The sequence below is a fragment of the Triturus cristatus genome, chromosome 6, assembly GCF_964204655.1.
Source record: "Triturus cristatus chromosome 6, aTriCri1.1, whole genome shotgun sequence".
In the NCBI taxonomy this organism is placed as follows: domain Eukaryota; kingdom Metazoa; phylum Chordata; class Amphibia; order Caudata; family Salamandridae; genus Triturus; species Triturus cristatus.
This window is the reverse complement of record NC_140589.1, coordinates 1735967534-1737120966: the sequence shown is the minus strand read 5'-3', so window position 1 is coordinate 1737120966 and position 1153433 is coordinate 1735967534. Positions and strand designations below refer to the sequence as shown.

At 45.1% G+C, this 1153433-nt stretch overlaps 3 protein-coding genes and 1 pseudogene across 7 annotated transcripts; 1 reads left to right on the top strand and 3 right to left on the bottom strand.

Moving 5' to 3' along the window:
• Nucleotides 1-119633: 119633 nt before the first annotated feature.
• Nucleotides 119634-124317, bottom strand: LOC146821897 (zinc finger MYM-type protein 1-like). Its single transcript, XM_085609931.1, has 2 exons — nucleotides 122164-124317; nucleotides 119634-120040 (listed from the first exon to the last, which is right to left on the bottom strand). The coding sequence occupies exon 1, from the start codon at nucleotides 124315-124317 to the stop codon at nucleotides 122203-122205; it is 2115 nt and encodes a 704-aa protein (XP_085466057.1). The 3' UTR covers nucleotides 119634-120040; nucleotides 122164-122202.
• Nucleotides 124318-264981: 140664 nt separating this feature from the next.
• DISP1 (dispatched RND transporter family member 1) lies at nucleotides 264982-851748 on the bottom strand. 4 transcript variants are annotated; one of them, XM_085612977.1, is made up of 12 exons: nucleotides 851258-851396; nucleotides 819391-819503; nucleotides 717901-717986; nucleotides 617431-617521; nucleotides 529378-529497; nucleotides 383907-384431; nucleotides 305100-305129; nucleotides 299800-299923; nucleotides 293918-294045; nucleotides 288703-288791; nucleotides 286274-286371; nucleotides 264982-268629 (listed from the first exon to the last, which is right to left on the bottom strand). In XM_085612977.1, exons 6-12 carry the CDS (start codon nucleotides 384398-384400, stop codon nucleotides 265003-265005), a joined length of 4590 nt encoding a protein of 1529 aa, XP_085469103.1. In that variant the 5' UTR covers nucleotides 384401-384431; nucleotides 529378-529497; nucleotides 617431-617521; nucleotides 717901-717986; nucleotides 819391-819503; nucleotides 851258-851396; the 3' UTR covers nucleotides 264982-265002. The 4 variants fall into 4 exon arrangements, with proteins under 4 accessions (XP_085469103.1, XP_085469102.1, XP_085469104.1 ...); XM_085612976.1 differs by lacking the exon at nucleotides 717901-717986 and having other exon boundaries at nucleotides 851258-851748; XM_085612978.1 differs by lacking the exons at nucleotides 717901-717986; nucleotides 819391-819503; nucleotides 851258-851396 and adding an exon at nucleotides 674979-675031.
• Nucleotides 773043-773803, top strand: LOC146821896 (proteasome subunit alpha type-1 pseudogene; annotated as a pseudogene).
• A 186752-nt stretch (nucleotides 851749-1038500) lies between the features above and the next one.
• On the bottom strand, nucleotides 1038501-1146561 carry FAM177B (family with sequence similarity 177 member B). 2 transcript variants are annotated; one of them, XM_085612974.1, is made up of 5 exons: nucleotides 1146441-1146561; nucleotides 1114540-1114686; nucleotides 1057034-1057100; nucleotides 1040365-1040462; nucleotides 1038501-1039828 (listed from the first exon to the last, which is right to left on the bottom strand). In XM_085612974.1, the coding sequence occupies exons 1-5, from the start codon at nucleotides 1146465-1146467 to the stop codon at nucleotides 1039613-1039615; spliced, it is 555 nt and encodes a 184-aa protein (XP_085469100.1). In that variant the 5' UTR covers nucleotides 1146468-1146561; the 3' UTR covers nucleotides 1038501-1039612. The 2 variants fall into 2 exon arrangements, with proteins under 2 accessions (XP_085469100.1, XP_085469101.1); XM_085612975.1 differs by having other exon boundaries at nucleotides 1039466-1039828; nucleotides 1114540-1114683; nucleotides 1146441-1146520.
• Between the last annotated feature and the right edge of the window lie 6872 nt (nucleotides 1146562-1153433).

Here is a 1153433-nt window from a genome sequence, read left to right as displayed (position 1 = left end):
CTGAGAACAGGATGCACAAACGGAGGCTGAGGAAAGATATGTGTGAGCAGGAGGCAGAGTGCTTGACAACAGGATGCGCTAAGAGAGGCAGATGAGAGAGGCCTGTGGGGGGGTCAGAGAGCTTGACAACAGTATGCACAAAGGGCGGCAGAGGAGAGATGCGTGTGGGGGCAGAAAGCCTGACGTGCAAAGGGTGGCTGCCGGGGCATAGCTTAGTCTGCAAAGTTGGTGGGGGAGAGTCTGAGATTTCCGAACAAGATACATGGTGCACCCAACTAAAATGGGTTGTGCTTGGGCCCCTGGCTAGGTTAATGGACAGGCCTAGGAGCATTAGTTTAGAGGTATTTAGAAGAGTATGGTTAGTCAGCACAGGACAACAGTGAGATAGTCTAGACATCTTGGTCTGCTCCAGTCCAGTTCCTCTGCAGAGCTATGTAGGAGAAGGGGGCCAAGGAAAGCAGGCCTGGCACCAGCACAAGCCTAACATGAGCAGACTAGGCTTGCAGAGGGTAGCGCCGTGTGGTAGCCCATGAATCCAGTCCTGAAGATCTTCAATTAAGATAAGGACACACACTGGATGCTCACAGTCAAGGTCACCTGCTTAGAACCCATACCCAGATACACATCTTGGGCACCAACAGGTGGGTACACCACAGAATGTTGGACTAATGTTCCTGGGACAGTGGAAGGGCAGGTGCAAGTTTCCCTACCTCGCATGATAGGTACAGCACACCATCAGCGGTGTAAGCGTCCCTCACATAAGAGGTACAACTGGGCATCAACAGGGCAAGTTCCCCTCCCTCACAGAACAAGTACAACACAGCAGCTTGAGCGTAAGCTTCAGTCTCTCGGGTATATCACACTATTCACATGTTTAACCATTCAATACCCACAAAATAGGCATTGCACAGCAGCAATGCCTATTTTGCACCATCATCAGTACAAGCAGCCATCACAGAACAGGGACGACTTGGCATCAGCAGTGAAAGCTTCTCTCTCACAGAATAAGTACAACACAGCAGCTTGAGCGTAAGCTTCAGTCTCTCGGGTATAACACACTATTCACATTTTTAACCATTCAATACCCACAAAATAGGCATTGCACAGCAGCAATGCCTATTTTGCACCATCATCAGTACAAGCAGCCATCACAGAACAGGTACGACTTGGCATCAGCAGTGAAAGCTTCTCTCTCACAGAATAAGTACAACACAGCAGCTTGAGCGTAAGCTTCAGTCTCTCGGGTATAACACACTATTCACATTTTTAACCATTCAATACCCACAAAATAGGCATTGCACAGCAGCAATGCCTATTTTGCACCATCATCAGTACAAGCAGCCATCACAGAACAGGTACGACTTGGCATCAGCAGTGAAAGCTTCTCTCTCACAGAATAAGTACAACACAGCAGCTTGAGCGTAAGCTTCAGTCTCTCGGGTATAACACACTATTCACATTTTTAACCATTCAATACCCACAAAATAGGCATTGCACAGCAGCAATGCCTATTTTGCACCATCATCAGTGCAAGCAGCCATCACAGAACAGGTACGACTTGGCATCAGCAGTGAAAGCTTCTCTCTCACAGAATAAGTACAACACAGCAGCTTGAGCGTAAGCTTCAGTCTCTCGGGTATAACACACTATTCACATGTTTAAGCATTCAATACCCACAAAATAGGCATTGCACAGCAGCAATGCCTATTTTGCACCATCATCAGTACAAGCAGCCATCACAGAACAGGTACGACTTGGCATCAGCAGTGAAAGCTTCTCTCTCACAGAATAAGTACAACACAGCAGCTTGAGCGTAAGCTTCAGTCTCTCGGGTATAACACACTATTCACATGTTTAAGAATTCAATACCCACAAAATAGGCATTGCACAGCAGCAATGCCTATTTTGCACCATCATCAGTGCAAGCAGCCATCACAGAACAGGTGCGACTTGGCATCAGCAGTGAAAGCTTCTCTCTCACATGAACAAGCACAGCATGATAACAGCAGTACAAGCTTTCCTCCCTGACACAGAGGTTTTAGCATTACATCAGCAAAACAAGATTCTTATGTATCACCGATACCAAAGAGTCTGCCTCGACAGTGCGAACACCCTTACCTATTTGATGTGCACGTTGCAGTATTGCTGCGTGGATTGGTAAGTGTACAGATGGCTGAGTGGGTAAACGGTTAAATGTGGGTGGGTAAGTGGGCATGTGAACGGCTGTATTGCTGTATGAGTGGATGGAAGGATGGAGGAGTGAGATGGTAAGGAGATGGGGGAGTCAGAGGTGTGATGTCTCATAAATGTATGTTTGGATGAATGTTGCCTTTCAGTTCATGGATCGATGGATGAGTAGCTGTCTGTAAATGAAGAATGCATGTTAAAAGATGACGTCTGTGGATTTATGGGTATTTGTGTAAAGGTGAACAATGGTCTGTTTGTGCGTCTATGGGTAGATTAACGGTCAATTTGTGTATGAGGTATATGAGTATGTACATTCTGGGTTGTATGATGGAACGCACGGAGATACTCTGCATGCCTTACCGCGCCTTTTTCCCCCTGCATTTGTTTAGATCGCCTATGCATTCACAACGTATGCCTTTACCACGCATTGATTATATATATATTTATATATATAAACAATGTATTTGTGAGGGGAGACTCCCCACACCCTTGAACGTACCTTAAATGTCCCATGACCCGACTAAGGAAATGTTCGGGGGGTGTTCCACCCCATACAGCCCCCTGAAGCTACGCCTCTGGGAGGCTGAAAAGAATTCAGCTTGAGGTGGACATACTCCCTTCAATTACTTTGCTTCCTAACCATGCAGAAATTCTGAAAAAACATAAATACACTGTGTGTAGTTCGATGTACTTTGCCATGAATTAGAAAAACATTAATGTTCATTTTACCATCACTGCTCTAGATTTTACCTTATTTCCTCCCAAAAGGGAACAATAATTCCACACACCAATAAGGAGCCAAGATGGGAGTGGCACTTTCCAGTCTCGTTCATCTTGAGTTTGTTTACTTTGTGTGCTGGTCTGCGCCCAATTCTAAAAATGATCAAGAATAAAATGATGTCCATGGGCACCAGATTCACTTTACATAAGGTATTCCTTCTGCAGAGATGGTTGGCAGAGCACGGCTTCCTTTCAGCGTGTCCTGTGTGTGGTCTCAGCTAAGGAGGCTCATTCATAAATACCCATGCGCCCTCTGCTGCTACAGGGCCTCAACGCGCATGCGCCAAGTTTAATGGCAGTTCTATTCTGATCCAAAAAACGTGTTTATGGAATAGCAATGAATTCTCCTCAGTTGGGAGCCAATGTTACAAATCTTCTTCTATGGCGCATGGCGCGCGTGCGTGTGTGTGTGTTTCTCTCTCTCCCTGGCAGAGCCAGGATGTTTTAACCATAACTTTGCCTCTGTGCCCAGAGATGAAAATCTTTCCAGCAGTGTTTTATTAAGGTGGTTCAGAACTGAAGTATTTTTTTTTTATGTGTATTATGTAATGACATGATTTTAGGCATGAACTTGAAATAAGATTCTCCGTTTTATGATCAAAGAAACGTTAACCCCTTTGTGTTGCTATTTTTTGCTTAAAATCTACATGACGTCCTTGATAGCAGAGGACAGAACTCAAGGTAACATTTTGAAAGAAGAAACCATTATCAAATAATTTGACAATTTGACAATTTTATTAATAAACTGCATGATTACTTAAAATCTTTACAGTATAAGATTAAAAAAAAAAAAAAGATTTATGAACGTCCAGACTCACCCCCTCACAAGTCCCATCCACACATAAAAGTGAAAGTCACTTTGGGTTAAATATTAGCATATTAGTCCTGATTAGCTGTCCAGAGCAGAGTTCTTTTAAAAGGAGTGATGTATAGGTTGTACCAGTATTTCCCAACTGATAAGGGGAGGCACATTATCAAATAGCTAAATATTTGGAGGCCATCCTGCTTTTTGGGAAGTTTAAATAACGTGCATGCTTGGAGCGGAATTAAGTTCCATGGTGTGTACTCCGTAGGCCTCCAAGTGCGCATATACATAACGTAACGTGCATTTGTAAAGCGCACTTTTATCGACTTTAGAAGGATGAAGGCCTGAGTATGGACCTGGTGGGATGTAAACCTGTTACCATGAGGTCAAACAAAGATTCCTGGGGGGGACGCATGAGTCCATTTCCCTGGACACTGGCAGGTAGGGACGCCATGAAGGCTCTACTTATCAGTGACCTTCTGAACACACGCCCACTACCAAAACTGTTGACATATTCAAGCCAAAGTGACATTTAAACTCACAGCAATATAAGGAAGTTATTAACTTCCTGCATTCTCCTCTAGTAAGTATTTTACTTTTCATAGCCTCAAAAACCTCCCAATAGGCTCAGCTTAATTAGTGGCTAGGGGCGTGGCTTGCAAAAAGTAAAATGTTAAAGTAGAAGCCATCTTCTAAAAATCTCAGCAACATTATCAAAGTCACACTTTTTACGTGTAGAACAAATACTTTGAGACTTAAGCTGTTGACACATAGGGGCCAATTACGATGTCGTCAGGAAAGCATTCCACCAAATCGGTTTAGGAATGCTTTCTAATGATTCGTATTTGGGGAGCCCTACCGAACAAATATGACGTGTCCGGATGGTTATGGACTCGGTTCGGTCGGAATCTTATTGACTTCAATGGGAGCCTGTGTTCCAAGCGAGAACACAGGCTCCCATTCAAAAAGGGGACGGTGGGAAAAACCTTGAAAGCTGTGGCGGGCACCCCATGGTACCTGCAACACTGTGCATGGTTGGGAAGGGGGGTCCCATGGGTACCCCAAGGGCCCCATCCGGAAGCCTATCGGTGAAGGGAGGCTTTCTACGGTCCCCTGAAGCCTGATTCTCACAGCTGTTCCTTCTCGGCCAAATCGATTCGGAATGGCTGTCTGAATCGGTCATCGTACTCGCTCGTTCGGAAACCGTCTCTATTGGGCTGTACGATTCAGCTCTGAATGACTCAGGCTGCCTGAATCCCATTCAGAACTGATCCGAGCAGCCCAGAAGGCTTCCTTGCATCGTAATCAGTTGGCCAGAAAGGTGATCGATTCGGTCGGCAACAAAGGTCCCGAATCAGATTTGCAGAATCCTGGAGCCTTTCCTGACAACATCGTAATCGGCCCTATAGTTGTGCTAAGTTTTGTGAACAGTTTTAACTACATGAATTCATCTGCAGTAATGATTTGGAGGTTTTTGTAGCAAAGTAAACAGGAACATATGCATGAAAATAGTTGACAGCACGTAGGTTTATATCTGCGTCATCCACTGTTATCACCAACTGAATCTGTTCACTTGAAATTCCCCTCCCCGTTCCATGCAATGGAACATAGAACTCACTATCACTCACAGTAGGTATCCATGTGAGCCATAGCACATGCCACACATATTCCCTTTATAGAAAACAACGTAAGTAACATACAAAGATAATTGGAATATGCCTTAGCATTAACAAAAATTTGTAAAAATACCTATTGTAAAATAAAATGTAAAACCAATATCTATCCAGACCTTACCTACGAAATTAATACATTTCTACACTGTGTATAAACATAAAAACGAAATTGCATTCTTGCATAATCTTTGAGATAACTAGGAACCCTACAGACTCTTTGGTTTATCATCTCTTGGCAATACTCTGATTCCACCGGTATTACACTCATCTGTTCCTTTGGATGAATTTCCAAACCATACCGTGGGATTCTCACAGTACATAGTTTTTCCATCAGAAAGAGAGCGTTGGGATTTACAATCTTTCAGCGGCACCACTCTACTAAGATTCCATATCCTACCATTGTCCGCTTTGATTGCATTACTGAATATTTTTATCACTCTCCTTGGCTCAGTATATTTTGATCCAGATTGGGCTACCACTGGAACTTCTATCCTCACCCAGTCACCTTCAACAACCTTCATTTCTATCACTACATGGCTTGTATCAAAATCTTAATTCTTTCTTATTTTCTCATTCCTTGATTCTCCATTCATCATTCAATGAAACATTCACCCATTCCTTTTACCAATCCATCCCTCCAGGTACCACATTAGAGTTAGGCGTACTCCCTCGAAACAGTTCAAAAGGAGACTTACCCATTGTCATGTGAGGGGAAAGGTGATATGAAGCTAAGCCATTTTGTAATTCCTTCTTCCGGCCCAAATCCAAGCTCTTTGCCAACTGGTATCCATCCTTCTGTGTTCTGTTAAATCTTCCCACCATTCCATTAGTTTTGGGATGGTAAAAAGCTGATTTGTTTATGCACCACACCCATATGCTTCCACTTCTCTAGAGCACAATTGTACTCCATTATCAGTTGACAAACTGTCAGGAACAGCCTCTCTCTTAAAATAGACATTTGACAGAGAACTGTGGAGGTCAATCCTTATCCTACCTTGCTGCCAAGTCACGGAATGAACTCCACCTTCGCATCTCCCTTCACTGGAGGACTTCAGGAAGAAGCTCAAGACCTGGCTCTTCAACCACCACAGCCACCCGACTGATGCCCGCAGAACCCCAGCGCCTGGAGACCCCCGGGGTGACAAGTCGTGTGTTACAAGACCTTATGATTGATTGATTGATTGAAAGGCAAGTTTGCATGCACAGGTGTCACCTTCCTGCAGCAATTGTGCTGTGCCTGCTGATTTGTCTGTGTAAGAGGTTTGGGTCTTCTGGGGATTGTCAGAGAAGTGATCAGGAACATGAAATGAAAATCAGGAGAACACCCACAAAGTTGTAATTTTGTGTACATTCCAAACATGTGTAATACCTCTCCCACGCCTGCCTACACTTCCAACATTGTCTGCACGTCCAAGCCTATACCTAAAAGAACCCCGTGCAAGTGGTGCAGAAAGTATGGTAAATAACAAAAATGCCATCACTTTTGATATGAATGCTAACAATTAAAATGATGATTCACATGGAAAAGAGTAACTTTACTAATTGTGGGCATAGGTCAACCTTTTCATAACATTCCTTTTTTTAACAAGGTATAAAGAAATTCCAGAGATTATGCATAATTATCTTTTAAAATCGTAAATGCCAAATCCACAGATTCCCTTCTATGCCCTAAGGGCAAACAAACCTTAACTATTTTTCTATTTTGTCAACCTAGAAAGTATTTTTCTATGTTATAACTCCCCTTCTCCTAAAAAACAAAAAACAAACCTAACCTGTACATTTATGGAGGGTGTAACAAAGTGGCCCATTTTCGGGAGGGCACCCAAGTTTTGCACTTTTCTGGGCCTCACCTGCTGGCATTTTTAATCTCTAACTTGGTCATTGCTATCCTGTGACTAGTGTATGTGCTCTGATTCCTAAAACATGATGAAATTGGCTTAAAACCGGATTACCACATTTAATTTTCCTGTAAGGTTATAGGACATGGTGCAGAAATGTACCCCTAGCATGGAAAAATAAATGTTACTTGTGGCCAGCAGCATCTATTATGCCATCCACTCCAGTAGCAGTGACAACATGGCTTCTGGTCTACCCTGTGTGGCCTGACAAGCAGCTAGAAACCTGCCACACAGACCGGTCAAAATCACCCTTTTTGCAGATAGGAAACCCTTATTTTAAATATTAAATGCCACCCGTTAGCACACCTTGTTGCCCACAGGTTAGGGTGCATAACATTTAAGAGTGGAATATGTGTCACATTAGAAAAGGCATGTTCTCCCAGTGACTAGTCCCAAAACAATATTGTCACTAGTCAGGCTGTAGCTGGCACATAGGAAAAGTCAAACAATACATTAAACACTTAATATTTACATTTTGAACTATATCAGCTACAGACTCCACTCAAAGACTTATTTTTATATTTAATAAAATTTCAATCTGAAGATGCTGTCATATTTTTGTGCGGGAAATTTACAGTTACCCTGCCTGAAGCTTCTGGGGGTTAATTTGCATTAGCTCTCCAGTAACTGCCCAGCCTGTGCTTGGCCGGAATTATGTGTGAAAGAGTTGTGAAAACTGCTCCCAAAGCAGATACAATTTCTTGGGAGTGGGGAGGTGTTTTCTTCCCCTGGCAGGAAGACCAGTTAGGGTGGGCCCAGGAATTTAATGAACTTCAATGGGGCATTCTCTGGCTCAAGCAAATATTAGGTGACACTTGGGTTTGATGCCAGCCCTAGTCAGGCTAGCACCAAACCCAGTGGTAGGAAAGCTACCCTCAGAACCTGTTTTGAGTTACCACAGACGAGGGGTCTGCTCATTACTTAGGCCACACCACTGTGTCGGAACACAGACTCTGAACAAGAATAAGGGGAAGAGGGTTCCCCAGCTTGTATTTTGAGAGTGAGGGGCACTGTTGGATTCTTTGCAGTAGGGCAAACAGGAATCCTGAAAAACATGGTTAGGGTTGCCCCCAAGAACTTTAGTCCATTGGTTAGGGAGTGTCCAGAATTCACCCCCACCCAGGAATAAATGTGGCACCCCAAGGCACCTCCACCCACAGAACGCTTTCTAGACCTGGGGAAGATCAGATGAGTACTGGACCTGCTGTCTGCGACCTGAGAGTAGCCCTGAAAGACCGTACCTGCTCCCTCTTGAATACAGGACAAAGAAGTGGACTTCAAGGGTCGGTTGGCTGACCTCCTGTGTGGCTACGGGGACACAATAAGCTGCAAGAAGCCTTTTCCTGAAAGTGCCCAGCTGACCAGTGGCAACTGGATCAGGACTAGAATTTGCTGTGGGCCACTGTCTGACTGATACCCTAAGACTCTCTAAGTACCCTCCCCAGAAATCCTGGGGGCCTTAGAAGTGTACTCCTGCAGGTGTTAGGGCACCAGAAAAAAGGTTTACACACACTGAAAAATGTTTCCTCCAGAGTTCCTACAGGTTCAGCAGGAAAAAGTATCTGACCGGCATTTCTATGGCGTCAACTTGAATTTCAGCTTCTTCCTTGGCAAGGAGCAGAGCAACTCTAAAACAATGACAAAGTCCCATTCTCTGTTGGGACTTGGGGATTTCTTTAGCAAGGAATCTCCAAAGCTCTGTAGCTCCAGCAGGACCAGTATGTTGGAAGGATCTGGCCTTCAAATCTATGGCAGTGGCAACAATTTCAGCAGTGGCCCACTCAAAGAGGATTTTTTTTCTCAAAATGTGACAAAGTTTCTTTCTGTGTTTGGACTTAGAACATTTTTCAAATATTTTAGTCTTCCAGACTTTCACCGGGACCACTGGTTGCATCAGACCAGGGCTCCTCTACAGTCAGCTTCAAAATGTGCCTAAGTCACAGTCTACAGCTTCATTGGGGCTCTGAGCATTTGTGTGCTATATTCACATAAATCTTGAAAACATAATATCTCTGGGTCCCCTTATTGGATTGTTGTAATTTTGGCCTTATGTTTCTCATTACCCCTTTCTCCTAATTTTAAAATTGGTTGTGGGATTGTGTTGCCTTTTGTGTGACTTGTTCTACTGTGTGTGCACTGCTTCAACATTTTACACATTGCATTTGCGTATTTAACAGCTGTTACTATTATCCTAATCTTTTCTAACCTTGGAAGAAAGAAAGACACAGTTGTGCCTTTATGTCAGGTTACCAGGGATAGAGTAAAGATGTATTTTATTTAATTTGTGTGATATCTGGTGGCCTTATCCTTTTAGATGGGCATGTGTCCAATAATCCACTTTCCCAGACAGGCATAATTTGGTTGTATGTATGAATGTATGTATGTATGTAGGTTTGGGTATTTGTAGAGCTCAAACCTAGTTTGAGACTAACAAAGTACTGAACCTGGGGCATGGCCCCTGGAAAGCTACAATTATTGTGTGAATGTCAAGGGAAGACTGTTGGGTCAGGGGTAGTGCTCTTTGAAGAGGTGTGTCTTCATCTTTTTACTCGATTGTAGTTGAGCTGGTGCTGATCTAACGTTGGCAGGGATGCTGTTCCAGATCCTGGAAGCATGAACAGAGAAGGCTTCTGATTGATTCCGTCTTGTAATGTTTTATCTCCATTCTGGGGCATTCCAGGCTCCTGGTCTAGGGTTGTCCCCCAGACATGGCTAGTTTATTTCCCAGATAAGCTAGGATCTTGTTTTCGATGGTTTTATAGATGATGCAGCTGTTCTTAAAGGTTGGTCTGGACTTGAAGGGCGGCAATTGTAGGCCTTTTATTGGGGGTGCTGCAGTTGAATTTCTTTAAGCCCTTGATAAGCCGTGCTACTGCGTGTAGTACACCTTTCAGAGGTGCTTTGGTGGTATCTGGAAAACCGCTGAGGTGAGCCTTACCTCCTCCAGATAGGAGAGGAGTAAGGCTTGTAGGATTGACCAGAAGTTATATTTCAGGAGAAATGGGTTGACTTTCCTTCAGGAAGGAGTGTCGGAATCCATCTTAGGGATTAACGGCGTCACTTGAAGTTGGATGGTAGCAGAAAATCTTTCATTTTCTCAAGAAATTCCTAGCAATGTTGAGATTAGGATCATCCCTACCGCGCTGCCCATGTAGTGTAGAAAATTCTACCAGTACATTCTCCTCCTTCACAGTTGGCTTCAATTGAAAAACCCAATTTAAGAGTAGCCAGGGTCAACCTAACAGCTCTAACTCTTGCAACCATTCCCTACCAACAGATTAGTCCTAACGAAACCTCGCCAGTGCCCAGTTGTATGATGAGATTCACCGCCATTGGACACGGGGGATGCTGAAATGTTGGGACGGTCAGCACTGAGGTGAGCAAACTGCTCAAAACTGATGTCTTGTAGATGTGGAAATGTGGTAACTTTCCTCCATCTTATCCTCTGTATTCTACCCCATGCACCCTAGGCAGATGGGCATGCGTTCCGCGCAGTTTTAGTGACGGGCACGCTTTCTACAGCACAGCAACTGCGCAATGAGCAGTCATTCTAAGTAAGTAAAGGTACACCGAGGTGGCTTCTTAACTCCACCAATCAAATTCAAATTGAATCGATGAGAATCCTATAACTTTTTTAACTTTTCATGTTTACCTTCATGAGGCGCATGACCGAATGAATATATGCTGGACACTGAAGAATGAATACGTGAAATGTATATAATGCGACACTACATCGAACAGGCTTTTGGCACTTAGTCCATATTTGGAGTCAGTGTGAGGGATCATCTTTGAGCCTTCACGGTGAATCAGTCTGTAGTATTAGTTGGGTTCAGTGTGTAGCCACATTAGTCCATAATGTCACAGGGCCTGGCAGTGATCCTACACTGGTGACTGTGCTTAGGTGGGAGTAGACAGGGCGGCTTTCACAAAGCACATATATGGCAATGCATCTGAGCAAATACTTTGAAGCCTGCCTGTTTAAATGAAGGCTTTTATTTATTAAACGTTGTGAGCCCAACAGCACAATATAGTGCTGGAGACACACACACGCCTTTAAAATGGTTAACAAATTAACTCTACCTTTTGCATTTCTGGAGCACCCTGTGCAAAACTGTAGTGAATAAGGTCTAAATATTTCCTTCATTTCACAATAGACAGCCCTGCACTCAGTAACTGATTCATTTTTCTCTACAATGTACAATGTGTGAAACAAACACCCTATTTGTGTATCATGAATACTGCACTATTTATAGAACATGAACATACCTTCTGGACAGTATGTCAACACCACTGGTGATGGAGCAGCCATGTTTACAATATGAATGATTAATACATTCTGATTAGTCCATCAACAGTAGAGAAGACCAGCTTGATCCATTGCCAAGCCTCTGTCTAAGGATTGTCCAACCAGAGGCAAGCATCATCTGTCTCTTTGTTATGGTACATAAACATTAGTGATGAACGAAACTTACGGGACAGAGGTTAAAATAAGGGCAGCTATTTTTACTGCATAATTTGTATTTGTAATATGCACATTTCGCTCATCTACTAAAATATGTCGCTGCTGGTCTCTTCACAAGATCTGGAGCACTTTCTGGATGCCTACCACCACGTAATCACCTTTGCACTGTAGTGTGAGTGTGTGTGAGTATGTGTGAGTGTGTGAGTGTGTGAGGGAGTGAGTGTGTGAGTGAGTGAGTGAGTGAGTGAGTGAGTGAGTGAGTGAGTGAGTGAGTGAGTGAGTGAGTGAGTGAGTGAGTGAGTGAGTGAGTAAGTGAGTGAGTGAGTGAGTGAGTGAGTGAGTGTGGGTGTGAGTTTGTGTGTGTGTGTGTGTGTGTGTGTGTGTGTGTGGTGTGTGCGCGTGTGTGTGTGTGTGTGTGTGTGGGTGTACACGTGTGTGTGTGTGCACGTGTGTATGGTCCAGTATACGTTTTGGAAGGACATCCTTCCTTCTCAACCAAACTTTGCAACTTAGTATGTGTGCCGAACAGTGCAACACACGTGCAAAGTGGGAAAAGTTTGGAGGAAAACAACATTCTGCTACTTTTTGACTGGCTCAAGAAGGCCTATTAGTTTGGCACAATGCCCTGTCTTCAAATGTTTGTAGATAGGGCTTTGCATCTAAAACCATGAGCAGTAGCGTGGGAATGCTCATGTACCACCCATTGGACATCCCGTGGCCACAAAGTAACACACATCACTACTTTGTGTTACTTATAGGTAAGTTTCCAATTCAAATAGACTTAGACTTTTGCGCCAGCTGCATCACTTTTGCGACTTTGCAATTCGAGTGGTAAATAAACCTGGCCCTTACTATTTAAATTGATCGTTACCCATTTTCCTAGGCAAAGTTTTGCAAATCAGCACCGTGGAGTATTTGTTTCATTCATGTATCTATTCATGTGTTGATTCTCTAGTGCTCTAATGCCAAGGCATTATAACAGTAACTTGTTTTTTTATTATATAGAGATCTTCCTACTGCATGTCTAAATGCGGTAATTGACAGCTGTTACTAGTCTCCCAATCTAATGTTTACTATCCTTGAAAGAATGAAAGACGCAACTGGGACTAACCACAGTTTTTGAGTGGAGTACGCCCAGATTTGCACTTGTCATATTTTGCGCCACTGCAGTTTTCTAGGTGATTCGCCCATCCTGACACAGGCCGGCTAAGCTCACAGTGTGCGCTGCATAAAATGTATGATCCATTTCTTGTAATTTTCCTCTTTCTTGCTCCACAGCTCTGTGATATGACAAGTTGGCAAAGATGTGATAACTACATAAATAAATATCAATCTGTAAGGTGCCATCTATTTTTCCACCATGGATTTAAAGTTCCCTCACACAGGGATGGTGTTCTCCCCACCTCCCACCACCACCCCCAGCCTGTTTACAAGTTGTCAGGAAGGTACTGATCTCTTCATCCTGTCCTTTGCCTAGCTATTGTTGGCAGGATTCACAGCAGCTTAGATGTACCACAGGCATCTGTGGTGCTGGCCGACCTTTCGGTCCACACTGACGCCTTTTGTGGACTGCTGCAGGGCAGACTGAAAGAACCGATTCATAGGCCTGCTCTCCAGTGCTGTCAGAGGAGCTTCAGTGGTAGCATCCGCTTTTATTGCCAAAGTCAGCATGGCTAAAGTGTGTCTTCCTAACAGTTCTGTTTAAAAAAACTCAGTTCTACTCTTTTTTGGATGTCGGATTTCCTCATGTTCATGGATATCCCATGGGGAGCTTAATCAATGACATTCCCTTTGCACCTAGGGGTTATTAGCGCCACTTGCCTTTCCTTCATATGACTCGGGGATGGATTGTTTGCCTACCATCCCTCCCAGAGGTGCAACAGTGAGACCCGTGGGTTGTGTCAGGGTCAGTCGAGAGGCTTCAGCCAGGTCATTTGTTGGTGGGACCCACTGATACTGTTGTGCCTCTTGCTGAGCAGAAAGTTACTCCAAGAGGGTATCTAGATTTATCATCCTCCGTACTTTACTACTGCTAAAGGCGCTACCTACATGAACACCAGATCCCTTCTTCTTCATACCTCTTTACATCTACCCAGCAGACTTCATCAGGACCAGGCAGCAAGTACCGCTGCCCAGTTCCAACATGGAAGATCCTGGAGCTGTGGAAACGAGGGTGAATATTCTTTCAGTGAGATCCTAGGACTGTTCTCTCTTCCTTCATCCAAATCAAGCAGCCGGAGGTGGGGCAAAGGTTTGTCAGGAGAAGTCCGGCCCCTTCTCTTGCCATGCAAAAAATAGGGGAAACAGCTTCTAAACATAAGAATATTTGTAACCAAAACGCATCAAAATACCCTGTCCATCTTAAAAAACGTGGGTGGCGAGCGGTGGAAACGTTTGCAGACAGCAGCAGAAATCAATATCACACAATGTACAATTGAGGGCATATCATTATGTGAATAAAATAAAGCCAGATGTATTAGTGAAGGGACAATGTTAAAAAAAATAAAATGAGGAAAAAAATACGGGGCCCACGAAGTTTTGAAGAACTTTAATTGTTCTTCATTGCTATGAATCTGCAACATAAACACTCACCAAGCCCGCGGACTGACTGATTGAGTGCATTTGGGTTGCAATGTAACTAAAATATAAAAGTATAGGGTGGAACAAAACACTGGCGTGTTAAACTAAAAAACAATAAATAAATGTATAAAATATGGTTAAAAACAAAAGTTAAAAACTAAAGATTCCATGTCATCTAAACATTGCAAAGAGCGTCTGTTAAAAAACTACAGACAAAATATGATATTAAAATGCTTCAGTGAAATCCTACACACTGTCTAACATAGATTACAATTGTCCCCTTGTGTTGTGATTATAGAAAGCTAAACAGTATTGTACAGTCTGCGATAAATATTTATCTTTTTCGTGTCAACTAGACCTTAACCAAACTTATTTAAAAGTAAATCATGTACTCTGGAAATATGCCCAGTGTATAACATAGACAACCTCGAAGTTTATTATCATGTAATACATGGGAGCCTATAATTCTTGCATAAAAGCCTGTCTTCAAGTTCTGACTTGTGTCATTTCTAGTCTCATGTAATAACAAGCATTGAAAATGCAATAGGCCTCGCCTTTTATTAAGTTAAAGCCATTTGCTTTGCTATACAATACCATTAGCAAAGCAAATGGCTTTAACTTGACCAAAGGCGAGACCTGTTGCATTTTCAATGCTTGTTTACATTCCTGCTGGCAACCATGCCTAAAGCACGAAGATTATCACTGCTAGTAATCTTGCATATGGTGGCCAGTAATCTTGTCTGTTGTGGTTACTACTACATCTCTAAAAATATAAGTAGCTCAGGAGGATTTTCATTGAACACAAGTTGCTCTCACTACAGAAAAGGTTGGAGGCCCCTGCCCTAGAGCAACGAGTATAATAGGCAGACAAGGTAGGTTCCTCTAATACACAGCAAAATTGTTTCATCCAAAGATGGCCTCCTTTGTTTCAGGGGAGTGTGATACTCAAACAACGGCGAAGGAAGTGGTTTCAAGCACATGAATCTCATTATAAACCTCCAAGACAGTGGTACAGAAGCCACAGAAAAATACTCAATTGTGTCTAATAAGATATTGAGCAAAGTTGTGGCGGCCTCTTATACAGAAATAATAAAATCCACAGATGCAATATTTTGTTTTGTCACTATCTTGCGTCCCAAGCCCACTTCTTGATAAATGCTACCAAAATCAGTTGTGTGATAATATATTTTTGTTTTCCAGATAAAAAAGGGAGCGTAAGGTATGGGTGTGAGATATGTGGAAGGGGGGAGGGTGTGTGTGATAGAGAGAGAGAGAAATAGAGAGAGCTGTGTGTGTGCGATATGTGGAGTGGGGTGTGTGTGTGTGAGAGAGAGAGAGTTGTCTGAGTGAAGTGTGTGGAGTTGTGTGTGAGGAGGTGTGTGGAGTTTGGGTGTGTGAGGAGGTGTGTGTGTGTAAGGAGGTGTAAGGAGGTGTGTGTGTGTGAGGAGGGGTGTGGTTGTGAGGAGGGGGGTGTGTGTAAGGAGGTGTGTCTGTGTAAGGAGGTGTGTGTGTGTGTAAGGAGGTGTGTGTGTGTGTGTGTGTGTAAGGAGGTGTGTGTGTATGTGTTTGTGTCTGTCTACTACTGTCTTACAAAACTGGAGGGTCACAGAGTTCCGGGAGATCCTTTGTTTTTACTTTACAAGTTGCTGTCAGGTGAAACACAGCGTTAGCCATTACTTCCAGCTTTGCTAGCTTAATCTTTTAAGAAGGTTACTTTAAGGCGAAATTCTCGGGTTCTCGGTACACAGGTTCTCTTGATTGTACAACAAAGTGTGTTAGCCATCTGGCCAAATATTTTCCAAAGGAATGAATGGCATCTGCAAAGGGTATCGACAGAATTTGTAATACCAGGTTTATAAAAAATATATGACAACGATCTGTAAATTATCAACAGATGCAAAACAGCTGAACTAGACGATGAATTGTTTTAAGTTGTACTAAAATCCGCCGTGCACCAGCTGTAAAGTTCTAAGCTGAAGCCAGATATGAAGATTGGCCGCTGAACTTTCTGAATTATTCATGTGTTCCTCTACGTAAACTTTTATAACAAGCATGGAGTTGTTATTGAGAGAGGAAGACAGAGACTTGGGAACGCTGAGATTCCGAAGGGGTGGGGGGGCAGGAGACCACGGAAGAGAGAGTCCAAGCGAGAGGGAAAGATGCAACGGCAAACAAGAGTAGAGAAAGGGTGAAGGGAGGAGACCCAGACACAAAAGGGCAGGGAAAGAAGGGAGACATTGACAGCTGTTGAAAGGGAGATTAGATAGGAAGATTGTGAGGCAAAGGATATGAGAAAGAGGCAGATAACGAGAACAGGGAGACAGACGAGAAGGAAGAGACAGGGCGAAGACAAACTTTGAAAATGTTGTTGATTAAGTCAGGTGCTGCTGCTGCCCTGAAGATTGTCATGAGTCTACTAGAGGGCAGCACATCATAAGTTAAGAGTAAATTCTGGGCTGGAATTTAAACAAAATGGAGTCGGCCTGTCCACATCGGCGTGCGCGTGCACATCTCTGTCCATCGGTATGCGTGCATATTCAGCTTTGGCTGAATCGATTACAAAAGGCTCTCGCATGGCGAAAGCAGCAATGCGCGGCTAACGCCAGGCGAGACCTAAAAATGACACGGCTGCTCAACTATAACAGCATTTTACAGTTGAGCTGTGATGTAACTGCTCAAGCCAGCATCCCAGGTGAAAAGGAGACCACAGAGCATTATTACATCTGCAGTTTAAACAATGAAAATGAGAACTGGCTTTTTGTTTTTCTGATATGTTTTTCTAAAATGAACAGTAATCAGCAGGAAGGAGATATTTTTGGCAATGTGTTTGCAAACTACAGATCATTGCAGGACAGGTAGAATCTCTTGGCATGTCTGTACACATTCTCATCTACATTAGTTTTTAAATCTAAACTGAATCGGATATCTTTTTGCAAAAAGTTACAAGCTGCTTTTTGGTGTGTTTGATTTCACATTACAAATTCCAGTTTTATTCTTCATATCTGCAACCATGGATGGGATGTAATACCAATAATGTGTAATTTTCATCATGGATTCTTGCCCAGCCACGCTAATGGAGGAGCTGCAGGTTCTAGGCGTTAATGGGCATTCTTATTCAGCCTCCCAGCTCTTCTGAGCTGGGGACTTGCTGTTGTCAGTACATGACTTCAAAAAGGTATAACTGTCTGAGAGTATTTGTCATCTACTTTGATGACTAACCATTTTTTAAATTTAATAAATGGTCTACTGGCGTATGGTTGGATAGACGGGTGCGAGACCCAATTTTAAACGGCTGCGTAGTGACAGAACTCGCTCTCAGGGAGGCAATACTTGTCTTGAAGCTGTGGAAAGTCTAGTGTCCCCCATATGGTCATACAGATTAGCAATTCTTTTACAATTGGCTGTTTGCCACACATGAAAATCCATTCGCATGTAAGCGGGTGGGAAAGCTGGATTCCCTATAATAGGGGTGAGCGGGGAAATAGGGGAGGACAGTCCTTTTGTCACCATTACCCTATCTTACAACATTATGGTTGCTCTGGAGATAGGAGAAATGTATAACCCCGATCGGAAATGTTTTTGGGGAAGCCAAGGAATATTCCATATATGAATCCCGGCTATAGCTTGATCGATAAAGCACCAATGTGTTTCCGAAACGGACCTGTTCCATTCCACCATGTATCTAAGTTGGGCAGCCAAATAGTAGTGCATAAGCTGTAGAACCCCAATGCCACCGTCTGCAGCGGAGAGGTATGCTTGTTTTCTGGCCATGCAGGGCTTCTCACCGTCCCCAATGTATGATTCTATCATGTGCTGAAGTTTTGTTAGCATATGGGGTGGTGGACCCAAAGGGAGCGTCTGCATTACATACAGAAGTTTGGGCAATAGTGTCATTTTTACTGCAGAGTCTGTCCATCCCAGGACAGCAAACCCATTCTCCAGCTCTGGAAATCTTTGTGGGCTGTGTCTAGGAGTGAGAGATCTCACTTTGAAGCCAGACCTAAGATCTTCCATAAGGGGAGAACGTGAGGTACGGGGTTGAGTCAGTGAGATCATTATGTCATTGGCATGTAGGGCCATTTTATGCTCCTGCTTACCAAAGGGGATACCTTTAATGGGTGTATATGCCCATATCCAGTCTGCAAGTGGTTCCATGTAAAGTGCAAAAAGGATAGGGGACAGAGGGCAGCCCTGCCTTGTTCCCCTGGTGATTGCAAAGGGCCGAGACAAGGTGCCATTGACTCGCACCTCTGCACCTGGGCTGGCGTAGTTACTCCACATCCAAGTCAGGAATCAAACCACTAGATACACTTTTATTATTTTTTATTTTAGTTTATGCCTTGGATTAGTGGCAGTGACAAACCGCTAGAATATAACCAAGAACGACCTATGTGCATAGTATTATGTGCCATTAGGCGAGTGGATATTTAGTTACATCTTATGGTATTTCTTGGTTATATTCTTGTGGTTTTTATTTAGGTTCACTTTTATTAATCTTTATCTTAGCTTACACCTTGTATTAGTGATATTGAGGTATGAGTCCTTATGATATTTGGTAAGATGGGTTAATGGTGACATGAATTTATATTGCACATGGTGATGGAGAGGCAATTTGCATGTTTCACAATGGGGTGAGAATGTATTCCTTGAATATGGATTGTGATTACCGTGATGTGATATACATACATTTTGATATTCATTGAAGGGTTTCCACAATGCATATATTATTATAGTTTTTTTTAATTTGGTTTTTAAACACTCTATTAGATATGTGCTTGTCACAAGGTGTGGGATATTAGTGCCAAACTAACAGTATGGTCGGTTTGTGTAAATAGAGATTTTGTTTTATATCTTTTAGCCCTGAAGAAGTTGTGTGCAATTTAGCTTCGCAACGAAACACGTGTTGGCAGTGCAGTAATGAAGACTTATCAGTGTGACAACTGTAAACTAGACTTTTATTATATTTATAGCTTGACTGTTTTGACATGTGCTGAAAGACTCTCTCAATTTAAAGGTGTTGTAGTGGTGTGGTGCGCTCTGTGTGTGTGGTCAAGCACAATCTCTTTCTCAGCCATCTCCTAATTTACGTGGTGGAATAAGCGAATAATGTAGCTCCCCAGAATCCCCGCGTCGGCTTGCAAGGGGAACCATTTAAGGCGAATATTGGATCGCTGCGATCTGTTCTCAAGATCCTCTACATGAAGTTGCAGGTCCGAATTCTGCTCACACAGTTCCACCAGTTATCGTCTGTGGTTCTCTAGTTCTTCTTCCCAGGCATCTCCACCCCTCTTCAGTGTTGATACTCGTTGACCCAGGTCCGTCACCTATTTCCTGACCTTCTTGATGTCCGCTGCCACATCATCCCGGAGTGCGCTGTGTCCTCATGGAGACTGGCAAAGAGGGCCTCCATAAACGGACTAGTGACTGGAGCTAAGAGATCATCCGTACCGGCACCAGCTCCCTTTGCCACTGAATGGTCCGCAGTGGGCTCCTCAATGCGGGGGGGGGGGGTCATTCTTTTTTGAAGCCACCTTAGAGAGCATGTCCTTCAGCGTGGAGTCCTTCTTTACTCTGTGGGCCACCATATTACTTTGGAGGTGCCCCGTGTTCTAAGGTCGTTCCATGGAGGGGAAGGCCACCCTTGGCCTGGCGTCAAGTGCACTGATTGAAGGCCACTGGCGGGAAACATTCTTTGTAGGCGCTCCCGGTGTTTGGTGCCTTCATAACCATACTCCACACCTATCCTTGTGCTCAAAGATAGCTTTCTCTTTAACATGGGCCCACAAGGAGACCCCAGGGCAGGCGTCAGGCAACATACCCGTGGCAGAGTGAAATGTGGTCTACCCCTAGGAGAGGAAGAATGTAAGTGTAGGAGTCCTCTACCTCTCCCTGAGGACACCCATGGTGCCAGCAACCTGTGGGTCTCCTGGCGGTCCAGGCCGGAGTGCCAGCAGGATCACGTATGCCTCAGTTGGGATTACCCCCCCACACACACACACAGAGTCTCCCTATGGCTCACATTGTCTATTAATAATAATGTATATAATAATGAAATTTGTAAAGCGCATGGTTACATCTGGATGGTGTGTCCCTGTATTGAGGCCCTGACCAATGGAAAAGAGATGAGCGAGAATAAAGAGAGACCAGGGAGTTATCAGGTAGTACGGAACAGCCAGGTTTTCAGTTTGCTTCTGAACGATACCTCTGAGGGTGATGCTCTCAGATCATAAGGAGGGAGTTCCACATTTTAGCAGCCAGAAAGGAGAAAGAGCATGCCCCCAGTCTCATTATCCTAGGTATTCTGGCTATTTTAGCATCGGATGATCTGAGATCGTGGCCAGGGGTGTAAGGCTGTATCATAGAATACAGGTATTTTGGGCATTGCTTGTGAAGGATGTGGCGGCAGAAGCACAGGGCTTTAAACTTAATTCTTAGAGAAACTGGGAGCCAGTGCAGCTGGTTGCGAGCTTCCGACACAGAGGATCTTCTGGCAAGATAGAGCACAAGTCTAGATGATGTATTTTGGACTCTCTGAAGTGAGTCAAGACTCCCCTTAGTAGCTCCGAGATACAGGACATTACCATAGAACAGTTCGGAGGTAATAAAGGGTGCACAATGGTGCCCCCATTCCACAAACTATTCCACTTATCACTAGAGTGGTCCTAATGGCCTGGCGCTCTGCTCTGCGCTATACGAGATGGGACAAGAGGCTTACCCAACATACACCTCTGTGGTACGGCACATGGCTGCGTAAAGCATCTGCCCTTCAGGGTTTTCGGCAATGGAATCGGGTTGGGATTTCACTCCTTGGGGACATTTGGGTGGGAGATCACGTCTGGGCCTTCTCCGATGTGCAGCAGCGCCACTCCCTTCACACCACCCAATTTTACAAGTACCTGCAACTCCATTCACGCCCTCATCATGCATATTTCACCAGGCACCTCACTCCCTGAGTTCAGTCAGGATGGGAAACTTGGATAGAGAGGGGGTGTCGCGGATCTACCGCTCCCTCGTGAACACTGGCCCTACTACCTTAGACTCGCTGCGAACCCGCTGGGAGGGATGGCTGGGTCCCCTAGAGGAAGCAGACTGGCGAGACGCCCTCATGGCTCCCAAAACTCTGACGACCTCCTCTAATTTACGTCTCATCCAACTTTATTACCTTCACACAGCATACCTCACCCTGCGCGCTTACACAGGGTAGGACTACGCCCCTCCCCAGAATGTACACGATGTGGCCACGTCCCGGCCGATTTTTACCACATGGTCTGGCTGTGCCCTCGTCTCACTCCATTCTGGTCGGGTATGGAATCAGAGCTCATGATCCTTTACGCCTTCTCCTGGGAGTATTTGATGGCGTGGACGGCTCTAGAGACGATAAACGCTTCTTGGGCACTGCGGTGGCAAAGCGAGATATCGCAGCGGCTTGGACACAGGCCAAACCCCCTACCATACGTAAGTGGCGGCAGGGAGTGGATTGGTGCGTGGTCCAGGAGGAACCCATCTTCGAGGCACGGGGATGTCCTGAAAATTTTGAAAAGGTTTGGGGCAAGTGGCTCAATCTACTGTTTTGAGTTCTGTGCTTATCTTTCTCCTATATCGTTACATTGTTTTTACATGAGGTGGCTTGTTCGAGGGCCTTACATTTAGGCCGGGTCTCTTGTTGTCTGCCGATGATGGACCTTGATATATTGTGCACTTCCATGCTGTCTTTTTATGTCTTATTTTTTCAAATGCAAATAAATTTGATTATCAAAAAAAAATAAAGGGTGCACACATGTTTTGCAAGACTTGGTTGGAATTAAGTTTAAGATTTTCTGAGGGCTTTGACAGTGCCAAAGCATTTGCCCACGATGTTTGTGATCTGATCTTCGAAGGAGAGATTGGAATCAAACAGCAGGGGGAGCTCCATCATGCTCCAAATCTGCTTGTGTGTCAACCCTTTCCTCAGCTCTGGGTGCTCTCCAATCTGGGTAAGGGTGCCGTTGGCATCGGGTCCCAGGCACCCCCAATGGGCTGCTGCTAAGTGTATGAGGGCGGATGGTGAGGCCCAGATAAGTGGCAGAGCAGCTCTCTAAGCTGGGGTCAGCTCTCTTTATGTCTTCGCCCCTGCTCTGTGCCCAGCAAGTGGGACTGCAGCAGTTAGACCCCCAACAACAGTTTCCCCAGGTCCTAGGGGTGGCCGCTCAGGTGCGGCAGAACGGACAGGGGCCTGGGCGGCAACAAATCAATGGCACACTCACAGGCCTCTGCAGCCCCACGGATCACCTCACTTCGGCCCGGTGATTTTCAAAATGGTGGTGCTGCTTTGTGGATGGTTGATGGCGACCACCTTCTTGCTTCAGGAGGCGATCCGAGAACTCCGAGGTGCGCCCGTGACCTTCAGGGGGGGCCCGCTCCCACTCAGGAGGCCCCAACAGTGTTTCTGCTCCATTAGGCAGGCCGCCCCACCTACCAGTGTCTTCAGACTGGGGAGCCTTGTGGAGGAGCTCCTAGGAGTCCGCCATCTTGGCCAAGCCCCCTATACCAAATTGTTTTAAAGTACATGTTGAGGGGAATTTGGATTCAACCAGATGAGTATTATCTCACCTCTTGCTATTTGGTTATCATTCTACCTTCTAGGAAGTGCTTCTATTGTAAATGCGTGAGTGACTAATTTGCTCCTGAAAAGTACACTTAATCCTCACGGTTTGTCACATTTCCTTATGTATTTCTTACATGCATTCTATACAGAAAACAATCTTTTATCCTGTTTTCTTCCTGTCAGTGGCAAGACCTGTATGACAAGGCCTCCTGTGATAAATAGCATGTGTACATGCATTGCATCTAAACATATTTATCAATGCCTGTGTTTACATGTACTGTAACATTAAATTAAACCTATTAGCTTTGTAAATGATTGTGTTTTGAGGTAATGATACTAGTTATTCTCCAATGATGATTTAATCCATTCATCCATGTAGGAATCATTTTTCGCACTCTTGATGATTCAGCACGAAACCTAACCAAAAAGTATTGAAACACGTATGTTTCATCCTTGAAGGCTTTGCACCGTCTGATTGGCTACACCCCACTGTTTGTGTGGGATCAAGTCACAACATGTGGAAAATTCCCTGGATTTTGGCTTCCAATATCGTTAACCGTGTGACGTTCAATAAACAAAGCCCATATTTATCAAAAAGTAATGCAGCGCTGCGTTGCGACGAACGGGCAGAAATATGCAGAATGCAGCACACATAGAAAGAAGAAGTAACAAGGAGAAATAAAGATATTTCTCCTTGTCACACCTCCCCATGGAAGGTGTAGCATTTTGACGCATTCCCAGGTCTACCAGTAATGGACCATCTGAATGAGTCAAAATCCATGGGTGTCGCATGTGACCTTTACCATGGAACGCCTCCTTGGGGCACAGTGATGCAACGCAGAGCTTTGTGCTGAGTTACTCCAGATTGATCAAGCCACTCAGGGCCACGCTAAGTGACCTTGCGTGGCTTGGTAAATAGCATCTTAGTTGCGTGGAACAAAGCGAAGCAACCCCTTGATAAATATGGCCCTAAATTTGCATCTTTTTGACCACTTGACATACCTGGGGTGGGCATAAAAATGCTACAGTCCTATGGAAATGATTGAAGAGGCCACTACACCATCCAGAATGCAGAGTAAAGGCTGTGCTGAAAACAGTGCTTCTTAGTGAGCGGAAACAGAGTGCCACTGAGTCACTCTCTTAGGAGCCATCCGTAGCGTCCTCTGCAACCCATGTCCTGGCTGAGAATAGGTGTCAATGGATGGGGGACGCGGGGGCTCCAAATAATCCTCAAAGTTCTCCAATTCTGATAAAGGATCACACTCTGGATACTTTAAGGTGACCTGGCAATCATGTATTTGGTTGCATTTAACAGGGATAACTACAATGGGGCATATTTTCAAGAAACGGCGTTAAAATTATCGCCGCTTTAGCGGCAGAGAACTGCCGCTAAAGCGGCGATAAAGGGCTTGATAATATGCCGCAGAGAATTCCAATAGAGGCCCATGTTGACACCAGAACATGGACTTCTATGGGAATTCCAGAGGGCATATTATGAAGCCCATTGTCGCCGCTTTAGCGGCAGTTTTCTGCCGCCAAAGCGGCGATAATTTTAACGCCGTGCTTGATAATATGCCCCAATGTTTGTTGTGCTAGATATGTTTAAAGTTGTCATTTTGATAAAAAATTGTGAGGGCTCAATGATTTTTTTAACACGAGGAGGGTGCTGCATTAACAAGGTTGAAGACCATTTCCCCAGGTGCACTGCTGGCCCTGGGAGCACTTTGAACCGGGAACTTCCCACACTGCATGGCCAAGGACAGTGCCCCGTGTGAAGTGTCTAATGCAAAAAGAACAGTTGATGGACAGAATGCTGAACAATGTCAAACATTCACCCCAGTGCAGAGATCTGGGCCTAAATCCATAGTTTTTTTTGCCCACCACGCCATTCCAGTCCACATCTTGTGTAAAGGTCTGGCCTACATCTGAAGGGGTGTTAAGAAAAGTGTAAGGTTTCTCACAACACAGGATAAGGTGAGTTTGTATAGTATCGTGACATACCTTGACGTGTGCATTGTCAATATATATGTGCAAAGGCATAATTGTTCCTCTTGTTTTGTTAACACATTTTCTGCTGTTTCCCAAATCTGCATTAAAGTTTCCAATACAATTCTACCTCTCATTTCTTCAATCCTTTCAGGCAGATTAGTGGCGCTTGGGGCTGTGAGTCAAGCAAATGTATTGGTGGGTCCCCAAAGCATAATTTCTCCAGTTTCATTCATTCTGCGATTGTGGCCACAATCTACAGAAAAACAACTACTGGACGAAATGAAACAAACCTTGGCAGGCAGGCAGGGTCCTCTTTATGCTTTTCTATATTTGGTGTAAATATATGTTGTGGTTTTTATGCACTTTCAAATTAAAATGTGTATAGATAGCTGGGCAGGAAAATGCCAGTTCTGTGACTTTAGAAAATCAAAAAGAATTCGTAGTCTGGCTGAAGCTGATAATTTGGCACCGTCCTCCATTGTCTAATCTCTGCAGATCTGGAAAGGTTTGCATTTCTTGCTGTAAAAAATAACTTCTGGACCCACTGGCAGGGCAAAGTGGGCACAGCCACCATCACCGAGGCCCCCAAAGCAGAAATAGCTGCCTTGAGCTGCAGGGTCAGCCTACTCTCCACTGAAAGGATTCTTCTATTTTTCTTCTAAAGCAAACTTAGGGCCAGAGGGCATTAATGGAGCTCTACCTTATAATTGTAACCCACACCCTACGCTGGTACCAGTACGTACTGTTTGCGTAGCCTTTGTTTGATCGCAGTACCAGTTGCTGTAGTACATACAGAGGCACATTTACTATTATGTCATGCAATGTGTTACAGCAAGGGAGCGAGCATACTGCTCCATTATTATAAAGATATGGAGCCTTTCGGCTCTCTCCTTGTGCCAGCGCGCTGTGTGATCCTTGCGCCGACGCAGTTGCACCATAGTGAAAGAGGGCCTGTGTTACAGGCAGGATTGTTTTGTGCTGGAAGGGACAACTTTCTACTCAAAACACAATCCTTATAGGCATATTCCACTTTCTATGTTTTCTTCAGAATGCAGCACACTTAGAAAGGGGCAGTAACAAGGAGAAATAAAGATTGTTCTCCTCATTACACCTCTGTTGTCTAGGCGCACCCTTTTGCACAAACCCAGGTTTAACAAGTTTTTCTACATCTAAATTTGCTTTACAGTACATGGGTCAATGCATTGGAATGCCCAGGCTTCACCTATGCAACGCCTATTCCATGCAAAGTAATGCATTACTTTGTATTTACTAAATGACGCAGAGTAGCTTTGTGTGGCTTAGTAAATGCCAAAAACTAATTTTGCATCAGGGCTGCCCCACAAAAGTGATTGCAACCCAGATGCAAAATCATAGTAATCCTGGGCCAAAGCATCTTTCTGCAGCTCTTCAAAAAGCATGTTTTGGGTTTCGACCTGTATGATGTATGTGCACCTGCACTTCCTCCTGGAAAGTTGCAATTATCTTGGCTAAGGGAAAGGGATGTTATAGGGGATCCCAGAGGTTGCATTTTCCTCTGAAATTCTACAACAAACTTCTTCATAAGCAAGAATTCATGAACCACTGCCAACACAGGTCTAGGTAGGTGCAAGACACAGGGTACAAAGGATGGAAAAAAAGCCCTGCTGTGAGCGAGGCAAAAGCACGTCAAGTGGGTAGGTTATGGGAGCAGGGAACTTGGTCCGAAGGCCACACTCTTTGCCCATTGGGCATGGCTTGTGTGCCATAGACCGACTACCCACAGGGTATGCAAAGGAATCACTCACAGAAGTGGGACTGGACTAATTTCATGGCCAAAGGGCAGGCTGTGCCCAGTACCCATTGAAAAGGCCAAATACCAGGTTCATTTGCTACTGAAGGTAAGGCACTAGGCACCGTCTGTGGCCAGACACAAATACTTGCACTCAGTACTCATGCTCAGGGAGTGCTGGAAGTAGAGGACTTTGCATGGTAAAGTACAGCTTGGAAAAACTCATAAAACTTAAACTAAAGGCCTTTGTCGTTAGCTACAAAGCATTACCTCAATATTATAACAAATCATAAAAAATCAGTTAAAAATGATAATGAGGGGGGCGTGGCTTGCGTGCCGCACAAGATGGCGGCGTAGTTGCGGAGCTCCGTCACCGACTCCCGGTTTCGGACTTCTCCGCTCGGCAATACCAGGCGGTTTCAGCCTCAAGGACCTGATTTCGATGCCTCATGATGAGGTGAGCTCCATGGACCACTTTTGGTGCTATTTTTTGCTCTGTTGAGCTTTAAATCCAGCGCGATTCGGCTCGTCATTATACGGCCGCCATTTTGTGTTGTTTTTTCTCAGCGCCTCATACGCAATGCTTCCTCCTGAATTTTATTGGGACTGCTGTTATGCTCACCGAGGGTTCCTCAAATGATTGGCTCCACCCCCATTGTGTGACAAATGTTTACTGCTCGCTTGCATGTCATCTCCACGCAGTTCCTGGTATTCAGCGTTTCTCTGAAGAGCCTCCATTTTCTATTCTCTTCCTTATGAGGTGATTTTTTCAGTATAGCTTTGCTATTGACTTGAGTTCTGTGGCCTGTCATTTTTATCTTCTTCTGAGCTAATTTGCAGCTTTTTCTGGCTTCTACATTTTGATACTCCTGCTCCTCGGTTGTGTTTTTAGAATCTGGCTCCTTTTTACACTATACTATAATATACTCCTATGGGGAAACTGCGCAATCTTAAACTTTCTGCTTCTACTAAGCTCGCTGTTGGTTCCGACTTTGACTCGAATTCCCGTGACATGGAGGACTAACCTTCCCAGAAATCCGACTCTCCTATTGGCGCTACTCCTAAATCACACATCATGAGTAAACTGCCAACAACATCTACCAAACGTCAAAAGAAGGACCCTCCCTCTCCAGTGTCTCCTGCATCTATGGACTTGATCCATGAGGAGATTCGTGCGCTTAAACCCTTCATGGAGGAGACTACTAAGTCCTTACAATGTTTGCATGATAAATGGTCCTCCTTGGACTCTCGGGTACTTATCGTGGAGCAAACAACGGAGTCTCTTCAAGCCTCATGTTCTCTGATTTCTTCTTTGGAGTCGGATATATCACTTCTTAAGCGACAGGCAGAGGATTTGGAAAATCGTAATCGCAGGTATAACCTTAGACTTTATGGACTTCCGGAACACACAGAAGGATCAAATCCCACTGCCTTTTTTCAATCCTTTCTTCCGAAACTTTTGGACTTACCAGCTTCTTCCTCCATCAACATTCAAAGAGCACATAGACTGGGTCCGAAGGTTTCTAACAAACCTCGTGGTGTTATCATGCTGTTTCTTCAATATACCGACCTTCTACAAGTTTTGTCAGCCGCCAAATCTAAAAAACAAATCTTTTGGGAAGGTCACCGCTTATTTCTTTCACAGGACGTGGCTAAAGTCACAGCAGACCGCCGCAAACAGTTTCTTGATCTTCGTCTACAGTTACGTGCTCTAAACGCCAGATTTGGTCTCCTCCATCCTTGCCTCTTCAAGGTTACCTACAAAGACAAAACTACAAAATTTGAAGATCCAGGGGCCCTACAAGAGTTCCTTCGTCACCATGGAGCAGATGTCATGGACATTTCAAGGGTCCCTTAATTTGTTATTATGTCTCTCGTTTTTGTAGTTGTTTCCCCACTATGTTTCATATATATTGATTGTTAACATGTCTACACCTTTGTAATGTTTTGCATACTACGTTTTTATTTATCATATGTCTTTTCCACTTGTTTTTTCCAGATATTCTCTATATTTATATTAATCTTCTTTTCTTTTTCTGCAGGTATTGCATTCTTCCAACCCATACCTTTTTGTCCCTTCTGTCATGTGAAGTTTTGATATAGTTCATCGGATGTTCGGTGATGTCCTTCTTCGCTGCTGTCGTCGTCGTCTTCTGGCGTCGTCACCCTTCGCCTTTTGTTTTGTATTTGTAGGTATGTCTTTCAGTCGTCTGTACTTGACTTGTACTGTCTCTTATGTCCCTATCTCTTTCTTTTTGCTTTTGCTATTTCTCTTTATCTTTTCCTTTTGTCTTTCTTTTCTTTCTCTTCATCGTCTTCTTTATACTGCATCTTTATTTTCTCATTGTTCTTCTCTTTGTCCTTTTACTTCTTTTTTCGCTAGTTTATCCTTTACTCTACCTTTTTCTCTATTTTCTCAACACTATTTTTACTGTTGCTCTAGTAAGCATAATCCTTGTTCACACTCTTTTTCATTTAAATTACATTTCGGGTTACTACCTGGAACGTTAAAGGTTTAAATAATCCAATTAAAAGGCAACGGGTGTTATCTCACCTAGCCAAGTTGAAAACAGATTTCGCCCTACTCCAAGTGTCCCATATTTCTGAGGTTGAAGCTTTAAAGTTGAAGCGATGTTGGGTGGGGCATGTTTTCAATTCTCCTGGAGAATGGAGTTCTGATTTTATGTCATAAAACGTTAAATGTTTCTATTGTTCGTCAAGAATGCGATGTTGGTCGTTTGGTGATTGTTAAATTTCTTATTGATAAGATCCCTATTGTTATTTTTAATGCTTATGCTCCTACCCGAGTTGATAAAAAATTTTGGCCTGCTATATCTGAAAAATTGCTCTCGTTTGATGATGACTACATTATTTTTGGTGGTGACTGTAACCAAATCCTCGATCCTATCTTAGACAGACATTCTAAGGTTAAATTCTCCCCATCTAAAATGCGCTCTCAATTCAGCGCCTCTATACAACACAAAGCCTTAGTCGATATATGGAGATTATGCCACCCTGACCTTAGAGAGTATAGCTTTTACTCTCCTTCCCATCACTCCCAATCTCGTATTGACTATCTTTTTCTCAGTAAATCCTTAGCCCAACATGCCATTCATTCTGAAATTGGTTCTATTTTAATCTCTGATCATGCCCCTGTACTTGTCGATATTGATCTTATTCCCTTCTCTCCTCACCCAGGAAGATGGCGATTTAATAATTCTTTACTTCTTGATCCCATGTTTTGTCAACAATTCAGCACTTTTGCTGCTGAATTTTTTGCAATTAACCATACTCCTGACTCCTCTTTCATTATGGTGTGGGACTCTTTCAAAGCTGCTGCTAGAGGTTTTATTATCAGTTTTATCTCCCAGAGGAAAAAACGCATGGAATCACAATCCTCCCAATTGCTCATTAAAATTAAACAATTCAAATATAAATATTATCATTCTAATACTGAATCCACTCTGAAAGATCTTATTGACGCCAAACTCACTTTTAATAAATTGTCTACTGATGCTGCCACTAATTTTTTATTAAAGAGTAGTTCACGTTATTATGGAGGTCAAAATAAAATGGGGAAATTGTTGGCTAACTATTTGAAAGTGAGGAAAGAGCGAACAAAAATAGAGTCTATTCAAGGTTCTTCCGGCGTTTCTTTATTTAAAGATAAAGATATTTTAAACAAATTTGTTGCTTTCTACAAGCACCTTTACACTCCTGAATTCATTCCCGATTCGGCTGATCTTCTCTCCTATTTTCAATCTATACCCCCTCCTTCATCCAATCACGTCAGTCCTCTGGAATCTGACATCTCACTCGCAGAAATCTCTCATGCTGTTTCAATCCTACGCCGCGGAAAAGCCCCTGGCCCTGGCCCTGATGGTTTCACCATTGAATTTTATAATCATTTTTCATCACTCCTTTTACCAAATCTTTTACTTTTATTTCAATCTTTTCTTGACTCAGGCTCATCACGAGGTACGTTTCAAGAGGCTTTGATTTGTTTAATCCCTAAGGAGGATAAAGACCATTCTCTTTGCAAGAATTATCGACCTATCTCTTTGGTCAATACTGATTATAACATTTTTGCAAAGATCCTGGCTCTTCGATTGGATCCACTTTTACCTAATCTTATTGGCCCGGAACAATCTGGTTTCGTTAAAGGACGGCTTTCCTCTGACAACTCGCGTGTCTTTTTTAACGTTCTGAGTAAAGCCTCTTCATTCGACCATCCTCTAGCTGCAATCTCTTTAGATGCAGAGAAAGCATTTGATAGAATTAGTTGGGATTTTATGTTTTATGCTTTAAAATGGGCCGGTTTCCCTCCCAAATTTCTTGCTTTTATCTCTCTCCTCTATTCGGGCCCTCAGGCGTCTATTTTTGTTAATGGAATGGTCTGGAACCTTTTTTAACTAAAATTCGTCAAGATGACAATATTACTGGTTTTCATTTTGGTTCCCAACAAGTGAAGCTTTCAGTTTATGCTGATGATATTCTTTTATACTGTGCGGATCCCCAATCCTCCCTTCCCTTTTTCCTTCAACAAGTTTCTTCTTTTTCTAAAGTTTCCGGTTATCGTCTCAATGTTGACAAGTGTGAAATTTTACCTTTAAATACACTATGTCAAAAACATCTTTTCGAGCATTCCGGTTTCTCTTGGCAACCTTCTAAGATCAAATACTTAGGAATTTGGTTTGCTCCTCTATTATCTGATACTCTCAAAATAAACTTTGACTATTTAGTTAAAAAATTGAATAGTGCCATTACTCGATGGAATCCTCTCTTTTTATCTTGGTGGGGCCGTTTAGACTTCATAAAAATGATGTTATCACCTCTTATATTATACACTATTTCCATGATTCCTATTCACATTCCTGATTACTATTTTAAAAGAATTGACTCTATTCTTCTTAAATTTCTATGGAAAGGTAAACGCTCTCGTATAGCTCTTTCCTCATTGAAGAAGGACAAACCTAATGGAGGCCTTCGATTCCCTGACTTTAAAACTTATCATCGCGCTTTCTCTATAAAACAAGCGGCCCGTTGGATTTCTGATGATCTTTCTTTTTGTCCTCCTTTATGGTTAAAAATATAATCTGCACTCCTTACTCCCTTTTACTTTCGAGAAATGTTATCCTTTACATCTAATATGGCTTCTCTCCGTTCCCCTATCATTTCCCATTCCCGTAATCTCTTGATCCCTATTTTATCTTCTTCCTATCCCTCTGTCGGCTCCATTCATCAACAGCCTATTTGGCATAATAAACAACTCCGTATCCGTAATCGATCCATCTATTGGAAATCGTGGCATTCTAAAGGTTTGAGATGGATTTCTCAGCTTGTATCTGATACTCAACCGCTTTCTTTTTCTGATCTCCAATCTCAATTTTCTTTACCTTCATCTGCTCATTCACAATATAGTAAACTTCTTCCCACCCTTGTTCAATATCTTCAATCCTTACCCACTAATATTGAGTTACCTGCTCTATCTAAAAATGTGTCTTCTGCATTAGACCATTCTCCTTCTGCTTCTTTTCTATATAAATCCTTTCAATTTTCTTTGGATAGACCCAAAACTAAGGTTGAAGTACAATGGGAGACAGATTTTTCGCAAGTTTGGTCTATTCCTCTTTGGGACAAGATTTGGTCAAAAATTCATAAGACCTCTAGAGCTGCCAATACCACACAAACCCTTTTTTTCATTTATCATCGGACTTTACTTTCTCCGATGACGCTAGCATCTTTTTCACCAGACACACCTTCTACTTGTTGGTCCTGCCCTTGTCCTACTGCTGACTTAAAGCATATGTTATTTGAATGCCCTACCATTCTTCGATTTTGGAGACTTGTTTGGTCCCAAATTCAGACATTTTTTAATATTCAAGTTCCTTTTTCCTTTACTCACATCTTCCTGGGTTCTCTTCCCCCCTTTTGCCACAATCCTCTCAGCGATACAAGCTTCTGGACCTTTTGCTAGCTGTTGCTTTCCACCAAATCACTTCCAATTGGAAACAGGCTGATAATGTCACTTTTCGCTCTTGGTGGAATGCGGTTTGCTTCCATCATCGACTAGACACTAATTATGTTTCCCCCGTTTCCCTCGCCATCAAACGAGACCTTCTTTGGCTTCCCTTGACCACTTACCTATCCTTAGCTGCTTCCTCGAGCTCTACTTCTACAACTAGATCAGACGAGGTACAGAAACCACAGTAACTTCCCCCATTGCCTTTTATTTTTTCCTGTTGATTAACTATTATTTTATGATTGATGAGTTTATAATTTTATGTCTTTAATTGATTATTGTTATGCTTAGAGTGTACATTTCCATTGGTATAAATGCAATTTTCCTTCCCCTTCTATCTTTTTATTGTAAAGATGTATTTTTTATCATTTCACTGTTTTTTCTTTTCCTGCTTTATTCCTTAATAAACTCAAACTTAAAAAAAAAAATGATAATGAGGTATAACATGCAAAAGGACTCGTAACAATGGCGTGACATGCACATCTCAAGAAGTGAGCCACCTCAGAATGAAGTATAACAAATTATAGCACTGGTAAGAAAGGGGATGAAATGCAGATTCTAAGAAGCGAGCCATCTCAGTATGAGGTATAGCATGCAGTGGCAGTGATAACAAAAGGGCTGACATGCATATTCCTAGAAGTGAGCCATCTCAGAAAGAGATATAACACATGGTAGCACTGGAATAAAGTGGTAACATGCATATTCCTAGAAGTGAGCCATCTCAGAATGAGATATAACACATGGTAGCACTGAAATAAAGTGGTAACATGCAGATTCCAAGAAGTGAGCCATCTCAGAATGAGGTATAGCATGCAGTAGCACTGGTAAGAAAGGGGGTGACAGGCACCTTTCAAGAAGTGAGTCAACTCAGAGTGATGTATAACATGTTACAGTACTGGTAACAAAGGGGATGACATGCTCATTCCAAGAAGCGAGCCGTCTCAGTATGAGGCATAACATGTTATAGCATTGGTAACAAAGGGGATGACATGCACATTCCAGGAAGTGACCTGTCTCAGAATGATGTATAACATGTTACAGAACTGGTAATGGAGGGGGTGACACGCAGATTCCAAGAAGTGAGCTATCTCAGAATGAGGTATAGAATGTGGCAGCACTCGTAAGAAAGGGGGTGTCATACACATTCCAAGAAGTGAGCCATCTCAAAATGAGGAGTAACACATTATAGCACTTTTAACAAAGTGGGCAACATGTACATTCCAAGAAGTGAGCCGTCTTGGAAAGAGGCATAACATGTTAAGGCTAGGGTAACAAAGTGAGTGACATGCACAGTCCAAGAAGTTAGCCATCACAGAATGAGGTATAACTGTCAGGCGCTGATCATGGGCGCCTACCGGGACGATAGCAGGACCCGGGACTACAACACCCAAAATACCCGGCTGCGGGAAGGCGTGGCCACTGCCTTTTAATCCCAGGAACGCGAACCAATAGGCGCTCGTTATACTGCATTTTGTAGCTGGAAGCTGCGGAGATCGCTGGCCAACGAAGGACGCTTGACGATCTGGGATTCCTGCGGTTCCCGCGTCGAGGGAGACCGCTGCGGGGCGCTGAAGGAAGCGCCATCACGCCTGCCCCGGATCGCTTCAATGCCGCCTCGAGACTCTGCCGTGAGACGCACGGCTTTCAGAAACCCTTCTTTGATTCCCGTGTTGAGGGAAACCACCGCGGGGCGCTGACATAAGCGCCGCCGCATAGTGTTTCCACGCGGCTCTACGGAACCGAGGAGCTCCCTCTGCCTCGAGGAGTAGGAGGCATTTCCTTGCGGTACTTTACGAGTAGACAGCCCGCACCGTCAGACAGGTACCAAGGAATAGGGGAGGGACTGCCCTGTGCGAGACTTGGATCGCTTTGCCTGACGCAAGGCAGAGTGTCTGGAGACCTTGGGCTATATCTTACGCTTGTAATCTTTCTTTCGTTTCGTGACTCTTGGCTGGTTTTAGTGCTAGCATGATTCAAATGCTAGTGTTGCTATAACTATTGACTGCCTAACAACCTTTTGAATATAGAGCGAGAAACTGCTAGAAAGCGCAGCGGTGGCTGTGTATGTTTTGGGGACAGAAGAGGGAGGTATTGTATGAATGGTTGTAGAATGCCTTTTGGTACAGGAGCTATGGTGTCCTTCATAGAGGAAACGCATCCCTACATGGCTTTAGTGCATGTTCAGTGGAGTGTATGAAGAGACACACTTGTTAGGCAATTATAGTGAGACCTAATGAGAGTAGCTGTGTTGTTTTGCTGTTTGTTCTGTATGTATTCTTGTGTTGCAGGTATCCTACTCCTCGCTGTCCCCGCCCTAATTCCTTTCCCTCGCCTGATTGCCCTAGTACTCTGTGTTGGTTTAGTCCAGAGTCGGGGACATCTGGAGGTGGAACCCTTGTGCATCACCCAAGTCTGAACGAGCCGCAGTGGAACGTGACAATAACATGCGGTAGGACTGGTAACAAGCAGGTGAGATGCACATGCCAAGAAGTGAGCTATTTCAGAATGAGGTATAATATAACATGTTCTAACAATGGTAACAAAGGGGGTGATATGCACATTTCAAGAAGTGATCCATCTTAGAGCGAAGCATAACATGTGGTAGCACAGCTAATAAAACGGTTGGCATGCACATTCAAGGAAGTGAGCCATCTCAGAATGAGGTAAAACATGTTATACAACTGGTAACAAAGGGAGTGACCTGCACATTCCAAGAAGTGAGACATCTTAGAATGAGGTATAACATGCAGTAGCACTGATAACAAGGAGGGTGTCATGTACATTCCAAGAAGGGAGTCATCTCAGAATGAGGTATAACATGAATTAGCAGTGGTAACAGAAGGGTTGACATGCACATTCCAAGAAGTAAGCCATCTCAGAATGAGGGATAACATGCTGTAGCACTGAAATTAAAGGCATAACAGAAAAAACTATAATAACTAATCACCCATATGCTAAGGAACTGTGAGTACCTGTTCATGTTTGCACTACTTTTCTCAGCATAGGGCCTCATAGTGCACAGAACTGAAGACCCAATTTTAACTGCTAGAGCATTGTGCCCCAGTGACCGAGCACCCGAGCACCCGACCCAAGGCATGGCAGGGGCACAAATCTCCTGGCTCTGTGAGTGGATCGGGTCATCATCCCAGGCAGCACACAGAAGTGGAGTGAGTGACAGGAAGGGGCCCTCTGCATCGGTTATGACAGGCATCAGGACCCGACAGGCACTGCCAGACCATGATCCGACTAAGGAAATATTCAGGGGGTGTTCAACCCCTTACCCCATCTCCCCACCCCCAGAAGCTACGTGCCCCTGGGTTGGGCTTCTTTGAGCTCTGCACTGGCTACCTCTTCAGTGGCCGTTTCTTCCTTTCCAGCCCTATGAGAGGACCTTAAGATACTTGTATCAGGTGGAGAGCAGAGGGACACATTTACCTCAATGTGAAGACAGGCAAAGAAATAAACATGGTGCTGCAGCATGTGTTGGGCCTAGGCGAGGGTGTGTGACCGTGTTGCAGCTTCAAAAGAACACCCTCATGCTTTGAGGGCTGTGAGGGCATCTACCTGCGCGGCCACCCCATCTGGTTTGAAGGTGGGCCAAGTTGTCGTGTTCTGGGACAGAGGAAAATCACAGAGCCGAATGAGGATCCCAGGACGGGTAGTGCATGAATCATAGAAAGAAGACTGGTGATGTTGGGACTGGGTTGTTTTCTTCCCATTTAGATGCCTAGTAAGTAGCATACATTATTTCCTATGTACCTGTTACTCCCTGGTATGTCCCACATAGACACTTCTTCCTATTAGGCACCAGGAGTGAATAGCTGGTTTCTATAGCGCTTGATACCTATAATTATTGCAGACGAGTAGCCCATTAGCTATCAAGAGTAATTCTTGCAATGAAGGTCAGAGGCTTTTATACTATAAAGCAGGAGTCATAGGTGAAATTTGATCCTGTTTATTTATTCCTTTTTCTCAATTGTGCCTGTGGAAGCATTGTACGGCAGAGGTGATAGGTGAAGGGACTTCACACCCCGAATTGTATCTGTTACAGAACCTAAGCACTAGCTCCCCATGTCAAAATCAGTCGGCAACTTTTAGTTACAAAAGAAGTAAATGGGGACAATCTCAATGGCGTGCATACGAACTGGGTACAATGGGATACAACACAGCCCTTGAGACGATTTTGAAATTGTTGAATTTAAGGACACCTGTCTCATCGATTGAGAAGGACACCTCAAGGATGACATCTGAAGTCCTCTAGTCATATTTAATTCAAGACTACAGACGATGGAGGACTGCCTTGCAGTAATGGAACTGGAAACAGCGACAACAGCAGACTGGGACAACACTAGTATATCCAGACCAAATTTACTGAGCTGGAAGATAGAAACAGGTGTGAGAATTTACAATTCGCTGGAATCCCGGAAGACTTTGGTAAGGACAATATAATGACTTTCATGCTTTGCTTTATCCGAAGCTTGCAAAACTGAACTTCGCTGGAGTTGCAATAGAAGCATAAGCTTAGGTCGCATGAAAAGAATGGTTGTAATACATAAGGCAAGTGATTATGTGTTTTTTATGACACCAAGCGGGCTTGTGAAACATTTCATGCAGCCGTACAGAAAGGCCCCCTCATTCACAATGAGGACAAAATCCACATCACTCAAGATTTCTCACAGGAAACCATGCAGAAAAGGAAAAGATTCTTGTCACTGTGACCACGATTGAAACAATTGGACATTGGCTATGGCTTGCTTCATTCCTTGAACATTTTGGTCACAGAGAAGGATGTACCAAAAAATTTGAAAATCTAACCCAGCTGGAAAATATTTTGCATAGTTGGGAATCAACAGACCTGGATACATCTTCAAAACTGGCTGATGCACAGCACACTTTTACTGCTCTTAGGGAGCACATGGACAGATCCTCCTCAACCGAAAGAGAAAGGCTGGAAAAGTGAAAAGGGCTTGGGTGTTAGGGCATACACACAAAACAATGAACGCCCACATGTCCATTAGAGATAAATCACGATCACCACTTAAGACCATCTAGAAAGAGATGTACATTATTGAGTGACAGATAAGGCAATGGGTGCATGTTGGTGGAAGTAGGTGTGGGATGGGGAGAACAGCCCAGAAGGGCAGACAGACATTTAATCACAAGACTATAGGTATCTAAGATGCACCACACCTGGTGAATATTTCTGTCCATCAATCAAAGTTAGTCAGCCTACCTTTTGTTCAGTGCCAAACATGATTTGACAGATATTTGACAGAATGGGTACCCATGACACTCGACAATTCGGTTATGTATACCGGTGGTGGAGATTAATACTTCTGACTTCTACGATTCAGTAGACTGCTCCTGGTAGGGTAAGCCATATTCTTCAGCTGCCACTAACTCATCTGATACAGTGGAAGTTTACCAATACCCACGAGAGACGCAATGTGATAGCTCTCACAGCAGCGAAAAGGTCACAAACCTCACTGCCTAGTCCTCTATCCATTAGTGGTTTCACATAAAGAACAGTATCTCTCAGAGGCTTACTATTAATCTGCATGTTCCTACCTCACCTACCTAGATGTATCTTCATAATCCTCTTCAGTAGACAGAGCTTGTACCAGACCGTCTCTATTTACTTGTCGATGTATTACTTGTCGGTGAGGTCGGTGTCTATGGTAAATCTAAGTGGCTTGGCCCTGGGTGAAAGCTGAGGTTTGACTGCATTCACATTCATGTGGGTGAATCGGGATTGAACAATCACATCTATTACATTATAACATCTCCTATTATACCACCATTGATATCATCAATGCCATCACTGAAGCTGCTGTGGAAGCTGGAGTACATGTACTGATTATCTGGTGGTAGAGCCATGGGATGAGTCAACTGGAAACTGAGCGTAGGGGTGCTTAGTGCAGGGACTTTTTGAAAGTCAGGTCTGTCCCTCAGAGGGCCAAAGGCATTGATTAGTGGGTTGTGCCCAAAGCCACTGCCACTTCCGAATGTCTTGCCCAGTGTGCCCAACCAGGAGGGGTGCTGAGGGACAGCCTTGTGAGCAGAGCTTGCAACCTGCTCCCAATTGGAAATGTAAATTGACCTTCCAAGTGGGTTCTTGCAAATGCTGTCTTGGTGAAGAACCTGAATCATGAGTCCACTGGGCCAACTGATGGTATTGTCCAGTGGGCCCTGAAATAACGTGCTGAGGTCCTAAACACCTCACATAGCCAGAGGCGGTAGGGATGTTGAGTGTAGGCCATGTGCTCACAAGCCCTGTGACCGCAGGTCACTAGCCATTTCAAAACTAAGCTGTGGCCCGAGTACCATTTTCTTTTAGAACATGGCCTAACTGCCTACAATCGCTGTTGCCACCTACACCAGGAGACTCAAGCACGGGCATTGTTCTGTGGCCACACTTTGTGGTAAGGATAACTGGATGCTATTTTCAGACCTCTCTTCCACTGTGCACAGCAGGCTCTGGGTGAAGGGCCTGACCTTTTACCAGGCCATGCATTCCACAACCCTATCCCAAGAGCCCACTGGGCAGAGCCTTTGGAAGTATCCTGTACATTTTTGTACAAGCCTGGGGCTCAGTGTCCCTACTCCTTGGGTCCTGTGAACATGACATTGACCTCCATTCAGCTTGCCTGCTCTTAAGATCTACACCCACTGTGCATGTAATCTTACAAATGTCAAATGTGCCTACTCCACAGGTTGTGATGCATAGTTTACACATGTGCCTCATGTTCTTGGTCAGGGATTGGCCTTTGGTCATGCCATTCTCCCAAAACCACACTGGTGAGGATGAAATGGCAGTTGCCAGTGACACATTGTCTTTGTGTCCTAGCAGGGAGAATCAGAGGAAATGCTTGTGGGGCACAGCTGGAAAATGCAACAATGGGGGCGTAACATCAAATAGTAGGTGTGTAGTTGGTTTGTCTGAAATTGACAGAAATCTGTTTTTCACAGAATCTGGAGTTATAGCAGGAGTATGCTGTATCAATCCCCACCTCAATCGTCAACATGATAATATGGGAATCATCCATGTGCCTGTGTAAGGAGCACTTCACTGAGGAGGCTTGGGAAGTGGCTCTTTCCGTTTAGAAATGAGGTATTTTGTCATTTGTTAATCAAGGATTTTCATAAGCTTTGCAAGAAAATTATTAGAAGAGTAGACCAAAGAATGCAAAAATACTTAATTTTAATTTTAACCATTCAAGAAGGCGACAGTAATTAGAGAAAATGAGATGATGGCATGAAAAATAATGCTGTATCCTGTTTTTTTGATAGATGAGAAAAATAATATGTATATTGAACTCACACACTTTACAATACTTGATACTCACTGCCCAAATCTTAGGCACTCGTTTTAAAAAGCACAAGACAATGAAAGTCTAAGTTAGTCCTGCAAAGACATGAAATTTCAGTATCTCATACCTATACTAAAAGGGGAGCTTGGCAGGGACATCTATGGATTGTTTCAGGGGCTGCACCATCGCTGCTGACTCCATCGGAGTACCTAGCAATGGACTGGGATGCTGCACTCTTTTGCTACTGACTGCGGTGTCTCAGGCACTACTAGATATCCTCATGGGGTCAGCAGCAAGGATAAAGTAGCATACGCTGTAGAAAGAGAAGACGGAGGTGGTATAAACCTAATCAGGCAGATGTGAATGAACTGTTGAGACTTGTGGTACCTGGTAAAGTTAAAAAACGGTTCATGGAAAAAGGTGGATGTCAAGGCCATGCTCCAGATGATACCACAGCCGTCACAGCTATAAAGGATGTGTTCTTGAATGCTGTAATGGAGGTATGTCCAGTGAAAACTGATTGGACCAAAAATTTCAAATTATAAGCAAAACAAAGGAGAATCCCCTTCTTACCACTTATACTGACTAAAGGATGTGTTTGGGAGTTACTCTTGCACAAACTACTGAAAATGTGCAAGAGGTTGTAGGTGCTGCTTTTGTTAGGGTGTGCCATCTAATGTCCAGGAGCAACTCCAAAGAAGCATCTGTATTGGACAACAAACTAAGGGATTCGCTGACTTTGTCGCAGATTTACTATGGTTTTGTGCTGGGGTTGTCTCTCTGTGTTGCACAGCCCTGATGCAAAATAATTGTTGGCATTTACTAAGCCACACAAAACCATTTTGTGTAGTTTAGTATATAAAAAGTAACACAATGCAGTGCACAGCGCTGCTTTTTATTACTTTGCATCAGGAAGGTGTTACATGGGTGGAGAGTGTGTGTTCCCATGCACCAACCCATGGATTTTGATGCAACCGCTGTTTTACAAAGACTTGTAAACCTGAGTTTGCACCAAAACGGTACGCCTACCCCACAGAGAAGTATCTTTGTTTCTTCTCATTGGCTCCACTTTCCATATATGCTGCATTCTGCAGCAATATGCCTCTAAGGACTGTTTTTGTACCCGAAGTTATACCTTTCTGCACAAAAACAATCCTGCCACAACACAGGCTCCTTTGCATCTCAGTGTATGGGTGCCTGCATTGGCGATAGTGCAAGGAGAGAGCACTATTGATACATATCTTTGTAAATATGGAGCTTTTCCTCTCTCTCCCTTTCACAAAACGCAGTGCAGCAAGATCCCTTGCCGCGACGCGTTGGGTACATTTATTGTAAATGTGCTCATTGGTGTCTACAGCAAGCCACTGCCTGGTAGTACCCGAAGGAAAAAGATTTGTGCACAGAGTTGTGCCAGATTTTACAGTAATACCCAGTTTTCATGTTGCACTTATCCTTGTAACAACATGATCTTGTATTCCTGCCACTGCTAAATGGTTTACTATTGTAGATTTCTGTTCTGCCTTGTCTCATTCCCTATCTATGAGGACAGTCAATACTTTTTTGCGTTTTCATTTTTGGAGAGCCAATTAACGTGGAGTTGCTTCCACAGGGGTTTGCTGAATCGCCATCAATCTTCTTGTAGGGATTGGAAAAGGATCCGAACTTTTGGCGAACCGAAAGGATCAATATGTAAAGGTTCAATATGTAGATGTTAATTGCTTCTGATTCACTAGACCAATGCGAGGTTGACTCCATATATATATATAGTCTGATATGGGACAGGGATTTTAAGAGAGAAAATACAAAGCTGTCTACTCTGTGTTCGCTCTCTAGATCATAACATCTCCAAAGGGAAGAGGTCCTTATCTGTGGACCCGATCAAAGTCACTCTTTTTTTTTTTTTTTTTTTTTTTTTTTTTTTTTTTAAAAACCTTTATTGATGTTTCAATCATTTACATGTATGGGCCTACAACCCCTCGGGGCCGGCCGCTAAATAATCAGGATAATAACAAGCGAATGTGAACACAGGCGGCACCTCGGAGAGCGAAATCTTAAGTTCAATATAATCCGGCCAATAAGCCGCGCAGGTAGGGCACCAGGAAAGAGAAGGTTTTTCATTTTATGATGAAACAAAAGAGTAGGATCAGGTGCCAGACAATTTACCAACAGTGAGAAGGGCCAGGATAAGAGACAAACAATTAGCAGCAATACAGTTAGGCGATGGTGCAGGCGCGAGAAAGTACGGATGGGGAAAGACATCAAAGAGAGTTGCGCCTACTGGTCCCCGTACCTAAAGCCCAGCGAACCCCCCAGAAACTGTGGCACACATGAAGAGCAAACGATTCACAAGCAGGGTGGTGTATCGCACTGATCCCAGAAAAAAGGGCAAAAAGAGACAGTGGAGAAAAAGGAGGCCATGGAGAAAAAGATAAAGACGAAAGAGTCCCCTCCCCCATCCCCCCACCCTGCACCTCTGCAAATGAGTATGGCCCCACCCCCCAGCAGTGTGCCTGTCGCCCTGGAACTAGACCCGAAATATAGAAGAGACAGGGAAAAAGAGAGTGAGAAAGGGCCCACCCGGACGGGTGGGCGGAGAGAACATAATAAGTTGGAGGAGGGCCATCAAAACATATCCCCGGCTTCTCCCTCCCGCACGGTGAGGTCTCCCCCCAACAAACAAGCAGCGGCACCAAGCCGAGTATATCAACAAAAATAGGGGAGGGGGGGGGGGATGGGAGGCATTACACACCAACTGTTCGAATGACCCCGGGAGCGCACAACCATGAGTCCGCCTATCTATGAAGTGACCCCCCTCGGAGGATCAGCCTCAGCCTTGACCACTTTTTGCGATTCTGCCCATGCCTGCCCCTTGACCCAGCACCATGTCCAATGTCCCAAGGTATAGAAGTGTCCAAAAACAGTTGGGAAACGCCGCACACAGGTGGGGTGGAAGTCTCGTGGCATCCGAACAGACCGCTTCATGGAGGGGCATCTTTTCCAGTGTTGCCCGAGGATCTGCACTGCCCACAAGGACCTGAGAGGCCAGAGCAGCCAAATGAGATACACGGTGCTGAAAGTGTCCCTGGGCCGCCAGAGACCGCGCACGGGACAAGGCCACCATCTTCCGCGCAGGTCCAATACCTCCGGAGCCGATCAAGTTCACCGTTGGCCGATCACACGGTAGCATATGGTCCGAAGTGTCCGGCTGTACACTAAGCGCGGGGGGGGCCACAACATCTTTCTCTTGTGGGCAGTGTGGAAGGCCACTGCGTATCCGTGGACCAGCATGCCGCCACTGTCCCAACGCTGTTACCACACCATCTAGCTTCCCCCCCAGGACCTCGGCGCCATGAGCGAAGGAGTAATGGAGGGCACCCAGGGCCTCCAGGAGGTCGCCATATCCCAGAGCGGCTCCCTCCGATCGCTCCGCCACACTCCCGAAAGTCACACACCCCCAGTCCCGCTGCGTCCCAGCGGACAGGATGGCCGGCTGCATAATGACAAGATGGCCGCTGGGAAGGCCCGACTCATATAGGGGCCAGGACCCAGGGAACAACGCCTCGAGGGCCACGTCGCTGGAGACAGAGATCCCGGGACAGGCACAGATCCAGCCGTTGCGCGGTCACAGGCAACAGTCGCCTCCGCCACGGACCATCTCCCGCAAAAAGCCGGGAGCAGCCCGCGAGGATCAAGGCGGGCCAGGGACGGCGCCCAGGCAGCTCACCAACAAAGGCAGGGGCAAACGCCACAGAATCCGGAAATCGTACACCCGGGCATGTCCTCAGTCCGCAGCGCTCAGTAGAGGGGAGCGGCCACTGCAAAATGCAGGCCGAGGGGGGCTCCACTCCGGTGGACCGGCTCCACCCAGGCACAACAGGCCGCTGTTGTTCAACTGCCACCCGGTCGAGGTGCCCACTCGAGGTCCCGGCTTCGGGACCGCACGGGTCGCAAAGTTCGATCACTGATTTCTCCGGGTGTGTGGCAGTCAGAGACCCCGGAGTCACGCGGTCGGTTGCCACGTTCACTTACGGACACATTCTCGTGGTGCAGAAGAAGGATCTCTTGCAGGATATCCGTGCGGGGTGCGGAGGCTCACGGAGCCGGGAATCTACGCTGCCGTCTCGGTCGCCATCTTGGCTCCTCCAAAGTCACTCTTAAGATGCCTGTTACCATTGGCTATGTATGCACTTTATTGGGAATGGCAGGTATTGTAGGCAGTGGATTATGGGATTTGCTTCTTTGGTTAACCCTCTCTAAATCTACATACAGAAAGACAATCCAGAACCTTTGCAGTGCATTAGCCAATCAGAAAAAGTCTTTATAAATCTGAAGCTAACTTTCTTCTCAGCCCCAACTGTTTTCTGTCTTCTCGAAGCCATTCACCCTGCACTGTCATGGAAAAAATACTAGTATTGGTGCAAGGTCACGTAAACAAGACAAACCCCCCAAACCTATCTTCCACACGTGATCTAGTCACGGGAGACCGTCTGTCCTGATTATGAGCTGTAGTAACCCCTGTTCTTCTAGTAGATGCCTCTGAGAATATTGTCCTCAGTTCTAGCCTTATTGTGACTGCATCTCATGCCGTAGTTGCCCTCCTGCTGGCCAGTAAGACCAAACATTTATTCACAACCAGATTGTCTCAGTATTGAAGGTTTTTGTTGCCTGCCTCTCACATCTGCATAAACTGTTGTCCTGTTTTGAGCCAGGCTTCCCAGTTACTCTGGCCTAAGATGGGGAACCTCCCATGATTGCCAATTAGTTGCTGCCACCTGACTATGCCTTAAATTGAGCCCTTCAATGCAACATTACCCAATAGTGAACTCATATACAATGTTCATGGGTTATGTCTTAGAAATGATGGTAGCACGCTACTGGCGGGTTATATTGTATGTACCAAACACAACAAGATGATGGACGGAGTGCTGAAACTTTCCAACCACTCACTCCCATTTAAAGATCTGAGTTTAATCCACTGTTCTTTTGCTCACTATGCCACCCTAGTTTGGACCCAGCCATATGTAAATCAGTCTTGACCTTGTTCCTCATGGGAACAGTCCAGCCCGAACTGCCAGGGCAGGTCCTCCCTGCTGTATGTACATCAGATGAAGGTGTTGAGAGTCCATGTTCACCTCAGGTGCATTCTGCGCAAGTTGCTGAATTGAGGGATCTTACTTATGCATATTACTTTCAACCCAAATTTATTTAATCATATTTACTGACTCAAAGTATACTTTCATAGCGGCTCATGACTATGGGCTTTCTGGATGCAAAGGGGTTTCCTTACCTCTGCGGGAACTCCCATCAAGCATAAGACATGGGTTAAGGGTTTACTCAACATGCTTATGTTACCTCTCAAATATTCGTAAATGTGCTGCTTATCATTCTTGTCAGGATGAAGGCTCTGATTTACTTACACTTTGCACCAGTTTGTGTCACAAAAGCAACATAAACCAATGCAAGGTGTTGTTTTGGTATTTTCCTTCCAAAGCTAAACTTATATTACACTGGAAAGTAGCCCAAAAGTAACCAAACTAGCACTATGGGCTACTTTTGTGCACCAAGGGGCATCCCATGGGTGGTACTTGGGTGTTCCCATGCAACCAGCCATGGCTTTGACTCAGTGCTGAGAGAGCGAATGTCAAGACCTTTCACATAAAAGCTCATTTATGGAAAATAATTAACCTGTTATGAAAATTAATCATAAAAAACATAGATAATTGTGTTGTCCTTGACCAAATGGCATGACCTCTCACCAGTTTCACCCCTTAAACTGCAAGAGCTTATCATGACTGTTTCAGTGACACTTCTCCCATAACAACTCATTGAATAGTTCCAGAATAAAGACCGCAAGGCACTTAGAAAATGTGTCCCTGGAGGTCAAATCGCTCGGCCTTTGCACCAATTTGAATACAGAAAATCCTAAGTACAATTACTTCTTATGACTACTGCAGTAATACTACATTTATAAAACTGATCTTAGGATAACAACATAAAGACTACGAAACAATGTGAAAAAGTATAAATAAAGGTCAAAGATCTATATATTTCTCTATTTTTTTCAATGAATATATATTTTTCTTTTTTGTTGTATTATTTCCTTTATCAATGTTTGAAATAGTGATTATGGAACTAATTCTTACTTCTTGCCATATGGTGCCTTACCTTCATCTTTTATTTGATTACATATCTTATTTATGAACATAATCTTTTGTACGATTGGGCTGAATTGTTGAAGTTATGTCTATGTACTTCTGAAAAAAATGTAATAAAGAAATGTGATACAAAAAAAAGGAAATGCACATTCTTATCATGACGATTTCAATAATAATAGATTTTATAAGTAACTGAATCCCATATTTACGGAGTAAAAACTTGAACCACATAAAAGTGGCCTATTTAGAGTCAAAGGTCAACTATTATGGTCTTTATCCGACCAGGGGACTTGGAAATACACACTGCGACCTCTTCAGTGACAAATCACTCTAGAAACACAATTTCACAGTTATGAAAATACAGCCATAGCACACTACGAGGTGCTGGCATTGGGGTTCAAAGGTTAAATACCATGACCTCAAAAAGAAAATCCTGAGAAGCAGATATCACGTTTCAAGAACGTGCTTCATTATTGCCCATGAATGTCACGGTGTTTTTAAGACTCAGCATACTTCAATAACAACATTAAGATGTTAAAATAAAAGACAACAACAGACCAAATTACATATCTCAGTTTGAATTTCAGAGTGCTGAAAAAAACCAACATATACTTTTGTGTCAAACCAGCACTGTTTAAGAGATATGTTTTAGTTCGTGAATAAATAGCGCTTGACTGAAAACTTTCTTTCTGTAAAAAACACACGAAAACAAAAAAATAAAAATCTTTCTTTTACCTGAAAAGATAATATTTTAACAAAGAGTTACATTACATTACTTTTAGACAACATTCATGCATAAAATGAATTATATACAGTGACTTCATGGTGCATAACAGCTCTGCATTTTATATATAAATTGATAGACGGAAAAGTACTGAGACCAAATATATATGGTTGCCTTTTATTGTAATCACAATTACATAGAGTACACCCTTTTAAAGAAAAGCACTTCAAAAATTCAGAAAAAGGCTTGACATTGAAGGATTTTCAATGCCCTGTAATAATGAGAATGTTTTTCACTGAGGGATTCTGAGTGACATGAAATAGACAACAGAGCGAGGCCTAGGATATATATGATGTCACTCAGACCTCCAAGGCCAAAACATATTCATTAGCCATAGGTACATATCAACAATGTTATGTTTTATGTAGTTAGCCTTGCCTGTCTACTTCTGTGCTACTATGAGCAGTCTTTTCAAATTCTGCTATTTAAAAACTAGAAATAAAAAGAGTGAATGAGGCAGGTTGTAGTCAAAGAACAGTTTGAGAGTCTTGCAATTGGACCAGTTGGACTGTGTCCTGAGCCCAAGGCTTCTGAAGAGGTGTCCTGGAGGGGGGCTGCCTACAAGAGTAGAGATAAAGCTCCAATGTTGATGTTGTAGGGTGCATTTCTTCGATTAGATGAATGCGTCACTGCTATGCATTGATTGGAATTGACTCTTACAATGCTCTTCTTTCTTTCAGTTAGCTAGAGTGCTGCAAGATTGTCAGGAACCGTTTTAGGAATGTGCTGAGGTGTTTTTTAGACAGCGATTGGTGGGTGACCATTTTAAGATAATGCAGTGCATACATAAGAGCATTTACAAAAGACTGTTGACAATAGTGGATGGTAATGGGACCCGATAATAATATCGAGAATCACAGATGAGTATGAGTAGCAGGCTAGCGGGTGCCTAGGCCCAGCTCCAGATTTACCGGGACTGGTCCGCCAACCAGTCAAGGCTCCTTCGGACCGGGCTACTACGCCTGGGGCTTCCCCGCCTCTCTGCTGCTGCGCTCTCTTCTCCTCTTTCTCCTTTCTCTCTGACCTTTTTTAAATCTCTTTTCTCTCACTCTTATGCCTTCTGTCCTCTGATGTTCATCCTCTTAGTACCACTTTCACTCTTCTCCGTCCCCAATTTTGTGCCTTTTCTCCCCTGTTTTAAGATTCCCTGTGCCTATATTTTCATCCTCTTAGTGCCACTTTCATCCTTCTCTCTAGCACTCTCTGTGTCTCCCACCCCCGTTTTTAGCCTCTTGTGCTACTTTCTTTCTATGCTCTCCCTCCTTCTTTGTGGCTTTGCTGTGCCGTTTATAGCCTCTTTGTGACACTTACTTTCTGCATTCCCTATCACTCTTTGTAGCTTTCTCCTTCGTTCTCAACCTCAATGTGCCACCTTTTGTTCCGTTTTCTCACCCTCTTTTTGCCACTACCATCTGTCATACTCGTTTTCTGCTTGCCGACCTTTTCTCCCCACGTATCTCCCTAGCACTCACTTCTCCTTCCCGCACCATCCCCTGCTTCTTCCCTGCTCTCCATCCCGTGCTTCTAGCCTCACCCATCACCCCCTCCCAGGACCTACTTAAAGGCAGCTGTAATGCGACCAAAGCGTGCAAAAACCAAGGCCGCACCTGGAACACACCCAGTGCCAGGAGCCTTGGGCCAATCAGCCCCTACCACTACACCGTAACGACCCTCCGCTCAATTGACCTGGGCTGTCGCTCCACCCGCTGCTGTCATGTTGCACCTTGAAGACCCTACAGACTCTTGCTCTGCAGCCCTGCTCAAAAGCATGAACAACGTCAGACTCACCTAGTTCGTCACAGACCCTACGCACATCAGAGGATACACCCTTGATCCAATCTTCGCCGCCATCATCAGGATCACTTATAACTCCACATAGCCGCTCACTTAGACCGACCATTCCATCATACACTTCCAAATCACCACATTACAACACACCCACAATCACCAACCTACTCAGTTGGAGCAAAGTAACAGAGACAGACTGGCTCAATGGTCTAAAAATGGAGAAACTCAACGCCACCAACCACCTCGACAAGGAACAGCTTCAATAAATGGATCAAGAACTGCGCAGACACCCTCAAGCCCACCAAAAGCAACAAACAAAAAGAACCAACAAACAAGCCGACTGGTATACAGATGACTTCCAGGAATCTAAACGCTTCTGCAAGAAGAAAATGAGAAGAAAGAAAATGGAGAACAATCCACAATGTCAACCCCGAAATCAACACATCAACTACAAGGCCGCTTTCAGACTACCATCAACTTCTGAGATACTCCAAAATAGGGCACTAACCAAACGCATAGAAGCAAACTCCAACAGCTACAAGGAGATCTTCTCAATCAACAAAGAATTCACCACCCCTGAGGCCGCAGCCAGCACTTCCACCCCGTGCCAGGAGCTCTGCGACAACTTATCAAACTTCTTCCACAGCAAAATAGAAAAGATCTACAGCAACTTCAAAAAAAAATCAGACCCCACCAACTGAGACAGACTTCTGACTGAATGGAAAACTCGCCCGAAGAAGATACTGCAGCAGTCATGAAGACAATACACTCCAGGGCCCTAACGCACCCATACACCCACCACATCTACAACATGGGAGGAAAACCAATCAACAACACCCGCCATATCATCAACACCTCCATCAAATCAGCCACCTTCCCAGAAGACTGGAAACATGCAGCAATCAACACCCTCCTCAAAAAAACATTGGCCGACCCAAGCGAAATGAGCAACTTCCGTCCCATCTCTCTGCTCCCCTAGCAAGCCAAAGTAATAGAGAAGGCCATAAACAGACAACTCATCAGCCACCTCGAACACCACAACCTACTGGACCACACCCAATCAGGATTCCGGAGCAACGACTGCACAGAAACAGCACTCATTGCGGCTACAGATGACATTCACACTTTATTGGATTGTAGAGACACCACAGCCTGCATCCTGCTCGACCTCTCCACAGTCTCCCACCACACCCTAGTCAGAGGAATACACAACATAGGCATCCAGAGACCCACCCTAAAATGGAAAGTCTCCTACTTCACAGGAAGAACACAGTGATTCAAACTACCATTCTACACATCTGAATCCAAGAATCTGATCTGCGGAGTCCCTCAGGGTTCATTCCTCAGCCCAACCCTGTTCAACCTGTACCTGACTGCTATCGCCAACATCATCAGATCCCAAAGCATTACCATCATATCCTATGCCAATGATACCCAACACATCCTTTCTCTGACTGATAAGCCCACCACCACCAGAACCAACTTCTCCAACTGCATGATCAGCGAAGCAGACTGGATGAGATCTAACTGCCTGAAAGTAAACTCCGAACAAGATGGAGGTGCTGATCTTAGGTAAAGAGTACTCTCCATGGGACTCCACCTGGTGGCCATCAAAGCTTGGACACACACCTCCACCGACTGACCACACCAGAAACCTGGGAATCATCCTGGATGATTTATAAGCTCAAGATGACAGTGCAGGTCAAGCGGCCAGCTCCTCCTGCTTCCACACTCTTCTCAGGATATTCAAATGGCTACCCTGAACATTAGACGTTCCATCACGCAAGCCCTCATTACAAGCAGATTAAACTACAGCATTGCACTGTACACTGGGATCTCCAAACAACTCCTATATTGTCTCCAGACCATCCAGAATGCCGCAGCGAGACTCATCCTTGACCTCCCACAGCTCACCCAAATCTCATCACACCTCAGAAAGCTCCACGGGCTCTCCATCCAAAAGCGCAGCCAATTTAAATACCTAACATATGCTTTTCAGGCATGGCACAACATCAAACCAGCATACCTGAACCACTGCCTGCACTTTCACTGACCAACCGGATATCTAGGTTCAGTTGCTCTGTCACTCGCACACACACCCCACATCCATAAAAGCAGAACGGGAGGTCAAACATTCTCCTTCATCACACCCAAAACCTGAAACGACCTCCCCCTAAATATCAGGGCCTCCCCCTCATTTCTTGAATTCTATAAGAAGCTAAAGACCTGGACCTTCGACTAACTCTGAGGGGTCTGACCCCCAAAAACCCACACACCTATGCCTACATGCCATCTCTAGTGCCTGGATACCCTCGCAGGTCATTAGTGCGCCACACAATTCCATATAGCACTACATAACAGTAAGCAATGGGTATAATTAAATAGACGAGAACAAAACCTGAGTCTGTAATGTCACTCAGAATCATGAGATGAAAAACTTCTTTTTATTCACAATTACCCAACTACAATATTACATTACACATGGCCCATCCAAATCACATGCCCTTGCTTTTAACATCTATGCAGAGGTAAGGAGTCGGAGAGCCATAGTCACTTGGCTAAGCCTTCTGCCCTGTTCACATCTGGTGCCTTCCATCTACCTCCAATACTATCTGACCATCACTCTCCCCCCCCCCAATAAAAACAAGCATTTACAATGCAATAGGTCTCGCAATGACATTGTTTTGAGCTACTGGCATTGAAAATGTTATTGTCTTTTTTTTCCCTTCGTGAAGCATTAATCAAGTAATGGCATTGTAAATAACAATGTCTTTTACCCCCTGTTGATCCCCGCAACCAGATAACTTGCCCCATAGGTAGCCCAGGTGCGTTGTTCCTAATGCATTCTGGTACTTGTATTCTTTTTTTTTTCTTAAGAATAGGAACCACAGAACTACAATTGTCAGGCACATAAAGGAATCCGGCCTGTGCGAGCGTCCCACCTGGCATGAGGTTTTAGAGACGCCCTCGTAGATATGCCAAGGCAGCTTTTCTGGAATGCCGATATTGCTGGGGACAGTCAGCCGCACCCCAACTTAAAGCTATGTTTGCTTGTGTGGACAGTGCTTTAAATGGAAATATAGGACTGTAGATACTCAGTATTTAGAGTACCTGTTTCCTACTGAGAAGTGCAGGCACTTTCCTATTAAATGTATTGGAGCAGTGCTGATAAGTGCGGGTAATCTCCCATTAAACATATTACAGCAGTGCTGAGAAGTGCAGGCACTCTCCTATTAAATGTATTGGAGCAGCGCTGAGATGCGGGTACCTTCCCATTACATGTATCGCAGCAGTCCTGAGAAGTGCAGGTACCTTCCCATTACATGTATTGCAGTGCTGAGAAGTGTGGGTACCTTCCCAGTACATGTATTGCAGCAGTGCTGAGAAGTGCAGGCACTCTCCTATTAAATGTATTGGAGCAGTGCTGAGAAGTGCGGGTACCTTCCCATTACATGTATTGCAGCAGTGCTGAGAAGTGCGGGTTCCTTCCCATTACATGTATTGCAGTGCTGAGAAGTGCGGGTACCTTCCAATTACATGTATTACAGCAGTGCTGAGAAGTGCCAGTACTCTCCCATTAAATGTATTGCAGTGCTGAGAAGTGCGGGTACCTTCCCATTACATGAATTGCAGTAGTGCTGAGAAGTGCAAGCACTTTCCTATTAAATGTATTGCAGCAGTGCTGAGAAGTGTGGTTACCCTCCCATTAAATGTATTTCAGCAGTGTTGAGAAGGGTGGGTACCTTCCCATTACATGTATTGCAGCAGTGCTGAAAAGTTTGGGTACCCACCCAATAAATGTATTGCAGCAGTGCTGAGAAGTGCGGGTACCCACCCATTAAATGTATTGCAGCAGTGCTGAGACGGGCGTGTACCTTCCCATTACATGTATTGCAGTAGTGCTGAGAAGTGTGGGTACCTTCCCAGTACATGTATTGCAGCAGTGCTGAGAAGTGCAGGCACTCTCCTAATAAATGTATTGGAGCAGTGCTGAGAAGTGCGGGTACCTTCCCATTACATGTATTGCAGCAGTGCTGAGAAGTGCGGGTTCCTTCCCATTACATGTATTGCAGTGCTGAGAAGTGCGGGTACCTTCCAATTACATGTATTACAGCAGTGCTGAGAAGTGCCAGTACTCTCCCATTAAATGTATTGCAGTGCTGAGAAGTGTGGGTACCTTCCCATTACATGAATTGCAGTAGTGCTGAGAAGTGCAAGCACTTTCCTATTAAATGTATTGCAGCAGTGCTGAGAAGTGTGGTTACCCTCCCATTAAATGTATTTCAGCAGTGTTGAGAAGGGTGGGTACCTTCCCATTACATGTATTGCAGCAGTGCTGAAAAGTTTGGGTACACACCCAATAAATGTATTGCAGCAGTGCTGAGAAGTGCGGGTACCCACCCATTAAATGTATTGCAGCAGTGCTGAGAAGGGCGTGTACCTTCCCATTACATGTATTGCAGTAGTGCTGAGAAGTGTGGGGAATTACCCAATAAATCCACATGCACCCTCCCACACAAAGTGACAGCCAGGCCCTTTCCGAAATGTGTCCGTTCTAATGTGCAGACCTACAGACACTGATGGTCCACCCTTTACAGCATGTACCTTTCCACACATGGTGACCCTGGGGCCTGTCATAGTTTTTGCATTCCTTTCCAATGCGCATTATTCCACTTATGGTGACCCACAGACGCTATGTGACCAGCCCTTTCTATCATGTTCGTTCAGTACCGCACATGGTGACACACAGGCCCAGGAAAGACAGGACATTCCGACATGTACATCAGTGCACTGCATGGCGAGTCCTTTGAAACAGACTACACATGACCAGCCCTTTCTTTCCAACATGCACCAATGAACATGGGGTGACGCACATGCCCCGCAGAGAGGAATCCCCTCCCAACCCTCCCAAAATGCTCGGTGCAACACACGATGAAAAACAGCACCCGCATCGCCAGCCCTCAGCATGCACTAGTCAACACAGGTCACACATGGACAGATCGTTCTAACATGCACCTTACCAGAAATGGCTGTACACAACAACCAGGGCTTAATTTGTGAACAATCTAACACAGGGTCTCAGAGATTCTTTTAGGAACCCACCGCTAGCGCTGGTGAATGCCAGTGTCGCCGAGAGCACGGCTGGTCTACTGGAGGAGATAGAGAGGGGGTCTAATGGCAAACAGCTACTGAGGTGTGGTACAGTGACGTGGCGGGGACGGGAGGGTTGGTGAAGGGGGGGTTTCTGGGTTAGGATATTGACTATAGCCCTCGTATTGACCATGGAACCAGGAGACCCAATTATAAATAATTCTTCCCATCAGGACCGAGCTGTGTGATCCTAAACTAACACTCCACCTTCTTGTCTCTCAGTAACATTTGCAGGCGTCTTGAGTTTCAGCAGTTTCCATTTCCCCCCCCCCAACCCCAAGCAGGTCAGTGTATCCTCCCTTCTCTCCAGTCACCACGTGAGCACTGCTTTTCCTGACCATATTAGTCCAGCTGCTACTCCCCCCTCCCCACCTTTGCTTCCTTTGTTTAAAGATTACACACCATGGCTACAGTGGATATTGTTTGTCCAGCAAGAGGAGGGTGAGGAATGGATGGGGGGCTGACTCAGCCCGTGACACAACCAGGGTCCCGGGAGGTCTTGCTTGAGGAGTGAAATGCAGGTGGGGCCGAGAGACGAAAACGGCGGGGAGGACGACAACAGTGGGAGAGATACGAAAACTGAGAGAAAGAAAGACAGGGGATGCACAGGGAAGAGGAAGAGACAGATTGAGAGAGGAAGCGAAAATAAAGTTCTAAAACACAAAAGGAGGCGAAAGACAACGACCGACTTAAGGAGACAAGCAGGGACATAATCATAATCAGTCGCAACTGAATGGCTCTCACAAATCTGTGCCTGCAGCAGCCCGGGTTAGGATAGCCAGTGTGAGGAGAGGGAGGGGGGGTGGAGAGAGCAGGGCAGGCCGAGCCAATCCAGAGCCAGTGTGAGGAGAGGGAGAGGGGGTGCAGTGAGCAGGGCAGGCCGAGCAACTCCAGAGCCAGTGTGAGGAGAGGGAGGGGGGTGGAGAGAGCAGGGCAGGCTGAGCAACTCCATTGTCTGCCGTGACCCGGGTGTGCTAATTAGAAAGAGATGGCCCCATAAAGATAAGAAATTGCTTCACAACTGCCGTGAAGCAGACGAGCTAGTCCGAATGGGCTGGACGAAAGGGAGAAAGGGCAGTGGCCATAAAGCATCATTTTCAATGGGAAGCCAGCGTTTAGCATAAACGCTGACGTGACCCAATGAAAATTATGGGCGGGGCTTCAAGTCCCCTTCTGAAATCTGCTCTCTCCAAATATCTCTCGCCCAGCGAGCAACGCTTTGCGCTGCAACGCCAGGCGAGACCTAAAAAAATATGTGGTATCCAGCCACCCTCCCAGACCTCATACAACATTATCTTCACATCCCAAGAACATATCTGGTGCCCTGCTCTCACCACTCAATACATTTACTATCCCTCCCAAATCCACATTAAAAAAGAAATTATGTCCTGCCACTCACCCACACCACATTCTCTTCAATTTCTTCCCCACCCCAAATATTAAAAGTACCTGTTCTCCTGACACCTTCTCATATTCTCCTCTGCCACTTTCCTCTCCCTCACAGTCAAAGCTGTGCTCACTGCTTTCCATCACAGCAGAGAGACAGTGGCACGTTCACAGGCTCTCTGAGAGCTCCGTGGGGCGTAGAATTCCATTATGACAGGGGGGGTATTCAAACTGTGGGTTGGGCCCCCTGGAGGGTCAGTGGCTGTATTCCCAGGGGGGGAGCAAATGCTACTAAAGGTACTTGTAAATGAAGACAGCCTGGAAGTGAGACCTTGTTTATTTGGCGCATTTCCAGGCTGTCTTCATTAATTATATGCAGCCATTGAAGAGTATAAAAAAGTGTGCCTTGGGACAGGGTCAGTGAGTGAGGTGGCGGGGTCAAAGATGTGGCTCAGAAGAACAACATATTGTGTTAAGTATTCTGTTGAACTTTCACCTTCAAGCAATTGCATATTACATAACACCTGCACAAGTTAAACTAATGAGTCGGAAATTAACTCTTTTACATTATGAACACTCAATTGTCTAAGAGAGAGGAGAGAAGAGAGGGAGAGAAAGAAGAGAAGAGAGGGAGAGAAAGAAGAGAAGAGAGGGAGAGAAAGAAGAGAAGAGAGGGAGAGAGAGAAGAGAAGAGAGGGAGAGGGAGTGTGTGTGTGTGTGTGTGTGTGTGTGTGTCAGTCACACCAAACAATTGAATCTTAGTTTGTGCAGTGGGGAATAGTGACTTGTGTATTTATAGTACCACGAGATCCCCTCTTGTGACAGAAAGCACTGTGAATATGTATGAATTTTTTTCAAAATGGTATAAACTAAGCTTCTGCAAAAAAAGTAGAGCTTAAGTTACAAAAAATATATATTTTAGTAATAAGTAATCAGACTGTACCTAGTGAAAACATTTTTAAGTGTCCATTAAACGGATGCACTCTTGTACTTGGTGTATAACATTACCTCTTGTTAGAAATGGGGTACTCTAGTTGGCAATGGCTGGCGCCAATGTCCAATTAGGGACCCTTCTTCCTCAGTCAGGGTGAGAGGGCTACCCCCTTTGATAACCCCTGCTAAACCCTGTGGTAATGTAGCACGAGCAGTTAGGCCTATCTCAAAGGCAGTGTTTGGAGCATTTATGACCATGCACAATAAGGCAGTAACAACACCACAAAAGGACACAACTCAAGTAGGTATAGAAAAATAGTATATAACACAAGACTCTCAAAGCGTTTTAACAAGCCACAATGCACGTAAATTAGTATGGACTTAAAAATGCAATAACGTATTCACTAGAGCGTGGCACTGACTTAGTTCAAGGCCTGGGTCTACGCGACCCGTTGCGCACCAGATACCTGCTGGTGGAAGGGGACACAGCACGCAGCTTCTTGAAGAAGCGGAGACGGTGACAGGTGGTCTCCCAGCGACCACAGCTCTTGGCTGCAACAGCGTGCACTCACAATGATTCGGGCACTCGGGTACAGGCGGGCTCTCAGCGGCAGCAGCACACGGGTGCAGCGGCCGAGGCTGGTGGTGGCGATGACTCTCATCGTGCAGCTCCGTGGTGGGCTCACAGCGGCAGCAGCTCTCTCTTAGCTGCGGCGGCCCACGAGACGATAGCGACAATCTTTGACAATGGTGAACAAGATCCGGGCACACAGCAGTGGCAGCTCTCTCTTAGCTGCGGTGGCCCACAGGACAAATCACGATGAAGCAAAGCTGGCAATGGTGCGGGCACACAGCGGCAGCAGCCCTCTCTTAGCTGCAGCGGCCCACAGGACAAATCACGATGATGCAAAGTTGGCAAAGGTGTGGGCACTCAGCGGTAGCAGCTCTCTGTTAGCTGCGGCGGCCCACAGGACAAATCACGATGATGCAAGGTTGGCAAAGGTGTGGGCACTCAGTGGCAGCAGCTCTCCCTTAGCTGCGGCAGCCCACAGGTCAAATCATGATGATGCAAAGTTGGCAACAGTGCGGGCACTCAGCGGCAGCAGCTCTCTCTTGGCTGCGGTGGCCCTCAGGACAAATCACGATGATGCAAAGTTGGCAACAGTACGGGCACTCAGCGGCAGCAGCTCTCTCTTAACTGCGGCGGCCCACAGGACAAATCCCGATGATGCAAAGTTGGCAAAAGTGCGGGCACTCAGCGGCAGCAGCTCTCTCTTAGCTGCAGCGGCCCACAGGACAAAGGATGATCTCGACCAGGCTGGCACAACGGCAGGCACTCAGCGGCTACAGTTCTCTCTTAACTGTGGCAGCCCACACACATTCAGTGAAGGTTCCGAACGTTCAAGTTAAGATGGGCTCTCAGCGGCGGCAGCTCTCTCTTAGCTGCGCCAGCCCACACGGAGTTAACAAGGGTTACCAGCCCGCGTTCCTCACAGTAGAACTAGAGGCTCCGGATTACTCGACGGAGGCCTCACCTGCAAGTAGAATTCCTCGCACAGGAATTCAGATGACTGATGGGGTGAAGTCTAATGTCCCTGAGACTTCAGCAGGAGGCGCTCTCAAGTCAGGCCGTCGGGTAGTTTCTTCAGCAAGCTTGGTGAAAGTTTCAAAGTCCTTTCCTCTGTTCACTCGGACAGAGTTTCCTCTTGAAATCCGGAAGGAACACCCTTAAAAAAGGTTTCAGCGCAGCGTTTTATACCTAAAAAGTCTTTGTTCTCTAAAGTAACAAATCACTGAATCCAGCCAGATCCAGTCGGTGGGGTCGGGGAGCACTTGGTTTACGAGGCGATATCCTGCCCTTTGAGAATGAGGGGGTCTGCTGTCAGACGCCCAGTGGGAGGTGGAGCCATCATTCACCTTGCCAGGCACGGCCCTGCTCAGATCAAAGAGTCACCCCTCCCCATGCTCTGAATGCCAATCTCTCTCTCTCTCTAGCAAGGTCTGACCCAGCTGGCCCTGCTGCTCCAAAACCAGACGGCCAATACACATACTAGCATGCCTACAGGAAAGCTTAGGCAAGACAATACCTCGTTTCTAGAAGAGGCCTTTTCGAACACGGGATATACAAATGATCCTTACTAAAGGATGTATCTCAATGTCCTGAGCTTAAACATATCAAATTTTGAATTTCCTATCAGGTTCCTGGGGTCAGGTAGGATTATGGAATGTAAGACTCAGCCTGCCCATTCTGGCCTACGAGAACGGATAGCCTCACAATAGTAAACAGTGAAATGGAGGGTAACTCGCTATTAGAACATGCTACACAGACCTAGGCATGTTCTTCCTGTCACAGACAACGCACCCTGCCATATGGGTGTCTTACATGGTGCGAAGAGAAGGTGCAGGGACTGGGAAGTGGGTGCACCTCACAGTTACAAAGGCAGTTCTGGACTGCCGGGAGACTCTGCAATGGCAGGTCTGAAACAAACTTTAAAAGCTGCTTCTGTGGGTAGCGCAAATCAGCGCTGCAGGCCCACCAGCAGTATTAGGTCTACCAGCCCTGGGCACAAACAGTGCACTTATACTAGGGACTGACAGGTAAACCAAACCAGCCAATTATGGTTATCCCAATTCATACAGTCATCTTTACACAGGGAGCATTCGCGCTGTGGCATTGATTAGCAGTGGCACAGCGCCCAGAGCATCTAAATCCAGCCAACATAAAAGATAAGAATTATGGGTATCCCAATTCATACAGTCATCTTTACACAAGCAGCATTCACGCTGTGGCACTGATTAGCAGTGGCACAGCGCCCAGAGCATCTAAATCCAGCCAACATAAAAGATAAGAATTATGGTTATCCCAATTCATACAGTCATCTTTACACAAGCAGCATTCACGCTGTGGCACTGATTAGCAGTGGCACAGCGCCCAGAGCATCTAAATTCAGCCAACATAAAAGATAGGAAGCGAAAAGAGGAAGGGAGGCCCACGCCAATGATGCCAGGTCTAACACGCGTCCCCTCCAGCTGAAATGTGGGGAGAACTAACCATCCCCTTGGGAGTTCTCATTAGTAAGGCGGAAAAATCTGGACAGACCGTCAGCATTGGCATGTTCTGTACCAGGGCGGTGTGCCACCGTGAAATCCATACCCTGTAGGGAAATGGACCACCTCAACAACTTGGGATTCTCACCCCTCATCTGCATCAACCATCTAAGGGACCTGTGGTCTGTCTGAACCCGGAAGTGAGTCCCAAAAAGGTATGGTCTCAGCTTCTTCAGCGCCCAGACCTAGGCATCTTTACACAGGGAGCATTCGCGCTGTGGCACTGATTAGCAGTGGCACAGCGCCCAGAGTATCTAAATCCAGCCAACATAAAAGATAGGAAATGAAAAGAGGAAGGGAGGCCCATGCCAATGATGCCAGGTCTAACACCTCACTAAAAGAAGAAACCCAGATTGATTAGCATTTTGTTGCGTGGTTGTATCACTTTTTTAATGCAGTCCTAATGCTAAATATATTTCTAGATTTACGAAGCCACGCAAAGCCCAATTTGCGTGGCTTTTCATGGCATAGTAAAATAAAGTAACGCAGCTCAGTGCTGCCTTGTGTTACTTTACACCGGGGAGGGGTTCCATGGGTGGAGCATGGGCATTCCTATACATCCACCCATGGATTTTGACTCACACTCAGATTTACTAAAGGCTGTATACCTGGGTTTGCCCCAAAATGGTGTTCCTACCAGAGGCTGGCATTACGAAGAGAAATATTTTAATTTCTCCTCGACACTTCCTCTTTCTTTGAGTGATGCATTATGCAGCACGCATAGAAAGAAGTCTATGCATATAAGGATTGGTGTCCCTTCTTACACAAAACAATCCTGCCCATAATGCAGGCACCTTTGCACTATGGTGCCTGAATTGCCTGACGTGCGCCAGCGCTATGAAAGATCAGAAACGCTTCATATCCTTGTAGGTATGGCACATTTCTGCTTCCTTCTTTTCATGCAACGTAGCGCAGCAAGTTACCTTGCTGCGTTGTATTCCATGAAACGTTGGTACATCTGGCCTGAAATCTTTGTCACCATGAAACTCTGAGTGACTTCATTAATTAAAGACTGGTGAAGAGGCTTGTTTCTTCTTTATCTCTCTGTCTCTCCACATCGCTGTCAGGTAGAGGCAGGACAGGATCAACATTAACCATACAAGGACAGCTGTTTCCGTATCTGTAAAAGGTAAGTCCGTGGGGGGCTGGGAGGAGGCAGCAGGGTGGCATTCAGATGCAGAGCTCTGATCCTCTGGACCCCTGGGGTCTCAGAGTGATAACCCAGGAAAAAGAGGGAAGGAGTGAGATCTATGTATGGATAATGTCATAGTGATGGCTCAGATGAAGAGGAGTTATGAGGGGACTCATTCTTTTGTTTACAAATGCATCCTCAGAGACATGCTCCCCGGAAAGGGGGAACATATGGGGGCTTGGTTTGTTTTTCCTCAAAACAGCTTTAGCTACCAATAGTGCATTAGTGGTTCAAGTACTGATGCCAGAGGTGTGAGTGGCCAATGTATAGCAATTACGGGTGTATTATTATGAAAAATCAGATTGGGGGGCATTTTTCTTGCCAGCATTAGAGCCCAGGTCACCCTTACTCAGACCCTCCATGATTCTGTGGCTTTGGGTGGTTAATTTTGCGGCCAAAAAAAAGCAAACTTTGCACCCCAAAACCTTAAAATTAGCAGTATTTTTACGGTGGCCAAAAAATGTGCCAGCCACAAAAATACTGCACGGCCTGTGCTGTCACTGCTGGAGTCGGTGCTGTGTCACAATCTGTAACCTCACAGAGTCTCCAGCAGCGCAGTACCTCGAACTGGAGGGTGTCCGTGATGCCAAAGAGAGGAGAGAGGAGTTGGCCGAACGGCTAGGGCGCTCGAACTCGGACCTGGAGAACTGGGTTCGAGTCTCAGCAATGACGCTGAACTTCCTGTGATTCTGGGCAAATCTCTTAATCTCCCCGTGCCTAACAAAGAATGAATGTGTGTCCTCATGTAACGTAACTGGTGCTATGTAAAGCGCTCTGATACCTGATTGGATTGGCTATATAAAACTCTGCCAAAAACAAACAAACAAGAGAGCAGGGTACAGTGTGAAACCTGCTTCTTTCTGTCATCAGACAACCTGCGATCCTTGCCCTGTGCAGGGCTGCAGGTGGCAGCAGGGGGGAGAGCCTAATACAACCATCTCAACAACCGTGTGAGGTGGGCTGCAGGCTATTACCACAACAGGAGGGGGCTTTGCGCAGTTGAAAGGCAGGCCACAGAGGATGTTAACACCTCTGCTGCCTGCTAGCCTGTGGCTCACACTTCCTTTACTGGTGGAGCGCAGAGCCACATTTTGTGGGCACTTTTGTAAAAATCGCATAAACTTTCCAAAAGTGCCGATTTCGCAATTTCTTTTGCAAATCGCGATATCCTGGTGGGTCTGCTTGTTGTTCTTTATTTTATTTGTATTTTTTTACACAAAGGGGCAGAAAGTCTGCTCTGGGCCTCAGGCGTAGGAGTGATGGCTCAGCAGAGTGGGCAGAGCAGACAGCTGCTTTGCAGGGGTATAAGTATGATTGGTGCTGCTGGGGCAGTGGCACCAAGGCCCAGCGGAATGCATGGCTAACTCGATCCCAAGCATGGCTCGTCTACTGTCCTTCCTTTCTTGCATTACGGCCCAGTGCAGAAGTGCAGTGCCAGCGCGGCTTTGGGCCACACAGCAATGGGCTGAGGGAATTATAGATGTGCAACTGAATAGCAGGGATGTTTTTTCACCAGGCGCTTCTGAGTGACATCAAATAGACAACAAAAGTGAAACTCAAGTTGTCTAATTTGTCACTTATAACCTTAAGCAGAAGAACATTTATTTTATAGACAGTTGTCCATCTTTAATTATATGTTATGTATGGCACCTTCAAGTCCTCTCCCAAATGGTGAGCTGTACATGACGTGGCCTTACCTGTTCCCAGCAATCACCATATTACACCTGGGGGCATATTTACAAGCTCTCATCGCCACAGGAGTGTCACTTTTTTTAACGCTCCGGTGGCAAACCCCATTTTTAATATTTACAAGGTGACGCTAAGCCACCTTGCGTGGATTAACATCACCATTGTAACTATGCCCCTTCCCGCCATCCTCTGCAGCAAAGGGGCGTGCAATGCGTGTTGCTGTGGGCGTTCCACTGCAACACCAATTGCTTTTTGACACTGCCCCAGATATACAGGGCTGTGGAAGCGCCAAAAACAAATGCCATAGAATACCAGGTGTTAGTATGGCGTAACAAGGAGAAATTATTAATTTCACCTCATTCTTTGCTCTTTCCATGTGTGCTGCATTCTGCAGCACACATAGAAGGTGCAATTCACCATTATTCATTGTCTAGGTGTTCCTTCCTGCACATAAACAATCATCCCTGCAGCGCAGGCACCCTTGCCACACGGTGGCAGGGTGCCTGCACTGGCACAAGGCAGGTTTTTTTGTGCCTGTGCTATAGAGAGCACAGAGGTGCACCATATTCTTGTGGATATGGTGGCGCATCCCTGAGTTTTTAAATTATCGGAGCGCAGCACTGCCACATTTGGCACTGCTACGCCCTGACATTTTATTGTAAGAAAGCCACCTGGTCCGGGGCAGCTCTTCTGCAATGGCGGAGGAGTGTCGCCCCACTGGCTCAAAGCCAGCAGGTGAAAAATAAAAAAATGTTCTATCATCGTTTTTTTGCCATTTGCCGCTCTGAGCCAGCATGTGTAGGAGGAGAGGGTTGGGCAATGGGAGGCGAAGTGCTTTGTGCACTTCTAAGTGTGCATCTGTGTTTAGCCGGCCATCTCAGGCCGGCCAAATCCACATATCACTTAGGTTTCTCCAACCCGGCTGTATTAAACAGCCCAGATTTCAGGCACTGAGTGGAGCTTCTTTTCAGCCTGCTCAGGCCAATACCCGTGCTGTTCTCATAGCATGAGAGAAGGGCTGTGATTGCACCAGGAGTCTGTCACGGTGTCTGTTGGGACCATGAAGAACACGGAGACACAACGCGGGAGGTGGCCGGCAGCTTACGGTAAGTTCATTTAAAAAATATATATATTATTGGCTCCTCCATGCTATCCCCTCCGCGCTACCCCTCCCGAGTTCCCTCCACCTGCCCCCCACCCTTTGTTTGTGGTGGCCGCCACTGCCGTCTTGCCACCCAATGCTACCACCCTCCCCTCCACCATCCAATTTAAAAAATGACCAACAGCATTAGCCTCCAGTTCCCTTTCAAAATATTAAAATGCACACACCAGGGCTGAGATTTACTAGCCTTTCATGCAACGCAACAGAGCAAGGAAATTAGCTGTGCTGCGTTGGAAGAAAGGGAGAGAGCACAAATGTGCCCTATTTAATAACATATGGCACACTTTTGCTCTCTCCTTGCCCTGGCATACTTGTTGCAGCCTAGCGCCAGCCCACGCGCCCTTGTGCCATGGTGCTTGGGTACCTGAATTGTGGTCAGGATTGTTTTTGTGCAGGGCGGGTTGAAGCATTATTGTGAAGCGCCCGCTTCATTGACACCGCCCTCTAAAAAAATGCTGAAAACAACATTTTGGGCATATATGCAAAACAGTGTCTCCCACAGTTCAGATATTGGTAGATTGACGTCTCAGTTCCTTTTTTACAAAATCCCTCCCGTCCTTTGAGCAATTTCTTGATGACATCCAACTTCAGTTGGCAAAATCACTGTACATGAAGTTTCCCTATGGTGTCCTGCAAGTCAATTTCAATACAGCAAAATGGGGTCGGAAAAACGGTGATGATAATGACGATCACTGCCTTTTATGTCATCCAATGTACAAGAAAACGATTACCATATACTATTCTTCTGCCGAGCAAATGTCATCCCAAGGCGAAAATGGATTAAACCCATCTGTCGCAACTTGGGAATTAGGTCTTGTTCTGATGTGACAAGAATACTACAAACTGATACTTCACAGAAAATTGGTTTTAGTGTTAGTAGATACCTGTTTGCTGTCAATTTTTTAAGGGAAAAAAGCCATGAAATTTTTAAATCGCAAATTTTTGATATGTGTTGCTTTAAATATTCATATGCACTTTCTTGCACTTGTACTTTATACTTGCCTAGAATTCAAGTAGAAAGCCTCTGATACTTATATGCAGTTTCCTAGTACAAGCTACGTGCTACCTCAAGTACCTATATGCACTACTATAGCACTTGCACTTTATTGCCGACGAGAATCTGTGAAGAAAGCTCCAAAACATTTATATTTCCCTGTATGTTCCCAATGCACTGAACAGTAAGCTTAGCATTTTTATCGTTTTTCATCTGATCGAATGGCTGGTATTTTTATCATTTTATCATAAATGTACATTTTTTATATTTCTGCAATTGTCCAAAGATGTAATCAGGGAATGACTTGTATTCAAATTGTGCTTATTAATATGTATGAACTGTTTTTATTTTGTATCTTTTATGGTTTTTTAAACCGAATAAAGATTATTGAAGCAGATCATTTTGGTGCAAATCCAGGTTCACTGACCTTAATAAATTTGAATTGGCATCAAATACATAGGTGGATGCAACTGAGCGCCCATGCTACACCCATGTAACACCTCCCCAATGCAAGGTAACATAAGGTAACGCAATGAGCTTCCTTGCAAGAGGATTACGGGGGGAAATGTGACTCAAAGCCATGCAAATAAAGATTTACATAGCTTTGTAAAATCCCAACTAATATTTTGCTTTGTGGCAGCTTCAGAAAAGTGGCCCAACCATGACGCAAAATGTTAGTAAATCTGGGCCTCAGTGCCCTGCCCCCACCTACACACCTTCTGCATATAACCTATTCGACCCACCAAAACTAAAAACTGGGGTCCAAATTTACTAATTTATCATTTGACGCAGCAACTAAATTTGATGCAAGAGGAAAAGTACAGCACAGAGCCTTATCTACTATGACTGGCCTGCTGCTGTTGTCATCCCCTGCGATGGTGCTCTCTGGAGGCCCCCTTGTGCGATGCACAGACTCCCACCATGGTGCTGAGGTGACAGTGCGCTGTCTACCATAGGATTTGTAAGCCATGGGAAGCAGCGCAAAATGGTTTTTGTTCCTAGAGAATGAGACCTTTCTAGCGCAAAGTGCCTTTTGTGCTGGATAGTAAATTCCATGCGCCACATCGCGTTGCTTTGCACAGGCCCAAAGCCAATTAAATATGGGCCTGGTGTCATACATCCCCATCACCTTCTTTATTTACCCTTCCCCCTGGCAAAACTGGGGGAAAACATGGTTCCTACCAGCCGCCCACACACAACACCCTCTCTTTACTACAAAGTAGAAATGTGATATTGAAAAAACAAAAACAAATGGCCCTCACATGCTGGTAGCCTTCTCCAAAGCATGTGTGGGGCGTTTCTTTGTTGTCCTGTTCACAACTGCCAGACTTCCCCTCCAGGTCCCGAACAGGGAAAAAGTTCACTGGAATCTTCACCAACAAATGGGAGTACTGTCTGAGCAGTTCCAGATGACCAAATAGGGCAAAGTAGGCGCCGCCCTATGGGCCCCACTCCTTTTAGGGCCCCCGCGACAACGGATCAAAATAATATTGATTTGATCTTGAAAGAAAAATACAACCAAGCTTTCTTAAATATTGTTTCCAAAAGATAGAAAACAATGAATAAACTCAAAGAAACGAAAACTGTACATTAAAGACTCTATAGAGAAAATACTGTATAAATGTAATGAACACATTAACAACTTAAAGTACATAAACCAGAGACGTCAGATTCACATAACAGTTTGTCGCCTAAAAGCCCATTTTATGATAGCTGTCAGTTTGTGCTGCCTGGGGGCCTCCACAGGGCACTGACCATGCCCTGAACTCCTGAACCTACTCGTCGCTGACGTAACTCCGAGCCCTGCATTGAGCGAGAGAGTTTAATGTCGATTGGAGACATAAAACCGATGCAACCCTTAAATCACTACTCTTCGTATGTGTAAACACGCCTCAAAATCGTTTCCTCTAAAAATAATTAATAATTATATTTCATGTCGTGTGTTATATATAAAGATGATGGTTTTGATTAGCACCGTTCTTATTTTATGAGTTAAATAAATACAGCTTTGTCAGACAGAATTATTGGGTTTCCTTCCAGTTTAAACGGCAGTAGACCTGAATGGCACTTTATTACCCCAGCCTCCCCCGCCCCTCAAAGCACTAATGAACCAATATTTCATAGTAATTGGCGTCAAAATAGTTATGCCTCAAACCGTTCAGAGAGCAGGGCGTGCTCAGGGCATAATTCATGTTTAATGCTGCGGGTACATGGATGGGCTGGGGCTGTTTTGTAGTGTGAGTACGCTTCTGTGCTTCCCCAGAGGGCTTCTCCGACGCCCTAATAAATTCAGGAAATTGGGCTTGGCAGAGTTAATGGGGGCTGCTTTAGGCTCGCTTCGAGGAGTCATATATTATTTTTAATAAGCGCTGCACTTTGATAATAGTAATTGGTAATAATGTGCAAGTGCTGCTAATGACAGGGGGCTCGATTCATCAAGTTCAAGCTTCCAAAGCCGTAAATCCCTTCTGTGTCGTAAGTTTATAGGAGTTGCCCAATCAATGAAGCGGAAATTTGCATTTATTCACCTGTATTGTTTATTCCATAGTGCCAATATGTTTCCATATAGAGAAATATTTATGAGGTCTTGCGTCACTTTTACGCCACCGGTGCGTCAATTTTTGTGACGCACCGGTGGCGTAAAAAATGCGCCATGTTGCGTGCTATTTACAAAGTGACACATCTAGGCAGAGGGGACATTTTTTAAACCCCCGCGCCACATTATACTTGCACCAGATATAATGTATGCAGGGTGGGCGTTCCCCCGCAAAAATCCTCGTAGAAGTGGCGCATTGAAATCTATGAGATTTCAGTGCACCACCTCTAGGATGCCATTGCATCAATATCTTATGCTCGCCCCATGTGAGAGGAACATTGCTGGAGTTGCGTCTGTGTGCAGACAGACCCCAGCAATGTGTCACTTTTGCGCCTACAGATACGTCAGAAATACTGACCTTTCTGTAACTCCTTGCGACATGATGCATCATACAGTAAATATGACGCACCCATCATGTTGCAAGGAGGGCGCACTGAGAAGTGGCGCATCGCTGTTTTCACGCAGCAATCCGTCCCTTCTCATAAATAAGGCCCTAGGAGTGCAGAGCGTCTGTTCCCTTCACTTTCCCACCCTGGATGCACTTTCTAATGCTTTTCAGAGGATTCATTTTGTATGCAGGGTAGGAAACTACCCACCAGTTCTTCATGAAGGCTGAAAAAGCAGATGGGTGTTTACCACAGCATTGAGATCCATCGACCACCCCCATCCACCCATCCCACATTCCTGCCAAAGTGCGTGCATGTGCAAAAGCACAAACTCAAACGTTCTGAGAGACTGTCCCAATTCGAAAGAGTACGTTCGGTAAAATTTCATAAGTCGCTATCATGTGAATCAGATTGTAGTCTTTACTCTTTCAAATTGTTTTTTCCGCAGGCAAGTGCTAATTATTTGCGCAAAATCTCCTGATAACCGAAACCAGTTGCTCACATAGAGTCCGCGGTGGCAAATTCACTTGGTCTACTTCAGCACTCGATGAAACTGGATCTGGTACCCCTGGGACCAGAGTTATCCTGTCCAGAGTTTGTGGACGGGATAACTCTGTGACATTGTGGACTGCAGAATTTGCAGACCCAGAACTTCTGAGCCCCGAGACACTGGGCCACTTATAATGGCAAGTGGTAGAATTCCCCTCGGAGTTGACGATCCAGGTAGAATACCCCAACTTGTAATAAGGGTCATGGTCTGTAATCATCGGCTCCTTTATTAAGATAGGGGTCAAAGGTTCTGAAGGACTGAAGCTCTAGAGCTAGAAAGGTGAGCCTTCTCGGGTAAAATCTCACAGGTTCAAGGAAATTTGACTAAGTCCAGGTACAATTTAGATTTAAGCATGTGAGTAATATACAAACATTGTCATAAGGTTATGTATGTAAATTACACATGAAACAAATTTCTCTTGCAACTGTTTGTGATTCTCAAAACTAATATGCATTCAGGCCACAGACACTACTGAAAGTTAGGAGCAGGAAACAAACATTGCGAAGTGTGCAATAACATCACTAAAATGCTTTCTGTACATAAGTGTATTGTATTTTTCTTTTTTTAATTTCAATAGAATTTTTATTATTATTTTGTCACATACAAAGGACTTTTAACATAAAACATAAAACATAGCACCTACATATCACGTAATAACGTGCACTTGCATCGCTTGTTGTTACAGGACAGCCCACGCTGGCTGTGTTAGTTATGGTACAGTTTGCCTATTTTGGCTGCCCCCTACCCACTGTCCTCGTATGGGTCACAGAAAACACAGAGAGGGACAAGGAAAAAGGAACAAGAGCAGAGAGAGAGAGGAGATATCTCATGTAGGGAGAGTTAGGCTGCTAATTCTGTCCAAAGAAGGTTGCTATCCGGGTCGTTATACTTGGCCTTTTCACGGCGGGTCATAGGGGTCTAGGTATTTGTCCAGGGATGCCCACATTTTTCTGCCGGGCTGTCTCCATGGTGAGTTTCGTAGGGTCACTGTGTCTGCTCCTCTGAGGTACGTCACCCAATTGAGCCATCCCTTGAACGTTGCCTTGGAGGTGTCTTTCCATTTATTGAGTACCAATTTTACACCTGCTGTTAGTAGGAGATCGAGTAGGTCTCTGTCCTGTTGTGAGTGTATATCTGTCCTAACAAAGGCAGCTACCAGGGTGGTAACAACCTAACATGTTGTTTAGAAAGGCGGAGATCTTCTCCCAGTATGATTTGACTTTGGGACAGTAATATATGAGATGGGCCAGATCCCCCCTACCCTTATTACAATTCCAGCACTGATCATTGGTGTTCAGTCCCAGGGTCGCCAGGCGCGCTGGTGTCCAGTATATTTTGTGTAGTGTCCAGAACTTTGTCTGAGCTAGTACTGGGGATATCTTACTTTGCGTGGGGGAGGACCATAGTATCTGGGTCTCGTTTTCGCTAAGTGAGTCTCCAAGTTGGGCTTCACAGTATTTGCGTGTCTTTTCATTAAGTTTGGTTGAGCTGGGCCGTAGGATTCTATAGAGGTGTGATACTTGGTGGCCTAATTTATTGAGGTTGGTCATATATTGGATGATTGACTGCTTGGTATCGGAAAGTCTCGCTTTGGTCAGTGCTGTTTTGATTTTTAGGAAATTATATAATTCTATGTCTGGTAATTCATGTTTGATTTTTAGCATACTGAACGTGGTGGGATTCCCACCCCCTACGAGTTGAATAGGGTGGGAAATCCCTGTTCTTCCCCATGAGTGCATAGAGAGCGGTTTTCCCCTGTATTTTATCTTATTGTTTGCCCACAGAGATTCCCATCTCGAGTTTTTTTATGCTGTGTTCCATCTTCTGGTCTCTCTCAAGTTACAGCCAAACAGGTGTATATTCCTGGTCGGGCAGGATCCAATCACTCCCCTGTTTTGCCAAGAAGGCCGTTTGGAAGGTTTTAAAATCCGCCAGGTTTAACCCCCCCATTTCTTTCCCCAATCTTAATTTTTTAAGACTAACCCTTGCTTTCTTGTCTCGCCAGATGAAGTTATTCAGCATCTTATCTAATTTGTGATGGAAGTCGTCAGTGAGTATTAGAGGGAGCATATTTGCCAGGTAGTTGACCATTGGGGTGACCATAATTTTTACTGTCTCAATCCTTCCCCACCAAGTAATGAATTTAGGTGACCAGCCCTCCAACAGCATCTTTATCTTGTCCAGCATTAGTTTTTCATTGTGTTCCAGTGTGTTTTTAAGGTCATTCCCAAAATATATACCCAGGTATTTTACGAAACTAGTTTGCCAGGCAAGGCCTGACTCCCCCAGTATGTCTTTTGTGGTGTGTATGTTGAGTGGTATGCATTCTGACTTGTCTTTGTGGAGTTTATAGCCCAAAAGGGCCGAATACTTATCTATGGATTCCATGAGGGCCGTGATAGAGGATTTAGGGCTTTCTGTGACAACGAGAATGTCATCCGCGTATGCGGCTAGTTTGATTGTGACCTCATTGATGGTGACCCCTTTCATCTCTTCATTTGCCTCGATGTCCTTAATCAGAGGTTCTAGAGCTAATAGAAACAGCGAGGGAGACAGGGGGCAACCCTGCCTTGTCCCTCGCTGCAGGGTGAAGGGCTCTGAGACCGCCCCATTGACTACGATACGGGCCGTGGGCTTTTCATATAGTGCCATTACTTTACGCGTGAAAGAGTTTCCCAGGTTGAAGGTCTGCGTGCACTGTTCTAGGAAATGCCACGATACTCTGTCGAAAGCCTTTTCCGCGTCTAGTGTGACGGTCACCGCTGCTTTGTCAGACTTGGCAGCTCTATCCAGAATATGGCATAGAAGTCTGGTGTTATCATATGACATGCGTGTCTTGAGGAAGCCAACTTGTGTGTTACTTATAAGTCGTGGTAGTACCTTATTAAGCCTTGCTGCCAGAATTTTTTCGTATATCTTGAAATCAACGTTAATCAGCGAGATAGGCCTGTAATTTTGGGGCAACTGGGTGTTTTTACCTTCCTTGGGGATGACTATAATATTAGCTTCGGACATGGAATGTGAGACCATCCCAGCCCCCTCGCAGTGGTTAAAAACTTTTTTCAAAGTGGGTTGTAAGTGAGTTAAGAAAGTCTTATAGAAGGTGGCTGTGTATCAATCTGGCCCTGGTGCCTTGTTAACTTTAAGGGACTTTACTGCCATCTCAATTTCAGCTGAGCTTATCTCCTTTCCTAGGGTGTGAGCTTCTTCTGGTGATATCTTTGAGAGGTTTAGTCTGTTTAGGTACTCGGAGCAACCATTCTCGTCCAGTGTTTGGTCTTTTTTATAGAGTTCTTGATAAAATTCACTAAATGTTCGTAGTATTTCTTTATGTCTTGTGTATGTGATATTTTTTGAGTCCGTGATTGATGAGATGGTATGCTGTCTTTGTTTATGTTTTAGGTAAGAGGCCAGGAGCTTCCTTGCTTTGTTAGCCTCGCATAGGTTTATTGCTTTGAATTTGTTTATCCACATACCCGCTCTTTCGCTCAGAATTCTGTTGAATTCGTATTTCTTCTTTGTGAGTTCTGTAAGTGCACCTGTGTTCTTTGAGTCTGAGATATGGGTTGCCTCTAATCTTTGGATATCCAACTCTAGTTGTCCCAAACGTGCCTTCGCGTTCCTGTTCATCCTGCCTTTAATATCCATAATTGTCCCCCTAATTGTGGCTTTTAATGCGTCCCACATGGTTTTAGGGTCTGTGTCTGCAGTGTCATTAAAGGTAATGTACTCCTTAATGGCCTCCTCTATTTTGATTCTGTTGCTTTGGTCTGACAGGACATCACTGTTGAATCTCCATCTTCGTGGATGATCCTCATTGTGACACCCGCATAGCAGTAGGCTAATGCAGGAGTGGTATGAGACAGTTCTTGTGGCTTTGTCTGTGTGTTCTATTAAGTGGGTGTGTGTTCCTGTGATCAGTATGTAGTCTATTCTGCTGTATGAATTGTGTGGGTTTGAATAAAAAGTGTAATCTCTTGTGTCCGGGTGTTGTAGTCACCGAGTGTCTTTAAGATTAAATCTGGTGCATACATTTTTTAGTACGTTGTGTGCACCCGGGGGTAGTGAGTAGCACTGTGATTGTCTGTCTATGGTGTAATCTAACGCCATATTGAAGTCACCTGCCATCACTGTTAGGTCATTTTGTGGGAGTGCTTCCAGCCTTTTAGAGATGCCCTCCCAGTAACCGGAGTCATCAGCGTTTGGCCCATATATGTTGAGTATATGGATGATTTCATCCCCCCTTTTCAAGTGCGTCAGCAGTGTTCTCCCTTCCTCATTGTTGTGCTGATCTTCTATATTTATTTTGGAATTCTTGTTTATAAGAGTGATCACACCTCGTTTCTTTCCTACTGCCGGAGAGCAGGCCATCTGTCCAACCCATCTCGCCCTAATCCGTTCTGCATCGTCAAGGAATAGTCTGGTCTCTTGTAGGTGGAAGATATCTGCTTTAGTTTTAGCTAGGTAATCAAGTATTTTTTTTCTTTTAACTGGGTGGTTTAGACCTTTAACGTTTAAGGAGACTATCTTTAAATTGGACGTTAGTGTTTTCGTATTATCTGCTGCCATTATGATATGCTAGGTATTGGTTGTTTAACCAAAGCCATTTCCCCTTTCTGTTCAGTATTGCCCCACCCCTCTTTAGATCGGGTGTGTGCCAACTGTGCCGCACCCCAATGGTCCTTCATCTCTGCTCCATCCCAAGACCTGCTGTTGTTCTCTCCCATGGTTGCAAAAGTGTAGATGAAAAGGTTAAAAAAAGATAGGATACAGTGGGTAGAAACAAAACATGGGTGCCTGACAAACATTACTAACATGACGCAAAAAATCCTAAACCCCCCCCAACCCCCACCCCACCCCCGCTTCCTTTACATAGAATTCTGGAAGTGCGACAGCAAAGATCCAGCTCCGCTTTCCCCTGGAACATTCTGGTTCTGTACGCCCGAGCATCTATATAGTTACCCTTTCCAGCCTAAAAGTTTCTGCATATCATGTCTAGCATGCTATGTTCCCCTAATGAACAATACAGGTGTACACTCATGGTTAATACGTTCACACTTATACATTTTCTGTAAAAAAATTCTTAAAAAGGATATTAGTGATTATAGTGTTCTAGTATATATCTTCTTTGTCTCGTCAGCTGTTTTGTTTTGTTAGTGCGCTTTGTTAAATTCGCAAACCCGAAGACTTCAAATGCTACGGATGGGGCGGTTTTAAAGTTCCAAGTTTCAGGTTCCTTTCTTGAGGTAGTTTCGGCCGTTTGGCCATTCGAGGTAGATAATGTGAGGGTAGGGAACTGTCCGAGGTAGATCGTGTGTGTTACAGTAGTCGCAGAGCCAGGCTACAGAGATTGACCGCATAGCCAGTTTTGAGATTTCATACAGACACTCATTCCACTCTTAGATCTGGTGAGGCTCTCCTCTTGCTTGTGCTTGCTTGAGAGAATTCCATTTCTTGCTGTGTGGGACCTTGTAGGTATCTTGTCAGTTCATTTGGGTCTTCGAAAACATGCGTTCTGCCTTTGTCGGTAATTCTGAATTTTGTAGGGCCTATGAATGAGAAGATGATGTTTTCCTTCCTTAAAATGTCTCGCTGTGCCAGAAAACCTTTCCTTATTTCCACTGTGGTTTTGGAGTAGTCTTGAGTAAGGATTATTTTTTGGCCATTCCACTGTAAATTCTGGTTTTTCCTGGCCACTGCGAAGATGGCTTCTGTGTGTTGTAAACGGAGAGGCTTGTAAATAATGGGACGAGGGATCGACTTATTTGAGTTTTTGAAGGCTGGTACTCTGTAGGCTTTGTCTAGCTCGAAAGGAAAGTCAAACTTAATGTTAGTCATTTTAGGGTCATGTCTTGTATAAATGCGATGCATGCCCCGCATTTCTCTTCCTCTCCTTGGCGACCCCTAGTATGCTGATGTTCTCCCTTCTGTTGCAATCATCTAGTTCCACTGTTTGTCTTCGGAGTATTGCAGTGGTTTTGGATAGTTCTAACAGAGTCTTGTTTGCTTTTGTTCATCATCCTCTATATCGCTCACCCTCTGCTCTACTTCCGTTAGTCTGTTGTGCGCCGCATGGATGTCAGCTCTCACTGTGGCTAGCTCCAGCTGTATAGCATCAGTTGTTTGTTTGGTCGATTTTGCTAGGTCGTGGACATCCGCCAGTTTTTTCAGTATCAAGTCTAGCGTGGTGTTGATGTCATTCCCTTGTTTGATAGGGGAGTCAAGAGGGTCGCTCTTGTTCTTTTTTGGCTGCTGCGTAATTCTCCCTTCGGTGCCAGCCATGTCTGATATCCCTCTTCTCTCCTGTTGTAGGCTGAGCCTTCCTCTCACTTTCCGTTCAATGGTTACTATCTTGAGCCCACACCTTGATGGGAAATTTGGCGTCCCTTGTTGGTCTCCTCACTTATTATGGGGTTGTTGTGCTTTTGGCGTTGTGCTGTTGAAGGTTTCTGCCCTTGTAGACTGTGTGTGTCTTCATCAGCCTCAAGACCTCCCTTGTTACTTGATTAGAGCCGCCTGAATAGCATGTATTGGCCGTCTTAGTCGTTGTTCAATTGAACAGTAGTTGGTTATTAATCAACCTTACTCTGTGGTGGGCACAGTGGTGGCCGTTTCCGCTGCCAGCTTGTATCTTATTCGGTTGTTTACTCCCTCGTTATGCACCCCACTGAGTTATGTGCATCCTATCATGTTGTGCTCCATCGTCTCCTTCTGGTTTCTCTTATTTGTTGGACTCTTGGGACCACGTGGCTTAGCCACCCCTGCCTTGTTGGTTGCACTCCTGTCCGATTCTTTTGTTGTAATTTGCGCCTTGTGCCAGGTACGAATGCCACGAGTGGGGTTTTTGGGGTCTGAACTCCCTCTATATTCTGCACAACAAAAATCGGTGTATTACGCTTGTTGTAGCGCTATGCCAGGATCGGCTGTGTCGGCGTTCTCTTTTTTTTCCCCAAGACTCTCCCTCTCTATCACTGAAAAAAGAGAGGGGTACTCGCTTGGCATTGCCTTCTTTTTTTACCGTGTGGGCCTCGAGGTTGGTTCAAATTCACTGTATTCGCCATGTCCAAAACCGCTGTGTTCCTTCCCTAGCTGTAATGGTGGCTCTCACTGAAAGCTTGCTTTCATTTTGCGGTTTGCGATTGCTTTCTGAGCTTTCGTTGCCTATGGGCTATCGTAGGTCTTCCCCGCACTTATGAGAGAGATCACTTTCCAATGCTGAAACAGCACACCCCTTCCGCTGAATCTTCCTCGTGAATTCTTTTGTCCCCACAAGTTAGCTCTTTCTCGACCGAGTTGTTTATCAGGTATTCCGACCTAAAATGGCAGCCCCTTTCTGTGGATTCAGTTTCGTTTTCTGCAAGTGGCCGATTGTTCTTTCGCGACTGAGTTGTTTATCATGTAGTCCAACCTAAGATGGCGGCCCCCTTCTGTGGTTTCAGTTTTGTTCTGCAAATGTGTGGTTGACCTCCCCGCCAGAGTCTGCCGCTATTGCTACCGATGCCATGGTGATCTCCACGGGAGGCCCCCAGCACTGACCTTACGTAAGCTAGCTGCTGGTCCTCCGGTGTATGATTTGGGTACGATCAGCAACAGACCCAGCAGCAGTGGAGGGTCTCACTTGCGGGCACATCTTGGATTCTTCCTCTTCGCTCCGGGCGATCCTCTTCTTCGTATTTTCCTCCCTTTGGCTGTTGGGGTCGGGATCGCGTGTCCAGGCCACTTTCTTCCTTTCTATCTCGGACGACTTTCGGTGTGCTTCCTTCCCTCAATGATCGGCTTTAGCGTGTTCTTTTTGTTGCTCGCGACCAGGTTTGGCGGAGCGTAGGATTCAGGCGTCTAGTCCCATTGGCGTCCAAGCCACGCCCCAAGTGTATTGTATTTTTCAAAATGATGGATTAGTTCCTCTTTTAGAGAAAAAATAATAACATCCACAATAATTTTCTTAGAGCTTCCAGACTAAACTTTCTGATTTATTCCAAATTAAAATAGGTATACCAAACTCTTAATAAAAGAGTTGATGACTCCTTTAACCTGATTTTACATTCTTCCGTTTTGAAACCCTGTGATACTCCCCACGATTAAGCCCACATGTAAGGAATGTAAACCTGAATATGGTACATGAGTACTTCATACTTCAGGCCCCGTCATGCTTCCTGCTCTTGAATAATTGAAAAGGAGTTTTCCTATCATCAAATCGGGTGGCATTCTGTAAAGTGCTAATCTCAGCTGCAATCCCTCTTTCCAACTCATACAAATAGCCTTTGCTAACTGATAACTCTCATTGATAGGTTTATTTAATCTTTCTATTAATCCATTGTTTTCTGGATGATACATTGTGCTGTTTTTGCTTTATATACTGAACCCCAGTGTCGTCTTAAGGATGTTTGGGACATATTTGGGGCCAGTGTTTGTAAATTTACTGCCTGTGTGATGCCAAATAAACTTTTAGAAATCGGGTTCACGCATAAACAGTTAATATATGTCTTTACAGGGCCCCCAAAGTCCTTAAGATGCCACTCGGCAAAGAGAGAGAGACTGAAGGGGGTTCCTTGGAAGCTGTGGGCCATGAGCAATTGCTCTTTTTGCCCACTTTGCCAATGCCATAAAACATCTCCGCTGAACCCCTTCAGAAAGACCTCCATGTCCCTCAAGCACAACTGCACTCCATTATCAGTCCACAATAATCAGATGAAAATGTCCCCTTTGAGCACTCATCTAAAAATGTTATCACTCCTCTCAAAATCATGTCACCTACACAGAAGATATCTTTGGCCATCTTGAGAAAAGATGCAAAGTACAAACAGGTATGGTGTAGCACCTACACAGAAGATATCTTTGGCCATCTTGAGAAAAGATGCAAAGTACAAACAGGTATGGTGTAGCACCTACACAGAAGATATCTTTGGCCATCTTGAGAAAAGATGCAAAGTACAAACAGGTATGGTGTAGCACCTACACAGAAGATATCTTTGGCCATCTTGAGAAAAGATGCAAAGTACAAACAGGTATGGTGTAGCACCTACACAGAAGATATCTTTGGCCATCTTGAGGAAAGATGCAAAGTACAAACAGGTATGGTGTAGCACCTACACAGAAGATATCTTTGGCCATCTTGAGAAAAGATACAAAGTACAAACAGGTATGGTGTAGCATGTTCACCTCTCAATGGCCCCACAGTATCAAGAGCTACTTCCTCCCCTAGGTGAGTTGGGTAATTTACAACACTGCAATGGATTGTTCTAGTTTTTAAATCTGTGCCACTATTGAAACATTCACTTTACTACCCGATGAGTTTGTCAGTTCCAAATCGACTCCTGGTGACCAACAGTTGCAACAAACTCTTTCTTTGGTTTTCACTATCCCTATATGCCCTTCATTGGCTATATGTAGTCCTGCCATGTGCCGCGCGTCACAGGTTAGACCAACGCATTTTAATGCTGATGTCTGCATCACCTACTAAAATGCATTAGTTACGCATCATTACTAGCTCCTCTGTGTGGGACGAGGTGCTGCAGCTCTGTGGGAACACGTAAGCAGCTTTCAGAGCACTTTGCTGTGTACAGTCAGGAGGATATTATGAGCCGGGCACAGGTCGTGGAGGGTTAAGCAGTTGCTATAGATATTGGATGGGGCCTGGCTAAACTCTTTACATTGTGACTAATTGTCTCAGTGAGTCTTACTCCTCCCATCCGGACCTATGAAGTCTAATTGATTGTTCATGCTTCCAGTGTGGGAGACTCACATTGGTGGAGATTGCTGGTGGTTGCCCCTTCACTTACTTGGCTACCAAAATTTGGAATTCACGACCTGTGGAACTTCGACTGGCTCCCTCCGAATTGCTATTCAGGAAAAAAAACTGGAAAAGTGTTTTTTTGGTTCAATTCTTTTCTGTATTCAGCTTCCTAGCGCTGGGACACTTCACGTGAAGTAACCAGGCGCTTTATAAATGGCATTATTATTATTATTGTTCGAGCTGTGACTGTGCACCAGGTCGCCTCGAGCTGTGCGGGTACGTGAAGGTTGTGTGCGGGTGTTCATGGCACAGCACAACTGAGAGCTTCGGATCAGAAGATTAAGGCAGTGAGAGTTTCTCACCGGGCCTGTTGGTGGCTCATAAAGGTGATTGGACCATGGGCTTACCCGATCATTGGCCTCTCTACCGAGCACACAGAATTAAAGTCACACATGCATGTATGCGTGATGAGCTCAGCTTATGTACAGCATCTGAGTCTCATCTAAGGCAGCAGAAGAGACCTGTTCTGGAGGGTCCAGGGGGAGGATGCAGGGAGATGTGGGGCTGGTTGTGGGATTGGGCATGAATATTTACTAGCAGACAACAGACACCATATGAAGCATCGTCTACGTTTGCTAGAGACAGCCAGGAGCGCAGACAGCACCTCTATGTATTATTTCTAGCGCAGTGATGTCTGAACCTTCCGCTCTCTGCGCTATAGTCTGCAGGGATACTGGAGGAGTCGGCCCTAAATCTTCCTCAGTAGATAGCCAAGTGTGTTTATGCACCGTCTGCAGAGGGGTGCATAAACTGATGGCCAAGGGTTGGAATCCCTGCACAATTGTTTGCAGGGATACTGGGGAAGAGAGGAAGAGATCGACTATAACGCTCCTCAGCAGATAGCCCCGTGGGTTTATGCACCTGTTGCATAGGTGTGTAATCTGTTGACCACGGGGTCAAATCCCGGCAGGACTCTGCCAACCATTAATTATCCTTGTATCTACTTACCCATCTAGCTATATATAATACTGTTAATACCCACATATTTAATTTACTTTGGTCTTAGTCTATTTAGGCAATATAAAGGATAATATATGACGTTACATCGCAGTGTTTACACCACAATGCCTTTACAACGCAAGCATTACAACGCATGTCGTTACAACGACTTGCGCTGGAGGGCGCTGGATTTAGGAATAGTATGATTTACTATTCCAACTCCAGTCTACGTACAGTAGGGAAGGTGTTGGAATAGTAAATCATACTATTCCTTAGGTTAGAGCGCCATCCGGCGCAAGTCATTGTAATGACTTGCGTTGTAATACCCGCATTGTAAAGGTATTGCGGTGTAAACACCGCAATGTAAACTATGTTTCCCTATAAAGGAAGACCACCATCCACAGAACTAGTAATGTTAAATTCACAGATTGATATTTACGCAATTGAAATATTTCCAATTCTAATTATTCACAATAAGAAGATGTCAATTACTTAATGATCTGATACTGCTAACAAGCATTGGCAACATCAGTAGAGCTGACTTGTTTTTTTTGTTGTTTCAAACTCAACATCTCATAACATGTTATAATAAAGCCAGCGCCACATTACATGGAGTACAGAACAGATTAAGTATTCACTCTAGCGATTCTGAAGGTCTAACCAAATATTAAAAGAGGGGATGAGGGATCACATATAGGCAGTAATTACTCTGCATAGTGAATACTCCATATCCTGGATCGCGGGTACTGTCCAATCAAAATTAGGGGGCTGGCCCCACAGACTATGTATCTCTCTCAAGTGTGTTCTAGGGGTCGGAGGACTTTGTCCAAGCCCAAGGGCCCATCAAGTGATAAACACGTCCTGTGAGTGGAGCCTCCAAATCCTCTCATCCTCACCTCCAGGTCTGTCATCCAACAGATAATCCAGAAGATATGCCCTTCGGGTTGCTAAATGTCTCTGGGTGTTGAAGAAGAGGGGACTAGTTCTGCCTGTAGTTCTAACTGTTCAGTGCAATAGGCCAAGTCCCCGAGCCATTCCTTACATTTGGTGGCTCTTCCTATACCCCATTTACTGGCCACCATCTCTTAGCCATCAACAGGGACAGGGCTATGAATTTCCAGTGTGAGGTTTCAATTTCTTTCACGCACCCCAAAAGGGCAACCGTAGGATCCAGCAGGCACACGCCCATCACTATAGTTGCTAGCACTGTCTCCACCTCCATCAAAAAGTGTGGTACCCTATTTCAGGTCCTCGCCAAGAGCTGGATTGTTTGGGCATCTGTTCATTGTTGTGTGATATCTATAGATAGTGTAACAGAAAACTCACAGAAAACCAGTTAAATACTGGTCATAGCTTTGATTTTCTCCAAGTGTCACACCGTTGACAACAGAATGTCAATCATATGCTTATTGAAACCATAGAAATGTCACACATAAGCAATCTGAAAACTTAGCAGCTGTGGTTGTGCCCCTTCGACATCCGGATCGGAGAACACGATGGCGGCCGCGAGTTAGAGGAGCTCCATGTCGTCTGCACCCAGGCTACAAAATCTTCTTCAGTCCTCAATCGAGTGCTTGTAGTACTACCCTACACTACACAATTAGCGGCCTGGAGCTGGACGGATCTGCGGTTGCCCATAAGACACACTCGAAGGGTTCTGCCATTCGTACTAAACAGAGAGGCCGATACTGAGAGGAGGCAGCAGGTGAAGCAGGCCACATTTCCTGGGCCAATGATAGGTTGGGACTTCAGTATCGGGAGGGAACCTACCTTGGACTGGCTTGGCAACGCACCACCTCCTGTGCTATCCTAAGCATCAGAGCACACCCCACCTGTTGTGCTTGACCCAAGGGCAGAAAGTGGAGACAGGACGACTGGTGTCTGAGGCCCATGAAGTGGTCGTTCAGGCACTAGCCCTGGGAAAGCCGAGCTGGGGGCGAGGACAGTGAACAGGCTTCAACATGAGTCGAGAGTGACTTGAGAAGGGAGAACACAGCTAGATCCAGCCACTGTGCATTGCGGTCTGCTCCTGGCAAACACATGAGAGGGCCCATGAGCACCTAGCCTGTGGCTGATCCAGGCCTGGCAGGGGCCCCAATATGGTCAAGGATGGGGATTGGGTTAACAGGGCCAAATTGATAAATTCACCAGGTCCTTGCAGGGTAGTTCCCTCAGTGGAACAGTGCCCTCAAGATGATCCTGAAGGTAATCCAGAAAAACCTAAGAATACTACAGGATAAAATAGGGAGAGTCAGTGTGAAGGTCTCCCTTCTGCACCACGATCCTCTAAATCTGCTCAGTCAAACCAAGGAGGCAGAGAATCGAATATCCACAATGGAGTACCACCTTCAAGCCCTCACTGCAGATTTACACAAACTCAAAAACACCACACTGCAACTTGACTGCCGTGTGGAGGATGCAGAGGCCAGGTCCTGATGGAACAACCTCAGGTTGGTGGGGATTCCTGAGGGCCAAGAGGGTCCCCGCCCTATATAATTTCTCTTGGACTGGGTCAAATCATGGGTCCTGGACAAGGACCTGTCCCCTTATTTTACAGCAACACAATAAATCCTTCACAGAAATGAAGCAAAAGCTGCAAGCACTACATCTCAAATATATGTTGCTCTACCCTGAAAAACTAAAGGTGATCCATCAAGTCAGGGGGAGTTACATTTTCTTGAAACCCCTATGGAAGTGCCTGGGAATGGGCAGAAGAAGGGGGTTCCTTGGAAGCTGTGGGCCATGAGCAATTGCTCTTTTTGCCCACTTTGCCAATGCCATAAAACATCTCCGCTGAACCCCTTCAGAAAGACCTCCATGTCCCTCAAGCACAACTGCACTCCATTATCAGTCCACAATAATCAGATGAAAATGTCCCCTTTGAGCACTCATCTAAAAATGTTATCACTCCTCTCAAAATCATGTCACCTACACAGAAGATATCTTTGGCCATCTTGAGAAAAGATGCAAAGTATAAACAGGTATGGTGTAGCACCTACACAGAAGATATCTTTGGCCATCTTGAGAAAAGATGCAAAGTACAAACAGGTATGGTGTAGCACCTACACAGAAGATATCTTTGGCCATCTTGAGAAAAGATGCAAAGTACAAACAGGTATGGTGTAGCACCTACACAGAAGATATCTTTGGCCATCTTGAGAAAAGATGCAAAGTACAAACAGGTATGGTGTAGCACCTACACAGAAGATATCTTTGGCCATCTTGAGGAAAGATGCAAAGTACAAACAGGTATGGTGTAGCACCTACACAGAAGATATCTTTGGCCATCTTGAGAAAAGATACAAAGTACAAACAGGTATGGTGTAGCATGTTCACCTCTCAATGGCCCCACAGTATCAAGAGCTACTTCCTCCCCTAGGTGAGTTGGGTAATTTACAACACTGCAATGGATTGTTCTAGTTTTTAAATCTGTGCCACTATTGAAACATTCACTTTACTACCCGATGAGTTTGTCAGTTCCAAATCGACTCCTGGTGACCAACAGTTGCAACAAACTCTTTCTTTGGTTTTCACTATCCCTATATGCCCTTCATTGGCTATATGTAGTCCTGCCATGTGCCGCGCGTCACAGGTTAGACCAACGCATTTTAATGCTGATGTCTGCATCACCTACTAAAATGCATTAGTTACGCATCATTACTAGCTCCTCTGTGTGGGACGAGGTGCTGCAGCTCTGTGGGAACACGTAAGCAGCTTTCAGAGCACTTTGCTGTGTACAGTCAGGAGGATATTATGAGCCGGGCACAGGTCGTGGAGGGTTAAGCAGTTGCTATAGATATTGGATGGGGCCTGGCTAAACTCTTTACATTGTGACTAATTGTCTCAGTGAGTCTTACTCCTCCCATCCGGACCTATGAAGTCTAATTGATTGTTCATGCTTCCAGTGTGGGAGACTCACATTGGTGGAGATTGCTGGTGGTTGCCCCTTCACTTACTTGGCTACCAAAATTTGGAATTCACGACCTGTGGAACTTCGACTGGCTCCCTCCGAATTGCTATTCAGGAAAAAAAACTGGAAAAGTGTTTTTTTGGTTCAATTCTTTTCTGTATTCAGCTTCCTAGCGCTGGGACACTTCACGAGAAGTAACCAGGCGCTTTATAAATGGCATTATTATTATTATTGTTCGAGCTGTGACTGTGCACCAGGTCGCCTCGAGCTGTGCGGGTACGTGAAGGTTGTGTGCGGGTGTTCATGGCACAGCACAACTGAGAGCTTCGGATCAGAAGATTAAGGCAGTGAGAGTTTCTCACCGGGCCTGTTGGTGGCTCATAAAGGTGATTGGACCATGGGCTTACCCGATCATTGGCCTCTCTACCGAGCACACAGAATTAAAGTCACACATGCATGTATGCGTGATGAGCTCAGCTTATGTACAGCATCTGAGTCTCATCTAAGGCAGCAGAAGAGACCTGTTCTGGAGGGTCCAGGGGGAGGATGCAGGGAGATGTGGGGCTGGTTGTGGGATTGGGCATGAATATTTACTAGCAGACAACAGACACCATATGAAGCATCGTCTACGTTTGCTAGAGACAGCCAGGAGCGCAGACAGCACCTCTATTTATTATTTCTAGCGCAGTGATATCTGAACCTTCCGCTCTCTGCGCTATAGTCTGCAGGGATACTGGAGGAGTCGGCCCTAAATCTTCCTCAGTAGATAGCCAAGTGTGTTTATGCACCGTCTGCAGAGGGGTGCATAAACTGATGGCCAAGGGTTGGAATCCCTGCACAATTGTTTGCAGGGATACTGGGGAAGAGAGGAAGAGATCGACTATAACGCTCCTCAGCAGATAGCCCCGTGGGTTTATGCACCTGTTGCATAGGTGTGTAATCTGTTGACCACGGGGTCAAATCCCGGCAGGACTCTGCCAACCATTAATTATCCTTGTATCTACTTACCCATCTAGCTATATAGAATACTGTTAATACCCACATATTTAATTTACTTTGGTCTTAGTCTATTTAGGCAATATAAAGGATAATATATGACGTTACATCGCAGTGTTTACACCACAATGCCTTTACAACGCAAGCATTACAACGCAAGTCGTTACAACGACTTGCGCTGGAGGGCGCTGGATTTAGGAATAGTATGATTTACTATTCCAACTCCAGTCTACGTACAGTAGGGAAGGTGTTGGAATAGTAAATCATACTATTCCTTAGGTTAGAGCGCCATCCGGCGCAAGTCATTGTAATGACTTGCGTTGTAATACCCGCATTGTAAAGGTATTGCGGTGTAAACACCGCAATGTAAACTATGTTTCCCTATAAAGGAAGACCACCATCCACAGAACTAGTAATGTTAAATTCACAGATTGATATTTACGCAATTGAAATATTTCCAATTCTAATTATTCACAATAAGAAGATGTCAATTACTTAATGATCTGATACTGCTAACAAGCATTGGCAACATCAGTAGAGCTGACTTGTTTTTTTTGTTGTTTCAAACTCAACATCTCATAACATGTTATAATAAAGCCAGCGCCACATTACATGGAGTACAGAACAGATTAAGTATTCACTCTAGCGATTCTGAAGGTCTAACCAAATATTAAAAGAGGGGATGAGGGATCACATATAGGCAGTAATTACTCTGCATAGTGAATACTCCATATCCTGGATCGCGGGTACTGTCCAATCAAAATTAGGGGGCTGGCCCCACAGACTATGTATCTCTCTCAAGTGTGTTCTAGGGGTCGGAGGACTTTGTCCAAGCCCAAGGGCCCATCAAGTGATAAACACGTCCTGTGAGTGGAGCCTCCAAATCCTCTCATCCTCACCTCCAGGTCTGTCATCCAACAGATAATCCAGAAGATATGCCCTTCGGGTTGCTAAATGTCTCTGGGTGTTGAAGAAGAGGGGACTAGTTCTGCCTGTAGTTCTAACTGTTCAGTGCAATAGGCCAAGTCCCCGAGCCATTCCTTACATTTGGTGGCTCTTCCTATACCCCATTTACTGGCCACCATCTCTTAGCCATCAACAGGGACAGGGCTATGAATTTCCAGTGTGAGGTTTCAATTTCTTTCACGCACCCCAAAAGGGCAACCGTAGGATCCAGCAGGCACACGCCCATCACTATAGTTGCTAGCACTGTCTCCACCTCCATCAAAAAGTGTGGTACCCTATTTCAGGTCCTCGCCAAGAGCTGGATTGTTTGGGCATCTGTTCATTGTTGTGTGATATCTATAGATAGTGTAACAGAAAACTCACAGAAAACCAGTTAAATACTGGTCATAGCTTTGATTTTCACCAAGTGTCACACCGTTGACAACAGAATGTCAATCATATGCTTATTGAAACCATAGAAATGTCACACATAAGCAATCTGAAAACTTAGCAGCTGTGGTTGTGCCCCTTCGACATCCGGATCGGAGAACACGATGGCGGCCGCGAGTTAGAGGAGCTCCATGTCGTCTGCACCCAGGCTACAAAATCTTCTTCAGTCCTCAATCGAGTGCTTGTAGTACTACCCTACACTACACAATTAGCGGCCTGGAGCTGGACGGATCTGCGGTTGCCCATAAGACACACTCGAAGGGTTCTGCCATTCGTACTAAACAGAGAGGCCGATACTGAGAGGAGGCAGCAGGTGAAGCAGGCCACATTTCCTGGGCCAATGATAGGTTGGGACTTCAGTATCGGGAGGGAACCTACCTTGGACTGGCTTGGCAACGCACCACCTCCTGTGCTATCCTAAGCATCAGAGCACACCCCACCTGTTGTGCTTGACCCAAGGGCAGAAAGTGGAGACAGGACGACTGGTGTCTGAGGCCCATGAAGTGGTCGTTCAGGCACTAGCCCTGGGAAAGCCGAGCTGGGGGCGAGGACAGTGAACAGGCTTCAACATGAGTCGAGAGTGACTTGAGAAGGGAGAACACAGCTAGATCCAGCCACTGTGCATTGCGGTCTGCTCCTGGCAAACACATGAGAGGGCCCATGAGCACCTAGCCTGTGGCTGATCCAGGCCTGGCAGGGGCCCCAATATGGTCAAGGATGGGGATTGGGTTAACAGGGCCAAATTGATAAATTCACCAGGTCCTTGCAGGGTGGTTCCCTCAGTGGAACAGTGCCCTCAAGATGATCCTGAAGGTAATCCAGAAAAACCTAAGAATACTACAGGATAAAATAGGGAGAGTCAGTGTGAAGGTCTCCCTTCTGCACCACGATCCTCTAAATCTGCTCAGTCAAACCAAGGAGGCAGAGAATCGAATATCCACAATGGAGTACCACCTTCAAGCCCTCACTGCAGATTTACACAAACTCAAAAACACCACACTGCAACTTGACTGCCGTGTGGAGGATGCAGAGGCCAGGTCCTGATGGAACAACCTCAGGTTGGTGGGGATTCCTGAGGGCCAAGAGGGTCCCCGCCCTATATAATTTCTCTTGGACTGGGTCAAATCATGGGTCCTGGACAAGGACCTGTCCCCTTATTTTACAGCAACACAATAAATCCTTCACAGAAATGAAGCAAAAGCTGCAAGCACTACATCTCAAATATATGTTGCTCTACCCTGAAAAACTAAAGGTGATCCATCAAGTCAGGGGGAGTTACATTTTCTTGAAACCCCTATGGAAGTGCCTGGGAATGGGCAGAAGAATGTGTAAACACTTAAAATATCCACAACATGAGTGGAGAGGTTGGGAGAGCTGGTGTGGTGGGGAATACAGAGGACACTAAGCCAAAAAGTCAAAGTCAATGACAATTAGGTTTGAAACATCACAAGTTCAGGTGGAGTGGGGGATTCAACTTACTCTAGTGGGGATGGGGAAGAGGACATGGAGGAGAGGTGGGTCAGTCTCCCTGAAAAGTGCTTAGTGGTAAGGAGAGGAATCTATTCAACTGGTGTTATTGCTAATCATTAAACTCTACTGAGAGATAGGAAGATTTGAACAACTGTGTTCATCAATGTTCTCCGATCCAGATAGAAGTTACCAAGTTAGTATTCGAGAGCCGAGCCAGCGACATTCACACATATGATGTGGGGCCCTCGTCTCCAGTCTTACCTGTTGGGAGTGTTGGAGATGCTTCGGGAAGCCACGGGATCCCAGATTGAGGCAACAATCAAGTGTTGTCTCCTCGAGGTCTTACCAGCCCCTATGTTTGGGACCAAGATACAGCATAAGTTTGCGAGTCTGGGATTGGTGTTGGCTAGGCGCCACATTGCGATACACTGGACCCACCCTGCTCCCCTTCGACTCTCCAAATGGAGGGTCGACGTGCTGGAATGGGGAGTAGCAGAAGAGAGACGCCTACATATGGTTCGCATGGACGAGAATTGGGGGATGCTACTGGATGAAATGTAGGTTATTGCGCAGAAGGAAGAGGATCCGGATGCTCATACACAGACAGGGACCCCTGCTCCCCGGGGTTGGAGGAACTGACGGACACTTTGATCACGCAGACTCCGACAGCTAGCACGATGGGGTAGGATTAGGGAACAGAGATGCCCTACTAACCTCGACAGAGGGACACAGGTTACAGTAAATAATCTGCTCCCCACAATGATACCCTTCCCATCTAGGTCATTCATTGATCACACCCTGCAAGCAGATCTTTACCACACAGCCCCATACACCTGTTACGGTACATTCTGCAGTTCGATCCGGGGGTAGGACAGGGATGGATGTAGTGGTTGAAATATGTCAACTCAAGTAATCAGTGAATATATATAATGTACTGCTCTGTCAATTGCTGCCCAGTTATGCTTGAACTTGTATATTATTGTCACCTGATCAGGGATGTACAGCTTCTATTGTGCTTTCTCTTTTTTGGTAGCTCACTATGGCAGGGGTTTTCTGCCACTCGACTTGATTTGTCATCCGCTATGCACCACTTGTCCCTTCCAGGGATTGTACTAGATGTGCTATGAAACTTACCCTGAAATAAAAACAAGTTAAAAAAAAAAGTTAGCATTCAAGGGCAACAGATGCTTCATGTTAGGTTGGAAGTATGAGGTTGAGGGGGTTTACTTTGTTAGTCTGAAGATGGCTGTACCTGGCTCTTCAGTTAGGTAAGTTAAGTCACTTACACAGAGTTGCTTAAACCATAGAATATGCAAAGGTAGTTTAAAATCATATCATGGAAAGTTAATGACTTGAACAAAAAAATCGAAAGAGGGCCTTTTCTGCATTACCTCAGAAACCACGTCCTAAATCTGATCCCAATTGACAGGAACTACACATTCTATTACGGCGCACATGGGTCACACTCCAGAATAGATTGATTCTTTACTCTTATGGTGGAGATTCTGGGGGTATTGAGCTTCCCCATACTCTCCAGATGACTCTCCGATCACTACCAAGTTGAAATATCAATAAAGTGTCTTCCAAAGTTAGGAGATGGCCACTGACACTTAAGCTCTTTGAGGTTGTTGACGGGCATGTCTTTTAGAAGGTCCAAGAGGGAATTGAAGATTACTTAAATTCAAACCACTCCTATGTCCACTTGGCCACTATTCTATGGAAAGCTTTGAAGGCAACAATAACTGGGAACATAATTTCATAGGGAGTCGTTCAGCGTAAGGTTGCAGAGAGGGTTATTTCAAACCTCAAATGCATGCCCATTACACTAGAGAAACAGTATGTACTTAATGAGCGAGTGGAAACTCTATCACTGCAAGGTGACAACATTGCCTCTAAAAGAAAAACGATTGGAAAAGGCTAAACAGGCAAGGGTGTCATTGTAAGATAGAATGAATGAGATGGGGGACAAAATGGGCAAGTTGATTCATTGGTTGGCCAAACAAGAAATCGAGCTTAGAATAGTTGCTGGCATACGGGACACCTCCGGGGCCCTTCGTTACCACTTTTGAAGGGATCGTAGAGGTGTTTGCAGATTACTATTGAAGGCTTCATCAGAGTTCCAGATACAGAAAAAGATAATCCATTAAGGCAGGACCTCCAGGTGGCCACATTGTAGGGGAAGATAAAGAGGCACTAGATCTACCAGTATCAGCAGAGGAATTATTGAAAGCAATCAAATCTATGCCATCATGGAAAACCCCCGGCCCAAATGTTTCCTTTCAGAATGTTTTTGAAAAATACACCAGTATTCTGGTGAATCCTTTGGAGACTATGTAAAGGAGTCCCTACATACCAGAGAGTTGTCGCACCTTCTCAGGCCATTCCAAAGCTCAATTTCTGGAAGCTACTGAATGTGCCTCCTCCATACCTAGTTCTCTCATCAACACTGCGCCCAAAATAATGGCCACAGTCTTGGCCACCAGACTGTCCAGAACAATATGATCCCTGGTGAGTCTGGACCAGGATGGCTTTATGCCATCTCGGAGAACCAGGCTTTGTCTCTGGTGCCTCCAGATTAATGGTATACATCCTTTTGCTCTATTCCTCTCCTTAAGTGAGAGTCTGTAAAAATGGAGCTTTGTCTAAACACCTTCCCACTAGAGAGGGGAATGAGGCTCCACTTTGCTCTAATCATGGAGCCTATGGTGACATGGGTTGGGAGAGATGGTCAATTATGGTGGTAGTGATTAGGGGCAGAGGTCTCAAAGACTGTATAGCCATATATGCAGATATTGCTCTTTTATACTTAAACGATCCAGATCCTTAACATTTATGGATATGCCTCTGGCCTCAATGTCAATGGACAAAAGTCAATGTTAGTCCCACTGACAAAACCGGAAGAGATCAGGGCATTTACTATCCCAATCCCACATGTCACAAGTGGTCCTTTCAAATAACTGGTTATGTATATTAGACTAAATATTATGTGATTACTGCTTAAACTTAAACACCAAATGACGATGTGGGGCAGACTCCTGATCACAATTATGGGAAGGGCAGCTTTCCATAAAATTATATCACTGCCCCAACTGCTATTAACATTATAGAAATATCCATTTCCTTTACCCCCTTCCTTCTTTAAAGGTGTACAGCCTAATTTGACTTCCTACTACTGGCGTGGTGGCTCCCTACATGTCGCCTTCAATAAATGCATCTAGTCAACATATGATGGGGCTGGGGGTACCAGATATCCAACTTTATTATTGGTCAGCACAGATGATCCTCATTAGTGACTGGTTGTTTGAGGAGAGAGACCACCCAGCAATTTGACTTTAATTGTCATATGTGAAAGAACAGGGAGTGCTGGCACTCCTATAGAGTAAAAAACCCTCAGAGTGTATCCTACTGGTCTTGGACTGCCCCTTTTGTTGGGTTCAAAGTTCTGAAATAGCCTGCATGGATGAAGACGTTAACCAAACTGACACCCTTATGGGTGGATGGGTCGTTGCTCTTACCTTGGGACAGGATTGGTATTACCAAATTGTTTTACATTTTATTCTGGGAGGCATTCAATGGGTGGAACATGGGTGTTCCCATGTATCCACTCATGGATTTCAAGCAATCCGAGATTTACAAACATTTGTAAACCTGGGATTGCATGAAATCGATATGTCCCCCAGAGAGTCTCCTTGTTATTTCCTCGTTTTATGTGTGCTGCAATCTGCCGTACACCTAGAAAGAGGAAAATGCCTTTAGAGATTGTTTTTGTGAAGGAAGGTATCGCTTCCTACACAGAAACAATTCTCCTTGTAACGCAGGCACCCTTGCACCGTGGTGCAAGGGTGCCTGTGTTGGTGCTAGGCTGCCTCAATTGTGCTAGTGCAAGGAAAGGACAGGAATGGACCGTATGATGTTAAATACTGCACATTCCTGCCATTTCCCTTTCACACAGCGCAGAAAGGTGGCTTGCTGAGCTGTGTGAAAGTGTGCTAAATATGCCCCCAAGTGTTGAGTTTGAAATGCATAAATCTCAATGTTTTTGTTTCCTGCAGATACACCATATTCTTGACATCTACAAAAAGACCCTAGGCTGTAGCCCTGAGGTTACTCTGGTAGAACCTAATATTGTCCCAGAGGGTCTTGGAAAAAAGAGGATTTGACAACTCTTTAGAGCATTCTACCTGCCCCAGCCAAAATGCTTGAGATGCACCTGAACCATCATCTGTCGGCATTTTTGGACGCTTCGGGATTCCTTGATCAGACTCAACATGGTTTTAGAAAACTCCACAGTACGGAGTCTGCACTCACTGTTGTGACTAACAACATCAGAATGAATGTAGATAAAGGACAGACCATGATGCTGGTCTTACTGGATTTGACAGCTGCATTCGACACACTTTCTCCCTCAGTCTTAACATCCCGACTGAGGGAGGTGGGGGTGGAGGGGCCCGCCCTTGACCTTCTATCTTCCTTTCTTGAGGCTAGGGAACAAAGGGTCAAAATGGGCAAATACCTCTCCCCTGCAAAGTCTTTGCAATTTGGGGTGCCACAAGGGTCGGCCCTCAGTCCGACCCTATTCAACATTTACGTGGCACCTCTTGCTAGACTAGTAAGATCTCAGGGGATGGAAGTAGTGTCGTACGCAGACGACACTCAGATCATGGTGTCCCTGTCACAGTCTGTCAGCACCACAGCGCTCAGCTTCAGGAATTGCATGCAGTCGGTTGCCGACTGGATGACTCTCAATTCCTTGAAGCTGAATGGCGATAAGACCGAGGTGCTGATCTTTGGAAAGGACAGGGACGCCTGGTCGAGTGAATGGTGGCCGGCATCACTAGGAACATGCCCGACCCCGTCACAATCGGCAAGAAACTTGGGTGTCATCTTTGACGCTGAGCTAGCTATGAATCTACAGATTAATAGAACTGTGGCTACCTGCTGGGGAGTTCTAAAAATCCTTCGTAGAATAGCTCATTACTTATCACCACAGGCGAGAAAGCAAACAGTCGTAGCACTGGTAGGATCTCGCCTAGATTACTGCAATGCGCTATATACGGAGATTAACAAGGGACTGTTACTCCGTCTGCAGGTAACCCAGAATGCAGCAGCAAGATTTGTTTTGGACCTTCCTTTCTCTGCCTCAGCCACATTAGCCAGGAAGACTCTCCATTGGTTGCCCATTGAGCAACGTATCTCCTTTAAAATTATCTGTTTAATTCATAAGGCTCTGACAGCAGAATTGGCCGATGGACTGGGATCTCTGCTGTTTAACTATGCACCCAGCAGATGTCTTAGATCTTCGCAACAAAACCTCCTTGTTATCCCCCGCATCAAGAAGACAAGATGGGGAGGTAGAGCTTTTGCATCAGTGGCTCCTAGATTATGGAATGCTCTTCCCTCTGAGCTTAAAGATATAGCATCTCTGCCCTCGTTTAAGAAAGCCCTTAAGACCTGGCTTTTCGGGAAAGCATACTACTAAACTGCGCATGGTGATTCAATTTATTATGTTAGGCGCCTTGATGCCCTTTGGGCTAAGTCTGCGCGTTATAAATTTATTTTAATTTCATTTCATTAGTGGTTAACACAAACAGAAGGTCTGTTGACCTAGCTATTTTGGAGGATGATGACCGGCTTGAAGCAAGATGGTGGCCAGAATATCCGCAATCTCGGCCAGGCTGGATTTAGTGAAATGTAAATATTTCCATAGGATCTACTATACCCTAGAATGATTATATAGAATGAAGACGTCATCTTGTGCAGTGGTTCCTAACCTTTGACTTATGTGGACTCTCACTTAAGCATTACTGGAATCCAGCGGCGCCCACTGGATCATTAATGAAATCCGGGATCCCCCAATGTGTCATTTGTGAAATCCAGGGACCCAGGCCTAAGAAATTTCGATGATTTGAAACACAAAACAATACATAAAAATACTAAAACATGTTACCATCAAATAAATACACAAATGATTAAATATTTTATTCAATTCATAAATAAATATATATTTTAAAAAATGGAAGGTTGTAGCTTGTCTAAATTCAATTGAAGCTACCCATCGCCCATACCGTAGTTCATTTGATTCGCTTACACTGCTCCCACAAATCAACAGGGGATTCCAAGTTAAATTGTAGTCTCAAATTCCTTCGAATTTACAGAACATTTAACATTTTCAATTTTATATCTTTCTCCTTTATTTATATGCACTTTAATAATCAGATAGTGTTCTTTAATTTTCTAAGCAATCACAAAGCCCCTGAATAGGTGTTGCGGACCCCCAGGGATCCCTGAACCTCAGGTTAAGAAGCACTGATCTGGTGCCATCTGTACAAGATAACAATAACCGGAACATTGTAACACCAGATCTAAGATTGCATGATGGTTCTGGTTTTCCGGTTGCAAGTTTATGCCTTTCTACAAAGAGTAATAGGCATTCTAATAAAACTGGATCCCAATGTAGGAATGATGGAACATGTCGAGCGAAGATAAACTGCTGCTTTAAACCGGCCAGTTAGTGTCTAAAGGAGACATCACTATGCACTGCATTGCACTGCTATGCACTGCTATGCACCGCCTGCCCCTGTGATTGTGGAATGGCTTTGAGACATGGATCACTCTGCCTTAGGAATCCATTTGCAAAAGCCAGGGCTGCCCTGGAAAACATAAGAAAATATAGGGTAAATGGTTGGAACACTTCCATGGTTTTTGGCCTCCACTTTTACGTTTGCTGTAAACTATGATATGATTTATATTGAAACACTGCGGATGCACCTAGAAGTGAGGTTCTGGTATGTTGTAAATACTTTGTGATGTTTTTTTTATACTGAAAACTCTGCGTTTTTGCTTTTTGTTTCACAGAATAATAAAAATAACTTTAAAATTGTGCCCCTGAACAACAATGCATCTGTTTCAACCAGTTAATTTCTTACTGTCCAGATGGTTTAGCTTCACGAACCACATTCCTCTTCTCACCCTATCATTTATTTTATTCAATTGCTTAAAAAATATGTCTTCCTACTACTCCATCTCTAAAATGACTCCTTCAGTAACTAAGCAGATGTTCTCCATTTCACACACTTCCTCATCTTCTATACCTATCCCTTCATCATTACTGAGTTAGGCAGGCAATCATCTTCCTTACTTTGTTCTCCTGGAATGTATTCAACACAAAATGCGTATTCTTGGAAACTTACAAAACCATTTTCTAATTCTAATAGATACTGGATCAAGACCTTTACCCATCTCATGAAAATTACATTAGAGGCTTATGATCAGTTCTGATGTTAGAAACTACTCCCACAAAAAAATTACAAACCATATTGATTGTCCATTTAACACTTAAAGCCTCTTTTCATATTAAGGAATAGTTAATTTTTGCATTTTCTATGTTTTTCAGCCTCCATACATTTATTTAAGAAAAAACCTAACCCCTCTGAACTCACACCAGTAAACTACAATGGCTTTCCTACCAGGTTTAAGTGCTTGTAAGTCTGGGGTAGCCTCCAAATCATTCTTTATTCTCTTAAAGTCTTGCCACAATAAGGAAACTCCATACTCCTCCTTAATAAAGTCATCATGATATTAGTTTTGTCTGCTACTTCCTTAATAAATATGTTGTAGAATTCAATCATACAGAGGAAATGTATTGCCTCATCCTTATTCATCATAGCAGACAAATTCTTAATAGTTTAAATAAGATCTATAGATGCAGACATGTGATGTCTGAGATTACATATTTCATTCTGGCCAGATTTGCATGTATCAGTCCTGAGAGTTGAACTCTACCCCTGAATCATTCCAGAACATTCCTTACTCACTCATTATGCTCACTCGACAACTCACTGTATAGTAGCACACCCTCCTGAAAATATCTCACATCATACAAATCCTCTAGCATAGATTTCACAGCCCTTTGAGACCCCAAACCAATCCGAATCCCACTGATGTTAGGTCTTGTAAATCTTTATTTAAGCAAATTTGGTGATAGGCAGAAGCAAAGCCAGTAACTGTAAATATCTTAGCCTCCGCTAACATTGACGACATTTCACAAATGAAGGGTAGAATGTGTCCACTGCTACATCTTTATTCAGTGCTCTAAGGTCTATGCATAATCTTGTTTCACCACTCAGCTTTCTAGTCATAACTATAAGAGCCAACTATTCTGCTGCCTCCATTGATACCATTAGCCAATTCTTACATAGTCTCTCCAGTTCCTATTTGACTGCTTCAAACATATTCATAATAATTTTCTCATCTTAGACATCACAGGGATAGCATTTTTTTCAATTGAACTCTGATTTCAAACACCCCAGCTCCTCTTTAAAAACGTCTGTAAACGTTTCTCCAAATCCAAGCAACTATCTTTTATTGTGAGAACCTGAACTTGTAGGAGAACATTTGGCTCTAAAGAAACACCTAGTTCTTTCTGATGAGAATAGTTGTCACCTTTTTTAAATGTCTATATTTTCCCTACTGTTAGAATGTTCTTGAATTGCAACAAACCTTCAAAACATCCATTCATCTCAATCCCTTGCCTCTATAACCTCACAATCCTCTATTCCTTTCATTTTCTGCAATAGCATCTGTGCACCAAAAAGATGCTTATATGTGTCATCAGACATTTCCGTGAGGCATAAGCACAAACTGAACATCAGGTCATCTCTCCTTCCGTCCAAATTCATAACTTTGTCGGATAAACCCTATTTTTACTACCTAACTGCAAAATAATCTCATCACACACCTCCCTCATTTTTCAGAGATTTCTATTATTTCCTGCAATGTTTCATGTTACATTTGTTGCATTTTACATTAAATGCTGGACAATTCTTGCTGCTGCCAAAGTAGCCTAATATGCCACATCCGAAACATGGTCCTTCTAATGACAACAACAGCACCCTAAATATTTATTGAACAATCAATTCAATTCAATTCAATAGTCCTTTATTGGGTACTTAAAAAATACCATAAAAGTACATATACAGCTAATATCAGTCAAATACAGTTCATAACACATGGTTGGAGACAATTGGCCAAAAAAATTCATTCAACACCGCCCTCTTGAGTTCCTTAACCTTAAAGCAACCTTAATGAAATTCATAATGCAAAACAGTGTATGAGGATCATTAGCCCTTTGCAAGAATAATAAGGCAAACTTGGCATGTTTAAACTTTGCCTGTTTTAAAATTCCTACTAAAAAGCTACGCCTAGGTAAAACATAAAATGGGCATAATAGTACAAAATGAAGGGTATCCTGTGGAGACCTATTGTCGCTGCCGCAGGAACCCTTCTGCTCAACGGTTGAAGTAAAACCTGGTGGATCAGCCAATAGGTGGTGTAAAATGTTGAGCCTAAAACGAGTGATTAAAAATCTATCCTGGGCGTTATACATAAGAGCGGGATAAGGTTCCATTCCTTCCTCTGTTTTCACCATTCTATGAGCACAGACTGAGGTTTTACTTTCTTCCGCAGCCGCTCTACGTGAGGCTACCAGGTCCAGGTATTTTGTTTTGACTCTCAATGTATCTTGGGGGATAATTTCCGTTGGATTGGTAAAAAGATCCTTACAACCAATTCCCTCAAGTGTGGACTTCACGTATTTTAGCCAGGGAATACTCATTCCTTTGTCCCTTTCTGTACAGTCTCTAATAATTTGTCTGCTCAGGTCTGCCTCGGTATTGGACCAAATCTTTAGCCAGGCCATAAGAGGTCTGACCTTTATCAGGTCCTCAATGTATACCCTTCCTAGTTCTTCATGGATAATGTAGGCAGGAGTATTTTGTGGGGTTTAGAGCACCTTTCTCAAATATTTATTCTCCTCTGTCTGTAACTGCTGAGTGCTAATAAAACCCCAAACTTCAGACCCATATACCACTTTTGAGCAACAGATTGAGCTGTACAAGTTCATAACTTGTTCTGGCGACCACCGGCCCAGCCTGCGTCCATAATTCATGATCGCCCCCGTCGAGGCCACTAATTTGGAACACCGCTCTTCAATTAAAAAATTTTAATTTAAAAGCCCATTGAACAATCATTTGAAATCATTACAATGGTCCTTTGAAATTCGTACCTGTTTCATTCTTATCCTAATTTTTCCTGGTTTTTAATGCATTCAGCAGAGACGTTTTAATGCATGGGCCAAGTGGGCTCTGGCCCCAGGCCCCAGCCTTTCAGGGGGCCCCCTGGCAGTCATCTCCATTCTCCAGACTTTTGCCCTCATGACCTTGCAAATTTCTTAAACAGATTGTTTTAAATACTGTTTTCCTTTACTTTATTTTTTATGTAGCTGGTGTGTGAGAGTCTAGTACAGCCATTTTGCAGAGAAATGTTGTGTTTATGTTTCATGCAATATACATAAAAAAATGTTTCTTTTATATCAAACAAGGCCTAACATATAAGAAATGGGAGGGCATCACAGGGATTATTTGCAGTAATATTGGTGAGCTGCTGATGTGGTACAATATTTAAAACACACATAACTATACCTGAATATTGGCTGTAAACATAATTAGGGCCTTATTTATGAGAAGTGATGTATCGCTGTGTGAAAACAGGGATGTGTCAATTCTTAGTGCGCCCTCCTTGCGACATGATGGATGCATCATAGTTACTGTATGACGCATCATGTCGCAAGGAGTTACAGATACGTCAGTATTTCTGACCTATCTGTAAGCGCAACAGTGATGCATTGCTGGGGTGTGTTTGAAAATAGAAACAAATCCAGCGATGTGTCTTTTCACATGGGACAGCCCCACGTGAAAGAGAATGCATCAGTCTTACACCTGCCGTGAGGCAGGGGTAAGATATTGACGCAATGGGGTCCAAGAAGCGGCGCACTGAGTTCTCATAGATATCAATGCGCCACTTCTGCAAGGCTTCTTGCGGGGTAACACCCACCCTGCATACATTATACCCAGAGACGTTTTAATGCATGGGCCAAGTGGGCTCTGGCCCCAGGCCCCAGCCTTTCAGGGGGCCCCCTGGCAGTCATCTCCATTCTCCAGACTTTTGCCCTCATGACCTTGCAAATTTCTTAAACAGATTGTTTTAAATACTGTTTTCCTTTACTTTATTTTTTATGTAGCTGGTGTGTGAGAGTCTAGTACAGCCATTTTGCAGAGAAATGTTGTGTTTATGTTTCATGCAATATACATAAAAAAATGTTTCTTTTATATCAAACAAGGCCTAACATATAAGAAATGGGAGGGCATCACAGGGATTATTTGCAGTAATATTGGTGAGCTGCTGATGTGGTACAATATTTAAAACACACATAACTATACCTGAATATTGGCTGTAAACATAATTAGGGCCTTATTTATGAGAAGTGATGTATCGCTGTGTGAAAACAGGGATGTGTCAATTCTTAGTGCGCCCTCCTTGCGACATGATGGATGCATCATAGTTACTGTATGACGCATCATGTCGCAAGGAGTTACAGATACGTCAGTATTTCTGACCTATCTGTAAGCGCAACAGTGATGCATTGCTGGGGTGTGTTTGAAAATAGAAACAAATCCAGCGATGTGTCTTTTCACATGGGACAGCCCCACGTGAAAGAGAATGCATCAGTCTTACACCTGCCGTGAGGCAGGGGTAAGATATTGACGCAATGGGGTCCAAGAAGCGGCGCACTGAGTTCTCATAGATATCAATGCGCCACTTCTGCAAGGCTTCTTGCGGGGTAACACCCACCCTGCATACATTATACCTGGCGCAGGTATAATGCGGTGCAGGGGTTTACAAAGTGACGCATCTGCCTAGATGCGTTACTTTGTAAATAGTGTGCAATAAGCACATTTTTTACGCTGCCGGTGCGTCACAAAAATTGACAGTAGGAGGAAAACATTCATGAAAGACCCATCAGTTATTAAAAAGCCAGGTTTTTAAGTTCTTCCTGAAAGAGAGTAGGTCTGTGGTTAGTCTCAGAAACTCAGGGAGTCTTTTCCACAATTTTGCGCCTAGAAAGGCGAGGAATCTGCCTCCAGTGCAGGCATGGCATATTTTAGGCACGATGGCCAGGTTGGCATTGGAAGATCTTAGGGGTCTAGATGTTGTGTAGCGATTAGCGCGCTTATTTAGTTAGCTGGCTCTTAAGCCATGGAAAGCTTTAAAGAAGATGGTCATCGCTATGAAGTCGATCTGTTCTTTATGCGGAGCCAGTGTAGAGACTTAAGAATAGGGGTCATACTAGATCTGGGTTTAGGTCTCAGGATGGCTCTGGCTGCCGCATTTTGTACCACTTGTAGGCGCTGGATTATGGATTTGGGAAGATCGAGGTACAAGCTGATGACATAGTCAAGCTTTGATGTAATCAGAGCCTGCTCCACAATCTTTCTACTCTCAAGCGGTAACAGTGGCAGGAATTTTGTTGACATCCGGAGCATGCCAAAGCAAGCGCAAGTTTTTGACTTTCTCCTTTTCTGCGGGCGGGGGTGGCTGATCTTTTTGTCACCAAGAGCGTTTCTGGATTACCAAAGAAAACAACTTCAGTTTTGTCAGGATTGCACTTCAGCTGATTGATCTTAAGCCAGTTAAAAACCTTTGTGAGGAAAGTCCTAATCATTGCCCGTCAAAGTTGGTTCCTTTTTCACATGTAAAGCTGAGTGTCATCAGCACAGGAAACTATTTTGACGCCCTCTTCCTCTACCAGAAACTCAAGGGGGGATAGATATATATTAAAAAGGGTAGGACTGAGAATGGAGCCCTGAGAGACACCTACATTCATGGCCGGAACTGGGGATAAGAAAGGGGGGAGCCAGATGTCCTGAGATCTATTTGCCAAGAAGGATGACATCCATGTTAAGGCGGTCCCCCCAGGCCGATGCTAGCAAGTCTCTCCAGGAGCCTCTCATGTGGGACTGTATTGAAGGCCGCCGACAGATCGAGCAGTATCAGAACAGCCTTGCCTCCCTGGTCCAGCTTACCCTTGAGAAATTCAGTCACTTCCAGCAAAGCGGACTCCGTACTGTAAATAGCCCTAAAACCGGATTGGGACTCAGGAAGGAGCTTCCCATCTTCAATGTGTTTTTGGAGGGCCTTGTTTACATGCTGCTCTAATACTTTGGAGAGAGCAGGAAGAAGGGAGATTGGCCTGTATTTGTCAGGGTCCGTCAGTTTGGCGTTAGCCTTTTTTATCAGTATAAGAATCTTAGCATTCTTCCATAATTTCAGCATGTTCCCTGAGGAGAGGGAAGCATTAAAGAGCTGGTTTACCATGGGGTTCATGGTGGGAGCTAATAGGTTCAGGATATTCGCTGGACATGGGTCGATAGGAGAGCCAGACTTAATGCTTTGGAGAAGGGTCAGTGATTCTTCAAGCTGAAACTCAGGGAAAGCTAGTAAAGATGGAGGATCCAAGAGGTGAAATTTGTTATTAGAACTAAGGTAGAAGGTCAGTTCTTCCTCTGAGATGTTAGTGAATGCTTGTTTGATCACGAGAGAGCTTTTTGTGGAAGAATTGAGCTATTTGCTTAGACCATTCTTCTGTGCATGGCCCTTCCTTTGTCCCGGCTTTCGGGGCGGTAAAGGATTTAACTATGCTAAAGATTTCCTTACTCTTATTTTGGGCATTTTCTATCTTGGTTTGAAAGAAGTTTTTCTTGGCTGCCTTCACGAGAATGTAATGAGCTTTTAAGGTGTCTTTATACACCTTCCTGTCCTAAGGTGCATAGGATTTACGCCATTTCCATTCAGTTTTTCTACAATTGTTTTTGCTACATCTAAGGGAACCGTAAAACTATGGAGCTGGTGGGGCCCACCTCTTTGAGGAGTGGGAAACCACCGATACCGCTGCACCGATGTTGGTTCGGAGCCATGAATCTATTGAGAGGGCGTCCGAGTCGGGGCAGCCAGACAGCTCCGGTGAGGAATAACTGAGGGCGTCTGCTAACATTGGGATGGATATTTTATGGAATGTCCTGTAATTAGGGACCCTCTGCCCTGCGTTAGCCCGAGGGGCAGTGGCAGAGTTGGGAATGATGAATTTTAATAGGTGGTGGTCAGACCAGGTAATGAGAAGAAGTAAGCTTACTGATCTGTCAAAGTTGTGAAAAATGTGGTCGAGGGTATGGACCTTCTCATGGGTGGCTGAAGAAATACATGGAAACATGTTGCAGGCCTGCAGCGTCTCCAATAAGGGAAATTGTTTGAGGGTCTTTTCTATTATCCATATGTATATTGAGATCTCCCACAACAAGGCAGTTGTTGTATTTTAAGGCCAGGGAGGTGGTGGATGTATTAAGCGTAGTAATAACATTTCCAATTGCACTGGGAGGTCTGTAAATCAGAAAACCAGCTATGCTATGATGGGGGGATAAGGTTGAGCGGAAGCCTAAGGACTCTGCGCCCTCAATGTTTTCCATTGGGATGGGAGAGCAGTCGAGTTTTTTATTGTAAATTATGGGGACACCGCCCCCCTTCCCACTCGGTCGTTCCCTCCTAAGGATTTTATAACCCGTAGGGATGGCGGAGGTGATAGTAGGGTTGGTGGCTTCAGACAGCCAGGTCGCAGTGAGAAATAAGAGATAAGGCTGTTCATCTAAAAGTAGGTCATAAATGTGTGGTTCATGCATTTGCATGGAGCTACAATTTAAAAGTGTGGCCTTTAAGTCCTCTGTTTTCTTATTGTTTTTACACTTATTGTTGCGTGGGAGGATCTTGGGTACACGTTTCCTTGGCTGGAGGAGACCAGTTGCACTTATTGCGTTGAAAGTCTACCTCCAAGCTCGGATCAGCCGCTGTACACTGACATAATGGTAGCCGCCTAAGGCTAAGCGGTTTTTCCCTAATGTAATATAGTGGAAGAAACTCACTGGGGGGGAACTGGGCAGCATGGCTGGTGCCGGACGCCTCCAGGATGCTGACGGGCGTCTGTGTGCATCGGGAAAATTTAGGCTAATGCCTATGATGCAAACTGGATCGCTAATGCAGCTGAGGAAGCGGAAACTGTGACGGCGGAAGTGAGGGTCCCAATAGTAGCCCCAGCCCTCCGCTCAATCGGTGTATCAGCCGCGGCGGACAAGGACTGGAGGAAAAGCGAGATGCGAATCGGAGCAGCTAAGGAGGTGTAGGCAAGCAAAATCAAGTAAAGTGCAAGTGCGCATAGGTAGGAGAAATTGTTAAAAAGCACAGAGTAATTCAGCCACATATATACAAGTTAAAAAGTATTAAAAACCTAGTAGCAGGGCAGGGAACACTAAATCCTACCGCTGTCAGCTGCGCGCATCTGTTTACATCGGGGAAAATATAGCCTAATTCCCATGATGCAAACTAGATCGCTAACGCAGCTGAGGAAGCGGAAACTGCGTGGGAAACAGGGGTTCAATTTGTATCATAAATTCAAAGCTGTTCTGCACAGGGGCCCCCAAAATATGTTTGGCCCAGGGCCCCCAAAATCCTTAAGATGTCTCTGGCATTCAGCTCCATATGTTTTCCTTAATATTTATCCCTATCTAATCCACAAATACCATCACATGTTCAGCTTGTTTTGCTAATAAGAACACCTCACTCAAAGAGAGCTTGTCCTTCATCAACAACCTTTCGTACAATTTGTCAATATTACAAAGTAACACAAACTGGTATCAAATACATTTCTTAGTAAAACTCCAACATTGCAAGCGGTTCACAGTTTACTCAAACGTGTTACTTACTCCTCCACTGTCTCCCTCTCTGCCTGCACTCTTTCCCAAAATGGAATTTCTTTAATATTGTGCTGACTCTTGGTAAGTAGAGCAAATTACATTTTTGTGCTACATAAAACTCATTAAGTCCTCTGGCACAGTGTCTCAAAATACCTGGCCATTAGCTCCCTGGCAACATAGTATAATGCCAATTTACGCTCTGTTGCAAAATTTGACTCACATACTCTTGCATAATTCTGGAATACCTTGTTCCATTTACTCCATCTCAATGGTGGTTCACCTGGATGAGTAAGAAAGATAACGGGGTTACATTTTACACTATTGGTTTCTGAATGAAGACAATGCTAATGCTTTAAAGTGCACAAAATAGGTGGTCCCTTCTGGACTCTTACAGAGTTCTATGGAAAATAAATTCAACGTTTGCACACATATGGCCACCGACTAGTATTGAAATGCTGCTGTTAAAACATTTCAAAGTCAGTATGTACTTTGTGCTACTGCTGTTCATGCATCAGGTGTGCTTACCACTGCATACTGTTTCTGTAAGCACAATGTTCTGCCTTTCCTTCTAGCTGTTCAAATCAGTGTCCCCCGCGGGTCTCTCATTTCCTCAGCATACAAAACCCATACAGTTTTAGTGTCAGACGATTTTTCAGCATCAACTCAAAAGATCACAGATGGTTGCAAGCATTTACCTCAGGTGTGAAACACACTTAGGTTCTTGGTTGCACTTACTCAAAATAATGCCAACAAAACAACAACAAAAAAACAGACATTCACCAGTTATAGTTATCTCAAGTAACTATAACTTGTGAACGAAAGTAACTTTAACTTGCGCCTCCGCCGTGCAGTATTCTCACCAATAATTTAATTGAAATGTTGCAGTGATATTATCAATGATATCATAGGAAATGTCATGAGCGATATAATATGTAGGATAGTAAGCAGTACATGGCGAGGGCGCAAGTTATAGTTACTTTAGCGCACAAATCATGGTTACTTGAGATAACTAAATTCAAATTCTTTATTGGGCAAATACAAATAGACCATAAAAGCACATGATATCTGATACAAATCCATAGTGTAACAATAATATAAATACAAATGTACATTTATTTAATAACAATTAGAAGTGTGATTACATCAGAGTGCTTTAAGTCTCCAAATTCATCATATAACCAGATTAAAAAACACAAACAGTTTTCAATTAAGAAAGGGGAACAAAAATTTCAAGTGGGGTCTGCCATGTGTTCCTAACCGATACTGAAAATAAAGGAAAAGACACCTCAACCTAATGCCGTCTAACAGAGGGAGGTTTGGTGCAAGAAAGTTAGCCATCCATAGTTTTTCTGAACCGAATAGCTGCTTTCAGGAAGGCACACACAAAGTATGAAGCTTCATATGAGCTCAAAAACTGTAAGTGGGACAGAGCTACTCTACACCATCACGCTAACTATAATTGGTGGATTTTTATGTTTTTTTACAATTTAAAACATTATGTTGTTACTGAACATTTCACCTAACTATAATGTTACTTTAACCTTTGCTTTTTTCAGTGAATTTCTAGTTTTGTTTTTAATATAAAGTAATATTTTATTACCATAGGTAAAGCCAAGGTCAGTCCTTGAAGCCAACCTCCCACCCCCACTATCACCCAACCCCACACTGCGCATGGCCGCGTGGCGGGGTTTGGCCAGAGAGCCAACCCCCTTTTCCTCTACACAACCCAACACCCTATATTTATATATAAAACAAATCTATCATCTTTCCCCCAAAATTACCAATAATTTTAATCAAATGTATGTTTCAATATTACACACAATACAATGTACACAGCTTGGCTCTCATTGGGGGCTCCAGGGAGAGGCCTAGGGCTCTTGCAGCCCTGTCGGCTACCCTGCTTGCACCCATAGCGAGTGCAGTGGGAGCCAGCATTACTCCAAACCCGCAGGAGCAGTTTTCTTATGCTCCAGTAAGGTGAAAGCAATTCGAAACATTTTCCTGCCCAAAAGCGTGGGCAGGGAAATGTTTTATTGCCCCACCGGGCAGGAAAAGCTTTATGCTCCCGCCCAGTGGGAGAACAGTAGAGGCAGACATATAGGTTTGCACGCGGGCGGACCTTTGGTGTAACGACAGCAGAGACTACTGCCGTAGTTACACCCATCCAACAGCCCGATGGAGTAAGGGCCGTCGGAGGTTGACCTCTATGTATTCCCACCTAATTTAGATGAGTGGACATGCAGGTCAGCTCTTACTGTTCGTCACCGCCAGGAAAACCTTGGCAGTAAGAGGCAGTGAAAACTGCAAAATGCCCTCCACGCCATGGAAGATAACTCCCATGGCAAGAAAGGATTGCTTTCTTTATTTTCAAAAATCTCACTTTAAGGTTGTGTTTTTAAAAATAAATATAAAAATTCTAACTGTGCCGTACCGCTCCATCATGTTTGACAGAGCTGTACAGCACAGTTACGCTGCTGGAGAGGTGTAGCTATAGCAGAGACAGAGTAGTCTCTACTGTCTTTACACCAAACGTCCGCCTACATTTATATCGGGTGGGCATACCATTATGTTGGCAGAAAGGGTAATTGTTGCGACAAAGTACCTTTTCTGCAAACATGTGAATTAGGCCCTTCAGGGGGCATGGCCAGGCGCCGAAGATGGCGGACGCGTTCTGCTAGTGCTCCGTGCCTAATCCCCAGATTATCCTGAACATCCTGCGTGACGCGGGGCTCCCTCCGGCCCCGGTGCTTGCCTGCTCTACATGTCTGGAGGCGCGCCGCCTGCGGAGGGTTCCCCGAGTCCTGTACTCGCCCCGTGACGATCCTGTGAGCTGCGGCCTGCTGCGCTGCGGAGGTCTGGGCCCGGCCACCCGGCCGCGTGGCTCACCCGCGCGGGCCGTTCCTGCTGCCTCCGTGTGGGGGGTGGCTCCGCGGCACTCCCGTGTCTGCCTGGGGCTACCACGCCCGGCCCTGATGACGCCGCGAGAAGAGAGGGGAACCCGAGTTGGTGATTGCTGCCGGGGACTTGACGGCGAGAAGGCCCCGGACCTGGCGGCCTGTACTGTGGCAACCACTTGCCTGGCGCTGCATACGATCGGCGAGGCCTTCCGGCCCAGTTAGGCCCGCAAGGGGGGTGCAGCGGGGTGCTTACTGGTGGCGGGGGAGCCACGGGGGCCGATCGGGCCTAGGGCCCCCTGCTGGGCTGTGTTGTGGAGGCCGGTTGGACCTGGGGCCCTATGAAGACTGATGCCTAGGAGCGAGCGGCGGGCCTAGTGACCGGCCCCCTGCTAGGCTGAGTTACTGAGGCTGCCCCGTGTGGGGGATGACTACGCGGCGCTGCCGTGCCTCCCTGCGGCTGCTGGGTCCTGCTCTGGTGATGCCGCGGGAGGTGGGGGACGCCCTGTGACTCCCTTGAGTCGATGGTCTCTGCCCGGGAGCTGATTGTAGGTGGAACCCAGATCCGGCGACTCAGGCTGCGGCTGGGGGGACCACTGGCCTCATGCTGAAGCGGACCGTTGAAGCCTTCAGGCCGAGGAGGGCCTGTGAGGAGCGCGGCGGGGTGCTTCCTGGTGGTGGTGGGGGGCCACGGGGGGTCGGTCGGTCGGGCCTAGGGCCCCCTGCTAGGCTGTAACACGGAGACCGGTTAGACCCGAGGCCCTGTGAGGACTGCTGCCTGGGAGCGAGTGGCGGACCCCGCGATTGTCCTTGCTGTGCGGCGCCCACGCAGGTTGGGGGTTCACGGGGGTCGGCCGGACCTAGGGGCCCTCACCTGCACGGGGGCTGAGACTGTAGCACGACGTTCGCTGTGGGCCTGGAGGGGTGGCCACGCTTGTGCCTGCTGCGCCCGGAGCTGTCCTTGCCACCCGACCTTGCCGTCCCTCCTGGAGCGATCGCAACCTGCGGTGCTACCGGCGGAGATCCCTCCCGCGTCCTTGCGGTGTGAGACTACGTGGGCCGGACATACTTCGCGAAGCCTCGGATGGGACGGGGGGAGTGGTGGGCCGCCCCACACTGGTGACCGGGCGGGCGACGCCAAGTCCCGCGCTAGAGTTACACCCGACAACAGTGCGACGGTTCCTGCGGAGCCCGGTTGCAGCGGACGGGGGCTGTCTCGGCGCGCTGTCGCGCCGCCCTGGCTGGTGGGCATCTGCGAATGCCCACAGCGCAGCAACTCGTGATGGGGCGTATGAAAGCCAAGCTGCAACAGCGGCCCTCACGTGGAAACGACCCAGACCCTCCGTCTTTGTGTACTGGTGGCACACCGGAATCTACGCCCACGGCCCTAGCAGCTAAAATGGATTCCGTCCTTGCAGCAATGGAACGGATAGGTGCCGCGGTGGAACACACCAGAACCTCCCTGGAAACCAGAATGGATACGATCGCCTCGGATTTTACCCTCCTACACGCGGACCATCGTAAGCTGGCCGATAAAGTCGCTGTGCAGGGCCAAACAATCAAGGAGCTCCAGCCTATTACCCAAAACCACACTGCAGCGCTACAGGACCTCCTGGATCGGGTTCATGAGCTGGAAGACAAGGCGGACGATGCGGAGGGCCGTTCCCATCGCAGCAACGTCCGCGTGGTGGGCCTGCCGGAAAGTTAAGAAGGTAGTCATCCAGAACAGTTCATGGAACGGTGGCTTCGTGATCTCATACCTCAGGCTCTCCTGTCGCAACAGTTCGTTATTGAAAGAGCCCACCGCATCCCGGCTTGGAGGCCTCAGCCGGGGACCAGACCGCGGCCATTTCTCTTTAAGCTGCTCAATTATAGGGACAGTGACGTGGTTCTCCGTGAAACGCGCAAGATGGATGCTCTCACGGTTAGCGGTAGCCCGGTCATGTTCTTTCCTGACTATACTGCCTGGGTGCAAAAACGTAGGAGCAACTACATTGCAGTGAAACAGCAACTCCGCGCCCTTGCCATACCATATTCACTGTTATTTCCGGCACGCCTGCGCTTTACAGCTAAGGAGAAGACACACTTTTTTGATTCCCCAGAGGAGGCATGGGACTGGCTCGAGGAGTCGGGGCTGTGGTCGGGTGCGAGACCGGCAGCCTCAAACAATGGTGCTGCGGCGGTTGGTGGAGCCCGTCGTCATCGCAGAGCCAGGAGGCCCATCCAGCCTGGGATCATTGCCACAACCCCGGAGACCATGCGCAGGGAGAGATTGGAGGCTCTTGAGGCGGTTACCACCCTCGGCTCCCCACAGGCCCAGGAACGCTTGGAGCCCCGCATACAGACCACGCTGGTGCAAAGCGGCTCATCCTCGCCCTCCACTATCGCTTCAGATGACATTATTCTACCGGCGGTGACTCAGCAAACAGCTGATGATCTTATCTGAATAAACCTTCTGGTGATATCCACCATCGTGGACAGCACACGCAAGTAACCCATTGACAGTCCTTGCTGAACCCTGAATGTGGCTGGGAGCGGGGGTGGCTCTATTGTACTTCCGATGCTGTCCGGCCCTACAGCTGTCGGAGTGGTGGTGACTTGCCTGTTGTTGGCCGGGACACGCGGACCCGCTCAGGGGGCTGGGGGGAAGTGGGGGGTGGACCCGGAAGGTGTTGCACTTCCCTTACCCACCAACCGGACTCGGGTCGGTTGGTCCCGCATGTTGGCGTCAGAGTCTCCACAGTTGACACGCTTACGTAGGAATGAGGGGGAAGGCTACGGCACGTCACTGCTGGCACACGCACCCTCACAGGTACCCTACTGACCTAGTTCACACTATTCCACTGCTATAGTAGTTTGGACGGACATTGTTACGCTGTTCTTGGTTTCTTTGTTATGTTTCTTGTTGCAGCACTCCGACACGCTATTATCGGATCTTGCCCCTTGCCCCACCTGTGCCGCCTTGGCCCCGGCGCCCCTATCATGCTGGCTCACTCGCGATGGCGCGCACTGACATAATTACTTGGAAAATCCGTGGCATGTACACGCCCTCACGTCGGTATTCTATCTTTGCATACCTCCGGAGACACTCAGTAGCCATTGCCCTCCTGCAGGAGACACATATGACCCGGCCGGAGCTGGACAGGTTGCGCAGACGCTGGAGAGGCCAGCTATATGGCACAACCTGTTCAGAACATGCTCGGGGCACACTTATCTGGGTGCAGGCGGGTACCCCCTTTGTATGCGCAGACACGGTAATAGACCCCGCAGGCAGGTACACTCTAGCTCGGGGGACGCTAAACGGCCAGCAAATACTACTAGGCTCCATTTATGCTCCGAACATCGACCCCCCCTCGTTCTTGGCGCAGCTGTCCCACATTGGCCCCTTACGCTGGAATTCCGTGGTTACTGAGCGGGGATTTCAATTTGGTGCTAGATATACACCTGGACAGGTCTTTTCCGCCCCTTCGCACCACACAGGCCTGTTCGAATGCCCGGGCCCTCGCATTGGGCATTGCTAGATGTGTGGCGTTGCCTGCATCCTGACACACGCACATATTCCTTCTACTCTGCGGTGCACAATCTTCACGTGCGATTGGACAGGGTAGTGGGCTCCCAGGCGCTGTACTCGCTGATTGAGGAAGATGAGTATTTGGGGCGAACCCATTCAGACCACAATCCCCTAAAGCTGCGATTGAACTGGGACCCTGGTCGCCCCCCTGTACCCACATGGCGTCTTCAACCCACCGCGCTGGAACATCCGGAATTTCGCACCTCTCTGCACACCTGCTACACCTATTCCGTAGAACGCCAGTCATGAAAGTCATCTCCCGCTTCCTAGACTTGGGATTGGTGGTGGCTAAACGGCTGCTCACCAAACACTGGAAGGCACCGGACCCGCCGCACACACGGGCATAGTGGTTCTCACTCCAGGCATGGGCTAAGGCGGAGGGCATAGCTCTCCGGAGGGAGGAAACACTGGGGCTTCGGAGGACACCTATCACAACACAATGGGACGGTCTCCTACAGGCCTTGGCGCGGATTGAGGGGACTGCGGCGGAGAGTCCCACTGCCCAGGAGGGTGGGGTGTCCCCGGAGATGGATGAGCGAGTGCATGCGGTCAGTTAATTTGCCACTTAGTCAACAGTGCAATGACTGATGCTCAGGGTGGACGGTATCAGGATTCCTATGTGGGACTGCTCGTTTGGGGGGTGCTTGGTGAGGGTGAGGGGGGCTGGGGGACTAATGTGAAATACTGTGAAATATATGTTTGCTGCTGTTCTTGGTTGACGGGGGTTCTGGATGTTCTGCCTCCTGTTTATGTTACATTTTATTATATGTGCCTGCAAGTATCCTGGTGGATTTGTGTAGACTATGTGCATTATACCACTGGACCTATCATATCAAAGTATGACATTGTGTATCATACTGGGGTCCGTATCATTATCACCTGGTCGTTAAAACCATTGACTGTCGAGTGAGAGATCCCCATGCTCCATGGTACGGCTCTTCTGGTTCAGCCTATTGCTGGACCAGGACTCAATGTTAATTGAGTCCTGGTACTTATCTATAAGCTGTAAAACTTGCAAAACAATAAACAGATTTTTCAACAAAAAAAATGAATTAGGCCCTTCATCTGGCCCTGGGCCTCAGATCTCACTGCCCTTGTTTTGTAGATCAGCATATGATGGTGGCTGTTTCTATCCCACTTGCAGGCCTATTACTGGGTATATGAAATTGCCGTGGCAAATAAAAGCTTGCATGCCTTTGCTGCAAACAACTCCTACATCTCAGAGCAGGAGTTAGAGAGGAACCCGCCAACTGTGGTGTGTTCCTTTGGCCTTGCCTTGTGCAATGCAACTACAGCAGTGAGTGGCTTCTCTTCACTGAAAGTGTGCAGATCTAACGTTATATCTATGAATAAATATACTTTGGCAAAAGTGACTAAAGGTCATTTCTTGTTCCTTGATGAATGGGATTTTGTGCTGCTGGACTTGTTAGGTCCGTTGGTGATGACCCATATCCTAGACCATGACACTCTCTTTCATCATCTAAGGAAAGTGGCAAGGAGGATGAAAGAGTCCCTTGTATATTCTAAGTCAATACTTATGGAAAGGAACTTAGAGCAGGTTAGGGAGAAGCCTTTCCAGTCTCTCTGCCCATCATCTGAGGGCCACAGAACCTTTGCATATCCGTATAATTTAATGAATTTCTGTCTCTTCTCTGTGCTGCGCTGAGAGCCTCAGGGGTCGGGTAACCAATTATACATGTGGCTTTCAGCACAAAAGGGATGAAGACATCTTGCAGGTACTACATGGCTGAATTGATACAGAGGTCCCTGTCTGTATTGGCACACTATCAATCAACACAGTGTTTACCGGTGGCCATAATTCATTCATCACCTTCAGTGTGTTTCCGCCACATGGGTGGCACTAAAGGGATGCAGAGCCATAATAGCATGCATCCTTCTTCTTCCCAACGACTAACAAGTGTTCATTTATAGTTCTGACTTGATTAATCATTGGTACATACTGTGAAAGGCATGGCAAACTGAATAAAAAACCTGCGGTCCACTTGTAAACAGAGGAACGGTTACTTCAATGTTTAGCAGACCTGTAAATATCTTTCCATGGTTCGATTTACAAATAGTTTTAAAACATTTACTCAAAGCATTAAAAATAGTTTGCAAAATTGCACAGTTGGCTGTTGACGTTCCACAAACAAAGATGGTATTCTATGCCGGCGTGCAGACATCACCCACTCCAAAGACCACAGATGACGTTTCTAAGGCGATATTTGAGCTGAAGTAAATAAATATGGCACCAGTATGTATCCCCTCCCCACCTCTCTTTCTCAGCTAAATATATAAGGCTGTCATTCATTATTTAGCAGTGAACATCCCCAGGACTGCATTAAACATTCGAGTTAGCCAGAGCTGTTATAATCCGAAGTATTTTATGCACAACAAAACTATGGCTGGTGTACTTTGCCTACAGCCCACATGACTCTTCCATTATTTTGGGTAAAAAACTGGTGAATAAAGATTTTGTCATCAGAACTGTGCAGAGCCACCCAGTGACGTTTAGAAGGGCCCAGCCCAGCCTGAAATATTTCAGTGGCCGTTTGGCCGCTGGGTAATATTCCTGGAAGCTGGACAGGGAGGCTGGAAAGGAACACCATCATACTCGGACCTCAGTTCCAGCTTAACATAAAACGCAGATCACAATCCCCAAATCATGACTATGCTAAACAGCCAATGGACTATTTACATACAATGGGTTGATAGGAGAAATGAGACTGGGCAATAACTATATACAGTGGAATATACATTTTGACAGGAAGTTCACGGGGCTCCATATACGATGCTTCTAGCCGGATCCACAAATCCCAACCTCGGGGGTTCTCAAAGGATCTGCTCTTCCCACTCTGCTCTTCAACATGTTCCCATGTGTCCTGACCACAAGCATCCAACTGTTGGGGTTCCCGTTCTATAAGTAAATCGGTGCAATGCTGGTTGGGCTTAGTCTGTAGATGCGTCCAAACACATGACTTGCACCCTTGCCCCATGGTTCACGCCATGAACCAATGGTTGTGCAGGACTGCTACAAATTTCATCCTTCTAATATTGAGACGTTTGTGTTCACCTCTACCAAGAGAAGAAGACAGTCGGCGTGTACCCTTCTCTTCGGTGTATGTACCACAGGGACTTGGAGGCCTTTCGATTAAGAACTCCCACTGCCAAGTCCTTGCTGCTGCCTGACTATTCTATGCCAGTAACTCATAGCATACATTCCGCTCTCATAGGATAAAGTCCAGAACCCAGCATTTCCTCTCACCTACACCTATGGTCCTCAGACAATGTCACCATGGCCTTAACTCATTACATCAGTTTCTTCTATTCCAACAATCCAAATACAAAATCCTGTGCTAAGTGCAGCTATCCTATCACAGCCATGGTGCATGACGCCTGGTGAAGGAAAGTCAGCATGACAGCTGGACTCCAGCGTACACGCACTTGACACCCACCTGCTTCAGGTACCTCGTGTCTAGAAAGTGCTGATGTGGCCACGCCTCCTCAAATGCATTCAACCTTCTCTGCACCACATTCCACATGTCCTGAGAGTAACTCAATTTCCACTCCATTTCACAAAATCCCTGACAACCAGTCGTTTCCCACAACTCAGACAATAATTGTAGTGCATGCACTGCACTCAACGCCACTTTCCCTCTCTGCTCACAAGAATGCCGGGAGGCCACACCCGTAACCAAAGATACATATAGGTTTAACATAACATAATAAAACATTACAAATGAACCCCCTTCTGACAAGCTGCCTGCTAAGGTGCGCATACCAAAAACACCCAGGGGCATATTTACAAGCCTGTTGTGGCACAATTGCGCCTCCGGAGTGTCATTTTTTGTGACGCTCCAGAAGCACAGGGTGCAGATGCATAGCCACGAGGTCACGCAAGGCCACCCTACGTGGCTTTGCATGGCCTCATAGATATGGAGTAAGGCAAACCAATGCAAGTCACTTCTTTGCCTTACTCTGAGTCAAAAAGACATTCCATGAGTGTTGCGGTGGGTGTTCCCAAGCAACGCCCATGGGTTTTGACACATTCCGAGATTTACAACATGGCATGAATCTGAGAATGCATCAAAACCGTATGCCGGAGCAGGCGTAATGAGGAGAAATATTTTCATTTCTCTACATTTTCCTTTTCTATGTGTGCTGCATCTTGCAGCACATATACAAAGAGGAAAACTCCCCTTAGGATTGTTTTTGTGCAGGAAAGTGCCTCTTCCTGCATAAAAGCAAACTTGCCAACAACACAGATAACCCTTGCACCATGGTGACAGGGCGCCTATGCTGATGCTCTGCTGCAAAATGTGCGCCAGTGCTGGCTGTAAGGACAGGAATGATATCCTGCTCTTATGAACTGGCGTAGGGCTGCCCAGCAAGAAGCCTTGGGGGGCTGCACTATGCTAATTTCTTGTCAATATGACGCACACTTCCTCTATTGGAACTCAAAATGTAGGGCCTGATTTAGATCTTGGCGGTACTACAGCTGTCCCGCCACAGCGGCGGTCCCAAATACTCTGACAGCGGTCTGCTCGCCGTATTGAGATGTTACGGCAATAGACAGGAGACCAACTCTGCAGTCTTCTCAGCTGGCTAACATTACTCCGTTGCCATTATGCTGGTGGGATTGCATCGAGCCGATTTAGATGTTCACATTGAGCTGGCGGCTAAGTCCAGACAGAGTGTGACTATGGCTACGGTGATATGGAGACCAGTGAGTGCTACTTATGTTCATCTCAATGCACATATATGTTATGAATCTGACAAAATGTATATGTAGGTCATGTGTACTGCCCATTTTTTTTTTTTACATATAGCATTGTACACCAACAACATACACATACTATTGAATGTACACCCACTCCCACCACAAAAGCCTACCATAGATTCTGGCAAAAATGGGGTGGCTGATCTTTGTGGTCAAGTAGCAGCAGCACAGGAAGGACCTGGACAAAGGAACTCAAGATGGAATCGGCGTTCTGCCCCCTTCAATGCGCGAGGCCTACCTGGTGTCCGTGCTTAAACCGAATAGGGATCCCGTGAGTCTGGGATCATATCGACCCCTGGCTCTACTTAATGTGGACTATAACATTTTAGCCAAGGTGTTGGCAAAGCGTCTGGCGCCGGTGGTGCCCCTATTGGTACACAGTGACCAGAATGGATTTGTGCCTAAACGGAGTACCTCGCTGAACCTGAGGTGTTTTTTCCGGGTGGCCTCAGATAGTGGGCGGCGGTGGCCTGGGGCGGGTTGTCTCGCACTAGATCTTGAAAAAGCCTTCGATTGCTTGGAGTGGGGCTATCTCGCGACGGTGCTGACGCTATACGAATTGGGCCCGGGGTTTCTCCAGATGGTCGCACTCCTGTACAGGAACCCATCAGTGAGGGTAAAAACGGGGCCCTACATCTCTGCTGCAATACCAATCTGCAGGGGAACCAGACAAGGGTGCCCTCTCTCGCCCCTCCTGTTTGCACTGGCAATGGAGCCCCTAGCCACGACGTTGCGCACGTCACTAGGTGACGGAATGCCTCTAGGAGATGCGACACATCAGGTGTCACTATACGCCGACGACCTTCTGATATTCGTCAGAGATGTCAGTAACATTCCGGTCGCTCTAGAACCCATACTGCTTAACTTCGCCGCTCTCTCGGGGCTTAAGGTGAACGCCACTAAGTCCTGTTTGTATGCGTTTGGAGGGGATACCCTGGACCCAGGCTATATCCTGGATGGCGTGCGTGTGCAGTGGAAGGCGGACACTTTTCGATATCTGGGAGTCCAGATATATCGCCAGCCAGCGGACCTCATCGAAGGCAATTTGGGCAGGGCTGTGTCGGCGATTAGGTCCCAGATGCGTTTTTGGAACACGCTCCCACTCACGGTCACCGGCAGGGTAGCCCTGTCCAAGATGGTGATACTCCCCCGTCTTCTGTATTATTTTGCCAATCTGCCAACATATATCCCAGCGGCCTTCTTTGCCGCGCTTACGAGGTCACTCCGGGATTTTATTTGGGGTAGCTCGCGGCATAGGATGGCTTTGGCCAAGCTCTACCTACCTACCGATCAGGGAGGCCTGGCTGCGCCGTGCATTGAACATTATTACTTGGCAGCGCAGCTTCAGTGGATAGCCCGCTGGTTGGCGGGTAGGGGCCTAGATGACACTGCAACAACAACGCCTCCCCTGTCTCTAGCAGACATTACTAAGCTCTTCCATCCCGCCGCGAAAGCCCCAACGCCGACACCACTCCTTATGGTAGTGGCCTACAAGTGCTACCGCCGCAGCCTATACCTCACTAGAACCCTGGTTCCTTATGCTCCGGCCATTCCACTGGAGGGCTCCCCTTGCGGGCCGGGGGTACTCACCGCCTCTGAGCTGGCGGCGTGGCATACAGCGGACATACAGACCTTGGGTGATCTCTATCGGGACGGTACTCTCATGGACTACGAATCCCTGGTCGATGAGACGGGCCTGCCACCAGGGCAATTCCTCAGACACCGTTCCCTGATCGCGACATTGGCTGCTAGATGGGGGGATATGGCGGTGGAACCGTGCCAACACCTCACCATACAGTATCTACGGGGTAGACACTTGATACGGTGGTTTGCGGCCTCCCTGCGCATGCACGCGGCAATCAGCCTGGAACCACTTCGCCGCAAATGGGAGATAGACCTGGGGAGGCCACTGGACGACAGGGAATGGGGCAAGATACTGCAGAGCCCAATACGCGTACCACGCAACATGCGGTTCCGCCAGATACAGCTGTTTATACTCCACAGGGCGTACCTCACACCCGAAATGATTAATAGATACTTCCACCGCATGGATGCGGCTTGCCCCCGCTGTGCGGAGTTGGGAGCTGGACTGGTGCACGTGCTGTGGAGTTGTCACAAGCTGCGCTCATATTGGGAGTCCGTCCACGAGACGCTGCATATATGCACAGGCCGCACCATACCATTTGAGTGGCCCGTCTACCTGCTACACCTATTCCGTAGAATGCCAGCCATGAAAGTCACCTCCCGCTTCCTTGACTTGGGATTGGTGGTGGCTAAACGGCTGCTCACCAAACACTGGAAGGCACCGGACCCGTCGCACACACGGGCATGGTGGTTCTCACTCCAGGCATGGGCTAAGGCAGAGGGCATAGCTCTCCTGAGGGAGGAAACACTGGGGCTTCGGAGGACACCTATCACAACACAATGGGACGGTCTCCTACAGGCCTTGGCGCGGATTGAGGGGACTGCGGCGGAGAGTCCCACTACCCAGGAGGGTGGGGTGTCCCCGGAGATGGATGAGCGAGTGCATGCGGTCAGTTAATTTGCCACTTAGTCAACAGCGCAATGACTGATGCTCAGGGTGGACGGTATCAGGATTCCTATGTGGTACTGCTCGTTTGGGGGGTGCTTGGGGGAAGTGAGGAGGGCTGGGGGACTAATGTGAAATACTGTGAAATATATGTTTGTAGGTCGGGCTCTGCTGCTGTTCTTGGTTGATGGGGGTTCTGGATGTTCTGCCTCCTGTTTATGTTACATTTTATTATATGTGCCTGCAAGTATCCTGGTGGATTCTGACAAAATCTGAATCTGACAAAATGTATATGTAGGTCATGTGTCCTGCCCATTTTTTTTTTTACATATAGCATTTTACACCAACAACATACACATACTATTGAATGTACACCCACTCCCACCGCAAAAGCCTACCATAGATTCCGGCAAAAATGGGGTGGCTGATCTTTGTGGTCAAGTAGCAGCAGCACAGGAAGGACCTGGACAAAGGCACTCAAGATGGAATCGGTGGTGGGACCCCAATAAAAGGTGAGTTTTCACCTTTTTTTCTTCCATTACGCCAACTCGAGCTTGGAGGTTTCCCCACCACAGTTGCCTCGACAGAAATGCACATCGTAATCTGGATGGTGTGAATCTTGGCGGGACTTCCTTTGACAGTAGCTTTTGCCTCTGACGCCGTCGATGCAAGAGAAAGATTCTGACAGAGGCAGTGGGACTGCTGCGGTCTTCCCTTCAGTGTCAAGCCAACATCTAAATCAAGCCGGTGGACCGCCACGGTGCCAGCAGGAAAGACCGCAGAAAAAGTGACAGCCGGACCAGTTTGCCAAAGATCTAAATCAGGCCTTAGTGTGATGCAGAAGATTGTCTCTGCCGGGGTAAGTGCACTACCACACCCTCCAAGACGACTGGTGATGAGGCAAAGAAGGATATGACTGAAAGCTGGCAAGCCAGGAATGAAAGCAGTAGAAAGGCTGCTGGGAACTGTGGCAGTGAAGAGCTGGCAGGGTTTTGCATGAGTTAGATAGTGCCACAATCAACTGGCTCCTAATGGCAGGGTTACGGAGAAAAAAGTCTGCAGATGAGTGTCACTATGACCAGGAAAATAACTATGTGAGATGGTTGGATCTTCAACTCTGAGGACAGTGCGGAAATTTACTCTGTTAATCTTACTCACACAGCTTGCACCGTCTTCAAAAACTGCCTCCTACTGTAGGTAACTACATATGTCTTTGCTAAGTCAGGGCAGCAAATATGTTTTTCACTGGCATGAGGTAAGAGACAAAATAGCATTTTCTAGGCAAAATGGCAAAGAGACAAATACTTATCAGTCCTTAACATACACTGTGAGAATGCTGCAGGTGAGCTGATCTGTAGATCAGTGGAAATCCAGGGTCTCTCTTACAATCGCTTTCTTACTCTGGTACCGATAGACCCATAGAGCTTGCTTCGAGGGCAGTATCGAACCTGTGATATTGTGATGGAATGCCACTGTGGAAATATAGCAGAGTTAAAAATATTGTGGATACGTATATCATTTTTTTATTTTTGGCCAATAATATTGTTGTTCCAAGTCAACTCTGTATCAGGTGGGGAACTGAGAGGGAGTGGAGGAGGTACCTGGGAAATGTATGGTCTCGGGGAAGGCTTCAGGTACCTGGGAATTGAGGTCACTCCTAATAGAGAAACATTTCAGGGACAAAATCCTGACATGGTCCGGGAGGTGTTCCAATTAGACGTGAGCAGATGTCACACACTACCCATTACGATTATGGGACGGGCCGTGCTTTATAAGATGATTTCCCTGCCCAAGTTCTTGTACATACTACAAGCCTCACACTTTGAGGTGCCAGACGTCTATTTTAGAAAAGTAGATAACATTCTATAGAGGCTGCTTAGGAAAAAGAAGCCTGGGGGATAGCATTGCAAACCTTGTATAGTTCGAGCTGCAACTGAGGCATTGCCCCCCTGCATTGTAGGGCATATTACTGGATCACACAACTTCAGGTCATTAATGAATGGCTGTTCCCTCTGTGCAGCGCACTGGCAACCCGACTAGAAAGAGTCAGGATGGCGCCAGCCACGTACCTACATTATATACTTGAGAGACCAGACAGGAAACACTTGCTTAACCCAACCAAGCTCACACTGAAAGCATGGGTTGAAGCTACCAAGGCCCTTGGATGGCAAAGGGAAGATAACACTGGCAAGTCAGTAAATTATTGGGTTTCACTCAATGGGTCTATGTGGGAATAGAAGTACTGGGAGATGTGTTTGAAGGGGGTGAGATGAAGACATTCAAAGTCTTAAAGAGTTCTAATTAGCATCCACCCAGCGGTATAAGTACATCCAACTGATGTACATCCAACTGACTCATGCACTATGTCTGAAAAGATGAACTGGGCAGGTATCCAGGAATACAGTTCCCAAGAAAAGTTAGCATTGAGAAGCAAGATTACTCAACGGCCGGACTTGCAACTCTACTGTGTCATTATTAATAATATGCCCAATAACCTCCAGCCCTTGCAGGCTAGATGGAACAGGGAGATAGGGACCCTGGAAGATATTGATTGAGAGGCAACTCTGATGCATCAAAGGGAAGTGGCAATTAAAGCACAGCTGAGGTGAATACAACTGAAAATGCACTACCAAGTTAATTTTAATAGAAGCAAACTTTTCAAAATGGGAAGGGCCACCAGCCCCTAACAGCTTACCGTGTATTACTGAGGAAGGGACGTTCCTTCACATACTCTGGGGATGTCCCAAGATTAACATATACTAGGGGGAAGTGATTCCAGGACTGGAGGCACTTTGGGAACTTGACATTCCCAAGGTGGCCAATTTGTGATAATTGGGATCCAAACGATGTTGTTATTCCCAGAGTTATTGATAATCTCAATGGGGTAACCCAGTAATGCGCAGAACCTGGGGATAAGTACAGTATAGGAACAGTGGTTCTGCCACCTAATAACTAACCTAGTTACGCGACCCCCAGCAAATACTAAAGTTTTTTTCAAATTCAAATAGTCATTTATTTTTCAGTGTTGTGCGTTTTAAACATATGTTTAGAGTCCCACCCATAGGGGGACACATAGTTTATTCCCAGGGTAGCATTGGGTTTCTGTATGCTGAGCTCGATCACTGCAAAACGGAATGTGGCACAAATATGGGGCAAACAACAGTCCCCATCAGTAAATAAGCAGAAGGAAGGAATGAACATTTGCATGGAGGCGGAAAGGGTGGTTTACGAAGGCAGAGGCTGGCCTAAGAAATTCAACAACAAGTGAGGGAAGTGGAGAGCACACTATGGCAGGGGCGGTGGGTGAGATTTGAAAGTGGTGGGGCGCAACCGAATTAGCATACAGCACCGTAGCGAGCGAGCACTGCGAGCGAGCCCGAACCCCAAAAGGGGGGTTTGGGGGGGTTACCCCCCCCAAGAAAATTTTGGAAAAAAAGAAGAAAAATCGTGCATTTTCAAGCAAATTTGAGAAAGCAGGAAGGTTAAAGCAGCAATTGTGAAAGTGCAGTTATTACATTAATAGATGGCATAACATAGGTAGCTGCTTATTCAGTATTACCACAGAGCTTCATACTTTCTGTCCTATTTTGCTCAGGTGCTGAATTCAGACTATAAGACTCATGGAAATCTCAGCTCTAAGAGTAGAAGAAGTTGCACAGCAGTGTAATGGTTGCCAGGCTCGTTCCGCAGGAGCGTCAGGAACTTGAAGAAAAGTCCACAGTCTTCCCCTACGGCCTTCCGACTCTATTAGAATAGACTCTAGAGTAACGAATGGCACGCAAGGGGAAAACAGGGAAACAAAACAAGGAAAGGCGGGGGAAGAAAAACAGTCTTACAACATACTGAATATTAGACTCTAGAGTAACGAATGGCAAGCAAGGGGAAAACAGGGAAACAAAACAAGGAAAGGCGGGGGAAGAAAAACAGTCTTACAATATACTGAATATAAAAGAGGCAGCGCAATGCGCTGTTACCGTGATTCTGGTTGAGCTGAACTTTGTACACACACTTCACATAGGTCCACGCAAGTACCCCAAATATAAATGGTATAAAGCAGTGTTTCCCAAACTGTGGTCACATTCCCAGGGGGGTCCTCAGGCAGTAATTTTAAAAGCACAAAAAAGTTCCTTGTAGAATCAGCAGTTTTCCAGCAACAATAAAAGTGTCAAGATTACGTCGGTGATTAATGTACCTGCTGGAGAGAGATGAGAGTTGTGTCAAGTGGCAGCTTTGACTTATCTAATGTAGCACAGAGGGTTAATATGCCTACTGCAAAGAACGTGTACCATGCATTTTGAAAAACATTTTTTATGTGCCTAGGTTAGTGGGTTACTGCTTTAGTCACAGATTCTTTTGTTACTGTGCAGTTCATAAGTGACAATAGTAATCTAGCACAGTGACCTATAAACTGTCATCAAAGAGCTGCTTGCAAGCTGCATGATACAAGTTAGAAACATATGTTTGTTTCAAGTCTTTCATTATCCTAATCCTGCTAAAAAGGTTTATTTGGGTGGAAATACATTTTTATTGTTAAAGTCAATGCTAACCACTGTTATGTTCTGAATCCTGAGTTTGTGCTTCTCCAGACCAAGCACTCTTTAAAAATGCCTACCAGTATGAATAACATGTGAATCCTACACCCTGTAGTCGCATTTGCCTTATGTAACATTTTCTATACACTGATTTACACGTATGAATAATTGTCTCCATGGGGCAGATTTGCAAGAAAATTGACTGTGTGTGTCGCAAGCCATTTGGCTGCGCCGCACTGAGTCACTTTCGAAGCACAGGGATGCGACATATTTACAACAATATGTTGCATCTCTGTGCTTCCCCCTGTGCTGGCGCACAAACTGCTGCCATACGCCTGCACAGGCACATTTGCACCATGGTGCAAGGATGCCTGTGTCGTGGGGAGATTGTTTATGTGCAGGAAGTAACCCTTCCTGCATGTAAACAATCAGAAATGGCGTTTTTCAACTTCTAAGTGTGCTGCATTAGCACACATAGAACTTGCAAAACGTCATTGTTTTACTGATTGTTTATGTGCAGGAAGGGACACCTTCCTGTACATAAACAATCACCAGAGGTAATATCCTGTTTCTATGCGTGCTGCAGAATGCAACATGCATAGAAAGAGGAGAAATTAATACATTTCTCCAAGTTGCCCCTCCCTACGCCTCCCCTGGGGTGGCGTAGCATTCAGACACATTTCCAGATGTACGATTCCTCGTAAATCTGGAAATGTGTCTGGTTCCATGGGTTATGCGTGGGAACACCCACAGCAACACTCATGGAACGTCCCTTTCACGTAAAGTGCTGTGTGCAATTGGGCCATATTTACAAGACCAGTAAAAGTCACGCAGGGTTGCTTTTCCTGCCTTGGAAATATGGGGCACTAAAATGCGTCACTGGTGCATCACTTTTTGTGACGCACCTGTGGCGCAAGGGGCTTGTAAATCAGCCCCTATATGTGTGTGATTTAAGGTGCTCTGACATCCTTCAATGGTATGAGAGATGTTATAAAACAAATTAAATACATGTGACAGAGGGGCTATGGAGAGATGAGAGGCACTGTTGGAGGAGGATAATATGGGAATCATTGAAGAACCCCAACAAAGATTGTCATATCCTGGTGCATAGTAAGGTCATCATTTACTACTCTTTAAAAGCTGATACAATTCAATATATAATGATACATTTGTTGTAGACTGCACCATTGTTTCCTAAATTGTCTTGGGGGGAGAGCCTCCCAAAGCCCCCTTTGTAGTGGTCAGGCGCACTCACTGCACTAGGTGTGCACTGTATGGGGACTGGTCTGAAAACATTTGCCTGGGCTGCTTTGGGTTTCCAGTCTGGCCCTGGCAGGAGTCTCATACTGCGAAATAAAACCAACCATTTAAAAGTTAGTCATGGAGATGCAGCGCTAACCCTCCTGTTTTTTGCAAATTCTTTCAATATAAAATACTAAAATCCTTAGTAATTCGAGTATCCGTTTTGTGTGCACACGTGTGTTTATTGTTTTCGAATTACTGTTTTAATGTTTGAAATTTAAGTCATACAAATTGCTTGGGGTTCCCCGGCTTCCAGTGGTGACTCAATTGGGGTCCTCAGGAGTAAACAGTTTGGGAACCACTGGTATAAAGGTTTTCGCAATTTGCCAAGGGGAAAGGTTTGATAGGCAACACAAGCAACGAATCGTTCACCCTGCGGGAGACAGGTCAGGCCAGTGAACAAAGGTGAGCAAATCTGTGTAGTCTCCAAATAGAACAAACACTACAAAACTTTTAAAAACAGAGATAACAATGCATTTCTTACCTCAATCAGAATTTTTTGTATTCAAACAAGTAGCAGCATTCACTTTTTGTAGATGAAATCCGCACGTCTCTCTTTCAGTGTAGCAAACTTGTCAATTACTTTCATGTTGAAGTCCGGTATCTTTTGGACTAGCTTGCTCTCTACAGATAGCATCGCCAAAGCATTTAGTCTTTCCTCTAGCATGGTGTTCCTGAGGAATGTCTTTATGCGCTTTAAGGCTGAAAAACATCGTTCAGCTTCTACTGTTGTCATTGGAGTCGTAATCACAATTTTTAGTAAAGTCACTGTCTCTGTAAGTGAGTTTTCCATATGCAGTTTATGAATTAAACTCAGCAAAGTCAAGGCGCTTGTGGCCTTCCGGTACACAGGCATTCCGTAGAGTACAGTTAACTCAGTTCTCAGCTGCTCTTTTTTGAGCATAGGATACGCTTCCACAGCCTGATTCAGAGCACGCTCAGGGAAGGATTCATCATATTGTGCAAACTCTTTACCTTGCAATAAAGTCGCACTCACCAAATGTTTTGTGAACGAAAAGCGTTCTTTCGCCTGCACAATTACAATGTCACATATCTCCTTTCCAATTCGAACCAGAGAGGTGATGTTTTGTCTGCGGTTTGCAAAAACAGAATGCTGCGGCAGTTTGCTCTCTAAATCTTCAACCCCATCTCTCACTTTCATAATCTGTTGTACAAATGCAGATGTATTGGCTTTCACAGAGACAGTATCTAGGTCTTTTCTTTGCAACTGATCGTATAACACATCAACAGGAATCATTATGTCATGAAATAAAAACAGTAAGAACTGAAACTCTTTGTCTTGTAGTGTTCTAATAAAGCCATGGGCTTCATTCTGACTTGTGTGATCAAAGTCTGCTCTGGATGCTATGGCGACAAAACATTTCTCAAGGCCCTCCCTCTGTTCAAAGATTAAGTTGACTGTACGAATGTGAAAGTTCCAACGAGTTGAGGATCCCCTTGGTACGCTTTTGTCCACAATCTCATGAAGGGCTTCTGTTCTTTTGGGGGAACGTGTGAAGAATGCTGCTATGCCTCCGATATCCTGAAAGAAGACTCGTGTCTCTCTGATCTTTGATACCGCCTGTTGCATAATAAGATTGAGTTGGTGGGCGTAACAGTGCACAAAATGAGCATTAGGGTACACATCTCGAATTCTCTTCTGAACTCCACTAAGGCTCCCACTCATTACGGATGCACCGTCATAGCTTTGTGCGATAAGCTTTTGTTTTTGAGGCAGGTCCGGGAAAATTAAGTCCAGTTGACACAGTATTGCTTCAGTGATGGTTGCTGCACTAGAGTCACTTAAATGCGTGAAGCCATAAAATCTTTCCACAATGTTTCTGTCACTGTCAAGGTACCGAAACACTAACACGGACTGTGTTTGAGTGGACACATCAGTGGTGTCATCAGCCTGAATAGCCACAAAGTCTGTGTTTCGCAACTCTTGCACAATATGGCTTCTTATAATTTCGAGCATACAGTCAAGGAGTTCATTTTGTATTGTATTAGAGGTGCCCTTAAAGACTGTAGCATGTGCTAAATGTCTTTCCAAATCCTGGTCTATGGTTGACATTAAATCCACTAGGCCTCGGAAGATCCCAGGTTTTGAGGAAGTTTCCGATTCATCATGGCCTCGCAATGCCAGTTCGAAAGCACCACAGAAACGAATGCAATCAATGATCTTGGATAGATTTTGTCTGTTCTTATCCACAGCTTCATTGTGTTTTTGAATGGATTTGCGATACGCATCATTTATCTGCTGCTCAATTGGTGCGTCTTCCCCCAACATTCCCAGTCTTGTCAGGTTTTCCAGATGATTTCTTGTGAGCGCATGCTTCTTTATTTTTTCAGCGATGTGCTTCAGGTCGACCATTCCTTGCCGTGTCCAAGAAAAGTCACCGCCAAACAGCAAGCAGGGGAAGCAGAACAGAGAATTGCGTATAGGGCAGCCTGTAAGCCAATCAGCTTTTGTGTACCAGGCATTTGAGAATGTACGTTTTGACATTTTTCCTCTGTCCTGGGTAGTTTGCTGTAGGTTTATTTCAGGCTGATGAGGTCCCAATTCTTTTAACTTCAGTTTTTGTTCAAGTGGCCGTGACTGGAATGACTTTGTAATCAGCTCTTGTACTGTATTCATGATGGGGTGTCGGGTGTTGCTGGCCTTACCAATATATATATATATATATATATTAAAGAAACCTGTCAATAATCAAAGTACAACGTATAAGGTGCAGTGCAATAATATCAAATTTCAGTATAAATACATTATACATATATATTGTGCATTATCCTAATACATCTCAAATGACTGCTAAAAATAGAGCCGTACTGCCTCCTGCCTCTCTGTGCCATAGTGTTGCTGGAGGCACTGAAAGACACTGCTTGAGGGCCTTGAGAGTGACCACATGACATACATGCTCTAACTACGATGTAAAAAAATATATAGCATCAGTTGCCTTACCTTTAACACTGGTGTTTGCTGGGTTGTAGCCGGGGTCGGGTGAGAGAGCAGCAAAGGAGGTTGGGGTCCTCTTGTTGTTTGCTGGAAAATTGCCCCAAAATGCGGTAATGTTTCAGGTTGTCAGGTGCTGAAAATGAAAAGATAACAATTTATTTTTGAAACAGTAGGGTAATGAAACAAAGACTGTGGGGAAAAAACATAACGCTCCAATAAGCATTAATATTAACAATACCCATTACAATTCACAAAACAATAAAGGCAGGCTCGCAACGCACTGGGAAATTCACAGATTTCATTTGAATCAGATTAAATATTCACCAGTGTACATTCAAAAGTTAAAACTTTTATTTAGCTATCCGCATGTTTTTGGACGTCAGCACACGGTGGTGAATTAATGAGCCTTGACATTTCCCTGCCTACGATCTGCTTGTTTGAAGTTTTGAGAGCGGCTCCTGAATTATTCATGAAAGAGCTGGTAAAAGGCACATTTAATTTATTTGTAAGTCCCTAGTAAAGTGGTACTATCTGTACCCTGGGCCTGTAAATTAAATATTACTGGTGGGCCTGCAGCACTTATTGCACCACCTGCTTTAGTAGCCTTTCAAACATTTCTCAGGCCTGCCATTGATGTCAGTGTGTGCAGTTTAAACTGCCACTTAAACCTGGCAAAATATAACTTTTGCCAGACCTAAGCCTTCCTTTTAAATACATACAAGACACCGCTAGGGTAGGCCTTAAATAGGCCATAGGGCATGGTTGAGTGCATTTAAAAAGTTGGACATGTACTTTTTACTTTTACATGTCCTAATAGTGAAAAAAAGGATGATATTTAATGAGTGTTGACTTTCAATTGGGAGCAGGTGGGAATATCGAGTTTGGTGTCTTAAGAATTATAATTTAAAACCTTCTTTAATGGTGAAGTTACATTTAAATCGCAATTCTGATAATGGCACTTTTAGAAAGGTAGGATTTTCTTGTCCAGACCATTTGGTGTCTGTAGCCTGTATCCTAGGTCACATGACTAGGTATAGCTGGCATTTGGTCTTTGTGTATTGCTCCCAGACAGTACAATAAAAGAGAAATCGGTGTTGGCAGGATGGGACATCTCTGACTTGATTGGGGAGGGATTGGAGCTGCCATCTTCCACACTTTTACATCACAAAGGATCTGCGTAAGCACACTCACAAAGGGTTTTACACTAGTCCTATGTGCCCCCAGTCAAGCTGGGGCCAGGGCAGTGAAGTAGGAACCCAACACCACTGGGGGTGGAAAACTCCAGGACCTTCTCCTACTTCAAAGCTGGCACCAAGTATAAATATTGGACCATCAGACCTAACGTTTCAGTACACCTCTGGATCTGTGGAAGACTGAGAGGGAATGCTGTGCTGCTCTGCTGCAAGAAGGACTGCTACTCTGCTGCCTTGCTACTCTGTTGTCTGAGTGAGATGGATTGGACCTGTATCTTGATCACCAGAGTGACTCCAAGGGCTAGTCGGCTGGCCTTCTGCTCATAGCTTTGTGTATAGAAAAGGCTCCAACCACCTTGAACCCAACAGCTGGACTCTGTCTGCTGAGTCTCCCCCCCCCCCCCCAAGGGTTGCCACCCCACTCCTGGACCCTTGAAAGTGGGCCAGAAGTTGCTTAGCCAGCCCAGCTGTGATCCATGCAGAACTGCTGAAGCGTGCCGCATCACCTCGCAGCCCTGTATCCCCAACGAAGGAACCCACATCTTTTCGGACGCACCGCTGCCTGAAACCTCCTTGATGCAGGACCTTACATCGCAGCCTTGAAACTGCCGCTGTGCATCTTCGATACAAGACCTCATATTTCAGCCCTGCATCACCCCGGAATCACTGCTGCGTGGCACACCCTTGATGCAGGACCTTGCCTCATAGCCCTGCGGAACCACCACTGCATGGCGCATCCTCCATGTGAGATTTTGCAAAGCTTAGCAACCCTGATTTTAGGTACTTTGTTCAGCGGGCCTAACTTAGTCACTGTATCTGGCCTGTGCTTGATCGTGGTCAGCCTAAACTTGTGAGTTTGTCCCGGTCCATCGCAGCTGGTGCTTTGTGCTTTTAAGCACTATTTTCACTTAAATCTCAAGTTCTACTGATTGAATTTTTGTTGTTTTGGTCTTAGATAATTTATTAAATGTTATTCTCTTTTTCTGAATTGGTGTGGTATTTTTCTGGTGCTTTGTTTTCAGTTATAGCTGTTTGAAGTGCTGCATTAATACTTTATTAAGTTAAGCCTGACTGCTTTGTGCCAAGCTAACAGAAGGTTAGGCACAGGTTAATTTGGGGTTGCTTGTGACTTTGCCCTGACAGGAAGGTTGGTTTCTGCCTGAGTTGAGGTTCAAGCCCTTAACCCAGCCAGTAACCCAATTTCATATAGTTATGTTTTGTAAATTTCTCTGAAGTCATCTTTCTTCTTTTGCGAGAACAACCCCATCTCTGACATGATCAATTACAGAGACATACAATCATCCCAATGTATGATCACTTACAATAGTTGCCATGGAGATGAGAATTCACAGCTCTTGGTGATATGTTATTTTGCCCAATACGAGCATCTATCCATCCAACTGTCATTCTCCAATTTGCACTAAATATAAGTAGTTCTTGGTCTTCCCCTTATCAATCAGTTGAGATCTGGATAACTGTACTGCTTTGCATACACGTGCTTGTGCACATCAGAGACTGTGTTCAACTTTTAAAAAATGGCGGGTGTATCTAGGGTGGCACAGTGGGTGAAAAGCGAGGGTCTGTAATGCGGCATCAAGTCCTGGCTAGTGGCTGAGATACATTCAAGCATTTCTTCCATCACCATGTTGTTTTGACATTTAGTTGAAAAATTGAAACGTGGGACAGTAGCAGGTCTGGTATACTGTGTTGATCTGGGGGGCGATGCTATCTTTGAGGCATTTTACAGCACCATTGTTGCCAACACAAATACTTGGTAAACAGAGGTTTTTTTTTGGCAGAGAAAAAAAGAGCAACACATCTTAATGGCATTGACAACAACTGTTAACAAATTAATGTAGCACAGTGTATGCACTGATTTAACAATTGAGGTGTATTCAAAATAGTTACCTGGATTAGAACAATATAATGGGTAGAAGTGCAAAGTTTGGGCTGACTGAGTTGGTATTTTTAGAAAGGCCATGCTGTAAAAATAGGTAAAAGCTATTACTACTTTAAGCCGCAACTAATACATTCTAAAATCCATTTTAAAGGATAAAACACAAGAAGCAAGTGCCTTTCCGGTTGTGTACTGGCTGGATTATGAAGACAAACTGGCATTTTACATTTTATGCTCCTGTGTAAATCTCCTAGGGATGCACCTAGTTAAAGTGGTACACTCAGCCAGAGTTCTTGTTAACCTCTTCCTCTCCTCTGGGAACGTCCCCCGCCCCACGATCTCAGGATATCACACGTCACTTCACATCTTTGAAGAACAAGGCTTTATCCCAGCCGGCCCGGTCCACTCCAGAGTGATCTGCAATTGACCATCTCAAGGCAAAATCTGCATTCACCCGTGACCAGGTACTAGTGAAGCGGCCGCCAAACACAATTACACTGGAGTGCTAATAGAGTGGAAGGGCAAAACTGCCTGACCCCGGCACCAGGGGTCGATTGAAATGTTTGATGTCACAGTCTCATTCAATTAGTATCACAGTGTGAAAGACAAAGCTCGCGCTAATGCAAATGAGCTCCGGACATGCAATGCAATACTGCTGATTGGACTGGCATAATTATGCCAGTCCAATGCTTTCACCCCCCGCCCCCGTTAGGCCTCTCATCCCGGCTTCACCCCCTTGGCAGACCTCAGGCTCTCACCCATGCCACGTGCCACCGTCCCTTCACAGGCCTATAACCAACCTGCCTTCACCGCCTCATACTTCTATCATCCGGTCCGGACAGCACCCCTCACGGCTCATTTTCACTCTCTCCCAGGCCATAAATAAAAATAAGTTGTATCTTACCTGGGGAACTAATGAAGGTCCTGCGCAAGCAGTAGCCACACACACACCGTCCCTCACGACCACGAGGCTGGGCTCAGGCAGCGACGCGCACGAGTCAGTCGAGACAGAGTGAAGAAGTGAACCCGACCGTTACTTACGTCACGCGCTCGGCATCCAATATGGATTGCCCGCCCCTGCGGTGACCGGCCAATCCTGGCGCAGTGGCGCTGCATGCAGCACCAGGATTGGCTTGGAGGGCACAGTGACTCCTCGCCCTGTCGGCCTTTTGCTGCCAGCGCTGCCGCCAGCAGGTCCTGCACCCCCCCCCCCCTACTAGCTAATGGGGCCGGCCTGGGTGCGCATGCTCGGGCAAGTTGCTGCCCGAAGCATGCATGCGGGGATAAACGTTTTTTTAAACACAGACACCAGCCAGCCCGGCCCGCCCCCCCCCCCCCCTGCACACTCCCGATAAAGTCGGGTGCTGCCCGGCGCCGAATAAGTAATTAAATGGTAATTATTTCGCGTTTCTGTTTAACATTTATTTTAATTCTTTAACGCGGGTCCAGGGCTGGTGGGGCTACGCCCCTACGCCCCAATGGACGCACCGCGGCTGCACTATGGACTGGATATGGCACCCTGTGACTCAGTGGGGGTGGAGAGCTCTGAGTAGCACAAGCCTGAGCAGTGGCAAAGAGGGAGACGCTCAGTAGGGAGAGGTATGGCATAGTTCCCGGATTGATGGTGTTATGTTCCCCAACCTAAGCCTAAGTAGTAAAAGGACCTTTCACCTACATTTGTCCCACCTTGCTCTGCATACCAGTTCTAGCACTAACCTTCTAGTTATGTGCTGGATAAATGTCGATTGGTTTCTTTGAAACTAGCCTAATTTATTATGCATTAGAAAAGTCTCCTGCACATGACGTACATAACAGGATTAACATAATCTGTATACAAGTCACGATCATCTTCATCCTAGGGTGACAGAACTACTTTGTATAACTGCAGGTATTGATTTAGGCTCATTTACATAATCGTACTCACAACAAATTGATTGTGGTAGGAACCCCACTGCTATCATTATGGTATAAAATAACCATACCTTCACTAGATAGACAGAGAAGACGCTTCCACGCTGACACAAGACACTGGGGTCCCGGCCTGCTGAAGCTTCAACACGCAGGGGCCTGACATCCCTTGCGGGGTGTCCAACTCGTGACCAAGACTGGGTCCTTCACTCTCTCCCTTCCGGTAATGAGGTTGGCTCTTTCCTAGGGGATTCTTGTTTTACACTCACATACATGCTATGTACACTTAGGTTCACTTAAGTAGGGTCCGCATCGTAGGAGTACTCTTATGTTTATATGCCTGCATATATTCACTGTTTTAGCACCATGGTAGAATTCTACCTTCTATTTACTCTGTTGGTGCTTGTAAACGTTTACATTTGTTTCTGTCTAATGGTTGTCACAGCAAACATGTTTTATACTAAAATTACTCTGGTTCAATAAATGCTTATTGAAAATGTCCCCAACGTTTATTTTGTAAGTTCGTTTTGTGGTTGTTTAAAAAAATGTACGTTTATTTTATTTTGGGGTGTAAATAATAATTTTCTGTGTTGTGTATTACGTTAAGAAATAGGATGGGTGATGTTTCTATTGTAATTAATGTGTTTTTATTGTTATATTGTTTTGGGACTCAATTGATTTTTTCTGGAAAATTATTTATGTTTATTGAAGCTTAATTTGGGGTATCATATATTTGGCTGCATGTGTTCTATGTTTTAAGTGGGTCTTGGGTTTGCTATGGGGATTGGGCGGGTAGGGTTTTTAGTTAATATATATGTTTTATATATATTTTCTGATCTTTTTTAAATAATGAGGTTTGTTATATTTGTAGGTGCTTATGTTTTGGAGTGCATTCTAAGATAAATAATTTTTATGATATTTGGTGTTTCACCAGAATAGGGTGCATAGTGATTACATTTAAAATATTTTCATATTATTTTTATTAAAGTGTAAAAGTGTAATCATTGACTTTTCCGTCTTTGGGGTGTATAAATGTAAGTGTGATTTACCATTTTCAGCGTACATACATTTTTGGGATATTATTATATTTACATTTGTTAGTACTTATTAGGGCTTATTTGGGAGTGGTTTGTTTAAGTTTTGGATGTGAGGCTTAGTACTTCATGCACTCCTGAAATGAGTATTTTGCTTTTTCTACTACATCCGTAATACTGAATGTGAAACACTACCTTTTGCATTTTATTCGATATTTGTTGTTTTTTGGGTGGTAATACTAAAGTGTCACCCCTTCATTTGTGCATGGACACCATTGTTTATCAGCTTGGTGTTAGAAAGTAAATCTCACACCTTGCACACACAATTTATGTACATTCCCTAATATTTGTTAGACTGGAGTTAGAATAGTAAATCTGCCCCCCTCAATTTATTCACTTAAACCAATGTTTGTAGGATTGGAGTTTGACAAATCCCCCTTCCTCTCCTCAGTTTATGCACTTACCACAATGTTTGTTGAACTGGAGATGGAATATTACAATTGCCCCGCTACAATTTATGCATTTACCATGTTGTTTGTTGGAATGGAGTTAAAATAGTAAATCGCAAGCCTTAGTCTGTGCATTTACAATGTATGCACTTACATCACTGTATGTAGACTGGAGTTAGAATAGTAAATATGAATGTCATCCTTATCCCAATGCTTGTATAGTTAGAATAATAATAGCAAATCTGACCCAACCCCACAATTTCTGCATTTTCTGCAATGTTTGTGGGATTAGTCCCAGATTATTGAGTTTAGTTACGCCCAGTATTTGGTGTTTAAATAATGTTTGTGTGTGAGTTTATTTAATGTGTGTCAATTCTGAATGTCAATTTAGCATTTCTTTAAAACATTTTAGCATTTCTTTAAAACATTTAAGTTACCAAAATAGTTATTTGATTTTATTTTTTTAAAGACAGATATAATGTTTTTATTCGTTTTTCCTTTACACATACCATCACCTACAACCTTCCTGCCAGAGACAAGAGTGGGTACTGCAAAAGGCATGAAGCCCTTCAACATTGTAACCACCCAGTTTCCCACTCTGCTTCCCCTCTCCCACCCCAGGGAGGCCATCATAATATAATTTTAACTGACATCATCCACACCATTGTTGCTTAGCTTTGCATAGGATGTTGCCCTAATGGAGTCTTGCTATGTGTCAAAGTGATGTGAGAGGGGTTCTTGGATGAAGCGTAACACTTTAAGATATCTTGGACACATGCGTTCGTTCATTGAATTCTTTAGTGAGAGCTGTCAGTAAAGTCGACCAGTCAACCTCAAAGGACTTAAGTCTGTGCTTAAGCAAGGAAACTATTTTTTCCATGGCCAGCATTTCCCACACTTGGGTCTGCCAATCCCTCATCATTGGTAATGTTTGATTCCCCATCAGTGCTAGCTTAGATTGGGTGGTCACCACTATGGTCAGATACAGCTTTTTACCCGCTTAATTAATTTACAGTCGTTACCCTGGGAATGTCATGTCTAGCAAGACTGTTCCTGGCTCCCTAGGGATCTCTACTTTGAACACTCCTTCCACCTCTCAAAGGACCTGCTACCAGGAACTGTTTAGTTTAGGTCAGCGCCAGGGTAAGTGTGGAAGGATACATGTTGCCCCGCATCCCCTACAGCAGGAGTTCACTGTTGTCTTGTTCCATTTTTTCTGGGGTGTGGTACCAGTGTGCTAACAGTCTGTAGAGTGTTTCCCTTCCTTTAATATTGACTATGGATGTTCACACCTAGTCATACAGCCTTTTCTACTCTTTGTTGTTCAGCTCCCTTACCAGCTAACCCTCCCATTGTCTCATGCCCAGACTCCTACCCGCAACATGCTTGACATGGCATCCTTTCTTTAGCCACTTCAAACTTAGTGAGCGGCTGTGAAGCTCCACTCCTAATTGATGGTTGCAGTACCAAGTGTTGGAAATAATGAAAGCACTCCTTTTCCAGAAGGCCATACTGCCTCTGGTCCTCCTCAAATCACTGAATATGACTATTCTCAAAACACACCTAGACTCCCTCCACCAACATCTACATTTATTTTGTCTAGTGTCAGGGTCAATTCTAGATTGAATTAAAGCATTTGGGCGAAAATGGAGAGTCTAAGAAGGGGAACGTGAGGCGAGCCCCATTATGCAAGTGTTGTTCTAGTAATGGACAAGGGTTATAGCCCCCATCTCCTCTGCATCTCTGAAGTTCAGAAGGGCTAGTCCTTCTTGTGAAGTGAACCAATAGAGGTGTGTTGTAGCCCATTTCAGACTCTTTCACTGCCATGCAAAGTTTCTGATTATCGATTGGAACTGGTTGATCAATGATGGCGGTAGAGATAGGGGGATTACCTCTAACAAGTACAACAGCTTGGGTAAAACCCTCATCTTAATGATAGCCATCTGTCCCAGCAAGGAGAAGAGGTTTACAATCCATTTACAGAGGTCCTATCTCAGTTCTTTCAACAATGGGAAGTATTTTAGCATTACGGTCTGAGATACAGAGGACACCATTCAAATGTCCAAGAAGGTAAGCATCTTAGTGTCCTACTGGATAGGGGTCAGTTTCCATTAGGCTGTCTTCTTTTGTGAGAGCGGATTTAGTAGCAGAGCTTCAGGTTCAGTGAGGTTGATTGTGAACCCCATGAACACTCGATATATGTCCAGAAGTGGGCCATCAAGGTCAGAGGCTCCGTTAAAAACACAATGATGTCATCACCAAACATTATCAGCTTAAAAACGTACCTGCCTATCTGTACCCCCTTGATGCTTTCTCTAGATTTGTCAGTAGTTGCTAGTGGTCCAAGAGTTCCTGGCAAAGAGTGGGGGGGGGGGGGGAGTGAGATGAGACAGTCTTGATGTTTTCTAGGCTTGATGTTAATTTGTGACGAGATATTGACTCTAATGCGGGCTTTTGGGTATTTGTATTTTGCCAGTAGACATTTAGTAGCATGCTCTCCAGAGCCCAGAATGTGTATTGCTTGGATCACCAATGTCTAATTGACTCTGTCAAACACCTTTTTGGTGTCCAACGAGAGCCGCAGGACAACATTTTCTCTGGATGTGCACCAGGACATGGAGTATTTGTTTTTGATCCGGGACCACTATGACTAATAAAAGGGACCCAAACCATGCTGCTAGTATGCTGGTGAAGATCTTGATGTAAATGTTGGGGACTAATATAGGCTTGTATGTGGGTCAGAGAGTTGGATCGGTGAAAGGATAAGGCCTTTGATCTGAAAAACATCTTATAGAAAATGGTAGGGCAACGATATGGGCCCAGGAACTTCCCCCATTTAAGTCTGTTTATAGTGCTCATTAATTTCTTCTGTGTGATGGGGCTATCGAGGGATTCCTCAAGCCTAATTGGGTGCACAGGTGCTCCTCCATGTCATGGGAGGAAACTGGTTCTTCGTTGTAGAGATGCTAGTAGAAGTCCCCAAAGGTACACGTGATTGCCCTTTCATCTGTAGATGTCTTCCCCAAGGCCATCTTTGATTTCTCTCCCCCCGACTCTTGCCTTCTGTTGGGATGCTCAGAGTTTGCCAGCCTTATTGCCAGAGGATTAGTATTTTTGCTCAGTCCTAAGGAGAGTGTACTCTACTTTAAGTCTAGTGCACATACTTAGGAATTTAGCGCCAACACCGCCCGCCAGTGCTCTGGAAGTGATCCGTTTGTGCTCGGCCTCCAGTGTGGCCAGTTGGCGTTCTGTGTTCCACTCTGGCCTTTTTTAGCTGGGTTGCCACTGAGTTATAAATGTCCCAAGGGACTGTTTTGAGTGAGCCTTGTGTGTGACGGTTGAGACTGTCCCTATAATATTGCTAATGTTCAGCTAGATTTCCATTTGTATAGCTGGGTTGCACAGGAGATACGCAATCACAAAAGGACAGATAGCAGATGAAAACACAGGCACATCTACTTAATTAAACAATGAAATCACACAGGGTGCTTGAGTATCAAAGGAACTTGGTGAAATGTTTTTTCTAAGTGGAATAACTCCTAACCAATGGGCTCAAAAGAGATATTTCAGAGGTCGCCTCACCCACAACTTATCATGGCACGCTTCATCTACAGTGGCCCCCTACACCAGAGTAAGATGATATTACTAAAGCGGACTCAACCAAACCTGGGTGTTCTTAGATATTCTTTTTTTTAGGACAGTCACAGGGGGGCCAGATCTAATGTTAAAAATACCTAAGGGTATACCCAAATAATTTATCTTTATTCATAGGTACCCTTGGCATGTATTAAAACAAAAATGCATGGTGGATAATGGTTCACCAAATCACATATGACTGCCATGTATTTCGACTGAATTGTGTGCTCATACCGGTCAACAGTCTTCTCCAGGGTTTAAGAACTCCCTGAATGAATCATGAATCATGAATGAATGAAACTCTGGGATTCTCTTTCACCTCTACACCGACAACAGCCAAATATTCAAAAAAATCTTATCCCAAGAAGACGTTGCCCTCTTCTCAAATACACTCTCAAAGATTCAAAACTGGATATCCTACCAACATTTAAAACTCAACCCAATGAAAACAGAATTTCTTTAGATTACACCTCAGAAATCTAAAACCCCAGTACAAGAATGAATGGCTAACTTTTCCGCTCTGGATGGCTGCCCTGCCACTGCTCAGAGTGCTAGCTTACTTGGCATCACCCTTGATAATCATCTCAACCTTCACAGACACATTGCAGCCATAACCACCAGCGTACAATACCAACTTAGGCAGCTTCGGAGCATCAGACAATTCATTCTGGAACAAGACCTAAAAATAGTAGTGCAGTCTCTTGTTCTCTACAGACTTGACTATGGAATTTCCCTTCTCCCAGGCCTTCCCAAAGTTCACCTAAGCCCACTGAGTGCAACACTACGTGCTACAGCACGCTTCATTTTAGGTCTCAAGAAATTTGACCACATTATCACTGCCCTGCTAACCCTCCAATGGCTTCCCATTGAAGCACGGGCCCAATTCAAAACCGCTTGCATTACCCACAGGGCGCTGCACTCCTCCTCACCCTCTTATCTAAACGAGAAACTGAAAATCTCCGGAGCAAATATGGGTTCCAGGGATGCCCAATCACTGCTCCTGGAACCCCTCACCTTCAATCGAGAACAATACATGAACCAGTCATTCTCAGGTAGTGCCACTAGAATCCGGAACTCTCTGCCTCCCTCCCTCTGCCTAACCACCTGCCTAGTCACCTCCTATTTGACAGACATCTTGGTTAATCAGCCTCGACCAGACATAAGTACTCTATCCACTGTGATCTGAACTGCCTTCGTTATATGACCCCCACCATCTAAACTGACGCCTTAACTGAGTATGTCCTCTGCCCAACTGCTGTAACTGTCTCTTGTGGTAACTCCTGCACACATCTTTTGATGTAAACATCCTAGTTTAATAACTGTAACCAATGTATCCTGCTTATTGTAAAGTGTTCTGATGCCTTTGGGCCATGTCCGCGCTATATAAAATTGCAAACATAAATAAATACGCAAATATCATGCAAATATATGTGGCAATGGCTCTCATACCTGCACTCATACTCAGTAGTGAACCCTGTAGGTAGGAACAAAAATATACAATAACATATATAAAAACCGACCTCACTAGAAACATACATTCCAGGTCATAGTCTGCTATATGTGACGTGTTTCCCGACACACATATGTATCTCTCTCAGCATATTCAACCCACTAGTGGACACAGCAATACTCTAAAAAAAAAAAGGTGCATGTTCTTGTGTGTGAACTTATACTGTAAGATAAAAACAGTGCATTTACATGCAGGTGGAAATATTGCTGTGATACATATACAATGGGGACTTATCCTGTTCTGGGATACATCTGAGCTTCATGGTACAGAGTGGGGGGGGCTACCCTGTAGTCACACACTGGGTGTATGGTAAAGAACTCCTGTAAAAGAATTAAAAAGCCAAACAATATGGTAGCATTACTGTTGAAAACCAGTTGGGAAGGGGCCAGTGATTGAATAAGCCCACGATCACCAGTCGTACAGATATTTGCCGCCACCTAGAATAAACACCAAGGGTAATATACCCCCGAACACACGCATGTCGCGATATCCCTATGCGCAGTGAGACTTGAAAGAGTACTTGTCGCGTTAGTCAAGGTAAAAGTAATAAGCACTCAAAATGTCAAGCATATGTTGACATACACAAATATTTTGGTTCACGTACAAGCGTCACAATGGGCAAAAAAAAAAATCAGGCAAACGGACAGAAGCCACACATATTAGGTGTTTATGAGTATAGTGACCTCTTGTATAAAGGTATGTGATTGGATGTTATCAAGCGGATGAAAAAAAAGAGAAAGTGTGATGTCTGTCAGGATAATCTCCTTATATTTGGCTTCTGTCTCGTTAAAATTTAAAAGCACTTACTTCAAGGGGTAAATGCAGCTTTTTTTGCCTATTCAGTCCTACACTGCTGTAGAGTAGACGCAATGTCCTCGAGGTGCGGGGTATTTCAAAGCGCATCCACGCCACGCTACTCCACTCTACGCTATACTCCTCTATGCCACAAACGTTTAGCCATGCTGCACAGCAGCCACGCCGCTGTGCAACATGAATAAAAGACATTGGCAAAACCAATAGCTCCCACATAAGCAAGGCCTTTTGGCTTTACCAAAGCTTGGTTCTTGTGCTTCGCTGGAAAATGCAGTGAGTCTAACAAAATTGATACTGGGCGCCGACAAAATTAGAGGTGACAGGCCCCCACTGTACCATATTGCTCATACCAAACTTTCACTTGGATTGGCAGAGTTGGAAATCACTCGCAGTAGCCTTTTTGTAGAAACATTTAAAATACATTTATTTCCAGACACAAAAAGTTGCAAACTAAGGGCCTCATTTATGAAAACTGTCGCATCGCTGCTTGAAAATAGCGATGCAACAGTTGTCACTACGCCCTCCTTGCAACACCATGGATGCGCCGTATTTAATGTACAACGCTCTATGTCACAAGGAATGACAGATACGTCAGGATTCTGTCGGCGTAAAACTGACGCATTGCTGGAGTTGTGTCGGAAGCGTGACGCAACTCCAGCAATGCAAGAGGGAGGGCTATGATTATAGCACTGCGTCACTGTTACACCTGCCATGAGGCAGGCATAGGGATTTAATGCAGTGGCGTCCTTGAAGGGGCGCAGTGGAATCTGATAGATTTCACTGCCCACTTTACGAGGCTTTCTTGCGTCAGAATGCCCACCCCACATACATTATACCTGATGCAGGTATAATGGGGCAGATTTACAAGCCCCTTGCGTCACTTTTGCACCGTCGTTGCGTCACTTTTGTGACGCAGCGGCAGCGTAAATGTTGCGGCCAATTTACAACATGAGGCATCTAGGGAGATGCGTCACGTTGTGAAGCCCTGCACCACTTTAAACCTGCGTCAGGTTTAATGTATGCAGCGTGGGCGTTCCGTCGCAGGAAGCCCCGTAAAAGTGACGCAGTGAAATCTATGAGATTTCACTGAGTCACTTTTACGTCCATGCTACATCAAAACCCTGCGCCTGCTTGAAGCAGGCGTAAGGAGTGACGCAGCATGTTAGGCATAGGGCACCCCTGAGCATTGCTGGAGTTGCGTCGTGCTTGCGACACGACTCCAGCAATGCGTGACTTTTCCGTCAACAGGTGTGTCAGAATTTCTGACGCATCTGTCAATCCTTGTGCCATGGTGCGCCGTATTGTAAATACGGCGCATCCATGGTGACGCAAGGGTTTCGCATTTTGGCGCAGGAAAAGTGACGCATCTCTACAGATGATTCACTTTCTTGTAAATCTGTCGCTACGTGGCGCATGGGTTTACAAAGTGACGCATCTACCTAGATGTGTCACTTTGTAAATATGGCGCAACATCGCGCACTCTTTACGCTGCCGCTGAATCACAAAATGTGACGCAGTGGCGATGCAAAACTGTCATAATAAGGCCAGAGTTTCCAAACCTCACAGCACCATTTGTTCTTGTATTGGACATTCAAGTTTATTATAATAAGGAACGAAGTCGCCCAGACAAAGTGCAAGGTACACCCCATGCAGGTGCTTTATTCATTTTTTATAACCGTAAATCGTGGAAACTTACAATCATTCAATAAATAAATACGATTAGACTTACAAAACAGGCCGTTTGCGCACCTAGGACTAAAACAGAATCGCAGATGGCATACCCACCCCCTCGGGAGAGTGCAATCACCGGAGTGATGTTATTTCACTGACTCAGCCGCACAAACTGAATCATCGCCGATTTCTGCAATTTCCTTTTCTTTTTAATTGACGAATTGAAGACTCGGAGACATTCATCGGCGCTGTGCGCGCGCCCAACAATTAGCACTGCAGCCGGCAATTACATAAATACTAATATTGACATGGTGTCAGAAAATAGCTTTTCTGCCAAAATCAAATGTTCTGCCCTAATAAAAGGCAGTTTCTAAAAACCATGTTTTTATGAAGCAAGACCTGTGTAGGAAAATATGAATGTTTTCTAAGCATTTATGGCGAATGTGACGGCATTTCACGCTGCCAAGAAATACATCATTTTAGGAGGTGCTTGAGAACATGCAGCAGCTGTTCCATTAGATGCAATCACCCCCCTCTCATCACTCAGGAATTCTGTAATATGAATGTAACGCCTTGCCCTCCATTTGGAAGTAAGACCTCCACCAGTGTGCCCATTTAGGCACTCTCCAGTTCTTGCGCTGAACCTGACACATTTCAAATTAAACAGTGTCTTTAATTTTTTTCACCCACTTAACCACTGACCACATGAACCTCCAGTGCTTAATTTGTGCTGGTGCTGGGACAGGTATTTATTTCAATTCACTGTCACTTATTTATGACAGTACCTCACATGGTGGCGCTGTCTCCCTTTTTTGAACAGAGATCATTAACAAAGTGTTCAATATACTTTAAAAACACATTATACAACCCGTGGGTTCAGGTTATTTTTACAGATTAAGGTGACCCGGGATACTCCATAGTGCCACACTTGATTTGTGCAATTATATTTGGCAGTGCTGGCGGCACAGTGGGTAGTGTGGACCACGGTGGCCTCCTCAGAAATACCTTGGGCCTTGGCACTTACATTCTTACAAATTAAGGGGCATATCTACAAGGCGGCGATAGAAAATTATCGCCGCTTTTGTGGCCGTTTTCGGACGAAAAGCGGCGGTAATTTTATCGCTATATTAGCAAGGTCACGCCATCGCGTGAAACCTTGCCTTAGCGCCTGAATTCCTAACGCCCATCTTTGCATCTCTAATGAGATGCAAAGTGGGCGTTCCTCCCCAGGATAACGGGAGAAATGTCGCTAAGCGACATTTCTCTTATTATCAAGCCTCACACAAAGCAGCATAGCGACAGGAAAAATAGTGATAACCTCTGTTATCGCTACTTTCCTTATGCCTGCTTTGAAACTGACTTAGCCATGATATCCTATGGAAGGTGGATATCATGGCTATGTATGTGAGGCCCTATCGGCAAGCTATCGCCATACTTTGTGGGATTATCGCTGGGTTTCCAGCGATAATCACACATTTGGCAGTTAGCGCTAGGATTTTTATTGCTTTTGAGATAAGCGTTGCTAATAGCACGCTATCTCAGCGATAAAAATCCATGCTAGCCGGCGATAATTATCCTAGAGCTAAGTGCGCTTAGCGATAATTGTTCCCCGGTTGTTGCTGATATGCCCCTAAGTACTGTTAACTTCAGAGGCTATCTCCCAGACAATCTTAGCTGGGACTTGACAATTACATGTGCCTTTAACCAGTGGTACTGGATCCCACTCCATGTTCTGCAATAAGCTATGGGTTTTGAGGGAGGCTTAGAATGGAGGTTCTGAAATCTTGGACCTTTTTCGATGTTTAGGTCGTAAACCCATTTTTAGTGGGTCAGGACAGTCCAAACAATAAACAAAGATGCCTTTAAAGTCTGCATTTATCTTATCATGTTTGCTGTAGGTTTAACGACAAAGGTCAAATGTCAGGTGACGCCTTCTAAGAAATGGTTGCTAGTTGTTTTAAATGGGGATTGGTTTTCACAAACCTCTCACTTTACAGTCAGAGAAAGTAAAGTAAAGTGAATTATGTGACAATCTTGCTGGGGTAGAGGGAGAATGAGAGAAAAGGCTGTAGGATGACATTTTCTTTGCTAACACACAACAACATGTAAATACCTGTAAATGAATTGTAGGTGTTCAGCAGTTAGGACAGTAAAAAGGAAGCAATTTTTTTGTAATTCTGAAATGAGATGGCAACAAACATTTTAAGAGCATCAAGGCACTTTTCTTGGTGATGCACAAATTATAAATATTCACTGAACCCAAAATTACAGATGCTATTATTTGTGTGCAATATAGTTTGATCAGTAAAACTGTATGTCTGTGTAGATTTGGTGGCCATTTCAATGAAAAATTTGCTGTCTGTAAATGAGAGTGCGCTGCCTCACGATGCTTGAGTTACATTATAAAATCGCCTGCCACACCTCCATTAAACTAGATGCCTCGCGAACGTGTGTTGTTCTAAAAACTGGCTCGTGGTTCTAAAAAGTTTGAGAAGCACTGTTTTAGATAATTAAATGTTCTTCGCACTGCAATTAATTTAGCTATTTAGTGCCGCCACCCTATTGTAGATTTTTCAATTAACTAAACCCATCGCCATTTTTCCAGCTGTGTGTGCAAAAACAGTTGTCTTGTTTACAGATACAGAAGACTTTTCGAGGTAGCGATAGCCAGTACATCCGCTCCAGAGTAGCAACCGGAGTTTCAAATGTACTTGAGTGAAAATGGCAGGCGATAGCAAGAAAGGCATGTCCTGCAGTATATACTGGATTCTCAGCATGGACATTATTTTATACATCGCTGCCTGACCTAATCACAAAAGCAGTAGCTTTTGCCAATGTGCCACATCTTTCTTCAAAGTGTATTGTATTGTAATTGCATTTATTATAGCGCTTACTACCCCTAACGAGGCATCAAAGCGCTTTTCGGCGAGTAGCACACTACTCTGGAACCAGAAAAGAATGCTATTCTGCCTCTTGTAGGTTGTGCTGATATCATTCCTCGGTATCCCTCATGTTATACATCCCCAGGTACCACAAGATGCATCCTGATGTTGGCAATGGGCAATGAAAGTTGGCCCTCAAAATCTAGGATGTGAAGGGCTGCAGGGCTGAATTAGGCCAATGAATGAGGAACCCAGAGTACTCTCCATGTAATATTAAAAGCCTCCAGTACTCTGTTGATGGTGTCCTCCTGGTCCACTAAATGGAGCGGTACATTGAGCGGTACATCATTCATATTGTCAGTGTAACGACCTTCCCGATTTAGTCCTCTAATTCGGACATCCAATCTAAACCAGCACGGTATTGGCCCCTTGTCAGAGCCATAACACGACTTTCAAGCTGCACCACTCTTGCAATGCCCACTTATTGATGGTGCCTGTCGATATATCTTATCACATGATGAAATCCCATTTGTAATTTGGGACCAGGATGTTTAGGTGTCTGCTAGGGAGGTATACAAAGCCTCAGTAAGATAACGTACAGTATTTGCTATCTTAGCAAATCTGGATCCAGCAATCAGAGTGCAGGTGGGTCTGTCCTGTTCTGGGTCACTGACAGTACACTTTATATGTTCTTTAGATCTGGGTAAAGATACATTAGTTTGATGCCTTGCAGAGCTAATAACCAAAGGTTAAAGGGACGTTATAGTTAGGTAGAAATTTCAGTTTAAAATTAACATTTTAAACTAATAAAAACACTGAAATTAACCAGTTGTAGTTATAATTCGTGCTCTCTCCATGCAGAGTGTTGTCATCAATTATGTAATTTCAGATGTCATTTGGGATGTTATCAATGCAGTCACTGAAAATGTCATAAATGATGTAATATGTGAGGTCCGAGCAGTGCATGCTGAGAGCATGAGTTATAGTTACTTGACTTTTAACTGACATTTTCGCCAAACTATAACATCCCTTTACCTTTCTTCTTTTCAGTGAATATACATAATGTATATAATACATATGTATATATATTTGGAGAGAGAGAAATATAGATATATATTATTTAGTGGCAGTTGCCACTAGGTTGTTATAGTTAGGAGCACGTTTCCATAAGAAATCTCATCTACCTCAGTTTCTTCCTGGAAAGTTTGGGGGTGGTCCAGAAAATGGGGACCAAGAAAAAGGGGAGCCCCAAAACTAATTTTCCCCATTCAGTTTTCCACAGGAAAATTGAAGAGGGATACAGAAAAAACAGCTAAAGGGAGTAACACCAAATTTGGCAGAAAGCTAGATCTTTACCCAGAAAGCATGTCTTTTGTAATTTGGTGTAAATCCATTCAGTAGTGTTTGAGAAATGAGGGTTCAAAATATATGTATGTTTGCAGGCTACAGAAGATCCGTTAACCCAACAGATCAAAAGATTAAATATGATTGGCTGTCATCAGCATCAACAAAGATGCTGTGGCAGCAATTTTAAAATTCTGGGACTTTGTCCCTGTGTCCTGAAAAAAATATAAAAAAACTTATAGGGGGTAGGATAATAAACCTTAACCCCCTCCCACCAAGGCCTGGTGGGACCCCGTGGGGCCAAAAATGCATTTTTACGTTTAATGGTGCAGCAGATCCGCTATAGTGTTTAAATGTTTTCATTTTGAAGGCCCTCATGGTGGGCGAGTGCCTGGAGAGTAAGTGTCTTTAAAAAAAAAAAAGGGAAGGGTGCATGTGGCCCCCTACCTGAGCCATTCAATGGCCCGGGGACCCGATCACCTGGAGCCAACATCATCGTTTTTTAAGGAGGGGGTGAGCCCTCCCTTCTAAAGCTAGTTAATGGTCCCGGGGACCCCATCTCCCAGGGCCGCTGTAATTTTATATTTATTTTAAAGCATGTAGCCGAGCAAGTGAATAGCTCTAGGGACCCTATTCCCTGCGACCTGCCACAGATTTATTTGGGGAGGGATAAATGGCGACCCCATCCCCAAACTATCTAAAGGCTTTGGGTCCCACAGCAAGTGTTCTAGGGACCCTGGTCCCCAGGACACTGTTGTTTCTTGCCTTTGGGAGAGGAGGCAGGGAGCACTTCAACTCTGCTGGGTGGGAGCAATCTAGTCAAACTGGCGATGGGTGCTGGCAGGGGAGCGGGCAGTGGGCCTCCCCCAGCAGCCCTCAATGGAAGAAAATGTTGAGGGAGCCCACTGTGGGAGTGGAGCATTCATAAAAAAAAAGGAAGGACAGGTCCCACCACACCTGTAAAGGGTGCTGGCAGCCGGAGCCGGTGGGGCTGCGGGCCATGGGCATCTCCCCATGACTCCCACATCTTAAAAAGTTGTGAATGCTCAGCATCCAATCCCAAAAACATTAAAGGAAAAGTGTGGCCAGCTCCTGTGTTGTGCTATACAATAGGGACTGTGTGCAGGAAGCAGACGGGGCCACAAGGACCCTGGGCTCCTCCCACAGCCCCCAGCAAGGAAGCAGACAGGGCCACACAGCCCCCAGCAAATAAAAACAAGCTGTAGGTGTCCCAGGTAGGACCGGGACACCCACATAACAACATGAAAAACAGAAACACTACCAGAAAGAATAGTAAATAAACGTCTAGAGCTGCTCATTTATTATTCAACTTTCCTGGCAAGGAGCACCCCATAGTGCCCTTCACAGGCGAATAAATATATTGTGGTTATTAGTGGTGCCCCAATCTGGGCAGGGGCACCACCAGCATATATTAGTGGCTTGAAGAGTGTAAAAGAAAGAGTCTAACACATGTTTAATATTAATTAATATTGTTTTGACTCCAAATGGTTTCTAACATGTCAATGTTGTTTTATTAAGGTGGTGATCATTTGATAAAGCGAATAGGCTTATCTATATATATATCGATGTCCTGACTCCTTGATAAAGCCAATAGGCCTGCTTTTATATATTGATGATCTGACTCTGACAATGCCAATCGGCTAGCTTTTATATATTAAGGTGTATATGTTGTATGATTCGTCACTAGCTTCCACGTTGCTCAGGAATAGACGAACACAGACCCAGGTATCAGTGCAAGAATTTTCTATTTATTTATTTTCACCCAGCACTGCCGCCATTACGCGTTTCGGCCTACCAAAGGCCTTGATCACATGACATGTGAGGAAGAGAGTCACATTCTTAAAGTGCCAGTGCATAATCACGTGGTCTATACTTAATGGAGCACCATAGACATAGAAACAATTTCTCAGACCTTTTTAGTTATCGGTATGTCTTTTCTTTGTTTTGTTTGTATTTTTTTTTTTTTTTAAACATTAAATTTCAAACATATCATCATGATTGTATAATCATAATGAACAAAAACATACTTGATTTGTTGTATCCAATTATAGAAAAAGGGCATTGTTACAAGCAAAATTCAGTCATGTTGCTAATGAAGGACAATGTTCAGATTAAAAGAACTAAATATAAATACATACATAAATATAAGTATATAAATAAATGTTCTTATTGATGTCATAAATATGATAAAAGAATAAAACCCCAGTGGGTGTATTCTAAAATTTCGTATCAAAATTATTATTCAATTAAAATAAAAAGAGAATAATAAATAGTTCAACAATAGAAGAATATCCAAACAACCTTCATATAGAGTCATATATAAAGTGCTAGTGCTTTTAACCTAAAGGCCTTAATAACTTATGATTGAGCTGTTTCTACGAGAAAAGGTGCCTGTGCAATTTTAAAGTGCTACCCAGTGTTAAAAAAATATAAAAAAATATAAGATTTTGTAAAAAAAGAGGGAGGTGGCTGTAAATGATACTACTTAATACCGTCTATCATTTTTCTTTTTTTTTAATTTTCCATTCTATCAGTAACAGTTCCCAGTGTTAATTTCATAGACACGTATAAAAATCCTCATTGGCGTTCAAACCATTTGGTGACTTAGTATCTAGTTCAAGAATGTACCGGGTTTCAAGTTTGCGCAACATGGCTTCACGATTGCCACCTCTTCTGAGTGGCAATACACAAACTATCGCAAAATATTTAAGATGTTCAATAGCATTGTCATGGCTTTCTTTGAAATGTCTAGAGACTGGATAAGCAGGGTCGCTGTTAGAAATTGCTCTAATGTGCTGGAGTATCCTCTTGTGGACCTGCAACTTGGTACTACCAACATATTGCAGGTCACAGGGACAGCCCAGCACATAGACAGAGAACTCTGTTTTGCACGTTAGAAATTTAGTTATCCTCCTCTCATCCATATGAAATGGAGTCCTATATGTTGTTGTGCTAACGCCATGTTTGCATGTCTTGCAGTTTGTGCAGCGAATAAAACCCTTCCTGGAGTTCAGCCATGTTTTAGTAAGAATTATCTCTGGGCTGCTTTTAACCAAGTCGCTCGACATGGAACGTGCTTTCCTGAATGTGATATTGGGGACCAATGTGGTTTGCTTTCCGATCACAGGGTCATTACGAATGAGATTCCAATTATGCCTGATAATTTTTCAGATAGTGCGATGTTGTCGATTGTACGTCAGTATCAATCTAGTTGGCTCTATAGATTGATTGACAGTAAGGCTTGGGGCAACCTGACTATTCTCTAGGACATCTGTCCTAGATGTTTGATTAGCTCTTCTAGTTGCCTGATCAACAACTTTTGCTGAATAGCACCTAGCTAGAAATCTTTTCCTGCTTTCATTTTGTGCCAACAGACATTCCTCCTGCTGGCTACAGATCCCTCTGATGCGCAACATTTCTCCATAGGGAATGCTGCGAATCAGATGGCCTGGATGATGGCTAGAAGCATGGAGTATAGAATTCCCAGCAGTGGGTTTTCTGTGGAGCCTCGTTTGTATTTGATCCTCACAAATATATACCTCTACATCTAGAAATGTGATGATTTCCCTACTCATATTGACTGTGAATTCCAAATTAAGGGTATTGGTATATATATATATACATATCTATATATATATACATATCTATATATATATATATATATATATATATATTACCTACTGGCGGTCGCCAGTAGGTAGTTATAGTTAGGACCGAGTTTCCATAGGAAATCTGAAAATTCTATTTTGAATAACTTTGGCGCCGGTTGACGATTCCTCGCGAAATTTTCAAAACAAATGGGGCGCTCCGTCCAGCTCCTACCCTGAAAGTCTCGGGGTGATACGTCAAGCGGGGGCTGAGAAAAAGGGGGGGTCCCAAAACGCATTTTCCCCATGCATTTTTCCATAGGACCTTTAGTCCGAGCTACAGCCCGAACGGCTGAACAGAATTACTTGTAATTTGGCAGAGAGGTAGTCCGTAGGTCAAGGATGTGCCTTTTGTAGGTCTGGTGTAAATCTGTTCAGTAGTTCCTGAGAAAATAGCATTTAAAGCAATATATATATCTGTAAGCGCGCTCCGTGCGCTTACGGTAAGCTTACCGTACGCGTACGATGCCGTGCGCGAGCTCAAATCTGATTGGTTGTCACATGATTGTAAACATTCGAATTGGACGAAATCAGGAAGTGTCGGCCGCCATTTCGTGTGTTTCACACAGAAAAAAAAAGGGAGATAACGTGAAAAGGGGGCAAGGAAGAGAGTTACAGACCCCCTAACATTTGAAAGGGGGTCAAAGAAGGACACAAAAGTACGAAAAATACATTTATTAATTTTAAAAAAAAATCGCGGAGTGCGCGTACGGTAAGCTTACCGTACGCGTACGGCAGAAAAAAAAAATAAAAAAAGAAATAAAATTCAGATTTAAGTGTTTAGATATTAGGGGGCTCTAAAAAGAGCCGTTGTGTTTATGAAGTGATTTTTTAGTGGTACCTACAAGTAAGTACCGATGCAGAGTCTAAGGTTCAAGAGGAAGACTCTGTTCCCTTCATCAGTGAAGTGTACACCATCTCCTCTATAAATGTCTTGCATGTTGTAACGCAAGTTGTTGTGGTAAATGGAACCCATACCATAGTCTCGGAGGACAGCAGAAACAGATTTGTTGACGTGCTTTCTTGCTTTGTCAATCTGTGGACAAAATTGATTGGACCAGTTCCATTTTTGCCTTTGGCATATGTTAGAATACGCAAAGGCAGTTTTAGGGAAAAGTGAAAACAGTTGTGCAAAGGTCTCCTTCATAAGCATTTCCAGACCTACCCCAGTCAAAGTGCCTAGGTCATTGCCACCACAGTGCACTATTATGCGGTCAGGGTGTTGGATTTGCATCAAGGATTTCACCAATGGCATCAATTGGTGCCACTTTAACCCTCTCTGACCAATCCTTTTAATGTCTACATTTGGCAAAGCAAGGTCTCTCACCATACCTGTTTTCTCTGCATACTTTTCACTCCAGAAGACATAGCTGTGCCCTACAATCCACACTGTGAACATCTTCCAAGGAGATCTGGATGCACTCAGGAGGTGTATTTCAGTAGAATGGGAAAAAAAAAATGAAAGACAGTTTGGAAATGGAGGCATACATATTTTTTTAAAATAAAAATAACTCATTGGCTGCTTCACACCATTCTACACTAAAAACTAGGCTGTATGTGTAAATTTATAGAAGCATGTTTTGTATTGGTACAGAAAAATGTGTTACCAAAGAACATTACTATGGATTTGCTGTTAGGTTTGAAAAGTCAAGCACTCTTGCTCTTTAGAAATGAAACATTGTGTGGTGAACTTCTGACCTGACTCCACACAGCAGTGTTCCATGAGCTGTTGCTATGGTACCAGGCAGAAGTCAAGTTGGGGGAAGGGTACTTTTGGAAAAGGGTTGGTTTTCAACCAATAGAAATGTGTGATTTCATTTGAAATAAAGGGGGAAGCACTGAGATTTGTAATTAACATGTATATGTGTGGAAAAAGAGAGGGAAACATTGCCATTATCTGGTTCTGCTGAGAGGAGAGAGGTGTACAGAACAGAGATCCTGGCTCTGATAATCTGCTGTTTGAGTGCTACATTTCTTTCACAACTAACTAATTTTAAAGGTGAGTTAAGAGTTTGAGAGGGGATGTATGTGGTAAATTTAGAAATGAATAATAGAATTGGAATTCCTTTTGTTGAAGTTGTGTTTTTCAATTTGTGTTTTGGGAGAAATTTAAATGTAAGGAACATGTAAAATATTATGGACTATGTTTTCACCATAAATTAAGGTGTACTGGTATGAATGAGGAATACTGTTTTCTGCATAGAATCAGAAGATGACTCTGTGTGCAAAGAGGAATTGTTGACAGAGATTTATTGCGTATTACTCTGGTAATTTTAGATTGGCATTAGTAGGAAAGGGGCAGCTATTTTTCTGCATAAGCAGACTCTTAGCACATACCCAGCTGCTTATCCTGTAGAATCATGCATAGTCTTCACAACCGAGTGGTGTTTGAGGTTGCAGTGAGTAATGCAAATACATTCAACAACACTAAGGCTGGTTGCCTTTGCTGGAGTGTAGTCATTCACCCAGGTTACACATGTTCCTGGTCTCAAAAAGCTGTTTGGACATGTGCTGTTTTCAGATTCTGAAAAGTGGATTGAAAATGTGTCAGACTGTAAAAGTACTTATCACTTGCCAAAAAAAGAGTAGTAAGTGTGCTTTCAAATTGGCAAAGAAATTTCGTTTTCTGCCTAATATCAAACCATGACTCTGTGTGCAAAGAGGAATTATTGACAGAGATTTATTGCGTATTACTCTGGTAATTTTAGATCGGCATTAGTAGGAAAGGGGCAGCTATTTTTCTGCAGAAGCAGACTCTTAGCACACACCCAGCTGCTTATCCTGTAGAATCATGCATAGTATTCACAACCGAGTGGTGTTTGAGGTTGCAGTGAGTAATGCAAATACATTCAACAACACTAAGGCTGGTTGCCTTTGCTGGAGTGTAGTCATTCACCCAGGTTACACATGTTCCTGGTCTCAAAAAGCTGTTTGGACATGTGCTGTTTTCAGATTCTGAAAAGTGGATTGAAAATGTGTCAGACTGTAAAAGTACTTATCACTTGCCAAAAAAAGAGTAGTAAGTGTGCTTTCAAATTGGCAAAGAAATTTCGTTTTCTGCCTAATATCAAACCATGACTCTGTGTGCAAAGAGGAATTGTTTTTAGATATTTAATTTGTGATGGTTTTATTGTGATTTTCTCTTGTAGGAAAGGGGTACATAGTATTTTAAGATTTGAAAAGATCATAAAAAATATAGTAATATATTTAAATAAAATAAAGGAATTTTTTTTTAGTTTCTTTCAGGTATTGCTGAAGAGCAGTGAACAAAATTTAAGATGCCTAAAAAATCCAGACTAAGGAAAAACCAGAAAAAAAATCTATATTTGAAGTCAACTGGAGGACCTAAGTTAGTTGGAGATGCTCATGTTGGGAAAAAGAGAAAGTCTTCTGGTAAGCAGACAAAAGATTTTTTTTTAAATATCTTCAAAAAAAGGAAAAATGTACAAAATGTCTGTACTGGAAATAATGTTTTAAATAGAAAACAACAGGAGAAAATTGAGCATTTAGTTAATGCAAATATACCTTCAGAAACAATAAAGATTAACTTAAAAAGAAAAACAGCGTTTAAAGAGATTCGTAGAAAAATGTTTCAGAGAAGAGTTATGTCCAATTTGATAAAGGATGTGAAGAAATATAAGAAAAAAGCAAAATTTTATAAGAGAAAAAAAGAAATTGAAGCCATTGTAGCAAAGGCTTTAGAATTAAAAAGGAAACTATTCATTTTAATTTTGAACAGGATGCGTACATTAGATAAAATGGTCAATGTACTGAAATCACAAAGCAAAAGGAAAAGACTAGTGAAAAGAACAAACTTTTGTAAAGTGTTTTTAGGAGAATGGATGCATAGTTCAAGTAGTGAACCTTTTTTTAATGAAGAGAGTTATCTTCAAAGTAATAGTTTGCTGCATGCAGTTGACACCAGAGGTCGTGCTTATGAAGTGAAAAATGGTTGTATAATGGAGAAGGAGAAAATGGTTCCAAGAGATGAGGAACAAGTGATGGCGGATGAGGTTATGGGGAGACGTCCTAAAGCCCCAGTGTATACTTGGAATTGTAGTAGTATTTGCACTGTGCGTCAGGAATCTATTGATAAATTTCGTGAGTTTCTAAGAGAATATAGTAAAAAAAGTGTTAAACAGAAGATTAAGGTGCTTCAAAGTCTAGATCCATGCAGAGTGAGAGAGAATACTGGTTTGCAAGGACACTCTCTGGCTTGTCTATCTAGGAAAGTGTGTCAAAGTGCTTTTCACCATTTTAGGATGCTGGCAGTTCATCATACTGAAATGAGAAAGTTTGTGAGACGATTGTATTTTGCTAAAAGTCCAGCAATAAAGTTAGATGAATTGAATAGGGCTCTGTTCCGTGGATCGGTATCAGATGTAGAGAAGGTTACTGATGAAATTCAGTTTAGTTACTTTGGTCCAGAACAAGAGAGTGCAGGTAATGACACAGTTATCGAGGAAGATGTGGAAGAGAATGTAGAACCCTCTGTAAGTAAGAAATTTGATGATCAAATGACAAAATTTGCAATAATCTCTAATGAAAGACCAAATATTACTTGTATTTGTTGCCGCAGAACTCATTATAAAAATCAAACCAGGAATGTTGATCTGTATAAAAAAAGTGAAAATGAAGATAATTATAAGTGGAAGGATTTTGCAACATATATATTTCTGGAAAATTGTTTTGAATTGGGTGAAGATCAGCGTATTTGTAAATACTGTTATAACAAGTTAGAAGAAAATAGAATGCCGACCAGAGCTGTACATAATAATTTAGAATTGGATGCTATTCCTGCCGAACTTTCTGATTTAAATACATATGAGTCTATACTCATTCAATGTGTTCATCCGTTCCAGACCATAGTACGTATGGAGCCCAAAACTGGTAAATTACCTCCTTCTGATTTACTGAGAGGTTTAAAAGGAAGAGTGGTGTATTTGCCCTTGGATTTGAAAAAAAAATATGGAAACTATTGATGCAGATACTTTGGAAACTGAACCATTAGTAATTCTGGTTAATGGTGTACCTACAAAGAATAAGAAGATTTGGCAAGAGCTGGTGGATGTACGAAAAGTACAAAGAGCAAATTTCTATTTGAAAAAAAATAATAAATGGTATGAATCAATTTATATAGAAGAAGAAGAAGAAGAAGAAGATTTACAAGAAGACACAGAAACACCAACTGGTCAAATTGAAAAAGTGGACAAGTCAAAGGAAGAAGAAATTTATGAACATTTTAGCATACATCCTCTTCATTCAAAAGAAGTTATGGGAGACACTATTGATCTGTTTCAGATGAAGAAAGCAAAAGGAACTCCAGTGAGTGTATGGGAGGAGAGCTTGGAAGCTCGATGTTTTCCCCAGCTGTTTCCTACAGGAAAAGGAGGACGATACGATGAACGTCCAGAACAGATTCCAGCTTCTGAGTATCGGACTACAAGACTATATGCAGAAGATCCAAGATTTTGTCAAAGTATTCCTTATTTGTTCCATCTTTTATTTGAAAGCGACTTGTCTGCATTATCTTATGCAGTAAATCACATTTTAAAAAGTGGAGTACATTTACAAAATGTGTCTGCTAAGGATTTTATGGAGAAAGTGCAGCACCGAGATGATAATTTGGAAACACAACTGATCAATCTGATGGCTTGTCAGCGTGGGACAAATGAATATTGGTACCGACGCCATGGTGAATTAAAATGCATGTTACGGAACTTAGGAACTCCAACATGGTTCCTTACCCTAAGCTGTGCTGAGTACACTTGGGATGATTTACTGGATTTTCTACGAGAGGCAAATTCAAACATTAAAAACATCCAATACAAGACAGCAGGAGAACTGTGCTCATTGGATCCGGTTAATGTTTGCAGATATTTCAATCATAGATTTGAGGCTATGATGTGCTTCATCTGCAATAAAAAAAATCCACCTCTTGGAGAAGTTGTGGATTTCTTTTGGAGAAAAGAGTACCAAGCAAGAGGTGCTCCTCATATTCATATGCTGTTGTGGATCAAGGATGCCCCAAAATTTGGAACAGATGCTGATGAAGCAGTGTTATCTTTCATTGAAGAATATGCAACATGTGCTATACCAAAAAGCACAGAAGAGAAAAAGTTAAAGGAGCAAGTTTTACGTTTCCAAAGTCATCGGTGTGGAAAATACTGTCGACGGAAATACAAGAGCAAAGATAAATTCTACACTAAATGTCGATTTGGATTTCCTAGACCTGTTCTTTCAAAAGGAAGAGTAAACAGTTTTATGTCAGCTGTGAGACATACTATTACAAGAAAATCACCTAAGAATACCTACAACCTAAAAAGAAAAGAAGAATCAAAATATATAAATGACTACAACCCAGTCATTTTATCCATGTGGAATGCTAACATGGATATACAGTATGTAGCTGACAATTCCATTGCTGTTGCTCGATATGTAACGTCTTACATTACTAAATCAGAAAAGACTGAATTGAAAGAAATGTGGGAAGAGATTTCTCACAAGAAGACTGTCAGTAAGAAGCTATACAGTTTCAGTTTAAAGATGTTATCGCATCGAGAAATTGGATCCTACGAATGTTCAGCTAGGTTATCTTCTGCAAGTCTCTACTCGAAATCAAGAAGAATAATTTGGGCAAGTTTAGGCCTTGCAGCAATGAGAAATCGGGTACTGAAATCTGTTGGAGAAATTGAATATTTAGCACAGTTCGAACCTGAAAGTACAGACATTTTAAAAACAAACATGTTGGACACATATTACCCAAAAAGAAGTCATCACCTTGAAAACATGTGTCTCTATGAAGTGCTGCAGAACTTCATTTTTAAACGGAATGCCACAGAAGACATCAACAATGGAAAATATAAAGTCAGTGGTGAGGAAGGATGTTTGGTGAAGCAAACAAAAGGAAGTTTGATAAATCACCGGAAGCTGAGTTGCGACACTACTGACAAAAAGGAATTTTACTACTTGGCACTTTTACAGCTGTTCAAACCATGGCGTTCAGAGGATGAACTACTTGGAGAATTCCAGAGCTATGAGGACTCATTTAATGCATGTAAAGATACGATTGAATGCAGTACTTTCACAAATTATGTCCAAATGTTAAATGAAGAAATAGAACAGGAAGCTACAATTGCAGCTGAAGTAGCTAGAGAGAGTTCTCAAGACAGCCAAAGTTCAGGAACGCTCAGTCAAGATCCCCTTGGACAACCAATCGTAGAAAACGAAGCTGCAATAGCCATGACTGAAGTGGAAACGGCTATGAATCAAGCTCAAGAAGAATTAATAGACTTACCAAATTTGGAAGAACAACTGAATGAAGAACAGCAACAAATTTATGAAGAGATCAGAAACAAAATTGATCACGGATTACTACATGAAAAAAAAGAGTGCTCATGCACATCATTTGAACCAATCAGGATGTATGTGAGCGGACAAGCTGGAACTGGAAAAAGCTTCTTAATAAAAGTCATCAGAAGCTACCTACAGCAAAAAACGGATTCAACTTTGTCTTGTGTGGTAACTGCTCCAACTGGGTTAGCAGCATATAACATAAAAGGAATTACCTTACATCGTTTGCTAATGTTACCAGTGGAGCATGAGAACAAAATAGAATACCACAAGCTAACAGGAGAAGCATGCTTTGAAGTGTCAAGAGTGTTGAAGAAGATGCAAGTTCTCATTATTGATGAGGTGAGCATGGTATCAAACTTAATGCTTGCCTTTGTGCATTTAAGAATGCAGCAAATTCTAAGGAGAGACTATGACGTGTTATTTGGTGGAAAACATGTCATAGTTTTTGGGGATCTTCTACAGCTTACTCCAGTTAAAGGACAACCAGTGTTTAATACTGTGACACATGTTTAAGTAGCCCTCCAGGATACTTAAACAGGTCAGACATTAACTCTGTGTACTAAACTACTCTCCCCTGAGGCGGAAAGCCGGGGGCTCTATCTTCTGTTCTTCTGTGGGTGACGAAAGCGGCTTTTTAAAACATTGTAATTATTTTAACAGTTACGTTTTTAATTAAGCACTGTTTCACCGCGCCCTCGTGTGCAAGACTACATTGCACCGAGGCACATTCTCCTCACCTTCTCCTCCCAGCGTGGCCGAATAGGGGCTAACATTGCGGGGAAAGGCGCCATCTTGGAGGGAGGAAGGGTTGGCGGTCCAGTGGCAGGACGCCTCCCACCCTCCTCTACAGAATATAAAATGATGAGGCCATTCCGTCCGCGCAGCGGGCGGGCGCAGCGGGCGCGCCGGCGGCGCGCCGAAGGCGCGCCAAAGGCAAGCCCGTCTGCGCCCGTCCGCGCCGGACACGGGCCTAGGGCCACCCCCCCTGGTCAGACTGCTCTCACATGCCTCACATCATACCCGCGCTCTGTGCTGATTGACCTCTGCCCACAAACAATGGAAAAATGCACAAGGTACAGTCCTGATTTCATACCATCTAAAACGACACTGGACTGTAAACACTGCCAATTGTCCATCCCTCTGTTAGATAAAAGGGTAGGTAGTGACAATTCTAATCAGATAAAGCAAATGTTTACTATAGCCCTCAATAATGTGCGTTCACTAACCAAGCATAGGCAAGAAATAGCCGATGTACTCACAGACAGGAACATAGACATAATGTTCCTGACGGAGACCTGGTTGGATAAAGCTTCCGACCCAGACCTTGTGATAGCTGTTCCTCAAGGATTCAAATGCTATAGACTAGATAGAACTGGTAAAAGAGGCGGTGGGATTGCCATAATTGCCCGAGACTCTTTTAAAATCCGAACTACTGCTATCCCTTCTACGACATGCGAGGCACTTCAATTTGATATCTATCTATCCCCCTCATACAACTTTAAAGGCGTACTATTATATAGAAGACCAGAAGCCCGGTCAGAATTCCTCACAGAAATCCTTACCATTCTAGAAACCTCAGTTACTGATAAATCTGTAACACTGTTAGGTGATTTCAATTTCCATTTGGATTGTAGTGAAGACAAGGACACTATATCTCTGCAATCTGAAATGGAGGTTTTTGGTCTATCGCAGTTGGTGAAAGGACCTACTCATGTTGCAGGCCATACCCTAGATGGTATTTTTTCTAACTTGGAAAATATCTTAGTAACCGATGTCTTGCCAATGACCTGGTCCGACCACCACCTGGTATTGGCTACAATACAAATTAATAAAACATCTACAGCCACAACAATCCTCCCCAAGCGAGAATTGTTCAAGGTCTGGAAAGACATCAATATTCCCTGTTTTAAGGAGGCGTTGCTTAATTCAACACCCATATGGGCTACCGACCCAGAAACTGCTACTGAGCAATATTACACATGGGTGGGCCAGGCTGCTAATAAACTGGTACCAGAAAAAATTATGTCTAAGAACAGAAGCTCCCCTACAGCACCATGGTACACTGAGGAGCTTAAGAAACTGAAACAGCAATGCAGAAATAAAGAGAGAAATTGGAGGAAAAAGTATGATAATGAAAATAGGAAAGTGTATAAGGAATTGCTAACTCAATATAAACTTTTGATCACAGAAACAAAAAAGAAGTACTATACTGAGCAAATTGAAAGCGCTAAAAATTCGAATAAAAAACTTTTCGAAATAACCAAACATCTTGCAGGATGTGTCCCAGACCTTAACCCCCCGTGCTCACAAGATTTCTGTGACTCATTGGCATCCTTTTTCTTCACCAAGGTGAATGACATATTTTCTGCATTCAACCTAGGTGATAATCAAGGCACTGATAAAACAAATATACCATCTTCAAGCAATAATTTTTCTTGCTTTGCAGAGGTCACTGAAGATCACATCCACGATATTATCAAAACTATTAAATCTGGATCTGCTCTGGATCCCTGTCCTCTAACTACCCTCCGCTCATTAATGGACATTGTTATTCCAGTTATTACTCAAATAAGCAATGTCATGTTTCGCACAGGCATCTTCCCTACCCAGTTAAAAAAGACTTTACTCAAACCCCTCCTGAAAAAACCCGGCTTAGATAAAGCAGAACTTAAAAATTACAGGCCCATTGCGAACTTACCTTTTCTTGCTAAGATAGTCGAAAAAGCCATGAACACCCAACTTGCGGAATTCATCGAGCAATATCAGCTGCTCGATGAATCACAATTCGGATTCCGCAAGTTTCATGGAACGGAAACAGCGCTCATTAAAGCGGCGGACGACATCCGATTAATCAGAGACCAAGGTGGCACAGCACTTTTGGTGCTTCTAGATTTGTCGGCTGCTTTCGACACGGTTGACCATAAGATCTTAGTCAACCGTGTCGAAAAGATGGGCGTGCAAGGCCTAGCAAAAGATCTATTGGCTTCTTTTCTGGCAGAGAGATCCCAGGCAGTTATACTGGGCCAGTTCGAATCTACCGAGTTATCACTGCCATGTGGGGTACCACAAGGTTCATCCCTTAGTCCGACACTCTTTAATATATATGTGTCGGACCTCGCAAAAACCATCAAAGCGCATGGGATGAACCTTACCTCATATGCAGATGATACACAGCTGATACTGGCTGTCAAAAATGATGGGGAAACAGTGGCGGAAAATTTCAGAACAGGTATGCTGGCAATAGGCAAATGGATGTTAGCAAACTGTTTGAAATTAAATTCCGACAAAACCGAGGTGGTCACTTTTGGCCATCTCAATCCTAGCTGGTCCCCAACGTGGTGGCCTTCCTCCTTTGGAGCGGTACCCAAACCGGTCACGAAGGTGAGAAATTTGGGAGTCATCTTTGATGACAATCTAAATTTTATGGCTCATGCCAATCAGACGGCCTCTACAGCATTCCACAAGCTGCGTCTGGTCAGGAAGATCCTTCCTTTTCTTCCAAAAAATGTGGGAAAGACATTGGTCAGCGCTCTGGTTTTGTCAGCATTGGATTACTGCAATGGCCTGTTTGGTAATGCGCAAGTCAGGATTATTAAGAAAATGCAGACAATCCAAAATGCAGCAGCCAGACTTCTCCTTAACATCCCTAAATTTAAGCCAATAGCTGAAACTTTAAGGAGTCTCCACTGGCTCCCCGTTAGGAACAGAATTAAATTTAAAACATTATGCATTGTCTACAAGTCACTACACCATCAAGCGCCTCAATTCCTGTGTGACCATCTTGTTCCATACATTCCCACTCGAACGCTCCGATCAGCAAGACTACATGACCTGGTAGTGCCACGGACTAGGCTGGTCAACTGGGGAGACAGACGTTTCCTGGTGGTCGCCCCAAGATTATGGAATACACTCCCGCAAACCATAAGATCCTGCCCAAATCTCATGTCCTTTAGGAAGAAACTGAAGACATGGTTATTTAACCTCTGATAACTCATAAGATTATTCAGGAGAGTAATTAAGTACAGCGCCGAGACGCCTGCGGGCATTTGTTCGCGCTTAATAAATGCTAAAAATAAATAAAATAAATAAATAAGTCATTGGGAAGCATTGGTAATGCAAATATTTGGTCCTTCTTTGAGTACAAGGAACTTACTACTAATATGAGGCAAGCAAACGATGAAGATTATGCAAGTATTCTGAAAGATATCAGAATTGGACTACTCACTGAAGTTGGCAGGAAAGCATTACAGAGTCGGTTGCTACATAATTTATTCCCAAGTGAAGAAATAGTTGCAGAGAAAATATACCAGAACATTGCAGAAAAAAATACTGTAATCTGCTTAATGCCAACACTACGTGAGTGCTCAGTATTCAATGAGGAACTTTTGAAATTGGAAAAGGAAGAGATTAAGAAATTGGAAGCAGTGGACAAAATTCAGCATGAAAGAATTACAATTACATTAACAGGCGAACTGAGAAAAAAATTGGATTCTCTAGAGAAGAAAATTTCGAAAACAGCTGGATTAGAAAAAAATCTATATGTTTGCATGAACTGTAGAGTATTTTTAAGCAGAAATTTGGATGTTGAAAAAGGCTTAGTGAATGGAGCTATGGGTAAAGTTGTGGGTTTTGTGAACTACCAGAAAAAAGATGGAATTGAATTTTTAAAAATAAAGTTTGATCAGATTGAAGAGGTTAAAGACATTTGTCGTTGTTCAGTCCGTTTTTTGCTTGTGAAAGACTTATATGTACGTAGGAAGCAGTTTCCGTTTTCTCTAGCATATGCTGTAACTATTCACAAGTCTCAAGGATTAACTGTAGATTGTGCTTTTGTGAACATTGGTTCAACTGTGTTCAAAGAAGGTATGGCTTATGTTGCTTTGTCACGAGTGAAAACATTATCTGGTTTATTCATGATAGACTTTGATGACTCAAAAGTTAGTGCTGATGCAAATTGTGTAAAGGAGTATAATAGATTAAGAAGAACCTATGCTCCTCATTTAGGTCAGTATCCTGTGTTGGAAACACGTGTTGTTTCTCGGAAAAGGAGAATTGAGAATATCTGTAATGAGGATGTAGAGAAGAGAAAACAAAAGAAGAGTGATGTAATTGCAAGCAAAAAGAAAAAGGACAATGTTGAAGAGGTTGTTGGTTGTCATTTTGAAAATAGCTCTGGTGTCAACTGCTACGCTAATGCAGTGCTGAATGTTGTATTTTATCTTGAAAGTTTGCAAGAGCAGATAATAGTAAATCAGGGAAAAAGATTCTGTTCTGTGCTGATTCTCCTTTTTGAAAAGCTGAGTATTGATAAAACTAAAATAGAAAGTGCTACTGAAATTAGAAAACTTTTAGATGTATGTTCAGGATGTACACAGTTTTCTCAAAATGTACAGCAAGATGCACAGGAATTCTTGATGTATTTTCTTCAGGTACTGGAAGAAGAAGGGGTACAAATAGAAAATATGTTTGGTCTCTCTTATAAATGGGAACATAGTTGTGAAAACTGTTTCAATACATGTGGCTCTAATGTTGATTCTGAAAGGTTTATTTATTTAACATTGCCAGAGAGTAAATCAGTCACTTTTGCTAAATTAGTTAAAGATCCTAATCATAGCATGGAATGCGGTGAGTGTAAATCTGACATGTTTTCAACGTTAATTTTAAAGGAATACGGACAGTATGTAATTTTAATGATGCAACGATGTAGAGCTGATGGTTCAAAATTGGATACTTTAATAAAGAAGTTTACAGGACAGCAATTATCAATTTCAGGAAAAACTTTTGTAACAGTTGCAATAATTTTCCATGATGGACCTACTGTAACTTCTGGTCATTACACAGTTTATCTAAAATGTAAAAAAGGCTGGACAATGTGTAATGATTGTCAATTGGTTTTTAAGCAACGTTTGCCTTTTGATTTAGCAAATTCCTATCTAATCTTCCTGAAACCTAAATTTTAGAGAGAATTGGCAACATCTGTACAAATCAATTTTACCATTTTATTGGATTACCATTGGAATTTTCTAATAAAAAGATTTTTAAAATTACCATTTGGCCTAAAGGAAAGGTAACCAATTGTATTGTGGACTTATTTAATTCCCAATTAATCTTTCGGAAACCAAAATTTTAGAGAGAATTGGTAACATCTGTACAAATCAAATTTTGGAATTTAATTGGATTACCATTGGAAATGTAATCAAAAAAGAATTTAAAAATTACCATTTGGCCTAAAGGAAAGGTAACCAGATGTATTGTGGAGTTATTTGAGATATATTATTGTTGTGATTATGCTTCTGTAACAAAATTGACAGACGGTATTTTTTAGAAATAGTTATTGTTATTAGATGAAATTTTTTTTGAATATTTTGCATTTCTATAATGTTATGTTTAAGTGAGAAGAGATTCTGGGCTTTTTTAAAACAATCTTTGAGATTGTTATTTTTTTTTGCCCGCTGTTAAGTGATGAATGCAATTGCTTTCACGATTTATAGTGAAATGCAATATATTCTGAAAACAGCAAAAAAATGGCAAAAAATTGTTTTTGGAAAATATGTAAATACGTGTACTGTATTATAAAAGGTTTTATTAAATATTAATACTTTTTTCTTTTTTTTCAGATTGAGAAAGAAAATTTTCGAAAAATAAAACCATTTTTCTAGCAATTTAAATAAAATTTAAATTGATATTTAATTTTTTGGGTGGGTCAGGTAAGTCAGAAATTTCATGGTCCCTTTTTTCCACTTCTCCTCAATCAGATTTTCAGTTTTTCGTTATTAATCCCTCAAGGACCTTGTAATGTGGTAATTGTTTTTTAGTGTTTTTTTAAAAATAAAAAAAAATACGCTTACCGTACGCGTACGGTAAAAAAAGCCGTTGTGTTCATACAGGGACAGAGGAAAGAAAGAATGGGAATATTAGCTGGTAGGACAAATGTGCTGGTCTATTCTGTTGTTAATTAGGGGAACACTGGTCTCCCCACGAACAATTAGACCATGACAATTTGAGCACCGCATTGTAACCCTCGCAAATCGATGGTTAGTTTCCAGAGGACCAGAAAAAGGTGATTCTCCCCCCACAGATGAAGGGCTCAGCTGAGCTGCCGAAGATGTACTCGGCTGAGCTGCTGTGGATGTGCTCGGTCGACTTACTGAAGGGTTTGCTCCAGTATGTCGAGCATTTGTCCTAGGGTGTACATCCTCAAGGTGTCTTAACATAGTGTGATTCCCGAAGGAATACTTATTGTTAGGATTACCTCTAGAAAGTACACGCTGGCAAAGCTTGCAAGTCACTAAAGGAGCATTTACCTTTTTCTGGCCATCAGGAAACGTAAAATACTCCCATATAAAAGAGCTCTTTTGTTTCCTCCTTCTCTGCCTGATGGTGGTGCTGCTAGCCTCACTCGAAGAAGAGGACTGCTGGTCTACCATTGTATCCCAAAGACAACTCAGCTCCTTCTCCTAAGGGATCACAAGCAGAAATGAGGGGAATGGGTGTGGTGTAGGAGAGTTCTAGAACTGAAAGTAGTTTAAACCAATCAAAAGTGTTGTTTCTTGATCACATGACCCACCGTGCGCGTACGTTACGCTTACGGAGCGCTTACGGAGCGCTTACCGTAAAAGTACGCATGCGCGTATAAAAGACACGCGCACGCGCGCATGCGCATAACAGGCACGCCCCAACACTTCCGCGTAACGTGCGCGTGTAACGTATGCGCTTACGCGCCGCGTACGCAGTACGCACGTCTATGTAAATTGCATAACCATACGCAAAAAGAGTAGAAATATTACGTACATAAAGCAAAACGTGCGCTTACGGTAAGCTTACCGTACGCGCACGTAAAAAAAAAAAAAGTGGAAAAAAAGAATCACTATGTTATACTAATATATCTTACCTGTTTGGTTAAAAAAAAAAGGTGAAAAAAATATATATTGCACAATTTTTAAAATTTTACCATAGTGTTTAAAGAGAATATAAAGTAAAAATAAAAAGATGTAAAAAACCTTGCAAAAAAAAACACACGTTAAATATAAGAATTAGCATTTAAAAAACCATACAAATTCACTGAAAAAATCATGGGTTTCACACACGTTATAGTTAGGAATTAGCATTTAAAAAACCATACAAATTCACTGAAAAAACCATGGGTTTCACACACGTTATAGTTAGGAATTAGCATTTAAAAAACCTTGCAAATTCAGTGAAAAAACCATAGGTTTCACAGACGTTATAGTTAGGTGGACATTTCACTCGTAAAAAACCAATGAAATTCCCCCGTTATAGTTAGTTAAGCTAACTATAACTCGCGCACCCGCAATCCACTGCTGATGACGTCACATATAACATCACTCATGACATGGTCACTGACATCACTCATGACATCACTGATGACATCTCAAATGACATCACTGATGACATCACTGATGACATCATCCTTGTGAAAAAGTGGCAGACCTCCTCTTACCCTAATATAACCTTTGATACACACATTAAAAAATAGAGACTAAAAAATAAAAAATTAATGGAAATTCCAATACCAGTTTCAACAAACTCTTCTGTAATTCTAAGAACCACATACACATCTACTCATTTACCAACAGTCCTATACAGTCACTCATACATGTACTCACTCATATGTACTCATACACCTGTACATCCTGTTACACAATGCCACTCATCCATAGAGTTACTCACACACATAGTCACTCATGCTAATAAAGAATCAAACATATATTTACCTTCATATACAGTTATACACACACCACCACACTTACTTCTACGGAAACTTACACATACTTGGTCTTTTAAACAATCACTTATAGAAACACATACTTATTGATACAGGAACTCTTCCAATCTCTCACTATCACATATACTCACTTATATACACCAATAGTCACATATACTAGTTTAAAACATATGTAGTTACTCATAAAGACACTATTGAGACAGTCATTCACTCACTAACACACCCATACACACACTCATCCACCCATACAGTCCTGCACACATGCTGTCTTCAACACATACAGTGAGTCACTCATTCATGCACCTATGCACTACGTAATTTCTTCCACCAAACCATGCAGACACTCAGACTGATACTCAAAAAATCAACTAATAACCTATATAGACACCCATGTAGCTACTCACCAACTCATGCAGCCACTTATACACAAAGTGAGAGACTGATACAGATATTTACATATTTAAACATTACTCACTAAGCCATGTATTCACTATGATACACTTAATCAGTCAGTTACAAAATATATTTTTGAAAAAAAATCATCCTTTTAGACACTTATATACCCATTTATTCTTCCATCGACCTTGAGATATACATATATAAAACATATTTAATTTTCAGAAAAACACACATTCACTGGATGATGTCATCAGTGATGTCATCAGTGATGTCATTTGAGATGTCATCAGTGATGTCATGAGTGATGTCAGTGACCATGTCATGAGTGATGTTATATGTGACGTCATCAGCAGTGGATTGCGGGTGCGCGAGTTATAGTTAGCTTAATTAACTATAACGGGGGAATTTCATTGGTTTTTTACGAGTGAAATGTCCACCTAACTATAACGTCTGTGAAACCTATGGTTTTTTCACTGAATTTGCAAGGTTTTTTAAATGCTAATTCCTAACTATAACTTGTGTGAAACCCATGGTTTTTTCAGTGAATATATATATATATATATATATATATATATATATATATATATATATATATATATATTCACTGAAAAAACCATAGGTTTCACACACGTTATAGTTACGAATTAGCATTTAAAAAACCTTGCAAATTCACTTAAAAACCCATAGGTTTCACACATGTTATAGTTAGCTGGACATTTCACTCGTAAAAAAACAATGAAATTCACCCGTTATAGTTAGTGCAGGCAACTATAACTCACGCGACCGCAATCCTCTGCTGATGACGTCAGATATTACATCACTGATGACATATGTGTCTTTATGAAAAATAAATATTTGTAATATATGTATAGCTAAAGATTAATGGAAGAAGACATGGGTAAATAAGTGAATAAATACAGTGATGTAATATCTGACGTCATCAGCAGAGGATTGCGGTCGCGTGAGTTATAGTTGCCTGCACTAACTATAACGGGGGAATTTCATTGTTTTTTTACGAGTGAAATGTCCAGCTAACTATAACATGTGTGAAACCTTTGGTTTTTTAAGTGAATATATATATATATATATAAAACAAATTGACAGTTATAGTCAGGTATTGTAAATAGCAAACCTTAGAAAGTCACTGAAAATACAAAGGCTAAATAGACTGTATAGTTAGGTGAAGATGTAATTTACAACAAAACATTTTAAACTCAAATAAAAACACTGATATTCACCAGTTATAGTTAACTGAAGTAACTATAACTCACACCATGAAGCAGGGTGTGGCTACAGCATGTTGCGAGATGGCTGCCTGCTAAAGGAGCTCCGCAGGTCAAGCTTCATAATACAGCAAATACCATCCTGAATCTCCCTCGAAACTCGCTGAGAACGAGCACACCGCCTGCTGGATGTACCTGGAGCGGACGTCAGCGGTCTTCGATCCCGGAATCTGTGGTAAAGTACCGGAACGAGTGTGGATGGTACGCGGAGAGAGCAGAGAGAAAATGGCAATTGCGACGCATCTGAGTGAGTAGAGGTTATAAGGATGAAAAACGAGGATTTGGACGCGCGCTCAAGACGGAATAACCTTCGAATAATTGGTCTTCCGGAATCGACAGCCAGCTCGAAAATGGAGCCCTTCATAGACAACCTGCTACGTAAACTGTTTGGTCCTGAGCTATCCCCAGTCATGGTTGTTGAGAGGGTGCATCGGACTCTCGGACTCCGACCGGTACCGGGCGCACCGCCGCACTCAATAATAGCGTGCCTCCTCAACTACGTGGACAGGGACGCTATTCTCCGTGAGGCAAGGGTAAAGAGTCCCATCATTCATCAAGGTAACAATCTGTCCTTCTACCTGGACTACACTCAACAGTGCAAGCAGCACGCAGAGAGTCCATGCCGGTAAAAAGGATTCTACAGTCCTCCTCGATCCCCTATGCAATGCTATACCCTGCTAAATTGAAAATCACCCACGATGGTCAAGCTCATTTCTTTACAGATTCCAAGTCGGCTCTGAAATTCACGAAACACATCTGTCCTCGTAAACCGGCTAAGGCCGCTTCAAAGAGCTCACCGACGTCGCCATCTCTCAGTGACGCCGATTAATACTTGACCAAATTGATGCACATTACTGTTGTTTAATCACGAAACTGCAAATATGTACATAACAGCCGGTGGTACTAGGGAAAAGCCTTGGATCCGGCCGCGGCGCTGTGCTGTCGGTGTATTGACACTAGTGTTAATCTCTATTCGTTAAGGATGGTTTTATCCAGCACACTTCCTTTTACAGGGCTTGTAGAGCTGGGAGGTTCCACTGATATTGCAGCCTGGCCACCCTGCCGGTTGGTAGGTGTTTGCTGTCGTTCCTCCCCCCCCCCAGAGGGTGATCCCCTAGATGTTTGTAGTTCTTAAAGAGATTGGGGTAGATATTGGGATGGGGTGGGGTTTGTATTCTCGACCTAATTGGGAGGTTGTAGTGGGAGGGGGGTGGGCAGGGGGGTTTCATGCGTATGACACCAGCCACTGTAAATATACGGGTATGGAGAAGATTGTTTATTGTGATTGTATCGACACCAAGACTGAGAGCTGTGTTTTTGATCCAGTGTATCATGATGGCTACGATAGCCAGTCATTTGATCCGGTTGTGAAATGGCACGCTAGAGGGGCCAATGGGTGAGGATTATATATTACTAACATAGAACATTAGAGGTCTAAACTCTCCTAAGAAAATCAGACATGTATTTGCATTTATTAATCGCCATGGTACCCAGATCGCTTTCTTGCAGGAAACACACCTGACCAAGGTCTCGGAAGCAGAGATTGCGCTTAAATGGGAGGGGTTCAGGTTGGCTTCATCATACTCATCTTATGCCAGGGGGTTATTATTCTGATCAAAAAGGGCATCCCGTTTACGCCACACAAGACACACATTGATGATGAAGGCCGATGCGCAATGGTTCAGGGTAAATTAGGAAATTCATTAATCCCCCTTGTAAACATGTACGGTCCCATAGCATGAGTCAGAAGTGTTTCAACAAATGTATGGCATACTAAGACAGTGGCCTGAGACAGCCATAGTGTGTGGGGGGAACCTTAATACTTATCTGGATCCCGCTCTACATAAATCTAACCCACAAAGCACTCGAACGCCTGGAGTAGCCTGGAGTATCAACCAAGCTAGATTAGAATTTGGACTGATGGATGTCTGGAGATTGCGCAACAACACGGCGAAAGAACACTCACCACACCCACACATAACAGTTGGTCTAGCCTATATTACTGGCTCCTTAGAGAGAGCGCAGCGGAGTGGGTGACAGAGGTCGCCAACTACCCACGTACGCTCTCTGACCACAATCCAGTGAAACTGTTTCTGCATATCCCCACTTCGACACATCGTCCATTCACGTGGCGTTCCCGCTCGGAGGCATTACTGGACCCTCTGTATAACGATACAATCCGCACAGCAATAGAAAATTACTTCCTGGAGAATAAGGGCACTGTGGATAGCGCTGGCACTCTTTGGGAGGCGTTTAATGTGACAATCCAGGGAGTCTTTATAGGCACCACAGCTGGTATACTGAAGGATCTCAGAACGCAACTCACCAAAATAGAGACCACACTAAAAACCCTAGAGAGAGCCTACATAGATAACCCTACCCCAGACACACTATCACATATCCACGCATTGGTTCAGGAATACGACGCGGAATCGGAAATACGCTATATCTCACGCCGTTATGTAGCGAGGAAATACGGAGAGGGTGGCAGACCGAGCTGTAACCTTGCTGAGAAAATCAGGGCACGAGATGACCATCATCATATAGATAAAATAATGGACTCTCAGGGAAGGGAACACTACACTCCACTGGACATAGTGGAGCAGTTCAGAGATTACTATGCCAGTATGTATACTTCTCGAGGGACAGGCCCAGACTCCGCAGTTGAGGAGTACCTGGAGGACATTGCCTGTGCATGGTTGTCGGATGGGCATCGAGAGTACTTGAGTCAACCCATAGACGAAGCAGATATAAAGGCTGCGATTCATGCCTTACCTAACGCAAAAGCGCCGGGACCAGGCAGTCTGACCGAAGAATTTTATAAAGCTTATGCGGATCTCGTAACTCCATTTCTATTAGAGATGTATGCTGAGGCACATGAGGCTGGCGTTCTACCTCTGTCCCTTAGACAAGCACACACTGAAGAAGGACAAGACCCCTGATGCGTGTGAATCCTATCGGCCCTTGTCCCTGATTAATATTGACGCAAAAATACTTGCCAAGATCCTGGCCACAAAACTCCAACCATTGATGTTGTTCTTGGTTCTACTGGACCAATCAGGAGTTATTCCAGAGCGCTCCACCTCTCATAACCTACGGACCATTTTTGCGATGATGCATGTTCTCGACCCCAATCTACACGCTGCAGCAGTTATGCTAGACGCGGCCAAAGCGTTCAACTCTATAGAGTGGAACTACATGTTTCGTATCCTGCAGCGTATGGGATTCCCATTAATTTTCTTGGGGTGGGTAAGGATACTGTATACTGACCCGTCGACAAGGGTCCGAGTGTGCGGACTAACATCCGAGTCCTTTTCTATCAAGCGAGGTACCCGCCAGGGCTGCCCTCTATCGCAGCTGTTATTTTTCCATTGCAATTAAGCCCCTGGCGTGCGTGATATGCCAAAGACACAGAGAGACGGCTTTAAATTTTAATCACCACCCAGTTGGTATTTTGCTCTATGCCGCCGATATGGTGCTCTTTATACGTGAGCCCGCTCGGTATCTGGCACAGGTGCTAAGAGAGTACATTAGATTTGGACTAATTTCAGGCCTTAATATCAATAGGGATAAGTAGATCATCGTTCCCCTGACGGCAATTACCCCCGCACCGCCCCTGGAATATCCGATAGTATGGTCAGTAGACCCGGTCAAATATTTGGGGATCTGGGTTCATCGAGACCTGGATGTGTTTGTACGGGACAACTATGGGCGAGCCTGTGTGGCACTAGATCTCCAAATAGATACATGGATAGCATTACCGCTGTCCCTGGCGGACCGCATTGCTCTTATAAAAATTGTGGTATTGCCACGTTTTCTATACCTCTTCTCGAACATCCCTATAAAGCTGACGCAGGGGTTCTTCGCTACATTGCGAACATCATTGATACAATTGATCTGGGGAGGCAAACAGGCTTGGGTAACATGGGCAGCCATTACTCTGGATTATACCAAGGGGGGATTCAGTGCACCGGACCCATACATATATTACTTGAGTGCCCAGGCACAATATGCATACTATTGGTTTCACAGGCATGACTTCACACCTCACGTGGCGGTTGAGGACGGGGATGCTTTCCCGGTCCCTCTTCGTAGTGTTATCACTCACACGCGAAGGAACACTCCAAAAATAGAAATAAACACAATAGATACTACAATAGCGGCATGGCAAGCAATAGGACAGCTCGCTGACAAATTGCCTATATATGCCCCGGTGATGCCACTGGAACATCACATGGCGCTATCGGTAACATAGGAAACTGCCTCATTGAGTCTGCTTGTGGAGGCGGGACTGAGCACTATGCAGGACCTTTATCCAGGTGGCACATTCCTCACACCTGAGGACTTGCAATATATTGTTAATCCTGCACTGCTCTTCAGATTCGCTATACATAGGCTAAGGCATGCTATCAAATCACATTATCATACATACCCGGCCGAGCCCCCCGATTCTCCAATCTTTACAGTTAATACGACAAATCCCACACCAAGGAAGCTAATTACAAAGCTATACAGGTCAATAAGGTCTGAACAAACTAGCATGCCAGACAAGAGCTTGGATCGCTGGAACGCCGTGTTGACCCCTTCCGTGACATTGGTAGAATGGGAGCATGCGTGCAGTCTAACCAGTAGACTCACTCCTAATGGGAACCTCCGCATAATTCACTTCAAATATTTGCATCAGGCATACCACACCCCCTTCGCCTACACAGATATGGTTTGAGAGACACTAGTAAATGTAAACGATGTGGTCAGATGGAAGCTGATTTCATGCATCTCGCATGGGAATGTGGGAGGGTGGCATTTTATTGGGAACAAGTGGTGCAGAATGTACAGGGAATGTCTGGGTTGGAAATTCAATGTACACCACTGGTTTGTCGTTTATGCTATGTTCCTCATTGCTCTACTCATGGCTAAACGCAGAGTTGCTATAACATGGGAAGCTACACAGGTGCCGAAAACTGCGCAATGGATCAGAGACATGGTATACTGTAAAGAAAACTTGGAGTTATATGCGGAGGAACTGCCGATATCATCCAAACCCAGGGACATATGGGAGCCACTGAGGCAGCTCTCGGCTGACTCGCAGGATTGAGACAGATTGAACACTATGCTGGAAAGCACCTCTGGCATACCCGGAATGCACTGGACTCTACAATTGAATATGCAATGCAATAAGTCTAGTGGTGTTGATGGATCACAGTGTATTAATGGCTGGTTTGACGCATACGCTAGTTTGTATGGTGGTATTGATGATTATTATTTTTGAAATGCAATAAACAGATTTTTTTTTTTAAACTCACACCATGAAGCAGTTAGAACTCCCTACTCGCCATGCACTGCTTATACCCTCACATATTATATTACTCATGACATGTTCGATGACAGCGTTGATAACATCACTCACGACATCTGAAATGATATTATTTATGTCAACATTGTGCATAGCAGGTGTGTGAGGTAGTAACTTCCTGTCTCGAGTTATCATGCATCAGACTATATGGAGGTCCAAAGAGAGCTATTCCAAACAATCCTATGATGCCTATCAACTAACCCCCCCCCCCCCCCCCTCAACCCCCGGATTTTCTCAACCCTCCCCCTTTGTTCTGTGGTCGGTCTTGCCTTGTGTGGGTATGTGCAAGAGTTCCACAATTCCATGCGGAATCTATATGAGCCTGAATGTTGAGTAAGAAAGATTCCAGTGTCGGTGTTTGCTGCCGGTTGGGTTGGTGTTTGCTGCTGGTTAGGTTGGTGTTTGCTGCCGGTTGGGTTGGTGTCTGCTGCTGGTTAGGTTGGTGTTTGCTGCCGGTTAGGTGTTGACTGTAGACATACTTATCATATATGGAATAATGCACCTTGTTATACTAGACGCTCTTGCGCTGTTACCTTTCTTCCTCTTAATGTGTTCGCACTCGAAAGTGGTATGAGAGCTGTAAAAATAATAATGAGTCCCTCCCACTCCTCTTGTCATCGTGATTGTTAACGTAGGTCGTAGACACACACACACTCATCCTCAGCAAACATCCACGCACCACACAGCCGCCTGGTAACCCTTTTATCCCAGGGACATCTTCCCGGAACTAAGGAACAAGCCGGGCCTGTGGGTGAGGCTTGCAGAGAATGACTCAGACACGGCGCAGTGCCTACTTACTCTCAGATTGGTGCCAGGGCCGGAGTGGTAATTCGGCCACTCTGGTAATTCCGAGGTTGGTTGCGGGCTTTGGGGGGTCCTTTCAGACTTCAATGACCCAAGTATACCTCCTTGTCCTATTGTACAGACAGCTCCATTCAGTGTTGGTTAGAATGTTTTTTGCCAGGGCTGAGTTTGGTTTCCAGTCAGTCCGACCCTGATTGCTGCTGCGTCACAAACGAAGCACGTGGCCCCGTAGCTTACCTCCACGCGCGCAGGTGATCAGGGGCCCTCGGTGTTGCCTCGGGGGGCCAGCTCCTGCAACCACCCTGCTGAACTATTTCCCCGGAAAAAGAGACAAAACCAAGGAAGATGTGTCAACCCTGGCGCGGGTGAGTCGAACAGAAATAAACTGTAAATAGCAAATTATCCATCGGTTCCCCAGCCAGCCTGGAGGCTGTGGTGTTTGTTTTTGGTTTGGCTTGGCAGACCTCACAGGCCTCATTTCCTGCCCGGGTCCTCCAATAAAGAGCGCGTCATAGTGCGCTCTTAAAGGGCTCAGCGGGAAAGCCACAAACTGCAAATAAGGGGCAGGGGGGCTTCAAAAGACGCTTTATGGCTTCTTATAAAATGAGATCTGTCCTTGATGGACTTAATGCTTCAACGTCTGCCCCCAGCCCCGAGTCGGACAAACCCATTTCCGCAGAAAAATCGTCTCTAAGAAGTTCTCTTAGGTAGGAATGTCACTTGCTTATCGTCATCCTGTGTTTTTATTCCTGGCCTGTGGAAGCTCTGTATAAGCAAAGACCCCGTGAGCAGGGGCGTGGGAGACACTAAAATTCTGGGGGGGACAGGGACAAACTTGTGGACTTTCCAGTGACCCTGCTCCGGCCCATTTGGGTATCTCGCAATTATCTACTGGAACCCACTCTGGTCAGATGGACCTTTTTACTTGCCCAATAGCGTGGAGGGAAAAACACAATTATCAAAATTACTGTCCGCAATTTGCCATAATCAAGGACTCGAGACTTAATCTCTTGGCTCTCGGGTTTTTATTATCAGCATGAAGATTTGCAGATACAAAGTCCTCAATACGAGGCACAACAAGTACATAGGCACTAACACAAATGCTACTCTACGGAGAATCCGCATACGGCTAAAAATAACTAAGAGTACAATCTCTAAAAGCATGAGGTAGAACACCACCAAGCAAATGTCGATACTAGGGACACTGAACCATACCATCTCTGTCCCTACTCTGCACTAGATGACATCCCTACTTAGCAATCCCTTGAGACCCTCATCGAATAAAAGGTGTCAGAGTGAAACTTCATAAGAAGACTTCACTTAGAGAGCTTGATCTAAGTTGCCCCCTCTATCTCTTCGCCTAGCCTTCCTCTGCTCAGGGCTGCTCTGATCTGCCTTCACCCTCGGGGCGCTGTCCCTAATACAGAACCCCAAATTCCAGAACACGCCCTTTGCGCCTCCTCTTCTCCGGGGTCGTCTTTCAGTAAATTTCCACAGAGCGCTGTCCAGTTCCATCGTCCATCGCTTGGCCTTGAGTCCCAGACGCCATCCGCACTAGGAGTTACGATTGGCACATTCCAACACACTCCCATGTCTGGCTTTTACTACATAAGTCAATTTGTGAACAAAGAGCTTCTCTACTAACGAGCAACTGTCCTTGCACCTGGGGTGAGATCATGCAAAGCAGACATTCTTCACATCTTTTAAGTTGCAATTTACTACAGCCTAAAACCTCTACTGGAATAAATCCTTTTTGGCCTATTGCCCTTGGCTAACATAAGAAAATACCAGGCCTTTCGCCTCAACGATATATGCGAATTCTGGCCACTACTTCGGTTACACAAGCAGGTTTCAATCACAGTATTGACATTTACGTCTTTCTTTCATGTGTGGTCAAGCTAAACAAACTACAGACACGAAGTCTAGGGTGCACATTTCTAACACCACATTACATTTCACATAAACTAAACTCTATACATTTCTCCAAGACGTTTACAATGGGCTTGTACATAGCTAGCACTTCTATTAAAATCGATATAGGTTATACAATTCGTAATACATTGCACACAAGATACCTGAGTACACATTTGATTATATGCGGGTGCCGACTAACAGTGAATATAACGCACCCCTACAATTTTCAAACTTTTAAGCGCTACATCAGTTCCCCCCTTTGATGACATCAGTCATCACACCATTACATTTCTCTTCTTTAGAACTGATTTAGACCGCGCTAGTCATAATTTTGCCATGTCGAACTCCCTCCAGTCTCTTAAGACTCTCATATTGCTGCTCCTGGAGCTTCGCCATCCTTTTCTCGTTTGCCTTAAGAGCCCTTTCAACCTTGCCTCCTTGATACCACTTCCATGCCTTCACGCATCCCCACAAACAAATCACGCAAACCACAGCAATAATAATCGGCTTCAACACTGATCCCAGAAATCCTCTTCCCAAATTCGCAAACCAGGTTCCCACTCTTCCAAAGCCTAATCCAATCTTCTCCCACACATTCTCCTCCGTCAAATCCATAATCTCCTTGTGAATAGTCGTGATGTTATCTATGTACTTCCCTATCTCCTTCGTGTTGTCTGGAATATATGTGCAGCATTCCTGAACCTTCAATAATTTGCAGACTCCGCCCTCTTTGGCTAATAATACGTCTAAAGCAAGGCGATTCTGCATAACCATATTCCGTATCGACAACATCTCTCCAGCCACCAACAACAAAGATCTCGCCGTGTTCATAGACAACTCATCAACCACAGTCGCCAACCTCCTAATCTTCACATCATTCAACACCACACCCATACTAGGTATCATTGCTCCGTATATGTCCCCAATCACTGCACCGGCGTTCGTAGCCCTACGTTTCCTAGACTGTCGCTTCGTCTCTAACAACTCCAAGTCCTCGGTGTGATAGATCTTTGGGAATATGATAGCCAAATAGCATATGCCATACCAATTCGCAGGTAGCCTGACATAAGCATTCTTCCCACATACATAATATACTGTCGGAATTACCTCTACTGGACCTACCATAAAATTCTTAGCAGAAGCTTCCACTGTGAAGGTCTGAGAACAAGTGCTATGTCCTACTGCGACCTTATCCGTATCGGATTGAGGCCGCCCAATACACAAATTCCCTCTCTGTACCTCATCTAACGCTATTGGTCCATAACTTCCCTTGGATCTGTGAGCCCTCTCCTCGTCTGTCCAATCTACTGGGCTATCTCCGGTGTGTCGTGTCTGGGTCAACCGTCTGTATCTGTCCTCTACCTGGTCTATGAATTTCTTCTCTATCTCAGATAACGCACATGTCAGGTTATTCCTGTGAGCATGCGCCGTATCCAACTTCATAGTCGGTCTAAAATACTTCAGGAGTCTGTCCTCTTTCTTATTAGAATCATATTTGTTCAAATGCTTGATTGCTGGAACTTCAGGAAGTACCGTATCAAAATTTGAAAAGAAATACTCGAACTGTCTCCTGTCATAAAATAAACTGAGCAATAAACTACAAGAAATCCCATATGTCAATGGGAGATGATGATACTTGATACCCTCATCCACTGAAGCAGGCAACTGCATACACACATAGCAATCCTTCACATCCATCGCATCAACATACTCATACAGCAACCTTGCATATGCATTAAGCTTAAAGTCACCCTTTGACAAATCCATGTGGAGTCTGCGATCATCCCTCAACTTCGATATTTCCTGCTCCCTGATACTGACACCACTCTGCCCTGGGGTAATAGGTGTAGGTGCTCCCTGAACCTTCCCCTCTTGCCTGTGAGCCACCATGTATGAACTTATCACTACCGCAAATATGGTGACTATCAAAACTCCTACCAACGTGCCTACTATCAATTTAGCCCTACGATGTGGGTTTGCAGGATCTGCCATCTTCGGAATGTACTCAGTGTCCAATACAGTCTCTGAAAGGGTATGTCTCTTTCTCATCAGTGTCTCTTTCATGAACTTTAGGCAAACCTCCCTAACTTTTCTTCGTTCTATAACGGAAAAATCCCTAATTTTGTTCTTCTTCCGCTCGGATCTAGGTTATCTTCTTCTCTGCTTGCAACCTTCTCAAATCAGTCTAACATAAGCGCTGGTCCCAACAGCTCCAAGACTCCCTGCAATATTTCGAGCTTAAGAATGATCAGTTCTTGTGGATCTGGCACAGTCGTGAACGTCGGGAACTCCAAATTGTCCAAGATCATACCTCGAATGACACTTAGGAATGGCGGACTCGGAATATGAATCGTCAAAATTCCTTCGATCTCCAATCCCGGAACCTTCAGCAACACTTCCACCCTCTGGAGCGGGACACTGTTGACCAATGTCATCGACCTCAACCTTCCCGTGCTCGGTAACCCTGGCATCAGTCACTTGATATGCCCACTCGGGTGAAGCGTACTTCCGACTTGGCACTCTTGTTCTCTTTGATCTTCTCACACCTTGAGGATTCTCCTCATCCCCTGATTCTTCTTCTGGTTCTTCCGAAACTGGTGCAAGGTCTGTGTCCGGAGCCAACCTCAGGTTTACCCGGTTCTGTCTTGCGGGCCAAACCCTTTCTGCTTCGGTGGCACCTCCGGTCTTCTCCCCGATACCCTGTGCACTGACTTCCTCTTCTTCGCCCGAACTCGATTCTGTACTACCCACTGCACCTCTTGCTCTTTCGCCGGTCTCTGGGTCAGTACTTCTTTCACGTCCTTCCTCAACTCGATTCAGTGCACCATCAGCCGCTTCAGCAACCCTTACAGCTTGACTGGCCCTCTCAGGAGGCTCTGTCGGCTCACTGGGATCTTTGTTCTCGAGAGGGGCTGTATCTTCCAAGGGTGCTGGAACTCTACGGGTATGAGAAGCATGCACCCAGTTCGGTAAACCTCCACACTTGACAGCGGTGTTCGTGACAAGGATCACTTGGAAAGGGCCGCGCCACCTAGCATCCAAACAACTCTTCCTCACGTGCTTTCGGACTAGGACCCAATCGCCTGGGTCCAAGTCGTGGCACCGGTCACTCGCAGCTGGAACCGTTGCTGTCTGCACCTGCTGAGACACAGAACGGACCACGTCAGCAAGGCCTTTACAATAGTCCAGGATCATATCATCAGTGATATTTATCAGAGCAGTAGCAGGTATTGCAGGCAAACGCATCGCTCTTCCCATGAGGATTTCATGGGGTGACAACCCAGTCCTTCTATCAGGCACACTTCGGAGGCTCATAAGGACCAAAGGTAATGCATCAGGCCATTTCAGAGACGTAGACGAACACACTTTCGCCATCCGAGCCTTCAGAGTCCCATTCACCTGCTCCACTATCCCTGAAGCTTCCGGTCTATAGCTACAGTGTAACTTCTGGTCTATATTCAAAGCAGCACAAAGCAACTTCATAACTTCGCTGTGGAAATGAGTTCCTCTGTCCGATTCAAAGGACGTCGGGAACCCGTACCTTGGAATGAGTTCTCTCAATAATAGTTTCGCTACTGTGAGTGTGTCACATCTGCGTGTAGGGTATGCCTCCACCCACCTGGAAAAGACACATACTATCACTAATATGTACCTCAACCCATTACACTTCGGCATTTCAACAAAATCGAGCTGCATCCTATTGAAAGGTCCCCCTGACCTCCCTATGTGGCTCAACGTCACAGCGGTTCTTTTCCCCACATTCATCTGTTGACAAGTGACACACCTCTGGCACACCGTTTCAGCCACTGCACGAAACTTCGGGTTGTACCAAGTCTGACGAAACACTCTCATCATGGCATCCCTACCCAGATGGACAGCACCATGTATCAGCCTCGCCATGGGATTCAACAAACTTTCCGGCAACACTGCTCGTCCATCATTCGAAACCCATATATCCACATCTCCCTTCTCACATCCAGCTCGTATCCAGCTGTCACGTTCCTGATCCGAGACCCCTTCCTGAAGCTGTTTCAGTTCCTCCCATGAGTCAGCCATTGCTAGCATCTGACCGTACACCACCTCCTCCCCAGTTTCCTCGACGTGGGTCTCAGTGAAGTTGCATCCCTGTTCTGCACAAAATCGGGCTACTTCATCAGCGTAGTTATTTCCCAACGAGACGAAATCATTTCCCTTTGTGTGGGCAGCACATTTAACAACAGCAATTTCATCAGGACCTTGCAATGCCTTTAACAGTTTCCGTACATGTTCACCATTTCTTATAGGAGAACCTGAAGACGTCATAAACCCTCTCTGGGACCATAGCTGTCCGAAGTCATGAACCACACCAAACCCATACTGGCTGTCCGTGTAAATAGTTACACGGATCTTGTCGGCTGCCAAACAGGCACGAGTCAAGGCAATGAGCTCAGCCACCTGCGCGGAGTGTACTCCTTCTAAACAAGCGGCTTCAACCACACCCGTGATGGTGCATACAGCAAACGCTGCTCTCAATCGACCGACACTGTCTCTTAAACATGAACCGTCTACAAAGAAAATCTCATCTGACACTGGGAGCGGTTCATCGACAATGTCAGGTCTCGGTTTGGTGCATAGTTCCGTAACGTCGAGACAATCATGGTCCTCACAATCTTCATTATCATCTATAATTGGAACAGGTAACAATGTAGCAGGATTTAAAACAGCACACCTCTTCAGTGTCACATTATCGGCTGCAAGGATAACTTGCTCATAACGAGTCAGCCTATTATTCGTGAGGTGCTGCGTTTTAGTCCTAGTCATCAACAGTTCAACAGAATGTGGCACATGTACAGTAAGAGGATGACCCATCACAATGCTCTCACATCTCTCGATGCTGACACCTGTTGCCGCAACGGATCTGAGACATCCGGGCAACGCAGAAGCTACTGGATCTAAAGTAGCTGAGAAATAAGCAACTGGTCTACGGACACCTCCATGATTCTGGGTTAACACTGCTAATGCGCAACCTTCTCTTTCGCAGCAGAACAATGCAAATGCCTTGTTGTAATCCGGCATTCCCAACGCAGGAGCGCTACATAAGGCTTCTCTCAGCCTCAGAAATGATTTCAAACAGTCGTCGTCCCATGGTACCGGATCACTTACATCCTTTCGCGTCAGCCGCTGTAAAGGCTTCGCTTCAAAGGAAAAGTTTGGGATCCACTGGCGGCAATAGCCCACCATTCCCAAAAACATTCTAACTTCCCTCTGCGTCGAGGGAACTGGCATTCTCAGAATCGCATCAATGCGATCTGGAGACACCTTCCTTTTACCCTTCTCAATTCTGTGCCCCAAATACTGTACCTCAGGTAAACAGTATTGCAGCTTGTTTGGAGACACCTTGTGACCGTTCTCTCCCAGGAAGTTCAACAACGCAATGGTATCGACCCTGCAAGCGTCTTCTGTCTCTGATGCGACAAGCAGGTCGTCAATGTATTGCACCAAAACAGAGTTTTTCGGCAACACAAGACCTTCAAGATTCTTCTTTAAGAGCTGATTAAAAATTGACGGGCTCTCCGTATACCCCTGTGGGATTCGACACCATGTTAATATCCGATTCTCTAGCCTAAACGCAAAAAGAAATCTACTTTCTTCATGTAGGGGAATCGAAAAGAATGCCTGACACAAGTCAATCACTGTGAACCATCCAGCTTCGCATGGGATCTGGAACAGTATCACAGATGGATTCGGTACCACTGGACAACATGGAACAACTATGTCGTTTATTTTCCGCAGGTCTTGCACTATCCTAAACTTCCCACTTGGTTTCTGCAGTCCCATAATGGGTGAGTTACATGGACTACCCATGATCTCCACCAGTATTCCCTGCCTAATCATAGACTCGATCACAGGTTTGATCCCTGCAACTGTTTCAGGCGACAGTTTATACTGGGGTGTTCTCGGGAATTCCGCGTTCGGCTTAACCTGTATTCTCACTGGTTCCACTCCCCTGACTAAGCCGATCTCCTCTCCGCTTAGATCCCACACATCGGCCGATACAGACTCCCTCAAATCCGGTGGAAGCTCCTCCACTGTCAAAGCCGGGTACATTTCCACGCACACCCGCTGATTTGCAACCTTAAAGGTCGCATCATCATCCCTTGTCTGTACCTCTACTCCTTTCGGGGTACAGTAGATTGTGCAATTGAGCTTACACAACAAATCTCTTCCCAACAGACAAACAGGACTAGAATCGCACACCACGAACTGATGTCGATCCCTAAAGTTTCCTATCCTGACTGGAATCGGTTCCGTTAAGGGGCTCACTAGCCTCTTGTTCGCCACTCCAACCACTTGTATGCATTCCCCCGAAAGGGCTACCCCCGGAACTACTGCTGATCTTATAGTTGACCTGGTAGCCCCCGTATCTACCAAAAAGGTAGTAGGGTGTCCGTCGAGTTCTGCTTCCACAAAGGGTCCTCTCTGATCTACCTCTAGAATGGCCCTAAGTATGCAATCATCATCCCGACCTAAACTCAACTGCGCCAGCAAATCTGCATCCCTCTCCTCTCCTACTTCGAACATGGGCATCTGCAAATAAGTCCGAGCTCCCTGCTGTATGTTCTGCATCCGGGGTGGCTGGGGAACCTGCACCTGCGAGACGCCGGTCCCCCCTTGCATCATTCTCGGTACAGTCACCGTCTGTACCTGTTCCGCCCCAGGGACCTGACCCATTCCTCCCTCCATCTGCGGCTGATTATAGGGGTTCAAGGGACACTCGCGCCTCCAATGTCCCACCTGGTGACACTGGTGACAAGCTGTCGTCTTCTTCAAGATTGCTACATCTATGCCTGTCCTAGGGTCAACGGGCCTCGGCCTTCCCTGACCCTGCGCGTTCTGATTCCCTGTCTGATAGTTTCCCTGTCTCCGCCCCACCGGACCCCCATTCTGCGGTCCCTGAGCAGCTTGCATCTGAATGAGCAATAAGTTATCCTTCATCTTCTTGTGCTTGGACTCAATCTCATCCGTGCAGTACCTAGCATACCGCAAGATCTCGTCTACAGGCTTATTCTGCCAACAGATCAAATGCTGCTGTATCATAAGACTGACCTCGGGCTTCAAACCCAGCACGAACTTAGACACAAACTGTCCCATGTCCTTCGTTTCCAGCTCATCTAAACCACTGTACTGCTTAAAAGCCTTCAAAAGTCTCTCGTAGAATTCATGTACTGTCTCCTTTGGCTCCTGCACCGTCCTGTCTATCTTCACCCAATCGATGTCTTGGGGTGAAACCTTCGATTTCAACCAAGTAATTACTTTATCGTACAGCCTCATCACTACGGGCGACGGACCATTTGTAATCATGTTCCTATCAGGCTCATAGTCTGGCCAATCAACAGCAATTTTACATGCGTTCCACAAATCCCCTGGAACCACAATATCGAACAAGGTGTTCAGGTCTATCCACAACACCTTCGAAATCTTAACAAAACGCTCAACTTGCTTGTACCACTCTGCAGGCTTCTCCCTGAGCCTGGGAAAATCATGGTCTATGAATTTCTTCTCTATCTCAGATAACGCACATGTCAGGTTATTCCTGTGAGCATGCGCCGTATCCAACTTCATAGTCGGTCTAAAATACTTCAGGAGTCTGTCCTCTTTCTTATTAGAATCATATTTGTTCAAATGCTTGATTGCTGGAACTTCAGGAAGTACCGTATCAAAATTTGAAAAGAAATACTCGAACTGTCTCCTGTCATAAAATAAACTGAGCAATAAACTACAAGAAATCCCATATGTCAATGGGAGATGATGATACTTGATACCCTCATCCACTGAAGCAGGCAACTGCATACACACATAGCAATCCTTCACATCCATCGCATCAACATACTCATACAGCAACCTTGCATATGCATTAAGCTTAAAGTCACCCTTTGACAAATCCATGTGGAGTCTGCGATCATCCCTCAACTTCGATATTTCCTGCTCCCTGATACTGACACCACTCTGCCCTGGGGTAATAGGTGTAGGTGCTCCCTGAACCTTCCCCTCTTGCCTGTGAGCCACCATGTATGAACTTATCACTACCGCAAATATGGTGACTATCAAAACTCCTACCAACGTGCCTACTATCAATTTAGCCCTACGATGTGGGTTTGCAGGATCTGCCATCTTCGGAATGTACTCAGTGTCCAATACAGTCTCTGAAAGGGTATGTCTCTTTCTCATCAGTGTCTCTTTCATGAACTTTAGGCAAACCTCCCTAACTTTTCTTCGTTCTATAACGGAAAAATCCCTAATTTTGTTCTTCTTCCGCTCGGATCTAGGTTATCTTCTTCTCTGCTTGCAACCTTCTCAAATCAGTCTAACATAAGCGCTGGTCCCAACAGCTCCAAGACTCCCTGCAATATTTCGAGCTTAAGAATGATCAGTTCTTGTGGATCTGGCACAGTCGTGAACGTCGGGAACTCCAAATTGTCCAAGATCATACCTCGAATGACACTTAGGAATGGCGGACTCGGAATATGAATCGTCAAAATTCCTTCGATCTCCAATCCCGGAACCTTCAGCAACACTTCCACCCTCTGGAGCGGGACACTGTTGACCAATGTCATCGACCTCAACCTTCCCGTGCTCGGTAACCCTGGCATCAGTCACTTGATATGCCCACTCGGGTGAAGCGTACTTCCGACTTGGCACTCTTGTTCTCTTTGATCTTCTCACACCTTGAAGATTCTCCTCATCCCCTGATTCTTCTTCTGGTTCTTCCGAAACTGGTGCAAGGTCTGTGTCCGGAGCCAACCTCAGGTTTACCCGGTTCTGTCTTGCGGGCCAAACCCTTTCTGCTTCGGTGGCACCTCCGGTCTTCTCCCCGATACCCTGTGCACTGACTTCCTCTTCTTCGCCCGAACTCGATTCTGTACTACCCACTGCACCTCTTGCTCTTTCGCCGGTCTCTGGGTCAGTACTTCTTTCACGTCCTTCCTCAACTCGATTCAGTGCACCATCAGCCGCTTCAGCAACCCTTACAGCTTGACTGGCCCTCTCAGGAGGCTCTGTCGGCTCACTGGGATCTTTGTTCTCGAGAGGGGCTGTATCTTCCAAGGGTGCTGGAACTCTACGGGTATGAGAAGCATGCACCCAGTTCGGTAAACCTCCACACTTGACAGCGGTGTTCGTGACAAGGATCACTTGGAAAGGGCCGCGCCACCTAGCATCCAAACAACTCTTCCTCACGTGCTTTCGGACTAGGACCCAATCGCCTGGGTCCAAGTCGTGGCACCGGTCACTCGCAGCTGGAACCGTTGCTGTCTGCACCTGCTGAGACACAGAACGGACCACGTCAGCAAGGCCTTTACAATAGTCCAGGATCATATCATCAGTGATATTTATCAGAGCAGTAGCAGGTATTGCAGGCAAACGCATCGCTCTTCCCATGAGGATTTCATGGGGTGACAACCCAGTCCTTCTATCAGGCACACTTCGGAGGCTCATAAGGACCAAAGGTAATGCATCAGGCCATTTCAGAGACGTAGACGAACACACTTTCGCCATCCGAGCCTTCAGAGTCCCATTCACCTGCTCCACTATCCCTGAAGCTTCCGGTCTATAGCTACAGTGTAACTTCTGGTCTATATTCAAAGCAGCACAAAGCAACTTCATAACTTCGCTGTGGAAATGAGTTCCTCTGTCCGATTCAAAGGACGTCGGGAACCCGTACCTTGGAATGAGTTCTCTCAATAATAGTTTCGCTACTGTGAGTGTGTCACATCTGCGTGTAGGGTATGCCTCCACCCACCTGGAAAAGACACATACTATCACTAATATGTACCTCAACCCATTACACTTCGGCATTTCAACAAAATCGAGCTGCATCCTATTGAAAGGTCCCCCTGACCTCCCTATGTGGCTCAACGTCACAGCGGTTCTTTTCCCCACATTCATCTGTTGACAAGTGACACACCTCTGGCACACCGTTTCAGCCACTGCACGAAGCTTCGGGTTGTACCAAGTCTGACGAAACACTCTCATCATGGCATCCCTACCCAGATGGACAGCACCATGTATCAGCCTCGCCATGGGATTCAACAAACTTTCCGGCAACACTGCTCGTCCATCATTCGAAACCCATATATCCACATCTCCCTTCTCACATCCAGCTCGTATCCAGCTGTCACGTTCCTGATCCGAGACCCCTTCCTGAAGCTGTTTCAGTTCCTCCCATGAGTCAGCCATTGCTAGCATCTGACCGTACACCACCTCCTCCCCAGTTTCCTCGACGTGGGTCTCAGTGAAGTTGCATCCCTGTTCTGCACAAAATCGGGCTACTTCATCAGCGTAGTTATTTCCCAACGAGACGAAATCATTTCCCTTTGTGTGGGCAGCACATTTAACAACAGCAATTTCATCAGGACCTTGCAATGCCTTTAACAGTTTCCGTACATGTTCACCATTTCTTATAGGAGAACCTGAAGACGTCATAAACCCTCTCTGGGACCATAGCTGTCCGAAGTCATGAACCACACCAAACCCATACTGGCTGTCCGTGTAAATAGTTACACGGATCTTGTCGGCTGCCAAACAGGCACGAGTCAAGGCAATGAGCTCAGCCACCTGCGCGGAGTGTACTCCTTCTAAACAAGCGGCTTCAACCACACCCGTGATGGTGCATACAGCAAACGCTGCTCTCAATCGACCGACACTGTCTCTTAAACATGAACCGTCTACAAAGAAAATCTCATCTGACACTGGGAGCGGTTCATCGACAATGTCAGGTCTCGGTTTGGTGCATAGTTCCGTAACGTCGAGACAATCATGGTCCTCACAATCTTCATTATCATCTATAATTGGAACAGGTAACAATGTAGCAGGATTTAAAACAGCACACCTCTTCAGTGTCACATTATCGGCTGCAAGGATAACTTGCTCATAACGAGTCAGCCTATTATTCGTGAGGTGCTGCGTTTTAGTCCTAGTCATCAACAGTTCAACAGAATGTGGCACATGTACAGTAAGAGGATGACCCATCACAATGCTCTCACATCTCTCGATGCTGACACCTGTTGCCGCAACGGATCTGAGACATCCGGGCAACGCAGAAGCTACTGGATCTAAAGTAGCTGAGAAATAAGCAACTGGTCTACGGACACCTCCATGATTCTGGGTTAACACTGCTAATGCGCAACCTTCTCTTTCGCAGCAGAACAATGCAAATGCCTTGTTGTAATCCGGCATTCCCAACGCAGGAGCGCTACATAAGGCTTCTCTCAGCCTCAGAAATGATTTCAAACAGTCGTCGTCCCATGGTACCGGATCACTTACATCCTTTCGCGTCAGCCGCTGTAAAGGCTTCGCTTCAAAGGAAAAGTTTGGGATCCACTGGCGGCAATAGCCCACCATTCCCAAAAACATTCTAACTTCCCTCTGCGTCGAGGGAACTGGCATTCTCAGAATCGCATCAATGCGATCTGGAGACACCTTCCTTTTACCCTTCTCAATTCTGTGCCCCAAATACTGTACCTCAGGTAAACAGTATTGCAGCTTGTTTGGAGACACCTTGTGACCGTTCTCTCCCAGGAAGTTCAACAACGCAATGGTATCGACCCTGCAAGCGTCTTCTGTCTCTGATGCGACAAGCAGGTCGTCAATGTATTGCACCAAAACAGAGTTTTTCGGCAACACAAGACCTTCAAGATTCTTCTTTAAGAGCTGATTAAAAATTGACGGGCTCTCCGTATACCCCTGTGGGATTCGACACCATGTTAATATCCGATTCTCTAGCCTAAACGCAAAAAGAAATCTACTTTCTTCATGTAGGGGAATCGAAAAGAATGCCTGACACAAGTCAATCACTGTGAACCATCCAGCTTCGCATGGGATCTGGAACAGTATCACAGATGGATTCGGTACCACTGGACAACATGGAACAACTATGTCGTTTATTTTCCGCAGGTCTTGCACTATCCTAAACTTCCCACTTGGTTTCTGCAGTCCCATAATGGGTGAGTTACATGGACTACCCATGATCTCCACCAGTATTCCCTGCCTAATCATAGACTCGATCACAGGTTTGATCCCTGCAACTGTTTCAGGCGACAGTTTATACTGGGGTGTTCTCGGGAATTCCGCGTTCGGCTTAACCTGTATTCTCACTGGTTCCACTCCCCTGACTAAGCCGATCTCCTCTCCGCTTAGATCCCACACATCGGCCGATACAGACTCCCTCAAATCCGGTGGAAGCTCCTCCACTGTCAAAGCCGGGTACATTTCCACGCACACCCGCTGATTTGCAACCTTAAAGGTCGCATCATCATCCCTTGTCTGTACCTCTACTCCTTTCGGGGTACAGTAGATTGTGCAATTGAGCTTACACAACAAATCTCTTCCCAACAGACAAACAGGACTAGAATCGCACACCACGAACTGATGTCGATCCCTAAAGTTTCCTATCCTGACTGGAATCGGTTCCGTTAAGGGGCTCACTAGCCTCTTGTTCGCCACTCCAACCACTTGTATGCATTCCCCCGAAAGGGCTACCCCCGGAACTACTGCTGATCTTATAGTTGACCTGGTAGCCCCCGTATCTACCAAAAAGGTAGTAGGGTGTCCGTCGAGTTCTGCTTCCTCAAAGGGTCCTCTCTGATCTACCTCTAGAATGGCCCTAAGTATGCAATCATCATGCCGACCTAAACTCAACTGCGCCAGCAAATCTGCATCCCTCTCCTCTCCTACTTCGAACATGGGCATCTGCAAATAAGTCCGAGCTCCCTGCTGTATGTTCTGCATCCGGGGTGGCTGGGGAACCTGCACCTGCGAGACGCCGGTCCCCCCTTGCATCATTCTCGGTACAGTCACCGTCTGTACCTGTTCCGCCCCAGGGACCTGACCCATTCCTCCCTCCATCTGCGGCTGATTATAGGGGTTCAAGGGACACTCGCGCCTCCAATGTCCCACCTGGTGACACTGGTGACAAGCTGTCGTCTTCTTCAAGATTGCTACATCTATGCCTGTCCTAGGGTCAACGGGCCTCGGCCTTCCCTGACCCTGCGCGTTCTGATTCCCTGTCTGATAGTTTCCCTGTCTCCGCCCCACCGGACCCCCATTCTGCGGTCCCTGAGCAGCTTGCATCTGAATGAGCAATAAGTTATCCTTCATCTTCTTGTGCTTGGACTCAATCTCATCCGTGCAGTACCTAGCATACCGCAAGATCTCGTCTACAGGCTTATTCTGCCAACAGATCAAATGCTGCTGTATCATAAGACTGACCTCGGGCTTCAAACCCAGCACGAACTTAGACACAAACTGTCCCATGTCCTTCGTTTCCAGCTCATCTAAACCACTGTACTGCTTAAAAGCCTTCAAAAGTCTCTCGTAGAATTCATGTACTGTCTCCTTTGGCTCCTGCACCGTCCTGTCTATCTTCACCCAATCGATGTCTTGGGGTGAAACCTTCGATTTCAACCAAGTAATTACTTTATCGTACAGCCTCATCACTACGGGCGACGGACCATTTGTAATCATGTTCCTATCAGGCTCATAGTCTGGCCAATCAACAGCAATTTTACATGCGTTCCACAAATCCCCTGGAACCACAATATCGAACAAGGTGTTCAGGTCTATCCACAACACCTTCGAAATCTTAACAAAACGCTCAACTTGCTTGTACCACTCTGCAGGCTTCTCCCTGAGCCTGGGAAAATCATTCGTAAATGATGCCAAATCCCCCCTGCTCCATGGTACATGCACATATCCTCCATTCGCCACTTCCCTAAGGGGAAAGGTCTTAGCTAATAGCAACCCCTCTGCCGGAGTTCCTCCTTCCGCTCCTCTCGAGGTCTTTTTCTTTGACCATTTCTCTTCCCATTTATCAAGCGTCAACCATGGCCGCATGGCTAGGACCAGTTCTCTAGTATGTGACCTCAGTCCAACAACCCTCTTCTCCTCTAGCTCCCGCTCTGTATAATGCATCCTATGGCTTCCTTGCAAAGCTCTAGTCTTGGACAGATCCACACCATATTCCTTCGCCAATCCCCTCAATTTCTCGTGTGCCATTCGTGCTTTCCGCGTCACATCTTTCGCCACGAAAAACAGGTCATCTGGACTGTAGGATACTATCCTCTCAAGGGGTAAACTTCCATATATAATTTCATCTGCCTCTGCCTTAAGCCTTACTACGTCTATCATCCCCGCCTTCAAGGCTCCTTTCAACACCTGACAACTTGCTCCACGTCCCTCGTCATATTCACATTCTGGCTCCTTCTCCCTCCTCTCTTCTGGTGGTTCTATGGGAGCAGAAGGGCTCTGAAAGGCAACTGGAGTTGTCCCCGCCTTGCCCATGTTCCAGGTCATTTGCTTCTTTGGCGGCACCCATGACCTTAAATCTGATCTCGACTCCATCAGAGTCCTCGGTCTTTCCGATCTCTGGTCTTCCTCGCCCCTAGATGTGTCTGATACTGCTGCTAATGGTGTACTCCATTGTACAGGGCTTGGAGGTCGGGCAATTGCCCCTTCCAACTCACTTTCCCCGCTTTCTCTCCTCGTTCTTTCCGCCACTCGTTCTGACCTCTCTCTTTCCTCTGATTCCGGACTGTATATCGACACGATCGGTCCAATGGTGACCGGTACCCTTAAGGCATCCGGTAACCTCATCTCTCTTTCAATCCTCCCACTAGCCTCAGACGGACCCTGTGAACTCGCGGTTTCAAACGAAACCAACCCTTCCACTCGGGTCTCAGGCTGGATTGTTACCCTCCTAGTTTCTCCCCTCTCACCCCACCTATCATCCGCTTCATCTGGATTATAAGGGGGTGGTCTCTCGTCTAGCAATCTTTGCAATACCCCATCATCGGAATCACTATCTTCCTCCTGTGCCTTCTCCTGTGCTTTCACATGGCGTATCCCTGTCGAATCTATTATCACAGGATACAGTTTCGCTTCCTCAATTGTCTGCACTCTCCATCTTTTCTCCGCTGCGTCCCACTTGGCATCCTGAAATGCCCTAATCGACTTCCTCATTCTCTCCTGACTTCTTCCCTTTTCCTTATCATGCGCTGCTCTAATCCACGCATGTAATGCTTCAAACTGTGCTGGTCTTGGCAAGGGTTTTAAGGACCCCATCCCCGTCTTCAGTTGGTACAGCACCGCTAATCTAAATGAGCCGTACCTCGGGAAAGCTAATTCCCCTTCACCTTGTGTCACCTTGTGCCAATTCTCAATCCAAACTATAGTATGTAACCCCACATTCTGTGCCATGTAATGTGCCGGGGTATCCTCGGGAGGGGCTTCTTCTCCCCCACGAACAACCACATGCTTATCGCCTCTACACAACTCTCGCAAAGCCCTAAGGCACTTCATAATGAGCAAATTCGATCTCGCGCTCTATTTACTTCTTGTTCCCGAATCCTCCAATAACAGCGCGACTCACACCAACCGGCCTATCACAGCGCGACACCCTCTGACGTCACCTTCCTTCGTTCGCAGCAGTTCCCTTCTCCAAACTCGTTTCACGCTTACTCACGTCCCATTCACACACTGAAATAACCAATTAAGTTACTTCTCTGGCTGTCCGTCCACAGCCTCTGACTGTTCGTCCACAGTCTCTCGACTTTGTTGACCTCAATTGGCGCCCGTCTGCCCCCGTCCGGCCAGACAGATCGCCTCTGATAGGTTACTAACACTCCGATCTGCACACCACAACCCACGACCAGCGTTAAGTTGCCATACACACACGCATTCCCTCCCCCTATCTCGGTCCAGGTGATCGATGGTACCTCACGATCTCCTTTGGGTGGTCAACAAAATCTATCTCAGGTGTCTTCTACACCACAATTCCCGGGCTGCGCGCGCTCACAGCCTGATCTCACAATCACACGACATACACAACAACTCCGCAAGACATCACACAACAAATCAACACCGCAATCTACCACATCTCATTATCATACTCACTCCTGGAACTGCTGCTTTCGGCCGTGCTGCTACTCGCCGTCGATGCTCATCTGCTGCCGTCTGCTGCTCGCCATCTGATGATTCAGCATCACTTATCGTCTCTTGGGCCTCAAGGGTCACTTATCCTTATCTAATCTTCCCTCGCTATCAGTAAGAAACCATCCTCTGCTACCAACTGCTCCGGCCCATTTGGGTATCTCGCAATTATCTACTGGAACCCACTCTGGTCAGATGGACCTTTTTACTTGCCCAATAGCGTGGAGGGAAAAACACAATTATCAAAATTACTGTCCGCAATTTGCCATAATCAAGGACTCGAGACTTAATCTCTTGGCTCTCGGGTTTTTATTATCAGCATGAAGATTTGCAGATACAAAGTCCTCAATACGAGGCACAACAAGTACATAGGCACTAACACAAATGCTACTCTACGGAGAATCCGCATACGGCTAAAAATAACTAAGAGTACAATCTCTAAAAGCATGAGGTAGAACACCACCAAGCAAATGTCGATACTAGGGACACTGAACCATACCATCTCTGTCCCTACTCTGCACTAGATGACATCCCTACTTAGCAATCCCTTGAGACCCTCATCGAATAAAAGGTGTCAGAGTGAAACTTCATAAGAAGACTTCACTTAGAGAGCTTGATCTAAGTTGCCCCCTCTATCTCTTCGCCTAGCCTTCCTCTGCTCAGGGCTGCTCTGATCTGCCTTCACCCTCGGGGCGCTGTCCCTAATACAGAACCCCAAATTCCAGAACACGCCCTTTGCGCCTCCTCTTCTCCGGGGTCGTCTTTCAGTAAATTTCCACAGAGCGCTGTCCAGTTCCATCGTCCATCGCTTGGCCTTGAGTCCCAGACGCCATCCGCACTAGGAGTTACGATTGGCACATTCCAATACACTCCCATGTCTGGCTTTTACTACATAAGTCAATTTGTGAACAAAGAGCTTCTCTACTAACGAGCAACTGTCCTTGCACCTGGGGTGAGATCATGCAAAGCAGACATTCTTCACATCTTTTAAGTTGCAATTTACTACAGCCTAAAACCTCTACTGGAATAAATCCTTTTTGGCCTATTGCCCTTGGCTAACATAAGAAAATACCAGGCCTTTCGCCTCAACGATATATGCGAATTCTGGCCACTACTTCGGTTACACAAGCAGGTTTCAATCACAGTATTGACATGTACGTCTTTCTTTCATGTGTGGTCAAGCTAAACAAACTACAGACACGAAGTCTAGGGTGCACATTTCTAACACCACATTACATTTCACATAAACTAAACTCTATACATTTCTCCAAGACGTTTACAATGGGCTTGTACATAGCTAGCACTTCTATTAAAATCGATATAGGTTATACAATTCGTAATACATTGCACACAAGATACCTGAGTACACATTTGATTATATGCGGGTGCCGACTAACAGTGAATATAACGCACCCCTACAATTTTCAAACTTTTAAGCGCTACATCAACCCTATACAAATCACCGCCCGTTAAACAAATACAATCACATACTTTCGAAGTGAAATATTGAGGAAAGCAGGCATGTAGTCACAGTTTGAATGTATGCTTTATTGTTATTTACATTCATATAGTAATGAGACCAAATGTTTAAAAAAAACATATATATGAATCTTGCATCTTCATGCACAAAGCAAACAAAGGCCGCTGACAGGGTGGGGGCGTCGTGTTTGCAAGTGCATTATGGTTTGAAAAGTACCTGCTGCTGCATTCCTGGTCTCCAGCAATTTTCGGGCAACAATAAAAATGTGAAGATAACTTCGGTGATTAATGTTCTTTATTGAGAGAGATCAAAGGTTTGTCTAGTGGAAGTTTTAACTCATGGTAAGGTAGCCACAGTGGGGTAATATGCCTGCTGCAAAGAACGTGTACCACGCAGATCACAAAATGCATATCATGTAAATAGGTCAGTGAGTTACTGCTTTTGTCTGAGATATTCTTTTGGTATTTGCAATTTATAAGTTAAAATCCTAACATTGAACAGTGAGCTATTAACCGTCATCATAGAGCTGCATAAAAACTTCAAGGTATAGATTAGAACGTTATGATTTTTCCCCAGTCTTTCCCTATCCTAATGTTGGAAAATGGGTTCATTAGGTAGAAATCAATTCTGATTATTAAAGAGAACCCACCAACCATGGTGTTATGTTTTAAATTCTGAGTTTGTGTTTCTCTAGTGTTGCAAAACCGCCCTGGGCACTCCCCAACTTTTTGCTGACTGATACTGGTGGTACCTGACTGACAGACCCTGGCCTCTGCCTAAACAGCCAGTGCTATTCTGAAAGAGACAATTAAAAATATAGTGAAAACACCTATATACACTAGGGTGCACTATGGGTTAGAGTACCCCTATGATTGGCATGACCTCTCCTATAAGGCCCTAGTACATAATAGGGCAGGGGGATTAGGACTACCTTTAAGTCCGTAGAATATAATGGGGCATGGCAGTTTAGAGGCCAGCAGCCTTTTCTGCGCTTGCATGTGTGCTCTGCTGAAGCCTGGGGTCAGTTTAAAAGTAGCCCTGTGTTGTAGGACTGCTTTTAAAATGCAAATTGTGCCCAAACTCGACTTTTGGGTTTGGGGAACTTACAAATTGATCAACTACAATGTTGGGGCAAAATTAAGTTAAGTGGAAAAATGTTTTCCACTTAACTATGGCTGTATCATATTTGCCACATAATACATCATCTGCTGCATAATCTAGCGATTTCCCCCAAAACAATTTTGTAGCACAAACGGATCACACATTACTGAAAGAAATGTGACTTATGTTGCTGTGAAGTGTAGGGCCCTTTGCAAAGGTTAGTGAAGAAAACAATTGGTCCCAGACACTCCTAATTACACTCAAATTAATACCTGTAGGAGAGTGTAGTATGCAATCAATTCATACAACCGAAAATGTATAATGTAAAGGCACATTCAACAGGGAAAATCTCATAGATAAGAGGCCAACCAAAGTCAAAGTTGTACCTTCAGAGACACCGACGGATGCGGTACGTCTCCTACTTGTTCTGAATTAAGAAATGAACGTCCCACCGGGACCAATGGCAGCATATGATTAGAACGTCTCACGCCGCTCCATTTCAGCGGTACCTCGCGGTGATTTCTCCCCCACCCTGAAGTCATTTCAGAATATTTTGACAGAGTATAGTCTGGAATTTAATTTCATCACACCACAACCATGTTCGGGTTCCCTTTCCTGTGTCCTGAGGAAGACTCGCAGCAGAGGAGTCTGCTCACCCTTGTGCGTCAGGGTCGAAACGTCGACATTTCCCCAGTGATCCTACACCCAACAGCTACTCCCCTCCTACTCTAACCACAGATGAAGTTTCACTGTGCCTCCAATTGAGAAACATTTACCAAAAATTAATATTGTGATTGAGCTTATGGGTAGGCCCAGAACGGTAGGGGTACCGGCCTTGCCAGGAATTAAAGCCGGATACCTTCTGCTTTAGTGTTTTGAACTGTTCTTTCTAAATGCCTTTTGATGATCTTCATCTTCCTTCTCTACCCCACACATGAGCACCGACTTTCACTTCTTTCTCCTTCCTTGGAAATAACCGCGCTAATATCACATGCTGCATACTATGCCTTTGTGTATGTTTTTCATTTTATTAATATGACTCAGCGGGAAATAAATTGATGTTTGCAATGTAATTGACTTTGGTTGGCCTCTTATTGATGAGATTTTCCCTGTTGAATGTGCCTTTACATTATATATTTTCGGTTGTATGAATTGATTGCATACTACACTCTCCTACAGGTATTAATTTGAGTGTAATTAGGAGTGTCTGGGACCAATTGTTTTCTTTACTGATCGATACCCAGGTCCTTTGACACTATACTGGGTTACCCCATTTATCATAATGGTTACCTTTGTAAAGGTTGACTGGTCACCTTTCCCACTGCTGCATTTGTTTGTTACACAGGTACTAATGAGGCGAAAGCTTTGCAGAGGCTGTTAATATGTATAAATATGTCAAAATAATAACGTATCATAAAATGTACTGCATTACCCTGTAGCCTTTTTATAATTACACTGCAACATAATTTTGGCCTCCATTGCTGCATAACTCCAGTGGCCCAAAAGCAGACTGCACATGTTGAAAGTGTTTGTGCATGAAGCAGAGACCAAGAAGTTTGCAAACGAAGGGGCTGATTACGATGGCAGGCGAACTTCAGTACGTCTGCCATCGAATAGGGGAATGGGACCGCTGGCCCTCAAGGTGGCGGCCCCACAATAGGCATTACAATGCGACTGCCACTACGGTGTTCGCAGTGCCTATCTTTTACATTGCAGCAGGTGCTGCTGGCTGCATCATCTGTCGCAATGTAAAACAAGCATTTACAATGCAATAGGTCTCGCATTTGTGAAAGTTAGAGCTATCGTCGCTGTAAATGACAACGTTTTTTACGTTTTTTTTTGTTACAGTCGAGTTATTATTTAAAGAAAAAAAGAGTACGTCGTCCTGTGGTTTTTATGTAGTGAAATTGTAAATTAAATCTAGAACCACTGGGTTCTAGGTGCAGGTGGAACTCAACGGATCTGGGTGCAACAAGTTTGAAATATTCCACAGAGGTTCCTGAGCTCAGATGAGGACGTCAAACATTGTGAATTAAAGACCTCGAAATTATGACTACTCGTCACACACTTCACTTGTCCAACCACATATACAATGCAGCAGAGCATCTGCAGTTTTGAAAACTATGGGCAAAACTTGACAGGGTTAAAGAAAAAACATGTTTTTTTCGATTCCCTAGGAGTGTGAGAAACTGCTGCATATTTTTCATGAAATTCGAAATACCCTTTTCGAGCGAAGAAATTTGCCAGTGCCTTGCATCATTTTCCACACGAGTGCCCTCTTTGTGCTTAATACAAATAGCATTAACACACTCGTAAAGACCTGAAAGCCCTTCATATCGGCGAGGCAGGAAGACTGAATGACACGAATGCCTATTTATTTAGTGTACTTCAATAACAACTAGGATCATTACTTAACTAGTTATGCTGTAGTTTGGCCTGTGCGGATCTGCAGAAGGCACTTTAACCCACTGAGCTATCTTACTGGAACTAGCATAGCAGAGAGAACAGAAGTCCTGGAGGCTTAGCAGACATTAATAGCGGTAGGGTTTCAGTGTGTGGGTTCCAGCTTTTTCCCATGTAGGGGGTAATTAGTTTGAGATTTCAGTCTAGAGCCAGCGCAATAATAGATGTAAGAGATCTCCGTGTATAGTAAAAAATCCAGCCAATGCATCTGAAGACATGGAGGAGATGGCCAGAGAAAGACAGAACTGAACTGTTAGGCAGTAAGAGGCGTCTTTATACAAAGAAAAAGAAACTAGCCTTGAGACCACATCCTCTTGTGCTGTTACGTATGCGTGTAATTTTCGAGTGAAAATCTACTTATTGGCTGCGAACTTAAACTTAATATTTACCTTTCAATAATATTTGTTCAAGTTCATATTTTGAGCTTAAACAAAAAATGACTTGTCTTATGTCGCGTTTCCTAATGCAAATTTTCTGTTTTGTATCGCTGTAAATAGCACCATTTCCAAAATATTGTTTCTCGACCTCAGAAGGGTGGGCAGTCAGTCGTACCTCAAATGTAGTTCCATCCGTGTACTGAAAATAGATTTTCCCAGCGAATACGTAAGACACAAGCCATCATCACCCCATCCCTTGTTTAACCTGCTGTAACAACGACAATTCCGCACAGTGAATTTTCATGCTGTTGAAGAACAATGCTAGAATGTATAACGTTGCTGTCGATACAGCATTTTGCCTGTTGGAGCACTCCTCACATAAACCGAGAGGGGATGCATACACTCAGAGGGGGTTTATAAACCGAGAGGGGGTGCATACACTCACAGGGGGTGCATTCTTGCGTTCTCTCTTCTGAGGGAGAAGTCCTGGCTCATCACAGCACCGTCTCTCGGATACTGACGGAGGATATATTCTTGCGTCCTCCTAACACTTTGCGAGAGACGTGCCCTGACCCAGCTGAGCCGCGCCCCCATTTAAAAAAATCACTGGCAGACACTTTTCCAAAAGCCGGGCAACTTTTACAGCCTCGTCAACGCATTCCTAAACATTTAAATGCGTACATAGAATAACTTTTCAAGTATATATGTTTACAGATAAAAACTAAAGACGTACCAGATTTGGGAGCCCAGGTCTTGCCAGAGATAACCCGGAGTGGCAGGAGGGATAGTCCCTCGTTTGTTTCTATGACCAGGGCAGGGGTTCTGTGGGGCCAATGCCTAGACCAGCATTGTATTACTTTTAGGGAGTTATCATGGGGTAACGGTGAGGCAGAAGCCTCTCTAGGAAGGAGTGGGATGAGGAGGAAGACGGATGAGGGGGGAGTTGCGTGTTCCATTCTGCTCCCCAGGGACGGGGTTCCCCACTCTGAATGTCTAGGCGCTAGGTGAGAGTGAGCGCACCCGCTCAAGGTTTCCCCTGCGCCCACTGTGACCCCGTGCATGGAAGACTGGACTCTCTCATCTGCCAAGGACCACTGCAGCATCCATACATTCCTGGACCTCATCACCTGGGTCCCCTAGAACCACTCTTGCTCCCAGATCTAAGTTTGGAAGCACAGCTTAGGGGGTGGTGTGAAGACAACCCAAGGTCAAACCAAGGCCAACCCAGGCAGGATGGGCTAGCCTGTCCTGCGGCTGACGCGTTCTGTGTAAGACTGGACACAACAAGCGTCCAAGCTTTATTTTGACAACACACTGCATTGTGGGACTTGTAGTCCGACCGATCTACCATTACGTCATATTGGCACCCATGGAGGGTTCCTCGCCGTACATCTTCCTAAGAGGTCCCTGAGAACGTTTGCCTCTTGCTTTGGGGTTAATTCTACACAATTCCACGTCCCCTCCCCGACCCTACAAACTTCTGGAGGTCAGAGGTGAGCACTGTCTGTGCGCTGTTCTGGTGAGCACAAATATCCTTTTTATTGCACAGTTGAGTTGCTGCTTCGTCTTTTCTTTGAGGTTGTCAGGCAGGCGTTCCTCTACACCCTCCGCACCAGCCCACCTCTCTGCTAGGCCTGGAAGTGGTCGGTGAAAGAGGCCCCCCTCTCCCTCCTCGGCTCGTCTCTCAGCTGTAAATGAATTTGGTTTGGACAGCGAGCGGTTCCGTGTCTTCAACAGAGAAAATTACACATAAGAAAAGAGGACGGATGCTCAACAAAGGTTAAATTACTTTGCTGTAACACTCTGAAAGGGATTCTCCAAAAGAACTGTATACAATTAATTCAATTGTGGTTGCTCTAGCTTTAAACCTTTACCGTTATTTGTAGGTTTCAGGCTCACTGCATCCTTCTTCAGGGCTGAGGGAAATGCTGCAGCCTCCAGGGCTGCGCCCCAAAAAGGGCTCACTTGGACCTAACCCATCGCTCATAAAACAAGCGGCACTGAAAGCGATCAATTCGCGATCGCAATATAAAAAAAAAAACACGCCGGCTAGTGGTGCATGCGCGCGTGCCACAGCGACACACTTGGTTTCAATTATCGCGCCCGTGTCTGGGCACGATAATTGAAAACACATGGGCTTTGGTGCACGTAACAGACACCAATAGGCCAGGGGCGGAGCAATGCGCCTGCCTTTGGCCTATTGTGTGCTCTGTTTAAAAAAAAACACGCACTCAAAACCCAATAACGGAAGCTAAAACTAAAAACACACGCACGAGCGTGTACAATTCCAGGGTCCATTTCGGAACCCCGGACAAAAGGACTCTCGCTGCGCGAGCAGTTCTGCGCACTGCATCGCTAGGCGCGAGACCTAAAAAAGGGACATGTTAAATATATCACTGCACTACGTGGCAGGCACAATGCGGTGCCTGCCACATGGTGCAGTGATATGTAAGGAGGCATCATATATGCCCTCAGGTCCCATGTCTGGGGGCCGGGGGTAAAGGGGCCTGCTACGGGCCCCCAATGTCCCTTCTGACAGCTTTTCCATGGCAGGTGAACCGCCATGGATAGGCTGGCGGGTAAGGGACATCGTAATCCCTACTGCGTGCATGGTAGGCACCACCAGCATTGTAGGAACCACAAGCCCCCCCGCCTCACCGGCGGGCTCAAGGATCCCGTAGGGTGCGTGGTGGTTGGTCTTTCCGACCGCCAGGGAACCACCCGCCATTGTAATATGGCGGGCTGTGATGCAGTCACCAATGGCGGTGGGACCGCCACAGACGGGGCGACGTGGCGGTCCCACCGCCATTATAATCACCCCCTAAGTTTGGTGTGCATGCAAATCCTACATTGCCAACCCCTGGCAAGTTGCACTACTAGTGCTGGAAACAGGCCAATGGAGGTACCAATGGGTGAGGTGAACTGGCCTCAAGGGTCTTGTGACCTCAGTGACAGATTCACTGTCGATCTAGGGTGTGCTTCTTCGCATGCCTGCCCGTAAGACTGGAAGTGAACTGCAGTATGGATTGTAGTGGACTGGCCTTCAAGGTTAAGTCAGACTTGCCACCGTTAGGGTCCACCTGCAGGTGCTAGGACACCTGGGCTTCTAAGGTCTTTCGGGCCTTCTAAGGTGTAGCATCGGAATAAACTCTGTCAGGAGTGTGGTCTGGTGGACTGGTCATGAAGGCTGAACATGGTTCTCCAGTTCCAAATTCAGCAGCTCTGTCCAGAGTGCCACATCTTCCCCCACACTGAACACCATACTGCCCCACTGAGAGAAACTCGTACTGCCTTGAGCTACAAATCAATTGTGCTGCGACTAAATTCAAATTATGCACTAGACAACAGTAAAATGCTGCCTGGAAAAAAAATGAATTAACACCCTGGAAAAAGCAAACACCCATAGGGAATGCAAGAATACGCAAAGCATGTGAACTGTAATCAGTAACAACATGGTTACCTTAACGGTTTTAAACTCATTATTCAGAATACAGTTAGTGATTTTGCCTGAAAAGTTCAGGGCCTGGCTACAGGACCAGGAAGGGACCCGTTTCAATGCCCATTGCTTATATCCTTTCAAAATGTAAGCAGTTAGGTTTAAAAAAGACCACATCCCCGAACACAGAGCCGCATTTTATAAGCTAAAATAATTAAAACAGTTGAAAACGATCATATTAAACGTTTCCACTCTACCCATCAACCAGGTATTGCAGTCCCTTTAGGAATGGTGCACTTACCGACCCTGGGAAAACAATGTTGTTCAAAGAAAGAAGATACAAAGAAAGTAGCGCTCTCACTGGCAAACTCTGTAAAGTGGCGCTAATGTGTGTGGGTGTAAATAACAATCTGGCCTGTCTGCTGACCACTCTCTACTGCTTTATTTAGGTATTTAATTATTTTTTATCTCCGTCCCGAGGTTTTTCTTTTCAATAGAAAACGGTCAGAAAATGATGACATTTACAGCCAAATTGTTCCGCCTTTTTTGGATCCATTTCACAAGGTAACAAATAAAGACAAGCATTTACAATGCAATGGTCTCGGCATTGTTAAAGTTAGAGCTATTGGCATTGCTTATGACATATTTTTTGTTTATGTTTTTGTCTTTAAAACATTTAAAGAAACAGCATTGTTATTTACAATGTCAATAGCTTAATCTCTCTCAAATGCGAGACCAATTGCATTTGCACCCACACAGAGCCACACACACAAAGCCACCCACACAAACAGAGCCACCCACACAGAGCCACCTACACAGAGCTATTCACATAGAGCAACCCACACACAAATAGAGCCACCCACAGAGAGCCACCTACACACACACACACACACACAGTTACCCACACACAGACAGAGCCACCCACGCATAGAGCCACCTACAAATAAGCCACCCAGATAGAGGCACACACACAGAGGCACACACACACACACACATAGAGACCTCTTCAGCAAACACATTAACCCACTGAGCCGGGGTGCATACACTCAGAGGGGGTGCATAAACTGAGAGGAGGTGAATACACTCAGAGTGGGTGCATAAACCGAGAGGGGGTGCATACACTCACAGGGGGTGCATAAACCGAGAGGGGGTGCATACACTCAGAGAGGGTGCATAAACCGAGAGGGGGTGCATACACCCAGAGGGGGTGCATAAACCGAGAGGGGGTGCATAAACCGAGAGGGGGTGCATACACTCTGAGGGGGTTCATAAACCGAGAGGGGGTGCATACACTCACAGGGGGTGCATTCTTGCGTTATCTCTTCTGAGGGAGAAGTCCTGGCTCATCACAGCACCGTCTCTCGGATACTGACGGAGGATATATTCTTGCGTCCTCCAAACACTTTGCGAGAGACGTGCCCTGACCCAGCTGAGCCGCGCCCCCATTAAAAAAAATCACTGGCAGACACTTTTCCAAAAGCCGGGCAACTTTTACAGCCTCGTCAACGCATTCCTAAACATTTAAATGCGTACATAGAATAACTTTTCAAGTATATATGTTTACAGATAAAAACTAAAGACGTACCAGATTTGGGAGCCCAGGTCTTGCCAGAGATAACCCGGAGTGGGAGGAGGGATAGTCCCTCGTTTGTTTCTATGACCAGGGCAGGGGTTCTGTGGAGCCAATGCCTAGACCAGCATTGTATTACTTTTAGGGAGTTATCATGGGGTAACGGTGAGGCAGAAGCCTCTCTAGGAAGGAGTGGGATGAGGAGGAAGACGGATGAGGGCGGAGTTGCGTGTTCCATTCTGCTCCCCAGGGACGGGGTTCCCCACTCTGAATGTCTAGGCGCTAGGTGAGAGTGAGCGCACCCGCTCAAGGTTTCCCCTGCGCCCACTGTGACCCCGTGCATGGAAGACTGGACTCTCTCGTCTGCCAAGGACCACTGCAGCATCCATACATTCCTGGACCTCATGCCTGGGTCCCCTAGAACCACTCTTGCCCCCAGATCTAAGTTTGGAAGCACGGCTTAGGGGGTGGTGTGAAGACAACCCAAGGTCAAACCAAGGCCAACCCAGGCAGGATGGGCTAGCCTGTCCTGCGGCTGACGCGTTCTGTGTAAGACTGGACACAACAAGCGTCCAAGCTTTATTTTGACAACACACTGCATTGTGGGACTTGTAGTCCGACCGATCTACCATTACGTCATATTGGCACCCATGGAGGGTTCCTCGCCGTACATCTTCCTAAGAGGTTCCTGAGAACGTTTGCCTCTTGCTTTGGGGTTAATTCTACACAATTCCACGTCCCCTCCCCGACCCTACAAACTTCTGGAGGTCAGAGGTGAGCACTGTCTGTGCGCTGTTCTGGTGAGCACAAATATCCTTTTTATTGCACAGTTGAGTTGCTGCTTTGTCTTCTCTTTGAGGTTGTCAGGCAGGTGTTCCTCTACACCCTCCGCACCTGCCCACCTCTCTGCCAGGCCTGGAAGTGGTCTGTGAAAGAGGCCCCCCTCTCCCTCCTCGGCTCGTCTCTCAGCTGTAAATGAATTTGGTTTGGACGGCGAGCGGTTCCGTGAAGTGCTCGCCAGGGAGAGATGTGCGTCCGCGGGAGGAGTGATGGAAGAGAGGGGGGCGAGGGCTGGGGGGGCTCTGTCTGCCAGCACTGATTACCGCCGCTCCCGGCCTCGCCTCGGTAAGGTGCAGCTGACTCTATCTCACCGGCTCCGGATTTAAATCACCCGCAGCCGGCACAAACGCGTCGTGAGAGCGCGGCGCTGCCTCGCAGCGCACAATCCCCGTTCTCGGCTCGGTTTCTTTTGTAATCTCCCCCTCGCTTTTGTCAACTCCGTTCCCGGCTTGGAGGGCCTGGTATTTTCCAGAAATAAAAGCCTGTCTTTCTGTGATTCCACTGGAGGGCCTGGTATTTTCCAGAAATAAAAGCCCGTCTTTCTGTGATTCCACTCGAGGCGATGCATTAAAAATTAGCAAACAGAGCGCGGCGCCGCCTCGCAGCGCACAATCCCCGCTCTCGGCTCGGTTTCTAAACAGCATCTCTCACTGAAGACACGAATAGCGGCGTGCTGCTGGCTTCTATCACTTGAAGGCGTGCAGTGACTAGTGCGTCACGAGCAAGGCAGTGAAGGGTCGGTCGACCTTTACGACCCTGTGCCTTGGACCCCCCAGTCGAGGTATGAACAAACAAGCATCTCAGACAGGCCACAGTGTGTCTAAGCCAATTGATCAAGACCAGGATGCAAGAACATCTGAGCACCATAAAGGCGGGAAAACTGACAACCAAATTAGTACAACACTACCATACAGCGAAACACAGCTTTACCTGGGTAGTCCTCGAGAAGGTATTGGGCAACCCACAAAATGTTGAAAAGGTTCTCCTTTCAAAGGAAGCACAATGGATTTATCAAGAAAGAAGTGATCAACAGGGGCTTAACGAAGTTATTGAGTGGAATAGGGTCGGCTGATTTACCATGCATACTACCACCTTCCTGTTTTGAATTCAAAGCCTTTGGTATCAGTGACGGTGCTTCTGCCAGTGTCTCTCTACTCTGTCTTTCAATATGGTTATGTTTTTAGTGGGAATAGACGGAAAATGAACTCCATTGGGGGACCTTATTGATAATGTCTCAATGAAGTTATATAACAAACAGTCATAACGCAATGCTATGGTGCTCCTTATTCAGTTCCTAAAGTTGAGCCCGAGATGTATATATAAAATAATATTTATGCACACATATACATATTTTTTATGCGCATGTATTTATGTTAGAAGCTTCACGAGCATTGTTTGTCAGCCACATCGCTCTGTTTGACTAATAAAGTTGCTTTTATTTGAATTTAAATTCTCATAAGCAACTTTGCTCCTGACTATTTATTCACTGTAACAACTTAATAATTGTAAGCATTCCTGTCTTTAGGTTTGAAGATTGCCCATAGATATGATGCATGCTCTGTAGTTTTTGGTCCCCAACTATCTGAAACAGGACGATAATTGTATACTTTCTGAAAAAATAGGACTTCCCCATTCTAAGATGGCGGCCGCGCACTAAACCCTGGTGACGTCATCACGTGATCGCCTTTCGAAGAGTTTTAAACACTCGTAGAGGTGGCAGAAAGACGTAGGAGGAGACGCTGTCCTCCGTGAGGCCTCAGCCGGTGAGGAGTGGGGTGGCCGGTAATGTTTGAAGAGCTGATCTTCTTAGATGTTGTGGCATTTGTTTGGGATAATGTTTAAAGAGCTACGATCGAACATGGTTGTAGCACAGTTGTGCATAATGCCCCGAGATTGAGAGCCCGGTATTTGCATTCAAAATAGATGTAGAAGGAGTTCATACGAGGGTTTTGCCTTCCTGCTTTTATTTCCTTCTGTTGGGCGTGTGGTGACCGCTGAACGATGCATTCTTCTAGTGGCAATTGGTTGAGTGCTAGTATTCCATGACATTATAATACATTAAGGGATCGCAAGACATTAAGCTTAGACTTATGTTCATAGTTATATAGTTACACAGAGACTGTTGGTGCAACAATATGCAGCATGTGCGAGTTCCAACATGTTTTTTGAAAAACTCTCACTCCCTTTTTTTGGGGTATGGGTTTAGATTGACAAAACGACTGAAGGGTCAATCATAAAGGAGGACTCACATGAGGAGTTCGCTACACTACAAGTTTACCTCGCAAGCTGGTATGAGAGACATAAGCTGTTTGAGGGTAACTATCATGCTTTTAACTTTAGAATATGGATTTTTTAGGGGGCGAATAGTAGTTTTTAACATAGTGGTTTTCTGTACTTTTTCAATTGACAGTCCACAAGAATGGTGTGTCCAACACTGGTGCTGTGACGAAGTGTCTGGCCCTGAAGAATTTGCCAAGATTTCGTGGCAAAGAAACATGTTGGCATTTGGTTTTGGTCTGCAAGTTTAGCAACCAGCCTATTTTTTAATTTGACAGATCACACTCTGTGAATAATAAAGTAATTGTGAAAAAGGTGTGTCTGTCAATTTTAATCACTTTTTGTCACAACGTGGAGTGCGACTATTTATCACTCTACTGCACTAACACGGTTTATTCTTTTGTTTGGACACTTTTTCTTTGGGACAAAAATGACCGCCTATGATGAGAATAGGGGGCCTATTTGGTGAGTACCTACCAGTTACCCCGTTGGTGGTGCGCCAGTGAGGGGTCATTTTGTCCCTCTCACTTTTTTTCACATTATTTCTGGTGTATTGAATGGATTGAGAATTTTGTAAACTAGTTTTCAGTCACCATTCACTTTCTTGGGGAATGTCTGTTGGAAAAAGTTTTTTTTAAAAAATACGGCAATAAGTGTTGCACACTACCATATATGAGGAGTTTTTCGCAGAATACAAAATAGAAACGACATATACACTTCATTTATAAATAATTAACCTTAGAGACCGGGTTTTGTGTGTTTATGCTTATTGAAAGCAGACAACGTGCAGGCGCTGCTGAAAGTGTCCTGGTGTCTGAAAATTACACCGGGACGAGTTCAGCACATTATTCAATGGGGCCCAAATTCTTGGCAGGGTGGACGGAGTTCACCCCATGAAAAAAGTGGGTAGACGATGTCCACCTGCGTGTACCCCTGACTCGTGCCCTGCCTGCACCCTTCAAAGCATAAAACAACCATGCTTTAAGACTCAGCAAACTTACAAGACACAAAAAGCGGACGAAAGAAAGAACGGGTTCATCAAAGGGTACTGCAGTCTGAATCTTTAAACAGTTCTACAATGAGTTATAATTTCAAACAGTGGTGAGAAAGGCTCCAAAACACAACACCACCAAGAACAATGCATATGTAACATTATTATTCAAGGTCGGGCCCTTAGGGGAATGTGTACAATCATTTTTAGGGTCGGAAACGCCCGTTCGCGACCACAAAACTGCTTTTCTAAATTAACAAAAGCACAAATTTAACAGGATGGGGCATTTTCAGGTAATTCCTTCCAAATACAGAATCGCAGTGGTATGTGCGACAGTCCCGGCTGATATTAAACAAGGGTGCCGGGGTTAAACAATAAATAGCACTTACCTTACGAAGCCACAGACTATCCTCCATCATCGTCGTCTGCTGGGTCCGGCCAGAACAGGAAGCACAAACAGGCTCCCCTGAGCCAATGGTCTGAGCGCCGTGGTTCAGCGCTCAGACAATTGGGCCATTTTCAATTGCAAGAATGCTTTTAGATATGTTAAAAGTGAAAACTGCGATTCACTTACACGTTAGCGAATCGCAATTTGTGTTTGTGATTCGGTATTTGGAAGGGGCGTGTTTAGGGCATCCCATCCAAATACCGAATCTGAATGGGATGTATTGAAGTTTTGAGACCGAATTCCGATCCAAAACATTAATACTTTACCAACTCCTTGACGGAAGTGGTCGCCCATTCTCAAATGGGAAAAGGTGTCAATGGGACACCTTTTCCTTTGAGAATGCAAAAAAATATGTTTTAAGAGTAGGCAGTTGTCCCAGGGACCACTGCCTACTCATAAAAGATGACACTTCAAAGTGTCATTTTCTTTTAAGGAAAACAGGCTGCATTAAAAAAAATTAGCTTTATTAACAAGCATTAGCAAAGTCAATAGGTTTTGTCTATGCAAGATCTATTGGCCTTGTCATTTTTTTTAACAAGTTGCACCCAGCAGCATGAGCTGCTGTGCAAAATAGCTGAAAGAAAAAAAAGCACTATGACATGGTCAATGCTTGCCATGTCATAGCGCTTTTTTTCCCTTTAAGATGCCTAAGTGCACAAGAGCACAAAGTACACTTACAGAAGTGCATGAGTTGGAGGGTGGGTAGTAGTCCTGGGGATGCATTTGTGGAGAAGAAACCAATGAGGGCGGGTGGGTGTAAGGGCGAAGATAGGGACAAGGGTGGGTTGTGGAAAGCAAGCAGTGAAGGGAAAAGCAGTGACGGGGTCGTGGAAGATCTGTGGACACGGGCATTTAGGTGATCTGTATAATCCGTAACTAACCCTACCCTTTACATTCATGCTTGTAAAACATGCCTAATAATATAAGCTGTGATTAAAAACAAACAAAAAGCAGCATAACTAAATACGTAATTTTTTTACGTTAACCAGCGACATCTCTGCTAGGCCCAGAAAACTACTGCATGAAAACGCAGCTTGTAATTCATTGGACGCCGGCGCAATGAGAAAGGACGCGATATGAAACAATGCCAAAGCGAAGACATGATGTCATGCTAAGTGGGTTAGGACGTGGAATGGCATACAAAAACAATATTTTCCAATTTGCAAATAAGCACATCACATACTGTGCTTCAATATGGAGACTTTGACAACAATGGGCTTAGATAACGTCCAACCCATAACTAAACAATGGCAATCATCGAATTACTTCCGGCTACTTACACACTTTGAAAGGTGTTGATCTAAAAGTTTTGTGCCGGGCTGCATTTGATCGTAAGAATTACATTGTGGAATAGTGTCAGCATTTCACGTCACCTAAACAAAAAACAAAATGATGTACTTATTAATTATGAGGGAAAAAACGCTTTTGTTGAAGGCAATGCAGAGTAAATAATGGTTTAATGCATGAAGTAAATGTTTTGTTATATATTTAAAATGATGAAAAAGCTGCATTCTTAAAACCACATGAAAAGCTTTTCTGAGAGAAACGCCCTGCAGATGCACTCGTAAGGACTGCTCGTTCAGGAATGCAAAAAAAAGTACCTTTACAGTGAAATAGTCAGTGAAAGGATACTGGCCAGTTGCTAGTGTACAGTGACCAGAAGCTGTACTTGGTTCAAGCTCCACGCCAGGCAAGGAAAACAAAGCAAGAACGGAAGTGAAAGTGGATGATGAGGAGACAACATGTTTGCTAATCAGAAGCATGTAAATTAGAGCGACATTGGAAAACACCAATAGTAAATTCAGGTAAGCATGGGGCGGGTTCTAAGTCCCTTATAAGGTTTTTCTTTTTTTACTTACAAAAGACTTTGCAAGCAATCCATCAATCAATCAAGGAATTGTAAGCACGTTACTCACCCTTGAGGGTCTCAAGGTGCTGAGTGGGCTCCGCAGATCTGTTTAGCCGAAGAGCCAGGTCTTGAGGGTCTTCCTGAAGGTGTTCAGGGAGGGGGCGCGTCTGATGTCTGCCGGTAGCTCATTCCAGGTCTTGGCTGCAATGTAAGAGAAGGATCTTCCGCCTGCTCTGGCTCTGTGGATGCGCAGGGTTTTGGCCAGTGCGAGGTTGGAAGATCGGAGGTTTCTTTTGGGTACGTGGAAGTTGATTCTGTCGTTGAGGTATTTGGGTCTGTTGTTGTGTAGGCATTTGTAGGCGTGAGTGAGGATTTTGAAAGTGACTCTTTTCTCCATGGGGAGCCAGTGGAGAAGTTGTAGGTGTTGGCTGATGTGTTCGTGTCGGGGGATGTGGAAGATGAGTCTGGCAGCGGTGTTCTGTATTGTCTGGAGTAGGGACTTGTTGATGCCGGCATAGAGTGCGTTTCCATAGTCCAGTCTGCTGGTGATGAGTGCGTGGGTGTTTATCTTCCTTGACTCAGGGGGATCCACTTGAAGATCTTGCGGAGGGTGTTGAAGCAGCTGGAGGTGACGGCGTTGACCTGTCGGTTCATGGTAAGTGATGAATTGAGTATGATGCCGAGGTACTTGGCGTGGTCTGAGGGGGTAGGTGGGCTTCCGAGGGTGGTCGGCCACTAGGTGCTGTCCCATGCAGAAGGGGTGGTCACGAGGAAGAGGACTTCTGTCTTCTCTGCATTGAGCTTCAGGCAGCTGTTGGTCATCCAGACTGCGACGTCTTGCATTCCTTTCTGGAAGTTGAGTTTGGCAGTGGTGGGGTCTTCGGTGAGGGAGAGGATGAGCTGGGTGTCGTCGGCATAGGATGTTGAGGCCGTGTTGTCGGACGATGGCTGCGAGAGGGGCCATGTAAATGTTGAAGAGGGTGAGGCTCAGAGATGAACCCTGTGGTACTTCGCAGGTGATTTTTGTGGGGTCGGAGAGGAAGGGTGGGAGTCTGATCCTTTGGCTTCTTCCGGTGAGGAATGATCGGATCCAGTCCAGGGCAGTTCCTTGTATGCCTGCGTCGTGTAGTCTGGCGACTAGTGTGCGGTGGGAGGCGGTGTCGAAAGCCGCTGATAGGTCGAGTAGGATGAGGGCTGTGGAGTGGCCTTGGTCCAGGAGGGTGCGGATGTCGTCGTCTGTGGCAGCGAGTAGGGCGGTCTCTGTGCTGTGGTTGCTTCGGAATCCAGATTGGGACGGGTCGAGGACGGCGTTCTCTTCAATGAATTGTGTCAGTTTCCTGTTGACTGTTTTCTCTGCAATTTTGGCTGAGAAGGGGAGGAGCAAGATGGGCCATTAGTTCTTGAGGTCGGTGGGGTCAGCTGTGGGCTTCTTGAGCAGGGGTCCGACTTTTGCGCGCTTCCAGTCGTCTGGGAAGGTGCCTGTTTTGAAGGTGGTGTTGATGGCGTGTTGTAGTTCAGGTGCGATGGCGGCTCTGTGGTAGATGTGAGGGGGGCAGGGGTCGGTGGGGACCCACTGAGTGGATGCTTTTCATGGTCGAGGCGGTGTCTTCGGCCGTGATCGGTGTCCAGTTGGAGATGGTGGGCTGGCTGGTGTTTCTGGGGTGCGGGGCAGTCTGTGGAATGGTGAATGGTCGATGAAGTTGTCGTAGAAGTTTTTGATCTTGAGGTGGAAATAGGTTCCAAGCTTGTTGCAGAGGTCTTGGGATGGGGTGATGTCTGTGACTTCGCTGCGTGGGTTGGTGAATTCTTGAAGGACATAGAAAAGATCCTTGGAGTTGGCCAGGACTTTGTTGTGGATGAGGTTCCTCTTGGTGGCTCTGATCTGGCTGTGGTAGTCCGTCATGGCGTCCTTGTAGGTGGTGTGGTTTTCGGTTGTCTTGGTGTTTCTCCAGTTCTTCTCCAGGGGTCTGCAGGTGCGTCTGGCTTCTTGGAGAGCGTTGGTGAACCAGGTGGCTTTCCTGGGGCATTGTCTGTCGGGGTTGCGTAGCGGGGCGAGCTCGTCTGTGCAGTTGGAGATCCAGGTATGGAGTTCCCTGGCTGTGTCGTTTGCGTCGGGTGGCCAGGTGTGGTTGTCTCGGGTGAGAGTGGAGTTAGGTTGCTCGTCGGTAACCTTGCTCCAGTTCCTTCGTGGTGGGTGTGGGGCTGGTTTGGGTGCCTTGGGTTTGTTGATGGGAAAGTGTACGCAGTGGTGGTCGGTCCATTGTGGCTGCTTTGTGTGGCTGAATTGGACGCTGTTTCCTGCCGTGAAGATGGGGTCGAAGGTGTGTCCTGCTCTGTGCGTCGGTGTGTTGACGAGTTGTTTAAGTCTGATGCTGGCGAGGTTGTCACGGAGGAAAGTGGAGTTGGGGTCGCTGGGGTTGTCGAGGTGAAAGTTTAGGTCTCCAATGAGTATGTAGTCTGTTGAGGCGATGGAGTGGGGTGCGATGAAGTCGGTGATGGTGGTGGCGAAGGGTGTTCAGGGGCTGGGGGGTCTGTAGACGAAGGTTCCTCGGAGTGTGGCTTTGGGGGTGGTATGGATCTGGAAGTGCTCTGCAGGCAAAACCTAAAAAGCAATCCCAGACATGGCGGTCTGCTGAACCCAGCTGGCCACCATTCTTGTGATGTCTATAATTCCTATTGGGTTGCAAACTGCAATCTACCTCATTAGTATTTATAAGGTACGTGGATTTTCTACCCACTAGGAATCGCTATTTAAAAGGAATCTGGAATTGTGATTTCGTAATTGCGATTCAGAAAGAATCGCAATTAGGAAATCGCATAAGTAATTTTTGATACATGTGGCTCCATAATCTGTTCAGGTCACAGTTGAGGCAGTTGACTCCAGAGAAAAAGCAAATCCCGAAGTGTTTTTGACATTTGAATGCAGAAACAGTGAGGATCCCACTAGTAAATCTGAGAAATACTTGTATGCACAGCAGACCACATGAAGGTTTGGGTGGGGAGATAATTGAGCACACTGTGAAGCTCTGAAGCCTGTGATAAAGGCCAACTTGTTGCATTTCTTTGTAAATTTGAGACTGGCTGTCCCAAGAGCACATTTGCAGTGAGAGGTTTTAGTTTTTTGGATTAACTCATCTGGCACTGCCGGGAAGGTCATAGAACATATTGGTTTTCAAGCCGTTTCTATATTTTGGAAAGTCTTTTTTCAGGCAATGAGGCAGACATTGCCTCTGAGCATGAGTGGACCCACCTTCTTCCAGTGCTCTGTCCTTGCAGGGCAGCTGGAAAGGTTTCCGTGGGGATATGAGCACCAGAGCTGTGTTGATTGACATGGCCATGACAGTTTCATGAGGTCACCCAGGGAGGAACCTTTAATTACTTGGAGCGCAATGCAAATGGATGTGAAGCTGACAGGTGGCACTCAAACACTGATGGACAGTAGGTGTGGTGGACAGTGTTTAATTTGAGCCCGTGGTTTCCGGTGGTCGGCACCAGCACTTAATTGTCAACACCTGCGCTTATGATGGGCAGCCACATGGTGGCACTGTTTATTTAATTTAGAGACGAGCACAGGAACATTTGTTTGTCATTTAATATATCTTCATAATAACTCATTCCTGTCCCAAGCCATTTTTATAACTATGGGTGCTTGAAATACTCTGAACTGTCATACTTGAAGGAGTGGAATAGTTTGTAATTGTGTTGATACTGTCATTGGAAGTGCTGACAGGGGCAATGGGTTGTGCAAGCCGCAGTGGCCTCCTGATAGGGGCCTGGAACTTAATTTTCCAGAAATTAGGTACTAGTAGTGGGAGGGGGAATAAGAGTGGCTTACGGTAGGACCAATTAATATCTGCTAGTCCAGATTTCTTCCTGACTGCGCCTATTGGAAAACTTTTTTAATCGAGACTGCCTGCTAGCACAACCACAAAACCCTTACATTGGTTCCTCTACATCTTTTGACAAAATATAGCAGTGGTAAAAAAAAAATTCAGGTTGAGATCTGCCCAAAAAAGACTGCAAACCCCTATTAAGACCCTGGAGACAGACCGACAGACAGACAGACACACACACACACACACACATATATATATATATATAAAAATATATATATATATATATATATAGAGAGAGAGAGAGAGCGCGAGAGAGAATATACAAAGCTCTAGAACTTCCATTTAATGGGAAAAAAGGCCTTCCGTCATATAGATGGTGTACAACCATCCCTGGCATATGTGGCATCAGTCATGCTTGCTAGTGAACGGCCATTTTAATAGCCATCTCCCATGCTGCACTGATGACATGGCTGCAGGAGTAGCTGAGGGTACACGTGGTCATGCCATGACACCTGCAGTAGCAGTGTGAGAGCTGTTTCCAGAGCTCCTGATAAAGGATCATTGGAATTATTCACCATATCTACATTTATAGGTTATATAGCAGTGCTTAATTTGTAAAAATATAAGATCCAGGGCCCTTGTCAGGAGGACAGTGCAGCCTGCATCATCCTACCAGTGCTGCAAATGACAATACCAACGCATCTACTAACCATCACACTCAGTCAAATGTGACAGTTAAGGCTATTCCAGACCCCTAAGCTATAAGAATGGCTTCAGCGGCAGAGATTAATAAAGAACTGTTGCCCTCATCTGAAAATTAGACAAACAGCGCCACCATGTGGCACCCTGTTATCAGTGCCGCTGTTGACAATTAGGTGCCGGTGCCGAGCACCCAAAATCACCGGCTCAACTTAAACACTGACAATTAGTCTGGTTTAGCAAACACACAGATTGGTATTATATCTTTTAGCGTTGGGTTTGCTGGGGCACCTAATATTAAATCAAGTAATGGATGTCCAGAAGGTCTGAAGAAATTGTGCATATAATTAATTTCAGTGCAATTTATTTGTAAACTTCACAGACGTTCTCCTTTGGTAGACATGTCATAAGTGCTTAGAAAAGGTTGCTCAAGGAATGCCTTGGTGAATTGGGAGAATCCATAAGCAAAACTTCACCGCCAAATGGAAGCCACAAGGGCCTGGGGTATCCATGGGCTCCATACAGAAGCCATGTTGGTGTGTGAAATTCTAAACATTGCCTTAGAGTGCCTGAAACAGCAGCAGCAATCTTTCTGTTCCACGCTCTCCTGTGCTGCCAAGTTTGTGCCCATCACTGATTTGTAAATCCTTGCTCTCAAGCCTGGGAGTGAAACAGAAATGTTTTCAATATCTTGCTCAGCACTGGTAGGTTATATTTCTGTATCAGTTTAAAGGTTGTTTGTGTACTCTCCTATGAGTTCAGATCCTGCTCCCATGTAACGTCTTTGTTTAGGTCTCATCCCATGATCTTCACTGGAGCCCTAAGTAGAAAGACCTCTGGCCTCCTGGTCAGAGACCTACTCTCTCCCCCAGTAACTCTGCAGTTGTGCTGCCTGCCGCTGACCCAGATCTCCCGTGGCTGGTAGGAGTTCGAGGCCCCCCTCCACTAACTGTGCCCTTGCCTGTCTGTGTAACTCAATTATTTTCGTCAATTGCATCCGTGTTCAGCCTCGCTCATCTTCGCTTTTCATATTGTTGCGCCCTGTATTGTGCCCGTTTTTTTCTTTATTTTCTCAAATTGTATCCTTGCCCCTCTTCGCTGTTTCCGTTTTTCCTGTTGTTGTGCCCTGTTTGTGCCCGTTTTAATTAATTCTTTATATCTGTTTTTCTTTATTTATTGTTGTGCCTGTTTTCTTTATTTCCCTAACTGTACCATTGTTCATCTGCGCTTGTTTTTCGTTCCTGTTGCCCATTTCGTGACCTTCTTCGCTCCCTGCCGCTGCTGCCCCCACGGCCCCTCCCCCTTCCGGATCCCGCTCCCGCCTCCCAGCATCGCTTCCCTCCCCCTTCCCTATTTAATGGCGGCCACTGGCCCGCCAAAGGCAAGCCCATCGGTGCCTGTCCGCGACCAGCGTCATGGACCCTGGATCTCCGACCATCAACCGCTACGGCTCAGCTGCCCTCCTCGCACTCAACCTCGGTAAGAACAAGAACTGCCAGCTGTCCATGCCGACCACCACTCATGGACATTTCTCCAGCCGCCACTGTTGCCAGACCTTCACCACTGTCCGCACCCCCACAGCCATTGCCCCCACGCTGAACGCCAACACCTCTGAAGCCCTGAGGTGCATACGCCATAGAGATCTGGAACCTCCTCGACACCCTCTCGCCTGACGTCACCTTCCTTACAGAAACCTGGACCAATTCCTCCTCCGCCCCAACATCACCACCGCCATCCCTGATGGATACAAGATCCAGAGGAAGGACCGTCCCAACTGCCCAGGAGGATGACTCGCCATCACACACAAGAGCACCCTCCGACTCTCCACCTCCACCTTGAGTGACTCCTTCTCCACCACCGAAAATCTTCACTTCCAGGTCCAGACCAGCCCTAGAACCACACTTCGCGGCACCCTCGCCTACAGACCCCCCGGACCTCGTGCTTCATTTGCCACTACCATCACCAACCTCATCGCAACCCACGCCATCGCCTCCATGGATTAAATACTCATCGGAGACCTGAACTTCCACCTCAACAACCCCAGCGACCCCAACTCCACCTCCCTCCTGGACAACCTCACCAACATCAGACTGAAACAGCTTGTCACCACGCCTACCCACAAGGCAGGACACACCCTCGACCCCATCTTCGCAGATGGGAACAACATCCACTTCAGCCACACCAAGCAACCCCCATGGACAGAACACCACTGCGTACACTTCTTCGTCAACAAACCCACGCCGCCCGAACCTGCACCTCGCCCTCCACGAAGAAAGTGGAGCAATGTCACTGAGGAGCAGCTCAACCACGACACCCACACCACCTCGACTGATGCCACCTTTGCAGCCAAAGAACTCCACAGATGGATCTCCAACTGCGCAGACAAGCTCGCACCCCTATGTATCCCCGACAGACAGCGCCCCAGGAAGGCCACCTGGTTCACCGCTGACCTCCAAGAATACAGACGCAGCTGCAGATGTGTCGAGAAAAACTGGAGAAACAGCAAAATGTCAGAAGATTGCACCACCTACAAGAACACCATGACGGAATACCACCAACACATCAGATCCACCAAAAGGACCTTCATCCAAAACAAGATCCTCGCCAACTCCAGCAACTCCAAGGAACTCTTCAGCGTCATCTGGGAATTCACCTAGCCCCCCAGCGAAATCACGGACATCACCCCTTCCCAGGACCTCTGCAACAAGCTCAGATTCTACTTCCATCTGAAAATCAAGGGCCTCTATGAAAACTTCAACAACCAGACACCTGACTCCGAAACCACTTCCCTCTCCAGCAATGCCAGCCAGCCCACCATCTCCTCCTGGACCCCAGTCACCACCGAAGACACCGTTTGACCATGAAAGGCATCCACTGAGGAGCCCCCATGGGCCCCTGCCCGCTGCACATTTTCCACAGAGCCACCATCGCTCCAGAACTACGACGCACCGTCAACGCCACCTTCAAGATCAGCATCTTTCCCGACGACTTGAAACGTGCAGAAGTCAGACCCCTGCTCAAGAAGCCCTCAGCAGATCCCCCGGACCTCAAGAACTACCGACCCATCTCCCTCCTCCCCTTCGTGGCCAAAGTCACAGAGACCGTCAACGCCCAACCAACAAAATTCATCGAAGAAAACTCCATCCTCGACCCCTCCCAATCCGCATTCCACAGCAACCACAGCACCGATACCACTCTACTTGCCACCACAGACAACATCCGCACCCTCCCCGACCACAGACACACCACAGCCCTGAGCCTACTCGACATCTCTGCAACGTTCAACACCGTTTCCCACCGCACACTCGCCACCAGACTCCACAACGCCGTCATACAGGGAACTGCTCTCGACTGGATCCGCTCCTTCCTCACCGGCAGAACCCAAAGAATCAGACTGCGACACTTCATCTCCGAAACCACGGAAATCAACTACGGAGTACCCCAAGGATCATCGCTCAGCCTCACGCTCTTCAACATCTACATGGCCCCCCTCGCCGCCATCGTCAGACAGCGCCGACTCAGCATAGTATCCTACGCCGACGACACCCAGCTCATCCTCTCCCTCACCAAGGACCCCATCACCACCAGACTCAACTTCCAGGAAGGAATGAAGGATGTCTCATCCTGGATGAGCAGAAGCTGCCTGAAGCTCAACTCTGAGAAGACAGAGGTCCTCATCCTCGGACCTTTCCTCCTCTGCATGGGACAACACCTGGTAGCCCACCGCCCTTGGCAGCCCTCCGACCCCCACGGACCACACCCGAAACCTCGGCATCACACTCGACTCCTCCCTCTCCATGACCCGACATGTCAACGCCGTCGCCTCCAGCTGCTTCAACACCCTCCGCATCCTCCGAAAGACCTTCAAATGGATCCCCCCAAATCAAGGAAGACCGTCATCCACGCACTCATAACCAGCAGACAGGACTAAGGAAACGCCATCTATGTCGGGATCAACAGGTCTCTGATCCGCAAACTCCAGACCATACAGAACACTGCAGCCAGACTCATCCTCGGCACCCCTCGACACAAACACATCACCCAACACCTGCGGAACCTCCACTGGCCCCATTGAGAAGAGAGTTACTTTCAAGATACTCACCCACGCCTACAAATGCCTCCACAACACTGGACCCTAATACCTCAAAGAGAGAATCTCCTTCCACGCACCCAAGAGAAACCTCCGATCCATCAACCTCGCCCTCACCGAAACCCCATGCATCCGCAGAGCCAGAACAGGGGGAAGAGCCTTCTCCTAAATCGCGGGCAAGACCTGGAACGAGCTCCTGATCAACATCAGACGCGCCCCCTCCCTGAATATCTTCAGGAAGATACTCACGACCTGGCTCTTCGACTAAACGGAGCTGCTTAACCCATTCCTCCCACCTTCCCCCCCAGTGCCTTGAGACCCTCACGGGTGAGTAGCACACTTACAATCCCCTGATTGATTGAAAGCATATATATGTGTGTCTTGTCCCTGATTGGATTGTTATTATGATCATTGAGCTGCTGGGGTATCCCCTTGTTGCCCGACTCTCCGATTCACAGACTAACTCTTTCTTTTGTTAATAAACACTTGCAGACTTCAAACTGAGGTATGCACAGATGTTGCTTAGCAGCTGCAATGATGCACTGTTTGAGTCCTGCTTGTGGGGGGGTGAAAAAATACAAACTCCACGGTTACAGTCATGATTATTTCACATTTAACATACCTTTACTTTCCCACTGACAACTTAATGGACAACATCTTGTGTAAGACTATCTTTACTTGTAGCAACCAATGGTTTATTAAATTTTTCAGGCTCTTTTCTTCTCTTTTTCTGTTTCAAAAGTATCACCACAATATACAGATTTAGCCATGCCAACATGCCATTGCTGGTTAAAAAAAAAACAGTTCCCTTTCATTAGGTGTGACTTTACAATGGAACTGTCTGCCAGAGTTCTTGCAATCACGAAAGAAAAAGTTAAACATGGAACATAGAGTGAGGGGTGGGGCTCTGCCCAGTTGTTAATCTTCTTTACGCAGTTGTGTTAGTCTGCCTAAGAACCATTGTCATTGCTGTTTTCTGTGTTGGGGAATGGATCCTTTACTGTACTGCAGTGGTTTTCCTTTGTGTTTACTAGTGATCCTTATTCTTGCACGCACGTCGCTGATAGACCTGGGTTCAGTTTTACTATGATTTAGAATCGCGGTTGCTTAACTTTTGTGGCACAAACCTGATGCAAAAATCATTTTTGGTGTATACTAAACCATGCCAAGCCACTTTACGTGTTTTATAAAGAAACGCAAGGCAGCACATAGCACATACATGCATTACCTTGTGTGTGTTGGTAAGGCCCTCCAGGAGTGGAGCATGGGCATTCCCTTGCATCCATCCATGGATTTTGTTGCATTCCCATATTAACAAAGACTTGTAAACCTGGAAATGCATCAAAATGCTAGGCCTTCCCCAGTGAGGTGTAATGAGGAGACATATGTTTATTTTGTCTTGCTATTTCCTCTTCCCACGTGTGCTGCCTTCTGCAGAACACATAGAAAGAAAAAAACACCACCCACTGTCTGTTGGCCCAGACCCCTCACCCTCCTCCCTTATGTTGTTTACTATCCTCCCAACTCCCCGCGCTGTTTTAAAAAAAAAAAATGTTTGCATGGGCTGCTGTGCAAGATGGCTTAAACAGGAAAAGAAAGTGCTATAACATAGTCAATGTTGGTCGCCTCATAGCTTTTTTATTTTTTTACTGAAAGCCATGTTGCACCACAGCTCATGTAGGCAAACAATACAATGAATGGCTGGAGATTTAACACATGAATAATAAAGACTTGGCATCTGTTTTTATCTAGAACTTGTATTTACTTTTTCTCTATTGGTCATATCGTTAAGATAAGAGATTTACTGTTTTCTTTTTCCTATTGTACTGTCTGCTGATACACAAATTTGGTTGATTATACTGCTGCATGTTAGAAGGATGTCATGTGTCCGGTTTTCAAGAGATAGCGTTGTCACCTCGCTACATTGCGTCCGATCACTGTTTTCCCCTTCCCGGGCTTTTCCAATACAAATCATCGTGCTCACTAAACCAAGATTACAACTCCCAGAATGGAGGAGGTTGTTAAGTGAAAGTGTAGGTCTGGGAACCTGGCACTCTTATGATATGGAACAAGATGTCAACCCTTCCAAGGGTGAACATCCCAATGGGTGTATCATAGATGTTCAATTGGAATCCAACAGGCTTTATCTGTGGACCAATACTCTAGAGCCACCCATTTGTGCATCTCACACTTGGTCTTCAGGGCTGCAGACCAGGAAAGGTCTAAAAAGCCCGTCTTCACAGTCTTCTTACTGTCCTAGAGTGTCAACCCTTCCACACTCTCCTCTGTGCTGCTGTTTTTGACTCCTTTGGTATTTTACACAGTCAGTGCCCACGCTTCCCATTGTAAGCGTAGCTGAGTGTCCTCAGATGCTGGCTAGATACACTGTTAGTAGGTACAATGGTTCACTGCCTCCTGGTTTTAGGTTAACACTTTATAAATTAAAACTGCATCACCAATGAATAGCTCCCCTAGGAGAGCTTGAATACCTCTGGGAATGGTGTCTTGGTGGGTGAACGTCGGGTGTAATCTCAGTTCTATCAAGGTGCAAACGTAAGTGGCTGATTCACCATCCTTTTCATGTGCTAAAGTAGGATTAGGCATGCATACCTTACATGTGAATCACAAGAGTATGGATGTATAGGGTACATGCATGAGCTGTACTCCCGCTATAAGTATTCACAAATTACTCACATACATTTAGAGCACAATCCAAAAAGCATACTCAGGGGAGTGTCATGGTAACTCTGTGCTAAAATATCTTCATTACTGCATAAACAGCTGTCACCTGCTATTTGCTCAATTCTCAATCTTTCCTTGAGCAAGGGCCATTTAACACCCCCCCCCCGCCCCCCCGAATGGAAGCCTGCCCAACTAATCCCCCTCCGGAAGAAATCCAACGCCCCACGGGAAGATCTATCTAACTATCGCCCTATCTCTCTGCTACCTGTTTCTGTGTATACTCTTGGAAAAACACATTAATAAACATCTTTCTGAGTACATTGAAGCACGGGACAAGCAGGACTATTGGTTCTGCTGGACTTGTCAGCGGCATTTGACACGATATCCCATTCGATCCTACTTAACAGGCTGAGAGATATCAGAATCCACGGGCTAGCCTTTCAGTGGCTATCATGTTTTGTAACTCACCTTACTCAAACCATCAACCTTGGTGCCTTCTGTTCTCAAACTTCGGAGTTGACCAAAGGAGTACCACAGGGATTCTGTCTCAGCCCCACACTGTTTAATATTTATGTGGCTCCTTTAGCAGATTTACTAAGGAAACGGGGCTTCATTCCAATCTCAAACGCCGGTGACACCCAGCTTTTAATGGCTTTTGATTAAAAAAAATCCCCCAAAACCCAGTTGACCTTCTCCGAAGGCATGACAGCCATAGCTGCTGGATGAGGAACAACTTCCTGCAGCTAAATGCAGGGAAAACGGGGATCATGTTATTAGGAGAGGCTCCTCTGCTCTGGTCCCAGAATGGTGGCCGACTGAACTGGGTGCTGCCCTGGTCCCTAAAGCTGTGGTAAAAATCCTAGGCATACATCTGGATGAATAACTCACGATGAAGGAGCACTTCACCACCACTGTAAGCTCATGCTTCCATACGCTAATCTTTTATGGTGGGTTTTCACTTTTCTCCTTCTGACGACAGTATGTAATTCACTCCTCCAAGCATTAGTAATAAGTTGCCTAGATCATTGCAATGCTCTTTTGATTACAGCTAACGAGTCTTCCCTCGATAGACTGCAGGTGGTTTAAAACACAGCAGCCCGCCTTGTCTCCAACTCTCCTGCCAGGAGCGCCTCTTCTCCACTACTTCAAGGATTACACTGGTTACCAATCAGCAAGCGGATCAGATTTAAGATCTGCTGCATTGTGCACAAGGCACTAAATGGCAATGGCTGTAGCTGCTTCGTAGATAGACTCACCCGTTATCAGCCTTCCAGAACACTCCGTTCAGGCTTTAACTCGCTTCTTCTGGTACCTCGTGTTAAGAAATCCCGCTTAGGTGGGAAAGCCTTCTATTACCTAGCCCCCTCCTATTGGAACCAACTTCCCAGCTACCTTCAGAAATATCCAGATTACCTACTTTTCTGTAAGCTCCTTAAAACTGAGCTTTTTTGAAAATCTTTTTCCTTCCTAACTGTTGCACCTCCATAGTGCGAAGATACCCCTCTGGGGGTGATTTGGGCGCTTTATAAGTCACAAAAATAAACCAAGCAGTATTCTGGTGCACTCACAAACCTTTAGGAACTCTTTCCTTCATATTCCTTCATAGAGTTTTTATATCGCTCCAAGTCAGGACCAAATGGAGGACTCCTTCATTTGTATGCAGTGTATTAGCTCAGCGGATTGAATCGAAGCAAGCAAAAACTACAAGTCCCAGAATGCACTTATTTGTAAGTGAAACGATTGAGTAAATGATGTTCTAACAAAGTTATATAGCAACCCTATCTGTACACTAATTTGAGCTCTTGACACACACTCATGGTCTGTGCAAGAAGTAAAAAGGTGTACTAGTTATTTCTATACTTTATGGCTAAAAAGGCACTGTGATGTCAATGCTGGCTGTGCCATAGCACTTTTGTTCTTTGACTTTAAGCCATGTTGCACAGAAGTTGATGTGCAACATGTGTAAAAAAAAGCATTGAGAAAACCAATAGATATTGCTTAGGCAAACCTATTAGTTTTGCCAATGCTTGTCAAGGTTTGAATAGTAAAATCAACTAAAAATCCTTTATTTTCAAGATGGCAGCTGTTTAGAATGAGGCTTGACCCACGGTGACTTACCTATGTCAATTAAAACAGAAAGAGTTATAACAAACCCAGCACTTGTCATTGCCTCACCATTCTACTGGATTTGGTGTCCAGTGAACTTTTGCCCTGTGGCATGGACCAAAGGTCTCTAGTCTGTCTCACAACAACTGCAATTTTTACTCACAAATCTAGCTGTCGGTTGTGAGGCTTGTCAGTGATTTCCCTTCTGGCTGACCTCTACTCATTGGCAGTGCAAAGACGAAACAAACAAATGGGAAAAATGCCTTTAGTAAGGAGCCAATACGAGATGACCTGTCTGTCTGATGACCTGTGTTCCCTTCCTGCACATAAACAATCAGAAATGGCGATGTACAACTTCTATGTGTGTCGCCTTAGCACACATAGAACTTGAAAAATTTCATTGTTTAAAGTATTGTTTATGTGCAGGAAGGGACACCTTCCTGTACATAAACAATCATTAGAGGTTATTTCCACGTTCTACGTATGCTGCAGAATGCAGCACGCATAGAAAGAGGGAAAAAACGAGGTGAAATTAATACATTTCTCCTTGTTGCGCCTCGCTATGCCTCTGAGGTGTGGCATTCACACACATTTCCAGATTTACGATTTTTTGTAAATGTGGAAATGTGTCAGGTTCCATGGGTGTTGCGTGGGAACACGCAAAGTGCTGCGTGTAAAGGGGCTCTTTTTACAAGGACAGGCAAAGCCGCGCGGGGTGGCTTTTCCTGTCCTTGCAGATATTGGGCAGAAAAATGTGCTGCCACTGAGTCACAAAAAGTGGCGCACTGGCGGCACAAGGGGCTTGTAAAACTGCTCCCGAACACATAGGAAATATGACATACCCAACACTCCAGGCGTGAGCCTCGCACCACCAAAACAGCAGAATGCGTGCATTGTATTCCAAAGTGACAGCAGGCTGCCACGCCTGCATGACATAATCAACTAAGAGAAACACCCGCCAAGTTTGTATAGTAGTGGGCCTAAAACAAAGGTCCCTAGATAAGACAAACACTAACTGGAGCTGAATGGACAAACTGATTACATAATGACATCACAACATTGATAGATAGAAAAATATATTTCTTATTTATTTTCATGGATACAGCATTTTCAAAAGATTTTTTTTTAATTATACACATAAAAACATTAAATAATGAAAAACAACGGATATGCTACATAACAGTTATACACAATGTTTTTCAATGTCCCACACATCACTAAATTCATACACACATACATTCATTCCGTCAGCAATCACGCTAACAAATAACGGTCTAGGTGGAGAAACTTCCAGATGAGATCATCTAGGTGGTTAACTCATATATCATCCAGTTAGGAGATAAAGATATTGTAGAGTGAGAAATGCCGAAAGTTCAAACGCCAACGCGCGTTTCGGTATCAGACCCAAAACTGGGCCCCACCTTCATCGGGGCGAAGACCGATAGGTAGTGGGGGACATGAACAAAACCTAGAATCAATCAAACACACATATATGAACAATAAATAAATATACAAGTACATTGATGCAGTATCATTAGTGTTACAAATCTGTCCAGAAGGATCAGCTCCAGAAGTGAATCAAAAAGGATATCTATAGCATTATTTTCATGAAAGGTCCCATAGGTACCAGAAATGAGCATGTGTAGGAGAAACCTCCAATGTGAAGATAGTCAAGGCAATATATTATACCCAGGTTTAGAATAAATAAAAACAAGAAATCCGTGAGGTTAGGTATATGTAGATAGATAGAAAGACAGCAACCCGCATATATGGCACCCGTGTTCGAAGTCGATAGGCAGGGAAATTATTTATGTATAAACGCAGGCTATGTGGGTCCCATTCATCATACGTACTTTAAAACTAAATCCGCAACAATATGGGTTTATGTGCACATCTTCACTGGATGGATGTATATATATTCAGAGACTCAACTGGCCGCTTGTCCAATCTAGAAAAGATTAATCAAGGGACAATCTGTTCAAATATCTGCACTAGATAATATTCGTCCAGAAAACGAAGGAAGGGATGTCATGTTAATTTACAGAGGGACCTACCCGGGCGACTGGTTATGGCAGGAAGGATTCTATAACGTATTGGTCCCGCGGATCAAGTAGGATTAAATGCATTTAGCGGTGTTTAAAAAGGATAGCTCAGGAAGGTGCAACTAGAGCTGAGGAAATACAAATAGAATAAATTGCAAAAGAAAAAACTGATTAAGAAGGAAAATTTAACTTCACAGGGACAAGATCCCGTATCCGACATATTCATGGAGGAATATATGGGTATTTCAGACATACCTGCGATTTGGGGCAGGGCGGTGATAAATGCAAACTGGTTTCCACACGAATACAGGTGGTTCAAAGATAAGCTGCCCCGCGACGCAAGGGCTTCATCAGGGTCATGGATATCGTGTTTTCAAAGCAACGGATATTTTCTACATCAAAAGGAAAAAATACTTCTGAATAGGAGGAAAAGATTGTCACTATATAACTGCAGAATTCAAATAAATAATAACGACCTCTTATGGGATATAAATGAGGTGCCATACCAGATAAATTAAATCGTAGATGGCCCAAAAATCCTAGGGTCAAGCACAGCAATAGTTATGGGATCAAAGCAACGAAGGTAGTAGGTTAACACTATGGTGTAGTCTCCCAGGGGAAGGGGATAGGGAACCAAGAAGGTCGGGAAAAGAAAGGGTTTGAGAGAAGTCGAACAGAGAACGGAGGGACAAAACACTACAAACCAACAAACAAACACAGACAGGAAAGGAAGAGGGAACAGGTGGGGACGGGAGCACAAATAGAACATATAAAGCCCTCAGCCTAGGGGAAGGATTATAGCACCCAAGGCATATATCTCCCAGTCGCATGGGGCTGGCCGTCGAGCTAAAGGGAATAGATGGCGACACCTCACATGATTAAGATCTTACCTGTCTATATTAGTTCCGCCATATAGCAAAACGCCGATCGCAGGTCAGGCAGCGCGCCGAAATCGTCCTGGATAAATTACCCAGTAGGTCACGCCCTTTTTAACGTGTCACAGATTCCCAGTAATCCAATGGGCGGGCGCGTGACGCGAAGCCTATAGAAATAAAAAACGGACTGGAACTGAACAAAGTGCTAATCTGCATGGTATTATAGCGGCCATGTTGAGACAATGAATATGGCCTTTAGAGACAAAAAGACCAAATGGTGAAAGAGGATATATAGGGAATCGCAAATCGACATGCTCAAATCAATTCTGCACCGAGTTAACAACCAAACGGAGTTAAATAAACATAATCATAAGAGCAGTATCAGCGGAGGCAAAGCGCGTGCGTATGGCCTGAACTCTTACAGTTTACAACTAATCTAGAGGGGCCAATCAACAAATGATAAGGACAAGAGCAGCAAGTTAGTTAATCGCATTTTCCCATGGGATAATCTCATTCAGGCCATGATGAACAGAGTCCAAATAAAAAATCCAAAAGGTCTCTCTCTTTTTCCTAATGCGGCTGGGGTCTCTGCCAGGGAGGGTACAGATCTTTTCTAGAATGGACCACTTCAGGTCCGTTTCATTATGGCCTTTGTCAAGCCAGTGACTGGACCAGTAGAGCAGAGACTTTTTTTATGCGAATGTTGGACTTATGTTCGCCAATTCTGACTCTACATTCCCGTCCTGTCTCTCCAATGTATATGAGGTCACATGGACATGTGATGATATAAATCACATTGGAAGTGCGACAGTTCGTCATCTCATGGAGTGTAATGGACCGGTCATTAAAATTGATGGTTTTACCAACAATCGCATTGGGGCATGCCTGACAAGTACCACAACGATGGTTCCCCTTGATGGGTTCTAGGCTCGAGATGGCAGTTTGAACGGGGGCCTTTTTATCCATGATTTTGCCTCGGACTAGAAAGTTTTTTAGGTTCTTATTTCATCTGAAGGCAAAGAGAGGTTTCGGGATTTTATTTTCATCGTTGCCAATATTTAAGAGATACCATAGTGAGTTGATGGTCTGTCTGACCTTTTAGTTGATGTTGGAATGTTGGGTAACATATACCAACTTGTCCACAGGGTTGATCTCCTTGGTGTCGAACATGGACTCTCTGTTGAAATATCTGGCTCTTTTAAGGGAGTTCTTGATCAACTTATGCGGGTAACCTCGACTAAGTAATTTTTCCTTGAGAATATCAGCCTGAATCAGAAAATCTTTGATATCAGAGCAGTTCCTCCGAATACGGAGAAATTGGCTAAAAGGGATACTGTCCCTTTGGCATCTAGGGTGGTAACTGCCGTATTGTAACAAAGTGTTTCTGGCTGTAGATTTGGTGTACAAGGAAACAAATAGTTTTTTCTGGTGATGTTCAATCCAGACATCCAGAAATTCAATCTTGAGGTTACTAGTGTGGACCGTGAATTTCAAGTTAATGTCATCTGCATTCAGCCAGGCTACGAATTCATCCAGGGTTCTTTGGTCCCCCTTCCAGATGAAGAAGATGTCGTCAATGAATCGAGACCAAGCTCGAACGTTTTCATAGAAGGGCGCCATTTCGTTATATATATTGATCTGTTCAAAGCGTCCCATATAGAGACAGGCTATGCTGGGGGCACAAGAGGCCCCCATGCTGACGCCCTGTATCTGATGGAAATAGTTATTGTTGAATTCAAAATAGTTTTCACTTAGGACAATCTTTAAACATTCGATGATAAATGGGGCGTTGGTCACTTCTGTTTCCAAAGCTAGAATCTCTTGAAGCACCAACAGTGCTCCTTCCTGGGGGATATTCGTATAAAGAGATTCCAGGTCCAACGTGACCAAGAGCTCCTTCTCGAAATCGTAGGGCATATTCTCGATCTTTGAGATGAAGTGGCCTGTGTCTTTCACATAAGATTCAAGTTTGCTCACCAACGGTTTCAGTCAATATATTTGGAGAGAGGTTCGATGGCCGAACCGATGGTGGAAACAATGGGTCTTAGAGGTGGGTTAGAGATATTTTTATGAGTCTTAGGTACCCCGTATATGATGGGCATACGAGTGTAGCTAGGTGTCGAAAATTCAGCTTCCTTGGTGCAGATGAAATCCTCCTCAACCGCAGATTCAACCATGGCTAGAATGCGTTGTTTGAGATTGCGTTCAGGGTTCCTAATGATACGTTTATAGTGTCTGGTAGATGACAAAAGGGTGTTCATTTTCTCAATATATGTAGGGGTGTTGAAAATAACAATACCCCCTCCCTTATCACAAGGCTTGATGGTGAGTTGCTTGTTTACTTTTAAGGATTTCAAAGCACTATGTTCCACAGACGACAAATTACTAGCAGGCTTAGGGACAAATTTGATGGTTCTGGCAATTTTGAGTAGAACCGCTTTCTCGAAAATGCCGACCTCCGATCCAACAAGGTCCAGGCTGGGGGTAAAATCAGAGGGGGGCCTAAGTCCTGAAAGAGTATCCATAGTGTCAGGAGATGGTCTGTTAAGAAAACAATTTCTTAACCTGATTTTCCTAAAAAAGGAATAGAGATCTTTCATGAATTCGAATTTGTTGAAAGAGGTGGTGGGAACAAAAGAAAGGCCCCTAGATAAGAGGGTCGCCATTAGAGACAGATAAATTGAACACAGGTATGTTTATTGTGTTTTCCAGTACTGATTGTGTCTGGTTTGTATATACATTTGTGGTTGACCCTGACCCTGATGGAAGTTCCTCATTCGAGGCGTTCTGGGGCGATAGTTCCCTCTGCGGTTGCCTAAAAAATGATCAGGCATAGCCGGTCTATCAAATGATTCATGTCGGGATTGGTAGTTCGGATTATAATTCGTCTCATAGTCAACAGGACCTTCCGTGGTGTCAGAGAACGTGGTGATCTTTTTATTCCCCCATCTCATAGTGCCATTACTGGGTCCATTAGTATCCGATATGTTATAGAAATTGGACATAAGATACGGATATGTCCGTTCCTGGGAAAATAGCCTGATATCTTTTCTCAGTTTTCCTTTTCAGGAGATAGGCAGAGAAGGAATCTAGTTCTTGGGTGATCACTTCCAGTTTTTTTGTTGCCATTTCAACTGAGTTGTCTTTTTTGTGTTTTTCTTGCAATTCTTCTATTTCTTTATTCATGATGGCTAAGACTTCCCTAGCAGTCCCGATGATTAACATCATCAAATCCCTTGAGCATCTGTTTGATATTAAAGCCCATTTCTCAAGGAATTATCTGATTTCTACAAATAGCCCTGGAATATTGCGGACCCGTAATCCAAACGGGATTGTTCCGGCCTTCAAATACTCGAGCATAAAATTAGCATGGGCTTCAGTGCGTTTGGATTTTTTCCTTAGATTGAGGAGTTTTGTCCATTCACCTTCAGGACCTTTGGATAAAGAAAACTGTTTATCGCTACCTGCCGCTAAACCTATCATTCGTGCAAAGTCCTCATCAGAGAATCCAAAAGTTTTAATGCTCTCCATATTATGAGGAGATGGATGGTACCAAGGAAAAGAGAGGATGTGGAAAACAGGTATCTTTCACACTGGAACAGACAATCAGAGAGTGCCAAAATTAGTTATATCTAGGAAAACAACATGTAGGTTGCATGCATAATAAACAATATATAAAAAAATTAGATTAGAGAAAAGGCTCCCACACCAACAGTTAGATCAACAGGGCTCAGAAAATACAAATACAGATGGAGGTCCTCACATGCGCATGGCCTCAAACGAACACAACCCCCACAGCAACCAGGCTGTGAAGAAAAAAACAATTATGAAAGGGGGACCCCTAGAAGGGATGCAAGGCGGGAGAGGTAGGGGTAAATCAGTCAAAATCAACTAAGAGAAACACCCGCCAAGTTTGTATAGTAGTGGGCCTAAAACAAAGGTCCCTAGATAAGACAAACACTAACTGGAGCTGGCATGCTCAGGTACTAGCTTGGCAGTTCAGATTTTCCAGGGACTTTGGTGATCTCAAAACATGTATTAATATTTGGGATAACAGGTCCGTCTTTGCCGTACTAACCATAGCCGGTGTGTAGGCATTGGACCATATAAACAAGACCAATTAGCTTTGCCAATGTTTTTTTTTAATGCAGCACTCAAACCAGCACCACCAGTCATCATGCAGTCGAGCAGCACATTCATGAATCTGCAGAAAACAAGCCCGAGCCTGCCACCGAAACAGCTCAGAGTAGGCCCAGAATAAGGGCTGCATTTATATATTTTTCATTCCAGGCTGCATCTGCACAAAATTGTGATTTCAGTGCATTTTAGAAAGGTTGCTTTCTTTCCTCTCGCCATACCGCCTGTGGTAACCAGAGTCTGCGCCTTCAAGACCACATAGGGAACACGTAACTCAAGGAAGCCACTGGCCTTCGAAGAGTAATGGTAAACCTATTGAAATAAATATTTCACTATGATGGGCCCCACTTACAAACTGCGCATGTGCAGTACACATTGCGGGCCATCCAGACTTACTGCTGACAACCTAACCTGCTGCAGGGGGTGCTCTCAAACAACGCGCTCACGAGTTTCTGGGCCTTAGAGGATATTATTAGAGTTTGGAAGCAGGAAGGTGAATGCAGCTCGAAACCATTAACATGATGTAGCTTCCTTGATCTGCGGCCTTCCTAAGGTCGGGCTTCTCTCCAAATCCCGGGAAAGCGCCAGTCTGGAGAGGAGCACGCGGGAGAGAGTTCGACACCAGCAGCGACATCTGCCATTCATCAGGGTTCCTTTATTCTGCTGCTGGCCGTGTGAAACCGGAGCCAAGGCGAGGCTTTAGAAATGCACCACAATTTACTGTAGCTGCTGTCCCCATCCGCTGCGCAGGCATTCGAGCTGTACATGCTAAGCGTTTAGCTGAAAAATAATCCTGTCTTAAACCCATGTGGTTACAAAAAAAAGTGTTGCACTTAAATCTCCTTAAGCTCTTTAAAATTCGCTTAAATGTCTAAGTAATTCACCATCCAGTCCTCGAAGCGAGGAATCTCCTGGTAAAATATGCGCTGAAAGTTGGAAATGTAGGCCCAGCTGTAGAAAGATTTTTCATTGGGGTTGCGTCATTTTTTCGATGCAGCCCATTGCAAGATCCTTTCGGGTATTTACAAAGTTACTCACATTTCAATTTGCGTGGCTTTGTAAGCAGTGCTTTAAATGGAAAACATTAAGTGCAGGTACTCTCCAAAATGAGATGTGGACTAGGGGGCGGGGCTTGTGGTGGGGCTAGGGGGCGGAACTATGGGCAGCGCAAAGGGATCCGGTCAGGGGCCCATTAAAGCATAGATGCACGCAGACAGGGCATTCAGTAGATGTATTTTAGAAACGCTTACATTCTCTGCTGCCCACATTAATAAACCTTGATTACCACCTTCTCTGCTAATGCATTACTATCGCCACCTTCCTCCTCTGTCTGGTTGCAAACAAGTGCTGCTGTACTCTGCTGTGCCAGCAGGAAGCCTTCTCTTCGATTTACCGAGAGTAACAAAATATGTCTGTTAGCAGGCCCTGCTCACACACGTACAGTTCTATGCACTCCACAGAGCCTAAGTGGACACTGTGCAGGCGCACAACGCCCATTGAGCTCAAAGGGCTTCAGCCCCCCCCCCCAACCCCCTCGTGTGAGGCAGCCCGGGCTAAGACAGCTTTCCGGGCACACCCTCAGGCAGAATGAATTAAAAACTGTAGATCAGTCATTCACCGGCTAGACAGAGCATGCCATGTATCCCCAGTGCTTAATTTGTGTTGGTGGTTTCCAGTGCTTGGCACCGGCACTTAACTGTCAGCAACAGGACTTATGGGAGTCTGCCACAGGTTGGCACTGTTTTTCTGATTTAGAGATGAGCACAACTACAGTTGTGTTTTCAATTCAAAATACATAGAAAATCACTCTTGCCTGCCACCAAAGCCAATCTTGTAGTTTTCAGGATCTGGAATAATCTGAAATGTCACACTTGTAGGAGTGTGATGGTTAGTTGTGTTGGTGCTGTCCTTGGCAGCACATGCAGGGGCAATGGGTAGGGCATGCTGCAGTAACCTCCTGACCAGGGCCCTGGCACGTATTGCTTTACAAATTAAGCACTGTGTATCAAAGTATGGCGGCTCCTCCTCGTGCACACCCGTCTCGCGCACACCCATCTCTCCCTCTCTCTCCACCTGCTAATCCCTGCCCTCTCCCTCAATCCGCTCACCACTTCCGTCCTCTGCCTGAGGACTGGCTCACTGTGACAGCAGCTCAACGGGTTAAGCTACCGCTGCTCGTGTGTGCACAGTTTTCAGTCCCTGGCGACCTGTCCTGTTTACAGCTCAATGAAACACGTCAGCGGCGGTAGGCGCTAAGGTATTCATTGCGATCCTTCCCCAGGCTTCATCCCTTTACTTCATTCACCAAAGAAAGGCAGACTCAGAAAGTTCCGGTTTTCGAGCCTGGGCTGAGACAGCTCCTGGGCACACACACAGCCGCACCGCACCTGAGTACTTCACAGGTCTTTAGAAGACCATTTGCTTGCTAACAAGGCTTTGTTCTTTTTCACCCCTTCTTATAGCCCCTGCATCTCCACTCTGATTATTGCTGGGAGAATTAGCCGAACCCCCCCCCCCCCCCAGATTTGGCTCTAGTTGCACCTCTGACACAGTGTGAGTCGGCCCCCTCCCAAACTTCCTACCAGCTCTAAAAGAATGCCTTCTGAAGGCTGCGACATTAGCACATTGTAAAGTGAGATTAGCACTCGATAAGAGTGTTTCATGTAAACAGATCCACTCCTTGTCAGCTGTGTTGCACTTCTTTTTGAAATTGCCAATTTCACTGAGCTTGGCTCATATCCCCATGAGTACCGGTACTCTCTTAGGACAAAGAGAAGTTCCGGTACTTACGCGCCGAAAATTTAGAAGTGCCGGTACTCCGTACCGGTGAGTACCGGCCCATTTAAAGCACTGTTTGTAAGAAATCATAACATAACGCATTGCGCTGCCTTGCGTTACTTGGCGCTCGGTAGGCGTTCCATGGGTCGTGCATGGGCGTTCCCGAGCATCGACCCATGGATTTTGACACAAACCCATATTTACAAAGAGCTGTAGAAATGGGGTTTGTCCAAAATCGTGCGCTTGCATGAGGCTGTCATATCGCGGATAAATATCTTTATTTCTCCTCTGTATTTCCTTTTTGCAGGGGCGTAAGACTGAGGGCGGGGGGTGAACTTCAGATTTTTTACTCTGTGATATCATGTTAATCATTATATGAGAAGGAATGTATGGGGGGTGCCTAAGGGCCAATCGAAAAGGAGAGTACAGATTGTGAGCAGTACACAGTATTTTGTAAAATAACCATGTTTTAAGACCTTCAAAAGAGAGTGTGTGTGTTTTTTTGTCTGGGTCATTATTTGAAAATCCCAGGTGAAATCCAACAGACGCCAAAGCATACCCAACTGAAAGCTCCTGTACCCAACTATCTACTAAATAATACATTTTTATTAAGGGAGTGTAAAACCCCAAACACCTCCCCCCTCCACAGCTAGGCCCCTGCATGTGTGCTGCATGCTGCAGCAATCATACAGAGAGGAAATCTGTTCAAAGGATAGTTTTTGTGGAGGAAGGCAGCCACCCTTGCACAGTGCTTGATTTTCAAAAAATGTACTGCCAGGGCCATTCTCAGAAGGCCTTCGCACTCCTATAAGTGTGACAATTCAGACTATTTTAGGCCACACAAAGCTATAATAATAGCACGAGAGACAGGCATTATTCATTTTCAATGTATATTGACTTAATAAACACTGTTGTTGTGCTCATCTCAAAAATAAACAGACAGCACCACCATGTGGTGGACTGTCACTAGAGTCAGTGCTGACAATTAAGTGCAAATGCTGACCACCGGAAACCACCAGTTCAAATTAAGCACTGACTGTGGGCCAATGTCAGCCAGCCTATGGAGAGGGCAGAACTGCACCATTTTAAGATAATGAGCAGTTCTGCTCTCTCCAGGTGATTCAACACGGCAATTTTTGCTTTCTGCACTGCGCCACTTTGTAAATATGCCCCTCATTTTTGAGCAAAGGTGACATTGAAGCAGTGCGGCATCAAAGGTCAACTAAACTAATTACGAAGCTAAACCATACAGCGCCTGTTAACCACAGGGCAGGCATTAACTAATCATCAGTTCTTTATCACTGTCGACTTATAGGGGTTACTTACAGTTATCGTCATGCTATATATTTATTTCGTAGCATATTTAATATTTTTATTATAACATTATTTGCATGGGAGCATGTCTCATGAAAACGAGAGAATGCCATTTGTGCATGCTCTAATTGTGGAAGCACATAAAGGAGAAAAGAAGCCACTGGCAAATACAATGTATGTAGGTCTATCACAGATGGGGGGGGGGCATTTAATTCCCCTACTCTGCCCACCTGTAGAGGCATGGAGAGTTCCAGGAGACCATGCATACCCTCTGCCACGCATTTGCAGCAGAGGCTGCCTCTAAGAATGGGAATATGGAGGACACGCGACACTGGACCACAGCACTGGTACTTCAGAGCCACAAAGAGCATGGCACATTGGCATCATTAAGACCATTAACCTGAAAGCAGGAGACTACACCGATTTTGACAGGAAGTCTTTTTTTATTGCAAATCTAACATGAGCGTACTGGGGTGAAGAAGAGCTGACCATAACACAAACGAGATGAGATAAAACAAGAGGTGTTTTCTTGGCTTTGGTTTAATATTCAGGTTTCAACCAACTTCCTGGTTCTCGTGCTAGTGAGCGACCCAGGACCTGCTCGTGGTCTTTGCACTGTTCTAAAGTAATTTTTTATACAGAACCAGTAAAGTGGCAGGAAAGAGGCCTGGTAGCCTCAGCTAACCTGACTCCAAGCGGAACCTCTCCCTCAGGCTCCCCTGAGCTAGACGTAGGGAGAATGGTGTAGTGGCCGCTCTCTAGTCCACCTGTAAGTAGGTCTACCCTGTTGTAAGAGAGGCACAATGTCATTGGACGAAAATCGCTTAGTTCCTGTCAACACTACGGTCATTTTAAGTGCAATGTGCGCAGCATATTACATTGTCTGTCCCTCCCCACTTTCAAATCAAAGTACTCAAAAAAAAAAAAAGTTATTTTCAACTTTAATTCTATGTCAGCCACCAATTCTACGTCAGCCACCCAATTTCAGCAGTGGAGGAGAAAGATCTGGATAGCTATTGCTTATTACTGGGTACAAGTCAAGAAAAGAGGTGCCAGAGGTCAAGGAACAGAGGACGAGGCCTCCTGTATTTATGTTGTCAAATAAAAGGAGCCCATCTGCGCTGATTGGATTATCTTTCCTCTCTAACATTAGAAAACAAAGGGGCAGATTTACAAAAAAAGTGAAGATCTAGGTGTCTTGTTGAGGAATTTTTTAGAACAACGCCCCCCGGATCAGAGAGGGATCAGCCACAGGGGAAGGGGCAGAGGCAGAGCACGCCACAACAACAACTCACAATGGCAGAATTTCTCACCCAGAATCACACGCAGCAGGGGCAGAACACCCCAATAATCAGAAAGGAGAATGACATTGTGGTCAATCTATCATCCCACGTCTTAACAGCTGATGAGCATAGGGTTCTGAACAAGGGTTTGGGGTACGTCCCGACCCCTAAACATGATAGCTTCAAGCTTCGGGGCGAATTACATGGTCTTATGAGGAAAATCAAACTCAAAACATTTTTTGAAGGGAAGGAAGTTGAGGCTCCATCGGTGTTCTCTACTAACCTGCGGCGACCATCGCAATTCTGCCCTCCCACTCACTCCGTCGGTCCGGAGGTCCTTGTCTTTGAACAGAAAGTGATACAGGACATTACTACTCTGGAAGATCAACAACATAGCCACAGCCGGAGCAACATGACACAGGCTGACTGGCTAGCAGTACAATCCCTCCAGCAGAACAGTAATATTACTTTCAAGCCTGCTGATAAGGGCGGAGCGGTGGTAGTACTTAACACTACAGATTATGAAACCGAGGTGGCTAGGCTACTAGGCGTTCGCCAAAATTATCAACCCTTGATGAGAGACCCCACTAAGAACTTGCAGACGACAATCCACAAAATGGTCGCTGAAGCCAAAGAAAAGAAATGGTTGACGGCAAAGGAAGCTGACTTTTTGATTAATGAGAAGCCCAGGATCCCGGCTTTTTATATTGTCCCTAAGATCCATAAAGCGCAGAGGCCCCCCCCCGGGACGTCATATTGTCTCGGGGATTCAATCGGTTCTGGAACCACTGTCCCAGTATGCTGATTTTTTTCTTAGGGAATGTGTGATCACTCAACCATCATACGTACAGGACACCACCGATGTTTTAAGGATCTTACATGACATTGAGTACGACCCTCAACATCAATTTCTTGTCACGATTGATATAGAATCGTTATACACCAGCATCCCCCAGGAAGCTACGCTGGTGGCAGCAGCACGCGCCCTGGGGGAGCGCAAATGGTTCTACGACGCCCCACAAACCTTGGTGCTCCAATGTGTTGAATTGGCTCTTACAAGGATTTTTTTTGCCTACAAAGATCAGCTATACCTGCAAGTGTCCGGGACTTCTATGGGGGCTACATTTGCCCCCAGTCTGGCTTGTATTTACGTGGGCCAATTTGAGACCGGCCACATCCTGCATCGCAATAATCCCTTCCAGAGGAACATTGCCCTCTGGAGGCGATATATTGACGATGTTTTGTGTATTTGGACGGGATCCAGGACTGACTTGGATGGATTCCTCGTGTGGCTCAATAGCCTGGATGAATGTCTCAAATTCACATGGACTATCAGTAATACGGTAGCCACATACTTGGATTTAGACATTAGGGCGGAAAATCATAAACTTGTCACTAATGTCCATCAAAAACCTACTGATAAGAACTCCCTGCTGCACTACAGGTCTTACCACCCCAGGGCCCTGAGAGATAATCTGCCCGTGGGACAGTTCTTGCGGTATCGCAGGAACTGTTCATCCACAGAGGAATTTGTTACACAAGCTAAAGCCCTATCTTGCAAATTGGAGGAACGATCATACCCCACTAAGATAATCAAACAAGCACGGAAACGAGCCTTGAACCCTCCCAGAGCTGCTCTTTTGGAAAGGACACCTAAAACCCAAGGGGATTGTATTCCGGTGGTCACAACCTTTGGTCCCTTGTCCACCAAAGTTAGACAGGTGATTAGGAAACATTGGCCCCTGTTGAATACTCCGACTATGACGATGCCACAACCACGATTTGCCTTTAAGCGGTCTACCAATCTACGTGACCGCTTAGTGCACTCACGACCACAGTATAAGAACAAGGACACTGGCATCCCGCCCGGACACTACCAATGTGGCGGATGCACAGTGTGCGAACTCACCACCCCCACTAAAAGTGTCACTTTGGTAGGTGGCAAGACCTGGCACTTGAACACATTCAGTAACTGCAACACTAACAATGTCATTTACAGACTGACATGTCCCTGTGGTTTGCAGTACATCGGTCTTACCACCCGCAAAGTAAAGATCAGAGTACAGGAACACCTAAGTACCATCAGGGTGGGCAAACTGACCACGAAGTTGGTCCAGCATTTCCGGGTGGCCGGACATAACCCCAGAGACATACGCTGGGTGGTACTGGAGCGAGTGTTTGGAGATATCCATAACATGGAAGCCAGGTTATCGACTAAGGAGGCTCGTTGGATTTACCAAGAGAAAGCAGACCAACAGGGCCTTAACGATTTCATTGAGTGGGGTAAGGTGGCACAATAAGGCAAGACCCATGACCTCTGTTTGGGAACATTTCCTTCCAGTTCCTTTATTGTAACATGAATGCCGGGGGCCAATATAAGAGCAGATGGGCAGAGATACGTGGCAGAGGACCTTTCTAGTAAATATTCTTGGACCAGCCCACAGTAGATAGCCCCAACTTGTAGACCTACACATGGCTCATGTTTATGCATACATAGAACATCTTTCCAGTTGCAGTACACATGCCAGAGGTTTATACATGAGCAGATGGGTGCATTATATGAGGCTAGTTATTCCTGGGTACTCAACCCTATCCTAGCAGCCCTCACAGTATAGAGACACATGACTGAAGTTTATGCCCATCTTAGCAGCCCTCATTGTATAGACACATATGACTGAAGTCGATGCACATTTAAATTTAATTAATCTTTTCAGTTTATTTTTTCCAAGCGACGCTCCCAGTTTTTGCAATCATCAGTCTGGGTTATCAAGATTAATACTACACCTATCTTAGATATAACCAGGGAGACAACAGGTGTAGTGGAGGAAGTGCGGGCGGTTTACATAATATGGCCGCCATTTCCTTCAGTTAACAACTGCGCATGCGCGTATAATCACGCGCGAGATGCATTTAAGCAGGAAGTAGCCTTCCCGTCCGTGATGGAGGATGAGCTACGTCCGGACTATCAGGCTGACTAGGTAAGAACGCAATGGGTGGTTACATTGATCAGGCATGACTCGGAGACACTACTGAGGGACGTAGTTCCACTCCTGAGCTAGATGGCGGCAATATACAACCGAAGGTCCGTCTGGCAATGGGGTGGTTTCGTCTTTCAAAAAGTCAGGCAGTCGAAGTATTATCAACACACGTAGAGCAGCGCTGTTAGCCGGTATCATACTTAGGGATATGTAATGATACCGATTATGTACTGAAGTGACAATACAAACCGGGGTAACACCGTAACGCTGGCATCACTGGTGTATCCTTGGAGTATTGAAACAAATGGTTTTTTAATAGAGTGGACAATTGATACATGAATAGATGGGACTGTTTAGTCCAAACTGAGATGTTCAACCAATGTATGTTTCTTTGTGCCTTTCTAGAAACATGGTTTTGCAGCCGCTGGGCAAGTAGTCCAGGTTCTCATGATATGACATACATCCACACATACCAAAGGTTCAGGTATGCTGACAGACATCATCTTTGATGGTAAATATGAACGTTAGGTGTGTTGCAGGCACCGTATTGTATGAGCAGTTGCTCTCATGTACTTGTGAAGGACCCCCATTAGTTATATGGGTGTTAAACTGAGTGTGTGTTTTTAATTGTGTTTCCCCAAGGTACTGATAGACAAACCGCTGGTCTGAACTAGCGACGCAGAGAGGTCAGTCGACCCGAGCCCTGAAGAAGTTGCCGCTAAATTTAACTGGGCAACGAAACATGTTGGTTTTAATGAGCAGCTACACAGCATAGAATAAAGTTTTACATAGCCAGTGTAGTATTGCTCGGTTTTAATTGGAGTGACTTGGGTCCTGATCAGACTCAGTCTTCCTGCTGTTGGGTCGACACTCCATTTCTTTTCTACAAATATAGATACACATCACCATAGGTATTACTTTTTAGACACTAGTTATCAGGATTAGCATGAGGTTTCCAGCACTCCTTCTTTTCTGTTTTGGCGGCAGTAGCCTATGATGATAACGTGAGGTAGTAGGCGAGTACCTGTCTACACAACCTCGTTGGGGCTACTTCCGTGTGGCACTGCCGGCCTTTCACATTTTTTCTGTTTTTTTTGCTTCACTATTAGTAGCTCTTCACAGCACACTAGTTAGGGAAACACATTGATACATAGGAGCTTTCATTCACACAGACTGTAATAATAGATGCGGTTTTGTGGATGGTATTAGATTTCCACTTATGTGGCAGAAACACAAGAGGTTTGAGTGAGACAGGGGCATTGATAATTGGGTGCTCACAGTGCAAGTAAATATAATTATACAACATTTTTTTTCCCGGGGTAGGTCTCTTTTTGATATATGGTTACAAAAAATGTGACTCAATGCGTGCCGCAAGCCATTTGGCTGCGCCGCATTGAATCACTTTCAAAGCACAGGGATGCAACATATTTACAACAATAAGTCGCATCTCTGTGCTACCCCCTGCGCTGCCGCACAAACTGCTGCCATGTGCCGGCACAGGCAACCTTGCACCATGGTGCAAGGATGCCTGCATCGTTGGGAGATTGTATATGTGCAGGAAGGGTTCCCTTCCTGCACATAAACAATCACCACAGGCGATTTCCTCATTCTATCTGTGCTGCAAAATGCAGAACGCATAGAAAGAGGAAAAAAAAAAAAAAGGAGAAATCAATACATTTCTCCTCGTTGCGCCTCCCTACACCTCCCCTGGGGAGGCGTAGCATTCAGACGCATTTCCAGATTTACAAATTCTTGTAAATCTAGAAATGTGTCAGGTTCAATGGGTGTTGCGTGGGAACACCCACTGCAACACCCATGGGACGCCCCTTTCACACAAAGTGCTGTGTGCAAAGGGGCCATATTTACAAGAATAGGAAAAATCACACAGGGTGACTTTTCCTGTCCTTGTAAATATGGGGCACTTAAATGTGCCGCCGGTGCGTCACAAAAAGTGACACACCGGTGGCGCAAGGGGCTTATATATCTGCCCCAGAAAGTTTTCTTAAAATAACTCTAACCCACAAAGATTTCCCTTGGTGGCATGCTTCCTCATCGTGCTCTTCCCGTCCCGCTACGGAACTGAGCGTGCAGTGAGCACTTTGTTAGTCAAATACTAAGAAAAGGGAGTAAGTATAAGAGTGGGAGGGTCTTATCTAGAGTTAAAAATACCTGGCTAAATAGGAACAAAAGTCTTATTTTGACCTCTTGCTGGTTTGGTTATAATGAGGGAATATGAGAGGTATACGTTTATGTGTTTGTGTATCAAGGTCTACATGTTTCAAGCCTTTACCACAAGGCTTTTCATCAGGACCACAAAATGATCCCGGTTACCACTCCTTATTCACGAGCGACTCAAAATGTGGTCTCCTTAATAGATATCAAGACAAAATAAATGTATAAAACAATACCCAATCAGTAGTGTTTTTTCTTTTTCGTCAGGAAAGATACGAGAGAAAGGTTATTCTGTCCAGGAACACTGCTAGTAATTTTATAAACAACCCAATAAACACATCACCATTAGTGGAAAAACATGTGATATATTTTTCTCTTACAACAATGGTATTCCCAATTAGCTCTGTCATAGGATGCAAGATGTTTTCCGAACTCATTATTAACCACAGAAAACTCTAAACTGTAAAACGGCACATACCTGCTGCCATATTGATATTGGATGCAACCGAGTGTGTTTTTCATGTTAAGTGTTCTGTATTGTCTTGTCTGTCTTCTTTCAGGGACCTGATTATGGGCATCACAGACACAGTCTCTCTTAATACAACAGAGCTAAATGAGAATCCCAATATTGTAGGAGAAACGTATATCATGCTAACCAATACCAAGCATGATGGGGCCACATTCAATTTCTATAGGACAGAATGTGGATGGCCCTAAGGGAAATCTTCCCCGACTGCCCTGATCTAGGAGGGTTAATGGCGGAGACTATAAAACCTGGTGAAACCATAGCTAATTTTCTGGATAGGGTGAGGGAATGATTGGGTCAAGTGACAGGACAGCCGTGGACTGATACGGGCCCACAAGTCACATTCTTTCATAATATCCTCAAAAAGGGGCTGCACACTGAGATACAAAGTGAACTGGACAGTGTAGCGGGCTAGATACCAAACCCTGGCAGGAGATAAAGGCCCACATATTGCACTATCACAGAAAGAAACAAGCGAACAATAGAGAAAAACAGGAGCAAGTCCAGAGAGACACCGCTAAGCTGGTTCAACACAATTGAAGTATACCGCTCTCAAGGTTCCGCGTTGGCAGCGACCCTTTAATTGGTACCAGTCTTAAAGGGGGCTCCACTGCAAAACCCCAGAGGGTTTCAACATAGCTGTAACGGCTGAGGCCAGGGTGGTTGACAGCAACCAGACCTTAGGGAATGTTACTATTCTCACAGAATTGGCCACATGGCAGACAGGTGCCATCTAAAAGCATACCATGAGCAGAGGTCAATTAGCCAGGGCGAGCCCCCACAAAATCTTCATCCACAAAATCAAGCCCAGGGAAACACAAACGCACCCTACACTCATCCGCAGGAAGGTCAGTCAGCTACTACACCACCACCACAACAGGAATCCAGTAGTTGGACAAACAAGTATGTATGTGAGTTCTTATATAGCGCTCGACTTACCCTTGGGCATCTCGGCGCTTGCATTGGGAACCTGTCCTGGCTTTTTCCCTGTGAGATAACCCGTACTGGGCATCCCCAAGGTGAAAGCCAGGCATCCCGCCGCGGGGGGGGCCGTAGTGGAGATTAAGCAAGCTATTGCCCAGAGTTGCAGAGTGTGAACCCATGATTCGAGTAGGCACCGAAGTGAGAATTATCGAGTCCGTGGACACTTGGGCTCAGACCCTGCCGCGTCGGGAATTGAACCCTGGTCCCGGGTCTGACCTCTGCTTCAGGGTATGCCTCCTCGAACCAGTGAGCCACACTTCTCCCAAGTTCTCAAGTGGCAACAGCAACAACAGACAGTGCCTTCAAAAAGATGCAGAACCCAAATGTGCAGTAAGTTAAGACCCCCAATGCATACCACCCATTTCACCCACACCTCAAAGTTCGCTGTACCAAAAATCAAAAGAAGGAACATAGAGACAATATTAGGAATCAAAGTCTTTACTTGCATTCTGGAATTTAGGGGTACTGTATGTGTTTTGTCAATCAAGTATCCTCACTAGAGTCCACCATTCGGGGCACCTGCAGGAGCCTAGGGCCTACTCCGCTGCTGATCCCCCAGGGCGGGGCTGGCTGGCCATACCTCAAGGGGGGGGCAGTCTGATGAGGTGAATGGCGGCTCCCCGACCAGTGCTTAAAAGCATGTACCCAGGTCCCCGTAGCCTAATCCAATTGGGACAGGTCCCAATCACCAAATCGAAAGGCCCCCATTCTCGGGCATCCAGCTCGAGTCCAAAGTTTCTTCATGACATGTGATACCAACAGAGCCCCCAAAAAACTTAAAGCCTCCAGCCAAATGGAGTAACCCTTTTTAGTTCTAAAACGAGGCGGTCCTCAGATGTCGAGAGCCAGGTTTCCATACGCTGGGATAGTGAAGATCCCACAAACTCTCGAGCACATTCACAAAAGCAATATGCTGCAAGGCATCTGCAATGGCGTCAAGTCAGTAGGGAGGTTCACCAGAGTAGCCAGGTGTCCCAAAGCTGGGCCCACCTTCCAGCACCTCACTAAAATTGCGTGAATTGAGTGTAAGAACACCCGCTAAAGAAGAGCACGGTAACCACGAAGAAAATGATTGACGACAGCACAGGATTAATGCACTGTTTTCTCAACTAACCAATAAACATAGCTCTTATCCAACGGCAATTGAATATCCAAGTGCAACCCTTTTTTCAGCTGCCACATCAGCATCCCGATTTATAGTGAGCGAATTGAGAACTACGAACTACACTGTGAACCTTTTGTCTCAAACTTTTTTAACAAAAGGAACTCTCAATTACCAGACTACAGATATCTCCCCTGGATTCATCCCACAACCTGCAATGTTCAATAAATTATGTATTGTTGCACTTCTATGTACCCTCTATTTACTATAGGTCTTGCCGTTTCCATTTATCACCAAAGACCTGCCTAGTCAAATTTATGGTTTTAATCTTTTATTGACATTTCGAAACACACAGAAAAACACCAACAAAAGAAATTATCAGCACCCTGTGTATTCAAAATGAGTGGCCGGGCCCCTTACCACTATGATTGAAATCAAAGCTGGAATTGCCCACCCCGAAGATATCATAGGAAGTTCCAACAGGGGTGCCGTCAAACAAATTCTAACCCCCTCCCCCCCACCCTTCCCCTAACAAATTTAGTCCACCCAGGAACTATTACAGTACTTAAGTAGGGACCGCTCCCATATCACTTACAATTACACAGAATCCAACACTAGCATCCCACATGCACTACACAGAGCCCTCTTACACAACACATGGTATCAGCACTTGACCTCCATGGCTTCCAAGACATCAGCCAGGTCATGTTCGCTGATACCGCATGCAGTAGGCACGGATAGGCTTTACATGTCCCAAAAGGTAGCCCCCAAAAAAGCATAATGCCTTCTCCACCTATACCCATGTAGAATTAGGGCCAAAATACAACCCAACAGGGAAGAGCCCCACAGAGTAGTAGTGAATCTCACCCGATACAAGACCAATCCAACAACACTGTATCTTTTCACTGAGCATAGTGACATTGAAATTGAGCTAAAAAGGATGCGCAGGAGGGGCACCATAGGGGAGGATGCTGCTTGGCCCCGAGACTTCAGAGAAAACAGATTTTTGGAAGTAGCAAAACCACAGAATCAGTGCTCGAACACGTCCACTCATGCTTCCATTTGTGGTCCCAGGGTGGCCCCTAGCATATCTGGGGCAGTCTACTTTATAACAAATGGACCCCAGACAGGGAGTTTCAGTGTAGGGCCATCCATCTCGATATTACAAAGGGAAAGGAGTCTTTTAGAGCGTAGTGTTGGCTGCAGCCCATGCTACCTGCATCCAACCTCTGCTGGTACCCAATTCCTGCCGCTGCGCAAAAGCCATGCACAAATGGTGGTTGGGCATAGGGTCTGGTGCCCAAACTCCAGCGAGCGCACATGGCTGAATATACGGGGTTTCATTTAAGTAAGGCAGAACTATTGACTTTGTTAATGGGTCAGAACATCAAAATATAAAAAAGGTCCTTTTGGCTTTATGATGGGTTCAGAATATTAACGCATATTAAGCACATGTATTGTCTTCGTTAGAAAATGACATAATTATAATGAAATATATATTTCATTAATTCAGACAGTTCAATGTTTAATAAAAGTGATTGTCATTTTACCAATGTAATAAAGCTTTATTAAAAAAAGAAACCAGCATGTTTTTGAGTCTTTTTATTTAACATTCTTCAAGCTATAAAGTACAGCCATTGAACATACCATAAGGGGTCTGTGCACTCCAGCTGATACGCATAGAGCTCCAGCTAGGAGTGGTTAAAAAATATGATTAGCTCTCCTGGGTTCATGGATTCAATGAGCAAGAAGACTTACTGTCTCCCCCACTACACTACAAAATGTTTGGTGGTACCTCGTCTAGGGGCACCGCAAGCCTGAAAATATATTATAGCAATGCTTTAGGGCATTATGGGGGGATCTTTTGCTAGTTACAGTGAATAATAAATGAGTGACCCCAGCTGCTCATTTATTATAACTATTTTCTTAAAATACTTTTGGGGTGTCCCGGTGCCTACCTAGGACATCTAGATGCTTATTTATTGGTGGGACCCACGCATCAACAATCCTGGGTGACTGCGGGAGCTGACAATTCTTTTTTTAAATTTATTTAAATAATGTTGGGGGGAGGGGCGTGCTGCCCCTCTCCCGTGCCTTTACAATCCCAGGGGCCCCATCTACCGGATGTTAGATTATTATTTATGGGGAAGGGGCATGCGACCCCCACTCCCTGATCCTGTATGGGCCCCAAGAACCCCATACCCTGAGGCATGGGGTTGTAAGGGGAGGGGGGCCTGCATCCCCGCCCTCAGCCTTTACGGATCCCCAGAGAACCCATCCCCTGGGACAGAGCGTAGGAGCAGGCATTGCTCCTGTCTGGCGGGAGCAGGTATTTTCGTATGCTCCGTGCCGGCAGGAGCCCAGGGCAGGAAAAAATATGAGTGCTCCCACCCGGTGAGAGCATTATTGCAACTACCGTCGGGAGGGAGTGAACATTTTCCCTGCCTGCACTCTTGCAGGTAGCGAAAGGAAAAACTGCTCCCACCCAGTATGAGGATTTTTAAAGCTTTGGTCAAGTGAAAGCAGATATATCTTTCCTGCCCACGCTCCTGTAGGCAGGGATGGCATGTTTGCTCTCATCTGGTGGGAGTTTGTGTCCTGGGGGTTGGCTCTCCGGGACACAGTCTGTGAGCCGGCTCCTGGGGCCTTGTAAGGGTAGGGGAGGGAGGTAATGTGCCCCCCTTCCCTACCTTATTCCTAGGTCCCGGAAGTATGGAGTCCCCGAGGCCAGTTCGGGCACTGGGAGGGAGGCCGTGTGACATATCCCCTTCAAATAATGTGTCTGGGCCCAGGAGATGGGGTCCCTCGGGCCCCTTTGGGCTCAGGAGAGTTGGCCCTGGGGCCAGAAACGGGCTCAGTAAGAGGGGCGCCACTCATGACCCCTCCCCATATATATTTTTTTCAGAACTGGCGGCCTGCCACTTTCTTCTTTTTTTTGCCTCATTCCCTTGTAAGTCCCCAGGGAGCGCCGCAAAAACATATTTTTTCTATTTTGGGGCAGACCTGGGGGGCTCCCTCCAGGACCGCTAGACAAGGCCTAGGGGGATGGGTATCTCTACCCTGCCCCTTATATATATTTTTTCAAACATTTTCAAGACAGGGGAACAAGGTCCCAGAGTCCTGTAATGGCTGCCAGCAACATTTTTCTTCATGTTACTGACAGCCAATCAGAGTGCTCACTCCCACTGTAGCATCTAACCCTTGGGAGTGAATTGGCCAAAGGTTAAAAAAGCTCCCTGGACTAATCAGAACTCTATTTTGGAATATTGGGTTCAGGAGACTCTTGCGAGAGACCCTCTAACCCAAGCGTCCAAATATACAAATATTTTTGCACCTTAATTTCTCAAAAACTATTGAAAAGATAACACCAAATCACAAATAAGCACGCTTTCTTTACCAAGATCTAGCTTCCTGCCAAATGTGTTGTTATTCCATTCAGTAGTTTTTGCGGTAGCGCTGCCTAAAAAAGTCTATGAAAAATGAATGGGAAAAAGCTGTCCTCACTATAACTCTGATATATAAATATATATTCATTGAAAAAAACAAAAGGTTAAGGTAATGTTATAGTTAGATGAATACGTCAGTGATAGCATTAATGTTTTAAACACAAAAGAAAGCACAGAAATTCACAGCAGTGCAAGGTCCCTGCCGCGCACAGCTTTTGACTAAGAGTAGGCAGTAAACTCTGATCCTTTAGCGGAGTTTTGCCCACTCCGCGCTCCGCTTGGAGCTCGGAGTTCGGCAACAACTCAGTCCACCACCTCGTAGTGGAGTTTACTGCCTGTGGGCCACCCCTGAGTGAGCATTCATACGCACTGTTTGCTGAACAGTCCTCTTTTTATTACTTGTATAGGTGTGTCTGATCCTGAAACACTGCCTACAAGATTTGACGAATACTATGATATACTCCGCCTCACTTGCGATAATGAGGGAAAGTGTGCTGAGGGAAACAGCAATGAAGAGCGGAGGTCTATACTCCTCAGCGGAGGAGCGGCACGACGATCACAGAGTTCAGTGCACAAAGTCTCCTCAGTGCAGGAGCAGTAAGGAGTGTGGCACTCAAAGATTCCCTGTGCTGGATCGGCAAAGAGGCCAGCATAGTGGGGCAAGATCCTCTCCAATGTGGTAAGTGGAGAACAGCTATATTAATAGTTAAGAAAGAACGCATTGCACAATCACACTTGAAGATCAAGCGTGAAGCATGACATTTGCTCAGTGCCTATGAGAGTTCGAAATGCTGAGAGGAATGGAGAGGTAACTGTTCTCTGTAGAGCACTGAGAACAAGGTGAATAATGGGATGTTTCTTCAGGCAGTAGGTACAGTTTAGTTTTGAGTCTTCTTTAGCACAGAGCTCCGGCACAATGTGAGACCCGCGCTTGACTCCGGTAGCACAGACGCAGGGAAGGCATTAAAGCAGGACTCAGGAGCACTTGTACATTCCTGTACGGGATTCATTAACTCACATATTAAAATGCTGCTGAGACATCAACCTTCTTCTACATGCAGCATTTAGAGTTCAGGAGATTTAATAGTGTTCTGTGAAACTGTTTTAGAAGGGCTAACCAGGAAACCAGCGGCCAGAATACAGGAAGGGACCCAGAAGAAAATGGGCATTGGAACCAACTTTTTGTGCTCCCAAAGTACTTCCACTTTGTGGGATGAACATCACCCGCTTGCTCTGCCCCTTCTGAAATATGTGCAATTTTGTACCGCTCACAATCATGTTGGTGTTCCTGCATTTGAATAGGATCTTTGTTCTATGCAAAAGAGGGGCCATTTTTCTACCTGCACCACCTCTGTGTTGCAGATGGGGACGCAGGGTTAAAAGAGGTTCCAAGGAGGCGCGCTGCCTGTGCAAGACCTCAGAAGTGGTGCAGAGTTAGTGTGGCCCTTTATGGTGCCTTTGGAAGGGGTTAATGGTGTCCCACAGCTGGTATAATGATCGGACTCTGTGCCTGATGCTGTTCATCACTCTCACTCTTCTGCTGACTTTAAAACCTGTGATGTCCATAGTCCGGCACGAGCTTAGACCTGCATGGAGTAATGCAACTTTTTTTTTAGGTGTGGGCGGAACTCAATGGAATCTTGCAGAATTTTTATGTATAATTCAGTGAGGTCCGCCCACCCCTATTTATGACCTCAAATATTATATCACTCATGACATGTTCTATGATATCATTTATGACAGCACGGATGACCACAATGTTGTCACTGACATATTCACCTAACTATAACGTTATTTTAACCTTTGGGTTTTTCAGTGAATAGCTAAGTTTTAAAAAAAAACGAAAACAGATCTTTTATCACACCTAGTTATAACATTACTTTAACCCTGCGCTTTTTCAGTGTATTTCTAGCTGTTTTTTTTTAACATAAATATTTTATTACCATACAAAAAGCCAACAACCTGGCGCGCATGGCTGCCTGCGGACAGATCTTGCAGCAAATTCCCATACACGCAGCCAAACCCATGCTGCGCATGGCCTTCAACCATGCACAGCAGGGCCAGGCCCTGTGGGGAACCTACTCAGAGGTAGCAAACACCCCAGAGGTAGCCACCACCCCACAGGCAGTCAACCCCACACTGTACCTGGCCTTTCAATGTGTGCAGGGTGGGGTTGGCTGCCGGGCCTGGATTGCAGCTAGGCCCTGCGTCCAATTCCCAGTAGGCAGCCACCCGAAGGCAGCCAACACCATGCCATGCATGCCTGTTGGTCATGCATGGCGTGGGGTTACCTGCACGGCTTGGCTTGCAGCCAGGCCCTACATCCAACTCCCTGCAGGCAGCCAACCCCACACTGCGCACTGCCTTTGGCCGTTTACAATGTGGAATTGGCCACAGAGCTTGCCCTGCTGCCAGGTCCTGTGGCCAAACCCCCAGCAGGCTGCCAACCCCACACCACACCACACAGCCTGTGGCATGTGCAGTGTATGGTTGGCCTTTGGACCCTGGGGACCCCATCCCTTTGGTCAAAACATATATATTAAGGGGAGGGGGACGTGCAGTCCTTTTCCCCAACCCTTAATTGGCCCCAGGGGCAACATCCTCCGGGGCCAGTTCCAATATAAAGGAAAGTAGTGGCCAAATGGCACCCCTCTCTAAGCCTTTGAAGGCCCCGGATCCCCCATCCCCTGGGGCCAAATACAATTAAACAGGGGAGGAGGGCTGAGTGGCACCCCTCCACCAAGCCACCTTGGGTTCCAGGGGCCCCATCCCTGGGGCCAATATCTAAAGTGAGGGAAGCGTGTTATGTTAAAAAGGACTTGTAGAGCACGCAGCTACTCAACAGAGTGTCCCGGAGACAAAAGATACGTGGACCAGAAAGGGAAACTCTGGAACCAGGGTGTCGGCCAATTATGCTGCTTGTTGGAACAACCAGGTTTTCGGTTGTTTCCTGAAAGCTAGTATGGGCGGAAGTGGCAGCTTGTTACAAAATCTAGCTACTTGCACTTGAAACGAGCGGCCGCCACGGTGGGCTCTGAGACAGTTAGGTATGACAATTAGATGTTGGTGTGCTGACCTAAGGGATCTGCCTGGAACATAGTGCGAGACTCTCCTGCGGATGTAATGAGCCCCCATGCCATGCAGAGCTTTGAAAGCCAGGACTAATGATTTGAAGAGAATTCTGCATCAGACAGGCAGACAATGCAGATTCTTCAGATGGTGAGAGATCCGGTCTCTAGGTCCGAGTCTCAGGACTGCCCTGTCAGCCGCATTCTGTATGACTTGAAGTCTATTCAGTAAGAACTCTGGTAAGCCCAAATAAAGGCTTAACAGGCATAGTCCAATCTGGAGGTAATAAGGGCCTGAACGACCGTCTTTCTGTGAGAGGTCGGCAGCAGAAAGAGAAACCTGCGGAGAATTTCAGGAGACCAAAACACGTACCTGCTACCGACTGTACTTGAGTTGTCATAGATAAGGCGTTGTCCATTTTCACTCCCAGGTTTTTTACAATCTTAACTGCTGACTGGGGAGGAGACATCAGTTGGCCACCATTGTTTCCAGGCGTCCAGGGGTGGTGTGCCAAAGATAATTTCAGATTTTTCCGGGTTACATTTAAGGTGGTTATGTCTGAACCATGCAAAGACTTCTCTCAGACATTTATTTATCTTCGCCCCGTTAAACTCCTCCCCGCTTCTGCCAGGGTGGCCAGGGGAGCCCTGTACAGATTGAAAAATACTGGGCTCAAAATAGACCCCTGTGACACGCCGATGTTCAAGGGCAGAATACTGGCTGCAAACGGGGGCGACCACACCTTTTGGTTTCTATCCTTCAAAAAGGAGGAAAACCACTTCAATACTGTGCCACCGAGTCCGCACTCCCGTAATCTCTGCAGGAGGTGACCGTGGGGCACGGTGTCGAAAGCCGCAGAGAGGTTTAAGAGGATAAGAACCGCTTTGCCTCCTTTATCAAGGGTCTCTTTGATAGATTCGGAGACCTCAAGCAACGCCGTCTCTGTACTAAGGTTCTGTCTGAAACCAGACTGACTCGGGTGAAGAAGGTTATTAGTTTCAACAAAGTCGCTAATCACCGAGTGAACATATTTCTCTATTGTCTTTGCAAAGAAGGACAGCAAAGAAATGGGTCTGTAATTGGATAATTCCGTGGGGTCAGCCGTAGGTTTTTTTAATAATGGAATTATTTTGGAGCTCTTCCAGCTTACCGGGACCTGACCACTATGAAGAGACACGTTCAAAATACTATTCACAGTGGGATTCAAAATCTCCGCCATTGAGGCCAGAAATTTAGCAGGGCCAGGGTCCGCAGGAGAGCCAGACTTGAGGCCCTTCATTATTGACAAATAAGTTTCTAAAGGCAGGGGAGGAAAAAGATAGAGGGAGGTACTGCCCACCTGACTCTGAGGGGAGATCGATGGGGAGGTCCGCATTTCTTTCCCACACAAAGCATCAAAGGAAGATTGAATTGTTATGATCTTCGTATAGAAGAAATTTGCTAACTTTCCAATCCAATCAGCTGAGGGAGAGTAGTGTGCCTGGACACCCCATATTAAAAGACCTGGAAGGCTGCGGATCCCTAAAGGGCCCCAAAGGAGTGCAACTCACACACCCAGCGTGCTACCATAATAAAACACTGTAGAAGTGCGGTAGACACAACAAACAGCGCACACTCACGTGGCCGAACAGGGGGGGTCCATGTCCTACCCCCAACACTGGTTTTGGAAATCTCCTTCCCTTCCCCTGGTCAAGGTTACAAATGGCCTGGAGGTACAAAAGGCAAGACAGGCTTGGAGTCAGGTTCCTTTGTGTGTGCTGTAGGCAAAGCCCCAAGTATAAGTGGGCTGTGTACAGCTCCTCCCCAGCCACCATGTCAGGGTGGCCTATCATCCCCAGTCCTAAGATCCTTTTGTGTCACTGTCTGGAAGAAATACACAAACCCCAACAGCAGAGCCATTCACAGACATATGACCCAGAAAACTGGCAGAAGAGCACAGTTGGTTAGGACAAGAAAATGCCAACTTTCTAAAAGTCGCATTTACTGAATTGTAACTTAAAATTAAACCGCCATTAAAGTGGATTTTAAATTGCAATTAATTGGAGTGTAAACAGCATAGCTCTACCTGCTCCCAAGCTGGAGTTAGCGCTTATTAAATGTAATTAGGTAACCCAGTGTTGGTCAATAGGAAAGATATGTCTTACAATAGCCAAAGAAGACTTTAGGAGTTTCTCACTGCCAGGGAATGTAAATGTATGTATACATGTCCTACTTTTTAATTACAATGCACCCTGCCATATGAGTCTTTAGGCCTACCTTAAGGGTAACAAAGTATTACAAAGAAAGTTTTACAAAGGTAAGAAAATGTTTATTTTGCCAGGTGGAAATGACTATTTTAGTGGGTGGCACAATTAGTGTACTAGTAGCATTTAATTTACAGGCTTGAGTACACAAAGCACCATATAGTAGGGACTTGCATGTAAATTAAATGTAACAATCCGGTAGATGCCAATTGTACCATGTTTTAGGGAGACACCACAAGCACTTTACCACTGGTTAGCAGGGAAAAAGTGCAGAGTCCTAGTTCCAACAAAAACAGGTTCAGCAAAGAGAAGGCAAACAATCAGAGGGTGACCCTGCAAAAAAAGGTCCAGGTTCAACACTACGTCTGTAGCCTGAGTGTTAGACCTGGCTTTTCCAGCGGGTTTATCCCCAGACTTTTTTCCTTTTGGCCCTCCTGTTTTTGTTGGTTCTAGGACTCTGGGCACTTTACCACTGCTAATCAGTGCTAAAGTGCATATGCTCTTTGTGTAAATTGTTATTATGGATTAGTGTTTCCATGAATGGCATATTTGATTTACTACTAAGTCCCTAGTACAGTGCACTGTGTGTGCCGAGGGCCTGTAAATCAAATGCTGCTAGTGGGCCTGCAGCACTGATTGTGCCACCCACACAAGCAGCCTTGCAAAAGTTTCAGACCTGCCAATGCAGTGTCTGCGTGCAGTCTCTACTGCCATGTCGACCTGGCAAGTGAACCCACATGCCAAGCCCTAACCTTCCCTTTTATTACATGTGAGTCACCCCTAAGGTAGGCCTAAGGTACCCCTGTGGGCAGGGTGCAGCCTACATGAAAGGTAGAACATGTCTTGGTGTATGTGACATGTCCTGATAAAGACCTACATTGTAGACCTACATTGTAATTTGTTTCTCATTATGGAAAGGCTATCTGTCCCATAGGATAGAATAGGAGTTTATAACATCTTAGAAGTAGAACTTCCCATTGGGACAAGAGATGGAAAGATGGAGTTTAGTATGCCTGAACTCAGAATATAAAAATGCACCTTTTAGTAAAGATGATTTTTATATTATGTGTTTGAAAATACCACTTTTAGAAAGAGAGTATTTTCTTGCATTTCCATCCTGTGTGCCTCTGCTGGTTTGTGGATTGACTGGCTTTGGAGTGACAGGGGCTGGGGATGTGCATTCTCTTAGACAGCCACCGGGGTGAGGGTGTTGATGTGTGTCCTGCCTTTCCTGAATGATTCTGGGCTGGGCTGAATAGACCTGGGCTGCATTTAGAGTAGGGGGAGGAGATTTCCTTGCACCTGAATGAGCCAGGTCTGCCTTGCACAATGCGGTCTCCACCTCCTGCCGGGAAGCTGCACCAGAGAGGACAGAACTGGGTTTGGCTGTGCAAAGAACTTCTCTGCCACCAGAGAACAATTGAATTAGTGATATAAAAAGTGGGGCCCAGACCCCTGAACTTTAGATTAATTCTGGGATCCAAGAGGAACCTTTGCCAAGGAGAAGAGCTGGAGAAACTGAAGGAGAATTACTGCCCCTTTGCTGTGTCTTGTCTGGGGTTGGCCTGCAGTGGCCGTTTCTGCAAAGTAAAGGACAAGGACTTTGCTGCGTGCTGTGTCCCCTGCTCGAGGAAGATCTCCTTGGGCTTGAAGTAGGGCTTGCCTCTTGTTCTGAAGTCTCAGGAGCACAAAGACTTCACCCCCAGAACTTCCTTGCTGGGAGTTCTAACCTGCCAAGAGGTGCCTGATACTGTTCTGGGCATCTGGAGTTGTTCCTGCTGTTGGGAGCTGGAAAAGTAACGCAACGACGAGAAGCGCGACGCATCAACACCCGTTTCAGAAGCATCGCCTGAAAAACCAACAAAGCGTCTGCCTGCGGCGGGAGAAATCGCTGCACGCCGCATCGAGTGCACTGATCTATCAAGTCCGAGATCACCACACCGATTCCAACGCAGGCCGTGCTGTGCAGCTGCAAGAACCAACGCATCGAGGGACTGAGGCTGGAGAAACCAACGCAGTGCCGTTGCCGCCGTATCGAGAACCTACGCATCTCCAATCCTCATACATCGCACTGGGACACCAGGTCTACATCACCTCCCCTTCAGTAAGGAACCAATGCATCACCTCCCCTGCGTGGCAGTAAGGAACCAACGCATCACCTCCCCGCACAGTAAGGAACCAACGCATCACCTTCCCTGCGGCTGTTTTTGTTAGGATTCTGATACATCCAAGGTTCTTTGTGTTGAAAGTGTCGCATCTATCGTTTGCTATGGAAAGAACTGTTTCTACTTTTTAAAAGACATTTTTATTACTGTTTTGTGGATTTTTTGTCGTTTTGGTCTTGTTTGGTTTAGATAAAGATTACTTATTTTTCTAAACTGGTGTGGTATCCATTTCTAGTGTTTTCACTGTATTACTGTATGTGTGCACAAATGCTTTACACACTGCCTCTGAGATAAGGCTGCCTGCTCGTGCCAAGCTACCAAGGGGGTGAGCAGAGGTTATTTTAGAAGTGTATCCCCCTTTCCCCGACTAGGAAGAAGGGTCCCTACTTTGACAACGGTGAAAACAATTGCAAACTAGAGACCCCCATTTCTAACACTACGCTTCAAATGCTTTTTTGAAAAACCTCCCACTGTTGCCATATCTGAAATGGGTGTTAGTGCCCTGACTGTTGCACTATTTTGCCATCAGCCCAGTATGACTTAAGCAGAACTTGTTGCAGAAATGAAATGCTGCATTGGCTGACCTTCAATTGGTATCAGGGAGGCACAGGATCTCTCTGTAAATTACACTTGCCGATTGAAGGAGTCGGTCCAGGTGTTCCCGACTGAGTTTTACTACCTAGAGGCATAGCTCCAACGGGAACAAGCTGGTTACAAGGTGGGTATCAGACAAAGACTAGAGGTTTACTTAGGGCTCTGGGAAACACCCGGTCTTGAGAGTGGCCAAATGTTGCTGGAAAAACTTGATGTGGTGTAAGTCCAGAGCTACCCTTGTGGGTCTCTTTCCAGATTCAATGAGATAAAGGTGACTGCAAACTTGAAACACTGGGTCAACACAGCCCTGAACCAAGTGGTAGATTTGTACAGAACTTGACTGCTCTAAAATATGTAGGAATCAGAACTAAATATGTTATATTGGATAGTCAATTTTTAACCCAAACATCACTGAAGAGTAGCCATACTTATATGGCTGTATTAGTAATCTGAACCTGCTATTAATGCAATGTAACAGATGCTGCTTACTTTTGATAGCTCCAGGACACTATTGCCTATATTGTACTAGGCAATCAGGAGAAAAGTAATACAACTTGCCGACCTGAAACGGAAGTGGAAACTTGAATTTGGGTGTCGTCTATTAGATCAGGAATGGGTGCAGAACAGATTTACACTGCTACAGAATTCCTTCCATTTGAGTATGTACAGCCCATATATCTAATACCAAAGCAGTTGCATAACATGCATCCCAGAGTCCAGAATTCCTGTCCTAGATGTAGGGGGGAAGTGGCAATCCTTTTCCATATGGTGTGGCCTTGTCCCACTTTACAAGCATTCTGGAAATCAGGCTTTAACCAAAAGGGCCCTCACTTGTAGCCCCGAGGTGTGCCTCTTCAGACTGATGCTCTTCCTAGAGCTGAGCGGTCTAATAGCAAATTCATGGATTTCGCACTCCTGTTGGCCAAAAGGTCAATAGAAATATCTGTTTATCTATCAACATTATATATATATATTTTTTTTTCACTGAAAAAAACAAATGTTAGAGACATTATAGTTAGGCTTACATTTCACTCGCACAAAACCAGAGAAATTCAGCAGTTATAGTTAGCTGAGCTAACTTTCAGGAAATGGCTAACAACCGGGGACTTAAAGAGAGAAGGCTGATCTGGAAGCCTTAGAAAGGCGGAGATGGCCGAAAGATAACCTTTGATTGTGCCCAGAGCAGAGCCCTGCTGGGCCAAGGATAGTAGGAACAGAAGGACCTCAGAAAGAGGGGCAGAACGGGGATCCACAGACTTTGCTGTGCACCATGCCATAAACTTGTTCCACCGGCAGGCGTATACCGTCTTAGTGGAGGGATGCCTGGCTGCCAGAATGACATCACAGACTTCGGGAGGAAGATCGAAAGCTGTCAACTGTCGCCGCTCAATCTCCATGCATGGAGGTGGGGGCTGGACAGGTTCAGGTGGAGGACCGTCCCCTGCTGCTGCGACAGAAGATCCTCCCGAAGAGGCAGACGGATCGGGGGATCGATTGCCATGCTGAGTAGCTCGGGATACCAGTATCTTCGTGCCCAATCCGGAGCCACAAGGATGACTTGGGCCCGGTCGCGCCGAATCTTCTTCAGCACTGTGGGCAGAAATGGTATATGCGGAAAGGCGTACAACACACCGCACCTCCACTCGCGACAAAAAACGTCGCCGAGCGAGTGCCGCCTTGGAAATTCCAACGCGTGAACTGATGACATTGCGCGTTCCTCTTCGGTGGCAGACAGATCTAACCAAGGCTCTCCCCACTGCAGAAAGATCTTGCGCCACCTCCGAGTTCGTCCGCCCTGGTGTTCAGAGAACCTGCCAGTCGTTGAACCACCAAGGTAATGCCTTGATGTTCCAGCCATGTCCAGAGGCGCAGAGCTAACTAACTAGAGCTGGACTAACAGCACCAGACACACTGAACAGCAGAAGAATACATCTTCTTCCTCCCTATTTCCCTCTCTTCCAGTCCTCGAGAGAGAAATTAGCCAAGCCTGGCAAGATAAGCTCTTCCATGAATGCCGGCCATCCCTGCAAAGTACGGCAAGGTAGGACATGCTCCAACACAGTACCATAACACAATCCGACAACCCACCATTTTTAGAGTATATGCATATTTACATCGTATTAATCCATTACAGATAAAGAAGAGAAGACACCACCACCTAAGTGAGCGTAAGTGACTACAAATTTTCAAGTTTCCACAACACTTAACTCAAGCTGGGTCAACACAGCCCTGAACCAAGTGGTAGATTTGTACAGAACTTGACTGCTCTAAAATATGTAGGAATCAGAACTAAATATGTTATATTGGATAGTCAATTTTTAACCCAAACATCACTGAAGAGTAGCCATACTTATATGGCTGTATTAGTAATCTGAACCTGCTATTAATGCATTGTTACAGATGCTGCTTAATTTTGATAGCTCCAGGACACTATTGCCTATATTGTACTAGGCAATCAGGAGAAAAGTAATACAACTTGCCGACCTGAAACGGAAGTGGAAACTTGAATTTGGGTGTCGTCTATTAGATCAGGAATGGGTGCAGAACAGATTTACACTGCTATAGAATTCCTTCCATTTGAGTATGTACAGCCCATATATCTAATACCAAAGCAGTTGCATAACATGCATCCCAGAGTCCAGAATTCCTGTCCTAGATGTAGGGGGGAAGTGGCAATCCTTTTCCATATGGTGTGGCCTTGTCCCACTTTACAAGCATTCTGGAAATCAGGCTTTAACCAAAAGGGCCCTCACTTGTAGCCCCGAGGTGTGCCTCTTCAGACTGATGCTCTTCCTAGAGCTGAGCGGTCTAATAGCAAATTCATGGATTTCGCACTCCTGTTGGCCAAAAGGTCAATAGAAATATCTGTTTATCTATCAACATTATATATATATATTTTTTTCCACTGAAAAAAACAAATGTTAGAGACATTATAGTTAGGCTTACATTTCACTCGCACAAAACCAGAGAAATTCAGCAGTTATAGTTAGCTGAGCTAACTATAACTCGCGCCCCTGCAATGCACTGCTTATGACTGCCCATATTACATCACTCATGACATGTTCAGTGACATCACTGATGACATCTCAAATGAAATCACTGATGACATCATCCAGTGAATAAGTATTTTTTTTTTTTAAATGTAGAAGTGTTAAATATATACAACAAGGTGTATTGATGAATCAGAGGGTGTATGGGTGCCTGTATGGATGATTCAGTGGGTGCGCGACTGACTGTATAAGTGAGTGATTAGGTGTCTCAGTAAATGTATGGGTGAGTGACTAGGTTGTGAGAATGTCTATCAGTCTGTCAGTTGATGTCGAATTGGCTGTATAGGTTGGTGAGTGGGTACATGAGTGACTGTATGGGTGACTGATTGGTTGTCTGAGTACATGTACGGGTATATGAGTGTCTATGTGGGTGAGAGGGAGTGTGTTTGCCTGCATGGATGAGTCAGTGGCTGTATGGGTTAGTGAATGCATAAGTGAGGGGCTTTATGGATGACTCAGCAGGTGTATGGCTGTGTTGGTGAGTGAGTGGATGTGTCAGTGGTATATGGGTGAGTAACTGCATATGTGAAAGGCCGTATAGGTGAGTGTTGGAGTATATGAGTGAGGGATTGTGGCTGTACGGGTGAGTGTGTGCTTGTGTCAGTGACTGTATAGGTGAGTGAGTATGTGTTAGTAACTGTATGAATAAGTGAGTGGGTGCATGTATAACTATATAGGTAAGTGGCTGTGTGATTGACTATAGGTGAACGAGTAGGTGTGTGAGTAGCTCTATGAGTGACAGTGTATGAGTGGTGGTATTGGTGTATGAGTGGAGATATCAGTGGCTTTATTAGTGAGTGAGTTGGTGTATTAGTGGCTGTATGGGTGGCTGAGTGGATGTGTGTGTAGAACTATGAATCATTGAGTGGGTGTGTAAGTACTGGTATGGGTGCATCGCACAAGTTACTACTTGTGTAACGATATATCTGTAAGAGACATTAGTTAGTGATAGATACCTTACCTTAGAATATCCCCAGGTGTCAGACTGGATCCGGAAAAGTTTTTCGTCAGCAGTCCCCCTGCGTGTCGGTAGGTGGCGTCGTGAGGCTCCGCGTCCGTCGCTGGCTTCGTAAGCACCTAGAGGACGTCACGGAGACTACTTAGGCGCCACCCATGCGTGCTGACGTCCGTTCTGTACTCGACTTTCCGCGCCAGGGAAGCAGAGCCATGCAAGAAACTGACCACTGGTGCCATGAAACTAGGGCCCTGAAAGGGATGACCTTAACCCTAGAATCAGTTTGCAGAACGGGGAGGATGGGTGGGGCGGTAAGGAATCTATTATTAACTAATGTCTCTTACAGATATATAATTACACAATTAGTAACTTGTGCATCTGAAAGAGACACGTTAGTGATAGATTCCTTACCTTACAATAGATACCCCAGCAATACCAACTCCGGTGGTGGGTCTGCGAATAGATTACACCAGAAAGTCACAGAAAACAGAACGGCCAAAGAAGCCATCTCTCTGGACTTAACTGTCAAGGTAGTAATGCTTGGTAAAAGTGTGCAGCGAGGCCCACGTAGCTGCCTGACAAATATCCTGCAAGAGAACGCTGCGTCCCAAAGCAGTAGTGGCTGCTGTTACCCTGGTAGAGTGGGCACACAGCCCCACAGGAGGCTCCTTCTTAGCAAACGAGTAACAAGCTTTGATGCACAGAACGACCCACCGAGAGATGGTTAATTTGTGCACGGATCGACCTTTTTTGGCGCCCACGTAGCCAACAAAGAGCTGGTCATCCACCTGAAATTGCTGAGTGCGCTTCAGATAGAATGAGAGCGCACGTTTTGGGTCCAGACGGTGGAGCCTCTCTTCCTCTTTTGAAGGAGGCAGAAAGAAGGTGGGCAAAGTGATGGTCTGCCCGATGTGAAAGGGCGTGACAACCTTTGGCCCAAAAAAAAAAAACGGGTCCTTAAAACCACCTTGTTCGGATGAACGGAAAGGAGGTTTAGAAGAAAGAGCCTGGAGCTCGCTCACTCACTCTTCTGGCAGAGGCGATAGCTACCAGGAAAGCCATCTTGAGAGTGAGAAGATGTAAAGGACAGGTATGAAGGGGCTCAAAAAGAGCGCACATCAGATAGGTCAAAACAAGATTTAAGTCCCATTGAGGCATTATGAAAGGCACGGGAGGAAACATGTGCATAATGCCTTTCAGGAAATGGCTAACAACCGGGGACTTAAAGAGAGAAGGCTGATCTGGAAGCCTTAGAAAGGCGGAGATGGCCGAAAGATAACCTTTGATTGTGCCCAGAGCAGAGCCCTGCTGGGCCAAGGATAGTAGGAACAGAAGGACCTCAGAAAGAGGGGCAGAACGGGGATCCACAGACTTTGCTGTGCACCATGCCATAAACTTGTTCCACCGGCAGGCGTATACCGTCTTAGTGGAGGGACGCCTGGCTGCCAGAATGACATCACAGACTTCGGGAGGAAGATCGAAAGCTGTCAACTGTCGCCGCTCAATCTCCATGCATGGAGGTGGAGGCTGGACAGGTTCAGGTGGAGGACCGTCCCCTGCTGCTGCGACAGAAGATCCTCCCGAAGAGGCAGACGGATCGGGGGATCGATTGCCATGCTGAGTAGCTCGGGATACCAGTATCTTCGTGCCCAATCCGGAGCCACAAGGATGACTTGGGCCCGGTCGCGCCGAATCTTCTTCAGCACTGTGGGCAGAAATGGTATATGCGGAAAGGCGTACAACACACCGCACCTCCACTCGCGACGAAAAACGTCGCCGAGCGAGTGCCGCCTTGGAAATTCCAACGCGTGAACTGATGACATTGCGCGTTCCTCTTCGGTGGCAGACAGATCTAACCAAGGCTCTCCCCACTGCAGAAAGATCTTGCGCCACCTCCGAGTTCGTCCGCCCTGGTGTTCAGAGAACCTGCCAGGCGTTGAACCACCAAGGAAATGCCTTGATGTTCCAGCCATGTCCAGAGGCGCAGAGCCTCCTGACAGGGTCCACAACCCCACCCCGCCCTGTTTGTTGCAATACCACATGGCGGTGGTGTTGTCCGTGAACACCTGCACTACACTTCCCCGGACAAAGGGAAGGAATGCCTTCAGTGCAAGTCAGATCGCCAGAAGCTCCAAAAGGTTGATATGGAGCCGGAACTCCGCCGGGGACCAAAGTCCTCTGATCTCTACCTCTCTCAAGTGGCCTCCCCATCCCAGGAGGGACTCATCAGTCACCACTGTGTGCTCCGGTTGGGGAAGGGAGAGGGATCTGCCAATGACCCAATCGCGATTCGTGAGCCACCACTGTAATTGTCGTGCAGTGCCCTCCGAGATCTGGACATGATCGGACAGGTTGCCCTGATGCTGCGCCCATTGGAACTTCAGGTCCCACTGCAGAGCCCGCATGTGCCATCTGGCATGTTTCATTAGCAGGATGCAGGAGGCCATCATGCCCAGGAGCCGGAGGGTCTTCCTGACTGAAACCCAGCATAGAGGCTGAAAGATCGGAATCATAGCCTGAATATCCCGGACTCGCTGCTCGGGAGGATAAACCCAAAACCGCGTCAAATCCAGCACTGCTCCGATGAAAGGGGGGCCGCTGAGAGGGACTCAGGTGCGACGTTGATGGAGAACCCAGCAAATGCAGGTCGGCCGGCCGCAGTCTGAAGGTGGGAGACGACTGCCTGGGGCGAGCCCGCCTTCAACAACCAGTCGTCGAGGTAGGGGAAGACTGACACCCCTGACCTGCGCAGATGAGCTGCGACCACCGCCATCACTTTCGTCAACACCCGAGGGGCGCCGGTAAGGCTGAAAGGGCGCACAGCAAACTGAAAAAGCCCCAGGCCTACCATGAACCGCAGGTAACGCCGGTGGGCTGGCAGGACGGGGATGTGAAAATATGCGTCCTGCAAGTCCAACGCTACCATCCAGTCTCCAGGGTCGAGGGCAGCTGAGACCTGAGCCAGTCAGCATTTTGAACTTCTCCTTCCGGAGGAAGCGGTTGACGTTCCGGAGGTCCAAGATGGGACGCAGACCCACTTTGTCCTTTTTGGGGACCTGAGAGTAGTGGGAATAACAACCACTCCCTACTTCCGGCCCAGAAACGCACTCAATGGCCCCCTTGGCCAAGAGGGTCGTAACTTCCTGCTGGAGAGTTGCCAAGTGTTCCCCGACAAGCAGTGGGACTGAGGTGGCATGGCTGGAGGGGTGGACTGAAAGGGGAGTAACCCTTGCGGATGATCTGCAACACCCACTTGTCCGATGTAATAGCGTGCCAGTGGGGGAGGTGATGGCGGACCCTGCCACCCACTGTCATGGGGTGCCCCACAAAGCTTGGATTAGGAAGGTTTGGAGGTAGAAGCGGCAGCGGCGGAGGTGGACTGACCCCCACGCTGATTCCCAGACCCACCCTTGCAGAAACAATGTACGCGGCGAGGCTGGTTCCGCACAGGCTTGGTGAAGGAACGTGCCTGGGCGACCCTGCCGTGGCCACGAATGGAACGTAAACCAGGAGCGGTTGGGCTTTTCGTGGAAAGACCCAAGGACTTGGCCGTAGCCCGTGAGTTCTTAAAACGCTCCAGCGCACTATCAACCTTATCGCCAAATAGGCAGGTGCCATCAAAGGGCATGTCCATGAGTGAGCTTTGTATATCTGGCGAGAACTCGGTAGATTGCAACCAGGCGTGGCGACGAAGCGCCACAGTCGTAGAAATTGCTCTACCTAGTGAGTCCGCGGTGTCCAAACCACACCGAATGGCGAACTTAGCCATGTTTTTACCCTCGGCAACAGCTTGAGACAGCACAGCTTGGGCCTCTTCAGGACAATGAGGCAACACCTGTGCAACAGCATCCCACACTGTGTGGGAATAGCGGCCCAAGAGGCATGCGGTGTTCACCGACCGCAACCCTAAGCTGGCCGAAGAGAACAACCGCTTGCCGAACTGCTCCAGCTTCTTAAGAGTCCTTATCCGGCGCAGCCGTGGGAAAGGCACTCTGGGACGTCGAAGCTTGGATGACCAGGCTCTCGGGCATAGGATGAGTGGTCAGAAAGGCAGGGTCACCCGGCGCCGGGCGATGACGCCTGGTGACATTCTTATCCACAGGGGCCCCTGTGGCTGGCCGCGATCAAGTGCCCAGTAAGACGTCAGTGAGGGCGTCGTTAAACGGCAACAGGGGCTCTGACGAAGTGGACGCCGTCTGGAGCACCTCAGTGAGGAGTTTAGTCTTTAGGGCCACCGTAGGGAGATCAAGGTGGAGAACCTCAGCGGCCCGACGGAGCACCATCGTGTACGAAGCGCCCTCCTCCATGGTAGGCGGAGGAGAGGCAAACACCGGGTCAGAGGAGAGATCAAGGCCGCCGGCCTCCTCTAACTCGTCTGCCCAGTCCTGCTTAGAGTCACACTGACGAGCAATAGTGTACTCGGACCCCTCCTAGTCGTCTTCCACTTCCGCCATATGTGGGACAGACTGTGGCGGCAGGGCAGGGATTGGGGAAGGAACAAACGGGCGTCATGTCACAATGCGGATCCCAGGTAGGGACAAAAGTGTCCAAGAACAGGGGCGGAACAAATGGCACCCACTGCAGCGCCGGAGGCAGAGCCGAGGGCGGCGCAGGGGCCGGAGCCAGCGGTGCGGGAGCCTGTGGCACCGTGGCCGGAACCAGCGGCGCAGGATCCTGCGGCGTCGGAGCTGCCGACGACCCGACATGATCCCGACACGGGCCCAAGGGCGCGCCGGTGGGAGCCCGAGGCCTAAACAGGCAGTCCACGGTAGCAAGAAATTCTTGCACCTGTGAGGGAGCCACCGACTGACCCAGGTAAGGTGGGTAGGCTGCGGGGCTCCAAAGGAGCTGCAGGGGCAGAACCCCTGTCCCCCTCATCCGGGGACCGACAGGTGGACGTCGGAGAGCGACAACGCTTCTTCGACTTCTTTTTGTGTCGTCTCTTACCCGAATCGGAGGGTGAAGACTTGGAGCCCGAAGAGCGATGATGGTGACCCCGCGAGCGTTCCCTGGATTGTGAACAGCGCGGGGACGAGTGCCGGACCTCAAACAGCTTCCGGCGCTGCTCCCTCAAGGCCTTCGGGGCCATGGCCAAAAGTCCATACAGGCCCGGGAGTCGTGGTCGCTCTCCAGGCAGTAGATACAGCTGACGTGGGGGTTCGCCACTGACATATTGCGACGGCAGGCCCCACAAGACTTAAAACCAGGCATCCCTACGTGCACCAGAGGAGACTCAAACTTACAGGAGACAAAAAGTCTCAAACAGATAGTCAAAAAATGACTAAGGTACGTGCTCTAACCGGATCTGTGCTTACTGGTGCGGAAAAAGAAAGAACTGACATCAGCGCGCATGGGTGGTGCCCAAGTAGTCTCCGTGACGTCATCTAGGTGCACAATGCCAGCAACAGATGCGGAGCCGCACAACGCCACCTACTGACGCCTGGGAATATTCTAAGGTAAGGAATCTATCACTAACGTGTCTCTTTCAGATAATGGTTTTGACAATGGTAGTGTGGAATTTAGAGTGGGTGTATTAATGGTTCTATTGGGATATGAGTGGGTGCGTCGGATTCTGTGGATGTCATCAGTGGTCATTTGAAATGTCATGAGTGATGTCACTGACCATGTCATGAGTGATGTAATATGTGAGGTCATAACTATAACTTGCGCCCCCGCAATGTACTGCTTATCTATGCTAACTATAACTGCTGCATGTCACTGGTTTGTACGAGTAAAATGTAAGCCTAACTACAACTTCTCAGTAACCTTTGGTTTTTTCAGTGAATTTCCAAGTTTTTTTTTAAATTCTATTTCCTAACTATAACACCCCTGTAACCTTTGGTTTTTTCAATCAATTTCTAACTTTTTTAAATTCTATTTCATAACTATATCATCCGTGTATTTTTTCTATAATTAGATATTGATTCTATGATTAGATAATTGATTTAACGTTTCCCTTTGTATACATTTATTGAACAAAGTGCATCTGAAATTTATTTTCCTTGCTCGTGGCGACACCGGACGTCGTGATGAAGTCGGTAGTTGAGAATACCACGTTTTTGGCAAAGTGTTAAAAACATGATTAGACATCTTTTATTTAAAGTTTGACTCTAGCTGTTTAGTAAGATATTGATTTAACTTTCCCCTTTGCATACATTTGTCGAAAAAAAGCACATCTAAAATGGATTTTTTCTTCTTCGCTGCGACACCGAAAGTCGTGAGGACATCAGTGGCCGCGATATACCGCACGGGTTTGGTGAAGTGTAAAACACTTATATAGATATATTTACATACGTTTGAGTGTACCTGCTTAGTAACATATTGGTTTAAGTTTATTTTCTCTACGCATTGGTCAAAAAGAGCAGTTCCCAAAAATAACTTTCCGTTTTCCAAACTACGATGGTACTCGCAAATTGCACATGACTACCAAATAAAGAAATTTTATTGGTTTACTCAGTTTCCTTTATGAAGGGAAGTAAACACCAATTTTTCCGTTCTTGAACTTTCCAGGTACTGGTTAGTTTATTATAGGGCTGTCCTAAACTGATATTCTACATTGCACTGTTTTTGGCAATTGTTTTGCAAAAATAAAATGGCATCACAACCACAGGAAGACCTACAACTGGTTGATGTTGTTCAGGAGCAGGAGGTCCCAGCTGCACAAGAAGAGTCTTCAGATGAAGAAACAAAGCATAGCTTGGGATTTTATTCCCTATTCCATCTGGTGAATCGAAGACCACAGCTAAATTGGTGAGGTGCAGCTTGTGTGAGAAGACATTTTCTGGAGGCACAGCTAAAATATTATTCATGTGGTACAACAAGTATGTTGTAGCACTTTAAAACATACCAAAGGAAGAAACTTAAAATTGCAGAGGGGGAAAGAGGAGAGGGATCATCAGCTTCCGGACCTCCAGTCCCTCCTCCCTGGGACAAAGTTGCAGCTGAAGTGGAGAGAAGATGCAGTAAAATGTCACTAGAACTGAAAACGTCTTGCTACCTTCTTCATGGACTGTAACACCATCGTAGCAGCCGGGGAGCAGTCTCTAGATGTAATTTTACCAAATATAAAAAGCAATAATAGCTAAAAAAAAAATTGCTTTTTTATTGCAGGGCTTCAAGCACAATTTTTTAGTTAGTGCTTACAATTATGTTATTTTTGTTGCCATTTTATTTTTGGAAAAAAATATATTGTAAAAAAACAAATAATGAGAGGAAAAAATCTGTTCCGTAAAATAATAAAGGGTCTTTTCAGAACCAGCTTTACAGGTTAAAAAAGATAAGTTGAATGAATAAATGAGTGCATGAGCGATGCATGGATGTTAGAATGAGTACGAGTGATGCACTGAATAATTGAATGAGTGCATAAGTGGTTTGTGGATGTTAGAACGACTGCAAGGGTGGTCCCTGGGTGATTCTATAAGTGCATGGGTAGTGCCTGGGCAGTTGTATGACCGCATGGGTTGCACCTGGATGATTGAATGAGTGCATAGGAACTGACTGCATAATTACAGGAGTGGATAGGTAGTGTCTGGGTGAATGGATGAGTGCCAGGGTGATCGGATGAGTGCCTGGGTGATTGGATGTGTGCATGGTTAATGCCTGGGTAATATTATGACTGCGTGGGTAGTGCCTAGGTAACTGGATGACTGCATGGGTGGTGTTTGGATGAGTGCATGAGTAGTGCCTGGGTGATTGCATGAGTGAATGGGCACTGCCTGGGTGATTGGGTATTGTGAGGATGATTGAACGAGCGACTGAGTAGTACCTGGATTATTAAATGTCTCCTAGATAATGTCTGGATAATTACCTAAGTGCATTAGTAGTGCCTGGGTGATTGTATGAGTGCATCAGTACTGCCTGGGTAACTATATGACTACATGAGTTGTATTTGGGTGCCTAAATCTCTGACTGGGTCTGTGCAAGGGTGCGTGCATGACTGAGTGAGTCTGTAATTGGATGCATGAGTATCTAAGTGGGTCTGTGAGTGGGTGTAAGATTCTCTAAGTGGGTATGAGACTGTGCGCATGAATCTATGAGTGGATCTCCAAGTAGGTGCACGAGTCTTTGAGTAGGTCTGTACATGGGTGTGTCACTCTCCGAGTGAGACTCTAAGTGGGTGCATGAGTACCTGAATGGGTGCATGAGTATCTGAGTGGGTATGTGACCGGATGTACAAGTGTGTGAGTAGGTATTTTAATGGGTTTGTGTCTCAGTGAGTTTGTGAGTGCACACGAGTCTGTGACAGCAACCGGCGAGTATGTACAAATAATTTTTTTATATTTCCACCAATATTTACGATGTCTCCTATATTCGCGACATCCCTGTGACGGTATAAGGGTGCTGCGCTGGCGATCTTGTCTTCGTCCCAAATATCGTGCACAATCAAAACAATCCATTTTCGACACAACTTGTGTCACTAATACCCGCATTTCTCAAACATGGGGTCAGAGAATCTGCACCCTGACCCCTTATCTTAGCTTTCACAGAAATCTTAAGCCCCTGGAACCGTTCCCGATCGATAAAATGATGGCCGCAACTTTCTTTTCAGGTTGTGTCTAGCCTATTACAGCATTCCCGCTGGCTAGCTTTCGCGGTTTACCTCAAACACGTTGCGATTTTACCACGATCACCACAAGACCGCTGTAAAATATCCACGACCATAGATAACACTATATTGTTCAGTTTTCATTTCGCAAAAACTACTGAACGGATTTGCACCAAATAAAGAGCAATCTACGTAACAACATCTACCTTTCTGCCAAATTTAGTGTAAGTTTGTCCAGCGGTTCAGGCTGTAGTTTCGACAAAGCGTTCCTATGGGAATCAACATTACAAACACACCCTTATTTTGAACCCCTATTTCTCAGGCCCCACTGTACGGATCACCCCCAAACTTTCCATAGCACACAGAACCTACGTTTACACTTTTTTAGGAAGATTTCATTAAGATCGATGATAAAGTTATAGGCAAGTCAAAAAAATGCTTTTCCTATTGAAACTAGGTCCTAACTATAACTACCTACTGGCAACCACCAGTAGGTACTGCATACATCAAACTGGTTAAAAACATGTGCCCATCCGCTGCTCCCAACATGATTTTGCACTATTTTTAATTCCTGGTGCTTGCCAGTCTTTGCTTGGTTTATTTAAAAAAAAAAAATGGTTTTTGAAGACTTGCATAATGCAACCTTGCCCTCCGGTATTGTAGCTTTACTTGAGCACCGGTCAAGCGGTCATGCAAGCACTGATTGTGCAATTGAACATTGCACATTTAAAAACAATTTTAACAGTATTGTATGCCGAACACTGGACTGGCAGCTCTTTACATGAGCTCCAGTTACATTGCAGAAGGTCACATTCATGTTTATGTAGGTATGGGCACATGAAGTGATTAGCCCAGAATCACAAGATGTTGAGCCAATGCCGAGACTTGAACCTGGTTCCCCAGGTTCCCAAGTCAGCAGCCCTGGCAAGAATGCCACAGCCTCTCCTAATCTATACATCTGCTATCTCGACGGCTATCCGTGCCCTGAACTTTACGAACGGGCCTTGGGTCATGTGTTCCCAGAAATAAATGAAGATTAGGCAAATAATTTAGCATCTCCTATTCCTCATCTCCTGTTTCCAATGCTCCGAGGAGCAGAGGAGTAAGAGCAGAGGGAGGGGAGGAGACAGCAGCCCACATGCTGCACTGCTCCTAGCCCCACCATTAAAAACAAGCATTGACAAAGCCAATACACCACGCCTACATTAGATCTATTGGCTTTGCAAAACAAAATTCTTTGTGTTGCACAGAGACAGCACTGCTGTGCAACATGGTGAAAAAATATTGACAAAGCCAATAGATCTTGCATAGGCGAGACCTACTGGCTTTTCCAATGTTTGTTTGAGATTTTCTTTCATTGTTTTCTGTTCAGGTTATGAGAGGCAAGAGATGAGTAAAGCATTTTACCTAAAAACATCAGAGTTCACCAGGACAAGTGTCTCCCTTTCCTCTGCAGAACAAGAGGAGTGGGAATTGTAATAAGCTGCATTCATTTCATTGGTATCCTCATTAGATAACTTTCCAGATATTTAAAAAACTGGAGGCAAATTAAGTTTGGTGTCTTCTGTTAACTAAACTATGCAACCCAGCTAAAACCATTGAATCTCTATCACTTTACAAAACAATGAAAGTATTGGGTTCAACCTACTTTTTCGCCACAATTACACAGATGACATCCATCCCAAGACCTTCATCCAGATGCAGAGACCCCACTAACTGCACTAAGGCTCAAGTTAGGGGTTTACAGTGGAAGCCACTTTAGGAAATCTGGCCTAGTCTCAAACTGCCTTTCACAGCCTTCATATAAAAGACTATATTTATACAGCACTTCCACCAAAGTGCTCTACAGGCATATTTCAAAACTGGAATAAACCATGACGAGAACCACTTGAAAAGGAACGGAATAAACAGCTGAATGCTAGGTAAGAAAGACAGTGGCAAAAAGGGAATTAGGACAGTCACTTAAGCCTTTAGCACTTCTATGTCAGTGAATAAATAAATAAGGTCGTAGCTATGAATATAAGTTTGAATATATATTTTATTAACATAAACTTTCCCTGGAAAGCTCTGAATGCGTTAACACAGCAGGCACATTGGCTTCAATGTTTGGCATTTGACAGTCAGCAGAATTGCACTTAACTGTTACACGTCTGTCACAGCATTGTGAACTTTCATGACAAGGCTCAAAACCAGACTTTCTGGCAGTAAAGTTCAGAGTTTGTTTCTGGTCATTTTGGTTTATGTACTTGGCAATCACAAGGGAGTCAGTCTGTGTTGTGCTCTGGTCAGTCATACCCTTCTGCTTGATTTTAGATACACTTGTGTCTATGGAGTCATTCACATTTTCCAGTTTATCACTGAACTCACACTTTGATCCATTTTTGTAAAGTCCCCTTTGGTTTGCCAGCTGCAGAGTGCGCTCTGAACCAATTAGAAAAGAGCAAGGTGTTATGAATGAACCATCGCTTCTGCATATAAAAGGCGAAGAGTGCGTTGCATTTGTTAAAGTTCTAACATTCTCCTCTGCACAGTGAAGGGACTGTCCATCCATCTTGTTTAAACCTTCATTGGTCTGAAGCTGATGCACTGAATGGAGAAAGAAATTTCTGGGAAGAGAATTCGGCATGATGGGCCTTTTGATTATCCCTGCTGGACAGCTACAATGCTGAACTGGGTGCACAAGGAGCTCAGGGAGGTCTTGTAAAACAGGACTCTTAGAATGTTTAATTTGCAGAAGACTTCCAGGTGATGGCACACATTGATAGCAAAAACCATCACCCAACAGCTGACATGAATGGGGGTTCCACTTCATTCGCCTTTCAGCGTATTCTCCTGGGCAACTGCACTCCCTGTTTTGTGGTAAGAGTTGGCACATGGTGTGCTCATCAACGGATGTCTGCAACATAGCCGAACAAGACTCTGCTTTGTGGTCTGAATTTACTTCTACTTTCTTATACTGTGCCTGCACGGGAATGCTCGCATTCTGGGGTCTGCCATTGGGTATCTCTGAACATGGATGTGAATCTTCATATGTGGTCTTCTCCAAAGTACTGCAATTATGAGTTGCCAAAGGCTCCAGCTCATAATGCTCATGGTCACCTTCTGATTTTGGTACTCTTGCATCCAGCTGATATTTGTGCCCAGAATGCAATTTGCTTTGAATCGGTTCTTCAGTGCCCGAAGCCAGAGCCTGGGAAAAGGCTTTAAACTGTAATTTTTTGGGGAGAGGAATTTGCCCGCAGGTTCCCTGGGGCCCCAAGCAACGGCACATGCACTGGAAAAAGAAGGTTGCAAATGCCCAGCTGATGCACATTATTAGCATCATGAAGGTACCTAGCTGGGTGTATGCTAATACTGTGGAGGGCATCATCATAGCTCCAGCAACAAACGTGGTCAATGCAGCCATTGCAATAGCCGATCCCATGCGGCTCAGAGAGAAGACCACTTTTCCCTCTCTGTCCGGGTCAGGAGCTAAGCGATAGGCAACCCCGTAATGGACAGCAAAGTCCACGGATAAGCCAACGGCTACAGAAATGGTCACAGATTCTAACACATTTAGCTCCCAACCGAGCAGTACCAAGGAACCTACTGTAACAAATATGGTTCCAGCGATTGAAATGATTGCATACAAACTTATAATGACATTCCATGTCGTAACTAACATTACGCTGAAAGCAACGGCCACTGATAGCCCCATTGCAATTAAAGTACCATCGGAAAGGCTGTCTTGCAGATCGTAGAATTCTAAGTTGCTCACAAACCAACCATGACTGAGGCCTGCAGGAGCAGTTGCTAGCTCGGTTGAAATCCACAAATCCACTTCTTTGTAAAATCGGTGCATTTTCTCATAGGCCAGTGTGAAAAGGTACGTACTTTGAAACTCCAACACAACAGCTCTGATGGTATCGTTTGTATCAAACCTAGGCCCAGGAGTCTTGCTGTCTAAATGGTATCCGGTACTTCTTTCAATTTCCATTATTGCCCTCTTAATGCAAAGCTCAAACACTTCTTGTTTAAAAGGAAATTTTGGCTGGCTGCAGCAGGGGTAATGAGAAGGCTCATCACAGTCGTTTTCCATCCACTGTTTAAAAGTCTCGATGAAGCAGCTGGTGAAGTCTTGCTCATCTGGTTGGTGAAAAAAGGTTTGGTTCCTCAACTTTTGGCAAAAATTATAAATCCAGACCTGTGATTCTTGGCTTGCTATATTAAAGCTACTGTCCAATTTCAGCTTTCCTTTGCTTTTGGGGTTCAAGGGATCTCCGTTGTCTTCTGGAGACACACCCCAAATTATGGTGATGGGCATATGAAGTTCTTCTCCATGGTGGACACGCTCAAACATGAAAAGTTTTTTGTATTCTGCATCATAACGTTCAAAGGGATGAGATGACCTAAAAACTTGAAACTCTGAAAGCTCTAGTGAAGGCAGCTTCATCTTTGGATTAATACACACAATATATGCACCACCAACAGTTAAGGCAAGAAACCAAAATAACCAGACGTAGCGAAACTTGATAACAATGCATGGTAGAACTTTTTCAAAAAATATCCGAGATGCTTCTGAGACTGCAAAGAGGAGGTCTTGAAACTTTTGGCACAAAAGTGTCCAACAATTTTTGTGGTTGTATACATGCTGCTGAGGTTTTCGAAAGCAGTCAAACACATTGAGAAGATACCGTTCATGGAGCACGACTACTGCAGGTAGCCATGTTACCATTAACACATAATTTACCAATATGGCTGTGCCAGCATAAATACCAAAACACCTAATCGCAGTGATATTGCTCACATAGTTTGCATAAAAGGCAGCTGCGGTTGTAAAACTGGTAACAAACATAGAAAGAGCAGCATGTTGCAGGGTGATGCTAACCGTTTCAGATGTTTCAGCATGTGGTTTGTCAAATTTTGTGTAGTTCCACACATCGCACAGGACAAACGCATCATCTGCTCCTATTCCAACAAGAATAATTAGTGCAGTAAGGTTCATGAAAGGAAAAAACTCAAAGTTAAATACTACACGATACAGAAAGTAAGACACAATTAGAGAGCTAATTATTGCAAACATGGTCATTAGCGTGATAAACATAGACCTAGTATATACACACATGACTATAAGAACAATTGCAATGGCGATAGCAGGATACACAGTATCCATTAAAAGATAATCCTGAAATAAGCTATGTTTGATCCCAAATTCTATTCCTGTGATGGTGGTAATCCCATCCGAACAATTCCAGTTCTCGAAATTGTCCAAGTAAATGTTCATCATGCTCTCCCCCTTTTCCGTTGGCGAGAAAAGCATGCTGTACTTTAAAGCTGGTACGACATAGTCGGCTGTCTTTGGGCTTAGGAAGTCTTTGTCCACCAAATAGTGAAGAACCTGGTAAACAGCGTTGTACTTAGTACATTTACGAGGCACGTTTGTACACTTCAGCTGGTCTTTTCGCTTGGCTGCCATATCCCAGCAGTCTGACCCCAAGGTTCCATTGTAGTAGTATTTGGCACATGTACGAAGTAGCTTCACAGTATGGGAAACATCACGTTCTACAATTTTCTCACAGGATGATCTGTTATTTAGAATGGCAATATAGTTTCCAAGTGTCCAGCTAGGGCAGCATGAATCAGGAGTAGCTCGCTGGCAAAGATCACCAAACTGAGGATGGGATCTTATCTGTGAGAAGAGAAAAATAAATTTGATTTCAGTTAAACGTTCCAAGTACATGTTAATTTACTGAGAAAACTTAGTGACACAAAATTTTAAGTAAAAACCGTACATCATTTAAAAATACTTTTAAAATACAAGCAACTATAAACCAGGACAATATCTGGGGGCGTATTACAGAACGTGCCCCAGGGGCGCAACAGGCATGTGCCCCCGCTTTGTGCGCATACTGGGCACGTTGGTATTACAGTAGAGCCACGGATCCCCTTGCAGGCGGGTGCAGTCCCTCACAGCACCTGCCGGCAAGGGGATGTTAAATCCCTCTTTAAAGTGTAGGTGGGTTGCCACTTGCACAGAGAAACATGGAGCAGCTTTCTAATAGCTGCTCCGTATTTCTCATGAATGCACTGCCCTGGGTGTAGCATGAGTTTGTGGCTGCCCTTAGGGCAGCGCATTGTACATGGTAGGGCGCACTTTTCCTGTTTGCACCCAGCGCACCTGCTTAAAGTTGCGCCATGGCACAAACAGGAAAAGTGAGCTATATCTAATAAGGCCCCTGGTGCGTTTTATTTATGTATTTAGTATCTGTGAAGTGCTGAAAAACACTCGAAGGTGTCCTGGCACTGAGTAGCCCTGAATAGTGAAACATATCCAAAAATAAAATGTACTAAAAACTTCAAAGGACAATGACAGTATGGGAAACTAGAGAGTGCATAAATAAAGGGCCCTCAACCCCTAATCAACCACTTTATAGCAGTGGGTTATTGCAAGACTGAAATTAAAGTATGGTTTATGTGTGCATCTGTTCTGAGTAAGGCTCTCTTTCCCAGTGGGTTCAAAGTTTACAGGAATGAGATAAAACAACAAAATAAACAAAGACAAATTAACTGTCACAAATATACTTAAAACACAATTCTTGAATTCACAGGAAGTCATGACAGAAAAAACATACAGTTAAACCTAGGGAATAGGTTACTATATATTTATTCATGCTGTGCAAATATTAGTTAGAAGACAAGCAGTCACGCCGTTTTTCAGCCGACACGTGTTTTGTCCCATCCTGGGGCTTTTCAAGACTGTGGACAGTAAATCAGATACAAGAACATTGTTGCAGGTACTGTTCATCGCTATTCGTTTACACATCATGCCAAACCATCAGATCTTCAGTCATTTTATAAACCTTTAAAGAAGGGGTTCCTTCCTCAGCTGTAGAGACATCTCATTCCAAAGCTTTGGCTCTGAAATTGAGGATGCTCGACCTCCCAGCGGAGTTTGCTTGAATCTTGTATTGTTAACAGGGCCGGACTGGAAACGCAGAGCAGCCCTGGCAATTTTGACAGACCAGCCCCCCTGCTACTTTTGTTAATGGGGGCCGATATAGCAGCACCGCTGCAAAAACCATCCCCCAGTAACAAAAACACGCCCCCTCCGCTGAAAAATCGCCACCACCGTTTCAGCCTCCCGGGAAAACGCCTGATGCCCGTTTATGGCCAGTACGACCCTGAATGTTAAGCACATATTGATTTTCCGATTTCAGTGCCCAATATTGTTTGCGAAAAACACATATCTACCAGACAAAGGATTGGGCAAAGATCATAAAAGTGATTTATGCATAAGAAATGAAGATTTAAGAAGCATAGGGACCCACCTTAACCTGCATGGATTGTTCGAACTGAAAATTTTGAAGGGCCTAAAATACTGTATTGCAGATACTGAAGGTCACAATGTGCTGTTTTAAAGTCTGGTGATCAACTGTATCAAACACCACAGAGGGTTAAATTAGACTTGCCCTATTAAAGTAGAAATACTATTGGTCTAGATTACCGGCTAGTTGCACTTATGTACTTTGATCTGCGGTATGACAATATCATCGATCTAGCAGAAAAGACAGCAGCCACTAACAATATATTTGGTGAAACATTTCAATGAACTCAACATAATTTCAAGTGTAGCAAGGTTACCTGCGACGAAAGGTGTACACCTAACTTGCTTTATAGCCACATGTGTTACAGCAAACCGGTCCTAGGATGCTTGTTTCCAGTCCAGGGAGGACCTGGCCTAGCAATTCGGGTTGGACTGTTCCCATTGGGCGCAAGGTCAAGACTGATTTCCATATGGCTGGGTCCAAACTGGAATGGCACGGTGAGCAAAAAAACGATGGATTTAGGCCCAGATCTCTGTACTGGGGTGAATGTATGACATTGTTCTGCATTCTGTCCATCAATTCTTGTTTTTGCATTTGTGGCCACATGTAGCATACCGGGTTGAGGCAGCAGTAGCTTATTTGGACTTTGGTATTTATTAGAACCATCACAGAGCTGGTCTCATTTCTATGTTATTTATCTCTCTATTTGTCTGTGTAGTGAATTATTAATAATATATGTCCTCTTATGACAGATTGACTACCAGCAGAGTGGTACATTTCAATGTGTGGTAATTTACCAAATTACCAATCTGTTGTACAAATAAGGAACTTTCCTAGCGTGTGAGAGTGTCAATGTGTGTGTGTGTGAGTGTGTGTGTGTATAAACTCACATTCTGAATACTATAATCTACTTAACACCTTAGTCATGCACAGGAGACCGATCTGGGTCGACAACCAATAGCCCGACAATTTGTCTCGCATTGCATTTGTAATGGGATTGTTTAAGTAGGAAGACTCGTAGGGGTTTTTGAACGTATAAGTCCAAACTGTGATGGTACTGTGGAAAGCATGTAATTTTTTTCCTGAACGTTGACATCAACAAACTGTTGGCTGTGCTAAGATCACCTTTTCTAAGCTCGGAGATAGATACATAAGTAAAATAGAATTTTTTTACACCAATTTTTTGCAACTTTCCAATTGGTAGTTGATCTTTCATATTTTTTTATCATCTCTACCTACATGAAGTTTGTGATAACAGATGTGAAAATCATGGGTGAACAAGAAAATCTATACATTTTTGAAAAGTAGACAACACTTGAAATTCAGCATATGGTCATTTGTGTAGATTGCTATTAGTGTTCCAGAAACTGGGTAATAAAATTTGCTGGGATCTATGCAAGCGACACCACCCTGTATTCCCCAAGGTCTATAAGTTTCATAAATTCCCCAGAGTTGGTAGGATTCCATTGCTGTTGCCCGTACCACAGCTCAAATACTGCAGCCATCTATCATGGAAAGTAAGTGGAAATTGGGATTTCTTTGAGAGTAGTTTTGACATATAGGCTGGTAGAGAGGGGATAAACTGCCCAAAATTATACCCAGATGAATCCTCATTTCCTCTACCTTGCCATGGAATGGCTGCAGTACTTCCACTCTTGGACCTTGGGGTGGAGTGGGAAGGCAGAATATTAAGCCCCAACTTCAGGATGGGTTTCCCGCCACCAATTTCTTTTTTTTTTTTTTTTTTACACAGCTATGCCTGCCATCTATTGGGGCTAAAACTCCCACTCTTACCTCCACCCCCCTTTCCCGAGCTAGAAAGATTGTTGACCCCGTGAGCTCTCCTACACACCGCATGCCCACGAGGGAAAGAGGGGTAGATTGGGACAGTTGTACCCCTGGGTGCAGAAAGACTGTTGCTATTTCAAGGGGTGGATGTATGGTGAACTGCTTTCCCTTTCAGTCTGAGTGACATCAGCACAATGTACCTGCTGATCGTCACATGAGCAGAAAACAAAAACTTAAGCTGTATGTGAAGCTTTTTCCTCACACATCAAGCTTTTTCCCCAAATAGAAAATACTTTTGTGCAAACACCAGAAGCAGTTCTACCCACAGTGGGAGAACAAGACATTAATATACTTCATATTGGTGAGGTAGTGCAGAGGATGTTCATGTCTTCACCACACATAAGGGTTAAAATGTTTCAATACTACAGATTTTTGTAGGATTTCTTAGATTTTTGGCAATTACTGTGGCAAACCTCAAGGGTTTCATGGTTTCATAGATATTACGATTGCTCTAGCAAGAAGGGGGTGATGGGGAAAGAAGAGGAGTCAATACAGTTTTTGTTTTCGCATCAGTACATTTAAAGGTTTAGAAGCAGTTATTTTCTATTAGTAGATGCCACCTAAGATAAAGAGAAACCCAACAGTGATGGTTGTCGAGTACCTTGTATAGTTTTGAAAGACTGAAATGTCATTCATTTCTATAAGGGAAAACGAAGCCAGGCATCATTGCACGGCCAAAGACCTAGAAATAGTAGCAGCTATTAAAGTTTCTTCACCAGTCACCCAGTGCACAAGAAAATGAGCAGTTTTGGGTGAATGTGATATTTAGGATTAAACATTAAAGTAGGAAGGATGAGGAAATGATCCACTTGGACTCAATCCCAATATTAAATGTATTAGGTACCAACAGGCACCAAAGTGAGGGAGAGTCACTTGGTCAACTTTGATTACTAATCAAGCAGGTTATGAGGAGAGTAAAGAATCAAGAATGAATGTACCAGCACAGGTTCAAAATATGGAGGACAAGCAGCCCCTCAATGACGAAGCTACCCTAAAAATGAAGGAAAAACCCTCACATTACGATGGAAGCCGCATCTGATCTGTTCAGGCCTTCTTCTCAAGGACCATCACGCAGTTAATCCTATGTGGGCTCAAGCAGTTATGGAAGATTATCTAAACTCCTCACGTATTTTGTGGCTATGCACATCCCAGTAACTCCAGTTGTCACTGTGCATTTGACTACACACAGACACAAAGCACACTAAAAAGGCAATCAGCATCTAGACATTCGTTACAGTAAAAGATTTGAGAGAGTATTCGTGGAAAGCTGGGAGAGAGAACTTAAGGAAACACAAAGATATCTTATGTTCATGTTAACTGACTATGCAGAACATCAGACCAATTCGCGTAATTATCACTAAAGTTAAAGCAGAAATTAGCAAACTTAAATTGGAGGAAGGAAAAAAGATTACGAGGTACTAGATGGCGTCACGAATACCAAAGTTCAGAAGGGCGGAGAGATTATAAGGTTGCTAATGTTTCCATGTATACAAAAACAAAATCCGAATTCTTATCGAATGTGAGCTCTAACAGAAGCAAGCAATAGTATAACATCAGTTGTCGAGACAGGAATGAAGTATTAACAGTGAACCTGAAGAGGATGTCAATAAAAAACATCCAAGAAGACACTTTTTAGAAGAACTTAAGTGAATGCATTTTAGTGGAATACAAAGTTCTATAAGAGGCAGATCAGTGAAGGATCTAGAATAAAATCCTAAAGAGTGGAAATAAATACTCTATCAGACAAAAGAACTGGGAATGCAGAAGTAAAAACTCCTCACAAGATCGTAAAGAGGGCAAGAAAAACTAAACACGGTTACTAATTCACTGAAAAAACACAGCTAAAAACAGAGTTACTGTTTTGGCTCAAAGTGCAGCACCACAAAAATTCGCCAGTTATAGCCAGCAGCACACGCCAGAAATTACAACTCACACCATATTTTTCTCTAGTCAGTCTTTTGTTCCTGTGCTGTTGTGAAAGTGGTTTATTCAGCATGGCAGGTGGCATGAGTTGTAGCGTGCATTGCTAAATACAACTGGAGAATTTCAGTGTTTCTGCACGCTTGAGTCAGAATCATAACCCAGTTTTCTTTTAAGAAGATTTTTTTAATTGATTTTCTGTTTCAACAAACTTATTGCATTACACTTTAATCGCATGGTACAATTACTGCATTGTCTTTTTTCCCTCTTGCTCTTCTTGACTAGGATATCACTTGGCAAGTATCAAGGCAGATGATGGCTCTTGCTTTTCAAACTTTCATCTCTTCATGCTATTCCCTTACACTCTTGACTCATTACTTGTTAACTGTGATCTTTTTCAATTAATTTCTTTTTTTTTTTTATAATTGACTTTACTGTCAACACAATCTGTGCGGGGGTTGGAAGCGCGGCCCACCCTACAGTCATGTCTTTGGGCAAACAAGGTGCAGACTACCGAACCCCTGCGATTGGTCACAGGGATTGGCCAAAGGCCAGGCCCAGAACTCAAACCAAAATGAAAAGCCAAATCCCGGTGTGCACAGAGTTTGGGAGATCCAATTCATTTTGCACATAAACTTATTATATACAAATCAAAATCAAGAAAAGGATTGGCTTAACAAAAGCATAATAAATGTTAATGCAGGGGACAGTCCACAGTGAAAATGTCCTCTTATAGACCGCCTTGTCCGTGTTGCTGTAGCATATTGTACAAAGAGCTGGATATCCAATCTGATCTCTTTTGTATGGTCTATGTAATCACTGACCGCCCTATGCAGATCAAGCGGATGTAACCTCTACTCTTCTTCGGTGGGATAGGAGAAAGGGAAAACGGGAAGGGAAGAGTTAAGGCCTGCACCATACAGTGTGGTCACCACCTTTGGTGGAAAAGCCGCATTACTGCTCAGAATCGGTTTTCCCTGGCAGAAATGGGTGAAGAGTAGACAAACACACAGCGCTTGCAGACTCGCTGCGCTGAAGTGACTGCCACCAAAATCCAGTTTTGAGGGTCAACAGCCTCAAATGGCAACTGTGTAAGTATTCAAACAGGGCCTCAAGAATGTCGAGACCAAATGTAGGTCCCACTAAGGCATGACCAAAGGTTTTTGGGGGAAACATATATGTAAGTCCCATCAAAAATCTTAAAACAATCTGGGACCTAAACAAGGATGGTTGGTCAGAAAGGCAAAGTAATGCCGAAAGGCCTGAAATATAACTTTTTACTGTGCCCACTGTAGAACCTTGCTGGGTAAAAAAAACACAAAAACGGCAAAACATTTGAGAGGTATGCCTTCAAGGAATCTATGTTCTCGTTTGCACACCAGGCACTAAAGTGGTATCAGCATCCAGGTGTATACCAAATTCGTGGATGGGCAGGAAGTTGACAGGATAACATCATCACAGCAGGTGAAAGAAGCTCAGGTGTAAGTTGGGATGCAGAACCTCCACTGGACTAGGAGAGGTCCGCTCTGAGACGCAGTTCAGGCAGAAGACACAGGTAGGTGTTGCATACCAGCCCTTTACCAGCCAACACCAATAAGAAAGACTTGGGCCTGGTCCTGGAATAATAACCTCATCACCCAAGGAATCAAGGAACTAAAGCAGCTTTACAGGTGGTACGAGGGAGGATTAGGGAAGTTGCTGGGACTGTCTGCCCATTTCTCTGCCCCGGTGATGCAGGAGAAAATGGCTTTGCTGTTAGGTGGACTTGGAGGGCTAGCGTTGGCAAAGGAGGAACCCTTCTGAACAATCCTGAATCATCCAGCACTGTCTGCAGTCTTGGGTGGTTGTGCTACCCACCTTTAACATCTCCAGGGCTGAGTAAGCTTAGGGACCAAACAGGCGAGAAGAAGCAAATGGAATATCCATTAGACTTGTCTGTACGTCTCCAGAATAGCCTGTGGACCTCAGCTATGCATCACACATTGGGGCTACAGATGAGCCCATGGCCCTGGAACAGTCTACTCAGTCCAGCCTGCACTAATAATTTGCCTGGAGGCAACCTGGCTATCGCTTCTACAATGTGCCCCATTTGATGATCTGGTGACTTGGTGCCACCATCTTTGTCAATTCCCACATTGTGTGCGTGTACCTAGATAGCACAAATGTGGCATTCATGAAGGACAGGGGTAAACTTTCCATAGAACACACTTCACCTGCCCCTCCAATTTGTAGGGCCCTCTGTCTGGGGGAGTGGTGAGAAAAGCCGCAGGATTCTGCTAGCTGAAGGAGGAAGCCTGCACTGCCAAGCTTTTTAGGGAGGAAAGTGTCAGCAATAAGGCAGAGTCCCATGGAACCAGTCTGTACCAGCGGACCATTGGTCTGTTCATTACCAGGGCTGAAGTGGGTTTGCCCCAGTGCGCCTTGAGGGATCCAGTAAGGCATATAAAAAGGCAGCAGCGGTTCCCCTGCTACTGAAGCGGGCCGTTGTACCTCTTTTAAAATATAGGGAGCAGACTACCCGAGGAGGAGCTGGCTCTGAGGGACACTCCGTCTCTGTCTCCAGGAAGGTATCAAGACCGCTGACTTACTGTAATTCCAAACAGTCCACTGTATCCTAGGGGGCAGGGGGAAGCTCCCTTACTGCTGTCCATCATCAAGGGCATCTGAATATGGTTTGAATTTGACTCAAAGATATCAAATGTCTGTCAGTAGTTGACGTGATGTTGGTCAACGCCTGGATTTCTCCCCGTATTGGCTCCCCTCAGCCAATCTTTGCGCCACCCTCTCTGATCTCATCGAAACGGCCTGGGTTTTTGGAGCCTGTCCCTAGGGTGGTGGCGGCGACAAAGATGACATCAGTGACTGAAGGACTACAAGGGCCTTGGGGCTGGTGTGGCTTCAGCAGGCATCAGTGGTGTTCCTTGAGGAAGGCCTTTGGGGTCCAATGGTGCAACGGGTGACACTGCCAGCAGTTTTCCAAATTGAGTCCTGGGGCATGCAAATACACTAGAGGGGGCTGCTTAATTCCAGAGAAACATAATGACACGCGGGTACTACGCTGGGTCAGTATCCTGTGCTAGAAGTTCCAGTTAAGCCAGAATAGGCGCCAGAGCTATAACGGCCTCAAGGCTGGCTCCGGCAGAGGAGCCAGGATGGGCAGCGCAGGAATTTCCTGGCGGAGATAGCTAGGGTGGAGGGATATCCATCAGTTCTGGCATGGAAGACAACTCCCCTGGAAGCTCAGAATGTTGAGATGACCAACCTTGTGATAAGTAGAGACTGTAAAAAGGTTTAAAATTGCTCCGAATTTCAAAATGTTATGTATTTTAGTTTTAAAGACCTTGTCTAAACATGAATAAACTCTTCTTGTGATATGTAGAGACTTTGAGGCGAGGCTTCTTCTTGCTCCTCTTCTCTTTAGACTACATTGAGGATGAAAACAGTGTGACTTTGAGCCGGACCTGGACTGTCAAGGGTGTCGGGCCAGACTGCTGTTCAGTACCAGCAAAAAAAGTGTAATAAGGTGGCAGTCGCATCATTTAGAAGGCACACACCCCAAGCACGCATCTACAGAATGAAACAGGAGCCATTCAGTCTTGTATTGACCAATATAAATTTGGGGTGCCACATAAATTGGTCCCAAAAAAATGTAAGTGTGTGAAAGTGCCTCTGTGAAGGACCGGTAGCAATTTGCTGGCTGGTCCTGCAAAAAATATATTTAAAAAACAACAGCAATCGTGTGTAGGGGGGCGAGTGAGATGGGGGAAGCAGTGAGAAGTGGGTGGGGACACAAAGGAGACCGCATCATAGGAGTGTAGGGGGAGACGTACTAAAAGAGGAAAGCAACACAAAGGCAAGGGGAGAAGGAGAGACGAGGTTGAAAAAGAGGGTCCTAAAATAAGAGCCACTCAAATGAGTGGCAAAGCCAGCCAATGGAAGGCCGCGGGCGGGATGTGAGCACCTATAGGTGCTTGGTAAGCCCACAATACATCTTTTGCAACCAGACAGTTTGCAGTGTCTGGTAAACTCGACTCTAAATTGCGTGGTTAAAAGAATATAACACAGAAAAATAAAAACACCCTTGAGTGACTTGTCTAAAAAACAAAAACAGAAAACACACGAACATCTAGCTGCAAGCTAGCCTTTAAACATCCCTTCCCACCAGGGCACCGGCACGAGAAACTAACGAGGGCTCTAATGACGCGGCCATTCAAGCCTCGCCGGAGCCTTGCGCTTCCGCTGTCAACAATTTCTGTTTAAGGGGCCAGGGCGGGCTGGGAGACAGTATGTTAAAAATAAAAGCTCGCATATGGATTCTATCAATTTGGGAAAGTATTTCTAAATAATAATGACCTGGCTGGCCACGGAGCGGGATGATTCACATCTGATTGTTTCCAGAGGAACGCTGCACACATCACCCCGGGCCCAGGGGAGGCCCTGACGCCGGGGCTCGTCCTGCGGCAGGACATCACGGCGACCCCTCCAGGTGCTGGGGGCGGTGATCCTCGGCGCTCAGATGGAAGCAGGGGGCTGCCGATGACAGAGGCGACAAGTGCAGGCGCCCTGCAACCCACTCAACACCAGCACATGAAGGAAGAGGCGACTGCTGTCGGCCGGGAAAAGAACCCTGTCGGCTCGTCGACCCAACTTTCAAAAAAAAAAAAAATCCTTCAGACGCCATGGAAAGGCAGCGGCGTTTGCTGTCTGCGAGTCTGTCAGAGTAGATTTGTACAGTAAACCCATTTGGGACCCTCGAACGCCCATCAGAAAAGGAAACTGCATTAAACAGATGTCTGCCTGGCAGATGGAGGGCTGGTGACATTCTCCAGAAGCATTCCTGGAGCGCTGCTCTGAGCCTCCGCCGCTCAGAGACACCCCAAGCCAGCGTGTCCTAGTCAGCCCAGAGCCACGCTGGGTCTGAATGTGTAACTGACGCCTCCTTCGTAATTTCCGCCTCTTTCTCTGGATTGCGGATCCGTCCTCACTCAACGGAGGCTGCAGAACTGCTCTACGAGCGAAGAAAGGGAGCGGGCCGAGCTCTTCCATAAACGCAGCCTGAGTAAAAAACACATATTGCTTTGTGTACATTAACACTGTCCTGTATCTAGAGGGGTTTTCTGAAAACCCCGCTCCTCACAGCTGGCTGCACCACCCCGGAGCCGAGCATGTGCCCGCAAAGCACGAGGGCTTTAAAAGAGGCGGATCGCTTGGGGAGAGCTTTCTGAGCTGGTACATCTATCTATATATATATATATGAATATTATACTATAAATATTTAATTTTCAATGATAGTCCTTTAAATTCCCAACTCTTTACAAACTTGGGTGCAGGCAGGAATGCGCCTTCACTGCTGGAACAGGCAGGGCAACACGTCTGAACTAAAGCTATAACAGAGTAATAAATGGAATTATGACCCCCCTCCTACCCTCCCCGTTTAAAAAAAAAAAACTTTTTGATGGTTCTCTATCTTTTCTTATATGTTTTTTTGTTACAAAACTCGAAAGAATTAATTTAAACAGAATGCAACAGGACACAAATCAACAGTTTGGGGTGAATTTCCGTGAAGCGGTCATAAACTGGGGGGTACTCCTTTTGGAGCGATTTACCCACTGTACTCAGTCAGCTCATTCAATAATGAATCCTCTCAGGGGACAAAACAGCAAACGTACATGTAAACCTATTTGCCCTAAAACAAAACGTTTTACTGAAATCAGAGGAATCAATGAAGGTGAGACAGGAATCTTCACCCCCCTACAGGATTACTTCCTGTGCTTGGCACACCCCACACTCTGGGTCAACAGCCCCTCCTGGAACAATGCATATTTGTAAAAAGAGCCAGCAGGCGCTGGCTCTCCGAATAACTTCTACATGTGAAGAAAGAACTTGAGAGAAATTAGAGTTGAATAGACACATACCACATTTGATAAACACATACCAGAGTGAGAGAAAGCAAAAACATGCCTTTTACACCACGAAGATGACTTAGCATACGTTTATAACATGTAAAATAGACCAGGCAGCCAAGAAACCCCCAGAGCCAAATACAGCAGCTGTGGACTGGGAAGATTAGCCTTTTCTATCTCTCAATAACGAGGCTGGACGCTGCATTGTCTTTCAGAAGTTTATGTTGCCTAAAATCCACACAATAGAAGCTTCTATTCCTAAGACTGCTCACCACCAATCCAAGGACTGGCAGAACGATTTCTAACTAACTGCACTATTGAGAATGTTACAGAAGGAGACACGCAATGGACGAGCACAGCCCCAAGGCTCATGAATCGTCAAAGAACACACTGATAATGTGGCCCATTCCAGCTTGCATTTACCATCGATTACGAAAGAGCCATGAAAACCGACTTATTCATTACACAACATTCAGATTCTTGTTCCATCTGGTGCCCACAGACAGTCCAGCTACTTTCAAAACCACTGAAAAAAGGAACAATGGCGCCTGCAAGATTGGAAGTGGCTGTAGGAAGCATCGTTAGGATGGGTTGAGCATTTCCTACACAACAGTATTTTGCAAGATTTAACGGGGAGTGCCTCCACCCCATAAGCTAAGAAGCCATGGATTTCCGCAGCTGGAAACCTCTTTGGTTCTACATGTATGTCGATAACGCTGGGATGCGTTTGCAACCTTGAGTACAAGGCACAGGCAGCAGGAACAGGTTCCACAGACCATATGCCATATACAAAACTCCTGCGACAGCAGGAATTTTCTCACAACAAAGGCCCTCATAACCTATTCATATCCTCTAATTCTTGATCAAATTTTTATGATCATTTAGGGATCATCTGATTCTAGGCCAGAGAATCTAGGATAGTTAAATCCATGAGCCACCTTTCTTCAGACGCAGACAAGCTACATTGTCCTCTACATGCATGTCTGCAAAACAGGACTATTTCAATGCATAGTATGAAAATACCATTAATGAAAAATGCTGCATGGGCACATTCAAATCTGCTTTCGTCAGTTTTTATTTCTCAAGTCTGCGCCTTAAGTGAGGGCAGGCAGGAGTGATGACTTCTTACCTGGCATTGCGGGATGCTTGTTTCCGGTCCAGGGAAGACATGGCTTGGCAGTTCGGGCTGGACTGTTCCCATGAGGCACAGGGTCAAGACTGATTTGCATATAGCGGTGTCTGAACTGGGGTGGGGAAGTGAGCTAAAGAATGATGATGGATTCAATCCAGATCTGTGACTGGGGGTGAGTGTCTGAAAAGTTTCAGCGCTCCATCCATCATCTCCTTGTGTTTGCTTTGTTCGCCCTAAGTTGGCAGGGTATGCCCTATCGTGGGTCCCTTGCTCACTTGCCACTGGATTCAAGCTAGCTTGGCTGGTGAGGGCCGTTAGCCCAAAACCAGTCCCATGATGCTGGTTTCTGGTCCAGGGAAGACATGGCTTGGCAGTTCGGTCTGGACTATTCCCATGAGGGACAGGGTCAAGACGGATTTGCATATAGCTGTGTCTGAACTGGGGTGGCGAAGTGAGCTTAAGAATGATGGATTCAACCCAGATCTGTGACTGGGGGTGAGTGTCTGAAAAGTTTCAGTGCTCCGTCCATCATCTCCTTGTGTTTGCATTGTGGTATTTGCACTTACATTTTCTTTAAGATTGTGAAATGAATATAGCAAATCTGTCTGGAAATTAGCTTGCTGTTCCTCTGCAAGGGAACACCCTTCCGTGGTGTGTCCATCAGGCCTCAGGAGACAATCTGCTCCCATTGGAGAAACACAAGCCTCTTCTTTCATGTCTCAAATGTGTGTCAGCACGAAGGCTAAGTAGGTGTGACCTTTTCTAGTAATGTCTTGATGTGCATTTTAGCGAATGTACTTTAACTGTGTCACTTTCCTTCAAGTATATTAGAATAATCTAGCAAATTTATCTGCGCCGATTTGTTTGCAGATCATTCAGTATAAAAGACGCGCTGGTATCTTCAAGAGTGAGAGCAATGCTCGCCTAAAGAGCGGGAAGATGCGACAGACTAAACTCAATGGTGCTGGCATTACCTCAGCCGCAGGTGTCCAAAACACACAAATGCAAGTTTCGATCCTAGTCTACAGCCCGCTACACAAGAATGGGCCGAGATATGCCACTGAATGACGACACTCACCTGAGAGAAGCCTACGAGATCTATATTTAAAAACTGTCATGGCCTTCAGCTTAAGAAACGTATTCTTTGCAGACACTTAAACATGGCTCTTAGAAGAACAGTCATTACAGGTGCTCAACTAAGGTCTTCTCGATATGACCGGTCCCCCTCAAGGCATAGGTAACAAGCACGCCCTACAAATACCCCACAAATAAGTAAAATAAACCGCGAGCTGAGCAGGTCACTGTGAATCTGACAAAGGCTATATAGACTGGAAAAGAACATCAGAAAGGGGAGTAGATGACCGCAGATTGCAAAAATTAACTTACGGCTAACCATACTTTGCGACGGATACGAAACATCATCCACATGCTCCTTCTCTCTGGACACCCAGATAGCCCAATAAAGCATTGCCAAATATTTTACCATTATTTCCATTCAAACTTCATTCATTATTGCTGCTTAGTTTGCACACCACCTAATGGCAAATAGAATGTGCAAGGGAACTAGCATGGCTGGGAGTGGCTATCTTGCCACGAGGTAAAAGTGTGCCCATAAGCCTGCAATAGAAAAGTCCAATGATGTAAGCACAGAATTCTAATTAAGGCCTGGGTTTGCCTTCCCAAGCACCTCAGCTGGGCCTTAGTTCTTGAAACTTCTAAAAAGTCCAGTTTGTTCAGTCGGAGGAGGTCCCAGGTCCAGCTATGTGTTGGAGCTAAAGGGTTGCTACTTGACACAGGTTGTGCAATTTATATGTAATTTCTTCTTTAGGATTTGTGGATAAAGGTATACGGGCATCATAGACCCCATGTCTCACCTTGTTCCAAGTAATCTTTCCTTTCTGCCTTGGATGCTGCTGATTCCAGAGACTATATGGTTGGGCGGGAAGAGGCCATCTTCCCACCCACAAAACCTCCATTACTGTAAACTTACCTCCATTACAGTAAACTAACGTGGGCTTTCCACAGTTAGGACCACATCAACATTACGGCTACTTCACCAGCCCGGAAGTGGCAAATCCAAGTCACCTGGCAACAGCTTCATCAACTAGTTTACTCTGATGAACTGGAACACTCTATGAGGAGGTAACCACCTTAAATACAGATGCAAGCTTAACAGCGTATATTCCAACTCGACATTATCTGAATTAAAAGTCATGCTTCTGGTGGCAGACTTACAATTTTTATGTAAATTGTTGTAATTTATGGACCAGTCACTTTAGCAAGCACAATAGAAGTGAAGAGTTCTGAAACTAGCAAGCACCACCTAAAATTCACAGCTGAAACAGCAGCTGAGCGAGAGAATACACTGCTATTGATGTTGAACAGAAGCCTAGCAAACCATAAAAAAGGCTGTTTTATTTGAAGTGAAAAACGAAGGGTGAAGCACTTTCATGGCAGTGACGTGGGCATTTCACACACCTACATCGATTACAGATTATGAAAGGACTGAAATAAAGAATATGCTTGAAGGGAAACATATGAAATGTAAACAAACATCTCCGGACGTATTCAGAAACTATGCACATGAACGCGCAATGTGATAATGCGCTGATCTATATGGGATCAAGTCCTTACATTTTCCAAAAGTGCGTGTCCGAGTCCACAGATGTCAAATCTCAGAACTCCCTGGCATTTCACAAGAACCGGACTTCCGACTGTTAATGTTTGTAAACCAAATTTAGCGGCCTTTGCACATCTGCAGCTCATTAGCTGGAATCGCAGAATCCACCTTCAAACGCATGGAGCAGAGCAGCTGCGATGCTGGAGCCAGGCTCAAATGTGGACCTGCTGCAGCCCTCGCCGGCGCAGCCTTCTGGGGATTAAGTTCACAAGGCAGGGACTTCTTTTATGTTTGCAGCGGAATGGCTCACGCATGTGGCTTATGATGATCCCTTGCACGTTTGTGGTTTTCAAAGCCAACATGTTTCCACATATTCCTTGTTTCCATGAGGAATTGCCCATTTCCAGTTTGCTCTTGGGTACCATCTCTGTGCTGCGAGAAGCTTCAGCCAACCAGAGGTGCCGGTCTCACTGGTAGGTTTGTTTGGAGAAGGGCGAGCAGAAGAGCTTGAATCCTCTACACAGAGGCAGCTACTTCACTCAATGGCTCTCGAGATAAAGGTTGCATTCGCCGCTGGGGTCTGAGGGGGCATTAACTGTTGCTATTTTGCAAGAGTCTCTATTCCCTCTCATTGCTACGAGCTTGGACATTTCTTAGTAAAATGCAGCCACACACACACGGAATTGTGGGATGAAGGCCGGGCCTTTCCAGTGGGAGGCTTGGGTGTTCTGAGCCTCATTGGTGCTAGGGCCCTGGCACCGTGACAGGACCTTACAGTGCGCCTCACTGGCGAGGCTCAATAAGGCAGAAACGTGTGGGTATGCTGGTGTTTAAATTCGGTCACGACATAGCCCAAGTGTAGGGTGGGCGGTCCCTTTTGTGGCCGCACTGTGATGGCCTTGTTTATGGTGGACTCTGGCTGTATGCAACAAAAGTGTTAAAAACAGATCGATTCAAGCATTTCCAAACATCATTTTTATTTAAACTTCAAGTGATGCATGAAGCCTGCTACACTAGCTGGTAGGAACCCGAATAAAGGAAACTTGCATCATTTCAGGTGCACAGACATGAATTATTTGGCAAGTAAAGAAAAGCCAAGAACAGTGAAACGGTTTCCACGAACTGCAACACATTATTAGGCAGAGGAAGGGTTGGACAGTGCATATATGGGGGGGGGGGGGTTGCTGAGCCGCGCCAGCCGAATGGACTCCAAGAGAGCCTCTAATAATTCATTTCATATAGATGACAGAATAATGCACAACATGTGAATCCAGAAAAGATTTATGCTGCAAAACTAACTCTTTGTAGATTCTTTCTCCATAAGCATGTCTAGATATTCAAGGGCAGTACTTGTTAAATTGGGTCAAATATTTAGCATATTGGTAGAAGCGTAGATTAGCTACATTCCCCATCACCACCATTTTCTTCAACTTTAATTGTACTTACGTTTAGGTTTGATGAAATAAACCAATACACATGCTGCTCTATGGCATTTAGAGACTAGTTGTGAAAATCAAGTAATCACTCTTACCACTAGCAGCGCTTGGCTCCTCTGCACAGGTCTACTGGAGGCCAAGAATGTCATGTAAAGTGATAATGTAAAGAGATCTTGCTATTTTTCTGGGTGGAGTTAAAAAAGGTGACTTTAACCTGGCTGGAGGATTTTAAAATGATGGATCTGCTGACTACATGTAGACCTTGGTAAATTTGGATGCTTATGTTTTACATATTTGGATTGTCATCGAGCTTTGTTTTTAACAAAATGTGTTTGTAATAAGGTTTACTTTAGCTTTATTCTTTAAGCTATTTGGATGAGAAACTGATAGCAAACTAGGTAATTCGAATATATTCATATATTTAAGCCCATAAATAAAGGATAACAATCTGGCCTGAACCTGAAAGACAAAAGATGTACGTGTTATTAGATAAATCGCTTCATTTAGGTCATAAGCAGTAATTACTGCTGGAGAAAAATGTCCGCAAACAACAAACTGCACTGGATAATCGCAGTTTGCCCAAAATAAGGTGACACAGGTCTTCGGCAGTTCCCTCTAACCCTCAGAGCTGAAGGCAGTTTGCAAATCCCGGTGTTCTGTACCCCTTCACATCCTTGCATGTCACCATGGCTAACTTGTATTTGACTCTGAAGATTACAGGAAGTCAATTTATATTTTCATCTTTGAGACCAAGGAGTGAAAATTGAACCTTCCATAATCATTGTCCAATAGATGCAGCCATCAACGCTTCTGTCAGCTTTAGTTTGGGGAAGTGTTCTTGTACAGCCAGATTTTCACTAACAAAAATGGTGTTAGGAAGTGCATGTGGGGGGAGGATTGAGAACAAGACTCTTCAAAAGCTGTTAAACCCATTCCTCATAATTCAGACAAGTTATCTCTGCTCCAGTAGTGCCTTTTAGCTGAAGACACAACGTCCTTTCAGTTCCACAAGACTTTACCTGCCGGACAGCCAGAGCAGAGGTTTAAAAATAAATTTAAATTCAGGATATCCATTTCTTTACACACAACTACTTCAGAAACCACCAGCAAACCTTTCTTTTTAGCGGATGCTTTAATAAGCATACTTACCCTTAAATTATCTATATTGCACATCGATTTGATTGCTTGCAGAGTCCACAAATTCTCCCCATGTGCAGATGTAAACACCACCCGTGAATAGTGGTCACCTAGGGACGGGAGCAAAAGAAATCTATGTTCATAAATCTCACATGATGCAGTGCTTTTTGAGAAACTGACAAATGAACTTCCGCTATTTTTGGCAAAACCCCAATTATTTTAATAAGTAACACATCTCAGCTTTGGAGACTTTCTAAGAGCTACGAGTTAAAGAAATTTCCCGAAACTCTCCATAAATTCCACTAATACAATCAATTAAACTGCACCACATCAAATGAAATCTAGAAGGGTAATGTTGAAACAAGCTGGAACTAGGAACATGTATATTTTTTTCTTGTCTCATTAAAAACGTCACTTTTGCAACGTGGAGTAAAAGTTAAAAAAATAATCTAAGAACAATAGTCTATTTATGTGTTTGTGTTACACATATCATAGCAATACTTGCTTGCTTAAAAGAGTACTAAAAGATATGGTCATTTGAAAAAACCTGGGGAATTAGAGGAAGAATTAAAAGAAAGGTATTAAACTAGTTTGTTTTACAAAAGGTTTAAAATCTGTTTTTTTTATTACTGTGTATGTTAGTACACTTTTGGCAAAGGGTTATTTTAACACACATAAGCAAGAAGCCATTTAAAGCAGTTTATGTAAATTAAGTTAAGAAATAAGTCAATTTAAGTATCCTCAATGCATTTAATGGACAGTGCCCTGGTTTGGACTCTGGGTGTGATTTACGCACACAGGTTTAAAGATGCAAACATACACTCTTGTAGAACTTCCTTCATTTGGCAAACTTTACCAAATTTTACAAAATTCACAAAGAATTCTAAACTGAAAATCTAAAATCGTGTGTCTAAACACCTACAATTGTGTTTGCAAAATCTGCTTTTTTCTCTTCATATAGTGTGCCTTACACCACATGGCGTGTCAGTCCTTCCATTTCCTATCCAGTACTGCTCTTACTCTGGGCATTTCACACAAGTACATTTATGGGAGTTTCTAGAAAGGGAATCCATTGTGAAAAAAATGCTACATCTCCAATGGTGGCTCTCCATGAAATACTCTGAGTCCCCCTCATAGCCATAAGTTTAAAACGATGGAAAATGTGCCTCTCTGATGAATTCTTCTACCATTGTAAGAACACTTTACAATCAGAGTTTCACAAATCATATTTATATTATAATTCGGATTTAATTTACAATTGAAACATGCTTTTTTAAACGTAGACCATTTGTTAATCGGGCCCTTTAAGTATTTGTCCTTAATAAAAGTCGGCTGCACTGAATTTAATGCATTTGTAAAGCACATGCTGAGATGCTATCTAAGCAAAGGGCTTTTGTACTATGATTTCAAAACAAGGATCCAGCTATAAATCTGCAGATGTCAATGTTGTAAAACCAAACTGTCTCTGTAAATCTGAAACTTCTGCAGAAGTAATCTTAGAAACAAACACGACATCAAGTAAGAGAACTGGCTAGCTTGGATTAGCAGAATTCTCCTGTTCCCATTTGAACCGGTTTATTTTCCAAAAGCTCTCCCCTTATTTCAGTTGGCCACATTAATCTCCAAAACATACCCTATCTGACATGTACCAAGGATACTTTTGTAAGACCCTAACAGTCAACCACCCTGCTTCCGGTGGAAGGTTGTGTTAACACAGAACACATCACCAGCATGGCTCCATTTGGGATACTGGGATCAGTTCCACAACATACAAGCAGGAATGCAGGAACTGGAGACTGATTAAAGATCGGCTACTACAATTCTCAATTATGAAAATCACATGCACAATAAGAGAGCCAAAAGAATTGAAATAGGTATGTGGAAGGAGAGATTTGGGATAGGAAAAGATTGAAAATACAAATGAAAAACACTGAAGCATAAGTAGGAAAAATGTTTAGGGAGTGTGTGTTAAAAATACCAATTAGTTGATGCGTGGATCACTTTCCAGGTACAAGTTAGAGAACCAATGACAGTGAAAGATCTACAAAAGGCAGGGGGCATACACAAGGACACTAGCGGGTAAACAATATCAGGGGAATATTTTAGGTGAGCAAATGGAAAGGCAAGATATGTCCCAACAGACTCATTTGCAGTCGTATTATACATTTCTTAAGTTCACTGCTGATGAGCAATAGTTGCAAAAAACTAGATAGCCAATGAAAGAGCTTCTTGCGACACATGTTGCTGCATAGTGTGGTTATAAGGACCAGGGTTGTGAAGTATCACAAGGAAACCACCGAGATGCCAGAAAGCAGACTGGGGGATTCTGGAGAAAGTATAACAAGTACAAGCAGGGAGTCAATGACTGCAATCTCCACTTAGATGGTAATACCGCATAGGCGGAGGATGTGAAACAAACAAGCAGTGTCTGCTAAACTTACTGGGGACATCGCAGAAGAAGCTGTCTTTATGGAAGTTCCAGTCCGCTTGCCTCTTCTCTCGGTCATCTGACCATCTGTCATCCTGGTGACTAAAATTGAAGAATCATTATATAATCATTATATACAGCGATTATGTTAGTGGTGCAATGCTACTGTTAGATTGCTTTTATAAAGATCGCTCAAGTGTCTTGCGTCGGGTTTGTCTTAGAAAATCACTGTGCGGGAGCAAGTACAAACTGAACTCCTATACAATGACCATAAGCCATGAAAAGCACTTGCAAACAGTAAAGAGAAACACAGGTCTAACAATAATATGCAATCTTTTAATAATCACTAATTACTTGAATCTGCAAGTGTACATAACAATAACCCATGTCTTTACTATTGAACTACAAACATACATGCTTAATCACCAACTGATGGATATGAGGCAGTGTCTACTCCGGTAAAGCTACACAGGATTTCACACAGGATTTTATCTGTTTACCTTCTCGTACAACATGGCGTGTGTTTGGGGGACTATTGAGCAAGAAGCGTATCTTCGGTAACGCACTCTCTGGTGGATACTCCAACTGCAGATTATTCATCTTTAGATTATTCTCAGAAGCCAGACTGGATATGTGGAGTTTTTTTTTTTTTTTTTTTTTTTTAATCAGTGCTCCTTAATGTTTGTAGGCAGTGTCGTGTCTCTTCTTGGTGACTCCACACCGCCCTGAAAGTAACGAAGCGGAGCCATGCAAGTGCCACCCCTGCGCGCGGTCAGTTTTTTTCTTTATGTTTCTTTCAACATGGGTTTGGAACTAAGCACCCAACTTTGTTGGTCTTCAGACTGTCTCAAAACTCTCAAAAAGAGTGCTAGAGATATAGAGTCACCACAAAACTGCAAGACGACACTACAGACGCAATGCTAAGAAACATATGTCGATCCAGCCTGGCACCTGGGGAGAGTCTAAATGTGAGTAATCTGCAGTTAGAAGTAGCCACCAGAATGCACTTTTTTGTAGGCTAAATAAATATGCCAATCACATTATGGGCATGCCGGACTACCACGAGGCAATACAAACTACCAATCTCTTCTGCTCGTGGAAATGCTTTGTCTTATCACATGCAACACAGTTTTGAATTCCTGGGCTTGGTTTAGTTAAAACGCTTTCTGCTGCCAACCTCTGCCCTTCGACAAACTCTCAGAATATTCAGGTGAGTGTCAAACAATACCTGTAAAGAAAATATAAAAGTAGGAATTTAAGTTGTTCAGGGTGTGTTTACGTTTAACAACTAGGGGAGAGAATGTAGCTTAGCGGCTAGGGACGTCAACCTCAAATCTGGGGAACTAGGTTCAAGTCTTGGCAACGACGCTCAACAACCTGTGATTCTCAGCAAATCACTTAATCTCCCCGTGCCTAACAAAAATGGATGTGCCCTCATGTAACACAGCTGGTGCTCATGTAAAGTGCTCTGATACCTTCAGGTCAAGTTCGCGCTACATAAAATTACGGGGGGGGGGAAACAAAGAAAGGAATTAATTCTTAGATCAGTGCACCCTGAGGGAGAAGGAAGCAGACTTTGACGGGGCCCCAGTTGGTGCCACTCTGAACACCAAATAAATTCAATGTCTACATTGGAATAGGGTTATCCTTTCTCTGCATACCCGTCCGACATTCCAGACGCAACTGGTCCAGATGATACCCAATACAGGGCAGACCTGCATCTGCTCACTATTTCACAACCATGAGACAAACAGTAGGGCGCTCAGGTGCGGTAAATAGCTGGTTACATGATGCAGCACGTTTAAATACGTAGCTCTGCAGCAAAAGCAACCTGAGCAGAAGGACAGAGATTGAGTTGAAAACTTCTATAGCCTTAGAGCCCGCAGTAGCAGGCTCGAACCGACCATTAAAGGCCTGCTCCAGCTGTTGCTGTGAGCAAACATTGGAATGTTGATGCTCCAGGCTTCTTCCAGCCATTAGAAGCCCAGAGCTCGCCACTGTCTTCAATGGAGCGCTCAACATTCCAATTTTCTAATAGAATTTAAACCTGGCAGTAAAGATTTGCTAACCATGAGAAGCAGATTCCAAACCCAAGAGTGGAATAAAGGAACCTCTGAGAGTGTGAACCTAGGGAGGGATAGGGCCATATATGATGCATGTCTTCATAATAACAATTATGAAAGGCAGGTTCCTATACCGCTACTAGGAGACACAGTAGCGACAAGCTGCAAATCAGGTTCCTATACCGCTACTAGGAGACACAGTAGCGACAAGCTGCAAATCAGGTTCCTATACCGCTACTAGGAGACACAGTAGCGACAAGCTGAAAATCAGAGAGATAGGCAGAAGCCCCTTTAAGTCTCTGGCCTAGACACCTGCACTTAAATGGTATGTGGAGTTGACCTCCAAATCTGCACTATTGGTGCTGGAATACGAGAACTCAGGGAACAGAATTTTAGGTCTCTACTCAGTGATCACAGCTAGAAACTGAAAGAGAGCTGAGAAATAAAGTCTAAACTGAGAAACTCACATCTGACTCTTGTTCTCTAGAACCATGCCTCACATAAGGTCAGTGCTATAATTTAGTAGCAGAAACAGAGGGAGGAGCATTTGAAAAGGTTTGGAGGAGTCCGTGTGCACCAAATAAGGACTTTGTATCACAGCCTCAAACTTAAGCAGAATATAGTGCTACTTAGCTTCTTATTTGCATAGGAATGTCACGCAAGCAATGTAAGTGGACCGCTGTAGACCAGGTGACTATGATCTCCACCTCTCTCAGGTGGCCTCCCCAACCCAGAAGTGATGCATTGGTCGCCCATGTTAACTCTGGGTGGGGTAAGGAGAGAGGTGTCCCGCTGACCACTGCAGGATGCTTGCAGTCTCCTCCAAAATTTGTGCGTGATCAGGGAGATACCCCGATGCTGTACCCACTGGGACTTCGGGTCCCACTGCAGAGCCCGCATAAGCCATTTCAAAGGCCCCTTTCGCCAAAAAGGCCTGCACTTTCTGCTGCAAGAGGGGCAGATGGTCCTCTGTCAACTGCTCTGAGGATGATGGAAGGTGCAATGGTGTTCAAAGAAAGAGAAGGGTGTATGTCTCCTGGACAACTTGCAGAACCCACTTGTCTGAAGTGATGGCTTGGCACCCTGGGAGAAAATGTTGAATCCTGGCTCTAACAGGATAGGTGTGCACATGTAAGGCCACACTAAAGAGATTTTGCGGTGGAGGTGGGTGTTTGGGTACCGTGGCCTCCGCTATGAAAAGGCTGTCTGGTCTGCTGGGCTGATCACACTTAAAGTTTCTACCATAGACACAGAAAAGGCCAAACTGCTGGCAAAGCTGATGTGTTAGAACAGGAAGGGCCAAGGAGCATGCTGTGATATTGCAGTCTTTAAAGAGCTCTTGGCCCGAGTCTGCCTTCTCACCACAGCAACGAGAACCATCGAAGGGCATGTCAATTAAGGAAGATTGGACATCCCAGGAGAATTCTGAAGACTTCATCCACGTCTTTCAAGTATCAAAGTGGTGCCAATTGCCCAACCCAGGTAGGTGTCCAAGCAACAGGAAATCATGAATTTTGCTGCACCATGTCCATTGCAAATTTCTAGTGTAATAGTGGGACGCAAGTCCTCTGGTACAGCAGGCAGTACCTGAGTGACGGAATACGAAAGGGCATGAGACTCGCAGCCCAATAGGCACCTGGGGTTGAAGGACCATAATGCCAGGCTAGTAAAGAACAACATACGTTTGCCAAAGTTTGAAGTGCTTGGACTCTCCTGATCCAGATGGGTGGTTTGGATGTTTTAGGGGTTTACCCTGCTTATGGATGCTTGCACCACCAGGCTTTGTTTTTTTAAATCTTGCGTTAGAAAGGCCAGGTTGCATTAGAAAGGTGAAGTCGCTCGGGGCAAGGCAGTGGCACCTTGTAATTTTCCTATTTACTGCATGGAACATGGCTATGCCCATGTCCCAAAAATCGTGTCAGAGGGCCTCACTGAAAGGCAGAAGGGGCTCAGTAAAAGTTTGCCAAGGTTGGAGAACAGGGTTTTTCATCTCTAAGGTAAGCAACTGGAGGTCAAGAACCTCAGCCGTCCTTCGATTCATCATTGCAAAGGAGGAGCTTTCTTCAGAAGCTGGCTCAGGTGGAAAGACCAGATCAGTGTCCATAAAAGTATTCACATTACTGGCATCTTGTAGCTCCTACCAGTTATCCTCCCTATATGCGTGAGCAAATTTATCCCCTTCATCATAATGGTCATTGTCAGAGTCTGTACCAAAAAGATTGTGGACCCTTACTTGAGGCGCCGGTAAATTATCAGAGTCGGATCAGTTGTCGGAAGGCTGCGGTATAATCAGGGTAAGGCCTCAGTCGAAGAGGAGTCCGCTCTGAATCCGACGGCACTACCAGTCACACTTCAACGCCCGGCGTTGATGCTCCAGGGTCTGGGAAAGGTTGTGGTACCGAAACAGATTTCAGTTCTAAAGCTGGTGCGGTGCCTGCAACGGGTCCAGAGGTTCCAGCTGGCACCAAGTGTGGACCCACAAGCAAAGTTCCAGTTGGAGTTCCTCAGGATTCCTTCGGGCCCGGAGGCGCTCCAGAAGGACCTAGAGGCATGCTAAAAAGCTCATTAATGAAGGGGCAGACAGCAGCAAGAGGACATCCCACTACTGCAAGCATTGCTTGATGCTACAGCTCACAAGATAGAGCTGCCAGAAGGGGCCTCACTATAATGGCTGGCCACTACTGTGCAGACAAACACAAATGGAAAGAACAGCACATAAAACATAACAGGGTAAGTAAGATCAGGTAAGCCTGTATCTGGTCGGAGACAGGAATGTGGGGATTTATGAACAGAAATGGAGAGGAGCCAAGGGTCATAAATGAAAGACAATACTAAGCCCAGACTTTAGAGGAGAATAAATCTAAAACGTACATACTGTAGGTTGAGCAATAGCTCTACCTGTGTTGCCCGGGAGGACTCACCCTCTCGCAGTTACTTCTGTAACAAAACAAGGTGAGCTTTTGTGCAAGAAATATGAGGCATACAACAAATTGATTATGGGATTCAACAAAATGTTACCACCCCAATCATACGGCAAGTGGAAAAGCAGGAGCTAAAATACTAATTAAGGAGAAATGAATTGTCACAATTGATAGGCAAACCTTTGTACAGTACTTAAAAACAACAATTCAAATAAATAACAGGTCAATAGTCAACACTTCCTACCTCTTTGCTTGTTCATCCGCATACTTAAAGGGATAGTTTGCTAATGTTGCCTGGTAGCCAGTGTTTTTCACCATATTGTTCCATGTGACCAATCTCTGGCCTATTGCTGTCCCCCTTGGTTCAAAACCCTACAAAACAAATATAAATAGCAAGTCATTTATTTCAGAGTCAATGGCATTTTAGTCATAGTGAGAAGTATGGAGTGTGGTTCGTATGGTGCGTTTTAATACTCCTGCCATGTTAGAGGTGCAGGGAACCAATAGGGTATTCCAAACATTTGAGCAGCCACTCACAAAAAGCAACTTTGGAACTGTCAGTCCACCAAATGATATTGAAAATGACTATGCAAAAAATAACCTAGCTAGCATTATTATTATTATCACGAAACGACAAGGTAGACACTGGAAAGATTGCGATATTTAGGTTCGGTATTAGGAACAAGACGAAAGGTCTTCTGGCCAAGTTGGGGAATGACTCTCAGGTTGATTGTGCTCGTAAAATGAAGTAATAAGTCTGCCCAGCTGCCATACATATATTACAAAATGAGGGCGTTTGTATATAGTTAATGAGGCTGTTTTGCTCTCCAGTGGAGTGGTCACGAGCACAACAGATTTACATCCCTCTCTGCTTCGAAGCTTGGCGGGATGTCCAAGTTATGGAAAATTCAGGACACAATCCTGAGCGGAAGATAATCACGGCTGGCTTCGTAATGGACAGATGTCCAAAGCGACCATAGACCCTAGGAATACACAGAACCTCAGAGGAGAACTTTGAAGATCCATGCACCCTTTCAATTGTCCAGAAAGTCTCAGTGCCAGGTAAAGATAAGGGAAGAGAATTTGTAGTTGAAATGTAAATCTAGACAACATCCAGATCGACAAATGAAGTACCACTTTTTCTCGGAAGAAAAAAATGGTGTGATTCTGAAACAAAGTGCACGGAGTTCAGTAACTTTCAAAATCCCCGGATCTTACTCAATATACTCAATGTACCATGGTGTCTTCCGTACTGAGGCTGTGGTAGCAGATTCAATATGGAACAGTCTTGCTGGCCTCCACCGTGACCGCTCCAAGAAATGACTCTTATTAGTTAAAACACGGTTCAACGTGAGACTGCACAGGTTCACACGCTGTGCATATTTCTGCCATCTAGTGGTTGGCACATAATAGCAATTAAAATCCTAGTGTGGAGGCAGGCCAGAGAACAAAGCAGTTCTGAGCGCTACTTGTCCACCTGTAAATCTTTTCTTGTATTAACGTCAATACAGTAATGTGTTGTGAAAGTGTGACCAAAGCTCTGAGGTGCAGCTCTGCCGCTTTCGTACAAAGGATTATTTGCCATAAAGGCAACAGCGAACCACTGTCCTCTCACTGGAAGTGTTGGCTGCTTATTTCATAAAGAATAATAAGACTGTATATGTAATATCACCTAGAAATGCCTACATTAGAATTCAGCCTCTACATATTAGAGGATAAGAGATGTACCTAGTCTTTCTAACCTCCCGCTATCTTATTCACGTAGTAAATTATGACACTTCTTTAATGTTTTTTAAGTCTGGCATTAGTAAAGACCTTGATTTCACTTAGAATACTTATTTATAGGGCTTTTCAGCCAGCCCTCTTTATCCATTGGTCTGCTCTACTGTCATTCACATTTGACTTAGGTCCCTGACTGCATAAAGCACAGGGCAGTGCATCAGCCCACTTCAGCCATTGGTTCCTTTCTGTGCGAGTGACCGCATTCTGCTGAAGCACGAAGTCAACACCTACAGAAAGTAGTCCTCTTAAGTGTCAGGACTTGTGGGCGTTACGCGTTTACAAAAATATTATGAAATTTGTTTTATTTTCCCTCTTTCTTTTTTTATTTTAAACTTTGCTGGAAACTCCGAGGCCCTCCCCACCAACTGCAGGGCACTGCATCCCATTCACACACTGCTTGTAGCCCTAATCTTTGTAAGCAGCCTTCCAACCCATTCACAGGTGACCGCCAGTGCGTGTGCATGCACACACTTGTGAACACAAAGTTGGCTATCTGTGAATATTTTTCTAAAACTTGATTTCAAAAACATCCGCCTATGCATGCGCACGCATGGATGGCCATTTCTTTTGTAAGTCAGACGCCGCTATCACAGTCTTGGTGAAGGGCATGAAGCGACCAGGAGTGGCGGATCCTTCAAGAACAAGACCTCCTGCTATGGAGACTCTGCTGCATGCTTCAATGAAATACAGCTCCTTATCTGGGTGCAGAAGACCCAAGTTTCGGTTCACTGAAGGGTCTCCTTCTGGGGGCAATGCTGGCAGCTTGCTACACCGAGGCCATTTCCCACCCTGGGCACTGGTGACTTGAGATGGGGGGAGAAGAGCCCTTCCATTCCGTGGGTGGTCGCTATTGCAGTCCCCATCTAGAATACACTATACTCCTAAATCCTGCTCTGCCCATACAGGTAAGCCTGATTTCTGCTCTAGGATGAACGCTGCTGAGGAGAGGACCAACCAGGGAAAAAAACAGGTAGGCAGGGTCTGGCCTACTGCATCAGATACATTTAAAGAGTTTGTTTCCGGGAACAGGATGCACAAAAGGAAAGGAACACTGGGTAATGCAAGCCTCGCAAGAGCTAGCGACTGGATGTCCCACTCAAATCCTCCTGGGAGGTTACCCAGAAAACCAGGGGCAATGTGGCCACCACCTGTTCTGCTGACCCATTTCCTTGAGCAAGGGAACTTTGCACAGGTTCCTTTGACACATCTCTTAAGAGGCAACTCGGCATTAGCGGTCTGTCTCACTGGGACACATAGCACACCAGTATTCCTTCTCTGTGTTTGTGGACTCCATGGTGCACAATTTTAATTCATTCAATTCATACCAGTAGCAGCTGGAGAAGATGGTGCACACATTGTCACCTGCAGATGCAGCTGCAGGATTTGCCTCCAAGTTGTCCTCCATTCTTTCCTTAGACTCCACCCTGGATGCTCGCAGTGCAGAAGTTGAAAGAAAGAGACTCTACCAGACCCTCTTCTCAAAACCTTGGTGATGCTACTGCGCATTCCATTACAGCTCGTCTTCCCTAATGCCCTCAGTAACTGACTCCCTGATTCAGCTGACTCCATTCCAGGTACATGCCCAATCTTTGGTCCCAGCCGCAACTGCTGGTCCCAACAAGGGTGGACCAGAAGAGGACGGAGAGATGGACAATCACTGAGAAACAGTTACCGGTAACCAAGAGAATCTGCTCCCATAATGGCCAGGGTGTTTAAGACACAGTCCACTGTGATGGGCAACACCACCAGAGAATGAAGGCACTTAAGCTTAGGTGGTTGCAATGGTGTCCCCCAATGCCCCTACGCAAAACTCGACCTAACATTAAAGTATCGAGTAGACATTAGAAAAAGAGAAACAAACCTTACTCTGAGCAGGTGATTTGCAAATCACTGGTCTAGCCTTTGCGTCAGGGAAATACCCAGTACAATCTGTAGTGGTCAGGGCAGATTCCCAGATTGGTAAAGTGTCTAGAGATGTGCAAGAAAATGATCTTCCAAACTGGCTGTCTTTCACAACTGAGGCTCTGTCACTGGGAATTGTGAAGATCAACCTAACTATATGTTCAGTTGAGGATGTCATTGGCAGAAACAGGAGTGGAAACACCTCGCAGCCACAGTGGCCCACCTATATAGGTCAGGGAAATTCTTCTCCAGGGCCATCGAGCCATCAAGAAATGAGTCTAATGCATTCATATCCCTCTGGCATGCCACTCAGACACATCTGGGACCTTAATTTGTCTTACCTAGGTTGGTACATTACACTTTCCAAGTCAAACTCACCCTGCAGACCCAAACTGTTCTGATGGTCTAATACCTTCTTAATGTCCATAACAAAGGCCTGGGGCAAAGGTGTGCTTCAAGCCCTAGCCACCATGCAGTAATCCATAAAACTGCACGGCGGGCTGGGTGGTTTCATCCCCCTCACTCTTGTTTCGCTCTGAATGTTTTATCAGAGTTCTACCTAAATTTAGAACTATTCTGCTAACCTTCTTTTCTGGTTGCTCCCATGTCTCCTTGGCTGAGATCCTTCTTAACTTGGTCATGAAACACACTGTGGACTTTTATTTGCACCAAACAGGACTTCTGATCCTCAGAAAAGCTTATTTTGACCCTTGAGAGCAATGCTGCTGTCCGAACAGCAAAGACCACCACTTCCAAATGGCTAAAGGCATGCCTCACCCACTGCTAAAACCCATAAGGAGTTTAACTCTATGCTGTGCCATGGCACGCTATAGAAGGGGTAAGGTGACGATGGCATATTCCATGGCCATGTGCATGTCAGAGGTGTATGTATAGCTGGCAATGGATGTGGGTGACCTCACTGTCATTTTGCTGTCACTATGCTTTAAAGTCTTCGGCCTGGAGCATTGCAAAATGTGGCCATGAGGTTCTGCTTAAGCCACAGGTTGAGGCAGGAAATGAACCAGGATGTAAGAGCAGAATAAACTTTTCTTTAATCAATTTACCAGTTAAATATATATACATGCACACACTTTGATAGTGCTCCAACACCACCAATGGTATCATGGTAACCATTGCGTTTATGTCTGTAGGCCTTTTCCTATTATCGACACCCTGTGCTGAATCCTCCATCATTAATCAACAAACACACACTAATTAGCTCCTTTTATGAAACAGAAGAGAAGTGGCAAGGGAACATATACATGTAGGGATAAAGGCATTATGTATATGTCATACTGGGATTTAAAGCTCCAAATTTTAAACAGCTATAGAAACTCCTTCAGGTCCTGCCATAAGGTGTCAAGGACAGTGACAAATTGAGAATGAAGAAGAGTCTACAGGCTAAGAGTAACATCATGAAGGCTACATTATCTACCCTGATCACTATTGTTGACCGTGTCATCTTTTCAAGGGCAAGATTTGTTTACAAAGTGATGGCAAGCAATTCTTCTTTGGGTGTCTAAGACCGCTCAGAGAAAAATCTTTAAGTCAGCTGGGAATGAATTTAGACTTCTTTTGCTTGCCTGCAAACCACTTTTTGAGCAGAGGGTGCAATGGCCTTTAAATATGATAATTTCATGATTTTGTGCTCAGAAATCAGTTGCCTCTCCTCTTTGTCAGGAAAAACTGAGGTATGGATGAGGTATGATCCTCTTGACTGCCACTCCTTTTCCAAGAAAAGAACACTCCCCATCTCCTGTTCTGGTGTTTATTACTGCACGAAGGACTGGTTTCGCCTCGATGGTACCCAAGTAGACTTTGGTATCACCTCTGAAATTCAAGTTGAGGAAACAAATGGTTGCCTGAACCGAATTAGTAAACAGTGCTTCAGATTTTCCTCGTCAACCAGTCATCCAAGTATGGGCAAAAAGGATGCTTGCATTTGGAGGTGGTCTAACACACAGATCTTTGGTGAACATGATTGGTGCAGATTTACTAAGTAATGCTCTTGACCAACCATACAACTAAGCCTCTTGTGTGTGTCGCATGTACAAATTTTAGGTATGTTGTTGCCATTGATTTCAATATCATCTAAATGAGTACAAGGATAATAGTGGTCAGCATTACTCATTCACTAAGTTAGATTTATGGTTTTAACAATGTGGCAATGCTACTACAATTTTATTCTCTGGTTCATGATTAGAGTGATGAGGCTAGTTCTATCAAAGGGCAGCCATTTGCGAACTAATGTCATACGAGCCATGAGAAACCAATTTACTGACATTTCTGTTAATAATGCATTCTCTGTGTTCTATCAACATCTTTAACCAATATCTTTAGCCGGAAAGCTATTTTTGTGTTGTCATAAGATTTTACGGATTTGTGCGGCCCAAAGGAGGACATTTTGCAATGCTCTTGAAAGTAACAAGAATGTTAACTCACCAGCAATGGGTCAGAGAAGTCTGGAAGATCTGGCACTAAAATTCCAACCAGTGCACAGATCACTATTAACACAGTGCACATGCCCAAAACTACCACTGGCCAATCCGCTATCAGGGCAGAGTAACTAAAATGAGAAGAAAAGACACTTATCAGAGCCATGTCACAAAAACACCATAATAGGATTCTGAAACACTTCACTTTACAGGTCTAGCATATTTTGTAAGACGCAGTCTGAAATCAAACTCAATCATATAAGAAAGCAAGTAAACTGCAGTTAGCATGACTGATTTACGTCAAATAAAAGTTTATCCCTGCACTCACAAGGTTCACGTTGACAAGTCTGCTATACTGTGAATACTGTCACATTAGGGACGAAATCTACGGCAATGGCCTAATGCATTACAGATTATCATTCTCAGAAGAAACTGTTGATGAATGCACTTACTAAGACATCTTTGGAAAAATATAGCATGGCAAAAGAGAAATACATTACTGCATTGAACTTCCAGGTGGGTGGTTGGTGGTTGATGTTTGGAATTTCCTTCAGCCCAGCTCCATGATAAAGAGCTGATGTGTGGAGTTCAGCAGAGTTTTGGTCTAGTATGCTTGAGGTACTCTTTATGGCCTAAAAATGTCTGTGCTATTTAGTACATACTACTGTTAGGACCGCTCTGGGTTCAGGCTACTTGACACTAACACAGGGTAAAACTGGAAAAAATGGACACTATTGGGTCTTCCCTCTCCATTTTTGGAAACTAAGCTTCCCAAAGTGAACCCAAACTGAGAAGACAATGTGAAAATTAGAGATGCTGTGCAAATACAAAACATAAAATTCAGAAAGTAAAAACTTTCCAGCCACCTCTCTAATCCGTTTTACTTTCTGCTTTTTATATGTAAAACAATATTAATATGGATTGTAGTAGGGAATATCGAAAACCAAGTATGGACAGGAAAGAATATTGCTACCACAATACTGAGGGACAAATATGAAAAGGTAAGTGCACAAATGGAGGTAAGGATTTACAATTCTTAAATCCACATAGAAGTACATTGAAAAAAAGGATATATCATTTGTGGGAAATAGGTTCTTGCTGCAGTACACCCCCCACGTTTTGCCTTTTTTTGATTAAACATTGACTGTAGTGTGCTGTGCCCCGTAGCAGTGTTCTTTCCCCAAAACTGTACCACAATTGGCACAACTTCAGCGACCTCTGTAAGCCCCTAGTAAATGGTACCCCTGGTACCTAGGGCATTGGGACTGAGGAGGGTCCACTAGGGCTGCAGCACCAATTGTGCCACCCTATGGACCCCTCACCAAGACCATTCAAACTGCCATTACAGTCTGTGTGTCTTGGCGCAGAGAAAACTGAAAAGTGGACAAGGCCATGCCCTCATACACTGCTGAGGTATAGGAAAGTCACCCCTACTGCAGGCCTTCTAGCTCTATGGCACGGTGCACTATATCCTATGTGTGGACAAATCTGCATACAGAGCTATGACCCTACAGTATCAAGTCCATTCTTGGATATTGTTAAGTGCACAGGGAAGCCATAGAGAGTGTATGGGTTGGACACTTGTCATTATGAGTTTTCTAGCTTCATGATGGCTTCCCTGTACTCTAAGGTGTTTGGTACCAAACATCTTGTCTAATAAATCCTCACTGAGGCCAGTGTTGGATTTATTAATAAATGCACACAGGAGACCATTTAGAGGGTCCCCTGAAAACCTACCAAGCACTGGTGTGGTATATGCCTTGTTTTAGCCAGCCAGCCACTACCAGACATGCTGGTGACCTCATGGGGTGTGGGCCAGCGCTCACATAGGCTAGGAACAAAGTTTGCTCTGGGCGAAGGTGCTTCACACCTCCTCCAGGACAGGAAACATTCCTGAGCAGGAAGCTTCAAAGGCGATGCCACCTCTGTAATGCGACCCAGGCATCTCCAGATAGTGGGGGATGCCAACCCTCCTTTCCTGCTCCACATCTGGCAGAAGAACAGGCAGGAAAATTAGTTAAATTAGGAGGAGTGTTTACATTCAGCCAGAACCACCCCTAAGGTGGGGGCAGGTGATGTAGACAACTCCACCATTTGGAGATGGCAGGAATTAGCCTATCAGGGCTAGGGTAGTGTCCCTTCCCACAGAAAGTGGTCACTTACAGGGTGTAGACACTAACGGTAGGTAGTCCATCGGCTACTACCAGTCTCCCCCTTTAACACCCCTAAATTGAGTATTTAGGTGCCACCCCTGGACCTTGCAACTCATAGTGGACAGACACAAAAGATACAAACCCAGAAGAGCTGCTGCCCAAAAACTGAAGCCCTGCTGCAGAGAAATTGGCACCAAACCCTGCCTGCTGCCTTAAGGACTCAACAATCGTGGTGTGATGTCTTGTCATGCAACTGTGAGGTCTCCAAGAGCCCCGGAGTTCCTCCAGCCTTTTATAAATTGCCAAAGCACACCCTTGGAATTAAGATAGCACTCCCCTGCAGGCCGCAGGAACTGAATCCGCAAAGTCTGGTTTGTCGACAGGCTGCTCCCCTGCTACTCCGAAGCAGCACCCAAACCAAAAGCGGTCCATCAGCTCCATAAGGTCAGATCTGTCTCCCAACCAAGTTTGGAGACACCAAGGCCTACTGGAGCCGTGTCGTACCCATACCCGGGGTACCGAACCCCCTTCGGACTGTAACTGCCAAGGAAATAAGCATCCATCGAGGGAAGTCGAGCCCACCTGTCCCGGAATCGCCTGTCCAAGTTGCCTACTCCTGATCGAGAGGGCATCCCGATGCACAACACCAGCTGATCCATCTGCTCTGCACCAGGCCCGACCAGCCCTGGTAATGATGATCCAGCTGTGCTCCTGTGGCCCTTGCAACCTGCTGTCCTGAGTGGGACTTCTATGCAGTGTATTTAAAAGTGGCCCCCTTCTTTGTAGCGCATCAGCTACTAACTACCTTAGCACCCTACTCCTGGCCGAATCCGGGAGGCTCTTGAGAATCCACTGGTGAAACATTGGTCCTGGCCTTGCTGTTTACTTAAATTCCTATGGTGAAACTTGAGAGTTAACTGTGTGATTTTCTGTGCATTTTTCTGTTTTCTCCCATTGATTTCAATGGTGCGTTAATTGCGCGCACAAGTAATACATTTTACGAACTTTAAAAATTGCTATCTTTAAAAGTACTTGTTGAAGATTGATGTTCTAAGTCTCAAAATTATATAAAAATCAATGTTATTTTTGCAAATTGGTCTCGTATTTATTCTGAGTGTGTGTCTCATGTAATGCCTCTGTGAGTACAACAAATGCTTAGCACAACCCTCTGATAAGCCTAACTGCTCGCCCACACCACCACAAATAGAGCGTTAGTATTATCTTCTTTTGCCTCTGTATACCAATCTGGGTCTCACTGGACTCCCTACACAGTGAACTTCATTTTAGTGCACTATATAGAGAGCTAGAGTCCTACAATAACCTACTGGCAGTCACCACTGGAAGTTCTAGTTAGGCCTGCTTTTCCTATTGCATTTCTTGGTTTGCTAATAACTTTGGCCCCGTTTGACAAATCTTCACAAAACTTTCCAAACAAAGAAGTTCATCCACCTCAGCTCCTTCCTGGAAAGATTTGGGCTGACCAGTCCAGCGGAGACCGAGAGAAAAGGGGGGTCCCAAAATACACATGAATTTCCCACAGACTTCTTTATACAAGGCGACAGCACAAACTGCTGCACAGAACTACACCAAATATGGCAGGAAGCTGGATCTTGGTCCATGGATTTTATTTTTTGTGATTTGGTGTAAATCAGCTCAGTAGTTTGAGAAATTATGGTTGAAAGTAATTGTATATTTCTACGGTTGGGTCCGCAAGTCTTGCGAGGCAATTTAAAAATAGAGCGTCCTGATAGGCCCAGGGAGCTTTCCCTTTCGCCATCTCGCTCCTGCAGGAGTCAGACTCCTACGAGAGCGAGCACTGTGATTGGTTGTCATCAATAATGTAATTTGAGATCATCAGTGATGTCGTAAATGAGGTCATTTAACATGTCATGAGTGATATCATATGTGAGGTCATAAGCATTGCATGGTGGGGGTGCTTGTTTAGTTCAAAACTTTAATGTGGTTGTTGACAAATTCACTTAACTATGACATTACTTTAACTTTGTTTTTTTGTGAATACATATATAGAGATATATACACACACATCACCCAAGGTATGTAGATGTGGAGTTAGGTATACAAAATGCATTGAAACTTACCTTTAGATATTTTGGCCCTCTATATTGTATTAACAATATTCTGTCCTGTCAATATTTGGGATCTGATATTCCCAGCCTACACCATTATTTTGGCAGTTAAAACCCAAAACAACATTTCTCAAGATGAACAGTTAAAAGGTTGTATCATAAGGACAAAAAAATAGGAAGAGGTAATAAATAGCAAATTGGCCTGCAACGTATACCAATATAGCAAAAAAAGAATGGGGAATAGGTGGGCACGGGTGAGTGCCTCTCCACCCCCCAATTTAGCAAACATTTATTAAAAAATAATCCCACCACAAAAAATATTACTTGTGATGTACAAAAAATGTATGTGTTTATATTCACTAACGTTATGTTGATCTTATAAACTAATTCTGCAACGTATATGATACAAATAATCTAACAGAGTAGCCATTCCGCTATGGAAGCATCAGCTGCATGAAGTATTCACGACTGCAGATACACCGTGTAGTAGCCATTATTATTAATATATATATTTTTTTAAATCAGGCCAACACAGCCAAAATCCTAAAACATAAATAAAACAGCTAGGGGTTAAGACATATGTAATTCTGCTTTGATTTCGCTCACGATGCTCCACAGCTCAATGGCAGCCGCTGCTCCAGATTTCAAGGCGGCAAATTACTATGGTGGCAGCGTGATCTGGAGAGGGTCTTTGAAATGCATCTTTGCAGTTGGTAGCTATTAAGTAAAGGTTACACCAAAACTACTTGGATTTTATATTTTAAACATTTCACGTGGCTTTAAATACTTATGATTGGAATGAGAAGTGCTTTCTTAATCATAAAAATCAAAGTTTTACAAACAACATTCATAATTGTGGAGTAAATTACTCTCACATCAAAATCGTATCTGGAGCCCTGTTTAGACCCTAGTGCTTCGTAGTCTCTTTTAACCATGAAGCTATGTTTTTTTAGATTGCAGTCTTACTGTACTTATCTCAGCCCAAAGTGATATCCCGATGATGGGATTTCAATTTGCTTCCACTTTATGACATTTGTTAAACCCTTTGAGGAGACGGGCACACTTACCTTTTTGGCAGCTTGAATGGTTTTACTGGCCTAAAAAACAAAACAAAAGTCGAAATCAGCTATGGTACAAATACTATAATGAAAGATGCGCATTAGTCTCCGCCACTTGCGTTTTTGCTAATTTAGATCTTTAAACTGCGAGATAACATTCAATGCAGCACATCAGACGCAGCAGTGGTAGTAAAGCAGTTGTACGAGACATTATTGAGATGACCTGGTTTATTACCACTGGTGCTATTGACATTTATGTACCGAATAACAACAAAAAAACACAGAATGCTTCGAATGGGACATAGAAGTAAAGGCTTGCGGTGGCCACATTTCTGGAATAGGTCGATTCTGGTCTTTTTTCCGAAGACCTGCAGAGCGGTGCGCTTCATTATGGAGGGATATCGGGCAAAGACAGATGGGCGCTTCACAAACACAAAAAGGCAGCCAGGCTTTTGTGTTTGCGATTATATTTGGGAGAACGAAACTAGAATTCCTCTTCTCTCGCTCTCTCATTGTGAATGAAAAGATGGGGGCTTCGAACATCCAAGGAACCTCTAGAAATCTTCCCGCCTACCATGGCTTGTGCAAAAAGAACTGTTGATGGACAGAATGCAGACCAATGTCATACATTCACCCCAGTACAGAGATCTGGGCCTAAACCATGGCTTGAACACAGTCTTCTTCAGATACCAGCTAACAATGAAAATATGCTTCGTCAGGTTGAATCCATTGGCACCGGTCTCAATATTTAGCATTAATGAGTTTAACACACAGCTACAATCAACAGGTGGTTCAATCAATTTAACAAAAGTTATAAGACCTAGTCGTGCATCTCAAATAGCCTGAACTGCGGGGGAGGAGGTATCAATTATTATTTATATCGATTTTAACCTTAGTATAGGGCTGTCTAGCCTTCGGACAGCTAGTACAGTAGAGAAAGTGAGGTACAGGGTAACCCTCGGCTTTGTATGTGCAAGTCAAAGCAAATGGATTACTCTGAGTTGATGTTGGGTTATGAGCGCTGCGCTGTAAATGGAGAACCTCTTAAGCGGCAACATTGCAAATTCCGTAGACCATGTAGGCACCTATACTAAACCTACTGGATTCCTACGCCCTAAATAACAGATGTGTCTAACACTGGACCTCAAGGGTGGACCCAGGGTAAAATGACAAAATATCGAAATGATGCAGCTACCAACAATACATCTCAATGGGAGTAATTTGCCCAGTTAAGTCTGTAAATCTGTCCGGGCACAGACCCTTGATCATCACCATGGGACATTCATAGAATAGTTCCCTGTCCTATCAGTCTCCACAACACAAAATAAAATCGGGTGAAGACTGATCAATATTCACACGTGGGGCTGGGGGAAGCAGTACTTTAGACTGATTGTCTCACAGCTACCCACACCTATTTCAGCCTCCTTTGTCTGCTGCAGTCTCCAGTCCTCGTCACAGCCTCTTGTCTCTACTGTTTTGCAAAGTAAGATTTTTTCAGCTATCAAGACAGCATTAAAATACCCTTTCTTGCGTCTCTTGTAGTACACACTGTCCTCTTTTCAATTATTTGTGACCCTGTGAGGAGGCATTTTAGTGCCAGGGACCCCTCATGTCTAAGGAAAGGTTCAGTCACAAAAGCCAGGTACCACGTCACCCTATTTTTGTTTTTATTCTGACCCTGGGGTTTATCTGCTTGAACATCCTTTTGATTAGATGTATTATATCCTTCCCCTGCAATGAGAAAACTTTATTTTTATTTTAATTCTCCATGGAGTACATGGCATTTTTAAGCTCTTTTCCTGTTTACCATGACCTCCCACCCGCCCATTGTTAACCCACCCCACATCATTTATTTTTTCATTATCGTTTTAACAGTGTTTATACCACGGCCCGGCAGCCGTGACAATGCCACCAGGTTGCTCATTTGCCCCGCTCATTCACTGCTCTCTGCTCTCCTCACCACACACTCCTGTTTAATATATGTATGAAAAAATGTTAGACATTTTTGCTAATTAATTTTGCAGGGGTCTGGCAGCTGCACAGTGCTACCATACTTCTTTCAGTTTGTGTGACAATCAATGCAAACTTTATTTTTTAATTAGCAATTCTGAAATGAATGGTGACCGTCTTACAATGGTAAATTAAAGTTAAAAAAAAAAAATCCAAAATGGTAACTAGTGCTTAAATATGCATGCATGAGTGGCCATCTTGGAATGCTTTCAAGTAAAACTTTCCAATATGGGTGCCTAAGAATGTGTACGCATGAACGGGCAGCCATCTTGGAATGTCTTATCATAAGCTAAAAAAAAACAAAAAAAAAACATTCCTAATTGTGTGCATGCTTGCTTACCACTGGCGGCCATGTTGCAAGTTTATTATTCTTTTAAATGTATTTTCTGGGGTGGAAACAAACATTCACAAATTCAACAACTCTATGCCTCATCATAAAAGGCGACATTAGGCTTTGTGGACTCTTGTTCAGAAATGTGGTACAAGGACCCAAACTAACATACCAGTGTAAACCGGGGCCGAACCCCTCACTGGTTATCTTGGGGCCAGTCCTGCACTTGTAGACGTTTGATCTGTTACAAAAGATATATTCGCAATAGAGCTAAAATTCAACTCAGTGCTGTTGTGCTGTCTTTAAGCTCTGGCGACACCAGAAATCACTCAACTTTCCCTGTCACGATCCCTTGACGGCCTAATGGCGCGGTTATTCTCGGCTGTCAATCTATAAAGCTAAACACTGATTGATCCCCGCCGTGGTAAAGGCACCACAATCATAGGTGTGCGCCCCCTGCCCCCACCCGCCCCCGCATAAGCTTCACTCCGCTCCGAGACATAACAGCGAATAATTGTCGTGTTCTGCTTACATATTTGGAGAAGGGCTTTCTGACAATAAGGTTCTCCAGTTGGGAGGGGTGAAAGGTCACACCTGCTATCATTAAATGTTGTGCTTCAAAAAGCATGCACACAAATGCGGGCCTACCAAAAGAATGCCGACGCTGTAACCAACACCGTGCAGCTGTTATAACGAGGCCTTCATTATTCCGCCTAATGGGCAACGCTATCCCCCTGAAAACGGCTTCCAAAAATCCGTTCGTTCTGCCCCTCGTGAAGCGCATCAAAGCCCGCCGGCTCTTCCCAGGCTCCGCGTGAGCCCGGCCCTCGCCTGCCTTTACTGCGCGATTCCGAACTCCAAAACAGTATTTACCTGCTGTGACACTTAACTTTCAAGGAGCGGTTACAAGGAAAATGCTCAGCAATTTCCGCGCTCGCGGGGCTGTAATTTCAGCATTACCCCTCCTCTCGGCTCGAGTGCACATATATTAGTCACACAAGCCCGCTCGACGGTGGGCGCGCAGGGACATTCCGGGTCTGCGGCTGCTAAAACATTCAGCACTTCAAAGCCTAAAGGTGGGGGTGATTTATTGTAGCAGTGATGGTAAAACATTTACCGGCTTACACCCCATGGACAGTAAGATTTATTCTGCTTTAATTATATGGAAAACATTAAAGACCGACGCTCGTGGCGGGTTGTTCTACGGACCACAGCGCCTTGATTTTTTGCCTCTTTAACCCGACGTGAACATGGTCACTGCCCAGCAAAAACACTGCACCGAGAAAGGCGAGCTTCAGTGCCATACACTACTGAGGAAAAGCATGCGCTTCGAAGTCCAAGCTTCCCCAGGACAAAGAACAGGTCCTGCACACATATACATGCGCAATAAATGTCATTCTTACACAGGCAGTGGAACGAAAACCTTCCTTCATAGCACTCTATTCAGTGGTTACAGCAAACGGGCAACTGCAAGCTTCACTTCTCCAATTATATTTTAGAGGTACCAAAGGGGTGGCCTCGAAGAGCGTAAAGGAAATGACAAGCAAGTGAGAGTAATAGGAAAGGTCTGGTGCTGAGGGAGAAAGAACAGAACCAATCAATAAAAGACCGCAAAACAGCATTACAAGAGTGCATATCTCCAGAGAGACCCCATATAGGCTAATACTGGAATACTAGGTCTAAAAGTCGAGGTCTCACTGAAGCAGCATGGATTATATATTATAGACCGCCTCTGGCACGCAGGGCCCTAATCTGAAGGTTACATTAGGATTGTTTACATCAGGAGTATTGTGTCCTGCTCTGAAGGTATCTTCTGGGGTACTGCATCCAACTCCATTACTGCTTCTACTGTTGGAGGCCGCCTCTGGGTCCTAATCTGAAGGTTACATCAGGATTGTTTACATCAGGAGTATTGTGTCCTGCTCTGAAGGTATCTTCTGGGGTACTGCATCCAACTCCATTACTGCTTCTACTGTTGAAGGCCGCCTCTGGCACGCAGGGCCCTAATCTGAAGATTACATCAGGATTGTTTACATCAGGAGTATTGTGTCTAGCTCCGAAGGTATCTTCTGGGGTACTGCATCCAACTCCATTACTGCTCCTACTGTTGGAGGCCGCCTCTGGGTCCTAATCTGAAGGTTACATCAGGATTGTTTACATCAGGAGTATTGTGTCCGGCTCTCTAGGTATCTTCTGGGGTACTGCGTCCAACTCCATTACTGCTCCTACCTTTGGAGGCCGCCTCTGGCACGCCCCGGCCCAAAGTCTAAATCTCCTTTTGTAATATAGCGTCTGATGCCGAAGGTCTCCTCTGGAGTGTGGTGGTTTATTTCGATGTATTTGTGTTAAAGTGCCAATTCCATCACAATGTAAAAGTCTCCCGCGTTTGCTCTTATCCTTCTCTGCCTGTCGAGAGTCCCACTGTAAGCGAGCACACACCCAGTCTCAGTTATTTAATCAGCTTGTAAGGTGTGTGTTTTTACCTCTAGCTAGACCCCCCATTGTTTGGTTGCTTCGAGGGGTAGATTGGTCACCTTTTCAGGTTTTGAACACAGTGGTTTATAATTGTTAAGATGAATAACACAGGTGTAGGGTGCGGGAGCGCAGCTGGGGGAGTGGTCCAGGACTCTTTGAAGCTGACCTCTATGGCCCAAGGGACAGTTGGGGGGTTGGGGATGGGCCAGTGCATTGGGGACTGGACAGGTGCCAGGATCGCCCCCCAGACGAGCGCTTACAGAGACTGCACACTTGAGCACAGGCCCTCTGAACGCAGCCCTGGTCTTCAATATTGTTAAACCCCGCCCAGGGGGGCAGAGGGCAGACGGGACACTGGGCCCAACCGTGCAGGCGGAGGAGGGTTGCCGCTTGTGTCCTGGGGTCAGTTCTACTGTGGCTCTGCAAACTGCGCCAAGTGCATCCCTCTCTGTACTGGAGTGCCACGTTGCAAGGGTGAGCAATGACCGGCTTCTCAGGGAGGTGGCGGCGGGGGAGCACTGAACCCAACAGCCAACCAATAGTCAGACAGCAGAACTACATACCACACAGTTCAATGGAAATGACACACGGGTTGAAACTAGGTTGTGTAAAAGAGCGAGGTGCAGACCCCTCTTCCAGGAATTCCGACCATTATGGCCGAGAGCCTTTAGCTACAGCCCCAACTCACCAAGGGTTCATGCAGCAGCAGATGGCTCAAATATTCTCTGAGGGCAAATGTGCAACTCAGGTCAAGAATTCTTTATCCCTGCGGAATACAGTCTTCGCATGCGTGGCAGACTCGTCTCGTGCAGGATAAGCCCCGTGTTTTACCTGCTGATCATCGTAGAATAAAAGACATTTTGAATTTACTTACTTGTAACTGCTTGTTTCTACACATGTGTATGTACTTAAATGTTTGTTTTATATATATTGCCTCTCATCCTACTAAATTTAGCTTTACTATTTCTGTGATCTACAAGCAGCAGATCACTGGAGGCGGGCAGTATACTATACTTTGGTGACTGTTCTGGTGGTGCAGTCATTTATGTCCCGGCTGCTTTGAATCGTTTCTTTCACTTGATTATCGTAGCAGTTGAGGCCATGCAACGGGTACGTTCTGGGCTCCACCTCTCACGGCAGCGGCTCACCTCCTAAGGAGGCGGCGCAAGCGGGGACGATCGTGGAGGCAGGTCGGTGTAGAAGCTCTCGTCTTTGGTGGCAGCCCTCCAGGCTGGCTGCCGCCAGTGTACCGCTGGGCAGTAAGGACCTCCAAGCAGAACCCCTTGTAGAGGTGCCTTTTTGGCTGTTGCAGACTCTGAGCAGTTCAGGGCTTCCTGTGTTTATGGAGACACGGCTTCCACTACCAGCTTGGGCAGCAATAGATACTTAAGACCAGAACAACCAGTCCAGATAGGATACTTGGTATAGTCTGTTGCAGTGGACATGGAAACTGGGCAAAGCGAAGGGGGGGGGGGTGGAGGTGTTGGAGGGAGGCCTTAGTGACACAGCTTCCCTCTATGGGCAAGACCGCTTTCTCTGAGCTCTACTCTAGCCTGTAAGTTGCTGGGTTTTTCCTCCTGCAGCGTCAGTGAAACTTTCTCCTCCTCCTCTAGCAGTCAGTTAAGAGACTTCTAGGCACTTCAAGCAGACCCCTAGCTTCTCCAGGTCAAAGTACGTATTTCAAGTGATGTCTCCTCACCTCAGACTCTCTGCCAGGCAGACACCAGGCCCAGTGCTGAACAACCCTGTGGAACACTTTGCTCAAAAAGAACCTGGAACTGCAATAAATTGGGATGGTTTGGCTCCCACATTTCTAAACATTTTCCAGAAAAGAGATGTGAACCCACAGTCTAAGCTTTCAGAGCAGGTTTGAGTTGGTTTTCTTTCAAATGTCATTCACACTCGGACTGCTCTCCACACAGCCTTTGTGCATCAAGATGGCGCTCACAGCAGGTAGCGCTGAGACCGACTACAAGCAGGAGTATCTAAAACCGGACAAAATGAAGTGTGAGGTCTCCGCATGGGGCTATCATCAGCTGTCCCGAAGCAGGAATCGGGGACAGACAAAGGAGCCTTCCTGCCGAGAAACTTCCTCAAATCAAACCAACGGCCTCATCCCTACCATCCACCAATAAACAGTGATCAGGAAGAACTAACCAGCAGCCCTTTGCTAACAAGGTCTCCAGCCTCCCTCACTTCAGCGCCTGGGTCTCCACCCACCAGCTACAGGGATACAGGCTGCAGACTGCCACTCTCTGGGGGAAGCTGTCCTCGCACGCCTTCTTGTGCAATGCCAGACCAGGGGTGTATAAAACTCCAACGGCCCCAGTACTCCAACTCATACAATGCAGAGGTCTGCAACCACACGAGCTACACAATCACTGCACATACACGCATTTGGACGCCAATACAAGGTTCCGGGCTCCTCGTATCAGCGATACTTTAAACGCAAGAAGCAGTAGGCTAACCTCTCCTTAACAGAGACAAAGGTCTGGTCACATTTTAGATTAAAAGTACACAATAAACTGCCATCACCGCTATACGTGATGCACCCAGGGCATGGACAGTAATGCAATGGCCTCTCTGCGAACGCACTTTGTGTGCCATTACCAGGGACAGGCCTAGGCCTCTAGGCACAAGCTAGTTTAGGGTGAAGCCAGGGGCAAAATAAAAACCAGAATACTAGTTATACATACATTCAGGCACTCAGGGCAGAGGTAAAGACCCATTGACCATAAAGTTGACAATCCCCTCCCAACAAATATTATCAGGTAGTTTCCTGCTCTGTTTTGGTGAAATGTCAATTTTACCTTTAAATTATGATATTGTGTTTTCAGTACATAATTTAAAATTTTACAAGTACTGCAATATGAAAAAATGTACATCCTTGAGTGTGTGTCATCTGAATATTTTATTTTGGAGGAAGAGAGTGCCAAACGTCTGGTCCATGGACTATGCAAAAAATTAAACGGTTTGCCATTTGGAATGCTTCCGGTTATGAGAGGCAGCACACACCACTTGCCATGTGTCTGCCACGCTTAAGATGAACGTCTTGCTTGGAGAGACCAAAAGGAGCGGTTGTGTCACAGTGAGTGCCACACTCGTGCCCTCTATCTCAAGGCAGGCACTTTCATATTTCCTGGGGTGCTCGGCCTCACATGTATTATCCTTGCATCCCTCTCACCTATGCCGTTTGGGCATGAAATCCCTTCTCGGATTTGCTGGAGCATCCCTTATGCAACTGTTCACACTGATGCCTGAAGAAATAGTGAACACGTCAAAGTAGCAGCACCCATTTGTCTGAACAGCAGCACCTGCACCCCCCTTTCTTCAACAAACGGCCTGGGATAAGGAAGGACACAACAATGGCCACTGAGAGACATCTCACCCAGTGGGTGCCTGCAACGGCAATCAAGAAGTAATTTTATGTCAAGAAAGGTCAAGCAGACATGTAGGCAAATGCAGAAGACCATACCACCTTTGCTGCGCTATGGTAATGAGTATGCAGTGGGCTCCCTAGAGAGTTAGGTTAAGACTGTTGCAAGAGTAACTTGAAGGAGGATCAGAAGAAACCTACATCATACTTTAGGATTACACGCGAGGGCTTTGGTATTCTAAAAAAAACCCCACAGTTTTATTAGGTCATGAAAACTACTGGTATTAACCCCACTCACCTCATTTCTAAGACCACTGCTGCGCTCTTGCTGGACAGACATCAAACTCAATCCAATTAATGTCAGAGTGACCTTTGGTTACATGACAACTATACAATCTGAAAGCTCAAAGCTGCCACCGGATGAGAAGAATTAAAGAAATGATTTGACTAAAGTTTAGCTGACCTTTACAAGTAAGAATCCTGCAGGAAGTGGTGACTTGGGAAACCGAAACTGGCCCAACAAAAAAGAACTGGAAGGGCTCGAAGCAAACCCTTGGAGGCAGACCAGCACTGTGGAGATGGAAGACTAGAGTAAGGAGCAAAGGAGTTGCTTCTGGGGTTGTCGGTACAGGTGGCCTGCCAAAGGAGAGGGACAGTGTGGCCCTATTCCCTTTCGAAGCATCCCGGACACGCACATATGCAGCAGCGAGGGCCCTTCAGGAGGGAAACACCTCTTGCAACATGGCAGTGCTTTCATTTGCATAAAAAAGTAACCATGACATGGATTCACCCAGGGTGCTGCAGAGAGATACGTCAAGAAGCACAGCCATAACACTATCGTTTTCTTGTCTAAAGCACGAAAGAGTATTTCAGCCCCTCTGTTCACAGTAGAAGCCTCAACTACTCCACAAGGTATATAATGCGTTAGTAAGAAAAACAGTGACAAGCAGCGGGGGCTTCTTGTGGATTTGTGTATAGGATTCTACTTATGGAAACATATGCTAGGGTGCCAGGCACTTTTAATACTAAGGAACTAGTTGTTAAGATAGATTGTTCTCACTCAAAGCATCACTTAACATCATTATATAGAATGTGATTGGACAGCTCAGACAGCCAATCAAACGTCTGGAATAACTTCCCAGGCTTATGTTGCCGATGGAATCCATCATCCTGATAAAGGGCCAGGACAGCTGAAATCCTTAAGGTTGGTGCTCTAACCCTCCATTAAAAGGTGTTACACATGTAAACACATAATGGTAACTACTAATAGTAGCTATACTACACGCATTGAGAAACGATAATAAAATGTACCATATGCGTGAAATCCTGAGATTGAACATTAAAAAAGTGTGGCCATCTGTCTTATTTAAATGACGGTAACAATGACTGGTAGATAAGGCACCCTGATGTATCGAGTAGAAAATGCAGAGTTCGGGAGCTGAGAGTTTTAAAATGCGAAGGACCTACATATATATCACTGAAAAAACAGTCAAAAACTGAGTTATGGTTCTGGCTCAAACATGCAATACCAGTCACATTTGAAAATGATGGTTGCAACACAGAAAATGAGACCCGTAACTCACACTACCCACCACGTTTTTCTCTAGATAGTCTTTCTCCCAATGCCATTGGCAAGGCAGAATATTCAGCATGTGAGTGGAATGAGTTTCATTGATTATGTATATTTGAGCTAGAAGCATAATTCATTTTTCTACTTTATTCACTGAATGTTTCGTTTTTCTTTTTTTTTAATAATTCACTTTGCTGTCGACCTCTGAACTGCCAACCCCTTGGGCATGCATTATTTATTGCCAGGCCATGCAACCAACCTGACACAGGCTGCCAAACCTTGCAGCAGGGTTTGGCCTCAGAGTACCAGGTGCCTAACCTGCCGCCAATGGTCAGCCTCTGACCAATCTGGTGCGGGATGCCAACACCAGCGACACACAGCCTTCGGTCAAGTGCAGCAGGGATTGCCGAGGCCGAATCCATGGTCAGTGACAAACCCTACTGCACAGAACTTCAGACATGTACAGTAGCCGCTGGCCCGTAGACCTTGCCTTTATCTAGGCCCAGCGCATTGTCAGTGGCCAAACCCAGCTGCTTACAGCATTCTTACTGCGGGCTGCTAGATCTTGTGTCACACGGTCTACCTTCAGTCGTGCGTTTTTTCGCAGGGACTGGGTAGTCAACCAACCTGACACAGGCTGCCCATGCAGGGAGCCCATCCGGCTACTCATGTGTTTTTTGCTGCATACAGTGAGATTACCCTTTCCCCCTTTTTAAAGGGAACAATATCTTTCCCTACTACTTTTTTTTATTAGTGAAAATTCATAACGGTTGAAAATTTTGATATTGTGAGCACAAGGTTATCTTTTGTGCAGCTCATAAAATGTCAGCTGTGAGATCGCGATTTTCCTTATAATCGCAATTCTATCCCAACAAACAAAAAAAAAATGTTGGCCCGTAATTAAGAACCTCTGGATAGCCCCAAAGCACTACTCTGGTGTCAGGCCCCTATCATGGTGCTCCACAAGGCTGTGTCATTTTTTCCCCACAGTCTGAGTTCCAAATTTGTTTAAAAATTAAGATCCGACAGACAGGATTTGCTAATTTGTGAATTGCGCTTAAATGGCAGAGATATGTGTTCACTCTTTCAACCCCACAGCCAACCTTTCTAAATGCTTACTTCTCTAGAACTACTCAACAGATTTACATCAACCCAATGCACACTATCAGAGTAAAGTTCTACTTTCAAGTCCCTGGTTGCATAAATTCAGTCTCAATTACGGAGACCTATGTGGACGGCCTCCGTTATGTGCTCCACTGTTATCCACAGGGATGCTTCAGCACTCTCGGCGAACATCAGCAAATTCAAATTTCATCTGCTGTCAATGCTTCTCACCTCCAGTGCGGCTCCAAAACTCAACCACCCGAAGAGGGGCCGTTTGAATGGGAAGACCTCCATGCAGCCATATAAGAAACTTACAGTGGGAAGCCTCAGTTACAGACAACATAAGTGCACCTGGCTGGGGGTTACATTGTTAGGCACCTGATGTGCCTGCTACAGTGAGGAGGTAGTGCTTAGATTCAGACTTGACCCAAAGCAGCTCTAGATGGATGCAACTAAGACATTCCATAACCGCAACACTCCAGCGCATTCATACGCCACTAAAATACAGGCCCCAGGTAGCTGCGGTGAAATGACCGACAGCATTGGGAGACCACACAAGGGTAAAGGACCCGAAACAGAAGGAAGGCAATTAACATGGTGAAATGTCCTACTAAAAACAAGAAACCCCATAGAAAACCACCAAACTGGCAACTATGTGAGACCTGCGTGTATCTGAAACCCAGAATACACCCTGCATTGGGGCAATGAAATAAGTCTTCAAGTTCAAAGTAGAATCGCGCCTCACTTTACACCAAAAGATTGGAAGTGAAAATAAATAAGAACACCCAATTGTACAGTTCTTAAAGGAAATGAAAGGGAGGAGGACGTAAATCTAACCAGCAGTGTTCCAACAGTCCATCTGCTGACTCAAGCTGCACAAGTAAACAAACCCCCCCAACCTATAATACAAGCTTCCATGTTATATTCTCAGCAATAAATCGAGGAAATGGAAATATTTCAAATTCAACCAAAAGTACACAGTATCCTTAGAGTCCTGGAGGCTTCGCCAAACCACACAACATTTGTTTTACATGTGGGTTGTTTTAACTTTAAAATAGTTCATGATATGATGGGGAAAGTGTGTTGCAGAACTGGCGCCAGCGGAGGACATACAATGGAACTAAAAACGAAAGGGATAAAAACAAGACTGGATGAGCGCCACTAGGTAAATGATTATACTGCTCGATGTTTTCAAAGTAAAATATGGTACCTTGCCTTTTTAAAAAAAATAGGTTTCTGCTTAATAGTCGTTTTAAATAAGAAACAAATGCCCTTAAATTTACTGTCCTCAAGCACCTAAAGACAACGCTGCTTAAAACCTCTCGTAATCTACCTGAAGTCCTGTGCGCGCGCGCCCACATCCGCTATAGGACGCTGCACTACAAGGATTCACTGCGTCACCACACAACAGCTTCCTTTCATCTGGTGTGCTGAACCGGAAGTGTTCCTCAAACCACAGCTGGCAGGAGGCAAGTAACAGCTAAATACCTGAATCTTAAGTTCATTCACATTTGTGAAAGGGTTTTGAATTAATATCCTGAGATCTCCGTAGCAGCCGCACCAGTACACTCGGGGACACAGACACCAGAGAGCTCTAGGGCATGTACTAAAGGTACTACAGATGTCCAGGAGGAGCGTGAAGCACTTTTCAGTTGCACCACCAGATCATATCACTTCAATTCGACTAGTTCTTGCTTTGCTTGCAGGACACTGGTCATGAGTGGGAGGAAAGCTCCACATTTCGCCTACCAGAATCCTTTTAGCATCAGTAAGCATAAATATGCAGATTCGATTCCAGTACAGGCTGCTGGACACTCGTCCACTTCAAGTGTGTGCAAGTGTCGTTCTCAAAGATGTGCCTCTCACCACACCGGCCACAAGCTTTATTATTAAACAAAAGAGAAACCTTTCTCCTACGTCCATTTGAAAATGAAAAATGCACACTACCTGGCACGGTGAATCTCCAGACTCAAACATGCAGCCAAGAAAATAAACTAGATCAGGTAAAGCAGATGAAAAAATGAAGAGTAATGGGAGGACACCCTATGTATTACCTTATGCAGTAATAAACAAGCATTGAAAATGCAAGAGGTCTCGCCTTTGATTAAGTTAAAGCCTTTTGCTTTGCTAATGGTATTGTATAGCAAAGCAAATGTCTTTAACTTAATGAAAGGCGAGACCTATTGCATTTTTAATGCTTGTTTTCCTTATGATTTTTTTCAATACATGTATATGTTGACTGTTAGACTTTACATGACTCCGCCCCTCTTGACTCCACCCCTTTTCATATGCCACACATTGATCCCCAATGCATGGGTTCCCGGGTATTTTTTGTTGTTGCACTTCAAGCACTGAACCCAGCACAACTTTTCATGCCATCAATAATCAATCAATAAATCGTCGCAACTGGGGTAGGTGATATTAACACCTGTTATTGTAATAATGTGGTGACTAGCTGTGAACCACCATGTCTAAGGCAGCAAGCACTATATAAAACGAAATTTGAGATCTGTGCCCTTACCTGAGAGCAGATTGCCTCAGTGTCCGTCCATGTGGCCGCTTGTAAAGCGCTCCTGAGTGACGCTACAGTCTCTTGATGCTGTGGGGGGTGTAGGTGGCCCCAAGGTGCACAGCATGCACATGTCCACATCTCTCCAAGATGCGAACACTGATTCCAGAGCAGGATGCTCTGTGGAATGAGATGTCCACCTCCAGCATTCCAGCGGTCTGTCCCGTTCACTGCTCGGACCCTGGGACTCCCAAGGATGCGACAAGCACCAACAGATGGGGGGCAAAGAGCAGCGCGCACCACGGGAGCAGGGCTCTGCTACCGGCCGGGGGGCCCTTTGAGGGCTAAGAGTTCTAAGCACAGCACCGGTCATCCCTCAGAACTGGGAGGGCTTTCTAAGGAGGACGGCTTTCAAGAGCACACAGTACATCTGCCATTCTCGTGGAGCCCTGCAGCCCCTCGGACCCAATGCGAGCTCTTCCAGGACGTCCCTCCGAAGTTCAGAAGGACCTGCGCCGCTGCCATCAGCCCTGCACGCCTCCACTGCAAATCCGTTGCCTCCTGTAACAAAACACTCCAGTGACACATACTTCAAGGCCACCCCTTAGAGGCCGCTCCAGACTTACCCACTTGTCCTACTTGAGCTTCCTTGTACATTTGAATATCCATACAGTAGTGTTTTGTGCACTGAAGACCATGTTGCAGCCATGCAAATGTCTTAAAGTGATGTGTTTGCTAGAAAGGTCTTCCTTGCAGAATGTGCCCCTGGAGCCCTTTGTAATGTTTCTCCTGCATTTTTGTGGCACAATTGTATTCTCTGTGCTATCCATCTTGCAATTGTGTACTTGGTCACTGGTCTCCCTTGAAAACTGTTTGCAAATGATACTAAGAGTGTTTTTTTCCTGTACTCCTTTGTTCTGTCAATATAATACATTAATGCCCTTCTGGCATCTAGGGTGTGTTATGTTCTTTCTGACTGCGTCTTTGGTTTCTGGAAGAAACTTGGTATTCGTATGGTTTGAGTTATATGGAACAAAGCGGTCACTTTTGGCATGAACTGTGGATACGTTTTCATGACCATTCTGTCATTATGCATTTGGAAATAAGGTTCCTGTAACATTAGTGCCTGTAACTCACTAACTTTACGTAGTGATGTATCGCTACCAAAAAGGTAGTGTTTAGTGTAAGCCTTTGTAGTCTAGCTTTTTGTAATGGTTCAAATCGTGCCTTCATCAGTTGAGAGAACTTCATTCTGCTGGTTCTGTATTTGCTGATCACCTTGTGAAGTAGTGGTATTGGGACGAAAGCCTTTGCAAATATCGCTGACCAGTTTATCCATAGTGCATTCTCTATGGAGTGTTGGTAGTGTTACCTGTTGGCAAAGAGTTGGCATTTTGCGCTCTGGGGTGTTGCAAAGAGATCGATCTCTGGAGTTCCCCATTTCTGAAAAATCTTTTTGAGTTCAGACTGATTCAGTTCCCATTCGTGAGACCATGAAGCTTGCCCGCTTAGTCTGTCTGCTTCAATATTGTCTTTTCCCGGTAGGTGCATTGCTACTATGTTCATTCTCCTTGGAATTGCCCTATTCCACACTTGCTGAATTAATGTGATGAGTGGTATTGATTGTGTTCCACCTTGTTTATCTTGAACAAGGTGGTTGTGTTACTGTTTTCCCAAAGAGCTCTTTTGGAAAGGCTTTGAAGGCTAGGAACACGATCTTTAATTTCAGGATGTTGATGTGCTGTATTGCATCCTGCTCTTTCCACTCTCCCCTTATTTTGAGGTTGTTCATGTGTGCTCCCCATCCCATCAGGGAGGCATCTGATATGGTTAAAGTTGGAGTTGGTTGTGTAAATTGTCTTCCTTGTGTTATGTTTGCTCTGTTCCACCATCCTAGAGCTTGCTGTATCCTCTGTGTGACAACCACTAGAACTTCCCAACTCCCTGTTACTTGTGACCATTGTACTTTAGCCATTCCTGAAATGCTCTCATGTGTAGTCCTATGTTTGGTATAAAATGGATGCAGAAAGCCATCATTCCTAGCAGCTTCTCCACTGTCCTCACTGTCAGAGCTTGCCCCTTCTGATATAGCTATGCTTCCTTCAGCAGTGCTGCTGTTCTCTTCTCGCTGGGGAAAACGTCAGTTGAATTGAATCTATTTTTGACCCCAAGACCACTTTTCGCTGTTCTAGTTCCAGGGATGACTTCTCCCAGTGAGTAGAGAATCCTAATTGGTATAGTGTCTCTATTATTTGTTGCATACGTTTGCAGGTTTTGTATGAGTTTGCCTTTACTAACCATTCATCTAGGTATAGGTACACATGTATTCCTAGTCTTCTGATGTATGCAGCAACTGTTGCTAGGAACTTTGTGAATGCTCTTGGTGCTGTGTTTATACCAAATGCTAGCACTTTGAAATGTTTATGTGTTTTGTTGACCACAAATCAAGGCTTTTGTGTTTTGCAAATTGGTGTCCTTTAAGTCTATTGTAGCCATGTAGTCCCCTTCTTGTAGTTGTGGTATTACCTCTTGAAGGGTTGTCACTTTGAACCTTTGCGTTTTTATAAATTTGATCAGAGACCTTACATCCAAGATAGGGAGTAGTGTCCTATCTTTGGAATTAGGAAATAGGTTGAGCAATTTCCTTTGTTTATTTCCTTGTTTGTCATTAACCCTATTGCTTTCTTTTCTCAACATTTCTTCTATTTCTTTGATTAGGTGAGTTGCTTCTTCCTTGGAATATACCTTCCTCCTTGGACCTTTGTTTGGAGGTGTTTTGATTAGTTATTTGCAGTATCCTTATTGTATTATGTTTAGAATACATTTGTCTGAGGTGATTTGGTTCCATTTGCGAAGGAAGTGTTTTATTCTGCCTCCTACAGGTGTAGGATATAGGAGTGTTGGTTTAATTCTGAATTTAGTTGGTTTGAACTTCCTTATTGACACGCTCCCTGGTCTTCTTGGGGTGTGTATTGTGCCTGAAGTCAAGTCATTTGGTTGTAGGTGGGAGCTCCCCCACTTTGCAGTTGGTCTCTTCCACGAGTACGTCCTCCAAAGGACTGCCTTCCTTGCTGGTACGGCCAACTTTGTTGCTGTCCCTGCTGTTGTGACTGGTTTCTTCCCTGATAAGTTTGTTGGTAAGTTTGATGTGAGGTTGTGGGGTGTAGATTCCCCTTCACGCCGGTCTACTTGAGTGGGTGGTTCTTCTACACATGCCATCTCTGAACTGTAAAGCCCCATTGATCTTGCTGTCTCGTTGTCCTTTTTTTGAATGGTGCATTCAGAATGTTTTGTACATCTGTCGTGAACCCCAAAAAGCAAAGCCATGCATGCCTTCTCTCAGTTATACCAATCATAATTTGCCTGCTTGATGTCTCGACAGCATCCAGGGCTGATTTAAAGCATTCATTGGCTATTTTTTTCCCCCCTCTCCTACCAGATGTGTTGCTCTTTTTTGGCATTCTTCTGGTAGGTGCTTCATCAAATCCATCTCCTCCCAGTGCTGATTTGCGTGGCAGTTGAACAATGCATTCGAACTGGCGATGCGCCACTGGTTTGCCGCACTTCTCGTGACCTTTCTGCCCATAAGGTCCATTCTTCTGCTTTCTTTATCTGGGGGAGGTCCAGTTGTACTAGGCACACTTGCTCTCTTCCTAGCTGTGGACGTATGATGGAATCTACAGGCACTGAACCCTTAATGTTACCTGGTTCCTTGGAGGAGTGTTAGTATTTCTTTTCCCCTCTAGGTGTAACTGCCTTGCATGTGGCAGGTTCTTTGAAAGCTTCTTTCCCCTGAGCTAGCACATTTTGTAACATAGGGAGCAATTGGTTTCTACATCGTGTAGGTGGTAGAGTCTCCAATAAGAAGCATGATAGAGTTTTTTCCTCAAGTTGGATTCCATATGTTTCTGCAACCTATTTAATGACTTGATTATACATCCCAATATCGTCTGGTGGAGAAGGCCTCGATGGATAAGTGTCGACTGCCTCTTCTGGAGAACCTATGTTGAGGTCTTGCCATTGTCCCACATGAAACTCCGAGCTCTCCGACCCTATGTGTGTTTGTTCTTCCTCTTCTTTGAAAAATAACTCTTCTTCCTGAGGCTCAGAAGTTAAGGGAGGCCCTATGCCTTCGACAATTTTACCAAGTGTCGTTGAGCTTTTAGGTGGTATTTTAAATTGTTTTAGGCTTTCGTCAAATTCCTTCTTTCTTTGTAAAATATGCGAAATTTCGGCCTTGAGCCTCTTCCTTTTCTTTTCAATCTCTAACACGTGTTTCTCGACGTAGAGAGCTTTGGCCTTTCTTTTCGATGTTGAAGGCTCTTTTGCGGATGGTGCCAATGGTGGACCATGTCTTTCTGATTTTGACATCTCCGGTTTCTACGTCAATGCATCTTTTCCTTGATTGTCTTTCGACGTCTTGGGTCTTTCCTGCTACGGAGTCCTTTTCCAAGGATCCAATGGTATGTTTATCTCGGGACAAGGCTGCAGTCGTCGAAGGCTGGTACGCCGAGGCCACCTTTGAGGACTTTAAGTCTGTTTTCCGAGACTCATATAGTTTCTTAGAGAACGACGGCTCTGATCTCTCTAGAAGACTTCTGTCTGACCTCCACCACTTGGACGTCTGTGTCAGTCTCTCTTTTTGGCCCTTCTGCAACATTATCCTCTGAGAGGCCCAGATCCCATAGCAATAGTGCTGCATTTTGGCCCTGCATGTTGTAGCTGGCTCTTCACTGCCTCTCCCTTACCCTAAGAGTCTTTGGGGTGAATGCCGAACACGCGTTGCAATCCTCACTTCGTTGATCTACCAGCAGGCAGAGGTTGCAGACTGGATGTTGGTCTTTCCGGGCGAACTTGTGATGGCAATTTTTGCAAAACTTGAACGGTATTTTTTTTCCCATTGCCACGCACATGGAGCCCCCTGCACACGCATTGTTCTCCGGTCATCGATAATTTAGTTCCTTCCACTTTCGACGCTCTCCGGGACCTCGATCCGATGTCTTGTTGATTTTTCCTTGGTTTTTTCTCTTGTTTTTCACTGATTCTTTCCTCTAAAACTAGGAGCTCCTTACGTATTGATCCAGACCCAATGGTGGAAAAAAAGAATCTGAAGATGGCGACCAAAGGTGGGTGCTTCCAGAAGAAGCACAGTGACGTCACAAGGGAACAACAAATGAAGGTAAGTCGACGCTCACCAATACATTTTCTTTTTAAAGAGTAGAAGGGCAAAGTTAAACAATTCTGATTTCAACCACTGGATTCTTATGATGTGCATTGGCACATCATAAGAATCCAGAAAAGATTCACACTGCAAAACAATGTATACAGAAGACAGCCTTTTGGCAGGAGGTTTTTGCTAAACTCGAGACAAAACATGTGGCACAGTAGATCCTTATACTTAGCTACTGAAGTTATACATTTTCAGTACCATTTAAATACGCCCTTAAAATGAACAAGGAAGAGTCTTCATGTTGTTTTTCTGGTAGACATGAGGCCACATTTCAATTCTGGGACAGATGATAGGATTCTTTTAGTAGACGAATCAAAGTGCAATATAGCCACTTTGGCTCCAGCCGAGTACACTTATCCAGGAGTTTTGAATGAGTTGCTGTCAATAGTTTTTCAGGTTCTTAGGCATGCCTATTTTCTTAAACCCTTGCATTCATCATACCCAAATCAATCAGTATTAATAGTTAGGAGCTTCGACTTTTACTGTGGAGGTTTATTATAATGAAACTGAAGCATTACCCACTAATATTCCAGAGTAATTGAGGTCTTTTAGGATAATTTCAGAGTACAGGAAATGAAATACCTGGATCTACTTTAATGACTCTTTGCTCAATGGAGATTAACTCACTGCCTTCAGCTGAACAAGAAGAGTATACGAAAATGCCCTGTAACCTAAAAACAATTAGTTTATATAATCTGACAACGCTCTTGGTGCATTGCTTGCACACAGAGCACTGGGAAGAGAGGTTGGTGCTTGATCTCATGGGATTCTTTAGCTCGACCGTATCAGGTCAGGTTAGTGTTTCTATACAGCAACACTTTCACCCAGGAAACGCCATCATGATGCTTAAAGAAAACAAGTTCCAATTAGCATTCAGTGATATAAAAAAGTGGCAGCTAAAGGCACAAAGGAAACAGCCATGTTTTCAATAATTTCCTAAAGGTCCTGCATATAGCTTGAGAAGTAACAAGTTGCCTCCCCCCAGACAGCATAATCGACACATCCCCAACAATGGCCAGCCTGAAAAGTTTGCTGAAGAAACAGGGCAAGCGCATTTCAAGGTTACAGGACCTTGAACGAATCAGACGCATCCCTGGCGCAGAGGGCCTCGTTCCCTCACATGAAATCACAGCAAGTCAACCATATCTGAAAGCAGGGCTGGGAAGGCAAGCCCTACAGAACATACTGAGAAACAGGCTCTTAACACTGTCAATATGGGATTACAGGGCCCACTGGAAACAGACTGCCAGGAAACAAGGGATGGCCGGGGCCAATATCACACAATCAGCCGAGCCTATCATCTGCTGTTGCCCAGTTCTTCTGGGACAGAGACGACTACGTCGAAGAACAACACTCCTGCAAAATGGCGTGAGAACATGCAAAGAGGCCCTAAAGCTCATCCACACCATCACGGCACCGATGGCCCTTGCACAAATTGGCAAGTTTTACACGGAAGCAGCAAGGATCCTAATAACAACCCAAGCAACCGTGACAAAAGATCGCAACACACAAACCTCTGCTCGTTAATTACTGCAATAACATCTTTTGGAGGAGCTTCCCACATGAACTGGCTTAAATGATTTCACTCTTGCCCTTGACCTCTAGATCTCCATGGAGCACATTGGCATACATGAAGGATGCACTGCACATGGTTCCGAATGCCCATCTAGCACCCCACCATTTTCTGGCACAATCCCCTGGTGGGGTCCTTTGCTCACCTACGCGCCACATAGGCTCACACTCTTAAATAGCATGCATTATTGGTACTAACATCAGACCACCACTGACCTGGGAGGAGCATCACCTTTAACTCACATCAAATGCTGTATTAATCCTGACATACACCTATGTACGCACGCCTGCATGGCACAACATTGCACGCCCACGTCCCCTCTCGGACTCTGGCACCACCCAGTGTGCCTTATTTTCGACCTGCACTTGCTATATAAACACCTGCCATCTCCATACCTCTGGGCCGTAGCATCTTCCAGGGCTGTCAACCTTGTTTGGCGATTAATGCCTTGACACTTTACACTTTTACATGGCGCCACCTTATGGCATAACTTACATGCTTTTATATATTTTTATACTTTGTGCGTTTTTATGCTATTGCTTTTGAAAATGATTTTAGGTAATCACACTATAAAGAGATTTACTTAAGTTGCACTTCGAAGCAGTAGGACTAGAAAACATTGAGGCCCAGTGTTTAACTAAGATACTAGAGGATACTCAGGAGGATTTATCTTTGGTACAATCCCAGCCGTCTAGTAAGCTCACACACACCAACGGTGGACCTCTGTACTGCACTTAACACTCCGTTCCAGATAGGTGTAATTTGGCGCACTTCAAATCCAATATCAGCCGTTGTAGGATATCACTGCAGAGCAGAGTGAAGTTCCAAACGAAAGTGGAGTGGTGCACCCGCAAAGGCGGGACGCGGACTGAGCGCCACGATGTGGATTCGGGTATCGTATGGAGGATACTAGTACCCCCTTCTCTCCAAATGAAGTTTATCATTGGAACCGGCACAACTTGACAAACAATGAAATGGAAAGCCATATTCGGTCTAATATACAATACCAACTCGAGGAGTAATGAATGATGCACAATAAGATCAACAAAGTCCTGATGAAGTTCAATGTAAACTGAACGAAACGCATTGGCTGTATGTTTTTGGTTGCTGGACCCTATATATTAAAATTGGAATCAAATAAGGAATTATTTTTCTTAACATATTTGAAGATTCAGTGACTCTTTGCGGGTGCACCACTCCACTTTTATTTGGAACTTGAGGCTACTAAGATCCAGTCTTTACCAGTGAAAGTTTGAAGTGTGGGGAGAAGATGGATTTGAATAAAATCTGTTCCCTTATAGATAGCTAATTAAGTGACAAAAGGGCCACGGAGATAAGGTAGTGATGGGTTAGGCTTAGCGCCAACCTTGTTGCATTGTTCTGGATCAATTACAACATCAAAATTTGATAGGATGGAAGATCCAGTTAAACCGTGTTACAGTAATCTAATACAGCAAAGACAACCGCATTATGAATCTGATCTCGGGGGTGGAAAAAATGCAAGATAAAAGGAAATGAAACAGACCGGACTTAACTATTGATGAAATTTGTTTGGCTAAAAAAAAAAAAAAAAAAAAGTTCTACTTTACAAGTTTTTTTACCATTGGCCCAGGAGAAGGCATCGGTCCTAAAGCCTGGGCCAAGTATGAAGATTCCCCAAAAAAGGGTAAGGTTTAAAAGACTGAGAATGTCTGATTTGTCTTCATTAAGTTTTAGGTGGATTAAACTCATCCAGCCTTGCAATCATGCAATTTGTCTGCCACACTACCTTGATCGTCAGTTAGCTTTACAATAATTAGAATGTCATCAGTATAGAGGAATAATTCAAACCCAGATGCGTAATTCAAGTAAGCTACCGGGAACATGTACAAATTGAACAGTATGGGCAAGAGAAACGATGCTTGGACAACACCGTGCTGGCAGTGCCTGACAGAAGTGAAGGGAGGAGAAGAGATCTGAAAGGACTGCTTTGAAAGAAGATTATCTTAACATAAAGCAACTTCCTTTTAGCACCAGGCAGACGATCTAGATCAAGGGCCGCCAACCTTAATTTGTAAAAATAAAGAGCTACTTTTGTCCAATGAAAATCATACTAATACTATTAGTTTGATGGTAGTGATCAATTCAGACAAGATCACATTCGTGACCACACCATGCAAGATTACTAGAATTGATTACCTTAGTGCATCAGGCAAGGTTCACAGCAGTGATGTGGAAATGACTTATCAATTTTGAATGAATCAGGATAATATGACAGCTATAGCTGCAATGCCCCTTGAACCAAGGTAATAATTTTAGTAATGTCTCCCCAAAACCTCATGATTTATCACTCAAATAGCAACTTTAAATATATTTTCGAAAAATCCAGCTATTTCCGAATCTCAGCTACGCGCACCAGTTCTGAGAGAAAACACATTTCTGTGTCAAATACACGCTTTTCAATATCAGAAAACAAATATTAATTTAACCAAGCAAAAGCTTCTTCTTTAGTAGGCTTGGCTGCACGCAAGCGAGCTGCTCAAGGCTGGAGAGCTACCAGTTGCACATAAGCTAATCGTTTGAGAAGCCAAATCTAGAATAAGGAGTCTGATGACAGATGGTCTCAGAAGCCACTGAGAAGTGTAATATAATCAAAGAGACAGAGATGGAAGAATTAGCAAAGTAGTGAAGGCTGTCTAAGGCTGACAAAATGGTCAGTTCAGAACTTCGCCCAATGTGGAAGCCCATAAGGATCCCTGATAATATTGGGTGTTTGGAATCTGAACTAGGTTGTTGCATATTGTTATAAATATGGTGTGTGTGTTTTGAAATACATCCATAAGAGATTTTATCTTAGAAATAAATTACTGTTAAAAATATAGTGACGATTTAGCTTCCTAATTGCTCGTTTGTCTGTGTGGTTGGATTTGTTCCATTACGCTTTCACGATGGGTCTTAGTCTTTTCCCAACGGCATTCTATTGCTCGTAGTGAGTGTTTTAAAGCCATCAGTTCTTTGGACACCAACCACAGGAGGGATAGGCTGTTTTTTGCTAGTTAATAGCTAAAAGATTTACTGACAAGCTCCTTACGTCATAGTATTCTTTCAAAGGAATCGAAGGATCCGTGTTGACATGCTAGTCCAAAGCCAAGGCCTATTCCGCTGGCAACTACCAGAAGCACTGCTCACAAGCCAAGGCACTTCTAGCTTCGAAAAAAATATTCTTAGCTCTTTTCTGGTGGCTCACAGATGTAGCCCCTCATCCAGAGGTGGTGACGACAAGTCATACTTCAAGGCTGATTTAAGCATGAAGTGCTGCGGAGTGTGTGTGAATAGAAGCAGTTTCACAAGCAGATACAAACCATCTTTGGACATACCGAGAACAAGGTAGAACCACCATTTAATTGGATCAGAGGCCAACATACAAATTATATAGGCTCCATTCAGGGGAAGACAGAAAGCTAACCTGGAAGCACAGGAGCAGCAATGAAATGTCATCAGTTTATTCCAAAATAAGGTCCGTGCAATTTTTTGCTTAGTAGGGTTTTTAATTTTTTTAAATTTATTTATTAAGTGCAATAACATTTCAATCAGAAAATGTTCACAGAGGAATGGTGACCGTACACACAGATTGATGAGGGTGAGGCGAGCAACAGCTTAGTTTAAGTAACAGCTGTATGGATTTAGTTGAATTAGTTGGCTTAGACACAGCACTAAAACTGTATTTCTACTAATGGGCTATAAGGGTACGAAGTGAACACATTTACAGCAAAGCATGAGAATACTTATTTTTTATTCACGTTGCAAAATGCATCTATTCAGCACTGTTCTGAACTCTTGCGGAGAGGGAAAGGCATGGATTGACTTAACTGCCTCAAACCTAAGATGGGGTTCTTCAGTCTAACTCCCCGTAGTCGGAGTCTAGATTATTTACCACTTTCACTGAAAGTGTCAACAGATACCCCAGCCATTTTAGGAAATCCAAGTGCTCATTTATTAAATTACCTTGGCTGGGGTCTTGTCATGCATTTTAGACCTGGTGGACCCAGCAGACAAAGTACATAGTAATGAAGAATAATTTCTATATTTTAGGCATAAAATTAGCAAACAGAATAAAAAAGCCACATGATCTTTGAGTTTGCCAGTTTTCATCAGAACATACCAGTTCACCATTTGGAGTCTTAAAACTTGTCAAATCAAACATTATAACACAACATTCTAAATCGTTATTTCACTAACGTATTGTAAAACATGAATGTAGAAATCAAAGTAACCGAGAAATGTTTTTAAAATGTAGTTTATCTGTAGCCAAGGTTACAGAAAGAGCTCAAGAGCTGGCCAAGAAGACTATTGTAAATATTGGCTGGCTAGCTGTGTCAATAAATGTTTTAATTGGTCCTGTAATCTCAGCCCTAAAGTGCTCATGGCTAGCGACTGGTTCTGTATGGGATATGGCAGCTGTATTATTGAAGTGAATTCTTGAAAAGTGTTCATATTATACATATAATATGAAGAGTTGCTATCTGACCACAATTTCACACTTTCAGCAAGCCCCAGAGTCTCGGATACCCACTCTGGAGTAACAATTTAATTTGGATAGGCGATGTTGAAAAATCTCTCTGCCAAGGAAGACTTTTATTTGCATCTTCCCAGTTTACTGGTAATTGTCGGGGATTCTGTTAAAGATTATTAAAACATGAAGAAAATATTGGGGCTGAGGGGCATATAGATCTATTGAGCAGTCCTCCAAGGAGCAGTGGCTGGGATCCTCTCGGAGTGACTGGCTGGCAAACGGCACTGAACCTCTAGATAGCTCTCCTGAATATACTGGCGCGACTTGGATAGTATTGTATTATTACATACGGGCAGGTCTATATTTTATTGCAACTGGTAGTGGCCATCCAGGACGTTTCCCTAAATTGGAGAGTGGAACAGAGAGCAAACCTCACCAGATGGAAGCTGGGCTTTCAGAAGCATCAGAATACAAGGGGAGAACAAATACCTACCAGGATGTCTTTGTTTAGATAATGTACTCACGGTCTGCATATCCTATGGATTACCATTATCTGTCCAATGACTTCTACTGTAAATTGAAAAGCATTGCATAATAGATGTGTGATTGGCATGGAAAGTGCTATTGCTTCGTTATATGCTTTGTCAGCAATAAAATGCCATTACATTGGTGTTTATTTAAAAAAATGGAGATAATATTAAGCCACGAAAATGTATTGAGAGAGAAACAGATTAGTGATAAAGATTAGCCTTCTGGCATGATTTCTCGATGCTTCCTTGCGACCCACAGTCCTTGAAGAGACACTGGCCTGAACTGATCCACATTCTCCTTCATCGAATAATGAAAATAAAAGTGCTTCGGCGTAGCATACAAGCCAATTTAGGGAGGTTCTCCATGTCCTTCCATGACAGAATGATACAAGTTAACCAAAAAAGATTACAATTCCCAGAATGCACCACTTGAATAAAAGTAAACCACTATTGCATGCTGTGAGATTGGGGGGGGCGGGCGAAGTCTTCTATTCCCCTTCTATTGGTAGGGAATGCATTAACAGTGTGTGGAGCCACCTGCAACATATTCAAGGGAAGATATATTGCAAGTGCTGTTAATTTTAGGAAAATAAACTTCTTATTTGTGTGAATAATTATTATGATAGGGTTCAGAAGCACTAAATAAATGCAAAGAAAATTACATTCTTTATTTTAATCACTATTATACATCCTACATTACAGATTTAATACAATAGTTACTGACGTAGACTCCTAAAATAGTACAAAGATAATATTGCATGGTTATGTATGCTCCACTGGAAATAGCCGAGGACTTCTCTCATTTAGCAACGCCTTGTCACAGTATAACCAACGTGTTGCTGGGCTAGAAGTTATTCTCTACCCCAACTCACTTCCTCAGACCTGCAATCTCCTCTTCTTCATCTCTCCTCCGATCCCACTACATTTCTGTTATTCCCCACTCCTGATTTAGTAACTTGAATCACCACAGTTTAACCCTCTCTCCACCCACCCAACTGGGAACACTTCCCTCTGCCGTCATCTTCCCACTGCTATTCATTGTACTGTACTGTAGTTGCATGTATACATAGCTCCATACCCCGGAAGACGATCGAAGAGCATTTGCTTACAGATAGACGCTACTCTGTGGAAATGCTTTTTGTGGAAGAGAATCGTTCTACGTTGTGGCCTCTATGGGTGGTGTTCCAATGTCCTGCATGAGGACCAGCATGGGCTCATTTTAATTGCTGCATGCGCCTTGTCTTCTATCGGAGGTAAAGCAAGACAGAGTACAATTACGCATACTAAAAACACTAGTGTACTAATGGAAGGAGGTTTGTAGGTGTAGTGTGACCTAGGCAGCAAATTGAGACTCTGCTGCACATGTGCAGCACCAAAATATGTTGCAGCAAGCGTGCTGCAGTGGAAATTCCTTGAAATAGAAGAACATTGAGACAATAAATGAGGTCAAGCCTGTTGCTACCTACCATCTTGGAGTGGCCTGCATCATATGGTTCAACCAAACCACACAGTATGGAGCACAGGAAAAGGTCCAAGGGTATATGGTTATAACCTTAGCAGGTGGAAGCTAATCTCCATTACAGAATGAGACCTGTGGCACGCCAGCAGGGTGATCGGTGCAATCTATAGGACTAAGCATTATGTGGGCTGTGGAGGTGGGAGAGTGAAAAGTCTACCGAGCTATTCAGGAATAGGAGTGAGTAACCTAGGGCAAGGAGTGTTCCACAACCAGCCAGTAGATGGTTAGAGGGGATAAGCATGGATCAGGTGAAGCACAGCCGATATACGACAAGTCACAGGAGTATCCAAGAAACCCCACCCAGGAAGGCAGTGATTAGCGCAAAATAGCCCGTGAATGTACACCCCTCTAGTCTAAGTTAAAGGCGTTCACAGCAAGTAACAATAAGTGCGACCCAATCGGAAGGAGAAACTATACCACCAATTATGGTTTCTATTATGAAAAGTACATTCTGTAGCCGTAAGAACAAACCCATTGCAATGAGCATAAGACCGCCAGCCATAGTATGCGGGTCCCCTCGGGACAGCAGAGGAGCATTCAACAGGAGTCAACCCAGAGCAGCAGGAGGAATCAACCCATAAGAAAGGGCTTTGTACAACCAGCATAGGAGGATGGGCACTAGATAACGAGCTAAAGCGTATGATCAGAACAGGACCTAGGAAAAATACAGCACCGGGTAAAGACCATGGCACATGCCTGAAGGGTGGCAGCTGGGCAGCCATCATGAAATATCGTTAGAATACGCCTCAGAATTCCACTACTAGGAGTCACTGGGAGCAAAAGTTCAGCTGGGCATCCTAAAACCAGCAGCAGCTGTGAAACCAATTCAGGACATGGAGTCAATGCATTGGCCTTGACGTGGTAGGCACTCTTTTGGAGTACATCCAAAAACAAGGGAGGAGAACTCCCTGCTGCCCTACAGAATCCACCTGAGCCTACAAGGGGATGCCGCTGGACATCCCTCCCAGCCCGGGGTGGTTGGGTCTGCTCATGGTGGTATCCTCTTAGGTAGAGCCAAGTCTTTACATTATCTACTTATAACCCAGGCTAAATCTCTTGTAACGTGCCCTTGGCCCTCCATGCTTATCATGCTGCCTCATTAGACACCTCACTGTAAACTCCTGTCGCAAACAGCACTTTTGTGTAGCACTTTATACATCCCATTAAGACTTACTGATTATATTTTTGCTAAATATGGTGAGAATGGCGGAATACAGCAGCACTATCTCACGACTTAAGTACAGTAAGTTTCTTTAAGCTGTGACACCAGTATGCACCTTTCCACCCTTTCGCACACAGTATCAAATATACTCAGAATTGAGCTGTTCACTCCCACAAAAACTAATATATATTAACATACATTTTCACGCATGCACAGAATCCCAATTGGCAAATCAGTGTACAACTTTGCAGGCGGAACCCCATCCCTAGCCCCTAAGGTCTCCAATGGAACCATTCCCCGTCCCCTCTGCCTCGTGCAGTCCATTATGCCAGTGCACTTCTTTCCCGCTGACTATCTAGTTACGCTAACATGTTACCGCATCCACAGGATGGTCAGCTGGAAGACCCCTCTCTCAGGGTTAGGACGCATTATGGTCAGCTGGAAGACCCCTCTCAGGGTTAGGACGCATTTACAAAGGATGGTCAGCTGGAAGACCCCGCTCTCAGGGTTAGGACGCATTTACACAGGATGGTCAGCGGGAAGACCCCGCTCAGGGTTAGGACGCATTTACACAGGATGGTCAGCTGGAAGACCCCGCTCTCAGGGTTAGGACGCATTTACACAGGATGGGCAGCTGGAAAACCCCGCTCTCAGGGTTAGGACGCATTTACACAGGATGGTCAGCTGGAAGACCCCGCTCTCAGGGTTAGGACGCATTTACCCAGGATGGTCAGCTGGAAGACCCCTCTCAGGGTTAGGACGCATTTACACAGGATGGTCAGCTGGAAGACCCCTCTCTCAGGGTTAGGACGCATTTACACAGGATGGTCAGCTGGAAGACCCCGCTCTCAGGGTTAGGACGCATTTACCCAGGATGGTCAGCTGGAAGACCCCTCTCAGGGTTAGGACGCATTTACACAGGATGGTCAGCTGGAAGACCCCTCTCAGGGTTAGGAACGCATTTACACAGGATGGTCAGCTGGAAGACCCCTCTCTCAGGGTTAGGACGCATTTACACAGGATGGTCAGCTGGAAGACCCCTCTCAGGGTTAGGACGCATTTACACAGGATGGTCAGCTGGAAGACCCATCTCAGGGTTAGGACGCATTTACCTCGCACACTCCGCTGCCCCCTGCGGAGGCGGCATCTTCTGCTGATAGATGTTGCTTTAAGTGGTGATAAAACGTTGCTTTGTGTCATCGACTGCAATGAAGCATCGCCTGCGCGCATGCAGGACACCACTGGGTGTGCACGGGTCGCAGCTCACAGCAGAGCCTGAAGCCGCAGAGGTGCTAACACCGGGGTGACGCGTTCCGCGGATCTCCCGCGGCTCCTCACTCGAGCACTAAACGCAGGACGAAAACTGAACTGAACATTCAAAACGCTACCACTGCAGCAACACGCCCAGGCCAGCCACTACACCGACGAGCAGGAAGCGCAAAACTAGACTGCTTCCATGAAACATCATTTAAGGGGAACAAAGATTTAAATCTGAAACCCCACCAGTCTGGGTCACAAGGCTGGGAAACTGCTCAGCCGGCTCCTCACTGCACCGTTTTAGGGAAGGGATACAATCTACAGAATCTTTGAGTGGACTATTCCACAAGTGAAAAAACAGCTGCTGAAAAAACTATTGAAAATAGTAATTATGAAGATTCCGGCGTGCAATTTTACGTGTCTGTGCATTTTAGATTGCACTGCATGGACACACAAGAGTAGTGTAGGCGTTGCATGGTACCAAGGACCACACATTTGGTAAACCACCAGGCTGGGCAGATGCAGAATCCCCTTAAGCAAATGCTTCTGGAAGCACGTAGGAGACTGACTGCAAACATCTTTATTCTTCCTTTGTTAGTAAGTATACGTTGCAAGTTTCACTTTCTTCACGCACGTTCAACATATCCACAGTAGATCTCATACACAGCCCCACTCCTGCTATGAGCCGGCATTTACCACAAACCCTGCCCTGTTGAGCAGTCCATTCCCTATGGTTGGTTTCTCCTCCTTCTGCCTGGACAAAGGGAGCTCATCAGCAAACCATGGAGCCCGTCGCTCCTCCGACACTCACATTTCTGGGCCGTATTACACAAGTGCGCACCCACTTTACGCATCCCCGGGGCACTCCGGTGCACATATAGTGCCAGCGCTATCATTACAGGGTGCTCCCTCATTTGCATGGGGTGTGGCCCCATGCAAATGAGGAAATATATTTTTATTAGCGACAGCGTTGTATTACGGACGTGAACACAGGCAAAAATGCCTTTAGGAGGCGCAATGAAAGTGCGCCACAAAAAGGCAATGCACCTTCAGAGCATCTCCTAAACGCAGCCCTCTAATGGGTTGAAAGGGGCCAGACATCCCGTTTTAAGGGGTGAAGTCACTGCACCCGCCTGCAAGGGGATCCCTAATCCGTTTTAAAACTGTAGGCTGGTTGCCACCTGCACAGAGAAACACAGGGCAGTTTTAAAACAGCTGCTCTGTATTGCTTTTGAATGCGCTGCCCTGGGAGCAGCATCAGTTTGTGGCTGCCCTGCGAGCAGCGCATTCTTCCTGATAGGGTGCACTTTCCATGTTTGCACCTTGCGCACCGGTTTTAAGGTGCGACGTGGTGCAAAAATGTAAAGTGCGCCCTATCTGTAATACGGGCTCAGGTGTTGGTTCATACCTCTCCTGACCACCCCTTAAACACATGAGCTCAGGTAAGTTGTTGTCAAGAACACCTCGGGAACAGAGGGCTGTATTTCTTACCAAGTGGCTCTTCCATATTCCCAAGTCCCCACATACAGCTGACATGTAAACATTTATCCAAAAACAAGCACTGACATGGCCACTGGATCTGGCGTTCTTTAATAAGTTGAAGTATACCTGCATGGACTTTCCAGTCTGCGTGGGTGAATGGGAGAATGCATCCGTGGTTGGATGAGTGTGAGCACGAACTGATGCGTGCACAGATAGATGAATGTGTTAGGAACTGCAGAGATGTATGACTGACAAGTTGAGGGCCTTGATTGGTGGTTGCATGAATAGAAACCTAATGTGTATGCTGGAATGCATGACTGAGGGACTGCGAAGATGAATGAGTGCGTGTATGGATAGATGAATGTTTAAATGGTCACAGTCTTTGGGTGTAGTTTGGCATGAAATATATAGGATGCAATGGACTTCTGTTCCGCACTCCCTAAAATATTGTTTCAGTGTCCCATAGACACACACTTCTAGGCATTTAATTGCCAGTGCATGTAAACGGTGCCCACAATATGCTAAGAAATACCTCTATTATTAACCCCTTCAGTGCCCGCCCCTTTCCCCGCCCAGTGCCGGCCGTTGCATTAGCGGGCGGGGTCTATGACGAGCTGGACTCGTCATGGGCACAGCGCCACCGCGGCCCATGACGAGTCCAGCTCGTCATGGGCACTGAAGGGGTTAAACAAAGGCATCATTAGCCAGAAAGAAGCGAGGATCATCATGTTGTAAAAACCTGAACCTTTGCTTGGACCTCTGCAAGCACTTCAGGAAAGAGTGCACTTCAAACAATAAAACAATAGAACAACTCGTCTTACTCATGTAGGGCCACACGCATACCAGGGGCCAACTGACCAAGCCTGGAGCCTTCTCCCAAGTGATAAAATGCCCCGGATCTCCTTTCCTTTAGAAAGGGGTTGAAGACATGGCTTTTCACCCTTTGTTCCCAAGCAACCAGTGCTTAGCGCCAGCACACCCCCGGGTAACCGTGCGCTCTACAAGTGCGATTAACAAACGCAAGCTCTGCTCACACCCTAGATATAGCAGGCGCTGCCTTCAAACACTGCCCTTTCTAACAGCCAACCGCTCTTCTATATACCTTCTCTCTTCACGCGAGTGAACCGCAGAGCGCCATAATGGCTTCACCGATTCAACGTACCAATCAGCAGTACCTTCTCCAGCTGGTATCGTCGTTGTTGCTTTCATAGTAACGGTTTGCTTATCCACCCATATATCCTTTATGCAAGACCTGGCTACTTATTACTACATTAACTAAAGCGAACATTTATAAGGCTCGGAGGAAGGAATCTCTCTAGAACTACGTCAACCGACAAACTGCTATATACGGACGTCACACCAAAACCTCTCACCTTCTACTCATCTACCATGCTTAATGTTCTACACCTACTAGAACTAAACTAAAACTACATAACTGTTACTCAATCTCATTACTAAAAGCTACTCAATTCCTACTAAAGAATACCACTAAAATGTTTATTAATTTGTTCACTAAAATATTTCGAACATGCTTTCAAAAGGTCCTTCGGACCCAAGACTAGCTTGCGATAAGGGCTTCGATCATGCCCACAATGTTCTAACAGAATTTCTGTCCCTCTCTAATGATGAACTCTAAGCTGTATCAACTCAAGTTAGTACCTCGGTTAGAAAGCATTTGTTATAAAGAGCACTGCAATCCGGTGTCTTTGTTAATCAGGCCGTTGTTGAGATCTCACAAGAAACAACAGGCGTTTGACAGGATGCTAGTTTGTAGCTCTACAATGTAGCTATGTGGACAACTTAAGTAGTAACCAAAACCGTGCCGGAAAAGTAGCAGCAGGCCTGCGCGAGAGCAGTTAAGGACTTCAACGCCCGCCATGTTGGCTGCTACCTTAAGAGCACTGGAGAGGACGGCTAGGGCGCTCGACCTCGGACCTGGGGAACTGGGTTCGAGTCTCGGTAATGACGCTGAACATCCTGTGATTCTGGGCAAATCACTTTATCTCCCCGTGCCTAAACAAAAAAAATTAATGTGTGTCCTCGTGTAATGTAACTGGTGCTATATAAAGCGCTCTGATACCTGATTGGATTCGGGTCAAGCTCACGCTATATAAAACTCAACAAGAAAAAAAACTAGCAGTGAAGCATGCTCCAACAAGCTTTGAACACGGTGTGCCTCGTTTCATGACCTTACTTTTGTCAATAGTCTGCCAGGTCCTCAATCCATAAACCCCGGCCTCTGAATATTCTTAACTGGGACGAGAAACCACCACTGGTCAGGCTTCAAGGCATCTTTATAGACACTGGCTGTGCAGATCCATCCACCACTGGGTCCACATTGCTATCCACTAATATTGTTCACCGTTCAGCAGACAACTCTCTCTCCCCAGGGGAGCTGTTAAACCTCGGTCACCTAACTGAACACCGGAAAGAGAAGTATTTTGCTGAGCATCACCTTCATGTATCTAGCGCCTCGAGATTCCAACTACGCACAGTATGGAGCTAGGACTCCATTATCTCTGAACTTTCACAAAGAATTCAGATATATTCCTAGCTAAGCAGTCTTTGCCAAGGTACCCATGGCCCATAATGAATTGTGCCAAAGTCTACATCTTCATCTGGAAGACGCACATTCACAGTTTCTTTTTTCTTACTGGGCAGGGATTGATATATAGGGCAGAGACAATGGCCGTCCAACAGTTAAAAATATGGGTGCTGGACTAGCAAAATAGCCATAAAATGTACACTCAAAACTTCCCCAAGCTGTCAAAAGTAACAGCCTCCCAGAAGGATGATTAACTTTGCATCATTCACACACAGGAGTTCATCAATACTTTAACTGCTCGGATGGGTAGGGTGTGGAAGGGGGGGGCGGGGGGGGGAGGGGGCATGCAAACCTGGTTAGTTCTTTTTCCTCTGTACTGTTGCACCCAGGCATAACCAGGGCCACAGCGATTTTCGCATGATTATACATTTGCTGCATTTGCCACATAATCAATCCATCATCTGCAGATTTTAACAAAACGAATTGTTTCTAGCTCACACGGTTATAAACTGAATAAAAATGCATTGTCGCTCAATTGAAGGACGTTTTAAAAGGTCGACTACTTACATTTTTGTCGCTTATTGCTGTATTTGGGTTTTGAACTGGTACTAATGAGGCGCAACCAATGCCCAGAAAGTGTTAACAAGTTTGAAATGACTTAATAATGAAGTAATACTATCACAAAACGTGTCACATTAAGCCGCATAATCTGCATTTTCTTGCCGCATAATTTACTCGCCCGTGCCACATAATTTGGCTCTCCCCTGCCGCACAATTCTAGTGGCCCTGGCAATAACAAATGTAAATGATGCTGGGATCCACGTCGCGTTGGCAGGAGCGTGCCTCGGCGCCGCAGCTTCTTCTGGTGTCATTGCAATCCACGCTCGGGGCTGGGGCGGACAGATGGCTCCTCGGGGACTCTGGATGTGTCGATATGGATCGCTGCCCGCGGATGCAACACAAGGAAGCAGCCGCAGGGGAGGAAAGAAATGCTTCAAATACCGATCCTTCCCAACACATAAAAATGCAAGACAAAGCCTGGCTGGATAGTTACCAACGGATGTCAAATGTTGATAACCTTTGACCCCGGCGCAGGTATCACTGGGAACGCGAGTGACTGCTGCTCCTGGAGTTAATCCCCCGTCTTTAGAGTCTGCCATTCAGCTACTAGGGCTGTGGGACTTCAAACAGTTCCCACTATAAAGCACAAACATGGTGTGTGTAAATACTGGTGGGCAGAAAAAAAGGAAATTATATTTCTTTGTCATCTACTTGTGCTATCAGATAACAAAGCAGCAGCGCAAATTTAAATCTGCTGCCACTTTTTGGTGCAAAATGTATTGGGAAAAAAATGCCATCTGCAGAGTTTGAATATATTTGTGCCCAAATGAAACCATCTTTGCGTTTTATTCCACCTCCACGTCTGGTGAAAGTTCTTTCTCACCTACAGAGACGTCTTGCGTTTATTTTTCTGGTAGTTTGCGTTTAACAAATAACAAAAGGTAAGTAAACTTCGAGGGAAAATATCTAAAAACAAATATCTAAAAACAAGCACAGGCAAAGCGAACAGGTCTAGCGTTGTCTGTTTTAGCACGGCTTTTGTAAGACTTTTTTTTTAAAGAAATAAAAAGGTAAAAAATATTGCTTAAGGCAAAAATATGCTTTTGTCACAAAAAGTACACAGTGCCATAGTAGCCTCTGGCTGGCATTAAGGGAACTACTTGGTGTGCGAATGTCCTCCTTTTGAAAGAGTAGAAGCCATCCCTCACACTGAAGTTAGCAAAGGCTGAAGGAGCCATATGCTGTAACGGGCAGAGGAAATGGAAAAAGGACAACACCAAACCAATTCATACAGGCAGATGGCGCGCTCGAAGGCTCTATATGCAAGTACCTTCTATATATCACTTTAGTAAAACCAAGAGGTGTTGGCTGACGCCAGACCCGATATGTTGTTCACTGCATCCAACTTCAACTCGCAGAGCATAGTTTTACACCGAGACCCCAAAAAGTCCTAAGAGGCTAAGAATTACAAGAATATACAAGTACTATATAAAACGTGCAATGTAATCATTTTTAAGCATTTGGAAGTGATGTAATATTAGGGCAGGCTATGAGGCAGGATGTAAACGGGCCTCTGTTCAGTCAACATCATAAGTAAACAAAACGACAGCTCAGCCAAAACCAGTTGGGGCCTAAACACGTCACCCCTACTGCACCCTTCCAGCTTCGAATGAATGTTTCCAAGTGTGGGGAGACACAACAGAGACCGGCTCTTTGCGAGGAAGCCAGCCACAGTCAACAATGCCTTTTCAATGCCGTAGGTAGGCCAAAAAGGTAAGGTGCCCGAGGGCATTGGCTTCCCTCGTCGTATCTAGTAATTATCTCTCCCAAAGAGCTCTCTTCGAGGGGTTGGGCCTCTGCTAGTCTGCCACTCATCCCAAGGCGAGGGAGCAGGCCATGGGAAAAGTATTGTCAACCCCACATCTCCTTTGACACTTGTAATGAAAAGGTCAAAAGACCAGGAGCCTCGAGCAGTCTTCCAGGCGCAGCTGCAGACATTTTGGACATCCTTTCAAGAACTGGTCATTTAAAATAATTAAGCTGTGGGGTTAAATGGGATGAAAAGCAGGACAAGAGGGGGCACTGACAACTGACTGTGTACTACAGAGGATACAAACAAAAAGTCACCTTTTAGCCACACACAAAAAACCTCAAGCAAAGCCTCATGCATTGCTTTTTGGAATTGAATAAATGGCATGTAAAAGACAGGCCAGTCGTTTCATACAACTCCTTTTAAACCCTACGTGTTTTGCAAACCCCGGATGACCGCCCATCTGATCTGCACCAGCTCAGCTAAAGGTGTAAATATGGGAGCGGTTACTAGGCAGGGGTTTTAGTTAAGTGGTCATCCCAGTGATCACAGGGAAGCAGAGGACTTGTGGAAATATTGGCTTATGGTATCGGACATACTGCCTGGTAAGAGGAATACATTTTTTTTATGGGGGCGGGGGGGGGGGGGGTATAATGGCTCACCGAGTGGCTCTACTCCCCACAGGGCCAAACTAGATGCATGGTGTTGGAAACTGTGGTCTAAGAAAAGTAACAATTTTACAGGAATATGTGGAATGTAAAAGTAGATCAAAAACCAATAAGTTGTTTCTGGGGTGGGACACAGAGATCCCAGCATACATTCATGTTCATTTGAGTTGGTAACTATTCGGATATATAGATTCTACACATCAAAACACGACCTGTACACAGAGTGGTGAGAAATGAGACAAGTTGACAGGCAGGATATGATACTGCAACATAGCAGACATGGTATGTGCAGCTCATAGGGAGAGGCCAATGAATGTATGGGCTGTGCGAATGTCATTTTATGGCAAGACAGGAAGCTAGCATTATGCATCAACCTTTTAGTCACTCCTGAGCAGCAACCTTAAAAGCAGGATTTGTGAAACCATGGCAACAGTAAAACGGGACTGTATACAAGTACAAAAGTACTGTACAAAGTAGAAGTAAAATGTCTCAATCACACAACTGTATGTACGCAAGTAAAGGTATTTTAAACAGCAGGAATGAGCAAAGGAACATGTAGGGGGGTGAAGTTGAAAGAACGGAAGTCAAGAAACAACATCCAAGTTCACTCCAGGGATTCCCAACCTTTTCTATGCCCGTGCCCTTGGAAATGTTTGACTTATGTTTGCACGCCCTAGAAAAGTCTCACCGGATTCTTATTATGTGTTCAGTACATACTTTACCTCTTTGTCGCACCCCTTGAAATGTCATCCCGCCCCCAAGATTGGGAACCCTAGGTCTACTCCTACCCTAAGGTAGTGTTAAGTTCTGACAAAACACGTGTGGTAGTTATCCCGGCCTTCTGTTTAAGGAGAATAATCCTGGTATGGCCATGATTCTGACCTTGACCTGGGAATATCACAGCTCCTCGGCCTCTACTCACCGAGTCAGCTATCTGAAACATAGGCAGGGCTGACCATCCATCCATCCAGTGGCGCTGGACATCACAGTAGCGAATACACAGCGATCATCAAGGGTGATAAAATAGTGAGGGGATTTTTAGGATCAGCACTAACCTAGTGTCCCAGGTTTCTGAAACCAAGAGGGAGAAGTAGGAATTCGAGTAGTGTCCAAGCACGTGACATTCTTTATTCAATTACCGAGCACAAGACCAACAGCACAACTTCTCACATATTTCTTCTGGGTTCCTATTACGATACAAATACAGGGGTGAAGCCGCCAAAGGTGCTTTGGGAATACAGCCATCACCTGTATGTCACGCATTTAACATAACAGCGCTGGGCTTGTAACTGAGCCGCTTCCTGTGATCTCAGACATACTGTTTGATGCTAGACAAAGCTCATTATACACGCACCTGCGGGCTAAGCACATCTGTTCCGGAGCTGGACCAGTTTCTGATGCGGCCCTTCACTGGCGCAGAATGGAACAATGGGTTTCAAAGAAATAGATTATGTAAAGAGGCATGACACCTGCAGCCCAGCCCTATCGTCCTCGCCAGGTGAGTAACTACAAAGGAGGCTCGCGTGCACGAGGCAGAAAGAAGGTTTTCAGTCGAAAAGTGCGATCCATGTCCATGAACAAGGCACACTACCATTAACACCCAACTGCGAAAGGAAAAGAAAATTAAGGCCAAAAATGCAAAAAAGAGTTTGTCCAACAAAAACCAAAAAAAAAAAAAAAACTTAAAGTCACATCTTTCCACACACCAGAATGAAACCAGAGAAAAATGTTTATCCCTAAATGGAAGACAGTCAGGGCCACTGGGATTATATGGCAGGGGAGTGGCAAATTATGTGGCAGGGGAGTGGGAAATTATGTGGCAGGGGAGTGGCAAATTATGTGGCAGGGGAGTGGCACATTATGTGGCAGGGGAGTGGCACATTATGTGGCAGGGGAGTGGCACATTATGTGGCAGGGGAGTGGCACATTATGTGGCAGGGGAGTGGCACATTATGTGGCAGGGGAGTGGCACATTATGTGGCAGGGGAGTGGCACATTATGTGGCAGGGGAGTGGCACATTATGTGGCAGGGGAGTGGCACATTATGTGGCAGGGGAGTGGCACATTATGTGGCAGAGGAGTGGCACATTTTGTGGCAGGGGAGTGGCACATTTTGTGGCAGGGGAGTGGCAAATTATGTGTCAAAGGCAAATTTTGTGATAGTATTCCTCATAATTTCGTCCTTTTAACATACATTAACACTATCTGGGCAAAGGTTTCAACTCATTAGTACCAGTCCAACATCCAAATACAGCAGTAAGCAACAGATAGTCAAGTTAACCTTTGCGACTCTGCAGCAACACGTATTGTAGCTTTTTTGTAACTTTTGATTCGTTTGACCTAGAAACATGCTCTGCTGGTTAAGCAGTAGATGATGGATTATGTGGAAAATTGATAATTATATAGAAAATTCCAATGCCTCAGAATTGCAGTGGCCGTCCAGCTATTCGACACATTCTCCCCTCTCAAAGTGAAACACATTCTATATAAATTTCTTTAGACTTTGCATCAGAAACTGTAGAACTGTGAACCATTGGTATATGGACTGATTCAGGTTTTTTTAATTGACATTTTGTGTCTGCCTTTTGTATAGCATCATGAAAAATACAGAAAGTAAATATACATATATGTGCATATACATTAACAGTGAATTGAAAGTCTAGAACATCTTAAAGGAAAGAAAGATCATTGGCACACAAAAAAGAATGCAAAGAAACCAAACATAACAGGAGGACAGGAAAAGGTGGAAGAGACGAGACGTATTCAGGTCTGAACTCTGGGCACAAAAGACAACCAGATGGGTCAATCAAAACACAAATCGACATAAGGAGGCAAGACTGAGCACATGGAAATGCAGAGGGAGCATAAATAGGAAATCTTTTATTTTTTTGGATTCTCCGTAAGGAAGGCAGCTGAGTCTACTTTTGAGGAACAGGAAACAATATCTGGGCTGGGACCACAAGTTAAACAATGGCCCAAGGAGATGACTCCCTGGGGACACAATTTGTCAGATGACCGCCACCAAACATCCGCACAACTTTGGGGTTGGATTTGGAAACTTTTTCGAGATTGTGCGAGAGGGAATAGACTGGTGGCTGCATGAATAGATACCTCGTATGTATAAGGGAACGCGTTGAACTTGCTTATACATCTTTGAAGCTTTACAATGCCAGAGTCCCTGTTAAAAAAAACTCCTCCTTTAATTTGTGTAAACCGCTCTCTCAATCTAGACTGCCAACACTGGTCGCGTCACGGCGCTCCTTCTTTCTACAGTGATTTTGTGCATGTTTAAATTAATTTTTATTTATTTATCGCTGCAAGGTAAGTGCCCTCCCCCTTGCAACAGTAGAAGCAAAAAATAATGAAAATGGTGGTCATTTCAATCTGTATAGCTGTACATGCTTGGTGACAATATATATCCAAAAAGAAGGGAGCAACCCAGTAGCCCAGGGATCTGGGCTGGACAGTAATGCAATAATAGAGTGGTTCCTACGGGGGAAGTGTATCCCTTGACTTCCACGGCAATAGCGTTATACAAGGGATAGAAGAAAACCTCTCAAATGCGTACGTTCTAATTATGCATTTAGTGCATTTATTTATACATCTCAGTTAGGAATATATAAATCAATTCAAACAGTATAGCATATACAAGATGCTCCTAACAGGTGCTCCATAGGGAACACTCTATGGCGACAATATATCATCACACTGGGCCACCATACCATACCATCCTAATGCATGCGGGTGTATCAAACGCACAAAGGGTGAAGGGAGGATGCTTGCACTATGTCTAACCACTGACTGTGTAGTATTTCGATCTATCACTATTTTGCCCAGCAAATGTTTATGAGGTCAGGACGCTGGTGGGATTTGGCAGAAAGCCATCAACCTTCATAAGTGAGCATGCCATAACCAGATCAAACCGATTGTTCTAGTCCTGCTTGGGATGTTACGGAGGACGGAGCATACTTCTGCAGTACACTCAGCTGCTGGTCAGGGATTACAAGGTTGGACAGTACCACAGGCCTCCAAACCTTACTCCACAGCAGACCCTCAAGGGACAAAGCGAATTATGCTGCATATTCGTGTCATACATATGTTACTCGGTCCCAAAGTGCTGGTAATTACTTGAACCATCACTAGACTGCCTACACACTAAGAAGGTGTTTGCAAAATGCCTGTTGTAAATTGTAGTGGCTTAGTTTTAGACCTTTTTATGTTTCTTCATTTGAACTGTTTTTTAAAATGTTAGTGTATACTTTTGTCATTTTCTTGAAAAATCGAATAAAGCTTTCTACTACTACTACGACTGAGAAGGTCTGCATTTTAGAGTCTATATGGCTACAGTTTTTAACTTAATGTGGATATTACAAATGGTCGACAACAGTTGTAAGAATCAATCTGAAAGTTGTAGGTTTGAAAAGGGCCACGTCAAAGATTTCACCATTCAAATAATGAGGACATCCCAACTGGCCAACCTGCCAATGTAAAACGCATCTGGGAGAGCACATCGTATGCACACAAATTCCTACCAGCATGGCTGCACACAGAAATGGCATGTTCCACAGAAGTGGCAAAGTGGCACGGTCCACAGGAGTGGCAGAGGTGCACGTTCCACAGAAGTGGCGGGGGGCACGTTCCACAGAAGTGGCACATTTCACAAGAGTGGTGGAAGGGTACGGCCCACAGGAGTGGAACGTTTCACAGGAGTGGTAGAAGGGCACGGCCCACAGGAGTGGTAGAAGGGCACAGCCCACAGGAGTGGCACGGTCCACAGGAGTGGCAGCGGGGCACGTTCCACAGGAGTGGCACGTTCCACAGGAATGGCATGTTCCACAGAAGTGGCAGAGGGGCACGTTCCACAGGAGTGGCACGTTCCACAGGAGAGGCACGTTCCACAGGAGAGGCATGTTCCACAGGAGAGGCAGGGGGGCACGTTCCACAGGAGTGGGACGTTCCACAGGAATGGCATGTTCCACGTAAGTGGCAGAGGGGCACGTTCCACAGGAGTGGCACGTTCCACAGGAGAGGCACGTTCCACAGGAGAGGCACGTTCCACAGAAGTGGCAGGGGGGCACGTTCCACAGGAGTGGGGCACGTTCCACAGGAGAGGCACGTTCCACAGGAGAGGCACGTTCCACAGGAGAGGCAGCGGGGCACTTTCCACAGGAGTGGCACGTTTCACAGGAGTGGCAGAGTGGCACATTCCACAGAAGTGGCAGGGGGGCACGTTCCACAGGAGTGGGACGTTTCACAGGAATGGCATGTTCCACAGGAATGGCATGTTCCACAGGAATGGCAGAGGGGCACTTTCCACAGGAGTGGCACGTTCCACAGGAGTGGCAGAGTGGCACGTTCCACAGAAGTGGCAGGGGGGCACGTTCCACAGGAGAGGCACGTTTCACAGGAGTGGCATGTTCCACAGACCGGCCTGGCAGCTCCAGGGTTTGTTTAGAGGCGGCCGCGGGCCCGCAGCGGGGGCGGCTCGGCTCTGCTCGTGTTATCTTTCCTTCGTCAGATGTGGTGCAGCGCGCCACGAAAGAAACTCTGGAAAGCCTCGGAGTGAACCAGGCGCGCGCTAAACAGAAGGTTTCTGTTCCGAATGAGCTGTCCAAATGGACGGGCCTCGAATACCTGGCAGGACCGAGGCGCTGAAACAGCAGGCGGATTCAAATTAAGGCAGGGTTTGTTCTGTGCGGGCAGGATTCAAATTGGATTTGACACCAGCGTATAATTACTTGCTGCGCTTTCAGTACTGCTTTCTCTGGAGATAATCGGCAGAGATAATAAAAAAAAAAACCTGGCATTTTCACAGCAGTGCAGTAGAACAGTGGTGAACGATAGGCGCCCTCAAAAGCTGGCTATATAGTTATCACAGATTAATGAAAACAACTTCCAAAGGAAAATCTAAGAAACAGGCAGGCTGGTCTGAATGCCTAATGCGTCCACTGTAGGGACCGGTGTTTGACCTCATGGTCACAGGTTCAAATCACGATGGGTCAACTCTGCCTCTTATCCTTCTGAGGTCGATAAAATGAGTACCACTGACTTGGGTAACAATAAGCATCTGTTATTCAGGGCCAAGATACCCTTCTGGGTGAACGTGCGCTTTACAAACACGTGCTATGTTATGTTAGTCTGTGACGAACAGAAAGTGAGGATTGTAAAACATGTTTCCGATAGGCTGCAGCTAGGATTGCGTCAGTCACAGGGGCCTTCGTCTCAGTATAATGGCTGACGAAACCAGCACCTTTGAGGTACCTGTTCTTAAGGCGGATACTGGAGAAGACCAAGAGACAGGAGTCTGGGGCCAAAGTACCCCATACATGGTGAGAAAGGAGAACGCCTGCAGGTGGTAAAGCTCCTTGCCACGATTTCAGTACAGATCCTCCTACTCCAGGGCACCATGATTGACCCACAAAACAGCAGGACTTCAAGAAGGAACACAAATATTTGTATTTCTTTCTCTCAAACTGAACCTGCACTACGTTAGAAACAACCTCATTTGATCATGGAAGAGACTCTTAAAGACCTACAACCGTGACCACCCTCCGTGCAGCAACCTGTGTCCATCCTACTTTACCATTTGGCGCTCCACAGCTACTATATTAGAGCGTGAGGAAGGCGAGTCCTCAAGGTCATCTAAAAGACTTATTTTCAGGCCTGTCTTTTATCAGTCCTATATCAAGTAGCACATCCTTATCTCGATGGTAGTGCTTGGGACCCCTCTCCTCAATAGCAAGCTGGGACCCTCAGAAAAAAATCTGGACTACTGACTTGATGCCATTTTCTGCTCTGAGATGAAACAGACAGGAGCTACCCTGAAGCTGGTCTTCTAGAGTGCTGCACAATCTTCTCTGCTGAAGTCTAACCATCACTTAACACTCACTGGCTCCGTCTGGTCCATCCTCACAATCTGACTTTCACTCGTTCAGGTTCCCACACCAACCACCAACAGCTAACAATTCCATCACTCCACCAACAACCTTCCTGGCAAGTCCCCACGCACAGCACTCCACTCTGGCATCAGAGCCAATGGAAACATTCTCACAGCACACACACACACCACGCAGGCTCATTATCCAGGCTGAACGGTCAGTACTAGGATCATACCCATATGGCACCAGCCTTGTAACAAAGGCGACACTTGGGTCAAAACAACCCTTTCACAAATAACCACCATGCATCCAAACGTTGGGTGGCCGTAGAAACAAGACATGGTGTCATCCAAGCGCACTAGTATAGTTGTTATGGGGGAGGGGGACTACAAGAATATATGCATTCAAGAAGATGTACCTTGCGTGAACAGAGGGAAGGGACTCAGTGGAAGCTCTTCACTGCACATTCCACTTATCATTGCTTGGGAAGGTGTTCACTCCTCCTTAGTAGGGAAGCAGCTGAAACCACCAGTCTGATGAAGAAAGAACAATCACAAGACTTTTTCGTCACATATTGTTCACCTTCATACCGATCCAGGCTGGAGTGGGGCCTCTGAAGAGCATAGCCCAAGGTCAAGGCGAGATCCTGCAGATCTAAACAACTGCTGGACAGGTCTATAAGAAGCCATAAAAGGTCCTGCAACTGACATGGACACGTCTGTATCTGACAACAATTGATGATCCACCATCTCTTCTAGACGGGTGGAGAGCATGGAGGACGGAGGAGAGTAATATCAGCTGGAATTGAATATGTGTAGTTCTACTCACATGTAGGTTGAGCCTTAAGGTTCCACCAGAAACAAAGAAGACCCCTTGTTTAGCCCTGCATTTCCAACCCTTCTACTACAGGGAACCTGACTCCACTACTTAGGAACACTAGCGAGACAAGGCTCCGAGCCCCAGCAGGGACATGCAGGGTAAGAAGTAACATGAGGCAGGGAGTGCAACAAAATGTGTGGCTTGCACTTACACACAAGTAAGTTATCAAAGAAAGGTCAAAGGTTTGTTCAACACTTCTGTAAGATTCTACAATGAGGCAAGTTGTTTGCCTTTTAGAGCCAGTATTGAAGGTGTCTTGGGCTACATTCGACGGGTCACATTAAACAAATATGATGAGATGCTACCATGGAGCCTTATTTCTGGATTTACTATGTCAGGGTGGGGGATTCTGAGCCGACAATCCAATTATTTGCTTGAACTTAAAGCTGCTTTTGATGAGTCACAAATCTTTTAAGAGGACGTGTCACGAGGTAGACTTTTGGCAATAAATTATATTGAAACAATAGTGTCAATGTTTTTTGTTAATGTCTGTATAATTGCACCAAATACGTTTTTAAATACCTCTATGTAATATCCTCCATCTTACAAAAACAGTATGCTCAGGGAAGGGTTGAATGACTTTCGATTGCGGAAAGGACAACAGCATCCTACACATTAGGAGGCACTGTCGCACGTAAATAGGGAGGCTTAACTTTAAAATATTAGCTGCCTTTTACCCTTTTCAACAGTGTGCTTCAGGCATGCACCTCAAATGTCTGTCTCGTATGCAGCTGGGCTATCCTCTTTAAAGCATGTGATAACACAGTTATTTTTGCAATAACATTTTTAATATGTTTATACAACTGAAGATACTTCCCCTTCTCCTCACCCCCAAATACTGATATGTAAAACCTCTCATGCAACTCCTGCTATGTAAGAATGACACACACTCTGCCCACTATTTGCAGAAATCAGGATACACCAATAATTGAGGCAAAGGTTGAGTAATATGTGAATGGACTCACAATTATGAGTTTGGATTTAATTAACAGGTGTTTTTGGCAGAATAGCCTTTTACACAAAAACACCAACATTACATAAAAAAATAAAAAGAGCAAAAAAGAAAAAAAAACAGAAAAGGATTCATTATAACATTCTGCCAATTCCTTTTCCTTTCTGTTTCTCATTATTTCATGTCTGACGCCTATCTTCTAGAGTCTTTACTCTCATGCCACAGTTTGACTAGGTATCACCCCCTAAGTGTCACTGTTGTCTCAGAAATGACACTGAGTAAATAGACTATGGAGGTCTCATCAGTTTATAGCTGTCTTTAGTTAGGATGTGTTCAGTTGTGTTTCCTTTGATTTTGTCGAAATGAGGACCTTTCAGCAAAAAGTGAGGCAGGTCCTCGGTCTGGCCGTCGAAGGCCACTCGATTCCTGGTCTGTCACTGGGTCCTCTGAGGAAGAGCTCTGCTTCTGGTCAGCTCCCATGGTCTCCGCTCCTTTGAAGTTCATTTAATCAGATTAGTGTGACCATGCTGAGAGATATCAAAGAGGGCGGACTGTCCTGCTGGATGAAAAGTGTTCAAGGCTCACTTTTGATTCAAACTGAAGTTTTAGAAAGAATCTTTTTAAGATTGTATAGATTATTTTTTACCTGGTACACGATTTAGACTCCGGTTGCCTTGCTGCTAGGAGGAGACCGAGCCGATAAGCTTCTTTCTCCAAAGACAGGACACACTTTTGATTTGGGATGCAGGGAGATAAGTGCCTTCAATGCACCGTTCACTTCAGCCCGTATTTTAATGGCGACGTTTGACATCTGTTTAGGATGGAGCTGCATCTGATCTCCAATTCCAAGGAGATATTGGGAAAGTCTGCTGATAAAAAAATAGTGTCTTCAAATTTTTTTTTTTTTCTTTGGTAGATGCCCATTTTTTGTTGTGGTATTAACTTGGCACAAAAAGTCTGTTCCGTAAGCAACTTGGCTTCCGACCTTGCCTTGCATCACTTTCTCAACGGGTCGCAAAAATAAATAAATAATTAATTGTTACCGTGTGAGCGGGCACGCCTAAGAATGCTATGTAATGAGGCCTCTGATTTCTCCATTTCCTTTTGTATGTGTGTGGCCCACCTTAGGGTGTTAGTTCTATTCAGTCCCAGGTATGCGGCGGTGTTGACTACCTCAACGTTTCCATCTCCAACTCTGATTCGAACTCCAATTCTTCCTAAAACTTTTTGTAAATTTGTTTTTTAACCAATTTTACCCTTTCCTGGATCGCAAGCTATGCTCTATTCTCAGCAAGCAGGTTTTAGAACTAGTGTCAGCACAGAGATGGTAACCGTCTCAGTGCTGGATGATCTTAGGCAGAAGGTAAATCAGGGCGGGGCTGCATTCCTTGTCCATTCAGATCTGTTTGCCGCATTTGATACCAATAGGGTATGGTCAATAGTACCTTGTCTTGAAGGGTTAGGTACCGACCATCAATCATTACAATGGTTAAATTCATTCTGGACAAACGTGACCAAGTCTGTGACCTTCAGTCTAAGACCAAAACCATCAAATACCATGTCCCCCAGGGCTGCATTGTATCCCCTCCTTTTGTTTAACATGCATGTGGCACCATTAGCAACACTGCTTAAATACAATATAGTCAACTTTAACATGTAGGAGGGTGATACGCGGATCATTCTTGATCTTCATCAGACTTGGGATATAACTCCAAATCAGTCTAATCCGATCCCAGCGTAGACCCTTACTCTCTCTACTATTCAGCAGTGGATGGCAAGAAAGACCTAAAGCTTAATGCCTCTAAGTTGGAATACCTAAACACTCACTGACCACACTACAGCCAACCTTCTTGTCTGGTACATGTCGGCCACCCTCAAAAATCGGATTGCAATTTGAGCATAAAAATTGATGTGGAACTTAAGGTGGACTCTCGAGTGGCAAAGCTAGCTGCCTATTGTTAGACATCTTAAACTGTTAAAGAACTTGTTGAATTTCATTTACAAGATCTTCCATACATCTGTGGTTTAATGCATTCATCCTTTCATGGTTGGACTATGGAAACGCCTGCTATCTGGTTCTTTCAGATGAGCTGTTAAGACATCTTCCAATAGTCCAGAACACGGATGTCCACTTACTTACAGGCATTCCACGTACACATCACATTTCTCTAGCCTTCTGCAACCTGCAATGGCTACCAATTAGGACAGTTTTGTTTAAGTTGTTTATGTTTGCACATAGGATGGCATAATGTACTGCACCAATTATTTTTTAATCAAGTCAGTCCTGTGTATCTTCAAGATCTTTAAGGTCCCAGAGGAAAATGAGCTCCTTGTTCCCAGAACCAAAACAACCCCTTTTGAGGACCGTGTTTCTTGGTGATGGCAGTTGGCGATTGTAGCAACAAACCCAACCCCGTTCGTAGTGTTCCAGATCCATTAAGGTTTCTTAAACTCCTGAAGTCAGACCCGTTTCAAACATAATAATTCTTGCTTTAGTCCGTTTCCTCTTTTTTCTGGTTTTAGCCCCATGAAGCTTACGGCGCATGTGCCATTTATAAATACATTTCAATGCACAATTGTATTTGCCCGCTTATCTTCAGGCCATCTTCCTTGTAATATTTTTTCCACAGCAGTTAGCGGGGCCCCAGTCCTTTTGGGATGCAGACAATAAGGAGGAGCCGTCTGCATAAATTCAAGTTGGTATCTAGAAACTGTCAATGGATGGCAGATCTTGGTAAGCTTTTATAACTTTCAGGTAGATGTTGTTCGTATACAACATAAACAGTAAAGTGTTTGACTCCACCAGCATTAGAGAACTGTCTGCTGAGCAGCGTTTTGGGATTTAGCCTTACCTGATAAATTGTATCAGTGTACAGCATTTTTATGAGTGATTACATGGCTGGACCCAGGCTTCGGCTTGCCAATATGTTCATACTATCTGTGCCTCGGCACAAATGGCTGATGTGAAATCAAGGAAAGTGACAGAGTTTTTTTAGGTCATATCTACCAGGCAGCGCGAGCTGTCTGTTTGCGACAGACATTATGTAGGCTTTCCAAGAACATACAACGACTTCAAACCCGCCCATTGCTTACCAGTGGTTAGCTGCTTTACATTTGGCGGCTTTTTTTGTCAACCTTGCGTTTCTCCTTCCTATGAAGCACGGCCTCTTCAGCCATCTTTTTTTGTTAGCTGGTTTCTGTGCTTCCACTGCTCGCTTTTAGGGAACGTTTTTCTTTTTGGTTAAGTACTTCATGAGAGTACATGCGGTCTTCCCACCGTCTCCCTCGTGTGTGCAATGCTCCTTCCTCTATGTACTTCTCTTCCCCTCGCCCGCAGTCATGCTGCTCGCGCGCCTCTACGCTCCAAGATGCTCTTTCGCCCAGGTTGCCTCCTCCTTGGTGCTTCCCCCCTCACCACCTCACTCATCCGTTATTTTTTAATGCCCCCCCCCCCCTTTAATTTACTGATTCATCTTGGATTTGCTTTTTTTTTTTTAAGTGCCCTTTTGTAGGCGTGCACATACATATTTGATGCATGGGTATACATATAAAATAAAGCTGCGGCCACATCACTTATTTTTTTTATTTTGGCCATGCTGTCCAGCAGCATTACAAAATTTAACAAATACTGAGAAACATTCCTTTGTGATACTTAGAGATATTGTTTCCATAATTTAAAAGGATAAACCAACTCGGTTTCGTAATAAGCATTTACAAGGCAGCAGTAGACAAGATCCTCGCACAATGTGAATTTTTCATAGCTTTTTTTCCCATTCAAAATTGCATGCAACCTTCCGAGAAAGCAGCGGATAATTACCCGCTTCCTGGAAGACGGGGACAGAGCTATTCCAGAACAACGTCTAATTTAGAAGGCTCAGGACTTGGCAACCGAGTTCACATTTCTCTGGCTTTTCTTAAACAAGAGCTTCTTATTTGTAACTGCTTCGGAGACGCCGGCCAAGTGGCTAAGAGTAGACTGTCGAAGAGGATAAAAGGCAGCTAAAGATTTTCCTTTTCAGTTCGCAACGTTTACAGGCTGCGAGTTGCGCGCGCCCGGGTCTCTTTCACGGGGGCCATCTTAGCTTAGAGGTTCGGGGCCTTGGAGCATTTTAGGAGCCCGGGCTGCGTGAATGGGCGGAGCGCGCAGCCAGCACAGAGCACCGTATGTTTTAATCGGGTCCAACAATAAATCAAAGCCTGGGAGCCCGCTCCTAGCCCCGCCAGGGGCCCGGGCCATTTACTTTCAATTGACAAGCGCTGGCGCTCTGCTAAGGACAACGGCCCCCTCCACGGAGGACTTTCCCAGATGTAGGCAGATGGAAAAACCATTAGTAAACAGGTTACACAAACAGGGAATTACTTACTACTCGTTAATAATGAACTGCCAGCCACAGAGCGTCCAAACATGTTCTGCCGGGATTACATGACCACAAACTCATTTTACAATTTTTAACTGAAAAAAAATGGTGTGGAGGGGACTGGCAGGGAACTCCGCATCTTCGGTGATAGGCCCAATATGCTGGGGTCCAAGGACAGAGCACTCCCGCCCTTGGCTAAAAAAAAATACCGATGAATTCAGAGGGCGTCTTTAAAGAGCAGTGAAATGATTTTGGGACCCAAGGCTATGGAGAATTCAGAACGCCCTGACCTTAATGCAAGAGGGGCCACCGCAGCTAAAGCAATGTTAAAACAGAAATTCCCTCATCTATAGTAATGTTAAAACAGACATCCCCTTCCTCCACACTCCTATAACCCTTGCTGCACAACCATGTATGTAGGTCTCAGGGTTCGAAATCCTCTGAAAACGGTAGAAAAGTTACCAGCGGCCATCTTTTTCCCTAGCCAATTCTAGTGATGGAAAGATATTCCGACAGGAGACCAGACTGAGCCCTCAGCACCTGTTGGATCAGTGCAGTTCAACAGCACAGCCTATGTCCACTCCTGTGTGCCTGAGGATGACCTCCCCACTCATTTTAGGAGCGGGTTTCCTCTTCTCAAAGGATCAAGAAATGAATTAAGGTTTCAAACAGCTTGAGGGGACAGGGATGAATACGTCTATTCTGCTTTAACTGAAGTGACAGAGGAAGGGATACGCCTCATAGTGACTGTGGTGTTCCTAGCATGCATGGTCCTTCACACAGTTAACATGGAAGCAGCCATCAAAGTTCGGCACGACCGAAACCAGCTTCATTTAAAAATAAAAACATGTTAATACAGATTCCTTCTATGTTACTCTTGTATAGCCACGACATTTCCCATATACCAACTAAAGTCTATAACTAGTGTGAAAGTTAAGTCGCACGTTTGGAAGAAAAACAAGCATTTACAATGCAATGGTCTCGGCATTGGTAAAGTTAGAGCTATTGGCATTGCTCATGACATTATTTTTGTTTATGTTTTTGTTTTTAAAACATTTAACCTCTTCAGCGCTGCGCGGATTCCCGCGCAGTGCTGAAAGATCTGAGCGCGGGCGGGGCCATGACGGAACGGTTCCGTCATAAGCACAGCCCAACCGGCGTGCATGACGGAACCGTTCCGTCATCGAAGAGGTTAAAGAAACAGCATTGTTATGAGCAATGCCAATAGCTCTAACTTTAACAATGCCGAGACCGTTGTATTGTAAATGCTTGTTTAATGTCCTTGCGAAGCTTGCTCCGTGTCACTTACATTTGCATGCAGGTGAAGTGACTGCAGGCTCGTTCATCTCCGGCCGCACATCGGTACAGTCAGTCTAAGAACACTGACATCACCCTCTGCTAGTGCCCACCCGCTCCACCTGTGCTTCTTGGACAGAGAAAGTTGTGGGTGTAAGTGCTGTGGTGGTCTTACTTTTAACCACGCTTGTGGTGGTGACGTGGGAGGACTTAGGAAATCACAGTACTCCTTCGCTTGCACCTGGTTCCTATGAGGATGATATCAACGGTGACCTCTAGCTCACGAGGTCGAATCTTTTACAGGGCCAATTTATGCGCTTATGCTTCAGAGGTCGGCAAACTGAATAGCTTTAAATCGGATAATAGTATATTGGCCAGCGCACAGCACTTTCAAATGGGTAAATGTGATATTAAGAAGCTACCTAAACTAATTATTGCATACTGTGACCTTTATCAACCTCGGAGGGCGTGTTTATCTAGCGTACCACAGTCAGTCTAAAAACACTGACACCTCCCTCTGCTAGTGCCCACCCGCCTCACCGGTGCTTCTGGGGCACACACAGGGTGTAAGTGCTGTGGTAATAGTACTTTTAAACACACTTGTGGTGTGGACGTGGGAGGATGTAGGTAAAACACATCACGCCGTCATTGCATAGTATGATGACATCAGCGGTGGCCTTCACACTTCTCGGGCTTTACCACTTCTACTTGTGCACACGTTTATTTTTATTCAGTTTTCTATAGCGCGGCCACTATAGCAAGGACAGGTAGTTAAGTGTTTGTCTCTTCTGTTGCACCGGAAGAAACAAAACTGCTCCGCCTCCGGATGAGGTTACCCAGCCTCACATGAGCCACAAACAGGACGGTCCCACGCCCACAACAAGCGCCCCTCTCAGCTCTTTGTTCCTCGGTGTGCTATAAATACTGACGCAGCGATACACCTAGTCGGCAGAATTCAAATGCTTCCATTTGCGGCTATTATTCCCTTAAATCGACCGCTAAATAGGAGGCTACAGACAGACAAGTGTTCATCAAGCCAAGATCACGACGTGACATTTCTGAAAGCGCTCTGCCGAGTTTCCCGGGCCTGGGAGGCTTTGTGATGGAATATGAAGCTATATAACATGTATTGAGCGAGGATGCTTAAACTCACACTGCAGTTTATTTCAATCAATATTGCTGTTTTATGCTGAAGGTCCTCGCGCAGCGCTCCTCTTTAACAGGCTGTAACGTGTGCAGCATTAATAAATGTTGGCATTTGCTCTGATTACTCCTTCAGCGCGAGCGCCGGGCATCGAGAGACTGCCAAGTCCTATCACTCGTCGACTGAGTAACTATCATAATTTAGTAGCAGGCAGCGGAGAATGTCACTCAATTACACTGAAATTACAATAATGTCACACATAAGCAATCTGAAACCTTGGCAGCTATGCTGAAACTTGTAGATTAGGTGTTAAAATTGAATGCCCAACACGCCTCCCATGGCTTTGGTTTAAAAAAAATACCAAAAAAACAGGGCTAGTTGAAATTGTCACAAATGAAGAGTTATGCCATTTAACGGGTATGCATTTAGTCGCTTGTCATCCAACCCCAACTTGACGGCACAAGGGTACTCAGTCCCCACGCACTCATTCTGGTCTCCGCCAAAACGCTCTAAGAAATACAGTGCACTAATACCCTGCTTTAAGTATCCAGAAATATTTTTGCACACCTGGTTCATAAGGTCGGGGTGAGATACGATTCCGCGCAGGTCAATGTAGGCTGGGGTGAGGAGGCCACTCTTAAGCTTGAAGCTCCCAAACTTAACAGCCTCGATCTCAAAGAGTCGCAGAGCCAGCGCCTCCATGTCTGCGAGTCGGGGATGAATAAATACGAAAAGGATGCGAGCGAGACACGCCGCGTTTCAACAAGCCAATCACCAACCATAGCCCAACCTCTACTAATAGGCACAGCGTGATGGCGTCACCCCCGTGGGAGAATTAAGCAGTGACGAGAAATAATAGGAGTGATAAAGGAAATGCGTATATCCTTATCGTGTATATATTCTTGAAATGGCGTGCATACATGGTTAACAGATTTCCTTTGAAACAGCCGATTACGTGTTTGCTTTGATACTGCATGTGAAAACTAAAGGCAGGAAATCAAGAATTATCGAAGCAGCCATGTTAATGCCAGGCAAAGCAATAACAATATAAACCCAAATGGAGATGGAAATGGAGGCTCGGGTGTATACCGTAAAATATGTTGTCTACGCTGCGTGACCTTAAATGACTGTCTCCCAAGACGATACAGGAAAATCCAGTTTTGCACGAAACTCTCGTTTTTTTGCCTTCATTTGTGCAAATGTGGAGGCGCCTTTCTGATTGGTACGACTACGCTTACAGCTAGCTCTCATTGGTTATTGCAGCTCTCTGCAGCTATTGCAGACTCTAGCAAGGGCAGACAACTCCGCTGGCCGAAAGATTGACATCGTAATTTAAACTGGAAAAACAAGGCAGAGCAAAAGGCACACCACCGCCTTTCTCCGAGGCAGAGCAGAAATGCCTCGGAGAAACGCAGCGTCCTTTTCGGATTCGGGGGCGTGTTTTGCTGTTATCTCCTCCTTGAGACTTCTTGCAAAAAACACGCCCCCCGATCCGAAAAGGACGGGGCCTGATCGGAATGACTGACCTCTTCTCCAATGGCTGGCCAGCATTCAAGAGGCCAGCCAATGGAGAAGAGGGGAGAAGAGGGGCGGGTTCAAGCCCCTCTTCTCCAAGTCATTAAATCTCGGAGCTAGACTGCGCAAGCGCAGCCTTCGCAGCCGAGACCTAAAAAGGGGTGGAGAATTGGAGCAGGGTGCTAGTAATGGGAACTAAACATATGATTAAGAGTAGGTAAATCATCAAACAGGTCAATTATCCTGCTTTTCCTTTTCTTTGCTCTGTGCCATCCATGTAGCTGGACAGACTGCCAGGATGCCGTAAGTAAGTCTTACCTCCAGTTCAGGGAACTCTGAAAACCAAACTTTTCAAACAGGGCTTCAATGAAGCCTAGCAGTGCTTTGGGATGGACAGTGGAATGTTCTAAGTTTATCTATCCATAGGTCTGAATTCTAACCTCCATACTAACAGAACTTTGCTTTTCCTTGCTAGTGTCTACATTGTTGGACCGTGACGTGCATGTCTGCAAGTTCTAAATAGATATTCTGGGCGTTAAACATTCTTGCTACTATACAAACTTCCATCAAAGGGGTGGATATGCACGTAGAAGTAATCGAGGTGAGCTTGACAAACCTGCATTAAAACACTCCATCAGCTATAAAGTACCTCTGAATTTGTTGCAGGAAATGGAGCTGAATGCATGGACCACCACATAAAAGTTTAGTGGGGCTCTTCAGGTGTGCCCGAGTGAGGCCTCCCAGAATTTGAGATCTTTTCCTCTTTGAAGAATATTATAGTGAACTTTAGCAGTAAATGCATGGTGTGGAAAGGCCATATATTAGATGCTGAGAGAGGCTGAAGGGCATATATCTTCCTGGCAGAAAGACAAGCCACAAGCATTTTGCTTCCCCATTTGAGAAGGTTCCTCTGAGGTTGGAGGCATTGAAATGCTGTTTTCTATCAATTCATCATCTTGGGGCTACAGGGTAGGGAATTCTAATTTTGGGTAATTTGCTTAGAGTTATAGGTTTCTAGGATGTAATTTTAACACAATTGTCAATTTGCTATGTGCCCCACATTTGTCCTTTTATCGTTTACTTTGTTATAGGGTTTTGGAAATTTAAATAAAGTATTTGAACTAAAAAAATAAAAACTCCTAGGACAACCGGGATTCTACTGCGATGAATCTTCTTTTACTCAGTGTGTAAAGTGTCTTTGTGGCCTAAGAAATATATGCAATTAAGCAACGCTAATAACAGATGTGACACATGTAACAAAGAGGTTCCAAACTAAGATAGAGTCCTGTTTTTTGTTTGAAAAATCTCTATTTAAACATCTATATTTCATAGAGAGTATATCTGAAACCTAATCTGCAAGTTATTTAAAATATGTTTTATATATACACATTGTCCCTTTAACAAGTGATAGCAGGAATATATTAATGTAATTTGTAGAGGATTTATAGAGCAACATGAATACCCAAAAAGCTGGGCTTCTAGGTGCTGAAACCAGACGTAAACCATACAAAAGCAGAGGATCAAACTAACCAAGGAACTGTGAAAAGCAATGTTTTCAATTCTTTGAGGAACTGGTCCAGGTGGGTGTGGTTCTGAACCCGGGTGGGAGCGGATGCCACAGATTGGTGCCTAGAACTGCAAAGGAGGCGCCTCCTGCAGAATTCAGGCGGGATCGGAGAGGGAAGGCGACGAGATCTGGCAGACCGCAGTGTTCTCATAGGAAAGATACATGGAAAGCAGCTACATGCAAGACAATGGGATAGACCTATACCCATGTACCGGCCCCGCCACCCCACCCCGTAGCACTAGGCCAAACTCCACAAACAGATCACGTGGATCACGGCCTGCTCGCCCTGAAACGGTTTTCAATATTCACAAAGGAAAGGGGTCCCTTTTGCAAATGAGTTACCACCCCAACTTAGGGGGTGGGTCCGTAACTTTGATTGTTCGTGCCCAGAATTACCATTGCATATCATTGATATAGGTCATACATTATCACTATTTAGAAAGGAAGCCCACAACACACCTCTTGCAAATGTCGATTTGTTAATAAGCCTCAAAACCATTCTGGGACTAGGTAAAAATGTACTGGCTCCTAAAATGCCTTTAGTATATTGTAAATACCTTTTTTGAAGTGGCAAACAGCGATTCAGGTTTTGAGACTGTAAAAAACGCTTAGTACATCTCCTCCCTAATTCAAAGAGTGCACAGCCAGGATTTTGATGAGCTAACATGGAGTCTTCTGAAGTATTATTGTGAACTTTGAAACATTAGGAGTTGTTTGGTTGCTCAGCAGTTTCCATGTTTTACATTTGTATAATTACACTGGGGCAAGAACAGCATCAAAAACTCAAGGCAGAGATGTGGAAGCAAAGACGGGAGTGTGTACCTCATCGAATGAGGATTTTAGAAAGGTCAGGAGGGAAGCTTTCATCACCAAGACTGTCCCCTCTTTTCACAAACAATTGCCCCAGCTGACAATATGAACATGTTGCAACGTGGAAGAGGTGTGGCGCCGCGGCCAGGGCGACTGACTACGGAATCTGGGTATCGCGGTTCGATCGCCGGCGGCAGATTAGCCCAGCACCATGCGACTCTCGGCAATAGCTTGCTTAATCTTCCCGACGGCCCCCAGCACCTAGAGACCCTTATGGGTGATTGTTCGCGCTTTACACATGTGGATTATTATGTATGCAACTGTATTCTGCAAGTTATTAATTATTTGTCGTACTGGCACACTGCCCAACAAACAGGAAGAGGCGGCTAAATTCCTTCTGTGGACTAATGCAGAGAAGCTCGCAAGATCCGCAGTGCTACAGATCCAGGACAGATGCTGAGCTTCACACCCTGGCTTCACAGTAACCTTAATATTGATGAGTAACTAAAGTCCAAATGCCGAGCAATTCCATAGGTTTGGCTTCAGAGACACCCACTGTGGCATTGCTCCTTTGACAATCTCCATTCATGAAGGTTGCCTTACACCTGGAGCTGGCAAACTATCAAGTTTCCGCAGTATTAGAGAGAGAATGGAGGTGCAGCTGTCCCTGTCTGGAGCCGCTTAAGCTACCTAGCCTGACAAGTCTGGATAGCTGGTCTAAGATGACAAGTCTTCTATTCAATTTTGAGTTTTTGTTTTCCTTTAGATGCATGGATGTAGCAATTCCACTAAGGTGAGTGATGTACATATCCAACTGGAGCTCATATAGGTCCAGTTTAAATGCTGCCAGAGCTTGTAGGCAACTTTCGCAGTCTCTGATGGCCAGTCCATGCATCTATAAGACATAGCTTACAACACGTTTGTAGCAGGACTGGACAGAGCAGTAGGCAAGATCAGATTCCAAATAAGCAAACTGAAATGGGAGAAATGAATGTTCGTAATTTTACGAGAAAACCCTATTTTGCACGCTTTAATATGTCTGAGTTTGACGACGCAGCTGTCTAAAGAAACCTGTTCGCAATATAGATATAGTGGACTTTGGGCTAGCCCCTTTCAACCATTGTGTTTTTGTTGCTAGTCTCTTTTGGCCATTAGCTTGAAACTTTAGCAATCACATCTTGACTCATCCTAGAGGAGTATCACTCTTACCTAATGCTATTGGTTGTTTGGATGTATCATTCTACCTTCAATGGAATGGAACTATTTTACTTCTCCCTGCCTCTGTGGACTTTTTGTTGCAGATGTGCATAAATGCACACTTGAGTATGCCACCCTTAACATGAGCTAGCACATGAAACCCAGACCCTGCTTGCTTTGTCAATGCTTGTTTTTGGTTAGTTACATGTAAGCTGAGCTACATTTATTGCAATCAGAATACCGACAGGTTACCTTTATGTGCCATTGGTAGCCAAATTTACCTGTCAGCCAATAACACTGCTTCAGGTAAGCATTCCTAATACCGCATGTTTGTTTAGTTAATACTGCTGGTAAATTATTTGTTAAATTGTGCTCTTAAAATAATACCAATTTCAGTGCTGTTTAACGCCACTAACACTAAGCTTTCATAAAACAATGTATAAACTGTTTATTGCTAAGATGGACAAGAATGGTGGTCTGGTTCCCACTAATGTGTATGTTCACTCAGCAAGGCAGTTTATATCAGATGGCTAAAAGCAGCCCAAGTGTTACTTCTGGACTCCTACCCTGACTACCTTTCCTACTTGTACACAATTTCGCTTCATAGTGAAATCTAATCTATACACAAACTACACCTTTCTGCCTTTCTTTTCACACTATGATTGGCCGGTAATTGAGTACGGGTGGGAAAATGCACCTTGCCTGATGCAGCTCTTCCACGAGTTAAATACACAAGCAATGACAATGCAATAGGTCTCGCAATTGCGAGATTTTGATCAATTGGCATTGTAAATGGTAATTCCTTTTATAATATTAAAAGGCATTGCCATTTACAATACCAATAGGTCAAACTTCGCCAAAAGCGAGACCTATTGTATTGCAGAGTGCGGTGTCCCTGAAGCGGGCGCCACGCTCACTAGTAAAGTTTTTTAGGTCTCGCCTGGCAAAAGCAGCGCATGCGCTGCCCTCGCCAGGAGGGCTCCTTTTGGAATCAATTCTGCGAGGGCTCTCATGCACGCGTCTGCAATGGACAAAGATGGCTGCTCTCGCCATTTATCCATTGCAAACAGCATGCGCGTGTCAGAAGGGACTGTGGACAGTCCCACGCCATTTTGTTGCTATAACAATGAAAATGCTGTTTCCCTCATAGCTGCAAACCAGCGCGCACCCTGCAGTTCCCCCGGGGCACAAGCAGGCATCCACTTCTGCCTTTTTGCTGACCTGCAGTTCCCCCGGGGCACAAGCAGGCATCCACTTCTGTATCACCAAGGAGACCGTCCTGAGGATCCTTCGTGCTTTTCTGGAAGTATGCAGCGTGCGGGACGACCGGACATTACTAACTGCATGAAGTTCATGAAAGCAAACAGGCTGTTGTCGCCCACCGTGACCTGAAAAAGCCCCCCGCTTCTGCCGCAAAATGAGATTCGGGAAGCGGTGATTAGAAGCTGCAACAACATCCAACTGCTCGGTGAGACATGCAAATGTAGGTATGTCCGCACAATTGCTGTTGGCTGACTTTTGCATTTTTCAAGCAAGCCCATATATGTATCGTATCATATTATTGTCACAGAGCTGGGGTTAGCAACTTTGTAGCTTTACGTTCCTTATTAATGCATGTGGCAGGATAGCTATCTCTTAAGTTCCTCAGCTCTTCGTGAGAACTACAACAGTTTCCCCATGTTACTATGCTCTCAATTACGACAGACGTAGAGAGCAGAGTCATTCTTTTAATTACACTGTTGACTGTAATTCCTGGTGCAGAGCTGTAACTTGGATTACACAGCAGTCTGTTACATCGCTTGAACCATCCCCATGTGTAGTTTGGGTGTTTTTCGCTACAGAGCTTTCGTCAAGGCCTTAGGCAGCGCAACAACGCCTCAGATTAGACATCTCCCAGTAGGGAGATAGGAAGCGCTCCATCGGTCATGTAGATTTCAGCAGCGCCTAAAATAGTATAGCTACATATTGATTTACACAACGTTGGTTAAAAGTTTGACAGCAGAGTAGTATTTCCTCACTTCAGTAACACCTGCAGTAGCATACATTTCCATTCTGTTATTGCGTTCTTAGAAAGACCTTGCACAGAAGAGGTAGTACTTAGGGTACACACTTGTAACCCCAAGCTATCTTTGTATGCACGCTTTAGCATGTATTCCAGCATCTTACAAAGCCCTCAGGTGGGAGGCAGTAGATGTATCTCTTATTCTACAAAGCTGTCCGTAATTCTCTGAGATACAATAACTTTAACCAGGTTGGCGCAGATATTGGTAATGCTTTAAAATCAGTGAACGTAGCTTTTGGCTTACTTTGCAATGTCATCATCTGAAAGATCAATTGGACATTTTTCAAATGCTGCCCAAAGCTAGACCTGTTGACATCATCAGTTCATGTATTGATATATTTCTGCTTTGTTAATGAATTTACCATGGGATTTTATGTTTTTCCACTTAGCCTCGTCGGTTGATATGCCAGGTGAAATGGAGGGCGTGTACTGAGCTCAACATTGGGTTGCATAGATTCTGCAAGAAGGTGTGGCTAGTCTGTGTCCTGTACATCTGAGACTAATGTTGTGTTGCAGGACAGTATTGGACTGCTGGTCAGTGCTGGGGTGCTGCTGTTCAGTGCTGTGCTGCTGCTCATCTGTATCTAGGAGCTGCGCGTCAGTGTTGGTTGAATCAGGAAGCGTTGCACTCTAGGACCACCTCTCATCTGCTCTAATCTCTACTCTCCTTGCCCTGAATACCCAGACAGTGAAGTGAAAATTATGATGCTGGAGATCATCTCCATGGGGGATTCAATGTCACTAAACAGTTAATACCCCGGGCCCTTGAGATTGTGATCTCTGCATTGCTTGATCATAAATGGACCAGTTAATTTCATCCCTGCGGACGCCCTGCAGCCGCAGGAGACTGAACGAGCAGACGGAAAGCTTTATTCTGCTAGGGATGTTTGCTAGTACAGATTGCTGCAGTTTAGGATGGCGGGGCATTGGAAGAGCCGTGTTCAGCCACAGTCCTGGAATTGCATCGGTGGTTGGGGGTTCAGGACTGCAGGGCAGTGACAGAGCTGTGCTGGTGTGAGTATGTAACATTGAGGGTGTCGCAGGACAGGAGTGGAGCAGATTGGAAAACTCTTCAGATCTTAGTTCTGGAGTCGCATAGGCTCAGTGTCCTCATTTAGGTGCAGTGGCAGAACTGGCTTTGGTGTGACAGTACTCAAATAGTGAAGCGTGACTGGGAACTCTGCCTGGGTTTGGACAGCACAGCCGTCAAACCTTTTGATTACAAAATACTTAGACTGAGCTTTGGGTCCACCCCTTTCAACCATCCGCTTTCACTTGACGTTTAATAAAAAATTCTGTTTTGAAAAAGCTCCGCCTACTCCCCATGGACCTGCTGGACGATTCCCAAAGGGCAAGGTGTCAAAAATGGACCATTCTCCCCACTCGAAATCCGTTACCTCCCCACCTTGGGAGTCTGTACCTAAGCAAAGGCTGGCGACCAGATTAACGGTCGCCAACCATTGATGTGTGTGGTACCAAATCACAATGCTGAAGAGATGCCCAAAACACTCTCCTTTTAAATTGTGATTCGATAACGCTTTCTAAACCCATTTTAGGAGTCGGTTACATTTCACTCACTCCTAAAATGGGTTTAGTAACGTGAAAATTAAATCTTTAGACGTTACAAACACTTTGATTAAGTAAAAAGGAGATACTGCAACGCTACAAAATGTGGTACATCTGGCCCAGTAGGCCTTAGCACAAGTCTTGCACGTCCTCATTTCTCTCCCTAGTCCAGAGACGACCTCTGTCGAGTTCTGTGTCATGTAATCTAACCATGAAACTCGCTGACTGGGCTAGTTAAACTTTAAAAAAAGGAAGCAATACTTCCCCTTTTTGGGAAAATCATTTTGCACAGTAGCTGTTATTCTGGGTCTTATTTTTTCCTCACGAGATAGTGTCATAGAGGTGTCTGTAGGGTTTGTTTTTTTAGGCTCCTTAGGTGTCCTGCCATCTCTTAAATTGCATTAATCGTACAATTGAAGGGTTCCTTGCTGGCTAAGCAGACAGAATCGGTTGGTTTTATTTGTGCGGTAAGTCAAGCTTAAGAGGATTTCCTCTGCCCTATCTATCATAATGTGAGTTTTTTTCTGCTTAAACGTTATCAGGTGTGAGTGAAATCCCAGTCTCATTGTCCAGTGTGGATGGCTACGGTGAAGATTGCCTTTTCTTGGATTACAGGGGATTGGAATTGGAGCCCATTCCAGCGTAGGGATTGTGTGGGTTGTAGTCTTTTCCTCCCTTGTCTTGGGGGGGCATGTAACATACGCGTATTGGGCGGCATGGTTTCTTTTGGACATGTTTCATAGCGAGGGTAGAACTGTAGCTCCGATCATACGTGCTGATTTTGCTGGGTTGGTTGTGCGATGGGGTGTGGGGTGGGGGGTGTTCCTTGTTTTTTTGTTTTTTTGTTTAATTGTGTTGTATTTTAAATGCATGTCCCTTCTTTATTCCTCTTTTGTTATTACGTGAGAAAACTGTCAAAGTCAGCATTTTGTTCATTGATGCTACGGAAGCCTCTGGGTTACAGAGCTCCGCTGAATGTGCATTTGACAAATAACATTTGTTTACAAAAAACTAACTAGTGCTCACCTACTTATAACGCACACCGTGTACCAAGCCAAGTAAAAGAGCCAGTCGCCATGAGAGGTTACAAATGAAGACAAGGTGGTACTAAGGAGGGACTAACAAGCCTATTTACGAATCAGAATCCAGCATATACAAAAGGCAATAACACAAGGCAATGAAAAATATGGGCACAGTGGGTGGGGCTTCAAATGCATACTCCAATGCAACATGCCTCGCAGAGCAGCACATGCGCGCTGACTCTAGACTCGACCTAAAAACATAAGCAGGTCTCAAATTTAACACTGTTTGGGTGTCGCAATGTTTCTCTGCTCGCAATGTGCCCACTGTGGGTCAGGCACCTTCATGAGTACTAAAGGTTCTAGTGATGCTACTGCTATTTGTACACCAAGTTTAAAAGCAGGGAACTACTTCTAAAGAGTACAAAAATCTCAGCCAGTCATGTTCCTTGTAAAGAAACTGCAGCTTCTGTCCCCAGAAATGTGCTGCAGTGGTTCTACTCGTTTACTGGTGAAAGTTTTTTGGTCTGGTAGAGCTAAAGTGCTGCCCTTACCTTGGCTATTTTTTTTTTTGACAAACTGAATGTTCACTCACCAGTTCTGGACAACGGAAGCCTGCCATTGTGCAAGAACTGTCTTTCTATCCTCTTGTGATAACTATCATCCCACAACCCACTCCAAGAATGGCTTAGTAAAATACATTCTCTATTCATACCCCAAGGCCTACCATCTATATCACTCTGGGTTCTGACAACCACAATATCTGACCAGATGCCCCGGGCCACTGACCAATGGATGACATGGAGCCACCTCAAACTGAATGACACCAAAATACTCACTTGTGGCAACTGGAAAACCTTTGACCCATTCTACGCCTGGCCTGATGATCTAGGACCACCACCAAACATATCTAAGGAGGTAAGAAATCTTGAGATTACCATGGATGCTAAGATGCCAATGAATGCACAAATTGATACGGTATCCATATCAAGCTTTCTCACTATGAAAACACTGCAATGCATCTGTTTGCTCTTAGGATTCCCTGACAAGGTTCAGGCCATCTCTCTTGTCCTATTAAAACTGGTTTGCGCTAGTTGTCTGCACCACGGCTCACCTTTGTCAACTATGAGAAAATTACAGAGAATTCAGAATGCTGCTGCTAGACAACTTCCACATACAAAGCCACAAGCACACATCTCCCCTGCCTTGACGGCCCTACACTGGTTACCAGATGCCAGAAGATCCACCTTCAAGCTACTTTGTATCATACACAAAGGACCACTCTTCATCAGGAAGAAAAACAAATACAATCAAAGGAAATCATGCTTGAGAATGGCTCCTCGCATAAACATACCTACATAAAAGAAAAAAAAACACGTGTCGAACATCTTTTTCTGTTTAGGCAGCCAAACTATGGAATCTACTACCGACAACATAAGATCTACTGACAACCATCTAAACTTGAGACGATTAGTCAAGAGCTGGCTCTACCCCACTTGACAACTATACTCACCGCACAACAGTGTACCACAGCAGTATTCACGGACATGACAAATTATGCTTCCCGCGGCATAGAGTTGAAGCTGCTGTTATACATGTGTCATTGTACATTGAACTATGCTTTCTGTTATAAGCAGATACATTTACATAAGAGAAAAATGTATATTACACCACAAGATACATGTGTATATAAGACAATGTCTTAACTGCTGCTTCTATGTACATTTAGGTGCATATATAGGAGTTTATGCCGGCTACCAAACTTTAAATAATGCCATGAAAAATGTGCATATTTCAACACAAGATAAATGTGCACATCCGACCATGTAAACATTACCGCTTCTATGCACATATGGGTATTCATAAGTAGATAAGGAGGGTATTTTTTTAAGTCACAAGGGATTTTAACTTAGTGATTCTGCAGGACACTTAGAAAGAGAAAAAAGCCTCCAAGTATTGTTTTTGTGCAGGAAGATGTCCCTTCCAACACAAAAACAATCCTGAATGCAACACTGGTACCCTTGCACCATGGCACAAAGGTGTCTGCCTTGGCACCAGCGAGCAGGAATGCGCCATATTTAGATAGATATGGCACGTTCCTGGCCTCGTCCTGTCACACAACACAGCAAGGTGTGTTGCTGCGTTACGTGACTTTTCAATAAATCTGCCCCTATGGGTTTTATGCCTTATAACTTTAACACTACGTAAACATGTTAGATCTGCTATAATTACTTTTTCCACCCCATATTCTACATTCCTGCCAAAGTTCATCTACATCTGTTCAGCCATTTCCACACTACGTCTGTTTAAACTAGGCTCTACGACACACCATTCCACTCCACTGCACGCCGGTCCACTGTACGAACGTACATGTTTTAAGGAGATTAACTTAGAACAATCTAGGCAAGCTATCCTCTCCTGTAAATCAGGCTCACCTTTCGATCCATGTCCCCCAAAAATCCTACATGGGTTGGTGGACACCATAAATCCCATTATCAACCAGATCATCAATGCCACTTTCAGGCTACCTAAAATCCCTGATATCTGGAAAACCTCTGCCATAAAGCCACTTCAAAAAAATAGAAACATTCGGATCCCACTACCCTTTCCAATCTTAGGCCCGTTTAATTCTTGCCATGATTGAGTAAAATTGCAGAGAAACTTATAAACATTCAACTCAATGATTTCATGCAAGAAGCTAACATCCTACATCCCAAGCAATCTGGTTTCAACAGAATCAGTACTACTCCATACCACTGAGACCTTAAAACTTGCCCTGGATCAGGGAAAGGATGTGGTACTGGTTCTGTTGTACTTGTCAGCGGCGTTTGACGCGGTCTCTCATGATATCCTGAGAGACAGACTCGCACACAGTGGAATCACGAATAATGCATTGGCCTGGATCACATCTTTTTTTTATAAAACAGGCATTAGACTGTAACATTGGGATGTTACAAATCGGGAGAAAAATGGTTTGACATCAGGGGTTCCTCAGGGCTCATCCTTGAGCCCAACACTTTTTAACCTCTATATGGCACCACTGCTCTTTCTGATGGACACTTATGATGTTGAATCCATTGCCTATGCAGAGGACACTCAACTGATCCTCACCCTTGCTAAAAATTCTACAGTGGCGGAAGAAAAATGTCACCACTGTCTAACAGCAGTGATGGATAGGATGAAACTGAATCATCTTAAATGTAACAGCTCTAAAACAGATTATGCTGTTCGGCAAGTCCAACGTTTTCAGACAGAACCAGTGGTGGCCGTTAAATTTGTCTCCACCTCTAAATACAGTAGACACTGTGTGAAATCTGGGAATAAAATTTGATCACACATTATCCTTCCACAGGCAAGCTCTCGCTGTGGCAGGCACTTGTTTTCTAATACAAATTCCCAGAAAATTCTTCGATCTACTCCCGATGCCTGCTAAGAAAACGGTGGTAGCAGCCTTAATTTTATCTCGTCTGGACTACTGCAATAGTCTTTATGCAGGAACCAAAACACACGGTCCTGAGAAGACTACAGGTAGTCCAGAATGCTGCAGCGAGGTTGATACTCAAACTGCCAAGAGACTCCTCCTCAGCAACAGCACTAAAAACCCATTGGCTGCCTGTCCGTAAGAGGATTCTTTTTAAGGTTCTGACCATCATTTATAAAACCACAAAACGGACCAGAATGCCTAAATTCCAGAACTAAGCCATACACCATGAAACGCACTACGGTCATCTTCAGAAAATCTTTTAACAGTCCCCAATTTTAAACCTAAAACTAGAGGTGGAAAGACAATGGCGGTCTTAGGGACCAAAGCTTGGAACTCCCTGCCAACGCAACTTATACACACACAAACAGAACTCATTTTTAGGAAGTCCTTAAAAACCTAGATCTTTGGTATTCCAGATAATACTGTGTGGTCTCTTATCTAAGCTCTGCCATTTTAGTTCATGCTAGTTCTTCTCCTCCTAGGTGTTTTCTCTGCAAAAGCGCCAAGCTACTCCTTGGAGTGAACGTTGTGCTATATAAAATTACATTAATTCATTCATTCATACGACACGCCACTTTATACCAATCCACTCTACGACCTTCCACTCTTGAAGACACTGTACAGCACACCACTCTGACACGCTGCTCCACTCTACGCCACTCCACTGTACCACACGTTATTATACAACACGCCCCTCCACTGTACTCCATGCCACTCCACTCTATGCTCTTCCATTGTACAGCACTCCATCTATGACAAGCTACTTAACTATACACCACTCCAGTCTACGCTCCTCCACGACACGCTAGACTCCAGTCAATGAGAGTATATGGCACTCCAGTCAGTGCCCCAATATGACACTCTACTCCATGACGCACTACTCCACTCTACCCTATGTCACTATGCCACTACATTCTACCACATGGACCAGCATTCAACTCTATGCTACTCCACAACACTCTAATCAACTCTGTGGCACTCCGCTCTGACAGTTTGACACTCCACGACACTCCAGTCCACTCTAACAGTTTACATCCCTCTCCGCCACTCTACTGTACTCCACGCCAGTCTACTCTACGACACGCCTTTTCATGCCACTTCACATCACTGTGCGCTACGCCACTCCACGACACTACACTGTACAACACTCTCCTCCACAGTACGACATTCCATTTAAAGATACTCCACCCAAGACTGGACTCTACGATTTAAAACTTTTTTTTTTTTAAATTGAGATTCAATGAAGAAAAAAAACAAAGGTTTAAATCTCAGTTATAGTTAGGAAAACTTTATTATTTCTATATAAACCACACTTAAACTACACAAAAATTAGAAATTCTAAAGTTATAGTTCTACCTTAAATTTATAACTTGCGCATCACCTTTAAATTATTATAACTTGCTCATCTTGTTACACATTGTAGTGAACTCGGTAGCCAGACTAAATTAACTATAACTTGAACCTTCTCTATACACTGCTTCTACCCTTTTATATTACATGACTTGAACCACCTGAAATCATAGTACTCATACCACTTATAGCATCGTAAATCACATCATTTATGAGAGCACTTCGCATGCTAGAGTGGTGCACAACAGTTAATCTTATGTTCCGGAGTACCGTGCTTCTGACCGCAAAGCACTTCAACACCTAGTCAGGTGTAGTATGCACTACATAATTACCATTTACAATTAAAGCATCACTTGAGTTTGTTTGCATGTAGGAGCATGCCACTACTGGGTTACCTCTCAACAACCAATGTACATTCGACCTACAAATATCGATGACATTATTACTTGAATTCTCCAAACAGTTGCAATGGTGGTTCCTCACCAGGCGTAGAGGTTGGTGGACCATCCACTGCTTTATACCTTCTCATTTCTCAAACACTACTGTAACGAGTTCTCGTGTCACTCATCCACTCGGTGTACAGAGGATCTCCTCAAAGAATAATCTGGCCACGATCCTACGAGTCTTGTAATATTGCTTGCAGTGCGCTATACAATAGCTTGATTCTGATTTTTTCATGCTCCCTCATGTGCCTATTACTTAGCTAATTGAACCAAAATGCACAACCAGCCTTTAGTTTTGAAACAGAAAAAAAGTGAATAGAGCCACAAGTGTACCATCCTCGGCGTAGGAAGGATATTGAAGGAGTAGGTTCTTCCCTGAAAGGCAGAAGCAGGGCTTTGCATAAAAAAAATTATAATAATAATCAGATGCATAAAAAGAGTGTGGTGTGTAAGCCTGGGCGGTGAACTCCGCTGGTGGAGTTTGCAGAGTTTTCCAAAAAACTCCACTCTGTGTAGCTCGCTCTCGTTAGTCAACGTCAAGTTGGCGAGCGCGGAAAATGCACCTCCTGGCGAGATTTTTCCTAGTTCGCGATCATCAATATTAAGTTGACGAGCATGGAAAATAAACCTCCGGGTGAGATTTCTCAACGCAGGGGGGTCAGGGTTCTCATTGCGAGTGGTCGCGTATGCTCGCGACCGCTCGCGTTTAGATACTGCCCGTTTGCGTTGAGAAAGCTGCCGCTCGAGTAAAAATCTACTTGAGCGGCAGAAAGGAAAGCAGCTCCAGCTTGCGCTGTGCATGGTGCCGTTCGCGATGATTGCACAGTGCAGACAAGCATCCGGCACTGAAAATCACCGCGAACTGCATTTTTTTAATCCCACTCCGCCGTTTGCAGAGATCCGCGTAGCGCGGTGGAGTTTTTTTTCCCACTTTGCGGAGTTTCGCGTAGCGCAACTCTGCGAACTCCGCCCAGGGTTAGTGGTGTGCTGCAGTCTAGGGTAGAGCTCTCCTGGTGGGCAGGTGCATCCCCGGTAACAGCCTAGACCTCTCGCACTAAGTGTCCGTCCTCCTTCCACGAGACCTCATGTGCCACAATCTCAGAACTCCAACTACGGGCCCACTGCAGCATCACTCACATAACATTGTAAAATGGACTTCACGCCCGCCTCCAGATTGGTTTTAAGACTGCAAGTATAGGCGCCATCACACAACTACAGCAGCCCACAACGAGATTAGGACCTCATTAACAACACACTGCAAGACTTGTAAAGTCTACTGTGGCATAACCTCCGTAAGGATTTATTGCAGGATTTGTTCATTCTATCACATAACTGTAAAGTGAAAGAGGTCCTCCTGGGAGTGCTATAATGTGACAGGGCAATCAACCTGTCAATCTTGGTTTACAAAGGGTATACACTGCTAGGAAAGCACCATTCTTGTTTAGGACAAGTGGTACATCACAGCTCTGCTGCGATGACAAACACTGAATCAAGCTAATAATGCATGCAAATAAACCCTCATAAAGGAGGGGACCACAGGAGCACAGCGAGGGGCTCCAAGCAGCATACTAACCAGCGCAAAACTGACCCGAGAGAAAAGTTCTCAAGTTGGAGATAAACATCTCAGGCCATATTTATTATTATTATTATAGAGGCTTTTGTAGCGCGCTCTGTTACTAAAAAGTATAGTATCCTGGCGCGAAAGAAAAGGGAGACCGATCATATTACAAGCGGAGTTAGAGAGACATCCATTATGTAGTGATGTTAAAAAGGTGGGTTTTTAGGCCTTTCCTGAACGTCATGATGGATGGGGATGTTCTCAAGTGAAGCGGAAGGGTATTCCAAGCTCTCGCTGCTCTGACAGAGATGGATTGACCGCCGAGCCTGCTATATTTAAACTTTGGCACAGTCATTTGGTGGAGGTTGCTTGATCTAAGAGGGCGATTGGGAACATAAAGGGAAAATCTTTTCCTCAAATATGCTGGACCCGTTTGATGAAGTGCTCGGTATGCTAGCACGAGGATCTTAAATAAGATCCTTTGAGCAACTGGGAGCCAATGAAGATCTCTAAGGGGTTGGCGGACACTAGATCTTCTGGGTATGTTGAACAGCCTAACCGCGGCATTCTGAATGACCTGGAGGCGGTGGATCAAATAGGCTGGGAGTCCGCAGTAGAGGGCATTCGCATAATCCAATCTGGATAGTATAAGAGCGCGAATGACCGTCTCCTTGGCCTCTCTTGGGAGCAGAGGGAGAAATCTGCGCAGGGTTTTGAGGGTGGAAAAGCAGATTCCAGTAAGTTTTTTCAGGTGGTCCTCAAACCTGAGATTGTTATTAAACCAGACTCCTAAATTTTTTGCAGGTCCACCAATAGATTTGGGACATGGGAGATCGGTGGGCCAGAGGGAGTCGCTAAAGTTATCTGGAAAGGAGCCATACAGCAAGATTTCCGATTTACTCTCATTGCATTTAAGCTGGGCACACGCCAGCCAGCGGAAAACCGATGATAAACAGAATTGGACCCTCGACGTGTCCGAGTTGTTTTTGGGCCAGGTAAACAGAAGCTGAGTATCATCGGCATAAGCCATAATTTTGGCTCCTAGCTGTTCCGCAAGATAAATGAGGGGGGTCATATATATATTAAAAAGCAGGGGGCTTAGAGTGGACCCCTGTGGGACACCAGTAGAGAGTTTTTTGGGAGAGGAGGAGAAAGGTGGCATCCATACTTGCTGGGACCTGTTATCCAAGAAAGATGATAACCAGCCAAGAGCAGAGCCAGTTATGCCTATGGCTGCTAGTCTGGTGAGTAAGAGGGAGTGAGGGACCGTATCGAAGGCGGCAGAGAGGTCCAATAAGATCAGAACCGCTCTGCCACCTCCGTCCAGACATTCCCGAATGGCCTCAGAAACCTCGACTAGAGCCGTCTCTGTGCTGAAAGCAGCTCTGAAGCCTGATTGCGCAGGGTGAAGAGCTTGAGAGCTTTCCACAAATTTGTCTAACTGTGTGAATGCAACTTTTTCACATATCTTTGCCAGGGCCGGCAGTAATGATATGGGCCGAAAATTAGCAGGGGCCTTCGGGTCTAGGCCATTTTTTTTAAGAAGTGGAAGCAGTTTGGCCTGCTTCCAGCATGCCGGAACAGTGGCGGTGGAGAGAGAGAGGTTGACAATATGTGTCACCTCTTGGCCAACTGTATTAGCCAGGCCCGCAAGGACTCTGGCCGGGCAGGGGTCAGCGGGGGATCCTGATTGTAAAGTGGCCAGAATTTTAACAACCTCTGTTGTATCCACTGGAGTGAAGAGGGTAAACTGGTCCGTATAGATGGGCATAATGGGGGAAGGAATAGTCATTGAAGCTGGAAAATTGTTACATACAGTAAGCAAGTCATCTTGGATTTTTGTAATTTTGTCCACAAAAAACACAGAGAGTTCTTCACACCATTTTTCCGAAGAGGCTAGGAGAGGTTGAGTGGCGCAAGGGGAAACAAAGCTTTTGACAATAGCAAAGATTTCCCTGCTACTGTTGTTGGCCGTGGTTATGCGTCCGTTGTAGTATAAACTTTTTGCTGATTTAATTGCTGCATAATACCTCTTTTGAGCCGTTCTTAGTTCTTTCTTGGCCTCAGGGAGATAGGCTTGTCTCCAACGTCTTTCAAGTTTTTTACAACCTGATTTAAGATCGCGGAGAGTATTAGAGAACCACGGCTTAGAAGGGGTGGAGCGCACTCTACAGACACGACCTATTTTAGTTGAAGAAGCAACGCCGCCTTCAATCCATGAGTTGAATGAGCTAACGGCTGACTCAATTTCGGAGGGAAGTGTGGGGCGAGAGGAGTCAAGCTGATCACAGAGCATAGCTATGTTAATTTTCTGTGTGTGAGCAGCGGAGTGATTGGACTCAGTGGGGCGGGACAGGGGCCAGGTGAACCTTATCAGCATATGGTCAGACCAATTCACTATCTCAGGGTCAGACATATTTATGTCGAAGTTGGTACATAGTAGGTCGAGAACGTGACCCCCTGAATGGGTGGGAGCTTTAATCCACTGTTTTAGCTGGGCCATCGCCAGAGCATCGTTTAGCCGAACTGTGTCAGGTAGATCTGGCTGATCCACGTGAATATTAAAGTCTCCCAGAAGGAGATATGTGGGGTATTTCAGGGCACGTGGGACTATCATGTCCTCTAGTGCCTCTAGAAATTTTCCTGCGTGGCCAGGTGGCCGGTACACCAGAGATCCACCTAGGGTGAAATGTGCCCCTAGAGTGAGAGAGAAGTGGAGCACCTCTGCATCAACTGAGGGGCCCATAGGATCCAGAGACAGAGTCCATTTATCTCTGAAAATGGCTGCTATACCACCTCCTCTGCCTAAGGGGCGGTCTTGTCTAATGATTTTAAAGCCACGTGGAATAGCCAATTCAATCACTGGATTGCATGACTCATTAAGCCACGTTTCTGTGACAAAAAGGAGATCGAATTTATTGTCACTTAGCAATTCAAATATGTCATTGCAATGTTTGACCAGTGATCTAGCATTGATCAAACCGGCCCGAAGACATGTCGAATCGGTGGGAAGCTGGGTAGGAGCAGTTAGGGTAGGCTGAAAGCGAAATTTGCATGCCTGGCAAATACGCTGAGATAAATCAGCCAGGTCCCAACAATGCAAGCAGGGGCAAGAGTTAGCACTAAATGTTAATAGATACTCACGAGTGTAGGAGACACGCGACCGATCCGTGACTGGAGAAGCAGCAGCAGGGGGGCTGGCGCTGGCCACGTCCGGGACACGGACGGGCGCAGACGGGCTTGCCTTAGGCGCGCCTTCGGCGCGCAAACGGCGCTCCCGCTGCGCTCGTCCGCTGCGCTTGCGTGGGACACACATTTATGGAGAAAGAGGGTGGGCGTGGCCAATCGTGTGGGCGTGGCCTCGCGTTTCCTAGCGATGGCGTCCGTGAGCCGATTCCCTTCCCAACAGCGCTAAAATCCGCTGAAAGTGGATGTCTGCTTGGCAGGGGAAATAGTTGGAGTGGCTGGGGGGAGGTGCGCAAGTTTAAAACATACAAATTAATCACAGTTTTCAATTTAAAAAGCGAGCGTAAGGACACCTCCGGCTTCCGCCTCAGAGGTCAATCAATTCAATGGCCGGCGCTTTTGCTCAGCGCATACATAGAGTGGGCGGTGGGCGTGGCCAATCGTGTGGGCGTGGCCTCGCGTTTCCTAGTGATGGCGTCCGTGAGCCGATTCCCTTCCCAACAGCGCTAAAATCCGCTGAAAGTGGATGTCTGCTTGGCAGGGGAAATAGTTGGAGTGGCTGGGGGGAAGTGCGCAAGTTTAAAACATACAAATTAATCACAGTTTTCAATTTAAAAAGCGAGCGTAAGGACACCTCCGGCTTCCGCCTCAGAGGTCAATCAATTCAATGGCCGGCGCTTTTGCTCAGCGCATACATAGAGTGGGCGGTGGGCGTGGCCAATCGTGTGGGCGTGGCCTCGCGTTTCCTAGCGATGGCGTCCGTGAGCCGATTCCCTTCCCAACAGCGCTAAAATCCGCTGAAAGTGGATGTCTGCTTGGCAGGGGAAATAGTTGGAGTGGCTGGGGGGAAGTGCGCAAGTTTAAAACATACAAATTAATCACAGTTTTCAATTTAAAAAGCGAGCGTAAGGACACCTCCGGCTTCCGCCTCAGAGGTCAATCAATTATGAACCAAAACAAAGAAAGAACTGGAAAGTATTCATGCAAGAAGTAAGAAATTCTTGACATCCTTATTGGTCCCCAAACAGGTTATGCTAGACAGATCAAATCGAGCCGTCCCAATCATCCTAGTGTTCAATCATTTGTGAGCTCTTGGTCCGATTCCTCTCCTGGTTCTCTCTGGATTGAAGAATCAGTAGAGTGAAGGCTCTCCAAATTTGGATTCTTCTGCGCCATATAAACGGAGAAGATAGATCCACTAAGATATAAATCGAAAATAACCATGCCTAGCGGTCACCCTGGCACCTAATAAAGTGATCACTGGACAACTAGCCAACACGTGATCCCCTGGTGCAGACCGCATCTACCACCACCCCAAACAGCCCAAAAAAAGGCACGACAGAGGACAGAAAGAGCCGCTGAAGCGTACATAATCAACCCTGCTATATATAAATAAGATTCCATACTACACCCTTTGAGGCCCAGACAAAACTAGACAATCATGTGAAATTACTTTTGTTGCGAGATGCGAAGATGACCTGACAAATCCACTGCCAACCAGGAGCTCAACCTTACTAAATAAGAAAGCAAAAAGAACAACTAAGCAATTGGAAATTAGCCATTATACTGACAAATACCCCTACCCACCCCCATAGCTCCCAAAGGGCTGGCTGGATGGGAAAAAGCAAGGCAGCTGGTGGCGTCAGTCAAGCAGGGAGGTGCCTGTTGGCTGATGGCAAAAGATCCTGCCTGACCCCTAGCCTCCACCTGACAAAAGGTGGTTGGGCCCATCCCCAACCAACAAGGCCCCAGTCTCCCAAACCTTCCTCCCACAAACCTAAACTTTGGTGGGAAGCTCCCAGAATCAAAGGTGGCTGCTGCAGGTCAGGCTGCCATTTACAGGCGGCCTCCACTCCACGTCCAGGCCTCCTCAAATTCTGCTCCTCCCATTCGTGGTAAGCCTTTCTTAACTTGAACACCTTTCAGGAAAACGATAAACGAGACACCCTATTCTTTTCAGACAAACTTCACACAAAATGCTATGGTGTAGATGTTTTTGTAAGGCCACAGTTAAGGGTTTATAGGAGTGATTGGTTTCGCTTTTCCAACTCAATTATGGCCTCCTCAGTATATATTTTGAAGCAATGTATAAAAAAACACAATGACCAACATAACATAATTAGAGTGAAAGGAGGAAAAAGATTGTAAACCGAAAATAAACAAAGAATTCACACAACTCTTAATCTGGACAAACCGCTAGTGGCCAGAAACATGTGGAATCTTGCCCACCCCAGTGGTGGCGGCCAAAACCCTGGGTGTGATTTTCGATAACACCTTGTCTTTCGAGACCCAGGTCAATAGAACGGTGAAGTTCCTGCTTCTGGATGATTGGGATCTTGAAAACAATATTGTCTTTTCTTCCTCAAGAGCTCAGGGTGTCAGTGGTCATTGCACTGATCACCTCCCGCTTAGACTACTGTAACGCCCGGCATTTAAATGTCAACCAATACCCTTTAAACAAGCTCCAAATCATCCACAATGCTGTTGCCCGTCTGGTCCTGGGAATTTCCAATCTCTCCTGGGTCAGGGAAGAACTGAGATCCCTTTAGAGGGCTGTCAGTAAAGAAGCATGTGTCCTTTAAAGCTCTCTGCTTGACACAAAGCTCTCCACTCTCAGTGGTAGAGCCATCTCATGGAGGCCCGGAATTGGTATGTCCCTAAGAGATCTATGAGATCTGCTGGACAAAATAAGGTGGTGGTTTCTCAGCGCAAGAAAGCTAGGTGGTGGTGGGACGTGCCTTTACTGTGGCAGCTGCCAGGATTTGGAATTTCCTTCCTGAACAGATCATGAGCCTTAGTTCGCACTTGATGTTCCGTAAGCAAGTTAAAACTTGGCTTTTTGCGGATTAGCCCTCCTTTTTTGGGGTGAAGGGGTTTGTGCTGATCCTGCTGATCTGAGCTGTCACCGCCCTCACAGTTCTCTCCCTTGCATAGCGCTTTGATGCCTTTTGCTCTAACGTGCTCTACAAATGCTGTAAATACAAAACTCTGGAAGTCTTCCAAACTGTACGGGGGCAATCCTTTAGAGAAAATGAAACGAGGCTCATGAGCTTTTGATTACTCACAAAAAAATGATGTAAAAGTCTGTCTGGAGAACCTCTGTGGATACTGATGGGCTTTCAGAAGGGAGATGTTCTGTGCTCACTGCCTGTGCTCCTTTGACTTCCATACATGTCTGAGATGATCAAGGTGAAGGCAATACCGAGGCATCCATCTCCTTGTCATTAAAAAAAAAAACATGTTGCAGCTGTAAGGAAAGTGTAGGGAGTGGGTTGAGGGTTGTTTTGAAATAGAGGATGGAGGACAGGTAAAATGAGGGATGTGAACTATTGGGGGAAAACACGGGGAACTGGTTTTAAATGGCTGTGGAGGCAAACTGTGTCGCTCTCATTAAACAGGATATAGTGTATCTTCGGAAAGAACGCGCTTGTGAGGAGGCCTTCATCAGTAGTGTCGTCATGCACGGTTTTATCAAGCGTGAATTGTCAGTATCACACTCGTGGAGTTAAATTTGGTCAGAACCACACAGAACATTTCATGTAGGTCTCTGTTGGAAAAGGAGTATTCATTTCAACAAAAGAAAGGCCTCAACATTGCAATTCAAACAGCTTTCATTTGTGTTACTTCATTTAAATGGGCAGGTAAAAGCTTCCATTAGCTGGTACAACATGTTCTCTGGATACAATTACTGCCTCACAATTTCTGAAGCATAGCTGCTCGGGCACACATGCAGGAACACAGACATCATAGTGACTTTTAAATAAATTATGCAGAATGACATGCAAATAGCCTGAAAACAAGCTTACCCCCAAAAAACGCACTTAAGTGACTCGTGTGACCCTCAATAAAACTGCATATTTCGATTATTTGCTCCTTTTAGCAAAGGACAATGGGTGAGCAAGGGTGACGAACCTCAGTTTGCCCAATTCATTATTTATTATTTTATAACGTTGGAAACTTCTAGAACATTCAAAAGTGTAAAGCAATAATGGGTAAAACTAGCCACAAAAAGTTTGCTTTGGAAGAATAAAAAAATCCACAGTTCCACCTATTAGCAAAAAAAATACTTCTATAGGAAAAATAAAAATTTGGGGGGAGAATTTTCCCACAAAAAAACACGTTTTAGCAGGAAAATTCTCATAAGACTTTTTGCATACAAAATTATACAATGTCCGCAAATGTATCACCATTACGTTGCAAAAGTGTAAACCTTGCACAAATTATTCGGCGGAACTAAAATTCTACAGATCTCTAATGAACATACATCTGAGAAATGGATTCTGCCAAGGAGGAGCGCGCTGGGTGTACGCCTTCTTGGACTGCAATAACGGGATAGAAGATGGACAATGAACGCAACATGTCAGTCATGCGAGGTCCTTCACAATGCACCATCTTCTAAAATACATGTTCAGGCACATTGTAAACATTGTTTACTTCCAAACCCCCGAAAAGTGAAATGTGCCATCAGTGTGGATAAGCGCTTCAGTGCCTCATGGGGTGTAAGCACTACACAAAATTTGCAAGACGCTATCACACATGCAAAGAAGGTTTCTTTCTACAGTTCTACATGCTTAATTTGCATGCTATTTCAAAATACCCAATTTCTAAAGCCCTGCACGAAAAATGATGCTATTCTCTCTTCTACCGAATCACCCTATCTGTACCTTTTATCTTCTGCATGCGCACTCTCCCTGAGCATAACCTACTTTAAATTGCATTACTGTCTGCCTTACTCTCTCTCATTGTATTTCTACAAAATGCCCACCTCACTCCATAGATCACAACTTCTGAGGCCATATCTCTGAAACTCAACAATACTAAATCTCCTCTAACCCATCATTCACCCCACCACCTATCTGCATTACCTCACATGTGCCCCCACTAATGATCACACCTACCTCCCATTCATTGAATTTACCCCCAAAAATCAATAACGCTGGAATAACCATGCTACTTGCCACAAAGTATTTATGGGTATTTCTATAGTGTGAAGGTAGCCAGCGGAGTGTCGTGCATGGGAACAGTCCAGCATAAAGGCAGTGAGTGATAGAATAGGTAGCTGGTTTGTGGTCTGTGCTTCAAGGCCTCCTCAGGCATAGTAAGTGCTTTAAAAATGCAATTACAGAATTCTGGTTCATGCAGTCCAAAGTACCTCTAAAACCACGCATGTGCAGCTCAAGGCAGAAAGAAAGCATGGCCTGGTGTGCTGCGTAAGTGTGCAGGCAGGACGTGGAGCGCAGTTTAGACGTGTTTACATCTGAAAATGGCTCGTTTACTGTACAAGACAAATGATTTTTTGGCAAATACAGCATAATCCCTCAGAATCTGACCTTTAAACAGGACAAATGTTTAAATGTTCTATTCAACTTAGTCCTCCAAAAATGAACCGGCAAGCAGATATTTAACAGATGACTTCATGACACTAAAATAGCAAGCCAGTTGAAAACAATGACAATTGTCAGTCTGACTGACCTTACACGTCTGCGCGCCCAAATTTGAACAGATTAGTTTGAAAAGCAGTACACTGGATGAGCAACAGGACAGTGCCAAGAAAAAAACAGAAGAGACCAGCTAGAATGAATTCACATCCAAAATATTAGATGAACAATCAAGTAATGTAAATCCCAAAAATGTTTGCTGGCAACCCACAAACTGTGGAGCAAGGATGCAGCAGTCTGGAAGCACTGCGGCATAAGGGGTGGGGTCACGAGGAACACCGCCAATGACAGTCGGCCTATGGTCTATCACTTCCTAAGCATTATTTATGCAAACTCTGCTTTGAATGTGTATGTGATAGTAAAACCAGTGCTTATTTTGAGCCAGTGGTTTCCGGTGCTCGGCACCAGGCACTTAACTGTCAACACGGGCAATTACAACAGTCTTCCACATGGCGGTGCTGCTTGTCTAATTTAGAGAGGAGCATAACAGTTGTTTGTTAAAGCAATATACCTTAAAAACGATTAATACACAACCCTCAAGCCATTCTTATAGCTTTGGGGGCCTGGAATAGTTTGAATTGTCACACTTGGAGGATTGTGATGCTTAGCAGTTGTGCTGGTAATGTCATTGGCAGGGCAATGGGTGGTGCAGACCGCAGTAGCCTCTAGCAAGGGCTCCGGCACTTATTTTTCCACAAATGAAGCACTGAGTAAAACTATTGTGGCGTACTGGCAACAGATGGAGCACATTTTACTGTAACATTGGGAAATAAGGCACTTACTGTGGACGCGTTTCTGCATTCATCAACAATCTAATAGTGGCACAAGAGGTGGTTAATGCACTTGCTGCTGAGAGCTAGAATATTTGGTCACACTGTAAAATCTACAGAAGTACTTTACGTGGATGCTGTTCCTGTGGCAGATGAATGCGCTTGATGTGGAGCTCACAGCAAGATAGCTCAGTGGGTTAATGTGTTTGTTGTTGATGGGTAACCTGTAGGTCCCAATTAAAAAGCTCACCAGGATATGCGTTTACAGTAATTCCCCTCCATGGAACTTGCAAGATAGGAACTCGAATTCTTGGAAGGTTTTAACTCAATGTTTTTGACGACTAAAGTTAACAAAGTCAGTATCACAAAGATGGATAACAACCCCTATGGTTCCCCTCCCCAAAAAGAAATTCCACTGCATATTAGAGAAAAGGCCGTCATTAGAGTCAAAACATCTGGAGATCTGGTTATCTACAGAGCATCAGAAAGTAAATTGCTTTCAGATCTGGTTTATCTCTTGGAAGCTCGGGTGACCAGAAGTGGAGGTTTAAGCTGCAAGTACAGAGCTTCAGGAAGTACACTGCAACCTGCTGCTTCTCCCTTCCATCCCCAAGCAGGTGGATGCTTTGGACAGCAAAGCACACAATGAATGTACCCCAGAGGTGGCATGCCACAATGAGGCAGAATGAGTTTCTAGTATACAAATAGCTGCTGGAAACAAGATACTTCCCACTTAATACATATTAGCAAACTCCATACAACACGTGGTTCATGTTCATTAGCTGCAATCCGAATGTAAAACACCCGCGCCTTCAAAAACAGTTCGGGATAAGACACTGGCTATGGCCGGATTAGGGGAGGGGGGGGGGGGGACATTGGGCTATAACTGAATTATGCAATTTAGCTTGAAGATGGAAAAACATAAACAAACAAAGCTCGTCTTCGAATCATGCAAAAATATACAATTACATCAAGCAATGAACGTTGCTCCGCAGTTAAGCAGCTCCTGTCAAGTCAGCAAAACTACTTTTAGTTAAAGTGCAGTCTTCTTGACTTAAAGATAAACAACTCAATACAGAACATGCCTCCCGCAGATTTCTGTGCATTCAGGCCAACAAACCCGCAGTGCGGTCGACTCACCTTATATTGGCACGGTGCTGCTGCACGGGCTGATGCTGAAAATGGTCAGGCCACTGATGATGAAGACAAAATGAGGGGGGATGCTGAAAACAGCAGGCAGTCTGGTACATGGGGGAATGATTCTGGCAAACGGATGCTGCGGTGTACTCGGTGTGGGTCTGTAGGCAACAGGAAGTCATAGGAGAGGGAGCCATGCTGCCAGCCAATGAATGACAATCTTGCGGACTATTATGGCTGCTTAAGGAATGATGGTGAGGACAATGGTGAAAGCACGGGGAGCTCATGGTGGCAGTTCTTTGGTTGTCTAGAGGCAGGGAGGATGGCTTTATTGTGCCATTAAGTTGCAGGCATCCATTTGGACTCACTTGTGCCCTTGGCGCGTCCTTGGCGGTAGGTGGGTGGACTGCTGAGTCGCCGGTGACTGGGAAGGAGAGGCTGGTGCCATTGGATGGGATGTTGCCATTGCCGAGGGCCACACATTCACTTGCGGCCATGCTCCAAGTTGTCAGACTGCCGGGGGTGGTTCTAAGAGAAAGGAACATCAGTTTTCAATCAGGTGGGAACAAAAACGTTAGCAATTGTACGTGTAACATTTATAAACAAAGGCTATGTTAGCAACCCGCCTTGTAAAGCACTACAGGCTGCTGTTGAGAGACACAGCAGCCATCAACTGGTCTTTGCCTTAAGTGTCGGTACACAGCATGAAGGAGGGCATACAGAAGCAGAGAGGACATTTAACAATCAATGAGCCAGAACAGATACATTGGTATTAGAACATGCTATCTATTGACAAGGAACGTTTGTAATTAAGCATGGATAATAAGAAAAAACCTAGAGAATTCAAGCATTTGAATTATAGAACATAATACCTGAACAGTTTTTATTCACCACCTGCCAAACTGTTTTCTTAATAGAGTCAGCAACACACCAATTTGCTAATATTGGTTAGGAGCACTGAAAGTTATGTTAATAAGTGATACAAAATGCAATACAGAATGCCAGTTAACCAACCTGAAGAACTCCGTGCTTGAACATTACACGTTCTCGTCAGCAGTCAACGCGCCACCTCAGTTTCAGATGCAAGCTGCCGAGGAGCACATCAAAGACCCTAAGACTTTTACACTGACTTGCAACTAACCAACAACGGCCGTGGTCAAAAACATGCTACGGTGAAAGTTGCAGCCCCTCTTCCCTAGGAAGAGGGCAGTGATAAAGGCCTCGAACTGTGCTTCCTTCGTAACGAATGACCTTGGAAGGAGTCAGGGGTGTGGAATTTTACAAAACATCTACTTGTCCAAGGGACAGGATGCTTTGTAAGCCTACTTGTCCTGTTAAAAAAAATGAAAGGCTGCCTTTTGGTGCCATGCAGGGAGGTGTTAAGTTATGGTAGTGTTCTCGTTGTTGCAGAGCTCTGACAACAATTTATTCTGATGTGCCAGGACTCATATTATATTAGGGCTTGGATTTTAGCATGTTGCTAAATTTCCTATCTCTTTGAAAACTAATGTAAAGGGTGAGCAGCAGTACACCCAAGTTTGGAATACAATGCGAGTCCCTGCACTCCTACAAACTTGCATGCTAAATATGTATTCAACAAATTCTTTCCAAGCTGATCCCACACTGCAAAAGGTTGGAAATGTACTTGAGACGAGCAGGAGCAAAACGGTTTTTTACAATCACTCGTCAGCTTTTCACATGAGCAAATGTACATGACTATGTCTGTAAACTCGTGAGCTTCCAAAGTCGTAAATCTGCACCTATACAAGAACATATACCTATGGGTGCACTTTTGCCCATAATTTTCTATCACAGTGCCCATAATATTGCTCTGATAGTTTTACACGGATTCTCTATTATTAATGTATTTCACAAACAGCGGTCCGTATAAAACCCATTTTACTTATCTGAGGGCTCCCAGAATGGGGTTTAAAACTTTACAGTAGTAGGGAAGGAAAAGCTATTTTTAAAGGAGCACATCTTGCTTCCAAGCTTCGTGAATTTGCATCTAATCAGGGAGCATTCTGGTAGCATTCGAAGTAGTCTCAAATTGTTAAACATAAGGTGAACTTAGAGAATTTGCTTAAAACAGTCGCCTTAATTGCAAAGGCTTTTGCATTAGTGAATCATATGCACACATGAGCAACTTGTGCATACAGGCAAGTCTTGGCTTAATGGCTGACAAATCTCTTCCACAGGCCCATACTGTGGTGCTGTGCATTGGCAGCCGAAGGGTTTGTTCTGTGGGAGGTTGGGCCTGATTCTAGAGGACAAAATAAACACGACAGACCTGTTGTCCCTGACATCAAAGAAGAGGTCCAGTGCGCTGCATGATGGGAATGCCACATCCCTGGAGGAGACTATCAAAGTTGAAGCGAGACTGGAAGTGCATTTTTCTATGAAAACCTTCATAAAGACTTGGCTATTGGCTAGCACATGATATCACCTAATTTTACTAAATTTGGAAGGCACATAGTAGTTGACTTGAGACAGTGACGTATTCTGTCAACAGAAACTGCATTATATTGAATAAAAAAAGAATAATCAATTAGCTGCCCAGAACAAAATAGCTTTTGCCAACACCTGAGTAACAAGGTGTAAGAAAGAGAAAGTTAATGTGAGCATTACACAACACTGAAATTCAAAGTAAAAGAACACTCTTCGATATATTTAATAACAGCTTCACAATTTGCTGGGTGGGGTAAAGAGGAATCTTCTCCTACCCACCACCTTGCTCCAGGCCAACATAAATAGCCACCGCAAGTGCCTGCTCAAGTCCATAAACTGGCGAATGTTCAGGTTTTGTAACCTTGAAGTCTTGTAGCGTAAGCTTTAGTTGTTTATTAATGGTGGGGTTTGACAGAGCGCTGCGTGTCACCTTTTAGCTCGTCTAATCCTATTAGGGGTACCAGAGTATGAATGTAGGGCAGTTTAAGACCAAGTGCACAATCTAACATTAAACACAGCCCTCTCGAACAGGGGGGTCTTCTGAGAGCAGGTTTCAACTCTCCACATTTCCAATCTCCCTGGGATGCCTGCAGTTGGACTGGGCCTTGTGACTTGAGCCCAGGGTGTTCCAAAATCGAAGGTCTGGACTGCCAGGGTCCCTTGGCGTTTCATCCATTTATATGCTTTTTAGGTACATTAGATGTGCAGCAGCAGAGCTGAGGCGTGTACCGGGGTGTTGTTTTGGTACTAGTTTGGCACTTAGCACCAGTCGGCCTATACAGTGCTTGCTATATTATGAATCCTCCTTCTACTGAGAGCCAGTGCAGAGCTTTCAAGGTACACTTTATTGGGTTTCCTCCCTTCATGTTAAACACGGTCTGGTTCCATGATTTTGGAGCCTTTAAATGCAGACTATAGGTCATTGGAATGGGACAGGGATTGCCTAAAACTCGCCCAGAAGAGTATCCTGGTGCTGAAGCCGGATCTGTAGGAGCTGAGACAGGGTCGGAGCTAGGGAAAGAGCCAGGGCTCCGGTTACTTTCCGAATTCAAATACAAGGGAGGAGGTTCTAGTGTGCAGGGACACGTCATACCAGGCTTTAGGAGCAAGCTAGAAGTCACGACCACCAGATCTGGTTCTGTGTGTGCAAAGGGTGTGTGCAAATCAGAGTATGGGCAGCTTAGTAGGGTAAAGTGGACAACTGAAGGAATGTGCACATTAGAGAGATATAAATCTCTCTAAAGACGAAATAAGCACAGAATGAGCAAGTAGTCTAAGAGGGTGATGCGAGTGTCAGGAAACTAGGCCGGCTCGGGAGTTGGGACACAAGACAGCAGGCAAACAGCATTGGGTTGTTACCTTATGGAACCACCCTTCCTGGACCTCAAGGTCATTAGAATGGAATCTTCCCTTCTTATACAGCTTACTAACACTCCATTGTGGAGACGATTACAACATCCTCACTGTCTAAAATAACAGCGCTCTTTCATGCTACAGCGTCGAGCTAACTCTTAAAGCGTAATTTTAATCATGTTAAATGTTCTACTCAACAGCTCAACATTTAATTAAATTAAAAGAGTCTTCCACCCAACGACTAAGACTCATAACCCCCACAACTAGCTAAATAAGGACAACTGGAGGACCATTCCATAGAACACACAAATGAAAACTAGTAGCATTATAAGGCAATCCCACAGAACACCGGGACCTGCACTGCCAATGATTTACAACTCAGCCATATGGATCCAGTGATGCACATATCATCCATGAACCAGATGCTGATAAGAGTGTGAGCTGTGTCATTAATTGCAAAGGCCACGCCCTCTCTCACTACCACTGCTCACCAGCGCCTGCTGCTGGTGGGTAAAGGCACGGTCATCAGTCTAAACCTCAGGAGTTATTCCTCTAAGATCTGTGCTACAGTTTATTCACGATTCAAATATGTATTGTTGCCACAGAAGTTTATTTCATACCTAAAAAGTGCAGTCAACTTTTGAAGACTTCTAGTTCATCTACTACTTGAGAATTCTGCACACCGAATGCCGCTATGTGTTAGTTTTAACACCGACTGTGTAAACTTCTATCCAGAGGCGGTCACGTGACTTTGGCTAGCACACTGGCAGATCTTCTACCCCGATGCCATCACACAGAGAACACCTCTCCTTCTGATATTCAAGTCATTTTTTTTTTAAAGTAGCAGCTTTCAATTGAAATCTTTTAATAAAAGTCCCTTTATCTAAAATCACCGTACGGGCATGGATAGGATCCCAACCTTTCTTTGTATACATTACAGCGAGCCCATCTAAACTGTTTTTCTTATCAGCACCTGCGGAAGTTCCAGAGGATACGGAACATGGCAACCAAAATGAAGTCCAACCTCAGAAAACTGTGCCATGCACACCCCACCTGCAAGGCTCTTCATTCATTGGACCCTGGTGCATGGAATTTCTAAATTACAACATTTTTATATATTACATTCCTTAGCACTTCACTAACCCCCATGCAAAGGAGTTAAGGTGAAGAAAAGAAGTTAAGATCAAAACAAGCCTCCATGATCCAGTTACAAAGCGAGGGGGGCAGATGAAGATTAAATAGGAAAGGACACGGTGCACTGACCAACCACTCAGAGACCAACTGAGCTACCAGGAATACAGGGAGGAGCTAAACACTTGCAGATGGGAACCTCGTCCTGAACCAGATGATCGCGTTAGTACGGGTGCATACTATCACCGATACACGCCTAACCCTCAGGAAACTATAGACGTACAATGTCTGGGTAAATTTCCTCTCAAACAGGTTCCGTTAGAAATGACGGAAAATGGATATGAACAACAGAAAAAGTACATTTTGCGAGCCCTGAAGAAGTCAGATTGTGGACGAAACGCGTTGGCGGTTGCAAAATAAAGTCTGTATGTGAATAAAAGATGAAATTTCGAACCAACACAACATATCGACTCCTTTTTTAGCAAACAACTGTACTATAGATGTACTTTACTGTGGATTGCTTATATCTAATACTTACAAGTGTGCTGAGCTATCTTCTGTTACTTGCAGATGGGAACACCTCTCATGGTCGGTGTCCCATGGGGCAACAAAAACACTGCCTCCTGGAGGAGCCTATCGAGTGGACCTACTGCCAGACCAATAAAACCAGGCGGACTTCAGCACCAGGTGCTCTGCACAGTGACACCTTTCTGGATATGGATCAAGACAGCAGGTTCTGTCAACACCTCTCTCTGGAACACCATGGACCAGGCTTTATTCTGCAAACACACCTTATTGTTGCTAAAGTATACCTCGAAATGTGTAGGACATGGACACGTTATTCCTGTGTCCGTCCGCCACAAATCACCTAAACGACAGAAAAAACGCTTTAAGAAGCAACAGTCACCATAGCACTGTGGAATATTTGCATTTATGCTGCATTACGTCCTCCTCACATAAGAGGATCTTGGGGAATTGTAAACTTATTCTGCCTACAGACCTGACAGACACTGGATCGCTCTAAAATTATTTATTTACGAGCAGTTTCTGTCTACCACAAAAAAATCTGCCTCGGGCCGTTTGACATTGGCTCCCACAAGAGCCAATATCTCACGAGTCCCCGCCTCTTTCTGTGAACTTCGTGTGAACAAGTCGAAATGTCCTTCAGCAGAGTAAATACATCTGGCAACGTTGAAACCCAAGGGGAGAAAGTGGAGCCCAGCGCGCCAGCTTAGGGCGATTGTTCTCACTTTAAAGCGCTTTATTTTCACTTTTCGAGCTGGGGGACCTGGTAACGGGGCACACTACGCTCGCAAACACAGACGCCAGTTATGGGCGAGAACCTTTTCTCTGGCGGAAACATTTCTCCCTTTGTTAAGCAACATGGGTTAATCTTTTTAGCAAATGTTTCCCACCTCCCGCTCTCTAAGTGCCAGCGTCGGTGTGAATTGGGCCCGAAGTGCGGATTCCATCAGGGCACAGGAAGCCCAGCAGGTTGCATTCTAATGCAAAACCTCTTTAAGTCAACAAGGCGATGAGACACGGGGACAGAAACTGCATCCAACGGGGCTCGGACACTTTGAGCGACTTTCTGCTACAAACCCCCGTCAGCTGAATGAATCCTGGAGGCATGGACATTTGTTCATAGGAAGGAGCCGGGCTGCGACATGGTGCAAAACGTATGCAGGAGCCTAAATGTTAAACAAAAAATAACACAATTTTATGAAAACAGCTTCAAATCTGCTGGAATATTTTTATACGTGAAGTTTCCACCCAGCCCCACGTCACGTGAAGCACCCTAAAAGGACATTCCAGCAAAAAAGGAAGAATCTAGTTGGCGACTCCTGCAACGACATTAACAAGTAAAAAAAACTCTGAAATGCCCACTTGTGTGGTATGCTTGGGTTTGCAGACGGGAAGTTGCAGAGGATTTAAAGCCAAGAGGAGTCTTCGACGTGCTGTCACTTGTGGTTTCGTTTCCGGTTCGAGGGGCGGATTAAGGTGCGCCTGTAGTTAATGATACAGGACCAGGTAGAGGGGGTTCGAGTATGTGAGGGGTGACCCTGGGACTCGAGTAAGAGGGTTCCCTCAGGCTGGGAAATTCCTCTGGTGCACTGTTGTGTGCAAAGTTCTTCTCTCACTAACCGCCTGTAATTCTCGCAGAACTTACATGTAGTTCTGTTTCCTGCACGCGTGTCTTGTTAAAACCAGGCCGTCCGCGCCGCTGGACCGCGCCAAAAAATATCCCCAACATTGATTCAGTCTCAAAGTAGAGGGGAATAGCAGTGTCAAGGTTTTGCGTCAAGCGGCGCCCGCAGGCAACATTCCCAGTGTGTGAGGAAAAACCTATACTAGGACGTAAATGTAGGGAAAGCAGAAAGTGCGTGGGCTGGGCCAGTAATTGACAGTACCCTTCCATGCTAAAATCTTGGCACACCACTAGAGTTCAGTGAACATTAGCGCACCTTCAAGAAAACCTCTCGCGCCGGCTATAATCTGTTGCATTAAATAGCGTGTTCAGGTATTCAGAAATATACTTTTTACAGATTAATAAAAAGGGGAGGGAGTTGTGCCACGACTGACCAAATGTCTGCTTTTCCTGTATTTGCCATTTTGACAATACAAAGCTTTCTTTTTTATGAGGGGAGGAGGCTGGAAAGTCAAGCCAGGAAGGGCCTGGGTTCCATTAATCCTGTACAAACGTACACATTTGAGAAGTATTTTGGGGCTAACAGTGCCAGCCTTCTCCCCAGTATGAAAACTGACAGCTCGAAGGGTACCGTGCCAGCCGGCCCCACGCTGGAGAAGGTATGATTTCATTTCCTGCCCTGGCAGCTGGATCACACAGCGCAATTTGCTGTGACGTCTTGTTTCCAGATGCGAGCGCGCCCGGCGTGTAAACTCAGTCTCACATTGAGTCGTTCTGTCCCTGGCTAGCTTTGACCAGTGTTGATCAGTAGGGTCTGGTCTGGACCAGATGTACCACACGGTACAGTAGCAGGGGGGCAGATACCCAACACACCACTTCTCCATTTTTCAAATCTTTTGATTTTACAAAAATTCTATGTAGAAAAGTGTTACCAATAGGGCCTTCCGGCCAGCCTGCTTCTTCCATTGGTGTGTTGTGTCATTCGAGCTTTTCTCCCTCACACTACCGCAAGCACCATGGGGTAATAGGTCGGCCCAATTCAGGCATCGGCTAACCTCACTGCGGGGGACGGCCTTTTCACAAGGAGTTCATGAAAACGCGAAGTATTCCTCTTCGGAGCCAGGGACTCCCATGACAATGGCTGGTTTTTGAGACTGTAGCAAGGACATCTCCATGATATACGGGAATTACAGAAGCAGCTAACACTAGCGGCATGAACAGTCTCATTACGGGGCATAACTTGTATTGGGCGTATAATGCAGCTCCCGGTGTGTCCAACCATCCGCAGTCCAGCGATCCTGGTCTATTGTAGTTTGATTTGCACACATTCTGCATGTAAGTTGTTGCTCAAGCTGGGGTTGTCTTTTTAGGATAAATATCCAAGTTTTGTATCGATCGATTGAATGAATCATGTCTTCCTATGTATTTTTATGGCCTTGTACTGAAAAAGGAGACATCAGGTGTATTGCAGCTGTAGCAAGGTTCGTAACTAGTGGCCAAGTAACTGTAGTTGGATATCGATACGAGCTGCATATAAGAACCAAGCTGTCCCCTTCTGTGTTTTCCTTGGGTCTATTACATATGGGTTACTTCCGAGGTGACTGCAATGGTAGGGCACAGTGGGAGTTGCATTATGCACAAAATACAAGTGATGTTAGAAGTGAGACGTTCATGCTGCTAGTGTTAGGCGCTCTGGTAAATTCTGTAGATCTTTCATTGAGACATCTTTGCAACAATCATAAGGTGATGACGGCTGCAGTTGCTTTTTGGACATTTGCACGAGGTTTAATGGCAAGTTGTCTTTACACAGTACTGTTATTTATGAGCACTTATCATGGAGATTTTAACATATGGAAATTCTTAATTGCGATTTTAATGAAATTGCTGTAATGAATTGTAGGTCTTTTATGGTTTTTAACCGAATAAAGATCTTTTGGATGAATGCTTTTTGAGACCGGAAAAATATATTATTGCTTTTAGCCAGTGTTTTCCTTTTAGAATGATGGGGCCCATCAGCTTCCCCAACTATGTCTTGCAAAACTCATGACAATATCAAACAAGAATTGTCAGAGTCAAATGGCTGGCAGTGAATACCAGATCTATTAGCCACATGCGCCAGTGTGGGAAATGAGTGCGTGAGCCGTGTAGGACTTCTTGTAGGTACGCGATGGTCCTTACATTTACTGCAGCCGCACCTGTAGTACCCTTCCACGCCACCTATTACGTTCCTTTTGCCCAAGTCCACCACTACTTTCCCCTTCAGTCCCTGGCGTAAATTCCTAAGCATTACCAGCAGTCCGCATCTTTGTCTTTTAATTGGGCCTTTTGTAATTACCAATTTCTGCGCGGGTAAATAACACTTATGTTCTGAAGGGTTCCCCGGTCTGCCCACGCTCATACGTCATAAATACCACCATCAGAAAAAAGAAAAAAAAAAAAGAAAAAAAAAAAACATGGTAACTTTGGCCTCAGGCGGGCACAGTGGTGCAAAAACCAGAACCAGCCTTATTTAATATGCGAGGACGAAGGTATTCTTCCCGCAAAGGCCCGAGCAACATTTAAAGATTAAATGTAAAGAACATGTCCTGCACACTTCAAAGATCAGAAACTAAACACACCCGACTACAGAAATACAAAGTAAAGAGCAAATGGAGCCACCATGGCAACGCCAACAAGCTCTGCTTGGAAACGAACAGCATCCATGGATGCCCGCTCCTTGCCAGGGTTTGACTCCCTTCGGTATCGGGCAGCTCTTCCCCACTCACCCTTCGAGGCAGAATGACGGACTCAAATGATCGCCGCATCCCGAGGGCGTCTCATCAACACCTGCGAGCCCCATCTCATGGCCCCCTACAGAGAGCTCCCTAATCCATGTGTGTGCACGAATTCAAAGCTCTGCCCCGCCGGTCGGGCGTGCACACTAAGCACGTCGAAGCCCCGGAATGGTTAGCGCTCAGCGCCCGTTCGGCCGTGTTTACAGTTTAACGACCAGCCCCCTTGACAGTCTCCGGACCATAATGCCAGTGCCCCAAAAAGGTGCGGAAAAAAGTAAGACTGGTAATTTCACAGGCGGCGGTTGTGTTGTGCGTCCGGAACGGGCGCTATCGACGGTCTGCAGGTAGATGCGGAGGGCCCCGGCCACTCCGGCACTGGGTACCTTCACCGGACCGAAAGGACATACCCCACTGCCACGGCGCCCGTGCAGATGTGCCCCTTGTACGCTTCTTTATACCTGCGGCCACGTCTGGACCTTCCGTGCTTTAAAGATCCGCAGACGGCAGGATAGGGGGCAGCTTCGGAGCAACGTGCAGTACACAGGCACTATTTTTGGACTTCGGAGCGCTGTATGTTCCAAGCCGCTACACAACCAAGTCGAACACATTGAAGAGAATCATTAATGTGCAGGGAGGAACGCCCAAAGACGAAATTGGAGAGGAAAAAGGAATATAAAAGGAAATACTTGGGCTTGAAAAAGAACCTGCGAAACTCAAGCAGCGTCTGTTTTAACGCAGCTTTACACAAGTCTCTGTGTGAACGCAGTTTATGCTGCCGCTAACTATGTCTGGCCCCTGTATGGAGTTTGTTTGTTAGCACATATGTAGCAGCCTCAACATGTCTAGTGTCGGGCACAGTGCCATACTGAGGTTTTTAACCCCTTCAGCAGGGCTCTGGATTCACTTCCAAGTTACACCGCAGCAACAAACAAAAAAATCAAAACCACATAGCGGCCCACGTGCAGCTTTATAAGCCTGTGGCACGTAGAGAAAGTACGTGTGGTGGAAAAAATAACAGCTATTAGATGCTGCCTCGAGTATGTAAACCGACCCTCCCCTCATCCCCCACACAGGAGGCCACCACAAACCAGGGGTGCAAGCAAGGCATCGTGGGCAGACGTCGGGGTTTGTGGTGCACGCGCAATAAGCCTTGCGAGAATACAACCTGACATTAAAACTGCTCGTTTTTTGCACAGGGTAGAATTATAACCCGGGAGGCAGCCTGCCTCAGAAGAAGGCACAGCTGCTACCTCCGGTTTATGCAAACAAACACATGTAACATGACATTCTGAGGCCAGAGACAAACCGCTGCCTGGGAAGTAAGCACATGTACTTAACGAATTCCACCCCGAGTGTGTTTGTTTTCCAACATGCCTGTGAGCTCGCGACACAATGCTGCTGAAACCCGGGCATCCCAACCACTCGGCCAAACTCTCGCACATCTTCATCAGTTTTCCGTCTGCGGAGCCTTTTGGTAACACCAATGCAGAGGGTTTCAAAATGCGCATATGTATCCAAGGGGTGAGAAAACAATCTAGAGTGTGAAAAAATCACACATCACATGAGCTGCAATCATTTAATGCGAGTGACTGGCAGTTCATGTCGGCCATCCATCAGGAGAGTCACACGCAGTCTCCATCACATGCAAACTCATCTTGAAACACAAGCATACCGCTAGACGAAACGTGAACTTTCAGGACAACTTTCACATAGCGCAATCGCAGGTCCAAATAGAGTAGCGTCAAGAGGGCAACGCTGGAAAAAAATCCGATAGTTTCACTGACAATTTGTCGCTGGACTGCAGGCAAAAAGAGTGCAAGATATCGGACACGCAACAGTTGATTCCGCACTGTATGGATCTACGGCATCGAACTCAAAATACAAGAAGGAAAACGCAGCACAAACAACAACGTAGTCCTCAAAACTGAAAATCGATTGTGCCCGATTTAGCCACCGCATGAATATACATCCCACTAATAATCCCATTCTCGTCTCAGGATCCAAGTACAACTGATCCTGTAAAATAAATAGCATAGACCTCAGTCTGCAGTAAAGAATGGCGTTAAATGCACCGCGCTCTGTTGCTTTACAAAAATCAAAACTAAAAGAAGCATCCCCAAAACGTGTCTTCGTATGGATCTGTTAGGCGTGAGCTTTTTCTGCATCAGAACACAATTGTTTACATAAAAAAGAGGGTTGCGTGGTTGAAGCATGCTGTGATAGGCGGAGAAGCAGAAGCCCACCATCGGACAGACACGGGGGCGCCCTACCTTTGCAGCGGATCCCGGCCGTAGCAGTGGACGCGCAGCTGCCCCGGCGCCCTCCTGCCCGGTCTACAGACGCGGCAACAAGTTCTGCCCGGGAGCGGCCGGCAGCGCTGCAGTGGCAGGTCTGGAGTGACAGCGCGCGCCGGGCACCCGGGCTCCAGTGAGAGCGCGCGCCGGGCGGGGCGGAGCCCCGAGGCCCCGCCTCCAACGCGAACCACGGGGGCCGGGCCCTCGGCGGCAACAGCTGGGGCTGAGGTCCTCGGCGCGAGCGCAAGGTCAGGCCGCCAGGATATTAAGGTGACACGTCCCTCCCAGCCCTTTCCTGCTCCCGCAGGAAGCCTGTCAGTGGATGCTGCGTGCACTTATCAGCGGCTTTGATCTCGGGCGAGCACTAAGCCAGCAGGAACATGAAAGGCCGGTCCGAGACCTGCGCGTGGCCTCACTGGTCCGCGCTGCTGTCACGTCAATGAAAACAGCGCTAATGACTTTGATCGTCACATTATGTGCGCTTAATTTGAATCACCCTCCTCCGATTTTGCGAAAGGTAAATCACCACCTCTGCCCTTAAAAAATGTGCTTTTCAAACAGCTTTCTGGTCACGTGCGTTGAATAATTATTGGGGGTGAATATGACTGTTCTAGTATAAGTTCTGTTAAGTATTCCAAAGTGTCCATTGATCCCGACAAACACTCCAACCCCTCCTCCTCCTCCCCCCCCCCCCCCCCCCCCATGGGACAGAGAGCTTGACACAGCTCCTGACACGTTAGTAAAACAGACACGCATCAGTAGGAGCCGTCACGGCCAAACGTACCAATTTCTATAAAATAAACATAATATAACTCCACAATTCTCCGGACCGGGCTATCCACAGCATCTCCGAGATGACGTTTTCCAGCTCGCATAAAGCAGAGCGACCGCGCCAGCACTTGCAGCTCCTCCAAGAAATGATGGGCACCGCTGAGTAGAGAGACGGGGAAAGAGCAAGAGAAATCAGGGGAAATGCAGACAACGTCAGAGTGGCAGGGAGTGAGGTGTAGACTCGGGGCCACTGGAATTATGCGGCAGGAGATGCTAAAATTATGCGGCATGGGAGAGTAAATTATGCGGAACAATGCAGCACATTTTGTGATATTACTGAATGATTTTGACATTTTAATGCTTGTTGACACTGTCTGGGCATTGGTTCCACTTCGTTCGTAATAGTTCAACACCCAAACATAGCAATAAGCAACAGAAAGATTGCCAATGAACCTTTTCAAAGGGCCTTCCACCTTGCAGCAACAATTGCCGTTGTGTGTTTAGTAACTTTTGAACCATTTGAGCTAGAAAACAACTTTGTTTTGGTTACAATCTGAAGATTATGCAGCAGATGATGGATTGTGTGGCAAATCTATAACTAAGCAAAAAACGCAGTGGCAGCACAATTGCGTAATTCCAGCGGCACTGTGTATAGTACACAAGACTTAATGCTGGCATTAAAACATAATAAAATGCCCATACCGATAGCTTACTTGACTTTAAATTTAAGTACAAGTCATATTGAACCAAACAAAATGACCACTCACCTTTTTCATCTCAGTTTTTGAATCTATCAAAATTTATTAAACCACAAAATCATTTAAATGGATATATTCAAAATCATTCCAATAATTTTACATGCAAAATTAATCTCAAACATATTAATATTCACAACAACTCTCTCATACTCACAATCAAGTCTAAAACTGGCTTCCCATCCCAATTTACACGCAATTTACCAACGGGATGGGAAGCCAGTTTAAGACTTGATTGTGAGTATGAGAGAGTTGTTGTGAATATTAATATGTTTGAGATTAATTTTGCATGTAAAATTATTGGAATGATTTTGAATATATCCATTTAAATGATTTTGTGGTTTAATACATTTTGATAGATTCAAAAACTGAGATGAAAAAGGTGAGTGGTCATTTTGTTTGGTTTAATATGACTTGTACTTAAATTTAAAGTCAAGTAAGCTATCGGTATGGGCATTTCGTTGTTTGTGTTATGGGGCTCTGCCTTACCGATTGAGAGCCCAAACCCTGTGTGCTTTACATTGGCATTAAAACATAGCCAGGGTATGGGTTCAGCGGTGGTGAATGAAGCCTATGCAAAGCGGGGAGTGGAAGGACTGGCATCCTCATTTGGTGTAGAAGCTGAAATAGAAATAATTAGGAATAATACAAATAACACAAGTCTCTGTCAGCACAACTGTTAGCAAGATTTATTGGGGAACAACAAATAATGCAAAAGTACGTGCAGCACAGAGGCAGACAATATAGATACTGAATGCGCAAAGATGTGACGTTGTTGACATCTTTTATTGGCCAAAACCACAAAGGATGCGGCATCATCACATACGTAGCACAAATTAAGCCCTATCCATTTGACCAATTAGCTAAGGCCTAGATTGTGCTATACCTTTTAAGGTCCGAAATATACTGTTGCTAACCACGTGTCCCAAGTGGGCAGCTATGTGGACTTTCCACTGTAATGTAATCTATCAACGTTGGTATTTCCCAGTTAATTATTGCAACATAATAGAAAGGACCAGACATATTGCAAAATGTGCTATGCTGAAATGTTTGTGTCTACGTGAGCATCTGCCCTGTCACGTATTATTCTTGATCGAACCTTGTGTTACAAAAGCTGTGTCTCTGAAGCAAATGGAAAAGTACAAGCATTTTGTGCACTGCTTTTCATGTCAACTTAGCAGGGCCTAAAAGCTTACAGCAATTGGTATCATACAAGAAAGATGGCTTCTACATTGCCCCATCTGATACCAAATCACTATCTTCTAACCCCTCAACTCCCTGCCGGCCGTTGATGAACAGTATTTCAATGTCCTTTGCAAATATTATTAGGAGCGCAGTCACTATTATGCCTGGGACTGGCGTCAATATTGCTCCTAACACTGATGGCTATTTTCAGTCCATTCTTCTCGTACTTGGCATTGTTCCTTTCTTTCACTTGTTCAGTTAATGTCTCTGATAAGACCAGATCCTATCTCTTCTATTGCATAAATCACGCAATCCAAAATGTCAAATCGCATGTCTGCGATATCTTGTGCTGTTTTTTGATGTCCAAAAGTGGGGAACAAGATGTCTTGCAAGATCAGGTCTTTTAACCCACTCAATAGCGGAGGATTTGGCACAGTTAGTTCCAGCACACTATTTAATTTTTATTCCAGGACACAATAACCTCATATGAATTAATAGTTGTTTCTCTTCGACCCTCACTTGTATAGATCTAAGCCTTACAGATCTTGTTGCTGGCATTTGCCGTAATTGTGGTCTACTTAGGTTGTTGCATACCCTTAACCAAGAGTTCAATTTAGTTCTTTGATGCTCCAAAGCCTTGTCTTTGATATCTAACTAGCGGGTGATGCACCGCTATGTGCCTTATTGGAGCATCACCAGTAACACTCTAACTAGCGGACTCTGCACCTCCTAGAGGTCTATTGGTGCAGACGCCAGTCAACCATTTAGAAGAAAACGTTGGTGCCTTGATGGTGTACCGTCAGAGGTTACTAGCACATGACAGTTGGCACTCCCTTGGAAGGCAGACAGACGTCTTTGGAGGAGGAGTGATACCTAGAGGCCTGGACTTATCGTGCACAGTAGGTCACTGCCTCTGGTGTCTTCTGTCTTCTGTTGGAGGCCTAGCCTGCCCCGAGCAGGTATCTGCCTCTCATTTCCCATTGGTCTTGTCTTGCGTGGTGGATCAAATGTTGTACCTGAGAGGTGCCTCAGATGTCACTGGTGGTGCTGGTGGAATCGGATTCTCTGCTGTCTGGCCCTTCTGCTTTCTTGGTGTCGGAGCGGTGAATCCAGGATGTCAGCCCTTGGCACTTGACTGCTGTTGCTGTAGTTAGGGTGATCTGGTGTGGTCCCTTCCACCTTGGCTGGAGGCAGTGCCGTCGGGTGTGGGCCTTTACCCAGATCCAATCACCAGCCTGCAGGTCATGTGGCAGTGGAGTTGTTGCTTCTGAAAGAGCCTGCAGAACCTGGTGGTGAAGATAACGTAAGGTCTCTGTTAATTTCTTGAAATAAAATAAAAGCAGGTAGTCTGTTATTGATAGTGGAGCTGTTGGCATATGGCCTGCAATGTTCATGGGGTGGCCAAATACTATTATGTGGGGGCTGAGCTTTGTTACCCTATCTGGTGTTCTTCTCATTGCCAGCAGGGCTAGTGGTAGTGCATCTACCCATGAAAGTTCAGTTTATGCACAAGTTGAAGTTCAGTTGATGCACAAATGTTTCCAATCATATTCTTCAACACCCCATTCTTCATCTCCACCGCACCACCCGCTGCGGGTGGGTGATAGGCGCAATGTAACTTCTGTGTGACCCCAATTCCCTTTCATTGTTCCCCTATCACATGGGAGATGAACGCAGGGTCCTTATCTGAGCTCAGGAGGGAAAGGAATCCCAAATCGCGGAATGAGTTCTTTTAGAAGGCATTTGGCCCCAGTCTTGGCATCACAGTTCTTTGTGGGATACTCTTCTGTCCACTTGCTGAACATGCACACTATTACCAAAACATATTTGTACTTGTGAGTGGGGGGCATGTCTATGAAGTCCATCTGGAGGCTTTAAAATGGTCCGTGGGAAGGAGGGAAATGACCAGGTGCAGTTGGTGTGCCCTTTCCAGTATTGCATTATGCGCAAACAGTGCATTGTCTGCAGTCTTTTTGCTATTTGGCGGAATTTGGAGTTGTACCAACATTGGGAAAACAGTCTGATCATGCCATCTCGGCCAACATGTGAGGGACCGTGAAAAAGGCGTGTGATGGAAGGAAGCATTGCTGAAGGCAGGCACATCTTCCCATTGGGCCCTGTCCATAACCCCTTCTTTGTTTGCACACATCCTCGTCTGACCCATTCCTTTTTTTTCATCCTCCTCTACCTTCCTCTGAATATAAATTGGGTCAGAGTGTAATGAGTCACTTATCTTTAGTGTTTGTCTCGCTGCTTGTTATTTGTGCCATTGCTAACTGGCAGCCTGTCAGTGCTATTCTCTTTTCTTCCCCATCAATAAATGTGTTGCCCTTTGATACATAATCCTTAGATGATGTGTGCGCTGCACATTTTATTATAGCCACTTTGGATGGTCTTAGTAATGCTTGGAGGAGGTCACTGATCAACTGTGCATGTTGTATTTGTTGGCCTGTGGGTGTGAGGAATCCCCTCATGGAGAGAGAGTGAGAGAGACAACATTTTAATAAACACAGAATGTCATTGTTAATGCCAGACCGAATTAGGGGCCCAATTATGAAATAAAGTGCACCCACATCCTTAAATTAAGTGCAGATATACAACTGTTGACAATTCACAAGATTTTACAGAAGTAGGCCAAGAAATAGTACTCCTAGAAAATATTTGTGAACTGTATTTAAGCATGAGCAAATATGCAGGTGTAGATCTGCTCATGACAAAATCTGAGTGTTTGCATTTTCAGGAGTAAATATCCAACCTTTCTCAGCATGAGAACATTTTTAGAGAAGAGCTAGTGAACCCCCCCCCCCCCAAAAATATACAAGTTACTAATTTTGCACATACTCAAAACGGTATTTCAGCCCTGTAACTTTCTTACCATTACCTTCATCCCCTGTATGTAGATCTGCGGAACGTGTCAGCATAAGGTAATAGTTCGTATTCAAACCGTACTATGGAAGGAGCCCTGGCATAATCAGAAATGCTATTTTAGAGATCTTATATAATGATATTGCTGCCATAATTTGTCGCCGCATTGCATGGCACAAAAGGGACAAGTGGTTTTTTGTCACAGGACACCTATTCACAAACACCCTAAAGACTGCACCTGTATATTAAAAGACATATTAAATCTGTACACATTGTATCCTTAAAACATCATAATACGAAGCACAGTTATTCAATGCACACTATCCTTCTGCATTGGCATATACTCATTACTAAAGATCAATAAATAAACATAATATTACTACTCTTTGTCCAATCCTTTGTAGCCCCTGGCGAATGCACTGCTTTAAAAAGCATTTTAGCACATTCTACCTTACAATATAATTTGTTATATTTCCTGCAACTCTGAAGAACCTAGAAATGAAAAACATTAATATACATGCACAATATTTCTTTTAGATGCATACATAAAATAGTACTTCTCCTTGATCCATTCAATTAGGCAAAACCCTTTAAGAGCTCAATATACCTAGTGCGATTCTATATGTGCTTGTGAGGATGGCGATGTTATATGCTAGGCTGCCGTCTGTGGAGTGAGAAATGGGGAAAACAAGTCAGCTACCCAACATGACCTAATTGTGTTATCCTGGGCATTTAATTTTCATCTTAGCAACTTACAACATCAGGAGGGTCCTATGTTCCCCCTGCTTTTTAATTAAGTAGCTTTTGCGCAAGGTAATGGAATCTTTTGTTCTTTAAAATAGCAAATGTCTCCTGTTGTAAATGACTCTGGGAGATGGGGTGGGGGACCTGTGGATGCCATCACTCTGGCCCTCACAATGTTAATTGACAAGACACATACCATGAAGCAAGACACCAAACAGACACATACGACAAACATCTTTTCTCTGACGTTCTTGCATCTGAAAATGTTGTACCAAAACTTATTAAAGTGCATATACACAAAATAACACTTCCCTTCATCAATCTTTAAATGAACTTTAAACAACTATAAATTGTAACAGTTATTCAATCCTATTTGGTAATATACATTTAAGAATTTGCATTCCCTTCCATTCTCCGCTGTGAAGAATACATTTCTTTTTTAACCAGTTCTGTTCATGCCCACAGAAAACTGTTGTAGTGTGTGGTTTAGTCTTGGCGCAATGCCGAGAATCTGTGCCAGCCCACGATCGTTATTTCAAAGCCAGTCCAAAAGAGTTTTCTTTAACCCTTTAATGTATCATATCATCAAAGGCCGTGCTGGCCATTTCTCAGTAACTATTGTTTTTTTTCACTCTTTGTACTCTACAAAATTATCAGGCGTTCCCTTCCACCTATTGGTCTCCCTTCCTGTCTCATTAGTTCTATGTACCCTCTTCTTTGTTCTACACGTAATTTCAGAAAGTCGTTGGTCAAGGACATAAGATCTGCTCTGGACCATGGGACATGTACAAATGCCACTTTATTTTCCTTCTCCACAGGTGGAGGGGGCACATTTCACAGGGGCATTATCAATGTGGTGCGTTGTGGGCACTGGGAAAGAAATCAGGGAACGTTAGTTTGGCTACATCCCAACTATAATATGGAGAGAGGGGGGCTGTTCCCGTATTCCGTGTTTGTCTTAGGGCCATGGCTTGCGGCTCATAAGCACAGTGGGCCTCAGGACCTTAGACCATTAAGACGCGGTATTGTATTTTATTTTTCTGTGCATAATTTTAACAGCTAATTTTTCTTTCTGCAGAACTTGGAAGGCGCATAGGCTGTGTCCTGTCCCATTGTTACAAGAGAAGCAGTATTTGAAACATCCTGTCGAAAGTTCTATTACGTTAACTTCCCCATTTATGAGTTTGTGCACGAGAAATTTGCAAAAGGTCTGCTCATCATGGGACAGCTCGGTGCGTTGTGCCCCTGTGGTAGAGAATACCAGTGCATACATATGTGTTTGGCACGGGCAGATGTATCCTTTCCAAAAACACATTTACTTTGCACTGTAAGGGTAAACACACTTCAGCGCGCCCCCCACTTCCTCACAGAGGAGAAGCGTGCTCACTCATGTACATTAATCTAACTGAAGGGATGTGTCTATTTTAAGATAACGGGGCTGTTGACACTGCCTGGGAGCACAGCAAATGGACGTGTCACCCAGTCTAGCATGAAAACCAGGTGCTAAGCAGCCGTAAATGTCCCAGGCGAACACACAGAAACCATCCCCTGAAACTAATTGTATCAACCCCTTACGGATGATAGTCGGAGTGGGCCTGCCCGAAATTTGTTGTGCAAGCTCAGGGACCAAGAGCTCTGTTGCTAGAGTATTACAAAACAAACTCACAGTTAATCAAAGACAGCATATCAAAAATAAAAGCACTTCAAAGAAATGCATACAATACAATAACAGCACTTCAGATGAATGCATAGAATGCAATACCAACACCCTCCTTGTTGTGAGTAGGTGGACACCTATTCACATCTGGAGACCACCCTTGGTATCCAGCAGGAGGCAGTGCACCAGAGCCAACTGATCTCTGGCCACAACTTCCCAAAAACGAGTCCCATAACGATACTTCCATTCCCTTCCTTCCAGGAGAATAATCACAGTCACAAGAAAGATATTGCAATCTAAACGAAACACAATATTCAGTCCTACGTCATAATTGTATTCCCGGGGAGCGTGGCTAGCAGCCAGGCATGGCGGCTGTCTCAGAGGAACTCCGGAACCGGGCCACCACGATCCTTCTATGCTTGGGCTGAAACGAGCTGGAAAGCCCCCAAAACGCAGGGGAAAGCAGCGGGGGCAGACAGAGAAGACTCAGTGAAGACGGGAGGTCGGAGGGGCACCCGCAATGAAAGTTATGCCCCCGGCGGCCTCATAACGCGGCGGCCTGCTGAATGTACGGGCCCACGGTGGTGCTGGCTGTATGGCTCCGTTGAGACCGCGTAATGGTGTGACCGCGCCCGGGCTGGGGCGGTGCAGCTGCGGCTCTGGGAGTCGGCTGCTTTGCCGCAGTGTGGAGACGCGAAGAGCGGCGGAAACGCCCCCTGCGACAGGTGACGCGGCGGATGAGGTGCGACGGACACGGCAGCTACGCGAGACCGGGGATGCAGTGCCGCCTGCTCCCGGTCGGCGCAAAACGTGGTACAACGGGGGCGTGGCGGGAGGTGCCTCCTCAGTGAAACTGCTATGGGCGGCAAGAGTGCAAATACCTGATTTGGGCCCCTTAAGAAGAGCCCAGTGGGGAGCGTGGGAGCAGGGTGAGCCGGTGTGCAGCTGGGTCCGGATACAAGAGCGTGGAGAGCAAGCTCCCCCGGTGACACTAGTTACAGACGAGTGTGCACATAGATGTTAAGCCCTACTGTGGGATTGATGCTGCAACCGTGAGTCTGGCATGCCACTGAGGCTGGACGACCAGTGAGCGGCCAGAGAGGAACCCCGGTGAGGCCGCTTGATATAACACCCTGCACTATCGCGGCCCTTACACCCCTGATGCCTGCCGAGAAAGTTGCAATCGACGTGCGATGTAGCAGCTTGTAATACTGTGCAACCAACATAACAAACACAGTGACTGCGACGGCGTGGGGCGGTGAAGTTCTGTCACCAGGCATAACACGCAGTGAGTGTTTGTAGATAAGGCAGCAGGGTACAAGACACTGTGTGGCACGAGGCCAGTGGGAGAAGTAATCAGTGACTCAGCTTGGTGAGCATCGGGATCAAGGCGGAGAGGGCGCACTGGTGACCTCAAGGAGTCCCAAGCTGTAACCTGGTGACCGCTGCACTGGTGCTGCCTGCGGCCGGAGTGAAGGGCAAAATGGGATGCAAGGGGGTGAAGCCCCAGGAACAAGGAGAACACAACGCGGTCCCGGAGACGACAGCACCAGCGCATCGCAGCCCTGGTGTCGGTGACACCACAATGTTGGCTGCACCGGCACACGTGGACAAGCTGGATCTCATCCTGCAGGAAGTACGCGAATCTTGGAAGGCGATAGAGCTCCAAATTGGAACCCTCACCACTGGCCTTAACTTACTAAAAGAGTACCACGCAAAACTTGTGGATAAAGTGAAAGATAACGCTGCAACGCTAGAAGAAGTGATTCCTCGACAATCGCAAGCTGGCTCTAAGATTGCACAGTCTGGTGCTGGGGCACAAGGTTACCTTATTTATTCAAAACATGCGTCTCCCACAGAACACAAAAAAAAAGAAATGACAACACAGGGTAAATACACTATCATAACATGGAATATAAGGGGTATGGGTACCGTACAGAAACGGCATAGGATACATGCACAGCTGCAACGTCGTAAGGCACAAATAGTATACTTGCAAGAGTCTCATAGGATCGACAGCGAGGTGGCGAAATTGCGAAAGAGGTGGAGGGGGCAAATCTTCTCCACCTCTTACTCTAGTTATGTAAGGGGAACCACCATCTGGGTAAGACATGGAGTCCCATTTACAGCATTGGAACAGAGGGTGGTTAAACTAGGGAGATACATATTTGTAAGAGGGATGCTAGATGGACAGCCAGTAGTCCTGGGAACGGTGTATGCTCCGAATTTTGAGCAAGATAAATACTGGGATATAGTGAGCGGGTCACTGGTAGGATGGGACTCACAACCGTGGATAATGGGAGGAGATTACAACGCGGTAATGAATGTAGCGCTAGATAGGTCACATCCGCCACTGCATGGAGCAGGTGTTCATAGACAAGCAGAGGCATTGGATAGGTGGGCAAACGGGTGGGACCTATGCGATGTTTGGAGGACGAGACACCCCACGCACAGGGAATACTCCTACTATTCTACAGTACACGACCTACATACACGAATAGACAGAATATACTGCTCCAACAGGATAGCAATGCAAACGCTACAGGCTACATATTTACCAAAAACGTTCTCAGAACATAACCCGATGGAAATGACCTTAACGTGGGGGAGGGTTCCTACACCAGTGCCCACATGGCGGCTATGGCCACAGCTACTGGAGGACTCTGTATTCCGTAGCGACATAGCGGTGACCATCGAGCAGTACTTTGCAGAGAATAGCGACACAGCGACAAGCAGACTCATAGAGTGGGACGCTTTTAAAGCCATGATCCGGGGGAAAGCGATAGGCACAATAGTGGGCGCTAGACAGGAAATTCACAGAGCGCTGATAGAGGTGGAAGGCAGAATGGGGAAATTAGAGCAGGAGGTCATAACAAACGATGACTGCAAGGGCCCGCTGCAAGAAGTGAGAATAAGGCATGCTGAACTCTTAGAGTCTTTGCGGGTCATGGACTATCAAGCATCCACGAAAAGAGCACACGCTGAAGCAGACAGGTCCGGGGCGCTACTTGCCAAGATACTCGTGGTTGCCCCCCCAGCGGTGGTTATAACTGAAATTACATTGCCAGATGGGACGAAAGTCACTACGCAGGCAGATATCAACACAGCCTTTAGGCACTATTACACTACATTATACAGCACAACTGACCAAACCCCTGCACCCAACGCAGAAGCCTTCCTTTCTAACCTAACGTACCCAAGACTCAGAGAGACAGCCCAGAAAGACCTCACAGGACCCATTACCCAATCCGAGATTCGGGTAGCCCTAAAGGGACTTCCGCGTAATAAAACCCCTGGAATAGATGGGCTCCCCGCAGAATTCTATAGCACATATGCAGAATCCCTGGTACCGCAATTGGAAGTGTTATATAAAACAGCATGGGAAAAGGGATCTTTACCAAATACAATGGCGCACGCATTAGTAAAATCCCTTCCGAAACCCGGAAGAGACCACACGAATATGGCCAATTACCGGCCGTTGTCCGTGCTCAACACGGAATATAAAATATTAAGCAAGGTGCTGGCTAATAGGCTGCTGCCCTCGTTGTCCGGACTAATTCACATTGACCAGACAGGGTTCCTTCCGTCATGTAGTACGTCATTAAATATCAGGAAGTTGCACCATTTAATGACAGAAGCCCCGATCCTCTACCCACATGCGGGCTGTCTCTCTTTTGATCTAAGACAAGCCTTTGATTCTATCAGCTGGGAGTAATTGTTCCAGGCCCTGGCGAAGTTTGGAATCCCAGAGGGGTATTTCGCCTGGTTGCGTCTACTCTATAAGGCCCCTACGGCACGAGCACAAACTGGTAATCATATTTCGAAGGAATACTCCATACATAAAGGGACCAGACAGGGCTGTCCTCGATCCCCTCTAATCTTCATACTAGCATTAGAACCATTAGCCATAGCACTGCGAAAAGACTTTACAGACCGGGGCATAGTGTTGGGGAATATGACATCTTTTTTCGGCATATGCAGACGACATCCTATTGTATTTACAGGACCTCACTGTGCCATTGGCCTCAATACACAACATGTTCCGACACTTTGAACTGATATCTGGGCTGGCTATCAATGTTGGGAAATCATATGCTTTCTTCTTTACAGACCATGCAGAAATCGACAGTATGGCCTTTGGAGATGCTTAGTTGGAGGTGGCCCAGACTACTTTTAAGTACCTTGGCATACAAATATACAGGGCACATGAAGATATGTTAGATGGAAACTTGCACAAAACAGTCCGGGCCCTGCGGTCAAGCATAGTGTTCTGGACGACATTGCCACTCTCTGTAGTGGGGAGGGTAGCCATAGCAAAAATGGTGGTACTGCCGAGGCTCTTGTACTACTTTACGAACTTACCGCTAAAAGTGCCGCAGGCCACATTCAAATTACTGAACACGATGCTCGCTGAACTTATTTGGGGGAATGGCCGGCGACGTATAAGTCATGCTCCTGCAACCTAACAATACCTTATCTGCTGTAGCACATCTATTAACCCAAGCCAGGGTCGGATTGGGATCACAATTAGGCCCCAGTACTCCTAAAAAAGTGGCCCACATTCCCGGATCGTGCCTTTTCATTAAACACCAACTGATTAGTCTCATTGGGCACATGTTTATAGAAATGATTGGTAATTTTAACATTTTATAGCTTATAGAGCCAGTAGCGTGGGTAAAAACTAGGAGCACTGAGTTTTGGCCAGGTGGGCAAGGTGAAATATAATGGTCCAAGAGCCACAACACCTGCTCTGATGGGTATTTTAATATTCGGGTCAGTACAAAAATGACAAAAATCACCAGAATCTGGTATTTTTCTCCCTAATCAGTATGTATTTTAAGCAGTAAATGTAAGGCAAATGCACTTTGTTTATTTCTAAAGCTGCCTTAAGGACCTGTGACTGATCGTCAAATTTAACAAAGGCAGAAAAGCCATGTTAAAAAAGAATAAGGTTTTTATTCTATATAAAGATTTGTCTTCAATTATCATGCTCTGGCGTTTGCAGCATTTTAAAACGTGAACAATGGTCAGTCATTTAAAAAAAGGAAAAAAAAAAAGTGATTTGCCCAGAATCACAGGATAATGAGCTAAAACCACGATTCCAACATAGTTCCAGAGTGGACATGTCTGGTCAAGGTACCCTCACAGTTAGGCCTAAAAATCAATCAATCAATCAATCAATCAATCTCACTCACTCTCTCACTCTGGCTGAGATGACAACACCTGGCCCCCAGCAAAGCTCCTGAAATCTATTTCCCTCCCGGTCCACCAAGGCCTGAATGTGCTGTGATGGCCCAGTGGGGGAGGGGCCAGGGGAAAGACAGTGATTTTGGGCTGGGTCGAACCCAAGGGGGTGAAGTGAAAATGACCCTACAGCCAGAGGAACAACTGCCCCCCAGGGAGCCCGCTGGCCACTATCACCGGACACTGAACACCCTGCAAGGCTCCTTTACTTTTCCCACCCCCGCCTCTGTTTAACAGCCCAGAATGGGAGAAGGAACACTGCTTTTGGGTGTGTGTGCAGCCCCCCCAGGGGCTAAGCTGAAGTCTGCAACGGCAGGCCTAGTGTCGCAAGTCCCAGCCCTGATAGTTAGTCTGCCTTACAATAGAGCGGCCTGGCTCGGGGGTTGCCAAAGACTGAAAGACTCTGGTGGCCGGGTGACACAGGGCTCAACAAAAAAACGGCCTGCAGGTGACATTTAGGTGCCAGCCCATCGGCCAAAGCCCGACTGCCCACCTTCCCAATCCGACCTTGAACCCCATCAACGATCTGGATGAGCAATCATGACCCCCCCAGTGATCAAGCCTAATGCCTTTTAATTTAATCTACCACAAAGAAACTGGAGTGAATGCATGGAATGGTTTGCTTGAGCACACAAGACTAATCCTTATAACCAATGACACTGGATTAACCACTAACCTTGGGTTCCAGAGCAGCTTGCTGCCTGGCGGAATGCACTTCAATGCCTCAACAGGGGTAGTGAGCACTATATAAATGCAATTACCTATGCCCATTCTTTTACTCAACTTAGGAGGAGACCATAGTGAATAATGTCAAATGTCGCCGACAATTCGGGGCTGCCCAGTGAAGGGTATCAATGTCTCCAACTGCAAGAGATTCTCTGACACAACTTTGTTTGGGGGGAGAAGAGTGAAGTCCGCTTACCACATGTTTCATTAGTTTCAGAATGACTGGCCTATAAACAGCAAGGACTTTGGGTTCAAGTGATTTTTTTCGGAAATAATTTAAAGTGCTCTTCCCTCAGTTTAGTAAGGAATAAGCCAGACTACAGAGATACACTGGCAATATCTCTTGGAAGAGATGGGCAAACACCCGTAGCATGGCCAAGGGCAGAGGATCAGCAGGAAAGCCTGATTTACATTTAGAAATACATTTCTAAAGCACACGGCTGACTGAAAAGAGGACCAGCCAAAGCCACTGGGAACATCTCCAGAAAGTGATGGGATAAGTAATGAATGTTCAGCTTGTACTTTGGAAACTATCTGATAAACCTCGTCTAGCAAGACTTGTAAGAGTTTATCACATAAAGACTTTGATGATTTAATAATGGGTGATAGAGCACACAATTCGTACGTTCCACCGTTTAAAAAATAATTTTGTTTATTATGTAGAGAGAGAATTCAATCATATAAAAGTTTTTGAACTTTTCTGATGGCCATCTTATCTGCCGGCTGGCCTTTTAATAGACTTTTCATTTCAGGCCTACAATTATGATGCCATTTGTCTTCTGCTGATCTAGTTCTTCTTTTAAGTTCCTGTAACCGAGCGGAAAACCAAAGAGGCTCTTTGGTTAAAATGTAGACTTTGGAGACTTTTAAAGGTGCAATCTGATCTGCTGATTTAATCCAGGGACAAAAAGTATTGTAACTGGTAAGAGGGACAGAAATAGAAAGGGAGATAGCAAGAGCGGCTTCAAGGCAGTCAGAAGTGACTTGATCCATCTGCCTACATTCATACTGATAACCAGAGAATGAGGGGCATGGTGTGTGAGCTTGCCACAGGGAATGGGTCAGGGAGTGATCAGAACATAGGTTCACCCTGAAGGAAAGTACTTTATTATTTAGAGAAGGAACAAGGCCCAGGTTGTGTGCCCTGCTAAATAACCGGGACTGGAGAATGCAGACATTTCAGAAAGAGGGTTATAAAGATACTAACAACCGATTTCAACAGGATCTTCTAAGTAAAATGAAAAGCCCCCACCTCCCAAGAATAATGGGTAGGGTGACCAGATCGTCCGACCTAAAAACCAGGACATTTCGCAAAACCAGAGTAAGGACTATAAGTTTACATCAACACAGTGGCGTAGCAAGGTCAGGTGGTACCCGGTGCGGAAAATGACACAATGGCAAAAATGTGTTTAAAACACATTTTTGCCATATTGTCACCCCCCTCAGTGATGACATCAGTCACCCCCGACTTGACAAAAATATGTGTTTAAAACACATATTTTTGCCATTTTGTCACCTCCCTCAGTGATGACACCCAGGGCGGCCCGCACCCACGCACTCCACTTCCTACGCCACTGAACCAACAAAGTGGCAAAGAATGACAGCACTCATCAACATAGAAACACAGAAGAGGCACTAAGAAAATAAATAAAATGTAATTTTTAAAACCAGCATCCAACTTCCTAATTAAATTGCTTACTCATAACAGCCAACTAGCCCTGCTTTGGAACACCTAAAAAAAGTGCCTCTCATTGTTTTCAGTTTACCCTCTCAAAAAACCGGGACATTAGCCAAATTTACCAATATCTGCCAGGCCAACTGTTGAAAAGCCGGGACTGTCCCGGGATTCCTGGTCACCCTAATAATAGGTAACTTGTCCAAGATAAAAGACGTGGTGAGGCTTTCAAATTGTGTCAGATTAGAAGCAGGCATATATGAGAGCATATAAACCAAGGGAAGCGTCATGATTTTAGTAGCTCATTACAATTGGGGGGAGGGTTATGCAGGGTATATATCTATAACCAACCTCTATTTTTCTTTATTTCTATACTGTTATCTCTCTGTGTGACTATCTATGTGTCTATCTAGCCAGCCTTACACTGGTCTATATATCTGCATTAGCCCAGCTATATCAATCTGTTCTGAACGTGCTAACAGTACAAGTCCTGGAAAGTAAAACCATTCCAGTTACTTGCCATGAAAAGAATATTCAGAGCACTGCACAGGACCAAGAGAAGAGGCAAGTTAAGACTATCTTAAGTACACCAGCTCCCAACAATGACACAGATGGCAGTAGGTTACGTCTAACCAGCCATAACACCACACTACAGACTCCAATCAGATGTTCCAAACCAGAGCAAACCCATCTTATTGCAAGCTAAACTGAGAACGAAGAACATAAATGAAAAAAACTAGAATTCAAGGTTATCACCAACATTTCACAAAATATAAGTTTCAATGGGCCAGACGAAACTCTGGTAATACTGAACACATCTGAATATTTGCACTCAAGTCGCCATCCCACACAAAGCACCCGTTTTGGGGAGCAATCTTGATTAACTGTGCTATAGGTTCTACCTGCCCCCACCCCATCCTCGTCCGACTGCAATAGTCTAATGGTCACAGTCAAAGAGTCTAGTAGTGAGTGCCCTACCCAACCCGTCCCCTAAAAGGACGGTGCAACCCCCACAGCCCACATCTGGGAAAGTAAGTCAGTTAGTAATCTACAAATAACTATAAATTGCAATATTCAAAATCAAAAAGGCATAATAGAGTGCTACTATCGCATCTAACTAGTCCATTCCTTCATAGGACCAAAAGGGGGGATAGAAATTGGAACAGATTATTCTATTCTTAACTAGGCCAATAGGGGGACGTTTAAAGCAACTAGATAACTGGCTGGGCAGAAACCCATTTATTGAGAGCAGCACCCACGTGCTACAATCTCTGGAAGTCAAGAGGAGAGCAGTCAAAATAAATAAACTAGAATCGGACTACACCCCTTTATCTGCCACAAACCACTCTCCTCCCAGGGTGCCACAAAATCATCTAGTCGGTACTGGCTAGTCGCATCAAGACCTGAAAGTAGTGTTCTATGGTTCATTGAGTCTGGAAGTGAAGGCCTCATTAGATATTGACCTGATGAGGCCTCATGCAGAACGGTTGGGTACTGCCAGCCACTGCCCAACTAAACCACTCCCTAGCTGGGGAGAATGCTCATTTTTGGGCCAAAAGCTGGACTGGAGAACCTTCCAAAAGCGAGAACACAGAGTATTCCTTGACCGGTAGATAACACCAGTTAACAAAATTAAAAATCTTGAGGTTTTCCTCAACAGTGAATTATTTAGTCAGCGTGGCAAAACAATATTTTTTCACCTGTCCTCTCAGAAAGGTTATTCAATACATCCATAGTCAATCCCAGTTCGGTCTACTAAGTGCATTTGTAAATGAACCTCTCTATTACGTGGGAGGGGAAGCGTAGGTGGATTTTATAATTTTTTTTAAAAAAGGAAGACTTACCCGAAGCTGCCGGCCGCCTCCCAATGAAGTGTTCATCTTTCTGGTCCCAGCAGAGCATGCTATGAGAGCAGCACGGGGATTGGCCTGAGCGGGCTGGGTTGACGTCCCGCTCAGGCACAGGGAGTCTGTGCTGTTTCTATAACCCGGCTGCTCAATACAAGAAACTGAAGTGCGCATGTGTGTTTGGCCGGCCGGCCGGCCGACCGTCCAAAGACACGTGCACTTAGAAAATCTGCAACCAGTCCTCCTCACCCCTCCCTGCCCCTCCCTACAAACGATGGCTCAGCCAGGAAGTTTAAAATAAAACAATGATAAAATATGGTTTTCTTTTTCAGTTACTGCCTCTGAGCCAGTGGGGCAACGCTCCTCCGCCATTGTGGAGGAGCCATCCCTGGGTGTTACCTCCCTCCTGCAGAAATCCACAGATGTTGGCCCAGAAGGCGAGCTTCAAAGAAGAAGACGCCTTTGAGGGCAAATGGGTAACACATGGAAGAGGGGCTGTTCCATTGTCTAGGTAGACAGGCAGACACTAGGGGCAGGGAAGGGGAAACCAGTTTCCAAATCATTTTCCGAGGGCGTGTAACCCCTTTGGGAGCCACACCTCTGGGTTCGGCTGGAGAGCTCTGGAAGCCTAGAGGGGTCCTGCCATGTTGGGAGTGGGCAGAATGGTGCATCCAGGGATAGCCAGATGCCATACTTTCCAGGAAGTGGTCATCAGGAGGGGAGGGAACCTAGTAGTCCATTAGCTACCAACCGCATCCTACCCAGAGGGCCTTTTCCGAGCATAAATACGGCACTCAGAACTCAGATCTTGACTGGATTGGAAGAGGCACTGAAGGACTGCCCTGCTGCACCAAGCAACTGGCAGAGGGAGGCTGCACCAGCGTGGACTGCGCCTGCTGATTCTGGTGCGTGGCAAAGAAGATGGAGTGTGTTAGCTGTATCCTGCTTGTGGAGAGATCATCAAAAGAGCCTAGTCACAGCAAAGAGACTCCAAGGGCCAGTTGACTGACCTCCTGTTTACCACACCAGGCCATAACAGCTGAGAAGACTGCTGGGCAAGCTGGTAACCCAGAACCCTTGACCTTGCCAGCTGAGACCAGGACCCAACTCTCAAAGCTACACCTGAGTTTGCTGAGCCCAGGAGGGTCGTCGGGAGTACAGCTTGGTCAGCCAGAAGACAAGGTATCACCCAGGAAAGGATTTGGCTGCGACTGGTAGTCCAGTGGTGACTGGACTTCTACCGGGACCAAGAGGACTTCGAGGGACTTTGACCCTGTGACCAGTCCTGTCTCACCCCCTTCGTGGACCGAAGAATAGCTGCAGGAAGACCTCCTTTGAACGCATCGCTTCAATAGCATCCTTGAGAATATTCACAATACTGTAACCCTTTCATCAGGACCACTTCCATAGGAAATCATAGCAAAGGATAAAAGTGACTGGAACTGACTGAAGACTGCTTCACCTGTTGAGGTAACTGTTTCTGAGGGCCTAGCTGGTCTCCCTGACAGGCTTCCCTGTCAGAGTTGGTCACCCAAAGTAACTCTAACTGGTTGCAATACAATTAGCCAAAGTTTTTGCTCAAAAAGTTTTTAAGTGTCAAATTCATTGAGTTTGCCAATGCTTATTCACAGCTTAGTGAAATATTTTGATTTACGATACTTTGAAAATCTGATAACTCCAGAATCCTCCAGTGGACCTTTTTGTTGTGGTGTCTAAGAATACATAAAAATACAGTCTATTTTAATGAAATTTTGTCAGATTTCTTGAATGTCTCGTTGATTTCTTCAGTTGTTTTGGTGCTGTTTAATAGCTTGACACTTGTTCATTTGTGTCTTGCTGCTCAGAGCCACAGCTCTCCAGGTTTGAGATAGAGGGTTTAACAAATGAAACCTGCGGGTCCTAAAGGGGTTGGTGAGTGTATTACAAGGTAAGGCCACACAACCACACCATATAATACACCTATTTCCTCAAACTAATGCTGTGGACCAGACTTTCATAGGAGGGATTAAAGCGCACTTTGTGATTTAACATAATGTTGAACCATGGTGGTTGGGCTTTTTCTCGATTTGATCCTTTAAATGGCAGAGATGTGTCAATCACAAAGTCCGCTGGACTTAGCAGAAGATGAAAGAATGGTGAAGGCACCCCTTTCAGTTCATAATGTTTAGCCACTGATGGAAGAGGGACTTCTATGTTTCACCACTAAAGAAGAAAATCTCAGTCTTTTGTCAAGTTTCAGATCAGAGATAGTACATACATTCAAGTCTGAATAGCGTCCAGGCAGGATGAGTGCGTAAGGCTACTATTGCTCAAAACACTTTGAGATATAACTTGACGTTATCAGCATACTGGTGAAAATCCCCTGTAGGTTGAGTGGTACTTCAAGTGGCTCTACATAAAGGCTGAACATCAAGAATAGATCCTTTTAGATCGCTACAAAAGACATGAACTGGTTGTTACCTAGACGATTACATCTTTACAACTTGTTTTCCACTGGATAGGCGTGAGGTGAAATATATTAAGACAGTGCTGGTAAAGCATTTACTCTGATTGATTGTTTCAGTCATCATAGGCGGTTGACAGTGGTTCACCATTGTAAGTGATAGAGTGAATGTCATCTACTACCTGGATGGGAGTTGCCCTTACTACAACAGGATGAAGAACAGATTGGTAGTGTTGAGGGAGGTTGAGAAGATGTAGGTGCTCTTGAAGCTGGTTATCTAATGTCTTATTGATGACTTTCACTAGAGAAGGGGTGTGAAAGTGTGGTAACTGTGTGGCTCACTGGGTTTGAGAGTGGGTTTTTGCAGAACAGAGGATATGACCAGTCTTCAGGGACGGGTAGGACTATAGCCATAGGAAGGCAAGAGTTGTTAATGTCTTCATGGTGTGTAAGGGCCGCCGGAGGCAGGAATTTAATTCAAGATGATGGAATGAGTTTGTCGTATTCAGAGGGATTTGCCATAAGAGAACGTAGGATGGGAATACAGTATTTTGTCGTCATGTGTTTGGAGGAGTGTTGGGTATGCATGATGGGGCTGGGGTTAATAAGTGAGGTTTTTCAGAACACCAATGACTGCGGTTAGCTGAGCGGAAATAGTTATGTAGGTCTGACAAAAAATAATCACTCAGCCCCCATCCTAAACAAGCCCTATAGGGATGCAAACATCATCAGACCACACAAAGAAGCTGTAACCACTACAACAAACAAAACACACAAATACAATATTACATTTAATGTCACAATAAAAAGCAACAATAATATTGTTTCGGACTCCTCACACACAAATAAAGAACTGTGTGTTTCAGATCACATGTTATTTTATTTTAATAGTTTTATATAGCGCTAGCTTGACCCGTGGGTATCAGAGCGCTTTACATACATACTGTAAAGAAAAACAGACGGAAATTGCATTACATAGTAGGCAGGCAGTAAGCAAGCAAAACCAGGAATAAATAAAATACAGCATGGAAGATAAGGTGGTTAACACAGTCCGGTCACCAACTAGCCTTGAATGTCAAGAGAGAGGAGTAAACTCGGATATTGAAGTCTAGGTTAGTTGACATTGGTCAGAAAAGTATTTGTTAAGGAGATGGATTTTCAGATGTCTTTTGAAACAGGAGAAGGAGGGGTTGCATCTGAGGACTCTAGGGAGAGCGTTCCACATCCTGGGAGCGTTGCCAGAGAACGATGGGTTTTGTGTGGTTTTCTTTTTCAGTTTCGGAGGAATAAGAAGGAGTGAGTTGGAGCTTCTCAGCATTCTGGATTGACCTGCTCTTACCAGTTTGTTGTTCAGGTAGTTAGGGGCCGGAGAGTGAAGGGTTCTGTGTGTGATGCAGGACAGTTTGTAAATACACCTCCCTTCCATGGGAAGCCAGTTGAGGGAGTTGAGAGCTGGAGAGATGTGAATCACTAACATTTTCAACATATCTTTACAAAACCTCACAGATCTGTGCCTAAGGTGAAGATCATACAGCATAAAAATCCGACCAAAAAAGCATCTCTCTCAGGAGGGGTGCAAAGTATAAATCTGTACTTGCCCAAGGGACAAAATGCTAGCCCATTCTGCTTGTATGTAGTAGTAACCTATTTACAAAGCCAGTGGAAGGCCGCACAGTAAGGGATGGGGTAATACCAAGTATCTAGGTTAGGGGAGGGTAGGACGAGGTGAGATGTGGAATGCAAACAGTGGGGTGAGGGCGAGTGAAAAGTGAGGTAACCGGAGGGGTGGCAGGGATTCACAAAGGAGAAGGAGGCCTCCTATGGAATTCCCCCAAACATATTCAGGAGAATGGTGAGCCCTCCCAGTAACACAAAGACAGCAATATCTAAATATAGGTACTCTCGGATCTGAGCCAACTGGAACTGCCCATTTTTTCATCCTGGTCTTTTCTTTCTCCCCCTTAAAAATACATCCTCTTAAGAAAACTCTCTAAGCACTTCTTTAACATTTGGTTAGTCTCTGAAGTGAAAAGTGTTCAAGAATTAGTACTAGAACTGGCATTGGGTTGAGCTTCATGCAGAAATGTTATGGAGAGAGCAGCTGCCTAGTCCCCAACAGAGACATAACCCCACTTGCAAAAGTAAGGCGACAGCTGCTCTTAAAATATGGCCATCCTTGTAAAAACTGATCCCAGAGCAGAAATGCACAGGGAACTTGAACATTTGCTGCCGCTCTTATTGCAGAGGAACTTTACGTCACTCCATGCAGGAGGTCAAATGGATATTAGGTTCTGGTGTGAAACATTATAGGAATTCTGGGAACGGGCATGAGGCCGCCTGTGGAAAGCACAGTGGGAGTCGTAGAACTGTGGGGCCATTATTGGAGTTTGGGAAACAGAATATTACTGGAACACAAACATGCCTCGTAAAAGGAGCCCTATCATTTTGCATTAGCTTCACTGGAGAATGCATAAAGATGTGCATTTTTCCCGTTTTTTTCTGTTTAAACTCGTGGCCTACTAACTCAATGGGAGGGGGCGGGGCTTGGGGGCATGAAATGCTTGACACATACGATTCTCACCAGCAGGCATCTGCAGATTCCTCAAAGCCTGTTTGTTTCGACAACAAAAGTACAAACAGGCCCCCACTCCTGGCAGGGGCCAGGCTTCCCCCATATTTGGTAAGTAGGTCAGGCTTGGTGTACTGATGGGCATCAGTGGCACTTACGTTTTTCCTCCCGAATGGCCTTTTGAGAGCAATACTGTACTGTACCCAGGGCTTTAAGTGGGATAATAAAAAACCTAGGGAATCTCTCAAAGGGGCGTGCCCAATGCAATCAAGGGCGTGGCTTAAAAGCACAAAAGCTGAACATCTATGCTTAGCTTAGTGTGCCAGCCGACTGGTATTTTGCTACTTCTGTCATTACACTGAAATATAAAATACAGCAAGTAATACTACACTTACAACAAGCCTGTGCTATTGGCTTTGTCAATGGTGGTTAGTTGCATAACATAAATAAGCAACAACCATGGCTTCGTAGACTGTGAAAGACCCACGAGTCTCTGACCTTACATCAAAGGCAGTGAAGGGAGATCCTGTTGCAGAGTTGAGATGTATGTTTTTTCATCCTGAACGTGGGGGCCAAAATGGACAGCCCGATAGGGACTCGTCTCAGCACCTACTTTATAGAACTGCTGGTGCTGAGCACCGGCAAGACCCGGCCCACTTAAAGCCCCGACTCTACCCTCTGCGGAGGGGTGAGTCACATCCTTGACTCCAGTGCAATGGCTACTCCATTTGCTTCTGCAACAGCTGACAAACGGAATGAAGTCAGGCACGACCCAATGCCAAGATATTGCCTGGAAGTCCTGCAGCGCCCTGAAACATACGCCTTTTAGAACAGTATAGCGCCGGGTGACCTAGCCGCGGCAGGCACTGCCCTGCTGCCACGCGCCGCCCTACAGAAACACACGCATTCTTAAAGCAGCCAACGGCTGCACGCACCTACGAAGAGACGTCAGCGCAGGACGTGTGAGCGCAAAACTGTCACCGGGAGGCACGCACCTCTAATTGTGAGGGACTCAGGGGAATGACGTTGACACACGGGAAATCATAAAACGGGGGGATCTTTATATTCCCCCTCACCCAGTTCCCGCCGCCCATGGAAGGTGAGGCTTTTCTGTCGCCATTCCAGGGGCGGGATTTGTCGGGCTTGCGGAGCGTAAGGTCGGTGCGGGCGGAGTGTGGAGTCAGTATTTAGAGTGTAAGGTCGGTGCGAGCGGAGTGTGGAGTCAGTATTTAGAGTGTAAGGTCGGTGCGAGCGGAGTGTGGAGTCAGTATTTAGAGTGTAAGGTCGGTGCGGGCGGAGTGTGGAGTCAGTATTTAGAGTGTAAGGTCGGTGCGGGCGGAGTGTGGAGTCAGTATTTAGAGTGTAAGGTCGGTGCGAGCGGAGTGTGGAGTCAGTATGAAGAGTGTAAGGTCGGTGCACGCGGGGTGTGGCCACGGCGGATCCCATAAACCAACTGTTGATTTTTTGGGAGCAGGGGCCGAGACACACACGACCAGAAGCGGCTTCAAAGGCCCCAGGCCGCAGATAGGGCGTCGCGCATTCCAGGTTTTACAAGGCACGGCAGGCAGGCAGGCCCGGCTCGGTGTCACGCCCGCTATGCGCGCAGCCCCGGGGCACAAAGCTCAGTTTCAAGGCAGGAGATGCAGATAGTGGCGGGGGAGCCCCAAACGGACGTGCCGGGGTATTTTTAAACTCGTTCATTGACCCCGAAAAGAGGGGCAAGATATACTAGCTGTGTGTGTGTGTGTGGAGGGGGGGGGGCCTGTACCGCCTATGCAAATTAACCTTATGTAAACTGGGTTTGCTCAACCCTGACCGGATCCAAAGGATAGACGCACCCGTACTACGGCTGCGAGTCAAAACAAAAATCCATGCACTTTGAAATAAACACGCCAGGTCACATCATCATGGGGTGCACTTTCAAAGGTAAACAAACACAATTTGCTGCCTAGAACTAAAATGCGAAAGGACACTTTTATTAATTAGTTGTTTAATAGTGCTCTCTCGACAGCGCTGCAAATCAAAAGTATTCATTTAAAACAATTTAATAGTATTCATTTAAAACAATTTAATGGTACTCAATTTTTACCGAATGACATCACCGATGACATTTACCCAGTGATTGTGTTTTCTGAAAGTTTGTCTGTGCAAACCTTTATACTAAGGTACCACAATAGTTAAATTAGTATACTTTCTGTATTACTGAGTGATTTCTTTTTTAAAATAGTTTGTGTGAGTCGCTGCATGACTTTGTGCATCCGTGTGTGAGTGGATGTCTGAGTGACTGTACAGGTGTGTGAGTGAGTGTATGAGTGGCTGTACAGGTGTATAAGTGGGTGTCTGAGTAGCTGTGTGGGTGACTTAGGGGCTGTATGAGTGGCTGTACTAGTGAGTGAGTGGGTATGTGAGTGGCTGTATGAGTGGGCATGTGAGTGTCTGGATGGGTGTGAGTGGCTGTATGGGTGGGTATGTGAGTGGCTGTATGGGTGGGTATGTGAGTTGCTGTATGGGTGGGTATGAGTGGCTGTATGGGTGGGTATGAGTGGCTGTATGGGTGGGTATGTGAGTGGCTGTAAGGGTGGGTGTGTCAGTTATGGGTGAGTGGATGGATGGATGTCTGGTGGAGTGAGTGACTGGATGTGTATGGGTGAGTGATTGGCTGTTTGGTTAAGTACGTTGGTGTGCGAGTGGCTGTATGGAAGAGTGAGTGTCTGGGATTGGCGCAGCGGGCGCGCCGGCAGCGCGTTGAAGGCGCACCAAAGGCAAGGAACCACAGTTACACCCAGGGTCTGGCCCGGGGAGGGAACTAGAGGCGTTAGGGCACTAGAGAACGGTCAGCCTCCAACCAAAGCTATGAACCACAGAAAGGACCGTCCCTAGTTGTGTCTAAGAGATGCCCAATTTAGTGGGGGCAAATCACAAAAATTTACAGACTGGCATCACACACCACCAGGTGTCATGCTTCATCATCTGCCAGTCCTCGCCCTCTAAAAACCGCGTTTGATAGAGGGCGGGCATACACCTGAAGACAGGGATGCACTTCTAAACTAAGTGGGGGCCCAAACAAAAAAAGGAGTGAGTGAATTTAAAAACCATCATAGTATACCTGAACAATTTTTATTCTATGGGGTGACTATGTGGGATTAAAATATATAAGTGCGGTGAGTGGGGACCTTATCATCCCGTCGCCGCTGTGAATCAGTGATTGTTAATAGGGGGTCAACATGTTTCTGCCTGTATTGTCCACTTGGGTACGTGGCATTCGTCAGGACCTTAAATATTGGGCTCCAATCTTACCACTGGGGGCGTAGGCCTATAACCAGCTGCCACCTGTTTAGAGAAACCTGTAAGAGAGAGGGGGTGAGACAAACATATAATACTCAAAATGGTTGTCATTCGGTAGACCTAGATGTGTCACAGTCACTCTCCATACTTACTGCTCTCTCCTAAAGTGAAAAAGGTGAAAAAATGTTATGAGTGTCAGGCATCTGTGTTCTCTCTGACATTCATGTGAAACAAATATAAAAGTTTTACCCTATTGGAAAAACCTATTTGCCCCATGGGAGGGGTAGGGGGGAAATCCTTGTGGCCACATTCTGGTGGGAGACGATAAAGGATGAAGACAAAAGGGTTAAAAACCAGACTGGTTGGGAAGGTATATCAAAGATACTGAATTAGTTAGCAGAAAAAACCGTCAGGGCGTGCTTGGTCTACTATAGTTTCAACCTGTTGGAAGAAGAAATCAGAACAACGACTTATAGTTCAAGGCGTACTCCCCGCTAGAAAACCTAGTGCTGCATGCGTCCATCCTCCTCCCCGGTGACATTAAGTGTAGTGCGCAGCAAGCTTTTATACTGTTGGGTGGGATCGTGGCATGCGATATGAGTTTCAGGTGAGCGTGGCGCACAGTTATGATGCTGCATTTCCTGTGTCCTGAGCGAAACATGCAGAAAGGACTGCACGTTGCCTGTTTGTTGCCTGACCCTCGTGGGGGTGTGTCAGCACATGGCGCTGCTCTATGACACGCCGCTTCCTGTGTCCCGTCATTACCTCAGATGATTGCCTGGGGTGGGGCGGGACCAGCTGTGGTCCAATGAAAGCGCCTGCCATAGTTTCTGGAGATACAAGGGAGTGATTTAACGTGTGTAGACACGTTATATAGAAATATGGGGAACATGTGCCCTGCTCATGAGTATTATTTCATGACGGGAGCAGTTTCGAGTATTTACACAGAAGAAAGGAAGAGAAAACAAACCCAGATTGTTTACAGTCAGGGTGACGGTGTGGTTAAACCCACAATTAGTGCACAAGTTGATTTTACAGCTACCGCATGATTGCTGATCAAGATGATTCTAGTTTTCGGGAGTAAGGGAAACTACGTATAGCTCTATTCACATGTATTACTGTGTCTATTGTTTGTGTTTTTGTCTTTATAATGGGTACTGTTAAAGTGTATGTTTTAGTGAGCGCTAAGGGAAGTTACTTCATTTGTAGCCATGGGATATCATCGTTCAATCCGTTTTTCCATGTCCCAAGGCGAAACACCCAGTGCTGTTCTCTAACATGTAAGACATGTGAGAGGCAGCCATTGCACTTCTGTACTACTTCCAGTACCGTCCATCTTAGATCTTTATCAGAGTGTTCTTTCTCAAGGAAGTGTTTTGTTAATTTGGTGTTATCTTTCTTCCTTCTGATAGTGCTCCGGTGCTCACTAATTCTGATCTTTACACGCCTAGTAGTTATGCCAACATACATGAGTTTTACAACAAACAAATGATGGACGGAATGCTGACAATGCAGACATTCTCCCCCAGTCAAGAGATCTGGGTTAAATCCATCGTTCTTTTGCCCACTACGCCACCCCAGTTCAGACATGGCCATATGCAAATCAGTCTTGACCCTGTGCCTCATGGGAACAGTCCAGCCCGAACTGCCAAGCCATGTCTTCCCTGGACCGGAATCAAGCATCCTAGGACCGGTTTCTGGCTATCAGCCGTCATCAGCCAGGATAGCTTGACTCCAGTGGCGTAGTGAGCACAGGTCCCACGTCTGGGAATACCCATCCCACTTAGGGCGAAAAGCGTTACAACAAACAAATGATGGACGGAATGCAGCATCATAACTGTGCGCCACGCTCACCTGAAACCCATATCGCATGCCACGATCCCACCCAACAGTATAAAAGCTTGCTGCGCACTACACTTAATGTCACCGGGGAGGAGGATGGACGCATGCAGCACTAGGTTTTCTAGCGGGGAGTACGCCTTGAACTGTAAGTCGTTGTTCTGATTTCTTCTTCCAACAGGTTGAAACTATAGTAGACCAAGCACGCCCTGACGGTTTTTTCTGCTAACTAATTCAGTATCTTTGATATACCTTCCCAACCAGTCTGGTTTTTAACCCTTTTGTCTTCATCCTTTATCGTCTCCCACCAGAATGTGGCCACAAGGATTTCCCCCCTACCCCTCCCATGGGGCAAATAGGTTTTTCCAATAGGGTAAAACTTCTATATTTGTTTCACATGAATGTCAGAGTGAACACAGATGCCTGACACTCATAACATTTTTTCACCTTTTTCACTTTAGGAGAGAGCAGTAAGTATGGAGCGTGATTGTGACACATCTAGGTCTACCGAATGACAACCATTTTGAGTATTATATGTTTGTCTCACCCCCTCTCTCTTACAGGTTTCTCTAAACAGGTGGCAGCTGGCTATAGGCCTACGCCCCCAGTGGTAAGATTGGAGCCCAATATTTAAGGTCCTGACGAATGCCACGTACCCAAGTGGACAATACAGGCAGAAACATGTTGACCCCCTATTAACAATCACTGATTCACAGCGGCGACGGGATGATAAGGTCCCCACTCACCGCACTTATATATTTTAATCCCACATAGTAACCCCATAGAATAAAAATTGTTCAGGTATACTATGATGGTTTTTAAATTCACTCACTCCTTTTTTTGTTTGGGCCCCCACTTAGTTTAGAAGTGCATCCCAGCACCAAAGGCAAGCCCATCTGCGCCCGTCCGCGCCCAGCCAGGACCAGGGGCCAAAATCTATGGCCAATCATCACATACTCTTCTGAAACACTGCGCTCGCTAGCAAGCCGCTGCTCACCCCTTAACCTATCTACTTAAAACCGCCTTAGGGAACACAGCATATACTCTGAACCCTGTCACCATATGATTCTCCTCACCCCATGCCCTCATCACCCTACCACTATCACTCCCAAATCAACAACGAAGCCCGCTCTACGCATCCTCTATCTCAACACCCGCTCGCTGGTCAAACACCAGTTGGACATCTTTCTGTTACTCAGCTTTGAGAAACCAGATATTCTTCTCATCACTGAGACCTGGCTTACCCTGGATTCTGTACCAGACATTCTAGCAGCACTCCCCTCGGAATATTACATATTAGCTGCAAATCGACCTCAGGGCAAAAACGGTGGTGGAGGTGCCGCCATCATCCACAAAGATCATGTCTTCAATGCTCTTACCCCTCTTGTCCTCCCGGAGGTGGAGAACTTAGTTATCAAATTAGATGCCATTACTGGCTCTATCATCTTTGTGTTAATTTATCGACCCCCTCATGCCATGCCCGCATTCCCGTTAGCCCTAAGCGAACAAATGGCAAACTTGGTCACTAATTATGCCAGCATCATGCTCATAGGTGACTTGAACTATTGGTTCAATGACGCCCGGGGTGGGCCACATGCTTCTGAACTATCGGAATTACTCGCCAACCTGAACCTTACTCAACACGTTTCCTCCCCACCCACGCTAAAGGACACATCTTGGACCAAGTATGGTCCTCAAATCTTACCCTATCGGCGCTTACTGTCTCACCCTGCATATGGTCTGACCATTACCTAATCAACTTCACGGTTACCACCAACTCTAAAACTAAGACTTTCTCAATAGGTGGAGGCATGACCAGTCGATAATTTAGGCTTCATTGACACTTTAGCAAGGTCTATACTCACCTTTAACCCAGACGTTAACACCATGAACACCGCGATCTCGGATTGGCTATTGATGGCTTGTGACTCTCACGCCCCACTCACCAAATTCACACGGACTCGACACATAGACGCTCATAAGTGGTTCTCCACAGAGCTAAAAAAACAAAAGCTCGAGCTACGGCAAAAAGAAAGAAAATGGAGACTAAATTATACCATAGAGGACAAACTTCAGTTCTCCTCAGCCTGAAATGATTACAAAAAGGCTATACGTGAAGCCAAAGCGACATATTTCTCAGCCAGAATACTTAATGCTCAAAACAAATCTAAAGAAATTTTCACCATAATCAATGACCTTTGCAATACAGACAGAACCCACCCCGATCAGCCACCTACTCAGGAGTTCTGTAACTTCCTCAATACCTATTTTTTGGATAAAATATCAACTATCAAAGCCAGCATTCCCGCCACTTGCTGCGCGGATAACATAGACTCCGTCACAACAAACCCCTTCACCATGGATCATTTCCCTGCCTTATGCCCCCAGACTCTATTAGATCTGCTGGCTCGAGTCAAATCCGGTTCCCCCAATGACTGCTGTCCCCCACACATTCTAAAGGATGCCCTGTCTAACCTTCCCCACTGTGTTCTCCCCTTCATAAATTAATCTCTCCTCCAAGGTAAGGTTCCCAGTGCCTTCAAGAACGCGATAGTGATCCCGCTACTGAAAAAACCTGGGGCTGACCCACTGAATCCTTTCAACTATCGCCCCATCTCTCTTCTCCCCTTCCTTGCAAAGATTCTCGAAGCCCACGTCGCCAGGTCCCTCTCGAACTTCATCGAACAGCCTGATCATCTAGAACCTAATCAAGCCGGGTTTCGGCCGCCCATTCTACTGAAACGGTCATCCTCGCTGTATTGGACACCTTGCGAGCTAACGCTGACAAAGGCATCCATCAGGCACTCATTCTTCTGGATCGGTCGGCTGCGTTCGACACGGTGGACCACAACATCCTACTGTCCCGAGTCGAACAAGCAGGCATACAAGGCCCTGCATATAATTAGGTCAAGTCATTCCTCGAAGACAGAACACAGGCAGTTTGTCTCGGCACTTTCACAGCCCCCAGGATCGCCACCTCCTGCAGTGTCCCCCAGGGCTCGTCCCTCTCCCCTCACTTACTCAATCTTTATCTCAAACCCCTCATTAACTCCTTAAAATACAGGAAGGTAACCACCTTCAACTACGCAGACGACCTACAACTCATCTTTACACTGGATGGACCGAACTCCGCCCCAGAATTCCAAGCTACTATGCTTCACATCCAGCGTTGGATGAATCTTAACCACCTTAAACTTAACCCCGGCAAGACAGAATTAGTCCTACCGGGAAAAAGTGCGATCATGTGGGGCCCCCATTTCCGGCCTACCGACCTCGGACCACCCCCCACCCCTTCTCCCTCAGTAAAAAGCCTCGGAGTCGCACTAAATTCCGACCTATCGCTCAGAGGACATGAGGGGACAGTAGTCTCCTCATGCGTCTTCCAACTGAGGAAAATAAGAAAAATTGCCCACTTGCTTACCCCCTCGGCCCTCATTCAGGCAGTAATAGCCCTCGTACTGTCACGCCTCGACTTCTCAAACTCCATTTACCTCGGTCTGCCTATGTTCCTGCTCAAACGCCTTCAGATAGTACAGAACCAGGCAGCAAGACTAATATTTCAGCAACCAAAATGGCATTCTGCCAGCCCCCTACTGGCCAAACTACACTGGCTCCCAATCGCACAACGCGCAGCTTTTAAGACCGGATGCTTACTCTTTAAGGCCCTGCACTGTAGGAGTTCCATTTATCAGCGATCTGATTATGAAACATACCCCACGTCGCAATCTATGGTCTGGCCACCTCAGGCTGCTTGCTATTCCTACCATCAAACTCAAGCGCCAGGGGGGGCGCAGGTTTTCTTACCTCGCACCTGGTTTTTGGAACTCTCTGCCTCTGGACATCAGAGTGCAGGAAAACTTGATGGGGTTTAGAAAGGCCCTCAAAATATGGCTGTTTGCGCTAACATACGCTTAGTTCCCCCGCCGCGACATCTTGCAACAATTAACGCCATGAAACCTTCTGGTGACCGTGCGCTCTACAAATTTCTATTAACATAACATAACAAATAAGTAGTGCATTGCGGGGGGTTTAAGCAATAGTTCAGTTAACTATAGATGCTGACTGGTTTTGTACGAGTGAATTCTGAGCCTAACTATAACGTCTTTGTTTTTTTTCCCAGTGAATTTCTAAGTTTTTTAAAATTCTATTTCCTAACTATAACAACCCTGTAACCTTTGTTTTTTTCAATAAATTAGTAAGGTTTTATCAATTTTATTTCCTAACTGTAACCACTAACCTTTGACACCAAGTGTGTGAGTGAGTGAGTGAGTGAGTGCATGAGTGTCTCAGTGCAGTGGGTGTACGAGTGTCTGAGTAGGTCTGCAAGTGGATGTGAGAGACTGAGTGGAGCTGTAAGTGGGTATAGGAGTGTCAAAGTGAGTCTGGGAGTGGGAGTCTCTAATAGGGGTGGGTGGTAAACTGCTCTGCCGGCTGAGTTTGTGGATATTTGCCACCCGGTACTCCACTTGGATCGCAGAGTTCAGCAAAAACTCCGCCAACCGTTGGTGGAGCAGAGTTTACCAGCGCGCTCACCCCTAGACTACACCCCTCAACGAGTAGTGCGCCAGGAGGCACTTTTTAATAGTGGTTGAGAAAGGAGGCAGGGCCTCCGAAGAGGTCCAAGCAATCCCGCTGTGGGGGACTTCTGGCAACAAAAGCCGTTCTTAGCCCCCAACGACGCTCAGCAGCCAAGGGGACTTCATCCCCCATCCAGTAGTGCGCCAGGAGGCCCTTTGCAGAGAGGTTGAGAAAGGGGGCGGCGGGGCCTCCGACGAGAGGGAGCCAAGGGGATTTCATCCCCCATCCAGTAGTGCGCCAGGAGGCCCTTTGCAGAGTGGTTGAGAAAGGGGGAGGCAGGGCCTCCGACGAGAGGGACTTTGTAATTTAGCCCTGGGGAGGTAGTAGTCCCCCGGGCTCAATGGCCGGTGCGCCCCCCTCCTTTAAAAAAAAAAATGCCCCTGGGACCTGCTCCACCCGGCAGCTGTATTCTTAACAAGCGTGGGAGCCTGCGCTTGTTTAAAAACAAATATATTTTCCTGACTCCGTCACATTTTCGTATTTTTTTTAAACGTGCTCTGGGACCTCATGACAAGAGTTAAAGGGTCAGGGTATTCCTCCCCTGCTCCTTTTCTTTTTTTTAAACGTTTTCTGAAGCTGAGTCCCATGATGGCTGCCAACACTTGCTGGTTGAAGTGTTGGCCGCCAATCAGATCTCAGCACAATATCAGGAGGGTTCAGGATGCCTTCGCATCCCTTTATATACAAATTTTGATTTTCATTAATATCTCTAAAATTACTGAACACATTTACACCAATTCACAAAAAGGTCGCATACTGAACCAGAACCTACCTTTCTGCCAAATTTGGTTTAATAATTCCATCCAGTGGTTTGGGCTGTAGTCATGTCTAAAATCCCTATGGAAAATTGCATGGGGAATACGCGTTTTGAGACACCCCCCCCCCCCCTTTTTCTCAGCCCCTACTTGACAAACCACCCTAAAACTTTCAAAACACGAGCTGAGCCGACTGTGATCCTATGGAAACTAGGTCCCAACTATATCTACCTACTGGCACTTGCCAGTAGGATATATGAATATATATATATTCACCAGTTACATTTATCTCAAGTAACTATAAATCGTGCTCCGAGGGAACTATATCTTGCGCCCCAACCATGCAGTTTTCTCATCAATAATTTCACTGCAAATGTTGCGGGGGCCCCTAGTTGCCCACAGGCTCCCTACTCCTGCAGGAGCCGTCATGTTTTTAGGTAAAGTGGCGTGCACACGTGCCCACCCGGGACATTTTTGTTAAGCAACACTCCAAATCGGCTTTCCTTAAATGTCTGCTTAAAACCTTTGCTAGAAAAACAGATATTTGAGGTGAGCAGATTCAGAGTGTCACCGGTGTTGTAGGGTGCTCTATACAGGAGCGGTTTCTACCGAAATTTGGGAACTACCCAGAGTTCTCTGCTTCATTTTTGCATGTATGCAGCACTCTAAGCCTGAAAGGGTATTGTTTTGGGATATATATGGGCACTAATACAGCTAGACTATCCACAGTCAGACCTATAACAAGACAAAACAATAATGTACAAACAAGTATTGCATAGGATAAATATAAAGATGTAGTTAGAGGCCTATGCCAGAAAATGCACACTGACAGAAAGCTGGAGCATTATAACATTGCCTTGTTAAACTGTACTACATTATATTAAACCTGGAGAAAATTAAGATTTGAAGAAACTAGAAAAAAATAAAAAATTAATTGGAATGAACTAGCCAATATTATCCCAAGTAGAATTAGTGGAACCATTATCCAAATCAAGGATCTCCAAGGCAGGATAAAGGTATGATGCTGCATTACCATGATGTCATGAATCTAGGCCACAAGGCATACTCAGGGAAGGTGCTGCGATGGGTAGAGACTCAGCTCTCAGAAACAAAACAAACAACACTTAATAAATCGCTGTCCAATCAGTGCTTTTTGCCATAAAAGGATAAGCACTTTATTGCACATACTACTAAACACAACACACAAAACAGACAGTATTGCACCTAATAGTCGGTGGAACTGCCTTTGATCATGTTATTTACATTATGTACAATACGCAGAAAGTCCAAAACATTGATAGGTACAAGATGTCAATTGGCTAACCTTAACATGCTTCTAATACACAGCCAATCCTATCTTAGTCTGCGTATCCCTGTTAGAGCCTACGGCAAGGTCAATGACTGGCGGCCCCAGATCCTGATCCAGCTAGGTCCCAACCTCCTACCGGCGTGACCTTGCATAGGGGCCCAGCTTACCGGATGGATACCACCCCCGGGCCCCCCCTACGCCCTCAACGTTAAACTCCATAAAGGGGCACTGCAGTTATGCCTTCTTGCACCCTTGAGCGCATGCGGGGATTGGCCAACCAGCCTACTGGAAGCAAGACTTCCCTTCCCCCCCACCCCTCCAGCCTACTGGCGGCGTGCCCGAGCTGTGCCCGCCTTTCAATTTTCACTCGTGCTATGCAGAGACTTCCACTTTTCAGATGCACACTCCAGTAAGCTAAATTTGGGAGGAAGGTAGAGGTATCCACCTGCACACTGTTTTGTTTTTCTTCTTTACAATCAGCACCCAGTGCTCACTCTGGCAAGTTGGAAGATAGACATAAAAAGTTCTTGTGACAAGAAGTGACAACCTGGACTACTGCAGAGACCACACTACATCCTCGGCCACAGCATGTGAGCCTTCCTGTGCTGGTTTCGGACGAGGAGGATATTCGGATTTAAAAAAAGACTAAACGAGGGGATAATACCATACCCAAGTCAAAAACGTGGCAGTGCCTGCTAACCTTGTTTAATTCAGCTACCTAGGAAGTACCCTCAACAAAGACCTGGGCTTCACTTACAGACAGGACCAAGAACTGTAGGTGCACAAGAATAGATGGCGCTCCGGGAAACGTTGAAAATGTAACTCTTTTCAGCTTTAAAAACACATCTGGAGGAAAGCGTGTGTCACTGTTTTGGTTTGGTCTACATGTTGAGTAAGCTGTTGGAAAAAAGGTTTACATCAGCAACGCTGCTGTACATAAACATGCTTTTTAATTAGTGCACATGAATCTCGGAGGGAGTCCCGTGCTCCTTTGTAAAAACACAGCAGCTGGGAAAATAAATAGCTTTCATTAAATTCCAGGCAATTGGTTTTCCTTCATTTGAGGCATTATTCAGTGTATTTTGCCAATGTTGCACCTGCTAAGACATTGAAATACAAATAGAGCCTGCCAGAAGCAGCCCCCCTCCACGCCTGGCACCTGGCTTCGCAGCCATTTTACTGAACTGGCAACACCATATAAGTGAGCCAACCCAAATACGAAGGGTATGCTGTGTCACCACATAATTAAGCCGGAAAAGCAGAAGCACTACGAAACAGGTTCCAGAAATGCAGGCAACTATGAGCTCAAGAGAAAAGGGGTTTCTCAAAGGTGGCAAGTTTTGTTTGGAAACATTACAGATAAAAATGTGATATCTTCTGGTCATATCCTCTGCAAAAGGACGTCCACAAACGGCGGGGGAGGGGGGGGCTAGCTTGAATTTATTTAAACGATGCACCCCCTTGACAAAAATACTGCAGACGCCAATGAGAACCCATATCCAGAAACGTTTAAGAAATTAATGTATCGCAAATCTTCAAATACAAATGAATGAGAAGGTGTGAAGTTTTAGAAAAGCATGAACATAGCTATCAAAATATGAACATGTAATAATGAATTGATAAACAAAACACAAAATCAGACCCAGAAAAAGAGGGATCAATGGAGACAATAAGAGTTTTCATGTTTTGACATCTTTCGTAGCAGCACCCGGGTTTTACTCTAACACCCAGATTGTTGTACTTATTTAAAACAGCGATGCCCTGCATAAAACATGAATTCCCTTAAGTCTACCTATGGAAACAATGTCAAATGGGGGCTGTCCACAAAGCAAACAATAAACAGAAATGTATTGCAAGAGGCTTAGCAGTGAATGTATTGGGAATGCAATTTCCCCTGCATATATTGGCGCATGCACCCCTGCCTAAGTGATCCAGCCACATGCGAAACTGGTATCCTGACATTTTCCAGGCTCACGGTAGTCTAGCGTGTGCGCTCCAGTCTAGGCCTATCCCTGGTAATGCCAAGGTCAGGACCTGGTTCTGTGACTTGGAGGGGCACGTCACAAGTACTCTTTTTTTTATCGACATCGAGCTACTATCCACATCCTGGGTTGTTGACAAAGTGGGGGTGGCAGCATACCGATGTATGTAACTAGTAGTAAACAGACCTTTTTTTAGGTCTCGCCTAGCTATTGCGTTTACGCAATCGCTATGCGAGACTCTAGTAAGAGGGGCATTTCAAAGTGCTCCCAAAACTGGATTGCATGGCAAGCACGCGCACAATCACGTGCATCGTGCCGCCATGCAATCCGTTTGGGGAAGCGCTTCAGCCCACTGGCGCGTGCACGTGTAGCCACAGCCTCGGCATCATACTTCAAAGGGTCTGCTCCCCCGCATGGAATGCGCTCCCCCACCCCCGCCAAGCGCGCGTGCAACGCTCCGCCGCGTCTCGCCGTAATTGTAAACATATGACAAATTTGCTTTCAATTTCGCGCGGAGGGCGCTCGCGTCCGGACCACTTTAGAAGCCGGGCTTGTCTTGTGTCTATGATCGCGATCGGTTTCACTTTCACGGCGGCCGCGCGGCATTACTACCCTGCTTTTTCCCCTGTATGAATCAGGCCAGAAAACACATTCCACCAAAGCCCTAAAAGATACCTTGTCAGGAGCACTATTGTTTCCGCTGTACATTTCAAAAGCTTCCTTATCCAATTTGCTAACACCGCCATCTGCCTTCCTCTTGCCTGCTCTTTGAACGCTCATCCCCCGCCGCGTCTTGCCGTAACTGTAAACATATGACATATTTGCTTTCACTTTCGCGCTGCGGGCACTCGCGCCCTCACCACTTTAGAAACCGGGCTTGTCTTGTGTCTATGATCGCGATAAGTTTAACTTTCACGGGCGGCCGCACAGCTTTCCATCTTTGATGAGAGCCATAATTCCTCAAAGGGGTATTGATGTCCTCTGTGCTCAATGTGAGAGCAATTTTATGTATAACAATGACATGAAAATCTAACCTATATTACAATGTTGTCTACCGTACGCTCGGAACCCTCCTTGCAATAAAAAAAATAGCTCGACGTTATCGAAAGTTATAAAAGTCAGAGTTCGTCACGACGCATACATCCATCCAATCCCTGAAGAGGGAAGCTGCAAACATCTGTGATGCCACTAGTATTCTTCCACCCTTACGCACATTTTCGCTTCACCCACCTACTCACCCAATGATATAGGAAGGCTGAAAGGAGTGACACTTTCATCACTCATCCACCCTTCTGCTTACTGCGTGATACTGATTTGGAGTGGACGCTCACCGTGGACCATTCTTCATGAGACAACCAGGATCATAAATCCTTCCCTCATTTTGCCTGTGCTTTGGCTATAACTTCAGCACAATATCCTTGGTGCAACAACATCAACTGTTGCATGGCTAAACACTTATAAGGTACAAGGTTTCGCCATGCAACAGGTTATGTTGTTGCACCAGGGATATTGTGCTGCAAAACTAAATACTTATAAGGTCCCAAAAGCGAGACCTATTGGCTATGCCAGTGCTTGTTTCCTGTGTCAGAGTGGAGCCTACTGTGCCCATTCGTGTAAATGTTCTGTTTTAATGTGACACCCAGATCATTGCGCTGACATCTATTGTGTGTGTGTGTACATTGTATATGTGTGGCACATACATAAAAGCGAGACTGCTCATGATGCAACTATGTTGCTGGGACCTCTGGACTACAGGTTTCATTTTGAATTGCCCCAGATTTAGATTTGGTGCAAGATGGACAGAGGATACAGCTTCCCCAGGCAGTGGAAATGTATTTTCTGCATTCCTGTGACTGTAGGGTGGTGACCCAGATAATAAAGTGAGGAAAGATGGAAACAAGGCTACCTTAAGAAATTATTTAAGTACATTTCAGCATAGGATTCCTGACTACATTTTTCCGAGGGCTGCCATTTGGTGGATGGTAGGTTTTTCCTGGCGATGGTGGGCACTGAAAAACGGCTATATGTCTGTCCATCTAAATTATCTGGGCATACATAAAATCAACCCTCTGATAGTCCTTACTCTGTCAGAAAAGTTTGACCTCGGTGAAGATGGAGCAGTTAAAGATAAGTTGTTAAATCGGGTGGGTGGACCAATCAAACTCCGGTGCTGAGATCCTACAGCTTTCCCTAACTAGTGGGCTCTAAACTTAATTTTTTATCAGTGATATAATACCTACACTCTTCTCAGGTCAAGGCTTATGTTCTTCGGTTACACAAGAGTGCTGCGGTTTCAGCTCCCCAAATAGAAATTCAACAACAAATTCACAAGACGTATTGTTAACACTTCATGTCCTTTGTGCAATACCAAGTCAGATAACACCATTCCTCTATTGCCCTAAAAAGAGTCCCATCTGATTTGCTGCCTCTAATCTTAATTTACCCAAACAAAACAGTGACTGCAGAAGCACATTATGGTGACTGCTTTCAAAATATAACTTGACCAATACTTATTGTATGGCCTACATCAAGACAATCTCTTTTCCACACCGATTTTTTTAAATTTAAATATCTTTATTTGCATTTTGTCGAACAAACAGATTACAATTGAAGAAGGAAGTGGGGGGGGGGGGTGAAACAGGTAGGGGAAAGAGCTTGGGTAAGATTTGGAACGGATAGCCATTACAAATACAGTAAGGGGTACAGCAGGTATTTTCGGAGCATTCGCAACCTGTGATAAACATCAAGGCTATACAGGTAACTGACCACGGATTGCCTTCTTGTTATGTTACGTATGTATCAGCTGTCAGAAGTACCATCCTTTAAGGTCCAGATAGATTCAAGAAAAGTACTCATCCGTTTACAGCTGTACCCATCAATTACTGCACCTGGTCATCCAGTTCAGTGAGAAATTGAGGCAAAATCAGATACAATTTAAACTAGAACAATCGAACACAGAAACAAACAAAAAAAACTATCGTCAAAACGTCACGCCCCGGTCAGGATATGTCACCATCACAATCGGCCTGTATTTGATGTATCATCCTGTCCCCTTGGTGATTGAACGAATTGGTGGTTATGCCTTCCCTAGCTCGTGTATGCCCCTGGCGTGACCACCCCCCTCTTTCCCACACCTAATATATTTGCCACCACAAAGCCAATTGCTTGTTATTCTTGTGTACGGTCATGGGTAGAATGATTGCTTTATAAGTTAACTACACTCTTCGAGCAGGAGTTAGAATGTCAGTGAGAAAAATGCTAATGGTCAGACATAAAAAGGCATTACAACATGAATAAAGACCACACAAAAGGAACAAGTTACCGACATGGGCACTATGCTACTTTTAGGCCCCGGTTACAAGGGGGCTGGAAAAGGATGTGTAATATATCTTATCCATTAAGTGCTGATACCACAGCCTGCAGAATATACCAAATGTGCTTAATACTTCCTATTACAAGTTTCCCTCTGGAAAATGAGGACATTTTTGCAAAATGGTTGCTTTCCCCACTGAATACGGCTTGTACTGGAGTTAACTGCATGTTTTTCCCCTGATAAATGTAAGTAGGCTTAAGCTGCTGAAGTTCATCCAGTTAAAACTGTGGAGCATGATGTATTTGCTGCATATCTTGCAATACCTTCCCCACCACCCCCCCCCCCCCCTGTCATCAGAGCCTTAGGCTCTAGGTTTTTCCCATTATCAATTAAAGAGTATCCTGAAACCTAGAGGCAAGTCCAGAAATACTTATGTAGTAGAAAAATAGATCTGTGCACAAGTGCAGTCCAAGAATGAGATTAATAAATGCTGAATACATCATGTTTGAGCTTCAATTCCAGTTCCCAGTCTAAAAACAAAGACAGTCGCATTGTATCTTGGCTGCTGACCGAAGGAAATGGCAAAATGTCATTGATAATGGGAAAGAAACTATGCACTAATAGTAACTGCCACCCTAAAGGTAACTTTATCCCAAGTTTACATTCTGGCCCTTTCCTATTTTTAGCTTGTAGGTAGATTCCGCAGAAAAGGAGACTAATGAGTTGGAAGTAGGAGAAAGGCAGCATTATGCTGTTAGTTCTAGACAATCAGGTTGAGAATTTCCTGGCCACAAGCTTTTTTGACAAGACGTCTCAAAAGAGTAGTTAGGTCAGAAATCATGTAGGGTAGGTCACATAATTGTCCAGCACCTCTCCGACATGCATATGCATGGAGAGAGCCGCTGACACCTTTTTAGTCCTGGTGAAGTGTGCCAAAACTATGGACTGATGTTTAAGACTCAATGAAATTTGTAAAAAAATAGACAACTCATGACGTTATCTGATTTGTAATGGCGACAATGGCAGCTATTCAGCCAAATGCTGGTGCTTCCAAAAGTCATAAAAGACTTGCCTGATGAACGCATGGTGCTGGTCCCAGTCAAGAGAGAAACAGAAGGCATACCTAATTTTCAGACTGTGCAATGTTTCCTGAGTCATGCACGGGGAAGTGGAAAGAAGATCGGTAGCATAATGTCTTCACTTGGGAAAGCGGAGTTCTGAGAACCACCCCATTCCTGTGAAAGATTGTATAAATTGTATGTAGAGCACGTATGCCACAGTTGATAATAGTCACCCAGAAGGAAGTCTTCCTCGGAAAAACAAGCTGAATGTCACATCAGCCTGATCAGCTCACATCTTTGTTAAGCAACCTAGCCATCACCATGATGAGGTTCTAGAACGCTGTTGGACTCCTCCCAAGAGCCCAAAAATGCATTAGGACCGTCGGATGTCTTTTGAAAAACTTGATGGGAAAAGAGGAGGACTATCTAGGTCTGTTCATGCATGCCTCAATGGCTACAAGTTAAATCTTGCAGGTGCCCACCTGGCCCTACATCAGCCAGCCTATTTGAAAAACTTCATGACATCAGATGAGCAGCTTCATATATGTCACTAGTGTCTAGTGGCAGAACCTCAAACATAAGCTTTGTACTTAGTTAAGGTGGAAGACATCCTAGCAGCTTACAGAATCCCAAAAATCTCACTCGAGAGGTGTGCAAAGGTTAGCTTTACACAAGCTTTGCACTTAAACAGAGCAATGGTAGTGAATGGCACAGAACTCTCCCTCCCTCCACAGTTGGGGGTATCTTCTCTAGGAAGGTGCGTGTGTTTCATCTAAAGAGATGGAGCAGCTCTGAGGACTAGACTTGACCAAGCCAAGCAAGAGCCATTTAAATGACCAAGCATCCCAGGCCTTCTCTGATCTTCTGTAATACCATCAGATTCGGGATCAGAGGAAAAGTATACAGATACTCCCACACCCGGTCTAGCATGTAACTCTACTATAGTATCCTAGAGCCCTGCCCATACAAGCAGGAATGTTTTGAGTTCTAGAAAGTCTGTGTTCATGGACGGATCTGACTTGTTCCACCACATCCCATTCAAAGGTCAGAAGTATGTGACCAATGTCAGAAAGTTATGACCATGGAAGACCGAACTGGGATTTTCTCTTACTCGTGATCCAGTAGCTCATCTTGAGGAGTCCGGCCGGGGGTAACAACCCTATCAAGAATGGCAGCAGTTCCAATAGCCTCTGGAATCACCCGGCAATCACTGTCTCGTTGGTCTCGTTGCCCTCTCCAGAATTAGGAAAATTAATTTTATTCTTACAAGGTTTGGTTGTTTCCATGTGCCGATGACACTCAACATTCTTGGAATGTGAAGATACCGGGACTGGAGGCACATGATGAGACCGCATGACTAGCTGTGGTTTGTTACTTGACAGCAAATGCTTTTTGAAACTGAATCCTAGCAAGTCTGAGATTTTGCTCACCATCCTTGAGTCTCCATTAAGGAACTCCAGCCCTTGGCTGATTGGCACTGGACTCGGTTTCACATCTCTTACGGCAGCCAGAAATCTCGGGATCACCACAGATGCCAAACTTTGCAAGAGAGCTCAGTTTATCGTCTGGTCACAAGCTCATGCTGAGATGGGCTTTAGAGCCTTTGTGAACATTTTGCCCAATCAATAATTTCCTTAGTAAGGTTCTGCAACTGCAGATTCAACATTTAAAAATGGAAAGAGCTGGTGACAGAATGTTCCTGCAGATATGAGAGAATATCTGTGCAAATGATAATGATGTGGAACCTTTTAGTGGACTAAACCACCTGCATTTTCGAAGGCCCATTAAGGCTTTGCTGTCTGCCTTTGTGCTCCCTATGTACAAACGCTGCACACTGAAGAGAGAAGTTTGAAAGAGGAGGTACTTCATGATTTTAAGGGTGAGTGGTCACCTTTACGAAATAAACTTCTGCCTTTGTACATAGTATTTGTTCCTGGTTGATAAAGAAATCCTTACCTAGGTAGAAGATTAAGCTAGTGATGTCTGTTTCCTTGTAAATCTCCTTCTGGCACTCCCAAAAGCTGGTAAGTACAGTTATGATTAAAGTTTTACATGCTCAGTTAACTGGGGACCTGGCAAACAAACTTGACTGATAGAACAGTTCATACTTCGCAGGGCACTTGCTGCTTAGATCAGGTCTGGGGGGCTGTAGAGGGACAGACAGGGACTGTTAAGAGCGCATAACCCAATGCACTTCGCTGTTTTTGCAAGGGATTTGCTAAAGTACTGTTCAAATCGTTTAGTAATGGCTCATGAAAGCACTTTCCGGTTTTGTCTGGCGCGCACCCCCTCTGCACCCCACAGTTTTCGCTAAGGCTACTTTCTTTGTCTCAAACGCCCTCCGACCATCTTGGGTAAAGGGGCGCTGGTCCAGCGCGCACAGAAGGTTTTATTTGATCCGAGCGGTGCTGAAAGGCCCGATGCAGGCTGGAGGCGGACGAGGAAAGAGACAAGTATTTGGGCACAAATCTAACGTTTCTTCCCTAGACTGCTCTCCTTTGAGGCGCTGCCCGAGCTTCTGCGGCGAGGAGTCACTCCGCTCCCCGCCCCTCGGCAAACAGACGGGGCCTGGGAACCTCTCCGGCCTCCAGATCTGTCAAGGAGCCGGCTTTTCAGCGACAACAGCGCCAACATTGGACGGAGATGTCAAATTTCTCCAGGAACCTCGGATTTTACACTCAATCGATGCTGTGCCCGCGAAGAAAAAACTACTTTTAAGATTATTCATCCGTGGCTCATGGATCCGAATACTGTTCCCACAAACAGCGGCGTAAGTGCGACAAGCGCAAGTGAAGTACATTTTTTTAAACACGTTCCTCGGTGAAGAATGCCAGAGCCGGGAAATAGCATGGTCCAAAAATTCCCAACATTTTCGCCGATTTATTTTGGAACATTATGTTCACTTTTTTCAAAGGTATTTGACAACAACCGCTGTGCACCTACAATCTCTTTCAAATATTGCTCAATCTCTTATTCCATAGAGTTCAAGAGCAGAACAACTGAATTTTACTCATTCATTTTAAGGTATGTTCTGGAACAGTCTCAGAATATCTCGTGTTTTAAATAGCGGTGTTAGAGGAGTTGTAGCATAAATATATATATGTTTTACATCTTACTGTATAGTTTGTGCAAGGTTTTTAGTGGATGGTGGACATCTAGGATTTATTTATCCGAACAGTGATCAGCCAAGGATCTGAAGGTGGAAATACATTTTACGTTTCTTGTGGGTTCAGAATTTACTTGGGGGGGAGAAGCACAGAGGCGCAAGAGAACACCACTGAATGCAGGGGGAAAGATGTGCATAGAGGGAGACAGCTGGAAAAAACATGCACTCCCGTGGAGTGCTTAGCAAAAAAGAGAATAAGCATTGGCATAGCCAATAGGTCTCGCTTTTGGGACCTTATAAGTGTTTAGCCATGCAGCAGTTGCATAACTAAATACTTATAAGGTCCCAAAAGCGAAACCTATTGGCTATGCCAATGCTTGTTTCTGTTTATTACTGCTCTGTAGTAATGGCAGCACCCGTGCTTTAGCTTAAACATCTTAAGCTAAAGTCGGGTGCCGAGATTGCTTCAAAAGTAAAGAATTGTCTATTTCTTTACTTTTGAAGTCATCTCAGCACCCGACTTTAGCCTAAGATGTTTAAGCTAAAGCACGGGTGCCACCATTACTACATAAAAGTAATAGAAAAAAAAACCTGGGTCACGGAGAACATAAAAGCGGCTGCGAAAGTGATCGCGATCAAACATCAAAGCGGCCGTGCAGCCGCGAAAGTGAGGCGCCCACGCACATGCACTGTAGCTCTAGACTGCCCATGGTAGCACTTTTTTGAGCCCTCATAAAAAGTCTCGCCAGACCAGCGAATGCGCTGTTTCAGGCGAGACCTAAAAAAGCAGTGCTTGAAAAGCAAGTAGTGGAAGCTTAGAAGCCAGTCAATCAAAAGCGATGGTAAGAAGCTATGCTCAATGGGAGCGGCAAGCACAGGATTGGTAAGCTTGGACATGGATAAGAAACAGGCCAATGAGAGTGACAGGATAACCAACAAATGGTAAACAATGGACAGGCTCCAAGCCCCCTGCATGTTCTTGTAAGTCCACAATATTGCTCGCTACAGAAAGAGCATATGCTGCCTAGTAGGCAAGACCTAAAACTGGTCTCAAGAGGCCAATGCACCCTGCATAAACATTCTGACCAGATTACTGCATAGGTACCTTTCTTCCGATGCACGGTCTTCTCACAGAATCATCATCTATGAAAAACGACTGAGGAGGACTGGTCTTGGATTCAAGAAGGATGGCCACACCGGCTGCATGTGCAGAATTGTGCTATCAGCATCACTAATAGTGACTTGACACTCCTGTAAAGGTGTAGCTCAATGTCCTAGCCGACACATTTCACCTATATCATTAGGAACACCACAACCCAGAGTCCGTAACAAAAATAGTAAATATATATTCTGCAAGCATGAAAGATGTGCGATGACAAATCTGCAGCATAGTGCGTTGTTTGGTTTATTCTGCGTTCCTTTAGGATGCAACTTATAGAACTTCCATCAAAACTGCATGAATGAGCTTTAAGGAATTTCATAACAACTTCATGTTAAAAAGGATTTACTCATTCTGAACTTGCTCTGGCTAAAGAGAAAAAAATGATTTCCACACAGAGCCTGGCACCGATTAACTGCACTGGCTGGAGTTACTGTGATCAAGAAAATGTATTCAAACACATTTAAAAAAAGAGCACAAATGTAACTGCTAAAAAAAACCAAGGTTGATATACTGAGCAACCTTTTAGGCTTAACTGGGAATTCTATCTGTCAATCATCCTATAAAAAACTGTAATACAAAAGGAAAAGGTAGAGACCTTATTGCCTTTGAAAACAGAAATATATGCTAAAATGTTGGCAGTTCAAACAGTATTACGCAAAACACAAAATCTCATCCCATGTCCAACGCAGACTGCATTCATATACTATATCCTGAAACTAGGAACAGTCTTCAATACATCAGTCACTCCATCTCAGAATCCAAGCATGAAGGATCAGGCTGCAGAAGGTCAAGTAAGGAATTCTCTCGAGAAAGACAGACAATCCCCCCAAAGAGGAAGTTTTAATGGGAGGCAAACTTGGAGATCCAAGCAGTCAACATGCTTGGTCCTCCTTCTTAGCAAATCCAGGATGAAAATCACGGCACTGCAACTTCCTCAAAGAATGAGGGGGATACACAAATGCACAGATATGGGTTAAGGTCTAATTCCTTGGCATCATTTATAGCAATGATACAAGCTGGGAAAATGTTCTTGAGCAGAATACACTAACTCTCGTTTTTTTTTTTAGGTGGAGCCTGGACAGTGCAGGTGCTGCTCTGCGAAACATGCTGTATTCGGGTATGGACTTGAAGCTCCGCCCATCTTTTCAATTGGCTCCTGTTGCTGTCATTCTAAATGGTTGCTTCTGGTTCGTTAATAGGCCTGTTAGTCCCTCCTTAGTAACGCCATGTCTGCATTTGTAACCTCCCATGAGGACTGGACTTTTTACTTGTGTGGTTACACGGTACGTTTATTTAGTGTCCATGAGCACTATTTTCTTTAATTATTTTGTCCTACCGCAGACAACACTTTCCTGCAAGGCTTTTAAGATGTGTGCGAGGCACCTTCAGGTTCGAGAACGGCAGCCATTTAATTCTTTTGTATGCGCAGCTGCCGAAATTAACACAAACTCCCTCACCAGGTTGTGTTGTAAAATCAGCCCCCGCCCCCGCTTCACTGGTTTTCCTCTCAGAGACATTGCACCATGTGAGAGAGAGAGGGGTAGGTTAATGCACCATTTTTGTGCACATACTGCTGCTTACCTGGTCCAATTGTAAACTTGCTCTCTGGTACTTGTATTCCTGTTTTAATGTCAATGCACAACTCTGCATACCAGTGGGGCAGATGCCCCCCCTCTCCCCCCCCCACTGCTTGGTATTTGAAGGCTGCATGCATTGTGAAAGTAATGAGAAAAGAAAACTATAATTATGCACTGCTACAATTAAGACGTTCACTACTGTCCATGGTCATGACAACATCGCAGCCTGCAGGCGCATGGGGCGCAAATAGTTACACCTTGCTTAATAGGTCTCAAATTTGCGAGAGTTTAAGCTATTGGCATTGTAAATAACAATGCCTTTAATTTATCGGTTTAAAAAAAATCAACACAATTGAAAAGCAATGCTGTTTACAAAGCTGATAGCTGAAACCCTTCGCAAATGCGAGACCTATTGCATTGCAAATGCTTGTTCTGCATAGGGAACAAGTCAAAATAGTGGCGACTCACTTGTCAAAGAGGACAAACACCTCTTGCTGAATACTGCATTTGTGATATCTAATGGACTCTGGATCCCTAGAGAGCCATCCCATTACATGTCAGAACATACGTGCTCTGCTGCCCGACACCCTTGCCGCCATGACCATAACCTTCCTTTCTGTCCTTTGCCAAGTATTACTTGAAGCTCCGCAAGGCATTCTCTTGGTAGCAGCGGCATAGGCTGAGACCTTCATAAATACTCTAGCTTCAGTTTGAGTGGGATGAACCCAACTGCAGGACTTTTCTAACTCCACTGGTCTCATGGACACATGGTGCATGCTCTATCCCTCGTCTAAAGACTATATCTTTATCTCATGCACTCACAAATCCTTTTTGAGACTTGACTTTCTCTCCATACCCATAGCCGATACTCACCTTGTCACAACGGTGGACTTTATCCCCTATGGTATAGCCAATCATACATTGACATGAGAGGACCCACTGAGGAACAGGAAACTTGACCACAGCATGATATATACTTTTAATGATGATTGATCAGAATGAACTGAATAAAATCCAGATGAAGGCCCATTTTGGGGACGAAATGCGTTGGCTGAGCTGATGTTGGAGTATTACTGAATGATTCAATAAAAGAAAACTTTGGATGGAAACACAATTTCCTGGCTCCTACTTTACTGGATGTTTGAAGGACTGTATTTTACATGGGATAAGGTTCTCACGAAAATGCTTCAATATCAACTTTTGAAGATTCTACAAAAAAGCTTTTTTGACTACTTGATCACTCCTTTTTTGTACAGGATTTATTATGTATGGTCTTGGAACAGTAAGGACATAGAGAGGTTGAGTGCTGTACTTGTTGACTACATGCAATAACACCTGTGCGGCTGTTCTTCTGCCAAAAATACTCTTTCTGGTGGTTTCTGTAATTCAATCATACTACAATGTTTCTGTGGCCAGGACCGGATTACATAGATTTTGGATTTCAATTTCAAGCCCTCTTGTTTCCTAAACTATTGTACAATATACATTGTGGATTACAGAGAAGTATCCTGAAGTTGTGTGCAATTGAAAAAAACAGTTGAGCCATTTCTTTCACATTTATTATGAACTGTAAAGACAGGGTTATAATTAGCTGCACTCTTAACACTGGCGTTGTCTATTTTGCTAAGAGTTCCTGTGCAGGAACACAAGGGAATCCTCAGAGGACACTGCACAAGTATATATATAAATGATGTTCTATATATATATTCACTTAAAAAACCATAGGTTTCACACATGTTATAGTTAGCTGGACATATCACTCGTAAAAAACCATTGAAATTCCCCCGTTATAGTTAGTTCAGATAACTATAACTCGTGCGACCGCAATCCACTGCTGATGACGTCACATATTACAAACGCGTTTTGGGACCCCCCTTTTTTCTCGGCCCCCGCTTGACGAATCCCCCGGAGACTTTCAGGGTAGGAGCTGAGCGGAGCACCCCATTAGTTTTGAAAATTTCGCGAAGATTCGTCAACCGGCGCCAAAGTTATTTAAAATAGAATTTTGAGATTTCCTATTGAAACACGGTCCTAACTATAACTATCTACTGGCGACCGCCAGTAGAAAATAAATAAATATATATATATATATATATATCTCGCTCCAAGGTTTTTCCTCTCTCCCGTCCGGGAAGAAGATAGCTGCACTCGCGGGTTAGGTTGGTAACCAGTTTTTTATTTAGCGCTTCACAAACGCGTTTCGGGTCTTCCCTTCGTCAGTGTGTTGTATGACAGATACAGCGCGGCGCCATTTTATATACAAAAAATACATCACAATCACCATTACGGTCACTTGAAAGTAAGGAAGGACTTCTGCCACATAGTTTCTATGGGCGCCATCTTTCAATATACATATATCGTATTTACACCTATTTGTCAATAAAGTTTTATACAATATTTACAAAGATGTTTTCAACATAATTCATTCTATGTCAAGTGTAATTCATCATTGGTTAAATCCTAATGAAATTCATATCTCGCCGTGGATCGGCATTGGTGGTTCCATCGAACCACCCTATTCCTCCTCACTTTCTTTCATCTCGCCGTGTATCGGCTAAAACCCTAGAGTGTGTGTATTTTATTAAGAGGTGTATACAGTGTCTATCATTCTCATTTAACACCTAGATCCCCAGGTGCACCGCTAACTCTTCATTGCTATTCAAACCTTTCGGGCTTTTTGTTTGTAGGTCAATTATAAATCTCGACTCTAATCTCCTCAATTTGAGTACCCTGTCCCCTCCTCTGATATGGGGAGGCACATGATCCAGCCCAAAAAATTGAAGTAAGTTTCTGTTACTTTGGTGTTTGATAGCAAAGTGTCTCGCCACTGGATAGCTCATGTCCCTGTTTGTTATGGCACGCATGTGCTCTAAAATCCTGATTTTAACACTGTGTATCGTGCTCCCAATGTATCTTAACTTACAGGGACACATCAGACAATACACTACATGCGTAGTTTGGCATGAGATGAATTTTTTGATGGTTTGTCTTTCTCTCATACCCTTAATTTCATAGTTCAGGGTTCTTTTGCTAAATGCACAGGCTTTGCATTTCCCACAAGGGAAAAATCCCCTTAGTTCACCAAACGCCCCTTGTTTGGCTGTTGGATTTTCCAGATGGCTATGAACCAACTTATCTTTTAATGATCTTGCCTTTCTGAAAGTCATTAGTGGGACAGGTGGAATATCTTTCCCAATGATCTGATCGGTTTTCAAAATATGCCAATTTTTTCTAAAAATGCGTCTTAAGGAGTCCGCATCCTCAGAAAAGGTCGTGATCATACGAAATTTGCCCTCTTCTTTCTTTCCTTCCTTTTTATTAACCTCCAGCAGTTTCTCTCTTGGTATCTTGTTAACCTTTTCTAGGGTGTTTTCTAGCAATTTTAAATCATAGCCTCTGGCAGAAAATCTGTCAATGCTTTCTTTGGCTGCATTTGAGAAATCGCATTCCCTTGAGCAGTTGCGTTTCAAACGCAATAGTTCTCCATATGGGATGCTTCTCTTCAATTTTTCTGGATGGCCGCTAGTTGCGTGTAGTGTGCTATTGCCTGCGGTCGGCTTTCGATAGAGAGCCGTAGTGATCCTGTTTTCTTGAATCCTCACTTCCAGGTCGAGATAGTTCACTGCCACTGAACTAATCTCGCCCGTGAAATGTAGATTAAGATTGTTGTTGTTAAGATGGACTATATAGTCTTTGGCACTATTGACAGACCCTCTCCAGACTATAAAAAGGTCGTCAATGTACCTGTGCCAGGTCACTATATTGGCTGTCCATACGGCATTTATGGGGGATCGGACTACCCGCTCCTCCCACCAGCCCACGAACAAGATAAAAGAAAGTGAGGAGGAATAGGGTGGTTCGATGGAACCACCAATGCCGATCCACGGCGAGATATGAATTTCATTAGGATTTAACCAATGATGAATTACACTTGACATAGAATGAATTATGTTGAAAACATCTTTGTAAATATTGTATAAAACATTATTGACAAATAGGTGTAAATACGATATATGTATATTGAAAGATGGCGCCCATAGAAACTATGTGGCAGAAGTCCTTCCTTACTTTCAAGTGACCATAATGGTGATTGTGATGTATTTTTTGTATATAAAATGGCGCCGCGCTGTATCTGTCATACAACACACTGACGAAGGGAAGACCCGAAACGCGTTTGTGAAGCGCTAAATAAAAAACTGGTTACCAACCTAACCCGCGAGTGCAGCTATCTTCTTCCCGGACGGGAGAGAGGAAAAACCTTGGAGCGAGATATTAAGACACGGGGCACCACCGTGTGAGCAGCACCCGCCAGCGAGTGAATCCGTTTCCAAAGGTGCGTTGGAGCAGTTATATATATATATATATATATATGATGTTGTATACAAGCTATTAGACATATATATATATATATATATATACATATATATATATTGCTAAGAGTAGGGAACCATATGATGTTGATGGTGTTTCTAATTTTTAATTTCTCCAAGTCAATTAGAAACTACTTATCTTCGCTAAAAGAGCATAGAGTAACACAGCTTGAGACAGTTACTCTAACTATAGGGAGAAGTTGAGTATAAACGTATTTTGCAAGATATTTAGTTTTCATTAATACCTAGTTACCTATAGAAGTATCGAGAGTTGGTTAGACAAAGGTATTGCTATGGTACATTGATTCACAATTAGTTACATTTAGTATTATAATTACAAGCTACTTACAACAGTTCTTTATCTTGTGGAGATTCACTAAAATCTGAAGGCCTCCGTGACCCCAGAAATAACAAGGCAGAGTATGGAATCCTAGGTCTCTTTTCCTCTTATCCTAGTCTCCCTTCCCCTTTTACCAATGATCCTCATATTACAGCATATGTGGTCATAGGTGAGGACGGTGAAAAATGTAAAAACATTGCTTCTGTTAAGTCCATCTCACAAGATTAGCGCAATCGGACATATGGTTTACAAATGAAGCCTTTGCTTCCTTTATCCGTGAAGAAACAGAATTCCACTTCCAGGCTAATGTAGGATTGGTACATTTTCAGGTCTTCCTATTGAGTGCATAAAGAGCAAGTTACTTACCTTCGGTAATGATGTATCTGGTAGAGATATATGTTCGTTGTAGATTACTTACCTTAGAATTTCCCCCCAGGCGTCAGTACCCCGTGCCTCGTTAGTTGGCACCGGTCAGCTCTGCATCTGTCATCAGCATTGTGGGAGTCTGGATGACGTCGGAGGACCTACATAGACAACGCCCATGCACGTGGACGTTGGTTCTTAACACGACTTTCCATGCCAGAAGCGCAGAGCCATAAAAGACACTGAGCACTGGTGCGTCAAAACTAGGGCCCTTTAGGGGAGTCCCTATCCCTAGAAATCAGTTGGCATAGCGGGGAGGATGGATGGGGCGGTAAGGAATCTACAACTAACATATGTCGTTATCAGATACATCGTTACCGAATTTAAGTAAATTGCTTATCTGATAGAGACTGTTAGTTGTAGATTCCTTAGCTTAGATACCCCAGCAATACCATCCCAGGAGGAGGGTCTTCGACCCAAGATCATACCGGCCAAGTACCTGTCACTCCTTACTTGTCTGTCCAGGCAGTAGTGTCTGGTAAATGTGTGCAAGGATGCCCACATTGCTGCCTGACAGATGTGAAGGCCTAGGACTTCACATGCTAACGCCGTGGTTGCCGCCGTTGCTCTGGTGGAATGAGCACGCAATCCCACAGGAGGGTCTTTCTTCGCCAAAGCATAGCATATTTTGATGCAAAGGACAACCCATAGGGAGATTGTCCATTTTTGAACAGCCTGACCTTTCTTGGCACCCTACATAGCCAACATAGAGTTAATCATCCATCCAGAAGTCTTTTGTGCAATCAAAATAAAAAGACAATGCACGTTTTGGGACCAGAAGGTGGAGTCTCTCCTCCTTCTTGGAGGGATGCAGGGTTGGGTAAAAGATGGGCAGAGTGATAAATTTCCCGCATGTAAAGGCATGACGACCGTAGGAAGGAATGAATGTTTGGTACAAAGCACCACTTTATTCGGCTAAACAGATAGAAAAGGGGGCTTAGAAGATAAAGCCTGCAGCTCACTCACCTCTGGGTGATGGCAACAAGGAAGGCAGTTTTGAGAGTCAGCAACCTGAGGGGACAGTTAGGAAGAGGCTCAAAGGGAGCAAACATCAGAAAAGTGAGACCCAGATTTAAGTCCTATTGAGTCATTTACGAAAGGACATGGAGAGAACGGATGAGAAAGTCCCTTAAAGAATCTGTTAATGATAGTTTTAATAAAGAAGGCTGATCTGTTAGCCGCAGAAAAGCAGAGATAGCCGCAGGATAGCCTTTAAGAGTGACCAAGGCAGATCCCTGCCGTGCCAAAGAAAACATGTACACACGAACCTCGGAAAGAGAAGCAGAAAAGGGGTCAACAGCCTTTGCTGTGCACCATGCCAGAAATTTGTTCCACCTACAGGCATATACCATTTTAGTGGACGGACGTCTGGCTGCCAAGATAATTTCACAGACTTCAGGTGGAAGGTCGAGAGCTGTCAACTGCTGCCGCTTAATCTCCACACAGGGAGGTGGAGACTGGACAAGTTGGGGTGAAAGACTCTCCCCTGTTGCTGCGACAGAAGATCCTCCCAAAGGGGCAGTCTGATCGGAGGATCGATAGCCATGCCCAGAAGGTCGGGGTACCAAACTCTTCATGTCCAAACCAGAGCTACAAGAATGACTTGAGCCCGGTCGTGCTTGATCTTCTTGAGCACTCTGGGCAGAAGTGGTACAGGCGGAAAGGCGTACAGGAGGCCGAAGCTCCACTTGTGACGTAAAGTGTCACAGAGCGAGCGAGACTTGGAAACTCCAACGCACAATATTGCTGATATTGCGCGTTCTCTTTGGAGGCGAACAGATCTAACCAAGGTTCTCCCTACCGCTGAAAGAGACCAGACGTCACCTCTGGATGGAGACGCCATTCCGTTTTCGACTAGGCACCGACGGCTGCGTTCGTCCCTCAGAGATCTGGACGTAGTGGGAAACATTCCCCTGATGCTGCACCCACTGGAACTTCATGTCTCAGTGCAGAGCCTGCATATGCCATCTGTCATGATCCAACACCAGGATGCAGCAGGCCATGAGACCCAGCAGCCTCAGAGTCAATCTCACCAAAATCTGAGATAGAGGCTTAAACATCGGTATCACAGCCCGATATCCAGGACTCGCTGCTCGGAAGGATAGGCCTGAAACTACACTGTGTCCAGAACTGCCCCGATGAAAGTGAGCATCTGAGAGGGAGTCAGGGGTGACTTCGGCACATTGATAGTGCGGAGGCGTCATCGTCGGGATCGACGTCGGGATAGGCAGAGTGAGAGCGACTGGCGTCAATCCAGACACAGACCTGGATTCACGGGGACCCATGGGCTGGAGCTGGGCTGCCCAAAGAAGAGGTACAGGGCCTCATAACATTTCTGAATTTGGGCAGGAGATGCTCCGGCTCCCTGAAAGGCAGGGAGGTGTGGAGATGTAGCCTTCAAGCGACGACACTCAGTTTCCCTCCTCGCATCGGCCGACCGACGGGAAGAAGTCGAAAAACGCCTTTGCTTCTTCAACGATTTCTTGTATTTTCCTGACTTATCCAAAGAGCTCTCTAACAACTTCGTGTGCGAGGAGTGTGGGCTCCATGACCGTTTGAGACCTTCCCCTCGAACAAGAACGAGAGTGACACGGAGCCAAGCGCCGGGCCTTCAGCAGCTTTCAGGACTGCTCCAGCAAAGCCTTCAGGTTCATGGCCCAGCACTTGGAGAACGACTTCAGGTCGCTGTCGCATTTCAGACACCAAAGGCACACGAAGTGAGGATCCGTCATGGACATCGCAGTATGACAAAAGCCACACGTCTTGAAGCCGGTCTAACATTGGGACATCCTTCGACGCACCAGGAATTCGAGAACTCAATAAAGAAGTTGACAAAAGTCGGAAAAGACTAGCCAAAAAACAGCTAAAGAGTAGTAGCCCTCTCCGGATCTGCGCTTAAACTGGCACGGAAAAATAAAGAACTGACGTCAGCGCGCATGGGCGATGTCAATGTAGGTCCCGCAACGTCATCTCAGCGCCCATGATGCCGACAATGGACACAGAACCGACGGACGCCACCTAAGGGTACTGCTAAAGAAAAATATCTGGATCCAGACTAACGCCTGGGGGAAATTCTAAGCTAAGGAATCTACAACACTCTCTATCAGATACCAGTAGTCAATGGAAAAGCAATGTGTTATAAAAAGAATAAGAAGGAAGATACTGCAGCCTTCAAGATGTGTCTGCTTAAATCAAGTAGGCTCTTTCACTGGCCAGGTCAATGTGAGGGCCCTACCCATCATGTGGGAGAGATTCTCTCCCAAAACAGGGCTCTCCTGTCGGCCTGTATGAGGTAAGCTGAAGAGTCGGTCTCCATTTTTGTATGTTTTGAGTCAGCAAACCATGCATAATCACACTGATCTATAGTATATTCTCAAAGACCTTCCCCTAACCTCCCTGTCCACCACAGAATCTGATTGCATTGATCAGATGATCTCTATTGGGGGTGATTGGTCATGCCATCTTCCAACTTGCATCCACACAAAACCTCTGGACCTAACAATTTGCCCATCAAATTCCTAGCTTCTAAGCTGGTTCAGTTTCTGTGTGATTGGGTGTGGCTGAATACCAGATCTTACCCTTCGATCTGAGGTAGGCAGTCATCCTTAAACAAGGTAAGCCAACAGATAAATGTGCCTCCTATAGGCATAGATCCTTAATTAATTTTGAGGTCAAGATCATCACAAAGCTCCTTCTTTCAGGTGCTCAATCCTCTGTTTAGATTAGAGTGGGTTCATGTTAGGCCTCTTCACTCACTATAACATATGTCTCCAAAATGCACCTGCACCCTCATCTTGTCTGACAGGGTCACTGGTACTTCTACTAATTGATTTTGAGAATGCTTTTGATTGTAAACTGGGAACACATCTTTACAGTGCTCGTAAGGATGGGCTCTGATTCTTGTAATATGTTCGGTCTTCTTTACACATAACCAACTGCTGAGGTACAAATGCACACTACTTTGTCTTCCCATTTTCCCATCAAGAGAAGCACCAGGCACAGTTCTCTGCTCTTCCTGTTATTATTTGCCTTTGCTACTGAGTATCTGGCCTCAGTACTGAGAGGATGAGGAAATCCAGGGTTATCGATGAGATGCAGGGGTCGAGGACTGAGTTGCATTATATGCAGACTAGTTGCTTCTATTCTTGGGTTACCCTTCTGAATCTAGTCCTGGCATGTTCAAATAACTTTAGCTCGATTTAAGGATTACAGGTCAATTAATCCAAAACAATCTTTCTCTGTGTTTGTGGCAACCTATGGATCTTGGTATGGGAGCCTAAACTCAGGGTGAAATCAGAAGATTTTACTTATCCACGCATCAGCATAGCAAGTTTAGCTAATCAGTGTTGGTCGGGGAATATCATCCCTCTGAACAATTAGCTTTGTAAAGTTTTACAGTGCTGGTTCGTACTTCCATTATCTATGGGTGCACTATTATCGCAAAATTGGTTTCCCTAACAAAACTATTATATTATTTTCAGAGCTACCCACACCACCTTCCTCCCACCTTTTTTTTTACCACTCTCTATGGTTTGGTTTGATGCTTTCCATGGAAGAGTGGAGCACCATGATTTTCCAATGCCAAGTGCTGCAAATCTACACATGCTTGGCATGCTGCACATAATCTCTTACTTTCATGCTTATTGCCATCTAGTAATAAACAACTGCCTGTTTAGCGTGCAATCAGATGCAACTTCCCATAACTTATAGTGGCTCATGGTGGACTGTTCACTTCTCATTACTTGTATGGCTGAACACCCAATGGGTCTTGCCTTTGTCACTCAATTGATATCCAACCTATAGAAAGATTCACTGCATTCAATTAGATGGGATGGCAGACTGACAGATTATTCACTTCTATGGATAGGGACAAGATTAACTCATGTAGCCTCCTTTCAAAGTTTCCCTGAATGGAACACTTGGGTATCTTGCAAGAGAAAGACTTTCTATTACATGTGATTCTGTAATCCCTGTATAAATGGCAGACTCTAATTTCTTTATAATCGGCGGCATGTGACGCACCCGTCGATGATTATAAAGAAAATACGTCAGAACTCAACCATTATAAGTTATTACAGTTGAGTTTTGACGTTACAATGCCTGCTGCCACAGCCAGCAGCTGAGGTGAAAGGCAGGACAGGTAACGGAGCATAATTGAAGCAGCGGTTTAGCAACGACAATGGAACATTGCTTTTCTTTCTATTGCTCTATTTTTCTAGTTTACAAATGACAAGCAGAGAGAACATGTTTATTTTTTGCACTCCTTAGATAAAAGAGCAAAGATAGAATTTTTCTGCATGTTTCTACACATTCCGAGCAACTGCAGCTTTAATTTTTAACTGACTTGTACTGAATAGTTTCTAATATCTGATTGCAACAACTATTTGAGAGGACCACATTATAGGGGGGGGGGGGGGGGATCTACTTCAAACCCTCCAAGAAATCTTTGATGACGGGAGTTCTGAAAAAGGAAGTTTGTGAAGGGCATTTCATGTAGGCAGTGTGGGATGCCAAGTGAACCTTAATGGAAGACAATTGAAGGGCAGATTGTTCCCGGGAAGAGGTTGGATCCTTATTCTTCGATTAGCACCATATACAGAATCTCTTCCATTTATGAGCATAAGCAGAACGTGTGGATGGCCGCTTAACTTCCTTAAGAATGTCCATGCAGTTCTGAGGTAAGTTCAAGTGTCCATACTGCACTCTCCCAGGAGCCATGCTGCCAAATTCAAAGAGGAGAGGTTGGGGTCCACCATCTGTCCTCCGAATTTTGTGAGTAGGTCTGATTTGCATGGAAGCTTGAGATGTGGACGGATTGACCGGGGAAGGAGGTCTGTGAACCACCACTGACGTGGCCACTCTGGGGCTACGAGTATCATTTTGGCCTGTGACTGAGAGCTTGATGAGGACTGCCGGGATCGAGGGAACTGGAGGAAAGGTGTAGAGAAATCTGCCTGACCAGTTGATCCATAAGGCATTCCCCAGGGTTCCTGGTTGGTAGAACCTCGACGCAAAGCTTTGGCATTTGCTGTTTTCGGCAGTGAACATATCGACCTCCGGAGTACCCCATTTTCTGAAAATATCTTGGACCACGTTGTCGTTTAAGACCCACATGTGATTTTCATGAAGAAGCCTGCTGAGAGAGTTGGCCTGAGCATTTGGAACACCTGGGAGGTGAGTTGCTGTTATGGTCAGGTTTCTGGCTAGAAGCCACTTCCAGATCGTTTGGGATTCCTGAGATAATGGTCTGGATCTCGACCCTCCCTTCTTGTTGTGGTAGGACACTGTTGTTGTATTCTCTGTCTAGAAAAGCAGGGAGCTGGCATGGAATGATGGCTGAAAAGCTTTCAGATCATATGAACTGCTCCTAGTTCTAGCAGATTGATGTGGTAAGTGTATTCCGTGTGTGACAATTTGCCCTGAATTTGAAGATGATCTGTATGGGCTCCCTATCCCAGGAGAGAGGCATCCGTGACTATGGTTTGAACAGGTATCTCTTTGGGAAAAGGACTCCCTCATAGGAGCTTGGTGGGCAAACACCACCATTTGATGGACCGGAGGGCGTGTGTTGAGACAGTTGAATCCGGTCTTCCCAATCTCCTGTTCGCTGGTCCCATCGGTCTTCCAGACATTCATGCAGGGGTCTCATGTAGAGACCTGCGTTCAGGGTGAGGAATATGCAAGATGTCATCGAGCCCAGAAGAGAGGAGACCCTCCTCACAGTCAGGTGAGGCATTATCATGAGATCCTGAGCCTCCGGAAGGATCGATAATCATCTCTCCTCCGAAGGGCACACGTTTGCCGTGCGAGGATCGATGGATGCTCCCAGATATTGTAGGCACTGTACAGGCGTCGAGATAGACTTCGTTTGGTTGACATGAAGACCCAATCGAAGAAGAAGGTCGGAGGTCCACAGGAAGTGCAGCTGAGGCTCCTGATATGTAGATGCCTTGATTAGCCAATCGTCTAGATAGGGGTAGACGAACACCTTGTGTTTCCTCAGATGGGCAGCTACCACCGCCATGTACTTGGAGAATGGAAGTACACAGTATTGGTAGTGGTTGTTCCCCACTGCAAACCTCAAGAACTTGGATTGCTTCCTTATGATGGGACTGTGGAAGTATGCGTCTTGCAAGTAGATTGCGCATAACCAATACCCTCGATGTAGCTGAGGGTAGATCTGGTGTAATGCTAGCATCCAGAATCTCTATCTCCGAATCCACTTGTAGGCCTTCCTTAGTTAAAGGATGGGTCTGAATTCGTTCTTGTCTTTCTTTTTGACAAGAAAGAATCTTGATTATAGTCCTTTGCCTCATTGTAAAGGAGGAACGGGCTCCACCGCCTGTTTCTGTAAAGGGAATGTTCACTTCCGATTGTAATTGGAACAGTTGGAATCTTGACTGTTTCGGAGGTATTGATGGTGGAGGGCTGATGAATCGTAGAGAATATCCATTGCAAGCAATATTCAGCACCCAATTGTCTTGCATGATTTTTTGCCACTCTGCCAAGTAATGTTGAATGCTTCCCCCTACCGAAGCAGTTAACGGAAGAGAGGGAAGACCGGATTCAGGGCTTGGAACCTGTCAGCATCTTGCCTCCTTGAGAAGGTTGCTGTCCTGACCTTCCTCTTGGTTGTCGTTTTTGATAAGGCTGGTAAGATCGTTGGTACGATTGTTGAGTACTTGACTGTCGGCTCTGATACTACCGAGGGGTTTGAACCCTCTGTGTAGAATATCAGCGAGAGAAAGGGCGGAAAGATTTACGTTGCTCTTTGGGTCTTTCGAGGCCGACAGCCTTTAGTGTTTCCATCTCCACTTTCATTCGGGCCAACTCCTCATCTGCATGAGACCCGAAAAGTGTTGTACTTGAAAACGGGAGATTCAGTATGCGCTGCTGCGCTTCAGGTTTAAGTGAAGTCAAGCGAAGCCATGAATGCCGGCTAAGTGCCACGCCGTGGCAGTATCCATGTGCAGCCAGAAGGAATGTATCTGCAGCTGTGCTGATTACTTGATTAGAGTCCAAGAGACCCTCTGTTAAAACTTCGTTAAAGTCCTCTCTTTTATCCCTAGGGAGGGGATTCGCAAACTGTTGGAGAGACCCACAGTGCCCGGTTATACCTGCCAAGCAGGGTTGTGGCACTAGCAGCTTTCATGGAATGGGCTGCTGTGTTGCTCACCTTCCTTCCCACTGAACCTATCTTACGGCTCTCTTTATCAGGTGGAACTGTAGATGTTGGAGCCATAGTATGTTTTTTCGCTGCCACCACAATGACCGAATCTGGAGCGGGGTCCGTCCGTAGGAATGTTTGGTCCTGCTCTGGAGGACGATACTTCTTTTGTAGCCTGGATGGAGCGTACTTAACTGAAGAAGGGGTTCGAAAGAGGCACGGCACCAGAGGAAGCAAGGGACGAGCTGCTTGTCTCTGTTGAAGAGTTTCAAATATCACAGAAGTTGATGGCGTCGGAGAGAACATTGGTATGTTCAATTTGGAAGCCCCTCGCACCAAAAGTTCCTGAAACGTAGAGATGTCATCAAGTCGTGAAATCTTTGGAGGAGGAGAGTTAGATAACCCAGAAGAATATCTCTCTGTATTCGAAGAGGAAGTGTCCCTTCTGTGTCTGGCACGAGATCTTCCACCGTGATGACGACGATAGGACCGAGTAGAGGAACGTCTATGGCTACGAGAACAATCCCTTGTGTGAGACCTTGGCCATCGTGGTGTGGGTGGTGGAGGAGGCGGAGGAGGCAGAGGAAGCTGAAGCCGAGGAGAAGGAGGAGGAGGAGGCGGTGGGGGGTAGTTTTGGTTGCTCATCTGGTCGATGAGGAGACTGAGTTGGTGATATGATCCTAGATGGAACGTATGGTCGGGAATATTCAGAATCTGAAGAGTAGAATAGTCTTCTCTTTTTTCAAGCCTTCTGGAGTCTTAAGGATGCCGCCATTAATTCTGCAGAAAACACATCTCTCCCCCTCGATGTCGACCTACTCGTCAACGGCGACCTTCAACGTTGTCTAGAAAGAGAACTTCGTCTCGACGTTGATCGCCGAGTTCTTAAAGTCGACCGTGATTGACGGTGATGTGTCAACGTCGAACGACGGTTTTGTCTCGATGTTAATCGACGGTGATGTGTCGACATTGAGTGGTGCGACAAGGTTCACGACGGCAACCTCCGAGGTGGTACAGTCTGTGGTGGGTTTCTCGACGCCGAACGAGGCGTTCTCACCGTTGGTTTAGCCCCAGCCATCGAAGATCTTCTTCTCGACATGGAACGTCAATGTTGTTTCGACCCAGAGCCCTGAGTCGACGGCGAACAGGTCGGCACTGTACTGCCTCTCAATGTCGTAGTCTTTGACGTCGACCGACGCTATTTTTCAGCCCTTCTTCTCCTGGGAAGCCCCCCAGAGGCTGAAGACAGAGCCCTGGTAGAGGATTGACCCTCTCCTCGCCCTGAAGTCCCACCTGATTACTGGGCCTGCTGTTTTATTCGCTCTTCTCCTCCTTGAAGTCGAATCTTCTCCCTGTCACGCAGGGTGCACCTGGAAAAGGTTTTACAGATGGAACAGGAGTCAGGAAGATGAGTAGCAGGCAGGCAAATAATGCACACTCTGAGAGTGTCAGTTTTGGCCTCCTTCCTACCACAGTCTGGACACTTATCAAAAAGAAATGGCATGTTTGAGTGAAAACTGTGAAAATTAATGTAAAAAAAAAAGGAAGAGAAAGACCAAAGACGTCGAGTGAAACACTCAGTAGGTAAATTCTGAAGTGATTTTTGAAGAAAAAAAACAAATTTGGTAGAGCTCAATGCTCCAGAGTATTAATAGCAGGAGCGGGAAAAAAGAAGTGAAGTAACTGCCACTGGCTGTGCATGATGAGATACTGGCGGTCTCTGGATTCTTAAAGGCACAGCTTCTAATTTGTAGACATATAATGGCAGCATATGGGGCATTCTCTCCTCTCCTTTCATCTCTATCATGAAAAGAGCAGTTTTGTGAAGGGTAGTTTTCTGTGGGTCAAACACCACAAATATGGCACAAAATTTAGTATACTGGCTCTTTTTTTTCACTACAAGATGAAGATACGGGCAGTGTAGCCAATTTATTTAGACTGCATTATTGTCTTTTTATCTCTTAAGTGTCTTTGCAGGCCTTCCTGAAGAAATGCAACAAAAAAACCCACTTAAGACGATATATCTAAAGAAGTGCTCCGGGGTCCTAGCACTATTCAAGTGCTTATGACTATACATGGAAATTCCCTACAAGAGAAGTAATGAGTTGCTTCTTTTTCTACTCATTAGATGTCTCCAGTGGTAGATGGGAATTCGATGCAGCACTGGAAGTTTTGCACCCATAGACATCCACAATGAGCATTTTGTAGTCAGTGCACAAGGACAGCGGGTGTTTTTCAAAGGCCTATGTTTGGTTCACAAGGCTCTCCATCAGCAGGGGTCGAACTATTTGAAGAATGCATTTAATTGGTATGTCCCCAGTAGACCTCTGAGATAGGCTGGTCGTAGCAAGGTGACAGTCCCTGGGTGTGGGAAAGTAAGGTGGGAGAAGCGAGTGTTGACAATGGCAGCCGCCAGACTGTGGAACTCCTGGAACATATTAGGAGTTTAAACTCGTACCTGATCTTCCATAGGCAGGTTAAAACTTGGTTATTCTCGAAATAGCCCTCCATCAAATCAGCATGGTTGTTTAGTTTTCTCGTCCCACCCTCCTCTCCCCACAACTCAGTTCTTATCTAGCTTAGCGTTTGATGCCCCTTGGTTTAATGCACTGTACACATTCTTTACAATTACAAGCAGTATGCTCTTAGGACTAAAGGTTGACTCTAAAATTAATATTGAGCGAAAACGGTAAGCAAAGTGCCGGACTTGTGGCTAAATTGCGGAATGTGATTTTGCCGCCAAGCAAGTAATAAACTAAAACAATCATTACAGTGAGGGAAATACAACTTTAAAACATTTGTGTCAAGGACAACATGGAAGCTCATCTCCTCGTTACCCACCTAGAATGCAAGGAAGAAAGGACAATAAATCTCTGGACTGTCCCAATGTGTCCTCACGGTGATTCATAAAACTAACATAATATAAAAATGATGCAGCACACCACAGAAGAGCACATTCTCCCTGATGAATGACAACAGAGTTTGTTGAGTCTGCCTGCCACCAGCGCATGTTCACATCCAGAAGATTGCCAAGGGACATGTGATCCTAATATCTTCTTAGCCAACAAGCAGAGAAGAAGAAATAAGTTTGACGACCATATGGAAGAAGCATAATCAGTACTAGGCAGAGCACATATTGCTCTGGAAGGTTTATATATTCTCTTCTCAGAAGATGCCATGGTTTGACCATTCAACCAAACTCAGAGCAGACCACTATGATGCAGTGTAACCGTTATGAGAATCTCCCTGAAGACCACATCAAAATCATACTGAAAGAAACAATGGATACACAGAATTTATCTCAGGCTTTGTTCTCTTATAAAAACAAATTTTGGCAACCTGGTCATGTAAGGCTTTTAGCCCACTATCAGTCACCTCCACTAACGTGCATTAAAGTTTCATTCTCCAAAGAAACTGTCAACTAAAACATGGATCTGTCACAACCCAATCCTCGCCAACAATCCTTGCAGTTTTGAACTGCTCAGATGAATTTGAAGACCTGCAAATTTCCATGTTAAGGTGCAAGCACTCATCTCAGATATCAAATGTGGTAATGTATCATTCAGGTATTTGAGCTGCACCCTCACGTTACACCCGCCTGTAGCACTCCATGTATCAATCAATCTATCATTGACAACAGAAATTACAACAATGTCACTGCCCCCCTCATAACTTGAATGGCTACAAATTCCAGGCATGCATTTTTAAAAGCCTACTGGATCATTTGCTAGATCCTAATCGCAAAGAAAATAGCACATGTCATCCAACAACCTTAGAATCTAGGGCTATGTGAAATTTATTTAAAAAAAATTAAATAAAAGTGCTCGGCCCAACTTTTTAAATTTGATTTGTGTCAGTTGCAGCAACTGTTGGACGCTTGCTGCTCACTGCTAATGGCGCTAGAACCAATCCCACCTGCAAGCAATGAGGGTTGTAATTTTTTTTTATAAAGAGGAGATGTTAAGTAACTGCAACAAATGAGACACTACAAACAAGTTAAGTGAGAGACAGATTTTTTTGGGGAGTAGGGGGAGCTCCAACTGTATTTATAAAAAAATATATATTAAGAAATCAAAAATGCCTTTCTTGTGGAACCTGTGACGTAACCATAACTATCGCCGCCAGAGTAATGTTAATGTTGCTCACATTGTCTATTTGATGTCACTCAGAACAAACTTGTTGGAATCAAAGATGCAAAACTGAAAGCATTTCCTAAAAAGGAAACTGCAGTAAAGCAACAAAATGAGGGGTAACTTTTTGCCATAGAATGTATGGTTAGTGCTCCAAAAAGCTAAAATTAGGACACATTTTCTTTGATTTCTCAACATTCTGACATGCAGAGTGAAACGTGCGTCTAACACCAGCAGCAGTCTGCCAGTTAACACCCTAGTGAAACTGCAGCTTCACCATAAAGTTCTCATAAACAACTAGAGTGATACCATTTTGTTTTCAAGACAAAAATGAGGCAGTCCTGAACGGCAGTTTTGTTGAAATAGGATTTGTGGAATTTAAAGCATTTCCTGAGGAGCAGGCAGAAATAAATGGAGCAGTGAGGTGTTAATGTAGGTATGAAACCAGCGGATAAAAACATTTGAGGGGAGGTATGGGCTTTTAATAACTTGAGCCATAATGTTTTAGGGGCTAGAAATAGTTAGAGAGAGATGTCTGCATATGTACAGCATCACCTTTCCACATCTGTTTCCTAGCCCTACACATTTTCTCTATCGCTTACCAGGTCCCTAATTTTTAAATAGTAACATTTTGGCCGACAAACTTTGTGTGTAGCAGGGTTTGCTGCCCATGTAGTGTTGGGCACTGGGCCAATCAAAAATTATTATTTTTAAAGCTCAGAAATTCACAAAAGAATAAATGAAGGTATAGTTCTATTTATATTTGGTGCTAAGACTGTAACTTATGTTTAAAAAAAAAACTAGAAATTTACAGAAAAAAACAAAGTTAAAGTGACGTTATAGGTAGGTGTTGAAATTAGGTAAGAACTAAGGTTTAAGGAAAACCCCAAACCACTGAAATATGTCAGTTATAGTTTAGTTAACTAACTATAACTTGCATCCCCACCAAGCACCTCACAAATTACATCACTTGTGAAATGTTGTCAAATTTAAAGTGAAACTTACAAGTTGCCATTCCTAACTCTTCTACGTAGTTCACTGGGTCCTAAAAAGTTTTTAAAATAGTCGGGGGGGAAGGGGGTGGTAGAGAAGCTTGCATTGTAACACAGCTCCTTGGGGGTAAAGCTCAAGTGGAACATAACATGGGAGTACCCCAGTTCCTTAATTCTTTTTATAAAATGTAAAACAAAAAACAAAACAAAAAAGTGGGCTCAACCCCACGCTGCATAAGGCTGGCTCCTGTGTGAAGCGGGGGTCATCAGCCTTAGGGGGATGTTGCAACCCCTGCTGTATACAGCCAAAAGCTGTCCACACCGGAGGGGTGAGTTAAATATGATAAGGAATAAAACAGAACTTCATTGGAAAAATAACAAAGGTTTAAATCGATGTTATAATTAGGTTTGGCAATAAGATCTTAATTTAAGTTAGAAAAAAAAAAACCTTAGAAAATGCACTGAAAAAAGCAACGGTTAAAGTGATGTTATATTTAGGTGATGAAGTAAGATAAAACTACTGTTTACAAAACAAAAAAACACTGAGAATACACTGAGGCTCACCAGGTTATAGTTTACTGAGCCAACTATAACTTGCACCCCTGCCTTGCACTGCTTATGACCTCACATATTTCATTACTCATGACATGTTGTCTAATTTAAAGTGAAACTTACAATTTTCTGTTCCTAACTCCTCTACGTCAGGCAACAATTTCTAGTAGCCAGTGCCTAGAGACAATTCCTATTGTAGTAGTATGTTTCATACATGGCCTATCAATTTTCTTTAAGCTGAATACTCTGGGCGAGAGTACCCCGTTGTTTATTGTCTGGTGTACCGCTGTTGCCTATGGAGAGTGGCATAAAGATTTGTTTATTTGACTGGCGCATGGGGAACTTGATGGGCCAATTGCCAATAATACTTAGTCACACTGGTAGTACACCCTACGTGGTCCAAGATGGCACCGTTTTATCCAAACAGCAATACTGGGTTTTATTATGACGGTTGTAATAATGTTCTTGCCTGCTCTTCATAGGCAGGTGACATGACATGCACATTTCTTCTGTCGTTAATAAATATCCTTTGCAAGCAACTTGCATTAATAGGATTTTACCCATAGTTTTAAATGTTTTGGATGAACTATGCTGGTTACAATATAGTCCAACATTGAGCCCAAACGGGAGATTTGTAAGCTTCTAGCCTAGTCTGTTTTCCATATGACCCAGATGAACCTATGAACCGATGTGGCTTAACAACGATTTAATGCGTACATAGAACATGGGTATATGAGGATGGATAACAGCAGCTGCTTTTTACTCCAAGATCATGCCCATGTGGCTAAACATAGTTATTAAGTGCCTTTAGAAGACCATTATATCAGTATGGCCGTATGACGGCTGCTTTTTACACCAACAGTTTTTTTATTTTCCAGGAACATGCGATACAAGGGCGCTGAATAAGTAAGGCAAGCAGCGGCGGCTATTTTTATAATTGTTGGGTTCCAATCTTTAAGAGCATATGGCGCGATATTGGAACCATCTAAAGTATTCAATGGAATAGACTTGTGGCACCCAAGTTGGGCACCAACCAAATGAGGTAGAATCCTTTAGGTTGCAATCACGGCTAATAATATTTTGAGTGTTAGCTCAGGACCAGACTGGTAAAAATTAGCCATCCATACAGTTGTTCTTTAATGTTTAGGCAAGAAGCTATCACACCTGCCACTCTACAATCAAAGTGGTTATTACACAGACCATCGATGTACCTCTGTTTAGGTAAGATGCCAATAGGCCAAATCCTTGACTATAAGTGTCCCCATTTAACAAGGAGTAGAGACTCATAAAGTGAGGTTTAATTCATTTTCCCTTCTTATGTTTATATTTTCTAAACGTTGGACTCAACAATTTCAACATCCAAGGGGGATTCATTTCTCTTGATCTAGAACCCTACAGGGATATCAGCCCATGGGTATTTGAATTTGTATAAATTAAGGTGAATCACACAAGAGGTAAGAAATGGAGCAATGGTACCGAATTTAACCTAGAAGAGTAGAGGAATGTTGGCAGGTAATGTATTTCGGGCTCTAAATATCTAAATTACGCTCACGGATCCTTGAACCTGACATTCGACACATGAGCGCTGGTGTATCTGGTCAGTATGTGCATACTGCGGAGTTAACCTTGTGGGTAATTAACTTAATTTTTTGCCTCGCAAACGATGTATCTCCTTGACAGTGTTGGGGTCTGGTGGAACTCCTTTTGTACCGAATGTCGAATGTTGGTACAGAAGTCCTGTTTGTGGTTTTTTCGTGCAATGATACCTTGATCTTGTACATGTTTGGGTATCTCTGCATGTTTCCACCTGTACATCCAACAACCTTCTGCACTAGCCAGAGGGTTTTCCTTTAGAGTGTGCTCTGATGCCAAGTGCACCCAAAATGTACCCTTGACTGGGACATGTATCAAGGATGTATATATGCCCCTAAAATCTACATCTGTGTAATGAATGCAACTCATCAGTTAATGCCGATTGTGGAGATTAGGTTATGGGCCCACAGTAAGCTATTCGGTATTCCGCTACCATATACTTGCTTCAATTTGCATCTATGTACCTTCCATGTACTTGGATCTGTGTGTTTGTTACTTTTCTCCTGAAAAAGCATATCCAATGCACAACCCTATTTCTCATCCTGTACCTCTATCAATATCTTTAATCTACATATACTTACTTCCTCTATGCATCTATATACTTTCAATGTACATATGGATCTATATATTTATCACTATCTTATAATTTAGCATTTCCAATGCACTACCCTATTTTTCAGCCTATACTTCTCTAAATATATCTTCTAGCCCAACTTTCTGACTCATCTCAAACTTCTTTCTACTACTCTTTCCAATGCACTACCCTGTTTCTCACACCATACGTATATCAATATATCCTCTATATCCACTCTCATTTATCCCAAACCCCATACAACTACTATGATCCCCAAAATAACCCTTTCTAGACTCTCCCCTACTCTACCCCTCCTTGCATCATCTGACACCTCTTTTACTATACCGATCCCCCAAAAAAACCTTTCTAAACTCTTCTCTCTGACTCTTCCCCTCCAAAATCCCTTTTTGCTCACCGAAAAGAAAATCCTTCACTCTTCTATCCCTTCACTATCCCTTTCAATCAAAATAACAGACTAACATGTTCACTTCTCAAATTCCATATTCCACTGTACTAATTCACCACTAATCCTTTATGGGTTCGAGAGTAGCGTGCTACTCGCCAATAAAGCGTTTCAACGCCCCAACAGGGATACAAGCACTATATAAATACAAACCCTTTTCTACCCCTTCTCAATCCAAATAATTGACTAACATATCCACCACTCAAATTACTTTCATGTTTTAATTCAACACTAATCCTTATGGGTTCCAGAGTAGCGTGTGTGGAAAAGTAGGTCTGTTATCTTGCCATTCACTCCGCCATTTTGTGCTACACCCTTCATGACTGACCTTCTCTCTCTGAAGCTCCACTTTTGACCTCCCACATTCCTGCACGGACGCTCACACCCAGTTCGTGCTTTGACCTGCCACAAACTGACCAGCCCATGCTCAGCCAGTCAGACAGGGAGTTTCCCAGATGTTTATCGTCCTCACCCGGCACACTATGCCCTGCAGGCGTCCAACAGCTACCATCTGCAGGCCTATCAGATTGACCTCTGCTTGCTGTGTAATCATTCCTCTCGCCTGTGCCCTGCAGGGGTCCAACAACTACCATCTGCGGACTTATCCGATCGAACTTTACTTGTCGTATAAACATGCTTTTCACCTACACCGTGCAGGGGCCTCACTGCTACCATCTGTGGACTTATCAGATTAACCTTTGTTTAACATATAATCATGCCTTTTTCGCCTATGCCCTGCAGGGGCCAAACAGCCACCACCTGCTGATTGTATCAGAACTGACCATTGCTTGTCTGTAAATTATTGGTGTTTGTTATTGTTCACCTAGCACGCACAGGGTGGGGATAAAGGGTATACAAGGTGCAGAACCAAAGCACTCAGCAGACTGCCTCCTCAGACGGCTATGGGTGTCTGTTGTTGATGCTTTCTCTCTCATGAGATTGTAATAAATATCCTTTCTCTCCGTGCTCCAGTGTTGGTCTCAGTTTGTATTCCGGACCAGTGGACTATAGGGTGACCCTGCACCTTTGGGTGGTCCCCCAAAAGACCCCCAAATCCACACGTGCTACTCACCCAAAAAAAGCACTTCAAAACCCCATCAGGGGTAGCAAGCGCTATATAAATACAAACCTATTTCCCTCTTCTATCCCGCCCCCTACCCTTCTCTATCCAAATAACTGAATAACATATCCACCACTCAAATTACTTCATATTTCACTATACTAATTTTCAACACCAATACTTTAAGGGTTCCGGAATAGTGTGCTACTCGCCAGACAAGTGCTTAAACACCCATCAGGAGTAACAGGTGCTATATGAATGCACACCTTTCTTCCCCTTCTATCCCTCCGCTATCCTTCTCGCTCCAAATAACTGACTATATCCACCACTCAAATTACTTTAATATTTCACCACACTAATTCACCACTAATCCTTTATGGGTTTCCGGAGTAGCGTGCTACTTGCCAAAAAAATGCCCTTTAAACACCCTATCAGGGGTAACAAGCGCTATAAATAATACAAACTTTTTTTCCTCTTCTATCCTTCCAAATCCAAATAACTGACTAATCTATCCACCACTTAAAATTACTTTCATATTTCACTATACTAATTCAACACTAATCCTCTATGGGTCCTGGAGTAGCGTGCTACTCGCCGAAAAAAAAGCACTTCGACGCCTCGGCAGGGGTAGTAAGCGCTATATAAATAAAATACAATACAATTTATTATCATATTTGTTCAAAATCCTTCTCTCGTTATAGTGGTCCTTAGACTCCTGGCCCTATTCTTGTGCTTCCTGATCTTAAGAATAATTAACCAAAAGTCCTTGCGGGACTCCAGTATTTCCACATGGGTCCCGTTTAGGAATTGGATACCACACCAGTTAGTGAGTGGGATACATTAAAGTTTTGAATGGATATGTTTGGTCTTGGTTATGTCTAAATAAGGATGCCTAGAAGTTAGGTGCCGTGGCTTTTAAAAAACAATGATACTTGTGAATATAGCCAGAAGGTGGGGATGAATGGCTTGAACAGAAAGGTTTCCCAAAATGTGATGGGCATGTAGATGGAGTACCATAAAATCGAATGAGAAAGTAGTATTGATTTTCCACAGTACCACTGTAGTGCTGGATGCGCTGAGATTTGATGAAATGTTTTTGAAACCCTGTTGGGATTATAAATCATTGTAAAAAATGTTATTCTCTATATAGGTTTTTAATGATTTTTATTCTGAATACTTGTGAGAGACAATATTTTATGTTTAGTCCTGAAGATGATGGCAAAAATTCATGCATTCCACCAAAACGCGCCAACGTACTATGTGTAATAAAGCTGTCCAACACTATGATACAATAGATGATTATTATTCCAAAACATCATGTATCTTGCTTAAATGATAAGAGATTAATTTATTTTGAATAGACGCGTTTTTGTATTACTTGTTTTGCTCTACGTATTTCTTGAGTTTTTTTTATCTTTCTATCTTCTTTGTGCTGTATTGTGGGGATAGATGTTTGAGTTTTGAACTGATGCAAAGTTTTTAACCTGTTTACTTCAATAGGATCACTAATTCAATGATGACATTTTATCTGTTAGATCAGCAAATAAGGCACTTTGTTGACGAACAAGTCATTAGAGCTCTGTGCATTTCTGATACTCAAGTAGTACTGGTTTTGACTGTAGGTTAAGTTGAGCTGTAAGTGTGATGGCTGCTTGAGGAATTGGTGGAGTAGTATATGAGTGTGGATAATTGACCTCCCAAGAGGAGATTTTATTTTACTTTTTAAAACTGTGCTCCGTCCCCTTGGTTTATGGTTCTCCTCTCCCTTTGTTTATTGTGCTGTTGTTACCTTCCATATGTCAATGCAGCCCACCACCACCTGCATGGCTTTGGTCTTTTTCAACATCGATAACAAAATTCAATCAACTACCTATGGGCCATGATTTCGTGCAAGAAACATTGCAAATTAACAGATGTGTTTCAAGCTAAAGTTGCTTGCCTGCAGGTGACTGGCTCTGTCAGAGAGCTATAGAAAGTGAAAGTCTGATAGTACAGGAAATGGGTGGTATCAACAGGCATGCGCGTTTCCCAAGTCCAGCACCCACAGAAAGACAAGGAGGGTTCACTTGCTGAGGGACACCCAGGAACAGTCTCCTCAGGAGTGAGGACACACTGACAGGCCTAGTGGAAGCCAGGGCTAGTGCCACGGTTATGAGTGGAGTGACTGCCAAGCCTGATGCACCCCTTGGTCTAGCCTCTAAACGAGGAAAGAGTAAGAGGGATAGACAGATATAGATTTGGAGGATGGGTTGATTGCACACTCAAAGTCATCCTGCTTTGGCCTTCTTGCAATAAGGATGCCTAAGAGAAGGTCTGTAAACATTCAAAACAGAACAGTGAGTAGCGTAGCAAGATTGCTCTGGGCTCCAACGAAATCAAGAGTCAAAACATAACGAGTAGCGCAGCAAGGCTGTTCCGGCTTCTAATGAAATCAAGGTAAATGGGCACTTGACCCCTGCATTTTATAATAAAACAGCATTAACTGGATTGCATCAAGCCTTAGGGGTCCCTCAGCCCCAGTGCCAATGCTCCTCCTGAACTATTGATAGCTACGCCCAAACACCAAGTTATTTTCAAATAGAGCTCAATGGCATACTTCTGTATCTTCCAAGCGTTGGGAGTAATAACATGATGGTACTAGTTTAATCAACCTTAGAAGGCGTCATCGTCCCTGAGGCTTTGGATATGCTGTAAAACATTTCATGAACAAAAAATGAACAGCATAATTATTTGGCAAATTTCAGGACATTGTGGTAACTTTAGGAAGGGTGTGACTCCTGCCTCCCTAGATCATTTTGTAACCGAACCACTGGCAACATAAATGTCAACATCATATGCCTACAGCTCATATTTCTCTAGGCTCTTTCCTCTGAGAATATTTAGACGGATTGTGAGGTGAGGCAAGGCAGAGGGTGATGGAGGTTGGTGGAGTGAGCAAGAGAAGGAGAACGTCAACAGCAGACAGAGAACACTGTAGAACATGCTATGCATCATACGGTCAGACACCCTACAGGGGCTACAGAAATTAGAAGTAGCTCCCCACGGATCTGTGTACCGCAAAACATCCATTTCTGGGACCCAAAAGTGTCTACATGCTTGGGACCTACCAGCATTTCCATTCCATGAAACCCAGCAGCACCTTGTTACATCATGTTGAGGCTCAGTGGAGCCTGCTTCTCGGGGAACGGGTCATCGACACAAGCTGTGAGGGGAAGAACCCCGGAGGATACGAGTCTCGGAGAGCTCATGACACACCCAGGGAGACAACTGCACACACATGTCCTCGGCAGTCCAAAGTGCTTCCACCTTGGACAGTGTTAGGTCCTTAAATGCATTAGCCTGCCTCCCTGCAATAGGCGGTCAGTATGCCTGAAGTCGCGACCACTTGTCACCGCTGCCTGCCATTTTAAAAACAAACATCACAGCGAGGGGAAACATCCTTTAGCACACACACATAAAGATATATATATATATATATATATATATATTCTCAGTGTGTGACCAAATCCAATGGCCACTGTTACGAGGCGCACGCAGACCCAATCTATATTCAAAAAATGTTTATTGAGTCACTCGAAGTCTGGACAGACGCGTTTCGGCTACGCCTTCCTCAATGTCACAGATTATTTGAAAGTGATGTGACTTTATAAACAAACAAATGTAAACAAAATCATAGAACGAGAGAGAGGACTCACAATTCATGTGATGGCAACATAAATGAGGGACACAAACATCAATGTTATTTTGAATCAACTTAGCGGTCATATTGAAAGGTCTTTGACTTGATCATAAAAATTCATTTGAATGATGCAAAAATTGATTATATCATTTCTATACATATCAGTACATATATACATATATCTTAACATTCCTAATTCATTCATAATGTTATTGCCTTATATCAATGGCTCAATCATATTGGACCTATTTGACCGTTCTCTCATGATTATGCCCTAAATGGGCTTTTACTGCCACCTTTTTACCTAGGGATCTATTTTATCTTAATGTTCCATATCTAAAAGTTAATTCCTGTGGTTTTTCTTCAGTGCTTATTCGCTATTCTATATGGATCCAGAGCTCTTCATCATTGTTCAAACCCCGAGGGGCTTTCGTTTGTAGTTCAATGATGTATCGCGATTCGAGTTGGCTCAATGCTCTAACTCTATCGCCTCCTCTTTCTTTCTTGATGACCTGATCTAAGCAGAAAAATTTAAGCGGATTAGCATTTGATTTATGTTGCTCTTCAAAATGTCTTGCAACAGGATATATTGCATCATGATTTTTAATGGCGCGCATGTGCTCCAATATCCTTTTCTTGGTGGGATGGATCGTGCTTCCCACATATCTCTTGTTGCAAGGACATATGAGACAAACTGTATGATCTGAATTACAGTTCATTAGTTTATTAATCTTATGCATTTTCTTCCTTCCTGGTATCGAGAATTCCTTCACCTTGGCGCTATTTCTGCATGCCTTGCAAGACATGCACGGATAGAAGCCAGTAATCATATCTTTTTTTTCTCGCGGTTTTTGAAAAATGACTCCTCACAAGCTGATCTTTTAATGCTGGACCTCACCTATAAGTAATAAGGGGAGATTGTGAGATGAGAGAACCTATTACCTGATCTGATTTTAGAACTTTCCAATTTCGTCTAACTATCCGAAACAACTCAGTAGACCCTGTGGAGTATTCTGTTATCATTCTCACTTGTATATAAACAAAGGTTAAAGTAATGTTATAGTTAGGTGTGATAAAAACATCTGTTTTTGTTTAAAAAATAAAATCCTTGGAAATTCACTCAAGCAGACCTGAATGTGGAAATTAACATTGGGGAGATGTATCCATTATAAAGGAGCTGGAATAGGTGGGAAGCTATATTTCCAGGGTTGGAATGGGCAGTGAGTCTATGTACACCCACAAAGTTACATATGTAAGGGTATTCACCAACTCCAATCCAATTTTGTCCCACACTTGGAAACAGCTGGAAATTTATTTCAGACAAGGGAAGGTGTAAAACGTTTTCCTGAGAGGGTACAATGGGGTTTAGGGAAATAGAATCTGCAGTCACTCAGCAGATCTTTGCATGAGCAATTATACATATGTATATTTGCTCAGGCGTAAATTAAATTCACAAAAGTTTGCTAAGAGTATGGTTTTCAGGCACATGTCTAAACGTTTGTATGGAAAGTCATAAATCTGCACCGCTGCAAAAACAAATACCTATGTGTGCTCTTATGTGTTTGTCTTTAAAAATAGGCCCCCTAGTTTATTTTCACGGTGTCCACAATGCCTGCCAAAATCGTTTTTATACTGATTCTCTATTATTGTTTTTTCAAGTATTGACGCGTTTCAAACACATTTTCTCAGAGAAATAGTATCTAAAACTGCACCATAGTTTAGCAAAACTTTTTTTTCCAAGGTGTAACAGTTTTCTATGTATATTGTATTTTGAATGCAAAAAAACACCAGTCTTCTTGATGCATTTGCACAGAATTAGGAAGCATTCTGGGAGCATTACAAGTAGCCTCAAATTGCTACATTTTGCAACACTGGAGTCACTGGCAGTAAAGTAAGCTGAGCTCACAGCTCCGCCCAACTGTAAAGACATTTGCATTAGTGAATCATACATGCAAGTACAAACAACTTTTGAATAAGGCTACATATTTTGCCTCGGTTATTGACAATCCTCTTTCATAGAGCCGTATGAATTGGTAGTCAAAGGGTAAGTGCTGCATAGGGATGGGCCTGCTGCTCACGAGGACAAAATAAACACGAAAACGTGTTTTTAACCTAAACGATACTTCCAGGGAGCCGTATAATAGGAAACAACTTTTGAATAAGGCTACATATTTTGCCTCGGTTATTGACAATCCTCTTTCATAGAGCCGTATGAATTGGTAGTCAAAGGGTAAGTGCTGCATAGGGATGGGCCTGCTGCTCACGAGGACAAAATAAACACGAAAACGTGTTTTAACCCAAACGATACTTCCAGGGAGCCGTATAATAGGAATTCCATATCCTTGTGTGGGAATCTCTGATAACTTGAAAAGCAATTTAGAATAGTACATTAAATCAGCCACAAGATCTTGTACCACCAAGTGATATACTTGCTTCATCCAGCATGACCAGTGTGGCCAGCTTCAGCAACTTCTCTCCATTGTCCTTGATAAAGGTCTGATTGCAAGACGCGGAGTAGTTTGGCAACATCAAAACAGGTGTTTAATTCAGAAATGAAAACTTTCCCGAGCACCTTCACTCAAAAGTACAAAGTGCAGGAAAAAACTCAACATTTCAAAAGTGGTTCCAAAATCCAGAGGCAGAACTCCTTTGAGACAGGCGTTGAAAGTATTAAGAGACACAGCTCCAGGGCACAAGGCTGCACCTTACAGTTGGGAAAGGGTCATCTGGGGACAGTGGGGGAGATAAGAAAACGGTAGATATGTATCAGAAAGAATAATAAGGATGTTCAAGGGGCTCTCAATTCTGCCATTGGTCAGAAGAGATAACATAAGAATAGCTGGTGTCATGGAGCCAAGACAACACATTGGGATGGGTCTCCTACACTCCATGCCATCCCTTGTAGTAGCCACCTTGGCCCCCCAGAGAATGATTTACGTGGATGCCGGTGCCCTCTTTCTCCCAATGTTACACCCGAACTATTATTTCTCTGCGGCAATGGTTTCATGGTAGTGAACTCTGTAGCCAATTTTTCCTGGTACATGTGTGTATTCGTCTATGCTCCGAAAATCTTGTAAAAGTGTTGGGATTATTTCTGCACTGGATGTGGCAATCTGATTTCCAGGATGCCACCATGGTTAGAAACACAACAGAACGCTGCTTTTTGCATATAATTAAGTGAAATGGTTAAAACCTCAAAACAATAAAATACTATAAAGAATACCCGCAGCAGAATAATTTCTTTCCCGATGGAGTCGTGTTTAAGTTGCTTTTCTGACGTTAAAAATTAAGGCATCAATACCCACCCACCCACCCACATCTCCGCTAGGGAGGGTGCAAAAAATAGCGGACGAAATGAATCACACACAAAAGACGCAAAAGATGTCAAAGAATCAGAAGTCGAGACACAACAGCACACGAAGAAACTAAACATTGTGGCACTTAAGAGCAAAACTGCTAATTTGCCATTGAGCTGAAGAGTGAGATATGTTTTTCGGCTGCTTGAAAGGCAAATCTAACATTATCTACCAGTGCATCAGTGAACATCGACTCCTTTCTTTCCTACACAAAGCCGCACGTCTCTCAGCACGAGATCCCACCAAACTTTCATTTCCTCCGCCTTGTGCTGAGATGTAGGCCTGCTAAATATTGACCTTTGCAGATTACTGACCAGCAAGGCGTTCCCTTTGTAGTGCAGGGGATGGTGCCGGCCCCTGATAGCGTCTGCACATTCTCACGCCGTGGGAGGGAGGGGGGCATGGATCGACTGCTCTGTTGACAGGGTTGTGTGACAAAACTGTTTGTATCTGCTAAACTGAAAGTTCAGGCTCTCAGCACGTTTGTTTTGAGCAGAGCGAGTTACAAGGCAGGACACGCAAATAACAGCGGCCTAGATGCATTCACCGGACCTTTGAAAGCAAAAGCCAGTTTTTTGTTTTTTTTGTGTGCAGTTTTTCTATAGCGCGTACTCGACTTGAAGGTATCAGAGCGCTTTACATGAGCACCAGCTGCATTACAGACGGACACATTCATTTTTCAGGGACGGGAAAATAAAGTGATTTGCCCAGAATCACAGGATGCTTGAGCCGCCCGCCAAGACTCAAACCTGGTTCTCTAGCTTCAAAGTCAGCCGCTCTGACCGTTGGAGTGATGCTTCCCATCGCGACCAGCCATTAAGAGGAAGAAACAGTGCGCAAGGCAAGCCCCAGTTGGTAAGTGTAGTATCCGGCTGGATACATTCGTGTTCCACTGCTGATGTAACCTACACTTGACACCCACCCACCACAGGCGTCACCAGTCAGGTGACCCTGTCAATAAAAGGGTCCGGGCGCACGTGCCCTGGGCCAGTTACTGCACCAGATTACTATGTGTTAGTGTCCCTCATTTATCAGGATGTGGGCCTGAGGCCCCAACCCTATAATGGCGACGAGTGGGTCTTATCCCACGTGTGCGGTGGCGACCGCTCCCCAGGTCCTGGTCAGGGGAAGTGCAGCTTGACCCTGGCGGACCTGCTGCTGCAGCGACCGAAACACCGGTGCTGTGGCTCACCGAGGCATGCGCCCTCCAGTTTGCCTCTGTGTTTGCCTGCAGCTGACGCGGTTGCAGCCCGCCGTACTGACCAGCCCAGCAGTGTGAGGTCAAGGGAAGGTGGCGGAGCTATGTGCCCGCAAAAGGCTCGAGGTGCCCACCTGTGCGGCGATCAGCGCTACCGGAGCTGAATTACCATACCGGCATCGCCCACTCTCTGACTGTCCAAGTGCCCAGGTGAGGGGAATCGAGAGTGACCCTGCCCCGCGTGATTGTTGGTCGCCCCAAGAAGCGGACACGGCACGGCCGCGCAGAGCAAAGGTACCTGCCCTCATACCTGCACAGGCACGAAGGAACTCCCCGCTCGCCGCCAGCCGCTCCAGGAAGGAAGCATCGCCGATAGTGGGAACCTGCCCTCCAATCCCCGCAGAAGTGAAGGTGTCGTGCGGTTCGTGGCGCGAAGGGGAGAGGTGTCCCGAACGCCGGAGGTCCGCGGGAGCCCACCCCGCATCAGCGTCAGAAGACGATCCGGAAAGCGGGAAGACGGAGAGTGGAGTAGCTAACCACTCCCCGGCCCCCACAAAGAAGACAAGCGGTGCCCGTCTCCCACCCTCGCAAGGACGAGTGCGCACGGCCCACAGCCCACAGCCAATCGGAGCAGCCGGCGTGCAACGAGGCCAGCAGTCAGGCGATCCACACCCAGCTCGGGCAATATTAGGCAAAGGCCCCACACAGCACGGGGTGAAGGCGCAAGCTACAGCGAAGGAGTGGAGGCCAGCCGTCCGTAGAACTTTGTCTGGGGGTGATAGTGCCTGGACCTAAGCTAGCGTGTTGAACTCTCTCTCCCTGCATCGAGAGCAGCTGGAGGCGCCAGTGCCCCGTCCGCACACAGAGACCCGGCTGCGCCAGCCTAGGGTTCAACGCAGACAGGCAAAATGACGCTGAACAGTGCTGGTCAGTGAGGACCCTGCGCACCAACCGGCACTCACCTCTACACTCTCCCGTGCGCTGACCACAAGCAACAAGGTGCCGCAGCATGGTGTGACATGGTGTGGCGCTCTGAGGCACGGCCTTCCTGCCGCCACAGATCACCGTCGTGGCAGGCATGAAGCACCTGCAGCGCCACCTGGTGACCATGGGCAGTTGCACGTCTGCTTTAAGAAAGAGTGAAAAGAGCACCTGCACGAGTTGCCATGTTATGAGGGAGAACACTGCCTTGAGCCCTGCCGCATTGAGAGAGGCTCTGCACCTGACTTCCCAGCTGCACCGAAGCCCAGCACCGGCAGCGAAGGTAAAGGCCCACAATTAAGGAAAAGACTGCCAGTGCCTGTGAAAAGCGCTACACTGCCACCTTATGGCCAAATGGAAGTACTGTGCCTGTGTCAAGGCACTGAGTGAGAGCCTATAACAGAGATTGGAGGTGCCAAATGCCGACACCGCACCTGGGAGACCAAAGCGGCAAATACACTCAGGTCTTAGTGGAAGAGCCCAGCGCCCGTAAGCCAGCAGCACCACTGCTCCGATGAGAAGCTCTGCCCGACCACAGAGCTGTACTGAGGCCCAAGAGGCAAATACCAGGAATGAGCAGTGCTCTAGAAAACAAAGGCAACACCCACCACAAGTGACCCACCATTTCCTGGGCCCTGGTGACGCCCACATGGGCAAGACCCTGTTGGCTGCACCACGGCACCTGTCAAGGCTAGTAGAAAGGGGAGGCAACACTGCCATCCAGCGGCCGTTGCACAGCAGTGCACCCACGGAAAGTAAAGGGCTGTCCAGAAGCACATGCCTGCAAACAAAGCGGACTGTCCGTCACCGCCTGTGACCAGTGCCAGTGGTGAGGCACACCCCGTCCCCCCATCAGATGACAAGAAGAGTGCAGCGAGTAAGAAAACAGCAGTGAAGGAGCTCTGAACTTGCTGGAATCACGAAAGCAAGGCAAAGTCCTGTGAGGAAAGGGATGGTAACCCGTTGGCATAACACAACCATACTGCCAGGCCCCACTGAGACTGCGAAAGAAGAAGCCGACTGGCTCAACGGTCGCAAGGGTAAAGACGACCTGCCAGATGGTCGCAAAGAAGAAGCCGACCTGCCAGACAGTCGAGAAGCTAACCCACCAGGAGGTTGCGAAGGAGGCGACCTCTCCGAGGTCAAAGAGGCGAGTGGACAGACCACCAGAAGCAAATACCCAGAAGAGGGCAGAAGAGCGCCACAAACACACCCAGAAGCTTGACTACATGGGCAGGTGCCCAGAAGAGCAAAACCTCCTCGAAGAGAAGGAGACATGCTGAAAGCACCGAGGGGAACCACTGAGATATCCCCGAAGAAAGGATGGCGCCAACGAAACGTCCCATGAAGAAAGTACAAGTCCTACTGACAGGACAGACTTTTAAAAAAAAAAATTACAAAAAAAAAACTTTATTGAAAGATTCAGCATTATCAGCATACAAATTTACATCAAGTCAAAGCATCATGCATCCGCTGTAAAGCACAACAACAGAGGAGGGAGACCGAACAGAGAAAGGCATTATCCAGTACAATACTAAAATCACATCAGTAAGCCAAATAGATCATGGATACTATAATGGTGGCACCTTAGAGTAGAGAGCAGGGCTGACTCCAGAACATTAAGAAAGGAAAAGGGCGAGAGGTAAGCCTGGGAAGTGGATTAAGGTGTGGGGTCCCTGGAACTCCTATCGTGGAGGTATTTGCGCCCCGCCCCAGACGCGAGAGATGGATGCTGCTCTGTCTCCCTAGCCCGCGCATTCCTCTATGCTCCTGCGACATGTGCATTTGGTTTCTTCTGCCTGCCCCCCCTCTTTCTCCCTGGGTTTGTTTACCCCTTCGATACGGGGAGCACATGTTACTACTATTGACCTCCTCTGCCTTGTGTGTGTGATGATTTTCGTTTTCTTTAAAAATATGAAACCTTTCTTTGCTTGTCTATGGACTGCGGCTGCGGCTGGCTGAGTTGATTAGCACTCCAGTAGCTCTCTTATTGCTTCACCGATGTGGCTGTTAAGATGTGTCTATGCTTATAGTGTGCATTAGCGGCCGGCCTGTTGGTTGTAGGCCCATACTTGTATGTCTCTGAAACTGTAATAAAGGTTTTTCAAAAAAAAAAAGAAAGGAAAAGGGGATAGCTACTGGCCAGCACCGGCGGCTGCAGCGGGCAGAGTGCCGGCAGGGAGCGCGGGGGAGGCAGTCTGTCCAGAAGGGGAACGGGTATGAAGGTATGTCACCAGGGGGCCCCATATGTCAGGAGGACGGGATGTGGCTGGCATGAGATCCCAGAATTCCGATAGTAGGGACTGACATCTAGAGATGTCCTCGAGCCACTGGGCAAATTTAGGTGCTGGTCTGCGCCCCCAGCACATAACCACCCTACGCCGCGCTAGAACAAGCAGAATTGCAGTCAGTTGACGAGAGGCGTTGGGCAGAATTTAACGAAGCCCAGCAGGCATAATGGCGAATCAGGCCGAACCAGCGAGGAGGTGATCTCAGTGATAGCTGCGCAAACCTCCCGCCAGAAATCAGACACTCTAGGGCATAGCCAGGCCAAATGGGTGAAATCAGCATTAGGGGCAGAGCAGCGCAGGCATCTATCGTCAGGGATGAGTCCCAGTCTATGTAGCTGAGCGGGAGTGCGATAAACCCTGTGTAAGTATTTGAAGTGTAAAAGACGAAGACAATAATTGGGAGATAGTTTTTTAGTCTGGTTGCAGCAATAAAGCCAGTCAGCTTGGGAAATGTTCTCGCCAAGGTCTTTACCCCACGCCTCACGAGCGCTGTTGGTGGAAATGGAGGCAGTCGACAGGGTGATTGCATAAAGTTTGTTCACCAACTTCCTAGGGGAGGGGGAGGAGTAGATGAAGTTGAGAGTAGGCATCGACGGAGGAGACTGAGGAAACGAGGGATGCAGCTCCTTGCAAATCGCCCGCAATTGATAAAAGAGCAGATTATCCAAAGGGCCAGAGGAGGCAGGAAGAGTATAGAAAGAATTGCTTGGGTATAAATCCACCAGCGTCGCAAGTTCAAGACGGGCGTAGTGTCTGGACATACCAGAAGGTTGGAGAGGAGGGAATGCAGGGTGGCGTACAATCGGCATGGTGTTAGCAGACAACAGAGGGAAATTAGAGAGGCGACGCAGACCCTGCCAAGCCCAGCGGGGTGTCTCAACCATGTCTACCTTAGCACGTGGACGGACAGCCGGGGCGAACAGCGCGGTGTTCAAGGGCCAAGGGGCCGCGAGGTCAGTCTCGACCGTGACATGCGGCTGAAAGGGAGAGGGGTGAGTCCAAAACTGAAAAAAGCTGGTCTGTGCACATAAAGGTTAAAATCGGGGGCACCCTAGCCACCAACTGACATAGGGAGTGTGAGGATGTCATGGGCAATCCTAGGTTGCTTGCTGGCCCAGACAAGAGATATGATCAGCGAGCGGAGTCTACGAAAAAAATGCGAGGTTAAGGGCAGGGGAATATTCAAAAAGAGATCAAGGAACTTTGGGAGGACCACCATCTTGGCAATGGCGATACGACCTGCCAGAGACAGGGGGAGTCGATTTCAGTGAGGTATTTTAGACTCGAGCCAATCCACCGCGCGCCCAAAGTTGGCACGCCATAGTTTATCCAGGTCTCTACTCAGCCAAATACCCAGATAGCGAGTGGGGCCGGCGGCCCACACGAAAGGGAAGTCAGGGGTGAAAGGCTTAGTGGCATCCATCAGCGGGAACAGGACTGACTTGCTCCAGTTTACCTGTATGCCAGACAGACCGCCAAACCGTATTATCTCGCGCACTAAAGGACTGAGGTTGTCTTGGGGGTGGCCGACGTTTAGTGTAATATCATTCGCGTACATAGAAACCAAGAGGGCGCGGGTCGAGAAGCCAATGCCACTCTGGGTGTGGTGTTGCCGGAGCCGGGCGGCGAGTGGCTCCATTGCGATAGCGAAGAGCATGGGGGAGAGAGAGCACCCCTGCCAGATACCACTTTCGACCGAGATGGGGTCAGAAATCTGGCCATTGACACGGAGACGGGCGGAAGGGCTGGCATAGAGGAATGAGATCTTACGAATAAAATTGGCACTGAAGCCGAGACGAGGTAGAGGAGAGAATAAAAAGGGCCACTCAAGGGTGTCGAAAGCCTTAGTGGCATCGAGCAGGGCAGCGACCGCTGGAAGGCTGGGATTAATCTGATGGAGGACAGAGAAAATAGTTCGAAGGTTATGAGAAGTGGCACGGCTTGGGATGAAGCCGGACTGATCCAGAAGAGCGATTGTGGGCATAAGGAGGAGAAGGCGGGAGGACAGTAGCTTCGCAAAGATCTTGTTGTCTATGTTAATCAGGGACAGGGGACAATACGAATCTCGAAGGTCCGACGGCTTGTCCGGCTTAAGTAAAAGAGTTATCATTGCCTCACGAAGCGATAGCAGGAAGAGGCCATTATCAAAGGAGTCATTGTACATAGCGGCCAAATGCGGCTCCAGCAGAGATGCAAAGGTTTTGTAGAATGAGGCTGGGAGACCGTCCAAACCAGGAGCATTATCACTGGGTAAGCTATTTATGGCAGCAAGTATTTCTTCCGTAGAGAAGGCCTCATCCAAGAATTTGCTGTGGTAATCCTCGAGCCAGACCAAAGCGACAGTGTCAAAATATCGATTAAAAACCTCCTGCGAGGAAGTGGAGCCCGCGGTATATAACCACCAGTAATAGTCCGTAAATCTTGTCTGGATTTCCTCCGAGGAGGTGGTTCTGTTGGGGCCGTCCATCGCTGAGGGCCGCAATGTAAGACACGGCATGAGGGGGACGGAGGAGGTTGGCCAAGGTCACCTTCACTGAAACGACGAGCCAGGGCCTCCCTGCCAAGGAACGAGAGTTCCCGTTCGGCCTCCTCAGCAAATTCAGTATGTTTTTCGTGCAGACGAGCGAGATTTTCGGGACTTGGGTGGGTTGCCTGAGCAACGTCCAGGGCCTTAATCTCAGCCTCTAGCCTGCTTAGAGTAGAGCGAATGGAACGGAGGACCCCATATTGTTTGGAGATGCACTTGCCTCTGATCACAGTCTTGAAACCTTCCCACAATGTGGATGCGGAAACTACAGAGCCGACATTCAAGTCGAAATAGTTAGAAATCGTGGTATGGATCTCATCGCAAAAAGCGGAGTCGCGGAAAGCATTAGGAGGGAGCCTCTAGGTGAATGCACGCTGAGGGGAGTTGGGAAGGCAGAGACAAAGTTGGACTAGCGCATGGTCAGAAAGGGTACGAGCCATGTTAGTGGCAGAGGTGAGCCAAGCAAGGACATCGGGAGAGGTGATCCCAAGATCAATACGCGACCAACAACCGCGGGCGCCGGAGACGCAATTGCCCTCCCTAACCTCGGGCCACATGTGACGCCATGCATCAAACAACGAATAATCGGGGAAGATTGACCGAAGGAGAGCGGTGGAGCGGGGGTGGGATAGATGGGGGCCAGAGCGGTCCAAGTCAGCTGAGAGTGTAACATTAAAATCTCCCCCCCCCCCCCAGAGAAGCGCCGCAAGTCCCAGGGACGATATAAGATGCCATACATGAGTGAAGAAGTCTGAGTTTTCCGAATTAGGGCCATACACAGCCGCAATTGTCATGGGTTGGGTCAGCAGGGAGCCATATAGGATGACGTAACGTCCATCAGGGTCAGTGATAACCTGCGTCGTGCTCCATGAGAGCCCCTTCCGAATCAGAATGGACACCCCACAGGAATAAGAGGAATAAAAAGATGAGTGGGATTCCCCCCAGTGGCGTGATTGCAGTCAGAAGGGGGACGATTGTAGCAGGTGGGTTTCCTGTAAAAGGCATATGTCAACTTTGTGTTTGATTAAGTGGGAGTGTATGAGCCTAGCCTTGCGATGGTCATTAAGACCACGGATATTCCAAGTCCAGCATATGGTGTCAGTCATAGAAGGCTAGACCAGGGTTTCAGGGATTGCAGGACAGCAAGTCCAGACCGTGGTCAAAATCTAATGTATAAGACAGGGGCAGGGGTACCTGAATGTGTAACGGACCAAGCAACCCCAGAAAGCTGCAATAAAGCCACACGGTGCCTGCATATGTAGGGAGAAGTACGTTTGAGGAGCTGCATCGAAAAGGGGATATGGATGAAACAGACAAAGTCGATCCAAACGGTGCCAGCCTATAACAGAGTGAGGTGCATTGTACAAACACAGGGCAGTAATCAAGCATAATAGTGGAGCGTTGTGTGCTGAAGAGATACACTGAATTAGAACAGGAAAACTTCAACTACCCACGGAGCCACCATCCCCCCACCCACCAAACAAGATGCAACACAGTAGTCCACAGGTGAAAAAACAGTTCACTAGCGGGCCCCCAGAACCCCCCGCCCCACCCCCACAACTAAGAAGCATTACCAAAAGTCCTTCCACCCCCGCACCCACTCCAACCCCCCAATCAGGCTGAGATACACACCCCCCCCCCTCCCCCCCCGCCCCCCCACCCGGGAACCCGGAACTTGGGAAAGGGGAAACCTTGTTAGATAAGGGAATTATCCTGTGAGGGCATGGCAGGGCTCAACAAACTCCCCCGCAATTAAGCAGGGTGGCCAAGCTTCGGAAGCTTCAGACAATGTTAAGAGGTATTAGAACATTGGAATGTTGGTAGCTCCATTGAAAACAATGGAGTGCTCCGGGCTTATAATGGCTGGTATAAGCCCGGAGCTCCAACATTCCAATGTTTCTTTTTTCACAGCTCTGGCTGTGAACAAAGGCTTCAGGGAGCCCGAGGGGATTTCAATCCCCTCGCGCTCCCTGAAGGCTTTTGTTTTATTTATTAGAACATTCTGCCCTCTAGTGGCAGAATGTTCTAATAGCCTTATAGCCCTTCGTAGCAGGGCTATACCGGCAATTAAAGTCCCGCTGCTTTGTTAAAGTCCCTCGCCTTCGGCTCGGGCCTTTAACGCTACAGCGGGTCTTTAATAGCCAGTATAGCCCGCTAAGGCGGGCTATAAGGCTATATTAAACTGTTAAAGCACAACCAGTTAATCATGGTCACTGAGGTGGTCAGGTACTGCAGTTTGGGAGCTAGAAGGTGAGGTGCGATGGGTTTTGTCGAGTTTCCTGGCATACACAAGAGCATCTCTGGGGTCCGAAAATACATGTGCCTTTGCAACCTGTCGGACCCTCAACTTTGCCGGGTATGCCAAAGAGTATGTGACCTTGTGCTTTTGAAGGATTTTTTTGGCTGCGAGGAATTCACGTCGGGCTGCTTGTACTGCTGTGGTGTAGTCTGGGTAAAAGGATAGCAAATTGCCCTGGTGACATATTTTGCTCCTGTCTCTGGCCACGTGCAGAATGGCGTCGCGGTCTCTGGAATTTAAAATCTTTGCAATGATGGGGCGAGCAGGTAATCTGGGGCCGGGGTGTGGGCCGAGGGAACGATGTGCCCGTTCAACGATGAAGAAGGGGAAAGAATGTCACCAAAGAGTTCCCTTATGAGCTGCTCCACAAAGTCCTCCATACTGGAGATATTGGTGGACTCGGGCACTCCCGTGATGTGGAGGTTGTTCCATCGAGAGCGGGCCTCCAAATCCTCGTTTTTGCTCTGAATAATGTCCAGGATTTTGTACATTTGTAGTAACTTCTGGCGATCCTGTGTTGCGGCGTCCTCAGCGTCAGATACCCGGGACTCAACATGCAGGAGGCGGGAGTCGTGAGAGTCAACCCGGGCCTTGACAGAGTCCAGGCGGGCGGATAGTTGATCCAGTTGAGCCGCAATTCCGGTAACCGTGGATTTGACGTCGTGCATGATCTCTTTTAAGATCATCGTCACGAGCTGGAGGAGCCTCCATGTTGGCCGCGGGATCACCATAATCCGACCCCGCACCGTCTTGGCGCGTAGATCTGCGCTGATCGAAGGTGATTTTAGGCTACTTCGGGTCAGTCCTCCCCATGGCGGGTAGTCGGTAGGGAGTCAAACCTGGGAATAGGAAATAAGAGGGGTGCCAAATGGGGTTGACGGTGTTAGTACAGAATAGGAATGCCTTTGCCCGGCAATCTCAAATGGTGGAGTTGGCAGGGACCCTTTCTCTATAGGGTGGCAGCCGGCAGTCCAGGCGACTCAAGGACGAGGTGTGATGGCAGTAGGGTGCAGTATACTCCCTGGGGGCTATATAGGCAGCCCAACAGGATAACACCAGGAGGGCTGAGTAGGAGTCCAGGGGGCTCACTAACCAGCGATAGGGTATGGCAACTGTCCAGTAGAGGGCCGAGGGAGCGGAGGCAGTGGCAGCAAGTTTGAGTAGTAAGAGAGCTTGGGGATCTACGAAGAGCACAACACAATCCGCGCCACAGCAGCCCAAGGATCGGGGGTTTGGTGTGACCGCAGCTTAAAAAGGACAGCCCCAGAGAGTTGACCCAGCAAACCGAAGGCGCATACAGGCCCCGAAGTTCCAGGGCGGTAGACCCCCTCCCGCGGGGCCGCACACCAGCAGATGCAGAGATTGAAGGTGAGGAGCAGGCTCGAAGCGATGTGCGGCAGTTGTAGGAGCCTGGGACAGCGGGCGGTGCACCAGGCCTCCAGGCAGCAGGCGTGAGAGGAATACGTTGGGGGCCTCTGAAGGAGGCGGAGCAAGGTGCTGCAGGTCCTGACTCAGCCCCTGAGCCCCGCAGCCAATGTCATCACACAGCTCCGAGTCCGGCCCAGACAGCAGCAAGAGGCGATGTGCCAGGTGCGGGGGGAGCCACAGCAGGAAGGCCCCGGGATGGCAGTGATGGCGCTCGGGAGTCGGCGCCCAGGGTGGTGCGGCTATGGCCTAAAGGGCCGCCGAAGGAGGCCGCAGGGGCGGGCGTGCGGCGGAGTTCCACAGCACAGCAGGGATGCCGCCCGGGGTGCGCGCCCGGCAGGGGCAGATGCAGCAGGGAGGCGAAGGGGGCACAGCGCTCGTGTTGCCGGGAAGCCGTAGCTGGTATCGTCGGCGCCCGTTAAGGTGGAGAAGGGCGCTAGAGCGGCACTGGGCCCGGGCTGAGCGGTACAGCGTGTGGGCCCCCTACCCCGCTGCAGGTAGCCCTGGCGACAGCGGCACTGGGAGGCGATCCAGGATCTTCCGGTAAACACCTCCGGCAAGGCGGGTTCCAGGTCACAAAGCAGGCCACAGCTGGAGAAGGGCCGGGCCTCACCGGCCGGGGAGACCCAAGCCCGGCGCCACGAGCAGACGACCGCCCACAGCACCTACAGGACAGGAGCGGCACCGGGCGACACCTCAGACACCAGCGGAGTAGGTGACGCCGGTTGAAGGTAATTTAGAAGCAGTCGTCTTCAGGATTCTAAAGGTTTATTCGCTTGGCCGGCAGAGCCTTCTTAGAGTGCGGCCATCTTGCAGCCGGCCATGCCACCTCCCCCCCCCCAAAGACAGACTTAAGACCGGTCCACAGAAGAGTAGAGACCGTCACCAGAAAGACGCGACCAGGGAGATGTCCATGTGGTGCAAACATGAGACAGGTGGCAGGACACCACATCCAAGTGAAAACCTGGTCAGAGGAAGGAGAAGAGCGTGGAACGACGCCGCTCAGCAAATGAGGAAAGAACAGTGGCATGACGCGACAGGGCAGACAACCACCAAAGGCGTGCAAGATGGAACGGAGAAGAGCGATAGGACCAAGGACTCGCACCAGCACTGAGGAAGGTGTTCATCCACACAAGCCAGCCACCGGGTTGCAGAGATGTCACTGGAGACACCTCCGCGGGAGGACCTACCGTAAGCCGCTAGCAAGCGCGATCTGCGTCCTGGCCCCACGCTTCGCAGTTCGACCGTCCTCTCACCTGTCACCGGCTGCTTGGTATCGATAGCACCACACCTCGCACTGCACCTGCCTGCCTGAAGACAACGGAGCGATGCCATGAAGTCCATCAAGTCCTCCTCACTCCCCAAGGTCACCCTGACAGAAGATCGCCGCCTGTTTGCCCACTGAAGCAAACCAACATTTTGTTATCACCATCCAGGTACATCATCACCAAGTAGCATCGCACCACCCGAGTGAATCCACACACACCCCGAACAACCGGAGTTCAAGGAGGCGAACCACCCAGGAAACTTCTGCGCACCTCTGTTAACCTACAGCCTGCCGAAGTCGAGCACACCCGGCCATTAGAAGATCCGCCCTTGGGGACTACACAAGACTTGGCCGTGGCCATGTTGGGAGTTCTGCAGCGGCCCCTAAGCGTGGCCTACGCAACGGCCCGCACAGCCCACATGGTCACGTGGCAGTCCAGGGGACAAGGGCCTCGACGGAGTTCTCGTGCTAAGGGAGTCCGAGTAGGAGAAATGTGTCAGCTGCAGCTCCACGGCAGGCGCAGGAAACACGCAGGTCACGGCGGAAGACTGGTCACCCACAATATCGCCTGAGGACGGCGCAGAACCCGAGTCCAGACGGCGAGGACGTCCAGACAAGGACAGCACCCTCAGAAACGCTACATGAGTGACTTGGCTGTGAATCCGTTGGCAGTTCCTCAACGACGCATTTGCGCGGCTCACGCGAAGCCCCGCATGGTCCACACAGTCCCATGACAGCCAGCAAGGGAAGCCATCCAAAAGGCTCCAGTGGCAGAGGAGTCCAGGCGAGAGAGGCAAGTCGGACGTCGCTCAGCAGTCAGGAGTAAAGAAGGACATCGAGCACGCCACCTCCAAACGAAGGCCTGACGCACATAGATCGTCTCCAACAGCCGCAGGTTCTGTCATCCACCAAGGCCTGAGTGCCTGAGAGATCCTCCAGAGTGAATTCCACCTCAGCTCCAGATGCACCAGCACTGAACTCTATACAGAAACTTCACCACCGCGAGACCAGGCCGATCTACAGAACATCGCCAAGGCAGAGGAAGGCATCTTGACCATGCGGTCCGAAGCTCCAGCGCTGCCTGGCTGACGGCCTGAATAGACTCATGTAGTGCTATGTGTTAGCTTGTTTTATTTCAGTTTGGACTTCTGTTTGTTTTTTCATTAAAGTTTAGGAGGGATGTAGTATCCGGCTGGATACATTCTAGTGTTCCACTGCTGATGTAACCCACACTAGACACCCACCCACCACAGGCATCACCAGTCCGGTGACCCTGTCAATAAAAGGGGCCGGGCGCACGTGCCCTGGGCCAGTTACTGCACCAGATTACTATGTGTTAGTGTCCCTCATTTATCAGCATGTGGGCCTGAGGCCCCAACCCTACAGTATGTAATGGTCTTTTTTGAAGGTGATGTGACGAGGTCCGGCGGGAGTAAGTTTCAGATTCTTGAAGGCTGGCGGGGAAGGATTGGTTCATGAATCACTAGTGCTTAAAGGTGGTGGTGGCAATTGAGGGTTTCTTGAATCTCTGTCCGAATCTGAGGTTTTTAGTTTCTTTGCGAGGTACGAGGGTAAAGAGAAATGAAGAGCTTTATGAGCGGTGCAGGCTGTTTTACATTCAGCTCTAGCCTCTACGGGAAGCTACTGAAGGAGGCCTAGGATGGGGGAGATGGGATCACATTTCATGTGTCCTGTCACAAAGCAGTCTGCCGCATGTAGGACTGCTCTGAGTGGCCCAAGGTGAACTATGGGAATGCCGAATAGAAGAGCAATTCCATAGTCGAGTCTGAAGAGCAGGAGCACCTGGACAATAGATTTAAAGTCTTGTGCTAGGATGAGGTTCCTGATTCCCCAAAAGTAGTCTTAGCTGAAACTGTGCACTCTTAGCCATGGAGGAGATATGAGTCTGGAGGTTAACATGTCTGTTAAGGGAGAATCCAGGCAATTTGACGTTCTTAATGATGGAGGGGCGGCCGTCAATGTTCCATCCAGCCTTGGATTTAATAGTTCGCTTTCTTTTGAGAGAAAGCTAACTCTTCCATTCTTCTATTTATTATTTATTCACACATTTATATTGTGCACCCTGTCTAGTCGCTAAAAAGGGTGCTTTACATTGCAAAAAGGGTTAACAAATTAAGATTACATCAAGATGAAGAGTGGTTTAAGACAAGTTTGAAACCTCTGGATTTTACAACAAAAAGACAGTCGAGGCACTTAAACAACATGATCATGATGTGCAACAAATAGTTATATTTATAATTAGAAATACACCGCTTAAATTTAAAGTCAGCACACACATAATCAAATAAAGAAACCTAGCACCAGAGCTACATTTCAAGTCGAACCAGTCGCCACCACAGAAGAGCCATTATTTGAAGGGAGAATCAAGACCGATCACTGAGAAGTTTTGTTAACACAAGCATTCTATATCCAATATAGAGAAGCAAGTGTATCGATGCATGCAAGTAAAATGTATATACAACAGCTGGTAGAGTAGTAGCTTGCCATATCATGAAAGAGGATTCCAGCTGCAATTATTTGGTCATTTCGATTCAGGGCGCCAATGTGTTCTCAAGAGCACTGCATACAAAAGGAAACCACATACTATCTTATATCGCCGTATACTGAGATAGAACTCCGAACATATAAGCCCCAAACTGCCTGGATATTCAGTTAACTGGCTATCGGGCACCTAGCGGCACCAGCTATCATTACCATTATAGCCCACTGATAAATTGTCTGGGAAATGAGTAACCATACCAACCGAGGAAGTATGGAAGCAATTTGGATCAGCTCTCTGATCTCGCTCACCAATCCAAAGATCTGCAACTCACCTCCATAAAACCGAATCAGATTTCAGTCTTAGATTAAAACAAGCAGAAAGTCATACTCATGACTACAGAAGGGCAGTAAGATACCATTCTAATGGCAGACTGTGCACCATACTCTTTGAAAGTGTACAGCGCTCCACTGCCTTCTGGCTAGCTTTGCACTTAAAAATACTATATACAAGTGCCACTTAATGATAACAAAAACAATACTTTCCCAAAATAAACTTGACATTGTCCCACTTCCAGCAGAAAGTATCAATCACATTTAGGTTCATCCAACTTTTCTGAACTGGGTTAACATTTATACAATAATGATATTCTCAAAAATATTGCTGCAGTGATCCTTGTATTGTTGGTCTTAAGCCTCACTTCACACATATTTATTGGGCATCCTTAGTTCAACAAATTTTGAGAGCACAAATTAAAAGGCAATGTGGGCTTTCGGATGCTTAAGCACCCCTTCCTTTGACTAGACCAGGTTCCCAAACACAACCACCAATTACCTAAGCGAAATCCCTTTTCCATACATCTACCGTAGATCCCTAATATGGAGCAGGGGTAGCGGAAGTAAGAATGTAAGTACACAAATTCAGCCCCTTTTACTTTCTCGCACCTGAATAAGAAGCTTACCTTACAATTCCATAACCCAATTCTGGATGGTGGTTCAAGATGTTCAAACTAGAATACCCCTAAATTCGGGTCAGAGATGTTATACCATGACTGGGCAAACTAGATTTGGGACAGACTGGAGGGGGTGGTTGTAGGGGGCTATATGTGTGTACAATAATTAGCAGGCCAACAAATACAGCTTTTAAGAGCCATCACAAGTGATAGTATCAAAACACTAGTGATTCAGGTAGAACTTTAGTTTCTTCTCTACAACCAGCCTCTAAAGTTTGTACCACTGTCCAAATATTTACCGAAGTAGCAGAATGGAAAACGTCTGATACGCCGAAAAATCTAAAATTGTGTCCATATGCAACTCAGTGTATGGTGTGTCAGAAAGCAGAATGCTACTTGCTGTTTTCCCTGCTCACAATTCAGCAGTCTTCTACGTCAGCAAGTCAATCGCTAGAAGACAATGGTTCAAAGGACTAATCAGAATCAGGGTATTGTGGCCTAGACTGCCAAGATTTTGTGGCATTAAGCAAACAAAATTTGCACTAAAAAGGAAAAATTGCAGATTTGTTTTTCCACAGGCAGTAAAAGAATGTATGTGCTTTGGCACCAGTAAATAAAGCTGTAATTGATGCTGGCAGCATGAGCAAGGAGACAGTTCTGTGGTACAGACTAGTCTGGCTCTGTGTAGTGAGGACCAGGCATGGTCTCTGAGCTGGTGCCGGGCGGACGGTCCACGGATTGCTTCCAAGCTGGATCTGAGCATTAACCATGCAATGCACCGCACATAAGGCGGAAGCTGCAAAGGGGGATGTCTAGAGTCAGGGAGAATGCAGATTTCAATGTCCTAGCTTTTAAAGCATGGTTTGTTGAGGTGACTTTCAGATTTACTGCAGCCCTCTACTATAGCTCTTAGCAGATGCACGAGGCTCTTTTCAAACAGTGTTGGGCAGGGCAGAGGGGGGGGGCACAGAGGTAGACTTGAAAAGCTGCCAAATGAGGCCTGGCAGTTCACACACCTTCCCAGTCCCTGACAGTCTTTCTCATCTCCTGGCTGTGATGCCGGAGGCAGGCAAACTCAGTCATCGTAGCTGGAGAGTAAGACAGACAGTGACGTTGATGGTCGGAAGTTGAGAAATAAGTAACATACCTTTCCTACAGCACATTTTCTGTCTGCTGCATACCCTCCTTTCATTGGCCCAAAAGCAGTGCAGGACCAATGTGAGAGTCAGCTATAGTTTATTATAAAAAAGTGTGAGGGGATCTATTGTAAAGAAAAATTTACTCACTGTTGGCAACATGCTTACTGCACCTGTTGTAATACTTCTCCTGCACTGGTAGGTTGTGTGAGCTCTGTCTGTGCATTGTTTACCACCTAGACATGACTTCATTGTAGCCATTAAACACCCCCAGTGCCCTTATGTCAATTCCTTGTCAATTTTGTGCGGGCCCTTTGAGGTAGAGTCGAGGCCAGCATTTATTTGAAAGATGATTCGCAGTGCAACAATCTAACTTGGAACTTAATTTTCCAGATGACTGCTACCATTCCTCAAATAGGAAGGTAGGCGGAATCTGCAGGTATCCACCACAAAGATAGTTACTTAAGGTAAGTAACTGATTTTTCCTGATACTTTTACGTGAAAAATTCACACCTTTTGAATAGCTACCACAGCAATACCCCTCCCAGGTGGTGGGTCTAAAAGAAAGGTCACACCAGTAAGCAAAATGGTCATCCCTTCACAGGTCAAGAAATAATGTTTGGCGAATATGTGTAGTGAAGCACATGTTGCCGCACAGCATTTTTCCACACCAGTTCCTATTGCCAAAGAAGATACCTTCGCTGTAGTCATATGATCTCTGGTTCCTTCAGGGGGTTCCTTTTTAGCAAGCGCATAACTGATTTTAATGCAAAGTACAATCAAATGGGACAGGGTCCTCTTTTGGACTGTGTTGGACTGCGTTGCCCTTCTTGTTGCTTACATATCCGACAAAAAGCTGGTAATTGATCAACGCCCTGGGCCTGTTTTCATAATATTTCACCACTCTACAAGGATGCAGCCAATGTAGCCTATCCTTCTCTCTGGCACGAGGCAACGGAGGAGAAAACCTGGGAAGGACAATGGGCTGCCTCATACAGAACGTGCCAACTACTTTTGGAAGGTAAACCCCTTATATTCTCAGGACCAGCTTATCTTGGTAGAAACAAATGAAGTTTTCTGAACTAGGTGCCTGGAGATGCTACATTCATGCCTGGCATGAGATAGTGGGTGGGATGACTCCTGGGCATGCCCTACACAATGACGTAAAACTTCCTGGTGTCAACCCTACCCACTGTGGGCATTTTCTACATGGCGAATGTCTTCGGCCACACTAAACTTGTGCTCTGTCGGCTGGGGGTGTGTGTTTGTGTGTGTGAGTATACTGTAGAAGTCCTAGTGTCATCTAACATCCAATATTAAACTCCAGTTTGAGGCAGCCACTACAGCCACAATAAACCCAGAATCTGAAGTGTGGTGGGACAAAAGCAGGGTTTTTAGCAACCAGACAGTGAATACACTAGAATTGTTTTGTCATCCGGTTTTCTTCCTTTCAAGTGCACCCTTTGTGTTGTAGGTAAACCTAGTGATACCTCTCCAGCACCATTTTACACTCCAGCAGGATTTGACACTGTAATGTGTAAAAGGATTCTCATAACCCCCACCCTTCTGCTGAGTTCAAATAAGTCATCCCCGTCCATTCAGTTCGACCTTTCATTCAGGTCGACCTTTCAATCACATTGACCTATTTTGTAGCTAGTGGGAGGCATTACACACCTTTTTTCCCCACTTATTAAAATGCTAATCCCTGGCAGGGAGAAGTTGGAAGGCAAATGCAAATTGGCCTCCAGCATCTTCAGGCAAGGGAAAAGTAACTTTCTAAAATGTACCATTTCAAAATATTTATTAACAATCTGGCTTCACCATTGAATTGACTTTTTAAAAACAATAAGAAATAAATGTTTAATTATTTGTTTTAGCAAGCCCCACTCCTGAGATACAGTATTAGTATTTTAATCTGTACTCTAGTTTTCGACACAGAATAGCTAGGCCTGCCACAGTGAAAATAGCTTTTGGGTGCTAGTCACTTTAAGGACATGTTAACATTAAATTTGTACATGTCTTACTTTTAAATACAATGCACCCTGCCATGTGGGCTACAAAGCCTATAAAGGGGCAACTTATTAACATTTTAAAGGAAGATTTTTAACCAGTCATACAGGTTTATTTTGCCAGGTCGAATTGCAGTTTTTACACTTCTACGATGGCAAGCCTGACCCCATGTTGGTACTGGCACTGTAGTTAATGGCACAATAGGTGCTACAGTCCACTGGAGGCATTTAACTTTCAGGCCCTGGGTACACTTTGCAACATATACTAGGGACTAATAGGCAAGTTAAATATGCCAATAAGGAGTATACCAATTTCATCATGTTCAAAGGAGGCGCTCTGTCACTTTACCCCTGGTAAACAGGGGTAAAGTACACAGAGTTCTACAGCCGACAAATACAGCTAACGCAAAAATCTTGGGATACACCACGCAAAAAGCTGGCCATTTCCTACAGGTATATTGATGGAACAACCCAGGTCGAACAGCAAAGGTGCTGTGGTCTTCAGGTAGTCAGAGGCCAGATGTGCGAGTCCATCTTAGGCAGCCGATCACCAGGGACACTTTGATCCACAACCTTCGCACATGAGCAGCAACTACGTCATCACCTGGGTAAAGACCTCAGATGCCAATGTCAGTCTGAATGGTAGGACCGCAAAATGTCAGGGAGTGGAACCTACCACGAATAAAAGGCACATCCTGAGCGAATTTACAAACAAATGAGTATCCCTCTGTTTAATGAGGAAAATTGCGGCATTGTGTGTGCACCATGACTAAACCGCACTTGAGTGAGAAGTGGGAAAAAGGAAAAAGAATAATTTTTTATAGAAAACCCTCACCCACTCAAGTTATGGTATGCTTCATAATCTGGTTCGCCCTGACTCTGAAAGGTCAAGTGAGGTCAACAGTGTTCCAGGCAGATCTTTGTATATAAGTAGTCGGTGGGAGCTACACATAAATACAAATTTCTCCTCCACTCCACTGGTTTGTCACATATTACCCAGGGAGAATGTTTCCCCCACATCCCTTAGTGTACAAGAAGATCTCCTTAGCCTTCCGGTTGGAAGGTCTCCTGAACTTCCACATCTTAGTCTAAGGACATCCTGAGAGACTGCGGGATTGGTATGGAAAACATAGATCCTGCAAGTAGAGGGACACCATCCAGTCTTCTGCTTCCAGCACCAAAAGGACCTGAGCCAAGATCGGCATCTTAAACCTTTCCTTGTAAAGGTAACATTTCAAAAGACAAAGGTCTAGGATTGGAAACAGGGCACGGTCATTCTAGGGAACTAGACGTTTTAGGATTAGCACCCCTGCCCAGCTTTCTGCTCTGGTAATAACCCCACTGCTCCTTTAAGCAACAAGGCTGCCACATCCTGCTGCAGAATCTGAAGGTGATGTTTCAACTGATGTAAATGAGGAGGAGGGCTTTGGGGAAGGGAGTGTTGTAAATGTAGGGCATATCCCCTTCTTTTATTTTGTCAGACCCATTGATCCATTGTTATGGCTTTTCAGACCTACAGAAAGGCTGATACTCTCCATCCAACCAGTGTGTTCCCTTAAGAGAAAATTAAAGTGGCTTTCCGGGTGGTGCGGGGTAGTACTAAGAAGAGGAGGAGGGTTGCTGAGTCTACCTGACATTTCCTTTGCCACTGCCCTTGTATGGCTGCAGGCATTGGTTTGGCTGTTTATTGGGCTGGGAGGGTTGACAATGTGAAAAAATAAAACCTTTTAAGAAGCCCCAAAACTTTCTTAACAGCCTGTCGTTCTGAGCTAGAGATGCCAAACCCAAGTACCAGGGTATAGCCCTGCCCGCTGTGAACCTCTCCAAAACTGACTCCGCTTTGACACCAAGTGGACGAGGACCATTAAACGGAATGTTCATTAGGCTCTCCTGCATATCATTGGAAAAGCCAGTAGACTTCCGCCAAATGTGCCTTCTTAGGGCTATGGGCGTGTCCATGGTTCAAGGCAATGCCTCCAGGTCTATCCATGATGATTTTCCTAGAGGCATTCTGGACATCCCTCACCACCTCTGTGAAATGCTCCTTCAGATGATTTGGTAAGCTTTGCTCCACCAAACTTGCCATTCCTCACAACATGTGGGTCTATCTAGCCAGCATAACTTGCAGGTTCATTCTACCTGCAGACAATACCCTTTCCCTCACTGACTCCAACTTCTTAGAATACCAGTCTGGGATAGAAATGAGAAAGGCTCCAGGATTATGCTTGGTGCAGAAGGATTTCTGGCAAGGAATGTGATGAGAGGAAGGCAGGGTCCACTGTAGCCATTTGGACTGGCAGGATATTAACCTGTTCCCGGTTGGGGCAGGAGTTGGGTTATGAATCCAAAGAATGGGTTACTGTTCCTACAAGGACAGGAAAATACATGGTCTGTGGTATACTTTTAGGCTAGATGGCGCCACATAGGAGAGTAGCACATGTATTTGAAAAGAAACCTAATAATCTAAAGTGATGGTGCTGCAAGGTGAGGAGAACCACTGACCTCCCCAAGCTAGTGACCTAAGTCCACTAAATACATAAACATTGAAATCCTCAGCACACGTCTAGAATGTCTCAGATATTTTTCAAATATTCAGTGTAAGCACAAATTAAATACACGTAGGTGACTCCTTTTGTTGTTTCTTTTAATCTCAGGGTCTTCAAACAGCCGACACGTGTTTCGTCACATACATGGGAAATCGTCCCGTGACTTTATCAAGGCTAGGTCTTCTGAGATATTTTCTTTTCTTTATGGTGATAATTCCGACCTATAAGGGTATCCGTATCTTATGACGTCTAAACGCAGCCATGTATATAGCGTGGGGATTCCAATATGTCCCTGAAGTCTCCAGCAGGATTCTATGTACAGAAAGCCTCAATGTCGTTCCTTGATGTACTCAGAGTGCGGGACACATATCCCGCACTCCGAGTACATCGAGGAACGACGTTGAGTCACCTACGTGTATTTAATTTTTATTCCTACGGGAAAAGGAGTAGTGTCCAGAGAAAAGAAAAATGGAGGATAAAAAAGTTTCTAGGTTCTATTATCTCAACACGAGACAATCACAAGTTGCGTCTCTTGTTGCCCTCACACATCCCGGGGAATGTCATGCTTCATCATTGGGCATTGATCCTCATAGGGCCGGCGCTGCAATGTCCTACGGGACCCCCGAAGGGTCTCTTTAGCAGAGATATTTTTATTTTGCAGTATGATGAGCGAGGGTGCGAGTTTTAAGAGGGGTTGTGAAAGGTGAGTGTGTAAATGAGTATTTAGAACTGGCTAAGGGATATCTTAAATATTGTTTAATGTGTTGGTTCCCCTGTCAGAGTAAAAAAAACGTAGGCCGTTGCTACTGATGGGGTAATGATGTACCCTAGTGACTAAAAGGTCGACATGTTTCGCGCCCTGTGGTGGTCAAAATGATCCTTTGCGCTTCATCAGGACCAAAAACAATTATTTATAGTTTCAAAGTAGATAACCCCTGTATACTAAAGTGGTGAGCGGTACCCCATGTGTTTTGTATAGGGTGGCACCAGCTCGTAGTAACCACTGGTATTCCGACCTATTAATATTGTTCAATAGGCTTCATAGGCTATCGCATGGCTGGCCGCACCGTAACAGAGGTTTTGCCGGTTGCACGAGTCTGCTACACCAAGGTGACCTGTAGGGGATTGCAGCACCGGCCCTACGAGAAGCAACGCCCAATGATGAAGCATGACATCCCCCAGGATGTGTGAGGGCAACAAGAGACAACTTGTGATTGTCTCACGTTGAAATAATAGAACCTAGAAACTCTTTTCTCACCCATTTTCCTTTTCTCGGGACACTAGTCGTGTCCCATAGGAACAGTAACCCACTCTTTGAATTCATATGACTACATGGATTTCGGGTACTGGACTTTAACTAGCTCCTACTACCACCCCTCTCCCTTTATTGATAGGAGTTGGTTTATCCCATGCCCCCTTGGTGGGGGTCAAGGAGGGCCTTGGTGAAAGGAAGAAGTGGCTTCAATGCCACTGATGTGAGCTGTAGTACTTCAGTGAGAATGTTGGACTTTGTTTCTATCGCAGGCAGAGGCAGCTCTGGGACGCCTGCAGCCGTTATCAGTACTGCTTGGAAGGGGACTCATTCAGCGGGTTCCATCCCAGAAGAACACTCTATCTCCATTTCCAGGGATGTATTAAGGACACTGGAGTCTTATAGCGCCAAGAAGTCTGCTGTCAAAGGGAGCAGGAGGCAGCCAATTGGCAGCCTCACTGCTGTCATCAATGTTGTGGGATATTAACTCCGGTATCTGGAAATGGTCTGACTCGGACTCAAAGATGTTGTCATAGTTTACATAGTTATAATGGTGCAATGTAGGCCCAGACTAGGATTTTTCCAATCACCTGGCCTCTTACCCAAGTCCTTCCTGTAGATCATCAGAATGGCCCTTTTTACGAGGGCTGTTCTTGGTGGAGTGCACTGCTCTGTTGGTGGTGGCGACAGAAAAGGTCTGGTGGAGCTACCACTAGCAAAGGGCTTGGAATCAGGGTAGCAACCACAGCACCAGTTTAGTGCACTGAATGAGGCCTCTGGGTCGAATGGTACCTGGTACCCAATGAGAGCCCCAAAAGGTCCCATGGGGCCCACAGGCACACCAAAGGAGACGCTCAGTTACTGAAAATTGCGAGTAGGAACTGTGCTGGGTTGGTGCCCTGCGCCAGAAACTCCCGAAAGGCAAGAATACACGAGGTGACTGGGAATAGCACAAGGGCCAGTGATGGGAGATACATTGGCTCAGGGGTTGGCGAAGGAGTTGGGGCACACAATGGAGCAGGCCCTAGGTGAGGCAGCGGCGCTGCCAATGGAGGCTCCTCAAGTGAAATGCAGTCCTCTAACTGTGGCTCCGAAGAGGACTCTGCTTGAGGTGGAGATCAACAAGGTTATCTATCTATGAGCGTAACATCCAGGTGCAGAATCAAACCTTCTCTTTTTTTTGTACTTCTTTCTCCACTATGTTGATAACTTGGAAGATAGAGAAGAGCATGTATATGATCCCAACCATGACCAGCGTCAAGCTAGACACTCGTCTGGTGTGCAAAACAAAACAAAAAAAAGTCTAAATCCTTCACTCTTCTATCACTCCACTATCCTTTTCAATCAAAATAACAGACTAACATGTCCACTTTTCAAATTTCATATTTCACTTTACTAATTCACCACTAATCCTTTATGGGTTCCAGAGTAGCACACTACTCGACGAAAAAGCACTTCGACACCTCATCAGGGGTAGAAAGCACTATATAAATGCAAACCTTTTTCCCTCTTGTATCCCTCCTCTACCCTTCTCAATCCAAATAACTGACTAACATATCCACCACTCAAATTACGTTCATATTTCACTATACTAATTCAACACTATCCTTTATGGGTTACGGAGTAGCGAAGCGCTTCAACGCCTCATCAGGGGTAGTAAGCGGTATATAAATGCAATTACAATACAATATGCGCCACAAAGAGTTTCCCTCCTACTCCTTGATAAACTTGGTGTGCATACTTGGTGTGCATAAGGTGCATTCTTGCCCAACTTCACGTCGTGCTTTAGCTACGAGCACCATGGGCAGAGGTCAGGAGAAGCTCAGACATCAACACCAGACTATTACAGTAGCAGGAAGACCTGATTTCTTCAGGTGAGACAACCGTAAAGCACTGCTCAGCTGAAGAATTTTGAAGACAAAAATCGAGCTAAAAACTGAAAAATCATGGTTAGCAGCGACAGAACCACATTGAAGCATGAGGAAACAAGTATTGGCATAGCCAATAGGTCTCGCCTTTGGGATCTTACTAGAGAGCAATCGCACTTGACGTGAGTATTGAGTGAGACAACCTGTGGATTTTGGGTGAGTCAAACCTTGCTCATACTAATTCACGCCGTTCACACTGACAAGCCCTTAAGCTGGCCAAACACACTCCTTACAGCTTAAAGTCTTGAGGGGACATACCCTTTCCAGATACTTTTAAGAACAGCAACAGATTTTACTGAGGACATTAGCAGGAGCATCCTCTGCGTGAGATTCTTACATAGAAAAGTGGGGTGTGATACCTGGCAGAAGCAGGGTTACAGAAACCAGTCTATGACGGGAATAAACATATAAATGTGTTAACCTCTCTAATGCACTCCCAGCATACATGCAAGCGGTGAAAGTATGCACCTGTGCCAAGGACAGCTCATTACTTGTGTAACTGTGAACATTGTCCTGTCTGTGCCAGGCACACTGTGTTAAGGGGGTGCATAGAGGTAGAAATCAAGACAATGGCCCCAATGTTTAATTCGGGCCCAGGAATGCAGATTCCACAGGTAACGATTTAGACATAAGACCACATCCTTGAAAGGTGGGTGCTCGACATTTGAACCATACTTGCCAATCAAGCTGGCTACCCCTTTGTCGGCAGACCTACTGGCTGGCTACCGATTTAGCCCTGAGTTCCTGTGGCGTTTGAAGGCTGGGATGGTTGCAGTAAATAGCTACCCAAGTGGAGTACAGTGGCATAAAATGAAAGCAATTTCTTTGTACATTGAAAGAGGCTGCCTGGAACTGAAAGCAGCCCTTACAGCAAACCCGTGGTTGCTACAATATGTGACCAATGAGTCTGTGACTGGGGAGACGTCTAGTGCTGTCTGACCAGTGAGATCTGTGTGACTGACTGGCACCAGGCTGAAGAATCAGTCCGATGCACTTGTGCTGTGTAGTGAGCCCCGGGGCATCCTGCAGCAGACAGGAAAACCTTTACTGTGACAGAAAGCGGGCACTGTCCTCTGCAGAACAGCTGAGGAGACGAGATGTCCTGTTTCCACCTGGAAGACAGCTTGAAAACCATGCAAACCCCATAAATATTGCCTCCAATCACACGGTTCAAATTCCTAAAGGCATGGCATGTTTTAGATTTTCTATATCACTGTGTTTCTCCCACGTGGCCATCACTGAGCAATTTTGCAACATTGCACGGACAAAGGGGTGTTTTCAGTGCAAGAGAGAACGAGGCTGCGAACGCCCTCTGCTGCTGCACTCTTCCCGCTCCTTCACCTACATCGAAGTAAGACACTGGCGACATTCAAGTTGACCTCGGAAAGGTTTTTAGGCCTGCTAAACAATTTATAAAATAATGTTTCTCGAATTGGTTTACCACTATACCTGAACACTCTTCTCCGCCCCCCTCCCCTCTCCATTACAGGAAGAATGTGCGAGGAAGGTTTTACAGTTTCTATAAGTATCCGTTTACTCAAAGACCAAGGTGCATTTAATCAAGTATTTTGCCTATCGCTTTATAAACTTTGCAGCAGCGGATTTTTGGGGTTTATTTTAGAATGTGATATTTTGGGGCATATTTTATTCGAATGATACCAGTAATGCTGCAGCTTGGAACAGTACACACTTTATCACAACCACCTACATTTTAAATTCGAACCACCCAAGAATCCTTCTGCGCGCCCACAGCTCTGATAGTCAGGGGGCACTCTTCCACCGGTCTGGATCAAGACACGATCTGATGTGCCTCAAGGTACCGGATGTCAATTCCTGTAACGTTGCTAACGGGTAAAAAGGTTGAATGATTTCACCTCCTGTAACGGCATCAATTTGCAAATTCATATTTTTCAGATCTGAAAAACCCTACCCGTTTTTGGCCACCGAATATCGGCAAGTACGCTGAACTCAAAATGAGAAAAAATATTTATTTATATTATATTTAATTACAGTGAACAATGCCTCGCATTTGTTAGTGGCAAAGGTTAGCCCGAGAGTTCATTTTGTTGTCTTAAATATCACTTTCCGAAAATGAAAAGGGGATTGTGAATAACGCGAGGTAAAACGAGCACGTGTCAGGATATTCCTGGAGTACGGGAGAGAGTATAGTATTTACCCCGATCTAGCGTATAGCGAGGGAGAAAACAAATGTAAATTTAATACTTGTATAGCGCACTACTCACCCGCAAGGGTCTCAAGGCGCTTGTACGAATACCGCTGTGGAACCCATCCTGGCTTTCCCTGTGAGGCGTCCACTCCTGGGCACCCCCAAGGTGGAGGCCAGGCATCCTTAGCGTTGTGGGGGCCGTTGTGGAGATTAAGCAAGCTATTGCCCAGAGTTGCAGAGTGGGACTCCATGATTGGAATAGGCACCGAGGCGAGAATTATCATGTCCGTGGAATTTTGAGCCCAAGACCCGCCGAGGCAGGGAATTGAACCCTGGCCCCGGGCTAGACCTCTGCATCAGGGTCTGCCGCTCTAATCATTGAGCCACACTTCTCCACTGAGGTGCTCGGTAAAAAGAGGATCGGTTGGAATAATAACAAGCGCAGACGCGAAAGTGAAAGCGACCGCGCTGTGTTAATTAGTAACATGATCCACAACAACAAGGGAGGAATGCAGCTGCGACCCTGTGCGCCGCCGCTTGCTCCCGAGACCAAAATTCCATGGGAGTGAACATTTAGAGAAAAGGCAGGACATGCACCTGTCTTTAGCCAATTGCGTGCTTTCATTATTGAAAGCCACACGCAAAGGCCAATGGAATGTGTGGGAGTTGCCAGACCGACACAGAGAAGTCTCTGGGAAGTTTGGAGTGCTCACAAGAAGCCTACCATAGAGCAGCGCATGCGCGCTGTGCTAGGCTCGACCTAAAAAGGAAACTTAAGTCAGGGCGCCAAGGTGGCACTATATGGGTTCAGTGCTATTATGTTACACCAGTGTCTCATCCAGTGCTGCGATGGAGCCACTGCCACCTGCTGGCATGGAAAAGCTAAACGTTTTCTGATCCAGCCTGCCACCTGGGGATATTCGAAACGAAAGGAATCTGAAGGCAGTCTTCAATGTGCTTATTTTGCATATAGCACCATATTTTCACTTCGGGATTGATTAGTTCTAGGTGCTGCTGTCCCCAAATTCTTCAGACCTTATGAATTGCTTTTACGCCTCCCACCACCGATTTCCAGACCCTCTGTGACTGACTTCAGGAGATCACTAGTGGTGGTTTTCAGTTTTTCCCAATATTTTTGCTGCTGCTTAACCACTTTCTCATCTTAGCAGAATAAAGTGTGCTGTAGCAGTAATATTTTTTGCTTGCCAATGACTTAAAGGTCTGAGGTGCCCGCTGTACTCAAGCCTGGGGTTCCACTGATGATTTGAGACATTTCCACCAGGTTCCTCAACACAAAGAAATCATTGAGGCTCTGCCCCTAGTTTTGCCAAAGGTACCCCTATAGGACCTCACTCATGACCTAGCCTGAGGGCCTTTCAGGCAAGGTATAGTAAAGAGAATTTGTATGCTGTGCCATTTAGAGCAGGAAACTCAGCAGAGATGCCTATTTGAGTCTTCCTCCAGACCTTGTAGCTTGATCTTAAAACATGCATTTCACCTCAGGTGTTTCGGCACCTGATACAAAGTTCCTGTCCATGTTAGGATTTTCATCTGGGTCAGTCAGAAGGGCCTTTTTGAACATTTGACCTGAGGAGCCGACTTGGTGGCTTTACACTCTGGCACAAGTCCTTGAAGTGAAAGGCATAAAATACTGAATACAATGGTTTTACTAATAACACAAATGTAAATGCTAATGCTTTTTAGCTTGCAGCCAATCACCATCTGAAACATGGTTGAATTACATGTATGTAGCACTATGCTTCACTCCAATTTCGATTCAGCTATCTCCTAACACAATGAATAATTTCTACTTTTGTGAAAATTAAAAAAAAATTGAAAATCTGTACTTTACAATTATACAGTGTGCCATTAAATGACAGATTGGGGACAAGAGTTCATTAAAAAAAAGCCAAGTACACAGTAGTTTTCGGTGTTCATAAAGGTGGCCTTGAACTTAAATGGTTTTAACATATTTCAGTAAACAGATCTTTAGAAAATGTATTGTCAAGGTAAATAAACTTGTATTGCTCTTAATTAAATACTGACAGGCCCAGTTAATTAGACACATCCGTCACTGCTACACTGTTGATTTTTTGTCTAGTAAATTATTTACCCGACCTACACAGTGTAAATTCAAGGAATAGATTGCTAATGCATCCTCTGTGGTTGAATGGCATAACCACGCCACCCCCCTTTGTGATGCAATAAGTTGACCTTTACCAGTGTATTACATTACATTGTGGATCTGTACCACGCATTTATGTGATATTTTATAGGGGGGTTACCACTCACCCTCCCACTTTTGTTTTTACTTCTAACCTTCCTTTACATCTTCCCTTGGGTGAACCCTTAGAATCCCTACTACCATTTGCCTCTACCCAATCCTTATCCCTAAAAATGCTCACACCTTCCTTTACCTCTACCCACCCCTAAACCCTAAAATTACCTTACCTCCAATTATCTCTACCCAGCCCAAAACCCTAAAATCACCCTTTATGTCTAGCCACCCCTAAATCCTAAAGTCATCCTTACCACCACCATAACCCTTCAATTGTTTTTATATACAAAACGATGCTTATATACACATAGGTCGCCGCATTGTGCACCTTTTTTTTCTTTGCACGTCTGTATGATGTTTGGCGACTTGCAATAAATCATCCACTTATTTTGCACCTTGAATGCCGACCCCCCAAGGCTCCATTGAGGGGACCCATAGGGACCACCCCAAAGGGGCCAGAAGAAGGGGAAATAATACTGCGAAAAATGGCAAGATCCCGCAAGACTCTTGCGGGATAAAAGAAAAATAAATGGCGACGGGCCACATTTATTTACTATAAGCCCCGGGGAGCCCTCCCCCAGGGCTATACTTATATAGGGGAGGGTCTTTGCGTGGCCACTCACCCCGAGCCTCAAGAGGTTTCGGGGAGCCCACCTCTGGGGCAAACATATTATGTATGGGGAGGGCGGATGTGCAAACCTCCTTCAGAGATTCAAGAGGCCCCGGGGAGCCCACACCCAGGGCCTACATTTTGTTAAATGAGGAAGGGGGCTGCCTGGCCCCCCTTCCCATGTCTCTAAATGCCCCAGGGTGCCCAGCCCTGAGCCATTAACTATTAACTGATCTTCGGGGTCGGCTCAGATGCTATGTACAGGGAGGCTTCCCCTGAGACATTGCGGTTTCCCTGCCTATAGTGGCCCGGGCAGGGAAACATGTGTATGCTCACAATTGGTGGGAGCATTTTGAAGACTCCTGCCAAGCGGGAGCAAACGCCAAGTCCACTCCCAGTGGGCGGAGCTTAAAAAATGCCCCCATCTGCTGGGAACAGACTTTTAATCTGTTTCCCAGCCAGCAGTGATTTGAGCGGGCAAACAGGTCAAAATATTGCTCTTGCCCACATGGAGCCGCTACTAATGCTGTACGCAGGGAGCTGGCTGGTGCCGAGGTGTCTTTGGGGCTCCCTATGCGGCCCCCGACAAGACTATGATGAGTGCCCTGCATGGGCACCAGGGAACCCACATTTTATTGTGCAAAGCCCTAGGGGATTGGGTTTCCAGGGTTGAAATAAGTTCCACACACGTTTTTTGGTTCTGCAGAAAAAGATTCCAACAGGAGAAAGATGCTATGTAGACAATACTAACTTTGTAAGCAGCCTTTACTTCCTAGAGAGAATTGCGTCTGCATGAAAATTTCTACTTAACATAGAAGACTGTGTGCACCAGGTACTAATCTAAGTACATGTGCTTGTCTTGCTTCGGAAGGTGGGCTACCTATATCAGAACTTACCTATTTTTAGCAAATAATGTTTTTTTTTACAACTGCTGCATAGAATGTACACTGTTCTTTTTAGATTCCTTCTAATACCCAGCGGTGTATTTCCTATGAGAGTTTCAATGTTTGCAAACTGTGTGGTATAGAATGAACTCTCTCCATAGAGTAAACACTGTTTACAGTACCCAGTTCTCTATTGATATAACCTTCATTTCTCAATGTAGGTTTGGTGAGTGTCAGGGGTTTGATACACATAAAAGCTGTCTGTAGAAGGCCATTTATTTGGAACCAACATTCACTATATTTAGGAACGTGGCTTTCTCTGAACAGTTGTATACAGACTGAACACCATAATCAATTAAGGTTTCCCATATATTTGTGGTTGAGTGTTAATGTGAACTATGCTACCTGTAGAGTGTATGGTATAGGGTCAATAGGGTCAATGTTGCACATAATGCTTGTTTTCTACACCTAAGGGAGTTATATCTGTGATGGCAATTGTGATGCCTGATATTCTCCAGAGCTATTTTGTATTCACTGTCAGGCCTTTAATGCCATAGTAATTTACAGAGCAATATACCGGAAAACATAACTTAGATAATGTCATGAGTAATGTCATCAGTGATGTCGTCAGTGCCCCAAGAGAACGCCCACCAAATCAGCATGAGTGCTTCCTGGAGAATGAACACCTTCACGAGCTAGAACGGCTATGTAGACCTTCACAAAATAAAAAGGCCACCAGGTTGTTAAATAGGTTTGTGACTGTCCCAGCCCTCGCCTAGGTATGAAAAAGAGATATATTGCATCTATCACGAAGCAAACCCATACATGTTATATACAGTACTGACTCATACGGGGGAGGGGGCGTGGGAACATTTTCTTATTTTGACTTGGTCTTGAGACTGCACTATTGCAATGTTTAGCTTTGTACATGTGAAGATCAAACATCTGTTGCGCTGGCCTGAGCGGAATAATGACAATGACATAATGTAGATTGGACAAAACCAATAAAACCTGTTTACAAAAAAAAAGAATCTGCAATATTATCAGTGATGTCATCAACTATATCATTTGAGAGGTCATCGGTGATGTTATGAATGATGTCTTAGAACATGTAATCAGTGATGTCATATCAGAGTTCATAAGAAGTTAATGGTTATGTTTGGGAGGTTTTTTTGATAGTGCACGTGTACCCGAAGGTGTCTTGGCGCTGCAAGGGAAGATCAGGAAGGCGGGCTAGGTACAGTTGTGGTCCCTTGAAGTTAGAAGAGCCATGTTTTCTGTGCTTTACTGAAGTGTAAAATTGAAGTAGAAAGCTTCTCCAGTATTGAATCTTTCATAGATTCACTTGCTTGTATCTTCCCCGTCGTCATGGTGGGAGTCTCACGGTAACAGAATGACCATAGCAGTACTAGAAAACTGCATAGAAAAATCCCATAGGGAATCACATTATTTGGTAAGCAAACCTCATCATTATTTGGTCCAAAACTCAGCCAATCAGCTGCTAGCCCTGACATCACACTCCCCAGTAGAGCCATCATACCTCAGATTTCCAACCGCTTTCGTGTGAGAAGGAGTCTCCCAAAGCCTTGCTCAGTTTTGTTCCTGAGTGAACTTTTGACCTTTCCAACAGAAAGTTCTTTCTTCTGGATTTAAGGTACTGTTTTAGATCTTATACCTATTATGGCTGAAAGCTCTAAAAAGAGGCTCTTCAGGCCCTGTGGGAAACCTAGACTGTATTCTGAACATCCCCACAAGGACTGCTTATATTGTCTTCATCCTAAACATGTGACAAAAGACTGCAAACACTGCAGAACCTTTTCAGCAAAAACTTTAAGAGACAAGGAGGCACGTTTACTGTTGTGGCTTCAAAAGAAGAAGGTCACTTCAGATTCTGACTCTGAAGAGGAGGTTAATATTCAGTCTTCCAAGAAGAGGAAGACTTCTGCTCCTGAGGAAAATGTGGAACCAAAAAAGCAGAAAACCGAAGACAAAGAGGCTTGTCTTTTCTTCCTCACACTCCTCTGAAGAAGTCCTCAGAGTCAAGGGAGGTGTCTTCAGCTCCGTCTACGAAGGTTGGGGCGTCGCCCGGCACTGATTTCTGTGAAAACGTCGACAGCTCCGTCGACGACGACTTCGTCGACGACTACAATCTCGACGACGATAGCTGCGTTGACGTCGACAACTTGAACAACGTTGTCGAAGAAAGGTTCGTCGACGACCCCGTCGACGGGAAGAGCGGCGACGACCTCGTCGACGACTCAGTCAACGACGACCTCGGCGACGACTTCATCGACGATAATACTTATTTCTTCGTCCACGAGAACTCCGTTGACGGGAGCTCCGTCGACGACGTCTTTTAAGTCCCCAAAGGCAAAATCATCGATTTCCTTGAAGTCCCTTCCACCGTCGACAGGCTCGTCGACGGTGAAGAAATCTACAGATTTCACAGGCTGGACAAAAATTTCTGCGCTTCCTCCATCAAATCTGCTAGAATTGCAGTCAGAGGATGAAGAGTCGTCGGGAGTGGCTTATAGCCCTTCCCAGCTTCAAATAAAGAGTCAGGACACGGATGATGAAGAATATCAGGAGGTTCAAGAGGTGTTCTCATTCCAAGATCGTCCAGTGCACGAATCGAAAAGGTATGAGTCTTTTCAACAATCATGATTATGAGGACGAGGAAGAAGCACAGCCTGATGTGAGAGAAGAGTCTGTCTCAATACCAATTTCTCTGGAGACTGACTTACGTCTCATGATCAACGACTAGTACCTTCGTTTTCCTGAAGCTAACGCCCCAGCCTCGATGTCTTCAGCCGGTCCTAACTCAAGTTCAAGTAACTCAACCTCCACCTCCAATTTCAGTGCAAAAGGTTAAATCTCCTCCAATTATTACAATCAGGGATGATTTAGCGGAGAGTGATGCAGAGCAACCAGAAGAAGGAGAACTTCTCCAGCAAAATCCAGTTGGGATAGAATGGGATCAATATATTCTACCTACTACGCCGTCTCCATCGCCAGCAAACTCTCCTCCACAGGATATTGGAGGATTCCATGATATTATGGAAAAAGCTTCAAAGAGATTTGAACTCCCACTTCCAGTACAGGAAACTTAGTGTTTTCTCTACGATTTTAAAGAGGAATTAAGAAAATCCATCAGAGCGATTCCTATTATCACATTTGGGATGAGGGATTGAAAATAATGAAGAATCCGGCCTCGGTCACAGCCTCGGTGCCCAGGATAGAGAAAAAATATCGGTGCCTAGGATAGAGAAAAAATATCGGGCCCCAGAATCTTCTCCAGCATGCTTAATTGGACATCCGCGGCCAGAGTCTGTGGTGATGCAAGCCGTCCAAAAAATCCAGTTTCAACTTCTGCATCTCCTCCTGATAAGGAAGGAAGATGAATGGATGGTGCGGGGAAGCGCTTTGCTGTAATGGCAGCAGCTTCCATTAGAGCTGCAAATGCTTTAGCTCTCATCAGTAGGTATATTAGGCAGATGTGGTCAGATATAGCACCGTTGTTGGCCCATCTGCCTGAGGATAAAAAGGAAGAAGCTGCCGCCATATTACAAGATGGGGCTAGGGCGGCATCTGAATCCATAGATATTGCAATGGATAGGTCTTCTGTAGCATTCAGGCAAATGGCGGGTGCAGTGGCTCTCCGAAGGCAAGAATGGCTTAAAGCCACTTCTTTTAGACCGGAAGTCCAAGCGAAGATAATTGACATGCCGTTCGATGGAGAAAATCTCTTCAGAAAACATATTGATGATGCTCTCCAAAGTATCAAAGCTGACACAGACACTGCGCGAGCGTTGGGCTCTCTGCAGCAGGGCAGATTCCAGTCCTTTCGGAAGAGAGGAACTAGAGGACAATACAATCAAAGATCCTCGTATCAGTCCAGCAGATACCAGCCATACAGTCAGCAGGGGTATCGTCAGTTTTCAAGCAACCAACAATTTCGATCCTCCAACATCCCGTATCATCAACAGTCCAAAGGGAAGTCTACTGCGAGAGGTAAATCGCAACAATCTAATAGAAGACAGTGACTCTGTCAAAGCGCCCGCCACATGCTCAGACCTCAAGGATCATTACCTTTCTCTCTTTTATCAGGAATGGCTGTCGATAACAACAGACAGATGGGTACTGGACGTGATACATCAAGGCCATACCCTGGAATTTACATAAACCTCCGAATCATCCTCCTGTGCACAGGAAGCAAGAACACCTGTTAGCCCTCAAGGTGGAAATTGTATCCCTTTTACAAAAAGAGGCAATAGAAGAGGTTCCGCGTCTTCAACGAGGAAAAGGCTTTTATTCGCATTTCTTTCTAATAAAGAAAAAACACACATCGAAATGGAGACAGGTAATGGACCTGAGAAGTTTGAACAAATTCATCAAAAAGATATCTTTTCGTATGCTATCCCTGCAAGAAATACTCCTACTTCTCTGCAAAGGAGATTACATGGCATCCCTGGACCTCTTAGATGCTTATTTTCATATCCCGATTCATATAAATCACAGAAGGTTTCTACGTTTCATGGTGGCGGGGCGCCACTACCAGTTCAAAGTCTTGCCATTCGGCCTGAAGTCGGCGCCAAGGGTTTTTCCGAAATGTATGGCGCCAGTAGCAGCACACCTGAGACTTTAAGGTCACCACATTTTCCCATATCTGGACGACTGGCTCATAAAAGGTACTTTGTTACAGGAAACCCAGTGCTCACTGCAATGTTGCATGGATCTCTTCAGTCGTCTGGGTCTAAGGATCAATCTAGAAAAGTCGTCCCTCATGACATCTCAGTCCCTTCAATTTCTGGGAGTCATGCTTCGCACAAAGGAAGCAAAAGCTTATCCTTCAGAAGAGTGTACTCAGAAAATCATAAGCCTAGCGTCGCATCTACAAACAAAAAAGTGCATTTCTGTGAGAATCTTCAAATCCTTATTGGGGATGATGTCTTCTTGTATCCCCTTACTTGCCAATTGCAGACTGCACATGAGGCCTCTTCAAGAGCTTCTAGACAAACAATGGATTCAATCTCAAGGGTCCTTCGAAGATCGGTTCTTTATCACTTCTCAGATCCAAAAGGCCCTGTCATGGTGGAAAATACAATCCATATGAAATGGACTGTGGACCTTTTGGAGAACTTAGGTTTCATCATCAATATAGAGAAATCTGTCATGACTCCTCACAGAATCTGGAGTTTGGGGGATTTCAAGTAAACACATCCTCAGCTCTCTTACAGCTTCCTTTAAAGAAATTATCAAAAATAAAGAAGGAAGTATCCTATGTTCTATCAAAAGACTTAGTGAGTTTAAGAGAGTTAGCCAGAGTAATAGGTCTTCTTTCCTCATCCATTCAAGCGATCACTCCAGGACCGCTTCACTACAGAGCCCTTCAGAGGTTGAAATCTTCGGCTCTCAAGAATGGTCTTTGGTACTCAGACCATATTCCCTTATCCACGGAGGCCAGAACCGACCTCCTTTGGTGGAGGAACAACCTAGAGAGTTGGAACGGGAAAGCTATTTTTGGAAATTCGCCGGATCACATTTTAGAATCCGACGCGAGCAATTCAGGTTGGGGTGCCAGGTTAGGAACTCTAGAAACAGGTGGGAAATGGTCCCTAGAAGAGATCAACTTACATATAAATTGTTTGGAGATGATGGCCAGTTTGAATGCCCTTATGAGTTTCAAATCAATTCTAAAAAACAGTGTAGTCTTGATAAAAATAGACAATTTTACAGCAGTTTCTTACATCAATCGTTTGGGGGGAGCAAGATCTATGACCTTGGCAGATCTAGCCCAGAAAATTTGGTACTTCTGCTGGAGTCAAAAAATAATTCTAAGAGCAGAATTCATTCCGGGTCATCTGAATACAAGGGCAGATTGGAATTCAAGATTCCTGAGGGACTCAAGCGATTGGAAACTGAATCCTTTAATCTTCCAGAGAATTCAAAACTTATGGGGCCCCTTCGATATAGACCTTTTCGCCAGCAGACTGACGTCCCAGATAGACCAATTTTTCAGCTGGAGACCAGACCCTCTTGCTCTAGCGGTAGACGCACTTCTCCAACCTTGGAACAATCTCAATTGTTATGCCTTTCCCCCTTTTGCTCTAATCCAGAGAATTCTTCTGAAGGTTCGTTCAGATCATTGCCGAATTGTTCTAATCACTCCTTTTTGGAATACACAAATTTGGTTCCCAGGTGTGATGGAATTGGCCATGGAAGTTCCTCGTCTTATCCTAGGGAGTTCCTTCAGGGTCTGGAAGGAGAATTACACCCTCTTCTTTTAGAAGGAAACATGAACCTTCTTGCCTGGAAGATTTCAGGGAACCTTCTTGCCTGGAAGATTTCAGGGAATCTTCAAGATACTCAGGTCTTTCAGTAGAAGCTAAAAGCCTTTTGGATGAATCTTGGGCCCCTGGAACTAGAAAAAGACACACCAGTGCTTGGAAAAGATGGTGTAGTTGGTGCATGGAACGGAATATGGATCCCGTGGAAGCACCTGTAGTTGAAGTAGCGAATTTTTTAGCAGATCTCTTTAATTCAGGACTATGCTATAGAATGAATATGCTACTTACCAGTATGCATCTGTTCTTGGCATGTAGGGCTGCTGACATTCACATCTGTGCATAGATCGCCGCCTAGTGTTGGGTCCGGATGTTTGCACGTTGTTGTCCTGGAAGAGTCTGTGAAGTATCCTGGGATAGGTGACTCCTCCCCTGGACTACAGTGCGCATGGGCATCCTCTCCATCCTCAGATTGTTTTTCGCCATTGTGGCAGTGATGGAGTAGATATAGAAAGTGATGACCATGCTTACAGTAATTCTGAGAGCTGCAGCTGCTACAGGCGCCGGGGAGGAGGGAGGGCGATATGAATGTCAGCAGCCCTACATGCCAAGAACAGATGCATACTGGTAAGTAGCATATTCAGTTCGAGGCATGTGGGCTGCTGAATTCATATCTGTGCATAGAATATATAGCAGTACCCTCTATTAGCGGCGGCTACCAGTGCCAGCTGCAGCGGTCTGAAAAAGAGTTTTGAGAACAGCCTGTCCTACAGCTGCCTGCTGTTTTGATTGCACATCTACACAATAGTGTTTGGTAAATGTGTGTGTAGTGGACCAGGTGGCTGCTCTACATATATCATGCAAAGGAATGTTTCCAAGGAAAGCCATGGAGGCCCCTAACTTACGTGTTGAGTGGGCTCGTGGGGGAATCGTTAATGTGCGTTTAGCCTTGTGATAGCAAATTTGAATACACTTAACGATCCATCTGGCTATACCTGCTTTGGAGATGGCGTTACCTTTGTGGTGTGGGGCAAAGGCAACGAAAAGTTGTTTTGTTTTTCTAAAGACTTTAGTCCTGTCGATGTAGTACATGAGGGCTCTCTTTACATCCAGTGTATGGAGTGCTCTTTCTGCGACAGTTTGTGGGTTTTGAAAGAAAACAGGCAGTTCAATAGTTTGATTCATGTGGAACTGCGATATTACTTTGGGCATGAATTTGGGGTTGGTACGTAGTACGACCCTGTTGGCGTGAACCTGTATGAATGGCTCTTGAATGGTTAGTGCCTGGAGTTCACTAACTCTTCTTAACGAAGTGATGGCCACTAGGAAAGCTACTTTCCAGGTGAGGAATTGAATCTCACATGAGTGGAGAGGTTCGAAGGGTGGACCCATCAGTCGGGTGAGGACCAGGTTGAGGTTCCACACCGGTGCTGGTGGGTGTCTTGGGGGAATTACTCGTTTAAGTCCCTCCAAGAAGGCTTTGATGGCAGGCACTTTGAATAAAGAGAGGTGCTGCCTGTTTTGAAGATAGGCTGATATTGCGGTCAAATGGACACGTATTGAGGTGTATGCCAGATTGCATCGGTACAGGTGTAGGAGGTAACAAATTATGTTTTGGATGGATGCGTCTAGCGGGTAAATGTCATTATTATTGCAATAAATGACGAACCTTTTCCATTTGGCTGCATAGCAAGCCCTGGTAGTGGGTCTCCTGGCCTCCTTAATGATGTCCATACAGTCAGGTGGCAGGTTTAGGTAGCCAAACTCTAGGACTTCAGGAGCCAGATTGCCAGGTTCAGCTGTTGCGGATCTGGGTGCTGAATCTCTCCATGGTTCTGCGTTAAATGCGCGGGTTTGATCCGCAGTCTTTGATGGGGCACCACGGAAAGTTCGAGAAAGGTGGTGTACCATGGCTGGCGTGCCCACGTTGGAGCAACCAGGACGAGTGTGAGTGAGTGTTGTCTGAGTTTGCGAGCCACCAGCGGTATCAATGGTGCTGGGGGAAAAGCGTACGCAAATCTGCCGGACCAGTTCATCCATATCGCATTGCCCTGCGACTGCGGATGTGGGAACCTGGCGGCAAAGCTTTGGCATTTTGCGTTTTCGCTTGTGGCGAATAGGTCTATGTCTGGGTGACTCCACTGCTGGAAGTACGGTTGGAGTACTGATGGGTGTAACTCCCACTCGTGCATCTGGTGACTGTGTCTGCTGAGCAGATCCGCCATCTGGTTGTCTTTGCCGGGGAGATGTTCCGCCATGAGGAACATGTTCCTCTGAATGGCCCACTTCCACATGCTCTGAGCCAGATGAGACAACTGTGGAGAGTGTGTTCCTCCCTGCTTCTGTATGTAGTACATGGCAGTCATGTTGTCCGTCCGGATCAACACGACTTTGTTGCACAAGTGTACTTTGAATGCCTTCATGGCTAGGAAGATTGCCATCAGTTCTAGAAGGTTGATGTGCATCTTCTTTTGTTGTGTTGTCCATAGTCCCTGCACTGTGTAATTGAGTACATGAGCTCCCCATCCCTGGAGATTCGCGTCCGCTGTCAGTATTATTTGTGGAACAGGCTCTTGGAACGGTCGGCCCTTGCAAAGGTTTTGTGGAGTCCACCAATGCAGAGAGTTGTATGCCCGACCGCTCACCAACACTAGGTCTTTTAGTTGCCCGTGAGCCTGAGTCCATCGACGTGCTAAGCACTCCTGAAGCGGGCGCATATGTAGTCTCGCGTGTGGGACTATGAAAATGCAGGAGGCCATCATGCCTATCAACTGCATGAACACTCGCGCGGGAAGGGAGTGTTGGGGTTTGAACTTGGAAATCAGCAATTGCATGCTGTTGATCATCACTAAATTTGGCTGAGCTGTGGCTGCCAGAGTGTCTATGGTCGCACCCAGGTACTGTTGTACGTGTGCGGGTTGGAGATGTGATTTTGGGTAATTTAGTGAGAACCCCAGGCTGTGAAGGAGGTGAATGGTGCGGGACATGTGGCTGGCGCATTGCTGGGCTGACTTTGCCTGAACAAGCCAGTCGTCCAGGTAAGGGTAGACATGAATGTGTTGCCTCCGTAAATGTGCAGCCACTGTAGCTAGGCACTTTGTGAAGACCCTGGGCGCTGTTGTCACGCCGAAGGGAAGAACTTTGAATTGGTAGTGCTGCCCCTGAATGGTGAACCTGAGATATTTTCTGTGTGATGGGTGAATGGGTATGTGGAAATACGCATCTTTGAGGTCCAGTGTGGCTAGGAAGTCTCCCTGTTTGAGCAGTGGGAGGACTTGTTGGAGGGTGAGCATGTGGAAATGCTCTGAGAGAATGTAGCGGTTGAGGGGTCTCAGGTCTAGTATGGGTCTGAGTGACCCGTCCTTCTTTGGTATTAAAAAGTACAGGGAGTACACCCCCGTACCGTGCTCGTGGACGGGTACGGCCTCTATTGCGCCTTTTTTGCAGCATGCTTAGCACCTCCTGCTGTAATAGCGTTAAGTGCTCCGAGGACATAGGACGGTGTCTTGGTGGTATTGTGGGTGGAGTTGAGGTTAATTCTAGGCAGTAACCGTGTTTGATAATATCTTTGACCCACCTGTCCGTGGTGATGGAGTTCCACGTGGACAGGAACCTTTGTAGCCTTCCCCCGACACGTGTTATGTGGTCGGGAGGAAGGGAGAGGGTGTCACTGTTTGTTCTTGGGGGAGGACCTGGTATTGCCGTATCCGCGTCCTCTGCACTTTGTGCTTGAACCACGATATCCACCCCTGGTGTTTTTATCGTAGGTACTTTGGGTGTTGCCCTTGTTGTAGGTTTGCTGTGACACCTGTCCTCTACCTGCTCCTTTATTTCCGGGGCAACGAAAGGAGCCACTCCGAAAGGTCTGCGTTTGGAGAGCCCCCATGGACTTTGCAGTGTCTGTGTCCTTTTTTATTTTTTCTAGGGTGGTGTCAACCTCTGGTCCGAATAAGTAGTCGGGGTTGACCGGCTGATTGAGGATGTTATTTTGAACCTCCGGTTTGAATCCGGAGATTCGTAACCGGGCGTGTCGTCGTAACAAGACGCTAGTGTTTATTGCTCTGGCAGCTGTGTCTGCGGCATCCAGTGCACACTTAATGGATGCGTTAGTGAGGAGTTGTCCCTCCCTGATGAGGATCTCTGCTCCCTCTTTGTATTGGTCAGGGAGATGTTGGAGTAATGTTTCTAATGTGTCATAGTGTGCGCGATCGTAGCGAGCTAGGAGCGCCTGAGTATTGGCAATACGCCATATGTTAGCTGCCTGGGCTGCAACCCGCTTGCCGGAGGTCTCTAGCACCTTGGACTCTTTGTCCGGGAGAGGAGCATCCCCAGTTGTCTGTGAGTGCGCCCGTTTGCGAGCATTGGCGACTACGATGGAATCCAGAGGCAACTGGCCTCTAATGTAGGTAGGGTCCCCAGGCGCCGACCTATATTTCTTGTCGATCCTGGGGTTTATTACTCGTGCCCTGGTGGGTTCTTTGAAAATGTCCTTTGCTGGTTTGAGGACACCTTTCAACATGGGTAGAGTTTTGATATTCCGTTCGGAGGATGCGAAAGTATCCATTAGAAAATCGTCCTCGATTGTGTCGGAGTGGAGTTGCACACCATGATTGGCCGCAGCACGTTCAATAAGGGTGTTGAATGCGGCAGTGTCCTCTGTGGGAGACGTTTTCGTACTATATAGCTGCGTGTCCTGTGTATCCATGTGTGCACCTGGGTCTGCAGGGTCATCCCAAGCCTGATCAGGGTCCTGTTGGCCGTCAGGGTCCATGTCTCCGGGGTAGGGGACGTGGTCACCCATGTAGTCCTCCAAAACGTCGGTTTCGGAGTGTGTCGGAGAGAAGGACTGTGGATCCTGGTAAGAGGTATGGATAGGTTCGTAAAGAACTGGTTCCGAATCCACTGGCAGCTTTTTCTTTAGAGGGATCCGGTAGGAGTCCAAAGCTGGCTCGGAAGTTATCCTCCGCTTGTGGAGCATCATTCTGCCGGTGTCGGCATCGATGATGTGGGATGGTGACGTCTCCGTAGGAGAGCATTCGGCAGGCGTGATCCTAGTGTGGGTGACACGTGTTCTGATTTCGAACAGTTTGGGTGCCGTGGATGGCGGCAGGCCAAAGGTGATGTTGGCCGGTGCCGGAGAAGCTTTTTGAGCTTTTTTCGGCTCGGAGCCTGAAGGGTCCCGGAGGGCTGCCTTTTCTTTGATGCGTTACAAGGACGCTGCAACTTGCCGCACCTGGAACGCCGACGGTTCTTTGGCGCCGACCGGTTCTGTGGAGGCAGGCGTGGACTTTTTCGGCGCCACGGGGTCATCGAGTCGAGGAGAGGTAGTAGTCGTGGACGGCGTCGATGATTGTGCCTTTGGTGCTGCTTTCGAAGTAGTGTGAGACGCAGCAGCTATTTTGACCACTGTGGCTGGAGCCGATTGTTTCGGTGCCGGGAGCCGAGGCGGTTTGGCGGCACCGATGGCCTTTTTCCGTGTGTCGGCACCGACGTCGGCTGCTGCGAGCTCGGCACCGAAGTCCCGTTTGGTGCGGTCGGTGCCGATAGGTTTGGCTGGCGTCGAAGGTGTGGTGGGCCTCGATCCGACCAGTGTTACTTTCAGTTTCGGTTTCTGTGGAACCGATACGGCTTTTGGTTTCGGTTTCGATGAAGGGAAACCAGTCGTTTTGGGTAGTAATGGCTGCCGCTGAATGTCCGAGGCCGGGCCAGAGGGCGGGGCCGAAGAACTGCGGGATAGGTCTTGGGTAAGGCCCGAAGGCGATCCCTCGACCGGAGCCATAGACTGACGCACGGGGATATCCTCCGTCTGTACGGGTAGGCCTTGCTCGTCACCGGAGCTACTCTCTTCGGCCCCTAAGGCCTCATTGTAGTCTCCTACCTCGGTGTCGGCTTCGTCTCTGTGAAAGAGTCGTTCTTCGATGTCTTCCGATCCGGAGTTGTGTTCGGAAGCGGGGCTGGAGGTTAGGTTCTCCACGTCTTCCACATCTTCATCCTCGGCGCTGAAGATGTTGGCCGGGGCCGGTGCCGCTTGCTGCGCTTCAAGTCTCGCTGCTCGTCGATTCCGGAGAGTCTTTTTGGATCGGAATCGGGCACAGGCCATACATGTGGACTCGTCGTGATTCGGTGAAAGGCATTTGTTGCACACCGGGTGGACGTCGACATGGGGATATTTCGCATTGCATACAGGACACCGCTTGAATGGTGTCCTCGATTCCATCGTCGAAGTCGGGTCGATGGTCGGATATGATGCGAAAAGAGTTGGTTTTGAAGTTAGTAAACTAACAGAATAACTATCGATACCGATCGGGAACAGTACCGACGCGAACTAAAGGCCTTTTGGCCTGAAAAAAGTTTTTCCTAACTTGAGTCAAGATAAGCACATCCGAACCCAATGGCGGAAAAAAACAATCTGAGGATGGAGAGGATGCCCATGCGCACTGTAGTCCAGGGGAGGAGTCACCTATCCCAGGATACTTCGAAGACTCTTCCAGGACAACAACGTGCAAACATCCGGACCAAACACTAGGCGGCGATCTATGCACAGATATGAATTCAGCAGCCCACATGCCTTGAACCTGTTAATTGCTATAGATCTGCTATTTCAGCAGGACACTCCTTGTTAAACGATTTCTCTATTGGTTCCGATCCTTTGATCCGCAGAGTAATGAAAGGTATTAAAATCAAACGTCCTCCCAAACCCAAATATGATTCATTATGGAACGTTAACCTGGTTTTTGATCTTTTTTCATCTTGGCCAGACAACTCTTTTCTTACAAGGAAACAAATATCTACTAAGCTAGCTACTTTACTTTGTCTTATATCTTTTAGAAGAGTATCCGATGTAAAAGCCCTAGAAATATGTAATCGATTTTACTCCCCTGATGGAGTAGTTTTTGAAATATGTAAAAGGACCAAAACCATGTCTGAGAGCATCTTCTACCCCCTTTTTCCAAACTCTCCAAAACTATGTGTTGTCAGTTGCATGAAGGTTTATGAACAAATGATGAGTGCCTTTAGACCTCGCAATGAAATGCAGTTACTAATTTCCTATGTAAAACCCTTCAATGCCGTTTCTTCTGCAACTATTGCTAGATGTGTAAGATCAGTCATGTTTGAAGCAGGAATAGATTTGTCTAAATTCGGCGCACACTCCTCACGTGCCGCTATGGCAAGTAAGGTATTTTGGGGTGGAGGATCACTTTCCGATATTCTTAAAGCAGCTGATTGGTCTAACGCTTCAACTTTTGTAAAATTTTACCTTAAACCTGTTGAACATGTAAGCAATGTTGTACTGAGGAGCTATGAACTTGCATAATGTAGCCTCCGGTCTTGTAATGAAGGGGCACCTGAACCTTTTGCGCCAAGAAGGCTGCTCAATCTGCTTGTGCCGCTCGGGACACCTTGATCTTTTGTAGCACAAGGGCTACCAATAATTATTATGTGATCGCTTGAAACGCGAACTTTCTCTTGATTTTCTAGGTGTTTTGTCTTTTTTAAGACCTTACCGTCCTTTTTAGGAGGGGGATCCTCATCACTTGAAGAAAGGGTATCATCCTCAGGGGCATTCCTCTTTCTTTTAATCAGTGCCGCTTCAACTGCCTCCTTTAAGGAAGATTTAAATTGTTTTTGGAAGAGACTCATTAAGGAGCTCTCAGAAAGGCTTTGTATATTGCTAGACATATCAATGTCATTAGAGTCATTAGTCTCTGTCATTCTCCCCTTAATTATTGGTTAGTATAAGCTTTTTTATGAAAATATAAGCTTCTTTTAAATAAATAAACAAGTAAGTCAAAGTATAGTCGAGCTACACTTTCCCCATAGGACTTATCTGAATAAAACTCCAAATTTCGGTTGTTTATATTAGTAAAATTTTTGTCGAGAGAGGAAGGCTCTTGTCGTTAGCTTCGCGCTGTGCGTTGTTATAGAAACCCACAGCGCGAGCACAAAGGAGCCTCTCTTCCTTCGTTCAAAATTTATGCCTTGTGGGTCATCCACGATACGCGTGAGGGATGTGACCGCTCATTTAGGCGAGCAGGTCACAATCTCGCACGCGGAAGTAGATTGCGCAAAGAGTGGTTCATTGCGTGCTACAGAAAGGAACGTTGGCATTACGAGGAGTTTGATTAAAAGTAAATAACTCCTACACTACATTATTTCTTTTGATGGGGGAGAGCGTATAATAATCGATGCGGTGTCAATCCGCTTCAGTCACGATCCGGTTCAGTTGTTAAATTTTATTAATTCGAAGCGGTGTCAGTCCGTTTCAATTGCTTATGAAACGAAGGGGTTTAAAACATCCCAAGCCTTGACTCAGTGTTTTAAGAAGCGTTTGAGCTAGGCACTTAATCCAAATATAATATATAGGCATAAAAACTTTGAGAGAGAAAAAAAAAAAAAAACAAGGAAAAAGCCCCAACAATAAATTGGAAGGGTTTGGAAAGGGAGTAAAAACTTACCCGATAGGGTAAAGAAAGTATAAACCTTATGGGTAGAAATAAGGTTACTTACCTTGAACTAAAGTAAGAATTAAATTAATAATATATGAATAAACAGTGGTATTGAAACCATAAAATGGGAGAGTAAAAAAGATATACTTAACTGTCCTGAGCAGCGAATAAAAGAGGAAGTCTATCGGTTACCATGGGACTCTGTTGTCTTGTTTGGAATGTTCTTATTATGATGTATTTGTAACACTTTAAAGGGCTGCATCTTGAGCGGCGCAATAAAAGTTATTGCAGAATGAAGCCTCCGGTCTTGTAATGAAATCAGAAAACATTTGACAGAAGGTCTGCTCTTCGAACCTCAACATAACAGCTATGTTATGATGACAGATGCATCGCTACAAGGTTGGGGGGCACATCTCCAAGACCTCGAAATACAGGGTCATTGGTCAGACCGCGAAGATCAACTTCACAGCAACCTGCTAGAGCTAAAGGCAGTTTTCTTGGGATTACAAGCATTTCTCCGCAGAATTCGCGATTCAACAGTACTAGGCAAAACAGACAGTACAAAATCGATGTTTTACCTATTAAAACAAGGGGGTACAAAGTCAAAACTCCTGTCGAAACCAGCGCAAGAGATTTGGAGGTGGTTACTGCTTCACAACATCTCACTTCAAGTCCAGCATGTTCCAGGTGTGAACAACACAAGAGCAGATATCCTGAGCAGATCATCCAGTGTTTCACACGAGTGGGAATTAGCTCAAAGTCAACTTCTCAGAGTGTTTCGTCTATGGGGCACCCCATCGTTGGATCTGTTCTTGAACCACCACAACTCGAAATGCAAACACTTTGCAAGCAGGTTTCCTCAAAAGGCATCGTGGGGCAATGCACTACAGATGCGCTGGACAGGGATGTTCGCGTACGCATTCCCTCCATTTCCTCTGATATCGAGTGTGTTACGGAAGATGAAATCGGAACCGTGCCACTTAATTCTCATAGCCCCGGCATGGCAGAGACAAGCTTGGTTCTCAGAAGTTCTCAAGTTATCAGTGGCACCCAGAATACAGTTCCCATTATTGCAGGACCTGATCACTATGAACGAAGGTCAAATTCTCCATCCAAATTTGAAATCGCGGAACTTGTCAGCATGGAACCTCACAAACATGAATTCCAATCTTTGAATATTTCTCAGGAATGCCGAAATATTCTCTCACGATCTCGGGCAATCTCTACGAATAAGACATATACGGCAAAATGGAAGAGATTTTGTCAATGGTGCGCATCTCAAAATCTGCATCCCTTTAACGCCTCTTCAGAGCAAATTCTTCTGTATCTTTTGCATTTGGCTAAAACAGGTCTTTAACATACGTCTATAAAAGTGCATTTGGCTGCTATCTCAAGATATAGGAGGGTTCCTAACCATCTATCTCTTTGGTCACAAAGAGTGATAAAAGAATTTCTCAAAGGGCTCTTCAGAGTGTTTCCCCCGGTGCAACGCCCAATAGTATCTTGGCAGCTTAATACGGTTCTTACGCAGCTCATGAAACCGCCGTTTGAACCAGTACATAAAGCGGATTTACAGTTTATTTCATGGAAGACAGCCTTGTTGTTAGCTCTCACGTCAGCAAGAAGGGTCAGTGAAATTCAAGCCTTCTCAATTGCAGAACCTTTTCTCCAATTTCGACCGGATAGAGTTATCCTTAGAACAAATCCAAAGTTCATTCCTAAGGTTCCTTCCATTTTTCATCTCAATGAGCCTGTAGTGTTACCTACATTCTTTAGAGATCCTTCTTTGTCTGCGGAAAGAACCCTACACTCTCTAGACATTAAGCGATGTTTAAAATTCTACATTGACAAAACGAAATCTTTCAGGAAAACGAAACAACTTTTTGTAGCTTTTTCTGGTCCCAGAAAAGGTTTGGCGCTGTCCAGATCTAGCATTTCGAGATGGATAACTTCGGCCATTTCCTTGTGTCATGACAAAGCTGGAAAACCTCTACAATCCAGGGTGCACGTGCATTCTACGAGAAAGATGGCAACTTCTACGGCTCTGTTTGCAGGAGTGTCTCTGCCAGACATTTACAGGGCAGCGACGTGGAAAAATGCGCACCCCTTCACTAGACACTATTGTCTAGACACAGCATGGAAAAAGGATGCAGCAGTGGGACAAGCAGTTCTACGCCATTTATTTCAATAAGGTATTTATCAAGAGATATATATAGATATATATATATATATATATATTTGTTCTTGTATACATATTTGCAAATATATCTATGTCTTATTTAACCATTTATTTTCTTGCAATATTTGAATACTGTCTTTGCATAAGCATACTTTATTACAAATCTCTTCAGATAGATTACTTCTAAGATTGTTAATATTCTGGAAATAGGAGCAGAGCCCGCAGAGAATGTGGGGTTCTATCCTGGAAACGCAATTTGGTACAAGTAGTGCTCGCTATTCTGATACAAGAATGTGAATCTATGAAAGATTCAATACTGGAAAAAAAACTAGTTACTTACCTGTACATTATGGTTCTCCAGTATCATCTTTCATAGATTCACATGTGGCCCGCCCACCTCCCAGTTTCTCAGGTAGACCTTTTTATCTCTAGATATATCCTTGTCTCTCACTGGGGGCTGGAAATCTGAGATATGATGGCTCTGCTGGGGAGTCTGATGTCAGGGCTAGCAGCTGATTGGCTGAGTTTTGGAACAAATAATGATGAGGTTTGGTTACCAAATAATGTGATTCCCTATGGGATTTTTCTATGCAGTTTTCTAGTACTGCTATGGTCATTCTGTTACCGTGAGACTCCCACCATGACGACGGGGAAGATACAAGCATGTGAATCTATGAAAGATAATATTGGAGAACCATAGTGTAAGGTAAGTAACTAGTTTTTTCTGTTTGGTTGAATTATTATACATATAACAAAATAAAATTATACAACACTAATAATATTAGTAGCTCTCAATGAGTTTCATTGAACATAAGTAGCGCTCAGTACAGGAAAGGTTGGAGACCCATGGAGTCGTACAGGTCGGAAAACCTTTGCCACCCCATCGAGCAAGTTTGAACTTGGGCACTTCGACATTCATTGCTCCAAAGAAGAGCGTAATGGTCTAGAAGGTAACAGGGGAAATACTATCTAAGAGCCATTGGTATAGTATTGTGAAGTGCCTTAAAGGCAGTGCATAAGGCCTTGAAAATAATCCTTTTTTCATAGGCAGCCAGTGTAAGTTTTTCTGTGCTACGGAGGCCAATTGAAATTTGGGGAGACTGACGATATCCTTTTGTACCTAGCCTCCCCGCGCAAATCACTGATTGTCCTGGTCGATGTCCTGCGCTCCTTTGGCCGTAACTCAGGCCTTGTCATCAACTGGGCTAAATCATGTGTCTATGTGCTTTCCGGGGAGGCTCCCGTCCTCCCCCGGGGATGTCCGATCCAGATTGCCTCGCAGGGGTTTCGGTACCTGGGTGTTTATATCACGCTGGACCCGGAGGCCCGCTACGAGCGAAACTTGCTTCCCCCCCTCCAGCGCTTGAAGGAGGACGTCGCGCGCTGGCGGCGCCTGCCGCTTTCGCCGCTCGGCCGGGCGGCATTGTTTAAGATGATGTCGTTGCCGCGCTTCCTGTACGCTCTCCAGAACACTATGGACCTAGTCCCGGCGCGCTACTTCCGTGAGGTGGAGAGTCTACAGCGCCGCCTGTTCTGGGACGGGAGGCCGCGTATAGCCCTGGCGAAGTTGACGCTCCCGTGGTATGACGGGGGGATTGCCCTCCCGGACATTAAGCGGTATTACTGGGCCTCCCAGCTAGCTGCAATTAATCACTGCCTCTATGGGCCCGCCTTGAACCCGGCATTTGAAATGGACAAGATGCTCCTGCCCGGTGGCGACTACAATCGAGCACTCTACTCTGGCGCGCCGGATCCCCGCTTGACGGGGCCCACGCGTGTCATTGTGCGGGTGTGGCACGCGGCCAATGCAGCTATGGGGTGGAAGGACCGTTTGACCCGGGCGTCGCCGTTGTATGCGCCTCAGCGGTTGGGCTCCCTGTGGACCTCGAAGGGCTTCGAGAAGTGGGACACGATTGGCATCAGTAAAGTGGGGGACCTCTGGACGAGAGGGGGATTTAAAACATTCGAGACGCTGCAGACGGAGTTTCAGCTGCAGGGCAGTGAATACTTTCGGTACTTGCAGGTCCGTCATGCGCTGGGCTCCGTCTTCCCAGACGTCGCCTCCATCCCGGAGTCTTCCCCCCTGGAGGATAGAGTGCTGGATGGCCACGTTCCGGATGGCACGATCTCCCTCATTTACAAAAATTGATTAATGACCGCTCGGGCCTGCTGACCGGCCTCCGTGAGGCTTGGGTTGCCGACGGGCTGGAGTTGGACGACGAAGATTGGATTTCCGCGGTGGCCTCTCCGAAGGAGGTGGCCATACCGGCTCGCCTTCGCTTCGTCCAGCTTAAGATACTCCACCGGGTTTATATGACGGGCCAAGGCTTCTGCGTCTGGGTTATGCTGAGGATGGGTTGTGTAGGCGTGGGTGTGGTGCTTTGGCGACTTTTTTGCATATTTTGTGGGAATGCCCGAAGGTGGAGCGATTCTGGCGTGGTGTGCATGAGGTCCTGCGTCTGGTTACGCATGTCGCGCTGTTGCCTGAAGCGAGGAGATGCCTGCTGAATGTGTGGGAACCAACTGATTATTCGGTTCCGCAGACGCGATGGGTGACTCTGGGATATATGATAGCTAAGCGTGACATCGCTCAACTGTGGGGATCCCAGCGGCCCCCGGCGGTGTCGGCCTGGAAAGAACATATGGATTGGTGTATGTTCCGAGAAAAGGTGGTGTATGTGGCGAGGGGCAAGCCTGGGGCGTGGGTGAAAATATGGGGCCCCTGGAACGCCTACCGCGGGGGTATCTGCGAGCCACCACTGCTGCCGGCTGCCTCACCAGCTCCGTCCCCCTAGTTGACCCCCTCCCCCCAGCCCCGGGCACAGAGTTCCCCCAGTCCTGGACTTGTTTCCCTTCCCCCTCTTTAGATTCCTGTGGATGGTCGGGGTCCCTCATTTGAGGAGCACGTGTGGTTACCTTTGATTGCGGGTTGCCTTGCGGGTGTGGTTTTTCTATGTTGTTGTGTTTGTATAAAATGAAACCGTACTGTGGGCTTAGAGTCATGTGGCCCACGTCGTTGATGCCTCCTGATTTACTTCTCTGCAACGCCAAGTGCCCTTTTGTAAGTTTGTCAGGTGCTCCTGTCACTCTAGCGGCCGGCCGGAAGGTTGTAGGCCCATACTTGTATATACCTGAGATTGCAATAAACGGTTTAAAAAAAAAATAAAAAAAAAAAATTTGGGGAGACTGAAAAAGAGGTGGGCTGCGGCATTTTGAAGGGTCTGGAGGTTGAATAGCATTTTGTGTTGTAGGCCAATATATAGACCATTATAATAGTCTAGTTTGGTCAGATTTAAAACAGACATGACAGATTATGTAGACTAGGAGGAATATAAGGTAGGATTTTTGTCAGAGTTTTTAAAAGAAAGAAAACCGAAGACGCAGTTTGGTTGATCTGGTTCTCAAAAGTACGTTTTTTGTCAAAAAGGCCACCCATATTCTTAACCTTTTCCACGGAGAATGGAATAGGGCCCATATCTGGTGGCCACCATGCCGGGGACCAGAAATTTGTATTTCTTCCAAAGAGTAATATCTCGGTCTTGGCAGAGTTTAATTTCAGGCAGTTTTCTGCCATCCAGATTCCAATCTTTTCCATACAGAGGCGGAATTGTGCAGATGTGTGTGCAGGATTTCCTATGACTGACACAATTTGCGTGCCATCTGCTTAGGAGACAATGGAGAAATTAAAGATCTTGATGAGTTTTACCAAAGGGGCAATATGAAGATTAAATAAAGTAGGGCTCAGTGATGCTCCTTCGGGAACTTCGCAGGAAAAATTCCAAAATGGTGGATGAGAAATTTTTGAGGGTGAAGTATTGTTCTCTATCCGCTAAGAATGATGTTAATAGGAAGAGGTCTTTATCCTTAATAGCAATCTCAAAAAGGCGCTTTAGCAGAATGTCATGATTGACGGTGTCAAACGCCGCCGAGAGATCCAACTGTATCCATGCCGCGTTTTCTCCTGTGTCTACTATAGATCTGATGCTTTCTGCAGCAATTTTAAGAACAGATTCGGTGCTGTGTTGGCTACGGAATCTAAATTGCGAGTCATCTAATAGGTTGTTGTCCTTTATGAAGGCGAATAATTACCGATTAAGAGGTTTGTGTAATATTTTGGCTGGCAAAAATAGTCGTGCTTTGGGACAGTAGTTTTTGAAATCTGTTGCTGGGAGATTTTCCTTCTTTATGAGGGGGAGTACAGCTGCTTTCTTCCAAAGTTTGGGAAAAGTACCCGTGTGTATGATTTCATTAAAAAAAAAAGTGTGCGATGTCTAGAGATTATGTATGTAGCAAGCTGTAGCCCTTTAGGTGGGCGTAGGTCTTCCAGAGAACCTGATTTTGTGTTAGCAAGGAGGGTCCTAACTTGTTCTTGGGTTATAGGTAAGAAGTTAGGAAAACAAAATTCAGTGATGGTTTCTGGGTGGAGCTTTTGTCAGTTAGTGGCAGAGGTGGAAAAAACATTGAGTACTTTCGATTGAAAAGTCTTTGCCAGCTCATTACACAAGAGTTGACTAGCATTGGTCAGCTTGTTTTGAGATTATTTAAAAAGGCTTTAACTGTTCTAAACAGTTCCTTGGTTGAGTCTTTAGCTAATTCAATTTTCTCTGAGAAATAGACAGATTTGCTTGCAAAAATCATTGAATGATACATTTTGAGTGCTTGCTTATATTTTAATTTATCCTTACCACTTTATAGTGGGAGTTTAAGTTATAGTTAAGGTACCATTAGTGCTGCTAACTGGTGATTTTTTTTTTGTTTGTTTAAAACATTAATGTTATCACTGACAAAGTCACCAAACTATAACATTACTTTAACCTTTGTTTTTCAGTGAATTTATTATATATATTATCTTTTAATGGTAAAGGATGTGTGGTAAAGATTAAAACCTATCCTATGTATTTACCTGCGTGGTAGAGGCTATTTCTCTTCCTTTATCCTTAGGGAGGACAGATCTCTTTATAACTAGAAATAGGAGAATGTGTTCCATCCCAAATACATTTGAGCTACCAGACAGCGCAGCAAGTTTAAAAGATGAGCCTCAGAATGAAGTAGCTCAGCAGAGAGACGATTGTGCACAGCAGTGCATCCAGCACAGCTTAAAATATAACCTCAGAGACGCAGCTAGTCATACGGGACACGTGAAGTAAAAGATATCCATGTGCAGGTTTGCATTGTTCTTCGCAGTCAGCCGGCCAGCTGTTTACTTCTTATGACGCGAATCCTGGGATCCAGTTAGCAGACGGGTTAATCAGCAGCCAGTCCCCATTGCTCAAAATAGAGCAATGCAAACATCCTGGGCATCTATTTTGAGAGGGAGTCTATAAATGGAGACGATGGAAAATTGTAAACGTTGGAAAAACAATCAAAAAATATTAAATCTGCAGTTAGAGTATTCACCAAAAAGAGTGTAACTTGCTTTTCTGATGGATACTTCTAACCGCAGATTTCTCACCTTTACAACAAATATCAAAGTAGTACCTCCCCATGTGGTGGGTCTGTGGTATGGCTCATACCAGTGCTTAATTTGTAATAGATAATGAGCCGGTGTCCAAATCTCTGCTCAGAAGCCTGTGGCCCGCGCCATTAAATGTCAGTGTGATCAAGAATGTGCAGCCTTGGATGCACCTCAAACTTCTTTAATCCCTGCAAGACACTCCATGTCCCTTCATCACACTCATGCAGGCTCCTGCTGTCTTCCCCTCTGTGACGGTTTTACAGTCTTTCCCTTTTGTGTGTTTTTTCCCTCCGTTGCTTTCGGTAAATGTCTGATGATTAAAAATAAGTGACAGTCCCCAAAATGAGTGACACTGTCCCCCGCACCGGTAACCACCAGCACAAATTAAGCACTGGCTCAGACCAAAAAGTGCTACGGAATCGAACAGCAAAAATACCCTTCCAATTCGAATTGGCTGTCAAGGATGTAGTGCTTCATTTTCGTGTGCACTGAAACTCACAGTGCGGCCTGACAAATATCCAGGACAGGCACTCTGCATGCCAATGCAGTGGTAGCAGCATTGGTGGGTGAAATGGGCTCTCAGTTCAGCTGGAGTCTGCTTCTTGGCCAGTGAATAGCAAATCGTTATGCAGAGGACTATACACTTGAAGAAAGTCCTCTTCTGCACTGCCTGCCTTTCTTCATCCCAGAGAACCTCACAACGAGCTGATAGTCTACCTGGCCTCTTTGGTGTGAGCGATGTAAAAACTCAGCACACTTATGGATCCAAGCAATGGCAGTCTCTCCTTCGAGGGGTGAGGAATAAATAGATGCGATTGTGTCCATCAGAAAGGATAAGCAACGTTTCTCATGGTTGCCTAGTCACACTGTCTGTAAATTAACTCTAATCCAAGCATCACTGAAGGAGTTGTGCTGAGGATTTGAATTTCAAAATCGTACAGGAGAAGTGAATAGAGTACTGCACTGCCAAATTGTGACCTGTATTGATCCTCTGAGACAGTGCAGTAATCTTTGCCAAAGAATAAATCAAAGGATGGGGTGGCTGAATTGCAAATAGTCTGAATCAGCACTTTTTTACGACAGCCTAAGTAGCAACCATTCCTCTAGTGGGCTAGAAATCCTACCACTATGGCCTTTTCCAACAGCTCTTAACAACTGTTGGCAGTAAGGGACCAACACCTTAAAATATTATGCAGTTTGGTTACATTAACAGAATAGGACTCCTCAAATCTCACAAAAAGGTCATCACCCTCCCTCAAGGTTTGCATCCTGTGCGTCTAATGACTAAGCCTCCACTTAAGGGCTAGCCTGAGAAGTCTTTCCATCCATTTTGAAAGATAAATAGGTGGAAAAAAAGGCATGGGAATAATCTTTGAAAATATGAAATTCTGTCAACACCTTTAAAGACAACTATGAAGTCACCTTGAGAACTACCTTGTACTTGGATAACATGGTAAAGTGGTAAAGGATGAAAGAGCTTGACTGTCACTCAAAAGTATGGCAAGAAGAAAGGCATTTCAAGGGACAAGATTGCAGAGATCTGAAGGGCTGCTCCATCAAAGACAGGACAAGATTGAATCCCTCTAAGAAACATAGAAAGAAATTGGTGGGTACCTTTCTTTCAACCCTCTCAAAATTCTGGCAACAATCTGCACATTGAAAAAAGAGCATTAGTCCAGAGAGAACAAGAATGCTATCAGAGAAGGAAATGTCTATTTTACTGTACCAACGCTGAGGCCTTTTACAGTTCAATGAGAAGATAATAAGGAATCTGCACCATTGCCACAGAAGGCCACCTAGCAGATAAAAGATCAGACACCTCTGCTGGTAAATCATTGGTGGCAAGATATAATTGTTCAAACTTTATGTAGTTCATGTGACAGTGCAAGCTCACATTATTAGCTATACTGTAGAAATCAATGTTAACATGGCATAACAAACAAGTTCCTTCGAAGATACAAAAGAACTGAACATAATGTCTCCTACATGAGCACAGCAAACTCGCAGAGATCCATAATCATTGTTAAGTAAGTTCTAAGAGGCCTTACTCCTTCGACAGATTATTCACAAGATCGGAGGTAAAAATCCTAAAAAGTAGAGATCTTACAAAGAAAGGCATGAGGTAGATATAATCCTCAAACTGCTCATAATTTAGGTTCCACTGACTCTAAAGTAACCACTGGAGTGCTTTTATTTTAAGACCAGCCTGAGGGATCAAAAAATGCTGTCATGGCACAGAAACCCCCCAAATCGCATTGCTGACTGAGATGGCTTCACTTAAAACCTTTCAATCAATCAATCATAGCATTTATATATCGCACTACATACCCGTGAGGGTCTCAAGGCGCGGGGGGGGGGGGACGGGGGGACGCTGCTACTGTTCGAAGAGCCAGGTCTTGAGGAGTCTCCTGAAGGTTAGGAGGTCTTCGGTCTGCCGCAGGTGGATGGGGAGGGTGTTCCATGTCTTGGTGGCGAGGTGGGAGAATGATCTGCCGCTGGCGGTCACTTTTTGGATGCGGGGGACGGTGGCGAGGGCGCGGTCTGAGGATCGGAGCTGCCGGGTGGGGGTGTTGAGGCTGAGTCGGCTGTTGAGATACGCTGGTCCGGTGTTGTGGAGTGCCTTGTGTGCGTGGGTGAGGAGCTTGAAGGTTATCCTCTTGTTGATGGGGAGCCAGTGCAGGTCTCTCAGGTGGGGTGTGATGTGGCTGCGGCGAGGGATGTCGAGGATTTTGCTGACCTCTCGCTCACTCTCGCCCCTGACGTCTCCATGTCATCTCACATTAATTTTGAAAACGTATGACCCAGGGCCTTCGTCGGGTGGCCACTGCAGCTTGCAGTACCCATTGGTCATGCCAGCGCTGCAATGACAGTACCTGCACAACTTCGAACCAACACACTGCTACAAGTGTGACAATTCATACTATTTGAAGCCCCCAAAGCAATAAGAATGGCTTGGGCGGCATGAGTTAGTTGGATTTAATGTACATTGAATTAATAAACAACTGTTGTTCTGCTAATCTCAAAATTTTACAAACAGCACCACTATGTGGCAGCTCTTATAAGTGTCGATGTTGACAAACAAGTGCTGGTGCAGAGCACCCGATACCACAGGCTCAAATTAAGCACTGCTTGCTCCAACCTCAAGACGTTCAATTAGTCTTCAAAAGTCAAGAAAATCAGCCACATCATGCCTATTTATTGTGATTTACATTGGCTTGCAGTCAAAGCCAGAATTAAATTTAAAACTTATCTGTATGACGTTCAAATCTATTCACGTGCAAAAACCAGCCTGCTTAACAGCTGCTGTAAAAATTTAAAGGGGGGGATGTGTGGGCGGCAGAAGACCTAAAATCCTCAGGAGAAAGGAGATCATCAGACTTGAAACTAAGCAGTTCAAATTCCACTCAGATGCCACCCAGGCCTTCTTTAGTGCAGCTCCTTCTTTCTGGAACTCCCTATCCGAAAACTACTGTCATCTTGAAGAACACCTTCAATTTCACAATAAACTAAAAACCTACATGTTTGAACTTTATCTTGACATATAATCCTCTTTGCCTAACTACATTTCCTCATGTTCCCCACTATTGACCTACTCTATTTTACCTGGGCCCAAACACTGGCTCTTTACACCATACCTGCACCACACTGGTTTCTTTCCTAGTTCTTCTCTCCAAAGTAACATCTACGCTTACCCTCAATGTTGAGTATAATGGAAGTTATAATGTAATGTACTGTTCCTTGTTTCAAATTTTATTGTAATGTGATTTTGGTCACTGTAACACTGGAGAACCAAATCTCTACCTATTGTTGCTTATGTAAAGCATACTGGAGCCTATCTTACGTAGTGTTGCACTTTATAAAAAAAAGTTAAATGAATAAATAAGGCACACTTTCGGAGAGGGGGGAGGGCGTATTGACAGATGCTGCAAAGTCCAAAGTACATAGCTGCAACGTGACTATGTCATGACTTCTGAGAAGCATCATTTTGCATTGCGGGGACTTCACATTTATTCCTATGCTATCCAATCCCTCAACATTTTATATATGCCTCTTCAAATACTAAGATGCCAAAAGTTGCTGATTGCTTGAATGGGGACATGTGACTTGTGGAACTGAGTAGTTTCGGACTAACAAATCACAGCTCCGACAATTAAAGGGTCTACACTCGGCCTTGCCTATTTACCATATCAATGTTCTAAGGCATGCATTCATTTTTCTGGGGAAAGAGTCTCAGATGCTTAATGCATAGCCACACAAAAATAATTCCTGATACCTTTCTACCAGTCTCCACATCTAACAACAAACACAAATTAGTGGTGAAACCCAAACTTGGAAGAGTAGTATAAATAAAGCATGTTCACTGGAGACCAGATTGCTCCATTCTCCTTGACAATATACAGGGTCCTATCCTCAGGTAAAGGTTTGGGAGAATGGCTACAAGGATATATCAAGATATCCATTTACTCAGTACAGAACTGATTCGAACAGTATCTGGTTATGAAGCAATGAACATTCTGGGGTAGAAGGTGAAGAGGTACTTACGACCAGCATAAAAAAACCTACCATGTATACAAAGGGTCTCGGAAGGCACGGATGGGGCTGAGAGAATGTCGTAGAAGCGGCATTTGAAGTTCAGAAAATTTGAAATAGTCTTCTCTATCGGACAACGTATTGGACAAAGCCCTGCAAAGGAAACAACATTGACATTGTTTAGAAGGGATTACTGCATCCCAAACACTTACAATTAAGCAGACAATGTACAAAACAAGGGAGTAGATGTAATCGTAACAATTGCACATTTGCAAGCCTTTCCTCATCCATGGCTTTGAGGTCAATGGATCTCTTTTTATGTCAGTTTACTCTTTATCTTTGTTTCCATCTATCAGAGTTGAAGTGTTAACAATTTGGCAGCATCGACAAAGGGACTTTGTCTGCAGATGCAGCAGGATATATTAGGAAGAGTGGCTTTGGTCGTTTGCCAAGAAGACATAAAAGTAGATGGCAATAGCTACAGATGTTCAGAAAATGATGGGGAGTTCTTGCTTCACAGAGTGGTATGTATTTAAATTAACAATTCATCGACTACTGTATGCCTCTCATAGTGACTGACTTTTGTGCACCTACTGACGAAGTGACTATACCTTGTTATGTAATGCTTAAAACCACAAATAAAGTTTAAAAAAAAAAAAAAAAAAATTCATCGACTGATTATAATTTATCAGGGTTACAGTGTTTGTAGCTGCCTGTTTAGTTATTAAAACTGGTTTGCACAAAGTTCCATGACACACAAAGTACACTGTAATACAGCAATGTAGCCAATTCAAAGGATGGCACTGCCACCTTGACTGAGTCGGCAATTTTCAATAATGTCCTAGTTACAGTCACTTTTGTAGAGAAATGTGGCTTCAAAGTACTGCTAACTTGCACTCGCAGTATGCACGGGCATCCATTTATGGCTATTAAGAAATCTGTATTGTATTGTAATTGCATTTGTATAGCGCTTACTACCCCTGACGAGGCGTCCAAGTGCTTTTTTCAGCGAGTAGCACGCTACTCCGGGACCCATAGAGGAATAGTGTTGAATTAGTATAGTGAAACATGCAAGTAAATTTTAAGAGGTGGATAGGTTAGTCAGGTATTTGGATTCGGAAGGATAGAAGACGAAAAAAGGTTTCTATTTATATAGTGCTTGTTACCCCTGATGGGGTGTTCAAGCACGCTACTCCGGAAACCCATAAAGGATTAGTGGTGAATTAGCATGGTGAAATATGAAAGTAATTTGAGTGGTGGATATTCGTCAGTTATTTGGAGTGAGAAGGACAGCGGAGGGATAGAAGGAGAAGAAAGGTTTGCATTTATATAGAACCTGTTACCCCTGATGGGTGTTGAAGCGCTTTTCTGGTGAGTAGCACGCTACTCCGAAATCCATAACGTACAAGTGTTGAAAATTAGTATAGTGAAATATGAAGTCATTTGAGTGGTGGATATGTTATTCAATTATTTGGATAGAGAAGGGTAGGAGCGGGATAGAAGAGGGAAAGAGGTTTGTATTTATATAGCGCTTGCTACCCCGATGGGGTTCTGAAGCGCTTTTTTGGCGAGTAGCACACTACTCTGGAACCCATAAGAATTAGTGTTGAATTAGTATGGTGAAACATGAAATTAATTTGAGTGGTGGATATGTTAGTCAGTTATTTGGATTGAGAAGGGAGGGGTAGAAAAGGGGGGAGAGGGAATTGCATTTATTGGTAAGTGCAATACACATAGTAAGTGTCAGGTGATGTGTGAGGACGAGAGATGTGCTCCAGGAAATTTCAACTTGAAAGGAAAGAACAAAGAAAGAGACAAAGAAGGGAAGACAACGCAAAATCGAGGTCTGCAGAGCGTGGAGATGGGACATATGTGCATGTGTTGTACGTATGGACGAGAGCTGTGCTGCGTTCACGGCACAGCTAAGATGTTATTTGCAAGATGGAATGGACATGAATTCACCAAAATGCAAGGGGTACCTAAGTGACACACACCCTTTGACCTCAATGACATCACAAGAAGTGACGTATAATTATTTGACACTGAATCATCACGGAAAATTATGTCAAATGACCCGATATCACAATGACTGGCATTGCTGAAGTTCCATAAAAACTGCATGATTAATATAAAAACAGACAAATGTCCATTTTAGAGTGTGTATATATATTAGAATGCTGACATGGTCTTTGACATTGTTGGGAGTGTAATAACGCACCCCGAATTGAAGTGCAAGTGAACCACACCTTTATGAGGTGGATTAATGGAGTGGGAGTTCTCCCCGGAGTAAATTTGGTCAAATGGCACATTTTAAAGCACAATTTTTACTTACATGTGACCAAAAGACATAGGATCTGAAAGAGCACTCATTAAATATTCAAGTCCTTTCACAGTTTGCCAAATTAAAGAAACTCCCAGGAACAGACCCCATTTTTTCCAAAATGTACTAAGGGTACCCCATATGACAAAAATTACCTACAGGGTGTCAGGGACAGGATTTTGTCATCAGTGCCCCATTTAACAACGATGTCCTAATTTTACCCCGAAATGTATACAATATGTTAGCACAGAAATGTTGTCATTAATGAAATCTATATACCAGTAGTGACGCCCATGTTAAAAATGACCACAGTAGACCGAGGTAACCGGCCTACCCATACAACTCAATGCACAATGGCACCTGTTGGGAGTCTCGGGAGACAATAGATGGCCCACACACACTAAAGTCTGGCTCCTGTTGGCCGCAGTGGTAGCGAAAAGCAATATAGCAAGATTATGGGGGGCGCCAACCATATCCAAACTTACTAATTGGAAACAGGATCTAGATTGGTGCCATCAAGCAGAGAGAATTGTGTATAAAAGTAGGGGCTGCCCCCAAAAAATTAGAAAAAAATTGGGAATCTGTGGGAAAGTACAGGACAAGACGGAGCGGGTATGGAGGAGTGGGACTCCGGGAGGGGAGGAGGGGGGGGTATCTATGGGTGTATGGGGTGCCGCATCCACAGCATTAACAAACGTATGAAAATTGTACACCGTGCGCCTATAATTGTCAAAACAGGTTTTGATTGTTACCTATTGTCTGTTATTGGTAGATTGAGCATATATTTCTTTTTTTTAATTAAAAAATTACCACAGTACATCAAGGTAAGGATTTTGTCATAGGGGCTTGTCATGACAATAATTACCTTCAGTATGCCAGGGCTCACTTACATTCACTCACACTAATCCATTCGTTTTAATTCCCTTGCACCTAATCTTACTCTCACTCCATCATTCTCACTCACTTTTTCTCATTCACTCAGCCATCATTCACACTTGCTCATACTTGTTCACACTTATTTACACTCAGTTTACTCATTCCTATTTAATCTCAAACACTAACTCATTTCATAGTCACTCACTGTCACTCCCTACTTACACCCACTAACATTCCCTCACACTCATTCTTACACATTCATACTCATTTGCAGTCACTCTTTCTCACTCGATCTGACTCATTACCAATCTTACCCATTAGCTGTTCCTGACACATACACTTTTGCTCACCCACATATGCTTACACAAACTCTCACATATACACAGGCTCTTTTACATAAACACCTTCTCACCTGCAAGCACTCAGACAACATATATTTAAAAGCATGTTTTAATTAACTCGGCTGCCAGTTAAAGCCAAGTCCCAGCTAACTATTCTCAATTTTTCACTATACCAACAGTGATAATAGAGTAATATTCACTATAAGTGCAATAAAATAATGATCAGAAAGGAGGGGAGAGCCCCAATGACCATTCTGGCAAGCCACCCATGTTCTTGGCACTGAATTTGCCACCTCGGAGGACAGGGGGTAGCAAAGGCTGTGCCAAGGGTTTTCAGCTGCGACCCTTAAAATACACCCGTGTAAGATTGCGTCACAGACTGGGTGCAGTCAGCAATTTCCAAAGTTAGAATGAATCATAGTAATGATAAAAGTTATCTGATTAGAATAAAAAAATGCCTTTATAGCTCCCGCAGAAGGGAAGGTAGACCTTATAAGTCCCAAGTGTAGGCTGTTATAGAGCTATACATTTTTGCCGTTTGGACAGCAAACCTGTTTATGGTTTGATATGTCCTCAGAATTATTTTGGTTATATTTTGTTACCCTGTAGACACAGCTGCCAAGAGAGCTTGGCATCTGTGACAGAAGCAGTTACGCTTCAGTTAAAGATTTGTTTTCCCTACTGTTTCTACACTGTGGTTCAGCACATTCTCAGGCCATGCCCCCATCTCCATTCAAGTGGCCTTCTTAAATATCTTGGGTGTGTTTGCGCAGCTGACATGTTGAAAGGCAAACCTGTCTGTGCCGTACATGCTGCTCAGCAGGACCTCCATGATGAGCACATTTCCTACTCAAGGGCGGAACTGCTTCAGTTCTGGCCAGGAGGTAAGTTGTGTCCCATCACTTTGGTATCTAATAACCTATTTGGTATATATTACCTTTTCTTGCATCTCTTACTACTGCATGGCTTAGGAGAAAATCAGGAAACTCTTGATCGCAGGATCAACTGGCCAAAGGCAGATGCTCCTCCTCAACTGCCCGTTCCTTTCCCAAACACCACATAGTAGATGCTTTGTTTCTTCCCACCAGGGCACCTTGTTCCTTACCGAAACGTGCTTTCATGATGCTTCTGCCTTTGATTTTATGTCTGCCATTCCAGTAGGCTAGTTATAGGACAGATTTGTGAAAGTAAGCGAAGCAGAGGCCTCGCTATTAGTTTGCAATTCCATTGCATGTACGACTCATTCTAGCCCGAGGCTTGCATCATGCGAGACACTGCCGTTTTCACATAGTTTCGTTCCCACTCACTCTCTCTGGAGCTGTAGTGTACCACCCCCATGGAACCAAGGGTACCTTTGCACAGGGGCTATTGATCTTGCTGCTTCCCTTGATCTTTAAATCTGCTTCCTTCATTTTGTTAGACCTGACTCTTCACCTGAACTCCACCAAAGACATGGAGATGAGCTCCTTCTGTGATTCTGCCGAGGCCTTTGACCTACATTTCCTTTCTGAGGCCCTTATTCATATGGAAGGCCATTTTCTTGATTCGATTTTCCCTAATACTCACTACATCAGAATTGATATTCCTCCCTCCCTCTTCTATGCGCATCATTCTGCTGTTCCTTTCTTACTATTGAGACCCCTCGTATCTAAGGAAAAGTCTGAGCCCAAGACACCTTTATCCATCAGGCCATTGGAAGAGATCCACTTCAGCAATGTCTCTCCTCACCCTAATCACCTAAGTTATACTGGCCGATGCTCCTTCAATCAGTGGCCTAACACCACTCTCACTCTCTCACTAAGCTTGCCTCGCCTTAAATGATCGTTAGAATCCGTCCTTCAGGCCCCCAGTACTCCAAAGAGATGCGTGATAAAAAAAAAAAAAAGAAAAAGAGTACAAAACCTCAAATATGCTTGTTGGGTTGCTTATCACCTCAAAGTCAAATCCACCTACAAAGCAGCCATCAAAAAAGTATGCTAATATTTAAGCCGCTCGGTGTGCGTTGTCTGACATCTTTAAGATGCTAGGGAGCTAATTCATCCTTCTTTCTCTGACAATAAAATCAAGGCCTCCCGAGAGCTCTGTATGGAACTTTGAAACTTCTTCCATCAAAAATTGCCTCCACCCACTTCAAATTTCTTCCCCAACCCCCCATACAAGACAAACCAGCCAAGATCTTGCACTCTCAGTCCACTAAAAGCATTGATCTCACCAACTTTCATACTCTCACTCAGGAGGAGGTTATTCAAGCTCTTTGGGCCACTAAATAAGGCTCACTCTCCGATGCTTGCCCATCACGTTTTGAGCTCCTAATTTCAACAAGCACTGGCAAAGGCAATACTTTTTCCACTGGCTTCAATTTTTTTTTAACCTTTTGTAAAGCAGCACAAGCTGTTGTGCAATATGGCTTAAAGTTAAAAAAAGGTACCATGACGCAGCCAGCATTGAACGCATCAATATTGTTTTATTTCCTTTAAGTCATGCTGCGCAGCAGCCTATACTGTTATGAAATATGTATAAAAACAGCGCATGGGGCTTGGGGGGAGGGGAGGTCAAGCAACTTGAGGGAGGAGGGTGGGAAACATAAGGGAGTGTGGGAGGAGGTCAGCGAGGGGTGGTGGTTGAAACAAGGGAGAGCGAGGGAGGGGGTAGTGGTTGAAACAAGGGAGATTTAAAAGCAACAGAGGGTGGGAGGTCTGTTAAAAACAGAGGAGCACATAAAAAAACATGCAGTAGCAAAAAGACATTGTTAATAAAGAAAAAAGTAACTCCAGCCACAAACCACATCAATGAAGACGGTATAAGAAAGAGGTACTTGGTCCATGCTCCACAGAAATACAAACGCACAAGGGGAGACCTGAAACCTACTGGAAATTGCCGACAGTAACCATTAAAAGCACAGAAATGAGATTGACAAATAAGCCAACAAATGCTAAGTAATAAACAGCGTGTAAGCCCATTTTAAGATATTTTATGTTATTCACATGATATTTCATAAGCACAGTGCCAGTGCAGGCGAAACATAAAAATCACCAGCCTCCCCTCTCACTATTCTTTGTACACTCTCCACCAGCTCTGCTATGCTCCCAGACACCTGGAAATATACTTACATCATACATATAAAACAACTGAATACTGACCCATATGTTCGGTCTCTTGTCTCATTTCATTACTCCTCTTCTCAACAAAAAATTAAGAAATGTATTAATTATCAACCTTTCTTGAAACAAATAATCATTTTGACCAATTCCAGTTGGGCTTTTGTCCCATCCATAGTACACAACCTACCCTAGTATAGTTGGTGGACGATCTAAGAAAGCTCTCGACAAGGGACACTCAGCTGCCCTCACCCGCCTGGGCTTGTCAGCAGTATTCAATACTGTCTCACCCCATTCTGGTTAAAAGGCTCCATCAGGCTGGCATCTGCAATGACACCCTCAGAGGGCTAGGGGATTTCCTGAGCAACACAACTCAATCTATAATTTGCTTCCATATAAATTTCCTTCCTGCTCCCATATTTGTGGGGTGCACCAGGGCTCATCTTTGAGCCCTAACTTAATATCTACATCACCCCCCTTGCCTCACTAGTTCATTCTTTTGGGTTTCAGTTAATTTCATATGTTGATAATATGCAGATGATTGTGTCCATCCCTGGTGCCCCAACTCACCACTTGTGCTAAGCTCCAAGGTTGACTGAGTACTGTCGCTCACTGGATGAGTTAACAAGTGTCTCATATTAAACAGCTCTAAGTTGGAGATGCTTCTTTTCGGCAAACAGACCCACACCTGGTTTTCTGCTTGGTGCCCGGTCAATCTGTGTGCTCCAAACAGCCCCACCTCTCAGGCAGATAATATGGGATATATCTTTGACAGGACTGTCTTTTGTAAAACAAATCTCGTGAGTAGTAGACTACTGCTTTAATTTGCTGCATAAAATAAGGAAAATATTTCCTCTTACAATTCACATGTGCAAAACCATCATTCATAAATTGGTCACATCTCACCTGGACATCGGCAATGCAATCTCTTTATGCATTCCAGATTTTCTTCTGCATTGTTTGCTGGGACTTCAGCACTTTGCTGCCAGGCAGGTTCTTTATCTCCCTCCATGCACATTCATCTCACTTCACCCGAGAGCCCTGCATTGGTTCCCTGTAGCCAAACAATGGCAGCTCAAAGCCCTATGCTTTTTACATTGTGCTAATAATGACTGGGCCCATCTACCTTAAGACTAAATTCACAAAGTATGCACCAGTCTGCTCTCTCAGATAATCTTCAGCCTGGCTAGTCACAATAGCTCTAATTTAAACAAGCATTGGCATAGCCAATAGGTCTCGCTTTTGGGACCGTATAAGTATTTAGATATGCAGCACAATATCCTCAATGCAACAACAACTGGGCAGCAAAAGCTCTAGCTACACCACTGGTTCCCTCTGCTGTCGGTATGATTTGTTAATGATCATGACTGTCTTCCTTTTGTTGAATTGCCAATAAAGAAAAATATATTTTTAAAAAACAAAACTTGAATGCACACAACCCGTAAGCACCGCTGAAGATTGGTGCCTTGGGCCTGGGCCCAGCTCGCACATGCCAAAGACAAGCCCTGCATGTTGCCCTCATTCTCCTGCACGTATGTACCCTGCCCCGTTATCAAGCAGCATGATTTCTGTGCACCCGTGCGTCCTTGTGCTCTGATTTTTCATCTTTAACATTACGAATGCGGTTACCAGCAGAAGCAATGGGAAGAATGCTCGCAGAATCCGGCGCTGGCACAGGCTGCAAGCAGTCTTTGTGTTCATGCAAAGTCAGCCAGGCACACTTGGAGCTCATGGTGAATTGCTCCTAGGCTTAGCCCCTCATATTCAGCAGAGACGTAAGTGAGAAAAGACAGGATTCGTTTATGTACATTTTATTTCGTTCTGCCCGAAGTGGGAGTTGGAAACATTATGGCAACTTTTTAGCTTTTTCTATATCCGTGCGTTCGTATGAGCCTACGCTATAAACACAAGTTTTGTTTTTATTAAATTTTTACAAATTTATTATAATTGAGATGCATAAAAAAAGAACCAGTTTTAGAGAGGCACAATACGGGCCCCAGCTAACAGACCTAACAATCTCTCGGCATGCGGGGGCGGGGGAGCGCATTCCAGGCGGGGGAGCGAACCCTTTGAAGTATGATGCCGAGGCTGTATAGCTACACGTGCACGCGCCAGTGGGCTGAAGCGCTTCCCCAAACGGATTGCATGGCGGCACGATGCACGTGATTGTGCGCGTGCTCGCCATGCAATCCACTTTTGGGAGCACTTTGAAATGCCCCTCTTACTAGAGTCTCGCATAGCGATTGCGGAAACGCAATAGCTAGGCGAGACCTAAAAAACGTATGCTAGGAGGCCAAGTTTTTCCTTAAAGTCGGCCAAACTTTGTAACAGTACGAGAACCGCACTCAAGAATACTTCTGAGCTCCCTATCTTCAGGAAGAGACTCGCAACCTGACTTTTCTCCAGACCCAGGGTTTAGTATTCCTCAGTTATCTTGTTCTCCTTCTTACTGGGTATTAGCATGCTTTACCAATACTAAAAAAATAAACCTTAAGCCTCAGAGGAGGGATTTGCTGGTGTATGAGATTTCATTCTGGATCTTAAAGCAACGGCTATGTACGCAATTGTATAAAAGAAGGCTACTTTGGAAAAAGCTCACTCCAAAGTCATGTAGGGCTTGGTGGGCAAAGTAGAAAGACTTGAAGGAGTCATTTCTGGCTACACTAACAGTGCAGAGCGTACAGCACTGGGGTGATATAGTCACAAGGCTCAAAATGGACAGGTATACTAGCAGGTAAATTATGATCGACTAAAATCTGGACAGGAATTATTCTTGTTGTCCCAAGGTAAAGGCAATCAGCATAACCCAGACGTGAGAGCACCAAAGCAATAAAGGCTTGAGAGCAATGAGGAAATACAAGAAAATGAAAGATTCGCCGTATCAGTTTTTTATAATGGAAGAAACATTATAAAAATTAGCTAACTTGGAGCCTGTATGGCACAACAATTCCCTCTACTGCCAATGAATGGCATGTGACAGACACTAAGTGTTTTACTTCAGAGAGGCTGCATTCTTGGGAGTGGGGCATCAATCTGTAAGTCAATAAATAAGTAGAACTAAAGTTAAGAATTTTAAACAGGATAATTACACCCATCGCTGCATATAAACATCTTCATACTACTAAACCAGTAAGCATCTTATAGTAGCACGTAGTGCTGTAGATTCACATGCTGTGCATACTATTGTCATCTAGTGTAGGACACAAATGTGTGCAAGTTGTTTTTGTTTGAAGAATTTCTGTCGAGTGACGAGGTACTGTGACTCCACCTCTTTCTTGCAATGAGCAATTTAGATGACTATGCAAGAGAAATAAGAAGGAATGATAACTGCAACAGCCAGAGGCATCCGGGGAGGAGGGTAGGCACATGTGAATCTGCAAAATTACATGTCAAGAACAGATGCCTACAAGGTAACATTTTCTGCTCAAAGTATGTGTGTCTGTAGATCCACATGTTGTGCATAGGCTGTGAAGCAGTCCTCTCCTACGTTGTAGCTAGCCTGTGGATGTTACAGAGAACTGTAAACGAGTATGCAGTACAGCCTGACCAACATTGGCTTGTTGAGGGGCTAATAAGTCTACACAGTAGTGCTTAGTAAAAGTATGCGGTGTAGACCAAGTTGTTGCTTTGGGGATATTCCAGAAGAAGGCCACAGAAGCCCCTTTCTTTCTAGTGGAGTGGGCCCTAGTAGGAGCAGGTCTTCCCCTTATGCAGTTCAGAAAAAGCAACAAACAGTTGTTGAGTTTTCCCAAAGGGATTTGTTCAGTTCACATAGTAGATTAAGGCTCATTTGACATCTAATGTATGAAGAGCCCTTTCTGCAACTTAGTCAGGTTGAGTAAAGAATACTGGGAGTTCTATATACTGGTTAATGTGGAAAGGAGAGACCACCTTAGGAAGAAATGTAGGATTGGAGCGAAGGACAACCCTAGCTCTATAAACCTGAAGAAAGGCTCTTGAGCTCACTGACACGCATTAATTAACCAGGAAAGCTAGCTTTCAAGTGAGAAATTGTAAGAGATATGACTAAAAGGTTTCAAACAGGGGACCCATAAGTACTGTGTGGACAATGTTGATATTTCAAGCCAGGGCCGGGTGCACCCAGGGAGGAATGACTCTTGAGTTCCTCCATAAAAGCTTTAATGACTGGAATCTTCAAGAGATAAGCATGTTGCCTATTTTGGACTTAAGCAGCAACAGTAGGCAAGTGTAGCTGAATGGAGATGAAGGCTAGACCACATGATTGAAGCTGTACTAAATAACAGACAATGTTATGAATTCCGGCTGCTAATGGGTCAATCTGGTTTGAAAGGCAGTAACAGGCAAACCTTTTCCATTTGTCAGCATAGCAGGCACCAAGGGTGGGCCTACATGCCTCTTTAGGAATATTCATGTATTCAGGAGGCAAATTGAGGCCCCCAAACTGTAAGAACTCAGGAGCCAGATAGCAAGTTTGAGACTACCGGGGTCAGGGTGCCTGATTTCTCCATAGTTCTGTGTAAGAAGGTCCGCCTGTTGGGGAGCTTCTCGTGCAGAACCTCCAAAAGCTCGATGGGAGTGGTGGGCCAGGGTTGTCTGGCCAAGTGGGATTCACCTGGATGAGTGTGAGGGAGGTCTGTCGCAGCCTTCGAACCACGAACGGAAGGAGGGGGGAGAGGTGGAAAAGCATAGGCAAATATCCCTGACCAGTTCATCCACAGGACATTGCCCACGGTCTCTGGGTGTGGGAATCTAGAGGAAAAGTTTGGGCATTTTGCATTTTTTGGTGTGTCAAAGAGGTCCACGTCCAGAGACCCCCAACATTGAAAGTAACCGGAGGAGGAATCCTGTGTCGAGTTTCCAGTCGTGGACTTGTTGCCGCATCCTGATGTAGAGGTCAGGAAAGTTGTTGTCCACTTCCGGGAGGTACTCCAGTAGCAGGTGGATCCTGTAGTGGACAGCCCAGCACCAGATGGACTGAGCTCGGCGAGAAAGGTAGGGGGAAAAAAGAGTACCTACCTGCTTCTGTATGTAGTACATGGCTGTCAAATTGTCTGTCTGTACAAGGACGATAGACAGCTCGCAGCTCCAGATAGTTGATGAGGAGGACTCTATGAAGAGAATCCCACTGATCTTGGACAGTCAGGTTTTGTAGATGCGCCCCTCCCCACCCTCAAACCCTGTTGTAATGGTAACCTGTGGAATTGGGTAGAGAAAAGACCGCCACTGCAAAAAACTGTTGGTGTTCCACTACCTCAGAGAGCGATGAATGCGGTGGCTGATCAAGAATAGATCTACCTAATGACCCTCCACCTGAGACCATCGATGCAACAAGCATTCTTGCAGTGGGCACATGTGCAATCTTGCGTGAGGTACTATGGCAATGCAGGAGACCATCATGCCTAGGAGGAACATGACTGTCCGAACTGTGACCTGTTGATTTGGCTGAAAAAAAGGCAGCAATGCATGGAAGGACTGGACTCATGCCAGACTGGGATAGGCTTTGCTGACCTCTGCATTGAGGACGGTTCCCAGATAGGGGAATTTGAAGGGTTTTGAAATGGGACTTTACAACGTTGATGGTATAGCCCAGTTTGGGAAGACGGTCTATAGTGGCTTGGGTGTGCACATGTGTTGAATGCTGTCTAATACCCACTGGACTAAGGTGACATGCTACGTGGTGGAAGGTTGGGGGGCGTGAGGTGAGTGGCAAGTTATTGCTTGGCTGAGGCAGCTCCTTTAGGGGAGCTATCCTTAATCCTTGGCCCAGAAGCCTCTGGATTCAGAGCAGCTAAACACACCTTGTGGGGTGGAAGCTTGGATCAGTGTCGAGGGGGAGCGGGAGCTGTACTCACAACCTGTTGAGCTGGTGGGAGGTTTTCAATCTCAAGCTCGTAGCTGGAACTTTCTTTTGGGGAGAAAGCCTCCTCGTCAACTGCCGAGGTCTGGGGTGTTCAAAATATCTGGGGTATCTTCTCTGCTCCTGTACGACATCTGGAGCTGAGAGGCCCAGTGGCCTCGAAGAGTCGTTTTTGACCGGAAGGAACAGCACGCGTCGCAAGAGGCCTGGACATCATCGGGCGAGAGGCAAAGATAGCAGACTTGTTGGACGTCGGCCCAAGGGTATTTCACACGACACCGATGGTAATATTGAAAAGGCATCTATTCCATCACAGGAGAGGCATGCCAGAACGTACCAATTGGAAGGGAAAGAGGCCCTGACAGACAAGGCCCCACTGAGTTCAATACCGACTCAGTGAGAGAATCCGTGAAGACCGAAAAGAACACTGCGGCGGAGTCCATTCAGAGCACTGGAGCACAAGTCCAAACCTGAAGGTGGAAAGAAAACAATCTAACATTGTAGCCGATTACCATACACATTGCAAGCAAGAGGTGGACTCACAGTACCTCGTGACTTAATAAGAGTTCTTTGAACAAAAACAAATTGCACACATCCGGGCCCAACACTAGATGTAAGGAGTGTGCAGAGAATGTGTATCTACAGCCACACGTTTCGAACATTTATTTACTTAACAGGCCCCCTTTACCTGCTCACACAGGATCTACAACATTTTATGGAAGGGCTGACACACCTCTTTAAATGACAATGCATCGGGATACAATAAACCACTACACTCTTGCCTAAATTCACTGTCTGATTGTATCTCTGCCTTTGATGCTGCAATACCTTCTGCTGACTTTCGAGTGAGTTTGCTCTGTACAAATACCAAGTAAATATATACTAATGAGATGAATCAGACTAAGAGTATTGCCACAGCGCTAGAAGAGTAGATACTGGTTCAACTGTTGATTCTGCAAGACCGAATGGTAGTCCTACTACAGGCCCTCAAATGTTTGCATGAAAGTCAGTCGTAGGTCGAAAGCAAAAGCCTCAATTTGCATTAGGGATCAGTTTAGTTCAAGAACGAAGTGGGTAGTCCCACAAGAGTCTAATCATGAGCTAAAAGTTGCTTGAAGAGATCAATGTTCACTGCTTTTTTGCAAGATGCTACTGTAGACATATATCTGAAATAAGGATTCAGCAAGTCCTATAGGTGAGCCCTCTAAGCATTTATTTTTCCCGTCATTTTTATTTTGCTTGTATTTTGGAACCCACTACTGGTAAAGTAGTGAGGGCTAGATTATGACCTGGGACCTTCTCCATGATACAATTTGAAAATAGTCAAAATAATTATGGATGATATCTTTTGTCCATCAGGAGACAATTAAGGTAAGGGGTGGCATCATTTGTTTTTTTTTTACTTTACCTCTTATTAGTTTTTCAGTTGTTTATATCTTTTCAAACAAAAACAGTGTTAAAAATCTGTCAGAGCAAGTAAGCAGTACAGGAATTAGAAGTGTAGAGACCACCAAGTGCCAGGAATATAAGAAGTGGGAGTCAGGAATTTTGGAGATATCGAGACCCTCCAACTGAATATGCTTTAAAAAACATTAAACTTCAGGTGCATGTCCTTGACATTTTCCCATCTACTCAACGTGGACTAGTTCAACATACCATTATATGGTAATGTTTGCTCAGATCAATACAACCTTTCCACTTGGTTTTGTATCCTTTTGAGGTTTATGTTGTGCCCTTTTGGGTCACCAACGTAGACAGACTATGTAGCAATAATCCTATAATCCAACAGAACTGCTCATGCATAAAAGGTTTTCCATCACCCAAATGAAAAGTTACTTTCCTTCGGTAACAATCTATCTGGTGGCTACTGCTTATAGATTCTGTACCTCTTGAATATTCCAGGTGCCAAAATGAATCTGGAAACTTTCAAAAGCTTGTGGACATTGGCACTGGGAACCGATTCCATGCTGGTGCCAGATACAATGTCATGGCTGCCATAAGTTCCCCAAAGCACCTTGATGTCAGTTCCCCGTCCATTTGTGCCCTTCAACGCAACTATCAAAAGGAGAACATCAAAAATTTGAGACAGTAGGCGGGAATGGGCACAGCAGATATCCTTATACACTTAATACATACTCTTATACGCCACCTAGCCAGTACTGGCCGTAGACACAATACTGCAGATTTTCCGAATCTTTGGGGACCATTCTGTATAACCTATCAACTGGGACAAATCTATTTTTGTTTATTTTTCAAAAACCTTTATTGAAAGTTATGCAAAGTGAGTTACAAGTAATGCAAGCATTACTTCAACAAATAACAGGAAAAAGCTGACAGGCCACATCAGTTGTCAATCACAGAAAAATTGTCATACCATTAATCATAAATAGGAGTGACAGGAAACGGAGCTTGGGGGGAGTAGAGAGGGGCATCGGATGGGGCGGTGCACCAGCGGAGAGGTCGCGGGGGAGCGGCAGGGAGAGGAGGCTGGGGTCCTACGAACCAGCACCGGCGCCTACCTCTAGCGGGGAGTCAGCAGGGAGCGTGGGAGAGGTCGCAGAGGGAGAAGCATGCCAAGAAAGGAGATACGAGACAAAAGGGCCCCCGATATCGCACGGGTGGCCCGTATTGGCGTTAGTTCCCAAAATTCTGCCAGGAGCGTCTGGCAACGTGAAGCATCCTCGAGCCAGGCACCAACCTTGGGTGCAGGCCTCCGACCCCAATGTATTGCAACTCTGCGACGCGTGAGAACAAGCAACATAGTCGTAAGCTGACGAGAGGCATCAAGGCAGTGTTTAACCAAACCAAGTAGACATGTCAATGGGTCCGGCGAGACAAGCGAGGAGTTAACCTCAGTGATGACGGCGCACACGTCGTGCCAGTATGCCGAAATCGGGGGACACAGCCAGGCGAGATGAGAGAAGCCCGCTGCAGGGGACGAACACCAGAGACAATAGTCACTGGGGGCCAGGCCCATTCTATATAGCTGGGCAGGGGAGGGTACAGCCTGTGCAAGTATTTAAAATGTATAAGGCGTAGACGATAATTTGGAGACAGACGTTTTGTCTGCTTGCAGCAGTATGACCAGTCCTCCTGAGAGAGATCGACACCGAGATCTTCGCTCCAGGCAATACGGGCACGGTCAGTGGAGAGCGAGGACGCCGCAAGCGTGGTGGCCAGTTTGCGAGGGGAAGTGGACGTGTATGCCAAGTCGAGGGCGGTCAGTAACGGGGGAGGCGTGTCCATGGGGCCAGACCCATCTGGAAGCGAAAAGAAATCGCCGTTGGGGTAGAGATCCGATAAGGTGGCCAGACCCAAGCCGGCCACGCGTTTGGCCATCCCGGCCGTGTGCAGGTAGGGAAAAGCCAGATAGTATGCTACAGGCATGGTACCGGCGGAGAGCAGGCCGGAACCCGAATACTTTTTAAGACCGTCTCGGGCCCAGCACAGGGTCTCCACCGTGTCAATCTCCCTGCGCGGTGGTTTTGTGGGAGCAAAGATAGCGGTCTGCAGGGGTAAGGGCGTAGCAAGGTCAGCATCCACCGCAACATGGGGCTGGAACGGCGTCGGGTGCAGCCAGAAATGGAGGAAGTTGGCTTGGGCACTTAGTGCATATATTTTTGAAGTCCGGGGCACCCATCCTGCCGCACGAGATAGGAAGCGTGAGGATATCATATGCCACCCTGGGTTGACGACCGGCCCAGACGAGGGGGATGATGAGGGAGCGAAGTGTGCGAAAAAAATGGGCCGTAAGAGGAACAGGGACGTTCAGGAACAAAAATAAAAGTTCCGGGAGCACTACCATCTTAGCGATGGCAATACGCCCCGCAAGGATTAGGGGTAAGCGCTGCCAGAGGGGTATCTTGGTCTCTAGCCAGTCAACCGCCCGGCCAAAATTAACCTTCCAGAGTTCATCAACACTCCTGCTGAGCCAAATGCCCAAATACCTGGTGGGCCCCGATGCCCACACATAAGGGTAGTCCGGGGTGAAGGGGACAGTGGCGTCCGTCGGAGGAAAAAGAACAGACTTACTCCAATTAACCTGGATGCCGGGCAGCCCCCCGAATTGGACGATCTCGTGGGCCTTGGGTCCGAGGTTCTCATGAGGGTGGTGGACATAGAGTGTGACATCGTCCGCGTACATGGAGATAACCAGGGCTCGGGCCCCGAAACCCAACCCTCTCAGAGAGTGGTGTTGCCGGAGTCTGGCAGCGAGGGGCTCCATAGCCACAGCGAAAAGCATGGGTGAAAGTGGGTACCCCTGCCTAGTGCCCAAGGAGACAGAGATGGGCCCTGAAATCTGACCATTGACATGGAGACGGGCAACAGGAAGGGTGTAAAGGAGGAGGACTTTGCGCAGAAAAAGAGGCTAATGCCAAGGCAGGGAAGGAGATAAAATAGGAAGGGCCACTCGAGAGTGTCAAAAGCCTTGGTGGCGTCTAAGAGAACCGCCACAGCCGGGAGAGCCAGGTTGATCTGGTGAAGTACCGCAAATATAGTGCGAAGGTTATGTGACATTGCGCACCCTGGAATGAAACCGGACTGGTCCGGGCGAGCGATCAGGGGCATGAGAGGTAACAGGCGGGAGGCAAGAAGCTTATAGCAAAGATCTTGTTATCAGTATTAATGAGGGACAAGGGGCAATAGGAGTCCAGTAGTTCAGGGGACTTGTCCGGCTTTAGAAGCAGAGTCAGGAGGGCCTCGCGAAGTGATGGAGGAAAATGGCCCACCTCGAAGGAGTCATTAAACATGGCGGCGAGGAGTGGGACAAGAATGGGCGCAAAAGTTTTATAAAAGGACGCAGGCAGGCCGTCGGAGCTGTGCGCCTTTTCTCCGGGCAGGCTGTTGATGGCCGCTAAAATCTCCTCCTTGGAGAAAGGTTCTTTGAGGTATTCCCGATGACAGTTACTGAGCCAGAGGAGCTCCAGGGTGTCAAAGTACTGGTCCAAGATGTCGCGCGAGAGGGTGATCCCGGCGGTGTAGAGTCGTGTATAGAAAGTAGTGAGTCGCGAGATCACTTCAGTAGGAGAGGTGGTATGTTCTGGACCCCCATCCTGTAGAGCTGTGATATATGAAGCGGCGTGAGGCCGTCGCAAAAGATTGACCAGAGTTTTACCTGGGCGGTCACCTTCGCCATAACGGCGAGCCCTGGCCTCCCTACCCAAAAAGGAGAGCTCCCTGTCCGCCTCCTGTTCAAGAGTTTGCCTCAGATCTACGCAAGGGTGTCGGGGTGGGGTCAAGAGATTGCAGGGAGTCTAGAGCCTTAATTTCTCCTTCCAGACGCTCCAGAGCTCCTCGAATAGAGCGAAGGACGCCAGATTGTTTGGAGATGCATTCGCCCCGGACCACCACCTTAAAGCCCTCCCATAGAGTGGAAGGGGAGTCCACGGAACCAGCGTTAAGTTCAAAATAGTTTTCTATTGCAGTCTGAAGCTCAACACAGAATCGCAGAGCGCGAAGGGAGGCAGGCGCCAGGCAAACATATGCTTAGGGGCATGCGGGGGGAAGCAGATGGAGGCTGACTGAGGCATGATCAGAAAGAGTGCACGTCATGTGTTCAACTGAGGTTACCCATGCGAAAGCGTCATAAGTGGTGAGCCAATGATCCAAGCGGGACCAGCAGCCAGAGGAGCCTGTAACGCAGGTGCCCTCGCGCGCGTCCTGGTGAGTGTGGCGCCATTCATCCAACAGGGAATTGTCATCTAGAAGAGAACGCAGGAGGGAAGTGGAGCCCGGGTGCAGGGCGCGGGGCCCAGAGCGGCCGAAGGTGTGATGTTAAAATCGACCCCTCACAGCAAAGCGGCATGACCCAGGGAAGATATGTCGCCATACCTGTGCGAAGAAGTCAGGGTCATCAATGTTTGTGTCGTAAATGGCAGTGAGAATGATAGGCTGGGTCAAGAGGGTGCCAAGCAGTACGACTAAGCGCCCATCGGGATCGACAATGGCTTTAGTGGTGCGCCAGGGAAGCCCTTTGCGTATAAGGATAGACACCCCGCGGGAGTAGGAAGAATAGAAGGAGGAATGCATTTCAGCTCAGTCGCGAGAGTGTAGCATAGAGGCAGTAGCAGGAGGGTTTCCTGAAGGAAGCAGATGTCAACCTTGTGACGAATGAGGTGTGCGTGTACCAGGCGGGCCTTCCGGTGGTCGTTGAGGCCGCGAACATTCCATGTCCAGAGTGTAGTGGTTGTCATAGGATTTGGTCAGGGGGATAAATGCTGGATGAAGATGGATGTGGAGTGGAAGTAGGAAGTGAGTGGAGTAGGAAGTGCAGCGCTAAGAGCGGTGTTGCGAACAACGGGGTACATAGAAGGTCCAAGAACAAAAAGTAACAACAGGCCTCGGAGGAGAGGCAATATAACCTAAACCCCCCCCCCCACCACTCACACCAAACCCTCAATCATGTTGTGAATCCAGCCCCACCCGCCAAGGGAAACCCCAACTGGGAAGGGAAAAACCAAAATGGAGGGAGAGGGAGTCATCCCGTAGGGACGTGGCTCAGATCAGCGTACACCCCTGCCACAGGGACAGGGTGGCCAAGCCATGGGTGAATGCAGCCTATGAATGAAGGAAAGGGAGACCCAAGAGGCGTCCAGTATCTTGGGGTCAACGGGCACTCGCGATGCGGGTACATGGCAGAATAATGACGTTGCTGTACAGGCGAGGAAGGGGGAAGGGGTGGGTGGCTGCAAGGTTGAGCGTAGGAATACCACAGCGTCAGAAAAGTTCCGCAGAGCCCATGCATGGAGGGGGTTAAAAATCCAGCCTGTACATGCCATCGCAAGAACCATGAATCAAACAATAGAAATTAGGACCAGAAGGGGCAAAGACATGTCATGCTAAGCATGACACCGGAGCATGTGAGAGAAAGTTGCCATCAGTCATTGTCGCTGAGATTGCCAGCCGCAGCAGTCTGGGAGCTAGAAGGGGTGGAGCACTGGGTTTTGTCCAGTTTTTGGCATAGGCCAGCACAGACTTCGGTTCCAGAAAGGTGTGGATCTGCGAGCCGTCCCTGACACGCAGCTTAGCCGGATACGCCAGAGAGTAGAAAATGTTGTGTTTTTGCAGCACACGTTTGGCCGGGAGAAATTCACGACGGGCAGCCTGCACCGCCATGGTATAATCAGGATAGAAGGATATCAAATTCCCTTGATGACGGATTTCCCCCTTTTCCCTGGCAGCTCGGAGGACCGCGTCGCGATCTCTTAAGTTCAAGAGTTTGGCAACGATGGGCCGAGCAGGGAGGCCAGATGCAGGGCGAGGGCCCAGGGAGCGGTGAGCCTGCTCGACGATAAACACAGGTAAGAGGAGCCCCCCCAAGTAAGTCGCAGAGCAGCTGCTCGACAAAGTCTTCCATTTTATTTATGTTGGAGGATTCGGGCACACCCGTGATGCGGAGATTGCTTCTGCGGGAGCGCGCCTCCAACTCCTCATTTTTGTTTTTTATGATTTCCAGTACTTTGTCCATTCGCAGGAGTGCTTGATGATACCGGGTTGCGGCGTCCTCTGCATCGAATATCCTCTTCTCGACCTGGGTTAACCTCGCATCGTGGGAGTCCACCCGAGCCTTGACCGTATCCAGCCGAGCGGAAAGCTGATCAAGTTGGATCGCGATGCCAGTCACCGTGGATTTCACATCTAGCATGATGGACTTGAGGTCATCCTTGCGGGTCTGGCTAGATTCAGACTGAATGGCGGACTCTGCAGCGTCCATGACCGCTCCCTCCTGTCGTGATGACTTGCGCTGGTCAAACGCTAGCTTGGGTTACTTGGGGTCAGTCCGCCCCATCTTTGAGTCACTGAGCGGCTCTCGGATTGCCACCACGGAGGGTAGGAAGGCAGATGGATGGTGTGCAAACAGGCGAGGGCCGGTGAGAGTGGCCGCGGCAGAGGATGGGCGCCTGGAGAGGTGGCGGTCGTCAGGCGCAAAGGGTAGGCCAGTGCAGGCGGGATGCTCCACGGCCCGCCGTGCCCACCAGGGAGGGCGGCGCCGGGACACCGCACAGAATGAGCAGGAGGGCCCGGTAAGGAAGGAGCGAGCAGACCGGGTTTAAGAGGAGGACTGAAGCTAGTGCAAATGTGGCTGGCAGCAGGACTTCTCGGCAGAAAGGCCGGTAGGATAGAAGGTGGAGGGCCCTTGGGTTGGCAAGACAGCTCCAATGCAGCGGAGGGCAGGTCCCAGACCCAGGAAGGCTGGCCCGTTCCAAGTGCCAGCGATGAGTACAGGCTCCCAGGGGGGAGAGGGCAGCAGCCAGGCAGCAGGAGGAGACTCCAGTCAGGGCCGGGCAGCAGCGGCCGCTCAGCCCGGGCGGTAGCTGTACAGGCCAAAGCTTGTGAGGATTTGCGGAGGACACAGTCAAAACCCCCGACCGGCACGGCCCGCCGAGGAGCCAAGCCCGGCGGAAGACCGCCCAGCAGGGTAAAGGCCGGCAGCTGGTAACGTCTGTGCGATAACAGGGATGAGGATCTCAGGCCATGCTGGGCCGTGCAGGCGGCAGTGGGAGCCCCCGGGATGCTGTGAGGTGGCAGCACTCCAGCAAGCGGCAGCGATGAAGGCCCAGTTCCGGTGATTAGCAGTGAGGAGGAGCAGCCGGGAGTCCGCGGGGACTCAGAGCGGTGGAGGAGACGTGGGAGGCGTGCCGCCCACCTCGCAGGGCCCGGGGTAGAACGGCCGGGACAGCAGGTGCCCGAATTGGGAGGAGGTGCCCGCGTGGTGCGAAGGCCCAGGCCCAGCGGTACGACCCGGGCGCCCCAACCCCTGCCACAAGGCACCCACACGGGAAAAGACTCACCGGAGCGAAGGCGGTAGACTGGCAGCACAGGTCCGGAAAGCCGATTTGAGTCATCGGAGCCCCTCAAGCAAGGCGGGGTGTCGGTGGTGCCGTCACAGCCCAGGCCAAGCGCCAGCAAGAAGGCCCAAGCGCAGCGCCAGGCCCAGCGGTGGATCACATAGTTACCCGCACCAATGGGGACCAGGAAGACAGCAGGTGATTCTTCAGTGCCAGGTGGGTCTTTAGGGCACGGTGCTGGAAGTCAGCACCGAGAATTTCGGCAGGATTTTTGGCTTGGCCGGCAGAGCCCACTTAGAGTGCGGCCATCTTGTAGCCGGCTAAGCCACGCCCCCTGGAACAAATCCTTGATTCACCCCCTGTGATGTCCAGTGACTTCCCCCACACTGTATGATGCTGCTGGCGCTGGAGGGCTTCAATACCTCAGTAATTATATTGCCCGGGATCTTGGGGAATTCCTTCGCAGGAACCTGTCTTCGCAAGATGTTGGGCGCTGTAAAACTTTCCTGATTTCTTTGATGAGCAGAGCTGCCTCTTACAAAATGATGACCCCGCCTCTTATACGTTCTTTAAAATACACCGTACAGAGTCCCTCTGGATTGTTTTTAAAACATTGATCATGAGGTACGACTGCTTCTTTGAGATGGGGTAGATCCTGGATCTCTCTTCACAAACTGCAGTCAATTGTCTTCTACGGAGGGCTGGCAGTCATCTACATATTTAAATACTATTGGGCCACGCAACTAGTTGTGGTGAACAGCTGGGTTTATCCAGACCAAAGCAAACCAGCACACCAGGTTAACAGAGAGGCAATGGGGCCCAGGGGCCATCCAGCAACTCTCTACAGACAAAGGCTGGAGATTGACATGCCGACCCATACCCAGTCAGTGGTGAGGGTGTGGCGAGAGGCCTCGAGGTATCTCGGTTGGGCCGACAAACTGACAGACCAGACCTCTCTTTGAGATAGTACCCTACTGAAAGAGGTGGCAAGCCTGGGAGGTTTTTCACAATGAGCCCTGATCGTCATAAAACACCTGGGCGACCTATGGCGAGGACACGCGCTGGGGACATTTGATGCCCTTCAACAGGAATAGAAGATGGCGGTGACTGAGCAATTTAGATACATACAGATCAGGCACACCCTTAGGTGTCACATAGTGGACGGAGAGCAATTACTCAAGACGGTGCCGTTGGAGGACCGTCTCCTCCTGAACCCAATGACAGACAAGGCCATTTCCCTGATATACAAAAAGATAATGAATAACTCCCCAGACTCCATGAAATCTTTATGAGAAGCCTGGGAAAGGGACGCCGGGACACAGAAGCTGATAATTCTGAGGAGGCGTTGCAGAGCCCAAGGGAGGTGCTGATACAGGCCCACTTTAGATTGGTACAATTGCAGATCTTACATAGATCATACTATTTTAAAGTGCATTTACACAGGGTGGGAAGGGGTGATTCTATGCTTTGAGGGGCTACAGGCAGTTAGACACCTTTTTACACATACTCTGGGACTGCCCGATCATCCAACACTACTGGGCAGGAGAGGTGTACATACATTATGGCCGGGGTAGACGCTTTGGAGGTTCCCCAAGATACGAAATAGCTACTATTAAACATTGAAGGCAAAATTATGCTGCCTGGATATCAGCAACTCTGGATGGTGGTGAGTGCAGGGGTGGCTAAACATTACATCGGGCACACATGAGAGCAGCGACAACCCCCAACATTACAGATTGGAAAGCTAACATGGATTGAGGTCAACAGGCAGAAAAGGTGGTCTACCAGAGCAGGAGTTGCTTGCAGAAATGGGAGAAAATATGGGACAATTGGCATACCTATTGAGGTTACTGAGACTGCCTGGGGTGGAAGCAGGAGGGGTGGTGGGGGAAATCAGGCACTACTAGGCTCCACGCACTGGGGGTTGAGCTCTCTTACGCATGATGTCTCCACACGAAATGACTGACATTCTTGAGATCATGCTGTTATGTACTCTGCTTGATGTGTACACTGTACAAACTATTCAAATGAAAGCAAAATGTATTAAATTTTTTTTAAAAAATGGTACAGTGCAACAACCTAAATAGGGACTTTTGTTAACAAATTCTGTCTATAACCAACCTTCAGAACGGGGAGGTGGGTGAAGGTAGAGTATCCACCTCTAAGATCGTTACTGAAGGTAAGTAACTCTTTTTGATAGCTATTTCTACTTGCAGATTCCTCACAAAGCAGTACCTCTGCTGCGTTCAGACCCGCCAGTTTGAAGGAATGATTATATGAAAAATTCCTGCAGTAGTAAGCATGCAAAATGACTGTCCTTTCTCATTTCTGAATCCAAACAATAATATTTGTTGAAAATGAAAAGTGATGCCCAAATGTCCACTATAGGGACACCCCTGCCCAAGACTGACACAGAAGTTCTTGCCCTGGTGCAATGGGCATGAATTGCTCAGGAGGATCTTTATTTTTAGCAAAGGCATCTTGATGAATAAAAGAATCCAGGTTTATAATGTCTTCCACTGGATCGCCTTACCATTTCTGCTGCCATCAGAATTGATCTTAGAGCAGTCGTTCTAATAGCTAACTGCCATCCTAGGTCCAGCCTGAGTAACCTCTCCTTTTTTTCTTGGTAGGATGTGGCAGGGAGAAAAAGGACAGGACAGAAATAGATTGTCCCAGATGGGCCACCACTCTATGGAAAAAGCAGATCAGGTTCAAAGCAACAGCTTGTATGGGAAAAGAACTTGTGAACGAGGGATGGTTCCATGCAACTCATTGACATGTCTTGCTGACGCATTTGCTACATGAATGTCAAAAGCATTGACTGCCAACTATGAATGGATTCAAAGGGGGAATGTTAACACTGAGTTCAGATTCCACTACAACATAGTCAACATGGAAGGAGGGAACATGTTAGTTAGGCCTTTCAAACATCTTGTTACAACAGGAGATTGAACAAGCATTAAACATGCAATAGGTCTCGCATTTACAAGAGTTTGAGCTATTAAGATTGCAAATGGCAATGCCTTTTATGTTTGTTTTTAAAAGATAAATAAAAGGCATTGTCATTTACAATGCCAATAGTTTAAACTTGCGTAAATGCGAGGCCTATTGCATTGCAAATGCTTGTCTCGTGCTGGAACCGTAATCCTGCCTTCCTGTCCCTGCCTAGAGGGCAACTAAGGAATGAGCTTCCCGGAGATAAGACCCGATTTATTATGAGGTCTGTGAGCTCGACATGAAGGCCCCTTGATGTTTACGATTCCCGGGGGTGGGGGTGGGGTGGGGGTGGGGTGGGGTGGGGTGTTATGGCCTTCACAGACGCATGCCAGAAGCTTTTTAAATGTTAGCTGTATCTGGGTCTGTGTTGTAATTGTGTGTGCTGCGTGCAAAAAATGGGTGGCAGCTGCTAGCTGCAGCCATTCAAAGCGTGGCTGTAAACTAAAAGAAAATAAGAAAAAACAAGAGAGCGAAGGGGGTGGGGGAAGCCCCCCGCAGCCCCCAGCTGCAGTGCTTAAAGGAGACACCACGAATGGGGGGTGATGTCCCCTCCACTGCCTGAGACACCACCCGGGCCTGCGAATGATGGAGGTGATGGTGACCACAGGACGGGGCTGATGGGAGCGTTGTGGCACCGTCCCTGTGACCGGCATCCGAGGCGCAGGAGGGTTTCCGCTGCAAGGATGGCTCTCCTCCAGTTAACCACCAGCAGGCAGGCTCTGGGGTGGGTGGGTGTGAGGGGGGTGCTGCTGGCGGCTGCTCTCGGAGGTGAGAAGTTAGCAGGCACGTTTCCTGTGAGACACACAACACAGTCTCTTCCTTTGCAGAGGTCCTAACATTAGTATGAATACTGAAGTGTCTAAACATGGATAAAGCTGTCCCTATGTACATACAAGAAGGCTAACAAATGTGTGATGACTCTTAAACATTAAGGTGCAAAACAGTACACGTGTAACTAAGGTGGAAAAGCTTACAGGAATATCTGCTAAAGTGCTTCATTCATGCTAAACGTTGCATGGACAAGCGTAATTTATTTAAAAAGAATTGCGATTAGAGTCCGTAAATAAAAGAAAAATAGTAACTAAATAAAGGTACTATGGTACCATGTAAAGTGATTGAACAGCGCTTTTTGCTTGCTTGAGTGAGGAAGAGAAGTAAGAGGGGAACTTAGCATCTCATTAAACTCTTCTGCGCAGTAAGGGAGGGGGAGCAGCGGGTGAGAGAGGGGGGTGGAAAGCCAGCCATGCGAGGAAAGGAATGCTAGAAACCAGGATAGCAGCTGTACGCGTGCACGACATCGCGAACACAAGCTGGAGGCCTGAAAAAAGCCACTAGGTTAGCACTTCCAAAACCCGCTTACTTAAACTCTCGCCAGAGCAGCGCTATAAGCGCTGGCTCAGGCGAGACCTAAAAAGGGAAGGTTCATCTGGAAGGCAGAGAGACGCCGACAATTTATCTTGTGACTGTGCCCACCTGCTGAGCCAGCAAGAGTGCAAATCCGAGAACCACTGAAAAGCAAGCCTTCAAGGGATTTGTGTTGTTTTCAGCACACCAAGCAACAAATCTATACCGCCCTCAAGAGTAGACTCACTTAATCAAAGGGCGATGCACAGACAAAATGACCTCTGGTGGCAGCTGAAACGATATTAGATATCCCTAATCAATGTCCAGGCATGAAGGTGGAGGCTCTGGCAGTTGGGGTGTAGAACCTGCCTCTCTGACTGTGAGAGGAGGTCCACTCTGAGAGGCAGCTGACGAGGGACACAGGGAGAGGTACATAAAGTTTGCATACTACACATTTCTTGGCCAATCCGGGGCAATGAGAATGGCTTGGGCCCGGTTCTAATGAATCTTCCTCAACATCAGAGGAAATAAGGGTATGAAGGAAATGTGCAATGACGTAGAAAGTTCCACATAAAATAAAATATGAAAAGCAATGCTCCCTGCAGCAGATACTGGAGGATGCAGAAGTGGTGTCAATTGGCATTGGTACGTGTGGTAAAGAGATCCCCCTGAGGGGTGGCCCACAGGGCAAACATTTCTTAAGCCTCCTATGGATAGGGACGCCACTCATGGTGGGCAAAAGGGCACTGATTCAGGCGGTCAGGCATGAAGTTCACAGAGCCAGCCAGGTGATTGGAAGCTAGCTAAATCCCTTGCTCCTGTGCCCAAACCAGATCCTCTACATAACCTGACAAAGAAGGAGAGGCCCTACTTCTCCTTGTTTGCTGACATACCACGTTGCGATCGTATAGTCCGTTAAGATCTGGACAGACTGACAATAAAGTGAAGGGAGGGAGGAGTTGAGCAGCTGGCCAATTTTCTTCAGCTTGTGCAGGTTGCTGTGGAATAACTGCTCCTTCTCTGATCTCTAGCTCTTCTACATATTTGTTGCTCCACCATTAGGCACTGGGATTCCCATTTGGAACTATATACAGGGTCCCAATGGGTCTCGTGTGACCCTAAGTTGATCCAGAGGGGACTGTCTAAACATGTCAAACATTGATGAGAGAAAAAAGGAAAGATCTGCCAAGGAATTCTGGTTAGGCCTGGCGGGCAAGACAAACAGGGTGGCACAAGCTCTGATGGTGCCACTTGGGGCCAATTGCACTGTCTGCGCCATGTCCTCTAGAGGTTGCATGATCACCAGCTCCAGGTCCGACTAGGAATCCGTGGGAGAGGAGAGTGTCTCAGGGACTTAACCTCGAAAGAAGAATGATTTTCTTTCTTCTTCATACACTTGTGGCGCTACTCACTGGATGACCTTAAAGAAGGAAAATTAAACCTTGGCCAGGACGGCTCTTCCTAGGTCTAGCCATAAAAAGATTGGCCGCACTCTCCCAGAGTGCCTTTAGATGCATACTGAGACAGGAGTCACACTGCCTCGAGTCATGCTGTGACCCTAGGCACCACAAACAAATGTCATAGGGCTACATAATTGACATATGGGCATCACAATCTCTTAAGGGTTTAAACATGAAACACTTGGAATGAACTAAACAATTTTGAGAAGAAAACTATCTCAAACTAGAGAGCGAGTTCTGGATGCATGTCAAACAGTGCAGTCAAAAATGGACTAACATCAGGGAGCCATGGACTGTGAGGGGTAGCTTTTTGGCTACAGTGATGTCACTAGGGTGTCATTTCCAATGTTGGCATGGAGATAGCACCCACATCCAGAGTGGAAGAGCTATTTAAAGTTTCCTAATCCAGTCTGGCACCTGGGATAGAGAAGACATGTGAAATCTTCACATAGAAGTATCCAACAGATGTATACATCCCTAAGACCAAGTCAGATCATCATAATTGACCTTGGTTGCTTGAGTCAAATGTGAGGCTGCATCAGCATTGTGAACAGTAGCAGTAAAACAACAGTACCCTGAGGCTCTCCACATGAAATAGATTTGGTTCAGGGAGTGGCTTTGTTGATTCAGACTTGGTGGTTTCTAAGTTATGAATGCCAGATGACTTCGGTCCCTCTCTGATGTCAGGGGCTAAGGTGTTTATCCAGTTGATTTCCTTAGCGGCTCCGAGGATATGTGATAGGTTCAGGTCAGTAAAAAGAATACAATGAAGCTAGGTGTTTAGTGGGTTGATGAAGTTGATGGGGTTGAACAGGGGATTTTACTTGCAGGAGCAGATGGATTGGATCGTTTTAATCTTGGTCACCAAAAAAATGAGATCTTAATGAAGCATAGACTTAACCACAAGGATATTTTTGGTGGAATATGGTCAGTGATTTAGCTTATATTTTTGAGGAGATCATTTTGAGATGTGTATACAGTATTAAGATTTTTAGGTTTAATCATTTTTATTGACAAAATGCCACTATAGCAATTAGCTAACAAAACAACAAAAAACACTTGCAGTTCCAGTGTAAGGTAATGCATTTGGGAATACACAGCAAACTGAATAGTCCAAAAATCAGCACCCCACACTTTGAAACTCAACAGCATATTATACTGTTACTCCCTAAGGAGCCTCAAAATTAAAAAGAAAAAGTGGGGAGAACCCTAAAAGAGAAAGAAAAAAGAAAGGACTACCCAGAAACCAAACCACTAGCTCCCCGACCCAACTCTTCCCAAGGGTACCCTTCCTCCACAACTTCAATCCCAGATTGAATCCCACCTGAACACCAGGCTAGCCCACACAAAGCACATCTGAGCACAGTACAATCATCCCACCTCTAGATGCAATTTTTTTTTAGGAAAGCCCTGGCCAACTCATCCTGTGAGAATATTTATGTCTTTCCCAGGCATTCAACTCTTAAACTAGCAGAGAAATCCACTGAACCCACGAGTTTGTGTACATTCATGGCACTTTTGACGTCAAGCAGTCCTCTTTCGGGCACTCAAGTCAGGAAATAAAAGCCTGGATTTGCCCACGAGCACCACCTTTTTCTATACTGCCGCATGGAGGTTCTGGTTCCATTAGTCCTGAGACAGCATCACAGTAATCACAGTCCCTCCAGATGGGGCATTGCTCTGTCAGACTTTTAAAGGCAATCTGTATACTTTCTTGATTATTGAAGAAACACCCTTGCGCTACATCAGACAACCCAACAAGTACTCTTAGGTGTGTGCTTCTTTTCGCAATCGGCAACACTTCTATTTTGGTATCCAGCTTCAGCGGCAACTCCATGGCACTCTTTCTAAAAGAGTTCAGATCATGTATCTCAATTATTGTAGCCGCTGTAAGGGTCCACAGGGCTCAAATTTATTGTCAACGTCCCCGACCTTTGTTCAGCCCCCAGCACCTGGCTGTTGAGACCCTCCATTGATTTGTCCATTTTGTGCCCTGCAGCCTCTAAACTATATATTTTTCCAGCCAGCTAAGACCCAAGTGCTGTGATGTAGAGCAGCAGAATCATCACCCCCCTCCTTCTGCAGACTCTGGTATTAATGAGCTCTCTGAATGTTATACTACACTGGATAAAGAAGTTTCCCTTCGCTTTCTTTTTCACTACCATCCTCTCAACAAAAGGGGTTTCAAATGGCAGCTTGTCTACCCAACATGGCCTCAGCTTCATCAAGCGTTTTCAGGTAGCTATACAATCTAGTGTGGAGATCTCAAGTGGCTGCCCACAGAGCGTAGGCCCAAAGGTGCAGCTGAATGCAATCTTCCCAGCTACCGTGTCGTTGGGAGCCCTTGTTGCAATTCAGAGGGAGTACCGTCTCCTCCTCAGACGCCTCTCCACAGAAACTGGTTATACTCCAGCGGTCAGGCTACTCATGGCTGGAACAAGCTGCTATTCGTGTTGTGGTAAAATCATGCATCAGCCTTCCATGATGTAGTCACGATTTACTGGTAGGTGCAGCAGCACTGTTTCAAGGATCTGTTGGGTCAGCTCAGCCATACCCAACTCATGCAGCTAACTTTGCAAGATAGGGGGGGCGTGGCCTGCTGAGCTGCAAAATGGCCGCTTCTTGAGCGAGCTTCGCCGGCCGGAAAAATATCCTCGTCTAATCCTGCACTTTTGGATCGGCTGAAACCCGCCCGGACCCGCTGCGGAGCTGGCGCAGGCTGTGTGGCACTGGCAGGCAAAAGTTGAAAACGCAGCGGCGACAGACGACTGCAATATCGCCTGCCGAAATCGCTGCCGCGAGAAGACCGGACGCCTCCCTGGTGCGTGGGCGGGGCTGTCAAAATCGAGCCCGTGGCTCCCGCGACACCTAAGGCCTTGGGGCCGGCGGAGTGAGCCTACGCCTGCGGCAAGGGGAGGGCCTCATTGAGAGGTCTTGTGGACATTAACTCCGGCATGGATGCTGCGGCCCCGCTCGCCTGTTTGGGGACCTGGCGGAGACACTTGGGCGGCTGCTCGGGCCCCGGTGCGGCTGGGGAGCGAGCGACGACCTGCCGCATCGCCTGCGGGATCTCCTGGTGCAGAGCGGTGGGACGGCGAGCGCCGACCTGGAGGCGCGAGCGCTGCTGCGCCGGTGGGTGCTGATGCTTTGGTGCCCCTGCCGCGACTGCCACTATACGTTACCTATGAAGGGGCTGTTGATGACCGCCATTTTCTCTGGCGAAGCAGATGATGGCCGCGGGCGTATCCCGCGTGGAGGGGCAAGGCGGTGAGATGACATACAATGATGCTGTGCCTGCTGTGAGATTCGATGGTGCTTGATGTGGAGCGTAGGCCCCCCCCTATGAGGTGTGGAGGTGCTTCGCTGTGTCGCTGTACTGTCTGTCCCCCCCTGGGTGTCGTATGCGCGTATTGCGCTAACTTGGGAGTATTGGAAAACACGATTGAACCTGCCCGCTGAGCGGCCTGTACTCGAGGCATCTGTGGACACTTGGCGCGGCGACACTGGTAGTGCTATCACTGGACAGGGAAGGAGACCAGTTTGGATTCTACTTATTGTGGACAAGCCCTGGATGTAATCTCTTGAGCGCACACTGCTGTGTTGCTGCAGAGCTGTGATCGCCTGCTTTGCAGGTTGCACCCCGGCGTCCCGTACTAGGGAGCTGGAAAGGCGGATGTGAAGCCTGGTCCGCCCGTGGCGCGGTGGACGACACACTCTTGAGTGCGGAGGGGAGACTGTGGCCTGGTCCCATTGTGCTGCTTGGAGGACGTCTTAACTGTCCCGTGCACCTGCCCACACCCGACGGCCTGTTGTGGATGATTGGCAAAGTCTAGGAAGGTGAGGTCTACTTGTGAAGCGGCTGGGTATCTCTATCCTTCAACTCATAGGGGGTGTATGGTACCTGCCGAAATGGGGAAGCACGACGTGAAGCAGACAAAACTTACCTTCGACCATAAGCGAGCGACGAGGCATGCAGACTCCGAAGCTGAGACGCAGACAGAAGGTCGGGGCGAACCCGTCGCAGAAGATCAAGGGGAGGATTTGAGGACTCTCATGCTGGAGATGAGGTCCAGTCTCCGCAACATTGATACTAAACTGGACACCCTCCCATCGCAATTGGACTCTGTCAAATCGCAGGTTGCCACGCACGAGTCGCGCCTAGACACGCTTGACAATCGTACCACTGACTTCCACGAGTTCCAGGTTGAAACTAAGGAGCAACTATTGCATATGGATAAACTACTGGGAGTCATTAGAGCGAAGAACGATGACTTGGAAGTCAGGTCGCGATGCAACAACCTCCGCGTCACGGGTATTCCAGAGACAACTGCCATATCCAAAATGGAGACCTACATTGCGGACTTACTTCATGAACTATTTGACCCGCACCTCTCTGCAGTTTTTGTGGTGGAAAGGGCGCATAGATCGCTAGGTCAGAGGCCACCTGTTGGAGCGCCACCTAGGCCTATCATTGCCAAGCTTCTGAACTACCAAGATAGAGATCTTATCCTGAGGCTCGCTAGAGAGAAGGGCAAGATTACGCACCAGGGAAACACCATTTTGTTCTTTCCGGATTTTACTCCAGCTGTGCAGGCGGCGAGGAGGGAGTTCCTCCCGGCCAAGAGACTTCTCCTTCAAGCGCAGGTCCCCTACTCTTTGCTATACCCGGCGAAACTTAAGGTGTCATTTGAGGGCACCACACATTTTTTCACGGATGCCAAGTCGGCGTTAAAATTCGCTAAACACGCAGGTGGCAAGAGGCCCAAGAAGCAAACAGAGTGCCGAGGCAACCGAAGGCCACCTGAGTGACAATGACTAACAAGGGTATCGTATTGCTGTATATTGACTCAGTGGTTGTGCTACTTGGGGAACCTGTGCCTTGTTGTTGTGAATATCTGCTCCTCCTTTAAGAGACCTGGCCATGCTGCAGTGTGCTGTCTTCGTTGGTGTGGTCTTGGGCGGGCCGTTGTTGTATGCTTTCTATTTTGGGATGGGTAATCTACAACCTGATTGGGGGGTTGGAGGGTAGTTGGGGTTTTGTTTTGTTCCTTATTGCCAGTATCAATGCTGTCCGATCTGTGGTTGATGTCATATTTGGAGGATGTGGGTGCTGTTAGGTTTATCGATTCGTTGACGGCGACACACACAAGTCCACTAATGTTCTAAATTGCTTAACGTGGAATGTTCGGGGATTGAATGATTGCAGGAAGGCTAGATTGGTACATGCCTACTTAGCTCGCCACAACATTGATATATGCCTCCTTCAAGAAACGCATTTGAATGTCTCCCCGTCTCCCTGACTTCGTCATGCTAGATGGGGTCACGTATACTCGGCCACATATTCCAATTGTGCTCGGGGGTGGCTGTTTTGATTAAGCGAGGGTTGGACTGGAAGGAAGGGATGGCACAAGAGGACCCGGTGGGGAGGTATGTATTGGTTCGGGGGCTCTTATGTGGAGTGTCAGTGACCATCGTGGCTGTATACGGCCCGAATGTGGACTCTCCTGAGTTCTTTCACAAGATCTGGGCGATGGTAAGGGCAACCGGGTGTAATACCATTCTCTGGGGCGGCGACTTCAATGCTGTCCTGGATGATGCACTTGACAGACAGGGCGCTGCCCGTAGCCTGCACCCGATGGCTAGCGCCGCTCTGGGGGCAATTGTGGCGGATGAGGGACTGGTTGATGTGTGGCGGGACAGACATGGCGGGCTAAGGGAGGGCACCTGTATCTCGGATCACCGCTATGCATGGTCCCGCTTGGACTATTGGTTACTATCCCGGGATGTGGCTCTGTGGACAACGGAAGTCGTCCATATGCCCCGTTCTCTGTCTGACCATGCACCTTGCCTGTTGAGGCTGTCGATGCCTGGCCTGCCCCATCGTAGCTTTTCGTGGCGCCTCCCACTGCATGCCTTGCTCGACGAGGCCTTCAAAGAAGAGATTAGGGGGGGATATTACCGAGTATTTTGCGCTGAACACAGGATCGGTAGATACCGAATCCTCCCTTTGGGAAGCATTTAAAGTTGTTATTAGGGGCCAATGCATAGCCCGCCAGGCGGGGGTGCTGAGGGCAATATGAGGCACGCTTGCATCCCTGGAAGCTGGCATAAAAGACCTTGAAAAACACTTCTATGAGACGGGCACCTCCGACACCATAGGTCTACTGAAGGCTAAGTTACTAGATTACGCTGAGGAGGCACAACGCGAGGTGAAATTTTTGGGAAAATATGCTGAGGCCAGGAGGTATGGGGAGGGGGATAGACTGGGCCGCACACTGGCAAATATGATACGATCTCCCAGATCCGCGGCATACATTCACGAGTTGCACATGAAGTCGGGCGCCACGATTAGGGGACAAGGTGACATCCTGAATGCCTTCTCGGGATTTTATTCTGGCCTGTATACTGCCACTCAGGGAGCATGTCCGGAAGGGATGGAATCTTTTTTGGAGTGCATAGCGCTGGTCTGGTTTAATAACACCCATAGGGAATATATGGACCTCCTGATCAATGCGGAGGATGTGGCCCAAGTAATCAAAAACCTACCTCTGTATAAAGCTCCTGGCCCGGATGGCCTGACTACTGCTTTTTATAAGGCATACGCTGAGGAACTGGCTCCCAGACTGCTGGCAGTCTACGAGGAGGCTTTGGAGGTGGGGATATTGCCTGTAACAATGCGCGAAGCATTGATAATCACACTGCTAAAGCCCGACAAACCGGAGGAGGAGATGGACTCATACAGACCTCTCTCTCTAATAAATGTGGATGTGAAAATTCTTGCCAAATTGATTTCCAACAGAGTGCAACCTATGCTACCTCTGATAGCTCTTCCAGACCAGTCGGGGTTTATTCCGGGGCGTTCTACATCCCATAACATACGTACAATTTTTTCTACCCTACACTATCTGCACCCGGAAGTACATGCCGCGGTGGTATTTTTAGATGCCACCAAAGCCTTCGACACTCTTGAATGGCCATATTTATTTACAATACTGAGTCGAATAGGTTTAAGCTTGTTACTAATTAAAAAGATTTGCTTGTTATATTCTATGCCAAGTGCCAGGGTCAGGGTAAACGGAATGGTTTCTGACCCGTTCCCCATTTCGCGCGGCACGCGACAGGGGTGCTCACTGTCCCCGCTGCTGTAAGCAATAGCGATGGAGCCTCTAGCAGCTCGCATCAGACAACACCATACGGCGCGGGGCATAGGGTTCAGCTCCAGGTGTTTGTTGATATCGCTTTATGCGGATGATGTGACACTTTATCTCATAAACCCGGAGGACAACCTGGACCCAGTACTGCGTGAATTTATCCGGTTTGAAGGTTTGGCTGGGATCTCGGTGAACTGGTCCAAATCGGTGTTTTTCCCGCTGACAGACGGCACCCTGAGGGTCACTTCAGAATACCCCTAAGGTGGGAAGCGGAGGCTGTTAAATATCTAGGAATTTGGTTGAGCCATGAACCTCAGGAGATTTGGAATTTGAACTACGGCAGAGCTGTTGCGTGGCTAGAGGAGAAGGTGAAGACATGGGTGAGACTGCCTTTGTCACTTACAGGCAGGATCGCCTTGGTTAAAATGGTTATATTGCCTAAATGTTTATATTTATTTGCGAATATCCCAGTTCCTTTGACATCACAATTTTTTGCGACTCTGCGTTCACACTTGCTTACGCTGGTGTGGGCTGGCGGCCAGGCACGGGCATCTTGGGACATGCTGACCTTGCCTTTAAAACAGGGAGGGCTGGGGGCGCCAGACATGCGCCTATACGCCCTTTGCGCACAAGCCCAATTTTTGCACTTCTGGGTGAACCCGACTCCCTTCCAGCCTCACGTAGCTGTCGAACAAGACATTGTGGCGTCAGTCCCGCTAAAAGTGACCATTTGTGTGAAGGCACGCCGCCCTCGGGGAGATGTAGACTCTGCTGAGATGTTGCGCTGGGTCTGGGAGGAACTGCGACGGAGGGCGGGTGTGCCGCTTTTGTATGCCCCATCTCTGTCTTTGGCACGGAACCCGCTGTTCTAATGTATTGTAGGCGGAATTAGTTATGTTATGTTATGTTACAGTGCATTTTCATAGCGCTCGGCTACTCTAAAAGAGTGTCCCGGCGCTTTCCACAGGCAGCTACAGAGTATAACAACATAGCAAGAAGAACAGAACCCAAAAGAGAAAGAAAGAAGCCCACCTAAACAGAATGATTAAAAAGCCAAGTCTTCAAATTCTTCCTGAATTGAAGCAAGTTGCCTCTGATGCAGAAGATGCACCTTCATACGTTTGCGGATTTATTCCCAGATAATAAATTTGTGCAGCCCCCGGTGGCAGCGGAGGGGCGGACGGTACACTTCTCCGAACTATTTTTGTATCACAGACTGTGGGCGGCATGCCGCGAGCTAAGTGAGAGTTTTCCGTCGGCCTCCCCGGTCTTCCTGGCACTGGAGGGCCTGGTGAGTTCCCAGTCTCCTAGGAGGTTGGTCACTAGGCTGTACAGACAGATGCAGAACACGGTGCCAGTGGTCCGACCACAATCCCTTCAACATTGGAATGAGGAGCTCCACCCTCCGCTATCAGAGGAACAGTGGTCCTTTTGTTGTGGGCAGTTAGTGGAGCTCTCTCCAAATTATAGACTACGGCTAATACATTTTAAATATCTGCATAGACTGTATAGGACGCCGATTAATCTACATAGGATGGGGCTCAGGGAGGATGCTGGATGTTGGAGATGCGGAGGAGCGCCTGCCTCTTTCTTACATATGGCGTGGTCCTGCCCCAACCTTGAAGGATTTTGGTCTCAGGTTTTTACGTTGGTTAATCAGATTGTTGGGCGCTCTGATGCCCCATCCCCTGAGCTGGGGATACTGGGCTACGTAAAGAACACTCCACCTAAATCACGCAAATTGCATGCTTTGCTTCTTCTCTTCGCTAAAAGGCAGGTGGCGCTTTATTGGGGTAGAAGCCGGGTGCCCTCGGTGAAGTGATGGTTGGCGGATGTGGCCTATGGGCATTCGCAACTGAACACATTTTGGGAATTGATGCCGCCGACATCCCGCCTGCGGGACATTTGGGAACCATTTGTGCAGTGGGCTCAAGCGCGGAGGGGAGTAGATGAGGAGGGGAATGTTTCAGACGTGTGAGACCAAAGATGAGGGGCTCCGTTATGGGTCGGGATGTGGGAGGGGCTGGTAATTGTGTCCGATTCCTGGCACGGAGGAGAGGGGCATGTGTAGACACTTTTGATACCATCACTCCCTGTTGCAACTAAAGGAACCTGCTATACATCAACATGCCAATGTGTAGACATGCTAGTCAAAGATGGCCCCGAGCATTAAGTGGATGATGTAATGTGTGTATATATCTAGGTGTACCAGAGGGTCCCACTGCTAATGATGTATGTATACGAAAGACATTTCAAGCACCGCAACTGTCGATTGGCTGTAACATTAACTGGCCTGTTTTGTTGGTTATGTTATGTAACTTTATGAGAACTTAAATAAATTTAAAAAAAATAAAAACTTTGCAAGATAGGGCCGCCTTTCCCCCAAGCTGAAGAGACCGAGACAACTTGAGAGATTCTGGTACCCACAGCTATGAACATGGACTCAGAATCCAAGTAAGTCAAACTCAATGAATGGCTGGGGCAGAATAATTCTGGGAGTTGGTATGCCTAGAGATGCAGCACATCAACTCTACACAAGCCTACCTAAAGAAGTGAAACTGCTTCAGTAACAGGAGTTACTTAGATAAATGTACTGTAATTGCATTTATATAGCGCTTACTATCCCTGACGAGGCGTCAAATCGCTTTTTCGGCGAGTAGCACGCTACTTCGGAACCCATAAAGGCTTAGTGTTGTATTAGTATAGTGAAATATGAAAGTAATTTGAGTGATGGATAGGTTAGTCAGTTATTTGGATTCAGAAGGATAGCGGAGGGATAGAAGAGGAAAAAAGGTTTGCATTTATATAGCACTTGTTACCCCTGATGGGGTGTTAAAGCGCTTTTTAGGCGAGGTGCACGCTATTCCAGAACCCATAAAGGATTAGTGTTGAATTAGTATAGTGAAATATGAAAGTAATTTGAGTGGTGGATATGTTAGTAAGTTATTTAGATTGAGAAGAGTAGTGGAGGGATAGGAGAGGGAAAAAGGTTTGCATTTATATAGCGCTTGTTACCCCATATGAGGTGTTGAATTGCTTGTTTGGCGAGTAGCACGCTACTCTGGAACCCATAAAGGATTAGTGGTGAATTAGTATAGTGGAATATGAAATTTGAGAAGTGGACATGCTAGTCTGTTATTTTGATTTAAAAGGATAGTGGAGGGATAGAAGACAGAAGGATTTAGACTTTTTTTGTTTTTGTTTTGGAGGTCATAGCAGTAGGAGGAGGCTTGGGTAGAGTAAAAAGGGATGTGGAGGGGAAGAGTCAAAGGGAAGAGTTTAGAAAGGCTTGTAATGTGCACACTCAACAGCTAGAAACCAACCGCAAAATGGCGTATTCTCTTTTTTTCCCCACTCATCCCTCACATTATCTAGCATACTTCAGAAAGCTTCCCCATAAATAAAGGTACTAACACGACCAATATTTATACTGAAGCCCTACTCCATGTCAGTGTTGCTCAGCACGTTTTAACGTGGAGGGGCTTTTTTTTTTATCAACTTTACTCAATTTGCACTGTTGGACGGCAGATAAAAGGACTCGTTTTATTATCATAAAACCAGATTTATTCTAGCTGAAGTTGGTGGATTAAAAGGTAAAAGTGAGGCTCAGTGTATGATGTGTGGTCTGCCAAGAAGACATCCTACTAGTCTGTTTAGCAGCAATGATGAATCACTTAGAACTTGCGCAGAATGTGCTTGCTTTGCAGTCATCATTCAAGCAGGAGTCATTATCTAATGAACGTGTGCTCAGAAAATGAGGGTCTTCAGCTATTTTAGTTTTTTTTTAATTATACTTTTGAATTAAAGAGTGGACAAATATCTCAAATTTCATTCTCAACAAAATAACAGCTCAAATTTGTTTTTGATTTCCACGTCTACCAAAACATATTGCCTTAAATAGAGATATATGTAGATTCTAGTCATATACCCATCAAGCTTAAAATGGCAGCTAGTTCACTGGATCCCAACTTTCAAGTACCATTATGTTAGAGCCATAACGATGAATCCACCTTTTTCACTAGGCCAATGGCATTTGATGTTTTAGGTTAATGTAGTGCAATAAAACTATCCCCACCTTAGCTGATCTATAAAACGATCCCTCGTCCCTGAAGGGAAATCCAATAAACAGAGCACATGTACTGAAATATTTTACATATTTAAACTTAACTGTAGAGTTCATTCTCATTTTTGCTTAAGTATGTTTTTTCGCCATATTTGGATACAAGTTCCGCCAATTGGCAGAGCTGAGCGGGGGTACAGTTGCTACAGTCAGCATTTTGGGTACCGGCGATCTACCTCAGGACCTGAAAGGATTCATTTCCTGTTAATCTATTTCTTCAGTATGTGGGCCTATAGGGCCCTAAGAAATCTGAATTACAGTGGTGCGCCCAAATATTGGGTGCATAGGGACGGTGCCAACCTCAAAGTCCATGAGGCAATGTGTCCCCAGCAGCAGTCAAAGTGTACAGAGAAAAGTATGGAAACTGTCACCCTGAGCACAATGAGGGCTGAGGGCGGGGTCAGTGACATGGCTAAAAAGCAGAAAATATTCTTTAACTATTTAATTGCCCTTTTTCCTACAGGTAATTCATATATAATATAATGCACACGCTTTAAATAAAAAATAAATGCAACTTACATTTATTTTTGGGAAATGAATTTTGCTGGCAGGAAAGCTCAGTTGGTTAATATGGTCACTTCAGATGTCTGTGGGTGTAATTAGTTGGAATCATGGTTGGTGTGCCGGGGAAATAGTGACGTCTATTTAGAGTGCTACTAGGCAAAAGCCTATGACAGAAAGCACTGTGAATATGCAAGTCATTAATTTAAAAATGTTTTACACAAAGTTTAACAAAGATTGTGCACAGTATAAATGGGCTGTTGCAAAAAGATTGTTTAAATGTTTACAGTGCTTTCACAAGTTATGTTTTTAGTAATACACTGAACCTAGTGCAAATTTTTTATAGCTTTCCAATGAAAGGACAAAGTCCAGATTCGATCACTTAAAGCATAAACTGGCTGCCAAGTAGCCTTTAGATTTTCTGATTTATCTTTGCGCACATCTACATTTTTTTCATGAGCACTGTCCCCAGAGAGAAGGCTTGCTTCTTCCTTAGCCGGGTCTCCCGTCTCTCACTTCCCTGTAGAGGACACCCTCCTTATCCTCTTACAACCTCCATCAACTTAACCGTTCAGGGACAGTTGATTTATTTAAAAAAAAAACAACAAAAAAACTTTAAAAAGGCATTTAAAGTACAGCCAATAAGAAAGGGACAGCTCAAAAAGGGAGTTTGCGAATGGAAATTAGAAAACCATAAAGGTTTATTACAAAAATGTAAAGGTACAATACAGAAAAAAGTAGATCGCAGATGCAGCAGTAAAGTCATTGAATTACATGACAGTCATGGGCCATGTAGGCCATCAGATGCAAAATAATATAATAATGGGCAAAAATGGGAAGTCTTAAATGTGCAGCAAAATCAGTAAGAAATCAGACAGCGTTTCTAAGAGCTCAGAAAAGGTCTCCGGCTCCTTCCAAAATTCAAGGGTTTAAAATACAGTTTTCTGCATAGAAATTACACAAACTGCAAAGTCAGCATGGTATAATCGTTTCTGCAACAGATTACATTTCCACATTTTAAAGTGTCACCATAATATATTAGCAGTAAGCCACTACGTGAGTACTGATTGGCCCAGTCTGACCTAATATCGTCTGGTAGTGTTAGAACGAACTAGTTACATAAACAACAGTGAACCAATGTAAATGAATGCAATACAGTCTGCAGGCAGGAAAGTCTTGGATATTGCGCAGCGAGTGTTTCCACAACTTGCTGCACATAGTGTCAGGCAAGAAAATCACAGTGAGTCCCTTGCTCACTTTGCCACTGGATTTAAGCAAGCCTGGCTGAAGACGGCTGAAATGCCAGAAACCGGTCCTAGGAAGCTTGTTTCCGGTCCAAAGAAGACATGGCTTGGCAGTTGGGCTGGACTGTTCCCATGAGGCACAGGGTCAGACTGATTTGCATATGGCCATGTCTGAACTGGGGTGGCAGAGTGGGCTAAAGAACGGTGATGGGTTAAACCCATATCAGTTGACTGGGGGTGAGTGCTTGCAATGTTCAACACTCCGTCCATCATTTCCTTTGGTTTTTGCTTTGTTCGCCATAAGTTGGCAGGGTATGCTCAGACGTGAGTCCCTTGCTCACTTTGCCGCTGGATTCAAGCAAGCCTGGCTGAAAACGGCTGAAATGCCAGAATCCGGTCCTAGGAAGGTTGTTTCCGGTCCAGGGAAGACATGGCTTGGCAGTTCGGGCTGGACTGTTCCCATGAGGCATAGGGTCAGACTGATTTGCATATGGCCATGTCTGAACTGGGGTGGCAGAGTGGGCTAAAGAACGGTGATGGATTAAACCCAGATCAGTTGACTGGGGGTGAGTGCTTGCAATGTTCAACACTCTGTCCATCATTTCCTTTGGTTTTTGCTTTGTTCACCATAAGTTGGCAGGGTATGCTCAGACGTGAGTCCCTTGCTCACTGCTATTATTAAATTGAAAGGGACTCGTTTGATCGACTCGGAAGGCTGTACTACCATCCCGCAGCAGTTGGAGCCCTGGTTACAGGTCAGACCTAATGCAAGGTTCCTCATGACAAAGAACAGGCACAAGACGGGTCAATGCAGCAGTCCCCTAACAGAGAATATGGAAAAGGCAGGTGCCAACAGCATACCTGCACAGCACACACAAAGCAGATATAAAACAGATGGCATTTGTGCAAAGCACACAGAAAGTAGGTGCAATACAGATAGCACCGGTGCGCAGCACACAGAAAGCAGGTATAATACAGACCGCATCGGCACACAGCAGAAAGCAGGTAAAATACAGATAGCACCAGCGCACAGCACACAGAAAGCAGGTATAATACAGATGGCATTGGCGCACAGAAAGCAGGCGTAACACAGATAGCACTGGCGCGCAGCACACAGAAAGCAGGTGTAATACAGATGGCATTGGCGCACAGAAAGCAGGCGTAACACAGATAGCACTGGCGCGCAGCACACAGAAAGCAGGTGTAATACAGATGGCATTGGCGCACAGAAAGCAGGCGTAACACAGATAGCACTGGCGCGCAGCACACAGAAAGCAGGTATAATGCAGATGGCATCGGTGCACAGCACACAGAAAGCAGGTATAATACTGATAGCACCAGCGCGCAGTACACAAAAAAACTGTTATAATACAGACGGCATCGGTGCAAAGCATACAGAAAGCAGGCATAATACAGATGGCACCAGCGCGCAGCACACAGAAAGCAGGTATAATACAGACGGCATCAGTGAAGGCATACAGAAAGCAGGCATAATGCAGATAGCACCAGCGCGCAGCACACAGAAAGCAGGTATAATACAGACGGCATCAGTGAAGGCATACTGAAAGCAGGTACACTACAAATAGCACCGGCATGCAGCACACAGAAAGCAGGTATAAAACAGATAGCATCGGCATGTGGGAACACAAAGCAGGTGTAATGCAGATAGCACCAGCACGCAGCACAGAGAAAGCAGGTGTAATACAGCACCAGCGCGCAACACACAAAAAACAGGTATTATGCAGGCTCTATCGGTGCAAAGCATACGGCAAGCAACCATATTACAGATAGCATCAATGCACATCACACAGAAAGCAGGTATAATACAGATAGCACCGGCGCGCAATACACAGAAATAATACAGACTCACTGCTTTAAATGGGCCGATACTGAGTACCGGCACTTCTGATTTTTTTTTCCCGTCAGTACCGGCACTTCTTTGTAGCCAGGGAGAGTAGAAACCCTGATCCACAGGACGGCAGGTGCAGGTTAGGTTTCTCCTCCAGTGCAAGGCAGATTCCGCTCTGCTTCAGAGGCGCATGTAATTAACAGAGCTGTGAAGTAGCCTTTTGCAGAGTTGCTGGTGAAGTTTCCAGCAGCGCCCATTTGAATGTCCCCAAACTGCAGGAGTTTGAGAGGGCTTGTGTCACACTGTGATTAACAGGACAGGGTCTCTAGACAAACCCTGCACTGTCAATCAGGTGTGCAACAACCATTCGGGTGAAAGGGCCATCATGGCTTTCAATATGTGCAATGAGTTCATCTGTTTTATTGACAAACGCATTTCTCGTGTGTTTTGATATGTTCTGCAACTGGTACAGAAGTAATTATGTATGATATTTTCTTGCCCTTGGCCCCGCCCACTTGCCACAACTCTATTTTAATGAGTACCTGCACTTATTTTTTCCCATTTAAAGCACTGTACAGACTGGATCAGTGCGCAGCACACACAAAGCAGGTATAAACAAGCATTGGCATAGCCAATAGGTCTCGCTTTTGGGACCTTATAAGTATTTAGTTATGCAGCACAATATCCTTGGTGCAAAAACATCAACTGTTGCATGGCTAAACACTTATATGGTCCCAAAGGCGAGACCTATTGGCTACGCCAATGCTTGTTGTAATATGTATAAGTACACCCCAGAAACGCTTGTAACTTCCGATTCAAGTGCAGCAGCCCACTGCATAAGAGCACGCGCCGTCAGTGTCCCAATAACCCTGAATTTGACATCCTGCAATATTGTCTGTATGTACAAATTATGTGCTTTTGCTCAGAATTCTGTGCCGCCTTTTGTAACTGTAAGCGGAGCTGTTTAAAAAAAAACAGGAAGAGACCTACAGAAAAAATCACCATAGCTGAAAAGATGAAAATGTATTTCAAAAGCCGGCAGAGTTATTTTCTTTTTTTAAAACGATGGCGTATTGTTTAACACCCGCGTGGGATAGATTAAAAGGCTATGGGATTGTGAACATCGCCAGAAATGTTGCGACTAAGTGCGCCTCTTTGTTTAAAAAGTATCTAGAATTCCAGGATTATTTAAAAAATGTCGTCGAGGCGCTTCCCTTCTCTCTTGCCATTTGAGCAGGTGTAGCCTCGGTGCAAACAGCATAGCTGGTTAGAGAGGTCGGCGGGTTAATGCACCTGTTTGTAGAGATCTGTGTGTAACCTGTAGGTCACAGGTTATAATCCCAATAAAATAGGTCATGTGTTAAAGCCACACCTGTAGAGCTCTGAGTACAACAATGCGGATCACATGTTCTTACTCCTGTTAAGACAGTGTAGCAAATGAATGCACCTTCTATCGAGATAAGATTACCCAGCAGGCCACGCGTTCTCATCACAGTACAATAGCTCAGAAGATAGATGCATTTCCTGCACATGGAGGATGCATGGCTGTGAGCTCGAGTTTTGCCCTCAGGTTTCAGTCGCAGGAAGATATCACAGCAGTTTTATGCACTTTATCAAAATAGGGCGTGTGTGACCCTGCGAGTGACTGGATCCAATGCCAGTAAGAAAGCTCAGTGGGTTAAAGCACACGTTGTGTAGATCTTTATGCTATTTGCGGGTTGCCTGAAAGCCTGGAACAGTTTACCTCTCGAGGTTCGTGCCGAACCCAATCTTATAAGATTAAGAGAGTTTTTAAAAACTCTTTGATTTACACAATCCCCACGGTTCTTACTGGGTGTAGTAATAATGATTTGACCCTCCGAGAGAGTTCAAATCAATATCACATTTATAATGAGTCGCTTATGTCAAGTAGCAGCTAAGAAGCTCCGTAAAGCCTTTCGTGGAAAATGGAGCTACATGTGTCAGGGGCAACTCAGCATGTTGCACTTTCACGACCGAGAAAATGAGCACAATTATGCACTTTGAGAATAATTTAAGTTCGTAATGCATATGAAACAGCCTTAAGTGCGATAGTATAAAGGTCTTCTTAAAAATGGCGGCTGAAGTCTGCCGCCATACATACCTAGTGACATTGATGCTTATATGAAGGTATGTGCACAGAATATTATCCAGTGTACCAAGCACTTACCAACCGGGCTCTCCCTCGAGTACACAGGACTGGAAATGTGTTTTTCAGTGCTGGAGTGTAAACATTAGCTTCTTGCCGAATAGAGAGGGGTCTACTTCCTTCTTTAACCGGAAACCCATATTAGAATAGCCTAATACTAGCCTGATAATCTATTTCTAAATGTGCAAAAATGCTAATTGTGCTCAACGGTTGCGGCCCAGTAAGGTTTGCACTGTAAATCTACGTATACAAGTGCATTTGTAACTATAAAACAAGCATTGGCCGCGCGCAAAAGTGAAAGCAGCGTGACGTGGCAGGGGAGGGGCAGAGGAGCGTGAAAGCAATCAAGTGAGAGGAAAGACAGATGGCGCCTGCTCGGGCGCTGAAAGCTGGCAGTTACGCGCATGCACGCGCATGTGAACGCAAGCGCTAGGCCAGCCAAAGCAGCTTGTGGTAGCACTTTTTGAAGCCCCTACTAAATGTCTCGCAGAGCAGTGCATGCGCTGGCTCTAGCGAGACATAAAAATGGCTAACCCTGATGTCAATGTCTCATGTCCACTCAGGGTCGGCTTTAGGGCAGGGCAACTGGTGCAGCCGCACTGGACGCTGACCTGTGTAGCGGGGCGCTGACCTCAGGAGCACTGTGTTTAGCAACATCTTATAATTAGAGAGAAGAGAGGCACTTTTGCCCGGTGGTAGTTGGAGAAACCAAGGAGGTGATCATATGGTGCGGGGGCGCCAAAAATGATTGACGCACCAGGCGCCAATAGCGCTAAAGCCGGCCTTGTGTCCAATGTGGATAGCTCCTGTGCTGAAAACATTCCAGGAGCACAATCTGCTTTCTTTGGAATTGAGAATCAGGAAGGCAACTGCTGTTAGCTGGTAATATCTTCAAATAAGAAATGCTCCATTTTGTTTCTTTCTGCTTTGGAAAATTTTAGCATGTAAAAAATGAATCCCTACAATTTTAATAATCTATATTTGCATATCTAGATTTTTATTAAATCATCGTATGAATTGGTTTCAAGTTATTGTCAGCCAAGGTTTGTATATGGCAGCGTTCCCAGCATGCTCTTGGACGAGATGTATTTTTAAAACACAAAACTTTTGTAAGACATAATAACTGTTTTAGAAACCACAAGCATGGGTTTCTAAATGTTCAGCTTGCATATATGGGAAAAATAGAGCAAAACAGTTTATAATTGTTATCGTGACAATAAGTATACTATATGAAGTTTAACCAACTGCAAAAATAAAAAGACCTGTGTAGGGGGGCGCTGACCTCAGGGGCACTGTGTTTAGCAACAACTTATAATTAGAGAGAAGAGAGGCATTTTTGCCCGGTGGTAGTTGGAGAAACCGAGGAGGTGATCATATGGTGCGGGGCGCCAAAAATGATTGACGCACCAGGTGCCAATAGCGCTAAATGTGGATAGCTCCTGTGGTGTAAACATTCCAGGAGCACAATCTGCTTTCTTTGGAATTGAGAATCAGGAAGGCAACTGCTGTTAGCTGGTAAGATCTTCAAATAAGAAATGCTCCATTTTGTTTCTTTCTCCCTTGGAAAATTTTAGCATGTAAAAAATGAATTCCTACAATTTTAATAATTTATATTTGCATATCTAGATTTTTGTTAAATCATCGTATGAATTAGATTCAAGTTATTGTCAGCCAAGGTTTGTATATGGCAGCGTTCCCTGCATGCTCTTGGACGAGCTGCATTTTTAAAACACAAAACTTTTGTAAGACATAATAACTGTTTTAGAAACCACAAGCATGGGTTTCTAAATGTTCAGCTTGCAAATATGGGATAAATAGAGCAAAACAGTTGATAATTGTTCTCGTGATAATAAGTATACTATATGAAGTTTAACCAACTGCAAAAATAAAAAAATCTGAATAAATTAAGATCAATAGAACATATCATCGAATAGAGATGCCTGATGAATTACATTTTGGGGTATAAATGATATAATATTCACAATACGAGAAAGCTATCGAGAATTGTTTCGGCAGAAATGTGAATCATCCATTACGTTTTTGGTTAAAAAAAAAATTGTGGAGTTTTATATAGCGCGAACTAGACCCGGAGGTATACGAGCGCTTTACACGAGCACCAGTTGCTTCTCTCGCTATTCATTATTATTATAATATTCAAAATACGAGAAGGCAATCTGGAATTTTTGCTACAGAAAAGTGAACACTGGATTTTACAGATTGAGAGCATTACCCATAGGGAGATAAATCTTCAAATTTAATTAGCGAATTTTTTGGGAAAATGCTTAGCACCATCTGCACATACAGTAAGAAGAAGGTTCGTTTCAATGGCAGGCTTTGTACTGAAGTATGCAATGTGTGTTTACTAGAAAGTGCCACAAGAGGGCGCACAAGGTAAAATTTGTACCCAAAACGACTAATTTGGTTGAAAGACATATGTGTAAATGCCAATTAAAAGTTTGGAGTAAATTATTGTGAAGAAATTATCCAGTTGATTTGTTCATGGCTGTCAGTTTATTTTATTTTCCATTTGTGCTTTCGGGGGTTAAATAGACTTAACTGCATTTGTAACTATAAAGCAAGCATTGGCCAAGCGAAAGTGAAAGCAGCGCGAGGCGGCGGGTGAGGGGCGGAGGAACGTGAAAGCCCATCGAGTGAGAGGAAAGGCAGATGGCGCCTCAGGCGCTGCAAGCTGGTGGCTGCACGCGTGCACGCTCGCGTGAACGCAAGCGCTAGGCCAGCCAAAGCAGCTCGTGGTAGCACTTTTTGAAGCCCCTACTAAATGTCTCGCAGAGCAGCGCATGCGCTCGCTCTAGCGAGACCTAAAAAAGATAGCATTGGCATGTGAGAACACAGAAAGCAGATATAATACAGACTGCATCGGTGCTAGGCATACAGAAAGCAGGTATACTACAAATAGCACTGGCGTGCAGCACACAGAAAGCAGGTATAAAACAGATAGCATCGGCATGTGAGAACACAGAAAGCAGGTGTAATACAGATAGCACCAGCATGCAGAACACACAAAGCAGGTATAATACAGATAGCATCAGTGCATAGCACACAGAGAGATGGTATAATACAGATGGCATTGGTGCACAGTACAGAGAAAGCAGGTGTAATACAGACAGCATCAGTCCAAAGCACACAGAAAGCAGGTGTAATACAGATAGCACCAGCATGCAGCACACACAAAGCAGGTATAATACAAATAGCATCAGTGCATAGCACACAGAAAGCTGGTATAATACAGATGGCAGCGGTGCACAGCACACAGAAAGTAGGTGTAATACAGATAGCATCGGTGCATAGCACACAGAAAGCAGGCATAATACAGATGGCATCGGTGCACAGCACAGAGAAAGCAGATGTAATACAGACAGCATCAGTGCAAAGCACACAGAAAGCAGGTATAATACAGATAGCACCGGCGCGCAGCACACAGAAAGCAGGTGTAATACAGATAGCACCGGCGCGCAGCACACAGAAAGCAGGTATAATGCAGATGGCATCGGTGCACAGCACATAGAAAGCAGGTATCATACAGTTATCATCAGTGCATAGCCCACAGAAAGCAGGTATAATACAGATGGCATCGGAGCACAGCACAGGGACAGCAGGTACAATACAGGAAACATCAGTGCTCGTTTTCAAAAGCACTCAAGTGACACACGTGTTGTGGCAACGAGAAATCTATTTCAGACCAGCCACTTTCCTATGCCCTGGAAAGGTGGGGGTGACTGCAACACACCAGTCAGCTCAGAAACAGGTAACCAGTGTCATGATGAACGACCACTCCTCAGCAAGTACTGCTCGCCAACAAACAGTGCGGTCTCACTTTACAAGGAAAACACTATACAATGATGAAAATTCACATACTGCACACAGACCATACCCTGAACTGGCGGGAGGTCAGTGCTTAATTTGAGCCAGTGCTTTCCGGTGCTCAGCACCGGCACTTAATTGGTTTCCGGTGCTCTGCACTGGCACTTAATTGTCAACACCATACTTGGAACAGTCCACCACATGGTTGCGCTGCTCATCTAATGTAGAGAAGAGCAGAATAACGAATAGTTTCTTACCTGTCGGTGTAGTTTTGCAGCTTGAAGATCTTTCTGGATTCACTATGCTGTGCATTATTCCGCGATCTTGTGGTTGGGTCCGGATTCGTAGTTTTTTCTTTGCGCCATCTTCGGGTTCTTTTTTCCTTTCTTTTTTTTTTTTTAACCCTAGGCGATTGATTAATACTTCATGTCCATTTTTCTGTACGTTTTCATTCCTTCTGATCTTTTCCATTTTACCCCCTCTTCCTCCAGCCTCATCTTCCTGGCGGAGGTGGGTGGGTTCGCTAGTGAATCCAGAAAGATCTTCAAGCTACAAAACTACACCGACAGATAAGAAACTATTCGTTTTGCAGCGTGAATCTTTCTGGATTCACTATGCTGTGCATAGACTTTGTAGCGGTTTTCCTAAATTTGTGGCGGCTGGGTGGTAGATGAGCATTGGTCGTTGAAAATGTGTTGAAGCACCTTCTGTCCAACCTGTGCTTCCTTGTTCATCTGAATGTCCACGCAGTAGTGTTTCGTGAACGTGTGCACAGATGCCCAAGTTGCCGCCAGACATATGTCCTGGATGGGCGTGTTCGCCAGGAAGGCAACGGTGGCCCCCTTCTTCCTTGTGGAGTGAGCCTGAGGCCCTCCGCTAGCTCCTGTCCAGCCTGTTTGTGGCAGAATTGAATAGTGAGGGCAATCCATCTAGCGATGGTGCCCTTAGTCACTGGTCTACCCATGAAGCTAGTAGCAAAGGACACAATCAGCTGCTTTGATTTCCTGAGTTTCTTGGTTCTCTCAATGTAGTGCATCACCGCTCTTCTAGCGTCGAGGGTGTGCAGAGCCTTTTCTGCGTTTGAAGTCGGGTTTTGGAAGAAACTTGGTATCTGGATACTCTGATTCATGTGGAACGCCGACACCACCTTGGGCATGAAGTGTGGGTCTGTCCTCAGGACTACCCTGTCCTTGTGAATCTGAGTGTAGGGTTCCTGTAGTGTTAGTGCTTGAAGCTCGCTCACCCTGCGTAGTGAGGTTATGGCCACTAGAAAGGCCATTTTCATCGTCAACATTTGCAGTGTGGCCTTGTGAATGGGTTCAAGCGGTGCCTTCATGAGCTCCGTCAGAACCACGTTCAGATTCCATGCCGGCGGCGGCAACCTTTTCGGAGGGGCCATTCTTTTGGCTCCTTCCATGAATCTCTTCACCACCTGCGAAGTGAAGAAACTTCCACCTTTCTCACCTCTGGTGTAGGCAACGATCGCCGCTAGGTGTACCCTTAGGGAGCTCGAGCAGAGGTTACTCTTTAGAAGGTGTGTGAGGTACCTCAGTACTGTTGAGTCTCTTGTCATTCAGTTTTGCAGGCCCTTCTTCCTGCACCACACAGTAAATCTCTGCCATTTTGCGCTGTAGCATTTTCGTGTAGTTGGTTTCCTTGCCTCCTGTAGCACCCGCATAGTGCTAGGAGGCAATCTAAGGTGCGCAAACTCTAGGTCTTCAGGAGCCATGCCGCCAGGTTGAGGGTCTCTGGCTCTGGATGCAGGACCTCTCCGTTTTGCATGGAGAGCAGGTCCCTTCTCCTCTCGAACCTGTATGGATTGCCTTGTGCCATTTCTTGAATTTGTGAGAACCATGTCTGCCTTGCCCACTGCGGAGCCACTAGGATCAGAGTCATGTTGCTGGTTCTGCACTTGTCGAGCACTCTGTGCAACAGGGGTATCGGTGGAAAGGCGTAGGCAAATGTCCTCGACCAGCTTATCCATAGGGCATTTCCCTGGGATTGCTGATCTGGTTGCCTGGACGCGAAGCTTTGGCATTTTGCATTTTGGCGTGTTGCAAATAGGTCTATTGTGGGAGTTCCCCCATCTCCGGAAAAGCTTCTCCGTTTCCTGGCCATTGAGCTCCCACTCGTGCGATGCCGAGGTCTGCCTGCTTAGCCAGTCTGCCTCCACATTGTCCTTCCCCGGTAGGTGAATTGCCAGTAGATCTATCCTGAGAGGTATGGCCCATCTCCAAATCTCCTGTGCCAGAGAGGAGAGAGGGAACGACTGTGTCCCCCCCTGCTTGTTGATGTAGAACATTGCCGTGGTGTTGTCTGTTTGAACCAACACCCTCTGGTTGTACAGGTGCCTCTGGAATGCCTTCAGGGCTAGCAGGATAGTTTTCAACTCGAGGTAATTGATATGGCGAACCGCATCTGCTGGAGCCCACAGACCCCTCACTCTGAGGTTGTCCATGTGCGCTCCCCATCCCTTTTGCGATGCATCCGTGGTAATGGTCATTGTTGGGTTTGGTGGTGTCAGGCTTCTCCCTGCTGTCATGTTGTCTCTGTTCCACCAAGTCATCTCCTCCTGCACTGCGTGCGTAACAACCACTTGATCCTCCCAACTTCCGTTTGCTTGTGACCATTGCTGTTGTAGCCATTCTTGGAATGGTCTCTGTGGAGGCGTACATTCGGCACCAGCTGGATACACGACGCCATCATCCCCATCATCTTGCTCACTGACCTCACTGTCAGAGCTCGCCCCTTCAGGTAGAGCCGCGTCTCCTTCAGTAGGGCATCTGTCCTCCTGTCGCTGGGCACCACTATGCTGTTCAGGGAGTTGATTTTTGCTCCCAGGAAAATCTTCACCTGCTCCGGTTCCAGCGATGACTTCCCCCAGTGAATCGAGAACCCCAGGTTCGTCAGAGTGTCTGTTACGCGTTTTGCGTGCCTCTCGCACTTCTCGCGTGAGTCTGCCTTGATCAGCCAGTCGTCTAAGTAGGGGTAGACATGGATCCCCTGCCTTCGTAGGTGGGCCGCGACCGCCGACAGGCATTTTGTAAAAACCCTTGGCGCCGATTTTAATCCGAAGGCCAGGGTTGTGAACTGGTAGTGTTCCTGGTCGATGTTGAACCTTAGAAGGCCCTTGTGTCTTCTGTTTATTGGGATGTGCAGGTAGGCATCCTTGAGGTCCACGGTGACCATGAAGTCCCCGTCTCTTATTTGGGGCAGTACCTCCTGCAGCGAAGTCATTTTGAACTTCTGCGTTCTGATGAACTTGTTTAGGTAACGCAGGTCCAGGATGGGTCTGAGGTTTCCGTCTACTTTCGGGACCACGAAGTAGTTTGAGTAGACCCCTTTGTTGCGTTCTCTGAACGGCACTGCCTCTATGGCTCTTTTTTCTAGAAGTTTCCGTGTTTCCTCTCTGAGTAGGGCCAGTTCTTGATCCGATCTCTGCCTTCCCCTTGGTCTTCTGTTTGGAGGTCTTTTCTCCAAATCTACGCAGTATCCGTACTGCATGACGTTCAGTATCCACTTGTCTGTGGTTATACGCCGCCACTCCTGAAGGTAGAACCTCAGTCTTCCGCCTACTGGTGTTGTATGCTCGTAGGCCTTTGATTCTTCTCTCCCCCCTGATGTTACTGTACTGCGCCTCACCCTTGGGGGCATGTCGAGGGTAGGCGTCCTCTTGCGTGCTGAGTCACTTTGATGAGGGCTGGTCACCCCCTCTCCTCCTCTGGCCACGTCCGTTCCCTCTCCCGCGAAAGGACTGGCCCCGAGGTTGGTACTGCCAGTTTTGCTTCTGTTGGCCTTGTTGTCCGTGACTATCACCCTGCTGGAACGTCTGGTGCGACGCCCCCTGCTGGCTTCCTCCCCGACCGTAGGGTCTCCTCGAGGGATTGCCTCGCCTCATTCCCCTCAGCTGTAGGGCCCCCATGGACCTCGCCGTTTCGTTTTCTATTTTCAGCTGGGTGAGTTTCTCGTCTACTGTTGCTCCGAACAGTGTCTCTCCGTTGAAGGGGGTGCTAAGGATGTTGTTCTGCACCTCCGGTTTGAATCCCAAGATTCTTAGCCATGCATGTCTTCTCTCGGTGACCCCTATGGCCATTAGTCTTGCCGAAGTCTCTGTCCCGTCCAACGCCGTCTTTATACAAGAGTTGGCGATGTTTTTACCTTCGTCCACCAGGTGCGAGGCTCTCTGGCGGTACTCTTCGGGGAGGTGCTTTACTAGCTCCCCCATCTCGTCCCAGTGCTGGTACTGGTGCCTATTGAGAAGTGCATTTGAATTCGCCATGCGCCAGTGCATTGCGGCGTTCCTCTCGACCTTTCTTCCTGTGAGGTCTATCCTCCTGCTTTCTTTATCAGGTGGTGGGCCCGAAGTTGCTGGTACGTTGGCCCTTCTCCTGGCCGTGGAAGCTATGATGGAGTCGGCGGTGACGCTACCCTTGATGTAAGGGGGGTCCAGGGAAGAGTGCTTATACTTCTTCTCAGTCCTGGGCGTGATCGAACAGCAGGTCGCTGGTTCCTTGAAGGCTTCTCTCCCCTGATTCATCACACTTTGTAGCATGGGGAGGAATTGGCTCCTCGTCTGGATGGGGAGCAGGGTCTCGAAGAGGAAATCGGCTTTCAGCCTCTCTTCGTCGAGTTTGACGCCGAAGGCTGTCGCTGCGCTCCTGACCACCATATTGTACACCCTGATGTCGTCGGGTGGCGAAGGCCTCGAAGGGTACGTGTCCACGGGCTCCTCCGGGTTTTCGGTGTCGAGATCCTGCCATTCGATGTCGTGGCTGGTAGATGGCGCCGAGCTGTAGAACGACTGCTGGTCTTCTTCCTCGGCTTCGCCTTCATAATAGGTCTCGTCTTCCTCTTCGAGATCTCTCGTCAGCCCCTCGGTGACGAATTCGTCCTCGACTTCGACGACGTCCGTCAGTGGAGCCGTTGGAATCATGAATTCCTTCATCTTGGCGTCGAACTCCTTCTTCCTTTGAAGGATGTTCTCCATTTCGGCCTCGAGCCGCCTCTTCTTTTTCTCCATCTCGGAGATGCTTTCGGCGTCGACTGCGGGTCTTTTCGACGGAACTTGCGTCGACGTCGACCGTTCTTTCTGCGTCGAGCGTCCCGTTTCATGGGTTGTCTTCGACGATCCTTGCCTTTCGGCGTCATTCGGCACCAGGGAGTCCTTTTCGAAAGATCCGCTCGGCCTCTTGTCCATGGTTCCCCCCTTGGTCGTCGAAGTTTTCGGCGCCGGGGATCCTTTCGTGGACTTTGACTCTGATTTTCTCGAGTCACCCTCGGGTTTTCGAGGTATTTTCTGTTTTGAGCTCGACGATTCTCTTACCTCGTCTTCATTTTTCTTGTCGGTCTCTACGACCGTGAAGTTTTCGGGTCCCTCGGCGACGTTGTCCTCATCGTCCGTGGAGAGGCCCAGATCGTAGAGTGACGGGGCCTTACCCTTGCCATCCATGCTGGCGTTGGCTCTTCTCTGCCGATCTCTCACCCGGAGCGTCTTCGGCGCGAAGGCTGAGCAGGCGTTGCAGTCCTTACTCTGGTGTTCGACCGGTAGGCAGAGGTTGCAGACCGGATGCTGGTCCTTCTGCGCGAACTTGTGGTGGCAGTTAGGGCAGAACTTGAATGGCGTCTTGTCCATTGCGCTCAGGGCCTCTGAGTGCGCATTCTCCAAGGGCGTCGAAGAAAAAGGCGCAAAACTTCCTTTCTTCGCGCTCCTGATGTAATCTCTTCCTTTCCTGTGATATCCTCGTAGTAGTTATCGACGAAACTCGCTTTTCTTTCTTCTTCTTTCGATTGTAATTCTGGAGCTTCCCGATGACGATACAGACCCAACGGCGGAAAAAAGAATCTGAAGATGGCGCCCCAAAGGTGGGACTTCCGCAGGAAGCACGACGACGTCACGGGAGGTGCACCAAATGGTGGGTCGTCGCCGCCCACCTGGGCTACAAAAAAAAAAAAAACAAAGAAAATACTACGAATCCGGACCCAAGCACAAGATCGCGGAATAATGCACAGCATAGTGAATCCAGAAAGATTCACGCTGCAAAACGGTAGTTTAGGACTACAATATACATTCAAATTGTTAATACATTGCTTCCCAGCCACTCCTTTAGCTGTGGGGACCTGGAATAATCTGAACTGTCGCATATACATGCGAGAGAGAGGGTTAGTAGTTGTTTTGGCAGCGATGACAAGGGCGATGGTTGTTGCAACCTGCAGTGGCCTCCTGGTCAGAGCCCTGGCACTTAATATTTTACAAAATAAGCACTGCGGGAGGTCTTTTCAATAATAGGTGTGCTTAATGTTTGCTTCACTGCATTAACCACAGAAAGGCAACCATGCCGGACCCAAACCATTCATCTACATGGTATAAACGCAGGCCTCTCCAGCTGGCATTCAAGCCACTGCCCCAGTTACTGCAACATGTCATCAATAATAGGGTTCGGAGCAATGGCAGCCTTCCCATGCCAAAGCGGGGATGCAAAAAATCTATCTACTCCAGCTAAGCACTCCACTGTCAGAAATCCAGTAATTTAGCCAAGCGGTCATAAAACTTCTCTACACCAAAATCACAAAAAAAGTGTAACTGAAGTACTCAAATTGGGGGGCGCTAGACTGCGCCTGGCAAGATGGCCACACTTTTGTGCAGCTCTACCCGGCTGATCTACTATTCGCCTAAAATCTGCTACATATTGGGGCATCCACATTCCCGAGCTGCTGTCCCGCATAGAGTGACACCCTTGCTGTGCTTCAGGGCCATTGGAACGGCCGGAGAAGCTTTGCATAGGGGAAAATCAGACGGAGGCTGTCTGATCGCCTTGAGGCCAAGATGGCAGCCAAAGATGCGGCGAGTGGGGACTGAGCTCCGGCCGGGGCTCTGAGGCGACGAGTGTGCGCAGTACTACATCCTTTCACCCCGCCGCTGTGCTATCGGCGGCTACTGGCACCTACCACTCCAGCGAGCTGCCTGAGGTGTACCGGCTTGGTCTGCTGCTCCGGAGGGCCTCCTTGACTTGCTCCTGCTGATCGCCGGTGGAGTTTCTATGCCTCGTGCAGACTTGGGGGCCCACTGGTGGTCGTCATCTGCGGCGGTGGTGCCTCGTCAACTCCCGCCGTGGGCTCCGGTAGGTGGGGGGTGGTCCAGGCCTCGGCCCGCGACTGCGGAGGTGGGAGTGGGCCTGGGCTGTGGCCTGCGAGTGTGTGGTGCAAGGGCCTGACTGTATCGGCCTCTTCGCTGGCACAGGCCTAGTGGGGGGAAGGATACCTCCCGCTCGGGGACTCCAGTGTGCCACTCTATCCTGTAGGCCCTTGCCTTGTGGCCTGGCCTCTCCGCTTCTCGGGGCGCTCCCCTGGCCTATGATATGACAAAGGGCCCGCACGAGACTCACAGTTTGGTGACTGGTGGTGCGGTGCTCCCCCCCACCCTTGCTGGTATCGGAGCTTCTCAGCTGGGGCCCTGCCTCCTACCTTCTTTTATGCTGTATGTACCTGTGTGGCCTGCAGGGAGGAAGCTGACTGCTCAATCATGAACTGCCCCTGGAGTGGGATACCTGTGGTTGTTTCCTGGCAGGAGCACCTCTGGAACAGTCGCTGTTAATCAGTCATTTTCATGTCTCTGGGCAGTGGGGGTGTGTCTGCTCTACGAATACTAGTGTCGGCTGAGCGCCTCGTCATTAATGGTTTTCAGCGCTGGTTTGGTCCACATGTCCCCTGTCTGGTAAGGAAAGCCTGCTGTACTGTTTCAACTGCGCATTGCGCTTCTTGCTGGGTACTGTGTCTGGTTGGGGCTGCCATACTGCTGGGGTGGTTGTTCAGCACCCGCAACCAACGTTGCTAATCATGGGGAAGCTGGATAAGTCACAGCCCCGCCTCACCTTCGAGGTGCGAAAATCAGGCGTGGTTCCTTAAAAAGCGGCTTCTGACTCTGAGGCTGATGGACAGGGAGAGAGCCCGCCTAATCTGGAGTCTACACTGATGGCGACGCAAAAGAGTCTCCAGGCTATTGAGGGTAGCATGGCTACTATAAATCATAGGCTGGACCATATATCCTCGCAATTAGAAAAGCAGAATGCGAGAATGGGGAAAGTAGAGCAGAGGGTCTCCAACACAGAAGATGTCACTAGCAAAACCCTCAACATGGAAAAGGTCTTAGCCCTCATACAGGCCAAGAACGAAGACTTGGAGGCCAGGTCTAGAAGGAATAACATCTGCATTACGGGACTGCCCAAATCAACGAATACTGGCAAAATGGAGCACTTCATTGAGTCTCTCATTAAGGAAATATTCGGCCCGAGCACCAGTCCTCTATGTTCGTAGTAGAGCGGGCCCATTGCTCCTTGGCGGCGCGACCGGTCCCTGGGGCTCCGCCTCGTCCAATTATAGCTCGGCTATTTAACTACCGGGACCGGGATGTCATCTTGCGGCTGGTCAGGGAGAAGGGCAACATCTGTCATCAGGGGAACACATTATCCTTGTTTTCCTGATTTTACTGTCGCAGTTCAAACTGCGCGGCGTGAGTTTGGGGAAGTAAAAAAGTTCCTCTAGACTGAAAACGTTCCCTACGCCATGTTATATCCCGCGCGTCTCCGTGTGGGGGTGGAGGGGAATTCCAAAATGTTCTCGACCCCTAAGGCGGCGATGGAGCATGCGAAGAGACTGAAGAGACAGGCGTGAGGCCGAGACTGCCCAGGGAGAGGAGGACTGATGCTGTTGCGGGAGTTGAGTTTGCTGAGTGTGACCTCATGTTGATGTGCTTTATAGTTTATAACAAGCCTCTCTGTTCCCTGCCTCTTATTTACATGCCTGGGACGACTGTTTCTATGTTCTATGCATATTAGAATGGATGCCTTAAGTTCCGCATTTGCTGTTGGATTGTAACACAGGTAATAGACCTGATCAGCCACCCCCCACGCAGTGGGAGGACAGTAGCATTCTGACGCCCCCTGTATGGGAGTTCCCCCGCACATCAGGGGTAGCAACCGCTATATAAATACAAACCTCTTTCCCTCTTCTATCCCGCCACCTACCGTTCTCTACCCAAGTAACTGAATAACATATCTACTACACAAATTACTTCATATTTCACAATACTAATTTTCAACACTAATCCCTTATGTATTCCGGAGTAGCATGCTACTCGCGAGAAAAGCGCTTCAACACCCATCAGGGGTAACAAGTGCTATATGAATGCAAACCTTTCTTCCCCTTTTATCCCTCCGCTATCCTTCTCACTCCAAATAACTGACTAATATCCACCACTGAAATTACTTACATATTTCACTATACTAATTCACCACTAATCCTTAATGGGCTTCCGGAGTAGCGTGCTTCAACACCCCATCAGGGGTAACAAGCGCTATATATAAATACAAACCTTTTTTCCTCCTCTATCCTTCTGCTATCATTCCAAATCCAAATAACTGACTAACCTATCCACCACTTAAAATGTACTTGCATGTTTCACTATACTAATTCAACACTAATCCTCTATGGGTCCCGGAGTTGGGTGCTACTCGCCGAAAAAGCGCTTCGACACCTCGTCAGGGGTAGTAAGCGCTATAAAAATGCTATTACAATACAAAATGTTTGTTGTGTTTTCTGGGGTCGGATTGGCTTTCACAGAATAGTGACCCGCATATTTTGTTCCCCACGTTGGGCATTGCTCTTTTCGGGATGGGATGGCTTTGGCAAGTTTGGGTCGATGAAGTGGGGGGGTGAGTTTGGTGGGTCACTGGGCATTTTTTTTTATTGTAAACATATTGCACCCCTTCGGTCTCATCTCTGGTCTATCTCTCACACTACTCAGTACATCAGATTGTAACAGTCCATGGGCAGTAACGTAAAATTCCTCACTTGAAATGTGCGCGGCTTAAATAGTCCCAAGAAAATACAGTCCGTGCTAGCACAACTAGACAAGCTGAATGCCCAGGTGGTATTCCTGCAGGAGACGCATCTTACTCAGCAATCCGACAAAAATGTAGGCACCCAATGAGCTGGGCTGAGAGTTGCCTCCTCTTACTCCTCTTACGCTCGGGGGTGATGATATTGGTGAAGAAAGGTGTCCTTTTCACCGTGCTGCACACGGAAACTGATACGCAGGGCAGGGTAGCGGTTGTCCGCGGTCATCTTGGGGGTATGGAGGTCCTTTTAGTAAATGTCTACGGCCCAAATGTTGACGACCCTTCCTTTTTTTGGAGATGTTTGGCGCCGCATCTCTAAATTCTCTTCAGCAGCAGTCCCAACCCTTCTGAAACCTCTGAGGCATCCCTCCAGAGACGCTGCAGAAGGTAAGCGTTATGTTTTTATTTAACATTTGGTGTGTGCGTGTGTATGTATGAATGTGTGTGTGTTGTGTATATGTGTGTTGTGAATGGGTGAGTGTAAGAATGCATGGGTGTGCATGTGTGGCCCATCCCCCTATGCTCTAATTACCACACCCAATGCTGAAGATATTGTTCCTTTCAGCCCTCACAGGCTCAGCCGCTCCAAAGACTACCTACCTGATAATAAGGGCTGGCCCACGTGACGGAAGCATCTTCACATGCCATCCCTGTGCCCACGCTTTCCCCCACAAAACTCCTTAAATTAAGCCAACAGAGGCATTGTCACCCTTGGGAAGGTTTATCAATCTGGCCACAAGAAAATAGTTTACTCAAGTATTGATGTACAAGGACGGCTTTCACCGACTCTGCAAATAACCTTTTTGGGATACAGCGGAGCTGTCCACGTCTCGTGCCTCTGGCCTGCACTGTGCATGCAAGCAGCCCTCTGGGCCACACAGCTCAGTAATCATAGGCCTGTGCTGCTGATATACAATGCACATGCAGAAGTCTTCTGGGAATAGCTCTGCTGTCCAAGGTCTCAAATGTCAGCGTGAACTGAGCGTGTCAGTTGCTCTATTGGAATAGGGCTCTCTTGTCCCAGGCCAATGATTTAGTGTACATTGTGTGATGAATAGTTCTCTTGGGATATAACACTGGTGTGCAATCTATATAATACACCAGTGCCGTAGCTATGCAGGCATTTCTGTAAAGAACATTTAAAAAATATCCTTGCTGCCTATCTCCAAGTCAGTCGTGTATAAGACTTCCAACCCCTTGTGTGTCATACCTGTGATGAGAGGTCGCTTTAGGACTGCACTCAAGGCTCCAATGGGATGAAAAGGGGGGGGGGGGAGTTCTCTAAAAGGGGCGTGGCTTAAGCACATAAACTACATTACCTTAACTTACATAGTGTGCCAACCGACCAGTATTTTGTTTCTTCTCAGCTTTCTGTTATTGCATTCAGATTTGTAACACAACAACTGACATCACACCTAAAACCAGCCAGGACTATTGGCTTTGTCAATGGTTGTTAGCCGTTTAAGATTAATGAGCAAAAACAATGATTTTGTTGCAAATAATCGATATTCCAGTTTGCAAAAGAAGCCTTTCAATGGGGAGATCGGAACCATAGAAATCATATAATTAATAATGGGTGTAATCATCATGTTTAGTTTTTCAATTCTCCCCCACAAAGTCAGACATTTTGGGGAGCAATATTTTAGCTATCTTCTGTAATGAAATCGATTCATAATGTTTCAAGGATTCATTCAGATAATCATTAATACTGAAGTGCTTTATAAATGTGTTTTGCCAATACAGGCCAGAAGTGCCGAGGACTACGTTGCCTCCCCCCAACTTATTCACGGCCATGACTTCATATTTAATGTATATACTGATAGCTGTGAATAAGTTACAATAGTTTTTGTCAAGGCCAGAATAGAGGATTCAGCGTATTGTCGTCCGTGTATGTTCACTCTATTTTAAGACATGCGTGCCCTTTTTCTATCCAAACCTCAATCTGTGCATCTTACACCTCATTTCTTTATTCTTCAGTACCCTCTATTCATTGTCTCTTGAATGCACTTCCTCACATCTCCTCCACTTTACCAGTCCCAACACCCAATGCAGCCTGTAAGCTCTGCATTTTCAAACAATCACAATTGCAGCTGGAATACGTGGCCATTGCTCTGCTAACTATGGAGAGAGACAACAGATTGGATGACCATGTATTCTGAACACCTTTCTTACCTGACCCACTGTCAGTCACTGTGAGAAACTCACACTGCCTTCAGCCTCAACCCCAGAGCTCTCGATCGTGGTCCGTTTTATACACCCGGAGGCAGGTCAGTTCAAAATATGCACAATACAAGAGTAATAGGCTACACACAAAGAAATACAAAAACATGACATCCTGGAAATAGCTAACACTTTTAGAGAATGCAAGATTCAGTAAAATATGTGAACTATAAGTAGGAACTAAATCGCTGACGGATGACCTCAAGTTTTACATTCATTGTAAGAAATTGGATAGATTTTTTGTCAGTATAGTTAAGGAGATTAATATAGGACTCGTTAAGATCCCTTTGCAATGTCCATTTTGAATTACTACCAGGTCTGAGACCGAGAGAAACCCAGCCCACCTAAAGCCCTGCCTGCACTGTTGAGAGAGAGTCAGGAAAAAATGTTTGTGCAAAACGGCACACAGACGGAGGAGCAGGGGTCCTTCTGGGACTATGAACAGGACTTGGGCAGGAGGAGGTCAGGTACAGTAGGGAGGCTGGGGAGTATGTATTCCCACACGCACAAGAGTACTGCGCCATTTGCATTTTGTATATAATGTCATACTGATAATTGTAGAGAATGACGATTCTCCAATTTTTATGCAGAGAGAATCTTGATTTCATTAAAGACATACGGAGGCTAGCATTATGCAAATACTTTTATTTGCTGCCCAAACATGCAGCCCTTTAAAGAATGTTATTACATCATAAAAGAAAGAACATTAGCAACATGACAACTAGGTAGTCCTGGTTACAATCATCCTCTTGGGCTGCGATGACACAGCAAAACGAACTTGAGACTCCAATAAATCCAGTTAGTCTTTAAGATTGGTATCTAAGAGGAAGCAAAGAAATTGAGTAGTAGAAGGAATAAATACCCAGATAAATCTTGTACAAAAACGTAATATTCTTTACATTAAATGTATAAATATTAATCAACCCAAACCTCTCTGGGAGAGGAGGGTGGGATAATGCTAGCCTCCGTATGTCTTTAGTGAAATCAAGATTCTCTCTGCATAAAAATTGGAGAATCGTCATTTCATTACAAGACCGGAGGCTATCATTATGCATGTTTAAAGCCATGTAGAGCTACACTGCTAACATGCTCTATTGGTCTCAAGTTAAACTTAGAGAAAGTACTTGCGTTAGACCAATCTGCTGCTTTAAGTATTTCGGGCAGGGAACCTCCTCCCCAAAACACCTTGCTAGCCATAGCGCCTCTGGAAGAGTGAGCTCCGAATCTAGACATATCTACTCCAGCTTCCTGCATGATAGAGCGGATCCATCTTGATAGGGTAGCTGACGAGACAGGTTTAAATAGTTTGACATATGATAAAAGAAGTTGCTCCGAACCAGCAGGTCTGAAAGTAGAAATTTTATTTTCATAACATTTCATACAATTAACAACACATAGTTTTTCGCATTCCTGAAAGGTAGGATAGAAGATGGATTCAGACATAGTTTTCGTTCTTTTCCAAATATCGAAATGGACGCCTTCACAGGAGTAAAATATGTTAGAAACTTCTAGTGCTCTAATATCAGATACCCTTCTAAAGGAAATCAGACATAAGAGAGTAGCTAGTTTCATAGATAATTTCTTAAGGGATAGAGAACTATTGATAGGCCATGAGATGAATAGATTAAAAATAAGGTTAACATCCCAAAGGGATTGATAACGGGCCTTGGGAGGTCTCCTTAGACGGATGCCCTTCATAACTCTTTTGATAAGAGAGTTGCTACCAATTGCAAGATTGTTAATAAGAGAATGACCAGATGAAATTGCTGATCTATAACAATTGATGGTTCTAAAGGAGAGACCTAGGTCGAAAAGATAAGCAAGATAATTAGCTACGTGTTGAAGAGGGCACTTAACGGGATCCAGATCCCTTTCCAGGCACCAACTAGACCATTTTCTCCAAATGCCTTTGTATCTTTTCCTGGTTCCTGGTGCCCATGAGTCTTCCAGTAAGCTTTTAGCTTCTCCCGAAAGGTCAGGATATCTTCCTGAATTCCTGATATCCTCCAAACAAGAAGGCTCATCTTCCCTTCTAGAACTAAAGGATGTTCTTCTCCGTCTGGGCCCAAGAGTAGGTTCAAGGATGAAGGAATTAGCCGAGGAAAGTCCACCGCCAATTCCATTACTCCGGGAAACCAAACCTGGGATTTCCAAAAAGGAGTTATCAAAATGACACCCCCGGAAACCAAACCTGGGATTTCCAGAAGGGAGTTATTAGAATGATTGAACAAGACTCTGTTTTGACCTTCCATAATAGTCTCTGGATCATTGAGAAGGGGGGAAAGGCGTAGGCTTTGAACCCTGCCCAAGATTGGAGAAATGCATCCACTCCTGATGCGTATGGGTCCGGTCTCCAACTGAAGTATCTCGTTACTTGATGGGTCAACCTGCTGGCAAAGAGGTCTAATTCTATCGGGGCCCAAATCTCTTGAATCTGTGAGAAGATCTCCTTCTTCAATTTCCAATCGCTTGCATCGTGGAGGAAACGTGAATTCCAGTCTGATCTCACATTCTGAGACCCGGGGATGAATTCTGCTCTTATGGTAATCTTGTGTTCCCAGCAAAAATACCATATTCTTTTGGCAAGGTCTGATAGAATTTTTGATTTGGCGCCCCCAAGCCGATTTATATAAGAGACAGCTGAGAAGTTGTCTATGTGTATTAGTATGTTTGAGTTTTTTAAAATTTCCTTGAAACTAGGGTATTTGAGTTTCTTAGATGTTCTTTGAAGCTCATAAGAGCATTCAGAGCTGCTAACATTTCTAGAGAATTTATGTGGAGAGATTGTTCTTCTATGGCCCATCTCCCTCCAGTCTCTAGATTGTTTAGGCGAGCACCCCAACCGGGGTTGCTCGCATCTGATTCTAGAGTAAAATCTGGAACATTCCCGAAAATAGCTTTTCCGTTCCAGGACTGGAGATTTTTCAACCACCAGTGAAGATCCTCTTTCGCGTCTTCCGAAAGAGGTAGGGAGTCCTCGTACCAAAGGCCTTTTTCTCAGGCCCAGTGTTTTTAGTCTTTGTAGACCCCTGTAGTGAAGAGGACCCGGAGAGATAGCTTGAATGGAGGATGAGAGGAGTCCTAAAACTCTGGCTAGATCTTTTAAGCGGATATGATCTTTGGAAAGGGTAAGGGAAACCTGTTTTTTTATTTTGGTAACCTTCTTGTGAGGAAGGATTAGGTTTGATTTGATAGTATTCACATTGAAACCGAGGAATTCTAATTCCTGTGATGGGGTCAGAATAGATTTCTCCAAATTTATAATGAATCCCAGATCTCGAAGGAGATCCATGGTCATTTTTAAATGTTTCAAGATTTCTAACTTGTCTTGGGACATGATGAGGATATCGTCTAGATAGATTATTAAACGGATTCCTCTCTCTCTGAGGTGGCTGATTACAGGGCGAAGCACCTTGGTGAAACACCATGGGGCTGAAGAAAGTCCGAAGGGAAGACATTGGAATTCGAAGAGAGTTCCTTTCCAAGTAAATCGGAGATATTTGCGAAAATCCTCGTGCATAGGGATGGTAAAATAAGCATCCTTCAGATCCAACTTTACCAGTCAATCCCTTGTTTGTAAGATATCCCTCAGAAGGTGGATACCTTCCATTTTGAAATGTCTGTAAGTTAGAAATTGGTTTAAGTATTTTAGGTTTATGACAGGACGCCAGCCCTTTCCTTCTTTTTTACAAGGAAAATAGTACTTAGAAAACTCTTTGATATCTCTGAAAGAGGAATCTTTATAATTGCTCCTTTCTCTTACATTTGGCGAATTTCTGATTCTATTAAATTTGAATTCTCTTTGTCTAGAGTAATCTCTTTGGGAAACATTTTTTGGAATGGTTCTAGAAAAAGGTCTATTTTGAATCCGGTCACAGTTTGTAGAACCCATGGGTCTTTGGTGATTTGATACCAATTTTGTACAAAATATTTCAGTCTTCCTGCTACTTTGGAAGGGAAAGGGGGATTTAGACTTACCTTGGAAAGATTGGTTTGAGAAATTTGATCTTCCACCACGGCCTCTTGAACCCCTTCCTCTTTGGGGGTAGAAGTTAGATCGCGAGCCTCTGTAGGGGCGAATCTCTCTTGATTCATGAGGATAAAATTGGGACCTGTAGTAGCCACGGCTGGCAGGTTGTCCCCTTCTGCCAGCCCTTCCAAAAAGTGGTCGTCCGCTAAAGACTCTACGAATATTAGATTGCGCTTTGCTAAAGGCATTAAAAGTGGCTACGTATTTTCCTAAGGATTTTACAAAATTGTCTCCGAATAGTAAGCCTTTTGCGTCACACATATCTTCTTTATATGAGAGGTCAGTAAGTTTAGGATTCATTCTGAGAAGAACTGCTTTCCTACGTTCGGTAATCATGTTGGCGTTGCCAATAAGACTTATTGCGCGTTGCGCCCAGCCTCGTAATAGATCAGAATTTATGGAGGTGTTGTTAGATCTTGCCTGTTCAGTCATATCCAGAATTTGGGATATTGGTCCCATAACGTCAAGAAGCTTGTCTGGAGCTTGTTTCAAGCATTTTTCAATTCCCTTCCTAGGGTCTCTTCCTGATTTAAAAAGGAAGGTGATCAATTCCGGGTCAAGATTAGGTGTGCTACAGATCTTATCCTCCGTGGAGGGTCTGGGGCATTCGTTTCGCAGTAAATTGCGTGTATTTGTAGCAAGAGGTGTTCTGACCCATTTTGATAGGTATTTTCCTACGTGGTCCATAGGCCACCATTCAGTGCTTCGAGGGTGACAAATGGTAGTAGGATTGAACATCTCTTCCCCGCGGGGGTCTTTAACATTGAGGGAAGATGTTGAGGCTTGATCTAAGTCCTCATCAAGTTTTTCAAATGTATCCTTAGGGTCAAAAACGAATTCATCCAAGTCTTCGTAGTCTGTTTGATTATAATAATCATTGTAATAATCATTTGTCCCGTAAAGGGTACCGCTTTCTATAATGCCGCTATGGGCACCCATTCTCTCTGCCCCAAGGAATTGGGGTCTCTCTATTGTTTCGCTATGGGCACCATAATCTTTTGTAGCGCGTGAGCTACCAGATCTTATTGCATTGTTAGATGCTTCTGAAATATGTTTCCTTTTTTGGGAAACCTTGCCCTTCTTTTGAGCACCAGAGGTGGAGGGGGAGTCTCCATCTGAGAGAGAAAAGTAGGTCTCCTCCCGAGGGGGGGACCTTTTCCTTTTAAGAAAAGCAGCATCTACTGCTTGTCTTATTGAAGATTTTAACTCTTCATCAATTAGCCTCTTAAGGTTGTCATCTAAAGTTTCCTTAAGGGAAGTTTGGGGGGCGTTTCCATCAGAATCCATGTAAAATTAATGAATAAATAATTAATTAAAGGAAATCCCCTTAAAATTTAATACCAAAAGGTATATATAATAATAATAATAAGTAGATTAATTAAAATCAGTCAAATTTAGGGTGGCTTTTAGGGTGACTATTCTTGGTATTAGCTTCTTGTGCGAAGGAAGCGGTAAAATGTGCGCTTCAACAATTCAATAAATTGTTTGATTTAAGCTATTTTAGCTAAATTTCACTAGGCCACTAGATGGCAGTATAATTCGAGGATCCTTGTCTTCAAGATCTCGATTGCCGGTACACAAAAAGGCTTCCGTTACACTCTACGATGTTAGTGTAACTATGGAAACCCGTCTTGAGCGGAAGCGGGTAGTTTCAGAAATAGTAGCGCGAGGGAGACGCGCTGAACGGAAGACGCGGTCCCGTGTTTCAGCGCGAGGGAGACGCGCTGAGAGGGAGACGCGATGTGTGTTTCAGCACGAGGGAGACACGCTGTAGAAGGAAGTGATCCGTGTCTCGCGTTTGTGTTACGAGACACGGGGAAAGCGCATTATTTGGAAGGCGCATTATTTGAAATCATAAGAGTCCCCCATTTTTAAACGGTGAGAATTTGGATAAAGAATATGTTTTATAAAAAGTATAACGCCTATCATACTTTCATATCGGCTTAATGCTTTCAAGTAAACAGACGAAGTAGTCTCACGCTGTGTATAACATTGCGTAATCGGTCAAAGCAAACTATTAAAATGGAAATAACAATATATATATAAATATAATAAGGGAGGTAATGAACCACCATAAATTGGCAGGTAGTGTTAATCAAAAACCTTATTTAAGTAAATCTATATCGATACATAAAGCAAGCTGTATATATATAGGCATATGAAATCAATAAAACAATGTATATATGGTAAAATATTGTCAAGGGATAGACAAATTTCAATCAGAAAGGATAAGGAAGAAAGATTGGTACTTAGCTGTGTCAGGGCAGCGAACAAAAGAGGATGATTGGAACCAGGACTACCTTGTTGTCATGTTGCTAATGTTCTTTCTTTTATGATGTAATAACATTCTTTAAAGGGCTGCATGTTTGGGCAGCAAATAAAAGTATTTGCATAATGATAGCCTCCGGTCTTGTAATGTAATTTGGATAAAACACATCATCAACAAAACCCATGTCAGACTTGTTGTTTGTGTGTCTTGAAATGAGACTAATCTCTATGTTGGAGGAACCACACTGATTGCGGGATTCACTAATTTATAATATGATCCCCCCCACTGAATGACGCCCATGGCACTTTGAATGTAAGTTATATGGCGACAAATCAGTGGCATGAGGTTTCTGACGTTTTTCTTCCATTTGCCTTGCTGTCTTCGAGTGGAGCATTTGTTATCAGAGAGGTTTTTGGAGAACCAGAACACTCAAGGATTCGAGTTTTAGCTGGTGCGTAAATATCCCATCATTTTCCAGAAATGTACCAGAGCCGGATAGAAGGGTGTTAACGTCAAATACAGAGGTGGCGGGGCGAGAGAGGAGTTCAAACTTTAGGTTGTCAATGGAGAAGTCTTTCAAGGATCTGAAAGATTGTAGTTTTCTTTTGAGTTGACTTTCCTGTTTTGGTTGCACCTTAAGCAGGATGATAAGGATGGTGAAGTTGCCGATCAAGTCTAGTGGTATGAGTGGTTTTCACTAGATGGTTGTCAATGTCGACAAAAAGAGGTTGAGTGGGTGACAAGCTGCACTGCGCTGAATGTGCTGAGTGGGGTGAACAGTTTTTTGTGTGCTTGAGTTGTCTATGAGGCTGAAGTCGCTGAGGGCGGTTTGAGAGTGTCAGATGGAGAACTGAGAATTCATCTTTGAAGTCCTTATTCTGTCCAGGAGGAATGTTAATGATGTGGTTTGTGGAAAACAGTGTTGCAGAGAGTGGTAAGTGGCACGTAAGGGGCTTCATGGAATTAAATGTAGCTTGCAGTCGCGGCCGGCATAACTCGGAAGGGGGGGGAGGAGAATATAACTAACAAAAACAGAAAAAACTTGCATTACCGGGTCCCGCGCTACCTCCGCTCCTGGAACAGGAAGCAGGCAGCCTCCCTCTCCTAAGCCAATCACAACGCCGCAATGGCAACATTGTGATAGGTGGGGACAGCGCCCAGCTGGGTGCCTATACGGAGGCCATTTTCTCTATTTAGGCTAAATGCAGAGTGCGTATGACTGGTTTGGTCAGCCCCAGAGGGCCGATCAAACAGTCAGGGCCCACAGCATTGGGCAAGCCACTTCTCCCCGACCCTGCCCACCACCATCAACCGGCATACCCTTCTGCTTTCTCGCAGCGCGAGAAGCAGAAACATAAAATGGTTTTTAAAATACTATTTTATGTTTCTGCTTCTCGCGCTGCAAGAAAGCAGAGGGGCGACACTCCTCTGTTCTAATGTAGGAGCCGGCCCTGGTAGCTTGATTGTCTGTGGTTCAGGGCCAGGAGGACTTATGGATGACGGCAAGGCCAGTTTAGTCTCTTAAGTGTGGTCTTCAAGCTGTGCTGTGGAAACAGGTAATCCAACGTGTGATGTGGAAGAGTGTTAAGGTTGTGATGTGATGAGGGCTGCAATGTCTAGATCTACAGTGTACTGCAGAGCATTTATTGATGGGCATAAGATCGAGTGTGTGTTTTATAGTGTGTGAGCGTAATGGTTAATCGGATGTCTATGTTCTGTGAGGATGGCATGAGTATTTGTTTGGTAGATGTGTGTGAATCTACCACACTACATGCTGCAAACTGCTTGGTACAGATAAGTAACATGGGCTGTGGAACCCATGCTGTGCATAGAGTGAAAAGCAGGACCCTGACCTCAAAAATGGTGGCTTGCATGAAGGGACAGAACATACCAGGAAAAAAGTTTTTTTAAAGTACTGTTTGTCCAGTAAGTGCTTCCTGGCAAGTTCGAATAGCCACAGTAATGTTGGTAAAGCTGTGAATGGAAAAACAAGTAGCAGCTTTACATATGTCTGCTAATGGTATACAGCCTAGGAAAGCCATTGTGGCTTTTTGTGTGTTTAGAATGTGCTCAAGGAGTACCGTGGAATATATATATTGGTTTTGGCATAACATAAATAAATGCACCAGACAATCCATCTAACTACGGTAGCTTTGTAGATGGGGTTGCCAAGGCGTGGCTGAGGAAAGGCAACAAAGAGCTGGCTTGGTTTACCTGCTGTTACGAGACAATCTACTCAGTACATAACAGCCTATCTAACGTGGGCAAAGTCCGTTTAACGGCAGACTGTGGTTTTGGGGGGAACAGACAGTAAATCAATAGTGATCGGCATGGAAAGGCGCGACAATTCGGAGTGAGGGTGAGCGCCTAGCACTACTTTTCCTTTTTGGATTAACCATAGGTACTTTTATTTAAAGGGGTTGTGGGGTATGTATATGTAAGTGTTTCAGGCCTCTTCAGCACTTGTAGTGTGTACGCTGCTGAATACAAAGCTTCAAGAAAAGCCAGTCCGTAGTGCAGAATTTACTTCTCTAATGAAAACGGAGAAGATGAAAGGATCTTCTTGAGTGGAAGGCACAGAGATTTTATACATCTGACAAATCCAGAGGAAAAGAACTAACAGCAACAGGAAAGTGTCATCCCAGGCAAGAAAGGCTTTGGAACAGAGGCCCACAGGTCCTGCAAGGAGACCCCCTGAAGCAGAGGCCCACAGGTCCTGCAATGAAACCCCAGAGGCCCACAGGTCCTACAAGAAGACCCCCTGAAGCAGAAGCCCACCGGTCCTGCATTGAGACACCATGAAGCAGAGGCCCACAGGTCCTGCAAGGAGACCCCAGAGGCCCACATGTCCTGCAAGGGAACCCCCTGAAGCAAAGGCCCATAGCTCCTGCAAGGAGACCCCCTGAAGCAGAGGCCCACAGGTCCTGCAACGGGAGCCCCTGAAGCAGAGGCCCACAGGTTCTGCAACGAGATCCCCCTAAAGAAGAGGCCCACAGGTCCTGCAATGAGACCCCAGAGGCCCACAGGTCCTGCAAGGAGAGGTCCTGCAAGGAGACCCCCCTGAAAGAGAGGCCCACAGGTCCTGCAATGAGACCCCAGAGGCCCACAGGTCCTGCAATGAGACCCCAGAAACCCACAGGTCCTGCAAGGAGAGGTCCTGCAAGGAGACCCCCCTGAAGGAGAGGCCCACAGGTCCTGCAATGAGACTCCAGAGGCCCACAGGTCCTGCAAGGAGACCCCCCTGAAGAAGAGGCCCACAGGTCCTGCAATGAGACCCCAGAGGCCCACAGGTCCTGCAAGGAAAGGTCCTGCATGGAGACCCCCCTGAAGGAGAGGCCCACAGGTCCTGCAATGAGACCCCAGAGGCCCACAGGTCCTGCAATGAGACCCCAGAAACCCACAGGTCCTGCAAGGACACCCCCTGAAGCAGAGGCCCACAGGTCCTGCAATGAGACCCCCTGAAGCAGAGGCCCACAGGTCCTGCAAGGTGACCCTTGAAGCAGAGGCCCACAGGTCCTGCAAGGAGACCCCCCTGAAGCAGAGGCCCACAGGTCCTGCAATGAGACCACCTGAAGCAGAGGCCCACAGGTCCTGCAACGAGACCCCTGAAGCAGAGGCCCACAGGTCCTGCAACGAGACCCCTGAGAGGCCCACAGGTCCTGCAATGAGACCCCCTGAAGCAAAGACCCACAGGTCCTGCAAGGAGACCCTTGAAGCAGAGGCCCACAGGTCCTACAATGAGACCCCCTGAAGCAGAGCCCCAGGGGTCCTACAATGAGACCTTGAAGCAGAGGCCCACAGGTCCTACAATGAGACCTTGAAGCAGAGGCCCACAGGTTCTGCAAAGAGACCCCCTGAAGCAGAGGCCCACAGGTCATGCAATGAGACCCCCTGAAGCAGAGACCCACAGGTCCTGCAAGGAGACCCTTGAAGCAGAGGCCCACAGGTCCTGCAAGGAGACCCTTGAAGCAGAGGCCCTAGAGAGCCTGAGAAGTTTCAAGTCCAGTGTGCACGGAGGGACCAAGGTGGCACTGCTGGGAACTAGGAGGTAAATAAGAGTTGTTCATGTTCCAGGGCAGCTGTTCCCAACGGCGCCAGAGGAAGAAACTGGAGAGCTCTCACCACAAGATCTCAATTAAGGTGATTTATTGCAGTAAAAGGAACAGTGCACAGCAGTACTGTACCCCCACGGCGCGGCTGTCTCAGGGTGGACTCCATACACAAGACAAACTAAAACATCCCAGTGCAATGCAGGAGATTCCATTACTTAAAGAAACACTGGGGTGTATCAGAGCCAGCCAGGATCCTCGAGCCGTCGCTTCTTTCCATCTTCCCCAAATGATGTGTGTGACAAATATTACTGGGGGGGAGCCTGTGTGCGGAGGAATCCACCAGGGTAAGCTGAGCACGAGGCATTAAGTATGCACTGCAGATGCACACCAGTTCCGAGGGCGAGACAAACGTTTTCAAGGTGTTCTCTGGCTCTTCAAACATGTTTTGACAAGCGGAGGTAGAACAAACATCTCTGCCTCTTTCCTTCTGAAAAGGTCTTGGCATGCACTCGGCTGACAAAGCGCTGAGGGCAAAGTCTGTAAATACTTAAGCATGACTGCTTTCATAACGTCCCAAAATTACGTGCTGCCCCAGGTGCTGAATTCATTTTACAATAGTAGCTGATCAAAGGGCGCTCCTTTTCGAAAACCCCATCTCACCACAAGGTTATTTCCGGCTCTCCGATCCCTGTTGTTTTCATGGCGCAGGACCACAGAAAAAACGATTTAAAGGAATGTATGAGGCTGAGGGCTTTTACTAACATTTACTTATATGGTGTGAAGCATGTGTCCATCATCCATGTACAATTTAAAACAGACCCCTTAAGCTTCACGTCTCCAAAACCTGCTAAACAACGCCAGCTTTATTGTGGGAGCGCGGCCAGGAGCAGTTTGAAAGATGGAACTGCAAGCAACCAGCATACCCAATGTTGAGACCTTCAACGACCAACACATCCTACAGGCCCAATCACACACTGGACATAATATTCGCCTCCACGGGGCATGCCTTGGCGAGCGACAGCTTCACAGACATCTAGAGGGACCGAAACATCATTAACTTCAAGATCAACATACTAACATAACACCTCTAAGGCAGCAACTACCATAAACAACAGATCCGCATACAGAAACTTGAAAAAAAACGGCACCTCCAACACAGACATCCCACAGCAAACAAAATACTAATCAATATATGACCTCAGCACATACCCTCTAAAATTGGATCTAGCCATGCAGATATCAATTGAGATCACTACAAGAGTTAACCCCAAGACGAAGAGCACAAGGATTAAAGATAATATCAGAACAAATAAAATGCAACTTAACATCCTGTAACACAAGAGGAAGAAAGCAAGGGATGAAAGTGATACTCTCACTGCAGTACTATAAGAGCATACACAGCAACCATTAGAACCAGAAAAATAAAACACTTTCCCACATGCATAACTGAAGCGGTCTGCCCGCCAAGGGAACTCCACAAGCAGAATTCAGCAAGCCGGAGTGCCAAATGCAGAAAGACAAGCCTTCTGTGACAAAATCTCCATGGAAATGATCTCAAAAGTTGAAAATAGACAACTACTGTGAGAAAAAAAAGCTAACATTCCTCTAAGCATGACAGTACCACTGTAATGAGGGACAACACCAATTTGTATGATATTATCAAAGCAAGCAGTCTATCGGGATCACCTTCACACCCAGGCCCCCCAAAAACATTTTAAGAGCTATCCTTCATGCAACCGGTACGAAGGAAGTAGTTCGAAACTTACTTAACAAGTTCTTGGACCGAGGATCTTTTCTAAACAAGATAAAATCCCTTTTACAATAAAATACTCTTTAAAGAAGATGAATGTAGTCCCATCCAATTCAGCAAACTACAGACCATCCTCATTCCTAGGTAAACTATTAAATAGAGCAGTTTTGTATCTCAACTTGCCAGTTTTTACTAAGGATAATAACTTTGAGCAACTATCTGGATTGAGACAAGGCAGAGGCAAACTCAGCTTTCATATCTACATAGGATGACCTAAAACCCATAGTACCTTACTGCTTCAGGAATTCTCTGAGGTGTTTGACATTGTTCATCACCAAATGGTGTTGCACAGACCCAGTCATCACAGCATATGCGAAAATACCCTGATATGAATTGACAGTATCAAAGTCAGACAAAATGTGGTTTACATGCCCCCTTTCAAAAGTGCCCTCGTGCCAAACATTGTGGCATCCGCCCCCAAGGGTCAGTTATCTCTCCTCTCCTGCAAAACATCTGTCTAACTCTTCCCAGGCTCGATCATATTATTTAGCCGTACATTTTCCAACTATGCAGATGATACGCAAAACATTCGAAGAATAGATGGCCCGGAAGACCTCTGCAAGTCAAGATTGATGACTGTCTCAATGCCTTAGATGCTCTGATGCCGACTAACCACCGAAGGTTCTACACTTCAAATACAGAGATCATGACCCGCAGACAATGGTACAAACAACAGCTTACATATAGCCCAAGGACCTTTATGCCTTACAGGCTATTTCAAGGGAGGTTAGAAATCTAGTAGGAAACATGGTCTCAGATTTGACCCTGGTGCCACATTTCAATGAGATCGCAAGAAGCACCTTCCACACAATTAACACATTATGACACATCTTCAATTACTTCGGATACCCAAAACTATTGCTATTTTCACTATTGTGAACTCCAAGTTTAACTGTGGCAGTACCTTTTACCTTGGCACCCACGCTGCCCTTCACAATCTGCAAAATTCAAGTAATCCAAAACGTTGCAACAAGACTCCTCCTCCACTTTCACTTCAGAGAACACAACACAATTCCTGCAAACACTTCACTGGCTACCTGCAGCTAGACGTCCAATGGTCAAAGCACTCTGCACTGTCCACAGAGCCTCCCAAGTAAAAGGACCACTATACCTACAAATTAAATTTAAACAATACAAACAAAGCCAGACACTGCAATCTTGGCTAACACTACAGATCCTCATACCATTTTAAAAATCAATTTGAAGGATATGATTTTCCTGTACAAGCCAGCAAGAATTGGAGCATACAGGAGCAACGAACAAGCAGAAGAGAGGTGAAAACATTGCTGTTCCCTAGATTATTACTTTAACCGCTGACCCTGGGATAGAATACCCAATTATGATTTTTTTACCAACTTTAGCAAGCTCAAAAGCTATGGACAAGCAGCGACCAGCACAACCTATCAAGAGAATAAGCAGAGGCATTCAACCTAAACTGGAGAGCTCCACCCAACACAACTTCAAAATGACCTCAAAATCTGAATGCAATATAATAACTAGGCCTCCAAATCAACACGAGAAGGCGCAGCAGCACCTGAAGACCAGCAACCAGACTAATGACATGGGACCCTAATCAACACCCAGACTTCAAAGACGTAGTAAACTATGTTTACCCTACTTTCTACTTCTTCCCACAAGATAGTGGATGGTTAATCTAGTCTTTTTGACAGTCCTTCCAGTATCAACCTGATATAATCCAAGTCACCATATCATATGATATCATCCAAGTCACCATATCATATGGCAATTTAGTTTTTTTGTATTTTTTTTCATAGGGCAAGCATGGCCCTAGGGCATTAGCGTGCCTTAGAACAGAACTAGACTACATTTCACAGTTTTTCCCTTTTTTTCAGGCACAGAAAGATTAAGTGATATGCCCAGAGTCACAGGATGTTAAGCCAAGGCCAGGGTTCAAACCTGCATCCCCACATTCCAAGGCTGGCAGCTCTAGCTGCTAGGCAATACTCAACAGAACAGGAAGATAATGTATGAAAGGACCTTGCTGGCAAAAGATGGCAAAGATACAGGATATACCCGCACACATAAATAGGCACTCAATACGAGCCATTAAGGCCTGCAAAAGGGTTCTGCCAGTAATTGCTGGTCACAAAATAACTTCTAACATAGTCCACCCTGCAGAGCCCACATAGTCACATACTCCGAGGCCTAACATCATATAGAGGCAAAACAAATTGCAATAACATAGTCCATGTTACAAATTTCTGCAAATAACGTTCCATAATGGCATACATATAAAAGAGGATTGTAACTGTCTATCCAGGCAGATCACATTTTATAGGTGCCCCTTACCTCTTCTGGATCCATAGAATCACAAGAGGATTACCTCCTGTCAAAGCCAGGATATGAATTCAGATCAAGAACATAAACAATCTACCAACACAATAAAGGTCACTGGAGAGCTAATTAGAGTTGCCAGCATAACACACACATTAAAAATTTGCCTCTATCCCTCACTCCGCCTCATCCAACGCACTGAGTCCCTTAACATGATTACGGTGCCTCGGTGGTCATCACTCACTACATGCAAGCACTTCCTGCACACACACAAAGCAAAAACACTCTGCTATACAAGTGGACAACAAGTTCAGAGTCCATAATGTGGTAGCAGGAACTGTGCAAATACTATAATACAATGCATCAAAGATAGGTGTGCCTTTCAGTGCCAGCAGGTTTTGGTATGAGCTACTTTAGCCACAAGAAGGTAAGCATCTAAATTAAGTGGGTGCATTAATTAAAAAGCAAGTAAACAGTAACATCAGCTCCATGAATTGTAACAAGGCAGAGTCTTCTCTGCATGAAAGAGGTCTAAATCTTTAACATGACAAAGAAAAGAGAGTCACCAGTAACCAATTTGATGGCTTAGATATCTTTTCCCAGACATAGCCGTCAACAGGTCCAGAGCACTGAGATTCATTTCAGCCCGTCCTGATTTTTCAGCCACATCGCTAACCATAAGTATGGATTAAAAGTCTCAGAATGTTTTGTGTTACTGCCTTAAAACCCTGCTGTGACCGCCATGAAACTCCGTCGCTGTTCATCGCGGTCACAGCAGGTACCCGGCAGGGCCCTAGATCTTGACGAAAGTGTGACTACAGGTCGGGCCCCCACATGGAACTCATGGGGCATTTCTCTATAAAGTTCTGAGAAAGTGCTGTTAGAGGAAAATCTCCTCTCCCACATAGCACACCTTAGCGCGTGTGTCACAAACCTGGTCTTTCATAAACATTTTTTAGACCACTCACCTTGCACTCCACATAGGTCCCGAAGAAAGCCATATCATGGAAGGGAGCATGGTTGAAACATGTTGACCGACTAGGATATTGGAGTTAAATTAGGTCTCCAAAATATCCGCCTCTCGTTATTATTTCCTACCAAGGGCCCACACATTAAAATAGTCATTTTTAGGTCGAGCCTGTAGCAGCGCGCAAGCGCTGCTCTGGTGAGACTTTTTGTAAGGGGCTTTAAAAAGCTCACCACACGCACGTCCCAGGCTATTGGCTTTTGCGTGCGTCTTTCTAAGAAAGATAGCACGCAATTGGGCAAATGCGGGCGCATGACCCGCCTTTGCTCCACCCACGGCCTATTGCTTGCGGTTACCCACATGGGCCACATCTGTTTTCAATTATCGTGCAGAGATGCGTGCGCGATAATGCAAAACAGATGTCTCGCTGTGGCTCGCGTGCTTGTTAAAGCATGATACGTTTGACACTTTGACTTTCCAACTGATTTACACTGACTAACTTTTTATTTTTTACTGTTTTCGGAAAGCACTAAAAACAACTCCTGACACGTTTCTACGTGGTCGTTAAAAGTATAAAGAGAATTGCCATTAGGAAAGCAGAAACAAAATAAGGATATTTGTTCTGCAAAAAAATTGCAAAAGGTGCGTCCTTTGAAACAAAACACCACGTAAGGGTGATAAAATCTCATGACATATTGAGTACTCCCCTATTGCAGTACGCCGTGCATATTTACAAAGGAAACTCCATTTTACAAGGTCTCCCTTGTTATAAATCTATTTAGACGGGTTGGCACCAGATCGAGCAAGAGTGCAAGTTTGAAAGTACCCCTCAAAACCTGTTGCCCCCTTTCGTGATTATTTTCAATTGGCACCGGCGCGTGCCGCACGCAGGCAGCAATGCGGCTGACCATGGCGATAGTTATCAACTTTAAACAATCTCTTTCTTCAGCTCAAACCTCTCCGTGGCGGTTTTTATTTTTGCCCGATTGCGACAATACAGCGCTTCGAACGGGGCCTGTGGTCACGGAGACCAGTGAGCGCCTGGGACAAAAGCCAGAGTAAACACTCACACCCTGAGATGAATTAATGCTGAGCATTCCTCTACTCAAATCATTTAATGAGTAACAAGGGGCGGGGACGGCCGCGCTGAATTCTGCTGATTGCCCTGTTAGAGTTATGGGAGTGAAAGCCCGGGCCCCCTGACGTACTGCCTATTAACACTGAGCTTTGAAAGAGAAGCGCACCCTACAAAAGCCGTCATTCCTGATTGCCATTAAAGCCTGGGTTCACATGGATTCGAGTGACAGCCCGCCTCCCCCTGTGCACAATACATCAATCTGTCTCCCCCACAAGCACCCACGGCCTATTGTACGAGCTGCAGGTGGCTGTTATGGCACCCATGGCTGCCTCCCACTGCTCCGCCCATGAGAAACAGGAACTGCAGACAATAGGGCACTGTGGGAAGATGACGGTAGGTGTTTTGAGGGCCAGGGGCCAGATGGTAAAGGGTGGTGCGCGAAGGTAGTTTCGTGCCAAATCGGTCAGATTTTGAGCTACTGCGCTTTCATTCCTTTCACTTTCTAAGACTACGTTAATGGGAGAAAATGGCAGAGAAAATGAACTTTCTTCTTGTCTTACTGTTAGCTTGAACGTCAGTTTTTCTGCGTTTACACTACTAGCAAAACCGTATTCAAAGTTTCAGGAAAGCGAATGTTACTAATTTACTTTGTAATTCAAGCTATTCTTCATGGTCATAGAACAATATTAAACTTTATTAATACTTTTTTCGCTCTTGGGAAAAGGGGAAGAAGATAATGCAACTAAGCACTATGCATCACTTCCCTTTGATAGCTAACGACTCTGGTTCAAAAGGTTGTCAAAGTTAGTCATACAACTCTGATATGCTCCTTGTTTTTTCGTTTTCTTATTTTTGGGTGCAGAGAAAATATGAACATTTCGAGATGCAAATATAAAAATGCCCGACATATATGGGTCAACTGAAAACAATAACAGAGTAAAATATGTTAAAAGCTGTCTAAAGTTAGTGATTCCCTCAAACTTTAGAATAGGTGGCAAGACCAAATTATAATGTCCTATAATTATAATATAATTACCAGACAGAAAGAGTTAATATTTTGAGAGATACCCAAGTACACGGTTCTGTTTCTGTTTTCTGGAGTGACCTACTCGGTGAATGGACATCCTCCAGAGTTAGACTTTATTTAGCAAGATACTCTGTAAAGAAAAGAAAATAGGTGCTATCTCAACCTGTAATGTGAAAGTACCTAACCCGCAAGCTATAGTTTTGGATGACTGGGAGTAAAATAAAAACAAGCATTGGCATAGCCAATAGGTCTCGCCTTTGGGACCTTATAAGTGTTTAGCCACGCAACGCTTGATGTTGATATTGTGCTGGATAACTAAACACTTATAAGGTCCCAAAGGCGAGACCTATTGGCTATGCCATTGCTTGTTTCCTTTGGGACCCTTAGGATAGTCTATTTTAACATCCACACACTCGCAATCACTGCACTCTCACGTTACAAATACCTGCTCCGCTGTATCCAGGCGTCGCAGCACACCCGATGTGCACTCGGCACCTTGGGTAGGGCCCAATGATGAAGCATGTCACCAACTAGATTGGTGAGTGAGGGCTTTTTTCAAAACACAATGTGTTTTCATTCCAAGACATACAAACACCAGCAGCACCCACTCCAGAGCTAGTTCCTATTGATTATATAAACATATACCTGGGGAAGTGAACTGGCTCCAGCACCTTTCCTCCCTCTCCCTTTGATACTTATCATTCAGTCCTTCACTGTTACTTTTAGTCCTGAACACCCATCTCTGTTGCCTCTTTAGGAGTTCCATTTTTACATCTGTGCCCACTCTAGTCAGAATGGGTTTGTCAATAACTACCCACCTCAGATCCTCCAATTTGCATTGTTTTTCTAAATAATGTGCCGTGAGTTTTGTCATTGTACTCCTACATCTGATGTTACTCATGTGTTCAATGATTCAGACTTTCACTTTTCTTGTAGTCATTTCTATGTATAATAGGTTGCATGTACATCTAATTGCGTAGATGATATTTTCTGAGTTGCATGTGGTGTGATTCTTGAGGACCCAAGGGGTTGTGAGTCTCAAATCCACTGTTTTAGTGTTCTTGGTGAGTGGGCATGCTTTACATCCCCCACATGTATAGTGGCCCATCACCACTGGAAGATGCCAAAGTCTTTGTCTCTTTCTTGATTATCTGGTTGTGGTCGAGTATGCACTGCTTTGTTTTTGATGTTACACTTTTTCTGAAGGAGAACACTGGCCGAGCCACAGCCAATCCACATGAATTTAGTACTTTCTAATTCCTTTTGATCACTTTCTTAACTGCATTCGAGGCTGTACTGAAAGTGGTTGCACCTATTATATTGTCAACTTTTGGTTTTTCATATGTGTCCAATAGTGCCTCCCTATCGTTATTCCCAGCTCTTTTCCATGCTTTATTGATGACCCTCCTTGGGTAGTCCCGTTCTTGGAGGCAGTGGTTCAACTTTTCTGCTTCCCATTTGAATGCACTCACCTCCGTGCAATTCCTGCGCAGTCTCATAAATTGTCCCACAGGTAAATATTCCCTATGGGTCCTCGGGTGGAAGCTTTCAAATGACAGTAGAATATTCCTGTCTGCTGATTTATGATGTACTGTTGTATCCAGCCTGCCATCTTTTGGTCTTATGTCTAGATCCAGGAATGGGAGTATTTCCTTGGTGATCGTAGAGGTGAAGTGTAGGAAGCGGTTTTTATTTTTATCCACATCAGAAAGTTGTCTACTGATGTCGTATTTCCCTCCCAAATGATTAAGACATCATTCATGTAATGATGCCACAGTTTCAAATTTGTAGCGAAAGGGTTACCTGTTGAGTAGATGTGTTCTTTCTCAAAATTAGAGAAATACAAACAGGCCAGACTTGGGGTTAATGTACTCCCCATTGAGGTTCCATGCGTCTGGAGGTAGATCTTGTTATTGAACTGGAAGAAATTCTTGGGCTAGATTCATGATAAAGGGTATCATGTCTGAAACTCCCAATTTTCTTGATGTAGGATGTTCTCAGTAACCCTCAGTGTTTACCTCCTGGGGGATATTCGCGTACAATGATTCTATATCCAATCCCACCAGGAATTGTTTTGTGGGGTCGAACTCGACCTCCTTAAGTAGATTAAGGACATCGCTGGTGTATTTTAGGTAGGACGGCATTTTTTCCACCAGTGGCCTAAGGAAGAAGTCACAAAATCTGGACAGTGGTTCCACTGCCGAACCTATTCCTAAGAGAATAGGTCATTCCGGAACAGGCGTTTTGTTTTTGTGTATTTTCGGAAATGTATAAAAGTATAGCATTATTGGTTTTGTGCTCACCAAAAACGAGGATTTGGACTGTGAGATCTAGTTATTCTCTATGGCTTCTTTAACCATCACCGTTATTTCTTGTTGTATCTCTGTGGTGGAGTCGTTTTTAATATCTTGTAATTCCTTTAATCTCCCAATAGGCGCAGGCTTTCGATGTCCTAAGCTGTCTTTGTTTGTATGACAATAGCACCCCCCTTATCTGCGGGTTTTATCACTATACTGGAGTTCTTATTTAGTTCCAGGATTTCTTCCCTTTCAGCTTGTTCAAATTAATGAATGGTCTTCTTATTCTTTGTGTTTCCTGTTCTACTTGATGGATTACTGCTTTCTCAAATGCCCCCACTTCTGGGGGCAGCTGCATCAAGGCTGGGGTAGAGGTGAATTTAGAACGCACGTTGGTGTCCCCTCCTGTTTCTGAGTCCCGTTGTCTGCCATCGAAGAAAACCCCCAGGCAGACTTTTCTAAAGGACTCATGCAATTCACATCTAAGTTTGAATTCATCAACTTGATTTGTAGGGATAAATCCTAGTCCTCTGTTAAGGACACTTTCCTGGGCTACTGTTCCATGTTTGTTAGATTGAAGACTAGACTCCCTCTCTGCTCGTCCCAGGGTAGACTTCTCGTGACATGCTCCAGGTGATCCGTTGGTTCAGATCTTCCCATTTTATTTGTTGATCTCTTTGCTTCGGTCTTCCTCTTCCCCTTCCTCGACCCCTACCTAAAAAGGCATCTGGGTAGGGGGGTTACTATGGGAGTTGCATCCGATGGTACATTGGAGGCCAACCATATCCTTGTCCATGGGGGGGCTGGTGGTACTGGGGTAACTATGTTTGATAAAACTCCCTATTCCTTCCCAGTCCTCTTGGTTTAAATTGGAAGTCACTTCCCTCACTTCCTGTGCTCGAGGTGTCCGTATTCCTTCTCCCTCCTTGGTTTTGTGACTTTTGGACTGTTTTCTGTTGGATATATTAGTCACGGATATACATATAGACTTTCTCTCAAGATAATTTTTTTAGATCCTTCTGTAACTTGTTGGTTTTTGACTGAGCTAGATAATCTTTGTATTCTCCTATCACCCTATTCATTTCCTCTAGTTTCTTTTTGAATGCCACTATTTGGATCTGAGCTTTGAGATTATTTTCAGAGGTTTGCATCTCAATTAAGAGTGCGTCTGATATTCTCTTGGCCGTTTTAATCTTTAAAATAAGCCACTCTTGTGTGCACTTCCAAGCTATTAGTGACCACTCCTTTCTAAAGGAAGCATCTTCTAAGAAGATTAGTGGTTAATTTCTGACTAATCTCCTGGGGGCCGCGTTTCCTCTTCGATATTCCGTTAGAATGGCCCCATGTAGAATCGTTTTAATTTGATTCTGTTTGAGTTTCAGAAGTGTTTCCCACCCTTCTACGTGGGACAGTGTTTGTGAGAGTGCTGCTGCCCACAACAGGGAAGGTCCTGTTAAAACTGATGAAACGGCACATATAGTCAGGACAGACGCATCCTTCCCTGGATCCAATGTTTTCCGATGTTTGATGCCTTGAGAATTTGTTATAGTATCTGCTATGGGGCTGCACATGAGGACCCCTCTGGTACTGCAGTGAGGTACATCCAGGTTGGGCCCACACTAATTGTCCGGAGTACGAACTCTAGAGGTGAAAGGGTTGGCATGTAAAGGATGGGGATTAATGCTTACTGAGCTACAAAGCAGACACTCAAACAGTCTGCCCCTGCATTCGGTTTCTATCTAGTGACGAGTTGGCTGTTGAAGTTCATTGTCAGCTTTACCTTTGCCCTAGATGATATATTCGTATCGAGGAGGTGTCTGTAATCATGAGTACACCAGTTTTGCTGGCGCACAGTGTGTGTCATTTCCACATGAGATAAGGCTGAGTATATGAAAGATTTAGTTGACTGATGGATTTCTAGGAGGCCCCAGTCCAAAAATGGATCATATGTCACTAAGCACCAGCAGTAAACAGGCGGCATCCCCAGTTGCTCCAATATGTTCAATATCATAAGGCCGGTCTTGTCACCTTGCTTGGAAGGCGCTTGGATCCTCAGTGAGCCCAGTGGAATAGGTCTTTTTGCATCCACATTACTGGGTATCAAGGATGATAAGTGCATAAGAGGTCTCCTGCTACACTGGTGCAGGACACAACACATAACTGAAGTCTTGGCTCAGGGCACTGACATGGGCACTTTCAGCCTCAGAAGAAAGTGAATTGTGAGGGGAACGAGTTTCATTCCAAGCATCAGCACTTGGTGAATCAATGGATACATTTGTGAGTTATGTAAGCTCGTGTCTACGACTGAATTAGACACAACGTGAAGGAAGCGCTGAAAACACAGGCAGGCAGTCAGCCAGCAATTATCTATAACAAACTGTTGCAGGAACTACTGAACTGCTGGATAACCTTGTCATGGCATGTGCAATGAACTCAGCGGACACTCCAGCAAAAACCGTGAGACATTGCAAATACTATGATTGGGAACATCTCAAAATAAGTGGCACACTGTTTGTTTCAAACGATCAGAGGGGAATAAGTGCAACCACCATGGATTCTGCCTCTTGCTTGGTGATGACAGTCCTTAACAGACAAGTGACTGCAATGCATACGATAAGAAGGATAATTTCAGAAAAGTGTGCAAACTCAGAACTACAATGAACACTCATTCTTCTCATGTAACCTTCAGAGACGGTGCCTGCAGGTCACAGCTTTGGCCCAAGAGAAGGCCAAAAAAAGAAAACCGGAGAGTGATTCTTCAAGGTCGATCACTCGCACAACCCTCAAAGAAAGTTCAAGAAATCACAGAACTACATAAGATTAACCTCAATGGCACTAGGATCCCATTCGTAGTACAATTCAAGTCATGACAGATGCAAATGTTGCCAAGCTGATTTTGATTTTGTTCAAACCAGCTGACGTCAAGATTAATGTCCTACCCTGCAGAAGATGCCTAAGTGTGACTCTTTCTCAGAAACTATGATGAGGTGACTGGCGTGTATATGGCGGAAGCTTTTGCAGGCATTAGATATCTGTTGAGTTGGAGTTGCTCCAAAAGAGAATCAAGACATTGGAAAGCACAGACTTAGATAATGTGTGTCCAAAGCTATTCTAGGGCCAGGGAAAGTCAACAAGCATTTAACATGTGTTCATATTGATGAAAAAATAAAGTTTATGGCATCGCACTTCAGAGGAGCTCTACTATACCAAAGTGAGCAGAGGCTGAGTGAATAAGTCATCCAACAAAATATATTCAGGCTGTTGCGGGGCCATCACATTGGATCTCCCAGATTGCCCCGGTTCCGAAAAGCCAGTTGAGTGCCTGATTCACACCTGCATGGGCATGAAAAGAACCCAATCAAGCCATTCAAAGGATAAGACATTTGGTGACGAGAATCATGAACATGATTCTGAAGGTAAATTGCACTAAAATATTTTCAAACCAAGATGTGAATAAAGGTTAAGATCAGTTAGTGATGGGAAGGTCGTCAAAATACATTATCACATTTGCAGCATTTGGCATAATGTCTGCATTCGAAGGTTTGCATGAAATAAGTAAGGTTATCCAGGGTTTTCTCAATGTATAAATTAAAGCACCAAGATTTAGGTCACTGGGAAATTGGGAACATGACAAAGCACTTGTGAACGTCTGTCAGGCCTTGGGACACCAACTGGACATTCAAGAATGACAAGAGAGTGTTTTGGCGGATAGGCTCCGAAGCTTTACGGACATATTGTTTATTTGGAGAGCAGGAAGCCTAAGCATGATAATTTGGATGCCACCACAACAGCACCAGCTCAAACAAACATGTCAGCAAATACCTCATTCCTTGAGATGGCCACATATTGTGCAAGGTATTTCCAGGACTTTGCATCTGCCAGTACGTCAGTTACAAAGAAAGGGAAAGAGTTCAAATAGCCATGCCAGTGTTGTAGTTATTCTAGCCAAAGTTTTAAATGACAGCAACATGGCTTACTTTTACCCACCTCTACTCAACACACAGAACCTGCAATGGAGGCCAGCCCAGTAGAGCTTGGTGCCATCCTCACCCAAATAGATCACAAACTTGAAGCTCCAGCCAAAATCACAGCATACTGCAGCCTGGCCAAACCTGAGTTTGCTTACCTGAAAGCAGAAAAGAAGTGGCTAGCAGTTGTGTGAGTAAATATTTCTACTTCTGCATGTATGGAAAGTCATTTACTCTAGCCAGTAACCACCAGGCCCACATCTCCATATTATGAAAACTCAAGGCAAGGATGTTGTCCAGAATTGAGAGGTAGAGTTTTTTGGCTACTAACCTATTGCTTCAGAATAATTCACAACCCCAGCAAAGAACCCAAACCGGCTCACTACTTCTCACATTTTCTGCTAAAAAATTTGTCATTCAAAAAACATGTGTGCAGAAAAAACATGAGATAGACTGCCCAGCATACAAGACCTGATACCATGAGCGACATTGCCAACAGAACTGTGCCTACTTTCATCACATTCATCAATGAACTCTACAAGAACCTGCAACAGGGATACCCGAGACACATTAAGAAACTCAACATCACTGTAACCTCAAGGAACTCAAATTGTTTCTTAATGTTCTTGGTGAACTGGTTCAGTATTGGAAGGCACACGTTTGACATCTCTATTATGTTTCACAAACGGGCTATTGAGATGACACGTATTGGGACATTGTGGCCCCCAAGAGGGTGCTGCATGAAAACGTATGGTGAAGAAAATGTTTGCGGACAGACATGTACAGCAAAGCTTTGGAAAGGAAAGTCCTCTTGAGCCTCTTCAGAAGATGTTACTACTGAAGGAAAAGAAGGACTATGTTGCATCAAATTTTATGGACCCACTGCTTCAGGCCAGGATCATCTTGTAGTAACAGACAAATGTCCTAGATTTCCTGAAGTTTACCCTATATCCAGCATGGGTGGTGATGTTTTAAATCTTACCCCAGACAGATTGGCAAGACTTAAATAAACTCCTGGTTCTGAAGCACTCTGTCAGACAGTGAAAACTTACTGGGCTACACCTCACGGCACCTCAGCTAATTTGCCATTCTGATGTACAGTATGCATTCACATTCCACAACCTCATCTTGGTCAGGGGAAAATATTGGGTATTGATGAGACTAAAAACATTTGTATGAGGGTATATGCAGATCGAGGTAGGAGAGTGAAGCTATCTCTCTATGTCTAGGGGACTTGCTGCTAACCAATTCCATTGGCTCACACAAGAATATCCCTTCATTTGATCCTTACATTATACTTTATGTGAAGGGGTTGAAGTGTACAGTGTGGAGAAATGGTAAAACCATGACACTGAACAGGTTGTACTTCTGAGCTCTCAACTGTGAAATGTGTGCTCCATCATCACAAAAGGAAGAATGAGGCACTGATAAGAATGATCTGCCTGAAGAAAAGCTGGCTGAAGAAATATTTTCCACAGACAATTCTGATCATGATGCTTCCTTGTCAGGAACTGACATCTTGGATCCCATGTCTACCTGGGATCCAGAGCCCTCACACGGTGTATCGCTGCATTCTAAAATGTCTTGTGCATGTGGTTCTGTATCTGAGGCACAACCAATTTGTTCCGGTTGTCAGAGGCAATCCCCTCAGAGATTAATTACTGTCACAGAATAGCTAAAGGGAATTAGCAGATTAGATAGGGGAGCATGAACTGTGATGCTGAGAGATGTGCAAGTAGTGCATCATGCACTCATCCATGTCCACTGCATGTGATATAGAGCAACAAGGGTCTGAAGATAAAAACCAGGGTGGGAGGATTAATACGGACTGAGTCACAAGACACACTTGAGCAGCATGTTCGCGTCTGGAAATATAAGATCATCCAACTTCAGCTCGACGCTTTCCAAAATATAGTTACAATAAAGTGATAAAATGCATGTTGGAGTCCAGCATCATTGTGGCCATTGTTGTGGACAACAAACCCACTTACACCGATCCAAGCACTGCCTGACTCCAGAGCAGAGATGGGGAGGTGAGACCAACAAGACTGAACATGAAGATGGAAACTTATCACTTTGTGACACACATAAGAATAAGACCAACCCTACAGAACAATCTGTTTTGCCTGCTAGTGGACTTCACATGCTCACCGTGCATGTTGCTATCTCTGATCATGTGCGTGATTAACAAGAGAACTTGCAGCACAAGCATTGTGTATGCTGCTCCATATGAGACATACTATCCTCCTAATCTGTTAATATCCTAACCTCCCTTACAAGCAGAGAAAAAAAATCTAAAGTGGCAGCGGCCCCTTCTAGCAGGTTACTTTCAGGCTTGCTAATAGCCAATCCTCACAAAGCTGAACCAAGGGGATAGGCCTCAATCAAACAAAAAGTTAACATCACTGAGAAACAGCAGCATAATACTGTAGTAAAGGCAAAACGGGCTTCGAAGTTCCAGGGCTCCTGCACCCTTCTTCAGGGTATTTTGAAACAGCGGCACTGGCCCCTTGAGATAAATCAATGTGAAGTGATTGTTGAAAAGACTGGAGAGCCACAGTAGGAATATCTAAATTTTCAAGAGCAACAGAACTGAAAACCAACTATCTGGAAAACCTTTCTTCAAATTGATGGAAAACAAGGACGACCATGGAAGTGACTTCTTGGATTCTGGCCACAGGCAGCTGAGAATAAGAGCAACCAGACTACCAAAAAATGCACTGGTACAGAAGGTATCATTAGCCCCTCTGTGGTCTCACTTAATACAAGGCTGTAGTGGTAGTCCATTCAACTGGTTTGGCTCTTAATATACTTTTATTTGCTTTCAAAAAAAACTTTACTTAACTATGGATTATTTAGAGATCCTTCATTATCTGATACTTTAAACCAGTGGCATTTATATTTTGCTGTGACTGCTCTTCCCAGCAAAAAGTGTGGACATTGACATGCACTGGAATTTACTGTGGATATAACTACACTTTAACGGGATTGGAGGACCATGTCGACAACGAGTACTGGATTTTCATGCAAATACTTGCCCAGAGCTCCTGAAGAATTAGTTAATTTTATGGGCATACAATCAAGCATCTACACACAGCTCCTGTCAACTAGCCAAGCCTATCCTTAAACATTTAGACACTAAAATAAAGGACTTCAATGTGATTGAGTTACATCTTGTTTGGTTGCTTCCATGCGGCAAACGCAATACAAGAACAAAGAAAAAGTTAATGTGGGTCAAACGTGTTGGCAGTCATATTTGTAGATCATAAGAAATATCATAACTATTTCTGGATGGACATACAACTCAAAGCATACTCCCATCACAAAGTATCTCTCAGTACATTGCTCCACAACATGTTCCCCATAACTTATTTGAGCTTTAGCAAATAAACACAACACCACCACCACCACCACCTCAAACTATCATTCAAATCTCACCAAAAAATGGGCATAGCTCAGACAGAACCTTCTTATCGCTATGCCTGAATACAACAACATGAATGGTACTGTAAAGAAAATACCAGTATGTACTCCGGAAACGTGCAGTTAAAAGTTGCATCCTATCATCATATGAACAACATTGACTCTGAAGACGTGGATTGTGATGCATGTATATAATACACCAGGCTCATGCCTAGAAATGGTCAATCAATGCCAAATCAAGAGAAAAACCCACAAACGTCCTTCAGCACACCCCACCAACGCCCATAAAACTTCACAAAGATCTTTACTTTCATACTTGCTCCCACAAACCATTTCAGAACTTAAAAGAACAAACTCTTTGCTAAATACACTCAACCACAAAATATATGCTATCAAACTACGGTTCCCCGACATCATTGGATAGCCTCTCAAAAAACTGCGAGAAAGGGCACCCATGCAGAGAATGTGTTTGCATGCAATATAACAATGGCACGAGGGGCTCTACAAATGCATGATAATACATCAGCGCCATAGATGCTTTCTTCCAACTTCCAGCTGTCCTGTATGTTCTTCCCAACTTGATGTTTACCGTGTTTGTTACTTCACAGGCCTTCACGGATGCACGTCTCAGACCACAGAATCAATACGGATTCTTTTTGAAGAGTAATTTTTTGTTAGCAGCAGCATGCAATATGGAGAATATTGTATCTGCATTATCCAGATAACGATGTGAGAATAAATATTCAAAAGGGGACACAATGAGTAAGTAAGGTCATCTAGTTTCAAATTTCAATCGGATTGTGTACATAAAAAAAATAAAAAGACAGACCACTTACCTCCAAATTATTTTCTTGCAATACCAAATTAGAGCTCCGTTTGCCAGATGAACACTGCGAGGGAATTCCACATTATTCGGGGAATGGAAATCTGTTGGAGTAAGAAACAAACAAGAATAAAAATGTAACATCTCTTAACTCTGTTCACTTTACTTCAGCAAAGCATACATATTTTAATGTTTTGGATTGTGTACGAAATGTAAGTACTCTTCTGTGCTCTGACATGAAATGGTAAATTTATTTACTACTTTTAACTTAGGAGTTTTATAAAGCGCTTGCATGCCACCTAATGGCCACTTCAAAGCACTATGGAAGGAGGCTCTCTAGGGACAGAAAAAAATACAAAACACAATATGACTACATGATCATTAAAGATGATGAAGTGAATGGCAGAAGTAAAGAACTAGGAGGATCTCAGTTCAGTCTTTAACTAGGCTATGTCTGGGAGCCAGGTGGCAAGTTTAAGGCATTTCTGTAAATTAGAGTTTAAGGCTTCTCTGTAAATTAGAGTTTAAGGCATCTCTGTAAATTAGAGTTTAAAGCATCTCTGTAAATTAGAGTTTAAAGCATATCTGTGAATTAGATTTTAAGGCATCTCTGTAAATTAGAGTTTAAAGCATCTCTGTAAATTAGAGTTTAAAGCATATCTGTGAATTAGATTTTAAGGCATCTCTGTAAATGAGAGTTTAAAGCATCTATGTGAATTAGAGTTCTAAGAGCTGTATTTATTGACGACTAAAAGACATTTAATTTGTCAAAGATCATGCAAAAAAAAATTCATTTTGTTGTTAGGAATGGTGATTGGCCATATACCACAGGTTACCGGAAAGGCAGATTTAGATTTTTTGCTGTGCCGGAATTTGAATTTGATGACAGCCCCATACCCCCCCCCACCACGTACTCCTTGGTGGTCACACAAGACTATGCATACATGGCTTCCTTTAATCAACTGCTATAATACAGTCGGCCATCAAATACTTCCACATATTTCTCTGAGGCATGGGTCCTCGCAAACATTTTACCAGGGGCCGCAAAGTACTGCCTGTGGCATGCCCGAGGGCCACACCGATGCCACCACTGCAAAGGTCTGGTGATGTAAGGTGGGAGTAAAGGGACACAAAGCAGTGCATGGTGTAGACAACAAACAAAGCCTTCACTTAACTTCTGTTTGCCACCAACGCTCAATTCTCATGCACCAAGAATTAACGTCAAATCATTAACTTCTATTGTAAAACACAAGAGGGAAAGAGATACTCATCTGGTGGCTGAACTGCAAAAAGTGAAACTAGAAAACATGGTATCAGTCCTGTCGTCACCACTTGACAAAACTGTGTAATCCTAGGCAATTGGTTAATTTCACTTTGCCTCCTATTTCTTCATTACCATGAGAGCCCCTTACAGTGTATACGAGTTCAGGATGCATGCTGTACAAAACCTTCCCTTGTGTTTTATTTAATAAACTACAATGTTGTTCCAATTATATATCAAGCAGGGCCTACACAAGGTGCACCTGACGAATGACTTTCCTCTTGGTTCACTAATGACATGGTTTTCAGAATGGGGCGGATGGAATGATTCCAAGATCATGTTTGAAAGCTATCCCTGCTAATTAAGGCCTCTCAATGCAGTGATATAACCTGATCTACTAAGGTAAAACGTAAATGAATGTTTTAATAACATTCACGTTTTTGAAGTTTGCAAATAGTTTATCATGTTTTTGCATGTTTAGTGCAAGATTTTTCTAAAACTAAAGGTGTTCCTAAAGATAAGTTGTCTAAGACACCTTCTTTTCTTCTTTACCGTTACTTTGGTTAACATGTAAATAAAGAATGCCTGTTTGCTTCACAGCTTATTTAATGTCCCACCTCTGTCAAGTGGACAGCAACCCAGTAGCCCATAAGGAACAGGGTCAAGACTGATTTGCATATGGTTGGGTCTGAACTGGGGTGGCAAAGTGAGCTAAAGAACGATGATGGATTCAACCCAGATCTGTGACTTGGGGTGAGTGTCTGAAAAGTTTCAGAGCTCCGTCCATCATCTCCTTATGTTTGCTTTGTTCGCCCTCAGTTAGCAGGGTAGGCCCAGACCTAAGTCCCTTGCTCACGTTGCCACTGGATTCAAGCTAGCCTGGCTGATGGAAGGGGGGAGGGGGGTTGGGGGAGGGGTGTTACCCAGAAACCGGTCCCAGGATGCTTGTTTGCGGTCCAGGGAAGACCTGGCTTAGCAGTTTGGGCTGGACTGTTTCCATGAGGCACAGGGTCAAGACTAATTTGCATATGGCTGGATATGAACTGGGGTGGCGAAGTGAACTAAAGAACGATGATGGATTTAACCCAGATCTGTGACTGGGGGTGAGTGCCTGAAAAGTTTCAGCGCTCCGTCCATCATCTCCTTCTGTTTGCGCTGTTCACCGGGGGAGTTCAATTAAAGGTCAGGAGGGCCGTACTTGGAATATCCCTGCTCTAAGTAAAGGTTGGCTTGCAATACCAAAGGCAGTCTAGCTTTTTAAAGGATTCCTTAGAGGAAATGCCTAGTAAATAAAAAACATTCGACCTAACAAAGTTTTTAGGGGCCTGTTGGACTCCTTGGTCTTATGTGTCAAACGTTGGGAGGGAGCTCCTTTATTGAGGCCAGCATCCCAGATTACCTAAAAAATCTTGGATTGTGTCATTGCTCAAAGAGTGCTCTTGCCCTCTTACCCAGCTTGTTAACTATAAATCAATAAGCAACATTCCTTTCAAGCAAAGAATTATTGAAAGAGAAGCAACCAAGCAATTCCGAATGTACTTTGAACAAAGGGGACTTTTTGGGGACTATCAGTGCATCTTTCAGCTACAGAGGCAGAGCCACAGCATTACTGGCTGTGCAAGACGGGCTGCTACGGGCACTGACCAGCAAGAGATATGCTTTCTCTGCTAGAGCTTTGTCGTCTCCCACACCTTCCACCACAAGAGTCTCTTGTATCGGCTGTTTGAGATCTGAGAGTTGTCAGAGATGGTTTGAGATTAGTCTCTACTCACATGCTGCGTAACCCTGAAGGTATAGTCTCGGTCAAGCATGGTTTAACATCTACTTGCACTCCTTGCACGATTTACATTTGTTTGACTTTAGGTTTCACGCTTATTCTAATGAGCCTATTCTTAAAGTGGCACATATAACTTGCTTCCGAATCTTCCCATTTTCATCTAAACCAGTCTTTGCTTGACTGACGGTAAGAATTAGTTATTGCTATGTGCCACCCTTCTGATACGGTCTACCCATTAGAACTGCAATTTATCCATGTATATTTACAATAATGTAACCTTAGAGTTTCAAAAGTAAAAATAAAATGGCTTAATGGACTCCAGTAGATCTCTGCTAGCTTTAGTTAAAAACGTGGTTGGTTCCACCACCTCCATCGTAAGCCTTTAGGGCAGAAAAAGCCTTTTCAGGCAGAAACAAATCAGTGATATTAGTTTGGTCATTACAGTGCCTAAGCTTGACTATATTAACTCTTTTATTGGATTGTTACAAAGTCTGGTACACTGGATTCAGTTTATTGTGAATACAGGAAACAACAAATGATGCTAATATAAAAAACAATACATTTATTTATAAGAATGAAATTGCGGCTTTATTAACGAATTTGCCCATTGTGAACTAAACATCAACCCCAACCTGCAAATACGTAGACAGTCAAGCTCTGAGATCTATGCCCGAGGTCGCTGATTGATAGGTCACAGTTGGGGCTGCACACAGCCGGCAGACAAACGCACAAACAGAAAACCTTACATCAATCCCACCAGTATGCAAAGCAACACTACAATGGTCAAGGGAGATTGCCACCAATAAAGCACACATGGCCAGAGGGGGTATGCGCGCTCTTAAAACACCATAAAGTCAAATGCCAGAAACGTTAGGAAAATACAGCTGATCAAGACACAGCACAAGCAGTGATCATATGCTGCCCATGCCGGACAGCTGGACACGTTAACCATTGGCACATTGCGTTCACGCAAGGTCGAGGCCCACCAGTATTTTCAATTAGACAATTATAACACGATTCCAAAGGCAGCAACTTACATTCCTCACCATACATGGATCACCGGAAACCTTTTATTACAGACGATGAATTATATAATAGGAGACCACAGACCGATTGCAAATTAAGACAGTCCTCAGACCCTGTGCCTGTAACTGTTCTCCCGGCCGATATGTTTAATTAAACAAACTGTTCCTGTTTTGCCAAACGCCTCGTCTCTTGTTTTTTCCAAGGTATTTCATGTTCAAGTAACACAAGCATCATGTATAGCTGGGAAAATGTCAATAAGGATAGATGTAAGCCCGCTGCTGTGGCTCCTTCACTGAGTTCCTGTAAAGGCATGCATGACATTCAAAATACTATCAATATTAAGTTGAGATCTTTATTGAGAAGCACTGCCTGACCTAAACAAGCTCTGGCAATGTCAATAGGTCTGGCTTTAAAGGAATACTGTATGGAAATGTAAAGTATTACCAGTACATAATGTGGGAACATATGAATTTGTGTAGAAGCAAAGAACTGTAGAATAATATTGGTGCAGGTTAAAAGGTCAGGTGATTGTTGAACTGTCAAGAAAGACCTAAACATCCCTGTAGATCAAAGACTGCCTCCTCTCATCTGAGCTGTTGCCAGTGAAAAACCACATAAATCATCTAGTTATCTAAGATACTTTAATAGCAGTGCAATGTTATATGTGAACCTCTGAAAATTCAAGCTCAGGCAGCTGGATAAATAAATAAATAAACAAAATGGTCAGAGCTGTGTGGAGGGCAAACGCTTTTTTATGGCATCACACAACTTCTGCTCAATCAATACATGCACTCCTGGTTCCCAACATGTAGGCAAAGCCAAAGCCCCTATCCTGATGATTCTCACACAATTGTCTGGCAACAACTATGCTGTCAAGTCAGACCATGAAAACATTGTCCCTTACAACATGACCGAGAGACAAAAGGGCAAAGATAGACAGAAGATGCTTCCACATGCCATGCATGTGTACCCTGGAATAACCTCCCAGCAGACTTACAAAGAATTCAACATCACATTATTTCCCCACTGCTGCTAACACTCTTCTTTGTGATTAGCTGATTAATCAAGTTGCTCTTATTCTTTGGTGAGGACAGTCAGGGCACATAATGGACTGCAAAGGGATTATTTCTAACCGGTATCAGTGTCATTTTGTGACTGACTGCGCTTAGCAAAACAAGCAGGGAGGCATATGAACAAGCACCTTGCATGTATAATGCATTCAATAAGCTGTAAATAACCCCTATGAAGCTACCTATTAAGAGTTTATCCAAAAAAACGGATAAAAAGAAAGCAAATACACGCTGATTAACAATCACCATTTAGTCTCATTTGAAGTAAAAGATCAGATCAAGTAGTGAAACATCAAGTACCACTATATGTGAAAGCGCGTGGGTGTGAGGAATGGTGTACATGTGTGCTAAGATAGATAAACTTTCTACCTAAATCACCTTTACAAGAAGTGTTTGCTTAGCTACAAAAGCCTTGTGACAGAGACAATACCTCAAATGCTGTCCAATTCAAAATGCCCTTCGCTGCTAAAATGGTCACCTTACTCAGCTTTAGAACTTTTATTGGCAAGACCGCATTGTCGTAAATGGATTCTACTAAAAGCCCAGCCATCACATTCAAGCTCATAAAAATGAGCAACCTGCCCACCATAGATGATCAAGCAGGGCTACATATTTCTGCTTCAATAAACAGGCACTCATCTACGGTCTCAGTCTTAAAGCTTTTTAACCTCATTGGTCTTATCACAAAAACCTGGTTCTCAGACAGCCTTGAAATCCTGGTGACCTGGTATCCATAAACTTTTGAATCAAGAACGGAGCTAGGGAAACCAAAAATAGCATTGGATTCATCCTACGGGAAAATATCAAGCGGACTACCATTTCAATTAAATCATCACAATTAAATTCCACATGGAGGCTCATTCCATTTTACTGATTATTACATTATTCAACATTACAGGACGCAACCAGGACTACACCTGTGGTTCACAGTCTTCAATAAGATTACTTCTAAGAGTCATCTGCGGCGTCCCTCAGGGATCCTCACTGAGCCCGACTCTCTTCAACGTCTACATGAGCCCTCTCGCGGCCATCGCACGCCAACACAACCTCAACATAATCTCCTACGCCGACGACACCCAGCTGATCCTCTCCCTGACCAACGACGACCCCGCCGCCGCCAGAGCCAACCTGCACAAAGGGATGAGAGAGGTAGCCGAGTGGATGTCGACGAGCCGCCTGAAGCTGAACTCAGATAAGACGGAGGTCCTCATCCTGGGCTCCACGCCCTCCGCCTGGGACGACTCCTGGTGGCCCCCCGCCCTGGGCACCGCACCCAAACCGACAGACCACGCACGCAACCTGGGTTTCATCCTGGACTCCTCCCTCTCCATGACCAGGCAAGTCAACGCCGTCTCCTCATCGTGCTTCAACATCCTGCGCATGCTTCGGAAGATCTTCTGGTGGATCCCCACGGAGACCAGGAAGACCGTCACCCAGGCCCTCGTCACCAGCCGACTGGACTACGGCAACGCACTCTACGCCGGAACCACCGCCAAGATCCAGAAGAGACTCCAGCGCATCCAGAACGCCTCAGCCAGACTCATCCTCGACATCCCACGTCACAGCCACATCTCCGGACACCTTAGAGACCTGCACTGGCTCCCGATCAACAAGAGAATCACCTTCCGCCTCCTTACCCACGCACACAAAGCTCTCCACGACCAAGGCCCGAGCTACCTCAACAACCGAATCAACTTCTACGCTCCCAGACGCCACCTCCGATCCGCCAGCCACGCCCTCGCCACCGTCCCACGCATCCGCAGAACCACTGCTGGAGGAAGGTCCTTCTCCTACCTGGCCGCCAAGACCTGGAACTCCCTCCCGGCCGACCTGCGCCTGACCCAAGACCACCTCTCCTTCAGGAAGAAGCTCAAGACCTGGCTGTTCGAGCAGTAGCGGCACCCCCCCCCCCCCCCAAGCGCCTCGAGACCCTACGGGTAGGTAGTGCGCTCTATAAATTTCCTTGATTGATTGATTGATTGACTTCCATATCTACTATACTTTTATTCCAAGAACCTTCTTAGTCCTCTATTTTTTCATCCCAGAAGACTTAAGGGAACTATGGCATGAAGCACCATGAAGACCTAAGAGAACAAGCATTGGCATAGCCAATAGGTCTCGCCTTTGGGACCTTAGAAGTGTTTAGCCATGCAACAGTTGCATAACTAAATACTTAAAAGGTCCCAAAAGCGAGACCTATTGGCTATGCAAAAGTGAAAGTGATCGCGATCACGGTCAAACATCAAAGCGGCCGCGGTAAAGCGCGGCGCGCGTGCCCGCGCACATGTACTGTAGCGCCAAGCTGGCCTGGTAGCACTTTTTGGAGCCCTCTCAATAAGTCTCGCCAGACCAACGCATGCGCTGGGTCAGGCGAGACCTAAAAATGGACACAGTTCCAAAAGTTGTATCATGTCAATATTCTACCTCGACAATGTTTACTTCTTAATTAACGATGTTTTTCACTAGACTTTGTAATTCTGACATTACAGTCCTGAATAGCTCATCCATGCAATTTTATCTATTTACATTCTGGCATAAGTAGTCCTTGTGTTGCAATAAGACAAACAAGACCACAAGAATGCTAAGTTGGACTGAATGAAGTACTTATGCCTGAATCTAGAGACTTGATAACTCGGACAGTACTCGTGAGAGGAAAAAACACTGGCAAAGCCAATAGGTCCTGCCTTTATGACCTACTGGCTTTAACAATGCCTTTTGGCGATGCAGTGCAGCTACTGCCCCCAAACTAAGGAGGATAACATGACGCTCGCATGAGTACATATGACTTATGACACTGCTGGTGGTCCACATCATTCAGTAGGAGTGCATGCGGTACAAATGTATGCATCCTATTTGTTTTCCATAGATTCAAAATGCCAGATGACAGTACAATAAATTTAAACAAGCATTTGCAATTCATTAGGTCTCGCATTTGCGAGAGTCTAAGCTATTGGCATTGTAAATGACAATGCCTTTTATATATTGGTTTTGATAATTAACACATAAATAAAAGGCATTGTCGTTTACAATGCCACTAGCTCCAACTCTTGGAAGTGCGAGACTTCGACCGCCACGGGCTGCTTGGAACGGGAGGGGCTGCTTGGAAAGTGAACGCAATCACATCTTTGTTGGGAAACACAGTCAATTTCAGAGTACAGCTCCTAGCTACACAGACTGAGGGAACGTTTTGGAAGTGAAAAAGATTTCAGTCACTTTTGAATGAAAGGAGTTCCAATTTGAGAAAACATGGAGTCCATGTATTAACTTCTTAGCACAAGCATTTTGAGAGCTTACCTGCCCCAAATACCTGCGGGTGTTACGCCTTACGCAACGCATCCCCTTAGATGGAGGAGTCCTGAACCATTTTCCGTACACCTACCTGTATCGCAGCTTTACTTCAATAGAGATTTACTGAACTAAATCACAATAAAGAACGTTTGAAAGTGTAATCTACTTTGAGGGAGAAGAGGAAGTTTTCTTTAAGTTGTTATTTAAGTTACGATGCAACCTTTATTTTCTGCTCCCGATTATCATTTCCCAAGAAAGCGTATTGTAATATGAAAGCATCCCACATGCCACTGTAGCGCTTGGGAGCTCTGTAACATGCGCTCAGTGTATTCTCTTAAATGGTATTCCACGATCGAGGCTGGAATGATGGTTGCGAAGACTTGCTGTGTGTAGGCGATTGACATGTTAAGGAGTTACATCGGAGGGTCAAGAGTTTGAAATGTTTACCGACCACAGACCTCTTATGCACATACTGAGTGGAACTGGTTTGGTAAGGCGTCAGCTAGGCTTGTGAGGTTGTTGTCAAAACTGCAAGAATTTTACTTTTCCATTAAGCATATACCTGGAGGGAAAAATTTCAGGGCGGACTGCTTATCACGTATGGCCTTATCCGACGAGTGTGATACCGTTGGTTGATTTTGAGGACACAAATGCGTTATGGCAGCCGTGGATGCAGTCAAGGAGTGTGCTGCTGTAACGGAACAATCATGGTTGGCAGTTTATGACAAGGACACCAAGCTCAAGCAGGTCAAAGAGTTCATTGTAAAGGGATGACCGGAGAGTAAAAAGTTGACTGGTGAAATAAGGGTTTTTTCGATGGTGGCTTCTGAATGGTCTCTTGTCAATGACATGGTGATGCGTCACGACTTGTTCATCCCTCCAGAGAGTCTCAGAGGAGACATTATCAAGTCTGCAGAACAAGTTACTTACCTTCGGTAACGATGTATCTGTAAGAAACATTAGTTAGTTAGATTCCTCACCTTAGAATATCCCCAGGCGTCAGACTGGATCCGGAAGATTTTTCGTCAGCAATACCCCTTGCGCGTCGCTAGGCGTCGTCTGCGGCTCCGCGTCCGTCGTCGGCGTCGTTTGCCGGAATGACGTCGTCGGAGTACTTAGACGCCGCCCTCGCGCGCTGACGTCGGTTCTTGTACATAGCTTTCCGCGCCAGGAACGCAGAGCCATGCAAAGACAGACCCTGGTGCCAAAAATAAAATCTAGGGGCCTGAAAAGGATAACCTTAACCCTAGATGTCAGTTCGCAGAACGGGGAGGATGGGTGGGTCGGTGAGGAATCTAACTAATGTTTCTTACAGATACATCGTTACCGAAGGTAAGTAACTTGTTCATCTGAAAGAAACACGTTAGTTAGATTCCTCACCTTAGAATAGATACCCAAGCAATACCATCCCCGGTGGTGGGTCTGCGAACCAAGATCACACCAGAAAGTCCTGGAGGACAGAACGGCCAAAGAAGCCATCCCTCCGGACTTGGCTGTCAAGGCAATAATGCCTGGCAAACGTGTGTAGCGAAGCCCACGTTGCTGCCTGACAGATGTCCTGCAAAGGGACACCCCGTCCCAAAGCAGTGGTAGCCGCCGTGGCCCGAGTAGAATGGGCGCGCAGCCCAACAGGAGGGTCCTTTTTTGCCAAGGAGTAACACATTTTGATGCACAAAACGACCCACCGAGAGATGGTCCGTTTGTGCACAGCTTTCCCCTTCTTAGCACCCACTTATCCAACGAAAAGTTGGTCGTCCACCCAGAACTGCTTTGTGCGGTCCAGATAAAAGGAGAGCGCACGTTTTGGGTCCAGACGGTGGAGCCTCTCTTCCTCTTTGGAAGGATGCGGAGGCGGAAAGAAGGTGGGCAAGGTGACAGACTGCCCAAGATGAAATGGAGTCACCACTTTCGGAAGAAAGGAGGGACGAGGCCGAAGGACAACCTTGTCCGGATGAACAGAGAGAAAAAGAGGCTTTGAAGATAAAGCCTGGAGCTCACTCACCCGTCTAGCCGAGGTGATGGCTACCAGAAAAGCAGTCTTAAGCGTCAGCAGACGAAGAGGACAATTATGAAGAGGCTCAAAGGGAGCGCACATTAGAAATGTGAGGACAAGATTCAAGTCCCACTGAGGCATTACAAAAGGGACAGGAGGGAACGTGTGAGTAATGCCTTTTAGAAAGCGTGTAACTACAGGGGACTTGAAAAGAGAAGGCTGATCAGGAAGCCGCAAGAAGGCAGAGATGGCAGCAAGATAACCTTTCAGGGTGCCCAGGGCAGAGCCCTGCCGGGCCAAAGAAAGAAGAAACAGTAGAACCTCAGAAAGAGGGGCAGAAAGGGGATCCACAGCCTTTGCTGTGCACCATGCCACAAATTTGTTCCACCGACAGGCGTATACCGTCTTTGTGGAGTGACGCCTGGCTGCCAGAATGATATCACAGACTTCAGGAGGCAAGTCAAATGGCATCAACTGCCGCCGCTCAATCTCCACGCATGGAGGTGGAGGCTGGACAGGTTCGGGTGGAGGACCGTCCCCTGCTGCTGCGACAGAAGATCCTCCCGAAGGGGCAGACGTATCGGAGGATCGGTCAACATACTGAGTAGCTCGGGATACCAGTACCTTCGTGCCCAATCCGGAGCCACCAAGATGACTTGGGCCCGGTCGTGCCTGATCTTCTTCAGCACTCTGGGCAGAAGTGGTATAGGCGGAAAGGCGTACAACAGACCGCAACTCCACTTGTGACGAAAAGCGTCGCCGAGCGAGTGCCGCCTTGGAAATTCCAATGCGCAGAACTGCTGACATTGCGCGTTCTCTTCGGTGGCGAATAGATCTAACCAAGGCTCTCCCCACTGCTGAAAGAGACCTTGCGCCACTTCGGAGTTCAGATGCCATTCGTGATCCATCATGCACCGGCGGCTGAGTTCGTCTGCTCTGGCGTTCAGAGAGCCCGCCAGATGTTGAACCACTAGGGTGACGCCCTGGTGTTCCAGCCACGTCCAGAGGCGCAGAGCCTCCTGACAAAGGGTCCACGACCCCACCCCGCCCTGTTTGTTGCAATACCACATGGCAGTGGTGTTGTCCGTGAACACCTGCACGACACTTTCCCTGACAGAGGGAAGGAAGGCTTTCAGTGCAAGTCGGATCGCTCTCAACTCCAACAGGTTGATGTGGAGGCGAGACTCCGCCGGAGACCAGAGGCCTCTGATCTCCGCCTCTCCCATATGGCCACCCCATCCCAGGAGGGACGCATCCGTCACTACGACATGCTCCGGTTGGGGAAGGGAGAAGCTCTTGCCCTTGACCCAATCGCGGTCCGTGAGCCACCACTGCAACTACTGTGCAGTGCCCTCCGAGATCAAGACATGGTCGGACAGGTTGCCGTGATGCTGGGCCCACTGAAACTTCAGGTCCCACTGAAGAGCCCGCATGCTCCGCCTGGCGTGATGCACTAGTAGGATGCAGGAGGCCATCAGCCCCAGAAGCCGCAACACTAGCCTGACCGAAACCCAGGATAGAGGCCGAAAGATGGCAATCAGGGCCTGAATATCCCGGACCCGCTGTTCCGGCGGATAGACCCGGAACTGCGCCGAATCGAGAACCGCTCCGATGAAGAGGAGCTTCTGAGAGGGACTCAGGTGTGCCTTCGGCACGTTGATGGAAAATCCCAGCAAATGCAGGAGATCCGCCGTAGTCTGGAGGTAGGAGACGACTGCCTGGGGCGAGCCCGCCTTCAACAACCAGTCGTCGAGATAGGGGAAGACTGGAACCCCTGATCTGCGCAGATGAGCTGCGACCACGGCCATCACTTTCGTGAACACCCGAGGGGCACTGGTGAGGCCAAAGGGGAGCACGGTAAACTGAAAGTGCTCTTGACCCACCGTGAACCGCAGGTAACGCCGGTGGGCCGGCAGGACGGGGATGTGGAAATATGCGTCCTGCAAGTCCAACGCTACCATCCAGTCTCCAGGGTCTAGGGCAGCTAGAACCTGAGCCAAAGTTAACATCTTGAACCTTTCCTTCCGGAGGAAGGCATTGACGTTCCGGAGGTCCAAGATAGGGCGTAGGCCCCCTTTGCCCTTCTTGGGAACCAGAAAGTAGTGGGAATAACAACCACGACCTACTTCTGGGCTCGGAACGCGCTCGACGGCCCCCTTGGCCAAGAGGGCCGAAACTTCCTCGTGGAGAAGATTCAAATGATCCCCCGAGATACGGTGGTGCTGCGGTGGCATGGCTGGAGGGGTCGTCTCGAAGGGGAGGGAGTAGCCCCTTCGGACGATTTGCAGCACCCACCTGTCCGATGTGATGGACCGCCAGTGGAGCAGGTGATGGCGAACTCTGCCGCCCACTGGCGTGGAATGGGCCTGAAAGCTCGGACTAGGAAGGCTTTGAGGCGGATGCTGCCGGGGTGAATGTGGGCTGACCGCGTCGTCCTCCAGAACCGCCTCGACGGAAACCACGTCCGCGACCGCGCGCAGGTTGGTTCTGCGGCTGGTGGCTAGGCGTACGTGAGGAGGCACCCCTTCCTTGGCCACGAAAGGGGCGAAAGGCGGAAGTTTGCGACCGCGGGGCCGAGAGGACTTGCGCGGCACATGCGGCTCCGCTGGAGCCGCGGGGGTGGAACCACCCTGACCCTCGGCCGAGTCGCGCGACCGGCGAGGGGAGTCCGAAGAGCGGTGTTGCCTCTTGGACTTCTTGGAGTGCTTCGACTTACCCGAAGACTTGGAGCCAGACGATCGATGATGACGTCGGCTGCGGCTCCGCGACCGATCCTTGGACCTCCTCCTGGACCGGGATCGAGAGGGGCGCGGAGCCGAGTGGCGAAGCTCGAGAAGCTTACGGGACCGCTCCCGTCTAGCCTTCGAGGTCAGGGCCTTGCAGTCCGAACACGACTCCGCGTCGTGTTCGAGGCCCAAGCAGTAAAGGCACCGGCGGTGATGGTCCGTAACCGACATCAAGCGGTTGCAGTCAGCAGAGGCTTTAAAACCAGGCATCCTACCGGCACCGGAGTCGAGACAAGATCAAAAAGGATCGAAAAAAGTTAGTCAAAAAGTGACTAAAGGGGTAGCTCTCCCGGATCTGCGCTTACTGGCGCGGAAAAAAGAAGAACTGACGTCAGCGCGCGAGGGCGGCGTCTAAGTACTCCGACGACGTCATTCCGGCGCACGACGCCGACGACGGACGCGGAGCCGCAGACGACGCCTAGCGACGCGCAAGGGGTATTGCTGACGAAAAATCTTCCGGATCCAGTCTGACGCCTGGGGATATTCTAAGGTGAGGAATCTAACTAACGTGTTTCTTTCAGATCAGAGGAGACATTATCAAGTCTGCACATCGTGGCCACTTGGGTATTTCTAAGACATCTCAACCTATTAAGTTCTAATATTGGTGACCTTCTTTAGAAACTCAGGTCAAGTTTTGGGTAGACTCATGTGCTGAATGTCTTGTGTCTGACAAAAGATGAAGGTTAATGTATACCCCCCTTCACACTGTTCCTTTTCCAGACAAACCTTGGAGCAAGGTTTAGTTGGATTTTTCAGGTCCTTATGATATTTTGCATGGTAACATCAGACTTCTCATTTTGATTGATTTATCATCATTCCAAATGGTTATACCATATGTTTTGTGATGCACCTAGCACTGCCAATGTGATCGAGTTTTTGAAGAGGGTATTTGCAACTGAAGGGTCACCCTCCATGATTGTGACATACAACGGCACACACTTTGTGTCTCACAAAATGAGCACATTCTTGGCAGCCAACGATGTAAAACATTTCAAAGTTGCCTTGTATTCTCAGTCTTCCAACATTAGTGAAGGAAGGGAAACAGGCAGCTCTGTCGTCATGTCAGGATGTGCAGGAATTTGTTGATGCTAAAGTGTCTTTGTATAACATTTCACCTCATTGCACAACTGGGGTGCCACCTTTTACCCTCTTAAGAGGAAGAAAAGTACACACAGACCTATGTCCTGAATGTTTGCAGAACAAACATCGTGTTGAGAGTGCAAGTAGTGAGAGTAAATGCAGCATGCCATGAAGTTGAGGATGGCAAAAGTTTTTAAAATATGGATCTGGAAATAAATGATTGCGTTGTTATCAAAAATACAAAAAGTCTCTAAAGGTTTGTTGAAGTTTTACTCTCCAGTTCAAGTGACAAATGTGAGCAAAGACTCAGCACTCCTCAGGAATAAGGGCTGGTGGAACAAGAGGTCGCGTGTGCGTCTCTCTTGACCTCAGGCGAGCCACTTGAAGAAATTGACAAAACTGGAGGTCGAACAGTGTGATTGGTCCAGCTGGTTGCAGGATACAGCTTCAGGTGTTTCAGTGTTTGCAAACGAGGGCAGCTCTGGGGACATCACTTGTTCACAGTGCGTCTCTCCACCAATTTGTGCTGACACTCTTTCTGCCACGAAGGAATGTGTTCAAAGGGTCATTGGTTCTCAGTAAAATTGGTGCAAGTAGTCGCATAAGGAAATTGTCTTTCAAGTTTGATGACTATGTTTTTAGTTAGATCGCTAATTTTCAGTTGTATTTTAAGTTGTGCTGTAGCTTTACAACTTATACCATTTTTTGTTGTTACGAGTGTGGTTGTTGTCTCCGAAAGGTGGGTGAAGTTGTAATATGAAAGCACCCTGTGTGCCACTGTAGCGCGTGGATGCTCTGTACCATGCACACATTGTATTCCCTTAAATGGTGTTCCACGATCGAGGATCGTACTATGGGTGCGAAGACTCTGCGAACGTTGATTCTTTTGACAGAGTCCTTCGCATACAACGGGAGCTCTCGGTTGCGAGTCTCGTTATTTCAATAATGTTACATTCAAAAGCTCCTACCTTGCTGCAGACACCTTTCTTCCTTCACACGTATCTCACCAGCCGGTTGTACGTGGGAGTTTATGTATAAACCAAAACACCAAAAATAGGATTTAAACTTAAAACCACTGAAAAGTGTGTATCGTGAGAGCAGCGAATTTCTCAAAAGGAGCTAAACACAAATATCTGAAGAACAGATAACACATAAATGGAAGTCGGAGCACTTCAGCCCAGGATCAGCTACTGTCATCATAAAAGAAGCCAAGCGCTTTTACAGTTGACTGCGCGTTGGTTGTCAAAGCCCACAGTACTCGAGACAGTTTCACTGAAAACATGGAAAGCAAGTTGGATGAGCGCCCCCCGTAGCCGAAAAGCTTGCAACTGACTCAATGTACTGATGTGAGTAGGCAAGAATTGATGGTTGTATATGAAGCCGAGGAACTGATTCAGCTGCAAAGGTTTTTAGTAAATTTAAAAAGTAGGTCATGGACAGACTTGATCCGCTGAATATACTTGTATTGTATGCTGTCACTTAACCTAAGCAGATGTAGAACTGTAAAAGCGTTTAATTGTAGTACACGTTTGCCTCTGTCCACCTAAAAAATCGAAAAATGATTACTTGTTGTGTTTGCGTGTATTGCACAGTAACTGAAAATGCAATAAAGATGTTAATTTTGTTTTTTCTTTTCATAGGAAGTCTAGTGGTGTTGGGACCAGAGAAATAGAAGGTCCAAAACACAAAAATGATGGGCACGGGAGGTCACGACCGTAATCAAAGAAGTTGCGTCTGAAGTGGAAATACAGACTGCGGAAATGGAAAAGGTAAAATGTGAATTCAACAGATTCATATTTTATCAGGCACCAAATGGAGCAGAGGCGGCAAGCCAAAGAAACAAAATGGAACTCTGTTGGTTTTAGGCAAGCCTGGGACATGAAGGGAGACAAGGGTAAATACATTTGGAACAATCTGCAGCAGAAAAACCATTGCACTTGTGGAAGAAGAAGAGACCATCACTAGTGGAGAGATAGAAGACAGCAGAGGTGGAACAAGAAGAAACCTACACTGTGATATGAATAAGAAACTGTATACAGAGGTAAAATTACATTTTGGAATTGTGTTGAACATGGTCGTGGAAGGCAGAACACAGTTTGCAAAGCATTTTCTCAGACGGTAACCCCCAAGCATAAGCAGAGCAGAGCTTACATTACGGGTGTGCTGTTTTCCAAGGAAGCATAGCACACTTATGGGATATGGGGCTGTGAAAAATGGGCACCATTGTGTATTGTATGGGCGCGTGTTGTTAAAGTAAAAGCGGGCGCGGTGCTGAAACATTAAGCGCAGCGCCCAGGGGCAGGATGGGGATGAAGGCTGAAAAACACAGACGCCAATGTTGATTGTGTTCACCCGTGTTAAAGTAAAGCGGGCGCCGTATTAAACATCAAACGCAGTGTGTTTTCTGAAAAATATTGCTTAACCACACGATGGCCCATCGCAAAAAATGCAGTGTGCGTTCTGGAACGAAAAAAAATGCTTTATCTACACGATGACCTTTTGCATCACATGCTGCTTCTTCCGAGCTTTGGAAGCAGTGAAACAAAGCATTCCGCTGGTAAAAAAAAAAAAAAGTTATTTAAGGAAATGGTGCTCGGAGGCTGTAATTAAAGCCTATCGAGTAACAACACACGTAACGAGGGTGTCGCCTATGAAGGTTACAAAATAAGACAAGGCAGGACTAAGGAGGGACTACTAAGCCTTATGACTAATCAACAGCCACAGTTTACAGTGGACAATGACACAAGCCAATGGAAAATATGGGCGGAGAGTGGGCGGAGCTACAAGTCCCTACCTCAATAAACCATGCTTTGCAGAGCAGCGCATGCGCGGCCCAAGCTCGACCTAAAAATATGTATGCAGGGGGTGAGCAACACAAGAGACAATGAGCAAGAAAACACACACCTTCTCATCCAGTGCTCCTCAAGTGCCTTAAGAAAAAGAAAAAAGTGTTTCCCTTAATAAGAGAAATGGAAGGACTAATCAGCAGTCTTTGGCTCAGCAAAAAGCCTAATTACATTTGTAAAGAAACATTGTCTCCTCCTCCAGCTTCAGGAATGTCAGTTATACACTTTCATTGCCTGGAAAACAAACTCATCTCCATCTTGTGTAAAAGGCCAGGCCAGGGGTATCCAAAATGGATCCCAATAGCTTTACTCTGGTTCTCTCACATATACCATGCATGTACCAGGCAGGCTATACAAAACAACATGCACATAATTGAATTTGTATTTTAGCACTACGAGTCAGGTAAGTGCACAGAAGCTGTACTTCACATAAGTAGACCTCCACTCCAGTAACAGACAAAAAGGTAAGGCCACAAGTTTGGATTCACAAAACATGGCATGCTGACACCACTGCTCTATGTGCTAAACCTATGACAGGAACAGTAGACCACTGTCTGTCAATGTCTGCTGTTTGTTCAATGTCTGCTCCAGGATCAAATCATGTTCACACCGACTCGCTCCCCACTCTGTCACTAATGCATCATATTTTTATTTAATTGATCTAGCAAATGCATACCATCAGATCAGGTTACATCCAACATCGAGGCACCTTACTTCGTTCATCACACTGGAGGGGGCTTTTCGATTCATTCGAATGCCTTTTGGATTAGCGTCTGCTTCTGCTGTCTTCCAAAGAGTAATGTGCAAAATTTTAGGTGGGATGTCCAAGGTGCTGGTCTTCCAAGATGACATGCTAGTGTGGGGAGCGAGTAGGTGTGAGCATGATTTGATCCTCGAGCAGACAAACAAATTACAAGATGCAGGTTTGTCTGTGGGGGTAAACAAGTGCATATTTGGTGTGGAGCAAATTGATTACCTTGGACAAACATTGTCAAGGAAGGGAGTGAAACCTAAAAAGAAATTGTTGGATGCTATAGCGGATGCACCATCACCATGTGACAAGGATCAATTTAGTTCATTCCTTGGTCTAGAGGAATTTTATTCCAAGTTTGTCCAACATTTCGTTGACAAGGTGCATGTTCTAAGGGTGCTGATGAGAAAAGGCAACAAGTTTGAATGGTCAGATGAATGTCAGGATGCGTTTCAAACTATAAAAAAACAAATAGTGAAGGCAGTAGCGTTAAATCCGTTTAATATGTCAGATCATAGCATGATTGTAGTGGATGCAAGCGCATACAGCTTGGGAGCTGTGCTTATGCAAAAACATCTTGGGCAAGAACGGGTAGTGGCCTTCGCATCCCGCACCCTTGAGGGGCGGAGGCTACTTATTCAATCATAGAGAAAGAACGCAGGAGCAGTTACTAGGACACAACAGATAATGCACCCTTCAAGGTCACAAGGCAAGTCCAGTACCTCACTCCTATCACGAGACAAGCCTTGGCCACTGTGCACATGCTAGATTACTGCGACATCAAGGCTGAAATAAAAAAATAAAAAAAGACAGTATATGGACACATGCAGTCGGGCACTCAGAGCAGACAAACATGTTTATATAAACTTGGACCCTCCTGAGGCTCAGCCGGGAGTAGGATAATTGTCTCTTTGCTCTGATTTTAACCTGTTGTGTATTACTTTTTAAAAAGCACCTACCCTGCTCTCTGACGCTGTTCATCGCATGCAGGCATCCCCTCTCAGCGGAGTGCAGCGCTGGAGAGGGTGAACCCTTGGAGTCTCGTCGGCCGCCATTCCCCGCGACGAGCAGAGGGACACGCCCCCTTTTAGGCCACGCCCCCTTGCCCTTTAAACATGTGTATGTGCCGGAAGCGCAGCGGACGAGCGCAGCGGGCGCGCCGATTGCGCGCCGAAGGCGCGCTTAAGGCAAGCTCGTCTGCGCTCGTCCGCGATCACGACGCGGCCGGGGCCGGTCCCCCTGCCCGATCCACCAGTGATATCACCATAACATACACTCGGACTGAGTTGATGTCCCTGAGACCTCCCCCTTGTCTGACCTGCCGCTGGTCCATCCCGGACGCTCGGAGCCCTGCCTTTGTTTGTAAAGTCTGCCACTTCTCCCTTCCTCCCCTCGATGAGACATACAGTACAGCTCGCGCTCTGATTTCCACCCCTACTCGTGGAGCCTGCCCTTCTTTCACTCTCAGAGCTGCGCTGATTAACTGCAGATCATTGAGTAAACATGCCATCGACATCTGGCAGTCCCTTCGAGACAACAATTGGGATCTGCTTTTTTTAACAGAAACTTGGCTGAATGACACTACGAATCCCACCATCACCCTCGCCCTTCCGGAGGGTTACTGCATTGTCTGTGCCAATAGACCTAATGGTAAACAGGGAGGTGGCGTCGCATTAATCCATAAATCCAAATGGACGGCTACCTTCCCCCTATATGACCCTCTCGATTGTATAGAAGGCCTTCCTTTCAGTGTCCAAATCTCTCCGTCCACTTCCAGCTCGGGAATACTTGTCTACCGCCCTCCCCATTCTAATACCTCCCATCTGCCGGCCTTGGCAGACTATATCATCCAGCTTAGCACTCGCTATGCCAATTTCACTGCTCTAGGGGACTTCAATCTCCACGCAAATGAGGTTTCCTGCTTGCACAGCCAAAATTTTATCTCTACGCTGGCGGCCTGTAATCTAGTGCAAATAATAGCCTTACCCACGCACAAAGCGGGACATACACTAGACATGATCTGTTCCAACCTTCCAAGTATTCGGGCAGCCTCCCCAATCCCGGTCGTTTGGTCGGATCATTTCCTCATCCCTTTTGAGATAGATATTTTTTGTTCCACTAGACCCTCTATCCCCCCTAAAGCATCAGGTAGAAACTGGAGTCGTATCACCTCTGAAACGCTCCAGGAATACTTAAAAAATTCCCAACCTATCCCGTCGTCTGATCCAGACTCTGGTATTGACCATCTAGATGCCTGGATTAGTCAAGCCCTAGAGGCTCTGGCTCCACTTAAATCTATTAAAACCTACAGGGCTACACCTTCTGCACCATGGTACTCCAACGAGCTTCGTCAGAAAAAGGCCGCGTGCAAATCTTTCGAACGCTTATGGAGGCAGAACTATTCCCTGGATAGTAAAACCATCTATAAGACAGCCCTCAAAGAATACCGCAGAATGATCGTGGAGCACAAAAGGGACTACCTGGCTTCCAGAATTAAACACGCTAATAACGGTGCCAGGGAGATCTTCAGCATAGTTAGGTCCTTTACGGACCCCAACGCGCTGACTCGGATTCAGCCTGCCTCCCAGTCTTTGTGCGATAAACTTTCACAATTCTTTGAGGAAAAAATAGAGACCATCTATTCCACTTTCCCAATTTCCACCAGTGAAGACCCGAAAGAGGAATCCACTTCTCACATGCCCCAGTCCCCCTCGCTGATTGACTTTTCAGTCATCTCCGAAGCCGACTCTATGGCAGAACTACTCAAATGTAAGTCTGGCTCGCCCAATGACCCTTGGCCAGCCAAACAATACAAGAAATTGGCCCCCCTGCTCAATCCCTACTTGAACCATATCTGGAACGAATCCCTAAGAATGGGCTGCTTTCCCGCCAAATGGAAACATGCCTCCCTGATTCCCATTTTGAAAAAAACAAATTTGGACCCTGACAACCCCAGTAACTACAGGCCGATCTCTCTTCTGCCTGCCCCAGCTAAGATCCTAGAAAAACTGGTACATTCCCAGCTGGCGAATTACATCGAAACCAATGGGCTCCTACATGACTCTCAGCACGGCTTTCGGTCGGGCCACAGCACGGAGTCAGCCCTTGTTGAAATGGCTGACTCGGTGAGATGGTCGCTGGACCGGGGGTCGAGGGCGGTGTTAGTGCTGCTAGATCTTTCAGCGGCATTTGACACCGTCTCTCATAAGATCCTGCTGAGAAGACTGGGAGACCTAGGCATTGGCGGAACGGTTCTTAAGTGGCTCGCTTCTTACCTATGTGACCGCACACAGCAGGTATATACCTCTCCTTACACCTCCTCAGCTAGACCACTCAAATGGGGAGTCCCCCAGGGCTCATCCCTGAGCCCGCTTTTGTTTAATGTCTATTTTACCCCCCTAGCTAAATTGATTGCGCGAACTGGGATTAAATCCACCTCCTATGCTGATGATATTCAGTTACTCTTTACCTTTGAGACTCCCTCCGCTTTTGCCTTTGATCCGCTGAAATCCTGTCTCAGAGACATCTCTAGTTGGATGGACTCTAATTCCCTCCGACTCAATGCTGGAAAGACAGAGATCCTGTTTTTTAACTCACCATCCCCTTTGGATTCCAATCTGTGGTGGCCAGCTGACCTGAGCCAAGCCCCCACGCCCAAAGACTCGGTGAGAAACTTGGGAGTGCGCTGGGACAATCAGCTTAGTTTTAACGCTCAGGTCCAAACAGTAGCAGCATCCTGTTTCGCAAAGATCAAGACGATTTACCGGCTTATCAACTATCTGCCGGCAGGCTGCCGTAAGACTGTGGTACATGCACTTATAACATCTCACCTTGATTACGCCAACGCACTATATCTTGGTATCACAGCAGGCCTTTGCCACAAATTACAGACTGTCCAAAATGCTGCCGCCCGGCTGGTCGAGAGAATCCCAGCCAGACAACACATCTCTCCCCTCCTCCGAAAACTTCATTGGCTACCGATAGCCAAGAGATGTGTATTCAAGGCCATGACGCTGGCCTTTCGTGCTTCCAAGGGTAATGGCTCAGCCCACTTGAAAAGCACTCTGAAGCCGTACGTCAAGGCCAGGACATTACGTTCTAACTCCCTTCTTCTCCTGGAAACCCCAAGATTCAAACGTTCTCGTACTGGAGGGAAAACCTTCGAGGTCTGTGCCACTCAGTGCTGGAACAAGCTTCCGATTACTCTACGCGCATGTCAAACTGAAGTGGCATTCCGAAGGTCACTAAAGACCCACCTTTTTTCCTCATAAGGTTATCCTCTTTTTCCTACCCTCACTGTCTCCAAGTTTTACCAGCGCCGGGACGCCCCGTTGGGGCAGCTGTGCGCTTTACAAAACACACAAATAAATAACATGCAGTAGACATTCCTATCCGAACGCTGAGCACAACTCCAACTTCCAAGGTTCCAGCATACACACAGTATTAAAGCACTCATACAATCTCAGAATATCAATCACCTCACACAGGTAGTGCCGGAAAATCAGGCCTATTATTTATCTATTGGCATGGGATCTACATCTGGTCCAAAAAGTTTCTTCCTTAAAACTTTATGGCAGTATATGCCATAACCGAACAACTAAGGAGTAAACTTATGCGTTACGACCAGAAAACTGCAGCCTGGTTTGTTTTCAAGGGAGGGGCAATACTTGGATCAAACAAGCAAGTCTACATTAGAAAGGACAGGTGGGTGCTGCCCTAGGGTATGCAGTGCTCAGCAATAATTCTTAAAATCAGCTGTTAGTATGCAAGTCATCTGGGAACCATATGTTGTGCACAGCTCATAAGCGAACTTTTGTGAAGGATTGCTCATACATGTGTTGAAGAAAGCAGGTCAAACTAAGCATGATAAGGCGACGTTCTATCGTTTTAAACCTGAAACACACTATACACTGAACTCTTAAAGCAGAGCCACACGAATGGTTCCCGGGTCCCGGTGACTATACTATGAAACAAAATAGTTCCCTACATAATGCAGCGTTCGGAACAGGGTTATAAAAGTCACTGAAGTCATATAGAAATTGAAGTTAGAAAAAGTCTTGTTCAGAAGTTCGGCAGAGTATGAAGACATGCCACTGTAACTGGGCATTCAATCGACAAATAAGTCAACTGAGCAGTGTACTAGCATGCTCACCTCAGCCCTCCTTTCCAAACTGGCCAAGGAAGCACTCATAGTATGCAAAGACAGATTTTGATTGCAGTATTTTAAATGCTAAACGATCAGTAAATGCTAAAATATCGTTAAAGGCCCAAAAGAGGTTTCGACTCTAGTCACCAATGAGATTTTATTTTTTCTTTCCTACAGCAAGTTCAGCGATGATGAACACGATGCAAAGCAGGTGTCGGAAAAGTCTGACTTGCTCTCATTTAAATGTAATTATGAAAATGACTACATGATGGTGAGGCGCTACCAATGCGGAGTAATTTGCAGAAACCCACCAGCCAACAGAAACAAGAGCATATTACAAGGAAGGTGCCAGTCACTGGAACGTAATAGGCATCAATAAATCAGTTCCCCCGTCCCGGGAACCCCGCCAATCCGTGCAGCGTCTTACACAGAAAGGGGGGGCAGGGGTACCAATTAAGGCTGAAGAAAGTTGTTTAAGGAAAAACAGACCCATTTCCTGTTTTTACAAAACGGTTAAGGAATCTTTGTTTAATGGCTTCTGTGGATTTCACACGTTTAACCTTTGGGGTTAAAGGTCTTAATTGCCCCCATGACCAATACGGTCAATAAAATCATCCCTCAAAGGCACAGGCTTTCCAGCACGTCGACGCACATTAACGTAACGATCCGTAATAGTTACGCAGGGACACGTATCCTGGCCGTCAGGTGGCGCGAGGGGATGGGAGGGGCGGAGGCCGAATGGGACACAGAAAAATCCCTTTACTAAAATGTAGCTAATCGTATATGCAGTCAGTTTTACATTCATCCTCGCTGCTGGGTCACACTTATTTCACAGATAAGACTTCCATGAGTAATGTAGACTCCCGCAGGCTCAACTCCTTCCTTATAAAATATCGGACCTGTAAAGTCACTAAAGCCATACCACACCATTCGTGGGGGGTGATCTGGACGCCCGGTCGTTATTAAACGTATCGCAAAAACAACAGTTGATGGACAGAATGCAGAACAATGTCATACATTCACCCCAGTACAGAGATCTGGGCCTAAATCCATCGTTTTTTTGCTCACCATGCCATTCCAGTTTGAACCCAGCCATATGCAAATCAGTCTTGACCCTGTGCCTCATGGGAACAGTCCAGACCGAACTGCCAAGCCAGGCTCTCCCTGGACTGGAACCAAGCATCCTAGGACCGGTTTCGGGGTCTCACCCCTCTTCAGCCAGGATAGCTTGATTCCAGTGGCACAGTGAGCCCAGGACTGATTGAAACCAGGGCGGGTAAGTTGTATTAGGTAGTGATGGAAGTTGGGAGGATATACTATTGCTAGTCGGTACCTTATTCGTCCTCCCCTTTTTTTTCCCATTCCCACCCTTACTGGATTGCCTTTTTTTCTTCTGATTTTTAGTGATGGGTACGGGGTCTATACCCACGCTAGTATCTAAAACTGAGATAATTGGATCTTGTGTAGCAGAGGTTGTTAATGGGCTGTTCAAGCTTTTCCATGCCTCATTTTGGTTCTCAGCACCAGACAGGTCAGAGAAGCCCAAATTTGATACATCTGGTGTTAATGAAAGGCGACGTTCAGTATTTTCGATTTCAGTGGTGACTACACCTACGGCTTTCTGAAGCATCAGGTCTATGGCTGTAGGAAGTTTTACTTCCTGGGGTTTAGATTTAGCTTGTTGATGTTTGGCTGCGCAAGCTCGGGTCATCTGGGTACGTTTGGGTGGATTAATCGTCGTCATGGCTTTATGGGGTTAGTGCAACAGACAGATTGTACATAAGTTGTGGAACTAACAGCATTAATAAGCGCCCATAGTACGTTACTCTATATGAGAGTTCTAAACAGTACCTCAGAGGTCAAGTTCCTTCGTGCCGATGTTAGGGAAGTGGCCCAGCCCAGCCTCTGCCTGCCCCTGACGGCCACAGACGGCCCGCCCTTCGCCCGGGCTTAGCCCCGCGCCGCCCACGCGCGGTCCCGTGACACGGAGGATGTCACCGCTTTTGTGCGCCTCCGGGCGCGTGATTGTTGTCAGCTGGTGCAGAGGCTGACGGTAGTTGTGGTCTCCCCCTCCTCACAGCGGCCGCAGGGTGTTCTACTGCAGCGGCGGGAGGGAGAGCAGGACAGCTGTGGAGGGTCGAGGGAAACAGAAGGGCAGGTGAGGGTCCTCCAATGTGTGGTAAATATTTCATTACCGGTACTATTTTTTATGCGGTAAAGTCTAGTAAGAATAACTCAGTAAATATAAGAGGCAGAATCCGTGGTATTAGAGGTTCTAAAAGGCTTTATTCCTCTATAAAGGAATTACAGTTCGAACTGTAGGCTTCAAATTCCATCACCACGAAGGTTCAGGAAGGGAAGGCAATACATTATTGACAAGTAATGATATTTATATGAAAAGTATTACATTAAGACAGATGCAAGAGGCGTAACAACTGATAATACAGATATGATACACATACGTAATGAAAAAAGGCGTAAACATAGGCGTAACTAAATACGTCATTAAACATGATGTCACAAGTGGGTGGATCCATAAGAGAATCCTGCAATGTCAGCAGAAATATTTGGCAGAGATGCGCGCGCAGCCGCATGACGTGTGATTGACGTGCAACTAGAGGGTGAAGGGGACTTGACATTTAGCTCTACATGTGGAGACAGAAGTCTGGGGGGTCATGTCAACCTAATCCCAAATCATATCTAATATCTTATGTTTAAAGAACTGTATTATCCAAAAGGAAAGGTCTCTCGGACGGAATCTATTCTATACTGACTGTTAGTGTGTGTACAAGCGTCTAAGTGTCTACATGAGATGCGAGGGGGCAGGAATCTTCCATGGTAACAGGGGCTATGAATTACTTGCATGAGGACAGTGAGGCCTGGCCCTTTGCACTGTAGCTGGAAGAATGTTTACCTAAACTACTAGACAGGAATGCATCGGATGAGGAGCGGAGCAGATAATCTTGAAGGTGAAATACAGTTTTTGGCAGGCAACAGGCTGGATCAGGCACCGTTAGCCGCGCAGGGAGTAGGACAAAGTTCATGGATACAGATGCAGGCTCGGACTGGAGCTTTCAGAGGCAGAAGGCAGGAAAAGGCTTGATGGCAGAATTCAGGGCCTACTCGCCTGAATCTGTAAAATGTGGAAAGTGAACCACATAAAGTCGGTGGCCTTTCATACTTAGGAATGGAATATCTGACCCATTCATAGCGGATCTGAAAGAGGACATGTTGACGGTGGACGCACATGTATTTGCGTCTTCATAACTGAAACTGGAGGGAACATACATGTACTTATAGCATGCACATGGAGCCGTTGGGGTCTACGATAGGGGACATAACTGATCACAAAATTCATATTTCCTCATTCCCTCCTTGTCCCCTACGGACCCTCAGGAGATATCGATCTTCATCAATCCATCGATCTGTTCATATAGCATCATTTGTTCTTCTTTCTTCTTCCGGGATCTTGAACGAAGACTTGGATGCGGGATACACGATGTGGCACACAGGCCACAAATCGCTGGCCCACATTGTAGACATAAGCAGCAACTGAATAGTATGAGAAAGCCAATACCTAGGAAGGATAGGATCCTCCATCCCCAGGCTGACAACACGCTCCAGAACCAACCGGACCAAGTTCAGGTGCCTGGACTCTGGTGTATCTGGCTTATAATCTTATGAAGGCGAGTTATGGCTTTATATACTGACGGCGAGTTTTCTGGTATGAAAACACAGCAACTTGATCCGATGACCCTACAAGCTCCGCCCCTATCGGCCAGGATGACGTCAAGGACAAGACGATTTTGAAGCACAACAATCCGCATAGCAGACTGCTCTTCTGTTAAATTGCCTAAGGCGGAAGTAGTCTCGTTCACTACTGCTTCAAGGGTTCTAGTTAATCTACGTATCAGCTTACTATTAGTGACTGTACCTATATAGGGAAAGAAACCTTTATTGAAATCTGTGTATTGCTCCCATGCCGTTTCAGTGTAATCGACAATCGGGAGATCTCTCTGCTGTCTATTGTGCACTAAATGGGTATTTCTGTGATAATCAGGAGGGGCTAGGAAGACAGGTGGCAGAAGGAATGCTATGTAACAGGTACCATCCCAATCTAGAGGTAGACGTATATATGCAGCCTGGCCACATATGAAGTAGGAATGACGGGAAGCTCTAAATGTAGACTTGCCTTGATCACTGAATTTTATTACAGTGGTGCATTTACTATGGCCCATGTGTATGGAACCATTCTTTCTTACACATAATTCCCCTTTAACTGGGAATACTGACATAGCGGGCAAGATTGGCGTAGCTTCGGATTCAACATTCAGAATCAGGAGGTTAAGTGTAAAATTACCTAATCCATATACTTCATTTTCTAGGTCAGTTCCTGTTCTTTTGGGAAGTCCCTCCTTGTTAGGGTAGCAGACTTTAAGCAAAACTAGGTTCAGGTTTCCCCATACCCAGTTGTCTTGATAAACTACTGGATTTGAATCTAGGGAATTGATCAAACTAAACCATGCTCCACAGGAGCCATTATGAGTGAATGGGTACGGAAAGAGGGGCAAAGCTCCCTTATAGTTCTGATAGGGAGGGAGTCGGCCACATATCCAACAATTTGTAGCATTGCTGGTCTGATGGGAATGATGTAACATACTAATAAAAGTGTTGTTGCGCAGCGCAAATCTATAGGACAACTCATGCGGAGGTAATTCGCTAAAAGAATGTTCAGCAGTAACATTGTAAGCACGTTTAGAAATAGGGTAATGCATATGAAGCAATACACTAATTATGATGATCAGAAGACTTAGAAAAAACAAAATTAATAATGTTGCTGTGCAATGACTACGAAGTGATTTACAATACGCATGCTTTTTAAGCTGCATCTGTCGATTTCTTTCTCTATTCCGGTCTAGAGGATTCATGTCAGAGACAAATTCAACCGATTCACCTTGGAGAGGACTTAAACAATCAAATTGTCTGACTTGCTAGACCTTAGCTTCAGTTTATAAAGTTCGTTTTTTGTTTGTTCAACCAAGGGAAGCTTTGAGTCTGTCTGTGAGGGAATGCAGGGCTGAGTGTTCACATCGGACGGTAGTCCATAAAATTTCTTGATATGACTCGAGTGCAACCATCCTTTACGTCCCTCAATCTTCACGGCTGTCCTTGTTGTTAGCAGAACGAGTTTAGGCGATTTCCACCTAGGCTCCAGTTGGGTCTTCCGGTCGAAATTCCGCACCAGAACCAGATCACCTGGAACCACGTCATGGGGCTTCACCTCAGTGTTATCGGGAAAAGCTGCAGCTACCTGTGAACGACAAGATTGTAGTGCAGACATCAAGGAAGCCAGGTAATCTGTCAGCATATTACAGTCAACATCAGTGATTTTGCGAGGTATAGGCGTCCCCCACATATTTGGTGGTCTACCGAAGATCACCTCGTACGGGGATAGCCCTGTTCGAGAATGTGCTACCATTCTCATGTAAAAGAGCGCAACTGGTAAGGCTACTATCCAATCGACACCTTTTTCTCTACATATTTTGGACAATCTAATTTTCAGAGTTTGATTATGGCGTTCCACGAGACCTGCTGCCTCGGGATGTCGAACACAGTGGAATTTCCATTGGTAACCTAACAGAAGTGAAACGTGTTTCATCAGTTCGGATGAGAACGGCTGGCCGTTATCGGAGTAGACAACACGTGGCAAACCGAATCGTGGGAAGAATTCTCGAACTAGCTGTTTGGCAGTAGTCGGGGCAGTGTAATCTGAAACCGGGTAGGCTTCTGTCCAACGGGAAAGAGCACAGACAACTACGAGAACATATTTGAATCCTCGACATCGTTCCATCTGGATATAATCCATCTGGAGGACTTCAAAAGCATGATCGGGAGGTTGAAATCCACCCTGCTCTACGGGGATGCTTTTACCTGGATTAAACTGACAACATATCATACAGGTACGTACTTTCTGTTTGGCTGCTGCTCGCAGATGTTTGTTGAACCAAATGTGTTGAATGCTGTCTAGCATAGCTTTTTCTCCTAGGTGCGCTGGACTATGTATTGTGTTAATGATGACTTGAACCATGGAGTCGGGAAGAAACCATATAGATTTTTCCTTCGTCATCCATCCTTGATCCGTTTGGATCCCTCCTAATTCAGTCCATTTCTTTATTTCTTCTGGTGTAGCATGTGTCTGTATGTCAATTACATCAAGGGCGGGATCCTTAACTGTCATGCAATGTGTTGGTGTCGGAACTATTGTCTTTGTCGCGTCAGTTGTATGAGTCTGGTTCTGAGCAGTCTGTTTAGCTGTTCTGTCAGCTAGGTCATTACCCTGAGAAATGATATCGGTAACTTTTGTATGGGCTTTGCATTTCATAATCGATATTGCAGTAGGTAGATGAATCGCGTCTAATAGGGCTTGAATGAGGGGTCCGTGTTGGATGTGGGCACCGTGAGAAGTTAAATAACCTCTCTCTCGCCACAGTACGCCGAAGTCATGGACGACTCCGAATGCATAACGTGAATCTGTGTATATGTTGACTTTCTTATTTTTGGCTTGAATACAGGCTTGTGTCAGAGCGATGAGCTCTGCTGCTTGAGCCGACAAAGTGTTAATACAATTTGTTTCAATGACTTCAGTGTCTGTTGTGACTGCGTAAGCGGCCACTAACTCTCCTGTACTTGTTCTCATACATGAACCATCTACATACAATGTCAGGTCCGAATCTGATAAAGGGATATCTGTCAAGTCTTGTCTGGGTTTCGTTGTGATGGTGATGACTTCAATACAATCATGTGCTAATGGATCTGTTCCATTTACTGGCAAAAGTGTGGCAGGGTTTAACGTATTACAACGTCTGATTTCTATGTGTGGCTGAAACAAAGTTAATTCATAACCGGTGAGTCTCGCTATAGTCAAGTGTTGTGTTTGTGTGCGGTTCAAGAGAACCTCTACTGCGTGTGGTACTTGTACTGTCAATTGATGTCCTAATACTATGGCATCGCTTTGTCTGATTGCTAAAGCTGTTGCTGCCACCGATTTCAGGCACGCAGGAAGAGCCTGAGCTACTGGATCGAATGTACTAGAGAAATAAGCACATGGTTTGTGTGATCCTGCTTGTTCCTGAGTGAGTACTGACAAGGCAGTACCTTCACGTTCTGTAACAAAGAGTGTAAACTGTTTACTGTAACATGGTGTTGCTAAAACAGGTGCTTGACATAAAGCTTTCTTTAAGCTTTCAAAGGCATGTGTATGTTCTTGAGTCCAAGGGAGGACAGTCGATGTGGCTGCCTCCTGTGTTGTCAACTGGATGAGTGGTTTTGCTAGAAATGCATATTGAGGGATCCACTGCCTACAGTATGAAGTGAGACCTATAAAAGCCCGCACCTCCTTTTGTGTCTTGGGTGGTGGCATGTTAGCGATTAACTGGATGCGATCAGGTGTAAGCTGTCTTCCCTCCTTGGACAGCGAGTGCCCAAGGTAAACAACTCGCTGGACACAGAATTGCAGCTTAGAAGGGGACACCTTGTGCCCCTTGTCGGCCAGAAATTTTAAAACCGTCAGTGACGCTGTTTCACATTCAGGTTCGCTTCGGGCGGTGATCAGCAGATCATCGACATATTGAAGCAAGGCAGTGTTAATTGGCATGTGGATACTGTCAAGTTCTCGTTTCAGTGCTTGGCTATAGATGCTGGGGCTTTCTGTAAATCCTTGAGGTGCGCGTGTGAATTTAAAACTTCGTCCATTTAAACTGAATCCGAACAAATATTGACTTTCCGGATCTATTGGGACGCTAAAGAAAGCATTCTTGAGATCAATTACAGTGAAGAAGGTTGCTTCTGAGTCAATAGCCGTTAGTAAAGAAGAGATATCTGGGACCACAGGGTATTGTGGTACAATACATTTATTTAATTCGCGCAGATCAATAACCAATCGATATACTGGTGATGCTTTCGGATCCGTTCTCTTAAGAATCGGAATTATCGGGGAATTACATACATTGGAGTCGGTTTCTACAACCACTCCTTGTGCAATGAGCTCGTCAATGATTTGCAGCAAAGCCACAACAGCATCTGGTGGTAACTTGTATTGTCGCATTCGTGGTAGTACTACTCCTGTTTTTAGTGTGACTCGATATGGTGTAATGTTCATGCAACCAACATCAGTTGGGCCTTGTGCCCATAGATGTGTAGGTAAATTCTGCAGCCGGTGATCCATGTCTCTGGACACGTAGTGACCTTTGAAGTCACGTAAAAATAATCGTACTCCTTCCGGAGAACAACATATTATAGCTCCTAGAGCTTTCAATGTTTTTATACCCAACAAGTTTTCTGGACATGATTTAGTAAGCAATAAATCTGTAGTACGTGTCAATGGACCAACCGTAAGTGGAAGGGGTTGCGTTACTTCATTAATGATAGGCTTTCCTGAGAATCCAAGGGAAATATTCTGTGAGCCTGAGAGGGGTGCCCCTGGAACTTCACTGCGTCGTATAGTTGTTCTGCTTGCCCCTGTATCAAGTAAAAACTTTCTGTCTTCCCCTAATAGTTCACTATGTACATAAGGTCCCTCTTGATCTACAGGAACCTCGATAAGGGGTAAGCCAACTTCCCTCTCTAGGCTATTTCATGTGTATCGCTGATAATCGGTATAATCAGTTTGTGCATACTGGTACATCTGTTGTGTCGTTGCTTGTGTTGCAGCAATATCTGGCAAACAACAGGGTTATACCCAATTGACCCTTTTAATACCTGGGTAAGGAACAATAAAGAGCAAACAACAAATGGTACAAAAGGAAGAAATAAGGAAATAACTTTGGTCAAGAGCACGCTAATTAACTCTATATCTAGTTTATTAATCTAGACAGATTTTATCAAAATATTTGGACTTTCCTGCATCAAAAAATGACAACGGACCTTGATGAAAGCAACAAAGCAAGAAATACAACATTACAAATATACATCAATTGAACATGTGCAGAACGTCACAAACATAGAAAGACTTAAACACACAAAAAAGTTAACCCCTAAACAAACATATAATTTTCTGTTAGTGTCCTCCTATTAATTTCAGGACGAACCACTGGAAGGTAGTCCACAGAGCGCGCTGCGACTCAACAAATTATTGTCGGACTTTCTCAGCACACTCAACAGTGAATAACCACACTGTGCTTATTTTCAAGGACTCCTCCTTCAAAACCGGGTCTACGCAACTGCGTTTCGGCCATACAAACTCCTCGGCCTCCTCAGGACAGGGTTAATACAAAGAATGTACACACAAGGGGTAAGGTGGCCCAATGGACGCTCCAACATGCGGGTCATCCGGGTCCCCAGGTACCCAGAAGGGTGCCAAACCTTCCTGGCACAGGCAGTCCTCCCTGATCACGCTGGACGACTTGTTTAAATTATTCCAATACGCTCGCTACTTCGACAGATATCCGACTAAGAAGTCCGGAACACACAGCCACTCCACTCGACAATCCCTAAGGCGCCGGTCTGCGAGGGTACCTGGGGACCCGGATGACCCGCATGTTGGAGCGTCCATTGGGCCACCTTACCCCTTGTGTGTACATTCTTTGTATTAACCCTGTCCTGAGGAGGCCGAGGAGTTTGTATGGCCGAAACGCAGTTGCGTAGACCCGGTTTTGAAGGAGGAGTCCTTGAAAATAAGCACAGTGTGGTTATTCACTGTTGAGTGTGCTGAGAAAGTCCGACAATAATTTGTTGAGTCGCAGCGCGCTCTGTGGACTACCTTCCAGTGGTTCGTCCTGAAATTAATAGGAGGACACTAACAGAAAATTATATGTTTGTTTAGGGGTTAACTTTTTTGTGTGTTTAAGTCTTTCTATGTTTGTGACGTTCTGCACATGTTCAATTGATGTATATTTGTAATGTTGTATTTCTTGCTTTGTTGCTTTCATCAAGGTCCGTTGTCATTTTTTGATGCAGGAAAGTCCAAATATTTTGATAAAATCTGTCTAGATTAATAAACTAGATATAGAGTTAATTAGCGTGCTCTTGACCAAAGTTATTTCCTTATTTCTTCCTCTGTGTTGCAGCAATAGGCTGCGCTTGTGGTGGTGCTACGGTCTGTTGTGGAGCTGGCTGTTGCGGAGCTGGCCTATGTTGTGCATGCTGAGGGATTTGTTGTGGATTCTGATCCTGTCTGGGTGGACGTGGTCTTTCCTGTGTTCTACCTGTGGCAATATTATGTTTCAGGACTGGACAATCGTGTATATAATGACCTTGTTGTTTACAATAGTTGCATGTCCCTTTCGCCGGACCTGCGGAATCACCCTTTTTATGACCATCAGCTGGAACTGACTGAGCAACAAGCATTTTCATTTTCGTATCTTTCATACGTCTTTGTTCATGTTCTTGTTCTTCTCTAATTCTATTGTGGTGATATTGTAACATCTGTAACATCTGTGACGGGGTGTTACCTTGCCAGGTACTCTCAAATTTCAATACTCTATTCTTAACTTGCGGCAAGGAATTTTCAACTAATTTTGTCACAAACAGATGTGGATATGACTCGCTACTTGCTTTTATGCCACTATTAATACCAAAACATTTTTCAAATCTGGAATAGAAATCACTAGTGTCTTCATCTTGCTTTTGTTTACAGGCTGAGATTGCACCCCAGTCCTCCTTTTTCGTAGTTAATAAACGTGGCAGTACCTGTACTAGTAATCCTGGTAGTGCTGTAGTCTTTTCCCCAAGCCCTGATCCTGCAGCTCGGGCCTTTTCTTCGTTTTCTAATGCTGTCCAATCTATCTTTTGGTCTCCCACCTCCCATTCCTTTTCTTTGAGTTTCTCGTAAACACCGGCAGGCATCAACACTTTCAATATTTTCATAATGTCGGGGTAGGTATACTCTCCCATGAGCAACATGTCTTTTATCTCACGGTGGAAACCTGCTGGATCCTTATCATGGCTGGGTACTACTTTCTTCATTTCTAATAATTCAATTTTAGTTATAGGCGTGTACACAAACACGCGTGTAAAGTTATTATCTTCACCTCTTATTGGGTGTACTTCGCGTAAGGGATTCTGTCTATCTATGTGATACATTTTTCTTCCCATAGTGGGAACTGGAACGTGTTCTGGGTATGCGGAAACTATATACTGGTTTCGAAATTCTAGAATTTCTTTAATTAAATCAGTACCGGACCCTCTCCATTTATTCGTGAGTAATTCGGTCAATATGTCAGGTAAAGGTCCAGGATCGGAGTGTTGGCTTTTATATAATATAAGGAGGTGTTGAATCATGTATATACTAGCTAAACGCTGTTCGTCTGGGGCAAGATTCAGAAACGTGTGTGCTAGTGCATCATCACTGTATTTGCTGGGACTGTCAGCCCATTGTACTGCTGACCTAGCTAATTCTTGTTCGTCCATGGAATCGAGCATATGGTACCCCCTTCGATCTCGGAGTAATTTATCAGCGGCTTGGAATAGGTGTTCAGGGGACCTTGTATTTAACATAGGGGTTTGAAAATGTCTGTTAAATTCTGGACGTATCGGACGTATCGGATCATTAAAGCCTCTAGTATTATTATGGGGTCTTCCTCTACCTACGTAAGCTATCGTTTCTAATTGTTCTGATTCTTGCTCCTCCTCTCCCTCTGATTCAATTCTGTCTGCTTCTCGTCTTTCTTTATGTATTCGTTCTACTTCCTTGCGGATCTTTCGATACATGGCGGTTATACACGCCTGTCTATCATGTTTCTCGTCTGATATGTTCTGGCCCCATTTGGCAAGTTTTTGCATGGTATCATGATCTGCCTCAGGCCTGTCTTGGTTCCTGATCACGCAGTTTATGAAAAAACGTAGTAGTTGTCTTTGTACATCCACTTTCTGGTATTCCATAGCTTCGTTAATACTTTCTGGGCCTCGCCCTGTTTGGACAAAGTGATATATATTGTCTAGGTGTTCAACCATTCCTGGTATCGTCATTAAATACAATGTAGCTCGTCGTATACGTAGTGATGATAGTAGCAATCTATCCTGTTTACCTGGCACTGGATCGTATCTACAATCCACAAGATGTTCTTTAAACATGTCGGATGTCGCTAGTTGGGGTGTACGTTGGAGTGCTAAATCTCTAAGGGTCTGTTTATTTCGCGGCGGTGTGGCAAACATGTCTGTCGTACCTCCTGTAGCACCGTCTGAGGTGCTAGGCAAGAAAGGATTCGTTGGACGTAAGATAGAAATTGTAGATGCGGGAAAAACAGTAGAAACGGTCGGACCTGTTGGAACTTGTGCAGGAGTTTGTTGCTGCGGAGATACAGACGGATGCTCTTGGTGTTGAACACCATCGGCAAGCGGTGTGTGTGGTATGGTATTAGCATACTCGGGAGCTACGTCATCTAAATAGGAGGAAAGGAAAACATCTTTTGCTGTTTTGGGATGTGCTTTTATCGGGAGTAATGGGGGTGTCAAGTTTTTCGGTATTTCCGGGGTGGCCTGAGGTAACCCTTCGGCCAGAAGAGGATACATACCATTCATAAGAGTATTTCTTTGTCTATCTACTTGTTCTGATTTTACTCGGGTACCTTCCTCAATTAATAGATTTTCTCGGGCTTTATTTGAATTCTCCCTACCTTTCTCTTCCTGTCTGAGCGCTTTTTCTGTACGTCTATATGATTCTTTACGCCATAATTCAATGGCATCTTTTTGTGACTGTCTGGCTTTCTTTTTCCATAATTCTTCTTCTACTCTCATGATGCAATCTGCATCCCAGGTCCCCGCTGCGGGCCATCTCTGACTCTCTGGTAAATCCTTGGTGTAGTCCACCCATAAATCAAGAAATAACACGGCATCTAGGCCATGCTTATGATACATAAAGTATCCTGGGGTGTCCCTAGGTGGAATGGGAACAGCTTCTTCGAGTACCCCTTTTCTGGTTTTGATCTGTCTTAGTTTTGAAAAGAGCGGCATTTTTAGACCTTATTACTTGAACACACTGAATACAATAAACACAATAATGAACAATCATTCACACCACAATATGTAGAACGTATTAAACATTTAACATTTAACAGTTTAACAAACTATGATAACTAATAGAAAACTAGTTACTGACATAATACTAACACTAGATAATACTTAATTATATGCAAGACATACTAGATATACTGCTAAACAGTACAGATACACTGCTGAAACAGTGCAGACCGGATTTGTGTACCCAAACCCGTCTTGACCGGCACAGACTATGCGCACGTTTAAATGCCTCCCCAGCAATGGTACTCACCGGGTAGCGCGGAACGGAAGGCCTCGGAACTGAACTGAAACTGGACCGGACTGGACTCGACTCGACTGGACTCGGAACTTCGGAACCTGGTGGGCCTCTGTATACCTCGGATCTTGCTCTCTCAGCTAGGCTCTGGTCGGGATACTTCGCACTTCTCACCGCCTCGTCTGGGTGTTGATCGCAGCCTCAGTCACCCCCGCTTGGCCGGAGGGAGATACAGGAAATCCTGCAGGTACGCGTTTTTGTCCGTTCAGCTGTGGCAGGAGACCGGGCCTGCAACGCACCTCCGGCGCGTGAGATGAGAAAGTGTCCCTGTTCGGGCGCCAATTTATGTGGTAAATATTTCATTACCGGTACTATTTTTTATGCGGTAAAGTCTAGTAAGAATAACTCAGTAAATATAAGAGGCAGAATCCGTGGTATTAGAGGTTCTAAAAGGCTTTATTCCTCTATAAAGGAATTACAGTTCGAACTGTAGGCTTCAAATTCCATCACCACGAAGGTTCAGGAAGGGAAGGCAATACATTATTGACAAGTAATGATATTTATATGAAAAGTATTACATTAAGACAGATGCAAGAGGCGTAACAACTGATAATACAGATATGATACACATACGTAATGAAAAAAGGCGTAAACATAGGCGTAACTAAATACGTCATTAAACATGATGTCACAAGTGGGTGGATCCATAAGAGAATCCTGCAATGTCAGCAGAAATATTTGGCAGAGATGCGCGCGCAGCCGCATGACGTGTGATTGACGTGCAACTAGAGGGTGAAGGGGACTTGACATTTAGCTCTACATGTGGAGACAGAAGTCTGGGGGGTCATGTCAACCTAATCCCAAATCATATCTAATATCTTATGTTTAAAGAACTGTATTATCCAAAAGGAAAGGTCTCTCGGACGGAATCTATTCTATACTGACTGTTAGTGTGTGTACAAGCGTCTAAGTGTCTACATGAGATGCGAGGGGGCAGGAATCTTCCATGGTAACAGGGGCTATGAATTACTTGCATGAGGACAGTGAGGCCTGGCCCTTTGCACTGTAGCTGGAAGAATGTTTACCTAAACTACTAGACAGGAATGCATCGGATGAGGAGCGGAGCAGATAATCTTGAAGGTGAAATACAGTTTTTGGCAGGCAACAGGCTGGATCAGGCACCGTTAGCCGCGCAGGGAGTAGGACAAAGTTCATGGATACAGATGCAGGCTCGGACTGGAGCTTTCAGAGGCAGAAGGCAGGAAAAGGCTTGATGGCAGAATTCAGGGCCTACTCGCCTGAATCTGTAAAATGTGGAAAGTGAACCACATAAAGTCGGTGGCCTTTCATACTTAGGAATGGAATATCTGACCCATTCATAGCGGATCTGAAAGAGGACATGTTGACGGTGGACGCACATGTATTTGCGTCTTCATAACTGAAACTGGAGGGAACATACATGTACTTATAGCATGCACATGGAGCCGTTGGGGTCTACGATAGGGGACATAACTGATCACAAAATTCATATTTCCTCAAATGCCCCCAGCAGCAGCAAGCGTCCAGGAAAGCCCCGCTCCACCGAGGATGTCACCGCTTTTGTGCGCCTCCGGGTGCGTGATTGTTGTCAGCTGGTGCAGAGGCTGGCGGTAGTTGTGGTCTCCCCCTCCTCACAGCGGCCGCAGGGTGTTCTACTGCAGCGGCGGGAGGGAGAGCAGGACAGCTGTGGAGCGTCGAGGGAAACAGAAGGGCAGGTGAGGGTCCTCCAATGCCCCCAGCAGCAGCAAGCGTCCAGGAAAGCCCCGCTCCACTGAGGATGTCACTGCTTTTGTGCGCCTCCGGGCGCGTGATTGTTGTCAGCTGGTGCCGAGGCTGACGGGTAGTTGTGGTCTCCCCCTCCTCACAGCGGCCGCAGGGTGTTCTACTGCAGCGGCGGGAGGGAGAGCAGGACAGCTGTGGAGGGTCGAGGGAAACAGAAGGGCAGGTGAGGGTCCTCCAATGCCCCCAGCAGCAGCAAGTAATTTTATAGCGGTCAAGACACATAGGTGACAGAGTGGATTACAGAGGAACAGTTTCATAGTAAATACAATTTGACGGGGAGGGAGGGCATCAAAAGGTTCTGCGAAAATGCCCCCAGGCCCATTTTGAGGTAAACCAATACAAAACAAGCATTGGCATAGCCAATAGGTCTCGCCTTTGGGACCTTATAAGTATTTACTTATGAAGCACAATATCCTTGGTGCACCAACATTAACTGTTGCATGGCTAAACACTTATACGGTCCCAAAGGCGAGACCTATTGGCTATGCCAATGCTTGTTATGATGTGTCCTCAGGTGCTTTCCTAGACTGAGACGTGCAGACTGGCTTCATGCATTGGAGATGAGCGCATCACCTACAGATGTCTGCCACGTGCCAGCAGAGACTGCGCGTGGGGTGCAGAGCGACACCCTGTCTATGGGGTGCTGCCTCGCATTCTGATAGAGCTCCAAGGGGGCTCAGAATGATATTATCTTCATAAGGATTTAATTTGATAAACGAGGGGAAAACATGCTTGCCGTGCATAATGCGAATTAATGATCGCGAGCATGCCTGGCCCCCACATTTTGCAGAGCTTGGACTTCGAACAGGATTCATTTCAATCTGGGTTCGGGAGGGGCCGATTGGCCATGTCCATTATTCAACAATTCATTGACACCAATACTTCCGCGATGCCCCTCTCCCAAACATAAATGGAAGTGTGTATCTGGAATTCTGAACTCGGCACAATGACTATGAAAGATGACAAACTTGAAACAAAAATACTGAAATTAAGGCCTAGACTGAAAATTAATTCTATTGAATCGGAGGTTCCCAAATCTTGTGATTTTCACTGCAACTGTAAAAGCCAAATTTCCTTTCCAAACTTACCACTGGCTCTGCTCAAGCATCCATCAATTTGATTCCCGATTGATGCATGACGTCTACATATGCAGCTTCTTGCCAAGTGCAGTGCCAGACAAAACCAATCGAATGCAAAACAAGCATTGAAAGCGTGCGTCATCGCGGTCGCGATCGCTCTGAAAGCAAAAGTGATCGCGATGACGCACAAGTTTAAAAGTGCTGCTGAAGGCTAGAGGTTCGGGCGTGCACGGTTGCGTGAACGCAAGCGCTAGGCCAGCCAGCAGCACTTTAAAAACTCACACACAAAATGTCTCTCCGAGCCAGCGCATGCGCTGGGCTCAGCGAGACCTAAAAAGACTATCATTGGAAGGGCATAAAAGGACAAATATCCAACCATGAGATACACTACATTCATAGGTGCAAGAGGAGCTTGAATGACGTGTTTTCAATTTAAAGTAGAGACACAACATGTGCTGGATTGGAGTTCCACGGAGTGCACTTCCTGAGGAGGACAGTTTCAGCATTTCATTCTTCTTCAAAGCTGTAGTTTCATGAAGTTCTGCTCCAGCCCGCTACACACCACTCCAACCTACCCTGCTCTACTCCAATCTACCACAGTCCACTCCAATCTATAATACTCTACCCTAATCCACACCACACAGCTCCCACACTCCACCCCACTCCAATCTACCCCACGCCAGTCTATCCCAAGTCACTCCACTAGTCTAACCCACTCCGCTCTACCCCAATCAACCCCACTCCATTCCAATCTACCCTACTCTAATCCACCCAATTTACCAGACTCCATTCTACCCCACTCCACCCCAATCTACCCCACTGAACCACAATCCACCCCACTCCAATCTACCTTACCCCACTTCAACTTACCCCAATCTATCCCTCTTCCTTCTACTCCACTCCACCCCAATGTACACCAAGTCAATCTACCCCACTCCAGTCTACCCATTCCACTCTACCCCACCACACTCAACTCCAATCTACCCCATTCTACTCAACTCCAATCTACCCCATTCTACTCAACTCCAATCTACCCCATTCTACTCAACTCCAATCTACCCCATTCTACTCCACTCCAATCTACCCCACATCGTGCTGGATTGGAGTTCACTAAGTGCATTTCCCGAGAAGCGCAGTTCCAGTATTTTATTCTTCTTCAAAGCACTCTAGCCACTCCACTCTACTCCAATCTACCCTACTCCAATCTACCCCAATACACACCACTACCCCACTCCAGTCTACCCCACCCCATTCCAATCTACCCCACCCACTCTACCCTACTCCATTGTACTCCACTCTACACGACTCAATTCTACCCCACTCAAATCTACCCCACACCAGTCATCTTCCCCACTCCACTCTAACCCAATCTATTTTGGGGCAGGCTTAGCAGAGCAGCAAGATGGCCGCTCTCTAAGCGTGCTCTGCTGGCAGAGCTATACATCCAGCATTTATCCCAGAAATATGGAGTGCACCCTCCTTGTAGAGCACAGATTCCAGTTGGAGTCGGACTAGCAATTATTTCTATGCAGGTTGGGAAGCTGCAGACGCAGTGTGAGCCCTGATATCGCATCGGAACCGAAGACGCCATTGATCAGATCGGTGACGCAGCCCCTACATTGGCGCAACTTTGAGCGGCGAAGAAGATCGCAGATTTTCGAACTACGTTGCCTTCCTCTATCTGAGCCGGACTCACCGCGCTCTCCCCTGGTTTAACGAGTGGCAGAGGTGAGATGATCCACCGCTGAGGGGCCCCAACGGCTAAATATCGTAGGCGAGAAGCGGCGCTCAACACTCGGCAATCTACCAGGCGTCCTGCGGAGCCCAGTGCAACGGCCTGATGCCACAAGCACAACGATTCCGGCTGTATCTGGGTCACTGAGTCCACTTGCACATTGTTATGTAGTCGCGAGGCCTTGGGCCCCCACACTTTTGTTGCAGGCCCCGTAAAAAATTCAGACACACTGCTGGAACTACGGCAGCGGATCTCGAGGAATCCAGACGTGCGCTGCCCACGCGACTTAGGTTGGTGCCACATATTTAATTTACCAAGCCTCATATTTCCTTCATAAGCCGGCCTCTAGCAATAGAAACTGCTCCTGGCTGCCATAACATAAAGCAATCCGCCTTAACTTGATCACCTGCTGTCTTCTGGGTGCAGGCCACGAGCCATCATACAGCACTGCATATCTGTTTAGCCGCCTGCATCTATTACAGACTCTGCAAGCCACATTTCGAACCCCCTAAACAGCGGCAACACGTTTAATTACCTGAATGCTGCCTACCAGTGTATGAAGCGCACCACTTCACCTAAAGATACCAGAATATTCAAATCCTGCTACGACCGTCGAAACACAGATCCTTAGCGGTGGGTGGCATTGTCAGCACCGCTTCTAACAGCTCTTCCCATATTGTCTGTTCCTAAACATTTAGTTGCTCATAAGTGTGACCGGGCCGTTCAAACTCTGTACTGCTGCTCATCCATAGCCCGCAGTCACACACAAACTGCGCCACTTACATCTGAATTCTCCCCTCTAAGCCTTGCTGCTTGCGACGATGGGGAAGGCTGACGCTAAACAAACGAAAATTTAGTTTGACGGCAGGCGGAGCACCCGCACAAATGACACTGAACCTAATTAAGACACCGAATCAGTGACAGGCAATTTCTCAGATCCACCTGAAGACAATATATGCAGCATTCTACTATGCGTCAAATCCAGCCTCAAGGCCATTGATACTAAACTTGATAAACTCTCTTCCCAGCTAGATCAAGTCCGGTATTGGGTGGATACCCATGAGGTCCGTTTGGACCAGCTGGAAAACAGGGCGTCAGACGCACACGATTTTCAGGTAGAGTCAAAAGAGCACCTACTACATATGGAGAAAGTCTTAGAGGTCATTAAATCAAAGAACGAAGATCTCGAAGCTCAGTCTCTTGGTATTACCGAGACTACCACCATTACAAAAATGGTGACGTTCGTTGAAGATCTGCTGCAAAATGTATTTGGCCCAGACCTATCCCCTATGTTTATTGTAGAAAGGGCGCACCGTACTTTGGCCCCCAGACCTGCGGTCGGAGCAACCCCCAAACTCATCATAGCTCATCTATTAAACTACAGGGACAGAGATGTGATTCTACGAAAGTCTAGGGAAAGAGGGACAATCACTCAAAGGATATCACTTATCATTCTTCCCTGACTTTACGCCCACCGTTCAAGCTGCTAGACGAGAGTTTGGGCCTGCCAAACGCCTTCTCCAGAAATCTGGCGTGACATATGTTCTCTTCTACCCAGCCAAATTGAAAGTCACGCACAAGGGAATGCCATATTTTACTGATGCGAAATCCGCGTTGAAATTCGCAAAGCATATTTGCCAAATACAGCACAAGACTCCAGCCGCTACGAACTGCACTGACCCTAACGCTACTCTTAGTGACAATGATTAATAACTATACTTTGATATCCTGCACATGTTGTCTGTCGGCCCTGCATATACGATCTTTAGCAGGACGCCACGCTGGTCGTAAGTGCTTACAAGCCCGGCTTTGCTGGAATCCAGAGTATACTTGAAATCATAGGGTTGCTTGCTCCATATAGATACTACCAACTGCTCAGCCACCCTTCCATCTGGTTGGGATGTATGCCGGCGAATCCACGACTCCCCGGAGATCTCCCCGAGTTTTCTAGTAATGTTTCTTGCATTTTGGGGTGGGGAGGGGTGGGATGGGTAGAGGGTGGGGAAATGTACTCAACCTATTTGGGGGGGGGTTGGAGTGGGTGGGGGTAGTAGGGATGTTAAAATGTTTTTCTTGGTTCCTGCAGTGGCACACAAACAGAGACTCCTGACACAAGCAAGAGATTCACACTAGAATACAATTTCCAAGCATACATTTCGACGATTGGGACACACCCTTCATGGCCTTTTCACCTCGGACACTCTTAAAGCTTAAACGTGGACGTCTAGAGCCATGTATAGTCTTATCTTCAGTTATAGTTAATTCACTAGATGTTGCATTATAACTTCCTAACCTGGAACGTTTGAGGTCTTATCAATTACAGAAAGGCTCGACTTGAACACCCATTTCTAGTCAGGCACCAGATAGACATCTGTTTCCTACAGGAGACCCATTTACAAGCAGCCGACTCGAACAAGCTGAAACATAAGCGCTGGGGAAAATATCACTCGTCTACCTACTCTAACTATGCGAGAGGAGTGGCCATTTTGATACGCAGGGGAATTGATTGGACACTGACACAATCACATATTGACACAGAAGGGAGATTTATTATATTGAAAGGCTCTTTGGGTGGCACACACGTAGTCTTAGTCGCAGTGTACGGACCGAATGAAGACAATCCTGCTTTCTTTTATGATGTTTGGGCAAGATTTGTAACTATGGGATGTGATACTGTTATTTGAAGTGGGGGGTGGGGGGGGTGGGGGCTTTCAGCACTATTTTATGTGACGAACTTGACAAACTGGGCTCAACACGAGTTTTACATCCCCGTTCTAGTCACGCGCTAAACTCGATTATCTCTCACTGTCAGATAGTTGACATCTGGAGGCATTTGAACCCACACAAGCGGGAGGGTACATACGTCTCAACAAAACACAATCCTGGTCTAGGCTAGACCGTTGGTTAGTTTCAGGTGGCAATGCGACGTGGCTAGTGGATGCACAGCACTTACCTCGTACTTTGTCAGATCATTTACCCTGCACCTTTAGGGTGGTCTTCCCCACCTCCATCAAGCGCGAGTTCACATGGAGGCTTCTCCCTCACACTCCGCTTGATCCGGTGTTTCAAGCAGAAATTAAAACCGATATCATTGAATACTTCTCTTTTAACCTGGGTTCTGAGGACTTGCCGTCCGTGATTTGGGAAGCCTTTTAAGTCATCATAAGGGGGAAGTGCATTGCACGCCAAGCAGGAGTACTAAAAGCCATTCAAGGCACACTACAGAAGTTAGAAACTGAACTCAGGACCCTCAAGCTTCAATACTTTGATACTCATGACGCTTCACTCCTTGCACCCATTCGCGAGAAAATTACTGAGTTTAATGAGGAAGCCACTAGAGAGTTAAAATTCCTGGGGAAACATGCCACTGCTAGACGATATGGTGAGGGAGACCGGCCTGGTAAACCACTTGCAAATCTACTCAAACCCTCTCGCTGTTCCCCCTACATTACAGAACTTTTAGATGACGAGTACACACACATTAGAGGACCCAGAGAACTTCACGACCACCTCACCAAATTTTACTTTTCCCTATACACTTCCACAACGCCGCAAATAGATTCTGATCTCACCAAATATTTAGACTCCTCTCATTAGAGTTATTTTGGCTTGGCAGAGCCCACAGAGAATATTTAGATGAACCCTTTACTATAGATCACATAGTACAGGTGATTAACAGACTCCCCACAGACAAAGCACCTGACCTTAACGGACTAACAACCGCCTTCTACAAGACCTACGGTTCATTACTAGCACACCATCTCATGGAAATGTATTCAGAATCCCTGCAAAACGGCACGCTCCCCTCAACAACTAGGGAAGCAGTCATTTCCATGCTACTCAAACCAGGCAAACCCCCCAAAAGTAGCGATTCCTTCAGACCTCTCTCACTCAAATATTGCTAACAAAATCTACGTGAAACTCCTTGCTAACAGGCTCCAACCCCTGCTACCAATGATCGCTAGACCTGATCAATCTGGGTACATACCTGGACGCTCAACCTCCCATAATTTAAGAACTTCCTTCTCCATTTAACATCAAATAGTCCCGCAGACACCTCCCCTTGCGGCCTTTCTTGAAGCCACTAAGGCCTTCTACTCGCTTGAGTGGCCATACCTTTTCACTGTTCTCACCGGACTAGGCCTCAGTCCTTTGTTCATAAGTCAGATCAAGCTATTATATTCTAAACCAATTGCTAGACTCAGCGCAAATGGCCTAACCTCAGCCCCATTCAACCTTACGCGCGGTACAAGAAAAGGCTGCCCTTTGTCTCCCCTCCTGTTTGCCATTGCCATGGAGCCCCTTGCACCAAGGATCAGCCAACACCATAAAACACGCGGGCTTGATTTTCCCACAAGAGATGTCATTATATCGGTATACGCTGACGATATTACACTATATCTTGGAGACACACTCGAAAATTTGAATCCAGCCCTTCGTGAACTTACTAAATTTGGCAGCCTCTCTGGAGTTCACATTAACCGGGCCAAATCAACTTTGCTCCCACTCACCGCTGATCTAGCCACTTTTGAGCCAGATTATCCCATCCAATGGGCGGCTGGTCCAGTTCGCTACCTGGGGATATGGTTGAGTACTGACATCCAGCAGCTTCGGGATACGAACTTCGGTCGTACAATTGCATGGTTGGAGGAGAAGCTGGCTATATGGTCGAAACTTCCCATTTCATTAGCTGGGCGTCTTGCTATCGCTAGAATGATAGTTCTGCCCAAATTTCTCCATCTATTTACCAATCTCCCATTACAGCTCACCCAGTCCTTGTTAAAAACTCTCAGATCTTTGACGATATCACTCGTGTGGGCCGGGAAACAACCTCGTATTGAACGGAAGTGCTCACGCTCCCACTGGCTCATGGTGGTTTAGGCGCACCGGACCTGGCACTATATGTCTATTGAGCTCAGGCACAGTTTCTGCACTATTGGATATTCCCTACCCCCTTTCAACCTCACATCGCGGTTGAGGCGTATGGTGTAGCTCCACTACCCCTAACAACGGCTCTATATCAAACCTACAGACGACAGCACACCACCCTAAATACATCAGATACGCTACGGTGGGCTTGGGATAAACTCCGCATTCGAGCAGGACACTCAGTGTTATATGCGCCTTCAATTACACTCGCACACGACCCACAATTGCCCATATTGACAGATAAAGGCAGTTCTGCTCGCGCGCACAATATAGGATGGGATATATTTGCCGATCTATACCCCAATGACAACTTTATACCCACCCCCCGAATCTCCACCAGGCGATATTTCAAAATTCTCTAATCTATTACTATCTTATTCCATCAGAGGAACATTGCGCAAACTATATACTACGTTCCCTGCTCCTCCGCCTACCCTTTCGGCCATAGACTCCCTACTCACAAAATCATCCCCTAATAAACTCATCACACAGATGTACAGTGGCATGCAACGCTCCTCCCCGGTCACTCATTCAAAAGCTTTCGCGAACTGGAATGACCATCAAGATGATCCTTTGTCAGAGGATCAGTGGAAAGTTTGCTGCGGGCAATTTGAGATGTTATCCCCCCAACTATAAACTACGCATTATACACTTCAAGTATTTGGACCGCATTTACAGAACTCCCCTACAGCTCAAACGTATGGGCATTCAATCCGAAGCAAACTACTGGAGATGCAATTCTCCAGATGCTTCCTTTATACACATGGCCTGGAGCTGCCCTGGCATAGAACGATTCTGGAAAGAGGTTCTAGATTCGGTCAATGAGATCCTTGCGATTCACCTACCTCCATCTCCTAAAATGTGTCTCCCGGGGTACGTTAAAGAGGTTCCACCGGGACACCGTAGACTACTTGCTATGTTTTTATTACCAGCGAAGTGCCGAACTGCGAAGCATTGGGGCAAGCGCAAACCTCCCGATACAAAAGCCTGGGTTCTGGACACCACATTCTGTCAAGAGCAGTTGAATATATATTGGGAATTACTGCATTACTGCCACAGGCATCTAGACCAAAAGACATCTGTAGTCTGTTTCTGGCCTGGTTGACAGCCAGGAATGTAGACGCTACCCAAGATCCTGAGCCTACCCTTGAATCCCACCCTATGACAACTACTGACTTCATTACGACTCCTTGATTTACCTTTTTGTTTTACAGTGTAATATTTTCATAATGCCCTCCCCCTCTGACTATTGTCATGTAGCCGTTTTCGGTTACCTCATGTCCTGATCGATATCATGCCACATTGAATCTCACTTACTGATATGGTCTAATGTGCTACCTCTGCTTTGGTTGTGTTTCTTAATGTTTACGTTATAAATGTAATTTTCATTTTTGTAATATATGGCAATTCATACTTGATTACTGAATACCTGTACTTTACCAAATGCCAACAAATAAATAATGAAGAAACACTCAAAACCAATTATCCTAATATAATGCAGTCAATCTACCCCACTCCACCTTAACCTACCCCGCTCCAACCTAATCTACCCCGCTCCAACCTAATCTACCCCGCTCCAACCTAATCTACCCCGCTCCAACCTAATCTACCCCGCTCCAACCTAATCTACCCCGCTCCATGCCAATCAACCCCACTTCACCCTACCCCAATCAACCCCACTTAAAATTACCTCATCCCACTCCAATCCACCCCACCAACCTACCCCACTCGAATTTACCACACTCCAGTCTACATCACTCAACCTCAATCTACCTCATTACAATCTAGCCCATTCTACCCCACTGCACACCAATGTACCCCACTATTTTCTACGCCAATCAACCCCACAACATTCTAATCCAATCTACCCCATTCCACTCTACCACAATCTACCCTACACCACTCCACATCACTAACTTTTAGTCATGCTGAACAGCAGTCACACTGGTGTGCAACATGGCTAAAACACATTACCAAAGTCAACAGCGCTCGCATAGGCAACACCTATAGGCTTTGCGAATGCTTGTTTTTTGTGAGCAACTGATACACTTTGACAAGTCAAGAATTATTCTTGTTTGCATTTTATAGAGTCTTTGTGTAGGACTACTACTCTATTGCCAGTTTTGTCAGTTCTATCTAGGAGAATACTAAAATACCACTGTGGTTAGCAACACTAAATACCTTAGGCTCTAGCTGACTGATACTGGTCAGAGGTGATACACAATATTTTGATACTAGCTGCTCTGCAACAGCCTGGGATGATGCATTCAACTCTGAATGGGACAGTGTTCACATTTGAAAGGTAGCTCATCTTGATTGGTCATGCATTGTCACAAGTGCTTACAAAGGAGGACAAAAAATGCCATTTCTAGTAAGTACATTGGGCTGGAACAGAGTCTACTCCTCCAAGTCGTTAGAGTCATCTACCTGGAAGGAGACTCACCACCAAGATCGCGACCATCACTTTTGAAGCTGAGAGCAATGGTTGGATCAGCAAAAAGGAAGCTGAATTCCTTAATACCAAGGAACCTAAGACCCCATACTTTTACACTCTACCCAAAATACATAAGGGCACCACACCAGTCCCGGGGCGTCCCATCGTATCGGGTATAGGTTCACTCCTGGAACCCCTTTCGAGGTTTGTTGATCATTTTTTGCAACCTTTGGTCAAAAAAACTCCCTCCTACATCCGTGATACTACGGATATCTTGCAAATCATAGAGGAGGCACATGACACAAGCAATATCGACCTTCTGGTCACGTTGGATGTGGAGGCATTAAATACAAATATCCCCCAACGTGCCACCTTGGTGGCAATCGAGAATGCCCTCATGAAAGAGGAATGGACATCACTTACTCCCATTTCCTTTGTGATGGAGTGCGCCACAGTGGCGTTAACTGAAAACTACTTTGAGTATAATAAACAGTTATTCCACCAATCACAGGGGACATCTATGGGTAGTACCTTCGCCCCTAGTGTGGCCTGTATCTACATGGCCACCTTCGAGGAGGCAGTCATTAGGCACCCCAGTAATCCTTACATCAACAATCTAACCTTGTGGAGGCGCTTCATTGACGACATTTTAATCTTCTGGAAAGGAGACCAACAGACATGCCTAGCATTCTGCGAGTGGATTAATGCCCAGAATCCATTCCTGAAATTTACGCACACTATCTCTGACTCTAAATTACCTTTCTTGGACCTTACGGTCATACTAGGGGACACAGGCCTGAGTACCACACTTTACAAAAAGACAACTGACAGGAATAGTTTACTCTTATACAGTAGCCATCACCCAAAGGCCCTTAAGGACAATTTACCCTTTGGGCAATTCCTCCGCCTCAGGAGGAACTGCTCTACCACCAATGATTACCTAATTGAAGCTGACCAGTTGAGCTCTAACCTAAGACAAAGAGGCTACCCTGAGCGCCAGGTAAAAAACTCACTGAAGAGGGCTCGTAATAACCCACGAGAAATCTTACTCCAACCTACTAACAAGGAAAGGCCAGAGACTTTGACCTGTGTCACATCCTTTACTCCTAATTCTACTGCCATCAAGGGTATAATTAAGAAGCATTGGGGTATTCTTACTGCGGGTGACCTCACTATCCCGCCCCCTCGCTTTGCCTTCAAACGTACCCAAAATCTGAAGGACATCCTTATTAATACGAGACCTAGACATACCAACCACCATGATCAAAGCACTCTCTGGGGTCTCCCCCCTGTGAGAGGACACTATCCTTGTTGTTCCTGTGCTGTGTGCCATCAAACCGCGGTGATCAAAGAGGTGGTTTTTTCAGACTCATTCACATGGAGGTTACAGCGTCATACCAATTGTAACACCACACAGTGTATTTACTTAATTATCTGCCCCTGTGAACAGAGATATGTAGGCATGACTATGCGACCAGTAAAGACACGCATAACAGAGCACAAAAGTAATGTGAGATGTCAGAGAATTACTACGAAACTATACACCCACTGTAAAGAGAAAAATCACACACCAGACTCCCTTAGATGGTTCATCCTCGAGGCACACCCTAGGATTACACAAAGAGCACTATTTAAGATTGAACAGCGATGGGTGCACCGCCTCAGGACAGACCTAGAAGGCTTGAATGATCAGATCCCGTGGGCAGCACTCATGGACAGATAATGTAGACTCCCATGTTATCAGCGTGTCCACTAAGGAGTAGATGGACCACAGACTTGCTACACTGGGCCGCACTTCTAGTATGGTTATAATCATTCTTTCCGATACACAGTTGGAAATTTGTGTTGGTCGCCTACTCCAAGATGGCTACCACCGATTCCATCAATTCCCTAGATGGGGCCACCCCCTTGGTTAGCTGACCCACTACAAGGCCACATTATTATCTCTCACCCTCCATTGCGGTATAACACTGTCCGCGTTGTTACCATGCAATTAGTACACCCTTATTCATAGGGATACTATGATTCCAGTAAGCACAGATACCTTTCTAAGATGGCCGCTGTTTTTGACATCCCAATCCAAGGATCTTGCCACACACTCTCATGAGACACACTTCCGGGTATTCGGCCCGCCCCCTGCAGAACATTCCTTCCGGTATATCTGTTATGGCAACATGCCGGCCATGAGTATTCCCGGGTCGAGTGGCGCGAGGGTAGGTTGACAGCCCATTCTGGCAACAACCTCCAAGTAAGTGTATCAGCGATACGACTACGCGCCCTGATGTGAGTGAAGGGTCAGGTGAGTGGTCGGTGTGCGCTCTCCGCAACTGATGGGATGCTTATTGGTGTGCATACTCCCGCCGCCGAACTGACAAAATACGACTAAGACGCGGTATTGTCAGTGCTGGCTTTATTTTAGGTGCTATTACCACATGTTGTCAGTACGCAATATGAGATGCACATCTATCGGCCCACCGGCGCATCTCGCTCGGTACTCGGGGGGAGCTGGTGGCTTCCCTTGGTGTTTGCCGATCACCTTTCACGGCAAATCCGGGCTTGCCCTAGACTCAATACGTGGAGCGAGTGAGTATGAGCTGGTGCCTTTAGTTGATGGTCACACAGTTCTAACTGGCTGATACCTTGAACGGCTTGGCATTTACAATTTCTGTGACTTTCTCTTTCTTTTTAAGTTCGTTCCGTGGTGCTATTTTATCATCAGATTGCTTCCTGTGGTTTAAGACTCGCATCACAGCAGCTCATGTGACAGGATCACACAGGGGTAATACAGTTTATACGTGCTGACGATACTTGCCGGGCTTGTTGTTGTCATTTTCATGTATTACTTTATTTCTCACTAGGACACCAGAATCTTGGTGTCCAGGTGGCGCCACGGCCACGGATAGGAGCAGGGTACTACACCAGAATTGGTGAGTGTCACATGACTTCACTTTTAGAATACTTGTAGTCACCTCATTTGAGTGCCACTTAGGATAATAGGACACTTCCAGTCTTCTGTTTTTAATTGTTTTTACACTGGTTTTAATTTCACTAGTTGTAGGAGAATTCCTAATCACTGTATAGGGGTTGTTGACACTTGGTGACAAAGGACGTCAATTTGGACCATCTAGTCAAAGGGGGTTATCACCACTATGTGATACAGTCCTACACAGTACTTACTTTAAATATTGCCTTTGCTTGGGATGCCCTACTCAAAAATCTCCTTTCTTTTTAGGTTCCCCTAGGCATATGGCGAGATCGTTCCCATATAACAGGTGGTAGGTAACAGTTGTGCTTACCGCATTGTGTAGATTATTGACAGCTCAAATAGGTCCTGAGGAATTGCCACGGATCACTAGGACCACCGGGCAAGAAACATGTCGACCAGTACAGATGAGCTTAGCCAAGCTGAATCATAACATCAGCTAGCTGCCACTCTGTTTTCTTTTTATTCAGGTGGAGAGCCACCCTTAATAAAACTAGATTTTTGGACTCTCCAACTTGTTTTAACTCACTTACCTGCACTCACGTCTACACCACTAGGTCCCTCTCACACACACTGCATCATACGGCCAGGAACTAAAGATCTCCGCCAAAGAGCCCCTTTTAGGGTGCCCGTCGGGCATTGCAGCGCCGGCCCGACGAGGAGCAGGTCCATATGATGAAGCATGACACCTAGCTTGCTGGGTGTGTGAGGACCCTAGTTCCGAATAGAGGTATTCCTCCTTCTTACGGTCTCTTCTTTGCATCCACAAAACCCCCCCCATCTTACTGAGGAACTGCATACTCTTTCTTTTTCAATCTGATCGATATCATGCCACATTGAATCTCACTTACTGATATGGTCTAATGTGCTACCTCTGCTTTGGTTGTGTTTCTTAATGTTTACGTTATAAATGTAATTTTCATTTTTGTAATATATGGCAATTCATACTTGATTACTGAATACCTGTACTTTACCAAATGCCAACAAATAAATAATGAAGAAACACTCAAAACCAATTATCCTAATATAATGCAGTCAATCTACCCCACTCCACCTTAACCTACCCCGCTCCAACCTAATCTACCCCGCTCCAACCTAATCTACCCCGCTCCAACCTAATCTACCCCGCTCCAACCTAATCTACCCCGCTCCAACCTAATCTACCCCGCTCCATGCCAATCAACCCCACTTCACCCTACCCCAATCAACCCCACTTAAAATTACCTCATCCCACTCCAATCCACCCCACCAACCTACCCCACTCGAATTTACCACACTCCAGTCTACATCACTCAACCTCAATCTACCTCATTACAATCTAGCCCATTCTACCCCACTGCACACCAATGTACCCCACTATTTTCTACGCCAATCAACCCCACAACATTCTAATCCAATCTACCCCATTCCACTCTACCACAATCTACCCTACACCACTCCACATCACTAACTTTTAGTCATGCTGAACAGCAGTCACACTGGTGTGCAACATGGCTAAAACACATTACCAAAGTCAACAGCGCTCGCATAGGCAACACCTATAGGCTTTGCGAATGCTTGTTTTTTGTGAGCAACTGATACACTTTGACAAGTCAAGAATTATTCTTGTTTGCATTTTATAGAGTCTTTGTGTAGGACTACTACTCTATTGCCAGTTTTGTCAGTTCTATCTAGGAGAATACTAAAATACCACTGTGGTTAGCAACACTAAATACCTTAGGCTCTAGCTGACTGATACTGGTCAGAGGTGATACACAATATTTTGATACTAGCTGCTCTGCAACAGCCTGGGATGATGCATTCAACTCTGAATGGGACAGTGTTCACATTTGAAAGGTAGCTCATCTTGATTGGTCATGCATTGTCACAAGTGCTTACAAAGGAGGACAAAAAATGCCATTTCTAGTAAGTACATTGGGCTGGAACAGAGTCTACTCCTCCAAGTCGTTAGAGTCATCTACCTGGAAGAAGACCCATCTGGTTGCAGAACTTCTACAAGCCAGTACTAGGCCTATGCTCTGGTGGAGTGCTGCTGCTGCACCCTGCTTAGAAAAGTAGCAGCTCTGCCCAGAGTGAGGAAATGTACAAGGCTCCTAATGAAAAGAACAAATGGTACAATCCATCTCACTGAAGCCTTCGTGGAAGTCGTCCAAAAAGGGGTGAAACACCTAGGGGATTGGAGCCTGACTGGCTAGAATCGACCCAGGAAGCATTGGTTCGACTAATGGTGATGAACCTGTACAGGAGCATTATAGGACCGAGGGTGGCAAAGCCTGCATTATCTCTAACCAGCCTCGCACTATTCCTGACAACGGAGTAATCTATACCTCCCCACTATGTGCAGTGGGGTCATGCTGCTGTGAACAAGGAATAAGGGTGATGAAGTCTATCCGCTTTTTCACCTGATAGAAGAACAGACTTCTTGGCAATGGTCCTTCGTATATGTAGAGAAGCCAAACAAACATTGGTTGCACAGCACATTTCCTCTAGAACTGCACTACAAATAAGTCATCTGTGGCTGATTCAGCTCCAGTAGAGTGAGTTGGCTAGTGACCTGTTTGCCAGTGTGCAGTAGCATTTGACACAGTCTGCCGTTTATCTAGCAATGCCTTGCGTCATAACTAACTGGCCCTTCTTATATCTCCAAAAGACCAGAAACCCTTAGGAAGGTGCACATTCTTTGTTCTGCGCGTATAGGATATTAGCACTACATTGCCCGTCACTGTACCTATGAAGAGTCTTGTCAAACGATTGCAGGGTCACAAAAAAAAACATGTATTGTTAACGTCAAACTCTAATTAAAGTTAATGGATTCATTTTCCTTAACCTGGATGGCATAATCACTACCAGGAGTGCTGCTTACCATGACTGGAACTCTAGGTGAAAATAATACAACACCTCATGGTGTAAGCAATAAAGCTTTTTACTCAAAGTTCTGGGCAGGCTGGACCACAGATTGAAAGGTTTGCAAGAACACCTTTTCTGAGTGGTTTCATAATTGGCAATGAACTATAAATTCGCTCAGCTTTTTCTTGGTGGTAGGAAATTAGGATGTCACTTTACTGGGACAGAGACAGAGGAGCGCTCCTGCCGCAGTATCTTCAACCGCTTGTTAAAGTTCTTATCTTACCCATCCGCCTTTCCCTCAAGATCTCTGATGCCCCTTCAATTCCATCTTCAATCACCAAGCCAAAAGGACCTCCGTGTATGAATACCTAACCTCAAAGTTTAAAATTAATCAGATAACTTACCTGCCAAACAAACATTGAGCTGCTCATCTTTGCATCCTTCCTGCTAAGAATAACTCTATAAACAAGCATTTGCAATGCAATAGGTCTCGCATTTACGAGAGTTTAAGCTACTGGCATTGTAAATGACCATGCCTTTTATTTATATGTTTTGATAATGAACACATAAATAAAAGGCATTGTCATATATAATGCCAATAGCTCAAACTCTTGTAAATGCAAGATCTTTTTTTAAAAAAAGCGGACGCCATTGTCCCGGGCGGCTTAGAAAGTGAAAGCGCGCATGGCGAGCTGAATGTTGCAGGAAAGCAAGTTGCGCCTGCAGTAGGAGAAACTATTTAGAGAAAATAGTGCGTACCCACTAAAAAACGACTCACCGTGTAACACCCAAGTAAAAGGGCCAGTCTTCTTGGGAGGTTACGAATGAAGACAAGGCGTTACTAAGGAGGGACTAACAAGCCTATTAAGGAATCTGAAGCCAGCATTTACAAAGGACAGTGACACAAGCCAATGACAAATCTAGGCGCACAGTGGTTGGGGCTTCTATTCTAAACTCCAATACAGCATGGCTCGCAGAGCATGCACTGCCCAGGTTCAACCTAAAAGGCAGTATGACAAACCTCCTCCACAAGCCACACTATGGACTCCATGCTGCGTTATCTTAAGGTATTAAAACAATAAGGCCACTCCCACACGCAATCTATCCCAAACCCTTGTGTATTTATTACATGATTTCGAACAGCGTTAGCAGCTTCATCTTGTTGTTTTGCCAAAATACTGAAACTCCAGTCAAGATAGGAATTTAGGATAGTGACTAACTCGGTAATCGGTAATCTTAAACTGCTATCATCTGTTTGCTAAGTATTAGTTGCATGGCAGCTAGAATAAATTAGTTTTCAGGAGTTTCCTTAATCACAGATCTAAAGTTCAATCCTCAAATTAAGATTCAGGGCATTCCAGAGTCTGGGTCGCTTACTGCCTAGCGACCAACCACTATGTTTAGCTTTTTCAAACCCACTTTACTACAGTGATTGAGATAAGATGTGGCGTGTTGGGGAGAAAGTCTAAAGCATGGATTTGGAAAGCTGTGCTGCCTTGCACTTGTTCAATCTTTTCTGGGCAGACATGGGATTTTCTTCCAGTGATGTGGACAATCCTACATGTCCACTGTAGGTTTTAATTTCTTCAAAATGAGAGGAGTGTTCTGAAGTCAGAGGTACACCTAAAGTAGCTACTCCTCTCTCAAATGAGGCCATGCGGTTTCTGTGTGTGGTGGGGGCTGCACTGCCATCTGTAGGGAATTGTGTGCTGCACAAAAAGGTTTTCCCCTTTGTGTTAAATTGGTGATGCCTTTCATAGACATCCCTGCCTGCATGCACACCCCTTCTGTCTCGCCCCTTCCCCTTAAGAAACAAGTGGACCAGGTCAGCAGGGGATGCATTCAACCCATTCCCTTTGTCCAGTATAAGTTTCTCCTGGCCCGGGTGAAAGCGACCCAAGCCTGAGGTCAACACACCATATTGACTAGCCACAACTGGCTTGACTGTAGAATCTGGGACCAGAGGGTAGCAAAATCTGGTAAGCAACAGGCATGCAATAGTAACTAGATGCTCCTCCAAGTTTGAAACTTCCAAACACTGCAAACCTACTGGTTGATGAGGATATTTTGCATAGGTGTATACGTAACTGAACCCCTGAGCTGCTGGTTCATCTTTGCCAACTTGGCAACAAGAAAGCATGCACAGCAGTGAAGGACCATGTGTAGACCCTCTTCTAGACTGCTACCCTTCCTCCCAACTAAACCTAACCCCAAGAAGTCTGAGGGGTTGCCATACTGCTAGGATTAGGGGATAGTAGGAAGAATTTCTTATCTGCCAAGAAGCAGAATTCAATCTGGTAGGGATAGTGATTAGGTCCAGCACAAGGTCCAACTAGCTGGACTTGTGTGGGGACAGATAAGCTATGTAAGCCCGCCTGCTTGCCAAGCAGGGCCATTACCCAGCTTCCAAGTCAAAAGTAAGAACATCGGGTCGTAGAGCAGCTGCATTTTCTGTAGTCGAAACAAGGATGAGTCTGCACCATCTTCAGCCTTTCCCATTCCTAGGTGACACCTGTATCCCTCTTCCTTCAGTGGAGTCAAGTTCTCCTAGTAGGAGTACATCCTAATTCCCAAACTGTTTGGGCCATCTATATCCTCGAAGATTGTAAATCTCTTACCAGCAGCAGTTACAATGTAAAATTAAAGCACCTGTTCCAAATTAAGACTGCTGTAACCACTAACTGTAGTGATGACGTCAGGGTTGATGGCGCCCCAGAAACTGGGACATTGTGCGATAAAGGAACTTAAAGAAAAAACTGTACCCCAGCGAGTCAACAGTGGGAGTTAGTCCACCATTTTCATCAGCTCCCCTAACTGGCATTGGTCCTAATGGATTACCGGATAATGTAGGGTCATTGAGACACCACCTCCAAAAGAACATTAGACTTTCCAGGATAGGGTCCTTGTTACTTGGGTCGATGGAAATCATTTACCAAAAAGCCAGGAGTTGGCAGAAGTGACATTTCCTTTAATAATCCCCATCACAAACTCATAGGAACTCTGACGAAATACTCACATTACCTTTAACACGAATTACATAGCAGAAAGTGACCTATACTAACAATTCCATTAAAAACATAATGTCATGACATCTCTGAAGTAAAGTATAAGATAAATCAAATCATGAAAGAATCCAAACCAGAATACTCGTTTAGTTTCAAATGATACATTAACTAGTATGTTAACTAACGCATTACCAAAATATCCTACAAGTTCAGCAATCATCATAGACGGGGTAAATTCTTCATATACCTAGTTAGAGCCATCACAGGTAACCCCAAGTGCCTAATCGGCAATCTCATAAAATAAGGCACAGCGTATTCACTACAGTCTATATGCACAAATAGAGTCATGAAGATCCTTAAGGCAAATAAAAACAAACTAATTTGTTACCCCAGTTTTGGCATTTTTCAAAGAGCTAGCCCATTTTTCTTATTTTCTTTGCTCTCAACCTACTTACAGTTTGTGGTAGAACCCAGTGTGAAATCCACTGCAGATCCAGAACAGCTATACATTTCTGAAAAGTATACATTTCTGGAAAGTACCCCCAATCTGCCCCCGTGGGGCAGTGGGGAGAACTCCACTAGGCACCAGGGACCTATAAAAATAAAAGATGGAGAAGTGAGGGCAGCCCCTCATGAGCATGTCCATGCCCCCACCCCACCAGTAATACTATACTGTCAGTCTTTCTGCCCCGAGTGGCAAAAGGGGGTGATTATCCCCAATCTACCCCATCCCCCCACCACCAGGGAATTATAACAAGCATTTGCAATGCAATAGGTCTCGCATTTGTTGCAGTTGGAGCTACTGGCATTGTAAATGGCAGTGATTTTTATCAATGTTTTTGTTTGCAGTGGAGTGATTATTTAAAAAATTACACACTATACCATATTATAAGCTATTCTAGCAACTGTACAGTAAAGCTATGGCTATTTTAACGTAAAGGAGTGTGAATGGATGAATAAAAATACAAAAAACAGGATCTAAAAATTTACGATGGCATGTATAGCAGGGGACAGGGACTACCGATCACAACAAATGTACTTGAAGTGACTGGGGCATCATATGCAATAAAAAAATAAAAAAATCGGTAGTACGGGGTGTCAGCGACGCTTGTGCAAATGTTGTTCAGCTGGTGAAGTGGTCAGCTCTGTTTGCAGATGTAAAGTGGTGAAAGGTGAAGTATTCAGCTCTGTTTGCAGGCACAAAGGGATGAATGGTGAAGTGGTCACTCTCTTCAGCGGTGAACATGCTCTTTACTGTTGCTCATGGGCATCAAGAGACTCTGCCAGGTCTAAGGCATTCCAGAGACCTTATATGACGGCTGGGGTTTGTAAATGAACCTACATTAAACACCACTAAGAGATGAAGCGATTTCTGCAACATCACATGATTTTTCTCCAAAATGTGTTTTTTCAGTTTTACTTTTTGGATTCCTGGGATGCTCTGGCATAAGATTCCCGGTTCCACCATGATTCATTTGGTACAGTAAATAAACACAATAACCAAAAATACTCTCAAACTGCAGTTTAACGGAAACGTGGTTTTCTGTGTAACAGACAAACGCCTGACCATGGTCCCAGCAGGGGCACGTGCCACCTAATCTAGAGACACTTCTCTCACAGGAGTTGTGCCAACTCACCTGCAGCCAAAGCTATGGGTCACGGGAAAATGGGATGGAGAGTAAGGGGGGTACAGGGAGAGAGAGAAAGGGGACACAGGGAGAGAGAAAGGGGACACAGGGAGAGAGAAAGGGGACACAGGGAGAGAGAAATGGGGGCATGGAGAGAAATGGCGGACTGAGAGAGAACGGGGGAAGAGAGGCTGGAAGGGTGAAAACGAAAGGGAGAGAGGGCACTAGTGAGGGGGGTACCGGAAGGGGAAGGAGGTGGACAGGTGATATACATTTTAAAAAGCAGATCTTTGGCAGTAGGTGATGACTGCTGGCAAGGACCAACACCCGGAAAGGAGGTTTGACATCCGAGCCCCCACTATTATAATGTGAAACTATCATGCAACTACAATATCACAAAAAGGTGCTAGTTTTCCAAAGACACATGACCCGCCTGATGTACACACTACAAGATTCTTAGAAGTCTCAATAACATAAAGACAAATTCATCTGGCACATTGGAAAAAAATTATACTTTTCAAATAGCCCTCCGTATTAAATTTGCTCCATTTCTACGCTCAGTTAACAGATATAACTACAACCCAATTAATGGTATTCCATTGATCCACCTCGGAAGAATGAAGGCTGAGGCAGACTTGCCGGGAGTGTAACCTCTGCCCCTTACAAGTGTACGTCTCACTGAGCCCTTCTGCCGGTATTGTGTTGGACAGCTGGTTACAATTCGATCAGTTGAGCCCCTTATGTGTAGCCTTTAAACAGAAACACAGCAAAGCCCGCTTTTGTATTCGCCAGATAACTAGGAAAACCAGCTATACACCAGCCTTGGCTCCGCCGGTTATGAATAACTTAATATCCACGTACCTACCAAACATGAATGTGTCCTTCTATAATGGATGTGGTATACATGTAAAGTGCTCCAATACCTACGGATTGAGTTTGCGCTAAATAAAAAAAACTAAAAAATAAATACAAACACCTAACAGATCTGTTCCAGGTCAGGCAGCGGAGTCATAGTTCGCCCGACCCTTGTGAAGACAGAGCAGCCGTCCCTGAAAATCAGCAGGGCAAGGGCGAGGATGTGGTCCGTCGGCTAAAATGCCGACTTTGGTGCTGGAAACCAGAGTTGGAGCCCCGAGGTCGCATCAACATCTTGTGATTCTGGGCAAATCACTTAATCTCCCCGTGCCTGAATGTGTAATGAAAATACGGTGCTCGTGTAAAGCGCTCCAATAAACTTCGGGTCGAGTTCGTGCTATATATATATATGCAAAAAAAAACAAAGTGCAAAGGCAAGTAACAGTACAAGGACATGTCGCCAGCTAGTCACATGCACTCATAACCACACCTACAGGCGACGCAACAGCACAGTGAACCCATCCTCCCAACACCGGACATTTTGCAACTTGCTTTTATATGGTATACGCATAATTATACATTTGCCACACTTGCCTCATACCATCATCTCCTGCATATTTTTCCTTTTCTCGCATAATTTAGCCAACCCTGCCAGTTATACTATAATAAAGTAAACAAACTAAACAGTTCACAGAACTTACCCCAGTAAAACAAGCGTCTTCAAATAGGTCGTGTCTCCAATGAATGTCGCTGATTCGCCTTCTTTGAAAATGTTCAGTGCTGCACGTTTAAATAGAGCATTGGATGCACGAAAGATATCACTAATAGCACTAAGTAAACAAAGTAATTGCTAAAAATGTCCTAAAACATGCCGCCCTAATTATCGCTTGCCATGCAGCTTTTATGACTAATGAAGGCGTGGCGGTGGTGCCAGTAATACGCCTGCTCCCGATCACAACACAGAAAGTGAGAATTATCACAGCATGATACCCCACAGTAATCATTAGCACAGCATGTCGACAGGCGCCCCAAGCTGCTGGAGCACTCAACTATAATTAATGCGCAGCACGTCTTCCGGAGACGAGCACTCAAATGGAATTAACGCGCACAAGCTGTTCCACTGTGAAGCGCGTTCACAGACCAGAATCAGCTCGTGCCCAGACCAGAATCCGCGCAGCACGTCTTCCGGAGACGAGCACTCTGGAATTAACGCGCACAAGCTGTTCCACTGTGAAGCGCGTTCACAGACCAGAATCGGCTCGTGCCCAGACCAGAATCGGCTCGTGCCCAGGTCTGTCTCCCTTGGGAGTAAACACGGCAACAATAGTCTCGTTGGCGGCAGCGCTTCGCGTTGCAACGCCAGCGAGACCTAAAAATAAATTATGAGGGTGGGACCTGCCCATCATGAGTATGGCCATTCCGCCACCCCAAAAAACAAATGAACTGACAGTCTTTCTTTTCCCCCCACCCCCGACACCCCAGGCAGGTGGATGGGGAGGATTATCCCCAATCTGCCCGGATTGGAGGAGGTTGGGGGTGGGGGGGAGATAGGCATATTCACCTCCATCTGCCCCCCGGGCGGGCAGAAAGCTCACTTTACATCACGATTTCAAAACAGCACCGAAAAAAAAGTACCTCTGCTCCGGTGGACCGGCTTAGGGATCACCACAGGAGAGCAATCCCCAAAAAGGGATCCACCCTCCAGACACCAAGGGCTTGTGCTCCCATACAAACATAAGTATTCTTGTATGCTAGCACATACGTTCCTCATATATATTACCTACAACCAATTCATGGATCTGCTCTCATCTGCACTGACAAGTCCGTAGTAAGAGATGTATATTTAATAAGAATATATCTCTTTACAACACATGCTTTAGATCGCATGCCATTACAATGCGGTTGTTACAACGACCGCGGTATAACAATGCGAACCATTACATCGCTAGTTGTTACAATGACTTGCTGTAGGGGGCGCGCTGGACTTAGGAATAGTATAATTTACTTTTCCTACTCCAGTTTATGCAACAGCAGGAAAGGTGTTGGATTGTAAAACAATGACTTGCAGTAGGGGGCAGAAGGTGTTTGAAACGACTTGCGATGTAATGGTTTGCGTTGTAACAACACGGTCGTTGTAACGACTACGTTGTAATGGCATGCGATCTAAACCATGAGTTGTAAACGCTGTTTCCCATGTAATAACTAACACACAACATTGAGTTTGAGAGATTCTTGGCTTAAAACACACTTGTCCCTCTCAGTAAGTGACAATATAATTCCATTTATCAGTTTAGTTTTTAGTGACATCCGTTGGCAACCTTACCAGGAAATCGTTAAAGAACAGGAATCAGAGGAAATTACAGTAATATCCTTATATTGCAGAGACATGGGCCCCTGCTCTCCCCCACACCCCCCCCTTTAGATTTATCTGTTTAGTTTTTAGTGATATTCGTTGGCAACCTTACCATTTCAATAATAACCTTATATGGCAGAGCCATATGAGTACTAATAAAGTCCCTTTTCCGGGAGTCAAACAGTTACTCGTAGAGGTCTCCTCATTTTCCGCACCAGGAATTTATTGCTTAGAAAGCCCTAGCGCATACCTTGGATCAAATGAACTCTAGCATAAGTTGGACCAAACGATCTCCCTTACCCGTTGATATTTTAAAGCATGGAAGCTTAAAACAAGCCCCCTTAAACATGGTGTTAATCTGGAGGACTATCGGGCGGGGCAAATGAGGAAGGGTGATGTCAATTCTGCACTGAAGAGAACGTCCAGGGTCTTCAGCTTAGAAAGGGAGCACTCAACCGACTGGTTGAGCTCGCAAGGCTCTGAAAGAATTCAAGCTTTCCAAAAAGTCATTTAATTCCAGCACCAGTATCTTTCCCCGCCCAGTACAGTCACTCTCTCTTCTAGCATGGCATTAGTTAACTGAAGATAGTTAGGTTACGCAGACCATTTAAGGTTTGCATCTAGAGTTCTACAAGTTACCCTATAAACGTTTGCCGCTTCTGGTCTTTGCGCAGGAGAGAAGCACTCTAGTAGATGAAGAGGTAACAGACCTCAAGCGGGGCTATCATTTGGTTCCACTTGCACCCTAGGGTTTTTTAAACAATGACTTCCTGGTGGGGAAAAAATGAAAAGGGTTCGTTCTCATAAGATTTTTACCCCAGAAGGGTACTGCTGATCACTGCAAGACAAATTACTCGTGGCGGATGTCTTTTCCAAAGTTTTTTGAAGGAATACAAATCCATTACAGTAGAACTCTACCTGCCAGGGAGGCATTGCTCCTGAACTTGATCAAAAAGCTCTTCAGGGCATTGTCCTCTCCAAACATAGCCAGGTAGATTCAATAAGTCATGGCAAATGTTTGGATTGATAACTCTCATTTTGGAGCCCAAGCTGCATGAAGTATGGCCTCCAAGATCTATTTCTTGGGCAGTATAAAGGAGGTCCTTATAGAAGCAGGAGATTGGTTCACAGATAATACCTTTATGAAGTTTTATGTTAAGCTGGTGATTGGCATGGGTTCTCAGAGTGCGAGTAAGCTTCAAGCATGCATAATCCTTGCTTCTGCCCCTGACAGATTGAAAAATCTCTTAGATAATGATAGAGCAGAGGTATTCCTCTCACTAATTTATGACAATTTACAAAGAAAAACGAGTTGAGACACAGATCATATGAAAATTACAAAATGTGTGTTAAGCTCCACGTTTCTAGAAATGACAAAACACAGTTTTGATTTAGATACTGCATCGTAAATGCATGCAGAATGTTAGAATGAGTTTATGTTCTATTTTATAATTATTGAATAGATGTGAATTTTAATACTTTAATGACATGCGATCTTGTGTATAGATAAGGTGATAACGGGAACTAAGAAATTCATATGTAAGAATTTAATGTTTCACATGTTAGAGATAAATAGTATAATACATTTTGTAATGTGTGGACTAAAAATTACCAAAGAAAAGTAAACACTACATGAGTTTAGTTAAAAATGCATTACGTGAATATTTCTTTGATGTGCCATTAAACATGTGTGCTTTAATAACATATGATGTGTAAAAGAAAACGTATATATAATCTAAAGGAAGCGATGGTTAAAAACTGTTATGAGTAGCCTATACTTACATGAATTAATTATGTGATTGAAATGATATTAATACTTTTATTTGAAAGATTAAGATTTCATGCTATGAAATGCGAGATTTATATTTTAGCATAATTTCATAGTGCACAAGCTGTGTTTCATGAAGGCCTCAAATCTTGCTTCTGTTTCTAATATGAACTTATGAACTGAGCAGTCTGGAGCCTATGGGAACTTTTCGTAAAGTTGCCACTAGTGTTTTAACTATCAATTATTCCTTTGACATATGTAGCACAGTTTACCTGAACTGGAAACAAAACAGATACATGCTAGAACAGAGGCTTGAGAACTAGCAGACAAAAGTTGAGAGCATAAATTCGCCTATTGACATTGTTCAAATAATTAAACTTGTAATAGTTTAAGGAAACTACGTGACCTGATTTCATTTAATTCTTCCTAGTGGTTTACTTTTTACCTTCTACACCATCTCATCCTATCTAAGATGACCAATGGGACAGAGTGGTCTGACAAATTCAATGATGTCAAGGGGTGTCACCCCGGAACTAATGAAGAATGATTGCTCAAGAATTTTGAAACTGGAGAGAGTCTCTTCCGCATGTTTGGTTGCTTGCTCACCCATTTCCAGTATTGAGACTGACGGCTTGGACATTTAAAGACAACGAGAACCGCGACGAACAACTACGATATGGTGCTGGCTGTTATGCTGGCGTAGTGGAACCTATTCGGCTGACAGCTTGGTGTCTCACAGTTGCGACTCTAATGTTACAGCAACGGACTGAGATAGATCTTCTGTCTTTCATGAACTTGATCTTGTCATTTGGAACTTACTGAACTATCCTAAGGGTTTGTATGAGGCACAACTGATTTCCTATTGATGTAATTTTGCTTAAATAATCAATCTGCCTTAACTGTGGAAGGTCAATCCCTACATTCTTGGATCTTGCAGAGTTTGTTAATGCGTTATTAACTCAAATTAGCTTAATTTAGGATTGCATGCCATTTATTTAAGTTTCTTATGAAATACTAAAACTTTGGGATTTAAGAGAAACTCTGCTGATTCCGACTCATTTACTCGTGGCCAATTTCATTTGACTAGTGTTCATTTCTTGTTTATAAATGTGGGTTTCCTGAGTGATAGGAATATAGAATTATACGTAACAATTATCTTATTCCTGGTCCTCATTCTATAAGTGTTCATCATCCGTGTATTCCAGTCCCTTTTAGCACAGAACAAGATCCATCAGAGGACCAAGGTGGTTTGACAGGTAGCACAGGGTAAAATTAGATAAGAATAAAATAGTCAAATTAGAGACACAAAGAAAGGCTCAGCATGCCAATGCTACAGCAATATCGAAATGGGAAGCTTCAGTTCTACTAGGACATTAGGAGGATTAGATCTCCCTGCTACTAGCCACGTAGTGGTATTCTTGCCTCTAGGACAGGAGCTTAAAAGTCACCCCCGCTGTGTGGAGGGCCCTGTCTTCAGTACATGAAGGGGCCCCCCCTCAGCTCATCTGTGCAGAGCTATGCATGTTTTGCTTTAAAGCAGCTGCAGTGTGTAGCCTGCTCTGAGCTCCTAGCGCTGACCCAGGACTGAAGAGAAACAAAATCAGGGGCAGAGCAGTGGCACCGGGGTTCATGAGCGATGTGACCCACCTTGCCTGTGTAGACGGCATTTATTGTACTGGCTGGTTGCTCGGATCAGCATTTTTCCTCCTATCTGCTCTGTGCCAACCTCTCAGTTTCTACTCACTGAAGAGAAACTGGAAGGGAGAGGTAAGGGCAGTTAAAAAAGCAACACATTGACCGCAGATAGGCATCTGACATGCGCAGTGGCTTCATTTGTAGATTATTTCTGAGAGTGCGGCTGTATTTCGATGGTGGTCTGGCTGCTTGTCAGGAGTTGTGATGCTTTCTTTATTAGTGAGTGGTGCAGCATCAGCCATCCAATGACAGAGCTTGTTCATAATCAAGACACTTTAGAGGAGTTGCTGAGAAACAGGGTAAGCACTTTTGGCACATGCAATGCTTGCTGCTCACCACTGACTACTCTCAAGCTCAATTGCTAGATACATATTTTCCTTTAAAAGCTAGAAGAACAAAGAATGGGAAGGAATGTATTATAGAGCCAGACACACAGCCAGTAACACAGCTCTGACAGAAACACTAACAAAGGTAGCCGCTCGAATACAGAAGGTCAACCCCACACAAAACGCGGATTGTTGGCAGGGCTGCGGGGGTCGGGGAACACTGGTGCATGTTTTATGGTACTGGACGAAATTGACACACATTTAGATACCCAACTACCACGATTCCCTGCAATTTACTCCTAGGGGTCCCAAACCCACTCTCATACCCCTTGGAATCTAGAGGAGGGCATGTGATCGGTCTGGCCCTGGGGGCAGCCATGCAGAACATACTCACCCACTGGGGGACACCACAGACTCCCACACACACGGGCTGGCTCCAACGGTTATGGCACATTATGGAATGGAAAAGTTAACACTAACGATGTCCGGGCAAGGCTCGGCCTTCAGGGAGATGTGGCAGCCCTTTTTGCCTCTGCTCTCACAAGAATTCAGAGAACTTACCAACCCCAAATACCTACGCTTGCTACGCCTACCCGAAGCTGTCGCATCCCCAATTCCGAAGCAGAATGCAGTACCACTAACATTGAATCCCAAACGATAATACATAGGTGAATGGAGGGAGGGAGGTGAGAGGGTAGGATTGGGGGTCGGTTTGCCTAGTCGTCTCCTGCTTGTATGTTACAGTATGTAGGGCTTTGCACAGCCCAAGAAAATGCAAAGTCCACAACTGGCACTGTTTACTTGATTCTATAAAATCCAATAAAAGATTTGAACTATAAAAGCTTGAAGAACTTCTAAAAATGAACCAGTAGTGGAAATTTGGAACGAAAGCATCTAAGGTATACAAAGTGATTTGCCAGGATGAACGAAGGTGAGTGCTTCAGTTCTTGTTCTAGAAAGGTGGACACTTACTTGGCATTAAATTAACGTTTGTTGTCTGTACATACAGGCCCTCCTCGGGTGCAAAGTCTTTTCCATTGGTTGAGGGGATGGCAGGGCTCATTAACACAATGTTATAAATGTGCTTAGATTCACAGCAGTCCATTTGGGTGCAGCACCTCTGCTGGAGAAAGGTGGCTTGACCTGAGCTCCATGGTAAACACTGCATAGACCCAGTGCATATTTGAACGTGGGGGCAAAAATGCTGCAATTTGGATTTTTCAGATGACTTTATGTTGTTAAAACCTATATGCAGTGTTATATTAGAATGCTGCCTATCCACGAGACGACAACTGCAAATCCAGTAGGCTCTTCACCCATGGACCAGGTCTGTGCAGGATTGATGGAGAGCATAGTGATAGATGAGGAAGCACAATAAGCGCTAATCGAGGGACACAGCGAGAAAGTATGTAGGAAGAAAGTCACAAGGCGCTATAAGGACTGTTGAGGAACATAGGGTGGGGTATAAAAGAGAAAGAGAGAAATCAGACGTAGGGAATGGAAAGGGAGAGAAAATAGATGAAGGAAATACAAAGGAGATAGTATAAAAGAAGAGCAGAGAAAGGGAGGGAGGGTGGGAGGGAGGGAAATATTGCACAGGAGATAGGAAAAGCATAATGGAAATATATTGATGGGATTGGAGAGAAAAGGTACGAGCCCAGTACTCCCACAAGGGAAGAGGAGGCTGCGACTCCTTCTCAAGGCCCTGGAGGGTCGTGGGTCCAGGCAAGTGCACAGCACAGCCTTATTTTCTTTAAAGGGCTGGTGTGCGGGTTTAAGGGCCGCACCTTCTTAAAAACACCGATTTATTGCCTCACTAAGGCACAACACCGAAAAGGGCACTGGTGAAAGGTACGCACAACCTTCCCCTTTTTGTCGGTTTAATCAGGACCGTATCTTGAACCGGTCTTGTTTTCTTTGCTGGTTCCACTTCCCCCTTTTTGTGGAAGACTACCCCAACGCCACATCAACAGAAGCAAGGGACGACAGTGACATTTACTTTATCTGCCTTTTGCCCATTGAAGACCAGGGGCGACAACAGCAGTCTTTTCTTGGACTTTACCCTCCGTTTCTACTTATGGCGATAACCTATGGTAGAGACTACAAATAATTCAGAGACAGTCCACCTCTTTTGTTTATTTCTTCTCGTGATACACACAACCTCTCTTTTATTTCCCCCCTCCCAAGAAGTATTAGGACCAATTAGCAATACATAGCCCTGTTCGTGATCCCAGCGTCTTCTGTTATCTGAGGAAGAAAGGGGGTCTAAGGATGCCCAGCTTGGCCACGCCATTACATGCCCCCTCAAGTTTTGTTATGCCATTACTCTAGGAAGAATGTTGATTCATGGGGAGTAAGTACTTCTTTCGAATTCTCTATTGCATTGTTTGAAATCACTTTGCTAATCTCTCGTTTTCTTTGATATTCAGTATGGTTGTGGGCAGTTTTGAGACCGCTCTCTCTCCTTGTTGCGACAGGTGCAGACAAAAAACAAGTATGCTGAAATAAGGACAATCACAGGTTCAATGCCTAGTCACACGAAGAAAAAAGCAAGTGGCAAGAAAAGACGGGCATTTTATGTTGGACTGGGCCTTGTGATTGGTGGTTAATGTAGCTGACCTATTTCCAGGATTCCGGAAAGGGAAGTTCCGTTTGTATACCTGACAATTTCAAGCTGCACTGTTAAGGCTGCTGGGTTAAGGAACAAAGGAGTGTCGGTGCATAATCCTCACCTTCAAGTGTCCTTAACAGAACTGAAACTTGTTGTTCCAAATATTTCTGAAGTTGCACCGAAATCACACTTTTTGACGTTGCTGAGATTTAGCATGTTGCAGATGGTACAGTAACCTGCCAAGTTTCCTGGGTCCACTCAGATGTCCAGGAGGGATGTTCAACAGCTGGAGTCCACTTTTTAGAAATCCCAGGCAGAATGACAATGCTCACTGAGAACCACAGAGGAGCACTACCAACATCATGTACCCCAAGCAGGCCAGACTGGTGTAGAGTAAGAGGGAACTGATGACTGTTGAGCCAGAGCAGATTAGATGACCAGACACATAACAACTGGTTAAAGGCTCCGACACGTCACTGAGGGGGTGTCTAAGGACAGATACAGAATTTTGGTACTATCCGCAAACTATTTAACCATCTAGGTTCCGCGTTTCGTTTCTGTTTTGTTAATTCGTGAGGGTGTCCGACATCAAACAACTTCTGCATTCAGTACAGCATGCACAAGAATGCCCGCACTGGGCGCTGCATTGTAACTGGACCTGCAGTCATCCAAGTATAATAAAACAGGCTTTTTGATCTGCATAAATTCTAAAAGGGAACCAAATAATGTTTGTTTCAATTCACGGGATTTCTAGCGTTCAATTAACTCGCACCCACTTGATTTTATCTGCTTCTTTCATGCCGCTTTAATGCGTCTGCAAGAGGAAGTGGTCGGTTTGAAGTTGAATCTGGGATTGAGGTAAAAATAGCGATCCGATGTTTGTTTATTCTGTTTATCTTCAAAAGGCGCATTCAGAAGCGGTCTTCCTCTCTGCTCGGAAAGCTCAATGCAGCCCTCAATGGGAGGACAGGTGGGGCATGGCAAATATGAGGAGAGCAGTGGGTGCTGCTTGTTTAAGATGCTAGTCACTGTTTGCAAAGAGATTTGTACTTAGTTTTCTCAACCACATTTTCTTCTGTTCTGCAGCAAGAAGGTGGGGAACAAAGCTTCCACACCGCTTGTTTACTCCACCAAACAAGTTCCCTTTTAATGCGACTTACTAAGAGCTTTTGAAGCTTTCCAACAAACAGTATTTGCTTCATCAGACAACCTCTATTCAGAACAGCACATCAAAGCCTCTTGGTTTGGCCATTAAGTCTTTCTAAAACACTTTTATAGGAGGTAGGTATAAAATAAGCATTTAGCGCTGACGACACCCCTAACTAGCACAACACATGCAGGCTTCTTAGTTAGGTCTGGTGTGTCCATCATGGCTGATGCAATGTGGTGAAATCGGTTAACAAGCAAGGTAAATGCAAAATAAAAACTTGTGGCTAATATCTACAGTCAGGTTCCAGTCAGTCCTTCCTGGAAATATGGTGAGCAGGCCAACATGGTGGTAGCGGCGAGCTCAGACTTTAACAATCATCTCTTGTTCACTTCAAAGGCGAGCCTACGGGGCGTTTTATGGTAATATGCTATGGCGGTACCACATGTAAGCTGCCGCTAAGGTGTACGTGTATCTAACTCTTCAGAATAGGACCATGAAAGGAGCTTCTACGGTACAGTTACAATCGAGTAAAAGCTCATTGACCATTATCTCACAGTTGAAAAGAGCTGAGACAGTGACCATGTCCTGCATCCAAAGACTAGTCAAGGGGACACTGCAGAACCTCAAAGGCTTTGTGAAAGTGTATGCTCCACTCATACTGCAGTGACTATGAAGACTGCAATGACTTTTCAAAATGTCTTTCGGAGCGACAACAAAGACAGGAAAACAAAGTGGAATGGGAACACACGGAGAACGAAGAACTTTCTCCACTGTCAAAGCTCTCCCATGAGGAAAGGGAGAGAGTCCTGACAGGCTATCTGAACGTTTCTACAAATAGTTCTAGGATGCTCTACTTCCTGGAAAGAACCCCGTCTTCTCTTGTATCTCTCCAAAGCGGGAAGGGCTGGGTTACTTACTGGTACTCTCTCTAACAGATGAAGCAATAACGAACTGCCAAAGGGGAAAAAAACAGCATGCCGATTCCGTCATGCTAAAAGCCTATATTGGTTTTTAATTTCAAGTGAAAAGCATGGATAGAGGCTTCAATGACCAGGCTGGCATGGTTTATTCAATGCTCTATTGATCCAACTCTAGCAAGGTTTCAGAAAGGAAGGCTAACTTGATAATATGCACCTCTCCTTCACATCACTGTTAGCAAATTTACGACACAATTGGAGATGGATTCTTGAACACACAAAAGGCCTTAAATATAGCTTAACCATTAATAAGCGGTTGTGTTGCAGTCCAAGTACAATATTTATTATCGTGATCATGGAGACAGTGGGTAATGGTCAATGTGTGGATTTCCTGATAGAAGTGTTTGAGCTACACCACATGCCAACAATGTAGGTGCATAGATTACTTTTTATGCTAATGCTACTGGCACATGCCATGCACAATTTAATTCACATTGTCTTTGGAGAATTCTCTTTCCGTCACTATGCTATCATCTTTTTATTTTTATTTTATAGCAAATCAAGATATTTTGATTCTAGCATTACCAGGACTTATAAAGGAATATTCAACACTGACTAAAAAGTCATGGCATGTCCGTCGGGTCTTACACCAAGGTAGAAAATTTAGAGGGAAATGTTTATAAAGATTCAGGACTTAACTACAGAACAGTCAGAAAAAAATATAGCTATGGGGAGGATGGAAGAAGGAGAAATTAAAATGATGTAGAGTCATCTGCTGTTAAATTCATATCGCTGCTTCCCTTTTTCTAGCAAGGTCGGTGAATATTTTCTTTAGAGTAACAAGAGTCGAATAATAAAAGGCTTGGAGAAGATGAAAAGGAGGTACAAACGTTTCCAAATTTAGGGAACATCAGAATGTCTTCTTAGCAATCCAAAACTTTCGGATTTTTTGTCAGCTGCCACAGCCATGTTCCATCATGGTTTGATTTGCCATGTAAAGTTAGGTTTACATTACTAATCTAGAGGCACATTTGGCAAAACGAACACTGCCAGGATCCTGATATACGTTGAGGTAATCTTACATGTAAGAAAAAAAGGAACTGTTGCTAACATGGCACTTAAAGGCAGTCTGGCTTAGAAGTATTGAGCAGAGGAACACATTAAATGGCATTTATGATACAGCAAATAAAGTCCACTTCTGAAAGACTTCCTGAGATATTTTTATTTTTTAAATGAATTTTCTCAGTTCTTAAATGAACAAACATAAATCCTGGAACGCTAACCAAGAAAATGTTGCCATGAATGCCTGGAGTCTGGCAATACCAAAAATGTGTGAGTTTGCTATGGAATGCAATCAGCACAATGAGTTATAAAATATTAGCCCAGAACACAAAACGGGGGCAGAATCACTGTATATGGCGTACTGTCCATTTGATGACAGATATCAAACTGAGGACAATAGTATTAAACTATGCACTTTCTATTCCTGAATTAAGTAAGGAATCTATTGGTGCAAGCTACATCTCCCTTGCCCTTACTGGCTTGCCATTAGAACACTCTGTACATATTTGTCATATTTTTGACTAAGCATGGCAATAACCTTCAGTTTCCCTCATGCAGGAGAATACGACAGTCATGACTTGACCCCCGACCATCTTTCTCGGGTTCCACTGAGCGTGAGGGTACCAGCCATGTAAGGGTTTTTAATGGATTAAGACTAGAAATCAAATGAGCAAAAGCACGAAGAACAGAAGCGAGCAGTCAAGTATCACTTTGCAACTGCCGCGCCCTTAAAAAACAAACCAAAAAAAAAATTCAAATGAGGAGTATGGCAGGAAGGGGCGGAAGCAACAAATAAGTGGGTGGGGTGAGGAGATAGAAAGCACAATGGGCCCTTAGGTAAAAAAAAACACCATTGATGGAAGTGTGCGTGTCTGGAACTACTTTCCATGATGTTTTTATGCTCGAAGTGTCATGGGCTGATACCATTCTGATAAAGAACCCTGTTGGGCTGTATGTAAATCCAGCCGGACCACAGCCGCAGATGGTTCAAATGGGCTATCCTAAGCCCCTTTCTGTAGAAGTATCCGTACTGTTTGTGCGATTACAGGAGCATCGCCCGACAGTTGAATCATATCCTGTGCCTTTACTGACGTATCACTTGAATATTTGTATTTAATTATTGTTACCTGTACTGGGCTGTTATATGTTAGGCCTATCAATATCAGACTGCCCTTGTGCCAACATATGCATAGAATTTTGGAAATAAATGTTATCGCTCGACTAGCCTTCGCTCTCCCTTTCCTTCTCTTCTCTTTCTTTCCCTTTACCTTCCTTTCTGCCTGTCTTTTCTTCTTCTATTATTGATCACTGGGATTAGTCTCTTGATACCCATATAGGTGTAATAACCTGACTTTATGATTGTATATGTGATAATGTTGCCTTAGATTTCTTATTTTAACCCTGTTACAGTTTTTTCTGTCTTTCTGTCCTCTTAAAAATCAATAAAGTATTTTGAAATTCCAATAAAATAAAAAAAGTGGTAGTCATGCTAGTCAATGCAAAATGATATGTTTACTGAAGACTCGGAACCTTGGTTTAACGCACACGGTCTCCCTATGGCGTGCAAGCCAGGTGCACACAGGTTAGCTGCGAGAGGGAGTGTATATATATGTGCAAACTTTTCTCTCCACCACAGTCCACTGAACACAAACCTGCGCCAGAGACCTCTTACTGGACAGAGTTCATTATTTAACGAAACAGACCCTTTCTTCCAAGTAGAGGAAATTATAAACCAATCTTAAGAGAGCATTTCCGTCTTCCTAAAGGGCTTAAGAACCAACGTCCTAGATTACGACAGAATGGCTCTTGGAATTTAGGGCACTGAGGCACTAGATGAAAGCAAGCCCAGTAGCTGCACAGCTCATTAAAATGTCAGACATTACAGTACAACAGGAAGCCTGCAATAACGATCAGACAGGCGCAGGGCGGCCGCAGAGACTTGTTGATTGTTGGGATCTACACGCTAAATAAACTACAGGCATCTTAATACAGGAAACACTCAGCTGCTACCGGCGCGGGCTTGGCAGGCAGCCACGGCGGAGTTGGGTTTCCGCCGCCTTGGAATGTATTGTGCCTGCAGACCTCTCCATCCGCAATGGTCTTCGGCTGCAGACTAAAATAAACCATTGCTCTATGAGCTGAGCTGAATATGCAGCACATATTAGCACAATGAGAGATGCATCTGTGGAAAATACCAAAGTTGCTGGTACCTTGGGGACTGGAGGAGAGGGAGCACATGAAATAAATAAACAAGTAAAAGTAAAGTTGGCCAGCAGGACGTACAGACAAACAAAGGGCGACGGCTTCCATCTGTGAGCCCAATGCTAAAAATATACATACATGTGTGATTGTCATTTAAGCAGCATCAGTATTAGATATTTGGAAATACATGGCATAACGAAACAGCACAATAGGACCACCGCATTCACTATAATCATCCCTGAACTTTTTTAGCGCTTTAAATCGCAGGTGGTTCTCATTCTTTGCACAACCTTACCATGAAGAATGAAAACTCACACTCATGGTGCATCAACGTTACATCAGTGCTTTGTCACTTGTCACACGGCCAACTCAGACTTACTTGTGCTTACCACCCCCTCCTGGGGTATACTCACGCTGAAGTAAATAGTTATTTTTTCATTTGTATTTAATACATTTCCAAACAATTTAACACAAAAGCTGTGCATGTGTTACTAATTTAGTGAATATAAAATTATACTAATGTTAATGCATTAGTCGTGATGTTGGGGCATGTGGGCCACTGAGAGGCTAGCAAAATGATAAACAATATTACACAACAGCTGATGTTCATGCTGACAGCACTGGTGTCCTTAAGCATGCCATACTGTAGAGCTGGTGAGGCATCTTCCAGTAGGAGGCGGTGGTTCTTGAGGGTTATTATGAAGGTTTTCAGGGAACGAGTCATCCAATGGACCACAATCCTAAACTGACATAATACAAACAGGAAGAAATAAGGAACTGTTCAATGTACGAGTGAAATGTTTGACCAAGAGTATAGTGGTATCGAGTTTGCTTATGGCAACGCACCAATTCACATATCAGCATGAGAAATACATGAAGGGCCTTGTTGCGTTCTACTTCTTAACGGAGCTGTCAAAATCAAGTACTTCTCCAGGGAAATATAGCGGTGGAGGGACCACTGAGAATGCTGTTGCAGTCATTCAGTCTGAACGAGAGTAGCATCCCATGGACAGACCGTACAATTTCCCACCCTTGGTATAACTGCACACAGCTTAAAGCAAAAACAATGCACCTACCTAAAGTAGCCTATATAAACTACATAAGTGGTTTCATTTTGTTTATGCAAGGCTACTCTAATTATTTTAAGATCAATAAGCAAGTAGCCTCCAAACTTGAATGTCCCTGTTACTTCTGGTCACACACCATATTTAGGTCCTGCCTAAAACAGCAGATGCGAAGTCGGTTATAAGACATATTGTTAGCTAACAACATGCTTAAACCTAACCAGTGTCTGGCTTCACTGTCCAGGGGTGTGGAATTTACAAAGATATCTATTTGTCCATAGGACAGGAGGCATCATTAATCTAAATGCCCTGTAAAAAAAAAATCCACAGGCAAGTGCAGTGGCAAATGATGGCCACAATCTCATTATTTAAGATCTCTAATAAAAACCTCTGTAATTATGCCAGGACTCATGTTGTACCAGGGTTTAAATACTAGCAATTCTCTTATTTTGCCACCTTTACGCAGATCTACACACTGGAGCTGGAGGTAGTGGGAAGCATTAGTTCCAGAGAAGGAATGTGCTTTTGAGTCTATGCAAACCTACACACGTGCATGCTTTAGGGGTTTTCATCAACTCTTGTTTAATATTTTCCATACTAAGAAAGATTGGAAATTTACTCCTGACAAGGGCATCAGTAAAAGTTTTCAAAGGCTGAGGAAAAAAGGAGTTGGAGGGAAAGTGAACTTATAAACGCTCACCAGATTTTCATATGAGAAAATATGCACAGGCATATTTGCTAGTGCTAAAATGTAGTTCCCAAATATTTTTTAGGCGTACGATTCCTGGCCTACTTCTGTAAATTCTTGTGAATTCATTTAAGCCGTAAATCTGCATTAATGCAAAGATATATACCACAAGGGCACCTTTGTAAGTTTCTTTAAGAACTGAAATCCTAGGGCCAGATGTATCAAAGGGTTTTACCCATTCTGTGTCTATGGGAAAATATGTCCGTACATATGGCCCCTAATTAATTATGGCGCTAATCAAGTCCTTTTATTTTTATTAAGATTATCTCTTTATCAGTTCCACTATGAGCCACAACATATTGCTCTTTCAGGAGCATATTGTCACAGAAAGTAGTTTCGCTCAGTGCCATCTACTACTGTGGCAATGTATGCTTTTTGAAACCAAGAAATGTTTTTGCATTTTACCAATGTTTTTGTTATAGTTGCAAGGGCCCGGCATATTTCACAACAAAGTTTTGCATAAGACATGCATTGACAAAACCAAATGACTGACCGCCAACGTCAGACCTATTGGCCTTGCCAAAGCTTGTTTATTTTGATTTTCCCCATAATCTTGTTGACGCTGATTTTCCATTATGAATATTTTTGGGAAATGCTAGAATGTATCAAGCACATTTTACTAAATAATGCTTCAAAGAAATGGTACGTAAAATGTTACAGTAGTTTAGCAAAACTGTTTTTTTCTAGGTGCATATTTTTTGGTGACTATTTTATTTTGATAGCAAAGAATCATCTCTATTGCTGTCAAGCTTCTTCAGGCACTTGCATTTAATTAGAGAGCATTCTGGTTCTTGAAATATTAGGTGTAGCCTTATATTGCTAAACTTTGCCAACGTGTATATACATTGGAACCACTGTCGGTAGTAGAATGATAGCTTACAGTAGCCTCCTTGGAATGCTCACCCTAATTATCAAGGCTTTGAATTAATAAACCATAAATACAAGTTCAAACAACAATATTACAATTATACCTAAATATTACCTTAATTGCAGACACGCATTTCACAGATCCATAATGTGGCACTATAAACTGGCAGTCAAAGGGTTTGTGCTGCAGGGAGTTCGACCTACTTGTCCAAAAGACAAAATAAACATGACTACTTGTTGTCCTTGACCCCAAACAATAGGTCTTGGGCGTCGGGCTATTGGAATTCCAAACCAGATTGTCTCTCTGATTTGCTTGCCTCCTATTTGTTAACATGTGAGGGATTTCAATGCTTAAACCCACTGGCAAGCCCAATAGATCCCAAAGGCAAGATCAAATGGCTTTGCCAATGCTTGTAGTGGTCCCCATCGGTCTTAATATACAAGCTTATCTACGAATCTAAAAGTATTCTGCACTAACCCAACACTCCCAAGACGGAAGCCACAACCATATTAGACCTAGGACCCCTCCAAAGTACAGACGCCTGTCTGTCCTTCCATCGATCCATCCATCATATTTGGGTTTGCCTATAACTTTGTTGCCGTTAAACAAATCTTCATGAAGCTTTCCCAAAAAGTCTCATCCTCCGCAGTTTTTTCCTGGAAAGTTTTAGGATGATCAATCAAGTGGCGGCTGAGAAAGAAAGGGAGGGGGTACCAAAACTAATTTTCCCCATGCAATTTTCCATAGCCAAAACGGCTTAACGGAATCACACCAAATTTGGCAGAAATCCATATAGTAGTTTTAAAGAAATTAAGGTTAAAAATGTATGCATATTTCACACCGCAGAGGATTTGCGGTGCCAACAGATCTCAAGGGATGATCTGATTGGATGCCACCACATCTACAAATATGTGAAGGTATGCATTTTAGGACTCTGGGACTCTGTCCCCTGTACGGTTAAAAAAAACACACAAAAAACTTTGAAAAACTAATACCCTGCCACCCCCCAGCTTGGTTGGGGGGTGGGGGGGGACACCACTCATATTATTCACTGCTCCGTCCAAGAGGTGCCCCATAAGGCCCTTCTGGAGCTTTTTAATAAAATATTTGGATCTGATGGTGACCCTAAGAGGGGCAGAGGCACCACAAAGCATTTTTTTTGTTCTGGAGGTTTGATGGAAGTACAGCAGCCCCCAAACTTAAAAAAAAGAACATCTCCTGGGTCATTGAATCCATGTCCCAAGAAAAGCTTACCATATTCAGGACAAATTGAAACACTATTAAAAATTATTTTGCTGGAATAGTTGCTGTTGAGTTGAAAGCTTTTCTTGAGGAGCAGGCTGGAGTAATTAAGTATTGAGCTGTTTACGCAGGTATGAAACCAGCGAGTTCAAAATATAAGGGGGGTAATTTAAGGCCTTATATACTTTTAAAGGGTCTATGAGAGCTAAAAAGGAAGACATCTCCATAAGGACAGCATTCCCTTTCCATTGCTGGATACTCATCCTACCCATCTTCGTATTCACTTTACAGCTCACTAATTTTGAAACAGTAAACATTTTGGTAGACAAACTTTGTGCGCAGACTGCGCAGGATTGACCATAAAGCCTGGCTGCAATGCCAAGCCCTTGGAGCAACCCTCGCTATACACACTGTGCACAGTGGTAGTTGGATACCCGTAGAGGGACACCAGTGGAGGACTAGACGCAGGCCCAGTGGCCAACTCCCGCTGCACATGGCCAAAGACAAAAAGTAGTGCAACTTATAGTTAATTGACTAAACTATAGCTGGTGTAATTCAATGGTTTGGGGTTTAACAGTAGTATTTGTCTTATTTCAACACCAAACTATAACATTACTCTAACCTTTGGTTTCTTCAGTGAATATATTATATATGCAGAAGCAGAGTGTACTATGCTATTTATTATCATTGTTGAGTATGGGGAGGAGCCATGACTCACGAGAAGCATTTCGTTTAGTGTATTTATTGTTTGAACCAAAATAGTACAAAACCATTACAAATTCATTCACACTACAAAACAAAAAAGAAACACCAACCTTCCTTACTCAGCAGTTACTTAGCATCTACTTTCACATCACTCTACTCCAAGTTCCCATTACTTATTCTTATCTTAATCGATCTTTCAGCTTTAAAGAACTCATCAGTATACAATATATCATATCAAACAGAGGCCTATCATAATACCAAAAAACTGTAAAATACAGAGGCAATTCTATAAATAAGCATATTCTTTCACACTGAACGTTCTGCTTTCATCTTTAACGATGGCCTTCAAGATGATACCCAATTTGGCTTCAGAAGCCAACATGCCATCGAATCTGGCCATTATCACTGCCTCTGAAGAAATAAGGCAAACCCTAGATGAAGGTGGGGACGCTACCCTGATTTTGTTGGATCTCTCGGCAGCATTTGAGAGAGTTAATCATGGTCTGCTTATGGACCATCTTTGCTCACTAGGTATCTGGGTAGGGCACTTCAGCTTCGGAAATGCTTCCTCTCAAACCGATTGCAGTTCGTCACCCTGGATGAGCTTAACTCTTCCTCTTTTTCTCCACCATGGAGGGTCCCGCAGAGCTCTTCATTGAGCTATACCCTCGTCAATCTTTATGTGCTACCCCTGGCTGATTTGATTAAATCTTTTGGCTTTGCAGTGGTGTCCTACGCAAATGTTTTTTGCTTTTATATCTTTTCGGTAGTGCTGTAACGTTCCATTATAATCTGCATCTAGTAAATGGGCCATCTGTGGTCTCTTCCTGCAATCATTAATGTCAGATTGCAGAGCGTGATTTTTACTAGCTCGCAGTTGGAGTACATTAGGAGTAATAGCAGAGGACAAATTCATATCTTGCTAGACATCACCTACGTTCTTAAACCCTCAGTTGTAACGGACATTTGAGTAAATACCTAAATGTGCCCTTAGGTGCGGACTATAATTTTACTTCATAATTTAAAATTCTCTGCCAATATATTTGCCTAATATTCATAAGGCCCAATTCCAGTCTAATTGCACTGTTGATTGAGCTTTTTGGAAGATTCAGACAGTTTTTCCAAATAGCCCGTCCTACTGATTGCAGGTGTAATATATCGGATTCCACCATGATTTCAGAGCCGTAGAGTAGTAGATTTACTATTTTTAGAGTACACGTTTCTCTTTAAACTTCAACAGATCTATGTGATTCAAGAGAACCCATCTCTTTTAAGGACCAATTAACGGCCTTGGCCCACTTCTCCTGGCTGGGCACATGAGCCTTAAAATTAAGATTATCTTTAAAAAGCATACCTAGATATTTATATTCAAATACAACCTCTAATTTCTTAGATCTATTCCACCATTTTAACTGGTTTCTCTTTCTTCTTACTTTTGAGAATATCATTACTTTAGCTTTTGAAATAATATTCTAGTCATTAGCGAGACAATAAGTAGTGAAAGTGTCCTATTGCTTTTGAAGGCCTAACGGTGTACGATCCAGTAAAATAGGGTCATCAGCATACAATATAGCTGGGATTAACTCCCCTCCTAATTTAGATGATAAAGTACATCCAGGGATTAAATGCATCACAATATCTGCTATATATATATATATATATATTGAGAAGAGCAACGGTGTCAATATACAGCCGTGACACAGGCCATTAGGAGTATGGATTTTCCTTGTTAGGGCTCCATTGCGCCCCAATTCCACTTGAGCCTAAGCACCACCATTTAGGTCGACAATCAGCTTCAATAGTCCAGGGGGTATATTCCAATTCACAAGCTTTTACATAGTTCTACTCTATTGATTGTATCTAAAGCAGTAGATATGTCGATATACTCTACATACATGAATTTATTTATTTTTAGGACATAGTCTTTCACTATCAATTTTAATACAAAGAACCCCTTAACAGTTCAATGGTGCCTTCTGAAATCCAACAGAACATTTCGAAGGATCTCTTCTTTTGCAACCCATGCTGCTAGGGCCTGTAGCAGATGTTTCGCATAGATTTTACTTGGTAAATCGAGCAGCATCATCATATCAGTAATTATTAGGCATTGCTCATGATCCTTTTTAAAAGATTGTGGGGGGTAGAATTCTGAATTCCTGGTAGGGAAGTATTTGTGTCCCAAACTACATTAGTGATCAGAAGGGTTAGAACTCGTGCCTAAAGATCAGGTTCCAACTTTAATATATCTGCGGACAGCACATCTGGGCCTTGGGCACTAGAGCTCTTTGAGTTCTCTATCATAGTTTGCACCTCCATTATTGAGGGTATTAGATTATTCTCGTCCCTACTAGGATTTATATTCCCCTGACAGTTAGCCAGGTATTCCTGCAGTTCACTTTCGTTTTTACTTTTAATTTGATTTTCCTCAACACAATAAAAGTCCGAAATATACCTAACCCACTGTTCTTCCATCTAATAGACAGCCTCTAGTTTCTTTATCAACCCTTGTGTTTTACCCAATACTTTTGGAAAGATTTTCACTCTTCCACTACAGAAGGCTGCCATAACTTCCATATATATACTATCCTTCTCTTTCCTGTCAACCTTTCTTATTTTCCTTCTGAAGTCTCTCATATGCGCCTTATTCAGCCTATTTCTGGCCTCAGGGTCAGATTTATACGCCTCCCTTATTTTCTTATTCAAACTATCTTAGCTTTTAACTTTTCTCCCTCAAACTATGATTTAGCCTTTGTCTTTTTGTTAATATTCCTTGACTTAAATCACAGTTGTCATATCATTTATCAATTCTTCATATTCCCTCATTATTTTTTTTAACTGGGCTTCTGCAGTATAGGCTCAGAAGATTCTGAACCATTTGTTATACTTAATTTTAAAATTTTAGTGACCGTATTATTCTTTGGTTAGCCTCACACCGATTATGAGCAGAATCCCGCCAGATATCTCGTTCTTTAGTCGCCCAGTCAAGTGTTAATAGAAGAGGTCTATGGTCACTTCCAGATGATTCCTCTATGACCAACAACTAAACAGAACTTCTCCATAGGTATTATTGCATAATCCATCAAGGAGGGCATTTTGCCACTGTCAAACGTAGGCTTACTCAGTTGATCCCCTATACATCTTCCATTAATAACTATCAAACTAAATTCATTTAGGATATTAGCTATTTTTCTCCTTTTGGAATCGCTAGTTTTATTTAATAGTAGTTGATTTAGGATATTTAAACTCGCTTCCTTTTCTACTTGAAATTCATCCCGCAAACCTGGATTAGAGATTTTTGCATTAAAGTCACCAAGTAACAGGACTATTCACTGTGGATATATTATATTTATCTTATCTAAAAGGAGCATCATTAAAGGAGCATCATTTTTTGAGCTTGCTTATCCTAAGGCTTGTTCGGCGGAAAGTATGCATTTATAATGATAAAATCATTAGCTCCACTGGACTTATAAGGGGTCTACTGATAAACAATGGTGTTGGACCTGTCAGCCCTAGGGTGGTCTCCCCTTCTATTTTTGTATCGTGCCTCATTTTTTCCACCCTCATTTTTATGTTGGACTAGGTCTCCGGGCGCCTTTTCATTGCCAATCAGTGTTAAGGTGCAGGTGCTCCGTTCTCCCAAGATGGCTGCCACAGGCCCCTGCTACTGCAGAGTGGTCTTTCATAGTAGCACCCTAGCTGCCAGGAGCTGGCTGGAACCCCACAACAATGTTGCGACTCCAGCCCGCCTTTTTGTCCCATAGATAGAGTGGGGAAGCTCCTGGAATGTGCTGGAACCTTCTAGAAGGGAGGTGTGGTTTTTCTTTTGGCGCCTTGGCTAGAGGTCACCTGACCTAGGGCTACTTAAGAGAGGGAGGGAAACTTTTGTGGTGAGTTGGCCATTGGGGTGAGGCAGAGCTGGAAGAATCCACCAGGAGTGTAGGCGGTAGGGCCTAGCCAGGGACTTATGCCTCTGAGAGTGACAGGATTTAGGTGCTGCCTCTTAAGTGAGTGAGGGACCCTGTGAAACCCACTGATCTTGTCCAGCAGTAGGAGGACCCAGAGACTCTCTGCCCAGCCTGACTCGGAAGGATCTAGTCGCCCTCTCCATTCCTAACCCCCTGTAACAGAACCCCTTAAGGGCGCCAGATACATCTGCGCCAACAAGACCTTATCTGACATCTAAGAACAGAAACTTACAAGCCAAGCACTGAGACTGCGTGTCCAGACTGAACTCTAAAACCTATTCACCAAGCACTGAGACTGCGTGTCCAGACTGAACTCTAAAACCTATTCACCAAGCACTGAGACTGCGTGTCCAGACTGACCCCTGAACCCTGATGCAAAGCTGACTGGAGAACCACCGGGGATCGACCAGGTATTAGCGCTGTGACCCCTGCGCTTCCTGCCTTGGTCTGGGACCCCCGGCAGCGTGCTCCGCTGAGCACAGAACCCCATCCTTAATTTGAGCCCCCCCCCGTGACGACGAAGCCAGCGCGCTCACCGCCGTGGCCTGGAGGCCTGGAGAAGTGCCCTGCCGTGTCACGAGGCCCGCGGAGAAGCCCGGGGCCCCGTCGCTGCCGTCGCAGCTGCGTGAGGAGGTGTGCGAGGCCGGGGCCGAGTTCCACCATCATCGTGGGAGCGGACGCCGAGACCGAGGTAAGCCCGGAGGCTGTGATCGCCCCCGGTGCGCCCCCTGCGGGTTGGGAGCCACACCGCACCCTTAGCCGGGATTCCTCTCCGTGGGATTCCCCCCCCCTGTCTTCGCGACGGAAGAGACCCCACCGAGGGATCCTCTCCGTGTGTCCCCTCGAGCGGTACTGAAGCGCGGTGCCCGACGAACTGCACCGGAGCCCAGAGACTTGCTCCTCAGGTCCCGTGGCGCTCCCCGCTGGAAGCTCCGCTCCAAAGTACTGAGAGTCATTGATTACGAGTGGCGCTTTATGTTCTATGCTCCGCTCCAAAGTACTGAGAGTCATTGATTACGAGTGGCGCTTTATGTTATATGCTCCGCTCCAAAGTACTGAGAGTCATTGATTATGAGTGGCGCTTTATGTTATATGCTCCGCTCCAAAGTACTGAGAGTCATTGATTACGAGTGGCGCTTTATGTCATACGCTCCGCTCCAAAGCACTGAGAGTCATTGAGTACGAGTGGCGCCTTATGTTATACGCTCCGCTCCAAAGTACTGAGAGTCATTGATTATGAGTGGCGCTTTGTTTTTACATGCCCTGCTTTAAAGTGTTACGTGCTATTAATTCCGAGTAGCGCGCTGTTAATCATATGCCAGGTTGAAATGTCACGTGCTATTGATTCCGAGTAGTGCGCTATTATCCATGTGCCATATTGAAGTGTTAAACGCTATTGATTACGAGTAGCGCTCTGTTATTTATATTCCCTATTACAGTGCTATGTGCCAGAGATCACGAGTAGCTCTCCATGCTAGGTGCCCCGTTCTGAGGTCGTCACCGGTTAGCGCGCCCAACGCGCGGGTGCAGCTACGTGAGTGGTAGTTGTGCCCCAGGCAGTACTGTTATTTCATGAATTGCATATGTGGTAGAAACAGCCTTTATAGCTCCTGACTGATATGTACATCGCTAGCTATTGTATTATCAGCATATGAAATGTACTGCTCCCTCATGAACTGCATTTAACGTGATCTACTTGGATAAACTTGAGTATTTACATAACTCCTACAGTGTGGCGTCACATATTGTGTGTGTTCCTCGTCGCATGTGAGGTGCGTGTTGTATGGTTGCTTTACACACAGACCTTCGGTTGCCCGACCGCTCGTGTCACGTTACCGCCCCATAGGGCCTGGAGACCCCAGGTCCTACAAATGGTTATTAAAAAAATCTTCAAATGCATTAAAAATCCTCCTAGTCCTTATGTCCAACCTTAGTAGATATTTATGTTAGGAGACCACTAGATGTCCTACCATATTGCCCTTTCACAGCATTAATATCATAAGTAGTAAAATAATAATCATAACATCGTTGACTTTCAAGTTTCCTTTCACGTAACAGTGATGTCCGTATCTTTCAACTTCTTAACAAACGACTGCCAGTTCTTTCTTAAACCAGCAATATTCCAGGGCACACAACATGTCAATTCATCATTGCTTTTTCCAGGGTAATGATTAGGAATTCCGCTTTCTGAATTTAAAGCGGTTGCTATCGAATTCCAATCATCTATTTCGGCAAGGTACTGTCAGTGGTTTCCTATAAATTAGTCTTCCTTGATCGATTTTTGTTATCGCTATTTGGTCATTTTCCACAGAATCATGTTTCTCTCCAGCCTGGTCGCCGTCCACAGTCAATACATTGCCAAGCTGGTTAATTCAACCTAAATCTTCCCTATACCTCGGATTTCCTTTTAAATCAAGATCAATATTTTCATTGTTTTCATGAACTTCATAGCCAGAACTTCTTAAATCATCCATGCAACTTAGGACCATATCTGCAACTATTCTCGAAAGAAAGAGTAACAATGCAGTTTTAACTTTATACCTTTGATTATTTTGTTTGAGCAATGTGATCAAGGTTATATCTTAGGATGCAATTTTTGATAGCTTTGGAAGAGAGTTACAAATTGTAAAAATTCTTGATTGATTTAAGGAAGATTCATGGCCCCAATCCGAAAATATATCCACCAACAACATTATTCTGTCAGCTATATTATATCGATCATGATTCCAAATTTGTTCTAAGTATCGTAACACACCATTGTCTTGGTATCTAGGTTTCTCTCCTACGGATTCATCCTCCTAGATTTTCGGAGTTACAGGCTTTAGTGGAGATTTATTGAGGGCCCAAGAACTAGGAGTTTTTTTCAGGAATATGGCTAGATCTTCCAATGGTCTATCATCAGGCTTTTCCTCAAATGCTGCTATATTTACCCACCGTTTTGTATTCGAGTATTAGATTTTCTTTTCTTCATGTCTTTCTATTAACATAGTTTTTTTAATACTCCCTTCATCAATGTTTGGTCTTACTTTCTTTAACTTTGCCTTTTCCAGGGGGCCTTTATCCTCTTTTTCCAGAGGTGTGATCTTAAGGTTTCTCATACCATTTTTCGTTATTCTTCGATTTTTCCATTTCTTAGACATATTTAGGCAATGCTTTTTTGGCATCTCTTTCGGCCGCTATTCTTTTGAAAGATTGAGAAAACATTTTCTGCAGCTTAAGTTCCTGTCCCTCCTCTTTCTCAGATTTAAGGGAATCTAAAGCTCCCTCAATGTCCTTATACACAATGTCCTTTTTAGTTGATTCTACTAGGGTTTCATGTTTGGGCTTGGCTTTATCCTCTGCTTGGGCATACTCCAGGGGGTGGCATCTATCTGACCCTTACCCTAACCCTCCAGCTTGTTCACAGAGTTTCTCTGGGTTTTGAAAGTGCTTAGGAGAACATACTTCTTCCAATCCAATGGTTTGTGCATTTGTCTTACAGGGTATGTAACCTTCACCCTCTTGTTGCTGTACATGAATATAAGACTCATTATTATTCAGCAGCTGATGCAAAGCCTTTAATTTCACGAGATGTTGGAATAGCAGCATATTTGTATTTCAACTATGGTCAATCATTAACAAGTCTCGCCAGCAATAAGGCTATAGATTCCAGAGTATTATTTATTGAAGGCAGCCAATTAGTGTTTATTAACACTTCACCACTTTGCAGTTCTTTTTCATGTGACAAGAAGATTTCTCCCTCTTGAGTTTTGACATTTCTCTCCTGTCCTGTTTTCATTTCCAACCCAAAATCCGCTCCCTCTTGTGCAGAGGACAAGTTGATCAGAAAAGGAAAAGAGAATCTTGTCTGACTCCCTTGCCTATCTGTTTTTCTCAAAATAGGGTTTCCCTCCTTCTCTTTTATAGGGTAAGAGGATCTCCCCCACTGCTGGATATTCTATGATAGCAAATAACACAATGGCATCTTATACTGGCCAATTATTTCCTCATTCATGCCCGCGAGCATTGACTTATCATTCACCACATTATACTTGTTGTGGTCGTCCTTGGCATCTGTAGCAAACCCTTCTCCAGCTTCCTGAGACTTTATTCAAATCACTGCTTCTATGTTCCTAGCCAAATAAACAGGCAAGTTACTTATACTAAATGACCAACACTATTCCTGATACAATGTAGGACTTACGCATGCACGTCAATCCTAGGTGCCTTTTGATTTAAACTTTCACACTGGCACAGGTTACACTCTTTATTCAGAACACTCTAGTCTTCCAAACCAGGTGTGATTTTCTTATTTACAAGCTTTCTTGGAGTCCGATAGTCCTGATCATATTCCAATCTAATTGTATCCAAATATTTTCTCACCTTTATAATAACTTCTATAGCTTCCCGAAAATCTATTTTACCTTTCTGTACTTCTCGTGGGTAACGATACTATACTGTCTTGAAACCATGGGGAAACCTTTTTATTCTCAGCATCACCACTTTTCATAATAGTTGTTATATATTTCCTAATTGAGTTCTTCTTCACTCTTATGGAGACATATTTATTTCCCCAGGTCTCTTTTTTTTTTTTTTACTACTCTCGAGTGGAGTGTTCCTAGCGGACTCTGAGATTTTCCAGCTTCTTCTATGTTGTCCTTCAATGAGCCCATTTTTCAAGAGACAACCATTTCAATTCCTTGTCAGTATCCAATCAAATCTATAACTAATCAAATATTACGTTCTCCAGTGATATGAATAGTGCACACTATTGAGGCTGAAAATTCTGTCGTACACAAATTAATCAGCAGTGCTCCTTAAAGGTCTCCACGAGTCCCAGGGGTCATAAAGGGCAAGCTTCTCTACTACCACTCTGCTACTCTACCACAAAACAGTTGACAAAAGGACCAAAGGGAGGGGGGCCCAAAGAGGACCGTGCTCAAGCCCTAAACTATCCGTCGTGATACCCAGCTGCACCGTTCAAACGTTACCAGCGCAGTGGGCTTAGCACCAGGAGCTCGGCCCGTCCTCACAGGCAATACTAGCCTCCCCTTTCAGGCTCTGTCTTCAGTCTCCGCCTCTACTGCAGAAAACAACAGATGAGCAACAGCCAGATACAAAAGATAGCGGGTGTCCAGACAATAAGTGAGTGGATAAACAAACAATAATACACAGATGGTGTATTGGCAGCTTAAGACTGTAGGCTTGTAAGTTTATAAGCAGAGGTATAGAAGGTAATACTACAACAACAACAAAAGGTAAACGTATGATATTGATGGCGACTTTTTCATGCAAAGTGGCTGGTAGAATAAGCGTACCGATCCTCCTATGATTCTCCAATGTTTTCCTCCAACACAGGTGGGAATTCTGCTGCAGCCTGCTGAACACAAAAGTAGTCAAAGACAGACACAGGCAAGCCGGTAGGTCTACTACACAGCAGGAGGGTGGGGGAAGCAGGACCACGCTATACCCGGGCCTCTCCTTCCCTCCTAGCCGCACAGCTCTTCAGCAGGATATGAGCCAATATCCAAGTGTCCTTCTCCTGTTCGCAGCTTCTCCCCTAGCTCCTTAGTGCTTGCCCTAAGCGTTAATCACTGTAGTCACTCCCACTGAGGCCAGGAGGTAACGAGGGGCAAATGAGGCAAAATGGGGCCTTAGGGAAGGGGGGAGAATGGTAACAGAAAGCAGCACAGCCGGGTAGGAGAGCCAACAGCTGCAAGTCGCACCAGGACTTGGCCCAGCCACTTCCGTAAACTAATGGCAGGCCCTGCAGCCTCCACCAGCGGCTCTCCTGCAGGAAAGACCTTGCTCACTTTTCACTTTTGACCAGCCAGTCCCTTCAACATCATACTAGCCGTCCAAACGTGGCAGGTTATCCTGTGTATGCTCCTGCGATCATGATCTCCATAGTAAGGCTGCGGGAAGCAAACCGGCGTGACACATGAGAGGCGCAGAGTCATGATTCCTCTTCCCTCAATTCCCATTGTCAATAAATAGTATATTATACGCTGCACATAGCGTATTACTCTTTGTGCATATTGTTTATTTCATGCTGTGATTCATGATCATTAGTCATAAAAGCTGGTATTTAAGCAAACCCACAGTACAGTTCTAATTCAAAGACAGACTGTGTGAAGTGTTGAAGATCAAAGGTACCAGGGTCCAGAAGAAACTCCTCAGAAACTCCTCAGCTATGGGACTAGGAGAGTCGATCTTTGCACTGGAGTAATACAAGTCTGAATCTGGGTTGATCACTACACTTGCATCAAATAACGCATTAGTAGGCCACATTTGTTGTCAGCGCCATGCCATGAAATATATTTGTGGTTGGAAATGTTTGATGTGAATTTGAGAAGGACAACAAAAGTATGATCTGAAATTGCATAAAAGGTAACAGAGAATTGTAACAATTGTTTATACCAGTGCTTCCCAAACTTTTTGGAACCAAGAGTAATTAAACTTTTTTGTGACCCATCCAGCTTTAATGGACATGAGACAGGTGAATTTTTTATAATAAAGCATTGTGTGGTAGCGCAGTGTCATTTACAGACAGCACATTTTCAACTGAAATTGCCACTAAAATTTGCACAGACTCAGTTTTAATGATGGAACTATACGGTACACAAATGATAACGTGTGGAAACCATGCTTCAGAGAATATTTAGCATTTGTGCATCACCAAGTAAAGTGTCTTGATTTGTTTTGATACTATTAAAATATTCATTTTTGCTTTCCTAAATGCTGAAACTGTACAGTTCATTTACAGGTATTTACATTTTTTTTGTGTTACAAAATAATTACATTCTACAGCCTTTCCTTTCACACTCCCTGTACCCTAACTAAATTGTCACATAGTTCACATGACTTTTCTTTCTCTGACTGCAAATTAAGAGAGGTAAGTAAACACCAATCCCTATATAAAACAAGCATTTGCAATGCAATAGGTCTCGCATTTACGAGAGTTTAAGCTATTGGCACTGTAAATGACAATGCCTTTTATTTAGGTTTTAAAAACCAAAACATCAATAAAAGGCATTGTCACTTACAATGCAAATAGCTCAAACTCGCGTAAATGCCAGACCTATTGCATTGCAAATGATTGTTCTTAAATCATAGAGCTTGGAAAGAACAATTTGGAAGCCATATGGGGCTTCAGCCTCGCAAATTAAATGCACTGAAGTACATGTTTCAGAGAGACAGATAGCATCTACTGTGAAATGTAATTACCCTGTACAGGACTCTGCAGCTCGTTAGCTTGGTTTGAGCTATGCAGAAGGAGGTGGGCGGAAGTGAGCCCAGGAGAACTGGGGGTGGGGAGGGGGACGGGGAAGTGGCTGTCCTGTTAGCTCTGTGCACAGGAACACGATTCTGGGATTGGCTACGCTGCAGAGGGCTTCTCTCCCCAACCTGGATACTCCTCATGAGACTCCACCCACCAACTGTAGGGGTCTCCAGTCATCCCAATAGTTACGATTCCGGTTACAGTATAGCTTAAAACCAACCGAGACTGTGAAAATGTAAGTGGACTGCGAATGTGTTGTGATTCAGAGAATACTGTACCATAAAGCATAAAGACGTATTAGAACCGTCCCAAGTGTAGTTCCCCCCACATTACACCAGACTGAAAGGTTGTGCATTGCAAGAAAAGACCATTATAAAGGACAATAAAAACATGTCGCACCTGAGGAAGTCTGGTAGACACCAGCCCCCTGTGGCTTGAACATGTTGCTGAGAAAGTTCTGGGGGCAGGTCCGGACTCCAGGCGTCAACCAGTTGTACAAAGGAGCTGTTTACATTCCAAGGCAGGACAATACCGCGGACAGAGGAAGGCAATATGGGCTCTAAAGGGACACGGGTGCACGCAGGAAACGTCCACTGCAAGCATTAGCCCGAGACGCGCCTCTATCATGAGGAAGCATGGACGTTCCCAAGAACATGTGGAGCACAGTTAGGGAAAGCGGCGGCATTAGGTGAAGACTGCTCGTTGAGGCGTCAGACTTCACTCCAATAAGATATATGCTAGTTTGGGCTGAAAACCTGGCACACGTTATGGAACTGTCTATCCTGTGTAATAAAATGGTACTTTCCACATAACAAGCATTTTTCCACTGTGGGGAACCCACGGCTCTTGCAACACGTTCACTACTGAAACGGCTATTTAGGAATGATCACTTTAAAAGTGTAACTCGGATGGGATCAACAACAGCGAAAAGGCACCAGCCCAAGGCATTCCTGCAGAAAGAAGGACTTTAAGACGCCCCTAAGTTGGTGCATCAATGCACGCTTCGGATAAAGGGGCAGGGGCAAGCACTCTTAAAGAGCCCACGGAAACGTGCCAAAGCATCAACCTGCAAATTCCAGTAGACATTAACAGTAGCAGACAGCCAACAAATGTTTACAAAGCTTTTAAAATACCGTGAGACTTGTGTGTTTGCAGTTAGGCAGCCTCAGACTGACTTCGACATCCGTGAGCCCAAAACGTCTAAAGCAGGAGTATTTCAAAAGCACAACGTTTTGTGATTGGCCTTCGGTCAAGCTCTGCAATGGAAATAATAAGCGGGGCCGCGAAAGTGGCTCGCGCGGCAGAATAATTAAATAAACGGCAAGAACTGGCGCAGGCCCGCACGGCAAAATAATTAAATAAACAAGCGCAGTCCCTATAGTAAAAGAGGACCGCGCTGCAAATGAAAAATTTACAAAAAAGAGTGCTTACTGACTTATGGAGACCGTGGGTGTAAGGCCGCAAGTAAACGATCCAGTAAGGGTGGGCGGGGCCAAAAGGAGACAGGGAGGTAACAAGGAGGGACTAAAAAGCCTCATTTACAATAAAAAAGCCAGTATTTACCATAGACTATGACGCCAGCCAATCAAAAAGATGGGCGGGGCTTAAACTCCACTTCTGAAATATCCCGATTATAAGAAGCCTTGCAGAGCGAGCAGTGCATGCGTGCTGCAACGCAGGTCTGCGAGACCTAAAAAGCACCAATTTGTCAGAAGACATAGCCTGACATTTGACCTCTGTGTTTGGAGTGATGCAAATTTTACAACTTAAATGCTGAATTTAAAGAAATATTTATTTATTGTTTGGACTTTCACGACCCACCAAAAATTGGCATGCGAACCACAGTTTGGGAAACACTGGTCTATAAGATTGTTATGATGACTTTTCTGGCCCTGTAAGAAACACTTTTGCTTCTATGGCTCCTGGTTCTACTTTTTTTCTTAACTATAAGCTTGACCAAACCGGAGATTTCATCAGGCATGTTACCCCCCTCTAAGGGCTACATATGCTATGACATAAAAAAAATGACCACGTTAATAGGTGACCGAAAGGATTAAATATCTATTTATTCCAATATAAAATATCTCAGTTTGTAAATATGATGCACTGTGTGACTAACAATGTACAAGGGGTGTCAGGGTCCCAGAACCCAAGAGGGCTGGATCCCAATAGTGTGACCTATACTATGCATTATGTCCCTCGATATCCTACTGCAAGTTGCATTTAATGGTGAAAGCTGATGCATAGTGAGTCCTCTAATCTTAAAAATCTTCCGATTTTTTTTCCAGTGCAAATTGTAGCACCAATTCTTTTGCAGATCTTAATTTCACTTGAAAAGAGCCATGGCTGTTCTTCGAGAAAGAAGGCAATATTTCTAATGAAGGCAATACACATGTGGCATTTTCTCTGGGTATTCGTGGCACCAGAACTCCTTTTCTTTCCTCTGACCAGTACGAACTCCAGTTACAATTATGCCCTGCCACCTATTACTTAAGACAATTTCTAATTCGGGTGACCATTAGAAAAGTTCCACTGTGGGGCTGTAACTATGGCTCATGTATATTGCACCATTCTATCTTTTAAAAGAATACCTATTTTTTAATCTTGGAGGTCAGGCCTGGGGTTGGCAAACTTGTAAATATGTCCAAGTGTCTGAAATAAAATAAAAGGTAGTCAGAGGAGCTAGCTAATGCCCCTCACTTTTAAGTGCCCTACGATGTATTCAATTTGGTACCGCGGCCATAGGCATACTAATTTTGCTTGCTCTAGCACACCTACATATGGCCCTACATTACCCCTCTTCCTTTCCTATTACTGTCATACAGGAATGGCTTTCATTGTGGAAAAATCTCAAGTGTTCATCACCAAAGTGAACATATCCCTTCTCTCTTACAATTCAATTCGACTTCTCTTCCACTCGTTATTGTACCTACAAATATTGTGGGATCTTGTCTAATACTTTTGGCTTCTATTAATGCCTTTTTTATCTGGACATTAGGTCTACCAACTCTAATTACTTTATCATCATATCTTGTGTTTACTTCAACCACACCATTTTAGTACCTTTGTGGAATTATAACCACTGTTATTTCCTAGCATTAAGCTCTGATGCACTTTCAAAGCCTGTGCTTTTTATTACACCTGGTAACATTCCACCAGCTGTGCCCCCTCTCATGTATATACTATTTGGCAGATGGCTGTTCATAAGGGCAGAGCACTTGCCACTGCATCGGCAGTAATCCTGGAATTATATCACACCTCACAGGGATCTCATGAAGCCATGTGTTAACAGGGATCATTACCATGTTTCCCTGGTACACACATGGTGTCTCTATTGCTAGCTTCTATGACGGATGTACTATTGGGGAAACCCAGCTTGCCATGGATTTTGTTTCCATCACTGAAATACTCCAGCTAAATGAGACAAAATAAAGTCTCTCAAAGCCTAATTTACAGGTTAATATAACTTTTACGAAAGCTCTTCAGAAGGAAAATCAGGTTAAAATGCTTCGGAGTCAGGCAATTCAAGAAAGCTTTTTACATAAATACTTCAAGGGGCTGAAAAATCACTCCTTCAAATTAACAGAGGAAAAATGTCAAAGCTAGTCCTTTCTAAATAAAGAATTGAAGAGCAGAATGAAAAAGACCCTCTCTGAAAGAGAGCTACTGAGCCCTGCTGCATAGTTACAATTCTTGCTGCTCATAGAAAGAAGACAAGCACTTATTCGAGTTGGCTTTCAGGACGGCTGCTTAGGCCTCCAAGGAAACGCATAACAGCAACACTGTCCATGGGGTGGGCTTGTGGCCAGCAGTCATCTTTCTAGGAAGTTGCTGAGCCAAGACAATCACTGAAACAAAATGTACATTCAGCAGCATCCAAAAGGTTTAGGAAAGTGCAGCTGAAAAGCAAGGAAATACGGTCACTAGGTCACGGGACACTAGACAAGGCTTTGACAGAAGTAGGTACCTTTGTAAGCCCATTTTAAATGTCCAAAGCGTGCATCTTTCTAGGCTCCTATGAGACGAACCTGTGTTGGACCCGGAGACCTGTAGAACGGTTTAGCAGAGTCAATGAGACTTGTTAGCAAAAACAGCTGCAGCTTGGCATCAGCAAACTAAGGCATGTATTTCGAGGGCTTCACACAGTGAAACGTAACCTGGGCAAGAGAACGTTAACCAAAACTAGAACCAACTTAGTGAAATTGCTGTTTAAAAACCTACAGGGTTTAGCAAAAGTAAGTTAGCATCGTCCTCTCTTCCTTCAGGTGCAAGGGAAATAGTAATTTACTGGTTTTCTTTTCATTGCTAATGTTTTTTGTCCCATTTGATTCGGATCGGTCTTGGTTTAAAGCTTACCAGCTCTTTTTTTGGCTGATTTGCAATTGCTTTGTAACGCTTTGTTGTTATATGTGAACATGGCATCGGGCCTGTTGAGGAAAACCATAAAAAGATTCTCTTTAAAAAAAAAAAAAAGCTTTCCAGTAAACAAGCTCTCGCTCGTTTACATATGAGTAGGCCCAGTTTGGCTGAGCGTTGGGGACCAGCCAAAATCGAAAGCTGGTTTTGTTCCGTTATTCATTGAACACTTACCCAGTAAACATGTCAGTTATGAAACTATCTGCTGGGGTGTAGGTCCACCTCATCTCCAGACCCACACAATGTTTTGTTCTAGTGGCGACCATTATTTTGAAGCAACTACCTTTTTATTCACTACAAATCAAAGTACTTCAGTGATCATTTCCAGATTCACATATAGAACCCCAAAAGTACGTCCTAGATGCTAGAGCTGGACATATTCACAAGAGCACTCGGTGAATTCAGATGTTCCAAGTGTACTTTCAGATCCAATAGTTACATCAAAAAATACATCGAGAGCACAAAGCAAGCCGCTAACACAATGGATCGGTTTGTCAGAAAACAATCACCTCGCAGATCCAAACCTCCCTTTAAACTGAGGCATCAGCTTTTACTCTGTCCAAAAAACACACAGCTGATGCACAAGATTTAATCCAAATCACAACCCTGGATGAAACACTGGATCCGTTCTACCTGCAGACATTCACATGAACAATGTGGCTACTTATCAATTTTAGCTCGAAGTAGAAAGACCTAACAACATGCTTGAACACAGCAGGAGACTTTACTGAATATTCACACATTGAACTGCACGCCAGGTGCAGCGACGGATCAGGTGAGGTCATTCCTTTATCTACTCTCCTCCACATGAACAAGCTATATTGCCTATGCCAGACTTCTCCAACGAGCAGCTCATGAGCCACTGGTAGCTCTCCAGCTACCTAGACGCATCTCTCCCGTGTGCATCCCAACATACTAAACTAGTTTTCCTCAATTAAACTGCTATATGGATACCAAAACTGAAAACATGTATTTGAGACGGAAATATATGCATGTTCAGATCTCATTAGCTGATGTTTGGAGAAAAACTGTTGAATTTCAAAATTATATATTGAACTGCTTTTTGACAGATCAATCATGCAGCGATGGGAATACTTATTACTAATATTAGTAGCTTGGTACCAAGGGCGCTGCCGCTATATAGGTATGTATTACCCGTGTAGAGGCATTCCATACTCACAAAGTATTTGTTTACATGACTGTTGGTAACCCTGTCTAATGATCGGCGGTGATCGCTGATCGTAATCTTGCATATATGGTGGCAACGAATATAACCGTGCCCTGATGCCATCACTAGTACTACACTAATAATATTAGGAGCTTGTATGATTTTCTTTGAACATAAATAGGTCTCATAACAGAAGAGATTGGCAACCCCTGGCCAACAGCAACGCAAGAGTTGAGCAAAAACCTTGACAGCTTAAAGACCGCAGCGAGGCAGAATTCAACAAACCAGGCATTCCCCAAAGGTTCAACTGTCTCTTTACCACTGCAATTAGGAGAAATGGCACAACAGTAGAAACTGGACTCAAGGAGCCAATGGCAAAATGCCTTGGGTCTGGAATTCTGCATTCTCGTTAATATGTTCCAGCATGAAATAAAAGCAAAAAACGAGTGAAGGGAATACTTGTATCAAACTGCTCCACTTACTCTGGATAGCGCTCCATACCACTATTTTGATGCTTTCTCTGGCATTACAGGAGGCCAAATCAAACTTCAGTCTTGGCTTCGAAGTAAGTGACAGTGCAGCCCAAACTGCCAGGCTTAGTGGAGGCCAAGGAGAGCACAAGGGACCCCTGCAGGATTACAGCTTTACTGCCTCATTTATGCAGTTTAAGTTCTTGCATGCACGGTGACAGACAATCAAGGATCTGCCTTTTCAGTTGCAATGCACCCAAACTGGAAGTTGAGCTACCAAAATTTCAACCGAGAATGATCAAAAGTGTCAACAAATTCCAGTAGAACACTTGGCACCATAAATGTGTTATATCTGCTCTAGTGAAGTGAACTACCTGTATTGCATATTTGCTACTCTTGAAGTTTCCCTGAAACGCCTCGCTTCAGCAGCCATGATCCTGATATATACACTCCAAATACCCCAGTGTTTATTTCACAGTACTCTGTAGCACTCGGTAAGTAACAAAAGGAGGAGTGAAAAGTCAGGCTCTGCCTTTTTAGACACCTACAGTCACAGTTAAAGTATATTAGGGCAGCGGGGTCCTTCGTGGTGCCCTTAATGGTGGTAGAACCTCTTTGTGGGACAAACCAACTCTCTGCATTAGCACTGCTGCCTTCCCTACAGAAGGAGGCAGTTTACAGAATTCTTTGCAGAGAAGTACATAAATTACTACAAAAACAACTTATCTTCAAGGCAAGTAAACCAATCCCCTCTATCAGTTCTATTTTCCTAAAGAGCTCGTTTCCTTAATGGAGAAGAACAGTAAGTGGGCAGGTATTACAACACTAATACAGGAGCCATCAGATACAAAGGAGGGACAAAGTTCAAAGCTCAGAGCTACATGAGGCAATATTCCTCAATGTGGGTTGAAGTGGGAAGGACTAGAAGGTTAATCTCTTACATTTTAAGGCTAAATTTAGTAATGTATGGCAACAGGACAAATGACCACTCAGCTATAAAAGCAAGATACTAGTCTGAGCTGCAGCAGTAGGCTTCGCCGGATAATTCTCAAGCGAGGAGTACATGCTTTTACGGCGAGGTGGAGGAGTTGGGTAGCTTGGGCATGCATTAAGAAACAGTAGAACTCAGGAGATACAATCCAAACTATGTTCACTTAGAATTTGCAGATATGTCCCAAAAACTAAAATTAATCCCTGCTAAAGAGAATATTTTTGCTTGTATATTCCCATCCCAAAGTCCTCAAATTCCGCTCAAGAGCTAAGTAAGATGAATACATGCCCGATTCCATACAGCTGATATAATACATACTTCACATGAAGCATTATCCCAGCTTGTAGTGTTGAGCAACAGTAAATATTTGGCCAATACTTTCCCCATATATCTTACAAACGATAGCGGCTGTCACTGCTTGCGTTACTGAAAAAATGTGAATGCTTGCAGGACGCAGGTGTTCTAGATTAGTTCTACTGCTAAAATATGGCTAGTAAGGCAATATAGTTGTCACAGCATGCCATGAAAAATGTGACAGCAGCACAAAGCATCAATCTTTGCCTCTCTTCCACTGGACAACCGAGTGTAACACATATGTTGCACAGTTTGTTATAACACTAATATCCACGGGGCTCCTTTCCAAAGTTCACATGGCAAAGAATTTGTCCAACATCATAATTTAGAATTGGGTGAACGCTTGGAGGAAATCATAGTGTCATTATCAATCATAAAGTATCTATATATTTTTTTGGAAAGATATTGCGGTTTAGCAAAGAAAATTCCAAACCGTGTAAAGCATAACTGTACAGTGCTTTTTTAATAAGTCGTGTCGTCATGCTCCTTACTTACTGCTACAACTCATTATTGCAACCGATTTCTTTTTGAAGAGTTAGGAAACTGTTTTTTTATGTAATCTTTTAGCACAAACCATAAGCATATCTGTCGACATTGAGGCCCGAGGCCATTTTAATGCACCTCAATTGGTTAAAGGCACAAACAGTGTATTATGAATGTATAAAGTAAATATTCATAAAACATCAACATAAATTGGTGCAAAGAAAATACTCTCAATACAATGCCTGCTTAGACCCTCAACAACCTACAACTGTAAAAATGTTTTAAAAACATTCCAGGTGAGAAGGTGATCTCTAGTTAGCATATTCAATAATTTCAAAGACAATGTCGCTTTAAAAGGAGTCAAACAGACTCCTAGAAAAAGAGAAGTATCCACCCAGAAAGACAGATTGAGCGCTCCTACTTATTTAGTCTTTGCATTTTGGAACCCTCTTCTGCAATTAAATTCCTATTTCAAGTACAAAGAAAAGATGGCTGTCTTAGCTGCAATGACATCTAACATATTTTGCAACTTGCTGGAACCAGTGCAGGGCGGAGATGTCTGGGGTTGGCGACTTTAGTCGAGCTTCAAAGATTAAAACTAATACCGTTTTAAGTGCATTTTGAAAAAGAAAAACTTTTCCAAGCAGAGTTTGAAGACAGTCAACCTTATAAGCATCCATGTAACGCCCTTACTACGGCGTGAGTGTTACCAGTAACCTTGATAATGGTTTGATCAGTATTGCCCATTCTTAGGACACACTATCCTCAATCATGGATTACATCAACTTTTAATCATTAGATTGTTTTTTTCATGGCGATCAAAACAGAGGTTTTCCCCTTGCATGTTCTCTCCTCTTAAAGCATTTGAGCATTTTTTTCCCCAGACCCCTCAGTCTTTTGGTTAGCTCTTTGCCATCATTATCCCACTGAACGTGGATTTTTAATTCTAGAGCATTTTTTGATTAAACTGTAGGTGCTGGCCATTAGATGGGGCATTCACTGCCCGACCCTTCCAGCCCTGCTCGGGGCACTTCATTATTTGTACACCTAAGGCTGTCATTTTCCAAACATTCTGACCTAATAAAATGTATTTGCCTCTTTTCAGTGTTCCGACTTCCAAATTTGAACACTGAAAACTGGGTTAAAAAATCCAGACTTTTTTTAAAAATTGTATAAATCGTAATAGCCAGCAAGCATGATACAGGCCTCTTTGGTTTTCTCCATTGAATTAATAAATGTTTCACAATTTATTTGAGAAACCTCCGTACACAGCAACTGTTTCTGTATGAACACCTCAAACCACTTTAAAACTTCATCTTACTCCCGTTAGCTGTTTTTTTAGAGCACACTGAATGTTTTGCTATTTTTCTAAGGCCAGACATTACACCTGTAATGCAAGTATAGGCGAGTCAATAAGATTATATTTGACGTTGCCTGTCAATTTTGCCTTTGTATTAATCAACTGGCTAACATTAGTTCAGCCTCATTTTACATTGATACATTTAATAACGGGTACCCACTTGGCCATAAAGTGACATTTGGCAGTCTACTGTGTATCCAGATTTAATGATTGGTATTAAGCTCTGATGATGACCCCCTAAAAAGCATTTGTACCCCTCATGACTATCTGAGGTCGAAACGTGTAGGCAGCAGCTGGAGGAATGATGGGGAGCCTATTCCGCATATAGAGTCAAAAGATGGCCATTTAATTTGGAAATCCTCAAATGAACTATATTATGGTTTTCTAATCTGATAAACCGAAATAGCCATGTATAATTGTTTGCACATCCTCATGTTATAATTGGGGAAACACATTGAAGTTCAGAGCAATAATTTGGACTTGTTGTATCTAGCTTGTATATTTAAAAAATATATTCTGGATCGTTGATGTTGCTTTTGATGTCTATGTTGAATTAATGTTGAAATATTTTCGTACATTATTGTGTCCAATTGTGTCTTTGGAAATATGAGGTTTCTTTTCCAGAAATCAGGTAACATGTTTGTAATTACCTTTTTAAAAAAATAATAATTTGATAAGTTCGAAAAACACATTTGATTGACGTGCATGTTGTATTGTTTGAAATAAACATTGATTTATGGCCAAGACGGGTCCCGTTATTAAATGTATACTGTATTGATCCCGCCCCATGTTGAGGGCCTGACTGGATCACACCCCATTGTTTTTTTTCATTTTACATTGAAGCACGCCCTCCTTGAATACAAATCATATACATGATGAATTTGTTCACTACTTCTGAAGAAGACCACGATCATTTTATGTAGGGGGAGGGTGAAAAAAATGTAAGCTATACAAACTGTATCAAATGTTTATTTTAGCAAATTTCGGCATCTTAGATCTGTTTTAGAAGATACATTTCTTCTGAACTTTAACAATCCTTTAGATTTTGCACTTGCTCAATATAGAGGTGTTTTTAACTCTAGTATGTGGCCACTACTCTTGCACCCTTACTCAGTGCATGTGTTGGTGAGGGGACCATGAAAACCTTTTGAAATATTATCCCAACATAAACCTTGTTTGAACCAAGAGGAGCGATAGTTTGGTAGCCATTTTCATGTTTCCACATACTTTGCATGATGACATTTCGTCTGCCAAGGATCCGACTGTACCGACAATATTGACCTCTTATAACTTGGTCGAAGTTACTTCCCCTTTAAAGACACCTTTTCTATACTGCCAAATGAAGAGTCGAATCTACGCCAGCATTTGTAGTGCATTCAAAAATAAAAGGCCGCAGCTGACAGTGACATTCCCAACGGAGTAAAATTATGTAAATTAGCTCAGGTGTACGTCCAACATTTTCTTCTCTGATCTCCAAGGCATATTTTGGCGTATTTTAGAAATGTTTCAGAGACTGTAAAGGTTATGAGCTGTACTCATGAATAAATACCAATGCCATGAAGCCTGACTATTCAAAAGGCGCACTAGATAAGTGCATCAGAAGGTCAACACCAGAGGATGAATACAGTCATGTTCTTGGGATCCAGACCGTACATTAAAAAGCGTATTAGCGACCACTCCCAAACTCACTAGTCAAAGAAGGCTGTGCTACTTACGTAACAATGGAGATGTGATCACAGAGGGTGGTCAGAAGGATCATCAAGAGAATTTGTGAAGGTGCAGGATGGCAGGAAGAGGCTCCCTATTGGGAAAACAGTGGATCTATTATCAGAGCAGGTTCTCACGGAGAGGACAACTACTCTAGGTTACATGTATCTATCAGATGGGTGCCTGTTGCTCTTCTCAGTGCATTTGAATACCAAACTGACCAGCAACAAAACTACAGCGTCTGTGCAAAGAGTCTAAAATAACAAGGTGGGTGAGGACATTCTCGACCATCCTTCCTATGTACATTTAAACATTTAAAACATCACATTGGACAGAAAGAGCACATTTATAAGAAAACAGATCAACCTGTCAAATGCAGAGATTAAGATAGGTACATCAGGCTACAGAGATGAGGCAGCAAAGTATGGCACAGGCTCGTAAATTGTATTTTGCTTCAGTCACCTATAGAGCACTCTCCACTAACCAATTTTTCTCTTGCCCTGTAAAGAAGATGCACAAAAATATTTTAAAACGTGAAATTATTCCAACACATCTCACTTAAAGTAGAACGTTTTCAACAGAGCACGACATTTCACCAGAGATGTAATGTAGTGTCTCCTATTTCTAGGGAAATGCAGTTCCACACTCTCAGAGCCATTACAAACACATCTGTTTCCTCTTCCTACAAATCTAGATCAAGACACCCTCAACAAATTGTCATCTGTCTAATTAAGATTGGGCCGGTTGGCTATTGTACACATAAGGAGGAGCAGTCCTATTCAAACACTTGCAAACTACAAAGAATTGAAATTGCAAGGCAAGCATTAAAGAGGACAGTAAATGAAGAGCAACAGATAAAATGGCAAAAATCACATTTTATAGGAAATAAGCTAGGACACCAGCTGTGTTGCAATGGATTCATACTTGCTGTTCTGGCATCCTAGCTCCCACCAAGCCACCCACCTAAACACCAGTAACTTCCATGAACCAAAAATACCAGAACTTCAACTACCATTACAGAATTCTCAAAAGGGGTGAATGGTAGGTTAATAATATACGGTGAACAAGGAGTTCACCCCAGAGAATTTGGTTAAAGAGCCACATCCCATAGAACGTCCAGAAAGCTTTAACTTCTTGATCGATACCACTTCTTCATAATAAGCTAGAGTCCGGATGGGGAAGGGGGGGGGGGGGGGGGGGGGGTGAGGGGCAATTTAATTCGAACAAAGTTTAGGACCCGAAATTAGGGCCTCTATGTTGCTACCATTAACTTTAGAAGGGAACTTCAAGAGCCACTGTGTCATTTGACACAGTACACAACTGCCCCTTCTTACCACAGACACACAGTTAAGCTGGAAGTCATTTATATTAAAGATAAGGCGTTCAGTTGCATTCTAAGGCCAGATCCATCATAGGACCTACATATTTATGAAAAACACAGCAAATAATATAAATAATGGGTAAAGTTTGCTCTTTCCAGTTTTAAGAATGGGAACATCCTCCTATGACATCTTGCAAAAGATTCACAACATTCACTGCAGGGAACCCTGTGCACAGTAGTCAGAAATTGCCTACGCCAACTACAGAAACGTTCATATGCTGATTAACGTTGTTTGTAACAGTGTGTTGAGGATAACTGCTGTTAACCCAAACTCTCCTTCGGATAGCTCCCTGTGCCAAGTACACAAGCACAGGGGTGAAAGGTGACACATTGGCACACCAGAAAGACCACAGCACTGACGCCAAATCATGATACATATGCCCTTCATGGAAGCGGATGATACAAAGGGCAGTTGTATTTTTTTCATGTAACTTTTTTTTTGTTTGCTGTACTTAAAAAAATGTTTTAAAACTCGCTCGAAATTTAGGTTCATGGTTCACTACTTTTTAAACGTGAACACACAAAGGTATGTATTTTTAAAACAAACTTGAAAAACAAGCTAAACATAATAAATCGAATTGATTTCATGTAATTAATTGTCCCTTAACAAATTGAAGGACCAAGAGCCCTTTCCTTGGCATTAACAAGGCTTTCCTACTCGAAAGTCGGTTTGATGACGACACGCATCTGCGCCAGGCAGTCCTTTCCAAATTGCAATGGCGCCTAGCACTAGAAAGTACGTCAAACTCTCCTCAGATCACGTGAAGGCAATTTTATCAAACTCTATGTGGGTGGCAGAGGCATTATTTCTGTCTTTCTTGTCTGTGCAGCTTATTGGTGAAATACCTCCTAATACTGTTGCTTTGTTGTAAAACAAAGCTAAGAAGAAAAAGATGAGTTTTTCATCCTAACTGATAACAGGAACGACCGCCCTTTGAAGCTCACAACTGAAGAAAACAGAAGTTTTTGATTTCATTTTCACAGATGAAATATCCAAACATGTTATTGATTCGGACGAGATGTACTTTGTAACAGATGCTCTACTGGACAAGAACAAAAACACATCACGTTTATGAAGGGTTTGTTGAGACAGTGTTTTAGAAATAGACAAATCTGACCTTTTTGGACATTTGGTCCAAGGAACATTGACTAGAGGCTAAACTAGCCACTGTTCTGTTGAAGGCAGGGTAAATAAAGCATTAAAGAAAACCAAAGCAAAGCAGGGTGCAACATATGAAGTTCATCATTCAATCAGCAACGCGTTTGAGCTCCAGGACTCAAGTAAGAGCCGCGTGGAGGCGAGAGCAAGCCCATTAGTGGCGCCGGTGTGGTGCAATGTCAACAGTGGATCCATAGCGGTGGATGCAGGTTAGTGGATCCATAGCGGTGAATCCCTGGTCATCAAGGGACCCAAGGAATTGACCTTTACAGTTTAGGAGGAGCCGAATACTGACCTCCGAGACCAGTCTTTAACTGATCCAGCAAAAGGATGGGGGCCAGGAACAAATGGGGGGATCACATAAATATGAGAGGACTCAAACTCCCATTGCTTCCTGCTGTCATGGCACCCCTGTTACTAAAACGACAGCACCCTGAAGCAACCGCAAGGAGAAGCATAGTGCTTTATAAAACCACTGCATCCGGAGGCTGTGGTCACACCGTGGATGCTGATATCAGTCTCTGGACCCGTAGATCCTTCTCCAGCGCCAACTAGTAAAACAAAGAGTGAACTTACCAAGATGTGGGAGAGAGGGTTGGGAGGACAAACAAAACAAGTCCAGCGAACAGGTACTTCAGCTCTTTAGCATTTGTGAGGAAATACCAAATGCACATAGGGAAACTATCATTGATGCCACAGAATAGGGACTTTACTTATAGACTGAATGGAAATGTCTTTTGTCTTGGAGACTGTTCAGCTTTTCATGTTTATATTTTGCAGATTAGGGTTAGAAGAGCGCAACCTATATTACTGTGACAGAGCGAGCCTTGTTTTTGTGCCTGCAGGTTAAAAAAAAAGTTCTTGTACAGAATGTTACTTATTTTGCCTAGGTTTATCGTTCCTTGTTTTTAGGTAAATCTTCGAAATCTACCTCTATACGGAGTCACTGACCAGCTGATTCGTTTCTCATGACTTGCTTTAAAATGTTCCCTTTCATTTTGTTTGACGAACAGTGCTCTCACTTTGTTCTTCCATTAAAAAGGTGCAGCATAGCATTTAAGATGGAAACAGGAGGAGACGGGATGCTGGAAGCTTCTGAGCAGCTCTCTGGAATGCTGACCTATGCAGAGGACTTCTCGCCATTGCTGGTAGAACTCACAGGTCCGTTGCATATGTGGGGAGAAGATGTTTCTTTATGCTGGAAATCTGCTGTTGCAGAGATCTTAGTCATGATGCAACAGGTTTTAGAACATAGGATACAAAACAGTACCGCAAAAATGTTGCAGGATTTGGGGTGGGTTGAGGTTTGTGTTGCCATGCAACCTGAAAATGGATTCTAGGTTCCAAATGCACTGCTCGGCCTCTCATACATCAGCCATTCCTGCCATCAAGCCAGGAAAAATGGACACAACTCTGCAAGCAAAGGATGGTCTCCGGAGATGCAGACTCTGTTCATCTTGTGGTCCAAAGCCAGATTGCCTTTGGGGTACTCACTGCAATGTCTGGAGGTCCTTATGGCTAACTATACTAGCCACATAAAAGGCGGCAGCCCTCCTTTCGATCCTGGTCACCTCGTAAAATGGAGAAAAGTTGCACGCACCAAGTATACAAATACAACCTAATTAGTCTTTCGGCCCAAAATAAAGGTAACTGGCTTCCTGGTCGGTGCAAACTTATACAGACTGTCAACATTTAAATCTCTATCGCCTTTACCCGAATGTTCACAAAATATCATTACTCTTTCGGAAGCACATAAATTACGAGGACGCAAATCTTAAAATCTAAACGAAGTGAGTGTCCTGTAGTCCAAGAAGGCCAGATCAACTCGAGATATTCAGGATTTTCACATAAGGCAAACTTTACAAGCAATGAATAGGACTGTCACTCATTTACAAAGCCAATGATTACCCTGAAAATCTAACACGAATCCTCCTCCCCTCGTGGACCTATGCTGGACAACCACAAAGCGGAACATAGTAGTTAATCATACGATTCATTACGACTACAAGCGTGGCAGCGTCTGTGGGATGCTACTCAAATGAGCACAGTAAGATGGACACGCAATGTAAACACACAGGACTACTACATGCTACTGTCTCAGTGCAATGATGTAAGTGGAAAATTAGTAGTGACGCGCGTCAATGGGGCGTGCGCCCTCAACACTAAGCGGCGGTGTCGGATTCCGAGGGGCCCGGGAGCTGCCATCTTGAATATGCTGCCATTTGCCACGCTGAGCGCGTGTGCGTAAACTGAAGCCAGGCCCGCGCGCGCCGATGCCAGCACGGGGCACGGTCAGTTCACAGCCTGCCAGGAACCATCAGATTGCGCTTCTGGTGACGACATGTGTTTTTCCTGGCACAATACTTGGTATTTGCAATCTCCTGGCTGGAGACGCAACCGTCCACAAAGGGCTTTGGAGTTGGCGCCCTGCGTTTTTTTCATTCTGTAAAACTGCATCATTACAAACACTCAGTTTTGAAACCAGACGTTTGCTTTCAAGCTACATCTCTGCAGCATTAGGCCCGCTTCAGCGCACTCGGACATATGGTTTTTGTTAGTCGTGCAACCGAAACGAAAACATTTTAATGGTTGATCTCCGAGTATTTTTAAGTTAATGTGCAACTTTGCTGGGAAGCTATTTAAGTGGCGGTATCAGTTGCTTTTCGGCGCGCTGCCAGCTCCGAGGGCCGTTTCTGAGGAGACCTGGTGGATTTCAGAAATGTGGAAGCCGACCCGGCATATAACGTGGTGTCCGCGGAGACAAAAATGACAACAGCGGAAAGCGATTAGACTCGTACTTGCATACGTCACACGTAAAATATTAAACATTTCGCGCACAGCTGGGCAGAAAGGCCCCAAGGACAACAGTAAGTAATTCATCAAATTCGTTCTTTCAGTTGCCCAAAACTCGACATGGTTATCAAGCACAACATTTCAACTGATGAGGCGTAACAGAGTTCTCGCGCACCCTAACCCCATCTTCGGGCGGAAGTCCTCGGAGTTCTGCTGCTGGCCGGACGAGACTGGTACATCAGAGTCGACTTGGGGACCCCGAAATCTGGAAACAGCAGAGGCGCTAACATCAGACCCCAGCCTCTGCCTGGGCCTGACGGGATCGGACCGTCCACGTGCCTCCAGGTCAGAGATCACTGCACCGGGTCACGAGGGGGATGCAATTCAAGACTGAATGCACAAAGCCTCTGGGGGACCATACAGGTAGTACCAAAAGAAACTCACCACATTACACCTATCCCCACCTACCTGGCAACCATGACCCAGCTGCTGTAGGCTGAGTAACAGACTATTATCCTAGAGGAACAGTGACCCAGACCATGGTCGGATTGGTAACGCAGGCAATGGCCGAATGGACTCCCATCAGGGTTTGAGTTTTGGCGACGATGCAGTAATGGATATTTTAGACAGGACGCCTTCTTTACTAGGGGCTGATGGCAATGCGGCAACGGGTTCACAGTCTGATGACTGGACGGCTTTAACACACTTGAAGAGGGAATGGCTCAAGATAACTTTACATGGGGCACTCATGACAGAATACCTGCGGGCTAACATCGCACCCGCAGGTCTAATTGTCAACAACTTTCCTAGATTATTTCTAGAGGATGCCACCTTTAAGAAGGAATGGTCCCTAGTTGCGTGGAAATGCACTAGGGACTGGCTAGTCTTGATTATCAACACCGCGAGAAGATTGGCTGATGCCATCCTCGTGAGAATTCAAATTTCTGAAGGGGCACTCAAAACAGCCATACAGATCACGGCGTACAAAACCAAACTGGCCGAGATCAATGCCGAAATTGCCGATAACAAAGACTATTTAATGAAACAAAAAATAACTAAATTGCAGAAAGACATACAGAAATTCGAGAAGGAAAGGGTTTACCCATACCTGAAAGCCGACTACACCTCCGACAAAATGAGCTACTCCTCTGATGACACCTCAGATAGGAGAGACTCTAGAGATAGTAATTCCAGCGCTAACAGTTGGGGGAGCAACAACTCTAGGAAGAATCAACGGAATAACAGGTTCTACAATGGTCCCCCCTTCCATGGCCCCCCCATGTTCCAAGGTCCACCACCACCACTACCATTCTGGCAATTTCCCCAATATCAACATTGCCCCCCTCAGTTCTTTAATGGTAATAACCAACCTTTTTTAGGCAGAGGCTGGGGCAGAGGAAGAGGGCGCAACAGAAGAGGCACACAAAAACAGGTCCATTGGCAAGAACCACCGACCAGCGGCATGGACACCAGGAGCAGAACGAAGGACAAGAGGAACTAGTAGTGAATCTCTCACACAGGATCCTCACAGCCCCTGAAAAATCACTGCTACAAAAAGGACTAGGCTTTGTCCCCACTCCGAGGGTTGACAGGTTCAGGGATCATTGTGAAATTCACAACCTGTTTCGCAAGGTACGTCTTAAATTCTTTTTCCAGGACCAACCTCATAATGAGGAAAGCGACTCAGGATTGAGAAACCCCTCCACATTCACTCCACAGAATAACATGGTTCCTGTGGAGGTCCTCACTTTTGAAAAAGCGGTCATGAAAGAACTGAACTTACCTCACAGGGAGGCACCTTTCCACAACTTGACAAGACATGAAACCCTGCTTTTGAAGAACCTCTCTGAGGACACTTCTATTACTATCAAACAGGCAGACAAAGGTGGGGCTATTGTGATCCAGTCCACCACTGATTATGAGACTGAATGCAGACGCCAACTCACCAATGAGAGATATTACACTCCCATAGCGTCTGATCCGACCCCTCGCCTCAAGACTACCATTTCCACCTTGGTTCATGAAGCTGAATCCAATGGTTGGATTACCCATAAAGAGGCAGAGTTTCTTGTGACTCGTGAACCCAGGGTCCCATTCTTCTACACCCTTCCTAAGATCCACAAGGGGACGACCCCGGTCCCAGGACGACCGATCGTGTCTGGCATTGGCTCGCTTCTCGAACCGTTGTCTAAGTTCTGCGATCACTTTTTACAACCTTTGGTACGAGACACACCTTCATTTATCAAAGACACCACTAACGTCCTCAAAATCATTGATGACTTCCCAGACACTGATGTTATTGACTATCTTGTTACCTTGGACGTAGAGGCCCTCTATACGAACATTCCCCAGAGGGCGACTTTGGCAGTTATTGAGTCAACACTACGGGCACTCGATTGGTCATCACCCACACCAGTCACATTCATTGTTGATTGTGCTACCTTGGCTTTAACTGAATTTTTTTTTTAATTCAACAGACAACTGTACCATCAAAGCCAAGGCACATCTATGGGTAGTACCTTTGCTCCCAGTGTAGCGTGTTTATATATGGCAGATTTTGAAAAAAATGTGATCTTGAATACTTCAAATCCATTCCATGACAACATCACCCTTTGGAAATGATTTATTGACAATATACTCGTCTTTTGGCACGGTACACACACTGATTGTGTGAGTTTTATACAATGGATTAATGAGCAAAATGAGTTCCTCAGATTCTCTCACACAATATCAGAGCACTCAATACCGTTTTTGGACTTGAACATCACACTACTCGATGGCACCCTCACCACCACACTGTACAAAAAACCCACTGACCGCAATAGTCTACTGCGTTATGACAGCCACCATCCCAAAACACTGAGGGATAATTTGCCCTTTGGGCAATTCTTACGCATTAGACGTAATTGCACTAGGGTATCTGACTACAACACAGAGGCTAGGGTACTATCAACTAACCTGATGGCCAGGGGCTATCCCACTAGATGTGTCCACAACTCTATGAAAAGGGCTAAGAATAACCCACGTGAGGCACTCCTAGAAACACACACCAAACCTGAAACTGACATCTTGACCTGTGTCACTTCCTTTACATCTGATTACACTAGGATTAGAAAGATCATCTTGAGGAACTGGAGTATTCTAGACACGGGTAATCTCAACATACCCAAACCTAGATTTGCCTACAAACGTACACAGAATATCAAGGACCTACTGGTTCACACTAGACCTAGATTGAATACAATTGGTTCACAAAGGACAATGTGGGAGTTACCCCCAGTCAGAGGCCACTTCCCTTGTGGCTCCTGTGTAGTGTGCAAATTGACTATCACCTGTAAGGACATCACTTTCAAGAATGACTTCCATTGGACACTGACCAGACATACTAATTGCAACACTAAAAACTGCATCTATATGATCAAATGTCCCTGCGATTTGGTTTACATAGGCATGACTACCCGCATGGTTAAGACTAGGATAACGGAACACAAGAGCAGCATACGTTGTCAGAGAGTTACAACTAAACTCTACACTCACTTCAAAGAAATGCAACATCATACCGATGCTATCAGCTGGGTGGTTTTAGAAGCGCACCCCCAGATCTCTCAGAATGCATTGTTCAAACTAGAACAAAGATGGGTCCTCAGATTATCTTCACATTTGACTGGCTTGAATGATGATATCCCATGGTCTGCACTCATTGGATGAGATCCTCCCGGATACTGCTTGAGGCTTCTCTATAACTGTATGTGATTGACATCTCACACAATCGTCCAGCTAGGTCATGTGACCTTTGCCCCTTACCACTCCCGCTTGCACGTTCTCGTGACATTGCTGCACCTCTTAGAAGTAGACCAGATCCTATATAGATTCGTCTGGTGCTTCTATCCGCCTGTACTGCACAGGTATGTTCACTTGCACCCCCTGCTTTAAAACTTAAATTTTATTTATTTTTAATTTGTTCTTTTTATTCTTCATTTTTCATTGTTTCCCCAAGCGGATTATTACCGTTTTGGTTTCTTACTTATATTCACGGGTGACATCCCCCAAGATTACATTCTACCTTCCCGTTGCATCATGGCCCCCGTGACTGCTCCTTCTACCCCAGTCTCCACCTCGATCCCACCCGGGTTGATGGTTGTCTTTCACCACTTCCCGGATACCGCTTACTTCTTTTTCACTTTATTTCCCTGTTCTATCATGGCCACCCGTTCCGAAAACCCTCCACCTATGGGGAACTGTTCCCGCGGTCACGGGTTGGGCCCGGATACTGGTAGTTGGATTCCCTGCCTGCTCCAAAATGGCCACACGGAGAACAACTCCTCAGCCAATGGGGATGGGCTCCCGTGGTCACGTGACGCTACTCACGGCTTCCGGGTTCCTTATCTGGCCCGCACTCGTTTACTCCTTTGCCCATCCCAGGTCCGGCGGCAGGGGTAGGTCTTTGAGCACACGCGTCAACCGACGCAGGTGAGTGGAGCACGTTCTTTACCTTCCTAACATCCGGATACCTTCCGAGGTGAGTCTCCTTCTACAGAGGGGTCTTTTGGCGCCATTCCAGCTTCCATGACACCATGGGCGCCACCGTCCTTGTACTGACCCATCCGCTGCCAGGGGTTACGGCGGTCCCCGCTATGTCTATGAGGATTCCATTATGTTATGGAAATTTTGCCCTCTAATCATTTGGGCGGTGACACGCCTGAGCCCCTGGGCATGAGGGCCACCATGGCTACACACCACACCGCCCATGGGAGTGCATTACGAGGTATTAGGCTGCCTTTACCTTCCTGAACTATACTCACCCCCTTGGGGTCATGGGATGACTTCGTCACGCACGGGTTTTGAGTTTCATGTCTTTTAATATCTCCCCCCTCCCCGGTTTTTACCTCAGGACCCACGTTGGAGTCCTTTTACCCGCCGGTCACTGCTGCAAGATTGCCTTGTCAGTACCATAGGTGAGTTCTTCACCTTTTTCCCCCTGTCTCTACCCACAGTCCTGTCTCTGGTTCCGCCTCCTCACAAGTGACTATTCACTACCCATTTGGGAGTATGTTCCCACCAGTCTCTTGATGATTTTAGCTTACTTTGTCTTGTGTGTACAATTTATTATGTGCCATATTGTCATGTGCTCTTTCTTCTTTTTTTCATCCTTTTTTTCTTAGGTTACTTCTGAGCACCTATTAGGTATGTAGAATCCACACACCTTTGCTGTAGATAGTTCATATTTTTGATCCTGATGAATTGCCGTGACCATTTATTGGCTATTTAGGCATGAAACATGTTGATCTTCTTGAGCGTAGGGCATACATAACTAGCAACATAACCACTAGTGGCTATACCCACCTCAATTTTCATTTATTTTAATTAGGCTGTTTACCACTCTAATAAATATTCTTCCGTGGACAAACAGTACCTATTTTAATTCTTCCACCACATCTACACACTCTAGGGCCCCTTACCCCCACAGCACCCTTCGGCAGGAACTAAAGATCCCCGCTAAAGAGCCCCATTACTGGGAGCCCGTCAGGAATTGCAGCGCCGACCTGACGAGGGGCAGGCTCAAATGATGAAGCATGACACCTAGCTTGCTGGGTGTGTGAGAGCCCTAGTTCCAACAAGGGTTTACCCCCCCCTCCGTGACACATGACAGTCCTACTGACAACATAACCCTCCCCCCTTATGTTTTTCTTCGGCCAGAGGAACTTTGTACTCTTTTTGTATTACCGAATGGCCGGCATCCCAGTTCCAGCTGTGGGCTGCTTTTTTGGGCAGCCTGGGGGTGATTTGGGCGGTGTCTGTGTTGCTCGGATGCATGCCGGCGGCCCAGTGGGTGCCCAAGTGGCCTTTCTGGAGGTAGATGGGCGTCCATTACCTCCCTTTTATCAACGGGCAGTAGGTGTCGCTCCCTTTCTCTCGCTGAGCCGGCCCATTAATGTATGCATATTGAACGGGGGCAGGGGCCTGAGCAGAAGTGGCCTCACTTGTTTTCAGGTGTGTTTTACCAGTGTAAGGTAATCAGTGTATTTTTTTTACCTCCCCCCTCCCAATCCAACCCGGACTTGAGGAGTAGGCTGAAAGCGCAGCAAAGTAGCATCATAGCCAATGCATCGTTAGTCCTCGGTTTGTGGCAATATTTACTTGCCATGCAGACACAAGTCACTGCTCTATTTACATTGTATGATGGCTGCTCAAAACAAAGTTAACCATGGATATTTGCTTTTAAAATTGTAATTTACATTATTTTATTTGCAAACTTTAATTAGCCCATAACTCAAATTAACTTCTGCAAAGTTGACAAAGTCAAAACTCTAGATACAAGCAGAAAGCATATGTTTAATAAAAATTAAAGTGAAGAACACCAACAAATAAGAGTACATTGCTACCCTACCAGCTGAAAGGCTCTTTGCGGCGACTGCGATGGCAAAGGCCCGCCCCCCATTCTTCTTAAGGACAAGATCTAATATCTTCTGTGGAATCGGCGCACCCAACCACTACATCCAATATCTAGGAAGCCTTCGCCAACCTGGGCGTAGCTAATGTAGAGGAAAAAAGTAACATTTTATGCAGATGGATTGAATGACCATGAGGGCTGAGCTAACTTCCACCTACACCCGAGTTATGATTATTAGCAATAGTAAATTCAGACTCATGACTAGAAGACTTCTGATTTGTAGCACCCTGTAAGACTAGAATTCACTTTTCAGTAACATGTTAATATACTGCAAGGAGCAGGGCAGCTACAGAACACGCACAAGTAAGGGCGTTTTCTAAACTCTCTGTGATGTCAATGAAAAACAAAGGGTTCCCGACAGTGAAGCTGGGAAAAATGACCACATATTTAGAAATCAACATATTTTATTATGTCAGAATTGCATTTTAGAACACGTTTAAACGCTATTGAAATGCTCACTTTAGAATGGACACACAAAAAATGTGTGAATGCACCTTTGTAGAATAAATAAATACACCAAAAATGTATCGCATTATAACTAGGGCTCCCGGTTTTATGGCATTTATTTTTTTGCCATTTCCGTCTGTATTTATCCATATTTATTTTTTAGGCTTTTTTTCTGTATTTATCCATATTTATTTTTGCTACAAACAAAAGGCGACGCTACAGCTAGTATTTTTCCACATTTAGTTACATTGACAAGGCACATCTGCACACGGTTGTTATTGGGCAACACAATACATTCAGCTGAAAACTTTGCCATTGTAGTACAAGCACATGTGCATTTCAAGAGACTTTGAGGGCATTGAGGCTCTTTCTGGTTTGTTAATGAAGTGAAGACCACTGAAAACCCGTTCAATATTTGCTGATGATACCTGGTGACTTTGGAGCGGAGGAACTGGGTTCGAGCCTGGGCGTCGGCTCAGCATCCTGTGATTCTGGCCAAATCACTTAATCTCCCTGTGCCTACCAAAAATAAATGTGTCCCTCTGTAACGAAACTGGTGCTCATGTAGCGTGTAATGTTACTGGCCATGTTGGGAACTAGTCTTTCCATATTAGTCCAACGCAAGTTACAAGACGATTAAAGCTTGGTATAATATTTAAAACATAATATATAAAAAAGACCACAGTATTTTCGGTTTCAGTAGAAGCATATTTTTCAAATAAGTATTTTTTTACACCCATTGAAGTTACTTGATCCATTTTCATATCGTCTAATACAACCAGCATAAAACAAAGGAAATACTTTCTCTACATAGCTGCAAGAGGGAGGGGAAAAATATGTTCTAAAACAGGCAAAGCAACCCTATCATTATGGGGTTTGAAGTTCCAGGTACTGCTTGGAAGATGAGAGATACAAGAAACGCAGGGTTTCAGATTCAAATGCTAAAATGTAAGGTGGATATAAAGCTTATATCTTTCATATATGGTGAAGTAAACAAATCAACAAGGTGAGGCTTACAGATGTTGGCAAAGTCCTGCAAAAAGATTATGCAAATGTCTTGATTTTGTGAGCGACTCGTGTTTGGTGCGCGGAAGCTCTCCCAGTTTGGCCGCCAGCAGGCGGACAGACACCTGCAGATGTCTGCAAGGTATGGTGGAAGCTACAGGAGAATACCAGTGGGGTGGGGAGGGGTGAAGCGCGCATGAATAGAACATGGCGCCCTAGAAGGCTGCTGGAGGAGGGAGAGGTCTGCAGTATTTGACCTCACAAGAGAGGCGAGCTGTGGCATAAAAAGCGACCAATAAGCCACAGATACTTCAGAGGGCATCAGAAAAGGGAGCCGCCGGTATCTAGACTGAGTGAGGCTTACCTTTCCACAACACAACATTTATTTATCCCACAGCACAGGATCCAACTATCCTGCAGGTCAGAGAATTCAATCACTGCCATATACGTACACTAACAGCCTGTGTACTCCCTCGAAGCCTGCCGACCTATTGCGACTCTCCATTTTTACGGAGCGTGGGCGCCTATACCGGGTCAGTTTGCGCGATATAAATATGCCCCCCCCCCCCCCCAAAACGATATTTCTCCGTAGAAGGGAGATACTGAGAACGTACTCTGCGAGCAGCCTGCGGAGGAGAGGAAGCGGCTCAGCAGCGGGATCTGCAGACTTTGGCACTAGGGAACCACGCCCACACAGTGATGCTCACATCAGACCAGGATTGGCTAAAGAGGCCGGTCGTCACTGCAAGATCCTGAGCCCATAGGCCCACACGAGGGCACCAAACAGACCCTTATTGGAAGATCGGAAGGGACTGGAAGGCATTTCCTGGAAGCAGGGGGCGTGGCAAAGAAACTGCACGGCAGCGCGGCAACATTTACTCGTATTTTACCGTTTATAAATATAAATACAGACAAAGGAAATATCGATTTCCGTCTGTATTTATATGTATAAATCCGTAAATACGGAAAACCGGGAGCCCTAATTATAACTAATCTAGAAGTGAAAGATATTATTAGAAATGCTTCATTTATAATTGCATGTTTTTCAAAATTTTGCACAAAGCAACTATACTTTAGCCTGTGCAGTGACTAGGCCCAAAGCTTTCCTTTTCAACCTTTGCTCATAGTAAAGTATTCTGTGCAACTGCCTAGCATTGATGTCATCCTAGAAATGTTAGATCATTCCACTAGAAAAATAGACTTATTGAAACTGTAAAAAACAAATGGTTACATAGACTTAGAAATGTTGCTTCGATTAGCTTGATATACGTCTTCATATTTGCTGACTAGTCTTTGTCTCTGCGTTGAAACTTATAGTGAGTCTTTTAGCTTAGGTAAGAGGGTTCTCATGAGAACCTTTCCTCATGTAACAATCATGCTAGAAAGCTGTATCAATGTGGATGACAAGGGTGCAGACTGTGGGAATTGGAAGAAGATGCATGGTATGACTGACAATACCACCTTACGAACTGTTGTAATTGGACATCAAGCGAAGACGTCTTTGGAAAATCGATACTTGTATGTGAAAACTATAATAATGAGTGTTCCTAGCTAGTTAGACACACCTATATATTCCCTTGTACGTGTCCGGTGGTCCAGCTGCTGGACTTTTCCTCTGCACCAGACTCTTCTTTAGGGAGAGTTGCTTCCTTTTAAATATTCATGAGGTGATTTGCCTTTACTAATTTGTGATCGATGCTACTGCAGAGATCGCTATTCTAATCACAGTTTGTATTGCAATTGCAGGAAACCCAGCTGAGTTTTCCAGAACTACTCTTCATGAGAATTTAATTCTTCTATTTTTGCTCTTTTCAATGGAACTCTTCATGGGTTCTTATTCTTGTTCTTATCCTGCTCTGTCCACACTCTCCTTACTTTGAAGTTGTTCATGTGAGCTCCCCACCCCATCTGAGAGGTATCTGTAGTTATGGTCACTGTTGGAGTTCGTTGTGTAAAAGGTCTCCCTTGTGATATGTTTGTCTTGATCCACCATGCTACCTCCTCCTGTATACGTTGAGTGACAACCAATACATCTTCCCAACTCCCTGTTGCTTATGACCATTGTGTTTGAAGCCATTCTTGGAATGGTCTCATGTGTAGCCGAATGTTGGGGATTAAGTGAATGCTCAAAGCCATCATCCCCAGTAGTTTCCCCACTGTCCGAGCTTGCCCCTTCCGTAGGGCTGTTTTTCGTTTGGGAACACCATCCCCAAGACTGCACTTATTTTCACCTGCAAGAACAACTTCTCCTGTTCTGGCTCTGGGGAAGATTTCTTCCAGTGTATGGAGAAACTGGGCTGGTATAGTGTCTCTATTACTTAATGCATATGTTGTTTGCAGCCTCTGTACCAGTTTGCCCTTACTAGCCAGTCGTCTAAGTACGGGTATACATGGATTCCCTGCCTTCTTAGGTAAGCGGCCGCTGCCGACAGGCACTTTGTGAATGCCCTTGGTGCTGACTTTAAGCCGAATGCTATCACTTTGAATTGGTAGTGTGTCTTGTTGATCACAAATCTTAAGAGTTTTTTGTGCTTGTTGTTCATGGGGATGTGCAAATAAGCGTCCTTCAAATCTATTGCAGCCATGTAGTCCCCTTTTTAGGTCTCGCCTACGCAGCGCACATGCGCTGCATAGGCAAAAAGACCTTTTGGAATGGCTTCAGCTTTTCAGCCAAAAACGTGCACGCGTTCCATTGCCTTCAATGGCAACGCGTGCACGTGTGGCGATTGCCTTGAGGGAGCGAGCTTGACACCATATGTTTGTAATTAACTTACAAACACATGGTGCCCGTGGCTCGCTCCCGCAAGGGAAACGCTTTGTGTGCTCTCGCACTCCCCCCACCCCTCCCACTTTCAGCACGAGGCGCGCACTGGTTTAAACGTAGCTTGAGGCTAGCTGTCTCAGTTGCTTTATCTTTCCAGCCATTTTACTGTAAGATTAGATCTGCTAGGGAGCGGCTGGGGAAAGAGATAAAGGATTATTTTTCTTCCGTATCTGAGTAAAATGCAGGTTATATGCAGGGCCGTCCAAAGAGCACTAAAGGCTCCTGGGCAAAGCAGTGCACTGGACCCTGCCTACAAAACCAGTCACAGGAATAACAAGCATTTACAATGCAATGGTCTCGGCATTGTTAAAGTTAGAGCTATTGGCATTGCTCATGACATTATTTTTGTTTATGTTTTTAAAACATTTAAAGAAACAGCATTGTTATTTACAATGTCAATAGCTTAATGTCTCTCAAATGCTAGACCTATTGCATTTGCACCCACACACAGAGCCACACACACTAATACTACTAAATAATAGATGACTGCTGTTCATCAGATCCTACAACAAACACACAGCCTCCGCAGTAAACAGAACTGGTACATAGACAACCTAAAAGGCCCAGCAAACGGTTCAACTGCACATGCCCGGTAAACGAGTTAACTAACCACGAAACGCTCCTTCCGCAAGAGCAGAGAAGCAGAGACATGACAAAACAGGCTTTGCCAACACTATTTATTATTTTAATTGTGGGCTTTGCATGTTAGATGACAACCTGTGTGGGATCTGGTGGGTCACATTTCTTGAAATGTATATTTTCTTGTTTTTCTCAGAGCGCCTGAAGCTTTCCTTAGGAACCACGTGGCGCTTCTACCGGCAGAGTAAAAGCCAATGTGCACAAAATATGGACTGCATATGTTTAATGTAAAAGTGAGAGTGGAATAAGAGGGCATAAGTGTTTAGAAGCGTACAAATATAACAGCTTCGCTGAGCAGAATGAATGTGTACATACACAAACACGCTGGCATTTGGACCACAGGGAACTGGGTCTTTATTGTTAGAGTAAAAATGAACAAGTAAACATATTTGAAAGTTTGCTGTTTATTCAGCCTCACAGCATGCCTCTAAGAACACGGTGTGAGTTGTTCGCGGAAATAACAACGGGGGAACGTGTAAAAGAACGAGGCAGTTCAAGGGCAGGATTGTTTATCGTATCCGACAAGTTATCGATTGCAATGTCTGAACGCGAGATAATCTTCCAGACATGAAGGAGGGGAATGCCTGAATTCGATGCTCCGGTCTTTTTGTGTATTTGTGTACTTCACTTAGAAATAAAATAAATGCGAAACGATTCTTCACGAATTGGCAACAAGCCGCCGACAACAGTGGTGCATACTATTGCCGAGAAAGACATGAGCCTAGAGCGCACCCCTCACAAAGAAACGTCAAAACTTGCCAAAAAAGCTGCACAGAAGTAATTTAGGCTGAAATTTAATAACACGAGATCCCGGTCATCAATCTCCGTTTCTGTGAAAAAGCGTGAGACTGAAACATGTTCAACAAAAACACACACACATTTAAATCTACTCCACCCACCCCTCTTTATCCACCTCCCGTTTCCATTTTGGAACATCGTCAGCGCAGCAGCTTCGGTGAGCCACACAGAATGGTGATAAGGGAAGGAAAGACTTGTACAAAGGAGTACGCTGAAGAAAATACAAATAGGTTTGTACATCTTAATATGCAAATAGCATCTCAGGTGTTCGAGTACTTGCAGCGAAAAACATAAACCCATTAGACACAAAAGGTGTGGGTGCATGCACCCTTTTTCCAAGAGAAAGGTGATAAATACAGATTAAGGGTGGAAAGATTTCAAAACGTGTGGATGCTGTTGGATATATTTACCGGGCGAGGGAGAATATCTGGATAATGTGGAATGCAGTACCCGGTCGCGCATACTGATGAGTGACAGAGTGAACTACTGGCCAGCTTTTAGTCCAGAGAGGCGGGCGCTTCCTGTTAATTGCTCCCAGTTCAAACCCTGGGGCCGAGGCCTCGCAGTTCATATCTGTCTAAAGAGACGCGGTCGGTGGGGGCGGGTAAATTAAAATCTATATGCAGGCACATAGCAAAGGAAGACTGCTTTACAACAGCAATTCCGTCGCGAGCATTTAACAATGAAAAGCAAAGTCACGGCTACAAACAAACTGCCGGGAATCGCCCTGAACACCACCGCCTTTCTCCGAGGCGAAGCAGAAATGCCTCGGAGAAAGGCAGCGGCGCTTTCGGATTCGGGGGCGTGTTCTCCTCTTGCCATTGGCTGGAGGAGATAATCAGAAAAGTTACAAAAAACACGCCCCGAATCCGAAAAGGACGGGGCCTGTTCGGAGTGACGAAGCTCTTTTCCAATGGCTGGCCAGCATTCAAGAGGCCAGCCAATGGAGAAGAGGGGAGAAGAGGGGCGGATGCAAGCCCCTCGTCTCCAAAACATTAAATCTCCGACTTCCGGTTCTGCCTTCGGCAGACCGGACGGTCCTCGACCTAAAAACGCTAAATGGAAAATGTGTGTTAAATTCTGGTCTACATGGGGCCCCCTATGCTCGTGGGGCCCCCAGGCAACTGCCCTGCGACCTCATGCGTTCAGAGGGCACTAGATATATGGGTCTACGTTAGTTATCTTTGATGTACGTTTTTTCGTGACGTCATGCCCCGTGTTCCAGTATGATGCTACAGGGCTTCCCAGCTGGGGAACGAAGGCGTCTTACCTGTCCATTCTCTGAGGCTAGCATGTCGTTCTGCTAATCAATCACATTATAAATTGATCAGGGCTGTTTGCAAGGCTGCGCTAGTGCTTCAACACTAGCTCCATATAGTTATTTTCACAGTCATATTATTGTGTGCTCAGCAGGCGTTACAATGGTGGCTTCACGATAGTGGCTAATACTTACATTACCACATTTAGCGGTAGTGCAAAAAAGTGATTGATGTGTATGGTGGAGCCATCGCTTGCTGCCACCAGGAATGCCTCTGGGTAACATTCCATTCCATGTTTTTGCTCGTCTTTTCAGCACAGCAGGGGGCATACCATATGCAAACTCGTCCTAACCCAGGACAAAGACTAATTTCTGTTAGAGCATATACAAGCTAAAAAACAATGCAATGCAATGTCACCCAAGAGGGGCCCAGTGGTTAAGTAAGGTTTGCTCAAGCATTGAACATCCATCAATTGTTGCCCTCCACCCTTGACAATTCTGGACCCTCGGGCATGTCATTTACAGGGAACTCTTGCGTGCTGAGGAAATGTGAGAAGAACCAATATGAGTTCATATACTGTGGCGGTGCTGGTCACAAGCAGCACTGGAAGAAGGAAGGCTGGCCTCCTTTTAAAGGCAAACGTTTCCGATTGGATCCTACCAGGCCTGCCCGACAAACATCAAAATTGCAAAACAGTTGAGAACCAAGACAGCTGCGGATCCATTAAAGACCCGCAAACTTCTTGTCTGTGTAGCCACTGATAGAATCGGTGGCCAACTACACACCTGAAACAAGCATTGGCATAGCCAATAGGTCTCGCCTTTGGGACCTTATAAGTGTTTAGTTATCCAGCACAATATCCTTGGTGCAACAACATCAAGTGTTGCATGGCTAAACACTTATAAGGTCCCAAAGGCGAGACCTATTCGCTATGCCAATGCTTGTTGTAGCTGTGGTATCACCTCCGGCAGGATTGTCATCTTGAACCTTTGAATTTTTATAAATTAGTTGAGGAACCTCAGATCTAAGATAGGACGCATTCTGTCTATCTTTGGAATTAGGAAGCATGTAGAGTAATTACCCATGTTTATTTCTCTGTGTGGCACTAGCTCTATAGCTTCCCTCACCCGAAGTTCATGTACTTCTTAGAGTAGTTGAGTGGTTTCCCCTTTGGAATGAACTTTCCTCCTTGGCCTCTGTTTGGAATTGATTTGATTAGTTCTATGCAGTAACCGTACCCTATTATGCTAAGGGTCCACTTGACTGAAGTGATCTGTCTCCCTTTGTGGAGGTTATTTTTTTGCCTGCCTCCTATCGGTGTAGAATGTTGAAGGAACGGGTTGATTGGGTTTGTGTTTTGCCCCCCTTGCAGGCACACTCCCTGATCTTTTTGGGGTATGTATTGTGTTCGGAGTGCAGTCATCTGGATGTTGCGTCCCCACTCCCCCTCTTTGTGGTAGGCCTCTTCCACGGGGGCGTCCTTGAAAGGACCGTCTTCCTTGCTGTTATTGCCAACCTTGTTGCTGTCCCTGTTGTGTTTGGTTCCCCCTTTTTAAGTCTGTTGATATGTTTGAAGCAAGGTTGTGGGGTGATGGTTCCCCCTACCCACTGCCCTTCTTGAGGAGGTGGTTCGTCTACGCATGCCACCTCTGAATTGTAGAGCCCCCATAGATCTTGCTGTCTTGTTGTCCTTTTTTAACTGGTTTAGTGTCGTCCACCACGCTTCCAAAGAGCTGTCCCCCATTGAAAGGTGCATTCAGTATGTTCTGCACCTCTGGCTTGAATCCTGACATTCGTAGCCTTGCATGTCTTCTTTCTGTGATACCAATCATCATTTGCCTGCTTAATGTTTCTCCTGCATCTAGAGCTGATTTTAAACAGGTATTAGCTATATTTCCCCCCTCCTCTACTAAGTGGCTAGCTCGCTTCTGGTATTGTTCAAGTAGGTTCTTAAGTAGGTCACCTATCTCCTCCCAGTGCTGGAATGCGTGTTGATTAAGCAAAGCATTAAAACTGGCGATGCGCCATTGGTTCACCGCACTTCTCTCGACCTTCCTGCCCATGAGGTCCATTCTCTTTATTTCCTTATGTGGTGGTGGCCCAGTAGTACTTGGTACATTAGTCCTCTTCCTAGCCGTGGCTGTTATGATGGAGTCAGCAGTCACCGACCCCTAGATGTATTTGGATCCTTGGAGGAGTGTTTGTATTTTTTCTCCCCACTAGTCGTGACAGTCTTACATGTGGCAAGCTCCTTAAATGCCTCCTTTCCCTGGTCTAGCACATTTGGCAGCATAGGAAGGAATTGGTTCCTTGATTGTGCAGGCATTAGAGTTTCCAGCGAAAAACATGACTGAGGTTTTTCTTACTCGAGTTGTACTCCATATGTATCTGCTGCTTTTTTAATGACTTGGTTGTACATACCAATATTGGCTGGTGGAGAAGGCCTCGAAGGATAGATGTCGACAGCCTCTTCTGGGGAATCTGTGTCGAGGTCTTGCCATTGCAGCTCTTCGACCTCGGAGGTTTCTGATCCTATGTAAGTCTGTTCTTCTTCGAAAAAGAACTCTTCTTACTGTTCCTCTTGAGGTTCGTGGGTCAAGGGAGGCTCTAATCGCTTTTCTTGATTTCCGTCGAGGTTCTTGGCAGTATCTTGAATTGTTTCAAGCTTTCGTTGAAATCCTACTTTTGCTGTAAAATACTCGCCATTTTAACTTCGAGCCTTCTCCTCTTCTTCGCGATCTCCGACGCATGTGTTTTGGCGTCAAGACTTTTAGCCTTTCTTTTCGCGGTAGAAGGCGCCTTGATGGCTGACGCCATTGAAGGCCCATGCTTTTCAGAGTTCGACCTCTCTTGTTTCGACATTGATGCGTCCTTTCCTTGACCGTCTCTCGACGTCTTGGATCTTTCAAGGGTCTTTGCCGTTATGGAGTCCTTGTCTAAGGACCCTACGGTATGTTTTTCTCGGGACGCAGCTGCGGACGTCAAGTGCTTTGAAGCCGAGGCTCCCTTCGAGGACCTTGAGTCTGTATTTTGAGACTCATCTAGTTTCTTCGAGGACGATGGTTCTTTTACCTCTCTCGAAGCTTTCTTTTCGACCTTGATGACTTGGACGTCCATTTCCATGTCGCTTTCTGCGACATTGTCCTCCTCCCCACTGGAGAGGCCCAGATGCCCAGATGCCTCTCTCTGCCCCTGCATGTTATAGTTGGCTCTTCTCTGCCTCTCCCTTGCTCTATGAGTTTTCGGGGTGAATTCCGAACACGCGTTGCAATCTTCACTTCGGTGAATTGAATTGAAAACTTATATAGCGCGAACTGTCACCCTACGGGTATCCTGGCGCTTAGGCTTGAAGACAGCCACCACAGCAACAGAACAGATTATTAATGGTAAGGCCTAGTGTTCACCCCTTGGGAAAAAACAGGTTTTCAGACTCTTCCTAAAACAGGTCAGAGAACTGGCCTGTCTGAAGTTCTGAGGCAGCTCATTCCATAGGCGCGCGGCAGCCACACCAAAAGCTCTGCGCCCCATCCTGGATCTCTTAAATCTGGTGGTCGTTATCAGATTTGCACTCGAGGAGCGAAGCTGCCTCTTGAGGTTATACCAGGTAAACCTCTCCTGCAGAGGAACTGGACCCAGGTCATGTACTGCTCTGTACACAATACAGAGAGATTTAAAGCAGACTCTCTCCGTAATAGGCAGCCAGTGGAGATCTCTCAAGGCCAGTGTCGTAGAAGACCTGCGCTGTCTGTTTAACACCATCTTTGCTGCCATGTACTGGACTCACTGCAACCCCTGCAGGATATATTGCGGTGCTCCCAGATACAGGGAGTTGCAGTAGTCCAGTCTGCTCAAAATTATACTCCTCGCTACAAGGGATCGAGTATCCTTTGGCAGTAACAGAAGAATCTTCCGTAACACGTGTAGCAGGGAGAGACAGACACTAGCAGTTTTATTGGCCTGTGATTCCATTTGGAGATTATCGTCCACCAGGACCCCCAAATTACGCACCATTTTAACTGGAGCCAGGGGTTCATATTCGGGGGTAAGCTTGAACTCCACCGATAGATGTCGAGACATTCTAGTAGCAGAGCAGTACACCATCTCTGTTTCCCCCCCTCCCCCCCCCCCATTAAATTGCAAGGAATTTTTCCTGAGCCAGCCAGCAGTCTGGCGCATACACTCCTGGAACGTATCCATAGACACCGCTTGTTTCCCTTCCAGGGAAAACACCAGTTGGGTGTCATCAGCATAGTTGACCAGGTCAATTCCATGGGATTTAATAATGGGGAACAGAGGGCGCAAATAGATATTGAAAAGAATAGGGCTGATCGCAGAGCCCTGCGGAACCCCGTGGTGTACTAGAGACCTACTAGAAGTGAACGGCATCATGGACACAGCCTGTTGTCTTCCTGACCGATAAGATTGTAGCCACTGCAAGGCCCGTCCTTTGACCCCTATATTTTTCAATCTTTCCACTAGTACTGTATCGAATGCGGCTGACATGTCCAATAACACTAGGATGGAGGAATTCCCATTGTCAGCACGCATTGGTAGATTATACATTACGGTTGCCAAGGCAGTCTCAGTACCGTGGCCTGGACGGAAACCAAATTGGTCCCTATCCAGCAAAAGATTATTCTCAAGATAGCATGACAAGGTTTTGCTAACTGCCTTTTCTAAGATTTTGATCGGATATGGCAGGAGGGAAATTGGTCTAAAGTTTGCTGGAATTGTAGGGTCCAAAGATGGTTTCTTGAGCAGGGGGGTCACCACTGCCTGCTTCCATACCTCTGGTACCTCTCCTTCTTCCAGGGACTGGCAGCAAATCTGCTGCAGCCAAGGGAGGGTTTCTTGCTAAATATTTTCCAGATTCTATGTGGAAGAGGGTCTAGAGGGGATCCCGAGGAGATACTTTGGGCAAGATAGTTAAAGGAGTCCTCCGTAGGAACTTGAAAGTATTCCAGGGAGGTATATACCTGGGATTCTTCACCTAACTTCCAGGATAAATCATCCTGGCCACTGGTGTCATTAGGATGAAGATCTCCAACGATTTTAATAATGTTTTCTTCAAAATAAAAAGCAATCTCATCGCAGAAATTCTGCGATGCGACCACCTATTGCTCGTGCAGGCTGGGCTGGAGAGATCCCTAAAGATATTAAAAAGTGCTTTTGTGCTATTTGGTGCTTGCAGAATAGATTTGGCATTTTCTCTCAGCCTTTTTACATGCTACTCGTAGTAATTTCAGCTCATTATACCAGGAGGCTGAGGCTTTATTCCTGTTTTTGAGTCTTTTTACTGGGGCTAATAAGTCCAGGGTTCCAGCTATGTAATTACAGTAAGTTTGATCATTTTCGAGGAGGAGCCTAGCGCGCATCCAAGATGGTCGCGTGAGCACAGGGCTCCCCGGACCCTCGCTGCTCCTCGGAATTTATCCTGAATTTATCCTGACTTGGCTGATGGAATCTGGAAGGCGAATCCTGGCTGAACATTGACCTTCTTTCAGAAATCGAATCGGACCTGGGAATCCTGATCTAAGGTGGTTTGAAGTTTTGAGGCCCAATCGATGGCGGTGCCCGGCGCGAGGGTGAACTGTGGAGCCGGGGCGTAATTGAACAACAGCGGCAGCGGATCTGTGCCAGTGGCCGCTCCATTACTTTCGGTTTCACTTTTGGATCTCTGAGGGGCTGGAAATTGTAACCGCTTGGTGCGGCTGGGTGTTTACCTCTGCTGGATGCCTCTGTCTCCGCCTGCCACCAGTGTGCTCATTGACTTTGGTCCCCTCGCCCGGCCACATCACGGTCTCTGGTGCGGCTCCTGACTGAGTTGCCGGTGCCCCCTTGACGCTTGGCCGGTGGTCCCCTTTGGTGAGCGTGGTTCTCATGGGTGGCAGGGGGGGCCCCGAGGGGCGTAAGACTAAGACATCCCTCCGCGGGGGACCGGTCCAGACGACCAACATGGACCGCTATACTCAAGGAAGAGGGTCCCCTGGAGCGGCCGGTGCCCCCCCGGACGACGCTGGTGGTGGCCCGTCCGTTTCTTCGGATCTGTCCCTGCAGGACATTATGGGCGCCATTAACGGCATCAAGGAGACCATCGCTACGCAGTACGAGGCCTTGGCCCGTAAAATCGACACGGTGGCCATTGATGTCGCACTGATTCGGGCGGATCTCTCTAAGACCAACGAGAGGGTTCAATCGCTTGATGTGCGGACGTCCACCCTGGTTGCGGATGTGTTGGACCAGCGGGCCACTCTCGGCGACCTCAAGTCGGCCAACGATCAGATGGCCCGGCGGCTGGAGGACTTTGAGGGACGGGCCCGCCGCAATAACATCCGCGTCATAGGCGTCCCGGAGACCTCCGACAACCACCCGGTTGATCTCATGGTGGAGGAGCTCATCCTCAAGCAGCTTGCCCCCGCTGGCCTGAGTAAGTTCTTTGCCGTGGAGCGGGCCCATCGAGTTCCGGGCGGTCGGCCGCGGCCGGGGGCCCCCCGAGGCCTATTGTTGCCAAACTTTTCTACTACAGAGACCGAGATGTGATTTTGCAGGCCTCGCGGGCCCATGGCCCGGTCCGCCATGAGAATGCGTCTATTAACTTTTTCCCGGACTTTACCCAACTTGTCCAGAAACAGAGGATGGGTTTCCAAGGGGTAAAGCGTCGCCTCCGAGACCTGGGTCTCAAGTACTCCATGCTTTGTCCTGCTAGGCTCCGAGTGGAACACGAAGATCGGACTACCTTTTTTGACTCTCCCGCGACTGTGAGTGACTGGCTTGACTCGCTGCCGGGCCGGGGGGACCGGCCTGGGCCCTTTGCTGGTACCGAGGGTGGCGGGTCTCCCTCGGAGTGACCTTGGTCCTTGACTTTGCCATTTTGTACTGTTCGGCTGGGTTCAACTTCTTTTGTGTATTTTGTTTCATTATGATCTATGTGGGGGGCGGTCGGGGACGGGTCCCTCTCCTCCTCCGGGGTCTTTCCGTAGAATGGGGTTTGTGGGGCGACAGGCACACTGCAAGTTGGGGTGGTTTTTTGGGTCGCAGGGGTGCAGGGTGGGGGGAGTTGGAATTGGGGGGGGGGGTCGGGGGGGGGTTTTGATTTGTGTGTTTTGTTTTTAATGCGAGGTCTTTGTTCTGTTCCAGTTCTGGGCGTTGCGCTATCTGCTGGGGGACCCTTGATCTATTGGAGGGGATGGGGGGGGACGGGTTGAGGTTGATGTCATGGAACGTCAATGGATTGGGGGACCGTATCAAACGGGGTGTTGTGCTGCAGTATTTGCGTCGTATGTCTCCTGATGTGGTGTTTTTACAGGAGACGCATCTGGTGGGTAACGTTTGTCATGCCATGAACAGGGGGGGTTACCGACTCGTGGCCCATTCTGGTTTCACCACTGGCTCTAGAAGGGTAGGCATTCTCCTGCGTTCTTCACTTCCGTTAGAGATCACCAGGGTAGTCCCGGACGATAGAGGGCGCTATGTGGCTTTGACTGGGCGGTGGGAGGGGCAGTCCCTTTCCTTGGTCTCTGTCTATGTTCCCCCGGGCCTCCAGTACTCCACCTTTTCAGACTTGGGTCGTATGCTGCTTGAGCTTCCCGATAGTCTTCTGCTTATGGGTGGGGACTTCAATTCGGTAGTCTCGGGCGACCGGGATCGCCACCCGCCCAGGGCCCTCCCTGCTGCCCAGGCGTGGCTTGGCGGATTCTTGGAGACCTTCGGTCTGGTGGATTGCTGGAGGTTAATGCATCCTACACAGTGTCAGTACACCTTTCACTCTGGGGCACATGGGAGTCTCTCCAGATTGGATTACTTTCTTATGCCCGCGGCCCAGACTGCCCGGATTCGAGAGGTTAAGCACCTGGCCCGGGGTATTTCTGATCATTCCCCACTGTGGCTGCTTTTTGACACTGGGACGCGGTCTGCTGGGCGGATCGCTCCTATTAACCCTTGGTACCTGCGGAACCCCACGATCCGTGATAGCCTGGTCAAGTCGATTGACCAATACTTCCTTGAGAATGAAGGGTCGGTGTTGTCCGCAGTGTCCCTGTGGGAAGCTTTTAAGGCGGTACTCCGCGGGCAGGCCCTATCCCAGATAGTGGTGGCAAAGAAGGTTAAGATGGAGGCGGTGGTGAAGCTGGAGACTGACATATTGGGGTTGGAGGCGGCCTTGGAGACGGGTGTCACTCCTGATGGGCTCCATGCCCTCAGCCTGAAGCAGTTCTAGTACAAGTCCGTTGTCACTGACGCTGCCAAGACCATGTATAGGGAGCAGCAGGGTAGGCTGTATGATGCCGGGGACAAGGCTGGTAAATTGATTGCTTGGCTGGATAGGAAGGAGAGAGTGAATCGTGTGGTCCCAGAGCTCCGGGTGGCGGATGGAGTGTGTGTGACTGAGCCTGGCGAGATTGTGGAGTGCTTTGCTGATCACCTCCGGGCGGTGTATTCCCCGGTGTCTGATAGAGATGAAGACGACTCTCGTCTTCTACTACGGGATATTGCCCTGCCCGGCTTATCCGTTGAGGACCGTGAGCAGCTGGATGCCCCCTTGTCTGTCGATGAGATTGCTACTGCGATCTGTTCCCTTCGCTCGGGCAAGGCCATGGGCCCCAATGGCCTGCCGATCGAACTATATAAACTACGCCCGGATAAAATCGCGCCCTTCCTTCGTCGTATGTTTCAGGAGTCGATCGAGAGGGGTTCCCTTCCCGCCGACCAGCGTCTGGCGACTATAGTCGTGATTCCCAAGGATGGTAAACCACGAGACCGCTGTGCTTCATATAGGCCTATTTCCCTCTTAAACGCAGAACCCAAAATCCTTTTTTTTTTTTTTTATTCTTTTTTATTATTCATGACAGTTCATTTAAATTCATACATCACATAAATATTTTGGCAGTGAAAAAGTAGCATTAATTGAAAGGATACAAAACATTTTTAATTCCTAAATAAATCCCGTATCTCCGACTTCAACCATTCTCTAAAAAATTTGTTAACGCTCCCCAAATTAATAAACCGATGCGTTTTTTCCTAGCTCCCCTCAATGCATATAAATTCCACTCAATTTCATAAATACGATACAGCTTTGATCTCCAAATTTCAAAAGTAGGAGCGTCTGGTGATAACCATTCTGAAGCAATACATAAACGTGCCACAGTCATTGCAAGAAATAAGAAATACTTATGATCTAGTAAATGACTATCCGTTTTATGACCAATTCCCAGTAACATAAGTGTAGGCGAAATTTTAAAAGGAGATGCTAGTAGCAACGATACAAATGATTCAATTCTCTTAAAAAAATCAGAGAGTTTTATACAGTAAAAAAAAATATGCGCCATATCAGCGTCCGGATCCCCACAACGAAAACATTTTCCATCATATTTGTTTCCCCAACTTGCCATACGTTTAGGAGTATAATATAACCTAAAAAGCGTCTTATAGACTTGAGCTTTTAGATTAGCGGCAAGACAAATTTCTTTTGACAATTTTAAAGATTCAGATATATCAATTTGAGGGTCTCACAAATGTTCTATCCAATACAAGTTATATTTATGTAAATCATCATGTCTATGTTCCATCAAAGCCTGATAAAGTGAAGCAATCCTTTTTTGAAGGCGAATCCCTTCTAATATATTATTAGAAGATGCCGCTATCTGATTTTTAAAACAAAAGTCTCGAAGTTGGAGATATTTAAAAAATGAGGATTGAGAAAGCTGATATTTCTCTATCAGCTTAGAATATGTTAAAAATATTGCTTTATTGTCATATAAGTCACCAATTTTGGAGATCCCCTTTTTGACCCAAATTTTCGCATTATTGTCCCAAAAAACTGAGGGGAGTATTTTATCCGCATCGAAAGGTGTGTAATATGAGATTCTACCAAAATTAATCAATTTCTTAATGTTTCTCCACACTCTAAACGCTGAGGCCAATACCTTAAAGCGAGTATGCTTATAGTAGTGACCTTCCAGTTCCTTTAATAAGCACCCTTTAGCTTGCTCTCCCAGCATTAAAAAAAAAATAGAAGGAGCTTCCGCATCATTTTTCGGAGGGTCACCAGTCAAAATATAACTCATTTTCTGCAAAAAGCAGACATAATAGTAACTTAAAAAATCAGGCAGGTTTCGTCCACCTCTTTCTTCTGGAAGTGTTAGCCATTTCATACCTCTTCGAACCTTACCAGGAGCCCAGAAGAATTTTCCACAAATAGTTTGTAATTGCTGTATCTGTTTGTGAGAAAATTCAAGTGGAATACTACGAAATAGATATAATATCTTGGCAAGAACACTCATCTTGATGATATTTCCTCTACCAATTATTGATAGTTGAAGTCGGCTCCATCTATCTAACGATTGTCTGATTTGAAGTATAATTGCTTTCCAATTACTGTCAGTTATCTCTAACATTTGAGTTCTGATCTTAATGCCTAAATAAGTAACCTCTTCTGTTACACGCGATTCGTTAAACTGTATGCTTTTTGTACATAGTATTTGGGTTTTAGCAGAGTTTAGTTTATACCCTGATATAGCTCCAAAAGTTCTAGCTAAAAGTTCGATCTCCACTATTGCTTCCCTGGGATCAGTTGTCGTTATTGCAATGTCGTCTGCATATGCAAATACAGAATGAGGAATACCTGAAGCTACAAACGGTTTAATATGAAGCGAATTTTGTAAACTAATAATAAAAGGATGGATATACAGTGCAAAAAGTAAAGGTGAACAAGGGCACCCTTGTCGTGTCCCTCTGGTGATATTAATCTTATCGGATTTAAGACCCATAGCAGTAATTCTCGCATTAGGAGTTTTATATAGAACTTGAATTGCAGTTAAAATAGCTTTCCCAAATCCCATTCTTCCCATCACTTCCCATAAGTAATCCCACTCTACCCGGTCAAAAGCTTTTTCCGCGTCGAGCAGTATCAATGCCAAATCTCTCTTTTCAACTTCTGCAATATCAAATAAGGTTATAACCTTATTAATATGAGAAACCGTTCCTCTTTTAGGAATAAAACCGTGTTGGGTAGTTGTAACTAATGACGAGATAACTTTGGATAAACGGTTCGAAATCATCTTTGAGTAAAGCTTACTGTCGCAATTAAGTAGGGATATTGGTCGATACGAGCCAGGTAGCTCTGGTGGTTTCCCCTTTTTACTAAACACTACTATTGATGCTTCATTCCATGTATTTGGGGCAGTTCCATTTTGTGCCATCCTAAATGTTTCTAACATCACAGGCTTCATTGACTCAAAAAAGCATTTATAAACTTCCCCCGGGATGCAATCTGGACCGGCAGCTTTGCCATTCGGAATGTTCTTAACTGCAATCTCTAGTTCTGCCATAGTAAAAGGGCTATCCAGGGCTTCTGCCTCTATTTCGGTTAATTGATTTATTATACAAACATCCGGAATTTGAACTACATTAGACTTTGATTGCTGAGTATAAAGGTCAAAGTAGAATTGATGAAAAATATCTATTATAGCCGTTGGTGATTCTTGTACTATCCCGAATTGATCTTGTAGTTTGGGGATCAATCGAGAAGTTGTTTTCATTTTTAATCTTAACGCTAATGAGCGACCTATAGATTCACCATATTCATGAATATGTCTTTTATTTATTAAGTATTTCCGAGCAATCTCTTCCGCCCAAACCCCAGTTATCATCGCCTTACATTGTGCAATTTTTGCTTCGGCTATAGTGATCTGTGATGCGTTGTCCGGTATTTTTATTGCTTTAGCAAGCTCTACTTCTGCAGTCTTTAATGATTCATAAAGCTCTCCCATTTGAGACCGTAATTTATTTTGGTTATATAGACCAAAACTTATAGCTTCTCCTCTAAAACAAGCCTTGAAAGTGTCCCAAAGTATTGAAATGTGAGCGGTACCTAAATTAATTTTAAAAAATTCTGTCATCCATCCCATCATATGAATTCTATATTGTTCGTCTAAGCACAGCTTCCTATCAAATGAAAAACTCCTTGTATCTCTATAGTCCCCAAAAATAGAGCATTCAAGTAATATGGGGGAGTGACCCGAGGTAACTCTGGGGAAGGTTTGTATCTTAGTTTGATGTTGTATAGTTAGAACGTAAAAAAGTAATCTAACCGAACAAATTTCTTATGAGGTGCAGAGTAGAAAGTATATCCCGGGAGGGTAGAGTGCCATTTACTCCATATATCAATCAACCCATGATCAATTACTAAATCATATAGGGCCTTAAATACTCGTGGTTTACGTCCATTATAATGTTCTAGACCAGCCATTAGCTCGCAAGTGTTCAGATTAATATTGAGATCTCCACATAAAATTAACGGAGTTTTCCAATCGGCAAGTTCAATATTTAATTGTTGCAAAACTTCAGCCTCATCTAAATTGGAGCCGTAAATTGTACAAATGGTAAAAGCCATTCCAGATACTATAATTTCTGATAAAGCCCACCTACCCCAAAATCCTTGCTAAAGTCCTCGCCAATCGCTTGCTGAGCGTTATCTGTGATCTGATTCACCCGGACCAATGCGGCTTCATCCCCCACCGTAATACCGCTCTTAACCTGCGGCGTCTGCACGGCGTCCTAGCTAGGGCGGAGTACTTCTCTGAACCAGCCGTATTGGTTTCCTTAGACGCCACGATGGCCTTTGATACCATCGAGTGGCCATTCCTCTGAGCTGTCTTGGAGAAGTTTGGCTTTGGGGAGGGATTTCTTAGCTGGGTGAAGCTTCTTTATGCCGGACCAATGGCTCAGGTGGTTGTCAATGGGCGGGCTTCTCAGCCTTTTGCTCTCGGGAGGGGCACTAGGCAGGGGTGCCCGTTGTCCCCTCTGCTCTTTGCTCTTGCCTTGGAACCGCTCGCCGCCTGGCTCCGCTGGGAGCCCTCGATCAGAGGGATCCGGTGGGCCCCGGGCTTCGAGGATCGGGTCTCGTTGTACGCGGATGATATTCTTTTGTACCTCACCTCGCCGCGACAGTCGCTTAATGTTCTCTTTGATGTCCTTACTTCCTTTGGGAGAAACTCGGGTCTGATAATTAACTGGTCCAAATCTTGCGTATACCCTATCTCTGGTGGCCCTCCCCTTTTGCCGCCTCTACTTCCTATCCAAACGTCTTCATCCGGCTTTAAGTATCTGGGGGTATATGTTTCGCTGGACCCGGCGGTCCGCTATGAGCAGAACCTCCTGTCTCCACTCCGACGTTTGAGGGTGGATACGGCTCGGTGGTGTAAGCTGCCCCTGTCTCCGCTTGGTCGCGCGGCCCTGTTTAAAATGATGTCCCTTCCCAGATTTCTTTACGCACTTCAGAACTCCTTTGATGTCATCCCGGTGGCCTACTTTCGGGAGGTGGAGAGTCTGCAGAGGAGACTGGTTTGGGACGGGCGGGCGCGTATCGCTCTGGCAAAGCTTACTCTCCCCTGGTATGACGGGGGCATCGCGCTTCCTGACATTAGACGGTACTATTGGGCCTCCCAACTGTCGGCTATTAACCATGCCACGTATGCTCCTGGTTTGAACCCGGCGTATGAGATGGATAAATTCCTGCTTCCCGGCGGTAATTATAACAGAGCGCTTTACTCCCGATCGGCTGGTAGGACCCTCACGGGCCCTACTAGGATTGCGGTACGGGTGTGGAAGGCGGCGAATGTAGCGATGGGCTGGAGTGAGCATTTAACGTGTGCTACTCCATTGTTCGCCTCAGACCGCCTGGGGAGCCTCTGGACGACGAAAGGCTTTGAGCACTGGGACACGATCGGCATTAGCAGAGTGGGGGATCTGTGGGTTAAAGGCGCGGTCAAGACCTTCGCGGCGCTCCGGGGCGAGTATGAGCTTAGTGAGAGGGAGTTTTTCCGTTACGCCCAGGTTCGGCATGCCCTGCTCTCGGTCTTTGGGGAAGGGACCAAGGTCCCTGTTTCTTCACCCCTCGAGGACCGCATACTCGACGGTCACGTTCCCGATAGTACTATCTCTCTGATCTATAAAAAGCTGATAAATAATCGGGCTGACCTCTTGGTGCGTCTACGGGAGGCGTGGGCGGGGGATGGGGTTGAGTTGGACGACGAGGACTGGCAGTCCGCGCTGTCATCTCCTAAGGAGGTTGCCATCCCGGCACGTCTCCGTTTGGTCCAGCTTAAGATTCTCCATCGCGTTTACGTGACGGGTCCCCGATTGGTCTCTATGGGGTTTTCTGATGACGGGCTCTGTAAGCGTGGCTGTGGGCTCAGTGCCACCTTTCTCCACATCCTGTGGGAGTGCGCAGAGGTGGTGGAATACTGGCGTCAGGTGCATGAGGTTATGAGGCGAGTCACCGGGGTCACGCTGTTGCCGGAGGTGCGTCGCTGTGTTCTGAATGTGTGGGAGCCCAATGACTATAACGCGGCCCAGACTCGGTGGGCGGCCCTGGGGAACATGATAGCAAAGAGGGACATAGCGCAGCTCTGGGGTTCACAGCGGCCCCCCACCGTGTCTGTCTGGAAGGAGAACATGGACTGGTGCATGTTCAGGGAAAAGACTGTGTATGTGGCTCGTGGTAAACCCGGAGCTTGGAGTAGAATTTGGGGGCAGTGGAATGTGTATCGTGGAAATATTTGTGCTCCCCCCCTGGTGGATACGTCTGAGGTAGCCTTGTCCCCCTGATCCTTGATGGTTCCTTACTTATCTGGCACATCTGAGTATAGCTTTGGTAATCCCGTTTCCCCCCCCCTACCCCTTAGTTCTCCTTCTTCTTGACTGCCATCGGGTGGTCGGGTATGGAAGAGCCCCTGCTGTGGTCCGACGTCCACCTCGTGTCTTCTTGCCTCGCTTTTTGTTTTTAGTTGTTATTTATGTTAAAAGGGTGTATCCTGATTTTCCTTTATGTGCAGTCTGATCTTCTGTAGAGTGCGGAGGCCCGGTGGGCCAGTCATTGTGTTTGCACTGTTTGAGCTCTTTAATTACTAGCGGCCGGCCCAGGCGGTTGTAGGCCCGTGCTTGTACCCTTCTTTCTGCACAATAAAATTTAAAAAAAAAAAAAAAAGTTTGATCATTTTCACCTACAGAGACAGAAGGGGCAAAAAGATTCTGTTTCGGGAATGTCAGGTATGTCCTGTTTTTTTACTAACTTAGCCCACTCTCTTCCCTTTCGATAAGTCACAGACCGGTTATTATTATCCTCTGATCTAGGTGTCATAATACAAAAGTGAATTAGAGAGTGGTCAGTCCAGCTTTGAGGCAGCATATCAACCACCTCAGTCTCGGTCTGATTCGCGAACAGAAGATCTAAGACATGCCCTCCTTGATGGGTCGGTTGTTGTACCAATTGATGTAAGTTAAGATTCTCACATGTTTGCCTTAAGTCTCTCAGGTGATTATCTAGATTACCATTATCCCATAAACTGAAATCCCCTATTAGAATCGTTCTAGAATGGGTTAAGTTCAAGGCAGTAATGATATCAAATAGGGCTTGATATTGGGTGTCTAGTCCTGGGGGTCTATAACAGACCATTCCTGTAAGTAGCCTACCTTTGGCCTCTTGCAGTGAGAAACCCAACAGTTCGATCCCTGTAACATCATCTACCTGTAGAGGTGCAAAGTTCCACTTTTCCTTAAAAATCACCCCAACCCCCCCTCCTCTTCCAACAGCCCTCGGTTTATGGAATATTTTATAATCTACCGGTAAGCAGAGGTTGCAGACTGGGTACTTCTGGGCGAACTTGTGATGGCAATTCTGGCAAAACTTGAACTGTGTTTTGTCCATCACCACTCACAGGGAGCCCCCTGCATGCGCATTGTTCTCTGGTCATCAATGAAGTTGTTCTTTCCCCTCTCAGCACCTCGATTCGAAGACCAGTACCTTGAACCCCAGTACTGTAGATTTTCGTAGATTTTTTCCTGATTTTTGTAGATTCTCCTCTCCAAAATTTAGAGCTCTTTCCGTATCGATCCAGACCCAACGACGGAAAAAGAGAATCTGAAGATGGCGACCAAAGGTGGGAGCTTCCAGGGAAAGCACGATGACTTCACAAGGGAACACCAAATGGTAGTTCGTCGACACCCACCAACAGAAAAAAAAAAGAAACAAAATTCAACACTTCCAGACCCAACCACTAAATAGCGGAATAACGCACAGCATGTGAATCAAGAAAAGATTCACGCTGCAAAACTCGAATTCTCCATATGGTGGAAAAGGTCCATTGACCTTCAAGAGCTTTTAGGATTCTCCATGGAGACATTTGTAAGTGGGTGCTTGTAAAGGTCTGAACCATCGTGGAAAGTCCCCTTTGGGCTCCAACAGAGCGGAAGAGAATGACTCGGTATGATGAAGATTAAAGGCAAGTAATCAGAGCATTATCACTTTGTCCCTGTTCCTGATGTTCGTCCATATCTTTGAGTGTCAAGTAGTGAGGAGAGCATGGAAACAATCCAGAGAGAGATGAAAATGATGCTAAGCACATCAAACATTTAGTCTAAAACCAAGAAACACAGAAAAGCTACAACAAAATCTAGAGAGTGGTGCTTAGCATTCTCTGCAAAGATGGAAGGAATGTACAGGAATGAAAAAACAAAGTCCTAATGAAAACAGGCAGACTCTTAAGTCGAAAGCAGGGGATTAGGAGACAACCAGACCTGCTAGGGTTCTAATGAAGCTATAATTATGTGGTCCTCTTCCCAGAGGACCAACAGTAAGAGCACAGGGACCATGAGAATAATTAGTAGGAAGATGAAGAGGAGAAACAGGAGGAGGACAAGGGAAAAAGGGAGGGCAAGGACCAGGAAGGCCAAAAGGACCAGAAGTAGGAGGAAATAGAAGGAGTAGGAGGAAATAGAAGCAGCAGCATGGGAATTAGAGGGGGGCCACTGAGAGCACAGTGAGGGTAAAAGTCAAGACCAGGAGATCAAAGAGGATGAGGAAGGTCATCTGAAGCGGTAGAGCCAGGAAAACTGGCGGGCCAAGACTACCAGGAGACCAGGACCACTATGAGTATCAAGAGTAGATGGACCAGGAACAGTAAGCCCAAGGCGAGCCTGAGAACCATGTGGAGAACAATTATAACTGGGAGGATATTGATGAGTGCCTCCAAGATGACCAGGAGGAAGACCAAACTGATTAAGGATTAAGAGGAGGAGGAGGACCCGACAGAGAAGCACAAGGAGAAGTAACAGGATAAAAAAACCTGAAGGAGGATGAGGAGGCTTTAGACAAGCAGGATGGTCAGGACCCCCAGAAGGACCATGAACACCAGAAACAGGACCACAAGGAGGGCAAAAACCACACGGACCAAAACAAGGGCATATAATAGGAAGAAATGTCAATACATTAAGACCTGGTCTTCAAGGCACCTCTCTTGAGGCTAAACATATAAGCGGAGGTAGGGATTCACAAAACATTATTTCCCATATACGCCTCTCCTTTATTTTACGAGGTAGTAACCTCCCGCTTTATTGCCTTAAACTTTTAAATTAGTCTCGTTTTTACAGATGACAGTCACCACACTATATTACCCCTGACTAACGTGCAGGAGTATCACTGTGACTAGTGTATACAAATTAAACATCACAATCAAAAAATAGTGAAAGGAAAAGATGACACCTCACGTGTGCACCACCAATATGGCTCGCTGGTTGGTACTCACCAGCTTTGCCCACTTTTTTCATCATTGGTAGCCATCTTGCCTTAAAAAATAATGACTGTAGTGTCCAAAAAAACAAACAAAAATTGGTGCTCAAAAATAAGTGAACTGAATAAATCACATCCCACAAATGCGACCCTGTGAAACTAAAATTAGAATAAGTTGCACTTCGATTGATAGCAACTTTATTATTCACTGTGCACTTGTTCAAATTAAAATTGGTTGCCAATCATGCATACCGCTTCCTACTGAGCCGACATGTTTCATTGCCACCACAATTTCAAGGCAATTTCATCAGGGCAGTGAGGTCGCCTAGCACCAGTACTGGACACTGACATTTTCTTTTTCATTTACAGAGACATAAATGAGAAACGGTCCTTCATACCAGCTCTTTTCTTATGTCACGCATGAGACAAAACTCCAACTATGAGTCCTCTCAGTGGTCTTACACTCTGCCGTAGTGTCAATCGCCCAAATCTTCTGGGAACGTGTTGTCTCATATAATTGGAAGACCAAGATTAAGACCAGATATACGAGAACAAGAATCCCAATGGACCAGATAAACCAACAAAACTAGGATAAGTAGAAGGATGACCAGTAAGAGGACCAGGAAGACAACAAGAAGGACTAGGGCCACTAGGACTGGGAAACCACAAAGGAGACTAGGAGGACCTGAAGATGACCACAAAGAAGATTAGTAGAAGACCAAAAGGATTAAGGAACTGTTGATCAAGACCAAGGAGGATAAGACAAGGACTAGGATCAGGAGAACCAGGATCACAAGAAACAGGACTCCAAGGAAAACTGAAATCAGAAAACCAGGAGGAACAGGAAATCCAAGACCAAAGAGGCCAAGACCAGAAGGACAAGTAGCTCCACCACATGATGGACATACTATGGCCACCAGGGCTTAGGGAAGGAAAGTGGAGGACCAGAAGAACAACAGCCACCAGAGAGGCCATGAGGAAATGACTGCCCCACAGGACGTTCACCAGAAATAAGTACAAGCTGTAGAATTGTGTTTTTCGATCATACATGGAATCCATCTTGTTTAACTCTATGTTCTAGAATACCCAGTGAAAGTGAGGCCTAAAAAATGAAATATATGACATTTTGTGAACTATTCTTTTTACAGTCAACAAGCTTGAAATGCAGTATGATGCAAGCCGTACTCAATAGACCGCACTCATGATTTTCCATAGCATTCTAACTCATCAAAATGATGCTATTTCATTCAATCAATCAGTACTTCTAGAGTGCTTCCAATCACCCCTGGGTGTGTCCAGCTGCGTCAGCCGAAGAGCAAATTCTGGAGCTCCTTCCTGAAGGTGATCAGCAATGTGGCAGGTTGGAGGTGGAGAGGTAGGGAGTTCTAGGATCTGGCGGCAAGATAGGAGAATAAGAATTCTTTGGTTCGGGTGTGGCGGATACGAAGTGTGCTTGTAAGGGCCAGGTGTGCAGAGCAAAGGTTTATTGTGGGTTGGTGGAAGGTCAGACAGCGGTTTAAGTAGTGAAGTCCGATGTTGTGGAGTGGCTTACAAGCGTGGGTGAGGAGTTTGAACTGGCATCTCTTCTGTATGGGGAGCCAGTACAGGTCCTTTAGATGGGTGGAAATGTGTGACTCTTTGGGAAGGCCAAGTATGAGTCTGGCTGTTGTGTTCTGGATGGTTTGGCGTCTTTGTAGGAGTTCAATCGAGGTGCCTGTATAGAGTGTGTTGCTGTAGTTGAGTTGGCTGGTGATGAGGGCTTGTGTGGCTCTTTTCGTTGTGTTAGTGGGGAGCCATCTGAAAATCTTACGGAGTAGGCAGGACGTGTGGAAGCAGGCTGAGGCGACTGTGCTTTGCTTGTATGGTGTTTCATTATGAGTTTGTTGTCCAGTATGATGCCTAGATTGCATGCATGGTTTTTGGGTAGGGGAGTGGGTCTAAGCTTCGAGGGCCACTAGGAGTCGTTCCAGAGGGTGTTGTCTCTGACCAAGACCAGAACTTCAGTCTTGTCAGCGTTTAATTTAAAGGACACGTGCTCTCCATGCCACTGGAGTCAAACTATCCTAGCTGAAGAGGGGTGAAACCCCGAAACCGGTCCTATGATGCTTGTTTCCAGTCCAGGGAGGACCTGGGCTGGCAGTGCAGGCTGGACTGTTCCCATTGGGCACAGGGTCAAGACTGATTTGCATATGGCTGGGTTCAAACTGGAATGTCATGGTGAGCAAAAAAACGATGGATTTAAGCCCAGATCTTTGTACTGGGGTGAATGTATGACATTGTTCTGCATTTTGTCCATCAATTGTTGTTTTTACAAGTGTTTAATTTGAGGCAGCTGTCTTTCATCCATGTTGCGACAATTCGCATGCATTTGTGTAAGTTGCCTTTTGTCTGAGTGGGATTCGCTGAAAGTGAGAGGGTGTCATCGACGTAGGAGATGATGTTGATGTGGCGTGTTCTGAAGATGTCTGCAAGTGGAGTCATGTAGCTGTTGAAGAGGGTGGGGCTCAAGGAAGAGCTTTGTGGTACTCCGCAGATTTTGTGTTTGGGGGGCAAGGTGAATGGGGGAGGCAAACTTTCTGGGTACGTCCTGTGAGGAATGACTATCCACTTGAGTGCGTTGCCGTGATTCCGATCTCTCGGAGTATTTGGATGAGGATGTGGTGGAAGACGGTGTCGAAGGCTGCGGAGAGGTCTTGTAGGATGAGGGCAGTCGTCTTGCCTCTGTCGAGTAGGGCTCTTATGTCATCTGTGGCTATGATCAAGGCTGTTTCAATGCTGTGATTGGCTTAGAAGCCCAACTGAGATGCGTCGAGTAGGTTGTGTTTTTCCAGGTGCCTGGTCAGTTGAGTGTGGATGGCTTTCTCCAGGACTTTGGCTGGGAAGGGTAGGGGGGAGATGGGACAGTAGTTCTGGAGGTCAGTGGGTCTGCTGAATATTTCTTGAGAAGGGGCCTCAAATCTGCGTGCTCCCATGCTTCTAGGAAGGTGCTGATCACAGGATTCAGTATGGTGGTGAGCTGGGGACTGATTTTGCTGTTTCCAACGTTGAAGAATCGGTGTGGGCAGGGGTCGTCGGGTGATCCGGAGTTGATGTATTTCATCAGGTCGGGGTGGAGGGCATGGCGAGTTGGTCCTATATTTCATTTATGGATGACATAATGCGGATTAGTTCTGTATTTCACAATTTTGGAAAATACCCAAGTGCCTCAGTTAAGGAACGTGGGTCACCATTATGTATTTGCTTATCATACACTATTAATCTCTTCTGATTGTGTGTGTGTGTGTATATATTAAAGTAAATAAAAAGAGATGGCCCAACTAGTTCCAGGGAACACGGCTCTTAAGACCATTAAGCAAAGGAAAAGATCCCTGGAGGTGAATCACATACACTTTCACTCTAGACACATTAACTCTATGGGCTCTATAGTACCCTCCTTAGCTAAAAAACTGTCCAGCACTATTTATCGTTGGCATACGAATTGAACCCCACACTGAGATGTAATGCTTACACAATTTTATTTAAAAGGTATTTTCTTCCATTATGGATCTGTTAAAAATCTCGAAAACAATCCGTAGATGTACACAAAAGCAATAACAATAAATTAAAAATCACAGTTCATGCAATACAATGTCTTAAGTCAGCATACTGAAACACACAAAAACAGAGACCCAGAAAAGAGTACTTCTATTGGAAATCCATCTGATCCAAATAGAATATATGGTATATAGGGGAGAAAATTTCTTTCTTATCTAAAAGTCCTTTGTTTTTTGGATTCCTAGTTAGCAAGAGCGTCGACACGTTTCGGTGGTATATCGTCTTTGTAAACACAAAACCACCTTCTTCAGGACAGGAAATGATAAAGGGTCGCTTTTCTCCACATTATAGAGATTATATCATCAATAATGTAGGGTCGTACTATTTGATAGGGTTTCTTGTTATCCTATCATGGAAACTTATCACTGGATCTCGGGATTTATTATTCGAGTCTCCAGTCCTTTCCATTTTACGTTCTTAGCCATATACTTTCCTTTTTTTTCCTTTTTTTTTTTTATAACTCTTTTTATTAACAAACATCGGCAAAACATACATTACAGAGGATCAGGCGAGTAGGTTATCACATGACACGTTGATAGAAGGATATACATATATTGTAGTAGCTGGGAACGTTATGGGGAGATGGGGTCGTCGTGATCATTGTTAGAAGGTGGTGCACAAATTTCCCCTCTGTAGCTATTCCACGGACCCCAGATTCCTGACCATTTCTTAGGGCATCCCCTCGCCAGAAATACGTTTTTTTCTCTAAACATGCACCAGTCCAGGTGTCCCTCCCAATCCTCTAGGGTGGGCGGACGTGTCACTCCCCATAGCTGAGCAATATTGCGTTTGGCCACCATGAATCCCAAGGAGGCCCACTGAGTCTGCACTGTATTTAAATCTGTGGGCTCCCATATGTTTAGCAGGCATCTCCGCGCCTCCGGTCGGAGAGTGGTTCATAATACCTTGCTGATGGTGTCGTGTATTTGGCGCCAATACAAACTTGTGTGTACACTCCCAGATAATGTGTATATAGGTGCCAACCTGTCCGCATTGTCTCCTACATTCCCCGTGTCAGTCCACCCCATGTGCACCAGTCTGGGCCCCATTAAGTATGTTCTGTGAAGGATTTTTAATTAAACCAGCCGTAGACGTGCTGGAATAGCCACCACTCTGGGAGAGGATACCGCCAACTGCCAGTCCTCATCATCCATCTCTATCCCGTCTTGCACCCATTTGTCCCTTAGTGACTGGAGAGGATCTGCCATATGGTTAATCAGCTTTTTATATATTATAGAGATCGTTTTCTCGGGGAGGTGACCATCGAGGACCCTGTCTTCCAGCAGAGAAGCCTCTGGGGGGGGGGGGGTGTCTCCTTGGGTAGCGTGGACTGGAGCGAGTGACAAACCTGTATATAACAGAAATATTTCGCGTCTGCTAGCTCGTATTCCGTTTGAAGTTCTTTGAATAACTTAATCTTACCCTTCCCCCACATATCTTTAATAGCTGAAATTCCGACAAGGTCCCACCAGTCGAAGCCCTTCGTTTTTTCCGGAGATCACCCAGTTTCTCTGAGTCCCACAAAGGGGTGGCTAAGGTCAACTTGTTACTCCAGCCCAGAGAGCCTGTGACGTTGTGCCAAATTTGGACTGAGTGTTTCGTAGGGCCCGTTAATCGAAATCTCTGGGGTCGGGAATAAAGAGCTCTGTTGTAGTTCCCGCCTGGTAGGATCCACTTGTCCATGGTATAGCCCGGATCATCGACGCGACCGAAGGTACCATGGTTTATGGCCGCTAACTGGGAGGCCCAATAATACTTCCTAATATCCGGGAAACTGATGCCTCCATCGTACCAGTGTAATGTTAGTTTGTTTAGTGCAATTCGAGGTTTCCCCGTCCCACAATAGGTCTCTTTGCAAGCCCTCAATGTCCCTGAAGTATTCCTGGCTGGAATGACATCTAATGTGCTTTGCATAACATATATGAATCGTGGCAGGGCCGTCATTTTAAAAAGGGCGGCACTGCCCAGGAGTAAAATGGGAAGTTTCTTCCAATTCGCGATGTCACTTTTGAGCCTCTGAAGGGGGGGGGGGGAGAAAGTTACGAGCATACCGAACTGAGGGATCGAGGGAAATAAAGATCCCCAGGTATTTGAACCCAACACTATTAATTTGAATCTTGCAATCTCGGGGAGGAACAGGAGGGTGCCCACTCAAAGTAAAAAGCAGGGATTTCCCCCAATTAATGGAGAGTCCCGAGTACCTCCCAAAGACTGCCAGAATGTCCAGCACTACAATCAAGGATTTCTGGGGGGAGGCTAAATAAAGTAAGATATCGTCGGCGTATAGAGATATACGATCCTCCCACCCGGGCGACCACTTCAGCCCACGTATCATCGGGTCCCCTCGAATCCATGCAGCAAGGGGCTCCAAGGCCAGGGAAAAGAGAAGGGGGGATAGTGGGCAGCCCTGACGCGTTCCACGACTAAGCGGGAATGAGGCTGACACCCTCCTGTTCACTACTACCTGCGCTAGTGGTGCGGAGTACAGCAGGCGCACCCACTGGATAAACGCAGTCCCGAACCCAAACTTAGCCAGAACTGCCCACAGATAAGGCCACTCCACCGTATCAAAGACCATTGTAGCATCCAATGATACAATCACCGCTGGCTCCTGGAGAATGGGGGCTCTATCTATTACCCTGTGGAGTCTGCAAAGGTTAAGGGCGGTGTTTCTATGGGGCATAAAGCCCGATTGATCGGGGTGTATTAGGGTGGTGGTCACTTTTATCAATCGATTAGCTAAAAGCTTGGCCAGAATTTTGGGCTCTGCGTTTAAAAGCGAAATAGGCCTGTAGTAGGCACAATCCGCTGCGACATTTCCCTCTTCATGGATGGTGACGATGGTGGCCAGCCTCTGTTCCCGGGGTAGCATCCCTGTCTCTCTAGATTCCTCAAACTTTGATTTTAAGTAGGGGGCCAGCTTATCCGGCCTGAGTTTATAAAGCTCAATGGGGAGCCCGTTTGGGCCTAGCGCTTTTCCGGGGTTTAGGGAGCGAATCGCCTGGGCGATCTCATCCGTTGTAAGGGGACTATCCATAAATTTTCGGTTGTCAGGGGAGAGGCAAGGAAGGTGAATGTCACGAAGCAGTTCCTGCGAATCTGCCTCTGAGTGAAGGGATGTTTAAGTATATACTGCTTGGAAGTGCTCGGCAAATCTGTCCACTATCTCCTGCGGCTCTGTAATTAGGACGACCCCCTCTACACTAAGTTCTGGGACAAGGCGACTCGCCCACTCCTTTTTGTCCAGCCAGGCGATCAGTTATCCGGCTTTATCTCCCAGATCATAAAGCCTGCCCTGTTGCTCCCTTCTAAGGGCCTTGGCCCTGTCTGTGACCACTGCTTTGTAGTCGTGTTGCTTTAGGCTTAATAGATGCAGCTTATCCGGTGTCACCCCCGCCTCCAGTTCGCCCTCGAGACTATTAATTTCTGCCTCAAGTTCAAGAACTGATTTCTGCTTGTCCTTCTTGGAGCAAGATATAAGAGATAACGCTTGCCCAAGGATAACTGTCTTAAAGATTGGGCAGAGGTCACTGAACCCACGTTATTGGTGATGTATTCGTCTATAGTCTTAAGGAGGTCTTTACGGATCTTAGGATTCTGCAGGTGGGCTAATCGGGGCCAGTCTCCCTGACGATCCTGGGCACAGGAGAATTTGGATCCAAAGCGGGGAATGATCAGAGATGCCTCTAGCTAAATGACTAATGGCATGTATGTAGGTGGCCTGTACGGCTGGCATAAGGCAGTAGTCCAGCCTAGAGAGGCTGTTGTGAGCTCCAGATTGAAAGGTGTATTGCATCTGATCTGGATGATGAAGCCTCCAGCCATCAACCAGGCCCATGGCTTCCAGGAAGTCCGATAACCAGCAGGCCGCCCGCCCCAATTCCCGGGGAGGAAATCTATCCAACTCACTGGAGACAACTGCGTTAAAATCACCTCCGAGCATCAGAAGCCCCTCAGGCACCGTGAGCAGGAACGCGCCCAAGTCAGCAAACGTGGTGCACTGAAGGGAACATAGATGGACATAAGAGTGAGTACTCGTCCCTCCCCCAGCCCAGTGACACCGACATACCTCCCCCGATCGTCTAACCATGTGGAACGCACTGCTAGCGGGAATGTGGATTTTCTCATTATGCCCACCCCCTTGGACCCTGATGTGAATCCTGCATGCGCAAGCATTCTATAGCCCCGCCCCTGTGCATTACTTTGCAAATGTTGCCAACTAAGTGCGTTTCCTGCAATAGGACAACGTCCAGGGAATGCCTCTTTATATATTGGGTAACTATACTTCGCTTAATTCTGTCCCCTTATCCGTTCACATTCCAACTTAAAACTTTAACATCCTTATCACCCATAATCGTTGATGTAGAGATATTCACGTCGACAATTCTCTGACTTTACATGTATATATTGGAGCGTGACACTTTGTTTGGTTGCATCACCCCAACCCCTAACGTTCCTCGTCAGAACCCCTACCTTTCTATCCCTATCCTCATTTGCGTGCCTATGGGCCTGTCTGCAGCTATCCGCAATTACTGATGCAATAACTCTGTCGCTCTTACGATCGTGTACTTGTAACAGATCTCTTCCTAAATTGACATTTTTCACGCTTAACAGTCAGCCCATAATCTTCCAAACGCATCATCACCTTGTCTAACAACTCATCATGCTGCATCTCATTCTTTCCTGCTATCATAATATCATCTTGAAAGTACCAGACATTTTCTAGACCTACAAATACCTTCTTCATTACCCTCTGAAACACTGCAGCTGCAGATGCTAGCCCGAAAGGCATTCTTAAATAACGAAACGCCCCCAAGGGGGTGACGAAGGAAGTCAAATGCCTAGAGTCTTTGTGAAGATTGATTTTATGATATGCTGATGAAAAAACCTTTCCTCCTGAGATAGCCGACAACATTTCTGAAATATTGGGGAGTGGTTGCCTGTCAACCCAAATGTTCTGATTTAAATCTCTCAAGTCAATGCATAGCCTAATTTTTCCACCTTCCTTAGGAGCTACAACGATTGGAGCCAACCATTCGGATGATTCCATCGGCTCAATTATACCTTGACTCAACAGCTTGTCCAATTCCTTCTGCAAGGATTCTCTCATCATAAGGGCCACATTGCGCACCTTCTGTACAACCGGGACAGCACTTTTTTAGAATAATTTTGTGGCAAAATCCTTTTAACAAACCTAATCCATCATTAAGGACTCGTGGAAATCTTTTTGCAATACATTCTTCGAATGTATCCACAAAATTCACATTATGAGTTTCAGGTAACGAGACAATAATAGGATTTTTTGCATTTGGATCCAATTTCATACCCAACAACAATGCCTAACAATAATGAGTCATACATAGAACTCTATGAATAAAGAATCTAAATCCTGTCTGGACATTCCAGCTCACATGCTAGCTAATATGAAAGGCCCTATTTAACTTCACTTAACTCTACAGTACTGTGCCGATTATACACAAAAAATAAAAAACAAACCAACTCAATACCCCATCCCAACAACACCCCTCCCTGCTGCCCTGCATTTTGGGCTTAAAACTGTCCATCAAAAGAAAAATTGCAGAGTGTCTATCGCCCTAACAAAGTTCAAAGGTAGAAAAAAATAGGTGGAAAAGCAGCGGGCCCTCACCCGGGCCCCAACCTGTTATTACGTTACACCATCCATTGCCATCATAAATGAAAAAGCATGTGAAAGTTACCAGTCCCCTAAATGCGAAGCCCAGGTGCCCTTCCCTCCTCCCCCGCCGCCCCACTGTACTCAATGAAAAGTTGCCTGCATGGAGATTCCATCAGCAGCATTTCTTAAATGGGCCACCAGTGAGGGCGCGTTACGGTATCAATGGGCGCGCAGACGCAACAACGATAAGGCGCTAGAAGCGGCAGCTGCATGGGAAGCGTTAGTACAGGCACTACGAGATTATGACCCGTATGCTGATGGCGGAGACCGAGTCGGGGATGAGGGGATAGCCCCGGAACAAGCTGGGTACATCATATAACTCAACACATAGATATTCCTCGGACTGTAGGCTACCAGAGGACAGAGGCGGCCACATGAGTTGTTGGTGAGGACTGAGGGAGGGGGAGGGAATTTATAATTTTCATAGTGTTTAGGGGTAGGGTGTTTGGTATGGAGGGGTTTTTTGTTTGTTTGACGCATAAGATCTGGAGAGATTTACATAGCCTTGTATTATGCATTGTATGACTGCCGGGGGTTTGTGATTAATCCTCGGGGAGCATGTGGAAAACAAGGCAAAAACAGTTTGTATGGATCTATATGTGGTTGTACAAAAAACCAATAAACTAGGTTTTTAAAAAAAATGGAGATTCCATCAGCAGTGTGGCCGAGTGTCTGCCGTGTCCCCTGTTTCACCATCTGCTGGGCTCTTTGTACCCCTATCTTCAATCCACTCCGCCACTGCCTCCGGCTGGTCGAAGAACCACGCCTTTCCATCCGCCTTAACCCGGAGGAGCGCCGGGAAAAGCATGGAATATTTTAGACCTTTAGCTCTCAGTTCGTGCTTCACTGATAGGAATGACCTCCTTTGCCTCTGCACTCTGAGTAAAGTCCGGGAAGAAAGAAATGTCCGCATTTTCATATCGGAGGGGGGCACCAGCCCTGGAGTTTTGTAGAATAACGTCCCTGTCTCGGAAGTTTAAGACCCGAGCCAACATGGGCCACGGGGGAGCGCCCGGTCTGGGACGGCCGCCCGGGACCCTGTGAGCCTGCTCAATCACAAAAAATTTACTGAGGCCTTTGGGTTTCAAGTGGTTGAGAATAAGGTCCTCCACAAACAGGTCCGGTGTTTGCCCCTCCGATTTCTCCGGAACGCCTAGGATGCGGAGGTCATTTCGGCGCAGCCTGCCTTCATAATCGTCCAGCTTAAGGTCTGTAGTGTGACGAGAGTCTTGGAGTTCACGGACCTCCCTTTAGAGCTGCGTGACGTCCCCCACCAGGCTGGCAGCTGTAATTTCCACTTGCCTGACTTTTTCATGTAGTTTCCCCATATGTGCCCTGATGAGGTTAATGTCAATGGCCATGGTGTCCATTTTGTGTTCCAGAGAGGTCTTAACACCGGTGATTGCCTCCATGATGTCTTTGAGGGAAGGTTCCTGTTCCTCTTCCACCGGGCCCCCCTGAGCAGCTTCGTCCGACAAGCGGCTCCGTTGTACCTCCTTGGAGACCGTGTAGCGGTCTAACTTATTGGTCTGGGTCGTTTTGGGTCCCCGAGGCCCAGGTCCCTTAGTATGCTCCATTGCGACAGTCCAGGCAAGCGTCAGGGGGGGCACCACAGCACAACACCGCTTCCCGCCCCAGCACAACCCCCGGCGTGCAATTCAATCGACTGTCCTGAGTTCAGAGCTCCGGTCTAGTCCCCCTCAGCGCCAGGGACATCACAGCCGCCTCCGATATTACCTCACCCGAGGACCGCGGCAGAGAGGACAAGCCAGCGAGCTACTCCTACGGGGCAGATGCAGACCTCAAGAGGCGAGATGTGTCAATGCGCCAGAGTTACAGACAACAGCACTCCCGGGCCCCAGGTCTTCCAACTTGCGACACTTCATGGGGGGCACCAAGCGCCCGTGGGTAAGGGACATCTCAGAGCCCCAGAGACTCTGCATTTCTCAGTTTTTATTGCCTCCCGCCGTTGGCAGGAGCGCAAACCAGTATGGGGCACTACAGGATGTAGGGAGCCAGTGCCGTGCAGCAAATCGGGCCTCTCCCTGCTGGCGAGCAATGGCAGGAGCCAAGCAGGGGGGGGAGGGGGGGGGGACACTTCACCCTCCAGGGACGCGCCGCTGCCCGTGTCCTCTCCGCGGCTGGCGCGCTTACCGTGAATCAGTGTGCAAAGATGTGCCCCCGGCTCCGGTACACCGCTATGGAATGTAAATGAGGTAGCTGCCGGAGCGACAAGGGGCGAGGGCCATCAGTGGGACAGAGCACCGCAGTGGAGATGAGCCGCCGCCATTGTGGTACGGCGCGGCCAGCGCAGCCAGCTGTTTCCGATTCAGGGCACAGAGAGGGTGGGGGCATTCAGGGATGTCCGCAGGTTAGCCAGGTAGCCGCCTCCTCCTGAACAAAGATGCCTCACGGGGCACTTCAGCGGCAAGGCGCAGCGATATCCCGGTCCGCGACGTCACCGCTGAGCCACTCCCTCGCACTCTCCGGGCAGGCCCACGGACTGTGGGTCCCGGCTCCAGGCGTCAACGAAGGCCGCAACCTTCGGAGGGCAGGATCCCAGGCAGCCGGTACACCCCCGGCACCGGAGCGGGCGGATTCAGTTCCACTGGAGTTCCGATGGAGGGAACTGGCGATTGGTGTGACGGATGGTCACTGCATGATAGACAGGGGCAATTAAGGGTGGCGGAGCGTGCTCACTACGTGGCCATCTTCTTCCCGTACTTGGCCACGCCCCCCTTTTTTTTCTTTTTAGACGACTCCCAGGAAGAGTAGCACAATTAAAAACCTTGAAAATAAAAGTTTTTTTTACTTGTATAAAAGGTTCGCAGTGATATGGGAGTTTTATTCTGCCCGCATCATATTCGCCATCCCGTAGACTTCTGATGTGTCTATCCGGGTATTTCACGGTTCCCGCAATCTCAGCGTTGCGGCGTCTTATCTTCTTGCGTTGAGATTGTCAACATATCACTGCGAACCTTTTATACAAGTAAAAAAAACTTTTATTTTCAAGGTTTTTAATTGTGCTACTCATCCTGGGAGCCATCATATACCATGTATTGTAATTGGATCAGATGAATTTCCAATAAAAGATTATGGCTGTACTCTTTCCTGGGTCTCTGTTTTTGTGTGTTTTAATATGCTGACTAAAGACATTGTATTGTATGAACTGTGATTTTTAATTTATTGCTATTGCTTTTGTGTACATCTACGGATTGTTTTGAGATTTTTAACGGATACATAATAGAAGAAAATACTTTTTAAAATAAAATTGTGTAAGCATTACATCTCAGTGTGGGGTTCAATTTGTATGCCAACGATAAATAGCGCTGGACAGTTTTTTGGCTAAGAAGGGTACTATAGAGCCCATAGAGCCTTTGTGGTTTAGGCTAATAAAGTATTTCGAGAAACTTCTGTTTTTGGACATTTGGTTGATAGCCAGATTGCTTCCGTGTCACGTTAAATAAATCTCTATTTCTTTGCATGATCAGATTGCTTTTGTCCTTGATTATATTTAGGCTTCCACAAAGCCACACTATAAGGACATGCTTTTAGCTAGAGACACCACTTCTCTTCTAACATGTCTTAGCTATGCTTCTTCGTCCATGCCTCCTTTTGATATACTTCACATTTTTCAGAACAGCTAAAACACTCACACTTGTAGTTTAATGGGGGAGATATCTGCATCTTAGGGGTTAAGTCCAGCACAACCATCTTCTCAACTTCTTATTTATTGCATCTCATTACCATGACTGCACGCCAGGTTTTCTAAATCCAACCTCCAAAAATAAAAAGGCTTTTCAACAAAGGTCAATACACACCCAGCCCTCCAAGAGGCATGTCCCTCAGTGGTCCATGCAGTGAGCATAAAGATAATATAGACTGTGTCATGAAGAAGGCAAAAAGTAGCTTTGTGGAACCATTCCGAGATAATGAAACTGTTGGTGTGTTATACTGAACATACATACCTCACACAGTTACCAGATTTTTAAACGAAAATGTGTCCAGCAATAATAGAGAAACTTTCCTCACTCCTTCAAATAAAAGCAAAGGTCCCTCAGTTCATAAGCCATGATCCATTCGGCTAAACTTACCAGGGCACTCAAGATCTAGAAAACAGCAGGAAGCCAGGCTTTATTCATATGTGCTAACAAAAAAAAAAATCAGCTGTACTATGTCAGCCACATTATCAATGATCTTGGCCTTTCCCTGAAAACTTGGTGAGTCCTGCCAGAACCAGGGTGGAGAACATTTTTCATGTGAGAAGGGGTCGAAACTAAATCCTGCCCGTCCACCACTTCTATCTTTCAACAGAAAGAAGAGGGTGGGAATCCTTCATGCATCCCTCCATCCACTGACCTTTTGCCCTGAATATCTTAAACTACTAGGAAAAATGTAACCTTTTGAGACAGGAATGTATTTCCCAATCGTACAAAGGCTATCCAGAACGGAAGTAAGGTTTTTCAAATTTTCTTCGAAGTCCAAATCAAAAAAGTGAAAGCTCGACAAGTGTTGCACAACAGACGTCAAACACGCTGTAAGTCCTTCTGCCCAGCAGCCAGGAACGTCTTGATCCTTCTCACAGGAATGTGCCTCATCCATAACTGAAAACAAATGTCTCCCCGCATTGCCCCTTGGATGCAGGACAAACTGAGCGTGGGATACAGCGATGCATAACTCAACACTTCCTCGTCACGTCTGAATGGATCTGAACCACAACAACTGTACACACAATAATTAGTAGGGCGTCTAAATTAGGGAAAATCCCATTTGTAAATAGTTGGTATACATGCTACTGCATTCCAGAACCTCGCCTCTTTTTGTCTTCATTCTCAATCAAACCGCCGCATGCATCGCTGAAGCTCGAGATACAGTGCTTAATTTGTACACAAAAAAAGTGGCAGGGCTCTCCTCAGGAGGCCACTCCAGCTTGCACCACACCTAGCTATGCTGCCATGATAGTAACAACACAACTACTAGCCATCACACAGCTCCAAGTGTGACAATTCGGACTGTTTCAGGCCTTCAAAGCTATAAGAATGGCTTGGACGGCAGGTAATAGTATTTTTGAATGTATATTGAATTAATAATTAGCTGTTGTTGTTATCTCTAAATGAGTCAAGTCAGACAGCGCCACCCTGTGACAGATTGTCAAAAGGGCTGGTGTTGACAATTAAGTACCAGGTCCGAGCACTGGAAACCATGGGCTAAAATTAAGCACTGTCGAGAGCAGGGCTTTAAGTGGGCCGGGTCTCACCAGGTCTGAGCACCAGCAGTTTTTTAAAGGGGGCCTCGAAACGGGTCTCTATCGGGCTCTGTTTTGTGCCCTGGCACAGGCAGTCTGTTTTTTCCCGGGCTGCATAGACAGCAGGCGCATCATGTGGGCGTGCTCACACTGTTCACTTCTCACTAGTAGAGAAGTTACAGCATGACATCATGCCAGGTGAGCTTTATATGGGAAGGGAAATCATTTTAAAGAGAGTCATTTTCTCTCCGGATTTCCCTTCTCTTTTTGAAACTCAGGAGCAGCAACATTGTCGTGGTGTCACCAGGGCTTTAAGTGGAAGCTTTTTCAATATTATATACAAGACTTGTAGGTATGTTACTTTTGTATTATATATCTGGATGTAATGACAAACAGTAAAATACCAGTCGGGCGTAGGGTGACCAACCGTCCGTAAATTTCACGGACAGTCCGCAATTTCAGCCGTCTGTCCGTTGTCCGTGAAGGATTCTTTAACGGACGCCATTTGTCCGTAATTTTAACTGGGCACCGGTCGCACCACCCTAAAGCCGGCACAGCTTCCACCCACCTCCCTTCTTGACTCCGATGCTGTTGATTGAGGTTGGGTGTAACAGACTCCGAGGCTTTACCAAAGCTCAGATACCCAGCAGCATTGCACAGCTGGATGGCAACCCTCACACCTTCCGCCCTTGATGAGCTGTTAAGAGGTGCTTGAAGGTGACTGATAGGGAGGGGCTGCAGCTTCAGGAGCAGGGGCATCTATTCAGATGCAAAAAGCCCTGAATGCGCCATGTGTCTGCAATTTAGAGGGGCCTCACACATTCCCTTTCTGCCCAGGGCCCCAAACGTCCTAGAACCGGGCCCTGATTACACCAAGGCAGCAGGTGGTTCTCTTCACAGAGCTTAATTACTGTCACTAAATTGTAAGCAAACCTCAGTTCTTCAAACATGCAGTCTATAATTTGTAATATAATAAAAAAAAGAAATGGCACAATCGCACCCACACTGATTAACAAAGTATGGAGGACAATCAGTTAAATCGGTTCTCTTGGAGTATCTCCTTTAAGTACTGTACATCACAGTGGGGGGTGGCAAAACTAACATTTTGGAAAGAGAGCCTGTCTTCTCGATGTCCTGTCCAGGAGGGGGTGACGAGCCCTACCCCACCCTGGAAGAGACCAAGATGATACTAGAATACTGCATGCCCACCCCTGTGCCCACCCTGGTGGATCCTGTTCACCCACCTGTGATTGCTCCTGTCCCCCCTAGTGATGGCTCCAGTCCCCCATGTGGTGCCCCCCCCCCGCCTGTGATGGCTCCTGTACCCCCCCCCCCCTGTGGTGGATCCCGTCTCTGCCCTGGGTGGCTTCTGTCCCAGTCCTGGAATGGCTCCTGCGGCGAGGGTGAAGTTCTTGATGGGCCTCTTCTCAAAAAGGCTCAGCTCAAAATTAATATGAAAAATTGGGCGAGTGATTAGTGAAGGGATGGCTGGATGAATGGATGAATGAAAGATTGAATAGATGGATATGAGAGAGGATGGATGGATTGATGAGTGAGTGGAGGGATGGATGAGAGAAAAGGTAAATAGCTGAATGTATGGGTGGAAGGGTAGCTGGATGGGTAAAAGGGTGGATGGGTAAACGGGTGGATGGATGAGTGAAAGGATGGATGAGTGAAAGGATGGGTGAGTGAAAAGGTGGATGATGAGTGAGTGGGTGGATGGATGAGTGAAATGATGGATGGATTGATGAATTGATAAGTGCAAGGGTGAATGAATGGACGGGTGAGTGAAATGATGGATGTAAGGATGGATGAGTGAGTGAAAGGGAGGGTAGATGGACAAAAGAATGAATAGATGAGTGAAGGAGTGAAAGGATAGATGGATGAGAGAAAGGATGGATGCGTGATAGGGTCAATGGGTGGATTCATGAGTGGATGAGTAGATGGATGGGTGGGTGGATGAATGGAAGGAAGGATGGCTAAGTGAAAGGGTCGATGGATGGATGACTGAAAGGGTGGATGGGTGGAAGGATGAGTGACTGGGTGGATGGATGAGTAAGTAAGTGAAAGGATGGCTGGATGGGTGAAAGGGTAAATGGCTTGAAGGATGAGTTAATGGATGGATGGGTAGAAAAGTGGATGGATGAGTGTACAGATGGATAGGGTGAAAGGATGGATGATGGATTGATGAGTGAAAGAATGGATGAAGGGATGGATGAGTGAAATGATAGATGGAAGGATACATGATGGATAGGTTTGCAAATGGTTGAATATATTTGGATATGGCTGGGCTTACTTGTATACTATTGCGCGACCTCCTCTGATGTGTCTGTAAAACGTACCTATTGTCCTGAATTTTGACCTCCTGTCCTGAATGTGTCCTGAATTTTGACCCTTTGTCCTGAATTTCTACACTCACCGTCCTGAATTTGCACCAATGCCAGTTGGTCATTCTAGTTGGGTGACACACAATGCTAAGCACAGATTTTTAGCTTATGTGTTTTTAAGCCATGCCCTTAATTACATTGGCCTCACCCCTTACAGAGACCCCCAGTTTTTTCATCCCACTTAAAGCCCTGGTAGAGAGGTTTTCATACCCGAAAACCTATTGTGTTAAGAACTTACCTCCACCTCATAACCGTCAACACGCTTGCATCTTTGCTCTAAGTTAGCAGGATAGCTCAGAGGGCTAAAACCTGAGGTCAAACTAAGTACTATCGACTTGGACTTTGTTGTTAAATTAGTTTCTTGAACACATCAACAGCAGCATTACAATGCCTTAGAAAAAACAATGCTGGCAATAAATAATCATTCGCGCTCTTTCTCTTCACATGAAAGGCGGCAAAAAAAAAAAATCACAAAGCTGAACATGGCCACAGTCTTTTCGAACAATTATTTACAATGCTTGATCGCACGTTAACACCGTGGGCGACCAGGGCAGGTCGCCTGTCAATCAAGAGAAGAGAAGAGAAAAACGATTTGGAATCTTTGATTGAGATTATGTTGTAGTAACACGTGCGTCAAGAACGTCACTTACGGTGCCATTGGGTCAGAATACTTAAGGCGTTTGAAAAACTGCACACATTCATTGGGTCAAGCAAACAAGCCACGTTTTTGAGAACCACGTGTTTGCAGCACCCCAGCACCGCACAATTCGATAAGTATTTGTGGTCGCGTTTAGAGATGAAAAATTCAAGATATCCTGCATTCACAATACAAGAAATGGAAACAAGTAGAAAGTGTTGTCTTATCATCCTTTGTGTTGCATCCGTTCGCTTCGTTTACACAGAATGGTGGACCTTGTAACTGCTGCACGACAATCAATGGATCAATAATGGACCAATACCCCTACTGCTTACAGGTACTAACAATATTCCTTCAGTATTCCCGTTGCTCTTTTTAGCGAAAAATAACAGAATCAAGCATCACATTAAATACAAGATTTGAAGCTGCCACGTGCATCATTATAATGATATTAACATACATGGAAAGAGCTACACTGAACAACATTTTGTGAACCACACAGGAAATGGTCAATCTTTGCTTCACTGAGAAATGTACAGTAAGAAGGAAAGCTGTGGTTATGCGCCTCATCTGCGACTAATCTGATGATTTTTTTCTGTGTGATTCAAAAGGACACCCTCCCTAATAAAACTGAAAACACGCCTGGAATCGCTGCACGATTAAACATAATGAATAAAAAAATATTTAAGAATTTGGTGTGAAGATCACATACATGTGCTCTACATGGTTTGATATTCTGTTGTGGTTTGCAGGACTCGCACAACAAACCAGGAGAGGCCTCTGGCGCTCGAACTACACATTTTGTGAAGTCCGTTCACACAACCACATACACCCACACAGGGACGACAGCCCCCATGCTGTCCTAGCATGCGATTCCAAACGCCGGCAAACAAACACACCAGTGCCATAAGCAGCAGTTGAGACAAGGGCAGGAGCGGCTGCTCCTGGCAAGCAACAGTGGGGCAGGGGGATGAAGGAGAGGGATTTTAAATTAAAAAAAAAACACTTACCTGCCGGCCAGCCTCCTGGCCGGCCGCCGTCTGTCTTCCGTCCTCTTCCTGGTGTCTTCTCTGCAAAGGAAGAAGGAAGCACCAAGCACCCAGGCTCCCCTGACCAATCACAACGCTGCAATGCATGGTGCTCAGCCAGGGAATGGGAGGTTGGGCATGTTCTCCATGTAGGCTGCAATGCAGCCAGCATGGAGAACATGCAAAGTACGCATGAATGTTTGGCCGGTCTCAGAGGACAGGTCTCTACAGGTGTGATTGGCAGCATGTTTCACAACCAGTATGACAACAATGTGACTGGAGCCCTCAGGGCCGAATTCATCAAATCGAATATGCCATGGAAGCAGTGAAGCAAGGCTCTGCGACTGTAGGGCTGAAATCTAAAACCCACGCTGTTCTGGTAACCCTAGAGCTACCTGAACTTGCCGCTCATCAGAAGAAAATTCTCAATGTAGGCCACCACACTGGCATCTCAATTGCTGGTCTGACTGCAGACGCCAGGCTCTTATGCAACTTCATGCGTCAAGAGTGTCTGGATTCACACAGTTTATTTTTGACCGGCCTCTCCCAGTGTCTCATCTAGTGGCCCTCACTGGAAGCAAAACACAGTGTTATGGAAGAAGACCATATGGTGTGGGATAATTGATAGCTGGTTTTGACGATATGGGGCCTCATTATCCAAACATGCCCCTCTGCTAACTATTTTGACTGCAAAGCCATGTCTTTATGAGCTCGTTCACAGTCCGCTCTCACTTATTTGGAAAGACACATGACGGAATTAGCTGAATGTAATCTGAATGAATTGGTGAAGCATGGTTTGCGTGCTTTAAGAGAAACCCTCCCAGCAGAACAAGACCTGGCCACAAACAATGTTTCCGTTGACATCGTTGGTAAAGACATGGAATTTACAATCTATGATGATGATGTAGCCACATTCCTGGAAGGCCTTGAAGAAAGGCCACAAAGAAAGGTTACGCAACCTGCTGAAGAAGTCGTAGAGAAGGCAGATGAACCAATGGAACACTAATCTTCAGCCTGCAGGCGTGGTATCAGAAGAAAGTATCCTAGTGCCGACTCCTACAATTTAATGATATCACAACATTTATTTTTGAAGGGCATTTCTCAATTTAAAAAAAAATGCAGCATTTAGTCACGTTCTCTTTGATCTGCATATTACTTTTTTGTAATGAAAACCGTGGAATAAATGTTAGCTGTTTCGAGACGTGGGTCCCTTGCTCACTTTGCCACTGGATTCAAGCTAGCCTGGCTGATGAGTGCTGTTAGCCCGAAACTGGTCCCAGGATGCTTGTTTCCGGTCCAGGGAAGACATGGCTTGGCAGTTCGGGCTGGACTGTTCCCATGAGGCACAGGGTCAAGACTGATTTGCATATAGCTGTGTCTGAACTGGGGAGGCAAAGTGAGCTAAAGAATGATGATGGACTCAACCCAGATTTGTGACTGGAAGTGAGTGTTTGAAAAGTTTCAGCACTCTGTCCATCATCACCTCGTTGTTTGCTGTATCCGTAACGTGGCAGTTTAGTTGGTTGGGACTTAAACAACTCCACCTCCTGAAGAAGACAAGGCTTCTCTGTGGACACAGCTGTGGAACAGACTGTGTTCCACAGCTGTGTCAGTTGTGTCTCGAGGGCGAAAATGTCAGCATCCGTCTTTCTTCTCTTTCCTTTAACATAGGCCTTGGCCCTCCCCCTCACCACAGCTTTAAATGCCTCCCATAAGGTAAATGCCGATTGCACCAAGTGAGTGTTTGGGACAAAATATTCCGGTGCATCCTATCTCAGTGCTGCCATTAAGTTGTTAGTTACAAGCCACCAAGCACCTACCCGCCACATGCCGTACGGTGGGTCAGATAGACAGTAGAAGCTGAGCAAAACTGGAGAGCGATCAGAGATCGCTCTGGGTAATATAGCCACTCATGCTACATCTCGTACGTTTGCTGTGCAGAGGATATCATTATCAATGCGTGGGAACGAGCTGTGTGCTCTGGAGAAGTAAGCGAAGGACCTGCCCCCGTGTTAGATGCGCCAGGCATCTTCCAAACCTAGGGAGGCAACCCACTGAGACAGCTTGTGGGCCCTCAGTGTAGGTGCTCTGCGTGGGTATTGGGCATCCATGATTGCATTGAAGTTCCTTCCTACCATGAGCTTGCCTGAAACAGTATGCGACAAGAGGGAGGTATGTTGCCTGAGGGTGTTGTCAAGAAGTACCGGGGAGGACATACACCGAGAAGATAGACCACTTCTGCCTCTGCACTGAATCTGATATCAGGACATATCTACCGAAATTTCATGATTCACCCCTTTCAACTACCATGGGGAAGGATCTCTCAAGGAGGATGGCCGCCCCTCTGGAACAAGAGGTGAAACCGGCTTGATACATCCTGTGACAACCGTGTCTACTTAGGAAAGCACAATTGGCACCCATAAGGTATGCCTTCTGACAAATTGTATGATTGCCGCCCTTTTAATGCGGTTAGTCCGGCAGCTGACACTCCAGGATAAGACCTTATATCCCCCACAGTCTACCCTATTCATGGGACCCGCCATGTGATTTGTGTCCTATGCAATTGTGTCCTGTGGATTGTCTGTGGTCCCTCAACTTACAACAAACTCCCAAACATAAGTCTACAGCCACCAGATCCCCCACCATACGCTTCTCCCCAGTCGCATTTGTCTCCCACTGCGAAGTCCCAAAGGTAAAGGAACACAATTGAAACCAGAAATAAGGTAAAAGGTAACCAGTGTAGATCAAACTTGTGTCCAAGGAAGAGCCTTTGGTTGGCACCCCAATCGTTTTCAGTTTGTATTCGGGCACAGATGCAGTGTGACACCGGAAGGACAATCACGTGTGCCACCGGGCCAGTTTAGAATCTTCAGCTGCGGGGCGTGGCCAAGATGGCGGGGTAGGAGGATGCGGCCTCAGCGAGCTCCCCCGACCCAGGCCCCGGAACACACTTGCCGCTACTGGTCTCCCCCCGTCGTTGATGGCCGGCGACGGAGGGGGTGGTGAAGAGCCTGCGGACCCTGCCGGGGGGAAAATCGGCGCATCAGCAGGCATTGCCGGTGGCCGGGGACGCTGAGTCGCGACCTTCGGAGGACGCGACCCGACCGGAAGTGCAGTTGGGTCCGCCTGGAGCACCTACTCGAGTCCGCGGCGTGGAGCGGAGGCCGTCGGCGCGGCCGGAAGAGGAGCTGCGGGCTGTGGCGCAGAGCGCGAGGGACGGAGGTGGAGAGACGCTGGAGCCCTGTTGCGGCGGACGGCCGTTTACCGGCCGGGTGCGGGATCGGAGCGGCTTCACGGACTTTGAGGGCCCTGCCTGGACCGGCCAGAAGCACGAGGCCGACCCGCCGGAGCAGCCAAGTTGGAGGTGAGGAGTGCCTGGCGGTGCCTCTCAGGCCCAGTGGGGCCCCGGATGCCAGCGGCGGACCGTGGAGGCTGCGGGGAACTGTTTGCCCCCATGTGAGGACAGGACCTGGGCCCGCCCGGGAAGTTACTGGTGTGGCAGTGCCCGGAGGACTGAGGCTGCGATCGGGCACTTGGTGGTACGTTCAGCTGGCCTCGCGCGGCAGTAGAGTTGGAGGGCGCTGCCGCCCGAAGAACGCGAAGAGGTGGTGAGCGGGGGCGGCCTCTGCCACAGGAGCAAGCGGCTTGCCTGGCCAGCTAGGGCGGTCTCGGGCCGGGTGGCTCGGCGGTGCGGTGGGCTCTGCTGCCGCTGGTGTGGATTGTGCGCCTCCCCTCGGCGCCCAGGATGGCCGGCAGCAAGGGGAACAGAAAGGGGGACCGCACCCTACCGGAACTGTTGAGCAGGAGCACTGCACGGCCGGATCGTGGACAGCTCTCCCCGGGTGCGGCTGGCAGCTCGCAGGGGACGAGCGGAGGGGAGCCGCCAGTTACCAGGTCATTCCTGGAGTCGCTTTTCAGCACCTTGCGGGAGGACTTCCAGACCCTCAAGCAGGAAGTGGCGGGAGAGGTGCGAGAGGTCCGGAGAGAGGTTGATGGCCTGGGTGAGAGGGTCTCGTCGGTGGAGGAAGCGGGCCATGCCCGGGATGGGGAACTCACACAGCTCCAGCAGGAAGTGATCAGGCTCCGGGACCAGCAGATTGACCTGCAGGCGCATGTGGAGGACCTCGAGAACCGTTCCCGGAGGAACAACGTCAGGGTCCGGGGCGTGCCGCTCGGAGACGAGGGAGAGGACGTGGCCGCCTACTTGCAGGACTTGTTCCGGGAGGTCCTGGGAGAGCCGACAGACTTTTCCATCAGGATCGATAGGGCTCATAGAGTGGGCCCGCGGCGCGGGGCATCGGCGCCCCCCCCGACCTTCTGGCCTACCTACCCGACTACCCCCTGAAGGAGAGGATCCTGCGGGTGGCTCGCACTAGGCCCTCTCTGGAGTTCAGAGGCCACAGGGTGGCCCTCTTCCAGGATCTTTCTGTGGTCACCCTGCAGAAGCGCAAGTCCTTTAAAATTGTGACTGACTTCCTGAGGGAACATGGTGTTCAATACTCGTGGGGCCACCCTTTTCGCATTATCTTCCGCTGGAACGGAATACTGCATCAGCTGCGCTCCCTTCAGGAAACCTGCACCGTCCTGGGCATCACGGCAACTGATGACTATGCCCCCACTCCGCGTCGACGCCGGATTACCCGGGATGGCTGGCGGTCGGTCCCCGGTCGCAGATCTTCGTCCACTTCGGTGAGACCGGACTCGCCCACTATCCGGGCTGAAATGGACAATGCGGTGCGTGAGGTCGCTAGAGAAACGACGGCGGAAGAGGTCGCTCTGACTGCCTAGGACTTCTCCGGGGGGAGACCGACATTGCTTCTTTCGCAGGTTTGGGGGCCTGGGGGGGTGAGCGGGGGTGGCGTTGTGGCTGGACGTCCACTTTCGAGACTTTTCCATAGACTTGCCGTTGGGCTGGCCTTGGACAATGGTTTCCCTGCCTTCCTTCTCGGGGGGACGGGGACGGGGTTTTGGGTTTGACAGGGGAGGGTTAGGGGTGTTGGGGTACTGGGGGGGGGGTCGTGGGAGTTGGGTGTGGGGGTAGGGGTTGTCCAATGCGTGGTGCAGGGATTTGCTGCTTTGCTTGCGCTTCCCCACATTGTTTTGTTTTGTGCTTCAGGGGTGATGTACGGGGAGGCGGAAGGTCGGGGCGACGGGAGGGTGGGGAGAGACCTGGTTGTATTGGGGTTGGCGATTGGTACTAGGATGCGCGCCGCGGAGGGGAGAGGCGCTGCCTCCTGCTTTTGGGAGCCTAGCTTGCGATTTGAGTGGGGGGGGGGCTCGGCCCTTCCACTGTAGTCACCATGCAGGACACATGCGCCTTCCTACGTAGTTCTTACTATGTCTCCACATACTTTTAAGATTGTGACTTTGAATGTTAGGGGACTGAACAACCCAGTTAAGCGGCAAGCGGTGCTTTCCTTGTTAGAAAACACCCGGGCGGACATCTGCCTTCTACAGGAAACCCATCTCTTGCCACAGGATACCCATAGGCTGCGCTCCTGTAAATTTCCGACGCAGTTCTTTTCTTCCGGTAATGCGAAGACGGCCGGGGTAGCGATATTAGTGGCTCGACACTTCGGAGGGGAACACATCCACAAATTTGCAGAAATAAAAGGGAGGATGCTGGCGCACAGGTTTCGGGTGGGGGGCATCACATTCACAATAGGTTCCCTTTATAGCCCCAATGATAAACAGGAGCGGTTCTTGCAGTCCGCGGTGGAGGAGATTTCGGCCTCGCCGGATAGGCATGTTATCCTCGGGGGAGATCTTAATATGGTCTTTGACTCGGTGATCGACAGATCGGTGCAGCGCTCCCCGCAAGTCGGGGAATTCTCCGCGGGTTGTAAGGCTCGGCTTGCGGAGGTGGACCTTCGGGACCTCTGGCACCAGAAACACCCCGTCGCCAGGGATTACTCCTACTATTCCCACGCGCACAAGACCTATGCGCGGCTTGATCATTTACTGGTCACCTCACCGACGCAGGCCCTGGTGTCCACGGTGGACATGGGAGTTATCTCCTTGTCGGATCATGCCCCTGTTGAGGCCTCCTTTTGCTTGCCGTCGTCTGCCGCCCCGGCGAGGGTCTGGCGCCTCCGGGATACCCTACTGCATAGGAAAACGGTGACGGATCGTATTGAGCGGGTGCTTAGGGAATATTTGGCACATAATGATAACACGGACACCACTAGAGCCACCCAATGGGCGGCGCTGAAAGCGGTACTCCGGGGGGAGTTCCTCTCCATCTCCGCGGCCGAAAATAGGGAGCGCACGATCAAGAGGGATGAGCTTACCGATGGAGTCCGGGAGCTGGAGTTGATTCACCGTAGAACTGGGGCTCCGAGGATTTGGCGGCAGCTTAAGGAAGCGAGGAAACTTCTTGCCGCCCTGGATGTAGACCGAGCGGAGTATGCGGCCCTCCGATTGCGCCATGCTTTCTATACTGGGGGGGGGACCGTTGTGGCAAGCTTCTGGCCAACAGACTCCGGGCCACCCGGCAGAGCCAGTTGGTGAGGGAACTCTCTGATCCCGCGGGCGGGGTGGTTACGGATGATGCCTGCATCTCGGCCGCGTTCCGAGGGTTCTATGGAACCCTTTACGCGGGGGATCCGCCGGATGTTCCGGCTATGACCTCCTATCTGGACTCAGTCACTCTGCCCTCTCTAGACCCGGGGCAGGCTGACCACCTGAACAGGGCCATTAGCATAGAGGAAGTAGTGACAGCCATTGCCAGACTTAAGCACGGCAAAGCGCCAGGTCCGGATGGTTACTCCGCCCTCTTCTATAAGACATTCTGCGGGTCGTTAGCGCCCATCCTCGCCCGCCTCTTCAACTCTTTTGCGGAACCTGGAGCCATCTCGCCTGACCTCCTGAGGGCATCCGTCACGGTTATCCCCAAACCGGGGAAAGATCCGACACGCTGTGGCTCATATCGGCCGATATCTCTCCTGAATGTCGACCTGAAACTCTATACTTGAATTCTGGCACGCCGCCTGGCGTTGCATCTGCCCGACCTGGTCGACCCGGATCAGGCGGGGTTCGTTCCGGGGCGGCAGACGGTGGATAATACGAAACGAGTGGTCCACCTCCTGGAAAAGGCTTCCCGGGTTCCGGGTGAGAGGATGATGCTCGCGGTTGACGCAGAAAAGGCGTTTGATCGGGTGCACTGGCCCTTTCTGGAACAAGTGCTGGTGAAGGCGGGCATCGGGGAACGGTTCCGTACTATGATTCTTAATTGCTATAGAGGGCCTTCGGCAGTGGTCAGGGTTAACGGACACACTTCGGCAGCTTTTCCCATCGAGAGAGGCACTAGGCAGGGCTGCCCGCTCTCGCCCTTGCTGTTTGCCCTCTACATGGAGCCGTTCGCTCAGCGGGTGCGGACGAGGCTGGCGGTGGTGGGGATACGGATGGGAGGCTTTACCCATGCGGTTAGCCTCTATGCGGATGACGTCATCTTTACGCTGGATACTCCCCGGACATCGCTGCCAGCCTGTATGGAAGAACTGGCAGCGTTCGGCGCGGTTTCGGGCTTCAAAGTAAATATGGAGAAGTCGGTGGCTTTAGACATTTCCCTGGCACCTGATACTAAGGCATATTTGCAGAACAGGTTCCTGTTACTTTGGTCCTCGGAGGCAATACCGTATTTAGGGATTCTGATTGCTCCAACGTTGTCAGCTATGGTTTCGGCCAACTATCGGGCCCTGGGTGCCAAGATCAAAAGTGAGCTCAGCCGCTGGAATCGCGGGGTTCTAGCCTGGTTGGGCAGGATAGCTGCCGTCAAGATGACGATCTTGCCGCAAGTACTCTACTTGTTCAGGGCTCTGCCGCTGCTGCCGCCTAAAGGGTGGATACAGCAATTGCAGTCGGACGTGGCCCGGTTCGTCTGGCGGGGGAAAAAGCCTCGGTTACGTAGGTCCCTCTCCCTTTTGTCTACCGACGCTGGAGGCCTAGGAATTCCTGACTTTCGTAAATACTTCCAGGCGACGCAATTGCGGTACCTGGTCGAATGGTGTAAGTGGGAGTCGGATAAGCATTGGCTCTTTCAGGACCAGGCGGTGGCGGGTCGGCCCCTGCAGGAGATACCGTTTCTGCACCGGTCCCACCGACCTAGGAACCTCTACGCCTCTTTCATTACTAGAGGGCCACTGCGGGTCTGGGATGCGACCTACCTTAGATATGGCCTCACCACATTTCCCTCGCCACTCTCGCCGATAGTGGATAATCCGGCCTTTGCTCCTGGGATGGAGAAGGGAGCCTTCACGCATTGGCGGCAGGCGGGATGTAGAGCATTATGTCACCTGTATGGCCCCGAGGGTGTTATCCCGTTCACACAATTTCGGCTGGACTTCTCGCTCCCCGAGACGGAGAGGTACCGCTATGTGCAGGTTCGGCATTGGGCCCTTCAGCCACAGGTGAGGGAGGTGGCGGATAGGAGGCTCTTACCGTGTGAGAGATGGCTGCTGTCCCGTACATCGGACTCGAAACTAATCTCGGATCTGTACAAGTTTTTGCAAATGCCTCCTACACATTTCTATAATCCGGGGAGGGTGAGATGGGAACGGGAGCTTGGGAGGACACTGAGCCCCAAGGACTGGGAACACATTTCTTTTAGGGCGCGTCACTCAGCTTATCACATGGGACTCACTGATACTTTTACTAAAGTGTCCACTTACTGGTATTATACGCCTGAGCGGATCCACGAGTTTGACCATAGCAAGACAGACGCATGCTGGTGAGGGTGCGGACTCCGGGGTACACTCACGCACATTCTCTGGGACTGTCCCCTGCTACTGGGCTACTGGAAAGAAGTGCTGGACGAAATTGATTCTCACTTCGGCCTAGAGCTCCCGCGCTTCCCAGCCTACACTTTGCTAGGACTCCCAAACGACCTAATGTATCCCCTCAAGTCCAGAAGGGGCAGGCAGATCGCCATTGCACTTGGATCTGCAGTGCAGAATATCTTGATATACTGGCGTACAGACACGGTACCCACGATAACAGGGTGGCTCCACCGGCTGTGGCATGTGCTGGGGATGGAGAAACTGTCTTTGGTGGTGGCTGGAGATGTAACGCAATTTAATGAACTATGGCAACCATTCCACTCGTTGCTGGTCACAGAGTTTAGGGAGCTCACTTGTCCGAGGTACCTTCGCCTCCTGAGGCTTACGAGCCCGCTAGCGTCGGCTCCGTGAGGGGGACGGATCCTTCTTTCCCCGTTTCCAAACAGCTTGGGGAGAGGGACGGTCTGTTAGTAGCGCACTGGACGAGGGGTGGGGTGGGTAGGGGGGGGGGGGGGGGAGTTGGGGGACGTTGGGGCATTTGAGGGGTGGGGGTTGTTTGTATTGATATATTGTGTCATGCCAGACTCTTGCCTCCTTTCAATGGCTGATCTCATGTTGCTGTATAGGAGTTTGGATGTGACGTGCTTAAATGAATAAAATACTTTAAACATAGAATCTTCAGCTGCGTCATCTTCCACTGAGAGTGAGCAATATAACTTATGAAACGTTGGATTCCTAGCTTTCGGGTCTTCTGATCAATGTCCTCTCCTGTGTCTCTGACAACTCCGTTCATGCGGCTCCCATTCTATTGACTCTGTGTTCTTCTATGAGCCCGCGGCTGGGAGCTGGTTCTGTTTCTGGGCTCGCCTTTCTTTCACCCAAACCCAAGCTTTGTCGGACCTGTCCAAAAAGTAGGTCTTATCTTTATATATGGCCTTTAATTTTGCCAGGCAAAGAAGCAAGTACTCCAATTGAATCATTTTCAGTTTCTGTTTCTCCTCTGTGAATGTTCAGCATTGCTGTTGAACTTAAAGTGTGCATTGTGGGAAGAACAGGTCTTTCACAGAGCCACATTTAATATGTTCTGCTCTCTGGGCCGTCCGCAGGAGTGCATCTCTAGCTGCAAGGTTAAAGACATGAGCAATAAAGGCTCTCATTTGTGGCTTTTGCTGTCAAAATGGCAAAATCCTTTGTCACTTTCTAGCTCAGAGTGGATGGCACTGTGCTAAACCTATGCTTAAAAACGATGCTAGAAAAACAGGCATTTGAGGTGAGCAGAGTGTCAGTGGTGTTCTAGGGTGCGCCATATTGGAGGTAGTCTTCACTAAAACTTGGGAACTACCCAGAGTTCCCTGCTTCCTTTATTGCATAATTTATGTGGCACTCTAAGCCTGAAAGGGAATGGTCTTGACTTATATTGGGTGCTTCCTTTTGGCTGGACAAAACTATATCTCTCTGAAGAGCCCTAATACGAGCAAAACACGTCAGTGGTTGCGTTTATTCATTCCAGGTTGGCTTGGATGGTATTTTACTTATTCAAAGCTGTATTACTGTGCCTGGAGTGGTAAAAGGCATCTGTAAATTTTGAGCTGGGCCTGGATGGCAAAAGGCCATGTTGTAGGATGCTTCATATTGGAGTTGCTCAACACTTAAACTTTGGATATGGATATGGATATATATATATATATATATATATATATATATATAACCTACTGGCGGTCGCCAGTAGGTAGTTATAGTTAGGACCACGTTTCCATAGGAAATCCGCAACATTCTATTTTGAATAACTTTTGCGCCGGTCGACGAATCCTTGCGAATCTTTCAAAATAGGTGGGGCGCTACGCTCCGCTCCTACCCTGAAAGTCTCGGGGGGATTCGTCAAGCGGGGGCTGAGATAAAAGGGGGGTCCCAAAACGCGTTTTTCCCATGCATTTTTCCATAGGACCTTTAGACACAGCTACAGCCCGAACGGCTGAACAGAATTACTTGAAATTTGGCAGAGAGGTAGTCCTCAGGTCAAGGAAGTGCCTTTTGTAGGTTTGGTGTAAATCTGTTCAGTAGATTCTGAGAAAATAGCCTTTAAATCAATATATATATCTGAGCCAGCTTACGGTGCGCTTACGGTGCGCTTACCGTACGCGTACGGTGGCGTGCGCGAGCGTGATTCTGATTGGCCCTTAGATCTTAGTAAACATTCGAATCGGTCGAAACCAGGAAGCGGCGGCCGCCATTTTCTCTCTCGCACTCTGAGGGGGGAGCTGATAAACAAATGCCAAAAACATATAAAGGGGCTGTTTAGACAGCGCCCATGCACATAACCATGTTAGTTGAGTTTTCAAAGATCCCCCAAGGCAAAAAACGGTAATTTTTTATTTTTCGAAAATTTCGCTGATTACGCTTACCGTACGCTTACCGTACGCGTACGGTAAATAATTATTAAAAAAAAAAAAAACCCCACTCTCTCCACCCCGTGTGCAAATGGTGGCCGAAGGCCACCATTTGTGCATGGCATATAGGAGCACAGCATTTCCCCAAAAAATTTCAACAGATTACCTATCACAAGGAAGCGCATAATATGTCCTCCATGTGCGCACGGTGCGCGAAGCCCATCGTGCGTACATGGCCCATCTAGCGTAATGTGGGCACGCGGTGCGCGTAGCGCACCTCGTGCCCACCGTGCGTGCACGGCACTAACTGCGTAAAGTGGGCGCGCGGTGCGCGAAGCGCACCGCGTGCTCACTGTGCGCGCACGGTGCGCGAAGCGCACCGTGCGCGCACGGAACGAACTGCGTTAAGTGGGCGCGCACGCCACGAATGGCGTAAAGTAACTTAGCATTTAAAAAACCGTACAAATTCACTGAAAAAACCATAGGTTTCACACACGTTATAGTTAGGAATTAGCATTTAAAAAACCTTGCAAATTCACTGAAAAAACCATAGGTTTCACACATGTTATAGTTAGCGGAAATTTTACTGATAAAAAAACCAATGAAATTCCCCCGTTATAGTTAGTGCAGGAAACTATAACTCACGCGACCGCAATCTTCTGCTGATGACATATGTGTCTTTATGAAAAAAAAATATTTGTAATATATGTATAGCTAAAAATTTATGGAAGAAGACATGGGCAAATAAGTGTCTAAATACAGTATTAGCATCAGCAGAGGATTGCGGTCGCGTGAGTTATAGTTTCCTGCACTAACTATAACGGGGGAATTTCATTGGTTTTTTATCAGTAAAATTTCCGCTAACTATAACATGTGTGTTTAAACCTATGGTTTTTTCAGTGAATATATATATATATATATATATATATATATATATATATGATCAAGGCCGACGTTCCAGCCGAAACGAGTCATGACAGGCAGTTGAGAGATTAATAAATTCAACTTCTTTTGCCACTAAGAGGAGTTCGCTTCATTCCTTTTCGCCATACCAGGAGGTTCAGGAATGATTGTTTGCAGCATATATTAGTTATCAAAAACCATCACTGAGATATACACACATAAGACATCAATAAAAATCAAATCTTCTGAGTTCATTTATTTTTGTTGTTATTTCTTTTTCTTAAGCAGTCAAAACATAGCCGCAGTCTGTACAAAGCCAACACGTGTTTCGCGCTCCACTGCACTTCTTCAGGGCTCCATTCAGGCTGGAAGCCTTCCTGTCCATCTCCTTCTGAATCCTAGTCTTATGTGTGTATATCTCAGTGATGGTTTTTGATAACTAATATAAACAAGCATTGGCATACCCAATAGGTCTCGCTTTTGGGACCTTATAAGTATTTAACTATGCAGCCCAATATCCGTGGTGCAACAACATCAACTGTTGCATGGCTAAACACTTATAAGGTCCCAAAGGGGAGACCTATTGGCTATGCCAATGCTTGTTGCTGTTGTTGCCGTGAACTTTCTGAAAAAAATGTGGAGGAGGTTGCAAAATGTATTTGCTTTTGGACTGGCAGATGCAGTAAATTGTGTCAGGTGAACCTTTGTGCCACGATTACAATAGTAAACCTAAAAAGAAACTCGAGTTACCCGACAGTAAAACTCTGGTGACCCCTGCCAGACTTCCCGTCATCCAGTCTCGATTCTCACACTCTACTCGAGAATTGCAGCAGTGTTGTATTTATTTATTGCTTGGAAATCAGACTTTCGTATTGTGTTTCCCTCAGTAAAATTGTGTTTTTTTTTTTTTAAACAAGCTAACTCGAACGCATCCTCGGGCAGTTAGGGGTTAAGGCGTTAAGCCCTTGCTTCCATAGAAGTTAATTGTTTAATGCAAAATGAAGAGCGTATTCGCGTGTGCAATTTAATTTGAAAACCCACATGTAAAAAAAGATAGGATCTAAGGGCAGAGCGCCTCGCGTTCAAAGTTAAAAAAAAAAACAAGCTGCGAGACACGCTCTGTGGTGGGGAGGGGGCGGGGCATTGAAGTGAGGCGCGCGCAGCAGCATGAAAAAGTTGAAGTGATCGGGCGGCTGCGCACGTGCACGCTCACGGGAACGCAAGCGCTAGGCCACCAGGCAGCACTTTCAAAACCCGCTTACTAAAGGTCTCGCCTGAGCTAACGCATGCGCTAGCGCTCAGGCGAGACCTAAAAATACTGGTGGGGACCAGTATCTGAGATACGTGAAGTGCCGGGCAATTTTCCTGTTACCCACAGTGCAATTTATATACATATTATATTCTTTATCAAACGAGTGAGCAATGACCGGAGAAAGTCCATCAACAGCTCACTGAGACTGGTAGCTGGCGGCAGTTCCTTTCCTTTTCCACTGGCCACATTGAGGCCTTCGGAGAGTAACTGTCTAACGGAGAGGTAAACGACAGACATCACACAGCAGATGATACCTCTGCATACCTTGTGGTCTTATTAGTAAGGACACTAACTCATCAAGGGAGGACGGGGGGAGGTGAGGCATCTGAGGATAGAGACAGCATCCACCAGAAATACTCTTACCGAGGAGAAGCAACTTTTCTTCTGAATGAAACCGATTTCTACTGATTCCTCGCCTTATCAAACAGGCCTAAAGCAATAACCACTGGGAAGTGATCTAACTACCCTGGCAAAGTGGACAGGCTGCAAGGTCCGAGCAGCTTTGAAGATCAGACCTGTAATCGGATTGCCTTTGTTTCTGAAGACCACATGAATGTGTTCAGTATGTTTATGTGTGTACTGACATTGAGCGGGTAGTACTGATGTAGGAGGACCTGCTAGGGCAGGGAGAAGATGGGGCAGTATGAGTTGAAGTGGCAGGAAAAGAGGCAGCTTGAGCGAAAGGGGCAGGCAGCACACGGGGCAGAGTATGAGCAAAGTGGGTTGACTGCGAGCGGAATGAACAGAGACGGGGGGTGTGCAAGCAGAGCGGAGGTGAAGAGGAGGGACAGTATATAAGCAGAGGGACAGTATATAAGCAGAGGGACAGTATGTAAGCAGAAGGGGCAGTATGTAAGCAGAAGGGGCAGTATGTAAGCAGAAGGGGCAGTATGTAAGCAGAAGGGGCAGGGAGCAGAAGGGCAGTGTGTGATCAAAGTGCGAGCAAGTGCACCAGGGAACAGAAGTGGAGGTGTGTAGGCAAAAGGGGTAGAGACAGCTGTTCCAGTGTGAGAGCAAAGGGGCAGTGTGTGACCAGAAGAAGCCGAGGGTACTGCATAAGTAGTAGGGACAGGGAGCAAAAGTAACTCTTTGTGAGCAGAAAGGGTTTGGGGCAAAGGGGTCAGGGAGTGGGCAAAGGGGAAAGTGCATGAGCAGAAGGGACAGAGAGGGAGGAATATAAGATCAGAATGGACGTGTGAGCAAAGGGGGGGTAGTGTGTGAGTACAAGGGTCAAGGAGCAGAGGGAGAAGTGTCTGGACAGAATGTGCGGGGGTGAGCGAAAAGGCCAGGGAGAGGGAGAGAGGGAGAGAGAGGGAGAGGGAGAGGGAGAGGGAGGGAGAGAGAGAGAGAGAGAGATAGATATATATATATATATATGTATATATGCGCCAATCTCACTGCGTCCTACCTGCAGTTCTTTCCCACATTTAAGAACGGGATCACCTGTCCAGAGTCCCGCCAATTATCCTGTGAGTCTGGTCCCGTGTGTTCAATGTCTGTGCTGCCTTAAAGTGCTCGGAAGTGGTTAAAGTCAGTGAAACCTAACGGAGATCAATAGTGTGTTGAAAATCAATCTGTTGTGCTTAAATCCACAAAGGCATCGATATACACCGGAGATTAAATGTGCACTCACATGTGGGTAAACTTCTGACCTGCCGCTCTGCTAAACTCAAGCACAGCCCCTTCAGCTCCGCCCAGGAGGAGCCCACAAACCCTCAAGCAGGCGGGGAGCCAGATTTGAACCTCAGTGGATCCTTTTCTGCCGCCCTCAGCTCCCAGGCAGACCTGGACAGCTTCACAGAAGGCAGATGGAGACAAATGAACGGCCGCCCTGCGCCAGACGTGGGCAGTGCCCAGGCTCGCGCTGGAATGCAGCAAATGCCACAGGGGGATGTTACTTCACAGTATCCAAAGCAGACAGCCGCCAAGTGCCCGTTGCCTCTTCCCTGGGGGCCGACAGGGGTTTGGAGAGGGGCTTCAGTCTGCTAAGCCCTGGCATTTTCATTTCACGTTTGATCACAGAGAATGAAGAATGTGACAGACTCGAGTTAATAAACAGTCGCAGGATCGATATTTTTGAAATGAAAGAAGGGCAGCTCAATCCCTCATCTGAGTGTGAGCACACTCGTACCACACCCTCGAGGCAAGGAATTCACGTCCATCATCCCACCTGAGAAACTCAAGCAGCGAGAAGGTCTGTAGCAATACCTTCCCTGACTTCCTCATGCATGAACAATCACTTGTGTTTGGTCGATTAAAAATTCCAAACTTTGGCAAAACGAAAAGGTCTGGGTTAAATGTGCTAAAGCAGAAGAGCACAGGCATTCACACATGCGGTTGACACACACAGCACATAAAGTTCTATTTATCACATGAAAGCCACCCGGGTGGGGGGGGGGGGGGGGGGGGGAGAGAGAGGGAATATGCAGGGAGCGCTTCAAAAGCAAAATGCTATTTTCCCCGTAGTGCTTAAAATCCTTGCACAAGTTCTGAGCACATGCCACACGTCAATACACTTCTTCGAGAGTTTGTCTTAATCAACGTAGTGTTTAGAACAGGCTACTCCTCTCCCCTTAAGGAACATACGTTTAACATCAAGCTTTGTTTAATACAATTCCCAGTGATCTCGGCAAGGGGCTGCTAGGGCCTGGTGGGGCGGGGGCACCATAAGAGTGTTTGTTGGTAGTGCAGGAGTGCCGCGGCTATCCCTGTGGTACTCCCATGGATGGACTAGTCCAAATGTATGAACAGGAAGACTCCAATGCTGTGTGCTGCCAATTCACAGGAGTGTTGACAGGGGGATTCAAGGCTGGGCTAAGGGTAACTAAGTGCTATCCTTACTTGAGGCCAATGACTCCAGGATTACCAGCAGTCCCCCGTGACCCAACATCCGGCTCTGCCTGCCTCTTCAGAAGTATTGTACTGTATTTGCATTTATATAGCGCTTACTACCCCTGATGAGGCATCGAAGCGCTTCTGGGCGAGTATCACGCTACTCCGGAACCCATAAAGGATTAGTGTTGAATTAGTATAGTGAAATATGAAAATGATTTTGAGTGGTGGATAGGTTAGTCAGTTATTTGGATTCAGAAGGATAGTGGAGGGGTAGAAGACGGAAAAAGGTTTGCATTTATATAGCGCTTGATACCCCTGATGGGATGTGGAGGCACTTTTCTGGCGAGTAGCACGCTACTCCGGAACCCATAAAGGATTAGTGGTGAATTAGTATAGTGAAATATGAAAGTAATTTGAGTGGTGGATATTAGTCATCTATTTGGATTGAGAAGGATATCGGATGGATAAAAGAGGGAAATATAAATTTTTTAAGTTGAATAATTTTTTATCTTTCCTGGTTTGAAACAAAGAACAGTATGTTAACAGATTCTGCGCACTGGCCCAATAAAGAAAGACTAAATAAGGAAAAAACTGGGCAGGTCTCCCATTTGGTTCTTGTTGGATAGCAGCAGACCGACACCAAAATGGCTGGAGCTTGTCAAAAATGGCTGCTATTGCCAGTGATGTCACTTCCATAAAGCAAATTACAGCACAAGGCCCGAAAAATGATCATTTTCGCTTTAGCAGGCGCAATTTTAGTATGGATGTTATTATAAACCGCACTGTCCCTGGACACTGGTATAAATGCAACCCATTAGGGAACACACTGCCTTAGTTTCCGAATATATGGTTATTCGGAGCTTGTTTGGAAACTTCAATAAAACAGTTGCCTAGCATATAATATCTGTAATCCTTTTCTAGGGTTGCTACGTGTATATTGTCTGTGGTGTTGATATAAGAGACTCTGCTAGACTTCCAGGTATGTTTCCAGTATATACATCAATGACCAGAAAGGTGGATGCACCATTTAAGATGTCAATGTTGGGAGCTGGTCCTGTGTCTGCTGGTTTGCTAATCAGCTATACAAATAATAGCGGCGGCCATTTTCTTTTATGACGTTATACGAGCAAAGTCGCCATATAATTTTTGGGGTCTATATCATCACTCATTTTTTACCTTATTATTAAACCCTGTGCAAAGTTTCATGTTGGTATCACATTTTGCACAATTCTAACACCAAGCTACCTCATTATGGAGCGTCAGTGTCCTTGGGAAGAGTTTGTCTGGCTGTTACAATGATAGATATTGGAAAGTTGCTGAGGCAATGTCGAAGAGCAGAGAAGAGGTGCTTATAAATTGTGACTATGCTCTATAAGGAAGTACAGAGGAAAGAGAACGCAGGAAAGCCAGCTTACTTTTGAAAAGAGCCCTCATCGTTTTAGGGAGCCTCGGAAAAATTGGTCAGTGAGAAAGTATTTCTTACATCCTTGCTTTTGAGAGAGCCATCACAGGTGGGGAGACTTTTGTAGCACTGGAAGGGTGCTGTAAATATGGAGAATCACAATTATTTTGTTCCAGTCTAAACTAAAGTTACGGAGCTGCAAATTAACACAATCAACTGTAAGGCACTCCACATTTTAACAGCCTTGTTGTGCATTTTATCCGAGCAGACAGGCGGCACCAAACCTGATGGTGACGTAGCATCCACATTATTCTTACCCCATTTGCTTCTTCCTCATCTTTATCCTAAAGCTTTTTTCCTCTTTGAACTGAATCCCAATTTTATCCAGATAAAATAAGTAATTACGAAGAACTCCCTCAGGGCAGCCCCACCCTGAGGTTGAGTCCGCCCTGGTTGTACCAACTTACCAGGTGGGATGAGGTGGCAAATGATAAAGTATGTCAAATTACGTGAGCGAGCCTAACTCGTCCAATTCTTGGAATTGCCCTGTTTTACCTGGAGGGAGTGTAGCAGTAGGTGGTAATTTTGATAACTACAGTTATACCAGGAAAATGATTCCATACATCAGATAAGGGTATCCCGTCAATTCTTGTGTTTGACTGCTTCTTCCTCAAGACCATTGGCCTGCTGCTTGCTTATGGCTTCTGTCAGAAATGGGGGTCTCTAGTTGGCAGAGGTAGGTACCTTTGTCCAAATAGGAGCCCTTGCTTCTAGTCAGGGTAAGGGGGATACACTTCTAAAATAACCCCTGCTCACCCCCTTTGTAGCTTGGCACGAGCAGACAGGCTTATCTCAAAGGCAGTGTGTAAAGCATTTGTGAACACACACAGTAATACAGTGAAAACACTACAAATGGACACCACACCAGTTTAGAAAAATAAGTAATCTTTATCTAAACCAAAACAAGACCAAACAACAAAGATCCACAATACAGTTATCAAAATATCCACAAAAATAGGTTATTCTGTTATTCTAAGTCTCTAGCAACCAATAACTCCACCTGGAGTTATCACGACGTCGTAACAGATAGAAATCCTAAAGTACGGCACCGTCAGCGAGGCGCGGAGCCAAGCAGACCCACAAAGAACAGTACCTTGGAAATGATGAAAATAAAGACGTTGCATGGCGTCGGGCAGTGGATGCTTCGTCGACATTGAGCAGCGTTTGTTCCTTACGACCCCAGGGGAGGTGAAGCCTCTGTTCCTTACTGCAGAGCAGGGGAGGTGAGACGTCTGTTCCTTACTGTGTCGGGGAGGTGACATCACCGCGGCAGCGAGGCGTCTGGTCCTTACGACGGTGCAGTGTTGATAGATTCAGGAGTCATCCACAGCGAGTATCGGCTCCACGTTTGTGAATCACCGAGGTCGGAGTCGATGTGGGGCGGCGTCGGCCCTTCCAAGTAAGTCAGGGCGGTGCGTCGTGCTCTTCACGAGCGGTGCCCATGGCTTCGATACATGCTACGGCGTCGCTCGCCGGCGTCTGTGTTGCAATTTCCTTCTGTGGCAGCTGAAACAGCCGTTCCAGATGCAGAGAGACAGAAGAAATGAAGTCTTTGTGTCCCTGAGACTTCAGGACAGGAGGCAAGCTCAGTTTCAAGCCCTTGGTGGGCTTCTTCCTCATGTAGATGACAAAGCAAATGGCAAAGTCATTTTTCTCCTTTTCCTTGGAAGCAAGTAGCCACTACAGGCCAACCCCAGACAGCAAACAGTCCAGGGGCAGTTTTCTTCTTCAGCTTCTCCGGCTCTTCTCCTTGGCACAAGGTTTCGCTTGATTCCCAGAAGTGATCTACAAGTCTGGGCCCCACTTTTTATACACACAAATCCTTTGTTCTCTAAAGGCAGAGAGTGTCTGTACCTGGCCAAAACCAGTTCTGTCCTCACTGGTGCAGCATCCTGGCAGGAGGTGGAGACAGCATTGTTGAAGGCAGACCAGACCCATTCAGGTGAAAAGGAAATCTCCTCCCCTATTCTAAATGCAGCCCAGGTCTATTCAGCCCAGCCCGGACTCAGACTTCTGGAGCCGCAGCCCCTCTCCAGCACATGTCATCCAAAAGCCAGACATGTGATACACAAACCTAGCAGAGGCACACTGGATGGTTAGGCAAGAAAATATCTATTTTCTAAAAGTGGTATTTTCAAACACAGAATGTAAAAATCACCCTCACTAAAAGATGCATTTTAACATTCTGAGTTCAGGCATACTAAACTTTATTTTTCTACCTTGTTCCCAGGGCCAGTTATGTTTATAAGATGGTATAAACAAACTCCCCATTCTCTCCTAAGGAGACAGGTAGCCTTACAATAGTGAAAAACGAAATTGGCAGTAATTCACTATCAGGACATGCCACACACATCAGGGCATGTCCTACCTTTAACATACATTGCACCCTTCCCACAGTGGTACCTTGGGCCTACCTCAGGGGTGACTAACATGCAGAAAAGGGAAGGTTTAGGGACTGGCAAGTGCGTGCACTTGCCAAGTCGACATGGCAGTCCCAGACTTCACACAGGCTCTGCAATGGCAGGCCAGGGTTACAGTTTACAGGCTGCTTCTGTGGGTGGCACAATCAGTGCTGCAGCCCACTAGCAGCAATTGATTTACAGGCCCTGGGTGCACACAATGCACTATACTAGGGTCTGAAAATAGATCAAATATGCCACTCATGGAATTACTAATCCATAACAACAATTTACAAAGGGAGCACTTGCACTTTGGCACTGAACAGCAGTGGCAAAGTGCCCAAAGCTTTTAGACCAGCAAACGAAGTCCAACACACAGCAAAAACACAGGAGCCAGGGCAAAAAGTGGAAGGGAGACCCACGCCAATGGTGTCAGGTCTAACAGCCTCGATCATGGTGGACACTGTGCTGCTGGAGGTGGGAGGCAATGGTGAAGAACCTTGTCCTACAAACTGCTTTTGAACTAGGACAGGAGAAGATAGCCCGGTTGGGAGGTAGTGCGTGAGCTCAGATGTGGGCGCTATGGAGTGGCCATAGCAGCTGGTCACAGAGAGATGTGGATGGTTTAGGATCATGGTGTTACTTCTTCTTGTTGCCTCATTCACTATCTCCTTTAAAATGGCCATCTCCAGAAGAAAGTAGGTAGAGGCTTTCACCAGCAGCTGATTATAAAGAGTGGGCTGCTTGTAAACCCCTGTACATGGTTTCTTAAGTGCTGTGTAGCCGAGCTTAGCTGAGCCTGTATTGTAATCTCCACCATGTTTGCGTTCATAGTCAAAGTGGGTTGTATTTATACAAGACCTCTCAAAATAATGAAGCTGATTCGACACAACCTTTTTAATCAGGAATAAAATTAGATCATTGACTGCCAAAACAGAATTAGCCAGAAACCAACAGACAAGCAACAACATAGTTGCGCTTACCATAGTAACACCTACCAATTACCTGGATGCACCTCACCTACTCCGCCCCGCTAACTTGATGCCATTAGCGAACCAAGAGACACGCCAGTTGTCATGTACACCATATATGTAGGCACATGTGTAATATAGGTGTAACAATTCTAGTCAAGGGAGTTTTTTGTACAGGGCACATCCTGCACCGATGTATTTCAAGGTGCTCTCCATTGTGATGGTAAAGGAAAAGGAGGCACAGTGGAATACACCAACTGCTTTGGATCACATACTAAGGAAGCCAGGAAACATCCCAGGTTTCCTGGTTCCACAGTTTAGCCACTAGGTGGGTATCTCTTTATCCTATTTGACATCAAAGGTTAATGCTTTTTTTAAATTCTCTGAGGAGCTACATAGGTACACCGCATTTTATTTTAATTGCATTTTTATAACACTCACTAGTGCTTGAGTTCTCTGCTTCCTGCACTAGAGAGGCCAGCCCCAATTAGCTTGCCATCTCCGGAAGAGGCTTCCATATCAAAGGTCTACACTACAGGCGACCTCAAGCCAACGTAACACTCCCAAGCCTCGTTGTGAAACATCAGTGTCTGCTGTGTGACCCTCCTTTATCTGTTCAAACAGCACAAGATGTAGAGAGTCCTTCCTTCACAGCCCATGTCGGCTTTGATAAATACTGTTAAATACAGATTAGCATCGGAGTGTGCACCTTGCGCTCTTGGTCACACAAACTTCCACGAAGGAAAGTGTTTCAAATGGGCCTCTTAAGTGTTAGAATCCATCCAAGGCCCTTTTCCATTCAAGAGGATATCACTCTTGCTGTAACAAAAGTGCACATCTGGTGTTGGAACAGGGTTGTTTCTCAGCTCTAGAGGGCAGACCACTTTTAAAGACTGGCTGAAATGTAAATGAAGCAAAAAGGACTTTGTGTTTGCAGATTTCTGTTTCACGCAGATTCTTATAAATAAATAATGTATTTTAGTCTAGCTGTTAACGTGCTTTATCTAGAAACTTAACAGCTTTTAAAGACATACATCGATTTTGTCCTACCTGTTGAGCATCATTTTTGACTTCGATATGGCTCACTAGTTCCTAGGCTAATGTATCTCTATTTTACGTGAAACTCTCTGAAACCCTATGTTATATCCTGACTTTAATGTATTCATGCAATCTCTTGCTCTGCCAGTGGAATGTTCATTAGATAATGTGCTACAGAATGTTGGGAGCCAGAGATGTCAGTTGAGAAGGGCTGAGCAGCATGCTGGCTGCTCCTGGTGGGGTCTTGTATTGGATTTAACTGGATGACTTGTAACTACCTACAAATAAACATCTAAAGATCCTCTACACGTCTGGACTAGGTTACTACAATTTTTGGCGACAATCTTCTAAAGAACCTGCTACTTCCACCTCTTCAAACTTCAATCAACTACTACCACAGACTTAACAGTAACTCAAGCTGGCACCTATCTCAACTGACATCCTTGACCCCACCAGTGACCTCCCATCGGTCGCCCTCAACGCAAAGTGCCAGTTCCACTCTACGCAGCACAGTCTGTTCAACTTAAAGAACTGTTCATCTCCTAAGGCGGTCTACTCTCCTGAGTGCATCTCTAAGTTTCAGACAAAGCCTACTTCTAATGGTGCTGAGCCTTCTATGAGGGTAAGCCTATGTCTGCACACTGTCTGGTGAAGAAGTGTGTGTGCTCAGGTATGTGCCAGTGACTGCTGCTTCTGCTGTGAGAGTCGAGAAGATGTGTACCATTGTACCTGTGCACCAGTCATTGATCTAAATGAATGTTTCACTGCGCCCTCATTTGGATGCCTGAACACCGCGCTGTGTTTCCGCCAAACTTCACCTGGAGAGTTCTGCCACTAAATTGATACTGCCAAAGACTTTACTGCTGCCTATCTACTACTTGCCAGTTCCTGCCTGCCTCAGCTGCTGTTGATGATACACAAGCTTATAGGTACACGGTTTTGCTTTTGAGGCACGGGACGTGTCTACACTGTGAGTAACCAGTGCTTCAGTTTCTCATCAATCCTGCTGTGATCTGCATTGGCATCACTTCGCTGATTGCGTGATCAGGATGGTCAGTCTATAACGTGTGTGAAGAGCCTCCAACGTCTTGGAAAGTGACTTTTTTTTCTCCCAGTTTCCCTTTAAATTTATGTACGTCTTTGTAATCGGGAGGACATGAGGACGGCCGTATTTGGGGTCATAAACTGTGAGTACTTGTACATTTTGTTTGCTTTCACTCGTCTGCCTCTCCCCTGCAGCAGTTCAACCGCCACTAACTTTAAATCTGACATGCCTCTTTCAAACCTGACACGAGCTGCCTACAACACGCTTACACACGGCGCGTGCCACTCACCTGACTACACTGGTTTCCCGGTCCCTCAGTGTTCTAGCCATGATGTCTTTGCTTTTTCATCCTGGCTGCTGCTCACAGACACTCTGCTGTACAGACGTGCCCAGAGCCACCCGGCTCGCCGTGAGTTTGCGTGCCGCCATTTAGTATTTAGCATTTGTGTTTGCCTGCCAGCCACAACTTTCTACAAGGGATTTTCAACTTTGTTTCTACATGGCCGCATGGAGTTCACATGTTTTGCCAACCAATTATTTATAGCGTGCTTGAGGTGAACATTCTTGAAACTGACTGAACACCATTGTGAGGTTTGTCAGAGCGACGATGCTTTAACGCCATGTACTGTCCTTATCAACTCTGTTTCAGTGCGTTTTTTACCTGCATTTCTTTTGTATCTTGGTTGGTTTACCTAAAGTGTTGATAGATTCACAGCTACAAGACCGGTTAGGTTATTTTATGTTAATTTGTGCAGTGTCTTTGGGTATAATTAACCTCAACAACACATTTTATTATGTTGCCACAGATTATATTTTACGCACTGTGTATTACTTGACTTTTGGTGTGTCTGTCCCAGGGGCATGTTTTTACCCTATATAGGGTGTCTATGGGGTGTTCTCCCATTTTGTGCTCAACTCCAGTCTGTTTTCCTTCGGGGAACTATGCAAGGGTGTCAGTCCCTTATGCATTTATATGTGGGTTTTAGGGTTACAGTCCCACTTCTATGATGCACTATATTTTGCCTCTATACAAAATGTGTGTTTTGGGTTACAGTCCCATCTTCTACAGTGTACAACAATTTTTTTTTCTCACATGGGTAACCGTCCCATCTCTACGGTGTATAACTTGTTTGCCTCAACAAAAAGAATCACAGAACCTCCCCCAAATATTTTTAGTCGGTAATAACTCCCACAAATAATTGGTTAGTGCCTCATTCAATCACAGGGACATAGAGAAATACATTTTTAAACAATTTTATTTTTATATAAGCAAAAATATAAAAATGGAGTTAGTGCAATAAACATAATTTCTAATTTTTGTTGCACTAACAAAAAGCCAAGTAATGCCCACAAAGAACAATGTTTTAACCAAAATGCATTGGGCGCATAAATAGATAAATGGAACAGAGGTCAATTTGCTCATCAATGGGGTCTTTTTAGTGCATTAAGACTCCGTGGAGAAAAGGGCTTAAAAACGGGGCTTCTTGGCAACCCAGAGCGTGCTCAAAACGAACTCTGTGAAAGAAATGAATGAGGCAAACAATAAGTCGATGTATAACAATTAAAAACACAGTAATCTATTTCTATGGGAGCAAAACCATCACCAAGTAGAGAGCCAGGGTTGACAAATAGAAAATACACACCGAAAATCTGTGAAGAAAAAGTATTTGCAACATGAGGATTACTGCCAGACCAAGAGATATACCCAAGAAAAAATAAAGACAAAATACAAAGGGTGTACAGTGACTTAAATAAAAACCCTGAAGATAAAAAAGTAGAATGATAACAGGATCAGCACATAATTACCTACTGAGTGAGGGAGTAGCTATCAGAATTCCAATGGACCAATAAGCAAAACCAAAAAGTAATGAAGCCAATACGAGCGATACTCCTGGGGGACAGCTTCGCTACAAGAATAAGTAAACCAATTAAAATGAATTAGTTATAAGTAACTGGATAGCGTAGGTACTGAAAGAGAACCTACAATTTACACAGGTAGTGAAGTTTTAACAAGGTATGGTATAGGACAATGGCAGACCCTAGATAAGATAAAGGGAAGCCTATTCAAAGCGGAACAGGCGACGTAAATATTATCTAGACAAATAACTATGTGGGCAGATGTAGGAACCGGGCCATGCAAAGAATCAGAAAAATATGAATAGCTTACTCAAAGATAGTGTGGAATGAAGTGGAATATGCGCGAAGGTCGTCACTTGGGCAAGATTAGAAGAATCCAAAATTGAGCAGTTGCCCCCCAAACTGATAAGTTACGGGCATGAGACTCCTGCGGGAATAATTAGGAAACTGAATAGAGATCTTAAAATGTGTGAGAAAATGAAACCGATCCCGGATAAAAATAAAGCTTACTTGTAGTTGGATATAGAATAGGCTTAGTAGCAAGGTAAACGCTAAATCGTCATCGCCTCAGAAATGAGGTCAGTAGCGTACAGGTGCCCACCAATCTAAAGAAAAAATATAAAAAATAGATAAATGAAGTGAAACCTGAAACCCGGACTGCCCCAGATAAGGAAATCGCGCTCGTAAACTTACTGGTGGGAGGTACGCGGTGTGGAACCTGAACGGAATAACGGCCTGATCCCCGATCCTAGGGAGGTAAACGTTGTAGCAGGATTTAAATCCCAGATTCAATAGCCTACACCTGAAGACCCACGTGGGGGACATGAGCGATCCAACATCTAGAGATTAGGAGATAGGCCGCCATCTTAGGAGTATGCGAGAACGGCGACCCGATCTATCGTATCTCCGAAGTGGGGACTAACGATTAAAGTAATCCAACTACAAGTAAGCTTTATTTTTATCCGGGATCGGTTTCATTTTCTCACACATTTTAAGATCTCTATTCAGTTTCCTAATTATTCCCGCAGGAGTCTCATGCCCGTAACTTATCAGTTTGGGGGGCAACTGCTCAATTTTGGATTCTTCTAATCTTGCCCAAGTGACGACCTTCGCGCATATTCCACTTCATTCCACACTATCTTTGAGTAAGCTATTCATATTTTTCTGATTCTTTGCATGGCCCGGTTCCTACATCTGCCCACATAGTTATTTGTCTAGATAATATTTACGTCGCCTGTTCCGCTTTGAATAGGCTTCCCTTTATCTTATCTAGGGTCTGCCATTGTCCTATACCATACCTTGTTAAAACTTCACTACCTGTGTAAATTGTAGGTTCTCTTTCAGTACCTACGCTATCCAGTTACTTATAACTAATTCATTTTAATTGGTTTACTTATTCTTGTAGCGAAGCTGTCCCCCAGGAGTATCGCTCGTATAGGCTTCATTACTTTTTGGTTTTGCTTATTGGTCCATTGGAATTCTGATAGCTACTCCCTCACTCAGTAGGTAATTATGTGCTGATCCTGTTATCATTCTACTTTTTTATCTTCAGGGTTTTTATTTAAGTCACTGTACACCCTTTGTATTTTGTCTTTATTTTTTCTTGGGTATATCTCTTGGTCTGGCAGTAATCCTCATGTTGCAAATACTTTTTCTTCACAGATTTTCGGTGTGTATTTTCTATTTGTCAACCCTGGCTCTCTACTTGGTGATGGTTTTGCTCCCATAGAAATAGATTACTGTGTTTTTAATTGTTATACATCGACTTATTGTTTGCCTCATTCATTTCTTTCACAGAGTTCGTTTTGAGCACGCTCTGGGTTGCCAAGAAGCCCCGTTTTTAAGCCCTTTTCTCCACGGAGTCTTAATGCACTAAAAAGACCCCATTGATGAGCAAATTGACCTCTGTTCCATTTATCTATTTATGCGCCCAATGCATTTTGGTTAAAACATTGTTCTTTGTGGGCATTACTTGGCTTTTTGTTAGTGCAACAAAAATTAGAAATTATGTTTATTGCACTAACTCCATTTTTATATTTTTGCTTATATAAAAATAAAATTGTTTAAAAATGTATTTCTCTATGTCCCTGTGATTGAATGAGGCACTAACCAATTATTTGTGGGAGTTATTACCGACTAAAAATATTTGGGGGAGGTTCTGTGATTCTTTTTGTTGATTTTTTCCCCTGCTTTCCTCCCCTATTATTTAGTTTTTCAGGGGCCCTCTTTAGTTTATTTCTAACTTGTTTGCCTCTCCATGAGGTGTCTCACATGGGTAACCGTCCCATCTTCTACTAGTGCACAACACTGACCTCTATATGAGGTGTCTCACATGGGTTACATTCCCATCCTCTACGGTGCACAACAATTCTTTTGGTCTCTCAGGAGATGTCTCACAAGGGTATCCCCATTCTCTACGGTGCACAATATGGGTTACAGTCCCATCTGTTCAGTGCACAGGAAATTACCTCCAGGGTATTTCTATCTCAACAGTGCACACCAATTTTATGTTTTTACCCTACCTAGGGTGTATCGTATGGGTTTTGCCCCTTTCACAACAGTGCACAATATTCTTTTACGTGGTGTGTTTGGGTTTGGTCTCATCTATTCAGTGCACAGTGTGCACCCGTTCACCACATGTTTATTACAATATTACCTTCACACAAGGTATTTGTTTTGAATACCAATTGGTGTTTTTCTCAAGTTTAATGTGTTTTGTTTACAGCTTTCAATTGATATTCAACGTCATCATTTATTATATTCAGATTTTAAGTTAATGGGAAGTATGAGTGATTTATTTTAATTGTCTATTTCCAGTTACAGCCCAGTTTTCCTTGTGATATCCCTTGTTGGTGTCATCTGTGGATTCTGGTTTCTTTTCTTCTATGTTCTTCTCTGTTTTTCTCTTACTGTTGTTCTTTGGAGGTTTTCATCTTCTTTTTGTCAGCGTCTGGTATGACTTGTCTCTTTTTATACATGCCTGGCCAGCAAGTATATGTTGAGGTAGTCGTTGGTGTTTTCTCTTTTCGTTTCTGGTGTTGTGGTAGAAGGGAGGATGGCATTCTCACCTTTTGTCTTTCTTCTCTGTTTTCTTCACTTGTATTTTCGCATCTTCTTTTGGTTGTTCTTTTCTCTCATTGGTTTGCGATCTTTCTCATTTACCCTTTGTCTTTCTTTCCTCTGACTTGGTTCTCTTTCTCTTTTCATTTATTATTGTTTTTATAAGGAAGGAAACGGGATATGTTATATCCTGACTTTTATGTATTCATGCAATCTCTTGCTCTGCCAGTGGAATGTTTATTAGATGATGTGCTACAGAATGTTGGGAGCCAGAGATGTCAGTTGAGAAGGGCTGAGCAGCATGCTGGCTGCTCCTGGTGGGGTCTTGTATTGGATTTAACTGGATGACTTGTAACTATCTAAAAAAAACATCTAAAGATCCTCTACACGTCTGGACTAAGTCTAGACCCTAGTATGAGTTGAGGTTTGCTGTCCAAAAACTAAACAAATCAGTCAAAAGGTTGCTGAATGGAGTGCGTGTGTAACAGAGTGGGACATCTTGTACTTGGGCTCTCAGAAGTCATCCAAGCCCTCCTCACCCCTGTCGGCCTTGAATGGGACGCAACAGGTTAGACAATACATTTAAAGTAAAACTTAGTTGTAGGTTGATGTCAAACAATGCCCATCAGCGCTGCTACTACAGTGCTTAGACGCACGCATACCCACACCTTTGATAATGTATCTCACTCTTATTGCAGAACAAAGAACCCACCGGTGGAACTCAAATGATGTCCCTCAAGTCTGCAGCAACAGCCGATTTCACAGAGATTAATCCTATTAATTAATCCTATTCGTGGATCTGGTGGGCCTCCTGAGTCCTGTGTTAGGGCACGTACACAGTGTGCCCAATGTATCTCTATCCTGCAACTGTGCCAGCTATCACAATGCTTAGACTCGTTCATAACTCGGACTCTGTTCCTCAATCCTGCAGCAGCATCTGCTATTTCAGTGCTAACGCCCACACACTGCAACCAGCCCGGTGTCCCTAACATACAGGGGATTAAATAGCATCCTCTTTTACACGGCTGCAGTGCTTCATTTGTAAAATAATAAGTGCCAGGGCCCTCTCAGGAGATCACTGCTGCTTGCACCACCCACTGCTCCTACCAGCGCTGCCAATAACAGTACCAACACACCTACTAACCACCACACACCTAGCAGTGTGACAATTCAGACTATTCGAAGCCCCCATAGCTCTAACAATGGCTTGTGCCACATGTTTTAGACATTTTTTACGTATATTGAATCAATAAACAAATGTTGGTGTGCTAATCTCTAAATTAGGGCAGTCTGCCACATGGTGGCGGGGTTTGATCTAAGTGCGGTGTTGACAATTAACCATCAGAAACCACCAACTTAAAAATAAACACTGCACAGCTGCCTGACAAATAACATCTTCACGCCTATCCAGCACCATCACACTCCAAATAGTATCTGTTTTCTGCTACTGGTCATGCTCTCAACAGTAAACAAAAATGCATCTGTATCCTACTGCCTTACTAAGAGTATTTTTTTTTATTCTATCTATCTGGCATCCGGAAAGAGAGAATGAAACATATTCTGCAGTTTACCCATCTGCTAGTTCCATTGGAGAGGTTTAGGATGGTACTGAACTATGCTTTGTAGACAATCCCTATGCAATTGCTTGCAAGGCCCGTCCTTAAAAAACACACTAAAACTGTTTGCATGTAACGGAAACGCCAAGAACATACTCTGGGCAGTAATGTGCACCTTTGAAAAAGTGCTGTCAGGGAGAACATTTTCACAAGGTTTAACATCAAATTCAGCTATTATGTAAATAACAGAAATCTATTTAGCTATCCAGAGTTCTGTAGATAGTTTCAAAGGGATTGTGGTTCTTAAGCACACATTTCATAAACATTAGTACATCTAACACCATATGCATTTCTCAACACTGCAGCGACAGAAATTGCTCTGCATTCTAGCCTACCAAATCAAATAAAGGCATTGCAGGAATTAAAAAGAAAACACCCCACTCTTTAAAGTGTCATGTTAAAGTATTTTTAAAAAGCTTGTAGCCCTGAGCATCACATACAACTCTCAAACACACACAACTTCACTTTGAAATCAGAAATGAATGATGGAAAGAGAAGGGGAGAGTGCTGGGACTGCAAAATAGCAATAGAGTCCACATGACTGCCCTCCTCCCATCTGTGCTGCTGGCAGAGAAAAACAAACACCGTAAGTTATCTTCTTATCCTAGATACTTTAACAGTATTACACAGCCGCGTGTGTGCCAATCACCCTACCCATCCCCTGGGCAAGCTCTATCCCATTATAAGCCTGACACTTTATGCAGGTTAGTGATGCTTCTCTAGGCAGACATACTGCTCCTGGCTCAGGCAGCTGGATGGACAAACAAAATAACCAAAGCTGCATGGAGAGGAAGCACTTTTTTCTGAGCACGCATACAACCTTTACCCTATCAAAGCATGTGCAACTGTCCACCAACCTGTGGGCGGGACCACAGCTCCTCTCTGGAGTACCAATGAAAGTACTTTTTATCACGTAAGGTGAGAGAGAGCTGTGCTGTGAAAACAAACCTAAAAAGACGAAGTGCAGAACGCACACCGATAGTACATAAAAAAATAGTACAAGTTGCTACAAAAACATCACACAGCGTGATGCACAATCCCATTTAAAAAAAGTCTGAAATACTGGGAAGGGTGTGTTGGAAAAAACAAACAACTAAATTAAACAAGCTACAAATGATAAAAGGCTAGCAAATAACGCAATGCAATTTAAACTTAAAACAAACAGCATTTTTCAACAATAAAATATGTTGGCAGTGGCCAAGGAGAGAAGGTTGGCTGAATCGCTCCTCCAATAAATTATTATTGAATCTCAAGCAAATGTAAAACAGACTGTTCTTTGATCTGAATAGTTTCCATGCACATCCAAAGTTATTCAATAACAGAGCCGCTTGGAATCCATCAGATCACTACCTTGGCAGCAGGGACTTTTTATTGTGAAGAGCATTGACGAACGCTGTGCTGTGGAATTGTGAAATTCAGTAAACTGGTCAATGAGGTGTTTTTACTCCGAACAAGTGTTGGCTGCCTGTGACCTCCTGTGCATGCGTAACCCTTTCTTAAATAAGCATTGGCAAATCCAATAGGTCTGGCCTTGGCAAGCTGGTGCTGTCGTTATTTTTCTTTTATTTTTAATTGCAAGAATATACCACAAAAATAAAACGACCAAAGTAAAAACTCACCATTGCCCATAAATTGGGGCTTTGTGCTTGCAATACAAATATGTCATTGAAGACAAATTAACCATTGCACATCATTTTAATAGATTAGCACAGGAGCTTTATAGAAGAGTGGTGTACACAGAACAGGAAAAGAAACAAATTTTAGATTTAATACACAACACAGGAAAATGTAGTTGGTAATGGCACGACGAAAAGCTACTATGTGCTTTGAATTACCGTAACCTGAAAATACAGTTTAAAAACAGAAATATGACTACAAATTGAAAAAGGATAAAGAATAGAAAAAAACACACTGGCAAATTAAAGTATTTAGTAAGGAAGTTCACTTCCATGTCAGCGGATGTGCACAGTGATGAAGTAAAGTGGCATCGCTGACAGGGCTGGCCTAGAGAGAGCTGTCCCTTGCACTACCAAGACGTGGCGTAACAGAAGATTACTTATTACAAACTGCAAACAGACTGCTGGGCGGATGTGTGCCCACCGGGCATGGGAAGATTGTGAGCTTTAACAAGACTGCAGAAATAGAAATGCCACTATAAGTGAGTCAGCTTCTTTCATTATGCTGAGACTTTTTTTAAAAGACATGGCAGCCTTTCAAAGTATTTACTATGAATATACAAATCTGCAACTCGTGTCCTTATGTAGACGTCTCTCACATTGTGTATGCATATTTCAGTGACTGTATAAAAAAAACGTTAGGCACTACTTTTTAAATAAAGTAATTATCTAAATCGTTAACATGTTCACAGAATGTATCCCAGTGACATAAACACACTTTATTTCAATGCGTGCACAAAACATAGGATCAATGTAGATCTCATAGCACAGCTGACGCGGTTCCTTTCCTGGACTTTGTGTAACGCGCCGAGCAGCATTTGTCCACAACCTTAAGATGAGCAGCTGTGTCCATGCTAAGCCTCAGGGTTCACCTTTTTGAAACTGCACAATGTTTTCAATGTGTACACATTTTAAAGTCAAAGAGCAGTGCAACAGCAGCAATTAACCCGACATTCACACAGGGTTGAGGGTGTGAGATCTTAAAAAGGCCAATCATATTTTTATAGTGACAAAAAAAATATTCACAAAGAGGCAGTAGTCACAAATTTCACAGAAACTGTTAATACGAGGTAGGCCCAGTGGGAAGTCAGATTCCCCCAGTGGTGGGTGTCGCGTTTACAGAGTCTGACTGATGGCTGGGCAGCCTTGAGGAAGCTGCAAGTGCCCTGGTGCCCTCCTAGAGGAGGTTCATAGGCCTTACTGAGGGTGCCTACTCTGCAGTAACCCTTTTTAGGTCTCGCCTGACCCAGCGCATGCGCTGGTCTGGCGAGACTTATTGAGAGGGCTCCAAAGAGTGCTACCAGGCCAGCCTAGAGCTACAGTGCATGTGCGCGGGCGCGCGCGCTGCGTTTTACCACGATTACTTTCACTTTAGCGGCCGCTTGGCATAGCCAATAGGTCTCGCTTTTGGGACCTTATAAGTATTTAGTTATGCACTTATAAGGTCCCAAAGGCGAGACCTATTGGCTATGCCAATGCTTGTTACAGGTCTGGCCCCAGTCAGATCTAACACCACCACTGCTGAAGAGCTGGGCCCTTGCCAGGGAGTTGTGTTATCAGGAGCAAAGAATGATATAGGTCTGGCCTGGCCATAGGGGAACTATGCATCCAACATAGGACAAGTGTTGGTCTTACTGGAGGCTCGGTCCTGATGCTCAGGCCTATCAGATGCTCCACGATGTAGGGATCCAATGAAGGGTTCCTGGAGGTGCCATCCACTTACAGAAGTTTTGTGTCAAAATAACTCAAATCCTACGTGTGATCATTTGAAAGGGGAGAGCACCCAGTTTGTAGGTTAATTTTGATCCCTTTCCGAGCTGGGATAGCTTGTGAGAATAAGCATTGGCAAAGGCATTAGGTCTTTGCCAGTGTATTTTAGCCATGTTGTACACCAGCGTGGCTGCTGTTCAGCATGACAAAAAGTTATTGGCTTAAAGGAAAGTGGTGTAGAGTGCTGTGTAGTGGAATGGCGAAGAGTGGAGTGGCAGAGAGTGTTGTGTATTGGAGTGGTGTACCGTGGAGTAGAGCATAGTGGACTGTTGTAGAATGCATTGGCAAAGATTGCTACAGAGTATAGTGGCATAGAGTGCAGTGTAGTAGAATGTAGTTGCGTAGATTGTTACAGAGTATAGTGGCATAGTGCAGCATTGTAGATTACAGTGGCGTAGATTAGAGTGTTGCATAGTAGAGTGCAGGGGTGCAGAGTGGACTGGTGAAGCGTAGAGTGCAGTGGCATATACCGGTGCATAGTAGAGCGGTGTGCAGTGGTGCAGAGTAGAGTACAGTGCCATATAGTGCAGTGGCGTAGAGTGCAGTCGCGTGGAGTACTGCAGAGTGCAGTGGCGTAGAGTGGAGTGATGCATTGTAGAATGCATTGGCATAGAATGCACTCTATGCCACTTTACAATACTGCAGTGTTGCAACGTAGAGTGCCATAGAGCGGCGGGGTGTAGCGTAGCGCAGAGTTTAGTGGCATAGAGTAAACTGGCGTCTTAACAGCATTATTGCTATCCACATGCAAAGGAGCTTGGAGATATGCTGTGGATGAATATACTTTCGAAAACACCTTGATGCCCCTCACCAATGCAAGTTTTTGTTGATCCTAGGAACTGGAAATCTATCGCAAAATGCTATTATTAGTGTCTATAAAGTCTAAACAGTGCCCGATTTTTCCTTCAACCCAGGTGTGATCACATTAAAAGGATGCTATGGGCTCAATAATTTCAACCTCTACTAATTTCTTTAGATACCTCCTCCCTACTGTATACGAGTACATTTTGGCTTTATGTAGAATTGGTACAGCACCTTATCGGAGAACTTTCTTGTGCTGAAACCCATGCAGTTTGCCTGTTTTCTGATTAATTACTACAGGATACTTGTATAACATGATTTTCCAGGTTGCTTCCCCTTTATCCACTATTGAAGCAAGCTCCTTGCTGTTAGGAACCCACACAATGTGCAAGTTTTTTTGGTCTAGCCAACCAAGTACAGAGGGACCCTTCTTGGCTGTCTAGAGTTTCCCTGTAGTTATCCTATTCTTGAACATAACAATTAAGCTTCTGAATCACAACATCTCTATATACTCTTGACAAGATACCCTTCAGCGCTTATGTCAAATTCCTTTATACTTGATGCATGCTTTTTGCACATAGTCTTCCAAACACTCTGGTTCACTAAGGTATATGGTGAACAGGAGTCTGCAATTACTTGTATGTGTTTTCTTTCCATCATTATAAAGCATGTGGGATTGTTTTTTTAAAGTTGTTATTCAAAATACTCAAGATAACCCTTGCTTTCATGTCCAAGACCTCACCATTGTTCATATCATCGGTAAACAATCCATCATCCAAAGTAGATGCGCATCCTATTCTTGCTCTACACTGCTTTCATCTGCAGACACAAGCAAAATGCTCCATCTTACCACACACACTGCATTTCTGCTTAAGTGCAGGACAGCTTTTGCTATAGACTTAATGACTGAAATGGTTGCACCAGTAACAATGAACACCATCCTCGCCTGTAACTATTTTGTTTTTGATCTCTTTTCCCTTTCTGCTGTTTAACCCACATTTTTGTAACTTATTGCTTAACTTAGCAATTACACCACCAGCTACTTCAATTTTTATGGCTTTAGTGCATCGCTCCGATAACTCCTTCCTGTCAATTGCAACATCTTAATTGTGAGTGAGTTTATTTAACCACAACCTGTCTTGTATAACAGGGGTGAATGTTGTGTGCAACACTCCAAATTTGCTCTACTCCACTGCTATTTTTTTCAAAGCTGTAACATAAAATGAGACGGTCTCATTCTTCTGTTGATTTCTATGGCAAAATGCATATACCTCGTTACACCTATACACACTATGCAAGTAAAATAAGCATCTAAATCAGACAATGAACCATTATCTACATTCCGGTCTCCAAACCCCCTCCTTATCTAAGTTCCTACACACACTGGCCTCAAAGATTAAACAGTATACTTTTACTTTAGGGTGTTAAATTGTTGGTTTCATCAATGGAAGTTATGTAGTTAAGGAAGTATTCTATCCACTCTCACCACTGTAAATGTCGTTCTCGTGCTGTGACAAGAAATTCCCTGGGAGGATTTATTGTGATGAGTGTAGGAAGGTGGATATCTGACTATGGTTACCCCCAACTTTTTGCCTAGTGTCTAGCTGGTTTTTCGACTTAGTTGGCCTGAGATCCTGCCATTCAGGGTCTCAGGCTGTCTGTTCTCTCTTTAAAATGGACTCCATGTACCCTAGGTACATACACAATTGGTAAGGATCACCTTATTGGACCCTGTACAGTGTACCCTAGGTACCCAGGGCATAGGTGTACCTTAGGACTCCCAGGGGCTGCAGCATGTATTATGCCACCCCTGGTCTGGCCTTCCAATCAGACAACTGGCTGATCACTCAGCTGGGGCAAGGTCGTGTAATCACCCCTTGCTTAGATATAGTATACCTATATCTACCTTATATATAGACACATGTGTACCTATCAGCCACTCCTATGGCAGGCCTTAACAATCCTGGAGGCAGAGTGCTTGGTAACATGTGAGATGGTGCTCTAGCATGAGCTGAGCCCGTCTGCAGCTTTTGGAACCATGTCCTTATAGCTGTTCTATGATATAGCCTACCATATACTCTTAAAGTGCCTTATAATCTTAAACGGTTATGGTAACTATGGTTTGGCTTTATCAAAACATGTCGTGTAAGGTGTCTAACACTTTGGAATAATACCCCCATACCATTTCTGGTGATGAGGATATTATTCCTCCCTTCTAGAGGGAGAGACATGTTAAAATCTTACTTTGCTGTTTAACTCTAACCAAAGCCTCAGCATCACAAAATGGATGCTGCTGCCACAGACACGAGTCTGACCTCCTGCTGCTGGGAGTGATCCCGGCAAGGGAGGCTTGGACAATAGGTTTCCTGCTTGGGGAGGTGCTAGCACCTCCCCAGACAGACTTTAGTGTATTGGGGCAGGGAGGGCTGAAAGGAATGAGACATACCTGGGGCACACAAGGTGTCCCATGCATAGTCCAGTTCAAACCGGTGCTGGGGCACTCCAGCCCCAGTCCTGGCGCGAAACTGGACAAAGGGAAGGGGGTGTAACCACACCCCTCCCAGATCCCACCCATAAGGCGTGACCTAGCAGGTAACCCAGCCCCCCAGATTAGTATAAGAGTGGTAGCTGGGCCCCAGGAGATTAGATTATCCTGAACCTGCAACTTGAACAGAAACTCTGGACCTTCGATATTCGACGAAAGAAGAAGACTGAAGAATCTCCCTTGTGGCCAAGGAGTGGCTACCCTGTGCAAACAGGCACCATCAAGAGCCTTGACTTCCAGACTTCTCCGACCCTGATCCACATCCACAGCCGAGCTGAGATCCATGGAGGCGACGAGAGACGTGGGACCGGCTACCTGGGAAAAGTGGTGAGTATCTTCCAGCGCAGCTTCTGAGGCACCCTCGAAGTTGTGCACCGGGGATTGAGAAGCCCCAACCCCAAGCACCATCTGCACCGAAGATCAGCCCCCCACACTCCACGAGTCCTGCGTGGGGCCCTTCTGCATTTTCCTGCTTGCCGCGTCTGTCCGGTTGCTTGCCCGTTGGCTAGAGGCCTTTGTGACGACACACCTTGAAATCTTCACTGCTGGTTTGGCTCCTCCAGACTGGCTCCCGCTTCTTTGCAAAAGAGAAGCACCCCAGACCTTCCTGGTCTGCACCAGAAGCAAGTCCTCCGTTTTTCGTGGGTTCAGCTTGCCAAGGCTTGGTGAGTCCTAGTTCGACTTCGACGCCGCCGACAGCAAGAGCCTTCGTGGGACAGCTCGCCTCCTGGTCCTGGTCGTCCTCGACGTCTCCTGGTATCCGTGGCTGCAGCGACAAGCTTCACCTTTCACCTGCAATCTTCACGACATCGCCTGGTTCCTTCCTGGTTCCACGTGGTCACTGGCTAGTGACCTTGACTCTGTCCCTTCTGCTTGCAGGTATCCTCTCTTCTTGATCCCAGCCTTGGGATCCACCGGACACTCTTCACTGACTGCCTGTCAGCAACTTTCCTTGAGGCATCCATAGAAGTCCACGACGAAACCCGACGCAAGTTCACACCTATGCACCCGCAGCCCCTGGGCTAGGTAACTTGGGTACTTCGGTGCACACAAGGGTAGTGACTATCCTAGGGTCTAGTTTCCGAGTCTCGACTCTCTAGCTGCTTCAGAAGTGTCCTTAAACTGTTAATTTCTAACTGCTAGTAATTCTATCGACTTTTACGCATTACGCGTGAGTGTTTCCACTCTGCACCTGAATCCCGTGGGCCTCCCACTTCCTACCGGTTGCTAGTGTAGTGTAGCCCCAGCGATTCCCTAGGCCTAGGCCTATCCTACTTCCGTGACAGTGGTCCTTATACCACTTCTTTAGTATATGGTTTGCGTGGCCCCTAGGGCCTAACTGTATTACTTACCTGTGTGACTTAATGTATGCTTCAATAAGACTGTGTTGTACTTACCTCTAATCTCATAAAGAGTGCTGAGGGTTTGACTAGAATAAATACACTTTATTTTATATATATATCTGTTGTGATGTCCTTTCATTTGGTATTCAAGGGATTATATATGGTATCACAGCTGGCTTCACATGCCATTCAGAGTTTAGCCTAAGACTGCTCTTGTCCATGCTACCACTAGGATAGTTGGTCTATAAGGTTGACTTTACAACCAATCACCATAAGGGTTGTTTGGACTGATACAAGGTGTACACTAGAACTAGTGACATCATACATCAAGCCAACTTCTCACAATGAGTCTCTGAATGGGCTAGTTTTATGTACTCACTTCTCCTAATAAAAATTTAGGACGAGACCTTAGGCCAATCTTCTACACAGATCCCAGAAATTAATATAAACTTAACAAAATGTACTTTGGAAACATAACTGTTTACTTGGAAACAAAAACTTTGCCCATTCAATGAAGTACAAATCAGCCAAATGTCCTCTAAAGTTAATAAATAATTTGAGGAGCATATGGTAAAGTTCTTCCCAGTGAAATGAATATCTAGATACAATACTGGCCTTAATCTAGATAAGCCGCTTTCCCACTCACTATATAATGCGATTTCCACATCCAAGCATGCATCATCATTATATTCCATGAATTGCCATACTAATAAATTAAATATGACATAGTAAGTGCCCAACAAGCTGATTCAATTTTCAGACATGCAGCTACCACAAAACTGGCTGCTGCCTAGGGTTACGTCTTGATTCTGTGTGCAATCCTGGCTTGCTCTGCGCTCACTTGCCGCAGAGAGAAGTGTCACATTCCACTGATGCATCTAAGGGCGGAGTGCGCCGGCTGCACTGAAGGTATTTGCGCTCATCTGTTGCACGGTTGGGTGAGTGCTAATGGGCATATTCAATCGTCAAAGGAGGATAAATCATAATGCTTACTCAGTCCACGCAATTGCTTTTTAGGTCTCGCATGAACCAGCGTATGCGCGGTCTCAGGCGAGACATTTAGTAAGCAGCTTTTGAAAGTGCCACCACAGGCTTTTGGTGGCCTCAAGCTTGAGTGCACGAGAGCGTGCACGCGCGCAGCCTCCATCTGTCTTTCCTCGTCGCACAACTCCCGCGTCTCCCCCTCCCCCACCACAGATCGCTTCCTCACGGCCGTTCGCGACGGTAGTTTTCCACATCTTGTTTGAATTGATGTTTATTTTTTTCGCAAGGGACGGCAGCGTTAAAGCAACTTTATAGAAAATGTAAAAATATTGAGCCACTAGAGGGCACCACAACTGGACTTAAGATACTGCTGAAAGGGTGCATTCACTGGGGTATATTTGTTTCACATTATATCTGAACGCAGGTGCACTAGGATCCCAGTCCCCATAACGCCCGAATGGCTAGGAATCAACACCTCCCATCCTTCTGAGGTCAGTAAACCAAGGACTATAACTGAACAGTTTAAATTAACGCCAGGTAATAATAGTGCTTAGAAACGTAGAAATGTGGTGTGACGAGCTATATAAAATTGCACCATTATTATTTGTAGTCTTTTATAAACAATCTCCTTCCCACATTCAAGAGTATACAGATTTCCTTTTTCGCCTCTCTTTATATGATTTCTGACACTGAGCCGTTCGTAGTCATGTTAGGAAGTGTGAAAGTTATTTTTCTGCTTTTTGCTGTAGGAAAATAGTGGTGTGTTACACATAATATGGTACTTAACAGCATTTAGGTGCTCTCTAGCAGCAACAGTTCAGTTTTTGTAATGCAACACCTCAGGTAAACTGTGCGGGTTCAGGCCAATTCGGAATAGGTGCGCTAAAAAGTTGAGTATTTATGTTACATGTTTTTTTTTTTTTTTAATAGCCCCCAATCGCCAATTACATGTCCTGTAAGTCCTTTGGTGCAGAGCTTGTCCGTGGTTGTGGCATTTGCTCCATAAAGCTCAACGAGTAGGTGTGGTGTACAGTGATTGTAGGATTTTCCCCACTGATGGGATCCTTGGGGAGGAAGAGTGCTTGCGATCAGCAATCCAAATCTGTGTGGAGTTGATATAAACTTGGATTGTCTCTACAGGGTGTTTTGTAGTGGAGTTGCGGCTCTTCTAACCCTCCTCTTAACCAGAGCAAGCTGTGAAGTGTCTCTGACCCTCAACAAACTGGACAGACTACTTACTGCCTTGGTTATTGGCTTTACTTCTGCTCTTAAGGGGAGCGGTGTATGCTGCTACTGGCTCTTTTGTAGTGGTTCTTCTGCTGAGCCTTGTGCTGACACATTAGTGCAGTTGACTGGCGTATTCTTCAGAGACGGCATTAGCTCTAGCTCGGTTACAGTACTCAGATCTTTCTTGGTGTTCTAAATCAATCAATCAAGTGACTTGTTTCGCACAACTACTCACCCGTAAGGATCTCAAGGCTAAGCAACATTCTACGTGTCTGTGTCCCCATGTCTCCTCATCCTCTGTACCTTTGTTTCTGAAACGCCGCTGGTCACTCTGCAATTTCTGCTGCAGTGCATTTGGTGTGATTTTTTTTATTTTATTTGTTTGAGACGTCTTTCTCTTGCTTCAAACATCCTTCATCTAGGTAGTACTGCACTCACTTCCTGTTCCTATGATTTTCTGGCCATTTATTTATATGGTTTGTACAGCGACACCTGCTGTGCCGTGGGCTATGTTCAGTGGTTTAGTGGATTGTTCTGTGGATTCATAAAATGTAGGTGATGAGTCATGTAGTTCTGGTTGGGGTCATTTTAAAGCACTCCGTTCAAAGCACATTGTGTGTTCACTTACTGAATTATGCTTCAAATTGAGTGGAAGTGTGCTTGATCCTAGATGGCAAGACAGATCCTAGAGAGATGTTGAGTGTTACATTTGTGTTAGGTTCATTGGAGTGGCTCTAGGGTATATATTGATGTGGCAGTGCTCTTAGCTTCATACCGACTTTCCAACTGTATGGCTTTGGTGATGTGTTGTGTACATATGCTACAGCCTGATACCTATTCAATTCTTTAAGATTAACATTTGGAGGAAAATGTCTGTCAAACCTTTATTTTGGCTAGATTCCTGCTCTCTGACTTCCTAATTGATGTGTAGTCCTGGGAGGACGTACTTCCTGTGACAGATGTTCTGAATTCCAAACTAGGTACCACCATCACAATAATCGGGAGGAGTTTCCGGACCACAGTCACTGTTGGTCTTGGTACATAGGGTGCGTCTGGGCACTGAATCGGTCTGAAATGTAGTGGAGGGCTTAGCGATATGTTTTGAACTATTTTTCGTACCCAGAGAGAACAAGCATTGGCATAGCCAATAGGTCTCGCCTTTGGGACCTTGTAAGTATTTAGTTATGCAGCACAATATCCTTGGTGCAACAACATCAACTGTTGTATGGATAAATACTCATAAGATCCCAAAGGCGAGACCTATTGGCTATGCCAATGCTTGTTCAAAGATAGTTATTGGAATACTTACTTCATGGTCGCTCTGCTGTGCCTGTAGTAAGAGCTACATTTTCAAGTCTGAAAAAGTAGCATGAGGGTGCTTGTTACTCATGACGTAGAATGTCAAGAAGCATGTCTGAGGTGACCAACTCCATCTTTATTACAGTCTTCATTTTCCTTATCCAGTTGCTGCCTAGATCACCACCAAAATTGAATTCACATACATAATCTAAGGCTTAAGACTTTATTAGAGACTGCAGATCTTCAATACCTCCTTCACACTGAGCTACATTCTGAAACTCCACGAACACAGTCAAGAATGAGAGTGGTCTTCTGGAAAATACAGAATCAAAGTGACAGTAATTAGGTAAGCATGTAGGCGCACGCCACACTTGCTACTCTGTAAGACATAAAGCTCCCCAAACTTCCAATCAAACATAAATGATGAGGCAACAAATGACAGTGACCAAGCTACAAGCAGGGTGAGAAGAACTGGAAATCCACTTATTAACCTCAGTCATCACAATGATGTCATGGAATTCTAGAAGACAACTGACGGTAAGAGACAACAGCAGGAATAAGACAGCACACAATGAAAATGAGGCGACTAACCCTGTGCAACGATTCAAAGGCCACAAGCCTTGCAACCTCCTAGGACATGAGGCCATTGCACCACATATCTACACAATCATAATTATGCCAAACAACCTTTTTACATGCTAAACAAACCCATGCACCAAACCTATCACCACTACAGCAACACACATATAAACCACCACCTAGAATCCACATCCATTCACAACTAAATTATACAGGTAAAACAAACAAGCACTCATATGGAATCTCCTTACACACAAGACAACACAAATCACCTCCTGTACACAAACCCATACATACAGAACAAATCTGAACTTTTATGCAATTTTCATAAGCACAAAGGTAAGATATATTGTATGCGATCTCCATAAATACATCACATGTAACATAATGAACTCATAAAAATCCTGCCAGATCAGCAGTTAAGCCTCAATCACACTAGTGAGGACTCGTGCATAACCTCCTTAGGTACACCCATCCTGCAGGAAGTACCAGACTTACTTCCCAAACTGCCACACAGATCCGAAACATGTACGAATCACAAGCATGATCTCAGAAAATGAACACATACAACAGAACCTGCAACACAGCATGCAGCAGGCATGTTCAATTACCCTACAGGTGCCACACCATCCAGGCGATCCTGCACGTCCTAACAATCTACCACGTCATGTAGGAGTAACTCTATTGGTCTTCTCAAGTAGCCTCACATATCAGAAACATGCTGAATCACATGCATGAACTAGGAACCTTTACACTAAAACTCTGTATCCTAACCAAATCCATGCATGTAACTACAAAATACATGAATTAACTTCAAAATCCAAAGCAAAATATACACTTTACACCTAAAGTTACGCACTCTTCGTTCGCTTATAAACTGAACAACAAGAATATAAAGCACCCCAGAACAGGTATGTCCCAAACTGATAAATAACATCCTTTCGAATGTTTTCTTCAAACAGCATCATGGTCTCTAGGACAGCTCCTCTCTAAATTGCTGGAACAGTTCTACACTTCCACTATTGGGCACACAAGCCAGCATCCAGTCTTAGGAATATTGAGAGTCCTGTTGTCTCAGTAACTTGAAATCACATGGACTCGCTTAAGGCAGTGCTTTTTTACTTAGGTGAACCTGCCCCTGCTCGTTCTCCCTCACAGTAGCCATATTTGCCCTCTTGCAGGCACTGAAAAGATCCAGGGCGAGGAATTTATCGGGTGCTGCAAATGATGCAATGGTCTGACATGCTTCCTGGTCATCACTGCCAAGTAACAGTGAACAAACAAACTCGCACAGACCGATGGGTGATGACACATCACAGACCTCAACAGTGACTGCCCTGTCGTTGTGTACATGACCAGGAGCTCTAAGCATCTATCGACAATGCGGATGCTTCACTCTCATTAAAGCGCAGAAAAATGTCTGCTGTTTACGTTCATACTCTGACTTCTCGAGAAGGTAAAGCTGTGTTCTAAACTGGAAGATATTTAAAGAAATTCACATTCACCACTGTTGAGAACTGGCAGACATCTAAGGAGCCCACAAAATGGTCTATTTTCCTCAACAGACAGCAGTACCTTTAACTCCAGTTGGCCAGTCACCATGGGTATGGGCTCTGAAATGCACTAAAAATCTTCTTGCACCTCCAGGATCATCATATCCGGAGTTCTTCTTCTCCTTCAGGACCTACACCGCATGTACTGCTCAACGTTTTTCCAGCTACTTTTACTCAGTCTCTACTATTCTCATTATCAAGCTCTGACACAATAACTGCCTCCACTGTTCTTTAAAATGTTCAGTGAATACATGTCCTTTGCCCACTGTCACTTCTCCTTGCAGCAGCTCGTGACGCATCCTCCACAAACTCCAATAAGTCACCGCAAGCCTTTCAATCCTCCACCTGACCTCCTCATTAGCCTTGTCCTGTCCAGCAGCGCATGCCGAGGCCATTCGAAGGATTTGAAAATAGGTGGACCCAAACTACATTTTCCTGGCCTGGTGGCCTTCCTCAAGCTTGAAGCGTCTCTTTTTCTCCCAGGAATGGCTTCATCCTTCCTCCGGAGCCTTTCAGCATCCCCATGTCGGTCCTTTCAAACTCCTGTCATCAATTTTGTTAAGTCTTGAGGAAGTTTCAAAAAGGAGGAGTCAATCAGGGAGAACACTGGTGCCTGGAATGCAGAGCCAGAGCCTGGGATGCAGAGCCGGAGCCTGGGATGCAGAGCCGGAGCCTGGGATGCAGAGCCGAAGCCTGGGATGCAGAGCCGAAGCCTGGGATGCAGAGCCGAAGCCTGGGATGCAGAGCCGAAGCCTGGGATGCAGAGCCGAAGCCTGGGATGCAGAGCCGAAGCCTGGGATGCAGAGCCGAAGCCTGGGATGCAGAGCCGAAGCCTGGGATGCAGAGCCGAAGCCTGGGATGCAGAGCCGAAGCCTGGGATGCAGTGCCGGTGTACAGAATGCAGAGCTGGTGTCTGGAATGCTCAACAGTGAAGGGTGATATGAGAGAGTCAGAGAAGGAGAAAGAGTAAACAGAGACAGTAGGGAGAGAGTAGAAAGAGGTGTGCATGTCTGCGTCTGTGCCTTTAGTTTTAGTACGTGGGAAGAGAAAGTCTTTCCCAAACATATATATGCCCACACATATATACTTAGGGCCTAAGATGTATATAAAGAATATGCCCTTCTCTGCTAGACTGGCTACTGAATTATATTTGAAAAACCTTTCTCAAGACTTAAAAGAGCCCAACTCTCAGATTCCATACTGCTGTAGCTGATGGTCCTTTTGGCAACACAAACACTATGTACCACTTCATTAAGGATTTTCTTTTTAAGAACACATCTGGGAGGAAAAACACGCAGTCAATCAACTGCTGACAACACATCTCCAAATAAAAAGCCATACTTTGCCAATGCTTGTTTAAAATGTATTAATCAGGGAAAGGAGAGGGTTCTTTAGCACCTGCTTTCACTTTAATTGGAACATGGAGTGCCCCTGTGCACCTGCTTTGCTCACCTTCCATCTGCTCCCACATTCCTTGAATCACAAGTGCCTCGCCGGGAAAGCGTGCCCCACAAATACCAGAAATTGCCTAGAGGAGGAAGGCACCCCCCCAGCTATCAATTTAGGGGAAAAGTTGCGACCATTCACGCACTATTCTAAAAAAAATCTTCATATCACTCGTTATCCCAGTCTTGACATTTCATATCGCTGTAAAGACCAGCTAATACTATTACCCAGCTTGGGTGTATATCACCCTCTGAAGGATGAAGGGCTAAATTGACCATGTCCAGATTCAAACTAGTGACGTACATGTTGCATACTGATCTCAGCAGCCAGGACTTGACTCCGTAAGCTCCCTCTGACTGCTGCTCTTTACATAATACATGAAGTGGTACGATGGTCCACCAGAGTAGTTTTTAGATCTATAAGGTGGTCTACAAATTGCTCTGCCAGCTGGGAGCCTGTTTGGAGACCCAAGTGATCCCACAGACCTTGTGCCCTCCATCTGTGAGATCGTGCTATTAACAGAAACCAAGGGAATTGGTCAAAGTATCACGACGACTGTTAAACAGAGAACAGCTTGTAACACAGGCCAAGGTGTAATCATACCTCAGTCTCAATCAGGTCATTTCTTCAAGCAAAGGTCACACTCCCTTGAAGAAACCATAGCAGAACCCCTGTGGACATCATACATCAGGAGACTTATACATATGGCTATGCAAGACTGGAGAGTGGAAATATATTACTGGTCGAAATAGCAATACGGGAAAAGTTAATATGACTAGCAAGGTTAGCCCTCATGTATGGCCATAACTCTCAAAGGGCCCGATTACAAGTCTGGTGGTCTACCACACCACCAAACCCACGTGAGGACCGGCTATCCCATAATGGCTTTTTAGTCATTGGCGGGCATTTTCTTTGCCATTACCACGGCAGTGCCTATAAAATAGGCCCCGCATTGGGAATGTCAAAGGAACTTGAAATTCCATGCCATGCTGCAACATCGGAGCATGCACACAGGGGGGCACATGTGCTGCCCTGTGAACATCCACAAGGCTTGAGGCACCATGGGGACCTGCAGGGCCCCCTTTCTTTCCTCACCGCCACTGTTTTCATGGAGGAAAGACCTCCATGAAATCAGTGGAGGTGATGAAAGTTGTTATACGCTTGGCAGGACAGCGGCGGTCCGGCCAAGCATACAGATACCTCAGGACCACCGCGCCTGGAAATGGAGGTTTCCCTGGTGGAGTCAGCAGTGCCAGGGTGTCACAAGACCGCCACCGCCAGGCCACCACGAGTCTGGCGGTCTTTGGGCCGCCAGACTCTTAATCGGGCCCTAAGTGTGCTAAAGAAGTTAATAGTGGCACGAAGGACCGCTGATCACGGGTGCCATATCAGAAGCAAAAACTGCAAACAAAAACAAATAGGTAAGCGAACATAGACTTCACACTTAAAAGTATACAAAGTACAACAATGTAAACTAAAACAAGAGTTTAAAGCATGCGAAACTATGATCTTACATCATCGCAACACTTAGTATACCCTGGAGGGCAGGACGGAAGCATGTACTCATACGAGATGTGTTAAACTAATAAGTGTTCTAATGATACTTCTTTGTGTCAGTTACTCGAACTACCTCATCAAATACCAACAACAAAAGAACTACCCTGGTCGTGTTTTTGGGAAATCATTTTAGCTCAAACAAATGATTTACCTTGTGATGAAAATATCCAGCGTACACGAAATATAACACACAGCACCCCAGCCCTCGGTGGATGCACCAGCAGTCATTGGAAAATCAGGAGTCAACACCACCTCTCCACGGAGCTTCAGAAGAGAGAGTATAAAAAAAAATAATAATAATTAATGCATAAAAAGTATATGCTATTGTCAGTCCTAGTGCCAAAAGAGAGAACATGGCGCAAGGTATAGTTTGAAATTTGTAGTTAAATAATCAGACAGTATGATCCTTATTGGCAGCTTTTCAACTTTAGCATTTCTAACAAAAAACGATCTACATAAAATGACAGCACTAAGTATCTGACATAGAAGTCTTCACCAAAATGTGCCATATTTAAATGATTGAAAGAAATAGTAAATTCATGCGGCTGCAGGACCATAATAATAAAGGAAATATGAATTACCCTAAAACCTCGATACACGCCTTTGGCAGAATGGATCAGAGGAGATGCACAGATGTACAGTTTTTAATTGAGCCAATGGCCAGTAGGACAGACTGGCCCTGTCTGCTGGCGATATGCTTTTATACCTTCCGCGGCCACAGGATTCCTTACTCGTCTTGATGCCGTTGTAGCAAATATACAGCCAAGCATCCTGAGTGACAGGAAAACACCATTTGTACAACTGACAAACACGCCACCCTGCTCTCCCCAAGTGCTCAGTTTTAAGTGGCAGACGATCCCTTCTTCTATATCTGGGCATGCGCATCATGCGGGACCGAAAATTAGCCAGAGATGAGAACATTGCTTCAATTTAAAAACGCACCCCTACTGGTTTCAAGTTATGAGCCCCATTACCATTAAATTTTATGGGACGGGTAGTGCTCTACAAGAAGATAATCCTATTTATTTATTTACTTACTGTATTTATATAGCACAAAAAATCATCCCTTAAGGGACATCACGATGCTGGAAAGCTGTCTATAGTTACAACTGTGAGAAATGTAAATGAGAATTAGAATCAGCTGCCAAGAATTAATTAACCTTTAAAAAACAAGTTTTTAGGGGTTTTTCCTAAAACACAAAGGGTTATTAGCTAGGCAAAGGTATAATGGTAGAGTGTTCCAGTGGGCCGCTGCCAGGTATGAGAAAGAGTTGCCACCGGTTCTCACTTTTTTTTATCCGTTTGACCTTCGCGAGCACCAGGTTTCGGGACCTCAAATCGTTTGCTGGTTTGTAAAATTCCACTTTAGCTTGAAGGATTTCAGGCCCAGTATTATATAAGAGACCTGTCTGTATGGCAAAAATGCTCCAAGCTGGCTCTTTTCCTTACTGGCTGCCAATGTAACATTGCCAGGCAAGCTGATGCCGAACTTTATCTGTCCATATTGCAGATCAACTTGGCAGCAGCGTTTTGCGTTACTTGGAGTCTGGTGAAACGATAATCCGTCATACCCACATACAGGTCATTGCCATAGTCCAATCTGTTGGTTATCACGGCCTGGACTATCATTTTATGCCAGTTGACCGGTATCCACAGGCACAACTGTCTCAGTGCTCAGAATACTGAAGCATATGCCACAAGTGGCAAAGACTTGCTCCTGCATTGAAAGCATGTCATCAATGATGATTCCAAGGTTTTTTGCTGATTTCTTGGGGAACGGTGCATCTCCTAGTGATCAAGGGCACCAGGGTAAATCCCATATTTGGTGAGCCCCACCGAATAATAGGATCTCAGATTTCTCAGCATTGAGTTTCAAACAATGTTCAGTCATCCAATCTGCTAATACTAAGAGACAACTGGCCAATTTGTCTTGAGTTTACTCATGTTTTCCCCCCCATTAAGATGGCCAGCAGAGTGGCATCCACGTACAAGCAAATCTTGAAGCGCCATTTCCTTACGATCTTTGCTAGGAAGGAAACAAATGTTAAAAAGAGTCGGACTCAAAGAAGAGCCTTGAGGGACTCCACATTTGGATAGATGAGATCGGGATCTAAAAGTGCTCAGCTGGACTGTTTGGATTCTGTTCTTTAGGAACGATCCAAACCACTGTAAAGATTTTGTGAAGCTTTCTAATCAGCCGACTGTGGGAGATGGTGTCAAAAGCTGCAGACGGGTCAAGTAGGATTAGGCCAATGGCCTAGTCCTGATAATCTACTGACCTGATATTGTCCAGTATGGCCAAAATGTTAGACTCAGTACTATTTTCGGCTCAAAGCCCCATTTGTGAAGGGTATAGCAGAATGTTATTTTCTAAAAAGTTAGTTAACTGTCCATTCACTATTTTTTTCAGTATCTTGGACATGAATGGAAGCAGAGATATAGGCCAGTAGTTGGCAAGCAAGAAGCATATCTATTCCTGGCTTCTTGGCTAGGGATAATATTAAAGCATGGTTCAAAGTATCTGGGTATGGTGCCTCTGCCAATGATTGGATAAAAATCTGCTATTCTCTTCTATTCTCCGAATAAAAGTAATCCTTCTTGGCTCTCCTTAATGTTTTGTGACATTTTTTCAATTCCTCTTTATAGATTAGGCGGTCTATTGCGTTTTTTGGAGCGCCTCCAGACATGTTCAAGAGTTTTACATTTCGTTTTTGCCAGTCTAAGATCATTAGAATACAATTTTTCTGAGAGCGAGCCTCTAGCTAGTTTACGAACTATCGGAAGGGGCGCAGCTATCTAAAGAATCTAAGATTGCTGTATTAAGGTTTTCAACATAATCATCAAGAGATTTTACTGGGTCGTTGGGTGGTGGAGTAAAAGGTTTGGAGAAAGTTTCAGCATTAATATGACTCCAGTTTTTTTTAGTGCTACGGACTAATCTGGAGGTGTTTTTTGATCTACTAGTAGATTGAGGGTGAAAGTGACTATGGAATGGTCGGTCCAAGTTAATGGGGCAATGTCCAGAATGTTTGTGGCATCAATATTTGAAAAGAGGCAGTGAAAAGTATGGCCAGATCTATGAGTGGGACCAGTGATCTACTGTTTGAGTTGGAGCATTTTCATGTCTTTCTCAAATTGTCTGCAAAGGGGTCTTCAGGGTTCTCAAAGTGTAAATAAAATCCCCAATGACTAGGTATTAATCATGCTTACTACCTAGAGGGGCTAGCAGTACAAGGAGGTTGATGTTCATTTAGGGTTGATAGCCTGTTGGTCTGTAAAGGAGCGCACCTCCAAGGAGGTTTCTTTCTTTATGGAATAGCTGGAAAGCTAAGATGTCACACTTTCGGGGAGAGCCAGGATACGTGGAGCAACTAAAAGTATCTTTATAAAAAATAATGGTTATGCCTCCTCTAGTACAGCCAAATTTATAACACTTTAAAATCTTACAGACTAATGGTATGGCCAGCGATATTTCAGGTATAGTTGGATCCTTAAGCCAGGTTTTGTAATAATCACTAGGTCCGGCTAAGCCTCTGAAATAATGTCTCAAATCTCTTAACCGCGTTTAGATAGGCACCTTGCATTAAAACACATGCATTGCAGAGTTAAATCAGTATTATTGATTGATAGGTAAGCTGGTGGCTCAGTCACTAGCCAGGCCACCCATTTGCAGTTTAAACAAGAAACCAAGCCTTTTACGTGGCCAGGGAAGCCTTCCAGCAAGAGGTTTCATTACAGTTGGAAGAATTTCCTAGTGCTATAAGTGTATCACAAAAGTAACTAATCATACACTGCTTCCTCTATATTTTACAGAACTAGCTTTATGTCCTCCCACATGTCTTCTTTCAAGATATCTAGGCATTGGTCTCAAGATTTCTCTGGGAAGGCAAACTCCCTAAGGTATCTCACATTAAATGCCCCCTCCGAATGTACTAAGGTGGCCTTTGTGCCCCAGGCCTTCATCTTTACTATTGGGCAGCACATATGGTTCCAATTGGAGATTGACTTTTCGGTAACCAACATGACTATGATGAGAGTTGATCACCCGTGAAAAAGTAGGCGCGACACCCTCTTTCACTTCCACAGGTCACAAAGATACCGCTTCTATGCTGGCGACCAGGCCGGTCCTACATTAAATGGTTTGATAGACTCGATGTGCAGATGCCTCTCTGGGCTGGCACCAGGCTGAATGAAACTGTTTGTCAGAGCTAGAGGGTTTCCATGGGTGGAACTCGATTGAGATCTCCAGATTGGGAAATATTTGGGATTATGATCACATGCTGTCCTTTGAACACTTCCCTTCAGTTACAAAAGTCACATTTTGTTTTAGATATTTTCAGCTTCGTCTCACACTACATACAAAAGGTGACCTAGAGGAGGTGCCTAACTAGAACTCGCTGGAGGCGGAACTGGTACTTTTGGCTCACTGGGCAGTAAAAGAATATCGAGACTTTACAGGGCTCTCCTAATTAATATCCCGGACCCGCTCCAAGGTGTGGGGACAGCTTGGGAAAGCGATGCGGGGGGATTGGAAGATGACAAGTGGCGGAAGGGCAAGATTGTGGCTCTGTCACTCACTATCCCCTCCAACCTATGGGTGATACTGTTCAATTATTTCCACCAGACATACTATAGTCCTGATAGGCTATGAGGAAAAGGGAAACCCTAGCTCGAAATATACATGCTGCAGTGATTCCAAAGGAGCATTCTACCATTTGATCGGAACATGTCCTGACACTATCTTTTCTGGAGGAGAGTACATGATGTCCTAGCCAATTTAATAAACTTACCCAATTTCATGGGCCCTAAGGTGGTACGTTTGGGGATTATGGAGGGCTGGGCGGACTCACCCAGTGAAAGAACATTGGTGGACATCGGCTTTCTTGTGGCCAAACGAGACATTACCAGATATTGGAGACCCACTGAGCCGCCATCCTTGACAACTGGGTCCCAAGGCATGATTTATTGCAGTAATGCACAGATAGGATTTGTAAGTGGAGAGTGTGCACGAACAAACATCAGAGGATATGGGGCACTTGGATTTCGAGAGATATAGACACCTGAAATGCTTATCCAATATGATATATTTTTGGTCATCATGTTGGTTATGTGGTTGCAACACTATGCTTTCATGAGATAACGCCAAACTGCTGAATTTGGGTGCCACAGTTGATCACTGCAATTGTCAAAAAACTCATTGGTAACCAGGTATCGAAATAAAGAGACGGGCGCTAAACAGACGTATCAGGCTGTAGTAATATAGACGTACAATCTATATTGGTGCTACAAAGGGGGAATGAGGTCGGTAACCACTTCCACCTCATATATCCTCATTCATAGAGGAAAGAACCAAATTAGATATTCTCCCTGAGCACACTAAAGTAGTTCAATCAAAACCGTACTAGTTCAATTTAGAGTCTTCACACGTTATTTTGGCGAGTCCATGTGTTTTATTTCAAGTTTTTCAGGTGGCGTCTCCACATCAAATCGATGTACAATTACTCTCAAAATAAGCCTTGTAGTACAATTCTTTGCGCAAAAACAGCCAACACGTGTTTCGTCGTGTGCAAATACGCACTATTGACTTCTTCAGGGCTGCAAACCCAAAAGAGAGTAACAACATAAATAAATGAAATTATTAATGACTTTACAAACAGAGTAAAGCCACCACCGGTAATCAGAACTCACAAATTCAATTACCACGTGAAGAAATAGAATTAATAGATGAAAAAGATACCGTAATACCCAAAATTTAATAAGAATTTGTCAACTAAGTGACCTGGAACCCAAAGCTGAAGTAAAAGCAAGGAAAACACCTAGAGGTTATCTAGAGTTATTCTAATTCACTTCACCTTAGGGGTAATATAAGAACTCCACACAGGCGATTCTCCATACAAGTTACTGGTTCATCAGTACCTAAAGGCATAAGTATAATTATAGCTCATATTAACCAAAAGTATATAGGAAAACCGTACTAGATAAATAAAAGGTTGTAAGGTTAAAAAGAAAATATATATTTTATACCTTCACACTTGCTATGTAAATCTTTGCAATTGAATATATGATGATTATATATGGCTAAGTAACCCTAGTTCCACGCGTTACTGGACTGAAATAAAAAAACAGATAAAAGAAATAAGATGCCTATTCTTGCTACAAACTAAAAATACATTTCTGAAAGAACTCGAGAAATTCAACTGTAACATAAGGGACCATCTTATGGTCGGTCAACCACAATTGCTTGTATATGATGAGATATATTTTATTTTTACATAGTCACCAAGTCACGCGTTCATGACCTAAAGTACATAAAAGAGGGTCTAAGCGTAAGGGGTAGTCTAATAAGAGTAATTCAAAACTTAACATGCAGTTTGTAAATAACCACAGGTCCATCTCATATTGTAGTCAGGCGACTGCCTGTACAGTTATATCCTAACTACAATCGGTAAATTGACTCAGAGTATATAAACACTGATTGCCCAGTATCGTGTAGCTCCTTGGTCCAACCCCTCTTAATATACATAACACGGTCGGTAAAGCAAAAGCGGGTTACCCAGTATCGAGTTATTCCTTCATAACTCATACAAAATGAATTTACAAAACTCCTAACGCACAGCCCTCCTCTCCAAATAGCTCCTTACCACAATCAACGGGGTACCCAGTACGAGACTCCGAAATGTTGGCGTACACCGTCAGCGCCATTTTGAAAGCGAGATAAATTCTATTAGCCCGTGTCACATTACACAAGGGTCCCGGTCACCTGACGGATACCAAAACTAACTCTGCCATCTTAAAAGAGTAAAGTATTACATGTATCTAAATAGAAAGGCTATTAATAACCATCAATAATATTATATTTTACTGGCATTCAGGAGCAAGACTTACAATATATTGTACAAGTTAAAGCTATTTGCTTATATGAAGTTCTAATACGCTAAAATTATACATTTTTATCTTCAATGAGCGGGGTACGCACTAGGTACAAACGGGATATCAACATAAATATCCCCCATATAAGGGGTAAAACTCTGTCATCTTGAGGATTGATGAAACGGAAAATAAATCAAAGTATCTCAATGCTATTCGATCTGTATCTTGTAACTGGCCACAAATAACATACTAGTATGCGGCAAACGTGTCAGGTGCAAGAGCTGACAGCCATTGCCATTATATCAACGCTAAAGTATAATATATTCATATGTAAATTCCGTCTAAGTATCTCTACGCTAGTCAACTGACTTTGCGATGATGTACAAAACTCAAATCAGCCATCATAAGGAGTACCTGAATAGTCAAATATATCAGAACGATAGGAATAGATGTGTGCATACGAGAAAAATGGTGAATCTAGAGTGATTAGAGAGATATAGAGTATAGTTGTTACTCATTATCTAACACACAGAAGGGTACATAGAGAAAAGATGGTATACAAACAACAATATGTAACAGTCAGTACATCTATATATCTCGTTAGTAGTGCTCGTATAATTTTCATGACACACACACGCACACACACTTTACCCCTGTATCCACAATGGTAATGACCTTCTTCATTCTTTAGATATATATCTACACAAAAACAGCCTAATTCTACATCGGTAACATACATTATCCAAATATACTAAATGTAATTTCTAACTCTTGATAGTCATGCTGAATAGTTACAATTAATCATATGTATTTACATGAGCCATAATGTATGCACAATTAATCCTATGTAGTTACATAAACCATATTATATACAGTGCTCATGTTGATATATTGCTATCTCATGGAATATTATATGAATGGTTCATCTGCCCAAGAAATATAGCAGTTCACTATCAACATTCAAACCAAGTTCGACAGCCTTCAATTTCATAATCCAAAGGGCTTCCCTGCGTCTCAGAAGTAATTCCCTGTTACCACCACGTGGGTCAATTTTGACATGGTCAATTCCATGAAACTGGAGTCTGTGTTCATGTCGCTGAATCTCATTTGAATTGTATGCGATACAATTGGATATCTAGCATCACCATTCTTCAGCGTCCTAAAATGCTCAGTCATTCTTTCTCGTAACCGTCTAAATGTGCTACCAATATACATTTTCTTACAAGTACATCTGATGACAAACAACAAACCTGGTCTCACAATTAATGAACATTCTTATTGTATGGTCACCAGTATCATTATAATTAAACTTAGTAATCTTAACCATAGCCCATCTACATGTGCTACATCGTCCACATTTATGAAAGCCCTTTAAATGCTCACTCAACCATGTACTTTTCGTATCTGGTCTAGGATAGCTGGGGCTAATAAGTGTCAAGCCCTTTCTAAAGGTCAAGCTTGGCTTGTCTGTGATGTATGGTTGAAGGGTTTTATCTGCTCTTAATATATACCAGTGTCTATTTAGTGCCTTGTATAATTTATTACTCTCTGTACTGTAATTAGTAACCAATCTGATTTTAGTCTTTTCAAGAGAAGTATTAATTTTAGGTCTTGAATGCAATGTTTTCGTTCTCTTTAGTTTTTGCACCTTACTTACAGCTTTGTCTACTATATCATGATTGTAGCCTCTAGCTATAAATATTTTCTTCAGATCTGTAACTGTATCTACAAATTCATTTTGTTCCGAACAGTTTCTACCAGCTCGAACCATCTCCCCGTACGGGATGGAATTGATTTGACATTTCGGGTGGCACCTATCAGCATGTAGTAGTGCATTGCAACTAGTTGTTTTCCAATCAATCTTGCTGCAGATCTTGTCCCCATTAATATAAAATTCAACATCAAGAAAACCAATATGTTGTAAATCATAGTGGGTGGTAAACTTTAAATTATAATCATTATTGTTCAGGTACATGAAAAAAATCTTCCAATTCTGCTACTGTACCAGTCCATAACATTAAGCAGTCATCAATGAACCTGCCCCAATAATAAATGTTGTTGATCCAGTGTTTGCCCATAGGGCCCCAGATCTGCTCTGCCTCAAACTAACCCATAAAGAGATTGACAAACGACAGAGCGAATCTGGAACCCGTAACTGTCTATACCACTTGTTGTGAAAGAGAAAAACATTGTTCTCTAAGACAAGTCTTGTCATAGCCAACAGCATTTCAGTATGCTCAAAATATTCGACTGGTCTTTTATTAAGAAATGTCTCTTAAGCCTACATTCCTAAATCATGATTAATATTAGTATATAAAGATACGACATCAAGTGTAACCATAATCATCCCTGGTTCCCATGTAACGTCATTCATCATGTTTAAAACGTGATTTGTGTCTTGTATGTGTGACAGCAAATTGACAACATACGGTCTGAGAAATGTATTGATAAACTGCGATAGTTTCACCGTCGGGACCCCAATGCCTGAGATTATCGGTCTCACTGGTGGTCTAATAGGGTTCTTATGAATCTTGGGTAGGGCATACATACATGGGTACCTAGGGTGGTCCACTAATAAGAAGAGATATTCGTCATGGCTGATTAAACCCCTATCATACCATATTTTAAGATCCCTGCTAATCTTTATCATCAGTCCTTGAATAGGATTATAATCTAGTTTCTCATAGTATAGTGCATCATTTAATTGAGAAAACATCTCATCATTGTAATCATTTCTATTCATTAAGACAATGTTTCCGCCTTTGTCAGCCATGCGTATGATTAAATCTTTATTATCTTTAAGTTCATTAAGAGCCTTTCGTTGTCCTCTTGTTAAGTTATCGAGTCCTCGATAAATCCCCTTGGCTTTATTTTTAGTATCAATTTTGTCTATTTCATAATTCATAGCTTTATAAAAAAAAAACATCAATACTATTGCCAGGTGTTAATTGAGGTGTCCATTTTGACTTCAATTTTAAACCACTCTCAGCACTTAGGTCAGTATTTAATTCCAAACCCGTACATAATCTAGTCATCGTCACAGGATCATCCTCATTTTCTGTCAGTGATAACAGAGTTTGTGTATCATAAACATCCTGTATCGTTATATTACTTAGTTCTGGCATATTTTCACGATAACTAGTTGATATAGGATTGGTTGCAAACATTTTTTTTTTATTTGAGCTGTCTTACAAATTTAAACAAATTAATCTGTGTTGAACACCAATCAGTAGATGTCACTGGACAAAATCCTAGTACTCTTTTCTGAACTATAATCATATCTTCAGTTGGTCTAACATTTGACAAATTAATAACATTGATTTCACTAGATTCACTGGGACTGCTTAGGTCTATTGATTTTTCCAAGAGTGGGTCCTTATTCCCCGTTTTTCGTTTGTTTATTGCTTTTCCCCTTGCTCCTCTCCTTGTCTTTGTATTACTACATCCCGACATCTTGCGCCCGTTTCCTTGTTTCCTATTCTTATCCGACGAACTTCTTGTAAAAAAACTATTTTCTTTTGAGGGATTAGATGGACCTTCACCTGGGTCCTCACTCTCACTACTTGAGATATTATTCGATGAGGTGCTCACTTCACTCACTGAAGTGGACCCCACTTTGCTCCTGGATAACATCTTGTTTTACCAAATAATCAAAACGTTTGGAAAATGTAAAGATACGACCATTTTTGTAATCAATCTCGTCGCGTTTCAATTTTCTAGCCTTCCTGCGTTTGATCTCGTCCTGTAATTTTATCAAAACCTCCTCAAGGATGGCATAATTCTTTTCAGTCAGTTCTGGAAAAGTTAATAACTTAATCTCATCTTCCAGAATCTGGATATCGTGCAGCAATTTCTTAATCTTACGTTCTGCATTTTCGATCAGAATATTCATAAGGCTCCTAGAACTGTTAGCAAGTTCCTGTTCCCATTGTAACAGTAAATCAGGCTCAAGATCGTCATAGGTTGGTATTATTTGCAATCTTAAGCCACGAGGAATTCTAATTAAGGTAAGGTATTGTTTCAGAGTAGCTGCATCTCACCACTTTAATAACACTGCTCTCTTCACGTTCTCCAATCGAATAAATTTTATCTTTAACGCCTTCCTTTTTATTACTTTTATTAGTACCTGCAGCTTTGCCTACTGAGCTACCAGCACTCAAATTCTTGAAAAGATCTGCTGCCTTCTTGTCACGATTCATGTTTAAATTACAAAAGTTATCTGTCTATCCCCTGTGGCTGCCCAAACCTGCTAAATAGTTAAAAAAAAAAAAAAAAAAAAAAAAACTCATTGGTAACCAGGTATCGAAATAAAGAGACGGGCGCTCAACAGACTCATCAGGCTGTAGTAATATAGACGTATAATCTATATTGGTGCTACAAAGAGAGGATGAGGTCGGTTACGACTTCCACCTCATATATCCTCATTCATAGAGGAAAGAACAAAATTAGATATTCTCCTTGAGCACACTAAAGTAGTTCAAACAAAATAATAATAATAACGTGTGAAAACTCCAAATTGAACTAGTACGGTTTTGTTTGAACTACTTTAGTGTGCTCAGGGAGAATATTTAATTTTGATTACTGCACTTGCCTATTTGTAAATTAACATTAAAACAATAACCAGATGTGTTAAAAAACGATTGAGAGGCTCACATAGAATACATGAGGTGAATGTGATTGACTGATAATGACCACAGGCTGGCTATGTCCCCTAGCCTATGCAAGGCCCTGGAGGCTTTGTGTTGAAAGGGGCAGCACAGTTGGGGATGAAACCCTCCTGTAAATTATGAATTAATCTAACCAACTTAAAGTTTAATTTGAGTAATATCTTGCACCGCGGTGTATGTGACCTTCGTGGTTAAGGTTTAATAGGGTGAGGGAAACAAAGGAGATCACAGGCATACCCTGCCTAATGGTTAGGCGATCACATATTGTACATGGGAAGACACCTATATGTTAGTTTTAGAGCGTTTACCCAATCTAGTGAATGAGGCATTGGGGGGGGGGGGGGGGGGCCGGGGGGGGAAGGGGGGGCAGGGTATTATACTGTGTGTTTACTTTCAGGAAGTCACAGAAAAGAAAGGTTAGGAGAAATATATAGGGATTGCAAAATAATGAGGCGGGAAATCACGGAAGGTGACCGCTTCCTATTAGTGTAAGAAAAAATGGATCCAGAGTACGCATATCACACAGCTCAGTGGTACATAAACAAGCAATGGCAAAGCCAACAGGTTCCCCCATTTAGCAGGCAAACGCCGACCTAATGGCTTTGTGAATTCTTCTTTGCATTGACGTTTTTTAGGTCTCGCCTAAGCAGCGCACATGCGGTGCGCTGCGAGACTTTTTGTAAGGGGGCTTCAAAATCTGACAACACGCTTGTGCGTGTGGTTTGTTTTTGGTCAGTCTATTCGCCTTTGCTTGCGTCTTTCTAAGAAAGACATCACGCAATTGGGCAAAGGCGGGTGCATGTCCCGCCTTTGCTCCGCCCACGGCCTATTGCTTGCCGTTACCCGCACAGGCACCATCTATTTTGAATTATCGTGCCCAGACGCGTGCGCGATAATTCAAAACAGATATTTTGCTGTGGTTCGTGCGCGCGGGCACACCACTCGTGTTTTTTTTAAGTTTCTTCTCTCATTTCCGAGATTTTCCCATCCTCATTCCCGTCGCTTTCTTTCTCTATTCCCAGGTTTTTTTCCTATAGTTGTCCACCCCATACCCATTTAACAATCCCTGCTTCATTCCTCAATCTGTCACTTCCTCACTCCGCTTCTTTTCCTACCTCATTTTCCGTCCTTTCTTTTTTTCGCACGGATTTCAAACCCACAAACCTGGCCACCTTTTTATCTCTGTAGCAGGTGCTGAACCCACTCAGGGTCAAGTGTCACGCGTTTTGCTTGCAGTCGCCTTGAATACTTCATCGCCCCTACTGTCCGCAGATTTCATGCCCACTTGCTACACACACACGGCACCGGCTCCTGTTTGCTCCCACCAGCTCCATTTTAGCCCGGAGCATTTGAATGACAGTTTTCAATAAAGGTTTATGCGGCGCCGTAAAGATTACGACTCGCGTGCAGCAGGGAAATTACACGGCGATGGAAGGTCCAGTAAAAGCCGGCAGGGTGGATGCTGTTAACAGGAACCAGTAAAACCTAACCGTAGCCTTCAAAGGCCTCGCTGGTACATAACTCCGCCTCCCGGGTTATTAAAACCGCACAGGACTTGGGAGGGCAACAGAGAAATGTGGGGTGATGTAACGCAATGTTGGCTATTACACATTCTTGAGTCTGGTTAACCCCCTCTGCAGTGGGGGCTCCGCATTCCTCCAATCCCCTGACTTCGAGTGCCTGCTCTCTCTCATATTGGAGTTTTGAGAGGTATTTATATATAACTATACACGCTACAACAATACAGTGGAAAGGTTACTTGCACCACGTGATCTTGGACAATTTTAAGCTCAAGCTGATGGTCCACCCAGGGCTGCTTTAGCGCTGCCTAACAGTATGAGCAAAGGGAGAGGAAACAATCGAATTTACAAGGTAAAAGTGCCGTTTCACTAAATGAAGCCATTGAATGTCCACTTTCACGTACCTCAGAAGAAGCGGCAGATTTAAGGCACAAGCCCTGGAGTGACCTGGGGCGGAGTAGGTGGGGCGCAATGCACAAGAATGTCTACAAGGGGGCGGGTATCTTTATCATGGAACCTTTGACTTCCCCGGAAGTGTTGACTTACACACACCGTCCTGTTCCATGACCTTGGTGTATTTATATGATCTGGGCTGTATCATCAAATGGATTCGCTTCACTTTATCAAAATACATAAACAAAAACATGAATAGAAGCTCTGACTGACATACGACAAGGCAACTGTAATGGGAACAAGCATTGGCATAGCCAATAGGTCTCGCCTTTGGGACCTTATAAGTGTTTAGTTATCCAGCACAATATCCTTGGTGCAACAACATCAAACTGTTGCATGGCTAAACACTTATAAGGTCCCAAAGGCGAGACCTATTGGCTATGCCAATGCTTGTTTTCTTTAACATTAACATTGTGAAATGCTGCGCATGCCAGAGCAGACCAAAGAATCCCAGAGGCAACCCGACCACCTCCAATCTTCGTTGTGTGCATGTAATAGGGGCATGTTTTCACATCTTGGCACGGTGGGCTGTTTGAACTGAACTTTTCTGCACCGATCAAGGGGCCATTCAGCCAGGGGCCTGTTAGAAAAACCCCACTCCCACACCGGAAAGGGTGGTGGTAACGGCGTCTTTCCAGGCAGACACAGTAGTAGCTTGGCTCGAGTGGTCAGGGGTCAGGCACCGTGTTAAGCATACGCAATACCCATACAATAACCATGCGTGCATCCGTTCCAAAAACGACACTACACCTTAAAAATTATGAAAATCTCTCTGTGTTTATCTTCTTTTCTCTTAGTTGCTGATTAAATAAATAATAATACAATCACAGAACACAAGGCTTCTCCTTAAAAAGTGCAGGTCAAATAAATAGTAACACTTTACAGGTGCAATAAATAGGTTCAGGTCAAATAAATAGGTTCAGGTCAAATAAATACTGTGAGGGAATAAATACTGTACAGGAATAAGTTAGCTCAGGACAATAAATACATTACAGGAATAATTTAGATAAATACAATAAATACAGTACCCTCAATAAATAATATCAGCCAACAATGACATTTGTAAAATCAGATCACATTTTAAATACTATGGGCTGATTTGGCCCAGTCACAGCTTGTGGTTAGGTGGATGGCCTGAGGGTGTCTCACCTAGCTTGGGTAAGGCTGAGGCTAAAACTGAGGTAGATCAAGGGTAATCTAGGAATCTGCTCTCCCAACCTACACAACCCCTCACACAGGTCACTGTATCAGTCTCAGTCCACCCCTGGCACTTCCAGGCTGGTTCTAACACCTCTTTATCCCTTAGGATGGTCTCTTAGAGCTCCACAGGGCCTTAGGCGCCCTCTATTCCACTTACTGACCTTTTTATGAAGCTCCGACGCCGCTGGAGTCGTGTCGACGCCGTGAGGCGGTTCCGGTTCGATGTCGGCGGCCTCGGCACAATGTCAGTTCTTGACGACGCCGGTAGGCGGTTCCGGTTCGATGTCGGCGGCCTCGGCTCGATGTCGACCTCCGGTTCGATGACGTCGGGCTGTCTTGGCTCGATGTCGACTTCGGGCAGCTCCGGTTCGATGTCGGCGGCCTCGGCTCGATGTCGACCTCCGGTTCGATGACGTCGGGCTGTCTTGGCTCGATGTCGACTTCCGCCGGCTCCGGAGTGCGACCTCCACTCTCGACCTCCGGCACGATCCTCTTCAGGTTCCGGCGACTCCGGAGTGCGATCTCCACTCCCGACCTCCGGCACGCTTCACCTCGGTCTCCGGCGACTCCGGAGGGCGGACTTCACTCCCCCGTCGACGCCGCTCACTTGACCTCAGGTGTCTTCCTCCTCGACCTCTGGTACTCCACACGACCTCCGTCGGCGCCCTCTCTCGACCTCTGGCGGCTCCGGGTACGACGTCTGCTTTCCAGTCAGCGCCGCTTCTCCACCTCGGGCTCCAGGTCTCAGGCTTCTCGACGTCGGACTCCAGGGAAACCAATAAACAGGTCAGATTCTTGCTTTTCTTTACTTCTAAGGCCTGTTCCTGCTGTCCAGGTCCTTAAGATGGTTTTTCTTGCTTTTTCCCCACACAGGGCTCCAGGCTGGGCTCAGTCAGTAGGGACTAGTATCAAGGGTGGGTTTATGGACCCCACTCCAGGCACAAGTTTCCACCCCTGCTGCCTCACTCCTTCCTCCTTCAGGTTTCTGCTGCTCTCCCTTCACCAGTCAGGTGCCAACTGCCAGCTCCAACTGTCAACTCTGGCTTAGCTTCCCAACATTCCAAACCGCCTCCAACTGTCACAAGGTTCTGGAATGTTCTGGAAGGTGCTGGTAGGTTCCAGTGGGTTCTGATGATGTCACAGGTGGCCACCATTTTGTGCTCCAGGCCCTCAGACAGAAGTTCCAGGGGTAGATAAAATGGCTCCCTGAATCTGCATCAATACTAAAAAGTCTGGTGGTTCCCAAAAAGGAAAAATACTAACAGGGTTTGAGGCAAAAGTGGGACAAAATAAATAATGATGAGGAGGGACCACCCAAAGGGCTGACAGGTCTAACAGGGCCTATGAATATTTGCCTGTGCATCTCTGAGGACTGTGATTGCTGTGCATGCTTGTGGGCTCCACTATAATGGCTGTGAGTACGTGAATGTATGTGTGTGTGTCTCTGTCAGGTAATGCTTAATGCTTATTTGCATAGACGAGGACTGTGTTTGTAACACGCGTCCCCCCCAGCTGAAAGTGGGGAGAGCTACCCAACCCCTTGGGAGTTCTCATCACTAAGGCGGAAATACCTTGAGAGACCGTCTGCATTGGCGTGGTCCACTCCAGGCCGATGTTCCACCTGAAAGTCCATTCCCTGTAGGGAAATAGACCACCTCAACAACTTGGGATTCTCCCCCTTCATCTGCATCAGCCAACGAAGGGGTCTGTGGTCGGTCTGAACCAGGAAGTGCGAGCCAAACAGGTATGGCCGCAACTTCTTCAGAGCCCATACCACTGCAAAGGCTTCACGCTCTATTGCACTCCACTTCTGTTCCCTGGGAAGTAGTCTCCGGGATAGGAAGACCACGGGTTGATCCAGACCCTCTTCATTGAGTTGCGATAACACTGCCCCAATGCCATGTTCTGATGCATCTGTCTGGACAATGAACTCCTTGGAAAAGTCTGGGGCCCTTAAGACCGGGGCCTCGCACATGGCTTGCTTCAGCTTCACAAAGGCCTGCTGACAAGCCTCCGTCCAGACTACCCGTCGAGGTTGTTTCTTGGACGTGAGCTCCGTGAGGGGGGCTACGATGGTTCCGTACCCCTTCACGAAGCGGCGGTAGTATCCCGTGAGGCCCAGAAAAGCTCGGACCTCAGTCTGTGTCTTGGGGGGTTCCCAGGCCATGATGGCCTCGATCTTCGCCTGGAGGGGTTGCACCGCTCCCCTACCCACCAAGTGTCCAAGGTACACTACCGACCCCTGCCCGATCTGGCATTTGCTGGCCTTGATCGTCAATCCAGCTTGTCTCAGGGCCTGGAGAACAGCTTGCAGGTGACGCAAGTGATCCTCCCAGCTGTTACTGAAGACGGCTATGTCATCCAGATAAGCAGCAGAGAAACTCTCCATTCCAGTGAGGATCTGGTTCACCAGACGCTGAAACGTGGCAGGTGCGTTCTTGAGCCCAAAGGGCATCACACAGAACTGGTAGTGGCCATTGGGCGTGGAGAAGGCTGACCTTTCCCTAGCTCCATCAGTCAAAGAGATCTGCCAGTACCCAGAAGTAAGGTCAAAGGTACTTAGATATTGGGCAGCTCCCAGCCGGTCAATCAATTCATCCGCCCTAGGGATCGGATGAGCATCAGTTTTGGTTACTGAATTCAGTCCCCGGTAGTCCACACAGAACCTCAGTTCCGGTTGGGCACCCGGTGGTGCAGCTTTTGGTACTAACACCACCGGACTGGACCAGGGGCTGCTAGAAGGTTCGATCACTCCTAGCTCCAGCATCTTAGTGACTTCACTGTTAATGCTGGCCTTCACCTTGTCTGACATCCGGTAGATCTTGGACTTCACAGGTGGGCTGTCTCCTGTGTTCACGTCATGGACGCACAGGTGAGTCCTACCCGGGACAAGGGAGAACAACGAAGAGTACTGCCCCAGGACCTGGCGGCAGTCCTCCTGCTGTTCAGGAGTTAGAGATGGGGAGAGAATCACTCCCTCCACCGACCCATCCTTCTCTTGAGACGCAAACAAATCTGGGAGAGGCTCGCTTTCCGCGTCCTCTGCTCCGTCAGTCACCATCATCAAGATGACTTCGGGCCTCTCGTGGTGGGGTTTGAGGCGGTTGGCGTGCAGCACCCGTAGGGGCTGACGAGGGGTTTTAAGATCCACCAAGTAGGTAGCCTTACCCTTCTTCTCCAATACCTCAAAGGGTCCTGACCAGCGATCCTGGAGGGCGCTAAGCTCTCCTGGTTCGATCACCCACACCTTCTGGCCAGGCTCCAACTCCACCGGGTGAGCGTTGTGGTCATACCACGCCTTCATTACTGCTTGGCTGGCTTCCAAGTTGTCAGAAGCTTGCTTCCACAACTTAGCCATTTGGCTCCGGAAGGCCAGCATGTAGCTCACCACATCCTGGGGAAGCTTTCTGGGAGTTCTTTCCCATCCGTCTCTCACCAGGTTGAGAGGTCCACGCACAGGGTGCCCATACAAAAGCTCGAAGGGGCTGAAGCCCACTCCCTTCTGTGGCACTTCCCTGTAAGAAAAGAGTAGACAGGGTAGGAGGACGTCCCATTTCCTCCGCAGGCTTTCAGGCAGACTTCTGATCATGCCTTTCAAGGTTTTGTTGAACCTCTCCACCAGACCATTGGTCTGGGGGTGGTAAGGAGTGGTGAACCGGTAGGTCACTCCACACTCCTTCCACATGGCCCGCATGTACGCTGACATGAAGTTGGTCCCCCTGTCGGACACAACTTCCTTGGGAAAACCCACTCGGGTAAAGATTCCCATCAGGGCCCTAGCCACAACAGGTGCTGTTATGGTCCTCAGAGGTATTGCCTCTGGGTACCGTGTGGCATGATCCACCAAAACCAGGATAAACCTGTGACCAGCGGACGTTGGCGGATCTAACGGACCCACAATGTCGATGCCCACCCTTTCAAAGGGGGTGCTAACGACAGGAAGTGGTTCCAGGGGAGCTTTTAGCTTCACCCCTGTTTTCCCACTGGCTTGGCAAGACACACATGTCCGGCAGTAGGTATCGGACGACACTTTCATTTGAGGCCAATAAAAGTGTGGGACAAGACGGGCGAAGGTCTTGTCTTGCCCCAAGTGTCCTGCCAAGGGGATCTCGTGAGCCAACTCCAGAAGGAAGGCTCGATAACGTTGAGGGACTACCAAGGCTCGTGACGTTCCATGTGGGGGTGCCTTGGGTTCACTGTAGAGGAGGCCATCCTCCCAGTAAACACTGTAGTTCCCTTCAACGTTCCCTGCTGCCTGGGCTGCGGCCTGACGCCTCAGCCCCTCAAGGGTAGGGCACTCCCTCTGGCCCTGGCAGAATTCCTCCCTGGACGGGCCTCCCTCCACGTGCCACTCGGCCGGGATGGGTAGGTCCTCCAGTTCGGTGACATCCCCCACCGCAGACTCCTGGTCCACCACCTCCGGTGGCCTATCCGTCCTACGGGGTGTGGACGCCGAGGCAGGCTCCTCCTGTCCTCGGTTCTTCCCTTGACTGGCAGCTGGCTGGGCCTTTGTTCCAGGCTCCAGCCGAAACGAACTCCCTCTCCGGGTAGTCGCGGTCCTTGTGCTCACCAGGCCCAGTCAGGTGTACCCAGCATCTCAGTATGAGTCCGGTATTCCACCTCCTTCCAAGCATTGTGCTCCATGTCATTCCCCAGCAGACAATCAACTGGCACGGCAGGGCTTACGGCAACTCGAAGTGAACCTGCAACCCCCTCCCATTCAAAGGGAACCTCGGCCACCGGATAGTGGCCTGTTCTGCCGTCAGCCATCGCGGCTGGGTGGAGTACATCGGGAATTACCTGCTCTGGAGACACCAGTTGGCTACGTACCATAGTCATACTGGCTCCTGTGTCTCTCAGAGCCTCCCCTCTTTGGCCGTTGATGGTGACCCACTGCCCATACTTTACGGTATTTGCGGGCACCTGGATCTTAGGAACCATCTCCCGTTCTCCCAGGGACACTAAAGTGACACCCGCCCACTCCCTTCCCTTAATTAAAGGCATCTCCTCCCCGAGCACTACACTAGCTACTCCGGGGGTCTTTCCTCCAATGGGAGGGGGTGGTCGTTTTGGGCACTTCGCATCTCCCTTGTAGTGTCCAACGCCACCGCACTCGTAGCAATGGACAACCCTTGGCTGCTGACTCTGGCCAGGATTAGGGTTTCGGGGTGGGTTAGCCCTAGGGGTGAATCCTGTTCCCTTCCCTTGGAAGTTATTTTGGGGGCCTTTGGAGAACTCCTTTTTCTTTTCCCCTCCCTCTTTCTTCTGGGGGGCGCCCTGTCCGGCCTTTTGAGTATCCCCTCCAGTCCCCTTTGTGGACACCCGGGTACTAGCCCAAATGTCCGCCTCCTCAGCAAGCTTCCGGGGATTGGTCAGCTTGCTATCCACCAGGTGTTGACGCAGGTCAGGGAAACATTTTTCGAGCAGGTGTTCCTTCAGTACTAAATCAAACAACCCCTCGTAGTTCCTCACTTCACTGCCCTGAATCCAACCCTCTAGTGCCTTCTTTGCATAGTCCAGGAAGTCCACCCAATTCTGTGTGCCCAGTTTGTGACTACCCCGGAACTTCTGTCTGTACTTTTCGGGTGTTAGTCCAAACTTTCTTATGAGCGCCACCTTCATGGTGGGGTAGTGGGTCTGCTCATCCTCCTCTAGGGCCAATAAAGCATCCCTACCAGCTGGAGGCATGTACTTGTACAATCCCGCTCCCCAGTACTTCTCTGGAACCCCATGGGCCCTTAACGAGACCTCATAGGCCGCTAGCCACTTGGCAATATCGTCGCCCACTCCATAGCTAGCTACTATGTCCTTTGGCAGGTAGGGTTTGGGTTCCCTAGTGAACTCTCTTTCTTGGTCTTTGCTGCCACCATTAGGAACAGTGTGTGCCCCGACTCTTAGGATCTGAAGATCTATCTCTTTCAGCCTTAGCTCATGAGCCATCCTCTGTTCCTCCTTCTCTTTCTCTAGCCTTGCTAAGTCCCATGTGAGCTGTCTTTTCTCCCTCCGGTCTGTTAACTCCACTTCAGACAAGCCACCGCTAGAGGCACTGCTGCCCTTCCTGGAAATGGTTCTGGGCCCCGCTAACAGGTTCCCCACCTCAGGTTGGTACAAACCAGCTCCCTCACTGTCGGGCTCTCTATCCCTGTCCTCCTCCTCAGCCTTGCTTTCTCGTCGTGCTTCCCCCCAAGCCCTTAAGCTGGTTTGGAGTGCACCCTTCTTTGCTCCTGGGGGACAATACACCCCCTCCCGCTGACAAAACTCCCTGAGTTGGGCCACAGTATAGGTTTCCAGGTCTTCTAGCACAAACTCCATTTTGCCCACTCAGAACAGAAGACAGGTTTTTACAGAAGCTATGCAGGGGGGTACCTTTAATAATACCTCCTCCCACCACCAGAGTAGATTTGGAAAAAACAAAAACTCACAATTAGGAAGGCCGCTTTGAGAAAACTCCAGGTGTAGGCCTATGGACTACCCACAGTTATTGTCGAGTATGCGTAGGCACAGCTCAATCCCGCCGCTGAACACCAATTATGTTAGAAAAACCCCACTCCCACACCGGAAAGGGTGGTGGTAACGGGGTCTTTCCAGACATACACAGTGGTAGCTTGGCTCGAGTGGTCAGGGGTCAGGCACCGTGTTAAGCATACGCAATACCCATACAATAACCATGCGTGCATCCGTTCCAAAAACGACACTACACCTTAAAAATTATGAAAATCTCTCTGTGTTTATCTTCTTTTCTCTTAGTTGCTGATTAAATAAATAATAATACAATCACAGAACACAAGGCTTCTCCTTAAAAAGTGCAGGTCAAATAAATAGTAACACTTTACAGGTGCAATAAATAGGTTCAGGTCAAATAAATAGGTTCAGGTCAAATAAATACTGTGAGGGAATAAATACTGTACAGGAATAAGTTAGCTCAGGACAATAAATACATTACAGGAATAATTTAGATAAATACAATAAATACAGTACCCTCAATAAATAATATCAGCCAACAATGACATTTGTAAAATCAGATCACATTTTAAATACTATGGGCTGATTTGGCCCAGTCACAGCTTGTGGTTAGGTGGATGGCCTGAGGGTGTCTCACCTAGCTTGGGTAAGGCTGAGGCTAAAACTGAGGTAGATCAAGGGTAATCTAGGAATCTGCTCTCCCAACCTACACAACCCCTCACACAGGTCACTGTATCAGTCTCAGTCCACCCCTGGCACTTCCAGGCTGGTTCTAACACCTCTTTATCCCTTAGGATGGTCTCTTAGAGCTCCACAGGGCCTTAGGCGCCCTCTATTCCACTTACTGACCTTTTTATGAAGCTCCGACGCCGCTGGAGTCGTGTCGACGCCGGTAGGCGGTTCCGGTTCGATGTCGGCGGCCTCGGCTCGATGTCGACCTCCGGTTCGATGACGTCGGGCTGTCTTGGCTCGATGTCGACTTCGGGCAGCTCCGGTTCGATGTCGGCGGCCTCGGCTCGATGTCGACCTCCGGTTCGATGACGTCGGGCTGTCTTGGCTCGATGTCGACTTCCGCCGGCTCCGGAGTGCGACCTCCACTCCCGACCTCCGGCACGATCCTCTTCAGGTTCCGGCGACTCCGGAGTGCGATCTCCACTCTCGACCTCCGGCACGCTTCACCTCGGTCTCCGGCGACTCCGGAGGGTGGACTTCACTCCCCCGTCGACGCCGCTCACTTGACCTCAGGTGTCTTCCTCCTCGACCTCTGGTACTCCACACGACCTCCGTCGGCGCCCTCTCTCGACCTCTGGCGGCTCCGGGTACGACGTCTGCTTTCCAGTCAGCGCCGCTTCTCCACCTCGGGCTCCAGGTCTCAGGCTTCTCGACGTCGGACTCCAGGGAAACCAATAAACAGGTCAGATTCTTGCTTTTCTTTACTTCTAAGGCCTGTTCCTGCTGTCCAGGTCCTTAAGATGGTTTTTCTTGCTTTTTCCCGCACAGGGCTCCAGGCTGGGCTCAGTCAGTAGGGACTAGTATCAAGGGTGGGTTTATGGACCCCACTCCAGGCACAAGTTTCCACCCCTGCTGCCTCACTCCTTCCTCCTTCAGGTTTCTGTTGCTCTCCCTTCACCAGTCAGGTGCCAACTGCCAGCTCCAACTGTCAACTCTGGCTTAGCTTCCCATCATTCCAAACCGCCTCCAACTGTCACAGGGTTCTGGAATGTTCTGGAAGGTGCTGGTAGGTTCCAGTGGGTTCTGATGATGTCACAGGTGGCCACCATTTTGTGCTCCAGGCCCTCAGACAGAAGTTCCAGGGGTAGATAAAATGGCTCCCTGAATCTGCATCAATACTAAAAAGTCTGGTGGTTCCCAAAAAGGAATTCTAACAGGGTTTGAGGCAAAAGTGGGACAAAATAAATAATGATGAGGAGGGACCACCCAAAGGGCTGACAGGTCTAACAGGGCCTATGAATATTTGCCTGTGCATCTCTGAGGGCTGTGATTGCTGTGCATGCTTGTGGGCTCCACTATAATGGCTGTGAGTACGTGAATGTATGTGTGTGTGTCTCTGTCAGGTAACGCTTAATGCTTATTTGCATAGACGAGGACTGTGTTTGTATGCTTTGTGTATCAGGCTGCGGATCTCGCTCTGCTTGTGAGTGGTGTATTCTTATGTGTGTGCATTTGAGTGTTGCTATCTTTGGTGCTTCCCCTACAGTGAAGTGTTTGTGCCTTCAGATCTCTCTCCATCTACCTATGGCTGGTGCATACCTTCCTATTTGGGGCTTCCTTGGTGTGTGTTTGCTACAGTCAGCGCGTTCCAGTCATGCAGGCCTGCAGGAAGAAAGGCAGTGAGTCCAATGCACGCATGTGGCCATTAAGTCCAGCGTACATATACATCTACTAAGGACAGTCCATGTATGCAGTGATCACAGTGAGAATAGGCACAGGTGTGCCTAGTCTGTACATCTAGGCAGAGTACATGCGAACACAGACACAGACTACATACAGTGCATACACCAATGCAGGGGGTGTGCACCCTCTCAATAGCTCATGGAGTTGCCAGCTTGCATTTAGGTATTTGCGCAGTACATGCGTGCAAGCGTATATAATGCGAATACATAGCCTATGTCTGCATTCAGCACACAAACAAGCAGCCAGTTTATACCACAGACACGTGCATCGAGTATAACACACACACTCTGAGGTAGTACACATGGTAAAGACAAATGGTAGGGAGCTGGCCCTCTGCACTGCGTAGTAGAAGCACTGCACGGAGTTGCTCTTTGTACAGTGCCCATACACATCCGATAAGTGCGGACAGTACACTGCACTACACTGGCTTCCCTCTTTGGCAGTGCACATGCATATCGAGTGAGTGCATGCAGTGAGCACACAGAGAGTGGATGTTTGGCATAAACTGCATGAGTTGCTGTTTGTTCGGTGATCCTCACTAAATAAGTGGATGAAGAGCGCCTCTACTGAGGCAGTGCTCGAATTGTGCCTTTCACTTTCTCCAGTGTAAGCGGGGTATCCAATTCTCTACACTGTTTGGGTGGGGAAGGTGAGACCATCAAGAAAGGTGTGTATGTCTGTCTCAGGTAGGTGCAAGGCAGATCTGTATAGCTGAGTGAAGTGTGTGGTCAATTCTCTGTGAATTTCATGCTGTGTATACTTGAGTCTGCCTTCCGGAGACCGGAGTGCAGCGATGGGTCGTATGGCTTGATCTTGTTTGATAAACCAGGCCAAAAAGGGCCCTGATCGATCAGCCTTAGCGTGTGCTGACGCTAAATGTGCCATGAAGTTCAAACAACTCTGGCTTCCTAGGAGTTCTGTGTGTTTTTTACGCACCTCTAATAGCGGGGTGGAGTCTGGAATGTCCTCTATCGCACGCGATTCTAATGTCAATAGGTCCTTTTCCACTATGTGTAGTTCCGATTCTATTTGTCTCCTCAAGCCACGGCCCAACACCAGATACTCCCTACGTAGTGTAACTTTCATGGCAGCCCACTCCACCATAGTGGACGAAGCAGTCCCAGTATTATGTGTGAAGTACTCACTGATGGCGTCCCCTATTGAGTCACGAAAGAATGGGTCCTCCAGCATCGCCGGCTGTAACTGCCACGTAGGGATGTCAGGAGTCCCGCATTCTCATGCCAATGTAACGTAATGTGGGTTATGGTCGGAATGCATTCGACCCCGGTAATCCGAGCCCATTATGTAGAGAAGTAAAGAGGGTGATCTTAGAAACCTATGCAATCGTACATGTAAATCGTGCGGCACGGAGTAAAATGAATACATCCTCTCTCCGGGGTTACGATGCCTCCAATTGCCAACCAGGTCCCACCCATGCACCAATTCACGCAGCACCATGGAATGGGCTGTAACAGTCGTGCATCTTAGGGGAGGAAAGGATCAATATAAACCAGAGTCCATGTCACTAGTGAAATCCCGTCTAATCAGCCACTGTATGTCACACCATTTTGTTAATATTTGAGGGCGCGATCTAAGGAATTGACCTTGGTCTGAATAAGGGGCATACACATTGCCTAGCAAAATATAGCGCCCATCCAACCTGCCTTTTAAAAACACGTATCTGCAGTCTTTAATGGCAAGGACCTCCTCCTCCGCGAATGGTGTGCCCGGGAGGACCCAAATTAATGCCCCAGGTGCAAACAATGAGTAATCAGTGGCATACACCTTACCTCTCCATTTTCTTTGCAGCCTGACCGTTTCGACTTTATTTAAGTGCGTCTCTTGTAAGAGGGCCATGCGCACATTGTGTCACTTAAGGTAAAAATAGACCGCATACCTGCAGGATGGTGTGCGGGGACCCCGCACATTTCAGGTGAGTATCGTATGGTCTTTCACAACACTACATTATGTAAAAGTGGAATGCAACCCGACCTGTGCATGCAGCCATGTGTGCGAGTCGGCAGAGTGCTATATCGTCGCCCATTCCCCCCCAGGAAAGCCACTACAACTAAAGGGAGAGTGGATGAGCCAACATGGCAATAGGGAAACATTACTAGAGCGGCCCCCATAAACAAGGGGTAATACCCAAACCCTGACGCAAAGGAAACTGTCCGTGTAACTAACTGGTTCCCTTTATGTGAGGGGACGGAAGGCCGTGCGGGGCATGCCACTATGAAATCCCCAGGTTTCTCAGATCTCCGCGCGTAGTATAATGTGTACAGGTGAAATAACCCTCAAGCTCCATGTCTAAGCCTAGGTACAGTACCGACTGTGCAAACTCCCTAGTAAAATAAGCAAGGCTAGAGAATAAATACCAAATGTCATTGGGGTACAGTCCTTTAGATAGTTTGTGGTGGCAGCACCGTGACCCCAGCATTTATATGATACCACCAGAAGTCTGCGGCGTGACATCAGGCATTTGCAGTGATATAACGTCCGATAGTCCAGCTGTCGACGAGCCCTCATCCTCCGAGGTGTGAATCAGGGTTTCCTCCTTGCTGATCCCCTCTACAACTTCAGCCATCCTGTCCGCAACTCGAACCGCCGCCTGTCGCTCCTATCTAATTTGATCCGTGCCAGGTGCCGCTAATAGACCGGGGTTCTGTTTCTTGAGCCGTCGACGATGATTCCTCGTTCCTCTTGCCTCGCCATTCCAGGTGCATGGTATTCCCGTTGGTCGAGGACCAGAGAACTGGCCGGTGGTTTCCAACTAGTCCCAGGTGTCTTAAGGTGTATCAAAGAATCTCATTTTCCCACCAGAGACCACGTGGAGTCTTGTTGGATAAAGCAATGAATATGCAATATCTAGTTGTCTAAGCTTCTGTTTAACTTGCAGAAAAGATCCCAGTTGACGCTGGACCTTAATTGTGTAGTCCGGGAAGAAGAAGACCCTAACATTGTCAAATTTGACCTCGGACAGCTTCCTGGTTTCCCGCAAGATCATATATCAGTCCCTGAAGAGTAGTAGTTTAAATATAAGTCGATACGCCCCCATGTGCCTGGAGCCGGTCTCCTACATGGGATGCGGTGTGCTCGTCCTATGATGAGAAAAGGAGGAGGAAGGTAGAATATCCTTAAGCCATTGTTCCGGAAAGGCTACTGCGTCCTGACCTTCCGCTCCCTCCAGCAGACCAATCAGGCGGACATTGTTCCTCCTCGAGTGACCCTCTTAATCTTCCACTCAATCTTCAAGATATCGTATTCCTACCTCCTGCACGTTTTGCTGCTTCTCCAGGAAGTCAGTGGCAGGTTTCAGTTCTATAACATCTTGTTCCACAGCCGCAACCCAATCTCTCAGTTTCGAGTGATCCTCATGCAGCAGTGTAAGATCGAGCGCAACTTTATCTATTTTGGATTCCATCGACTCTCTAGCTCGCTCTATGGCATTCAAGATGGCGTCTAATCGATCATTCGGGGGGTCCTGAGGTGCTAGTGGTTGTATTTGATCCATGTCTACTGGTCCTGCAAACTGCGTGGAGGATCTCCACCCAGCACCTTAGTGCGGCCAATCTGTCCAGCTAGGCACTCCAGTTCCCACCAGTTGTCCTGGTGGTTCCGGCAGGGCAGAACGGTGTAGTATGGAAAGGCTTCACAATTCGCTGCGCTGTGCCTTCAGGTGGGAGTACAGTCAGAGACCGCTCTATTTGCAGGTCAAGCACTTCTCTACGTGATGTATATGTGATGGGGGTAACTTATCGTGGTCGGGGCCCGTCAATGTTTCAGTCTCCAGGGCTCAGAGCCAAGGACAGTCGGGCGACTCCAACAAGGAGCCTTTTTAAGTTCGTCGATCTTCATAATAAAGCCAACAGTGTGGGCAGCACGGCTGTCCGCAACCGGCAAGATGGACCCCCCCTAGGTCCCCCCGCGAGGGTGACCAGCTACAATTATCAATGATGTAATAGGGTTTTTTATTTTCCTACTATCTCAGGGTGCAGACTTTGTGGAGGTTTTGCATGCACGAAAAGGTGACCACTCATCAAATGTTTAGGAGTTGCCTAATTATTTATAAACAGACAGTAACGGTACAGAGTTCATAGACCGACACAATCAGGTAAGAAATGCTCTGAACATCTCCTACAATGCCTAGCTTGGGTGGTTTGCTTGATCATTGAAGCCAACGTGGTAATTCATTCATTCTACCCATAACAACGAGTGAAGAAGATACTCTTCCATTGTCTGTGAATCGCTAAAGCCTTCATACTACTTGTAGGTTTCTTTGCTATACCTAGGTGATCATTAAGATTAAATATTTTATTGTTGATTTATACAAATATGACAAGATATCAATCCCATAAAAAATTAGAAATCGAATATGAAAACATAGATGCAGAAAAGCCTTAATTTTAAAAGCCTAATGCTCTGTTGCCATCAGCCCTGAAACCAGAAACTTAAAAATACAATCACGACAGGCAGGGTAGGCTAGGTTTTGTCTCAATTAATACAGCCCCACATATATACTCAACAAAAAAACATAAAATACAAGGAAAACTGCTTAAATTATAAAAAATAGAGCATCTAATGCTTCAGCAATCGGCAACAGACTAAAGATAACTCCACAAAATTAAACTAGATATTCAAAAATGTCCTATTTGCACTGGCTTTAGAGTCCTGGCAAGCAGTCACTACACGTCATATTACACTAAGTGCCCAGTGGAGAGGAGGGTGCAACATGCATTTGCACCCACTTTCTGCATTACCAGACCACTTTGCGATTGCAGAATGGGCCACAGATGCTTGTGTGGCCCCTTCTGTGATGCAGATCATGTTAGCTGCATGTGTGCCAGAACTATCTGAAGGAGGCTTTCCTCATCTGATAGCCCCATGCAAATGAAGAAACACTTTGCCTTTACACCAGCACCATATTTCAGACAGGTGCAGAGGAGAAGTTAGGGGGTGCAACAACTATTCACCAAATTGCAGAAGTGCCCAATAATGTGCACCCCGAAGTGCACCCTTTGAAAGGGTAGATGGGGAAGAGATTCAAACAGAACTCCCAGACAATCCCCTGCAAGCAGATGAAGTCACACAAAGCAACTGCTTGGAGGGGATCTCTGCCTCCCGCCCCTTATGAAATGCAGGCAGGTTATTGCCGTCACAGTGACAGGCAGACTGGATGCTTTACCAGGCAGCACAGATTTCAGTAATGTGCTGATGCATGCGTTCATGCCTGCAGTGGGAACACTGCATTTGTTGTTTTACACAGCATTGTTCCAGTGTGCACCACAATGCACAGTAGGAGCATGCACTTGATACGAGGTAGATAAGCTGTATAGATTCAACCCTAAGGAAAAATACAACCGCTTGCTGGGGCAGCTGTGCGCCTAATAAAAGTGAATAACATAACATAACAGATGCGTCTACTGTGCCGACATCAGTTGTAAAATATTACCTCCATTCTCTGCTAAATGATTTGTAAATACACAAAAAGTGAAAGCATTGTCACTTAGACTATGTGATTTTATAACCTCAATTTCCAATCCCAGGAGCTTCTAAGATCAGCTACAGGAAGCTGCAAAATCCAGAACCTAATAGTTTATGTAAGTATGTATATATATGATATTTCTATAGCTCAAACCTTGCCAAAATGCAGCAGAGCACTTATTTCACAAGGTGTACATCTATAAAAGCACCCCCCTCGAACCCCACCCTAGTGCTGAGCCCTTTTTTGGCTATTTGGAGTAGTGTGCGCTTAGGGCACAAGGGAGTAGCTTTCTGCTCTGTCATTAAAAAATATATAGGAATATCTCCTATTAAATTCCAGGGAGGGAATCTCATTTTGCCCTGAAGAAAGCCTGGGACCTAACAGGCCATTAACTAATGGCTGAAACATGTTGGCACATCTTTAGGGTCATAGGACCATTACCCCCAAACGACCACTCGTAAATATTTATTTTAATATCCACTACATCCCCGCAAATAAAGGGATACCTGGGGAACGCAGTAGGATTTTTATCCCTAGACCCCCTGGCCTACATCTTCTAAGTGCTCTCTGAAATACGGTTGAGCCCACCCTAACCTTTAGGAGTCAGGGTGAACCCTACGATGAAGCATGACACCAATAGGGTGTGTGAGGGTTAACTAACAAAAAAGAGTTGCCTCCATTCCCACGTCCGAGCGGGGTACGCCACGCATGTCTAAATTGGAGCCCAATGGTTTTGGATACTTTAAGTTTGCTATGCTAAAGAGGGTGGGGGCATTGCCAGGCCCCTACCCCTGTATCTATATTTATAATTAGACACTGGTGTCTAGTGGTCTTACTGCATCCCCCGATGGGGCAGATAGGGAATATTTACCCCCATCATCCCCGCTGGAGGAGCAGAAAGACTGCCTGGCTTCTTGTTGGGATGGGGATATGGGCAGCCTCAACGGCTATATATATATATATATATATATATATATATATATATATATATATATATATTGTTTTAATTCCCTGGTGTCTAGTATGCTTTCTGCCCCCCCCCCCTCCTTCCCCAGTAATGCAGATAGGCAGTAATCACACCCATCAGCCCTCCTGGAAGGGTAAAAAGACAGTCACCAGATTTTTGGGTGGTTGAGGTCATTGCTGAAGATAATTACACCAAATCACAAAACCCATGCGTTCCGAGTAAAGTTTCAATGTTTTGCCAAATTTAATATTATTCCATCTTCTCTATATATTGAAGAGCAAAGCTTCCTTTGGGAATTAACAAGGGTAATCAACATTTTAGGTCCCTCCTTTCTTTTTTCTTGACCATTGCTTGATGGTTCGGCGCCAAACTTTCCATGAAGGAGCAATGGTTTATGAACTTTTATGTCTGGAAAGTTTTGTGCAGATTCGTCAAATGGCACCAAAGTTATTAGTTAAACAAAAAATGCTCTTCCTATGGAAACTTTGCCATAACTATAACTACACAGTAACAACAGCCAATATGTAATAAACTAAAAATGAAGCTGGGTACTCTGGGCAGTTCCCAAGTTTAGGTGGAGATATATGGAGCACCCTACAATATCCCCCACAGCCTGAATCTGCTCACCTCATATGTCTGTTTTTCTAGCAGAGCTTTTCAGCATAGGATTAGCACAGTGCGGTCCACTTCAACCTATAAAGTGACAAAGCCTTTTGCCAATTTTACAGCAAAGTCTTTAAGGATTGGATTAGAACAGTGTCATAGAGCTGAAAAATGACAAAAACTTGTAACCACTCCAGGCACAGTATTACAGCGTTGGATTATAATGTAAAAAAAAAAAAAGAAAAGCATACAGGCCAATTTGGCATGAATAAAAGCAGTCCCTGACATGTGTACCACTCTAATTAGAGCTCATCAGAAAGCCATAACATTATCCAGATGCAAAGAACCACCTAGTATAAGTCAAGACAATATCCTTTCAGGCTTAGTGTGTGGCTTAAATTATCCAAAAAATGAAGCGGAGAAGCCTGGGCAGTTTCGAAGTATATCTGTCATGCAGCTTCTTTATATGGAGCACCCTAGAACACCAGACACTTTGAATCTTCTAACCTCAAATGTCTGTTTTGCTAGCAGTTTTTAAGCATAGGATTAGTACAGCTAATCCTATGCTTAAACACGTTGCTGTAATAATTCTGGAAACATAACAACAGACAGACATCCCAATTTGATTTTATGACTTCACAATACGACTTTGATATCACTACTATCAAAAACAATTCACTGCCTAAAAGGGGGATTTTTTTGGGGGGTGGGGGGTCAAAATTGGGCTTTCTGCCAGCACAAAAACGTCTCCCAATATGACCAACTATCACGCAGGGTGCTCATAGCATCAACACAAAAATTCCTAACTTCCATATGGGGATGGTGACAACTGAGTAGGTCTGTGTTGCATTCCATTTGAAGAAGACTCCAGAGGCTCATGGATTATGGTAAGTGGTTTAATAAATCACAGAGATCCCTGCCAGCCACAGCAAAACCAACTGTTAACTGAACTGTAATTCCAAACCTTCTAAATCACAACCTAGCTACACATTACATTCTTACATATGATGTCACAGCAAGCCAAGCATTAAAGTTCCAGGAAGTACAGAATGCCACAGTCTGCCACTACAACAGGGCTTCAAAGCAACAAAGCGGTATCTGTTGGCCCGACATGACGCAAGTATAACTATCAGGACCGGGGCACTTCTACCCTCGTTCACACATTTAGGGGAGAGGTGCACCTTATTTAAGCTAACTAAACCAGTGGCTTCAGAAAGTTTCCAAAGGGTGATAAAGGGCCCAATCATAACAGGCTGTTTTCTGACTCCAGTCTGCTCTTCAAACTCGTGTTATTAAGTGGCTCGTGAAAGCTCGAGATGAGGCCCAGACAAAACTAGGGACGAAAAACAACGAATAAGACGTCAGTGAAAGCTGCTTACCACAATAAAGCAGCTGTGAAGCGCTGCCTGGTCATCGGGTCTGTTTTCGCTGCAGCCCGTATCACAGGGGAGAGGAGGGATGATGCTCACTGCCTCCTGAGCGCGATGCTTCAGTAACCGGCTGGGCTCGGATGCTGCAAGTACTACAGAGAGAGCACTGGGCCAAGATCTCCCAGACTTAACAGCATCGGCCCAATGCAGCCAAACTCCAGACTGTTCAACAAAACTCCACTTTCTGGGTTCCCACTGGCTCCAGGAGGCGGACTCCAACGCCGGACTCTTTCACATAAATCACCAAATACAGCCCAAGCGGCTCACTCTTGTTAAACAAGGACTGCCTTGCTGCAGGCACCAAGGATGTGGAGAGCGTTGGGAAGTCACACTCTCCTTTCCCCCAAAAAATTACGGTGGGGCCAGCACTTCTTACTCCCACGTCTGCAGCATACCTCCCGGTGCAGCTACTCTTCTCCCTCCCTCCCAGAGCTCGCTGCAAGCCTCCCGGGCCGTGGCAGGCACACAGGGAGACGGCTGAGGCAGGCAGCGACATAGAAATGGGACTAAGAGCAACACTGCTGTGATTTTTTATTTAGATTTATTTATTTAGTGCATTTTTATAAAGCGCGGACATTGCCTAAAGGTGTCAGAGCGCTGTACAATAGAGCTAGTTACGTTACAAGAGAAAAGTGGTACAGAATATAACATTACACAGACTAAAAAAGAAGGGTACACAAACACAAAGTCCAACACAGCACACAGGGGTGCGGAATGTACAGGAAAAAAATACAAATTTACAACGAAGAGCGAACTTCCAAGAGGGGCCTGAGAATAAAGGGTGCACAAACACAAAATCCAACACATGCTGATGCTGCGCAGTGGCGGCCATCTTAGCCGGGTTAACACCCCAAGAGGTGTACTGAAAAGTTATGGGTCCTCCGTGGTTTTCACAGTTTGCCAGCTGTGGCTGTGGTGCTGCCGGACAGACCATGTTATTGATTCTTTCATCTTGCATGAGTTACCTGTGCACAAATAGGGAAGGCTCTTAAAATATGTTGTAAAGTTTTCAAAGAAGCACTGAAAGGCTTTTTGTTTAGGTCAATTGTTAATTTTTGAGTTTATGAGGATTATGGTCTTAGAAACACGTTATTATCTTTTTTATTAAACGCTTTTTCGTCTACTCTGAGCATTTTACACAAATTGTTAAAGTTGTAATAAACAGAAATTTGAGTTGGAGGGGCAGTAGAACTCACTTTTTCGAAATTCTTATGAGTGAATACCAGTTAGCATAATTGATGACATCACATGGCTCCAAGTAACAACATGCGACATCTGACTCAATGACTTCACAGGAAGGGACCTCAAATGAAATAATCTTTCAAATATTGCATTCAACTTTCATAATTTTTTATCCCATTGCAGATTATTCTCAAAGGCGGTCAAGGAGATATTCATACAATGCCTGAATAGCACAATATGTATCCTGAAAAAAAGATTTAAACATAGCTTCCCCATTTGACTGAATTGTGTGCTGCTATGCAATTATAAAACAGTAACGTCAGCTACAGTTTTACCCAGGTCTGCCACTGGACTCCCATCCCCTCTTACCCCTCATCCCTCCCATCCCCTCTTACAGTTTTACCCAGGCAGACCTGGATAAAACTGTAGCTGAAGTTACGGTTTTATCATTGTTGATGCAGTTCTTTCTATTCTAATTGCAGTACCCGTGAAGAAGAACAAATGTTCGAAATGTATTGGGTTAATTTACTGTACCGTCTAAGGAAGGTTGAAAGCATGTGTCAATGTTTAAGCTTTCGGCAGCATTTGGCATTTGAAAATGCGGAATAAAACATTCCATCTCAACCTGGGTGTCTCTTAAGTGATTTAAAAAGAATGGAGTACATGGATTATCAGTTTCGCAAACGTCAATTGGATTACTTTGGTTTACTTGGTGAAATATGGTTCATTGTAAGAGGAGGGTTTCCTCATCTTCGCAGTGCCGCAGTAAGGGGTACAAGTATTGCACCCTTGTTCCAATTTTGATGATAATGCTGCGGTGGGGCGACCACAGCGCTGTTATGCACGCACATTTGGTAGTCAAAGCAAACACAGATTTATCCACGAAGGGAAGGAGTGCACTCGACATCTTCACAAGCACCCCAGGAGTGATCAAATACTGAATCAAGCGAGTTACAATACATACATCACTTTGGAGACAGGATAACATCTAGGACCCTAAGATCATCGTTTAAAAAAAACTTCAAGTTTGAACTGCATTTGTTTCATTCTAAAGGAAGTTGACTCGACACTTAAAAGGCTGCTAATTACACCATGGACTTTTTTTTGTTGAAAGTCATTGATTCTAGATATCACTCTTTAATGTTTATTTCATTTTTCTTTGTTAGGATATCATAGTAAGAGGTTTTGTATTATTAATTATGTTCGTAAATCATTCATGGTTTAGGAGGATTAGTTCTGATTTGTGTTAATCTTTGGTTTGCTGTTTGACTCCTGGGTTAGTGCATTATGGGATTGGTAGTTTTTAGTTTCGCTCACGAGCACCAAAGGATCCAGCAGGGAACGGGACTTGGTCAGATTAGGTCTAATGGGGAAAACGTGTGCAAACAGGATTTAAGAAAGGATTGTGGAAGGAGGGAAGTTGATGATTTTTTTGCAAACAAGGGAAGTCACGCAGATTTTGAGTTGCCGGTTTCACGAGGTAAATGTACACTGTTTCTTGATGGTTTTATTTCATAACAAGGGAGTTTGGGCAAGGAAATCTTTGATATTTTTTCTGTATTATATTTTTGTTTGCACGGGTTTCAAGAGGGGATGGGAGTCTAGTGGCAGACCTGGGTAAAACTGTAGCTGACGTTACTGTTTCTCAGAAATCAAATGTCTTGTGCTTTTGTATCAGTGTTGATGCAGTTCTTTTTAATCTATTTGCAGTACCCCTGAAGAAGAACAAATGTTCGAAATGCATTGGGTTTATTTACTGTACCGGTTTAAGGAAGGTTGAAAGCACGTGTCCAATGTTTAAGCTTTTGGCAGCATTTCCATTTGAAAATGCGGAATAAAACATTCCATCTCAACCTGGCTGTCTCTGAAGTGATTTAAAAAGAATGGAGTACATGGATTATCAGTTTCGTAAACGCCAATTGGATTACTTTGGTTTACTTGGTGAAATATGGTTCATTGTAAGAGGAGGGTTTCCTCATCTTTGCAGTGCCGCAGTAAGGGGCACAAGTGTTTCCCCCTTGTTCCAATTTTGCAAAATGGCACAAGCATTTTTTGTTAGTAAAGAAAAAAGTAAAGCGAGCGGGTGGGGTATCACACCCAGGTGGGGGAGCAGCAAGAGGGCAGGCGAAAGCATCACAGAAGGTGGGCAGAAGCAACACAGGGGCGCGTGGGGGACAGTGGCGGCTCCTCCGCTGAAGCAGAGTAGCGTTGCCCCACTACTTTTAGCAGTGGAAATGAAGGAAAAATAAAATGATAATAACTGAATGTTATTATCATTTTATTTGTTCCTGCGTTTTTGCTGGTTGGGGCTGCTCTGCTCTCAAAGCTGTGGAAAAGTGAAGGCAATCTGTTACATGCGTATGAATGTTTGACCGGCTCTCTCGGGCCGGCCACACAGTTATGCGCACTTTGCATGTTCTCCATGCAGGTTACATTATAACCTGCATGGAGAACATGCCCAGTCCCCCATTCACAATCTGAGCGCCGAACCATGCAGCTCAGACCAATCACAACACTGCACTGCAGCATTGTGATAGGTCAGGGGAGTCTGGGTGCTTCCTCTTCCCGCTGGAGTGGAGGGACGAGGACGACGAGGGAAGACGTGGAGAACGCCAGGAGGTAAGTTTTCTTTCTTTTATCTTTACTCCCATCCACCCCGCCCCCCCATCCGTGGCAGCCGCTACTAGTGGGGGAAGCAACACAAAGTGCATGGTAGCGGGAAGCAACACGCAGAGCACATAGAGGGAAGCAAAAGGAGACAGAGCAAAGCGGAAGGGAGACGGGAGCAAATTAACAAGATGGAGCAAATGTTAGAATGTCTCGAAAGGCAAAGCTGTATAACAACGAAAGCATGAAAAAACACAGAGAATGGGACAAATGCATGCCCAATCATTTAGGGTTTAAAGAAAATAAAAGTTCTAGAAAAGCATACACTTGTGCAAGCATAACAAGAACCAGTCAAAGAGTTGGTAAACACTCTATGCACCACTTAAGGGACAATGTCTAAATGGACAGGCTAAAACAAACAAAACCATAGAATAGAAAGCAAGAGAATAAGAGTGACAGAACAAAAAGCCAATGGGAAGCAATGCACGTGAGCTAGCGACATATCCCCAATATGTCTTTCACAACTAGACAGCTGTGCTTTCTGGCGGGCTTTGCCTTAAAAAGGTGTGGCAGCAGTTATTTGGCAAAAATGCATGTGTTGATTTATTAACAAATGGGATGTGTCCTTTGTACCTGACTATGTTGAAGACACCAAACCACACAAAACTTTCTATGCAAAGCTCAATAGGAGATGTTATGTGGTGAGCCGGCCTGTGCCACTGAATAAAATGTGGACACACCTAGAGTGCTTGAACTATATCGTAAATGTCATATCAGTGGTGTCTCTGTGTGTGTCAGATCAGCGGAAAATGCCATTAGCCACTACTATATGGCACCTATGTTGAAGCTGCTTTGTACACTAACAGGAGGTCCTCACGCTCTTGAGTCCAGCATTGGAGGGGGGCCACCTGAGACAAGGAAAACACTGTAGGACGAAATGCGACCTGAGTTCCCATGGTGTAAAGAGCACATTGATAAAGCAGAGTTAATGTTGTCTGCAACCCTACCTGAGCCCTAATATTAATGCCAGGATGTTCAATGGTTCATACAGAGCATAGTAGTATAGTGCAAAGACACAGCAACACACAAGACTCAGTGCTTGTGATTTGTAGGCACAATACAGGCACCCTTTGCTTTAACTGGAAGAATTAAAGGTGGACTTATCCAATTGTGATATGCATGCAATTTTTTCTATTTTCAAGTTTGGAAATTGTGTTAATTTTATTGTCACATCCAGGGCCTGGTTTGGCACAGGTGGTGCCCAGTGTGACAGTCGTTGTTTGTGACCCCTCCCCCAAAAACCTCCTTCTCCATGAATTGCCTCATTACCACCCTCCACCAGTGACCCTAATCTCGCCATAGCCCTTATCTCACATGCATCTCATTTGTTTTATAGCACTACACATGCCAGTGTTTTCCGTCAGAGCACTTTACATCACACACACATTATGCAAAGCCAACAAGCATGCGTACATCAGTCTAAAGGAAAGACACTGATGATTACAAGGTGTGGGAGTCACGTCACCAATACTAGTAGGCAGTATATTTTAAGAGTGATTGGTCTGGAGAAGCACAAACTCAGGATTTAAAATGTACCACAGAAGTTGGGTTTACTAATATGAATGTATTTCCACCCAATTGAACCCTTTTTAGGAACACTAGAATAATGGAAGACTTGAGGGGGGGTGGGGGGGAGTATAACATTGTTACCTATACCATGTAGTTTGCATGCAGATCTTTGCTGAAGGGGGGACCCAGGCGGTGCTGAGCGCGAGCCAGTCTCCCCCTGGGTGGTTTCGCACAATGGAGCGGCCACCCAGGTGCGGGGTAGGGGTAATTAGGGAGGTGGGAGGCGGGAGGCGGGAGGCGCGAGGCACAAGAGGCGAGGTTATAATTAGAGGTGCTGTGGGGCGGGAAAATCATTATGATCCAGGGAGTGGGGAGGAAGGGTTTTGAATTTGCCCCACCCACCCTTCCCCTTTTTTCTTTTTGTGTTTTTTCCCTTTACCTCTCTGGGTTTCTTCTATTAGGTTTGGATACTGCCAGGCCTGGGTTTTTTCTTTTTGCCACGATAAGACAGGTTTTTCGGTTAGCTAGTTTTTCTGGTAGGTGGGTTTTTGCTGGGGGGGTGGGCAGACTGGAGCGGGATTGCCCATCCTCCAACGGCGGAGGTGGGGGACGCAGTCACGGGGACGGGAAATGAGAATGAGGGGGATCTATCAACAGGAGTCATTGAGTTGTTTTTGCTTGGGGTCTACCTTAGGGGTTAGGATTTTATAGATGTCCCCTGTTCCCTGTTCCCTGTTCTGTCTCCACTCACCTGGCAAGCCGGAATCTGGCCCTGAAGTTAAATCGCGGTTCCCGCTGTCCGCCACTGCTCTCCTGCTGCCTGTTGCCGTTCCGGTCTCCCGCCGCCGCACTTCCATCTTGCGCGGCTGCAGTGGGGAGACCGGACATCAAGACTACAAGACCCAGGTGCCCTAGCGGTCGGTCACGAACCACGTGACCGTGCGTTGCGCGCCAGGAGGCGCTTAAAATCACGGTGCTGCTCCCGCGTCGCGGGACCACGCGCGGGTAGCGCCGGGAGAAGCACGGGACAAGGGCGGGACCGTCTGTGGCCGTCCGGGGCCGACGGAGGCCGGGCTGGGCCACCCCCTTTGGTCCTCCAATTACATGGACTGCTGTGTAGGTAAGATTGGGTGGAAAACATCTACTCGCGTTTGCGCTTGTGAGTTCTGGTTTGCTTATGAGGATGGGGAAAACGGTGCCCACTAGTGTACCCATCCGGCCTAATACCAGACAGAATACATCTATTAATACCCCTCTCCCAAGTCTAACAGCTATAGACCGCATGTTACAGAAAACCCTCGGGGTTGTTGTATCAGCAATAGAGACCACTGAAAGACGCCTCTCACTCCCTATTGGATGTGCCCCTCCTGTATTGCCGGTTGATTCATCTACTACCGTGGCTAACTCCTGCGATTCTATGTTGTTGACCTCCTATATTGGATTACCAGGCCCTCGCAAAAGTACTGAATCTTCTACAGTGACTCATATTGTACAACCTGATTTGTCACCCAGGGTAAGCAGACTTTCGACTACCCCGGATCTTCAGGGACAGGACTTAAGTACAGATTTTCAACCACCTAATGACATTATTGATCTAGATGGTAGTATTACCCATTTGTCACCTAATGTCTCAGACTCAGCAACAACTAATGTTGCTACTTCACCGATTAGAACTAGAGGGCAAAAGGCCAAAAGCAAGTTAAAGCACATAGAGAAAATTCAGCCCGCATATAAACAAAGGGGTAAAACCTGCAGGAATTATTCTAAAAAGGCAGGTAACCTATTTGGCCGTAAGGGGGCATTACCAGTAACTCAACCAAATGCTCCTGCTGTCCAGTGTGATGATTTTGTACATATGGCTGGCAAGGAGGGTTTTTGGGAGAAGATGGAATCTTTATTTTCGACATGCATAGGGCCCATTTTAGACAAAATATGTGATTTAGAAGTACGGATGGACTCCATCAAACAACATTTAACACAAATCCCCCACTTATTTAAGTCTACACAATCGTTACTGGTTACCCCGCAAATGGAACCTACTATAAATAAACCTGCATCTGAAGCTGTTCCACGTATGACTGTGGGTGTTAAGGACAAACCAAGAGGCCCAGTTATCCATCATTCAGCCCCTAGTACTTTACCCCATAGCACTAACAACAACAGTTGTAATTTGACTGCTCAGGGGAATTATGAAGAGAATGGTATAGCTCCGCAGGAAAAAGCTGTCACCTTTATGGAAGGCACCGAGAAACATGGAGGCTTAGTAACAGATCAGTTAAGGGGCACTCGTCAATTTGATGATTTTAAAAGTAATAATGTCCCTTCTGTTATGAACCTGCCACCCGAGTGCGGAGCATATGTCGCAGTTTTATGTAACATCCCCAGATTACGGAAAGGGCAATTGGAAACAAATGCTTCTCTTAAAAACAAAACCCTTTATTGGTTAAGTAAAAATTGTGGGTTTTCAATCCTAGATGCTGATCAGATCTTGCTTACTCAAAGAGTGGGTTGGATAGGCCCTACATATAAAGGTTTTGAAGGGGACTGTGTTATTATTAATTTTGGATCACCTTTTTGGGTCCATAAAGTTTTATCTAGAGCCCCTCCGCCTTCTAGTTGGGAATATAATACTACCCTCTTGCCACTTGCCTATTTTTATAAACCCCCTGTTTTAAACAATTCAGTTTTTGGCCATAGGGCATCTCACGTTAGGAACAAGTGGCCGCCTATGGGACCCGTGGGTAGTTCTGTGTTTTCCCCTTTACCACTCTATAATAGGTTTCAATGTCTGTCACAATTGGAGGATAACGATTGACACGGAACTTCACCAGATAATATAGTGGGAAATCCAGATAAGGGGACTATGGCGAACCCAAACATACTTATGAGGCAAAGTGAAGTTATTATCAATTGTCAGGAACCTATTATAACGAATGGGTCACTGGTTATAAATGACCCTAGTGTGCCTGATATTTTAACAGCTAGCATACTCAGTGAGCCCATCGTGAATTTAGAAGTATCAACAAACAGGTATAATGATAAGATCGCCAAGATCCCAGAAGGGTTTTCATTATCAACCTGGAACATCGCAGGCCTTGGAAGCAAATTAGGTACTCCCTTTTGGCTGGATTTCATTAACCGTGAAAGTGACATAATTTGTTTCCAAGAAACATGGTGTACAGATTGTGTCACTGTGGAAGGTTACACCTCATATTGTGTTGATGCGATACCTTCTCCAATGGGAAGAGCTAAGGGTGGACTACTGTTGCTTATCTCAACTAAACTGATTGGATGTAAAGTTATTTCTTACTCTATAGTTGACAGTTTTAGTCAAGTTTTGCGCCTAACATTCCCTGTTGGAAAGGATTTAGTTCTAATTAATTTTTATAATAATAACTTTCGCAGGGATAGGGGAGCTTGCTTAGTCTCACTAGAAAAAGAATTGGATAATGTATTAAATATCTCACCTAAGTTGACTGTTGTTGTGTGGGTGGGTGATTTTAATATCCAAGCTTGTCCCACCACATTTATTAACTCATGTGGTTATATGAACTCTTATTCAACCACTGTAGAGACTAAGGATGATATGATACATTTCCCTCATTGTGACTATGGCATGACCCTTAATGCTCTAATGGCCAAACTTGACCTTGAGCTACTGGATTGCACCGAGAGAAAGGGCCATATTAAATGTCCATCATTCACTGGCCGAGATGCAAACAGTAATATTGATCACATCTTATTAACTAGGAATAGTCCCTACGTGGACCTTTGGATAACTGAACAGGTGGTTAGTGACCACAATAGTATTTCCATAGTCCTGTTGGCATGGGGTAACAAATTGACTAATACTGATTCCACAATTACTGATATTCTACCCATCAGACCGAATGGAATGAGAATCAAATGGGACGGTGTGGACCCCCATAAGATCCAATCGGTTGTGGTAAATAGCTGTAGGGACAGCATTAATTACTGTCTAAGGGATGAGGTTACCTCTGGTAAACTTTGTATGGAATTCACTAATATTAATAAGGTGATAAGCAATGTTTTAACCCGGAAACCCAAAGGCCCAAAACATGTTGGTAAGAAGTGGTTCAATTCTGAATGCACGGAGATATTAACTAACTTAAAGTTAGCTTTAAAGTCTAAACCCCGTGATAAAACTTTAGTCCGTAAATTACGTTATGCTTATAAACAAGCTGTCCTTGCCCACAAAAAGGCGATGAGATCAGATGCCTGGGATAAGCTAGGCTTCGCAAGCGAAACTGGGAATATAAAATTATTCTGGGAAATCATAAATAGTCCCTTTTTAAAGGATGATCAAATCCCTGAGCTGACGTCCCATGTTAATTGCACAGAATGGATAGAACATTTTTCTAATATTTTTAATCCATATAAGGTTTTTTTAGATCAGTTTTTATTAAATAATTCTATTTGGCCATTTGCGCCACTGATGATTGGAGTCGATGAGGTGCGGGAAGGGATGGCAAATAGTAAAGGGGGCAAGGCACCAGGCCCGGACGGTGTCCCGATCGACTTATATAAAGCCGAAATAGATCTATGGGCACCAATCCTGACAAGAATTTTTAACGCTGCATCTGAGGGGGATTTTCCAAAATCTTGGGCAGAATCACTGATTGTCCCTCTATACAAGAAGGGTTCTCGATCCGAAGCATGTAATTACCGCCCTATTTCATTGTTAGATTCTTCAATTAAAGTACTAAGTAGGGTACTGTTAAAAAGATTGGAAGACTGGGCTGCAGATTCAGACATTCTAACCCCAGTACAATATGGGTTTAGGAAAGGCATTGGGACTATCGAGCAATGTCTTAATCTGGATTTGCTTATTAACAAATATACCACAGTGAAAGGAGGTAACTTGTTTTTGTGTTTCGCTGATTTGAGCAGTGCCTTTGATTTGGTGGACCACTCGCTCCTTTGGCCAGTATTGCTTGACCTTGGTGCACCGGAGGAGATAGTATTCTTTTTAGCAAGACTTTATGAAAAACTCTCTTGCAGTGTACGCTATGGGCCCACTGGCGAGCGAACTCCCTTCTTTACCGTGCGTAGAGGTATAAGGCAAGGATGTGTTATGGCACCTTTTTTATTCTCTCTCTTTATTAATCAAATTGCATCAACTTTAAACAATATTTCAGCTGATGCTCCCAAAATTGATAACATGGTCGTCTCAGTATTGTTATACGCGGACGACGCGGTCCTAATTTCCCGCACCCCTTTGGGCCTACAACGTCTTATTGACGCTTTTACTCATTTTATAAATGGCAGGAAATTGTTGATTAATAAATCCAAGACTTTTACAATGACTTGTGGTAAAAAATCAAAGTCATCATGCTCCTTTTTCCTAGAAGGCTCAAAGATCCAAGCTGTTAAAACATTCTGTTATTTAGGTATTAATTTGGTGGCAACGGTAAATGGACTAATGAGCAAGTAAATATTGGACATAAAGTAAATAGGAATTCTAATGGTATTTTTCGTTTTGCAACGAAAATAGGGGACTATAGAATAAAGGACATGGTCACCATATATAATGCGAGATGCGTTTCTTCAGCTCTATATGGAGCTGGATTATGGGGTTACTCCTCCACTGCCCAACTCCAGATAAATGAAAACAGCTTCCTCAAACGCCTGTTATGTGTCCCGGCTGCAGCTTCCACAGACTTGATTCACCAGGAAACTGGCCTCAATTATATTTCTGACCTGGCTGCAGTACGCCCTCTATTATTATGGCGTGCAATATGGCACAAGAAGGAAACTGCATTCACACAGTCTGTAATTAAAGACTGCCTTAAGCTAGATTTATGTCACCGTATTCCGTGGCTAAATTACATTACTTCTTGGTTTAATACTCTGTTCGGAATTAACATTCATTCAGAGTATATAATACCCCTTTCGAAGAAGGAAATTAAAGACACGTTCATACTGTATAAGACGGAAGAAAGAAGTCAGCTATTTCGGTCTCAAAAAACCTCTGTCTTTTATAGGCAGCTTAGCCTTAAGAGTGGGCTACAGTCGTATTTGGTGGATGTGACTATTAAATCGCACCGGTTTGTTTTAGTACGTTTGAGACTAAGCATTGTACACCATCTTGTATCCTTCCCTGTTATAGGGGCAGGTTCTAATTCAAACTGCCCATGTGACAACGTTTCTAAACAAAGTTGCTGCCATTTCCTGCTATTTTGTAAATTTTATGTCTTTTTAAGGAAGTTTTATTTGAAACCTATCTTTTTAAAATACAATATTCGTTCTACAGCTGACGCAATGAACTTGTTATGTTCCCTCCAAAGCCCTGACGTCTGCTTCTATGTTGCATCTTTTATTCTGAAGTGTAGAGCTGCCAGGAAATCCATAATTTTATGAATTGTGCAACGGGTTCTTCAATGGCTATCATGTATACGTGTATAAGTTATTATTATGACTATTTTGTGGTGCCATAGATAGATTCATGTCCACCCATGCTAATTTACACATATTTGTAATAAACTAGTGCAAGGTTATTCTGATACACTTGAACTTGTGCATTAGTTTTATTATTATGGCATGGGGTGCCTTTAATTATGTCATGGATTTCACACCTAGGCACATGTCACTTTATTCTTGGTATCGAATGTTTCTTAGATTAGTGAATTTTTGTTTCTTGAATAACAATTTGCTATACCTAAATTTTGTACTATGCACATATCACTTTATTTGTAAGTGGAGTTCATAATTTGTTCGATTCCTAGTCCACTGTGCAACATGTAACAATTTTTAAAATGACATTTGTCGGATTTTTATCGATGTGTATTTATGTATGGTTCTTTTTCAGTCCGTGCAAGATACTGGTCCCGGCTCAGTGATTTATCATTAGTTGTAATTAAGTCAAATATATGTCATAAATTTTTAATATGTATCATTATGTGTGTTCAGCTTATGTGGTTGTATTTATACTAACCGAATAAAAGCTTTTTGACTTGACTTGACTATAGATGTCAAAGAAAATTTGGGGATTTGATTATCAGATAATGGAAAAATGATGTTCAGAGAAAATTATAATTTGGCACCTGTCTTAATAAAGTGGCCTTTTTTGCTAATAAAGAAGTGGTGGATCGTGAGTTATTGTGCGAATTTTATAGCTCACTGTGCAATATTAGGGTTGTAACTTATAAACCAAAAGTAGCAAAAGGATCTCTGTGACAAAAGCAGTGACCTACTGAGGGATACACATAAAATACAATTCAGTGATCCGCATGATACACATTCTTTGCAGCAGGTATATTAATCTTCTGGGCTACTTTAGCATGAGAGGAAACTGCCACTAGACAGAACTCAGATCTCTCTACAGCAGGAACATTAATCACAAGAGTTTTCTTGACATTTTTATTCTTGCCTGTAAACTGCTAGACACACAAGGAAATCTGCATCATGTGCTTTTTAAACCAATGTTATTTCTATACACGAGGACCCCGAGGTCAGCGTCAGGTGCAGCTGCACCGGTCGCACCGCCCTAGAGCCAGGAGCACATCTCTGCTCTTGCTCCCTCTGAGCACACACTGCCCTGTTTGCTCCCTTCGCCATCAAACACTCACCGTCTTCTCTCTGCTGGTGTGGCACAAAGTTTGCACTTGTTCAACCCCTCTTCAATGAGAATGGCAGTTGCACACGAGTTGAGCATTCAGTAATCCAAATTCAGTTGCACCTGAGTTGAGTATTTAGTAATCCAAATTAAATCACAAAAATAAGCTATTAATGCACAGACAGAATAACTATATTACATTTGACACATTCAAAGTGCTTGAGCCTGTTCAGTTATTTTGTCTAGCAGCCAGTGCTTGATGGATAAACAGATGCGCCAATAACCTACCCCAGAATAGCTGTTTGCTCCAACTAAAATGATTGCAGCTCTGCTGAGAATTTCTGGTACTCTCCCACTTAAATTTCTTTTTTTTTTTTTTTTTTTTTTTTGTTGAAAAACCTTTATTGACATTTCAATCAATGACAAGTATGGGCCTACAACCCCCCGGGGCCGGCCGCTAGACAATCAGAGCAATAAAAATCAAATGTGAACACAGGCGGCACCTCGGAGAGCAGAGTCTTCATGCTAGTATAGTCCAGCCAGTGAGCAGCCCAGGTAGGACACCAGGAGAAAAAGGGTTTTTCATTTTATAATGGAACGAAACAGTAGGATCAGGTGCCAAACAATTTCCCAACAGCGATAAGAGGCATGCAGAATAATAGACGTAAGCAATAAACAGCAATCTATTGGATCAATGGCGCAGACACAGGAAATTCAGGATGGAGAAGAATATCATAAACAGTTGCGCCTGCAAGCCCCCGCCCTAACGCCCAGAGAACACCCCGGAAACTGTGGCACACATAAGAAGGCAACGATTCACAACCAAGGAGGTGTACCACGCTGATCCCAGAAAAGAAAAAAACCAAGAAGAAGCGGAGAAGAAAAAGGAGGCCATGGAAAAAGAGATGAAAGACTAAAGAATCCCCTCCCCCAACCCCCCACCCTGCACCTCTGCAAATGAGTACGGCCCCCCCCCCCAGCAGTGTGCCTGTCGCCCTGGAACTAGACCCGAAATATAGAAGAAACAGGGAAAAAGGAGTAAGAAAAGAACCCCACCAGACGGGGGGGTAGAGAAAGTATAATAAACTGGAGGAGGGCCTTCAAAACATACCCCCGGCTTCTCCCTCCCGCACGGTGAGGTCTCCCCACAGCAAACAATAAGCAGCACCAAAGCGACCATATCAAAGAGAGATGGGGAGCATATATGCACCTAATATGCTAACAGCTATGCCATGAGAGTACGCAACCCCGGAGTCCGCCCGTCTACTAGATGACCACCCCCGAAGGATCAGTCTTATCCTTGACCTCTCTTTGCAATTCTGCCCATGCCTACCCCTCGACCCAGCGCCATGTCCGATGCTCCCAGGTATAGAAGTGTCCAAAAACGACCGGGAAGCGACACACACAGATGGGGTGGAAGTCTCTGAGTTCCAACACAGTCCGCATCATGGAGGGACGTCTTTCCCAGTGCTGCCCCAGGATCTGCACTGCACACAAGGTCCAGGAAGGCGGAATCAGTCAAAGCAGACAACTGTTGCTGGAATTGTCCCTGGGTCGCCGGAGGCCGTGCACGGGACGAGGCCACCACCTCCCACTCAGGTCCAATACCTCCGGAACAGATCAAACCCTCAGCCAGCCGATCACACGGCAGCATACTGTCCGGAGTGTCCCGCTGTGCACTAATCGCAGGGGTGGCCGCGACATTGTCCTCCTGTGTGCAGTGTGGGAAGTCCCTGTGTACCTGAGGACAAGCAGGCCGCCACTGTCCCAACACTGATGCCACACCATCGAGCTTACTCCCCAAGACCCCGACGCCACGAACCAAGGAGAAATGAAGGGCACCAAGGGCCTCTAGGAGGTCGCCGTACCCCAGCACAGCTCTCCGCGAGCGCTCCGCCACACTCCCAAAAGTCCCACACTCCCAATCCCGCTGCGACCCAGTGGACAGGATGGTAGGCTGCATCGCAACAAGATGGCCGCCGGGGAGGCCCGACCCGTATTGGGGCCGGGACCCAGGGACAAGCGCCTCGAGGTCCACCTCGCTGGAGACAGGGTTCCGGGGGCAGGCAAAAATTATCCGTTGCGTGGTCACGGGCAACAGTCGTCCCCACCACGGACCAGCTCCCGCGAAAATCCGGGAGCAGCCCGCAAGGATCAGGGCGAGCTACGGGTGGCGTCCGGGCAGCTCACCGTCAAAGGCAGGGGCAATCACCGGAGAATCTGAGAATTGCACCCCCGGGCATGCCCTCGGTCCGCTACGCTTAGCAGTGGGAGCGACCACGGCGAAATGCAGGCCGAGGATAGCACCGCTCCGGTGGACCGACTCCACCCAGTCGCCGCAGGCCGCTGTTGTTGAACTGCCACCCGGCCAAGGCGTCCACTCGAGGTCCAGGCTCCAGGGCTGCACGGGCCGCAAAGTTCAAATGCACATTTCTCCGGCGGTACCGCAGCCAGAAACCTCGGAGTCACACGGTCGGGTGCCACTCTTGTTCACAAACACGATCGCATAGCGCAGACTGAGGATCTCTTGCAGGATATCCGTGCGGGATGCGGAGGTTCACGGAGCCGGGAGTCTACGCTGTCGTCCCGGTCGCCATCTTGGCTCCTCCTCCTCCTCTCCCACTTAAATAAGGAAGTGCGGGTACTCGGTACCTGACAGCACCGCTTATCTAATGCACTGCTAGCAGCCTTAATGATATTTTTAAATACATATCAAGACCCAGTTACCACTGATTGCACATTAAAAATTATATGTTGCAATAATTTCACCATTTAGCTGCACATTGTTAGCGCAGTGATTTATCAAAGGGAAAGACAGATTCACTCTGCAGAACGGGGAGTTGCCTCAGGGTGAATCGCTGACATCCACTCTATAAAGGAGCGTTGGCTGCTAAAAACCACACTTCCTATGACTGAGAGATTCTCACTGGGTGTGCGTCACGTGACAAGTTACCCACCCCTTCTGTGGTGACGGCGGTATAAAAGCATTAGCTGAAATCAAGGCAACAAGGCGCCTGAGCGCTTTTAAGTGGTCCACGCGCAGCTCTTGTTTGACATAACGAGGCACGCGCTGCTTGTGAGATTTGCTAGAGCTGACACTACAGATAAATTGAATATTGCTGGGACCCGAGCCCCAGTGCCTCATAGAAGTTGGCGCCCTTGCACGCGGGAATATCCCTTTTCTCTGCAGATGCACACGTGGCACATATGAGTGAGTACACACATTCGGGGATGCACACCCACACGTGATTTTGGAAAGTTTGTAAACAATCACTTTTGTAGTTTTTTTGTGCACGTGGAAGAGAAAATACATTTTTTGGAACTCTCACCCATAGTGGGATGGGCATTCTACTAATGCCTATACATATATAGGATGCTCGATTTTACAGAACTAATTAATTCAGGCAAATTAATTTTCAGGTCTCACTGTGCACCTGTAGTGGTAATGTTTTGATTGTAATGATAGCAAATGTTGGTGTTGCTGAATGGTGTTTAGACAAAATATCATTCTAAAAATATCAGGAGACAGAAAAATTGGAAAACAAATTCAGTGACACATAAATATCGCGATGCACAAATATCGTTGGTAAGAATATAGTTTTTTGAGGTAAGTAATGTAAATAATATTGATGTTTTTAATATCGTTTTCACTACTATAGTGGTTAAAATATTGTTTTTTAAACTTTTTATGTGTTTTAGTTGCTAAATTAATTTTGTGTTACTATTGCTTATATAAATGTTATTCTGAATTATTTTCGATATATGTTATTTGTAGACTGTGAGGTTTGTAGGGTTATAGGGTGGGAAGAATATTAAGTAATAATGAGCAATTAAATATTAATTGTTAAATAATCATTTAATTGATTTTTAATGATGACATTTATGGAATATTTATTTACTTTACTTATATTTTAGTTGTGGGCTGCTAGGTTTGTAGGGTGGTGTTATAATCTCCTATTTTCTCTTTTCTTTGTTGGTAAGTTCCTTACACCCCTCCTTTCCCTCTTCCCTTGGTATCTTCCCCTGGGGAGCTGATCTTAGAATGTTGGGATGGTTTGAAGACTGTGAGGAGAGTCTATGGCCAATAAAGGAGTGCTTGGACCTTACCCTGTTTCCTGGTGTTTTAATTTCTAACAGTTGCAGCGAGTTACTGTGAAGGGGGCAGTATTGGCCATTTCCCCTCTGTGTGCTCTCTCCAGATGCTACTATTAACAGAGGAAGAAGAATAACTGCGAGAAAAAAAAGGAAAAGCAAGGACCAGAGTGATCAAGGCAGGACTGAAATTACATTGGACAGTCTTCAAAGTTGACAGTTGTGGCTGGCGGATTATACCAGATGGAAGTGAAGATCTACTAAGGTATCCTACTGTTTTGTTCACTGCATCCTTCATTAAATACAACTGTAGAAGTACCTGTGTACGGCGTCAGGATGTGCAGACAGCATTCCCTCTGAGCTACATCATCAAAAACAGGGTAACCAGTTGTGTGTGGTAAGGTCTGGAAAAGTCAGACCTGCAGAGGTTGAGGAGTAAACGCATCACACAGTGGTTGGAGCCCGGAGAAGGACAAGGTTTATGTCGCCGTAACGTCAAGCCAGTCGGCGAACTTCTTGTCAATTTCTGTCTCAAGATGTGGTGGTTAGCGGTCAGCTGAGTAGACTGCGGATGCCACTAAGCCCACACGGAGGTGAGGAGATCGCCGAACTTGTGAGGACTGTGCGTAATGTGCCATTATCGTGGGAGTCTGATGACATGAAGAGGATAAGGTATCCTTTCAACGTGACGCATGAGTAAATTCATGCGCTGCCCGTCATCGAGCGTTATAAGAGGAATAGTTGAGGAGACCGCTGAGAGTCAAATAGTCCTTCTCTGACTCTCACACAGCGTTTCTTGTCACAGTTTGCTTTTCTTCCGCATCCTCCCTTCTCGCCAGTGTGACGGGCAGGCATTGTGAAGAGACACTGTTCACTGTACTTCCGCGCCGTTTGCTGTCAGCGCGTCTAAGCAGTGCACTTTCTTTGCTTCCGCCCATGTCAGGCATGTTGGGGCACTAATTACAAGGGGAGACTCGTTGTCCTGGCGGGATCCGCAAAGCTATCCTGGTTCCAAGTCCTGTAAGTACTTCCCGCATTTCCTCCTGTGTGCACCAGTGCAGTGAAGTTCTTATATCTGGTGAGTCTTAGCAGATCCTTGGCAACTTTTTGTGACATCTAGGGAATCTGCTGACTATTAAGTACTCTGTGAGCATTCCTTTTCTAGCCTTCAGTTTTGCAGTGTTGCCATAGCGTAGGAACAGTTTTGCCATGAATTAGTACTTTTCATTCTTCCATCTTACACTAGGCTCACCTCTGAGCCTTGCAGCACAAGTTTAGCCACATTTTCCAATTACGCTGTTGGTCACTGAAGAACTAACTATACCAGTTGCACTTCTCCTGGACTCCTCTAGCATTTCTAATACAACACCATGATGGCTGTGGCAAGCTTGAGCCACCCCCATCCTTTCTAAATGAGATTGGAGAGCCAGAAATCTGCTGGAAGGAGTCGGTCAAATTGTTTGAGTCGTACCTTATTGCAATTGGTGGTGAACGTTTTAGTTCTATGCGCAAACAACACATCCTTTTCACAATTTGGGAGTGTATGGGTGCAAAATTTACGAGACATTACCTGAACCTGAAAATGAGGTAGGAGAAGCAGTTGAGGGTATGGACATTTTTGCAAGTACAATGGTCAAATTGGAGACACATTTTGGGGACAAAATAAACGTAGTGTTAGAACGACACAAATTTTTCAGCAGGTCTCTAGGAAAACAAGAGTCAGCGACCAATTATATTGCAGCGTTGAGGGGTCCCACCCAATTGTGCGAATTTGGCTACCTAACAGATTCTCTGATAAGAGACCAACTGGTGCGGTGCACTAACAACTTACGTATTCAAGAGAAACTGTTAGCCAAGAACGCTAGCCTTAGAGAAGCGGTTGCCATTGCACAATCGGTGGAACACACAGCTAAGTGCATTAAAGAAATGAAGACCACAACTGAGGTGGTAGCTAATATTCAGGAGGAAGAGGATAAAAGCGAGGTTTACAAAGTAAAAAGTAGAGAAAACATGTAGAACAACACTCCTAATAGTGAAAGAAATCTCAGATGCTTCAGGTGTGGTAGCAGTAATCACCTAGCAAATAACCTTCATTGGCCAGCCAAAAATGTAACTTGCAAAAAGTGCTATAGAAGGGGACATTTTGCTAGGGTGTGCAGAGAAGGTGACCCCCACAACAGAGAGGGAGGGGGTATAGAAGGAACCTTGAGTAAAGAAGAAAAATGTGTTATGCCCAGTGAGAAGAAGTACGTTTTGCAGCTTAAGGATAGCACAGGAAGTGTTAATGTAATTTATCCTAAATGTGATGTATTGTTAAATAAGAAATCTGTTACCATGTTCGCTGACTCATGTTCCCCATTTACACTATTGAACAGAAGCGATTTCGAGTGTTTAGACAATCAGGAAAGGAACACTCTGCAGAAACCAGACATATCACCAACAGGTTACAACAAAGAACCCATACCCCTTCTAGGAATGAAAGAAATGCAGATTGAGTTCAAAGAGAGGAATAATATAGGCAAAGTTTACATTGTGGAATCAGGATCTAATCTGTTAGGGTGGCAGCACCAAAAAGAGCTTGGCATCATATTGGATCCTAACAACAAAGAACAAGTACTACTGACTGATGAGAGTCTACCAATTACCAACATTTGTGAAGATTACCCTAAACTGTTTGAAGAAAGGTTGGGCCTTCTACATGACTTCCAACACAAAATCAAACTCAAGGCCAATGCCAAACCCACTGTACATAAGTTGTGCCCAGTACCACATCAAATGAGAGAGCCCTTAGAGAAAGAATTGAGCAAGTTGTGCAGTATGGGAATCATTCAACCCGTTGACATGTCTGAATGGTTGGCACCCATCGTGATCACAGCCAAGGCCAATGGAGAAGGTATCCGTTTGTGTGTGGGCTTACGGAGCCACAATGAGAACATTTGGGTAGAGAGGTACCCATTTCGTAACATAAATGAGATGCTCAGCACCATGGGCCAGGAAAGATACTTTAGTGTTTGTTAGAAGGCAGTTCTGACCCTTTGAGCCGCCCGGATTTTTCGCTTTTTGAACACCTAATTGTTAAGCTTTTACTGTGGGAGACCCTCATAAGTTGGGACTCACCCACAGTGAACTCATGATGAAAGAGACTGCATGTGCATTTTACCGGTGTCCCCCTGGTGAGGGTAGGCCGCTGCGCTGCAGTCGAAGTAAGGGGCACCGGGCTGGTTACATGTAGATATGTGTGTAAATGCGTGTGCACACGTGTAGGAGCTGCGCAGGGGAGATTCCTGGCAGGCGCAGCCTAGGAGCAGCTACAAATTGAATGATGTGGCAGGAATTATGCGAGCTTGGTGGTGGCTTGGAATAGGCTTTATACAATGGGAAGAAACATGTAAGGGAAAGTCAGTATGCTTTACTGTTTTCACTGAAGGACCACTTCATTATTCTCCTATGAGGCTGGGGATCACATGGGATAGTTTCACTTCCCGAGGGCCTACAAATTCCAGACACGCACTAAAGTCCACTGTAACTTAGGTGAGAAGTACTATTCTGCAGAGTCCAAAGTCATATCTGTACTGCTTTTGGGTCATCCAGAAATGTCTTATTCCTCAGAGTCAGCTCATAACCAGAGGCTGGCTGGGTATGACCCTGCCAGGCTGGATTAATGACCTTCCTCCCCAAATTGAGGCATCAGAGGCCAAGCCCCTCACGGCAAGCGTTCCAAGGGTGAAGGTCTCCTCTCCAAGAAGAGAAGCTGGATGGAGCTAACCCAGTTATCCATCAGCAGCTGTCACCTGGTGCCAGGCACCAAGCTGCTCTGGAAAGAAGGCAGCCAGATGGGAAGGGGTTTTTTAGAGACCATGTGGCATGAGACCCCTGGACTACGCCATTTTGTACTATCCCAGAGGCCTGGGCAGGAAGGAGGGAGCAGGGGCAGAGAGGTGGGGTGTTGCTGCCTGATAGGGCAAGAAGAGCCTTCCTGCCAGCCCCCTCAAAATTCTTTAAGAAGAGCTTGCACAGGAAGAGGCTCTCCCTCTGGGGTGTAGTCTGCTGAGGACGACTGGTGCTGGAGCCTGGCACCCTGGGCAGTTGGAAGGATAAAACACCCTGACTGTCCCAGGACCCAGAATTGCGCCAGACGGGAAGTCCAGGACCAGTGAGCAGAAGCCTGGGCCTCTGCGCAGGGAGAAGAGAGGCTCAGGGGGAGAGCCAGGTGAAAGTCTGGTGCAGGGAGTCAGTGAAGACCGTGCCCTGATAAATTCACCCTCCCTGAGAACAGGAGGGCAAAAGAAAGTGCTCCCAGTGGCTGGAGAGCGCCACCAGGAGCAAGAAGAGGCCAAAATGGAGCAGATCGGCCACCTGGGGGCCAAGATACGCCCCCAGATGGTAGGCGACCTTTGACCTCTGTAAGGACTGATGACGAAGTGCGTGGGGCTCTGCCGCCGGTCCAAGATGTGCCCCCGGGGTGGGTCAGGTTCTGGGGACTGCCCCAGAAGAAGTAAAGTCGGGGAGCACCGTTGCGCTTCCCGTGAAAATGCCATGAGGGGTGCCAGGAGCCCACCCTGGCCCCCGAAGACCGTCGGGCCCCCCCTCGAAAAAAGCTTGGGGGCCCGGGACCCCCAACTCTGGGCCGTGGTGATGTGCACTCCCCCGAGGACCTGCCGAAGAAGAGGCCGCCTCAGTTTCTGCTCGCCGGAGCGGGCAGACCTAAACAGACACTCCGGCGGCCGCACACGAGGGTGCGGGCCGGCCGGGGAGCCACCGGGGGTGGGCTCCCCAGGTGGCTCACCAAAACTTGGACAAGATGTGATGCAAGGGGCCCGGGTGGGACCGGGCCCCCGAAGGGCTGCAGGAGCCGCCTGGGGTGGGCGCCCCAAGCTGCAAATCACTCACCTGGCGTAAGGGGTCAGGGTGGGACTGGGCCCCCACCGGCCTGAAGATGCAGCGCAGAGCCGCCATCATGGCCAGCGCAGCTCTCTCCGAAGCAGCGGGAGAGCCGCTTATAACAAACGCACGCGATGGGGGAAGAGCGCCCCATAATGTCTTGCAGGCCCGGCCCAGCCTGCAAGAGAAAGTAGCGTTTTCTCGGCTTCTAGTGGCACTAGGAGGACAGGGTCACTGAGAATTGTGTGCAAAGGTGCCGGGGGAGCTGCAGGAGCAACGCAGGCTCCCCCAGCATGAAGATGAAAAGTCGCCCCCTAAGTCTCTGGGGACTCAGTGGAAATAACCCCTCAAGGGCTAAGCCAGCAGTTAACAGCATCCTGGGGTTGGAACTTTTGTTTTACAGCTGGGGGTGGTTTGGGACTGCACCAAGGTATTGAGGGCTGTGCTGGGGATGTCTGGAGAAGGGCATCCCCTGGAGAGGCAGAGGTGCCATTGCATGAGAAGTGCATTTGCCAATGTTATTGCTACTGAGGGACTGAAAGTCACATGTGTAATGAGAAGGACATGTGAAATGTGAAGTAGATGTGTAATGTGAATTCATAAGGAAAGTGGGGTTATGTTGCTGGACATTTCTGCTAGGGTGTCTGGCTGTGTATGCTTAATCCTGTGATTTTAACTGTGATGCCTTTTAGGGGCTTTAATTGCAATGCATTTTAACTGTTATTAACTATGATGAGTACTGTCATTCTAAGTGATGCCCAAACATGTATTTATGCTACTGCGTTAGGCGAAGAACAACCCAGACTGTTAGCCACTAAGATGTAGAGGTGTGTGCTGCATGGTCAGTATGAGATGCTCAGTCATGGGTAATGTGTCACCAGGGCAGGTGTACATAGTTTAAAAGCTTGTTGAGATAATGGGGTGGGTCGTCACTGGGATGGTACCAGTGGGCAAGGCCCTCGCTCCAGGGTATGTTCAACCCACTGCATTAGGGGGCAAGATGATGTGCATACATGGGAGTGGTGGTACTAGACCCCACCCCCCCTGCGGGAGGGGTGGAAATGTTATGCAATGTCACAAAGTAATTCCAACAGCTTATGTATAATTGTAAATTGGTGCATAGTATTGAGTAGTGTGTGTTTTTAATACTTGTACTCTTCCTTTTATAAAGCAAAGTACAGACTGGACAATCAATTATTGAGTGATATTTCTGCGTACTGGTAAATGGCGATTACTAGCCTACACCACCTCCCTTAAGTAAGCCTTATGTTATGTTATGTTATGTTACGACTATTTATTGTGCGCACAGATACTCCAGCCAAGGAGCGTCCTGGCGCAGAGACAAGGTAGCACGTAACACAACCACAGGCTAAAAACAGAAACTAAGAAACAGCTAAAACAAGAAAGTTTTTATAGCCCTCCGAAAGGTCAGAAGGTCCTCCAGCAAGCGGATTTCAACAGGCAAGGAGTTCCATGCTGACGCAGCCATTACCCTAAACGAGCGGCCTCCCATGCGGCTAAGCCTGAATCTGGGAACCACCGCAAGGGCCAGACCCTGAGAGCGAAGGCTACGGGCAGGGACATACAAAGACAGACAACTCGACAGGATTTCCGGGCCTGTACCTCTCAAGATTTTAAAAGCAAGGCACAAAACCTTGAAGAGGATGCGCTTCCTGACCGGAAGCCAGTGTAGGGAGCGAAGGACACCTGTCACCGAGCAGAATCTGGGCAAGCCAACAATCGCCCTCGCCGCATCATTCTGAACCCGTTGTAAGCGGGTTAGTTCAGCCTGGTTAGCCCCAGCCAGGAGAGAGCTGGTGTAATCCAGGCGGGAGATGATAGTAGCCTGGATCACCAGCTGCCTGGTCGGGGCGTCAAAGAACTTGAGAACAGGTCTCAAGCCCCTCAGGAGACCGAAACAACAGGCCGCGGTTCTTTTAGTATGGCCTACAAAGGAGAGGCCCGCATCCAGCCATACCCCCAGATTTTTCACTTCCGATACCGGGATTGGAGTAGGTCCCAACTCTGAGGGCCACCAGTGGTCACCCCACAGCTCCACTCCCTTCCCGACGACCATCACCTCTGTTTTAGTGGCGTTTAGCTGAAGGCAATTGCCTGCCTTAGACTGCTCTGCAACGCTACCCTCTGAGAGTCAAGCTCTACAATGGGGTGTTTGGTTCCCAGTGAAGGACAAATGTAGTCGTGTTATTTGTGCGGACCTCACAGATACTGCCTCGTTTTCCAACAGTGTTATTGACCTGTCCATGGCCTATCACCAAGTAGATCTGCACCTAGACTCTAGGCCCCTCACTGCTTTCATAATCCCTCAAGGTGCGTACATGTTCAAAAGGATGCCTTTTGGGTTGGCGTCCGCAGCGTCGGTTTTCCAGAAAATCATGCACCAAATCCTGAAGGATGTGGACCAATCTATGTGCTTCCAGGATGATATCCTGGTGTATGGACGTACAGTCGAAGACCACGACTACACCTTCAAGCTCGTATTCAAACAATTGATGGATGTGGGTTTGACTGTACAGAAATCCCAATATCAAATATGGGTGACTTCAGTCGATTACCTTGGGCATTCCATTTCTGAGCAGGGGTTTCGACCAAAAAACAACCTGCTAAGTGCTGAGAGGGATGCTCCTTATCCTAAGAATAAGGATGGACTTAAATCCTTCCTCAGCTTAATGGAATACATGGCAAGTAAATTAAGAACTTTGCTTCAAAGTGTGAACCTTAACTGTTAAAAAAAAACAAGGAGTTTGAATGGCATGATCAGCATAAGTGCGTAGTGGATTCACTAAAGGAGGAGATCATAAATTCACCAGCGCTAGGTACTTTTGATCCCAAGAAAAAGACGATCCTTACCACAGATGCGTCCATCAAAGGACTGGGAGCCACCATTTCACAAAGAGATGGTAAGGAAGAAAAGATAATTGCTTTTGCATGCCGGTGCCTTTCTAAGGCTGAGAACGATTACTCAGTAATTGAAAAGGAGGCCCTGGCGTGATTCTGGGTGGTAAAGCATTTTAAGTTTTTCCTGTGGAGGTTGAATTTCACCATTCACACAGACCACAAGCCCCTCACTTTCATCTTAACTGTTAAAGGGATGGAAAACTGTATTTCCCGCATAGGTAATTGGATTCTGGGGCTAGAGAATTTCAACTTCAAAGTGGAATACGTCCCTGGTGAGGACAACAAAATTGCTGATTCCTTGTCAAGAACACCTTTACAAACAGAACAACCCGAAGAAACGCTAGACAGTAGACATCATGGTGGTGGATGACCCTGCCCTAACGGAAGAAGAAAGGAAAAAGGGCATGGAAGAAGATAAAGGCTTAAGCAGGCTTAAAGAAATAATGAGAGAAGGGTGGCCTAACAGGCGCAGTGATCTAGAAGAGGAGCTCAAAGACTTCTGGGAGATCAGATATTAATTGAGTATCATAGGAGACAGAATATACCGTCAAAATAGAATCGTACTGCCTGAAAGTCTCAGGAAAAGAATATTGGAATTGGCACATGAGGGACATTTGGGACGCAGCTTTACAAAAAATAGAGTGAGAGAGAACTTCTGGTTCCCAAGGATGGATGCAATAGCAGAACAACTGGCGAAGGACGGTCTTAGCTGTGCCAGAAGCGGCAAATCTAAGTCCACACGCAAAGCCCCATTGTCTTCTGTCAAGGTACCCCTTAAACCATGGAGCAAGCAAGCCATGGACATAATCGGACCCATGGGCAACCTAGGTATCCAGACGAAGTTCATGCTAGTTTTAGTTGACTACATTTCCCATTGGATCACACAGAAATGTGTGTATCGTGTCAACTCTAGTGCCGTTCTGGATTTCCTCAAGGACGTATTCACCAAGGAGGGTATACCATCCACTCTGGTCACCGGCAATGGGGTACAGTTTACATCGCAGCCTATGAAGGAATTTTTAAGCAACCTGAACATTAAGCATGAGAAGGCTGCTTTATATTGCCCCAAGGCAAACAGACTAATCAAGGAACACATATAACTAGCCATTACAAATGGTCGCTGTTATATTCTTCCTTTTAATTACCATGTAATGCTTGTATTTCATATGATGCTTTGGAATGCTTGCTACTCCCTAGCAACCTGCTTTCTCTGTTGATGCTCTGGAATGTAGAGAGCAGATGATGAGCAGTTGCAGTGGAGAGTGGCTGGTGCTCCAGGGGTTCCTTCCTTTCATTTGAATAAATCAACTTAAATACATTTCATGTGTCCTGCCTCTTCAAAAGTCACGACATGAAATCATCCCTACGTGACTGTTTGTGGGCATATCACACCTTGCCCAATCTTGTAACAGGGATTTCCCCTTTTGTTTCCCTCAGGAGGATAGAACCCTGTACAAAGCTTAACCCAAGTTGGATGGGTGGGGGTAAAGTGGTAAATCCTAACCCTGAAGAAGCTGGTAGAAAGGTCAAACTGCACCAAGCCAAGTATAAAGAGTGGTATGACAAAAGGAATGGAGTTAAAGCTCCAAAGTGGAGAGTAGGTGATGTGGCGCAGAGGAGCGTGAAGGATTTACACAGCCAAAGTAAATTCTACCCTCCTTGTCGAGTAGCTAAAACATTCAACAATGTAGTTCTTCTCGATAATGGACAATGGAGGAGTTGTGACAAAGTTGTCAAATCTAAAATGTTTTCAGTAGATGAATAAGGGAGGTGTGTTATAATCTCCTATTTTCTCTGTTGGTACGTTCCTTACACCCCTCCTTTCCCTTGGTATCTTCCCCTGGGGAGCTGATCTTAGAATGTTGGGACGGTTTGAAGACTGTGAGGAGAGTGGATGGCCAATAAAGGAGTGCTTGGAACTTACCCTGTTTCCTGGTGTTTTCATTTCTAACAGGTGGGAAGTTGAGTAATAATTAACTAACAATTTATTATTTATTATTAATTAATTTAAATATTTTTTATTTATGTAAAATGCAATGTATTTTACTTATATTTTGGTTATGGGATGCTAGGTCTGTAGGGAAATTGGGTGGGAAGTTACTTAAGTTGTTGATTCATTATTTAATATATTTTAAATATGTCTGTGATGGAATAGTTATTCTTAGAGTTATATTTTAGATGCAGGCTGTTAGGTTTGTAAGTGTACAGGATGGGAAGTTAATTAATGAATAATTGAATAAAAAATATTTATTAATTGATATTTAATTTTGTTATTGAATAGTAATGCTGTAAATTGATTAATTGTTTTGGTTTTTTAAATCCACATATATATTTTATGTAGCTTTTTATTTTTATTAAGAGTGAAATATTTTACCTACATTCATGGAGGTACTCATATATGAATGTGTTTGAAGTGAAGTATTTCCCTACTCTTGCTTAGACTGCAGTAGGAATAGGAAAATTAACCTCTGCAGCTCAATACTTTCCATATTGATGCGCTGTTTTGAGTAGGAATAGTAAATTTCACCCCTCCGAAATCCAACGCTTTCCCTACTGTAGCACGGACTGGAGTGGGAATAGTAAATTTTACCCTTCCAAAGTCCAACACTTTCCCTATTTTCGCACTGTTTGGAATAAGAATAATCAATTGTACCCAACAAAAATCCAATGTTTTCCCTACTGTTGCCCTATTTGGAGTGAGAATAGTCAATTTCACTCCTCTGAAGTCCAATGATTTCCCTACTGTAGCACATACTGGTGTGGGAATAGTACATTTTACCCCTCCAAAGTCCAACACTTTCCCTACTGTTGCGTTGACTTGGGTGGGAATAGTACATTTTACCCCTCCAAAATCCAACATTTTCCCTACCGTTGCGGTGACTGGAGTGAGAATAGTAAATTTCACCCCTCCAAAATCAAACACTTTCCCTACTGTTGCATTGTTTGGAGTGGGAATAGAAAAGGTAACTCCTCCATAGTCCAAACATTCCCTGCTGTTGTGTACACTGGAGTGGAACAGTAAATTTCACCCCACTGAAGCCCATTGCTTTCCCTACCGTTGCTAGGACTGGAGTAGAAATAGTAAATCTAACTCCTCCAAAGTCGAACACATTCCCTGTTATTGTGGTAATTGGAGTAGGAATAGTAAATGTAACCACTACGAAGTCCAACACTTTCTCTACCGTTACATAAACTAGAGTGGGAATGGTATATTTCCTAATCTTAGACTACAATCTAACCCATCTTAATGGTCCTTTCTCTTGCATCATGTGGAAAGGCATGTTTAATTTGTCAGTCGAGCCGCCCCCTGTCACCAGAAATGCCCACAGCCATAACACCAAGTTGATGTCAGGTGGGCTGATTAAAATGCTCGTTCTTTGAGCAAACATTCTCAGAAGGTACACAACCTGATCGCAGACCTCCATTTAGACTTTCTTTCCATTCTTGAAACATGGTTCAAAGAATGGTGCAGCCCGGACATTGCTCAATCTCTCCCCCGGGATACACTATCCTCAGGCGGGACAAGAAAGGAGCATAGTCGGGATAGCCTTGCCATCCTCTTCTGACACTTTCTCCAATGCTGCACCTTTGGGATAAACTCCTTGAAAGGAGCAGAAAGCCTAGGCTTTTGTTTTAAGATTAACCCACCAAATCGTTTGCAGGAGCCCTAATTTACTGGCCACCTGCCACAGGAGCCAGTTTCTTGGCCTCCTTGGGAAAAGCGCTGGCACCTTTTCTAATCCAATATGCCAGCTTCACCATCCTGGGAGACTTTAATTTGCATTTGGAGATCAGCAAAAACTCTGATGTATCCAATCTCCTTGATACCCTAAGTATCATTGGCCCTAATCAGCGTATAGCCTTCCCTACGCACATCACAGGTCACACCCTGGGTGGGGTCTGTTCCAATAACCCCAATTTGGTAACAGAAGCTCATATCCAGCAGACCTGGTCAGACCATATGTTTATTCCCTTCAGAATCCTTAACTCATATGGCACTCCCCAGTCAACCACAATTAAGGACCCCCAGAAATTACTTAAATGGGTAAACTGATGACTGACTCAAACCTAACCCCCTATCTACCTTCCTCCACTTCAACCTTCATGGGAATTTTAGCAGAATACCTCAGTTTATTTAATAACTGGATCACAGACACAGTTAATGAGCTTGCCCCTACAACATTTTCCAATAATCACAGATCCCATCCTTCAGCTCCGCTGTTCTCGTCAACCATAGCAGAGCATCAGCTGCGCTGCAAACAACTGGAATGAAAGTGCGACAGGCATACAATTCTGAGGATTTGCAGCACTTTAAAAAGACACTGAAAGTTTATCAGGCTCTGCCCAAAACAGCAAAAAGAGCTTACTTTACTGCTCAGACCAAAGAGGCCCAGTATGATCCAAAAGCTATTTTTAACATCTCCAAAGCCTTCCTTCAACCTAGGGCACTAGTTAGGGATATCGCCCCCTCAAACCCTCTGTGATCATATTGGCTCTTTCTTTGAAGTTAAATTACTGGCCATTGAACAAGGCTTTCTTTCTTAAGACCACTCCTCCCATCAATGATGATCCACTAGATATCACCTCAAAAGAAGGGGCCGCAAACCTGACAGCTTTTCAAGAAATGTCACTTTCACAATCACGGCAGGCCATTCTCTCTTGTTAATTGGGCTCCCCCAATGGCCCTTACCCCCTGCCATTCTCCATGAGGCCGTTGCTACAGTAAACCCATTTATCAATAAAATCCTCAATTCCTCATCATCCACCGCTGAAGTTCCCTCTGACTGGAAACTATCAGTGGTAAGACCCCTGCAAAAAAAATCCCTTGGAGATCCAGCCACTTTGTCCAATCCGCGCATGATCTCTCTGCTTCTAACACTCATCAAGATACTTGAAAAATTGGTCAACGGCCAATTAACATCCCTCCTCGAAATTTTTATTTGCTTCATCCTCAGCATTCGAGTTTTCGCTCCAACCATTCTACAGAATCGATATTGTTGGAAGTCTCTGATACCATAAAACTCACCTTAGACACGAGAAACATTGCAGTGTTGAGCCCTACTTGATCTCCCTGCCGTGTTTGATACCATCTCACACCACGTACTCCTCCAACGACTCAAGGATGGTGGCATCTCCCACAAAGCCCTGGCATGGATCAAATCCTATATAACAGGTAGGAGACAAGTAGTCTCTCTAGGACCATTCTCATCTACAGAAAGACCAGTAAACATAAGGAGTTACGCAGGGCTCATCACTGAACTCTGCGTTATTAAACTTATATATGGCCCCTCTTATTTCGCTGATAGCGTCCTTTGGAATTGCTACAACATCATTGGCTGATGATACCCAGCTGATTCTTTCATTGGACAAAGGGTCTTTTGAATCAGTACTAAACTTTCAAAATTGTTTGACCGAAGTTGTATTGTGGATGCAACGGCACCATCTAAAATGCAACACAGACAAAACAGAGACCCTGCTATTTGGCAAATTCAACTGCTTTTCACCATTGCAATTGTGGCCAAACTCGCCCCCCCCCCCCCCCACCAAAGTAGAAGTAACAAGAAATCTTGGATTCAATTTTGACACCTCACTCTCCTTCCGCCCGCAAACTCTTGCTGTGACCGGGACTGTCTCAATTTAATCAAACCTTTAAGGACGTTTTTGACTTCCTCCCATTAGTGCCAGGAAAACAGTTAACTTTGCCCTCATTACCTCCAGATTGGATTACTGCAATAGTCTTTTTGCAGGCTCCTCAGAATACATACTTCACAAACTTCAGATGGTGCAACACGCAGCGGCCAGACTCGTGCTGTAACTTCCCAGATGTAGTTCGTCTTCCACAGGTCTGAAAACTCTCCACTGGCTTCCAGTACACAAAAGAATCCCCTTTAAGATCATCGTACTGATCTTCAGAGCATTCAAAGCCACTGGTCCCAAATACTTGACAGCCAGATTCTTGCATCACATAACCCTAAGAACCCTCAGATCCTCACATATGAACCTTCTCAAGCCCCCCATCATTCAGACTTAAAACCTGAGGTGGCAAATCCTTTCCAGTGCTGGGGTCCAATGCATGGAATCAGCTACCCAGTCCTCTTCGGTTTATAGAATCCGAAAAGCTTCTTTAAGATGCAGTTAAAGACCTGGCTTTTTCTGGCCCCAGTTGCACTCTACCACTCTCTCATCTAGTCAGCGCTTCTAGTTTATCAGCTCTAACCTTATAGCGCCAGGATGCTCCTCATGAGTGGCAGTGCGCTATACAAGTGTACAGTTCATTCATTCAATAGTTTTCATAATATTGGTTGAGTAGATTTTAAATAGATTTTATAGCATTGTTTTTTTTACTTTGTTATTTTTTTATTTATTTTAAGGTATATTATATTTTGTAAATGTGTTTTTTGGATTTAAATTTGGAATCGTTTATATATATGTAGTGTAACATAATTAATAAAATACTTATTTCACATTAAATTCATTGTATTAGTATTTTAAACCTATTACTAGGAATATATATACACATATTTTCATATTACTACAGTTAAAATATAAACATGTGCCCCCCTGTGTACATGCACATAAATGCCTTCATGGCATGGACTTTCGAGTCCATGCCGTGCAGGAACCTTGTAGTGCGGTCCCATTGCGGTGCCTTTTTAGGTCGAGCCTATCGTTGCCGCGCATGCGTTACTCGCTTTGCGAGGCATGCAGTATTCAGTATAGCGTGGAAGCTCCGCCCATCTTCTTCATTGGCTTAAGTCCTAAATGCTGCCTTCCGATTGGTTTTAGGCTTGTTAGTCCCTCCTCAAGACAGCCATGTCGTCATTTGTATACTTCCATGATTACTGGCCCTTTTACACCAAACACTATTTTCTTCCCTGTCTCCCCCGCCCCCTCCGGCAGGCCGTGACTTCTCCCCCCAACTCCCGTTCGTGCCTCCCTGTCCGCCTGCACTCCCGTTTCCAATGCAATAGGTCTCGCGTAAATGCTAGTCCTATTGCATTGCAAATGCTTGTTTAATGGCACCACCACCTTTAAAAGAGGCACTGCCATGGGACCGCCATGTCACCTGCCTGCTGGATGCCCCTTAAACACCTTAATTAAAGCATTCTCAGGGATGGTGTACTATAAGCAAGACATCAACTGTGATGAATGTCAGCCATTCTCAAGTCCATTAACACATTCAGGTAAGGCAGATGCCAAGAGTCAAGATGTACTATATCTACAGGTCAAGTATGCCACGTATATGATAGCATCATCTCGCCCATCCATCTGTCCATGACTTGTCACATCTTCCAGTTCCAGCATACATGGTATTACCAGGACTACCGTCTAAACAGGAAAAAGTGAGTCACATTAGTAATTTGCATACGCTGTAATATGTGAGGCCGTTCTTAGTGTTGTTTGGATTTGGGCCCAATCGTGATGATGACGCCATGTACAATATAAATAGTGACCAGAATGTCACTGGCAGTGGTTTTAATTATGTACCTAAAATGGGAGTGTTGTTATTGCTGAAATTCCCACTCTCCTCTTTGCATTTTTTCTCTTGCTTCCCTAAATCGCTGTGATCTCTATTCATCTCTCCTTTCTTTCTCGATCCCACCTCGCCACCTCTCTGACTTTCTTCCAAACCCATCCCCATTTATGATTGTCCATTCTTTCATTGCCACATGGCCATTCATTCTTTCTCTCTGACTCTCTGGCAATGCATCTTGTGGTGGGACCACCATAGGATCTCATGCCTACCAGTGTGGAGTGGCAGGCACCTCCACATAAGTCATCAGATTCTTGGTCACATGGTCGTAACTGAGCCAGTGCTCTCAAGTTCCCTTTTATTTACCCTGGCATTCGGGATGACTGGCTTGTGTGTGGTGTGAGTGCGGGGCCATACTTTCAGGCTTTTACCTAGGTTTCCGCAGGAACGATATGCAAGACGAGAAGTCCAGACTTCCCCTAACCACTCACCGTACCCAACAAAGTCAAAGCAACAATGGAGAATCAGGGGAAGAGGGGAAAACAAAGATGAAAGAAAAAGTGTCCCACAACGTCTCCCACTCAAAGGTAAGGCCAGGAAGTCAGGAGTGTTTCCTACGTGTAATAAGATAAACCAGGATGTATAAATATGTGAAATGGAGGCGCAATAACATACCATAGTTATTGATAGTAGAGAGTATCACACAAAACTACCTGAACAATTCCCCTCTTCCACTATGAAGCAATTAACTGTTTGAGTGGGATCTGCGGTTCTCATCTATAGAAAATAAAAAACAGCAAACATAAATGACACTGAAGTAATAGAAAATGTAGTTCAAAAACATAATGAAAGAACATAGAACAGCGCCCACCTATATCATGATAGGAATGGCCCACAGTAACCTGAAGAACTAAAGTAGGAAAAGAAAAGAGACAAGGATCGAGCTAGTAAAATACTGTAGCAGTAATTACTGTGTTTGGGCTATGCTTAATGCTTCCTTATATTCAGGTAGAATTACTAATGTGTTCCTTGTATTTTGAAGGAAACTGACAAGCTTTGGCTACAACGAAAAGGAGATCTCCAAAGAAACAAGCTTATTTATTGTTATATATTATTGTTTTATTACTATGCAATGGTTTACAACCATGATTTTACTTCCACATCTTAATAATCATATACGAGTAGTCACACTCTTTAGAATTCAGGTGCAGCCCTATCCCTGTAAGCCCCGGACGGCTATCGGAGCGAGATTCGGCTTACTTGCTGTTGTGGAAGTCTCCTGAAATTCTTGGGACCTTTAGAAGAGAAGTTGTGACTTGTCATGAGAAGGAAGGATGTTCTACAACACGCTGATACCAAGATTAGGTTAGCCGGCCTACCAAGACAGTTGGTTGCCTGGATCCGAGTGGTCGTGCTGGTCGCACTTGTAGCAGGGAACACAAGGAGTACGGCCCTGTGTGTGACAGTCCAAAGTGTGAAGATCAGACTGGAGCTGCTTCCCATTCTCCTGCCACTGAGGCCTGTGGCACAGGAGAAACACCCGCAGTCTGACAGCCTGGATCTGTGCCCCGGGTCAGCTTGGTGGCCCAGGGTGTTAATGAACAGAGAACTGGGTGTGCAGTCCATTTTGTGATGTCCCCCAAAGAGGACACAAAAATAAATAAAAAGGAGAGGGGTGAAAAGAAGGATTTCCTTCCCCCAAAATGATACTTCCTAACAGGATAGATGCAGATCTGGATTGCTCAGGGATCCATCGCCTTTCAAAAAAGCGATTATGGTGAATCAGTAGGATAGTTCTTATCATATTGGGAACTGACACATGACGTTAGACTAACTTGGAAAACAGGTGAACTTGAACCAGTAATCAATGGTGTCTTACAGGTGATTTTGACATAAACACCTGAAAGAAGACAGTTTCTCTCCTTCACAGTTTACTGTTGAAGTCCACATGTGGGGCACTCATAGATGGTAGAGACATTACATCGCAAGTCGTTTCAACGACTTGCTGTAGGGGGGGCGCTGTACTTAGGAATAGTATTAATTACTATTCCTACTCCAGTTTGCGCAACAGCAGGGAAGGTGTTGGATTTAAAATCCAACACATTACCTGTTGTTGCACGCCCCCTACAGCAAGTCGTTGATACGACTTGCGATGTAATGGCACGCGTGGTAACAACGCGGTCATTCTAACGACTGCGTTGTAAAGTTACCGCGTTGTGTTTACAGCATTGTAAACGCTGTTTCCCGTTTGGTACCAGCTTGAGAAATTGTTCTACGTGTAGCTTGGTGGAGACAGATTTTCTACATATGGCATGGAAATGCTGTGAGTGGAATAAAAACAGGCTAGCCCAAATAATGCACTCACTCATTCATGAAGACCAATCTGGGGATGTTGAGCGAAGACACCCTTTGACAGCCTCCTGAGTCCTCGTCACCTTTTGGAAAATCAAAAAGACACTAGAAGCAGTAATGTGATGCAGACAAACCTTCAACAGGGAGAGCTGGCCCTGTCTAAGGAAGGTAATTTCGAGGTTTGGTATAGGAGGGACATTCCAAACTATTATATTGGTCAGAAATAGGGCTACCCAGGTGCGAGTAGCTGTGAATGAGTTCTCCTCAGTATCGTTTACGTCAGGCAGAGAAACCAGACAGAGCAGTCCCATGTAACCACTATTCAACTTAACCATTGAACCCCTTGTGATATAGCTATGGTCATACTCGGAGGTGTTGGGAATAGAATTTGTTGAAGTGCAGCACACCAACAGAGTCACTAACGGCCCTAATGAAAGTGTAAATGACTTTGGAAGGGAATTGGCTAAAAATGTATATTGGCATATTAACAGATAAATCAATCAAATAGTATTTGTATAGTGTGGCTTATCGCCCTAGGGAGGTATCCAGGCGCTGTGCTGCAGGTCAGTTGAAGAGCCAGGTCTTTAGTCCCTTCCTGAAGTGTGTTAGCGAGGGTGCAGTGCAGAGGGAGGGTGTTCCAGGCTGTGATGGCAAGGTGGGAGGAGCGTTCTCCAGAGCGGCTGTGGCAAATACGTGAGGTCTGAGTGGGGGCGAGGTGTGCAGAGCAGAGGTTTCTGATGTGCTGGTGGAAGATCAGGCGGTGGTTCACGTAGGCAGGTCTCTGGTTGTGGAGGGCCTTGTACGCATGGGTCAGGAGCTAGAAATGGCATCTCTTCTGGACCAAGGAGCTGGGTGATGTGTGGCCTCTTGGGCAGGTTGAGGATCAGTCTGGGTGCTGCGTTCTGGATTGTCTGAAGTCTTTGCAGGAGTTTGGTGGGGGTGCTGGCATAGAGTGCGTTGCCGTTGTCAAGCCGACTGGCGATGAAGGCCTGCGTCACAATTTTCCTTGTGCTGATGGGGTGTCATCCGAAGATTTTTCAGAGCACGCGGATTGTGTGGAAGCAGGCTGAGGAGACATTGTTGACCTGACGTTTCATGGAGAGTTCCCTGCCCAGGATGATGCTGAGGTTGCTGGTGTGGTCTTTTGGCATGGGGTTAGGTCTGAGCTCTGCTGGCCACCAGGAGTCGTTCCAAAGGGCGGTGTGTCTGCCAAAGATGCAAACGTCCATTTTGTCCATCTTGAGTTTCAGGCAAATGCCTGGTAAATTACAGGTAAATGCCTGAGGTGTGACTTTACACCCACAGGTCTGCTGCATATGATGCGGGACTGCCCAATTCTGAAATTATATTGGGACGGTGTGTTAGGTGAGATTAAGGAATCAACCAGCAGGCAAATCCCTAAAAGTCCTGCAACCTGTATGCTGAGCCTGCAAACCAGACCAAAAAATGAGATGTTGGCTTGAAAAATTAACAATTCGGCACTTATGCTTGCCAAAAAACATAGCTAAGGAATGAAAATCCACTAACCTGCATAACATTAAATATTGGAGATCAGAATCGTTCAACTGGGCTATAGCAGACACTGAGAAGGCATCTAGTCAACAATGATATAACACCTCTTTGAAAGCATTTCTGAGAGGTTCTGATCAAGAATTTATAAGGATTTAATGTGATACGAGGTGAACAGCACTAAAGAGGTCATTTAGAGTTGGGGAGATGTTCTCTGTTCCACCACGGCGATGGAGGGAGGCATGTATTCCACTGCCCTGGCAGACTACAGCCCATCATATTTAGAAATCTCTGCCTACCTGGCAGAGATAGCTGTGCCTTCAGATGAGCTGCTGCCATGGTGGCACTGTAAGTTTGTTGAGTGGCCGCCATATTTTACGTGGTCGCTCCACATTTTTTATTGTTTTTCACAAACTCCTAAAGGCCGTGACACCATGAGAGTTTTCTCCCGGATTGTGGGAGTAAGATTATTTTTTCTCTGTTCAGGACCACTGGGCCTTTCCTGGCAGTCCTGAACAGGAAAAAAAGAATGTTTAAGCGTCTACCCTAAGTAGTGTGGATGGTGTCAGGTACTTAGACTGACGGCCCAATGTCTGTGGGGCTATTGGTCTAAGGTTTCTACCAGCGGGGACTCTGCTGCAGGAAACATGATGGTTGTCGGACTCGAAATTGAGTGTGGGGATTGTCAATTTGGCAAACTTGGTTCTCCACCACAATTGTGGCAGAAAACCTTGTCAGCCAAGTGCAAAATAGCCCCCTACATCACAAAGTACCAAATGAAACAAGATGAATGTGCAAAGATGAACCAATGTCAGCATGGATAACACTGTTCTGAACTCTTTGTTTATGTATGATGGCCCCTGCAAATATGTCCTGAATGAGCAATCACTGATGAATACAAAATTGTGCCGGTAAGGGTACTCCGATGGTCAGATGGCAACAGACCATAGTATCAACTTACCTCTCAGTTGTCCCAACAGAGAACTTATGTTACTTAAATGAGAAACTAAATGGATTCTCAGTTTGAAATGTGTGTGCTTGCGCTGCGTTACATTTCAAGCTGGGAGGCGTTCCTTGGATGGAGCATGGGCTTTCCCCATGCATCCACCCATGGATTTTAGCGCATTCCCAGATTTGTTACAGCTAGTAAACCTGGGAATGCATCAAAATTCGACGCCTTCCCGAGTGAGGTGTAATGAGGATAAATGTCTTTATTTCTCCTTGTTACTTTCTCTTTCTAAGTGTGAAGCACAGATGGAAAGAGGAATATGCCTCTAAGGATTATTCGTGTGCAGGAAGGTATCTTTTTCTGCACTTAAACAATCCTGCCCATAATGCAGGCGCCCTTGCAGCATGGGTGCCTTTGTTGGCACAAGGCAGGACATTGTGAGCTAGCGATGGGAGAGAGCAGCCATGTGCCATATCTAAGTAGATGTGGTGCATTTCTGCCCTCCCTTTCACACAATGCAATGCAGCAAGGTGCCTTGCTGCATTGTGTGAAATATTAGTAAATCTGCCCCTCGGTCACATTCTTTGTCAGGCTGAGCTGCTGTTGCTTTGAACAATGCTTCCTGTAGTGGACTGAGCAGCTGGACTCAGATTCTGGGCTTAAGTAATAAAGATAGATTCTTAACACACATCTGGAAGTCTATCTCCTTTTCTTTTTAGGTCTCGCCTTGCTATCGCGTAAGCGATCGCACAGCGAGACTATTGTAAAAGGGCTTTTCAAAGTGCTCCCAAAAAACGGATTGCATTGCTAGCACGCGCACAATCACGTGCATGGTGCCGACATGCACTCCGCTTTTTGGGAGCACTTCAAAGGGTCCGCTCCCCTGCCTGGAATGCGTTCCCCCGCCCCCAAGCGCGCGCGCGCCACGCTCCGCCGGGCTTGTTTTGTTTCACTTCTTTTTTTTTTCAATAGCAATCACTTTCAGTCCCGCTCGTCGTCACCGTGTAGGGCATGGCTGGTTATCAGCAGCTCTGGTGCATCTTCAGGTACACGACATTGAAATGCATAATCCTATTAATGGTAGACTCTGTACTAGAATCAGCTGCTTAACCCGTGATGTGATTTCATGTCTTCTAACGTTGTGACGTATGCGCCTCATTTCCCACGTTCATTGTTTTTTTTCAATAGAAATCACTTTCAGTCCCGCTCGTCGTCACCGTGTAGGGCATGGCTGGTTATCAGCAGCTCTGAGGCCACTGAGGACATCAAAGCGGCTGCGAATGTGCACACTATTTGCCACCCCCTTCCTGCTTGTTACTTCACTGCTGCTTTGAATAGATGCATCATGGAGGGATGTCATCATTCGGGCTCCAAATAACGGCCTGTTCCCAGGCAGATCCTCCGTGCTGCGCCGTGCTCACAGTAGGAAAGTCGAGATCTGTCGTCGCCTAAAAGCCGTGTAAATGGCCGACGTGCTATATGTAAACTGTGTAACATAAAACCCATACATTGAGAGTAATCTTTCATTACTTAATGCCTTTTAGCGTGTCATGCCTTTGAGCGAGCGCATGTCCGTTTTCTAGTACTTTGTGTTTCACTATTCACATCCGGTAATGGCTTAAATATGTGCGCATGCAAAGTCTTGTTGGTTGAATAGCCTTGACAGCACGAAAGTGTGACTTGACGTGAAACCACTTGGACTATATATTTTTATGAGGCATCTTATGTCTGCTTTTAACCACATATTAAGGGTGCCCTAATGGGAATTTGTGCCTGGGACACCTCATGCTAGTTATCGCTGCTCTTCTCCTTGCTCCTCCACCCCTCCCCCTCCCACACCCACCCCTAGGCTGCACGACACATTGCGCTCGTTATCACAGCTCCTCTCTTTGCTCCTCCAACACCCCCCGCAATCCCCAAGCTGCACGACACCTCTTGCTTATTCTCGCTCCTCTCCTTGCTCCTCCCCCCCGCCCCCCTTCCCCTGAGACTGCCACGGAGCGTGCATTTAGGACAGTCACACTGTGAAACGACCATATGGCCCACGGCCTCCCAGTGCCCTGCTGTGTTTTTATGGCGGCAGCGCACATCGCCGAAAATAAGTTTACAACGCTCCTCTTCTTGCATTTCAAATGCTTGTTTTTTAAGTGGTGCAGCAAACCGCATGCTAAATGCGTCCGCCCTGCCATTTCTTTTCTATTTCTTTACTTTAGTTACAATCTCGGCACCCACGCGGGTGCCATGATTTCATCAAAAGTAAAGAAATAGAACAAGCATTTGCAATGCAATAGGTCTCGCAGTTAAACGAGTATAAGCTATTGGCATTGTAAATGACAATGCCTTTTATTTATGTTTTTAAAAAGAAAAATTAAAGGCATAGTTATTTGCAATGTCAATAGCTCAAACTCACGTAAATGCGAGACCTATTGCATTGCAAATGCTTGTTTAGTTTGCAGCAGTTGCAAAGTCTTTTCCTTAGTCTGGGAGTGTACTGCTTACTACTTCAAGGAAGACAACTATGTTATCTTACCCGTTATCTCAGTCTTTGCATAGGTATAAATACTTCTTCCAAATAAAAAGTTAAACTCCAAATAAACCAAAGGGATCAGCCAATATCCAGAAACAGTGGCAATTAGCATTTGGCCAATCGAATGCTCAAATGAGAAGCGTTCCCCAAGATTTTAGAGTCAATCAAAAATTGAAAAAGTCAATTTTCGTGTAGGCACTGCAGTTCCATGGCAACTAATTTTCAAGGCAGTTCTGACACTGGTTTCCTTGGCCATAGCAGGAATTCCATATGGCCCACTGTAATTTGTATATTGGAACCAGGTAATCCTCTGGCCAGTCAGGAGCTGCCAGAAGATTTCCTGTGGGGTGTGCCAGATGGTCAGGCAATCCATCACTTTTGTGTTGGTGTTTGGATTTGGCCATACGTCTGGCCACAGTTCTCTGTTCTGTTATTGAACCTCTCAGTTCACATGCTGTTCTCCTGGAACTGGTTTGATTCCGGGAGGATGCACACCGAGTCCTCCCTTCTGCATTTAAGTTTATGTGATTTCACGGCAGACACTTACACTTAGCTTTGCAAGGGTTTCTGCAGGAGGAGGGAGGGAGAGCAATACATTGGGGCATGGGAGAAAAGGAAGAAATAGCTCTTACTGCCATTAAACAATATGATCAACCTGAAATCCTAAGGGCTACATTCTTAATGGGGGACCCCAACATAGTGTACCCCGCCTTTCACGTACCCACGCACCTCTTGAAACTCAGGAAATGAGGGGACCCATTCATTATAGACTGCATGGATTTACACAAGGAGATTCAGTAGCTTTCAAGTTACTTGGGGGCCACATAGTAAAACAGCCGTGTAATTTCTTGAAACCTCTGGTATGCTAGAGCCTCCGCGGACAGGTTTCCTCCCCCAGGCACCAGCACTGAGTTGGTCTCCTAGCGGTCTTGGACATTTTAAGATAGATAATGATGCCGATGGTGTCGATGCACTGACTTATCCCCATCTATTAGTCACATTGATGTTGCCATCCTATTGGAGCCGATAGGAACCACTGAGAGTACTGACAGAGTGCACTCCTGGTTCAAATCCCTTCGCTCCCTCTACTTTCAGTCAGTCATTCTGCCTCTATTTGTGGCATCCCAGTCTTCTTGGACTGTGGGGTCCAGCAGGGAATCCGCCTTTTCATCTCAGGTCTTCAGCATCTACATTGGGCATCTGGTGAGATGCATCCAATCAGAAGGTTTTGGTTTTTTGATGTATGCTCATGGCAACCAGCTTGTTATTAATTGGGGAGAGACCGGTCATCATCAACACGGTTCCAATTAGGTATTAAACACACCTGTGATTGGATGGACAGCCCCTGGTACAAGCTAAACTCAAACAGAGCCCAGGTGTTGGTGGTTGGTGGCTGGGCTGATGTCTGACTGGACTTCTACTGCTGTTGGCCAGCTCCAGTGAAAACCTTGCCTAACCTGGAGTACAATTTGGCTCTCATCTATCCACAGTTGCTTAAGTTACTACAGTTGTCCGTAGTTGTCCCTGCAAAGGTTGAGGAAGATCCTCCCTCTTAGACACAGACTGTGGTAAACTCTGCGTTCTTGGCTTTCAGGTTGAATAGGCAATTCCATTGTATCTCAGCCAAACACCTGTCTCCTTCAAATCCAAGAAGTGCTACAGAAACAAACAGCGGTAGAACCCTCCTATGAGCGCGATGACTGTTTAGCCGGCTTACAAGGGACAGAAAAAAGCCCAAAACTGTGACTGTGTGAAGCTAAAATGGTTTCGATTTGCAGACGTCAGCCATAGAAGATCTCCTATCAAACCATTTCCTGTTATCTAGTGTAGATCCTTACTCAAAATCTTTGAAAATGAAAACATGTCTGATACCCTCAAATGCAGAGGATCCAGGAGAATACAGATTCAGGGGAATTTCAGGGGTTTACTGACTGAAAGCAACTGAAAAAACTAAAAAAAATTGGTGGAAAAATTGCTGGAAATCTTACAAATATCATGTAAAAAGGTTTTCGGACCTAAGAAATTAGGGCGAGGGATGTCTCCCACCCAGCAGCATAAACTTTAGGATGTGTAGATGTTGAAACTCTATTGTTGTTATAACTTTCTACACTGCCCAAGGATGATACCTGTGAAAAAAAGACCTTAAATCAGCATTTCACTCACTCATTTGCTTTCTAAATGTTCCAAAGGCACTGGACCCAGTTTAACGCATTTGTGGACACCCTAAAACAATAGAAAACTCATTCATGTCTGGCACTCCAATCTTCAGAAGACCCCCCCTCCAGAGCATACTCATATGGGTCACACCTTGTGAAGGATGTGTTTTTGTATGAGAGAGACTGGAGGGAATCAGCATGTTTGGTCAGAGCGTGCAAAATATCTGACACGTGTCATGTTCCGTGCATTGTCCTGTCCAGCCAATCAGTGTGAGATAAATCTAGCATGAAGCAACAGAAACATTATAATGAGTAGATCTTCAAAATATATGGTTGTGGCAGGTCTCCTTATAGCCCCGGGGTGATATCTGTGACCAAAAGAGAGCTACCATTAACTGGCATTTCACTATCACTTTAAAAATTTCCCAAATACACTGCTCCCAGTTTATCGTCTATGGGCATCCAAGACCAACAGAAATCTCATACACGTCTGGTAGCCTCATCTTTAAGAGACTCAAGGGAAACAGATGTTTGTCTAGCTTTGGTACTGATGTGTTGCTGCATGAGGATGTTTGGAAGGAATTATCTTGCTTTGGAACCAATTGCTAAACATTTGACAAATGCCACATTCAACTCATTCTTCTGGCCAGCCAATCAGGGCAAAGGATAGTTTTCACGAGATAGATAGGTTTGTGCCCATAGTGGTTATATATATTTGCAGGGTAATGAAATCCCAAAATCTGGATTTGGCGTGGTGGAAACAGGAAGTAGAATATAATCTTATCCTTCTTTATTAGAGTGCAAGTAGAAGCAAAACAGCCGACACGTGTTTCGCCCAAAAGCCAGCAGGCCAGGGCGTCTTCAAGGCAAGTTGTAGCAGCTTCTGAATGTCAAGTCTCAGGTCGTAGCAAAAGTAATCCGGTTATAGAGGCATCCCTGAGCGGGATGCGTAGAATATTCAATGCGGTCTGATTAAGCGGCAAAGCGGCAAAGGAAGTCTGCTCCCAGCAAGAGAAATCTGAGGTTGAGTAGATGTTTAAAATTTATGTGTCCATATGGCCCATGGGTGATGCCTGAAACCACATAAACTTGAAGGGATGATTTAGATTTGCTTTTGGTGAATGTACTTTCCTCCAGACTCCATTTCCTCTCCAGTTTACGACAGAGTTGTTTTTGAGCTTTAAGAATATCATTGAACCAGGGTTCTGATGGTATGCGCCTGAGGCACCGGATATTTTACAAAGAGTAGTAGTTTGCTACAGCAGATTCCACGTCAGTGGACATTTTAGGAGGAGTTTCTGAGAGCCGAGAATTTAGCTGGTTTGCCTCTATTATATTCCAGGGTTGACTGATGAAGAGTTCCCCAGAATATTTAGAGCATGGCCTTTGAGGCAGTGAGTTTCAAAGAGGACAGCTTTGTGGTCAGACCAGGTTAAAGAAAGAGAACTAGTCCAACAAAGATAAGGATTATCAGAAAAATCCAATCTAGGCAATGACGAGCCTCGTGCGTTGGGCCTTATTTCCCAAGTACACTGCACCCAGTTTATCACCTGTGGGTACCCCAAACCCATAATAAAATTATATATGTCTGGTACTCCCACTCTCAGGTGAATCAGAGTAAAACATATGATGGTGAATCCTTGGCTACGTTCCTGTGAGAGGGATGCTGTAGGAACTAATATATTATGGAAATAAATTGCTGAAGATCTGACAGATTACAAGTTGAGTTAATTCTACAGACCAGCCAGTTAGGGCAAGCGAGGTCTGGCGTGTATCACCTAATTCCTCAGGTAATACAGAATAAAAAAATAACGTTTTTATACTTCCCATATAGTCCTGAGTTTGGTATCTGTAATCAAATGATTAGTGTCCGATAAATACAAATTCTGCTACAATTTAGTACCTGAACAGATATTTCATAATTGGTAAAGACTACATTCCCATGGAAAACCCACTCAAATATGTTATTGCTGGACTCTGGGCACTCAGGGCAACATTTCCTTGGTATTCGTTCCACAATTTAAGTTTGTCCAAATAAGAAATTGACCTAATATTAAGCAGGTTTGTTAAAGAAAATGACAATATTATCATTATATCTTCAGGCTTCAATTAAACATGGATGCAGAGTTTACATCACTACATAGCCCTGAATTGGCTGAAAAAAATTATCCAGTAAGAGCAGGCAGCAGCTTGCTTGGGATTCTGTACCAAAGACATCATCTCATCAAGCGAGGCTCATCCCTTCAGCAAGCAGTGAAAACACATCAGCTTCTGACTGTCAACCGCTTGGGGAACTTGAACTCCTCTGTATCTAATTCTTGAGATGTAGAAAGTAATAAAATCAGATTAATTCAACTTCCTTTATCAGATGTTCAGGCCACATCAGATTTTAAATTGAATGTGTGTTTTAGCAACCTCTATGGCAGGACATACCTCCTAATATATAATATGCAATATGTTATTAATTGTGTAAACTTTCATTGGAAAGCACTATCAAAGCCAAATTTACAGTGCCTGTCTAACCTGAGGCCAACCTCATGGAGTGCAGTCAAATTTCTGGTCTCATAACTGTTATGGTGGTTATAAGATCTGAAATATTTTCTGCCCAAGCACAGCTGAAGTGCATTTCAAAAGCATCAACAATTCTACCTGAAATTGCATTCTATCTGAAATTAGGAGGGCCAGCGTCGGAGTCGGCAGACTCAGGAGAGCCCTGTACAAGGAAAGAGTTACAAGTGCAAAAGAAAACATTTTCAGGCCAGCCACCACCTTAAATATAACAATGTTGATTCTAGGCTGGCCACAGAGGATACCTTCATTCCCAGTCAGCCACATGGAGGGCATTTCGTCATTTCACATTTATTTTGCATTCCCTATAGGATAATATACTTATGGGCTTATTTACAAGCTCCTTGTGACACTTTTGTGCCACCGTTGCGTCACTTTTGCGTAGGCTTCTTTTAAATAAACCCTAAATGCCTTTTTCCAGCACTTTTCTCCAGGGTGCGTTTTATTTTCTTCTTACCATTTGCTTCTTGTTTTCTTCACTTTTGTGACTATTTTCTTATTGCAGCCTGGGTTAGACATATAAAGTTAATTTCCTGCATGGGCCATCCAGTGTTCTTTCATGTTTTTCTGTACGAGTTAGGAAGGGCTTAGCTAAGTTAAAGCAAAATCTGTCATTTCCATTCATCCACAATAGGGCAGTTAGAGTGAAGGCTGCCATTTAAGCCCAATGCTGCTGGAACAATTTTCAGAGTGGGTTCATCACTGAAGTCATAGGGATTGTGAAAAATCGAGTTTCAGCGAATATTTATCATTTTTGTATCATAAAGTAGGTAGGTAAGTAAATCTTTATGGCATAATTTGTAGTAGTAAAAATCTGTTGTATGTGGTATTTTAATAAGTAAAACGATATCTATTTTAATGGAATTTACTAACTGTGATTTTATCTATGTAGATTTTGTGTAAATATCGAATGTACTAGGTGATTGAGGGTGGTTTATATAATTTGCAGTAATGATTAACTGCAAAAGATAGAACTACTGTGTCCACAATGCAACGAGAGGAAGAGGTATCACAGTAAAGAAATACACCTGGAAATCACTAAGGCTGCTTGGATGGCTAGCTGCATTGTTATAGTTTGGGATTTTACAATACCATGGTTTCATGCCTCACGTCCTCTTCATACTCTGTTTTTTTTATGTAATTTTGAGCAAAACCAATGCATACAAAACTTTTCTATATATAGTAGGTTATGGTGATCTTGCTGACATAACAGTGTTCTCTCTAAATTGTTTTGCAGTTCTTGCCGTGAAAAGTAAGTTCTATAAAATGCAAATAACCTTGAAGCAGCAAGTGCATTAATCCATCAAGCCATGTTACTGGCATTGGAACCTTTGACCTACAGAGAGTACAAAGCTGTCCATGTACATGTCCACGTACTGCTGCAGACACTCAACCTACTCAGCTAACTCAGCGGGATTTGAGCCTTTTCTATAGTTCCCGTGACTCACGAATACAAGGACACACAGAACCCCCGCGGCTGGATAGATTTCAAGGTCTAAAAAATATTTACTTTTTAGAATATCGTCTGTATTCCCAATACCCCTCTAAGAACCTCTCCTCCCTCTACTCTCCAGATACCTCTGTGCTCCTCCCCCCTTGCACTCTCTTCTTGGTTGAGTTCACTATAGTAGTACTGTACTCGTGAAGTGGGGAAATCTCAAACTCAGCGGTGTCAGACCAGGAAGGCACCACACCCTGTGGGTTTTCAGACCCTCTTCACTTGTGCTGTAAAATGTATAGTTCTGAAGCAATCCTACTTTGTTCATTAATGATGATGCGCCTAACACAAATCTACCACTAGATGGCACCAGACACTGGAGCTGCTGTGGTTCATTTCTGAAGAATGTATTTGTATTTTGAAACGTAGAAACCCGCTTTTTAACATGCCTGCTCAGACTTCCACTTTGTGCCATCTCTAATCTCACGGACCCCCATGTATGAAGTGATTCTGGACAAGTCACTTAAGGGCATATCAGCAAACAGGCGATAAAAAATTATCGCAGTTTTTGCGTCCGTTTTCGGACGAAAAGCGGCAATAATTTTATCGCCTTATCAGCAAGGTCACGCTATCGCGTGAAACCTTGCCTTATCGCCATTTCCTTTAACGCCCATCTTTGCATCTCTAATGAGATGCAAAGTGGCTGTTCCTCCCCAGGATAACGGGAGAAATGTCGCTAAGCGACATTTCTCCTATTATCAAGCCTCACGCAAAGCAGCATAGCGACAAGAAAAGTAGCGATAACCTCTGTAATCGCTACTTTTCTTACGCCTGCTTGAGATTGACTTAGCCATGCTATCCTATGGAAGGTGGATATCATGGCTAAGTATGTCTAGCCCTATCATCAAGCTAACGCCAAACTAAGTGAGATTATCGCTGGGTTTCCAGCGATAATCTCACGTTTGGCAGCTTACGCTCTGAATTTTATCGCTTTGGAGATAAGCGTTGCTAATAGCACGCTATCTCCGCGATAAAATTCAGAGTTGGCCGGCGATAATTATCCTCATGCTAAGAGCGCTGAGCGATAATTATCGCCGGCCCTTGCTGATATGCCCCCTCATCTCCCCGTGTCCCCAAAAAATAAAAAATATCTATCTATCGATATATATATATATATATATATATATATATATACATATTATCTACTGGCGGTCGCCAGTAGATAGTTATAGTTAGGACCGTGTTTCCATAGGAAATCTGAAAATTCTATTTTGAATAACTTTGGCGCCGGTTGACGAATCTTCGCGAAATTTTCAAACCTAATGGGGCGCTCCATTCAGCTCCTACCCGAAAGTCGTCAAGCGGGGGCCGAGAAAAAAGGGGGGTCCCAAAACACGTTTTCCCCATGCATTTTCCCATAGGACCTTTAGTCGAAGGTACAGCCCGAACGGCTGAACAGAATTACTTGAAATTTGGCAGAGAGGTAGTCCTCAGGTCAGGGAAGTGCCTTTTGCATATATGGTGTCAATCTGTTCAGTAGTTCCTGAGAAAATTGCAGTTAAAAGCACATAAATATCTATAGCCGCGCGGTGCGCGCACCCTAACGTGCGCGAGCGTAATTCTGATTGGTGGTTACATGTCAGTCAACGTTCGAATCGGTCGAAATTCCGGAAGTGTCGGCCGCCATTTTGTTTGTTTTGGGTGCGAGAGTGAAAAAGAGAGGTGGCGAACGTGAAAAGGGGGCAGGGTAGAGAGCTTCTGACCCCCTAGCCTTTGTCAGGGGGTCCCTAAAGGACCCCGAAGGGTGAAAAAACATTTTATTTTTTTTGCAAAAAATCGCGGGGTGCGCGCACGTTGCGCGCACGGTGAAAAACATAAAAATAAATAAATAAATAATGCAAACATAACTTAGCATTTAAAAAAACGTACAAATTCACATAAAAAACATAGATTTCACACACGTTATAGTTAGGAATTAGCATTTAAAAAACCTTGCAAATTCACTTAAAAAACCATAGGTTTCACACATGTTATAGTTAGGTGGACATTTCACTCGTAAAAAACCAATGAAATTCCACCGTTATAGTTAGTTCAGATAACTATAACTTGCGCGACCGCCACTCTATCACAAGGATGATGTCATCAGTGATGTCATGTGTGATGCCACTGATAATGTCATGAGTGATGTAATATGTGACGTCATGAGCAGTGGATTGCGGGCGCGCGAGTTATAGTTATCTGAACTAACTATAACGGTGGAATTTCATTGTTTTTTTACGAGTGAAATGTCCACCTAACTATAACATGTGTGAAACCTATGGTTTTTTAAGTGAATATATATATATATGTACACATATATATATATTTTTATATATCTTTTTACAATGTCGTAGTAAAACCATACAATTTCATCTGTAGCAAATACTTGGTTCACAAGGAATTCATGTCAAGAAATTCATCCAAAGAAAAACAAAAGGAAAGAGAAAAGGGAAAGGAAAAAAAAAACACCTTGTTCTCTCGACTTACTACCTACCTACCCATCAAGTATAAAAAAAAAATGATTCTGAAACCTCTGTCCCTAGAGCACACTCCCAAATCCGAACAGCTCAGTCAAGGTTTTTTTCTAATTATACCAGCTTTTTCCATATTCTTGAACAGGGCCGGCTTTAGGGCAGTGGGACTGGTGCGGCCGCACTGGGCGCTGACCTGTGGAGGGGGCGCTGACCTCAGGGAGGGCGCTGTGTTTAGCAATAACTTATGATTGGTGAAATGAGGGGCACTTTTGTCCGGTGGCACAGTGAGAATCCGAGGAGGCAGTCATGGGTGTGGCGGCGCCACAAATGATTGTCGCACAGGGCATCATCATCAGCGCTAAAGCCGGCCCTGGTCTGGAACATCTTCTGATTGGCCCAGCTCTTTGTGCATAGAGATTCTCACGTGATCTAACTCTGCATTTTTGCCGCCCACTGTTCCAGAGAGGGGAAATTATTATATTTCCAAATCGCCAATATAAGTGATTTGGCCACAAGAGAGGAGCGAAAAAAAAGAACTGACGCTGGCCTATCGGCATGAGACACGATGCGAGTACCCAGTGGCGTAACGAAACTTGAGGGGGCCCCCCTGCAAAGCACATGGAGGGGGCCCCCCTCCCCCGGCGGCATGGCCCACCATCTACCACTTTGCCCTACCACCCAGAAATCTAGCATATTTTGATTTGAAACCTCCAACATTTAAATGAAATGCCTCTATATTGTCTTTCTCTAAGTTCCAATGAGAAAGTGGGAAACACTCTTAACATACAAGCTATGGCATTTGTATCAATACTGTCAAAAGCAGATTATTTAACTGAGGCAGCAATCAGAACAATGCCAAGGAGTGATCCCATTGTCTCAGGAACTGCCTTTGGCTGAAGAACAAAGAACAACTATGAAGGGTCTGAAATAGAATTGACAATACCTTGAAACTTTGAAAGACCAACCCAAACCTGCAATTCCATAAAAACTCGACTGACAATATACATGAGAAGTACACAAGCTATAACTCAGTATCCTGCGAAAGTCAAGAGAAATAAACTGGTGAATTATCTGCATGCCACACATTAGCGACTGTCAAGGACTGTGCATGATAATAACGTGAACTGAGGAAGCAATCATAATGTCTTTATTAGTAAGCACTGCAAAACAGGCAGGTAAACAAGGCTGAGGAAGAAAACTGTTTGGATGCTTCAGAACATTGATGCAGATGTTTGTCTGTTTTAATTTATCATTTCTGTAGTGTAAACAATGTTAAATACAAGATTTAAGGTACACGTATTACAGACAAGTGCAAGCAACACCATAAATAACACTGCATGTAGAATAAAAACAAACCATATCAGCAAGTACCTAATGGCAATCTATACAAACTGTAGTTGGTAAAGCAAAAGCATAAGTGCAAATACTTTCAAAGTGCAAAATAAAGCAATCACCAGTCCAGCAATATACAAAAATCAAGCATGTTTTGTAAAACAATCCAACTTTCTTCTTGCATCAAGGTGAAAATACTTTCAAAGTGCATGGTAAAAACATGTCCAGCAGCTTCCCTCACAACGACTGACCTGAACCACCAGACTGGGCCTTACTTCATAACAAACAGAGGCCTCAGACCTCAGTGTGTCAACAGTGGCGGTATTTACAATCTACTAAGAGTATAGACACGTCTGCTAAATTACAGATTCACCATTGCCTCCAAATGGCTCTATCGTCATGTGTGACACCGCCAGCCAGGCCTGGATTTTAAGCCAACAGCGCCTTGCATTATGGGAGTTGTGCTGTGACCATCTAAGTAAGGGGTTAAACATTCCAGCATGCAAAGTGTTGTTGGATAAAAGCTATGAATGGACACAACATGGTGCCAATGCCATTAGGCAGCTATGTTTTATACAAGCACAAGGGGATGTTTAATTTCCTCAACACAAGCTGCAGAAGTCTGGCGTCAAATAGAAAACACGTTGTGCGGAGAACCCAGAAACGTGCTGTGTGTAGCCCCCGTGTATGGACCTGAGGTGTCATTCTCTAAGAGACCCAGTGGTAAAAGCCCACAGTTGTCTCTAATGCATGTTAGTGCCAGGCAGTGGTCGAAATGGGGGGAAAAAAGTAGGGAAACTGTGGGAGGAGAATCAGAGGGCGGGAATAACCAATGGATTGGGTCAGTGGGCAGAGTGAGAGGTGTGGCAGAAAGAGCAAAATACCCCAATTTTTAGTATTCGTTTCCCATTTCACTAACCGGTTACAGCTTATTACATTATTTAATTTAACCAATAGATACACATGTTTATTTAAGGTTAAATATGTGTTATTGACATTAAAATACATTCACAAAGTGGGATTCGTTTCCAATCACAGAATGTCCCAAGCCATTTGTCTCCCAGCCATGGAGTTTCTGTCATCAGCACTTCTCCCTTTTTCCACAAGAGCAGTTCAAACATGAATGGCAAAATATCCTAGTTTGCAAATGTTTTCCACATAACTATGGCTTTGCCATATTTGCTACATAATACATCATCTGCTGCATAATCTGACGATTTTAACTAATAAATTGTTTATAGCTCAAACACATCAAAAGTTACTGAAAAATTTGACTTGTGCTGCTGTGAGGTGGAGGGCCCTTTGCAAAGGTTGACTGGTCACCTTTCACATTGCTGCAGTTGTATGTTCCACTAGTACTAATAAGGAAAAATCTTTGTAGAGACTGTTAGCATGTGTACAAATTTCAAAATAATAAAGTATACAGAAAATGTACAGCACCACTAATACCAGTGTAGGGTGTCAGAGCACTTTACATTACACATATTACACAGAGACAAACATTCATATGTGTGTATATCACTGTGTAGGAAATGTTACATAAGACAAAGGACTACAAAATGTAGGAGTCACATGATAACCATACTAGTAGGCAGCATAGTTTAATAGTGAATGGTCTGCAGAAACACAAACTCAGAATTAAAGACATAATACCATGGTTGGGGGTTCTCCTTAATAATCAGAATTGATTTATACCCAAACGAACCCTTTTTTGCAACATTAGGATAATCGAAGACTGGGGGGAAAAACATAACGCTCTAATTTATACCCTGGAGTTTGCATGCAGCTCTTAAATGACAGTTAATAGCTCACTGTTCTATGTTAGGATTTTAACTTATTAACTGCAAGTAACAAAAGGGTCTCTCTGACAAAAGCAGTGACCCACGGACCTATTCACATTATTTGCACTTTGTGATCTGCATGGCACATGTTCTTAGCAGCATGCACATTACACCTCTGCCATTCCTTTTCATGAGTCAAACCTTCCACTAGAAAAAACACCATCTCTCTCTACTAAGAACATTAATCACTGGAATTATCAATACATTTTTATTGTTGCACAAAAATGTTGGAGGCCAGGAAGGAGGCAGCAAGTGCTTTTAAAACCATATTATACTTACAAACATGACACCCCCACCTGAAGTTAGTGCCTGGTGCGGTCGCACTGCCCTAGAGCCACCCTGCTCAAGGGTCCTGTGACCTCAGTGACAGAGTCACCGCCACTCTATGGTGTGCTGCTTCATAGGTCTGTCCCCAAGACTTGAGGTGAACTTCATGGATAGTGGTGGACAGGCCCTCAAGGTTAATCCACACTTGCCAACGCTAGGGTCCACCTGCTGGTGGTAAGACACCAGGGCTTTTAAGATCTTGCGGCGCCTTCTAAGGTGTTAGACAGGAATGTGCTCCCTCAGGAGAGTGGTCTGGGAGCCTGGTCATTAAGGCTAAACCTGGTTCACCAGTTCCACTTCAGCAGCTCTGACCATAGCGCCACATCCTCTCCCCCACTGAACACCATACTGCCCCACTTAGAGAAACTTGCAATGCACTGACCCGCTATAAACACCTGGATGTGACTCAATTCTAATTACGCACTAGACAAGAGCAATATGCGGCCTAAAAAAAATAAACATCCTAGAAAAAGGAAACACTCATAGGGAATGCAAGATTAAGTAAAGCATGTCAAATGTAAGCAGGAACAACATGGTTACCTTTTTCCTTTTACACTCATTATTCTGGAATTAGTGAGTGCTTTTGCGTGAAAAGGTAAGGCCATGACTACAGGGCCCGGAAGGGACCTGTTTCAGTGCCCATTTCTTATATCTTTTCAAAACATAAGCCGTATGGTTTAAAAAGACCACATTCGGTAACACACAGTCGCTGTACACATTTTTGGGCATATTATCAAGAGCAATATCGCCACTTTAGCGGCACCTTTTGCCGCTAAAGTGGCAATATTTTTATCGCCCTATTAGCAAGCTGTCGCTAACAGCTGTTAGCGACAGTTTACTGGCAATAGCGTCCGTTTTTTTTGCCACTTTGCATGTCAGCGATATTTATCGCTAATGACATGCAAAGTAGGCATTCCTCACTAAAACTAAATGAAAACAGTCGTAATCACAACTTCCCCCTATTATCAATGCCCGCGTTGCGATAAAAAAAGTTGTGCTAACTGCGATTATCGCTGGTTCCTAATGCCTGATTGAAATCTGACTTAGACATATTTTCAATGGGAGGTGGATTGTCAGGCAGAGACCACCTTAGTTTATTACCAAGGATTTCACTATCGCAGGAATTTCATCACTGGATGTCCAGCGATGATCAGTCATTTCGCCGCTATCGCTGTTTTTTTTTATCACCTTGGAGATACGTGTTGCTAATAACGCGCTATCTCCGCGATAAAAACCAGCGATAGCCAGCGGTAAACAAATTGACGCTAAGCGCGCTTTGCGATATTTATCGCAAAGCGTTGCTAATATGCCCCTTTGTTTTCCAATTCACCCATCAAGCAGGTATTTCAGTACCTCCAGGCAAGGTGCACTTTCTCACACAGGGAAAACAATGTTGTTCAAAGAGAGAGGAGAAAACAAAATTATCACTTCACTGGCAAACACTGTAAAGTGGCACAAATGTGTTTAGGTGTAAATAAATCAATCTGGCCACCTTGCAACCACTCTGTCTTGCTTTAATTAGTTATATATTTTTCACAATTGGAATGTTTTATTTCTCTCCACCCTGAGGCTGCACTTTCCAGCAAAAATGTTTTTCTTTTTTGGATCCATTTCACAGGGGAGCAAATAAATGAAAGGAGGAAAGAGAGGGTAATACCCTTTCTTGAAGTCACTGTGGCGTGTGAGCACAGTTTGATTTATTGGGACTTGGGGAGGCCGTGCGCGCAGGAGCACTATTTAATTTGCAAAGACTGAAGAGGCTTGCTTGCAGGCGTCTCCCTCGCTGAGAGTGAGGGGGCCCCTGGAGTTTGGGGGCCCCCCGCACCGCGTGGGCTGCGGGGGCCTGTGTTACGCCCCTGCGAGTACCGCTGGCAACTGGCATCCGGGATCAATTCTACCTTTAATTTCGTGCTCACTTCTAAGAAAATGTCTTCCCAAATTTTAGCCAGACAGGGGCAAGTGAGTATCATATGAAGCCTGGTCACATCCTCGTTTCTGCACCTGAAACAAGCTGATGGCGCTGACGGAGGCATCTCATGAGTTAATGAAAAAAAAAGCTTTTTTGCATATAACTCAACGCAACTGGTGCTCATGTAAAGCGCCCCAATCAATACCTTCGGTTCAAATTCGCGCTATATATAAAAAAACTAACAAAAAAACAACTATGTAGGGGTCTCACGAAACACTGTCGCCCTAGGCTTTGGCCAGATTTAGCCATGCCTCAATCGTTGATATGTCTAACACCTGCTCTGACGCCGTTTCACTGGTTCCCGCGCAATATCGCAGGGGGCTCCTCGTTCGACACGAAAACCTCCTTGATTTCAGACCCAAAGGGGCTATGCAAGTTTGCACGAGACATGTCGTACCTAGGACACTCCTGGTAGAACATTTTATGGAGAGTGTCAACATTAACTGGCCTACCTTGAGTTTATTCTCCTATACACTTGGCTCATGCTGCCATCTAGTGTCAGCATTGTTCAAATGTTTATTTTCAGCAAAATACGCTTCATCGTTGGACTGCGAAAAAATCGTTTTTAAACCCAAAGTGATGCGGAAGGGGAATTTCTGTGTTTCTGCAATAAAAAAACCCTTTATCAGTTAAATGTTATGTACAAGTATTCTTTTTTGTCAGTATTGCTCACTTATGGCACGAGTAAATTCAGCATCCCTTCTTTATTCATAGAAAAAGAGTTAGGGCCCTTCTCAGAAAGCCAGTGCGGTTTGCACCAACCATCGTCCTGGCAGAGATGCCAATGCTAGTACCAACTTAACTACTACACGTGTAACAATTTGGATTATTCTAGGCCCCGGAAGCTATAAAAAAGACCTGGACGGCTAGTATCAATTTTAATGTATGATGAATTATTAAACACTGTTCATGTTAATGTGCTCACCTCAAAAATAGATTATCAGTGCCACCATATGGTGAACTGTCATAAGTGTCAGTGCCAAGCACTGGCAAACACCAGCTCAAATTAAGCATGGTCTCTATCACTTCTCAGCACTGCTAAAGGGGCGACTGCTGCTGCTCCTCTGCTGCACCCCTTCCCAAAATTGACACAGCATCTGGCATTAGCTTAAATATGAAAAAGTTCTTTCTGAAGCACTTGTACACTGCTCGCAGCTTCTTCATCAGGGTAAGAAAGCGCTATAAAAATGTTACACTACAATGCAAACTACATCAGTTAAAAGACACCGAAGAGTGTCACATAAGCAGCTGTGTTTGTGGCATTTTAACTTTGTCAGAGGTGTTGTACTTATCTCATGAATTTTTTTTGTTGGTGGTATTTTAATTTGTTGGTGGTGATAGGTGTAGTAGTAATTTAATTAAACAGCAGCAAATTTCAGTCTTCTACGTTAGCACCATAATGCTACCTACTATTGGTTTCTCCACGTTAGCAGTGGTATTTAAATAAACAACATAAAATACTTCAGAAGCAAAATCTTTTTAGATCTGCTGGCCAATATATCAGATATACACTTCCAACAACATGGCACTAAGATAGAACAATACTTCCTTAAAGGTTGGCTTTCTAGGCCTTCCCATAACATGACATCAGAGAGGGTCCTATGACTTATTTACCCCAGTATAAATAGTCCAGTATAAATGAACTGTCCCCCTAAGTCCAACAAAAATCCTTGACGAAACACAAGCACTCCCAGGATGTACACACCAGAATCCTAGTGCCAGAGCTCTCGTCAGGAGGCCACTGCACCTTGTACCACACATTGCCTCTGCCATGTTGCCAAAGATAGTAACAACACAAGTACTAACATTCACACTCCTACAAGTGTGTCAGTTTGGACTATTTCAGGACCCCAAAGCTATTAGAATGGCTTGGGTGGCAGGTAATATTACATTTTCGTGTATGTTGAGTTAATAATTAAGTGGCCTTGTGGTCATCTCTAAATTAGCCAGACAGCTCCACCTTGTGGCAGACTGTCACAGAACCCAGCGCTGAAAATTAAGTGCAGGTGCCGTACACCGGAAACCACCTGCTCAAATAAAGCACTGCCTATTGCACTGCAGATGAAACACAAAGAATGAATTTGGGCAGTGGCAATCTTCTACTCTGTTTCTTAAATAGAATCAAAACCTCCTGTCACATTAGTTGGGGAGATATAACATTCCCTAACAAGATCTGGAACTCGGGTATGACATGTGCAAAGCTCATTCACCATGCAGCGAGAAACATGAGCAATTGATTAAAAATAATACAAAAGGTAGATTCCAGAGAATTCTATATAATACTTTCATAATCACAATCTGAAAAAGCAGGAAAGACCACCATTTAAAAAAAATAATCTTTTTATTGATAACAGTAGTGCAGCATTTACATCACAACAATCAAGGTGAGGTACTTTCTTTCTGTTGCATATATGTACATTGATAATTGATTACATGCAACAATAATTAACATTTCAGTACTGCATTGTTTATATCGTAGGTGAGACAGGAGGGGAGGGGCTAGAGGGCGAGACACAGACATTACCTCGATACTCGTTCCATTTGCCCCATATTTGTGACATTTTTTCGGGCATATATACAGTCTTCTCCCTCATCATGCACCAATCCATGTTTGTTTTCTAGGCTTCTACTAAATGCGCCACACTTGCGCCCCACATTCTGGCCACATTCCGTTTGGCGACCATCAGGCCCAACGTCACCCATGTTTTTTCTTTACTGTTCAGGTCTGTGGGTTCCCAGATATTCAACAAGCATCTTTTGACATCAAAATCAATTCATGCCCCAAGGACTTCCTTCAAACTAAGGTGTATTCCTATCCAGTATTTCGCAATATATGTGCACTCCCACAGTATATGTATAAATGTACCCTCTTGGCCACATTGCTGCCTGCACGCCGGATCTTCTCTAGTACCCATCTTAGCCAGTGTTCATCCCGTAACATATATCCCGTAGAGAATCTTTATTTGGACCAGTCTAAGTCTAGCTGAGATCGCAACCTCTCTGGGAGAAGCCATCACTTCCTGCCATTCGTCTTCATCCATAAACCACCATTTTTGATAATGTTTCCGTCTTTCTGGTGATATAGAAGACCATGCCCTGTGAGGGGAATGATTTATTATGCGCATCAATAGATTTGATATCAGACACTGTCCTGAAACAAATAAAGCATGACATCAATGTAAGTTTGACAGATAATTTCTTCAAAGATAGATTTTCACTATCAGGCCTCTGTAAAAGAAAATCCGCCTGCAACATGACAATTCTGTCTAGATAGTAAAGCCAAAACTTCTTGGTCAGTGTTAGGGTTCCCTGTTAGCGCCCCCTGAAGTCACGAGGAATCACAACATTAAACATGTACCACTCTCTCATTGGTTTGGTAGACTAGAGTATGGCCTTTTGATAGAATCCCTAAATCTGAAGGTACATACTTTAGAGACGCTCCCTAACTCCTTTAAACCGAAGGAGTTTCCACTAATCAGTGCTTGGCTTACTGATCCATCGTGTGAATGGTGACCACGCCCCCAACTTTCCAGCTCCTCGCTGTGTATCGCTTCGCTGTCTGGATTCCCTGTACCTTCACTGTTCCTGTGTTGCCTTTGGACTAGCTGAGTTCCCCGTTACGAGATTTCAGAGATAGAAATCCCCCCTCGCTCTTTCTCCCGAGTTGGTCACGCTACTCCAACTCGCTGTGGCCAAACACTCAGCGTCATACCCCATTGGAAGCGTCCGCCCTTGCGTCCGATTAGTCCCGGCCGGAGCCGGCTAGAGAGGTGCACCAGCTTCCCAGGTAAGAGCGAATGCCGGCTGCTCCGCTCGTAGTTTTAGTTTTGAGCCGGTCAGCGCAGCGCGGCTACTGGGAAGCGAGGGAACCTCGGCTGCTCCGCTCCCGCTCAGACAGTTGTGAGCAGGGTTTATGTTCGTGGTTGCTCCGCTCCTGTAGACTCTGGACAGGAGCCGGGCAACACGGCATTTCATCAGACAGATCTCGGCTGCTCCGCTCTTCGGCTGACGTTATAGAGCCGGTCAGCAGGATTGTCTGTGCCTGTAGAAAAGGGTAGTTGTTAGAGAGAACCCTGAATTCCTCCCTGCCAGGAGTCTCATTCTACTCCCTTCCCTTCACCTATCCCAGACATTATAGAAACTGTTCTTGAACTTACCATCCCTATTTCTACCGTTACCCCTGTGTGTGTGTGAATGTGTATTAACCCCTTCTAATACCTACGCCATCCTAGAGAGAGATACTCAGTCTTACCTCAGCTCTCAGTGGATTCAAGTGACACTCCTGTTTTGGGGTATACTAAGGACTCACCAGGAGTAAGTGGGCCATATGAGAAAAGTGGACTTGTATTAATGAGATAATGTGCATAGTATCTAAATTCTCCTTGTCTTCCTTTCCAGGTCTTCCCTGATCAACTTCCCTCAATACCTGGCACGCACACCCAAAACTCAGGGGAAGAGTGGTGGTCACTCATTGGTTATTCCCCTCACTTTTGGCTAACAAGATCTCATGAGAGAGTGTTTTCTGTCTCCCTCTGAGGATTGTCTTCTGAAAGTGGGGAGAGCAGCATCTTCGCTCCTGTGGAATCGGAAAAGAAGGTTCTCCCTTCTTGGGTCGAGCGCAACAGAAAGCCAAGCCCACGACTTCCTTCTACCCGAGCGAAGATGGATCTTGAAGGGGCCCCCTCAACTTCTCCTCTAGGCCAGATCATGCAGACCCCCTCTATAGACGATCTAGCTGTGGCGTTGGTAGATCTACAGTCCGAGGTGGGACGGTTAAGGACTGAGAACCAAAGGTTACAAGCTGAAGTAATGGAACTAAGGACACCGAGTCCCACAGAAAGTAGGGACCCTGGCACCTTGCTCAAAAGTGGAAGGAATTGTATTCAACCGGCCCATTTCACTATTCCCTCCTCTAGTGTGAGTACCCATGGCAGAAGTGAGAGTACCGTACCTCCAGTCCATGTGACAGTGCATACACCTAATCCCGTACGTTTAGCAATGCCTGAGAGGTTTAATGGACACAGCGCCAAAATAGCATTTTTATGAATCAATGCCAATTGCAGTTTCTTTGTAAGGCCTCAGCATTTCCGGATGATGCAGCTAAGGTAGCATTTGTCATCTCCTATTTAGCGGGTAATGCCACAGATTGGGCAGTTCCTTTAGTAGAAAACAACGATCCCTTATTATATGATTTTTCCCTGTTTCAAGCCAAGATGAAAAGCCTTTTTTCGAAGCATACGTTTATGCAAGCTAGTAATAATGCACTCCTTAACCATAAGCAAGGAAATAAAGACCTCCTAACATACATCACCAACTTCAATAGATTAATTGCTGAAATTCACTGGCCCGAGGGAAAAAGAACGTCACTTTTCTATAGAGGGTTCGGGGATGAACTGAAGGACCTGCTCTCACAAATAGTCAATCCCCCAGAAGAGTGCGCAGACTTTATAGATTTAGCCGTGAAGTTGGATCATTGTCTTCATGAAAGAAGGGGCGAAAAGACTCGTCTCAATCCGCCACGATATATTGTAGGAAAGACAGAAAAGAAAGACATACCCGAACCCATGCAAATTGGTGAAGTGAGAGGGCCGCTCTCTATGGAAGAAAAAGATAAAAGAAGAAGAAACAACCTCTGTCTCTATTGTGGAAAAGGAGGACATTTTGCTAAAGAGTGCCCAGTGCGACCTCGTCCCCTTACCAAATCTCTTGCCAGTCGTCACTCCATTCCTACGGAAGCGGGAAACTAGAGAGCTTGGAAAAAGTAGAGACCGATTTTCCAAGTATGGCGTCCTTTGAGGTCTCCTCCACCGAAAAGAATCCACCTTTCGTCCCTAAGCATTTTACATTGCATGTCACGCTGGTCCTATCACCACACTGTCGCAAACATTTGTCTATTTTACTTGACTCGGGAGCCACTGGCAATTTCATGGATATTCAGATAGCTCGAAATGCGGGTATTCCTTTTGTGCGCAAACCTCTACCTGAACCCGTAAGGGCAGTGGATGGGTCCGAATTATCCTCTGGGCTCATCACCTATCAAACACCCCAAATAGACATGATTTGCAGTAATGGTCATTCTGAGTCTATTGTTTTTGATCTCATTGATGCCCCGATCTTTGGAGCCATTTTAGGGGTTGCATGGTTGCTGAAACACAATCCGTGTATAGACTGGTACTCGCGAACAGTAACACTTAATTCTCAGTTTTGCGTTCTGAATTGCTAGCAAGAAGCTAACGACGGGACGGCCTTGGTGTGCTGTGCCTCAAAGATCTCCTCCCTAGTCCCAAACCTTCCTGCTATGTATGAGGAGTACAGTTCAGTGTTTGATGAGGCACAAGCCACTGTTTTACCTCCTCACAGGTCCTACGACTGCCGTATTGATTTGATTCCCAGAGCCCCTTTGCCAGTTAGTCGTATTTATGCGTTGACAGCACCTGAAACAGAGTACTTGAAGGAGTATATCCATGACATGTTGAAAAAGGGGTTCATTAGACACTCTACATCTCCCGCTTCTTCTCCTCTTTTTTTTATCCCTAAGCGCGAAGGGGGTTTACGGGCTTGCTTGGATTACCGCACTCTCAATAAGGCGACCATAAAAAACAAGTACCCTCTTCCCCTCATACCTGCTCTTTTAGACCAGATCAGAGGAGCCAAGGTGTTCACAAAAATAGATTTGAGAGGGGCTTACCACCTCATTCGAATCAAACCAGGAGACGAATGGAAGACAGCCTTCCGTACCAAATTTGGGCTATTTGAGTATTGTGTAATGCCGTTTGGGCTTTGCAGTGCTCCTGCGGCATTTCAGTATTTTGTCAACGATATCCTGCGAGAGTACCTAGATATTTTTGTAATTGTATATATCGATGACATTTTGATATACTCGCAAAATGAGCAGGAACATGTGGTTCATGTGCAGAAGATCCTTAAAAAACTGAAGGAACATCAGCTGTTTGCCAAACTCGATAAAAGTATGTTCCATACCTCACGTGTGGAATTTTTGGGATTTGTGATCTCGCCGGAAGGGGTGCACATGGATCCCAAGAAGATAGAGGCAATAGGCAAATGGCCGCAACCTAGTTCCGTTAAAGAAGTACAGTCATTTATTGGTTTTGCCAATTTCTACCGTCGCTTCATACATCATTTTTCCGACGTGGTAAAACCCATTACAAAACTTGTAAGGAAAGGAACACCCTTCCGTTGGACGAAAAAAGCGGAGCTCGCTTTCTGTTTATTAAAGGAAAGATTCACCAAGGTGCCCATTATTAAACATGCCGACAACACGCAGCCATATTACGTAGATGCGGATGCGTCCCAAGTGGCGGTAGGGGGTGTCCTCTCTCAGCGTGATAAAACGTCAGGGTGTTTACATCCCGTTGCTTACTTCTCCAAAACTCTCTTGCCTGCAGAGCAAAATTACACCATAGGGGAAAGAGAATTGTTGGCTATTAAATTATAATTTCAAGAATGGAGACACTATTTGTTAGGTTCTCCCCATGTAATCACCATCTACTCTGATCATAAGAATCTTCAGTTCTTTAGAACAACCAGAGCCCTTACTCCTAGACAAATGCGCTGGGTAGCATTTTTTAGTGAATACGATTTTGTGATCACGTATCGTCCTGGCACTCAGCAGGGTAAAGCGGATGCTCTTTCTAGACTGGGTCAGGAGAAGAATATAATACAGATCGAAAGCACCCCCCTCATTTCACAAGATTATAGGGGTAGGAGATCACAAGGGCAACAAATCCAACGATTTCCTAGAGACCCTAAAAGACATGTATCAAAAGATCCCACAAGACGATTGGAACAAAGATCCTCGCAATCACATCCACGAAGGCCTGTATTATCACGATAATAAACTGTTCTTACCAACCCCGAAAGTACAACAACAACTAATGCAATGGTGTCACAACAGCGCCTTGGCAGGTCATCCTGGTAGTGTTAAAACGCTCCATGCATGTCAGAGATGGTTTTGGTGGCCAGAAATGTCCAAAGATGTTGGCACTTTTGTAAATTCCTGTCCTACCTGTGCTAGACAAAAGGCTTCCCATTGTGCCCCCACAGGCCTCTTGAAACCTATGTCGGTTCCCCCTGCACCTTGGCATTCCATATGCATGGATTTTATCACCGATTTACCTCCGAGTCAAGGACATACAACTATCTTAGTGGTAGTAGACATGTTAACCAAGATAGCTCATTTCGTTCCCTTAAAGAAATTGCCCTCTTCCAAAGAGCGAGTGCAAGTGTTTACCGCCAATGTCCTTAGGTTACATGGATTGCCATCTGTGATAATTTCAGACAGAGGGGCTTAGTTCGTTTCAAAATTCTGGCAAGGCATGTGTACAGCTCCGGGCATTGAACATCGGTTATCCACTGCTTACCATCCCCAAACCGATGGACAAACAGAGCGTACCAATCGAACTCTAGAGCAATATTTAAGATGTCTTCTGTCCACCATCACAAGTAGTTGGGTAGAGGCACTTCCTTTAGCAGAATTCGCCTATAACAACGCCATGCATGCCTCCACAGGGGTTACCCCATTCTTTTTTACATCAGCCCATCACCCCAAGTTCTTACCCGTGCCTTTCCCCAAAGAATTAGACAGTATTCCTGCACTTGCGGAACACCATAAACATTTGTCGTCTGTGTGGGAAAAAGCCATAACGGAGCTACAGAAAACCAAAGAGAGCATGAAAAAACAGGCTGATAAACACCGTCGTCTAGAACCTGCCTATCAAAAGGGAGACAAGGTCTGGTTATCCACAAGAAATCTCAGACTAGCGGGGCCCAAAAAACGACAACCCCGATATATAGGCCCCTATGTCATTACTAAAATTATCAATCCAGTCACATTGAAACTACAGTTACCGGATGACCTACAGATCCATCCTGTTTTCCACAGTTCTTTGTTAAAGAAATATCTCCCTCCGCTGAACCCTGAAAAACCCCCACCCCCCATAACAGTACACGGGGAAGACAAATTTGAAGTGCACAAGATTGTAGATTCTCGTAGACTCAAGGGCAAACTTCAGTATCTTGTGGACTGGGTTGGGTATCCGCCAGAGGATAGGTCTTGGGAACTAGTGGAAAACATACATGCCCCTGTTCTGATCCGTAGATTTCATGCTCTACATCCTGCTAAACCACGCCCCGGGAGAGCATCTTTGGGTGGGAGAACTGTTAGGGTTCCCTGTTAGCGCCCCCTGAAGTCACGAGGAATCACAACATTAAACATGTACCACTCTCTCATTGGTTCGGTAGACTAGAGTATGTCCTTTTGATAGAATCCCTAGATCTGAAGGTACATACTTTAGAGACGCTCCCTAACTCCTTTAAACCGAAGGAGTTTCCACAAATCAGTGCTTGGCTTACTGATCCATCGTGTGAATGGTGACCACGCCCCCAACTTTCCAGCTCCTCACTATGTATCGCTTCGCTGTCTGGATTCCCTCTACCTTCACTGTTCCTGTGTTGCCTTTGGACTAGCTGAGTTCCCCGTTACGAGATTTCAGAGAGAGAAATCCCCCCTCGCTCTTTCTCCCGAGTTGGTCACGCTACTCCAACTCGCTGTGGCCAAACACTCAGCGTCATACCCCATTGGAAGCGTCCTCCCTTGCGTCCGATTAGTCCCGGCTGGAGCCGGCCAGAGAGGTGCACCAGCTTCCCAGGTAAGAGCATATGTCGGCTGCTCCGCTCGCAGTTTTAGTTTTGAGCCGGTCAGCGCAGCGCGGCTACTGGGAAGCGAGGGAACCTCGGCTGCTCCGCTCCTGCCCGGACAGTTGTGAGCAGGGTTTATGCTCGTGGTTTCTCCGCTCCTGTAGACTCTGGACAGGAGCCGGGCAACACGGCATTTCATCAGACAGATCTCGGCTGCTCCGCTCTTCGGCTGACGTTATAGAGCCGGTCAGCAGGATTGTCTGTGCCTGTAGAAAAGGGTAGTTGTAAGAGAGAACCCTGAATTCCTCCCTGCCAGGAGTCTCATTCTACTCCCTTCCCTTCACCTATCCCAGACATTATAGCAACTGTTCTTGAACTTACCATCCCTATTTCTACCGTTACCCCTGTGTGTGTGTGAATGTGTCAGTGTCCTCTTGAGGATTAACCCCTTCTAAGACCTACGCCATCCTAGAGAGAGATACTCAGTCTTACCTCAGCTCTCAGTGGATTCAAGTGACACTGCTGTTTTGGGGTATACTAAGGTCTCACCAGGAGTAAGTGGGCCATATGAGAAAAGTGGACTTGTATTAATGAGATAATGTGTATAGTATCTAAATTCTCCTTGTCTTCCTTTCCAGGTCTTCCCTGATCAACTTCCCTCAATACCTGGCACGCACACCCAAAACTCAGGGGAAGAGTGGTGGTCACTCATTGGTTATTCCCCTCACTTTTGGCTAACAAGATCTCATGAGAGAGTGTTTTCTGTCTCCCTCTGAGGATTGTCTTTTGAAAGTGGGGAGAGCAGCATCTTCGCTCCTGTGGAATCGGAAAAGAATGTTCTCCCTTCTTGGGTCGAGCGCAACAGTCAGATTTGCTAAACCTATAAACTTCAAAATCACAACGGTGGACTGTAAGTACTGCACCTCACTCCTTGTTTCACCAAATCACAGTCCCATGCACTGCAATTCCTGTACCCGCTGTTGTTTGGTACTACTGCCCAGCAGAAAGATAATAATCAAAATAGAATGGTGCACTGGGAAAATGTTCTCCTTCAAATAATCATTAAGACAGTCTTTATAAATATTCTCTTTTTATTTCTTTATCCTTCTTCTTTCCATTTTAGGTCGAGCCTAGCGCAGCGCGCATGCTCTGCATTATGGGAGGCTTCTTGTAAGCACTCCAAACTTCCCCAAAAGTTCTTTGTGTGGGTCTGGTAACTCCCACACATTCTATTGGCCTTTGCGTGTGGCTTTCAATAACGAAAGCATGCAAATGGCCAAAGGCGGGTGCATGTACCACCTCTTTGTGTAAAGGGCGTTTTGGTGTCGAGAGCGAGTAGCGGCGCACTTTGTGGCAGCTGCATTCCTTCCTTCTTGTTGTGGATCATGTTACTAATGAAACAAAGCGCGGTCGCTTTCACTTTGCGGCAGTGCTTGTTTTCTGTTCCCATGATTTTTGGCCTTGTGCATATATTGCAAACGCACGCGTTATTTTAACCCCTTATTATTTTTTTGCAATGGTTTATATGCATTTGAGGCGCCCTTTTGTCTTCTTTTTTATTCATAAGTATGATAATACTATTAATTATTATTATTCCTAGCAACTTTGCCATTGACATTATTGCCCTTCATTACACTATTTATTAGTCTTTAAATCATCAGCAGGAAAAGTAATATTAATACTAGTTCTACTAGAACTAATAATAATGACCACCTTAATAATTATTGTAGTAATAATAACAACCTTCCTTTAGTTGTCCCTCAGTGCCAAAATTGGTTTTAAGCCTAGCTGTCACAGCTTCAGAATTACCTATCGGGGCCCTCATTTTAATAACCTGAAATGTGAACTGAAAACAAGGCGGAATGTGACCGCATCAAGCTGCCAAGGATCACTCAGCTTGTTAGCTGCTTCCTAACCTTGGGCTGAGATTGAAACAGTATACATTTACAAGAGCACTGAGCCACTGCGCCCTCGTGCTTGCCTCAGTCTTTTCACGAACCAAAATGTGTAGACAATGTAAAGGATACATTTACTCATCAACCTGATAAGGCGAAAGTACAGACAGCACAATGGGGATTGTAAACAGCATGAAACCTTTTCGAACTTTTAATGATGAATTCCAATGTTTATAGTTTTTGACATGCACTTGTGCGAGACTATAAGACTATAGACTATAAGAGGCTATATATAAGCTAGTATGTTCCCCTTATATGGCGCATTTCTACTGTGTTTTGTTAATTAAATCTATTTACAAACCTTCTTGCATAAATGACTCCGAGGACACAGCCACTTCACTTTCCAAACAACATTGCTTCATTTGCAGGCGCAACCATCAATAAGATACAAATACATTTTTAAATGGCATTATTAAAAAAAAAAAGCTCGATATTCGCAGAGGCGTCTCGGTATTGTTAAAGATCATATTAGAAGGGCCAAGATGTTTGTGCAGTACTCCAGGCTCTTGGGACTCGCTCGACCCAGGGGTATAACGCAGGCCCCTGCTGGGGGCTTAATTTGAGCCGGGGTCTACTGCTGCGCACATTGACACTTAATCATTAGCACTTGCTCTTTGGGCGTGTTGTGATACATATTCATCAGGGAATATGCTGTTTCTCGTTTTTTAACACAGAAAAGTGCAAGTTATCTGTGTTATACTTAGTTTTTATTTTACGTGTTTTACCCAGGATGTTGGGGCCATGGCAACATTTGTGCCGCTGTGCTGCCCATACAGAATGCACACTAGCACCGCCACTGTGACAGGAGGCTGACCCAGCAACCCTCTCACACTCCCAACAGATGGCTCTACAGTAAATCGCTGCAATTTATCTCCCTTCACTGGCTCCTCACCCACCCCCTTCACTCTTCCCCTCTCTCCCTCCCACTGTCTCCTCCCCGAGATATGTGGTGCAAGAGATGTAAGTGTTTTGGCTGTGTTAATCTGCAGGAACGTTGATACCCTTAACAGGCCCACGCTGCCACCGCTATTTTATCTTTCAGCTACACTGAATATATTGATATGCCAATAACATCCAACAAGGTGCCTACTATAGAAATAAAGGACACGGAGCATTAAAAGATGCTTTGTTTTTGTGACGGATTACCAAATGCTCTTTCCATCCGCACTGACTGACTCTCTCACTCTGTCTCACTGACTGACTAACTGACAAAATGACTGACTCTCTCACTAACTGACTGACTGACTCTCTCTCTCTCACTGACTGACCGACTGACTCTCTCAATCTCTCTCTCACTGACTGTCTGACTGACTCTCACTCTCTCTCTGACTGCCTGACTGGCTCTCTCACTGACTGACTGACTGACTCTCTCACTGACTGACTTTACTACTCTCCCTCTCACTGACTGACTCACTGACTAACTCTCACTCTCTCTCTCTCTCACTGACTGACTGACTCTTTGACTCTCTCTCTCTCACTGACTGACTAACTGACTGATGGACTCTCACTCTCTCTCTCACTGACTGACTGACTCTCTCACTGACTGACTCAGTAACTGACCAACTGACTCTCTCATTGACTGACTGACTCTCTCACACTCTCTCTCACTGACTGACTCTCTCACTGACTGACTGACTCTCTCTCTCTCACTGACTGACTCTCCCAATGACTCACTCTCACACTGACTGACTGACTCTCCCTGACTCTCTGACTGACTGACTGACTCTCTCACTCTCTCTCTCACTGACTGACTGACTGACTCTCTCACTGACTGACTGACTCTGTCACTGACTGACTGACTGTCTAACTCTCTCTCTCTCACTGACTGACTCTCTGACTCTCTCTCACTGACTGATTCTCTGACACTCTCTCTCTCTCACTGACTGACTCTCTCACTGACTGACTCTCTCTCTCTTACTGACTGACTGACTCTCTCACTGACTGACTGACTGACTGACTCTCACTCTCCCTCTCACTGACTGACTAAATCTCTCAATCTCTCTCTTACTGACTGACTGACTCACTCTCTTTCTGACTGACTCACTCTCGCTGACTCTCTGACTGACTGACTCGCACTCACTCTCTCTCTCTCTCTCACTGGCTGACTGACTCTCTCACTGACTGACTCACTAACTGACCAACTGACTCTCTCACTCACTGACTGACTCTCTTACTCTCTCTTTCTCACTGATGGACTCTCTTACTGACTGACTCTCTCACTCTCTCACTGACTGACTCTCTCTCTCTCTCACTGACTGACTGACTGACTGACTCTCTCAATCTCTCTCTCACTGACTGATTAACTCTCTCACTCTCTCAGTGACTGACTGACTCTCACTGACTCTCTGACTCTCTCAATGACTGACTCTCTTACTCTCTCACTGACTCTCTCACTCTCTCTCTCACTGACTGACTGACTCTCTCTGAGAGACCATGAAAACCACGCCTGGCGTCAATCCCCATCTATAAGCCCCATACAAATGCTATTTATCTCCAGTCTTCTCATTGCCCTTCTAGGGTTTTCGACCACAAAAGCGAGTAGGATTTGGCACCTTGTAATATACCCACAAGCCATTCATCAATTAGATGCAGCCTTGCCCAGTAGGCTGCTGGAACGTCATCCCTTGTCACCCCCATATTGTGTCCTCATTGACAGCCTTCTTGGAATGACAAAAACAATCCAGAGTGGGTGATAATTGTATTCATTACCTCAAGAAACTGAAAAAGTTCCAATAAACGGTCCAACGTTGTGAGGGCCTTGTTAAAATTAATAGACAGCCAAATCCACCATCAATTCCCTGTACCCTCCACATGCGTTAAAAGTAACACGGTCAATTCCAAATAACCAGAAGCAAGGATTATTCACATGTGCCACTCTATAATGATTTGTCATAGGGTATCTAGAATCCATATTAATCAATGCCCTGCGGTGTTCCCGAATCTGTGTCTTATGGCTGCACGATGTGCTACCCACATAAACCATCTTGCACCTGCATCCTATTATGTATACCACAAAACGTGCGTTGCAGTTGATAAAATGTCTTATTGTATGGATCTGTGAAGTGTTAAACCTGAAATCTTTCTTCTTATTTAAGCCAAACTGGCAAACATTACAACTGTTGCAATTATAAAATCCAGACGGTTTTGATTGTAACCATGTCCTATTTGGTACTGTGGATGCAATGTAACTAGGACACAATGATTCCCTGAGTGTGCGTCCTCTTTTATACACTACTGTGGGATGTTAATGGATTGATGGACATAATCCCGGAATATCCGAAGTAAATGCCAATGCTTTCTAACATTTTTAAAAATCTTCTCACTATGAAATGTGTATTTGGTAATAAAGTCCAAATCTCTATTTGTAAACTTCAGGCAACCCTTTTTTTGTCGTTGCAAGAATTAGTCTGTAGTGTATTTTCCCTGGAAATGCGACACACCTTCCCTTCAGCTTCTGTCAGTGTCATACGATCATAGCCACGGCAGGGGAAGCATTTCTTGATACCTAATATGTTATCCTTAAAGTGTGTGTCCTTACTAAGGTTGCGCCTTGTGCGAAGTATTTTGACATTAGGAATATTCCTAATGACCGATTTTGCATGTGCACTAGATGCATGTAGTAAACTGTTACATGCCCTTTCTTTACAAAACATGGTACTTTGAATCATACCATCCTTAGTGTAGAAGTGGAGGTCCAGGAAATCAATCTTGTCCCTGTGATGATGCATCGTGAGTCTTAAATTGTAGGGATTATCATTAAGGTATGTCAAATAATCCAGTAATGGCTCATTTGGAACTGCCCAAAGGCAGATAATATCATTGATGTACCTCCCCCAGAATATTATGTATTTATTCCTGGGGGAAGCACCCTTGCCCCAGGCATGCTCCCCCTCATACCAGCCAATAAAAAGGCCGGCATAAGAGGGTGCAAACCGGGATCCCATCGCAGTTCCCTGTAGTTGATGGTACCACTTGCAAAAAGTAATATTTAGAAAGGATCAGATCTATCATCTCCAATATCATTGGACTGTATGCATGAGTCAGCTCCATTTCTATCCAGATAGTGCCCTATTCCGATCTCGTTCAGAAAGCATACCGACCAAATCGGTTTCCGTATGACTCGGATCGGGGGAGTCCGACCGACCGAGTACGATGCATACATATGCATCCGGATACGATTCAGTCGGACTCCCATTGACTTAAACGGGAGCCTGTGTTCCGAATGTGAACACAGGCTACCATTCAAGAAAGGGGTGGCAGGGAGGAGCCTAGCGCGCATCCAAGATGGTCGCGTGAGCACAGGGCTCCCCGGACCCTCTCTGCTCCTCGGAATTTATCCTGAGAATATCCTGACGTGGCTTATGGAATCTGGGAGATAAAGACCAGCTGAGCGTATATCTCTTTTCAAAACTCAAATCGGACCTGGGAATCCTGAGTTGTCGTCGTCGGAACTTTTGGGACCCACCCGACGGAGGTGACCGGGGTGAAGGTGACCCGAGGGACCGGGCTGCAATTGAACAACAGCGGCTTCAGCGCGGTGCCAGCTGCCGATCCACCACTTTCGGTTTCGGTTTTGCACTTCAGGAGACCGGCAGGGAGGTGCGCTCGGGGTGGAGAGGTGCTTCCTGGGCCTCTGCATGAGGTTTTCTTTCATCTGCCACTAGAGCGCCTATCGCCTCGGACCCCCTATACCGACATTTTGTGGTCTTCTTGCTGGTGCCTTACACCTCTTGATTGGAGGTCCCCTCGGGTGACCGTGTTCACATGGGGGGCAAAGGGGGTCCCGAGGGCCGCAAGACCAAGGCTTCCCTCCGCGGGGGGGCAGTCCAGAGCAATAACATGGACCGCTACACCCAGGGCAGGGGGCCCTCTGGCGCTGCTGGCCTCCCCTCGGATACTGCGGAAGGAGGCGCGACCGCCACTACGGAACTATCCTTGCAGGACATTATGGGCGCCATTGATGGCATCAGGGAAACCATCGCGACGCAATATGAGGCCCTGGCCCGTAAGATTGACACTGTCGCGATCGATGTCACCCTGATCCGGGCCGACCTCTCCAAAACTAACGAGAAGGTCCAGGCTCTCGACGCACGGACCTCCACCCTCGGTGCGGAGGTGTCGGATCTGCGGGCCGCGCTTGGAGACATCGGGGTGGTTAACGACCATATGGCCCGGCGGCTTGAGGACTTCGAGGGACGGGCCCGACGCAACAACATCCGCGTCATAGGTGTACCGGAGTCCTCTGACGGCCGCCCGGTTGACCTCGTGGTCGAGGAACTTATCCTGAAACAGTTGTCCTCGGCTGGCCTAAGTAAGTTCTTTGCCGTGGAGCGGGCCCATCGAGTTCCGGGCGGTCGGCCACGGCCGGGGGCCCCCCCGAGGCCTATCGTGGCCAAACTGTTCTACTACAGGGACCGCGACGCTATTCTGCAGGCCTCACGGACCCACGGCCCGGTTCGTCATGAGAACTCGACCATCAATTTTTACCCGGACTTCACGCAACTGGTCCAGAAACAACGGATGGGATTCCAAGGGGTGAAGCGTCGTCTCCGTGAGCTGGGCCTAAAGTATTCGATGCTCTACCCTGCAAAACTCCGAGTGGAACATGGGGATCGGACAGCCTTTTTTGACTCTCCTGTGGCTGCAAGTGACTGGCTGGACTCTCTGCCGGACGGAGGTGGCCGTCCCGGACCCTCTGCGGGCACCGCAGGTGATGGGTCCCCTTTAGAATGACTTTTGGTCCTTGATTTTGCCTTTTTGCACTGTACAGTCGGGTCTTATTTCATTTGCATATTGTGTTTTACCAGGACCAGTGAGGGGGGCGGGCGGGGACGGGTCCCTTACCTCCTCGGGGTTCTTTTCGTAGAATGGGGTTAGTGGGGCGACAGGCACACTGCAAGTTGGGGGGGTCTTTTGGCCCGCAGGGGTGCAGGGTGGGGGGAGTTGGTCCTGGGGTGGGGTTGGGGGGGAGGGGGGTTTGTTTTGCTGTGTGTTTTTTGTTTACAGGGCGAGGCACTGATTTTTGTCCACATTTGGGAACTGTGCTGCAGGCTGGGGGACCCTTGATCTATTGGGGGGGATGGGGGGGGACGGGTTGAGGCTTATGTCATGGAACGTTAATGGGTTGGGGGACCGTATCAAGCGGGGTGTAGTACTGCAATATTTGCGTCGTTTGACTCCTGATGTGGTGTTTCTCCAGGAGACGCATCTGGTTGGCAATGTTTGTCATGCAATGAACAGGGGGGGATACCGCCTCGTGGCCCATTCTGGTTTCACAACTGGTTCCAGGGGGGTGGGCATTCTGCTGCGAACCTCACTTCCGGTGGAGATCACTAAGATAGTCTCGGATGACAGAGGGCGCTATGTGTGTTTGATTGGGAGGTGGGAGGGGCAGCCCCTTGCCCTGGTTTCAGTTTACGTCCCCCCGGGCCTCCAGAACTCCACCTTCACTGACTTGGGTCGAATGCTGCTTGACCTTCCGGACAGCCTCCTGCTCATGGGCGGGGACTTTAATTCTGTGGTTTCGGGTGAACTGGATCGTCACCCACCAAGGACCCTCCCCGCTGCCCAGGCATGGCTGGGTGGGATGCTGGAGACCTTCGGCCTGGTGGATAGTTGGAGATTAATGCATCCGACCCAATGCCAATTCACCTTTCACTCGGGGGCGCATGGGAGTCTCTCTAGGTTAGACTACTTCCTTATGCCCGCGGCGCAGACTGTTCGGATTCGAGAGGTCAGGCACCTGGCGCGGGGTATCTCCGACCATTCTCCGCTGTGGCTTGTTTTTGACACCGGGCCGCGGTCTGCAGGGCGGATCGCTCCCATTAACCCATGGTACCTGCGAGACCCTACGACTCGTGACAGCCTGGTTAAGGCTATGGACCAATACTTCCTGGATAACGAGGGGTCGGTGTCTTCTGCAATGTCCCTGTGGGAAGCCTTTAAAACCGTGATCCGCGGACACGCCCTTTCCCAGATAGTGGTGGCTAAGAGGGTCAAGAGTGAGGCAGTGGTGAGGCTGGAGACTGACATCTTGGGGCTGGAGTCGGCCTTGGAGGCGAATGTTACTCCGGACGGGCTCCATGCCCTCAGCCTGAAACAGTTTGAATATAGGTCCCTGGTCACTGACGCGGCCAAAACTATGTATAGGGAGCAGCAGGGTCGACTGTACGATGCCGGGGACAAGGCGGGAAAGTTGATCGCGTGGCTGGACAGGAAGGAGAGAGTGAATCGTGTGGTCCCGGAGTTGCGTGCTGCGGATGGTGTGTGTGTGACGGAGCCTGACGAGATTGTGGAATGTTTTGCCGACCACCTCCGGGCTGTGTACTCCCCAGTGACTGACAGGGATGAGGACGACTCTCGCCTTCTACTGAGGGATATCGCCTTGCCCTGCCTGTCCGTTGAGGACCGTGAGCGGCTGGACGCCCCCTTGTCGGTGGATGAAATAGCGACCGCGATCCGCTCCCTTCGCTCGGGCAAGGCTATGGGTCCCAACGGTCTGCCCATTGAGCTATATAAATTGCGCCCTGACAAGCTTGCGCCCTTCCTCAGTCGCATGTTCCGTGAGTCTCTGGCGGCGGGTTCCCTCCCGGCCGATCAGCGTTTGGCCACGATAGTCGTTATCCCCAAGGAGGACAAGCCGCGAGATCGCTGTACTTCTTACCGGCCTATTTCACTGCTAAATGCGGAGCCTAAGATCCTGGCGAAAGTCCTTGCCAATCGTCTGTTGAGCGTCGTGTGCGATCTGATTCATCCGGATCAATGCGGATTCATCCCGCATCGTAACACCGCTCTTAACTTGCGGCGTCTTCATGGCGCCCTTGCCAGGGCGGAGCTCCTCTCCGAACCGGCCGTGCTGGTTTCTTTGGATGCCACGATGGCATTTGACACCATCGAGTGGCCATTCCTCTGGGCTGTCTTGGCTAAATTTGGCTTTGGGGAAGGATTTATTGGCTGGGTGAAGCTTCTGTACACGGGACCCATGGCTCAGGTGGTGGTGAACGGGCGGGTCTCTCGGCCCTTTGCCCTCGGCAGGGGCACGAGGCAGGGATGCCCGTTGTCCCCTTTGCTCTTCGCTCTCGCCCTGGAGCCACTCGCGGCTTGGCTCCGCTGGGAGCCCTCGCTTCGAGGGATCCGGTGGGCCCCGGGCTTTGAAGATCGGGTTTCGCTGTATGCGGACGATATTCTCCTATATCTCACCTCACCGCGGCAGTCGCTCAACGTCCTCTTTGACGTTCTGACTTCCTTTGGGAATAATTCGGGTCTCACGATCAATTGGTCTAAATCCTGCGTCTATCCGATCTCCGGTGGTCCTCCACTCCTACCGCCTCGGCTTCCGATCCAGGTATCACTGAGCGGCTTTAAGTACCTGGGGATATACGTTTCGCTGGACCCGGTGGCTCGCTATGAGCTGAATCTCCTGCGTCCGCTTCGGCGATTGCGAGAGGATACGGCCCGGTGGTGCAGGCTGCCCCTGTCCCCGCTGGGTCGGGCCGCGCTGTTCAAAATGATGTCCCTTCCCAGGTTCCTCTATGCACTCCAGAATTCCTTCGACGTCATCCCAGTGGCCTACTTTCGGGAGGTAGAGAGCCTGCAGAGGAGACTGGTGTGGGACGGGCGGGCGCGTATTGCTCTTGCTAAGCTTACTCTCCCCTGGTATGACGGGGGCATCGCGCTTCCCGACATTCGCAGGTATTATTGGGCCGCGCAGCTTTCGGCCATCAACCATGCCACGTATGCGCCTGGCCTGAACCCGGCGTATGAGATGGACAAGTTCCTGCTTCCCGGCGGGGACTATAACAGGGCGCTGTACTCCCGCTCGGCTGGCCGGACCCTTACGGGTCCTACTAAGATTGCTGTGCGGACCTGGAGGGCCGTCACTGCGGCCACGGGCTGGGGTGAGCGACTGACATGTGCTACTCCTTTGTTTGCCTCCGATCGCCTGGGGAGCCTCTGGACTACGAAGGGGTTTGACCAGTGGGACACGATTGGTATCAGCAAAGTGGGAGACCTGTGGCATAAGGGCGCGGTTAAGACTTTCGCGGCTCTTCAGGCCGAATATGAGCTTACGGACAGGGAGTTCTTCCGCTATGCCCAGGTTCGACACGCCCTGCTCTCGGTCTTTGGAGAGGGGACCACGATCCCGGTTTCCTCGCCCCTCGAGGACCGCATACTTGACGGACATGTCCCGGACAGCACTATTTCTTTAATTTATAAGAAACTGATTAATCATCGGGCTGACCTCTTGGTGCGCCTTCGGGAGGCTTGGACGGGGGATGGGGTGGAATTGGACGACGAGGACTGGCAGTCTGCACTGTCGTCCCCCAAAGAGGTCGCCATTCCAGCCCGTCTCCGGTTGGTACAGCTTAAGATTCTTCACCGGGTGTATGTGACAGGTCCTCGCTTGGTCTCGATGGGATATTCCGACGATGGGCTCTGTAAGCGGGGTTGTGGGCTCAGTGCCACCTTTCTCCATATCCTGTGGGAGTGCCGCGAGGTGGCGGACTACTGGCGCCGGGTACATACGGTTATGGGACAGGTCACTGGGGTTGTGCTGCTGCCGGAGGTGCGTCGCTGTGTCCTGAATGTGTGGGAGCCCAATGATTATAGCGCGGCTCAGACTCGGTGGGCGGCCCTGGGGAACATGATTGCCAAGAGAGATATAGCGCAGCTTTGGGGTGCCCAGCGGCCGCCCACCGTGTCAGTATGGAAGGAGAATATGGACTGGTGTATGTTCAGGGAGAAGACTGTGTATGTTGCCCGTGGTAAGCCGGGGACATGGGGCAGAATCTGGGGGCAATGGAATGTATATCGCGGGGGTATCTGTACGCCCCCCCTGGTGGACACCGATATCGCCATGTCCCCCTGACCCTTGACGGTTCCTGGCACCTTTTGGAATGACTACATATGGACGTTCAGTTCCCTTGGCCCCCCCCCCCGTCCCCAGCCTCCCGGTACTCCTTCCTTTCGTGTGCTGCTTAATGGTCTGACCTGGAGTTCCCCCGGAGGAAGCCTGACCTGCGCCGTTTGTCTTTATGCCTCGCCTTTTGTTTTTCTTTTAGTTTTCTGTGTTTTTTGGATCTAAGTCTCCTGTGCCTCTAGAACTATCCGGACTCACTACGGGGCCGACCCCCGGGAACCGACTGCAGCTTTGATAAATGTATATTTCATTCTGTACTTAGCGGCCGGCCCTGGTGGTTGTAGGCCCGTGCTTGTAATCGAATTATTGTTCAATAAAAACTTTTAAAAACAAAAAAAAAAAAAAAAAAAGAAAGGGGTGGCAGGGAAAAATTGCGCACCCTAGGGCGACACCCCATGGTGCCTGCCACACTGTGCATGGTTGGGATGAGGGGACACATGGGTACCCCGATGGGCCAGATTCAGAGGGCCCCGGTTGAAGGGGGGCTTGCTATGGGCCTCCAAAGACGGATTCCGGCCGCCTTTTCATTCCAGGCAAACCGAATCAGAAAGGCTGTCCAAATCGGTCATTGTACTCTCTTGTTCGGAAGCAGAGTCCATAGAGCTGTACAAATTGGCTCCGAAAAGGCTTGACCTTTCCGAATGCCTTACGCAACTGATTCGGTCAGCCCTAACGCTTTCCAGGCATTGTACTGGGTCGTTCCGAATTGGGAACGAGTCGGTCAGAAACAAGGGCTCGGATTGGATTCGGCAAAACCAAATCCAGTTCAGAGCCCTTCCGACCGACATCGACCCCATAGTGTTGGACTGCCATGAGTCCAAATTTTTACTGTATACAGGTATACAAACTGATCGCGTCAAAAGTGACAAATTGCAGGTCATCAAACGAGGGGAAATTGTTGAAATTTACAAGGATATTTTTACTATTCCTTATATATGAGGGCAACTTAATGACATGTTTTTGTAAAGTAATATCAACAAATTCAGATATCCTCTCTGTGGGGGACCCCACCCCTGAAACAATAGGTCTTCCAGGTGGGAAGTCACCCACTTTATGCACTTTAGGTAGAATATAGATGCAGGGAAATCTTGCATTGTCAACATGTAAGTAGCGATACTCATCGTCCGATAGTAAGCATTCATCCTTCACTCACACAATCTAAAATTGATGAAGGTGGCTAGTTCGGAATAGGGTTGGTCTTAATAAGTTCATAGCATTGTTGGTCATTGAGCTGGCGAGTAATTTCATTCATATAGTCGACCCTATCCATGATGACTACATTCCCAACCTTGTCCGCCTCCCTGATTACAATGTTTTTGTCCTTCTACAGCCTCAAGAGCGCCACTCTTACTCCATGTGCCATGATAAATTTGGGTTGGGAGCCAAATCTCTTTGGGACATTAACTGGCTGTAATTCCTGTGTTACTATCTCACCAAACTCATCAATATTAGAATGATACCCAGTAGTAGTAATTTAGGTCTCAATCCACTGTTGACATCCAGACTCTCTTTTACATTCAGATCACTGAGCAGTGTCTGCATACCAATGCTATCATCATTTTTAATCGATAACAAACACTGTAAATCACGTCGAAAAATATCAACTAAAGGTCTATTTACTTGCTGTGAAAAATATTCCTTTAATTTCAAGGACCTCAGAAATGTGTACAGATCTATATGTACATCCACCACGTCACCCCATTGTGTAGGACAAAAACCTAGACCTTTGCGTGATACCTTGATTTCATTTTCATCAAGAGATCTACTAGATAAATTAATAATCTGAAGGTCCATGTGTTTGTCAGTCTCATGTTGGTTATGCAAAGTTACATCATTACTATTGATGGTGCTATCAGTTAGACTCAAAGGAGTTGAGTCCCCTAGTGCCTCTTTCAGCGAGTTTGCATGCCTTGACTTTCCTGATTTCCCTTTGCTTCTTCTGCCACCTCTTCTGATCTTTTTGTCCCTTTTTTGCGCTGGCTGTCACTTATGTGTAGTCTCTCCAATTCCTTCCGAAAATTGGAGACCCCTTCCCCTAAAGAGTTTTCAGATTGTATTATACTCGAGGTTGTGCTTTCAACTGAAGCTATGGATCTACTACTTGCTGACTAAGTATCATGACCCTCCTCTCTACCCCTTTTTCTATCCTCCAATGTGTGTACATTATCATATTGTTTTTGCAAAGGTGTAAATGCGACCATCTCCGTAGTACCGATCATCATGCTTGATTTTTCGCATCTCCTTATTTTTTAAAATTGCTGGTGATTTTCTATCACCTTATTTAGGATGTTGTAATTCTTTTGAATTTGCTCTTTGCAATCCATTGCCTCTATTTCTTTTTCTAGGTTTTCAATATCAACCTGTAATTTCGCCCCCTTCTCACTAGCATGCTTTATCAGGATTCTTATCATGGTATAAGATGCTCCCTCCAAATTACTTTCCCATTCAGTTAATAATTCCACACTAAGGTCTTCAAAAGTAGGGAATATAAGAATGTGCAGACCTCTAGGGATTTTTTTGTTTTCAATATACTGCTGTAAAGTCACCCCATCCCACCACCGTGCCAGTTCTTGTTTTTTTACACATTCCGATATTAAAAAACACAATCGTAGTCCCGAGTTCTGTTGGTCCCTTGTTTGCGATGGTGATGTAGTAAACCCTTTGCCAAATAGTTCCTGTGCCAGTTCTTCCCTTCTGTCAACAAGTTTATGTATTGTATTAATTAAGTGAGACAGTGAGTGCACGTAAGTCCAAGAACTGTTCACAAGTAATAAACTTCAAAATTACAATGGCGGACTGTAAGTACTGCAACTAACTCCTTGTTCCACCAAATCAAGGTCCCGTGCACTGCAATTCCTGTACCCGCCGTTGTTTGGTACTGCGCCCCAGCAGAAAGATAATAATATTAAAAATGAGATGGTGCACTGGGAAAATGTTCTCCTTCAAATAATCATTCAGAAAGTCTTTATAAATATTCCTTTGTATTTATTTTTTCATCTTTCCTTTTTATATATACATAAGTCTTCACAGAAAATCCACAAGTATTCATAAACCATCCAGCCAACGTGTTTCGTCCAAAATATCAGTTTTGAACTGCATCAGGGCTGAAATCAACATGACAAATATATATAAGAAAAAAAAAACAAGACAGTTCTTAACAAACACCATAGTACAAATATATAACTGACACATAGAGACTAACTGGCATATACAGAATATCAATAATGTCACAATAAACAAAACTGTAAAAAAGGATAGATTACATACAACCACACCCAGCAGTACAATACTAACACCATCATCAAAGGAAAACCCTACATATCCTATAAATATAAAGCATTTGGCTTTTATACCAGACCAATAAAACTGTGTCAAAATGTAAACCTAAGATCCCAAACCCAACTTTAAGTCCCTGATAAGATCAATTTATAAAATTAATTGTTACACCTGTTAGTGGTTTTAATAGAAACATAATTTTGGGATAGGCAGAACGTATATATCATGAACATCATTTGCACATCCACTATATGGAAGGGTAGCAGAAGTACAGAAACGCTTTTTTTAAAAAAAACAATGGAGAATCCAAACATACTTCATATATATCGTATTTAAAGAATCTTCGTTTTCCTCATCAGAAGTAGATCTGCTAAACCTGTGGAGGAAATGTTGTCTTTCCTCAAAACTATGCAACAACGTAAACTTTTTTGTTCACAACTCTAGATGGCAATAGAACCGTTGTGCAGCTCTAACAAGTTTATATGACATGAATTTTCTTTGTGTCACCACGTTCTTCCTTGATGACCTGCCCGCATCATGTTCCACTCATCGCATCTTACTGGCATCTGATTCTGACATGCTATCGGGAACTGGGCCAAATATAGATCATCCGTTCCATGCCTCCATCTCTGAGAGACACCTACCCAACTGCTCCCTTGTGTCTTCTGATAAGGAAATCAACATTGAATATTGGAGACCCTTTCTCAAATGCAGTACTTTCATACACTGAAGAGCAGCACTTTCATACACTGAAGAGCAGCACTTTCATACACTGAAGAACAGCACTTTCATACACTGAAGAGCTCTGTAATGTAGTGAGGCTGGAAAGATGGCACGAGTGGATGCGGGAAAGTAAACCAACAATCTGAATCATCTGCATGGAACCCCCCCCCCCCAAAAAAAAACCTTTGTAACATGAATGGTATCTCTTTATCTGAAACTGAAGTCTTCTCTTGTCCTGCGACAACACCAGCATGTTGTCTAGATATAGAATGATAGAGCGCTTTCCTTTGTTCTAATTCTGGGGCAGATTTTTGTGCATGAATTGCTCTCGATGAATCTTTAATTCTGACTGAGGCTAACATCGAATTTCAATACATTTCAATTATGAGAATCACATTAGACTTTACAAGGATGCCAGAGAGGGCTTAAGTTTCAAACGTAAAGGTTTATTAAAGGATTAGCAAAGTTACAAATTCAAATCATGAAATTAGTCATCAATCAATACTCAATACACGAATGGAGTAGTCAATGTATAAATTGTTGCAGTTCAAAATCATTAAAGCAACGACAAACTATTATAAAGTTGTCTCAAAACAATAGTTGAGGAAAGTAAATTCTTCCACAAGGGAGTTCCCTACTCTGCTAAGTCAAGAAAGGTTCAGCTGATAGTCAGGAAAGAAGGATTCTGTGCTAAAGGCATCTGAAAGCATCTGCTTTGAAAGCAAGTGAAGGGGAATCTGCTCTAAAGGCATCTGAACCTCAGTCTACACTGCATTAGCTTACATTTTTGATGCATCTACGTGACGCCCACATAACAGACCGGTCGAAGGTACCGCACGTACGCAGATAATGCAGTTCATTACTTTCTCAAGCTATTGTGCAATGAATTTAGTATAAATGTCCTTCAAATCTAAAAAGAACCTTTATTGTTTTTGAAAAAAGTTTTTTAGTTTTATTGTGAAAAACAAAACAAAAATGCAACTTGAACAATGGGAAAAGAACTGGGTTAAATATAAATGTATATATTTTTTGCATGTTCTCTGTTGAAAAACATCTCCACGGGAGATCACCTTGCGGCACAGCGCGCAATGCAAGTCTACAATGGCAAAGCCAGGATAATTCTGTTTGTGCTGTTTCTGTAGGATATCGCTCAGCAACATCTCTCTATAGGCGCTGGTGTGTTGCACTGCTGCAGATGTGGTTGACTCTGCAGGGCCCTGTCTCTTTTGTTCAGCATCGGACTCTGGTTCATGCCAGGCATTAAGGTGCTTCTCCATAGAGATTGTTCTGCAGCTGCATTTTCATTGGCTCCCTCTGCTGCACAAAACACAGGCCAAGTGTTTAACATTTTTCCACCAAGTGGAGTGATGAAAAATCTCCAGACACTGGATTCTGGTGGCGACTTTGAAACCTCCATCTGAACATCTTCCGGTTCTACATTTGTTTCCCTTGAATTTGCCTTCTTTTGTCCATCCTGTCGAAAAGCCGCTGCAAAGGAGCAAATTGTATTGGATCCCAAAAACAGAAATGCACAGTAAAACAACTAAAGAGTCTCCTTTGCGGCAGAGCTCTCGTATGGCAAGAACTGTAATGATCTGTGCACGAAAGTCAATATATTTCAAGCGAAAATACATTCTCAGGAACAAATCAAAGATCTTCAATGGTTTGTAAAGAACCACCGGGAATATTATCAAGAAACGGAGTTAAAATTATCGCAGCATTGGCAGCGGAAAACTGTCGCTAAAGCTGCGATAATGGGCTTAATAATGTGCCGCAGAGAATTCCAATAGGAGCCCGTGTTCTGGTGTGAACCTGGGCTTCTATTGGAATTCTCTGCGGCATATTATCAAGCCCATTATCGTCAGTTTAGCGGCAGTTTTCTGCCGCTAAAGCGGCGATAATTTTAACTCCGTTTCTTGATAATATGCCCCCACAGTTCCAGAAAAATAGGTATGGATGGATGCAGCATTCCTACGGAACTGTGTGGAAGGTGCGGTTTGGAGTGTCCGCCGTTGCTTTTGGTCTTTCTCCACTCAAATCATATGGTAGAGTAAGACCAAATTATCTGGCAGGATTTACATAATTATGTGGTAAGGAAAGAAAGGGCAAATTATGTAGCACAATGCAGCACATTTTGCGATAGTCTTACCTCACTATTTTGTCATTTTACACATGTTAAAACTACCTGGGAAAAGATTTCAGCTCATTAGTGCCAGTCTTAAACCCAAATACAGCTACAAGCAGCAGAAAAACAAGCATTTACAATGCAATGGTGTCGGCATTGTTAAAGTTAGAGCTATTGGCATTGCTCATGACATTATTTTTGTTTATGTTTTTGTTTTTTACAATGTCAATAGCTTAATCTCTCTCACATACAAGACCTATTGCATTTGCACCCACACACAGAGCCTCACACACAAAGCCACCCACACACACAGAGCCACCCACACATAGCCACCTACACAGAGCTATGCACATAGATCAACCCACACACAAATATAGCCACCTACACACACAGAGTTACCCACACACAGACAGAGCCACCCACGCATAGAGCCACCTACAAAAAAAGCCACCCACACAGAGCCACACACATAGAGGCACACTCATACACACACACATAGAGCCTCCCACACACACACAGAGCCACCCACACACACACAGAGCCACACACACAAAACCACACACACAGAGCCACACATACATACACAGAGCCACATACACACACAGCCACACACACATACAGAACCAGACTTTAATGAAAAGATCCAGGCTATACCTTAAAAAGAAGTACCTGCCTGGGAGGGAAGCTGGAGAATTTGCATGAGGAGCTCTGCACCTGATGTGTGTGGGGTGGGACACCCTGCAGTTGCCGCTCTGTCTGGAGGAGATGAAGGACTGGGGACTGAGTTCAGTCCGAGGCGCTGGTGTGTAAAAACGGTGGTACATGCACGTGTTCAAAAGCAATTCATTATACTTGCCTGGGGATATTGAAAACAAAATGTGCATACCGTACTGCTCACTCTTTCTGACGCGTGTGAATCACGTGCTTTTTATTTTTAAATATTGCAAAAAATACAAATGGGTTTTATGCATGTCTGTTAGTGAAACCGTTAGATTGTACATTCTTTAACACTGGTCGACGGTGGCAAAAGCAGTAACGGGCTAGGTAGGGGTGACTCCTAACTCTGGTAGCCCAGGGCGGCGCATTCGCCCCTCAGGGTGGAAGCAGGAGAGGGGCAATAGAACATCAGCATCTCTCAAATCCTGGGGACCACTTAAGACAGGAACACTAGACACACCCTTCAGGCGCACACTGTGGCAGCCCCGGTGTGGGACCGTGCTGAAGCCTCACCTTCTGAGAGTCCATGGCGACGGACACCGTGCTCCGCAGGATCCTCCAGTGACTTGGGTAAGTGACTTCAGCTGGGTGAGGACTGAGGAGCGGCGGCCGAGGGCCTGTCACCGCGCCCGCCCTCTGCTGCTCTGCTGCTGTCACCCGTCCCTCCGCCCTCAGGGCCGGGAGCCAGAAACAGGAAAGAAGGACTACAGAGGCAGGCAGGCTGAGCGGGGGGGGGGGGGGGGGGCTCGATTCAGTGAAAGAAGGCGGCTATTGCGCAAATGTTTTTTCTCAGTATGATCTGCCAACTCGAGGCAGCAAATCGGTAAAATATTGAGTTTGTCCCACGTAACTACTATTACCGTTTCAGTTGCTAACTACTAATAAATATAGGTGGTCATCACATTGATATGTATTGATATCATAAAAACAGAGTTATACTCACACTTGTTCAACTATGCAAACAAAGCTTTATTTACCAGTTCTTACTTAAACCTAACGATCGTCCCTGTTTACAGATCCAAAAGGAACGCGTGTATGTATATAGAAACAGAAACTAAGCTCAAAGGGCGGTCCAAGAACTGAAATGACCAGAGTATTCCATAGTGTTCATGTCTTCAGCATGCCTTCACCAGGGTCCACACTCAGTGGGAGTCAAGTTCAGAGATGAAGTGATTTCCAGCTCATCGGTGTTACAGAATTCACGGTGCCTGAGAGGGAGGGCCAGCCACCATGCGGCTGGTAGAGCACAGTCCGCGTAGCTGCCGCCTCTGGTACAGGAAACCACGGTTCGAGCCTCTAGGTCGCGTCCACATCCTGTGATTCTGGACGAATCACTTAATCTCCCCGTGCCTTAATGTGTAATGTAAATACTGTGCTCGTGTAAAGCGCTCCAATACCTTCGGGTCGAGTTCGCGCTATATAAATATGCAACCAAAAAAAAGTCTCGCGCCGTTAGTGCCGCGATACAACCCGCCCCCTCCTTGCCAACGGATGAGCAGCACCAATAAGCAGGCGAGATGGCGCGCCTGGTCGCAGTCTGCAGGGACAGCGAGGAGAAGTTCCCGCTGTTCATCGAGGACACCCTGACGGTGAGTGAGGGCGAGGGCAAGAGTGGGTGACCCGTGGTGCAAAGGTAGCTCGCCGACTTTGTAACCATGTTTCTCCGAGGTCAAGCAGAAATGCCTTGGAGAAACAGCGCGTCATTTTCGGATTGGGGGGCGTGTTTTTCTTTCTCTCCTCTTGCCATTGGCTGGAATGTTTACATTCCAGAGGAGAGAAAGAAAGTAAAAAACACGCCCCCGAATCCGAAAAAGACGGGGCTTGTTTGGAGAGACATAGCTCTTCTCCAATGGCTGACCAGCATTTAAGAGGCCAGCCAATGGAGAAGAGGGAAGAAGAGGGGCGGTTCAAGCCCCACTTCTGAAATCATTAAATCTTCGCTAGCCGAGACCTAATGACCAGTTAACCTTTGCGAAGTGCCTTCCACTGCCCAGCAACACGTGTTGCAGGGTTTTAGTAACTTTTGATTCAATCGTGCCAGAAAATGTTTTTGTTAAAATCTACAGATAATGGATTATGTGGCAGCAGTGGAAAGGCAATAATTATGCAGACATCTCCACGACCCCAAAATCGCATAATTCCAGTAGCCCTGACAAAGACTAGGGGAAAGGCAAGTTTCTGCTCTAGTAAAAACATCTGCATAACAATTTGTGCCCAGCTAGCAAACAGAAGGATTAAGGGCTGTCACAGACTGTGGTACAGCAAGAAGATTATGTCTTTTAAGAGGGAGCAACTTTACTGGGTGCAAGACCAGATCATTCTAGACAAGAACTCTGACGGCCTCATCTGCAAAACTCTAGGGCACTTTTGCGCAGCCGGAGCGTCACTTTTTTGACGCTCCAGTGGCGCAATATACTGCAGCAAATTTATAAGGCCACACAAAGCAACTTGGCGCAGGGGAGGACAGGAATACGCCATTTCTTGTAGATATGGTGCATTCCTTCCCTTTTCTTTTGACACATGGCAGTGCCGCAGGAAGGCCTACTGCACTGCTGTGCGTCAAAAGTTTGTAAATGAGGCCCTTAGTGTGGACATTTTTCACACATCCCAAAGGAGAGAAGAAAGTAAAAGATAACTTATAATTTGTGCAACAGCTTCTATTTCATGACCATCCCAAAATGCAGTCATTCGGCACATGTGGAATGATCAAGCCCCTACAAGCCCAGCACCCAAAAGGATACTCCCAAGCAGACATGGAAAAGAAGCGAAGGGATGAAGGGGAGGAGGAAATAGCACCACCAGAAGTACTTCAAGCAGCAGAGGAGGAAGAAGACCCGAAGTTGTAGATGTTCTCAACATGCTTGTAGGAACCTGGCTTTTAATGTAGTGTTGCCAATGTAAGGGCAAACCATGCAAAAAGTCTAGAGGATTCTCATGTAGTGTACAGGGCTTACTTTAATTATACCAAGTGCTTTAGAGAGGAGCGTTAAGGGTTTGTTGTACACACACAGTCAATAAATGGTTCATGCACTCAATAAGAAATCCTAGACCATTTTATAAAAATGAAGTCGATTTTTATATGAATTTAGACACCAAGGGAGCATATTTGCAACAGGCAGCGATAACAATCGCTGACCTTGTATACCGCATTTTTTTCTATCGCTGGAATATTTCGCCAGCCTAGCATTGTATTAACAACACTTAGCGCCATGGTGATTTATATTCCAGCGATAGCGCCCTTTTCCATGGAACATCGCTGGTTTTCCAGCGATGTTCCATGTAAACGGCGATATGCTTGATGATACGACCCTGTGGTCATATCACATGAATCCACCTCGCATGTTAGATATGCCTTAGTCAATCATTCAATCAATCAAAGCATTTATATAGCGCACTACTCACCCAGAGGGTCTCAAGGCGCTGGGGGAGGGGGGTCCGCTACTGCTTGAACAGCCAGGTCTTGAGTTGCTTCCTGAAGGCGAGGTGGTCCTGGGTCAGGCGGAGGTGGGTCGGGAGGGAGTTCCATGTCTTGGCAGCGAGGTAGGAGAAGGACCGTCCCCCTGTGGTGGCTCTTCGGATGTGGGGGACGGCGGCGAGGGCGTGGCCGGTCGATCGAAGCTGGCGTTTGGGAGTGTAGAAGTTGAGGCGGCTGTTGAGGTATCCTGGGCCTTGGTTGTGTAGGGCTTTGTGTGCGTGGGTGAGGAGTCGGAAGGTGATTCTCTTGTTGACCGGGAGCCAGTGCAGGTCTCTCAGGTGTCCGGAGATGTGGCTGCGACAGGGGATGTCCAGGATGAGTCGTGCTGAGGCGTTCTGGATTCGCTGGAGTCTCTTCTGGAGTTTGGCGGTGGTTCTGGCGTAGAGGGAGTTGCCGTAGTCCAGACGGCTGGTGACGAGGGCCTGGGTGACCGTCTTCCTGGTCTCGGTGGGGATCCACCGGAAGATCTTACGTAGCATGCGCAGGATGTTGAAGCACGACGAGGAGACGGCGTTGACTTGTCTGGTCATGGAGAGGGAGGAGTCCAGGATGAAGCCCAGGTTGCGTGCGTGGTTTGTTGGTTTGGGTGCGCTGCCTAGGGCGGGGGGCCACCAGGAGTCGTCCCAGGCGGAGGGTGAGGATCCCAGGATGAGGACTTCCGTCTTGTCCGAGTTCAGTTTCAGGCGGCTGTTCTTCATCCATTCGGCTACTTCTTTCATCTCTTCGTGAAGGTTGGCTCTGGCGGAGGCGGGGTCGTTGGTGATGGAGAGAATCAGCTGGGTGTCGTCGGCGTAGGAGATGATGTTGAGGTTGTGCTGGCGTGCGATGTCTGCGAGGGGGCTCATGTAGACGTTGAAGAGGGTTGGACTGAGCGAGGAGCCTTGAGGAACACCGCAGATGACTTCGGTGGCTTCAGATCTGAACAGGGGGAGGCGGACTCTCTGTGTCCTTCCGGTGAGGAAGGAGATGATCCACTCCAGTGCCTTCTCCTGGATTCCGACGTTGCTGAGTCGCTGCACTAGTGTACGGTGGCAGACAGTGTCGAAGGCCGCGGAGAGGTCTAGGAGGATGAGGGCTGCTGTTTCTCCGTTGTCAAGCAGTGCTTGGATGTCATCGGTGGCTGCGATCAGGGCGGTCTCGGTGCTGTGGTTGGCCCGGAAGCCAGACTGCGAGAGGTCGAGGGAACCGTTCGTCTCAAGGAAGGCGGCCAGCTGCTTGTTGACGGTCTTCTCGATGACTTTTGCAGGAAACGGGAGCAGCGAGATAGGGCGGTAGTTCTTGAGGTCGGTGGGGTCGGCTGATGGCTTCTTTAGTAGAGCGCTGAGTTCGGCGTGCTTCCAGCTCTCCGGGAAGGTAGCGGTGTCGAAGGAGGTGTTGATGATGTCCCGCAGGTGGGGTGCGATGACAGCGTCGGCCTTGTTGAAGACGTGGTGAGGGCAGGGGTCGGTAGGAGATCCGGAGTGGATGGAGTTCATCGTGCGGACGGTGTCTTCGGTGCTGATCGGGGTCCAGGCGCGGAGGGTGGTGGTGGGGGGCGGTGGTTCGGTCGTGGCGTGCGTCGGTGGAGTGCTGAAGCTGTTGTGTATGTCCGCGATCTTGTTGTGGAAGTAGGAGGCGAGGGAGTTGCAGAGGTCTTGCGAAGGGGTGATGTCGTTGTTTCCGGCGTTGGGGTTGGAGAGCTCTTTAACGATGTTGAAGAGTTCCTTGCTGTTGTGTGCGTTGTTGTCCAGTCGTTCCTTGAATGCGGTTTTCTTGGTGGCATGGATGAGTTGGTGGTGCTTTCGGGTGGCGAGCTTGAGGGCAGTCATGTTGTCCGGTGTTGGGTCTCTGCGCCAAGTTCTCTTGAGGGCTCAGCAGTTCTTCTTGGAGCTCTTAAGTTAGTCGGTGAACCATGGGGCTTTCTTGCTGCCGGGTCTGCTAGGCGGGGTCTTCAGAGGGGCGAGGTCGTCTGCGCAGTTGCTGATCCACTTCGCGAGGTTGGTGGCCGCCTGGCTTGGGTTTGTTGCGCTGGTGGGAGGGTTCATGCTCAGGGAGGTCGCGAGCTGGTCGGCTGTGATCTTGTTCCAGCTTCTGCGTGCAACCTGTTGCTGGTGGTGGTGGATCGTGGTCCTTCTGAAGCTGAAGTGGACGCAGCTGTGGTCTGTCCAGTGGAGTCCGGTGGCGTGGCTGAAGGCGATGTCCTTGCTGGATGAGAAGACGGGGTCGAGTGTGTGTCCGGCGTAGTGGGTGGGGGTGGTGACCAGCTGCTTGAGTCCCAGGTTTGCGAGGTTGTCCAGCAGGGTGATGGTGTTGCGGTCGTTGTTGTTCTCCAGGTGGAAGTTGAGGTCCCCGAGGAGGATTTAGTCAGCGGAGGGGAGGGCGTGCGGGCTGATGAAGTCGGCGATGTCTTCGCTGAATTGTGTGCGTGGTCCCGGGGGTCTGTAGATGAGGGTGCCTCTGAGGGTGGTCTTGGGGTTGATGTGGGCCTGGAAGTGCAGGTGCTCGGCGGGTGCGAGGGTGTCGTTGGTGTTGGTCGTGATGCAGATGGTGTTCCTGTGGATGATGGCGATGCCTCCTCTGGTCTGGTTGATGCGGTCCCTTCGGATGATCTTGTAGCCGTCTGGGATGGCGATGGCGATGTCGGGCGCTGAAGAGGCGTTCAACCAGGTTTCCGTGAGGAAGGCGACGTCTGGTGAGGTTGTGTCGAGCAGGTTCCAGAGTTCGATGGCGTGTCTGTGGACGGAGCGGGTGTTGAGCAGGATGCATTTCAGGAATTTAACAGACGTTAAATTCCTGCGTTAAGGCATACTTAGCGCGATTAAAATAATCGCTTCCCCGCATTGTAAATATTGCGAAGCTGCCTTCGCGATATTTACCCATGTTGTTTCCACAGACACGCCTACTTTGCATCTCATTAGAGATGCGAAGTTAGGCGTGCTGGAAACGGGAGCAAAATCAGCAAAACACGCGAAAGGCGATAAAATTATCGCCGCTTTTCAGCCGAAAACGGCCGCAAAAGCGGCGATAATGTTTTATCGCCGCATTGTTAATATGCCCCAAAGATCTTTAGAATAATTTAAGTACTTTTGGGGTTATCTATTTTCAAAAAAAGCAGCAAAATGCTAAAATAAATGTTTTGGAGGTATGAGCCTGATCCAGCGGGTTACCAACCTCAGGTACTCAAACACCAAATACTCACCTGGGCCCATAAACACACATTCACATACAGGCACATGCATCAAAAATATGCAGGAAAAACTGGTCGCAAATGGGCAGATTCTCAGAATCTGCCCCTTTGCGACCGGTATTTTTGCATTTGGGATGCATCATCCCAAATGCAAAAATCGCAATTTAAGGAATCTCTAAATTGCAATTACTTAAATTGCGATTGCATTTAAGGAATCCCAAATTGAGATTCCTTAAATGCAATGCATTAAAGTAAAAAAATTAGCAATTTCGCTAATAGGGGGAGCAAATTACCATGAAGTTGAACTTCAAGGTAATTTGCAAAAACTTTGAAAAATGCACTTTTGTGCATTTTTCAAAGTTTCATGTTGCGCACACACATGCCCTTAGAGCATGTGTGTGTGCAACATATGTGCACAGATCAATTTCAGGGGTGCAATAGGGTGTCATTTTGACACTCTTGCACCCTTGAAATTGCATGAGCAATTTGCGAGTACCAACTGAATGAATGGGACGGCATTCCTTAATTGTGTAGGAATCGCTATTTTTATAGCGATTCCTACATGCATAGGCTTTTGCAATTCCTTAATTGCGATTCCTTAATAATCGCAATTAAGGAATCGCAAACGTCTACGTTGATGCATGTGCCTGATAGACTAGTAAATACTGCTGGGGTCAATTTTTATGAATGCCTTTTTATGAGATTAGTTACCTGGCAAATGTTAACTAATCTTTCACTGATCAAAAAGTTATTTTCACTGGTCAATGGACCTATTAGTTGGAACTAGTTGATGGTGAAATGACATTGAATTATATTTTTTATTATTTTGAAATAACCACAGACTCGGGGAAAATATTTAAATGTTTTATCTAGTTAAATTCATGTGAGCCAAACCAAAAATTACAGTACGAACTCCGTTTCACCAAGGAGGAAAAGTCCATTATTTCAATAATCAGTCACCTATATTAGAATGAAGTTTAACAATGACAGTACTCAGAAAAGAGAGGATAGAGAGAGCAGTACAATGACATACTACGCAGAAGTATATTTACCTAGAATGGTGTGGAAACCAACCCTTGGCCAAGGAGCTGGAAGGGTCCCCTGGAAAAGAACAGGCAACAAAGACTTCAGGACAGGTTTCAGGGCAGGATTCAGGACAGGATAGATGACCTCTTCTAGATTCGACGCCTGCGTCGCACCCCTCTCTGACCCTATCTTCCTCCTCAATTCTTCCGCAATCTTCTTCTAAGTATTTGCCTTATTTCCCTCCTCGATTCTTCCGCGATGTTCTTCTGATTTATTGGCTTAAATTCTAAGTCTGCAAACCGATTCTTCTTCAGCATTCATTCAGCTCTCGGACAGCATTCCGGTCTCTCAGCATTCTGGTCTTGGTGCGATTATCTGTTCTAACTAAACTACCTCTATTATACCTTTCTAATGATATGTACCACCCATTAATGTTTCAACTTCATGAAACTCCTAATTCTGATTGGACAGGCAAGGGGGAATGATCATCATACCATGCTAAGTTTTAATAATTTTCTTTGGTTCTTTGTTTAATATTCCCGCCCCTTAATTCTTATTCCCAAGCTTTATTTCCCACCCGTATTCACATCTTTATCAGACAAAAGTATAGATATGGTATTCATTTCTATTCAACATTCAGGATGTCCATCAGGTTCCCAGGACATGTAACAATGATGGCATTGGACGGATTTAAAAAAAACGACATCATGGCTTCCTGGCTTGTTATTACTGCACCTGTGTGAAAGTCACGTGTAGTACAGGCTTCAGTCTCTCTTGGAGGCCCAAATACGAACTAGTAGAGAGGTCAAAAAGAAACATACTAATTTCAAAATAAAATGATTTTACTGCATACCACCTATCTTTACTCTAATCCCATTTACTTATAAAAGCTCTCCGCGCATTAGCACTTAGTAAATAGCTTGCTTTAGGTTCAGCGAAGCAGATGCTTAGCATGTGAGCTTTCAAGCGGACATTTTGGATGCATTTGTGCAGGTGCAGAAATTTCCCTCCAAGCGAAAGAACGTCATTCTGCGTAGATGCAGTTGACGCATGCGCAGTACAGTTTCCCGCGTTAGCAGCCATTTTAAGTTTCACTCGGGTTACTTGTTAGTAAAACACGTAAGCAAGCTTCATTGTGCTAAAATATGCCATGTGGTGCATATTAATTTACACAATACTCTATTAATACAGTGTTACGAGTTATATGAGAGGATTGCATCCGAGCAAGTCTCTTATATACGAGCCCTAGCTCCATCAATCCCCTCTCTGATGGCATTTGTGCCATCACAAAATTACTCATTACCAAACCAGATGCCAACGTTAGCACAGCTCAATTCCCTTTCCAGTCTTTTCATTTCCTTCTTCATTTTTATCTTTTAAATTTGTCATCTTTTTATATAGTTCTCCTTTAATTTCTTCTAACTGGATTTCTTCATGCTTTCTTTTCTTTCCCTTTTCATTTACTTCATATCTCTTTCTCTTTCTACAACATTTGCACCATGTCATTATTGCTAAGGCTAATATTATTATTCCAAGTATAGGTAGTAATATTCGGCCTATAAGACCTTTGCCTATATTAGCAAACCAAGTCCCTATTGAGGTAAAACTATTTGTTAATTTCTTCCATACACTATCAACTTCCAGTGGTTTCAAATCTAATTGCAGTTTCAAAATATTTTTAATGTCTCCTCCAATTTCTACACTTTTATCTAGAATATAAGTGCAACAATGTTGCGCTTTCAGCATTTTACAGACTCCGCCCTCTTTTACCAATGATATATCAAGAGCAAGTCGATTTTGTAAAACCATTGATCTAATTGCAACCATTTCAGTATTGATCAGTAAGAACCTTCCAGCAGTATCAGTCGATAGACGATCGATTACTGTGGATAACTGACAAATGTTTTGTGAATTCAGAATGACTCCCACTGAAGGTATCAATGCACTAAATATATCACCTACTATTTCTGAAAAACTACCTCTTTTCCTACGGGTTTGTTTGTTTGTGTTTTCATTTCTTCCAGTGATTCTTTTCACATGTTAGACTTTAGGGAATACTATTCCAAAATAGCAACTCCGGTACCAACGTGCAGGCAGCCTAAAATAAGCTTTATTCCCACACACATAATAAACTCCAGGAAATACTGGATTGGTCCCCCCTTAATCCCCATCCTCCAATAACCAAAAAGTTATGTTCACATTCACTGGAACCAATAAATACATTGTTATAGTCAGTCTTTAATCTATGGAGGCAGATCTTCCCTTTCTTTTCAAAATCTAGGGACATCGCAGCAGGAGTCTTGCCAGCTGTATATATGTCTTCTGTAGTGGAGATGGGGTTCTATGTGCACACATTGCTATGTTAGCATAAGCACTTTAGATGTAAAACACCATCTTGCCACTTTGCTGCTTTTGCACACGACACTGCAGGTAGCTGTTATTACAAGAAAAACTGCTTGCTTGCTTTTTCTTCACATGAGAGCGGTCTGTTGTTCATATCCCTAGATGTGCACCGTGACCTTAGTCTGAACACTGTGTGCAGAAGCCGTCAAGGTCAAATAATGTATGCTTTTGATTTCAGGTTTATCGGCCCACGCTCTAGCCATAACACGCACACAGCTGCAAATATCTGAAACTCGGGTGCCTTTAATATTGCATTTGCATGCATGATACAGACACTTGGAGAAAACCTTTCCAGACACAGAGAGCAGAGCTGATCCTGTGATGTGATTCACCTAAGCTGATATTTACGGTATGGGGTTCCCCATCCAAGGCTAGAGACCTTCTATTAGTTTCATAAAACTAGTTTACTAATGAAGGGAGGGTGGTTGTTTTCCACTATCATTTGTAATGTGATTTCTCCCTTCATTTTCTATGGTATTGTAACAATGCTGATGGTTTTATTTTTAATCATTTGTCTGCTTATGTTAGCTAAAGTACTGCACCTTAGAGCACGTAGTTAAAAATAAACATTTTAAACTTTACGTGTCTCTGATTACTCTTGTTGTGGACTGATATGAGAATAATAACGAAAAGGTGTTTCTGATTCCCACCATTCCTGAGAGTACTCTAAGTCGCTTGTTCTGGGTTGTCTAATCATTGGTAGCTTTGAGATTATATGGAGAACGAATGAGACACTGATGCTAGTCGGATAGGGGTTCTGGGTACTGAGGTGAGTGTTTGGTACACCGCAATTCACTGAGGTCCTGGATTCCTGCGCATAGTTCTGTGCATGAGCAGAATCCCTGCAACACTTCTTTCTCAGCCCACTGAGGAATCTGAGGTTTCTTTTCAGAAGCCTTTCTTTGGAAGTCCTCTCTTCTTTCCTCCACTAAATTCAAAAATATATTTTCTTCTTCGTGTAATGAACATGTTAGATTTTTTTTGTGTGCTTCTGCTATATCTATTGTTTTCATAGATAAGAAATATTCACCCATAAATGTGAATCTTTAGTGCTAAGAACTGGATTCATACTCTTGCGAATTGGAACCTCTGCAAACATCACATCTACATTTGAATAATAATACTGTGATTTTCCTGTTCTATAATATAAACTAGTTAATATACTACATGAAATGCCATATGTTAATGGTAAATGGTGATATGTGACACGTTCTGCTACTGATGCTAGTAATTTCATACATACATAACATTCACTAATCTCCATGGTGTCTACGTACTGAACTAATGACTTTGTGAATACATTTAAAGCAGTGTCATTATTTGTCACATTGTGATGTAAGTCTACCTCATCTGGTGCTTCTGATTCTATTCTATTTCCCTTTATGTTAGCCACCCTTTCATTAGTATCTGTGTTATTTTTCTTTTCTGTCACCATCAAATAAGGGATCACTATAGTTAATACTAACCAGAATATGAGTACTAAAAATATGCTACATATACATATTCTACAACACTTCTTTATACAATTTTGCTTTGGTCTTCCAGCAACCCTATCATCAGGCATTTTAATTTAAGAAGATTCCTCTGAATTTTTATTTATTTGTTCTTCAAGGGGGTCTCACTTCGTAAATCTGTTCAACAATTATTTATTCATCACTTTCTTCATTCAAATCTAGATTCTCAAATTCTTCAAGAATCACATAGGTCCATTCAGGACCTTTGCACTTATTGTTCAAAATTCGCAGTCTTTGGCTCCTTCGCCTGCTTTTTCCAGTCAATTCCCCAGACTGACTAGAGACTTCATTTACTTCACTTATGGTTTTTAAGTGATTCTTTAATCTTTTAACACCACCTGGCCAATTATCACCTTTCTGACCTTTTTGGCTTGTACTGCACTTTCACTTTCCTCGTCTCTTTCAAGTATTCTTTTATTTTCGTTATGTTGTGGTACAATTTGATTATCTTCGTCTTCAGAGTCTCTCTCTATCTGTCCTTGTTCAGGGCTTATTGTTGTGATTTCATCTGCCTGAACGTGTTCTTCTTCCTCTATCTGGTCCTGTTCAGGTCTTATTTCAACTTCTTCTTCTTCTTCCTGGACTTGTTCTTCTTTACCTAACTTGTCCTGCTCAGGTCTTATTGCACTTTGCTTTTCAGCAGCCTAAACGTGTTCTTCTAGTCCTATCTTCCCTCCTCAGATCGGTAAATATGTTGCTTCACCTCTGTCTGAGTATATTTTTCCCTCCTTGTCTGATCCTGCTCAGGGTCTCCAACAGTTTTATTCACCCTTTCCTGAGCTTGTTCTTCTACACCTGTCTGATCCTCTCTAGTTTCTTGCCTTTCTAATTTGGTTTTGCCTCTCATTTTAATTATCACCTCAGGTATGTCAACCACTGGTATCCAGTCTTCCTGACTTGTGCTCGGTTGTTTTTGATCAGCTACTTCAGAATCTGTTATTCTAGATTCTTCAGCTGTACAACCTTCAGCGCCCCCAGCTGCTTGTGTCAGTTGTGGTTTCCTTTCCTCAGGAGCTGGTACTCTTTTGGTATGACTGGCATGGATCCAGTTAGGCAAATCTGCACATTTCACTGCTGTTGTTGTAACCAGTAAGACCTGTCACGGCTCATCCCACCTGGGTGCTAGGCGCGACTCTCGGGTGTGATTCTTCACTACCACCCAGTCTCCGGGATTTAGATCATGAGCTTGATCCGGCTTCCTGGCAAACTGCGTCTTCTCAAACCTGTTGAGAGACAGAACACACTAGGTCAGCCAATCCTTTACAGTAATCTAGTACAGGATCATCAGTTATACTCAACAGTTTGTGTCATGGTATAAATGCTAGTCTCATTGCACTTCTCATGAGAATTTCATGGGGACTCAATCCTGTGTTTCTATCAGGAATGTTTCTGAGTCCGATCATAACAAGAGGTAATGCATCTGGCCAACAAAGTGATGTGGATGCACACACCTTTGCCAGTCTTTTTTTTTTTTTTTTGAGTGGTGACAGAAAACCTTCTGGTTCAAATTTTTTTTTTTTTTTTTTTTTTTTTTTTAAACCGTTTATTGCAATCTCAAATATATACAGGTATGGGCCTACAACCTTCCGGCCGGCCGCTAAAGTGACGATTACAAATGACATACATACAATAAGGCACTTAGATTTACATAGATACTAAGGCAGGAGGTACCCACAACGCGGGCCATACGGCTCTGAGCCCACAATACGGTTTCATTTTATACAACATAACAACAAAAATAGACACACACCCGCAAGGCAACCCACGATCGAAAGTGGCAGCACGTGCTCCTCAAATGGGGGACCCCAAACCATCCACTGAAAACCCCCGAGAGGGGAAGGGAAACAGGTCCGGGACTGGGAGAACACTGTGCTCGGAACTGAGGGAGGGAGTAAACTAGGGGGATGGAGCTGGTGAAGCGGGAGGCAACAACGGCGGCTCGCAGATATCCCCGCGGTAGGCGTTCCAGGGGCCCCATATCTTCACCCATGCCCCAGGCTTACCCCGCGCCACATACACTACCTTTTCTCGGAACATGCACCAATCCATGTGTTCTTTCCAGGCCGACACCGCCGGGGACCTCTGGGATCCCCACAGCTGTGCAACGTCCCGTTTAGCCACCATATAGCCCAGAGTCACCCATCGCGTCTGCGGAACCGAGTAATCGGTCGGTTCCCACACATTCAGCAAACATCTCCTCGCTTCAGGCAACAGCGCGACATGCGTTACCGCTCGCAGGACCTCATGCACACCACGCCAGAATCGCTCCACCCTCGGGCATTCCCACAAAATGTGCAAAAAGGTCGCTGAAGCACCACACCCACGCCTACACAATCCGTCCTCGGCATAGCCCATACGCAGAAGCCTTGGCCCCGTCATGTACACCCGGTGGAGTATCTTAAGCTGGACGAAACGAAGGCGAGCCGGGAAGGCCACCTCCTTCGGAGAGGCCACCGCGGAAATCCAGTCCTCGTCGTCCAACTCCAGCCCATCGGCAACCCAGGCCTCGCGGAGGCCAGTCAGTAAGCCCGAGCGATCATTTATCAATTTCTTGTAAATGAGGGAGATCGTGCTGTCCGGAACATGGCCATCTAGCACTCGATCCTCCAGGGGGGAGGACTCCGGGATGGAGGCCACGTCTGGGAAGACGGAGCCCAGCGCGTGACGGACCTGCAGGTACCGAAAGTATTCACTGCCCCGCAGCTGAAACTCCGCCTGCAACGTCTCGAATGTTTTAAATCCTCCCCTCGTCCAGAGATCCCCCACTGTACTGATGCCTATAGTGTCCCACTGCTCAAAGCCCTTCGAGGTCCACAGAGAGCCCAACCTCTCAGACGCATACAGCGGTGACGCCCGGGTCAAACGGTCCTTCCAGCCCATAGCTGCATTAGCCGCGTGCCATACTCGCACCATGACACGCGTGGGTCCCGTCAAGCGGGAATCGGGCACGCTAGCGTAGAGCGCTCGATTGTAGTCGCCACCGGGCAGGAGCATCTTGTCCATTTCAAATGCCGGGTTTAGGGCGGGCCCATAGAGGCCCTGATTAATTGCAGCTAACTGGGAGGCCCAGTAATACCGTTTGATATCCGGGAGGGCAATTCCTCCATCGTACCACGGGAGCGTCAACTTTGCCAAGGCTATACGCGGCCTCCCATCCCAGAACAGGCGGCGCTGTAGACCTTCCACTTCACGGAAGTAGCGCGCTGGGACCAAGTCCATAGTGTTCTGGAGAGCGTACAGGAAGCGCGGCAGTGACATCATCTTGAACAACGCCGCCCGGCCGAGCGGCGAAAGTGGCAAGCGCCGCCAGCGCGCGACGTCCTCCTTCAAGCGCTGGAGGGGGGGAAGCAAATTTCGCTCGTAGCGGGCCACCGGGTCCAGCGTAATGTAGACACCCAAGTATCGAAATCCCTCCGAGGCAATCTGGATCGGACAGCCCCGCGGGAGGACAGGAGCCTCCCCGGAAAGCACATAGATACAGGATTTGGCCCAGTTGATGACAAGGCCTGAATTGCGGCCAAAAGAGTGCAGAACATCGACCAGGACAATCAGTGATTTGCGCGGGGAGGCTAAGTACAAAAGGATGTCGTCTGCATAGAGAGACACGCGGTCCTCATACTCAGGGGTCCAACGGAGACCTCGGATAGAAGGGTGCCACCGCAGCCACTCCGCCAGGGGTTCCAAAGCCAGTGCGAACAGGAGCGGCGACAGGGGGCAACCCTGTCGCGTGCCCCGTCCCAGCACGAATGGGGCCGAGACTCGACCATTCACCACCACCTGCGCAAGTGGGTCCGAGTACAACAATTTGACCCAGCTGATGAAACCCGTCCCAAAGCCAAATTTCGCCAGCATCGCCCAGATGTACGGCCACTCGAGTGTGTCGAACGCCATAGTGGCGTCCAACGACGCCAAGATGGCCGGCTCCCGCACGAACGGAACACGCACTAGCACGCCGTGCAGGCGTCGCAGATTAAGAGCCGTATTGCGATGGGGGATAAAGCCGGACTGGTCTTGGTGGACCAGGTCGCCCACCACGCCGACCAGCCGGTTGGCGAGCACCTTGGCGAGGATTTTAGGTTCCGCATTCAAGAGCGAGATAGGCCGATAGGACGTGACCCGATCTCGAGGTCTCCCCTCCTTGTGGATGACCACGATGGTAGCCAGACGCTGGTCCGGCGGGAGGGAGCCCCGCGAGTGGGCCGCAAGGAACATTGCGCGGAGGTGGGGTGCCAGTACATCCGGTCGCAGCTTGTATAACTCGATAGGAATGCCGTTCGGGCCCATGGCCTTGCCAGAAGCGACCGAGCGGATGGCGAGGGCGATTTCGTCCGAGGTGGGGGCGGCATCCAGCAACTCCCTGTCCTCCACAGAAAGGGACGGGAGCGCGATGTCACGCAGCAGGGCATGGGAATCCTCCTCCGAGCGGGGAGAAACCGGGGAATATACCTCGCGGAAATAATCCGCGAAGCAAGAAACAATGCCTTCCGGCTCAATGACACGCACGCCATCCATCCTCTCAATCAGCGGGACCACACGACTCGCTCTCTCCTTCTTATCCAACCACGCAATCAACTTGCCCGCCTTATCACCCACATCATACAATCGCCCCTGTTGCTCTCTGCTGAGGCCCCTGGCCGCCTCCGTGACGAGGGCCCTATAGGCCGCCTGCTTAAGGTGCAGAACATGGAGCGCAGCGTCAGTCACCCCACTCCCCAAATCACCCTCCAATTCAGTAATTTCGGCCTCCACCCGGGTCACCTCCTCCTGTGCGCGCCTCCGGGCATGGGAAATAAAGGAGAGGGCCTCCCCTCTCAGCACTGTCTTGAAAGCCTCCCACAGGGAGATAGCCGACAGGACTGACCCCACATTCTCCTCGAAATACCGTTGCAAGGATTTAATCAAGTCAGCGCGAATAGTGGGGTCGCGCAGGTACCAAGCGTTGATTGGAGCTACCCTGCCCTCCCCCCTCGGGAAGACACCAAAGTGCAACAGGAGCGGGGAGTGATCTGAAATGCCCCTAGCCAAATGGCGCACCTCCCCCACCCTCCCGGCACAGGCCGCAGGGACAAGGATATGATCAAGCCGCGAAAGGCTACCATGGGCACCCGAATGGAAGGTGTACTGCAGCTGAGTGGGATGCTTTAAACGCCAGCAGTCTACCAATCCCAGTGTGTCCAAAAGGCCCGACAGCCACGCCTGTGCCCGGGGGAGGTCCCTAGGGGGATAACGATCCATAGTCCCAGAAACCACCGCGTTGAAGTCCCCCCCAACCACCAGAAGCCCCCCCGGAAGGTCAAGAAGGAGGCGTCCCAGGTCCGCAAAGGTGGTGGACTGTAACCCCGGTGGGACGTACACTGAGACAAAGACGACTACTTTGCCCTCCATTCTCCCCACCAAAACAGTGTAGCGTCCCCTCTCATCGTGGCGCACCTCGTCTATTTCTAGCGGGAGCGAGGTCTTGACCATAATGCCCACCCCTCGTGAGCCTGATGTAAAGCCCGAGTGGGCCACCAAACGATAACCACGTCGATTCATGGCACAAAAGGAGTTACCAATAAGGTGTGTCTCCTGCAGAAAGACCACATCAGGCGAAATCCGTTTCAGATACTGCAGGACCACACCCCGCTTAATCCTATCCCCCAGCCCGTTAACGTTCCAGGACAACAAAGTCAGGTCCCCACCCCCCATCACACACAAAAGCCATCATTTGTCCCCCCGAGAGCAACTCAAAAACACCAGTACAATAAAGGGTTTGCCTTGCGGTAGAAACGAACCACACCCCACCCCAACCCACCCATCCCAACAGAACTCCCCCCACCCTGCACCCCTGCATGAGCCCAAACAGCCCCCCCAAAGTGCAGTGTGCCTGTCGCCCCATAGAAGAAAACTAACTAGTCCCCCAGAGGAGGAGGGAGATCCCCCAAGAGACCCCGCACGACCTCCACAGGAGGGGAACTTACCCTAACAGTCAATGGTGACAACAACACAGCCCGGAGCAAGGCCTACCATTAGTCCCTTAGTCCTGATCCGGCGGGCCCTCCCCACCAACCGCTCCCCCCCCGCCCCCCCGGCCCCGATCTCCGGGCAAAGTGTCCAGCCAGTCCCCGGCCGCCTCGGGACGATCAAATAAATGCGTGCGGCCATCTACCTCCACCCTCAGCTTAGCTGGAAAAAGCATCGAATATTTGAGATTCAGGTCTCGCAGGCGACGTTTGACACCCAGAAAGCTTAGTCTCTGCTTTTGGACCGCCGGGGTAAAGTCAGGATAGAAATTAACATCCATGTTATCAAGTCTGACTGGCCCTTGGAGCCTAGAAGTCTGCAGGATAGCGTCTCGGTCCCTAAAATTGAAGATCCGGGCGATGAGAGGCCTCGGAGGGGCGCCGATCTTAGGCCTACCCCCGGGGACCCTATGGGCCCGTTCCACTGCAAAGAATTTGCTCAGCCCCCGAGGTTGTAGGTGGGTGAGGACCAGGTCCTCCACGAACAGATCCGCTGCCTCCGCCTCACGTCCCTCCGGCACCCCGATAATGCGGACGTTGTTTCTCCGGGCCCGACCCTCGGAATCCTCCAGTCGACGATTCATCAGGGCGTTCGCCTGGCCAAGCCTGCGCACCTCCTGTTGGAGGGCCGCCACGTCAGTTGTGAGGCCCGAAGTAGAGTGGGCCAAAGAATCGACCCGGTCATTTGTTTTAGACAGATCGGCTCTCACGAGGCCCACGTCCACGAGGGCCGAGTCGATCTTCTGCGCCAGAGTGTCAAAGCGCTGGTCCACCGAGGCCTTCATCTCGGCGATGGCGCCCATGACGTCCCGGAGGGTCAGGTCCGTGGGCGGAACAGGAGCATCAGTCGGGCCCGTGGGGGACCTACGCAGCACCTCTGGAGATCCCTTCTGGAGGGTGTAGCGGTCCATGTTATTGGATTGTTGGGCCGTGCCACGACGGGTCGACTTCACCTTGGCCCGGTCGCCATCTTGTTTTGTGGCCATGGTCGCAATCCCCAAATCGAGCCAATCTCCTCAGAAAGGGGGCAGACAATCCCGTTCAAGGGCTCCGGGGGGGGGCGACCACCGCTCCTCAGGACGGATCGCAGCCGGCGGGCCGGCGGGCAGCCCAACGAGGCCACAGCACCGCACACGGCCCCGCAACCCAACCTCGCCTGGCAGCAAGGAGGGCGCAAAAGCGAAAGCGAAAGCGCGGGGTACGCGAGCCACCCAGCCTTGCCCGCCGCTGTTGTTCACTTTGTGTCCGGATCGCCCCACAACTCCAGTACGGGGGACCGGCGTGGAGAAGGCCGCAAACCTCAATCGGTGCTCCTGCCGGTGTCCGAGATCCGATTTAAAAACGGAAAACGGGCGTCACCTCTGCACGGGCTCACAAATACAGTCCCCTCATCTGGGACAGGATTCTGTCAGGATTTATACAGGAGGTCGCGGAGGTCCTCGGGAGCCTCGCACCTACGCGGCCATCTTGGTTGCGCGCTAGGCTCCTCCCCCACCTTTGCCAGTCTTGATTTGATTGTGCCATTCATTTGTTCTACCTACCCAGAAGCCTCTGGGTGATATGCACAGTGCAGTTTTTGTTACATTTTAAATGCTTCACAGATTAATCGAATTATTTCATTATTAAAGTGAGATCCTCTATCTGATTCTACAGTCACTATAAAACCAAACCGTGGAATTAGCTCCCTCAACAGCAGTCTAGCAACTGTTATGCTGTCATTTCTAGTAGTAGGGTATGCCTCCACCCACCGTGAGAACAAACAAACTATGACAAGGACGTAATTCAATCCCCTGCATGGTGGTAATTGGATAAAATCTATTTGCAACCTCATAAATGGTCCTTCTGCCTTCCCAATCCTTCCCCTACTGACCATTGTTTTCCTGCCTGGGTTTATTTGTTGACAAGTTAAGCACCTCTGGCAAAGACTCTCTGTGACAGACCTAAATCTCGGATTATACCAATCCTGTCTAAAAAGCCTGATCATGGCGTCCCTGCCTACATGAGTGTCTCCATGATACATTTGGGCCATTTGGGAGAGTAAACAATTTGGCATTACTGGTCTGCCATCTTGGTAAATCCACACGTCATCCTCTGTTCTCCTTTGACACCCTGTTTTTATCCACTCTTCCTTTTCACTCACTTCCACCTCATCCTGTAATTGCCTCACTTCATCCCATGTTTCTAGCGCTGAGAGTAGCATAAGTTGGCATTTGATTCCACTTGTTTACATTTTCCTGTTTAGTACCATTTTATTTCTGGCACAGTACTGGGCAACCTGGTCAGAGTATCGATTACCAGCTACCACATAGTCATTTCCTGACTGATGTGCAGCACACTTGACCACTGCCACTTTTTTTGGCAATTGTATTGCTTCCAACAGTTCTTTCACAAATTTTCCATTTTTAATAGGGGATCCTGAAGAAGCCATTAAATCCCTCTGCATCCAGAGCTGGCCAAAGTCATGCACAACCCCGTAACCATACTGGCTATCAGCGTAAATGGTTACTTTCCAATTCTTCCCAATTTTACATGCTTTAATTAAAGCTATTAATTCGGCTACTTGTGCAGACTTGACTCCTGGTAAGTAGGATGCTTAGACTATTCCAGCCAATGTGCATACAGCATAAGCGGCACTTAATCCTCCTTCCTCATGTCGCACACACGAGCCATCTACAAATAGCTCATGTTCAGTTTCTTTCAGGGGCTCTTTCTGTATGTCTGGATGGGGCTTGGTACATAAGTCAATGACATCCAGACAGTCATGCTCAACTTCATCTCTTACTTCTTCCCCACGTACATCTGGTAATAAAGTAGCAGGGTTTAGGATAGTACACCTGACCACCGTCACGTTTTCTGCTCCTAAAATGATTCTTTCGTACTCAGTCATCCGACTAGGGGTAAGATACTGTGTTTATGTTCTAGTCAAAAGAATTTCCACTGAATGTGGAACGAATACTTTCACAGGATGTCCCATCACAATGGACTCATTTTGTTCAAGACTCATACAAGTAGCAGCTACTGCTTTTAAACAGCCAGGTAATGCTGACGCTACAGGGTCCAAGGTAGCAGAAAAGGATGTATGACGTTACAACGCACACTTTTACAACGCATGCACTAACAACGCATTTTTTACAACGCATAATCCATTACAACGCACTACACTTACAACGCATGACACTACAACGCATTTTAAAAAACTACCATTACATGCATACCATTACAACGCATAATATTTAATTGCATTTAAGGTAAGTATTAGATAGTATAGGGGTAAAAATTACTTTTCTAACTCCAGGGGGTGCAACAGTAGGGTAAGTGTTGGATAGTATAGGGGTAAAAATTACTATTCTAACTCCAGGGGGTGCAACAGTAGGGTAAGTGTTGGATAGTATAGGGGTAAAAATTACTATTCTAACTCCAGGGGGTGCAATAGTAGGGTAAGTGTTGGATAGTATAGGGGTAAAAATTACTATTCTAACTCCAGGGGGTGCAACAGTAGGGTAAGTGTTGGATAGTATAGGGGTAAAAATTGCTATTCTAACTCCAGGGGGTGCAACAGTAGGGTAAGTGTTGGATAGTATAGGGGTAAAAATTACTATTCTAACTCCAGGGGGTGCAACAGTAGGGTAAGTGTTGGATAGTGTAGTGTAATATTATGCGTTGTAATGGTAGGCGTTGTAATGGTATGCGTTGTAAAGGTATTTTTTAAAAATGCGTTGTAGTGTCATGCGTTGTAAGTGTAGTGCGTTGTAATGGATTATGCGTTGTAAAAAATGCGTTGTAAGTGTAGTGCGTTGTAACAGTTGCGTTGTAAAGGTTGTTCCCCAGCAGAAAAGTACGCTGCTGGACGTCTCATCAAACCATGTCGTTGGGTTAACACTGAAAGGGCACAATTTTCTCTTTCACAACAGAATATTGCAAATTCTTTTGTATGGTCTGGCATACCTAGAGCTGGAGCTTCACACAAACAATTTCGTAATTTCACAAAAGCTTCCATTTAAAAAATAAATAAAAATTATTACAGTTTTATATAGCACGAGTTGACCTGAATCGGGTATCAGAGCGCTTTATATAGCGCCAGTTGCATTACATGCTTTCATCATCCCAAACTACTGGGCCCTTTGCCCGTTTCCGTGTCATCTGTATTAGTGGTTTACTAACAAAGAAAAACCTACAATATACTGCCTACAATACCCCACTACACCAAGAAACATTCTGATTTCTCTCTTGATTTATGGTAACTGCATTTGTTTTATTATCTCTATTCTTTCAGGGGTCCCTTTTCTCACCCCTCTTTCTATTTGGTGTCCCAAATATTTGACTCCAGTTTGATAAAATTGTACTTTCTCTGGAGACACTTTGTGTCCTCCATCAGCCAAATGATTTAACAAGGCAATTGATTCAGTAACACAATCATCTCGCGACTTTGATGCAATTAGCAAGTCGTCGATATATTGGACCAGAACTGAATTTCTGGGCATCACTAGTGTCTCTAGACACTTTTTCTAAATTTGATTGAAAATTGAAGGACTTTATGTATACCCTTGAGGAAATCAATTCCATACTAAAATACGGTCCTCAAACTTAAATGAAAAGAGATACTGGCTGTCTGGGTGTAAAAGAATAGAGTAAAATGCAAGGCATAAATCAATTACAGTAAACTATCCTGCATTCCTTGGTATTTGATACAGAATCACTGCTGGATTTGGCACTATTAGGCAACAAGGCACAACAATCTTATTAATCTTTCTTAAATCTTGCACTATCCAATACTCTCTGCTAGGCTTTTTTAGTGCCAATTATAGGTGAATTACAAGGACTGCTCATTATTTCCTTTAAAATGCCTTGTTTAATCATTCGATCAATTTCTGACGCAACACCTGCTTTAACTTCAGGGCTCATTTTGTATTGCCTAGTATTTGGGTAGACTGCACCTTCCTTTACAGTCACTTTTACTGGGTCTACATTTGTCATTAACCCTACTTCTTTTCCAGTGAAATCCCACACCTCTGGATTCACAGTCATTTTTAATTAATCTGGTAATTCATCTTTTGTCATCATTGAATACATCTTGTCAACTTCTGTGCCTTGTTTTGCCAGCATTATTTTATAGACACCGTCTTCATCAGGGGTCTGAATCGCAACACCATCCGGTGTGCAATAAATTGTGCAGTTCATTTTGCACAACAAGACTCTTCCTAGCAAGTTTACTGGACTAGAGTCGCACACCACAAATTTGTGCATTTCTCTGAAATTGCCAATGCGCACCTGCATGGGTTCAGTTATTGGTGTTCTAATCTGTTTGTTTGAAACGCCTACTACTGTGATGGCTTCTCCCGAGACGAGTAGGTTTGGGATGTCTCTTGTTCTCACAGTAGAACAGGTAGCACCAGTATCCAACAAAAAGGTAATATCTTTTCCTTCTACCTTCCCATCAATATATGGACCTGACTGTTCTACCAGTAAGGATGTGCCAAGTATGCACTCCTCTTCCTCCCCCCTCAGACACCGTCATTGATCATCCCCATGAAGGTGACTATTCTGCAAAAGAAACTGTGAAGTTACAGAATTTTTCTTACCACTTTCTCCTGGAAATCCCGTGTCCGCACTGTACTTTGCTCTGTTCACAACATTTGGCATAGGGGCAGGTGGCAACTGACTCTGTTGATTAACAACCTGCTGCGGTTGACTCATTATCACCTAATTCTGCGTCTGTGGATTTAAATTTTTATTTGGGCCATTATTATTCTGAATATTTTTACACTCGTTTTTCCAATGTCCCAACTTTTCGCACCCATGACAAGGAAATTTCTTCTCTGCTTCCTCTCTACTCATTCGTCCGCTTGGTTTTCCTCCATTACTATCATTCTGACCCTGTCCTTTCATTTGATCTTCATTCTGACTATTTAATTTAAGCTCTTGATGTTCTGCCAATTTCACTTGTGCCCACATTACTTTTTCTTCCAACTTTTTAAGTCTATTCTCAATATCGTCTCCGCGATACTTGGCATATTTTAGAATCTCATCGATAGGTTTTCCCTGCCAGCACAACATGTGTTGTTGAATCATTTTTCTGGTCTTAAACCAGACACAAACCGATATACAAAATGACCCATATTTTTATCTCCAATGTTCTCAAATCCGCTATACTGCTTGAATACCTGTAATAGGCATTCATAATAAGCATATACAGACTCATTTATGTCTTGGGTTGTTCTATCTATCTTTACCCAATCTGTTTCTTTTGGTGGAATTTTCCCTTTCAAGATAGTGATCACCTGGTGATATTTCTTCATTACCTCTTCTGAAGGGGCTCCTGTTTTTTCATCTCTTTGGTACTCAACGCTAGGCCAATCAACTGGTATTTTACATTCTGTTCATAAATCTGCAGGCACCACTATATCAAATAAACCATCCAAATCTTCCAACAAAACCTTAGAAACCTTCACAACCTTTCAACCTGCCTGTACTATTCAACTGGTTTTTCTCTTAACTTTGGAAAATCATTAGTAAATGACAAAATATCTTGTCGAGTCTATGGAACATGTACATATCCCCCTCCTGGAACTTCTCTCATTGGGCACAATCTCTCTGCTTTTCCCGATTCTTTCAACAAGAATTCAGATGTTGTTCGACTTGCCTTTGCTTCCTCCTTCTTCCTCATCCACCTAGCTTTCCATTTGTCTAAGTCTCCCCACTTTTGTAAGATGGACATTAACTCCTTATTCTGCAATTTTCTTCCAGACACATTTATATTTTCCAAATCCTTATCAGTAAATTCTGCTCTGTATGGTTTATGTAATACTTTATATCTCCCTATTTCAATTCCCATTTCAGAGGCAAGATCTGTCAATTTTTCATGAAATATCTTCGTATTTCTAGTGATGCTTCTACAAATGAACAGTAACTCTTCTTCACTGTAAGTGTTTAGCCTATCTAGTCCTACGTTTCCAGCTATCATTTCTTCCAATTCCACTTTCAATTTGTAAATATCTAAGATCTTTGGTGGTTGGTTCAGTTTGTCTATTCCCTGGGCCCATCTCTCTAATTCTTCCGGGTATACTATTGTGGCACTTTTGGTTCCTGTAGATGTTTCTAATCGTATTTCTTTTGAACAGATTGGTGTAACTCTTCTCGGGGTTTCATTTATCTGTCCTCTTATCGGTAAATCCATTAATGAAATTACCGAATGGCATTCACTGACTTGATCATCAATTATTATATTTTCTTTTCTAGGTTTGATTATGAGAGTTGTCATAACTGGTGGTTTGGGACAATTTGCTTTGTCCCCGTACAGTGGAACTACAGGACCTGGTACAGTCAATGCTTCAGGGTGTATATTCAATTGGGTTATTTTCTGTATCAATTCTTCTCTATTTTTATTTATTGCTTCTCTTTCCTTTTCCTGGAGTACTCTTTCATTCATTGAATCATGTATAACCTGTGGAACCAAAGGTATTCCCAAAGCGGGGGCACTTAAAGTAGTTCTACTAGGACCTTCCTGATATGGTGGAGGATTTTTCGTTAGGATGTCCTCCATAAACTCATCTTCTGACTCCCCACAACCTGTCATTGTTAAATGCTTAGGGGCATATTAGCAAGGGCCATATCGCCGCTTTAGCAGCACTTTTTGCGGCTAAAGCGGCAATATTTCTATCAAGCTGTTGCTAACAGCAGTTAGCGACAGCTTTTAGGCGATAGCGACCGGTTTTGGGCCCGCTTTGCATGTCAGCGATATTTATCGCTAATGACATGCAAAGTGGGCGTACCCAGACTGTTAGCGACTGAAAGCAGTCGCTAACACAGCTATCGCCTATTAGCAAGGCAGGCGAAGCGATGAAAAATATCGCGCAAAGCGCGATTATCGCTATAACCTAACGCCTGCTAAAAACAAGACTTACCTGTTTATCCAATGGGAGGTGGATCTTCAGGTTAAGTCCCCATTGGCGTTAATGCATGAATATCGCTGGATTTCCAGCGATATTCACGCATTTCGCCGCTATCGCTGGATATTTTAGCACAATGGAGAAAAACGTTGCTGATAGCATGTTTTCCCCACTCAAATATCCAGCGATAGGCAGCGATAAAACTGAACGCACTAAGCGTGTTTTGCGATAAATATCGCAACTTCTTGCTAATAGGCCCCTTAGTTTTCCTGTACACTTGCCCCCCGAATTAATACATGATACAGTCCTTCCGTAATCATTGCTTGTCTCCATTGTTTCATCTAATTTTCACGTGATTCACGCATCTGTTTTGGAAAAAATCATCTATAACTTCTACTACTTCTGGATCTGTCGCGCTCAAATGACTCAGTTTCCCATTCTTCTAATGCCTCATACTGTGTTAATCTAGGTCTTGGCTCTAATTCATTCATCCGCAATTTCAAATTATGAAGAATTCTCCCATTGAACGTACCATTTTCTGGGAAAGCTAACATTCCATCACTTTTAGTGCATTTTATCCAATTTTCCTAACCACAAACAGGTATGGTAGCGCCTCTCCATCATCATAAATGAGGCAGGTGTCTTCAGTGGGGGGATAAGAATTCCCTCTCTAGTCCTAATGGGTTTATCTTTCTTGAAGTAATTTTTAATTTTCTGCATAAACTACATTTTTCTCTTTTCTCCGTACATTTTAGGTGATGATCTTTTTATATATCCGTCTCTTGCAAATCCCAAATACCTTCTGTCTGGGCGATTCCCTATTAATGTCGGATCGTATTTCCACATACAAACTCCACTGTTCAATACTATTACGTCTTCTATTTTGACAACCAATTAGATTCTTGCTCACACTCTGGGTTTCACCAATCCTAGTGCGGCTTCTATTCTCTCATCCAATCAAGCTCGGGCTTACGCAATTCATTTAGCCAATGCCAGTGCGGCCTTTTTGTGATGTCAGTATCACTCCTCACTACTGACCCCTCCTTTACATATTCACATTAGTCACACAACTGCTGTTTCAACAAATCAGCGCGGCCCTCTGTGACGTCAGTGCAACTCCGGCAACTGACCCTCCCTTCACAAGGTAACACAAAAAACTTCTTTCTTACAACTTTGCATCAAATTTTCATTAATAATGACATAAAAACATTTGCTACTCTGTCTGTTCCATTAAACCAAAGAATAGTTTATTTCTGTTGCTGCAAGTAAGACCTTTCGCTTACTTTTCATATACTGCGAGTAAACCTTCTGCTTACCCTTCACTGAAGCTCAGATGAACCTGTTACTCCTTCGGTGTTTTTCTTTCTAGGTGATATAAGACCAAAGTTTCACCAGCGAACTCTCTCGCTATCAATCAGTCTCACTTTTATACGAAAATGGTCCCTAATTTAACACTGCCAGCCCGCATAGCTTCTCAGTGCTATTCCAACAGACGAGTAACCTCACTGCAGTGTGGCTTCCACCTACCACCCGCTATTCACTTCCTGGGAATTTCCAGACAACATGAAACAAAATACAAACGGGTTTGTTAAAACATAAAATCAATAATCACCAAACTAGTCAATAATAACCATAGCTCTGCTACCAGAAAACTGATCCAGCTGTTTACCAACCTCTGGTACTCAAACACCATATACTTACCAGGGCCCATAAACACACATTCACATAGGCTAGTAAATACCGCTGGGTCAATTTTTATGAATGCCTTTTTATGAGATTAGTTACCTGTCAAATGTTACCTAATCTTTCACTGATCACACAGTTCTTTCCACTGGTCAATCGACCTATTAGTTGGAACTAGTTGATGGTGAAATGACATTGAATTATATGTCTTATTATTTTGAAATAACCACAGACTCGGGGAAAATATTTAAATGTTTTATCTAGTTAAATTCATGTGAGCCAAACTAAAAATTACAGTACGAACTCCGTTTCACCAAGGAGGAAAAGTCAATTATTTCAATAATCAGTCACCTATATTAGAATGAAGTTTCACAATGACAGAACTCAGGAAAGAGAGGATAGAGAGAGCAGTACAATGACATACTACACAGAAGTATATTTACCTAGAATGATGTGGAAACCAACCCCTTGGCCAAGGAGCTGGAAGGGTCCCCTGTGAAAGAACAAGTGACAAAGACTTCAGGACAGGTTTCAGGGCAGGATTCAGGATAGGATAGATGACCTCTACTAGATTTGACGCCTGCGTCGCACCCCTCTCTGACACTATCTTCCTCCTCGATTCTCCCGCGATCTTCTAATTTATTGGCTTAAATTCCAAGTCTGCAAACCGATTCTTCTTCAGCATTCTTTCAGCTCTCGGACAGCATCCCGGTCTCTCAGCATTCTGGTCTTGCTGCGATTATCTGTTCTTACTAACTACCTCTATTATACCTTTCTAATGATATGTACCACCCATTAATGTTTCAACTTCATGAAACTCCTAATTCTGATTGGACAGGCAAGGGGGGATGATCATCACACCATGCTAAGTTTTAATAATTTTCTTTGGTTCGTTGTTTAATGTTCCCGCCCCTTAATTCTTATTCCCAAGCTTTATTTCCCACCCGTATTCACATCCTTATCTGACAAAAGTATACATATGGTATTCATTTCTATTCAACATTCAGGATGTCCATCAGGTTCCTAGGACATGTAACAATGATGGCCTTGGACGGGTTTCAAAAAACGACATCTTGGCTTCCTGGCTTGTTATTACTGTGACTGTGTGAAATTCACGTGTAGTACAGGCTTCAGTCTCTCTCGGAGGCCCAAATACAAACTAGTAGAGAGGTCAAAAAGAAACATATTAATTTCAAAATAAAATGATTTCACTCGAAATATTTGCACTTATTTACTTACCTCCACCTATCTTTACTCTAATCCCATTTACTTATAAAAGCTCTCCTCGCATTAGCACTAAGTAAATAGCTTGTTTTAGTTTCAGCGAAGCAGATGCTTAGCATGTGAGCTTTCAAGCAGCCATTTTGGATGCATTTGTGCAGGTGCAGAAATTTCCCTTCAAGTGAAAGAACATCATTCTACGTAGATGCAGTTGAGGCATGTGCAGTACAGTTTCCCGCGTTATCAGCAATTTTAAGTTTCACTCGGGTTACTTGTTAGTAAAACACGTAAGCAAGCTTCATCTTGCTAAAATATGTAATGTGGTGCATATTAATTTACACAAACTCTATTAATACAGTGTTACGAGTAATATGAGAGGATTGCATCCGAGCAAGTCTCTTTTATACGAGTCTTTGCTCAATCAGCCTCGAACGCGGTAATGTTATCTAAAGGGAGGAAAAACATACACAGCAAACAGATACTTGCAGTCTGAGTTCAGGGGTGCCCTTTTTGACTTAAGGTGCTAGGACACCAAGGTCCAAAGAACCACTAGCAGTTTTAGCTTACCTGCCCTGGGGTGTCCAGGTGCAGAGGTGCTGGTCAGGATGGTAGCTTGACGTGATCGGGGGAACATGGCGGCCGGGTAAACGCCGGTCGGGAGGATCGCTGTGGAGAGACTGAGTCATGTGGAGGTTTGGTGCCATAGCGCAATGAAATAATGTAAGGTGGTGAGAGCGGGGACTATTTTGCGTTAATTGAGCTTTGTGAGATTTCCGAAAATTGGGCGCCTGAGCCTGTTTCGGGTTTTTGGATGGGACGCGACTCCGCCCCCTCCTTCTCCTAAGGGAGCTGGTGCTGGTGTTGGGAGGCACCGCCAGGTACTATGTGCGCAAGGATTCCCGGGCTCCAACTTGAAGTAAGCGTCGTATTGAGTATTTTCTGAGCGGGTGGTGAGACATTTATCTATATCTTGCCTGTTTGCCGGTTTGTTCCCTCTTCCGGCATATGGGTTACGGAGTATTTTCGGAATCTGTAGCGACTCGAGACTCTGTCTCCACCTTACAGGGAAGTTGGAGCCGGGCTGCGGCTTCTTTAAAGCACGCTCGGTTGAGCGTGGTTAAGTTATATGGCTCATGGAGAGGCACAGTGAGGGAGGCGGGGGAGTCTGCTAAGACGCTCTCACAACAAATCAAAGCCGGTAAAGAGGAAGCAAATGCCTCGATAAGAGGGGGCACCGGGGATGGCTGTGGATCGTTTCCTTGCATAACATCTACCCCGGTGCTGCGGGAGCAGTCCGTTGACTTCAACCTTTTCCCGGGGTGGATGGAGCAAGATCGGATGCCGTGTGTTACACCTTTACTGGGTAAAGTGGGATCGGACAATACAAAGCCTTTAAGAGGTACGGGGCCCTGCGTATTGAGTCAAAACCAGGAGCAGGCGCAGGATCAAAATATAGTGAAGGTCTTAAATGCTGTGGGAGACCCCGGGGCTGTGGGGGGGTCTAAGGATTCACGAAAGGGTTTACAGCCTGAGTTGGCTACAAGAAGCAGATATCTTTAGGTCCTATTTTAAAATGGAGCAGGTGGCAGGCTCAGTAGGGTTGGAGAAGGTCCCGGAGGAAGTGGAGTGCAATGATCATAGTGAACGACTGAGGTTGGATAATCAGTTTGCCCCTCTTATAGATAATGGGGCAGAGAGACTGGAAGAACATGTTATCAGCCCTACAAGAGTTTTGACTCCCCCCCCCCCCTGCAAAGTCCATCTATGCCGATGGTACAACTTACTCAGAGGGGGTGTGCGGATAGTGAAGATGGGGCGAGGAGCTGCGACAGCCCCCTGGAGTAGGTTCCCTTAGCGACTCAAGTGACGGATCTATTACTTGGCATGAGACAGGATATTTTGCTTAGGTTTGAGACCTCTGAACAGAATCAGAAAGAGATTCAAGTGAAATGTGCGATTCTGGAACAAAAGATTGATGGAATAGCTCAGCGCATGGTAGGAGGAGGAGGTGAAGGTGCGGGGGGAGGTCACTGGTGTAAATGCTAAGGAAATAGCCGGCCTCAGAGAGGAGAATAAGTCCTTACAAGACGATCTGGAAAGGCTTGAGATACATGCTAGGCGCAATAATGTTTGTATTTTAGGGTTCTCCGAGAACGCAGATGGGTTAGACATTAAAGGCAACATATGTAAGCTATTGGGAGAATTGTTACCGGACAGATTGGATATAGACTGGGAAAAAGAACTTCAAAGAGTCCACAGAGACCCCTACAGGCTCCATCCAGGGAGAAAGGCTCCCAGAAGAATTTTGGTGAACTTTCTAACTTTTTCAGTGAAGGAGTTGGTGTTGGGGCGCGCGTTGAAAGAACGGCAGTTAAAATTTGGAGATGTAACGTATCAGATTCGTTCTGATCTGGGGAAAAGGACTGCTCAGAGGCAGTGGGATCTTGGTTCTAAAATGAAGGAATTACGCTCCAGGGGGGCCCAAGTACAAATGAAATTTCCTGCTATGCTTAAGATCATGTGGCAAAACAAAATGCATACTATTAGAGACCCCATGGAGGTTGATTGCCTGTAAAATTGATGGGAAGCCCAGAGTAGGGATTAGATGTACAGAGTACTATATATATAAATAGTTCAAGAAGTAACATGGGTAGTCACTATCCTATCTAGAGGTACAACATAATTGGTGAGTGCACCTTTGTTTAGTCTTCTTTTTTGTTGTTTTGACTCTTACTTTCACACGGCGAGACCTCATAGGGTCCGCCGGTAGGATAGGATGGGGGTTCCCCGGGGGGGTGGTGGGAGGAGTACAGGTGGTTGGAAGCATGTGGGAAAAAAAATAAAAATATTGTCCTCATTCTGTTATATAGTTGGCGGTCCTTTTTTCAGGGAGTACCTATTTGTGGAGTCTGATAAATGTATAGTGGTAGCATATCAGATGAAGGATGTGGAAGAAATTGGTAGCAATTTGGTTCTAATGATGGACAATTGAAAAAGAATTTAGTGCACTTTATGTCCTGGAACGTGAATGGTCTGAGGTCTGAGAGAAAGGTAGCCCGTGTAATGGAATTTTTTAAGAGAAACGAGGCCAGTGTTATACTGTTGCAAGAGACTCATTTGTTGAGGCATGAATGTGTTGATGCCCTCAAGAAATGGGCCTGGGTTCAGGATATTTTTTGTTCAGATCAGAATTGTAGTACGAAGGGGGTAGCTAGTCTTATTAGATGCAACAAGGGTATTATATTGGAAAGCCATCAGACGGGCTCTTCTGGGAAATGGGTGGTGATTAAAATTAGGATACAAGGAACACCAGTAGTTGTGGCTAGCTATTATGGGCCCAACGAGGATAACACTGACGCTTTGATTAAACTGGAATCATGCTTATTGTCCTCTAGCGCATCTGTGATACTCGGATGGGATTTTAACTTAGTTCTGGATAAAAGTCTAGACAGAACCTCCAAGGCTAAATATGTTACCCCTGGTAAAACCATGGCAGTTCTTAAAACTATGATTCGGGAGGTAAATCGAATCGATATTTGGAGATTTAAGATGGGGAATAAGAGAGGATTTACTTTTTTTAGTAAAAAATACGGGCACCATTCACGGATTGATTATTTTTATTAGACCGCGAGTTGGTGTCAGGGGTTGAAACGGTTAACCATGTACCCGCCATAATATCGGATCATTCTGCCGTTCTCCTATCGTTGAATATCCCATATAAGAGGGGAGAAATCAGGTGGACGCTGGACAGGACGATTTTATTAGATGAGGGGGTTGTTGTTAAATTGAAAGAAGAGGCAGTTGTTTTCTTTGAGGCTAATAGAGGGTCGGCAAAATCGCAAATTGTGTGGGATGCCTTCAAGGCCTTTTTAAGATCCAATGGTACGGGTATTATGGCGGGTAAAAAACGTAGTTTGAGGCAACAAGAAGAACATTTTCTGGAAACTATTAAGAATAAAGAACAAGAGGTACAAAAAGCCTCACTTGAGTGCCCCAGTGTGGTGATCCCCCTTACAAAGCAATTAGAATAACTGCAAGCGGAATATCATGGAACCCTCGATAAAATATTATTGGATAGATGGAGGGCTAGTAAATTACAGCATTTTGCATACGGGAAGAAGAGTGGTACATTACTGGCTTGGAAAGTAAAGACAGATAGAGCTCGAAATTTAATTAAAAGTCTTAGAGAGGAGGTGATGGGAGACATAGTCGACACCAATGCCAGTATAGGGCGGAAAATTTCTAGACATATGAGCCATCTCTATACTGAAGATATTTTTCCTGGGACGGTAAGTATTGAAGGTTTTTTAAAGGATATTGAAGTTTCAAATCTAAGTGAAGATCAGAAGAGGGTATTATCGGCTGAGATAACAGAAGAAGAGATTAGACAGCAGCTCAGGAAAATGGCGAGAGGCAAGGCCGCAGGGCCTGACGGCCTTCCAACTGAGATTTATCATTGCCTCTCGGATGAAGTAATACCTGTACTAAAGGAGTTGTTCAATCTAATTCTAAAAGATGGAGAAGACCCACCATTAACTTGGGCAGAGGCAACAGTAATATTAATTTTGAAACCGAATAAGGACCCTATGCTGGCTGACTCATATAGTCCCATATCTTTATGGAATACGGATTACAAAGTTTTTGCTGGGGTATTAGCTACTAGGATCGCCAAGGTTATTAAGTATATCATACGCAATGACCAGAAAGGCTTTATTCCAGGGAGGCAGCTTAACGAACTAACCATTTTAATACTTGGAGTAGTTGATCTGGCGGAGACATATAAATTACCAGTGACGGTTGTGGCAGTAGATGCTGCCAAGGCCTTCGACCAGGTACATTGGCCATACCTCTGGGAGGTCTTAAGGAGATTTGGATTTCCAAGTAATTTAATTAAAGCTGTCCAACTCCTGTATCGCTTACCTAGAGCAAGGGTGCTTGTAAATGGTGAATTGACCGATTGGTTCAGCATTTCCCGTGGAACCAGACAGGGATGTCCTTTATCTCCCCTTTTGTTTGATATGTATATTGAACCATTAGCCATATGGATTAGAAAGGATACTGCTATTGTTTAGATATAGAAATTTTGAAATTAAGTTAGCCCTTTATGCGGATGATCTTTTACTTTATACCCAGAACCCACAGGTGTCTATTCCCCTATTAATGACCAAAGCCGAATTATTTGGAAAATTTCAGGATATAAGGTAAACATAAATAAAACTATAATTATGGAATGGAACCAACCTAAGCAACAGCCGTTGGCAAAATTGAGCATGCGCTTTCTTGGCATTATTGTAACTCAGAAATTGACAGATGTTACCACGGTGAATTGGAAAAGGATCAGTCAGGAAGTAGGGAGACTGTTGGTGAGATGGGCAAATTTACCTTTGAATTTATATGGAAGGGTGAATCTTATTAAGATGGTGATCTTGCCCAAAATTACTTTTTTGTTTAATTCTATTCCTTTATTATTTGACAAAAGAGAGATAGCTAAGCTTCAGGGAAGGCTAGGCAGTTTTATTTGGGCCTCTAAGGGTGCCCGCATATCATGGAAGAAATTAAGGAGGAGGTTGGAGAAGGGCGGGCTGGCTCATGTAGATTTGTTGATATATGGGTATGCTTTTTTCTTCAAGAATTGTCGGATGCTTTTAAGTAAAGTAGATAGTTCTGCGGTAGGAACTCTTTTTGGAGTAATGCTTGGTGAACTGAGGGAGGGCCAGGATCAATTTTTGTTTAAGTTTGGGGACCCTAAGTTTTTCAAAAAAGTAAGGTTGAAGAATTTATTGGGAACTTTGAAATTATGGGTCCTAATCCGAAAGAAATTGGGAATCTCTTATTATTCATCTAGGGCCCCGATTTGGGAATCCCCCGGGACCCCTGAGTGTCTGGATGATTCCCTTAGGCTCCCCTTAAGGAACGCGGGTATTTCTTGTTGGGGTGATCTGAAGGTGGGAATTGAGCTGGTTGATTGGGGAACTTTGAATCCAATTACAGGAGGTCAACTTACCAGGTTCAAATATTATCAGCTTTCCGCATGGTGGGGGCGCCAAGAATGGAATGAAGAAGAGGATGATTCCTGGTTAGACCAAGCATTAAAAACTGGTTCAGTCAAGAAGGAGGTAGCCTTGTGGTATAGTATTTTGATCAAGGCTGAAGATGATTTAGATAGTGATCTACAGAAACTATGGGGAGGGGTTATGTCAAGTATTAATTTGAGGGAAACCTGGAAAGTTTCTTTTACCCTACTCAGGGAAACCGTCAAACCTGCATATCTGAAACGTAACCATCTTTTTACTGCGTATAGGGTATATTGGTCTCCAGTAAAATTAGGGAAATTTTCTGGGACACACTATGTATGCTCAAAATGTAGAAACACTGCTGCTGACGATTTTCATATGTTTTTGACATGCCCTTATATTGTGAATTTTTGGTCTGAGGTGTGCAAATTTATTACTGAAGTTATAGGTACTGTAGTGAGGGTAAGTCCTGTCCTGGTGTTTTTTGGAGTTTGGCAAAACAATGATATTGCGATTAGCAGGTTGGATGCAAGATTTATTTTCTATGTAATTCTTTTAGGGAGGCGGGAGATTTGTAAATTGTGGAAGTCGGATGCTCCACCTCTTTCGCTGGAATGTAAAAAAAGCGTTATATATATAAGTAAACAGGACTTGCTATGTGATGTTAGCAGCCGAGAGAAAGTATGGGTTAAGTTGGTGGACTGGTCGCAAAAACTTGAGGTCCTATGATTAAGCCAATGTTTAGCCGTCGGTCCTGTTTCCTTCCGGGCTACGGGCACTCCAGGGAAGGATGGAAGTGGAAACGGCCTCCCTCTTGTGTGGAACGACTCTAACCTGGCCTGGATCACCAGAGAAGGATAAGAGTATTGCAAACAAGTGAACTGGCAGAATGAGGACTAAAAAAAAAAAAAAAGGATGGTAGCTTTGAGCGTTACACCGTAGAAGTCAATCAGGACATGAAACAAATGCTGCAACCCAAAGCGTGACTCAGGTCATTAGGACCCTTAGGCTAAGAGGACGCAGTCAGGAGTCATGGCCCGGGGTGTGGAGATCGTGTGCAGAGGGTCTTGACTGGCTGGCCACTAGAGTTCGAGGCTCTCACGTGTTGTCGGTCGGTTTTGCAGAGGGAAAGAAAACAAAACAGCAGGGCCACCTTGGTCATGGATCTGGTCTGTCCTGAAGTCCCTCAGCATGCAGGTAGGCCTCCAAGGCAGTTGTGTTCCGGCTGGACATCAAAGAAAGCCGTGGCTGGTGGAAGTGCCCCAGTACCCAGGGTATTGGTGCAAGGGGCGCCTGGAGGGTCTAGCATCACAAAACGTGGCAGAGAGACAGGCTGACCTCCTAGAGCCACCAAAACCTTTTCCTGAAGTGTTGCTCCCTCAGCTGGTCCAATGGCCAACAACATGTTGTACCAGACAGATGCTGTTGGTGCCTGCAGATGCAGGGGGCTGACTCCTCCACCCCAAGGGAGATGCTAGCTGGTTTTCAAAGGGCTGGGAAGTCCTCCAAGTGTTGGGGAGGATGCACAGGTGCAGGACAAGTCAGGTCTTTGCAATTGTCAAGGAGCAAGCAGCCAGGCAGGGTGTGGAGCAATTTCAGTGGCTCATTATGATGGCGGACGGACATCAGTCCGCCCGCCATCATAACAGTGATGGGACCGACCGCCAGATAGGCGGTGGTCCCACTGGCCCAATTAGGATACGCCCGCCATACTGGTGGGCGCATCCTGGCCTTTTATCATTGTGGACGGTGCTGCTGGCAGCAGCACCGTCCGCAATGGTAAAAGGGCATGCACAGCATTTCCCTGCACCACGTGGCAGGCACACTTGGTGCAGGGAACCCCCCCCAGGATGCCGCAGCAGGCCCCCAAAGCCAATCCCCGCCAGCCTTTCCATGGCGGCATCTCTGCCATGGAAAGGCCTTTAACCACCCACATCCTAATATGACTGGCGATGCCTGCTAGGCACCGCCACCATATTACTGGCCCAGCTCCGTCCGACCGGCAATCGTAACGATTGCCGACCGGTAGAAAAGCAGCGGACGGACTTTGCATCCGCCGCGATACCCACCGCCCTCATAATATGGTGGAGGCATTTCGCAATAGGATGGCATAACGATCGCCACCGCCAGCCCGGCGGTGGTGATCATTACGCCATCCTTATGAGCCCCTTAGTTCTCATGGTGTCTCTTCTTTTCTCCTCTTCATTTCCAAGAAGGTTGAATCTGTCATTCTGGTGTTGGGGACCCCTAATACTCAATTGAGGGGCGTTTAGGGGAGTATATGATAGTAGCCAATGGGCTACCTACCACTGGGTTGATTACACCCCTATATGACTACTTCCAGTGGGGAGTGGGCATAACACTGACCGAGAAGTCTCTATGTCACCAAAAACCAAAATGGTGAAACCCTTCTTTGGCTGTACACTTCAGGTAGCCCACCTTAGGGGTGTGACTAGCCTATGAGTGAAAAATGCCTCCTGAATATTTAATTTCCCACTTGTTCTGGTGCCAAATGGGCCCTAGGGCAGGGGGTGACATTGCCCACATATGGGGGGAGCCGAGGTCTCATATTAAAGGCAGCAGGGGCTTTGAAGCCTCTGGCCCCGATATGCTAAATCACTAGCCATCCTGCTGGAAGAGGTGAGAACACCTTACGCCGACCTGACCTCTGGGAGCGCGGGCTTTCCCTTGCAGTGGATCAGAAACTCATCTGTGGTAGCAGGCTGGAAGATACCAGTCAGCCAACACACTAGGAGACTAGTAGGGCTACAGGGTACATCTCTAAGTTTCCATCTTGGTTCAGGTCTTCTTAAATCCAATACTGGCATCAGTACGTCTTTATTAAGATGAGGTGTTTGATACCAAAATCCACCATTATCAGTGAAGCCATTATGTAGCTGGGTAACTCGTAATGACCAGTGCACAGTACATACCTTCAAAATGGCTTCTTGATCACTTCAATGCCTAGCAATGGAACTAAAAGACACACAATTGATGGACCGAATGCAGAACAAATCAAAACATTCACCCCCAGTCAAGAGATCTGGGTTAAATCCATTATTCTTTTGCTCACCATGCCACCCCAGTTTAGACCTGGCCATTTGCAAATCAGTCTTGACCCTGTGCCTTATGGAAACAGTCCAGCCCAAACTGCCAAGCCAGGTCCTCCCTGGACCTGAAACAAGCATCCTAGGACCGGTTTCGGGGTTTACCCCTCTTCAGCCAGGATAGCTTGATTCAAGTGGCACAGTGAGCCTGGAACCCATGTCTGGGCATACCCGGCGCACTTAGGGCGAGGAAGCAAAAGACACACAATTGATAGATGAAACGCTTGTTTCCGGTCCAGGGAAGAGCTGGCTGGGCAGTTCGGGCTAGACTGTTCCCATGAGACACAGGGTCACGGCTGATTTGCATATGGCCAGGTCTAAACTGGGGTGGCATGGTGAGCAAAAAAATTATGGATTTAAGCCAGAACTCTTGACTGGGGGTGAATGTTTTGATTTGTTCTGTCTTCCGTCCATCAATTGTGTGTCTTTTGCTTCCTTGCCCTAAGTGCGCCGGGTTTGCCCAGGCGTAGAGAATTACCCTTTACGAGAGGTGCAAAATGGAGGATATGAGCATGTGCCTTGGAGTAGGGGTGATTTGGCTGCATTTATGTATGATTTTCCTCGGTTGAGGGAAAAGCCTGCAGAATGGTACAAGCAGGTTGACCGCTTTTTTAAAATCTCGAAAGTGTTGTGGATTGATTTGAACACACTATTTGACATCGTAGTTCCAGGAGATTTGTGGTCCGCATGTAAAGTTGCTGTTGAGTGGCCGACTTCTGAGCCAGAAAGGGATCTGGTCACGAGCGGTCCGTCACCCATAGTTATGAAAAAGTTTGAACAAGTGATTACATGGTTAAAGTTGAAGATCTCACCTCAGGATATTGACTGGGTTAAGATAGACCGAACTGTTCAAGAACCAAAAGAGACGGTGCATGAGTATTACGAACGTCTTTTGCAAGCCTTCAAACAGTACAGTGGGTTAGACACCTTAGATTCTAAGGATACGGGACAGTTTGTTTCAAAGTTTGTTTTGGGGTTGAGGCCAGAGGTTAGTCTTATGACACAGCAACCTTTGATTTGTTGGCAGAACAAGCCGGTGGATGAAATCTTGTGGTGTGCCAGATACTGCAGTGATGAGATAGATCCGAAACACAGGAAGTTGAAAGACAAACTGATGCTTGTCCAAATGCAAACGGCTCAAGTTCAGCCTAGTGGAGGGACCTGAGGAAGGAGACAGGGAAATAACCAAGGAGGAAATCAGAACGTGCAGGGTCAAGGAAGGGTGAAATCTGTTGATACCAAGACAGGAATGGACATGGCAACATTGAAGAAGACCACTGCGTGTCATCTTTGTCACCAGATTGGACACTGGAAATGCGAGTGTCTCTTGAACCCAGCAAATCAGGTGCAACTGTCAAGACTTTGGCAAGGACTTCACACATAGTGAGATATAGCGTAAAAACCTACAAACCTTCGTTAAAACAAACTAGGTATCCGCGTTGGAGAAGAAGATGTTTGGCATCGAAACTCCTGTTGAGGCAATACGTGCAAATAATAAAAAAAACTCTGGTGAGGAAAATGGTTGCGCAGGTGAGGACAGATCGAAGGCAGGTTGGCGGTCTAGTGTTTCCCCTCACGCGACTGTTAGGGAGCTCAAGGTGCGCGTTCCAAGAAGGAACTGCGCACTTCAACTGTAGCCCTCCATGAGAGTGTAGCGTCTCCTCATAGCGCAGAGTTAGTTTTCTTCTATGTTCACGAAAACAAACTATTTTTACTATTTTGGTCAGTACACGCATGCGCAACGTGGGAGTCAAGTATCCTGACGAGGAAAATCAGAGTTTTGACAGCGCGAATGAGGAGAACATTCGTGTAGCACAATCGTTGTCTTTATGCCTTCGTGTGCCAGATAGCGGTATTTCTGTTTCACCTTCCTAGAGTAACTGAGGTATTGTGACTGAATTCTTGTATATAAAACACGGAGCTTGGATCATACATTTGACTCAGTCACTTGACAACCAATGAATTCAAACCTATTACATATTTATTATTTTTATTTTTTTGGAGAATCTTAGGAGGGTTTCATAACTCTTCCCCAAGACAATAAGAAAACTACAGTTGGAGCTATACGCTATTATTTGTTGAAAAAGATAACAAGCATTTGCAATGCAATAGGTCTTGCATTAACGCGAGTTTGAGCTATTGACATTGCAAATAACAATGCCTTTTATTTTTGTTTTCTTTTTAAAAACATAAATAAAAGGCATTGTTATTTACAATGTCAATAGCTCAAACTCGCGTAACTGCTAGACCTATTGCATTGCAAATGCTTGTTATATAGCGCAATCTTTACCCAGAGGTGTCAGAGCGCTTTACAGTAGAGCTATTACATAAGGAATGAGAGAAGCATGAAAATAGGTCAAACTACTTATAGGTTCTCGCGGTGACAGTTAGATATTAACAAATTACTGGTGAATTCAAGATTATAAAATATGAAAAGGAGGTGCGATTCAGGTAATACGAGTACAGAATGGGTGCTGGTTTATCTTATGTAGACATAGGAAGTGCAAATGTGTCATGGAGCAGACAGAGTTTCTCTCATTCCAGCAGAAAAGGTGCAGCACAGCACTAACAACACGCATAACAGTAACTCCTCTGCATCCTATAGTCTGGACTACCTCATGCGATAACATAACCGTTTGCACATAAAATAGGCACACATGAAACTGTCCGGATATGATATATACACCGTACTTCAGATAATCCCCGGAAGCGGAAGTTCTGCTGCCTTTAAATGCTGAAGAATGCTAAAACCATGCACCAATCTGGAAGTCATCATGCGCAGATTCAAGTGTTTTGGGGGAATGTGTCAGGCACTGCGTGCTGCTAAAGAGTTTCTGGTTGAGAGGTGCCAATTAGCCGTGACTACGGCATGGGGTCATCAAAGAGCCTTTGGCAACACCACGCCCCCTTCTGGAGTTTATCTTTCTCCTGGCAAGATGGATCACCCCGGTCTCAGCTTTGACGACGATATGGTAGCAGAGATCTTGAGGGCACCCGCCCTATTAGCAGAAGATGGCAATGTACCATCCGGTAGCGGGAACGACGATTGGAGATCATTGCAGACACTCAGAAAGTTACAGATCAAGACTGCCTTACATGGAACCATCATGACTGAGTACCTAAGAGCTAATATCGCTCCCAACGGATTATTGATCACTTTAGCACCGAGGATTTTCTTAGAAGACCTGACTTTCCGTCGGGAATGGTCAAGGATTTCGTGGAAATGTACGCGAGATTGGTTGGTACTCATCATTAACACGGCTAAACGGTTGTCAGATGATCTCTTGATACAGATCACACTCTCGGAGAATAGACTCAAAACTGGCATTTCTGTGACAGCATTTAAGTCAAGATTGACAGAAATTAATCAAGAAATGCAAGATCATAAAGAGTATCTAACTAAACAAAAGATCAATCAACTTCAAAAAGATGTAAGAAGGTTTGACAAAGAAAAAGTCTACCCGTACACCAAAGACGATTATGTATTCCCCAACCATGACACCACATCAGAGGATACCAGCAGTAACAACTCGGGTAGATCGGACTCCACTGGCAGCGAATCCAACTATGGTAATAGACAGCAGAGATCCAGAGGAGGATACCGATACCAACCGATGCCACCACCCTTGTTCCAAGGCTTCCCTCCACATCCTTTTCACACACCAGTCTATCAGGGACCGTGGATGGGCCCTCAACCAATGTGGAACGGACCACCAGCACAGAATCCCCTGCCTAATTATCAATCATTCCCGAACCCCCCTTTTCTCAACAGAGGGAGGGGCAGAGGAAGAGGCAAAAGAAGAGGAGGGATCAAGAACGTTCACTGGCAGGAACCGGAACAGATGGTCCTGCGGAGCAAGACCACAAGACCCTAGTGGTCAACTTGTCATCAAGACCTCTGACCACAGGAGAGAATAAACTTCTAGAGAGAGGCCTGGGATTTGTCCCGACACCGAAGGTTGATGACTTCAAACTACACCAAGAATTGCATCAGTTCTTCCGGAAGGTACGACTAAGAGCTTTTTTCCATGACAGACCTCCCAATCCACCGGAAGGTAGTGGACTGAAGAACAGATCCCGATTCACTCCAACTGCAGCAATGACTCCTAACGAGATTCTGACGTTCGGGCAGGCAATCCTCAAAGATGTTGATAATATCACAACCAACCGCCCCTTTAACAATCTCTCTAAGGAGGAAAGATCCATGCTCAAGGATCTGGCGGAAGACGACTCCATCATTATCAAACCGGCCGATAAAGGCGGAGCAATTGTCATACAAGACAGAGATGCATATGATGAAGAATGTCTACGACAACTATCCAATGTAAGATACTATGAACCTACCGGAGAAGACCCTACCTCACGACTTGCTGCAGCCATACGCTGTCTAACGTATGAAGCTGAAACAGAAGGTTGGATAACGAAGGACGAAGCTATGTTCCTCAGAAATGATGACCCGCGGATGCCATATTTTTATTGCCTACCCAAAATTCATAAGGGCATTAACCCTCCACCTGGACGCCCTATAGTGTCAGGCATCAACTCACTACTCGAACCGCTGAGCAAATTTTGTGATGTTTTCTTACGGCCTTTGGTCACGAAGACTCCAACGTATCTAAGGGATACTACAGAAGTACTCAATTTAATAGAACAATTTGAGGAACCAGAATCGATCACACTGCTTGTCACCCTAGATGTAGAGGCACTTTATACCAATATTCCGCAAGATGCTACCTTGACGGTTTTGGAAAGTGCCCTACGCCATCTCAACCCCTGGCCATCCTCCACACCAATCAGTTTCATCTGTGATTGTGCCTCACTTGCATTGAAAGAAAATTTCTTTGCATTTCAAAACAAGATCTATCACCAAGTGCAAGGCACTTGTATGGGCAGCACATTTGCGCCAAGCCTGGCATGTCTTTACATGGCCAGGTTCGAAGAAGAACATATCCTCACAGACACCAATCCGTTTACCGGCAACATCCTTTTATGGCGCCGGTATATAGATGATATCATCATCTTTTGGAAAGGGGATGAGGATGCCTGTCGCTCTTTCTTCACATGGATCAACACGATCAACCCCTTCCTGAAATTTGTTGGATCACTGTCATCGGATTCCATCCCTTTCCTGGATCTTCTGATATCACTGGAAGAGGGCACTCTTAAAACTACCAATTACAAGAAACCTACAGATAGGAACAGCTTGCTTCTATTTTCAAGTCACCATCCAAAAGCACTCAGGGAGAACCTACCTGTAGGCCAGTTCCTCCGTCTACGGAGAAATTGCAACACCAGAATAGAATTTGAAAAAGAAGCCAAAACTCTATCTACCAACCTGATCAGAAGAAATTACCCATCCAACATCATAAGACAGGCTCGTAAGAGAGCAAGAAACAACCACAGAGGATCCCTACTTGAAGTAAAAGAGAAGAAGGAAACTGACAAACTAACCTGTGTGACATCATTCACCTCCTACTCCAATAAAATTCAAAAAATTGTCAAAAAACACTGGAAGATATTAGAAACAGGCAATGTATCACCAGGACCAATACCACTGTTCGCATTCAAAAGGACTGAAAATCTGAGGGACATTTTGGTACACACACGTCCAAAAAACAAAAAAACCAATCCGCAACCAACCCTCTGGACACTGCCTCCCGTGTTGGGCCACTACCCATGCGGCACATGTACAGTCTGTCCTCAGACGACGGCAACCAAAGAACTGGAACTTGGACTTTCGAGACCATGGCGTCAAAATCGCCACACTAATTGCAATACCAAGAACTGCGTATACTTGATCACGTGTCCCTGTGGTTCATATTACATAGGTATGACAGCGCGACCAATAAAGACACGCATAGGAGAACATAAAAGTACGATCCGTTGCAAACGGTCAGCAACAAGACTACAGGCTCACTTTCTGGAGAAAAATCATCCCCCAGACAGCCTAAAGTGGACCATTATAGAATCCAACCCTCAATGGTCCATAACTACTTTGTTTGAACGTGAACAACGATGGGTCTTCAGACTTAAAAGTGACAGTGGTGGTCTCAACGATAACATACCCTGGGTCGATCTCACTAGATGAACCACTAAGTGGGAGCATCACACATCATCTGTCTTAGTCACTACATACATGACAGAATATGTTCCCTGAGACTACTACTACTATAACCATACAATATATACAACAGAATATGTCACCTCCTCACATAACGATTCCACTCCGCCATCTCCTTCTGTGTACTACTCCACTATTAAGACTAGATTTTGACCCACGTATCTCCAGTTTTTATTACAGTCAATAGATCTCTGTGTCTCCTACATATATATATATATATATATATATATATGAGAGATATCTTTACCACTCTATGGTCAGTTTATACTGTCCCACCTCCTTCCTAGTGTCTGGCTCTAATACAGGCTATTAAACAGGACTTTGATACATCTTGTTGCCCCGATATTGCCATCTCCGTGACATTGGGTATCTCACTACCCGATTCCGTTCCATTATGGCTGCCCCTAAAGAACGCCAGATACCAGTATCGCCACTTCGTTCCAACACTTGTCATGTGCACTCCCCTGCTCCAATCCCGTAGGGCGTTTATATTTTGATACTGCTGCCCCGAGTTGCCACCGGAATCTCACTATCTGATCCCGTTCCAATATGGCCGCCCTAATAGAACGCCAGACGACTACTTCGTCACTACGTTCCTACACATGTCACGTGCACTCCCCTGCTCCAATCCCGTAGGACGTGTATATTTTGGAAACCGTTGCCCCGAGTTGCCGTCCAGCAGCCGAAGCTACCGGGTAGGTGTTCCGGAGCACAGATGAAGAGCACACAGTGAGTACCTTCTCTAAATTAGAATGACAATTTCTGTCATATTGCACAAAGACCGGCACCGGCCCTCTTTTTCTAACCGCCTCGATCTCGAGCGGCTTAAGCACCGTTATTGTTTCTTGACATTTGTTCTGGGTAGTTTGAGTAATTATCGGTCCTGTTAACTAGCCGTCTCTACATCGAGCGGCCTAAAGATCATAGCCACTAACCATATCCTGAGCGGCCTATATATCAGAGCCATACCGCTTGTATTTCTTTCTGGCATACTGTACTTTTAACGACACCGGTCCCGTTTTGCGGGCCGCCCCCATCCCGAGCAACCGAATCGTCACAGCCTTGCCGTTTTTTCACAGCTGCCTTCACTGATATTTGGCGAAGCTGACGAGGCCTGACCTGGAACTAGGGAGGGTAGGCACAGCGTTGTTGTGTTTTACGGCATACTCACCCTGATAGTACATGTGGCTTAAAGAGCACAGCAGATCACCTTTGGTCACACTCATGAGTCATGATTAATGATATTTGGACACCACTCCCGTATGCACACTAGTTACACCATAGACCCGCGGTGTCACTTTTTAGTGAGCATTCCCACCACCTAGTCTAGCCCTACACGTGGACCACTTACTTATTCGAGTCTATAGCATTCCAGGGACATTCTTGCCCCTCTCCATCCACATGCATGCTTGTGTCTAGTTAGGTTCCCCACCGAGGCACTTTCCGACACACCAGCATGCAGAGATTTATTATCCACATGACTTGAGACTGTTATTAACGGCCTTGGACTGTGTTCTCTTTTCCCTCTCTCCCCCCATGTGTGTTTTTTGTCTCCTCTATAGGCCGTAACAAGGGACACGCTAAGACGACGTGTCTCTTAACTATCTTTGCAACTACTTTTCCTATAATTAGGACTCATGGGTTTATAGGGTGTCTCTTTCCCGACTCCCATTTGACATACTTTACTCTTTTGGTCCTGATGAAGCGCCCCCAGATCCACTAGGGACTATCTATGGCGCGAAACATGTCGACCCCTTGACACACTCACTTTATCCACTACACGGGTGAGAGAAGAGGGATTGTATTTTTTCATTTTCCCCTCTCACACAGGCAACTGAGATTGCTTCTCCATCCCCGTGATATATTTTATCCGGACCCCTAGGACACCCTTAATAAATTGCAAGTGTCCTTGGGCTCTTTTTAGAACTCACTCACCACACCACTTCCACTTAGCCCCACACACCCCCATGCACAAATGCGGCAAACTCCTTGAAGATCTCCGACAAAGAGCCCCGTCAAACGGGCCCGTGAGGGACTGCAGCGCCACCCCCACGAGGAGCACCAGCCCGATGATGATGCTATACACCTGTTTGGGTGTGTGAGGGCACTTACAGATCCACATAGGAGTACCTTCACTCTTTCTCGGCACACTCTAACCATCTTGGAGACACTGCACATTCTTCTAAGGCCTAACTGGCTGTCTGAATCTCTCTTACTTTATTCTTTAGGAACTGTTACCATCATACTGCTATTGTTTATCTTTCAGGAACACCGACATCAAACGCCTGAAATGAGCTCTCCCTATCCCAAATGTCAGCTTGCCGAGGTAGCATGCTGACCCTGGTATGCTGTTTGTAAGTCATCTGCATGTCAATCGAGGGCGGTTGAAGGCAGACAACTGACCTGAAAACTGATAACAACCCACATAGGCAGATAACTGACATACAAGCAGATAACTTGATGAAAGGTCACATAAACAAGGCTGCTTCCGACAGAAAAAAACAAGCAGGAAGGGGGTGGCAAATGGTGTGCGCGTCCGCTTTGATGTCCTCAGTGGGCGCGCGGCTCACTGAGGACATCAAAGCGGCCGCGAACGTGATCAGGCAGTGCTTTTCAGGCTGCCAAATGGTGCGCGCGCCCGGCACACATGCACTGTATTTGGAGGCCTGAAAAGCACTAGTTTGCACTTCCAGATCCCCCATTTACAAAAGCTCTCGCGAGAGCAGCGCTAAAGCGCTGTCTCAGGCGAGACGTAAAAAGGGTAGTTCACTAGGTATATAGAAAATCATTGTTTACTAGTAGAAATGTTTATCTAAATGCTGTTGTTCCCCTAAATACAGATGCTGTAAAACAAATCACCAGAAACAACAAAAAGGGAGAAGCAATAGCCTGAGGTCTACTGGGTAAAACAAGCATTGTGTTATAATAACGAGCATAGAACAGTGTAGGTTGTATTTACATTTGTGTCTCTCATCCAGGTGCAGTTAAGAAGATGCCACATAGACCATGGTGTGAAGAACCATCTATTTCCGAGGCTGTCGCTCTTGTTTCTCTTCCACTTCCCCTTTCCCCCCGCTTTAGTGGTTACCTTGAGTAACTTTCGGGTGGCGACTGAGGTGGCGGGCGTTGGGACCATCATTGGCTCCTGTGGATTTCTTGGTACCTTGACAGCAGCAGGAGGTCGAGATGGTTCAATATGGTGACAAGGCCAAGATCGATGAAAGGGGGGACATTCAGTCCGCAGGTACAAGTTCCCCAGCCACCGAGGGTTACACAGGGAACTCGTACTTACCAACAGATGCCTCTTTTTGAAGGGTATGATGAGTACAGCCCAGACCCGTTAGCATGACGGTGCCTGAGGGGGGAGGAAGACTGCACACTTGGAGCAGTCTTGGAGGTAGACCAGAGGGGACCGTTTGTGGAAGTAGATGTTGACGGTCACCCCACCACCTTTTTGGTTGACACTGGTGCTACCCGTCCTACTGTAAGATCAGCAGTAGTTACTAACCTACCCCTCTCGTGACAATCGATCCAAGTTGTTAAGAGTAGCAAACAAGAAAATTACAAATCCTTTGATAGAGCCGATTCCTGTGAGAATAGGAACTTTCCATGACCGACACCAGTTTGTGGTGTGTGACTCGAGTACAGTTTGCCTGTTAGGAAGAGATCTACTGTGCAAGTTAAATTGTACCATCTATTGCACATCTAAGGGAGTTGAAGTACAGACAAAGGATATCGATGCAACCTTTAAGGTTGGCAATCAGCATTTGTGTATAGAAATGTACCCAGCGCTGACAGTGGAAGAGCTTCCACTTGATCTGAGAGATTCTGTGTCACACGAAGTGTGGGACTTTACCGGAGAAGAGATTGGGCTGATTAAAGGTGCAGAACCAGTGAAGATCCAAGTCAAACAAAATGTAGAGTTCCATAGGACACCCCAGTACAATTTGTCACCCGAAACTATTGCAGGGATCAAACCTGTGATCGAGTTTATGATCAAGCAGGGAATTCTGAAGGAGATCATGGGTTGTCCATGTAATTCACCTACCATGGGACTACAGAAACCGAGTGGGAAATTCAGGATTGTGCAGGACCTGCGAAAGGTTAACACGATAGTTGTTCCATGTTGTCCAGTGGTACCGAATCCATCTGTGATACTGTTTCAGATTCCATGTGAAGCCGAGTGGTTTACAGTGATTGATCTGTGTCAAGCATTCTTCTCGATACCACTCCATGAGGAAAGCCAATTTCTTTTTGCTTTCCGGCTGGAAGATCGTGTGTTAACATGGTGTCGTATCCCTCAGGGGTATACTGAGAGTCCATCGATCTTTAATCAGATCTTGAGAGTCTCGTGTTGCCGCAGAACTCAGCTCTCGTGCAATACATCGATGATTTGCTCATTGCCTCAGAAACCGAAGATACTTGCAGGATTGATACTATTGCTCTACTGAATCATTTGGCAGAGAACGGACACAAGGTGTCTCTGAATAAATTCCAGTACTGTTTGAGTGAAGTACAGTATTTGGGTCACAGAATTGAGAAGGGCAATAGAAAGGTGTCACCAGGTCGCATTGAGGCAATAATGAACATGCCTGTGCCTACCACTCAGCGGGAGGTCAGAATATTCTTGGGGATGGTTGGCTACTGTCGTCAATGGATTCCCAACTTCTCTTTTGAGGCGAAGCCCTTACAGAGGCTGACGCATAAGGATGTGAGTGATCCGGTACCATGGGACAACGACTTTTTGATGTCGTTCTTAAAGCTGAGAGAGGCCATGTGTGGCGCTCTGACTTTGGGAATGCCTGATTACAATAAGGCTTTCTCGTTGCTCTGTTGTGAGAGAGAAGGTTGCGCATTGTCAGTCTTGACTCAGAGTCATGGAGGTGTCCGTAGACCAGTTGCCTACTTCTCAGCTACTTTAGATCCAGTAGCTTCTGCGTTGCCCGGATGTCTCAAATCTGTTTCTGCAACAGGTGTCAGCATTGAAAGGTGTGAGAGTATTGTGATGGGGCACCCTTTGACGGTCTATGTACCACATTCTGTTGAATTGTTAATGACAAGGACCAAAACACAACACCTGACGAACAACAGATTAACACTGTAACGTCCTGGCTTTCTCGGGGTTGGGACAAACAGACGACGGACCAGAGAAATGGAGGTTTAACCCCTTCGGTGCTCATGACGGAACGGTTCCGTCATGAGCCACGGTTGAGCTGTGCTCATGACGGAACCGTTCCGTCATGACCACGCCCGCGCAAGAAACCGTCAGCACAGCGGCGGAATTTGCGCAGCATGGAAGGGGTTAAGGATAATTTAATAAACAGATAAACAACTACAGACAACAAAGAATACCGGTACTGGAATCACCAGTTAAAGTACGATACCCATTCACAGCTCGTCTAACCGTCCTCCGCATGCACACCGGACCCGGTATGCTCCAACGGAGGGCACAGTGCTAAGCTGTGGCCGACAATGCCACTCGACCGCTGTGAAGGGTAGTTCCAAGGTTGTGGAATCTACGGGGGGGCACGTGGGAGTCACCCGGCCGGGCTCTCTACCACCTGGGAACAGCCGCTCTACCAGTATCCCCCAGAGTACTGCTACAACACAAAGACGCTGGGAAAACCTCCTAGTGTGCGTCTCTTGTATCCGGGTTTAAGTGATGATACCCAAGGTGGCGCAGAGAATGGATGGGAGCAGCCGCTCTACCTATCCCAGTTCTCCTACGAGTGTTATGTTATGTTAGTGCTATTTGTAAGCTAAGATGGCTAAGACGCGGAAACACCTCCTGGATAGCGTCTTAGCTATAAGCATGTGTTTACCCAAGGAACGAGGGTTGGGAGCTTCGGCTCGCACCAACCTCGTTTTCTCCAAATTGTCAGGCCGTTGGGAGCTTCGGCTCTACCAACAGGACTTGTGCCCAATGACGTTGAATACGGCTCTCAGAACGGGACGGGACGGGACCAGGTTCACGGAAGTGGCATCGTGGGAGGGAATCCATGTGCGGGAGGGGATTCCTGACAAACACGCTATAAGCAAGTTATACTTGCCGCAGAGAATGTGACTTTGAAGAGGTGTTCTGTTTTGAATTCTGCTACATTGATGCCTATTCCAAATGCAGATGATGAAGACTGTGAGGACCATGATTGTCTCGATGTGACTGAACTATGCACCAATCCGAGACCTGACATTGTCGATGAACCACTTCCTGACCCAGACGAAATTTTCTTTGTGGATGGTTCATGCTTAAGAGACAGTGTTGGTCGGTTGAGAGCAGTGTTTGCTGTATGTACCATCACAGGAGTTGTTGAAGCTGCTTGTCTAGAGGGAGTACACTCCGCACAGGTAGCTGAAATCATTGCCTTAACCCGTGCCTGTTTGGCTGCTGATCAGATTCGGATAATGATCTACACTGATAGTCAGTATGGGTTTGGTGTGGTTCATGACTTCGGACAGTTAAGGTCACAGAGGGGATTGATGACAGCTGTTGGATGCATTACAATGTCCCAAGGAAATTGCTGTTGTCAAGTGTGCAGCTCATGGGAGGGGGACTGACTTTGTTTCTTTGGGCAATAACTATGCGGATGAAGTTGCCCGCTTCTGTGCAGAACAAGGATGTATGTTTACAGGAAATTACACAGGGGAGAGCCAAGAAAGAACCAAGCTCAGCATGATGTTAGCCATGGCAGACACTTGGGAGGAACTAAAACGATTGCAGGATGAGGTTACGGAGCAGGAACGTGATGGCTGGATACGGTCAGGATGTGAGAAAGGAGATGTGGATGTGTGGGTCTCAAGTGATGGTTGAGCTGTGTTACCAGAAAACTTGTTGAACCCAATGGCAAGGCTGATACATGGTGCGGTACATCTTGGCAGAGATGCAATGGTGCGAGTGTTTAGACAGACATGGTACAATCCGAAGTTTCGTGCGGTTGCTGAAGCAGTGTGTCAGAGATGTGTTACTTGTCAACAGATGAATGCAGGAAAGAAGACTGTGGATGCTATGAGTCACATTGGGAGGTCAGGAGGACCTTTCAATAGGATGCAGTTGGATTTCATTGAGATGCCAAAATGTAATGGGTTGAGGTACATTCTAGTTGTGGTGTGTGTTTTCTCACAATGGGAGGAGGCTTACCCAACACGTAGGTGTGACACTCTCACTGTAGCTAAACTGTTGTTGAGGGAGCTCATCCCGAGGTTCGGTTTTCCAACCTCTTTGGAATCAGATAGGGGAACGCATTTTCACAGCGAAATCATGAAGTTGCTTTGTGCTGCATTGAATGTGGACCAGAGGTTACATTGCAGCTGTCGATCAGAGGCTTCTGGGATTGTGGAGCAGGTTAATGGAACTTTGAAAGCACGGATGGCAAATGTGGGCACGTCGACGTCCCTGAAGTGGCCTGATGCATTGCCTCTAGTTCTCATGAGTATTCACATTGTTTCAGACAGGAGAACTGGGTTGTCCCCGCATGAGATCCTGATGGGGAGGGTGATGCGATTGCCAGCAGTACCAGCTACCGCTTTAACTAACATCACTGATGACTCGATTCTCGATTACTGCAAAGGACTAGCTGATGTGGTCCGTTCTGTGTCTCAGCAGGTGCAAGCAGCAACTGTTACAGCCTCAAGTGACCTATGCCACCACCTGTGTCCAGGAGATTGGGTGCTTGTTCGTAAGCACGTGAGGAAGAGTTGTTTGGATGTTCGGTGGCGAGGCCCGTACCAGGTGATACTGGTCAAGGATACAGCAGTGAAGTGTGGAGGGTTGCCAAACTGTGTGCATGCCTCCCATACCCGCAGAGTTGCAGCACCCTTGGAAGAAACAGCCCCTCTCGTGAATGAAAATCCAGCTGATGTGGCAGGGCCACCTGAGAAGTCAAGTCAAGCTGTGAGGGTTGCTGACACAGCTGGTTGTGCACTAGGGAAGGCTGAAGGGGGTTGTGTCAATCAGAACCCCGACTTTGACTCAGATGGAGAAGGTGTTGCTGTGGGTGGAGTAGAGTCAAATTCAGCCGAAGAAGGAAGTAGTGCACAGGGTATCCAGGGAGAGAGCAGAAGTGCGACCAGAGTAGAAGAGGTTTGGCCCGCGAGTCAGAGGCGTCTGAAGCTGAGGTTGGCACCTGAAAGAGACCTTGCCCCAGTTTCTGAAATGTCTGAATCAGAACTGAGCGATGGAGAACAAGCTCAAGAAAGCCTGAGAAGGTCCAGGAGAGTAAGAGTGCCGTGTCAGAGATATGCCACACTGGAGTGGACGTACGTTGTGACTGATGCCAGGAGTGGTGAGTTCGGGGAGGCTGAGGTTCGTTACTGTGGTCAGCAAGATCCCTAACGTAAAAATCGACTTGGGATTGGTGGTCCTAGGACTTGAAATCAAAGGATTGCTGACTCTAACGGTTCAGAATCCCCCACTTCTGAGTAAAGTCCGTGAACTGATATTACAAAGATTGACCTTTCCAACGTTTGGGTTTGAAGCACAGACTCATGAAATGATAATTCTTCGTCTTGAACTTTTGCAACATGTTTTAGAGATTCTTGGAGCTGGTCTTATTTTGGACTGAAAGTGAACTTGTTGTTAATAAAAGTCTAGAAAGAAGATAACCTAGACCCGAGTGGAAGAAGAATACATTTAGGGACTTTCCGTAGAGAAGACGAAAAAGGGCTAGGGAAGTCTTTTTGTGGACTGTGTAAATAAGGAACTGAAATTGAAAAGGGGACTCTCGGAGTATTGTTTGAACTGGTAAGCAAGCGACGTGTGGAAGAGAAAAGAGACTCTTAAGGGATTGCTGTTGAAACCAAGAACTTTTGAGAACATTACGAGATCATGGATGCTGGAGATACCCATCGTAGATCCAAATTAGTAATACGTACACTTGTAGGTGGAGTGATAGTTTCTATAATCATTGTAGTTGTGATTTCGTATATTGTTCCACATGAGCAGGCAGCGGAGGTACAGGGAACACCTACACCTACCACTCCTAGACGAAAGGAGGTCACCATAGGAGCTGAAAGAGCTTTACTAATCAAAGAGAGTCGTAGATTTCACATAGATTTGTCTAAGGGTGATTTTAAGCTTAACCCCTTCCATGCTGCGCAAATTCCGCCGCTGTGCTGACGGTTTCTTGCGCGGGCGTGGTCATGACGGAACGGTTCCGTCATGAGCACAGCTCAACCGTGGCTCATGACGGAACCGTTCCGTCATGAGCACCGAAGGGGTTAATGCATATGCCAGGCTGCTATACGAGTATGTGGATGCGATGGATGCGAAAGACTGCTACGTGTGTATGCAGTTACCAGCTTCAGTGGATGAGGGTGTTAGATATCAGCATCTTCCACTGACATATTGGATTTCATGTAGTCTGTTGCTTAGCATATTTTATAAAAGAGGTCAGTTTGAGTATTTCTTTTCCAATTACGATGCAGTGCTTCCTGAAGTTCCAGCTTACAAGCATCTGAACTAGTACGACTAATACAAGTCAGAAGACAGGCTTAGGAATAGAAGATAGATATAGAAAACTAACACAGACACAAGACACAGGAGAAAGTCCAGTAGATTGGATGGAAAAGGAAAGATCGCACAGAGATAAAAGGAGTTATGGTCCTATAGCATTGGACAAGGAGCAGAAAGGAAAGTTGTGTGTGAGACATTATCAGACTTACTATGAAAAGGTCCCAGTGGGACAGAGTACGTGTGATCATGTTTTCACTATGAAAGATTCTGCTAAGAACTTTCTGCAAGGCTCTGTACAACTGATTCCAACTGTTTATTATGTGTGTGGAAAGAATGCGTGTGTCAGGTTGCCTGCAAATTGGTATGGTACGTGTTATTTGGGGATTATTTTTCTAATGAAATATCATGCAGAGGATTTGGAGCTTTTAGAAGGTGCATTCGAGAGTCAAGAGAGCTGAGAGTGCAGGAGCAGTGATTGGAGATGTTTTCGGAGTGATAATACCAAGTTTGGGAGTAATTCTGAATGATGTGAAGATCAGACGATTGGCTACTGTGGTTGATGAGTTGTCAATGAACACAGCAAAGCCATTGTTACTGGTGGATGGAGAGATGTTGTCGATAAGGACAATGGTTTTGCAGAACCACCTTGCTTTAGATGTTTTATTGGCAAAAGAGGGCGGAGTCTGTAAATTATTGAAAGTCCAGGAATGCTGTACGTGTATTCCAGATAACAGCAAGGATCTGGAGAACTATATAAGTAACATTACTACAAGCCATCATGAGATAGAGGATTTGACTGAAGGGGGTGTTTGGGAAAAGGTTGGTAAAGGATTTAGTCACATGGGCAGTTGGTTTGCCAATCTGGGGAAAGGGTTCGCTTGCTTTGTGTTGAGACCGCTCATCATTGTTGTGGTTTGTGTGGTTTGCTTGTGGGGATTTATCAGAGTCTATAAGTGGTATAAAGGAAACAGAGGTGAGAGAGCTCTTAGAGCGAGTGAGATGAGAATGGCCAGACTGCAGGACAGTCAATATCAGAATCTTAAGAATATGGAGAGGCTCCGGCGGGGGAGAATGGCAACAAGTACTGTTTAGGTCGGTTCTTTCTCCAAGGGAATTGTGAAATGGTGTGATGACACTAGTCATCAAAGAGGGAACTGATAGAGCGCCATGTTATTCTGAAATTTGTAGGGGTGCATCACAATCATTGGTAGTCCGCACCCATATATTTAGTGGGATCTTATTAACGTGTGGCCTAGAAATGTAGTACTAAAATCAGCATATACTGGTGTGACTAGGAATGAAATCAAGTCATTTATGAAGTCAAATGTAATGTTTAGTTGAAAATGTATGTTAGACAATGCATAACTAATTAATTCCAGTTTAATGTGATGCATTAGGTTTAAACGTGCATCATATTAAAGTCTGCACGTGTAGTTTTGCTTATTCATGTATAAAGTGCAACGAAATCTATGCTGATAATGTGGATTAGAAATGTGTGTTTAAAATGTGTAAAGGCCTGATCGCATATTCGTTTAAGAGAAAGGCCTATTCGTTCTCATGTTAGCTGAATATTGGAGGCCGCAAATTGTTTCCCTTAGAAAGGCTCTGGGTTTCAGAGATGTTAGAAAATCTCAGTGAAATGGAAAGTTTCTCGTTCTCATGTTACTGTTGCAGGTGCAAGGAAACCTATCTTGTTAAGAAGACTAGCACTTTGTTTTAGGAGTTAGGATGGTATGAGAAGCCAACATGGGAGTATACTGGAATGCAGGGATGATACTTTCAGCGGAGAAGGTGCCTGGGACCCAAGGTCAAGTTAACCGTCTTTGATGAAGTGCAAGTTTCAGTGGAAAAGTATCGGAGGAAGACCTGGTTGAAGAGGTGAACAGTGCCCCATGGGTTGAGCAGTTGAAGATGAAATGAGAAGGTAGAAGGAGCATCTTAGAATGAGCTCTGTACTGAGCAAAGTGAGTGTACTTCTAAGGAAGGCTTCACTTCTGACACCTTTTTACTCTCTTGCCTGGGAAAAATGCTGAGCAGGGATGTCATCCTAGAGATAGAGTAGGGATAGACTAACTGATTTTTCTTTGTAGGTTGATGACTTCTAATATAGAGATTGGAGCAGTTATTGGTTGCCTAATGCTTCTGGAGCTAACTATTCTTCTTATTCTCGGATGAGACTCCTGCGTAGGATCTTTTTTATATTAGTGCCCATTTATTTCCTAAACCTCATGATGAGGTGCTTGTATGTGCAATTATTTTTGGCTTTGTAATAAACCCCTAAAGTTGAAATTCGGAGTCAATGATCCTTCAGAGTTCAAAATTTGATTTGATTATGTGTTAAAATTGGATTTTCTCCCCTTTACACTATTTAGCAGATAGAAAGATCCTGGCGACCCAAGAGGATTCTTGATAATGGTAAGATAAATAAGAATCCGGCTCCTAAATAAATACCACAAAGCCTTCTTCACAAGTTTGAAGAAGTGAAGAGCACAAAAAAGATTAAACATTATTTAATTTTTTTTTACAAATATATAGAGTAAAAAAGTATAACATGTTTAAAAAAACCAAAAAAAGTGTTTCTCTAAAGGAACCTTATTTTAAAAAAAAGTACACATGAAAACAAAAAACGCACTAAAAATGCAGGAGGGTGGTCCACCTATTGTTGGTTGGGTGCAGGGTCTGACCTCCCGATGAGCAAAGCCAAACACCTCTCTTATGACATCACCGCTCTCAGTGGTCATGTCATTAGTGTCACCTTTACTGTCACGAATGATGTTATGTGTGATGTCATAAGCAGTGAGAAGGGCGATGCTGAGTTGACATAGCATACCTTGATGGATTACATAACTATGTGGGAAGTATCAGGAGATTTCCTAACAAGTCAGTGCCTCTGAAAGGCCACTTGCTTGGGGGAGATGTCAGAAAATTTCTAGACAGGCTGGTGGTTCTGAAGGACGGTAGAGCTGGGGAAGAGTCGTTGTCACAGTCTGGTGAGTCAGAAAGTGGGCTGGCCAGTGTATTTGAAAGGCTGACAGACTTATATTGGAATAAAGCATGTGATGGAAAATAAGACTTTCAGATATGCTGGTGGGACTGAAAAGTTGGTAGGGCTGAGGCAGAGTCAAGCACATGTCAGGTGAAGCCATCTGACGTGTAAAACTTGGTGAAAATTGGGAGGGAAAGTAGCACTCTAGTTCTGCTTTGTGCACCTAATACCAGCTAAAAAGAAAGTACATTTTGTGGAAGAAATCCTTTCTTGCACTAACTGTAACATTTCTAAAAAAAATAGGGTTAACAGCTCCCTTTTTAATTGAATTTTCTATATTTATCCTTCTACTTTACACAATTCCTCATGAAATACGTTTTTAGATTTCAGAAGCAAGTGTCATGTGTTGTCAACTACTGGTAACTTGCTGTTGACCATAATGATCAAGTTTGATTATTAGGTTAATTTTATATCTCTGACTGGATACATATTGACTTTTATGTGCACAAGCACATTGCCCACAATGCCTTAACATTATTTTAGTAAGAAATCACCCTATACTATTATCAGTACCACCACCTCATAGGCAATAAGCACGACTTATCTCATGTTAAATTTCCCATTGGGTTGAACGTATCGGCCTACAGAGAATTGGGCTACTATGTTCACATACTTCAGTGAATTGCAGCAGACCATCTACTGGACCAATCCATGACCCCATGACCCCATGACCCCAAGCAATGCATGTAAAGATCCCAGACAATGTATTGCTGAACCTGTTTTCTTCTCAAAGTTACATACTTTTGACTCAGTTTGCAAGATGCTAACAGGAGACATCCTTAAGTGATATAAAGCACATTGACACATATGTGCCTGTCAGAAGGCACACTGGACTTAACCAACTTTCCACAGGAGCAGATGCCTGATTCCAACTAACCTCAGTGGCTGAGTGCTCAGACTGTATCTAAAATCTGAACAACGCTTCCACTGGGGGGAAAGAGGAAGTGGAAGAAAAGAGAGACCGCCTCCAGATCCAGTGTTCGTCTGCTACTTCTCAGTCTTTTCGAGTTTTGGCTCTACGCTCAATTGTGTTGAGGAATAACAGGACCCAGTGACACATTAACCCCTTCCATGCTGCATACGGCCCCGGCCGTCCGACGTCACGGTGGCCGTGTGCGGAGGACAGCCGGGGGCTGTCCAAACCCTGCCCACTCTTTATTTCGCCCGCACAGCAGGAAAATCTGCGCAGCGCGCAAGGGGTTAAAAACCAACATTAGAATTTTACATTTCATCACATAGGAATTAACTAATAAGTATAATCTCTCTTGGACCTTCAACCACACACCTGGATCTCTAGATAGGCTAGCATCTCTCTGAGGAATTTAAGAGTTGTCTTAATAATTATTCTTTAGCTTATGTCGAGTGACTTCTTGTGAGGGAAGCTGTTTTCAGAACCAAGAGACACGGAGAGTGAGAATGTCTTCTTCTAGGATTATAGAAGCAATACTGTGCCAAAGAGTCTTTAGAGGTTCTAGTGATTTTTATATCCAAAAGGAGAACGAGAAAGGAACACTCTTACTGTCCAAATAGATGCCTTCACAACAGGAACTCTTCTCTTCAAGACGCCGGACTACAAAAAACACGAGAGGAACGCTAATCTCCAAAAGGAGGTGGTTCAGAGTGTGCACACTACTCCCTAAGAGGCGGAGTTGAAAAGAAGGCAGGGCTGACAAAAATTCTCCTTAGACCGAGTACTACACAAAGACACTTCTCACACGCTGAGGAATTCAGTTGAAGTGCGCGGCTCCTAGAGCGTGCGCGCTGGATGGTACACTTCGGTTTGAGGGCAAGACAAAAGAACGCTGAAGGCGATTCCGATGGCGGCCGCCATCTTGGAGTTTTGAAATCTTCGAGTAGATCGTTTTACACATTAACCTCTGTAGTAACAGCTTAGAATGAAGACGCCGCAAATACCAGCGGGGATATCGGGCAAAATGGATTTTCTTCTTTCTAGAAGAGCTCTTCAGGAAGCATGAGATGGAGTTCCTGACAGTGCCTTCCTCTCATATTGGGGAAAACTCCAGTCATGGGTGTTTGAAAACTTCTCCTGCCCCAAAACACGAATGACCTTCTCTACTTACTCAAATGTGCTAATCATCTTCTCTTTTCCACTTCTTGAAAACTGCTGTCCAGGCTGTAGACATATCAAGACCTCTGCAGCTTGCCAGAGGTCTGAGTGGACAAAGAGGCCAACTATTCCAGGGCGCAGCCTTAAATAACTCTCCCTGTGCGCCCTGGTGACGTCACGTCCCTCCTCACAATACACCCATTTCTACCCAACCCGTACGGGGCTCAGTCACATGGCGCAACGAAGGGCGCCCCTCCCCAAGGCGCGGGGGACTCCTGTTCATTCCAGCTAGAATTGAGTTATGATGATTCATCTGTAAACGTTTACACCTAAAGAAACCCACATATTCCACCATGCTCCTCGCCATCTTATTTTGCTAACAGATCTAAGAAACCAAAACTTTCTACGGTTGGGCATTCCTTGCTTCAAGCCATCCTATGCCTAGAAACACTGCTTCCCTGGCACAGCAACGTCTGCATGGGGCCCCCTACCCCTTGAGATCAGCATTAAATCCACTCTATACATGCTGGAAATAATTGGCTCACCTTTACCATCGGCGCCTGAAATAAGGGCAAACTCTTCTCTCCCCTTTTCTCTATATTCTCCCATCATGGTCTTTCTATTTACTATATTTGGTCACTTCCACTCAAACATCAAAAATTACAGGCCAGTGTCAAAATCTTCATTTAGTCTAACTCCACATTTCATGCAGAGAAATTTAAAATGCACGTCACATTGCATTCTTATAATGTGCTTGGCTATGTCAGTGTCTTAATGGCAGCCCCATGTAGTTGCTCACATAATTTTTGCAGGTTCGTCCGGTTTTGCAAAACCCGAGTAATATGTCTGAGGAAAATCTGCTTACGGTTGTCTGGAAATTTCTCAAGTCTCAACCCAAAAGAGGCAGAGGGCCTGATTTAGAATTTGGCAGATGGCCATTTACTGCGTCAGTAAAGTACTCTGTCAACTTGAGAGAGTATCCGCCTGCCAAATTCTGAGATGTCCACTGGCCCAGCAGACATCTCTTGCATTTACAGGAACTGCTGTCATTGAAAGTTTGAAATTGGAGGGATTCACGAGAGTGGAGCCACAGGCGTGTGCTCGGACAGCATAATGACCAATAGTCAATGAATGCGCCGTGCTGCTCAGGGGGTCAGCATCCGGATGAATCCCTCCAATTTCTTTACTTGAGGTCATCGCGCTGCCATCGCGAAGTCGTATTACACGCAGCCCCTCCTGAAGTGTTCCCTGAAGTGCCCCTTGATCCTCGACCTGCCAGTACTGCATATCTGCGACGGCCTGAGCCCCTACCGAACCCGGACTTTCCCGCATCCGGTGTTGTCACACCCACAGTCTCGTGGCAGGCCCTTCGGACTTCCCCAATTATTTTAGGCACTTATATGCAGGCATGCTAATATAATGTCCTGAAGATGATCCACGCATTGCTCACTTGGTTCGAAACGCCGTCCACACCTTAAAACGCCTCATGCACTAAATGTGATGTCATTATTAACTGTGTAGAGATGTTACTTGTGATTTTTTTCATAAAATTCATACTACTTGTCAAAACAAACCGTAAGCGTTGCCTGAGCCTCGCTTAAATGTTCTCCCTATTTTATGTTTGAATGTTTGTGTAGTAGGATGTAGACTTTTCAGTATTTGTGTTTGTTTATATCCAAAAAACTTGCTGATAAATTCAATATTGAACCTCTGTCCGGCTGGATAAGTTAACCAATAAAGCATTGATTGGGTCTGTATTCATTTGTTACTTCCTATCCCTAACTCCCTAGGGACCATTGTAGCACAAAATAATTGATTCCAGAGGTCCCTGGCTGACTTTACTTGGGTCCCCTTGTTGTTTGAAAAGGTCTTAATTTATTGGGGCATCGTAGGTGTTCTGACTATCACTCTCGCCTTAGTAAAATCTCTAACCTTTTCCCAACATCCAAGCTGCCAAGTCTAAAATCTGACTTCTTCGCTCACTCAAAATATTAAGCATCTGATCCCTCAAAACGGTCTGAAAACTGTTGCTCCAGCTTTAGTCATCTCAAGATAATATATCAAAAATCTGATTATAGCAGGCACCCTATAAGTTTCACTTTCCCCACTAAGTAGTGGCTGGTGTCAGAGAAGAGGGGAGGGGTATAAGAGGGGGAGAGACAACAAAAAAAGGATAAAAAAAATAAAGAACTTACCTGCCGCCTGCAGCCTGCCCATCTCCGTCTTCTGCTACTCTCTGGCTCCACTGCAGGCAGAGGCTCTGAGCCTCCCCTGCGGCCAATCCTGAAGCTGCTCTCATGCATGAAAGCAGCTTCAGGATTGGCCTGAGCACCGAATATGCGCTCCCAGGCAGCCTGTGCTTTGCTGACTCCAACCCAGCAATGCAGCTGGGTTGGAGAGAGCATTAATGTGCATGACTCTTTGGCCAGTCTGAGAAAATGTAAATGTATGTGTCTTGTAAAGCGCACTGCTGCCCTGAGGCGTCCTGGCGCTGTAGACCGCTGGGGAACCCGTCCTGGCTATCCCTGTGAGATGGTCCCTCCAGGGTATCTCCAAGGTGAAACCAGGCATCCCCGGCGAATGTGGGGGGCCGTTGTGGAGATGAGGCAAGCTAATGCCCAGAGTTGCCGAGTGTGTTCCTGGTTAGAGTAGGTACCGAGGCGAGAATTATCGAGCCCGTTTTGACCCTGGTCCACGACCCTGCCGCGTCGGGAATTGAACCCTGGTCCCTGGCCGATTCTCTGCTTACGGATCTGCCGCCTCTAACCAGTGAGCCACACCTCTCCACTCTAACCAGTGAGCCACACCTCTCCACAGACGGCCAAACCATCATGCACATTGATAACACATCCCTGTGGGTGCCTGTTATCTCCCTGGCCCGCCCCAAGACTGCTGTAAACAAAATAAAACAATACCAAATGTTAGGTTATTATTGTTTTTTTTTTCCTGTTGCTGGCAGCGGGGGAACACTCCTCCGCCATAGCGGAGGAGCCACCCCTGTACCTACTTATAGTAATACACACTTTACAACTAGATTCATCGCAACAACAAAAAATCAACCACAGCAATATTATTAAATGTATACTGACTCCCTATTGAAGCAGTAATTAAATTAAAATCATGCTCACTTGGACTTGACACTGGAAACAAAACACAATTATATGACCAAGCAGCTCACCATCTACTGTAAACTAAGAGATCTAAGATGCCAAAGCTCCCTAGAGGTGGCCAATCATTGCTGCAGAACCTCTAGAAACACTGCGACTCTGGTGTAGTGACTTCTGAGTGGAACTCTTTGCACCTTGAGATCAGGGCTAAGACCACTCTTCTCACATTCGGGAAACATCTAAAAACGTTCTTCTCTTCCCTCACCTGTTGATGTAGGACCGACTTGTTCGCTCCCATTTTATCTATCTATTTTATCATTTATCATTTACAATAATAGTTTGATGCTATTTCAGTTTGCTGTAATGTAGTTGTATGTTCTTTGTAAAGCACTCTCATAGCTCCTGCAGGCACGCTATGTACATTTGTTAAATAAATAAAATATCTTATAGGAATGGTGGGAGTGCCACTGAAGACCATGGAGTGGCAGAGGGCCAATAATGGCTGGTGCAACATGCCAAGGTTTGACATTCTGTTTCTCCTTTCATTTAAATCTTTCAGTAGTCAATGGGTGGGTGAAGTATTTTAATGGGATAATAAACCTTTCGTTTTAGGCACTACTGTTGTTTAAGATCCTTTCTCTTCTAATAGGCCTTAGTCTATAACTCAGGCAGAGAACCTTAATGCATGGTGTGGTCCTTGCATGTTGTATGTCATATTATTGCGAGAAATATCATCTGATGTAAACAGTATGTTCTAAATATCGTTTAGAAATATGTCCTCCCATTGGGTGTAGGGTTTCTATTATTACCTCCAATGAGACAATATTTTTGTAAACAATATTTAAGACAAGGTATTTATGTCATATTATATCTTCACAACGTTCTTCAGGTACCACCTCCCATTGGCAGTGGGCTGCAATGCTCCATTGGAGTGACGCATTATGGGAAACGGCAGCTGCCTAAAACTGCTACCTGGTAGGTGCTATGGTACAGACAGTTCATAGGAAGGCAACCCCCCCCCCCCCATTCTTCTGGAATTAGTAAACTGTGTACTATCACATTGTGTAGAAGTAACACCTGGTCTAAACACCTGATTGCAAACAGACAGACACGCGGTCATCTTCAACAGATGCAAATAATGCAGGAAATGTGCAAAGCTTGTAGCGAGACAGAAAGTATCAAGAAGGCAGAAGGGCCTTTGCAACACCAGTCATAAATAAATGACAAGGTTGCAGAGGCAGGCGTCGCATTGTAAAAGCCTCATTATATCATTTGTTGTCATAGGGCGTCTTAACAAAAGCACTATTAACACAATTAATGTTTATTTTGTAATTATTCGTTTGAACTCGCTTTTTACTACATTCGGTCAATTATAAACCCTGGCCATGCAGTCAGTACCAGCACAAGCCGGATACGACTTTCTGTAACTCCCAGGACTCTGTCTTGACTCGCTGCCAAGGTACACACTGATAGTTCAGTCCTTTGCCAAGCGATTATCTCATCGACCCAAAGCAAGGCACTATGAACATATGTGACTGCTGAGGTGTAGCTGGTGAAAGGCAAGTGGAGGAGCCTTAGAAGCGGAATTATGAGGATTTAAATCCATTTCTCACATGTATTCAGAGTTCATAAGATCCCATCTGCAGATGAAGCAAAAGGCAGGAATGTAAGGAAGGTCCCATGGTCCAGAAGGGTGGGGTGGATCAGATGCAAATGTCTGCTGCTCAAGAACTGTGATTCACAATTCCCTTGTAACATATGAATGTCTTTGGCAGGTTGCTGTTTTTTAGGAAGATGCAACATTTATCTACCCCTCCCCTTGTATAAAGAGTATGCTCCATTGTACCCCAATTTTGTAACCCCCATAACCTCGAATTTACCTCAACCTATTTGTGGATGTGAAGTCACCAAAACCCCAGGGTAGCGAAAGGGAATTCACACAGTCTTTGACCCACAGCCATTGACATCAGAGGGTTCAATCGTTGATTCACACCTATCTGCCTAAAAATCTCTTATTTAGTGAGATGGACAGGGGAAGTGCCAGGAGTGGAAACTAGAAAGTATACAGGAATCTAAGAGCTATGTACTTTGTATTTCTGCCACTGTATTTGTGAAACGTGAGCTGTAGTTGCAAGGGCAGTGCCAGTCGTCCTAAGGAGCAAAAACTAGTGACCGTTAATTTATTTTTTTAAATTCTTTTTATTAAACATGTAAACGAGTCGACATTACAGTATTCAGAGAGAAAATATGCCATCAGTATCAAATTTTACACACACAAGCTATATAGATTGTACTTAGTTGGTTACAATGGTTACGGCGTGGGCGGGTCATCGAGCACAGGATCAACAGGAGGGATACAGATATTGCCTCGATAGGCGTTCCATTTGCTCCATACGGAGGACCACTTACGGGGGCATCCCCTCGAGACATAAACAAACTTCTCCCTGGACATGCACCAGTCCATGTCTGTCTTCCAGGACTCCACTCTGGGTGGGTCTTCCGCTCCCCGTACTTGAGCAATGTTTCTTTTTGCCACTATCAGCCACAGTGTGGCCCAGATCTTATCCTTACTGGAGAGGTCAGTGGTATCCCAGATATTTAATAGGCACCTCCTAGCTTCTGGCTGTATTGTGACCCCCAGTACCTCACTCATGCATTTGCGTATCTTTAACCAGTAGGCCTGTATGAGCGCACATTCCCATATTATGTGCATAAAGGATCCCAACAAGCCACATTTCCGCCTGCAGCTGCCCTCCCCTATTTTTCCCATTTTGACCAGAGTGGGACCCGAGACATAGACTCTGTGTAAAACCTTCAACTGGACTAGGCGAAGCCTAGAAGAGATCGCCACCTCACGCGGGGACGCAATTGCCTCTTGCCAGTCCTCCCGGAGCTGAATACAAAAAACAAAATGATAATAATTAATGTTAGTATCATTTTATTTTTTTGTATTCAGCTTGCAGAAGAAGCAGTGGGGCAATGCTCCTCTGCCTTAGTGAAGGAGCCGCCACTAAATTGTGCCCATAGGAACGTTAAAATAGGCCATTGCAGAGGTGCACCCTACATCTTCAGCATTCATGGCTAGTCAATCATTAAAAACTTTTGGAAGAGTAAGGGCCTAATTAAGAGTACCGCGGTCCACAGGACCACCACTACCACTGCGGGCCCACCCGCAGTATTCTGAGTGTGATGGTCAGAATGCCACAGGACCGTTGCGTCCGCCAGGATCCTGCGGCCATCGCACAGCAGTCAGGAGCAGTAACATGCTGGTGGTGCCGCAGCAGCCCCACCGAGCATAGTACGAGTTGACTCATGGAGATTGCATAATCTTATGGGTAGTGATTTCACATTTTTCTCCTCTCCACATTCTAGCTTCTCTTGTATCAATTATCCTTTAGTCAATGCTGCTCTTTTAAAGCATACTATAATTGTTATGATCCATCCAATAGTTATGTCTGATCATGCAGCTGTTTCCTGGACTATCCTTAATCTTACAGATACGAGAGGCCCTCGTAATTGGTGTCTTAATAAAGAAATGCTGGATAATAAAGATGAAGTTAAAGAGCTTAATGAGGAGATTGATAATTATTTCAAAGATAATGAGTCTTCAGTTAATTCCCCAATAGTTCTATGGGATGCATTTAAATGTACTATTCGGGGTCATATTATCAAAAATAATTTAAAAATAAATAGTGACATCAGAAAGTCGCTGCAGTCTTTGGGAGACAAGATCAAACGTAAAGAGGTGCTATATAGACACTCTAATTATAAGTCTCTCCTACAGGATATCAAGTATTTAAAATACTCTTTCAACTCTATAGTTACTAAAAGAGCTTATATTGGTGTACACGCCCATTTGTTATTACAAAATAGAGCTGGTAAGTTATTAGCTGCCACCTTCAAAACACGAATATTAAAGCTGCCCAGATTTCTTATATTAATGATAAAAATGGTTCAAAGAAATACCATACTCAAGAAATTCTTGAAGTCTTCCGTGATTTTTATAAAAAGTTATACACTCCTAAATCAATGCAACATATCTGCTTGTCAGCAGTTTCTGAATTCGATTCCTACTAATACTATTTCGCATTCCGATATGACTGAATTGGGGAAACCGATTGAATCTGACGATATAATTCAGGCTATTAAGGCCACTCGGTCGAGGCAGGCTCCGGCGCCTGATGGGTTCCCTATTGCCTCTTATAAAACATTTTCTTCCTCAATAATCAAATATCTTAAGGGAGTTTTGATAATTTTGTCCTCTCTGGCAAGGTCTCGGGTTCAGCTGCTGAGGCTACTATTGTCTTGATTCCAAAAGATGGCAAAGACCATTCTGATCCTAAAAATGTCCTTCCAATTTCATTATTAAATATGGAAGCTAAAATATTTGCAACGATCTTGGCTAAGCGTTTAGAGAGTCATATTCCTAGTCTTATCCATGATTCCCAAACTTGTTTCTTTAAAGGGAGACTCACTAGGGACAATATCCGAACCTTCTGTCATATTTTGGAAAAAGCAAAACTGTCCACTTTGCCATCGGCGGCGATCGCCCTTGACGCCGAAAAGGCTTTCTACAAAGTCTCTTGGCCTTTTTTACAAGCAGTATTAGAAACCCATAATCGGGGTGACTCCTTTAATAATATGGTAATGTCTCTCAATGTGCAGCGAAAGGCTAACATCAGAGTTAATGGGGCTATGTCTTCCTTTTTAGGTCTCGGCTGGCGTTGGACCGCGCATGGGTTCCTCGCCTCGAGACTTATAGTAATCAGCTTAGTTTGGGAGAAGGGGACAGGAGGCGCGCCCCTCATTTTCATTGGGTATCGTCAGCGTTTATGTTAAACTCTGGCTTCCCATTGAAAAGGAGGGTTTTAAGTTGCCTCCCTTTGGCTTTTTTGGACGGCCCATTTGGACGGGCTCTCCTGCTTCCTTCTGGCGTAAAAGGTTTCTTATCTTTATGGGGCCATGTGTTTCAAACACATGGCCCCATAAAGACAAGAGATCCTCTTTCGCTTTCGGGACCGCGCCACACTTCTTTTTTTCACTGCTACACTGCATCTCCCCCACCGCACCCTATGACAGACCTCCCAGACTGTGCCATGCTAGGCCTAAATTATCCAGGTGACTTTGTATTCGGATACTCGTAACTTACATCTGGAATAATATGGAACATGTAAGCCCTGGTTTGATTACACTTTTGCTGAAGGAGGAGGTAGTCTTTACTTTTATACAGTTCATTGAATAGGATTTGGCATTTGCTTTGGTCAGAATAAAATTTGTGGTGCTGTAGTTTCAGTGACGCACTGAAGGGTTTCCTGTAAAGATGCCTGCTGGAGTTCTGTGGGCAAAGCACTGATTACCGATGGATGTTCTGAGTGAGGGAGATGTTGGAGCGTTCTAGTCCTGGAGATGCGGTGAGAGCTCTGGCAGAGTGCTGAAAGATGTGATGTGGAGAGGAGAGGTCACGTCTGGAGCCCAGGCTGCAGTAGCCAATGAAAAGAAATTTTGTGTAAGAATCTTTAACTGTCCTCTGAACAGATGACAGTCCGTATTTCAGGGGGCGACCATGGCTTTTGCTTTACCTATGCCGGACTGTTGCAGTGGGGGTGGGTGGTGTTGGGTATGGATAAGGAGTGTCATTCCAGCACAGCTACCTGCTTGCCCTTGCTGAGTCCAGCCTCAAATCTTTGCTCCTCTGTGTGGTGCCATACTTGCTGTGCCTGCCGCCTCCTCCCTCCCGCCGCCGCGTTAGTAATCTTGTGGCCGCAGTGTGGAGGGAGGAAGAGACTACATTACCCAGGCTCCCTGCTCGTCACCACCCCGGAAGCACCGCGATTCCATCTCCCGCGCCCGGAGGCGTTTAAATAACAGACACTCTCCCGGTGGAGCGGGTGTCATTCCAGCACAGCTACCTGCTTGCCCTTGCTGAGTCCAGCCTCAAATCTTTGCTCCTCTGTGTGGTGCCATACTTGCTGTGCCTGCCGCCTCCTCCCTCCCGCCGCCGCGTTAGTAATCTTGTGGCCGCAGTGTGGAGGGAGGAAGAGACTACATTACCCAGGCTCCCTGCTCGTCACCACCCCGGAAGCACCGCGATTCCATCTGCCGCGCCCGGAGGCGTTTAAATAACGGACACTCTCCCGGTGGAGGGGGTGTCATTCCAGCACAGCTACCTGCTTGCCCTTGCTGAGTCCAGCCTCAAATCTTTGCTCCTCTGTGTGGTGCCATACTTGCTGTGCCTGCCGCCTCCTCCCTCCCGCCGCCGCGTTAGTAATCTTGTGGCCGCAGTGTGGAGGGAGGAAGAGACTACATTACCCAGGCTCCCTGCTCGTCACCACCCCGGAAGCACCGCGATTCCATCTCCCGCGCCCGGAGGCGTTTAAATAACGGACACTCTCCCCGCGTCACGGGATCGCGCGCGGGCGGCGCCGGGCTGAGCCCGGGCAGAGGGCGGGCCGTCTGTGGCCGTCCGGGGCCGAGGGAGGCCGGGCCGGGCCACCCCTCGTGGTTCACGAAAGCAAGACTGAATACAAGACTAAGTGTAAGACATTTAACTTCCTGCATCATCAATAATATTTAATAGTGGTATTACCTTGCATATAGATTGTGTATAATATTGCCCCCCAGCTAATCGTGTGACAATAATGTCTGTTACGTCGCCCGTAAAACCAATTAAAGGCAAGAATACATCAATGGGAGGCCCACACAAAGGGACATTAGATCACTTCCTGGCTAAAGCCGTTTCGAAGTTAGATCATCAAATAGCGGACACTGAACGCCGCCTGTCTTCTGGCCTATTTCCCAACAAACGCTCATCTTTGGGCCTTATTCAAACGATCCCCTCCCCTACACCACAACTTATGGCTAACATGTCTATTCAAATTAGTGACCCGGGCATCCCTCTACTTCTACAAGATCAGTCGTTGATAATGGATACCCCAAGGGAACTTGTGACTAGTAACACTAACGCGGACCCTTCCTTACATTCCATCTTGGAAGAGGTTCCACCAAATATCTCACCTAAAGTAAAATCAAAGTTTAAGAAAAATAGTAAACCCCACAAAAATCCAAGACCTGGGGCCATAGTAAAGAGAAAACGGGGGGGTGAGGGCATGAAAGGCAGCCGCCCAAAAACACCAAGATTACATTCCAGCCCCATACAAGATAAAAATGCCCAATCATCTACTGTGCCTGATCCAACTGACGGTTTAACTCAGAGAATTGAACATCTTGTTAAAACCCTATTATTGCCGTTATCTGAGAGAATTAAAAGGCTAAGCGAACAATTAGATACTCTAGCAGCAGTATCTTCTTCGAACACCACACTACTGAAAGATTTGGTCATTCTTCAAACTACTGAAAGTCAGAAATCTTCTGGCACCAGCTCTCTAGGTGATCCTTTATTACCATCTAAAGCCAATACACAGCTTCCGCTTAAACCTGTAAGCGCGCTAACTCCCACAGGAGAGGGGAAAAGTTAGCCCCACCTAACATCTTAGGATGCAAAACCACTAATAACATCAGGGCACTCTCCCTGAATAAACCCTTGAAAGGAATGGTCGAGCACATTGATCTACCACCTGAGGCGGCACCCTATGTTGTCATACTCACAGGAGTACCAGAATTGACATCAGGAAAGAAGGAGGGGTTTACAGAACTTAAAAACAAAGTAATCTATTGGTTAAGTAAGAATAGACCTTTGCCCGCTAATATTAACGGTGAGATTCTATTCGTGAGAAGGCTGTCCTGGCTAGGGTGTAGGCCTAAGGATATAGAGGGTGATATTGTAACTATTAATTTCAAAGACCGGAGAGTAGTTACTCATATAGCGGATTGGTTTCTTGAGAGAGGGGGGGAAGGAATGTCTACTCGTCTCCTGAGTTATTTCTACCCCAATCTCTCCTTATCCCTTGTAACAATAGACCCACTCGTAAAACATCTAGAAATGTCAGACATCTTCCATTGCCTCAACACCCTAGTACATTCAGTCGCCGGATGGACTTCCTCCCTCCTCCATCCCTCCTAGACAGGCCTCACTTCTACCAACAGAAACACACATATAACATACCTCAGTACTCACCATGGTCTGTCCCTGTTACAAATCGCTTCGAGGTATTGACAGACCTAGATGATCTGGATTGACAGATGGAAATTAACCCGGAAGTTTATCCTCATGAACCCCCTATTGTGGCATCTAATTCTCATCTTAAAATTGTAACTCCTGGTATGGACGCTCTTAACCATTGTGATCAGGGAATCCCAATCAATGAGGTAACCAATGACCAGGTTTATATTAATCTTGATAAATCCTATATTGGACTCCTCCCCCAATCTGATTCCCTTATTGATCTTAGTCCCCTTCCTACCTTAAACTCCATACGCAGAGATAAAATTACCGATGATCTCCCAATAAGGAAGACATTGGTTGCCCAAAATATTATCTCATGGAATGTTGCAGGCCTTCTTAATAAAATATCGCATCAACCCTGGTTAGACATAGTGACTAATTATAGTATCATCTGCCTTCAAGAAACGTGGGCTGTAGATGAACTACATATACCAGGTTATCAGACTTTTCATGCACCTGCACAAATAAGCCCACAGGGGAGAAACAAAGGAGGCTTGACCATATATGTCTCTATAACACAGGGCATAAAAGTTATAAGACATCTATTTACTGAGTATTACCAGATTTTAGCAATTAGCTGGGGTCACGTAAAATTTCGGACCCTCATTAATTTTTATAATAATATTCCAAGCAACAGCCTAGAAAGCCAGATCGATAAACTTATGCAGAGTGCTGACACTTTTAAGACCCAGAAAGAAGATGGGCTGGTTCTGATCTGGTTGGGTGATTTTAACTGTACAATTTGCCCACATGGCTCCAAAGGCATTTGCGGCCTTGGTGAACATAAAGATGATAACCCAACCCACTTCGTCCACTCTAATCTGGGAAATTCTTTTAATAATATGCTCTTTCATTTTAACTTGTCTTACATTAATGAATTATGCACCCCAATTATCCCCTTCCAGCCAACTTTTCATGGGCGGGGTTGCAGCTCAATCATAGATTTCACCCTTATATCCTCATCCAGTGCAGGGTTAGTTTCTAATTGGGAAACGCATGATGTTTTCTTCTTCAGCGATCACTACCCAATTTCTTTCAATCTGAAAATTAAAAACATCCATCAGACTTCTATAGATAAGTTTAACTATCACCCTAACATTAATTTAGCCACGAAAAATGGCTACTCTATAAAATGGGACCGGGTAAATCCCGCAGATTTCATATACAACTTAATGGAAATCTCCCAACCTGATATACTTGTCTGTCTAACAGAAACTGAGGAGTCATCAGAAATCATGACTTCCTTTTTAAAAATTCAACGTGACCTTAAAAAACTGTTAACTAGAGAGCATCGATCTAACTCGAAAAACAGCTCCGGTTGGTTCGATAAAAGCTGCACTAAAGCACTTCAAGCTCTCAAAAGGGCATTGCACGAAACTATAAAATCCCCAACTGAGATTCGCAAAACCAGAAAATCTTACAATTTGGCTGTAAAAATGAGGAAACAAACATTAAGGAAAGAGGCCTGGCTGGCCCTAATTGAAGCCTCTAAATCTAAGAACAATACAGCCTTCTGGAAAGCGGTTAATGCCCCTTATTTACAGAATAATCAAACAGACATTATAGACACAGCCATAAATGGGGAAACCTGGGTGAAGCATTTTAGACATCTATATGATAAAGCCGAAAATTCCAATTATGGTAACCCTTTGCTGGATGGGGTATTTATTCAGCAACCTACAATCTTATTGAATTCATTCCCGTTAGGCATAACTTTCTCCTGCCTGGAGATCACAAAGGCAATCAAAGACAGCCCCTCAGGCAAAGCACCTGGACCGGATGGTGTCCTGACAGATGTATATAAAGCTGAGATCGATCTCTGGGCTCCTTTGCTAACTAATGTCTTAAATCATTCTAACCGACATGGATTTCTACCGTCCTGGTCTGAAGCCATAGTCGTTCCAATTTTTAAAAAAGGAGACAGAAACGACCCCACCTGCTACCGGCCAATATCACTTCTAGATGCACTAATGAAGGTAGCAGCCCGGGCAATTTTAAATAGAATACAACTTTGGGCAGAAGAAAATAAGGTAGTATCACATTTACAATATGGATTTAGCCCTGGTAAAGGCACCACAGAACAGAGCCTAAACTTGGCCTTAGTCCTATCAAAATACACCCAGGCAAAAAAGGGAAAACTTTTCGTTACTTTTGTGGACCTGAGTTCCGCTTTTGACTGCGTGAACCATGAGACATTATGGTCTATTTTGTGTGAGATGGGCATAGATTTTAATATTCTTCAATTTATAAAAGCATTGTATAGGGACGTAGGAGCCAGGGTACGCTTTGGAAATAAAGGGGAGTGCTCCGATAAATTTTCCATTAAGAGAGGGGTGCGGCAGGGGTGCATTTTAGCGCCCCTGCTTTTCACCCTATATATAAACTCTATTGGTAAACACCTAACGGAATCACAGTATGATTATCCGATGATTCGGGAAACTCCGGCCCCATTACTCCTCTATGCTGACGATGCGGCCATCATGTCTCCAACTAAGATTGGCCTTCAGAGGGCTGTCCTGAAATTTGCAAATTATATGAAAGAACGAGGGCTAAAAATTTACATCTTAAAAACATATACGATGGCCTGTGGTCCTGGAACAAAGAAAGCCCCTTGCTCAATCTTCTTAGACAACAAGAGGATCGAGACCACAGATCAATTTTCCTATCTTGGAATAAACTTTGATAGGAAGGGAAACTGGCATGTAGCTATTAATGCCAGAAATTTAGCCTTCATTCGAGAAATAGGCACCCTGAAAAAGTTCTCAGCTAAACTAGGTGGCAGACCAGTGAAAGAGCTGATTGAAATTTATAAAGCTAAATGCATCTCTACCGCCATTTATGGAGCTGGTCTTTGGGGCATTGAAAACTCATATTTGATACAAAAAACAGAAAATCAGTTCTTACGCTATTTATTAGGCGTATCCAAAACAACAGCAACATATTTTATACATATTGAAATGGGCATGCCGTATATCTCAGATGTTATCAAAATTGCGCCTATACTACTGTGGCATAAAATCTGGGTCACGCCCGAGACTTCACTAAACAGAGACTTAATCATAGATTGTCTTAGTCTCGATGGATTAACCAACATTAAATGGCTCACCTATGTAAAAAATATGCTGACTGATCTTGGTCACTCTGAGTTTTTTGCGAGGCCATCAAGTTTGGAAATGGTGCCCAGAAAAACGTTAAGAGAGATGGCTCTCAACCATCTAACAATTAAAAGATGGAATCTGGAAAAAACTAAAACAACAGTAACCGATTTCCAAAAAATAACCACGCATGAAGGCCTTCAAAGGTACCTCTTAATCCAGCCAAATTGCTATGCACGAATGCTATTGACCCGTCTCAGATTTGGTAACTTTTTTCGTATGATTACTTTTCCTGCCTGTAATATTTGGTCTAATGAAATTTTACTATGTCCCTGTGATGACACTTCTGCTCAATCAAATATTCATTGTATTTTATTTTGCAAATTTTACCAGTTGCCCAGGAGAGCTTTTTTGAAACCAATCTTAAAGGCTTGGGGAATCCGCACTTGCAGACCAGCCATGACTAGGCTATTACAACTAGAAAATGAACATATTATCTCTGCAGTAACCAGCTTTCTAAAATTGGCCATCAAGTTTCGGAACTCAATGCAACCATCATAAAATGCACTATGTCTTTGATCATTTTAATGTTTTTATCTGTTTTTACCTGTATTAAATATGTACTGTATTTTCTTAAATGTATACTTTTATGATTTTACTCTGACAATCGAATAAAGCTTTCTTGACTGACTGATATGGAGCACTATATCATTAAACAAATGTGTGCTTTTCAGAAATGGAGAGATTGTGTACCGAGAAGTTTACGGGTTCAAGTCTCTGTACTTGCGGGTTGTCCTTTGGGTGTGATGGGGACCTCGCTGCTTACAAGAGGTCTGTCCCCCACTGTAGGATCTTTTCATCCGACGCTTGCAGATCTTCATGAAGTTTCTAATTTCTCACTTCCTGCCAACAGGTGTATAAAACCGAGAAGTCTGCTAATGTATCTGGTTCTTGACAAACTGGTTGTGCGCCTGGGCAGCCACAGGGCTTGTTTTCAGGAAATGTAGGAGGGCAAGCTTTGCTTGTTTCTTGCAGTCATGGGTGGAAGCGCTGTACCGGCCAGTCTGTGCAGGGTTAACGAGGTTGGGGGTGACTACAATGTGCTTCCCTGCTCTCCTCAGAACCCATCCATTGGTCTCTCTGCTGCACTACATGGCCTCTCTGTCAATGTGCTTCTCTGTTCTCCTCAGACCTTATCACTTGGCCTCTCTGCTTCTTTACATGGCCTCTCTAACAATCTACTTCTCTGCTCTCCTCCGACCCTCTCACCGGGCCTCTCTACTCTTTCACTGACCCTCTCTCTGTCACTTAGCCTCGGCGCTCTCTCAATTAGTATCTCCACTCTCTAGAACCATCCAGCGTAGCAATGGGTCTCTCTTCCCTCAAAAGGCTCTGTTTACTCCCACTAGCCCTCTCTTCCCTATCACTGACCCTCTATTCTTTATCACTGGCCTCTGCTCTCTGTTTTCACCCTCTTTGCTCTGTCACCGGGCCTCTTTTCTCTATCATTTGACCTCGCTGCTCTTTTTCCAAGTCCTCCCTGACTCCATGAATGTCCCTCTCTCTCTGGTCTGTCCCTGGCCATGTGCCTTCCAAAGTCTCTCAGGCCATCGCATGTCTCTCTAAGTCCCCCAGACTGTCTCTTCTTTGCTACTGAACCCTCTGCCCTCTCTCCATGGACCTCTTGGTTGCCTCTGAATTCACATCCTCTGTCCCTCTCATGTCTGCCTGAGTCTCAGGCACTCTTTTCCTTTCTCTTTCTCCCTCTTTTCTCACTCTTTCAAGCTCCTCATACCTTTTCTATTCTGCTTTTTCCCTCCATGTGATCCACTCCTTTCTCTCTTTCTACTTCTATTCCTTCTACCCTACACCCCTCTTCACCACTTCTTCTTTACCTCTTTTCTTCCCCTGTCTTTTTCCCCTCTTCTCCTGTCCATCCCTTCCTCTCTACTCACATATGTTTGTTAGCCTCCCTCCCGTTTACCAATCTCTTGCTTTCTCAATCTCTCTTCTGCTCTCCCTCTTCTTCTGTATCCATCTCTACTCACTCTCTACTACTCACTCTCTACTACTCACTACTACTCTCTCTCTCTCTCTACTACTCACTCTCTACTACTCACTCTCTACTACTCTCTACTACTCACTCTCTACTACTCACTCTCTTCTACTCTCTCTACTACTCACTCTCTACTACTCTCTCTCCACTACTCACTCTCCACTACTCTCTACTACCCACTCTCTACTACTCTTTCCACAACTCACTCTACTACTCACTCTCTACTACTCACTCTCTACTACTCACTATCTACTACTCACTCTACTACTCTCTACTACTCACTCTCTACTACTCTCTCTACTACTCACTCTCTACTACTCTCTACTACTCACTACTACTCACTCTCTACTACTCACTCCCTACTACTCTCTACTACTCACTCTCTACTACTCACTTCTACTCTCTACTCTCTCTACCTCTCTCTACCTCTCTCTGCCTCTCTCTCTACTACTCTCTAACTCTCTACCACTCTCTACCTCTACCTCTCTCTATGTGCACACATATGTATATACATATGTATATATATATATATATATATATATGTATAATATATATGCATTAATATATATGTATGTGTATGTATTTACATACATACATAAACATATATATACATCTGCATATCTATATAAATATAAATGCATGCATACATATACACATCTGCATGTTATGTACATGAAAGTTTGAAAAACACTAATAAAAGCATAGCTAATAAACCACCTAATTACAAACAGAATTGTTTTAACTTAAACGAGGCCGAGACCTATTGCATTTTCAATGCTTGTTTAATCTTTGTCAGGGCACTAAACAAGGGTGCCCTTTATGACCCCTTCTGGGAGATGCGTCACGTTGTAAAGCCCTGCGCCACATGTAGGCGTTACGGCGCGGGGGGGGGGGCCTTCCGGCACAGGAACACCTCCTAAAAGTGGCTGAGTGAAATCTACAAGATTTCACTCAGCCACTTTTAGGGTCATGCTGCGTCAAAACCCTGCACCTACTTGAAGCAGGCGTAAGGATTGAACGCAGCATTTTAAAGGTAGGGCACCCCTGAGCCTTGCTGGAGCTCCGTCGCGCTTGCGACGCAACTCCAGCAATGCGCCGCCTTGACGGCAGCAGATGCGTCACGCATCTTTCCATTTTTGCCCCATGGTGCTCCGCATTGTAAATGCGGCGCATCCATGGTGGTGGAGCCGTGACGCACAATAACTGGCGCATCCCTGCTGATATGCAGGGATGCGCCAGTTATTGTAAATCTGCCCCGATATTTTTAAGAATATTTCACAAGAGACCTGGCAATTGATTGGGAAGTTATCCCTACGCAAAAAGATTGCTCCTTCTCTTATTCAATCTAAATTCATTACATTAAATCTCCTTCATTGGACCCCTGCTCACTTACACAGATTGAAACTACTGGATAGTGATCTTTGTTGGAATTGTAATTTAGAACCAGGTCCTCATCAACATATGTTTTTTGATTGTACTTTATTGCGATCCTTTTGGGGTTTGATAAGGAAACACTTATCAGTAATCTTTAATATATCGTTAGAGCTTTCTTAACCTATGATTCTATTGGGCCCATGGACTACAGCTATTCCTTTACACCTTGACAATACGGATATGGAGTTATTGGATTTACTTATATCCATTGCTGTTAAAGTTATACTAACAGAATGGAAATCTTTTCATCTTCTGTCTTATCATACCTGGTGGGCATGGGTATCATACCTCCGTGGAGCTCATACTTTTGTTGAGGAGAAGCATTACTCGCCTTCCATTTCTAGCAACGTTTGGCAGTCACTGGAAAATTATATGAAACTGTCCTCTCAGGGGTTGGTAGCTCAGTATCCTTTTGACTCTACTTTTTAAGTTATCTCCTTCATTGAAGCAGATGTCCCCAACTCTTTCTTCTTTTTTCTTTTCTTTACTTTTTTCTGTCTTTTCTTCTTCTTCTTTGCTTTCTTCTGTTATGCAATCCTATTTATTAAGCAATACGACTGGTTTATGACCTCAGTATGATATATAAGCAGTGGATCTTGTTTAAACCATCTATCTGGGTTTTCTAATATTATTTGCTATGATTTATGCCATAAAATATGTGTCATTTATATACATTGTTCTTCTTGCCTGAATAATGATATGTTCATACTTTTTTTTATCCCAGCTCATTCATTAACTCTTGACATGAAATTATTTTTTGATTTTGTAATTCTTCGGTTTTAACATAATATATATTACATAATGCTATGTTGTATTGCAATATATTATAAATGTATTTTCTCTTTTAAACAATATAGATATTTGAACAAAAAAAAAATAGTATTGTGCCTCACCCTAGTGCAGTAACATAACATGTCGTAATAGATCTATTTGAAGAGCACATGAACACCGCTAAGGGTGTCTTTCGGCGGCTATAGAGAGATAATAGATGTTTATTGGTACCCAATACAATGGCACTGCATGAAAAGTAAACGTGGAGAAAGAGAAAGCTGAACTAGAAATTATGTGGCACATAAGTTTCCCTGCTGCTCCTATTTTGTTCACTTTAACTTGTAATGTAGTAATTGTAGTTCTATAGTCACTGCTCTCACTGCATCCCAAACAGGATTCTTCATGAACTAAACTGGCTCATTGTTGTAGGTGGCACGTTAAGCCAGTTTAGGCTTACTAGCCAACATTATACATATGGGAATACAGCTACCAGCGTGCTATGTGCTGTTCTGGAAAATGTTAGGAATATGTTATTTCTATTTTCTGAAACTCCTAGTCTTCTGGTAGAGCTGGTGCAAACGTGCAACTCTGTTGACATCTTGTACAGGGGTAGGCTACTTTGTAAAGTTATTATTGAAAGCACCAACATTTTCTGAGCTATAAATTTGCAATTGATAATTTTGTTTCATGTTCCAGTCCCCAAAGGATATGGGTCTCAGAATCCCACCCCATAGGTAACCACACTGAACGACATTTTCGAGAAGAAAGTGTCCTGAATTGTAGAGTATCCTGAAAGGGAAAAATGCACACTTGCCTTTTAAATGGTCTCTATTTTATTTTAAGGCTATTTATACAGCTACCATATGCATGTAGTAAGGAATAAGGCGAAGCAGAAAAATGGAATCCCTGCATCAATTCATACATGTCAGGCATCATGATTTTGGACATCACCTCCTGGGCCCAGGCCTTATGTAAGTGATGTGCATGCCTCTTCTAGAAAGGCACTACGTTGTCCACCTAAAAGCTTTTAATGGTTCTCACCGTAGGGGGTCTCCATGCTTATAACCTTGAATGCCACTAACCTCAACTCCTGAGTAGGCTACCCTATTTCAAAACAGTGATGCCATAAGTGAAACCATCTGTAAAGACAGGAAGATTATGCCTGCACTGAGATCAGATTAGTGAAAGGTGGACCGGCTGCTTCAAGCCAGTAGTCCCCTTTTTAAGGGGAGGGCAGGATACCCCTGCAGGCAGGTGCCGTATGTGATAGTTCACTCTTGCGGGGCAATGCCTGGAGGGTTCCTGCACCCCTCCTACAGGGCACACTCAGAGGAGTGCACTGGCTGTGCACCACCTTGTATGTGGCTCACAGTCAATGTGGCACAGGAACAAAGGCACAGCATTACCTCACCCGCATGAGAATGAGGAAATGCCCCCTTGTTACCAAGCCAGCATGATCCATATTACAGAAAGGGGTCACAAATGCATCTGCCGCCCTTTCTGCAATACCAAAGTGTACCAGGGGCAAAAAAGACGAGCACAGATATCCACTGCGCCACCAGGGCACACTGTACTATGTGTCCCAATGTAGCAAAAGCACAGATATTTTGCAGGGAAGCCCCCACCACCTCAGCCAAGGAAGGAGCCATTCCCAAGGTGGAACGGCCCATCATCCTTATTGGACAAGAAAGACTAGAAAAATCATAGGCCATGAAAATAAATGATTAAAGCCATCGACTGAGAGTGGACACAGAAGGTTTGAGGGCATTCCCGGCATGACTATTGTCGTGTAGTTCCTATAAAACTTACACAGGATCTGCGCGTTTAGACAACATACACTGCGGGCTTGGTGTCCAGACTGATTCCAGACACCCCCACCTGGTATGTTGGCCTGTGTACCTGCTAGCTCACAGTGCCGCTAGAAACTCCTCTTACCAAGGAGAGAATAGTACTTGGCAACTATCGAACATGACAACCCTGATCCCCCAGGACTGTGGAAACAGTGCAATACTTTTCGCTCAGTCATTCGTGCTCAATTCGTCTCAGAGGGATACACAGAATAAACTATATGGATGTTTTTCAATAAGCATTTATTTAACACTCGTCATTCTAGTGTAAAATAGGTGTGCTTAAACACCCACTAGACAAAAACAGATATAAATAATTAAAAGCACTAAGAAGGTAAAAGGATGGTAGATTTCTATCATCTTGTTATAACCATGAATACAGGCACGTATATAGAATACATGATAATAAAATGCATACTCCTATGATGCAACCCTAACTAGATGTACCTAAGTGTACCTAGCATGTGTGTAGGTGTTAAGCCAAGATTTCCTCTGGGATAAAGTCAGCCCCATTACCTGAAGTGAGAGACTGTGGAACCCAGTCTTGGTCTCGAGCTGGACACCTCGCAAGGGATGTTAGACCACTGCGAGCTGGAGTTTCTGCATGCAGGAACCATAGCGTTTTGCGTCGGTGTGTCAGCATGAATGTCGATGATCTCCTCTGACTATCGCAGCAAGATGTGATGTTTATATACCCAAAGGTATCCACAGGGGTTCTACCTTGCTGTGCCATTGTCTGGAATGAACCTTGTACATAGTTATTATGCAGGCGATGGTAGTCCTGCTGAGTTTCTAAGAATCCAAGAATCCTCATGCATAATGTATGAGGCTATTGTTCAGGGGAAACCCCATGTTCTGTAAGCAGTACCGTAACTAGGTAAAGGGTCAGTCCTAGCAGCCTGTTATCCATTTAATGTAGGGACGAATATAGGTGAGAGGTTGGGATATCACCCGGGCCTATATTGGGGTACATATATGGAATATAACACTATAAATAACAAAGAGCCTCACACTGACAGAAGGAAGATATGCACTCTAACAAGTGACTAGGTCAAACACCCAAATTATGCAGTTGAATAGCAACAGTGGCAAAAAAACACAAGCAAAACAGTCTCTTGAAAACAATGGAAATCAGATCTTACTTTGGAGAAACATGGGACCTAACATATCAAGAGGGGTTGTGAACCAAGTGCCACACATTAATTGCCCTAGAGCATGCGTCTCCAACCTTTTCAATCCAGAGCTACTGCTTAATCAATGGATTAAAGAGAGGTATATAAAGGGAGGGAGGAAGAGGAAGGCTTGTGCGAGCGTGGAAATCGCACAAAAATGCTATAAACAGCTCCACATTGAAACTTACCAAGAGAACCTTCTATTTCCACAACAATTTCTTCTTCAATTCTATGAATCTTTGCGACCGTGTTGGAATGGAGCACAGCCAAAATACATTCCTAAATTAATCATCAACTTATAGTATTTAATGTGCAGCCAATGATGAGAGGTTTACTGAAGTTTTATTTTCTCATTAAGACATTAGTCTGTATTTTTATCTTTTTATTCAGGTTAGTCAAATATGTCTGTTTACAGAAATATTAGTTAGAATTAGCATACAAAATAACAGCGTGTTCCATAAAGTAATTAATTCTTCTCTTAATCTAAAAGGTCATAACTTATCCTAGCCAGAAACCATAAAGAGTTCCACTGGAAATGAGCAAGAGAAAATTTGGAGCAAACAGGCTAATAGCTATAAAAGGTCGAACTCCCCATAAAGAGTAGTTCCGGAAACTCAGCTGAGTACCCTAACAACTGCAGTAGCAACCATTAACACAAGAGGAAGGAAGTAATCACAGAAGTAGCTATGATCAGCATGGACAAAAGTCTCCAAAAAGACATCAGAATAACAGAAAATCACTGTTAGCAGTAGCTCACAGCAACTTCAGGCAAGAGTAGCACAGTCAAGTGCCAAAGGGCATGACGGGGGAAGATGTGCATAGAATGCTTTGCCTCTAACTAGGAAAGCAGAAAACATGTTGCAAACTCTGAATGTTGGATCATCTCTAGCCAATAAGAAAGGATCTTCCAATAGTCCGTCGTCTTCTCTCTTGATTCCTACTGTAAACATCCATGTCGACATGATGTTATTTGAATGCGGCTACAGCGTATTACAAAAGATACATCTAGGAAGGTTCTCACAAGAACCTTTGCAAGCCGACTCTGTTTGCTGTTCAATGTCCCATTGTGTAACAATGAGCTGCTCAAAGAAATGACATATTAATATCTAGCATGTCCTGATTAGATCATGAGACTCGGATCTATAGCAATATACTTGTTTATTATAAGCATGTGACAGAGGTAACTATCTAAAATACGATGAAGCATTATGGTGTGAGGAAAAAAAGAAATACATTTTAGAACAATCAGCATTTTTCATGAAGATGTTAGGTTCTACAGTTCTAGTATAACGTTAAATTAGCATTTACAAAATGGCATGTCTTTTTATTAAAGGGAAAGGTAGAAAATATTAAGGCCTAGCCTAGAATAACAGAAAATGGGAGCTTTATGCAGGGTGAGCTTAGTCTCACAGCAAGTGACACTGTAAACAAAGGAAATCTCACAAACATATTCAAGGAGCGAAAAGTAGAAATTACAACAAGCCCACAAGTAACACCCTCAGCTTTGATAGAGACACGGTGCAGACAATAAGGGAAACTGATCTCATGTGAGGTTAACCGTGAAGCATTCAAACATGGAACCTACACTAGAACACGGATAAAAAACAATCGAACTCTCATGTCACACAGAATACCAAGGCATGATCATGCCTTTGTCTAACTATTTATTAGAGAAGTTGCAATACTAATGAGTCCTTCATTGCTTGCCGTAGAGCATCATCAGGGCTGACATCACTTGTAGCTGGCCCTTGAACCAGAAAGTATTGTGGTCGCCATTTTGGATTTGTATCTCACCTTAAAGACACATTGGTGCCACATACACACAGACCAGCCATGCCTTTCATTGGATGAACATTGTCTATGGTGGAAAATGTTCTCTATCAGTGTCTTGGGGGAAGAGTTCATAAGCGCTAGTAACTAAACGCCGCGCGTTCCAATTCTTGCCAGACCTGACCTGCTGTCTAACTTGTCTCCCTGTTTGTTACTTTGCTAATACTGGGGAGCTCTTCTGGACACGTTTAGTTTTTTGATTGATAGGATGATTTTGTCAGCAGCAACTTGTTTGTGACTAACAGTAGCACATATTAGCTAGTGCTAGGTGGACTGCAATGGCTCTCCAAACATTGGCGATGGATGTAACCACAACTTTTGCATGATCACTTTCCATATAGTCCACTTGAACACTGCTCATGCTGCACTGTACTTCTGCTGCAGCTCTATCCAATGAGAGCACAGTTCATCCACTCCTTTCTCCCCCACAAAAACTATAGAGTCCCAGTTTATACTATGCTATGCTAATGTTGCATACTGCACACTGTATAGGATTTGTGTGCTGGATACCTTATGTCAGGCCATATTTGGGCTCTACACAATAGGACCTCATCACAGCAGCTAGTTATTTACACTACATACAGTAACTGTTGTTGTGATGTCATCATGTAAAGCCTGTTAATATTTATCGTGGGGGGGAATGCCTGGTAATTGCTGGAACATGCAAAGTTTGATACAATAGGCACCATAACTCACATTTATTCAGCAAAACTGGCAATTGGGTGGTAGCACCTATTAACTTCCTAGTCAGCAGAGTCAAATTTGATCAGGTGAGATAAATACCACACCAACTACGGGGCCACTCCTTATGAAGACCTCGGTAGTGTATGCAAACCCCAAATTTTCCATCCATGGGAATCTGCAAAATCCACATGAGCATGTTTGTTTGCAAAATGTCTGACCACAACCACTGACAGCTTGTTGCAACTCATCATAGAAATTCCTACCAATCCCTCCCAGGTACCACAATGTATCCCAGAGATGGATGTACAATGTATGTAATACACAACATCTCCATATAGAGTCACCCAGGGAGTCTCTCTCAACAATTTTGTTTGGCAGAACCTCAAACCACTGCTATTCACAATTTGTGGAAGCTTACTTCAGAGATTACCACAATTCAGTCTTCCACTACCACCAATGTACCCTCATGTGTGGTATGCCAATGTATTATGCCACACACTAGTGTGCTTTTCTTTTTCGCACTGTGTATGACATGCTGCAATGGATGTCAATATCAGTGATAGGCAAATACATTAACTGGGATAACCCCGTACCTGTAAAGTTCAACAATATTAGAGGGCGTTTTCTTTTGGACAACTTGAAAATGACCCCAAAAGACTATGAAACCGTAGATAAATGGCTTCCCTCATTCACGCCAAGCAATAGTAACTACCTAATTGATGGTTTTATTGCAAGCATGTGGTAGCAAATGAGGAATCTTCTGCAGAACCGCGAGGAATCTGTCAGAACTAAAACATGTCCAGATGTAAGCTAAGCTGCCTCACTCTGCTGGTCAAACAGGATCCCAAGAATGCATCCCTCAGTGACCAGAATAGGGTGTGTGCCCATGATGGGTGAGGTGCAAAATATTGTTCTTGTCATCCGTATAAGAGAGGACTTGAAAGCCAAATGACTTGATTTGACTTACCAATGAAGATATACAGTAAAAGGCTGGATTCAGAGCAGAGCAAGGGGGCACTAAATAGGACTACCTGAAAGAAAGCATAATGCGGAGCTATGGAAATTGTGCTGCCTACAATCAGTCAAAAAAGGAGCCATGACAGTCCAAAGCGTCAACCACCCTAATCTCTGATAGTTTTGAAAAGTGAATGGGGTGAGAAACCATGTCAAAAACACCATTGACATTAAGGGCCTGAACACGACTAGCCTGCAATAACTGGATGCTAATGGTACCATGGTGATTGGTGAATGCGTGGGGTTTGCAAATTATTGTGTACACAACAGGCAACAAATTATGAGGACTCTGAGGAATAACTTGCAACTAGTCCACGTTAATACCCATTCCTGCATACACAAACAAAAGTTTTGCACTATTTTCTCCCATGATTTGAACAAGATTTCTCCAGATGCAAATTTCAGGAGCAAGTTGAAGATCAGCAAGAGCAGCAGTCAGAACAGGCATGGGCTTGAGACAATTTCGGACAATACCCAAGGAAATCCTAAGGTGCCACAATCAAACTGCCTGCACACGTCTGCATTCTGCTTACTCCAATCAAAAGACATATGCTACCAGCATGGAGAGTAACCCAACTGCACCAGAAGGACTTCTTTGGTACAAAACCATAGCTGGCCACTGACTAGAGCTCTCTTTTCCACCTTTCTTCCAAGTGCCCATCTGCACTGCGCAGAACTGGAATATTTGGTCATCACTGCTTCCTATTACCTGAACTGACATTCTGATTGGACTAGTAGTATCACCCATAACCAAACATCTTTCATGCTGGAGATAACCCAACTTTATGTTTGAATTACAACTTCTCTGTCATTTCAAGATAGCTGGCATCTGGATGGTGGTCATGGCCTACTTCATAGCTTCACAGATGCTATACAGGCGCCCCTCAGGGGTATCCTACACCATGCAGAACATCTCAACCAGGGCCTGAAAAAATATGATCACATCACCCCATCCCCATCTTAATGGAACTCCATTTGCTCTCCTTGCCGGCCCGCACCATCTTCTAAAGCAGCTGCATCATTGACAAAGCTATCACGACCAACATCCCTCTAATCTTGCAGACAAGCTCACCATTTCTGGTGCCCTCAGCCAGGACATAAACAGAATGCAAACTAAGAACTGTACAAAAGAAAAAACAAGACAATAGGCCTTTTCCATCTATGCACCCAGCATCAGGAACAACATCCCCGTAGTCATCAGGACTGCCCCAACACTGCTCTTATTTAGGAAAGAGTTGAAGACTCACCTCTCTAAAGACCAATACATCACAATACATTAATCATCCACAACCCAGCGTCCTTTCCTATTATGCATTGACTTTATGCTCGTCTGTGACCATTAACAGAGCTACGCTGCCTTTTGGCTAGGTTTGAGCCATAGAACTAACTACCACATACGTGGCTGGTGAACAGGGAACAGCTCTCAGACCTCTCCTTATCGGCACATTCTACTTTTAACAACTTAAAAATGGGTGCTCCCCTAAAAGCAAGAAGAGTTTTTCCATGGACTCAGGCCAGAACTAAACTCAAGTGTGAACACTACTGTGTGGTATGATTGGTTTAGATTATTCCTTGCAATTGTACCCTTATTGCACGTGCTCATAACCCAATCATCACCGCTCCTTTAAATCTGTCACTGTTTCCAGGGTCCAAGCACATATAGGACCCTTCCTCTTTATCTTAGTGATAAATCATATATTTCTGTACTGTAATTGAGTATTATGTGGAAATTTGCAAAAGAAGCAATTCATATGTTGTACACATCTTTCTGATACATTATCAAAAAAAATATTTATATGTTGTACATATCTTTCCGATAGATTAAAAAGAGACCCAAACCATGATTCCCCATATTCAGGTTTCCATGCTCCAGATTCACTTCACCATGACCACACTCCTCACTTCAGGGGCTCTTGTGTGTCGATTTAGATACCGTATATAGGTTTCCAGATTTAGGTCCTTATATAGGCACAATTCGCATTGCCCATATTTAGGCATAGAAGTCCTACCCTTATTTAGGCATTATCCATGCTAACCAAATACAGGCATGGCCACCTACATCCGTTCATCTACGTCACGAGTTCTTGGAAAACCAGACTCTTAAGCCTTTAGGACTTCCCCTTGCTTGGATATTGATTTCTCCAAGAACTCATTTATTATGCATGAACATCTATTCCTTAGGGGTTCATTCATGACGTTCTTCTGCCCGACTTTTACGTCAATACTGGCATTCCTAAACATCTTCAAGGTATAAATATACCTTCACTTACCATGGCAAACCACAGTTCAGCTGCCTACTTGCACGACGCGGCTCGCCACGGCAAGTTCGGAAGGAAGTCTGACGCACTGACCAGACGCTGTCATCCTCCTCACAGAGAATCCAGCTCCAGTGTTTGTGACTCCCCTTGCGGGGTGTTAGAGATCGAGACTCGGAAAGAGATTCCAACCTCACTCATTCTAAGGTATGGAGCGGACTAGAACCTAGAGGGACTTTTGGCAAATCTTGGCAACAATAGCTAAACTAGACTATAGACAATCAGCACCTACTTCTCACCTCGTACTACACTTAGGTTAGGTACACTGGGGTAGAACTAGCTAGAAGCATCAGATGAGTATTAACATTTTAGCCTGTATGTATTTTTATGAATATCTGTCATAGCTATAAACCATGCTATTGCAGTATTATTTTATCTTACTGCTAACGCTGTACATATTATACTTCACATTCTGTCTTACGATTGTAGAAGTTCATATCTCTTGCACAAGAAATAAGACTGTTCAATAAATCCCTTTTATTGAAACGCCCGTCTATCTATTTCTGTGTAACTCTGTAGAAACGAAGCATGCATGATTGACTGAGTGAAACTGTTATCTATTGTTTCCATGATTCTGAGATTGTTCCGATTCCAAGGGAAACAAAGTTGTCATGTTTATGCTGTTGTCAGAAACTAATCCCTTCTTGTTTATTTGAGAAGTTTCTAGTGACCTCTGAGCTAGCTGGCACACACAAGTAATTAAGTTTAATGTACTCGATAGAGACATACTGACCTCAGTCCAATGTCAAAACTATAGTGTATATTATTCCAATGCGCAGAGCCTATCAGGGATATAGGAACTACACTACATGGCGCCCAAAGGTTTGGTAAGGCACTAATTTAACGCTAGATACTGAAGTAACTCAGTCGTGCTTTTCTCAGAGACCCCTACTCATAATACTCCATAAGACGTCTGGAGTGGGTAGGGATAATATCCGCCATAGCTGAGTAGAACAAAAATCCTATGTATTAGCTGTTTGGTTTATTCAACGTTGAGGGATACAGTGTTCCAAAATATTGTACACCTTATCTTTGTTCCCTTGAAACTTGCTGTGCAATTTTCATTAAAATAAATGTCCCTAAACGAGGATAACAACACCGGAACCAGTGGAGCTGTACCCGACGATATCGCAGCAGCTTTTGATTATACAGGTTTTAATGAAAACGATGAAAATGCAAAAATCATCGCTCCAAATTTAAGGAGAACCATCACTCTAAAACATGGCCTAACAGCAAGAGGTGGTAGGGCAGTTTTTGTGATAGAGGCACATGAATCTCACCAGAGGTATTCTATTCATGGATAGTATTCCCAGAATCAAATCCAGTAACTAAAATGTTTCACTTCTACATAGAAGATGAACCACCTGAGGAATATATTCCTTTCGAGGATATTGAAATTCCACTCACATACCAGGAGCATGATCTCTGGTTTAAAGGCACCCTAAAACATTACAAACACATTACCAGGCTCGGTTCACTAGGTAGACCAGGAGCAACATGGCCAATTTTAGCCGGCTACACACCTCATCCGGACATTGAAGTAATGTCAGACGTAGAATTACTTAATCAGATACAAAATTTAATAGAATTACACAGATAAACCACAACTGTCCGAAAGTCCTGAAAAGGTCTTTACTAAAAACAATCCTGCCTCTTCTAAAAAGAAGTGGGAAAATAACAAACAACATTCAAAAGAGAAAGATTCTCAAACCCGAGGTAGGTCTCCTCAAAAGGAGCCCTCTGAAAGAAGGTATAACCTCAGGAATAGGGATCATTTGAGAAAACCTGACAGGTATCAAGATACTGATACACGTTCCTCCTGTACCTTTCAGATATCGTCACAGACATCCGAAAGAAGAGGACGGTCAGATCAAAAAGAAGAAAGCGTGAAGTCCAAAGACGATCAACACGTTCAGAAAAACAAACCAAAACCTCAATTCTCCAAGAAGAAAGTAGCAGGTCTGAAGATCAGACATGCCGAGGATTCTGAGAACACAACTCAAGAACGGAGAATGGGCTCAGACAATGTTGGACAGTGCAGCAGAAGTACCAATAGCTCGCCAGAACCTGAAGGGACTGCTGGAGACAGTGGACTTGAATGAGGACATTCAGGTTGAAACTGTAGATACCAGGGTTAGTTCTCCACACAGGTTATATGAAATAACACTCCGGATGGAGGGAGACATACCAAGAAAAGTGAAAGCACTCTTTTGGGAGCGACTTTCAAAGGGTCATGATGTACTTCTAGCAGAACGGGACTGGCCTCCAGAATTTGTCAGAGAGTGCCCACATGGCGAAGACATCATTATGCCAGCCTTCTCTAACCATGTTCCAGTACATTTAAAATATACTTTTGCCAGGAAATGGGCAGTGGCCCAAGCCCCAGCATTATACAAAATTCATGTAGGATGGATGAAGACTCACCTCACCATAAGATCCAGTTAAAAAAATCAACCAACTGCACAAAGGCAGTATCCAAATAAGCAAGAAGCTAAAAAACAGGTCAGGTAGATCTTAGATCAACTTGAATACCAAGGGGTGATTGAAACATGCACCTCATCAATGAACAATCCTTTGTTTCCTGTTTCCAAACTAGACAATACATATCGTCTTGTTTTGGATTACAGACACCTAAACTCTTGTTGTAAAACATTTGCAGTGCAAAATGCACATAGTACAGCATTAATGAATAACATTGTGCGTATAAAAATATAAAGCCACATTAGATATTTCTAACGGTTTCTTTTGTGAAAAACATAGCACCTGAAAGTAGGTATTTGATAGCTTTTTCAATAATGGGGACCCAGCGTCAATTCTGTCGTCTCCCTCAGGGATTAAAAAATAGTCCAGGGTTATTCTCAGCAAGTGTAACAGAGTTACTACAAATTTATGATGACAAGGCATTGTCACATGTCGATGATATCTATCTGACAGACGATGACCTGAACAGGCACTTGAACAGGATGAATACCATTATACTGGGCTTCACCTCTGAAGGTTATAAATTCAATTTAAAAAATTGAGAATTGCCCATCTCAACGCCCTTTTTCTAGGATATGAACTATCAAGTGAAGGCAAAAGCCTGGCAGCAACTTTTTAGAAAAGTGTGCGCTGCTCCAACCTCCAAAAACAATGAAAATCTTACAGTTGATTCTAGGTTTTTGGAAGAACATACATTCTAAACTACGCAGAAAGAGTTAAACCTCTCTACGAATTAATCAAACCTGATTTTAAAGTCACACATTGGACACAGGAACACACAGATATCCTGCGTTCACTTCAATCTGACATGTTAGCAACAAAATACTTTCAAACATGCGTAAACGTACACAACTTAGTGATCCGAATCATTCCGGGTCAATGTGGATTCACCTACTTAAATTTTAACGTAGGTGAAAAAGTACCAATTTCATACAAAGCACATTTGTATACGCAAGCATAAATTAAGTTTACATCGACAGAAAAAATTCTGAATGCAGTTCAAACCGCTGTAGCAAAAGAAAGAGCCCTAGCACAGGGGAAACGCATTATGGTTGTAACCCCTGTACCAGCCTTAGAGGCAGTTACAAAAGCGAGTATTTCAAATGCAAAAGCTTTACATCCAAGATGGATACAGTGGGTTAATTCTCTTGCTGCAACTGATGTTGAATATGTTTTTGATCCTTATTTAAAAACACAAGCATTCCTGCAATACGAACACGAGTTTCCTCTGCCTACTGAAATTCTCCGTCTTGACCAGTACGAATTTATAATTTATCTTGACGGATCTGCATAACCAGCTACGGGGGTAAGCAAGCTTATAGTGCAGCATACGCGATCGTTAAAGGTCGTATGCTTGATGGCAAATTTAGACCAATGGTCACAAAAACGCAATCTCTAGGAGATTGTACAGCTCAGCGAGCTGAACTACAAGCATTTAAAATGGCACTTGAAAATACGGATCGCGAATTCCCCACACTCAGTGTGCGATTCTTTTTATTGTGTTCAATCATACAATGAATATTTACAGAATTGGTTTCAAAATGGTTTCAAAGATGCAAAAGGTGGCACAATCAAGCATAAAAGGCTTTGGGAACAAGTAGTTCAGTTGCGAAAAGGACTGCAAAACACTCACGTGATACACATGCTGAGTCATCAACGTGATGGCGTTCACGTTGAAGGGAATTCATTGGCTAATGAAGCCGCGAAAGGGGTTGTGCAAACGGCTTCCGTAGCTGCAATCATTCGTTCAAAAACAAAAATAGATAGTGAAATACTGGCTGTCAATGCTTCAAGCAAAGGCAGCGGTGCAGCGTTACCCAAAAGGTTTCCACTCAAATACTCATATATAATTGATGCGAACAATGTTCCGTTTGCTCGAATCCCTAGAGTGGGGGATAGGGTAATACCAAACATGGAACGAAGAGCAGCTTTGATTTACGAAGCACATCTGGGAGAGGGTCTGACACATCAGGGGATCTCTGAAACAATTTTAAAACTAAAAGAGATGTACTGGTGGCCAGGAATGAATACACTGATTCATATCGTCATAAATAACTGCATAGACTGCAATAGAGATCGCAGTACAGAACGCCACCAGACACCTGACTACAACATAACCAGCCCAGTTCAGACACCATTATTAGACAGCATTAGACTATCTACGTACAGGCGTCCTCTTGGACAACTGCAATCCCACAAACACAAAATCAAGGTTCCTATGGATGTGGCCTCAGCGTTCGGCTGACGCTCGAACTGTTATAAAAGATTTGCAAGTCTTTATCGGCACATACACAATTGGCACACCACATTCTGACCAGGGTCCAGCGTTTAGCTCTCGAGCTTACAAAGAAGCCATGGCCAGTTTGGGCGTAGCATTGCGGTATTGTTCTCCATTCCATCCTGAGGGAAATTCTGTTGTGGAAAGAAAAAGCCGGGACATAAAGCAGTCTATAACAGCTAGGGTTCAAGGAGAGAACAGGTAGTAGTGTCCCCTAGAAGAAAAAAACCGCACATCGAAAACTAGAAAACTGTTTCAAGGTGTCAATAATAGGCGTGATAAGTATAATGTTGCTATACTGGCAACTGGGTGCTATGTCAGCCTCAGACACCTACTACCCAGAGGTGTCGCATGCACATCAAACCAGTAGTATGCATATAACAGAAAATGAAAAAATGAAGCTATTGCAGCACAACCATAGAATCAAATCAAGTAAACCAAAACAGTATTGGTCATGGGTCAGTGTACTCCCATAAAAAGAATCTTTTGACAAGATGAGGACAATAGAGAAACATCAAATGAGTACGATTAATCACATCTGATCATCCAATGAAGTTTTCTTAAATGCTTTATTGTAGTCCAAAAAGTTTTAAAAATTCCCAGCACACGATTAGCCGACACGTGGTTCGTCTGATACACAGACTTTTTCAAGGCAGATAATGCAAATATTGATGACTATTAGTGGACTATAATCAATGAACAGTCCGTCACAGCAGCTCGTCCGTGTAAGAGTAGAATTGGAGTCCAAAATTCAAAAGTTGCAAAGGGAATGATCCAGAACAAAGTAAAAGCACCACTGACCGCGCTGACCTTATGCCACTAGGAGCAGTCTCACCAAGTTACCGTTTGAGTAGACCCCCAATGTGGGCTAATATTAAAGTTCCATTTTATATGTAAAGATACCAATAGAGTCGTGAGTAGTCCCCGTAGCCTTAATACGCTCAGGGGAGCCAAAGTTACAAAGATCCCGATTCAAAGAATGATGCCCGGACCATAGCGTAGTGCAACTGTGATAGGTTGACTCCTACAATAGTCGTCGGCTTGTCCGTAAGCACAGTCGTGTAGACAGTGGTGAAAGCTGTGTAAGGGGTCCAACGCTCATTAAACAATTTGCCAAGAAGTTCTCTAGGGGGTGTCACTCCATATGAAGTCCTATTTGGAACTAGAATGTTGATTCCGGACCTTGACATGAAAGGCACAGTGGTGTAAAATAAAAAGTTTGAGATCAAAGATCGTTTGGCTGTTTTACAGGACTTAAATTAACTAAGATTGAAACAAAGCAACGTGTTCCTGAAGCCAACCACCACTGGGGAAAAACCAACCGTCCCAGCAAGGCCTGTCTGGATCCCAAAGCTTGGTGATCTAGTCAGAGAAAAGATCGCGGACAAGAAGGAATTTGAGCCTTCTTACAGACAACCAGTACCTGTCCTAGCAATCCACGGATCGAGAACAGGACTACTGCCTCCCCTTGCTGGTAAAAATGAGAAAAGGTTTGTGTCCATCGACCTGCTCAAACCACACTATGTGGTCGATAGTAAGCAGCAGGCGTGGCCCGTGGAGGGAGTTCCGTGGGGCGGAAAGGCGGGGTGGGGGAGGGGCAGGGTGGGGGGTACTAAAAACCAGAATATGTATAGTTGGAGGTAAGTAAACAATTAAATAAATAAAACGAATTTCGTTACGCGACCTGCATCGCAAAATGCGATGCAGCGCGCGCTACGAAATTCCTTTTATTTATTTAATTGTTTACTTGCCTCCAATTATCCATATTCCGGTTTTTAGTACCCCCCACCCTGCCCCTCCCCCGCCCCGCCTTTCCACCCCACGGAACTCCCTCCACGGGCCGCGGCTGGTAAGCAGTAGGCCAAGTGGACTCCGACAATGTAGTAGGCGCACTCCGCTAGCTACAATCCAAGAGGTTCAAACTGAGAGACTCATCACCTTTGAAGATTCTACAGTGAGAAATAAAGGCCTAAGCAACAAAGCTATGGAGCTCGTCCCTCTTGAGACCCAAATAACAGTTCGTCCTGATACACCGGTCAACAACGAAGTAACAAGTGATCAACTGGTTCCAGCGAATTCAACGAATCCTGATGCAATTCCAACCATTGACAGAACTGCCTCTGGCTATTTCATTAACTTTGATACGTTTTCTGAGGATCCCAGCGAACCTGAAACGACGCCAGCACAAAGAACTTTCAAAGAACAAGCAACAGACTTTTTTCATCTCCTGAAAAAGACTTATCTGGTTTCACCATGAATTGAAGTATGGATTGTTTTGGGAATATTCTTCTTTTGACTTTGGTTAGCTCTAGTAATAACTCTGGGTATGCTGATAAATGGAAGATCTATTCAAATGGACACAGCAAGTAAAAGAGTGAACTTAATTCTCCAGTCACACAAATCACCTCATCGAGAAGCAAGAGACTTGTCAGCAGTGAACATCACAGCTGTTCCTATACCAGATGGTATAGTTTGGGACAGAACTGAATGTAAAATTTTTGGCCAGTCGGAACATTTGAAGATTCCACACTAGAAATGTCTGCAGTATTCACAAATCATGAATATTTAGAGGGTTCATCAGACTATGAACAAATGTATTGTTATAACCACTATGGTCATCATTTCTTGCATAAAACTGCATCATCTAGAAATGTATTTAGGTATAACCAATGGGAACATTGTCCTACACCTTCAAGGGTAGCTCAAAAACTTTTGCAATGAAATTTCCATATTTTCGGGGTTCAACTTATCAAATCCAGAATCATTTTATTTAAAAAATATGAAGACAGGAACAAAAAAAATATGTTAACCAATACGAAACAGATTTATTCTGCAGCCTTTATTGCCCAACTGTCTAGACAGGGTTTCGACTTTTGGAAAGACAACATTGAGACAAAATCGGTCTGGGGTACAAAAGATTGGCAAGTGCAGGGGGTAGAAGCTTTGTTTAGAGCCTGTATTTTCCCTGAGCAAATTATGTTTTTGAATGACACTGTCCAACAAACGTCTTGCCTTGGATTAGCCAAGATCAATGACATGAACACACCGACCATACCTATACCTGCAAGTAATAGCAATCACGGGGGGAGGTCGACATACATAATATTACTCATTACAACAGATCAGATCCAGAATGAAAAAAATGGTTGCTCTGGCCCACAGACACAAACAACTGTCAAGATCGATTCCTGAACAAAACACAGGGTTTCACTACCAATAGACCAGGCTATGTTCAAAGACAGCATCCAGGGGTAGTAACAACATACAGTGTAGGGAAACTCTGCCTTGATTGGCTACAGAAAGCTACACTGCAGGATGTAAAACAACACTTGTCTTTACTTAAAGAAGGCGCCGACCACAGGGAATTCTTGCTAGGACCAAGAAAACCGTGTCAAAAACGTTTCATATATGCCAGTATCTACGCTGCTTATAATGAAATATGGAAGATTATCCAAGCAGAGACTGCAGAACGAATACGAGAAATTGATCGCATTCATTTATAGAAATCTCTCTCTGTAGTAGACAATGGGTTAACGACTGTCATCCAGGATATATTCATTGGACAGCACTGTGTCTTCTGCCATAGCCATCATGGAACAAGACTTGGTCATGCTGCAACATGGTCAGTCTCAATTACGTTCTATAATGCTATTAGGCTGGACGTTCCAAAACTTGCGTTCAGGGTATGTGCCTTGGCGTTTAATCAACTCTACGTCACTGTTTTCAGAATTCAATCTCACTGATAAACAGATCAGACTGGCACAAAGGGGAGCAGACTATACGGTGCTGAGCATTGAAAAACTGGAAAAATTACCATTCACAGTGGCAGAAAAACCAGCTACTGAGTGTATCATACATGGTAATATTACTCTGTCTGTTACAACTTTCCATTTTCAATATTGCCTAAAACATATACCAGCAGGCAAATATGAACGGTTGGGTAAAGAATACATCAAGACATCTTGGGATTTACCTTACACACATAGATGTTGGAGTGGGGGGCGTGAAGTGTTCCTTAGCGGTACAAACTGAAAACGCACTAAGCGGATCTCTCCTTTGTCAGGGTATTAATTTACACAGGGCCTGCGATGGTTCCACTACAAACTTATCCTGTTACCTGCAAGGCTCACCAGCTGCAGTGATTAATCCAATTTTTTGACTGCTTTCAAATGGAAGTTACCTCATGTTGAATGATCACAGCTGCTGTGGCATGTTGCCAGGTATCCCATATCTAGTAACGGTTACATCCAGGGTCACTTGCTGTATGCAAGTCTTGTTTCCACAAATTCAGACAGTCAGGGAGTCGCCTCTATGGCCTTCATTGAACAGCTCTTCTATACGAATTGATACTCTAAGCAGAATGAAAGCCATTCTTTTACAAAAAACTGTGGCACTGACCTTGGCAAAAGAAATCTATGATCTACAAGTCGCAAGGACTTCTGCCGAGATACAAGCCCTCTTGAATACAAACTGCCCTATACATTTCTCAGAAATGTTGGAACGTATCTTAAACATGTCTGATACGAGCGGTATTGTACATGTATTTAAGACCGTGTGTTCAGGACTGTTAGCACCTTTTCAAGCAGTACTCGGAATAGTTCCCAACTTTGTGCACTCTGTGTTTGGTGGACTGCCACTACATTTTGGACTCGTTGCAGGGATCCTATTTTTGCTCCTACTGCTCTGAAATGGCAAGCCAAATCACCAGCGTCACTCCAAGCACCATTGAGAGGTCTAAAGGAGATGACGTGTCGTGAGCACATCATCCAAATTTTAGGTTTACCTCGTCTACGAGAATTAAATACTACATGGTTTCTGTCATTCAGACCAATCTGGCAAGATTGCATCTTACCTGTTCTACGCTGCCTGCTTTGCGGTGAAGAATGCGTGCTAGACATCTGTCTAACACTCCCATCAGTCAAGCCTACGGATATCAATACTCTGCTGGACCCGGTAATGGCCCATGCTGTGTGTTGTCCCCATGGGCTACCAAACCTGATGACGGCATTCATTGAGATCTCACAGACGCAAATCGCTACTGCTGAGGTACGAGAGGAAACAACAGGCACGCAGGTAACATCCGATACAGACATTGCTGATGCGACAAATGCTGATGGCGATGCTTCTCATCTATGTGCGGTTAATCTTCTAAACGAGGTAATCCAACTTTCACCTACAACGGTAGACTACTTTTTGTCTACAGGGTTAGACGATTTCATGTTTTCTCCATTCCCTTACACTGCCAGTGTACCGGGAAGACTCTGAATTTGGCCTTCATTTTTCAAAACAAAGACTAAACTTGGAACTTTTTTCTCTGATAAATTTGTTTTTTCTCTCTCCCAAATTTGAGTTTTTCTTTTTATGGCGCAGTAATCTGCTTAAGGTAGAACTATTCATAGAGAACAGATTTCTTTGATACACTTTCAGAGACAATATGTCAGCTTGTCCATACCAATTGATTTATGTAACTTGACATGAAATGGTTTCGGCCTTTTTTCTTTGTATTTACGAGCCATTTCATAATGTGTATATATATATATATATATATATACATACACATACATGTTCATTCATTTAGCATTCAGTGTAAATATATGCTTGGAATGAAACATTGCTTTAATGTGTACAGCACCACTGCATTTTTATGCATGGCGACAGTTTTTATGCATTTTTACAATGTATTTTTAGACATGTTCTTAAGCCGTCCATATGTAGCTATTTTTTAGATATGTTTAGCATTTTTAGAATTTAGTAATGTCGTTCATGCGAAAGTGGAGTGGGTGTTGTGTGTTGATTTAGATACCGTATATTAGGTTTCCCGATTTAGGTCCTTATATAGGTACAATTCGCATTGCCCATATTTAGGCATAGACGTCCTACCCTTATTTAGGCATTATCCATGCTAACCAAATACAGGCATGGCCACCTACATCTGTTCATCTACGTCACAACGAGTTCTTGGAAAACCAGACTCTTAAGCCTTTAGGGCTTCCCATTGCTTGGATATTGATTTCTCCAAGAACTCATTTATTATGCATGAACATCTATTCCTTAGGAGTTCATTCATGACGTTCTTCTGCCCGACTTTTACGTCAATACTGGCATTCCTAAACACCTTCAAGGTATAAATATACCTTCACTTACCATGGCAAACCATGGTTCGGCTGCCTACTTGCACGACCCGGCTCGCCACGGCAAGTTCGGAAGTAAGTCAAGTCCCCGCCTGACGCACTGACCAGACGCTGTCATCCTCCTCGCAGAGAATCCAGCTCCAGTGTTTCTGACTCCCCTTGCGGGGTGTTAGAGATCGAGACTCGGAAAGAGATTCCAACCTCACTCATTCTAAGGTATGGAGCGGACAAGAACCTAGAGGGACTTTAGGCAAATCTTGGCAACTATAGCTAAACTAGACTATAGGCAAACAGCACCTACTTCTCACCTCATACTACACTTAGGTTAGGTACACTGGGGTAGAACTACCAAGAAGCATCAGATGAGTATTTTAGCCTGTGTTATTTATGTATGCATTTTTATGAATATCTGTCATAGCTATAAACCATGCTATTGCAGTATTATTTTATCTTACTGCTAACGCTGTACATATTATACTTCACATTCTGTCTTACGATTGTAGAAGTTCATATCTCTTGCACAAGAAATAAGACTGTTCAATAAACCCCTTTTATTGAAACGCCCGTCTATCTATTTCTGTGTAACTCTGTAGAAACGAAGCATGCACGATTGACTGAGTGAAACTGTTATCTATTGTTTCCAAGATTTTGATATTGTTCCGATTCTAAGGGAAACAAAGTTGTTATCTGTATGCGGTTGTCAGAAACTAATCCCTTCTTGTTTATTCGAGAAGTTTCTAGCGACCTCTGAGTTAGCTGGCGCTCACAAGTAATTAAGTTTAATGTACTCGATAGAGACATACTGACCTCAGTCCTATGTCAAAACTATAGTGTATATTATTCCAATGCGCAGAGCCTATCAGGGATATAGGAACTACACTACAGGGCCCTCGCAACCATCCAGACTAACCCCCGCCCCCTTGTAGGCAATGGCTTCGATCTGACCTTGTGCTTTATCCAAAAAAGGAACTTCTTTAGGATATCCTTGGATAGCAATTTGCTTGTGCCGCCAACAGAAATGGCATGGAATGCCATGTTAGTTGCAGAGTGTTAAAAGAGCAAGGGCAAAAATAGAAACACACTACATTTAAATATGAATATTTTAATAAGCAAGTCAAAATAAACTGTACAATTATGAAATGTTTATCATAGATTAACACCAGGAAAAGTAAGTACCCAATGCTAACTCCAGGATTTCCTTATATCAGTGCATGGTAGGAGTTAGGATTCAAAAAGTGGCCTAAACCAGTGGTTCTTAACTTTTTCGAATCACACCCGACCCACACACATCTCCCATATCAATTCTGAAATTTGGGGACCACAGCCTAAGCAAGTGCTACAGTTTAAATTCAAAATAAGTATACATCAAATAAATATACAAATTATGATTTATTTAATTCACAAAAAACTATGAAATTCAAAATTTTAATGGGATGGCTGGAGCTTTTCAAAATTTGGTTTTATTCCTCAAACATGAAAAACGCTAAATTCAGCATATTACTTTTTTTTCTTGCTTCTAATGCATGCTCCCTTTTTTGTTGGCACAAACTAGTGCTTCAACTGAAGCCACCAATCGACCATACAACTGTTTGCTCTACTTGGGCTACTCTCACACATTAAGCTAAGGATTCCAAGTTACTTTTTAGCCAACAAATTTAAATGTCTTTCCATTTACGAAACATTTTAATTGTTTTGTATATACTTTATTAATCTGCAATTTTTCCATTTTCTTAACAGGCACCTGAGTAGGCTTCCTGGACCCCCAGGGATTCGCATACTACAGGTCAAGAACCATTTGCCTAAACTGTCCCAATTTTTGGCCTTTTAATTGGAGCAACAACTCTCAGAACGTGAATGCAGAATTGACTATTCTATATCAAAATACGTCTGTGCTCACCGTCTATCCTGATACTCAAATGTACATTGGTACCACAGATAAATATGAACAGAACAAAAACATAAAGGGCATAATTCACAAAGATAAACATACACTTTTGTGTAAGTTTATGATTGTTTGCTATTCACTAAGGGATTTACTAGTAGTATCTTTACGTGCGGCCGTCTCCGTACATAAAAATACCTTTCTTTTTGTGTGCAAAGTCTCCGCACTAGTAACAATTTTACTCGTAAGTACCGTTATGAAAAGCAAACAACCGTAAACTTACACAAAAGTATAAGTTTACCTTTGTGAATCAGGCTCAGAATACGTAAATACAACTCATACAAATAACACAAATTACTGTGGAAAAAAGTACACAGAATACTGTATTAGCTAAGTAAAAAGAACAGTTTTAAAAACTTTGAAGCTAAAACATCTTTCAGGGCTCATAACATTATCAGATAACTACATAATTGTTGGCTGCTACTTTTCACAGCGACAAAGGTATATTTCTGAGGCATTTATGAGCACTGGTCAAGGATCAAGAAGAGAGGCGACTGAGAAAGTGACAAATCAACACATTATTCTGCTTAAATTCACCTAACACCAACTCCATATGCTATTAAAAGTCTTAAGACGTGCTTCAATGATAATCCAAACATTCATGTGATGCTTACCTCAGGACTAACAGTATTTTGAAACTTCCTACTGTACATATCTCTAGCTCTAATTTTTGTATGCCTTGTATTTGCATACCTTTCTTTAGTAACAAGAGCACCCAAAGAGAGTCAACTAGGGACCCTGGGAATTAAGTAATTGAAAGCAACAAATGTCCCTAGACATAGGAAGAGTAAAGTTAGTGATAAATAAGGACCCAATCAGTACTTATAATTTGAGAGACTTGTCCAGCCGGACAGAGGTCATGAGTTTTACTAATATAGAAAAATGACCAAACAATTAGAAGATTCATAAAGTGGGACACAAGCCTGCGTCCAGTACATACATTAGGTCAAAGAGACAAGAAGGTTCAGGCATAAAACATAGTTTGTTATAGATATCATAGATAATTGAGAAACAAACATTTCAAACAACACCCTTATGTGTCAAAATCATGGTTTTTACAACATATCGGGTATTTGTGAGTGTCGACGGCGTTTCGATCCTACTAAGTAAATGCAAGGATCATCATCAGGACAAGGGACAATAATGCCTGTAAGGTACAACCTGAATAACCTTGAAGAGAAGGGGAAGGAAGAAGGAGAAGGTATTATGAACATTATGGACTCAGAGGAGCCATGACTTAAAATGGTGACAACAAAGACCTACACATTACAATTTGTACCATGTGCTAGTAGGGATACTAAGGCGGAAGGACGAGCAATACCGTGGGTATAAAGGTAACACATTATTACTTCAAGTGGATGGTGAAACAATAAGGAGTGAAATTGAAACTCAGATTATTGTAGAGATTATACACGTTACTAATGCCAATTAATATTTAAGAGTCAAACAGCATAATAAAGTGGAGACAGTTGCCAGGCAGGCGTGAAATCACTGATCAGCCGAGGCGTGTGCATTCGAGTACATGCTATATTTGTTGCGGTAACGGGTGACAAATGCCTAAAGCTGTGCTCGTGAAGGCCTTAGAGCGGAAACGCTACGGTGAAAACGGAGTAAAAAGTGAAAGTCGATGGCTTACCGCGGCCGCGGTTATATCAGATACGAATTCTGGAGTAAAAGAAGGGACGAATTAGTTGAGTGAATCAAGGTGGTTGGCGCATAAGCGCTAAGCGCGAGGGGATATTGAAACTTACTTTAAGTATAAAAGGAAAGTCGTGGCCGGTGGGCTAGGATATTGTAATATATTCCTCGTCTTGGCTCGAAGGTCAAGGGTCAACGGACCTTGGAAGAGGTTACTACGGAGTTAGACGAAGGAGGACAAGGTTAGGGAATAGTTGCGGGTAGTGAGGAGGGTTGACACGCATGTGTGAGCAGGCACGGGGCACTTACCGGAGTTAGTACGATAGTGAGACAAGCAGACGATGCAGGAGCAGGATTCCGACAATGCGGCTGCTAACAGGAACCGGGGAGCATGCGTGTATTAAAAGCGTGATGGTGGGCCGGGCTACGGCTGATTCAGGGAAAGAGTGAAAGGACTCTGACAGATTAGTAAACTGGCGGCCTTCTTGAGATGGTGAGTAAGGAATTAAGGAAGGTTACCCATCGTACAATGAAAGCCATATATTGGACTGGAAGAATTGTATGACAAAGTTATAAGTCCAAAAATATGGTGAGCATGTAGTACAGAACCCAAGGGGACAGTTAACTGTTAACTGTTAATGGGCAGAGAGAGAGATTAAAGGATAACATTATAGAAGAATTACATAGTGAAAGAAGAAAGTACATGAGCACATAATCGGTACATAATGGTGGGTGGATGGAATAATACACAATTCCGGGATTTCAAGGAAGAAAGTACTTTGGAATCAGATAATAGTAGTCCAATCCTCAAGTCGATTCAGCCCCGTATTCAGGCTATCAGTCTTAAGGATCCATTTGAGCTCTTCTTTGTTTAGAATTTTAGTAATGTCGCCTCCCCTCGGTGGTAGTTTTACGACAGAAATCACAGTCCAGCGCAGTTGGTCCTCAGAGTGGTTCTTTTCAAGAAAATGTTCCACCAAGGGGGCAGTGAGAATTTTGCAGTGAATTCTGCTCCTATGTTGAGAGATTCGCAAACGGATCTTTTGCGTAGTTTGACCGACATAAATTTTCTCGCACGGACAAAAAATAGCATAAATTACATTGGTAGAGTTACAGTTGGTAAACAGTTTTAATTAGTTTCTGATGTCACCAAAAACAAACACTTTACATTCAATAGTCAATGAGCATACAACACAGTTCCCACATTTAGCGTGACCTGTTAGTGGTGGAAGTGACCAAAGTTCATTGAAAGTGTTCATAGTACCCTTATTAGCAGTTATAGGAAGAGCTGCACGGACCAAGTGGTCTTTAATGTTTTTGTTCTTCTTGAATGCAAACAACGGTCGATCAAGACCGAGATTACCTGCATTCAAGATTGGCCAATTGTGTAGAATAGTTTTACGTATTTATCACGGACTTTACTCTTCCTATTGTATTTGCATACAGTTGACGGAATGTGACAAGCTGCAATAAAAAAAGTAACTTTATCCCGTTTCCCTCTTCAGTTGTACGCTATAGCTTACAGCTATACAAAATTACTTTTGTAAATTAATTCACTCTGAATCAATACATGCTAGACATGGTGTCAAAATATATTTGCAGTAGTGCAGCTGATACCACATTAGCAGTTATGTTAGCTAATATTTATAAAGCGCACGGCTACTCCCAGGAGCGTCCCGGCGCTGAGAAAACAGAGACCACAACAGCAAAACAAATCCATAGCGCTGCTACATAGCTCACAACTGAAAGAGCCATGTTTTCAGACTCTTCCTAAAAGTAAGGAGTTACGAGATCTGTCTGAGAGAGAAGGATAGGCTATTCCACAGCTGGGAGGCCACTGTCTGGAAAGATCTACCCCCAACCCGGGAGAGCTGGATCTTTGGAGCTGAGATCAACAGCTGGGAAGAAGATCTCAAAGTACGCTGTGGAATAGGAGGTTGAAATCTTTACCTAAGGTAGGGGTCTCCAATGTTATGGAATGCTTTAAAGACCAAGACCAAGGCTTTAAAATGTATTCTTTTTCACACCAGGAGCCAGTGTAGCGAGGAAAGAAGCTGAGTTGTGTGAGTCCTGGGCCCTGTCATTCTGAATCACCTGTAGTCGGCCCAGGAGGTATTCTGGGAGGCCGAGATACAGGGAATTAACATAGTCCAGTCTGGACACCACCAGAGCCTGGACCACTATTTTTCTATAGGGGACTGAGAGCAGGGGGAGAAAATTCCTCTGCATTCTTAACACCCCGAAACAGACCCCGGCTACCGTTTGGACTTGGCCCTACATAGAGAGGGCCGCATCCAATTTGACCCATGGATTTTTTTATGGTGGTAACAGAGGACGAAGGGGGGGGCCATGTCCTGCGGCCACCAGGTATGCCAAGCTCCGTACGGAAGTGGACCGAAGAAAATAATCTGACTTCTCAGAGTTACACTTTAATTGATTATGTCTAAGCCAGGAGAAGACTTCAGAGAGACAGGTGTTGGTTAAGTTGCCATTGAATTCGACACCCTTCTCGCACGTAAACAGCAGCTGGATGTCATCAGCATATGACACTATTTTGGCCCCAAATTTCTTGCCGGGAAGGGCAAGAGGGGCCATATGCAAATTAAACAATGTTGGGCTCAATATAGAGCCCTGAGGGACCCCAATATTCATAGGTGGAATTGCAGCGGCAAAAGGAGGAGACCAGATAGTTTGGGAGCGGTTACCAAGGAAAGACGCGAACCAACTCAATACCGTGCCACCAATACCGCTCTCCATGAGTCTTTGTAGTAATCTATTATGGGGCACGGTATCGAAGGCTGCCGAAATATCCAGTAATACCAGGACCGCATTACCTCCTCAATCCAGCGTAGCTTTAATTGTCTCCGCAACTTCAAGCAGGGCTGTTTCAGTGCTGAAGTTGGCTCTGAAACCCGACTGGCTAGAATGCAACAAGTGATTTGTCTCCACATAATTCGTTGTGACTTCATTAACATAACAGTGCATCTGTTTTATCATGCGGAGTGTGAGTTAAATATCCCTAGAATGACTTCTTTTTACTATATTATAGTCTGTACTAATTAAACTTCAAATTTGTATTGGTAGTGCTGAAATATGAACTTCAAAAAGTACTCTGTTAAACTACAAATAACGATAGTAAAGTTAGGAAATAGTGTGAAATGTTCAGAAATATGTAATTTAAATGAAACATTCTACAAACCAGAAACTGCCCTCAAGCTACGTTAAGAGCACATTTGCATGATAAGGATTTAGCTTGGACACAGCCTGGACACAAAGTACACTACAGTCTGCACTTATAGGCTTGTATGCCTCCTGTGGTGGGTGTGTCATCGGTTGGTTGAGCTTTTTTAGAGATATTGAGCTTTTGGAAGCCAGTGCGTGATATTTGATGGTGATGCCCTAGACTATTCAGCTACAGCAAGTTATCCACTTTATAATCTACAATTTATATTACATAAATAGTGTTGGTTTACATTACTAGGACAACCTGTATTCCTCTCTGGATCTGTACGTTAGGATTCTCTTCTTTGGATGCAATAGTTTAGGTGGTAACCTGGCTGATTTGGCGGGGGAGCCAAATATCGCCATCTTTTTGTCAGGTAACCGTCTAGATTAGATTTTGGTCTTTGTTCTCTATGCAGTGATATTCTGATCCAGTGGTACCAGAGGTTTGCCATGCCTATATGTTTTAAACCTAGCGCCTATGGAGTCTGGCTTTTGGGTTATGGACTGCCTTATGTGTACATGTATGTTGTTTATTTGTGCCACAAAGTGTATCTGAACATAGAACTGTTTTTCTCAGAATGCCCTGTCCTGGAAACTGACTTTCCCCCCCTGAAACTGAATAGAATCTGGCATTGAATTGTATGCTGTAGCTTAATATCTTCTCAGTTTCAATCATTTTTATATTATGCAATGAACAGTTAAGGGTTTAAACAGACCACAAAAAAAGATGAAAATATTTGCACAAGTGTGTAAGAGCCCATATTATTTTCATCCTAAAATGCATCATTATAATGCAAATGATTTTAAAATGCAACTTTTTGATCTACAGCAGCAGGTCTGCCGTACGTCAGAGGCTTCTGTAGTACATGGGCATACAGCATACTCTGAAACGTGGGGCTGGACAGATTGTCGACTGAACTACTGACTTTCTGACAAATTCTGCAATACAGGTTATTAAAATACAAAGGAGTCAAGCTTATAACCACATATTTTGTAGTTGAGGTTGTTCGTTCCAAAAGTTTCTTTTGAGTTCTTACACATTGAAGCAAGCCATAGGTCACCCGGAGAATTCACAGACAGGGAACTGTACTGGAGCGCGTCTAGCTCTCCTTGACACGGTATTTTAAAATCTAATTTGACTTGATTATTTTAAAATCCAATTGAGGTCTTATGAGCCCTGCTATTTAATATTAAACCGTGTTGGAGAAAGGTAACGAAAGATTTAAGAGATGGAGATGGTGCCATTAAAGTTAAATGTAAATGTATGTGTCTTGTAAAGCGCACTGCTGCCCTGAGGCGTCGTGGCGCTGTAGACCGCTGGGGAACCCGTCCTGGCTATCCCTGTGAGATGGTCCCTCCTGGGTATCTCCAAGGTGAAACCAGGCATCCCCGGCGAATGTGGGGGGCCGTTGTGGAGATGAGGCAAGCTAATGCCCAGAGTTGCCGAGTGTGTTCCTGGTTAGAGTAGGTACCGAGGCGAGAATTATCAAGTCCGTTTTGACCCTGGTCCACGACCCTGCCGCGTCGGGAATTGAACCCTGGTCCCTGGCCGATTCTCTGCTTGCGGATCTGCCGCCTCTAACCAGTGAGCCACACCTCTCCACAGTTGCAGTCTTTGGTAAGTATTAACATAGTGGGGCTATCCAAGTAGCTTTCCATTTTCAAAATATTGACAATCCGATATGCTGCTAATGACTGCAATATGATTTATGAAACATTGGGACACTTTCTGTGGAGGGGCAGAATGAAAGAGCTGTGTATAGCTGGATCCTTATTTCTAAGGATATGAATAAAAAGATTTGGTTTGCTTAATGGTAAGATCTATGATAAGGCCTTTTTAGGTGTGCTATCAAGTATTGGTTAATCTAAAGACATGATAGTGACTCTGACAGGTCACAAATGAAGAGGAATGCACTCAGAATGTCTTTTTTTTACCAATACTTCTCTTTATATATAGGATATTGGCAGGAGAACAGAATCCACCAAATGTTGAATGTAGAGTAAAAATACTATGAGGAGGCTCCATCAGGAATCCTCACTTTGGGGAGATACATCAAGTCAATTTAATGGCACTCAATTTAGCAACCTTGGAAGAATGGGCGGTTGAGTTTACATTGGCCGCCCTTCAAACTTGCAAATGACCACTGTAAGAAAGGCATGGAGAGGTCTCAAGCAAGCAGACATTTACTGAGCACATTTTACATTCCCATTCAGAGCTTTGCCGTAAAGCTATGCCAACAATGCAACAGAAATGTGAATTCATAGATCACTTTCTGACAAGAACCTTGTAGTACACTAAGTAACTGTTGCTCCTATTAGCAAAATCAATAGTGCTAATTTTTTCAAATTCAGACGAATGGAAGGCTGAGTTTAGCAGCTTGGATTCAACACTAAAACCTTCAGGATAAACAACTGTGTCTCCAGTGAATACAGATATCCACTTACTTATTTTGTTAGCTGACTAAACTTTCCAATTCACTCCTAAAAATTTCCAAAGAACATTCCCTTATAAAAGGTGGTAGAGTCTATGACCTGCACATGTACTTCAGCTGTTTAGACACTGAGAAAATGTTCCCACGATCTCACAATGGCAACACTTTAATGGAAGAGGATGGACCTGTGGAGTTTGCCCAGATGAGAATTCAAAGCACAATCAATTCAAAGCTTCAAGGCTGTGCTTTCAATGATTATCCGACTAGACCACAGACCTCAATGTTCATTGCAAAGATATTAGGATTTTTAAGTCTAGGCATAGAATGTGTAAACTCCAGTTTTCATTGTCCAGGCTTTTTCCAAAGTTGAATCACGAACAAACCGAAATAAATGTTTTCATTTTGCATCAGTGTCTGAGATGTTTTGATATCCGAATCCTTCTCCCTTGGTTTCATCGATGTTCGACATATTGCTCGCGAGGGGCAGCACTGCTCTGTCTGTCAGAGGAATCGACCCATACTCCACTCCATGTGTCTCCAAGCGCTGTTGCTCTACTAGACTTTGTGACAGTTGAGACTGTGCAATGACTTGTCCATCTTCATCGTCGCTCCCCTGGATGTAAATTGTGCAAAAGAAAACAATTGAAAAAACACAGACATTTCCTTCAATCATCTTTTTTTGTTTTGGCCTCCTCTGTTAGGTGTGAAAACACCACAAACAGCATTTACCAACAGCAGATTTATACCCATTTACTGGTCAAACATTCTTTGTGTACAGAACAGTGACATTAATAGGGGTAAAAGGGGGTTTCATCAAAATCTTTTGAAATATGCAGTTTTAAAAACACTACAGTTTCTAATCTCATGTTTTTTAAAGTGCTTAGGGAATTCAAGCCTCTTGCAGCACTCTGTTACACTTAGAAGCCTCAAGAACCTTTCGGCAAATGGCAGAGTAGAGAGGGCGAGGAGGCGTGGTCAGGGAGAAAAACAGGCTGACGTGACCACAGCTAATAAAGTGGTGAAAGTTTTACAGTATGGCAAAGTAATGGGTCCACCACTTGAGCGGTGTCACAGTTACATCAGTGAGTGGATAGCTTTTAATATTAGAGAGATAAGTTCCATTTAGAAAGTCTTTAAACCTCCTCATACCTCAGCTTGTCTCCTACTGTGTTCATCTACTGCGTACTGATACTTTGGCACATTCAGTCCGAAGAGCGTTGCTAGCTTTCCCCCAAGGAATTCACAGGCTAAGTTCACAATAATGGAAACAAAAGAACATGCAATGAATACAGAATATGGCTTGACTACCATGATTTCTATCGCAAGTTATTTATTTACAGCTAATTTGTATTTCAATTATTAACAGAGAAAGACGAACGGCTATATATTAGATTTTTGCAAAGCACCGCCCCCATTCGTCAACCATTATGATGTTCACACAACAAAATCTCTGTAAGTAAGAAAGCATATTATGTGTTTGCAAACCACTTGCAGGTCAAGTGACCCTATCTTGGCACTGAATGGGGTCACTAAGTTTCCATTCCTGTATTATGTAAAATAAGCTGGAAGAGCGGGGTCTCTCAGCCCAATATATGTTGAGCGGGTGTTCACTTACTGAAGCAATATTGGCACAATGTCCCCCACAGGTTCTCACATGACAGTTTTGCATTTTCCAATCTAAACAGAAACAACTAATGAAATGTATTTACTGAATATTTATATATTTAAAAAAGTATATATATTTTGTTTTGCATTGGTAAGTCCCAAAGGGTGGCAAAACACTTTGCCATTGAACGGTTTCATACAATCCAATGTCACAAGTATAATTAAACATCTAGTATACAGAATAGTAATATAATACAACTGAATATAACAAACTTAATTATAGGAACAGTTGTAAAAATTGAAGAAAATATCTTTGTTGGATATCATGAAAAAGAAAAAAAATAATGACAAAAATACAGTAACTGTTCTGAGAAAATTCTTTCAGAGAGAATTGGCTTGCACAGCTGAACTCTTTCTGAAAAAGCAGAATGTTTATCTCTCCTTTACTGATAGGAAATGAAGGACTTGTTCTGATGTCAGATGGGATGAAGTTACACACCCTGCTGCACATCCCAAGAAGATCTGGCGCAGAATGTTTGTCTTCTTAAATCCTGGGGTCTCAAGGAGGAGTATTAACCTGCTCTGATGGATTTGTTCAGTTTCTGGGCAAGAAAATTGGATCCTTCTAAAAATGTGGCTTTAAGTGTGATGCTTTTCACTCTTATGGGGTTCCAGTTCAGACAGATATGTTTTGGTGAGTTTATTGAGCCTGAGGCCAGCCTAGTCACTGCATCAAGGCCTGCCCTACGATGGATCAGAAGCAATTTGGAAATTAGTTAAAAAAAAAGATTTAATCTGAACCAGTCTGGGCATTACAAGAGACTTTATAGCCAGCTTAATATCTGGATTTAAAAAAAGAGGGGTTCATTCCACAGAGGGATCAGAGTTCCAGTTGTGCCCTTTCTCATTGTATGGATGTTTGCTTCAATATTAAAGTCTTTGTAAAAGTGAAAACGAATGGATTTGGTAGGTTTCATGATTGAGGTTTACAGTTTAATACCACAAGTGATTAAAGCCATGTCTCTATTTTCAGACAGCATTGCAGCACAGGTAACGGGAAAACCTCTTTTATGTGGGTTAGGCTTTAGGTGGATTATGCTACCCAGTTAGCAGACCATCAAGACTTTGGCCAGGAATGCAACATTTGTAGGAGAGGAGACTTTTTGGCAGAGCTGGCTGGGTTATTATCTGCATGAAGGTGGAATGAGATGTGACAGCAGCTGAGTATGGGGGTAGATGTTCTATGTAAAAAGGCTAAAATGGGCAGGTTGGGGAATAGAACTGTGTAAGGCCCCTTTCTGGATTGTTTAGTGATAAGAAAGAAAGCGGCCCAGGTTTATATACTGATTCTGGTTTTCCAAGTATGATGGGAACCAGCTGAGGACTCTCTCATTAAGTATTTTCAGGAAAGTGTCATTGTTCAGGTATCAACAATTGCTAATAGGTGAACTAGGACAATTAGCTTGGAGTCACTTTTACCATGGATGCAGAGGGTGTTGTGAACTATTTTCAGAACTACAGTCTTCATGCTGCATCCTGACATGAAACCTAACTAAGGATTATTGAGTAGGTTGTTTTTCTCAATTAAATCTTTGAGCTAGTCCTTCACTGAACTTTCTAGGACGTTGGGTAGGAATGGAAGATTAGAGACCCCACAGAGATGACTTGATCTGCATCTTGAATGGTTCCTTCTGATGAAGAGTTGCTCGTGTTGATCAACCAGGGAGTCAAAAAAAGTTTATTTTCTTTAAAGGTGCAGTGAGACAGATTTAGTGGAGTGGGAAGAGTGTTTAGTTTCCCCACTATCTTCAGCAGGGCGGTCAGGTTTACCTGTCTGAAGGAGGATGAAATGGCTTTGACATTTTACGGGATGCCATTGTTGGCTTCAGTTTTCATAGTCTGAGTGAGGGAGACTTCTATTTCTTCACTATCTCTAAGAGGAATGTTGAGAACTCCTCAACACTCAAACCAGGGGTTACCAATGACCTATCCATCCTTGGATAGGTCATTGGTAACCCCTGGTTTGAGGACAGTGAATTCCTTCACATCTTGAAGAGCTTTTTAGGGCATTTTTGGCTTGGTTTATCTCTATCCTTATGATGGCAGATTTAACTTTGAAGACAAGATTTTATATGCATTCCATTCAAAGTTGTGCCAGATTCTCCACAAGGATTTTTGACACCATGTTTTGACGTTCTGGGAGTTTTCCTATTATAACTCAGCACTTTGTTCTAATCTCTTTTTGCCTCGTAAGTATGTTGGGGCAAACATACCCCAAATCCCTATCATGTTTTCAATAATTGCACGTTTTCCCAGAAGCACAATAGCACCCCAAACACAAAAGAGCACACAGATCATAGAACAGTCGTATCCGTACTGATCTGCAACCATTTGTTAAGTGTAAAGTAGTGATCAGTCTCATTGGGAATCTTGCCGGGCACTTCATGAGTTATAAACTACTTTATTATTACTTTTATCTCATCAATGTAAACCCACTCATTTCTACATATATGTTCTACAGCATTGCTTTGTGCGCATCAACATTCTTCCAATAGTCTTTACTGTCTCTACAAATATTCCCAAATGTGGCTCTGTGATCAGAACACAAACATGTGCCCGCTCCATGCTCATTCACGTATGATTTCAGCTTTCAGAACAAGTAGTGTTTCTATTCCTCATCTTAAAACACCGACTGAAGTTGGTATCCTTTGCCAATCTTCGGTTCCCAACACTTTCTCAATGGCTATCTTTGTGAGGGAGCAGTGAAGTCTGCTATTCCATGCTTGACCTGTGAGCCACGTTTGTGAAGGTCTTTAAGCATTTGCACACATTACGCTCACGAGCAGAGTTTTGTGACTGAAATCAAAAAAATAATGTGCACTAATGGCATGGATATCTACTGCTGCAGAGAGGATAATGAGAGAATGTGTACGCAAGGTGAACATTCCTTGCAAGTAGGACCTACAACGAAGGTTTAACATATTGCCAGAGGAACTTGCAGTGTTGCTTCTCATGTTCTACCAGATCCATCGATAGGGAATATTACTCTCAAACAATAATAATTTAAGTTGCCAACCCACCAGTTTCTGTATGTGAAGAAGGCTTTTCCTCAAATCAGCATCATTTTTGGCACGGCATCATTGTGGAAGTCAGTCTTTGGGGCGAATAGAGCCCTCGCATTGGATGGACTATCATTTGGATAGAATGAAGAATTCAGGAGCTACGCAATAGAGGCGGCGGAGTCTTTTTTGATCAAATATGTTATTGTCTTTTATTTAAGGTATCATCAACTTGGATCAGATGAATAGCAACAGTTACATTTCTAGTCAAGGCATAGCTGGAATTATTAAACAGTTCCTACAAGTAGTTAGGCAGTGATGTTATGGTAGCAATAAGTATAACCTATTCTTATCAAGTCACACATCAATCTGGAAGCAGTACAACCAATTGAACCAAGATCTTTTTTCTGGAGCAATCCCTAGCTCTATATGTGGCTTCTTCAATGAAGGATTCCTCATTGCAACATCAGTGTGGGTGGGGGTATGGATGAAAGCCAAAATATACCTATGTCACACTTAGCAAGTAGGAAACCCAAGCCAACAAGGGAATGTGCCCTATGCACCGTTATCATTCATAAAGCCAAGAAGTATTAGTATGAGAGAGAGGAAAGTTGGGGAGAATCCAACCGTCACCCAACTAGGCTGACAATTTGTGGGTTAAATCGTCAGTACCCTGTTAGGACAGACATCGCCATCCCACACATAAGAAAACCCCATTTTATGACTAGCACCTCACACACTATGTGGATGTGAACCTGCCAATCCTCCAAAGACACACTGGAGAATAGTATACCCTATTCTGGTATTTGACCAGGATCAAATGTAGCATTATTCAAATAGCCAGCTCCAAATGAGCCTTTTTCGCTTCACACCAACTCATCATGCAGTACATATACATCATTTTCTAAGCTATATTTAGGGTTGGTACACCTATCTGGGCTGTGTTTGACTAAGTACGGTAAACCTGTGCGATTCCGGTATTTTTAAGCCAATCAATAACCAGCTTGGCTCAAAGGGGATTCAATTCCAGAAACAGTGTCAGCTCTGATTTGTAGGCCTCTTTAACATGCCACATTTGGAGATATTTATAAAATCGCAAATTATGTATCTGCAATTCTTCACTATGAACAGTAAAGGATTTGGTATGGTCATGGGACCAAATGTCCCCGAGTTTATAAATGAAAAGTAGATTCCAACGATCAAAGCCTTCAGGGTTCAGTATCTGCTTGAGCCGTGTCCACCATTAGAGAATTTTCCTGAGTTAATTTGAGGGGCAAAGAATGTGGTCATCAGTGCCCATGCAACTGTATTAACAATCCCACTTTAGTAAATAATTGAATTCCATCCTAATCGTTGGTTCATCCCGTGTTCTAAGGTCTAGTCATTAATTACTCAGTGCTTGGACACCCAATATCACAGCTTGAAGTGTGCCATAGAGAGCCCGCTCTCATATACAGAATGGGTACATTTCCAAAAAGATACCCTAAGCATCACAATTAGAGGTTAGATTCATCTGACATCCCTGATCCTTCATTGTCACTGGTGTACAAGTTGACAAATGTATTTAGTTATGCTATCACAACAACACGATTGTCTATGACATTAGACAATTCAGTCTGGGGCTTGGCACACAATTTAACAAACTCTCCAGCTAGTTGTGTTGAGGTTCCACAGACGGTGGTGGATGTTGAGGAAATGGCCACCTAACATAGTACCACTCTTGAGGGACTGCAGCAACATCTAGTAGTGTGCCAAGCACCTAGCCAGTAACATTTCCACCTCTTCAGGATTGTGACGTAATCTTTGAAGTTCAATATTGGCATAAAACACCATTTAGCATAAAACCTAATTCACAGGTGTCGGAGCTGCACCTATGTAGTGTAACAAATTTCTTGTGAAGGAACATTTGTTACAGTTGCCCCCAACCAAGTTAACCATACCAAGGATATGAACAATACTGAGCCCATTCAAATTTTTTCTACGGGCAATGTTGATTTTTAATTGTTCAAATTATGCTCTTCAAGAGGGAAGATTAAAGGGATAACCCAATGTGCATTCTCCAAAATGTGGATGAGATTAAGTGAAAGGTTATCAAGCAGAATTTATGTTGCAATTAATTGTGATGTGTCAGGTAACTCCTGTTCATGCACACACCACTATTCCAATTTGTCTGATAAGCACTACACCCTCATGGAAAACCTAATAAAATTTACTGGAGGGCTTCAGGGGCATTTTAGGCCCACTTTTTCGGGCAATAATCTTAATTGGGTAAGAGTCAAATTGGGAACAACACGCAGAAGCACAGCTGGAATAATGGCAATACTTAAACTAGACAAACCACTAGAATTGTGCTCACCACACTGCCCAATTTAACCTGCCACTGAACCACACCGGTTTGGTTGTCGCAAAAAGAGACAGCACAAAACTGACAAATCACAAAAACACGAGTGCTTGAGGGACACAGGGTATGGACTACTGCATGACATTAAAGTGCCAAAATCTGGAGAAACTGGACGGAGTATAATTTAATCATTGTTGAAACGGGGCTTGGTAAAGATAACCCATGTGATAAAAAAACTGATGACTGACGTGACAGATGTGGAAAACTAATCTGCTGGATAGTTATAACTATTAAGCATAGTGTGTGATGTTGACGCACAATCAAATAACGCCTGGCGGTTGATTATATAATATGCAAATAAAAAAGAACCTTTATTAAAAAAATAAAAAAGATGAGAAAAGTCATCATTTATTTCAGGAATTAAAAACTATGGAAACTATAAGAAGCCATGATTCATCATTTTATGTTTTGATGACTGAATATAGCTCCTAAAACCCTTTCTGTACTAAGAGCTACTTATGATCAAAGAACATTTTACCGAGCTACTAATATTATTATTGTGACCACAGTGACCACATCAGACAAGATTACATTAGTCAATCAATCAAACAGCATTTGTAAAGTGCAACACTGTCACTCCTAGGGGTGTCTGGGAGCTCTGTCTCTGTAGAAGAATCTTTCTGAAGTCTGCCAGTGAGGGGGCTGTACGGAGCTGGGAGGGGGGGGGGGTCGTTCCAATTCTTGGCAGCGATGTAGGAGGAGCAGCCGATGCTGCAGCTTCAAAGGAGGCTGGGGGTGTGTGTGTGAGAACGCAGGTGTCTAGCGGATAGTGGAAGTTCAATCTATGGTTGCGGTAGGAAGGTCCTAGGTCAAGGTGGGCTCTGTAGTTGTGCGTGAGGATCTTGAACTGGCATCCTTTCTGGATGTGGAGCCAGTGGAGGGCTCTCAAGTGGGCGGTGATGCAAAATCGTTTGGGGAGGTCCAGGATAAGTCTGGCTGCAGCATTCTGTATGGTCTTGAGTCTTGTGAGGAGTTAACTGGAGATGTCGGCATAGAGGGCGTTGCAGTAGTCAAGGCGGCTGGTGACGAGGGCCTGAGTGACAGTCTCTCTGCTGTTGGTTGGGATCCATCTGAAGAGTCTGCGGAGCATGCGAAGTGTGAGGAAGCAAGAGGAGGGGACTGTATAAACTTGTCGTTTCATGGTCATTTGGCTGTTGAGGATGATGCAGAGGTTGCCTGCAGGTTCGTTCGGTGTGAGCGTGGGTCTGAGTTCTGCTGGCCACCAGCTGTGGTCCCATGAGGAGGTGTTCTTCCCGAAGATCAGTACCTCAGTTTTGTCGGAGTTGAGTTGGAGTCAGTCAGTTGTCTCTCATCCATTTTGCAAAGTTGGTCATGGCGTTGCAGAAGTTGGTTTTGACGGAGGTGAGCGAGAGGATCAGTTGAGTGTCGTCTGCGTAGGAGATTATGTTGTGTCCATGGGATACGACGACATCTGCGAGGGGGGTTCAAGTAGATGTGGAACATGGTGGGGATGAGGGATTATCCTTGTGGCATGAAGCATATGAAGTCTTTGGGTACGGAGATGAATGGAGGCAGTTGAAGGCTCTGTGTGTGTCCTGTAAGGAAGGAGGCAATCCACTTGAGGGAGTCTTCCTGTATGCCTATATTGTAGAGTCTGTTGATGAGGGTGTTGTGGGGGACTGTCAAACGCTGCAGAGAGGATGAGGATGATCAGGGCCATAGTTTCTCCACAGTTGAGTGTTCTGACGTCATCCGTGGTGGCAATCAGAGAGATCTCAGTGCTGTGGTTGGCACCAAATCCTAATTGAGAGGTAAGCAGTTACTGGTTTTGTTGCAGCAATTTGGTGAGTTGATGGCTTTCTCAAGAACTTTGGCCAGGTAGGGGGAAGCAGGGAGATCGAACGATTATGTTTGAGCTCGTTAAGGTCAGCTGAGGCTTTCTTTAGGATGGGTCTGATGTTTGTGTGTTTCCATCTGTCCAGGAAGGTTGTTGTGGAGATGGAGGTGTTGAGGATTAGTGGCCAACTTTTGCCCAGGTTACTAGCATTGATCACCTCAGATCACCATGTGCAGCTGCAAGCAGTAATATGAAAAGGCTTTGCGAATGTGGACTGTCTTTGTGCATAATACATGACAGCCATAATTGCAAAGCCCTCGGCACAATGATGACAATATCTCTCCAATGCCCTATCATTTATCATGGAAAAATCGGTTTTAAATATAGTTTTAAAAATCTGTCATTTTTCTACAAACAAAAGATGAGTTCCAAAAATAGACACATTTGATCTTGAACTCTGGTGTACATACATTAATTCAACCATGCCAAAGCTTCTAATTTAGTAGACTGGGCTGCACACAGGAAAGCTACTTACAGATAGCTGCAGAGCTACCAGTAGCTCACACACTACTTTATGGGGAAGCCTGTCCAAAAAATATAACAGACAAATCAAATCTGCGAGAAAGGAGCAGGAGTGCCACTGGGCGTGTGGATTGCCACTAGAGGGCAGGACTCACAGATGGCAGAGTCCAGGAGCTGTTGCAGGGTGGGAAAGAAGTCTGACGGCCCTGAGACTTTAGAACAGGGGGTAAGAAAGCAAGCGTCACTTTGGTTTCAAGTGAGGTGGGTCCCGTCCTTGTCCTCAGTAGAGCAGAGATCAACAAGCAGCCGAGCAAAGCAGAGAGGCAGTTCTTCCAGAGCAGCAGTTAAGCAGGGTGGAAATCCCTTGCGGCACAGCAGTCTTTTCTCCTTCACATGTCCAGTAGCGTACTGTCATGGTAGTGTCAGAGCTGCGGTATTGATGCCCATTTGTGCCTTCGAAGTGGGGTTGACTTCAAAGAAGGGTCTTTGAAGTGCATACAGGCCCTTTTTCCCCGGCCCTGGCTCCACACTATCAGTAGGAGGTAATCAGCCCTTTGTGTGGGAAACAGGACACTGCCTATTCAGGTGTGACATGCTGCAGGCACTCAGAGCAGAAAGGGCATAGAAATGTCCACTTTCTAAAAGTGGCATTTCTAAAATAGCACTGTAAAATCCAACTTTACCATTAAAGAGGATTTATTATTATCATTCCAAAGATATAAAACATGGGGCAGCCACTTCTTTCCAATTCAGAATAAGATTAAAAGTGTATTAAGGAATTCCTAATGCCAACTCAAAAGAGGAGTAGGGCTCACAGTAGTGAAAAACAAATGTGGTTGTTTGTCACCATAGGACATGCAAAACTTACCAATACATGTCCTACCTTTTACCTACACAGCATCCTGCCTCATGGGCTTTCAAGGGACTACCTTATGGGGGACGTATATGTAATAAAAGTGAAGTTGAAGTCTTGGAAAGTAGTTTTAAATGCCAGGTGGAAGTGGCAGTAAATTGCAAACACAGGCCATGCAAGAGCAGGCCTGAGACAGGTTTGAAAGGGTATTTGAGTGAGTGGCACAATAAGTGCTGCAGTCCCACTAGTAGCATTTAATTTACAGGCCCTGGGTATACAGTATGCCACTTTACAAGTGACGTCTAAGTAAATTAAATATGCCAAACAGGCGTAAACCAATCGACCATGTTTAGAGGAGAAAGCACATACACGTTTGAACTGGTTAGCAGTGGTGAAATGCTCAAAATCCTAAAGCCAATGAGGGGAGAAGGCAAGAAATGTGGGGTGACCCTTCATAGAAGGCCATTTTCTAACAGGCCAGATGGCAGTTCATGGCATAGTAATCTCAATTGTTTGACCTATTTTTTAAAATATTACAGTGGCTTCTTGAACTTTTGGATTCGGAGCCCAATCATGAGTGAAATGGTAATTCCATTCCAGCCCGAATCTTTCTGGCCCAAACAAAATTACAAGTTTCTAGGATTTACTGCACTCAACATTATCGGATGTGGTAAAACTAGGTACAGTTCCGGTACAGGTGAATAGCTAAATGGCCCGGTAATAAGGAAATTCATGGAGACGCATGTAGCAATTTCACCTCCACTACGTTCTACCCCATTACCAGATACGTATCTCACAACTGAGGGGGGATGCATGCACATGCATAGTTACCACTCCACCATGTGCAACGAGTAATTATCTCCTTAGTAGGCTTTGCAGCAAGAAAAAATTAGGTATCAGCTAAATAACTGCGGTTGGAAAAAAAAATCGACCTTTGGTCTGGATTAGACATATATTGAAATCGAAGTCTGATGGCTGGTAATGGGAACTGTACTTCAGAAAATGTGCTAAATAAATACAGAATATTAGTGAGTGCAGATATACCTTGTATTTTTTTTCTTATATAAAGGAGTTGCACAGTTTTGGTGAGGCATTTGCCAAAGTCCAAAGGTTCCAGAATGAGCCTGATTTTGGCTTGTACCACTATTTCCATCTTCATACATATGCTGAAGTGGCACTCAAGTACCCATCCAATCTCCACAAACTATCAGTTAAATCCTGGTCAGGTATAAACAGATTTTTTCTTCTTCTTGCAATCCTTTTGTTAGAAAACCTAAAGTCCGCAAGCCAGAATTGTTTTGGTTGAAATATTTTTTCACCGTTTGTACTTTAGTTAATACAAACATAATAAATTGAATGCAGGAACAATTCGACATAGACCAGTTTCTAATTAGACTAACATTAAGTACGCTAGTAATAGGGCTATCTTCTGTCTCAGCTTTCAATTTACAAGCCAAAAGTATTCTGACATGGTCTGAATGCTTAATTATGACAAATGTGGGAAAATTGTGAACACGTATAATTTTAGCTTTATTAGCCTGCAATTGTCTTTAAAGATCTATATGTCGAGTAGGATCAGTAGTAGAACTCATCTGATTCTGAAGATGTGTTAGTGTGACAGTTTTGTGAGTAGCTCTTAATAGTTTCCAATGATTAGGACAAGCTACAGAGACCCACCCTTAGTATGACATACATAATGCTTCTCATTCCAATATTTTCCTTTCCTAGTTACTTGGTATCCATTGTAAAATTACCGGTATTTCCCTGTAACATGACTATGTTTATCATCACCTATGCTATTATGGTTGAATTTGGCTCGGATTTCAATTTTCTTTCCATTCAGCATCTATATTCTTTTATGCTCAGAAACATTCTCCCTGGTCCTGATAATATTCCACTCATTTGCATAAGAGTCAAAACGTTGTGGACAGCCATCTGGCACCAAAGGGCATTAACGATTCATACTTGAAAGAGGACTATGGGCTAGATGTACGAAACATTTTTGTGTTCGCAAACGGCCCAATTCACACTGATGTACAAAGCTCAGATTGTGATTTGGTAACTTGTTATCGAACGGCAATTATGATTCTCGATTCGTAATTTGGAAGGGGCATGTTGAGGGCGTCCCTAACTAATTCCAACCCGCAGTGTTAAGTACAAATGTTTCGCAACCAAAATAATGTCGCAAACATTCACATTTTACTGCCAACTCCTCCCCTTTTAGAATGGTTGAATACATATTGTTAATAGCAGACAGTTGTCCCACTGACCACTGCTTACTCTTAAAAAGCGTAACTTAAACGTTCACTGAAAAACAGGGTGCATTTAAAAAAGATTGCATTATTTGAAAGGAATCACAGACATGGGGGTCTGCTGGCCCCAGCAGATGGCAGCGAATCCTAGTGGGTCACAAATTGCAACCTACCTCATTAATATGCATGAGGTAGGTCTATTTGTGAGCCACTAGGAATTGCCAATGAAACTCAAAAGAGTTTCATACATTAGGAATGGCGATTTTCTAATTGCGATTTGCAGGAAATCGCAATTAGGATATTGCTATTCTTATCTTCGTACATCTGTCCCTATATTCTTTCAGAAGTTCAATCAATCAATCATAGCATTTGTAAAGCGTGCTACATACCTGTGAGGGTCTCAAGGCGCTGGGGGGGTGGGGGGGGGGGGGGGGAGGGGAGCTTCAACTGTTTGAAGAGCCAGGTTTTGAGGAGTCTTCCGAAGGTCAGAAGGTCTTCGGTCTGCCGTAGGTGGATGGGGAGTGTGTTCCATGTCTTGGCGGCGAGGTGAGAATGATCTGCCGCCGGTGGTCACGCTTCGGATGCGAGGGACGGCGGCAAGGGCACGGTCTGCGGACCGGAGCTGGCGGGTGGGGGTGTAGAGGCTGAGGCGGCTGTTGAGGTACGCTGGTCCGGTGTTGTGGAGTGCCTTGTGTGCGTGGGTGAGGAGTTTGAAGGTTATCCTCTTGTTGACAGGGAGCCAGTGCAGGTCTCTCAGGTGGGGTGTGATGTGGCTGCGGCACGGGATGTCGGGGATCAGGCGTGCGGAGGCGTTCTGGATGCGTTGGAGCCGTGTCAGGAGTTTATCCGGGGCTCCTGCATAGAGTGTATTTCCATAGTCCAGTCTGCTGCTGACGAGGGCCTGGGTGACCGTTCTTCTCGTTTTGGTGGGGATCCACTTGAAGATCCTGCGAAGCATGCAGAGGGTGTTGAAGCAGGAGGAGGAGACAGCGTTGACCTGCTTCGTCATGGAGAGGGTCGAGTCGAGGATGACCCTAGGTTGTGTGCGTGGTCGGTGGGTGTTGGGGGTGTTCCTAGTGCAGTTGGCCACCAGGAGTCGTCCCAGGCCGAAGGGGTGGATCCGAGGATGAGGACCTCCATCTTGTCCGAGTTCAGCTTCAGTTGGCTGTTCCTCATCCAGTCCATGACGGCCTTCATACCTTCGTGGAGGTTGGTTTTGGTGGTGTGGGGGTCCTTGGTGAGGGAGAGGATCAGCTGGGTGTCGTCGGCGTAGGAGATATTGAGGTTGTGCTGTCGTGCGCGAGCGGTGCCATGTAGACGTTGAACAACGTTGGGCTGAGGGATGAGCCTTGGGGTATGCCGCAGATGGTCCGGGTGACTTTGGAGCGGAAGGGGGGGGGTGGGGGGGAGGCGGACACTGTGTTCTGCCGGAGAGGAAGGAGGAGGTCCAGTCCAGGGCCTTCTCTTGGATTCCGGCGTCGAAGAGGCGTGTTCGTAGTGTGCGGTGTCAGACTGTGTCGAAGGTGGCTGACAGGTCCAGCAGGGTCCTGATGTCATCAGTGGCGACGATGAGGGCAGTTTCGGTGCTGTGGTTGTTGCAGTACCCAGACTGGGACGGGTCCAGGATGCTGTTCTCCGAGGAAACTGGTCAGTTGTTTGTTGACGGCCTTTTCGATGACCTTCGCCGGGAAAGGGAGCAGGGAGATGGGTCGGAAGTTCTTGAGATCCTTGGGGTCCGCCTTGGGTTTCTTGAGTAAGGCGTTGATCTCTGCATGCTTCCAACTCTCCGGGAAGGTCGCTGTCTCGAAGGAGATGTTGATGGTTTTCCGGAGATGGGGTGCGATGGTGCTGCTGGCTTTGTTGAAGATGTGGTGTGGGCAGGGGTCTTCCGGGGATCTGGAGTGGACGGTGTTCATGATCTTGATGGCGTCGTCGTCGTTGATGTTGGTCCAGGCAAGCAGGCGGTTGGTGGTCATGGGAGCGGGGGTCTCCGAGGTTGCCGGGGTGGCGTTGAAGCTGTCATGGATGTCTGCGATCTTGCGATGGAAGAAGGTGGCCAGCGACTCGCACTGGTCTTGTGAGGGTGGGATGTCGGTGTTGGAGTTGGGGGTGGAGAGTTCCTTCACAATGTTGAAGAGCTCTTTGCTGTTGTGTGCGTTGTTGTCTAGGCGGTCTTTGAAGGAGGTCCTCTTGGCGGATCTGATGAGGTGGTGGTGTTTGCGGGTGCCGTTCTTGTGAGCGGTGTAGCTTTCTGGAGTTCGTTCACGGATCCAGTTTTTTTTTTAGTTTTCGGCAGGTTTGCTTAGACGTCTGGAGGTCTTCGGTGAACCAGCTGGCTTTCTTGCTAGTGTGGGTGTTGGAGGGCTTCTTGAGCGGGCGAGGGTGTTGGCACAGTCCTTGATCCACTGTCTGAGGTTGCGAGCGGCGGTGTCGGGGGTCGGTCGAGTCTACGGGCGGGCTGCAGGCACGGGTGGTGGAAAGCTGGTCTTCAGTGACTTTGCTTCAGCAGCGGCGCAGCATCTGTTGGGTGCAGTGGTGCATGGTGGGTTTCCGGAAGGTGAAGTGGATGCAGCGGTGATCGGTCCAGTGGAGCTCGGTGGTGTGGTTGAAGGAGACGTGGGAGCTTGTGGAGAAGATGGGGTCAAGCATGTGGCCGGCGGAGTGGGTGGGTGTGCTGACGAGTTGTCTGAGTCCGAGGTTGTCGATCAGGGTGGTGGAGTTGGTGTCGTTTTCAAGGTGGAAGTTCAGGTCCCCGAGGAGGATGTAGAGCAGTGGGAAAAAGGCAGGTGAGGGCGGCGGGGGAAGCAGGGCACGGCAAAAACAGGAAAGCAACAAGGGGGAAGCAAGCACCAAAGAAGATAACAATCAGGGAGGAAGCAAGTCAGAAGAGAAAAAACACAGTGGACAGGCACAGTTCAGTACACGCAGGTAAATGACACAACAAGAGGGAAGAAGCGACCAATGGAAGATAAGAGGGGAAGAAGCAAGTTAGTGGAGAAACACAGCGGACAAGCACAATTGCCTACAACAAAATGCAGCAGAAGAGCAGATGGGCAATACCGGCAGGGGCTGCGTAGCAGCGTGTGGAGCGACCTGCTTGGGAGCAGGGTCAGAGGTCGCTCCCCATGAAGTTGATTCATTTTTAAGCGTCTCTTGCTTAGGAATTTACCAACAGTCTGTTTCACCGTTGTTTGAATATATTGTATGTGATCACGTTTTTAGCCCCCACTTATTTTTAGCACCATGTGTTCACCATCTACAATGAGCACATGCCTAAAGGTCGAGATTAATCTGTTTAATCGACCTCACAACTACTTATATTTACTTTAAGTTTCATGCAATTATTAACCTTATACATTTCTTAGTATATTCTGAATGGTTCATGTCTCTTATTTCTTTTGTTCCACGCATCTGTTGTACCTGCAATACATTTTAATATTGACAAAGTAACATTTTTTCTAATTGATATTTACTTGGACACTGTTACCCATTTCTACTATTACCCTTTTCCATTTGGGTCTACAGGTTGCTCCTGTAGCATATACACATCTGAGAACTATGTCACAACTGTAAACTGTATGCAAGGGTTTCTTCAGCCTTACGAGTTTGTGAATTTTCAATAGTATGTCAATTTGTGAGCATTTATAAACTTGTCTCTGACCCTTTCCCACTATGGAAATGGTCAGAGATTTACTTTAGTAAGGGGCTCATTCCTAATTCAGTATGCAGACGATATGGTGCTAATGGACCACACTAATACGGGTATGCAAAGAGCATTGGATGCACTAAGCATATATAACAACGAAAATGATCTAACAGCAAACGCAAGTAAAACAAAGGTAGTAATCTTTGGAAAGCACGCCAACAAACTCAAACATCAATGGAGACTGGGCAATTTGAAAATAGCAACAACAACCAAATATAATTATCTGGGGGTTTGGATCATGAGCAACGGCAAGCCCACAGCACATATCTCAACTATAGAATCAAAAGTTAAGGCGGTGACGTATACCCTTTGCAAACTCGATTCCAAACTGCGTAGCCAGACAACTGAACCTATCCAAAAGGTTATAAGAGCCAAGTTACTTCCGTCAATCACATACGGCCAAATAGTATTACCTGGGGCATCAATTAACACCATGGAGTTTGCCAACTGCTGAGCATTTAAACAGATTTATCAGATACCCGCCCATGCCTGGAATGCCTTGGTGCGGCTGGAATTCGGGTTAAACAAATAATCTTACGAACATTGGGCATCTAGTGTTCTATACTATTGAGGGGCCTGCGCAGCACTGCCAAATACAATGAAAGCAATTTTAAAGGAAATCTTCATGAATGGTAAAAATTCCTGGGCCGACGGCCTTCTTACTGCCTGCACCGAATTGTACCTTGACCTGTCCAACTGGCAGGATTTTCTCCACCTACCTGGAATTTTAAAATCTATCTTAAAGAAACAAGTTAGACTATTATCTAAGCAAGATGACATGAGGCTAATAGAACCCTCCCGCAGCAATATTGGGCTCTTAGCTAGTTCCTACAAGGATAAACTGAGACAGCCATATCTTGACTCAGCCTTGAGTAAAACAATTTTAAAGCAAATTCGGTTAGTCAGACTCGTGGTACTGCCAATAAAAGATATAAATATTCGCTGGAAAACACTACAGGTGCTCACCACCTGCAGACTGTCATCAGCACGAGGAATCTATGGCTCACCTGGTTTGCATCTGCCACCAATTGAATCACGCACGTCGCACTTTATTGAAACCTGTTTTTAAAATATGGTACTCGTACCTGCTCAGATGCAATGAAACTTTTTTAATTTGGAGATTCCAATGAAATTGGCCAGACTAGCGAAATTTGCATACCAGCTTAAAGAACTTATAAGTAAAGATCCAGCCAACGACTACAGGCTGAACACAGCTTCAAACTAGCGAATATATATTTAATTTTTCTGTCTCTTCATGTCATGTTTCGTGATTGCTTGACTTGTTAAATGAAATGATATAATTATGTTTTATTAACAATTGAAAATGGTGCGCGGATAGAGACACCACGCCCAGTCCTTTGTAACAATTTTAATTAATTGAAACAATAAAAATTCATTCATTCATAATATGACGAGGGAAAACAAACACCCCCTAACCTTTGTAGGGTATTGGACACAATTTCCAGAAACTTCCAGAAAGCATAACATTTTAAACAAAAGACCAGAACTGAAATGTGTGGTTCCCGGTGACATGGAGCAAGTGGAAAGATTATCGCCAGTACGGTGGCGCGGGTGGTGCATTGGCAAGCGCCTTGTAACACAAACCTCATTTTTGTACTTACTGAAAAAGGAGGCGGTTGCAATCCTCACAGCCCAGAATTGAAGATACGGTCCCCAGGGCATTTTTGACTGTCAAATGAGAAGAGAAAGTGATGGTAAAATGTAATTCTGGCAAAATAATGTAATACTTTAAAATGACAGAAGTACGTTCACACCTTTAAAGAATATACGCAGAAATTAAAAAACCCTCAGTTAAAAAAGTCTTCATTGGAACCAAAGTTATCACTGGGCCCATGTTATGATGTGACGTTAAGCTAGTCCTGTGGGAATTGTAGGCCCATATTTATAATGGGAAAAGAGAAATCACAAGCCACAGCATGGTTGGTGCTACTGGAAGAAACACCAGAACTAGCTGTAAATCGCTCATTTGACTTGGGTCCAGTAAGCAGCCAAGGAATTCTCCCTTGCATAAAACCACTTATACAAAATATGGCATATAAATGTGGGTCTTTACTCATCCTGTATAAACTAGAGCAGGGGTCTCCAACATTTTCTGTAATAAGACCTACTATGTCCAATGGAACTTCTTGCGGGCTACTTTTATTATTAGTGTTGTAAAAGGGACCACATAAGACAAGATTACTGGTCACCATATGCAAGATTACCAGCAGAGATCACCTCAGTGCATCAGGAATGGTTGCCAGCGGAAATGTAAAAAAGGCTTTGTCAATATGGGATGCCTCTACATGATTAATAAATAACAGCCATAGCTACAATGACTCTGGCACTAAGATAATAACATTTGTAAAACATCCCTCCAATGCCACATGAGTTATCACTCAAATATCATCTTTAAATATATTTTGGAAATTCATCTATTATTCTACAAATATCAGCTTAGGAGTTCTGAAAACAAACATATTTTGTGTAGTATTCAACCAAGCAAACGTTTCTAATTTAGTAGGCTGGGCTGCACACAGGAGAGCTACGTACAGGTAGCGGGAGAGCTACCAGTAGCTCACAAGCTACTCATTTGAGAAGCCTGCGAGGCGACAGTGCTAGCTCTGTAATCATGGTTAACTCATGCTTTAATTAATAACTTTGGCCACGTTTGACGAATCTGCATGACACTGGTCAACCAAGTAAGCCACTTTTGTTCAAATCCTGTAAAGTTGTTTGCAGATTGTTCCAAGGGAGGTTTGGCTTTGGGGGGGCGGGGGGGGGGGGTGGGGTTGGACATATAATGGTCGTTTTTCAAAACACGTGACTTTTTCATTTTAATTTCCACAGAGAAAAATATTTGACACAGCTAAAGGGAAATAGCCACTGGGGTGAAGAAAAGGGATAGCAGCTTTTCTCAGGCTATAACGCCCCGGTCTCAGATGAAGAATTCGGTGGTCTCAACACCTACAGAATCCAGACACTTTCTTACTCAGATACCTATACATGGTTTCACCATCCTTTGTTACCACCTGCTTCGGTAACCACTAAACTTATCTACACCAGTTTGTGTTCTAAAATGTGCTTTTCTAGTGCAATACGTTGACACAATAAAGTAAGTGTGAGACGACATATATAAAGAAAAAAAATAAAGTGGCATCTGGTACAGTGTAAATTTTGCAAACAGCGTTCGGCGTTTATAATGATTATTATCTTACAATAGGGAGGGTTCATGTGTCCAGCAAGGGTGAGCTGGTCAGGTGCGATGATTAATTCCCTAAGAGCTGCATTGCCACTGTGAAATTGTTTTTTTCACAAGCACTGAAAGATGAGATGCTGTGTTAATAATCCATTCAAGTTTTTTTTTATTATTGCGGAAGCTTAATATCCTGCAAATGAATTCAGCAATGTGAATTTTTGTAAAATAATTCACAGTTAAGGCTCTTTTTTGTGACGTAGGGGCTTTGAAACCACCAGCAAACATTCGATACAAAGGCTTACAGATGTTATATGTACAAATATAGCCATACATATACATCCAAAGATGTCAACCCAGTATTTCACCTTTTTATACAAATCTTCTGATTTCTTAGAACATTTCCTAACAAAACTTGAAGTCACTTCAATGATGAGTCATGACATCCATGCCTACGTGTCTATGAGCGCTAGGCACTTCTAAGGTGTGTTAGGATCAAGGTAATATTTTCAAGGGACACTTTCTGTACTTTAATTTATCAGAGAAAACTGCAAAATGGGAAGACGCTATTGTGTCTGGGAATAAAAGTTTTATGCAAAAGATTGATCGTTGTGGAAGTTGCAAAGCATGGAGTGGGAACCCAGGCTGTATACACACCTGCTGATATTAGTCACCATATTTGTGAAGGGTTGTGCTGTTCTTCTGCTCTGTGTGCGGTACACTTGTTAGATTCATTTGAGTCAGCAATCCGAGATACATTTTGATAATTTTTAGTTACATATCAGTGGTACTTTTATTATCTAAACCCGTCAGATAAAGAGAACAACTTCCTGCCAAAAAATCAGGTGTGTAGAAGACAGGATGCCAAGAACACAGAGCAGGTGAACAGCATGCAGTGACTTGTGGGTCTGTATACCTCACTCTACAAAAAAACAACATAGGGGGCAAATGACATGTCCAACTTCCTATAATAAAAGTGCATAAAGAGTAAAGCCCTTTCTATTTGTACAAACTGTATATGAATGTTCCCTGAATATTCCTATTTTAGATGTATTGGGGCCAATTCACGAAAGCATTTATGAGTATGTGCAGTAGCATTACAAGGGTACTCACACATGTCTCTGAATTGACCTCTTAATCACTATCAAAAGTGTTGGAAATAATATATTTCCACTCTAGTATGATTAATTTCTTTTTCATAATTGGTGTTTGATTTGTTGTTGGACTGTAATCAAATTTCTTTAATAAGTCATTATTTATCTGGGCCATATGCCTTTTATTCCTGATGCCTCTTCCACCACTGCATGCACGAAAGGATGCCCATTAACATTCTCACATTAACCCTAATAAAAGTGAACTGGTGCTCAAACCAAGCAAAAAAATATAGGAGTGATATTTCCTTCTGTACTCCAGTAAAATCCCTTGGAGTACATCTGGATGAAAACCTCTCCTTCAAGGCATAGATCAACTGTCTCCTCCTGTTTCTTGGCTCTGAAAACCCTGGGGAGCAGTGCATCCCATTCCTGCCTTGTGGACTTACACCACCAGTTGGTCTCTGCAAGTGTGCTCCAGCCACGGTCGGTAGTAGGAGTAACTGCAGGGCGGTGACGTGGGGAGGGGGAGGGGCAGGGTGGGGGGTAGTAAACTATGGATTACGGAGGTTTACAGGTAAATTAACAAATAAATTAATAAAACGAATTTCGTTGCGTGCACTGCATCGCATTTGGGGATGCAGTGCAAGCAACGAAATTCGTTTTATTAATTTATATGTTAACTTACCTGTAAACCACCGTAATCCATAGTTTACTACCCCCCACCCTGCCCCTACCCCTCCCCACGTCACCGCCCTGCAGTTACTCCTACTACCGACCGCGGCTGGTGTGCTCTCACAAATGGATCCATGCAACATCTTGTATTTTGTGCTGTATCTTGGGCCGCTGGATTAGACTCTAAAGAAATCCTAATAAATTGTGGAGTATAAAGTACCGCGCTGTATGAAGTGTGGCTTGTGCTCAGACCCACATTTCCAATGTTAAACGATTGTCGCCAAGGAGCGAGACTCTGATTATTAATACCCAAGGTCTGGAAGGATCTATCCCTATCCTTGAGGTCCATCAAGAAATATTTGCCTTTCAGTAAAGCATTAAAAACGTCCTTTTCAGCTGAGTTTCCTACAGTTGCCCCACTTTTGTAATTTTCCAAGGCCAGGGCCAGACTGGCCGTAGCGGGCACCGGGCATTTTCCTGGTGGACTGGAAGGGTGGGGGCGGTTTTGGAGCGGTGGTGGTCATTTTTGTTACTGGAGGCCTGTTTTTGAGAAGTGCTGCAAAATCGGCCCCCAGTAACAAAAGTAGCAGCAGTGTTTCCACCCAGCACCCCTGCCCCCATCCCTTCCCCCACCCGTACGACTTAATTGCCAGGGTTGGTTTTGCGTTCTCAGCCCGGCGCTGGCCAAGGCACCCTTTTATGTGGACGTTTGCGCTTTTACAAATATTAAATAAATGATAATCTGGTTGGGAAGTGCATATATAATTTTGTGATTCGTTGCACGGGACCTCTGCAAAATTCTCTTTTTGTGAAATGCACTGGGCATGGTGTGATGTTGTTCACAGCCTAAGACTGAGGTTTGCCAGGATACTTCTAGAATATGCATCTCATTTACCAACTGGTAGGTGCACACTTTCCCCTTTAGTGGAATTTATGAGTAAATTAGTCATACACTGGATTGGTATGAATTATGATTTTTCAAGGGGGCAGACATTTTCATTGGCTGTGACTTCCTGTCAGTGCCCCCTAGACTAATAGCAAATGGCTCTCCAGAGTCAGTTCCTGGCATTCGCTTTAGACTTGGAAGACACTATGTAGGCCAATTCATTGAAGGTGTCAGACGACAACCTGCATTACTGTATCCTCCTTTCAAGATGGAAACTAAACCCAGCTTCTTGATTGTCTCTCAAGGACAGGAGTAAATCTGAGCAAGACAGTAAACAACAAGACTCAACTGACTGAAGATCTTCTAGAAGGACTACTCAAGGAATCAAAAATGTAAGAAACCTGCAGACTTTGCAGTCCAGTTAGCAAAGACATAATGAAAAGACATTTGAACAGCCACAGGGCCCAGAAAGACATTTAAGGACTGTGCCTGCACTGCCCTCTGCCGTCCAACACTTTTTGGAAACCTGGATCACCCCATTCCCAGGTTAAGAGATGTACAGAAACCACAACCTTAAAACTCTAGGCCTTCAGATAATGCCTTTTAAGCGGAGGCTGGTCGTCTGAATTGCAAGGCCATTCAATATGCCTGCCCAATCCACCAACCATCTCAGATGGACTATGTGGCTTCAAACGCAAGAACTCTCTCAAACTGGAAAGAATTGCATTCAAAACCTCACACACAAGTATCCAGAACACATTCCTCACTTGAGTGTTTAGCTCTCCAGTCTCCAGCTTCAGGAATGTCAGCAATACATTTCCACTTTCTGTGAAAACAACCTCACATCCATCATGTGCAAAAGGCAAGGTTGGAGAATCCAAGATGATCCCACGGGCCTCCAATACTCGAGCACACTCACACATTATGCATGTACCATGTAGGATAAACACACACAAACATGCACATCATACACATCGGATGCAAGCGCACGGAGTCAGGTAAGCACATAGAAGCTGAATTTACATGAGTGGGCCAGTAGACCTCCACTCTAGGGATACAGATAACAGGGTCTAGTCACAACTATGGATTCACAAAACATTGTACACCGCCACCTCCGTTCTAAGTGCCAAGCCTATGACAAGGACAGTTGTCTATTGGCTGTCACAGACGGCAAGCTTGGTGCACCCCTCCAGGTCATAGGTCAGGTCCAGTACCTTGCTCATGACAAGGGAGAGTCCCATGCTAAAGTGTACACAGTAGGTTAGCATAATGACAGGGCCAAAATCAAATATCAGGATACCGGGTGCCTACAGTTGGGCCCTCAGGGAAAGGAAACACGACTGGGCACCACGCAGAGGGCATTCTTGTTTCAACAGTTGCTGGGTCTTAATCTAGATTTAGGTATGACTGACTTGATTTGTTTCACCCTTATGAAAGCATGTGACTAGGTAAATACCAACTCAATGTCTTTCATTATACAATTTCAAAGATCATGACAGATCTCCTTGAAGATAATTTTCTCCACATTCACTGTGCAATTATCCTAATTCTCCTAGATTGAGCTAAATTGACCGTATTAGTGAACAAGAGTTTGATTTATTGAGGTTTTGGTCACTCATGACAGCACTGCCCCAAGATCTATTCCATTTAATCATTTCTTGAATATAGTTTGTATGAAAATGCATTTTTGTTGTGGTCCCCCCATTTGTTCTGTCCGATTTTGCTGGAGGGAGGAGCTTGTGAGCTAAACTACTGCCATAAAGTGGTATAACAGTGGTATAGGTCTGCCCGCCCAATCACAATATTCACTGGATTGCTATATTGTGCTTATCAAAGTTCCCTGCAAGGCCGCAGTAAATGGTGCACAAAACAAGGAATGGGGGTTAGATGTGTATGAGCTACAGGACGTATTTATGCCACCCAAATATATGACAAAAATATATGGTTGCCTAGAGCATCAATGTGCTCTGGCTGTAGTTTAAAACCACTACAGTGACATCTAGAAAATAAAAAGTGTATTTGCCATGCAAGAAACCTTTTTTATATATTAATCATCCTAAATAATGCCTTGATAGCCTACTGGACATGATATCAAATATATTTTAAAAAGTGGCACACTATAAATAGGTATGAAATATCTGTATCACAGAGATTGAAGGCGCAAATGCAATTTGCACTGCGTAGGTTTAAGTTGCATTCTCCAGGAACAGACTTGGATATAATTAAAATTATTATTTTGTATATCGCTTGGGAAAATCCTATCAAAATGCATGAAAGTAATTTTCCCCTCAATTTTCAAAATCTGATTTCATTGTTAAAACAGATTTTTGATATCTTTAGTAGAAAAGTGACTTTGTGCTGTATGAGTGAATGGATGACATTACAATGCATGCATTGCAATGCATGACTTTTCCATGCAGCCTTTCCATGCAGATGCCATGCCTTTACTATGCATGGTGAGTATAAGTAGGGTAAGTAAAATCTCCACACAAATAAACACACACTCAATCAATCAGGTGTTTGTTAAGCGCGATTACTCACCCTTAAGGATCTCAAGGCGTTAGGGGGTGGGGGTTGGGGATCGCAGATTCCAGTCCATCAAGGAGGGGGTCTGTCGAAGAGCCAGGTTTTGAGGTTTCTTGTGAAGATGGAGAGCGATGTTGTCTGTCTCAGGTGGATCGGAAGGTCGTTCCAGGCTCTACCCGCGCAGAAGGAGAAGGAGCGGCCTCCCGATCTGGTCTTTCTGGTGCGGGGGACCACGGCGTAGGAGAGCTGGGCTGATCGTAGGGTCCTTTGGGGTGCGTGGAATTTGAGTCGGCTGTTCAGGTATGCTGGTCCAGTGTCGTGGAGGGCCTTGGGAGCGTGGGTTAGCATCTTGAAGGTGACTAGCTTCGATGAGGAGCCAGTGGAGTGTGCGCAGGTGCTGGGAGATGTGGCAGTGTCTTGGAAGGTTGAGAACCAGTCTTGCGGCAACATTTTGGATGTTCTGTAGCTTGCGGGTGAGGTTTTGGTTTATTCCGGCATAGAGTGCGTTGCAGTAGTCGAGCCTGCTGGTGACCAGGGCATAAGTGATGGTCTTTCTATGTTCGAGGGAGATCCATTTGAAGGTCTTACGTAGGAGGCGGAGGCTGTGGAAGCAGGAGGACGAGACGGAGTTGATCTGGCAGTCCATTTCGAGCTCTGAGTCCAGGATGATTCCCAGGTTGCATGCGTGTTCAGTGGGGGTGGGCGGGCTTCCGAGGGCGGGGAGCCACCAGGTGTCGTTCAAGGCATCGGGGTTTGGGCCCACACTCACAGAGAGAGATATATATATATATATATATATATACACATATATACATACATACACACACATACACACGCTGCTTTTACCCTTCAATAAACAGTTCGTATGCAAAGCAGACACGGACCCAAATTGATGTGCTTTAAAGTTGTATTTCAGTGTCGGCCATTACGCGTTTCAGTCCGTGACGGACCTTGATCACATGACAGTGCTGATAGTGCTAACAGACCATTTATCGTGCTACAGGTTATCACGTGATGGGAAAATGGCTATGGAACTAGAAAACATACTATTCCACTCCTCGAGGAAATACTTTCACAGTCCCTTTAAAATAAATGTTATAACAGTAGATTAGCAGCATATGTTATCAACTCACTTTGTTCAACATCACATCATGAAAAATCCCCATTTAGATAATAAAAAAATGGATGGTTTTGATTAAAATCAACATATAAAAGAGTGTTGGTTGATAAATCTATCATAAATACATAAATATATAATTATAATACCACAAACAACTGATATAAAATACTCTTCACGAAACGTGAGTTGTTGAGAGAAGTAGACTGACTGATTTAACATGTAGACAATATGGAGTTCAATCCCCTATTATCTCCTATTTAAAGTAATGAACAGATTCACCTAGAGTGGTTAAACCTAGTATAAACATGTGTTCCATACATAAAGTGCCAAGTGCTACCTAAAAAGTGATAGAATCATCCCATCTTCTTAATCATATAAAATGAATAATAAACTAGTGTAAAATACTAAAGTGCATGTAGTGAACCTAAAAAAAACGGAATGTTCACCGGTTGAAGTGAAGTGGCAGCATCTATGTAGTTTGCATTGCTTCTTCCCATATATTACTTTTACAGTTGTTAAATTTAGTTCATTTTGTAAAAAGAGAAAAAGGAGAGGTCAAAATAACTATGAGGACCTAATCTCATCTGTCATATAAATATGTTTCAAAAAATTGTAAAAACAGGTTTATATCATATGAAATTGTAGCACGGGAGCACAAGTGGGTCAGGACATTATTATAAGCAAGTATAAAGATCTTCCGTGTTATTTAATCCTCCTGGTGATTTACTATTCAAGTTAAGGGTGTAGCGGGTTTCCAGTTTTCTAAGTTGATATTCCCTGTTGCCCCTGCTTTTAGTTTTGGGTATGGCATCTATAACAAAATATGACAAATCCTTTAAGTTGTTATTGTGAATTTCTCGAAAGTGCCTAGCAACAGGGTAAGTGGGATCACCCATTGTTTATAGCTCGGATATGTTGCAGAATTATTTTATTGACAGGCAATTTAGTGCTGCCTACATATCTGAGTTGACATGTACATTCTAATATGTAAATGGCAAATTCAGTTTTGCAATGGAGGGGTTTATTGATTTTAATCTTTTTTGCAAAATGCAGTTTGGTAGCTGCTTTTGTTTTTGCCATATTGACATGCTTTGCAGGTCTTACATTTGGTGAAACCATTTGGAAAGGTTAGCCAATTACTAGTTTTAGAAGACTCAGGTCTGCTGGAAACTAAGCAATAAAACATAGAAGGTGCTCTTTTGTATGTGATACTTGGTTTAATGGGGAGCTTGTCCCCAATTATGGGTCGTTTTTAACCGAAACCCAGTTTCTATGTATAATCTTTTTTATTGCTTTTTCTTGAGCATTGTACGTAATGATAAGTCTCAACTCGTCAGAGTTTTTGTCAGAGATCTGGGACATATTTTTGGTTTCGTTAGGAATCTTAGGGGCACATGCATCAACAATGCCATTTGATATTCCTTATTTGCGAAAAATAAGGAATCGCTAATAAGGAATAGCAAAAGGCTATGCATGTAGGAATCGCTATTCAAATAGCGATTCCTTAACTTTCCTTAATTGCTACTAGCAAATTGCGAGTAGCAATTAAGGAATGCCATCCCAATCATTCCTATGGGCCTCCAGGCCCATAGGAATGAATTGGAGATTGCATGAGCAAATAGTGAGTACCAGTAGGTTCTCGCAAATTGCTCATGCAATTTCAAGGGTGCAAGGGTGTCAAAATGACACCCTATTGCACCCCTGAAATTGATATGTGCACATATGTTGTACACACACATGCTCTAAGGGCATGTGTTTGCGCAACATGAAACTTTGAAAAATGCACAAAAGTGCATTTTTCAAACTTTTAGCAAATTACCATGCAGTTCATCTTCATGGTAATTTGCTCCCCCTATTAGCGAATTCGCTAATTTTTTTACTTTCATGCATTGCATTTAAGGAATCCCAAATTGAGATTCCTTAAATTAAGGAATCTCAATTTGGGATTCCTTAAATGCTATCGCTATTTAAGGAATCGCTATTTAAGGATTCCTTAAATAGCGATTTTTGCTTTTGGGTTGATGCATTGGGATTGGGTATTTTTAACTCAATACCGGGAGCTATTAGCGAATCGGTATTTTACCGACTGGATTTTGGCTTGATGCATGAGGCTGAATAAGTCATTTCTTTCCAATTTTTTAGTTTTGTTAATAGCCCCCTGTATGATATTCATTGGGTATCCTCTTGATAATAGTCTTATCTTGCTCTTATCTTGAGCTAAGACTAAATCCTCTGGGTTGCTGCAAATCCTTTTAAGTCGCAGCATTTCCCCGTATGGGATGCTGCGTACTAAGTGACAGGGTTGAAAACTGGAAAAGTGCAAAACTGCATTTCCTGCTGTTTCCTTTCTGTACAATTTGGTTTGAAGTGCATTATCTTTAGCATAAATCTCTACATCTAGGAAATTCATACTATTTTTGGTAAAAGTAAAAGTCAGATTGATGTCATTTTTGTTGATTTCTGAAACAAAATTCAAACAAAAATTCAAGGCCTGTTCTTCGGTTCCTCCCCATACAATAAACAGATCAATGTATCGATAATATAGTTTGACATGATCATCAATATGTTCCTTGTGTTTGCACATGAGAACCAGCTCCTCCTACCAGCACATAAATAAACAGGCGTAACTGGGGGAGAAGCTGGCTCCCATGGCAACGCCTCGCATTTGTTGATAAAAACGAGTTGTCAAATAGGAAAATGTTGTTATTTAATCAAAAATGTATCATGCCTAATAACATAGTATTGTGTTGGGGCAAGGTAGCTTTGTTTTTGTTTAGATAAATTTCCGTTGCACGTAGACCATCCTTGTGATTAATGCAAGTATATAAGGAAGACACATCCAAAGTTAGAAGATAAAATTTGTTATCCCATTCAAAGTCTCTTAATTTGGAGATGAAGTCGCCTGTGTCTCTTATATAGGAGGGAAGTTTTGGTACGTAATCTTGGAGAAAATAGTCTATGTATTTGGAGGCATTTTCAAGTAAACTACCTCTAGCCGATATAATGGGCCTACCCGGAGGTTTGGTAGCATCTTTGTGAATTTTTGGAATAAAATAGATATTGGGGACAGTATACATGTACAGACGTTATGGTTATAACCATAAAATTAGCACTCTGGAAACAATATTTAGTCAGATGTTTACTTCATTAATGGAAACAACAATGGCTGCCGCTGGTGATGCGTTTGTCTTCACGACTTTTGTCCTATTAAATATCGCTTCCTGATTTCGGATTTATAAATTACCTTTCAACCCCAGAGGATTGTATCTTGGCTTGCTAATAACTTTTCTACTGAAAAATCTTCACAAAACTTTCCCCAAAAAGTCTCATCCATATCACCTTCTTCCTGGAAAGTTTATGGGGGACCTGTGAAAAGGTCAACACTTGTTTTCCCCATGCCATTTTCCATAGGGGATACAAGACACAGCTATTGACAAAACAGCTCAACGGAATTACACCAAATTAGGCAGAAAGCTAGATCTTGATTCAGAAAGCGTGCTTTTTGTGATTCTGTGAAAATCTATTACGTAGTTTTGAAGAGATTAAGTTTCTAAAATAATTGCATATTTCATGCTGCAGTTTACCAAGATAGTTCTAGAATATGCATCCCAGTTACCAGCTGGTAGGTGCACACTTTCCCCTTTTGTGGAATTTATGACTAAATAGGTCATACACTGGATTGGAATGAATGACGATTTTTCAAATAGGCAGACATTTTCATTGGCTGTGACTTCCTGTCAGTGCCCTCTAGACTAATAACAAATGGCTCTCCAGAGTCAGTTTCTGGCATTTGCTTTAAACTTGGAAAGACACTATGCAAACCAATTCATTGAAGGTGTTAGACGACAACCTGCATTACTGTATCCTCCTTTCAAGATGGAAACTAAACCAAGCTTCTTGATTTTCTCTCAAGGACAGGAGTAAATCTGAGCAAGACAGTAAACAGCAAGACTCAATTGACTGAAGATCTTCTAGAAGGACTCCTCAAGGAAACAAAAATGTGAGAAACCATAAGAGTCGGAAGAGGAAAGGTCGCGGTCCAGCTCCAGGGGGGGCCTCAGGGCCGGCACACGGTGCGCCCGCTCCACTACGAAGTGCGGCGACAGCGCCCCAGCAGGTAAGATATCACGGAGCCAGTGTTTCACATATGTTTCTGAGGTCCGTCCTTCCTCTCCCTCTGGGACACCCACTATGTGAATGTTGTTGCGGCGTGAGCGCCCTTTTGTATGTTCGACTCTGTCCTTAAGTGCATGTATCCGGTCTAGGACATCTTACAGGGCCGCTGCACGACTAGTAGTAACCAGCTTCAATTCCGATAGTGCCTGAGCATGTGATTGGACTTTCTCCGCCAGAATGCCGTGGTCAGGTCGCAATAAAGTGAAATTGGACGCTACTTTGTCGATTTGAGCTTCAAGAGATGAGTGGGTCTGATCCAATACAGTTCTGATTTTTTGGACCGCTGCCAGTACCGAATCCAGTTTTGCGGTTATCCCTGCATTCTGCTGCGCATTGGTACTGAGGCGGCCCATTGCCAATTTTTGCACAGAGAGCATGGACGTTCGATGTTAGCCAGCAAGGGAGTGTGTATGGAGACGGGCCATAAACGCGCAGTCATTCTCGCTGATTGTCTGTGCACCAGTGAGGTTGGCACTGGCTGCCTCCACACCGTGGTAGGTGTTTCAAGCTCATCATGTTTGGCAGTAACTGTCCCTCTGTAACGCAGCGCCTGCAGGCGTGGACGTAAATCTGGTTACCAGGTTCTGGCACAGGCAGGCGTATAAGGGAGCGCGGAGTGCAGGGCAAATCGTGTATATCCCACCCGCAGCAGGTGCAGGGCTCATCCCCACACGTCACCACAGCAATACATGGAGCAGCACAATTAGTTGCAGGCACAACAGCGGGGTCCACCCGCAAGAAGATACAGGCCACAACGCGCCCCCGGTCGGTCCCCCTGGCATAACAATGTCAGTCCTCTGAAAAGGTGTCTGGACACGCACAGGCTTGATGTCACTGTCGGCATCCAGGCATTTGAAGCTGCGCAACGTCTGCAGGTGTGAGCGCAATTCGAGTCACCAGGCTCCGGCACGGGCAGGCGCAAGCTGGACGCAGGGTAGATCATGTATGCCCCACCCGTCGTAGTCGTAAAATTAATCTCTACACGCCTCTGCAGTGTCGTGTGTAGCCGCACATACGCCGCGTACTCAGTCATTTTTCCTGGGTAGATCAATGTCAGTTTACGTGAGAGTGCCTCGCCCCATACAGACTGAATGATGTCTTCAGCTTCAAGGCCTCTCCAATACCCCCAGGGCAGCGATACTGCAGCAAGAATATTCAGAAGCCCTCTCGACAGCAATCACACAGGTAGGGCACGACTCGCTTGATTTCTCAAGGGGGGGGGGCAATGCGCGGTAAGGTGCAGGCTATTTCACCCTGTGCAGGCTGTGTCAATGTCTGCGAGAGTGCAGGGCACAGGACGTAGGACACGGTGCGCGCCACTAACTGGGTGCAAGGTTGAGGTAGCGGCACTTCCCGCTGCAACAGCTGGAGCCCAGAACGTCTGCCCCACCGCGGCACTATTGAGTTATTGAAAAAGAAAATAAAACACAAATAAATTAGCTTAAAGTACAGCAACACTTGAAAGTATGAGTTTATTTATTACTTTACTCCTGGTGTTAAAAAACAAAAAACGTCTCTCCAATGTACTACCGTATGTTTCACCCAATACCTCTCTCAGTATATCCTCTACCTCTACTCTGACTCATCCCAACTCGTTCTACTACTAGGATCTCCAAAATATCCGATTCTACTACTATGATCTCCAAAATATCTCTTTCTAGACTCCTCCCTCCTCTATCCCTCCTTGTAGTACCACAAAACGTATTTTACTACTAAGATCTCCCAAACAATCCCATCTAAATTATTCCCTCATGTATGCCTCCTTAGACTCATCGGAGACCTCATTTTTCATCTAGGAGTTCCCTACTACTATGATTATCCAATAAACACTTTATGACTTTTCCTCTTCTATCCCTCTATTATCCTTTTCAACCCAACTAACAGACTCACATGTCCACCACTCAAATGAAATAATATTTACCTATAATAATTCACCACTACCCCTTTTTTGGTTCGAAAGTAGCGTACTACCCATCAAAAAGCGCTTAGACGCCTCATCAGGGGTAGTAAGCGCTTTATAAATACAATTTGAGGATTGGATGTAGCCTTACGGCTAGAGCGGTCGACCTCGGATCTGGGGAACCGGGTTCGAGTCACGGCAATGACGCTCAACATCCTGTGATTCTGGGCAAATCACGTAATCTCCCGTGCCTAACAAAAATGAACGTGTTCTTCTGTAACGAAACTGGTGCTCATGTAAAGCACTCGGATACCCAATGTCTCGGGTCTAGTTCACGCTATATAAATCTCCAACAAAAAAGAAAAAATGACAAAGCTGGTCCTTCAACCTTAACCCCTCTTTTTACTCATCCAGAAGTCACACATACCACACGCGACAAAATCATGCGGCGCACAAGATCATGCCCAAAAGTGAGCCTGACCCAAAGGGCATAGTAGAGTACCGAACCCTTGATGGGTGGACATCAGCATGATGCAGGGGGAGCATTATGACCATCATATAAACGCATAACAAAGAGGGCATTCCTAAGCCAAAAAGCATAAAGTGGCACAAATCTATTTTGACCCATTTGAGCAGTCAAGTTTCACGGAAAGGGGCTGTGAAAAAACTGGTACAGGGGGACTCAACACCCCCACATAGTGCTGTAACACCACAATCTACCAGCATTTGAGCTAGTAACACCATTAGTGGAACCCCCAGACGCTAAGTCCAGAAGCTCTTGAAAAGCTCATAGAAGAGCCATTTGAGATGGCTCTGTTTGAGAGAGACTTTGAAACAGCAAGGGAAGAAAGTGTGTTTGAACCTCTTGGAGCTATGAAGCGGGCAAATATCATCAAGCATTCTGCAATTGGTACAGAGGAAAATGCTCAATGTGGACCATCCAGCTCCAGAGACTCAATTCTCACAACCCTAAACTCAACTCTTCTGGCTACAGTCAAAGCCTTGACTTGGCAGTCACATAAACTGGAGGTGCGGGTAGACATTATACAAACTTTAGCTCAAACAATGATCACACTAGATTTAAAAAACGGATAGCCTGGACCGCAAGTTGAATACGTGTGGATATGGACATACAGTGACAGACACCGCCGATCACATGGAGGGAGTGATCTTACCGTAGAAACAACAGAGGTAATGGGAAAGAAGGCTTCATGTACTTGCAAAGCAATTGTGAACAAACTCAGTACCGTCACTGACCTCCTCTCCCCACTACCACACAAGTGAATCACTTGAAACATCTAGGGCCACCCGAAGCACCAGAATAGAATGGAACATGACTCCCTGGACACAGATAACAACCCTACAGGGGGCGCCACCTTAATTATGCTAATCCCTCCTTACACAAGGAAGACACAGCAACATAGTAGAGACAACAGTGTGCAATCACCCAGCAAGGACAACAAGATCATAGGAACGGATGCGATAAGGGTCCCAACTACGCAAAGTGGGTCCTTTGACTCCACCGTATCAGCCGAACAGGAAGTGGTTTCCACGAACGGGTTCTCCGCAGATACATTTTACACAGTGGCCACAACTGGAACCTCTAACAGTCAAAGACCTCCAACTCAAAGGAAAAACAAAAGGCTCAGAAAACCACAAATCAAACACTAGGAACCTGACAGGTAAAAAGACATACATCAAGAAAGTAAACCACTTCTTTAACGCCCTTCAGGATAGCGCACCCTTAGGGGAGGACTTACAAGACAGGGCCATGACAAAAAAGATATTTACCCAATTTGTCATGTAAAGGGGTCCTCAGAAGAAAGTAACATATTGGGAGACCAGAGAACGCCAGAAGCACCCCTCCCACCAGTGGAGTCTGGGGATGACATCAATCATGGGGCTGGCCTTACAATCGACAAAGGACCAAGGGCCACAAAGACCAATGCTGTGGGCACAGGGCAGATGAAAGTAGAAGAAAACCAAGTTTGTTGATTTGTACATCTCTGTTTAGTTCAAGAGGAGTCTGTGATTTCTTGAATAGATCAAACATTCTAAAACTATCCCATCACTGGCGTACCTTTCCTCCGATCACCTTGTGGCCCTTCGCTTCAAGACACTATCCAATATCACCAAAAATAACCATGTGCTGAGACATCAAGGATATGAATAACATATTATAGGAGCGCAAGTCATTTGAAGATTAGGGAATCCTCATTAGTCAACCCATGCCTGAAACATATCCAAATGTATTAACCCACAACCAAAGGGTTAGAACATTGGAATCCAATGAACTATGGAGCATATTACATGGCAAAACACAATCAGCCCCAACCTAAATGAGAGGATTATATAAAAGTGCATCTATTAAACATGAAAAATGGTACTACACATAGGATATCCAGGATGACTGATTCAGCATGGGACAATAGTGATAGATGAAGCTGGTTATCGCCGCTTTGAATCCAGCACCTAAGGTACATGGGAAACCTAAGACGAGGCAATAGGATACATCTAAGCCTAAACAACTCATCAAACTGACAAGTTGGAATGTGGCTGGGCTGGCCTCTGTCCTACAAAACAAAGAAGCCCACAAGTTCTTAACCAGCGGTGATCTCATCTGCTTACAGGAGACTTGGGAAACGAGGCCATCTACAATTCCTGGGTATTACACAGTCCATGATGCAGCACATAAAAAAAACATCTTTGGAAGAGCATCCGTCAGCCTCTCGATCTTTGTAAAGCTGAATGTACAACTCAGAATAAAGGAGATTAAAACTGGGTGTTACGACATGCAGCCAATTGAACTCTTTAGCCTCACCCTATGTAATTCAGGCAGGAAGGAGGCCCTTGATGATTTCTGCGAGCAGTTCAAACACCCCTCTACCAGTACCCTAATCACATTGTGGCAGGGGACCTTAATACAAGACACTTGGACCAGTCCAATGGGCCCCAAAAAGATGCCCATCAGATGACCTTAGAAGCCTGCTTTAATGAATTCAATCTCCACACATACGACCAACAGAGTGAACCAGATGGGGGAAGTGGGAAGAACAGTGTTTGGGATTACCCTGGGACTACAATCTTGGTGAACAGACTAAAAATACTCGATTTGTCGTATTGTGCAGCATTTCTGAAAAATGAAACGTGAAGCTAGTATGTTGTGCCGCAACCTTGAATAATAAGCCTTGAAAAAGCCCTGGCCCGACTCACGAAACACGTGTCGGCTGTTCACTTCGCTCTAAATATGGCTGTTCACTTCGCTCTAAATGTGAAGAAAGAAACAACAAAATAATAAAATAACACAGGATATAATTTGAACGTTTGGAACACTTGAAACAGAATTCTTTATGTCTGAACAAATAAAATAATAACCTGTACTTCTCAAAGTACTCTGACTATCCTAAACTAATCAAGGAGGAGTTTTTGACTCATAACTTTACGCATGTACTTTTCCTGAGACCATAGAGGTCCAGTGTCTCAAGTCAATCTCCGTAAGAAACAAGCTACATATAAACTGGGCAATTCCCTCTGGAACTGGGATCCCTGGACCTTAGCACCCCTACAACAGAGTGAACCAGATGGGGGAAGGTTGCCCACGTTTGGAAATATTTCCACCTTGGACTACCTCTTTATAAGCACACACTTGCATGGAAGATCAACTATTTTTCAAGCTCAAAGTATTCAGAAAGCGACCATCACCCTTTGACCCTCGTAATTAATTTAAATTGTACTACACATCTCATTAGTGAAAAGGATGAAATGGGGTTTAAAAAGCAAATTACAATACAAGAAATGGAAGGAACAACAAATCTTAGAGTCGCTTGAACAGCAACCCACAGGAGTAAAAGCATGGGGCACTACAATGGGCTACTTATACTTGGCTTTAACTAACTATAAATCCACAACTACCATAAATCATCCACATAAAGTCCATAACCTCTGAACTGCCATGAGGCATCAACACAAAGTCCTTATAGACGATAGAGTGCTTCTCCAAAGTAAAAAGGTGTGTCTGAAGGCAGAATTTAGATACAGGAGGCACAAGGGAGCTCTCCATTAAAAAAATAAAAATACAATAATAGAGTTAAATGAGGCAAGGATAAAACACAAAAAATTACTTTGGGCACTCAAACAAAAACGTGTAGAGAAGGAATGGAAGCTGACTTTCACTGGAATTCTGGAAATACGTCAACCACCTTAGCAATAAAACATTCACCAAAGCAAACTTCGTCTCAGCGGAACAATGGTCAAATCATTTTAAATCATTGTACACAGGTTCTGAACCATTCCCCTTCCCCTGGGATGTGCAAGCAGGACATGAGTTGGTCGTTCAAGTCAAGGAACTTATCCATCTAACTGTGAAGGGACCAAAGACCATACTTCAATCAATACGCAAAGACAGCATCCCTGGACATAATGGCCTACCAGAGATCTTCTTCAGGGATGATGCAGACTATTGGGAGCCACAAATGCATGACCTATTTCAAGCCTGTATCTTGTCCTCTAACATAACAGCATCATAAAGGGGCTCACTAAATCTTCCAGTCATACAATATGCAGACAACCTTGTCATTCTGGATCACACCCACATAGGGATGCAGAGGGCCTTAATTATACCCTCCACATATAACATCAAGAACTGCCTAACAACTAACACCGCAAAAACCAAGGTTCTCTTCTTTGGACAGCTCAAAAAAAATATCAACCTTGGACCACTTAATATAACAACAAGAAGCAAATACAGTTCCCTGGGCGTTCGGCAGCCAAAACAACATTTGCATTGGCAAAGCTCCATCTAAACCTACACAGTACTACCACAGAAGGAATGTGCATAGCCTGTAATGCCAAACTGCTGCCAGCCATAAATTATGGGCATCTTGCCTTTCCTGGAGTGCTATTGTCTGTTCGACTGCCAATCTGCAGTTGCGGAAACATTTTTGGACTAAAGCACATACGACGCACCTTGCTGTGATTGGAATTTGCCCTTGTACGCCAAGAAACAGAGTGTAAAATGTTCATGGTAAAAAATTACCACCTGATTGCCTCAGCCCTAAAAGGCTCAATGAAAAGCATTCTACAGGCCATTTCAAACTAGAGTCAAGTCCCTGCTTAAGTTACCTGGAGAAGGCTTTTAGGTCGCTGAACCTGAACTTTGGTCTCTCCATTCACATCGTGGTAACTTACCAAAAGTTGAAGTGCATCTTATACACTCATGGAAGGCAACTGTCCAAAGTGCTTGACCTAGAGGAAGCTTTACACATTTTAGGCCCTCCAGGGTTGCTTCAATCACATGTCAGCATCACTTCAGCCTCATCTAAAAGCTGCCTGTCAGGGACTGCCCGGGACTATGTGGGGAACACAGTCAGGGACTTGGGCAAGGACTGGGAACTGGGTAGAAAACGGACACAGAAAGAGGAGTACAGCGCTGCCCAGGATCATACAGGGAGTTAGAAGAGAAAAAGGGATCCAAAGGGGAAGCCTGTACAAGTGAACAAGATGGGAAGATTCCGAAAAGAAGGGCACTCACGAGGCAATTTAGCATTCAGAATAACTACACCCAGGAGGAATGTGCAAGACATATATATGAAACAACATTAACAATAAAGGGAATGTGGGGTAAAGTACTAGGGAGCTCCACACGGTAAGACTGAAGCTCAGTAAGTTTCTCACAATTGCTGATACAGAAACTGACTGCAAATACCCACATGTAGGATATGCATGCAAAGGCAGGGTCTGTGGTGCTTATACCTATGGTGATGTTATAAATGTAACTCAAAGATAATACTCACAGTGAACAAGAAACACCACCTAGCTAGTCAGCTGTGCCCACGGAGCCTGGCGATCAAACAGGAACATGCAAGGCAGTAACAGCAAGGGGGTAGAACTAAACACAAGCACAAATAGACAAGGAGCTAGCAAGGAGGAGTGCTTAACAGCATAGGAAGGAAATCACAGGGCACACTTGGCAGAAAGCAGGTAACAAACATACAGGGCAACAGAAGCAAGACAGCCGAATAGAAAGACAGAAAACTAGAACTGGAACCAAGGAAATGGGAAGAAAGGCAGGGACTGAAAAGGGATAAACAGAAGGGGAGGCTACCAGGGTATACTAGAATAGTGTAGGTTAAGGGATCAAGAAAACAAAGTAGCATAAAAGGCAGTGCTGGGGCATGAAGAAGAATTGAGCTAAGGCTCAGGAGTCAAGGTAGGACTGCAGGCAGTGCTGGTTCAGGAACAGGGAATTACTAAAGCTTCAGGAGTCAAGGTAGCACTGCAGGCAGTGCTGGTTCAAGGAAACAGGAAATAGCTACAGCTCAGGAAACAAGGAGTCAAGAGAGCACTGCAAGCATTGCAAATCAGGAACAAGAAATAGCTGAAGCCCGGGAAGAGGAACAAAGAATAACTCTAGCTCAGGAACTCAGGAAACAAGGTAGCACTGCAGGCAGTGCTAATTCAGGTACAAGGAATAGCTATAGCTCAGGAATCAAGGAACAAGGATTAACTATAGCTCAGGAATCAAGGAATATCAAAAGCTCAGGGAGCAAGGATTGGTCTCACCAGAACACAGCTACAATGACCACCCCGGGCTGAAGGGAGCTGGGGCTTAAAAGAGCTCACGGTATTCATGCACATCAGGTGTGAGCAGGCTAGCAGCAGCCAGCCACAGGTGAGCTGAATTCCTCCACCCATCCTTGGCCTGCAGGGGTGGAGACAAAGCAGTGAGCAGGGGATTATAGGTAATGGAGTTTCCAGCATGAGCAGACTGGCTTCCAAAAAAACCGGCATGGATTGGCAACGGATGTCAATTCCTAAATGATGTCCAAATGCATGGAAGTCAGGATATGCATACAGGGGAGTATCTGGAAGCACATTAGAACACTGGAAAGCCCCAAAATTCGGCCCCCTGGTGGTGTGCACGAGAGCACAGGGAGTGAATCGTGACAGTGCTCTAGGCAGTCCAGCTTTAAAAAATAAATTGTATATTGTAATGTCTTTTTTATTATTGTGAAGATTATAATTAATCATACAATAAAGTATTTACTTACCTCTCCCAGCTAAGGATGTGTATTTCAGCTCTGGGGGAATGACCCAGATGTGCAGCTAACGTGGTGCATGGTATACAGCAGCTGGCATATGGTAATGTGTGCATTGCAACCTGGGACAAAGCCACATTGATATGGATCTACCAATGTGGGCAGAAAAGGTAGCTGGCGATTGGCAAAGACCTTTCCCGATATGTTACATTCCATGGCAAGGAGTGATAGCGGCCTGTAGGACCAGGCATGCAATGAGTCTCTGCATACAACAGTTCTGGGTCTTGTTTAGGCAAAACCAATATGGTCTCCCCAGGGGAGTATGGGAGCACCCCTACACGTCAAGCCTCAGTATATATTTTATATCATGTGGAGGCCAGTAGCTAAGCCCGTTTTGTAGGTTGTGTAAAACTGAGTGTGTAACCTGTCTACTCATGGTGTGTTCCTGGTCATTTCATCAATGTCAGACTTGATTTCCTGAACATTCAACTCCGCATTGAGAGATGCCGTTTGAGCAGGTGTAAGGCCTGGGGTATGTATAGAGGACAAAAACTGGGTTGCCATAGACACACTCAAGACACCATTTACAAGGGACTTATAGGGAAGTTAAAAAGGCCAAATAGGAAGTTCCAGTGTACAGCACACACTTTGGAGGGGAAGCACATGCACTTTATCACTGTTGGGCAATTCTAATGCCTGCAAATCCCAACATTCAAAAATTGGGGGGACCATGGCAAAAATGAGATCATTTCCCACACTTGCCTCAAAGGCTGACTGCAGTGGCATAGCCTAAGCATGAGTATTATCAAGCCAACTACTGCAGCATGAGACTCGGATATAACAACAGACACCATCTTTATCAGAGCCTGCCAGAACTGAAAACAAGAAAACTGAAGCTTGAAAATTTAGAAGTCAAAAGAAAGGCCCTTGTCGAACCAGACTCCCAAGTTTTGTACCCTTCTGGCTAGCATGGGTATACCACCCGTGGATATGGGCCACTGATTTTTCAACCAAAATGAGGGATTGTTTCTGATGACAAGAATTTGATTCTTACTCCAGTTAAGCTTTGACCAGTTGGAAGCTATCCAGCCTTGAAGCACAATATGGCAATCCTTAAGACAAGGGATCTCAATGCCTGGTAGGCACTCAAGCTTCAGGAGCAGCTGGGTTATCATCAGCATGGGAGAGCGAACCTTAAACCAGAGCCTACTGATCTGCTCAACTAAAGCGTGAACGTAAATAATGAAGAAGAAGGGGAGAAGGCAAGGCCCCCCAGGGCCCGACATCCTACTGACATCTCTTTAGAAATGAAGAGGGTAGGGAAAGCAGTTAAAAGCAGCCTGTGAGAAAAGATCAAAACCACATTCGTATCTGGCTGGTCAGGCCAAGGTTTATTAAATGGCGCAGGAGAATGTTATGGTCTATGGTATTGCATCCTGCGGACAAGCACAGGAGCAGAAGGCCAGCAGTCCCGCTTTGGTCTCTTGTGACCCAGAGGTAATCTCAGGCAGCAACTAGTACTGCCTCAGTACTGTACCCTGCCCAGAAGCCAGGCTGGGCCCAATCAAGTGACTGCTTGGTTTCAAGTGTGGCAGCTCATCACTTTGGTAGATGTCACTCCATAATTATGAACTTAATTTCAAAAGAACCTAGAGAGAAACAGTAATTATCACAGTTCATTATTTATTCATTTTTATGCATTCTTTTTTTAAATTTCAATGTAACCGATAGTTTATATATACAGAAAGGAAAAGATAAATTTTCATTTATACACTGGCAACATAAGACTACTGTCAATTTGATACACATAGAAAACAGTAGTTATTGACACTTTTTACAATGATGAACCATCCACAGTTTGGTCATGTATCAAGAAAATTCTTGTTTCAACGTTTGTGGTATCAAAACACATCAGATGAACACTTGTTTACACCAAAGAAGTGTCACGGCGTCGACGTTTCGGTCTCCTATCAGATAATATTAATCAATGAGACCATCTTCAGGACCAAAGTTGCGCCATGTATCTATTATAAACAAATGCATTACATTACTTAACACACTATTACAAATATCTACATCTAAGTTCTACAAATTGGTATTGCCTATACAATGAAGGAAAACAGGTGTATCCAAGGGTAAACACCCGATCTAGTGAAAAAGGTCCCAAAAACCATAAAGTATATGACATTCATTAAAATCTCCAAGAACAACTCCATTTGTAAAGTCAGTACGTGGAATACAAACACTACTTAATATCTCTCCTGCAGCGTGACCATCACCACTTTGTGAACCTATTTGTCATGCCAGTGTGGTGGAAACGAGCCACTTACTATATAGAGACCATAAGTAATTCAAGGTCTATTGAATCAATTCTTCCGCGGTCTTCTAATGAAGAGCTTGGTTCTAAAAGTATATACAAAACGCCGCAAATCAAAAAACTATCATAAACATTTTAAAATCTTTCCATAAGTACACTTTAAACAAACGAAATATGACAAGAAAACCTCCCCGCCACTACTTACAGGAAACGCCAGCTATCGTCGGCGGTGCATGAGTCCTTATTCTGTAAACAAACAGACACTCGCCTAATCAGTAAACGACTATGCCATGTCGCTAGTGTCTTTATAAATCCAAACAGCAATCCATCAAACTTTCCATGACTTACCATTTAGCAGAAATCTCCAGCTACTCTCCTTCCATTGCGCGTCTCGCCAATTAGTCCGAGCATGAATTCTGGGGCAACGCGAGCCTTAATAATGGCGTGGTCTAAAACGTCATATGTAAGCGGTAAACAAGTCGGCCATCTTTTAGTGTAGTTCAAACAACGGACTCACCTAATGCCCTGCTGACTTCTAGATACGCCCAAACTGGTGAAAACCAAATCATAACACAATATACCGCCTAGTTACGGGCGTACATGTATCTTAAGAAAATTTATTAAACTTATGCCGAGTGACACGACACCTATTATGAGTTAGCTATGCGAAAGAGGAACCACGTCCAAATCGTCTTATTCAAGATGAAAAACTGTCGGCCATTATAAGGTGGATATATTTGAACTACAAATAAGCATAAAATGCTCAGACCCACTACTACCCTACTTGTTTCTCCATGGAGCCAGAATAGTTGGAGAACAAATCAAAAAGCTACAAGCCAATCAATAGAACCTAGCCAATAATATCCATCTAAGCTAGGAAACCACTCAAACCCATGGGTGTAGATGACTATGTCAACAGTATAAATCCAATGCTCTCATATAGAACTCATTGGTAGAACAAAGTCCTACACCATCCAAACAGTGGTCATATAGTTTACAGTGTCGCCAAAGTTTGCCATTCGATAAAGGAATTTAATCCCCTCTCCACCGTTTTAACTAGCCAAATCCACCTGTTTTCCTTCAGAGTCAGTAGGCGTTCAACATTCTGTCGCCTTTTTGTGTTTTTGACAGTCTCTAGTACAAACCATTTCATTTCAGTGGGGTTATGTTCTTTTTCAACGTAATGCTCTACCATAGGTGCAGTAATGATTCCACATCTAATACGCGATTGGTGTTGTATTATACGCTTCTTGACTTCTTGTGTTGTTTTGCCTATATAGTATAGGCCACAAGGGCATTCTATACAGTAGATGACATTTCTTGTCAGACAGTTTGTGTGTTGGCGTATTGTCCACTTAATTCCATTCAGAACACAGGATTTAACCACTGATGTCGTTGGGCAGGCTATGCAATGCCCACATGGGTAGTGACCGGTTATGGGTGCTAGCCCCCACAGGTTTGTTAGTGAAGTCGGGACTGGTTCTTTATACGCTTTTACGAGTGAGTCCCTTAGATTCTTTGCTCTTTTGAAAGCAAAACGCGGTCTGGAAAACTGTGGTTCGACTTTCTGTATCAGATGCCAATTTTTTGACACAATCTTTTTGATGGAATTAGACTCAGTGCCAAATGTCATGACACAGGTAATAGTTTCAGATGTGGGAGCACGTTGTTCCTTACTCTGTAGGAGTGCCTCCCGATCATAATACCAAGCCCTTTTGAGTGAGCGTTTCACAAGCCTGTATGGGTAGCCTCTCATCCCCAATTTTATCTTTATCTTTTCCTTTCTGTATATATAAACTATCGGTTACATTGAAATTTAAAAAAAGAATGCATAAAAATGAATAAATAATGAACTGTGATAATTACTGTTTCTCTCTAGGTTCTTTTGAAATTAAGTTCACTAAGGTGACTGTTTGACTAAGAAATATTAATGAAGTAAATCCTCAAGGTTTATATTTTTTGTGGAATTACATTATACCCAAATGCTTGGGGTTTATTGGGTTGCCCTATTGTTTTGTATAACTCCATAATTATGGTCAGTCCTCGGAGAGGAGTTATAGAAAGGCAAGTCACTTGGGTCCAAATCCACATTTTTGAAAAGGGGGTGATAACTCTCTTATTAATAAAAGACAGTTAACAAACCTACTTGAAAGGATACAATGATGGCATCCGCCACAAGGTGCTAAAATTCGGGTGCAAGAAATCTGAAGATGGTCACCAGCCATGGATCCAGTGGGCGGCATTATTAGCGGCAGCAAGAGGATCAGTTGCCTCATAGTTACCTCTTCGGGTGGGGGGGGCTGCTGCTAAACTGAAAATTTACCCCTGTCGCAATTTGTAAATTATGTCCAAATGTCATGGCTCCCACGTTCAAGTAAGCTGAGCAGAAAAGCACATTTTGAGAGTAGTGCCTCGATCTAAATGAGACAGGACCACAAATCAAAGTAGTCAGAAAAAAGGCTGAAAGCATCTCACTGTGACCAGGCTGAACAATCAGGCAGTATTATCAAACATGTGCCAGAGTCATGTTGGTCTCTTCTACATCTCCCTTTGCTGTCTGGAATTCACTTGTTTATTTAGGGATGGTTTACCTAGATCAGTGCAGAACGTACACCTAACCACTCTTCATTCTGACTTTTTAAGGGTTAACAGGTATTAGGCATGGGCACTTCTGCAATGGGAACCCGTGGTCTCCAGCCGACATGCTTCAAGCTGAGGAACATTTTTGCTCAACGCTGATGGACCACATCAAAGGACAAGCAAAGATACAAGGTGGAACACTTGATGGTTTTCTCACACAAAACACTGGAAAATAATGTTATACACTTTTGTATTATACCAATAACAGATCGAAATTAAATAAATGAAACTCCAAAGACATTACGAAAGAGGCAAAAAGGGAAGTAATATTCTGAGTCCAAGGGAAAAAGACCCATTTAAATCACTTGAAAACGGATTTTGAATATAGTAAGAGATAATCTGTCTTGGCTGAACTTAACATAAAAATGTTGTGCCAGGCAAAGCTTGGCAACTAAGGGGACAATTTACATCTGCAGATTTACTCATCTGTAAGTTACACTTACATCTCAGAGTAGCTTTAAAACTTCTGCTATTGACCATTTCTGAGTGCAAAGTTACTCCTAGCAATAGACTTTTGTGTCTCTGGCTCTTCAGTTTAGTGGGTGGAGTCTACATAAACGTAATTTAACAGTATAGTGACTACTAGTAATTTTATGGCCGTCTTTTACGAACAGCCTACTTGGCAGAGACCTCAACACAGAAAACAAGCATTTGCAATGCAATCGGTCTCGCCTTTGGGACCTTATATGTATTTAGCTATGCAGCACATTAGCCTGGGTGCTGAAACATCTACTGTTCTTTAACATGGAGGGAAAGTAAGCACCAAACTGCCAGACGTGGGAACACATGGAGAGAAATACTGCCTTTCAGCAGGAAAAGCTCTGTTCTTAATATAAAATCAGGGCCTTTGGTGGTCATATCACTGAAAATACAAGATTTAAAAAAAATATTATGGTCTACGGGTGCTCGTGGAAGACAATTTCTATGGACTGGAATCCAGAGAATGCTAAAGTGATTCTGGTATTTTACTGACCTTTGCTGGTCGTTTTCTATCAAGAAAGTTAAATAGAGGCAGCTAAACAACAACAAAAAGTCCCTAAGCGGAGGCGGATAAGTCCTAGGGCTGGTTTCCAGAGCCCACAAATTACATACACATATAAGTATATACTAAAGTATATACAAGAGATCTCGAATGCTCGACCTAAAAAACAGGAGCAGCAGAGACCTCTGCTCGCAGGTTTGTGAAAAGCATTTTGCAGTACATGAGAAGCACCATTAAATGTACTACAAAGAGCAGCTTGTGAACAGGCCCCTGAAGGGCAATCTTTTTGGTGGTGGGATGCAGCCTTAGATAACAATCGCATTGTAAAGGCATTCAAAGGGATGGGGATGCCTATAACCTCACTGGATCACTCCGCGCTTCCAAAGAATGGTTAACAACACATGTGGTAAACTGGATCCCTGTTGCGTTCCAACTTATGAATGTATGGAATTCAGACTCCACAGTTCAAGGTAATTTCTTGGGAAAAGGAGATATAGGAATACAGGGCAACTAGATGCAGCAGGTTGTCAATGGCTACAGATCTTTTTTAAATTGTGTATACATTTTGGTGTATTCATCACTATATTTAATAGGCAACAACTATCTGGGTTACAATAGTTGACTCATTACTTAAATGAGGTAAGAAACACATACATGAATAAGGATCATACAAACGTAGAGGTGTTTTGCCTTGGCACTCTAAAGTTGAGGTACTTGTGCTGCAAAATGTAAATATGGCTAAGGCAGGACCTGACTTTCTACAAACTGCAGGGCACTTGTGCATATATTGATAAAAGGTTCCTCTGCTTCGCTCTTCTGCCTTGTTTCTTCTGCTCTCTCCTCCTCTCTCACCCCTCTCCTAGCTCATTTTGTCTCCCTCCTTATGCGCACATCCTTTCCTTTGGTTGGCCCTTTCCTCACTATACCATTGCTTCTCTCCTTACCTCCCTTCTGCATATTTTGTCTTTTGTATTGTATTGTATGCCAAATTTATAAAGCGCAATTTTCACCCAGCAGATATCTTGGCGCTGTAGCACGTGACATCAACACCCACAGATGGAAAGAGGGAGCTTTTGACCTGTCCTTCCTGCCTTTGTCAAGCTCCACTTATCACTGCCCCCTATACTTTTTTTTTCTAAAACTTTATTTTCCTCTCCTGCACCTTGGGCCCACCACTTCCCCTTCCACCTCTTTCTCTCTGCTCTCCCTCGGATGGTTTAACATTGAAATGCAGGCGAATAAACGTGTTTAGGGCTGAAACATGTCAGCTTCCATTGTGCCATTCCTCATGGAACCCCCCCACTTTTACAAGAGTTGCGGAACAGCCCTGCGTTTTACGTGCTCTGGGCACCATGAGATTGTGGCATGCGGGTTTTATGTACTGGCACTGATCTACCCTTGGTGGCGGGGCAGGGAGATTAGCCCAGGTCCCACAACACCCGTTTCTTCAGCCAGAACTCCATTTGGAGAGCTACTGCATGGCATCAACTCTGGCTGGCATAACAGGGGGTGGCAGGAAGGCAAAAGGCACACAAACTGGCGCAGTTAGGCAAGCAGATATCTGGACATGTTGACCAAGAGCTGCTGTCAGTGGGCACTTACAGGAATGTTGGACAGCTCCTGGGCTGCGCCTGCGCACTGACAGTGGCATTGCTCGTCAGTAACAAAGCGCAGCTGCAGCACAGACTCTTCAGCACTAGCTGTAGTTGTGTCGCAGATCAGTGGCCCAGGACACATACCCCCCACCCCCCACCTTAACTCAACACACTTGCTGGAGCCAGGGCTCCACCGACACAGTTACAGGGTTAGTTTTATTGCCTCCAAGTTTTCAGATTGCTTATGTGTGACATTTTCATGGTTTCGGCGCATTTGTGAGTGACATTCAACTACAAATGTGTGACACTTTGAGTGACACCTTCTCTCAAGTAAAACCAAGGAATTAAGTGCAAGTAAAGAACCCAAGTGTTGCACGTTTATGAACATCCAGAGCCTTCACATACTTTTCTACCTTGGGAACACTCATACAAGACTAAGGATACATGTGCAAGCATGCTGAATTAATGAAGCTGGAAGTGACATCTAGGGAACGTAAACATTCTGCTCTTGCCAACCAGGGTTGGCATTTGTGTGTTCGGTGTCCAATTTCTCACATGTGCGAAAGTTTTTTTAAAAACTTATTGCAACCGGACATCCTTTGTTTCTGTTTAATTTGCCCCACAGATGCGTGTCTTCGGAGATCAGTGTAAACAGATACACTTTGAGTTGCAGCGCACACTATGCCCACCACACGCAGGACCAACAACTTAATTCTAAAACTCGTAATAAATATAGTCCGGATTATGAATGAAGCGGCACGGGCCGGATGCATATCTAATGCCGCACATGCTGTAGTCCTCAGGAATTACCTTACACCATCCCCCGGACTCACGATTGACCAGGTTCTATAGGTAAATTAGCGAGAAGGTATGGGGCTCCTTGGAGCTGAAGATGGGCTCTGGTGCAGATGTACCCACTTCATGTAATGCAGACTTATGCTGCTCAATTTATAATATTTGTTGTGGATGCGGGAAGATGAAATTTGGAGAGTACCTATTGAGTAAAAAGTAAATTTCGAGTGTCATCTAGTAGCAAAATGTGCTCCTCAAAAAACAAGTAGAGGGACACTCATTTAAATATAAAAATAAATTCCCTAAAAAGGTCAGCGAGGCAGTGACTGTCTGCCTTGTGCTTGTTATAAACCGAGGAAGAGAAAGGACACTGTGGCTAGGCACTACAGGACACAGTTCAACGCACAGCATAATCTGATCAGCTGTGCAATCGCTGCCGAGTGTAACACTTTTGCGTGACAATCTCAGGCAGTAATGCGGGGACATTGCCGAAAATACATTATTCTTATACGAGATGCGTGATACTTGGCAGGGTTGTAGTTTGAGAAGTCCATCAGTACATTCTTTTAAAACAGCACGCAAAAAAAAAGGAGAGGGCACGGTGGCTGTAGAATTAGGGTGGCCAGGCAAAAATATAGGGCGGCTGGGCCCCAGCAGGGTCCCTTGTGCCTAAGGCCCGGGGAATATGCATGTACAGTGCACCCCTACACCTACACTAATTCCTACACGTATACTAAGCCAGTGAGCTTGAGCGGAAGGAATTCAGCTACCTCAAAGATTCAATTGATTGTTCAACTCATGGTCTGGGACTGGATTTGTGCCCTATTTCAGGACTAAGCAGCCTAAATAAATCCCTGCCCTTGGCCCTCCAATTCTGGGAATGTAATCGTCATATTGGCTATAGTCGCGAGGTCTGTTTGTAGTCTATGCCTTTGTTTCTGCTTGCAGTACTAACTATGAAATTTCCATAACAATCAGTTGTATGTGTTTTTCTAGAGAGCTAAAAACTTTAATAACCCACCAAATATGTTACAAAAATATGAACAAAACTACAAGTGGAATTTTTTTTTTTTATTTTTTTTTTTTAATTCACCTCTGGTACTTCTGTTGTTGGTACAAATGTCATAGTTTGACAGAATAATGCACATTTCTGACTCGGTTAGTAGAATAGGGCAGGGTAGAAGTGGATAACGGAGAGTAATACTACAAACAAGCATTTGCAATGCAATAGGTCTCGCATTTGCGAGAGTTTAAGCTATTGGCATTGTAAATGACAATGCCTTTTATTTATGTGTTTTGCTAATTAACACATAAATAAAAGGCATTGTCATTTACAATGCCAATAGCTCAAACTCTTGTAAATTGCAAGACCTATTCAAAGAAGCGGCCACCATTGTCCCGGACTGCTCCGAAAATGAAAGCGCGTAAGGCGTGCTGAATGTTGCAGGAAAGCATGTCGTGCCTGCAGTAGGAGAACGTAAAAAGGCCAGTCCTCATGGGAGGTTACAAATGAAGACAAGGCGGTACTAAGGAGGCACTAACAAGTCTATTAACGAATCAAAAGCCAGCATTTATGAAGGGCAATGACACAAGCCAATGACAAATAAGGGCGGAGAGGGGGCACGGCTTCTATTCCATACTCCAATACAGCATGCCGCAGAGCACCGCATGCGTTGCTCAGGTTCGACCTAAAAAGTACTAAGGTTTAAAAAGGAATGATGTCTGGAATATAGCAGACTACTATACAAATTAAGCAGCGTAAAAAGGGAAAACGAAATCAACTGATAGATCGGTTTCCAGGAACCTTGCAACTGGAAAATAAGAGAAGGAAGAACTAATACCCTTTCCCCTTTATCACCCAAAAATAGTTGAAACATTTTTAATTCTAACTGAAAAAACAAGTGTTTTGTTATCACTTAGTACAGTAATCTTTACACTAAGCCACACTACGTTGTTCTAATTTTTGCCTGCCATTATTTATTAAAAGTGGATTTATGTTTTGTCTTTGGGCTGAGTTGTAGCACCTTTGGTGGGTCCTTGAACTCTGGGAATGGAAGGTTCATGTTGGTTGAAGACTTTAGGTCTTTTGTGGGTTGTTTCTGTTTTTTTAGATAAAGTATTACGTTTCTCTCAAATAATTTCTGCACTGTTGACAATAGTCCTAATGCCATCCTGGTTGTGACGGAAGCGAGTGGAACTACTTCACGGGTGGTGGTGTGATGGTTTCTCCACTTGCTTTCAGTCTTAATCGTCTATAATGTTCAGGATCTCTGTAAGAGGCTCTGCTCCTTCAGGCTGGTCTGTAGGCTTCAAGTAGCTGCTATTTGCTTTATAATTCTGTAGTATTTGTCCAGCTTACAGGCCTGCTGAGAGCAGCTGATTGACAATAAAAACTGCATGGAATAAGCAATCACAGACAGGGTTTTTCTTTAAACAGTCCCTCTTCTGAAGGAGCGCCCTTTCTTCTTCAGGCTGCCCATCAGCTTCTTGGGAATGGTTGTGCTCTGTCTCGCCGCCTGTATTATCTTCTTCGGTTTAATGGAATGCAGCAGCTGAAACAACATATGTATGATAGGTTTAGGCTGACATGCATTGCTCTCTACACAGACTTCACAAAATATACATATTAATGTATATTATCTGAGTACCTAATCATGATGCCCCTCCCACACTGATTCACTATGTCCAGGCTGAATAGCTCCTGTAGGAAGTAGCTCTTCTGCTCCGAGTGAGACGTTCATTTTAGGTATCCTGTAGAGATGACTATTTCATGCCTTTACTGATTTTGTGGACCAGCCCAGAGGACTGTTTCTACTTCATCAGCCTCCAGCCCCTTTCATTAGTGCATTAGGTGTATGAGTCTGCTTATGGAGACCTTCCAAAGGAAAGCTTTGACTGTAAAGAGTTGTTACACTGAAAGCATGTTCTTATGATTTATGCTCCTGCAGAGCACGTGAGCACAGCTGTGGCCAGCCCACACTCTTCTCAGTGGCCTGATCTCCTTGAGACGAACGTTTGTCACTGTGTGGCGATCACGAGCAGCTTAGACCTGCTTTGTTTCCTTTTCCAACCCGCTTCTTTAGGGTGGAGCCAACTCAGGCTGTGCCCTAAGGGGCTGCCATGTGAGAGTCAGACACTCATGACTGTTCTGTTACTTAGGATTGTTAACCGATCACTGGCAGTAAAAGATTAATTTTACTTCCGCATAGCCACACTATTAATGTCTTGGGACCCTAGCATTACCCTATTACCATTAGGCCTAAGCATTATAATTAACAGAGTTCACCCTTAAGGTGTACTACAACTCCATTTTCTTTTTTTTTTTTTTTGAAACCGTTTATTACAAATCTCAAGAATATACAGGTATGGGCCTACAACCTTCCGGCCGGCCGCTAGGATGACAGGAGCATATGACATACGTTCATAAAACACTTGGTGTTGCAGAGGAGCATAGTCAGGAGGTATCAATGCCATGGGCCATATCAGTCAGACCCCACAATACGGTTTCATTTTATACAAACAACAAGAAAAAACCACACCCACAAGGCAACCCACAATCGACAGTAGCAGCACGTGCTCCCCGAATGGGGGACCCCAAGTCGCCACAGGAGTCTAAAGAGGGGAAGGGGAACAGAGCAAGGACTGGGGGAACCCTGTGCCCGGGGCTGGGGGAAGGAGTCAGCTAAGGGGACGGGGCTGGTGAGGCAGCAGGCAGCAGTGGTGGCGCGCAGATACCCCCACGATAGGCGTTCCAGGGGCCCCATACTTTCACCCATGTCCCAGGCTTACCCCTCGCCACATACACCACCTTTTCTCGAAACATGCACCAGTCCATGTGTTCTTTCCAGGCCGACACCGCCGGGGGCTTCTGGGATCCCCACAGTTGAGCAATATCACGCTTAGCTACCATGTATCCCAGAGTCACCCACCACCTCTGCGGAGCCGAGTAGTCAGTTGGTTCCCACACATTCAACAGACACCTCCTCGCTTCAGGCAGCAGCGCGACACGCGTAACCACTCGCAGGACCTCGTGCACACCACGCCAAAATCGCTCCACCTTCGGACATTCCCACAAAATATGCAGAAAGGTCGCCAAAGCACCACACCCACGCTTACACAGCCCATCCTCAGCATAGCCCATACGCAGAAGCCTTGGCCCCGTCATGTAGACCCGGTGGAGTATCTTAAGCTGGACGAAGCGAAGGCGAGCCGGTATGGCCACCTCCTTCGGAGAGGCCACCGCGGAGGTCCAGTCCTCGTCGTCCAACTCCAGCCCATCGGCAACCCAAGCCTCTCGGAGGCCGGTTAGCAAGCCCGAGCGGTCATTGATCAGCTTTTTGTAAATAAGGGAGATCGTGCTGTCAGGGACATGGCCATCTAGCACTCTGTCCTCCAGGGGGGAAGACTCCGGGATGGAGGCAACGTCTGGGAAGACGGAGCCCAGTGCATGACGGACCTGCAGGTACCGAAAGTATTCACTGTCCTGCAGCTGAAACTCCGTCTGCAGCATCTCGAATGTTTTAAATCCCCCCCTCGTCCAGAGATCCCCGACTTTACTAATGCCTATCATGTCCCACTTCTCAAAGCCCTTCGAGGTCCACAGGGAGCCCAACCTCTCAGATGCATACAGCAGTGACGCCCGGGTCAAACGGTCCTTCCACCCCATAGCTGCATTAGCCGCGTGCCATACTCGCACCATGACACGCGTAGGTCCCGTCAGGCGAGCGTCGGGCGCGCCAGAGTAGAGCGCTCGACTGTAATCGCCACCGAGCAGTAGCATCTTGTCCATTTCAAATGCCGGGTTCAAGGCGGGCCCATAGAGGCCATGGTTGATTGCAGCTAACTGGGAGGCCCAGTAATACCGTTTAATATCCGGGAGGGCAATCCCCCCGTCGTACCATGGGAGCGTCAACTTCGCAAGGGCAATACGCGGCCTCCCGTCCCAGAACAGGCGGCGCTGTAGACTCTCCACCTCACGGAAGTAGCGCGCCGGGACTAAGTCCATAGTGTTCTGGAGAGCGTACAGGAAGCGTGGCAACGACATCATTTTAAACAGCGCCGCCCGGCCGAGCGGCGAAAGCGGCAGGCGCCGCCAGCGCGCGACGTCCTCCTTCAAGCGCTGGAGGGGGGGAAGCAAGTTCCGCTCGTAGCGGGCCTCCGGGTCCAGAGTAATGTAGACACCCAGGTACCTAAACCCCTGAGCGGCAATCTGGATCGGACAGCCCCGCGGGAGGACGGGAGCCTCCCCGGAGAGCACATACACACATGATTTAGCCCAGTTGATGACAAGGCCTGAGTTGCGGCCAAATGAACGTAAAACATCAACCAGGACTATTAGTGATTTACGTGGGGAGGCTAGGTACAAAAGGATGTCGTCGGCGTATAGGGACACGCGGTCCTCGTACTCGGGGGTCCAACGGAGACCACGGATGGAAGGCTCCCACCGCAGCCACTCCGCCAGGGGCTCCAAGGCCAGCGCAAACAGGAGCGGCGACAAGGGGCAGCCCTGCCGCCTGCCCCGGCCCAGCTCGAATGGGGCCGATACTCTTCCGTTTACCACCACCTGCGCCAATGGGCCCGAATACAACAATTTGACCCAACTGATGAAACCCGGGCCAAATCCAAACTTCGCCAGCATCGCCCAAATGTATGGCCACTCAAGCGTGTCAAACGCCATGGTGGCGTCTAGGGACGCCAGTATTGCCGGCTCCCGCACGAATGGAACACGTGCGAGCACCCTGTGCAAGCGCCGCAGATTAAGGGCCGTGTTGCGATGGGGAATAAAGCCGGACTGGTCTTGATGGACCAGATCGCCCACCACGCCGACCAGCCGATTGGCCAGCACCTTGGCAAGAATTTTGGGCTCCGCATTTAAGAGCGAGATAGGCCGATAGGATGTAACCCGGTCCCGAGGTCTCCCTTCCTTGTGGATCACCACGATCGTAGCCAGACGCTGGTCCAGCGGGAGGGAGCCCAGCGAGTGGGCCGCCAGGAACATCGCGCGAAGGTGGGGTGCCAATGCATCCGGTCGCAACTTATACAACTCGATAGGGATGCCATTCGGGCCCATGGCCTTGCCAGAGGCGACCGAGCGTATGGCGAGGGCAATTTCGTCGGAGGTGGGAGCGGCATCCAACGACACCCCGTCCTCCTCCGAAAGGGAAGGGAGCGCGATATCCCTAAGCAGGGCATGCGAATCCTCCTCCGAGCAGGGAGAAATCGGGGAATACACTTCACGGAAATAATCCGCGAAACAGGAGACAATTTCTTCTGGTTCGGTTACACTCACACCATCCATCCTCTCAATCAGCGGGACCACACGATTCGCTCTCTCCTTTTTATCCAACCACGCGAGCAGTTTACCAGCCTTATCACCCACATCATACAGTCGCCCCTGTTGCTCCCTACTGAGGCCCCTGGCCGCCTCCGTGACGAGGGCCCTGTAGGCCGCCTGCTTAAGCTGTAGGACATGTAGCGCAGCATCTGTCACCCCACCCTCTAGATCACCTTCCAATTCGACAATTTCGGCCTCCACCCGGGTCACCTCCTCCCGCTCGCGCCTGCGGGCATGGGAAATAAGGGATAGGGCCTCCCCTCTGAGAACTGTCTTGAAGGCTTCCCACAGGGAGATAGCTGAAGGGACGGACCCCACATTCTCATCAAAGTATCGCTGTAAGGATTTAATCAAGTCAGCGCGAATGATGGGGTCGCGCAGGTACCAAGCATTGATTGGAACTACCCTGCCCTCACCCCTCGGGCAGACATCAATGCGTAACAGGAGCGGGGAGTGATCTGAAATACCCCGCGCCAAATGGCGCACCTCTCCTACCCTCCCAACATAGGCCGCCGGGACAAGGACATAATCAAGCCGTGAGAGGCTACCATGGGCCCCCGAGTGGAAAGTGTATTGCAGCTGCGTGGGATGTTTTAAGCGCCAGCAGTCCACCAATCCCAGCGTATCCAAGAGGCCGGACAGCCACGCCTGTGCCCGGGGGAGGTCCCTAGGGGGGTGACGATCCACAGTCCCAGAAACCACCGCATTGAAGTCCCCCCCAACCACCAGAAGCCCCCCCGGAAGGCCAAGGAGGAGGCGCCCCAGGTCTGCAAAAGTGGTCGACTGTAGCCCCGGTGGGACGTATACTGATACAAAGACAACTACTTTGCCCTCCATTCTCCCCACCAAGACAGTGTAGCGTCCCCTATCATCATGGAGCACCTCATCAATTTCCAACGGGAGCGAGTTCTTCACCATGATGCCCACACCCCGGGAGCCCGACGTGAAGCCCGAGTGGGCCACTAAACGGTAGCCACGCCGATTCATGGCACAAAAAGAATTACCAATAAGGTGTGTCTCCTGCAGAAAGACTACATCGGGCGAGATTCGTTTCAAATACTGCAGGACCACCCCTCGTTTGATCCTATCCCCCAGTCCATTAACGTTCCAAGACAACAAAGTCAAGTCCCTACCCCCCATCACACACAAGAGCCATCATTCGTCCCCCGGAGAGCACCTTAAGACCAATACAAAAAAGGGTTTGCCTTGTGGTAAAAACGTACAACACCCCACCCCAACCCACCCACCCCAACAAAACTCCCCCCTCCCTGCACCCCTGCATGAGCCCAAACAGCCCCCCCAAAGTGCAGTGTGCCTGTCGCCCCATAAATGGTTAAACTAACTAAACCCCCAGAGGAGGAGGGAGAACCCCCAAGAGACCCCACACGACCTCCACAGGAGGGGAACTTACTCGAACAGACGAAAAGTCCAAAGTGACATCAATTTTGTCCAGAGCGAGGCCTAATATTAGTCCCTCAGTCCTGATCCGGCGAGCCCTCTCCCCCAACCGCTCCCCCCCCACCCCCCCCGAGCCCGATCCCCAGACAAAGTATCCAGCCAGTCCCCAGCCGCTTCGGGACGATCAAAAAAGTGCGTGCGGCCATCCACCTCCACCCGCAACTTAGCTGGGAAAAGCATCGCATACTTGAGGTTAAGGTCCCGTAGACGACGTTTTACTCCGAGAAAGCTCAGTCTCTGCTTTTGGACCGCTGGAGTGAAATCAGGATAAAAATTGATGTCCATGTTGTCGAGTCTGACCGGTCCCTGTAGTCTGGAGGATTGCAGAATAGCATCTCTGTCCCGAAAGTTGAAAATCCGGGCAATGAGAGGCCTCGGAGGGGCTCCGGTCTTAGGCCTTCCCCCGGGAACCCTGTGGGCCCGTTCCACCGCGAAGAATTTACTCAGCCCCCGGGGCTGGAGATGAGTGAGAATCAAGTCCTCCACGAATAGGTCCGCCGCCGCCTCCTCACGTCCCTCAGGCACCCCGATAATGCGAACATTGTTCCTCCGGGCCCGACCCTCGGAATCTTCCAAGCGGCGGTCCATCAGCGCACTCGCCTGGCCAAGCCGGCGCACCTCCTGTTGGAGGGTCGCCACATCTGTCGTGAGGCCCGATGTGGTGTGGGCCAAAGAATCGACCCGATCATTGGTCTTGGATAGATCGGCCCTCACCAGGCCAACATCCACGAGGACCGAGTCTATCTTCTGGGCCAGTGTATCAAAACGCTGGCTCACCGAGGCCTTCATCTCGGCGATAGCACCCATGACATCCCGCAGGGTCAGATCCGCGGGCAGAGATGGAGCATCAGTCGGGCCCTCAGGGGACCTACGCGGCACCTCAGGAGATCCCTTCTGGAGGGTGTAGCGGTCCATGCTGTTAGACTGCTGGGCTGCGCCACGTCGGGTCGATTTCACCTTTGCCCGGTCACCATCTTGCTTTGTGGACATGGTTCCAGTCCCCCGATCGTGCCAATCACGTCGTAAAGGGCAGGCAAACCGGGTCACGGGCTCCGGGGGGGGGGCCACCACAGACCCGCGGGGTGGATCACAGCCGGCGGGCCGGCAGGGCACCCCAACGAGGCCACACCACCCCACCGCGCCCCGCGACCCAACCTCGCCAAGACAGCAAGGAGGGTGCAAAAGCGAAAGTGAAAGTGCGGGGTACACGAGTCGCCGAGCCCTGCCCGCCGCTGTTGTTCACTTTGTCTCCGGATGGCCCCACAGATCCAATCCGGGGCTCGGCGTGGAGAAGGCCGCAAACCTCGATCGATGTTTCCGCCGGTGTCCGAGGTCCAATTTGGAAACGGAAAACGGGTGCCACCTCAGCTCGGGCTCACCAAAACAGTCCCCTCATCTAGGACAGGATATTTTCAGGATATGTGTAGGAGGTCACGGAGGTCCTCGGGAGCCTCGCACCTACGCGGCCATCTTGGTTGCGCGCTAGGCTCCTCCGTCTACAACTCCATTTTCAAATGTGACTGCCAGTTATGCATAAGGACAACGTGCAAGCTGGTGTCCTCATCCTTATAACTGGTTTAATATAACGATGGGGCATCAGCAAAGATCCCACGGACCGAGCCACCTTCAAAGCAGCCCTCAACAAATACCATAGACTCCTGAAAGACACAAAGAAACGGGCCTGGCAGACCGAATCGAGGCCAGCTCCAACAAGGAACTCCACAACATCACCAGAGAGTTCTGTTGCCTATCAGCCAACCGAAAACGCAACCCCCCCCCGACCCAGGAATTCTTCAACATTCTGTTAGACTACTTCCACAACAAGATAACCACTATCTACAGCAACTTCGAACCCCGAACCAAGACCGCCACAGCCTCCTCGCTACAACAGACATCACTGACAATCCCCAGCTTACCACTTGGAAACAGCTCACCACACAGCACACCACGGTCATCATGAACTCCATCCACTCAGGAGCACCCACAGACCCATGTCCCCACCGCTTTTTCAACCTCAAGACCAAGGAAATCAGCATTGTACTCATCCCCATCCTCAAGGCATCCATTTTCACAACCGCTTTCCCCAAGCAATGGAAACATGCTGCAGTCAGATCTCTCCTGAAGAAACCGTCCACTGACCACAGTAAACTCATCTCTCTGCTCCCTTACCCCACCAAAGTCCTTGAGAAGGTCATCAACAAACAACTCACCGAACACCAAGAAAACAACAACCTGCTGGACACAGCCCAGATCGGCGTCCGCACCAACCACAGCACCGAGACCGCCCTGAATGATGCCACCGACAACATCAGAACCCTCCTCGACCGGGGTGACACAGCAGCTCTGTTCCTCCTCGATCTCTCAGCAGCTTTCGAAACAGTATCCCACCAAATCCTTCCTCATAGGACGACCCCAGAGAATCTGCCTACCTCCCTTCACGTCAGAACCCAAGAGCATTGTCTGTGGCGTCCTGCATGGATCATCCCGCTGCCCCACCATGGTCACCACCTATATGATGCCCCTGGCCAACCTCATCAGAACCATGGCATCAACGTAATCTCCTATGTGGAAGACACCTAGCTCATCCTCTCACTCCCAGAAAATCCCTACACCACCAAAGCCAACTTCCACAACTGCATGAAGAGTGTTGCCGACTGGATGAAGACCAACTGCCTCAAGCTGAACATGGACAAGACTGAAGTACTGATATCCGGAAACAACACCTCCTAGTGGAACAACACCTGGTGGGCCCCCGTACTTAGACCCTCACCCTCACCGACAGATCATGCCTGCAACCTCTGTATCACCTAGACGGAAAACTCACAATGAAACACCAGATCAAAACAATCACCTCCACCTCCTTTTCCACCAGAGGTCTTCAATTTGTGGAGCGTGACCCCCCAGGGGGACCCAGGAGTCCTGAGAAGGGGGTTGCGCATTCCCCAGCTTCACTTGTGACTGCAATAAAAAAACATAGCTTTCATTTTGGAAAAAGACAGCTGTCCTGGGATGGCTAATTTAGGTCATTATCAGCTGAAGTTATAACAACTGAGTCTCTAGTACTGGAAAAGCCTGCATGCCAGAGTACCTGCTTGCCTGAATGAAATGCAAATGTGCCTATCAGTTAATCTGCAAGTGTAAAGGGTGCTTGGGAGCCTGTTCTGGCTTTCATTGTTCAAATCACTCCAAGCTTTGTGATGACAGACATTTTTTGTTGTGGTAGTGCAAAGAGTTAACAACTGGGCTGTGAAATGCTTAATTTTAATTTTAACTGTATTTTCACAGCCCTTAGTGCTCCTAAAGAGGTGTTGAAGGGACAGTTATGTAAAAAAAATGGTATTACTTATGCTCTGGTATAACTAAAATCTACATTTTGGAAGCACTTTTTTATTGTACAACTATTTGGACGTTTTGCAGCACTCTGTCTTACACTGCGTGTTTAATGCAAGTATAAAATAATGACTTACATATTCACAGTGCTTTCTGTCATAGGTTGTGACCTCATAGCAGTAAAAATACACGTCACTATTCTCCAATGCACCAATGATGTGGCTCTCTGGTTACACATAGACCTCTGCAGCGCATTAACTAATAGAGGTTTCATAATGTCCTACAGTGCATTTCCGACTAAGTACCAACTTTAAACATTTATGTTTCATTAGGCTGCCCATTATTAACGGTGAAAGACCAAAAAAAATACCGAATGTTTTGGGCTTATTTATGAGAGGCTTGGATCGCCAAAGGAAGCATCTCGGCCATACCTAGGAGACGGTGCAATGTCACCCTACATGGCTTTGCATAGCCTCATAGTTATGGAGTAAGACAACAACACAAGTCATTGCGTTGCCTTACTCAGCGTCAAGGAGGTGTTCCATGGGCTTTGCCTGGGGTTTCCACACAACACCTATGGATTTTGATGCTGCCCTATATTTACAAAATCAAGTAAACCTGTGTCAGCTCCAAAAACAGACGCCTCCCCAGCGGAGGCGTAACGGGGAGAAATTCTTTCATTTCTCCTAATTCTTTCTTCTTTCCATGTGTTCGGCAGCTCAAATAGAAAGAGGAAAACATCTCTTGAGATTGTTTTTGAGAAGGAAGGTGACCCTTCCTGTACAAAAACAATCCTGCCCATGTTGGTGCTATGAAGCAATTTGTGAGCCAACAAAAGGGAAAAGGACAGGAATGCGCCCGTATTTCCTAAATACAGTGCATTCAAGCCCTTTCACATTGGCATAGGGTACCACAGCAAGAAGACTTACAGCGCTGCCCTACGCCAATTCCTCATAAATGTACTTAGCTACACCCCCACGCTCATTGACCTTTGATTTTCTAAACACTCTATAATCTTATTCTGCCACCATAAACGTTATTTGCTATGGGAATTTGGGGTGTTTATGATTGTTAATAGTTGTCGGTGATGAGGAGTACCAGGTTCTAGAAAGTTTTATCAGAAGGAAGTCCTTACACCAAAAACAAATTTGACAAGGGTGTCTCGGTATCAAATAGTTTGAAGACCTCTGTTCTACACTCTCCACATGATCCGAAAGATCTTCAGATGGCTCCCAACTGACACCAGAAAAGCTGTGTCACTCAGGGCCCTAGTCACCAGCCGACTCAACTACGGCAATGCACTCTATGCAGGAATCTCCGCCCAACTCCTGAAGAGACTCCAGATCATTCAGAACTCAGCTGCAAGACTCATCCTGAACCTCCCTAAAAGGACCCACATCAGCCCCCACCACAAAAGATGCCAGTTCAAGATGCTGACACATGCCTACAAAGCCCTTCACATTCAAGGCCCTCCATACATCAACCTCCTCTTGAACTTTCGCCAACCCTCCAAACACCTGCGCTCCACCACCCTCACACACACTCCTCACATCTGTTGAAGCGACTGCGGAGTTTGCTCCTTCTCCTACCTCGCCATCAAGTCGTGGGACAACCTCCACCTCCAAACAGCACCCTCACTCATTGAATTCAGAAAGGGACTTAAGACATGGCTCTTCGACTGACAGCAGCAGGATCCCAGGGCCTGGATATCCTCACGGGTGATTAGCCGCGCTCGACAAATCCTAAACAAATGATTGATTCCATGGACTATTTAGGCAGATACAATGTATATAGTTCAAACAATGGGACCACACACTGAGTAAAATTGTGAGTAAGGTGGGGAACCAAATGTGAAGCTGGAAACACTCAAATTGCCACATGATGGGAGAAAGCCTGGCACTCCAGAATCTTGAAAACTATTATATCACAGCCCATCTACAACATTTGGGCCACTGGTGGGCTCTGCCTCCAAGTAGAAAAACCAAATTATTGGCAGAATATCATGGATGTAAAGAATTGACTTATCCATGTTAAAGCCAAATTCACACACGGAGCCAACAAACCTAGCCAGGCACATGCACGACATACAGAAACAGACAGTGAAGAAGGTGCTTAGATTAACTCTCTTCCACAGTGCCATAACCATATGGTCTTACCCAGAACTAGAAACCTTAGAGAAAAAACAGCTTGTGCAGCTAACCATGGCACGGTGCACTATTTGGATGACCTATATGCAGATAAGCGAATAAAAATAATTGACGAAATAAGGGAACTATCAGAACTGGGGTTTCTGGTTGGCAGAGGTATACACCCTGTCCAAGCAGGAACCACCACTCTAGTCAGGATAGGCTAGATACACACTAAAAGATAACATGTGCTCACCCTCTGGTAGCTTGGCACAGATCAGTAAAGATTATCTAAAGAGGCAATGTGTAAAGTATTTGTGCAATACACACACAGTAACACAATGAAAACACCCCAAAAATACTCCATACAAGTTTAGAAAAATAGAGAATACTTTTATAAGAAAATCAAGACAAAATGACAAAAATCCAATAAGTAGAACCGAATTTTTAAAGAATAAACCAAAAATAGTGCTTAGAAGTCAACAGCGCAAAAAGGTTATTAGAGGTCACGCTAGACTGTGGCAAATCCAAAGTTCAGGCCAACCACGATGGAGGGCAGGCCGGCTACAAGATTCAGGCCGGCTACAAGATTCAGACAGGCCCCACTGACAAAGTACCCTGGATGGAGAAAAGAGTCGACGTCAAGGCGAGGAGTCGAGGAGGTGCTGCGTTGTCGTCGTTCCCATGGACGGAGGTGAGTGTTGGCGCCAATACATGCCGATGATGGAAGCTTCGTTGACAAACCCCTGCATGATGCAGGCACTGCACCATAGTCGAGCTGCGCTGTCCGTCATTCTCGAGCCGAGCCAGCTGTAGAATCACTGTCATCGGGCAGCCACTGCGTCGAAGGGTGATGCACTGGTTTCAATTGGTGCAAAGTCGCTGCTGTATCAACGTGGAGGGTTAAAAACAGTTGCAGAACCTACTTCTGAGGCCCAGGACTGGAGGGGGGCACTCCAGGCAAGGGTAGGACTCACAGATGGCAGAGTCCATCCGCACCAGCAGGCAGGGCCGGACTGGGAACAGAAACCGGCCCTGGCAAACTGCTCAGCCAGCACCCCCTGGGGTGAGGGGGAGTGCAGCCGAGCAGTTTGCGAGGGCCAGTTTCGGACGATTTTGTTACAGGGGGCCGATATTGCCAACCCACGGTAACAAAAATGGCCCCCCAGGGGCCCAAAACCGGATCCCACCCTAGCAGCCTACCGGGGAAACGCTCAGTGCCCACTATGGCCAGTCTGGCCCTGCTAGCAGGGTTGTAGGAAGTCTTTGATGGCCCTGAGAGTTCAGAATAGGGGGCAAGCCAGCAATCTCTTGGAGTCAGCAAAGCAGTGAAGCAGGTCCTTGAGAACAGTCAGTCAAGCAGAGTGGCAATCCTTGTAGCACGGCAGTCCTTACTCCTGGGAGTGTTCTTCTCAGGTCAAGTAGTGTACTGTCATGGTAGGGTCAGAGCTGCAGTACTTATACACAAATGTACCTTTGAAGTGGGGGTGACTTAAAAGCAGCTCCTTGAAGTGTACAGGTCCCCTTTCATCCCAGCCTGTCTTCCAGGCTATCAGTGGGGGGTAATCAACCCTCTGCGTGGGACACAAGACACTGCCTATTCAGATGTAAGTGTACACTCCCTCTCCCCCTTTCTGCCCAGAAAGGATATCAGAATTCAGATAAATGAAGATGAATCCTCTGAATCACCCACCCTTCAGGTGTTTTGGGCTGTCTAGAGGACATGTACAAAGTGTAGTTGTCACTCAGCCAAGACATGTATTGGAGAAAGGGTGCAAAACACACAGAGCAGTAAGAGCAGAGAAATATCCACTTTCTAAAAGTGACATTTCGACAAAAGTAGTGGCAAATCCAACTTTACCAATAAAGAGGATTTATCACCACCATTCCAAAGATATGAAACATGATGCAGCTACTTGTAATTTATTAAGTATAAATCTGTATGTCACGTATATATCTATAATAGGACAGCAATGTATGCATTTATAACATTAGTATGTGCCTTCACCCCTTCCTCTTGATTACATGTTGAACGCTCTAAAGACACCTGCCTTAGAATGTTCTGGCATATGACAGTTACGTCAGTTAAGGAGAGTGGATGACTGAATAAAGAAGACTCTTCACTTACCTCTCAACGCGTCTTCTCTTCTATTACGATTTACAATACTACTCCTTTCTAATCAAAAATTTCGGCTTAAAGTGTTTTAAGGAATTCCCAAGACTAGCCTATGAGAGTAGTAGGCCTCACAGTAGTGAAAAACGAATTTGGTTGTTTGTCGCTGCCAGGACTTGTAAAACTTAAAGGTATATGTCCTACCTTTTACTTACAAGGCACCCGCCCTTAGGGCTACCTAGGGCCTACCGTAGGGGTGACATGTGTAATAAAAGGGGAGTTTAAGGCTTGGCAAGAGGTTCTGAATGCCAAGTCGACGTGGCAGTGTAAGCTGCACACGCAGGCCCTGCAATGGCAGGCCTGACACAGGTTTGAAAGGCTACTTGTGTGGGTGGCACAATCAGTGCAGCAGGCCCACTAGTGGCATTTAGATTAGAGGCTCTGGGTATATGGTATACCACTTTACAGGGGACTTATAAGTAAACTAAATATGCTAAGCAGGTATATACCATGTCACCACGTTTAGGGGAGAAGCACATGCACTTTAGCATTGGTCAGCAGAGTGAAAGTGCTCAGAGTCTTAAGGCCAGCAAAAAGATACAGCAAAAAGTGGAGGTAAGCAGGCTAAAAGTTGGGAGAAGACCACCCTAAGGATGACAGGTCTAACAGGAACAATACCAAACATAGACTGGGCCTTTCCTACTTTACAAATTGCACATCTTGCATATAAGGTGATAATACTGTGACCTCAATACCCAGACAGGCCCACAGAATCACAAATAATGACAGAACTTCTATAGCTAACAAAAGGTGGCAAACCTGTGTCCACCTAGCTAGAGACATGGAATAACTTCAAAGTCCAATAACAGACAATGGAAGCGTGCATTAAAATACTATAAAGCAAGTAGTTAAAGATTTCAGTAACTTCAATGGAAATATTTACACAGTAAATATTACAGACCTAAAATCCTTCATAAAATATGCCCAGCTAAGCCAGACACATTTTCTAAATGAAGTACCTTCATGGCAGACCTAATGCACAGGGCAAAGAAATGCCACAAAATAGACATAATATGCGGTGCAATAGTTAGAAACGGTATGAACCATAATACAACAAAACGCAGAGCCTTGCCTTCTGGGACTCAATGCAAGTTCTCATAAGATAAAAATACAATATATACTTGAGTCCCTTGAACTAGTTTCAATGAAAAGGATGACAGCAATATGTTGGACACAAAAAGAAAACACAGCAATAAATAGGTGGGAAAACTGAAATAAACGAATGTGCGCTAGCAGAAGAGAAAAGAATGACCCTGGTTTAACCAGACCATAAACTTACAGAAGATTTTGTCAGATACTCACAACTGTTGGAGACGGTCTTGGAAAGAATTAAAGACAGATACTCACAAATACGTGTAGAAATACTTTCAAGGAAAACTAAGAAAAGCTGGTAAAGAGATAAGAATGCAAGGACTCTTGTTTGTTAAAATATCAAATAACCAAACGTGTTAACAGGATTATGTTTAATTGGGCCACTGCGAGGACCGCACAAAACAATATAAAATAATAAAATGCAATGTAATGATAAAAGGACTCAACCATACGCTCATTCTCAAGAGTTGTCCTCGGACTCTGTACTCTGTGACTTGGACAAATTCCACCAACATCTACAAGCAATGCATTGCAGCCTTTTCCGCCAGCAGAGCCACCACAAAATACTGCTAGACTCATCTGAAAATTCCTTCTGTAATCACCAACCAAAAAATGTTCAGCCTTTATCATCAGTGTGTTACCAGATCTGATATCTGATTTTTCTCCCTGAAGAAAGGAGTTACTTTTTCCTAAAAAAACTCTGCAAGGCAAATGATATCAAGGGCAGGCTCACGTCCTTTTGAAAATCAAGGTTTTTCATGTAAACAAAAAACTATTTTTCCACAGAGCTTTAAAGCACTGCCTTTGAAATGTCATCTTCGATTGTACCTGGATCCAAATCAAACTAACCCTTTGATGTGAGGATGTCATTAAAGTATTAGGACCTATCCAGCACAGGTAACTTATATTGATGTAGCATGCCAACTCTCTTTTCATAGCTTGCAGGGGACAATGGAGGGGGGGGGGGGGGGGGGGGGGGTGCCGAAGATGTGGGCATTGGACAGCACGGTGGGCAGAAACTCCGGTCTAAGGCATTGAGGGCATTGAGGGGGATGTTGGGGCACTGGTCTGTTATATACCTGTCAACTAGCAAAACAAGCATTGGCATATAGCCAATAGGTCTCGCCTTTGGGCCCTTATAAGTGTTTAACTATGCAACAGTTAATGTTGTTGCACCAAGGATATTATGCTGCATAACTAAATACTTATAAGGTCCCAAAAGTGAGACCTATTGGCTATGCCAATGCTTGTTTAATTAAGCAGTATTGCACAATAACGATAGCAATTGCGTAAAAAGCGCAGATTACATCTATAGGCAATTTAAGTTGTTACTTTTATTTATTCTTAACAACTTTCGTCTTCTACATAATTTTTGTAGGTATTCCATTTATAAATGTGATTTCATGAAGTTTTGTCATCATAGTTTTAATTATAGCACCGCACTACTGTGTTCTAACTGATGTAAGTTACATGACACCGTAGCCACTGACACAGAATAAACATATCTCCTCACAAAACGTGTCATTTTCAGACTGTCATCACCTTTACTACTTCAAAAATATGCCTTTGTTGTTAAAATAACTGTGTTAATCAATGAAATATGTAGGGTTACTGGAGATCCAGATTGCCCTGTACAGTTCTGATTTTTTTTAATGAAACTGGCGTTTTTGTATATGAACATGATGTTACTAAAAAAAAACCCACATAAAAACATGAAACAGATAGCTTTATTTCATTTGAAGAGTGAAACTGCATGTTTGTAAGCTAGAAAACGACATGGTGCTTCCTTGCAGTGCTGCTGGTCAATGATTGCACAATGTAGGCTTACAAGAATAAAATAAGAACAATGTGCTAATAAATTAAAAAGCGTGGGAAATCCTCATGCAACCCCTAACCCGAGTATTTTTTTTTAGCTGTGGCCGGCAAGAGCTCTTCGCAGGAAAGCTGCCGCCACTGTCCTCCGAATTTACATTAAACATAACGTGTCATGATATGGTTCGCATGTTTAACATAAAGACGGCGCAGCCAGGCTGCCTCAAACACGGGCACCTACGTGCCCTCTGTGTCAGTCCTATTCCTGGGTGCCCCGGCCCTTGTTAATGAAATCTGGAAGTGAGACTGCAAATGAACTCGGTGAATGGTAGATGTCAGGCACTGCGTGATGGGCCATCATCAATCAACCATTGTCAGTAATTTCTGTCTCAGTGAGTAAGCCTTTATTTAAAGCAAGCAGCAAGAATGCTGCCAGACCACAGGAACAAGTCCTGAGCTGTTTGCAGGTGCTGCTATTCACAGCTGTCAATTAAACCCCTGACATTTCCATAATGGCCGAGAGGCAAAGCATATGCAACTGACAAATATTATTTTAACAGAAAAATAAAAACAATCCGAACAAGTCAATTCATAATTCTCTCTGAGAGGTGCCGCGTTCCTGCTTGGTGGAATGTGGAGCTATCTGAGATGCAGCACGAGGCATGAGAAGAAAATGCAACAAGCATTGGCCGCACGACGCGGGAATCTTGTAATAAGAGAACCGGCGTCAGATTCAGAAACATGCTAGTGATACGCGCGCGGGAGCAGGAAAAAGTGATCGCGCTTGAAGGGTGCAGCTAGCAATGTAAAAAAAAAAATCACGCTAGTGATGCGCACGTGCGCGCGCAGCAGCATGAAAAGTGAAAGTGATCGCGACGGAAGGGAGGCAGATGGCTGCTGAGCGCGTGCACGCTCGAGTGAACGCAAGCTTGAGGCCAGCAAAAGCCTCTGGTAGCACTTTGAAAACCCCAATACTAAATGTCTCGCAGAGCAGCGCATGCGCTGGCTCAGGCGAGACCTAAAAAATCTCAGTGTAAGGAGGGGGCAGGGCCTATGAGGGGGAGGGGTCTCGTGCGAAGAAGTACCTACGAGGCACTTTTGCCCCCACCCTGCCCCAAGCCCCATGCACCGCCTCCAAAAACCAAACAGTTTGCTGAGGCTGGTGCCGATGTCCTGGAGTGTTTTCACACCCCTTAATGGACGTCGGCAGTTCAAAGCCTCGGAAAACGAGCTGGAAAGCCACTATTTACAGTGTTTTCTACTTGCATTGCCTGCTACCATGTGATATCGGCTCCTCACTGGGTGACTGTGTGATATGAGCCGATATCGTGTGTAACACGGTGGCACTGCATGAGTTGGCAGGTCTGCTGTTAGCCTAACTAAGGACGGGGTAAGGGGGCGCACAGTGATATTTCTATGTGTCTATTTGAATTTTGAAGTTACTGTATACCACAAATGCCTTAATAAAAAAGAGTTTGAAAAAACAACTCTATTTCCATACACAAGTCATCAAAACTGTAGTCCAGAAGGCAGGAGAAAGACGAGCAGAGGGTCCTAAAAACACAACTGCTGAACAAAGTCACAGTGCACAGGAACAGAGTGCTAAATGTTTTGGGAACCACTTCTGACAACTCACTTGTATGCACCGCCAGGTTTACAAAGGTCAAACGATAGGTGGCACTAATGCCGATCATTAATACATCTCATTATGCAAACACACCAAAACAACAACCACACAACATGGTACCCACCACATTAAAACGAGTGACGGTGAGCCAACACTGAGCTCAGATATACAGAGTATGTGCAGCTCAACCTTAATGGAACATGCACATCTAATACCAAGAAGTAAAATGTCTGAGCACAGAAAAATCTACTGTACATTAGGAAAAGACTGCAATCAGAGAAGCATTTCTGAGCACAGCAGGCACAAGAAAACACAAAGCATTAACTGAGGTATGGGCTGTATGTAATTATTTTATTTTTTTACGGAGTTTTATATAACGCAAACTTGACCCGAATCTGGTATCACAGCGCTTTACATTGAACCTGTTGCATTTCATGAGGACACATTCATTTTTGTTGGGCATGGGGAGATTAAGTGATTTGCCCAGAATCACAGGATGTTCAGTGTCATTGCCGAGACTCGACCCCAGTTCCCCAGATTCGATGTCGACTGCACTAGCCGTTAGGCCAACTCCTGGCCAAGACAATTCAGAAGGAATGTCACACAAGCAAACAACGTAAAACAACAAAAATGGCTGCATGGCATGCAATTAAGACTGTGATCACATTTTACAGAGTTGGGCTGTCCCACAAGGCAATTGGCAGAACCAGAAAGGCTGGTCTGACAGGTCAGTGTGTGAGACTTTTTTTGCTGTTTGTGGACCTGTTTTATGGTTTGGTGGGCCATTGTTTACTGTTGATTTTCATAGAAACACAAAAATTTCCTGCAGTAAACACAAATTCATTTTGTCGCCCATACCATGCAAAAAAACTATACCAGTGTCTGCACAAGTTCAAAACTGCACCAATTTGCAAGTGGGGGCCACTTGGTTTTCTTTTGTATTCGGTCATGGAGCCACTTTTATTTTGGTGGACAGCCTATTTTCTGTCCCAGCCCGACCCTGGACCACAATGGCGCCTACAAGTACAACAAGACACGCTGTTGTCCAAAGTCCCTTTGTGGGACGTCTGAGACAAGACTGGTAAAGAGCCATTACAGTCAATGTTGCAACCACATGTGGTAACAACATGAAATTCAAGACCAAGCATTTGGTAATCAACACAATGTTTACCAACAAAAAGATGTGATGTTATCAACACATAACAACACAAGGGATCTTTGTCTTTCTAATGAACACAAGGCCTGGGTGGAAGTGCAAAGTATTTTTCAAACATGTGTTGTACGCATGATATTGCAGATATTTAAAAGACATTTAATATAGGTTTTGAGCATTTGTTTACAGTGTTTGGTGGGATGCCTAGAGAATGTAAACAATTTAGATTAACTCATCTAATCAATCTAGCCATTTCAAATCTGCTTCTGGAAAGGCAATCCTCAATCATTAGAAGTAGATTCCGCTGTTTATTTGTATGTGAATGACACAAAGATGTCTCTTACATGAGAAAGGATGCTTTAAGACTTACTAACTTGTCCTTGGAAAGGTGCGTCTCATAAAGAGAAACGGCGGCTTAGGTTAGGCCCATCAAATAAACGTGGCTAAAGTCAGAATCAGCAAGCAAAATAGTTGTAGTAAAAGAGGTATTGCATTGACGATAGCTGAACTAGTCCTGTTCACCGTGAGTTTATAAACTGGAGAAATAGAAACTTCTTAAAATTAGCAAATTGCTACTTTTCTGGGTAGCTCGTCCGAGCACAATGCCTCACTTTACAAGAGTGGAGATCAAGCGGTAACATAGTACCAAAAAATCAAATAAAAAATGGAACGTTCATAAAATACATAAAAAAATAGAATTAACTTCTTTTACATAATAGAAGGGTATGCGTTTGCTCAGTAAATAGGGGCGATTGATAGAAAGAGATGAAAACTACGGAATATATAATAAGGAATGCATCCTTTAAAAACAAGTTGAAGTGCTTACAGACACGTGGTCTAGCGCCTTTGATGGCGTTTGTGTGTCTTTATTAAGGTTCCCCTCAAGCTGAGCAAGAGTCAAGAATCGTAATCGGAAATATCCAGATATAATGAAAATTCCTCACCGCAAGGTCTGCTCTAAGCTGGCGTAAGCCACAACGATGGAACGTTAAGTTAAAGGTTTCTTTTTGGATGCTTGAGGCAGTTTCAAATCTGTCATCTTCACACAACATCTACTCTTGTAACCTAAGGGACCTAGTCATATTAAAACTGTGTCAGTCTAGCACAAAGGTGAAGGGATATAATGCAGGTCTACAAGGAAGAGAATATCTGTGACTCACATAGCTCCGGGCCATGCATTGAAAAACACAGGATTTCAACATTTTTAACACAGGCTCAGTATCTGGTTCTCACTGGAGTGGCTGCCAGAGGAGGGCAACTGTCACCAAGTCTGTTCATAAAAATCACCTTGGGGTGATCAGTGGAATGGTGGATTTTCACTCCCACATCTCCCACGGTGATATGCCATCTTGTAAGGCCGTGATGCTCATCATAGCATTAAACCTAAAAACAATAGGTATTTCATCGAAGAGAGCTACTGGCGTGTGCTCTCATGGCAATGTATAGTAACAAAGAAAAAACTAAGCATTTAGTTATATTCATACAAATGTATTCCTACTGTTTTGAAATAACACTGGTAAGATAATAACAACGAATGTAGGTGGTCCAAAATATTGCACAATGCACGTGGATGGTGAAAAAAAAGTGATAATTGGTGCACTTTTGTTTTTTTTTGCAGAGTTTCATATAGCGCGAACTTGACCCGAATCCAATCAGGTATCAGAGCGCTTTACATAGCACCAGTTATGTTACATTAGGACACACATTAATTTTTGCTAGGCACGGGGAGATTAAGTGATATGCCCAGAATCACAGGATGTTCAGCATCATTACTGGGACTTGAACCCAGTTCTCCAGGTCCGAGGTCGACCGCCCTAGCCATTAGGCCAACTCCTCTCCCCGATAGGGGATAACAATAGCGGCAGCAACTCAAAACATCTTAACACACTGGGGGACACAGACACGACCGACAAACACGGGGTGGTTGCATAGATTGTGGTACATTTTGTGGTTGGAGCGGATTCAAGCTTCCCTCACTAACTTTGCGGGGGGGGATTCAGAGAAACTTGGCAACCGCTACTGTCCTTATTGGCTACCGAAATGAACAAAATTACCTGCCCAAGGTATCTTTGGCTTCTGAGACTCACAGACACAGACAAGCCACACAGGGAACCCTGAATGGAACTCAGGACAACGACCTCCTTGCTGGCCAAAACTGAGAAAGGTCCTAAGCACACCAGTACAACACTTGTGATGTAAAACCAACAACGAATATAAATACACTGTTGAATGTTTGTCGAAGTCATTTAAGTACAACAAAACCCTATCAATGAAAGTTCTGTTTGTTCACTCCATATTAATTCCAGTCAACAGGATAGATCGTCAACGTTTTGACTCCATAAGACAACTTCAACAGGGTCTTCATCAGGACTAGTGAATGGTAGCAACCCCTCTAGCTATCCATGACGTATGGAAAAATGATTTATCTATATTAGTGGATCATCAAAAGGGGAGTCTGAGAGAAGAATTGTTTCCCAAATGGGGTCTGTGTTGCAGAATGGAAGCGCAAAGTGGTGAAAGGAAGCCACTCCATATCACCTTCAATTAATTTGGTGATCAAATAGCATTGGGACCCGCCTTTTGGTGGGTGAAACCCAACTGCTAGAGAGCCGTGACAACTATGACAGCTGTTTAGCTACCAGCTTTTCAAATAGCTTTTCCAGAGAATTAAGCAGTTTGATAGGGCAATACGTTGTGTGTGGAAAGCGTCTAAATATTTTTTTTGTTTTTTTAACAGTAGCAAGATTATCTCTGTTTACCACTTATCAGTTATCCTTTTCGAAAGGGCCACTGTTAGGGATCTGAGGATCATGACTGGAGAGGGACCATATGGGAAACCAGATTCCAAACACATTAACAATCATTCTCCTCTTCTTTGGTCAGTTTAAAATAAGGCCAAAAGTTCTCACCCCAGGTGGTACGACTAATACAGAAGCACTGTAAGAGGATTATAATGCTTCTTTAACAAAGTGCAGATCTTTTTGGGGAAAAGTAGAAATCTTTTGGTAAAAGAAGGCCATCAGTGCAAAAGGCATTGGTGGAGGCTATTTAGTTAGTCAGAAATATTGAGTTGAGAAAGGAGTTAAAAACTGCAAAGATTTGACAAGTTTTCAGCCAAATAAAAAAGAATTGATATATGTTCCGCTTCAGCTGCATATAGGATTCCGTTAAATTTTTTGTTGGTTCTTGTAGATCCTAAATGTTCCCTCTGAAGTTGGATAAATAAATGTTTCATATTCACATACATTTAAGATGTACAGCTATTTTTCCTAACCCCATCTATGAAGAATCTATGCAATGCAGAAAAACCACATGCAAAGGGTTAGGAAAAATAGAAAAAAAAAAGTATTTTTATTTTTTATTCCATGAATGTCTTTCCTCCCTGTACACTTCCTGAGATAATAGGTAATGTTGGTTTCTGTTTCCAGACTTACTGCAATCATTTAGGTATATGTTTGGAAGGGCAGATAATTATGGCAAAGGCATTCCAAAGCTCTGTGAATACCCACAAAGAATTGGCTTTCTGGGTGTTTATCTTATTTGCACTGCATTTCCCTAGCCACCTGTTACTTCACTGGAACCCTACATCTGTTTTTAGTTGGCACTCTTGGATTCAAGAAATCTTCAGTCATGCCAAATTGTCCACATACTTAAGCAAAATCCCTAGCTGGCTCTGTGAACCTTGAGTCAGCTTTGATTGAAGAATGTAATTCTCAATACTTAAATCTGACAAAGACAGAAAAAATGCTGTGAATCAGGTCCTAGGTATCTTACAAAATGAAATTGTCTCAATATGCTTTTCACTAAGTGATTAGGCAGTATTATTTTGAAGGCTTCCGGCAGCCCAATCCAACATTGGTCTCACTTTCCAGGGGTTTGCAACCAACCAATTCACAAAGGTTTTAGAGATTTTTAAGATTAAGATTCCATTTTCCCATAACCGAACATCCTTACAAAGTTTTCAGTTTCTTCGTCTAGCCCATCCTCAAAACACAACTTTCTTATTTTAGAATAACTAGGGAGCTTTTTCCTGTAAATCAGCATAGTTCCCAGTTACTGATGAACAGTGGCCAATATGTGCCAAAGGGCTAAACCAACAGTTCTTTAAGGAGATCAAGACTCTGAGTTTCTCCCACAGGTGTTTGGTTTTAGAGGGCCCGTTGAAAAATTGACTGAGCCCCAACACTGGGTTCAGCTTGTCCTCGCCTTTCCTTCTTCGTGAAGAAGCCCAGGCATTTATTATTACAACCGCCAAGGTTGAGGTTATGTGCAGTATCGCTGTGATATCCCTGTCTGGATGAATGTCTGCGCTCTATAAAAACCTTTAAGTAAAATAAAATAAAATAAAGTATGCTCCAGTGCTTCATGCCATAGTGGAGGCTGGGACCCATTCAAGGTGAGCTAGCCTGTATGTATTCGGATGCTTGTCAAAAGCTGCCCTCATTGCAGATTGCAGACCCTGGATTTTTCAAAATAAAATACGAGTGAACGAATTGTAATTATTCAAGGTATTTTTAAATCAGCTAAAATACTTTTAGTCAAATTCCTGGTGAACGCTCTGTTTTAACAGATTGTTTCCACAGAAAACAGTGTCCCTTCTCACTTTTGGGTGCTATCTTGAAGTTACACACCTTGTGTGTCACTCGATTTTGATAATTTACGCTGCATTGTGACGCCGCTGGGCCCTTGATGGCCTCTGAAGCAGGAATGGCGACAAACTGCAGGTGGAAGGCATGGGAGACTCAGGGAGAAAGAATCTGAAAACCTATTACTACTAAAGCAAATGGAAAAATTATTAAATACTATTATCAGTCAGCTCTGGCTGCAAATAGCATGTAATGTTGGTGTTGTGGTGGAGGAGGGGCCATGACTTATTTTGAGGAATTGATGAGACCACACAACCCTACTGCATGCTACACTTAAGTGAATAACACAGCTACACAAATTAAGCTGCATCGAGGCTCTTATTTTCTGGCTTCGTTAGCGTGTTACCCTGTTATAAGGCAAGCATTTGGACAATTTGTTTTTGATTTTTATTTGTGGCTGGGTGGATATCTGCCAGGCATAATAAAACAATGCAATTCAAATGCACACAAGGCCACCGTTTTTGCAGTTCATATCTACTGCATACAACAGGTGTAACTGTATTAACTTACTTTAAAATTAGAACTCTGTTCTAATATGGTGAGAGGCAGGACTCCTGCTTTCTGCTAGTGTGAGGGTGTTCTTATATTGCACGCGCTAAGGTCTGTATCTCTGGGCAATTGCATGCAGAAGAAAGGTGAAAGGAAGAGAGCCTTGGGTTAAATTCCTGCTCAGCAGTGCCTGCTTTCTGCTCTCAGAGACTGGAGGTCTAACTTAATGTCCATCCTCCAGTCCTTGCCTTCTTGCTGAGATTACCCATGGAGGTTCAAATTTTGGTGGCCCCTTTGAGCCAGAAACCTACAGCGCCTTCCTTCATAGGTCCCTGCTAGATGCCAATACAAATCTATAGGTAATTAATTGCCACGGATTTCATATCTCAATTTAATCATTGACATCAAGAAACTATCCTCTGGCGTGGGTTTAGGGTAGTGCTACCTGCTCCCTTAAAGGAATGTTCTCAAGGTATTCTCTCCACGCAATTCACGAGTACTTCCCATGGGCCACTGGTGCTTCCCTTTATCTCTGGGAAAGTGATTCACCGAGTCCCTTGGTTCTAGCTCAGTGACTGCAGCCAGCTGTAGAAGATCTGCAGTCTTGCCAGCCGGGTCTGGTGGCTGAGTGGACTAATGCATCCACTGTGGGGCCTGTGTTCGACCTCATGGTCACAGGTTCAAATACCGGCGGCTCCACTCAGCCTTTCAACCTTCTGAGGTCGATAAAATGAGTACCATTGGGTTGGATAACAATAAACATCTGTTATTCAGGGCCAAGTTGCCCTTCTGGGTAAACATGCGCTTTACAAATGCACATGTTATGCTATATCTTAATTTAATCATTGACAGCAAGACACTACCCTGCGGTGTGGGTATAGTGTAGTGCTGTCTGCTCCTTTAGAGGAATGTCTACAAGGTATACTTTCCACGCAGTTCCAAAGGTACTTCACAGGTCCACTGGTTCTTCCCTTAATCTCTGGGAAAATGAATCACCGAGTCCATTGGTTCTAGCTCAGTGACTGCAGCTGTAGAAGGTCTGCGGGATTGACATCAACATAATGGTCATTTTAGAGTTGTTGCGTCATTATTTATGAATGGCCGAGCAGTCTCAGGCCACTCTTTCAGTATTTGTTCATTCAGCCGGGGCTCGCTATAGGGGTGTTCTTGTCTCTGAATGCATGCAGACTGCAGGATTTGAACAGAGGCCTTGACCACAGAAGTAAGGCGCTGCCTGGCTGAAACCTAAGGTCATCTGTACATTATAGCAGTTCTAGAGAACTGGTCACCGGTGTGGATGCCAGATTCCAATGGCAATTGTTTGTTAAATGGAAAAAGCAGGAAAGACCGGGTCTTAAGCTGGAGAGGGTCAGTGCCAAGTGAGCTAGTTCAGTATGTGGTGTTGCCGTACCCTCTCTGCAAACCAGACCAAGAGGGTGCTGGAGTACCAAATGAGTGCCCTTTCAGAGTCTGTATCTTTCAGCCATTTTAAATGAAAATTGTGCTGTGAAACCCACTATTAAATCCCATTTAAAAAAAGTCTTCTCAGGGAGGAACCCCTTGACACCACATTGAGGAATGCAGGTTCCCTCACATTGATGCTCGCTGTACTCCAGTCTTGGGTGGTGCCCATGCCAGCAGGGGTGGAAGGAGACAGCGCCACTGGAGGAAGTGGCTGATGACGGTGGTGGAATTATGCGGTGAAAATGGAGGAATTGAGTGGAGACAGCGGGGAAAGTGAACAGTATCCTGAAAAGCAAATGTTTTGGCACCTGTGCTTTATCTATTTATTTACCAATTAAGTGCAGGTGATGAAGATTCAAAAGGGTTGAGAACTTCCAGAAACAGATAAACCAAGTAGCAGTGGATTTAGGCTTGAGGCTGCTGCTTGTAAAGTCATGATAGCTGATTTTGACACAACACTCCATAAACAAGAATACAGTAACAATCCCTACTGTGTCAACTTTGTGGAACTCCACTGCAGCTGCATCCTCTTCCTCCTCCTCTGTGCTGTACTCCTCCATGGTTTCTCCACTCGAAAAGTGAATTATCCTCCGCGGGGACTTGGGCAGTTCCGGGTCTTCATTCTCCAGCTTTTCCTGCTGAGGAATGGATGCCAACAGCTCTATTAAAAAAGAACTTTCCAAATTCAAGGTTCAATTAAATGTATTTTCAAACTAAAATGAACTTTAAAACGATGAGCCCTTCAACAGTTGAGACGTGCTAAGAGTTTTGTTTTGCTTTTCTTGATTTCAAAAGGCGACCATGGAATTTTCAGCGGTTTGGTCCGTAATATTGCCAAATATCAGTGTCAGAATTCATATTACAAAATATATGTTTCTCATATTTCCTGGAGGGAACAAGAAGACAAGGAGTAATTGTATTAGTGAATGTATGCACCCGGTGTCACTAAATATTTAGCTTTACGACGATGAACACATCTTTGCGGTTTGTGTAACATGTATGTCCAATTGACTGCATAACAGTTCATGTTAAAGGACTTGTTTTATGACTGTGTTGTGTATGATCCCATATAAATTGTAAAGCTTTAATGGATAACAAATTCAAATACATTATTGTGCAATTGAATTACATAGTTACAACATATTTGTGAAAAGGTTATATGTAGCATGTCTACCAAATTCACCTCTTATCAGGTGCTAGCACCCGGGCATTTCAGAAGCGGTGATCAATACAGTTGTCTTCTTGAGTTTTTCCTTCCCTTGGAGCATAGTTTTTTTTTAACACCCTTTTTGACTGACTGACTTGTGTCCTTCCACTGCTCACTTTTAGGGAACTACTTTTTTTTCTTTTTAGTTAAGCACTCCATATGAGTGCATGTGTTTTCCAGCTCTCTCCCTCTTGTGCTACTCCTGTCCCCTACTGTATTGCGCTCTCCCACTCGCTCTAGATTTCCCATGTGCTTCTTCCTTAACCATCCCACACTCCATGTTGTTCATTCGGCTCGTGTGCTTCTATCCGGCAACAGTGGCAGTGATGCTCCAAAGAATTGCACATTACATTCAAAGAATGAAAAGAGCCATTTGCATATCAACTAGTCAGCTCACCATTCTGAACAACACTGCACTTCCGGCATTTGTTCCACCCAATAGATAGAAGACACCTTCAAGGGACTTACAAAAATGCCAGATGTTGCTCCCAAAAACAGGCGCGTCCACTACAACTAGGTACACAAGTGACGTGAACCTGATTCAAAAAGGAAATGCCTGAAAGTCTCGAGCTGCACCTACTCTTACATTTAAACAAAGCGGGTGTATCCAGTTGAGTACCTGAAGGCCGGCTACGCAAATCACTCTAGGAGCAAACAATTTGCTCCTGGTGTTCCCCATAATAAAGTGCATCTAGTTTATCTGTTCATAGCAATTTTATCTATACAAGTCTGTGTGAGAATAGAGCAGTGTATTTGTGGCTAAAAGAAAAAAAAAACTTTTCCTTGCCTTAAAAATGTACTTTAGTAACTGGACGGAAACAGAGTTTCAAATTTCACCCTGAAAAGTCAAAATTTCACATTTGTTTTCTACAAAAACAAAAGTTGAGCCTTTATATTCGGGAATAGTTCCACTTTTAAACAAAACGAATAACAATCAATATTTAGTGTCTCTAACAAGTTTCTCACCCAGAATTCCCAGGAGTGTCAGTGACCAAAATATTTTTTTGTGAATCGCATCCTTTGGAACGAGGACTACATTGAAGGTGCATTTTACACACGATTGGGTGTATGTGAAATTGTAAAAGTGAGTACCTTACACAGAGTATCAGTGAGGTACTGAAATGTCCCAGGAATTTTTGACCCACCACTAAATATCCAGACACTGAAAATATTTTTGTGGCACAACAAACATCCAAGCAGGCCTCAGATAAGCAGAACACCTACAAACCAGAACACACATAGGGCAAGAAGTTTCTTCTCTGACATGCTGTAGTAGATGATAGGTAGTATGTTTTTTTTAAGTACGTCTTGTTTACACACCTGTACTATTAGGGCAAGATTTACATGGAACAACATATTAGGCTTGGACTGGGAGCCTGAATAAAAGATGCCAATGGCCACACCTAGAAGGTCAGAGTATGACACCGTTTCTCACAAATCATACTAGCAAATGAGTACAAATTAATCCTGATGTTCAAAGACCTGAGATGAACGTTTGGTTGCCTCCCTAGCATTGATGTCCGTTCAGCTCTCAAAGCGCTAGCATTCATTGATTTACTAGGTGCCATACTGCCTCTAAAGGTTTGTCTGGCTTGCAAATAAATATATTGGAAAAGGCACTAAAATTGGGTTGGTGTTATATATTCTCATACACGTTAATGCGATGTGCCAGATTCACATTTTTTGTAACCAACAACTGGATTGTGACGCTTTGAACATAACTAGTGAATGTATTGGATCTTTGTTTAAATTGGATTGAATGGAGATACTTTGATGCCAACTGAACGTAATCGGTTAGTGTTACAAGTTCTTTGCCCAAAGAAGGTCGAACACTTATAGATGGTCACATGCAACTTCAAATCCAGGTTATATCTGCACAGTCTCACTTTAAGGGAATATCATCATTCCCCATTAGGCAGGCATTGGATTAGGCAAGGTAGCATGGTCCATTAGTTACATTTATTTTAGTATCTCCCTTTTTAGGTCTCGCCTGCGTGGGCTGCGCACATGCGCAGTCTCGCTGGCGAGATTTAATGATTTGGAGGGAATTCTGTAAAGGGCTTCAAGCCCCGCCCCTCTTTCCCATTGGCCAGCGTTGCCGTTTATGCTAAACCGTGGCCAGCCATTGGGAAAGAGCACTGCGTGACGTCGACTTTTCCACTTTTCTGCCGTCCCACTTGGACGGCCTCGCCTGCTTTCCTTCTGAAGTAAAAGGTTTCTTATCTTTATGGGGCCAAACACATGGCCCCATAAAAATAACCTTTTACTTCAGAAGGAAAGCAGGTGAGGCCATCCAAGTGGGATGGCAGAACAAAGAGAAAAGTATACGTCATGGCGAGCATTTTTAAAAAACGGTTCCACTTTCGTTTTTCATTCAAACTTTTTGTGCTGCATTGTGTTAAGATTAGTGTTATACCATTCTCTAGAATGGCCGCTCCGATAACACTAATCTTAACACAATGCAGCACAAAAAGTTCTGAATGAAAAACTAAAGTGGAACCGTTTTTAAAAAATGCTCGCCATGACGTATACTTTTCTCTTTTAGTGTAGGGTTTACATCCTCGGCGGTAAAAGCAGAAGGAATGTCAACATCATGCAGCACGTACGGAAATGCCAACCTCTGGCATGTTACAAGCATCTTGACGTGTAAAGAAATTTTTGACAAGTTATGAAATAAGCTGACTGGAGATAAAAATGAAAACCACGCATTTGTCGGGCAAGGAGTCGGACGCGGCTTTTGTTCTTGGCCTTATATTTGAAAGACGTGATAGGAGAAGGCAGCAGATGCCAGCTTCTAAATGTCAGACATTTTAAACCTGGGGTGCTGGAAGGGGAAAGCAGCACACAGTCCTCGTGCGGAATAGGAGCTCCCAGCTCCCACATTTGCCCTACCTCAAAATTCTGGCAATTGGCAGCCCTTTTGTTTATATCCATGTGTCCCACGGGCTGATGTAATCAGTGCAGCGCGGTGCCTCTGATATTTATATTTCGGGGGGCGCGCGCTCCGAGTTCAGACAGTTAGGAGTGCGAGAAACCAGGACTGTGCCACACACTTAGTTGTATCGCGACTGGTGTGTGAATTTGAGGATTCTAAGCACCATATAAGTCGATCGTGTGTTATTTATTGTTCGCTATTTAACGAAGAAATAGTTTTTTAATCTCTTCTATTATTGTTTTTGTTTGCAGTTTAATTTCGTTATCTCTTTTCCAATAATATGTCCATATTTGTTAATTTGCCGTTGGGAAGCAGCGCCCGCAGGCTACGTGGAGGGGCCTGCTCCGAATTTAATCAGGAGGTCTCAGGCCAAAGTACTATCCTAGGGGGGGGGGGGGGGGGCTGCAGCTGGGGTCCCCTAGCTCTGAGGGGGCTGCAGGGGGCTGTGTTGGGCCGCTTTTCTGTGTGTTCTTCGGTCGTTTTTCACTCTTGTGAGGTCAGAGGGAAGGGGGCTTTGTTTGTAAAACCTGTTGTCGAGAATGGCTTTGGCCAGAACTCAAACATAACATGAACTGTGGGGTTTGGGAACCTTCCCAAACGTGTCGAGGTATCAAGGCTGCTTCGACAGAGAAAGTCGTCCTGTGCCAACATGAACACCTGCCCAGACAGGGAATTAACTCTGCATTCATTTCTTGTGCCTGCGTATAATGAACCTACGGCAGAAGCGAGGATTAATGGCACTGATGCGCCCCGCACGAGGCGGGCACAGGCACAACACTGGCCACGTGACGAACGGACTGTTCCAGACTTAACATATCAAATGTCCGTGCGCGGTTTGAGGTGTTTCAGGTGCACCTGCCGGCCTTGGGTTGCAGGAACCCACTGGGAATGACACCCCTCTTTCCAGATCCCTGCACTCCAGACACGAACGTTAACGGTCTCCCTCCGGTTGTCATGCCAATGAAAAGAGACGGATAAACATTATCGAACTCTGGCTGCAGTGTCTGCCATGGATTAGCAATATACATATCCGATGCTGCTAATATCTTATTTACTGGTACTACATTTACTTCCCCCAGAAGGAAGAAAGGCTGAGCCAGCTTTGCTGGGGTTCGACCTCAACATCTGGTGTGAGAGGACCACGCATGTTAGCACCGGGTGTTTAACTCAATCAAAGTAACGCAAAATGTCCCTTGACTTGACGCATGTAGGGAAAGAGTTAACTTTTATTTGCACTGTTAAACACCGTTAGCACAAAGTGTGATGAAAAGCGAAGTTACAAGACACTAGAGAGTTGAATCACAAAACGTTGTGGCGGTAACAAACAAAACAGTGTGGCCCTAAACACCTTTCACCCCTGTACCATGACATGTGGGGTTACTGGGCTCGGATTGTGGGGTAAGCGAGTCCTTAAGTACACAATGATACAGTGCCAGACGTGCTTGCAGTGACACTGTTGTACACGTGGTGTGTGCTTCATTTTACACGTGTGTGCGCTGCGTGATTGTGCTCCATGCGTGAGCTGTGCGTGTGATCTCTGTCACTAGGGATTAAGAAGCTCTCCACCCGCCACGGGTGAGATGCCTTAGAGACCACTGTTAAAGGATTCACACACTGCCTGCTTCAGGGCGGTGCGACTGGTGTCACTGCACCGGGCGCCAAGCCCACGGGGGTTCCCTGTGCATGACATGTTGAGGCCAGATAAGAGCAGCCTATAGAGGTCTATGTCCCGCTGCATTTTTCATGGAATACTAACAACAGCATGATAATTCTGGTGGCTAATGCACTTGATGGAGAGTCTGTGATTTGTCTACTCACAGTTTTGTCTCATGATAAAGTAGTAGAGAGGGTCAAAGTTCCCACTGCAAAGCACAACTCGTAACATGCAGAGCTCAGATTTGTATTCTGTGGTGTCACTGCTTTTGACACACAGATCTTTTTGTTACTCGGAGTTCATAATTTATAATTTATTTATTTATTTAGAAAGTTTTATAGAGCTCGAACAAGATCCTAAACGGATATCAGAGCGCTATACAGTCAATAAAGTTACTATACAACAAATAGATGTCAAACATAGCACATAAAAAAAGCATCTTGTATAAGCAAAGCAATAGTCAACAGGAAGAAAAAGAAAATGTCTAGTTGCTTAGATGGTCCATTATCACAATATAGATAGGGGCACGGATGTGATTGGACTCCAGATGTCTATAGTCCATAGTTAAGTGAATTTGGCCATGAGGATCGATTTTACCTCCTTTTTGAAAGAAGCAGTGGAGGGATTAAGTCTGGTTTCAGGAGGTAAGGCATTCCAGATTCTGGGAGCCATCCCGGAGAAGGATCTGTTATATGTTTTCTTCTTATGGAACCTTTGTGGTTTTAGTAGTAGGTTATCCGCACTTCTTGAAGATCTGATCCCGCCAGAGATCGTCAGTTTCTGTGCCAAATAGGTGGGTGCATTGTGATGCAAGGCTTTGTGCGTCATACACGCTATTTTCAGATGAATTCTGGCTTCCAGAGGTAGCCAGTTCAAGGATTGTAGATCTGGGGAGATGTGGGAATTTCTTTTAGAACCTTTGTATGTAGCGCACTGAGCAATGATATGGCATCAAAGCACTACATACAAATTCCAAGCAGAGGTTTAGAATCCTATTGTTTCTTCCTCAATCTGTAAATATTCTAACATTGCTAAAAAGGGGTCCTTTGGTTAGTACTACAATTATATAAGTATGACACCCCTAATCAGTTATATAATTTTCAAATCCTGACTGTATGGGGCAGACGGTTGCACTTGGTTTGCATCATAAAAGTGACATAAATCTGCTGCAGTTAACAGGTAAATAAACTTTATTGCTTGATTAATAAAAACTCTTGCTATGTGTTACAGAAAACAAAATATTTATATATATATCCAAAGTTACAAATTTAAAAGGGTAAAACATTGTAAAATACATGCAGAAAGCAGACAATTACCACCTCAGCGAGCGAGCAGGCCAAATCTTTCATAAAGTGCAGTTACGATGTCTGCACCTATAGCACCAAGACACCCTCGGGCATGAGTTTGCACTTTTTAAATTACTTTCAAATTCAAATGTGTAATGCTTAAAAATAGCTTTGGAGAGTGGGTATGTGCTGGGACCGGGGTTGGAATTATTGGGCTCATGCTCATTACGGATGTTGCTGGTTAGCTTTGGTACGGTGCGGTCGGGGTGGGGATCCGGGATGTGGGGGGGGAGTGTTGGGGGGGGTTTGTTTTTCAACTGAAATGCATTTTCAAATCTCCTCCATTGGTAAAATGTCAACGTCATCATGGGGGCAATGCTTTGGGCCGGAACTCCTGGATTTGCAGGGTCCGGTAATTTATGTGTTTGTTGACGAATAAAAACAATTTTTAAAATAAAAAATAAAATAGCCTTATGCTGTAAGTATTAAAAGCAGGTATGCTGCGACTAAGATCATTTAAAAGTGTTCCCCTTTTCACTGCAGCAGGGTTTGTGCTCTTTTGTACACTTCTAAGAACCCTGGCCAGATGGTGTTAGCCTGCACCTATTAACAAGCATTTTCAATGCAATAGGTCTCGCAATTGCGAGATTTTGAGCTATTGGCATTGTAAATGACAATGCCTTTTATTTATGTGTAAACTTGCAATAATAAAAGGCATTGCCATTTACAATACCAATAGGTCAAAGTTTCTAAAATGCGAGACCTATTGCATTGCAAATGCTTGTTATCCATGTATTACAAGCAGACGTAAAACATTTAACTGATTCAATACACTTTCAAAGGTTGTTCATTGAATGTGCTGCTATATGTAGTTTATATACTACTATTAATGGCGGATGTCTTCGATAATTCAGAGTGCTTTTAAAGTGCTGTATTACACCTGCTCCATAAAGAGAGTGTCAGATCGATGCTTGTAAATTGTGATTGAAGGATCTAAAGTCAGGAGCAGCCACCGAGTATGGTGAAGGGGGTGAAACTGTTACACCTCAGTAATTATGTGGTGAATTAACCAAACAGTACCCAAACTAACATAGACTTTGCAACAGACAACAAACATACAGGCACACCTTAGTTCCACTTAACGAAGATATTATCCTTTAGCAAACAAGCATGCACACAGAGGAACTGAGTGATGTACAGATAGGAAAGAGGGAAGACCGATGTATCGATGCAGGTTTCATGGCCACCTAACCTTTAGATCATTTTCAGACAAAAACATTTTTTAAGGAGGAAAAATTACTTCTACTGGGTGATGGATTACCACATTCCCCATGCACTATCAGTGCCCTGTTGGGAATGATTAATGGCAGATAACAGCGCAGTGCTAGAAGCATGTTCTCTCCATCTTTGGCCGCTTTGCTTATTCATTCATACGTACATCCGCAATTAAGTACCTTCATATTTTTATTACCAATGTGTCACGTGCATAGGTTTTTTCCAGATTTCTCTCTTTTCCAGAAAATACTACAGGCCCGATTCTCAAATCTATGTACGTGTCAATTTCGCCTACACACGCAAATAGGCTGTTTTCACAAGTGGCACTACTTTTTCTCAGCCATCTCTCTGACATCTTCCCACCAAAGAAAATTTTGAAGACAACTCATGATAAAGTCAGAAGCAAACCCCTTGCCCAGGTTGGAAGAGAACACCACCAAAATTGGAGGGAGTATATAGAAAAGTGCCTTCATGGGGAACATTATTCTGCCAATATAAGGTTTTTAAAACATGTGACATTGCTCAAGGTGACAGCATTTTACCATGCATAATGGCAACACCTAAACAATTGCAGGTGGAAATGCTCCTTCAATGTAGGAAATAAATCATAAATGTTTTTGAGAAGCCCTCCTGGGAACCTGCGACTTCAAGAGCGGAGAGAAATCCCCTTGCAGACGGGTGCAGTGAGTGGGTGCACCCACCTGCAGGAGGATGTCTGGGGGGTCCACGGAACCCACGTAATCCCCCCGCCCAGAGGGCTACCTTTAGGAGGCACACTGAAAGGCATGTTTGGCACTGAGCCCGTATCCGTAAAACAGCGCGGACGTAGAAGCAAAGTGATTCCTTCATTTGCATGGGGTCACGCTCCTATGCAAACGTGGGAACACCATCTCATGACAACACAAGCACTACATATGCGCCAGCGCTATCTGTATTGCAGAAGGGAACGCACAAGCATCTGCAGCCCCTTCTGTAATACCATGTTGTCCCGAGGGCACACAAAGTGGGCGCACGCGGTATTTGCTCCCCCAGAGCACAATGTATAAAACGGCCCAAGGTGGTGTTTCTTGTCACAAGATTCTGATTCAGAACTTCAAGTGAAGATCACCCTATATCCACTCAGAACAGACCTAAAAGGAACAGGACAAGTGTTAGACAGAGGTACTGGGCCACAGGTGTATACAACAGAATAATATGATACTGCCTGTTTGGCAGTTTACATGACATTGGGCAATCATAGACTTTGCAGTGGCGGCTCCTCCGCTATGGCGAAGGAGTGTCGCCCCACTGCTTTTAAGCAGTGTCAAGTAGAAAAGTACAATGATAATAACTTAGAGTTATTATCATTTTATGCTTCATGTCCTTCAGCTAGCGGGCAGGTGGGAGGGGCTGCTCTGCTCTCGGAGCAGGGGAGGAGTGGTTTGCCCACTCCTAAGTGCGCAATAACTGTTTGGTCGCCCCTCTCTGGCCGCCCAAACCAGTCATGCGCACTTATCCCGTTCTCCATGCAGGCTGCATTACAGCCTGCATGGAGAACATGCCCACCCCTCCAGCCCCTGGCTGAGCGCCGTATGACGGTGCTCAGAGCAATCACAATGCTGCATTGCAGCGTTGTGATTGGCTTAGCCAATCAATCAATCAATTAATCAAGACATTTGTAAAGCGCGCTACTCACTCGTGAGGGTCTCAAGGCACTGGGGCGGGGGGTGCTGCTGCTACTGCTCGAACATCCAGGTCTTGAGCAGCCTCCTGAAGGTAAGTAGGTCTTCGGACTGCCGTAGGAGGATGGGGAGGGTGTTCCAGGACTTGGCAGCGAGGTAGGAAAATGATCTGCCGCCGGTGGGTCGCTCTCTGGATGCGGGGGACGGTGGCGAAGGCAAGGTCGGCGGAGCGTAGCTGGCGGTTCGGGGTATAGAATGTGAGTCGTTTGTTGAGGTATGCTGGTCTGGTGTTGTGGAGTGCTTTGTGCGCGTGGAGGAGGAGCTTGAAGGTGATCCTCTTGTTGACGGGAAGCCAGTTCAGGTCTCTCAGGTGGGGTGTGATGTGGCTGTGGCGAGGGATGTCGAGGATCAGCCGTGCAGAGGCATTCTGTATGCGTTGCAGTCGTTTGAGCAGTTTGGCCGGGGCTCCCGCGTAGAGGGCGTTTCGGTAGTCCAGTCTGCTGCTGACGAGGGCCTGGGTGACCGTTCTTCTAGTGTCGGTGGGGATCCACCTGTAGATCTTTCGGAGCATGCGGAGGGTGTTGAAACAGGAGGATGAGATGGCGTTGACATGCTTGGTCATGGAAAGCGTTGAATCGAGGATGAATCCCAGGTTGCGTGCGTGGTCGGTGGGTGTTGGTGCTGCTCCCAGGGCGGTCGGCCACCAGGAATTGTCCCAGGCAGAGGAGGTGGAGCCAAGGATGAGGACCTCCGGCTTGTCCGAGTTCAGCTTTAGGTGGCTGTTCTTCATCCATTCGACGACGGCTTTCATTCCTTCGTGGAGGTTATTTTTGGCGGTGAAGGCTCCTTGGTGAGCGAGAGGATCAGTTGTGTGTCGTCGGCGTAAGAGATGATGTTGAGATTGTGCAGTCTGGCGACGTGGGCGAGCGGGGCCATGTAAATGTTGAACAACGTCTGGCTGAGGGAGGATCCATGGGGTACACCGCAGATGATCTTGGTGGCTTCGGATCAGAATGGGGGAGGCGGACGCACTGCGTTCTGCCGGAGAGGAAGGAGGTGGTCCAGTCCAGTGCTTTGCCTCGGATTCCTGCGTCGTGGAGGCGGGTGCATAGGGTGCGGTGGTAGACTGTGTCAAAAGCGTCTGATAGGTCCAGGAGGATGAGGGCTGCGGTCTCGCCGTTATCCAGCAGGGCCCTGATGTCATCGGTGGCGGCGATGAGGGCAGTTTTGGTGCTGTCGTTGCTGCGGAACCCGGACTGGGACGGGTCCAGGATGTTGTTCTCCTCGAGGTAGCGGGTCAGCTGTTTGTTGACAGTTTTCTCGATGACCTTCGCCGGGAACGGGAGCAGGGCAATGGGCCGGAAGTTCTTGAGGTCCTTGGGGTCTGCTTTGGGTTTATTGAGCAGGGCGTTGATCTCGGCGTGCTTCCAGCTCTCCGGGAAGGTCGCGGTCTCAAAGGAGATGTTGATGGCTTTGCGGAGGTGTGGTGCGATGGTGGCGCTGGCTTTGTTAAAGATGTGGTGAGGGCACGGGTCTGATGGGGAGCCGGAGTGGATGGTGCTCATGATTTTGATGGTGTCGTCGTAGTTGAAGTTGGTCCAGGTGAGTAGGGGGTCGCCGTGGGTGGTGGCCGTGGGGTCTGAGGTGTCGTTGGCTGCCATGGTAGACTGGTTGTTGAAGCTGTCGTGGATGTCTGCGATCTTGCGGTGGAAGAAGGAGGCCAGGAAGTTGCACCGGTCTTGCGAAGGTGGGATGTCATTGGTGCTGGAGTTGGAGAGTTCCTTCACAATGTTGAAGAGCTCTTTGATGTTGTCTGCGTTGTTGTCGAGGCGGTCCTTGAAGGAGGTCTTTTTGGCAGATCTGATGAGGTGGTGATGTTGGCGCATGGCGTTCTTGAGGGCTGCTTGGTTTTCTGGTGTCTGTTCGAGGCGCCATTTCTTCTCCAGCTTTCGGCAGTTTTGCTTGGAGATCTGGAGGTCCGCGGTGAACCAGCTGGCAGTCTTGTTGGTGCGACTGTTGGAGGGGTTCTTGATCGGAGCAAGGGTGTTGGCTCAGTCGTTGATTCAGCGTCTGAGGTTGCTGGTGGCGGCGTCGGTGGGGTCTGTGGGTGGGCTTCGAGCGAGGGTGGTGTGTAGCTGGTCTTCAGTGATTTTGCTCCAGCAGCAGCGGGGGGGTCTGTTGGGTGCAGTGGTGTGTGGTAGGCTTCGCGAAGGTGAAGTGGACGCAGCGATGATCAGTCCAGTGGAGTTCGGTGGTGTGGCTGAAGGAGACGTGGAGCTTCCGGAGAAGATCGGATCAAGCGCGTGTCCGACGAAGTGGGTGGGAGTCGTGACGAGTTGTTTGAGTCCGCGATTGGCAAGGTTGTGGAGCAGGGTGGTGGAGTTGGTGTTGTTGTTGTTGTGAGGGTGTTGTCGGAGTTGGTTGAGACCTTGAGGGTGGATTTGTGGATGATGGCGATTCCACCTCCTACACCGTTGGTGCGGTCTCTGCGGGTGATCTTGTAGCCGTCCGGGACGGCTATGGTGATGTCAGGTGCAGAGGAGTCGTTCATCCAGGTCTCTGTCAGGAAGGCGACGTCCGGGGAGGACGTGTCGAGCAGGTCCCAGAGTTCGACAGCGTGTTTGCGTGGGGAGCGGGTGTTCAGGAGTATGCATCTGAGGTGGTTGCGTGCTGTCCTGGTTGGTGGATTTGCGGGTCTGCTGCTGGTGAAGCTGCAGTTCCGGCAGGAGAAGGGTCCTTGGTTGCGTTTCGGGGCGGCCTGGAAGCAGGAGTGTGCTCGTCCAGTGGTGAGTGCGTGGAGGATGCTGGCATCGTAGCAGAGACGGGCGCCGTGGCGTTCGTGGGGGCAGAAGTTCTAGCGCTGGGCGCGGTCCAGGCGCGGACGGGCGCAAACGGGCGCGCTGTCGGTGCGCCAGTGGCGCGCCCGCCGTGCGGCCGCACAGCGGCTGCCATAAGAAGGGGAGGTGGGAGGGAGGAGGCAGCAGGGAGGGGGGCGGACGAATGGGAGCAGGGGTCGGGGCCGCAGGGGACGCAGCGGCGGGAAAGCGGGACCGGCGAAGGACACAGAAGGCAAAAACAGTCACAACTAAGCAGGGGGAATGAAAGGGCGAGAAAAAAGACGAGCACAAATAAACAATTACAAAACAGGCAACAGCAGCAAAAGAAAGAAAGAAAACCTAGGGCCTACCACTGGCCACCAGGGAAGAGGCGCAGGTGGTAGCCTGCGGGTGGAGGCGGGCCTCGAACTCCCAGCAGCAGCTGGGCTCAGGACGCGGGCACAGACTGGTGGAGCTGCGTGGCATGGGGAGCGACCTGCCTGGATCAGGGTCAAGGGTGGAGGGAGCCTGGCTGCCTGCTCTGTTCCTGGAGTCGGCGGCAGAAGAGCAGGAGCAAAGAGGCGGGACCCGGTGGCAAGGTAAGTTTATTTTTATTTTTTTTATTCCCTCTCCCTGCGTGAATTCCCCTGCGGCCCCCACCCCCACGCTTGCCCCGCCACCCACGAGCCATGCCGGTCGCCACTGAGACTATGACCAGACCACTCTACTACCGGAAGGTCAAAGATATGCTGTTCAGGTGAACATCAATCAGCATTAAGAGGAACCTGCATACTAGGGTGAGAACAAGTGAACAAAACAAAAAGACCAAAACAGAAGCCAAAAGGAGTAATCTTAACTATTCCACCCAGGAACTGAAGAGGTACCAAATAACTATGGTGCAAGGTTGCGAATGACAGCGTGGACCTGTTCATGGTGGAACACAAAGTCTAATGGCTAAAAAAGATCCCAGTGGTGGGCATCTGTGTTTTCCAATACCCACTACCCGCAACTAAAGCACTAATTAAGCACTGACTGTGCCTACTGAAAAAGCCCACCCTTTGTTCAACCTCAGTGTTCATCCTCAACCTCAAATTTTAGGCATTCCCACCATATGCCCAAATCAAGCACAAAATGATCTTCATAGTTACACACACTTAATCACCTTGGATTTTACACATTTCACTACAACAGGGAAGTTCACTGGAACACCATAGTATGTTCAAGCTTTGATCTTGGACCAGTGGTGGAAGGTCTCCCAGTGCTTTCTTATACTCTGACATTTTCTCATAGCAGCACCCACCACAGTACACTTCCTAGCAATCTCCTGCCAAATCGCCAGGAGCTTCTTGTTGTTACGCTGAATCTCAGGTCCCTCACAGGGCTGCGACATCTTCTCGTAGACACCTTGCAATATAATATTGACTTATCTTGTTACCCATTTAACAAAAGCTCTAAGGGCTCTTCAGTTGCAGAATGGAGGCATATGCCGTTCTTGTGGTTTACATTGTTCAGAAAAGGCCAATTTGCTATTTGTATGCTATTCTCAACAGTGTACATATGGTGATGTAATATTAAGCATCATGAAGCATATATATATATATATACTGTATAGGATCTGAATGCAGAAAAAAACATGCAACAAAAATGTTTGAGGTGCACAACATTCCTATAGGCATTGACAAAGCACTATCTAAGGTCCAGAGATAAACATAGTTCATAATTACACATAGTGTGTACGTGCAGTGTAACATTCCACCAAGCTCAAATGGGAACAAGTATTGGTAATGCATTGGTTTCGCCTATGTACTGAATAAAGAGCTGTTTTCATCAGTCATCGTCCGGGAGAAGGAAAGAGCTCCCTGACAGATAACACGGAAGTGGAGAGGAAGTGGCGCAGCAGACTCCACTGTTTACTTGGTGATTCCTGGGATTGTCGCTGTTTCCGCTCCTGCTCCCTGACGCCGGACACCCCCTGTCACCGAAGCTCCGTCCCCCGCCGCCGCTTCCACCATCTGCGGCCGCGGAGTGGGGACGGGACTACATCCCCCAGAACCCGTAGCGGCAGGGGAGCCGCCCACGCAGTTTTCGCGCCAGGAGGCGCATATAACATCACCGCGACCCCGGCAGAGCGGGCTCCACTGTTTACTTGGTGATTCCTGGGATTGTCGCTGTTTCCGCTCCTGCTCCCTGACGCCGGACACCCCCTGTCACCGAAGCTCCGTCCCCCGCCGCCGCTTCCACCATCTGCGGCCGCGGAGTGGGGACGGGACTACATCCCCCAGAACCCGTAGCGGCAGGGGAGCCGCCCACGCAGTTTTCGCGCCAGGAGGCGCATATAACATCACCGCGACCCCGGCAGAGCGGACTCCACTGTTTACTTGGTGATTCCTGGGATTGTCGCTGTTTCCGCTCCTGCTCCCTGACGCCGGACACCCCCTGTCACCGAAGCTCCGTCCCCCGCCGCCGCTTCCACCATCTGCGGCCGCGGAGTGGGGACGGGACTACATCCCCCAGAACCCGTAGCGGCAGGGGAGCCGCCCACGCAGTTTTTGCGCCAGGAGGCGCATATAACATCACCGCGACCCCCGCGACGCGGGACCGCGCGCGGGCGACGCCGGGCTAAGCCCGGGCAAAGGGCGGGCCGTTGTGAGGCCGTTAGGAGGTCGTAGGCGGTCGGGTCGGGTCGGGTCGGGCCACCCCCCTTGATTGCGTAGTGGACACGCTCTGCAAATATTCCCCTTTGAAGGGACTCACTCAGTCAGTCATGAGCTTCTATTGATTGTGTTGGAATCGTGTGTTGACAGACCATACTGTCAAGTGTATTATTTATTGGTTACTGCTTTTTCTTCAAAAATTCCTAACTTGTTGGTGTATAATTTTTTTAATTTACTGCAATAGTGTACTAGTATCAATCCTGTCTCCTTGGGATTACTTGTGATATCAACTATATTGTAATTATCTATGACCTAAACAGTGTTTATGATGGCAAAGGCTAAAGTAACGATGGACAATTATTTGGTCAAAAGGGTCAGCATGATAAATAACGAAAGACGGAAGTCCCTTGGGAAGGTGACTCCGGAAGATAATCCAGAGTTATGCATAGATGATGGTGCCCACGGGTTAGCTATAGGGAACTTTGTAACCGAAGCCACCTTAGTGGGGAACTCATCTGATTGCATTGTGGACAATGAGGTCAATATTGTAAGCCAAGATATATTGGAGTCCCAGAGTGAGCTTGAAGTTCCTCCTTCTCCTCCGAAAAGAGCAGTTAGAAAATGTAGAAAGTCTCAATTTAAGAAGGGTAGTACACACCATAAATCACTGCCAGATCAACCTCGGAGGCCCCTTGTGGTTCATGCTAAAACACAGACCCGTAATGAAGCTGAGAGTTCTACTCTCGCTGAGGCTATAGCCAAAATTTTGGAGGAAAAATTGGTGCTTATGATCAAGCCTTTTGTAGATAAAATTGAAACCCTGTCATTAGAGGTATCAAGGCTAGGTGGTCTTCTGGACGGATTGAAACAGCATATTATACCGCCTATTATACCGCCTAAGGTACCATTGAAACCTGTTCATACTGCCCCGGATCCCCCTCTAGAGGGGGGAACTTTAACTTTAACTGGCTGCATGACAACATTACAACCAGCTGGTGGTGGTATTCGAACCACCATAGATCCATCTAGTAACAAGGGTCCTATATCTATAGCACAAAAACCAATTTGTGTCAATCTTCCACCAGCTTGTGAACCATATGTGGTTATTTTGTCTAATGTCCCTCCACTTGTCCCTGGTACCCCTAAATCCTCGGATGAATCACATGATTCACTTAAGAGGAAATCAGTTGCTTGGCTAAATAAAAACTGTGGTTTTCCCACGAACTTCTCAAACCAAATATTGTCCACTAGACGAGTTGCCTGGTTAGGTAATACAAGGAAAACATGTAAGGGGGATTGTGTTATAATAAACTTCAGACATCCCCAGCATGTGGCAACTACACTCCTAAGGGCAGCTTCTCTTGCATCAGGAGGAAATGCTGTACGTGTACACCCTTTGGTTTTTTTTTACAGACACCCAGATAGATCATTTCAAAAAACAATCGAGGGCAGTCCTATTCGTATTGATAACAATTCATTACAATTTGAAATCCCTATGGCAAATAGATATGCAGCGTTGAGGGACCTAGATGAAAATGATTGACTCCCAGAGGCTGATAAAAATAAGAGCTTAGTCTCATTGCTGGTTATTCACCCTTTAGAGACTTTTAGCGGTTGTGGAATATCTGGTTTTGGAAACGCGATGGCACTGGGGTTTCCTTCTAGCCTACTGGATGGGCAGTCACAGACAGATGGGTCCTTTGGAAGTAAGCGGGGAGTGCAAGTAGAAGCCGGGCTTGATATTGTTCCAAAGTTAATTACAGCACAGGCAAAGACATTAGGCAATAAAATTGTCATTGATAAATACACAATGGTACTAGATAACTTGCCAGTGTCTAATAATACTAGTGACGACATTGGATTAAGGGAAATTTCTCCAAAGATAACTGAGGATTTTAATGTCAGCCTATTGTCTTGGAACATTGCTGGCCTCTCTAGGAACCTGATGGATGTGGCAGTTTGCTCTTTTTTTGAAAAACATGATATAATTGCCCTTCAGGAAACCTGGATGGTAGAACCCCCTCATAGAGTAGGATATAAAACCTTTGGCTCTAAAGCGATGCCATCCAATAGGGGAAGGGCATCAGGGGGGCTGGTTATCTGGGTTAAAGTTTCCCTAGAAATTGAGGTTAGTCAGCTGTCTACTCCTTACCCGGACCTGTTAGGACTAAAAATTGTGACCAGTAACAAAAGTGTTATTTACTTATTTAACATATACAATAGACCATATCCATCAAATAGAGAATCCAAGGTGATAGAAACCCTGGACTCCACCCTAGATGGATTGGGAGTTAATGCTCGTTTTTTAATCTGTGGAGATTTTAACTGTAAATACGAACCTATCCAGGTTCTTGATAGTCTGTTTGACGAACAAGATACTGCTAGTGGTATCATGCCCCTGGAGGCCACAAGTTATGCTAAAAGTACAACAGCCGCCACACAGATTCTACAGATGACTGTATCACACGATCTAAGATCATGTAATGGTCGCTTCCCTTCAGATACTCCGTCAGCTCCCACTTATTTCAAGGGAAGTATCAGGTCACATATTGACTTCGTAATGGCCTCTCGAAATTTATGGAGATCATTAATTGATTTTAAGGTTGACTCCAGAATGGAGAGTGATCACTTCCCCCTCCAATTATGGATAGACCCTGCTCTTTTCCTTCTAAGTTTACCTGCAGAAGGCCCATTGAATCCCCAAATTGGAGATATACAGATTTCTAATAATAGACGTGCCATAAAATGGTCTTACATTGCGGGTAAAAAAGAAGCACTGGCCAACATTTATAATAAATTCAGTGAAATCATAGGGTCTCCCCAAATACCATCTTTAGGCACCCGGGGAGTTCTTGATTTACATTTGAAGTTGGTCGATGCATTATCTCTCCTTCTGAGTAAGGTTTATAAAAAAGAAGGGAATAAAACTATGGATCAGGTCGAACCAGGAAACCAAAGGTACAATCAAGATTGTAGGGTTGCTAAATCACAATTGATTCATGTAGTAAAAAATGGGAGCCAATGTGACATAAAAAATGCAAGACTGATTTACAAAAACACCCTGAATCAAGCCAAAAAAGTATGGGATGCTAATCTTTGGGATGATTTATTGAGTGCAGCTAAATTACATGACCAAAGTACGTTCTGGAATCTAATTGCTAAGGGAAATAAAAAGGGTAGATCACCCAAGGATATTTTTCTGGATGAACTGACCTGGTGTGATCACTTTTCTAAACTTTACACGATTAGTAAGGATGATTTGTCCCTAGTTAATGTAGATGTTAATCCAGTTAGTAGTACTGTACCATTACATTTTACCTTAGAAGAAACAGTCCAGGCATTATTAGCTGTAAAAATAGGTAAGGCCCCTGGCCCTGACAAAATTCCTGGTGACTTGTTGAAACACGATGTCAATGTGTGGGGGCCGTACATTAACTTTTTAAGTAACTCAATTGTGGCCGGTACACCTATTCCAGAATCATGGAAAGGGGCAGAAATTATAACAATTTTTAAAAAAGGTGATCGCCATGATCCTAGCAACTACCGCCCCATTAGTTTAATCGATGTTTTACAAAAAAATTTCGCCAGACATATTTTAAATAGGATTTTAATTTGGATTGAGGAGACAAAACTACTGTCCAAATACCAAGCTGGCTTTAGATCCAAAGTAAGTACAGTCAATCAGGTGTTTAGATTTATGTGTATTTGTTGGAAATACATAAAGATCAGACAGGGTAGTCTTTATGTTGCATTTATAGATTTAAGGGCTGCTTTTGACCTCGTTCCCCGGAAGTTGCTGTGGTCTACACTAAAGAAGCTAGACATCCCTGGTGAGCTACTTAATGAACTCATCAAACTCCATACAGGGAAATATGCAAAAATCAGATGGGGGAAAGCAGGAGAACTATCTAAAGCGATTCCTGTAGATAGAGGGGTGCGTCAAGGATGCGTATTAGCACCCACATTGTTCTCACTGTACGTTAATGATATTCCAACATACCTCAGGAACTGTGCTCACGACTCCCCAAAATTAGTTGGTGAATTAATTACCTCCTTACTTTTTGCCGACGATACTATCCTTATCTCTCAGACCCCGAGAGGTTTGCAAAATTTGGTTAATACTTTCCATAATTATTGCGTGGAAAAGGGGCTAGAAATTAACCCAATGAAAACAAAATACATGGCCATAAACCCAACGAAAACGTTTAGGAAAAACTTGCTCTTAGAGAACCGCACACTGGAAATGGTAGAAAGCTTTAACTACTTGGGTTTGATATTAGATAACAAGCTGTCCTGGCAAGGCCAGCAAAATAAAAGCTTACTGACCCTCAAACAGAACTCTTTCCCTATCCTAAAGGTGCACGGAGCAAGTAGCTCCAAAGCCATTACACCAGCATTAGAGGTCTTTAAAGCCAAGGCACAATCAGCAGCCCTTTATGGTGCCGAGATATGGGGATACAGTAATTCTACCAAATTTGGGATGATAGAAAATACATTTGTGCGTAGTCTACTTAAAATACCGACTCGTACTCCAGCTGTCCCCTTGTTTTTAGACATCAATCTCAAAAGAACAGAGCACTTGGCTTCATTAAGACCATTACTGTACTGGATTAGGATATGGTCAACCCCCGAGCTGATAGACTACAAGGATGGGTTGATCGAATTAATTAAATTGGACGTGTACTTGAAAACCCCATGGCTGAAATATATTTGTACATCGTTTAAGAGATTAGGGCTTCTTAATTTTTGAGAGGAGCCCCATAATTTGACTCAGTTTTCCAAAAAACTCCTCAAGGAAACCTTCTGGTCCCATGTTAATGGTGAACTAACCCTGAGTTCTCGTATTGGTACTTTGACCCAGAATTTTTTAAACGCAAAAGATTCACCTAATTTTGAGGAATTTATGGATGAGATTGCTCCTCCCTTAGCAAAATCTCTCTATCTACAATTCAGGTATGGGGTTCTATTGTTAAATTCCTACACATGCAGGTGGGCTGGGGAAAACGGATTGGATTTGTGTACTATGTGTCCCCTTGGGGCTAGGGAAGATATTCCCCACATTCTTTTTTTCTGTCCGGCTTACAAGAAACCAAGGACCTCTTGGATTAAACCCCTCTGTAGGAATATGGGGGTTGAGTCATACAAAGTAGCTGAGCGCATATTAAAATGTAACTCCTCCCAAGTAATGGTATATGGTATAAGTAGATATTTATTCAATGTATACCTTATTAGGAAACATTGTGGTCATAAATTGTAATCATAGAAAGAGGAACCATGGACTACTTTAGTTACCAGATTATCCTCAAGTCTACCTCACTTTTAATATTACTTATTATAAGAACTCTGGCTTTTAGCTAATTTAATGTGCTATTTATATTTTATTTGGTATTGCTTAATCATGGATAAATATTCACCTTCATAAATTGTATGTAATTTGTTTATCATGGACTTATGTATTGTGTATTTGTATCATGGATTTATGTATTGTGTTTTATGTGTTGACTTTTATGGCTATTGCTAGCCGAAATAAAGTATTGACTGACTGACTGACTGACTGACTGAATAAAGAGCTGTTTTCATCAGTCATCGTCCGGGAGAAGGAAAGAGCTCCCTGACAGATAACACGGAAGTGGAGAGGAAGTGGCGCAGCAGCCAGAGCTGCTGACTCAAAAGCTGGGGATCCTGGTTCGAGTCTCTGCAGCACCGGGCAACATCCTGTGATTCTATGCAAATCACTTAATCTCTCCGGGTGATAAATTGTTATGGAAATATGCTGCAAGTGTAAAAGGCAAACCTTAATGAAAATATAGTTCCAACAAAGCGGATGTTAACAGTATTTCAGCAGCAGGAAACCAATAAGAGAAGCAGACAAGGAACAAGCATTGGTAAATGCAGGAAAATATGCTACAGCCAATAGAAATGGAGGGAAGGTAAGTAGCACGCACAGGAACCAATGAGAAGCCCGGAAAGAGAGGAGGCGAGATGTAAGTCCCTTTGATGTTTATATTAAAAACAATAGATTTCTCAAGCACTCGCAAGCGCTGTGCAGGGGAAACCTAAAACAAGCATTTACAATGCAATGGTCTCGGCATTGTTAAAGTTAGAGCTATTGGCATTGCTCATGACATTATTTTTGTTTTTGTTTTTAAAACATTTAAAGAAACAGCATTGTTATTTACAATGTCAATAGCTTAATCACTCTCAAATGCGAGACATATTGCATTTGCACCCACACACAGAGCCACACACACAAAGCCACCCACACACACAGAGCCACTCACATAGCCACCTACACACACACACACACAGAGTTACCCACACAGAGAAAGCCACCACGCATAGAGCCACCTACAAAAAAAAGCCACCAACACAGAGCCTCCCACACGCACACGGAGCCACCCACACACACACACAGCCACCCACACACACACACAGCCATCTGCGCTCCCTCAGCCGGCTTGTGAGTGTAATGTCCCATGTGCTTGTGCTGGCGTCACTAGGATAAGCTAGTCCCCATTGTTTGGTTTGCTGCGCGCGTTAATGACAGCTTTGCGGTAATTGTTCATTATATGTAAGACATCAGGCCAATCTGAGCTGTTAGCCGAGACCTAAAAAACAGCTAAACGTAATATATCACTTGTAAGGCATCTCCGGACAGATTTTACACCTTCTGATGGAGTAGGGATGGAGTAGGGATCATTCTAAGATGTCTTACCTCCACACAAAGAGCACCTGTCAAGTTGCTGAAAGAGAAAAATCAGGAGGAAAAGGCACTTCCTGCAAAATAATGCAAGAATGTGTAGGACTTGGAATAAAGCCAAAAAGCCCCCCCAAAAAGCAGGTTTTAGCAAAAAAAAAACTAGAAGGCAGCACTTTGTGGATCCTCCTGACAGAAACAAAATGCCTCACTGACCCTTCCCTGCATGGTGGATAGTCTGGTTGACTCTGGAGTTCCTTAAAGGGGCAGTGTAGTAAATTGTGTGGATTTACAAAAGGAGGTCGTTCAGTGATGTTTTCAAACAAATGTATGTTGTTTTATTTATTTTTTCCCTGTTAAATGCTTTACAAAAACTCAATAAACAGATTATATTAAAAAAGATAACCTAGTTATTATACAAGAAGAAAAGGACATATATAGACATACACACCCATGTATCCATTAATGAGAAGAAAGAAGCAACAAAGCTCCTCGAAATGGTCTGGAAAACTACAATTTGTAGAAGTATTAAAAAGATCACTGAGTGTCTAAAACTATTTTTGTTCAGGATAGATTTAGCAAATGCGCCGTCTACCCGCTTGTTTAATCACACTGATATCTAGCCCATGTCGCCGTCCAAACAGCTTCCTCAAACATTGGGGAGTGGTGGGGGAAGGGGTCGGCATTTGGAAGAAGACAGTGTACTATTCACGTAGTCCCTGGCCAGCTCTACTCCTCCATCATCGGTCAATGCTCCAGAGGCAACATTCGGGTTAGCAGATAGGCGTCGGAGTAACTAATACTTTAAGACTGCCCACACGTGACTTGAGTATACTCTCGGAATAGTGGATAGCTATGAAAACGGAGCAGGTGTTGCTCGTTTTCATTATTTCCTGTCTGTGTCGCAGCGTGTAAACAAACAAAACAAGCATTTACAATGCAATGGTCCTGACAGAAACAAAATGCCTCACTGACCCTTCCCTGCATGGTGGATAGTCTGAATGACTCTGGAGTTCCTTAAAGGGGCAGTGTAGTAAATTGTGGGGATTTACAAAAGGAGGTCGTTCAGTGATGTTTTCAAACAAATGTATTTACGTTAATTTTGCAAACTGGATTTACTTTTCAACCCTCTGCCCCTGGCAAAAATTGAATAAGTAGAAAATGGTGCTTCTTATAGGCAGGTTTTGACTAAAGAAATGGAGTCCTAGGGCATCCCACATGTGTGCGGACATTCTGATGATTACGGATATCCGAGAGAATCTCATGGCAGAGAACTGGCCTTCATCTCGCCATGGATGGAGTGCAGAAGGCCCCTCGCTCCATCAGGCTGCTGCTCCTGCTGTGCTCATGAGAATGCCCCCGCTACAGTCAATGGCACAGTGGCAGAGGTAAATGCGTCTTAGGATGGTTGGGCTTCGAGTGCATGGAGGCACAGAAGCCTCATCTGGCTACCACTAACTGGGTGGAGGAAAGGAGACTACATTTGAAAGGATCTCCGAGAGTCATTCCATCTGGCATTGCTTGGTCAGTTTTGGCGACGACCCAGGTCTGCATCACGACCCAGACATCAGGTTGGGTGACGGGATGCTAAACGATTTCCAGAGTTTTAATGTCTATGAGGGAAAAGTTTGAATTCAGTAAACCCTCAAAATCTTTGCTCATGGTTCAGGGGGAAAGTCATTTTCCTTCTTAAGAACCCAATACTGCAGAAGGCTGGAGAGCCCATATTCTACTGTTGGCGAGTGCAGCGACGGAACAAACAGCATGTTAAATTGCCCCCCCACCACCCCCTCCCCTAAGTTCTACGTCCTACCTTCTAATCTGACAAATAACTTATCGTCATATTTACCATACTAGTCTTGCCTCGAAACCTGCAAACCTGGACCCGAATTCTGGCAGTGGAATCGGACCAGAAACTGTGCGATGGTGGCAAACCCCTGTACCTCCGTTTGTAAACAAGAGTTACGTAAAATAAGTATGTAATATAAAGACTAGCAGTGTACTGTAAAGTACAATTCCAAACATGCTGTCATGAGAGGAGCACCGAGGGAGCCGAGAGCAGGGGGAGTGGTGGACGGGGATGACGCACCACCGCCTTTCTCCGAGGTCAAGCAGAAATGCCTCCGAGAAACGCAGTGGCGTTTTCGGATTCGGGGGTGTGTTTTTCTTTCTCTCCTCTTGCCATTGGCTGGAATGTTTACATTCCAAAGGAGAGAAAGAATCGAAAAAACACGCCCCCGAATCCGAAAAAGACGGGGCTTGTTTGGAGAGACAATGCTCTTCTCCAATGGCTGACCAGTATTTCAGAGACCAGCCAATGGAGAAGAGGTAAAAAAAAAAAGGGGCGGGTTAAAGCCCCACTCCTAACATTAAATCTCGGAGCGAGACTGCGCAAGCGCAGCCTTCGAGCCGAGACCTAAAAAGGATATATCACACACAAATCACAATGTGCATAAGCAGAGCTTATTCTTGAAATATTGTGGGGATCACTTGCAAAAGATCATAATACATGAAAATGCAAGGCAGAAGAACCTGTACTTGTGAAGCAATAATGGAAAATGATACTTGGGCACCCAACATGTATTTATAAAAATTGCAAACTTTGATAGGAAATGTGTGTTTTTCACGAACTTACTAGCTGATGTTTATGGACAAAATGGCTGTATTTAGATGCGCATTTCAAGTTAATATTTGAGGGGTAATCATTGATATTAGGTGTTTTAGTCTGTTTAGGCCAATGGAAGCACATGATCACCACAACACCCAGAATGCATTACATTGGTCAAAATTGACAATCATTTTTTGATCCCTCCCTCATGCTGTGTGTGGACACTCGGGCCCAATCCTAGTCCCCATTCTCTTCAAGATATCTGATGAAGCCCTTGGTAAACTCTTTAAAGGTCTTGGGATCGTGCTCCACCAATAAGCACATGACACCCAAGTTTATATTAAAATGGACTCACAGGATTCCATCTCCAAAATAAAATCTTCACTTCAGAGCATCTGTAAATGGATGAAGCAGAAACACCCCTAATCCAATAAGCTGAAGACTGCGTTTTTTCTACACACATCCAATCCAATAGGAGAGAGGACGTGGCCTAACGGCTAGGGCAGTTGACCTCAAATCTGGGGAATCGGGTTCGAGTCTCAGCAAGGATGCACAACATCCTGTGATTCTGGGCAAATCACTTAATCTCCCCATGCCTAACAAAAATGAACGTGTCCTCATGTAACCAAACTGGTCCTTGTGTAAAGAGCTCTGATACCTTCGGGTCAAGTTTGCACTATATAAAACTCTGGAGAGAAAAAATCCCTGAATCGATGCATTTGCGAGATATCGCCTCTAAATTGGCCACTTCCTACACACCCTTCAGTTTCCTGTTTGGCTCTAACTGTAAAGGTTACATCCAGCTGTGGCAATTCCAACCACCTCCATGAAGTCAAGAAACTGAGACATATTCACTTACTTGAAATGTCTCCCAATCAAGGCGTTATGAGAAAGAACTGCCTGCTTCACTCTTACCCTTACCTCTCGCAGGATTTTGGAGTCTTAAGCTCCACAACAGCATTTTGAGAAAATTGGCCATTTCCCAAAACAATTTTTCCAAATAATGTCTCAAAAGCCATAGGAAAATGAAGTTTATAAAATGGAATTTCAACATAGCTATCTATTCTCACTGCCTCTTTCTATCTTTATAAAATGTACTTTCTGTATTCTAACCAGCCTCAGAAAATCTCCTAGGAAGGCATGTGATGGAAAAGCAGATGTCATTACATCTGACATTTTAATGTCATACAGAGCAAAGCTCATATAGCGGGGCGATTGCTCAGACAGCTTAACGCAGCCTTGTAGGCTAGGGTCTCAGACCTAGCCATTCAGGTTGAGACTCAGGACTCAATCAATCAATCAATTAATTCTTTATTTCGATGGTTAAAAATCATCATAAAAAGTACATATTTTAAAACACAGAAACATACATGATTTTTTATCACATCAATATCAAAATTAACCATCTATCACCCTGTTAAAATACAAAAAAAAAATCAATATATTATTCATGATAGGTTAGTCTCTGGTATTTCTTAGTCTTACTGCCGCTTTTAGAAAACCTATTACTGAACATAAGGTATGCATATCATTTGCTCTCTGTAAAAACAGGAGGGCTATTTTAGCATGCCGAAATTTTCCATTTTTTAAGATTTCAACCAGAAACATACGCCTTGGGTAACGATAAAATGGACATAATAATACAAAATGAAGGGTGTCCTGCGGAGACATGTTGTCGCAGCCGCAGGCACCCTTCTGCTCAATAGTTGCAGTAAAACCAGACGGATAAGCTAAAATATTTTGCAACAAATTGAGCCTAAAACGGCACATTAAAAACCTATCCTGGTGATTATACATCAGAAATAGGTACGGTTCCATACCCGGTGCCTCTTTAACTAAGGAGTGTGCTACCACTGACCGTTTTAGTGCAAAAGCTTTAGTTTCCCTAAGCCTCTCCAAATTGTCAAGCAACAGTCTTTTGATTTGTAATTTATTGTTCCTTGTGATTAATGCAGGGGTGCTAAAAAGGGTGTGCTGACCTACGGACTCTAAAGTTAGTTTAACATAATTCAGCCAAGGGATTGACATCCCTTTGTCCATTTGTATACAGTCAGAGAGGATTTCTTGGCTTAATACAGCCTCCGGATTAGCCCAAATACTAAGCCAAGCCAAGACCGGTCTAATCTTGACCTGATCTACAATATACGGAATTCCGAGTTCGGAATGTGCAATTTCAGCTGGTATTGAGTGTGGGATCTTGAGGATTCTACGGATGAATTTGTCTTCCTCTAGTTGTAACTGTTTGGCATCCCTAAAGCCCCAAACCTCGGCTCCATATACTGCTTTGGCTGTGCTTATTGAGCGATACAAGCTCATTATTTGCTCTGGGGACCAACGTCCCAGTCTCTGCGCAAAGTTCATAATTGCACCACATGAGGAAGCCAATTTAGTACAGTGTTCCTCTAGTAATTTGTCAAATTGCATCTTGCCATCAAGTAATAGACCTAAATATGGGAAGGTGGTTACAATGCCCATGGTATGAGTCCCGATTTTAAACACCGGTTTTTTGATGGGTTTTTTGCCTGCAATCAGTGCAAAGGACTTGGTCAAATTCACGGACAGATCTAATTTTTCCATGAAGACCACAAATCCATTGATCAGAGATTGGAGACTTCTCGGTGTCCGGGCGAGCAGGACCGCGTCATCTGCGTACAATAGTACCGGTATTTGACGCTTCCGTACCTTGGGGCAGTCCACCGCCCGGGCTATGAGGCATGACTCCAGGTCATTAATGTATAATGAGAAAAGGAAGGGGGCAAGAATGCATCCCTGCCTTACTCCGCTAGAGCATGGGAAGGAGTCAGTTTGCCCTCCCTCCATACTAAAGCGAACCCTGGCTGTGGTGTTCCAGTGTAATTCTCTTAGGATACTTATAAGTCCCTGGTCAATCCCCAAAGTGCTCATCCTTTCCCAAAGTTTACTTCTATTTACATTGTCAAAGGCCGCCGCCAGATCCATAAAACCCATATACATAGTACCATTGCTCGCTCTGGTGTATTTAGCGACCAAAAGGTATACATTTAAACATTGGTCACTGGTCGACTTTCCTGCTCTAAAACCATACTGGGTATCCACTATTGTATGGTGCTCTTCTGTCCAGATCATTAAGCGGTTTAGGATCACCCGCCCCAGTATTTTGGCAGAAACGTCGATCAGTGATATGGGTCTGTAACACTGAGGATTGTCCCTATTTCCCTTCCTGAAAATAGGTACAATTAAGGCGGTGGACCACGACCTAGGGAGTCCTGTCTTGATAGCTGCATTTAACACCCTCGTTAAAATTGGGGCCCACAAGTCAATATTACTTCTATACAAATCTGGGGGGGTGCCATCAGGCCCGGGGGCTTTATTTGGAGTCAACCCTTTAATTGCCTGGATAATCTCGGAGAGTGTAAAATCCTGCACCCAGCTCCTATTACCATCCCATTCCCCTTTATGTTTAGGATCTTTAGACTGGTTATAAAGGCTCTCGAAGTGGGTCATCCATTGCTGCGGGAGGATATTTGTGCTAATAACTGGGGCATTTTGGTCGTGAAAACAGGGCCTATTTATGATTTTCCAGAATTCAATAAAATCCCTGTTTTCACCGGCCTCTCTTAAGTCAGCCCATAGTTCTGCTTTTAGGGAAGCCTTCCTTTCTTTGATCTTAATGTTATAAATTTTCCTACACTTTACCACTTCCACTGTGTCCCTTGGAATTACTTTAAGGCTTAATTTTAGATTTCTTAACGCTCGTGCACAACTTGCGTCAAACCATCTTGGGTGGGTCCCAGATTTTCTAGGACCTTTCGCCTCCAATAATTTTTCGGCCAATTTAGTTAGTTCGCTGAAGGCAGCTACTAAATCAGCTCCTTCTATTTTAAAATCTAGACACTCTTCAACCCACTTTTTCCCCTTTACTATCAGTGCAGTATAAAATTCTGAGGCATTGATTTTTGCCCATTTTAAGCGCCTTCCTTGATCTGAAGGCTGTAAGATAATATCTAGCTGTTTATTCATTTCAACATAACCCCTGCAGAGTATTTCTATAAATAAGGGATTGTGATCACTAAAGGGACTCCATTTAGTGCATACCATCCCCACCCATTGTTTGGCAAAGGCAGTTATCAGGATGTAGTCTATAATAGACGAACATCCCCTGCCTTTAAAAGTTGGTACCAAGGTAGCCTTTGGCCCTGGGATTACTAGATCCATGGTATGTACTAATGAGTGACTACCTATTAATTTTGTAAGTGATGTACCCTCCGAGCTGTGCTCGAAGTGTGGCCCTTTACTAACTGGACAAAGATCCCAGTCCGTGGTTACTGAAGTTAAATATGGGCATAAATGACAATTTAAATCTCCCATTAAGAGGACAAATGGATCTACACCGCCTTTCCTTGAATCGGCTTCCTGTTGTAATCTAGTGTCTAGTTCCTCTAGCACGGTTTTAGTGCCGCTTCCTGAGCCTGAGTTATAAATGTTAAATAGTTGTACCTTCATCCCATAGCCATGAAATATTATTGCTTGCAAATTTTTTGAGGTCCAGGATGGCACTATCCATCTCCCCTTTAAATTAATATCAGCATAAATTATTAGGCCTCCTTTAGCTCTGCCTGCCCTACTCTCTTGTGCAGGGACAAAAAATAGCTTGTAACCCTCCAAATGATAGAGGTCGGGCTCAACCGCCCAAGTCTCCTGTAGAGCTACTATATGGGATTCCCTTAATTGATTTCTAAAATCTGCATTAGCTATTTTTCCTGTCAAACCTGCTATATTCCAGGATGTGATTTTCACCTTTCCCCCCTGTTTCCCTATCAAATTTGAATCACAAATATGGAGAGCATCTGCCTCTCTCTCTTCAGGCCAGGTGTCTTGTATCTCCCCATTCTGATTTTGCTGGGAGCCTTCCTGGGGGTTCGGTGTATATCTTCCTGTAGGAGTTAAGTCAATGTTATCCCTGGTCATTCTAGTTTCTTTCCCCACAGGTTGTATATCTGGGTTGGTTAGTCAGTCGTTTTCGTCCAGGTATTGAAGGGGACTGAATCTATTTTTCCACTGCTGGCCATCCAGATCCAGTGATGAGAAGTGACTATATTCAGGCTTTCTTTTCCTATAATCGTCTATTCCTCCTTCCCTCCTTCCCTGATTTTGGGCCAAGGGATATGTGTTTCTACTTCTCAGATAGAAATAACCTAATGGCATAGCCTGTACAGTACTAGTTACATTTTTATTAAAGTTACCCAATATATATTCCACTAGACCCGGATTCCTAAAATTTACAATGACACAGTCCCCCTCAATATCCTTCTCTCTGGTCCCCAGCCATGATACTCTCCTCACGTGAATAATTTCTCCCCTTTCCTGCCCCCGGAGCGGTCTGTGTATATTAAGCCAATTAATAATCTTGTTTTTTAAATCTAAGTATGGCTCTTTTTGACCCATCCTCAGTTCAGGCACCCCAGCAAGTACCACAACATAGGGGCTTGTTTGGGGGGGTAAATTTACACGAGGGGGGGGGAGAGTTTCTCCTTTGCTCTCATAGTCTTTTTGTTGTTTATTTACCTGGCTGTGAGAAACGACCTGCCCTAACAACGTCTGCGCCCGACTTTGCGGAACCTGGGGTCTAGCGCTAGGTTCTTTCACATTTTCAATAAAGCCTCTGTTCTGCGAGTGGGCTATAGTTTTAGGCGGCACATGAACCTGGGCAATAGTACATGGCTCATTGCTTGTGCAGTTATTATTCATGGGTAATATCCTTGAGGAGGGGGTTTCAATTGAAGTTGGGTTTCCAATAGAGATGGGATTTACATTTTCCTTCAGTCTCCCTAACTTTTGCAATTCATTAGTGATTTTATCAATTTTGCTAATTAAAGGTTTTATTTGTGAGATAATGAAGGTTTCTAAATGTTTTTGAAGGTCACTTATTACCGGTTGGAGCCATCCTGGCGGGATTAGTGGACCTTGCACATCTACTTCTATAATCTCATCTTCTAGTGTCTTCCCACCCATGTTAATTGATTTTAATTTCCTTGCATGCATATTCTTTGTGCGCCTTTTAGGTGGTCTATGTTTTGGTACAAATAGTCTTTTTGCTGACCTAGCAAGGGGAGGGTCAATCTCTGATACCAGTTGGCCGCATGGCACATTTTCAGATGAAATATCATTGGTATTGTCCTGTGAGCTGTCACAAAGATTTATATCTAACACCTGCGAGAGTGTACTCTGTATTTGTGAGTGGGGGTTGTTTGTAGGGGTCATCGAGAGGCGTCTCTCAGGACTCAGGACTAAATAGAGTTTGTGATGACTCAGGGTGGAGTACCTGCCCTAGGCGCGGTCCATGCTTGCTGGATACACCGTGAAAGTATTGGAATACTCCATGAATGTTCCTTCTGAATGCATGACTTTTAATAAACGTATGTGAAAAATACACTGCAGCACATTTTACAAAATCGCCCTGGCCCCTTGGGTGCGATGAACAGCCACGACTCATAACACCGGTAATCAAAAAACACCATAATGCAGTGCATGCTTTACAACCTATTGTGAGGTATTCCTTTAGAATTTCTAGGAGGGACCCGACCTCTCCAGTGTCACTCGGTCATCAAGGCCTGGCCTCCTGGAATGTTCACTCCTGAGTTTGGGCCAGCGTGGGGCAGGGCCTGGGTCCGAAAGGAGTCGCTTTTAGTAAGATAGTAGGTACACATGTAGGTGCAGTGCTAGGATGTTGGAAGATTCTGTAAAAAAAAATACAGATAATGCTTGGACGGGATTAAATAAATGCACTGCTGCGGACACCATTTGCACTAACATTTGCTTTCCCCGATCAGTGCAAAAACCACAGCTTTACTGAGTGTGATGGGTTGAGTCAAATGTCTGCAAAACTGCGCCCATTCCACGGAAACAATAGTGAACGCTAAAGACCATATAATACAATCCGATGCAATCTGGAGATCTCCGAGGAATCCCTGCCCTGTAACCAGGCACCGGTAAGTGCACCTCACAGCTCGGAATCGGATATACTGAACAGCTCGCGCCGTCTCCCCTTCCCTTCCCTCCCAGGTGGACATTCCAGTTCACCATTCATCCAGTGGAACCAGTTGTGGCACTCTCATTCCTGAACACCTGCTAGCAAACTAGGTTAAATGCAAGCAAAACAAAGTCCGTCCTGCTAATACAACTTAAAAGTAGATTCCGGTACTAGTTCTGCCATTTCGCGGCGTTTCTGAAAACTTACCAAGTCAGTGTCGCATTTTTCTGTAACGTACAAGGTTGAAAAGTTGAGCCACCCTTGGTGGCTTTTATTTGTAAATTGTATAAAATGTTGCATGCTTTTATTCAATTAATGTCTTGACGTCTTTAAAGGGAAAAGACGCGAGGCGAGCCTGCGACCGCTCATTACACAAAGCGTTCAGCGTCGCAGTAAATTCTTAACTCGCTAAGCCACAGCGCAACTCAGACAGCCACGGAGACCACAGTTTGTTCCCTCAGAACAGTTTCAAAAGGCACGTCTAACTGAAATACCCACAAGGACCCCTCCCCAAAATAAATCAAAGCGCAGGAGACTGAAGAGTGCACTTTTCGTCACGTGGTGCTGCTGCGTATCTATTCGGGTCTCACCTGCACGATTCGCTCGGTGTCCCCCATGGCCCGGCAGCGAGGCTCGCGAGCAGGTCACTGCGAGGCGCTGCACGCGCACTCTGCTCTGTAAGTGCAGCGCCAGAGGGACGCGCGCCAGTCAGGTGCCGCCGCCGGGTCGTGGGCGGGGCGCACACACCCTGCATCTTTGGTTTCTTCCCAGCGGTGTTGTGGTATGCTTTGTTGGCCAGTGGTGGCTGCATATTGTTTGAGTTCAGGGCAGAGCCTTGTTAACACGAGCCTGCGCTGATAGGAAGCAGGCGAAAAGGCAGCCTGCAGACTCCCACTGGCATCCGAACAAAGATGCTCGTTTGCCACGTCATATGTTTGACAGCATCTGCTGTGTTCGAGTATTGACGTCACGGGCACGGACGGTGGCGTCACGGTCAATGCGTCAAGGAGGTGGGCGGGCTCAAAATGTAGTCGGCCCTGCTTAGGAAGCTTTTTGGGCTATTGGAACTTTTGAAAATATGCAATTATTTGAGGTTGTTGGATCGGCAATCCAGCTAATAAAAATACTGGCTATGCGATGAAAAAGTAACAGCAACATTGATTTGAAACACCAAGAAAACGACTAATAACGTAATACTGGGCGTGATTCAGCCGCGGTGCGTCCATTGGGGCGTAGGGGCGTAGCCCCACCAGCCCTGCTTGCCCCACTACACACGCGGTGCGTGCTGCTGTGTGCAATGAATTTGAATTGGTAGCTTCAAATGAAATCAATACCGGCCGGGAGTCGGGACATGAAGGGGGTGGGGCCGGGGGGCGAGCACTAAGGTTGAGTGACAGTTTCACCTCACCCACTGACTGACAGCGGCTCGCAATTTGCGCATGCTTGAGTTTGTTTCATGACCAGCACGAGCATGCGCATTCGCCGCACTCTCTGTCAGCCAGCCAGCCACTAGTTGTACTGAGAGGGAGGGGACCCGAGAGGTCGAGGGTTGCCTCATGCAGCAGCCCCCGTCTCTCGGTATGGGCGAGCCCTATCTGTGCTCTTTAGCCAATCCAGGGCAGGCGCTGCTAATGCAGCGTCTCTGGATTGGCTGAGACAGTCTCAGACACCGAGCGGCACTGTTGAAGGCGCCAACGGACCCGAGGTGGCGCGGACCAGGTAAGATTATTTTATTTACCCCCCTCCCCCGCGAACCCCCTCCCTCGCAACCCCCCCCAACCTCCACCCCCAAGATGTAGACTCTCCGCCATTTGAGTTTGTGGGCCGCTTAATTTCATACTCCAACCGTCCCAGGCGGCGGCTCCTCCGGCTTCCTGGAGGTGCCGGGCCAGAAGGACAGCGCACCGGGCCTCAAGCATGTCGCCTCCGAGGGAGAGATGGACTGGCAGGCAGCGAAAGCCTTCTACGAGAGCATGGGCACCAAGAAAAAGCCCCGGCCCGTGAGTGCGGGGAAGAAAAAATGCATAAATAAGAGCGGTATTATGTGGTAGAGAGAGGAGGTGGGGTGGCATGAAGGGGGTAGTGAGGGCGGAGGGATGCGGAAACGGGTGTTGGCAGAGAGTGAACTTAAAGTCTTTTGTGTCGTAGATAGATAAGAGTGGTGGGGAGATGTCATACGGTGAGAGACTGAGTAGTGGAGAAGGGGCGGGGGCTTTGGGGAGGGGGCAACACCAAAGCTTGCGTGGCTTCGAATGTTTGAGTTTGAGCACATTGAAGACTCTGCTTCCAAGGTTTCAGTTGGCCTACATTTCCATGCTTTCAGTGTGCGTGAGCTCCGAAGACAGCTGCCACAGTTTCACTCTTCTTATTAATGTTTTCAGTGTACCTTATTTTTGTGATTCACGTAGTGCCTTTGAGTGATACCTCATCGCGAATTGAATTTATCGAATTATAGATGGGTAGCAGTTTGCACTCAGAGCCCGGAGGTGAAAAACGTCCCTTGAATTTACTGTTATCTATCTGCTGTAATTATATGTTATGTATGGCCCACAAAATCATCTGCCTTTGCTTGCTACATGCAGGCAGAGGAGGGATGGGGGAGCTATACATCAGTCATGGCTGCTGCCAAAGCAGTGGTGGGTCAGCGGCAGGGGTGACAGGGAAGCAGCAGCGGCAGCTGGGGTGATCCTACCTGTTATTGTTGGACGGGTTGGTCCAACCCGTCCAACAATAACAGGTAGGAAAGCACCGCTCTTCCCTTCTTTCATTAACAGAGGCCTTTCGGAAATGGCTGGTGCGGGCCCTTGTCGCGGGGGCGCAAAATCACGGCACAAATGCCAGGGACCACTGGTCCCTCGCCAGCACTAACTTTCAATTTCCGTCAAACCTTTCCACCCTGAGATCTGACGGCGGACGACAGATAGGTTACCACAGAAACAAGACAGGCCTACTCGGAGCCGGAAAATCCAGCATGTTGCCCCATTGCACTCAACTGGTTTAGAGGCCGAGTTTTTTTAAACGGTGCCCTGCGAGGCCCATTCGCTAATTAATCGTTCCTAATCTCGAGAATGCCTTTTGCTTTGTTTGTGGTAACTGCCAGCGACAATTCACAGGAAATGGAAATATAGTATTATCTCGTTTTTTCTATGCATCGCGTTATTGTTTTTTCCCCCACTGTGTGCCCATGGTAGATGGCTCTTGATGAGTAACTTTGCTCCTTTCTTTTTAGAGCAACATTAAAAACTTTTTTTAAGGAAACAGTTTAATAGGATGTTTATGCGCTATTTATGAACTGGGATGCATTACGGTATTTAAACCACAAACGAAACTTGACGTATTTGTGTCAGAAGTAATGCTAAACAGCTTATGAAGGGGTCTCCTATACATTTAAATGGATTCTCCCAACCATAGGGTGACTAGAGGTTGAAAATCAAAAACCGGGACATTCTACTAATATAGAAGTAGGACTGCACTTTGCATAGACAGAGGGGCACAGAATGATTCAATTCACAGCGCTCTCCAATATAACACACAGTAGAACAAACAGAGAATGAGGCACTGAGTCCAATGTTGAAGATACTTTTAATTTGTTTGCATAAGGAATATTCTGTAGCCTGCTCACTTTTTCACATGACATTTTATACAGTCCCTCTTGCACGTTGCATTATGGGTTTCTAAGGCCATGTTTATAAAGCTCACATTAACCTCATCTCAGAATGCGAAATGTCCGTGGCTAAAATGCCGACATTGCTTTAGTGTGTCACAAGTGACGAGAACCCACTTGACGGCGATGTCTCGTGCCATTTTTTCGAGGCTAGATAGCCTTGCGAACCCGAGGGCAGTTTGGAGATGCTGTAATGATATTGGTTGAAAGTAAAAGTGCTTCCTGCTGTGGCTACAAAAGATTTGAGAGTTGATAAATCGAAGGCGTGGAAAACATCACTCCAGTCCCATGCAGCACACAGTCAATGGTTTAATCACCTTTTTTGTTGATTCAAATGCACACCTTGGGAAACACTTAAATAAAATGGCGGTCTTTCTGGGTAGATAATTACTTGCCCTCCTTCGTTTATTTGCAGTTGAATGTGGCTCAGGGGGAACTGCATCGCCCCAAGGTTTGAGTGCAACCTGAGGCATGAATGAATAACAATATCACGTCATTGAATGATTGGCAGTAGTATACGCCACATGCCATTATGGGCCAAAACTTTGGTGTTTGACTTTGTTCACCTGGGAGCTACTCAGAGGTCGGAGATAGGATTTTGGGAGCAATCTCCTAATAAAAGGTAAAATGTGAAATTGGCACACTCTACGTCTGATGCTTTGGGTCAATAATTGAATGTTGATTTCTTTTTTAATGCATGTTGTACTTGTACTACTAGAGCCAGGTGTGGCAGTGATTTCACACAGCAGCTCTTGTTTCCAGATGGTTTGACACAAGCCAAATGTAGCTTCTGTGTTGCTTTGTAACTGGTGATAGCAGTGGTGTGTTGCCGTGAGCATATTGGATATAATGATTGCTCTTCTATGGGTGTTCAAATATTAGTTTCCCTGGTATATACTTGCAAGTAAATCCTTTGACTTCATATGATGAGAATATTGTCCTATAGGCATCTTTTCTTGTTTGATGTACAATGCAGCAATGTACATAGCATCTCTTGATTAACCGAAGTGTATGTTTAGTGATGCCAATTAAGCATTATTGTGTTGTAGTTTATTTGGCACTGCCCAGTTCTTTTCTGTCCCGATCCTCATCCATGTTCACTTTCACATGTATTTGGTTTTCTCTTTCGATATTGTTTGCATAGCAACTTTCAGTTCAGCTCAACCAGAATCACGGTAACAGCGCATTGCGCTGCCTCTTTTATATTCAGTATATTGTAAGGCTGTTTTTCTTCCCCCGCCTTTCCTTGTTTTGTTCCCAGTTTTCCCCTTGCGTGCCATTCGTTACTCTAGAGTCTAATAGAGTCGGAAGGCCGTAGGGGAAGACTGTGGACTTTTCTTCAAGTTCCTGACGCTCCTGCGGAACGAACCTGGCAACCATTACACTGCTGTGCAACTTCTTCTACTCTTAGAGCTGAGATTTCCATGAGTCTTATAGTCTGAATTCAGCACCTGAGCATAATAGGACAGAATGTATGAAGCTCTGTGGTAATACTGAATAAGCAGCTACCTATGTTATGCCATCTATTAATGTAATAACTGCACTTTCACAATTGCTTTATTAACCTTCCGGCTTTCTCAAATTTGCTTGAAAATGCACGATTTTTCTTCTTTTTTTCAAAATTTTCTTGTGGGGGGTAACCCCCCCAAACCCCCCTTTTGGGGTTCGGGCTCGCTCGCTGCGCTCGCTCGCTACGGTGCTGTATGCTCATTCGTTTGCGCCCCACCACTTTCAAATCTCACCCACCGCCCCTGGCGTGATTATCTGAAATATAGCGCAACATAAGAGGTGTTAACAAACGTTCCATAAAAAAAGGCAAAGCCAATAGGTCTGTCGCTGGCCGCCAGCCTTCTGGCAATTATTGTTTTGATTTGTCATAGTTTTTGCTACATTGCTAGTTCCTGAAAAAACACATACCATAGTAATCTCTGGCACTGAAGGGAACTACTGTGTTCCTTGTGAAAAAGAAGCATAATGTTACTTGTAGTGGAATTAGCCAATGTCTGAGGGAGGCGGATACATTTCCCCTTAAGGCATGCAGAAGTGGGTGGAAGAAAAAATGGGAATGACGGCAAACACAGACTAATGGCTGAAGTTTGACTGAAACCCCTATAATTAACTAGTTATACACATCATTTTAGTAATTGAAAAAGGTCTTGTCTAACGCAGACCTAAAAAGGACAATCAATGTGACATTGGCTCCAAGCCTCCTTCCTGCCTTTGAGAAGAAAGAAAGAAAGAAAGAAAGAAAGAGAAACAAGGAAAGAAAGGGAAAAAAAGAAAGACAGAAGGAAAGTAAAAGAAAGAGAGAAGGAAAGAAGAAAAAAGAGAGAAGAAAGGGAGTAAAGAAGGGAAAAGAGAGAAGTAAAGAGAAGGAAAGAAGAAAAAAGTGAAAGAAGGAAAGAGAAACTAGAAAGAAGGAAAGGCGGAAGGAAAGAAAGAGAAAAGGTAGAAAGAAAAAAAAGGAAAGAACATGAAGGAAAGAGAGACAAAAGCCAAGAAAAGTGAGAAAGAGAAGGAACGAAAAGGAAAGAAAGAAGGAAAGAGGAGGTATAAAAGAAGGCAAAAGAAGGAAACAGAGAAGGAAAGAAAAGGAAAGAAAGAAAGAAGAAAAGGAAAGAAAGAAGAAAAGAGAAGGGAAGAAAGAAGGAAAGGAAAGGAAAGAAAGAAGGGCAAGTAAGAAGGCAAGAGAAAGGGCTAGAAAGAAGGACAAAGAAAGAAAGGAGGAAGGGAAGAAAAAGAAAGAAAGAGTAAGAGAGAAAGAAAGTAAGGGAAAGAGAAAGAAGGCAGGATAGAAAGGGGAAGAGAAGGAACGAAGAAAGAAAGGGAGGAGGAAAGAAAGAAAAGGAAAGAAGAAAAGAGAAGGAAGGAAAGAGAAGGAAGGAAAAAGAAGGAAAGAAAAGGAAATTAACAAAACAAGGAAGGAAAGAGAAGAAAAGGAAAGTAAGAAATAGAAAAGGAAATAGTGGAAAAGAAAGAGAAAAGGAAACAAAGAAGGAAACAAAGAGAAGGAAAGAGAGAAGGAAAAAAGAGAGAAAGGATAAAGAAGGAAAGAGGAGGGAAGGAGAGGAGACGGAATTAGAAGAAAAGAAAGAGAACTGGAACAGAGAGAATGAATGAAATAGAGAAGGAATGGAGAGAAGGAAAGAAGTAAAGAAAGAAAGAAGGGAGTATTGATCAAATGCAAGAGAAAGAAAGAATAAAAGAGAAAGAAAAAAGGTAGGAGGAAACAAAGAGAAAAAAGAATGAAAAAGAAAGAAGCAAAGAAAGGAAAGAAGAAAGAAAGAATGTGAGAAAATAAGGAGGAAAGAAACAAGCAAAGACAAGCAAGAGGGAAAGACCAGCGGATAAAAGAATGAACAAAGGCAAGAATGAAAGAAGGCATGAAAGAATGAAGTCAAGAAAAAGAGACATGAAGAATGAAGGAAAAAGAAAGAACATAGGTAAGAATGAGAGAAAGAAGGAGAAAAAGAAAAAAGTTAAAAGAGGGTAACTTAATATAGAACAGTTTCAAATGGACACAATCTGGTATGCTGTGAAATAGCAGCAGCAAGAAAAGAAAAGCACTCCAAAAGGAATTTATAACAACATTGGCAGGAGATGGGATCCTGTAAAGATGGAATGCGCATCAGAGGTGTCCTGCTGTCACATCAGGCTCCAAACAAAAAAGCCACACTAAAGTAATTATAAAGTGAAGAAAAAAACACTGGCACTGAAGGGACCTAGCTTGTGTGTGGATGTGTTCCTTATGAGAGAGCAAAATGCAGTCACTCAAAGTGAAGCTACTAGTGGCTTATATAGGTTGACCTACTGTCCCATGATATATACTGTAGGGGGTGGTAGCAAAATGTGAAAGACACAACAGACCCATGGATGAACAGAGCGGGCTGAAAGTAGATTATGCCTATTTTAGTAAAAT

What these genes read in the sequence shown, in the direction of transcription:
- FAM177B (XM_085612974.1), bottom strand. Translation starts at nt 1,146,467, where the DNA reads ATGGGGGACACCGAGCGAATCGTGCAG. An exon ending in AGTTCCACAAAGTTGACACA is followed by an intron (nt 1,057,101 to 1,114,539) that starts GTAGGGATTGTT and finishes CTCATTTGACAG; the next exon opens with TCAAAAATGCCCTGGGGACC. An exon ending in TGCAACCGCCTCCTTTTTCA is followed by an intron (nt 1,040,463 to 1,057,033) that starts GTAAGTACAAAA and finishes TTGTGAACTTAG; the next exon opens with CCTGTGAATTCCTTGGGGGA.
- DISP1 (XM_085612976.1), bottom strand. Translation starts at nt 384,400, where the DNA reads ATGGCCGCAAGTGAATGTGTGGCCCTCGGCAATGGCAACATCCCATCC. An exon ending in CCATTCAAGCTGCCAAAAAG is followed by an intron (nt 299,924 to 305,099) that starts GTAAGTGTGCCC and finishes TTCTCATTTTAG; the next exon opens with TTACTCTGCCCTGATAGCGG. An exon ending in GCGGATGAACAAGCAAAGAG is followed by an intron (nt 288,792 to 293,917) that starts GTAGGAAGTGTT and finishes CTTCAATTTTAG; the next exon opens with TCACCAGGATGACAGATGGT.
- LOC146821897 (XM_085609931.1), bottom strand. Translation starts at nt 124,317, where the DNA reads ATGAATACAGTACAAGAGCTGATTACAAAGTCATTCCAGTCACGGCCA.